Source organism: Symphalangus syndactylus, chromosome 5 (genome assembly GCF_028878055.3).
Source record: "Symphalangus syndactylus isolate Jambi chromosome 5, NHGRI_mSymSyn1-v2.1_pri, whole genome shotgun sequence".
NCBI classification, from domain to species: domain Eukaryota; kingdom Metazoa; phylum Chordata; class Mammalia; order Primates; family Hylobatidae; genus Symphalangus; species Symphalangus syndactylus.
Genome location: NC_072427.2, coordinates 52,445,274 through 53,364,802, shown reverse-complemented (window position 1 = coordinate 53,364,802; position 919,529 = coordinate 52,445,274). Strand labels below are relative to the sequence as shown.

Below are 919,529 nucleotides of genomic sequence, written 5' to 3'. Positions count from 1 at the left end.
GAACAAAGATCAAGGGGGAACCCTGTGCTTCCTCTGAGGTCTTCTCTGCTCTGCCTCATCGGTATCATGGTTGTGCCCCAGAGGAAGAAGCCCTTCTTCAGTTTCTGATCTTCTGTGCATGATAACTTGGAATGAAAATGGGGACACTGCTCTGAAGTGATTGTGTGTCAAGCATCTGACTTCAAAAGGTCCAAGATGCTCAGGGCACTAAGAACTGCAAGGCAGGCGACCTTTCTGGTCCCATTTCTGTCACGGGCACCCTCAGGATGGGTGTCCCTGTGTACTGTTTACAGTCTGTATTGTAGAATGGCAACCTAGTTCTTCCCTGAAAGGTTGGGAGTGTTTATGATTATATGCCTTTTGAATTCCTTGACAGCAAAGCTGACGTGCAAGCCTAGCTTATTTTAAAATATGGTGTTGGACAACATCACACAGAAGCCTCCAGACAGGTGCAGCTGACTGGATGTCCCAGAGGAGCCCCTGCCACAGTCTGTCCAGGGAAGGGTTCTTCCTGCCGCTCCTGCGCTGCCCGCACTCTGCTTGGTCTCACTGGACCTGGATGTCCCTGAGCCGGTCACTGAAAAGCACTGTTTCCTCTTCTATCCCACATCAGGATGCCTGGGAGCAGCACTGGTCTCCCTTGTGTCTGGCTCCTTCCAGCTCAGCTCCCATCTGCTCTTTCATCCTTTCACACGTCATCCCCTACAACGCTCAGGCCCCGTCTCCCACCCACTGCCTCTCCTCGTTGGTGCCTCTCTCTACTCTTCAGTCATCCCTTCTCATTCTTTTTTTTTCTTTCTTTCCTTTTCTTTTTTCTTTTTTTTTTTTTTTTTTGAGACAGAGTCTTGCTCTGTCGCCCATGCTGGAGTGCAGTGATGCGATCTCAGCTTACTGCAAGCTCCACCTCCCGGGTTCACGCCATTCTCCTGCCTCAGCCTCCCAAGTAGCTGGGACTACAGGTACCCGCCCCCGTGCCTGGCTAATTTTGTTTTGGTATTTTTAGTAGAGACGGGGTTTCACTGTGTTAGCCAGGATGGTCTCGATCTCCTGACCTCGTGATCCACCCGCCTCGACCTCCCAAAGTGCTGGAATTACAGGCATGAGCCACCACGCCCGGCCCATCCCTTCTCATTCTTAAAAACCATTAGCTCCAGGCTCATTTCTCCCTCTTGCTCATACCCCCAGCCTCCCCTGAGGTTCCTATTCATGCCCCACAGTTTTGATTTCTCTGCCCCCACCACCTTCCCCCACTCCCCTCCATGTTACACCCACCCTGGGTCCCCAGGACCTGCCTAGGGTCCTTCATCTCTGTGGTCTTTCTCTGACACTCCAACACTTCCAGTCATTTACCCCAGGTTACCCTCTAAAACGAAACTTGCCGCTGCTGGAACCTCTCGTTCATTGGCCCCAGACATTTTAACTTCCCCTGTCAACTCCCTCGTAGCTTAGTTGTTTGTTTATGCTCTAAAATTTAAAAGTCAACCAACAAACTGGCCCCGTGCTACCTTTACTGCCCCTCAATGTTGCTGAGGTGAATCATCCCACAGGGTTGGCTGGTTTTATTTTTAAATGAAGATCTCAAGCATCAGACAGGCCCTCAGCACTGCCTGGCTCTTTGATTCCATTTCCCTAGTGCAGCAGCCAGAGAACTGGCTGGAAACAGGTGTCTGCCCACATTGGGTAAGTGCAAGTGACTGCAGCCAGGGATGGTGCAATCCTTTAGGGCCAGTGAGAGGAGGCAGCTGTGGGCCTCTGAGGGGGAGGGGGGGGACCAGGACCTGGAGATGCAGGGAGCTGTGTCCAGAGGGACTGGACTGGACCTGTGGTCTTCTGCTGGGGCTGTGCCAGCATGAGACACTTGGCAGCCAGGGCGTGGGGTGGGGGGTGGGCCGTGGGAATCATCCTGAGTTTATGCCTTTCTTCCCATGGCTTCCCTCTGTCCATGGACTGAACTAGCTGGAAGCCAGGGGACAGGAAGCACTGCTGATGCTGGCTGGGAATGGGAGTGTGGCAGGAGGAGCAGATGAAAGATACTCAGTTTTATGCAGTGTTTTGCTCCTCAGCAGATGAAAAGTCCACTTCTGAAGAAAGGAGACACTAAAAGTGCCACGAGCTTTTCCATCCAAGAGACCACGCAAGCTTGCCCATACTCCGTCCTGACACTGTCTCCAGAATTATTAGGTGAACAATCTAGTGCTTATTAAATCCTGTGTCATTATGATGGAAAGAGACAACCTCAAAGGAGCCAGCTGCGCCTTTGCTATAAATGTTGGACTGCCACAGGCAGTTGTCCTTGCTAGAGTCTGCCCGACATCATGTGCATAAAGTCCTAAAGGTCACAGGGACTCTGAGGACACACTTTTATAGTCTGAATTCACCGTGAAAATCCAGATGAAGGGTCTGTGTGCTGCAGACGAGGATCTGGTCCTGTCTGAGCTTGCATGAGGAGCTGTGCCTTACCTTTGACACATGGCCCCACGCAGGCAACGTGGCAGCAGCAGAGTCCATGGGAATCTGAGCCACTTCCTCCTGCAGTGCATGTGTGCCTTCCAGATCTGCTGGGGCCCAGTCTTGTAAATGCAACATACTTCATAACAGAAGATCACTGTGCACATCTGACTTGATGGTTCAGCGGATCAGATAGCCCTTGGCTTGTAATGCACAGCCCAAGTTCTGTAGTTATTCTGTTTTCCACAATCAGATCTTCAACCTGCACCAAGGCCCAGTGGCAGCCTGGAGCTGCTTTTCTAGAGAAGACTAGTACACTAGTCAGAATAGGAAGGCAGGGACTTCATTCAGATCCTGAGGTTTGTGCTCCGACTCTCCCTTAAGGCTTGCCAGCATCTCCCTACAGTGTCTGTGTCTGCCCTTGGGATATCTGCAGCTGTGCTGTGCTATTTCATAAGGCCCAAGTGGCAGGGCAGCCAGCGTGGCAACCTGGACCTGTGAGCTGCACTTGCAGGCTCTGGTCCACCTCGAACCTTGCAGCCTTGGGAGGTTACCTGCTAGTGGGTCAGAGCAGCGAATCCAATACGTTATATGCTGCCTATGAAATTAAAAGTGGACCATCAAGAATTGCATTTTTTTCTTTTTTTTTTTTTTGATGATTGGTACAATTGTTTCTCACTTTGTGGGGTAATTTTAAGTCACTCCTAAAATTACCATCAGGATGTTGTATTTCTTTTGTGTTGCCATCTTGGTGTGAGATGGGCAACTTCCTCATGTAATAGGAAACAAACTTGGTAATTCTGATGGTTACTTAACATGACCTCTCTCAGCATTCATTCTGGAGAAGGGGAGTAATCATAGGAAGGGTCCACCATTTCATAGGACCAATTATTATGCGGACTTAGCACAAGAATGCACCTGTCACTTGACCAACATAAGCCTCTATTCTGTCTTAAGGACCAGAGGATGTTTTGGGTCTCTGAGAATCAGGGAAAATTTAAAACCATTAGGACCATCTAGATATTTCTTACTGGAATGCAAAAGTCGCCTGATAAATGGCCACAGGTCCCTCTGAGGAAGGTGTGGGAAGAGCAGTAAATGCATCTGTGGGTCTGTTGCAGGATCTTTCTCAAATGCACCTGGCTGACCTCTCTTCAATCAATGACCTGTGAGGCTAGGAACACTCTCAGGTCTGGGAAGCAGCTTGTATCATTCATCCTTCTTATGATGACTGAAGCTTCTCCCCAGGTCCAGATTCTCTCCAGGTTTCTATGTCAAGCTTCCCATAGAAGCCATTGCCTTGAGCTCTGTGATCCAGTTGCCTTTTGGCACAGACCTCTGAAGCATAATGTGGTAACTGTGCCAACCTTGACTATGACAATTAAGCACACCCTTGGTCTTTACCACCTTGGAATCCCATTATTCCCACTGAGAAAAGATAACTTTATTCCATTACTGCCTCTCCTACTGTCAGCAACAGTCTCCAAAGGACAGATGTCAAAGACTTCTAAGGACACCGGTGGCTCCCGCAACACTGCATTTATTAATGCTTCAATGCAGGAAGTGTCCACTGGATTCTCTTGCAGGGAGTGCTAGGGGACAACTGAGTAGGGGACACATAAAAATTTGAGCCTTTGGACTCCTTTCTCTATATGCCCAATATTAACCAACTGTGCATATTAATAACGCCTGTTCCAAGTGGTCAAGCTAACACATTAAGTCTCAAACTCCCGGTGAGTGTGCCTGTCCAGGAATTTGGCCTATTCAAGCCTTGTATTTTATCCTCTGGGATGTAATATACTCAGATTCCATTTCGTAAGTGCACTCCAAAGGGGGGTGTAGTTCTGTAACTTTTTCAATAGACAGGTTAATTTGTCTTGAAGGAGACTTTCTACTTCTCTATCCAGGATACGTTAGTATCTTGTAAGAGCCCTGGAGAAAATGATGGGTATTGAGGGATGAATCTTGAGACAAATACACATCAGTTTGTGAGGCAACTAACCAAGGTGCAGTCACTAGATGGCTTTAAGTGGAGAAAAGAGGGGTGGGCTTGTGGATCAGAGGGAGATAGAGTGATTCTTCCCACTTAACTCTTGGTCAAGATTGCCTTTGCTAAAGCCTATGCTTGCAAATAAATTTTAGGATAAGCTTGCTTATGCCTATTTTAAAAAACTTGACCTGAGGTGATAGAAATCACACTAAACTTATAATTTGGGAAGAATCGACAATTTTACTATGTTGAACTTTCCATCCCTTGGACATGAAATGTCTCTCCATTTATTTAGGTCTCTTTTGGTTTCTTTCATCAACATCTTACAATTTTCAGTGTGCATAACCTGGACAAGTTTCGTTAGATTTATAATTGAGTATTTAATATTCTTTGAAGAGAAAGGTACTGTGTTTTAAATTTCAGTTTCCAAATGTGCATAATTAATGTGTAGAAATGTGATTGCTTTGTGTGTGTAGATCCTGTGTACCATGGCCTTGCTGAGTTCACTTATTAGTTATAAAATTAAAAAAATTCCTTGGTATTTTTTATGTAGATCATTATGTCATCTACTAATAGGGACATTTTCATTTCTGCCTTCTCAATCTTTATGCCTTTAATATATATTTTTTGCCTTATTCTGGTGGCTAGAACTCATAAGAAGGAATTTGGCCATTCATTCACTAAGCTAGATCTACTTGCAACAACTTCTTTCAGTCTTTCTTCATTTTAGAAGGGTTTCATTTCACCTTCATTCTTGAAGGAAGTCTTACTGGACATAGCATTCTTAGTTGACAGCTCTTTTCTTTCAGCCCTTGAGAAATGCTCTGTTACTTCCTTGTGCCCATATGTTCTCTAATGAGGAATGTACTGTCATTCAAATTGATTTTCCCTTACAGATAAGTTGTCATTTCTCTCTTGCTGCTTTCAGGAATTTCTTCTTTTTATTTAATATCAGGGATTTGATTGTGTTGTGGCTTAGTATGGATTTCTTTGAGTTTATTGTTTTTGAAGTTTTCTCAGTTTTGTGAACTTTAGATTTCTCTTACCAAAATTGGGAAGTTTTCAGTTAACAATTATCCAAATTCTCCTTCAGCCCTATTCTCTTTTTCCTCTTCTAGAACTCCAGTGATACAAATGTTGAATTACAGTCTTTAAGGCTCTGTTCATTTTTTTTTTCAGTATTTTCTCCCTGTGTTCATATTGGATGAATTTTATTGATCTGACCCCAAGTTCACTAATTCTATACTCTGTCATCTCCACTCTACTGTTGAACACGTTCAGCAAGTATTTTATTTTTATTTTATCATTATCGTATTTTTCAGTGTTTAGTTTTCATTTGGTTCATTTATTTATTGCTTATTCATTGCCTATAGAATCATTTTGTAATATAGGCTTTAGAATCCTTGTCATATAATTTGTACAACTAACTTCTCCTAGTGTTGGCATCAGTTGATTGTCTTTTCTTATCCAAGTTCTAATTTTCTGGATCATTGCATGACAGATGATCTATAATTATATACTGGAAAAACCGGCTATTAGGACATTATGGATTATATTTAAAAGTTGTATTTTAGCAAGCAGTTACCCTTTTTAGGTTTGGCACAAAGGTCCTGGTGTACTTTTGTGCACTGCAGCTCCAATGACTGTCTAGTTTTGGGAGCTGATGCCATGCTATTTTTGTCTGCTTGCTTTATTATTGGTGTTGATGCTTCCACTGCTCCCTGCTGATGCTGCTTGAGGATGCCGAGAAAATACCCAGGTCAGGCCACCTGGTGTCTCTAGGAGGAGGGGATCTTCTGACTTGCTCATTTGTTTTGAGGTTCTCCCCCAACTATGGAGCAGTGCCGACCATGAGCATTTCCCAGCCCAGGTAGTTTGGGAGCAGGATATTCCTCATAGGTGCATCCTGGCCTCAGTGTCTCTGGGTTGGAAAAGGGATTCATCAGGCTCATTGATGGGAAGAGGAGCACTTATTGTCAGTGGAGATTCAGATTGATCTCCCTAGTTGGTTCTTCTGGGATCACCTGGTGTTGTAGGTGGGACTCGTGTTCAGCTTGAAGGAAGAGAGAGCCCATCTGGGCTGTCTTCTGTAGCTAGGGTGGGCCAGGAATCATTCTGGCTGGGTTACCTTCTTCTGTTGAGTGGAGGGTGTGGGTGCCCCACCACTATATTTTTCCCTCCTACCCTGGATTCCAAACCAGTTCACCCTCCTCATCCACGTTTCAGAGTTCTCCTTTGGTCATCTCAAGTTTCCAAGATTCATGATTGTACTGAGTGGGGAGCAACAGGCAGAAATAGAACTTTCTGGAAATGTCATCTTTTCCAGATCAAAATTCTCATTTGCTGTTGAGAAAGAACTCATGTGATCAAACGAGAATACTCATTTTTTTAATAGATGTTAAATCTAGATTTAAGATAAGCATAGCATTATTTCTTTAATTTCAAATTGGAGAGAGTTAGTTTTAGGTAAACAGGTACAACTTAAAAACAGGTTTTAGGTAACCTCCCTATTTAATTCTTATATGGGTTCTTTCCATAAATCTGACTTCTGGGTGGTTCTGCACTGAGAACACAGCTCACTGCTCCCCTCAGTCAGTTCCAGGCCGGCCTGCCCACTGCATGGCCTTTGTCACCCTGACACTGGCTCCCCAACATCTAAAACCAGCAGTGTTTTAGTCTGGGTCTTGAAACTGTTGGCTGAACATGCCCAGAACTGGCTGTTATACACCACAATGTCAATTTTCAGCAGCTTCTTACTTTTTCAAAGTAGCTTAGTCCAGAATAAGGAAGATCGATTGAACACTTTCTCACATTTCCGACTTTTACATTTTCTGCAGGACATTTGTTGTGCTGTATATAATCACAGTTCTTCCCATGTCACCATGCCCCAGCAGGGGTCCTTGCCCCATGTGACTGTCACAGCCATACCTCACCTGCACTGGCATGAGGCTGGGGTGGAGTCACCTCCTCACTGTGTGGTTGGTGGTGGGGGGGGCTGGAGGTGCTCACTGAGTCTGTCTGTGTGCCTGTTTCCTGGGCAGTGATCTGATGGTGTTAATTTTCAAGTGGAAGAGACAGTAAGTGAAATTAATACATTCAGGAGTGACAAGTTTTGGGGAAAATGGAGTCAAATCATTTAAACAGGTTGGTTGGGAGGGAACATCTGAACAGCTGTCTTGAGCCAGGGTTCTTGTCACAACAAGGAGGCCTGTAGCATGAGCAGGATGAGTGAGGGAGGAACCAGGGTCTGATCCCACCAGACTGTAGGCCAGAGAGGGACTCTGGATCTTAGTGCCTGGGAGAAGCAGCTAAATGGATGGGGATGTGGGAGAGAGGGGAGTACATCTCACTGTCCAAAAATGGGATGCTGTCTCCACTGCTGCATCAAAGGCCAAAGTTGGGTGAGGGTGGAGACTGACTTTAGGCTGTCACCATAGGAGAACACCCCAGATCTGAAGAGCAGTGTTGTGGCTGGGGGGTTATCTTGGAATTTTACAGGGATGGTTAACCAGTTGCAGAGGAGTTGACTCACAGGGTTGTTCCACAGAAGAGGAAGTCTGCATCAGTTTTTGGAATGAGGATTGTTTTTCTTTGTAGTTAAGTAGTTTCAGGGGGAAAAAAGTTTTTTTAAATTTAATTAATTAATTAATTAATTTATTTTTTAATACACAGTCTTGCTCTGTCACCCAGGCTGGAGTGCAGTGGCACCATCTCGGCTCAGTGCAACCTCCACTTCCTGGGTTCAAGTAATTCTCCTGTTTCAGCCTCCCAAGTAGCTGGGATTACAGGGATGCCCCATCACTCCCGGCTAATTTAATTTTTGTATTTTTAGTAGAGATGGGGTTTCACCATGTTGGTCAGGCTTGTCTTGAACTCCTGACCCTGTGATCTACCTGCCTTGGCCTCCCAAAGTGCTGAGATTACAGGTGTGAGGCACTGCGTCCAGCCAAAAGTTGTAATTTTAATGTTGACGAAGAGTGAAATTCTGTAAAATGTTTAAAGAGGTTTATTCTGAACCAAATATGAGTGACCAAGGCCTGAAGCACAGTCTCAAGAGGTCCTGAGAACATGTGCCCAAGGTGGTTGGGTTAGAGCTTGGTTTTATACATTTTAGAGGGGCAGAAGTTATAAGCAGACATCAAGCAATACATGTAAGGTGTACATTGGTTTGGTCCAGAAAGGTGGGTCAACTTGAAGCAGGGGGCTTCCAAGTCATAGGTGGATTCGAAAGTTTTCTGATTGGCAATTGGTTGAAAGAATTATTATCTAAAGACCTGGAATGAATCGAAAGGAGTGCTGGGGTTGTGGACATCAAGGTTCTAATTATGTAGGTGAAATGTCTTTGGTAGCTGCCCTTAGATGCTATAGATGGCAAATGTTTCCTATTCAGACCTTTAAAAGGTACCAGAATCTTAGTTCTCTCCTGGATCAGGAAAAGGCCTGGAAGGGAAGGTGGATTCTCTACACAAAGTAAATTTCCCCCACAAGAGAAAGCATTGCAGGGCCATTTCAAAATATGTCAAAGTGTCAGAGGTGTTCAAACCAGAGCGACTCCATCTTGGGTGAGGGCTAGGGAAATAAGGCTGGGACTTGCTGGTCTGCATTCCCAGAAAGTTAGGTATTTCTAGCCGCTAGAGGTTTACGGTTCAGGGAACAGATTGAGAAGGTTTACTAAACAGATCCAGACTTGGGAGTGCCAGATATCCCAATATCTTGAGAATAAAGGCATTCCTAATTTTGCTTTAAGTATAATAATATTGATTCTTGCAAAATATGGTAATGAAGAAAATTAATCCTTTACTACAAACCCTTGTAGCAGAGCACATCTCCCCATGATCTTTTTTTATCCTATATACATACACATACGAGCATTGTACCTAGGGTGGACACGTTTCCTCCTCTTACTTTCGGAAATGCCCCACTCTGTCTATTGAGTAGCTGCACTTTCAACACTTTACTTTCTTAATAAACTTGCTTTGCTTTGCCCTGTGGACTTGCCCTGAATTCTTTCTTGCGGGAGATCCAAGAACCCTCTCTTGGGGTCGGGATCGGGACTCCTTTCCTGTAACAAAAGGAGTACATTTTGTGGTAAAATACTGCAGGTTCTTTCAGGGCCTGCTATCTGTCATGTGATGCTGTACTAGAGTCAGGTTGGAATTTGGTCTCTTACTGCTACAAAGGGTCTGCTCTGTCAGAATCTCTGGTCAATTGTGCCCGAATTCCAAAGGGAGGAGGGTATCACGAGACATGTCTGACTCAACTTCCCCCCATGGCCTGAATTAGTTTTCCAGGCTTCTTTGGAATGTCTTAGGCCAAGAGAGGGGTCCATCGGTCACTTGGGTGGGGAAGGGTAGAAGTTTATTTTTTGCTGACATTACCTAATCAGTGGCAAGGAACAGTTTTAATGTTATCTAATCAATCATAAGTCCAACAGCGGGAGGTCAGAGGGTCTGTGTTTGGCTTTGTCAGCTGCATATAGATGGGACCCGGGTAATCCTGTCTCAACAGAGAAACATTCAAATAAAATTCATCCAGTAGCTGAGAATAACTGAATATGGAATGTAAATCTTTACTGGAATTTTAACAGAGAAACCCAAAGGGCCAATGCAAAAACCACAGCACAACTTGTGAAGAGCAAATCCTTTTTCTCTGCCTCTTGCCCCATCACCAGCCCTGCTGGCCTGACCCCTGGCTTTCCCTCCATCTCGTGCCCACAGTTCCCCCATCCAGCCCAGCCTCTTACTTTCTCCATCCCTGCCTGCCCTCATTGTCAATGTCAAGTTCCCACCGTCCTGCTTTTGCTTGCTTTAAATTCAGCAGCTCTTTTCCCACACGATTTTAATGAATTTATCAACTTTTAAAAGACCACCATCCCCCTCTGCTGGCCCCACCAGGTCTTAGAGACCCAGGCTGAGGGTGCAGAGGGGCTGACACCCCAGATCTTAGTCATTGTTGTTAACTGTCTTTGCCCCTGTTGCCTGCCTGTCTTTGGGGCTAAGGACGCTAAATCGAGGTGCAGATGTTACTGCAAGAGTGCCTGGGCCAGCTGCGGGCACTGCCCAAACTGACCTTCAGTCTTTCTCACAATACTTTATGGACTCTGCAGTGTAGGAAATCAGTGAGAGGTTTCCTGGGGGGATATGGGTTACAGGGAAGCATTTGTGGCCAGGGAGCAGCTGGTAGACAGTTAAAAGCAGAGACATGGTGGCCAGGTGTGAAGGTGAAAGGCAGGTGCTCAGGACCTGGCTGCAGGAGGGAAGCCGGCTGGCCTCGGGGCAGGGATGCTGGTGAAGGAGCCTGCTGAGAGCCAAGGGCCGTCAGCTTCTCCAACTGCACAAGCTGATGGAATGCATTTGCTGTGTGCTATCCGGACACAATCTGCCTGAAGAGCAAGGTATTTGATTGAAACCCACTTGTCCTATGATGGTGGGCTCTGGCTAGGTGCGGTGGTTCACACCTGTAATCCCAGCACTTTGGGAGGCCGAGGCGGACGGATCATGAGATCAGGAGATCGAGACCATCCTGGCTAACACAGCGAAACCCTGTCTTTACTAAAAATACAAAAAATTAGCCAGGCGTAGTGGCGGGTGCCTGTAGTCCCAGCTACTCGGGAGGCTGAGGCAGGAGAATGGCGTGAACCTGGGAGGCGGAGTTTGCGGTGAGCCGAGGTCACGCCACTGCACTCCAGCCTGGGTGACAGAGAGAGACTCTGTCTCAAAAAAAAAAAAAAAAGAAAAGATGGTGGGCTCCTGGTCTAAGGACAGCAGGCATTTAGTTGCTGAATTCACTAATTCATGGCCTCCCTGGGCCCCACTGTGTTTCTGGGCCTGACACGTGGGCAGACCATCTATGACATGGACAGAGGTATGCTGTTGCATTGCTGACACTCCGGAATAAGCTTCCTGGGCAGACAGAGGAGAGCAAGAGCACAATTCCACCAGAAGGCTTCCAGGAGGCTCTCTTCCCTGGTGTTCAATAAGCCCGGATGAGGGACCCTTGATAAGCATGCTAGTTTGCTGGATTGTAGCTGGTGTTCCTCCTGGCAGCCTGAAAGCGACTCCAATAAAGCCTGTCCCTACCCCTTTCTCAGGAGTGTGGCAGTGTCACTGTCCTCTTGCTTGTCTCTGCAGCCATTGGCAGTGCAGCCCTTACAGACTTGTGGCCATGCAGACTGGGATACGTGCCATTCAGATTTCCTCTTGCCAGTAATTGGCAGCTGCACTGGGTGGCCGGGCAGCCAGCTTCTCTGCAGATGCCTTTTGATAAAGTGCCACTGTGAGCCAGGGTACCAGGGTTCTCCCTTCCCAAGCATGTGGGTGCTAAGAAGTGAGATGTGCTATGCAGAGAAGCAGCAGGATCGCAGAGGCAGCCAATGGAGCCCTGCAGAATGTCTACCCTAATGGCATTTTATGCCGTGGATGAATTAAAAACAAGCTTCCTAATTAAGTGCCTAATTGAATACTTAGCCTCCTGAGGTGTGTACAGAAGAAACGGAAGACGGCTTTTGGCCTCCAGGGGCTTTCATTAAGCATTCCATATTTCATCATTATTTTCTCCCGCTTTCTTCACTCCCCGAGGCCACGGCCACGTGTGCTGCTTCCAGACTCCTCAGAGGGCCTTATGTATGGTGAGCCCTTAAACAAGCTGTGTGTGGACTAATGCATCATTTTGGATTCTATCATACATATAAAGAGAGTTCGAGATGCCTGAGGGATTCTTTTAGTGACAAAGCCAGATTACAGCCAGTTAGGTTCAAGCTGTTCTCTTGTTTCGCTCTCTTCAGCTCATCTTTTCCTGGTGTTTTGCCCAGCTTGCTTCTGCAGACAATGTGCAGAAAGCTTTAAGGGAAGGTGGCCCGGTGCTGCATCCCCCATTGCCTATGAATCTTACTGGCCTCAGCTCTGCCATCATGCTTCTTCTGCCTCTCAGTCTTCAGCCCGGGATGGGACTCTTGGGGTGGGAGGTGATTGGCTTTTGTCCCCCTCCCACATGGTCCTTCCCTTGATCTATGCACAGTTGGTCTGGGTTGGTCCGATCTTTTGACAAATTCTTGAAGACTGACCTTTCCCCAGGCATGCTGTCTGCTCCAAGTTCCACAGCTGCTTTGCTGTGCATCAACATCACGCTTTAGAGTACTGGGGAATGATGTTTAACTTGCAATCTACAGCCAGAGAGGCCCCATTTGTTTTGTCAGTGCTCACTCTCACCGCCCTTCCACCTTCAAGACCCAACCAGAAGGCAGGGCATGTGTTCTCTCCTCCCGCTTTGCCCTGGACCTGGCATGGTGCTCTTCTCCTAGACAACACTGAGCACGTGTTGAAATGAACGTATCACCTGCCTCCAAGCAAAGGCATAGCTGCCACAGTTCAGATAAGTCTGCAACGTGTATTTCCTAAAACCATCATTTTCAGCAAAAGGAAATGTCAAGAGGAGGATGTTTAAATCCTTGTCTAAATGTCCAGTCCTTAGAGAAACCAGCTTGGTTAAGTTGCTACTGTTTCTGTGCTGAATTGTTTTGCAAGATGATTAATGTTAATCATGTAACAATAATGAGCCATATGCTATCTAAAACAATTTGTATGACCCATTTGAATAAAAGTAATTTGGAACAATTCATAGTGGCATTGTTACACTTTCCTTGAGCTCTGCTCTCCTGGAAACCTCATGGCTAAGAAGCCCCGGTCCCCTCCCTTATCTTTTTATTCCCCAGGAAAAAGCTTACTGCCAAGATCCACCCTTTCCCATGTGACTTACATAAAACCCTGGAATGCCCCTTGTTTATCTGGGATAAGGCCAGGCACAGACCCTCATAAATAATTAGCTGAACTTTGTCCCCACTCTCCAATCTGAACAAAACATTCAGTAACTTGACTTGGCCAACCGTACTCAGGATTCTGTCCCACTGCCAGAGGCAGACCCATCCTTTTTCATGTCCACTGAGAATGGTTTCTGCTTAACCGTGGGGTCACGACACCAGCTCACTCCTTTTACCATATCCTGTTCCTTATAGCCGTGCCTACCCCTCCCTATAAGAGAATCCCTTTCCTTCTGGCCTTTGGGACACTTGCCGGTCTGATGGTCAAAGCCTCCCCCATGCAACAGTCCTTCCCCCAATGGCAATGTTCCTTTTGGATACAGTCTCTCCTTGCCTAAATCTGGGTTTGGTTTTTATTTGACAATAGGAATCTTCTATGTGTGTAAGGGATGTGTTTCTCAGAGATCTCCATTTTGAAGTGCCCAGTTGGTGAAGTCGTAGTTATATTTTCATGATCTAAGACAGAGACATTTTGTCTTGGCGAGGGTTAGAGGCCTCCGCCGTAAGCAGGCCTGAGATAAGAGCTGTGCTGTACACAAGGCTGTGCTGGAAAGCCTTGCTGCCCACCCACCCTGCTATTATCCACAGCTTTGGAAATGCCGCTGGGCCTTCAGCTTCCTCTACTCTACTTACTGTTACCAAACTCAGCAAGGGCCCTCCAAGCTTCTTGCAGGTCTGCTCCTCGGGGAGTTAAGTGGGATGGATGAGGAGGAATAGGACTCATTTCAGGAGGCTGGAGACTCATGAGACAAGCATGGGAGCTTCTCCCAGATCTGCTGACTGTGTAAGGACAGAGCAGGGTGCACCTTGGGCTTGGCCGACCCAGCCTGTGCCTATGCCCAGCTCTGCTGGCACACGGGGAGCAAGATCACTGCTTCTTCAGGCAGGATCTGAATTAATCTGCTGATTCCAGTCATCAGGATCAATATTTAATAAGCACTTGTTCACCTGCTTGTCCTCCCCATGAGGTCCTTAGAAATCAAGGACCATGTGTAACTCAACTCTACATTTCCAGCACATGGCAAAATGCCCATACATACTTGCACTGCATGTATTTTTGTTGACTAAATGGATGAATTAGGTTAAGTTACCCTTCACCTCTCCTTCTTCTTCTCTCCTAGTGGAGAGATGACCAGCTGCACGAGTGGACCCAGGAAGGCTTTGATGCCCTTCCCTGACCCTCCCAGGGGTGATGCTCAGGGCCGCAGCCTGTGGCCCCCGGGTTGTGTCTGAATTGGGAGGATGGGCACAGGGGCTGGCCTCTGGTGAAAACTGTAGGGGACCTTTTGATCTTTTTCTGTCCCTCCACAGCCAAGAACACTCAAGCTGGCCCTGCTGGAAATAGGGATCACACCCAAGCACAGGGCTGGTCACAGAGCTCAGAAATGCCACCCTTATTGGCCTTTTATTCTAAACAACATTTCTGAAAGCAGCATACGGGCACAGCACCCTGTGCTGTAAGTCATGTTTATGGAAGCAGATGTAAATGGCAAGGCCATTTATCAACAGAACAGTTTCCCAAGACAGGAAAGTGGAAGACAACATCCAATTCATTTTATTACTCAATCACAAAAAATAACCAGTGTATAGTTAAACATATACTTTAAACAGTAGCATGCTGAGGGAAATGGCCTGAAATGCAAATCTCACCTGTACCTCTGCACTCCTGAGTCACGTCCTCTGCTGACAGTGATCTCTGAGACATTTGCCTACTCTTTTGGAGAAGGTGGCTTCTGTAGTTGAGGTAAAAGAGCTCTTCATGGGTGCGTGGAGGGAGATGAGGAAGATACAGGATTTAGGCCTGAGGTAGATCCGGTTGGAGGTAAGAGAATTCATGTGCTTAGAAATCGTTAATATTGGCCAGGCGCTGTGGCTCACGCCTGTAATCCCAGCGTTTTGGGAGGCCAAGGCAGGTGGATCACCTGAGGTCAGGAGTTCAAGACCTGCCTGGCCAACATGGTGAAACCCCATCTCTACTAAAAATACAAAAATTAGCCAGGCGTGGTGGTGGGTGCCTGTAGTTCCAGCTACTTGGGAGGCTGAGGCAGGAGAATCACTTGAACCGGAGTTGGAGATTGCAGAGAGCAGAGATCATGCCACTGCACTCCAGCCTGGGTGACAGAGTGAGACTCTGTCTCAAAAAAAAAAAAAAAGAAAGAAATTATTAATATTATCATTGATAAGTGTAATGATCAGCAGGCAGTCATATCATCACTGCTTCTCCAAGGAACAAATAAATCTGGAACTAATACTCAAGCACTGCAATCCCTTATAAAGACAGGGTGACCACGCATCTCAGGATCCTTCCTAGGGGTGGAGTTGACCAAATCATGAGGTAGTCCTCTTTTAGTGTTCTCCTTAAAGGACGCTGCAGGCTGGCAAGGGTCTTTAAGAAATCATTTTCTATCTATTTTTAGGATTTCCCACTTCTCATTTTTCATCATGAAGGCATCTGGAACTAAAGAAAACTCAAGTAGTTCATGTTGACAGGAAAAGGCAAAAGAGGCTCCAAGTGCTAGAAGACGCTGGCGACCTTGCTCTATCCTGGTTCCACCACTGAGTCAACCTCAGACACACTGTTTGGTCTCTGTGCCTCAGTGTCCCACCTGTAGAGCAGAGGCATTGGACAAGGGGCTGCCGGACTCTTCTTCTAGACTCTCGATATTAAGTTAGATGCTTAACCTTGATGCCTTAGTATTTTTAAATAAACATTTGGTAGATGTACAACATACATATAGGAAATTATAAATATTTCCCTAGTGAATTTTCACAAAACTCTTACCACCTAGAAGCCCCATTCCCTGTATGCTTTCTGGAAATACTGACTTTTAGCTCTGTAGGTTAGTTGTGTTTGGCGTAGAGCTTTTTTTTTTTTTTTCCCGACCGAGTCTCGCTCTGTCGCCCAGGCTGGAGTGCAGTGGCATGATCTCCGCTCACTACAAGCTCTGCCTCCCGGGTTCACGCCATTCTCCTGCCTCAGCCTCCCGAGTAGCTGGGACTACAGGCACCCGCCACCATGCCAGGCTAATTTTTTGTATTTTTAGTAGGGACGGGGTTTCACCGTGTTAGCCAGGATGGTCTCGACCTCCTGACCTCGTGATCTGCCCGCCTCGGCCTCCCAAAATGCTGGGATTACAGGAGTGAGCCACTGCGCCCGGCCCGACGTTGAGCTTCTTATAAGTGGAAGCACACCATGTGATTTTGCTGTGTGTCAGTCTTATTTTGCCCCACACGATATTTATGACACTCATCGGTGGTGTTGGCAGGTAGCAGAGTTTGCTCATTTTGATCCTTCAGGTATTCCATTGTGTGAATGTGCCGCCGTTTATTTACCATCTGTGGTTGGTTGGTATTTGGGCTGTTTTTTATTTCTAGGTCTTATTAATAATTATGCTAAGAACATTCTTGTGCATAGTTTTTGCTTTGTTTTGTTTTTGGTGTATTTCTGGTTGCTATATATCTAGGAATGAAATTTCTCTGCCCTAGAGTGAGCATAGGTTCAAGATTAGTACATAGTTTTCTAAAGAGATTATGTTACTTTATACTCTTACCAGTAGAATATTAGATTCCATGTGCTCCCTGTCCTCAGTAGTAGGTGGTGGTGTTAGCATTTTGTTATTAGGCATTCTGGCGGGTGTGTAATAGCACTTCATGACAGTTTCGATGTGCATTTTTCTGGTGACTGATGATGTTGAGCACAGCCTCTTTTGTAAAGTGTCTGTCGACAGCTTTTGTCCATTCTCCTATGATGTTTTCTGGATAATTTGTGGGAGTTCTTTCACTACTCTGGATCAATGACTGCCTTGTTACTCTTTTAATGGCATATTTGATAGCAACAAAAGTTGTTAATTTTAAGGCAGTCAAATTTATGAATCTTTCTTCTTATGATTAGTGCTTTTTGTGTCCTAAGTAAGGAATATTTGCTCACCTCCCAAAACATGGTAATTTCCCATTAGATCTTGTAGAAATTCTACTGTTTGCCTTTTATGTTTAGCTCCACAATCCAGCTAGTCTTATTATTTTTACGTATGGTAGGAGTCAAGATTGCATTTTTTTGGTATGGATATTCAGTTGACTTTTTATTTAAAAGACTATCTCTTCTCTTTCTGGTCTAGAACAGACTATTCTATTCTATTGACATATTTTGCTATCCTCAAACCAACACTCCCTGTTTTAATAACTGCAGTTTTAGGATGTGTCCAGATATGCTGAGGTGTGAGCCTTCCAACTTTGTCCTTCATTCTCAAGATTGTATTGACTATTTGCCTTTTTCATTTTCATAAATAAATATAACAAATAAATTTTGAATGTTTCTTATGAATTGCTACAAACCTACCTGCTATGATTTTGATTAGAATTGCATTGAATCTACAAATAAATTTGAGAAGAATCATACTCATGGGCATTTATTTAGGCTTTCTTTAAGTTCTCTGAAGATTGATTTGTAGGAGTTCTGTGGAGAGGCCATGCATATTTTTCACTAGATTTATTCCTAATAATTTGATGTTCTTTGAGGCTATTGTAAATGGTATCCTTTAAAAAGTTTTTTTTCTAACTTATTATTGCTGACGTAAACAAAGGTAATTGATTTTTTTGTATGTGTTGGCCCTCTGTCTATAAACTAACTTTGCTAAATTTAATTAATGATTCCCACAATATGTCTGAATGAACTCTTGTAGTTTCCACAGAATTATGTCATAATAAATAAAGGCATTTTAAATTTCTTTTTTTCCAATCTATTCTCTTATCCCATTTCTCAAATTATTGCACTGGTCAGGACTAGACATTTCTATATCATGCCCAAATTCATAGTGAAAGCTTTCAACATTTCATATTTAAATATGATGTTGGCTGTGAATTGTTGTGTATTTAACAGGTAAGAAACTTCTTTCTGGGGAGGATTTTACAGGCGGTGGGAACTTGACTCTGTTTTCTGTGATGACACTTGAGGCCATTATTTCTTTGCTTCAACCAGATTTATTTGTAAACATACTAATGGGATTTGCTAATTGGAAGATAACCAGGGACATTTAGGGGTTGTTATGTAATAAGTCCTTTTATAAGAATGCCTTTAGCAGGATAGACCTGGTTTTTATCTTTCTAGCCCCATGAGACTACTGAAAACTCCATGTAGCTTCCTGGCTTCTCAGCTACTCCATTCTGCTCTGTGTCCTGCCTTTCAGATGCCACCTTAGAGTCCACAAATAAACTGAGGAAAAAGTGTCAGGAAGCCCTAGGTGCCTCCCCCTACTCTTGAAATTTGGAATCCTTGAATTCTGGTCATCTGTTTGTTCTCAACAAAAATATTTTGTCTAACTTTTATATTGTTCTCTGGGGAGAGTCCATCAGGAATAACTTAATCTGCTATTGCAAGAAACAGGAGTAAATTCTTCTGAAAATGCAAATTTTAGCATATGTAATACACAATTTCAAAATAATGATTTTAATATTTTATGAATATAACGTGTACACCTATAGTTATTTTTATTATTTTATTTTTAATTAGCAGATCTAATTTTATATTTATCATGTACAGTATGATGCTACAAACTATATGTACATTGTGGATTGACTAAATCTCACTAATTACCATATGTATTACCTTACATAGTTATCATTTCTATGGTGAGAACACCCAATATCCATTCTTTTTACCAGTGAGTTTTATACTTTCAGATGTTTTCTCGTTACTCATTAGCATCCTTTTCTTTCAGCTTAAACAACTCCCTTGAGCATTTCTTGAAAGATAGGTCTGGTATTGAACTCCCTCAGCTTTTGTCTGGGAAAGTATTTCACCTTACCTCTATTTCTGAAAGACAGTTTTGCTGTGTACAAGATTCTTGGTTGGCAGGTTTTTTGTTTTGTTTTTGTTTTTGTTTTTTTTGTTGCTTGTTTTTTTCCTTCAGTACTTTTAATATAGCATCTCACTGTCTTGGCCTATAAGATTTCTGCTGAGAAATCTGCTGCTAGCCATATTATAACTCCTTTATGTTTTATTTGCTTCTTTACTCTTGCTACTTTCCGGATCTTCTCTTTGTCTTTGGTCTTTGACAGTTTGATTATAATATGTCCTGGGTTTGTCTTGTTTTGATGGAATCTAATTGGAGATCTTTGGCCTTCCTGTACCTAGTTATTTATATCTTTCTCCAGGTTTGAAAAGTTTTCTGCTATTATTTCTTTAAATATCCTTTCTACCTTTTCCTCTTTCTCCTTTTTAACTGCTATAACACAAACATTTGCTCTTTTGATGTTGTCCTATAAATTTTGTAAGCTTTCTTCATGCCTTTTCATTCTTCCCTATTTTTTTCCCTCTGACTATATATTTTCAAATGACTTGTCTTCCAGTTTGAAGATTCTTTCTTCTGTTTGGTCAATTCCAATATTGATTGGAATTGCATTTTTTGTGTTATTCATTGTATTTTTCACCTCCAGGATTTCTGCTTGATTTTTTAAATTATTTCAATCTGACTGTTAAATTTCTCATTCTGGCCACTTATTATTTTCTTCATTTCACTGATTTTTTTCCCCTGTATTTTCTTGAAGTTCATAAAGCTTTCTTAGTAGTTAATTTTAATTCTTTGTTAGGTAGTTCATATATCTTCATTTTTTTAGGCCCAGTCATTGGCACTTTATTTTGTCCCTTTGATGATGTCACGTTTCCCTGATTGCTCTTCATCCTTGTGATCATGTGTTGATGTTTGTGCATTTCAAGAAGTAGGAGCTTATTTCAGTCTTTGCAGACTTGCTTTCTCTGGAAAAGCCGTTCAACAGTCAAGCTGTTTAGAGATTTTGAGCTGGTTGTCTGGCATGGTTCTGAAGCCTGGGGCAGCTAGGGCCAATGTGGTGTGGGGGTGGACCTGACTTTTGGTGCCACTGTGGCCAGTGTGGTGCCAGGAGACACTGGAAGCCTAAGGCTGCAATGGCTGTCATGGTGCTGGGGCATGCCCCAAACCCAGGCCTATTATAACCAGCATAATGCTAGGGTGAGCTGGAGGTCGAGCCTGCCTCACAGCCCTGAAGCCCTGCACCTGGACAGGTCTGGAAGCTTAGTTTGCTGGTACTAACCTGGAGTCTGGGTTCATGGGGATCTGTCTGGTGCTGAGTTTTAACTATGACAGGCCCAGTGTTGGGGCCTAAGGCAAAGTCCTGTGCTCACTTTCCTCTCATTCCCCCAAGAAGACATTATCTCACTCCATGCTGTGCTGATTGAGGTTGGGAAAGGCATGGTGTGGGTAATGTAAAACTGCCCTTCCTACCCTTTTCAATGCATTCTTTCTTATGACTGTGCTACAACCAGGTATCATGATCTCTCATTTTTTTTTTTTTTTGCTCTTGAAAAGGTATTTTTGTGCATGGATAGTTGTTCAAATTGATGTTTCTGCAATCACTGGAGAGTGATTGCACTATTCTGCCATTCTGCCATTTGGCTCCACTTATTTCATATAATTTTTTTTTTTTTTTTTGATACAGAGCCTCACTCTATCTGGAGTGCAGTGGTATAATCTTGGCCCACTGCAACCTCTGCCTGCCAGGCTCAGGCAAGTCTCCTGCATCAGCCTCCTGAGTAGCTGGGATTACAGGCGTGTGCCACTATGCCCAGCTAATTTTTGTATTTTTAGTAGAGACGGGGTTTCACCATGTTGGCCAGGCTGGTCTTGAACTCCTGACCTCATGGTACTCCCACCACGGCCTCTCAAAGTGCTGGGATTACAGGTGTGAGCCACTGTACCTGGCCTCTCATATAATTTTAATAATATACTTTAATATATACTATTTTAAATGATATTTTAATAAGTTAATTCTTTGAGTGAAGTTAAATGTACATAAAATGTGATGATTTAAAATGGAGACATTCAATTTTATGGCTGTTTTTCATTAATGTAAATAAAAAATTAATTATCGATAAATGTTTAGTGAACTCCTACTGCATATCGCGCAGCTTTAGATGCTCAGGACACATCAATGAGCAATACAAAGATCTCTGCTTGTATTTTCAGGTGCAGACACAGAGAATCACACACTAACCCTGTCAGTTTATGGGAAATGCTGGGAGGGCCTGGAGTGGTTCTGATGGACACAGCCAACTGAGATGGAGAACAGTCCTGTTAGGAAGGGTGGGCAACTTGAGGCCACGAGGCCATGAGCCAGTTTGCCTGAGGGAAGAGCATGCTGGGCCGTGGGTGGCTGACAGACTGACAGCCTGATGTTCAGGATGTACCAGTGTGGGCGGGCTGGAGACAGGGGAGTGACAGACCTGGGGCAGAGGCAGACAAGCCTGAAGACCACAGGGGCGGTGAAATGTGGGCAGTCTGCTGGTTTCTATTACGGGAAGGATGGGACCTTACTTACATTTTCAAAGGAAAAAAATATTCTATCTGAAAGAAGATATGAACTTTAAAAAATCCGAACATCTGAATGTAACCATATCTCATGTCTTTTGAAAGCCTAGATGAACCAAACAAAATTGAGGCATTTTGATGATATTTCAACCAAATTGGATCAGTTCAAAAGAATGTAGGCATTCGTGATCAGCCTTTCATGAGAGATGAGTGCTAATGGATTTGGGGGTCATAGGTTTCTGCCTCTGAGAGTGCTTTTTCTTTCTTGTTTTTGCTTTTCGTTACAAAGTTGTAATTATCCTTTGCCCCAATTTTCTGTAATGGACAGATGAAGAAGGATGTAAATGGTCAGGGTGAGAATATAAATGGCAATCAAATTGAGTTCTTCCTGTTGGGCAAAACCAAAGCAATAAATGACTATTTCCTTATACCCTATTTTTGTAAGTTATTATCTCCAAAAGGCATGAATGGGCTTTTAGTTTACTAAAACATCTGAGGGAGGAGAAATGCCTGTTTACATGGTGTGTGCAGGAGGGGCCCACAGAAGACTTGTGCTAGTGAGCAGAGTGCTGTCCTATCACAGGGCACCTTGGAGATGTCTGCTGGGAACCAGTGTCACTAGGGAGAACCCAGCCTGCACAGCAATACAGCAGCAAGGACAGACTCCCTGAGGGGCTTGCACCCCCAAACATGCCCTCTCTCCACACTCTGCTGCCATTCCCTTGAATGCAGGGGATTCTAGTCTCTCTTCTTAGTTTTCAGCTGTGAAGTCTTCTGCTGGCAGCCCCTACCTCCTAGTTACCTACCTGGGTCTTCCATCATGGCTTTGCGAGGACTGTGCCTGCTGTGGTGGGCTGGACCTCACGCGCCACCTTAGATGGTGCCTTCTCAAAGAGTGGCTCTCTTCCATGTCTCCGGGCCCTCCAGGTCTGGTGCACGACAGGTGCTGAAGATACAAACCAACCATAAACCATTAGTGTGTTTCTGTTTCTTCTTCCTCCACTTTGAGAAGGGAAGATCCCCAGTCCTGGCTATTTTCACAATTTTCATGCATGATGGAATTCATTGTTCTCAAATTCAGGTTCATATTCATTGTTTTCAAGTATAAATTTTGGAGGAAGCTCTTTCACTCTGAAATTAAAAGTGAATACTGTGTATGGCTGATTGCCACTTGAAATAATACCATCTCTTGCCAGCAAGACTGTGTCTCATTAGCAGACCTACTCACTCTACTTCAAGGGCAGCTGTCAAGAGATCCTGTCAGACCCTGGGCTGTGGATATGATACTCCAGGGGTCTCGCCTGAAAGCTGAGCCAAAAGTGATTAAGCCTCTTGGCAGTACTGGAATGGGTTCCACATTTTTGCTTATTGATGGCTTAAATATATGAATGAATATAAGAACCCACACTGGGGATGCTGGTATGTTAAATAGTGTTAACATATGCATCATATTTAAATATGCCCTCAGAATTCTCTGCATCTATTTAAAGGAGATTCCTTTTTTCTTTCCTGTGAACACATGGCACCTGACGCCTAAACCCTGCTTCATTCCCAGAACTGACTGCAGTCCATTCAGCTGAGGTAATTTAAGTACACCCCCAGGGTCACTGATGGAGCAGGTACAAGAGAGTGAAGAATGAAAGTATAATATTTCTGTAACTCTTCATACCTCATTAAATCAAAGAAAGATGTAATTCAGCATTTCTATCTATAAATAGCTTAACATTAACATCACAATGTATTCATTTCCTTTGAATTCTTTTTCTCCTTTTACATCCAGGCTGAGGCCAAATCCCACATATGAGAAATCTCTACACCTGCCACAAAACAAAATACCATCAACAGCTCCTTCTCCAAAAGAGATATGTAATTTGAAATATATATATATATATATATATATATATATATATATATATGTCAGCTAAAATGGCTGTTCTTGCTTAATAATATTTTTACACAGATAATTTTCTCACTGAGAACTAATAGGTACTATAAATTCAGAGATCCATTATAATTTTATGACAAAGTATATGAGTTTTACAAGATAACTTTTGAAGACTTTGCATGCAAAGCCACCATTGTTTTTTGAATTTTAAGAGAATGTTATAATCAAGTGCAAAATCAAATGAAAGTGAATATGCTTGTGCAAGGTGTTTGAAGGTACCTTACAGCCAGTGTAGTAACAGCCTGTGACACAGGGTTAAGTCATAGGAACTGAGAATGCCATTCTGCTTAATATGTGGCTACATTTAGGATGACTTTGGCTGCAGGTAATAGAAAACTTAACTTTGATGGATTTCAGAAATAAAAAAATTTATTACCTCACTTAGGGAAAATGCTAAGAAAACACAGGCTTTAAAATTAGTTGATCCATGCATAGCTGAAAAACAGTCTAAAACTCACTCTATTGCTCATCCTGTGTGTCAGTATTCTGCTGTGTTTAGGCTTGGATTGTTTTTGGTGTTGCCCGTCAGTTCAGTTCTCAAAGCTCTTGTGATATAATTAAAAAAAAAAATATATATATATATATATATATATTTGGTCTTTGTCCCTGGTTCCTGGCATATAGCTCCTAAAACCCTTATAATCTGGAGAGTGATTACAGTGTTTTTTTGCATGCTAATGAGGCAAATGTGACTGAGACCCTAGATAGCTGTAGGATGGAGGCTGGCTGCCAGCAACACCAAGGCGTGATTAAAGGGTTGGAGCTTTCAGCCCAGCCCCCAAACCTTGGGAATGGGGAGGGGCGGGAGACTGAGCCAATTACCAATGGCCAGTGATTTAATCAATTATGCCTACCCCGTGAAACCTCCATAAAACCCTTAAACAATGGGGTTTGCAGACCTTCTAGTTGGTATGCACATTGGCACACCTGCCAAGGCCAGGGAAGTTCTGTGTACCTTCCTTTCCCAGTGTCTTGAACTATGCATCTCTTCCAACCTGCAGAAGCCAGGGAAGCTCTGTGCACCCCTTCTTCCCCCAGGACCTTACACTATGCATCCCTTCCATTTGGCTGTTCCTGACTTGTATCCTCTGTAATTAACTGGCAATGACATATAAAGTGTTTTCCTGACTCTGTGAGTCAGTCTAGCAAATTATCAAACCAGAGGAGGAGCTGTGTGAGCCCCCAGTTTTTAGTAGATTGATTAGAATCATAGGAGGACCAGGACTTGAGACTGGTATCTGAAGTGGGGGTGGTCTTGAGGGACTGAGCCCTTAACCTGTGAGGTCCGCACTAACTCCAGGTAGTTAGTGTTGGAATTGATTGAATTGTTGGACACCTAGTTGTTGTCAGAGAGTTAAATAATTTGTTGGTGTTGGAAAAAGAAACAACCATTTTTGGTGCCAGGAATGTTGTGAGTACACTAGAGTAGAAACACAATAGAGCCCCAATGTCATCTATTTTTTAAGATGTCCTTTAATAGAAGTGTAAATTATAAAACACTAAATGGCTACACTCCAGTTTATAGCTCAGTGAAGTTTTACATATGTCCATTGTGGTAGGCAGAATAATGCCCCAACAAGGGGTCCACAATTTAATAACAACCACATGAGTCCTTAAAGGCAGAGAACCTAGAGGATTTTTTCTCTCACCATAGGCAGAGAAAGATGGCAGCATGAGAAGGCTGTGATGCTCCAGTTGCTGGTTCTGAGAGGTAGGGAGACCCTGTTGTTGAGTTCTGCCAACAATTCAAACAGGAAGGAAAGCCATCCGCCTTAGGGCCTCCAGAAAGAAATACAGCCTCCCAGCACCTTGATTTGAGCCTGGTAGTGTAATGAATTGTGGCAATTCACTATAGTAACAATAGAAGGCTAATACATATTTTTGGAACCAGGAAGTGAGATGTTGCTGTAATAAACATCTCAAAATATGCAAGTGGCTTTGAAATTGGAAATAGGGAGAGATTGGAAGAATTTTGAGATGACAAAAAGTCTCAATTGCCTTGAGCAGACTATTAGTCAAAAAAAAAAAAAAAAAGATGATAATGACATTGCCCGTGAGGAAACAGAAGAAAGCGAGGGATACAATAGACAAACCTAGGTCCAGCTTAGAGAATATTTAAATTGCCGTGAACAGATTGTTGGTAGAAATAATAGACATTAAAAACACTGCTGGTGAGGACGCAGAAGAAATTAGGGAATGTGGTATTGGATATGGAGGAAAAGGGGGCCAATGGCAGAAAGCTTGCAGGTCTTGCAGGCGTGGAAAGCAGAACCTGTAAGTGATTTCCAAGCCAAGTGTTGAAAGTGCAGTCTGGCTTCTTCTTGCAGATTGGAAGAGAGAAAAGTTACATTGAGGGAAGAACCATTAAATAAAAAGAAACCAGGACTTGATGGTTTGGAAAACTCTCAGTCCCTCCAGGTTGTAAACGACACTAAAATTCAGAGATTTATTGTCAGAAAAGCATGTTCTAGAGAAAAGGCTGACGGTATGGCTCTACACTTTCTGGAAATATCTTAGGAAGACCAAAAGGGCAGAGTATTCGGTCACACAAAAGGCTCTTTGATGAGGTAAAGAAAGGGACTCACAAATGTCCCAGAACCAGAGAGCTTCTTCCTCTTTCTAACAATGCCCTTAGGAAGCTCAAGGCGTTGTTCCTCAGCCATCTCGGCAAAGGAAAAGTAGAGATGGGATTACCTGGAAAGATCTGTGGGCAAGCCTCTTGTCCAATGAGTGAATCCCCATGATGCACATGTGTGATCCACGAGGTTGCTGAGAATTTCCTATCAGCGGGAACAGTGCCAGCTTGTGCTGAAAGGGATGGAAAGAGCAAAAATGAAAGAAGGCTGGTGGACCCCCAAAATTCTACTGGCAGTAAACAGGCTGATAAAATGACTCAGCTCTGCATCTCATTAAAAAAAAAAGGCTGGGGGGGGGTAAGATGATTTAGAGGGTAGAGCTGAGAGCTACAGAGGATTTTTTTTCTTGCCTCAAAACCTAATGGAGTTTTCCCTTCTTGATTTCAAAACTGCTTGGGACCAGTCTTTCCTTCTGTTTCTGAATGCAAATGTCTACAACTGTCCTGCCATTGTATTTTGGAAACAAAACACTTGTTTCTTTAGATTCACAGCCTCACAGATGAAGGGGAATTTTGCTCCAGGATGGATTATTGTCAGAGTCCTACCCTTGCCTGATTTAGATGATATTTTGGGCTTTTAAGCTGGTGAGATTTAATGAGATAATGGACTTGGAGTTGCTATGATGAATTGAGATTTTTGGAGACCTTGAGAGGAGGTGAATGCCTTTTGCGTGTGTGAGAGACCTACACCTTTGGAAGGCAGACTGCAGCCTGGCATAGCTTCGTCCCCAAAGATGTCCATGTCCTCGTGCCAGGGCCTGTGAATACATTGTCTTAAACAGCAAAGGAGACTTTGCAGTTGTGATTAAAGAAAGGATATTGAATTGGGGAGGACACTCTCCGTTTGGGTGTGGGTCTCATCGGTGTCATCTGGTTCTACTCCTACTGGAGCCCCACTACCTCTCCCCTGTGGTGGTGCCTGCAGGACACTGCCCTAGTGTGGCCTTCATAGCAGGCCGTGATCATTTAGAATACTCATTTCACTGTCTGCAGATGAATTCATTTCTTGGTGTTGTCTCTTAGTCAAGCTGTTAGCCTGAGTGCTGGATGATTTTATGCGCCTTCATTGTCCTGAGTATTTTTGGGAAGATGTGAGGATATATTCTAACTTAATGAGCTGAGCCGATGTTACCTTGTAGGACTTGCATCTGGGTGCTGTTTTTAAGCCTAAAATCTCGGTGCTTTACACTCTTGCCCCTGCACCTTCAGTGTCCTCACTCCATGGCAATCCCTTTGATGAGAGGGTAACATCTGTAATCACATCTCTGAAGTTGGCCTCAGTCTTACTGGTTGGAATCACAGTTTTTTTCCAGGTTAAAGTTACCACTTCTGTAACAGCTTTAGTGTGGGTCACAGAAGCAGTAACTGTTGCTGCCCTGTGAGGCCCTAAATTCCTGGACTCTCAGTCGACATAGAGGCAGCTGTAGGGAGGCTCTCATCCTCAAGGAGACTGTACCACTCCCTGCTCTGCTCCAGCCTGAGCTCAATTCTCTCTTCAGACTTTGCAGAGCAGAGAGGTGTATCTGAGACACTGCCACATGCCTCATTTTCCCATCCTTTTCCCTAGAGTTAGAAGCTTTGTTGCACATGGTGGGCCTTCTAACTTCTCATGCCTGTGAGCTTTGCCCTAATGATTTGCCACAACATTTGCCACAGTTTGCAAATGCCTGTGTCTTTGCTACTTGCCTTCAGACTGCCGAGCTGATGCTGCAGGGTTTAGCTTCTGCCATGTGCAGCCCTCTGCTTTCAGGAGGCACATTCTTTACTGTTTAAGATTCGGGTTCCCCTGCTTGTAATGGAGATCCATCTCAACAGTGGCTGAGAGAGAGGAAGAACATTTCTTCTTCATGCAATTTTCTGGAAGCAGACAGCCAAGTGCTGGATTCACCTTCTTCTTTTTATTTTATTTTATTTTATTATACTTTAAGTTCTAGGGTACATGTGCACAACGTGCAGGTTTGTTACATATGCCCTGTCTCATTCCTCTGGCTTTCGCTCTGGTCTCTCCTCTTCAGGATGTCCCTAGCAGGACAGAAGTAGCACACATCACTTCCCTTCCACTCCGCTGTCCGAACCCCATCACACGTCCACGTTTGGCCACAGGAGAGCTGGAGAAGATTCTATTTCCGGGCCCATGTGCTGAGCTAAGCGTTGTGGTTCCATTACACTACAACTGGAGTCAGGAAACTGCAGCCTAATCCCGCTGCTGCCTCTTTCTTTGTATTGAGAAGGCTGTTTTCATGCAGTTTTAAACAGTTTTTTTTTTAACAAGAGGAAGATGTGACACAGACAGCACTGGGCCCATAAAGTCTAAACTATTTATTTATATTTCTTTATTTATTTTTTGAGACAGAGTCTGGCTCTGTCGCCTAGGCTGGAGTGCAGTGGCACGATCTTGGCTCACTGCAACCACTGCCTCTCAGGTTCAAGCGATTCTCCTGCCTCAGCCTCCCAAGTAGCTGGAACTACAGGCGTGTGCCACCACGCCCAGCTATTTTTTTGTATTTTTGGTATAGACAGGGTTTCACCATGTTGGCCAGGCTGGTCTCGATCTCCTGCCCTCAGGTGATCCACCTGCCTCGGGCTCCCAAAGTGCTGGGATTACAGGCATAAGCCACTGCACCCAGCAAACTATTTATTATCTGGTAGTTATGATCTAGTATCTTATTACAGCAAGAGTTTGCAGATGCCAGCTCTAGAGAGGGCACAGCTGACAGATGCTGGCAGCCTCTGCCAATGCATGCATTCCATGCACCCAGCTTAACCAGAAGGACACATGAACTTTTTTTGAGAACTCAACCCACTCTTTTTAAGAAAGCAAGGAAAAAAGCTGACCTTCTTCAAATAAAAGGCAAACAGTGCCCACCCTCTCCTGGCCCCAAAACCTAAGAGAAGGAAGACCCTGCAGGCAGAAGCTCCAGACACCCTGGAGGGAGAGCTCCATTGTTCTCTCTTCCCAAGTGAAAAGTAAGGGCCTTTAAAGAAGCTTCAGAACCTCCCTGATCTGTCCTGTTTGTACTTTGCTCCCTTGTTGAGAAATGTAGGTTTTTTTGTTTGGTGGTTTTGTTTGTTTGTTTTTGCTTTTCATGGAGTCGCACTCTTGTTGCCCAGGCTGGAGTGCAGTGGCGCGACCTTGGCCCACTACAACCTCCACCTCCTGGGTTCAAGCAATTCTCCCACCTCAGCCTCCTGGGTAGCTGGGATTACAGGCACCTGCCATCATGCCCAGCTAATTTTTGTAGAGAGGGGGTTTCACCATGTTGGCCAGTCTGATCTTGAACTCCCGACCTCAGGTGATCCACCCACTTTGGCCTCTCAAAGTGCTGGGATTACAGGCATAAGCCACCATGCCCAGTCAAGGAAGGTAGGTCTTGGCCTGCAGTCTATGTCCTGCAGTGATGCCAAATGCCCATGTTGGCATGTGGTCCAGTAAGCAATGGACAGGCACTAGTAAAAGTTCCGCTGTTGGTTCCTATATGTGTGGCCCTTTGAGGAATCACCAGCAGTGCTCCTCTGTCTCCCACTGCCTGCTCTGCGGTTGAGCACTTACCTCGGGTGCCTGGCATTTGAACTGTTCTCCCTTCCCTAATCCCTGATCTTGAGGCTTCAACTCTGCTCTGAATTGGCTGAAAGTTCGTGTCCTTTGTAGGGACATGGATGAAACTGGAAAACATCATTCTCAGTAAACTATCGCAAGGACAAAAAACCAAACACCGCATGTTCTCACTCATAGGTGGGAATTGAACAATGAGAACTCATGGACACAGGAAGGGGAACATCACACTCCGGGGACTGTTGTGGGGTGGGGGGAGGGGGGAGGGACAGCATTAGGAGATACAGCTAATGCTAAATGACAAGTTAATGGGTGCAGGAAATCAACATGGCACATGGATACATATGTAACAAAACTGCACATTGTGCACATGTACCCTAAAACCCTAAAGTATAATAAAAAAAAAAAAAAAAAAAAAAAAAAAAAAGAGTGTAAGTCACAGCTACTTGCCTCAAACAAGAGAACATATGACTTTTTCACAGAACTCTAGGCAGAGACATCCTGGATTTGAGGGCCACTTCTTTCACTAGTAACTCCTGGATAACACCGAGTTCCCGATTGACTTTATCTGAGTGGCAGTTTTCTGATATGTAAATTGGGGTAAAAAAAAAAAAAAAGCATCTCTCACAGAATTGTGCTTTTTCTTGGGAGGTGGGAGAGAATCAGGTATGTATGACTAGGGCCCTAAAGCAGTCAGGGTTCCGGACTCTGATGGAGGTTTCTAGAAGCACAGGGCAGCTGGGAGGGGACTGTGCAGTAATATGGCCAGCACCATTCGCATGAAGCCCCTGGGGTCAGGGGCCTGCTGAGGATGAGCTGTGTCCCTTCAAAAAAGAAATGTTGAAGTCCTAACCCCCAGGACCTCACAAAGGGACAGTATTTGGAGATAGGGTCTTAAAAGGGGCGATCTGGTTAAAATGAAGTCATTAGAATGGCCCTGCATCCAACAGGACTGAGTCCTTATACCAAGGGGAAGTTTGAACACAGAGACCGATGTGAGCAGAGGGGTGATGATTAAGGACACCGGGAGTGCCTCACCTACAAGCCAGGGGCAAAAGGGAGAGGCCCGGGGCTGACTCTCCCTCACATCCTGGGTAGGAACCACCCCTGCCAACACCCTGATCTCAGCCTTCCAGCCTCCAGAATTGTGAGACAATAAAAGTCGGCTGTGTGAATCCCCCAGTCTGCAGTATCTTGTTACAGCAGCCCTGGCAGACAGACACCTGCACATTTAAAACACGACCCATGCTGAGGCAGACAGAGCCTCTAGAAAGCTTCTGGCCACCTCTGCCTGTGATTCCAGCTGCAACATCCCCAGAGATCATCCAAGTCATGTGGTTCATGATGCTTAGTTACGGCAGCCCCAGGAAATGAACACAGGGTCCTACTGGGACATAGGAGCTGACGGCAGGCCTGCTGGGAAGAGGAGGCATTGGGAGGAGGAGGTTGTGCACACAGAAGGGAGCCGTGTGAGGCTGTGTCCTGGCTTTGGTTATAAACATGCAATTTCCCATGTTCTGCACCTGAGATGTCCCTTCTAGACCAAGGCTTTCAGAATTTACTGCGACCAAGCACCTCAAGATTCTATTGCATTCAAAATGTTGACAAGACAGGACTAAGGTGTAGTCACTGTGACAGGATTTCTGGACTAATGAGGGAGGGGACTATCTACTCACCAAGGATGGTGAGAAAAATGTGAACGAGAGGTTGAAGCCGCCCGGGAAGTTGGCTGCGCCCCTCTTGCTCCTCCCTGGGTGCCTACTTCTAACCTGTCCCCAGGTAGGTTCTTCACACTGGTTCCCTCTTCTCTGCCTTCTTGGGGGGGTGCCCTTCTGTCTCTTGGTCAGATCAGAGCAATGTGGCCTCTCCTGCACTCCTGGGCAGGTTTAGAGTCTGTGAGGATGTGGTTTGTGGGGCATTGATTATGATTTATAAGAGGACGAAAGGAGACCTTGGACTCACACATTGGCGCTCATAACACATGTGTGTTTGGCATGCACATGTCATTTGTTAGCTATTTATTAAATAAATATTAATTGCACTCCTACTATGCTCCAGGCATTATTCTAGGCAAGGTGGAAACAATAGGGAGAAAAAAGTTCCTGCTTTTTGAAGTGGGGGGCAGAGGTGGATAGACTATTACAAAAACACATGTAGGCATAATATTTTAGGTGCTCATAAGGGCTAAGAAATATAAAACAGGGACCAGGCACGGTGGCTCACGTTTGTAATCCCAACACTTTGGGAGGCTGAGGCGGGTGGATCACCTGAGGTCAGGAGTTCGAGACCAGCCTGGCCAACATGGTGAAACCCCATCTCTACTAGAAATACAAAAAATTCGCCAGGCATGGCGGTGCATGCCGGTAGTCCCAGCTACTCGGGATGCCAAGGCAGGAGAATCGCTTGAGCCAGGGAAGTGGAGGTTGCAGTGAGCCAAGATCACGCCACTGCACTCCAGACTGGGCAAGAGAGAGACTCAGTCTAAAAAAAAAATGAAAGAAAGAAGGAAAGAAGGAAGGAAGGAAGGAAGGAAGGGAAGGAAAGAGGAAAGAAGAAAGAAAGAAAGAAGAAAGAAAGAATGAAAAAACAGGTTAAGGAGATAAAATGTGATAGAGAGGGAGTGGGAACATCACCGTTAGGATCCTGTGGGTTTCCCATAAATACTAAAAGAAATGTAAGCAAGTATTAGATGGCCACTGCTACAACTGAACCAGATTGCCCACACCTGCCTTGCCCTGGGTGCAGGAAAGAGGCACACAGACACAAGGCCGCCAGGTGTGCAGAAGGAAAAGGCCATCTGGCATTTCGGTAACCTCTACTCAGTCATGGAAACCTTGTCACGTGATCTCTGACTGAGCAATTCAAATCCAAGAACTGATACTGAGAAAATGCCCCTGGATATTTGCAAAGACGGATGTGCTAGGGTATTCACAGTCTCTTTATTTACCATAGAAAAGTAGAATACACGACCCAGTCTAAGCTTAGAGGCCAGTACGGCAGATACAGCAGATGCTTTCACTGAACAGCACACATTCTTGCATCCCTACTGAGTTTCAGTAACTACGTGATTCATGGAATTAAATACTCCACAATTATGCTGAATAAGTTCATTTAATGACATGGGCAAATGTCCACACAGCATTAAGTTGAAAGGGCTGGTGAAATTATTGTAGTACAGATCTTGCAATAGATACAAATGTGTCTCCATCAATTTTAGAAGAAATATATCAGTTGCACAGACACAGAGGTCATCTCTTGGATTTTTAAAAAGTGGGTGTGTAGGGAGGCGAAGGTGGGCAGATCACGAGGTCAGGAGATCGAGACCATCCCAGCTAACATGGTGAAACCCTGTTTCTACTAAAAATACAAAAAAAATTAGCCGGGCATGGTGGCAGGTGCCTGTAGTCCCAGCTACTTGGGAGGCTCTGGCAGGAGAATGGCATGAATGGCATGAACCCAGGAGGCAGAGCTTGCAGTTAGCCAAGATAGTGCCACTGCACTCCAGCCTGGGTGACAGAGCAAGACTCCGTCTCAAAAAAAAAAAGAAAATACTCGGTGTGTAGATAGAAGGAGATTTTCTTCTTGTCACTTCTCCCCCCACCATATTTTCTCTAAAGAACACATTACCTTTTTGATGGAAAAAAAATAAATAAATAAATAAAGATTCTGTGGGTTTAAAGCAGGAGTAAGCATTTTATAAATAAATAAAATTTTTGTCATTTCCACTTACAAATCTGTGTAAATTACAAAAGAATACCACACAAATGTAAACCATGTTTGTTTGGGACTAATGCAACTTGAATTTATAGTTGAGGAATGTGATAATTGTCCTTTGAAAATACTGATTATACTTCAATTTCTATCCAGTTTTCACAAATCATTTCATTACGTGAAGATAGTAAAGAAGTAGTATTTAACTTTCATTACAGTGAAGTGCAGCTGTTGCTGATTAAAAAACAAAATTTTCTCCTATGATATAATTCTATTTTTTTTTTTTTTTGAGACGGAGTCTCGCTCTGTCACCCAGGCTGGAGTGCAGTGGCGCAGTCTCGGCTCACTGCAAGCTCCGCCTCCCGGGTTCACGCCATTCTCCTGCCTCAGCCTCTCCGAGTAGCTGGGACTACAGGCGCCCGCCACCACGCCCGGCTAATTTTTTTTTTTTGTATTTTTAGTAGAGACGGGGTTTCACCGTGGTCTCGATCTCCTGACCTCGTGATCCACCCGCCTCGGCCTCCCAAAGTGCTGGGATTACAAGCGTGAGCCACCGCGCCCGGCCGATATAATTCTATTTTTAATGTTAGTCATTAAAATAATATTGTTCACTTTTCCTCCTGAGTTTTCTGTAGTGTCACGTATAATGTGATGTATTAAAAGTGCAAATTCCATAATTTTCTCGTGGAGGGGTGCAAGATCTCACTCTGTCACCCAGGTTGAAATGCAGTGGCATAATCATGCCTCACTGCAACCTCTGCCTCCTGGGCTCAAGCGATCCTCTTACCTCAGCCTCCCAAAGTGCTGGGATTACAGGCCTGAGCCACCGCACCTGGCTGCAAAATACATATTTCTTAATAAATGGATTTGAATCAGAAAATTCTTTAAAGAAACGAAATTTAAAACAAAATAAAAACTCTCTGAAGTTCCCAGAATCAACTAACAAAAAGCACACACAAGTATTTAAAGTATTAAAGCCAGTCAGTAACCAGAAATTTAGCTGCGCAGTGCCAAGTGTACTAGAATGCATGCCGACTGCTGAGGACAGCAGGTGAAATGCGGCTTCCAGCTCACCCTGCTCATCATGTTCATAAACTCATGCAGGAGCTTCCCAGAGGCTTTGGAGGGACTCAGGCTCAGGATTCGCAGGCTCCTTTCTTTGGGAAGTAAACATGGTATGTACAGGTTGCTTGTCAGAGGTGATATGGTGAATAAGAGTGTACTGTTTTTACAATTTTATTGAAGTACTATTGCTGTATAATAAACTCATGTATGCAAAGTATACCATTTGGTCAATTGTGACGTGTATACACCTGTGAATTGTCACCATCGTCAAGATAGCAAACATGTCTGTCAGCCCCCAAAGCTTCCTTGTGTGCTCAGGCAACCAACCACTGGTCTAATTTTGTCACTAGAATTTTACATTAATAAAATGATAACGTATGCATTCATTTTTTGCTCAGCCTAGTGGTTTTGAGATCTATGTTTATATATATGTATATATATAAAAACATATGTCAATGAATCTATATATTTATACAGCTTCTTCATAGATGAAGCTATACATAAACGTATAAAAATGCATATATATAAACATAGATGAATCTCAAAATTACTAGGCTGAGCAAAAAATAAATGCATATATATAAATTATATATAAACATATATATATTATATATATATATATTTATGTGAAACTTGTTTGTTCTGCCTTCCTTCTCCCCCGATTGCTAAGTCCCTCCCTGCCTCCCACCCCTGTTCTTTCTCTCTCTTCTAAGTAGTATTCTAGTGAATGGATAGATCACAATTTGCTTATTCATTCACTCTTAACGGACATTTGGATTTTTATCTTGTTTCAGACTATTACAAAGAAGGATGCGATGGAATGCATATTTGTGTGCTCTATGGTTTGAATGTTTGTCCCCCCATCAAGTCATGTTAAAACCTAATCTTCATTGTGGCAATACTTAATACTTTAATTACTTACCTGTGCTTTTTGTTGGTTGATTCTGGGATCCTCAGAGAGTTTAAATTTTGTTAAAATGAAATGCAGAGGGTGAGAAATCTATGCCAGTATGTGAGAGGGGAAGGTGTGGGAGAGAATCAGATTAGATGGGGCCATGAAGGTGGGGCATTAGCAGCTTTACATGAGGAGAAAGAGGGACATGAGTGACATCCTCAGTCCTCTTGTCCTGTGATGCCTCTTGCCACATCATGATGCAGACAGGGCCCCTCACCAGAAGCTGAGCAGATGGGGCCACCCAATCTTGCACTTCCTGTCCTCCAGAACCGTGAGCCAAAATAAACCTCTTACCCTAATAAATTACTCACTTTGTGGTATTCAGTTATAGCAATGCAAAATGGACTAAGACAATGTGGATATGTTTCTGTTTCTCTTGAGTAATACCAAGCAATAGAATGATCAGGCTATGGAAACAGATATAGTATATGTCTAACTTTTTAAGATATTGCTAAACTGTTTTCAAACTATTGTACATTCCCTGCAGCATATATGTGTGTATGAGTGTGCCTACATGTACATGCATGTATGTGTAGATATATGTGTTATGCACTGAATTGTGGTCCCCCCAAGTTCATAGGTTGAAACCCTAGACCCCAGCGGGAAAGCACTTAGGTATTTGGAGCTAGAGCCTTTAAAAAGGTAACTGAGGTTAAATGAGGGTTAAGTGTAGAGTCCTAATTCAATATGACTGGTGTCCTTATAGGAAGAGAGAGAGAGAGAGACCAGGGATGTACTCGCACAGAGAAAAGCCCTATGAGGATGTGGCAAGAAGGACTGCAAGGCAATGAAGGAAGACCCAGGAGAAACCAACCCTGAAGACATCTTCGTCCTGGACTTCTAGTATGTTCAAGATCTCAGACTTGAACTCAGTGTTCTCAAGGACATCCTAGTGGGTGTCTATTGCTCGTCTGCTTGAGCAGTAGTATAGGAATTAGCCCTTTAGTTAAATCCCAATATGCTGTGAGCCCTTGCTCATGTCAGAAGTTGGGGCTGGGCCAATACAATGTGAATGCAGTACAATGCAATACAATGTGAATGACACACACTCTTTGGTGAGGGGGATAACCCCATACTCATGCATTTATAATGTGATTGGAAGGGGGAGAATTTCTCCCTTTTGGTCATGTTATTTCCTGTAAAGACTGTTAGAAAATACCTATTATGAGGCATTTTCTGTCTAGTGGTCCAGGCATCTTCTGGAATCTTTGCCACCTGCCTATAAGAAGGTGCCCTTCCCACCACCTCTAGTTAGTATCACCTGACCCATGACTGGGGTGTTGGGCAGGGACAAGGGATGGGAGCAGTGAGGAGTGAGTCTGCAGCTAGAATGATTTTCTTCCAGGAGAGGGAGGAGGATGGGAAGTAACCAAGAATTCCAGTTGCTGTGAGAGGGCTCATGTCTGTTTAGTCTAAGGAATATGTTATCCTGTTTGGCTCGTGAGGTAATAATACATCATTGATCATTGATCAGTTTAAATCCTCTCTCTAGAAGAAAGGTGCACCTTGGCTTCTCAGTTGTCATTTTGCACTATGGAGCCAGTACATTCACACAAGTGTTGTCCAGATGAGGCCTCTTCCTAGCAGGCCTGGAGCCATGGCAAGGCTGCAGGGATGACCAGGGTAAACCTGCACAGAGCAAAGCAGTGATTCCACTGCAAAACTGAACGATGCACATCACTGTACCTCCTGCTGTCAGGAATTTAACTGCTGTCGGTGACAGATCACTAACTTTTGACCTTTGCTTGCCATGTTCTTGGGGTCATACCATACCAATCTATATTTCCCAATTGTTTCCATCCTACTTTTGGTTGGCCTCACAGGCTCAGCTAACTATGGATTAATTGCCACATGTAATAACTCAATACCCCTTCACTCAACATTGACTAAGCATTTTCTAGGTAATTGCTAGCCATTGTCCTGATTCCCAGAAAATATCTAGTCTTTACCCTCAAAGTTGAGTGGAAAAAGACAAGATATCCTCTAGCCCCATCCTTATCAGCAAAGCTGATAATATCTACCCCAATGAAGGTCATCTGTCACAGTTAGTGATTGATGTGGGGTAGAATGTCAATGTCTACCCTGATGAAGGTCATCCATCACAGTTACTGACTGATGTGGCACCATCCTTTATTTTGGTGACATCCTTCTTCCAGGCCTAGCTGTCTGGGAATGAGGCATGAGCCTACCATAACATCAGATAGTCTTTGTTCACAGATGAGGAAATAATCCCCATAAGGTCAGAGCACATGTTCAAAAATGGAAAGCTTTTTAAATGTCCAGGAGCAACTTGTTAATACTATATGGTTTTTTGCTTGTTTTAAAGATGATATTTTAACTGAGTGAAAGTAAAAATGCCATATACTAAAGTATGTGGGATGCAGCTAAAGCAGTGCTGAGAGGGACATATATAGCACTAAAAGGCTACATTAGAAAACAGAAAAGATTTCAAATCAATGGTCCAGATTCCAACTTTGAGAAATTAGAAAAAGAAGAGCAAAAAAATTCAAAGCAAGCAAAAGTAAATAAATAATAGATATCAGAGCAAATATCAATAAAATAAAAAATAGAAAGATGGTATAAAAATAGAAAGATGGTAAAGGAAATCAATAAAACAAAAATGAAATCTAGTCTCCAAAACAGATCAATAACATTGATAAACGTTTAGCGAGATTGACAAAGATAAAAAGACAGAAGACACAGATCACAAGTATCAGGAATTAAAGCAGAGTTAGCTCTACAGATCCTGCAGCAATCCAGATGATAATACAAGAATACCATGAACAACCTTCATTCATAAATTCAACAACTTTAAGGAAGGGAGTCAGTTCTTTGAAAGGCAAAAACTACCCAAAAATCAAACAGCATGAAATAGAAATTTGAAAAACCTATAAATTTGTAATTAAAAGGCTCTTAAAAAGGAAATCACCAGGCCCAGATGATTTCACTGGCAAATTCTGCCAAATATTTAATGAATACTGAACACGAGTTGTCCACGGTCTTTTCAAGAAAGTAGGAGAGGAGGGAATACTTTCTAACCACATTACAAGGCCAGTATTTGCATAATACCAGAACTAGATAAAAACAGTACAAGAAAACTATAGACTGATATTTCTATAAATTTAAACAAAAAACATTCAAAAAAGATTAGCAAATAGAATGTAGCAATATAAAGAATTATACTCCATCTCCAAATGGAACTTATTACAGGGATGAAAAGTGAGTTAGTTCAATATTTAAAATTAATCAGTGTAGTCTTCTATACCAATAGCCTAAAGAAGAAAAGTAATATCAATTAATATTGAAATAAAATCAATTGATGCAGAAAAATGCAACACCCAGTCATGATAAAAATCTCTCAGCAAAGTAGTAATGGAAGAGAATGGCCTCAACTTCATAAAGAGACTCTACAAAAAGTCTACACTCAACGTGACAAGACTGAATGGTTTCCTCCTAAGATTGAAAACAAAGCAAGGTGTCTGCTATCATCACTCCTATTCAACATAGTACTGAACGTTCTGGGCAGTGAAATAAGTCAAGAAAAAAACACATCATGCAGATTGGAAAGGAAAAAATTAAACTGTCCCTATTTGCAAATAACATGAGGGTCTGTAGAAAAATCCCAACAATCTACAAAAACAAACGCATAAACAAACGATGAACCTCTTTAAACTAATAAGTAAGCTTAACAAGGTTGTAGGATTTAAGAGCAAAGAAGAGCTTAATTGCATTTTTATATGCTAATATATAGAAACTGAGATTAATATTACCATTTAAAGTTGCTCCAAAGAAAATTATGTACTCAGGTATAAATCTAACAAACACGTGCAGAATCTATATGTTGAAACTTGAAAATTGATGGTGAACGAAATCAAACATCACTTAAATGAATGAAGAGACATGTTACCATGGAGATGGAGAAGGGTGGAGGATGGAAGGGAGAGTATGGCTACAAAGGATGAGCACGAGGAAACCCTGTAGGCATGGCCTAGCTCTGTGACATGACCATTGTGATGGTTACACAACTCTACCCAAGGGATTAAATTCACATAGAGTGAGTTATACACACACACGAGTACATACAAGGCTAGTGAAATACAAATAACAGCTGTGGATTGTATTACTGTCAATGTCTTGGTTTCAATATTGCACTGTAGTTATATAAGATTTGCCCTGGGGAAATGGGGTAAAGGATTCCCAGGCATTTCTGTATTATTTTTGCAACTTCCTCTTAATCTATAATTTCAAAATAAAACGTTAAAAAATATTAACCCTGTATGTATCAATACAGAGAAGGGAACACAAACAAATACAATGATAAGTTTGGAAGCAGGCCTAGGGGTAATGCCAACCAGCAACAGAGCAGTGCTGCCATCGTATGTTGACATTCAACAAATGACGCTGGAACAGTCGATTCCTCGCTGGGACTCTAAAAGGAAATGGCATCCTGACCTCAAGCCTTGGACAAAAATTAATCTCACATAGACCCAGTGGATAAAACCAAAATGTTACTTTGATAATCCTTTTTAATCTCTGTTTTCATTAAATACCAGAGTAAAAGTTGTTTGCTTTTCCTCGCTATTCATGTAAACAAGGCAAGAAACACAAACCAAGTTCGAATTTGGTCCTGAGTATCGTCAGGTTTCTTTTACATAGCCTTTCTATTGTGTAACTAAAATAAATTGGATTAGGCTACATATAGCAGAGACCCACAATTTCACGTTAGGCAAGACAGCAGTTTTGTGTTTCATGCATTGGTGCACAGATACGTCACCCTGGGCTGCTGTGGTGTCTGTCCACTCCTACATGGTTCCATCTAGCTTCCTTATATGCCAGCTTTAAGGTGGCTTTCTGCAATGCCCATATTCCAACCACCAGGTAGGACAGAAATGAGTAATATGGGCTCGCCTTCCTTTTCTCTACGGATATGACTCATCCCATTGGTTGGAATTTAGTCAATGAACTCACCAAACTGCAACGGATTCTGGGAAAGTCAATACGGTGCTTGATGCTTTGCACCACTAAAAATACAGAATCCTAATGCTGTGACTGAAGAATTTGGGCAGGGCTGACTGGCAGTCTGTGCCACCCAGCAACAGGAATGCACAGAGCACCCCAGTCGTCAGGTTTGCTGAGCTTGTTCCATGTTCAGTAATGAGAAAGCTGCCTGCCGGCAGTAATCACCAAGTCAACCTGGAGTGGCAACTCACATCCTTCTGCGTTCAGTTGTTTTTCATTACAAAAGTGGGGTTCAAGGTGTTAGTTCCCACTTTCAGCAGTACCAGCATTTAACCATCCTTAAAAATATAAATATTTAGTATCTCTTCTTTCCCTACCCCCGCAATGCTGAATAAAGTCTAGTCGTGTGCTTGGAACTGGTTCCTTCCAGTGGGTTCTTGGTCTTGCGGACTTTAAAGATAAAGCCGCGAACCGTCGCATTGAGTGTTACAGTTCATGGTATGTCAAGAGTTTGTTCCTTCAGCTGTTCAGGTAGGGCTGGAGTTTCTTTCTTCTGGTGGGTTCGTGGTCTTGCTGATGTCAGAAGTGAAGCCACACACCTTCGCCGTGTTACAGCCCTTAAAGATGGCATGTCCGGAGTTGTTCATTCTTCCCAGTGAGTTTGTTGTCTCACTGATGTCAGGAATGAAGCCACAGACCATCGCGGTGAGTGTTACAGCTCTTAAAAGTGGCGAGTCCAGAGTTCGTACCTCTCAGTGGATTCCTGGTCTTTCTGACTTCAGGAGTGAAACCGCATACCCTCACAGTGTTACAGCTCTTAATAGTAAAGCGCACCCAAAAAGCAACAGCAGTAAGACCTACTGCAAAGCGCAAAAAAAAAAGACTCCAGCTTTGTCAAGGAGTGAGAGAGCCGGTTGTGCTGCTGTGCGGGTGGCCTGCTTTTATTCCCTTATTTGGTCCTACCCACATCCTGCTGATTGGTCCATTTTACAGAGTGCTGATTGGTCCGTTTTTGCAGAGTGTTGATTGGTGCGTTTACAAACTTTTAGCTAGACACAGAGCGCTGATTGGTGTGTTTGCAATCCTTTAGCTAGACGTAAAAGTTCTCCAAGTCCCCACCTGACCCAGAAGCCCAGCCGGCTTCACCTGTAAGTTGGGGGGGGGGGGGGCAAACCCTCCAGGTGATTCTAATTTATGCTAAAATTTGAGATCCACTATAATTACAAAGGAATCATGAAGGGAAGTGTTAGGGGAAAAGCAGATTTAGGTTTGTAGGAATTATGTAGTGGAATTCTTAAAAAGTATAGAAATTTAAATGTGATTCTAAAAGAAATAAACAAGATTTTTTGAAGAGACTGGATGTGAGCAATTGAAAAAAAAATGTTTATCACTGCTTACTGGGTTACCTGTCTTCTCGTGAACCTGTGACATCCAGAGGTGGCAAAGCCATGTCCATACTGTTGTTTTCAGTCTCCATAGCACACAGCACATTGCCTGGCATGCAGTAGGCACACAATAATGTGCTAGATGAGTGGATGAAAGAGGAGAACAGAAAGTACATTTTCGTGTCTTTATCAGGGAGACAATCATCAATGTGTGGCCATGAATTTTAAGCATTAGTAAGTCTAAGAAGAAAAAATATCTGTGCTTAAGCTTTTATTTTATAGCAATGGAGACAGGTTTTATATTTAAACACATATAGTACAAGTAGTTGCCCAAAAGTTTGATTGCTTGTCCTACTGAAAATATATGCATTAATTTTTTTTTAATTGCTGCCTGAACTTTAGTGGCTTACACAATGCAAATTTGTTTTCTTAAAGTTATGTGGATTAGAAATCCAACACTGGCTGCTCCAGGCTAAAACCAAGGTGTTGACAGAGCTGCCTTCCCTTTGGGAGATCTAGGGAAGAATCGATTTCCTTGCTCATTCAGGTTGCTAGCAAAATTCAGATTCCTGTGGTTGTAGGGTTTAGATTAAAGTTTGCATGTTGACAGAGCTGGGGCCATTGCCAGCTTTAAAGGTTCCCTGCTTTCCTTGGCTCGTGGCCCCTCCTCCATCTTTATAGCCAGCACCAGCAGGCTGCCTCCTCTTCCCCGTTACATCTTACTTTGACCACTGCTGAGAAAGACTCTCTCCTAAGGACACATGTGATTAATTGGGCCCACAAAACAATCCAGGATAATATCTCCTCCTCAAATCTTTAATCACATCTGAAAATCCTTTTTGCCGTATAAGGTAACATATTCACAAAGCCCAAGGAGGAAGACATGGACTCCTCTGAAGGACTATTGTGACTACTGCAGTCTGTCCTCTAGCCTCCAAATATTCACACCTGTCCCAGTTGCAAATATACATCCACCCAGTCCCAAGGTTCTCTTAAGTCTTATCCAATTAAAAAATCAACTCAAAATCTAAAAATATTGTTTGAATATCATCAGCTCAAAAGTCTCAGGTATCATTATCTAAATTGTCTAAATTAAGTATGGGTAAGGATCTGGTATGATCCATCTTAGGACAAAATTTCTTTTTATCTGTGAACCTGTTAAACTACAGAAATAAGTTATCTGCTCCCCAGATACAGTAGGATAAGGGTTATAGACATTCTCATTTAGAGAGGGAGGAAATGGAAGAAATAAAGAAGTCATTGGTTTCAAATCCAGCCAAGGAAAACTCCATTATGTGTCAAGGCTTGGAAACAACCCCGTGTTCCTCAAGCTCCAACTTTTGAGCCTGTGACTCCACCCTCTACACTCTGAGATCTCCCCTTTGAGTTAATCTTTCTTAATGAAAAGTAACTTACATGCTCAGCTGAGTAATTTTATCATCCAGTTTCCTGCCTGTGGCATCTGGAGAGTCCAAGTTGTTCTCTCATGTTCAACAGCTTTTCTTTCTTTTGTGCTTTCCCCAACCCTTTCCGTCCAAGCTGGCACTGTTTCTGCTGATATAGAATTCTCAGGAACCTTGTGTGTCTCCTGTGTATATCATGGTGATTCACTCTATTAGACAAGAAGCGTGTCCACAAATCTTTTCTAGATAATTCCATCTCAATTTTTGGTTTTTGTCAAGATGGCCAAGGGACAATGTTGTTACATTTCCTAGATGCTCTGTAGCTTGATTTAGGGGATCTGTAAGTCTTACCCTTAATGTTTTCAAAGATCCTTTGTGTAACTGAAAACTGACTTTTTGATCTTTCAAAGATGTTTACCTTAAGCCATTTCTCTAGAGTATGCTTTCGTGCTAGTAAATCTTTTAATTTTAATGCATCTCACTGTCCAGACATGCTGAGAATTTCCTACACCATCAAGTTCTAGTTCCTTTTTGTTTAATAGTTCTTCCTTCAATTTATCTATTTCATCTTGCCTTTTACTATAAGCCGCTAGAAAAAAAACAGAACACATCTTTAACATTTTGCCTGAAAATCTCTCTTCTAAATATTTAATTTTATTGTTTACAGGTTCTTCTTGTCACAAAACTGTGACATAATTCAGCTAGGCTTTTTTCCACTGTGTAAGAAGTATTACCTCTCCTCCAATTTCCAATGTATATTCTTTACTTCCTTCTGAGCTCTTAACACCAGTACCTTTAATGTCCATTTTTTCTATCAATGGTCTGTTCATGCAGATTTAGGTATTCTCTAAGGTGATTTAGTTTTTCTCTATAATGCTCCTGACTTTCTTCTTAGCCTTCATTGGCAGTATTTAACATTCATGAATAGTCTGTTTAAGACAACTGAGGCTTTTTCTATTATGCTCCTCAAAATTCTTCTCACCTCTGACCAGTATCCAATTTTAAATCCACTTCTGTATAGTTAGGTGTTCGTTATGGACGCATTCCATTTCCAGGTACCATTTCCAGGTACTAATAGCCTGTATGAATCTTCTATTGCTGCCTTGAAAAATAACCACAAACCAAATGGCTTAAAATAATAGAAATTCATTATCTCTCAGTTCTGTGGTCAAAAGTCCAATACTGGTCATATCAAGCTAAAATCAGTGTGTTGGCAGGGTTGCATTCCTTTCTGGAGGCTCAAAAGAAAGACGTAATTTTTTATTTTTACTTTTTTCTTGGCAGAATTTAGTTGCCTGAAGTTGTAGGACTGAGATACCTTTTTTCTTGTTAGCTGTGAGTTGAGGGTCATTCCCAGTTTCTAAAGGCTTCATGTGATTAGATTAGGCCCATCCAGGACAATCCAGAAAAATTTCCTTCGTATAAAGGCCTATAATCTTAGTCACAGGAGCAAATCCTTTTGCCAGGTAACATATTCACAGGTTCTGGGTATTGGGGCATGGACATCTTTAAGCAGCCATTATTCTGCCAAACACAATGCAGTAGGTAAACAGTAGGCATCACTTCTGGGGTCATGTTAGCAAAAATGGCAGAGTGGGTAGCTCTAAGGCTAGCTAGACCCTTCACAGAAACACCGAAATAATGAGAAAATCTGTGAGAATCTACTTTATCCGAATTCTAGAAACGGTCAAAGACTTACACCAGCCAAGTTTGTTTTATTTTCTTTTTTTGAGGCAATATAAAAACAGTAGGAGAGATTTGTGGCATTTTTATTTTCCCTTGTTTTACCTCCCTCCCTAGCTGGTCATTGCTCTTGAAGATGGAAGCCCGTGTTTCGACTGTGGGACTCTAGTCATTGGTTTCAGAGGAAACAGAGAAGAACTTTTCTCAATGAATTATCTTTGTTTTGATCTGTCTGGGTGTTACCTGAAGGAATGATGCAATGTGCTTGTCTTTGTTTCGCTTAACTTGGAACTCTCTAAGAGCAGAAAAGTGGCTATGCTGAGAGCATTCCTCAGGAACATTGAAAGGCAAATTAGCCACCTTCTAGTGACTGGGGGAAATACTACATTTCAGGCAAACAAAAGACATACCAAAATCCTGGGATGAAAAGCTTAAAAGAGAGATTTTTTGGCAGATTACAGTATTGAAAAGCACCTGTGTATTCCAGGTATTTAGAAAGCCACAGGCATGCCCAGGGAAGGAAATAAGCTCAGAAAAGACTCAAGAAGACCCTAAACCTCTACTTCTGGCTGACCTTTAAGGCTGGTGTCAGCAGGTAGTGAAGGCTAACACAGAATTGTAAATGGCTGGGCTCAGCACTGAAAGAGTGTCCAATAAAGAGCCATTCTGCTAACACATAATTGTAAATGGCTGGGCTCAGCACTGAAAGAGTGTCCAATAAAGAGCCATTCTGCAAACACTCTGAGAGGTTCTTGTTTTTGCATTTTGTTTTCTGGCTTTAGGCATTCAAAGAATCTCTGTCAAAAACACTAGCTGACTGCAAGCTAGAGGAACAGAGACATCAGAGACTACAAATGGCCAAGAATACAGTCTTTATGTATTAGTCCATTTTCCCACTGCTATAAAGAACTACCTGAGACTGGGTAATTTATAATGAAAAAGGTTTAATTGACTCACAATTCCACATGGCTGGGGAGGCCTCAGGAAACTTACAATCATGGCAGAAGGTGAAGGAGAAGCAAGGCACATCTTATGTGGTGGCAGGAGAGAGACAGAGAGTGAGAGGAGAATACTTTTAAACCAACAGATCTCATGGGAACTCACTCACTATCATGGGAACAACATGGGAGAAATATGCCCCCATGATCAAATCACCTCCCACCGGGTCCTTCCCTCAACATGTGGAGATTATAATTCGAGATGAGATTTGGGTGGGGACGCAGGGCCAAATCATATCACTTTATAAAAATCGTTTAGAAAAGTTATCAAACAATTATAACCCAAAACAGGCAATAAAAACAAACCCTGAGGAGGGGGAAGAAACTTATTTCCTGAGTTACCATATTATAATATTTAAAAAGTCCAGTTTTCAACAAAAAGTATGAAGCATACGAGGAAACAAGAAAGCATGCTCTATTTAGAGGAAACATTAAAAGAAATTGTTGTGAGGAAGCACAGACATTGGACTTACTAGAAATAAACTTTAAATTAACTGTCTTAAATATGCTGAAAGGGCTAAGAAAATCATGGACAAATAGTAAAGGAAATAAGGAGACTAATGTCTCAATAGATATAGAAACTATCAATAAAGACAAGTGGTAAAAAGGAACCAGTCAGAAATTTTGGAGCTCAAAAGCCCAATAACTGAAATGAAAATTCACTACATACATGTAATGGGAGTATCAGAAGATGAAAGAATATTGGAAGAAATAATGCTCAAAATTTCCAAATTTGATAAAAGACATGAATTTAAACATCCAAGAAGCTCAACAAACTCCAAGAATGATAAAGAGATCCATAACTGGGTATTTTATAGTTCTGTCAAAAGCAAAAGACAAAGATAATCTTGAATGTCACATGAGAGAAATGACCAGTTACATACAAGGGATCCGCAATAAGATTAACAGAAAAAAACATGGAGGCCAGATGGCAGTGGGGTGGTATTATTTAAAGCATTGAGAGGAAAAATAATCTATCAACTAAGAATGTTATATCTAGCAAAAGTATACTTCAAAAGTGAAGGAGAACTTAATACTATCCCAGAAAATCAAAACCTGAGGGAACTTGTTGCTAGTGGACCTGCCTTATAAGAAATGCTACAAGGAGTACTTGAGGTGTAAATGATGCTAGTTATTAGATGCTTGAGTTACTACACAATAACTCAAATCTATACAAAGAAATAAAGAAGTCTGGTAAAGGTCATTACATAGATAAATATAAAAGCCAACATTATTCTGGATTGTAGCTCCTCTTTGTTTCCTGTATGATTTAAAGGACACATTTATAAAACAATAATTATGAATCTTTGCTAATGGGCACACAATGTATAAAGATGTAATCTGTGACAATGACAACATAAAGGGAGAGGCTGAAGCTGTGTAGGAGCAGATGGGCTGACAGATGCTGAAGGCTTATATTTAATGAGATTTAGTACAAAATTCTGAATCTTTCCAGACTCACAGGGGTGATATTTTGATGAAGTAACAGGAGAGAGAGGGTGTTTGGCATCTCCTTTAGAAGTTATAGCTTATGACACTGTCAAGGCAAAAATTGCACCTGACAAAGTTATAAAGGCAAGAACTAATATATTCAGACTATTGCAGTGGGAATTGTTCAACCCCACTGAAACAACAGACAGGAGGGTTTGTAAGTGGAGGACACTACTAGGGGAAGGTTGATCAGTGGGATGAAGCCTGCACACTGAGGGCTGTCTTGGGTAATATGTAATATCTTAATCTCATTCAGAAATGTCTTGGGCAGAGTCCTGTAACAATGAAAGTAGTGGAGTCTGGTCCACTCTGGCCATGGGTCAGGCTGGCAAAGGCTAAGAAGTGGTTGTGGGTGCCACCTGGAGCAGGAGGTGGGGTGGAGAGTGCCCCAGATTCCCACGCTGGGCTGGTGGCCATGCTGAGGAGCCAGGGCTGGCCTGGGCAGAGAATAACTGGGACCTCCTTAGTCTTGAGCTGCCCCTCTGCCACTTTGAAGAACTTTGCAGTCTTTCTCCTTAGAGTCTGCATTTCCATAAGTTTAAGGACTGCCCAGAAAGTCTCCCTGCACCCAGCAATAAGCTGGCAGAGCTGTTCAAGCAGAGAATCAGGCAGGGGAGCAAAAGCGGCTTCTCTGCTCTTTGGAAGCACTGGCAGCACAGCTCTGCCCTGCAGAAGAAGATGAAGACTCTCAGACGCATAAACCTTCATTGCCGTGGCAGAGGATGAGTCTGAAAGAGGAAGGTGGAGTGTGATCACATTTACTCTGGCTGGCCCTAACCCTCCCTCCCTGGAAGCCAGCCATGTAGCTAGGCAATCATCCAGACCCACTCAGATGGGGCTTCCAGCAGTCCCTGGTATCGCCTTGGCCATCCTCTAATGCCAGCTAATGAGGGGCAGCCAGTGGAGCACATGGACTGACCCTCTGAATTAACTCACCACTGGGGGACAGCATCTCTGGATAACCTCATCAAGCATTTGAGAACAGTGGCATGATCAAGATGCTGTGAAAATGGTTTGTCATTTATTCAATTAGAAATGGGCTTCCATGCTTCAAACATTTATATTTAGATATAAAATTTAGCTTCCAGAAATACCCTGGTAAAAATGTTATTTCAATGCAAACTTTTTTTTTTTTTTGGTAATGCAAGAAACCAAGAAAGATAAAATCAGGTCACAGCTGTCTAGGGCACTAAGGAAACTAATCCAAATAAAATCTACCCTGAGCTTTCATAAAAAACCAAGGGAGGAGGAGGTTTAACTATTACCTACCAATATTACAAACAGCAGTGCATGCATATATTCTCCAAAGACAGGTAGAATGTTCAAATCAGATTGTACATAGTAGCCCAGCTAGAAATTGCCAACTGTCCATCAACAGCAGAATAGATAAATACCCCATGAAACATTCACACAATGGAATAGTGCTGAGTGGTGAAAATAAATGACTCGCAACAAAGACACACACCAATATGGATGAACCTCCAGGCGCAAATAGCACCTACGGTGCAATTCTATTTACAGAAAGTAAGAAAAGAGGCACAGCTGGCCCTGGATATTCAAGTCAGTAGAGAGACAGGCAGGCTGGTGTGCACCTGTGACCTGGAGGGGGAATGGTGCCAGGTGGGCTGTTTGTGAAGCTATACAAGATGACCTGTGGTTTGTGCACGTCCTGCCTCACTAGGAAGGTGTAGACAGCCACCTGGCAGGTAGTACAGTGACAGTTTCTGTGATCTGGGCGCGACAGCCACAAGTTCTGACCTCCTGTCTCTTGTGGTCTCCGTTGGTCACACTGAGATGCATGACAGTCCGCTTAGATTTGATTGGAAATAGAAAATAAGGCACAAGCAATGCCGCATGGGGGCAACATTGCAGGATGGTTTTGGCTGTTCTTCCTACATTTAATGCTACACAAATGAAAATGTTCCATGTGGAATAACAACAACCAGCATCGTGTCCAACTGAGAGTAATTAGATGGGAGAATGTCTGCCAGGTTCAGAGCAGACAAGTCTTGGTTTCCAAACCTAGAAGTCAAATGAAAAACTTCCAGGCCTCAGTGTGTTGAACTCTAAGAAGAAATACGTTTTCTTTTCCTTTAAAAAAATTGTGGTAAAATACAGAAAGATACAATTTACCAGTGTAGCCATTTTTCAGTTCCATGGCATTGAGTATATTCATGATGCTGCACAACCATCACCCCACCTGTTTCCAGAACTTCTCCATCTTCCCCAGCGGAAACCCCGAAGAAAGGCATTTCTATAGCCATGCCTCCTTATTCCCTCCCCCGACACTCTCAGCAGCCTGCCTGAAGGAACTTTAAAGGCAAGTCTTTCTCGAGTGCAGTGGAAAGCATTCATTCATTCATAAGTGCATTCATTCTTCTACTCGGCTGGAGAGGGCATTTATAATAGGTCACTATTTATACAGCTTAGAGGCAACTTCAAGGAAGTGTTGAATAATTGAAGAAAATTCATTCAGCTATTAAATAGCTTTTATGTGTGTTTTAACTTAAAAATTATTTTGCATCCACGATCAAAGCTGATATCTGTGGATGGGAATTTCCAGATAGTTACTCATGCTTCCATTAAACCTCTGCAGTAGTTTTTAGGAAGGAAAATAATGTTGACAAATTGCAGTAATACAAGTCATACCTTTTATTTTATTTTTAAATCTCAGTCACAAGAAGTAAATAATTAAAAAAAAAGAATAAGAGTTTTCATAAGAAGGATTCCGTGAAAACCATTCCAGGTAGCTCATGAACTTCTGCAGGTGGCTGGGGCACACGTAGTGGGTGGGCCATCCTCACAGATTAGCTGTCAGGATGCGATTAAAACATAACCCACTCTTTCAGAATTGTTCATGGTGGCTGGTAGATTTCCCAGTTCTTTAAACCTGGTGAAGGGAGCGCACCCTGAGGCTGGCTGAAAGCTGGGTTGCCAAGGCGACAGGCAGCCTCCATGGCCCTGCTCCTCCATGGAGCCCCTCCCTAAGCCAGCTTAATACAGTGGACTACTCGGTTTCCTGGTGCCAGCATGGGCATCTCTGTCCTCCTGACCAGCTGCATGGAACTGGTGTTTCTCACAGAGCATTTGGCCAGGAAAATGCAGACCATGGTGACAAGGAGTTAGAGTTAGTTTGACAGGAAGTTAGTTCATGTTCTGGCCTTAACGACTCTCCAAAGGGATGTGTCAGCTTTCATATCAGACAGAAGGTAGCTTAGAAGAGCTTGTAGGAGGTTGCTATTTAAGCATTAGGAATGGCCAGCCCGTGGGATTCCTGGAGGTTTGTGTATCTCCCTTGCCTGCACAAAAGGCTGTTGGGTCCACCAGGGGCTGTCTAGTCCTGGCCTGTCCTGGAGGAGACAGTGAAAGGGCACCCAGAGGGGAGCAAACAGGTGACACCTGTGCAGAGCTGCCCCAGCGTCTTCTCGGGCTTCTGGAGGTGGTAGGGGGTGCCTATTTCAGGAAACATGGGCTTTGGGCCTGACATAGAGGGTTCCATCCTCCTGCTGTGTGTGATTAGTCCATTCTCATGCTGCTACAAAGAAATACCCAAGACTGGGTAATTTATCAAGGAAAGAGGTTTAATTGACTCATGGCTCCACATGGCTGGGGATGCCTCGGGACACGTACAATCATGGCGGAAGGGGAAGCAAACACGTCTTACGGGGCAGCAGGCTAGAGAGTGAAGGGGGAAGAGCCCCTTATAAAACCATCAGATCTTGTGAGAATTCACTCACTAACATGAGAACAGCATGGGGAAACTGCCCCCATAATCCAATCACTTCCCTGTCTTGACATGTGTGGATTACAATTCAAGCTGAGATTTGGGTGTGGACACAGAACCAAACCATAGCAGTGGTTAACTGCTTAGAATACAAAAACAAAAGCAAAAACAAACAAACAAAAAACATTGAGCACCCACTTGTGGCTGCAGGCTTTCTGTCTGCATCTTCTCCCTCCAAAATCCCTCAAACCCAGGGAGGTAGGCGCTGTTACTACCTCTACACACGAAGAAACGGAGTCTCAGAGAGATGAGACATTCTCAAGCAGCAAGCCAGCAGCTGTATTCAAGGCTTCCGCTCCGAATCTGCCTTCAGCACCTCTCGCCCCCTTTCTGGCCCTATGATCTACTGGAAGAAGAAATACCCCTTCCCCTCCTTGCTCGGCACTCTCCTCCCAGTACCCTGGTCTGGATCTGGAGGGAGGAAGTACTCAAGGGGCTGATCCTTGGTGCTGAGCTGTCTCTCCTCTCGTTTGGAGGAGTCCCTCCCAGAACATTCTCTGAGGGCTCTGGAGTCCGTTGTCACTCACCTTCCTTCCACCCTCATCTACCTGTTCCACTACAACATTCATTGTGTGTGCTTGCAATGAATGAGGCTTTTAGTGAGATAATGTTTCTCCCGTAACCCAAGGCTTAGGTGGAGTAAAGTCTTGGCTCCAAGACAAGACAGAAGAGTCTTAAGGGGAAGGGTCATGTCTTATGTTTATCTTGCATCCCCAATTCTCAGTGGGTTCATTGGCTTGGACAGGCTTTGAGGAAAAAGTCTGTTTTTCACTCAGCCCCTAAATGTAGCTTAAACCCCTGTGGCCATGACCAGAGGCAGAGGAGGGCACTGAGGACTCTCCTCCCCAGGCTTCCAGGTAGGTGGATCTGGCAGACCTGAGCTGAGGGATGCATGCCCGGTCCTCAGCCCCTCCTCAAGAAGGCTGTGGTGAAGATCAAATGTGCAAAGTGCACGAAGTGGAAAATCCTTAATACACGTATAAATAGCTAATAATTAGGTGGAAAATGTTCTTAAGCCTACTCCAAATAGAAAAGAGGGAAGTTTTCTCTTATCTGCAGGGCACAGTGCCTGGTACCCACTAAACACTCAATGAATGTCAGCTTCATTCTTCTTTCTCCCAACCTAAATGTGTGGCAATGATCTAAGGGAGGGGGAACATGATGGGAGGAGGGGTGGGGCCAGGGAAGCAGTCGAAGAGGAGAAAAAGATTAAAGAAGATGAGACGATTGCCTTTTAGAGTCAGGGGAAGCCTTGGGTGACTCATCAATGTTAAAAGGGCCAAAATCCAAATGGGAGGACGTCACCTTGGGATTGTCCGAAGCTCGAGGAGCAGTGGATGGAACAAGGCTTGGTGGGTTTCAGCTCTAGAGCAGCATAACATTCACCAAATTAAGTCACTCAACCTCTGGGGGCTTTTTGTTTTTCTTCATTCTGAAAATAACAGTATCTGCCCTGTGTGCATCATGGAGCTACTCCGAGATGCCTTTTTAACATTTTATGAAATTGGAAGAGATGATAAAAAATTATGATATGATCTGTTGGGAGAGTAAACAGCTGATGGTTTCCACACAACAATTTGGCAAAATACATTAAGGCATTGAAATATGCATCTCCTTTAACCCAGCTAACCACTTCTGAGAACTTCTCCCAGGAAACGATCAGAGGGAGCTAAAGGAATTCTGAGCAAAGATGCTCACAGCCATATGTCAGTAATAGGGAAAATCTGGAAATAACACATGTCCAACAGAAATCTTACGGTGCTTTAGCCAGTAAGCAACTTTAAAATGATAAGTGCTTAGTGAAAGAAAAGGACATTCTTCACATAGGGAGTTAAAAAAGCTTTTAGAATCATAGAGTATAATTTAATATTTTCCAAGCATATTCTGAAAGAGGGGCTTCACGATGGCTGACTGGAGCATCTGGCGCTTACCTCCTCCACAAAGAAGAACCAAAATAGCTAGTGGAGAACCACACTCTGAATGGATAATCTAAGTGAGAACTCTGGAATTCAACTGAGAAGTAACAGGCAACACAGGAGGCAGGAGAGGAGAGGGAGATGGTGCAGCCTGTTGGCCAGGATAGGCGGGGAACCTGGAGGGGCTCCCCAGTGTGGGGAAAGAGTAAGTCAGAGACCCTCAGGGGTCTGCATCCCACCCCAGACCCCTGCAGTCCTAACCAGAGCAGACCCCCTAGGCTCTCGCAGGCCGTGGCACTAATGCAGGGAGCTGCCTGGAGACCGCCCCATGGTTTGGATCCAGAGAGGGAGCTCACACTGCCTCCCACACACCCTGAGTCCTAAGCAGCTTCCTCACAGCGCCATTTTGAGCAGACAGCCCGGACCACACTGCAGCCAGCCCAGCAGCCCCTCATCTCCACAATGGCAGCCACATTGACATCCCCAGCCTGTAGCCACCACCATTGCTGCCTACTGCAACTGAGAACAAAGCGCGTGCCACTTGCAGCCACCCTGCCGCCCCAGTAGTGGGGCTGCTGAACATTTGCAAGCGCGCTGAGGACAGGCTATCCTGCCCACAGCTGCTGAAGAGCATGCTCCCCAGCTGCCTGCCCACAGCTGCTGCTCCCCAAAGCACCCCATTCCTCCCCCCAGCAACAGGGCTGCAGGGCAGCTGCTTCCACCTCCACCAGAGCACTGCCCTGGAGGCCTGGGGATCACCCAGCCCCCGCCTAGCACAGCCAGCCCTGCAAGCACCACCGTGGGGACCTGAGGACGGGCTTGCCCTGAACACCCCCGCCAAGGAAACCAGACCCCTATCTCCCACCACATAGAGAAATCAACTCAAGATGGATTAAGGCCTTTAACATAGGACCTATTAGAACAAAACAGAGGAAACATTTCAGGATCTTGGTCTCGGCCAAGGTTTTATGTCTAAGACCTCAAAAGTACAGTAACAGAAACAAAAATAGACAAATGGGACTCTATGAAACTGAAAAGCTTTTGCACAACAAAGGAAACAACAGAATAAAGAGAAGCCCTGTTGAATGGGAGAAAATATTTGCAAACTATTCATCTGACAAAAAACGAATATCCAGAATATACAAAAAACTCAAACACTCAAACAATTCAATGTAATAAAAACCCAAATAATCCAATTAAAAAGTTAGCATAGGACATGAATAAACATTTCTCAAAAGAAGGTGTACAAATGACCAACAGGTATATGAAAAAACGCTCAATGCCAGTAATCATCAGGGAAATGCAAATGAAGCCACCATGAGATGAGATGTCATAGTACACCAGTCAGAATGGCTAGCATTAAAAAGAAAAAAATTACAAGATACCGGCACAGATTTGAAGAAAAACTCTTATCCAATGTTGGTGGGAGGATAAATTAGTACAGCTACTATGGAAAACAGTAGGAAGATTTCTCAAAAAACTAAAAATAGATCTACCCTATGATCCAGCAACCCCACTACTGGGTATTTATCCAAAGGAAAGGACATCAGTATAACATAAAGGATAATTGCATCTCCATGACTATCACAGCACTATTCACAACAGCAAATATATAGGATCAACCCAAGTGTCCAACAATGGGTGAATGAGTAAAAACATGTGGAATACTATTCAGCCATAAAAAGTAATGAAATGCTGTCATTTGCAGGAACATGAATGGAACCGGAAGTCATTATGTTAAGTGACACAGGCCAGGCACAGACAGGCAAATACCACATGTTCTCACTCACATGTAGGAGCTAAAAAAGTTGATCTCCTGGAGGTAGAGAGTAAAATGACAGATACCAGAAGCTGAGAAGAGTGTGTGAGTGATAAGGATGAGGGCGAGATACAGAGAGGTTGGTTAATGGGTACAAACATAACAGTAAGGTAGAATGAATAAGTTCAAATGTTCAGTAGCCGAGTAGGGCGACTGTAGGTAACAACAGTGGAGTATAAGTTTCAAAATAGCTAGAAGGGAGCTCTTAAAGTGTTCCCAACACATGGAAACGATAAATACTTGATGTGATGGACATCCTGAGCACCCTGACTGGATCATTACACATCCTGGGCATGCAGTCAAATATCACAGGTCCCCAATAAATATGTACGAATATTATGTATCAATAGAAAATAAAAAATACATAAATAAGAATTTGAAGGGTATACCTGAAAATATTATAATAGTATTCCCCTAGTTGGAATGTGTGATCATACATATCTTATATTTTTTTGCAATGAGTTTATGTCTTTATTTGGGTAGAAACATATACAGAAATATCTCTACAATATTGCTATTAAACAGCCCCACCCAGTAAGGAATTCCCTTTCTGCTCTTCCAGATGGACAAGTGTGTAGGTACCTTTTAAAATCACCTTCTATGTCAGGGAGCTCCCTTCCTCCCAGGGCAGCACCCTGTTCCCAGAAGCTTCTATCCTGTCGCCTGCATTTGTAGCCTCCCTGTGTTGCCGCACTTCCATCTCCTTGACATACTGGTGCTGCTCCACTGTGGCTCTGCCTTTCCCCCGGCTCCTGGCAGGCAGGCGGGGGTGGCTCGCCCAGTGTCACACTGCAAGCTGACCTCTCTGACCCTCCCAGTCTGTCTCTGTCAAGCTGAGCTTGGACATTGCTTTGAGCACCTGAAATCCCTTGACTCATTTTATCCTCAGACCTCATCTGTGCAGTTACATTGTCACCAGTGGCTGTCCAGCCACAGACAGCTTAGCCACTTTGACTGCAGTTTCGGGGGGAGTCAGAGGCACATCTAGTCCTTCCCAAAGTCTCTGCACAAAGTAGACATCCTCTGGTGGGCCTGTCCCCCTGGGTCCCCATCCTTATTGGGTGTGCACCCCATTAGCCATCCCTCTTCCACCTTCTATATCTAGTCTTCCTTCATCCCTCCTCTTTTCTCCCAGATGTATGTTCTTCCCAGGCATCCATAATCGAGTCACCACCCTCCATGGCTAATAATCTCTTTTTCCTCTTACCAGCAATTAGATTAAAAGACCAGCTGTCCACACCTGGTCACTCTGATCCCCTGTAATCTGGTTTCAGTCTCCAGTGTCCTACTGAGGCCAGTTAGGTCCTTAGTAAAGGCATATTTCAATAGATATTCCTAGAGAGAACAGGGATGCTTGGTCAACGGTGTGCAAGTCCTGTGTGAGATGTGTGGCCCTGTTTTAGGCTGTTCCTGCATTGCTGTAAGGAAATACCTGAGACTGGTAATACAGAAAGGTTTAATTACCCCATGGTTCTGCAGGCTGTACAAGCATGGCACTCAGCTTCCGGGGTGGCCTCAGGGAGGTTGGCAGAAGGCGAAGTGGGCGCAGGCACGTCACAGGGTGAGAGAAGGAGCTACAGAGAGAGTGTGGGCAGGCGTCACACACTTTTAAACAACCAGATCGCCTGTGAACTCTCTCATCACCAAGCCAACGTGGTGCTAAGCCATTCCTGAGGGCTCCACTCTCATGACCCAATACCTCCCCCGCCAACCCCAGGCCCCACCTCTAAGAATAGGAATCACATTTCAACATAAGATTTGGTGGGGACACAGATCCAAGCCCTCTCTCCTTGGAGATCTCCAGTGACATGGCATACTGAGAGTATTAGGACGTCCTGTCAAAAGGAAACCTGCTAAGCTCTGCTTGACTGTTTCTCAGCTGACCTTGCCTACAGAGCACTTTCAGCCCTTGGGACATGCATTGCCGTCATGCAGATGGGACCACCCCTCAGAACCCAGCCTGAAGACGGAGCTTTGACTGCATCAGCCCCACCATGGACCTCTCCTGCTTGAAGTTTTCTTCCTCCTGGGGTTATCCAGTGAGGTCTCCTTCCTCTCTCAAGACTCAGCTCACATGTCTCACTCTCTGCGAGGCTGAGCAGGCGCCTTCCCTGAGACATGCACCCTTTCTTCGTGGAGCCCTTCACTTGAGCCCCTGTGACCACGGATGGAGTTCTTCTTGGCAATGACCCGTGCTTTTGCCCTGACCCTTGCTGCCAGGTAGGGATACACAGAGAACCACCGAGCATCCTGTGCCCCACCAATAATGAATGCAGGTGAAAAGGTAGAATGAAATGACAGATGACCTTAGACAGTGTGAGGAAGAGCCCAGAGCCTGTGCTGGTGGTGGGGAAGTGGAATGGGGGAAGGCTGGAAGCTCAGCCTCCGCAGAGCCTGCGTTTTTCATGTGGGCGTTTTCTCTTATAATGCCCTCTTCTTTTTCTCAATGAATATTTATTAAGCATTGACTGGATGCCAAGTACAGTTCTCGGTGCTGGGTACACGGCTGTGAAGAAGACAAGATGCCGTCCTCATTGGGCTTCTGTTCTGCTGCGGGAGAACATGATCCGTAACCAACAAGTGGAGATTGTGTGGGCTATTTATGAGAAACAACATATTTCTAACAAAATATGTTTATATATATATGATATATATTTATATATATATATATCACAGGGACGGGGTGAAGGAGACAAAAGTGGCTACATTTCCGGGTGATTTATAATTTGCAAAGACATTTCACTTTGCAGTGTCTCCTGACACTGCATTTATTTCCCTGATCTGGAAACTGCCCTCCCAGGTGCAGGCGTCACCCTTCCTCAGGCATATATGCTGAGCTCTGAGCACCCTGGGGCCTCTGTGGGAGCCTGTCCAGGTTTGTGTTGTTGGGCGCTGGAGGGCTCACAGCATTTCAAGGGCAGGACAGGTGCACCTTTCATTCACTGGGACATGAAGTGGGAGGCCCCTTCGTGCTTGGGGAGGCACATGATCAAGTGCTGCTGGTCCAGGCATGGGCACACAGAGGATGTGGAGGTGGCACGGGGTGTGGAGGAGGCCATTGACCCCGGCCTTGTTGGGGTGCTGCCCAGGTTAGTCAGTGGGAGCTTTGAGGAAGACAAGATATCTAAAATGGCAGCTCATCTTGCTTTAGACCAGAGTGAGTCTGTAGCTGGCTGGCCCAAGATAGGTAAACAGGAACAGGGCGGCCCTCACAAGTGCGCTCTGCTAGACAGCCCAGCTGTCTCTGGGCACCAGCGTGTGGCTCTGGCCTCTTGCCTACCCGCCTAAAGCCTGCCATCACCTCTCTCTCTCTGTACCACCTCTGTGCACTGTGCACTTCTCCAAAGCCACAAGAAGAGCCTCTTAATGCTGAGGAAATAGCCAGGGCCTTTGGAAAATGATTCAGTGCATGCTCTCCACCCACGTGGCTCCTGGCCGATCCCTTCCTGCCCTGGCTTCTTGCTGTGCCTCTCTCCACCCCTGTGTGGGAAAAGCACTTAGCACCATTTTATCTTATTGAGTGTGTTTGTGTGTGTGCGTGCCATGCCGTGTGGCCTGTGTGTGTAGTGTATGTAAGTGTGTGTGCAGGGTGTGTGCCTGCGGTGCATGTGCATGTGGGGTATGTGTGTGTGGGGTGTTCATATGTGTTCTATAGTGTGAATCTGTGTGTGTGGTGTTGGTATGTGGTATGGTGTGTGTGTGTAGTGTGAGTGTTTGTATGGTGTGTGGTACAGGTGTGGGGTATGGACTATCTTTGGGCTGTGATATGGTGTCTGTGTGTATGTGTGTGTGTGGTGTGGGGTGGGGTGTGGGGCATACATGTGTGTGTGGTGTGGTATGAGTATGCATTTATGTGTGGTATATGTGGTGTATGTGTGTGGTGAGCGTGCATTTATGTGTGGTATGTGTGGTGTATGTGTGTGGTGTGAGTGTGCATTTGTGTGGTATGTGTGGTGTGGTACATGTGTGCATATGTATGTACTGTGCATGTGTTTGTGGTGTGTGGTGTGTTGGGGGATGTATGTGTGTTTGGGATGTGTGTCATGGTGTTTCTGGTTGCTGGGATCAGGGAAGCCAAGCGAGAGACATTCTGACATTTCCAAATGGCAGCAGTGACTGGCTTACTAGACTTCTTCCAACATTCAGAAAGATGAAAAGAGAAAAACTACACTCTGAAGGCCATTGTTGGTCAGAAACAATCCCATTCAAACAAATTGGTTTTGAAGCATTTTGCTTTTCTCTCCTATAAAACCCTCTAATTATTTTAAGTGAACATCTATTACTTTGTTTGTATTTCAGTTGGATTGGAAGGCAGAATAAGAATATTCTTTTCAAATGACTGTTTCATAGCCAAGCAAACATGTAGACAGCCTCAAAGCAAGAAAAGGTGAATAAACATAAAATATGAAGCTTAAATGGCTAAAAGAGATTGGGATTAACCAAAGTAACATGTCAAACAATGGGGAAGTCACAGTCGTCTGAAATCCTCGACCACAGCCCCAGGTCCGTGGTGTTTCTCCCCCATGCTCCCCTGCACATGCTGATTTCTGTGGCTTGGGACTCCCTGTGCTCTGTTCCTCTCAGCAGGCCCCGCTCTGCCTCCTCCCTGCAGCCTTCAGCTCTATACCCTCCGTGACACTGATGATCCTTGGCCCCATTAAGCGTCTGGTGGACCTGTGAAGGTGGCTTGTCATAATTCCATTATGTTTATGAGAACTATGGTTTAGTGTCAAATATTTCCTATTTTCCTTTATCTCTAAAATTTGAAACAACCAGCAAGGAACAGTGTCTGCAAACAAACATGGCCGGGCAGTCACGGTGAAGCTTCTTGTTGGGAATAACGCTCAAAATCTTAAGGAAATTGAACACTTAAACAAAGGATTCTTAGCAAAGCAATTTTACTTCTGGGCAGAGGAGTGCTTCTCTTTGGCCAGTTGCCATGAGAGCACACCTGAACAAAGGGGCATGAGAGCCTTTATTCTTGATGCAAGTCCTGCCTCTGTACTTTTTCCTCATTGGCTGGGGTTGGGCTGTACAATCTAAACTAATCTTGGTTGGCTAAATATTTGAACTTTTCTCCAGATAAGGTGGGCATATAAGGGAGAGAGGGGAGAGGGGAAGGGATGTCTGCAATGAGCTAGAGAGCTAGTCTTCTTTCCAAATAAGGAAAGGAATGTGAGCTGGTACTGATAAGCCTGGTACGGTGGCGTGTCCGGGCATGTAACAAAAGGCAGAAAAAAGAACAAGGAAAAGGGGCGGGGTGGTACTATGAATTAAAGAATAAAGGATTGATCAGGCTATTTGAAGAGAAACCTCATCATATCCCACATTCTTAAAGGGGTTGTGGGCCGGCAAGCAGCATGTTTCTTGACCAGCTATGGACAGAAGCAAAAACTCAATTGTCTTAGTTTGTTTTCTTTTGCTGTATTAGGCCGCTCTTGCATTGCTATAAAGAAATACTTGAGACTGGGTAATTTCTAAAGAAAAGAGGTTGAATTGGCTCACAGTTCTGTAGGATTACAGGAAGCATGGTGCTGGCATCTGCTTGGCTTCTGATGAGACCCCAGGAAGCTTACAATCATGGCAGAAGGCAAAGGGAAAGCCGGTGTGTCACATGGCAGGAGCAGGAACAAGTGAGAGAGGGTGGGAGATGCCACACACACTTTTTTTTTTTGAGACAGGTTTTTTTCGCTCTTGTTGCCCAGGCTGGAGTGCAATGGCGTGATCTTGGCTCACCGCAACCTCTGCCTCCCAAGTTCAAGCGATTCTCCTGCCTCAGCCTCCCGAGTAGCTGGGATTACAGGCATGTGCCACCACGCCCAGATACCACACACTTTTAAACACCTAGATCTCATTAGAACTCACTCACTATCACAAGAACAGCACCAAGAGGATTGTGCTAAACCATTCATGAGAAATCCACGCTCCAACCCAATCACCTCCCCCCAGTCCCCACCTCCAACACTGGGGATTGCAATTCATCTTGAGATTTGGATGGGGATACTTATCTGAAATATATCAGTTGCTTATAACAACACCTGAGACTGGGTAATTTATGAGAAAATAAATTTATTTCTTACAGTTCTGGAGGCTGGGAGTTCCATGGTTGAGGGGTTGACTTTGGTAAGGGCTCCTTGCTGTGGGGACTCTCTGCAGTCTTGAGGGGGTGCAGGGTGTCATACGGCACAGGGCTAAGTGTTCTAGGTAGGGTCTTTCTTCCCCTTCTTATAAAGCCCCACTTTCATGATAACCCATCAATCCACTAACCCATTAATCTGTTAATCCATCAATGGATTAATCCATTTGCAAGAGCAGAGCCCTCCTGATCCGGTCACCTCTCAATACTGCCACATTGGGGATTAAATTTTAACATGCGTTTTGGAGGGGCCAAACTTGCAAACCATAGCATTGATCTTCAGGAGACAATTTGAGGCAGGAATTGGCACTCTCTCTATGAAGGCCAGAAAGCAAATATTTTAGGCTCTGCAGACCACACATGTCTCCATGGTGACCATTGATTCTGCTGCCACAGTGAGAAAGCATCATAGATGTAAATGAATGGGTGTGGACGTGTTCCTATAAAACTTTATTTGACACTAAAGTTTGAAGGTCATGTAATTTTTATGTGTCATGAAGTATTCTTCTTTTGATGGTTTTTCAACCAGTTGAAAATGTGAAAACCATTCTTAGCTCGAAACTGCATGCCAACAGAGAGGGGCTGGCTTTGGCCCTGAGGAGACGTTTGCTGTGCACACTAGTGAAGCTGGGAATGCCTTGCCTGCAGCCCTCCCCAGGTGGACCTAGCCCCTCCCTGGGTGGGGTGCTTTCTTCTCACGTCCCAGACATACAGAGGGCCTCAGTACATGTTCAGAGAACACATGCGTGCTGAACCCTGAGCCTCTCCTGCCTTACCCCTCTCCAGCCAGGAGCGATGCACCAACTTTCCCTCAAGCAGCCTTCCCTTGCTCTTATTTTGGCCAGCCCCTTCCCGGCAGGCACACATGCAGGCTTTCAGGCTGTCCTTTGGGATCACTGCAGGCTCAGTGGGCTACTCACTTACTGTGTGTATTAGCCTAGTGGAAAACTTTAATTCAATTACATTTTTGCTTGTCTTAACCCAACTGTAGAAACCAAAATTACACCTGCTCCAGGAAACATTTGCATTTTAGCAAATGTCTTTCAGGCCTTCAAATTGGAGCTAGTGGCCAGGCTAATTAAGGGGTACTTTTTGATAGCTTTATCCACCCTTACAAAAATAAGCTGCTGAAGGTAGCTCCTGAGGCATCTAGAAAGGTAAGCTCTTTTAGCCATTACACTTGGTTCAATGCTCTTCTACCAACTGGCTAGCAGCAAAGTGAAAATCCAGGTGCTAATTATAGACCATTTCTATTTCTGCTGCCAAGAAATGGCTCATCTTTTCACGCTTCATGATGGGAGTGACGGACAACAAAATATTCGTCTCTAAAATGCTGGTGATGGTTGAGCTAAAAAAAAGGGGGGTTGAGGTGCAAGGCACATTCTGCCTTCTGCCGTGCTTTCTGCCTTTCTCACCTAAAGTCAGGCCCCTTTGCAACGCTTGCACACCAGCTCAGAAAGAAGGCTCAGAGATGGTGGCACCAGAGGTTCTAGAAGCAGACTTCACTTTCCCCACAAATCTAACTTCTTGCATCTTCCTGCCTTTTGAAAACCTGGAGCAACTTTTGTCTTTGTCTTGTTGCTATATAGGAGTTATGGCTCTTTGTTCCAATACTATTTAAGCAAAGCTCCCCAGCCTTTGCTTGAGGGGGTAAAACATGCCTTAAGAGATAAATACTTTTTGAACTCTCCAGCATGATGGGTGCAGCGTCCGTTAATAAGCTTCTGTTGGTTTTTCATTTGTTATTCCAACTTTCGTTTTCAGGATAGTGTCTCAACTAAGAACGTAAAAAGGGAAGGAAAAGAAATTATATTTTCTCCTCTACAAGAGCATGGGCTTTTCTATAGATATTTGGCTAAGAAAATCCCCAGATAATTCCAGCTGGTGTCCAGGGTCTTTGAAGCATCAGTGACCAAACCTGTGGCAGGTGCATCTAGTGCCGTGCTCAACTGTTTCTAATGACCACCCTGTAAGTGTCCTGTGTAAAGGTAGAGAGACATTGTCTGCATGTGACCAGAGCTCTCACATGAACGACCCAGTGTATTTACATGATTCTTATTTATTTCTAAACACCATTATGATCCTCCTAGAGAAAACTGAACGGAGAGCATAGGCAGCATCTACCCAATGCCACGACTCTCTCATCCACTCACGTGGTTGGGATTGTGTCTGTGTGTGTGTGTGCTAGGATAGCGCCAGCTCTCTGCCTTTTAACCCAGGGGCCAAAAGTGTTTCATTCGTCAGGTGAGAAAGTGCCAAACCCTTGAAGCAAGGTATGGCCATGGCCAATTTCCAGGCATTTGTTTAATGGGTTGCTCTCTGTTCCTTTCCACATCAGGTTATTGTTCATGAGTTGTTTGTGTTTCCAGTGTTTGTCAAAGATTTTACTTATATGTAGTCCAATTCCTATTAGAAAGGGGAAGGAATTTGCTCAGGAAAACACCATGGTGATGCTTGGGATGCAGATGAGCTACAATGGCACAGTCAGCCACAGAGGAGGTCAGCCACAGAGGAGGTCAGCCACGGAAGAGGTCAGCACAGAGGAGGTCAGCCACAGAGGAGGTCAGCCACGGAGGAGGTCAGCCACAGAGGGGGTCAGCCATAGAAGAGGTCAGCACAGAGGAGGTCAGCCACAGAGGAGGTCAGCCATGGAACAGGTCAGCACAGAGGAGGTCAGCCACAGAGGAGGTCAGCCATGGAACAGGTCAGCAGAGAGGAGGTCAGCCACAGAGGAGGTCAGCCACAAAGGAGGTCACCACAGAGGAGGTCAGCCAGAGAGGAGGTCAGCCATGGAAGAGGTCAGCACAGAGGAGGTCAGCCGCAGAGGAGGTCAGCCACAGAGGAGGTCAGCCACAGAGGAGGTCAGCCCAGAGGAGGTCAGCACAGAGGAGGTCAGCCACATAGGAGGTCAGCGACACAGGAGGTCAGCCACAGAGGAGGTCAGCACAGAGGAGGTCAGCCACAGAGGAGGTCAGACACATAGGAGGTCAGCGACAGAGGAGGTCAGCCACAGAGGAGACAAATATATTTCTAGGGGAGGAGGGGATTGCAGAATTAATTAATTCTGTAATAAATCAGAAATTGGAGACAGTGGAAGAGAGGGAGAAAGAGATGATTAAGAGAGTTGAAATGGCATTTAGAAGAAGTGTGACCAGTGTGTGATTTAATAGGTATCCCCAGCTCCCAGATCTGTTGTAAAGTATAAAAATTGGCTACACATATCAAGGATTTAGGTGATTTTTCTTGTGATGGTGAAGGGGAAATTAAATAAAATCAAAGGAAAGGACAGCATTCCACACCTGGTGAGACAGAGTACAGAAGAGGCAGTGTGTGATCGAGAACTCGGAGGGAGTTAGTGGGAGGGGAAACTGCAAGCTGGGTGTTTGCCTGGCATCTAAAAGCAGAGGGAAAGAGGCCCAGAGTCCAGGTGCTGGCTGAGGATCACAGCAGAGCTGGCATTAGCAATCCACAGGTGTGTTGGGAAGAGAGGTGACATCTTTCCCCTGCAGCAGGAGCGGGCCAAGGAACCCACTGTATCTCTTCCACTCCCAGGTGGAGGCTGGGCATTTGCTGGACTGTGCTTTGAGAGCCCCTCTCTGCCGTGAGCTTCCTGACATCATTGCATGAGAAATGTCATCTGTCTCTTCAGGAGGAGTCAGGCTTGGCTGTTTGAAACCATCCTCCCTGACATGAGGCAGCATTACTATTGGGATAGGTGGGAGCTGGGCTTGTTTCCTTCCTGCCTCTTCAGCTTCCTTGCTATCAGGCCCCATTCTCCAGGCTGCTGTCTTGCAGCTGGTCCAGGCCAGGGTATTGCCCAAGGTTGGCAGGGGATCCCCTGGTTCTTGGGGATCCTAGGCACAGCTGTGTAGCCAGCGCACCTCTAGCCATATCCCCACCAAAGGCCTGCTCACCTGGGACAGATCTGCCCTTCCCCAAGGATGTGAAGATTAAGGAATCTCCTAAACAAGAAAATTTCATCTTGGATAGAGGAAGAGGAGTCTGCACACTTGAGCAAGCATTCTAACTGTCTGAGGGGGTAAAACGTGGATGAAATTACCAACTGCTATTCCAAATCCACAGAAAAGATAGGGTAAATGAGCCCAAAGGCCTAAAAGAACAAGCCCCAGGGCAGAACATGTTGACCAGAAAAGTAATTTTGTACTAAGGGAAGGTCTAGAGATCCTTTAGAACAATGAGGAAGAACACTTGCCGTAATATGTTCTAAAAAGAAGACGTGAACGTCTTGAGTATTGGACGGCACTTTGCAAGGGCAGGGTCGTTAGTTTCCGTGGGGTCCTCATGGCGGGAGATGGCCAGAGGAGAAGACTCACAGAACACAGAGCAAGCCCCATGCCGGCACGGAGACTGCACCCACTGCAGCCCTCCACAGAGGATGGCTCGCTCGCTTCCCAGCTGGGACATGATTCCTTCAGACTGGAAATATTTTCAAGAAACTTAAGCAGTAACGTATGAATGTTGAAAAGCCTGCATCTTTGAATAGCTCCAGGTGACATGTGCAGTTGCAACTTACATTTTCTGGTAAATTACAGGAACCCAGATTGTATCATGCCTCCATATTCTGTCTGTATTGTTTTAGTTTTAGTGCAGCCCGAGGCCATCATGAGGCGGATTCCTGGGATTCACATGGTTGTTTATTTTATTCACTGGCACTGAATCCTATTAAAATGCATAAAATCATCTTGAAACCTGACTCTCCTTTCCTCAAGCACTCCAGTGAACTTTTCTACTTAAAATTCATGAAGTAAGAATGAAAATGGTGCATTGCGTATTGAGAGTGCTCACTGAAGTCTGAGTGGATACTTGTGGTCAAGCCAGAGAAAAACTGGGAAGCTGGAAGAAAACGCTGTGACCATAGTGGATGGGAAGCCAACCTATCAGTCAATGTAAGATTGGCAATGCGGCAGCAAGAAGCAACCCAAACCCAATGGCTCCATGGGGGAAACAAAAGGCATTTCTCACCCAAACAAAAGTTGTGTTGGGTTTGTGTGACTCTCTAAGATGCTGTTATCTCTGCAGGGATTCAGTGACCCTGTCATGACATTATCTGGAGCATATGCCTTCCTCAGTCAATATGGTGGGGAAGAGATGGCATGGTGAACTATGCAGAAATGATGCACAGTACTTCATCTCACACCTTATCTGTCAAAATCAATCATATGACACAACAGAGTCTAAAAGAGGGAAAGAAGAGCCCTGGCATGTGCCTGGTGAGCATTACCTGATGTTGGTGAGCATTAGTGATGCCTACTGCACCTTGATAATACAGAGTCATGCTTGGGTGTAAAATGCCATGCAATCCTGATACCACTGTGTGAACTTAGGTCACTTCAGTACCTAGCATACTGAGCAGTATATTGAAGTGGGCAAGTCCTAAACTCGGATTGAAGTAGACGAAGGAAAAGTGATGGCTCCATCATGTATATTAACTGAGAGACTTCAGGCAAGTTACTTAACTTCTCTAGGCTTCCATTTCTAAAATATATAGTAAGGATGATAAAAATAGCATTTGCCCCTGAGGGTTCTCATGAGGCTTAAATGAGATGGTGTGTAATGCCAGCCCCACTACCTTCACCCATCTAGCCCCGGCTCTCTGTGTAGAGTGATGCAGCTGGTTAAGCTCTAGCCCAGTGATTTGTATTTCACATCTGTTACTTGAGAGACCCGAACTCTAGGAAGAGCCAGAAATAAATTCTGAAAAAGGACGTTCATACTGGAAAATAGTAGGTGGCTTTTCTAGCTGGGAAATACATAGACAAATAGAACCACAATGGAAGATCACTGGGACAGTCTTGGAATCTTAGACTGTGAACCTCTGGAGGACAAGCTTGTATCCTTAGTATCTAGAGGAGTGTCTGGAACTGGGAGGCCCATATCTGCCTCTGCACTCAAGTCCCTCTCTGGACCTACTCTGCCTTCTCATTCTCCTGTTGACCCAAGGGTTAACTGGGAAACTTAATTTAATACCACTAGATGCTGACCATAAAGACAGCTGGTTTCTATTCTTCTAATGTGGAAACTGAATTTTGCTCACCAACCAGTCATTGCTTATGGCAGCTGTAAATACTTAAAGCCTTTCACACACAGGCAAATTCACCCATTTCCCAGGTGTTTATATGGACACCACGACATGCCAGGCATGGGCTAGGGGCTCATGATGTGGAGCAAAATCAATGACCCCACCTCACGGAATTCACAGCCTGGAGGAGGAAGCAGGTGTTTAAATAGAGGATAATACACAAAGAGATTGAGAAATTTTAACTATGATTCTTCAGTCTCCAGAACTGTGAGCAACACATTTCCAGTGCTTATAAGCTGCCCAGTTTACGGAATTTTGTCATAGGAGCCTGAATGGATGAAGACACATATAACACTAGATACAGTGTGATTCAATTCAGTAGCATCTAGATTCTTCTGATCAGGCATGCCTGATAATGCACCTGTACACCCTGTAAACTGTTTCTGACAATGAGCCTTTAATTCATGCATATGCACGTGTTTACAAATTATAAACATATGCTATTGTGACCAGATTTCTCGCAAGCAGGAATGTCCCACTGAGTGGGTGGTCTTACCTCTCTAGGATCCAGCACACCACTCTGGAGAACGCTCCCCTAATAGTGTCCTGCTCAAGTCCGTGTTATTAAACTAGATGGGAGGGGAGGGCATCTGCAGGGATTCTCTGGAAAAGAAGCAGAAGTTGGATTTGTCTCTGTGATTCCTGGGCTGGCCAGAAAAGGAAGGGCACATAGACTCAATGGTCAGTAATGGCCAAAGACCAAAGTGCAGGGATGTATGTGAGGTCCAAGACCATGCTTCTGGCCAGACGGGAATGTGGCGGAGGTCCACACTGGTCACGCTGTGTGCTGAGGGCCCTGGGATCTGTGGAGAGCAATGAGGTGGCCAGGCAGGGGGTGGCCAGCTCCCTGTACTCTTCCCATCAAAACTGTGTATCCATTTTACCTGTTGAACGTCTGCATTTGATGCCGTTCTCCCTGGCCAGACTCAGTCTAAAGCCCCCCCTCAGCTCTTGCAGCTGCCCCTGTCCACACCCCCTCCAGCCTCCCTAACTCCTCCAAGTCACACCCACCTTCCGAACACTGTGAGGTATTTGACTGAATTGACTGAACCTGCACCTGTGCCGGGTAGGTCTATTGATCACTCCAGTTTTACTATTCTGAGCTCAATGCATCTGGCACACTGGACCAGGGTAGGAGGGTCAGAGGGAAGCCCAGGTCCTGGTGCTCTTCCTGGGAGAGCAGGGCTGGGTGGCAGGCCTGGCCTCACACCACCCTCCACGCTGGCAGGACCTGACCACACCCCGTGTACTAGAAATTCACTGTAAGGGCCAAAGGAAAACTTCTCCTTTGCCCTCTGAAGGTTTTCTGAAAATCAACTGACAAAAGACAGATTAGTACAGAAAAGATCTACAAAATTTTAACATGCACAGCATGGGGAATCTCAGGAGAATGATCCCCCAGTAACCCAGTGTGCTGCAGGAACCTATTTACTTTTTCTCATAGGGGAAGGGAAGCTGGGGGAATGAATAGGCGCAATACTCAGACAATGATTCATAAGAACAAAGGTTGTTTTATGCAGATAAATTCCTTCAGGTAGACTCTAAGAACTTCCCTTGGGAGAATAGATGGTTAAGTCTGTCTAGGAGCAGGGAGGACTCCCAGTCTCTTCTCCTCCTCTGATGATTGATCTTTCTGGGTTATTTGATAAGTCCCTAGGGAGGAGGTTTAAGACAGTTGCATTGTTTTGGAAAGAAGTTTTTTGGTCAAATAAAGAAATTGCAGAGGGAGGCCCTCCCTGTGCTTAGGGGTGGAGGACCAGACAAGGTTGGAGGGACTTTGGTTCTGAGGCAGCTTCTAAGGCCTCTCAGCGTCAAAGCACTGGTCCTCAGGGTATCACTTTCTCAGCCCAACACTGCCTTGGTGGATATTCTAGCTCTGCTTCTAAGTAACTTTCTAGCATCTCACAGTTTATGACCAGCTACGAGTGGCCTCTGAAAACAAATTGAAAGTTCATACAGAAGACCCTCAAATCCACCTGCAGCGGACGCCCCACTGCGTGCCAGTCTTAGGTGTCACTGCAGAAGAGCACAAGAACTTGAGAGCTCTGTACCCTGACGAGAGTGATTTTCCTCCTGGAATAAAGGATTTGTTACAGAGAGCTAGCAGGGCGATGTGAGAAAGCACTATCTGCCAGGTTTGACAGCTAGGTAATTACAAATTGGAATTTCAGATTTGGCCTTCACTTGTCTTTCCTTTGAAATTTCCATTGCATTTCCCAGACGTTTATTGAGTCCACTTGTCAGCTTGGATGAAAAATACTGCCTACCCATCACTTTCTGATTTTTCCTTTCAGCCAAGACTGAATGCCACTAATGGGCCATTACCTGAAAGTACCGTGAAGGGTGAGCTTGTCCTTGGGAAATAAACCTCTGGTGTGAATTATTCCACCTGCATCTGACCAGCGTCAACACTGATGGCCTGTGGAGTGGGTAGTTTTGTATCCACTCAACAGTCTAATTACATTCCATAAATGTTGGTATCCTTTCCTTTGCTATCTCTGCAAATGTAAGTATCTGTAGTTCCTGTTTCTCTTTTCAGCCTGCAGAATATTATTATTTTTTCCCTTTTTTTTTACAAGCAAGAGCACAAATGAATTTACTAGAGCTGACTGGCTCCAGTTCCTTTGGAACAAATGCTAAGCATAACAGGATCAGACATAAGCAAAAAAATTTTAAAGGATGTTTGATAGAAATGTTTTCAAAATTATGCTGTAAAAACCTAAGTGGAGTTCACAGTTATGGATATAATTTTGTCTGTAGAGGACAGGATCAAGTTTTACAGATGTGTTGATGAAAAGATTAAAACTCTGTAAAATTGAAGAGATGTATTCTGAGCCAAATACGAGTGACCCATGGCCTGTGATACAGCCCTCAGGAGATGTTGAAAACAGGTGCCTAAGGCGGTCAGGTTACGGCTCGGTTTTATATGCTTTAAAGAGACATAAAGCATCAGTCAGTACATGTAAGGTGTATATCAATTTGGTCTGAAAAGGCAGGAAAACCGGAAGTGGAGGATTCCAGGTCATAGGTAGATTCAAAGATTTTCTGATTGGCAGTTGGTTGAAAGAGTTAAATTATTGTCTGAAGACTTAGAATCAATAGAAAGGAATGTCTGGGTCAAGATAAGGGTTGTGGAGACCAAGGGTTTATCATGCAGATGAAGCCTCCAAGTAGCCGACTTCAGAGAGAGTAGATTGTGAATGTTTCTTATCAGACTTAAAGAGTCTGTCCCATCAGTAGTTCAAAAAAGGAGGAGGGTATAATGAGGCATGTCTGGCTTCCCTTTCCCCTTATGACCTGAACTAGTTTTTCAGGTTAACTTTGGAATGCCCTTGGCTGAGAAGAGGGGTCTGTTCCTGTTGGGGGGCTTAGATTTTATTTTTGGTTTACAGTTGGGACTTAGGCATATATAAAGAAAATTGGTCTAGCATATGACTGTTTACTCCAATGTCACCTTTATTTATTTGCCTCATGCAACAAGACCTTCTTTTGCAGAGCCTAAGCTCGATCCACAGCAGGCCATGCTGCATGATGCTTGGAAGCTGGAGGGTGTTGATTTCAAAGCTGCTTCCAGGAGAAAAACCACTTTTATGGGACAGAGTGTGAGTATTAGGGGAAACATGGGTGGAAGTAGGCACAAAGAAGAAGACAGGCAGGAATAGGTTACCAGTGAGGGCTTTGCAGATGCACGTCAACCAGGTGCAAAGCTGGTGAACTTTGTACAGCCATGCCAGCTGAGGCCAGGGAGTTACAGGGCATCTCAGCCCACATGTGGGGACACAGGTGTACACACAGGTTTATATTCTAAACCTGAGTTTCTTACAGGTAACAGTTTCTATGATTATGCTAGCACTTGGGAAAAACAGGAGGTCATAGTGGATTATATTTGTAACCAGAATTTCTTGCAAGTAATTTAGTTTCTGTGAATATGTGCATTAACCTTGAAACAAAAACTGGGGATACAGTTGAATATCATATACTAAGAAAACCTCAGCAATGAGAATTTTTATCTCTTTTCTTCCGTAGGTCCACCTGCTGTTCTTTCTCAGAACAGATGTCAAAGCATCAAAATGAACAATGTTGCGTTAGTTGGGGGTGGTTTGCACCTTCTAAAGTGCCTCGCTTCCGCCTTTCCACCACCTCTTTCTAAAGCCTCCCTCCCCTCACACAAATAGCTGGCTTGGTAGTTGATAAGTAAAAAACTTGTAGTTACCTTGAAATTCATAAAGCAGAGGTGTCAGAGTTTACAAAAGACCATAAAACATATGGAAAATTCCTTTTATTCTTGGCACTTGCTATGCTCTATGAAGTTACCTGGAACGCTGCATTGGCCAATACTAAACTATTGCTTCTTAGAGAAACACAGGGTCTGGTGCCTGCAAGTCTTTGGTCACAGAATTTTGTCAAGCACTCAATACATAACCTTTTTTAAGTGTGTTTCTATGGAAAGACACTATATTTAACCTAGAGATACTGTTGATTCATTAAGATTGAGCTCACCGCCAACAGCACTATAACTTGTGCCTGCATGAAGCTTGTCTGACATTTGTATTTTTTCCATGAGGCACATATCAGGCTTGAGCTTAGGAACGCTAGCCAGCACTTCATCCCTATGTTTGGGGCCATTTTAAACAGGAAAATCACTACCAAAAAGCACAAAAGTACTAGAAACAGGGCACCACGCAGACCATGGAAAGGACATTTGTTTACAGCAGGAGACAAGAACGCAGGCCTTGCGCTGCCTCAGCTGGGAACATGCCCACTAGGCAATTCAAATTCTTTGCCACTTTGTGTGTGTCCTCAGAAGACTGTGAAAGTGCTGCCAGCATTGATTTTTGGGGCTACAAATACATCCTAGTGAGCAGGCCAATTTGCAAAGATGGAGTCTGAATATAGTGCATATGACTATATTTATTACTTGCTACCTTAGTCTGAGCTGCTATGACAAAATACTGCTATAACAAAATACCTGAGGCTGGGTAATTTGCAAGAACAGAAATGTATCTCTCACAGCTCTGGGGGCTGTAAAGTTCGAGAAGCAGGTGCCAGAAGGTTTGGTGTCTGGTGAGGGCTGCTTCATCCACGGTGTCCTCTCTCAGCTGCATCCTCACATGGTGGAAGGTGGAGGGGCAGAAAGGGCCTAAGCTGGTTCCCTCCAGCTCTTTCTAAAAAATAAGGTGCTAATGCATGCAGGGCTTCAAACCTAGATGACAGATTGATCGGTACAGCAAACCACCATGGCACATGTATACCTATGTAACAAACCTGCACATTCTGCCCATGTACCTCAGAACTTAAATTAAAATTAAAAAAAGAAAAAATAATAAGGTGCTAATTCATGTTTGATGGTAGAATCCTCAAGACTTAATCACTTCCCCAAAAGGCCCCACTTCTTAATACTGCCATGACGGGAATTAAGTTTCAACCTGAATTTTGGCGGGGACACCATCACTGAAACCAAAGCACTTGCTAACAACTGATCTTCCTAAAGAGTTTCTAAGAATGTAAGTTCTCTCAAGTGACATAATCAACGCAAGGTAGTATTTTACTTTGGATGGGGTGGCCTATTTTCATCTCTTTATCAGATAAGCAAATTCTATTTTAGTTCTCATAATTTGAATGGGAGCTGATCCCTCCCAGGGTCTCAGTGATTCAGCCTCTTTGCCGCACACTCATATTTCTGGCCTGAAATTCTTTTGAGGTTGAAGCGGATAGACTAGGTTTCCTCTCTTTTGACTGAAGGATGGAAAGGCTGATGACACACATGCCGGGTGACACCAGAGCAGCTCAGCACAAGGGCTGAGGTTGGCTGCAGCTCTGATGGGCATGTTCCGGACTTCAGCAAGCTATGGAACCTCCCTGTGCCTCAGTTTATCCACTAGTAAATGGATGGATAATAATGGCACTGTCAATCAGGAATCCAGACTTAGGTAAGGAGAGACTTTATCCAAAAGGACCAATGCCATTGAGGGAGGGGCTGTTGCTGTGGGGGATGCTTCGACCATCAGACCTGCAAGTGTGGCAAAGGCCAGAAAGAAAGGGATTTTCTTTAATAGGAAGGGGTAGGTATGGCTGGAAATAACAGGATATGGTGAGAGGAGTGAGAGGGTGTTGTGACCCCATAGTTGAGCAGGAAATGCTCTCAGCGGGCATGAAGGAGGGTGGTTCTGCCTCTGTGCATAGGAGAGAATCCTGACTACAGTTGGCCAAGTCAAATTATTGGACATTTTGTCCAGATTGGTAAGTGGGGACATAGTCCAGCTAATCATTTATGAGGGTCTTATCCCAGATAAACAAAGGGGCATTTGAGAGTCTTAGTGAAGTCACAGGGGGAAGGGTAGATCTTTGCAGTAAGCCAGTTCCTGGGAACAAAAGGATGAGGGAGAGGCCAGGGGACTTCTTAACCATGAGGTTTCTAGTAGCGCAGAGAAAATTCAAACTTGTCATTGCCTACCTTAAAGGGATGTTTAGAGGATTTAAAATGGATACATGCAAAATGTTCATATTTCTGGGATATATTAAATTGATATAAGTGCTAGCTCTTATTATTATTACTATAATACTAAGAAGGCATGGGTAGATGAGCAATTCCGACGGGAGCAGTGCAGCGGGTGGGAGGAGGGGACCCTCCCTGGGGGCTGTGGCTCAGACATGTGGGTGAGCAAATGCACAGCCCTGGGACATGCTGGGATGTCATAAGTACTCATTAATGGTCATCTGTAAAAAGGTGCTTTGTGAATAGACTCCACTAGACGAGCACTGCTCACTAGAATATTAGCAAATCCATTGCAACTCGCTCACTGCTGGGGTCCTGTCTCTGTTCTACCCACCTGGCAAAAACAGCCCCCACTGCCCTCTGGTGGTGAGCCTGTGTATGAGGTGTGGGGAGGGGAAGCCACAACAGGTAGCAGTTGGGTCAGGGCACCTACAAGTCATTTTTATTCTTAAAGCTCATTTAAAGCATTTATTGTGTTCATTAAAATATATTTTGATAGCCTGGGCAACACAGCAAGACTTCATCTCTAACAAAAAGAAAAAAAATTAACTGGATATGGTGGTGAACACCTATAGTCCCAGCTGCTCAGGAGGCTGAGGCAGGAGGATCACTTGAGCCTGGGGATTTGAGGCTTCAGCGAACTATGATCAGGCCACTGCATTCCAGCCTGGGTAACAGAGCAAGATGCTCTCTCACTCCGCCACCTCTCTCTCTCTCTTTCTCTCTCTCTCTCTCTCTCTCTATATATATATATATATGAGCTCAAATTGGAGAAGAAAGTACTAGAAATCCACACCACTTTCTTCTAACGGCATTGCATTTTGAGAGAGGATAGACCAGATACCTAGACTTTAACAACATTCTCAAAGAACAAGCCATGGAAAGGCTGTGTGCAGAGGAGAAAGAACTTCTGTTTGGGTTATATTAGTCTATCAGAGGTCTGAGCCCTAAACTTATAAAAATTTGACTTTTGAACTGAAAAAAAAAGGAACTTTTATCCATTCACTTCCACAAAAGTATTGCATAGGGTAATCTATGCAATTCCTGCAGGATAAAGTTTAGCCTGTAGGCCCAATTATCATAAATTCCTATTACTCCAACAGAAATGTATTGAGTGCCTGTTTTGCAGCCAAAACGTCTTCCCTTCTCTCCCTGGTGCTGTGTTCAGCACAGAACAACTGCATTTGGCAGCTTCACTCCGACAGAGGCCAGTGGCTCCTTGGAGAGCTGAGGCGTTCTGGAGGCGTGTGCACCAAGCTTCTGCTATTCACGCTCCTTGGTTCCTCGGAAAGAGAGTGTTCACTTGGAGGAATCAGTGTGCTTTTTGCTTATTGACAGCCTTTCTTCTCTTCTGAATCACTATTTGAACTGAAGGTCATTGGAAGACATACTTTTGGGAGGGATATTTGTTTGGAAAAACAGACATAGCTCAAACCCTGCAGGCTCTCTGAATCTTTCGGTCTTTGATGAGCGGGTGGCCTGCCAGGCAGCGGGTGCTCCAGCCGCTGTGTTTGTGCCATTTGTATTTGATCAGCTGCTGGGGCGCTTCTCCCTCTGACTGTGTGTGCATGGGGCAGCTCGATTGCTGTTTGGTGTGCTGGGCTCATGGTCTCTTGCCCTCTTGTCTTCTTTTTTATAAGCAATTAGAGAATCAGAGAGGATAGATGGATAGATTCCTCCCCTGAAAAGCTGGTTGTGTTCCCAGGTGTCAGGTGAAAGGCTTGTCTTTGGCTGCCGACCCCCAACCCCCACCCCTTCCTGACTCTTCCCTTTGCTTCTCCCCAGCACACGTGCATCTTCTCAGGAGGCCCTTCTCACCCAGGATGAACATAATCTAAATAAGAAAACCCACATCCCTTGACAGGCTCTGGTGCTATAGAATTCATACTTTTATCTTTTCCATCTGTCTTGCCTCTCAGGGTCTCAGTTTCATCATCCATAAAATAGGAATAATAGTAACAATAACCACTTCTTAGGGATGTTATGCTGATTTAATAAGATAGTGTATGGAAAGAGCTTAGAAAAGAGTAAGCCCCCACTAAATGCTGGCTGATCACATTATCAGTGAAAGCAGTGCACCCCAGGAAGGCTTTCAGTCTCAAAGTGGACTGCTGCAGAGACATGGCCCCTTGATCTCTATCTCTGCTGGCGGGGCTGCAGGCCCTAGGTCAGAGTCCATGTTGAGCAAGGGGACAGAATCCCTGCAGTTCCTCCTGCCACCCTCTTAGAATACTGCACACCTGGCCTCAAGGGGGGCATGGGGTCACAGAGAGAGGGACATTGAAAAAGAGATTGTGAATATAAATTGCAGGTCAGGTGTTCCCCCATATTTAGTGTCCATCCAAGTAATTGGGAGATTGTTTTTTTAAAATAGAAAGGCACAAACTCCTGGCCACAACCCCTGCTGCAGATGGAGGGAGTCTGGGGCCCCAGTAGAATCTGGACGCTGGTGCCGTGCAGTGCTGCTGGCCCTGGAGAGAAAAGACCTGCTTGAGGAAACTGTGCCCTGTCTATGGCTCAGCCTTCCAAGGTATCTAATGCTGGCTCTAAGGGAACCGTTTCACAACTCATTAAGGTACAGACAACTGACAGCAATGCAGAGAGATGATTCCGTTGCAGCCAGGTGAGCTCAGTCCTGTGGAGGCTCCGCTGGCTCCCTCCTCACGGCGGAAGTGTCGGGCGTGGTTCCATCTGCACATTCCCCTACATATTCCAGACCTACACATGCATGGGTTCTCTGATTCTCCTTCCTTGTAACTAGTTGTAAGATCTTACCAGCTCTCTCATTGATAATGAATTAAATAAATTTCTTAACATGTTTTATTTGACGAATGTATGTGAATCATGATGTTGCCTTTTTATGAAAGTTAATTTCTAACCAGGCCCTGGAGACCCAGCTCAGGGTGTCAGCACTTGGCCTTCGTGGACACACTAGAACAGGTCTGTTTGAAGCTGTCACTTTATGGATCTGTAAAGAATTCAGGAGAGAGTCCTGCTGTTGGTCAAGTGTGCTGATCCCCAGTCTCTGGGGCGCCAACGTTCTGCAGCTCAGCAGCTGGGATATCCTCCTATTCAAGGTGCAAATCTACATCTAAGTGCACAGAGAGGAGGGAGGAGAGGATGAGGACCACAGAAGACAGCCAGCATCGAACTGCTGAAATACACCCAGCTTCACAGCAGGAGAGTCCGTGCGACTGGACCGGCCTCTGACCTGAATTCAGTTCCAAAACACATGGCTTCTGTAAGACTGAGGAAAAGCCACCCATAGTTTTGGTTGCTGCAACTTGTCATTGCCTACCTTAAAGGGGTGTTCAGAGCATTAAAAATTTAATGAGTCTTGTCTTCTTGGCGGGCTGCTGGGAAGCTTGGCAAGTGGCTTCCTAGGACTCCCCAGCCAGGCCAGGGTGGGTTGTGATGAAGCTTAGAGGCCAGGATTCCTGCTCCCTGGCTGAGACCCCCAAAAGTCTCCACGGTGAGGATGATCCTGAGTTCACAGTGGAAGTTAGTGGAAGAAGCTTTGTGAGGAGAGTGTGGGCTTTGGAGCTGGGCCTTTGGCTGAGCCTTCAGCCTGAGTGACTGCGGGCTCCTCTTTCACGTGGGTGCTGTCCCTCTCCCGTGGGCACGTGATGAGCAGTACCACTCCCAGAGCACACGGGTGTGAAGTGTGTGCAGCCAGCATGATGGTGGACAGGACCTAGCTGACGAGGAAGCTAGTGGGGACTCCCCGACTCTGACCTTAACCTTAGGTAGGCTGCTCTTCACAGGGGAGGAGACCCGGCATGGGTAACCACCACCCAACAGCAGAGGGCAGGAGGATCAAACTGCTTCCAGCAACGTGTGTCCAAGGAGGCTGCAGGAGAGGACACTGAGGGTTGGGGCGATTTGTTTGCCTAATTGTGAGATGTCGCTTGTTGATTTAAGACCTCATTCAAAAGTCACGTTTGGAATGGCTCTTGTCAATGCACAGAACATTGGGGAATCATGAAAAAGAACTGAGCTGAGAAAAATGTCAGGCTAAGAGAAAGTGGAGGAAGACAAACAAGAAGAATCCAGGGAGATGCTGATTGCACCTTAAGGGTTACCTCTGTGTGCTGGAGTGGACACAGGCTGGTGCAGACTCCGGTTCCCAGATCGATCACAGAGCTCATGAAGCAGAAGCAGAGGGGCATGTTGGCAGGGGTGAGGTGGGGCGGTGCTGAGCTGCCCAGGCTTCTCACGGTCAACCCCTCTCTGTCTAGGTAGGAGGTGGTATGCTCCAGGGCAGGGGGAGGTAGGAGTCATCCCAGGAGGTTCCAGTGAGCCCATGAGCAGCTCTCCACAGCCCAGGCACAACGACCCTACAGATGCTTTCATGTACTTCTTCAAGCCACAAGATAAACACGCGCGGCTTCTCAGAGTGCTGGGCAGGTCTCAGGCCTCACGGGGCTGGAGGGAGCTGGAGTGGTGGGGTCTGGGGTCCACAGTGGCTGGAAGTAGCAGCTCAGGAACCTTCAGAAACCCTGGGAAGGGCAGCTGGCCACACAGAGCCAGCAGGTGTCCTTGGCATTTGCCTTACATTCTAGGAGAACAAAGGGCTGCGTCTTAATCCTGTGGGGAACTCAAGTGACAGGTTATCCCTGTCCAGCCTCTCTGTCCTAAGGAAGCATTTTCAGCATGAGCGACCCAAGACTCTGGGAACAGCTGGAATTCCATCCTCAGTCTCTGCTGGTTCTAGACCAAGGCCTGTCACCAGGTCACCAGGCCTCAGTGTCCAGGGTTGGGGCATCCCTGAGGAAGGTGACCCTGAGTCAGCAGGTGTGCCACAGCGCCTTCCAGCACACTCAGCGCTGAGAAGACGGATGGGCTCTGCGTGCACATCACCTGGAACTTGGCAAGGGAGCGCTACAAGGGTTTGCAGTCAGCATGGATATTGCTATACTGCTTCACTTAGCATTTGATGAGCGTATATAATCCCCAACCCTTAGTGCTGGAAGCGCCTTCAACAAATACAATTCCAACGTGCTCCCTTTGTGCATGAGGCTGGGAGCAGGCACAGGACTCCGCCAGCTGCTGGAGGACCGCTCTGAGCGTGTGCTGCCAGACCGCCTACTCAGAATCATGCAGGCCTTGTTCTAAAAATGATGGTCCCAGAATGTTGTAGAGTAGCGATCTCAGGGACAGGGCTTTCCCTGTGTAAGTATGAGCAGCTTTTCTAAGTGTTTGGAGATCTGCTATTGCATCCTTACATAGCTCTATCGTGTATGGGGAGCAGGGGTATATAACTGATGAATTTTACAATTTAGCAAATTCAGAGGAAAATAACAATTATTGCTATTTACTAAGTGAGTGTTAGGTGTCTGGGACAGTTGTAGCACATTGTACTTTTTATTTATTTATTTTTATTTTTAGTTGAGATGTAATAATTGTACGTGTCTCTGGGGTATAGGGTGATGTTTCTATGTGTGTATACAATATGTAGCGATCAGTGTGTAGTAATTAGCACATCCATCCCCTCAATCATTTTATCACTGCTTTGTGTTGTGAACATTCAAAAATCCTCTCTTCTAGGTTTCAAAAATATATAATAAATTATAATTAACCACGTTCACCCTCCAGTGGCGCAGAGCAGCAGGACTCATGCCTTCCATCTGGCTGTGATTTGTATTTGTTAAGCAGCCTCTCCCACCCTCCCAGTTGTATTTATTATTTCTTATCCTCACATGGAAGCAGAACAGTGGGTACTATTTCCCTGGCTTGCACTGCCCTGCTTCACACATATCCATGAGAAGTCCAGGTCTCCAGCAGCCATGGAATACGACTGCTCCCATTCACATGGTGCTGGGAATGAGGCATGAGGCACAGGCCAGGTTAGCCTCGAGGACCAGAACACGCAGCTCACATGTGGCTGAATCTGGAGCGAGCTCAGGTGTTCATGTCACCTCTCAAGGTGTCTGTGACTTGTCAAGTTAGTGACAAAAGACCTGGGGCCCAAGGCAACAAAAATACCCATTCTTGATGTAAATTCTACAGGGATCCCATGAGCCATGCAAACCCCTGATGTTTGCAAATGCCATTTAATAACAAACTCTCTGTTTGTCCTTTGTAAAAGATTCAGAAATGGAAAATGACCTTGCTTCTCTGCAAGTGAAGTCATAAGTGTGCATGGTCCTCTATTTGCTGAATGGTAATAAAATACATCTTCATCCTAAGGGCCTAGCCGCTGCACAGTCTTTTCTGTGAATCCTGATGATTAAGCTTGGAGCCAAAACCCATTTGAGGACAGTCACACTTTGTCTTTGTTTTCCAAAGGGATAAAGCTTATTTGTGGAAACAGACCTTGATCCATTTATCCAGACTGCAGGCTACACAATTACTTTTCTGGTTGGAACACTGTCTGTAAAATGTTCTTAGAATTCTTCTCTGTCTCTATGTCGTGCTCTTGCGCATGTGCCTAGGAAGCGTGGTGGGAGACTGGCTGATGCAGTGCTGGAGAAGCTACCGTTGACAGTTCTCAGGGTATAATAGGCAGTGCCAGGAACAAGGGGCTCATATGGAAGGAAGATGGTGTGGACTCTGTCAGGTACTTGGTACCACAATAATGCTGTGAGCCTGCCACCACCAAACCTTGGGCAGTTAACAACGTTTACTTTTCCCCTGCATCTGAGGCCAGTTGATTCGGGATCTGCAGGTTGGGCTGGGCAGACACATGTTCAAGGCTTTGCCACATCCATCTGCAAACATCTCATGGCCCAAAGTCATGGCCTGGAGCGGGCTATGCTGTGCCCACAGAGGGGGAAGAGGAAAGGGAGGATGTGACAAAGGGTGTCTTAGACCATTCAACCTGCTATATCAGAACACCGTAGATGGGGCTTCTTATAAACACCCGACATTTATTTCTCACAGTTCTGGAGGCTGGAGGCTGGGAAGTCCAGCATCAGGGTGCCAGCCAGCAGACCTGGTATCTGATGAGGGCCCACTTCCTGGTTCCTAGAACAGCTTCCTCCTCATGGCGGAAGGGCCAAGGCCACGCTCCCGTGACCCCTTTTATAAGGGCACTAATCCCCATTCATGAGGACACTAATCCCACCCTCACGACCCATCACCTCCAGGCGGCCCCACTTCCTAACGCCATCAACTTGGGGGTTAAGATTTCCACATAGGAATTTTGCAGAGACACAAACATTCCATCCATGGCAAAGGGGAACCACAATCCACCATGGCAGCAGGTTAAGCCCAAGGCAGAGGCATCCTAGAAAGTGTGTGTGGAGTCAGCCAGCCACAAATGATCAGAGGGAATGGGCAGCTGGGCTAACGCTGAGAACGGGCACCTGGCTGAGCACCGGGCTCTGCCTCACTCACCCAAGCACCGAGGCAGCCATCAAGGCTGGTCTCTGATGAACTCGGTTTCTCTGCCAAGGGAAAGGGCATCAAGATGACTTCTCAGTTCAAAAATAAAAAGCTTACACCTATATTTTAGGCCAGAGGTTAGCAACATTTGCTTAAGTGGCTGAACAGAAAATATTTTAGGCCTTGTGGGCCCCCTGGTTTCTGCTGCCAGTGCCTGTGTGCTGTTGTCCCTTGTAAGCACCCACGGATGGTGCAGACACACATGCGTGTGGCTGTATGCTGGCAAATGGCATGTACAGAAACAGGCGTCAGCCCGTGAGCCTGGTCTTAGTGACCTCTGTTCAGACCCAAAGATTTCAGAAGCAGGTCAAGCATGATGGCTCACGCCTGTAGTTGCAGCACTTTGGGAGGCCGAAGTGGGAGGATAACTTGAGCTCAGGAGTTTGAGACCAACCTGACCAACATAGCGAGACCTTGTCTCTACAAAAAATTTTAAAAAGTAGCCGGGCATCGTGGCACATGCCTGTAAGTCCCAGCTACTTTTGAGGTTGAGATAAGAGGATTGCCTGGACCTGGGAGGTTGGGGCTGTAGGGAGCTGTGATGACACCACTGCACTCCAGCCTGGGTGACAGAGTGAGACCCTGTCTCAAAAGGAAAAAGAAGACTTCAGAAAAATGTACCTCTCCAAGTGGGGGCAGGGGTAGCTCAGTAAGATCCTCCAAGCAGAGAAAGTGGAGGAAGATTCAAAGCCTGGAGAGTTCGGACTCTTGGGGGGATGGGCTCCTCTCCTGCCCCCAGGAGAGAGTCAGGGGTGAATTAGTTATGCTTAGGGTCTGGAAGCAGCGTGGGCCTTCAGAGCTGAAGACCTGCAGAGAGTCCCTCAGGGGAAGTGGACACAGGTGATTAATGACAGCCACACATTTCCGAGAGAAGACATGTTGCAGCAAACAGGTGGGAGTCTCTTCTCCCTGGAGGCAGAGGCCTGGAAACACCCAGAAGGAAGGACAGACAGACAATCTGGAATGTAAGTGGAAGCCTGAAAACACACCAGTGTCCATGTAGCTCTGGAGGCGGTTTGATTGTTCCTTGTCACTGTTACTATTTACCATTTGATGGATGAGAAGATTGAGATAGAAACGACCTTGAATTATAGGAATGCGACTCATCTTTTTTTTTTTTTTTTTCTAAACGGGTATAGCTCTGTAAGTCTCATGAACCACAATGCCACCCATTGATTGGAAAAGGGTGATAAAGGGAGAGGGGAGGCTAATTTTAAGTGGTATCTCCAGGCTTCCACAGAGAAATGTCACCTTTCCGTGTGGTGAGTAAGCCTATGACAAGGTTGGCACATTCTGCACTGGGTGGGAAGATGTGTCTTTTCCCTGCATGTGATGAGGAGGCCTCTGGGATGGGCAGATGGGCTGTCCGTGCAGTACAGGATCACCAGTGCATATGCGTGCATGTGCATGTGTGTGTGTGTGCATGTGCATGACTGTGTGCATGTGTGTGCATGTGCATGCATGTGCATGTGTGTGCGTGTATGGGCATGCATGTGCATGTGTGTGTGCATACGTGTGCATGTGCATGTGAGCACATGACCATGTGCTCTATTCAATTTAGTATCTGCTCTATGCTTATTCTCTGACTTCCAGGAGAGCCTTGTACTTCCTCCATATGCACCCCCACGTACTCTCCCTCACTCTCAGTCTCAAGAAAGGTGAGCGATACTGTTCTGTCATGAAGGTTACCCGGATGAGAAACCGAATATACAAAGTGACAAGGCTGGACTATGTATAACAGTCCAGCTCTACAACCTCTGCAGCAACCAGGCCAGAAAGCCAGACACAGCCTCTGCAGTCAGCAGCCAAGAACAGTCAGGGCTTGATTCACAACCGCCAGCTTCCCTGATTTTTGTACCCTACCCCCAACTCAGGACCAACTGGAGAAAGCCTGCCAGTTGCACAGATGCCCGCTTCTAGCGGGCTGCCTCCAGCTTCCCCACACCAACAGCCCCCACTCGGGGTGCACCTGAAGCCTTCCTTCTCTTTTTTCACAATTCGCCGTCCCACTCCTCTGCCTGCCTTTGAGTCTCTGCCAAATGCAGGTGCTGAAGGCTGCTTCCCTTGGTCTCAAAAGCGCTGAATAAATAGCCTCTGCTTCTTCCATTTGGGTGGACTTTGTTTATTTCCACAAAAGGAATCGCATGTTAGGGCTCTGGCCAGCAGCTGAAGGTGTTGGGAGCCCAGGAAGGATGGGGCTGTCACTGTCCATTTCTCGCTGCTCTTTCTCTCATGCTTTTGGTTTGGGAAGTCATGCATCAGGGATTTGGTTACCAAAAATTTGTAGAAAACTCTCTAATAAATAAATAGTCCCAATCACTGGTGATGCAACTTGATAATTTAATGAACCATGGAGCACATTTTCTATCTGTATCTTTATTTTTTATCTATGTATCAAAATGTATTTTACTGGTTTCATTTCTGATCAATTTTAGCCAATCATGTATGATGATATTTGTAACACTTAGAAGATGAAACATCCTACTGCTATCAGCCAATGACTGGCTGGAACAACTGGAGTGCAGAGTTGAGATTCCTCATGTTTCTGGAATCAGAGACACCAAGCCCTGAGTCCTGGCCTGGCCACTCACTGGGAGTGAGACCATGGGCATGTTTCTTACCCTCTGCAATCCTGCATCCTCCTCTGTAAATGTGCTTATAAAGTGTACCTCCCTTGTGTGGTATTTGTAAGAATTAACTAAAAATAGAGTGGGTAATACATAAAAAACTCTTAATTAGCAACAGTAGGTATTAGTTGCTGTTACTATTATTATTATCATTGCCCTTGTGTTTGCAAAGAGTTGACTTAGTCATGGATGACTTCCCTGTGCTACTATGAAATGATGCTCTTTGTTTTTTTGTTTGTATTTTCTATGTGATGCAATTTTGGGATTTGTTTTTAGATGGTCTCAAGATCAATCATATCAAGAAGTTTTATGATCTGCAAAGCTGAAAATGGTTTTAGGCACATTTGGCAGTAATTGTTCCCCTCTGGAGTGTCTGGAGGTTACAGGGGGTAATGATGTCCCACATGGACTTTGGGGCAGCTCTTCCAAGATCTTCGCCCCACCCAGGTTCTGATGTGCAGATTCATCCTGCTTAGGGGAAGAAGAGTGAGACGGCTCAGTCCAAGCTGCTGCCTGCTTTCTGTGAACACACAATGCTGGCATGTTGTGGGGTCACTTGTCTGTGTCCCGGGGAGCCACGTAAGTCTGGAAAACACTGGCATGCTCTGGGCAGGGACTGGCCTTCCTCACAGTCCATGTATACTGGCAGCGCATTTCCTTAGAAGGTCAATGGAAGAAAATGAACCAGAATCCCATAAAGCCTTATAGCTCCAAATAGCTCTTTTAGTTGAGAACACATGCTGGCTTGGAACGAGTGCCTGACACAGTCTGTTCTCTGGGCCTTTCCTGTGACCCTCCACTGTTGACTTTGCCATTAATTATCTGGCTGAAGTACTGATGATCTGTTTTCTCCACTATAAGGGTAATCTTACCCACTCCATTTCTGTACTGTAATCTTTGCAAGGGAGTCACTGTGTGTGGCCCACATTTAAGGGTGGGGAGTTAGGTTCCACGTGCTTGAGGGTGGAACAGCTACATAAGTTATTGGGAACTTTCCTGCACAGGAGATTTGTCTTTTCTCCACTGTTAATTAATCTATGTAATCCTTCATACCACTATGGCTCCTGGATATTTATTTTAAATATAATCCAACACCATTTTATTGCTCAAATTGTTCCAGCTTTGGCCATTAAGAGCTCTCTTCCAGTTAGCTACTGTGTAGCTTTGACATAACTTCATCTTTTCTTTGTTTTTAAGTCTTTTTAAACTTTCTAGGGCTGCAAGATGCTCCAGGCTCATTTGTACATTTCCTGCTCCAGGCCTATGGCCAGCCATTTTCCAAGGAGCCCCGGTTCCTTTTACTGGAGAACATGATTAGAAACCAAGGTCTGGGCACTAGTTATGCTCATTGCTACTTAGGTGTCATCAAATCTGAGCTTTCTCAGGGGACAGAACAAGGGAATGTGTGTGCGTGTACTAACCATGTGCACACACACATCTATACACACTTCTGTAGCCATTGGTATCTATATTGAAGTAAACATGAATTCATACTGATGTCGGTGACTCAAATCTGTTGCTACCCACATGGGTCATTCCAGCCTCCCCGCTGCTTATTGGTAACCTCCCCGCTCCATCCTCTGCCATCCTTTTACTCAATTGCTCAGTGCAGTAGGCGTGTGCAGTAGAACTGCCAGCCTTTCATGCCAGTGAGTCAGTCCACAGTCCATCGCTTGTTTCCATAACCACGTGCCCCAGTGCTCTGTTTCTGCCTGTGTCCAGGACCCCACACAGCCCAACAAATTTCAAAAGAGGGCAGATCATTATCAACACAACTGTCTTCCAGGTCAGAAATGTGCTGATGAAAACCTCGCGGTTCTTGGCAGTGGCAGTGGCCACTGCTTTCTATTTTGCTGAAAGTTTTACCAAAGTAATGATGCCAGTTTTTGGTGGTGCCCAGCACAAATGAACCGCATCAGAGATTCATGTGGTGGAGACAGAATAGCTAATGAAGCAGCGTTCTGAGACATACCAGAAGCCATCCAGAACAAAGAAGATGGAGTGAGAATAATTTGCTCAAATGACCAGGGTGTGTAAGTGTCCTGGGTCCTCAGTACATGTTGAATTGACTGTAATAAGCCATCATTCAGAAAATTGCCACAGATAGATCTTTTTTCCCTTTGAACCACTGTCCTCTCCATGTTTCACTTTTCTTTCAAGAATTCTCTCATTAATTCACAATTAATAAGATGGAATTTTTTAAACAAAATTGTAAGCCCATTAAAATCCATTTTCCTGGTAAGACAGTGCCTCAGTGAAATTATCATTTTGGAGGCTGTCAACCAAGGTGAGCTTCTTATGCAATGTCTCATGTCTGTGCCCAAGTCAGAATGCACTGCCTTCATCAGAGGACAATGGGGGCCTGCTCGTGTAAATCCCATCGTTGGGGATCAAGGAAGGTTCCTCAGTGTCGAGAGCAGCTCCAGGGAAACCACATCCCACTTAAGTCAGAGGAGAGTTGGTGAGGGCTGCAGAGCAAATGATTCCAAGCACTTTTCACAGCCCCTGTCCAGAGATATGGCTGGCTAGAATCATAATGCTGATTCAAGGAGGTTAATTAGATTTTCTCACTTACTTGATGGAGGACTGAGGTGAAGACTATGAATGGTCAGAATGCCACTTATTCAATAGTAAAGGGCACATTACTCTTTTTAGATCAATTAGGCACCCATGGTAGCTTATTCTGTGAACATTTACCCTCCTTGCTTGATTGAATTCTGCCCTTCCATGCACTGGGTCACTACTCTGTGGTCTCACTCTAGTAACGAAGGGGGGATGTAATGGAAATTGCCTTTTGGGCATCTCATCTCCCTTGGGAAAATTCGACTTTCCTTGATTACACTGGGGCTGCCCGCAGTGCCACACCCCACTTGGTCACACAGATCAAGGTGCTCCATTTCAATGGCCAACATGACCCAAGCCAGCCCAAGCACAGTCTTGATAGTTTTCAAACTTAAGAGAGTGAAAATAGGCTTTGTCTTTAGGATCACCCTAAATTGGAGGCTGCTGGTGGCCACTGTGCCTGTGGAAGGAAAGAAAGCTAAGAAGGAATCCCAACAGAGAGAAGGAGAAATGAGAGCGAGCATCTTGGTAGGTTTGGGTCTCATTGGTTTGGGATGTTTGCTCCAGGAGAATCAGTGCTCGTTGCAAGTTCTCTACAAACTCTTCTCTTTAGCTTTGCTGATCTTGGCAATTAGGTCTTAAGCAAATAGGGTTTTATTGTGACATTGCTTAATTATACATTTATACGTATATATGTGTATATATATACACACATATACATCTATACACACACAATCTGGAAACCATTCTTATTCACAGTATTAAACAAACAATGGATGACTCCTGCAGTGTGCCAGGCACTGTGCGAGGCCCCAAGGATGCAGTGATAAGGGAAGTATACAGAGTTTCTCCCTCTACTGAACTTTTAAAGACCAGTGGGGGACACGTTTTTAATTATAAAATCAACCCAACTACATAGTTCAAATACAAATTGTTTTTAGTGCTTATGGTCTATTTACCTCAAAAGAATGTGTTCAGAGAAGTGTCTGTGAGTATGGATCTTATTTGGTGCTTCTGACCTGGAGTGAAAAGACATCTGCAGTAACGACTTTGTGTTATGTTATCTTTATTTTCATAGTGTCCTTTAAAACTATCCATTGCTTGTTCTGAATACAAGCATGAATTAAATTCTAATGAATACTGACAACTATTTATTATGATTTTTCTATGGCTTAAATTATATAACTATTCAGGGAGAAGATGCGTGTATAAAATATTGAGTCAGGCAAAATTCTAATCCATATGATCTAATGAAATGAACATAAGTTTGCTATCCTCATTTTAATCAGTACATTCTCTCCTGATTTTTCACATAGAAACATTCATTACACTTACCACTTGTTTCTCATGGGTAGAATGCTGGGACAAAGATGTGACTTAGATCTCACAGTCATGTGAATCATAGCTATTATTTACTTGTTATTATCCTTTAGCCATAAGCTACAACTAGTTATTTTGTAAGCTCATCTTGAATGTGAAAACCCAGTGTATACAGTGAATAGTCACGTAAGTTCAGTAATTCACCTGTATGATAATTTAATTTGTTTTAATACATGGCTACAGTCTACACTGTGTCAGACCTTGTGCTGGTTGCTGTTGTTACTCTCTGGAAACAGCCATGTCTCCAGTTTTGGAAGACCAGTGGGGAAGGCAGCCAGCAACCCCATCATGATGATGAGATGAGAAGTGTGACATCCCGCCGGAGCAGATTCCAGGTGGACAGAACTAGTGAAGGGAGCACACGAAGCCCTTGGAAAACGGAAGGCTGAAGCAAAAGCTTGGACTGAGAGTAGGAGGTAGGTAGCTAAGATTCAGGAAAAAACATTTTGTTAGAATAAACCTCTTTGTGGAGATCCAGGGCTAGGGTTAGGGCGAAAGACAGTTGGCATGGCTGCGGCAGACGAAAGGTGTGGAAGAGAGAAAGTCAAAGGGAGGCACTGGCTTTTGTGTCTGAGCTGAGTTAAAGATGTTAGATTCATCTTAAAAGCACATGCAGGGAGTTGATATCCTATATTCATTATCATATATGCATTCTAATTATATGATACATATAATTATATATAATTTTGAGTGTATATAATTTTTAGCTCCTCAGCTGTGATCTCTTGACCATAACAATGGCAACAAGCAGTGTCTGACTGTGTTGAGGGTGTGCGAGGCTGAGGCTGAAACTGGATGGTGCCCACAGGGGATGGAAAACAGGCTTGGTTTCAAGGGAAAGTTATGAAAGGGGACCCACAGGGCAAGGAATTGTAGGGGGAGTAAAGGGTGACACCCAACTTTCTGGTGTTGGATGTGAGTAGGTGTACATGTATATATACACACATATATGTGCACATGTGTACACATATATGTGAGTAGGTGTACATGTATATATACACACATATATGTGCACATGTGTACACATATGCAAAATCTGGACTTGCCAGCCTCCATAATTGTGAGTCAATTTCTTAAAATAATCTATAGCTACATATCTATACATATGCATATCTGTAGGTGTCATATACATACACACACATTAGTATGTGTAAACATATATATATATATGTGTATATACACACATGCCTGCATATATATGTGTGTAGATAGGTAGATAGATTTACTTTAAGAAATTAGCTCATGCACCTGTGGGGGCTGTTAAGTCCAAATTTTGAAAGGCAGGCTGGAGACCCAAGGATGAATGGATGCTTTGGCTCAGTCTGAAGGTAGCCTGGAGGCAGAATTCCTTTTCCCTCGGAGGACCTCAGTCTGTTTCCTCTTAAGGCTTTCGGTTGATTGGATGAGGCCCATCCACATTACAGAAGGGAATCTGTTTTACTCAAAGTTACTAATTTAAGTGTTAGTCTCATTTAAAAAACACCTTCTCAGTGATATCTAGGCTACTGTTTGACCAAATATCTGGGCTCCATTGCCCAGATGGATTGCTGTGGTTTGGAAGTCCAGCTCAGGCCCCACTCCTGGAAACCAGCAGGGCCCTCTCCTTGGCCAGTCCGGGATGAGCCCCAGGAGAGCACTTGAGATGTCAAACAGAGGCAAAAGTCACTACCACACCCTCTCGGATGAAAAGGCAGTCTGAGGAAGTAGAAAGATACTTCTTACACCTGGGGCCTTTCAGTAGCAGACATTCAGATGTCTGATGCCTGCAGCATCAGAGGGAACATGAAGACTTTGAAATAATGTCAAAGGGAAGGAAATGAAAAATAATGAAGGCTCTCTTCAAACAGAGTTAGGAGAAAGCAATAGTAATCATTACGGAAAATCATCTGTTCACTGTGTAAAATATAAAACACATTTATGTGGGAGACACGTATTACACATTCACATGCACATGCTCAGATAAGGAGTTTGTTTTGTTTAAAATAATGCTACCTTATAGTTACAGCAAGTTTAGATTTAATTGCTCCATTTGGTACCTAACTCAGCTTGTATTCTGGTCAGCAGTGCCTCTGAAGCTGCATTCTGATGAGTTATGTGATGAAGTTACGTTAAAATGAATTTATTTGTTAGAATAAAATCTATCATCTAGCTATGAAGAAATATTTGGTTTGTGGAAGAAAATAATTGTACCGCATAGCATAGGGGGAGGTCACACAGACATTTTTTTTTTCTTATGCTCCCTGAAAAAGGGAGTAATCAGTAAAAACCTAAAGCAAAAACACACCAGCCACAGATGAGGGCCAGGCGGATGTGGCCGGCAGCTTGCTGATGCTTATGTTTTTTCTGTTTTTCAGGAAGGAAGTTGCTTGTTATTTTGAATAAGCAAGCTTCATGAATAAAATGCTGACCTACTGTCTGCTCTCCACATTGCTACACTGGTTAGCACACTGTAATTGCAAAACACTTTGCTAGAGCCTTTTGCCGAATTTCCCTCAAAAGAGCCAAGTTTTGAGTTTTTTTTTTTTGTCAAGCACATACCCTCTGATTTAGCTGTTCACCATCTTTGCAATCTACTGGGTCTGTGATGTAACCTCTGGCATCTAAGATTCTTCAGGCTTGTTAATAACCACCAGCTATGGCTGAGAGAAAAGCAAGAATGCAAGGTTTGGACAGATAATCGCAATGGAAGGAAGGAGCTGGGAAGATAATTAAAACAATGACATTCTAAGGTAGCTGGAGTTTCCCTTTTATTGAAAATATTTGAGAATCTCTAGGATCTCCAATTTTCTGCTCTCAGTAATTTTTCTCAACAAATTATTCCACTACTGCCTCACAGAAGCATAAACCACTGTCTCAAGTGCTTGGAGAAATCATAAAATTTCAAAAAACAGCCACAATAATTGTTTTAAAAAAAGTATGTTAAAATTAATTTATAGTTAGGTTTACTTTTTACCCTTTATATCAGAAGAGGCCATTTATTATTTATTTCAGAATTATTTCTTTCCTATTTTTATTGTATGTATTTATCATGTACAACATGATGTTTTGAAGTAAGTATACGTTGTGGAATGGCTAAATCAAGCTAAGCATATGCATTACCTCATATGCTTATCTTTTTTTTGTGGTGGGAACACTTAACATCTACTCTCATGTTTGAGTTCCTTATGTATGTTAGAGATTAACTCCTTATCAGATATAGTTTGAAAATACTTTCTACCTTTTGTTGTCTCTCTTAGCAATTTTCAAGAATACAATACATTGTTATTAACTATAGTCACCATGTTGTACAATCGGGTCTCTTGAATTTATTTCTTCTGTCTAACTGAAATTTTGTATCCTTTGACCAACATCACTCTAATCCCATTCTACTCTCTACGTCTATGAGTTCAGCTTTGTCTATTATACATACAAGTGAGATCATATAGTGTTTGTCTTTCTCTTCCTGGCTTGTTTCAATCCTTCAGTTCCATACATGTTGTCACAAATGACAAGATTTTCTTCTTTATAAAGGCTGTATAGTTCTTCAACATGTATATGTACTACATTTTAAAAAATCCTTTCATCCATTGGTGGACACTGAGGTTATTTCCATATCTTAGTTTGGAACGGGAATTAAAGGAAATTAAAGAATGTGTAAGCAGAAACTCAGCTGTATGTAAGAAAACCCAATTCCTCCTGAGAAAAAGAAAGAGCTAGAGTCCTTCAAAAATTAACTGCCTGTTTTTCTCTGGCTAGTGAGCCTTATTTCTCCTCCTTTCCCAGGCATTGTGAAGACCCTGTTTCTCTAGCTGTGCAGCTGCAAGGTCACTCAACAGATAAACTCAAGTTGTAAAATATGTTTTTCCTTGAAAAGTAAGAAATGATGTAATGCATGTCTCAATTAATTGAATAACTGTCTTTGTTTCTCACTTCTGTAATATGCTTCCTCCTGCACAGATCTCCCCCTGCCCCATGAAATGCTTAAAAGGTAACTTAACTTTTTGTTCAGGGCTCAGTCCCTTGGATGTTAATCCAACTGGGCCAGTGCAACTAAATAATAAATATCCTCCTGAACCTCGTCAGTCTCTCTGATTCCTTGTCAATCCCACTACAGATTATTGTGAACAATGCTAAAATCAACATGGAATCATAGACATCTCTTCAACATACTGATGTCAACTCCTTTGGATATATACCAGTCGTGGGATTGTTGGATCATATGGTAGTTCTATTTTTAATTGTTGAAGAAACTTCATACTGTTTTCTATAATGGTTGTACTAATTTATGTTCCCACCAACAGTATGCAAAGGTTTCCTTTTCTCTATATACTTGACAGTGAAAGAGTAGGGGCACTGTCATCTTGGACAAACACTGTCACTTTAGGTTCCAGCTCCGTTTTTAGCCTCATGAATTTCAAGGAAATCACTTCTCTTCTAACAGCAAGCAGCCAGAAAGAGAGACAGTAAAACACAGATAAGACAGCTGGAGCACAGAGGGAGAGGGGAAAGTCTTTTGAGTAACTGCCAAACTTCACACTCATACAATGGGCCCCAGTAAAACAGTGGGCCCTAATAAGCACATTCCTTTCCCTTTAGGTGCACTAAGATAGGAAAGCAAAAATCAGACTTGGAGGGTATGCCTGCAGCTTCAGGAAAATTTATGGGAACAGACAAAAAACTCTCTCTCCAAGATAAGCATGACAAAGAGGCACAGAAAGAGTCCAAGCCTCTGATAAGCTCTCCTGCCCTGAACCCTTAAAAACTCTTGGTCTGTAAGAGAGAGTGCCTCTGATAAGCTCTCCTGCCCTGAACCCTTAAAAACTCTTGGTCTGTAAGAGAGAGTGCCTCTGACCTAACTTGGCCAGAAGCCCCTCTCAGGTTTATTCTTCAAAATAAAGCTGTCTTTGACTGTTAAGCCACTTTGCATGTTTCTTTCCTCTTTCTTTAGTTCTTACAGACAGCACTGGTTGTCTTCCCTTTTTAAAATAATAGAAAATGTAACAAGTGTGAGGTGATATCTCATTATGGTTTTAATTTGCATTTCTCTGAAGAAGAGTGATGTTGATCGTTTTTTCAAATACTTTTTGGCCATTTGTATGTCTTCTTTTAAGAAATGTCTATTCAGATCCTTTGCCCCTTTTAAAAAATCAGGTTATTTGTTTTCTTGCTATTGAGTTGTTTGAGTCTCTTATGTATTTTGGATATTAACTCCTTATTGGATATGGTTTGGAAATACTTTTTCCCTTTTGTTGTCTCTTCTCCTTATGGTTGTCTCTTCACTATTGTTTCCTTGGTTCTGCAGAAGATTTTTAGTTTGATGTAATCCCACTTGTCTATTTCACTTTGTTGCCTGTGCTTTGGGGCCAAATAAAAAAAAAATCATGGAGGCCAATGTTGTGTAGCTTTCTGTCTATGTTTTCTTCTAGTAGTTTTAAAGCTTCAGATCTTATGTTTAAGTCTTTAGTCCATTTTGAGCTGATTTGTGTATAGTATGAAATAAGTGTCTGATTTCATTCTTCTGCATGTAGATATCCAGTTTTCCCAACACCATTTATTGAAGAGACTGTCCTTTCCCCACTGTATGTTTGCAACAGTTTTGCCAAAAATTAATAATTAATTGCCTGTAAATGTGTGGATTTATTTCTGGGCTCTCCCATTCTGTTTCATTTATCTATGTTTCTGTGTGTGTGTTTGTGTGTGTGTGTGTGTGTGTTCTTTTTTTGTGACAAGGTTTTGCTCTGTTGCTCAGGCTAGAATGCAGTGGCAGAATGGCTCACTGTAGCCTCAACCTCCCAGACTCAACTGATCCTCCTGCCCCAGCCTCCTGAGTAGGTGGGACTACAGGTGCACACTGTCATACCCGGCTTTTGTGTCTGTTTTTATACCAGTACTGTGCTGTTTTGATTACTATAGTTTCATAGCATACTTTGAAGTAGGTGGTGTGATGTCTCTAGCTTTGATCTATTTGCTCAAGATTTCTTTGGCTGTTCAGGGTATTTTGTGGTTGCATATGATTTTTAGGATTGTTTTTTCTATTTCTGTAATAAATATCATTAGAATTTTAATAAAGATCACACCGAATCTGTAAATTGCTTTGGATAGTATAGGCATTTTGCCAATATACATTCTTCCAATCCATGAACATGGAATAGTCTTTCATTTATTTGTGTCTTCTAGAAGAAGCCATTTAGATTTTTTAAAAATTGGACTGTTTCAAAATGTTGAGTTTAAGTAAAATGGCTTTATATGCAGGCTATAGGAATATTTGCAAATAAAAGCCACATAGTTTACTTGTAATAACCAACTTGGATATTATCTGCTGTAGATGCTAGGGACGGCCTACACAGTGTCAGTGACCAAAGGGGAAAAGATGAGCTCCAGGCTTTTTCTCATATGAGTCCATAAGAGAGAGGGCAATGAAATTAGGCTGCTAAGATTGTGGAAAAATGAAGAACTCCAAACAATCTAACTTACATTGTGAATACACAGATGTGTTGAAAACTGATCATATACACAGAGTTTAAATATGTTTCCCATTAAAGTTAGATTAGTTCATGTCAACCAGTGCTCATTGACCTCACTCTTCCAGGTAAGGCACTTAAATCCAGGAGGAGCACAGTGCAGCATGTCCCAGCTCCAGCCTTTGCAGATCCTGAGTCTGTCTGTGGGAGGCAGTGGGGCATTAATGGACTCTAACATTGGTCAGCAGCTGCTGCCCTTTGAGGATGGCCTGCAAATTGTACCAGTTCCTCCTATGTCAGCAAGAGAGGTTAGAAAACTCCCTAGACAGAGGCAGGGTGCCGGTGTGTGTGTGTGTGTGTGTGTGTGTGTCTGCTCAAGTCTTGGCTGCCTTAGAAAGCATTGTCTTTTCGTTGGCATGGGGAGTGTGGGGAAGAGGGCAAGTGAGGGAAATTGACCAAAAAGAACCCAGAATTTTTTGGAGAAAAAGGCTTCCATTGGAGACTCCAGTTCTCTCATATAAGAATCCACATTAGGAAACCCCGTGAGAGAGGATCCCTGGTGGTTTTAAAGGGATTCTGCTGGCAGGAAAGGAGGGCAAGGCGCCTGGAGGGAACGTCCTCCGGAGGGAGGAGAGGCAACATACAGGTGATCGCTGGGACCCCCATTCTGAGATTTAGGGAAAAGCAAGCGCAGAATCTGGAGAAGGCAGGGGCAGCTGCTACAGATGGCCTTCATCTGTGGGGTCAGGAGCACCCTCAATCTAAAAGTTGTCCATCTGGAAATAGCCATTGTTGCCACCCATGCTGGGGAGTAATGGTCAGCGGGTTGAATTTTTTTCTACCCAGCGGTCATCTCAGTGCGGACTCTAACCGGCTTAGTTCCCTCCCCTGGTGGATCTGGAAGTGCACACGTACTTGGAAGTGGTGACCTTCCTCCTGTGAGTGCACCTCTGTCTTCATTAGCTCCACAGGGATCAGCCCCCTTGGGTGGGTAGGCAATAAAGAAAAAACTAATTACAATTGAGCAATGACTGCTACCATAGTTTGTTGGATATGAATGTAGTTTCCTTAAAAATCCAAAGTTGGAACCATGTTTATTAATTTTGAAAAAAGAGAGCACGCATAATTTTATCCTTAATTGGGTAATTAAGTTCTCACTAACTAAGCAGAGTCTGTCAAGAGGAGATGAGGGATACTTAAACAAATCCTTTGAGACCAACATTAAGAATCACTTTTCTTCTCTGTTCCCATCTCTACTCTTTTGTAAATCCGTTATGATGCTGGTCTGTCTGTGGTGGGAATATCCTCATGTAAAGAGTCAGACTAATGTACTCATACATTTTTAGGTCACACAATTGAGTGGCATTACTTGGCTCCTTGTCCTAAGAAGATTGCTTTGTGCCTGTGACGTGAAAGGAAACACAGCCTTTCCCTTAAGAAACTTGGATGCGACAGGCCCAATGTAAGTGTGCATGCCTGGAGTTTCCCTAAACAGATAGTACCTTACATGGAGACAGTGTGTAGTCCTGCCTGAGGCACGGAGATCAGGTGTAGGTCACTCTGCTTGCCCTGCAATGACTTTCTCTCTTCCTTTCTCTGTTATATTAATAAAGAGAAATATATATATGTGTGTGTGTACATATATGCACATATGTATATATGTGTGTACATATATGCATATATGTATATATGTGTGTGTATGTGTGTATATATTAATATGTATGTGTGAATATGTATAGATACATATATTCATATGTATATGATACATATACATGTAGATATGTAAACATATACCCACATATATAAATACATATAAATCCCATGAGAGAGGATCCTAAGTGCTTTTAAAAGGATTCTGCTAGCAGGAAAGGAGGTCAAGGCGTCTGGATGTCTGGAGGGAAAGTCCTCCGGCGGGAGAAGAAGCAGCATACAGGTGATTGCTGGGAGCCCCTATTCTGAGATTCAGGGAAAAGCAAGAGCAGAATCTGGAGAAGGCGGGGCAGCAGCTGCAGATGGCCTTCATCTGTGGGGTCAGGAGCACCCTCAATCTAATCTATGTATATATTAATACATATGTGTGAATATATAGATACATGTGTACATATGTATATGATACATATACATGTAAATATGCATGCATATACACATATATAAATATATGCACATATGTATCACATACATATATATCTATCTACATATACATACATATATTAATATATATGCACACACATATGAAGGAAGAATGTATTTCCTTCTTTCTTTTTTCTTTTTTTTTGACTATTTTCCAGTTTTCCAGATTACTTGGCTAGCTTGACCGCAGAGGAGAGTTAATTTGTTTGCTTTTCTGGTGGTGAACTGGTTTCTGATTTGTACCTGTCTTTCCTACTGTTAGACAATAACCATGAAGCCAGACTTCAGACCTCTGGGACTGGGTTGGTCCCCACCCCACTTGCCTAGATGGCTCCAGAATTGACTGGACCAAGATCAATTCCTTTGTCTCACTGCTGCTTAAATTTGAGAACACCTTTTAGTACCACAAGATATCATTGTTTCTTTATTTCCTTTAGGAACAATATTTTTAAAATGCTTTCTATTTTTCTGCATATTTAATAGTGACAGCCACATAAAAATAAGAATGCAAGTAGAGAAGGCACAGAGGGTGGCATACATTGCGGGGTGGATGCCTGGTCTGGGCTTCACTTGTGCACTCTCCCCCTCCGACTGTGAAATAGTGAAGGAGAGGGAGTCCTCCCGGATGGAGCCGTCCATGGTGATGGGATTGTGCCTGCAGGGTACTTAAGGCCCTTGTTTAGAGTGATGAAGAAATTACTTCTCAAAATAGACATACAGGTTGTCAGAATCGGCGATCCACGTTGGAAAGAAATTAAGTGAGAGTCTCAATAAATATTATGAGTAAAACTACATGAATCTTAGAGCTAATCATTGAAATAAAAAACTTTTTGGAAATCGTCTTTTTGGAGATTTTGCCATACTGTTGGCTTACAGCCCTTTCATTTTGTTTTGTTTCATTTTATTTAAAAATCCATTTATTTTGCTGAGCTGGATACCATGATCTCCTGGTAGAGGTAACAGGGAGAGAAGGACAGCCTGCGTCTCCTCCGGAGGCAGCCATGGGCGCGTGTTTTAAGCCTGCTGGGGATCTTCTCAGCTCTGCTCCTGCGTTTATGCCGCTGCTTCATCAACAGAGGACATTACATATCGATTCTCTACTAGGAAATGAGAGGCTTTCGTTTACACCAATGCTACTTTCCCTTACCATTATAGGTTCAGGCAGTCATTAGTGCCCTAAAATCGTAAACATGAACATCCATGTTCATGTTTTATCCCAACGTTGCCGAGCATTCTCTACTGGCCTCATGTGAAAATGGAGAAAGAGGTTCATGCCCTTATTCTTCTTCCAGTCCACTTCACATTCACCTCAAGATGAATGTTTATTACGTTTGTTCTTCTAGATAAACATATTTACATCTGCGGTGCTTAGTCAAAGCAAGCCAGGTAAGAGCATTCCGACGATTATCACTGTGTAGCTATTGCTAACAGCAGAGCCGGGAATGCGCCTGGGTTCCAGCTCCTCTCCTGTGGGCCAGGGTCTTGGTGCTTGAGGTGCTGGAAGGAGAATGTTCCAGCCCAGATGGTTTCTTCTTTCACTGTGTCCCATCAATAGCTCACAGTCTAGCAATATCTATGTATTTGTTGGCCGTTTGCATTTTCTCTCCTATAATCTCTGCCTCTGGTTTTTCTTTGGAAACTTTTCTATTGGGTTGATTTATTTTCCTTATTCATGTTATATGTTCTTTATGTAACCTGATTATGTATTCCTCGTGTCTGATTAATTATTCATTTTTTAAGAAATCAGACATTCTTCAAAGACTAGTGCTACTTTCCTTCCTGAAAGTCATACAGATGGTCTTCTCGCTTTTCTTCTACATAATTTTTATTTTCATGTTAACTCTGTAATTAATCTGGAATTTACCCTTTAGATGATGTGAGTCGAATCTCACTTCATTTTCTCTCCAGATGGGTAGCCAATTTATCTCTCTTTACTGAACAATCTTTCCTTCATGATTTTAGATGACAGCTTTATCATATTCATATCAAATTCCTGAATTAATCATAATTCTATTTTTGAGCTATCATGTTCCACTGATCTATGTCAATACTGAGACGTGACAACGTGCTGGCAGCCCTCTCAGCCCTCGCTCTCAGTGCCTCCTTGACCTTGGCGCCCACTCGGGCCCCGCTTGAGGAGCCCTCCAGCCCGCCACTGCACTGTGGGAGCCCCTTTCTCGGCTGGCCAAGGCCGGAGCCGGCTCCCTCAGCTTGCAGGGAGGTGTGGAGGTACAGGCATGGGCGGGAACCGGGGCTGCGCACGGGGCTTGCGGGCCAGCGCCAGTTCCAGATGGGCGTGGGCTCAGCGGGCCCTGCACTCGGAGCTGCCAGCGGCCTGCAAGCCCCTGGCAGTGAGGGGCTCAGCATCTGGACCAGCAGCTGCTGTGCTCAATTTCTCACTGTGCCTTAGCTGCCTGCCGGGCCAGGCAGGGCTCGGGACCTGCAGCCCGCCATGCCTGAGACTCCCTCTCATCCGTGGGCTCCTGTGCAGCCCAAGTCTCCCCGACGAGCGCCACCCCCTGCTCCACAGCGCCCAGTCCCATCGACTACTCAAGGGCTGAGGAGTGCAGGCACAGGGCGCGGGACTGGCAGGCAGCTCCACCTGAAGCCCGGGTGTGGGATCCACTGGGTGAAGCCAGCTGGGCTCCTGAGTCTGGTGGGGATTTGGAGAACATTTACGTCTAGCTAAGGGCTTGTAAATACACCAATCAGCACCCTGTGTCTACCTCAGAGTTTGTGAATGCATCAATCAACACTCCTATCTAGCTACTCTGGTGGAGACTTGGAGAACCTTTATGTCTAGCTAAGGGATTGTAAATACACCAATTGGCACTCTGTATCTAGCTCAAGTTTTGTAAACACACCAATCAGCACCCTGTGTCTAGCTCAGGGATTGTAAATGCACCAATCAGCACCCTGTCAAAACGGACCAATCAGCTCTCTGTAAAATGGACCAATCAGCTCTCTGTAAAATGGACCAATCGGCTCTCTGTAAAATGGACCAATCAGCAGAATGTGTGTGGGGCCAGATAAGAGAGTAAAAGCAGGCTCCCAGAGCCAGCAGTGGCACCCTACTCTTTTCTCCTTCTATGCTGTGGAAAGTTTGTTATTTTCCTCTTTGTAATATATCTTGCTGCTGCTCACTCTTTGGGTCTATGCTGCATTTATGAGTTGTAACACTCACCGAGAAGGTCTGCAGCTTCACACCTGAAGCCAGTGAGACCATAAACCCACTGGGAGGAACGAACAACTCCGGATGCACAGTGTTAAGAGCTGTAATACTCACTGTGAAGGTCCGCAAGCTTCACTCCTGAGCCAGTGAGAGCCCAAACTCACCAGAAGGAACAAACTCCGAACACATCCGAACATCAGAAGGAACAAACTCTGGACATGCCTTAAGAACTGTAACACTCACTGTGAGGGTCTGCGGCTTCATTCTTGAAGTCAGTAAAACCAAGAACCCACCAATTCTGGACACAATATTATATTATTTAACTTGTATAGCTCTATAATAGATTTCCATGTGAAGAAATTAAGTTTACCTGCTTTGTTTTAATTTTAATTTTTTATTTTAAATTGACAATTATGTGTACTTATGGGGTACAATGTGATGTTTTATGTATAAACTATAGCAATATTTAATCTGGCTAATATATCCATTACCTTACCAAATTATTACTTTTTGTGTTGAAAATGTTGTAAATCTGTTTTAATAAGCTTGAAGTATACAATACATTATTATTAGCTGTGGTCACCGTGCAATGGATCACTAAAGCTTATTTCTCCAGCCTAACTGTAACTTTGTACCCTTTGATCAACATTTTCTTCCCTTTCTCCATTCCACCTTCTCTCCCCCAGCCTCTAGTAACTACCTTCGTATTATGTTTCTGCAAGGTCAGCTTTTTTAGATTCTACAAGTAAGTGAGATTCTACTGTATTTGTCTTTCTGTGCCTGTTTTATTTAACTTAGGATAATGTTCTCCAGTTCCATTCATGTTGTTGCAAATGACAGAATTTCCTTCTTTTTAAAGGCTATATAGTAAGCAGTATATAGTATACCAGATTTTCTTTATCAGTTCATCCATTGATGGACACTTGGGTTTTTCCACATCTTGTCTATTGTGAATAATGCTGAGATCACCATGAGAGTGTAGATATCTTTTTGACATGATGATTTCAATTCCTTTGGATATATACTTAAAAGTGGGATTGCTATATCTTATGGTCATTCTATTTTTAGTTTTTTAAGGAACCTCCATGCTATTTTCTAAAATGGCTGTACTAACTTACATTCCCACCAACAGTGTACAAGGGTTCTGTTTCTAGCATTACCCTGATACCAAATTCAGACAAGGACACTGTAAGAAAAGAAATATACAGGCCAATATTTCTGATGAACACAGATGCAAAATTCCTCAACAGAATACCAGCAAACCAAATTCAATAGCACATTAAAAAGACTGTTCACCATGGTCATGGGGATTTATCCCAGGGATGCAAGGATGGTTCAACATACATAAGTCAATAAATGTGATACACTGTATGAACAAAATTAAGAACAAAAAACAGATGATTCTCTTAAAAGATGCAGGAAAAGCATTTGACAAAATTTAATCTTCATTCATGTTAACAACTCTCAAAAAATAGGTATGGAAGGAATTTATTTTAACCCAATAAAGGCCATGTATGACAAGTCCACAGTTAACATAATACTCAATGGTGAAAAGTTGAAAGCTTTTCCTCTAAGATGAGGAAGAAGGCAAGGAAGCCCACTCTTCCCACTTCTCTTCAACACAGTACTGGAAGCCCTAGTGCCAGATCACTCAAGTAAGAAAAAGAAATAAAAGACATTCATACAGGAAAGGAAGAAGTGAAAGTTTCTGTTTGCAGATGACATAATCTTGTGTTTAGAAAACTTTAAGACTCCACCAAAAAACTATTAGAACTGATGAACAAATTCATTAAGGTTGCAGGTTAAAAAATCAACATACAAAAATAAGTAGCATTTCTGTACACTAACAATCAACTATCCAAAAATCAAATGAACAATCTCATTTACAATAGCATCAAAAAAGATAAAATAGGAATAAATTTAATCAAGGGGGGTGAAAAATCTGTACAATGAAAATTATAAAATGTTGATGAACAAAATTAAGGAAGACATAAATAAATGGAAAGCTACCCCGTGTTTATGAATTGGCAGAACTGACATTGCTAAAATGTTTATACTACCCAAAGCAAGCTGCAGATTCAATGCATTTTTAATAAAATGTCCAATGTCATTTTTCACAGAAATAGAAAAACAAAACATAAAATTTGTATGGAAATAAAAAAGACCCTGAATAGCCAAAGCAATCTTGAACAAAAAGCACAAAGCTGGAGGCATATTGTTTTAATTTATAATGTTGGTTTAGCTATTCTAGCCCACACTCTATACATATATGTTTTAGAATTAGTTCATCAATTTCCATGAAAGATCCTGTAGGGATTTAACCTGGAGTTGCATTGATTTTGTAGATTAGTTTGGGGGGAAATTACATCTTTCTTCTGTATTGCCTCTCCCTGTCCATGAACATAATTGCTTGCTTCATTCACTCAGTTATTCCTAGGTGCCTTCTAGTAAAGTCTTCTAATTTTCTCCATAAAAATTTTCGCATTCGCATATTGAAATTTTGAGAAGAGGAGGACACAAATGCTTAAGAAATCATTAATAAAATGTATTTTCGTATGCAAGTGGTAACTAAATATGCCAGTGTAGTAGCTTTGGTCATTTAAAGAAGTGGATAGGTGAGCATTTCTTGAAGGATAATTAGTCGTCTTCAACTTAAGGAGTGAAAATATTTGGTCACTTATAATATGTTACCTAACACCTTCCTATGACAGGGATCATGTTCATTCATTTAAGAGAGAAACCTTCCCAGTCTAATGTTGAGGCTGTCCTCAAGTCAGTGTATTACACTTGATAATTTCCATTCATGCTGAATTTAACAAGACTATCTTATTTGTATCTTTTTCACAACAAAGCTTTCCCAAAGAGTGGTCCTATATCTGTTCTTTGCCTTGTTAAAAAATGGAATCCTGTGTGGAATTTTTCTGCTACGTTTGGTTCCATATGTGAGATTTTACTTAATAAACTGATAAGCACGTAAGTGCCAGACACTAATTCTAAGTGCTGCAAAATACACGAAAACCCATTTCATCCTTAAAACAAGTCTGGGAGGCAAGTACTTCTATGATCTCCATTTTGCAAGTGTGGCAGCTGAGGGGCCAGGGGTCTGAGAACTTCTTTGAGGTCACGCAGACAGAAAGTGATGAAGTGAAGCTTCACACAGCAGGCAGGCCGCCTCCTCTGCGTGCTGCCTCAATCCCTGAAACGCAGCACATAGTGGAGGACATGGTGAAATGCCTGAGAATTTCTTTTTCATTTACAGAATAGAAGAGTATATTGATGCTCTTAGGATTTTGAAACTAGAAGAGATCAAAGCACAGATCCTATGCAGCAGCCTGTTTGTTCTATGGCCAAGGCTGTCATCCCCAAAAGAATGCATGGCCTCCCAAGTGAAACAACGGGATCTATTTGTATTTTATGTAGGTAAATTGGATTATAAGAAATAATTGGATAAATGCAATATAATGAAAGTAGAACCAAGACACATGCTGATGAATGACAGGAACTTTTTAGAACATTATTTATGTTAAAAATGTCAGAAGATGGGATTAATTAAGGGAAATGGCCAAAACTGTTATCAGGTGGAGTCTAAAGAAGGTACACCTTGAAAATGACTTTTGTTATAGAGAAGGATATGGAACATATTTAGAAATTATACAAAATATAAATGCTAAGAAGTCAATTAAATATATTTTGTTAATTTTTTCTCAAATTAAATGTATTCATTACCTTTGTTTGGATTTTGAAAGAATATTCTTTTATTTTTGAGTCATATCTTTTTTTTAAAAAAGACTTAGTGTATGTACAAATGAGTTTCTTCCTATATCAATCTTAATATACCCAGCAGAAGAAATTTTATAACATTGAATGCTGTTTGATTTATTGATTCAGATATTTACTGTGAGGAAGATTGTACCAGGCACTGAACCATACGGGCTCCAAAATGAATTTAGTAAAGAACTTGATGAAATTATATTTGTATGGGTATATGGGTGGTTCTTTTTGGCTTTCATTGTTATTTTTAATTGATATGTAATAGTTGTACATATGCATGGGGTACAGAGTAATTTTTTTTTTTTTTGAGATGGAGTCTCACTCTGTCACCCAGGCCGGAGTGCAGTGGCACAATCTTGGCTCACTGCAACCTCTGCCTCCTGGGTTGAAGCAATTCTCCTGCCTCAGCCTCCTGAGTAACTGGGATTACAGGTGCATGCCATCACACCTGGCTAATTTTTGTATTTTTTTTTTTTTTTTTTTAGTAGAGATGGTGTTTTCCCATGTTGGCCAGGCTGGTCTCGAACTCCTGACCTCAGGTGATCCACCTGCCTTGGCCTCCTCCCCAAAGGCTGGTATTACAGGAGTGAGCCACTACGCCCAGCCCCAGAGTAATATTTTGACACGTGTGTACAATGTGTAATGATCAAATCACAGTAAACAGTACTTCCATCACCTCGAACATTCATCGTTTCTTTGTTTTGGGAATATTCAAAATCCTCTCTTCTATTTGAAAATAGTCAATCAATTGTTGATTATAGTCAGCCTCTAGAACACTAGCAATGATTCTTCCTATCTGTGCTTTTGTACTCATTAACTAAACAAAGGATATTCTTTAGACATCAGCTTTTATCACCTATTAAGATTATAATGATTAACATAATTTACAAATTACATAACATCGAAAATCAATGGCTTGGGGCTCCTAAATATATGTACATAGTCTATCACATAATGTGATTTTAAAAAGAAAATCTTATAATATTTCAGCTATCACTATGTATATATATAACTTACACTCATTTAAAAAAACTATTATCAATTAATTTTCTCTATTTTATATTATAAAATGTATCATGTTTTTAATTGTGGTAAAATATACATAAGATTTACTACCTGAACCATTTGTAAGTGTACAGATGAGTGACAAGTGACATTAAGTGCATTCACAGTGTTATGCAGTGTCACTGCCATCTACCTCCAGAACTCTTATCATCCTGAGCTGAAACTCTGTACCCATTCAACAACTCCCTGTCTCCTCCCCTGCCAGCTTCTGGCAATCACCATTCTACTTTCTGTCTGTATGAATTTGACTGTTCTAGGTACCTCATATAAGTATAATCATACAGTATTTGTCTTTTTGTGACTGGCTTATTTCACTTCGCATAATATCCTTAGAATAAAACGTAAAACATATCATTCATAGTATAACATGTTTCAGGATTTCCTTCCTTTTTAAGGCTAAATAACGTTCCGTTGTCTGTTATGCCACATTTTATTTATCTATTCATCTGTTAATGGACATTTGGGTTGCTTCCATCTTTCGGCTACTGTGAATAATGCTAATATTGGAACCATCCTTATAAGCTTTATTAAGTTAATAAGGGAAGAAGTGGAGTAGGGGGGCGGGTAGGGGAACAAGAATAAACCCAGCTGGCAGCATACTCAGCATCAATCACTAGGTCAGCTGCTTTCTGACCTGCTTCCTTATAGCTGTTTGCTGCCTGTTGCCCTAGAATCACATAGACCCTGTAACAAGATTACAATTCCCCTTAACTGCTCTATAAATAACTTGAACATTATGAAATGCTAAGTTTTCGCTTTGAGGATATTCCTTTGGGTCTTTCATACAGATGCAACTACTGATGCCAGCTGGTCTGAAAGGCCCCATGGGAGCTCATTCACCAAAAAAATGCAGTTTCTGCATCCTGATGATTACATTCTCCTTACCCCAACAAATTAATGACCCCAATTTTCCAGCCCCTTGCCCTCCATGATCCCCTTAAAAACCCTAGCCCAGAACTCCTCAATGAGATAGATTTGAGGGTCCCTCCTGTCTCCTCACTCAGCCTCCCTATAATCATTAAACTCTTTCTCTGCTGCAAACCCTGCTGTCTTGGTGTATTGGTGTCTTACTGTGCAGTGGGCATATGGGCCTGTTGGTCCTGTAACAATATGAAGACTGGTGTGCAAATGTTTCTTTAGGCCCCTGCTTTTGTGTCTTTTGGGTATATACCTAGAAGTGGAATTGCTGGATCATAAGATAATTCTCTTTTTAATTTTTTGAGGAACCACCATACTGCTTTTCATGGCTGCTGCTCCACTTTACTTTCCCACAAATAATGCATGAGGTTTCCAATTTCTCCACATCCTTACTAACACTACTGTTTTCTACTTTTTTTTTGTATAGTAGCCATCCTAACGAATGTGAGATGGTATCTCATTGTGGTTTTATAAAATATATTATTTTAATCATCTTTGTTTCCTAGCTACCAGACACTCTTAGAAATACTAAAGAAGATAATTCTATAAAATCATTGCATCTTAGCTAGTGTCTTAATGATAGCTTGAAATTCTCTTATTGGGCTAGGCCTTGAATCTAATTGTTTATTCAATTATTATCTAAAGCTCCAGGAGTCCTACCCAGTTTTCTTGGTCCCATGAACCAGACAGTGCTGAGCATTGGGGTAGGCAGAGGTTAAGTTAATGTAGAGTCCACTTCACAAGATGTCCTCTAAGTGTAAGAAGTGATCTCCACTGTTATTTTAGATCACATTTTTGCCTTGGTTCTCTTTAAACAGTCAAAACCAATGGCATACTGATCTGTCACTGCAGCCTTAGGAAGAAACTATACTGTAATTAATTTTAAAAGAAAAGCCAAATGGGCTTATGAATCCATGGTTTTAAATTGACCAGCATGTTGTGAATAGATTCACCTCCCTAATCTTGAGTTCAGAGCACCCAGGATATATTAGCTAGATTAATAAAAAGGCTGTCTGGCCAGGCATGGCATTTCACACCTGTAATCCCAGCACCTTGGGAGGCCAAGGCAGATGGATCACCTGAGGTCAGCAGTTTGATACTAGCCTGGCCAACATGGTGAAACTCAGTCTGTTCTAAAAATACAAAAAAGTTAATGGTGCCATGCACTTGTAGTCCCAGCTATTTGGGAGGCTGAGGCTGGAGAACTGCTTGAACTCGGGAGGTGGAGGTTGCAGTGAGCTGAGACTGTGCCAGTGCACTCCAGCCTGGGCAACAGAATGAGACTGCATCTCAAAACAACAAAAAAAATGGCTGCCCAAAATGTGGCATATATTATTCTGAAGATTTGTGTATGTAGGGTTTAGGAAAGTTGTTTTAATGTATATTTTTCATTTTTTTACTTTAATTTTAATTTTTATTATTATACTTTAGGTTTAAGGGTACATGTGCACAACGTACAGGTTTGTTACATATGTATCCATGTGCCATGTTGATTTCCTGCACCCATTAACTCGTCATTTAGCATTAGGTATATCTCCTAATGCTGTCCCTCCCCCCTTCCCCAACCCCACAACAGTCCCCAGAGTGTGATGTTCCCCTTCCTGTGTCCATGAGTTCTCATTGTTCAATTCCCACCTATGAGTGAGAACATGCGGTGTTTGGTTTTTTGTCCTTGCGATAGTTTACTGAGAATGATGGTTTCCAGTTTCATCCATGTCCCTACAAAGGACAGGAACTCATCATTTTTTATGGCTGCATAGTATTCCATGGTGTATATGTGCCACATTTTCTTAATCCAGTCTATCGTTGTTGGACATTTGGGTTGGTTCCAACTCTTTGCTATTGTGAATAGTGCCGCAATAAACATACCTGTGCATGTGTCTTTATAGCAGCATGATTTATAGTCCTTTGGGTATATACCCAGTAATGGGATGGCTGGGTCAAATGATATTTCTAGTTCGAGATCCCTGAGGAATCACCACACTGACTTCCACAATGGTTGAACTAGTTTACAGTCCCACCAACAGTGTAAAAGTGTTCCTATTTCTCCACATCCTTTCCAGCACCTGTTGTTTCCTGATTTTTTAATGATGGCCATTCTTACTGATGTGAGATGGTATCTCACTGTGGTTTTGATTTGCATTTCTCTGATGGCCAGTGATGATGAGCATTTCTTCATGTGTTTTTTGGCTGCATAAATGTCTTCTTTTGAGAAGTGTCTCTTCATGTCCTTTGCCCACTTTTTGATGGGGTTGTTTGTTTTTTTCTTGTAAATTTGTTTGAGTTGATTGTAGATTCTGGATATTAGCCCTTTGTCAGATGAGTAGGTTGTAAAAATTTTCTCCCATTCTGTAGGTTGCCTATTCACTCTGATGGCAGTTTCTTTTGCTGTGCAGAAGCTCTTTAGTTTAATTAGATCCCATTTGTCAATTTTGGCTTTTGTTACCATTGCTTTTGGTGTTTTAGACATGAAGTCCTTGCCCACACCTATGGCCTGAATGGTATTGCCTAGGTTTTCTTGTAGGATTTTAATGGTTTTCGGTCTAACATTTAAGTCTTTAATCCATCTTGAATTAATTTTTGTATAAGGTGTAAGGAATGGATCCAGTTTCAGCTTTCTACATATGGCTAGCCAGTTTTCCCAGCACCATTTATTAAATAGGGAATCTTTTCCCCATTTCTTGTTTTTGTCAGGTTTGTCAAAGATCAGATAGTTGTAGATATGAGGCATTATTTCTGAGGGCTCTGTTCTGTTCCATTGATCTATGGCTCTGTTGTGGTACCAGTACCATGCTGTTTTGGTTACTGTAGCCTTGTAGTATAGTTTGAAGTCAGGTAGCATGATGCCTCCAGCTTTGTTCTTTTGGCTTAGGATTGACTTGGCGATGCGGGCTCTTTTTTGATTCCATATGAACTTTAAAGTAGTTTTTTCCAATTCTGTGAAGAAAGTCATTGGTAGCTTGATGGGGATGGCATTGAATCTATAAATTACCTTGGGCAGTATGGCCATTTTCACGATATTGATTCTTCCAACCCATGAGCATGGAGTGTTCTTCCATTTGTTTGTATCCTCTTTTATTTCATTGAGCAGTGGTTTGTAGTTCTCCTTGAAGAGGTCCTTTACATCCCTTGTAAGTTGGATTCCTAGGTATTTTATTCTGTTTGAAGCAATTGTGAATGGGAGTTCACTCATGATTTGGCTCTCTGTTTGTCTGTGATTTGTGTACAAGAATGCTTGTGATTTTTGTACATTGATTTTGTATCCTGAGACTTTGCTGAAGTTGCTAATCAGCTTAAGGAGATTCTGGGCTGAGACAATGGGGTTTTCTAGATATACAATCATGTCATCTGGAAACAGGGACAATTTGACTTCCTCTTTTCCTAGTTGGATACCCTTTATTTCCTTCTCCTGCCTGATTGCTCTGGCCAGGACTTCCAGCACTATGTTGAATAGGAGCAGTGAGAGAGGGCATCCCTGTCTTGTGCCAGTTTTCAAAGGGAATGCTTCCAGTTTTTGCCTATTCAGTATGATATTGGCTGTGGGTTTGTCATAGGTAGCTCTTATTATTTTGAGATACATCCCATCAATACCTAATTTATTGAGAGTTTTTAGCATGAAGTGTTGTTGAATTTTGTCAAAGGCCTTTGCTGCATCTATTGAGATAATCATGTGGTTTTTGTCTTTGGTTCTGTTTATATGCTGGATTACATTTATTGATTTGCTTATGTTGAACCAGCCTTGCATCCCAGGGATGTAGACCACTTGATTATGGTGGATAAGCTTTTTGATGTGCTGCTGGATTCGGTTTGCCCATATTTTACTGAGGATTTTTGCATCAATGTTCATCAAGGATATTAGTCTGAAATTCTCTTTTTTGGTTATGTCTCTGCCAGGCTTTGGTATCAGGACGATGCTGGCTTCATAAAATGTGTTAGGGAGGATTCCCTCTTTTTCTATCAATTGGAATAGTTTCAGAAGGAATGTACCAGTTCCTCCTTGTACCTCTGGTAGAATTCAGCTGTGAATCCATCAGGTCCTGGACTCTTTTTGGTTGGTAAGCTATTGATTATTGCCACAATTTCAGAGCCTGTTATTGGTCTATTCAGAGATTCAACTTCTTCCTGGTTTAGTCTTGGGTGGGTGTATTTGTCGAGGAATTTATCCATTTCTTCTAGATTTTCTAGTTTATTTGCATAGAGGTGTTTTTAGTATTCTCTGATGGTAGATTGTATTTCTGTGGGATCAGTGGTGATATCCCCTTTTTCATTTTTTATTGCATCTATTTGATTCTTCTCTCTTTTCTTCTTTATTAGTCTTGCTAGCGGTCTATTAATTTTGTTGATCTTTTAAAAAAACCAGCAAAACCTTTCAAAAAATTAATGAATCCAGGAGCTGGTTTTAATGTATATTTTTCAGTCTCGGGTTTTAAAAGGGACTGTCATGAAATGCTGACTGGTTTTGAAATGTTTGCCAATAATTACTTGAACTCTATGGATTATTATATCTGTATTCAGTAAGTTAGGAAAACCAAAGGGCAGAAAGTGGTGAAGGGAGAATAAGCCATGGATATTTATTTTTTGTTCTATGTGCTGTTTCCATTTTATGATTTCAAAAATAAAAGTACCAAAAATAAACAGAGTGTATGTGGCTGATGCACTGTTTTCTTGAAATGACAATCAAAAATGTCATGCTGATTGCCAGGAAGACAACAGCTGTTCTGAATCTGCACATCCTTATCCACTATGCAGCTGTCACTCAGGCCCCGGGGGGCATGCAGGGGAGTCCTGAGTTCTCCTGCCTTCCTGAATAATAACGGCTGCACAGTATGGAGGGCAGAGAGCTACAGGTTTTAGATTCCTTGGTATTAAAGGTTGTATTTTTCTGTTAAAAAATCTATTTTTATACTAATGTGAATATTCAATTTTACAAAACAGCGTGTATTACCTAGGTGATACTGGAGCTATTTTTTTCTTTTTCTTTTTTTTGTTTTTGTTTTTGAGGTGGAGTCTCACTCTGTTGCCAGGCTGGAGTGCAGTGGCATGATCTCGGCTCACTGCAACCTCTGCCTCCTGGGTTCAAGTGATTCTCCTGCCTCAGCCTCCTGAGCAGCTGGGACTACAGGTGTGCACCACCATGCCCAGCTAATTTTTGTATTTTTAGTAGAGATGTGGTTTCACAATGCTGGCCAGGATGGTCTCAATCTCTTGACTTAGTGATCTGCCTGCCTCGGCCTCCCAAAGTGCTGGGATTACAGGCGTGAGCCACCACACCTGGCCTAGCTTTTTTCTTCTATTTTATCTTGGAAAGTAGGAGAAATGATTAGATCACTAAGTAAATGGCATTTTCCCCAGGAGAAGTGAAAGTTGGGCCTGACCTCCTCCATGCCCACTTCAGAGCCTCCAGGATCATTTGGTACCATGGTAAGTGCCAGGAACAGTTAGGGAAGTCAGAGATGGAGATTTGACCTCAGTCTGGCCGTTATGTACCAGCCACTCACATCTGTTTCCCCATCAATAATCCAGGAACAGTAACAGTATTGAAGAAGGTGTGGTGGGATACAGAGGGAAGGTGGAGGCCTTTCCTTCAGTGGGCGCTTGGCAAACACTGTTTTCTTGTGTATTTGGGGAGATCCACTGTCCTCTGCAGGACTCTTACCCACAGGGACCTGATGTGCTAGGCATCCTTCCTGCCTGGCTCTCTTTCTCTCTCCCAGGCCTTCCCAGCCCCTTCTTTTCCTGAGACCTCCCTCTTTGGGGACATGGTCCTTGACTATAGTCACATAGCAGTCACAAATGAGCAGAGTGGAAACCCTGACCCAGGGCTTGAGTGACTCTGAGTGACAGCAGTGGTTCCAAGGCCTCTGTTCTCTTTCCTGTCTTTGTAGTCACAACAAACACAAAGCATTCCTGGGTGCGATATTTCCCCTCTCCAAGCTGCTGTGTCTGTGAGGACAGGACCCTCAAAGCACCTTGTTCAGTTCCGGACACTGGACGCTCAATTAATAAAAAATTGTGATTGGATTAATAAGGATGTCTGGTTTTGTAAGAGTTAAAGGGGAAGTGGAGTTCAAAAATGTTAAAATACTTTTTTCCTCCTTTGGCCAAAGCCCTGCTTCTAATACCCAAGCAATCCATCTGGCCATGTTTCTATGAAGGATGCTTTTGTTAAGGCTGAGTCCTAATCTTGAAAAAATAGGGCAGGAGAAATAGACACATATTTAGGCGAACAAATATTAAAGGTGTGAAGTCCTGGGTTCAGGTCCCGGGTCTGTAGCTCTAGGTCTTCCACATACATCTTTGTGATCATAAATAAGTCAAGAAAACTTCTAAGCATGTGTTTGCATATTGAAGGAAGAACGGTGGCCAGGTTTTACTGCTTCAAAGAGATGATGCAGAATGAAGCCTTTTGGAGTGTGAAGCATTGCAGATGAATGTGAGGGATGATTAAGGGTATCAATCACGGGCCCTGCTCCTGACGGGAAGATGTGACCTGAGGTGAGAGGTTTGCTGTGGCCATAATCCTCATTCTGTGACTCTGTGACTGAAGGAACATTTCAGCTCAGCAGGAAGCCAGAGTTTTATCCGCATGGCCAGTGGCGGGGACTGTGAGGCCAACCACCACGAAGGGCTTGATTTGTTAAGATCTGGGTTTCTGATGAATCATTGAAGGGAGCTGGAACCACATTGGGTACGGAGAGCTCTATTGTTTCATGAAAGTCTTGGATGTGCCTGTGATTTCCCACACAGTGTAATCTTAAAATAGGTATTTATTAGTTTTTCCCTTGTCTTTGTACGTAAAGGACTGTGTTCTAAATTGGAAAAAGCTAATATGCGCTTAATGAGATTGCTTGGGGGATTGCACACCATGCCATGAAATGTTTTAATGGAGTGTTCAGGCGAGTCAGCCGTAAGATCTCTCACTTCTCTGTAATCAAGAAAGCTGCCAGGTGCAAACAAACATGAAGACTGCAAAGAACGAACAAGAACAGGAAGAAAACTGCATTGTATTCGATGAAAGCATCTTATACATTGAGGTATTTGTTGGGATGCCAGGAGTGCTTAGATAAATGCTCATAAGAGAATCATGTATTGCTGACCTGTATTCAAATAAACACCTTTGATTGATTGATTTGTGATTGTATTTTTTCCAATTTTTTTTGTCCTCAGCACTTTGTAATCACCTCTAAATATATTTGGGAGTTTTAAGGAGATGATGTGATAGAAAAGATTAGAGAGAGAATTCCATGCTTATTTTTAATCAGCATCTGCAGTGGGTCATACAAGTGCTGACTTCCGCCTTGAGCAGCGCAAGGCACTTGGCCCATGTACAAAGAACCCCAGGTGGGGCCATCTACAGGGTCCTTGTCTCACTGTGATGCGTTAGGGTTGGAAGCCATTTCCCTTTTCTCACATACTTTCTTCCCAAAGGAACTACATTTTTGTGCAACTGGCCATTGATCTAAAGATTAAAAGAAAAATAAAAGCACTAATCTTGACAAAAATAGTTCCTGCAGGAGAGACACACTGGCCATAATACTTCTTGAACATTGAAAATTAATCCTACAAACTCCAGCTGGGAGCTCAACTGGTTTCTGTGCACAGAGAGCTCACATCTTCAGGGATCAAGTTCAAACTGCTTGCATTTATTATGCAAATTTATATTGTGGCCTTGGCCTTGATTTTAAAAGAAGAGGAGGTTGCTAATTAAAGCAAAAGTCTTAGTGAGAAAGCAGGGCCAATTAAATTTATATACAGCAAATGAAACATCCATGTCTAGCTGTATCTTAAAAAATACCCAACAATCCAGAATTCAAGAATGTTAAAATATGACATGGAAAACTCCATACACCTTTGAGACAAATTACACAACGATCAGCTTCACACTGAGCACATCCACCTTGTTTCCAGCATGGCCGATCTTCCTCTTGATACCTCACTTTCTCCATCAGCCACCACATGGTCAGCCCTCAACACCTGAGGCTCAAAGCTCAGACCTATCTTTGAAACTACATTTTCCCATCTCTCCAAATGTCAGCAGTTGCCTTAAGTCTATTCTTCTTTCGAGTTTTAAGAAAAATGATGAAAAGTTCTGAAAATACCACATGAACTTGAGGTGTTTGTAAATGAGGCTATTCAGAGCTCAAGCAAGAAAATTGAAATGGTTTGATGATGACAACACCAAACAAGAGTTTGATTGAAATGAAGCTTGAAAATTTATTTAATCCAGGTCCTGGTTTTACAGGAAATGACCAAATAAATTTTTTTTAATAAAAAAGAATAAAAGGCCAAAATGCCAGCCAGAGAGAGGTAAGAGCTAAGAAAGTGGGGCCAAAGGAGGTGAAGAGGGAGAGCTGGAAGTGATCTCAGGTCATAGGAAGAGTTGGGGTTTTAGGGAGGAGGAGCAAAGCTGCTGGCAGCCCACTGCTTCCTGGACAGAGAGGAGGGGTCCCTGAGGGGTGGCCACAGCCCAGGGGAGCAGGGCTCCCACTCACAGAATGACACATGCTGGTGCATCTCACTTGGCAGGAGGACCCCCACCAGGTCTCCCTGCTGAGGTGCTGAGATACTCCCCAACAAGCTAGTATGAACATTCAAAATAAGACAAAAGAATTAGAAGAAAGTATACCCTAAAGATATGAGGGACTATCACATACCATGAGAAAGGGTCCCCTAGCAAAACAAACACAAGAATTGACACCTAAGGGGACAGAGGTGACAGGCTCCACAGAAGACACATCCTGTTGTTCTCATGGACACATGGTCAGTGATGTTGAGCTTTTTTTCATATGTTTGTTGGCCACATAAATGTCTTCTTTTGAGAAGTGTCTGCTCATGTCCTTTGACAATGGGATTTTTTTTTCTTATAAATTTGTTTAAGTTCCTCATAGATTCTGGTTATTAAACCTTTGTCAGATGGATAGATTACAAACATTTTTTCCCATTCTGTAGGTTGTCTGTTAACTCTAGTGATAGCTTCTTTTGCTCTGCAGAAGGTCTTTAGTTCAATTAGATCCCATTTGTCAGTTTTTGCTTTTGCTGCAATTGCTTTTGATGTTTTCATCATGAAATCTTTGCCTGTGCCTATGTCCTGAATGGTATTGCCTAGATTTTCTTCTACAGCTTTTATTGTTTTGTATTTAACTCTTTAAATCATCTTTAATTAGTTTTTGTATAAGGTGTAAGTAAGGGGTCCAGTTTCAATTTTATTAAAAAGGGAACCCTTTCTCCATTGCTTGTTTTTGTCAGGTTTGTTGAAGATCAGATGGTTGTAGATCTTTGGTCTTCTTTCTGAGGTCTCTATTCTGTACCATTGGTCTGTATGTCTGATTTTGTACCAATACCATGCTGTTTTGGTTACTGTAGCCTTGTAGTATAGTTTGACATTGGGTAGAGTGATGCCTCCAGCTTTGCTCTTTTTGCTTAGGATTGTCTTGGTTATGTGGGCTCATTTTTCCTTCCATATGAATTTTAAAGTAGTTTTTTTCTAATTCTGTAAAGAATGTCAATGGTAGTTTAATAGGAAGAGCACTGGCTCTATAAATTACTTTGGGCAGTATGGCCATTTTCACTATGTTGATTCTTCCTATCCATGAACATGGAATGTTTTTCCATTTGTTTGTGTCCTCTCTGTTTTCCTTGAGCAGTGGTTTGCACTTCTTCTCGAAGAGGTCCTTCCACTTCCCTTGTTAGCTGTATTCCTAGGTGTTTTATTCTTTTTGTATCAATTGTGAATGGCAATTCATTCACGATTTCACTCTCTGCTTGTGTATTGTTGGTATACAGAAATGCTTGTTATTTTTGCACATTGATTTTGTATCCTGAGAATTTGCTGAAGTTGCTTATCAGTTAAGAAGCTTTTGGGCTGAGATGATGGGATTTTCTAGATATAGGTTCATGTCATCTGCTAACAGAGACAGTTTGACTTCCTCTCCTCCTATTCAAATATGTTTTATTTCTTTCTCTTGCCTCATTGCCCTTGCCAGGGCTTCCAATACTATGTTGAATAGGAGTGGTGCAAGAGGGCATCCTTATCTTTGCTGGTTTTTAAGTTGAATGCTTCCAGCTTTGGCTGATTCATCATCATATTAACTATGGGTTAGTCATAAACAGCTCTTATTATTTTGAGGTAAGTTCCAGCAATACCTAGTTTATTGAGAGTTTTTTTTTTAACATGAAAGGTTATTGAATTTTATTGAAGGCCGTTTCTTCTGCGTCTATTGAGATAATCTTGTGGTTTTGTCTTTAGTTCTATTTATTACATTTATTGATTAACATATATTGAACCAGCCTTGCATACCAGGGATGAAGCCAACTTGATTATGGTGGACAAGATTTTGATTTTCTGTTGGATTTAATTTGTCAGTATTTTATTGAGAATTTTTGCATCAAAGTTTATCAGGGATATTGGCCTGCTGTTTTCCTTTTTTGTGGTATCTTTGCTAGGTTTTGGTATCAGGATGATGCTGGCCTCATAAGAAGTCCCTCCTTTTCAGTAGTTTGGAATAGTTTCAAAAGAAATGCTACCAGCTTCTCTTTGTACCTCTAGTAGAATTCAGCTGTAAATCCATCTGGTCCTGGGCTTTTTTTTGGTTGGTAGGCTATTTATTACTGCCTCAATTTCGGAACTTGATATTGGTCTATTCAGGGATTCAACTTCTTCCTGGTTCAGTCTTGGGAGGAAGTATGTGTCCAGGAATGTATCTATTTCTTCTAGATTTTCTAGTTTATTTGCATAGAGCTGTTTATGGTACTCTCTGATGGTTGTTTTTGTATTTCTGTGGGGTCAGTGGTGATATCCCTTTATCATTTTTATTGCACCTGTTTGATTCTTCTCTCTTTTCTTCTTTATTGGTCTAGTTAGCAGTCTATGTATTTGATTAATGTTTTCAAAAAAGCAGCTCTTGGATTCATTGATTTTTTTAAAGGGTTTTTTGTGTCTCTATCTCTCTCAGTTCCACTCTGATCTTGGTTATTGCTTGTCTTCTGCTAGCTTTGGGGTTTGTTTGCTCTTGGTTCTCTACAACATTTAGTTGTAATGTTGGGTATCAATTTGAGATCTTTCTAGCTTTTTGATGTGGGCATTTAGTGCTATAAATTTCCTTCTTAGCTCTGCTTTAGCTATGTCCCAGAGATGCTAGTACATTGTCTCTTTGTTCTCATTGGTGTCAAAGCACTTCTTGATTTCTGCCTTTACTTCATTATTTACCCAGGAGTCATTCAGGAGCAGGTTGTTCAATTTTCATGTAGTTGTGTGGTTTTGAGTGAGTTTCTTAATCACAAGTTCTAATTTGATTGTGCTGTGGTCTGAAAGACTTTGTTTTCATTTCAGTTCTTTTGCATTTGCTGGAGTATTTTATTTCCAATTATGTGATTGATTTTAGAGTAAGTGTCATGTGGCGCCGAGAAGAACGTATATTCTGTTGTTTTTGGGTGGAGAGTTCTGTAGATATTTATTAGGTTTACTTGATCCAGAGCTGTTCAAGTCCTGAATATCCTTGTTAATTTTCTGTCTTGATGATCTGTTTAATATTGACAGTGGGGTGTTAAAGTCTCCCACTATTATTGTGTGGGAGTCTAAATCTCTTTGTAGGTCTCTAAGAACTTGTTTTATGAATCTGGGTGTTCTTGTATTGGGTGCATATATATTTAGGATAGTTAGCTCTTCTTGTTGAATTGATCCCTTTACCATCACATGATGCCCTTGGTCTTTTTTGATCTTTGTTGGTTTAAAGTCTGTTTTGTCAGAAACTAGGATTGCAACCCCTGCTTTTTTCTGCTTTCCATTTGCTTGGTAAATTTTCCTTCATTCCGTTATATTGAGCCTATGTGTGTCTTTGCATGTGAGATGGGTCTCTTGAATAGGGCACACTAGTGGGTCTTGACTTTATCCGGCTTGCCGTTCTGTGTCTTTTAATTGGGGCATTTAGCCCATTTACATTTAAGGTTAATATTGTTATGTGTGAATTTGATCCTATCATCATGATGCTAGCTGGCTATTTTCAGACTTGTTGATGTAGTTGCTTCATAGTGTCATTGGTCTTTGTATTTCAGTGTGTTTTTGCAGTTCTGGTAACGGTTTTTCCTTTCCATATTTAGTGCTTCCTTCAGGAGCTCTTGCAAGGCAGGCCTGTTCGTGGTGAATTCCCTCACTTGTCTGAAAAGGATTTTATTTCTCCTTCACTTATGAAACTTAGTTTGGCCAGATATGAAATTCTGGGTTGGAAATTCCTTTCTTTAAGAATGTTGAATATTTGCCCCAATCTCTTCTGGCTTGTAGGATTTCTGCTGGGAGGTCTGCTGTTAGTCTGATGGGCTTCCCTTTGTAGGTGACCTGGCTTTTCTCTCTGGCTGCCTTTAATATTTTTTCCTTCATTTTGACCTTGGGGCTGACCTTCTCCTGGAGTATCTTACTGGGGTTTTCTGGATTTCCTGAATTTGAATGTTGGCCTGTCTTGTTAGGCTGGGGAAGTTCTCTTGGATGATATCCTGATGTATGTTTTCCAACTTGATTCCATTCTCCCCATCTCTTTCAGGTACCCCAATCAATTGTAGGTTCAGTCTTTTTACATAATCCCATAGTTCTTGGAGGTGTTGTTCATTCTTTTTCATTCTTTGTTCTCTAGTCTTGTCTGCCTGTCTTATTTTAGCAAGATAGTCTTCAAGCTCTGAAATAGTTTCCTCTGCTTGGTCTATTCAATTATTGTTATTTGTGATTGTATTGTAAAGTTCTCATATTGTGTCTTTCAGTTCCATCAGGTCATTTATGTTCCTCTTTAAAGTCGTTATTCTGGTTAACAGCTCCTATAATGTTTTATCATGGTTCTTAGCTTCTTTGCATTAGGTTAGAACATGCTCCTTAATTCAGTGAATTTCCTTATTACCCACCTGCTGAAGCCTACTTCTATCAATTCATCCATCTCAGCCTCTGTCCAGTTCTGTGCTCTTGCTGGAGAGGTGTTGAGATCATTTGCACGAGAAGAGGCACTCTGGCTTTTTGAGTTTTCAGCATTTTTTTCTTATTTCTCATCTTTGTGAGTTTATCTAATTTTGATCTTTGAGGCTGCTGACCTTTGGATGGGGTTTTTGTGGGGATTTTTTTTGTTGATGCTGTTGTTGTTGTTGCTTTTTGTTTGTTTTTCTTGTAATAGTCAAGTCTCTCTTCTGCAGGGTTGCTGTAGTTTGCTGGAGGTCCACTCCAGACCGTATTTACTTGGGTCCTTCCCGCATCTGGAGATGTCACCAGTGGAGGCTGCAGAACAGCAAAGGTGGCTTCCTGCTCCTTCTTCTGGGATCTCTGTTCCAGAGAGGTGCCGGCCGCATGCCAGTGGGAATGCTCCTGTATATGGTGTCTGGAAACCCCTGGCTCACCCAGTCAGGAGGCACGGGATCCGGGACTCACTTAAAGAAGCACTCTGGCTGCCCCTTGGCAGAGGGGGTGCACTGTGCTGGAGGGAATTCCACTCGTCGGGACTGGCTGGGTTCCTCAGAGCCAGCAGGGGGAAAGACTAAGTCTGCGGGTCCTTGGAGACCACGGCCACCCCTTTCCCCCAGAGCTCAGTCCCAGGGAGATCAAAGTTCTGTCCCTAAACCCATGGTTGGAGTTGCTGAAATTCCGGCATGGAGGCGCCGCCCAATGAGGAGGGATAGGTCAGGGTCCTGTCTAAAGAGACAGTCTGGCCATGATCTGCCACAGTGGCTGTGCTGGCTGTGGGGAATTCCTCCCGGGTCCAAACCATCCAGTCTCCCTGGTGCTGGCAGGGGAAAAACAGCTGATTGGAGCTGCAGTGATGGCAGCCGCCCCTCCCCGGGTAGCTCAGTGGTCTTAGGCAGCAGCACATGCAGAAGCAGTGATGACGGTCGCCTCTCCCCCAAGGGGCTCAGTGGTTTTTGGCAGCAGCAGATGCAGATGCAGTGATAATAGCGGCTGCCCCTCCCCCGTCTTAGGCAGTTTCCAGCCAAGTGGCCGCTGAGAATCTGCACAACTCTATGCTTGGAACCTAAGGCCCTGGTGGCGTGGGCTCACTAGGCGGAACTCCTGATCCGCGGGTTGCACAGATCCGTGGAAAAAAGTTTTCCGGGCTGGGTAGTGCGGTCACTCACTGCCTCCCTTGGCTGAGGGTGGGAGTTTCCCTTTCCCTGTGTGGCTCCCAGTGGGGCCATTGCACCACCGTGCTTTTCCTCGCTCTCCGTGGGTCGCACCAACTGCCTAGTCATTCCTGGTGATAGAATCTGGATACCTCGGTTGCCGGTGCAGGATTTGCACACTGTTTTTGTTCTTTTCCATGGGAACCGCGCATCGCAGCTGTTTCCAGTCAGCCATCTTAGTCCCTCCTCCTTAGTGATTTTATTGTTCACTTTTAGAATTTACATTTCATTCTTTAGCATAGTTTGGAGTTCTACGCTCCACTTCAGAATATTTTTAAATTCTTTTGATATTTTAATTTTAGTTAATTGAAAGCCAGTATCTCATAACTCAATTTCCTAAATCCTTTGGATGTTTTTCTCTTTCTCTTGATTCTCTTGGATTAGTGACATATTTGATATTTCTGTATGCCTAATTGTATTTCTTTATTGTTTCTTTACTCGTTACTTTTCATTTGGTTATAATTTCAGACTTACAAAGAAGCTGTAATTAGAGTACAAATAACTGAATAGCCATCACACAGACACGCCATTTTGCCCCAGTTGTTTCATTAGTTTCCTTCTCTTTCTTCACGTGTGTGTCATGACATAATTTTATCCTATGTACTTCGTATATGCTTTTTTTTTTTTTTGAGATGGGGTCTCACTCTGTCGCCCAGGCTGGAGTGCAGTGGCGCAATCTTGGCTCTCTGCAGCCTCTGTCTCCCAGGTTCAAGCAATTCTCCCTCCTCAGCCTCCCCAGTAGCTGGGATTACAGAGGCATGCCACCACGCCTGGCTAATTTTTGCATTTTTAGTAGAGACGGGGTTTCACCATGTTGGCCAGGCTGGTCTCGAACTCCTGACCTCAGGTGATCTACCCACCTCAGCCTCCCAAAGTGCTGGGATTACAGACGTGAGCCACCGCACCTGGTTGGTATATGCTTTTTTCTAAAGCTTGGAAATCCTATTACAACTAATGAGGTGTAGCGGAGTTAGTCTCCTAGTCAACCTTACAGACACTTTATGCCAGAACATTGAAATAAATGTATTGATATGTGTTTACAGGGCCACTGTAAAAATGACCACGAAATGAAGAGTGGAATACATCTTCCAGGATGGATAACTGAGAATGCTTCCACATTCAGCTGTGGAATTGAGTATAGAGTAGAAAGTCCGAAAAGCATGTGCATTGATTTTTCTTTTAAAATGTTCTTAGTGCCTGAAACTAAGGTTGTGTCTATGTCGGTTAACTGACTAGCAATAGCTAGGTAATAGTGTTTACTTTTGCTCATAGTGACACTGTGATTTTTTAAAATCATGGTCAATTAGCTTTTCTGATTGACTTACAGTGGAGAGGGTTGCTCCTAAAGTGGCATGGGATTATGAACAAAAAGGAATGGAATCTAAATCAGGGCTAGTTGATACTGTGGGCAGTATTGACACCATCCAAGTATTTCCTGACAAGTTTTATGAGATAAAACAATTAAATCGGTATATTAAATTGTCCTTTTGCATTCACCCAGTTTCTCTTTCTTATAACCAAGAAACTATGGAAATATGAAATAGGACAGCTTTCTGAGGCTGTGGTCTGTCCCTGTGGTCTGACACTTGTGTCTCTCTTAGGCTGGCTCTGAGCTACATTTTCCCCCCACTACACAGCTCCAGCAGAACCTTCTGAGATTAACCGTTAAGCAATGAAGACAAATGTGCAAATGTGTATCAGTATTACCTAATTTAAAGTCAAGGAGAAGGAGTTTAAACACTGAAGTGAGTATAAAATGTATACACTGTGCACAAACTGTAACAGGACAAAGTATACTCATTACATGCCCCTGAACATCTTGGAAATCTCTTCATCCCAAACGTACACAGCAAGCTACCATATAAAAGCAGGAATATGTCATTTATCTTTGAACTTTGAAAATCAGAGTGTAGCATGAATTTTTGTTTCAAATGGGTTTTGTCAAGAATATGTGCATAAAATTGTTAAAGAAATAAAGATTAACTTCGATCAATTAAAATATAAGGTTCAATGAAGCAAAAATTATTTTTAATAAAGTTAAAAAAAACCTGTGATGAGTTTTGAAGTACTGTTTTGAATTTAATTGCAATCTCTATAACCTATGCAGTCTCCATAGGGAGCCCCTTTTTGCTCTCTCCATCTCCTTCCTTCCTTCTGTTTTCCTTTCTCTCTTCCGCTTCCTTCCCACACACCTTCCTTGCCTTCTTTGATTCCTCAAACATGAATTAGTCACTTAAAATATCCCAGGTCCCTGGGCAGGAAGGGTGTGTGTATCTGTGTTATAGGTAGGGTTGGGGGTGGGCAGATAGAGAAGATTAAACAAAAATGAGAAGGAAAATTAAAAGGTGAGTTCAATAATCTGTCATCACAGAGATGCCTGGCAGTGTGGAATATGTTTGCCATAGAATGCTCAGTTTTGTAGCAACCCAAAGTCAAATATATAAATGCCTTAGTGATTGCAATGAAAATTAGCAACGTTTTATAAAAATAAAATATACAGGCTGTCAAGAAATGTAAGTTAGTGTATAAAATTGAAAGTAAGTTTTCTTAAAGACAAATGAAATTGACATTAACAAAAGACCCTCTGTTAATTGGTTAAATGTCCCACAAGGGCAAAGCTTGTGTCTGAATCCCCAGTCCTGTTGAGTATCTGACTTGGGCTGGGTTTCCACTAACAATCACTGAAGGGGAGTTACATGGGGGGATATGGTACCCATGGAATGCTTTTTTTTAGTATTTTTAATAGGATAACTTTAAATTTTGCTTAGCTCATCAAACCATCATCTTTAGATTACTCAGTGTACATAGAAGAGAAAGTAAAAAGTGATTTAATTTCATTATAACTGAGATGCAGATCAGGAGGTAAATCTATTGTCAAAAAAATACACAAATTCAGCATGTAATCTTGAGTATGTTGCCTGTCAATGTGACAAGGAATGATAATTTTTTTTTTTTTTGAGATCAACTTTTGCTCTTGACACCCAGGCTGGAGTGCAATGGTGTGATCTTGGCTCACTGCAACCTCCACCTCCTGGGTTCAAGAGATTCTCCTGCCTCAGCCTTCTGAGTAGCTGGGATTACAGGCTCCTACCATGATGCTCAGCAAATTTTTGTATTTTTAGTTGAGACAGGCCTTTACCATGTTGGCCAGGCTGGTCTCAAACTCCTGACCTTAGGTGATCCACCCGCCTCTGCCTCCCAAAGTGCTGGGATTACAGGAATGAGCCCCTGTGCCTGGCCAGGAATGATAATTTTAAAAGCAGCAAAATGTTGGAGGTTTAGATATAGGACTCTTGCATTTGACATGATGGAAGGAACACGAGAATTGGAAAACCAAGATCTAAGTGTCTTTTGGAATTGAAAATTTAAAACAGAACTTCTAAACCCTGAAACAATATTTATTCTGAGTGCAATGCCTTCTAGGTTCAATGCCCTCATTTTATATTTTATTTCATTACAAAAATTCTAACACAGGAGACATAAGATAAAAAAAATTATATATATTTTTACTTTATAAAACTTAAAGCTACAGTAGGCAAAAAATAAGATATATAAAATTTTAAAGATTAAACAAAGGAGAGAAATAGTCGCAACTCATCTCAGAGAGTGCTCCATCCTTATTGTATAAAGATCCCCAAGAAATCAATAAGATGACAAAAATCCCGTGCAGAATTGATCAAAGTATAGACAATTGAAGGAAATATAAATGACTGATGAATATATACTTATTAATTAATAAAGATATATGGCCCAAGAATATATAAAGATATATTAATGAATCAAAACTGTACAAAATGCCATACTAGTTTAAACAATAGAGTGTCAAAAACCCTAAAGTACGATAAACAATCTTTTCCACAGGCTACTGTGAAACAGGCACACTCATACTTTATAAGGGGGAACTTGGTAATATCTATCAAAAATGAACGTATGTATATATATTGACCCAGAAATCCTACTTCTGGAAATTAATCCTAAGATGCACATATCTATAAAAGCATAAATACAAAATAATGCATTACAGTGTTATTTATAAGAGCAAATGACTGGTAACAGCCCAGATGTCCATCAGTAAGAGCCAGGTTAAGTAAGTTATGGAACAATGATAATATGAAATGTCACACATTTAAAGAAAATGAGCATCTTCTGATATTAAAAAGTACAAGGATGTTCAGGAAGTAACCATTGAAGGAAGCAAAGTGGGTAACATAGGACCCTTTTAGAAGAAAAAGAGGGGGAGGACAGGGAGGAAATGGTATTCACATTTGCTTAAAAAGTTCTAGGGAAAGTGAAAGAAAAATCTATCAGTGGTTTCCTGTGGAAGCGTAGAAGGAGAAAAAACATCGAGGGTAAATGTTTCCCCCATATACCTTTACATTGACTTTTGAACTGTGTATTTCCTACTGAAAATTTTGATTAAATATTTTAGAAAATGAGAAGAGAAGTACGATGGGACCAGTACTGAATTAAATCAACAAAATGAATGTGTAGAGTCTTCTACCCCTACTGGAAATGAGTTCTCGGTGTGTCTTCATGCTATCTTACATCCAGTGATTAAACCATCCAAATAGAGTACATGATTCACAGCTGACATAACTATTTCTAGTTTAAAGAGAGGAGCAAGTCACCTCCAATAGTTAGGAATAGAAAGAAGATAAAAATCAATAGCTTACCAACCAAAAAGAGTCCAGGACCTGATGGATTCACAGCCGAATTCTACCAGAGGTACAAGGAGGAACTGGTACCATTCCTTCTGAAACTATTCCAATCGATAGAAAAAGAGGGAATCCTCCCTAACACATTTTATGAGGCCAACATCATCCTGATGCCAAAGCCTGGCAGAGACACAACAAAAAAAAAAGAGAATTTCAGACCAATATCCTTGATGAACATTGATGCAAAAATCCTCAATAAAATACTGGTAAACTGAATCCACCAGCACATCAAAAAGCTTATCCAACATGATCAAGTGGGCTTCATCCCTGGGATGCAAGGCTGGTTCAACATACCCAAATCAATAAATGTAATCCAGCATATAAACAGAACCAAAGACAAAAACCACATGATTATCTCAATAGATGCAGCAAAGGCCTTTGACAAAATTCAACAACACTTCATGCTAAAAACTCTCAATAAATTAGGTATTGATGAGACATATCTCAAAATAATAAGAGCTATCTATGACAAACCTACAGCCAATATCATACTGAATGGGCAAAAACTGGAAGCATTCCCTTTGAAAACTGGCACAAAACAGGGATGTCCTCTCTCACCACTCCTATTCAACATAGTGTTGGAAGTTCTGGCCAGAGCAATCAGGCAGGAGAAGGAAATAAAGAGTATTCAATTAGGAAAAGAGGAAGTCAAACTGTCCCTGTTTGCAGATGACATGATTGTATATCTAGAAAACCCCATTGTCTCAGCCCAAAATCTCCTTAAGCTGATAAGCAACTTCAGCAAAGTCCCAGCATACAAAATCAATGTACAAAAATCATAAGTATTCTTGTACTCCAATAACAGACAAACAGAGAGCCAAATCATGAGTGAACTCCCATTCACAATTGCTTCAAAGATAATAAAATACCTAGGAATCCAACTTACCAGGGATGTGAAGGACCTCTTCAAGGAGAACTACAAACCACTGCTCAATGAAATAAAAGAGGATACAAACAAATGGAAGAACACTCCATGCTCATGGGTTGGAAGAATCAATATCGTGAAAATGGCCATACTGCCCAAGGTAATTTATAGATTCAATGCCATCCCCATCAAGCTACCAATGACTTTCTTCACAGAATTAGAAAAAGCTACTTTAAAGTTCATATGGAACCAAAAAAGAGCCCACGTCGCCAAGTCAATCCTAAGCCAAAAGAACAAAGCTGGAGGAATCACACTACCTGACTTCAAACTGTACTACAAGGCTACAGTAACCAAAACAGCATGGTACTGGTACCACAACAGAGACATAGATCAATGGAACAGAACAGAGCCCTCAGAAATAATGCCGCATATCTACAACTATCTGATCTTTGACAAACCTGACAAAAACAAGAAATGGGAAAAGGATTCCCTATTTAATAAATGGTGCTGGGAAAACTGGCTAGCCATATGTAGAAAGCTGAAACTGGATCCCTTCCTTATACCTTATACAAAAATTAATTCAAGATGGATTAAAGACTTACATGTTAGACCTAAAACCATAAAAACCCTAGAAGAAAACCTAGGCAATACCATTCAGGACATAGGCATGGGCAACTACTTCATGTCTAAAACACCAAAAGCAATGGCAACAAAAGCCAAAATTGACAAATGGGATCTAATTAAACTAAAGAGCTTCTGCACAGCAAAAGAAACTACCATCAGAGTGAACAGGCAATCTACAAAATGGGAGAAAATTTTTGCAACCTACTCATCTGACAAAGGGCTAATATCCAGAATCTACAATGAACTCAAACAAATTTACAAGAAAAAAACAAGCAACCCCATCAAAAAGTGGGCAAAGAACATGAACAGACACTTCTCAAAAGAAGACATTTATGCAGCCAAAAAACACATGCAAAAATGCTCATCATCACTGGCCATCAGAGAAATGCAAATCAAAACCACAGTGAGATACCATCTCACACCAGTTAGAATGGCCATCATTAAAAAGTCAGGAAACAACAGGTGCTGGAGAGGATGTGGAGAAATAGGAACACTTTTACACTGTTGGTGGGACTGTAAACTAGTTCAACCATTGTGGAAGTCAGTGTGGCGATTCCTCAGGGATCTCGAACTAGAAATACCATTTGACCCAGCCATCCCATTACTGGGTATATACCCAAAGGACTATAAATCATGCTGCTATAAAGACACATGCACAGGTATGTTTATTGCGGCACTATTCACAATAGCAAAGAGTTGGAACCAACCCAAATGTCCAACAACGATAGACTGGATTAAGAAAATGTGGCACATATACACCATGGAATACTATGCAGCCGTAAAAAATGATGAGTTCATGTCCTTTGTAGGGACATGGATGAAACTGGAAACCATCATTCTCAGTAAAGTATCGCAAGAACAAAAAAAACAAACGCCACAGGTTCTCACTCATAGGTGGGAATTGAACAATGAGAACACATGGACACAGGAAAGGGAACATCACACTCTGGGGACTGTTGTGGGGGTGGGGGGAGGGGGAGGGACAGCATTAGGAGATATCTAATGCTAAATGATGAGTTAATGGGTGCAGCACACCAACATGGCACATGGATACATATGTAACAAACCTGCACATTGTGCACATGTACCCTAAAACTTATAATAATAAAAAAAGAAAAAAAAAGAAAAACGCAAAAGAAAAAAAAAAGAAAGAAGATAATAAAATGTAGAGATCAGTCCTCTCAGCAACATTTTACAGTAGGCACAGGGATCTTTCTCATAAAATCACTCTGGGGTACATTGAGCAAAAGAAGCTGTTTGGAGAACATGAAATTATATAAAATGGCTATGTGGCTCTTGCATAATCCAGTCAAGGGTGTACAATATTTTGGCTTCTCTCTGCCCCATTGGAAGAAAGAGGATTTTCTTGGGCTGCACATAACATACACTAACGATAGCTGATGAGCTAAAGAAAGGAAATTGCAAAGAAAAAATCTCATAATGTTTTAAAGTTTACGAATTGATGTTGGGCCAGAATCACAAACGTCCTGGGTTGCATGCAGCCCATGGGCCACGGGCTGGATAAGTATGATCCAGTCTAACTAGATAGACTAGACTAACGTATCATATTAGAGATAGGTTTTAGTTGGTTAGAGGAATGAGAGGTTTGCCAGTCTTTCAGGCAAACCTTCATAATTATGGTTTTTCACTGCCAGGATTTTGAGAACTGCTAACCACAGCAGATTTACAATCACATTCCTTCACAAGATGTATTTGAGTCCCAGAGTCTCTATTGTCATCATCCTGTTGTGAAAAGCAAGGCTGCTCACATGGACTGCGGGAGACGTGGGTAGATGCAAACCCTGTCTTGGATGATTATAGTTATTCTTTACCCCCTGGAGTCCCCTGTGTTTTCTCTAGCGAAGACTTGCTGTAACTAGTCTTGTTGTGAATATTCTTCCTGATATTCATTCCACTTGTCATACTGAGGGGTCTGTGGCCACATTCCCTAGATTTGCATATGTTCTTTACCCTATTTGGCCATTTAGAATAACCAGAATTTATTATTTCAAAACATTATCCCTTAAAAATAAATGTAAAAATGTAGCTAGGGCCGGGTGGTAGCTCACACCTGTAATCCCAGCACTTTGGGAGGCTGAGGCTGTAGGATCACTCGAAGCAAGGAGTTTGAGAACAGCCTGGCCAAAATGGCGAAATCCTGTCTCTACTGAAAATACAAAAATTAGCTGGGCATGGTGGCACATGCCTGTAGTCCCAGCTACTCGGGAGGCTGAGGCACAAGAATTGCTTGAACTTGGGAGGCGGAGACTGCAGTGAGCCAAGATCACGCCGTTGCACTTCAGCCTGGGGCACAGAGCGAGACTCTGTCTCATAAACAAAAACAGAAAAAACCCCGAAGCTAGTCATTTGATATTGAACCAAGAATGAATCAGTGTAAAGCCTGAAACTTGCTGGACCTGAAATCTAAATTTTTGATTAAAAATTTAGTGGAGGACGAAATTAATGTAGCATATTAGAAAAAATTCTCAACTTCCAAAGTTAAGGAAGAAACACAGAAATAATATTGTGAAATATTTCCGTGGCATGTAGTCCTCATCTTATTTTATGTAATGTTTAATATTAATATTTCTTTCATTCTCCTTACAAAACATAAAATTATATGCTAGTTTCTAGCCTGATAAGATTTTAAATACTCACTCTTTCATTCAATGCATAGGGAATTTTGATCAGGCTATTTAATAAATTAATGATATTATTTCTGATTTGTACATTTGAGTCTTAGTTACTTTTGATCAAAAATTGAACATTAGATTTATGCATGAGCACACACCTACCGAAAACATTATGCTTTTTATGACACTATTCACTTCCTAAAGAATTTATGATTGTACTACATAAATAATAAGTATTAAGAAAGAATATATTAATATACTACCCTGTATTCTGATTTCCTTACTTAGTATTATCACTCTATTTCTTCTTCTTAGACTTGTCTAGGGCTCTGACGCTATTCCTCATTCATTCCTGTATTCATTAAACATTCACATGTTCTAGACACTGTTAAAGGATTCTGAAGGGTTCTGAAGGATTCAGTGAGCAATCTACCTACCTTTATGGACCTTGAAATTCTAACTGAGGAACATAAAGAGTAAATAAATAAATATAATATATCAATAAGGGCTATAAGAATAAACAGAGGAAAATAAGAGGAAGGCGTGTGGCGGGTAGTTACTGGAGGCTGTTTTAGAACAATCGTCACAGAAGACCTCTTTACAGCAATAACGTTTAAACGGAGAGTTGGAAGAGATACTGGCCAGCCACAAGTTTGGGGAGAAGGCATTCCAAAGAGCACAGCAAGTGTGAAAAAAGCTGAGATAGAAAGGAGCTTGCTGTGTTACAGGAACAGCAAGCAAGGCCGCGTAGAAGGAAGGGTGTGAAACTCCACAGGAGTTGATATTTGTGCAGCGTAGTATGGAATGCCATGGCCTGATGAACCTGATTGAAACAGTATTCTGCATATTTTATGGAGAATTACAAGTAGGAAGCGGGTGGTGGAAGGAGGAAGGACAGTTTGAAGGCCGCTGCACTGATACAGGTGACTCCCGGCGGGGCTTACGCTAGGGTGGTAGCAGGAGCGGTGGCAAGAAATACCCCGAGTCAGATGTGCTTGGGATTCAGAACTGGCCAAGGAGCCAGCGGAATGTGCGTGTGAGGTGTGAGGGGAGCGGCCGCTGGAGCAGCCCCAGGGCTCAGCGGAAGGTGCAAGTGGCAGCACTGGTTGAGATGGGGACTAGAAATGCTCTTTTGAAAATTTAAAATCCTGTTTCAGTCATGTTCGGCGTGTACACATTTCTCTTATTAGCCCTGCTAAAGAGTCTTTGATATTATTAATTTTTCAGAGATCTAATTTTTAAATGTATTTTTCTACCATATGCCACCTTTTAATTCACTTTTACTCTTTATTATTTCATTCATTCAATTTAATTAAAGAGATTTAATTTGATCTTTTTCTAGTTTCCAGTTTCTGAGGTGTAATCTGAGATAACTGATTTTATAACTTCATTTTCAATAAAATACTTGCACACTTTATAATATACAATTTTCAAGAATCGAGACAAACACAAAGATATTAATTGAATACATTAATGAATTACCAATGATTGGTGAATGAGATCTGGAGATTAAAGAGAATAAATAAATAACTCAATTTTTAAAAGGAGGAAATAAAGATAAACAAGACCAAATTATTGTCCTCAAGAAATAAACTCTAGTGAGTGAAACTGACAAGTAAGTAGATCATTATGATTAAAACAGAGATATGTAAAAGTTAATATAAGATCGAAGAGAAAAGTACTTTAATGGTCTTCAGAAAGGAAGTTTCCTTTATAACTTCTATTTAAAAAATCCACTCAATTTTAATTTTTCATCAGCAAATATTTATTAAGCATGTGCCGTGGTTTAGAAACTGCTAGCTGACAACTTGTGGTATTTGTGTTATTGTTCCTAAATATTTGCTCCCTTTTCCTGTAAGAGCATTATACATCTCCACTCAGTTCTTCTGCTCTGTTTCTTCTGTCTTGGGAATGACCTATCCCAAGGATGGGCTTTTTTTTTTTTTTTTTTTTTTTTTTCTGAGAGGGAGTCTTGCTGTGTCACCCAGGCTGGAGTGCAATGGTGCGATCTCGGCTCACTGCAAGCTCCGCCTCCCGGTTTGATGCCATTCTCCTGCCTCAGCCTCCCAAGCAGCTGGGACTACAGGAGCCCCCCACCACGCCTGGCTAATTTTTTGTATTTTTAGTAGAGACGCGGTTTCACCATGTTAGCCAGGATGGTCTCAATGTCCTGACCTTGTGATCTGCGTGCCTTGGCCTCCCAAAATGCTGGGATTACAGGGGTGAACCACCGCACCCAGCCAGGCGGGGCTTTTTAATCACATTACTTACTTCAGCCTGGTCCCAGAGTGAGCAGACATGAATCAGATGCTCAGCCTCCAACAGACCACAGCCAACATGTAACATGGCCTTAAAGAGACTTTGTTGATGTAAGCCCCAAACCACCAGCACCACTGACAATGACAACAGCCTCACTTTAATTTCTAATATGAGCAACTAAACTGTACATTTTCTTTTAAGCAGAGTTCAATCATAGAGGCAGAACCACTAGAAAATACATGCACAGCACACACAGACATCTCTCTCTCTGTCTCTCTCACTCTCTCTCTCTCTGTGTGTACGTGTGTGATTTGACCATACTCTGTCATGGGAGCTGGTTAAACAGCATCACTTCTGATCTAATGCTGAAGCCTGCATTCCAAAGGGCAGGCAGGCAGGCAGCCAGTCCACAAAGGGAGTTGGGGGTCAGTGGGAGAGCTCAAGAGCAAGCTGAAACAACAGGCACAGTCCGGGGCCCCATGAGGATGACCTGAACCCCAGTCTGTTCTTGCTGTTTCTGTTCATCATGGGTACTGTGCTGCAGAAGCCAGGGCCCTTTGTCATGGAGCTGAATACACACTTGGTGCAGGAGTCAGAGAAGCTGGAGGACCACCCAGGGAAGGGAAAGCAATTGCGGGCCCAGTACTGCTTCAGGACAATGAGGTGCCTCTGCATATCAGCAACAGCAGGCCTGAGCCACCAAAGGGGTGCTTCTTTTGTGCCCTTGTTGACTAAGGAGAAACATACAGGGAAGGAAATTCTGATCAAGGTAGACACATTACAGGTTGCAAAGTTACCACAAGCTGCATCCCACTAACTTTGATATACTGTTCTTTGATAATCATTCAGTTTGAAATATGTTTTCCCTTGTGAATTCTTCTTTGGAATAACGGTTATTTGGAGTGTGTGCACGCGTGTGTGTGTGTGTCAGAGAGAGAGAGAGTTTTAATTTCCAAGTATAGGGATACTTTTAGCTACCTGATTTAATCTTACTTGTTTTTAGTGCCTAGTTGTGGTCAGATAGCTTATTCCTTAAGTTTCAATTATTTGGTGTTTATTGTGATATATTTTATGCCTTGACAAATGGTTAGTTTTGGTTAATGCTCCATGTACACATGAAAAAACTGTGGTTTCTGCAAGAGTGGGTTGTACTCTTCTGTAAATGTAAATTAGGTCAACTTAGTTGATACTGCTATACAAGTCTCCTATATACTTATTGCTTTATTTTTTCTATTTGTTTTATCAATGATTAAGAAAGTGTTATTTAAATATGCATCTATGATTGTGGACCTGCTTGTATCTCACTTTAGTTTATAATTTTTAAAACTCTGTTATTTGCCAAATAAATATTTATCATTTTTATAAATTTTTGATGAAATGCCCCTTTTAACATTGGGAAACATCAATTTTCATTTCTTTGAATATTCTTTGTCCTAAAGTGTATTTTGTCAATACAAGTATAATAACATATATAAGCTTTCTTATGGTTTCTGTATACATGGTATATATTTCCCATTCTTTTTATTTTAACCATTTTGTGTATTTATATTTAAGGTGTATTTCATATAAATTTTAATCATTGGATCTTGCATTTTTATCCAGTGCGACAACCCCAGCCTTTTACTTTGATTTTTGTCCATTGACATTTAATGTTGTTATTGATACAGGTACATTTAATTCTAATATTTTGTCATTTGTTTTCTATTTTCCTTTCTCTTTTTGTTCCTCTATCGATGCTTTTCCAACTTCTATGGTTAATCCATTATTTTTGTAGCTTCTTAGCTGTACATCCATTCACTATTTTTTTCTAATGGCAAACAATTAATATCCTAATCTAGCCAAAGTGTATAATTAGTGTCAATATTGTGCTCTTTCTCACTTTATACCTTGGACTTTACACTTTCTATGTTTTCTTACTTTTTTTCCTAACATTGTTCTATCCCCACTTTCCACTTCTTGCTTCACTTCTACCCAGTTTACACCATATTCTTCCTATTTTATAATCTGGTAATCATAAAATGGTGTAATTCCATTCACTTTCTTCCTTTCTTGTTTTTTCTTCCATTTTTTTCCTGTAATTTTTATTCAGTATTCACTAGAAGCCTGTCCTAACATTGTTATTGATTTGATTTCAATTGCCAATTGTCTTTTAAGAAAATTATAAGAAAAATTTATCATTTTATATTTATTTAACTTATTGTTTCCTGTTTCCAGTACTCTTTTTTTCCTTCCTGCAAACTGAAGTTTTTCTTCTTTCTGAAAAATCTCCCTTGGCATTTTTTTTTTGTACCAGATTTGCTGGTGATGTATTTTCTCAACTTCCATTTATCTGAAAGTTTCCCTATTTTCTTTTTGCTTCTAAAGGATATTTTAATTGGATATAGAATTCAGAGTTAATGATCACTTTTCTTTAACAGGTTAAATAAGTTATTCTATTGTTTCCTAGCTTCCATTGCTTCTGAGAAGTCAGCTGTGATTCCTCTGATGTGTGTTTTCTCTCTGGTAATTTCAAGATTTTCTCCTTTTCTCTTCTTTCTTTCTTACTTCTCTCTCTTTCTTTTGCTCTCTCTTTTTTTTTCTTTCTTTCCTGCCTTCCTTCCTTGTTGCTTACATGCAAATATAATCCCCAAATGAGAAAATAATGAAAATAGGTCAGAAAGTGACATTGTATGCTAGTGTTATTCAGTGTATGTTAGTATTATTTAGTATATTAGCAAAATTTCTATTGTTTTACATATCCCTAGGTTCTGCTCTTTTTTCTTCAACTTCTCTCTTCTTCAGAATGAAAAATTTTCCATTCATCTGTATTCAAATTTATTGACTTTTTTGTTATCCCCAACCTGTGGTTAAGTTTATTCAATGAATTTTTAAAAAATTTTAAATATTGTCTTTTTTAGTTGAAGAAGTTAAAATAGGTATTTTTTCATAATATTCATTTATTTCCTGAGATGATCTCAGGACAGTTTCTACTGACTGCTTTATTTATGTGTTGTTTTAATATGGGCTACATATTTCTGTTTCTTTGCATTGCTAGTAATTTTTAATTATAGCTGGATATTTTGCATGATACGTTGCAGACTCTAATTTTTTAAGAAAATCCTTTCAAGAATTTTTATGTTGAATTACAAAGCAGTTCAGTTACTGGCTGGTGTCCTCAAACTTTTGTTGACTTAGTTTTATGCTTTGTTAGCAGAAAACCTGTGGAAAGACTCAAGAATTTCCCTCAAGTATTTCCAAATTTCCCTTATCTTGATGGGATTCAGCCTCCAAATCGTCTCCCTTATGGATCTTGTCCGTTTTGTTATTACATTTTGTTAAGATGGTTTTAGACTCTAGAGCAGTCTTCAAACTATGTTCCTTACTCCTAAGGCATGCACTTGCCGATGTTACTGCTTGATTATCAGTATATTAGCAAACTATTGACAAGGTCACTGTATTGAGGCTGTGCCAGAACCCCAATATCTTCCAACATTGCTAGACTCATAGTATCACCATTACTTTTCCAATCCCATAGCAACTGCTCTCTGGTAGCCTCGGAGTATCTTGTATATCCCAGCTTTCAACCAAGGACTCATAATGACCTTCACACAGGCTTTTCACCATCCCCTTGTGCAGTTCCATCTTCTCACTACTGTGTCCAGTGTCTGCCTCTATTCTGATTCTTGCATCCTCCATTCAGCATAACTAACATGCTTTGCTTGGATTTTAGCTTTTGTACCAGGTTCGGAAATTTGTCTCCAGGCAGAAAACTGGACCGATTGTGGGCTTGCATCTAGAGTTTACTTTCTTTCATATTTTTTTCGGGTTTTCTGGTCATTTTCCATGTAGAGTAAGTCTAGTATAAGTTACTCCATTATAGGTAATAACAGAAGTCTTGACCATTTTCTGATTTTAGTATTATTTCATTCTACATATTCTGAAATTTTGAATTAGATTTTATCTTTATCCCATGAGTTTAAGAGAAGATTTTCTTTTTCCATTGATGGTGGCCTTTTTTGCGGTGAGACTGAAAGTTAAACTATCATTTCATCATGTTGTAATCAGAAAATGTCTTTGCCATTTCTACTTTTAGAATTTATTGAGGTTCATTTTTTGTGGCCTACTATTTGCACGTTTTCTGACAGTTTCATGAGCATTTGAAAAGAAGGCCTATTTGTGTTTACAGGATAAAGCATTAATCACATAGCAATAATAACTACCTAACTATCTTATTTAGGTCTTGTATAATTACCTTTTTTTATCCACTTGAACAGCTATTCATTGAAAGAAGCAAAATACAGTCACCTATTTTTAATTTTTTTCTATTTCACTTTATATCTTCTACAGTTTTTGAATTATGAACACTAATGAATGTTATTTGGCACATGACCATTAATCTTCACGGTAAATTGCACAGTTTAGCACCATAAAGTGTTGCCTTTGTTTCACTTAAGTGTTCTTTTTAAATCGCATTCAAGTATTTAAAGTATTAGAATAAAAAAAGCTACTTCTTACTTTCTTTTTATTTTCCTGGAATACCTTTGCTCATTTATTTAAGTCCATATGTTTTCTTTTATTTTTTACCTTTAATTTTTATGTGTATATGTGTCCTATTTCTGATAAACAGGAGATTTGAATTTTTGTTGTAGTGATTAACTAGCTCATTATTACTTGGAAACATACTATCATTAGGTTCTTACTTCTTTAATTTGGTGTTTCTTAATAGGAGTCCTACTGGCTTTTATGAAAAGAAACATTTGTCATTGCGCAAGAATGTCACATGCATTGCAAGATATTTAGCATTCTTTTCCTTTACCAGTAAATGTCAATAATAAACCCCAGTTATTGTGATTATCAAAAACATCCCTGTGATAATCAAATTTCTCTAAGGGAGTAGTATTCTTCTTGGTTAAGAAATATTCCCTTAGAAAACATGTAGCAATTTCTTCCTTTACTCCCATCATCTATTTTGCTAGTTTAAACACATATTTGCTATTTATTTTTACTCTCAACTATATTTATGACTCTATTATTGTTTTATCAGCTGTTGGATCCTGACTATTAAAAGTGAGGAAGCCATACTATGTTCCATGTTCTTTGCTCCTTTCCCTCATCACTTTTGTTAATTATATTATTTCTACACTATTAAGGTTAAGAACATTGTGTTGTATTCTAGAACCATAACCCTTATTACAATTGTTTTTATCTCAGTATCATAAATATTAATATATTCTATTCAATGCCCATGCCTGCCTTTTTGCCCTAATTTTTCAAGTTATCTCTTGAGTATAACATTTAAAAAGTACTCAAGAAAATACTATTTCCCAGAGTAGTTTACCTTTATATTTGAAAGACAGTTTGCTGGATAGAAACTGTCTGGGTTATATTTTTTAGAAATTCTGCAGGTGTTTCTTCACTCTGCCCCACTGTTGCTATGGACAGTTTGCTGGATAGAAACCGTCTGGGTTATATTTTTTGGAAATTCTGCAGGTGTTTCTTCACTCTGCCCCACTGTTGCTATGGAAGTCTGAGGTTTTGCTTTGTTTTTCTTTGCTTTTAGCTTCCCTGTTTAGAGGCTTCTTATCTTTGAATTTGCATAGCATTGATTTTATCTATCTTAAGATGGACTTTTCTAGGTTATTATTTTTCCTGGACAAGGTGTATCCTTTAATTTGTAGATGCGTATTTTATTTCTCTTAAATTATTTATTTAAGTATTTGTTCAGCTTCATATATTTTTTTAGCATGACTTTATTGGTGAACATATTTAGTCCCTAAGTGTCATATTTATTATTTGTTCTAATCTTTTTAATCTGTTCATTTACACTTCATTGGTTTGCTTTCCTCATTTCTGTTCTCTGTGTCAAGGGTGGCAACATTGTCTGTAAAGGGTTGGTGGGTAAATGTAGGCTTTGTAGACACATGTGGTCTCTGCATGCATTCCTCTTTGTGTTTTATTCGTTTTTATGAATGATTTGAAGCCATTCATTGCTCATGGGCCCCACAGCAGCTGGGCGGGCGGATTTACTCCCCAGGCTGTGCTTGCTGAGCCTTGCTCTGCATTTTTAGCAGTGACTCTGTTTTGCATTCGCCAGTTGCATTTTCCTTTATGGGATAAATTTAGTTTCTTTTTAAAACTTCTTTAATGAGTGCTGCCAACTTACCCTGCATATCGTTTCGTTTTCTTTCCTGAACTTTTTTTAAAAAAATCATTGTTCTGTGCTCTTGCAAGGTAGAGGTGATTAATTCACTCTGCTTTTAAATTTCAGAGTTTATTTTTCATAATTGTTATCAGTTCTGTGGAAACATTTTTTTGGTGAGATTTTTCAACTGCCATTCGGTGGCCCAGTTCCTCCCCACCACCTCTCTTGTTTTTGTAGAACATCTATATAGATTATTTTCTAGGTCCTCTATGTTTGCCCATATTTGAGGAAGGCCCACATTTGTAGGGCCTATTCCCAGGGTACAACACAAAGGAGAGGAAACAGAATTGTATTTCAGTCTAGCAGGGATTGTCCTTATTACCTTATTATTGTTGTTTGTTTGTTTGTTTGTGTATGTGAGATTGTAGTCTTTATTTCCTCCAGGCTAGTAGAAATAGACACCTATGATACTGATACTAAGTGTCTCTTCTCACCTGCTAAGGGGACTTTCTCTGTGCCTCCCTATTTAGATTTCCTCCTCTGCTTACTGGAATCAAATTAAGCCCAGGACAGTTCTTGCTGGCAGCCTGTGCTTCCATCCCAGCTGGGCAGACGTGGGTTTAGGTGTTTCCCCCTTGTCACCGAGACAGGCACTCTGCAAATGTCTCTGCAGCTCTGTAGCTCAAGGCCTGCCTCCACGCCTTCCCTCCGTCTGTCTGACCGCCTTCCCTCTGTCTTCGCCCCTGGCTGCTCCTCAGCATGTTTTCTGGTGTTTAGGTTTTGCTCCTTCTTTGAAGGCAGAGATTGTGATTTTGCTTCTTGATCTCCTTATCACTTTTAAGAAATTCCCAGATAATAAAAAATAGAAACTGCTTTATGCACCTGTCTTCTATCTGGAATACTCCTTAACCATTTTAACAGAATTCATTTTACTACTGTCTACAGATTGTCCTATTCTTTCACTTCCTGGGTGTGTGATTCCACTGTTACTTTCCTTGAGTTCATGGCTATTGTTTTGGGCAGCAGTTGTTTTTCCTGAATTTTGGAAGTTTCCTTATAGCGTGGCTTGATTTAATTTTGCCAGAACTAAATGATCAGCTGGTTAATCTCCAGCCTTTACGCCAATTGCTCACTTTGCAATTCTTGTGTTACATGAGCACTATAAATCTGGTCTCAAAATCCTCTGTAGGTTTAGAATGAAATTTATTGCTTATGATTTTTTTCCTAGCCCATAGCAAGATGAAAAACTTCCACTGGCATTTTATTCTGTTAGCTGATGGTATTTCTAGGTTTTATTTTATGAAAATGTGCAACCCTTTGAGGTTGCTAGGTATAAAATGTCTGATCATGGGCAGTTTAACTTGCAGTACTAGGAAAGGCAGGAGAAGAGAGAAAATTGGTTTTAAAGCAAAACTGCAATTAAACAGTTCCTAAAACAGATCTGCAATTAGTCTTTCTGCTCATTCCTTTTCTTCAGCTTCCCCTGAGTAAGGCTATGCCAATTACTCACATCTCCCTGACTCACATTCAGACTCAGTGGCTCAGGGCTTTCATAGCTGAAGGGTTGTGATAAAATAGTTCACAGGTTTAATTTTGCTACTGTGAAGAAAGTAAAATGGCAAATAAATCACCAAAGGAAAGGCTAAGCATTCAGGAGTTTTATTTTGTAATTATGGTGTCTAAAAAACATTTTGCAGCTTTGTGCTACTTAATATCAGAAACTAGAAGAATTCTGCTTCTGTGGATTAAGGAAGTGTCTGAAACCTGGACATTCAGTTGTATCGCACCATCATAGTGGAACTACCCATTCTATCTTTATGGTAATATATGCAAATGAGATTTTACATTGAACCTGAGAAAATTTAAAATTTTCTACTTGGAAATGAAAAAAACAAAGGCATAGGAAGATCTAAACATAGGTAAACATGTGTATGGACCTCAGTTATAACTAAATCACTTGCAGCACTAAAATGATTATTTCATTAGATTGAGGTCTATTTTTATTGGCTTAATGATGACTTCTGCATACCCCTTTGGTCATTTTACAAATGCACTAGTAAATTGAGCTGTGTAGGAGGCCCTTTGATGATGCTTATAAAAGATTGCCTCTATGTTTGCATTCGAGCCTTTTAAGTAGTTCAATAACAATTAAGACTCAAGGCAATTTTGAGGCACAGAGAACAGTTATTTCATTTGTACGTCTATAAATTTTCTTTCTTTTTCTTTTTCCTCACTTCTGCTAGCATTACCGAAACTATTTTGCTATATTTTTGCATCCAAGGGAGCAGAATACAAGAAAAATAATTTATTCACCAAGTCTCTGCTGAAACATTTTCACAGAGAAAGCAGGGGACATGGAGTGTGGAATGATGATCTTCATGGTCTCGACTTCTTAGCCTGGGCAGTCAGTTAGTGGAGGCATTGCATGCATACCACAGAGAGACATTCCCATTCTAGAGCCTGAAAGAACCTGATGGAACTTCTGGAGCAGGAGGATGGAGACATCTAAGGTCTTCACAGTAGATTGTCTTTTTATACCTAGAAAGGAAATAATCACATTCTGTGAGTCACTGCTCCATTGTGTCATCACAACTGGATACAGTGACACTTGATTGGAGGAGGTATAAATGAAGGGGTAGGATTCATAAGCTATATTTTTACATTTTAAATTTTTGATGCATTCCTAATGTTTTACCTATTTATAGGGTGCATGTGGTATTTTGTTACATGCATGGAATTTGTAATGATGATGTCAGGGTATTTGAGGTATCCATCACTTTGAGTATTTACCATTTCTATGTGTTGGGAACAGTTCAAGTACTCTCTTGCAGCAATTTTGAAATATACAGTACATTGTTGTTAACCATAGTCACTCCACTCTGCTGTTGAACAATATAATTTAAAATGATTCCAAGTAATCTCCATGGACTTATTTAAAATGGGACTAAAGCAACTTAGTTGGTAGGAGAGAAGCAGCATGATGAGAACCAGCATTAGTGAGTTAAGTAGGAAGCCACAAAATGGGCCATTTGGAAACACAGTCATTTCCTTTGACAATCATCATGTATACTTGCTGAGCAAATTTTGTTTGACTTTTAATCTAATGATCTAAAACTCAAGTACTATTCCAGAGATGGAAACAGAAAGCAAGGTTATTTATTAATCTTATTAATCAGGTTTTGTTTTCCCCCAAGGTGGTTTGCTTTAGGGGCAAATGTTATTCAACCAAAGGGATGTTTTCAGAAGGTCTGGAAATTTTGTTCTTACTATTTGACCATAACTTGAACCATGTGGCAAGTTTCAGGAGGCTTAGAATTTTTGTTAGAAGGAATACAAATCTAATTAGGATTCCCCAAGGAAACCAGAGGTATGTTGCCTCTGTTATTGCCTGGTCATATTGCATTCACTCAATTGCTGTACATCATCTGTCTTACTTATAGTGTTGTAAATTACTTGAGGGAAGAAATGATGTTGCGACGTTCTTTGCTATCTCTTCATGCACTTCATAGTGTATAGCATGGAGTAAGTTTTCAATAAACTTAAAAAAAATAAAATAACGAATGAGTGAATATAAAAGTGTTTCATATAAATTAAAGAGCAGCCATCTTTCTACCATAGCATTAAAATGGGAAGTCTTTCCTAGTACTCTTGGGAATTTTAATCTCTCTTCACAATAGTCAACTGTGCAAAGGAGAGAATATTCAATAAGACTCCGTAGTTCTTCACACCAAAGAATATTTTCTTTCACATAGAAAAGATTACCTAGATTTTAGGTACTGCCATTACATGTAATACTGTTAGTTTCCTATTTAACATGCTATTTTAAGAAAAAGCTTTTGGAAAAAAAATTTAACCTGTAAAATGGGAGACAGTTTGATTGCAGCTGTGCCCATCTTTGGTATTTCAATATCAGCACCTGGTGGGTCAGAAGGAGATGACACATCTAGCTGTAAGCTGAAGTTTGTATGGTGCACCAAGGAGGGATTCTGAAGGTATATAATTTCAGAATGAGTTTATTTTACCCTGAAGGAGAAAACTGAAGATTCCAAGAGGAAAGTAATGCTGTGGCTTTGCTAATTAAGCCATATGTGTGGAGTTGGACTTGAAGAAAGTGTGGGCAGCAAGGAAGTTGTTCCTCTAAATAAATATATGTGTGAGAGAGAGACAGCAACCATTTCAGTTGTTGTTCCCTCCAAATTAAGTTAATTGTTGCTAACAAATGTGGCACCTGCTTACTCACTACATAAGGCACTCTATAAAATAAAAATACATGCTTCCAACCTTTGAGAAGTAAAAAAGAAAGATTCTAGAAGGATCCTTGGAATAGGGCGACCTGAACACAGATGGCAACGTTTTCTCTCTTGCTCCTCCTCCCTGCGGGCAGATTCAACACGGGAACCAGTGTGGCATCTGGGAGGGCTTGGATTGGGAATGGGGATCTGAAGGCTCATTCGAATCAACTGAAAGGGAGAGCAGGTGCAGGGGATGGTATTTGAAGTACTGGTGGGGATAGAGAAAAGTGACAAAGAGCAAGTGAGCGGCAGAGAGTCGCCTGTGCCTGTGCGGGGGGCTGGGGTGGAAACAGCCACGCGGCTGCTCCCCTCCACCTCAGCACAGGGCTTGGGTTTGCAGAGAGAGGCGGACCTGCCTGGAGCGTTCCTCTAAGGCTCTCCTGGAGGGCAAGCTGGAGTAGGGGGGAAGTCTCATGAAGAGGTTTACTTCAAGATGCAATCATTGAACTGTACAGCCTGTTTCTTTTTTATTTGTATATTTTATAATAAAAATGTTTATAAAAGAAAAATGAAGAGTTATGGCAGATTAGGCTCCTTATGTGACATACAGCAATTTGTAATGTTACAAATATGATTTGCTTATAATGAGCAAATCAACTCTTTATGGAAATGTATGTTTTAAAATTGGATGTAAATGTCTGAAATTTTATTTCCAAAATAATTTGAGTTGATAAAAAGTCTTGGTTAGCTGCCACTCTTCTGCACTCCCCTAATATCCTATATGTCTAGCATGGCACTTATTACATTGTCTAATAATTAATTGTTATAAATAAACTTTTAATTTTAGCACACTTTAGTATTTACAGAAAAGTTGAAATATTAGAGAGGTTTTTATAGTCTACATCCAATTTCCCCTATTACCAACATTTAACATTAGTTTGATACATTCGTCACAACCAATGAACCAATATTGACATATTATTATTAACTAAGTCCATGTGCTGTTTGGATTATCTTAGTTTTTACACAATGTTCTTTTCTTATCTTAAAATCCCATTTAGGATAACACATTATTACATTGAGTCACTTTGTCTTCTTGGGCACTGTTAGACTGTCATAATTTCTTAGACTTTCCTTGTCTTTGAAGACCTTGACAGTTTTGAGGAGTATTAGACAAAAAAAATTTTTTTTTGAGACAGAGTCTTGCTCTGTCGCCCAGGCTGGAGTGCAATGGTGCGATCTCGGCTCACTGCAAGCTCCGCCTCCTGGGTTGATGCCATTCTCCTGCCTCAGTCTCCCAAGCAGCTGGGACTACAGGCACCCGCCACCACGCCTGGCTATTTTTTTGTATTTTTAGTAGAGACGGGGTTTCACCGTGTTAGCCAGGATGGTCTCGATCTCCTGACCTCGTGATCTGCCTGCCTCAGCCTCCCAAAGTGCTGGTATTACAGGTGTGAGCCACCACACCCCGCCTTAGACAAATAGGATGTTCCTCAATTTGAGTTTGTCTGATTCCTTTACTTATGAGTACAGTGAGGTTATGGGGTGTATGGAGGGTGACCACAGAGGTGAGCTGTCACTCTCTTCCCAACCTGTCAGGGATACACATGGTCATTGGGACTGGTTGCTGGTGATGCTGCCCTGAATTACCTGGCTGGGGTGGTGTTTGCCAGGTTTTTCCATTGTAAGCTTACCTGCCCCCAGCCTTTCCATACCGTATGCCATGAAATGAATGCCCTATGCAAAGTCCACACTGAAAGGGTGGGGAGTCATGCTCCACCTCCTTGAAGGGAGAGTATCTATATAAATAATTTGAAATTCTACAAAAGCCAATAAGCTATTTTCCCCCATGTATTTATTTCCTCACTTATGTATATCAAGATGGACTTTTGAATGTTTATTTTATACTTTAGGCTATAATCGAATACTATGTTATTTTGTTGCTCAAATTGTTCAGATTTGATTCCCATTGAAAGGTGATTCTGGATGGCTCCTGTGTTATCTTGACAAAACGTATCATTTTGTACTTGAGCACTTTCTTGCTTTCTGGAACTGCATGATACTGCAGGCTTATCTTGTATATTTTCTGCCCCTGCCCTAGATTCAGCCATTTCCAAGTCCTGGCTCCCCCCCTTTTTTTTTTGGAAAAAGGAATCAACAACTAAGTTCTAGGTGCTAGGTGTGCTTGTTGCTGCTAGGGTGTTGTTGCTCCTAAGCCATCTCAGCAGAAAGCACACATCTGTGTACTAACACATTTACACATATGCATCTATAATTATTTCTAGGTGTACCCATCTGTATTGATATTAAGCAAAACATGAGTTCATAATGACGTCACCAACTCTAATCTAGGAAACATAGCTTCTCTAGGTCTTCTTTGTTAATCTGTAAACACCCACACCAACAGTGAGAAACCTGGCTCCCCTTGCCACCACATTCTACTGATTTATTCAATCCCTTTATATAAATACAACAGTTTTAGAATTGTTAACCTGTACTCCTATGAGAAATGACTTTGCCAACTAGAGTACAGTGCTTATGGCAGTTTATTTTGTCTTTCATCTCATAGTCATCACTCATATTCAGATTTGCTTAGGCCAGCAACTCTTCTCCACATCCTCTTCAGGGAGGTTATGGCATACATTTTAAATATATTTTGATTCTTTTGTTACAGTCTGCATTCAATTCTGGTATTCCCTGCCAGTCGAGTTGACTTTGATATCATTTATGTGCATAGAAGTTTCCTGTTTGTATTATAAAGTTCTATGGGTTTTTACGAGCGGATGGTGTCACATATCCAACAATAAAGTCCCACACAAAATAGTTTCATAGCCCTAAACATCCCCTGTGCTTTAAACATTTATATTCGGTTGTCCCCAATTGTCAGGCCCCTAAATACTGAACTGCTTTCTGTCTCCATAAGTTTCCCTTTTTCAAGATATCATATAAATGGAATCGTACAATATGTGGCATTTTCAGACTGGCTTCTTCTATTTAGCAGTTTGCATTTAAGAGTCATTCATGGTTTTTTAAATTGCATAGATTGTTATTTCTTTTTTCTTTTAAATCACTGAATAGTACTTCTGCATTGTATGTGTATACCACAGTTTGTTTATCCATTTACTTGCTGATGGACATTTTGGTAGTTTCCAGGTTGGTGATTTTCAATAAAGCTGCTATAAACATTAGTGTGCAGAGTTTTATTTACAGTCTAACTGTGTGGACTGCAGTTGCTGGATTATATGATAAAACTTTGTTTAGCTTTGCAAGAAACTCTTAAGAGTCCTTCAAAAAAGACTGTAACATTTTGTATTCCACCAGCAATGAATGAGAGTTCCTGTTACTCTGAATCTTGACCAGCAACTGGTATTGCCAGTTTTTTTAATACAAAATTTAACTGTTATAATATATGTAGAGGAGTAATCCATTGCTGTTTTAAATTCCATTTCTTTAATGAGAAATTATGTTGAGTTGCTTTCCATCTGCTTGTTTGCCATCTATATGTATATTATTTGAGGAGTTTTTCTTTTTTTTTTTTTGGAGTGTTTCTCTGTCGCACAGGCTGGAGTGCAATGGCGTGATCTCAGCTCACTGCAACCTTCGCCTCTTGGGTTCAAGTGATTCTCCTGCTTCAGCCTCCCGAGTAGCTGGGATTATAGGTACCTGCCAAAAATTGCTCGGCTAACTTTTGTATTTTTAGTAGAGACGAGGTTTTACGATGTTGGCCAGGCTGCTCTCAAACTCTTGACCTTAGGTGATCCACCTGCCTCAGCCTCCCAAAGTGCTAGGATTACAGGCTTGAGTCACTGGGCCTGGTCTTTGATGAGTTTTTGTTCAGATCTTTTGGCCCAGAATTTAACTGGGTTGCTTGTTCAGTTAGTTGAGTTTTACAAATTCTTTGTATACTGTGGATATGGGTCAGTTATGTAGTTTGAAAATATTATCTCCTAGTCTATGGCTTATCTTTTCATTTTCTTAACAGTATCTTTCAAAAAGCAAAAATTTTAAATTAATTTCCAACTATTAAATTTTTTCTTCATTGATCATGCTTTTGGCATTCTGTCTAAAACTTCGTCACAGAAAGTAAGGTCACACAAATTCTTCTCTCTTTTCTTTTAGAATTTCTATAGCTTTATATTTTACATATAAGTATACAATCAACTTTGAGTAAATTTTTGTCTAAGATGTTAGGTCATTGTCTGGGTTTATCTTTTTGCATTCGGACATCCAATTGTGCAGGCAGCATTTGTGAGAAGACTATCTTTTATCACCGAGTTACATTTGCATCTTTGTCAAAAATCAAATGGCTAGATTTTCCTGGGTCTATTTCTAAGCTTTCTGTTCCACTGCTATATTTTAAGATTATTTTCCCAGTACCATAGTGTCATGGTTAATGTAGTTTTCTACTAAATCTTGATCAGATAGTTTCAGTCTTCCAACTTTGTTCTTTTTTCAGTATTTTATTGGCTATTCTCAGTCCTTTGTGTTTCTATATAATTTTATAAAAAGTTTTTTAATGTCTACAAAACCCAAAACATCCTGGGATTTAGAAGGAATTGGGTTGAGTCAGTAGGTTAAGTTGGGCAGCATTGACATTTTAATATAGAAAGTCTTTGAACATAGAATATCTCTCCATTTATTTATATCTTTGTTTGCCTTTACTAGGGTTTTGTTGTTTTCTGTATATAGATCTTATAAACATTTTCTTAAATTTATACTCCAGTATTTCTTTTTGGTGTTATTATAAGTGTTTTTAAACATTTCAAATTCTAAAAGCATTAATTTTTCTCCATTAAGAATATTAATTATAGGTTTAAAAAATACTCATCATTGTGTTAAGGAAATTCCCTTCTAGTCATAGTTTTCTAGTTTTGCTCATAAAAAGGTATTGAACTTTGTTGAATTTTTAATGGATTAATTAATATAATAATATAATTTTTAAAATTTAGCCTGATAAAATCATGAGTTACATTGATTAACTTAAAAATAAAGAACAAACTTTGTGCCCTTGGCATGAACTTTGTTTGATCGTGATGTGTTATCCTTTTCAAATATTGCTTAAACAGTGTTGCTAATATTTTATTAAAAATTTTTATGTCAAAAAAAGAATTCTTGTGTCTATGTTCACTAGAGATTGGTCTATAGTTTTCTTTTTTTGTAATGGCTTTATCTGGTTTTGTCATTAGGACATTTCAGTGTTCAAAAAATAAATTGGCAATTGTTTCGTCTTCTATTTTCTGGAAAAAATTGTGGTGATTTTGTATTGCTTCTTTCGTAAATATTTGCTTAAGTTTCCCAAGTAAAAGAAAATGATCCTAGTGATTTATTTTTGAAAGGTTTTAAGCTACTAACTACATTTCTTTAATAGATAAATGGCTATTAATATTATCTATTTCTGATAGAGTAAGTTTTGATAATTTGTATATTACAAGGAATTGGTGTACTTTATCTACATTATCCAATTTGTGATCAGAGAATTGATCAATTATTTCCCTTATCATTTTCATGTCCATTGAATCTGTAGTGACAATTGGCAATTTGTGTCATCTTCTTGGTAAGCCCAATTAGAGGTTTATTAATATTATTGATATTTTCAAAGAACTGCCTTAGGTTTCATTGATTTCATCTGTTGTTTTTATGTTTTTAATTTAACTTACATATTATCTGATTTTTATAATTTATTTTCTTCTATTTGCTTTAAGTTTAATTTGTTCTTGTTTCTTTTGTTTACTGATGTTAAAGCTTACATTATTTGTTTTAGATATTTCTCGTTTATCCTCTAAACACTTTATTGTTCTTTTCATTTTTATTTTAAATAAATAAATACAAGGCCAGACACAGTGGCTCATGTCTGTAATCCCAGCACTTTGGGAGGCTGAGGTGGGTGGATCACCTGAGGTCAGGAGTTCGAGACCAGCCTGACCAACATGGAGAAACCCCATCTCTATTAAAAAAAAAAAAAATTAGCCGGGTGTGGTGCGCATGCCTGTAATCCCAGCTACCCGGGAGGCTGAGGCAGGAGAATCGCTTGAACCTGGGAGGCAGAGATTGTGGTGAGCTGAGATTGTGCCATTGCACCCCAGCCTGGATAACAAGAGTGAAACTCTGTCTCAAAAAAGAAAAATTGATACAAAATAATTGTACATATCTATGGGGTACATAATAATGTTTCAATACATACAACAAATAGTGATTAGATTAGAGTAATTAGCATAGCCATCAGTCATCTCAAACATTTATCATTTTTGTGTTAAGAACATTGAATATTTTCTCTTCTATTTGAAAAAATATATATTATTGTTAATTGCTGTATCTCATAAATATTGATGAGTTTATTTTAATTTCACGGAAAATTTAAAAAATTTTCTCTTGTAACATCTTCCTTGACTTATAGGTTACTTAGAAGTATGTTGTTTAATTTCTAAATATTTGAGGATTGTTGTAATGTCTTTTCATTGTTGATTTCTATTTTAATTCTGTTGTGGTTTGAGAATGTACTTTGTATAACTTCTGTTTTAAATTTGTCAAGGTATATTTTGTAGCCCAGAATATAGTCTATCATGGTAAATATTCTATGCCTGCTTGAGAAGAATGTACATCCTGTTGTTGTCAGATGGAGTGTTCTATAAATTTCTGTTATTGACAGTGTTGTTCAAGTCATCTATATCCTTACTGATTTTCTGTCTGCCTTATTTTTTCAGTTAGTGACAGAGAAGAGTTGAAGTTTCCAAATGTAAAATAGATTTGTTCATTTTCCCTTTCAATTCTATTAGTTTTTGCCTTGTTAATATTTTAGTTATTTTAAAATATTAAAATATTATTTATTTTAATGCTCTGTTTTTAGATGAATTAACACTTTGGATTGATGTCTTCTTGAAAATTGACTTCACCATTATGTAATGTCACTCTTTATCTCTGATATTCTTAGCTGTTCTGAAGTCTACTTTTTCCAAAATTAATATATCTAATTCATTTTTCTTTTGATTAGTGTTAGCATGGTACATCTTTCTCTTTTCCTTAACTTTTAACCTGTTTCTTTTAGACAACATGTACTTGTTTTTATATTATTTAATCTGGCGATATCTATCTTTAGACTGGTGTCTTAATAGCAACCACATTTAAAGTGGTTGCTATTATAGTTGTATTAAAATGTCATCCTAATAACCATTTTGGATTTACTGCATTTGCTCTTTCTTTTTTTTCTGTCTTCTCTAGCATTGATTTTTTTTTTGATATCACCTCTATTGGCATATACTATATACATATGTTTAAATATTTTAATTTTTTAAAATGTTAAAGATTGCCACAGATTCTGCATTAGTGTTTTTATTGTAACTATTTTTTAATATCTTTCTAATTTTGGTTTGTATTTCCACTTTCCCAAAATGTTGTTTAATGCAAACTTTTCTCCAACTTTTCATGTGGAAGACCCCTTTAAATTTTGTTGTTAATTTTAGAATTATTGCATTGGATCCACAGCATAATGGTGTTTTTAAAGTTTCTGCTTCATAGAACTTACCATTTCTTTCTTTATGACTTAATATGTCAGGGTTCAGCAAGCTACAAACCTTATTCCAGATTCATCCACTGACTGTTTTGTATGACTTGTGAACTAAAAAAGAAATTTGTACGTTTTTAAATAAAATTTTTTAAATTAAAAGAATAGTATTTCAAGACGTGAAAGTATAGGAAATTCAAATTTTAATGTTTATAAATTAAATCTTTTTGGAACACAGTCATATTCCTTTTTGTGTTATGTATGGCTGCTTTTGTGTGACAGCAGCAGAGTTGCAACAGTCTATTGCCCATGAAGCCTGAAATATTTACTGCTTGGTCTTTTATAAAAAAAGTATGCTGATGCCTGTAACGTGAGTTGGGTTCTGGGGAATGTTATGTGTGTTTAAGAAAAAGTTGTGTTTTCTTGTATCAAGGTGCAAAATTTGAGATAAAATTATGTTGTTTATGTATTATATCATTGCTGGTTTTTGTTCACTTGATCTGTCTCATTTTGAGGGTGGTATGGCAAAGTCTACTCTTGTTATTTTGTTTCTATCTGTGTCTCCTTACATCTCCTACAAGTTTCCACCTTGTATTGGTGGTTGCTATGTTACTTGGTGCACAAATATTCATAATTATTATATTGTTATTGTGAATTATGGTTTTTAACATTAAAAGGTGTGTGTGTGTGTGTGTGTGTGCATAGCCAGTGCTTTTGGTTTGTATTGCAGTTTTTCTTCTTTCATGTTTATACCTTTTTTTGTTTCCATTAGCTTGAAATAAATTCAACATTCTTTTACTTATGTTTTATTTATTTTTCATTTACATATAATTTCAAACATACAGAATAGGTTTAGGAATAGTACCAAGAAGCCCTGCTGGACATTGGCATTTGTTTTTCTACATATAAATAATCTAAAATCTGCTGTGCTTTCTTTCTCTTCAACTCGTGTTGAAGCTGTGAGGTTTAAATGGTGTTATTTATTCTCCCTGTGATCTGTGTGGACTTTTTGAAAGATATATGGAGATCTTTTGCTTTAGGCAGCCAAAATTACTCTGGTCTCCTATAAGTGTCTAATTGTGTCCTTTTTAAATTAAAAAAATACATAAAAATTTAAAGACTATATTAAGGCAAAATAATGAATATTATATTTATTATAATTCTGTTTTTTAAGCAATTATTTAGATTGTTATGGCATGTATGAAGTCTGTTTAATATTTAGATATTTAATTCAGTTTAATCCATAAGTGCTATAAAATTTTATTTAGTAATTATTCCCACCTCTTTAGGATGAATTAAAAGCAGAATGTCAATTTCACTACCTCAGATTTTACAAAGAAAACAAACATCAAAATCATGTTTCACACATCCATGGCAACTTATTTTTGATCCAAACATAATAAAGAAAAAAAATAGCTACTCAAACTATCCAATGATCCAACTAAGATGATATATTTTAAAGTAATATCAAAAAAGGCTCTTCCACATAAGTTTAAATCTGTGGAACATATGAAAATGTTTAATTTCCCAGTAGTTGAAGATAAATTGGTTTTGAAATATGCCCTAGGTACTAATCCTTGAAAGATAGTCTCTTCCAAAAACGATGTGACTAAAATATTTTCTGAATTACATTCTGCTGTGAATCAAAACATTTGTGACATTTTATGAGTAAATTTAAAGTAATTATCTGTTTGGTATCCTAAGTTCTTAGTTTAGTGATGCAGGCGTCGAACAGTGATTTTCTTACAGTATTATGACAAACCATTGCAGCATGACTACTTAAATTTATCATAATAATACTGTAACTATAATTAACTTTGACGTGTTTCTTTCTTTCTTTTTTTTTTTTCTTTGAGACGGAGTCTTGCTCTGTCCCCCATGCTGGATGGAGTGTGGTGGCGTGATCTCAGCTCACTGCAAGCTCCGCCTCCTGGTTCACACCATTCTCCTGCCTCAGCCTCCCGAGTAGCTGGGACTACAGGCACCCGCCACCATACCTGGCTAATTTTTTGTATTTTTAGTAGAGACGGGGTTTCACCATGTTACCAGGATGGTCTTGATCTGACCTTGTGATCTGCCTGCCTCGGCCTCCCAAAGTGCTAGGATTACAGGCGTGAGCCACCGCGCCCAGCCCGTATTTATTTCTATATCCCAAAATTCATTTCCTAAAAGTTACAGTTGGCTTTGGCTTTGTCCATGGAAATTTGATTTTTAACACATGGCCATTAAGAATAGGCCAGAAACCAAGATTTAGTGCACTGCTAAATGGTCCCCTTGGCTTATCAGATTCGTGGCACCCATTGCGCTGTCGTTAAATGTGTCTTTGGAGGCGAGGATGAGTCCCCTCATGCTGAGGGCAGCTGTGGCATGGTGAGCACTGTGCCTGCTGGGTTGCTGGCCCAGCATGTGCTGAGATGAGTCACCACACCTCTCTGAACCTGATTGTTCTCACCTGTCTACTGGTGGATTTGAATTTTAAAGACAGTTTATGATTTCATATCATCTAACATTCTGTTCTTCTCTGATTGAACCAAAGCTTACACATTGTGTTGTGAAAGAGTTATCACAAAAGTTCCTATTATTATGCTTTTCTTTATCACAAACTTAGAATGAGCTATTGAATAATTAATAAGAACTGGGTATACATTTGCTGCTTCCTTTGCTACCGTCTCTTTTATGTGTCAGTAGAGACTTTAAATAATTACTATCTATGAAAATATTCACTTGTTCACAATCAGTTAAGGTGAAAAAATTGAACATTTGTTTTTACTCATTAGAATGACAAAGATTAAATATCATTGGCATAATATTGAAGTGAGAAGTAACAGAAATTTTAATACCTGTTTGTGAAATGTGAATTTGTCAAATATTTATGTAAAAATTTGTATCAAAATAGAAAAATTTTACATTCTGAGCAACTAAGCAATTAGTTCATGGAAAAAATTGTTAAAATAAAAAAAAAAGAATTAGGAGCTTCCAGTTAGCTGATCACCTGGAGGTACCTGGAGGGTGGTACCTGGGGAGGGCACAGGAAATCCAGGCATCTTCCCCCATATATCACCCTCTGCATCTCTTCATCTGTGTCCTTGAAAACCCTGAGCCAGGAGTCATGGCAGCCAAGCCCAAGCTCTACTACTTTCGTGGTAGTGAGAGGTGAAGGCAGCTGGACTTCTGGGTCGGGTGGGAACTCAGAGAACTTTTCTGTATTACAGGAGGATTGTAAAATGCACCAATTAGCACTCTGTGGCAAACTAGACGTTTGTAAAATGTGCCAATCAGTGCTCTGTAAAAACGCACCAATCAGTGCTCTGTGGCTAGCTAGAGGTTTGTAAAGTGGACCAATCAGCACTCTGTAAAATGGACCAATCAGCACTCTGTAAAATGGACCAATCAGCAGAATGTGGGCAGGGACAAATAAGAGAATAAAAGCTGGCTACCCCAGCCAGCAGCGGCAAACTGCAGGGTGGAAGCTTTGTTCTTTGCTGTGTACGATAAATCTTCTTTGGGTCGACGCCTCTTTTGAGAACTGTAACACTCACTGCAAAGGTCCGTGGCTCTGTTCTTGAATTCAGCCAGACCACAAACGCACTGGAAGGAATCAACTACGGACACCATAGGGGCAAGATGGAGTAGATCTGCCAGCCGCAGATGAAGTGGAGTTTGAAGAACGTCTTGAAACAAGAATATTGAAAATCGCAAAAGGATGAATGCCTGCATTTTGGCCAAGTGTCTTTGTTGAAGTTGGTGGAATGATGCTGACACAGAATAGAGCCATCCTCAACTGCCTTGCTGCAGAGTCCAGTTTACATGGGAAGGGCCTGGTGTGCAGGCTGATGACAACCCGATGGTGGCGGTGCTGGCTGCATTCTGACTGCCGCAGGAAAAAGAGGAGCAACTTGTTTTAATTGTGAAGAAAGACAAAACCAGGGATTGGTCTGTCTTTGAAAAATTTTGAAAGGACACAGGTAAGACTTTCTCATTGGCAACAAATTCATCTGGGGGGACAAAACTGTTAGAAGCTGTTTTAATGGTGGAACAACTCAATGCTTCTATTGTTTCTGACTTTGCTCTGCTAAAGTCGCTTATCTTTTATTTTATTTCATTTTATTTCGTATATTTGAGACAGGGTCTTGCTCTGTTGCCCAAGCTGCAGCGTAGTGGTGCAATCAGTTATAGCTGACTGTAAATTCTCACTCCTGGGCTCAGTCGATCCTCCTGCTTCAGCCTCCCAAAGCTCTGGGATTACAGGTGTGAGCCACCAACCCCAGCTAAAAAACAGTTTCACAGTAATAGTATCTGATTATGTTTTCTGTTGGAAGACCCACTTCTTTTGAAACTAAACCATGTATTGACAATATCTTTCTGGAGTCAGTTCATTATTATAAATCCCTAATCAGCATTTTAATGGCTACATAGTATTCTAATGTTTGTAGAAAGTGTAATTAACCTCTTAATGTTGAGTATTGTTTGTGCATAGAATGCTTTGGTTAAATAGAAGATGTTCGCTGAAAGGATAGAGCATTTTGCTTTGGTTCTATAATTATGCATGATTTCAAATTTCTTTTACTTCTCTCAATTGTGCTGGGCCATTAATTATTGACAAATTGTACATATTCATGGGCTACATAGTGATGTTTCAATACATATAATGTATGGTGATCAGATCAGGGTGGTTAGCATATCGACCGTCTGAAACATCAATCACTTCTTTGTGATGGGAACATTCAATATCCTCCTTGTAGCTAATGGAAACTCTACATTAAACTATAGTCAACCTGCAGTGCTATAGAATGCTAGAACTTATTCCTCCTACCTAGCTGTATTGGGCCATTATTATATTTAAAAATTTTTAAATAAATCCATAAGTAGATCTTTACTTTGAGATTTAATACTGTTAGTTTACTAGATGTGTGCTGTTTATGGTAGAACCAAGAAGGGCAGGCTCCCAATGTCCTGATGTCTTGGTTTCTCACAGTGATGAAAACAAATGATACTTAGGATAGTATGGTGGCCTGAAATCAATTTTTTAAAGACGGAAAATAACATCAGAGGTGAGATGTTAAGCTCTTTTTTCTCTCTCTCTCTCTTTTTTTTTTTTTTTTTTTTACAATAGCACTTTAGTAGAAATTTAGAACTAAGGTTAATAGACTTTCTGTATTTGATGATTTTATCTCTCATTGCAGCACTTATTCCTATAGGTGTTAAAATGAAAATTTCCTTAAAATAACAATACTGATAATGGCCACTCTTGTTAGAAATCTTTATTTAAAGCATTTTCTGAAGGTCATTTGGATGCTAATTTGTGTTACACAGAACAATAAGCAGGGCCAAGGGGAGTTCAGGGACACATTATTTTGGGTAATGATGCACTGAACAAATAGAAAGTTGTTTTTTTCTTTTTAGGAGGATTCTTACATGTCTCTTTAATGCTCATGAGCACTGAAAATCTCTAAAAGAAGCATGTATTTTGGAGGGTTTCCCACATAGTTTGGCTATGCCCTTCCCCATTTTTGGAGGCTATTGAGAACTAATGTTACAAAAAATCGGCTTGAGGATTGCTGCTGGGGAGCAGGTGTTTTGTATTGTGATGGTTAACATTGAGTATAAACTTGATTGGACTGAAGCATGCAAAATATTAATCCTGGGTGTGTCTGTGAGGGTGCTGCCAAAGGAGATGAACATTTGAGTCAGTGGACCCAGAGAGGCAGACCCACCCTCAGTCTGGGTGGGCACCATCTAATCAGCTGCCAGTGCAGCCAGAATAAAAGCAGGTGGAAGAACGTCAAAAGACTAGACTGGTTTAGCCTCCCAGCCTACAGCCTTCTCCCACGCTGGGTGCTTCCTGCTGTCTAACATTGGACTCCAAGTTCTTCAGCTTTCGGACTGGGACCGGCTTCCTTGCTCCTCAGCTTGCAGGGGGCCTATTGTGGGACCTCACCTTGTGATTGCGTGAGTCAGTACTCTTTAATAAACTCCCATTTACATATATATCTGTCCTGTTCTGTCCCTCTAGAGAAGTTTGGCTAATACATGTATCTTGGAGCAATTCTCGTGAATAGGCCCCTGATAATTTAAACCTAGCAGCGTTTCTCCATCTTGATCCTTGGGTTTTGAACCAGGTACATCTCCGCAGTGGAAGCTGCCCAGTGCGGTGCAGGATGTTCAACAGCATTCCTGTCCACTACCCTCTAGTTGTCAGGAGCATGCTCCCAGTTTTACAGCCCAAAATGTCTCCAGGCATTGCCAAATGCGCTCCAGGTGGCAAAGCTGTCCTAGGTTGAGAACCACACAGACACCTGGGAAACATGTAGGTCCAATTTGGATCCACATACAGTGGAAGTCAAGTTTGGTTGAAAGACTCCTGAACTGTTGGGCAAAAAATGTGTTCCAGGCCAGACTCCTCTTTGTGTTACTAGGAGGTCAAATGGCTTCTATTATCTGAGATTTGACAATGTTCTCTAGCCGATGGGTATGGTAGCAATGGCTCCTCTGACTGGGCAGTGAGCAGGGATGAGATCACAGTACATATGATGTCCTTTAAACCATAAAGTCAGACTTGAGACAGAAGATGATTGATTATTAAAGATGTTATCCTTAAACGATGCACAGCTTTAAGTTCTAAGGAAATTAATATCACATTGTGTTTTCTCCTGCTTGGGCTTGGCAGCCCAAGAATTCCATTTTGGAATTGAGATTCTCCTCTTAGTGCTGACAAGATAAGGACAAATCACACATGCTCCAATAAATACAGCCTTGAATTTTGAAAGGAAAGGGAACCTGTAGGGATGACAGCTTTCAAAGGGTGGAAAAGAGGCGTGACCTCCAGCCATCCGCAAGGACATGACACTATTGCTAGGAATGTGTGCATAAGTTAAGACTCATGTTAATTATTAGAATACAATCTGTTTGTGTTCAGAATTAGATAAGATTGTCTGTCATGTTTCTGACATAATGCAAAATCATAAAGAGTGATTACCAGTGGGCAAAGACTCTGAGTGGGGATTGGAGAAGCAAAAACAATCCCACTAGAGGAGAGACTTTCTGAAACTCTAGGGAGGTATAAGAGTTTTCATGTTTATAACAAGGGATCTGAATTGTTAAAAGCTGTTTTAATTTCCGCTTCCAAAAAATGGAGTAGAAATTCTTTTCTCTAGTCCTCCTCCTAAGGACAGTAAACATAAGAAGACTGAATGGTAAAGGAAGACAGATCAGTAAGGGAACTTGAAGAATAATAGCACACCAATGAGTTCCCTGAGCTTCATTTTACCTCTTGTAACCAAGGCCATACCCTGGTGAAGCCAGCAACCCAGAAACCCCAATGAGCATAGACCACACACACACACACACACACACACACCTCCATACACACACCCACACACACACCCCTGCTGTCTCTAGCAAGAGGACCAGGAAAAAGGGGAACCTAGCAAGACAGAAAACGTTAAGATAATAAGTGTTCTGCTCCAGCCAACACCACAGACAAACTATGGCCTTACCACAGCCCACACCAGCAAAAGCTTATGGGCGGCCTTGATTTCTACCTTCAAGAGGCTGTAATGAGGGGCCCCAATCCCCCACCATGGTGTGTCAAAGAAGGTCACATAGGGAGCTAGGGCACTGATCCTTTGCCAGCTGGAAATGAACATCCCCCACCCCACACAACCCGTACAGATACAGAATGTTGGTAGAGACCATGTAGGGGCCATAGCTACCACCTCATCTGGCAGTAATGAGGGATTCCCATGACACAAATGTTGTTAGATCTTTTACTGGGCCTTTGCATAGGTTACTAGGCACTGTTCATTTTTCTTCTCTTTTGTTTTCTCTGCTGTCTGCATTAGGTAATTCTGTTGTTCTATCTTCAAGTCTTCTGATTCTCTCTTCGGTCTCCTCTGTTCTGCCTTTGAATTCATTCACCAAGCTGCTTATTTTGGTTGTGGTTTTCAGTTCTGAAATTCTACTTAGTTTATCTTTAAGTCTTCTCTTTTTTTGCTGAGGCGTTCTGTGTTTTTGTTTTTGTGTGCTTCAAGCATGTTTACAACTGCTCATGGAAGTATTTTTATGATCCTGCATTTTTCCTTTATCAGAAGGTTCTAACATCTCTGTCATCTCAGCCTTGGCATCAACTGGTGGTCTCTTGTCATTCAATATGAGATCTTCTGGGTTCTTAGTATGAAAAATAATTTTCAATGGAAACCTAGACATATTCAGTGCCTTGAGTTAGGTCTGGGCAATCTGTAAAATTAATCTGTAGTATTCTTGATGGTTATGATGCTCAGCCAGATCTGGAACCCTAATGTTGGTTCTTTGGGTCTTTCAAAGCTCTAAATCCATGAGATGGGGTGTTCATCATTTTCTTCCATGTCTTGCAAGTACCAATTTTATTTATAAGGCCCAGCTTTTTAGGTTTGCAATACTTAGAGTGTGTGACACATAGCAAATTCTCAAGGAAGACCTGTAATTGGTGAATTAATTCATCTCCCTCTGAGAGGCTCAGACAAATAAGATAAGGGGTTGAGTGGATCCAGGATGAATCCCAGTGCCCTTCTTCCTTTGGCTGTTGTCTTAGTCTATTTAGTGTTGTTATTATAGAATAGCTGAGGCTGGGTAATTTGTAAAGAAAATAGGTTTATTTACCTCATGATTCTGCAGGCTGGGAAGTTCAAGGGCATGGCCCTGGCTTCTGGCAAGGGCTTTTGTGCTGCATCACAATATGGCAGAGAAGGTCCAAGGGGAAGTGAACACTTGTGAGGAAGCAAAAACCGAGGGGAATCCTGGCTTTATAACAACCCACTCTGGTGTGAGTTAATCCATTCTTAGGAAAACTGACCTGGTCTCATTATAGTGAGCATTCACTTACTACCATGAGAAGGTAGTAACATTCATAAGGGATCTGTCCCCATGGCCCAAACGCCTCACACTAGGCCCCACAACCTCCCAACACCATCATATTGGGGATCCCATTTCAGCGTGGAGTTTGGTGAGGACAAACTCAAACCATAGCAGCTCCCAGAGCTTCCATCTCTGCTACTGCCACTCCACTGTGGTCAGGGGGATGGAGGCAGATGAATAGCAGGAGAAATAATCTCCATTCACACACACACACACACACACACACAGAAAGAGAGAGGGAGAGAGAGAGAAAATGGTGGCATTCATTCTGTTCATGCATTTTAAAAAAATTGCTGCACAAACGAAAAAAATCTGTGGGGTTCTTTTTGTTGTTTTCATGCTGATTCTCTGAGGAGGGAAGCATGGTCTTAGAGCACAGGACTTTTGTCCAGACCTGCTGATGTGAGAGCTCTGGTTCAGAAAAATAGTCCCCAGCTGACTCTGTGAAGTCCTTAACTGCACCTCCCACCTGTGTGTCTTTCTTTATAAATGCGTGTATTAAAACAGCTTTTGAAGATTAATTGTGTGGCATTTCAAAATTGAACATAAAGTTTGGAAGGGTTGCTGGCAAGGGATTTTGTGCTGCATCACAATATGGCAGAGAAGGTCCAAGGGGAAGTGAACACTTGTGAGGAAGCAAAAACCGAGGGGAATCCTGGCTTTATAACAACCCACTCTGGTGTGAGTTAATCCATTCTTAGGAAAGAATGGAGATTATTTCTCCTGCTATTCATCTGCCTCCATCCCCCTGACTGTCTTTCCTGGTTGCTGACTGTCTATTCACATTTAAAATGGTAATATTGCCTTTTTAGCCCACTTGTTCACTGGGCTCAAAGCTACAAAGCTCCTTTTCTGAAGACAAGTAAGCCTGCTTCTCAAGGGGATCTGAAATTCTCCCTGGCATGAATATGTTCCACCATTATGCAAAAGGGTTCCTTAAAAATGCAGATACAAATATATACCTGGAATTCAAAACAGAAATACAAGTCCAATATCAAAAAAATTTAACGTCACAATATTTCACATACACACTCTGTAATTGCATTTTCAAAGTTTACTTGGCTTGTCATGGATATTTATTCTTCCACATAATTTTAGTATAAGTGTTTTCAGTTTCTCAAGAATTCCAGCTGTGAGTTTTTATTACTATTATATTACATTTATAGAATAATTTGACAATAAATAACATTTTTATAACTTTAAGTAAAAGCTTAAGACTTGAGGTGGCTTTGTGCTTGATGGGCTTAGGGACAATTGACAAGTGTTGTGTGTTCCAGGGAAGCAGAAAACACTTTGCCTAAGTGTGCAGATTGACATTAGGGAGGCCATAAATAGAGTTCAGTTCTTTCAGTAAAACCTCAGACAGAGCTTATGGAAACAGAAAGCTGCGACTATTCCTAACGCTTTCAAGTCTTCTTCACATCTCAGGAAGTCGCAGCTGGGCACACTCTGCTGTGCTGGAGAGAGCTCTTGCTGTCTCTGCCTGGCTCAACACCAAGGCTCAGTGCTCCGTGCACACAATACACATGCATACCCTATGCAAGCTCGCAGTCAGAGGCCACTCCTCTGCCCTCTCATTGTGCAAATACCTCCTTGTTTCCCATGCACCAAGTTAAGATGCCTCAGTGTCTGCCTCTTGCTGTCCCACCCTGAGGCCCCCGGGCACCCTGTCTTCCTCCTCTTAGGTAATTTTCTTCTTTCCCTGCATCAGCCAGCCTCCCTGAGGGACCGCAGCTCCACTGGTTATGGTCAGTTTCCCTGATGCAACCACCCTGCATGGATCCGCACCAGCTAACTCATGGCCCAGCCAGTGCACCTCCAGCTTGGGTTTCAGCCTCGAAGTTGTTTCAACCTGGTTTTGTCATGTCAGCCTTCCCACCACAGGGCCTTTGCATGTGCTGATCCTCCTTCTGTTCCCATCTGGCTGTGCTTCATTCTCTCTCACATCCTGAGGTCTCAGCTGGGACAGTGGCACCTTGCCGATCTCCTAGACAGGGTCCATCCTCTGATGGCAAGACTTCAGGGTCTTATATCTCTCTGTGTCAATTGCCATGGTTGGGGCTGTACTTGTGTTTTTGTTATTATTTTATTGAGTCCATAAGTGATGGGCTCTCCGAGGGCAGGAGCTAGGCTGCTCTGCTGGCCATCACGGCCTCGGTGCCCAGCACACGCTGGGGAAGGTGCACAGTGCAGGCCACATGGCGCTCACATGGGAGTCCTGGTGTGCATGTCCCTGGGGAGAAATCACCTTGGAATGCTCCCCCCACTCCCAATAGGAGGGCACTGACATTGCTCTGCATTCTTTTTTATGTATTGACTTTACTTCTGTCAGTGCATTGGGGTCTCTGCTGAGGTCCCCTTGCTTGAGGCCAAAAACCTCAGGACTCCCCTGAGACCCTCCTGGGGTCCCTCAGCTAGCCCCGCCCCTGCCAGGCCAGCTCCCCGTGAGCACATGTATATCCCTGTAATTGGCCTGTGAGCAGGAATGCCGCTCCCTGCTTATGACAGTGTCCCTAGGCGTGTAGTAAGTGCTTAGCTACCCCTGGGAAAGAAAATAAGAGAGTCAAGAAAAGGGACCTTCTGGGAGGCCGTTTGAGGCTGGTAACCAGCTGACAGCATTCCCTCTCCTGGACCAGGAGGCCAGGAAGTCTACCTGAGTAGAGGATGCCATCGGCCTGCATCACGGACAAGGAACCCGGAAATTCACAACTGTTGTTGGAGCTAAGAAAACTATCAGGCATGTCCAAGCTGGTTGGCTTCCTTTGGTATGGAAATGCATGTGCATATTACCCTAATCTTAAACTCTAATTTTTTAATTTTTATTTTTTGGGCTAAGCAATAGGAATTTATTGCCTTCCAGTTCTGGAGCCTGGAAGTCCAAGATCAAGTTGTCGCCAAGGTTGGTTCCTTCTGAGGGCTGCAAAGGCAAAACTGTCCCAGGCTTCCTTCCTAGTTTCCTTTTTGTTTTTTTGTTTTTAATTGATGCATAGTATTTGTACATTTCTATGGGATATAGTGTGAGGTTTTGATACATGTATATGTTATGTCATGATTATAATATTTAGCATAATCATTACCTCGACATTTTCCTTTGTGACGAGAATATTCAGAATCTTCTTCTGTTGAAATACGCACTGTAACACTACTTTCTATGGTCACCGTGCTGTGCCATAGAACACTGGAACTTACTCCTCCCATCTTCCCATCTAACTGTACTTGTGTACGTGTTCACCAATCTCTCTCCCCATTGTCTCCTCTGCCTACCCTTCTGGGCCTCCGGTAACCCATATTCTACCCTGTCTGTCTATGAGCTCAGTGTTTATAGATTCCACAAGTGAGTGAGGATATGGAGTGTTTGTCATTCTGTGCCTGGCTTATTCTGCTTGACAGAATGTCCTCCTGGTTCATCCATGTTGCTGCAGATGACGAGATTTCATTTTTTTTAATGGCTGAGTAGTATCCATTGTGTATACACGCCACATATACTCTATGTTGAAAGCTTTTTGTAGATATGAGCTAGCTGTAAACCATGTCTCTGGCTTCAATCCCTCCTGGCGGCTGCTGCAAGGTGTTGGTCCTGATGTGCTGTGTTCCCTTCATGACACTGCAGGTGTCCAGAGGCTTACAGTGAGCCCGGGACATGTTGCATGTCAAGCCTTCTGTTCCCATTATTGCACCATTAGCTCTCTCTGGGTCCCCATGTACCCCCGTAGCTACTCCCCTTGTGTGGCACTTACCTTTTCATGGTCCCTTTTTACAGAGTTTTCCTTGGCTGCCAATGGGGAAGAAATACTGCATTTCCTTCCCTTGTTCACTTGGCTTGAGGCAGAGCACTGGCCTCTGGGAGCTGCGCTTCCCTCCCAGTCCTCTCTAATTGCCACTCCACCATGGCCTGGTGGAGTGACAGGGAAAATGACATTCAAGGTGGCAGCAGCAGCACTCTCCTTTACTTTTCCAATTAACACTGTACCATTGTCTAGTGGAACAAGAGAGACATGAATCAAGGGCTTAGCATGTTGCCAGGCAGGCACGTGATCCTCTCTGCAGCAGCAAACTGATGACTGTGATTGGGTCTGGACATGCTGGTCTTGCTTCTGACTGGAGGCATGAGGCCTGCAGGAGCATGCATGGTGTTGAAAGGGGAAGGAGCCGTCTTTGACTGGCTCGTTTTAAGAAGCCAGTACTTGCGGAAACAGTATTTTGCTCATTTTTTGCTGAGCCCTGTTCTGTTGAGATCCATAAATAATCATGCTGTGGCTCTCACTTCTATACTGACCACTTCTGCTCCCCACTGGGAAGTGGAGTGTGGCAGCAGATTAGGTAACAGATTTTAGCCTTGGTGCCCAGGATAGTGATCCTCACTGAGCCCACCCTGGTCAGGCATGCCTGATTGTTTCGGGCCCTCTGCTCACCCAGACACAGGCCATGAAAGCTTGGTTAATGATTGTCCAATTGACCCCTACTGCTGCAGCTGTACTGTGAATTCAAGGCTAATTATCTTCCTGCTGCAGACGAAATGCTGATGGAATATGGACATTTTGCAAGGATATTGGTTTTATGCATTGTAGCAACAGCTTGAAAGATATTGGTTTTTTCCTCAATTGTAGCCTGCTCTGAATATAATTTGGCAAAGCCTTCCTCAAATGCACTCCTCTGTGTATGCAGTTAAATCTATAGTTATATCTGGAGGGCTTAAGTGTGGTTTAAGGCTCCAATTAGTATTGTGTGCTGTCTTGATACCTGGTAAAACCAGGAGGAGCTTGTATGGCTTCACTGCAAGGTCTGCTTCCTACTCTGCTCCCATGGATAAGTTCTCAAAGCTAAACAATCCAGCTTATCTCGGGGACCAGGCACCACCCTCCTCATCGCTGCGTAGCGAGCTTTAGCTCCCTGCAGCCCATGGAATTATTCAAACAAGCCCATCACATCCTCCCATGGGAACTAGGGTCCCCTAGCCCTCCTGTTACAACAAAGCCTGCCTCCCACAGCCCCTGGTGGTCCACTTTGTTCCCAAGAGCAATCCGCATCTGGCTGTGCACGGTATGTGGTGTCTCCCACGCTCTGGGATGTGTGTATGTGACTAATAAACTACTGTCTGTCTCTTGTGTCCAGGGTTAGTGTCCTGGATCCAGCCATCCCCATAACCCTAGAATGGAAATCTCCTCCTTCATGAGGTAACAAGTAGATGATCAAAAGGATGGCCCACCCATTCCCAAGGAGGCTTGGTCAGCTTTTACTAGCTTTTCCTGGCTATGCAACCAATCTGTGTTACAGTGAAGGCCTCCTGGGATGGGCCCACCAATGGCTGATGGACTTGTGCTTTGGCCCACATGGCCTTGTGCTGTCAGGTGTTATCTCTTCCCCCCCATCGTAAAGTGCTGTCATCCCCAAGGCTAGGACGCTAGTTAATGGATGCCACTGCAGTGTGATGTGCAACCAGGCTCATCCAGTGTGTGGCAGGTGATCAACACCTGCACCGGACTTAACATGTGTGTCCCTCCAAAACCTGTACATTGAAATCCTAACCTTCAAGGTGATGGTATCAGGAGGTGGGGTCTTTGGGTGGTGATTAGGTCATGAGGATGAAGCCCCCAAAATGGAATTACTGCCCCTATGTCAGGAACAGAGAGCTCTGTGGCTCTGACCACTGTGTGAGGACACAGTGAGAAGGTGCCATTCTGTGAACCAGGCAGTCCGCACTCACCAGACACCGAATCTGCCAGCCCCTTGACTATGAACCTGCCAGCCTCATGAACTATGAGGAATACATTTTTGTTGTTTGTAATCCCCCTGGTCTATTGCATTTTGTTATAGCAGCTGAATAGACTAAGACAGCACCCAAACCGGTCATCACTTGAGCACCACTTATCATGGTCTGGTTAAACTCTCTGGGTATGCGTTTAGCCTCATGGAGGCTTTGAACAACATACAGTGTCTGTGATTGTGCACCCCACAACAGGCTGGGGAGGGCCCTTTGTGAGGTTTGAAGATGGACTGGAATCACCACCCCAGGGAGAGTTTAGTATGGCCCCCTGGTTGTTGTTTAAGTAAGACCCTGCTAGTCTTCTGCTTCTCCTTCTATTGTTCATGTTCTCCTCACCCCCAGGGATACTGAGGTGTACCTCCACGTCAGTGCATGGTCCAGCACTGATGATGAAAAAGGCTGGGGAGCACATAGTTAACCAGCTGTTCTCTCAACCTCAAAGATCCAGCCAGTATGCCCAGGCTTCATGCAGCATTGCTACTCCCCAGCATGTCTAAGGGTTAATCGTGAGATCACGGGACTGATGGCCACCACCTGTGTCATAGATAAAAAGGTCACACTGGATGTGGACCTCAAGCCCAGGGATATTCACTGACCTTCCTGGAGAAAGAAGTGGGCCATCAGGACATCAGAGCTCTCCCATAACCACCCAGAAATCCTCAGTGCAAGTGATTTGGAGGAAGGCAGAAACCAAAAGCTGTGATAAAACCATTAAATTAATAGAAAGGTCCACAATTTAGTTCAATTGGAAATCTGACATTTTCTAAAAGAATTTATAAAACAAGGCAATAGAAGGGCACCATTGATTTTTGCACCGCTACAACAGAAGTTCTTAATTAATTTTAACATCTGCTAAAATGTACCAATTGACATGTTATGTACTTTTTAAAACCACCTGCCAAACTGTTTTCCACAGTGGTTGCACCATTTCGTGTTTCCACCAGCAATGTCCGAAGGATCCCATTCCTCTGCATCCTCGCCAGCATTTGGTGGTGTCACTCTTTTTCATTTCTGTCATTCTGATAGAGGTTCTGGCATCCAGTAAGAAGGAACAAGAGTCTCAGGTCCCCCTGAATGCCTGTTTTTGCATTCACTGGCTCTGATTCAGTCACATGGTTATCCTTGAAGCAATTCAGTCTCCAGTCTTGAGTGCACATGGGCTGAGAGTCAAGGTGCATTTCTTTTCCCAGAGGAAAATATGAATATGATTCCCAGGAAATGAATGAATGCTGAAGGCCAAGGAACAAAACAAACAGAAAAACGTAGGTTTTTTTCTACCACACCCAGTTTACAACATCCCTCAGTGAGTGCTGTTGTAAAGAGCTTAGTCTCTAGTGGATGTGCTGAACCATACACAGTCCTGGAATTGGGAAACACAGAATGCTCTGGTCGCTTGAGGTGCTGGGATAGCTTCTGGGGAGGCAGGTGATAAGAACTTAGTCTAGTTTCTACCGTGGAGAAATCATCAGGCCCATCAGTGAGACAGAGAGGAGAACGGGCCCCAGGGAGGTGCTTTTTCATTTGATGATGAGGGTGCCTTCTGGAATGGCTTCCTTCTGATGACAGATTGAATATGTGCAGCTGGAGTCTCTACATGTGTGTGACTGTCCAGGTACATTTCCCAACAGTTTCTTACATTGAAAAAAATCATTTAAACTCTTAATATTCTCACCAGCTTTAGATCATCTTGTTCCTCTGAAGTTTTTAGTTTCTTTACTGATGTGGCCAAAAATAATGATGGATTCATATAGAGTGACCAATAGTTCATATGTTTTTGTCATTTTTAAGGGGATATGTTGTCATCGTGTCTTCGTCTGAAAATTACCTTCCTGAGAGATTGTTTAGAAAAATTCAGGCTCCAGATTCTGGCCAGAAATGTTTATCGTGTGGTTCATTTATTTTATTTATAAGACTGTTTGTCTTTTACAGAAACAGCTCAGATGAGTCCCTCGGACTCAACTTACATGGCCAACTAGTCACAGCCTCCACAGGGAGTCGGCTTGTTAATTCAGTGTTAGCCACTGAAAGCATGTGAGCACATGCAACTCACAGCAGTGGTTATTTTGAGACTTCTGAGTGAATTTAGTTAAAACTCCTTGAGCCTCAGGGGGATTTTTTTTCAAACCGTGATGAGACTAAAGAAGTTGTTTCAATTTTAAAACAACAACCCACTAGAGAAAAAGATGTTTCCTACAATCTTGAATTAGATTTGTCAAATCCAGCAAGTCCTGGGAGAAGTGTTCAGTTACACCTATTTGAGAGTTACTAGGATGCTCTCCAGGATTACAATACGTGTTCCTTAAACTGGATTCTCTAAAGAGAGGTGGCAGCTCTGTACTTTGAGATGGCCCTTAGAGGAAACGAATGCAAATCTAGGTACTTGATTTGTGGGTATGGTTGACTAGTCAACGGTGCACCTACCCTATTCATGAAAAGAGAGGGAAGTTAGGGAATTGCCATTTGTACACAGATGGTGTTTTGCTCTGTACCTGATGCACGGCTTGGGTGTTCAGGAAAGGAACAGGATAGGCTATTAAAGCCTGCATTTCCTGTCTCAGAGCATGCTAAACACCTTGGTTTCTACCACCAACCATAGATAGTTCTCCTCTACTATAAACATACGTTCAACCCTGTGAATAATAAAACTATGCATATAATCTATCCCCAGTTTCTGACACAAGGCTCCTGAAACCCTTGTAGATAGGGATATTAGGAGAATCTTTTGTTCTAATATTTGGTTTTTGAAGCCAGTTCCTGGCACAGATCTCCTAAATCCCTTGAAATTTCCTGGGTGACTGGAGCATCTCTTGTTCTTTTTCTTTTTTCTTTTTTTTTTTTTCAGATGGAATTTTGCTCTTGTTGCCCAGGCTGGAGTGCAATGGCACAATCTTGGCTCACTGCAACCTCCACCTCCTGGATTCAAGTGATTCTCTTGCCTCAGCCTCCCGAGTAGCTGGGATTACAGGCATGCGCCACCATGCCCAGCTAATTTTGTATTTTTAGTAAAGATGGGGTTTCTCCATGTTGGTCAGGCTGGTCTCGAACTCCAGACCTCAGGAGGTGATCTGCCCACCTTGGCCTCCCAAAGTGGTGGGATTACTGACATGAGCCACCATACCCGGCCACATCTCTTGTTCTTAGGCAACTCTTCATGGTTCCTGGAGAGGGACTGGTCACCAGAAAGTCCAAGCCATGATTAGAAGCTTGGAGCTTTCAATTTCCTCCTTCCACCATCCTCAGGGAAAGGGAGAAACATGGAGGTTGAGTCAATAATCAGTCATACCTACGTGATGAAGCCTCCATAAGAATCCCTGAACAATGGGATTCTGGGGGCTTTTGGGATGCTGCAGACATCCACATATTGTGAGGTGGTCATGCACCCCAACTCCACTGGGACAGAGGTTCCTGTGCTTGGAACCCTTCCAAACCTCACCCTGTGTATCTCTTCACCTAGCTGTTGATTGGCATGCTCTATAATAAACCAATAATGGTAATGTTTCCCTGAGTTCAGTGAGCCTCTACAGCAAATTATCAGACATAAAGTGGGTGCTGTGGGGACCTCTGACTTGTAGGCAAGTCAGACAGAAGTTGTAGGTAGCCTAGGGGCAGGAGATAGCACCAGAATTGAGTTAAACTGTAGGACGCCCTGCCGGTGTCCACAGAGAATTGAGGAATTGCTTGGTTTGGCAGATACTTACATAACTGATGTCAGATGTGACCTATGGAGAGTGCAGAGAATATAGTAAGAGGAGGAAATGATTTGCTTTTTTCCTCTATACACACCCAAAACCATTATCTGTGCTGAAACTCAGACACTGCCTGCTCATGCCTGCCTGGGTGTGGGTGGTCATACTGAATGCCCCAGTGGCATTCAGCAGCCACTGCAATGCTGGAGACGCAAGCACGTCCTGCCTGTCCTGATTGTTGGAAAGATTGCTCTTCCTCACGTGCTTGCCTTTCCCTCGTACTCTCTAGCAAACTCCCTTCACTCGCCAGCCCACCCCTCACCTCAACTTTATCCTGCTTCCTGCTTGCACATCGGCTTCCCCCTCTACTCTCCTCTCTCTCCTCATGCTGGCAACTCTTAACTGGCACCACTCACCTCTCATGGAAACAGACATGGACTTTAGAAGTCCTCAAGCACTTGGCATAATGCAGGTAAGTCTATTTCTGTTTAGCTTTTGCCCAAGAGAGGCGAAGCACCATCTTTCCACACAGTCAGGAAATCCAATGGAAACCAACACAGAGTGACTCTTAAAATATATTCACCCTTGGGTCTTGGCTTGAGCTATGCTCGTTCTCCTTTCCTCCTCTGGCTTAGCACTATCCCGTGTCTTCATCACCCACAACAGCACCGTGGGCACCAGGCTGAGCTGCCCTGATGCTCACCTGACATGTGTGCACTGCATTTAGAGGTGCCCTTGAATACTGCTGAGAGCTGAGAATGCTTTAGAGAAAAACAATGCTTTCATACCATCAATTGGACTGGGACTGTGGACAGGTCTCACTGTGTTGTGGGTCTTTGGAGTTCATTTTTACAGAGAAGCAGCCTCACTGAGGTTTCAACTTTCTTAATCTCAAGATGCCTTTGTTGATTACATTTTCTTGCCACAGTCAGTGTTGTTAGCAATATGGTTTCAGTTTCCTTTGGGTAGCTTCTTTGGGCATATGTGGATGATATCTGTGATTATGCTTGACATTAAAAAATCTGGCATCAAATTATGTACATTTTGACAAGCAGTTGACATTCTAACTCTGACATCAGATTTCGCAAAGAGAGCTTTAAAAATATTCTAATATAAGACAAGCACCATAAGGTTAGTCTGAGCCTGGGCATGAGCCTAAAGCAAAACTCAATGCTGCGTGAATGGGAGCTGTCCAAGGTCTCCAACTGCAGCTGTGGCCCTTGCTCTTTTATGGGGTGGTTGTGGAGATGTGGAGCTGGGCTGGAGAACAAACATGAGGTCTCTCTTCACACACAGCCTTGACAGCAACATCCTCACTAGAATCTCAAGGGATTTGTCTTGCTTCCCTGATTACTTATACTCTGGGAATTTGCCTCTATCTTTTCTTTGGAAGTTTAAGGGTTCTGTCATTGAATACACGTTTGCCTTTGTGAGCGGCATGTAGTTTTTCATGATGATACTCAAAGGCTACTGAAAGGCTTGACTGCATGTTGCTATAATTTTGTCAGATAAGCATGTTACCGTCATGCTAAGAAGGGTGAAGCAATACCCTACCAGCCTTTGCCTGCCTTGAGAAGTGCAACAAGCCCAGTGAATATCCAGTAGAGCACCCCCTTTTCCTTTTTATGTGGATCTCCTCCCCTCTTCCTTTTTCACTCAAACTTTGGAGTAAGGATATTAGAAAATATCCATGGCAGAGACTGGTTAGTCATTCACTAGGGCCTCTGATGCTGGGTACACAAGACTGGGTTTTAGTGCTTCCCTTGAGATGTGGCTGAGTTCCGATCTGTGAAATGCAGGACAAAGGGATGTGCATCAACTTCAGGAATAACCCATGAAAATTACCCACTAATTTTCATTCTTTCTCCTAATATAGGTGCAGATTATTCTCCACTTGCCCCATTAGGTTGATCCTGCACCCTGCTGTGTGTGGGAGGCTGACATTTAGACTGCATCACTGGGTTTCCTTGCATGCTGGCTTCAGGGTGGATTCAGCCAATGGGCATCAGCAGGAAACTGTGGGTTGGTATAGAGATAAAGATATCAGGCTGATCTGATCTTGCCTGACTGTGGGTCTGGCAGTGGCTATGTTCCTCTATGGCCACAGCTCCTGTTGGATAGGTCTCCATGGCTCCAGCTCTCCCCAGCCTCTGGTGAAAACACTTCCTTCTCTTGTCGCTCCAAGCCAAAATTGTCATTGTCCTAACTGTTGCTATGCCTGGGCATCCCTCAGCTTTATCATCCCTTATGGAAGCATTATTTGTACTTAGGCCTTATAGACTGCTTTTCCAACCAACTATCTGCACTTGGATGTTTTATGGGTACCATCTGTTTCTTGCCCAGATCCTGATTTATACAGTAATTGGAACGAAGAGTAGCCCCAGAAATACATCCTCAGGAGGAGACTCCAGAATTGGGTTGTTGACATATCTGGTGAGTGGTCACAGGATACTTTTGCTGGGGGAAAGACATGCTGGGGATTCACTGTGTGCAATGGGGTGCTGGAAGTGGCCAGGCCAGGGCAGCCCAGTGCACAGTAGCTGTTGTGATAATGGAGTGTCTGCAGTCATGGGCCCACCTGCTGCTGACAGTTCCAGAGAGCTATGACAATTTAAGCCAAGCTTAACAATTGAACACCTGACTTAAGGCACAACAGGAATTGTGAAGAAACCCTCACAGAGGCCACAAAGGAATACTGTACCTCCTACAGCCAGAGCAGGTGTGGCTGAAGCTCAGGCCCAAGGCAGAGAGTTGGAACCAGTTCCCTTTTTTACAGTAGAGACCATGATTGAAAAGGAGCAGGACCTTAGGCTTAAGATGGGGACAATTGGGCAAACAGATGAAATCTTTGACCTCTATACCTGGAATGTATTTGCTGCAGAAGTAGCCTTGTCCCTTTGATCAAGGAAGCCAACATTCCATTCCATACTGCTTATCACTGCAAACAAGGTGGAGCATGTAATGTGTCAAAAGATGGGGAAACAAAAACAAGAGTGAGATTATGCTCATCTAGCATGAAGGGAGGGAAGGAGGCCAGTGGCAGCTTATGCTTTTTGATCTGAATCAAATGGCAGTGTAGAAAAGAAGACCCAGGAACCAAAGACACATCTCTCTCAGAATTGCCAGTTCAAGCATGGAAATTCTGGGACTATCAACAATGATCATTATTGATCTACAGCCAATATCTCCAAAATCGTGTCTTCTCAATATCACCTTCTGACACATAGCTGTATGTGACATCTGCTCTCTGCAGAGCTTCACTACTCATCTTAGGGTTTAAAGGCATTACCTCTGCCCTTGGAGTACATGGTACTAGTGGAAGAAGTGAGATGCACAGGTTCAGACGTGCTGTGGAGCTGGTATAATGGTACCAGTGGCGAGGAAGTCTTTTCTGGCTGCCTCATCTGGGAGTGGTTTTGCTCTGCTCCAGAACTTGTGTTACTGGCACTCATTTTTCATCCTAGCATGGAAAGAAGGTTTCTGCTGTCAGCAGTCAAATCTCTCCAATGCAAACCTATGCTTCACATGGAAGGCAATAGTCCCTTAGCAGAATGACATCCACTTATAATTACCGACATGGAACAAAGGCTGAGCTGTGCTAATATGATGTTCCATGAAGAATATAAGCTGGAGTCTGAGTATGGGTGTGTGAGTGGGTGAGAATGTGTGAATGAGTGTGAGAGTGTGTGTGTGAATAAGTGTGTGAATGAGTGTGTGACGGTTTGTGTGTCTATGAGAGCATGTGAGTGTAAACGTATGTGTGAGTGGAGTGTGACTGTGTGTATTAGTGTGTGTGTGTGTGAGCAGAGTGTGTGTTGTTTACTGAATATGGAAAATACAGTTATGTATGAGTAATGGTTTTTGAGGGTGAGTTTTACACAATTCCTTAGTTTTCTTAGCAGCAGCATGAATTTGCCACCTGTGATTGTACTACTTTATATCACAACAAGCGATTAATGTTACTTTCACTTTGAAAATAAAAAGAAGAAACCTGCGTCTTTCCCATGCTGGGTTTCTGCAGCTGTGTGCGACCTGGCGATGCCTCAGAGGTGGCCCGCCGCAGGAGGCCACCCCAGCTGCGCTGTGCAGAAGGCAGGGACACAAGCCTGCAGACACTCGCTGCTTCTCCAATGAGGAGGTGGCTGGTATTGTGTCCGACGGGTAGACAGTCCTTTTTCACCCACCTAGGAGGCCTTCTGATGCTTGAGGACAACAGAGAGTGTATCTGGTCTCATTCTTTGCACCATCAGGGTTGGCACAGAGGATGGCACAGGGTGCATGTCCAAAAAGTGCCTCGATGCAACCCCTGCCGCCTTGTCGCAGAGCCCTTGTATTGTTGAGGGATGGGTGAGCAATGGGGAGCTGGAAAGATAAAGGAAACAGGAGTTATTGAACGATTAAATATAAAAATGAGGAAAGAAATTAAGAAAACGATGAACAGGACCAAAGTTTGCTCTCCAAACAGCACATCAAAGGTGAGGGCTTCCTTTGATGCCCTCACATTTAAATAAGCTCTAATAGCTTCGTTAAAAAACAAAATAACTAGGATACATATTGGTGCTTTCACTTGTTGGCTAGCAGGGAATTTTGCTAACATGAAAGGAAAGTAACAGTTCGTTTTATGTTTGCCTGGACAGTTAATCTCCACACTCTTCCTTCATCTATGGCTATCCTTTCTGAGTATAAAATAGAGGGATGATACAGTATAAAGCATACAGAATTTAATAAGGAAAATGAAAATTTTTGTATTTCCACAACTCAGTTATAATATGTAGATATAATATTTTCTATATTTTACATGCACAGTCTGCATTCTCTTTCTAATTTTGCATCTATCTTTTTTTGAAACAACATAAAAGGATTATTTTACTGAGTATTACAAAAGAAAACATTATCATAAATTTTAAACAAAGCTTTCCTAACTATATCATATTTTAGTTCTGTGACTATAATATATATATATATTTAATATATAATTTATTAAAGCATTTTCCTGTTGGGAGGATTTTAAATAGTTATTTGCATTTTAAAATAATGCAACAAATATTAAAACATTTTGCTTTTTTTAAAAACAGATTCTCAGAAGTAAAATTACGGCTCTCAAAATCATATAAATATTTTTATGGTTAGGAAAGTTATATTATTTATATTATGATAGTTGATACAAATTGCCAAATTGCCTTCAAATAGTTTGCAGCATTCATTCAGGATACTACCAACAAATATTTGAGTATCTCCTTTGTGTTAGACACTGAGCTAAGTAGCAGAAATACAATTGTGAACAAACACAGAAATAGTACCTGCTTTAAAAGTGCTGACAAGCTAATGAGAAAGACTGAAATTGAACAAATAGCCCTGCAAAAATGAGTCTCACTGCCCGAGCTGTCTTGCAAGAGATAAAAGTGTGGTCCCGCCTCTCCTAACCCCAAGCCTTTCTTGGTGGAAGTTAAGAGGATTACCTAAGATCTGAGTCTTTGCAGCAGTCCCATCTCCTGAGGAGGTGTGGTCCCTGCTGCCCTCGGTTAGGAGGGGACGATTCCTGGCTGCCCCTCATCCTCGCGGGCCTGGTCTCACAGGGAAGCCCAGGCCAGCCTTCCCACTCCTTTTCACCATAGGGCTCTAGGCAGCCCTTTCTGAATCCTAGCCCTCCATCCTAACCCTGAAGCCCTTCCGCTGTACCTGCTGGAGTTCCTGGTCCGCCGGTATCTATGTTTCATTCACCCAAACTGTTTCTCTGAAGATTCTCTTCACCTTTTTGTGAGAATGAACACTCCCCGACCCTGACCCTACCCTCAGGAGAACCTGCTTCTCCTATGGCAGTCACTAATCCAGTGGTGGCTGATGCTTCTCCCCGCGCTGGGGTGCGGGGGTCACAGGTGTCCTTGTTGCAGTTCGTGGCTAATTTTCTCCCTCCTAGGAGCCTCCACTCTGCAACTCTTGCTCTCAGGCGAGGAAACCCACTGCTTCTTTTTTGCAACAAGGAGTCTCACTCAGTCCTTGTAAACTTTATCTCTGGCTCACTGTCATTCACTTCAAAACCATTCTTGTCATTATTTTATTTGCTTCCAAACGTATCTATTATTCTATATTTAACTAGCTGGACAAAAGCTGTACCAAGAAAACAAAAGCATAAGAAAGCTGGCAAGGCTATTTAAAAATCAAATAAAAGAGACCTCAAGTCAGGGAGTATTATCAAAGATAAAGACATTTTATAGTGAGGAAAGGGTCAATTTTATCAGGAAGACATTGCGAATGTAAATATGCATGCACTTAACCACAGAGTTTCAAAATGTATTGAGCAAAAGCTAACAGAAACGAAAGCTGAAATTCACAAACCCAATTATTAGTAAAGATTTTAACATCTTCTGTCAGACACCTACAGAATCAATAGACCAATGTGTTCATTAAAATGTGGATCTGAAGAGCACAGTCAGCCCCCTTGATGGATTGGATACTCGTAAAAAAATACTGACCCCTCAAATTGCGGATCAAGTGCTTTCTTCCCCAGTGCACGTGGTTCACCAAGATAGACTTGGTAAAGTTAGAAAGATTGAAACCAGGCCGGGTGCGGTGGCCGACGCCTGTAATCCCAGCACTTTGGGAGGCCATGGAGGGCGGATCATGAGGTCAGGAGATCAAGACCATCCTGGCTAACATGGTGAAACCCCGTCTCTACTAAAAATACAAAAAATGAGCCGGGCGAGGTGGCGGGCGCCTGTAGTTCCAGCTACTCGGGAGGCTGAGCCAGGAGAATGGCATGAACCCAGGAGGCGGAGCTTGCAGTGAGCCGAGATTGCGCCACTGCACTCTAGCCTGGCAACAGAGCGAGACTCTGTCTCAAAAAAAAAAAAAAAGAAAGATTGAAACCATACAGTGTGTCTTTTCTGCTCACAGTGAAATTAAATTAGAAATCTGTCACAATAAGGTATCTAGAAAAGCACCAAAAATTAGAAAAGAAATGAGACTGTATTTTGAACTGAGTGATAATGAAAATAAATAAAAATCTGTTGATATGATAAAGCAATGTTCACAGAGAAATTCAAAGCTTTAAACACTTGTATTAGAGCATGAATCTGCGAGTTAGAAAAGAGAGAAGCATAGTGAAAACAAAGCCAAACCTGATTAATTTAAAATAGCAACAAAACTGATTGGTACCTTTCTAGGCAGATAAATAAGAAGAGAAACACGGATTGCCTATCAGGAATGAAAGAGAGCCTAAAGACACAGCAAACATAATAAGCAAATATTAAGAAAAACTTTATAGCAACATCGTGAAAACTTAGATGATACAGGCAAATTCCTTTATAAATACAGCTGAACAAAGCTAATACAAGATATTAGAGAAAATACGAATATCTCTGTTAATTAAAGGATTTGAAATCATTATGAAAATTCTCCCCACAAACACACTACAGGCCCAGAGAGTTTCGCTGGTAAGTTTTACCACATATTAAAAGAAGGAATAGAACGGATTTTACACAGATACGTTCAGTGGTAGCAAAACATTTCCTAACTCATTTTATGAAGCCAAAACAAATAACCTTATTACCTAAAACTGAGACAGATATTGTAAAAATTAAAGTTTTAGAAAAAAATCCCTCATAAACCTAGACACAAAAATATTTAACAAAGCAATAGCATATTGAATTTAGAAACATGTAAATGGATATTGCCTCATGATCAGCCAAGTAGGGTGGTTCCCAGGAGTACAGGTTCAACACTGAAAAATTTGTCAGTCTAGTTTGCCATGGTAAAAAAAATGGCAAAAACACTTCTATGACCAATTTTAAGGGAGCATAAAAGCATTTAAAAGGAATTCAACAACCCAGCCAGGCGCAGTGGCTCATGCCTGTAATCCTAGCACTTTGGGAGGTTGAGGTAGGCGGATCACTTGAGGTCAGGAGTTTGAGACCAGCCTGGCCAACATGGTGAGACCCTGTCTCTACTAAAAATATAGACATTAGCTGGGCATGGTGGCGCATGACTGTAGTTCCAGCTACTTGTTAGGCTGAGGCAGGAGAATTGCTTAAACCCAGGAGGCAGAGGTTGCAGTGAGCCAAGATTGTGCCACTGCACTCCAGCCTAGCCTGGGCAACAGAGCCAGATTTCGTCTAAAAAAAAAATTTAGCAACCCATTCGTGACACAAACACGTAGCAAACTAGCAATAGATGGGCACCATCATTAAGATGTAGGGCATCTACAAAAGTCCTACTGGCGACATCACACTTTATGTTGAAATAGCAACACTTTCCATCTGAAGGACGGAAGAAAAAGAAAGAACACTTCACGTCATCACTTCCGTATTGTACTGAAGCACTCACCTTTGAAACAGAGTGAGCAATCAAAGGCATAAAGCTTGGACAGAAAGAAGAAAACTGTTTCTGTTTGCCAAAGGCATGATTATTTTGTGGTAAAATTTAATAACTTGAAGTTTTGATCATATTTAAGTTTACAATTCAGTGGCATTAAGTCCATTTATAATGTTGTGTAATCATTGCCAGTATCTACTTCAAGAACATGTCCATCACCCAACACAGAAACTCTGTAACCATTAAAAAATCACTCCCAATTTCTCCCACCCTCCCGCCCCTGGTAACCTCTATTCTTTCTGTCTCTATGAATGTGCTTATCCTGACATCTTGTATAAGTGGAATCATATGATGTTTGGCCTTCTGTGTTTGGCTTATTTCACTGAGTATAATGCCTTCAAGGTTCATCATGTTGTAGCGTGTGTCAGAATTGTCTTCTTTATATACATAAATAATATTCCATTGTGAGAAATATATATATATCTGGCTATTTTTCTACCCCCCAGGAGCCTCCACTCTGCAACGCTTGCTCTCAGGAGAGGAAACCCACTGCTTCATTTCTGCAACAACGACTCTCAGTCCTTGTAAACTTTATCTCATATATATGTATGATATAGGTAGTATATATAATGGATAAGCAAAATGTGATATATATTATATATCACCTGCTGATGGGCATTTTGGTTGTTGATACCTTATGGCTATTGTGAATAATGCTGCTATGAAGATGGACATAAAAATGTCTGTTTTAAATTATTTGGGTATACTTCTGGGTTTTATGATAATTCTAAGTTGAACATCTCACACACCTGTCAGCAGAGGACAGGGGTTCGAATTTCTCCACATCCTTGGTAACACTTGTTTTCCATTTTTTGTTTGTATTTTTTTGATAATAGTCATCCTACTGGGTGCAAAGTGATTTCTCATTATGGTTTTAATTGCATTTCTCTAATGACTAATGATGCTAAGTGTATTTCCCTGTGCTTATTGGTCATTTGTATAACTTTGGAGAAATGTCTATTCAAGTCTTTTGTTCACTTTTAAACTTTTTTTATTATTGTTGCTCAGTTGTAGGAGTTCTTTGTATATTCTAGATATTAATCTCTTACTGGATATATGATTTGAAAATATTTTCTTTCATTCTGTGGGTTGTATTTTCACTCGCCTGATAGTGTCCTTTGATGCACAAAAGTTCTTAATTTGAATGAAATCCAGTTAATCTATTTTTATTGTTTTTGTCTGTGTTTTTGGTGTCATTTTGAGGAAATCATCACCAAAACCAACGCTGTAAATATCTGTTTGTGTGTTTTCTACTAAAAGTTAGTTTTAGCTGTTCAATTTAGGTCTTTGATCCATTTTGAGTTAATTTTTGTATATGGTACAAAGTAAGGCCCCAACTTCTTTTGTAGGTGGACATTGTTTTTCCTGCACCATTGTTGAACAGACTGTCCTTTCCCTGTTAAATGGTCTTGTGGTCTTGCCAAAAATCAAATGCGAAGGTTTACTTCTGAGCTATTTTATTCTGTTGCTACTGTATGTATCTGTCCTAATGTTAATAATCACACTATTTTGATTAGCTTTGTAGTAAATTTTGAAAACAGGAAGTGTGAGTCTGAACTTTGTTCTGTTTCAAGATCGTTTTGGCAATTCTGGGCCCCTTGAGATTCCAGATGAATTTTAGGATGGGTTTTCCTATTTCTTCAAAACATACCATTGGGATTTTGCTAAGGAATGCACTTAGTATGTAAATATCTTTTGGCAATTATGGTCATTTTGATAATGTTAAGTCTTCCAGTCCGTGAACAAGGAATGTGTTTCTATTTATTTAGATTGTCTTTAATTTCTTCTAGCAATGTTTTGTAGTTTTTGGTGCACAAAATGGCATTTCTTGGGTTTCACTTCCTTGGTTAAATTTATTCCTATTTTAGTCTTGTTTGATGCTGTTGTAAATGAAATTGTTTTCTTGATTTCTTTTTCATATTGTTCATTGCTAGTGTAAGAAATACAACTAATTTTGGCATGTTGATTTTGTATCCTGCAACTTTGCTGAATTTATCAGCTGTATAAGTTTTTGTACATACTTCCTTATGTGCAAAATAAGGACTTTGGATCTGATAGTTACTGATGTCCTTCTAAGCATGAAAATTCTGTGATCTATGCTTAATTTATAAAAGACATTTCTACCTTTTTAAATTTTAAAACTCATAGCTGTGCTTTGCTTTTAATTTGATTTTAAGTCTGCGATCTGGGATGCAATTCCGATAGCAACATTGTTTGCCAGGGAGGAAGTGGTCCAGATTCCAGCAGGCATAATAAACACTCAGTTCACAGGAATTCGAAAACACCAGTGTCATGTTCTAGCAGCTAACATTTGTCATATAATATGTACAATATATGTTACATATAGTAAATCCTACATCTTAACTAGATTTATAACTTTTTCATTCTAAAACTTTATGTCATAACAGCTAACATTGCTTTATATATACACCAGATTTTGAAAACATACTTGTTTTTGACTAATTGAATAAAATTTAATGTATTCCTAGCTAAATCCAGCTGACATCAGCAACTCATTTGAGACAGAATCCAAATGAGGTGTGATGTAACTTCATGAATAGAACGAGAGAGCTACTCTGCAGAGGAAATGGAATGGGTAACACACCAGTGGACTGGAGGAATTGCTGCCAACACTTTACAGGCAAGACCATGAAAGATGGAAAATGGATTCTCTAATTCTTCCCATTAACATTCAGACTGCCACCTATAGAGGTAAGAAAAAGGCAATTGTTTACTTTGATGGGATTTAAAATGTCAGTGGCCACTTTAAACCATATTGGTAGGCCTGCTTTTTAAAGATTGGTTTATATTGATGTTAACAATTTTGTTTTATAACTTGTTATATGCTTCACTGCCTTCTTTTGAAGTGGGAAGATGAAATTGTCTCTTATAGATGACAAAAGCATCAGATGCATAAAGATGAGTCTGCTGCAAATAAGTGAAACATGACAATTGATCTTACCATTGTAGGCTTCAGGACCACTTATGGTGCAGAATCAGAGGCACAGCTGTAACTATTTGGGAATAAAATAGGGTCCATTGGCAGAGGGCTATGAGAAGAAGGGAGGAAGGGATATCGCAGATGGCAGGTGGATGGGCATGCTCTATGCCCTGCTAATTTTTATCCTTGTCTTTGGCAGAAGGGTCATTTTAGGTTTTACTCCTCCCTTATTTCTGTGTGTGTGTGCACGCACGTGTGCACGTGCATGCACATGTGTATATTTCACTGTGTTGTAAATTTCAAGTTCTATAAGTGGAAAGTGGCATGCTTGTTTTTGATGAGGCTTTCATATTTTGGTGAGTATGCCTACCTGATGCAACTGACCTCCTGATTGTTCTTAAGAAAACAACTTCTACTGAGATCTAATTATATCTTATCTTCAAAGAGAGGCTTTTTGTTGCCTTTCTTATTTTTCTTTTTTTGTCAAGCCTATTTCTTGGGTTCACTTCAATCCTACACAGAATAAAATACCCGGAGACACTGGAGAGATGTACTTAATGGTGGTGAAGAGCGTCTGCCTATGTGTGCACGCTCCCAGCTAGGACAGCACACCCCAGCTGCGGGTGCCTTGCCCCGAGCATCCTCATGTCTCCATCAGAACAATGGAACCCATGCTGACTGGGTGTTCCCACATGGAAGTACTCGGCCTTTTTATGTCCTAGGCGATGCACCCAATGTGTTTTTCTTACCACACACAAAAATAGCTGGCACATCTTTTCCTAGTAGTTCTTTTCCCCTGTGCTTAAGACAATATATTGTTTTTCCACAGTGAACCTCTAGAAACCTGAGCCAGCTTTTTTGTCTTGATTTTTTGTCTTTGCAGATAAGAAAAAGAAGACTTAGAAGATGGGAGAAAATTATCCTTTTTCTAGATAAAAATTACCCTAAAATGTCAATTTTTCCAAATAATCAGAAAAACAAGTTGCTGAAATAATTGACACTCTTGACTAGAACAGGGTAGCTATCTGCACTGATTAGTCCTGTGTCACTAATACATGCATGGACCCACACAATTTGAGATATTAACCAGTCTTTTTTTCACCTAACGAATTGCCAGCCTTCATTTGAGTCTGGAGTCATGGAGTTGCTATTAACCCCAGATGATACCAGCGTAGAAGAACTCTCAGAGTTTAGGATCAAGAACACATGGTTTGGGTGAAAGCAGTAGTTAATTTATTATTATTAAAAATATCTAGATGTATATTTGGAATCATTTTTACAATCTAGCATAATCTTTTTGCATCAATTAGAAAAATAATTCACCTTCAAAAGGGGAACAATTTTTTTTAAAAAAGAGTCTTGAAGGGTGTGATGGTTAATTTCATGTGACTACTTGATGAGGCTAAGGGATGCCCAGATAGCTGGTAAAACATTCTTTCAAGGAGTGTCTATGAGGCTGTTTCTGCAAGAGGTTAGTAACTGAGTTGGTGGACTGAGTAAAGAAAATCACCCTCACCAGTGTGGGCAGGCATCATGCAGTCCACTGAAGGCTCCAGTAGAACAAAAAGGCAGAGGAAGAGTGACTTTGCTCTTTCTGTCTTGAGCTAGGACATCCGTCTTCTGCCTTTGGCCCTCAGCACCCCAGATTCTCAGGCCTTTGGACTTAAAACTGAATTATACTACCAGCTTTCCTCGCTTTCCAGTTTGCAGATGGCAGAGCATGGGACTTCTCAGCTTTCGTAACTGTGTGAACCCACTCTCATAATAAGTCTCCTTTTGTATATTTATATACAGTTGACCCTCGAACAACATGGGGTTTGAACTGCACTTATACACAGATTGCTTTTAATGAATGTAGTCGGCCCTCTGTATCCGCGGGCTCTGCATCTCCAACCAAATGTGGATTGAAAATATAGCATTTTTTGGGATGCAAACTTGAAGATGTGGAGGGCTGATTTTATGTATGTGGGTTCTCCAGGGCTGACCATGGGACTAGAGTATGCATAGATTGTTGTATCTATAAGGTGGGTCCTGGAACCAACCCCCTGCAGATACCAAGAGAAGACTGTATATCCTGTTGGTTCTGTTCTCTGGAGAAATCTGGCTAATATAGGAAAGGGGAACTTTGGAACCCAAGAGAGGGTTGGATTTGCCCCTTTTCTACTTTGAATTTCAGAAGGCATTAGTGGCCTATGTCGCATCACTACAGAGTCTGGAGCACATAAATATGGCTGCATGAAAGGTCATGGCCTCAGCTCCCCTTTGGTTTATAGAGTCAAGAAGGGCCCCAGGTAAGATCTGGACTTCAGTGGGACACAAAGAGAGCTGGTGCACTGAGGCCATGATGAAGGGCTTCTGTTAAAAAACATGGGATGAAAGGTCTGCACTGGTAGGGGTGAGGATGAGCTCCAGGTTCCTGCAACCCAAGTGCTGGAGGTGAGTGTGGACCACTGTGCACTGGCTGCTGCTGGTGTGAAGAGGGCCCCACATAGTCTGGCCATGATCAGACAAGATACATCAGTAAAACTGTGCAAGAGTCCCCTTGGCACCAAGGAGAAGAGTCCCACATGTGGCCACAGTTACATAAGGACAAGAAGTGTAGAATCGACATCAGGGGTAATGTGGGTGGGAGGACGTCCAGAGGGCCAAGGGTCACTTTGAGACTGTGTTTAAACTGAAATTAACCAGTACATCCTTACATTGTTACTGAGTTCACCTGGCAATCATGATGGTTATACTCCCGCCCTAGGCAGCTGCAGGCCTGGAGTCACGCAATCATCACAGTTTTGCCAAACTGAAGTTCCATTTCTGTACCCTTGCTTCTGTGACTATGTTAGTCGTTAGGTGCTGTACCACCACCACTGCCTCTAAGAATGCATACTCGGAGTATGTCTGCGTGGCTGATCCTAATGCTAGGCATAGTCTGCTTTCCCTCATGAGGATGCTTGATTCTAGTCTTGAGATTGAAAGCTGCCATTTAGTCCTAAGAATAATTGTCAGATTGATGCAAACAGCAAAGACATCACATTCTGTGCGCTTCTAGGATCAAGATAAGATTTAAAAACAGATGAATTCTGAGAGAACCAGCTCTGTCCCCACCTTAACCTTCCATTTACCTTATCCCTAGACCAATGAGGTTACCCCCAAGCTTGAGAGGAAAGACAGAGTTGGGAAGATGTTGGGGAGGGTCCCTCTGTGGACCATATCCTGGTAAGCAGAGTAAAACCCTGGTATGACTTAGTAATGCTAACAGCTCTAATAGATAAAGCCCTCAGCCTCAATGAGCTGACATGACTGGGTTTATTTCTTGCTTAAATGCTGCATTCAGTGTGGACTATTACAGGGTAGTTTTTGGCACTCAGCCTCCTTGTCTGAGGTTCTGTCCTGTCCTGTAGTGATGAGGACATAGTGTCCTCCTCTCTGTTTCCTCATGTTGCCTGCATATGGGAAGGGAATGAAATATGGCACATGAGAAATGTCTATGGGCCTGGATGGCAGCAATTCTGTTCATGTTCCTGTGGCCACATAACCACCCGTCTTACAAGCTCTGTGCCTAGAATAATGAGAGGAGTTTGGAGAACACTTGGCAAGTCCCTGCTAGACCTCATTACACGTCTGGAAATCTGACAAAAGAGGAGCTTCCTGTATTATGGGGTCATGGAGAGGAAGTGGCAGCTCAGGTCCTGAGTTCACTGTAGTTGTCTGGCTTTGTTTCTGGGTTTTCTATTCTGTTCCATTTGTCTATGTGTTTGTTTTTTATGCCAGTGCCATGCTCTTTTGGTTACTGTAACTCTAGTATAATTTGAAGTCAGGTAATGTGATTCCTCCAGTTTTGTTCCTTTTGCTCAGGATAGCTTTGGCTGTTCTGGATCTTTTATCGGTCCATATAAACTTAAGGATTGTTTTTTCCATTTCTGTGAAGAATGTCATTGGTATTTTGATAGGGATTGTATTGAATCTGTAGATTGCTTTGGGTAGATGGGGCATTTTAACAAAATTGATTCTCCTGATCCATGAACATGGAATACCTCTCGATTCTTTGTATCCTCTGCAATTTCTTTCATCAGTGTTTTATAGTTTTCATTGTGGAGAACTTTCACTTCTTTGGTTAAGTTAATTCTTATGTATTTAATTTTATTTTTGGCTACTATAAATGGGATTACTATTTGATTTCTTTTTCCTATTGTTCATTGTAGCATATAGAAATGCTACTACTGATTTTTGTATGTTGATTTCGTATCTTGCAACTTTACTGAATTTGTTTATTAGTTCTAATAGCTTTTTGGTGGAATCTTTAGGTTTTTTCAAATATAAGATCATATCATCTGTAAACATGGATAATTTGACTTCTTCTTTCCAATTTGAATGCTCACTCTTTCTCTTGTCTGATTGCTCTAAGACTTCCAGTACTGTGTTGAATAACATCAGTGAAAGCTGGCATCATTCTCATGTTCCAGATCTAAGAGGCAAAAGGCTTTCAGTTTCCCCCCATTCTGTATATACTAGCTGTGGGTCTGTCATATATGGCTTTTATTATGTTGAGGTATGTTTCTTCTATACTCAGTTTTTTGAGGTTTTTTATCATGAAGGGATGTTGAACTTTATCAAATGCTTTTTCAGCATCAGTTGAAATAAATGATCTTTTGGTATTTGTCCTTCATTCTGTTGATATCATGTATCACACTGACTGATCTGAGTGGTTGATTGTATTTATTACACTAATAGTGGATTGCATCTTACGCATGAATTATGATCAAAATAATCCTGTGAAGTAAAAGTCATGTTCAAATTTTTCTTTAATAATTCTTTATATCACGATTAAATCACCAAAACACAAATCAAATCTTAGATGCTTAAAAGTCAATATATTTATAAAAACTGAAATTGACAAAACTAATATTAAACACAGGATAACAAATAATGAATTTGCTCATTGGCTTCTTACTTCATTTGAAAGTTGTATGACAGCCAGGCACAGTGGCTTATGCCTGTTATCCCAGCAGTTTGGGAGGCTGAGGTGAGGCACCTCAAGTGAGCCAGATCACTTGAGGTCAGGAGTTCAAGACCAGCCTGGGCAACATGGTGAGACCCCATCTCTACTAAAAATACAAAATTAGCTAGGCGTGGTGGTGCATGCCTGTAATCCCAGCTACTCAGGAGGCAAGGCTGGAGAATCGCTTGACCCTGGGAGGCAGAGGTTGCAGTGACCTGAGTTTGTGCCATTGCATTCCAGCCTGGGTGACAAGAGTCAAAACTCCATTTCAAAACAAACAAACAAACAAACAAACAAAAGAGCAAAAAAGAAAGTTGTATGACATATGACTACATACACTAACTATGAGATTAAGAATCATAATTCAACCATAATTAAATCTTGCAAGTTCCTAACAATTGGCAGGCATTGTGTGAATTATTATCTTGAGACAGACATATAGACATATGAGATAAACATGTGACATACACATCCTTACATTCACATGTATTTTTATTCTAAGGTCTGTAACCCATCTATTATTTATGATCAGCAAATCCTTAATTGAATCACTAATCAAAACTTTCAGTCAAATATTTTAATCAAGTTTTTTTTGTTGTTAAGGGATCTATAGAGTGTCAAAAAGATGTTTATAATCACAGTGTGGCTTGGAGGAAAATAAGCCCAGCAGTGAGGTTCTATTGTTAGTCTCTCAGCAACCATGTCAACATGCCAGTAGGCCCAGCTAATTGAAGTCAGTTAAATAAACAGAGCATTAGTTTGAGAGGAAGTGTCCTCTGAGTACATCCTATTCATTTTTGCTAACTACAGATTGACACAGCCTTTGGAGGTCACATTGTTGGCTGAGAGACGGTGGGAACAACCAGCCATTCTGAGTGGCTTTTCTTTGGTCCTCAGGCAATTTCTGAGGGCTTCATATCAGAGTCTTTGCTTCTTGCAGTGACTCCTCTCACCACCTTCCATCCGTTGTACGTGTCTCTGACTCCGTCAGTACCATCTCCATGATCTTCTCCTTTCCAGAAAGATGGTGGGACTGGAAACTTCAGTAACCCAAACTTCAATGGAGGTAACAGGCACTTAACATCAGTGGCTTAGGCCTGGAATATGATGGCAATCTGGAAAACAGAGTGCTAAACAATTGTGTGAGACCACCCAGAGAAATGCTCCATGGACACAAAGAAGATGGAGAGCTTGGGTCAAGCCTGGCAAGTACACAAGAGATGATCTGTGCTGGGGCAGCCCCTCATCCACTCACTTCCTTATGTGTCCTGCAGGCAGCCCCCACCGAATTCTCTCAGGACTGTGCTGGGGCCATTGCTCCAGGTTGACCATGAGTGGACAGAAGGACCCTCAAAACTTTGCTCCCATTGCTCTGGTCCTAGCTTCAATATTATCTCGGCTCACCTGGCCTTCCAAATGTAACAAAGCAAGAGGGAAGTGACTTGAATCATGGACAAAGGCATTTTGGTCACTAAAGTACAATGATCTCATTGGAAATCAATAAGTAGTGGTCTAGTGTTTTTCTTTTAGACTCTTAGGAGGTTGGTTATAGTGAAATAATTTTTCTGGACCCAATAAATTCTGGGACACTGAGAGGCTGAAAAACAGGTCCTGAATGAGGTTGAGTGCCCAAAGCAACTTCTTTTAGCATAAAAAGCAGGTTGTTTTATTTTCATTACCTAGACAATTCCCTCAACCTTCTTCTGTAAGCATTGCCTTTATTAATAAGGGCAAATTATTCTACAAGTATAACAGATGGGGATGTGGGAAAGTTCCCTAGAGTCACTGTAGTTTGTGTCAAATAACATTTCAACGAATTGACTTTGAAGATCTAATTGGCTTTTATGAGTGGTTTCATGGACCAGGCAGCATCTCCTGTATGAAACAGAAAGGTGTTCTCGAAGCTGAGCACAGTGGATGGGCTTCATAGACAGAAAAGATTGAAGAAAGCAGAAACAAGGAAGAAAAAGCAACTTGTTCATTTTAAAGTGGCTTTCCTGGTGTGGGTTAAAGCAGAGGAAATTCCTTGTCAGGCCTGCTCCTGTTGACTGGGGGTCTTTTGATGGGTTGCTGGGACTCTCCTGCTTTTTGGAAAACTGGCCCATTTCTAAATTCAGTTTAATTGTGTGGCGCTTAGCATGAGTGGACTCCATTCTGGTTTGGTCTGGTCTGCGGGGGGCCTAATGCAGGAAGATAGTCAAAACAATGGCCTCTCACAAACTTTATTTAACATTTGTTACCTCATTTACCTCGCTCCCTAAATGTGCCATTTCTTCTAATTTCAAATGTGTTCTTATAATCCTACAAAGTGATCAGTTAATCTTTTAAAAAAGTCTATACACTTGAGGGACTGAAAATAATCCTCACTGTGTTTTCAAACCTTTGACCTGTGACTCCTTTCCCAGTGGAAGGTTGTTCTTCATATATATACCAGATATTTGGGAAATGAGTTCTAGCAAACAAAACCTCATCTGGGAATTACTGAAATAATAATGTAAGATCTAGAAAATCATTAGGATTTGCAATCAGATGAACCAAACATATCAGGAGGAAGAGATTCATAGGGGCAAGCGACAGGGCCCGGTTTCTGAGTCCTGAAGGAACTATTTGATTTGGCAAACGGCTGTGACCACAGAGTCAGGTGGGCGCATGCCAGGGACCCAGGTGCGGGTGAGATCTGAGGCGCTCCGTGGCTCCCAGCCTGGGGCCTGGGCTTCAGCTACCACCTAAGGAGCACCGCTTAAGGAGCGACCACGGAGTGCCCGCTGCACCTGGCATCCTTCTAGGTACTGGGCACACTAAGAGTGTGGTGGAGACAGATAAGCGGTTGCAATTTTGAATGAAGCGGTTTGGGAAGACCTCAGAGAAAGGGGACTCCTGAACAGAGACCAAGGAGGGGAAGGAGGGGCGGGGGGGCTCGGCATGATTGGAGTGGAGTGGGGGTTGTAGGGAAGTGCACGTGAGCCCCAGGGAGGAAGGGTATACGAGGGGCGGTGGGGCCCTGCCAGGAAGGGTGTGAGTCTGTGCCAAAGTGCCTGCCCAGTGGTGCAGAAAGCTCTTTGGGGGCTTTGCAATAACAAGACTGCAGGGAGGAAGGGACAGGAGCTTGTTTAGAGGGTGGGGTGAGGCAGCCAGGGCTTTCTTAAATAAAAATTAATACCAGGAGGAAATGGAGCCAGAAAAGTAAGTCCCTCGGTGACAAGGTGGAGCAGCAGGTGCCTGGCACCCCACACACGCTGGGGCCTCCGAAAAGCCCCGACCCGCCGTAGCGCCACCTGTGACCCGGAGGCTGCCAGCTCCCAGAATAGGCTGTTTCACCCATCCCTGCCTCTGTTTTCCTATCAGTGAAACGGACTAAAGTAAAGCCTAGCTCGGGAGATTATTCTGAGGACCCCACGGGGATCGCTATGCCGACGGCTTAGAGCCATTGCTCTAATTCAATGATTAAGCCCGACGGGACAACTAAATCATTGAAAGACCTTATCTTGACTTTTATTGACATAGGGAGTCATTTACCTCCGCGTTGCAACCAAAGGGCCTGCAGCTTTAGGGTGGCTGCGTCCCAGAACCTTAGTGGCCCTGCCAAGTGGAATAGGGCAAGGGGGAGCTACTGCCAGGAGAGCTGGGCCCCTACACACACATCCTGTGTCAGCGCTCTCTTGCAAAGCAGAACAGCCGTGCAGCATGTCGCTCAAAACCCAGGCCCTCCCAGAGAAGGCTGAGACCTTTTTACGCTTTTCCCACACACACACCTTCAGGCTGCCATTCACAAGAGCCAGAAGTCCCACCTGAGTTGGTGGGTCCAAGAAGAACCAAAGCTAAGGTCACGTTTGATGAAAACACCTATCTCACAGTCTCCTGGGTTTACTAAGCAGTGATAACAAGCACAGGTTTATAAGACAAAATCTCAAAGGAGAACTGAAGAGTAGGTTAGTGGGAAATGTAACATGCACGCCAGGATTTTCATTCATTTTTGTTTGATTTCCTGAGGAATTTAAATCAGTGTCACTACATGCTAAAGTGTGTTTGCGGAGTGTCAAAAGTATTCAGGATGTTAGATGTGTTCAACCAAGTGAATGTCCATTGATGCTTTGACTGAAGTGACTGAATTCCCTAAATATTAATCTTAAGGTTGCCTATTTGCTTCAGACAGGGCTTGACCTTCTCTTAGCATATAGATATGTAGATCACTAAAAAGCATATAGAACCAAGACAGATCTATTTGCAGAATAAAATATGGAATAAGTAATTTTTATATCTCCATAATAATCTCTACAATAACGTCAGATAAAGTGAAGTTCAGAGCCAGGAAAATTACCAGGGATAAAGGTGGTCATTGCATAATGATAAAAAGATAAATTTACCAGGAAGACACAAAAATCCTAGAAGTGTATGCACCTAACAACAGGTCAAAAACATGAAGGTAGAGCTGAAAGGTGAAATAGACAAATCCACAATTATAATCGGGACACTTCACTTCTCCTCAGTCAGTAATTACAAAATCAGTAAGTTTATAGAAAAACTAAATTATACCATCAATCAACTGGGTCCCACGAACATGTGTGGAAAACCCCATCCAACTGCAGAACACATATTCCTTTCAAAAGCTCATGGAACACATTTTAGGATAGTGCATAACCCAGATAGATCATAAAACAAAATTTTAAAATAATTGAAATCCTACAAAGCATGTTTTCTGACCATAGTGGAATTAAATAAATATGGATAACAGTAAGAAATTTGGAAAATTTCCTTATACTCTAAAATTAAACAACATACTTTAAAAAATTTACAAGTCAAAAGAAATTAGTAATTATTTTGATCTAAATGAAGGTGAAAATATAACATATCAATATTTGTAGAATGCACCTATTACAGTGTTTAGAGGGGAGTTTATAGCATTAAATGCTTATTGATAAAGAAGAAAAAACTCAAATCAACAAAATTTTCACCTTAAGAAATGAGGAAAAAAGAATAAAAGAAATCCAAAGTAAGCAGAAGAAAGGAGTGATAGAGATAAAACAGAAATCTATGAACCTAGAATAAAATAAATATAAAAATTATTAAAAGCAATTTCTTTAAAAAGGTCAAAACAATTGATAAACCTCAAAAAGAGAGAGAGTGAGAAAAAACAAAAATTACCAGTATCAGCAAGGATATCACTATAATCTCCATAGATAACAAGAAATGTTATTAGTATCCCTTACTATTGTCTTCATTGTTTATTAAACAATTTGCCACTGCACTCCAGCCTGGACAACAGAGTGGCATCCTGTCTCAACAAACAAAAACAACACAAACGACAAAAAATAAAAGAAAAAAGAAATAACAAAAATTCTATATCTATTTCCAGTAAATGAAAAACACTTCCCAATTCATTTTATGTCTAATATCAAAATTAAAGAAGGATGATTGTTTGTAAAACAATGCAGACAATAGGGAAATACAAAAGCACTACGTACATTCATTTGATAATTATTTAAAAGCTGAAAACTACCAAAACTCATTCATAAAAAGACCAACAAACTGTCTAGTTTTATATCTGCTCAATAAATTGAATTCGTAATTAAAGACCTTCATAAGAAAAAAATCCCAGGTCTGTGCAGTTTTATTAGTGAATTACATCAAACATTTAAAAAAGAAATAATAGGCCGGGTGTGGTGCTCACATCTATTAACCCAGCATTTTGGGAGGCTGAGGCAGGCGGATTGCTTGAGTCTAACAGTGCAAGACTAGCCTGGACATCCTGGTGAAATCCTGTCTCTGCATAAAGTAGAAAAATTAGCCAGGCATGGTGGTGCATGCCTGTGGTCCCAGCTGCTCGAGAGGCTGAGGTGAAAGCCTCAATTAAGCCCAGGAGGTGGAGGTTGCAGTGAGCCAAGATCATGCCACTACACTCCATCCTTGATGACAGAGTGAGTCCCTGTCTCAACAAACAAGCAAACACACACACACACAAAATAAAAAATAAAAAAGAACAGAAAATCTATATTTATTTTCCAGTAAGTGGAAAAGGAAACACTTCCCAATTCATTTTATGTCTGATATCAAAATTAAAGAAAGATGATTAAAGAGAACTATACTCGACTATCCCCCATAAACACAGGCACAAAAATACACAAGAAAATAGCATATCAAGTACAGCAATGTATTGAAAAATGTAATACATTATGATCAACTGGGATTAATTTCAGGAACACAAGGCCAATTTGATATCTAGAAATCAATCGGTAAAAGCCATCATATTAATAGATCAAAGAAGCAAAACCACTTGATCATATTAGTTGACACAGAACAGGCATTGACAATTTCAACATCCATCCAATGGTAAAAACTGTCAGCAAACTGGAAAAGAAGGGAAAGAACATCTTTAACCCGATAAAGGGCATCTATGAGAAAAAAACAACAGTAGAGCAGATGTTATACTTAATGGTAAGGAAATGAATGTTTACTCCCTATGATCAGGAACAAGGCAAGGATGTCTGCTCTGACCACTTCTATTTAATATTGTACTGAAAATCCTCGCTGTGCAATACAATAAGGAAAAAGAAAAGACAGATTGGAAAGGACAAAAGAAATCCCTATTTGTAGATGACATAATTCTTTACATAGAGAATGACAAAGAATCTGCCAAAAAGATCCTGGAACAGCCAAAAAACAGTGAGTTTAACAAGGTAATTGGAAACTGAAATTTTTAAAAAGTGTCATGTATGGGCCCCTATAATCCCTGCTACTCTGGAGGCTGAGGCAGGAGAATCGCTTGAACCTGGGAGGTGGTGGTTGCAGTGAGCCGAGGCTGTGCCACTGCACTCCAGCCTGGGTGACAAAGCAAGACTCCATCTCCAAAAAAAAAAAAAAAAGCCATGTTTAATAACTTCAAAAATATTTATGTGTAAATCTAATACAGCATGTATATGCTGAAACTACACCATGCTAATGAAAGAAATCGAATTGCTAAATAAATGAATAGTGTATTGTGCTCATGATTTGGAAGACTCATACCTACATCAGTGGAGTGGAATACAGTCCAGAAGGAGAGTCATACAACCATGGTCAATTGATATTTTTTATAAATATTGAAAACAATCAAAGGCAATAAAGCATTGTTTTCAACAAACGTTGGAACAACTGGACATCCATATTCCAAAAAAAAAAAGAACCTCAACTACTTCACACTCTCTATAAAATCTAAAAATGGAGCACATCTAAATGCAAAATGTAGAAGCATAAACACTTTTTTTTTTTTTTTAAAGAGAACAGGAGACCATTTACCTTACCTTGGGTTAGTTAGGTAAAGAGTTCTTAGGCATGTTACCAAAAGCATAATTCATAAAAGTAAAAATGATAAATGAGACTTTATATACATAAAAATGTTTGTTTTTCAAAATGCAGTTGAGGGAATAAAAAGCTGTAGCTTGGGAGAAAACGTTTGCCCAGCATATATTTGATAAAGTAGCTCTATCCAGAATATAGAAAGACCATTCAAAACTCAATAATAAGAAAACAAATACCCAATTAAAACATGGGCGAAAGACTGGAAAAGGCACTTCACCAAAGAAGATAACCTGAGTAACAAAGAAGAACATGCTCAATATTATTAGTCAGGAGAGAAATGCAAGTTAAAATCAAGATGAGATAACACTGTGAAATTAGAATGGATAAAATGTAAAAGATTGGTGGTACCAAGTGTTGTCAAAGATGTAAATGTAAATGTAAATGTAAAATGGTTTAATTCTTTGGGAAGTTTGGCAGTCTCTTAAAGATTTAAACATATACCTACCATATGATCCATTTCACTCTTATCTATCCAAGGGAACAAAAAACATACATTTGTGCAAAGACTGTACACAGATATTCATAGCAGCTTTATTTGTAATAGCCTCAAACTGGAAACAACCTAAATTTCCATCAACAGAAAAATGGATAAACAAATTTTGCTATGTTCATTCACTAAAAGAGAAAGAACTGTTGATACAACAAGAATGAATATTTATCTGAGTGAAAGAAGTTAAAAAAAAGCAATACATTCTATATGATTTTATTTGCATCAAACTCTAGAAAATGCAAACTAATTTACAGTGACAAAAAGGAGATCAGTGGTTGCTTGTGGACAAGTGGTTTGGGGATAGGTAGGAGGAAACTTCTAGAAATAATAGATTCATTTTCCATCTCGATTGTGGTGATAGTGTGTGATTACAAATGTGAAAATATTAAAGTATACATTTTAAATATATGCCAGGTATTGCATGTCAGTTAGACTGTGATATAACTGTTATTTTAAAAAGTATGTGGATTTCTAGTAAGACAAGGTCCTGAAATTTCTGGAATCTGCCTAGGCTATCTTTAAGGAATGGAAGAGGAAGTTCATCAAAGCATGGTGCCCTCCCTCCCGGGGAGCTCTCCAGGCTGAACACACACGAAGGTGTGCAGTTCTGAGCTCGCAGCTGCCCCATCCTCAGGACCCCAGGGGCGAGACGTAAACAACGAGCCAGGCTCACCTAATTGCAGTGAACATGAAAATAACAAAACAGCCCAGACTAACCTGAGTAATCCATTCTGGGTTTTGAAGGATTTGTCTCTATACTGTTAATAGTAGCTAGAGCACTGCCATCTCTTAGATGTAGCAAAAATCAATCAATCAATTTATTTTAAATGGATTTGGATTTGCTGCTTTCAGAACAGGAAATTTAGTTTTATTTAAATAAAATTATCTAACATTTAAGAACTCATTCTGTTAATCAGAGAATTTGAATGTTACAATTCTGGCTGTATTTCACAAAGCAGTTGCAAATCCAGCCAGAGACAATGCAGGTGTTAGAACAGTGCCAAGCCCAGCCTTGAGTAGGATCAGCTCTGCACTGGAGCTGCCTCAGAGCAGCGCCCGGGCTCGTCTTGCCCACTGGCACATTGGCCATGCCCGGACCTTCATGAGGTAAAGGGAAGATGTTGGTTGAAGAAGACTCCACAGAGCACAGTGGACAGGGACTGGGATGTCATCAGATGATGGGGACATGGTCTTTACATGCACCCTTCCAATGTCGCCGGCTTGATTTTCATTCTCTCAATGAAAAAAAAAGGCAAAGAGCAGTTTTTTATTCTGATGAAATCAAACAAATTATCGTTTGTTTCTCTTTATGAACCACACTTTCAGTGTCATTTCTGAGAAATCTTTATCTAAATCAAAGTTAGAAAGGTGTTTCTTCTATGTTTTCCTTGAGAAGTTTTATAATTTTAGGATTTACATCTTGGTCCAAATCTATCTTGCATTCATTTTGTATATGGTGCAAGAATGTGGATCCAAGTTCATGTTTTTCTGTTGTTTTTTAAAATTCTTGATGACAGTTCTTTAAAAGATTATCCTTTGTTTCTGAATTGCCTTTATACCTTTGTCAAAAGTTCGTTGTCTAACTATGTGTAGGTCTATTCTCAACTCTCTTCTGTTCCATTATCTATTTGTGTATCTTGATGCTAGTCCCACTAAGTCTTCATTGCTTAATAGTCTTGAAATTGGGTAATGTTAGTCCTCCAAGATTCTTCTTCTTCATCAGAAGTGTTTTGCCTGTTTCACATTTGCAGCAACCTGGAGGGAACTGAAGACTATTATTCTAAGTGAAGTAACCCAGGAATGGAAAACCAAACATCGTATGTTCTCACTCATAATTGGGAGCTAAGCTATCAGGAGGAAAAGGCATAAGAATGATACAATGGACTTTAGGGACTCCGGGAAAAGGGTAGGAGGAGGGTGAGGGATAAAAGATTATACTGCTTGGGTGATGGGTACACAAAATCTCAGAAATCACCATTAAATAACTTATTTATGTAACCAAACACCACCTGTTCCCCAAAAACCTATTGAAATTTATACATACATACATACATAAAAGAAGTGTTTCTGCTTGTAGTTCTAGCCACTTCTGCTTTATATATTTTGAAGCCCTATTATTAGGTACATAAACATTTAAGACTGTTTTGTCCACTTGATGAACTGATTCCTTTATCAAGATAAAATGACTTTAATTATCCACGGTGATATTATAATCAAGTATCTTAGTTTCAAAATGCATTTTAGGCTGGGTGTGGTGGCTCACGCCCATAATCCCAGCACTTTGGGAGGCCAAGGTGGGCTGATAACTGGAGGTTAGGAGCTCTAGACCAGCCTGGGCAACATGGTGAAATCCCGTCTACTAAAAATACAAAATTAGCTGGGTGTGGTGGTGCATGCCTGTAGTCCCAGCTACTTGGAAGGCTGAGGTATGAGAATTGCCCGAACCAGGGAGGCAGAGGTTGCAGTGAGACGAGATGGTACTACTGCTCTCCAGCCTGGGAGACAGAGTAAGAAAAAAATTTAAAAAGTTTTTTCTTCTCTGTAGTCTTTGTGTTGAAATATACTTTGAAACTCTGTTTTCATCCCTTCCCATCAGACACTCCTTACACTGTGCTGGCTTATGTATTTATGTACTTGCTTAGAAATTCCAGAAGCTAATTATGCAATGAACCATAGAGACCCAGCTGCAGAATTCTCCCTCATCTAGAGATTACCCCAGGGCCGGGCGCAGTGGCTCACGCCTGTAATCCCAGCACTTTGGGAGGCCGAGGCGGGCGGATCACAAGGTCAGGAGATCGAGACCATCCTGGCTAACACGGTGAAACCCCGTCTCTACTAAAAATACAAAAAATTAGCCGGGCGAGGTGTCAGGCGCCTGTAGTCCCAGCTACAAGGGAGGCTGAGGCAGGAGAATGGCGTGAACCCCGGGGGGCGGAGCCTGCAGTGAGCCGAGATCGCGCCACTGCACTCCAGCCTGGGTGAAAGAGCGAAACTCTGTCTCAAAAAAAAAAAAAAAAAAAAAAAAAAAAGAGATTACCCCAGATGGTTACTCCACAACCTGACCATTGTGGAGATGGTGCCAGCCCACACTCTGGGTGGACAATAACTCAAAATAGCCGTCGGAACAAGACACACAGACCCTGTATCCTGCACCACTCTTGCATGTTTCTCATACCAAGTTTTCTTTCTTAAACCCCTTTCCCAGGCCAACATTTGAAATGGTCCTTTGGGGAGGCATGAGCCTGGCCCTTTCCCAGTTGCTAGCATTTGATTACCAAAACTGCTTTCCTTTCACTGCATCTCGCTTCTTGTATTTTGGCTTCTGGGCAGCAAGCAGCCAGACTGGCATTCAGTTACAGTATTTCTCGCTCTGAAACCTGCTTCAACTGATGGTAATATAGCCACTCCAACTTTCTCACGATTAGTTTGAGAATGGAATTTCTCACTTTTTTGCTTTTGTCCTATTTGTGTCTTAATATTTAAAATGTCTTTCTTGGAGCTAACCTACAGTGTGACTTGCTATTTACCCACACCGACAAACTCTGCCTCGACTGGAGTATTTATACTGCTTGCATCTCTGTGCTCTGTCCTCTGCACTCCAGCTGTCTGGTCTCCTGGACTCAGCAAAGCCTCTTCCACTGTGGGACCAGGCATGGGTCCACCTCGGCCCTCCTTCCCTGCACTTTAACCAGGTACCAAACTGGAGCAATCACAGGGCTCACCTTGTCTGCTTCTCATCTCTTAGAGATTACTGTCCCTCATTTTCTGATGTGCAAGCTCTTGAAAACTTGTTCAAATATTCTCTCTCTCTCTCTCTCTTTTTTCTTGAGATGGAGTTTCACTCTTGTCGCCCAGGCTGGAGTGCAGTGGCACGATCTCGGTTCACCACAACCTCTGCTTCCTGGGTTCAAGCGATTCTGCCTCAGCCTCCTGAGTAGCTGGAATTACAGGCATGTGCCACCACGCCTGGCTAATATTGTATTTTTAGTAGAGATGGTGTTTCTCCATGTTGGTCAGGCTGGTCTCAAACTCCCAACCTCAGTTGATCTGCCTGCCTCGGCCTCCCAAAGTGCTGGGATTATAGGCGTGAGCCACCGTGCCCACCCCATCTCATTTTTTTATGTCAGGTACAAGAGTAAATTTTGTTCCTGTTACTCCATCTTATCAATGAAGCAGAAGTTCCTCCATGATGATTTAAAATGCTATTGTCCTTTCCACGTTGGATCAAGTCCAAGGACTTGAAAGGGAAGAGGGCTTCTCTGCCTTTGAGCTTTTCCTCCCCTCTGTTTCTGGGTTCTTCCCCTTTTGCTCATTGAATCAGTGAGTAGGGAGATCGGGAAGTGTTTTTCTTAGCTGGAGGCAGCTGCAAAGGTTCTCCATGGTCATTCTTGGTGACTCATCCTCTCAGATGCTTACTTGGGTTTCAGCCTTCCCCAGCCAATAAGAATGCTTCCCATCTCTCCTTCCCTCTTTTTCCTCCCCTTTGCAGAGGAATGGGGGTAATGGCAGGGATGGCGGGGCCAGTTCAGCAGATTCTTAATAAGAATGGGATGTGTCTGAATTCAGGGTGTGGGAGATGTGGTCTTCTTGGTCCTTGGCTTAAATTCCCACTTCCCAACCCTGGAACAAGGGTGACAGTTCTCACTCAGAGTCGTTTCACCCACCCTCCCTTGCCAAGGGACACTGGGCAATGTCTGGAGACAACTGTGGCTGGCACACTTGGGAGTGGCTGCTGCTAACATCCAGTGGGAGGAAGCCAGGGGTGTCACTAAACACCCTACAAAGGACAGGGTAGCTCCCCACAAGCAAAGTGTCAGGAGTGCCCAGGTTGAGAGCTCCTGGGTGCCGGGAGTCGTTCCAGACAACATCCCTTCATATGTAGATTTCTTCTCTCTGCTATATTGTGGTTTTTATATTCTTGATGCTTGGCACATAGTAGTGGTTATTTGTTTACTAGATATTTATGTACTTACTAACATACATCAGAAACAAAAGCTCAACTTGAAAAACAAAGAACTGGTCCAAAACACACCAGAACTGAGGCCACTCTGTCAGCTGGTACTGACTACACCACTTCCCCCTAAATCTCAGCAGTAGCTAATAGTCACGAAGGAGAATACGGGGAGAAGATGTTGTGTGGTGGAGCTTTCCAGTTCACTAGGCCTTGTGCAGGGAGAGGGCTTCTGAATTCAGCACTGAGATAAGTACCAGATCAGGCAGTACCCATATGCCACCTTGAAAACTACAGTTTTATGGAGAAAAATTCAACTTAAAGACTCAGTGTGGACACATCAGCACCCACACACTGTGCGTGTGTGTCAGCTGTGCTTCCTTCTGTACACATAAGAGGACACAATGGGGTTGTGTCCTCCCTGGCACCTGCACTGTGGGATGGCAGCTCGACCTGACACAGTGGCCAGAGGAGAGCACTGAGTGGGGGGCGGGGGGAGGTGGTGGCTCTGTGGAGCTGTGTGCATGGGTCTTCCCTCTGTGCTCCTAATTCTACTCATTCCATCCGTGCAGGGTTGGGTGGGGCATCTCTGAGACAAAGGGAAGGGGCCGATGCCTGATAAAGACAGAAGAGATTAGGGCAATGCCAATAACTTAATATGGAGAGCAGCAGCCCTTTTTGCTTTCCCATGCACAATCTCATTAGAGCCTTAAAACTCCTATCCAGTGTCCTATGGGAAACTGAATTCAGGAGGGGTCAGCTAGAATCCAACGTTATCTGTCTGTAAGAAAGAGTCGGGCCAGAACCCAGGACCCACCTGTGCATACAGATGACATCTGTCCCAGGTTGTGGGGTCCTTTGGCACAGGTTTCCCGGCTGCACTCAGAATGAGTCAAGGTCTGTCATCTCTGTATTGTTAGATACCATAAAACCAGTTCTGTAGGCAAGAAATTTACTGCAGGATTCTCAATTTTGTCTGTAACCCTGAACTGCCAATCTTTTCTTCCCATGAGAAATTAACAGAAAAGAAGAAGACTGTGCAGCAGATCAAAAGGTATTTTTACAAATGATGTGAAAGCTGAGGCACAAAACGAGTCTTTATTACAATTTTCAGACACAGTCTCCTTGGGTGAGATTCCTTTCATTTATCCCTCTCTTGCTCTCAGAACTTTAATGAAAGGAGGGAGGAATGGGAAAGGAGTGCAGTGCCACTAAACAGGGCTTTGAACTTCAGGATCCCTTGGCTGCTAAAATGAACCAAGGAATAAGATGCTCCCTGCCTGTGCTAGTGCAATCGCAGCTCAAGAACATCACTCCAACCACAGCTTATCTCCCAGGAGGCTCGGAAAATTAGACTTAGCAATGGAGGAGTATTGCAAGCCAGGGTAAAGTACACAAAGGGATGGGAGGTTTACGATTTACTGCCAACACAGTAAGCAGCAAGCATTTTGTTTTGCATAGTGTTTAGCATTTCATGACTTCTAAACTTACTGGCAGGGATTAATATTTTAAACATTTTCTTGTATTGTGAATGGACATAGGGTTCATTTTTTGCATGTTTATTGAACACAGCACTGGGCCAGGTGATTTTGGATACCCAAAGATGAATCAATGTGGGCTCTTCATTCCTGGAATGCCCAGCCCTGTAAATGATATCTGATGAGTCCTACGTTGCTCATCTCCCCATCACACACGCCTGCCGACAGAAGCCCCAGTCCCTGCAGGGACCCATCCTTTTGGTCAAAATTTCCTCACCAGTAAGGTGAGGGAAATGGGTTTAGGAGGTGGCTATTATGGCATGTGTAGCAGATCACTTCCCTGACCCCTCTCCGGCCTGGAGGGTAAATATGAGTTTGAGTCCCAGATGGACTGGAGCCATTGTTGATAACCCCAAAGTGGGTTTTTGGATGCTGCTCCTAACATATGTTCCTGCCTTAGAAAAGAAACCAGATACTACGTTTGATTTATTTCTGAAATATCTGGTAGGTAGCAGCAGTGGTGCTGGTGGTGAACTTGGAAAAGTTTATGGTAGGAAGATCTTGAGCTCTCCAGGCCACCAGGGTAGTTCACTCACCAAATTTTGGAAATGCCCTAACAGGACATGGTTAGGTAACTAAAATGTAAAGCAGAAAGTGTTAATTGACACAGGACAGATACTCATAAATTGTTGTAGGAATTAAGCTGGGGTGATTATTCATGCTGAAGAAATTCCACACTGGTTGTGACCTCCAAGTAGAGCCTTAAAGTGGGGATAGGAATTGAACATGTCCTGATTGACAGTGAGGAAGTGCTCTCCAAGCCAGAGAAACAATATCAACAGAGACATTCATGTTGGGAAATGAAAACCATGTAAAAAATGGCTAATGTTTAGTTTGATTGGAATATAGATGACTGAACAAGGGATTACATGGGAATTAGAATTTTTTTTAAGTTGCAAATGAATATTTAATTTAGAAAGGAAATCACAGTAATTTATAAATTTTAAAAAACTGACAATCTCAAACATTCCAAAAGAATACAATATTTTTATAACTGCCTGACCCACCTCTATAATATTATCTTACCAATTTTTTGGTTGCATAACATTTGACCATATCTTATGATGACGATTTTTATAATCTTATTTTCCATAGAGAGATTATTTATAAAGCTAAATCTGTCATCCTATAGCATTTTTGGTCAATATTTATTTACCATTGATAGGTGGGAAAATTTCTTTCCATTTTATAATTCTTAATATGAAAGTCATGTAAATTTTAAGGTCATCAAATTTGAGAAAGACTCTATCAAGTTTCTTTCATATATGAGCAATTAAATATCAGGGAAATTCAAATTTTCTTCTATAAGAAATAATTTCAAATCATCTTTAAACTGACTACATATTTTAATCTGTTTATTGTTGATGCCTGTTGTGATACCATGAGTTCTACATCTTCTTCTTTGTTCTATATCCTTTACTTTGGTGACAGTATATTGTGTCGTCAGCAATACTTTTAAATCTTACTGGAATATGTTTGGATGATGCATTATCTCTTCATTAATTAGATTATCCACTAACCCAAGGGAGTGCATTTATTACTTGTATTCAAAATTTATCTCTTCACATTGATTAACTGTTGTATTTGTTATGATCCGAACACTTTTTTGTTATAATTCACTTCTCATCTCTTTTTTGACCTCAAAATGTATTAGACTTTATTTTATTTTTTTTTGTATTGGAAGTATCTTTATTATAGTGCCATAAACACTAATCCATAATGAGATATATACACACTTCTTTTTTTTCCTTTTTTATTTTTTTTTTTTTTAGTATTGGTTGTGTGCTTTCTTTTTTTTATATTATTATTATACTTTAGGTTTTAGGGTACATGTGCACAATGTGCAGGTTTGTTACGTATGTATCATGTGCCATGTTGGTGTGCTGCACCCGTTAACTCGTCATTGAGCATTAGGTATATCTCCTAACGCTGTCCCTCTCCCCTACCCCCACCCCACAACAGTCCCTGGAGTGTGATGTTCCCCTTCCTGTGTCCATGCGTTCTCGTTGTTCAATTCCCACCTATGAGTGAGAACATGCGGTGTTTGGTTTTTTGTCCTTGTGATAGTTTACTGAGAATGATGGTTTCCAGTTTCATCCATGTCCCTACAAAGGACATGAACTCATCATTTTTTACGGCTGCATAGTATTCTATGGTGTATATGTGCCACATATTCTTAATCCAGTCTATCGTTGTTGGACATTTGGGTTGGTTCCAAGACTTTGCTATTCTGAATAGTGCCACAATAAACATACGTGTGCATGTGTCTTTATAGCAGTATGACTTATAGTCCTTTGGGTATATACCCAGTAATGGGATGGCTGGGTCAAATGGTATTTCTAGTTCTAGATCCCTGAGGAATCGCCACACTGACTTCCCCAATGGTTGAACTAGTTTACAGTCCCACCAACAGTGTAAAAGTGTTCCTATTTCTCCACATCCTCTCCAGCATCTGTTGTTTCCTGACTTTTTAATGATCGCCATTCTAACTGGTGTGAGATGGTATCACATTGTGGTTTTGATTTGCATTTCTCTGATGGCCAGTGATGATGAGCATTTTTTCATGTGTTTTTTGGCTGCATAAATGTCTTCTTTTGAGAAGTGTCTGTTCATATCCTTCACCCACTTTTTGATGGGGTTGTTTTTTTCTTGTAAATTTGTTTGAGTTCATTGTAGATTCTGGATATTAGCCCTTTGTCAGATGAGTAGGTTGCGAAAATTTTCTCCCATTCTGTAGGTTGCCTGTTCACTCTGATGGTAGTTTCTTTTGCTGTGCAGAAGCTCTTTAGTTTAATTAGATCCCATTTGTCAATTTTGGCTTTTGTTGCCATTGCTTTTGGTGTTTTAGACATGAAGTCCTAGCCCATGCCTATGTCCTAAATGGTATTTCCTAGGTTTTTTTCTGGGGTTTTTATGGTTTTAGGTCTAACCATGTAAGTCTTTAATCCATATTGAATTAATTTTTGTATAAGGTGTAAGGAAGGGATCCAGTTTCAGCTTTCTACATGTGGCTAGCCAGTTTTCCCAGCACCATTTATTAAATAGGGAATCCTTTCCCCATTGCTTGTTTTTGTCAGGTTTGTCAAAAATCAGATAGTTGTAGGTATGCAGCATTATTTCTGAGGGCTCTGTTCTGTTCCATTGGTCTATATCTCTGTTTTGGTACCAGTACGATGCTGTTTTGGTTACTGTAGCCTTGTAGTATAGTTTGAAGTCAGGTAGCATGATGCCTCCAGTTTTGTTCTTTTGGCTTAGGATTGACTTGGAGATGCGGGCTCTTTTTTGGTTCCATATGAACTTTAAAGTAGTTTTTTCCAATTCTGTAAAGAAAGTCACTGGTAGCTTGATGGGGATGGCACTGAATCTATAAATTACCTTGGGCAGTATGGCCATTTTCACGATATTGATTCTTCCAACCCATGAGCATGGAATGTTCTTCCATTTGTTTGTGTCCTCTTTTATTTCATTGTGCAGTGGTTTGTAGTTCTCCTTGAAGAGGTCCTTCACATCCCTGGTAAGTTGGATTCCTAGATATTTTATTCTGTTTGAAGCAATTGTGAATGGGAGTTCACTCATGATTTGGCTCTCTGTTTGTCTGTTATTGGTGTATAAGAATGCTTGTGATTTTTGCACATTGATTTTGTATCCTGAGGCTTTGCTGAAGTTGCTTATCAGCTTAAGGAGATTTTGGGCTGAGACAATGGGGTTTTCTAGATATACAGTCATGTCATCTGCAAACAGGGACAATTTCACTTCCTCTTTTCCTAATTGAATGCCCTTTATTTCCTTCTCCTGCCTGATTGCCCTGGTCAGAGCTTCCAACACTATGTTGAATAAGAGTGGTAAGAGAGGGCATCCCTGTCTTGTGCCAGTTTTCAAAGGGAATGTTTCCAGTTTTTGCCCATTCAGTATGATATTGGCTGTGGATTTGTCATAGATAGATTATTTTGAGATACTTCCCATCGGTACCTAATTTATTGAGCGTTTTTAGAATGAAGGGTTGTTGAATATTGTCAAAGGCCTTTTCTGCATCTATTGAGATAATCATGTGGTTTTTGTCTTTGGTTCTGTTTATATGCTGGATTACGTTTATTGATTTTCGTATGTTGAACCAGCCTTGCATCCCAGGGATGAAGCCCACTTGATCATGGTGGGTAAGCTTTTTGATGTGCTGCTGGATTCGGTTTGCCAGTATTTTACTGAGGATTTTTGCATCAATGTTCATCAAGGATATTGGTCTAAAATTCTCTTTTTTTGTTGTGTCTCTGCCCGGCTTTGGTATCAGGATGATGCTGGCCTCATAAAATGTGTCAGGGAGGATTCCGTCTTTTTCTATTGATTAGAATAGTTTCAGAAGGAATGGTACCACTTCCTCCTTGTACCTCTGGTAGCATTTGGCTGTGAATCCATCAGGTCCTGGACTCTTTTTGGTTGGTAAGCGATTGATTATTGCCACAATTTCAGAGCCTGCTATTGGTCTATTCAGAGATTCAACTTCTTCCTGATTTAGTCTTGGGAGGGTGTATATGTTGAGGAATTTATCCATTTCTTCTAGATTTTCTAGTTTATTTGCATAGAGGTGTTTATAGTATTCTCTGATGGTAGATTGTATTTCTGTGGGATCGGTGGTGATATCCCCTTTGTCATTTTTTATTGCATCTATTTGATTCTTCTCTCTTTTCTTCTTTATTAGTCTTGCTAGTGGTCTATCAATTTTGTGGATCTTTTCAAAAAACCAGCTCCTGAATTCATTGATTTTTGAAGGATTTTTTGTGCCTCTATTTCCTTCAGTTCTGCTCTGATTTTAGTTATTTCTTGCCTTCTGCTAGCTTTTGAATGTGCTTGCTCTTGCTTCTCTAGTTCTTTTAATTGTGATGTTAGGGTGTCAATTTTAGATCTTTCCTGCTTTCTCTTGTGGGCATTTAGTGCTATAAATTTCCCTCTACACACTGCTTTGAATGTGTCCCAGAGATTCTGGTATGTTGTGTCTTTGTTCTCGTGGGTTTCAAAGAACATCTTTATTCCTGCCTTCATTTTGTTATGTACCCAGTAGTCATTCAGGAGCAGGTTGTTCAGTTTCCATGTAGTTCAGCAGTTTTGAGTGAGTCTCTTAATCATGAGTTCTAGTTTGATTGCACTGTGGTCTGACAGTTTGTTATAATTTCTGTTCTTTTACATTTGCTGAGGAGTGCTTTATTTCCAACTATGTGGTCAATTTTGGAATAGGTGTGGTGTGGTGCTGAAAAGAATGTATATTCTGTTGATTTGGGGTGGAGAGTTCTGTAGATGTCTGTTAGGTCCATTTGGTGCAGAGCTGAGTTCAATTCCTGGATATCCTTGTTAACTTTCTGTCTCGTTGATCTGTCTAATGTTGACAGTGGTGTGTTGAAGTCTCCCATTATTATTGTGTGGGAGTCTAAGTCTCTTTGTAGGTCACTCAGGACTTGCTTTATGAATCTGGGTGCTCCTGTATTGGGTGCATTTATATTTAGGATAGTTAGTTCTTCCTGTTGAATTGATCCCTTTACCATTGTGTAATGGCCTTCTTTGTCTCTTTTGATCTTTGTTGGTTTAAAGTCTTTTTTATCAGAGACTAGGATTGCAACCCCTGCCTTTTTCTATTTTCCATTTGCTTGGTAGCCTATGTGTGTCTCTGTACGTGAGATGGGTTTCCTGAATACAGCACACTGATAAGCCTTGACTCCTTATCCAGTTTGTGCCTTTTAATTGGAGCATTTAGCCCATTTACATTTAAGGTTAGTATTGTTATGTGTGAATTTGACCCTGTCATTATGATGTTAGTTGGTTATTTTGCTCGTTAGTTGATGCAGTTTCTTCCTAGCCTTGGTAGTCTTTACAATTTGGCATGTTTTTGCAGTGGCTGGTACCGGTTGTTCCTTTCCATGTTTAGTGCTTCCTTCAGGAGCTCTTTTAGGGCAGGCCTGGTGGTGACAAAATCTCTCAGCATTTGCTTGTTTGTAAAGTATTTTATTTTTCCTTCACTTATGAAGCTTAGTTTGGCTGGATATGAAATTCTGGGTTGAAAATTCTTTTCTTTAAGGTTATTGAATATTCGCCCCCACTCTCTTTTGGCTTGTACAGTTTCTTCCGAGAGATCAACTGTTAGTCTGATAGGCTTCCTTTTGTGGGTAACCCGACCTTTCTGTCTGGCTGCCCTTAACATTTTTTCCTTCATTTCAACTTTGGTGTATCTGACGATTATGTCTTGGAGTTGCTCTTCTCGAGGAGTATCTTTGTGGCATTCTCTGTATTTCCTGAATTTGAATGTTGGCCTGCCTTGCTAGATTGGAGAACTTCTCCTGGATAATATCCTGCAGAGTGTTTTCCAACTTGGTTCCATTCTCTCAGTCACTTTCAGGTACACCAATCAGACACAGATTTGGTCTTTTCACATAGTCCCATATTTCTGGGAGGCTTTGTTCATTTCTTTTTATTCTTTTTTCTCTAAACTTCTCTTCTTGCTTCATTTCATTCATTTCATCTGCCGTCGCTGATACCCTTTCTCCTAGTTGATCGCATCGGTTACTGAGGCTTGTGCATTTGTCACGTAGTTCTCATGCCGTGGTTTTCAGCTCCATCAGGTCCTTTAAGGACTTCTCTGCATTGGTTATTCTAGTTATCCCTTCATCTAATTTTTTTTCAAAATTTTTAACTTCTTTGCCATTGGTTCCAACTTCCTCCTTTAGCTCGGAGTAGTTTGATCTTCTGAAGTCTTCTTCTCTCAACTCGTCAAAGTCATTCTCTGTCCAGCTTTGTTCTGTTGCTGGTGAGGAGCTGCGTTCCTTTGGAGGAGGAGAGGTGCTCTGATTTTTAGAGTTTCCAGTTTTTCTGCTCTGTTTTTTCCCCATTTTTGTGATTTTATCCACCTTTGGTCTTTGATGATGGTGACGTACAGAAGGGTTTTTGGTGTGGATGTCCTTTCTGTTTGTTAGTTTTCCTTCTAACAGTCAGGACCCTCAGCTGCAGGTCTGTTGGCATTTACTGGAGGTCCACTCCAGACTCTGTTTTCCTGGATATCAGCAGCGGTGGTTGCAGAACAGCGGATATTGGTGAACCGCAAATGCTGCTGCCTGATCGTTCCTCTGGAAGTTTTGTCTCAGAGGAGTACCTGGCTATGTGAGGTGTCAGTCCACCCCTACTTGGTGGCGCCTCCCAGTTAGGCTACTGGGGGGTCAGGGACCCACTTGAGGAGGCAGTCTGCCCATTCTCAGATCTCAAACTGCATGCTGGGAGAACCACTACTCTCTTCAAAGCTGTCCGACAGGGACATTCAAGTCTGCAGAGGTTATTGCTGTCTTTTGTTTGTCTGTGCCGTGTCCCCAGAGGTGCAGCCTGCAGAGGCAGGCAGGCCTCCTTGAGCTGTGGTGGACTCCACCAAGTTCGAGTTTCCCGACCGATTTGTTTACCTACTCAAGCCTTGGCAATGACGGGTGCCCCTCCCCCCAGTCTTGCTGCCACCTTGCACTTTGATCTCAGACTGCTGTGCTAGCAGTGAGAGAGACTCCCTGGGCGTAAGACCCTCTGAGTCAGGTGCGGGACATAATCTCCTGGTGTGCCATTTGTTAAGCCCGTTGGAAGAGCGCAGTATTAGGGTGGGAGTGACCCAATTTTCCAGGTGCCATCTGTCACCCCTTTCTTTGACTAGGAAAGGGAATTCCCTGACCCCTTGCACTTCCTGGGTGAGGCGATGCCTCGCCCTGCTTCAGCTCATGCACAGTGCACTGCACCCAATGTCCTGCGCCTGCTGTCTGGCACTCCCCAGTGAGACAAACCTGGTACCTCAGTTGGAAATGCAGAAATCACCCATCTTCTGCATCGCTCATGCTGGGAGCTGTAGACTGGAGCTGTTCCTATTTGGCCATCTTGGCTCCACCCGGGAATTAGAATTTTTGAAACAAGACTGGTGTCAGATTATGGGAAACCTTAAATACCAAAGTAAGAAAATAGAGGTCATCCTTTAGTCAAAGGGAATTAATAAAAACAGAGCAATGGCAATATATGACATGTTTTTAAATGTTTTTTTTTGATGGTGAACTTTCAAAGGAATCTTCAATGAAAGTTCTATAAGTAGCTGTTGTGGTAAAACAAACAAACATACACACACCATCCTCCAGTTCCTGTAAAACAGATATCATCTTATAGTGAATCATAATTCTAGTGTCAATTCTAGCCTGACACCTACCCTACCTGAGGCACTAGGTCTCCTGATGAAGAGAACCCTAAGATATAACTTACTACTATGAAAATTAATGTCAAGTCACCCTTGGTTCTGGCCTTGCAATCCAGGCTTGATGAATATACCAAAACAAGATATAGATACCATAGTAAAGTAGTAATATCTGTTATAAAAATAGATGCAAAAAATCCTAAACAAAATATTAGCCAATTCAATCCAACAATATATCCACAGGGAAAGAACTTCACTTGGACTCATTAGAGAGATGTAGAGGCAATTGGAATTGAAGTTCCAAGAATGTGGAGAGAAGAAAAGCTTATTGAAATGACACAATCCTTATACACACTATTTCTCTCCTTGGAACATGAGCAGAGGGCAGGAATCTGAAAAGACAGGGTAGAGGATAGATTCTGGAAGCCAGGAAGCCACAATACTCTTTGGCAGTTACTCAGGATAGCCAGATCATGAGTAGCTAAGGTCTCATAGAGAAGGGTACTTCAGAGAAGTAAGCACTATCTTTTGCTCTAAGATTTTCTTAAAAGCATCTGCTGATTCATAAGCTTCACAGGATGAGAAGCCCAAAAACAACAACAACAACAACAACAACAACAACAGCAACAGAGAAATGAGATTAAAAGCTGAATGGAGCTTTCAGCAATCATTGTGTGGGGAGAGAAAAAACTGAAGTTTAGTGTCCTCTACATAAAAGTCTCCCTGGTAAACATCTCAGGCTCTCATATGAATCCCTTGAAGGCTTCATCTTAGAATTGAGAATAAAATAAATGTAGACCAGGCATTAAAAAATCTGAAAGAGATCTGAGGTCAGGTTATGCCTGTTTAAGTCGAGGAGATCAGTCTATCCTACACCAGCTATTTGTGGAAGATAGAATGAATCCTTTCTTAAAACGTAATGATATCTAGAGCCTCTATAGTCCTCCATGAAGAATTTCTGTCATATAATCTGGTATATAGTACGTATGCCAAGAAGTTGACAAAGATGACAAAACAGACAATAAAAACAGGCCCACAGATGATATTAACTTGATTTTTAAAGTAATTTTAAATACCAAAAAAACTAGTGAGCAAGAAGGAAAATATCAATAGAGAACTATAATCTGCCAAACAGAATAAAAGAGAATTTCTAGAACTGAAAGTAAGAACATATGTTTTAAACAGGAGATTATAAATACCAGAAGAAATAATTAGAGAAATGGAATGATGTTTCAAGAGAAAATGTTCATACAGAAGCATAAAGGACATTTTAAACTGTGGAAAATAGGAGAAAAAACATAAGAAGCATATTCAACATAGGGTAGAGATCTAAATTATTTGTAATTAAAGGCCTAACAGACAGTAGCAAAAAATAGGGTAGGTAAAATAATTGAAGAGATACTGGTTGAGAGTTTTCAAAACTGATGAATGACATCAAATCTCAGATTCAAGAATTTCTAAGAAAGCCAGCTTGGGTAAATGCAAATAATCACTCCTGGACATATCAAATTTAAACTAATGAAAACTAAACCACAAAGAACGAAGTTAAAACAGCCCAAAGAAAAAGAACAAAAAAAATTTGCCTTTAAAGGAGCCAACAGTAAGACTGGCTACAGACATCTCCAGAAAACAATAGAAACCACAATACAATGGAATCAACAGGGGGTATTGAGACAATTGCATGTACATATGCAAAACTGTAAACGTCAATCCCTACCTTGCATTGTATAGAAAATTAACTAAAAATAGTTCAAAAGTGAAAATGTAAAACCGAAATCTATAAAACTTCTAAAGAAAACATAAGAGAAAGTCACTTACACAACTATTTCTTAGACTCAACACTAAAAGCATGGTCCATAAGAGAAAAATATATATAAATTGAATTGTATCAGAGCTATGAACCTCTGCTCTTTGTAAAACACTGCTAAAATAATGAAAATCTGGCTAGGCATGGTGGCTCATGCCTGTAATCCCAGTTCTTTGGGAGGCCAAGCCAGGAGAGCACTTAAAACCAGGAGTTTGAGATCCGCTTGGGCAACACAGAGAGACCACCATCTCTACACAAAAAAGTTTTAAAAATTTGCCTGTAGTCCCAGTTACTACTAGGAGGCAGAGGCAGGAGGATTGTTTGAGCCCAGAAATCAGAGGTTACAGTGAGCTGTGGTTGTGCCATTGCAGTTCAGCCTGGGTGAGAAAGTAAGATCCTGCCTCAGAAAAAAAAAAGAAAAGAAAAAAGGAAATAAATGAAAATCTGAGGCATACACAGAAAATGTTTACATATTATATATTCAACAAAGGTTTGTATCCAAAATACATAAAGAACTCTCAATTCTCAATCACATAAAAACAAACAACCCAATTTAAAAAATAGGCAAAGAACTTGAACAGACTTTTTACCAAAGAGGATATAATTATGGCAAATAAGCATACAAATAGCTGTTAAATAGCATTAGCCATTATGGAAATGCAAATTAAAAACATGAGATACCACCACACATCAATTAGAATGGCTAGAATAAAAAAGACTGAAATATGAAGGACTGGCGTGGATGTGATGTATGGAATGTTCATAAGTTTTTGGTGGGAATGAAAACTGCTACAGTGACTGTGAAAAATAGTTTTTCAGTATTTTATAAATTCAAACATAAACTTAAAATTCTGCTCCTGGATAGAGAAATGAAAATTTATGTTTCACACAAAGCCTGCACATGAATATTCACAGCAGCTTTATTTGTAATAGTTGAAAACTGGAAATGATCCAAATGTCTATCAATGGATGGTTGGGTAAACAGACTGAGATATATTTATACAAGGCACTATTACTCATAAATAAAAGGAATAGACTGTTGATACCTGCAATAACCCAGAGGAAGCCATTATGCTGAGTGAAAGACACTAATTTTAAAAGGTTACATAATGTACAATTGCATTTATATGACATTCTTGAAAAGACAAACCTACAGGAATAGAGAACTGATCACATACATTAACTACAGAGGAACATGGGAAATAATTTAGGAGACTTTTAATACAAATTATGCAAACCAAAAGGCAATGGAGTGAGAATTTCAAAGTGCTGAAAGTAAAAGCTGTCAACCCAGAATTCTATATGCCACAAAAATATTTTCCCCAAATAAAGGAGAAATAAAGAGTTTCTTGGAGAAACAAAAATGGAAAGAATTCATAGCTAGCATACTCACTTGCCAGGAAATTACAGGGCATTTTTCAGGCAGAAAGAATTGGTATCAGATTAAAAATTAGATCTACACACATAAATAAACAGCACTGAGAATGGAATAATTAAAGTTGATTTTTTTAACTTTTAATTGGTCCAAAAGATAGTGAACTCTCAAACAAAAATAGGAGAAATGTATTGTGTATTCATAGTACGTGTAAGAGCACACTATATGACAGAAAGGATAAGAGGGTAGAATTTGGAAGATTTTGCTGTAAGTTTCTTAAAGTATATGGGAAGTAGCATAATATTATTTAAAGTTAGACTCTGATTAAAGATGTATATTGTAAATCTGAGGGCAAACACTAAAAGTAAAAGTTTTTAAAGAGTAATTCAATAGAGTATATAAAATGAAATCATAAAAAGGTGTTAAACACCTCATGGCAGAAAATTTGTTTAAATAAAGAAAATATGAAACTAGTATACAATTACTAGCAAGATGGTAGTTTTAAATTTAACCATTTCAAGAATAAATATGAATGTTCTAAACACAGCATTTAAAAGACAGAAATCATCATATTAGATACAAAAGCATGACCCAACTATATGCTTTCTACAAAAAAACCCACTTTGAATATAAAGGCATAAATAAGTTAAAAAGAAAAGGAGAGATAAATATATAAAATGGAAACATGAACCTAAAGAAGGCTGGAGTATCCATGCTAATTTAAGCAAAGCAGATTTTAGAACAGAAATCATTAAGGAAAGTAGAGGACATTAACTAAAGATAAAGGTATCAATTCTACAGACTAGCATTACCCATATACCATAATGAACAAAGACATTACTATAAAAGAATAGTCCAATATCCCTTGTGAGCATAGATGCAAGCCTCAGTAAAATATTAGAAAATAGTGTCCGGCAATACATAAAAATAGAACACACTATGACCAAGTGGGCATCTTCTCAGGAATGCAAGACTGGTTCAACAGTCTACATTAAAATGTAATGTGTCATTAACAAACTAAAGAAAAAAAATCTGATCACTTCAAAAGATGCAGAAAAAGCAAACGATAATTTAATATACATTCATGATAAAAACTCTCAACAAACTGGAAACAGAAAGCAACTTTCTTAATCTCATAAACACAGTTGACCAAAGAAAAACAACAATCCTACAGCTAGCATAATACTAAAATTATGAGAGACTAAATTCTTTCCCTCTGATAATTAGAACAAAGCAAGATTGTCCTTTCTTACCACTCCTACTCAACATCCCAAGATAAGTTCTAACCAGTTCAACAAGGTACCCAAGAGATGTAAAAGGAATACACATGGAAAAATCAAGAAAAAAAACTGTATCTATTCAGTTGTTTATACACTGTATACAGAACTCTAAGGTAGCCACAAAAAAAGCTCCTAGAACTAATAAGTGAAATTATCAAGGTTATTATACAAGGAATTTGAAATTTAAAATACAATACAATTAGCAATAGCACCAAAATAAAAATACTTCTATATAAATCTCATCAAGTATTAACAAAAACTGAATAGATAACTGAAATCCTCTTCCCAAAATGAGCTTCAGGTCCAGATGGCTTCTCCAATGAAATCTTACAAAGTGTCAAGATAGAAATAATTCCATTTACTCTCAACTCCTGGAGGATAGAAAAAAGAAACCTTTCCTAATTCACTTTATGAAGTCAACATAATTTTGCCATCATAATATGACAAGAACATTATAAGAAAGGAAAAAGCAATATGATAAGGGTGGGGAAGTATTGTAGAGGAAAAAATAAAGTTATGATTTTTCACCACAGACATCTGGTTTCTGCAGAAGTCCAAGGAGTCTAAGCCAAGTGTCAGAAAAATTAAATTAACTCAGCCATGTCATTGGATTTAGGATGAATAAAAAAGTCAACTTTTCTCATGTACTGGCAACAAATGCTTATAAAATAAAATGCAATCCCATTTATCATAACAACAAAAATCTTATCTAGCTAGGAATATATCCAATAAAATGTGCATGAGATTCTACACAGAAAACTACAAAAGACTGTTGAGAGATAGTAAGTTTCACAGGAAACCCTATTTATTGACTATAAGATTCAATATTGTAAAGATATCAGTTCTCCTTAAGATCATAATAGTCGGCCAGGCGCTGTGGCTCACCCCTGTAATCCCAGCACTTTGGGAGATCGAGGCGGGCGGATCACGAGGTCAGGATATCAAGACCATCCTGGCTAACACGGTGAAACCCCGTCTCTACTAAAAAAAATACAAAAAATTAGCCGGGCGTAGTTGCAGGCGCCTGTAGTCCCAGCTACTCGGGAGGCTGAGGCAGGAGAATGGCATGAACCCGGGAGGCGGAGCTTGCAGTGAGCCGAGATTGCACCACTGTGCTCCAGCCTCGGTGACAGAGTGAGACTCCATCTCAAAAAAAAAAAAAAAAGATCATAATAGTCGATACAATTGCAATAAAAATCCCAGCATTTTTTTTTTTGTAGAAATTGACTAAATTACATTTGAAAATATGAAGGGCCAAGAACACCCAAGATGATCCTGAGGAGTCTTGCACATGTCTGTTCTTTTCATCTTCTAAGGGACAACACTCCCAACTTTGTTTTGGGTGATGGTGTCCCTAGCTAGAGGCGACCACCAGACATGGTTCTCATGGATGAGTTGTAAACATGTCACTAGTCAGGCTGCTGGGAAAATTTTCAATGTGGCAGATTTGGCTGGGAGCAGTGGGTCATGCCTGCAATCCCAACACTTTGGGAGGCAGAGGCAGGAGGATCACTTGAGGCCAAGAGTTTGAGACCAGACTGGGCAACATAGTGAGACGCTCTCTCTTAAAAAACTTAAAAAAAAAAATTGGGTGTGGTGGCACATGCCTGTTGTCATAGCTACTCAGGAGGCTGAGGCAAAAAGATGGCTTGAGACCTTGAGGTAAAGGATGCAGTCAACTGTTATTGTGCCATTGCGCTGCAGCCTGGGTGACAGAGGGAGACTCTATTTCAAAAAAAAAAAAAGAAAGAAAAGAAAAAAAAGGTGGCAGATTTTGTTGATAAGAGGTTTTTTCCTTTTTTCTTGCCTGAAATGTGAAGGTGAAGTGAATGAGAATGAGGTGAAACACAGTGGATAAAAGTCATATACAGAGCATGACTGAGTGGAATAGGAAAAGAAGCCCCAGTCTCCAGAAGCATTTTGCAGCTGCTGCAGCTACCCTGGAGTCCCAACCTCCAGACTTCGTGTCCTTTGTGAAGAATATTACATCCATTTGCTTTATCCACCATAGTTAGTTCCCTGTTACTGACAGCTGAAGGCAATTCCTATCAGATAAGAAGTTCAATTTTAAAAATTAGATGTATTATAGTTATTTATAATTCCACATGAAGTGATGATTTGTCAGGAGAACAGACACGAAACACTTTCATGGTGAGAAAATGACTCCGTAACTCTCCTTCCCTACCCAGGTGGCCTTGGACAAGTCTAACCAGTTTGTGGCTCACTCTCATCATCTTAGAATTAGGAGTGTGACAGACATTATTTCATAGATTTGAGGTAAGGATTAAGTAAGTTAATGTCACAAGTGCTTGGAGCGCTGATTTATCCTCTATCTGCCCCTGTAAGGGCAGAGATTTTTGTTTTGTTCATTGTAGTTTAGTACACAGTAAGTACTCCTTAAATGTGCATAATATTGAGTAGATGAATGAATAAATGTTATTTCTAGACTGAAAATAGAACTACCATTAGATCCAGCAATCCCACTATGGAGTATGTAACCCCCCCAAAAAAAGAAATCATTGTATCAAAAAGACACCTGCACTCATATATTCATTGCACACTCTTCTCAATAGCAAAGTCATGAGTCATGGAACTAATATAAGTATCCATCAGTGGTTGACTGCATAAAGAAAACGTGGCATATATACATCATGGAATACTATGCAGCCATAAAAATGAATGAAATCATGTCCCTTTCAGCAACATGGATGGAGCTGGAGGCTATTTTCCTAAGTGAACTAGTGCAGGAACAGAAAAACAAATACTGCATATTCTCACTTATAAGTGAGAGCAAACACTGGGTACACATGGACATAAAGATGGAAAGAATAGACACTGGGGACTCCAGAAGCAGGGAGGCGGGAGGAGGTCAGGGGCTGAGAAATTGCCGATCGGGTACAATGTTTACTAGTTAGATAATGGCTATACTCGAAGGCTAATCCCCAGCACTTCACAGTATACCCATGTAACAAGCATGCACATGTACTCCACTGCATCTAAAATACAATAAAGCATTTAGAAAATGAATACTTTTGGGTACAAATAAAGCTTCATGCATACTCTTCCTTTGTTATATTAGTAGTAAGAGCCAGAGTGTATGCAGTATACTTAACATTAGTGTGCAGTGCCGTTTACTCCCTTCCCTGTGAAGTATTTTGGGAAGGCTTTGGGAGTGTGGATGTCATGTATTTTGTGGTAGGATGGTGCTCAGGCCCAGCAGCTAGGATAGAAATGTCTTGACACATTGGATGTGGCATCTTCTACTTTCAGAAGACTCAGAAGTAATAGCCATTTTTCATCCGGTGTCATTTACTGAGCCTCCCTATTTACCTACGTTTTCTGAGAAAGGCTGAGGCTGAGGGCAAGAGGCAAGTGACACCTGTGACTATTCCTAGGGTCCTCCAGGCAGCTCTGGTGACATTCAGGGGCTTCAGGGGACCCAATAAGAGATCTTGAGGGAGGATTGTTAGTCACAAGTCTTAGACGAATTATTTCTAAAATACAAATTATACTTAGTTGCTTAAGCTGAATTTTGAGGTCTCCATCCTTCAGGATCAGTCAGAAGAGGCCGCCAATGGCTGCTCTGTGAGTAGAGTTATCATAGTTGAAGACAAGAGGGTGCACGTTGTCCACTCACACCTGCTCTGCTTTGCACACCTGCCTCCAGGTCAGGGCAAGAGCAAACGGGGAGAGCTGGCAGATGTGTCATTCCCCCATTTCCGGGGTATGTGGAACAGCCAGTACACTAGGAAAATAACCGGACTCCCCAGATCCTTTTCTCCTGCAAATAAGACCCACAAAATCAGTTTTATGTCCACTTTGCCTTTCTCCTAAGCCTTCTTCATAAAGACTCCATTCTCTTAAGTAGCATCCGTCTAGGACCGCTGTGCATGTGTTTATTGGATGTACCTAAGGGACACGTTTGAAAAAGAACATTCCTCATTTCCACAGAAAACAGTGCTCTCCATTCTTGAGTATTGCTTCCAAAAGCGTATAGGTGCAGTTGTTGGGAAGAAGCAGGAAGTCCAGATCAGAGGCTTTGATCTTGATGGACTCATCCACTCAAGCTTCTACTCACTCAAGGTACTGGGTGCTGCGGATGTGCCAGGTGCTGCTCCTGGGATCCTGCCACAAGGAGGATTGCTGTGGTCTCAGGGCCTCTGGTGCAGTGAACTGTCTTCCTTCTCATCCCTGAAGCATCTCTCTAAGCGCATTCTCTCAGACCTGCAGTCAGGCTGGACAGCTCTGGCGTGCAGAGCTGTCCCACCTCCTCGGTGTGCTCACAGAGGAGAGCTGCACATGTTTTCTATGGGAGCTCCTGCCAGTCTTCTGCGTTCTAGGTGGTCTCTGTGAATTGAGTCTTGGAGGTTAAAGCAGTGCACCTCATGTAAGGTTGCTGCAGTGCTGGCATGATTCACACACAGCTGCTGGAGGCCCTTGGCTTTATGAGTCTTGAGGGTGATTTCAGGGGACCAGCTGCCTGGGGTTGTTCCCATCACTGTCTGGGGGATGACAATTTGATCTCTCAGAATCAAAACTGAGAGATATTAAAGAATGATATAAATAATACAGGGGGTACTACCTTTTCATACCTCAAACTAGGTAGGAATATTAATTTTCATTCTCATTTTTCTTGAATTAGATGATGTATTTTTAATACACTCCTGAATCTTGTGTAAAAAACTTGGACAAGTATTAGGAAGTGCCATGAGCTCCATCTGTACGAACATAATTTTTTCTCCTTGATTTATCTAGTTTATATTTTGGAGGCAAAGAAAAGAAGTGTGAGCTCTGACCCTCTGACTAGCTGAGCAGGCTCAGGTAAGCCGCTGAGCCTTCCTTGGCTGAGTTTCCCCATGCATAACATTGGGATCCATCACTTATTCAGCACACATTTATGCAGAGCCAGACCTGTACCTGTACTGTGAGAGGTCCTGAGGAGTCAGTGATGTCTATGAAACAATCCTGCTTTTCCTTGGTCCCAGCACAGAAGCAGTATGGCCGGTGGCGGCAGAGGTGTTCCCACGTGTGGACATGTACAGAGGCCGAGGTGGGCCTGACTGGGAGAGCTGCCTGAGTAGGAGAGAGGATCTTTTGTTGCTGCTTCCTAACCTATCCAAGTTGGTGCATGGTACAAATCAGCTAATGCAGGGAAACATTTTATTTACTTATTTATTTTGGTCTTTAAAAAATCATGGTAAAATATGCAAAGCCTAAAATGTACCATCTTAACCATCTATAAGTGTACAGTTCAGTAGTGTTGACATTGTTGTGCAGCTGATCTCCATAACTCTTTTCATCTTGCAAAACAAAAACTCTGTACCCATTAATCACTAACTCCCCAGCCCCTGGTAATCTGAATGCTACTTTCTCTCTCTACGAATTGGGCCACTCTAGGGACTTCACATAAGTGGAATCCTACAGGAATAGCCCTTTCATAACTGGATTCTTTCACTTAGCATCACGTTTTCAAGTTTCATCCATGTAGTAGCACATGTCAGAATTTCCTTCCTCTTGGCAGCTGAATCCGATTCCACTGTATATATATATACCACATCTTGTTCAACCATTCATTCACTGATGGACACTTGGATTGTTCTACCTTTTGGTTATTGTGAATATCGCTACTATGACCATGGTGTATAGGGAAGCATTTTAAAAAGCAAAGACTACAGTCTCACAGTCTTATAAGACTACAGTCTCACAGTCTCACAGTCTTATAAAAACTGACTTTCTTAAAGGTAGGGTTCACCCATATGTTGCTTCAATTTTTTTCCTAGAACTATTGAACTATTCTCTGGCCTGCACGCATATTTTTAAGTCAGGGAACAGCACCAACAGTCTTATGGGGGAAATAAACAACAACATATAATTATGAATGAATGGCTTCCATGGAAGGGGAACGGTGGTGTGGAGGACTTGTAATAAGAACTTAGCCCAGCCTGGGCACCTGTGATGAGAAAAGGTCAAGGGACCTTCCCTATAAATGTGAGGTTTCACTCCAGGCCTACAGGCTGGGATCTGGGGCAACAAGCAATACTGATTGACATATGTATTAGTCCATTCTTGCATTGCTATAAAGAAATGCCTGCGACTGGGTAATTTATAAGGAAAAGGGGTTTAATTGGCTCACAGTTCTGCAGGCTGTGCAGGAAGCATCATGGCTTCTGTTTCTGGGGAAGCCTTGGGAAACTGACAGTCTTGGTAAAAGATGAAGAGGGAGCCAGCACTTCGCATGGCTGGAGCAGGAGGAAGAGAGAGAGAGGCGGCTGGTGCTGCGCACTTTTAAACAAGCAGATCTCATGAAAACTCACTCAGTCACGGTCACAAGAACAGCACCTAGGAGATGGTGCTAACCCTCTCATGAGAACTCTGCCCCCATGATCCAATCACCTCCCACCTGCCTCATACCCAGCCCTGGGGATTACAATGTGACATGAGAATTTGGTGGGGACACAGATCCAAACCATATCGGTACATTCATTCATCCGTCAGTGGCTACTTGCTAGAGTCCCAGGCCCTGCCTTCCCATAACTGGCATTATCTACATAAAGGCTGTACTCAGGGAAAGGTACTGAGGGTGTTAAGGAGGGTTGGTCCATGTGTCTAGGCCACCTGGGCATGCTAATTTGGGCTCATCTGGAGAGACGCAAACTCCTCCTATTTTCCTGACAGGAGCCAGTGAGGCAGGTTAGAGGGAGGGCCGTCCTCTCCCCCACTCAGCTGTCAGGCCGTCCTTTCCCCTGGTGACTGGGAGCAAAGCCAGGGCAAAGGGATTTCCTTGGAAGTTGCCATTTCAAATAGATGTCTTCCAGGTCCTTGTAGAGACAGTTCTGGGTGATAGAAGATTTACATTCTCAAGGGCAGATGAAGAATGTATAATTGCAACCTTTCTAAAGTAACTGCCCTATGGTGAGGTTTAGGGGCCTCTCTGCATATCACTAGGTTTTGGTTGGAACAAATACTAAATTTTGTTGGGACAAATAAATGCTGGAAGCATTGAGTTTTCACTTGCAGGTATTTTAAGGGGGGGCTGTGAACATCCCAAGGACATAGCCTCGTGCTGCTAAAAGCCATGCTGGTGTTTGGTGAAATGGTTTCGTGCAGAGGTTTGGATGGAGTCACTATGTGTCCACAGTTCTTTTGCAGTTCTGAGGTGTCCTCAGTGTTTAAATTCCACCACTCAGTCATCAAGTGAAAAGCAAAAAGAAGGAAAAATTCTTCTTAAGGCTGGTGTATGTGTGTGTACACATGTGTGTGCACCCATATGTATGTGTGTGCATGTGTGTTTTTTTCATGAGACAACTCCATAGAATATTTCATGAGTGAAGGAATTTAGTATTTCCAAACTATGCCTAGTATATTTTACCTAGTGTCTGAGTTTGCTACAGCCAATCTTTACATTTGGAGAGAAAAGTAAAAAGAACCAAGAAAAGTACCAAAGGTGTCAGGTACACGCCCCAGAGTCACACTCCCGGGGAAGGTGTGTTTCCTCTGGAACGCTGCCTAGCCCTGTCAATCAACAATGGCGGGGCAGTAACAGCGGTGTCCAAAGTGCATGGTGTGCTTTCTGTGTGTGAGGCCCTGTCCTGTTGACCCAACATGCGTTACCTCTTGTCATCCAGGGTTTCTCCGTTACCATGCCCATTCATCACATTGACAGAAGGACAGAGAGGCCAACTTAAATAGCATTCACGGTTCGCCACCCTTCTCTGTTGTTTTCCTATCCTATAAAGGAGCGTATGCATTAAATCCTTAGCAGAGCTCCTCAGGCAGAGGCAGCCACTGGTGCAATTCCCTGACGCTCCCCACACAGTTTGCAAAGTATGGAACTCTCAGCTCTCAGCATCTTTCTCTTCTCTTACATATGTCTAAACATATTATTTATTTATATTTTAGAGACAGAGCCTTCCTTTGTGGCCCAAGCTAGAGAGCACTGGTACCTTCTTAGCTCACTATAGCCTCAAACTTCTGTGCTCAAGTGAGCCTCCTGCCTCAGCCTCCTTAGCAGCTGGGACTGTAGGTGTGCACCACCACGTCTGGCTTTTTTATTTTTATTTTTGTAGAGAGAGGTTCTCCCTATGTTGCCCAGGCTGGTCTTGAACTCCTGGCCTCAAACGATTCTCCCCTCTTGACCTCCCAAAGTGCTGAGATTATAGCTGTAAGCCACCATGGCCAGCCTAAATATCTGTATGCCTCTTTATTTATTAGAGAAATCCTCATCTCATTTGTACAGAGTGAAGCCAAAATTTCACCAATGTATAATATCCATTATAAAAGTATTCTACAGGAACTTCCCCCAACAAATAAAAAACACTGAATGATGTTTTTAGGTGAAATGGTAAATATTTACATGCCTCTTTGCACCTAGCTTGCAGGAGGTTTGGAATGAGATCAGCTAGTCTGTTTCTCATTACCCATGGAGCACCTGTGAACCAGTGACAAGTTTGGGCTCATTAACAGTGCAGGTCAGATGTGTTCTAAATGCAATATGATTTTTGTTCAAGATTTTTGAGAGCTCAGAGACATACCTGACATCCCCACATCAAAGACCTTAGCTTTATTGAGGCCCTGAGTGCCCTTGTCCTGGGGTCATGGTGTGTGTTATTAGCCCTAGCTGGGTTGAGTTTTAATATGAATTTCCATTTTTTTTTCCTCCTTATGTGTTTACTTTCCTGATGGTTCACAAATAAAACGAGTAGGAAAGGAGGCACTAAGAATCATGAAACTGATTCCATTGATATGGGTCTTAAGCCTGGAAGAGTTTGTTATCTGTTGCACCTACTTGTGCTCTGGCCGTATGGGACTTCTTTCTATCCCATTTGTTTTTAAGGCAGAATTACAATAACCAAGGTATGAAATTTTGTTTTTTCTAGAGAATATGTTTGGTGGATAATTTAGAAATAAGGCAAAAAGCAACCTGCTCTGAGGAAGTTATTTGAAGTTCCAGAACACCATTTTGTTTATCTTCTGGGATAATTTTCCCCCATGCCTCTCGTGTGGAGCACAAGATGTTCTGTGTCTGGTGGATCTGGTGGCAGTGAGTTTGTCAGCGAGCTCATTGTTTGACAGATGGAAAGGTTTTCCCTAGAGAAATAATGTGGATCCTCAATCCTGCCAATGCTGCCTAACAGAGCTTGATTTGTGAATGAAGATCAGATTAGGCCCACACTCACAGGCGCTCAGATCTCTTAGTAACCCTGGACTTTTACCCAATCAATCATCAATGTAACAGTTACTGCCTGAGCTTCCTAATGTATTGGTGCAGGTGATGCAAGTGCCAAGTTTGATCTGAATTTCATCTCAGCCTCAACTATCTGTAAACAGGGCTGTCTTATATGCATTCTGAGATTTATGTATTCCTTGTGTGCTTACAGAATTTTCAGGACAGTTCTTAGGACTTGGAACTTGAGATATATACAGGAAGTAGGGGATCTGAATTTGAAATGTGTTATCATGCTATGAAATCATTATTTTAATCACTGTTAAATTTGAGGTGACATGCATGGAAATGTCTGGCAAATTTTAATCAAACTGGAGTCTTTTAATTTCCACTGACCTTGAAAGTTACCCTAAGACTAAACTATTTGAAGACAATTTTAAATTGGCACAAGCAGTGCCTCTTACATTTTAATGTATCTGCAAATGTTGATCAACTTCAGTGCGTCTGGATGGGCCCATTCTGCATTTCCAATGTCAGGCACTGTGATGCTGCGGGTCCCCCACAGACCAGGCAGTGTGCATTTGATCTACAGCGATTTCTGATATTGCCTTCTGACGTTTGAATTGCACAGCTTCACCCTTTAATTCTGTGCACCTACATGGCAGGGGCCTTCGCTCACCAAAATCCATGTTCTCTTCTTCCTGGGGATGCCGTTTTCCAGCCTCCTCTCCAGTGAGCCAGGAGTGACTGTGGCCACAGCCTCCTCAGTTCTGGCTGATGAAAAGTTGCCTTTTCAGGCCTAGCCCACACACTGCTTCCACAAGGAACCCTCTCGTCCTCCCTTCCCCATCCGCTGGACACGGCAAAGAAAGGGAAACCTGAGTGTCTGCATGGTGGGTGGGGCCGGGGCTGTCTGCTGATAAGTTCTGGACTGTGAGGTGAGAAAACTGGATGATGTGAAACCCCTGAGATTTCAGAGATTATTTGTTGTATTAGCCTACCCTGGCCAATACAGCCTGCAAGGCTAGACTGCTGAATTTCGGGATTATATTGCTTACCAAGAACACTTCTTATTTCAATCTAATTTCAAGATGCTTTCTCAATTACCTATCTAGTTGATTGATGTGTACCCTCATTTAAAGGGGAGGAGCTTGGAGATTCACTCAGATTCATACCTCCCTTTGGCTCCCTCTTCACTTCCTCCCAGTCCAGTTAGGCCCATGGTTCCAGAGTGCATGTTCTTGGGTACTGCTCCAGATCTAACAAATCAGACTCTCTTCTTAGAGGCGCTTAGTATCCTAACTTTAGCTGCAGGTGTCATGCTTTTCAGCAACCACGTTTTGGAAATCAGGGATTAGGCACAATGGCTGTGTAATGGAAGGAAAAAATGGATTGAAAATGACTAGCTTTTTAAACTTTTTGTTTTTAAAAGGGCTTTTCTTTTACAGAAAAATTATTATTCCCCTCAGGTTTGAATTTTCTCTCTTGTTTGGTTTATTCAATTATTTTTCCCCTTTGGAAAAAAATCTGTAGGAGTAAAGTTTTCTTTTAAATTTATTTTTATTTTTATTTTTTTTTGAGACAGAGTCTTGCTCTGTCGCCCAGGCTGGAGTGCAGTAGCGTGATCTTGCCTCATTGCAACCTCCACCTCCTGGGTTCAAGTGATTCTCCTGTCTCAGCCTCCCGAGTAGCTGGGATTACAGGTGCACACCACCATGCCCGGCTAATTTTTGCATTTTTGGTAGAGTTGAGGTTTCACCATGTTGCTCAGGCTGGTCTTGAACTCCTGACTTCATGATCTGCCCGCCTCAGCCTCCCGAAGTGCTGGGATTACAGGCATGAGCCACTGCTCCGCCAGAGTTAAACTCTTAAAATTTAACTTTCCATCACCAAGTAATTTGAACATTTTTGCATTTTGCTTTAAAAATGCCTAATACTGCTTCTTGTTGGGCCTGGTGTGTTGAAGTAAAATAAAATGAAAACCAGGCCTGAAAAATCCTTGAGTGGACAAATTAGGTCAGGCCTCATATGTGACCCTAACCCTGCTTGATTTCAAAAACACAAGGAAAACTTAACTTGGGCTAATTCTCGTAAATGCCTGTATTAAAGAAAAAAGGAATCTGGCCGAGTGTAGTGGTTTGTCTCTGTAATTCCAGCAGTTTTGGAGGCTGAGGCTGGGAGGCCAGGAACTCAAGACCAGCCTGGGCAACACAGAGAGACCTCCTATCTACAAACATAAAAACAAAAAAAATCAGCCGGCCGTGCTAATTTTACAGGTGCACACCTGTAGCCCCAGCAACTCAGGAGGCTGATGCAGGAGGATGGCTTGAGCCCAGGATCTCGAGGCTGCAGTGAGCTAAGAAGGTGCCATTGCACTCCATTCTGGGTGACAGAGTGAGACCCTGTTTCTAAAATAAATGTTTAAAAAAAAAACTTAAGCTCAAACCTTAACAAGGAGCAAACTCAAATTATATAACTAGGAACTTTCCAATGGGATAGACTAAGTAAGGCAATCTTGTAACTGTAGTTAATCAAACATTTCTTTTACCTCCCTGTTGGTCTCACAAAAGCCTCTCCCTTGGGTTCCTCAGTGGGGCTGCCAAACTACTTCTGGTTCGAAGTTGTCTGATTCATGAAACACTACCCACTCAAATAAACTCTAAAATTCTTGTGCCTCGGTTTACCTTTTTAACAGGTGTATGCAGTTGGGTGCTGATACCCATGTTTGCTACTTCACCCACCTGCAGTGGTTTTCTGCTCCCTTTTGGGTATATATGGTGAGGAGACTTACGCTTTATTCAAATCTGTGTGGCGTGGTTGAAGGTGGTGGGTGTGACAGGTCAGATTCAAGTGAGTGGCCAGAAACCTTGACAGCTCTCTTTTTGATGAGTCACCCTTTGTTAACACCGGAACTCCTCTGACACGTACGTCTTTGGCCTTTTATTTCCATTATGTTGGTCCTCAGTGGATTACAGCCATCACTATTAGAAAATATGACTTACCTGACTGGAGAGTTGTGGGTGTATTTTTGTGTTGATTGTACATCGCTATTTAAACATTCACCTCCAGTAAAAGCAGTGTTTCCAGGCCATTAAGAAATCTATGAGAACACCCGAAATTCTGGTTTAACTGGCAATGTTATGTGGTCTGCCATGGCAATGAAGAGGCCCTCTGTAAACATACCTGTGCTGTGTGGACAAGAAAGGCAAATTTACACGTGGAATATTTATCTGTTCTGAAGAGGAAGAACCACTTAACCGTTAGCCAGAGCAAGGATGCAAAGTGCTCAATGCAATGAAACTGCAGCCAGGCAGATAGCTAGTGTCCTAGAGAATGGGGCTGCATCAGAGCCACAGCGTTCATGCCTCTGGGTAAACACGCTCTGAGCTCTCCTCGGTCCCTAGGGCTTACTATAGTCATTGAAGGTCAGGCCATACTACCTGGCCCTGCGACTCCCAGGTTTGATGATTCCTGCTGGAACCACAGATCCCAGGTTCACGGTGGCACCTCCCATGGTGGCATCATCTGCAACCTGCTACAGAGCTTTGGTGGTTGCTCATGAATGCCTTCCTCAGACTCTAGGTGGTGTGGGGGATACTCCTGAGTCCCCCACCTATGTTCAAATGAGGTGCACTTGGGAAACCCACCCTGACATCCCTGTTTTCCACAAACTTAGCCTTTCCCCTTACAGTGTATCTGAGGGGCTGGCACCTCATTTTCTTTGGCTGTAGGCCACTGGAAATCCAAGTTTCAGCAGTCACTTTACCTGAACAAACAGTTCATCATAAACCTTGAAAACAAAGGTTTAGTTCTTTTTCTTTTTTTATTATACTTTAAGTTCTAGGGTACATGTGTACAATGTGCAGGTTTGTTACATACGTATATATGTGCCATGTTGGTGTGCTGCACCCATTAACTCGTCATTTACATTAGGTATATCTCCTAATGCTATCCCTCCCCCTCCCCCCACCCCACGACAGGCCCGGGTGTGTGATGTTCCCCACCCTGTGTCTAGGCGTTCTCATTGTTCAATTCCCACCTATGAGTGAGAACATGTGGTGTTAGTTTTCTGTCCTTGTGATAGTTTGCTTTAGTTTTCAAGGTTCCAGTGTTGTTTAATCCCTTTATACATAAATGCAGTCACACCAGCTTTAAAGTTGGTCCTTTCTGGTTCTAACACCCTTAAAATAAATTCCCATGCATGCCCCCAGGCTCTTGCCAATACAGATATTACAATATTGCAACCTCTTCAGTGCACCTCCTGAGACCAGACCTTGGGGTGCTCCTTCCAGGCTGTGCGTGGATGTGACCTTGTTTAGGGCCTGAGATAATGGGTGGATGGTGCTGTTCTCGGAAATAGTGTACCTTGGAAATCAAGCTCAAATCTATCTCCCTGTGCTGGCTTCAAGGCAGTATTTTTACTAGGAATGTTTCAGGAGCTGGTTTCTGAGGTTAGGAGGTGACTGGTAGAAGGAAAGGGGAGGTCTGAGAAGTCCCTGGACATGGGCATTTATCTCTTCATGTTACCCCGTGGGTCACACGTGCACATCTGGGGGGAGTTAGTATGAAACGTGATGGAATGAGGCTGTTGTGTCGCCAGCCTCATTCTGTGCAGACTCTAGTTGACCATATTGGTTCCAACGGACTTCAGCAAGTTTTATCTCATGAGCGTTTCAGCAGGCTGTTTCTTTTCTTACCTGCCACCCTGCAAGCTCAAGAATTTCTGTTAGTTACTGGTTTCTTTAACTCTTTGGGACACAGTTTCAGTTCCAACCTGTCTATGAGTACAGTCAGGCCCGTGGCATGATTTGCAGTCTCCACTGCTCTACTTCTGTGCAAGAGATCGCCCCATCCCTCACTTACAAATCAAGCAGCCCAGCCAGAGAGCCTTCTGTGTGTGACTTTTCCTTGAAAGGAGCTTGCTGATTTCTGTGGGTCCTGAACAAACACAGCTGACCTCATTGTGCCATTTGTGCACATTTGTAAGATATCACTTTGAAAGTGATATCTTCTGGCCGGGCCCAGTGGCTCATGCCTGTAATCCCAGCACTTTGGGAGGCTGAGGCAGGCGGATCACGATGTCAGGAGATCGAGACCATCCTGGTTAACACAGTGAAACCCCGTCTCTACTAAAAATATAAAAACTTAGCCGGGCGTGGTGGTGGGCACCTGTAGTCCCAGCTACTCGGGAGGCTGGGGCAGTAGAATGGCGTGAACCCGGGAGGCAGAGCTTGCAGTGAGCCGAGATTGCGCCACTGCACTCCAGCCTGGGCGACAGAGCCAGACTCTGTCTCAAAAAAAAAAAAAAAAAAAGAAAAGAAAGAAAGTGGTATCTTCCCCCCCACCAAAAAAGTGGGTTTAAATTAACTAAAAAGTGAATGTCTGCCATATTATTTTTCTCTGAAGTTCACTCCACAGTCCCAAGGTTTTGGAGACATGCACTGGCAGAGTGTAGCAGCTCAGCACAGGAGTCTCGAGGTGTTTGAAGTTACATTTCCATCATTTCAGTCCTTTTACTGCTTTTTTCTAGGTTTAGAATATTGGGCAATTCTCCATTTTCTCATCAATAAAATTGTGGTAAGACGAATACCCTCTTTATACAGTACTCTCAGGACTGAATGATTCAGTGTGTGCCAAGTTCTTAGCACGAGGTCAGCCCTCAATAAGCATCAGCTGTTGTTTTAATGTACCTCCGGAAGGGCCTGCAGCTTTGGTCACAAAGCAGGGCGAAGGTGGCGGTTCTGGCAAGGGGAGGGAATGAATGAATATAAAATGTTCACTGTTGTTCAAGCCCAGATTAAAGCAATCCAAGAAGGAATTGCTGCGAGCGCCAAAATAGATACTTCCCAGTGGCCTGATGTCAGAAAATCCTCTTTTAGGGCTGAGGGCTCCCACAGAATCGGCCAGAGGCTGCAAAATATGTCTCATAGTCCCCCCACCCCCACCCCCTTGTGTAAGTGCAGTGCCCATCCCGGAGGGGTGATTGTGTTGAAGTCATGGGTGAGCTAGGGGACCTGGAATTGTTTGTTTTTATTAAAATGTGTTTCAGCCGGGTGCGGTGGTTCACGCCTGTAATCCCAGCACTTTGGGAGGCCCAGGCTGGTGGATCACGATGTCAGGAGTTCAAGAGCAGCCTGGCCAAGATGGTGAAACCCCGTCTCTACCAAAAATACAAAAATTAGCTGGGTGTGGTGGCGGGCGCCTGTAATCCCAGCTACTGGGGAGGCTGAGGCAGAGAACTGCTTGAACCCAGGAGGCGGAGGTTGCAGTGAGCCAAGATCGGGCCAGTGCACTCCAGCCTGGGCGACAAAGGGAGACTCCGTCTAAAACAAAACAAAAAAAAAAAAGAGAAAAAATAGACCAAAGGACAGTACATAAAATTCTCTAATGTGTACTGTCTGCGGTGGTCGCGGTCACCATCGATTTTCCGTTTGTCTGTGACAGTGTGCCCTTACTTTAACGTGAGACTGCGGCATCTTCTCCAGGAGCCACTGTTAGGACTTCAGGGTGTCCAGCCCCGCTTCCAGATGCGTTGATGGCGGGTCCCAGAACCCTTCCCCCCACGATTTAATCCGCTCCCCAGCTGCAGGTGTGGCCTGGAGGCTGGCACCTGCCACCTGGCTTGGCTGGAGCAGAGTGTCCGGCTCTCCAAGGGTGACTTGGGTGTCTCTATTCATGGAGTTTTGCAAGAGTGGAGGAGGGCGTTTCCCTTAGAAAAGCCACTTGTACCCTTCCTGCCAGAGAAAAGTCACTCCCCGACCCCCATTTGCAGAATCTGCCCCTGGGCTGGGCTTCCCAGAGGTGAGCATCTGAGAGGGGCAGTTGGATCACACCCCTGCGGGCATCAGGGCTCCGTGCAACACAGCGCCCTTGACCCCATCCCGCACACTCCCAGTCGGCCGGGCCACGCAAACCAGAAAGACGTCCACTTCCGGCTCAGGTATTTCTGACAACATGTGCATTTATTTGTATTAGAAGTACAAACGTAGGAATCCAAATACAAATACAGAGGGCGGCCCAGCCACGAGGCCCAGCTGAGGGCGCGGCGGGGACGGGACGCACGAAGCGGGGCGCGGCGCCGCCCGTGTCGCCAAGGCACGTCGGGCGCCGGTGCGCCCTCATTTCACTAGGACACCACGAGCCGCACGGATAGCGGGGAGCCACATCCTCTGCGGAGGGGAGGAGGGCGGCGGGACCTCGGGACCGCCCGGAGCCAGGGCCTCCAATCCCTCGCGGGACGACAGGGACAGGGACACACGGGCTACTGGAGGCCACTTGGTGAGGGCGGGGACCCTGCTGGGGCGGGAGGCGCACGCACTGGGGCAGGGCGCGGCCCTCTCGGGGCCAAGCGCATCCACACCGGTGCTCTATAAGATGATTCCAAAATGTCAGATTCTGGAATCTCCAGGCCTACCTCCCATCTGGACGACAATGGCTTCACAGGCAGGAAGGATTCCATGGGAACAGAGAGCAGTCCGCGCCTCTCTCCATCCCTTCCTGCCTGGGCCATCTCCCAGGACCCCCCCTGACAGTTTCACTTCCCACACAGGCTTCACAGAGAGAGGACCCTGCCCGCGCCCTGGCTGCTTCAAGCCCGACCTGACGCCTCCCTGTGACCTGCGAATACGACTTCCTAGACAAGAGTGGGGATGGCTGTTTGCCATCTAAATCTTTGAAACTACTTTTGGCTTATCGGGTCAACTTGACCAGAATGCACGAATGATCAAGGAGTCGCCCAGGTGTGCACCCAGGTCACAACAGTGATGCTCAAGGGCTCTCCAAAGGAGGCAGGCTTGTGTGGAGGCCAGAGGGACTCCTGATCAGGTAGTGAAGCTGGATTTCTTTTTCTTTTCTTGGAAAGAACGTGATCCCACTTTGTCAGGAAATGTACAGATTGCCACTTTCTTTCTCTCCCTCTGTCCTCTCTTTCTCCCTCTCCCTTGCTCCTTTTTATGCTAACCAGAGGCTTAGTAAGCTAATACGCTATCGCTAGAAAACTGCGCTCCTTTCTACTTGTTTCAGCTAAATTTGGGGTGACGGGTAGAGTGACACACATTATTAATAAGTTGTTTCAGTTTTACCACTGTACGTACAGACACAAATACACAGACCACTGCATGTAAACACAAGATGGCCTCTTGCTCCTAACCACACAGAGGTCTGATCCCTGAAAATAATTACTCTCCCAAAGCGTTCACAGAAAATTCACTCCTAAACAACGAACCTTTTGCTCAGTACAGGAGCTGCACGTAAAGGAAAACACATTGTGTAGTTGTACAAACGTGTTAGCAGGTAAACTTGGTTCACTAGCACAAAATTAGCCATATCAAATGTCAAGAATGATGGACAGTGTCTTTTAGACTGTTTCAATAAAATAGTTATTCTAAACAGAGATCATATAATAGTAAGCACTATACATTTCATGAATATATTTTGCCTGTGACTATTTCTATTCAAAGTAAAAATGCCAGGATAAGTTAGGGGGAAACAAAGCCTAGACTCAAATTAGATGATAAGAAGCACAGTGATTGTCTTTTTGAGCTCACAAAATTTGCAGTTTCCAAAGATGCATGTATTTTAGTGAAAAAAGGTACTTGTCAGACAATTCAAATGTTATCTTTACGAAAAGGAATAAAATAGCCGACTAAGGTAAAAATGGGAAAAAAAAGAAAGCAATCAACAAACAACAATTGAATGGAATGTTCTTCTAAATAGTAATTTGAAATTCTGATTGAGGCAGGGCAGGCAGGACTGCTGGGGAACACAGCAGTTCTGGAAATGTTTTAGGCAAGCAAAATTTTGGAGTGGGATCTGTATACTTAATGTTTAAACTCAAATGAAACTTTTTTACTTTTTCCACAATGTAAGTTCTGATTTCGTTATAGTTCAGAAAAGGCTTTAAGCCTTTGTGTTGAATCAATAGCTGAGTACTAGTAGCAACATGGAAGAGGACAACGAGGGTGATGATGGTGATGATGTAGCATCATTTACTTCACCTAAAAACCTTTGATATTGCCAGGCACGGTGGCTCACGCTTGTAATCCCAGCACTTTGGGAGGCTGAGGCGGGCGGATCACAAGGTCAGGAGATGGAGACCACGGTGAAACCCCGTCTCTACTAAAAAATACAAAAAAATTAGCTGGGCGTGGTGGCAGGCGCTTGTAGTCCCAGCTACTCGGGAGGCTGAGGCAGGAGAACGGGGTGAACCCGGGAGGCGGAGCTTGCAGTGAGCCGAGATTGCGCCACTGCACTCCAGCCTGGGCGACAGAGCAAGACTCCTTCTCAAAAAAAAAAAAAAAAAAAAAAACCTTTCATATTTGGTGATAATTTAGAACTCGAGGGAGCAAGTTATGTGCATCTTTTGCCACATTACTTATTTTTTAATTACATTGGAAGCAATCTTTAACTGCTTAAGAATGCAACATTTTTTCTTTTTTTCTTCTCTGTAGCTCCCAAGACCACCCCGGAGGTGCATGGACTAGCAGACGTGGCAGGCTGGCTCAGGGTGGACTGGGTCTGCCAAGGCTACATAGAGGAGTGGGTACCCTGATCTCCCCATCAGAGTGACAGAAGTGCTGCCCTGTGCAGTGGGGGGTCTTCACTCATTAACAAAATTGACATTGAAAATCCTTCCTGTTACAAATATAAACAATATTTTATAAAAACCTGTTGTAAGAAAGCCTAACCAAATCAAAGCAGTCATCATTTGCTCCTGAAAATTAGAAGCTGACGGTGGGTTAGGACTTCTTCTTAAGGTGTTTCCAATAATCTTTTATAAATTCAAAGTCAAGCACTATCCTTTCGAATAGACCCTAGATTACAGAAGCAGCTTTGAGTTCCAAGAAGGTGCTGTGGGCGGGCACAGGCACATGTTCCCACACATGCGTGCTAATGAATCCAGTTGTAAAACTCCAGTCCACCCAAAAGGAAAATCCTGTGCATGGTCATGCCCTTGCCAGGGGCGATTCCACCTGCCCTTCCAGAGGCTTCAGACTTCCCGGTGAAAATTCAGCCCATCTCAGGTGGAAAGGGGATGCTGGCACCTTCCCACTGCCTTGCCGTAATGAACTTCCCACTTACTGGCATCAGTCCTGATTATCACCATGTCCCTAAAGTGACAACTTAGCTCCAGGGTCCACAGGTTCCTTTCCCAAAGATTTGGGAGTCTATTTTACACATTGCTATGTATTGGAAAGACGTTTAACAACAAATGGACATTTCAATTGTTTTTTAAAAAGTGGCTAGTGACAATGTTGTCATTTTGAGAAGACTGACATCTTGGGGACTGCAATAATTGTGCTGTGGGCTCACTCATGTATCCTTAGATACCTAAGAAACATATATTTAAGAAAATACAAATTGGATGCATTGGGTACATACACATCATTCACCGGGATGGAACTTCAGTAAGCAAGGCAACTGGGAGAAATCAGAGTCTAAGCCCCTCACAGGAAGTGTAAATGTTCCTTTCCCATGAAAATCAAACAAGGAACCCTGAATAACTAGAAAAGAGAAGAGAAAATGTAGCAGCTACCTGCTCAGTCTGGGGGATTTAATTATTGGCAATCAATGTTCTTTCCAACCTGTTCAATTTAAACTGTTCAGCAGACACAGAGGCTCTGGCTTCCCTGCAGGAACCATTATCATCCTCACATTGTGTAGCCTGCTCACCGGCTGGAAAAACCCTGTGTGTGTTTACAAATGTGAAAAGTGAAGTGGTGAAAGTAGGTGATTATCTCAATTGTTCAAGCAAGGCAATTTACGTTCACCTCAATAACCCGAATGCTACATTCAAATCATGTTTCTTTTGGAAGTGGTGTGTGTGTGTGAACATATGTTTTGTCTGCCTAATTATTTTCTAGCTCATGCTCTTGTATAACCTAATCTGAAAAGCCCACTTGGTTAACTCAAAACATTGAAAACTTGTCAGTGACTGATTGTTCCACTAGTTTTTCAGCACTGATTTATTTAAGTTCGTCTAAAATTTGGCTTTTATAAGTAAGCAGGGCAATAAAACGTATAAGGGGTTTTATTGACAACAGTAAAACCCAAAGCATTATTCAGCTAGGTGGCATTAAAAAAGTAAATATAGGCTGGGCGCAGTGGCTCATGCCTGTAATCCTAGCACTTTGGGAGGCCAAGGCGGGTGGATCACCTGAAGGTCAGGAGTTCGAGACCAGCCTGGCCAACATGGTGAAAGCCCATCTCTACTAAAAATATAAAAAATTAGCCAGATGTGCTGGCGGGTGCCTGTAATCCCAGCTACTCAGGAAGCTGAGGCAAGAGAATTGCTTGAACCCGAGAGGTGGAGGTTTCAGTGAGCCGAGATTGTGCCACTGCACTCCAGCCTGGGCAACAAGAGTAAAACTTCATCTCAAAATAAATAAATAAGTTAAATAAATAAATAAATAAAAATAAATATAAAGAAGGTCTCCCTTTTGGCCTTAATACAACTAGATCAAGCTGATATCCTGAAATTGCTAGCTTGTAATCAGTAGAAATTTTAAAAGGAGGAATGGAAATGCCCTAATCTCTAGTCTTCAAAACTATTAGACATTAAGAAAAAGAAAGCCAAGTTTTTATTCTTCCAGAAATACTGAATGGCTGAGTTCTTACCCGATCATCTCAAAACACACACATTTTCTCCCTATAATGATAGAGATCTATTTTTATAATAAAAGATAAGTCAATAAGGGATCAGCGATGCAGGTGTCATTTATCCTGAAGAATTATTTGTTGGTTCTTTGATGTGATTATACAGAGAACACAAACATAGAGGCACTGCTAAACTCTCTGAACCTGAATGTTTTTCTCCAGGACAATTTGAGAAAAAAAATAGGTACAGATTACACACTTTCTCAATTTTGGGAAATTTGAAGGGGGCTCAGCAGAATATTGTAAATTTAACACTTTCAATGTATTCGTAGTCTGGTTCTTTTCCCCTTATTTCCAGAACTTTTCTGAATATCTGTTAAATGATAGTGTTCTAAAGTCTAAGGTGGACAGTGTTTCAGTACAAACAGAACTTAATGTTTCAATGTATATTTACATCAGATTATGTGGATCTCAAGCCATTCTTTTTTTTTTTTTTTTTTTTTTTTACAGAAATTGCAGATGAAATTTCTTATGGGTAGAGTTTAAAATCACTCAGGAAAAGCACTCTAAAAGAGTTGTAAGATCATGGAGTGAATTCAAAGCACTTTGTGCCTTGAGAGCACTGAACTGATACGGTGATAAGAATAATGGTTGGAGACCAGGTATAATTCTTCAAGTCTCAAAGGAAATCACAGAAAATTTCCATTTTGGCAGCTGAGATAAAAATGATCAAGGAAGAAGAGGTTTTGCCTGTTTTGTGTTCTAGCCCTTTAGATAGAGTGGCTCATTGCTTCCTAGTCGTGGGGAGCTGAAGTCAATGCAGAGGGGGTTACCGGCCCCTCTCCTGTTGCTTCCAGAGTGTGGTTATATTGCAGAACAATGAAGCAACATGCCTGCAAACTTACTGCAGCAAGCTATCACCAGGTAAAATGATTTGGTGTGAAGTTTCTATAGAGACACTCATCCCCATCAGGACTGTGTTGCTGACATTTTAGATTGGCCCCAATTTCCCTTATATAGAGTGAAAATGCTTTGCTCTTGAGGACAAGCATTTTCTCAGTCAAAGAGCCTGCAAAACTTTTGTACTAATTGATTTGATGTAAAATTAAGGGTAAGACTGTTTGGCATATAAAGAAATGAAATCCTATTTCCATCCATTCATAAAAGATAAATAAAACTTGGCATGAAATATAGCTGACTGCAGGAAATGGAAAATCTTAAAAGATGTGTATTATTTGAGCTTTCTGTTTCATTTTAAGGCATATTTTGGGTAAATTGGGGGCAGTATTGGCTGGGTCCAGAGTAAATTATACTAACTTTGTCCTTCTCTGTCTGGTATGTAGGGAGTCTCTGTTCTGTTAGGTGGTGTTGGGACTTTGCAGAAGCTGAAGCTTTCTAGGCTCTGAAGAGACATTTTTCTCCAATTCCATTAATGTGAAATGCCTTTTCTTTGCTTTTCCCCCACCCAGTATGCAGCTTAAAAGACAGTCACAGTTTTAAGTGTGATCCACAGTGGTCAGAAATTTGGATTCCATGTCAAAATACAGAACTGTCATCTCCTCAACTTAGAGTATTTCTGAAAGTGAGGAACACAGTAGCACCTTTGGAATGCAGATCACTCAGACAACTTCCACCCCAAATATTTCCCAATTCTGCATGCAAAGCAAGCTGGGGCTTAGCTGTGCGGAACAGCCTTGCACCTTGTGCCCACACACGTCCCTCCTGATCAGGCATCCTAGCAAAGACAGTCTTTAGTGAAAGAAAGTGTACTTCCCTCCCACTCTCCCCACACTGCTCCTCTCCTTCCTCTAGACAGTAAACACGTACATGGTTAAAAAGCCCCTGAGCTCTGCACCTCACCAAGGCACATGCATCTCTCCCTCACTGTGGACTGAAAAGGCTCATCTCAGGAGTTGAGACTGATATGGAGAACTTGAATCATGCAAGCCTGCAGAGAACCTGGCAAGACATGCTCTTAGGGGGTGCTTTAGCTCTTTTTATTCAGATCCCCTAGTGGGTAGCCTGCTGTATATGCAGGAATCCACACTATGATGCTCAGTTAGTGAAATCCATTGGACTTTCTTGAGATGAAGGTTCTCCTTCCTAGAAAAGGAGAGCTGAACTCGTCTGTTTTGATCAGGAGGGCTGCTGAGGTTGGGAAGAAAATGGCTGGATTCAGAAAACTGAGGTTATTGGTGTATTTATCCTACATGTAAAATTTCAGGAGGGTTGCTAACAATATCCAAATATTGAGTGGTTTTGAAACACAAGGCATCAGTAAAATTCTTTTAAGGTAAAATCGAACAAATCCATGTTATAAAAAGTTGTTTTAGGTTATTTTCCTCTCAATAAGAATTTTTCTAGAAAATTCAGTTCTCTCCAGAACTTCTTTTACAATGTAGCAGGTTGCAGTTCTTCAGCTTGTTAGAAATTACACATTCATAAGGTTGGACATTGTATCTTAAGACTGCCCTTGGGCCACCTTCCCTTGGCACTCAGTGCTGTGGTGTGACCTGGATTCCTTTGGTCAGGGTCCCTGCAGAATACCTCTGCCAAGGCTGGGGGTTGCTTATGCATGACAGACAGAATTAGAGTACCAGAGTGTGAAATTCTCCAATAGAGGAGACATTGCATCTAAGACGATATTTTCAACCTGTTTCTCCACAAATATTCTTTTATTTTTAAAACCGAATTTGCTAAATTGAAGCCAATTGGCTTGTGGCTTATGTAGCAACTACCAAATCAAAAGACAGAGAGTTGACAGGGAGAGAAACAATGGGTTTGAATGTCTCACGCTGTATAGACTCTATCTTTGGAAATTCAGTCATCATATATCGATATCTTTGCATCCATTTAATATGCAACAATCTTAATAGGAATAAGCAGATGAATCTAATTTCACTTTTTCTGGCCTCTTCTGCACCCATCCTCTCCTGTGTCTGGCATACATCCAGGAAATTGTGTGAAATTGATACTTTTCTATACTTTCTCTGCAAAATATTTTACTTTTCTGAGTAATTATGGTATGCACAATAGACAATTTTTAAAATTATGGTTTCTAGGTGAAATGAATTCAGTTTTCTGTGTGAGAAGGATAAGAAGCACAGAGATTCTGTTTCCAAATTTTAATAATGCCAAAGCATTATTATTAACTAACTGGTAGGACTTGTGTTTTGCCTATTGGTGAGAAGTTTCAAAAAAGTCTTCTGCAGTTCACACTGGCATCCAGTTATAACAAAGAACTAACAGCAAGAAGCAAGTTGGTTTTGTGTTATAAAAATATCAAAAGAGTATTGATTTGGGGGGATATTTTTTCTTTGGGATTTTGCTATGTATCCATATTTCAAAGTATAAAATAATCTTATTCATCAAAATACGTACTTGATGATCACCATTGCCCATTTTTTTTGCATCTAAAGTTGGTTTGAGTTGAAAATTAATATTCACTAATTTTCTTTTTTAAAATTTTGGCCGGGCATGGTGGCTCATGCCTGTAATCCTAGCACTTTGGGAGGCTGAGGCGGGCAGATCACCTGAGGTCAGGAGTTCGAGACCAGCCAGGCCAACATGGTGAAACCCCGACTCTACTAAAAAAATAAAATAAAATAAAAAAATTAGCCGGGTGTGGTAGCGCACGCCTGTAGTCCCAGCCACTCAGGAAGCTGAGGCAGGAGAATCGCTTGAACATGGGAGGCGGAGGTTGCAGTGAGCTGGGATCGTGCCACTGCACTCCAGCCTGGCCAGGTGACAGAGCGTGACTCTGTCTCAAAAAAAATAAAATTAAAATAAAAATAAAATTTTACCTACATGTCTTTCACACTCTGGTGTGAAAGATAACAGGTTGTGTTCACTGTATACCTTTCTTTGCAAAATGAAGACAATTACTGAACCCATAATAACATAAGCTGGACACATACTCTGGGGTTGAGCCTTGGTCTAGTAAAAAACAGCTCTTATGGTGAAATGTTGTTGAACTAGTCCAAGAACCCAAAGTTCAAATATTGTTGACTCTCAGTAAGTTGGAATAAAGTAATAACCTTCTGATGTTCAGAGATAATCATCTTTGACCCCAACAACATGAGCATTTTGAAAATCTTATTTTCTCCTCCAATGGAAACTGTAGACAATGCGAGTACACTCTCCCCAGGCCTAGAACGAGGTTATTAGGTAAAGGGGTGCCAGCTAGTGACGATGGTGCTGGAGCCAGACAGGCCACAGAGAAAGGAGACTGGGGTTGGAACCCACTGCTGTTCACACTGGAGCACAGAGAGCCCAGGCTGAGCCAGCAGGAGTGGGTCTCAGCCAGGGGTGATTCAACACTCGTGAGTGCTACTACACCCAGGGCTGTGAAGGAAAGATACAGAAGGACTACGGGCCTGAGAAAGCATCTCAGACATTCACTTGCACATTTTACAGATTTCTTTGCAAGGGTAATCAGCAGCTGCTTCCAATATCCAAAAACCATCCAGAAACAACACCAAGCTACAATTCGGTAGGGATTAGCAAGAATATTACTTTAAAACTCAATTAGCATGTGTGAGTGTGTGTATGTATGTATGTGTGTGTGTAAAATACATAATAGAAACCTTTGCCGGGTACTTCCTGTGTTGCTGAAAGGTCATTTATAACAAGATACACTGAGCAGTGTCCTTCCTTGCTACTCCTGATTGGTCACTACTGGTCTGCGGGCGACGGAGGGTCGAGTATGTACCAAATGCTTTTCACTCTTCATTCTGAGCAACACTTAGAGATACAAGTATCCGACCCAGTAGACCAGGTTAAAGAGCAGGAAGGACGTGGGGAAAAAGACCCGGGAGTACGAGTCCAGCTCCAAGATGTCTATGTGAATACGCCCTTTTCTCCAGGATCCTGATTTACATTCTTCATAGCAGCAGAAGAAGCTCTGACAGTCTTTGCCATCCAGACACTCATAGACACAGGTATCTTCAAATTCCTGCCAGTAAACGGAATTGTTTAAAGTGATCATCGCAGGTGGTGGTGGCCTCATGTCCAGGAGGGAATAGTTCTGCAGGCAAGAAGAATGACACAACAACCATCGTAAAATGCAATAAAAACACCCTGAGGTGTATGAAGCAGTAGGTCCATATTACATCTGTCTCCTACAGATAAAGAGGATGCATGGGCATGCCCATCCCCCACTATACCCCCACGCTGGAGAGAGTTGAGAGAGTTGGTCTTTTTTGTTTTGTTTTGTTTTTTGTTTTTTGTTTTAAGGAGCAGAGAGTTTAACAGGCAAGAAGGAAGGAAGAAGAAAAGAAAGAAGGAAGAAAGGAAGAAGCTTTCCTGTACAGAGACAGAGGGAGGGGTGCTCCAAAGCTGAGAGAGGAGACCCCCGGTCTTTTCAATCCTTGCAATTCTAACGCAAGGAAAATTACATGCAGTTTCAAATCTTGTATTTCCCGGATTATTAATGAAGAAGGTTAAGCATATTTTCAAATGTGTATTAGTCATTTGAAGTCCCTATTCTGCCTATTTTTCTGTGGATTTGTAGTAAGTATGGACATATATTTATCCCTTAAATGTGAAACAGTATGTATATTGAAGTGGGGGGAGACAAATATGTTACTTTTTTCTAATTAGTGAATAGTAAAAGGTATGACTTGCAGGAATGATGAGAGGATCTTCATGTCCCATGTGATTCTGGTGAATGTGAGCTTTCAGTGTGAGGTGGCTGGACACTGCTTACCATCTCAAGAAGCATAACCAAAAATGTGCCCACCTACGATGCTTGCTTTTCTACCTCCCAAGCCCTCCTCCTGCAATGGAAAAGTCCAAGTGGGGCAGATAAAGGAGAGAGAACAACATACTATTCACTCCTAAATGAGAAGAATCATTCCTAACCCTGAGACATGGCTGCAAATAGACTTGTCAATTCTTCAGACAGAGGCTGAGCTCTTCTAAAAACCTATGAAGTGTGCACTACATTGAATTCCATTAAGGGGATACATTTCTAAATTGGACTGAATAATGGAAGAGAACTAAAAAGCATGTCTGCCTGTCTGCTTTGGTTTCATCTGTGCTGGTTGATCTGAGATGGAGCCATGGAGGCTGACACCAAGGAGGAGGTGGAGAGGGAACCCTTCTCAGGGGGCTTCCTAGTGAGGGCCTTTGCCTGGGTGTGGCACATTGCTGGGACAGAGGCCATTCAGAATTCATTAGAAAGCATCGTGACAACCTCTTATACTTTCATCCAAAAATACGATTCCAAGAAGACATGGCACTGCTTTCCCTCCTACTTTTGGGCCTCAATTTGATTGGACATGCTCATAGTCATGGGGTCATAAATCGGGGAGGGGTGGAAGTGTCGATCAGGCACTCAGACAGTACTTGCAGCCTTTGGTGGGTTCTTGTAAATGCGAAGCATCTGTGTGTGAGGACAGACCTAAATTAGCAGGATGGCCTGGACCACATGTTCACAGGGCGTTGTTTGCTCCTCACACGTGTGGCCACCTCCCTCTGCTACCAGTGGGGCCTCATGGTGCGGCTGCCCACCCTCCTCCTCCTTCACAATCCTGATGAGTAGGCAGAAATAAAAGTCCCGCTGTCTCTATGGGCCTAATGTGGACACGTCTCTTCTAGGTTAATGTTTTTTGTCCCGAGTGGGTGTAAACATCACCAAGGGTTTGCTAAAACATAGCAGTTCCCTGCCTCTACCCCACTGCATTGAAGGGATCTGCCTCTTTTTGACAACCTCCAGTTGAAAGATCTGCCTTTATTAACAAACAATTGCAATAAAGGTTTCTTACACGTGTGCTTTGACAGTGATCAGCCATTCATCCACTCATTGCTTCATGCCTCTGTGTAGTCCCTTGCTATGTGGATGGAACTGGGGGCTATCGGAGACATAGAGGAGAAGTCTGGCTGTTTGCAAGGCAGGGCAGCTACGCAGGAAGATTCTGACTTAGACTGGGAGGCAGAAGGCTCTGCTGATGTGGGGATGGCTCACCAGAGATCTAAAGGGCAACCCTTGGAGGCCACAGGCAGGACAGCAGGGTGGTTTCTGGAGCAAGAGAAACCTCCATTTCACTCCATTTAGGGAACCAAAAAACACCTGGAGATCGTATTTACAATATTGAAAATAGCTCTTATTATGTCTTCATAGTTCACTGCTTTGAAATGAAACAAATTCCATTTTATAAGTTTGAAGCAAAATGTAAGATGTTAAGAGCCATAAACAGCTTATGAACTTCTTTACTTGCCTCCTTTTCATTTGTCATGAAAATTTCAAACTGTGCCCAAGATAGAGATTTTAATTAATGATTCCCCAAAGTCCTCTTTGGCCCAGCTGGGTCCCTGACTCCCTCCTCTTTTGTCTGTGTGTATAGCGCAGCCCCATGAGTGTCCCGGAGCACCGTGCTTCCTGGGCACATGTGAAGTTCCTCAGCCTTGCATTTGACACATTAGGAAAGGGGCACAGAGCAGTTGGAACAGCTTGCCCCAGGCCACACCTGTGACTGTCACGGAGCCTGGCCCCTGGCCCTCATCACTCAGAGGCTGCTCATTTCTGTTGCTTCGTGTTGGTAACGGTGGCTCCTTCACTAGCATAAGGCTGCAAACCGATGTTTCAGAGTAGAGTTGGGAAGTTGACAGTTTGCACTCAACAGAGGACAGACTTCCTTTTTCTTCGGCTTAGCTTTATTCTTGCTACAGGTCTCTCTGGTTGTGTCTTCTCACCAGGCCTGGCACCCTTTCTGTCTGTGAACTATTTCTCTTTGTACTTCCTTTAAGGTCATTAAACTTTCCCACTTTCTCTTATTTTTTTTAAATTTTCTGCTCATTTTGTGATAATATCTTTTTCTCTCTGTGTTAAAGGATTTTTTTCTTCTTTTGGCAGCATCATTTCTGTACTAAAGAGGTCAATGTTTCTTTCCTTCTTTCAACACCCAGGTCCTGGCTATGTGTAATGATGTGCACCCTTCCCCTCTTCTCTGTGTTTTGGTCCCACGCCATTTGGAAGCATTTGTTGGCAAAATCTTTATGTTCTCTGTAGCTCCCCGCAGCTGTAACAGTGATTTGCCCACTAACGTTCTGGAAGAACTATCATGATCCACACTTGCAGAGTGCAGACAACTATGTAGTCTCCTGACAATGGGCTGGAAGTGCGCTGCATATGAGGTCCTGATTAACAAGTAGCAAACCACCTGGCACTGCATATGAGGTCCTGATTAGCAAGTAGCAAACCACCTGCGGCTTATAGGTGGGCTTGAAACATTCGATTTAATTAGTAAATTGTAATTAGTATACATATGTATAAAGGAATAAAAATCATTATTGTAAATAAAAGTTATTATATGATAAAAGTTGTAGTTCACATCATTAATTTAAAAATATTTTCTCGATTTTTCAATAAAGCTACACTCTAACCTCTAGCCAAAATAAATTCAGACTTGTTAATAGTTAAATGTAACAAATTTGTTTTTAAATTGTCAAACCTTGGTCAATATTTACAGGGCTTAATTTATCCATACTAATTTCCTCATTTGTAGAAAGGTTTGTTGTGAGAATAAAGTGAGTTGATACATGAAAACACAGAGAACATATTGTCAAGCATAGTGCTCAAAAGAAAGTGAGTGGGGTCGTGTCATTTTGAGGGTAGGAAGGACCTTCCAAAGCAGAACACAAGAAGCAGAAACTACAAAAGAAAACGCTGACAGATTTGACCACATGAAACAAAATCTGCATAGAGAAAGGCACAAAACAGGATAGTGGCAATGTTGCCAATTCAAGTTGGAATAAAAACTACATGACAAACATTAATATCATGAATATATCCTATATGTGACTATATAAATTATATATTTTATAAAACACAATTTATATAATATGTAACATATACACCACTGTCAGATTGCTACTTTAAAATACTAATGAAAGTTTAAAAATATTCAAAAGCAATTCACAAAAATGGAAATGCAAATCAAAAATAAGAGAGTGACAATATTGTCAATAGTCAAAGAAATGCCAATGAGAAAAGTCTGCAGAGCTCGTTTTCCTGCTTGACTATCAAACAATGCAGGGAAAATTGGGGATGAGGTGTCTGGAATTGCTGATGGAGCTGGTGGAGTGCCATTTGGCAAAGACCATGCGACCCCTCTGCCCAAACATTCTGCTCCTAGGAATTTATAACCAAGTAAACAGTCACAGGTATATGCAAACTGGTAGTGATAAGGATGTAAATGCAAGTGAAAAATGTGGATAAGCCCAGTCAGTGTCCTGCCAAGATTGCTTGTGCATCAATCATGAGCATATGATATGATCATTAAAATGATCCTATAAAATAATATTTGTGGCACAAAACTTAAGTACATATAAGTACATATTTTTGAGTTATAAAAGAGGCTATAAAACAATATAAAGATCATAATTCAGTTTTTCTAAAATGCATGAACCTATATTATTTGAATGGCTAAGAGTCAGAACTATATATGCCATACACTAATCCCCATGTAGAAGGATTATGATTACTTTTCTCCTCTAATTTCCAAATTGTCAAAGTTGGATTTTTAACCTAACACTAAACACATTTTTGAAGTCAGCATGTGCATCACTCATTGGTCTTCAATACACGCATGCATCAACAGCAATCTATCTTTCAAATGCAATCTTAGTTTAGTGAATGTTCTCAGAAATATTGGCACCTGCAATGCTATACATACGGAGGGGGCTTGTAGGCTTATTCGCTCAGGAATCCATCTTGAGGAATCTGGATGTAGTAACTAAAAGAAAAGAAGAAAAAATAACTAGGAAACTGTCATGAACATTTGCATCCAAGATCACTCTTAAGAGCAATCTTTAGGGTATGACTAAACCAAACCACCTCACTGGTAGGTGACACCAGAGATGTCTTAGAGTCACATTCACATCTTCAGAATCCCTGTCTGGTTTTGAAAAGTCTTGTTGAATTGGGTATTTAAATCATGCTTTATACGATCCTTAGGAATACAATAGCATTTAAGCACACACTCATCTCAAACAGCGCCCCCATTACCTCCCGGAGAACCTTTGCTACTGCAGCTCACCGATGTTGTCTTCTTCGTGGTGGTCGGTTTTCTACAGCTGGAATAGTAGTTGAGGGTGGCATACTCCATCAGCGCCGCGAAGACAAACAGGAAGCACACGGTCACAAAGAGGTCCATGGCGGTCACGTAGGACACGCGTGGCAAGGAATTCCTGGCAATGGTGCTCAGGGTGGTCATGGTCAGCACCGTGGTGATACCTGAACAGGGGACGGATAGCATGTTGTAAAAGGGTGCAACACGCAACAGGAATCCCAGACGGTCACCCACATCCCTCCACCCCAGCACGGCTGCCTTACAGGAATCCCTGATGCTGCATACCTCATGTAATGTTACTTTGAATTTTAATATCCATACAATTTTATAAGCAATGTTTCAATGAAATTTCTAATTATAGTCTTCACAATAACATTAAAGTGCCTGAATCAAATAAACACCTTTCAACTCATTCAGTAATTCTCTCTCATTGTTGGACATTTTGCCTTTTAAGCAATTTTTAACATAGATGCTCTTTTTGCAGTCCTATATATTCCCTGCTGTTCCACATCTCACACTTCTGCCCAGCTAAATCCTTTTATTTCTGACTTCTCCTCACCTCCCCAGTTTGAAAACGCTCACTATTCTTGAAGACCCGGCTCCAGCACCACTCTTACCCTCCAGGCAGAGCTGACAACATGCACATCTGCAGTATCCCTGTACCTTCTACGTATCTCAGCTTTTTTTGTTTTCATTATCACTGGGAATCGCATATGTCTTTACATATCTGTCTCCTAGATAGATTGTGTGGTCTTTAAGGCAAAAACAGTCCCTTACTTGTCTTTGTTTCCTGTCCCCCAGCACGGACGCTAGCACATTTGAGGCATTTAAATGAATGCTTTACATCGAATGAATCAATTAATTGGTAATACTCAATGTTGGTTTGACTTCGACTATTTCATATGCCTGGGTCAACACTGGATGTTTAATCAAATATTGTGGAAAACATTCAGAAAAGAGACACAGACACACATGAGATGGATAGCTTAGAAGGGAAAAATGAAAAAAGACATGGAGACTATTGAACATAAGAATAAAATGAAGAAGAGCGATTATCATGTGAAATAGGCTAAGACTGACTCTCCCGGGTCTCCCCAAGAAATCAGGACCTGTCAGAACTACTAGACAGGGAAGGTTAGTGACCCCAGATTCATGGGCCCCAGAATCACAGGAATCTGAATTTTAACAGTCACCACCTCTGTAGCTCAATGGGGCTAGAGTAAAATATCTGCATCGCAGTACTAGTCAGAGAATAGGTACATAGGACAGATGAGGACACATTACTTTCCACCTTTGCTGCAGCAACACAGCCTCTGTTTAGTTCCTCCCTGCACCTGCTCAGGGCAGTTCTGCCAGGGCCCAGTGGAGAATGGGTCTCAAAGCACTGGGTGGACAGCTTGTAGAGGTGTAAAGAATATCACCTGAAAATCCAAGCCCTCCACCTTGCTCTGGGCCTTCTCAGCATTTGGCCATGAGGAGTCACTTACCATCTTTGAATCAGTTGCCTTAACTTGTGCAGTGAAAATAGAATGCCAGGCACTCTCCAATATAGGTGGTAAAATTTCATGTAAAAATGCTGTGTAAACTGGAAAAGTCTATACTTATGTCAGATGTAGTTTTATGGAAAAAGCTCTTTTGAAAAAATTATTTTATTTTATTTATATTTTTTAAATTCTATGGAACATGTGCAGAATGTGCATGTTTATTACATAGATAAACGTGTGCCATGGTGGTTTGCTGCACCTATCAACCCATCACCTAGGTATTAAGCCCAGCATGCATTAGCTCTTTTCCCTAATGTTCTCCCCCAGGGAATACTATGCAGCCATAAAAAAGAATGAGATCATGTCCTTTGCAGGGACATGGATGAAGCTGGAAGCCATTATCCTCTTTTAATAAACATCCAATTCAACTTTTAAAAATGTGACCACATCATTTCTAAGAAGAAGTTCAAAATCTTAGTTTTTATTTCAATAGAAATACAAACTGTTTGTGTCTGCAATTTCCATAGACCTTGTCCATCAGTTGTCATGAGTGGCCTGTATTCCAGATGTAGACAGTGGCCATGTGCTTTATCCTCCCCACTTCCACCCCCACCCTGAAACTATACAGTGCTGAAGAAAAATAAGCCTTAGGCATTTCTATTTAGTTCAGGGATCTAAGCCACCTAGTAAGGAAGAGTGCTCTGCAAAAACACCTGTTGGCGTGACTTCCTCTTCGGGGAAAGCACAAAGGAGTTCAGGAAGGTTATCTCAGCTGAATCTAGTACACATAGGATGCTCTGGGGATGATTCTGGTCTCACAGAATCCTAGAACAACTTTCTTCTTGGCTTTGGAGGGATGAGTGAATATAAATCCTGGCATCTTACTACAGTCAGAAGTAAACATCCTAATGTAAACACAAACTAAAATAACACGTTTTGATGTTGGCTTTTTTTTTTTTTCATTCAGCACAATGCCCTTGACACATTTAAACTGCTGCTTCATCAATACTTTGTTCTTTCCTACTGCTGAGTAGTATTTCACGGTTTGGGTGTTCCATAGTTTCGTTAGCCTTTCACTTGTTGAGGGATATTTTGGTTCTTTCCAGTTCTTGGTGATTACATGAACATTCATGTCAGTGTAACAGTATCACCCTATTTCAAGTGACTTTCTTGGAGACACACTGTAGCTGGATCATGCTTTATTTTTTTAATCCTCTCTGCTAATTTCTGTTTTTTTACTGGTATGTTCCAGCAATTTACATTGAATGTAGTTATTAATATTTAAGATGTAACTCTCCCATTTTATATTGTGTTTCCTGTTTGTTTGTTCCTTTATAACATCTTGTTTTCTTTTTCCCGCCTTCCCATGGGTTATCTCAACATATTTTAGAATTTGATTTTGCTTTATCCTACAGTGTTTTTGAAGCACGTCACTCTTTATAGCCTTTTTAGTGGTTCCTCCAGTATTATAAATACATAATTTATCATATTTAACATTTTACCAGTTTGAATGAAATGTAGAAACTTTATTTCCCCTTACTCTTCCTTGATTTTAATATAATTGTCTTAAATATTTCCTTTAATTAGTTTAGTAATTACATCAAGTAGCATTATGATTTTTTGCTTCAACCATTGTAATTTAGAAAACTCAAAAGACAAAGGAAAGTCCATTTTACTTGCCCATATTTTCACTTTTTCTATTTTTTTCTTCATTTCTTTTGTTAAAAATTTCTTATCATTTTCTATTTCAAGAAATTCTGTTAGCCATCAATTTAGGGGACATCTGCTAGTGACAAATTCTCTTTGTTCTTCTTTGTCCGAGAATGGATTTCTCCTTTATCCTTAAATGATACTCTCATTGGATATAGAATTCTGGGTTGACTATTATTTCCATTCAGCGTTAAAAAACACTGTGCCACTTCCTCCTTGCCTCCTTGGTTTGGATGAGAAATCCATTGTCATTCAATTTGTTTTTTCTATAAAGACAAGGTGACGTTTCTTTGCTACTCTCAAGAATTTTTCTTCCATTTTTAAGAGTTTGATTATGATGTGTCTTTACCTAACATTCTTTGGATTTAACCTATTTGGGATTAATTCAGCTTCTTGGATCTCTAGATTTATGCCTTTTGGCAAATTCGAGAATTTTTTTTTTATTAAATTCCATTTTTGTTTTAGATTTAGGGGGTACACGTGCAGGTCTGTTACAAGGGTATTTTGCATAATGCTGAAGTTTCGGCTTCTACAGATCCCGTCACCCAGATAGTGAACATAGGATCCAATAGAAAGTTTTTCATTTTTATTTATTTTATTATTATTATTATACTTTAAGTTTTAGGGTACATGTGCACAATGTGCAGGTTTGTTACATATGTATCCATATGCCATGTTGGTGTGCTGCACCCATTAACTCGTCATTTAGCATTAGGTATATCTCCAAATGCTGTCCCTCCCCCCTACCCCCACCCCACAACAGTCCCTGGAGTGTGATGTTACCCTTCCTGTGTCCATGTGTTCTCATTGTTCAATTCCCACCTATGAGTGAGAACATGCGGTGTTTGGTTTTTTGTCCTTGCGATAGTTTACTGAGAATGATGGTTTCCAGTTTCATCCATGTCCCTACAAAGGACATGAACTCATCATTTTTTATGGCTGCATAGTATTCCATGGTGTATATGTGCCACATTTTCTTAATCCAGTCTATTGTTGTTGGACATTTGGGTTGGTTCCAAGTCTCTGCTATTGTGAATAGTGCTGCAACAAACATACGTGTGCATGTGTCTTTATAGCAGCATGATTTATAGTCCTTTGGGTATATACCCAGTAATGGGATGGCTGGGTCAAATGGTATTTCTAGTTCTAGATCCCTGAGGAATCGCCACACTGACTTCCACAATGGTTGAACTAGTTTACAGTCCCACCAACAGTGTAAAAGTGTTCCTATTTCTCCACATCCTCTCCAGCACCTGTTGTTTCCTGACTTTTTAATGATCGCCATTCTAACTGATGTGAGATGGTATCTCATTGTGGTTTTGATTTGCATTTCTCTGATGGCCAGTGATGATGAGCATTTTTGCATGTGTTTTTTTGGTTGCATAAATGTCTTCTTTTAAGAAGTGTCTGTTCATGGCCTTTGCCCACTTTTTGATGGAGTTGTTTGTTTTTTTCTTGTAAATTTGTTTGAGTTCATTGTAGATTCTGGATATTAGCCCTTTGTCAGATGAGTAGGTTGTGAAAATTTTCTCCCATTCTGTAGGTTGCCTGTTAACTCTGATGGTAGTTTCTTTTGCTGTGCAGAAGCGCTTTAGTTTAATTAGATCCCATTTGTCAATTTTGGCTTTTGTTGTCATTGCTTTTGGTGTTTTAGACATGAAGTCCTTGCCCATGCCTATGTCCTGAATGGTATTGCCTAGGTTTTCCTCTAGGGTTTTTATGGTTTTGGGTCTAACATGTAAGTCTTTATTCCACCTTGAATTAATTTTTGTTTAAGGTGTAAGGAAGGGATCCAGTTTCAGCTTTCTACATATGGCTAGCCAGTTTTCCCAGCACCATTTATTAAATAGGGAATCCTTTTCCCATTGCTTGTTTTTGTCAGGTTTGTCAAAGATCAGATAGTTGTAGATATGCGGCATTATTTCTGAGGGCTCTGTTCTGATCCATTGATCTATGTCTCTGTTGTCGTACCAGTGCCATGCTGTTTTGGTTACTGTAGCTTTGTAGTATAGTTTGAAGTCAGGTAGTGCGATGCCTCCAGCTTTCTTCTTTTGGCTTAGGATTGACTTGGCGATGTGGGATCTTTTTTGGTTCCATATGAACTTTAAAGTAGTTTTTTCCAGTTCTGTGAAGAAAGTCATTGGTAGCTTGATGCGGATGGCACTGAATCTATAAATTACCTTGGGCAGTATGGCCATTTTCATGATATTGATTCTTCCAACCCATGAGCATGGAATGTTCTTCCATTTGTTTGTATCCTCTTTTATTTCATTGAGCAGTGGTTTGTAGCTCTCATTGAAGAGGTCCTTCACATCCCTTGTAAGTTGGATTCCTAGGTATTTGATTCTCTTTGAAGCAATTGTGAATGGGAGTTCACTCATGATTTGGCTCTCTGTTTGTCCGTGATTGGTGTACAAGAATGCTTGTGATTTTTGTACATTGATTTCGTATCCTAAGACTTTGCTGAAGTTGCTTATCAGCTTGAGGAGATTTTGGGCTGAGACAATGGGGTTTTCTAGATATACAATCATATCATCTGCAAACAGGGACAATTTGACTTCCTCTTTTCCTGATTGAATACCCTTTATTTCCTTCTCCTGCCTGATTGCCCTGGCCAGAACTCCCAGCACTATGTTGAATAGGAGTGGTGAGAGAGGGCATCCCTGTCTTGTGCCAGTTTTCAAAGGGAATGTTTCCAGTTTTTGCCCATTCAGTATGATATTGGCTGTGGGTTTGTCATAGATAGCTCTTATGATTTTGAGATATGTCCCATCAATACCTAATTTATTGAGAGTTTTTAGCATGAAGGGTTGAATTTTGTTAAAGGCCTTTTCTGCATCTATTGAGATAATCATGTGGTTTTCATCTTTGGTTCTGTTTATATGCCGGATTACATTTATTGATTTGCTTAAGTTGAACAAGCCTTGCATCCCAGGGATGAAGCCCACTTGATCATGGTGGATAAGCTTTTTGATGTGCTGCTGGATTCAGTTTGCCAGTATTCTATTGAGGATTTTTGCATCAATGTTCATCAAGGATATTGGTCTGAAATTCTCTTTTTTCGTTATGTCTCTGCCCGGCTTTGGTATCAGAATGATGCTGGCCTCATAAAATGTGTTAGGGAGGATTCCGTCTTTTTCTATTGATTGGAATAGTTTCAGAAGGAATGGTACCAGTTCCTCCTTGTACCTCTGGTAGAATTCGGCTGTGAATCCATCAGGTCCTGGACTCTTTTTGGTTGGTAAGCTATTGATTATTGCCACAATTTCAGAGCCTGTTATTGGTCTATTCAGAGATTCAACTCCTTCCTGGTTTAGTCTTGGGAGGGTGTATTTGTCGAGGAATTTATCCATTTCTTCTAGATTTTCTAGTTTATTTGCGTAGAGCTGTTTGTAGTATTCTCTGATGGTAGATTGTATTTCTGTGGGATCAGTGGTGATATCCCCTTTATGATTTTTCATTGCATCTATTTCATTCTTCTCTCTTTTCTTCTTTATTAGTCTCGCTAGTGGTCTATCAATTTTGTTGATCTTTTGAAAAAACCAGCTCCTGGATTCATTAATTTTTTGAAGGGTTTTTTGTGTCTCTATTTCCTTCAGTTCTGCTCTGATCTTAGTTATTTCTTGCCTTCTGCTAGCTTTTGAATGTGTTTGCTCTTGCTTCTCTAGTTCTTTTGTGATGTTAGGGTGTCAATTTTGGATCTTTCCTGCTTTCTCTTGTGGGCATTTAGTGCTATAAATTTCCCTCTACACACTGCTGTGAATGTGTCTCAGAGATTCTGGTATGTTGTGTCTTTGTTCTCGTTGATTTCAAAGAACATCTTTATTTCTGCCTTCATTTCGTTATGTACCCAGTAGTCATTCAGGAGCAGGTTGTTCAGTTTCCATGTAGTTGAGCAGTTTCGAGTGAGTTTCTTGATCCTGAGTTCTAGTTTGATTGCACTGTGGTCTGAGAGACAGTTTGTTATAATTTCTGTTCTTTTACATTTGCTGAGGAGAGCTTTACTTCCAACTATGTGGTCAATTTTGGAATAGGTGTGGTGTGGTGCTGAAAAAGGTGTATATTCTGTTGATTTGGGGTGTAGAGTTCTGTAGATGTCTATTAAGTCTGCTTGGTGCAGAGCTGAGTTCAATTCCTGGATATCCTTGTTAACTTTCTGTCTCGTTGATCTGTCTAATGTTGACAGTAGGGTGTTAAAATCTCCTATTATTATTGTGTGGGAGTTTAAGTCTCTTTGTAGGTCACTCAGGACTTGCTTTATGAATCTGGGTGCTCCTGTATTGGATGCATATATATTTAGGAAAGTTAGCTCTTCTTGTTGAATTGATCCCTTTACCATTATGTAATGGCCTTCTTTGTCTCTTTTGATCTTTGTTGGTTTAAAGTCTATTTTATCAGAGACTAGGATTGCAACCCCTGCCTTTTTTTGTTTTCCATTTGCTTGATAGATCTTCCTCCATCCCTTTATTTTGAGTCTATGTGTGTCTGTGCACGTGAGATGGGTTTCCTGAATACAGCACACTGATGGGTCTTGACTCCTTATCCAATTTGCCAGTCTGTGTCTTTTAATTGGAGCATTTAGCCCATTTACATTTAAAGTTAATATTGTTATGTGTGAATTTGATCCTGTCATTATGATGTTAGTTGGTTATTTTGCTCATTAGTTGATGCAGTTTCTTCCTAGTCTCAATGGTCTTTACAATTTGGCATGTTTTTGCAATTTCTGGTACCGGTTGTTCCTTTCCATGTTTAGTGCTTCCTTCAGGAGCTCTTTTAGGGCAGGCCTGGTGGTGACAAAATCTCTCAGCATTTGCTTGTCTGTAAAGTATTTTATTTCTCCTTCACTTATGAAGCTTAGTTTGGCGGGATAGGAAATTCTGGGTTGAAAATTCTTTTCTTTAAGAATGTTGAATATTGGCCCCCACTCTCTTCTGGCTTGTAGAGTTTCTGCTGATAGATCAGCTGTTAGTCTGATGGGCTTCTCTTTGTGGGTAACCCGACCTTTCTCTCTGGCCGCCCTTAACATTTTTTCCTTCATTTCAACTTTGGTGAATCTGACAATTATGTGTCTTGGAGTTCCTCTTCTCGAGGAGTATCTTTGTGGCGTTCTCTGTATTTCCTGAATGTGAATGTTGGCCTGCTTTGCTAGATTGGGGAAGTTCTCCTGGATAATATGTTGCAGAGTGTTTTCCAACTTGGTTCCATTCTCCCCGTCACTTTCAGGTATACCAATAAGACGTAGGTTTGGTCTTTTCACATAGTCCCATATTTCTTGGAGGCTTTGTTCGTTTCTTTTTATTCTTTTTTCTCTAAACTTCTCTTCTCGCTTCATTTCATTCATTTCATCTTCCATTGCTGATACCCTTTCTTCTAGTTGATCGCATTGGCTACCGAGACTTCTGCAATCTTCATGTAGTTCTCGAAACTTGGCTTTCAGCTCCATCAGCTCCTTTAAGCCCTTCTCTGCATTGGTTATCTTAGTTATACATTCATCTATTTTTTTTTCAAAGTTTTTAACTTCCTTGCCATTGGTTTGAATTTCCTCCCATAGCTCGGAGTAGTTTGATCGTCCGAAGCCTTCTTGTCTCAACTCGTCAAAGTCATTCTCCGTCCAGCTTTGCTCTGTTGCTGGTGAGGAACTGCGTTCCTTTGGAGAAGGAGAGCTGCTCTGCTTTTTAGAATTTCCAGTTTTTCTGCTTTGTTTTTTTCCCCATCTTTGTGGTTTTATCTACTTTTGGTCTTTGATGATGGTGATGTACAGATGAGTTTTTGGTGTGGGTGTCCTTTCTGTTTGTTAGTTTTCCTTCTACCAGAGAGGACCCTCAGCTGTAGGTGTGTTGGAGTTTGCTAGAGTTCCACTCCAGACCCTGTTTTGCTGGGTGTCAGCAGCAGTGGCTGCAGAACAGTGGATTTTTGTGAACCGCAAATTCAGCTGTCTGATTGTTTCTCTGGAAGTTTTGTCTAAGAGGAGTACCTGGCCAAGTGAGGTGTCAGTCTGTCCCTACTGGGGGCTGCCTCCAAGTTAGGCTGCTTTGGGGTCAGGGACCCACTTTAGGAGGCAGTCTGCCCATTCTCAGATCTCCAGCTGCGTGCTGGGAGAACCACTACTCGCTTCAAAGCTGTCAGACAGGGACATTTAAGACTGCAGAGGTTCCTGCTGTCTTTTTGTTTGTCTGTGCCCTGCCCCCCGATGTGGAGCCTATAGAGGCAGGCAGGCCTCCTTGAGCTGTGGTGGGCCCCACCCAGTTCGAGCTTCCTAGCTGCTTTGTTTACCTAAGCAAGCCTGGGCAATGGTGAGCACCCCTCCCCCAGCCTCACTGCTCCCTTGCAGTTTGATCTCAGACTGCTGTGCTAGCAATCAGCGAGACCTCGTGGGCGTAGGAGCCTCTGATCCAGGTGCGGGACACAATCTCCTGGTGTGCCGTTTTCCAAGCCCATTGGAAAAGCGCAGTATTAGGGTGGGAGTGACCCGATTTTCCAGGTGCCGTCTGTTACCCCTTTCTTTGACTAGGAAAGGGAACTCCCTGACCCCTTGTGCTTCCCAAGTGAGGCAATGCCTCACCCTGCTTTGGGTCACGCACGGTGCGCTGCACCGACTGTCCTGCACCCACTGTTTGGCACTCCCTAGTGAGATGAACCCGGTACCTCAGATGGAAATGCAGAAATCACCCATCTTCTGCGTCGCTCACGCTGGGAGCTGTAGACCGGAGCTGTTCCTATTCGGCCATCTTGGCTCCACCTAAATTTGAGAATTTTTTATCCATTGTTTCTTTGAATACTTTTTTTTAGCTCCATTTTGTTTCTCTTTTTCTGGAACTTCAATGACACAGATGTTGGATCATTTCCCTCTCCAACATTTGTGTCAACATTTGGAGATATCCCTAAACTCAGTTGATTATTATTTTTTTCAATATATTTCCTCTCTGTTCTCAGATTGGCTAATTTTTGTTGTTCTATCTCATGGTTCACTGATTCTTTCCTCTGTCTTATCTTCTTTTGTTAAGCACATCCAGTGAGTTTTTCATTTTGGCATTGTATTTTTCAGTTCTAAAAATTTCATTGAGTTCTTTATATCCTCTATTTCTTTGTGGAGCTTTTCTATTTTTTCATTTAGTTGAAGCAAGTGTGCATTTGCTCACTGAAGCACATTTATGACTGATATTTTAAAATCCTAGTCAGATAATTCTAACAATTGTGTTATCTTGATATTGGCATTTTCTTTTTGATATGATGAGTGATATTTTATTGTATCCTGCACATTTCTGGTACAATTTTATCAGACTAAAATATTATATAGAAAATCTTTAAAGTAGCCATACTTACAATATATTTAGAACAAAAAATTAATATAAAGATGAATAAGTTAAATTAAAATTTCTGCACATCAAATGCATAAAAAGAGGAGAAAGATGCTATTCATTGGAAAAATGTATTTATGTTATATAAATACAAAACCACAAATCTTCATGTTTCATTTTATCTAATAACATGAAATATCTATTCAAGTGTGTTTTCATGTCAGAAATGTTTTAAAGTTTTCCTCACCTAAGATTCACTTTCTGGTCTGAGAAATCTTTATCTAATCTAATATTATAATCCTAACATTTTTCTAGAAATTTAACATTTCTAGTTTTACCATTTGAGTATAATCCATTTTAAGTAATATTTTGTGTATGGCAGGAGGTGGATATTGAAATTCACTTGCATGATGTAATTATTAGGTGCAGAGTTCTATAATATCCAGTAGCTCAAAGACATTGATATTGTCGTTCAGATCTTCCATTCCTTTACTGGCTTTTTGTTTGTTGACTGGTTTAATCACTTAAATAAGTGGACAAATGTGCTTGTTTGTGTACACTGCTGATAGAAGTATATTTAAATATCAAACTGTGATTGATTTTAAAAATTTATCCTCTTCTCAGTTTTTGTTGTTTTTAATATGAAGCTCTAATACTAGGCACAGGCACATTTATGAATGTCTTGTCTTGCGGTTGAATTTATCCTTTTATTATTATTATATGCTCCTATTTATTTCTACATTGAATTCTTAGCTATGGTTTTTATTATATTTTCATACATTTTAACAGATTACAATAAGATTTCTTAACATATCTACTTAGAATTTTTTTAGAATTACTTCACTCATTTTTATACCACATAGGAACATAGTTCCATATGTCCCCCAACCTCATTGCTATTTATGGCTTATATTTTATTTTTTCTTATGTCATAAGTCACATCTTGCAATATTATTATTTTGACTTTAATTGAAAGAATAAAAATAGAAAACTGGCTTTTTTTAACTTTACCACATACTTACCATTTCTGATGTTTTTCATTACTTCTTGTAAATCCATTTTTCTATTTATTATTTCTATTAATCTAATTAGCTTGCTTTAGAATTTTCACTATGGTTTTAAATTTTCTGTGACAAATTAGCACAGATTTTGTTTATCTAAAAAAATCTTCATTCTGATGAAATTTTTGAAGTATATTTTCTCTGGATATAGAATTTCAATACTTTAAAGATGGCAATTAATTATCTTCTGGTCTCCATTATTGCACATGAAGAATCAGTCAGTCATATTTTTGCTCATCCACATGACAGGACATTTTTATGTATCTACTTTCAAGTATTCTCTTTATTTTTGATTGTCATCATTTGAACTATGATGGTTTTCTTTGTATTTATCTTGCTTGTATCTCACTAAGCTATTTGAATTTGTAGGCTGATGTTTTTCACCAAACATTGGAATTTCTTAACCACACGTTTTCAAAAATATTTGTCCTCATTCTTTTTCTCTTCTTATTCTGATTTTAACTATCACCTCAGTTATAGTCAGTTATAGTTATGTTATGCATATTCATATTGTATCACAGATCACTGGGACTTCTTTCTTTTTAATCTTTTTATTCCTTTGTTCTTCAGATTAGATAAATTTCATCTGGTGGTCTTCAATTTTATATAAACTTTTATTTCTGCCATCTTCAATCTGCTCTTAAGTCTAGTTAGTGAATTTTTCAATCAAGATATTATACATTTCATTCTAGAATTTCTTTTTATATACTTTCTGTGATGAGATAACCCATCTATTCATTAATTAAAATCATATTGTCCTTTAAGTCTTCATTGTTATAATAGCTATAGTTAAAGTCCATGCCTACTGAGTCAGCAATAGACTTCTCTTTGCTTTTTATTTAATCCTTCTTTCTTTGTAATCATGGGCAACATTTTTCTACATCTTAGAATGTCTAATATGTTCTTATTATAACTCCTTATAATGTAAAGAGTCTGCACTATATTATCTTTTTAAGAAGCCCTTTGAATTCTTCTGACAAACAGTTAATTTACTGATGGTTCTCCTTGATCTTGTTATTGCTTGGTTCAAGCTTCATTAAAGGACATCTAGAGTACCCCCTTTATTTCTAGGCACAGACTTTTTGGTGTCTAAACTAAACATCTTATTGTTAATAAAGTTCCTCAATTCTTCTGGCTATAAATTTATTATCTGACTGCACCATGAAATTCTAGCTTCTGTGTCTTGAGCCCAGAACAACTATTCTCTGTAGGATTTTCATAGTCTCAAGTTGTACAAACATAGTTATATATTAATATCACTTTGAAGCTTATCTTTAGATGTCTCGTGTACAGTGACATCTAATATATGTAACTATGAAACCATAACCCCAAGGGTTAGTCACTAAATCTGTGTTGATTTGCCTACAACTCTACCATGTATTTTCTATAAGCATGCAAAACTAGTATAGATAGAGGATATTACAGGCTAATTAATCTCTTGGCATCTGGTCTACCCAGGCCCAGTGCTTTGTTCTTGAACAAACAAATTTAAAAAACACAGAGAAATAACAATGCAAATATGAGAGATGTTGCAGAAATTTGAAATTGAGGCAGCTTCCTCTTTTCTATAGGAATTTTTTTAGGGGAAAACCATCTCTATATTCAGTCTTATATATTACCTACCTTCGAAAAATCAAAACATCGAAAGTTAAGCAAAATTCCTGTCAGAAAGAAAAACTGACATAATACATGTTGCACAGTTTTAAAACTACTGAAAGTTAGTGTTTTATTAAGAAGATTTTGGGAACCAGAGAAAAATTCATGAAAAGACTGAGTTTTAGTGTGTGCTCACAGCTGAAAAGAATGATCATTTTCTCGTTTGCTGGTAAAGTTGCTATAAACAAACAGAGCTTCAATTATTGATCAACTATTTTTACCAATACTATATCTTCAGTCCTCAGAGGTGTGTGGCAAATTCTGTTTCCTGACATTAACATAGGGGGACTTTTAAGTTGACAGGTTCTGGGATGTGCCTGTGTTTTTGTGATCATATCAGCCTGTGATACAGGATACTATCACAATGGATTTACTGTGAATCTCCTACCCCATCTTGATTTAAGTGACGCACATAGAATCCCATTGTGAGAAAGGACAGTCTTGCTTGGCTTCTTAAGAGAAAATTCTAAGCACGGTCCAAGTCACCCTCAAATGAGATCATTCACATTTAAATAGTCTTTTACATTGAAAGTATTTTTTATGAATGCTTCTATATTAAAATTACGCAAATTTATGGAAGAGATTTTTTGAAACTCACCTAATGCTGTCCTTGCTGGTGTAGCATCTTTTTTGATCCAAAATGACACCCAAGATAAAACCACAGTCAGTATACAAGGAATGTATGTCTGAATAGTGAAGTATCCCATTCTTCTACTCAATTCAAAATATATAGTCATGACAACATAATCACCTGTAATAAAATATTGTCAAAATTAAGACAACTTTGATGGGTCAAAAATAATTCAGGAAAATAATTTATAATTTATTTTGTTAAGTGAATGACTTGGATAAAAATGCACAACTACAACAATATCAAATCAGGAAATGGATCAAAATGCTGGTTTTTTTAAACTTAATTTTCCTAGTATCCATGGCTGTACCAGGCATCTAATCAGTCAGTGTAAAGGGCACAAAATGAACATATTCACGGATAGAGTGAAAACACGTGCAGATCTCTTCCACGACAGGCCATGAGTTGATGAGCTATTATTGCTTGAGTCCTCTCACAGGTTGTACGACTGAATTCAAGAGTAACAGGTAAACTCAACCCTCAAACAGACCCAGGGTCATTTTAAGGGATGCTTTTCCAATAATAACAAAGCTATCATATCTTACATAAACTTGTGCAACCATTTGATATTTTTATTTATTTATATCATTAAGTTTTGCTTATCAACTTTGCACTTTGTTTTAATTAATGTATGTATATTTATCTGATCCTTTTGTAACTCCAGGACTTAAGCTGTGCCAACCCAGAAACAAACAGGAGTAATCATTTCCTGACATTCCACTCTCTTCTACCAAAGCACAGCCACACCATAAATAAGTTGGGAGCAATGTAGATGTGACTAGAGAGTCCATAAGATCCCCTAGGGGCTTCAAAGAGGGTGCATGATTAATACATTGTACATTTTCTCCCCAAAGCATCTCCATTCATTTCTTGTCTAAGGCCACCTCTTGCTGAGATTATCTCCTCATCCTCATCCTCCCCATTTGAATCCTCCACCCCTTTAGCCTGCCAGATTCAGCCATCCAGTACCTGAAATCCACCATGTCCAGAACTGAACTATCACCTTCCCCGTGCCAATACCTGCTCTTCTTTCAGGTCCGTCTCTCACTTGTTCAAAGAGGAAACCAAAAAGCCACCTCTGACTTCTCCTTTTCTCTTCTCAATGGTTCTATACGATCCATTGCTCTCAAATCCTTTCCCCATCTAGTCCAAGCTACCACATTCTGCCATAGATCCCAGCTTGTCTCCTAATGACCAGTCCTTTTGGCTGTAAATCATTCTACCTACTGCCATCAAAAGGAACTTTGTAAAACACAAGTATCATTTTAGCCTTCTCCTTATTAGCTGCCCTTGCACAACTGTGACACTTTTATGTGGTCCACATCATTCTGCATTAAACACTCCTTGCCCTGTGCTCTCTACACTCTTGGCATCTGGTCTACCCAGGGCCTCAGACTTGCCAAAACCCTTTCCCACACTCCTCTGAATTCCTTCCCATCTGCATAGCATGCTCTTCTATCTGCATAGCATGCTCTTCTTTTTATTTCCCCAGCATCTAGATAGTTCCTATTCACTCACTTAGCTTAAAAATCACTTAGTTCCCCAGGAAATCTTCCCTGACACCTTCCCATAAATTGTGATGGATTTGTTTCTATAATTACTGATAAAATATCTATCTTAAAACCAATAAACTGGTTGGTTTATAGAATATGTCTCTTTTGTTTACCAATGTTGGCTAACAATAAGAAATTAATTAATACGTGCTGAATGAAAAGACTATCACTGAAGTCCCTTTTTTTTTTTTTTTTTGAGACAGAGTTTCACTCTTGTCACCCAGGCTAGAGTGCAATGGCACAATCTTGGCTCACTGCAACCTCCGCCTCCCAGGTTCAAGCAATTCTCTTGCCTCAGTCTTTCAAGTAGCTGAGATTACAGGCATGTGCCACCACGTCTGGCTAATTCTTTTTTTTTTTTTTTTTTTTTTGTATTTTTAGTAGAGATGGGGTTTCACCATGTTGATCAGGCTGGTCTCGATCACCTGACCTCAGGTGATCCACCTGCCTTGGCCTCCTAAAGTGCTGGGATTACAGGTGTGAGCCACCACGCCCAGCCTGAAGTCCCATTTTTACTTAAAAGATTGACAGGGAGATGGTATTGGGCTCAGATGAAAACTATGCTCCCAATAAATTAGAATTTTTTGCAGGATGAAATACTCTGTTGTAGCAATATTTAGAGTTGTTGATAGAAACATCAACTTTGATACCATTTACCAAGAAACATTTAAAAATTTAAACAAATTAGTATTTCAGTACAAAGGAATTAGGATGATTAGCCTGAAGCAATAAAAGAGCACAAGTATATATTTTAAAGTAATGTGAATGCCAAAATTACATCATTTCCTAAGGAAATGTGATTTGAATTATGTGTGATTCTTAATGTCTATTAATTTTTTGCATAAAATTGCAATCAAAACCCTAGAGGAATAAACAAGCTAACATACAGAAAAACAAAGCATAATAAATCACCCTAGGAGTTATGCACAGTCCAAATGGAACATCCAAAGAGTAATTTCATTTATCAGCATTGCAGGTTACTGACAAGATAAACAGAAAGACAACTCCGGACAAGATACACAATTTATTACAGCAAATCCACCTGCTTTCTCCCTGCCTGGGGTGAGAGGGGCTCCCCATGCCTGTGCTCAGTATACTCCCTTGCCTAATTCAGAAGTCTACCTGGGCATCCATGGTTATTAGCTTCCATGGTCATCCTACTGAGGCTCTGCCTTTCCCAGACATGGGTGCTTTGCAGGAGGGAGGCAGTAGCACCAGTGAAAGTCCCAGTGTTTGGTGCATGACTGCAGGTATACACAATATGGAGGTGTACATGATACTGGCAATGATGGAGGAGGCAGCCTCAGACAAAGTCCCAGTGCTGGGCACATGCATGGAGGACTGCACGATACTGGCAATGATGGAGGAGGTGGCACTAGTCAAAGTCCCAGTGCTGGGCGCATGCATGGAGGTGTGCACCATGTTGGGAATGATGGAGGAGGCAGCATCAGACAAAGTCCCAGTGCTGGGAGCATGACTGGAGCTGTGCATGATGCTGGCAACGATGGAGAAGGCAGCAGCACCAGTCAAAGTCCCAGTGCTGGGGGCGTGCATGGAGGAGTGCACAATGCTGGGAATGATGGAGGAGGCAGCACCAAAGTCCCAGTGCTGGGAGCATGCATGGAGGTGGGCACGATGCTGTCAGTGGTGGAGGAGGCAGCAGAATGATCCATGAAGACGACTTCTTCCTCAGCTCACATTCAGAGGAAAGTCAGGACCTGAAACTTGTTATTTCCAATCCCAAATACTTGTTTTATTTATTTCATTAGGCAGCAATCCATTCTCAATAATTGCTTTTTTTGCATTCAACATAGAAATAAAATTTGCCCCAGGATGATGTTTTGAAACATCACAGTGGACTAGTTGGGGCTTTTCTATTTACTTATTTATTCATTTATTTTAGAGTTAGTAAGTTCCATATCTGGTAGTTTCCACCACCAGAGAGAGACTGACACGCATTTATTTGCTCTCAGTGATTCCACATTCACATTCTCAGAAAGCCTCTGACAGGGTCAATTTCAGACAGGTCAGAATCAGATAAATAAAACCAGTGGTGTAGAAGATTGTATTGGCTTAGGTTAGATTGCTGCCCATCTTCGACAAATCAACTTCAACTGAGGCAGGTTCAGGTAAGAACATGGCAGCTCCCAGGTTGGCTGTGGAAGGAGGAGCAGTTCCCAGAAGATGGGGCTTTATCCCCAGAAGAAAGATAGGTAGACGGATAGGGATAACAGAGGTAATCTGGCTTGGAAACACCAAAGGAAGGAAGTGTACAAATTTTCTTTGTCGTATCATTTAATGACTCTATATTGAAGTATATTTCCATGTTTCTCAGAGAACATAAAATTATTCTTTATTCACACTTCATACAATTAGTTTATTGTAAAATACAAGGACATGGTACATTTAAAGACCTTTTTCTTCCTTTTACTAAACTTTATGTTTGCAAAATTATTATTTTAATGAATCAGTAGGTAGATCATAAATTATTATTGAAAAAGGAAGTTGGTAGGGGTGTTATTTTTTTTTCTGAAAATGCTAACCAGCTGCTAGATAACATCGTGTGGGCCACATTAATAAAATACCAAATATATAAGCAAATTTACAATTTTTAAATTCTAGGTTTCTGTTTTGAAATTTGACAGCAACATAGCATCTTATGCTTTAAAAGTCCAGTCGAGTTTCAGAAAGAGATCTTCACAGAAAATTGAAAAAAGGAAAACCCTTTACAGAATGTATTTCTAATGTATGAGCTCTAAAGATGTTCCCACCTGAATTTATCATCCCATTTAATTGGTAAGATTGGAAGTTCATACAGATATTTTCAATACTCCAACTCCTCTATGGACTAGATGAATCTTTTGTAATTGCATTATCCCCAGAGTATACCATTTCAAAACCATTATTTATTCATGTCATAGATACCACATTTCTTTATTGCATCTCTGGCACCAAAAACATCCTTTGAGTCTCCTTTAAACGTTGTTATTTCCCTCCATCTCCTCTCCTTCTCATGGCCAACTCTTCCCCATCCTCCCAACCCCACCAACTTACAGATACATCCAGCCTGGTTTCCTTTCAAAATTGCCTAAGCGTAATACTCTCTGAAAAGCCACCTGAGGCCTGGAGATTAGCAAGCAATGCTCAGCCAAAAAGCCTAATGTTCGCCATCTTATTCTTCAAGTTTTCCCTGAAGTGACTTGTCTTTTTCTTCTCTTTATTACATTTATTTATAAAAAGAAGTTTCAGCCGGTCTCAGTGGCTCAACCTGTAATCCCAGCAATTTGGGAAGCCGGGTTAGGTGGATAACCTGAGGTCAGGAGTTCAAAACCCGCCTGGCCAACATGGTGAAACTCCATCTCTACTAAAAATACAAAAAGTTAGTTGGGTGTGGTGGTGGACGCCTGTAATCCCAGCTACTCAGGAGGCTGAGGCAGGAAATCTCTTGAACCTGGGAGGCAGAGGTTGCAGTGAGCTGAGATAGTGCCACTGCATTCCAGCCTGGGAAATGAGAGCAAAACTCCGTCTCAAAAAAAAAAAAAAACTAAGACATTAAAAAAGAAGTTCCTAATTTTAGGGAAATTAAATTTATCAACCTTTTATTTTACCATTCATACCATTTGTGTCATTCTTGATAATTTGTTCCTTAACCCAGGACCATCAAGTTTCCTTATACAAGTTTTGCTTTTCTCCCAGTATTCCTTCTATGCAATTACTTCTTCTCCAATTCAAGTTTTCTGAATTCTGTGATTAGTGGCTGCACCATCATTTATTGCCACTTCCGGTCATCTGCAGGCCCACCTCTCTTTTATTTGTGTGTTCGTATCTGTATGAATCTGTGTGTGCGTTTTGATTCCGACACATAACCACACTGTCTTAATCAGAATAACTGTGGCAGACACATGCTGAAGTGACCCCAGTTAGTCATATATTGTTCCCTCCTTGTGAGTGTGGGCAAAACCTGATTTGGTTTCACGTAATGGATCAACTCCCTTGATTGAATTTCTTTATATGGCAAAGATGAATAAATTTTGCAAATGTAATTAAGACCCAAAATCTGTTGATTTCAAGTTAATCAAAAAAAGATTATTCTGGGTGACCTTGACTTAATCAGGTGAAAAATATTAAAAGAAAGACTGAGCCTTTCACGAAGAGAGAGACTGTCCTCTGGTCTCTACAGCTGCAAATAATAATTCTGTCAACAACTTGAGTTTGGAAATTGATTCTTCCACAGTCAAGTCTCAAGATGAGACTGAAGCTCGGCCAAGTCCTTAATTGCAGCCCTAAGAGCCTAAGCAAAGTTCCCCGCTAAGCCACACCTAATTCATAGAAATTATAAGTTCATAAATGTGTTTTATTTTAAACTACTAAGTTTGTGGCAATTTCTTAAACTGAAATGGAAAACTAGTACAATAGCATTGGTCACAAGTAGAGAAGCTGCCAATCTTTGTATTCTTCTCCATGGATGCCTTGGCTCTTCTTGGGTCTTTGTGCTTATAAAGTTGTAGAATCAGTTTGAAAATTTTTCATAAACACTGTTGGTATTTTGATTGGAATAAATTATGCATCCTCATTTATTTAGATAATCAGCATAGCTTCCTGAAAGTACAGCAGTTAAGAAAAAGTTTTTGTCATCATGAAGTTTTAGCTATTTCAATTTGCATATCCTTCAATGAAATATTGAATTACTTCCATAAAGCTTTGGCAAATCTTTTGTTAGATTTAGTTCTCGATATATATATATATATTTCTGTTGCTATGGATGATGTATTTAAATTAAATTAAATTACATTTATATTTAAGTTCGTGTTTTAATTTTTTTCTTTCTTCCTGATTTGTTATAACTTTATTAACATGTGTTTCGTGTCCTGTTTTCCTGGGACCTGGTTGGCAGATTCACGTCTTCCTTCATTTCAGGATTTTTTTTCCAATACAGCCTTTAAACATTTTGTTCTATTTGTTTTATTCTTTTCCTCGTCTCACAAACATTAATTATGTGTTTGTGAGCACTCTGATTTACACATCTATCATTTTTTTCTTACTATTCACTGTTTGAGTGCATTCCTCAGTATTACTAAACCTGTTCTTTATGTTCCTGACAATATTATCAGCAGATTAGATTCTGTAACAGATACTTGTAATGTGGCTTTCATTTTTTTTTTTTTTTTTTTTTGAGACGGAGTCTTGCTCTGTCTCCCAGGCTGGAGTGCAGTGGCGCCATCTTGGCTCACTGCAAGCTCCGCCTCCTGGGTTCACGCCATTCTCCTGCCTCAGCCTCCTGAATAGCTGGGACTACAGGTGCCCATCACCATGCCTGGCTAATTTTTTTGTATTTTTTTAGTAGAGACAAGGTATCACTGTGTTAGCCAGGATGGTCTCGATCTCTTGACCTCGTGATCTGCTCGCCTCGGCCTCCCAATGTGATGATATTACAGGCATGAGCTACTGTGCCCGGCCGTGGCTTTCATTTTTTATGATTTTATTTCTTCTCCTTCCCTCCCCCCAGTATCTCCTGGCCTGCTTGATATCTCCTCTCATCTTTTCATCTCTGTCTATGTTTCTTTTATCCTCTTTTGAGTGACTTCAGTTTTGAGCTAAAATTTTCTTCACTTGGTCCAAGATCATAGGGAAGTATTTGTTTGGAATGTTCTTAATATGCATGTCCTCCATCAGCATTTGTAGTGTTTTACGTTTTGTCTTTCTTTGGAATCTCTGCATGGGTCCCATTTGCATTTCTAACTCAAGTTGACAGGGGGCACTTTTTGGAGGTCAGCCCTAGGGTATGAATAGTGCCTGCAGAGGTCAACTCAGCACAAACGGGTTGTCTCAGCAGGTTTCTGGAGCCCTTGGCCATCTACTCCTCTGGGCTTTGCCCTTGAGCAGTGTATCTGAGCCCTGTTTGTGAGTTCTTTTCTTCTCCGCAACCTCCCTATGTGAGTGTGCCAGTGCCTCAGCCTGGAGACCTCCCTTCTATTCTTCTATTTTCTAGAGGATCTCAACTAGTTCCAGGAGTTTAAATACTATCAGTGCTTCACATAGTGTTGACTACTTTTGGGAACTTTAGACTCATCTACCCTTGCATCATCTCAATGTGTCCATACAGAAATAACAGGCATATCAAAATCAACAGGCCACGTTGAGTCCTGCTTCTCCTGCCTCCTGCTCTGTAACAAGCAGCTCCACCTGCAGTGTACTGTGCTCAACAAACATTCACTCTGTCCTTCTAGTTGCTCTGACCTTCAACCTCACAGTCAGCCTTTCTTCTTCTCTTATCCTCACATTATATATTTACTCCATAAAAATGCATTAAACATGCTCAGATTCCAACCACATTTTACTACTCTAATGCACCAATGACATCGTACTTGATTATTGTAATAATAATAATACAATATATTATTATTGCAATATAATAATAATTGTAATCATTGCTTAACTTGCCCTTCTCCAGATTATTTTCTATCTAACAGCCAACACAATCCCTTTAAAATAGGGGTCAAATCAAGCCTTTCCATGCTCACTCCAGGAACTTTCTATCTCATTGAGATTAATACTAAGAGCGTGGCTTGGACTACAAACTCCTTCATGGTTTGGGCTCCCTCCCAGTCAAGGAAACAGCTCTTGCCCCACTGTCCTTTCTGCTGTCCCCCACACACTTGATCTTGCTCCCTTGCTCTTGCATTTCCAGTTGCTAGAATGTTCCTCCCACAAATCTCCAGTGTTGCTTACTTCCTCACTGACTCAGTTGCCCAAATGTGACCCTATTAGATTATTGACTACCTGTGTAAAGTAAGAATGGCTTGCCATTGGAGACACAATGGATCTATGAACAGTGGGAATCTGTTACCCCTTTCCCTGCTCTGTTTCTCTCTGTAGCACTTACCCTCTTGAAATATATGAGATACATATTTACTTGTTTATCATCTATTCCTTCTACTCCATAGAATACAAGTTACATGATGACACTTTGTCCCTTTTTTTTTTTTTGCTTCCTGAGCTCTTGTAGGCCTTCTGTGAATGTTTGTTCAATGATCTTTTAATCTTCTCATCATCATACCTCCTGGGATTTTGTGTTGAGCAGTCTATCAGTGTGGATTTAAACAGATCTTTATAAGCTACAGGGGTAGGTACAGTGATTTAGTGTTTCCTTTTCCATGGTTAGTAGCAGTATACCTAATCTCTTTTCTAACTGATGTATTAATTGCCTAATTCATGAAATAGGCCTGTCTCTATGATGCCTTCTTCAGCATCACCAACACCTCCCTTTCGCTATCAGAGGGGACATGGCTTGGGGATGCTCCTTTAGACTGCATCCTCCTTGCCCCAGCCAGCTCTCACACACATATACACAGTGTTAGGTAGGTCAGAAGTTTCTTGAAGGGCCCATCTATTTTTTTACAAAACTCTGCACCTTACAAAATAATTGTAGATAATTCCATGTGTTTTTAGTGCTTCTGTTAATTTAGTCACAAATTTACCTTGCTCCTTTTATTCCTTGTATTGGCAGATTTGTGGTTACTTCCTACAGTCAATGATAATTGTTTTTTCTTCCTTTTATTTTCACTTTTGTTTCGGCATTCTATTGTTTCCAAAGAGGAATATGTGGTAAAAATCTTCTCTATCCCACACTACATCATTTTTAAAAGAAGAATCACACAAGTATTTTTATTTATATAAAGAGTTGAGTTTATACCCATATCCTTACCATTCACTTTTATGACCACTAAAAGAAAAAAATATTTAAAGTATTACATATTTTGAAACAAAAAGTGCTAATTTTCATTACAATCAGTTTTTAACTTCACGCCTGTAATCATGTTTAACCATAAAGTAATGGATAGTTTTTAGAAGAAGTAATTCTTGGCCAAATTGAGGTATACATATAATGTAAAAAGTTAATTAGTTAATATGATTGTCTACAAATGAGGTGCTGGAGGAAACTTTAGGATAATTACAGGCACCACCAAATATAATATAATTCAGTAACTTTATTCAGCTAGAAATTTCTACCTAATCACTAAATGCTGAGTCCTGGGTGGCATGAAAATATGAAGCCTCTGGTTGCCATGGGATAAGGGTTTCTCATGCTCTTGCCAGTTTCTTATCCAGAAACACCACCATCTTTTTAAAGGGAGGATCAAGGAGAATCCTGAGCAAGCCTCCCCATGGGGCCGCCTGGGAGAGGATGACAGAACTCATTGCGAGAACTCCACCCACGTCCACATCACTGTGTCCCCTGTGAAGCAAATGTCTCAGTACACAGGGAGAAGGGCAACAAAAACTGGTGCAACAGGGGAATGGTGGAAATCTACTGCAGCTGTTTGTGTGTAACTGGAAAATCAAGCAAGCACTACCCCTGGGGGAGAGATGGCAGTACTGTTGAGCCCAATATTACGTCTGGAGAAGGCATAGGAACACTTGTGAAGGTCACACTCTAAGAACTAGGTTTACAAATCATGCCTAAGACTAAGCCTTACTCCAAACATTGATAACATCTCACCATCTCTTGATCCAACCACCCACACACAACAAGCATAGAATGAAAATAGCAGTGTAGTCCAGGTGGTGACTGCAAGAGACAGATGTTCCCTGGGAAGAGTGCAAGGGGAAGAGTCAAAACTGAGCCACAGGACCTGGAGTCAAGCAGATAGTCAACTTCAAACCTGGCTTAACTTCTAACTACATAAGCAAGAACCCTCACACTAAAAGCAGAGCAAAATGAAAGGCATGCTTATTTCTAAGCATACACAAAATTTATCTGAGTATCTACTATTCTATAAAACATGTCTAGCTTCCAAATAAAATTATAGGACATATAAAAACCAAAAATAGCAGCCTGAAAAGGCAAAATAATTACCAAGAACAGAACCAGATAGGAAAGAGGGTATTTAAATAATTATTTAATATGTTAATGGCTCTAATGGAGAAATAGGCAACATGCAAGACCAAAGAGGTGACTTGGTCAATCAATGGAAATTAGCATAATGGAAATTAGCAGATCAATGGAAATTATAAGAAAGAATCTAATGGAAGTACAAGAAATCAAAAACGTAGTAAGAGAGGTTAAGCATGCTTTTGATAGGCACATTAGTAAACTTATCATAGCCAAAGAAAGACCCAGTGAGCTTTACTATAGGTGAGTAGAAATTAGCCAATCTAAAACAAAAAGAGAAATATGAGTTAAAAAATCAGGACAGAGAAATCAAGAGCTGTGAAAAAATAACAAACTGTCTAATATACATATTATTTGAATTCCAAAAGAAGAGAAAACAATATATTTGAAGAAATAATGGCTGAGAATTTTGCAAAATAATGACAGACACCAAAGTACAAATCCAAGAAGCTCAAATATCAGCCAGAATCAAAAGAAAACAAACAAATAACAAACCCCCCAATTACAAATATCATATTAAACGTGTTGAAAACCAGATACAAAGGGAACATTTTGGAAGCAGCCAAGGGAAAAAAAGATACATTTTTGTTTTTTGCTTTTTCCCTCACCAGAGGAGCAAAAGGGTAAGATTCACAGCAGACTTCTCTTCAGAAATCATGCCAGAAAGAAGACAATGGAATAAAATCTTTAAGTTTCTGAAAGAAAAGGTAAACCCACAGTGAAATTCAGTAAAAACACTTTCCAAAAGTGAAATAGACATAAACACTTTCTCAGAAAAATAAAAACAGGGAATTCAGCCGGGCACAGTGGCTCAAGCCTATAATCCCAGCACTTTAGGAGGCCAAGGCGGGTGGATCAGGAGGTCAGGAGATTGAAAGCATCCTGGCTAACACGGTGAAACCCCGTCTCTACTAAAAATACAAAGAAACAAAATTAGCTGGGCGTGGTGGTGGGTGCCTATGGTCCCAGCTACTCGGGAGGCTGGAGTGAGAGAATGGCGTGAACCTGGGAGGCAGAGTTTGCAGTGACCCGAGATCACGCCACTGCACTCCAGCCTGGGTGATAGAGCGAGACTCCATCTCAACAACAACAACAGCAACAGCAACAAAAACAAAACAAAAAAAACCTGAGAGAATTCATTGGCAGAAGATCTAATCAACGAGAAATGGAAAGGAAGTTCTTCAGAGATAGGGAATATAATATATTCAGAAATTTGCATACATGCAAAGAAATGAAGAGTGTTGGAAATGTAATAAATGAGTGTATTTATGCTTTGGTAATATTGACTTTAAAAGTTAACTGTTTAAAGCAAAAGCATACAATATATTTTATGTTTATAGCATAAGAAAAAATGAAATGCATAATAGCAATTATACAAGAGATGGAAGAAAGTAATAGGGAATATACTGTTAAAAGGTTTTTATACTACATATGTATCAGCATAATACTATTTGGAGGTCACCTCAGATTATTTAAAACTAAAAAGTTTTAAAAGACTGTTATACACAATAAGTCTAAACAGAAAACAAAATGGGAGCATTGTTAATTAAATGTAATGAAAGCAGCAAGAGGGAAAAGGAAACAACAGCTGGAAGACATTTTTACAAATGAGAGCGAGATCGTATATTTTAATCTAACCTTATCAATAATCACTTTATATGTTAATGATCTAAACATCCCAGATGAAACACACAGGTTGTCAGCTTGGATAAAAATCAAGACTAAACTATGTGCTGCATAAAAGCCACTTTAAGTATAAAGGCATATTTAGATTAAAAGTTAAAAAATACAGAAAGGAGGCCAGGTGCGGTGGCTCACGCTTGTAATCTCAGCACTTTGGGAGGCCGAGGTGGGCGGATCATGAGGTCAGGAGATCAAGACCATGATGAAAGCCCGTCTCTACTAAAAATACAGAAAAAAAAAATTAGCCAGGCGTGGTGGCGGGCGCCTGTAGTCCCAGCTACTGGGAGAGGCTGAGGCAGGAGAATGGCGTGAACCCGGGAGACGGAGCTTGCAGTGAGCTGAGATTGCGCCACTGCACTCCAGCCTGGGCGACAGAGCGAGACTCTGTCTCAAAAAAAAAAAAAAAAATAGAGAGAAAGGAATACCATACAACATTAAGCAAAAGAAAGCTAGAGTAGTTATATGAATTTTGAACAGAGTAGACTTCAGAACAAAGGTTATTTTTAGGAATAAAGAGGAATGTTACATAACGATAAAGGGATGGATTCTCTAACAGAACATAATTTTTAATGTGTATATACTTATCAACAGAGATTCAAAATGTATGATGTAAAAACTGACAGATCTGAAAAAAGAGACACAAAGAAATAAATATAGTTGGAAAATTTAATAATCTTTTCTAAGTGATTGAAAGGACAAATAAACAGAAAATATGTAAGGATATGGAAGTCTCGAACAATCATAACAACCAGTTTGACATTACTTATAATTATATAATACTCCAGGCAACAAAACAGCAGAATACATATTCTTCTGAAATACATATAGAACATTCGGCAAAACAGAATATATTCTGGGCCACAAACCAAAGCTTAACATATTTATTAATTAATTTATTTATTTTATTTCTTATTTTTATTTTCTGAGATGAAGTCTCACTCTGTCACCCAAGCTGTAGTGCAGTGGTAGGATCTTGGCTCACTGCAGCCTCTGCCTCCTGGGTTCAAGCCATTCTCCTACCTCAGCCTCCTGAGTAGCTGAGACTACAGGCTCACACCACCACGCCCGGCTAATTTTTGTATTTTTAGTAGATATGGGGTTTCACCATGTTGGCCAGGCTGGTCTTGAACTCCTGACCTCAGGTGGTTCACCTGCCTCAGCCTGAAAAGTGCTGGGATTACAGGTGTAAGCCATCGTGCTGGGCCAAAACTTAACATATTTAAAAGAATATAAATCATACAAAGTAAGTCCTTAGACTATAGTACAAATAAACTAAAAATAAGTAACAGAAAGATAACTAGAGGTTTTCCAAATATTTTACAATTAAACAACACATTTGTAGGATTTTATAGGTCAGGAAGAAAATCTCAGGGGAAATTAAAAAAAAAATATATATATATATATATATATATATTTTTTTTTTTTTTTTTTCAGACAGAGTCTTGCTCTTTCACCCAGGCTGGAGTGCAGTGGCGTGATCTCGGCTCACTGCAAACTCTGCCTCCCGGGTTCATGCCATTCTCCTGCCTCAGCCTCTCTGAGTAGCTGGGACTACAGGTGCCCGCCACCACGCCTGGCTAATTTTTTGTATTTTTAGTAGAGACGGGGTTTCACCGTGGTCTCGATCTCCTGACCTCGTGATCCACCCGCCTCGGCCTCCCAAAGTGCTGGGATTACAAGCGTGAGCCACCGCGCCTGGCCTAAAAATATTTTGAACTGAAAATTAAAATACAATTTATGAAAATTGTGTAATACAAGTAAAAACTGCTTAGATGGACATTTATAGCATTAAATGCTTATATTGCAAAGAATAAAAGACCCTTGAATCAGTAATCTAAGCTACCACCTTAAGAAACTAGAAAATAAATAGCAACTTTAGTGAAAAAAGTCAGAGAAATGAAAAAAATTAAGATTATAAACGAAGTTAGTGAAATTTAAAAGAAAAAAAACTCCAAAAGTTGCTTTTTCAAAAATTAAATAAAATTAATGTATTAGTTTTTCTACTGCCACATTAACAATTGATTGCAGATGTAGTGTTTTAAGAAAACACCCATTATTATGTCACAGTTCCATGGGTGAGTCGTCCAGGCATGACATTACTACATTCTCTCCTTATGGTCGCAAAAGGGTGAAATCCATACACCAGCAGGGCTGCATTCTTTTCTGGGGGCTCTAGGGAAAAATCTCCTTCTAGTATCATTCAGGTTTTTGCAGAATTCAGCTCCTTTGGCTTCAAGATTGAGTCCCTTCGTTCTCCACTGTCTGTCGGCCAGTGGTTGCACTCAGCTCCCCCCTTCCTTTCCATATGGCAGTGTTCTTATTTAAGCCAGCAAGACCATGTCCAATTCTTCTGGTGCCTCAACTCTCTGAGTTCCCCTTCTGGAAGCAGTCACAGAAGATGCCATTTGTAAAGGGCTTGTATAATCAAGTAAAGCCCACCCAGATGATTTCCATGTCTTAAATTCAACCGTGTCATATAAATAACTTAGTCATGGGAGTCAAATCCATCAAGTTCACAGTGTGGAAGATTATGTAGCAGGTGGGAAATCCTGGAGGCCATTTTAGAATTCTCCCCGTTGCAACTGATAAACCTCTAGACAGTCCGAGCAAGAGAAAGAGATAAGACACAAATTACCAATATCAGGAATGAAGGCGGGGGGGCAACATTATGGGATGGTAAAGGAACAATGCTGAATGCATAACACCATGCCAATAATTCTACAACTTAGGTGAAATGAACATATCCCCTGAAAAACACAAACTATTAAGACTCACTCAAGAAGAAATAAATAACCTGAATAAACCTATATCTATTAAGTTAAATTTTAATCTTTCTAAAAATACCATTCAAATCACAGAAGGCTTCAATAGCAAATTATACCAAGGATCTAAGAAAGAAACAGCACCAATTCTATACAATTTTTTTTCTCAGAAAATAGAACAAAAGGGAACTATACTCAACTTACCCTATTAGGCCTTAATAGCAAAACCAGACACAAGTATTTTCTGAAAACCACAGGCTAATATACTTAATTAATGTAGATACAAAAATCATCAACAGAATAATAGCAAATTGAATCTAGCTAAACACACACACACCACATGACAGGAATACAAGGCTGGTGACATTCAAAAATCAATCAATATAACTCAACATATTAACACACTAAATAGGAAACATGATAATTTAGAAAATGTAAAAAAAAATTTTGATAAATTGAAACATCCATTTATAATTAAAAGCTTCTAGCAAACTAAGAATAGAAAGGAACAGCATTAACCAATAAAGAACATCTACAGAAATACTACAGCTAATATTATCTCCTTAATTGATTACAGGCTAGACTTAGTGGCTCACTACTAACAAGTAGAAAATTGCAAAGAAAATATTGTAACTTTACAGTGGCGAAATCTGGCAGACAGCACTTTAACCAAGTGATCAAGGTTAACATCACCAGTAATAAGTTATACTGGCATCATGTAATCCCTATGTGATACAGTGAGAAGTGTCTAACATGAGAAAACAGACAAGACCAATTTGAGGACATTCTACAAAATATTTCACCAGTAGTGATCAAAAGTGTCAAGGTCATAAAAAACAAATTATCATAGATTTGAAGAGATTAAAGAGATATGAAAACTAAATGCAATGTGGTATCAAGAATTGGATCCTAGAACAGAAAAAATACATTAGTGGAAAAACTGGTCAAGTCTGAATAGAGACTGTAGTTTAGCTAAGAGTATTGTGACCATGCTAATTTTTTAGTTTTGATAACCTTGCTAAGGAAAAGTAAAATATTAACATTAAGGGAAAGTAAATGTAAATAAATGTAAATAAATTCTCTTGTAAATCAAAAATTATTTCGAAGGAGAAATTTTTAAAAACCTGTTAACTTGTAAGCTTATACTCGGCAAATATATGTTCAAAGAATGAAGGCAAAATAAAGACTTCCTAGACTTGAAAGCTGAACTGATCACTAGCAAGCCCACACTACAATAAATGTTAGAGGAAATCTTTGTTGGGGCGGGGTGGGGGAAGAAAAAAAAAGACACCAAATGGAAATCTGGATCCACACAAATGAAATGTCAGTCCTGGAAATGGTAACTACATTGGGAAATAAAGTTTATTTTCATTCTATTTAAATCTCTTTAACAAAAATATTAACTATGTAGTATGATATTTAACATACGCAGAAGTAAAATGTATAATCACAATAGGACAAAGTTTGGGATGGAGAAATATAAGTTTACTCTTGTAAAATTCTTACATCATACATAAAGTGGCAAAATATTTAAGGGTACCCTGTGATAAGTTCAAGATGTATACAATAAGCTCTAAAATAAACTGCTAAAATAACAAGTCAAAAAGTTTTATCTCAAAAGGTAACTATGAAGATAAAATGGCATCAAAAAATATGTTCAATCAATATGAAAGAAGGTAGAAGAAGAGGAAGAATGTGAACAAAAAATAGACAAGAAGTAGAGGGGAAAAAGAACAAAAGATGAGAAAAAGAGGAGAAATAGAACAAAAAAGGAGGATCACAGATTAAAACCAAAAGTGTCAATAATTACATCAAATTTAAATTGTGCAAATACTCAAATTAAGTCATAGTTTTTCAATTTGGATATATAAGCAAGATCCAACTACAGGTTACCTACAAGAAAAAAAGTTTAATAATAAAGACAATAATAGATTAAAATTAAAAGGATTAAATAAAAGTTTTACTGTACTAATAATAATCAAAGGAAGATCAAGAGCCTATATTAATCTCGAAGTAGATTTTAGAGCAAAGAACACCATAAGAGATAAAGAAGTTCATTTCCTAATGAAAAAGGGTCAGTGCCACAAGATAAATAATCACCCTAAACATTCATGCACCTAATAATAGAGCTTCCAAATTCATGAAATAAAAATGGACAGAATTGCAAGGAGAAATAGATGAATCTATAATTATGCTTAGTGATTTCAGTACTTCTCTCTCAATAAATGCTTGAACATGCAGACAGGAAATAAGTGAGAATACAAAAGATTTGAACAACACTAGCAATCAACTTGACCTAAGTTGCATTTATAGAACACTACCCAATGTCAGCAGAGTACACATTCTTGGTATGTGCACATCAAATAGACTGTATTCTGAGCCTTGGGATAAGCCAAATTATTGTACATTCAATAACTTGGACAAATCTCCAGAAGATTATGCTGAGTGAAAAAAAGGAAAAAAAAAAGCCAAATCCAAAAGTTCCATTTTATATGATTCCATTGATACAGGATTCTTGAAATGGAGAGCAGATTAGGGGTGCAGAGAGTTAAAGAGGGTGTGAAGGTGGGAGCAAAGTGGGTGTGGCATAAAAGGTCTCAATGAGAGGCCCATGTGGTGATCGAAATGTTTTGCATCTTGACTGGATTCATGCCTGTATTATGGTTGTGGTGGTCCCCTTTCCCCCAAAGCATTACTATAACATTGTGAAATATATATTTGGCTTCATCCCTGTTTTCTGTCATGCAACCCCAAAAATCCTTCGCATCTCCCAGGTGATGCCGGTTTTGTGTGCTAATAATTGACTGATGGTGGGCAGCCTCTAGGCACCTTCAGGATGGAGCTAGTCACTTGAAAGACCAAGGCAGGATTAGAAGGCTGGGACTTTCAGCCTCACTCCCCAACCTCTAGGGAGAGGAGAAAGCTGAAAGTTAAGTTGATCACCAATGGCCATCGGTTTAACCAGCCATGCCTATGTAATAAAGTCTCTGTAAGAGGTCCCAAAGGACAGGGTTCTGAGCACTTCCAGATGGCGGAACATGTGGAGGCTGACGGGAACAGGAACGAGAACTTAACCACGTGCAGATGCAGGTGGCACACCCCAACTCCATGGGGAGGGAAGCTCCTGCCCTGAGACCCTTCCAGACCTCGCCCTACGTATCTCTTCATCAGCCTGGTTATTTGTATCCTGTGAAATATCCTTTGTAATAAATTAGTAATCTGAAACAAGTATTTCCCTGAGTTCTGTGAGCCATTCCAGAAAATTGATCAAACCCAAAGACGGGGCTGTGAGAACCCCAACTTGAAGCCCGTTGGTCAGAAGCTCTGGAGGCCTGGACTTGAGACTAGTGTCTTAAGTGTGGGGTGGTTTTAAGGACTGAGCCCTCAACCTTTGGGATTTGATGCTCTCTCCAGGTGGAGAGTGTTAGAATTGTATAGGAGGACACCCAGCTGGTGTCTCCGGCAGAACTGATTGCATGCTTGAGATATGGGGAAAAAAGCCACACATTTGGTCACAGAAATCTGTATTGATTGTTGCTGTTGAGTGACAGAATAGGATAAAGCACTTTGAGGGTGTGTTTTTCCAGACACAATTACCACTGGGGCAACTGAATAAAGGGTGCGTGGGATCTCAGTATTTTTTCTTACAACTAAATTTCAATATAAAATCATTTTTAAATAAAATCATTAAACAGCCTATGGATCAAACAATAAATCAACATATAAGCTACAAAGTATTATTCACTGAATAAAAATGATACTGAATATAAACATTGAATGAAAATAAACTTAGTTAACATGATCCATGGTTGTAATTTAGACTTCATGTTAAATTTGATTCGCTTCTTTGACCTAAGCCATCTAATTTTTATTATCTACACATTACACACTGTCCTACCTTGATCTTGACCTTACTTTTAGAGTGTTCTGATGCTAGTGATTGTGGCTTCGGTCCTGGGAGGACTCACCTTGTTACTTGGCCCCTATGGGTTGAGACCACTGAAAGCTAATGTTTGAGAATACTTGAACATGGGTATGCAAGACTCATGGGGAAGGAAGCAAGTGCTGTCCCCTAAAAGCTGTCATTGTCTCAATATCACATCCCACACTCTTCTCCTGCTTGTAGGTGATTCCAGTATAACAAACCAGAGGTGTACCTGAAATGAAAACTTTTTGTTTCTCATCCCTAAGTGTTCAAAGGTGCTTGCACACAACCAAACGAGACAGAACTTGGACTCAGCTATAAATACCTGAAGGATGCAGAAGATGAGGAGAGCCAGGCTGAGATGTTTCATGAGCATATTTTCCTTTGTATAAATCTGTTCAGATCGTGTGTCCTAAGGCTTCGGGATTTTTCACGGGTGATGGAATCCATTCAACTCAAGAATGAGAGATGAGCTGTCAGTCAGGAGGCCTGACTTAAATACAGTAGATTGCAGGAGAATGAGCTCACTTGGAATGGAACTCATTATATATGGGAGAAGGGTTTAAAATGTCTCTGAGGTGACTGACATTGAGGCTCTAAAAGGCAGCCTCGAGGACTAGCCTGATGCTCGTTTCATCCCATAACTATCTGCAGGGAATATTCCAGGAAGACTTGTAGAGCTTGCTTAGAAAAGAGTCTGTTCTGGTTACATCACTGTGGTTGATGTCTGTGCTCTTTAGGGACAAAGGTGCTAATCTGCTTCTACCACGCATTTCAACATTTAGAAACATACATTACTTTGGCTGGGCGCAGTGGCTCACGCCTGTAATCCTAGCACTTTGGGAGGCCAAGGCAGGCAGATCATGAGGTCAGGAGATCGAGACCATCCTGGCTAACATGGTGAAACCCTGTCTCTACTAAAAATACAAAAAATTAGCTGGGCGTGGTGGCGGGCGCCTGTAGTCCCAGCTACTCGGGAGGCTGAGGCAGAATGGTGTGAACCTGGGAAGTGGAGCTTGCAGTGAGCCGAGATCGTGCCACTGCACTCCAGCCTGGGGACAGAGTGAGACTGTGTCTCAAAAAAAAAAAAAAAAAAAAAAGAAACATACGTTACTTCTTATTTTTCTCAGACAGCCTCCCCAGGCTAAATCTAAGGTCATCTTTTACCTTTCCATTTCCCCTTATATAAGATTCTTGGGTTAATTTTTTTTAACAGCGAATACAAATTACACCTGCAGGTCACTAAAAATATTAGAAACTTAGTGATCTGATGAATGCAGATGATCAGACTGTGGTACTGAACACTGCAAAGTTTGCACTCACTTAACTGATACAACAGGGGAATGTATCCTGAAGTAAAAATAAATGAGAACATGGAGTAGGCTGGATACATTTTTAGGACTAAATTAGCAGGTGGGGCTTAGGGAAGATCCCAACAGGAAAGGCGTCTTAGGGGCTGGGAATATAAGGGCCTGCTTTATTTAGCACATGTTTACGTAATGTCTGGCTGGTGCTGGGCCTTTGCCCACAGATCCATTCCTCACCTCTCTCTTGCACCACTCTGTACCTTTCGAAGACTGACAGGTGCGGCTGTTTCTGCAGCTCCCCAGTGCATGGCTAAGGGGAGTCCCAGTGGGAAACGTAGCTGGCAGCGTGGAGCAGGAGGGAAGTCAGGGCGGTTCTCCTCCCCTTCTGCCTTGGGCTGTGTGTTGGGTGCTGTCTTGGCTTCTGGGAGCTGCTGTGAACCAGGCCTCTGGCAACAGTGCCTGCTGCCTCTGTCCTACCAGGCTGGGCATGAGGGTGCTTCCATCCTTGATCATCTCTGGGGTATCTCACTATCCCGTTTGTCTTCCCTGCCCTTCAGTTCAGCCTTGAATTCCCTGCATTCAGTTCCCTCGTGCTCATTTCCTGGTCACTCTCTGCCCAGCTCAAATCAGCTGATACGTAAGGTCCACTCCCCACGCAGAAAGAAATGAGCTTGCTTCTCTGAGTGCTGCTCTTCCGTGCCTCCTTGCTCTGTGTGTCCCAAACACTGACCCTCTTTTTGCAGAAGGGACACACTGTGCATCTTCTGCCAGGGGACTTGGCTCTCAAGCAGCCCAGCCGCCCAGAGTCACCTGTTCCACCAGGTCCGAGGCAGCCTTTGCCTGGCAAGCTCCTCCCATCCTTTGGGTCTCGGTTTCAAGGTCTCTTTCTTGACTCCTGGGGTGAGCTCAGGCTCCCCTATCCACATCTGCTTACAGAGAATTCTGCCTGTGGGCTTTCCTCAGCTCATCAGAATTGTGACTTTGTACCTATCTGTGACACTGTTCGATTAATGTTCATCCTCCCGACAGTGAGAGCTGGGCCTGTGTTTCCTTCACTCACTGATTCATTGTCAGTGCCTAGCAAGAGACATTACCTATACGAGGTGATTATGCAATATCAGGCATAAATGAATGGAATGCTGGATCCCCGCTTCAGTTGGCAGCCACAGGGATAAATAGGTTAAGGGAGACATGACCTAAGTAGGAACTGCTGTGGACTCGGGTCTCCCTGCCTTTCTCACCCTTTCGCATATTCTCACCACCTGCTGACTTTCTGATGTGCCTTGCAGATTCAAATGCAACTGTGTTGTTCTCTTTGCCTATCAGAATTGCCTGTGTGTTTGGTCACGCATCATCAAAACTCATATTCTGTAAAGCAGAATAAGTCTAGCACGATACTTAGACACACAGCCATAGGGACTGTACTGCCTGGATTTTGGCTGTGTCCAATTTCTGTTCCACTTTCCTCATCAGTGAAAGGGGAATAATAACAGTATCCATGTCTCTTACTGTTTTTGAGAAGAAATCATAAACGTAAAGCCCCCAGAACAGGGCCTAAGCCATGGGAAGTATCAGCACATGTTAGCTTTGTTTTTAAAATATGCTGAAGTTGTAGACATTGTGTGACACTTTTCAGGCTTTTCAGAATGAGGTGAGTGAAATTTATGATTTGTATCAAATTCCTTCAATAAGAGCTACGAGCTTAATTGATGCTCATGCTTATGGCTTATCAAATATTCTCAGAACTGTACTGCCTCTTACTCCGACATAAACATTTCCATTAAAACAATAGCTTTATATCAAAAGGGAGTTGGCTGTTGAAAACAAATGCAAGCCTAATCCTCAGACTGGGGCTGGACTTTTTTTAATTGAGTGTCCTCTCTTCAGGGACTGCATTGTTTATAGTCAGTGATTTGTCTTGCTATGTGGCGCTATTGTTTCAATAATGGGAGATCTGAATGGACAGGAGGGCGTTAGGAGGCCAATCTCCACATGCACTGCGTTTTGTTTCCTGAGACTCCTTCTGGGGAATTTTTTGTCTGAGATCAATTAGTGCTTAGAATAAGAACAAAGAACCACTTAATTGATCTGGGTTTTCAATATACTAGAATTAGTCTTATATCTTTGTATCAAATTAAATCCTGAATATTCTAAGAACTGTTTTAATTTGTAATTATAAATATGACAAATGCATACCCCAAGGCGTATGGGGTTGGTTATCTTGGGATGCTAAAAACACCGCCCTTAGCACCACTGTAACTGACGAGGTCTGCTCCATGAGAAAGTACTGATGAGCAGATATCTTCTTACCAAATTACAGCCAAAGGCTGGACTAAGCACAGCCATATCACGCAAAAGGCGATGCTTGTCGTGGGAGTCAGAGACAAGCCTTCTGGACAGAGTGGCGGACAGTCACAGTGATCACCATGAAAACTAAAGCTGCCATCTTTCTGATAAGACTTATGATTCAGCTTTCCAGGAAGTTGGAGTCAAAGATGAACCCATATCTGGCCGGGCGTGGTGGCTCACACCTGTAATCCCAGCACTTTGGGAGGCTGAGGTGGGTGGATTACCTGAGGTGAGGAGTTTGAGACCAGCCTGGCCTCAAATAGCCTGGCCTCACGGTGAACCCTGTCTCTACTAAAAACACAAAAAATTAGCCGGGAATGGTGGCGTGCACCTATAGTCCCAGCTACTTGGGAGGCTGGGGCCGGAAAATCGCTTGAACCTGGGAGGCGGAGGTTGCAGTGAGCCGACATCACACCACTGCACTCCAGCCTGGGAGACAGAGTGGGACTTTGTCTCGAAAAATAAATTAATTAATTAATTAAAAAAAGATGAACCCACATCTAATGGAATTGGAGTTGGATGTCACACACAATGACCAAAGAAGTAAAGGAGAAAATGTTACGCAGAAGAAAATAAAAACAAATGTTACAATCAATCACAAAGCTTTAAAATCAGAAAGAAACAAAGAATTTAGAAGCAGAGAGGAGAGTTCTCAGCTTTCTCCCGAGAAGCCAGACTAGCTATGGAAAGGCAAAGTGTAGCGTAAAAGCAGCAAACGCTAGTCTCACAGTCTGAAGGAAGAAAGGAACAGACACTCCATGCCAGGTGGTAGAGGGAAGGAAGGAAGGAAAGAGGGAGAAGGAAAGAAACAGAAGGAAGGGAACATGGGTAGGCATGTCACATATATGACAAATCAAGACATAAATCCTAAGAAAATGTAACTCAGAGAAAAGGAAAGTGAATTCCCTGAGTTTATTCACACAGTAGCATAAGAAAAGAAGTGAATAATTTATAAAAATAATTTAAAATGAGATAATGAAACAACAGAATGAGACAAACAGGATATCCTGATTGCAGACCTAAGTCAACAAACTTAGAATCAAAAACCTGTTGCAGATGATTACCTTTGTCAGAAACATTGAGGAATGAAAAAGACAATGGTGAAGTTTCAATAATGGACCTGGAAGAAATCATTGTGAATGTAGCACACACAGGGGAAAATGGAATTAAAGCCATTAGAAGTAAGACAAAAATATGAAAGCCAGAAAGGCAATCCAATCTAAATTACCTGGTGTTCATAGGGTAGGAAACACGCATATGAAACACACAATATATCAAAAAAATCATACATAAAACTCTACCTTAATCAAGGAAATAGGAACACCAAATCTGCCGATTAAAATAATACATACTTTTCTGAACTCTGAATCATTTTCACATTTAAGCTTTTTTAAAATAAAATTTTCTCATTTAAGAATAAAGAAATTTAGGCATTCAGTAAAATAAGGCAAATTTTTTCCAAGGTGAAAGCATGAGTTTGGCCTCCAAGTTCTCCAAAACGATAATCAGGACCTGAAGACACTAGAATAATGTCTATAAGATATTGTGGGAGAGACACTGTGACTCAGTCAAGGTATAATTAAAGAATCAATACATGGGCAGACATTCTCAAAAGGAAACAAATTCCGGAATACAGCACCCATGAGTCTTTCGTAAGAGAAATTACTTAAAAATAAATCCCACCCAAGTTAAGAACTCAGAGAGGAAGGAAGTATTATATCAGGAAGCACAGTAATCGCTGAATTCACTTAAATATAAACCAGTGCAAAACAACCTTGGAAAACAGAATTTTAAAAGATAACTTGGCATTTATAGAACCTAACAATGAAAAAGTAATAATGTAAGCACTAACTAGCCATGAGAGGGATACTGATGAGAGGAAATCTGAGAGTGACCGTGTCTGTGGGAAAGAGGACAGCAGCCTCCCGTGTCTGGGCGCTGGACTGGTGCAATGGGCCAGGGCTTGGTGCTGCTGAGACCCTGCCTGGCACTCAGACAGACTTGGTGTTTTCCTTTTGAGCATAAAATTTTCACAGAACATCATCATTAGACAAGGATATTTTGTGACCCTGATATATCAAGACCAAAAGAAGACCACTTTATCTAAACAGAGACAAAGCATAAACATTGTCTAAGCCAAAAGAATCACCAAACATTTTCCTACATCCTGCCTATGTGAGTGGCTGCTGCTCCTCTACTGATTACAGACTCAGCCTTGGCCTCGTCTTCCCTTTTAGATATGATTTATTATGATACCCAAGCATACAATTACCTCATTTTTGGACATTCACTTTGAGAAGATGAAGTCTACATACTTTACCCTATCCACTAAGCTAAATAAAACTAATAAACCTACATATTTATATGAAATAATCATAACACTTTGAAATGTGGAGAAGACCAGCTAGGGACTTTGGGACCCGAGGAAAGACATGAAGATTATTTCCCTGGGTTGTCTTTTTGCATCACACAACCCAGAATAGGGGCTGAAAAAGCCAGCAACCTGGGAGCACCAATAAGTACAGACAATGTCCAACAAAGGCTGATTCTCCCTAGGTAAAGACACAAGAAAGTGGCAGCCTCACACAACAGAACACTTTAGACAATAACCACTTGATTCCAGCCACACATCCTAGAAAAAGCCTGTGGCCTCAGCCTCACTCACTCCTGCCAAGGCCAAATAAGGAAGCTAGGCTTGCCCAGTGTTCTGTTGTAATGTGTTCCCCCAACTCCTCCACTAGGGCAGCATGAGAGAAGGTCAAGAGAGGACCCAAGACTTCCATACCTGCCAGGTGGCCATGAGCGCTTCTGGCACAGTGTCAAATCCAAACCCCTCCAAGCCAGAGTGGCATCAGCAGAGGCCTAGTGAAGAAATCAAATTCCTACCTCTGCCCAGAAAGACCAAGGAGCACCTTACCCATGGAGTATCACTGAAGGCCAAGTAGGTAACCTGGACTTCTACCCCCACCTGCAAGTAAGGAGACAATGTCCCTCTCCTCCTCACTAGAGCACTGTCAAAAGAAGCTTCATACAACATTTTAGAAAGATTCAGAGCCAATAGTAAAACATCCAAAATGTCCAGCTTTCAATAAAAAACAGTTTGCTACACAGAGAAAAAGAAAGAGACAATCAACAGATGCCAGCAGCAGGGTGACAAAGATGTGAGAAATTTTACATGAATTTTTAAAGTCGCCATCAAAAAATGCTTTCACAAGTGATCACAAACACTTTGGAAACAAATAGAGTCTCAGCAAAGGTATAGGAGAGACAAAAATAATCAAATGAAATTTTAAAATTGAAATGTACGATAAACAAAATGAAAAATTCAATGGATGAGATCAACAGAACACAGGGGAGATCAGTGGAAAGAATTATACAACAGACTTTTCTTGTCTTGAGTCTTCTAATTTATGTTGATAGTTGAAGCAAATATAAAACTGTTCAATGTGGTTCTAAATGTATGTGTATCCAAGAGAACTCAAATCAGGATCTCAAAGAGATATTTGCATACCCATGTTCACAACAGCATCATTCACAATAGCCAAGAGGTGGAATCATCTCAAATATCCATCAAAGCATGAATGAATTTTAAAAATATGGCATATACTTACAATGGAATATTATGCAACCTTAGAAAAGAAGAAAATCCTGTCACATGGCTACAACATGGATGAACCTCCAGGACATTATGCTAAGTGAAATAAGCCAGCCACAAAGGGACAAATACTGTATGATGCCACTTATATGAAGTATCTAAAGTCGTCAAAGTCATAGAAAGAGAAGGTAGTAAGGTGGTTCCCATGGGCTGGGGGGAGGAGGAATTACTGTTTAGTGGCTATAGAAGATGTAAAATGAGATGTGGCTTCTACACTAAAATTAAAGTGATAAAATGTCCATACTAGTAGAGTGTGAAATAAAAGACATCAAACTGTGTGGGATACAGCTAAAGAAGTGCTTAATGAGAGTTTTATAGCACTAAATGTACACTTCAGGAAAGAGGAAAAGTCTGAAATCAATAATCTAAACTCCCACTTTTAGAAACCAGAAAAACAAGAACAAAATAAACCCAAATCAAGTAGAATAAGGGAAACAATAAAGAACAGAAATTAATGGAATTGATGACTCAGAATGATAAAGAAGAAAAACAAGAAACAAAGAGATGATTCTCCAAACTATCAATAAGATTAACAAACCACTAGGACAACTGGCCCCCCAAAAAAGATATAGCAAATTACCAATATTGGAAATAAAACAGAAAACTACAGATCTTATAAGGACATCAGAGGGATAATCAGGGAATAGTATAACAACTTCTCAAACATAAATGTGGTTTATATGAAATAAACCAATTTATAGGAAAGGACAAACTGCCCTATTTCACTCAATATAAAATAAGGCATTTGGATAGTCTTATAATCATTAAGTAAATTGAATTCATAATTTTAAAATTCCCGACAAAAAATCTTCAGTCCCAGATTATTTCCTAGAGAATCCTACCAAATGTTTAAAAAAGAATTAACACCAATTCTACATGAACTCTTCCAGGACATATGAGAGGAGGGAACACTTCTCTCTTCATTTTATGAGGCCAGAATTACTCTCATAAATATTAATTAAAAACTCTTAACAAAATATGAACAAGTATTATCAAATTGACACAATATTAATATTGAATTGATAATATTAATGTATTGTTAATATTAACAATATTAATATTTTGTTAAGAATTTTGCATTAATATTTATGAGAGTAGTTATACCTTCAGTAATTTATAGACGTAATTATTTACAATGACCAAATGAGATTTATTCCAGGGATTTCAGGTTGGTTCAATATTTGAAAATCGATCAATGCAACCCACAATATTAACAAAGAAAAAATCGTATGATCACATCAAATGGTAAAGAAAAAGTAGACAAAATTCAACATCCATTCTTTTATAAAACCAGAATAACCACGGCTTCCTGATAAAATCCAGTCGAGAGCCAAGCCTTAGTCCCTCAAACTTTCCATCCAAACACCTAAGACCTACAATAATTCCTTTATTTCCCTCTTACCGAGGTGTCCCATGGTTCCCCATGATATGTGTTCTTTCACTGCAACAAGTAATCATCCCAATCAATCAACTGTCAGTGTGTTCTTAACAATCTCTGGCTGGAAGGTATTGGCGTTACTTCATTTTTCATAGTGTTGAGACTATTGATTCTGTCTAAAATTGAAGAATATAGCTAATAATTACTCTATCTCTGAATCTTTTAAAAATGTTTCTCTTAACTTCAGAGCAATCTTTCAGATAATAATATATTTCTATCTCTGAATCTTTAAAATTGTTTTTCTTAACTTCAGAGCAATCTTTCAGAAAATAATATATTTGTTGATAAAAAACCCACTTGTTTGAAGTTTTAATTCCTCCATTTTCTTTTTTTATTCTAATAGAATCCAAAAAAATCCTATTTACTTTTTAAAATAACATTAATTGTACAAAATTGTTATCAAACATTGCTACATTTTCTGTCTGCATATTGGTCTATGAATCTGTCTGTGTGAATTCATTGAAGATTGTTTTGAAAGACATCTACCTAATATTAGCTGTGATTTTTACTAGGAGATAGAATTTAAGTTTTTCTAAAAAAAATTCTCATGTTTATACTTTTCCCCACTTTTGAGGTTTTTTAAAAATATGAAATCAAGTCTATTGTATGAAAAAGAGTATGTCTCATGTTAAAACAAAACTCTGGAAACATATGTACCAAGATATTAACAAAGACTGGTGGAGATGGAGATTTGTTGTTTTCTTCTATGTATTTTTCTGTGATTTTGAAGATTTTTTAAAGCAAAATTTTAAATCATTTGGAATATGCATCAATAATTTAAGAAGAAAAGCAGTATGAAGACATGAGAGAAAAGCCACCACTACAATTTTGTCTCAAGGGTATTTTTTATTTTGGTGCATATCTGCACCCCAATACAAACACATAAAACAATATAGAAGATTTTATACAACTATTTTTACCTAACATTATATTATGAGCATTTTCTTTTTCAAAATGACTAAATCTTTCTTAGTCTTCTTTTTTTTTTTTTTTTTTTTTTGAGACAGAGTCTCGCTCTGTCGCCCAGGCTGGAGTGCAGTGGCGCAATCTCGGCTCACTGCAAGCTCCGCCTCCCGGGTTCACACCATTCTCCTGCCTCAGCCTCTCCGAGTAGCTGGGACTACAGGCGCCCGCCACCACGCCCGGCTAATTTTTTGTATTTTTAGTAGAGACGGGGTTTCACCGTGGTCTCGATCTCCTGACCTCGTGATCCGCCCGCCTCGGCCTCCCAAAGTGCTGGGATTACAAGCGTGAGCCACCGCGCCCAGCCTAGTCTTCTTATTCAATACAAATTGCCCTTTTTCTTAGGGGCTGTTGAACAGCTTGTGAATTGAAGACACAGAATCTCATAGATGGCAGACAAGCTAAACAGGAAGTGCAGGGCCTAAGGCCAGCCTTTACATGCACAAAGCGAGTGCACAGATGTCGGTCAGTGGTTCTCTCATCAACACAAAGAACAACATGAATATATATGTCTTGAACAAATAGATGTTCTACTTTATAAAAGCAAATCTACTTATGAAACAAACAATATCACTGCATGGAATCAGCAGTTATTTGAAGATTGATTCCCTAGAATACACTGGGGCCTCCAGCTTAGTTAAAATAGCAGAAAGAAAAAGAAGCCCTGTGCTAGGCAGAGGCTGGGACAGGGCTTCCAGACTCAACTGCTCTCTCTCCTTAGACTTGCCCCGGATCCCACAGCCAGGACTGGCAGCTGCTGCAGTCACCCTGGGCTGCATGCCTAGCCATCTTATGATGTCCTGGGAGCAGCGCATTAACTTCACATCATCTTCAGATTCTTTTGAAGTGAGACTTAAACCAAGACCAAAGCATGCTTTTTATGCTCCTTTTATCTGTGACTTTATTACAGAAGAAATAAAGAGCAGTTGGAATGTGCCCTCTCTTTCTACTTGACACATACTCAGGGAACTATGATGAATTCCAAGCCAAGTCTGTGGCTCTAAGTCCTCATTAGAATTGGGGGCTGGCTAGCTACTTTTTAAAAAGAGACTTTGTTCTAAGTTGAGCATAATTAGTCCTGACAAATGGGCTAATCACAACGCTGTGCAATTCTGGATAAACTCCAAACCTCTAGAGCTTTTTGTTTTGTATTGATAAAACAAAGGCTTTTGGTATGAAAGACCAATAAATTACCCCAACATGGTTTGATAACAAGGCTTTGATAAATAAAATTACACAAGTCATATGGGATATGACTAAAAAATAAATTCTGTAAATAACAGTAGCATTGGGCACATGGGGTAATAAGAAAATTTAGAGCTATGCAAACTGCCTAAATAGCCCACATATTTGAAGTATGACTACAGGGAGTAACAGAGGTGACTTTCAATGTCCTTGTAATTCTTACTTCAGTGAGGCTTTTCCTCAGACTCTGTGGCTTCTTTTTGTTTGTCTGTTTTTTGTTCTGATCACACTTTTTTACTGGTAATTACTTCTTTGAGGAATAGACATTTAAGCATTACATGGACATATAATTTTTACATTTTATTGTCCTTATACTTAAATTTTACCACCAGATACTAACTGAACACAAGTACATACTGGTCTTACTGCCAATCAGCAGATGTTTGAAATCCAAAGATTAATGGATGGATAGCTTAAACGAAGTAATAAAACAAATATTAACTGTAGAATCTAGGTGGCAGTAGAATTTTTTGGTTTCTGTATGATGACACATGAGGTGATACTCAAGGAAACCCCCTATGGACAGGAAGAGAGATGTAAACTTTGAGTTGTGATTACAAGGAAAACCCTAGACAGGACTGGACTGGGCTGCCTGTCTGAGGCTAGGAGGTGCTTGGCTGCTAGCATAGCTGACTGCGTGGCTTCTTGAATTACGAATTTTTCTTCCCTGGGAAGAGTAAGTAGGTTGACTGAACGAATGTTTGGATTCCCTCTGGGAAGGGGAGCCCCGAGGCCACTGAAGGCAGGGGCCGCAGTGTGGGGCTGACGCTGTGCCACTGAGGGCTGAGGAAGCTGGGCTTGTGTGCATCCACCCAGACCAGCGTGAGCATCTCAGCAGCACAGCGAGGAAGGAGGGCATGAGAGCGCCCCTGCCAAGGGCCAAGTGCTTGCAAAACGACTGCATTCCTGCATTCCTCTCATGTGTGGTGTTCTGATAAATGGAGTGAGTCTTCTCCTGGTTTAGAGCAAATCAAAAGGAGAAGGTGAACTACTAAGTCCAATGTAGTATGACTCCGACGACAGACATCTTCAATGGCCACAGAAATGGGGCAAGAACAGTGTGAAGGGGGGGTGGTGGTGGGGGTGGCGGCAGGACAAGGGCCACACGTGGGGCCACACAATTCCCATGCTCCTGTCTCTGTCAGTTGTTTAGCAAATGAGTCTAAAAGATAAATATATCTTTATTTGTTATGGAGAGCGAAGTGGGAACCGAGCAACATCCGAAGAGCAGTGCTGTTGTCCAGGGAAAGTTGGGGTCTGGAAGGAACTATTTTGGGTACATTCAAAATTTCCTGCACAGAAGTGTCTGATCAGTGACAACCAGTTGAAATAGAACCACTAAGAAAAGTTTCATTGGACAAAGAGGAAACGCACCCAGGTTATCTAATTGACAGCTACTGTGATAATAATGGCAAAGAGAGATTGACCCTGGCTGGCAAAAGCTTCGTTATCTCAGGAAACAGGCCTGCATTTCTTCAGATTCTATGTTGATTAAGATGGAAAATGGATGTCTGGCCAAGAGTCTTCAGGTGAGCTGGATGGACATCACCTATGTAAGCTCCTGACTCCCCAGGGGACTCCTAAGGAATCAATTCCCCACCTAGGCAGCCAGCCTCCAAATAGGTCCACAGCATCCCTTGTCTGCACAGAAGCAGTGTGGACTTTTAAAATCTGAATCCTGCTGAAAGCATTCAGTATTTTCATAGAAAACGAATTTGTGGTAAGCTACATGCCTGTGTGAGTCTATAAAAATAAATATCAACCAACTAAAATCAATCTGCTCTGCCCCTTTCAAAAATTTTGGTTCAGATATTTGTATCCATATGGCAAAACTAGGCTTATCTGAAAAGTACATAAATGGTGTTGGGAAAACTGGCTAGCCATATGCAGAAAACTGAAAATAGACCCCTTCCTTACACCTTATATAAAAACTAACTCAAGATACATTAAAGACTTAAACATAAGACCTAAAACCATAAAAACCCTAGAAGAAAACCTAGGAAATACCATTCAGGACATAGGCATGGGCAAAGACTTCATGACTAAAACACCAAAAGCAATGGCAACAAAAGCCAAAATTGACAAATGGGATCTAATTAAACTAAAGAGCTTCTGCGCAGTAAAAGAAACTATCATCAGAATGAACATGTGACCTACAGAATGGGAGGAAATTCTTGCAATCTATCCATCTGACAAAGGGCTAATATCCAGAATCTACGAAGAACTTAAACAAATTTACAGGAATAAAACAACCCCATCAAAAAGTAGGTGAAGGATATGAACAGACACTTCTCAAAAGAAGACATTTACGCAGCCAACAAACATGAAAAAAAGCTCATCATCACTGGTCATTAGAGAAATGCAAATCAAGACCACAATGAGATACCCTCTCATGTCAGTTACAATAGTGATCATTAAAAAGTCAGGAAACAACAGATGCTGGAGAGGATGTGGAGAAATAGGAAAGCTTTTACACTGTTAGTGGGAGTGTAAATTGGTTCAACCATTGTGGAAGACTGTGGTGATTCCTCAAGATCCAGAACCAGAAATACCATTTGACCCAGCAATCCCATAACTGGGTATATAACCAAAGGATTATAAATCATTCTACTATAAAGACACAAAGACACATATGTTTATTGCAGCACAATTCACAATAGCAAAGACTTGCAACCAACCCAAATGCCCATCAATGATAGACTGGATAAAGAAAATGTGGCACATAGACACCATGGAATACTATGCAGCCATAAAAAATGATGAGTTCATGTCCTTTGCAGGGACATGGATGAAGCTGGAAACTATCATTCTCAGCAAACTAGCATAAGAACAGAAAACCAAACACCGCATGTTCTCACTCATAAGTGGGAGTTGAACAATGAGAACACATGGACACAGGGCAGGGAACATCACACACCAGAGCCTGTCGGGGGGTGGGGGGACAGGGGAAGATAGCATTAGGAGAAATACCTAATGTAGATGACAGGTTGATGGGTGCAGCAAACCACCATGGCACGTGTATACCTATGTAACAAACCTGCAGGTTCTGCACATGTATCCCAGAACTTAAAGTAAAATAAAAAAAAAATTTTAAAGTCCGTTGTTGGATAAATCTTAAATAATGAAACTATTAATATAAACAGGAGTGAAGTGTAGCTACTAAAATATCAAAACAATATCTTCACTCCTATGTCTCCTTAATGCTTCCATATTAATTTTTCTAAGATGACAACTAAATATTTGCCAAGGGGTATGTTTAACCTTTAGACTCATTTGCTCAACAAATTAAGGGTCATTTTCTCTTCCAAACATTCATGTACTTTTTTTGAGCTAATTATTTTGCTAGCTCCCTGGGATACCAACAGGTGGATTCATTGGGAAACGTATAAAATGAATGCCAGACAATGATTGCTGTCTGCTTTCAAGCTCATTAATCCTCATAAGGTCCTTATCTCTGAGGCCAGCACTAGAATTGTCCTCCCCATTTTGCAGATGAGGAAACTGTGTCTCAGAAGTAAGACAATGCATCCAAGATGACAGATCTCATGAGTGCAGGCCTGGAATTAAACCCAGGTAGGATGGCTCCAGCATCACATTCTCAATCTCTGTCTTCCAAGTCCTCCTTGGTTACAATCACAGTACAATGCTATGTGCTAAGTGTCACTATGGGGCAAAATCAGGGCATTATGGAAGCAAATGGCTGTCAACCTGTCTTGGCCTTTGAGGGACGTGGGAGCGGCTCCTGAAAATGGCCTCCTGGAGGAATGACATCAATGCTTAAAAGCCCAGGGACTACTAAGTTATCCAGGTGGGCTGGGAGGGTATGGGAGTGTGGCATGAGCGCTTGCTAGGATGTGGGCAGGAACGAGTGCTCCAGGAGCTTCAGCTCAGGCGTCAAGGGCTGTTTGGCTTTTATCCAGTGCAGGTTTCTCCTGGCGCATTCTAGAGCGCCACGCTCTACAGCTATCTCCAGGCTACAGGACGGCTCGCCCTCGCATTTCAAGAACTGAGATACTTTTAAGATTCAGTTTGTCATTTGCGTCATGGGATAGTGGCCTAACTACCTTAAAGGGTTGTAGTGTCATCAAAAGAGCATGTAAAACAATGAGTGATCCTAAGCATCTTCAGCATGGCGATATTCCAGAGAAACCGTTTCCAGAGCCCTAAATCTCAACAATAATGTACTTTTATAGATAATTTTAAATCATCCTACTCTCTTATGTCATAGTACAGATTTAAGACTTTCCTTCTGATCAAATATTGGAAGCAGTAATATAATTCCATAATGGAAAAATGATGATATAAAATATCATCCAAGCCAGGGGATACGCTGTTTGGTATATACAGTCCAACACTGGATAGATAAATAAAATGTTCTGGAAACCAGGAGTCACACACAGGAAGTCAAATTAACTCTTTGTGGCACTGACATCATGAAAAAGCCACTGGCCTCAGAATGAGAGGGTCTAATGCTAGCTACAGTACATATTGTGTGGACCGCTGAAGGCCATGCCTGAGATCTTGCTGAGACTGGTTCCTCATCTATAAATAAAGATATTGGCCCATGTCCTACCTTGCTCAAAGTATACAGCGAGAGCCAAATAAAAAACATAAAATTCTCTTACATAGAAATATTACTGTCTTCATATATTAAATGTTATAATTTATTCAGGTCCCATGGAAGGAGTAATTAATTAAATCTGATTTTAAAAGAACAAACATATTTAGATATGATTTGTATCACAGGATTTCAATTTTCTTAGCAGACGAGCAGTTCATTAGACCAAGAAGAGGTTTTTTCCACATTTCCTGTCTGAATTAGGGATGGAGGATGACTCACAGTGGGTTTGAAAGATTTTTCACTCAATCTTGTGAACAAAGATACTGATGCTATTTTTAAAATTATGACTTTCAAACCCAGACTGATATATTACCCAGATTGCATTCAGAAAAATATGACAAAAAGCCAAGAAGAAACCACTTTTGGAGTTTTTTCTACAAGAGCTATTTAAACATATATTCCTATTTGCATTCAAGATATAAATCTCACTATAGCATCCTGTTGGAGCATGTCTCATTGAATAAAATGCTGGCAGCTGGTTTAGTGGATGATTACTAAAGAAAGACAATGCGTAAATCTCTCAATTCTCCCTCACAGGAACTACATTGAGTCAATAATAATAGGCAATATTTGTACATATATACTGCAATTATGTACTTGGCATGTATTCATTCACTTAAATTCACAATACCTATATAAAGGAGAAGGCAGTTTCCCTCTCACTTATGAGAGGAGTGCTTGGATTGGCCAAAGGAATTGCCCAAGGTCACGTAGCAGGTAAGTGGTACAGATATGTTCAAGCATAGTGTGGTCTGACTCTAGCACCAGAGCTCCTGCTCTCTGTGCTCCCTCCCTCCCAGTGGGCACTGCCGGAGGAAATATATGTATTTTTTAATTAGCTGGAGTGTTAAACACACAGTATCAAAAACTTCATATATAGAATACTTTTTTTGAGTTTGGAGAATTACTTACAGAAGCTTCTACACGTAAAGACTGAATCAACTTCAAAAATATCAGATGTCCACATCAAGCCATGCGGCTTTTGCCATAGCCATGCGAGAGCAGCCTTTCTCCTGACTGTTTTGACTTTAATAACTAGTCTCTGGGGAAGCCTATTTGTAGTCCTATAATAAACCAGGCACCAGAGGGAAAGCTCCTAGTGCAATTAATCTGGAGCCCCAGGCTTCTTCCTTGATCTCTTCCTCTGACATCAGGGAGCCTTTGCTAGGATCTCTTCCACTAAAAAGCCGCTTCTAAGCGTGCTCTGAGGCTGACCTGAGCGCCCTTCAGCTTGCTGTAAGTATGCCCACTGCAAAGTAGCCTTCACATATCCAGTCCTATCTCACAAAACCTGCTGTGGGTGAGAAAAAAACGCTGCACATTCTACCCAAATTATTTTAGACAACTGGACTCAGGTTCAAATAGGCATTACAGGCAGCCTTGATATAGCAAAGACGTGGATTAACCTGCAAATGTAATAAAGGTTTTACACAAGGGAGAGAAGCAGCTTGCTGTAGAGATCATAGAGTCAATCTCTTTCGCTCTTCCTGTTTTTCTTTAGCCCGAAAACATCATTATTTCACCATTATTTTTATTGGCCTTTTTATAGAAAATTCTCTGTTCCTTTTCACATTTGGAATTCCATTGTCTTCTGGTTGCCATGATTTCTGGTAAAAAGTCAGATACCTGTGTTATTTTTGGGTTTTGATCATTTGGCAACAGTGCATTTTTTGTATGAAAATCTATAATAAAAAATTTATTATCCTTCAAGGGGAGCTCATCATTCTCTTTTCTAGGCCAAAGATTGGGACTAATCACCTTAACGCCGTCAGGGGCTGGGCTGACTGAAGGCTGAGCTGTAGTTTGACAGGTTTTTCAGTCTGTTTTGCACTTGCTGTACAGATAACTCCAGGGGCTCTAGCTCCAGTGGCATGTTCACCGTGACGCCCCCTCCTCGTGCAGCCTCAGTGATGCTCTTTCCTTATCTTGCCCTCCCTGATAGAGTCTGCTTTTCAGACCCTTTCTCCTCGTTTTCTTCACTTTCTTCTTTTCACAGTTTTGAAATTTAGAAAATATCTGGAGTATAGAGTCCATTTGCCTTTCCTTCCTTTCTCTCTGAGATAATGGCTCATATGTATTTGAATTATTGACTTTCACTGATGAGCCAACCCAAGAGGATAACTTTCCATAGCCACCTTCTTTCCAGACTCGTAAAGTGGATTTTCACAGAATCATATGCAGGGCACATAGGATCACCATGTATAATCACTGACCATGTTCACCAATCACCTGGCCGAGTGGTGTTCACCAGACGTTATCCTCTGTACATCTCCTTCCTTTGTCTCCTCCTGCACTCTTTGGAAGAAAGTCACCAGGTGCAGCCCACAATTAAAGAGCGGGGGCTATGCCCTACCTTCTTGAGGGAATAACATCCACATAAATCATGTGAAATTCTGCATGAGGGATTTGTCTGTGTCCTCCCATGTATGTATGTATTTATTCAATCATTTATTTGCATCACTGTGGCCTCATGGATATTTATTTTATTCTTGGGTTATAATCCAATACTACTGTATTTATCTTGCTACTCACATTTTTAGCTTTGACCATTGTGATATCTTTTAGTTGGCATCTGTTGATATAGCCCCATGATTTTGTGGGTAGGCGGGTGGGTATGAGATGAGTGTTTAGCATGTCTTAGTTTCTGGAACTGCAAGATTCTCTAGGCTCATCTTGTATATTCCCTGCTGCAGCCTCACAATCTGCCACTTCTCCAAGGAGCCCTGGTTCCTTTAATTGGAGAATGATATTAGAAACCAAGATCTGGGCACTAAGGGTACTTATTGCTCCTGCAGTGTTGTTGCTCCTAGGACTTCTCAGATGACAGAGCAGGAAATATGTCTGTGTATCAACTCATACATGTATGCATATCCATATATATTTAGCTCTTTTTAATTAATAGCATTTAATGAAAACCAAAGCTGAACATCTTGCCATCAGCCTGTTTCCGATAATTCCAAGGTACACTTCCTTGAATTCACTGCAGGTTATTCTCAGTGATGGTATGCCTACAGATATTTTAAATTATCAGAATAAAAAAATGTAGGAGGTTTACTTCTTATTGCAATTGGTAGATAGATATAGATATATAGAAGAGATAACAAAAAGTCTCTGATTTGCTGGGTGCAGTGGCTCACACCTGTAATCCCAGCACTTTGGGAGGCCCAGACGGGTGGACCACCTGAGTTCAGGAGTTCGAGACCAGCCTGACCAACATGGTGAAACCCCGTCTCTACTAAAAATAAAAAAAAATTAGCCAGGCGTGGTGGCAGGAGCCTGTAATCCCAGCTACTTGAGTGGCTGAGGCAGGAGAATTGCTTGAACCTAGGAGGGGGAGGTCACAGTGAGTCGAGATTGTGCCATTGCACTCCAGCGTGGGTAGCAAGAGTGAAACTCCGTCTCAAAAAAAAGAAAAAAAGGTCTCTGATTTTTATTATGCATGGTGGCCTTTGGCTAGTGCAAGGGAAAGGTCAGCTGCAATTGTCCTTGGAGAATAGTTGAGGAAGGCATAAAGACTGCAGAGACTGTTCAAGACCATCAGTAACATAACAAAGCACACTGCTGTGCCAGTCAGAAGTCTTAGTAGACTAAGCTGTGATCCGATATGAATGTGATTTCTATACCATCCACCAGCTGTACTCATTAAGTTAGCCTAGCCCAATGCCTTCCAAACTTCATCATCATCAGATTCACCTGGAGGGGGAACACTGACACCTGCAAATAAGTCCAAGACACTTGGACTCACTAGGAAGTCCAAGTAAAAAGGATGTGTCTGGGACAAAGAGAACGTCTCATTTCCCAATGCAATTGAAATGCTACTCCTCATAAAGTGCTAAACTTTCTGGGTTACTGCCACAGGTTAAGTTGTATTCACCTGAACATGTTAGAGTCCTAACCCACGGTACCTGTGAACATGACCTTATCTGGAAATAGAGACTTCGAAAATGGTTAAGTTGAGGTCATGAAGGCAGGGCTAATCCAATATGACTGCTGTTTCTATAGAAAGGAAATGCAGACACAGGGATCGACACCTCCAGGGAGAAGACAACAGAACAGAATTCACTTCCTTGAATTCGCTGCAGGTTAGAAGGACATGGAGAGAATACTACCTGCAAGCCAACAAGAGAGGCCTGGAGCAGATCCTTCCTTCACGGCACTCGGAAGATGCCAAGCCTGCCATCTTGATTTTAGACTTCCAGACTCCAGAACTGAGAGACAACACGTTGTTTCTGTTGTTTGAGCCACACAGTTGGTAGAATTGTTAAAGTAGCTCCAGGAAACTAATTCAGTGACTAATGTTTTTGAACAGTCTTTGTGCATTTTAAATAAACATATTTAATATATTACATCCAAGTCTCAGAATGTCATAAATAATATTTTTGGTATTTATGTTATCCCAATAGAGAAAAATGGGTCCAGTCAAACGCAGCTGTTTAGGGCTGTGCCCAAAGCATGGCGGGGCCAGAGTGGCCACAGTGAGAGGATGGTGGGAGGCCATAATGGACACAGACCACCTCACAGAGCCTGGACTCGGCAATGCACCTGCATCTGCACGTCACATCTCATACTCCTGATTCTGAGGTTTCCCAAAGTGTTTCCATTTCACAGATAAGTTCCCTAGTAGAATTATTTACATAAGCTTGAAAACTTGGCACAATCATATCCATCCTTTTCAAAGTTTACAACGACTTGTGAGAACCAAGTAGACAGTGTTGCAAATGCTTTAGTCTTCTTGGAAAAAAGGGATTATGTAAGTAAGTGTTATTGCCATAGTCATAATGTTGAGTTAGGAGACTGAGAAACAAGGAATAACATTTGCCTATAAAAAGGCATTTATCTGAGAGGGATCCTTTAAAATGCCAGCACGGCCCCATGGGTGATCCTCCACATTGTGAAAACGTCAATCACATTTAGCAAGCAATGGTGTTTCATGAATATTCATTAAACAGTGAACTGTTGATACCTGAATTGATGCTGGATATGGCCTGAAAAGCACACACACAACAACACACCCCAGCTGCAGGCAGGGCGTGACTTCTCATGCTTGTGGGCTCCAGCTACCATGTGTCCGTCACGAGCATATGAAATGGAAATTTTTTTATTATCCAAAGGACATTTTCCTTACAAGTGTAATTATACAAAAGATTGAATATGGTTGTAAAACTTATTAAAAATATGACTTTAGAGATCGATTATAATTTCTTTAAGAGCCACAGTAACACCTAGCACAAGAATTGTTCAGACTGTTGCCTCAAATCTGTTGTCTCCTTCTATTTACCACTTTTCTGAGCTAGTATTTGCTTGCAATCAGTTTCAAAACCCCCTGAGTTAGTTGGGTTCAGCTTAACTTTGCATTTCCTTTTGTTTTGAGAACACCAGGAAAGGAGAAGCAGTGGCCTTTGGGATTTAAATGCTAGGGCAGTCCTCCCTGCTGCTTGGTGACTCCCTTCAGGCGGCCTTAGACCCCAAAGGTCTGCTGGTGCTTGCAGCCTCTAAGACAGGGAATTACATTACTAAGGTAGGTGCCTCTTAATTGGGAGCAAGCATCCCAAAACGTTTCCCTTTGCGCTGCCTCCACAGTTCATTTAAATAAATTGTGGTGTTCCATTATTTAACATTGTCATTGTTTAATATTTAAACACAGATCCCATTTCTCAAATTTTCCACCATGACACTCACAGAGAATCTTTTGTTTTTCTCCCTTAATCAGGTAACTTTTTCAGGACTTTTCTTGATGTGTCAATAACTCTCTATTTTACAGTTGTACCAAGAATTAAGACTGGGCTTTAAAGATATTTACCATTAATTCTCAAAACTGGCATCTTAATCTAGTCACCCATAAAATAAATTATTAGATAATTTTAAGAGCCAAAAAATTCTTCATACTAACAAATAATATCAGCAGCAAAGCTGACTCTACCCCCATCTGCAACCCACACCCTACCAAAAGAAAATCAGTTGTGAAATAGTGGACCCTAGGAATAATTAAATACCCAAACCAAAAAACAACATAAGACATAAGACAAAAAGCAAAACAAAACACATTCACATATATTCATAGGCAGAACAACTCTTTTTATTTAATTACAGGATTTTGAATATGCATATAATGATCACTTCATAAAATCAAATTGGTAGGTAATTATTTTCAATCATTGAAAAAGAAACTCAAAGATAAAACTTAGAGTAAATAAAAGGAATTGAAACTCAAAGGACATATCACACCAGCTTCTTTTGTGTGTGGATTCTCAATAATATTTGATTCTTCTTATGTATATGGAAATTTGCAGAACTGTCCCCATCAGCAAAATTGGTTTGTGTAAATATGGTCAGTAGTGAGTTAGGTTAAGTTTATAGCTAGGTTTATAGACATTATGCAAACACAGCCTGGATTCAAAAATATTAATTATTTCTAACATCCCTCTCCTATACCAATTAAAACATGAAAACATAGTTTCACTTTGAATCACTTGTTTTGTCTCAAATATCACTTATGTATCATGGTTGCCCAAAAGGCTTGTACAGTAAGGATATGACTGCATATGGCCTTAGGCCTCTCTGGCTTTTGAGAGCTGTGCGTCTTTCAGTAAATTCCTACCTGCAGATGTTGTCACGATTTCTGTGGTGTTTCTGAGGCCCATGAAGTCAAACTGATAGAGCCGCCATGATTTCTGGTCAGCTGCCTCCACTGAATTTTTTCTCCATCTATAAATCATTTCTTCTTTGGGATAGCCATCTAAAAACACAGAGCAAACATTAGCACTTGAAGGCACACATTTACAAATCATTAAAGTGAAAATTATAATTCTGATCAATGAATAGGAGTGAAACTTTTAGGCCATATGTGCTCTCTCAATTTTCCTCCAAGACACAGAAACTTGAAAAATGAATGGCTAAATGCCACCTAATCCAGCTGTAGATCTTCACGAATGGCCAGGCGCTCCACTGCATAGGCCTGGCCACTGACAACACACAGGGAGTGATGTCTTCATTTCTTTAACCTTGGAGAGCCGCAGCTGTCATCGGCCTTCAAGGAGTGGAGGTGCTTGTCAATGGCTCCTAGACTCTGAGTCCTTGCCATGCAGATCTAACTACATGGCCCATGCCCATACACCTTCCACCCTTCCCCAAAATGTAGTCCATCCAGATCTCAGGAAAGAGGAGCTCAGTAAGGTAATCACTTCAGGATTTGATAGACCCGTTCTCCTATCAGTCTCCATCTTTGATAGGTGAATGTTGACCTGCTTCAGGGACCCCTTCTCATGTGGTTAATTACTCCAGAAAGGGTAAGACTAGCGTTTCTGCTGCCTGGGGCCCAGGTTGGTGACTGCTTAGATCATGACATCAGGCAGGTGCTCTGTCCCGCTCCTGCGGGCACTGTCACCAGGGCTCCCTGAGCCAGAGCTGGCTATTTGCCAGATGCCTGCTTTTCTGCCTGCATCTGTGCTCCTGGATTCCCCACTTCTGAACCATGCTTGGGACAACACCATCCCCACTTTGCTGGAGCTCTTTGACCTGGTGCACCTACTCTCTTTTTACTGCCTAATAGGCAGGCTCGGCAGCTGTGTCTGCCTCACAGGGCGTGCCCTACTCTCAAAAACAGGTCTATGCCTTGTGTCATTGGCAACACGTGACAGCATTGGCATTTTCAGCCTTCATTGATTCATACAGAGACTGATGGCATGACTCTGGAAGAAATGTATGCACCATCTTGATGAGTTATCCTGAACACTAAAAGCACTGCCTTAGTGCACACATATGCATGCAAACATATTAATGAAGTGGTTGAAATGTGCTGATTAAATATTTAAATCAGTTTGTAAAATTCTTAAAGGCAATCTGCCTTCTTGATATTTTTCCCTCTCTGCCTGACATTGCTGGCTTGGCTCCACCATTGAAAGACTAAAATAAAGCACAGGCATGCCCTGCTTTCTGATTGTGGGTTGCCTGGTGAAATGATTGTCAACACAGCAGGGACACATGCTCTCCCTTAACTTGAAAATGCTAAGCTCAAGGGACCTGGAGCCAGTCTGAAGCATTTCTATGAAGGAATCAAACACTGTACATGGCTATTGGCCATGTCCCAATTGCTTTCTATTCCCATAATTACAAAAGGTGTTCTGTGCTACAATTCTTCCTTTTAAACTTTGTTTTTAAATCACCTTTATTTGAGATATAATGCACATACATAAAATTCACACATTTAATGTGCCCAAATCAGGGTTTTTTCACATATTCTCTGAATGGTGGAACCATCACTCTAATCTAATTTTAGAATATTTTCATCACCAAAATGAACCAGCTGACCAAGTAGTGGTCACTCCCCTTTTCCCCCCTTTTCCTCCCCACATCCACCACCCATCTCACCTAGTCCTAGGCAGTCACTTATATATTGTCTGTCACTACAGTTTGGTCTATTCTGGACATTTTATATATATGGAATCATACGATATGTGAGCTTCTGTAAATAGCTTATTTCACTTAGCATAATGTGCTCAAAGTTCACTCCTATCGTAGCACACATCAGTACTCCATTCTCATTTATTGCCAAATAATATTTCATTGTACAGATATACCATATTTTGTTTATCCATTCATCAGTTGATAGATCTTTTGGTTGAGTCCATTTTTTCACGATTATGAATGTTGTTATGGGCATTTGTATACAGGATTTTGTGTTGATATATGTTTTCAGTTCTCTTGGTTATATACCTAGGAGTAGAGTTGCTGAGTCTGGGTAACTACATTTAACATATTGAGGAACTGCCAGATTGTCTTCCAACGTGGCTGGAACATAAAATCCTACAGCAATGTACAAGGGTTTCAATTCCTCCATAGCCTCTGCAACACTTGTTAGTTTCTGTCTTTTTAGTGATAACAATTGTAGCAGGTGTGATGTGGCATATCATCATTGTTTGATTTGTATTTCTCCAATGACTGATAATACTGAGCATATTCTCATGCTTTTGTTGGCCATATGTATGTTTTCTTTGGTGAGGTGTTTGTTGAGATCTTTTGCTGATTTTTTAATTGGGTTGTTTTTATATTGTTGAGTTTTAAGAGTTATTTGTAAATTTTGGGTACAAGTCCTTTATCAGATATATGTTTTAAAATATTTTCTCCCTTTCTGTGGTTCATCTTTTCTTTTGAAGTGACTGGAATTTTTTTATTGTGGTAATATACACATAATGTAAAGTGTATCATTTGAATCATTTTTGAGGGCACAATTTGGTGGCATAAAGTACATTCCCAATGGCGTGCAACCACCACTAACATCCATCTCCAGAATTCCTTTTCTTTTCTTTTCTCTTTTCTTTTCTTTTCTTTCTCTCTCTCTCTGTCTCTTCTCTCTCTCTCTCTCTCTCTCTCTTTCTCTCTCTCTCCTCACTGCAATCTCCACCTCCTGGGTTCACGCCATTCTCCTGCCTCAGCCTCTTGAGTAGCTGGGACTATAGGCACCTGCCACCATGCCCAGCTCATTTTTGTCTTTTGTATTTTTAGTAGAGACGGGGTTTCACCATGTTAGCCAGGATGGTCTTGATCTCCTGACCTTGTGATCTGCCCGCCTTAACCTCCCAAAGTGCTGGAATTACAGGTGTGAGCCACCATGCCCGGCCTCCTTTTCTTTTTAAGAGAATTTATTTTTGAGTGTACTTCTAGGTTCACAGCAAAACTGAGTGCAAAGTTCAGAGATTTCCTGTATACCCCCTGCCCCAACACATGCACAGCCTCCCCCATTGTCAATATCCTGCTGCAGAATGGTACATTGGTTACAATTGATTAATCATGTCGTTATTACTAAGAGTCATAGTTTACCTTAGGGTTCACTTTTGGTGTTGTACGTTCTATGGGTTTGGACAAATGAATAATGACATGTATCCACCACTGCGGTATTGTACAGAGTATCTTTCCTGCCCTACAAATCCTCTGTGCTCCACCTATTCATCCCTCCCTCCCACCCTTCCCCGCAGCAACTACTGATCCTTTTACTGTCTCCATGGTTTTTCTTTTCTAGACTGTCTTAAGGTTGGACTCATATAGTATGTAGCTATTTCAGGTTTGCTTATTAGTAATATGCATTTAATTTTTTCCCTGTCTTCATGGCTTAATCGCTCATTTCATTTTAGTGCTGAATAATATTCCATTATCTAGATGTATCACATTTTATTTATTAATTCACCTACTGAAAGCCATCTTGGTTGCTTCTACATTTGGGCAATTATGAAAAAAGATGCTACAAACATACAGGTGCAAGTTTTTGTGTGGATGTGACTTGTCTTTTGATTTTTCCTTTGTTTTTGAGGAAAATTTTGCTAGGAATGTAATTATTTGTTGACAGTCATTTCTTTCAACACTCTGAAGGCATGATCTAATATTCTTAATGGCTTCCATGGTTTCTCATTAGAAATCTGCTGCTAATCATATTGTGACTCACTGTAAGTAAATATTGCTTTTCTCTTGCTGTTTTCAAAATGTTCTCTTTGTCTTTAACATTGTTAGTTTGACTATGATGTGTACAGATGTCAATCTCATTAAGTTCGTTGGGATTTGTTGACATTCTTAGATGTATAAATGAATTGTTTTTGTCAAATTTTTGGTCACAATTTTTTCAAGTAATTTTGCCCCTGCTTCTCTTCTCTTTTCCTCTGAGATTCCCATTATGTGTTTGTTGGCATTCTTCTTGATGTGCCACAGGTATATTCATTTCTGTATATTTTTCTTCATTCATTTTTCATTTTGTTCTACTCACTAGATAATCTCCATTGGTCTATCTTCAAGTTTGCTGATCCTTTCTTCTTTGTACTCAGATCTGTTATTATGTTGACCCAGTGATTTTTTTTTATTGCGGTCATTGTATTTTTCAACTCTAGAATTTCTACTGGGTTCTTTTTAACAATTTCTACCTTTTCACTGATATTGTCTGTTTGGTGATATCTAGTTGTCATACTTTCCTTTGATTTTTTTAGGCATGATTTCCTTAAGTTCTTTACACACATTTTTAAAGTGTTTGTCTGATACATCCAATATCTAGAATTCTTCAATGATAATTTCTGTTAATAGCTTTTTCCTTCGTGTGTGGCATGCTTTTCTGTGTCTTTTAAGATTTTGTGATTTTTTTTGTTGCTTTTAGATAATATATTGGAACAACTCTGATATCAGATACCTTCCTCCACTCCAGAGTTTGTTGTTGTCCCTGTTTCTGTTGTTTTTCTTCTTGCCACTTATTTGCTAAATGACTCTCCTGGACTAATTTTATAGATTATGTGTTTGCTGTAGTAGCCATTGAGTTCTTTGCTGGCTTTTTGTGGTTGTTGTTGTTGTTGCTTTTATGTTCTTTTGAGCCTGGTCTCCTTTGGTTCACCTTGGTTCATTATAATGTAGTGGTCATCCAATAATCAGCCACAATATTTCCTCAAATTCCTTGCCCCTACTTCTTCCTACCTTTGTCATCATCACTGTCATCGTCACTATAATCATCACCACTACATCACTATTAACATTATCACCACCTCTATCATCATCACCATCACAATCATCATTACCATCATCACCATCACCATCATATCATCACCATCATCACCATCACCACCACCACCATTACTGTCACCATCACGATCAATACCATCATCACCATCACCACTACCATTATTACTATCACCATCATCACCATCACCACCAACATGATTACTATCACCAACAGCATCACTATCACCATCACAATCATCATTACCATCATCACCATCACCACTACCATTATTACTATCACCATCATCACCATCACCACCAACATGATTACTATCACCAACAGCATCACTATCACCATCACAATCATCATTACCATCATCACCATCACCACTACCATTATTACTATCACCATCATCACCATCACCACCAACATGATTACTATCACCAACAGCATCACTATCACCATCACAATCATCATTACCATCATCACCATCACCACCACCATTATTACTATCACCAATATCAACACCATCACTACCACTGTTACTATCATCATATCATCATCATCACCACTATCACCATCATGATGACCATCATCATCAACAATATCATCATCACCATCAGCACTACTATCATCATCACCATCATCATCACAATCATCACCATCATCATCACAGTAATCATCACCATATCACAGTCCATATAACTGTATTTATAGTCTATGAACTATTCCAAGGGCTTTCTATATAGTAAGTCTCACAACAATTCTAATGACATAGACATTACTGTCTCCATTCTACAGATAAGAAAGCTGAGGCACTGAGGCACTAAGTTATGTACATAAGGAAGAAGCAGAGTATAAGGTTAGGATGTATGACTCTAGTGTCCATCCCTTCACCTTCCTCTGCACAACACTGGTCTCCATCTGTTCTTCTGATTGTCATGTTCCCCAAATCCAAGTTCCTCAACTTAGAAAGATTTTTTGTGAGATGGAGTCATACTCTGTTGCCCAGGTTGGAGTGCACTGACACGATCTCAGCTCACTGCAACCTCCAACCTCCAGGTTCAAGCGATTCTCCTGCCTCAGCCTCCTGAGTAGCTGGGATTACAGGTGCCTGCCACCATGCCCGGCTAATGTTTGTATTTTCAGTAGAGACGGGGTTTCACCATGTTGGTCAGGCTGGTCTCAAACTCCTGACCTCATGATCTGCCTGCCTCAGCCTCCCAAAGTGCTGGGATTACAGGTGTGAACCAGCCAGCCACCCTTTTTATAAATCCACTTTTCTCAAGAGTAGAGAGGTGATTGTTTCCAAACTGCTTATTGTCTTGACCTTTATGGAAATACAGGTAATGTTTCAAAACAACACTAAAATTATCAGTCATTTAAAATACAGCCTGTCTTCCATAGTTTTCTCAAAGACTTAATAGAAACACTTTTGTTCTTTGCAGGGCTTTTTATAAAACACTTCCTACTCTTGAGAAGGCTTCAGAGTCCCCAAATCAAGGTCGTGAATGCTTTTGATCAGAGATTGACATGCCACTAAGCTAATGAAACTGGGACCACAGAGCCCTTGCTTGCAGGGGCCCTTCCAAAGCGCTGGAGGGACACAACAGCTTTTTTTGTGGATAATTTTGAATCATTAGAAAAGACCTCCTGTCCCATTTGTTTCCTCTCTTGGTATTTTTTGTTGGATGTTTGACATACTGAATTTTAACATTCTTATATTAAATTCATCATTAATTTTTATATTTATGTTTGTATTTATGTTTAAGTAATACTTCCCTGAAACATGCTCAGATATTTTTATATTTCATTTGTTAGTCATTCTGAAATTATTTTGGTCTGTGCCTTTCTACTGACTGCCAATTGTGTATATTTGTGATATTAACAAATACTACTTGTCACCAAATTTTTAAAGAAGAAAATGCCTGTGGTTAGGAAAATGAAGTCTTCATATCAGGTAATTCCTAATCTGCTCCATCAGTCTGTCTGTCTAGCCTCATGTGGTGGCGGTGTGGCTGTAGTCAGCCCTGAGGGCATGGCTGGACCTGTTCAGGCCCACTCCCTGGCTCCTGGGATGGAGAAGTCCCTCTTCAGGGCCTCTGTGTAAAGCCTATGAAACAAGGCATTTCCTGATTTTTGAAACTAGAAACCAATATTAAGAAAACTTTAACACAGACAAGACAGAGTTTAACCCTTACATATACTTTGTGTTTTCATGGTTGCCTTGTGTTTTCATGAAAGTGAAGGGATACTGTTTTTAACTATTAGTTCTTTCACACACATCATGAGATAACAGCCTAATTCCTAAATTATCAGTTTGAGTGTAATATTAACTACAGCATCCCAGAGAAATCACAGTTCTAGTCATGATCATAGATTCTTTTGGAAACCTGATACATTTCATTTACTACCTGACTTATCAACCTATGATAAAAATATGAAAGCCACTTCTTTTTTCTTAAATAATAATAAAATATACAAAGTTAGGCATTTGAAAAAAGAAAACTAAAAACTGATCAGCCAGCTTATTAAATGTAATACTTCATAGATTAAGTAAAAATATCAATGATTTTTGGACCAGACATTTATAATTTCAGTGGTTGGTCAAATCTGTCACAAAGGTAATCATTTCTAACTATCTACTAACACATTCAGCCTTAGTCAACACACTACTGCACAATTACATAGCATTTTCCCCTGTAAAAAATTGCACTTTACTAGTTCTAATTCTCAATGACAGGTGTATTTCTCCCCTTTTCCATAGTTTCGAACTTCCTTGCAAATCAATTTGGGTCCTATAGAAGGAACATATAAGGGCTGCAAAAAGAGGGCAAGTATGCGAAAGTACCAGGCCAATGGGTATGCAGGGAATTCTACCAAACCTTTAACATTCAGATGCTGTTAGTGCCATTTCATCCAGCCCAGAGAGTAGGAAATGCAAGAAAAATATGTAATTATATTTTTATATAATGAGTATTACAATGATATACAACCTAATAATGAATGCATAAGAAAAGCATTCTTGCTTAAAAATATGAATGTAAAATCTCACTTTATAAAATGATAGTTAACGGAATCCATCAGCACATTCTTTTAATACGTTAATACATTATGATCTAATAGGATTTACGCAGGAATGAGAGTAGAAATTCATAAGTATAATCCATCATACATTCATCTCCATAGAAAGCAAAACATATTTGATAAAATGCAGTGTATGTTTGTGTTAAGAACACTGATTAAGCTAAAATTTAAAAGATATTTCATATATATGTCAACATATATATATACATATATATACATACATATATATATATATATATGTAGAGACAGAGAGAGAGAGAGTACGTATGTTCCTAAGATCCAATAACTTAATAGGAAAATAGAGTTCCTTTTCCTTTTAAAATTGAAAGCAAGATAATATCCATTGCCTTCCTTACTATTTGTCATTACGTTGTACATATTAGTTAACATACTCTTAGGAAAGTAAATAAATAAATATATAAAACAATTAGAGGCTACAGACTAGAAAGCAACATATGTTGCCAGGAGCGGTGGCTCACACCTGTAATCCCAGGGCTTTGGGAGGCCAAGGTGGGCAGGTCATTTGAGGTCAGGAGTTCAAGACCAGCCTGGCCAACATGGTGAAACATCATCTCCACTAAAAATACAAAAATTAGCAGGGCATGGTGGTGTGTGCCTGTAGTCCCAGCTACTCAGGAGGTTGAGGCTGGAGAATTGCTTGAACCCGGGAGGCAGAGGTTGCAGTGAGCTGAGATTGCGCCACTGCACTCCAGCCTGGGCAATAGAGTGAGACTCCATTTTCAAAAAAGAAAGAAAGAAAGAAAAGAAAAGAAAAGAAAAGAAAAGAGAAAAGAAATGTTTACATATCCAGAAGACAGAAAGGAATTAATTAATAAACTAGTAGAAATATTTTCCTAAATTATCATAAAATACCCAGGCATAAACTTAACAAAAAAACATTCAAATCCTATGAGAGGAAGTTCGTAAGTTGCTACTGAGCCAAACATAGATTAAAGAAATTTAAAGACATACCATATTCTTGCATAGGAAGACTGTATGACATACAACAGAAAGATGGTGATTCTCTCCAAGTTTAATTATGAATTTCATGTGATCTCAATAAGAAGATTATTAACTTTTTTCTGTTTCGAAAATTGATGATAAATTTTATTCATAAGAACAATCAAGCAAGAATGGCGAGGAGAAGTACAGTGAGTGGGTCTAGCTTTTCGTAGGTTATTAACTATTATAAAACTCTACACTAAACCTATTGTGTATTGGTGCTAGACTGAGCAAAGAAACAGGAAAGATGAGAGTTCTCTTGGGATTAGTTTATGATGAAGGTGGTTACTTAAATTAGTAGGAGGAAGAAGGTGTTTATGATCAGTGGAAGCCATATGAGAAAAAATCAATTTGGATCCATTCTTACATCACATATGAGAATAAATTCTGAAACCACATTTGCAAAAATTATAACAGCAAGAACATTATGATAGGGAAACAGATATGACCTAACTGACTCCACCTTGCCTTTAACCTCCAAGCTGCCCGTGTTCACCTGGGCATGGGCTAAAATAATTGGGGAAAATTTAGCCCTTCCCAAAACTAAACTGCCTTTATGAAACTAATGAAAGACCACAAGTTTAGGATTATGAGAGGGGCCTGAATTCTACTAAGATGTAGGTGTAGTTAAATGATAACCAGGCATTGTCTGGAGGTCACAAGATTTGTAACTTCAATTACTCCTGTAAATAACATCACTGTAGTGGAACCTAAGTTTGGCCCTTTGAGATGTCTTTTCAGACTTTTGCATTTCCGATGCCTGGATGACTCCACTGGGACCAGCCACTCTTCTGGTGCCCACACCCAGAAGCGGACTCAGCCTAGGAGGACCACTTTCCACACCCCTATGATTTCATTCCCAACTAATCAGCAGCACCCATTCCCTAGCCCCCACCCCCTAAACTATCTTTAAAAAACTCTGGCCTCTAAATTTTGGGAGAGGCTGATCTGAGTAATAATAAAACTCTGGTCTCTTGTTCAGCGAGCTCTGTGTGGATTAAAATTAAACTCTTTCTCTAATGCAATTCCTCTGTCTTGATAAATCAACTCTACCTGGGATGCAGGCAAGATGAACCCCCTGGGCAGTTACAATTCCAAATGGATCAGGGATCTAAATATTAAACAAACAAACAAACAAAAAACAGCCATATACTAGAATTTGAGAAATATGAATAAATTCCTTTATAGCTTTGGCTTTGGAAAAACTTTTCTAGCAATGACTCAAAATCTAGAGGCAATTAAAAACTATACTTACAAAATTGTCTACATGAAAAAAATGATTTAAAAAAAGCATGGCAAAAAGTACCCTATAAGAAAAGTAAAAATGGCAAATAACAATTTGGGGAAAACAGAGTTAATATGTAACAGGAAAAGGACTAATTATGCTAATAAAGAATGATTTATAGGCACAAGAAAAATAAGACCAAAAATCCAATAGGATGAAAAGGTAAAAACTGCGAATAAACAGTTAACAAAGGAAGAAATAAAAATGGCCCATAAGCCAATAAAAAAAAAAAAAGACACCCTCACACCTGTAATCTTAGCACTTTGGGAGGCTGAGGTGAGTGGATTGCCTGAGCTCAGGAGTTCGAGACCAGCATAGGCAACACGGTGAAACCCCATCTCTACTAAAATACAAAAAAAAAAAAAAAAAAAAAAAATAGCTGGGCATGGCACCGTGCACCTGTAATCTCAGTTACTTGGGAGGCTGAGGCAGGAGAACTGCTTGAACCCGGGAGGTGGAGGTTGCAGTGAGCCAAGATCACGCCATTACAGAGCAAGACTCCGTCTCAAAGAAAAAAAAAAAAAAGAGAGAGAGAGAAACAAAGAAAAAAGAAAAACAAAAACAAAAAAAAGACACCCAAATTCACTCCTAATAAGAGAAATGCAAGGTACTGGGCACCAACAAATCACACTGAAATTTGATAAGTAAAGGGAAAGAATTAAGCATTTTCCCTATCTTTCCTGTATATACTGAATTTCAGGCTAAATAAGTACTGATGTGCAAGTTTTTTCAATAGACAAATCACTAACAAATGCAGGAGGAATGATAGAATTAAAATACGCCACTTCACAGCCTCTGATGAATCTGGGAGCACCAGAAGCCAAGGCTGTTACCCACTGAAGAGTCTGTCTTACGTCGTCAAGGCAGCAGGACCAGACATTATGTCCTTTCCATTGTAAGGCAAAGAATTATACAGGGCTACCTATGATATGTTCTTATCCAAAGAGTTCAACTTGAAGCTAAGCAAAGTTCTAGAATTAACTACTGGTTTATAGAAAATGTGGGGGATAGAGAAACACCGTACATGACACCATGAGAATATAGTCAGCCAAACCTAGGATGTGTGAGATTTGATGGGCAAAATGGCCTAGTTTCTGCCCAAATAAATAGAAGGAATTTTTATTGATTAAAAGAGACTTGAGGCTGGGCACGGTGGCTCACGTCTGTAATTCCAGCACTTTGGGAGGCCGAGGTAGGCAGATCACCAGGAGTTCGAGACCAGCCTGATCAACATGGTAAAAGCCCATATCTACTAAAAATACAAAAATTAGTCCGATGTGGTGGTGGGCACCTGTAATCCCACTTATTTGGGAGGCTGAGGCAGGAGAATCGCTTGAACCTAAGGGGCAGAGGTTGCAAAGAGCCGAGATTGCGCCACTGCACTCTAGCCTGTGCAACAGAGCAAGACTCCGTCTCCAAAAAAAGTAAAGTAAAATAAAAAAGAAAAGAGACTTGAGAGAAATATTAGCAGGATGTGATGTGTAGATCTTGACTGGTACTGCTTCAAACAAGTCAAATGTAAAAAAAAAAACTGCAGAAATGGCACGTGGGCTGAGTGTTCTATGACAGTAAGGAACCCACACTAACTTTGTGTAATTATGACATTGGATTAACAGAGGCATGTCTGTTAGATGTAGCTAATGAAGCACAGCAGTCCCCTGCAGTAGCCTCCATGGGGGATATGTTCTAATACCCTCAGTGGATGCTGGAAACCATGGATAGTGCTGAATCTACTGGCGTTGGTTGTAAGGTGTTTCTATTTATATCTTCCGCCTACACATTTAATGCCTTATTCATCTCAACTAAGAATTTATCATGCACTGTGGCTGTAACTTTTGCAGTTTGAGGTGCAACAGCAATACTAGCACAAATTTCTTTTTCATTGTTCACAATTTCATGAATAGAAGATTTTTTTTTTTACTGTAGATATTAACAACCACAGCATATGATTTTTTTTTCTTTTATTAAGCTGGTAACTTTCATCTTTTCTCTTAAAGGAAGCACTTCATGGCTTCTCTTTGGCATATCCAAATTGCCAGCATCACTACTCTTGAACTTTGGGATCATTAAGTCAAATAAAAATTATACTTGAACACAAGCACTGTGATACTGAGACATAATAATACAGTGAGGAGTAATACAGTGTGGTCACAAGAGAATAGAAAATCCAGGCAGTAGTTTCACATCATGAGCAAAAGGAAACTTGCAATAGCTGCAGATGCTATGAGGTGATAAGACCCTGAAATACCAGGATGTGGACCAAACTGGCTAAGACCAACTGGATCCATCATGGCACTGAATTTGACCTAGGTTTCCCCTAGGACCTCATTATCAACTCATTAACACAGTAAACCACACAACCACCAACCCCATGAGAGTTCCAGGAACATCCATATTTGTTGTAAAAATGGGTGGCACCACAGTTCTGAGAAGTCTCCACCTTTTTCCAGGAATATTCCACCACTTGGCTAAAGAAATCCATAAAGACAAAAGCCCCAAACCCCATGGCATGACTTTCTCTTGAGTATGCCACACTCCCCTTTCTTGAGTGTGTACTTTTCACCTTGTGATAAATCTCTGTACTTTCACCGTATTCTGACTCATCCTTGAATTCCTTCTCATGATGGTGTCAAGAGCCTGGACACCGGCAGTGGTGGAGGTCCCACAGGCGTATGGGGACCTCGCCTGACCCGCTGGTATCAATACTGTGACCGTTGATTTGATAACTGTACCAAAGTGACTAATGGGTGGACAGTGTGTACACTGTGGATACCCTGGAGAAAGGGACGATTCACATCCTGGGTGGGATGGAGCTGGATGGTAAGAGACTTCATCACACTACTTAGTGTGGTGCCCAATGTAAAACTTATGAATTGTTTATTTCTGGAATTTTCTGTTTAGCATTTTTGGACCCAGGTTGACTGAAGGTAAGTGAAACTGCAGAAAGCAAAACCTGGATTAGGGGAGATGACTACATTTCTAGGAAAATCCATACAATGTACCATTTACTTTAAAGAACTCTTTCATAAATATGAGAGGAGATACATGCAGCCAAAATAGAAGAAAGTTGATGTGGAATAACTGGCACATGAGGTTTCATTGCACTCTTTTATCCATAAAAAATAGAACTAAAGGCTATATTTAGCCAATGAAATAGCTGTTTTAATGCTCAAAAAGTTTATCAACATAAAACAACATAGGCAGGCCCCAAACAGCAGTACCTGCAATCTTAGGCCCTGGATTCAGACTCTGTCCTATATTCACAAGCTGTAAGACTATGATCCCATTAAGTAATTCAAGACCTTTCTAGATCTCAGACCCCCTATCTGTGAACTGTAGAGAATGTGGACGGGACTCCCACCTCCTAAAAGTGCAGTGGTACTGAAGATGGCATGTAACTATATGCTATGGTCTGAACATCCGTGTCCCTCCCACAAATTCATACATTGAAGTCCTAATCCCCAATGTGACGGTATTTGAAGGTGGGGCATTTGGGAGGTTAATGAGGCCATGAGAGTGACCAGATGGGATTAGTGCCATTATAATAAGACATATGAAAGAGATGATGTTTCTCCCCCCGTGTGAGGACCCAGCCAGGGTGCACATCTGCAGGCCAGGAAGAGGGCCCTCACCAGACACTGGGTCTGCTGATACACAGATCATGGTACTTCCCCACCTCCAGAACTGTGAGAAATGCACATTGGTGGTTTAAGCCACTCAGTTTTTGGGTTTTTGTTATAATAGCCCCAGATGACTAAGATGCTATATAAAATGCACAGCAGTGTTCCAGGCCAGTCATTACTGAGTTGATGTTAACTGTAGTGTTTATTGTGCTGCCAAAAAATACAAAAATTACATCCCTTACCCAAAATACCATATTAAAAAGTTCTTTTCCCTTTTCACTGGGCTCTCTGGAAAGCTGTCCCTCTATGGGTCTCCAGCCCTTGGCTGCTAAAGGGGGTGGTGGGGAAGCTTGGAGAGCAGCAGTCACCCCACTGCCACCATGCTTACCCTTGGGGTCCCTGCCTGTTTTCTCTGCCACTTTCCTCCTGTCTCTGTGCTTCCAACTAGGATACAACGGTTTAAGACGAGCAGCAGCCTCAGAGAAAAATTACACTGTGCACAGCCTTTGGTCTACAGAAGAGTGATATTTGTTTTGAATGATGAGTGTTAAGTGGTAGCTTCCCGGTCTGTTGCATTTGACCTACTTTGAGAAATGTTTAGAAGGAAAAGAAGACAAGCATTGATTTAAAAGATGCAATATCAAGCTGTTCCAAATTTATTTTTGTTTCTGTGCAATAAGAAATAAATTCTGCTTTGGAAATTGGGATCATTTTCTTGTCTGCAGTTGTTAATGTGTCCAAGTATAATAATAATTTTACTGATGCTATGACAATGCTATTTTCCCCATGCATATGTCACACTAATGTCCCAGGGCTTGGAATTGACTCAGGGGAATCATCAGTTACAAATTTACCACTGTTGGGGGTAGGAGGCTCTAGAGATTAAGAGACATTGTAGATTCTACTGACTATTCTGTGGTCTTCTATGGAATATTGTAGAGTCTGCTGCTGGGTCACAAGCCGTTCGCCCACTGTTCAGAAACTATGCCAGACTCTTTTTAAATTTCTTCAGAGATTTCTCAACTCAGTGCGGTCTGGCATTCAGTGTTTTTCATTATGAAATAAGGGGCCTTGAATTGAAGCCTACAGGTTGTTTAGCCTCAGCTCCTTGTTTACCAGGTTTCTAGATATTAACCAACCCACTCAATCCCTTGGGGCTTTATCTTTTTAAAATATAACAGGGTGGTCTACAGCCAACACTGGGTCTTTAGAATCAGTTCAGTGGATCATGTCCAGCATTTTAAAATGAAATACAGTAGAATACAAAAGAACATATCAGAAGGCATCATGCAGAGTGCCAGTAAATATTATTTTGTGTTATTTTCACTATGTGTCTATAACTGTATGTATCCTTGTTGTGGAATGGGAAATGTATTTTCCAGAGAGACTTGGTGTGAGCCATTGAAAGAGACTAGCTAGAGGTGAATTTGCAAACTCAGTGCAGGGAGGATAAATGAGAGACTGGGTGACTGGAATGAAGTGTAAGCACCACAGGGACCGGGAGCCACTGCCCTAGGCAAAGCAGTGTCCCTCCTCTCTGGAAAGAATCTGCCTATGGTCACAAAATCATCTGGCCTTTCAAAAAGAGGCAGAAATAGGGAATTCTGTATAAAATCTCTTGACTTTTAAATGTTGGCCACTGACTTATCTTTTAAAAAACAAGCAAAGTGTGTCCTTGGAACGGATGCTGCATTGTGGGGCATCAGTTGGCACAAAGGAAAGGTTTTCCAATTGTGTTCCCTGAGGGAAAGCAGCTGGGCTGGTAGGAAGGGGTTAGTCACGCAGAGACCTTAGGCTTGTATCCATTTTCATGTAACTTTTCAGGATTTCAGTAGCTTTAAAAATGTGAAAACGCAAGTCTAGACATGCTTACACATTACTCTCTTTAGTAATTCTCCGAAGAGTGTCACTGATCCTTGGTCCCATCAAATGGGAGAAAAATGGGCTCCACTGAGGCAAGTGGGCTGACGTGGCAAGGGGAGACCCCCCCCCCCACCAGCAGCTGAGAGAGGCAGCAGCTTGATCACCCTTGACCCGTGCAGGCTGGGGAAACATTCACGGGCTCTGTGCCTGGAAACATGTGCCTTCTTAAGTCCTCTGAGGTTTACTGCCTTGGTAGTTGTGAAAATTAAGCTATTCATAAAGACTTACATATTTATTAATTTGTAATCGTTAGCTTTGTACAATTTTAATAATCCACAAGATTAAAAAAAAGTCATTGCAAATTTAAAAGAGTGCTGGCACAGAATGAGAGAAAATATTTCCAAATCATGTATCTGATAAGATATTTTCACCCAGAATATATGAAGAACTTTCACACGTCAACAATACAAAGACAAATAGTCCATTTAAAAATGGGCAAAGAATTTAAATAGAATTTTTTAAAGGAAGATATACAAATGGGTAATATGCATGAAAAGATGTTTAGCATCATTAGTCACCAAGAGATGCAAATAAATAGCACAAGATATCACTTCATACCCACTAGGATGGCTAGAATTTTAACAAGGAAAGTACAGTGTTTGAGGGGTTGGGGAAAATTGGAACCCTCATACAGTGCAGGTGGGAATGTAAAATGGTGAAGCCACTTTGGAAAGCCATTTCACAGTTCTCTAAAATGTTAAATGCAGAGTTACCATAGGACCCAGAAATTCCAGTCCTATGTGTACACAATCACAACAAAACTTGTACATGAAAGTTTATAGCAGCAATAGTCATAATAGCCAAAAAGTGGAAATAACCCAATAGGTACCAATGGAAGAATGGGTAAAGAAAACCACATAATGTATGGTTCACTTTATATAAAATGTCCAGAATAGGCAAGTTTGGAGGAGCAGAAAATAGATCAGTGGTTGCCTGGGACTGGGAGGAAGGGGATAGGGGGTAACTGCTTAATGAGTACAGGGTTTCATTTTGGGGTGATGACAATGTTATCGAATTACAAAGTGATAATAGTTGAGCAATTCTGTGAATATATTAAACACCACTGAACTGTACACCTTCATGCCAAAGTATAAAATTGGTGCATTTTATGGTATGTGAAATATATCTCAATAAAGCAGTCATTTAAAAAAACCTGGAGTGGTATGAAAATGCAGAGTGCTAGTGCTCCCACAGCTGTTTAGGGGGCCATGATGCATGGGTGACACCAGCTCGTTTTCTCACTTGCACACCCACACACAGCTGCTCATGTGTGACGTGAACAATGATGCCCTATGGGAGCGGCACGTGGGTTTGCTGGTCCTGTCTGAACTGAGCCCACTACCTAAGAGAAGAGCAAAGAGAGAAGTTGGAGTGATGTAGTGAACATCTAGCTTTAAGGAGCGACAGAACAGCTGTCAGCCTCCCTCTGCACAGTGCTTCTAAATTGCCAAGCTTTTCATGGCACCCCCAAAGGAGCAGTGTCTGGACTCGGCTCTGTGTCTCCAGGAGAAGGCACAGCTGTGAAATGCACACACTTCTGAGCTCACATCCTCAACATGGACCCAGCCCACTCCCACAGAAGAAGGTGCTAGGGAGGCCACTGGGAAAGGGGCAGGGCTGGTCACACAGCATGGTTTCAATATCTCACTTTTGCAAACTGTGCTAGGGCCTCTCCCAGGGTCTTGGAATCAGCCGTGTGAATGAGGGCCAGGGAGTTTCAGCTTTCATCTTCACAGTCATCAGCTTCTGGCTCACTGTTAAAGATCCATACTTTGGTGATACCAAAAAATGACACAAATAATTTTAAAGAAAAATTGGAATTCTGATTGAAATATTTACATACCAAATTAGTGATGGGAGGTCAGACATCTTTGCAATATCAAATCTTTCCTGTCAAGAATATATGCCTATCTTAGAGGACTTGTTTCACATTCTTCAATAGAATTTTAACAATTTTCTTTTTATACATCCTGAGTCTTAGAACATATGTTTGCTTTTGCTTTCCTTTTTTTGTCTAATATAAAGAGGTGTTTTATTTACATTTTTATGCAATGTTTGTAATGCAAATAAAATCTGTTAAACCTTATGTATTAATTTTGAATCAAGCTCACTTCAAAACATATATTAATTTTAATAATTTTAGTAGCATGCATTTTTTTCAAGATATCTGATCATATCATCTGTAAACAATAATATTAACTTTTACAATATTTGTGGTGCTTATTTTTATTTCCTTCACATATCACTAAAGCAAAGACAATGTTCCTGATACGTGCCATGTGTTTTACATCCAATATTTCTCTTTTTAATACATATTTAGTGTTTTTATTGAAATAGGTCACTGAATCATGTTTTAAAAATTTCAATGTGTTTATTTAACAAATTATTTTGAAAGATATTCTAATGTTGCATTATTGTCATCTTTCTGGAATCATAGTATGCCAGTTTGGGGATAAATGCTGAATTAAGCAGACAGTATATTAATCTTTGCAGATTTAGTAGGATATTAAATTGTGGTGTGCCATGTATTTCACATTGTAGCCCAAAAGTTATTTAAAAACCCTCTATATCAGGTGATAGGAGAAGTTAACACTGGAATAAAACACATTATTTCAACTTACAATTTTAATTAGAATAATAAACATTGGTTTCTTAAAAGTTTGGTAGAACTTATCTCTAATACTATATATAAGACTAGGGCCTTGAAATAATATACACAGAATATTATACATTATATATACACAGAAAAGCACTATTTATTGAAGTACACTTATATATACACAGAAAAGAACACGAATCAAAAGTACTCAGCTTGATTGATTTACAAAGTGTGATATGTCCACATACCCAGCACTCTAGTCAGGAGCAGAACACTACAGACCCCAAAAGCCCCTTAGATCCCGTCTACCTTAATTACCTCCTCCCAAGAGAAACCAAAATCTTACTCTCAGCCACATGAACCGCCCTGATAAAACAGGAGCCCTCTGGCCTCCTCCCTTCTCTGAATCACAATCCTATGCCACAGATAACCAACAGCCTAACCAATCCTTCCATTTTCAAATATATTGTTCTAAGGTTCTTACATATTTCTTTTGTGGTTTTTAAATGAGTATCATTTCTGTGTTCTTTCATATTTTAGACATTTCTGTTTTACTTTTCTCTATCAAATCTGCTGGGGCTTGGCTTTTATTTAGCTTCCTTCCAAACCCAGAGTTCCGGTTGTTTATTGGTTTTGCTCTGTTTCCATTTTATTCAGTTCCTGGCACATTTCTAAATGCTGCAGAAACAACATGAATATAGTAAGGTCCCTGCTCTTCTGGGCTTATCCTCGGGGGACAAGATTGCACATAGGCAGATGCTGATAAGCTTAGAGTGCAGGCAGGGGATGAGGTGGGTGGGAGTGAGGAGCCTGCTCAGAGGGGAGGTGATCCAAAAATTCCCTATAAGACCTGGAAGGAGATGAGGACTTTTCCAGGAAACCCTCAAAGACTGTGAGCAAGGGGCTGGGTGTGCTTTAGGAAGAACGAGGAAGACAACTGAGCAAGGGCAGATGAGAGAAAGCGGTGAATTAGGAGAACTGGTTCTAGAAGCAGCAATTGGCCAAGAAGCATAGCAGACAATGAGCATGTTCACCAAGAATCCAAGAGTCAGGGAAATGAAAATAAAAACAACTGAGGTTCACTTTTCTCGTGAGATGGGCAATTTTTAACACATGTAGCGAAACATCCAGTGTAGACAAAAGTGGTGAAAAAGAAGTCTCTATACACTGTTTTTGGCTCTAGTATTGAATGCAAAATCATGGTGAGAGGTGAAGCCAGCTGGGCTTATGGGTCTGGTGGGGACTTGGGGAATTTTTCTGTCTAGCTAAAGGATTGTAAACACACCAATCAATGCTCTGTGTCTAGCTAAAGGTTTGTAAATGCACCAATCAGCACTCTGTAAAAATGGACCTATCAGCTCTCTGTAAAACGGACCAATCAGCTCTCTGTAAAATGGACCAATCAGCAGGATGTGGGTGGGGCCAAATAAGGGAATAAAAGCTGGCCACCAGTGCCAGCATTGGCAACCTGCTAGAGTCATTTTCCATAGTGTGGAAACTTTGTTGTTTCTCTTCGCAATAAATCTTGCTGCTGCTCATTTTTTGGGTAGGCACTATCTTTAAGAGCTGTAACACTCACCCGGGGGTCTGAGGCTTCATTCTTAGTCAGCGAGACCAAGAACCCCCCCCAAAAGGAACCAATTATGGACACAATGGCATGGAATGCAACACTATCCAACTAGTCAGTGTTTGTAAACTTTGATTTGTGAAATTTGCGTGACAGAAATACAGTGCCAGCAAAAAAGAAAATGTAATAAAAATAACGCACACATGTGGGTTGCTGTGCTATTTTTGACAGCTTGAATGAAGGCAGGAATTCTGCATCCTATGGGAGAGGATGCTGCCATTAATTAGGAAGCAGCAGCACTGCGCTGAGTGGGAAAGGCGGCTGCCGCACTTCTTGAACTGCGGGACACCAAGTGGTGAGGAGTGAGTGAGTTCATCTTAGCAAAAACAATCTCGTGTGTAGAAGTGCGAGAGTAGGTATGGTTGTATAAGTTTGCATGAGCAAACAGATGTACAGGAACAAGCAGAGACCTGTTTTAGGGCCTGCCAAACCTACAAAGCATGGAAATAAACAAAAATCTTGAGTCCCTTTGCGGGAAATTCCAGGCACCTAGCTACCTAGCCCTGCGAATAAGCAACCTGATGGAAGGAACCTGGACCCCCACCAAATGGGTGGGCTGGAAGGCAGACCTCAGGGACAGAAGCTGAGGGCTGCACTCTGACTCTGCTCTTAGTTCTCAATTTCTTCTTGAGGGGCCTGGAGGTAGTCATGATCTCGGGCCAGATCTTAATATTCCTTTCTGTCCACGCCAGATTTTTTAGACAAAGTTTCACTTCTTTAGCCGATTGCAAATCAGAGAGTCTCTGAATCCACCTCTGACCTGTAAGCTTCTGCTTCAAGATACACTCCTGCCTGTTCAGGCCAAACCAGCATGTAATCTCCATGTATTATATACTGACTTGCAGTTTTGCCTGTAACTTCCGCTTCCCTGAAATTTACCCCTGCCTTTAAAAACTCCTGCTCACAATCCATTGAGGAGGTCAGGTCTTTAGTGTGAGCTGCCTGGTTCTCCTTGCGGGGCACCCTGCAAATAAACACCCTCCTTTCTCCTGCAGCAAAACTTCAATGTCTGTGTTTGGCCTCAGTGCACCTGCCAAGCAGACCCCAGTTTGGCTCAGTCACACCAACCATGGCTCAGCCTCCAGCAGGGACACGGGTAGCATGAAGAGGAGTGGAAAGTTTTTACTCTGCTTTTAGACTTTGTTTGAATGGTTGCAGTATGCAACTTACCACAAAAAAGCCTTGAAATTTTTTTTGTTGTTGTTGGACAAAAATATTAACAACTGTGATGTATTTGAGGTTTCTGGCTATAATACTATTATAATACTTAAATTTATTCAAAGGTTAGCATTTAGGTAAACTCAATCTTCAGGAATGCAGCTGTGGCTTCAGAGACGTGGCCTTCGAGTAATGACAACAGTAATAATGCAGTCCAATTCCATTCAAAGGCCCACCATTACGACATAGAGGGGCTCCTGTAAGTCAGCCAACCACACTCACCTTTCCCTCACTCTCAAAATCCAGAAACAACCGACTATAAATAAATGAAGAAAAATGCAAGTTCAACTCTTGGATGATAATGAAAAGTTACACTCGCTAGCAAGAAACGAGAGGGAAAAACTTCTGAAAATTGAACCAAAAGGAAATGTGTATCAGTCTGAGGTATTTAATTTTACTTACAAGGAAGTGTGTGTGTGTGCGCACGCACACACGTGTGCAACTATGAAATTGCAAAGACCATCTAATGACCAATGTTGAAATTTTCACTTTGATCAAGTTTCACTATGCTAATTATGTTTTTTTTATAGTTTCCTTTTTCTTTTTTAAAAAATATTTTGTCAGGTTTATTGAGATACAATTTACATTAGTATAATCATCCTTTTCAGGTATACAATTAGATATGTTTTTTAAAATTTTATTTTACTGCAGTAAGAACACTTAACATGAGCACATGAGATCTGCCTCTTAGCAGACTGTTAAGCGCGTAATTCAGTAGTGTTACAGACAGGCACAATGCTGTTTCCAAGTTTCATTTTGCCTTTATGGAGGTAGAGGATGACATGGTTTGGGTGATGATACCCTAGAGATGAATTTTTCTTTCCTTTTGGAAAACTCCTGAATTGTTACCTGTGCCACTTGAGGCACACAGCTGTCCATGCATGCGGTGATGTGTGCTCACCTTGATGCTCAGGGACTCCCAGCAGCAGGAACACAAGACACCTGTATGGGACCGAGCCTGCCAAGGCTCTGTTTCTCACCAGGAGAGCAGCATTTTGGAAAGACATAGTCCTCTAAGGCATCACACATCACATCTAAACCTTGTTGAGACAGAGGGCAGGAAACAATCTGCTTTTGAGGTTCACAAACACATGCTGAAGGTAGAAGTATTTTTGGGGAAAGGTGGAGAGAGAAGACTTATGGGTGTTGGAAGAATCGAAGAGAAGACTTAAGGGTGTTGGAAGAATCGAGCAATGATGCATGCAGAGGATGGGGCACACCAGAGCCAGAGAGGAAGAGAATGTGCTGGAGACGGGACAGAGACACTGACCAATGGGCCCAGGGCCTGATGCCGACTGCACCCACTCCTACATACCCAGGGCCACAGGAGCCCGAGCTCCTCTACAAGACTGGGCAGATGAGCCTCTCATCATTGCAATTGCAGCCTCTGCTATAGTAATCTGCAGCCATTTTTATCTAGCTAGCTCACATTAGAAATTGCCTCTGGAAAATAAGCCTGGATTTTTCTCCTTTTGGTTATTTTTTTGTCAGAGGCATATGGAGAAAGTGAGCCCTGCTCAGTTCACAGAGCCTTCCCTAAGAGGGACACGTTATTGCCACCCAATCTCTGATTTGAAGGTGCCACCAGGCATTGATTGCCTCTCAGCCGGATAATGAGATGGAGCTTGCATCTCCTCAAATTGCGAGGCAGCTGTGGATACCTCTCCAGACTTGACGAGCTTGTGAACAGGGATGCAATTTCAGGGAAAGATGATTACATTCCCAGTAACCAAGGCTGTATTAAATTAGGCCATTTCGACTATTTCAATCAGGGTGAGAATTGGCTGGACACATGCACGTCACCAGTCAAAAAGTACTATTATTAAATGGCCTTGCATTTCCTTCCCCTAAAGTGTAATGAAGATAAACAGCATCAAGGCCAATACAATTCACGAGGATGGAGCGATGTCATATTACGTGTCAGTTAGCAGCTTTGAAGAATAGGAGAGACACTTCTCCTACAAGCCGCCTTTTCGCGATCTGCGGGTGCTTTCGGTGAAGATGCGGCCTGGATGTGTGCGCACTGTGTGTGCACCAGTGTTCAGCGTGTGCCACACAGCTGACCAATACAGGGAGGGGGGCTGAGACAGGTGGGGACTCAGAGGAGAGGAGAGAACCCAGAGTGGGGGCGCTTGAGCGTAGTTCCTGCACCGTCCAAGGAGTTCACGACAAAAGCAGATGGTCACAGGCTGTTTCTGCCTCTTCTTTCAGCTACATCAATAAGGTCCCGCGAGAGACCCCAAAGCCCTGGAGCGTGGAAGCTTTGTTTAAAGATGTGGAGGCAGGAGAACACTCCAGTTGAAAGCTGACGGTTTCCCTGAGTGGGAGTCACTGCACAGGTGCTTTGACAAACACATTCTGTCCTTTAGAGCCCCTTGTGAAACACAGGCAGAAAAAGCAGTGGGTACTCGTTATACCACTGGCCAGAAAACATGGCGACTGCAACCGTCAGGTTGGAGTAAGGAAGGCTGGACCAGGCGTCTAGGCTGATGTGAAGCTGCAGACTCCAAGGAGGCAGCCCGTCCTAGAGAGGGCAGGGCTGGTACAGTGGATTAATCCTGGCCAAGCCACTTTAGATACGGGGCAGGGAACGTGTCCGTATCTAATCGCAGGTCCTCCTCTGCCAAGTGTGAATCTCTTCATTTAAAGCCCAGACCCATTGCTGTGTTAAAAGATTGTTTGTCTCAAGAAAGAAATGTGCCCAAGAAGATTGTCAGTGAACAAAGATAGAGAAGGATGTAGGAAAAACGGAACAGGTAGCCTTTGGATGGATGTAGGTCTGAAGGTGATGTTTCTACAAAAGCAAAAGACAAAACGTCAAATGCTAGCAAGGACTTAGTCCAAATATCTTCCAAGCCTCCTTCCTGTGAAATGCAAGTAGAAAGGAAATGCCTTCTTTCCGCCACCCCACCGGCCCTGCACTGGACATCTGTAGGAGCGTGGGCAGTTCTTGCAGCTTTGCAGTCACTCCCAGTCCAGCTGCATGCCACCACTGTGGTCTCTAATGAATGCTACAACTCCCCACCCTCCACTCACACCCACCATGTTGGTGTCAAACTGCCTGAGAAGGAGAGGCCTGTGGCTCCCCTCCTTCAGCTCCTTCCACCTCCACACCCCTGCTGTCACAGGTCCTTCTGAGGTCGGCGTGGTAGGTGGAGCTTGGGAAAGTGGGGCTGGTAGGACGGCCACTATGCCTGTGCCTTGGGGCTGGCTCCTTGACCCCTGGGCAGCACTGCAGGTGCCTGTGATAGGGGGGCCCTTCTTCCTGCTGCTGCAGGTGGCAACCCTTCTGAGGACTTTGGGCTCCTCCTGGCACAGGCAGCAAGCCTCCTAGTGAGGGGCCCTGATCAAGGATTAAGGAGCAGGCTCTCTTCTAGGCCCACAAGTATCTGAGACCCAGGAGACGGTAGGTCCCATCACCCAGTGCAGCCTGCCTATTTCTCCCGCTATGAGCCCTGCAGTCCCCAAACTCCAGGGCAGCCTGGTCACTGTTTCCAGATTGGCCGTTCCTTGGGAAGACATCCTCCTTCCTTTGTCCGTGGGAGGGGAGGGAATGCTGAACCTCTGCATTCTCGAGCCACCGGTGGACTCCTGGCCTCTTCTTGTAAAATGTGCAGCAGGAGCTGAACTACATGCATCACAGTCCCTCTGCGGGTCCTTCCTGGGGGGGCCCAGTGCCTTTATTTGGGGTGTGAATGTTCTCACAGGGCCCCTAAGGATGCCAGGGGACTCACACTTCACCTCCTGCACACCATGCTGGTCACTCAGCGACTCTTGGGAATTAGCAGTTGACCCAATGTTTTCACAGACATGCTCTCATCTGTGGGTGTCATGACCAACCATTGTCCTACAGTTCTTGAGATCTACAGAGGATGGCAGCTGTCATGGGAAGGGATAAGACTTGAGGCCTGGGTTTCTACCTGTCCAGGGCAGTAGACGTGACAGCCCAGGCCCAAGCAGGCAGGGAGGTGACCACTGGGAGGCCCAACAGCAGTTACTGGCACCTGGTCATAGTGAGTCAGAAAACAGAATCACCTGCAGGACCAGAAGCAGTGCAGGACCATAGTCACCCAGTTCAGGGCAGGTCTCAATCATAGAAAGCTAAGGGTGGGCCCCAGATGTCAGAACACACTGGGGTAAGATGGCTGTGGACTGTCAACCACAGGCTTCTCAAATCTGCGTCCAGTGACCAGGCTTATCCTAGAGTCTGGACACAGGCAAAATGGGACAGTGACCAGAGCCCCAGAGGTCCCAGAACTGGAGGCAAAGCACCTTCAGAAAGTGTTTACACACACCACACACACTACACACACTCACAAACCACCCACGGCATACATATACCATGCACATATATACAAATGCACACACATATAGCACACATACACACCACACACAAACTCACAAACCACACATAGCATACACACACCATGCACATATACACAAATGCACACACACAGCACATGTATCACACACATACCATGCAAACTCACAAATCACACATGGCATACATACCATGCACATATACACAAATGCACACACACATAGCACACATACACCCCACGCAAACTCACAAACCACACACGGCATACACACACCATGCACATATATGCAAATGCGCAGATGCACAGCACACATACACAATAGTAGATTAAAGGGCGGAAGGTGTAAGGTTTTGCAGCAGCCAGAGCTGACTTAGTCTTGAGGCTGTTTACCAGGCCCCCATGCCGCTAGCCCACAGGACCATGATAGCCAGGAGTGTCAGCAGTGTATCACCATCTAAGACCTCACAAAGTCAAGATTCTGTCAAGGGAAAATGACTTCAACAAAAAGAATATTCTCTTTAGACAGTTTCAGGCCCCAGGAAGAACATTATTAAAATGATAATGAAAAATGTTTACTGAGCTATCTTAAGATGCCACAGTAAATGGGAATGATGCCTATGTTTATTGAAGTCAAACGAATGCACGTATAGCTAACTGCCTGAAGGGAGAGAAAAAGAGATGAATAATGACCGTGTAACATGCCAGGCATTGTGGTTCATACAAGATTTGGTACAGAACTGAATGAACTCATTATTGCTTCCTGCGGGGGTTACTGCTTGCAATTTTCTACTTTGTCAACGTACGTATGTGTTGACACTAAAAGTTTCTTTGCAAGAGGCAGAAATGAGCGCTTTTCCAAATGTGGACAAGGATGACTTGCTAAGGACTGAAATGCATGAATGGAATACCCATCATAATACAGCAGCTGCTTTTTTTCTGTGGCCTTACTGTTCCAGGTAGCTAAAAAACAGAATGTGATGTGTGGGTTTCACCTTTCTGAATCCTGCCAGCATAAAAGAAATGGCATTACATCAGCAGCACTGGGCGTCAGGATGGTGATGCATTATTGAGTCATGAGGCGCCTTGGACTCTGGGACCATATCATTCACTCTGCTGGAGAGATAGTCACACCCAGGTCACCAGGGTGGTCAACGACCTTTCTACCATGTTTTTCAGTTTAGAAGCAATGTTATTAAAAGTCCATTACTCAACTTTCCTGCATGTAGACCTCTACTATCAAATCTCCCAGGACAGCCTTGTAAATGCTTAGATAAGGCGTGGGCTTATGATGCTTTGTGGCTTTTCTCCCATTTCTGTGCAGGCAGAGGGACAGACTACAGAATCCATTCATGTCCATGTTGGACCACATGCTTCATTTTTCTGAAGTGTTCAAGGAAATGGTGTATAATTCTTGAGAAAATATTAAAGGCATACCAAAAGGCATATCTTAAAGACAGGCACATACTGGAGTCACATAAACAAAGGTACAACCCCAAATTGACCCTGTGCAAGACTTCTTCCTCTAACTTCTGGGTGAGCCTGCTCAGTGTGGCAGCTGCCTCTGTGGAACTACCTCCCAGTGTGGACGTGGAGTGGACTGCGGAGCTCTCTAGCCTTAAGATAGGGCCACGGAGGGAAGCACACAGGCACAGCCAAGAAACAGTTAAAGGGACAATGGGAATGCTGGAAAAGGGAATGGGGGGAAGGGCTTAAGAAGCTGGCTGAGTGCGGTGGCTCATGCCTGTGATACCAGCAATTTGGGAGGCCGAGGCGGGCAGATCACCTGAGGTCAGGAGTGGAAGACCAGCCTGGGCAGCATGGTGAAACCCTGTCACTACTAAAAATACAAAAATTTGCCAGACGTGGTGGCAGGTGCCTATAATCCCAGCTACTCAGGAGGCTGAAGCAGGAGAATTGCTTGAATCTGGGAGGTGAAGGTTGCAGTGAGCCAAGATGGTGCCATTGCACTCCAGCCTAGGCGACAGAGTGAAACTCTGTCTAAACAAACAAACCAACAAAAAAAGAATAAAGTCCGTGCCGTTGTGCATTTAAAATCCTTTGAAGGATGCTGTGAGATTTCAAAGGTTACTGAGATAATTAAGTGAATATGCTTTAACTTCAAGACACATGCAACTATTCTATTCCTGAGTATATGAATAATATGCATTTTCATATTTTTCTAGCTTTATATAATTGACAAATAAATATTGTATATATTTAAGGTGTACAACTTGAGATTTTGATATACATTGCAAAACGATTCCCATAATTAAGCTAATTAACATATCCATCACTTCCCATAGTTACCTTTGTGTGTGAGTATGTGTGTGTAAGGAGAATGCTTAATATCTACTCTCTTAGAAATTCCAGGTGTACATTATTGCTAACTACAGTCATGGTGCTGTACATTACATCTCAGAACTAACCCTGCATAACTGAAGCTTTGTACAGTTTGACCAACATTTTCTCACATTCCCTGCCCTCAGCCCTTGGCAACCACTATTCTAATCTCTGCTTCTAGGAGTTGGACTCTTTTAGATTCCACATATAAACGAGGTCATGCAATACTTGTCTTTCTGTGGCTGGCTTATTTTACTTAGCATAATGTCCTTCAGGTTCATCCCATGTTGCTGCAAATGACAGGATTTCCTTCCTTTTTAAGACTGAATAGTATTCCTGTGTCTGTGTGTGCATAGACATTTCTTCATCCATTCATATGTGTATGCACACTTAGGGTGACCTTGGTTATTGTGAATAATGCTGCTGCAATTAACATGGAATTGCAGCTATCTCTTTAGCCTACTGATTGCACTGCCTTTGGATATAAAGTGGACTCTTGCACAACATGGGTTTGAACTGCACAAGTGCACTTACACATGGATTTTAGTCTGTCTCTGTCATCCCTGAGACAGCCAGACCAACCCTTCCTCTTCTTCCTCCCCCTCAGCCTACTCAATGGGAAGACAATGAGGATAAAGACCTCCATGATGATCCACTTACTTCCACTTTCTGGTTTTCTTAACAACATTTTCTTTTCTCTAGCTTATTTTATGGTAAGAATACAGTATATAATGCATATAACAAATGAAATGTGTGTTAATCGACTGTTTTTGTTATAGGTAGGGCTCTCAGTCAACAGTAGGCTGTTAGGAGTCAAGTTTCTGGGAAGTCAAAAGCTATACATAGATTTTCCACTGTGGGGGTATTGGCCCCCACAATCCCCATGTTGTTTAAGGGTCAACTCTATATTGGGATTGCTGGATCATATGACAGTTCTATTTTTAGTATTTTGAGGAACCACCATACTGTTTTCCATCATGGCTGTATCAATTTACAATCCCACCAACAGTGTGCAATGGTTCCCTTTTCTTCACATACTCACCAACACTTGTTATCTTTTGCCTTTTGGATAACAGCCATTCTAACAGGCGTGAGGTGATATCTCATTGAGGTTTAGATTTGCATTTCCCTGACAATTAGTGATGCTGGCTATTTTTCATATGCCTGGTGGCCATTTGGATGTCTGCTTTTGAGAAATGTTTAGGTCCTGCGCACTTTTGTTCAACTTAAAAATTTTCTTCCAATTTTACATTATTTTAGGCTTAAGAAAAGTTGTAAGAATAGTACAAAGATCTCTCAGATAACAAGCAGATCACCAAATATTATTACAACATTTTACTACATTTGTATTATCCCTTTCTCTCTCAATCCCTCTCCACCAGATATGCTTATATTTTCTCCATCAGTCAAGTTGCAGCCGTGTGTCCCTTGGCCCATTTTTAATTGTTTTTGTTGTTGAATTCCTTTCATATTTTGGATATCAACTTCTTATCAGGTGTGTAGTTTGTAGATATTTTCCCCATAGATTTTCTTTGACTTTGTTGATTGTTTCCTTTGCTGTGCAGGCTTTTAGTTTGACATAATCCCAGTTGTTTATAGTTGCTTTTGTTGCCTGTGCTTTTGGTTTCATATTTAAAACATTATCACACAGATTAATGTCATGGAGTTTTCCCCATTTGTTTTCTTCCAGAAATTTATAGTTTCAGTTCTTACCTTTAAGATTTTAATCCATTTTGAGTTAATTTTTGTATATGGTGTGAGATAAGGGTCCAATTTCATTCTTTTGCATATGTCTATACAGTTTTCCCAATATCGTTTATTGAAGAGACTGTCCTTTCCCCATTTCATGTTCTTGTCATCTTTGTAAAAAATTAATTGACCACAAATGCATAAATTTATTTCTGAGTTCTCTATTCTGTTCCATTGGTTTGTGTTTCTGTTTTTGTGTCAGTATTGTGCTATTTTTTAGACTGTAACTTTATGATATAACTTGAAATCAAGAAGTATGATGCCTCCAACTTTGTTGTTCTTTATCAGAATTGTTCTGGATATTTGGGATCTTTTGTGGTTCCATATAAGTTTTAGGATTTTTTTTTTCTATTTCTGAGAAACATGTCATTGAAATTTTGATTGGGATTACACTGAATCACTTTGGGTGATCACTTTGGGTAGTATGAACGTTTTGACAATATTAATGCTTCCAATCCATGAACATGGGGTATTTTTCATTTATTTGTGTCTTCTTTAATTTCTTTCATGAATAGTTTGTAGTTTTCAGCTTGGCTACATTTATCCCTACTATTTTTGATGCTATTTTAAACAAGACTGTTTTCTTAATATCCTTTTCAGATAGTCCATTGCTAATGTATGGAAAGGCAACTGATTTTCGCATGTTGATTTTCTGCCTCACAACTGTACTGAATTTATTAGTTCTAACGATTTTGGAGACTAGGGTTTTCTATATATAAGATCATGTCATTTGCAATCTGAGACATTTTTAGTTCTTTTTTTCAGAAGATTTGGATGCCCCGACCCCCGCCCCCTCCTTTTTTTTATTGCCTTATTGCTCTGGCTAGGACTTCCTATGTTGAACTGAAGTGGCAAGAGTGGACATCCTTGTCTTGTTCCTGGTCTTACAGGAAAAGCCTTCAGCCTTTCACCATTGAGTGTAATAACTGTGGGATAGTCATATATGGTCTTTATTATTTTGAGGTACATTTTTTTCTACACCTAATTTGTTGAGTTTTTTCATGAAAATATGTTGAATTTTTGGCAAATGCTTTTTCTGCATCTGTTGAGATGATCATAAGGTTTTTATCCTTTGTTCTGTTAATGTGATATATCACGTGGATTGATTTGCATGTACTGAACCATCCTTGCAGCCCTGGGATAGGTCCCACTTGCTCATGGTGTAGGATCTCTTTAAGGTGCTGTGAAATTCATTTGGCTAGTCCTTTGTTGAGGATTTTTGCATCTGTGTTCATCGGGGATGTTGGCCTGTCAGTTTTTCTTTGTATTTTCATATTTTGAAGCAACATATGCGGTAGATTAAACATGAAAAGAATGACGGCAGGAGAGGAAGTTGCAAAAGACATAGGTTTTTCTTGTGTGGGGAGGGTGTCAGGCCTATGAAACTCCACTCCCACAAGTGTGTGTCTGCCAGAAAACAACTCTGTTCTTGTGGAGCAGGCAGTTTCTCTGGAATCTCCATTTATAAACTGAACATTTATCCAGGCTTTCTCCAGTGCAAAATGACAGATAGCAGGGTGAGTTTACAAAATCATGTTTCATTTATTGTGAATAGTGTCATATGTGCCCCTATAGAAAAAGTACATAAACTTACCAGCACTTTCATATACCTTAAGAAGTGCATCTCATTTTCTACTAAGAGAGTGCAGCAAGCATTTGAGAACACAAGATTATTTCTAATTGAACTTCACACAAATTGAATTGATGAACTTTACATGAATTGACTGCTGTACGACTCACTATGTAGGTGTTTTAATATTCTTAGAGTCAGCCTTCATTGTCATTAACCATGCCAACACCCTAGTACATGTGGATAACTTTTGTTTTACTACTCACGTAAACAGACTCATTCTTCTGGAGTTGGAGCCAACATAGCAATTAAATATTTCTCATTTTGTTTCTCACTATTTTAACCAGATTGTCTGACTCACCTTGGGCAACATGGAGGAATCTCAAAATAATGAAACTCTTTTCTGGCTTAACTATTATCACAAAATGTAAACATTTTTTACAACTTCCTATTTTCATGGCATTTATCATCTTAACTTCAAAATGGAGATTTTTATAAAAATTAGAATTCATTATTTCAACCTGATAGAATGGCTTGTCCAAAATAGGGTCAGAGGATAAGGAAACCTTCTGCAGAGCTGGGCTCTTGCTGATTGAATTCTCTGTGCTTCACCAGCCTTCCTTAAAGAGGTCAGGAGTGATGCTACAGAGGTGCCTGGATGTGGGAAGAGGTGGCTTGGCTGGAGCATGAGGAAGTGTGGGGAGCTGTAACATTCCAGTGCGAGTATGCACAGGCAGAGCTCTGTTGGAAAGGCTACAGCTCCCAGAACACTCCTTTCCTTCACTTATTGGTGCAGGGAGGCACCTATTTCAGAAGAAAAGCAGGGCAAGGATGAGGGATCAGCATGAAAAGAAAGGAAGTCGGACCGTGTATCTGTCACGAACACATTTTGGAGAGGGCACCCACTCTACTCTCCTCTTGGATTCCAATACACTATTACACTGGAGGCTCTTAAAAGATTGATAGTAAAGAAACTTACTAAATTTATTATCCAGCTGTTTCCTGAGTCTGGCTGAAAGAACTGTGAAAGACAATTTGGGAAATCCCTGACCTAGACCATACAATAAGGTGGCTACTTTTAAATAATTTTTATCTGCTTTTTTTAAATAACTTCGTAACTTATTTTGTGTGTGTGTGTGCACACATGCACACATGTACAGGCATGGCACTCCTACGTGAAATGCTTTCTGTAGTTACATATTTTCTGCTTTTTGTGTAGTTTTGTAGGTTCCTTGAGGCAATCCTTTCAACCAACAAACATACATTTTCTGAATATCTTCCTTGTGGAATCTATGACATAGGGCATAACAGAAATCCCTACCTTTTCTTTGTAATACTTTCCCTGGCAAGGATTACATAGTGTGCATTCATCAAAACTTGCCAAACTGATTTGAATCAAGTTTCTTTAAAACATAGAATACAGTATCATCACATCCCAGTGCCATGTAAGTGTGCTCATATTCTATTTTTCAGGCATAATTATGTGAATAATTATGTCATGAGTGGTATTCACATGAAATGAGTTGCATTTACATGTGATTCCTCCTTGTATTCTTTCATGCCATGTCTTCTACTTCCTGGGAAATGGTGCCTTCCAGATCCAGCCCCAGTCACGTGAATTTCAGATCCCATTTGTGCCCTCCATGTCCGTTGGGAAAGGGGATGGACAATTATTTCAGTGTGTCTAAAACCAACTTTGTTCTCTTTTATAACAAAATTGTCTTTCTTTCACTATCCCTTGGGTAAATATATTACAATTTTCTCAGACATGCAGGTAAAAAGTATCAGTTGTCGCCCATTTGTCCTTTTTTTAAAAAAATGTGTTTGGTGTTTTACTAAATGCATGGCGCCTTAATAACAAATGTAAGTTCCCCTATCTTTCTCTGTTACCAGAGACCTAACTTTGTTTTTTTTAATATTTATTTATGTATTTTATCTTATTATACTTTGAGTTCTGGGATACATGTGCAGAACGTACAGGTTTGCTACATAGGTATACATGTGCCATGGTGGTTTGCTGCAGCCATCAACCTGTCATCTATCTAGGTATTTTTCCTAATGCTATCTCTCCCCCAGCCCCCTTACCCCTGACAGGCCCTGGTATGTGATGTTCCCCTCCCTGTGTCCATGTGTTCTCTTTGTTCAACTCCCACTTATGAGTGAGAACATGCAGTGTTTGGTTTTCTGTTCCTGTGTTGGTCTGCTGAGAATGATGGTTTCCAGCTTCATCCATGTCCCTGCAAAGGACACGAACTCATCCTTTTTTATGGCTGCATAGTATTCCATGGTGAATATGTGCCACATTTTCTTTATCCAGTCCTTTTATCTCATCATCAGCATGTGTAGGTCTGTGTCGAATCTGTCCCCATCTGCTCAGCCCTGTCATCTCTGGCTTAGTTCAGACCCTCCCTAACTCTACTCTGGACAACAGCAGTCTTCTCATTTCTCACTATAATTATGGCATCTCCCCACTTGGACGCTTCAAGTTTATTCACCTTAAAAAACCCTGATTATACAATTTTTGTGACTAAAACCCTCAGTGACTCCCCATTTCCCAAAGCATAAATGTCCCCTTGCTAAGTGAGGCCACCAGGCCTATGAGTATGTCTGCCTACATGCCCAGTCTCAGCCATGCTCAACTCCTTTCTCTGGGGTGCCACATGTTAGTCTGATGCTTCTGGGACGTGCCTGTCTCTTTTGACTCTTATTTTGCCTATAATTATGTCTCCAGTTGGAATGGGAACCTTCTTCCCAAGCCTTGCCTTACTCCTCCACATACAATTAGTTGTTCCATCCTCTGTGCTGCTGGAACATTTTGTGCACATTGGGATTGTTGCCCTTGTCTACCAGATGTTAATATTTTGCAGGTGTGTCTTCCCACATAGGCTTTGTGTGGGGTTCATCCCTAGCCCCTCAATGCATAGTACTGCCCCTGGTGCATGAGAGGAGCATCAGAAAGGATGGGAAAGCTAACTCTGTGTGGAGGAGTAAGGCACAATGTGTGTGAGTCGGTGCGGGCATGAGTATATGTGTGTGAATGTGTGTGGGTGGTGTGTGTGTATTCTCACAGAATGCCATATTTCTAGCTTCCTTTGTGCCTTTTTAAACTGAGCCTCAATGGAGGGCCACTGATTCCCTTGGATTCAGAAAGTCTTTCGGTCTCTAAAAGAGTCATCCATCTTAGTAATACCTGAGCACACCTGTCCAATGAGATCAACAAGAATCCCCAAATTATATTTATATAAACAACAATACCATCCAAAAATAAAATTAAGAAAACAATTCCAGTTACAATAGTCTCAAAAAGAATAAAATACATAAGATTAGTTAAACAAAATAAGTAAAAATTTTATACTCTGGAAACTACAAAATATTTTTAAAGAAATTGAAGACCTAAATAAATGAAAAGGTATACTATGTTCATTGATCAGAAGATTTAATATTGTTAAGATGACAATACTACTCAAACTAGTCTATAGATATGATGCAATTTATATGAAAAGCTTAGCTGACTCTTGTGTAGACATAGACAAGATTATTCTAAAATTCAGATGAAAATGCAAGAGACCCAGAATAGCTAAAACAATCTTGAAAAAGAAGAATGAAGTTGAAGATTTCACAATTCTCTTATTTCCAAACCTAGTGGCAAAGTAAGAGTCATTAAAAAAGTGGTACTGAAATCAGGATAGAAATATAGATCGACAAAATAGAATTGAGAGTTTACAGATAAATTCTCATATTTACAGCCAATTAGTTCCTACAAAGAGTCCCAAGACTATTTGATAAGAAAAAAAAAAGTCTTTTCAACAAATGGTGCTGGCACAATTGGATATCCACATGCTAAAAAGAATGAAACTGTACTACTTCATCTCACCATATGCAAATATGAACTCAAAATGGGACATAACTGGTACTGCAAAACTTTCAGAATAAAACACAGCAATAAGTCTCAGGTTTAAAAAAGCCTCTTAGATATGATACCAAAGATATAAATATAAAAATACACTTCATTAAATTTTAAACTTTTGCACCTTAAAAATTATCATTAAGAAAGAGAAAAAATGATGCTCAGAATGGGAGCAAGTGTTTGCAAACCACATCATCTGATAAGGGACTTCTATATAGGACATATTTTAAACCACTACAACTTAGTAATAAAAGACAAACAGTACAGTTTTAAAATGGTCAGCAGATGGGAATAGATAATTTTTCCAAAGAAGATGTACAGGTGGCCAATAAACACATAAAAAGATGCTCAACATCAATGACTACGTAGGGAATTTAAATCAAAACCACAAAGTGATGCCACTTCACACTTACCAGGATGGCTCTAATAAAAATCAAAAATGAAAACTGCTCATGAGGAGGTGGATAAATTGCTGGTGGGTATGTAAAATCATATAGCTACTTTGGAAAACAGTCTGGCAGTTCCTCAAGAGATTAAGCAAAGAGATACTGTATGACCCAGCAGTTTCACTTCTAGCCAAGGTAAAATAAAAACACGTCTACACAAAATCTTGAACATGGCTGGGCGTGGTGGCTCACACATGTAATCCCAGCACTTTGGGAGGCCGAGGCGGGTGGATCACCTGAGGTCAGGAGTTCGAGACCAGCCTGGCCAACATGGCAAAACCTCATCTCTACTAAAAATACAAAAAATTAGCCGGGCATGGTGGTAGGCACCTGTAATCCCATCTACTTGGGAGGCTGAGGCAGGAGAATTGCTTGAACCCAGGAGGCGGAGGTTGCAGTGAGCCAAGATTGCACGATTGCACTGCAGCCTGGGTGACTCTGTCTCAAAAAAAAAAAAAAATCTTGAACATGAATGTTCTTGACAATATTATTCATATAGGATTAAAGCTGGCTTTGGAAATGTGCATCACTTGATGAATGAGCAAACTTCTAAAGTATAAAAGATACTGTGTATCTCCCAATAGAGAGTGAAAGTAGACTGACGAAATATAATCTATTCAAAAGAAAGTAGGAAGAGAATAAAAGAGGAGAAAAAGCAAAGTGGAGCAAATTAAAAATTTGATAGTAAGCTGGCAGATTTAAGTCCAAACATATTAGATATATTAAAAAGGACTAATAGCTATCATTAAAAGACAAAGACTACCAAACTGAACTTTGAGAAATCCTGAAAATCAACAATATACTATTTTCAAGAAACATATTTAAAACATAAAGACACAGAAACTTCGAAGTCCAGTGAAGGTAAAAAATATATCATGACATCATTAACCAAAATAAAGCATGCGTACCCATATTAGCATTACAATATATGGACTTTAAGAGAAAATAAATAATATTTAATAGTGGTTAAATATTTTAATTTGGGGCAGTTAACGATAATTCTAAATTTGCATAAAACTCCATGGACAAAATCACATGTAGAAATAGAGAAATCCTCAATCATTTTGGAAGATTTTTATATACTTTTTGAATAAGTAGACAAAAAAATCACTACATAGTAAGAAGATTTGAAAAACATGATTGATGAAGTTGATCCCACTTCCTAAGAATTCAGAAAAATAACAGTAAATTCTTTCACTCAGAAAGTTAACATGAAAAGTCAACTGTTTCCAACAAATTTTGTGAGGATAGCATTGCCATGATACTAGAACCAGACAATGATATTTCGAGAAAGGAAACTTGACATGAACACTTCAACAAAATATTAACTATCCGAATCTAGCAATAAATGATAGCATTAAATGATAATGTATAATCACCAAGTGATTACCCCAGGAAATTATTATAACATTTGTAGATTAATAGATACGTTTTACCTTATTAACAGAGTAAAAGAGAAAACAGTATGATCATCTCAATAGATGAGGTAAAAGCATTTCCCAAAATTTCCCACTGGTTCATTATAAAACCTCCAGGAAAATTTGAAATAGAAGAAATTTCTTCAACTTGATAAAGGGCACCTAACAAAACCCTCCAACTAATATCACACTTAATGAGGAAAGGCTCCCAAAGTTCCCTCTAAGATCATGAATAAGAGAAGGATATCTTCTCTTGCCACTCTCATTCAGCGTTATGCTGGACATTCTAGAAAGTTCAATCGGACAAGGAGAAGAAATAAAATACAGGCATTTTGGAAAAGAAGAAGCAAAACATAATCCTGTATGTAGAACATATTTAATTTATCTATAAAAGGCTACTTAAATTTATGTGACAGCTTAGCAATGGCACAGGTACAAGGTCAGTAAACAGAATATTAGCAATACATTACTTAAAATGAAATGCAAAGTGCAATACCACTTACAGTTGTAATAAGCATGAAAATTTTATGGATAATTTTAACAGAATGTGTGGTGCAAGACCTGTACACTGAAAACTGTTTAGAAAAATTAAAGAATACCTAACTAAATAAAGAGATATACCAACGTAGTACATGGAAAGACTCATTGCTTTTGAATTCTCAATTCTTTGCAAATTGGCCTATTAATTTAATGCTGGCTCCTTCTGAGGTCTCTCTCCCTGGCTTGAAGACGGTCGTCTTCCTCCTAGGTCCTCACAGGGTCTTCCCTTTGGGTATATCGGTGTCCTAATCTCTTAAAAGGACACCAGTTTTATTGGATTAGGGCCCACGCTCATCACCTCATTTTAACTTAATTTCCTCTCTAAAGAGTCTACCTCCAAATATAGTCACATTCTGAGGTACTGGGGGTTAGGGCTTCAACACAGGGATTTGGGGGACAGACCACATTGCAGCCCATAACCCACTTTATTTGGGGAGGGCCAAGCTCTGGTGCCATAAAGGGCCATGTCCCCCTCTGATGGCACACAGAGCAGCCTCATTGGAAGGCTCTGGCACTGGGCAGCTGATCTGCCTTGCTTGAGCCGATGCACTGACCTCTTGAAGTTCTACCCCTTGGAAGAAAATGATTGTATGTGTGGACAATTTTTCTCTATTCCTCTGAAATATAAAAACGTTATTAGAATTGACACCCTCACCATTTCGACTTCTCTGTATAAAGGGGTCAGATTGCAGAAAAAGTTGAAAAAATAAGTTTGAAGTTCCTCTTAGGAGGAAGAAAACTAGAAGCCAAGGCAGAATATGTGGAAGAGATCACTCGACTGGTTTCCAAAGTGCGCTTTGCATAAGGGGACCAGGTGTGGGATCTAGCTGCCAGGGTGCCTGGTTTTGTCCAGGAGGCTTGATGAGTAGCCTGGACTAGGATGCATGTATGTTGGGTGCCCTTAGTGGGTTCCTCTCCCCAGGGCCCCTTTGTGCCTCCCGGAGCAGCAGAGCCGTGGAGCACACATCTGCATGTGCTATGAAGTGGTCATGTGCACGAGAGTGCATTCTGTCACTCCTTTGGTCCATCTCTCAGCCAGCTCCTCCTCAGCACTGTCAGGCATTGCCCATCTTCCTGAGGCTGTGGGTATAGAGTGTATCCCTCTTGTGGAGCTCTCGGGGGAAAGTGATGTGTATAAGCCACTTTAGATGAAGGGGAGCTGACCTAGCTGAATCCTGGCTATGGGGCCTGGCTAGGGAGTACGAGGCTGAGACCAAGAGCCCGGCCTGGTGCATCACCTGTGCCCTCTGCCAAGGCTGGGTGTGGACTTGCCCCCAAGCTCCCAACAGCCCCAGGAACTCAGATCTCCCAAACCCTCAGCTCCTGGCAGGTCTATGGGAGGGAGGAACATTGGGGACTGGGCTTCTCTGAGCCTGGCCATGCTTCAATAGGTCTTAGCCTTGGGTTCAAGGTGTCCCCTAGTGTAAGCCCCACCACTGCTTTTTTATAAAGGGGTCTGTGGCAACATAATTTGGGAAATCTGCACATTATGCTCTCCAACATTCACAGCTGGTGCGAGTAATCCTGAAGTAGCAAACCTTGTTGAAATGTGTTGATTCCAGTGGTTGCCAAGCCTGATCACAAGCTTTAAAAAAACATAACATTAAATCTGTGAGTGTCATGGGAACCACTCTGTAGACTGTGTGGGCATGCCTGCTTCTCCCCAGGAGATCAAGGCTCAGAGAAGAAAGCACAGGTGAAAGGTCTCAGTGGTGGCCCTGGCTGGCCTGTCCTGCCTCCCCCAACCCCCCTGATTTGAACAAGCTCTCAGGGTAGATTGGAAGACCCCAAGATTTTCCAGATCAGGTTTTGGTTCTCATCAGAGTGAATGAAGATGGGTCTGCAGGAATTGCTCTGTGATGCCAGGAGAGGAGAAGAGACATGATTGATCACCATGCTCCTCTTGGGACTGTGCATTGGGAATACCTGATTGCTCTGCAGTGGGAGATCCAGGGACACAGACAGTTAGGTATCTTTCCAGGGCTGCTCTTCATGCCAAACATGAAGAAACAAAACCATCTCAAAAGCTGTTCTGTGCTTTGCTGGCTAAATCTAGAGCCAAGCAATAGAATACCTGCCATATGGTTTATAAGGATCAATAACTTAACATGATAAATTTAGGATGACACAATATATTCCCCACAAGAGATTTAAGCCTACAGCGGGTACAGGAAATTGACAATGCACAAATGCTCTAAAGTATTCCATTCCTTTGAAAAAGAAAATCACAGCAATATTTCAGAAGTCATGCAAAGTGGATGCTTGAAATAAATGCTCAAGACAAATTAGAAGTATCTGCCCTATTTTTTGCTGTACCTTCGTATCATAATTTTAAAAACCAACAACAACCCCGTGGTCTTTTTTTCTCACTTGGGCCTCTGAGATAGAGATGGGGATGGGATGGTATGTTTTGAACTGAAACAGACTGTGGAGATCCCTCTCTGTGATGAGTAGCAACTTAAAAGTTGAGGTCCTTTATACCAAGGCAGGATTATCTCCAATCTCATGCCCTCTGTGCTAAAATCTGTGGTTTACCCCATGGGTATACTATTTACATCATCACTTAACTTCCATTGTAGGACAGCTTTCAGTAATGGAATAATTAATCGAATAATTATGATCTAGTCTTAACTATGTTCCATTTATATTGCCTTTAAGGAGTAACTCTAATTCCATCCTTGCCTTGGACAAAAATGAATCTCTCATCTCAGCTACTTTAACTGTAAAATAGAGAAGGAATATTGCAAATGCAGACCTCATTGGTGTGATACAAGGATTAGGTGATAATGAATATTTAGTACGGTTGATCGTGCCTGGCCTAGGAAAGGCCCTGCCTCAATATTAGCTGTTATAGTAACAAAGATTTACACAGGCCTATGAATGTTTAGCCAAGAGAAGTGCCACCAACAGATGGACTTTGATATTCCAGATGGTATCAGGTACATTCCAATGCCCATGAAAAAGCTAATGATGAGTACTACTGAAAAGGAATTTGGGAGCCAGAAGGCGCGAATCGTTCACCAATATGCCTAGCTTGGTGGAGAAAAAAGGTTCACTGATGAAGACCTCAAATATATACACGTGAATCACAGGGGTCACAAAAATGTTATCTAGGCAGGTAGAGCTTTTTAGCATGAAGTCTCACAATGGCTCAGGAATATCCTCTGCAGTCGGTTTGTTCCCGTGTACAATGCGGAAAGATCTTTCATGGTTATTCTATGAGTTAAGATGGTGCATTGCCCTGTCAGGGAAAGCCCAGAGGAATTTTTGAGATTGGTGGGGATGGAGGAAAGGGTGGCAGGGCTGGTGCCTGGAGAGATCAGCACCACGAAGCACTGTGTGCGCAGATGCCCAGGACGAGTGGGGATCTGGAGAGAAGTGGGACGGGCAGAGGGAGACACTTCAGTCACACAGTGCACCATTCAGGGATGTGCACACAGGCCACAGACAGGCACAATCCATACATGACAGAGGTCTAACACATGCTGTGTCACCACATGCAGTGAGGGATACAGAGGCATGGGAACGCAATAAGGTCTCTGGTGCCAGATCACACGTGTTACGCCCTGCGGGTTATACTGGTGCCTTCTACCCCTAAATGATGAGATTTATCACCTGGACTAATAACCCAGTGATCTGTCTGGAAATAGAGTTGGGAGATCCCAAATTCCAGTTGCAATCTCAGAGAGAAATAAACAGAATGTGCCTGCAGCTATGATGGCTACAACTGTGTTGTGTGCTATGTACACTGTCTTGAGCAAGACCATGTGGAAACAGCACAGCTAGCAGAGGGTCCAGAGACAGCAAAGGCCTAGGGCAAGAGACTGCCACTGTCCAGCCAGCCCCGGGAGGATCATAGACCACAATATACACACGGACCCCGGTGGGAATCACTATTTTTGGTGTCAGTTCATAAACACCTGAAAAATGGTGTAGGGAATGATTCTGAGGTAGTGTTTGTCTGTAGGGGGACAGATGATCAACATCAATCTGCAGTAAGATGACTTGTGTTTTGGTTTCTCATTTCAAACAGCGTATCATCTACTGGAAATGAGAGTTACATGCTTTAGCCCAATGTAATCATATAATCAAGTGTTTTCAATGAGACTTCTCGCTTCCACCATCCACCCATCTCTCCTTTGTCCAGCTCTAATTTTTAACCAGAAAATGCAATTTTCCTCTCATGCTGTTGAGAAGAAAGTCGCACCCCAAGGGCCTGACTTGGGGGAGTATTGTGATTACTATGATTCATCTCCTGTTTGGAGGAGTTCCTGTTAGCACCAAGATCAACCAGAGGAAATGGAGGCTGCTGGTTCTGACCTTGGAGGAGGCCCTTGCATTAGAAGTAGAGAGGAGGAGGAGAAAGTTAACAGTACAAACAAGGTGGCTTTTCCTGTTGGCCTCTTTCCCCAGGTATTCAGCTCTCCCCAGGCTTTCTCCACCGAATGCTGTGTGCACTCTGAACATGCTCCCAGCACTCAGTCTGAAATTCCAGCACTGGGCTGGGAAGTGCTCCCCGGAGCGGAGCAGAGCAGAGTCAGAGCCACCAGGGAGACAACAGACACCTGGCTCCTCCAGGTGAGGCTGAGAAAGCTGCATGGTGCACTGGGCCAAGCACCCTGGCTGGGTGTCACGGTCCACTTGTTATAGAAAATCACAATGTACTCATGATGATTTTTGAGATTCAACAGTGGCTGTTTTGAAGAAAAACGTAGCTCTTGGCGTTCTCTTGGTGATTCATCTTCTGGAAGTGTGCATCAGGTGGTAAAAGAGATCTCCAAGGCAGAAGGACACCCGGAGGAGCAGGAGGCGGGCTCCCGGCAGTCTCCTATTCTGAAGGTGATGCTGGCATGCAGAGAGACGTGTTTGCACAAATGTGGGCTCTGAGCAGACGGCAGCCCTCCCCTGCCTCAAGCAGAGATGTGGGGTGACTGTTCCAGAGCTGGAAGCATTTCGTAGTTTTCCCAAGTTCACTCCGACTTCGTAGGCAATGCCAGCCTATGTATTACCATTAGAAAGTTAGCACAGGACTTCAAGGTATTTATTTACTTTGACTTTTAAGTATTATTTACTTTTTATGAAATTCTTCATAAAAATGTAAAATGCACATAAAATTGTTATCAAGCAGCTTTAAATTTAGCTAAGCTATTAAGAAAATTCTAAACAGGTCTCTGGTGAATGATAAATTTACTAGAAGTAAAAAATTCCAGTGCCAGTTAAGTAATCCCACGCTATTTTCAGAAGAGTGGAACCTGGCTGGCTTCTGACTTAGCGTACTGAAACCCTGTTCATGCAGGAAGACTATCTCCTTCAGCAGCCCATCTTGGATCCCTGGAGCTTCCGATATCTTTTGGATATTTGTCCCCTCCAAATCTCATGTTGAAATCTGATCCCCAATGTTGGGGCCTGCTGGAAGGTGTTTGGGTTGTGGGATGGATCCCTCATGAATGTCTTGGTGCCCTCCTGTCAGTGATGAGCGAGTTCTGGCTGGTTGTTTAAAGAGCCTGGAACCTCCTCCTCTCTCTTGCTTCTTTTCTCACCATGGGATCTCTGCACACATGGACCCCTCTTACCTTCTGCTATAAGTGGAAGCTCCCTGAGGCCCTCAGCAGGGAGGCAGATGCTGGTGCCATGCTTCCTGTACAGCCTGCATAACCATGAGCCAAATAAACCTTCTTAAAAAATAAATCACCCAGCCTCAGGTATTCTCTTACAGCAACACAAATGGATGAAAACACCTACGTAGGCCCAGATCCTGTGTTTACTTCTGCATCTTCTCCACCCTGGCAGCTTCGCTGAGTAGCAGTGACCATGTCCAGTTTTCTCCACTGCGTGTCTAGGTTTTGTTGTGGGCCGGGACATAATGGGTGCTCTATACATACACGCAGAACAAAAGAATGACCGGAAAAAAATGCTTCTACTGGAAGTGAGCAGGGACAAGGAGTAGAGGGAATCTGAAAGTAGAAAAAGATCTGTGGAAGAAAAAGCCATTTTCCTCTGTTCTAAGTGAAATGGAATTCCAACCAATCTATTTTCCAGATAATAAAGAAATTTGTTTGTACCAAAAATACCAACATAAAATAAAATTTAATTTTACTCCATTTGTTAATTAGAGACATGTTTAGGGGTTCTGTGTTCAGCAACTCTAAAACATATAACCTTGTTTGCCAAATAAATTGAATCATGTGAGCAGAGAGCAGGTTCACTTTAAAAGTTTGATTTTTGGTTATTTTTCAATTTTTCTAGGCAGCTACACTTTTAACAGGTTAGCATGTGTGTGTGTGACAAATTTAAAAGACACTTGGTGATAACCAACATTATCCAAGCTAAGCCATTAGAACATGGAAACAAATATCACTGCTGATGTCCTGATGAGAATGTGGGCTCTCTCTCTCTCTCTGTCTATTTTTCGGAGAATGAGTCTCACTTTGTCACCCAGGCTGGAGTGCAGTGGCATAATCATAGCTCACTGCAGCATTGAACTCCTGGGCTCAAGCAATCCTCCCACCTCAGCCTTCTGCATAGCTGGGACCACAGGTGTATGCCACCAAGCCTGGCTTGCCCCGGTTTTTTTCTCCCAACCCTCTGAATGTTCTCTGTTCTTTTCTTGCCATCCCCTACACTGCTCTTTTTGGCCAGTCCATGCTGGGGAGCCCAGCCATGGTCTTGGTTGCTCTGATCTGCACTAGGAGCCACATTCAGTCCCATGGCTTTAATTCCTAAAGATGTGTGGACAATCATCACATTTGTATTTTTCCTTCAGACTCTTCCAGCCCTCCAGGTTAATCTACCAGTGAGTAACTCAGCATCTCCACTTGTACGTTTAACAAGAGTAACCATGTTACTATGTCCAACATGTTTGACATTGCCCCTCAAACCTATCTACCATCTCAGTAAACAGTAACCGTACATGTCCGGTGTTGAAGCCAAAAGTGAATGTGCAGTATTTTTTATTCATCTCCTCTGTAACACCCATCTCTTATTTTCCATGGACTGAATGTTTGCATCCCTCCAAAATTCATATGCTGAAACCCGAATTCCCAGTGGTATTTGGAGGTGTTACCTTTGGGAGGTGACAAAGTCATGAGGATGCAGCCCCTTCCCCCCAAAGTGGGATTAGTGCCCTTATTATAAGAAGAGACAGAAAGCTTGTTTCCTTTCTCTGAAGACAGCCATTAGCAAACCAGGAAGTGGGCCCTCACCAGACATCTAATATGCTGGTGCCTTGATCTTGAACTTCCCAGCCTCCAGAATTGTGAGAAATGAATATTTGTTGTTTAAGCTCCCCAGTCTGTGGTATTCTACTGTAGCAGCCTGAGCTGACGAAGATACTCATCAGCAATTGCCATCAGGACTAATCCCCATATCTATATTGAATCTTGTCACTGCTCTCCATCTCTACTGCACTATGCTAGTTGAACAAAGTCCCATCACCTGGTACTGGTAACACCACTCTTGCCTCTCCCTGACCCTGTGCCATTCCCAGAGCCCAGGCAATAGAGCTGCCAGAGGCAAGTTGGATCCTGCTTTCCCCACCTCATACCTGATACAGGGGAGGGGTCACAGGACTGTTTATGGAATTTCTAATAAATGTTTAAAGAATGGCTAATGGACATAGCTTAGAGGCATGAAGCCTATAAATTCTGGATGCTAGCCTCTCTCTGGGTTTAGAATAATCACTTTAGTAGGCCTCAGTGGTAATTCCAATACCGTAAACTTAAGTTACTTGACCCAGCTAAGATAAGGAGAGACTGGCATAAATACTTTAATATTTAAAATACACCCTTTATTCATTCCTCATACACTCAACCTATTTATTGAGCACCTATATTCTGGTGGTCAGAGACAGATAATTTAAAAACAGCAATAATTCTCAATGGTAGAATGTCCAAGCCCAGAAGCAGGGCCAGTGCACTATGGCTGTGTGCAAAATCTGGTCTCCACTCATTTTTTGTAAATAAAGTTTTATTAAAACAGAGCAACACACATTTATTTATTTACACATGCACTACAATGGCAGAGTTGAGTAGCTGCAAGAGAGACCATACGGCCCAAAAAGGCTTAAAAAAGTAAATAACAATATTTACTATTTTACCATTTGTAGACGCTTGCAAAACTCTTCTAGAGGGAAAAACAAAATAGTATAAAAGGGGGAAGAGACTACACTGTGGGGTCATGGCAGGATATTGATCCGTTATATAGGGTGATGGGGAAGGCCCTTAGGACAAGGAAAACGTCCAGAAGAGACCTGCAAAAGTGGGGCACAGGTCCTGCATATGCAAAGGGAAGAGTGGTCCAGAAAGAGAGGGGAGTGAGCACAAAGGCCTGGCACAGAGAGAGCTTGGCATGTTGCGTGAACAGCCAGGATATCAGGGCTTCTTGGCCTGTTGGATTGGAGAGAAGTGGAAAGATGAGAGCAGGAAGGAAACTGAAGTAAATGCATAGATGGACACATGGCTAACCTTCAGGTGAACTCCAGCTACTTGCCAAAGGGGAATTATTAAGGCAGGATGCAGGAAGATATCCTTCCTCCTGTTAGACGTCAAAGAAGACCCTCTGAACCAGAGCCGCCAGAGGGGAGGCCGTGCTCCTTCCACTCCCTACCTACTCTATGCCTCATACTGCTGCTCTGGCCAGGTGTTCACTGCCCTCAATGGCCAGTGGCACCGGCTCTGATGGAATATGAAGGGACTGTTGTTATTTCTACAGACTTATACTTTATTTGGGTAAGTTATATTATGTGCTATCATTTGTTTTCATTTTAAGAGGTAGTCAACATGAATTAGATTATTTCTGCATTCTGGATTTGCTAATTATATATATATATAATGTATATTTATTATGAATTATTTTATGTAAAAGATGAAATGTTTCAAATCATTCACTGTTCACTACATATTATAAAGGCCAAAAAGGCTGAAGAGATGGAACCCAGGTGATCGATGGTATAGTACAGACCTCTTTGTGTAAGTTAAACGTTTCTTTTGCTCTGTGCTTGAATTCTGCCAGTTTTCAAAGGACAAGTTATTTTTTAGAATTTTATTTGACAAAATGATTATCCATAAATTTTCATTGTCCCACCATTTTCACAGCCACAAACACAAACTTAAAACACACTAAATGAATCTGCTGTTAACATTTGCATCAATATGCTGTGCATTATTCTGGGTCACTTATAATGTATGTGAATATAGTGTCACTCCAGCAATTTCCATGTTTATTAAAAAGCTTTAGTAAAGCCAAAATCAACTGCATGAAATTTGCTATACAAATATATTTCCTGGGTCAGATCACTGCCTTTCCACAGCAGCATTGACATGGATAACTAATGAGGGAAAATGCTACAAATAAAAGGGCTCCTGTAAAGTCCTATAAGAATTGTGTTGCCTAAACATTTGGGGGGAAGTAAACATTTGCTAAAAATTTATTAATCTTAGCTTTTTAGTGTTTGTAAAAAGGACACAAGGTCGACTTGAAATTCACCTTTTTCAGAAAGTTTGAGAGTCTAGTAATGATTTATGACTGTGATTTCCCAGAAGGTTCAGAGTCAGCATCTTTGGAGGCAGGTGGCCTGTGAGGATTTCCACATGCCTTGTACTGATTTATTCAGCAGTCACTTTCCATAGTGATAGAGCAATTGTTTGCCATATGAACCATATTGACATACATACAATACTAGCCCTAAACTCAAGGAGAGCTACATGGCATCTGTTGAATTAGGGGATCATTTTGATTAATTAGATTTAAAAAGAGCCACCAGAGGGGAAGCTCTTCCAGAATGACAGAGTAAGGACCTCTGAAAATCCACTCCTCCATAAAGGCAAAGAGAACATTAGCAAAAAATATCAAAATCAACCTTTTCGGAACTCTGAAAATTAGCCAAGTCCAGGCAACAGCCAAAGGAGAATGTCCAGGGGAATGTGGACAGCCTCTAAAAGCTGACAAGGAAAGGCATCTCCTAGAACCTATTGAAGAAACACAGGTTTCCTGTCATGTTGATTTTAGCCTAGTAAGAGCCATTTTCAATTCCTGGCCACCCGAACTGAAGATAACAAATTTGTGTTGTTTTAAGCCACTGAGTTTTTGGTAGTTTGTTACAACAGTAACATGAAATTAACACATATTTGGTACCTGGAGTGGGGTTCTGCCTTTGGGCATGGGCAAAAACTAGAAGCATTTTGAGGACCATGTTAGAAAAAGCCTAGATTGGCCTGGAAAGATTTTTAGTACCAATATGGTCACTAGCAACTCTGGTAATGAGGACTCAGAGGAAGTGAGGAGCACAGTAGAGAAAATCTACATCATCTTGGAGTATATATAAATCATTGTAAACACATTCTTGTAGAAATATTGGTGGTGAGGGTGCAGAAAGAGATGAAGAACATGTTCTTGGAAACTGGAGGAAAAGACTTCTTGCTGTACAGTGGCAGGAAGCTTAGCAGAACTGTGTTAGACTGTCATGTGGAATGCAGAATTTGTAAACAATGAGTTGTATATTTAGGTGAGGAGATTTCCAAGCACAGTTGGAAAGAAGCAACCTGTTGAAGGAGCAACCTGGTTTCTTCTTGATGCCAATAGCAAAATGTGACAGGAAAGAGATACATTGAGGAGATAAACTGCTAAGCAAAAAGAAACCAGGATTTCATGATATGAGAAATTTCCACCACATCCAGATTACTAAAGATGCTAAATTTAGGAAATTCAGTCATAAAAATGTGTTCTGGAAAAAACTGAGACTGTGGCTGGACTATCCTTTGTACCTTCTAAACATCAAAAGGTAGAATATTCAGTCACATAGAGGCATCTCTGAGGTGATCAGGCATGTGACTCTTGGATCCACTCAGCCATCTCAGCTAATGAAAGAACACTAGACAGAAATTCAAATCCACAGAGAGAAATAAAGAGCACCAAGGCTCTCTGAGGGGTAAATGTAAAAGACAGTGTAAATGCATTCTGTTTGTAACACTTTTCTTTTCCTGTCTAACTTGAAAGGCAACTACATAAAGTAATAATTACATAAATGTGTTTATGGGCTTATAATGTACAGATAAGTGATTTCTATATAATTAATAGCATGAAGGTAGGATGAAGGAAAGCAGCTAGCCATATCGAAACAAAGCTTGTATATACTATACTGTCAAAATTAAGTCAATATTAATCCCAACTACATTAAGATGTTAATTAGCCTAACAGACATATATAGAAATCATCACCAAACAATAATAACACAATACACATCATTCTCAAGCACACATGGAATATCCTACAGGATGAGCCATAGACTAGGCCATAAAATAAGCTTCGATAAATGTAAAATTATTGAGAACATGCTATGTATGTTCTCCAACCACAATGGAATGAAATTAGAAGTTAATAATAGGAATAAATTTGGGAAATACACAAAAATGTGGAAATTAAATACTACACTCCTAAAGAATAAAAGGTCAAAGAAGAAATCCCAAGGGGAAAAAAGAAATACTTTTAAACAAGAGCGTGAATGCAAGGTTGGTTTAATATGTGAAAATCAGCTGCTATAATACACTCTTAATAGAATAAAAGATAAAAATAACATTATCATCTCAAGAGATTCACAACAAGCTCAGCAAAACAAACACACATTCATGAAAAAAGCAGTCAGGAGATATGGAATAGAAGGTACTTTCCTCACAGTGATAAAGGGTGTCTACAAAACCTCACAGTTAGCAGCAAATGGAATGGTGCAAAACGGAATCCTTCCCCCTTCCAACAAGGCAAAATGCATGCTCTCAACACTTTTATTCAAAACGGAACAACAGGTTTAATACAAGGCAATTAAGCATGAGAATGAAATAAGAGACATGCATATGGAAAGGAAGAAATAAAACAATCTCTATTTATAGGGAGCATAATATCATATACAGAAATTCCTAATGAATCCACAGAAAAACGATTAGAATAAAAAAGTTGCTATAAAGACACACGCACACGTATGTTTATTGCGGCACTATTCACAATAGCAAAGACTTGGAACCAACCCAAATGTCCAACAACGATAGACTGGATTAAGAAAATGTGGCACATATATACCATGGAATACTATGCAGCCATAAAAAATGATGAGTTCATGTCCTTTGTAGGGACATGGATGAAACTGGAAAACATCATTCTCAGTAAACTATCGCAAGGACAAAAAACCAAACACCGCATGTTCTCACTCATAGGTGGGAATTGAACAATGAGAACTCATGGACACAGGAAGGGGAACATCACACTCCGGGGACTGTTGTGGGGTAGGGGGAGGGGGGAGGGACAGCATTAGGAGATATACCTAATGCTAAATGACGAGTTAGTGGGTGCAGGAAATCAACATGGCACATGGATACATATGTAACAAACCTGCACATTGTGCACATGTACCCTAAAACCTAAAGTATAATAATAAAAAAAAGAAGTTCAGTAAAGCTGCAGTTCACAAGGTCAAAATACAAAAATAAATTATATTTCTATATAGTAGCAATGAAAAATCTGAAAGGCAAGTTACAAAAATGATTCAATTTTTAAAACTTCCAGATGGCACTCACTTTCCAGAAACTGGAAATCTGATTCCAAAGTTCATACGGAAATTCAAAGGACCCAGATTAGCCAAAACGATCTTGAAAAAGAAAAATAACATTGGAGGACTCAAACATCCCAATTTCCAATCTTACTAAAGAGCTTCAGTAATAAAAATAGTGCGCTACTGTCATAAGGATAGATGGATAGACAAGTATAACAGAATTGAGAGTCCAGAAATAAACCCTTATACTTCTGATTGATTGATTGATTGAGACAGACACTTGCTCTGTCACCCAAGCTGGAGCACAGTGCAGCGATCTCGGCTTACTGCAACCTCTGCCTCTTGGGTTCAAATGATCTTCCTGCCTCAGCTTCCTGAGTAGCTGGGATTATAGGCGCCTGCCACCACACCTGGCTAATCTTTGCATTTTTAGTAGAGACAGGGTTTTGGCATGTTGGCCAGGCTGGTCATGAACTCCTGGCCTCAGGCGATCCACCTGCCTTGGCCTCCCAAAGTGCTGGGATTATAGGTGTGAGCCACTGCGCCCAGCCTAGTCAATTCATTTTTGACAAGGGTGCCAAGACAACTAATTGGGCAAAATAGTAGTCATTTAAACAAATGTTGCTGTGACAATGGGATATGCGCATGCAAACAAATGAAGTTATATCTCTTTCTCTCATCATATGCAAAAATTAATTCAAAATGGATCATATGCCTAGATGCCAGTGTTAAAATTATCAAACCCTTAGAAGAAAAATTAGAACTAAAACTTCATGATCTTCACTAGACAATGGAATTTTAGATGATACACCAAAAGCAAAAACAAGAGAAAAAAGAAGGTCAAATTAAATTTAATTTAAAATTCATGTGTTTGTGATTCAAAGGATACCATTAGTAAGTGGAAAGTCAACACAGAGAATACAAGAAACTATTTATTTACCATAGAATATGATAAGGGAGTTGCATCCAGAATGTGTAAAGATATTTTACAACTCAACAATAAAAATGATAACCCAATTGAAAAATGGGCAGAGGATTTGAGTAGACATCTCTTCAAAGGGTATATATGAATGGCCAACAAGCATCTAAAGAGATGCTCAACATCATTAGTCATTAGAAACATTAGAAACATCTAAAGAGATGCTCAACATCACTAGTCATTGAAAATCAATCACCATGAAATAAATACCACTGCACACTCACTGGAATGCCTAAAATAGAAATGACAGGCAATACCAAAGTGGTGAGGATGTGGAGAAACTGAAACCCCCTGACACTGCTCGTGGCCTTGCAAAATGGTGAAGCCACTGGTAACTTCTCAAAATGTAGACATAGTGTTTCCATAGGACCACAGAATTCTCCTGTTAGGTATAAGCCCAACAGCACTAAATAAATAATCAAAACCTGCACATGAATTTTCATAGCAACATTATTTATAGGACCAAAATGTAAAAACAATCCAAATGTCCATCAGCCAAAGAATAGATCCATGGCTAATCACATTGTGGTATATCCATGCGATGGAATATTACTCAGCAATACAAAGGAATGTGGTACTAATATAAGCTATGAGGTAGACAAACCATGAAAACATTATTCTAAGTGAAAGAGGGCAGTCACAAAAGGCCATATATCACATCATCCATTTAGACAAAGTATCTGAAGGAAGCAAATTCAAGTACCAAGCATGATTGCCAGGATCTGGGGAAAGAGAATGGGAAGTTAATATGTATACTGGGCTTATTTTTAGGGTGATGAAAAATATTCTAAAGTTAGACAGTGGTGACAGTTGCAGAATTCTGTGAATATGCTAAAAATTACTGAACTGCATACTTTAAAATGATGAAATTTATGGCATGTGAATTATATCTCATTAAAGTTGTGACTTGAAAATGAGTCATCAGACCACCAGGTTATGGGAGACTTAGAGCCCAGTCCAAGCCCTGCTGCTAACTCTGAAGGACTCATCGCCATGTAAGCCTACCCAAGGTCAATCATGAATATATTGTCTCCATGTAGAACATGGAAAGGTCAGACAAGGGCATCGCCATTCCTTCCATTTCTCAAGACTATAATAATATGAATGATTTATCTCCAAATCTTTACAATACACAACACATACAATAGTTGTGTTTTGAAACTATTAGTGTGGTCAACTAATTCTCACTCCTAGATTTCAATTTCTAAGTAAATGAAACGATTAGGAGACTCAGTGAGATCTGTCATTCTAGATTGCAAAGATCTATTTGAACCTTATCTATGTGTATGAAACTATATCTCTTAAAATATATTCATCAGTATGTTTTCTGAACATGGCAAAGAATTTGGCTTCACAGATTTGTACCTGACTTTCCTCCCTGAATTGTAAACTCTGAGAGGTTTAGACAAAATGTAAGCATGTCACCATTTAGTTATAGGAAATCCATTTGCAAACTGACACAAATTTAAATTGACCTAATTTTTTTTCCCTCAGCTCCAGATTCTTGTTTGTTTGTGTGCTTTTTCATTCAAGACACCTAATACCACATGCCCTCCTTGCTGTCAGCTAGCAAAATGAACTAGGCCTGTGGTGAAGGAAGACTTCCCCCCATTAAGTTTGTCTCTGCTTCGTTTTTGTCTGGTGGACAAATTAGAAAATATCAGGTTAAACTGGGAGGGACAACCCCCAAATAATGAACAAGAAGGGTTCAGCTTCTTACATATGTAATTTTTGAAAATTACACAAATTCCCCAAATAATAAAAAAAGTGTCAACAAATTGGCAGGAGATTGTGCATGGTCTCACTGAAGGTTAGCTCCTTCTCTTGTCCACTTAATTCACATTCATGTGAAAACAGGTGGGAGCTGGGGTTCAGCTTATATTCTGTCAAATAGTTCCAGACAGGGAAATAATACATTCAGGATGAAAATAACCCTTGGCGATATATCTCTGGTGTGAATTACATGACAGTACTCTTAATCATGCTTCTCAGCTATATTTTCACACTTAGTGGGAACTGTGCATTTATAATCACATTCCCTGGTAACAGTTTTCAAATCGAAGCCCTACCCAGCATCCTAAAACTCACATTTTAAGGGATTATTTGCTCAAGTCTTTAAAATTGCACAGTCCAGGAGCAGTGTCTCATGCCTGTAATCCCAGCACTTTTGGAGGCCAATGCAGGAGGATTGCTTGAGGCCAGGAGTTTGAAACCAGCCTGGGCAACAGGGTGAGACCCCATCTCTACAAAAGAAAAATTTAAAAAAAATTAGCCAGGCATGGTGGCATGTGCCTGTAATCTCAGCACTTTAGGAGGTGGAGGAGAAGGATTGCTTGAGCCCGGGAGTTCAAGGGTGGAGTGAGTGATGTTTGCACCACTGCACTCCAGCCTGGCAGACAAAGCAAGTCTGTGTCTCAAAAATAAATAAATAAGTAAAATACATAAAATTGCAGAGAAGTTGAAATTAACAAGCCACTCCAGAGGATGGGAGGGATGTATCTTGATTTATGAAAATATTCAGGCATGTATGACAAGAATAAAATTTCCAACATACTGAAGAGAAAAAAAATGAACTACTTAATCCCTGTGCTTGATTCCAATTTGTTCTGCAAGAATTTGTAATTTGGAACAAATGATTAAATGAGAACTGAACATAGAGGTAGGGCTTTGAATCCAAATCTTATAAATGACATTTGTTAGATATAGATCTGGGGCCAGCTGCTTACCACATGCCTAGTAATAATAACAAGGAAAATAATAGAAGCATTAATTACATACTTCTTCTGTGTCAGGCCTACGTGAAGCTGTTTATATGGTGTACTCTGTTTAAACTATATCATAGCAGAAGGTAGGATAATTCCCCATTTTACAAAGGGCTTAGAAAAGTGAAATATCTGATCCAAATGGAGGAGGCGGAACCTGAACACAGACTTTCTAATAGCAAACTCTTGGCAGCCACACTGCACTGTTTATTGCCAACTTCATTAGGCTTTAGGTTCCTTATCTACAAAATGGATTGGAAAATATATACCTCAAATTTTTTAAGATCAGATAAGATTGTGTATATAGAAAGTGCTTTTGGATGAATTAGGATGAGGCATTTAAAATTATTGCACATTAAATATTAAAGGATTAAAACTCAATTACTATAAAACACAATTATAAAATGATATTGTTGCATAACACCATCATAAATCCTATATAAAGGAACATATTTAGTCTCACACATTTGGATCATTTCCCAGAAGACAGACTATTGAAACAATAGAATTTTATTTCCTTTTCTAATGGAGCCCAAACATCAGATGCCTGGTTGTCATTCAGAGCTCTTCAAAAAACATGAATGCTACTAAATGCTAATATAACAGGCCTGATTCCAGATGGCCTGGAAAATTTATGGGACTGAAAGCATTGTACAGTGCAAGCCACAACCAGAGAAGCAGCAGAGGAACCCTTGAGAACCTTCAGAACAGCTTTCTTTTGAAATTTCTTTTAGAGACAGAGTCTGGCTCTGTGACCCAGGATGGAGTGAAGGGCAGCATCATACCTCACTGCAGCCTCAGGCTCAAATGATCCTCCTGCCTGAGCCTCCTGAGTAGCTGGGACTATAGGTGTGCACCACTGTGCCCAACTAAAATTTTTTTTATTTTTTATTTATTTTGGTAGATATGAGGTCTTATTATGTTGTCCAGGCTGATCTTGAACTCCTAGCCTCAAGCCATCCACCTTCTTGACTCCCAAAGTGCTGGGATTACTGGCATGAGACACCACGCCTGGCCAAGAAAGGCTTTGTCTTTTCTTTCTGTCATTTTTATAATTCGGCACGTGTGTTTCGTACCTCATGGCTTTGGCTGAGTTAGAGGTTGTCACTGGATTTCCCATGGGACTGCCTGGCATACGTCCTCAGCTTGGACACCAGGCTTCTGCAAAGTTATGTCTTTGGAAGTGTTAAAATAACTAACTCTTTTTTTCCTTCATGCCCTTTTGTGTGGGCAAACCCAGCCAAGCACATTATAAACGGAGCTTAACAAAATGAGGCCTGCTTTATTAGGTGTGCAGGGTCAAAGGAGATGAGTTTGTCTCTTTTTTTCCACCAGCCATTTTCATCATCAGCTCTTCTCTTTCTGTGGGGAGGAGGCACTTGGTGATAGACTCTTCATCTTGGACCAGAGCTCTGATATCCTTAGTTCCTTGCAGAAATTCTGACATTTTTACTCTAGGAGAGGAATATTCAGGTATATCTGAGTATTTGAATTCAGTATTCAAATTGGTGCAAACTCAGACTGTGCTAATGAGTGATTGTTCTATAACATTCTCCACTGCCATTGTAGCCAGATGGGAGAGTGTACTTACCACACTCTATCAGCCTCTTCACGGTTAAGTCAAGCTCTTTTCAAAAAGTGAAGCACTTTCTTGTGTGTTTAACAAATCAAAGTTTCAAACATTGAATAAAAGAAGAAAATTTAGAAGAGAGTTATATCGAATTTACTAAGAATAGTCCATTCCAGGCCTAAACCTTCATACCAATTACACAACAACAATTACATTCTCCAAGGAGAAGTAATAAGAAAAGATTCTCTCAAAAGCCTTATTTGCACCAACTTAGGAACAACTTTTAAGTAGCTGATGCAAGAATAAATAGATTTTAGGCTTTATGAAATACAAAGTTTGAGGGTTCCATCATCACTTCTTTTTTTTTTGAGACAGAGTCTCGCTCTGTCGACCAGGCTGGCATGCAGTGGCGTGATCTCGGCTCACTGCAAACTCTGCCTCCCGGGTTCACGCCATTCTCCTGCCTCAGCCTCCAGAGTAGCTGGGACTACAGGCGCCCGCCACCACGTCCGTCTCCTTTTTTTTTTTTTTTTTTTTTTTTGGATATTTTTAGTAGAGACACGGTTTCACCACGTTAGCCAGGGTGGTCTCGATCTCCTGACCTCGTGATCCACCTGCCTCCACCTCCCAATGGCCACCATCACTTCTGACACTAACTGCAAGGTCAGGGATCCCCAAGACCATCCCCAGGTTTATAATTCACTAGAAGGACTCAGAACTCAGTCAAGCCACTTATACTCATCGTTAGCGTCTATACAGCAAAAACTGTGACTACAATCAGCCCAGGGGACAAGTACATACGGCAGGGCCCAGCAGTCAACAAGCCACGGGCCTCCAGCTGTCCTCTCCCAGGGGAGCTGTGTGGACAGCTCTTACTTCTCTCAGCAAGATGTATGAAAAGACGGCTGGAGTATTGCCAATCAGGGAAGCTCACCTGGGCCTTGATGTCCAGAGATTCCACTGGAGATTTGTCTTGGAGACATGGTCAAGTGCAAATGTGACTGGTTTAGTCTTAGCCCCTCCAGAGGTCAAGCTGATACCGCATGGCCCTAGGCCCCTGCTATGCTCTGAATGTGCCCCCATAGTTCATATGCTGAAATGTAATCACCAATGTGATATTATTAAGAGGTGAAACCTGGCGAGGTGCGGTGGTTCACGCCTGTAATCCCAGCACTTTGGGAGGTCAAGACGGGCAGATTACCTGAAGTCAGGAGTTCGAGACCAGCCTGGCCAACATGGTGAAACCCCGTCTCTACTAAAAATACAAAAATTAGCCAGGTGTGGTGGCAGGCGTCTGTAGTCCCAGCTACTCGGGAGGCTGAGGCAGGAGAATCACTTAAACCTGGGAGGTGGAGGTTGCAGTGAGCTGAGATCATGCCATTGCACTCCAGCCTGGGTGACAAGAGTGAGACTCTGTCTAAAAAAAAAAAAAAAAAAAAAAGGTGAAACCTTAGGAGGTGATTAAGTCATGAGAGTAGATCTCTCATGAATGGGATTAATGCCCTTATGAAAGAGGTACAAGGGAGCTGTCTCCCTCCCATCTGCCTTCCGCCCCTGCCATGTGAGGACACAGCAGCTAGGCACCATCTAGAAGTGGAAAGGGCAGCCCTCAGTAGACACTGCACCTGCTGTCACCTTGATCTTGGACTTCCTAGCCTCCTTAACTATGAGAAAGAATTCTGTTATGTATAAATTACCCAGTCTTGGGTATTTTGTTATAACAGCACAAATGAACTAAGACAGCCCTAGCTACAAATCACACTATTTGCATAGACTATATGGTGTGACCCAAGACCCCATCATAGATCACATTGTTAGCATAAACTAGCTGAAGTGGCCCAGGGACCCCAGGTAAGCAAAGACGTTCTCATCAAGCAGGACATTCCAAGAGTTTAGAGATTACCTTCCAGGAGCTTGGGGCAAAGGTTTGCTCCTTTCTTTGGGCAAAGTTAACTCTTTCCTGCAGGAGAATATACTAGCATAGTAAGTTGAGCACTACTGACATTTATTGTCTGTATATTATGTTTCAACTTTATGCTGAAAAATTCATGCCAATTAACTCACTTAGCACTTAACTGCATATGATAGCTACTATCATCAATCCTATTTTGCAAATAAGAAAATGGAAGCTGGGTGTGGTGGCTCACACTTGTAATTTCAGTACTTTGGGGGAACAGCTGGGAGGATTGCTTGAGTCCAGGAGTTTGAGATCAGACAGGGCAACATAATGAGACGTCATCTCTACAAAAAAAAGGAAAAAAAAAAAGCCAGGTGTTGTGGTGCAAGACTGTAGGCCCAGCTACTCAGGAGGCTGAAGTGGGAGGATCATTTGAACTCAGGAGGTCGAGGCTGCAGTGAGTCGTGATTGTGCCACTGTACTCAAGCTTTGGCGACAGAACAAGACCCTAAAACCCCATCTCAAAAAAAAAAAAAAAAGAAAGAAAATGGAGATGTAAATAGGTTGCTCAAATTCTCACAGATCATAATAAAATGTTGAGTCCAGATTTGATATTAGACTGCATAATGCTCCTTTCCCTACATATAGGAACTCACTGTGAACTGATGTCTAAAGCATCATTGATAACACAAGCTTAAGGAAAGAGTTAACAGAGCAGGTCTCATTTCTCTGTGTGTCTTTAAGGAAGCCTGAAAGCATGACTGATTCTTGCCCAAGGCCTGGGAATTTGGCTCTCCAGAGGTTTTTTTTTTTTTTATCATAACGACCATTTTTTTTTTTTTTTTTTTTTATACCTGGGACAATGAACCATGCCATTCCAACTTGTCAGGATTCCTTTGCACAAGCATCACTCTTGATGATGTACACTTGGTTTCACTGTTGGAGTCCTGAATTTCAGTTACCCTGGCTGGTCATATAGTAAGATGTGTCTCTGTGACCAGCCCTTTATAAAAGCCCTGGATCCCCAGGTTCACACTCGCTTCCCTGTGTAGCCCTCCTGTGTAGCCCAGGATAGGGGCAGTCTTAGAAGCCAGTGCTTGGCCACTTTGGACTCCATTCAATGCATCTTTCCCAGTTGCTCTTGCTCTGTATCCCTTGGCTACAATAAACCTTAGCCGTGAGTGTAACCTGCTCTTTTGCCTTGTGAGTTCTCCTAGTGAATCAGCACACCTGTGGGTGGTCTTGAGCCCCCTCAAACAAGATTAAACCCATGCAGTCTTCTCTCTAAAGTCACTGATTTTTGTCACATTATTGATATCAATGTTGAACATTTTATACCTCAAAAAACAAACAGTATGACAAAGAAACCCAGTGGGGGAAAGTAACACTAGAAAAGATGAAGTTTTAGTGTCCTAAAAAACTCAGTGTTGACAGAGAGATAACCCACTCCCATGGATGCCTCAGAACACTCAGTATTGGTGGATACGAAGCCCACTCCCATGGATGTCTTAGAGTACTCAGTATTGATGGATTTATAGCCCACTCTCGTGGATGCCTTAGAACACTCAGTATTGGTGGATATGCAGCCCACTCCCATGGATATCTTAGAACACTCAGTATTGGTGGATACACAGCCCACTCTCGTGGATATCTTAGAACACTCAGTATTGGTGGATACGCAGCCCACTCTCATGGATATCTTAGAACACTCAGTATTGGTGGATAGCAGCCCACTCCCATGGATATCTTAGAACACCCAGTATTGGTGGATACACAGCCCACTCTCATGGATATCTTAGAACACCCAGTATTGGTGGATACGCAGCCCACTCTCATGGATATCTTAGAACAGCCAGTATTGGTGGATACGCAGCCTACTCTCATGGATATCTTAGAGCACTCAGTATTGGTGGATACGCAGCCCACTCCCATGGATATCTTAGAACACTCAGTATTGGTGGATACACAGCCCACTCTCATGGATATCTTAGAACACCCAGTATTGGTGGATACGCAGCTCACTCTCATGGATATCTTAGAACACTCAGTATTGGTGGATAGCAGCCCACTCCCATGGATATCTTAGAACACTCAGTATTTGTGGATTTATAGCCCACTCCCATAGATGCCTTAGAACACTCAGTATTGTTGGATATGCAGCCCACTGCATGGATGCCTCAGAACACTCAGTATTGCTGGATTTATAGCCCACTCCAATGGATATCTTAGAACACTCAGTATTGGTGGATCTACAGCCCACTCCAATGGACGCCTTAGAATATTCAGTATTGTTGGATATGCAGCTCACTCCATGGATGCCTTAGAACACTTAATATTAGTGGATATGCGACACACTTACATGGATGCTTCTTTGGGGAATACTGTATAGGTTAAAACTGGGCAAATTTTCTCTTCCACAATGTTTTCAAACGATGGAAACAGAATGGGATGAAGACTGTCCATTGATATAAATAGTAAGTCATTATTTTTCCTCTTTGGGAGTTACTCCTCTGTCCTCAAAGCTAATTCAATGTGTGGGCCTTCTTTCTGACGAGCACCAGAGAATTGAGACGTTCTTATTGGCCTTGACTATCAACTCAGCAGTGGTGAGCAGCATGTGTCATCGGTCGAGGAGCCAGTATCCAGGGAAACCAGTCTTCAGATGCAGTGTGTGCCCTTCACAAGGGACTCAGAAGGTTAGCACCTGAACATAGACTTTTCTATGCTTTTCCAGAAAATTTAAGAGCTTGTTTTTTTTTGTTTTAAATTCGAGTGGAACAAAACAAGGCTCATTAACTTTTCTGAATGAGCAAAGAGTGTAAGAAGGTATCAAATATCCACAAGCTCCGAGCACATTTACTTATCACACAGAACTGTTTCTTCTTTTGTGTATTTCCTTGGCACTACTTTTATTTTTTAACTAAACATTTTAATATTTCTTTGTCACATAGTTTTGTGAATGGAAATGTGAGAAACTATAAATTTAGTCAAAGTATCCTGCCTGCACCTCTTTAACAATCACCAACTTTTTTTTTTTTTTTTTAAACTTTAGGTTTTAGGGTACATGTGCACAATGTGCAGGTTTGTTACATACGTATCCATGTGCCATGTTGATTTCCTGCACCCATTAACTCGTCATTTAGCATTAGGTATATGTCCTAATGCTGTCCCTCCCCCCTCCCCCAACCCCACAACAGTCCCCGGAGTGTGATGTTCCCCTTCCTGTGTCCATGAGTTCTCATTGTTCAATTCCCACCTATGAGTGAGAACATGTGGTGTTTGGTTTTTTGTCCTTGCGATAGTTTACTGAGAATGATGTTTTCCAGTTTCATCCATGTCCCTACAAAGGACATGAACTCATCATTTTTTATGGCTGCACAGTATTCCATGGTGTGTATGTGCCACATTTTCTTAATCCAGTCTATCGTTGTTGGACATTTGGGTTGGTTCCAACTCTTTGCTATTGTGAATAGTGCTGCAATAAACATACGTGTGCGTGTGTCTTTATAGCAGCATGATTTATAGTCCTTTGGGTATATACCCAGTAATGGGATGGCTGGGTCAAATGGTATTTCTAGTTCTAGATCCCTGAGGAATCACCACACTGACTTCCACAATGGTTGAACTAGTTTACAGTCCCACCAACAGTGTAAAAGTGTTCCTATTTCTCCACATCCTCTCCAGCATCTGTTGTTTCCTGACTTTTTAATGATGGCCATTCTAACTGGTGTGAGATGGTATCTCACTGTGGTTTTGATTTGCATTTCTCTGATGGCCAGTGATGATGAGCATTTCTTCATGTGTTTTTTGGCTGCATAAATGTCTTCTTTTGAGAAGTGTCTGTTCATGTCCTTTGCCCACTTTTTGATGGGGTTGTTTGTTTTTTTCTTGTAAATTTGTTTGAGTTCATTGTAGATTCTGGATATTAGCCCTTTGTCAGACGAGTAGGTTGCAAAAATTTTCTCCCATTCTGTAGGTTGCCTGTTCACTCTGATGGTAGTTTCTTTTGCTGTGCAGAAGCTCTTTAGTTTAATTAGATCCCATTTTTCAATTTTGGCTTTCATTGCCATTGCTTTTGGTGTTTTAGACATGAAGTGCTTGCCCACGCCTATGTCCTGAATGGTATTGCCTAGGTTTTCTTGTAGGATTTTAATGGTTTTAGGTCTAACATTTAAGTCTTTAATCCATCTTGAATTAATTTTTGTATAAGGTGTAAGGAAGGGATCCAGTTTCAGCTTTCTACATATGGCTAGCCAGTTTTCCCAGCACCATTTATTAAATAGGGAATCCTTTCTCCATTGCTTGTTTTTGTCAGGTTTGTCAAAGATCAGATAGTTGTAGATATGCGGCATCATTTCTGAGGGCTCTGTTCTGTTCCATTGATCTATGTCTCTGTTGTGGTACCAGTACCATGCTGTTTTAGTTACTGTAGCCTTGTAGTATAGTTTGAAGTCAGGTAGCGTGATGCCTCCAGCTTTGTTCTTTTGGCTTAGGATTGACTTGGCAATGCAGGCTCTTTTTTGGTTCCATATGAACTTTAAAGTAGTTTTTTCCAATTCTGTGAAGAAAGTCATTGGTAGCTTGATGGGGATGGCATTGAATCTATAAATTACCTTGGGCAGTATGGCCATTTTCACGATATTGATTCTTCCAACCCATGAGCATGGAATGTTCTTCCATTTGTTTGTATCCTCTTTTATTTCATTGAGCAGTGGTTTGTAGTTCTCCTTGAAGAGGTCCTTCACATCCCTTGTAAGTTGGATTCCTAGGTATTTGATTCTCTTTGAAGCAATTGTGAATGGGAGTTCACTCATGATTTGGCTCTCTGTCTGTGATTGGTATACAAGAATGCTTGTGATTTTTGTACATTGATTTTGTATCCTAAGACTTTGCTGAAGTTGCTAATCAGCTTGAGGAGATTTTGGGCTGAGACAATGGGGTTTTCTAGATATACAATCATGTCATCTGCAAACAGGGACAATTTGACTTCCTCTTTTCCTAATTGAATACCCTTTATTTCCTTCTCCTGCCTGATTGCTCTGGCCAGAACTTCCAGCACTATGTTGAATAGGAGTGGTGAGAGAGGGCATCCCTGTCTTGTGCCAGGTTTCAGAGGGAATGCTTCCAGTTTTTGCCCATTCAGTATGATATTGGCTATGGGTTTGTCATAGATAGCTCTTATTATTTTGAGATATGTCCCATCAATACCTAATTTATTGAGAGTTTTTAGCATGAAGTGTTGTTGAATTTTGTCAAAGGCCTTTTCTGCATCTATTGAGATAATCATGTGGTTTTTGTCTTTGGTTCTGTTTATATGCTGGATTACATTTATTGATTTGCATATGTTGAACCAGCCTTGCATCCCAGGGATGTAGCCCACTTGATTATGGTGGATAAGCTTTTTGATGTGCTGCTGGATTCGGTTTGCCAGTATTTTATTGAGGATTTTTGCATCAATGTTCATCAAGGATATTGGTCTGAAATTCTTTTTGGTTATGTCTCTGCCAGGCTTTGGTATCAGGACGATGCTGGCTTCATAAAATGTGTTAGGGAGGATTCCCTCTTTTTCTATCGATTGGAATAGTTTCAGAAGGAATGGTACCAGTTCCTCCTTGTACCTCTGGTAGAATTTGCTGTGAATCCATCAGTTCCTGGACTCTTTTTGGTTGGTAAGCGATTGATTATTGCCACAATTTCAGAACCTGTTATTGGTCTATTCAGAGATCCAACTTCTTCCTGGTTTAGTCTTGGGAAGGTGTATTTGTCGAGGAATTTATCCATTTCTTCTAGATTTTCTAGTTTATTTGCATAGAGGTGTTTGTAGTATTCTCTGATGGTAGATTGTATTTCTGTGGGATCGGTGGTGATATCCCCTTTTTCATTTTTTATTGCATCTATTTGATTCTTCTCTCTTTTCTTCTTTATTAGTCTTGCTAGCGGTCTATCAATTTTGTTGATCTTTTCAAAAAACCAGCTCCCGGATTCATTAATTTTTTGAGGGTTTTTTTGTGTCTCTATTTCCTTCAGTTCTGCTCTGATTTTAGTTATTTCTAGCCTTCTGCTAGCTTTTGAATGTGTTTGCTCTTGCTTTTCTAGTTCTTTTAATTGTGATGTTAGGGTGTCAATTTTGGATCTTTCCTGCTTTCTCTTGTGGGCATTTAGTGCTATAAATTTCGCTCTACACACTGCTTTGAACGTGTCCCAGAGATTCTGGTATGTTGTGTCTTTGTTCTCATTGGTTTCAAAGAACATCTTTATTTCTGCCTTCATTTCGTTATGTACCCAATAGTCATTCAGGAGCAGGTTGTTCAGTTTCCATGTAGTTGAGCGGTTTTGAGTGAGTTTATTAATGCTGAGTTCTAGTTTGATTGCACTGTGGTCTGAGAGACAGTTTGTTATAATTTCTGTTCTTTTACATTTGCTGAGGAGAGCTTTACTTCCAACTATGTGGTCAATTTTGGAATAGGTGTGGTGTGGTGCTGAAAAAGGTGTATATTCTGTTGATTTGGGGTGGAGAGTTCTGTAGATGTTTGTTAGGTCCACTTTGTGCAGAGCTGAGTTCAATTCCTGGATATCCTTGTTAACTTTCTGTCTCGTTGATCTGTCTAATGTTGACAGTGGGGTGTTAAAATCTCCCATTATTATTGTGAACAATCACCAACTTCTTACCATTGACTCACTTATGACCATTTCCAGATTTATGGAGGTATAATTACAAATAAGTTACATACCTTTAAGGTGTAAAACTTGACGTTTTGATATATGTACACACTGTGAAAAGATCACCACAATCAAACTAATTAACATGTCCATCATCTCACATGGTTACTAGATTTTTTGTGTGTGCAGTGAGAACTCTTAAGATCTATTCTCTTGGCAAATTCCAGGTGTGCAATAGGCATTATTAACCATAGTCACTAGGTCTCCAGAACATACTCATCTCGCATAACTGAAACGTTGAACTCTTCAACAAACATCTCCCCATTTCTTTCACACCCCAAGTTCAACTATTTTACATTTTACTTATAAATGAGATCATACAGTATTTGTCTTTCTGTGTCTGGATTATTTCACTTATTTGGCTACATTTGATAGCATATTTTCTTCTTTTTCCTGCATTTTCTTAGTGAGATTTATAGTATTTTAATAATTTAAAAATCTGTCTTTCATTCTGTTTGAGAAACCTAACTGAAAGGCTATTCAGAGGAAAAAGAAAGAAGTTGAGAGAAGGAGTATTCTAAAAAAAGGATTTGCACGGCAGGGTCTACCCTCTAGAGAAATGATGCATTGAAGTAGTTGATTGTTTTTCTTTTGTTTTCAAGGAAAGAAAACAACCCTTGGTGTTCTTCACAGCCTTGGCTATTACACCCAGAATGGTAACACCCCAGTGTTTAAGTTAGTGGAAAACAGATTATGATTTTTTTAAAAAAATCAAACATTTGAAATACATGTCTCTTGGAGTGTTTTAAAGACATCAAAGAAATGCTGCTTTTCCAGTCCATCCTACAAATTTTTGTCAGCAAGTTCCCAACCCATTTGTCAGAAGAGCAACTTGATAGGTTGCAATTCTAAACATCAGTGATCAAAGTTCAACATGGTTTTGAGCCACCCTTCCGCTACTTGAGTGTGAAACGGGACTGGAATCTTGCTGACTACCTGCTAACCATCTCTTACCTTAAAGCTGTATTTTCTCCTTTAGTGAAAATCATAATGGGGCCATCTTTATGTTTAAGTGGACAAAGCTGCCTATGTGGTGTTCATGATTTGGCTACGGAGGAGTTACTGAAAGTCTCAATAATTCTCCCTGTTTAGTACCTTGCTTCCTACGACACTCGGAGGCTCCATCCTTTGGTAACAGCAACTTGTATTTCCTCTTGTGAGCACAAATAACTCTAGGCTAGGCACCCAGGAGTGAAGAGCAGCATCCAGAGACCATGTGGAACCATTTATTCCTTAATGCTCATCAGTTTAACACAAAAAGACTATGCTAGACAATTGAGATGTCTTAAAAGGAACAGGGGACAGAACATGAAAAACAAAGTTAGAAGAACCAAAGGTCAAAATATCAAAAAGCCTGAGGGCCAGGTGGTCATGAAAGCTGTGGCGTGGGTACCTGGAAAGTTGGGAATTGGTCAAGGACAGGACCATTGAGAAGGCCAGCGGGCACTGTAGAGCCAGAGCTGGAAGATGCAGGAGGTGCAGGAGCCCTTCGTGTTTAGGCAGAAGGCAAATCAGACTGTGATTAAATGAGCCCTTCTCCCTTTCCAAGGATGAAGACCTATTGTACCAATGTGGCAGCTGAAAAATGAATTGCAACACAATAAGATATATTCACGTTAGGAAAGGGGCAGTACCTGTGCATTCAGAATTGGAACTACAGGTGTAACATTACTGTTGATAGAGGCATCTCCTGCTGCGGTCCACTCAGCCTGAGCTGCCAGCCCGCCTAGCTTCTGCAAAGCCCCGAGTTGTCATGGCAACCACTTTCTGAGACTTGACACTCATGCCTGCAGACTCTGGGTCCTGACTTAAATAATTTTATTTTTTTAAAAGGCATAAACTGATAGCGCAATAAAATCTGGTTTAAAGATTGCTTCCATTTGTGCCACAATTGCTCGGAGGTTCCCCTTCCCCCAGGTTGAAAAAGAAAACATTTTATTTTAGGTAAAAACAATGCCTTTAAAAATTATTATTCATATGTTTACCAAGTAATTCCTTAATGCACTCTTTCTCTAGAAGCTAATGGGGGATATGGGACTCTCTGGGCTTACTCTGCTGCACAAGCAAAAGCCTCATGGGTGGGGGCCATTGGAATGTGCCTGTGGCCGGGAGTGGCTCCGCTGCACAGTGGCAGCTGAATCAGTGACATCCTCAGAGTCAGGGCTGGTGCCTGTCTCTGTGGAGGACACCATTGCTGCACCCTTGCTGCTTTCAGGTAACTCCCTCCTCACATTATGAATGGAGGAGCTCAGGTGCAAAGGGGTCAAGGAAGAGTCTGGGGGGCCAGGCCTGCTTCTTGAGGCCACGCACCTCTCCTCCTGGGCAGCCTTGCTGTGTTTTGTCTCTTAGTGTGAAATTGATTCCCAGGAGATTGCTCCTTCCCTTCCCATTTCCCCCTCACTACATCAGAGCAACATCATCTTCCAGCTCTGCTGCTATGGCCTGGAGTGCTTCTTGTTGGAGCCGCACTGGGCTCACGGGGTCCCCTGGCCGGTCATCAGGCCTCCTTCCTTCATATTCATCTGAGGCAGGGCTGCCGCCTTCCTCTGTTTCTCCTGTGAGCATTCAGTGCTTTATAGGAGTTGCTTTTGCTCATGCTGGATCTTCAGTGGGGGCCAACCCACAGCATCTCAGGCACATCTCCTGAGCCTCTGCAGGTGACGGACCTTTCCCACTCACCATATTGTCTGATCCTCGCAAAAGCCCTACAGGAAACAGGATGATCCGAGTACAGGCAAGAGCCTAGGCTCAAGGAAGCTAAGGGACTAGTCCAAGGGTAGTCACTAGGAGATGGGGAGATGGCTTTAGCCCATGCCACAGCTTGTCAAGTGTGCACCAAGCCACCAGCCACCTCACATCAGTGACAGGCACCTGGCAGGTCTGATACAAAGGGAAGCCCTGTCCAGTCTTCGCACTGGAATAAGGGGAAAAAGGAAAAATACACTTGACCCAAGATGATCTTGTTGCTGAAATGACAGAGGTAGAGACCCCATCAGAGATTGTGGCAGTAACCAGAGTGAAGGAGCATTTGAGGGAGCTTGTGGGGAAATAGATTGACACGAGAGAAGATGGACACACTGTGAAGGTCGATGAGCTGTGGACCTGAGGGCACCTGGACCCCGGGTGACGGAAGGATGGATGTAGGGAGAAGCAGAAGTGACTTTTAGAGATGGAAAACATGACCTGCTAGCAGAAAACTGCACCCAGCACCCAGCCAAAGCTGTGGAGCTGGAGAGAGAAACACCAACAGAGGCAGGAGAAGGAGGCTTGGGAGCCATCAGTCACCTAGAGGTCATCGAAAATACATAGGCCAGATGCTGTCTATTTTGAGAGGGATGAGTGTCACCCACATTAAGTCATCTCAAGAACATCAACTAAGAAGTATCCTGATGGGGCCAGAAATCTCAATTTTAAGATAATTAGAGACATCTCTGGGCTCTACCCACTGCATACCAGCAGCACCCATAGCTCCTGGGCCAGAAATCTCAATTTTAAGATAATTAGCAACATGCCTGGGCTCTACCCACTGCATACCAGCAGCACCCAGAGCTCCCAACTGTGACAACCAAAAATATCTTCAGATACTTCCATATGTTCTTTGGGACAGTAATATCCCCTCCAGCTAAGAACCACTGCTCTAGAGAATTCCATTAAAGGGTTGATTACTTTATTTTATTAAACAGCCACCCTTTATTGAACATTTAAGTCATTTCCAATGATTCTTTGTGATTAGCAGCTTTGGATATACTTACCTCTTGTTATTTATATACATTCCTAGAAAGAGAATTGTGAAAAACAGGTAAAAAGCTGAGCAAACTGAAAATCAGTAACTCTTCTTGGATTCCCAAGAGAAGTGAGGTCACAGGGCAAAACCACCATCCTTGAAATAGACAGGCTGATTGGCACATAGGAAGAATCACAATTTACCGGGGCAGAAACCCACAAGCTAAAACCTCTGTGGGAACTAGCGCCAGGGCAGGGAAAACTGAACCACAATTGATGGACTTGCTGGAGGCTCAGAGTGGAAGATTCTGAGAGAGAGAAACTCCAGGGGGACTCAACCATTGAAAACCCCCTCACTTTTGTGAGTTTTACCTCCCGAAGCTCTACCTTATTCTTACAGTGAATATCAGATAGGAGGCCCCTCATGCTCTGGCAGAAGGAGAGGAAAAGGAACCATTTTGAAATATGCCACAGCATCCGGTTCTTCTTAGCAAAGGCTGCCCTCGGCAGATACTGTTCAAACAGAGCCTAACCTGCTGGGGTCTTATCAGAGCCCTACTGACCTGAGGACAGGGAAATACTCAACTCCAGCCCACCAAAGGCCATGCATCCCACCTAAGTAGGGAAATTCACAGTCAAGTGGCACAGGCTCATTAAAAGGCTGAGACCCAATCACAGGACTAGATGAAGTTTCCCCACCCACATCTTACCACCACATGATTAGAGGCCTGTTTACAGCAGTCTCTCTTAACCGATACATCCTGTCTGACTATGAAGAAAAAAGTACAAGACATTCTAATAGGCACAGTTTGACGTGTAAGCCAAAAAGCATCTGAGACAGGTCTCAACCAATGTAGGAGTTTACTTTTCCCAAGTTAAGGATATTCCTGAGACAGATGCCTGTGCCTTTCTTTGAAGATGATTTTGAGGGCTTCAACATTTGAATGGGAAAAGTGGGCCAGAAAGTGTGCGGGGGGGGTATGGTAATCCATATGTTGCAAGAGGAAAGGAGCAGGTAGGGGAATACTCAATTATGTATTTATCTCATGCTCAGTAAGGTGACCATAGAGTAGCTACCTGTGAAGATCTTTAACCTTTTATCTGTGGCTATCTGCTTAGGACAAAAGGAAAGGCTCTTTCTTGCATGGCCCCACTTTCAGCTTAATCTTTCTTTTGGAAGAGTGGATTGGGGACTTAAGTTTTCCTTTCACAGAAGAAACAGAGCAAGCGTCAGAATGAGACTCAGCTATGGAAGGGCTATTAGAATTGCTAGATCAGGAATTTATTTATTTTTTTAAATGTCAGTAGGTTTTTGGGGAACAGGTGGTGTTTGGTTACATGGACAAGTTGTTTAGTGGGCATTTCGGAGATGGTGGCGCATTCATTACCTGAGTAGTGTACACTCGTCCCCCCATACGCTTTCCCCCGGTCCCCAGAGTCCATCATATCATTCTTATTTAGGAATGTAAAACTACGATGATGAATATGCTAAGAGATCTAATGGATAAAGTAGACAACATGCAAGAATAGATAGGCAATATAAGCAGAGAGATGGAAATTCTAAGAAAGAACCAAAAAGAAATGCTCCAGACCCAAAGCACTGTCAGAGCCATGAGGAATGCCTTCAGGGGTTCACTAGAGATGCATACAGCTCAGGAGAACCATCTCTGAGCTTGAGGAGATAGAAATAGAAAACTTTAAAACTGCAAAGCAAAGAGAAAAAAACAAATAATGGAACAGAATATTCAAGAACTATGGGACAACTACAAAAGGGGAAACACATGCATAATGGGAATATGAGGAGAAAGAGAAAGGAAAAGACAACATCTTAAATACTTATTTAAAATGAATTTACTTTTTAATACTAATTTTGATAATCAAATTAAAATATTGACTTGATAATTTACCCAAATTAATGTCAGATACGAAACTACAGATCCAGGAAGCTCAGAGGACCTCAAGCAGGATAAATGCCAAAAATAAAAATTTCACCTGAACAGATCACTTTCATACTCCCGAAAATCAAAGATAAAGAAAAAATCCTGAAAGAAGCCAAAGGAAAGGGAATTGCTGTTATTCTGAAGACTTTGACACCTATTTTAGAGAGTTAGGAGGGCAGGGTCGCCCAAGCTTCTGAAAAACACGGGGCAGGCAAATGACGATAAAGCAAAGACATTTCAGCAGGAGAATGTCGGAGACACTCTGGACAGTAGATGTTCAGAGTCTCTGACATGGGACATGACAGCTCATGAGAGGGTGGTCTCTGTGATGCCGGATAACTGAGTCACAACCATCCGGTTAAGCAAAACTATGCAGAACATGCCAACAAATTCAAGGTATTAAACGAATTAAGTGAATGCTTCCTCAGTACCAAGTCCTCCCCAGTCCCTGGATTTCCTTTGAGTTTCCCATCTGTAAATGCTTGTTTCATTTATTTAAAATAAGCTGCAGGACCTTCCCACTTAAAGCATCACAATAGGTAAAGTCTGGGCCTCTTCCAGACTTGGAAGAAATCCATCTCCCAATGAAACCCCTCCAGGCTGTTGAGAAAGTCATGACTCACTAGAATAAACAGTAGGCTGCCCACAGAGGTGACCTGAGAGCACAATAACAGCACGGAAGAAAGAGGCAGGTGACGGCAAGAAGAGCCAGAAAGGGAGAAATCATGAGGGCTTTGGGACATTCATGAACCAGCAAGATAACATGAACTGATCCCAAGGGGAGAGAAGAGGTAGAAATAAAATGTTTACATCATTTGCTTTAAAAATATTACACATACTTATTCCATAAAATTTAGGCAGCTTGAGAATAAAACTTCAGTTCAGTAGAGGTTACCTAGTGTTTGAATCAGTAATTCCACATAAGCACTGAAATCTACAATTCCTTCACAATTAAAAAGAAAGGCTCTGAGCATTAACATCTCTAAGGAATTCCACCTTGCACATTTTATCCATACAAATTTAATTTTCTAGAATAAATCAGAGACCTAACAGATGCCTAGTAGAGCACTTTATTCAAATTAGTCCTTCTAAACATGAACATTAATTAACTGAAAATATTTGAGAGAAAAATAGGAATGTAGAAAAATTGGTATCTCATTTCTTCTTTCCAAACCAAAGAAATAGTTGTTCGAAAGATGAAAAGGGTGCATCCTGAGTTAGACATAACTGCAAAATTACAGCCTTGGATGAATAAATAATTTTATTCTGTGAGCAAGCTTCAGCAGCTGGGACTTACATTCTCAGCTCCCTCTGCAATTCTCCATCTTAAAATCAACCACAACTTATACACACTGATCTGAATGCAGTTTTAAAAATAAGGGCCCAATTAAATGTGAAAGTATGCATTTAAGTTATCTACTCAAATGTGATTTAAGCTGTAACCACAACTTGAAAATAATGATTTTTTGTGTGCTACATTAAGCACAGGTGACAGCTCATTTCTAATGTTATCACACACGTTGTTTTTTCTTTTCAAAATACCCTGTTTTCCCCCTAAACTATGCAATCTGCATATAATTGTAAATCTTTCTCTAATATCTCTAATTTTAGTGAAGTTTGTTGTCCTCTAATTGACCTTATTAACCTTGGTCAAGCTTTTCTTCTACATTTTTTGCCTTAACTAATGGCAAATTTGAGATGTATAGTCTTAAAATAAAATGATATGGTAGACTTGTAATTACTTCATCGAATATACTTTAATCATGAATTATTGTAAATGAAAATCTCCTGTAACTGTACATTATTATCTATAAAACTTTTTTAAACACTGCTAAAATGGATAAAGTATGATTTATAATCTATTTATTGGCTCATTTGCTGTTTGTTCTAAAGAGATTATGCATCTTTTCATTTTTTTTGGTTGCTTTGACTTGAAAAAATAAATATAAAACAAATTTAGACAAAACAGATTAAAAATAACTTTGTAATTAATTATATTTATTTCCACAGTGATTTGCAATAAACAGGAAGTAAAGAAAACTGTTACTTTACTGTGAATTTTTTTAAGAGAGCAAATATATCATTTGTAACTGGACATGCAAGGTTAAAATTTGGAGTAAAAAATACTGAAACAAAAATAACACATTAATTTTTTATTTCCTTAAGGGAAGTCATAATATTTGTTTTTTTCCTTCAAAGAAATGATTTATGATACAAAATCCTAGTCCTTTACTGAGCTGTTACAGGAGGAAAGATGAAAGCCAGCTCAAATACAAAGCCCTGCAGGGTGGCTTTGCATTAGAATGCTCAGCACAAAGGTCTAAGACCACGCTGCCTCTTCCATGTTCAAGTGTGTGAGAGCTGCCAAGAACATCTGATTTCCTCTTCCCATTTTTACCACCTACCTCTAATCCATAAGCTTAGTTCACTGATTTATGATCTGTGAATGGATGACACAATACAAACATGCTTTATTTATTTAGGACAAAGTCAAAGAACAATCTGAATGAGTATCAGATAATTCTGCTGACTGAAAGTAGGCCAATTCAAAAAGGTTACATCTGGTATCATACCATTTATATATGGTTGAAATGCCAAAATTATAGAAACAGAGAACAAATTAGTGATTTCCAGGGGTCAAGGACAGGAGGAAGTGAATGTGGCTAAAAAAAGGGCAGCATGAGTGATCCTTACAATGGTGGAAATGTTCAGTGTCTTGACTCTATCAGTGTCAATGTTTTCGTATTGTACTATCCTTTTGCAGGATGTTACCACTGGGGGAAATGAGGGAAGGGAACGTGGAAGCTCCTGTATTATTTCTTACGGTTGCATGTGACTCTACAGTTATCTCAAAATATAAAGTTTAATTAGGAAACTTGCATGACTGAAAAAAGTGAAGGAGAAATGCAGACTCAGAAAAATAAAAAGTTAGGGAATAAAATGGCAGCAGACCTGCCCAGAAATAAATATAAGAAGTTCTTCAAGCAGAAGAAAAATAAAAAAAGTAACATAATGCAAAATTAAACCTACGTAAAGAAAGAAAGAGCATTGGACAAAGAAGAAATTAAGGTAAAGTAAAATCTTTTATTTTTCTTATTCACAATTGATCTAAAATGTAACTGTTCAAAGTGATAATAGTAGTAATGTACTGGGTGTAGCCATCAGTACATAAAGAACAAGAGGGAGAAGCTGAGGATACGCTGGCAAAAGGCACCTGAAGTACATGTTAAATGGTATGGTGTTATTTGAAGGGGAACTTAGTTTATTTAATATGTATATTGTAAATCCTATGGCAACCACTTAAAAACACAGGAATATAGTAAGAGAGAAGCAAAAAACTGACTCATATAAAAGCCTTTGAAAATCCGCCTCCATAAAAGCAATAAGAATACTGGTAACAGCAACAACAAAAGTTAAAATCAAATTATTCAGAACTTTTAAAATTAACCAGACACTTGGAACAGTTGAAGCAGAGTTTATTCAGGAAGAATGGCTGGATCTCAGTAACGCAAGGAAGCTATGGGGTATTAAATATTTTAAGTTGGCCAGTTCTCATTCCCCATTTCTCATTTCTGTGACAGCCTTGAATTGAGGAACTTTATAACTGTGGTAACCATGAAAACCAGCAGCCTAGCAACAAGTAGTGGGGGCAGAATGGGTTAGGAGTTTTGGAGGATTGTCTGGCCTCTTTACTCTGTCAGAAAACCTCGTTCATAGGGTTTATTTTTATTTGACCTGAATCAGAGCTTGTTCAGTGAAGACAGCCATATCCACAGAGTGTTTGTCCAAAACTACTAACCACAGTCATTTAACATCCTGGATGCCTGAGGTGGTGATGCTAGTCGGGCAAGCAAGAGGCTGGTGAAAATCCTTAAATAAATACCACGGAGGATTGAGATTGTAAATACAGTGCTTCGAAAGCTCTAACATCTAACTGAAGATCTATAAGGGCATACTCATGTGCAGGGCTGTAGGCATGCCCAGAAAAGGCACAAACGGTCCTAATGTCTCATCTCTGATGGATCTTCAATCTCTGTGAAAGACGAACTTTAGAATGAAGGTTAAGGCAGGCTTGTAAACTATCTGCCAAAGCACTGAAAGCATTCCAACACACACACACAAACACACACACACACACGAGCGTGTGCACGCATGCTCTCTCTCTCTCTCTCTTTCACCAACCTGCTCAACAAAGTGCTAAAGGAAAAAGACTGCTAACCAAGAATTCTACAGTCAGCAAAAATAGCTTTGGAAAAAAATGAAGGAGAAATTAAGACATTCTCAGATAACTAAAACTGAGAGAATGTCACTAGTAAACCTTCTCTACAGGAAATACTAAAGGTTAAATAAAAGGATACTAGACAGTACCTTGGATTCACCAGAAGGAAATTGTCAAACGTCAGTCAATATAAAATAAGTAATCTGAATACTACTCTATTACACAAATTAAATATACAATTTTTAAACCTTCTGGAAAAGAAGCCTTCATGCTCTGACAGCTTTAATGGAGGTTTCACCAAATATTAGCATCAATTCTAACAATATTTGTCAAAAACAAATAAGGATGAAATAGTTCCCACAATATTTTATAAGGTTAATATCACCTAAATACCAAGCTAAACTAAAAAAGTACAAAAAAACTACCGTATCTTTTATAAATTGAGATGAAAAATGATTTTAAAAAATAGTAAATTGAATCTAGCCATTTGTTAAAAGGACTATACAACCCCAAAATGGGATTTATTCTAGCAATGATTAAATATTAATGTTATCCACCATAACAACAGACTAAAGAAGAAAAACATGATCTTATCTTTGATAGATAAATGCTTTTGACAAGATTTAATATCTACTTATAACTGAAACTCTTAGAAAATTAGGAATAGAGAAAAACATTCTTGGTTTTATAAATAAAATATTTCATCTAACATCACACTTCATAGTAGAAGACTAAGTGCTTCATCCCCAATATCAGGACCAAGGCAAAGATGTCCATTCTTACCACTCTAGCACAGTACAGGAAGTTTTAGCCAGTACAGTCAGGCATAAAAAGGAAATCAAAGTCGTATGGATTGGAAAGAAAGAAAGAAAACACTCTCTAATTGTCTACATATAAAATCCCCAAAAATCTATATAAAAAAACTAACTTCTAGAACTAATGAAGAAGTTCAGCAAGGTCATAAGATACAAGATCAACACATAAAAATCAGTCATTTTTTCTACATATTTTTCTACATACTAATAAAGATATAAATAATGGAGAGATGCACGGTGTTCCTGTTTTGGAAGACTCAGTACAACAAATATGTCGATTCTCCTTGGTTCCTTATAAAATTCCGGCTAGAGTTTTTTGGTACATAAGATAAGCTATTCCAAAAGTTATAAGGAAAGGTAGAGGAATTTGACTAGCTAAAACAATTTCAAAAAAGAATTAAAATAGGGGGAGGCACGCTACCTGATGTTAAGATTAATTATATAGCTACAGTAATTGAGACAGTTTACTATTGGTGGAGGGTACATACACAGATCAATGAAACAGAACAGAGACTCCATAAGTAGATTCAAATATGTCTAAGCGATTTTTTTTTTTTTTACAAAGGAACAAAACCAAGTCAATGGAGGAAGGATAGCTTTCTCAACAAATGGTGCTTGAAAAATTGGACATTCATAGCCCCCGCACCAAACCTTAATCTATATTGCATGCCATGCACAAAAATTAATTCAAAATAGATTTAAATATAAAACTATAAAAATTTTGGAAAAACATGGGAATAAGTCAGACAACAGTCTAGAGAATGAGTTTTTAGGTATGATATCAAAAGCAAGATCCATAAAAGAAAAAAATGTTAAGTTGGATTTCATCAACATTAAAATTTTGCTCTGTCAAAAACCCTGGTATTAGGATAAAAAGATAAGCTACAAACATATTTAGAAAAAATATAGAAAGGACCAGAAAGGTGGGTCTGGAAATATTCCCATTGTGTAGAAATCCATTTAATTGGCTTAATACTTTAAACATTAAAGTATTTAATGTTTTTGTAAAGTTGTATAATACATACTGTACAAGATGACTTATGGAACCTTAAAATATCTTTGAGCTTGATGATGGGGCAAAAAATCACTGCACCACCCAAGGTCTTAAAGTGCATTACCAGCAGAAGCTGAAAAGAAGGCAATGGGTCCAGTTTCCTGTCTTTTTTGAATGTTTATCTTATAATATGTGCAGGCAAACAGACTTAGTGACATCTGGAAGTCTGAAGGCAGTTAGGGCTCAGCAGGTGCCTCGAGGAGGAGAAATTCTATTGTCCTGTGCAGTCACCACGAAGGAGAAAACACCACACTGGAAACCTCTGGAATTCCAAAATGTGGCAGACCCGTGGCCCTCACAGCTATTACCACTGCATTTCTTACCTTCTTACCTGCTTTGGCCCCGGGGTTTGTTTGTGTCAATGTTCATTTCTTCATGATAATAGGATCTGTAGGTCCATTAATAGTTGGGAATAATTTCAGAACTATAAAGCAGCCATTCCTGCCTCTCTTGAGGGATTTTGAGACCTGGTTTCTGGTTGTAGCTCAGCAAACAAATAGCTGCACGATCACTGGCTTTTCATTAATTTTCTGGAAGCAGTGTTCTCAACTATAATTTCATTTATATGTATCACTAATATTCAATACATCTGGGAGCTTTTACTAAAAACACAGATTCCAAGGCCCCAGGGAAGTCTTCTTAAAATACAACTTCTGAGACTTGGCAGAAAGTCCCTGGAACCTGCATTTAATAATTTTCCAGTGTTTCTGATATTTACCATTGTTATAGAACCACTGGTATAAGATTCCACCCAGATCTACTAGCCTAAGATTTTTTTTTAAGATTTTATTTTTTAGAGAAGTTTTCGGGTCACAGTAAAATTGAGAGGAAGTTGCAGAGATACCCCATGGAGGCCCCACCCTACACACGCTTGGCCTCCCTATTACCAACATCCCACACCAGAGTGGTGCATTTACTACCACATTGTTGTCACACAAAGTCCATGGTTCACAGTAGGGTTCACTCTTGGTGTGTACCTGCTATGGATTTGGACAAACGTATGGCATATATCCATATTTTATATTTAATATTATATTGCATATTTAATGTTATACAGAGTAGTTTCAATGCCCAAAAAATCCTCTGGGCTCCACCTATTGATCCACTTTGCTCCTACCTTGCTCCCATCCCCTGGCAACCACTGTTCTCTGTACAGTCACCATAGCTTTACCTTTTCCAGAATGCCATATAGTTAGAATCATACAGTTATAGCCCTTTCAGTTGGCTTCTTTCACTTAGTAATATGCATCTAATTTTCACCCATGTTTTTCTATGGCTTGATGGCTCATTTATTAATAGCCCTGAATAATATTCCATTGTCTGGGTGTACCAAAGTTGACTTATTCATTTACCTACTGAATAACATCTTGGTTGTTTCCAAGTGTTGGTAATTATGAATAAAGCTGCCACAAACATCCATGTGCAGGCTTTTGGGTAGACATGTTTTCAGTTCCTTTGGGCAAATACCAAGGAGTGTGACTGCTGTGTCACATGGTAAGGGTATGTTTAGTTTTGTAAGAAGCTGCCAAACTGTCTCCAAAGTGTGCTACCATTGTGCATTTCCATCAGCAATGCATGAGAGTTCCTGCTGCTCCATATCCTTGTCAGCATTTGCTGGAGTCAGTGTTCTGGATTTTGCCCATTCCGGTAGGTGTGTAGTAAGTGGCAATTATTTTTTTAATAAACATTTGCTTTAGAGCCGAGCGTGGTGGCTCACACCTGTAATCCCAGCAATTTGGGAGGCCAAGTTGGGTGGATCACTTGAGGCTGGAGTTCAAGACCAGTCTGACCAACACGGTAAAACCCTGTCTCTACTAAAACTACAAAATTAGCCAGCCGTGGTCGCGCGTGCCCGTAATCGCAGCTATTCCCGAGGGTGAGGCAGGAGAATTGCTTGAACCTAGGAGGCAGAGGTTGCAATGAGCTGAGATTGTGCCACTGCACTCCAGCCTGGGTGACAGAGCTACAGTCTGTCTCAGAACAACAACACCACCAAAAAAAAAAAAAAAAAAAAAAGGAAAAGAAAAAAATTGCTTTAGAATAATATCAGATTTACAGAAAAGTTTCAAACATGGTACGGAGTTCCCATCTACGTTTGACACTTTCCGCCCTATTGTTAATCTTCCATTACCCTGGTACATTGACAAAACTAACAAACTACATTGGTATACTACTCTTTAATAGCTCCAGACTTACCAAGTTTTTCTAGTACCCTCTTGCCGTTCCAGAATTCAGCCTTGGATCCCACTACGATTATCTGTGATCTCTCCTTAGTTTCCTCTAACCTGTGACAGTTTCTTAATCGTGCCTTGTTTTTGACGACCTTGACAGTTTTGAGGAGTACTGGTCAGGTACCCCGTTAAATATCCTCAATCTGGTTTTGCCTGATGTTTTCTTGTGGCTAAACATGTGCATGAGTATTTTAGGGGCTACCACAGAGGTGATGTGCTATTCTCAACACATCATATCACGCTGTCCACATGGCTAACCACTGGTGAGGGTCACCTTGATCACTTGGATGCCATCAGGTTTGTCAGGTCTCACCATTGTAAAGATATTTTATTTCCCCCCTTCCATATTCTAGTCTTAAAAAAAATCATTAAGTCCAGCCCACACTCACATGGGAATGGCGTGGGGTTAAGCTCCACCTCCTAGCAAGAAGTATCTACAGAAATTACTTTGAATTCTTCTGACAGGAATACTTGTGTTTCTTCCCTCCCCATTTATTTATATATTCAATCTTTATATCTGTATGGACTCATGTATATTTTATTTTGGGGGCTAAATTTCAATAAATTTAATTATCAATTTTTTTGAGATGGGGGTCTCAACACATTGCCCAGATTGGTCTCAAACGCATGGGTTCAAGCAATCCTCCTGCCTCAGCTTCCCATGTAGCTGGGATTACAGGTGCACACCACTGGGCTGGCTTCATTATTAATTTGTTGTTCAAACTGTTTGGCCATTGGGAGCTCTTTTATTTCTTTTACGTGCCCCATCCTTGTGTCTTTTAACATTTTCTTACTTCCTGGCACTACAGGATGCTCCATTTGCCTACATTTTCCTCTATTTTCCCTATATTCCCTCCCCTAGTCCTAGAATCAGCCATTTCTTAAAGGAGTCCTGGTTTATTTTATGAGAAAATCATATTTAGAGACCAAGACGAGGGTGCTGGGTGTACTCATTGCTACTGGGCTGTTGCCACTTTAAAACCCTCTCAGCACACAAACACACACACATACAGAAAAAATCAACCATTATTTATCAATTCACCTACAGATGAACATTTGGATTCTCATAAATTCTTCACTAGCAAAAGAGGTATTGCAATGAACATTTTTAGAAATGTCTTCTTGAATGCATAAGTGAAATTTTTCTTGTATATTTGTCTAAAAGTAGAATTGTTTGGACATAGAGGATGTACACCATCAGCTTTACCAATTACCCGTAATGATTTTCCAACTGTCAGTGTAAAGCAATCTTTGACCCCCTACACTTAACAAATACTTCATATTTAGTGGGATCTTTAAAATGTTTCCAATCTAACATGCATGACATGCCATCTCGTTTTTATGTACATTTATAATTACTTCTTTAATAACAAATGAGGCTGAGCAACATATCATTATCTACTGATCATGGATTTAATGGTCATAGAGATATTTTCTTACATATGTGTTAGTTAATGTTTCTATTTTATTCATATTTATGTTTTTAATCAACCTGGAATTGATTTCTAGGTAATGTGCATAGGGATCTTATTTTATTTTATGTTCTATACAGAAAAATGTAATGTCCTACAATTATATACCAAACAACGCATCCTTTCATCATGTTTTCAATGCAAGCTTTAGAATAACAGGTTTCTGGGGAAGCATCATTGTGTCTTAGGATCTCTATTCCATTTGGTTTGTCCATTTGCTTATTCTTCTATCAATATCACACTTGATCTTTTGCTCTCAAAGTATAAGCTATTCTTGACTCTGTTTTGATGCAAACCACACCCTGACTTGTGAGAACATACCAGTGTAAGAATCTAGGGGGCGTGGCAGAGCAAGAAGAGCCATGCCATTTACACAAAGAACGTGCCTCCCGCATCCCACACAGCTGAGACAGGCCAAGAGCACAAGGGCTCCTCACCAGTCAGAGTCAGGAGAGGACACTGATGGGCAGGGTTTGTTGCCTTTGCTGGACAGTGGTCTCAAAAGCCCTCAGAGAAGATACATGTGGCCACCCTGGATGACTACCTGTCACACAGTCCCAAGTGGGGAGATCCAACATCCTGAGACCAGTGGCAGTGGGTGCCCCAAGTAGAGAATGCCCACTGCTACCCCTGTGTCAGCATCATTTTTGTGGCCCAAGCTCATGCCAGTGAGCAGAAAATGTCCATTAACCAGACAGTCCTCCCAGACCAGGCCAGGCCCCAGGGCCACAGGATGATCACGTAGGCACAAGCTCCAGAGCTATGTGGGGTATCTGGTTGACCCCCATGTATAAACAGAGAGCAAAGAGCCAGGGGCCAGATGGGTGCATCCCAGGCTCAGGGAGCCCAGTGAGACAGCGCTGACATGCTGCAGGTCACAGCTACCAGGGAGGAACTTAGACAATTTCAAAGTAGGCATTGCCAGCCCAGCTAGCCCAGGTACCAGAGAAGGACTCAAAAGTTTTGACGAAAGCACTCCAAAGTATGCAGACTCCTGGGGTAGGAGGCCCGACAGGTTTTTTTCTTCAGACGGAGTCTCACTCTGTTGTCCAAGCTGGAGTGCAGTGGCACCATCTCAGTTCACTGCAAGCTCCGCCTCCCAGTTTCACGCCATTCTCCTGCCTCGGCCTCCCAAGTAGCTGGGACTACAGGCGCCTGCCACCACATGTGGCTACTTTTTTATATTTTTAGTAGAGATGGGGTTTCACCATGTTAGCCAGGATGGTCTTGATCTCCTGACCTCGTGATCCATCCGCCTCGGCCTCCCAAAGTGCTGGGATTACAGCATGAGCCACCGAGCCCGGCCTTTTTTTTTTTTTTTTAACTGAGTCTGGCTTTGTCACCAGGCTTAAGTGCAGTGGTGCGATCTCAGCTCACTGCAATCTCTACCTCCCGGATTCAAGTGATTCTCCTGCCTCAGCCTCCTGAGTAGCTGGGATTACAGGTGCGCACTAACACGCCCAGCTAATTTTTGATTTTTAGTGGAGATGGGGTTTCACCATGTTGACCAGGCTGGTCTTTATCTCCTGACCTCGTGATCTGCCCGCCTCGGCCTCCCAAAGTGCTGGGATTACAGACGTGAGCCACCAAGCCTGGCCAGGAGTTCTTTAAAAGCATTTTGAATTCACTCTGTTGTCTTTTGAATTCCATCTTCTGCGTTGGGAAGTAACTCTCAATGTAATGACTGCACCTTGGAAGGAAATTAGTGTTTTGTCTCTAGGTGCTTTCAATAATTTTCTGTTGGGTCTGGTTTTCAGCTGATTACCTAGGTGTGTTTAAGTGTCTTTTAATCACATTCTTATTCACCCTGATTGGAGTTTATAGGGGTTTGGAATTTTTGATTTGGTGTCTTTCATCCATTTTGAAAATTTCTCAGCTCTCATTGCTTCCAACATCATCGCTCTCTCATTTTCTTCCTTTTTCTGAACTCCAATTACATACGCCTGGCTCTTTGGTAAAAGAGCATTGCCTGATTGGTACTTCTGCTTCTATATTTTCCATCCTTTAACTTTTCAACATTTTTTTTTGGGCATTTTATTCTGGCCAATCTTCTACTTCACTAATTCTCTCTTCAAAGTTCTTGAATTTCAGTCTTAATTTTTTTCTTTTATAATTTACTTTATTGTTCCTAGTTCACTGTTTCTTTATTGTTTATTGTTTCTAGTTCACTGTTCAAATTTATATCTTATCTTTTACTTACTTGAACATTCTAGTGATGGTTCTTTGGCAGTCTGATTGGTAACTGCTTTATCAAATAGGCCAGACCACAAGACCCCGGGATGATCACATAAGTACACGCTCTAGACCTATGTGAGGCATTTGGTTGACCCCATGTATAGGCAGGAGGATAGAAAGAAATGAGCCAGTGGCCAGATATGGGCATCCCATCACAGTTGTCCTTGTGAATCAGTTTCTATTTATTTCTTGTTCTCCTCTTGTTAGTTGCTTATGGTATATTTTCTCCTTCTCTGTCTGTGCATTTTCTATTAACCCTAGATATTGAATATGAAAATTTGTAAACATAATTTGGGGCTTAAGACAAGAATACTTTGGAGAGGATTTGCATTTCATTCTGGGTACCTAGGAGCACAAGCTCTCCTGGATCCACTTAATCTGATTTTAAGATTGACATAATTTAGTGCTGGGCTTCCAATCCTGGAAGGGCCAGGATATCTCTAGTTTATCCTTACTTCCAGGATATCTTTCTTGAGGATTCCTATGCCAAATAAGTGGTGTTTGCCAGGCTGACCCCTTGGTGGGCCTTAGGCTCATTTTGTCCTTAGATTCACAAGGCTGTCAAATGATCTCCTTAGCTCTTAACCCTCTCAGATGCTTAAAATGCTGATATCCATAGAGGAGGGCTGGCCCCAAATGGCCATCTTTCTGTTTATTCCTTTCCCTGAACTTGACCCCTTAAGTCTTCAATATCTTGTTAGCATTCTGAAATATTCAAGCATTTTTTTTCGTCTGTCTTCAGAGAGGTTTATCTGAATCATATAGTCCACTATTACCAGACTCCGAAATACCCATCACATTTACAAATTTTCTTTGGTTAGATGTCTTTTGTAAGTAGATTGGAAGAGGGATTGGCTTTAATATTATTCATTCAATTGTAAGCACTTAAATTAACGCCTAAAATTTTGCCCCTGTATATCTTTTCTTCTTTATGAAGCATTGCCCTTTTTCTGTATGACTATTTTAAAATAAAATTATCACGGTAATAATGGGGTTACCAGCTATGTTTTTAAAAATCCCTGACAGTGTCAAAATTCTTCTTTCTCAGTGTTTGGGCTTGTTGCCAATTGTCTGCATTAGGGCAGACACAGACATGTTAAGATTTCATTCAAGGGAATGAATACAATATGTTGAAAAGACATGATTCTCCTCTTTAAAAAATATTATTATCCTTTGCTTATTTTTATTTGGTCAATAATGAACACAGGATAATGAAGAAGAATTTGTAAATTCCATATGGGATATTTTCTCACCTTAAGCTTTATGAATCTTGGCATTACACAACTCCTTAGAGAACACAGTTAATCTACAGTCCAGCTGGACAATCTAACTATGGTCACGAGAGCATGGAAGAAGGTCAAGACGTGAACCTGGCGTTACTTACAAGCAGACATGAAATAAGGTTAGAATGTCACAGCGGTAAGGGAGTGAAAGAGTGAAATAACTGCAAGAGAGGGAGAAATTTAAATATCTACATAATTATCTGTAAACTTAGGAAGAAGTTGAATGCGATCCAGAATCTACATTGAAAAAGTTCACATTTTCAAATATTGTTTTGGATAAAGCCTGAAAATATTCAAGTACCAGTGAAATACCTTAGGGATGAGGAGCTTAATTCTGTTTGCACCTTGGGGCCTTTTTGCAATCTGACAATGCCAATAGAACCCTGGTTTTTAAAGGAATAAAATAAAATACATATGGTAATTAAGGAATCCAATCACATTGATGTAAACGATAATCCTACTAATACACTTTTCCAATCCAGTAACATATGCGCCTCTCTGGTGATGCATTAAATAAAACATCTACCAGTGAGCTAAATATTTACTAGAATTTTGATGTAGTAAGGAACGAAAATGGCACTTTGAAATTCCTGCAATCATTGTAATATGATATGAGAAAATCTGTTATTTTTATCAAGGAACCGCTGTAGTTTGTGCTTCATTCAAAATTGAAAGTCATGCTAAATTTCAGTTAGAGGTTAGTGGAAATAAAAATGAAATTCTCTTTACAACTAGGTTCAAAGATTCCCCCCAAATTCTGTCTATGGACTACTTGCGGAAGAGAAGATCCATGAAACAGGAGACTGTTTTGTCTCCCGTTGTGATTTCTGTAGTTGAGTGGGCCAGGTCTGAGGTTAAATACATCTTCGTTGCTTAGAGGACACACGTCCCTATACTAATGCATGTTAAATCAGCCAGCCATAGACAATGATGACAATACCAGTGAAATTTAGAATAGGAAGTTCTCTTTGAGCCAGTCAATTTCCTTTTAGTCTGATAAGCTCATCTGGAGCTTGGAACACTCCACGTATAACTAATTTGAAAAAGCACAAAATCTGCACATCCTCATCTAGTGGTGAGGAATAATGGGGTTATACAGCTCTAAACTCATTTAAAATTCTGGACTTGTCTCTCCTACATGACTAGTTCTAAGAAAATGAAGTGCTTTCTTAAATATCATTTAAAACAAATAAACGTGTGAATGGAAGAGTAATAAAGCGAAAGGAACTAATCAATTTTTAACATCAAAGAATAGTATCTTATTCAATGGTAAGGAAGGCAGCATTTTAGTCATCTAAAGACAGTATTTTAAAGCAGATAAATTAATTGGAAACTTTCGTACATGACTGCAAAGTGCTTTGCTAAAGCATGGCAAAATAAATACAAAATGTGAGGTATCTTGCAAAAAAATCTAAAATTGTAAAACTCTCAAACTTATTTATTCTCACAACATAGTTTAAGAAAGAAGGCCCTGAAAGAACATTTAAAAAATATAACGGTGAGCATTCATTTTAGCATTCTAATAGCTACCAATTATTAGGAAGAGGAAAAAGAATTGTTAAAACTCTCAATATCTGGCTTTTGTATAGAAGAAAAACATCATCTGAAAAATTAGGCATTAGCTTCAGACAAATCCCTTCACAGCAAAGTGATAAAAGATTTAAAATTTATGTGTAGCCTTGAAAATAAAGAATAAAAACAAAAATAAAATGAGCATGCAATAGACACCAGTTTTGATCACCCACATAGAATGATATTTACAAGAATATAACTCCTGCTTATATTTAACCAGCAAGCAAGTCCAGACTCATCTGCTCTGGACTTGAGTTTCGAAAGTGCATCTTAGTAAAATGCGGGTATTTAACTTCTGAATCAACGCTGATCTTTTCTGTCTTTGTGTGAGGATCTGGGTCTACTGTCATCATTCAGAGGAAATAATTTTAATAGTCTTGAGGTAGAAAATTGAAGACATTTTAACAAAATGGACCAAATGCTGAGAGTCAGCCACTCAAATAGCAAGTACAGAAAACAGTTTAAGTTGAATCTAAAATAAAATACTCTCCTTCCTAACTAAGGGCTCCACGGTCAAGCACAGTAGTCAGTCTCTTTAGAAAACATACTTCCAAGTCAAAGGTTTCTACGAATGTCAAAGCTTAAGCTTGTGCCTTTTGATATATTAATTGGAAACGCACTATGGTTTGAACAAATGTTACTAGGTATGTCTGGGGAAAGCAAAGGAATTACAAAGGAACCGTTGCCATGTAATTAAATAAGGCACTTGAATACTGATTAACCGCAGGGATTGGAGGCTGTTATTACGCATCTTAAGCACAGGTTTGAGTCCAGCAGAGAAAGCACGTGTTCATTTCTGCAGCAACCAGAGGGCCCTTTCTTTCCTGTTTCAATGGGCAGAACTGACATCCATTTATTTTTCCATTTTTAGTTGAATCACTCCATTTTGTTTTCAGGGTCTTCTCAAAGAGTTTCTGAAGGGACTCAGAGGAAGTGTTCAGTAGAAAGCCCGTTATTAATAAATCAACTTACTATAATTTTGGGTAATAAATAACACGTTAGCTGATGAGGGGCTATGCCATTGTTTTAGCTTTTGAGCCCATTGTTCTCTTTTCATTTAGATTTGTGGATGAGAGGAAAGGTCTGCCATGCTAAATTTTCAGTTAAGACTAAAGCTCATAAACAGGTGCTCTGACGGTGGGAAGCTTCAACTCACAATGTAGAAAACAAATTGCTGCCTTGCTGTGAGGAGTCCAAGCATGCCCTGTACTTGCTACTCAAACTTCCCCTTCCAGGCTCTTGCTAATAGTGTGTCTTCTGCCTGATCTGCTTTCTTGTTTACCTCTGACGATGCAGGTTTTATCTGTAGTTCAAGGACTACTGCATTCTATCTTCAGAAAAATTAAGCAAATAGTTAGGTACACGTTGGCCAGTCAGCAAGCCCGTTTCTGAACTCAAATATTACTTAATTATACAATGTCTTTCATTGTGCTATAATAGAGGGGTGTGTGTGTGTGTGTGTGTGTGTGTGTGTGTGCGCGCTTGTCATCTCCCCTTCCCAAACATATGGAAAGACTTCTTTGAATTCAGGAGCCTTACTTTCTACACTTCCACTACACCACATTGGTAGAAAATCAGTATATATTTGTGATTTTCAGCTCAAATTACTTTTTAAAAAACAAGATAGGTATATATGAATATTTTCTTCAAAGGACTTATCACAATTTGCACACATGCACACACAAAAACACATGTATGAATACATATATTCGTGATTTCCCAATAAATCTTTATAAATTAAAAGTACAATATGTCATATGAGAGTAAATAAGTCAATTTAATAAGCATGGTTTTCATTATGGCAATAACATATTACCTACTTCTTCAGCTCCACCTCTGAAAACTTACAAATTGAAATATATCATCTTTAAGTATGTATGTATCAGGCACAATGTAAGGCCTTGCCATCCAGAAACTGTTGTTCGTGCAAAGGTCATTCCCAGGCTTTTTTATAAATGACTTTGACATATATATGATATAGACATTAAGTCTTTGACCCAAATTTATAAATGGTATAGATTATATACTAAAATTTCAGAGAAGAGCCAGGCACGGTGGCTCACACCTGTAATCCCAGCACTTTGGGAGGCCGAGGTGGGAGGATCATGAGGTCAGGAGATCGAGACCATCCTGGCTAATATGGTGAAACCCCATCTCTACTAAAAATACAAAAAATTAGCCAGGCGTGGTGGCAGGCGCCTGTAGTCCCAGCTACTTGGGAGGCTGAGGCAGGAGAATGGCGTGAACCTGGGAGGTGGAGCTTGCAGTGAGCCAAGATCGCACCACTGCACTCCAGCCTGGGCTACAGAGCAAGACTCCGTCTCAAAAAAAAAAAAAAAAAATTTCAGAGAAGAAAATGCCTTGGAATTTGAGATGAGGATTAAGTGTGATACTATAAACACTAAGAAAAATGCCTGCACACAAAAATCCTCTCTTCGTATTAGCTACATGCCAATTACTACCAGCAGAAGTGGGAGGCTGGAGGAGAGTTTAGAAACGGTCAGGGACAAACCACAGATGAGCAGAGGCGGAGGCAAATTTAAGAGCAAGGTGAATTTAAAAATCCGAGGGAATATGTCCTTGATCTGGCAGAGGAAGTATGGTGTGGTACATGAAGGGGGCAAAATGAATAGACTAAGAAAGGAAGGTTACAAGAGAGTTTAAGGTAAAGTTAATTACATAAGGTGGGTCCTAATGATGGTGAATATTGCCTGAAAGCCAAGTAGAGGCAGTTGGACATGGCAAATCAGAAAATATAGAGAAATTGCAAGTTCTAGATCAAATAACAAATTGTTACAGAACTGTAGATTTCCATAGGTATCACTTCCCAATGTATCAAGATTGTAGAAATAAACAAGTTAGTCAAAATTAAAATTGCAGTCGTTCTGGTCTTTAGCTTTACAAAATCAAGTCAGCATATTGTTACTCTGGCCAGCTCTTTGCACCCCTCCCCTCTTCTATGTAGGCATATGTTTCACTTGTAATACGGTCAGATTCATTTGTTGAAGTATGAACTTCATCTTTGTGCTTACACTCTGGCAGATTTTTTTAAAGTTTATGTACCATAAAAATATATTTTTTTGTTGTACAGTTCTATTGGGTTTGACAAATGCATAGTCTTGTGTTCACCACTTCGATACCATCACTCCCTACATTTTCCCATGCTACCTCTTCATTGATAATACCTCTCCCCATTTTCCAGCCCCAGGTAACCACCGATCTCTTTTTTCTCCTATAATTTTGCCTTTCTCAGAGGAATGTAAATAAAATCATACAATATGTAGTTTTTGGTCTTCCTTCATTTTTAGATTCATCTATTTTTGTTGCATGAATCAAGAGTTTTTTTTAAGTCATCTCATTATATGGAAGTACAGCAGTTTGTTTATCAATTAATCAGTTGAAGGAAATCTGGAGGGCTTTCAAATTTTGGCAATTATGAATAAAGCAGCTCTCACTTTTTATGTACAAGTCTGTTGTGTGAGACATGAGTTTCCATTTCCTAGAAATGAGAATGCTGGTAATACTGTAGGTGTATGTTTTACTTTGTGTAACCTGATAAACTATTTTCTAAAGTCGCTATACCATTTGCTTTCCAGAGGAAATGTGTAAGAGCTCAGTTGTTCCACCACATCCTCACCAGCATTTATTCTGCAATTTTTCAAAAGACATTCTAATAGGTGCGTATTGGTACTGCAATATAGTTTTAATTCACCATTCTCTAATGATTATGTTGAGCATATTTTCATACGCATATCTGACATTTATATACCTTTTTTGGGAAAGTATCTGTTTAACTCTGTTACCATTTTTTTATTGGGTTGCTTGTTTTCTTATTGTTGACTTTTGAGTGTTCCTTACATACTCTGGATACAAGCTCTGTTCAAATGAAATTTGCAATGATTCTCTTCCAGTATGTAATTTGTCTTCATAATCTCTTAACAGTATCTATGGCAGAGCAAAAGACTTTAGCAAGTACAGGCTCAGCATGTTGGCTCATGCCTGTAATCCCAGCACTTTGGGAGGAGGAGGCAGACAGTTTGCTTGAGGGCCAGGGGTTTGAGACCAGCCTGGGCAAATGTCAAAATGCTGTCTCTACAAAAAAATAACAAAATTAGCCAGGCATGGTGATGTGCACTTGTGGTCCCAGCTACGTAGGAGGCTGAGGTGGGAGGATCCCTTGAGCCTGGGAGGTTGAGGCTGCAGTGAGCCATGATCTTGCCACTGCACTCCAGCCTGGGTGACACACTGAGACCCTGTCTCAAAAAAAATATCCAGTTTATCCATTGTCTTTCCATTTATAGGTCATGTTTTTGGTGCAGTATCTAAGAAATGCTTGTCCAACACAAATGAAGCAGACATTGTCCTATATTTTCCTCTAGAAATATTTGTTTACATTTAGGTCATAATCCCTTTTTAGTTACTCTTGTGTAAGGTGTTAGGTGTATATCTAGGTTCATTTTTTTATTATGGATGTCCAATTCTTATAGGACTATTTGTTGAAAAGACTATCTCTTCTCTTGAATTTTTGTTGAAATTCAGATGACTGTGTTAGTATGGGTTAATTTCTAGATTCTCGATTCTGTTCCATAGATCTATGTATCTACACTATTGACAATAAGACTTTCATGATTACTGTAGCTTTATAGTAATAGGTAAAAGTAGGTAGTGTTAGTCTTCGATATTTGTTCTTTTTTTCCAAAATTGTTTTAGATATTATAGTCTCTCTGCCTTTCCTGCTAAATTTTAGAATTAGTTTGTTAATATGTACAAGTCTTCAAGTCTCATCAAATGAGGGATTGCAATAAAAAGATAGAAATTACGTACAAGGACCAAACAGACATTCTGTGATTGAAAAGTATAATATAGCAAATGAAAATCCACAAGAAAGATTCAACAGCAGATTTGATCTGACAGAATAAAGAACCAGGAAAATGTAAATTTTAAGATAGGTCAATTGAGATGACCAGTCTGGGGAAACAGATAGAAAGAATAAGCAAAATGAACAGAGCCTCAGAGACTGGGAGACAACATCAATTGTATAAACGAATGCATAATGGGAACTCCAGAAGGAGAGGGCAGAGGGGAAAGGTCACAAAGATAGCTGGAAGAAATAATGACCTCATACTTTCTAAAGATAATATAAAAAGTTAATCAGCATATCCAAGAGGCCTGACAAATTCCAAATAAAATAAAAAACTCAATGAACTCCACACCTAAGCACATAATAGTCAAGCTGACAGAAGACAATGACAAAGAGAGATTCTTCAAAGCAGGCAAGAAAAAAAAATCTCATAGTACAAGGGCTCAGCAACAAGATCAAAAGCTGACTTGTCATGAAAAATAATGGAAGTCAAAAGGAAATGGGATGATATATTTAACATTGTCATAAGAAAAAGATTGTCAACCAAGAATTTTGTATTTAGTAAAATTACCCTTCAAAAACAAAGGCAAAATTAAGACATTCCCAGGTTTTAAAAACTGAGAGCATCCATCATTAACACACCTGCTTTACAAGAAATTCTAGAGTCGTTTGGCTAAAATGAAAAAACAAATGGATAGACAGAGTAATCAGAAGTCATACAACAAATAAAGAACCCTGATAAATATAATTACATAGGTAAATATAAAAGACAATGCCAATGTACTTTAATAAAAATTTTCTACTTCCCTAGGGATCAAAATACAACTGAATAAACCAAATGTTATTAAACTGTGCTTATATACTTCTGATACATAAATATGTAATTTATATGACAATAATAAATATAAAAGGGGATAAACTTTGAAACAATATTTCTGTAAGCTACTAAAATAAAGTTAGTATTAATTTGAACTGGATTGCTTTATGGTGATTATTATAATCTTCAGGGAAAACACTAAGAGCATAATTTTTTAATGTAGTAAAAGAAACGCAAGGAAATTAAAGTGTACTCTAGAGAACACATATTTAATACACAAGAAGGCAGTGAGAGGAACAAAAACGACCTAACACATACAGAAAACAAATATAAAAACCCCAGTTGTAAATCTTACCTTATCTGTCATTACATTAAATATTAAAAAATAAAATAATACAGTTGAAAGGCACAGATAGGCAGAATAGATTAAAACAAGAACACGATCAGACTATATGCTGTCTATGAGAGATTCACTTTAGACTGAAAGATACACATAGGTTCAAATACTTAGGCTGAAACCCTAACCCTAATCCAATAATGATAATTTATTATCTTACAGATTTGTAGGTCAAAAGTCTGGCATTGATCGTAAGCCCATTCAGTAATGGACTGAAATCAAGGTATCAGCAGGGTTGCCATTCTGTTCCTTTCTATTCCATCTTGCCAGAGGCAGAAGATGCCACTCCACAGTATATGCTCAACAGAAAGGACTGCATATAATAATAAGAAGATATAGTCAAGAATGAATTGCAGCTTCATTGGTAATATCTGAAACCACTACACATTTTCTGGCCTTAAAAAAATTAAGCAAGTGGGTGGTAAATGGAAAGCCAGGATTCTATCTGTTGAAGTGAGAGTTTACAGATAAACAAGGGAGGAGGCTATAATGATCCATGATGTAACTGATTAAATATAGATATAGAAGGGTATACACAGAAGTATTTATAGATATGTTTATATGTATTTATAGATATGTTTATATGTATATGGTCATTATACACATATATATTCTCTTGCTTTGGAAGCTGAGAGGGCTTAGAAGCAATAGCACTCCAGTATAAATGAACTTCCTTCACACCCATGTCCTGATTCTTTTCTTTTTTTTTTTTTTTTTGGAGACGGAGTCTCGCTCTGTCACCCAGGCTGGAGTGCAGTGGCGGGATCTCGGCTCACTGCAAGCTCCACCTCCTGGTTCACGCCATTCTCCTGCCTCAGCCTCCCGAGTAGCTGGGACTACAGGCACCCGCCACCATGCCTGGCTAATTTTTTGTATTTTTAGTAGAGATGGGGTTTCACCGTGTTGCCAGGATGGTCTCAATCTCCTGACCTCGTGATCCGTTTGCCTGGGCCTCCCAAAGTGCTTGGATTATAGGTGTGAGCCACTGCACCCAGCCCACATCCGGATTTCTAATACCATTCTCTACTGAAATGAACCGGGGCTCTTAGAAATGGCTAGTTCTAGGATTGGAGAAAAAAACAGAATATAAGTGTGGAATATCTTGTAATGCCAGAATGTAAGAAAGAAAATGTAATTAAAAAAATATAACCATGCTGGGTATGTCAAAGGAACAAAGGAGCTAACAGAATGTGCTCCCAATGGCCAACGCTGGAGCAATTTGAGTAACAAAATAAATACAATAATGTTGGGTTATAACCCAGAGTATAAAATAAACATCCAGGAGTCTCTACTGACAGAAGCAAATGATTGAGTCAATTGATAAATGAGGGAGAAGGACAAATTTACCTTTCAGAATTCCAAATGATTTATGTAGTTTTCCCTCCAGGAGGTATAGAATAATGCCCTAGTCCTTTAAGTGTGAGTTGCACATAGTGACTTCCTTCTAAAGTATGCAGAATACTGCATGAAGAAGGGAATAACTTTATAGGGAAGCAACGTGGCAGACACCACCTCAGCCAGGTAGATCAAGGTTATCATCAAAGGTGACAAGTTGCGCTGATAGTATGATGAGAACTGTACTTGACCTATGCGGTCTTCCTCTCAAAAACCCATAACCCCAGTCTATGGATAATAAAAACATTGTACGATTCCCAATTGAGGTGCATTCTAAAAAATATGTGATCAGTCATCCCCAAAAATGTCAGGGTCATCAAAAACAATGTAAGTCTGAGAAACTGTTGTAGCCAAGGAGGACATGACAGCTAAATGCAATGTGGTATCTTGGACAGGATGCTAGAACAGAGAAAGGGTAGTAGATGAAAAGGATGGAATATGAACAAAGCGTGGAACCTAGTTAATATATCAATACTGGGTTATGAATCTTGATAAATGTATGGTACTAAATGTAAGATGTTAACAGTGGGGATAATGGGGATGTGGTATGTGGAAATGCTGTGCTGTCTTCACAATGTTTCTATAAACCAGAAACTATTCTAAAATACAAAGATTATTTTTTTAAAAATTTAAAGACAGTGGTATATGTCACAGCAAATGTATGTACCAGGACTCAGAATTAATTTTTCACACCAAATTTCAGCACATGATTCTCATCCAAGCTGCTAATATATGTGTGTAGTAAATGCATGGACAGTGTCCACACTCCCCTGCCCTTCTCCTGAGTTCATGCTGATTGAGCTATGTGATTAGTGAACAACACTGCCAAGAGAATGGGTTGAGATCGTATCACCGTGTTTTAAACAAAGAATTTAAAATAATTACTGTGGACATGAAAAGAGAAGCCTGGTCCAGTTTTGATTGTGTTTACACCCAAAAATCAAAGCTATAAGGTGAAAGGAAAATACGATTTTTCTTCCTTTTCCTCATAACAATCCTCTGAAATCAGGTGAGTTTTTAATCCTATTTTTTGCAAAACAGAGGCCCCCATGTTTCCCAGGTCACGGATCTGATCAGTGGCAGCCAAGGCCTGTACTTTGAGTTGCATATTAGCACGAATACAGGGAAGGTGTTATAACAGTTCCTAGTAAGGAGGTATTCTAACATCGGCATTAAATATTATTATTATTATTGTTACTACCTGAAAATGAAGTGCAGAACTGAGCTCTGAAGTCTTTTGTAGCTCTACATTACCACTTCTCTAAATATATGAAATCACAAGCAAACCTAAACCTGCACTTTGGGATCTGTCTCCTGGACTAAGAGAGTTGCTCTGATGTCTTAGCATTCAGATTCAAAGTTGTCTAGATGCCATTTATGTAAACCCATTTCCTGTAATAGGATATTACTTTATAAGTGTAATAGAACTATAATAAAGTCTATAAAATACTAAAAGAGAAGCTATTTTTCTATTTTACAAAGGCTGCTGAATAGTATGTGAACATTTATTCTCTGATTCACCTGATGCATCTGTATCAGGTGCCATTGTAACCTGAGGGATTGTGTCTATTTTTTTGAGATGGAGTCTCCATCTGTCACCCAGGCTAGAGTGCAATGGTGTGATCTTGGCTCACCGCAACCCCTGTCTCCCAGGCTCAAGCAGTTCTCCTGCCTCAGCCTCCTAGTAGCTGGGATTACAGGCACGTGCCACCACACTTGGCTAATTTTTGTATTTTTAGTAGAGATGGCATTGCACCATGTTGGCCAGGCTGGTCTCGAACTCCTGACCTCAAGTGATCCACCTGCCTCGTCCTCCCAAAGTGCTGGGATTACAGGCATGAGCCACCATGCCCGGCCTGATTGTGTCTTTTGATCAGAATGCCGTCCATAGACTTCCTAGAAGCGATGAGAGACTCTCCACACAGACCCTAAAGCCCTGATATAGAATTTCTTCATTTCTCCTTCCTGCGCTACCTAGAAGGCCAAAGATGGAGTGATCTCTGGTTCTGACCAGACTCACCACAGGACACCAACATAGATGGGAGGGACGTGCTGAAGAGTCAAGAGGGCAGACAATGTGCAACCCAGTGCTCCCTGGCCTTGCCCTGACAAAGTGACTCCCATGGTCCATGACCAATGTTTCTGTTGCTGGGCACTATGGACTATTGGTCTCACGGAGGAGTGCTATGCTGTTAAATAATATTCTGATAAGTTCTTGTGTATTTCATCAAAACAGGCAAAATCATGTCAACAGTTTGAAGTCTAGTGCTTCAGAAGAAAAAAAATATTAAACTTTTTTTTGGCTTGTTCATTCTTAACTTGCATATGATAAATTGTAAGCTGTTCACAGTTTACCACGTATTTCTGGTGAAGTCAAATTTAATTTCTACAGAACAACTAATGTTAACAGTAAATAACAGTGGTTTGTTTTCTCAATTTTGAGTGGCATAATATATCAAAGAAGCAAAATCAATTTGAGGTGTTATGATTTGTGAAGCATTATTCACTTAAAAATGTATTGCTCAATATCTGTTCTGACTTTACCATAATGCTCATTTGATTTTTTAAAAGTTATAACAAAACAAATAACAAACACCTCACTTGGAGCATCATGGGAAACTTATCCCCTTAACACTGGTGTTGATGTTTGTAAACATTCTTTAATAAATTCATGGCACACAAAAATTTAGCCTAAGAGGTGAGACAGAATATATTCTTTGTCCTCAAATAATTATTTGCCTATTTCCTTAACTTTATGACAGTTTTTATGCCCTGCAGGCAGTTTTACGCCCGCATATTTTGCACTGCTTTTACATCCAACCATAAAAGAAAGTACACCATAACATGTTCTTTTCAATTATTTTACTTTTTTAAATTTGTTAAAGGAAGTGATGAAAAGCAAATACTTGGTTGGTTTGTTAAGCATTTTACCAAATATAAGTTGATGTGTTAACTTGAAGGGTCATTTGAATTACGTGCTCTGAGTAGATGTGACGGATTGTTGTTCTGTAGAGTGATATTACATATGTCTGTTTTACCAATCAGAGTTAGATTGTGGGATGTACTAGAAGCAAGAAGACGTTACTTGAAAACATCAGGCATGTATGTTGAGTGGCGATGTGTTGGCAGTGAACACCATTTTTCTGAGGAGTACTCCAACAACATACTTTATTTATCAAAATAACCCATTTCACCGCAGATAACAGTGGTGGTGCTGGTACAAAATTTGGTTGAAAAAGCTTTCATTTACATGAGCATCTGGTGTGTTCTCTGTGGTGCAGGAAAAATTTAAATGAAACCTGCACTGGATATCAAGTTACGTTCACAAAGATTACATTGATCTACGCTATCATAAAACTACCCCTTTCCACACAGACTTACCACTGGATACTTTCAAACCATTTATTTTCTGTTAAACTCATAGTTTAATATGGCAACTCTCTGTAGCTTCTGCTGCTTTCATGTGTATTTTCTATTTTAATGAGATGGAATTGATTTTTCTGTTAACTTTCTATTCGGATCTTTCTTGTGTGTAAATTTCCCATTTACATTATATACACACTTCCCTGTTGCATTGTGTGTTTTACTGATTCATGTTGTTGGTATCAATTTGTGGGACTGCTCTGTTTAGCAGGAACACTATGTGTTAGGATACTTTCAGTTACAAGTCATACAATCTAATGTAAATTAAACTTATGCAGAAAAAATAAAAGCTAATATGTTGGATTGTATAATTAGCAAAATTAGAACCAGGCATGGGTTAAGGTGAGGAAAAATTCAGGTATCTGTCTCTCTCTCTCTCGCTCTCTCTTCCACTCTCCACCTTCATTTCTTAGCTCTGCTTTCTTCCATGGGGTCTTAACTCACAGGCAGACTCTCCAGAAGGTTTTCTATTTTGTGCACTGATCTGTTTCTTGGGGCCCATGGTATTTAGTTGGTGCATTCTCTGATGAGTCTGTCTGGACTCACTCCACACACTTCTACTGCAGACAGGTCATTAACAGACCTGTTTTCATGCATTGTGGGGTAAGATAACACAGCCAATCATCTACCATCCCAGCACCCCACAGCTCTTTGAGTGACTTTTCCTAAACATTGCCAAAGACCGATTCTGTGGTCCTGCTCCTGGAGAATGCTATCAATGGTACTGAATGGCTTTTCTGAAACCTTGTTAAAAATGAGCCTTCTTAGCCTTTCCTGTGCTGCAAATCCATCAGCAATATTTGAATCACAGCCAAAACAATTCTGCGTTTACATCTTATCCCCTTCCTTCCTTCCTCTCCCTCCCTCCTTTCCTTCCTTCCTTCCTTCCTTCCTTCCTTCCTTCCTTTCCCTCCCTCCCTCCTTTCCTTCCTTCCTTTCTTCCTTCCTTCCTTCCCCTCCCTCCCTCCTTTCCTTCCTTCCTTTCCCTCCCTCCTTTCCTTCCTTCCTTTCTTCCTTCCTTCCCCTCCCTCCCTCCTTTCCTTCCTTCCCCCCTTCCTTCCTTCCCCTCCCTCCCTCTTTTCCTTCCTTCTTTCCTTCCCCTCCCTCCCTCCTTCCCTTCCTTCTTTCCTTCCCCTCCCTCCCTCCTTCTCTCCTTCCCTCCCTCCCTCCTTCCCTCCTTCCCTCCTTCCTTCCTTCCTTCCCCTCCCTCCCTCCCTCCTTCCTCCCTTCTCTTTTCTTCCCTTCCCTTCCTCTCTCCCTCTCTCCCTTCCTCTCTCCCTCTCTCCCTCCCTCCCTCCTTCTTTCTCAGCACTGCAGAATGTACTGACTTCGTACTGTCATGAGCAGAGGTGACATTTGGTGCCTCCCTGCTGGGGTCTGTGGAGACTGGGGGACAGAGGACTGCCTGTGATCCCCACTGCACACTAAACTAAGCAAACAACAGCAAAGAGTCTCTGCTTCCATCTCTTCACTGCCACCTAAAAAGGAGGAATCTGGAAGAAAACATATTCATACATGTGTATCAAGTCCTGGAGATACACCAAATGAAACCAAACAGAATTAACAGAAAAAAAGCTTAGAGAAATGAACTAGAACATGGAATACTCCTTAATTACAAATGGCCTCTGGGTAGTGCAAACTAGGGCAGGTCAAAATAGTGTTGAATAGGCTTTGAACATAAAATTAACTTCAAATAACAGCCCACAAAAGTAGGCCAGAATGTGCACTTGAAAACTAACCCATTTATTTCTTGCTAAAACAATAGATTTAAATACCAGAGTCTCATAATTTCATACTCAAAATGTCCAGAATACAATACAGAATGACTCATCAAATAAAAAAATGTGAATTACAACAGGAATTAGAAATCAGCAGACATCCTTCAGTTCTGCTCTGATTTTAGTTATTTCTAGCCTTCTGCTAGCTTTTGAATGTGTTTGCTCTTGCTCTTCTAGTTCTTTTAATTGTGATGTTAGGGTGTCAATTTTGGATCTTTCCTGCTTTCTCTTGTGGGCATTTAGTGCTATAAATAACACAGCCTGGGGATATCAGAATACAGAGTTGCCACAATATATTATCTAAAATATGCAGTTTTCAACAAAAACTTATGAAACATTAAAAGAAACAGGAAAGTGTAACCCATGCATAGGGGGAAAGTCATTCAATAGAAATGCTCTTTGAGAGGGTCCAGATGTTGGGCTTAACAGACAAAGACTACAAAGAGGCATTATAAATATACTCAAAGAATTGATGGAAACTATGCTTGCAGAATTAAGGGAAATATGATGATGGTTCACCAGACAGAGACTGTCAATAAGGAACAGAATGACGAAAATGAATCAAATGAAAATTCTGGATTTGAAAGGACAGTAAATAAAATCAGAAATTTACTGGAGGGACTCAAGAGCAGATTTGAGCTGACAGAAGAAATAATCAGTGAACTTAATGATCATTCAGTAAAGATTATCCACTCTCAAGACCAGCGGAAAGAAAAAATGAAGAAAAATAAACACAGCTTCAGAGACCTGTGGGACGTCAGTTAGTGCTTCAACACAGGTGAAATGGTAGTATCAGAACAAGAGGAGAGACGTGAAGGAGACAAAATATGTTCTAAAAAATCATGGTTGAAAACTTTCAAAACTTGATTCAAACCTCAATCTGCATGTCCAATAAGCTTAAGAAACTCCAAGTAGGAGAAACACAATGCAATGCACACCTAGACACAAGATAGTCAAATTGTTCAAAGACAAAGACAAAAAAGTAGTCTATGATGATAGAAACAATACAGTTGCCTCAGGGCTGTGAGAAATTCAAGTGCAAAGTGTTTTAAAATGTGGCTGGGCACAGTGGCTCATGCCTGTAATCCTAGCACTTTGGGAGGCTGAGGCCAGTGGATCACCTGAGGCCAGGAGTTCAAGACTAGCCTGGCCAACATAGCAAAACTCCATCTGTACTAAAAATGCAAAAACTAGCCAGGTATGGTGGCACATACCTGTAATCCCAGCTACTTGGGAGGCTGAGGCAGGAGAATCGCTTGAACCCAGGGGGTGGAGGTTGCAGTGAGCCAAGATTGCACCACTGTACCCCAGCCTGGGTGACAGAGTGGGACCCCCGTCTCAAAAAAAAAAAAAAGTGTTTAAAAATGCAAGTTTTACTATTATTCAGTTATGATGAGACCAATAAATCAAGATGTGATTGTCACTGAAAAGACTGCTACTCATGGTTTTTAAGAGAATAGGGCACACCACGACACTGGGCAGTCAGAGGAGAGGAGGAAAACGTGGGTAAGGCCCTTTACTGTGGTTTCCATGGGAGAGAACAGGCAAAGAAGAATAAACAGTTTATAATTCCCAGTTTTAATAATTTCACTGGGCTCTGGGACGGGGCTGTCCCCAGTTTCCCTGGGGTGATTAGTAACTGAATAATGACCCGAGTGTGAGAACCCTGTGATAGCTCTACAAAGAAGGAGGTTGAGGTGTGGGCTTCTGATTAGTTGGTCTGCGTGAGAAGCATGCTCCTGAGAAAGTTTTTTACTAATTCGTAAGAATTAGCTAAATAACCCTAGGAGGGGTGACCACTCCAGAGTCAGGAAAGCCCCATGATGTCAAAGCATCAGAATGAAAAGACCTGTTGCATGAAAGGGCAGGAGGAACACTTTCGGGATAATAAAAATATTCTATATATTTTTTGGATGGTGGTTACACAGATGTATGCAAGTATGAAAATACATTAAACTGAATATCTAAGATATGTGCATTGTACTATATACCAATTATACTCTAATCAAAACATCAAATACAAATATAAATATAAATCAAGAGAAGTGATCTGATGTATGCTAAAAAAAATAAGATCTATATTGGAAAGTTATTATTAGGCTCAAATACCATACATTGAAAGTTTCCAATGAAGACTTTGATACATATTATGAGTTTAACATTTTAGTGCCATTTCTATTACTTGTATTATTAACAAGACTTCTCTTTTGCACCACTTTTTCCTATTTAACATTAATCTGTAATTCAGACTTGTGTTGATGATCTAAGGCTCAGAACATTACTAAATAATTAATCAGGACCAAGCATCAGGGCAATTTTTTGATTCTCTAATATTCAGAATTCACCTAGAACATTAATTAAACTCTTCTGTCAATTAAATTGACTCAGACATCCCCTTTCTCAAGCACTTGTGTGTGTGTGCATGTGTATTTCACTTTTTACTTGCATTTGTTCTTAGTAGTTTTCAAAAGTCCTTCTATTAAAATGCTCTCTTTTACTTTCACAGCAAGCAGGTGGGTTTGTGATAGGATGACTGGAATCATTTCACTTAATGCAATTCCTGAGTCTCATTTCCTAGGCTTGTACTAGATTTTAATGTTCTGAGAATTTTTTCCAGTCGCACATGATATGCATTTAATCAAGGAAAGCTCCAGAACTTGGAAGCCTGAGCCATCTTCTCACTGCTTGCAATGATGCTGTATCCTGGGTATTTTCTGTTGCAGGGATGACTTGACTTCGGGTCTCACAATTTAGACATATAGTCACCATTAGATGTGTACACAGCATTGAGCTGACATGTTTGCATTTCTATGGAGTAATATTAAACACTTCCCATTTGTTGAACAAATTATAATTAATTAACAGAAAAATAGCAGAAGAAATCTATTGTGGAAAGTCTGTCATGTAGTCCTTAATTATAGCTTGTTTCTAAAGAAATCCGGAAGAACAGTCAATAAAAATATCAGTTGTTTGGCCTCCACCAACATTCCACCACTGAATGCATCACTCTGCTTTGTGACATTACGAAAGCGAACATGGAATTTTGCTGTTATCATACACTTTGTTTTATTATATACAAGTTACTTTATTTTCAAGCTTTTAAGCACTTATAAAAAGATACACATTATTTTTTGGAATTAACATGTTTTTCTGAAAATAAACAATGAAGAAAATGACATGCATGTTTGTATAATGCTTCACACTCAGTGAGCTTTTACAAGGCAAAAGTCATTTTTTTTCTCCTTTAGACTTTGTATCTTCCTCTCATAAACACTAGGTGACCCATGTTCTGGTTGGCTTGACACTGTTGACCAGATGGCTGAAAATATTTCATCTAATGTTGTATTTCACTGACAATTTTTTTTTAAATGAGACAAATACTGGACTAGACAGATGACTGGGAAACAAGCATACAACAGAATTTTTATGCGCAATTAAATGAATGAATTTTCAGACAGGAACACTGAGGCATAAATGAGTTGCCCAAAGCCACAGCCTAGACATGCAGTCTCCTAGTTTCTATGGGGCATATCACAGGAGCACAAGACAGGGCTCTATAAAAATAAGCATAGCCTATTTGGTGAACTAGATTCAACAAGCAAAAGAATGGCCTTTGGTAATTTGATAGAAAAAAGAACAGACTTAATATTCTCATGACAAACAAGTAATAGCACAAACTCAAAATTAAGGTACTATCCTCAGATGAAGACAATTATACCTTGGCTAAGAAAGATCTTAAAGACAGCATGGTCAGTTGTTTCCAGGATCCAGTCCCTAGTGCATCAGCACAGCTCACGGACTCCTGGGCTGCTTTCTCCTCATCTCACTAGCCTCTTAATACATAAGTGTTCTATCAATCACTTTTCTTCTCCCTTCACTTACCCCTAGGTGATTTCATCCAGTTCAAGGCTTTAAAAGTCTATTCCTTGCTTATGACTTCCAAATTTATATTTGGACCTCTGCACTGAATTTAGGATTAATATATCCAAGCACACTCAACATTTTCCCGATGCTGTCTGCCAAATACTTCAACTATTCCCCAAGCACAGCTCCAGATGTTCCCCTAATCGTTCCACCAAAACCAACTCCTCCCACGGCGGTCCTCATCTCTGTAAACAACAATTTGATACTATGACTCCTCTTTCTGCTCATACCACATACTCAGTCCCTCGTCAAATAGCATCCACTATATGCTTAACATATCCAAAATCCAAAAACACCCCACCACTTCTGAAACACACTAGTGCAAACCACCATCATCTCTTCCTTCTGTTGGTCTCCCTGCATGTACTCTTGTGCTCCTCCCATTTATTTTCCATACAATTGTCAGAGTAAACCTTTCAAAGCATGAATCAAGTCACGCCTCTTTTGTGTTCAAAGCTCTCCAGTGGCTCCCATTTTCACTCCGAGTGAAAGCCATATGGTGCCCTCCAGCTGTTCCTTGACTCTTCTGAGTATTTTCTGCCTTAGAACTTTTACTTGTTTTTTCCCTTGCCCTGAAGGCTCTTGTCACTTAATTAACTTAGCTGTCACTGCCTTATTTCAAAGAGCCATCTCCCTTCAATGACATCTCAATATATATTCCCTAAATTTTTCTCCATATATCTTGTCTCCATCTGGTAGACTGTATATTTTACATGCTTGCTTTTAACTTTTATCTAACCTAGAATATGGCATCAACATGCAAGGAAGTTAGAAGTTTTTGGCCATTTGATTTATTGCTGCATTTCCAATGCCTGGAAGAGTACCTAGCACATTAGAGACTCAATAAATTTGAAGTGAATGGAGTGCAGAAGCTTAGAGAGGGATCATCTAGCTGTTGCTTGATCTTTAATGAAGTTTTATCAATGCAACTCTAATTTCAAAAATCACAGAATTTGGAAGCAATAATAATAACTACATTTAACATTTGATAAATTATGTTCTAAGATAACAAGTTCCTCATGCTACTCTTGTAATTGGGGCATGGAGAGGCAAGAGGCAGATTTATACAGGTGAAAAGCTTATAAATTAATCATACTTCCATCCACTCAACCCAAATTATGAACCCTGAAATTCATCTCAGCCTCCCATTCTCTCATCCCCACATCCAAGCACACATATTGTTGAGGGAAAAAGCTGAAATCATCAGCTTGGGTCCTACGTATAAGAAAGTGTCAGGAAACCAAAAAGGAGGAGGACTTCTGGTTTCCAGTCCTGGCATATATGGAGCTTGAAAGTCTTCACTCTCACTCTCACTGAAAAATCAAAAACTCGTCTTAGATCCATCAAAGAATTCAGGTCACAAGGCAAATCACTGCTTCCAAAACTGGAGAGACAGATAGGTGGATACAGAGAATCATAACTTATTGGAGCAGAAGCCCACAAGCAGGAATCTCTTCTGCAGCTAGCACTGGGGTGAGAAAACCTAAACTGTAATGGACAAATTGCTGGAGACTCAGTAGGGACAAAAATCACAGAGTTAAAAATTCCAAGGAGTCCAGTCTTGGGGGAGTCCCCCTACTTTCATGAATTTTACTTCCACAAGCTCTATATGGTTCTCACAGTAAAGATCAGAGAAAAATCCCATCATGCCTTCAGAAGGAGGAGGGAATAAGGAACCATTTTGAAATATGCCGAGAGCATTCTGTTCTTAATGAGGCCTATCCTCAAGTAAACTGTTTCACTGTCATCTCACTGGCTGGGGCTTTATCAGAGCCAAAACAAGTTGGAGAAAGAGAAACACTCAACTCGAGCCCCCTCTAGCCTTCCTGTCTCATTTAAAGATGGGGGGAACAATGGAGAATTGTTTATGAAGGTCACAGCCCAGGAACACAGGCTTGACAAAAGACTGAGACCTACCAGTAAGAACACAGAGGCCGGGCACGGTGGCTCACGCCTGTAATCCTAGCACTTTGGGAGGCCGAGGCAGGTGGATCATGAGGTCAGGAGATCAAGAGCATCCTGGCTAACACGGTGAAACCCTGTCTCTACTAAAAATATAAAAAATTAGCCAGGCATGGTGGCAGGCACCTGTAGTCCCAGCTACTTGGGAGGCTGAGGCAGGAGAATGGCGTGAACCCAGGAGGCAGAGCCTGCAGTGAGCCGAGATCACGCCACTGCACTCCAGCCTGGGTGACACAGCGAGACTCGCCATCTCAAAAAAAAACACACACAGAACACTTCTCCCGCCGTGGCCCCTGACCACCACATCCTGTAAAACAACAGGGGGATATGATGGAAGGAATTACATGACTCAGACCTTATTAAGACCAACTCTCTAGGGAAACCCAAAGATAGCAGGGGAGACCAAACAAGGACGCCAGAGAAAATGTTAGTCTCTGACATCTATAGCTGCAGCTAACTGCAAAAATAAAACCTAATTCCTAGCAAAGTAAACATAAAACCTCACAATAAAGACTAATTTACTTTCACTCCTTTTACAAATACACCATGTCTGTCTCTTAATCAAAAAATTATAAGGCATAGTAAAAGACAAAAAAAAACACACAGTTTAAATAAACAGAAAAGACATCATAACCAGGCTCAGATAAAGCAGAGATGTTGGGATTATCAGACCATAAAGTTAAAACAACTATGATTAATATGCTAAAGGATCTAATGGGAAAAGTGGACAACATGTAAAAACAGATGGATAATGCAAACAGAAACCTGGTAACTCTAAGACAGGATTAAAAGGAAAGGTTAGTGGTCAAAAATAGTGTATCAAAAATGGAAAATGTCCTTGATAGGTTCATTAATAGACTGGACATGGCTGAGAAAAGAGTAAGCTTGAAGAAATGTCAATAGAAATTTTCAAATCTGAAATGTAGAGAAAAACAAAAGAGTTAAGAGGACAGAACATTAAAAAACCATTGGATAATTATAAAATGTATAACACAAATGGGAATACCAGAAGTAAAAAAAGAGATAGGAAAACACAGGAGAAATATTTAAAACTATAATAACTGAGAATTTTCCAAAATTAATGACAGACACCAAATCACAGATTCGGGAATCTCAGAGAACACTGAGCAGCAGGCCCATGATATTCAAACTGCAGTAAATCAAAGACACAAAGAATAGCTTGAAAGAAGCCAGAGAGGGAAAACCACCTTCACTATAGAGAAGCAGAGGGTAAGAGTTCCACTGGACTTCTCTTCAGAAATCAAGGCAGTAAGAAGGGAATGGAGTAAAATATTTATAGTGTTGAAAGAAAAAATCCACCCATTTAGCATTCTGCATCCAGGAAAACTACCCTTCAAAAATGAAGGAGAAATAAAGATTTTGACAAAAATTAAGAAAATTTGTTGGCAACAGACCTGCATTGCAGGAAATGTTAAAATAAGCTATTCAGAAAGAAGGAAAATGATATAGGTCAGAAACTCAAATCTACACGAAGGAAGGAAGACCACTAGAGAAGGAATGAATGAACATATAATAAAATATTTTATTTTTCTTATTCTTAATTGATCTGACAGATAATAGTTTGTTCAAAATAATAGCAATAAAGAATTTGATGATTATAGCTTATGGATAAAATGAGTGGCAGCAACATAGTAATGGATGGAAGAGGAAAATTGGTAATACTGTTGTAAAGTACTCACACTACCTGTGAAGGGGTATAGTGTTATTTGAAAGTGGATTTGGATTAGTTGTCACTGTATATTGCAAACTCAAGTACAACCCCTAACAAGGGGAAAAATAAGAATAATTGATATGCTGAAGGAATTAAAAAATGGAATCTTATAAAATTCTCAAAACCAGAAAAGGCAGAAAAGAAAAGGTAGAAACAAACAAGAGATGACATTTGAGAGACTGGGAAAGATTGAATTCTTCGGAACTTTAGGATGAGTGGGCTTATTTAGAAACAAACACAGTAAAAAATTCACACATACAAACATTCACATGTCCACATACATACACATTCATACACAAACATATGCACAGGGAGACAAAATAAAACAGCACTTCTCCTAACACACACAACATGATTTGTTCTTTCTGCTGAGGGCAGTCAGAGAAGACCCACTTCGTCCAGTTCCCTTTCTTTTAATCCCATAACCCCCTCTCCAATCTGTTCACAAATAACTTTCTTTTCTTTACACATCAACTCCAGAGGACAGAGGTTTGCATGATCTGAGTGTAGTTTTCCAGCGAAATGAAATCTCTTTCATAAAGTAAGTGAAATTGTTGCCCTGGCCTAAACATTAGTAATTAGACTATGTATCATGATTTAAATAAATCAATATTCAAGCCATCACATAAATACACTATGGAGCCAAAACATCTATCAGAAATAACCAGACTTGAGCCTTTAAAAAAAATGCATGACATATTAGGTCACTTAGTTGCAAAACTATGAAATTTCGGAATCCATACCTGGATCATACAGTTATAATAAAAATGCCTTCACTTACTCAAATTCGATTTATTCTCAGTGGGTAGATTTGTCCATGCTAAATCCTTGATTATCTATTAGTCACCATTGCCCACTCTGATAGATATCAAAAGTCCTGATTATCTAAGTAAGAGGGGGTCAGAGAAGGTGGTCAAGGCCCAGCCACTCCATATCTGGGCCTACTCTAGCCCACAGGAAAAGCAGAGGAGGAAATTGAGTGATTTGGGGAAAGCTGGGAAGGGAGAGGAAATTCGTTGTTTTTTATTTTTTATTTTTTTAAATTTCAACTTTTATTCTAGATATACCTGACATTAGTTGTTTAAAAGGAAATAGAAGAACTCCAGGCAATTTCACTAACTCATAACTCTCACCTGGAGCCTATGCTGATAAATCATGACATCAGCTAAAATTTATTTTTTCTTTCTGTAGGAAGGGATATCATAGTACAAGAGCTTACTACACACCACTGGGTATTTTGGGGCCAGTTAATCCTCTGTAAAGTTCAAAGTGTATTAAATGGTTTCCAAGTTCCCGTTCCCAGCTCTTAACAATTCAGAGCTGTATGATCACTTACTTGCTATCTGAATTCCCCAAATCTTGTTCTAGCACAAAAGCCTCAAAAGAGTTCAGAACTGGTAAAGGTCAACTAAAATTTGGCTGAATAAGACACGAAAAACCAGGAACAGGCATTATTCTAAAGACTGCATATATACAAGCTTTACAAAGTGTTATATTCACCAAAGGCACCTTTACAGATACATCCATGTAGATGGTGCTGCCCCCTTTGGCATTCATGGCCTGATATGATTTGGCTGTGTCTCTACCCAAATCTCATCTTGAATTCCAATGTGTTGTAGGAGGGACCCAGTGGGAGGTGGTTGAATCATGGGGGCAGGTCTTTCCTGTGCTGTTATTGTGATACTGAATAAGTCTCACAAGATCTGATGGTTTTAAAAACAGGAGTCTCCCCGCACAAGCACTCTTCTCTTGTCTGCCACCACAAGAGACATGCCTTTTACCTTCTGCCAGGATTGTGAGGCCTCCCCAGCCACGTGGAACTGTGAGTCCAATTAAACCTCTTTTTCTTCCCAGTCTCAGGTATGTCTTTATCAACAGCATGAAAACTGACTAAACAGTCAATTGGTACCAGCAGAGTGAGGCACTGCTGAAAAGATACCTGAAAACGTGGAAGTGACTTTAGAAATGGGTGACAGGCAGAGGTTCGAACAGTTTGGAGGGCTCAGAAGAAGAAGGAAAATGTGAAAAAGTTTGGAACTTCCTGGAAACTTGTTGAATAGCTTTGACAAAAATGCTTATAGTGATATGAACGATAAGGTCCAGGCTGAGCTGGTTTCAGATGGAGATGAGAAACTTGTTGGGAATTGGAGCAAACATAACTCCTGTTATATTTTAGCAAAGAGACTAGCAGCATTTTGCCCCTGCCCTAGAGATCTATGGAACTTTGAACTTGAGAGAGATTATTTAGGGTATCTGGTGGAGAAATTTCTAAGCAGCAAAGCATTCAAGAGGTGAGTTGGGTGCTGTTAAAGGCATTCAGTTTCAAAAGGGAAACAGAGCATAAAAGTTTGGAAAATTTGCAGCCTGACAATGCAACAGAAAAGAAAATCCCATTTTCTGAGGAGAAATTCAACCCAGTGGCAGAAATTTGCATAAGTAATGAGGAGTCGAATGTTAATCCCCAAGACAATGGGGAAAATGTCTCCAGGGCATGTCAGAAACCTTTGAAAGCAGCCCCTCCCATCATAGGCTTGGAGGTCTAGGAGGAAAAAGTGGTTTCATGGGCTGTGCTCAAGGTCCCTGTGGTGTACAGCCTAGGGACTTGGTGCTCTGCATCCCAGCTGCTCCACCCATGGCTGAAAGGGGCCAACATAAAGTTCAGGCCATGGCTTCAGAGGGTGCAAGCCTCAATCCTTGGCAGCATCCACATAGTGTTGAGCCTGTGAGGGCACAGAAGTAAAGAATTGAGGTTTGGGAACCTCTGCCTAGATTTTAGAAGAGCTATGGAAACACCTGGATGCCCAGGCAGAAGGTTGCTGTAGGGGTGGGGCCCTCATGGAGAACCTCTACTAGGGTAGTGCAGAAGGGAAATGTGGGGTTGGTCCCTACTGGGGCACTGCCTACTGGAGCTGTGAGAAGAGGGCCATCGTCCTCCAAACCCCAGGATGGGAGATCCACTGATGGCTTGCATCGTGCACCAGGAAAAGCCACAGACACTCAGTGCCAGCCTGTGAAGGCAACTGGGAGGGAGGCTGTATCCTGCAAAGCCACAAGGGCAGAACTGCCCAAGCCATGGGAATCTACCTCTTGCATGAGCATGACCTGGATGTGAGACATGGAGTCAAAGGAGATTATTTTGGAGCTTTAAGGTTTGACTGCCCCACTGGATTTTGGGCTGCCCCACTTGAATGGGGCCTGCAGCCCCTTTGTTTGGGCCAATTTCTACCATTTGGAATGGCTGTATTTACCCAATGCCTGTACCCCTATTGTATCTAGGAAGTAACTAACTTGCTTTTCATTTTACAGGCTCATAGGCAGAAGGAACTTGCCTTGTCTTGGATGAGACTTTGAACTGTGGACTTTTGAGTTAATGCTGACATGAGTTGAGACTTTCAGGGACTGTTGGGAAGGCATGATTGATTTTGAAATGTGAAGATGAGAGATTTTGGAGGGGCTAGGGGTGGAATGATATGGTTTGGCTGTGTCCCCACCCAAATCTCATTCTGAATTCCCACAATATTGTGGGAGGGACCTGGCAGGAGGTAATTGAATCATGGGGGCAGATCTTTCCCATGCTGTTCTCATGAATAAGTCTCACATGACCTGATGGTTTTAAAAATGGGAGTCTCCCTGCACAAGCTCTCTTCGCTTGTCTGCTCCTATGCAAGATGTGCCTTTCACCTTCCACCACAATTGTGAAGCCTCCCCAGCCATGTGGAACTGTGAGTCCAGTTAAATCTCTTTTTCTTCCCAGTCTCAAGCATGTCTTTATCAGCAGCACAAAAACGGACTAATACATGGCCCCAGGCCTTATGCCCTCGGCTGTCCCTGCAACTCTCCGTCTGATGCTTTGCTGGGACTTATCAACCAATACCCCAAAGTATGGTGCTTTGGCATATTGAACTGAAGAAGATACCTCAAGCTCTCTCTGACCTTCCCCTGCTCTCCTGTCTCTCAATCCTCTGTTTCTCCAAAACACAGGATGAAGTTGTTCTCTGAAGTTCCCTTGTCTGCCTAAAGGCCAGGCCCCACAGAGAAGAAAAACAATCAACCATTTCTTGTCCCTTCCCTGCATTTATATGAACTGAACTAATATCTCATGAAGGGAGACTGAAGTCTGTCAACACACCTACATACTTTTGTCACAAATAATAGTCTGCTCTGCAGGCCCAACAGATTTTGTCCCAAGCCACTGTTTGTTCTTCAGGACCACTGAATTCCCCTAAAAATCATTTACTACCCACCCCCCCAAAATTATCCACCTTTCTCCATGTCCCTTTCCCCTAAGAAGAGGGGTATATAACCATCTGTACCCCATTGTGCTGGGGGTCATCAGTCTGTGATTGTCCCCAGGGCACGTTAATAAATTTGCATGCCATTTTTCCTATTCATCTGCCTTTTGTCAGTTGATGTTCATCAAACCTTCCAAGAGCCATGGGGAAGTTTTCCCTTCTCTCCTACAGTTTCCTCCCACTGGAAGTGTCAGGACCTCAGCCAATAATGAACTGAGTTGGAGGACAAACCCTCAGCACCCTCACCCTCCATCAAGATAACTCTGAGGTGTGGTCCACAACATGGTAACCTGCTCCACACACACCTTGGCCTGGCTGTTTCATTTCCTCATTGTCTACCTTTGCTTCCTGGGTCACCTCTCAAATACACTAGTCAGACTCGGTGCTTGCTACAGGTTCTGCTCTGCACAAACCCACACTTAAACAATAGAAATGCACAGACAATACAACTAGGGTGTGTGGATAAAATGTTAGTTTATGTGTAACAAGAACAAACTTGAAAACAGGCAAATAAAATATTAGATAGATTCCTAAATTTCAAATTGGAAATACATCAATAGAAAATTCACTGGTGCCGTGGTGCATGCCTATAATCCCAGCACTTTGGAAGGCTGAGGCAGGAGGATTGCTTGAGTCCAGGAGTTCGAGACTAGCCTGGGCAACACTGTGAAAGAGTTGCTACAAAAAATACAAAAATTAGCCAGGCATGGTGGTGCAAACCTGTAACCTTAGCTACTCAGGAGGCTGTTGTGGGAGGATCACCTGAGCCTGAGGAGGTCAAGGTTGCAATGAGCCATGTTCTTGCCACTGCATACCAGTCTGGGTGACACACTGAAGAAAAAGAAAAAAAAAGAAAGAAGAAGAAGAAGAAAAGGAAAGAAAATTCTAGGATACATCAGATTGAACTCCTTTTGACAAACATAATTAAGATTGCATTCATAAAATCGTAAGATTCTAAAAAATCTAAAGAACTTTGGAATCTCCTCTGAGATGAGAAAATAAATAATAAAATAATGAAACATGAAGATATTAGATGGCATTAGAAAGTAGATATTAGATGGTAGCAGATTAATATTACATGGAGATTGTGGCCAACACGTAATAGTGTTTCAGAGAAAAAAAACAAAAAACATCAGCTGACCTGATCAGGATAACTGATGAGGATTCTCCTTTATTGGTGTTTTCATGATAATTTGAATGTTTATAAATAAAATTATCCATGTTTGAATCATAAGTCATTAGGACAGAAAACTTATTTTCTTGTAATAATAGGGTTAACAAAAACAAACACCAAAGTAAGGGCCAGAAGTTGCAAAAGGTCAGATTTTCAAAGTAATTTTTTTTAGTATTTGAATTACCATTAATATAATTAAGTACTGGTAATATTGATTAAGGGCTTTTTAGAATTGGAAAAGCCCTTTTAATAGACATTGTTAAAACTATTGATTCAACATCCCAAATGTAGTGAAGTTACTTGCTAACTTGTAAATTTTTGCCTAGCAGAGATCCAAATAATTTCTGTCTGGCAGAAAAGCTAGGCTGGGAGATTGTGGTTTATTTCCCCATAGGGATTTACTAGGTTTGTATCTAATACAGCAGTCTCTTCCCCTAACATATCTTTATTCAATTTTCTATAAATGCCTAGTTCCTCAAATGCTCCTTTAACTGGTATTGTCATTTTACTGAGTTCCTTATTTATTAATGAGTTGATAAAAACACTTGACATGTGTTTATTTTATATTCATAAGAATAATCTCTTTAAATATTTGAAAATTATAATTTAGAAGCATATAATTCAAGTTTGTTATTTCCTAGGTAGAAATACACTCAGGAAGATTAAGCACCTTTTCCTGATTAAGAGTTGGTGCCCAGGCATCCTAAATCCCAGGCTAGGGTCTTTCCAGTACAGGTCACCCTTCTCTCACTGCATTTTAGCGGCATTTGCATGCTGTCTCTTTTACAATACTGTAAAGTAGGCAAGGGAAGTCATGACCATTTTGTAGGTGAAGAAAACTGAACCGGCTGAGAAAATATCTTGCTGGAGGCCACAGCTGAAGTCACTGCCAAGCAATGTAGCTGAGAAGAAGCAAAGCTCACCACCCTATGGCTAATGCCCAAAAGGAGTTCACAGGTACAGTGACAACCACTCAAGGTACAGTGTTCTGGGACTGGGAGAGAGACAGAGGCACCAGGAGGGAAGTGAGTATGAAGAGGCCAGGGAAGTATTCAAAGAGGAGACAGAGTTCGAGCTGGACCATTGAAACAGGCACAATGACAGTAACTCTTTAAATTTAGTGGTGGACTTAAGTTTTAAGAAGGGGACTAAAGCCAGGCACGGTGGCCTAGTACTTTGGAAGGCCAAGGCAAGAGGATCACTTGAGACCAGGAGTTTGAGAACAGCTTGGGCAGCAAAGCGAGGTCCCATCTCTACAAAAAATAAAAAATGATTTGGAGCTGGTGGCATGTGCCTGTAATCCCAGGTCCTTGGGAGGCTGAGGTGAGAGGATTGCTTGACTCCAGGAGTTTGAGACTGCAGTAAGCTATGACTGCTCCACTGCATTCCCGCCTGGGTGACTGAGCGAGACCCTGTTTCTAAAAAAAAAATACATAAATAAATACAAAAAGTTTAAATGAAAACAAAAGTGTTCTATGGCTGTAAGCAGCTCCTTCTTGTAAATAATGTGTAGTTGTTGATCATACTAGGTTATACTGATAAAACAGAAGCAAAACACATACAAATATTATCTTTAGCCCCATCTAAACTTCTGATATTATTTCAAATATTGGTTTTTCCTAAAATTAAAAATTAAGTTGAATAATAGTGATATATATATATCTCATATGAAACATACATGGCTTAAAGCTTAATGCTGAGTTAATATTTAAGTATAATTTTGTGCAATACGTGAGGTTTTCATTAACTTAATAAAATATTACTAATTATATTCTAAGCCAATTAAAGTAATTAATACTGAACAGTATATGTGTAAAAGTAATTAAAGCCCACAATGAAGTGATATTTACTAGGACTATTTTTTGTTGTTTTATAAAAAGATCCAGCATGTCACTTTGTTTTCAACCTATCTAAATGAATTAACATTATTAAATTGTATGATGCCCATCATGTTTATGTTCTAATTTTAAATAGTATGATACTTTTGAATATTTAGTGTTATTTTGTGTTTTCTAAAATATGTTTACATAAAATATTAATATATGTGAGATGACAAATTCATTATAATTGTTTGCATGGAACTGAGATTTAGGGAAATAGATCACCCCACTCTAATCCTTTTTTCCCCCTCACATATACAGACTTGGATGCAAACAAGAAAAGTCAGAATCCATAGAAACGAGTTGCCTTTACAGCTTGTCTGTGGCAGCCAATTATTAACAGCCTTGGAAAATCATTTAACCTTAACTATAAATGATGCCCTTGTATTGTGATTTGCATTATTAACTAGATATGGCCACCTTCAATACCACAAACTACAAGGACAGAGAGAAGCAGTTATAAAAAGGGTTAGATTTTCCTTCTATCAAAATAGATTCCTGCTTCTAAATAATCTTCTTTTTACAGAATGCAATCAGGAATTTCCTTTATGAATTTATATGCATTTCCTCACCAAGGCTGAAAGAGATTAGTGACACATTTACAACTAGGGAGCTGCAGACAGGCTGGGAAAACATGACATACAATTCAGAAAAAAAATGTTCACTGTCTCATGGAAAAGACAGGAAGAAAAATTGTGGCATATTCTATCGTTGGTTGCTAATTTAGTTGGGGAGCAAACATGTTCAGAGAGTGTGGTCTAAACAGCATACCTTTTTTTTTTTCCACAAAATGTTGTTTCTAATTCTGGTAAGAGTTTCCAACAGTGGAACTTGGTGTACTGGCCATCAAAGCTGGTTACTATGGGATGATGGTGTAATTGTATAGATTAATGAGGGTACCCAAGTCACTTCAAAATTCAACAGTGGATACAACCACGTTTGCATGTCTATTTTCCCCTATTATCTTGACCTTCAGTTTGAGAAGAAGCAGGGAGAGCAGTGAGTGTCCCACTTGTGCAGTACAATTTAAATCATAGCTTAGTTAGTTTTGACAAAGTGGCCACGGATCTGCACCCATGTTTTGCCGCTGCTGGAAAAACAGCCCACTCATAGTATCTGCATGCATGGGAAACCCAGATATTTTCTATGTTAAATACAGCAAGAGAGGAATGTGCCAGAGTGCTCACTTCATGTGTCATTCCTAATTATTTTCCAGAAAACTAAAATTCATTGCAGGCTTGTTTTATTGAAATGTAACTGATGGGGAAAAGACCATGTGATTTCTTTAAACGAGCAGCTAAAGAAGCTGGGACCTGCTCCTCCTCTGAGGTGGTCTCCTGAGATTCCAGGGCAAAACAGGTGCATGTCACAGTGCCTCCCACTAACAGACCAAGTCTGCTGGACCAGGCTCCCAGGGTAGTCCCAGACTCTGCTGCTTAGATCTCAAGTGGAGCCACTAACAAACTGGAGATGATCCAAACAGGTAGGAGACTGGCAGCATTAGGTTGTCTGATGTCCACAGCTGAAACAAAGCAAGCAAGAGCTGCAGAACAAGTACTCCAGGCTATTACATGAGCAGGCTAAATGGCTAGCTGGCCATCTGGCATGTGATTCTTTCCTGGCAACCTGTCCATTGTGCTATCCTCCTTAGATTCCCTTTCTACTCTGCTAAATGCCTAGCTCAAGCCTCATGGTTGTCAAAGCTGAAAGATACTTCAGGATCACCCAGGCAAATACTTCATTTGATAGACGTGGAAACAGAGGACCTGAGATGATAAGTGAGTAACCCCAATATTTAATTCCATGGAAGCATGCTGCTTTCAATGCATTTGCTGCTGAATTCCATTAAAGGCATAAAGAATGGCTTTGTTTTTCAAGAACTGAAAGTTTAATTGATTAGGGTGTGCTAAAAGGGGTATGCAATCAGCATCCAACCTACTACGCTTTCACATTGGAACTGATGGCCTCACATGAGAAGCTGGTGAGTAAGGGGCAGAGGGAACATCTGTCCTCAGCCTCCCCAAGGTGAGAAAAGAGGACCACGGAGATCTGGGTCCGTGCCCACATCTGAAAGGTTTTTCTTTGTATGATACCATAATTTTTTTTTTTTTTTTTTTTTGAGACGGAGTCTCGCTCCGTCGTCCAGGCTGGAGTGCAGTGGTGCAATCTCAGCTCACTGCAACCTCCACCTCCCGGGTTCATGCCATTCTCCTGCCTCAGCCTCCTGAGTAGCTGGGATCACAGGTGCCCACTACCACTCCCGGCTAATTTTTTGTATTTTTAGTAGAGACAGGGTTTCACCGTGTCAGCCAGGATGGTCTCGATCTCCTGACCTCGTGATCTGCCCGCCTTGGCCTCCCAAAGTGTTGGGATTAGAGGGATGAGCCACCGCGCCTGGCCAATACCATAATTTCATAGTGGAGAGCCCATGTTCATACACCAAAGATATCCCTAGAATGTCATCCAATTTTTAGGCAGCATGGCTGCATCATTTCAGGTTGAAGCAGAACTGTCTACAATGGCATTGTTTACAGGTTGGTTCAACCATCATTCCCACCAGAGCTTTCTGGTCAGGCAATTTTCCTCGTTATGCTTCACATTCTCATTAATTGAAAGGTCATTTACATGACATTTGCTCTGGGAGATCTCCTTGTTTTTGTATTCTTTCACCATTCTGTTATTTTGCTGAACTCACTTGCATTATCTAGAACTTTCTGCTAGCTAGCATTCTGAACATCTATGGTATAAAGCTACTGATGTTGGATAAAGTGACTTATGAAGCTTTTAAAATTCAGAAATCCTTTAAATCATCCATGTAATTAAGTTGCTTAGTGCATTTTAGTATTACACATAAGCAAGGTAAAACTAAAAAGCATAAATGCCAGAGGGGATGGTGAACATATAAAACTTTGAAAACAATGAAGAAAAAGGATGACTTAAACTCAAGTTTCAGAAAATATAGATGACTTATTATCTGACCCTTGACTATCTGTCCAAGGTCATTTCAGAATGTGGTGTTCCTTCGACTTGGAGCTTCATCGGGAGAGGCATCAAGCTTTCCCCTCAATGCCTTCCATTCCCCAATACCTTCCCACACCCAGCAAACTCCATTTACTCAGTGTCTCTACCATAAAGCCTCCCAGACTCCCATGCAGATAGATTTGTTTCTTCCCAAGCATGTCTACTTGCCATTTTCAGTAATTGAAGGATGATGCACCAGATTCAGAGTGAGCCTGGGTTCCACTCTGTGTGCCCCTGAGGAAGTGACTGCACCCCTGTGCTCAGTGTCCTGCAGAACTGGAGGTAACAATAATGGAACCTACCTTGTATGGTGTTGTGAGGGTCTATGAAATGCTTCAGAAAACTACAACAATGACCAGGACAGGGACATGCCACACTATGCACCTTGGATAGAATTACTATTCTTGTGTTCTTGTTATAATTATTCATGCTATGCAATAACTTTATAGAAATGTAATTGTCTTCTGAGGGAGACCATAGGTTCTGGGAGGACAGCCCATGCCCAGTTCCATATTCCTCATATCTAGACCTTCTACCCTGCAACAGTTTTGACCAACCACCCTAGCACTCCGTGAGTGCATGTATGTGTGCGTGTCCACCTGCTTTGCCCACACACCTCCATCATGTTTTCTGGTGGCAAGCTTTAGGAACGAGTTCAAACTCCAGATGAGAGGTGCCCATACTATCTGTCCCGTTCTCCATTACCTGAAACTCACACCTTGATCTTGACCATTGAGCTCTGACCTTTCTCCATTATGGGAGAAATTAAATGAAGAAAAGAAACAGCCCTTCTCTACGAGACCTACAGCTGGATGGCCCATCCCAGCAGTGCTTTCCCGTCCCATTCCTGGCGATTCTGGGGCCGCAGTGTGAGGTGAGAGGCCCAAACCTGAAAGTACCCCAATGAGATGAAGGGGAGATAAGAACAGCATGCTTAGAAAGGAGACAGAGCAGAGAAAGAGATTTCAGAAGAAGACCCAACATCTCCCCTGGGCCCTTTTGACTTTTCCTTCTGTGAAAACATACCTTATCACAGTGGTCCAATTTGTCTTCTCTCACATCTAGACTTTTTTGCATGGGTCAACAGAAGGGAAACTGGGGCAGCTATCAAGGTTAATCAGCAAGGACCACATGGCACAGAATAGATACTATAATTAATGCATAATTAGGTGACAGATTTAAATAATCAACCATATAAAGTTTAGAAAAGTCACCACATATATTATATGCAATGTTACTCAATTTCACTTTAATATGTACAGATATTCCCTTTGTATCTGAAAGATTTCAAAGGTTGTTTGAAAGCACAGCCCCTTCCCAATCCTGAAATATTCTGTTTCTCTCACTATGCAATGGCCAAGGCACTGTGTTAAAAAAGAATTGTAAAATTGTAGACTCTATGAAGCAACATAAAACACCTTTTAGGAAAAAAAATGTGGTATTCTCCTTCCCTAACCTCATCAAGAATTAGTCAATTGTTTTGAATAATGCAGCTACTATTTTTTGCTTTTGGATACCACATACCTTTATTGGTAGGCTGGTTTCTTTTATTATGACTTTGGTCCATCCAGGATAGGTCAAGAGGTGTGTTGGCCTAGAGATGAAGGAGGAGGACTGGGATCTTCCACTTAAATGATAAAAATAAATATCTAGGACAACTAGGTCCCAGGTGTTCTCACCAGACAGGAAGAGTGCAGGGTGTCCTTATCAGGGGAGGGACGTAGTGTGCAGCTCCAGGAGGGTACAAGGATGGAAACTCCACCTCTGGGAAGGAATCCCAGGGCAGCGGGTCCTGGCTAGTCAGGGAGACCTGCGAAAAGCAGTGGATGTGAGGATGCTTAGTCCTCATAGGTGGAAGGGACACACTGGGGCCTCCTTGGTGCCTCTGGGGGACCCACTGTCCAAGCCACCAGGGGATAGGGAAGTGAGCTGACAGAGGGTCCCGATGCCCCCATGGTAGGAAGCAGGGGCATCACAGAGGTGATACTGAGGAGCAGGCTGCTGCAGGTGCAGATCTGCAGAGACACAGAGGGATGCACAGGAAGAGTGAGGCCAGGTCAGGGTCAAGGTGGGCAGGGGGACATGGGCACATGGACACAAGGTTCTATTATCACCCATAGCAAAATCCAAATTTTAGCAGCCATACAGGTCTACAGTGGATATAGGAGGAGCTTATGATGAGGGGAGAAAAGGGTGGTTGTTGCAGAGATGAGCAGAGACCTCCTGAACCGGACCTGTGAGAGGACCAGGACTCTCTCTCACCCCCGTGAAGACGCAGCTTGGGTTCCTTAACCCAGGATGTTCATAGATGCATCTTAGCCAGAAGAACAGGGCTGAGGCTGGGAGGAGAGCCTCAAAAGACCTACCCCACAGACAGGAAGCTAAGCTAGATCATGGGATTGGATGCTTTTAATTATTGGCAGATCAAAGGCCTGTTCCTAACACACAAGAATCCATGAGAATGATGCCCTGTGAAGTTTAGACCAGTCACGGAAATCAAAGATAATGGGATTCCTTTTTCTTTTATTATTTTCACCCAAGAGCCTTAGGGAATATGTCTTTATCCCGCTCCGAAGGATTTTCTCCATATGATGTAGGAAAGAGCCCGGAGTTGGAAATCTGGAGCCCAGCTGGCTGCATGACTGTGGGCTCATCATGGTCTTGGGGCTCCTTCTGCCATCTCCCGAGCCCACAGGCCTGCGTGTCCTCTATTTAAACCAGAAGAGCAATCGGTGTCTCATGACACTGCTTCCATGGATGTCTTTGGACTCTGATGCCTAAACCTGAAAGAAGCTTCACATCTTCATTTCCACGAACTACAGACGGAAAGGAGACCACTTCATGTTGCAAACTTTTGTTTTTTCTTCCTCTTCTCATCTGATGCTACTGAAAAGGAATTCCCATAAAGGGGAACCTTCTTCCATTTATGCCCAGAAAAATCAAAATCTGTACATTTGAGGAATAACAACAAGCCCTATAAATCAATTCAAAAATGAACTATTTTATTTATTTATTTTTTTGCATTTGATGCTACTGTCTTTCATGGTATAGTGAAAGCAGCTTAAACTTTAGCATGAGACGTGAATTTGATTCTTGGCTTCATCTCCAACAGAAGGGAGGACTTTGCACTCTGGTTCTTTATTTTTTAATGAGAGTAATAATTCTGTCCTCACAGGAACGTTTTGCACACAACCTTCATAGTAATAATCAATTACAGAGAGAAAAATAATGGTAGTGGGGAAATTGGGCAACCTCCCTAATGAGTCATCAAAGTTAACATTACAAGTTAGGGGACGAGTCAGGGTCACCTGTGCCCTGATATGAGCACTGCCAACCTCTCCGCTGGGGTGTTCCTGCTAAAAATGCACAGCCCAGCTCTGACCAGGAGGAAACATTAAAAATTCCTGCAAAATACCTGGTGTGCCCACTACATAATGTCAGTGTCTTAAAGAGATTGAAGAACCAGGCCAGATTAAAGGACATTTAAAAGAATGGCAAGATACTGAGTTACTTGTTTGTTATCCTAGATTGGATCTTGCACTGGGGACAGGGAAGAGTGGAAGGTTAATGTGTGTGTGTGTGTGTATGTGTGTGTGTGTGTGTGCGTGTGTGTGTGTGTGTGTCTTAGCTATAAACGCCATAATTGGGACAAATGGTGAAATTTAAATAAGGTCCACAGAATGCTTAGTAGTATTATATCAGTATAGTTCCCTGATTATTGTAAATGTATTCGTATTACATAAAAGAATATTCTGGCTTTGGGAAATATATGCTAAAGAATTTAGGGGTAAAGAGGTACCATGTCTGCAACTTGCTGTCAAATGGATCAGCAGGAACAAAAATTAAACCAAACCTTATCTGTGTGAGTGTGTGTAGAGAGAGAGGGAACTCCCAAGTTCTCTCACCATCTTTGGGTGGTAAAATATCAACATTTGAGGAATATAAGTGTCTACAAAAATTCTTTGTCCTAGTCTTGCAAGTTTCTTGTAAGCCTGAAATTAAAACAAAAAGGCTAAAAAAGTCACGACACATCTGAGATAAGTAGCAATACTGTGTACTATAGGATAATCTTTCTTGTGTAGCAGGCTGGCTGCTTTGTGCTAGTTGCATTACTCCTTTATGATTACCTTTGAGTAGACCAGTAAACCTTCAGTAATGTGTTAGTGATTATGATGTAGCCAGGTTATACAAACCTTTTTAATAATTTGCCCCAAACCAACCCTACTCCAGGAAATCTGACAAAAACCAGTCTGCTCAGCCAGGCACGGTGGCTCACGCCTGTAATCTCAGCACTTGGGAGGCTGAGGTGGGCAGATCATGAGGTCAGGAGATCAAGACCATTCTGGCTAACACGGCGAAACCCCATCTCTACTAAAAATACAAAAATTAGCTGGGCGTGGTGGCTGCACATGCCTGTAGTCCCAGCTACTCAGGAGGCTGAGGCAGGAGAATGGTGTGAACCCGGGAGGCAGAGCTTGCAGTGAGCCGAGATCACGCCACTGCACTCCAGCCTGGGTGACAGAGCGAGACTCCATCTCAAAAAAAAAAGAAAAAAAAAAAAAACCAGTCTGCTCTCCTCCCCTCCACAGACTGCTGTGACTTACTATGAAGTCTACTCTCAGTTTTGGTGAAAAACCAGAGACACAAAACCACTCGGCAATTCAGAGCAGGGAGGATGTGTGTAACTTTCTTATCTGCGGAGCTGTGCCTTTCCAAATGATACACGAACAGTATCTCCATTTACGGTCCTGTCTCAATGTTTCAACGTGCCATCCTGTCCTCAAAGAAGAAACACTTTTGCCTCCTGTGATTGCACCACTTGTTATCAGGCAACATAAGAGCGCCCGTCATTACCCAGAGTCTAGCCCGGAGTCATGCAGAGGCGCACCTGCCCTGCAGGGTCCTATTAATGCCCAGTGAGGCACACAGTGCGTAAGCATAATGTGGCCATGTGACTGCTGCACAAATTAAATGTTAGACACAAACACTGCTGCCTTTCATTTGAAGCAATTTGTCTGTTTCACTTCCGTCTTGAAATATATAAAACCAGAAGGAGGTTTTCATAGAGCAAGCTTGATGTAACAACAAAACTGTGATTTTTAAAATGTTTACTGAACTCACTGTACAATTACATGTACATACCATGATAGCCTGTGTTTTGGTAGTGACTGTCCTGTGTCACAAACCCACTATTTTTTGGTACAAACATCAGTGTCCTGCTCTTCTAAAGGAAGGTCCACTTTGGTTATTTGGACCCAACATATGTGCCCATCAGATCTCACACTCCTGGACCAAAACTCAATGGCTCCAGAAGGCAGGCCATGGATCAGGATGGCCAGAGGGTCAAACACCGCCACAACCTGGCTGTCTCTCCATTTGCTCACGTCTGAAATTTCGAAGACAGCACCAGTCCTGCAATGTAAGTCTAGGTCAGAGCTTTTCATGCTGATATCCCCTAGAATAATACTAATAACTCACACATGACTGTTTTGAGAGGTGCGTGGTTAGATAAATGCAGAGGGGAGGGGAGAAAATGCCCCTCCCAGGTGGAGATGGATACTGACTTGCCCCACTGCCTCGATTTTGGTCTCCCCTGAAGGGCTGTCATGGCTCCTGGTGGCAGGCGTGCTATGGATCAGTTTTTCCCTCTGCTGAATCCTGCACCCTCACTTCCCTAAGCAGGTGACTCCCGAGGGCAATCTCCAGCAGTCCTCTCCATATGGCCCACCAGCTCCGTCCATTAATATTTTCAGGGAACTCAATCCGAATAGCTTCTGTCCCTCTGGCCACACCCTGTCCTCTCTACTTCTATTGTCAATCTTGATGAGTTTCCTTTCTTTGCTCTCCATTCTAGTCTTAAGATTTTCATGATTCCTGGGGCCAGCTGCACCTGGAATCCTCCTGGGTGGGACTTCCTGGTGGCAGGGACTGGCCTCCTTCCCCATTTCTCACCCCTTAACATATAAAGATCTTGCCCAACTTAGATCATGAGAAACTCATGATATTCCTGCTTATTTCATCTGCAAGAAGGAGGGCAGACTCCTCTATAACAGACAGAAATGTGCCTTCAGTGTTTGCGGAGGAGGTCTGAAACGTGGGGATGTGGAGTCCCCTTCCATCAAATAGGGACAGCCTCTTTTGGGGGCCAGAAAGAGCACAAACTCAGGAGGATACAAATTGTAATGAATTATGTACCAGTTTCTAAGCCCTTAAAACTGAAGTTGCAAATGTTTCTATAATTTATATCAATTTACAGTATGGTATTCTTTTCCTAAGTGGTTGCTTATCAATATAATTGCCGTTTTTTGCCTATGTACTTTCTCGTCCCTGGAAATCTTGAAGAATGAAGCATTATGTTTGGCAGATGAACAACTTCTGATGCGCCATTGTTTGGAGAGATGCTCCCTTGAAGAACTGATATCTGGCTCTAAAATCTCAGGTGGACAGCTAAGCCCTAGACAGTTAGAAGCCATGAGAGTAACTTAAACCTGAACATGATGTTGCCTCTGAGTAAAAGGCTCCTGGGGGAGCATCGCAGCATGCTGAGTGGAGTGTTCCTGGTGAAAAATTCCCAGTTCCTTTCATATGGTGAAATAACAGAGAAAAACATTTTTACCATGTGTATATTTTTCATGTTTTGAAACACTGGATACAAAGCCAAAATGCTACATCAAAGGGCTTTCAATGTAGTTTTTTGCTAAAAACTAATCCTTTGAAAACCTCTGCTTTTGCAGAATTATAAGGTCACAGCATTTTGATTTTCATTCTTGGTATCTTCCAAAGAACATCTTCACAGGCTGATTCAAACCTCAGCACCACGTTTAATTAGACAACTGAAACTCCCAGACAAATCTTGCCGGGATACTTGCTGCATGCAAAAATTCGCTCTTGGTAGAACCTACCATCTGGATTCTACATGGTCACCTAATTCTGTCACTGAAGTGAAATCAGCTTCCTGGTATTTCTGACCATGAGCAAAACAGACAGATGATAGTAGAAGGTGTCATTTTGCTACCTTTGCTCCTGTGCTTTTAACATTCTGTTCATACATTTTAATTGAGCCAATTTGAGCTCCTGAAAGCATTCAATAGCTTGGGAGAACATCCAGTCTAGCACGAAATTCATGCGAACAAACAACAAATCATCCTGAATGATTAACGTGTGTCATTATCATCATTAAATACATTGAGTCCAGAACTAGGAAAACATCATGAGCATGTGTGGGCAAGATATACATGTATATATTAATTTTTACCTTGGTTTTTTCTCAAAAGAATAAAAAGGACGTTTATCAGATTATCTTTAAAGGGACTATTGAACATCAGCTAAATAAATCCTAATATTTAAAGACACGGATTACAGTCATTTCAGAAATGTTGAAATTACAGACCTAATGGGAAATCTTGTAATGTGGCTTAATTGACACGTCGTGTTCTGTTAGCCTGACTCCAGCTGACAGCCAGATTCAGAAACATAACAGAAAGCAAGTGACATTTCTATAAGAACAGATTAGCCCGAAATAGCTGCCTGTGCTCTCATCCTTAAAGACTGTTGACTACCCACCCTCATTAAATGTTAGTGTGCTTATGCCCAGTCGTGGGAAACTTCCCCCTGGGCTCTGAGCTGAAAGGCGAGGTCTCCAGTCTTCTCTGGCAGGGGAGCTCATAGGGGATGAAAGGCATCCCATCTTACTCCTCTGGTGGTTGCTAAATTCAATTTCATGGGACGTTTACCCAGGAAAATAATACTATTCCTTTCATGCTGTCCTCTGGAATAGAATGTTGTTTGAGGAGAACACCAAGGCAGTCCTGAGTCTCAGGGCCTTAGCATCATCCTGGGAAGAAGCTAATTCAGAATCCCAAGGCCGCACTGGCTTGGTCCTGCCTCCAAGGTACCATTTGGAAAAGAGACCGCAGCACCCAAGACCCGGAAATGTGTTATGGTGGCTCACTTGAGAAGGTTTGCTCCAGTGACCACTGCATTCACAACTCCAAGTGCTCTGCTAAATCCCCCACCTCAAAGTGCCACAAAGACACACTCCCTTCACAGTTCCACTGTCACTAAGAAGTACCCTGCTCTCTCGTGCCCCATCCAGCCAGGAGAGCTAAACGCCACAGCCATGATGGACCACAGGCACTGAGGGCCTGCCCCTTGCCAGGGCTGTGCTATGAGTGGTCACAGCTGACTGTGTCTCAGCCTCACATGGGCCCCTCAGTCCTTTACCATCTCCCTTTCTCATTTGGGGAAACTAAGGCCTCCAGTCAGTCACAGAATAAGTCTGCCAGGCTCACACTGCTCATGAGAGGTGGAGCTCAGCTCAGTTGTGAATGTGAGAGCTGGAACTCAAGTCCCCCACTCATGGCCACACAGTGCCATCTGGAAGGCACCATTTCACAGGAATGCAGAGTGCATCCCACAAACTCATCCGGGAGCCAAAGGTTCTTGGGCTGAGAACCTGCCTGAGGCAGACAGGTTAACACTAATGTGGGAACCCTTGAGCTTCTCAAGGTCATCTTTGCAGCAGGAATCCAGTTTTGGCAGAAAGGGGCTGCCCTTGCAGATCTTATGTAGTGGCTGCAGGGGAGCAGGAGCAGGCTGGAAGGGGAGTGTCCAACCCAAGGACACACCTAAGAGCAAGGTTCCAAACAGAGGTCGGGCACCTCATCCCGGCCCATCTTGGATTGGGGAATGCTCTTGAGGTCTTCGGACAGCCATGGGTTGTCTATTAGGAATTATTCTCCATTGGTGATTCATGCTGATAAAATCTCCATCTCTTGCAGTCTCATTAAAGCAAGCACACATTCAGAGAAGTGTGTTTCTGGTGGCCCAAGAGTTTCCCAGGTAAAATACAGGGCTCCATAACTCCCAGATGGAGAGCAGCTGGTTATCCTTGCCCTGGGGATCTCCAACACAGGCCGGGGTCGCAGCCCATTCCACCCAACCTTGTCCAGTCCTCCCTTCTGTCCATGCTTGGAATCCAATGCCTCAGGCAGAGTGGGGCCACCTGAGAGGGCTACTCGTGCTGGATAAACACTGCGTGGGTCTAAGTCTGTTTACAGGGGCTCCCCAGCCATAGCCCTTGGAGAAGCTTCCCTGTCCTGCACAGGGCCTGGATGTCACTGCCTCTCTGTTGAGATTGTCTAGTGAGTCCCACAGTATTTGCTTCTCTTCCTGTAGCACTCCTGACCCAGTGCACTGTGGCCTGAAAATGCTCATTCTGACTCCTGGAGGCTGGGCTCAGTGTCCCTCTATCCCCAAACCGTCACACAGGGCTCAAAGTGTAGTTGGCACTCAAAAACCACATGTTCAATTGATGAACAAAGTAGGGAAGTTAAACAAACAAACAAACAACAAAAAAAGCAAGAAAAACATATATGGAAATATGTGTATCGGAACTAAATCAGAGAACTTGAAGGTTTTAAAAAGATGTTCATATAAACTTGGCATGACTTCTCTGGGTTATGTAAGCTTCTGCTTTAAATCTGTCTTACAGCAAGGAAGATGCATGAAAATAGAAGATATCTATGTAACGTTCAAAAACTGCAACATGCCATTTGCCTACAGCGACTTATGGAAACGTTTACAAAAACATTTTGACGGGAATGCATACACTGAGTATGCCAGTCATAAAGGTGCTTTTCTTTTTATTTAATTTTATGTTCTGTTATGTTCTTAATCATGGGGCTAGATTGCAAATGTTTGTTTCCTTAGCTTCAAATCAGAATTTATAGTATCCTGGATGATATATAATTGTACTGTTCATCCTAGCTTTGTTTTATGTTTAACTCAATCAATTTCAAAATAACGAACTGAATAAATATATCTCTTATCATTAAATTAAGTTTTAGTCACAGACCACTGTGGAAAATACTAAAATCTGAATAAAATCAAACACACCACAAAAAAGAGTGACATAGCAATAAGAGGAATATATTCCATTTTTAATGACATAACATTTTAAGCAAAGCAGCTTGTGCCTGCAAGAGAGCTGGAGGAGCAGAGACGGGCCGGTCTCCCCACTGTAGGGGGGAGGGCACCCCTCCTTCCCACCTGGCCTCAGGCAGCTCAGCCGCCCTGCATGTAGTCAATCTTGCTGCAGTGGGAGAGCCGACAGGGGCCTGAGGCCAGGTGGCCTCCCAAACCTGGATAGGAGAAGGGAGAGGCCTCTTTAGGGGTACCCCTCTGCAGCTTCACCCCCAAAACTTGTGTCCATAAAAGGAGCCTGCAGTGCATGCAGCCACCAGAAGGTGTCACTGCGGCTCTTGCGCTGAGCCTGCGTTCACCCCGCCGGGTCCTCCCCAGGGAAAGCCTAGATCCTCTTACCAGGACCCCCGAGAGAAGCGGCCTCTGCACTGCCGGGGGCCCACTGAGCGGGCCTTGCACGGAGCTTCAGGGTGCTCAGACCAACAAGCTCCCAGATCACGCAGCAACCAGGCCCTCCTACGTAGGGAGAAAGGCAGAAAAACAAAAAGCCCTTGCTCTTCGGGGGCACACCACTCAGCTCATAGAAAGAGCTTGATCTGTGTGTTTGAATATGGAACGCATCATTTGTTATGCAGTACTTTCTCTGGGCATTCCTTAAATGTTTGACCTGTCTCTCATTTATCACATATCACGTGCTCCTACACAGCATTCCTTTTTGGATCTCGGTGGAACCTGGCAGGAAGGACGGAATAAGGGGCTTCCATCAGACCTGCTAGGTGAGGGCAGAGCCTTCTCCTACTCCTACGTTGGCAAGTAGTGTGTCACCCCTAATCTCACCCTCATGACTTACTGACCATGCCACCAGCCCTTCTCTCTGCACTTCCCTCCCCTTCTTGACTCAGCAGCATTTGCATAGGAATAACGTTTCTTAGAGCTGGAAAGGAGATCCCTTCTGACAGAGAAGCTCCCAGAGCAGATTTGCCAAAGGATTTAAAATGAATCCATAATATTCATCCATAATTATCCCTAAATCTTTGGTGCTGAAGGACAAAGCTCCGTGTATGAAATAGCATTTTCACTCGTAAGAGCAACAAACTATGGTTATTTTCAGACTGGGGTGTTTGGTAGCCATTTTCTTGAAAATGGAGTCTGTCACTTCTAAGAAAACAACTGGCAGTACTTGTTGCCAATACTAAAAGTCGAGATTTCAGTGGAAATTGGAATTTTGAAAAACTTGTATCCACCTTCATGAGTCTGGCAGCTTCTCAATATTTAAATACTTTCCTAACAAAATTGGTTGGGAGACTAATAAATGTGGTTTTTGTAATATCGTGTCAACATTTGGATGATCAGCATAACTCTGTGAACCAATACTTTCCAATGCCTGAAGTTACAAATTCATGCATGGGTAAAAGGTACATTTAAAGTACAAGATAAACCAATGTTTTGGAAGGTAACAAGATATGAACAGTTCCTTGATAGAGTTTCAGGTTCCACATTAGAACTAAACTCCAAGAAACTGCTAGTTGTTGAGTTTGATGTGATGTCAAGGAAGAATATGCATGATTATCTGAAAACTCTAATAAAATCCCCATCCATTTTCCTATCCATCTCAGGGTAAATTTCCTTCACAGAAATTACATCTCGCAACAGACTGAATGCGGAAGCAGATACGAAAATCATCTGTCTTTTATTGAGCCAGACATTAAAGATATTTGCAAAAATGTAAAACAATGTCACTGTCCTTACAAAATTTTCTTTTTGGGGGGTATAATAGAATTATTTTTATAGAAATGTGTCACTTATGTAGGCTTTTTATTATATTTAATCAATAATACATATTTTTAAATGTCTAAGTTGAAATTTTTAATATAGTGAATAGCGATAGAGATAATCCACATAAATAAAAGTTTTGGGTGGTGTTCCATAATGTTTAAGAGCCTTGTGTAGGACTGAGAGTATTTCTGCAGTATTTGTGTGCCCATAGACCAGTAGCTTTATATCTTATACTTCGTCAATTTACCCACTTGAATTTCATGGCTGCTAATGTAGATTCTATTGAGACTCAGTGGATCTCAAGAAATTCAGTTACTCACTAGGAATGGTTCCACTGGCAGAATGGGGAGGAAGTGCGAGAAAGGCTAGTCTCTTCTCAGTGTTGGGGAAGACAGAGCGACAGGATGGGTGTTAAACACAATGAGAGGCTCCGTGATCACAAGGGTAATTTTTATATTGGAGTGCAGCCCAATGCAGTCCCCTTTTAGGAGACTAAAAAACTGGGTCTAATTAAACTTCCTACTGTTGGTGATCATTTATTTTTATGACATTCTATTAAGAAAATTCCAAACATACAAAAAAGGTTGAAAGGATTTAATAATGAACACTCATTATAGAATGAACATCACCTAGAATTAACGTGGTGCAATATTTAATTCACATACTATAAAGGTCACCCTTTAAAAGTAGACAATTCGGTGCGTTTCAGTAACAATCTAATTCCAGACCTTCTCCATCACTCCAAAAAACAACCCTATCTGTGCCTTTTAGGTATCATTCCCCATTTCCCAATCCCAACTCCTGGCATTCACTAATATACTTTTTTTCTCTATGAATTTGTCTATTCTAGATATTTCATATAAGTGGAATCATACTGTCCTTTGGTGTCTGGCTTTTTCACTTTGCATGGTTTCCAAGTTTATCTATGTTGTAGCATCTGTTTGAATTTCCTTCCTTTTTAAGGCTGAATAATATTCATTGTATGTCCAGACCACATTCTATTTACCCATTCATTAGTGATAGACATCTGGGTTTCCCCCCACTTTTTGTATATTATGAATAATGCTGTGATGCACATTCATGTACAAGTTTTTGTGTAAATACATGTTTTCATGTTTTCCCTGCTATACACCCAAAATTTGAATTGCTAGGTTACATGGTAACTCTATGCTTTACTGTTTAAGGAACTGCCAAACTGTTTTCCAAAGTGAACACAACCACCTTACATTTCCACCAGCAAAGTGCTTGCTCTCTATCATCACCAACACTTGTTGTTGTGATATCTTTTGTGTTATAGCCATCCTAGTGGGTGGGAAGTGGCATCTCATGTAGGTTTGATTTTACATTTCCCTCATGACCTATGGTGTTAGGCATTTTTGCTTGTGCTGATTGGTCATTTGTATAACTTTTTGGAGAAATGTCTATTTAAACCCTTTGCCCATTTTTAATTAGCTTATGTTTGTTTTTATTGTTGAGTTGCACACTCACATGCTTTAATTCTCCCTCTTTCCGTGGTCTGTTCATTTACAGGAAACATCCATTTGAGGTTACAGACCAAAGATCACTAAGCATCTCTCATCTGGTGGTACATATTGAGACATGCACAGTCTAAGAGATAAGCAGGTGTGGCTCATTGGAAGGCAGCTGAGACAGACCTTTACCTGCCAGCAATGGCCAAACACCCTGGGTCTTCCTGGCACCACACAACTGAGTTTTGTTGCCCTCTCATAATTATTGGCAGAGCTCTCTCCTTCTCAATGATCCTCTGATTAGAACCAGAAAGCACATATCACACAGGTCCTGGGCATGAACAGAGAATGGCCTGACATCAAATGTTCATTTAGGAATCTTTAAAAAATCACCCAGACTTCGTACTGAGCATGTGGTGCTGAATGTAGCAGCTGCAGCCACTGACCTTTGGGAGCTTTTGTCTAGTTAATGAGACTCTTCCATAAAGTTGTGATAGACATTGAGCTTGTGGGAATTGAATCATACTTTAAATGCATGTGAGATATCCACTCATATAACAGAACCTTACAGTAAACCTGCTTGTTGAGTTCCTACAGTAGTCTCTCTGGTTGTGGCATACTGCTACTGCAACCCACAAAAATCAGAAAATGCATCAGCATTTCTTAAATCTCCTCCTGGTGCTTCTCAGTGCAGCTAAGTGCTCCTGCCCTTCCTCAGGCCCCTGGTGAATGCTCAGCTTTCAAGCCCTGCATCCACACACAGGCAGTGCCACCCACACGGGGACTTGGACTGTTAAGATTGGGGACGGGTGGTGCCCTTGCAGTTCCATAGCCATGTAGGCATGGGTCAAGTCATATTCCATTAAGCATAGTCAGAATATTGGAGAAGGATTTGCTTTTGTTGATTAGAAATGATTCAGGGTGTGGCAGGCCCTGCACTCCACTGAATTCCATCCTGCTCTTCTGAGAAGGTGAGAAGGAGGTACGCAGGGGCTTGCAGCATTCCCATGGTGATAACTGCACAAATGATAACACACAAATGCTGTCAGTTTTCTATGTGTGAAGAGTAGCTCACCATGCTATCTGGGCTTGATAAACTTCATCCTCCTAGTATTACCATAATTTTTCAGGCTATGAGACGAAGGCTTAGAAGGTAAATTCCCCAAAGGCATCCAGCTTCTTAGTCGGTACAGGCCTGGATCTGAGCCAAAGTGATCTGACTGTGCAATCAGCCAGCTACCTCATCAAACCCTTCCTGCCTCCCTTCTTTCTTCCCTCCTGAGCCCTTACAGAGCCAGGCATTGCCCCAGGGGCTGGAAGTGCAGGAGAGAGCAAAGAAAACTCCTTGTCCTTATGGTGCCCCATGGGGTGGGAGAGGCAATGAACACAGAAATTAGACCATGCACAGCATCTCAGAGAAAATGGAGTCCAGGGCTGAGGAGCAGGTACTAGTTTACACAGAAGAATCTGGGGAGAGTTCTTGGATATGGTTACTTTGAAGCCAAGATCTGGAGAATGATTGAAAACTACGCACATGTTGGCTGGGCACCATGGCTCACCCCTGTAATCCCAGCACTTTGGGAGGTGACGTGGGTGGATCACTTAAGGTCAGGAGTTTGAGACCAGCCTGGCCAACACGGCAAAACCCTATCTCTGATAAAAATATGAAAATTAGCCAGATGTGGTGGTGCACACCTGTAGTCTCAGCTACTTGGGAGGCTGAGGTAGGAGAATTGCTTGAACCCCGGAGGCAGGGGTTGCAGTGAGCTGAGATCGTGCCATTGCACTCCAGCCTGGGCAACAGAGCGAGATTCCATCTCAAAAATAAATAAATAAATAAACAACTACAAAGAAAGAAAGAAAGAAAACTATGCACACGTCTATGGGAAGAGGGTTTCACCGGTATAAGAGAAGAGCTGCTGCAGGGTCCTGAGGCAGGCATGCCCAGCAAGTGTGGGACACACATGTGCCCTGTGGCTGACTCTATGCAGGAGCAAGCAGAGTGGCTAGGCAGGTACTGGGAAGCCTTGGGGCCATGGTTAGGACTGGCCTTTTGTTCCCAGTGAGATGGAGATTGGTTGCAGGAACACAGCTGACCAGTGTGGCCACTCTGATGAGAACAGTGTGTAGGTGTCCAGGTAGAGGCAAGAGGGAACTGCCAGGGTCCCTACAAAGACAATGAGGGAGGGAATGAAAAACATCAAGGACAATTCTCAGGTCTGCAAAGGAGGAGTTTTTGTGTAATAAAAAGGGAAAAGAACATGAAGGAACACAGAAGTTGGGAGGTTTGTAGACGTCACACTTCAAATACCTAATGAACACCCAACCATCAAACAATCCGCTCCCTTTCAATGGCTCATTGTCAGCAATCGTGATTATAAGATAATGCAGATAGCAATGACTTACCAAGTGAGCATGTGCTGGAGTCTTATTTTACGCCCCCCACAGTCCTATGAGTTAGGTGTTGCTATCCCTGGGTCCCATATTGCACCCTCTGCCTTGTGCCATATCACCCCGTGCATCTGTGTGAAATGTGGGGTGTGGGGAAGACACTGAGCTCCTTTCTCAAGCTAAATCCTAGGGACCAATGGCCAAGACCAATGTCACCCAACGGTTTGGTATGTGGCTGCTGCCTTGGCAGGGGGCTTCCTTGGCCTGTCTCCCTCGGGCAGTGTGGGGTGGTGTGAGCACCTGTCCCACAGGTCAGACAGAAATAGCACCTGAACAGCAGACGGCACAGTTCCTCATCCAGATACACTGCCGGCCCCTGTGTTCTCATTCCTAGGATCCAATTCTAGAATCTTTTTAGTACTAATTAGAAGACTAACAATCTGCTTGGCTCACCCTGGATTTGCATCTTGTGGGATTTCCTGGGTTATTTTTCTAAGCTTCAGCTAACTGAATAAGAGAAATTGGCAGAGATCCCACCCCATCACCCCTTGAAGTGTGTGAGGGATAATCGTGCTCTCCCTGGGTCCTCTTCCTCTCACTACGGGTCTGGATTTACACTGTGAACAGTGAGCGCGAGACGGAGATTAGCTGAACGGTCTGGCAGAATCCCTACATTGCCACGCAGTCTTAAAAGGATCCAAGATACACACACACACACACACACACCATACACAAACACACACACTATACACACATACACCATACGTACATCATACCTACACACACACCATACACACACACTATACACACATACACCATACACCCACATACACACACACCATACACACACACACTATACACACATACACCATAAACACACACATCATATATACATACACACACTATACACACATACACCATACACACATAACTATACACACATACACCATACACACATCATACACACACACACACACGAACACACCATACACACAAACACACGCACCATACACACAAACACCATAAACACATTCATACATACACACACACAAACACACAGAAATACACCATACACACACACAAACACACCATACACACAAACACACGCACCATACACACACATACCATACACACACAAACACCATACACACCATACACACATACACCATACACACATACAAACACCATACACACATATACCATACACACACACCATACACACACACATAAAGGCACTCACACATCATACACACATACACCATACACACAAACACACCACACACACACACACCATACATATACACCATACACACAAACACACCATACACACAGCATATACGCACACACACACCATACACACAAACACACCATCCATACATACTATACACAGACCATACACAAACACACCATACACACATGCACCATACACACACACCATACACAAACACATGCACCATACACGCACACCATACACACACACAGCATACACACACACCATACACACACACTATACACACACAAACACACACACCATATGCACATACGCCATACCCACAAACACATCATACACACCATACACACATGCACCATACACACACACCATACACAAACACATGCACCATACACGCACACCATACACACACACAGCATACACACACACCATACACACACACTATACACACACAAACACACACACCATATGCACATACGCCATACCCACAAACACATCATACACACCATACACACAAGTAAATGCATTCACACACCATACACACACACAAACACACACCATACGCACACACAGCATACACACACGATACACACAAACACACATGACCCACACACACACCATTCACAAGGACAAATACCTGGCTACCTGGCTTGACAAAGGGCTGTGGAAACCCTTTGTCCACCTAGGCCACAAAGCCTGTCTGTCCTCATCTCAGCACTCGCCCCAGGCCAATGCCAGGTGTCTGCCAGGTCTGGGGCTGCCTTCCTCCTCCATGGCTCTGGGGAATTCCTCACCAGGCTCTCTCCCTCTCCTGGGCCCATCATACACCATCCATCTTCCAGCGCTGGCCCTGGTGGTGTTGATGCCCTGGACTCCCTCCAGGCTCCCTGGACATAGAGAGGACGGGGTTTCCACACTCATCTGGTCATCTGTGGGTAACTGCTCTCCCATGCCTTCCCCATCTGTCCTACCTGCAACTGCACTGCGAACTCCCTGAGGGCAGGAGGCTTCTGCTTATATTGAATGTGTCCATTTTTATTTACTGATATCCATTTGAAAAAACAAAGAAACAATTGGAAAACATCGAGTTGATTTTGAACTTTTAATTCAATAGTTCCTCCCAGTGTTGAGTAGTGAGAACACGTGATGAGAAGTCAGAAGATGTGATTTCCCAACTCACACCAACCACCGGCTAGCTCTGTGGGCCCCATGGAGGCAAATGCAACCTCTCTGGGCCTTCATTTCGCCATGAATGGAAGCGAGTCTCAGAGGCGGTGACCTGTAAGACACCATCAAGCTTGAAACTTTTAAACATCAGCGATACGCATGAAGAGACAGTCTGAAGGCCAAGATGGTGACTGGGAAAGTGAGCAGGGAAGAAAAACATGTGATAAGAGTGACAATTTATCTAAATAGAGATTTTGTGTGTACAAAGGGGAAAATTGCAACCCTAACCTGGTAATCTTTTGGCTACTATTTAAGTAGCCAAAAGTGAGTACTGATGGGAAAGTTAGGTTTTTTTTTGTTATTGTCACTGAAGAAAAAAAAAAAAGACTTTAGGGCAGTAAAGGATGCAGTCAGGTATGACAAAAAGATAAACATGGTTCTGCAACTTTATAGAGAGCCAGAAAGGACATGTCCCGGGGGAGAGAATCCAGTGCAACTGCTTTCCCAAAGTCTAGGTTTCTCTAAATTCACAGGCTCTAGAGGCCTCTCAGTTCTCCTCTGTAATTATTTGATAAACTATGGCTATGGAAAACTTTCCACAAGGCTGTGGAAGCAGACAGGATTCTGTTATCCTAACTAAACAACAGAGAGGTGCCCTTAGGAGGTTTGCAAGGAGGAGGAGACAGAGCAGATGCTCGGCGAGCATGTTCTCCTGCTGGGAGATTCAAGGACAGGGTCGACCCCAGCAGCTTCTGCAGTGTCCCATTGAGAGTGGAAGCCAAGGACACCAACCTTTGTGACTTTTGTGGTTTTCTGTATTTGAGTTAAATAAATTCCCTCTAGATTTTAACCCTAGTAGAAGTGTGTCTCTTCGAAGAAATGGCATAATCCCAACCCAGAGGCAACAGTTAAGGCAGAGATCACTTCCTCTTGTTCTCTGGCTACTGGGAAATTCAAGCTTCATTTTACATTCAAGCCCAACTAAGTATAACAATCCAGAAGCCTGGAATATTTTATTCTTCTTTACAAGCCCCTATTTCATTTTTTAATTCAATTGTATATAATTTATATATATTGTATATATAGTATATATAAAATGTGTATGTAAAAAAGATATATATATGTATAAATTTGGTCATTAGCAACTTATTTTATCATTATCCAATCATACGAACGTCAAATACTGAAGTCATTTTAACTCCTTCCTCTTCCTTATTTCCTATTCTGTGGCTCACAATTCCTTGTCAATTCCTGCCCATGCTCCCCTCCCACTGTCATTATAACAACCATCTGACACCAACTATCTAACTGGTCTATCTGGCTCTATACCGTCCCTCTCCAGTTCTTCCTGTGTCCCACTACACGTTGATTTTTCTCAAACATATCTGTGATCCCATCACTTCTTAATTCAAAAGCGCTCCACATTTTGCCTTCCCTCTATTTTCCACTGCATACTGCTTAGGACTTCCTGGGCAGTTCTATCATTTTCTTGCCCCCAAAAACCCCTGCCACCCATTCCCGTGTGTCCAATCCTGACTTTAATAACTTAAAATGTCAACTCTTCCCTGATTTCCCATGACAGGAATAATACCTTCCATCTGAAATGTCAGAGGAAATTTTATTTCCCTTGTCATGGCTTGCATCATTATGTATTAGTATTAGTAGATTATCTGCACTTAATCATTGGAAAGAGGCAAAGTACAGTGGTTAAAAGAATGAGGTCTGGAGCTTGTTTTAGAACCCTGACTACACCCTATGACTCACATAACCTTGAACAAGTTACTTATGCACCCTGAACCTCAGTATTCCTATCTGAAAAAATGAAGAGAATCATAGTCCTATCACAGTGGGTTATTTTAAAGGCTAAATTAGTTCATTAATACACGAATAAAGCACTTAAAACTGTCTCAGACTAGTAAGTGCTCAATAAATGCTACATACTGTTCTTAACTCTTGGTTAGGTACATGACTCTCTTGACCCTGTTTGGTCCTTGAAGGCAAAGACCAAGCCGCTTGGTTCCTTCATTGCACCAACATGAGATTCTTACTGCTTCCAGTAATGAGTAGAGTATATGACACCAATTTCAGTCAGCAATCTTTGGTTTCAAGTTTTAATGGCACCTGCCTTTGAAAATCTCCAACTCTTTTTTTTGTTTGTTTTTTAGATGGAGTCTTGCTCTGTCACCCAGGCTGGAGTGCAATGGCATGATCTCGGCTCACTGTGACCTCTGCCTCCCGAAATCCTCAGCTCTTAAACATTAACTGTGACTGAAGTGGCATATGCAAGGACTTATGGTATCAAATCTAATATGAAAAAAAGCTTGAAGGTTGTCACACTCATCCTTACAATGAGAAAAAGATGCACTAAATGAAAATCAATGACTTTTCTTGAACCCATCAGAGAACTGCAACCACAGGGCAACCCCCCCTGAAATCTGCAGAGGCAGGTTAATAGAGAGTCACAGCAGGTATCTGTTTACCTGGAGCAGAAGCTGCAGGAGTCATAAGCTGGTAGGAACACTGAAATAATCATTCTGATGAATAATGGAGGCTGAGTGTGAAGGGGCATGAGACTGAGAAACTTCTGGGGGACAACCACCTCAAGGGGTCCCCCAACACTTTCTTGGTGAGCTTTTCCACCAGGAATCCTATAAGGTACTCAAAGTGAAAATGCAAGAAAGATCCCATATTTTCTCTGGCAGGGCTATCTCAGAATTAATCATTGTGAAATACACCAGAGCATTTGCCATTAAAGTGACCTACTCTAGCAGAGAAAGATCTTTCCAGAGCCTTATCCCTCCCAGTCAAACCTCTTCTAGCCTTCCTGTTCCACTTAAGGGAGTGGGCACAGTAAGCAGGGATTAGGGCTTCTAGGAAACAGATTGGGGGGCACTGTAGCTGGGAAAGGGAAAGGAGTAAGGGAGGAAAACCTATGCCACTGAAGAAACTTCTGAAGGCCACAGCCCAGGAAAACAGCTCCACTTAAAGATCAGAGTGCAAATGTAAGATTACAGAACAATCCTCCATTGGCTCCACCCTAAACCACCACAGCCACAGGGCTCCAGGATAGTAAAGTGGATTAATGCTGGAAGCACTGCAAGATGCAGACTCTATGTAAGGAGAAGTACCTAGGGAAGCCCAAAGTCAAAAGAAGAGAAAAACACAATGATGCTAGAAAAATTTTAAGCCTCTGGTACCCAAAGCTACAGTAGACATTAACCACAGCCCAATTCCTAGTCAGACCAACATGAATTCTCATCCTAATGGACTATTTACCTCATGGTGTGTCTAGCTTTAAAAAAAACTATAAGGCATGCCAGAAAGACAAAAACAAACAAACAATAAACAAACAAAAATCAATGTAAAGAGACACAGCCATCATTAGAGCCACATTCCTATATGCCACAGTTGTTGGACTTATTAGACAACCAATTTAAAATTACTGTGATTAATATGTCAAGGGTTCTAATGGAAATAGTAAATAACATGCAAGAACAGTTAGATAATGTAAACAGAGAGCTGGAAACAATAAGAAGGAAATGACATAAATGAAAAACACTGTAACAGAAATGACGAATGTCCTTGAGCACGAGGGCTCATCGTAGAATTGACACAGCCAAGGAAAGAACAGTGAACATAAAAATAGGTCAGTTAAACTTCTCAAACAAATAAGAAAAAAAAAACATCAAAAAAAGCAAGACTAGAACATTCATGAACCATGGGACAATTACAAAAGGTGCAATGTACACATAATTGAAATACCAAAAGGAGGAGAAAAAAGCAGAAGAAATATTTGAAGTATAAAAATAATGGCCAAGAACCTTCCAAAATTAATGAGAGACAAAAAACTATAAAACAGGAAGCCCAGATAACACCAAGATTAAAGTAAATAAAGAGACAAATGTAAAATGCAATTAAAAAGATCACTTGGTCATACCATATTCACACTGCAGGAAGCCAAAACAGTCAATTTAGGAAAAAGCTGGGGAATGAAGGGTGTAAATTTTAACATTTGAGAAAGAAGAATAAGAATTCAAATGTACTTCTCTTCAGAAACTATGCAAGAAGAGTGAGTGAAATATTTAAAATGCTGAAAGAAAAAACTCCAGACTAGAATTCAATATCCAGATAAATTATCCCTCAAAAGTGAAAGATAGAATTTCTTTTTCCTTCTTTTCTTTCTCTTTCTTTCTCTTTCCTTTCCTTCTTTCTTTTCTTTCTCTCTCTCTCTTTCTTTCTTTCTTCCTCTCTCTCTCTTTTTTTTTTTTGAGAGGGAGTCTCATTCTGTCACCTAGGCTGAAGTGCAGCAGTACAATCTTGGCTCATTAAAACCTCCACCTCCCAGGTTCCAAGTGATTCTTGTGCCTCAGCCTCCTGGGTAGCTGGGACTACTGAGTGCACCACCATGCCCTGCTAATTTTTGTATTTTTAATAGAGATGGGGTTTCACCACATTGGCCAGGCTGGTCTTGAACTCCTGACCTCAGATGATCCACCTGCCTCAGCCTCCCAAAGTGCTGGGATTACAGGTGTGAGCCATGGTGCCCAGCCAAGAGTTCCTCATACAAACAAAAACTAACGGAATTTGTCAAGAGCAGACCTGCCCTGCAAGAAATGTTAAAAGAATTTAATCAGGCAGAAGAAAAGTGGCGTGCCAGAAACTTAGATCTATATAAAAAAGAAAGGAGTACTAGAGAAAGTATAAAGGAAACAAAATATTGTATTTCTTCTTTTTCTTCATTTTTATAAAGGATAACTTTGTAAAGTAATAATTATAACAGTGTGATTATAACACATGGATAAGTAAAATAAAGGGCAGCAATGTTGCAGGATACAGGATAAAATAATTAGGAATTCTCTATCCAGGTTTGTGTACTACATAAGATGCAGTATCATATTATTTGCAAGAAGTCTTTGCTTTGTTAAAAATGTAAAATGTGAACTTTAAAGCAACTACTAATATTTTTATAAGAAGTACAACTGATGTGCAAAGACAGAAGTTGAAATGGAATCACATAAAATGCTCAATTAAAACCAGAAAAGGCTAAAAATTGGACAGGAAAACAAAGAACAAATGCAAGCAACAGAAAACATGGTAGATATTAACCCAGCTATATTCATAATCACTTTAAATGCAAATGCTCTAAATATGCCAAATAAAAGACAGAGATTGTCACAGTAGATTAAAATCTTAAAAAACCCCAACTCCATGTTGTCTAAAGAAACTCATTTTAAACATAAAGACTCAGGCAGGTTAAAATGAAAGGGATGGAGAAATATATACCATGCTAACGCTAATCAAAAGTAAGTTAGAAAGCTATATTAATTTCAGACGAAGTGGACATCAGAACAAGGAAGTTTGTCAAGAATAGATAGTGGCCTTACGCAATAAAAGAGGTGTTAATTCTCCAAGAAGACAAAATAATCCTCATCGTGCATGTACCGAACAAAAGAATATTAAAAGACACGAGGTAAAACTAAAAGAATTGAAAGAGAAATATGTATATCCACTGTTATATTTAGAGACTTAAACACCCCTCCGAGTAACTACAAAAATCTACTCAGCTACCAAATGGCAGAGATGAGACTCAAATTTAAATGTTAAAAAAATGGTTTATCAACTATTAACTAACTGGCAATTAGTTATCAACTAATTGTTATTAGTTATCAACTAATTGTTTATCAACTATTAACTAACTGGCAATTTCCCAATTAGTTAATCAACCTACAATCAAAGAGAAGCATACTAATTTGTGGCTTGGTATGCTTGATGTTGGTATGCAAATTTCTTAATTTTACAGAATTTGATAAATGATCAAAAGAACTTTATTATAAAAATTACATATCCTTACAAAGGTTCTCAGTATTTAATTTAGCTAAATTGAGAGAACATTTCAGATACTAATTTCCATACAATATTAACTTTTCACTGCAACGAGACTTTAGTGAAACTTCTTTAGAAAGACAAGTCAACAGAATGAGCTCGCCTGCAAACTAAATAGCCAAAAAATATTTATATTGACCTTTACAACCTGCATCATGTCTACAGAGACAAAAATAAAAACAAGTCACCACCTCACAGTGCTAAGGTATTAAGATGATCAAGGAAATCCCTCCTCTAATCCAGGCCTGGGCCTTGGCCCCAGTATCTCTGATACCCCATATATGCTAATACAAGAAAGGGTGTGGGGTCAGAATAAGCCTAACTAGGGAGAAAATTCATGCTGCTCCTCACTCCCCAGACCCCTCAGAACAGATCACATTATTCGTAAGATGAGGACTGAGATGCTACCCTCGCTAGTTTCTCCGGAAATATAGCCTTCCACACGAGCTGAATGTCCTCCTTTTTATGCAAGCATCGTCCTCAAAGCCATAGTCTCTGCCTTGCTGGCATGGCTCCAACAACAAGGGGTGAAAATGCATAAACTTTTCTGATTTTTTTCCAGATCCTGGTCATCCAAAAAAAGGAAAGGTGCCTAGAAATATAGAAGGCAGTCCATCTGGCACATTTAAACATTACCCAAGTCCTCTGTTCATGCTCCCATAAAAAATAATAATTGGATTGTTTGGCTGTATTCCCAGATAATCACAATCAGTCTAGAATGTGACTCAACTGTGCCTTTTTTATTTTTTTATTTTGTTTCCTTTTCTTTGAGACATGGCTTTAGAATTTGTTGATGTACCGTGTTCCGAATAGGTAACAGCACACGTCCTCATTAATGAGCTAACCACCCACTTAGTTAAATTGCATTTCCCAAAATGAAGCATTACATGAGTTGCATCATCTTAAGCTATTAATGCAAATGATTTAGCTTAGACAGCCACCTACACATATAAATATCTATTAAGCACCTACTGTGATCGAAACATTCAGTAGCCCACAGGAGACATGCTCCCTAACTTCCAAAATCAACAAGGCCAAACTTTTTTGAAAATATTGATTGAGTGCATGGAAATAGCAACTTATAATCAAAATACATTGACAGACTTTCTTCCTAGTTACAGTAAGGCTGCAGCAGCCCAGCAGGGGAAAATATTTCACTTCCAGATTTCTCATTTCTATCATTTCATGCTGTTAAATCGGCAACAAAGCACAGGTCTGTTTGAGACACACCTGGCTCATGACTGAGGCACTGCAGGGCCAGCCACAGGGACTTCTGCACGCCAAGACGGTCTCGCCCTGCTAGAGCTGCCACGTGGGAGGAGCCGTTGGCTCCCAGTCCCCCTTCCTCCCTCCCCTTTTTGTTTCTAACTGTGAATGGTCAGATGAGCCCGAGGCACTGAGCAGTACCATCCAGGAGCCACTGCGAAGGGCAGGGGAGCTTAAAGGAGAAAAATGTCAAGTTTTAGAGTAGACAGGTAGGGTCTTGGAGATAGTTTTGGTAGCAAGTCTGTTTTGAGAGGTAATTTACTGTATCTTGCTGTCACTTGCTGAGCGCATCCCCTTAGCACTGCCCAGGTGATCCTGGAACCAGCCCTGTACCTTGTGCTTTAAGCTCTGAGCAGAATGGGCAACAACGTGAAGCTTTTCAAGAGTCCAGACTGGGAGGCAGGAGCAGGTGAGGCGGGAGCAACACTCTGCGTCCAGCAGTCCCCTGATCCAGGTAGAACTGGAGGAGTCAGGACCCAGGAGGCAGCCTCCCCGCCTTGGTTCACACTATGGATCAAAGACAAAGCACAGGGGAAAGGGGCTCCAAGAAATCCTACTGCAATTAAATAAGCTGTTTTCGAATAATGTCCACAATGCTCTGATGAAGAATGTTCCAACTTCTCCCCTTGAAAGAGGCATCCTTCCCGTCCCTTAGAAATGCCCTGAGAATCTGCGAACCCTTGCATTTCCACGTTTCTTTTCTCTGGAAGGCCTGTGGCAATGGAAGCAGCAGCGCTGTCCTGTCTGGCATGTGGGTCCATGTTTTTCACTCCTTTATTGAGAAGGCAGTGGCCAGAGTATGAATGGAGATGATAGAGAACGCTGTGGAAGGTGTGATGTGCTAGCAGCAGCCAGAGACACAGGCTGGGGTAGTAAAGAGAACCCTGCACTTGGACAACAAGAGCTGAGTTCACATGGTTGCTCAACCACACACTAGCTGTGTGACCCTGCACCAGCATTTGAATCCTTTCCCTAAGACTCGGTTTTTGCATCTGTAAAAGGAAATTGGTAGGTGGGGGGACCGGGGTCAGAATGTGCTTCCCTGAAGATCAGCAGGAAACACATGCACAGAAGAGGGATCCTCACTGTTCTCTGGCCACTGCTTGGCGCTGGGCCTGTGTCAGCCCAGTGGGAAAGCAGGACGTGGCCTTGGGACTGCGGTGACATGGCAGTGGCAGGACTCCGACATGCTCACACTGAGCTTCACTCGCTGGCATTTACTCCTCTTCCAAATTAATCACCCTGGGAGAATGGAACATTGTCTCTTAAAACTCAGAAAGCCAGGCAACATTCTCAGACAACTCTGACAGCTCTGCAACAGTAGCGACATTTTCCTAATAATTTTTCTGGCTCTAATATGGCTGCAGGCAACACAGTTGTCAGAGATAAACAGCACCACATATTTTTTAATCTTCATCCCAAGTGGCGAGCCAGGGCAGAGCATGCTGCAGCCGTGTACATCTCACACTCCATGGCCTGAGTGTCTTTTGGTTCTGACTGTCCTCCATCAATAACAACAATAATCGGGTAACAATAGCCGTGAGCCCCTTTCTGGCGTGTGATATATTGATCCCGAGAGCTGGCCATTCTGCTCTGCTCAAAGCCTTGCCCCCTGCGTGATAGGGACAGATGACCTCATCTCTTCCTGCTTGATGTTCCTCAGCTGGGAAGGGTGCTGAAAAAAACAGGGACTCCAAAGTCAAGGTAAGGATGAAACGGGATGATGGGCTGAATGTACCTACGGAAGTGTGCAGGCTCCATGTTCAAGCACTGAGCTCCTTGCAGGCCAGGTGCAGTCACTGGGCTGACTCAGGGCTTCCCTGACACTTGGCTTGGTTCAAGTTTGATTTTTAAAGTTTATAAAAGTTTTCTAAACTTTATTTGAGTGAATACATGCATCATAAACTATAACAAAAACACACAAAGAAGCTAGCAGTTAGCTCTTTTACTCTCTAACACCAATTAATGCTAACTCTTAAAACTTTGACTAGGGCAAAAAAGAAAAAACATAATTAAAAAGGCAAATAATATTTTTATCACAAAAAAGTACCCTACCATTAAATGTCTTCTCCTACACCATTGCACTAGTAAAATTAATTCTGGAAAGCCACATATAAAAACAAAACAAAACAAAAATCCGGAACTAGATAATACATACTCGGGAGAGTTGCTGACCTGGCTAACTCTTCAGTAGTTTGAAGACGCTTTCAGGCCTCTGAAGTCTGTTTATTTCTCGGCACAGTGTTCCAGCCATCTTGCCCTTCTTTCCCTCCAAAACACACCCCAAAACAAAAGCATGCATCATCGAGTGTCTGTTCTTAAAAAACAGCTTTCAAAAAGCAAATACTGCACAAAAGTACATAACAGAACCGTGAAAGATGTAGCATAGGACTTTTCTCTTCTTAGCAAAGTAGTCCTTGCTTTACATGGTTTCTTTCGTATACTCTCCAGGGTTTGTCTGCCCCATGAGTAAGACAGCACTTTCGGATTACATTGCATGAAAAATAGAAAATGTCTGACTAGTATAAAGGAAGGAGGTGATAACCATGTGATTAGAATTACAATTGCTGCTGAAGCTTTGGTTCCATTTTTATTGGCTTCAGTTTTTCCTTTATGGAAGATGTAAGAAACATGAAGGTTTTCTGACCTTGTTATTTTTGCAAAATTTGCCTTTGATAGAGCAAACGTCTCAATAATGCCAAGAACTCTCAGTGGCTCCTTCGAGTTGTTTGTACTATGGAGAGGAGAGTATGGATTATACCCCTGGTTGCATTTTTAACTCAACAGAGAGCTTGGTGTTTGCAATCTTTGCACAGATATATGTACATTGTTGGGTAGATTATTTAAAATGGAGAAGTAAGAAACCCAGTATGAAAGGCTGATGGCTTAGTGAGGGTTTGGCTATTTTCTCTGCCCTTGAAAACCTTGCCTGTGTAGAGTGTGTCTACTACAACTGCGCTTTCTTTCCCCTGGGAATTCCAGAGGCCACAGAGAAACTGTGCAATTACCCCTCACACCCGCTCCTGCCCATGTAGTCACAGCATTCCCATAGTTGTACGCTTTCTGGGCTAACTCAAGTGGGAATCTATAACACCTTCACCTAGAGTCCCTTCCATCATCGTATAACTTGCTGTCATTCCCACCTTGCAGATAGGGAAAGGGAGGTTTAGAGGGGTTTAGAGAGATGAAGAAGGTTCCCTGACACAAGAAGAGAGGCTAGCTGCTGTGTGATGGAACCTGAGAGATGCTGAAAGTCACCCTCACTGTTCGCCTCCCCAGCCTTCCTGCCCCAGTGCCTCCTCCCTCCATCAACTCTGGGATGTTTGAGAAAGGGGCACAATGCCTCCAGGTTCACTTTTAAAAGTCATGCAGGTCACCTAAATGGAGTGAGAAGGCCATGACCTTCAAAGTGAGAAGTCCTCTTCTTATTCTCAGAAGCTAGCATCTCTTATCAATGCTGTGATCACGTTCTCAACCTCTCTGAACAAATTACGTCACTAAAGCTGGAATAAAATAACCCACTTCAAGACTGGGCAAAAGGAACCAGTGCAATCCTGTGCACCTGTATAGTGGTTTGCCCTCTGTAGTGAGTTTCCACCAAAGTAAGGAGGTCAGTTATTGAGGGATGATACTAAAGCCCTGTTACTTCACTGTCATCTTAGCAGGAATGCACAGCCAACCTGACTGACTGCATCCAGCAGCCTCCCATTCCACAAGGTGTGCAAGTCTACAGGAATGGGGAGCAAGGACAGGCAGGGGTGGGAGAAGGCAAGGGGTGGAGCATATGAAACAGGCAAAGCAGGAGATGATAAACATCCACCTCACCTGTGGCAGAGGCCTGCCTAGCATGGTCCTTGATGGGAAGCCTGGTTCCCAGGGCAACAGCTTGATTCTTACTCACAGGTCCAGGATGCTGGACATGCCACAGAGCTCTCTCTAGCTGATTCCAGAGTTTGTGGATTTAAGAGGATGCGTGAGCATTTAGGACCTTGACGTCTACATGTCTGGTAGGCTCCTCCCTCACCTGGGAAGGTGGACTTCCTTTTGGATGTCCACACCCTTACCTATGTGTGAGAGGACACGGGGCCTCTGTGGACACCTTGCAGAAGCTGCCATTTAGAGATTAACTCCTCCAACTAGGAGACAGGACTTTCCTAGTTGGAGTCTCCTAAAGGAGCAGTATGTTCCTTTCCTGCCACAGCAAAAGACATGGGGGAAGGCCCCACCTGTTGGAATGCCCCACCTGGCAGTGGGCCGCCTCATTAGTGCACTTAGACAGCAGGCAGAAGACAAGGAGATTTTGACCTGGCTTATTTTAATACACACACCAGATACAAAGCATTTGGATGAGTAAAGAGTGGTTGATTCTCTCCCAAGGTCACATCAACAAGAGTTTAGAATGAAATACAGTTTGCTGTACTCTATATGCTCTGCAAACAGGAAGAAAGGAGGTATTAGTGCAAAAATATACATTTGCTGGTTTGTTTGCACCTCTGCACGGCCAGTCAATATTGCAAAGCCTGATAGCAACACAGATAAATGCAGTTGTCCTGTCAGTTCAGGCACCTTACTGTCTGGAGGGAACAAAGCTGACCACAAAATGCACATGGTGTCTCCCTGGGGGCACTGAGCACCTAACTAGGAGCATGGTCCCCCTGCGATGCATGGAGAATCTTTCCCCAAGTCAACACTCCGCACAGACCTGTGGCCTGGAAGGATGCGAGTGCCATGAACCAGCATCTGAATCAAACTTAATAGCAATGAACTTAACCTCAGGACCAAAGAACCACCACATCAGAGGACTTGATCATCTTAAATCGGTTTCCATTGCCCTTTGGTTTTCTGGCATCTCCTCATAGCAAGTATGTTTAAAAAGAAAGACGGAAAGGATGCCTGGGGTGGGGGGCATCATTGCAGGCAGAAGGAGCAACCAAAGGTCTTTCCAGCACATTTCTGGTTAACAGCACGTCCACGAGAAGTATGTTGATGGATAACTTTTAGGGTACCAGTATCAAAAGCAGCAGGTGATGCGGACATGTGTTTCCATTTCCTGAGGCAGACAGGGCTTGTTTTCAGACTGGCCCCACTCAAGTGCAGCCTGAACTGCTGACCCCACGTTCCCGACCAGCTCTGGCACATGAATTAATAGCAGAATCTCCCCCAAGGAGGAGCCGAACAGTAACAAACAATGACTAGTATTTCTTAGCTTTAAGACTCCCCTCGCTCCATATTTAGTGCTGAATTATTTATTAATAACAGTCCTAGTTGATTCAGAGGCAGCATTGCGCTTGAAGGTATTTTTCTCCCCTTCTCTAGCCTGCGTTCCATTAGTGAATGTATAGGAAGGGGTTTAGAGAAGCATGGGTGGTTTGGAACTTTTTGAATCACAAGGCTTATTTGTGTGTGAGAGATTTAGTTTATGCACATACAAATACACACATATTTGCATAGATTTTATGGCTTTTTTTAGGTTAGTCAAGACATCTCATAGTTGGATTTCAAATCTGGAACTGAGAGACTAGAGAGTGCAGAGCATGTATAAAGAAAGATGCTGGAAATAAACAGGGAGAAAAAATGGGAAAAGAGGAATGAAGAACATGACTGATACTAAACAAAACCTAGGGTTTTGAAGATGTGCATCTTGTGTGAAGACCTCTGCGTGGGTCTCAGACTGTGCTTTCCAGCAGCATGGTGGCCTTGAGTGGCAAAAGGCTACTGAGCTGTGAAATGTGGCTACTCTACACTGAAGTGTGCTGTCATAAAACACACACTGGTGTCTACGACTTAGCATAAAAATATCTCAGGCTATTTTATTAAAATAGCTCATTGATAATTTTTCATATTGATTGCATAGCAAAATGATAATATTCTGTATAGACTGTATTGAATAAAATGTAGTAAAATTAACTCCACCTGTTCCTTTTTGCTTTTTATAATGAGACTCCTAGAAAATCTAAAATTGTATCGGTGGCTTGCATTGTATTTCGATCAGACAGCTATGATTTAAGAAATATCATAAAAGGTACAAGAAGTGTTCATCTGAAAACGAAGACATTTAGAACTAAGCAGACCACGATGCTACTCAGGGAATAAGAGGGAAGTGTCTGCAAGTTTGAAAGAGAAGCAGAACAGAGGAAAACCAATACAGATCACCTTGTAGAGTATTGTCATTTTAATAATATTTAGTATTTCAGTTCAAGAACACAAGATGCTTTTCTACTTATTTAGGTCTTCTTTCATTTTTTAAATAACAGAAGACAGTTAACAACCCCACCTTAGCTCTCACTTCCTGCTTATTTTGAGAATGTTATATAAATGGGATCCCACATATGTGACCTTTGGAGACTGGCATTCTTCACTCAGCTTCGAATGCTGTTGCAGACCAAGTTGTTGCATATATGAGTGATTTGTTCATTTTCTTGCTGAGTAGTCATCCATTTTAAGGATGTACAAACAGTTTGTTTAACCATTAACCACTGAAGAACATGAGGGCTGTTTCTGGTTTGAGGCTATGAGAATAGTGCTACTATGAATATGTATAGACAGATTTTTGTGTCAACGTAACTATTCATTTCCCTAAGATAAATGCCCAAGCTTGCAATCACTAGGTCATATGGTAAGTACAGTTTTAGTTTAATAAGACACTTCTGTACTATTTTCTACAGTGACTGTGTCATTCTACATTCCCACCAGCAGTGTATCCAGGTTTTCCACATCCTTGCCAGGGTTTGATGTTCCCACTATTTTTTTTATTTTAGCCATTCTAATAGGTATGTAGTGATAGCTCACTGTGGTTTTAATTTACATTTACTATTAATAATCGCTGATGACATTGAACATCTTTTCACATGCAGATTTTCCATGTAAATATCACCTTTGGTCAAATGACTATGGCTTCTACCAATTTCTTTCTTTTTTTTTTTTTTTTAGACTGAGTTTTGCTTTTGTTTCCCAGGCTGGAGTGCAATGACACGATCTTGGCTCACTGCAAACTCTGCCTCCCAGGTTCAAGCAATTCTCCTGCCTCAGCCTTCCGAGTAGCTGAGATTACAGGCATGCACCACCACACCTGGCTAATTTTTTTTTTTTTTTTTTTTTTTTTTTTTTTTTTGGTAGAGATGGGGTTTCACCATGTTGTTCAGGCTTGTCTCGAACTGCTGACCTCAGGTGATCCACCCGCCTCGGCCTCCCAAAGTGCGGGGATTACAGACGTGAGCTACCGCACCCGGCCTGTCTTTTACCCATTTCTAACTGGATTGTTTTGTTGTTGTTCAGTTTTTAGTATGCATTTTAAAAATGTGATTTAAAAATCCATAATGTAAAATGTATCACTTTAACACCATTTTCAGTGTACAACTCAGTCGTAGTAAGTACATTCCCAATGGTGGGCAGCAATCACCACTCTATTTCCAGAACCTGCAGGTCCTCCCACACAGAAGCTCTGTGCTCCCCTTGTTCTCTCCTCCCCACATTCCCTGGTCCCCTGCACTCTGCTTTCTCTCTCTATGAATCTGCCTGTTCTAGATACCTCATGGAGGTGCAGGCATAGAGTACTCCTCCCTTTTTTGTTGGCCTCATTCAATTTAAATGATGTTTCCAATGGCATAGCATGCATCCGAACATCCCTGGTATGGCATGTATTAAAACATCCTTAGTCATTAGGGAAATGCAAATCAAAATCATAATGAGCTACAATTTCTCATCCACTAGGATGGCTGTTATCAATAAAAAGGGAAAAGATAGTAAGTGTTGGTGAGGATGTGAAGAGACTAAGATCTTTGTGCATTGCTGGTGAAAATGTAAAGTGGTGCAGCTGCTATGAAAAACAGGTTGTCATTTCCTCAGAGAATTAAATATAGAATTATTATATAGTCCAGCAATTCCACTTCTAGGAATATACCCATAAGAACTGAAAGCTGGGACTCAAGCAAGGTCTTGTCTACCAATGGGTATAGCAGTCACAATAGTCAAAAGGGGTCTTGTCTACCAATGGGTATAGCAGTCACAACAGTCAAAAGGGGTCTTGTCTACCAATGGGTATAGCAGTCACAACAGTCAAAAGGTGAAAGCAAGCCAAGTGCCCATCAGAATATGAACAAACAAATGATGGTATTGCATATAATACTGTTCAGTCATAAAAAGAAATTATTTAAGAGTTATTTATATATCACAGATTCAAGCCTTATCAGATTTCTGGTTTGCAAGTGTTTTCTCCGAGCCTAATTTGCCTTTTCAACCTCATGACAAGCTTTTGGTAGACCAAAAGTTTTCACTTTTGACAAGGTCCCATTTATCACTTTTTTTCGGGGGTGGCGGATCATGCTTTCAGTGTCGAGTATAAACACTCTTTGTTAGCCTTAGTTCATGAATATTTTTTCCTATGTATTTTTTCTAATATATTGTGTTTTTATGTTGATTTTAGGGCCTCAATTCATTTGGAATTAACTATCGTATAAGTTCAAGCTAATTTTTTTGCCCATAGATATCCAACTGAACTTCAGAAATCATTTACTTGTTGTTTGATAGAGTAATGATATATGCTACTTGCATACTTCTCATAACATAGCATTTTAAAGATAAGGTTCAAGACATGCTAACAGCAGCAGTGCCATGCATTAGTGTGACCAGTGTCCCAGGATTTAACATTGCACAATAAAGGGTCAACAGTGGGGCACTAATTATTTTACTGTTGAAAGTTTAATTAAAGGAATGGCATCTCAACTTTGGGATTTTAATCTAGTACAAGGAGTACAAATTCTGGATCATATAGTAGCAATATGTCTACTTCTGTAAGAGATGACCCAGCTGTCTTCCAAAGGGGCTGTGGCACTGTGCATCCCCCCAGCGATGAGTGAGAGTTCCTGTTGCCCCACATCCTCACCGCATTCAAGGTTACCAGTGTTTCAGATTTTTGCCATTCCAATAGGTATATAACCGTGTACATCCAGTTTTGCTCTTATAAGATCTTTCATACTGTTGCTGAACATGAATTTGATCCCGCCACTCCCTGATTTTCAGATATGATAACTTTTCTTTGCTCATGCATTGAAAGTGCCACTTTCTGACACTATATATAAGACTGTCTAGCCCCTGGCTCCTACATTCACTCTGACCACCCATCACTACCACAACACACCAGAAATAGGGAAATAGATGTGGTTGGTCACACAAACCATTTTTACTACTATGTCAGATTTCTTGCTAGTACTTTATGCTCATTGCCAACTAATTCCAGAAAGGCATTCACTTTCACATATTTCCCTGGGTACTATGTGTGAATTGTCTTTAAGAATTTAAATTATTTTATTTCTATAAAAATCTTTTTAAAACAATTTATACAAGCACTTTTCTTTCTGGCAGTATTGTGTAAGTCCATGTGCACATAATCCCCTCCTGGAACTGAGCACTTAAAAGGCTCTGTGAATGATTTAAACACATTTTTACAGTATGACAGAACGAGGGAAGCTATTACAGAAAGAAATAAGGTTTCCAGTGAGAACGCGTGCATGGTGTGCAGAGCTCTGCTGGTCTCTGCGGATCTGTACCTGGGTCTCCACGGGCCCCACACATGCGAGGAGCAGAAGCAAAAGTAAAATAAGCGATGAACATATTTTACATTTGAAGGTTCAGGGAAAAACCTATAACGTTCAATGAAGAAAGCCACAAAAACTTCTATATGAGATTTCATCAGATTTGTTTGTCATGTTCCATATGCAATTTTATTTATTTATTTATTTATTTATTTATTTATTTATTTATTTTATTTATTTATTTATTTTGAGACAGAGTCTCGCTCTGTCACCCAGGCTGGAGTGCAGTGGTGTGATCTCAACTCACCGCAACCTCTGCTTCCCGGGTTCAAGCAATTCTCCTGCTTCAGCCTCCCGAGTAGCTGGGACTACAGGCGCCTGCCACCATGCCTGGCTAATTTTTTGTATTTTTAGTAGAGACAGGGTTTCACCGTGTTAGCCAGGATGATCTTGATCTCCTGACCTCGTGATCCACCCACCTTGGCCTCCCAAAGTGCTGGGATTACAGGTGTGAGCCACCACGCCCGGCCCCATATGCAATTTTAAAGAAAGCCAATACAATAAATTGAATTCTTATGATTCATACATAAGTACTTGTGATTAATTCATTTAAAATGTCCCATTGTAAATTCATTCACCAAATATCTTTCCATTTTGATTTTAACTTAAAAATTGTATAAATAGATTTGATATTTGATATTCCTTTTATATGTACTCTTATACTAAGCAGTTGATGTTGTCTTTAAGAACTTGTAAAGGATTACTTGTTAACTGTGATATCTACCATAAGTAAAATGTTGGAAGATAAAATACTATGAAAAATTAAATCATCTTACAATGGTTCAATGAGACAAATATTAGTAAAAGTAAAGAAAAATTTGTATCTTTCTACTTGGTAGACAAATCACCTTGCTTTAAGAAAATGTTAAATCAGCTGGGCACAGTGGCTCACATCTGTAGTCCCAGCACTTTGGGAGGCCGAAGTGGGTGGATCACCTGAGGTCAGGAGTTTGAGATTAGCCTGACCAACATGGTGAAACCCTGTATCTACTAAAAATACAAAAATTAGCTGGGTGTGGTAGCACGTGCCTATAGTCCCAGCTATCAGGAGGCTGAGGCAGGAGAATCACTTGAATCCCAGGAGGCAGAGGTTGCAGTCAGCTAAGACTGTGCTACTGCACTCCAGCCTGGGTGACAAGAGCAAAACTCAGTCTAAATAAATAAATAAATAAATAAATAAATAAATATTAAAAATAAATTAAAAAAAGATAATGTTAAATCTAAAATATTACATAGGAATTTTGTATACTTCCAAATAGTATGCACAGCTCATTAGCATAAGGGTCTTTGGTAAATCAATGGTTCATCAGTTTCTGAATCCTTCCATGTCAATGGTCAAGTTGCTCACAGCCTTATCGAGATCACCTATTTTGTAACATGGCTCCTATGTGACAAGGTCTAGAGTGAAAATGCCCAGGTGGTCAATACTGAAACCATCATCAGTTTTCTCTGTGTGTGCAGGGACACTGATCAATCGCATGACTGTTTGACAGAAGCAGCACCAGGCTAGGCATCCCTCACACAGCATGCACACCCCAGGCCGGCACTGGTACTCACAGCTGGAGAAAATCAGCGGGCAGGAGTGCTCGTCCATGGGGAAGTTGTGCAGCTGCAGCTGGCACTCGGCATTGATGGTGAGCCTGCAAAAAAGCCAAGTGTCAGTCTAGCTCAGCACACAGCACAGGGCAAGGCCGGCGGCCATTATGGCACCCCATGTGGGGATGGAGAGGGCTGTTTCGTCACCCAGGGCAGCACGTGCGGCTCACTCTTGGCCCGGGAACCATTCACGGTGAGACTGTGCTGTGTTGCTTTCATGTTGGGTTATTCTGTTTTGCTTTTAACTATCAGTGGCACAGAGAATTCCAGTTAGTAAAATTCCAACCGTGTCTAGAAATACACGCCAAGTCAGAGAGGAGACAAAACCAACTGTTGTTTTATAAGTTGCTGTTTTCAATCTGTTTGAATTAAATCCTTCCTCCATTTGGAAACTGGTGTGTTTATCTAAACAGCTATTATGCCAAATTAATGCATGCATCGGGGGGATTTCCTGGACAACTGCCCCCTATTTCACTAGGCAGGTGGTGGCTCTGCCAAATGGGGGCCCTGCATCCTCCCAGGGCATCAGCCCCATACTGCAGTGTCTACACGGGGTCCCAGAACTGGCCGGGTCTTCGCCCTGGCTTGCCGAGGCTCCATGTCATGTCAGAGTCTCCGGTGTATGGCTTCACAACTGATGAGGAGACAACTTCTGCAAACTCCAGCTCTCAACGTTTTTCAACAGCACAGTTCCCAGCTGTGGCTTTTTTTTTTTTTTTTTTTTTGCTGTAATTGTTCTCTCCCTGGCAAAATGAGGATTTCCCTGAAACTTTAACGCTCTCTCACCGTCTGCTTATTTTAATGTCCATCTGTGCCTGTGTGTGTGCTGTGGACATTTATTTAATGTGAGGAATCAGATTTCTCCTTGTGGGAATTCTCAGTATGCACACAGCTTTCATTCTCAGGATGGATGAGCTAAGCCAGCAGGGATGGGTAAGGAGAGTAAAGTGACAGGGGTCAAGCCCTGAGGCAGAAAGAGCAGAGCAGGGAGATGTAGCCACAGAGCTGGTGCAAGAAGGAGCCCTGTGCCCCAGGGCAGTGAGAGCGAACCCGTTAGAGCAAAGCCTAGATGCACCCCGGGCTTCTGAGCCATCAGGAAGAAGGGAGTGCAGTGCCCTCTGGAGCAGCACCACCCGCTCAGAGGACACTGCTGGAGGGACTGTCCAGTCCCTGTGCTGGGCGAGCAGACAGGAGTGCAGAGGGCCCATCATTGCTAGTGCTGTGTTGCTGTGTGTTCAGTTAGACTCTGACCATCCTGGCGGAGAGACCTGGGAGAGACAGGCTCCCAGTGGTGACTGTGGGTGAGTCAGTTCCCTTCTTGGAAGCTCAGTTTCCCTTACCTCTCTGGGTTTTGTCAAAGACTTCCCTGACTCCAGGAGGACACACTCCAGGGGAGCTGCCACTTCCCTTAGGGATGTGCTGGGAAAGGGGCTGACTCTGCCCCTCTTCCTTGTGGTCTCACATTTACTCTAATTACATTTGTTGATTAGTGCACCAAGACATCTGTATTTTTCTAGGGGAGAGGACCCATGGTGTAAATCTATTAGGAGAAACTTTCACAGCCTACTTCCAGCAGAAATGGATTCTGAAGATATGAGCTTATATTCTCCGTGGATCATCAGTATGCCTTTATTTTTACATATGAGGGCAAACTTTCTCAGGATGCTGTAGTATGTCACAAGTGAAAGAGAATAGACTTAGAGATGAAAATAGGGTCTCATTCCTACAATGATTCAAATTAAAGATCCCATTTTAAACCAGAAGTAATCAAAGGTTGACGCAGCATCTTACCTCAAAGTGTAAAGGATTTTCCCGTCATTCCAAATCCGGAGGAGCTGATTGGGTGTAGTGATCCAGTGAGCCTCTGCGGTTTTAGAATTGCGGAAGATGGTGTCTGGGATCCAGATTAACCCCACCATGTTGCTGTTCAGAGTAAGAATTTTCATTGTGCTGTTGAATCGAAGGCGACTATCTGTCCAGGTCTGAGCAAAAAATATGTCAATTTGGTATTCCTGAAACAGAGCAGAAGGAGAGACAAGGCAGTTCTATTAATAAATGTTCTGTATAATTTGTTCTCTTTGTCAAATGTTCTGTGTTCTCTCCATGTTGACATCCTCACCTCCGCAATTCTCTTTCTGATAGAGACTGGTTCAACATGGCAAGCCCTCAGTGAATGATGACCAATATTATTTGTCAACAGTATAGTAACCTTATGTGACATACTATAAATCTTAAGTTCCAATAAATATATGAAGTGTGAAGAGGGGCTAAGAGAGACAGTAGAATCTATTTCAGGGTGTGGAGGCAAACCCTAGGCTCACAAGTCCAAGCCTTGACAGGTAGCAGGACCTACTGGAGCCTCTGTTCTCTGATCTATAGAATGGGGAACATAATAGTGTCTGCCTCCTCAAGGTGTTACGAAGATAAAAGAAAGTGATTAAATGAGCACCCTTAGTGCCTGGCAGAGAGCAAGTGATCCATTCATATTCGTTCATATAATAATTATGACTATTTGTACTTGAGTCTTCTCAAACAACGAAAAGCAAAACAAAAAGAAAAGTAAGAAATAAAATACAACAAAGAACTGTAGAGAGGACGGCCACCCAAGCCAAATGCTGACTCCAAGAGCAGGCTGAAGAGGTACAAATTACAGAGGCAAAGGCCCAGGGTTGAAGTCACTGCAGTATTCACGGTGCCCCGTAAGACTTTGCTGCAGCCATCAAATGGTTAGGATAGGACTGATTCTATCCTAGGGGCACTCTAGGAGACCCAAAGAAGTCCCTGTAGACTGGGCTGCCTCAGAGGCCACTCCCCTCATCACAGTTTAAAGAATTATTTTAGGTTCATGGTAAGAAGGATGTTGAGGCTGATTTTAAGGGATTTTTATATCTTTCATAATTTTTGTTATGTATTAGATATTATAAATGTGTTACTTTTGCAGAGTCTGAATTTTGTGATTCTCAACAAATCCCATATTTACCCTTTCCATTGAGTTTCCCATGAAAGAATCTTTCTGTGATAGGTAATTCAATTTCAGATTTATAATTCAACTGGTCTTTCATTAACTAATGCATTCATTCATCATTTCTTTGCTTCACTGAGTATGCCAGGCTTTTCAAAGCAAGGAAGACCCAACACTGTGCCAACAAGAAACCCCCTCCCTCCTAGAGCTTATATTCTATCCAGGGAAGACAGGGCTTAAATAAATATGCTGGTGGTCATTTACACCACACACAAAAATAAGGCTGGTGTATTACTAAGGATTCAAGTAGGGGAAACAAAAGGTATCCAGGCATCCAGCATAGGAGGAGTTATGGAACAGGCAATGTCAGTCTTGCATAAGCATTTGCGTAGTTGGGGGAGCAAACGGCAGGAAAGCAGCAGCTGGGAGCAGGTTCTCAGGGAGCTTTTCCAGAAGCCTCTCGAGGCTCAGCAGCCATGGCAGGTCACGTGTGGCATCTCAGCAACCAGATGGACCCTCCCAGGTCCATGTGTCTGTTTGAATGTGCCCTTGGGGATGAATGGCCTCAGCCTCATTCCTGCCTTCCGAAACATGGCATGCCTCTCACTGACAGACTCTGAACCCAGAGCCACACAGTGAAGGTGTGTGTGTAAGTGTGTGTGTGAGTGTGTGCACGTGTGTGCTTCTGTCATATAACCTAGCACGTGCTGACTGATACAAAAATGGGGTTCAAAGAGTGGTGAAATGAAACGAAAGCAGGTAGCATTGATGCTTAGGGCTCAGGAATGTGGGACTGGAGGCCAGACGCCTGGTGTCATGCATGGGTGAAACCTCTAATGGGACGGAATCTGTCTAAGGAGCGGGTAGCTCTCTGGGCAGAGGTTGGAAAAGGAATGGTAATTAGCATGTGTTGACTGCTATTCTCTGTGCTTGGTAAGTTATCACAGGAAGGAAATTATCTCCAAAAGAACCCGGTGGTTTGAAAGCTGTTATAAAGAGGAAAGAAAGACAAGGCACACTTGGGGTCTGGCGAGGCTGGGAGAGGCAAGGGCCTCTTGTCCTCATCTCTACAGCAGAACATCAAGAACAACTTGCAGTGCCAAAGTCCATTGAAACAACGTGGCAGAAATAATCACACCCATTGCTAAAGCCTCTAAATGGATTAGGCTGCCACCCAGTAACGTCTTTAATTATGCAAATATGGCTCAAGGGAAAGAAACTAAGGTGTGGCCCTTCCACTGAAGGCTGTAGGGCCCAGATACCTATACTTTAGAGAGAAAGGCTCAGAGTAAAGCCGGGGAGAGGGAGAGGTAATGGCCTGCAGAAGCAAAGATGCACAGCAGCTCTTGGTATTGCACAGAGAAAGAACTCTGAATGCGGCTGTGCACATGTGAAGCTGGCCTCAGGTAGAAAGTTGGCTCGGTTTTAAGGAAGTTCTGCCAAAGGAACCACAAGTCAGGAAGAAAAATGACTACTTGAGATTGAATGGTACCGTTGCCTGCCTGTCTTTCATGGGCAAACAGCAGCCTCTGCTTGGACCCCAAAGGAGGTGTATTATCCAATGCCCACTTTACCATGGCAAAAATGGTTAATGGACAAAGAATACATTCCCAGACAATGGAGGCAAGAGTCAGAGGGAAAAGATACCTCAGGAGCCCCACCCTAGGGAAAGAATTAGAGCTGAATCTAAGAAAAACCTTACCTCCGGGAACCCAGCCCATCAGGATCTGCCCAGTGGGGACTTAGGCTGGCCCTTTTCCACCTACGTACATAAACTGCACGTGTGGAGCAGGAGGGAGGTCAGATAGGTCTTCTTCTTAGTTTACAGGCTAGTGGATCAAAGAAAACCACATCCAGACTTGATGTCTCTACCAGGACAGGTATACACATATATACATAACCTTGACCTTGGGCCAGGACAAGGTTGACCTTTTGAGTTGCCTCCCTTGAAGATGGGAGAAGCATATTTTTCTCTGATGAGAAAGACAGAAGCTAATATTCAGTGGCTAGATACAGATCATGATAGTCATTGGTGCTGTTTGCCAAATACCGCAGCTTCCCTGATTGCAGGCATGTGATAGAACTGTTGTTCCCCGTTTGGGGCTGGGTGTGGCCACATCACTCATGATAAAGTGAAACACAAGCAGAGTGGTGCGTGTCACTCCTCGGAGGGCCCTGGAAGAGCCCATGTGGGACCTGCTCACCCATTCAGGCCCTGAGAGACTGTGTGGAGCAGAGCTCTGCTGACTCACATGAACCACATGCCCTGGGTGAGAAGCATCCAGAGCAGTTTGTCAGAGGAGTCCATCCAGACTGATAGAGTGGGGAAGGAGGGAAAGGGTGCTGGGGTGTGCAGGTGCTAGGGACATGGGAAGGCCATACAGAAGCCAAGATCTCAGTGAGGTATAGTGTGAGCCAGGCATATAGATGGTGGAGCAGCAAGTTCAAAGGCATCCCTGCAGAACAGACTGTGAGCTGACAGCTGCCTTCCCTCCATCCTGGCAGGATTTGGGCTTAACGATGATTTCTGACTAAAATGTGTAATAGGCTGTATTTGCACAGAGAACACACTCAATACTTTAACTAAAATTCAGTATGTGAGAATGGTCAGGGAGGCATATATGGGCATTTTTAAGTTTTACTCCATTCTTTCTTTGAACACTGGTTTACTGGATCGAGGAATGAGACGAGAAGGATGAAAATGTCCTCCAAAGCATATCCGAGGCCCGCCAATGCGATCAAAAATGTCAAATTAACTAATATTCTCTACAAAAGCCCCATCTGAATTTTGGAAAGAATCTGAAATTGTTCAAAGCTTTTTGTTTGTTTAACCTAACAGAGAAATTGAAGCTCAGGAAACTTGAAGAATTTTACCAACATTACTCAATATGTCAAAAATATTTTGAATTACAGGACCCTCCACTAACAATTTCTGAATGAGCCTTTTTATTCTATACACAAGGTAAGGCAAAGAGTGACTGGCAAACAGGGCCCTCTTGTTCGCCCTTTTTCTCCTTATCTTCTCTCTCCATCCCCACTAAGGAGCAGTTTGTGCCCCTTCCCCATAAAGCACTTTAAGATGCAGTATGAGATTGGGAGAACACAGAGCTGGATGGAAGGAGTGTTCTAGCATCCCTCCCAGGAGGCACAGGCACATTCTGTGCCAGGCGCCTGGATTCCTGACACAGAGACAGTGACCACCCTTCCTTCCAAGGATAAACTGAGGCCTAAGACATCGAGTAACTTTCATCCAGTCACACAACTAAGTACCAATTATTCTAAACTGCAGCCCAAATCTACTTCCCTGGATGCGACTGAGAGGGGCCACAGCAGCGGAGTCTGGGTGTTAGACTCGGGGCGTGTGGAAGAACCCCAGGGCAGAAGTGTCCTCCACATTTACACTGTTCATAAACTGTGTGACATCATTTACCTTCCTTAGTCTCAGTCTCCTCATAGGTACAATGCAAGTGTCAGATTGGATTAAATGTAATGACCCTTCTGACTCTTAAAATTTTACATTTCCATATCTCTGCCTAGAGTTAGCCTTTCCCTCTTGAAACTAATTTTCCACTTTTTTCTCATTTCTCTATCTTACTTTTGCAAGAAGAACATGATGGGATGACTTCTTCCTATGTCCCATCTTCCATTATTGGAAGGACTTTCATAGGTCTGAATTCTGCACGAAGTATTCGAGAACCATCCATGAGGTGGAGGCTTGCAGAGCAAGGCAGGAATCCCCACCCCCGTCCCACACAAGATCATACTCTTTCCCTGTAGTAGAGGGGAGCGTCCTACAGTGTTCCGGGTGCAAGCTCTTCTTCGTTCTGAAATCTTGCCATGAACTCCACTTTAAGACAGAGTAAGGCTGTGCATGGTGTGGATGTTTTATTGTGTCTACATTTGACTAAATGTTGAAGAAACACTTCCCACCCACAGAGAAATATTTTTATTTCTCTCATAAACTTACTTTGTAATGGCATTAATCATCCTTCCTTTTTGCAAAGAAAAAAAAATTCTTACAATGTCTATCTGAAAATAAAGATCCTATATAATTCCTTAATGCTATGAAATTAATGTGTCTGAAATACTAACAGATGAAACTTGTGCAGACCCTCCAATGTAAATCATCAGGCTGGTGAACAGCCCAAGTTCATGATTTGTTTCAGTCACTGCAGAGCTCAATAATTTCCAAATAAGCCGTGAATTACCACGACACGTGGAGCATTTTAAGAAAACAGAAGAAAAATTATGCTTCTTCACAATATCCGTCTGTAACTTCTAGAAAATTTGGAAATTATTTCCTCACACTTTTCCCTCTTCCTTTATTAAAGAAGAGGACCAAATGAAAAAAAGGAGATTAGAGCAGGATGGGAACCTTGAGATTCTGGTTGCAGGAGACACTTGCTGGGGGACAAAGACTCTTTCCCCCTATTGGGCCTCAGCTCGTTAGCTTGAGTTAGATAAACAAATCAGGAAAAGAAGCCACTGGCTGTTTTCTTTACAAAATGGTAGTAATAGGCCTTTGCCAATTAAAGATTGTTCAGGTTTCTTATCTAACAATGTATAATGCAGTGATTAGAGTAAAACCATTGTTATTTCTTCCTTCTCAGGTATGGAAGCATAACTCAAATATATGTTTTTTGTTTCTTGCAGGTGTTATTTATTCGGTTGTCCTGGGAAACATGGCTTTGAAGGTGGGCTTCCCTCTCTCCCTGGGTGCCTGTCCCTGCTTCACAGGCACAAGGGTTTTCCCAAGGTCTGGCCGCCTGGTTGAGCATTCTCCCCAGCTTAGCCCAGGTGCCTCCCTTATTAAGAGTCCTTTGTGGGGCACTGTGCTAGATTTATATAAAGACTAAAACTCCTGAGGACAGGTGCACCGCGGGGTCTGCTGCACCCTGTGAAGGCCCTGCCCCAGGGGAGGGCAGACACCTGCAGACAAGGAGGCCCTGTTGGTGAGACGGGAGCTCTGTGCTGGAGGCCACATCTGGTCCCCAGACCACCAGGCTGAAGTTGGAAAGGTGAGGGGTGCAGCAGTCAGAGAGCCACATCAGAGCCCAGAGGACCAAGGCCGCTCTGAGGAGGGCAAGTTGTGAAGGGTTAGTGACAGGCCTGGGGAAGCATAGCAGGGAGTGACGCCCTGTTGTCACCGAGGGGCACGTGGCTTCCCTGAGGAGGCCATGTCAGTCACCTGATGTTAATGCAACCCAGGCCCTTTTTAGGGAAAGAATGCAAAATTATAACATTAATACAAATTATTAATATGAATTATGAAAAATCAGTATTTGTTTCTAATGAGAAAAATGTCATAAATATTTTAAAATATTTAAAATACCACAAAAATCACATCTAAAAGGAATAGATCTTATTTTTGTTAATCTGATCACTGGCCCTCCTTCATCACACTCACCTGCCCTGCATCTTTTGGCTGCAAGCTCTTTGATCACGACTTTCCATGACAATTATTTAATAACATTATTTTTTAGGAGCAAGACTCAGAATATATTTACTTCCTCCAGCACGGCGAAGCAGATTTACGTTATAAATAGTTTTTAGAAGTTGACTTAAACTTGTGGCATTATTGGAAATAGGACCCGCATGTTTAGGATTCTGCAGTGTGGAAAAAGCCTCAGGTTTCTTTTGTGTAAAGTTTGGGGCTCCCATACACGAGCCGTGAGCTCCACGTTTCTCCTTCATGCCACCCACACCTCTGGAGCCCTAGACCTTTGAGAGACAATAACATCAGGGTGCACTTCATCCTAGACAGAAGTTGCCGTGCCCCATATTCCACTAAACTTGTTTGGAAAGCGTCCCCTTAGCCGGGTGATAATCACCTGCCCTTAATAAAAGGAGCAGGTGACAGGGGACGTCAGAGGAGAGAAAGACAGCAGCCTTGTATAAAACATCTTGCACTTGTAAATATCACAAGCAGTAAAAGACCAAGTGAACACAAAGCTATGACCTTCCCCAAGACCTGGGAGAAGGCTTCTGCTAGTGAGGGGTCCTCGGGCTTTACCTTTACAGGCTCTATGGTAACTTCGCCTCTGGCTAGGAGGCCCTGGGAACTGGGTGATGCTAGCAGACCTGGTCCAGGACACCCTGGTGGAAGCAGGTGCCCCTCGCACGTTGCTATAGACATCCTGCCTTTTCTCGGTTTCCTTTCTTGTGTAGCAATCCTCCCTCTGCCCTCCCCAACCCACTGACTGCTTTCAGATTCGCATCCCATTGGATGCTATATTCTCCAACTATATTCAACTATATATGCTGCTATTCAAAAATGTATCATGGCTACCCAGAGCCTACAGAATTAGGGTTAATATTCTTTGCATGACACTCAAGGCTCCGTGTATCGTGCTTGCTTACAAACCAACCCGTTACTATAGCCACCATCGTGCACGCATTGGCGCAACCTCCCGGCACAGACCTCCCTTCCTCCCCGTCCCATTTGTGCTCTGCCCATGCCTGGACGCCCTCTTATCCAGCCTCATCTGGTCCTCTCCATCCTCCCGTCTGCCATCTTCCCGTGGCATTGGCATATTTGCTGACAGCCTGCCCCTCCTCATGGTATTACTCATTATTTTTTCTCCTTATGTTAACACTCTATGTCTTCAACTGCTGTATCACAATTATCCGCATATTCTGCATAGAGACTGCCCCACCACAGTGCTGGTCAGCAGTGACCTGTGTTGGTAATAACTTGCACTTATTACAAATTACTAGGAGTCAGTCCACATTCCAAATAATTGACATATCCCCACTCTACCCGATGTTCACAACAATATGAATATCCCCATTCTACAGACAGGAACTAAGAAGAGCCATCCATCCACATCATCAAGAGAGCAGTGACCGAGGCTCACTGGAGCCCTTGTTGGTTTCAGACATTTTTTTTTTTCCCTTGGCTTTACTGAGCTAGAATTGACAAATAAAAATTCTCTGTGTTCAAGGTGCATGACGTGCTGATTTGACATATGTGTACATTGTGAAATCGTTACCACAATCAAGCTAATTAACACATCTATCACCTCACAGTTGCCATTTTTTTTTATGGTGGTGAGAACATTTATGATCTACCCTCTTAGCCAGTTACAAGTATACAACATTGTTAGCAGATTTCAAATACACAATACAGCATTCTCTATAGGCTCCCTGCTGTACATTAGGCCTGCGGAACTTAACTGCAAGTCTGGACCACTGACCAACATCTCCTTATTTCCTCTGTTCCCAGGTCCTGGTAACCACGCTTCTGTGTTCCGGTCCAAATGGTTTCCAATGACTGTACTCAGCAATAGTCAGAGGCTCGCCTTGGACCCTTAGACCCCCAGAGAGGAGGAGGGAGGCAGGAGGCGGAGCTCTGCCCTTAGTACTAGCCCCAATTCCTGGAACTACTTGCCTGGGATCCACAGCTAGAAACAGTGTGAAGAGGACATATTGCAAACATCTGAATTCCCTCCAGGAAAAACAAAACAAAACAAAACAACAGTAAATGCACTGGTTCGAAACCTGACTTGAGGATCCGCAATGTTCCCTGGGCACAATTGGCCCTAGGGATGGGCTGGAATTTCTGACTGTATCAGAAGCAGATGCTTTAGCTGCTGGACTGAGGCCTCCCCTTAGTGATTCAGAGCATCATCACATGGTATCCCAAGGTAGCTCTACTGGACGGAGGTGGGACTCACAGTCTTTCCCCCACCTCCCTGGCAGGGTGCAAGTCCCATCTGAGGGGACCCTTAGTATTAATGATGAGTATTACTGATGAGGTTAAAGAAGTAAATCTCTTTGGGACATAGTTTTACACAAGGCCTTATAAAGGTAATAGTGGAAGGAGAAAAAAAACGATGTGGCTTCCCTGTGCCTGAAGAAAATGATTCCAATTCGACACTGGGCTATATTTTAATATTTAAACACACAGGCTCCCAGGAGCTCCTGCTTTGAGTGCCGTTCCAGAGTGCTCATAAGTGTGCTCTGCCACCCAAAAGGGAATCATGAGAGCATTAGAATGGGGCTAGTTTACTCTAATACTCTATAAGGGAAGCTGTAGCAGCTGCTTTACAGAAGCACGGTTTTTATTGTATGTAATTTAGGGTTTTTGTAGCCTTGAAGAATGGGTATGGGTTCTTTATCCTATCAACAATGGCAAAAACTCGGGATTCCACACTTCAGAGTGTTCCGTGTTTTGAATGCAGTGAGTGTTTGCTGTATTGAGGATGTGTCAACAGTGGCAGATTTAAATTGCATGAGCTAAGGATGTGCAGAAGTCTTTCCAAGCCTTTCTTGCTTGCAGGGTCTAAATCAGGAAAATGATGCCCTATCTGGGATGTCTTGAAAAAAACCTCTCAATCACTTTTTTATTTTTTAGCTCCAAAAGGTTTGATTTTTCCATGAGAAAATTATTTAAGTCATTCTAAATGCTTCACCAGCGTGAAGTTGGTCACAGTCGGTGACCATCCCAAGTTAAATCACATTGCCAAATCACGTTTTACCCTCAGACTGAAATGTTCTTTTAAAAAAAATATTTAGACTGAACATGCTTAGCCTTGCCTTGTGACACCGGCCAGTTTTCCAAAGATGAGGATGGGCCTCCTAGTGAGGCCTCTCAAACACAAAGCCCCTCTGAAGGAAGTCTGGCTGAGTCTGGCTGATGAAGAAGAAACTGAGAGAAAGAGAAACAGTGGCCATCACAGGAAATGGCAGCAGCAGGTTCCCAGGCTTGCATACTAGAAGGCCACGACTACACTGGTAAAAACAAACAGGATTAGCTTGAGCTGCTCCTCAGAGGAGACGCTGTTGACGTTTCTCCCCAGCAGTCCCTGCCATGGAATTGGGGGGCAGTGTCAACTGGCTGCAAGTCCTGTGGAAGATGGCACCCTAGGGAGGCCACTGTGGAGAGGGTACAGGAGTCAGAGTTGCCATGCCAGGCTAAGAGGACAGAAACATAGAAGGAATGTGGGCTGGCATGGACTGAAAGGAAGAGGGGTGGAAATACACAAGGAGAGGCCAGGAAAATTATTATAAAGATGGAGAGGAGGTCCAAAGGGCACCAGAGTTCAACACCTCTTACCTAGAAAGACAAATGGATCAACTAAGCAGTGCAAACCATGAATTCAGGGATTAGGTTTAGCAAAAGTGAGAAGGTTTTTCTGTATAGACAATAGACAGTACTTCGTAACCTCACAAGACACTGCTGAGACTTTGTTAATCTTCCTCTCACTAAAATTTTCAGATTCTCTGCAAATATTTAAGAAGGGCATTTAATTTGGAAACTGAAATGAAACTAGAATGAAAAAAAACCAAAATCTACCATTTTCTCACATAAACTAATGGAGATTAAAAGCACCATTTAATGAAACCACATTCTTAGTTTCACAGCCATAGCCTTGATAGAAATTGAATGTCATGCTGGAAACTCCGTCCACGTAAAACGAACCAAATTCCTCATCATTCAGGGGAATTTCTCCCACATAAAAAATGTTCGTAAGTTAAAAGCATAGAGTATACTCTTGAACTATAATCTTAAACACTTTAAATCATGAGCAGTTGACATTTATTGTGCAGTGACTATATTATTTGGTGGGTATTATTTCTTTAATCTGACCAATGACCTTGTGAGGTAGTCTTCGTGACTTACCAATTTTCTATCCAAAGATGGTGTCAAGAAAGACGCCTTTTCTTTTCAACTTGAAGACAGTTTAACCATTTTTGCATTTTTTATGTTTGCTGAAAATAGCATTTAATTATAAAGCAGAATAAGGAAATGAAATTTACAAGTACAATAGAAGGAAAATAGCGTTCAAAGTTGTCAAGTTGCATCAGACAAACGCTTACAAAAAGAACTCATGCCAGGTTATGTTAATAACGTAGAATGCTGCATCTACAAAGACCAAGAGATGGATATTTTCAAAGATACAAAGTAGCTTGAGCTACAAAAGGAGAAATGAACATCAAAAACAGAAGTAAATGAATATATACTTGTATAAGCTACATATAGGCTTCATAGGAAATCGTCACATAAATCTAAGAACATTTTAATTATTTGCAAATTGTGAACAGTTGTATAATGAATGCATCTCATAAAAAGGGTATTACCAAAATTATTTTAAAGTGCAAGATTTCATACGGTATTCATACTGTGAATAAAAATAATGTTGCTTGTGTCTGTCACTATAAGAGGAAGAATGCCTTTGAAGAAAATTCTTAGTGTTCAGGGTCCAATTTGCCAAGGTCCAATTACCCAAGACTAACATTCATGATAATGGGAATATGTCTATATAATACGTTTTCCTAAAGTGTCTCCAAACACATCACTGTATTTTTTGCCAGGACCTTCTACTGCAATGGTTACATATACATGAAACATCATACATTTCAAAAACTGCGATGAGTCTTCCAGATTTGTAGTTCTGTATTTAATGTGTATATTTTGTCCTACTCAAGAGAGTTCTGGCTTCTCTGATTGCTAAAGGCATTACATTATTTAACCTATGATTTATCTAGACACTGTAAAGTAAGCACTCAGCACAATTTTGAAGTAGTTCACTAAAAGAAAAGTCTCAATGACATGCTAATCTGTTATCACTTACAGATGTTGCACATAACTTCACCTTGTAGTTTGCTTTTCTTCAATTCTTTTTAAAATAAAAGACATTATTGATTTTAATAAAGTCCAATTTCTCACTCATTCACCTTATAGGTAGTGGTTTTGAAAAATTTTATTTTACTGTGGTAAGTACACTTAACGTGAGGTCTACTGTCTTAACAAATTTTAAGCGTATGATACACTTTTTAAGTGTTGTTAAATACAGTGACAGTGTTGTACAATAGATCTAGAGAACTTATTCATCTTTTATAATTGAGACTTTATGCTCATTGATTAGAAATTTTCCATTTATCCTTCCCTGCAGCCCCTGGCAACAACCATTGTTCTCTCTGATTACATTAGTGTAATTATTTTAAATAACTCATATAAATGGAATCATGCTATAACTATTTTTCTGTGACTGTGTTATTTCATTTAGATGATGTTCTTAAGGTTCACTGTGTTGTCACATAGTGCAGAATTTTCTTCTTTTTTAAAGGTTAAATAATTCCATTGAATGTATATACCACATACTCTTTAGCCATCTGCCAATGGACATTACGTTGTTTTCATATCTTGGTTATTCCTACTGGTGCAACAACCACTGGAGTGCTAAGATATCTTTGAAAGACCCTCATTTCAATGCTTCTGGATAAATAGCCAAAGCTGGAATTGCTGGATTGTATGGTAGTTCTATTTTTAATTTTTGAGGAATCTCCATATTGTTTTCCATAGTGGCTGTATTATTCTGCATTCCCCCAACGGTGTACAAAGGCTCCAATTTCTCCACATCCTTGCCAACTCTTGCTGACTTCTGAATTTTTGATAATAGCCATTTTAACAGATGTGAAGTGATAACTCCTTGCGATCTTGATTTGCATTTCCCTGATGATTAGTGACGTTGAACATCTTTTCATATACCTGTTGGCAATGTGTATGTCTTCTTGGGAGAAATGTATAGTCAAGACTTTATCCCATTTTTAAATCAGTTTATTAATATCGTATGTATCAAATTGTAGGACTTCACTATAGGTTGCCTTTTCACTCTGTTGATCATTTCCTTTGTTGTGCAAAAGCTTATTAGTCTGATGTAATCCCATTTACTTATTTCTGATTTTCATTATTGAGCTTCTTTTTTCTTTCTTTTCTTAGTCTAGCTAAAGGTTTGTCAATTTTGTTTATCTTTTTAAAACACTCTTAGTTTTGTGGATTTTTTCTATTGTTTTTCTATTCTTTGTTTATTTATCCTCTAATCTTTATTTCCTTCCTTCTACTAGTTTTGGCTCTAGTTTGTTATTCTTCTAGTGCATTGAGATGTAAAGTTAGGGTGTTTACTTCAGATATTTCTTCCTTTTTAATGTAGGTGGTTATTTGTTTATTACTAAAGACTTCCCTCACAGTATTGCTTTCCCCATATCCCATAAGTATTGGTATGTTATGCTTTTGTTTCATTGGTCCCAAGGTATTTTCTAACTTACTTTTTGATTTCTTCTTTGACCTATTGCTTGTTCAGAATTATTCATTTTAATATATTTATGATTTTACATTTTCCTTCTGCTACTGATGTGACTTCATTTCATTGTGGTTGGAAAATATATTTGGTGTGATTTCATTCTTCTCAATTTGTTGAGACTTGCTTTGTAATTTAACATGTGATCTATCCTGGAGAACGTTTTAAGTGCACTTGAGAAGAATGTAGATTCTGCTGCTGTTGGGTGGAATGTTCTGTACATTTGTGTTAGGTCCATTTGATTTATAGTGTTTAAGTCTACTATTCCTTTGTTGATTTTCTGTCTGGTTGGTCTATCCAGTATTGAAAGTGGGGTGCTAAAGTCTCCTACTATTATGTATTTCTATCGGTGTCTCCCTTCAGTTCCATCAATGTTTGCTTCATGTATTTCGGTGCGCTGATGTTGGGTATATACATATATATATGTTTCTGATGAATTGACTCTTTTATCATTACATTACAGCCATCTTTGTGTCTTGCAGCCATTTTTGAATTAGTCTATTTTGCTTGATATAAAGGTAGCCACCCCTGCTCTCTTTTGGTTGCCATTTGCATGGAGTTTTTTTTTTTTCCACCGTTCATTCTCAGCCTATATATGTCTTTAAATATAAAGTGAGTCCATTACATCCATTTATATTGTGGACCCATAAACATATTTTTAGTTATAGTTATTTTATACTTTTTTAAACTTTTAGACTAGAATTAAAAGTGATTTACCCACCATTATTACAATAATAGTCTATATTTGTCTATATCTTTACTTATACTAATGAGATTTTTTTTACTTTCTTATGTTATAATGTTGCTGTTTAGTGTCTTTTGGCTTCATCTTTAAGATATTAACATTTCCTGTAAGGCAGGCCTAGTAGTGATGAAATTTCTCAGCTTTTGAACATCTTCACCTCTCTCTCATTTTTAAAGGGCAGTTTTGCCAGGCATAGTATCCTTGGCTTCCAGTTCTTTTAGTACTCTGAATATATCATCTGAATCCCTTTTGGGCTGTAAGGTTTCTGCTGGAAACTCCACTCACAGTTTTATGGGGGTGTCCTTGTGTGTGACAACTTGCTTTTCTCTTGCTGCTTTTCAAAATTCTTTTTTTCTGACTTTTGGCAATTTGATTATAATGTATCTCAGTATGCACTTTTGGGATTCATTTTATTTAGTGTCATTTGGGTTTCCTGGATCTAGACCATTTCTATCTTCAGATTTAGAAAAAAATTAGCTACTGTTTCTTTGAATATGCTTTCTGGTCTTTCTCTTTCTCTTCTTCCAGGATTCTCACAATCCATGATCTGCTTGATAATGTCTTTTAAATCTTTGAAGCTTTCTTTACTCTTTTGTATTCTTTTCTTATTTTTTGCTCCTATGACTGAATAATCTTCAGTGACCTGTCTTCATGTTCACTGTTTCTATCTTCTGCTTGATCTACTCTGCTATTAAGCCCCTCAAGTGAATTTTTCAGCTCAGTTATTATTCTTCAGCTCTACAATGTCTATTTGGTATTTTATATTTTCTGTGTGTTGAAATTCTCACTTTATTCATTAATTGTTCTCCTTACCCTGGTGAGCATCTTTATAATAGTTATTCTAAATTTTTTTCAGGCAAATCATGCACCTCCATTTCATTAAGGTCAATTTTTGGAAATTTATTTTTTTCCATTGTATGGGAAATATTACCCTGTTTCTTCATTTTCCTTGACTCTCTGTGTTGTCTGCACATTAGATAAGACAGCTACCTCTCCCAATATTCACAGACTAGCCTCACACAAAAGACCCTTATAACCAGCCCAAGCAGAGATTTTGGGAGCCTCTCCGACCTTTGTGTTAGTCCAACCTGTTTTCTCGGTTTTAAGCAGCCCCTAGGCATCTAGAATATACTGTGTCCCATCGGTGCTCTGAGAACAAGCAAGACATAAGTCAGTTCCTCAGGCCACCTCCAGAAAAGTTGAATCATTGGATTCCCTGTCTAACTTTTTTTCCCCTTCCCAGGGAGAAACTGACATTTGGGTTTTTGTGTGTGTGTTTTTTATTGTTGTTGTTTTGTTTTGTTTTGTTTTTTTAGCTATTTGGTCTGCATCAAGCCGGAGGGAAATCTGTGGCGACTAGCTGTATATTAGATCAAATTGTCATCTCTGTTCTCACTTACTTGCAGGTGGCTAGATTATGCAGGTGCATCAGCACTCTGAGACAGGCTAGACAGAAGCCCTTCCTCCAGGTATCTCCCAGCAAAGTGGGGCTCTGGATGCACAGTTCATCTCTTTCCCTCCCCAAGGAAAATCTGGGAGCTGGGGGTTTCCTTGCAATTACAAGGCACAGTGCCAAGGGCAGGGATTATGGCAAGAGGGTGTCTTAAATTTCCCTACTGACTTTGATGTGGGTAGTTTTGTGCTCACCTAGGGTGCAGGAGCCTCTCAGGTAGTTTGTGCATTCTGGACTTCACAGGAAATTTGTCCTTGCTTTGTTGCTGAATTGGTGAGATCACAGGGTGGAAGGAGGGTCCAGGGCTTCCTATTCTGTCATCTTGCTCAGGAAAGACTCATGTGAATAGTGCTTTTAAAATCCTATTAAATTCTATCTCTGAAGTCAACAAAATAGGCCTGCTTATTTATGTTCAGAAGTTTTCTTGCCTTTTATATTTAAATCTATAATCTACTACAATTGGGTGTTGTGTGAAGTAGAGGACAAGTTTTCTTTTCTTCTCATAAGAGCATCCAGTTACTCCAACACTACTCATTCACAGGACTATGTTTCCTCACTGCTCTGCCTGCCATGCTTGTCACCAACCTACTGTGTATATATGCTTGGCTTTGTTCTAGACTCTAATCAGTTGCACTGACTTTTATTGTACCCTTATTTCAGTACCACTATCCTCTCATTGTAGCTTTCTAATAAACACTGATATCCAGTGAAGCAAGTTCTTCAAACTTCTTTTTATTCAGAAGTGCATTAGCCATTTCTGGTCATCTACATATTATATACATTTTAGGATCAGGTTGTAAATTTTCACAAAAAATGAAAACCATTGAAATTTTGATAGGGAGTTGCATTGACTCTGCAGATCAGTTTATGGATAATTGTCTTGTTTCCAGTACAGAGTCTTCTAAACCATAAATGTAGATATGCTGACCTTTATTTAGGTCTCTTTTAATTTCTCTCATTAATGGTTTATAGTTAACTGTATAGAATAATACACATCTTTTACTAGATTTTTCTTAGACATTTAATGTTTTTGATGCTAGTGAAAATAGTATCTTTTAAGTTTTATTTTTATATCATACATTAACTTTTTCCATTGATGTATCATGCATGACATTCCATAAATTTTAGACACATGTATATATTTGTGTAGCTATCAACATAATCACGACACACAATAGTTCTATCACCCACCGCCCAAAACTCCCTTCTGCTATCCTTTTGTCATTGCCCCTTCCCTATCCATAACTGCTGCCAACCACTGATCAGTTCTCCAGCCTTATACTTTTCTGTGTGTGAGTGGATTCTTTTTGTTGGGAGGGAATAGAATATACATGGAATACTATAGTATCAACATTTTGTGTGTGGCTTCATTCCCTAGCATAATGCCTTTGAGATTTGTCCAAGTTGTTACATATATTAAAAGTTCATTATTTTTTATAAATATTATGCCATTGTTTAGTTGTGTCACAGTTTGTTTATCCATCCATCACATTAAGGACATTTGGGTGGTATTCAGGTTTTAGCACTTATTAGTAAAGCTGCTATAAATATTAATGTACAGGTTTTTATGTGGAAATAAATTTTTCATCTCTCTAGCCTGAATATCCAGAAATGGACCACTGGGTTATATTTTACAACAGATTAGCATTTATAAGAAAATGTCAAACTGTTTCCCACAGTGATTGTACAACTTTGTATTTCAACCTGCAATTTACAAAATTTCAAGTTATTCCACATCTATTACTTTCCTTGCTCTTGTCAGCAATTTTTATTGAAGTTAAAATAGGTGTGTAGCACTATCATGTCATGGTTTTAATTTGCATTTCCCTAATAGCTAAGAATGTTAAACATCTTCTAATGTGCCTATTTGTCATCCTTATATCCTCTTTGGTGAAGTGTTTGTTCATGCCTTTTACCAAGTTTTTTGTTTAAGGTATTTAAGTCAAAGTTCATTTTTTATATGTAGATGTCTAGTTCTTTTTCAAAACTGATTTGCATAGGCTAGTCCCTCTGCCTTTCCAAATACATTGTGAAATATCCATATCTACAAAAATTCTGCTAAGATTTAAATTGGAATGTGTGTGTATAAATATATATATATATACACACACACACATTTATATATAAAACACACACAACTCATATACATATGTATGTGCATGTGTATATGTGTGTGTTTAAATATATATAAACATATATGTTTATATTATATATGTTTATATATAAACACATATATATAAACACACACACCACACACACACAATCCGTATATAAATTTATGGAGAATTTACATGTTGACATGTTTACTATGTTGGGTCTTCTATTCCTTGAAGACAGTATGACTCTATTTCTTTATTTTTTAAATATCTTTTATTAGAGTTTTTAGTTTTCTATAAACTTACACTGTACGCATTTTGTTACATTTATACCTAAATATTTCAATTCTGCAGTTATTTTAAGTGATGTTCTAAAAATTTTCTGTTTTCCAGTCTGCGTTTCTACTGTATAGAAATATACTTGATTAGAGTACCAAAATAATTCAATGGAGAAAAATCGTCTCTTCAACTAATGATGCAGAGACATTGGAATGATACTGGACTGTTGCCTTATACCATATGGAAAATTAGCTCAAAATGTATTAAAAACCTAAAAGTTAGAGATAGTACTATAAAACTCTCATAGTTGTGACACCTAAAGCAAAGCCACCAAAGAAGAAATAGATAAATTAGGCTTTATGAAAATTCTAACTTTTGATGTATCAAAGGACATATAGTAAGTGAAAAAACAACCCACAGAATGGGAGAAAAAAATGCAAATCATACACCTTGTCAGGTTCTAGTATCCATAATATCAGAATATGTAAAGAACTCTTTCAACTTGTGGTAGACAGAATAATAGTCCCTAAAGATGTCTGTGTCCTAATCCCTGGAATCTGAATACATTACATCACTTGGCAAATAGTACTTTGGATATGATTAAGTTGAAGACCATGAGATGGGAAGATTATCTTGAATTATCTGGGTGGGCCCAATGTAATCACTGAGGCCCATGTAAGAGAAAAACAGTAAGATCAGAGGCAGAGAAGGAGATTTTACAATAAAAGCAGAGGTCAGAGTCATGCAGTCATGGATTGGGGAATGTGGGTGGCTTTAAGAGGCAGAAAGTGCCTAGGAATGAATTCTCTCTTTGAGCCTCCAGAACCTCTTCAAGCATCCATTCTAGAACGAATTCTGCTCCACTGACACACTGACTTGAGTCTAGTAAGACCCATTTTGAACTTATGACCTTCACAACTATAAGACAATAAATTGATTTTTTTTAAAAAAGAAATACACCTGATTAATGAGTGCTGATCTTATATCCTGTGATTTATGAACTTCATTTATTAGTTTTGGGAGACTTTTTGTAGATTTCTTGTGATTTTTATATAGAGTGTCATATCTTCCACAAATGGCACTTTTATGTCTCCCTCTCCAATTTGTACACTTTTTATTTTCTTCTTGCCTTTTCCACTGACCAGAACTTCTACTAGGTTGTTTAACAGGAATGTTGAGTTTGCCACTAAGCTTAAGAGAAAAGCATTCAGTGCTGCACAACTAACTACACTCTTAGCTATTAAGATTTTCCTAGATGCCAATTTTTAGGTTGAGGATGTTCCCTTCTGTTCTAGTTTGCTGTGAGTTTTTATCATGAATAGATGCTGTATTTTGTCAAATGTTTTTTCTGTTTAAATTTCTATGACCATGCAGCTTTCCTTCTTTAGGTTATTAATATGGTCAATTACATTAATTATTTTCAGAGTACTGAACTAGTCTTGTATTCCTAGTGTAAATTCCACTTGGTGCTTTGTATTATGCTTTTTATATATTGCTGGAATCACTTTGTTAATATAGTTTGTATTTGTGTATATAAATATACACACACACAAATGGATATATGTATATAGATATATGTGTGTGTGTGTATATATATATCCATGAAACATATTGCGTAGTTTTCTTTTTTCCTGTCAGATTTTGGTATCAGGTTGATGCCAGCCTCATAAAATGAGTTGGGATATGTTTCCTTTTCTTCCATTTTCTAGAAAAGATTCTATGGAATTAGTCTAATTTCTTTAAATATTTTATTCAATTAACCAGTGAAACCATATTTGGGCCTGGAAGTTTATTTTTCAGATTTTGGGGTAGGTTTTTAAGACATTTTTTTAAACTATGAAATCAATCACTTTCATGGTCATAAGACCATTCTTATGATCTATTTCATCTTGGGTAGGCTTTGATAGCTTGTGTTCCTGGAAGAATTGGTCCATTACATCTAAGTTGTTGAAGTTATTCCCATAGAGGTGTTTCCAGTGCTCCCTTATTATCCTGGAAGGCCTTGTAGTCCCATTTCTTTTCAATTCCTGATATTGGTAATTTGTGTCTTTTTTTTTTTTTAACTTTGTCAGTCTTGAATGCATTTTACAAATATTTTCAAAGAATTAGATTTGATTTCACTAATTTCATCTATTGTTCTTGGTTTTCAATTTCATTGATTTTTACTCTTTATTATTTCCTTAATTTGGCTTGATTTGAGTTTGTTTTACTCTTTGCTTTCCAGTTCTAAAGGTGGAAGCTTAGGTTAGTGATCTGAGGTCTTTCTTCTTTTCTAATATAAACACTTAATGCTATAAATTTCTCTCTAAGCAGTCTTTTAGCTGAGTTCTACAAATTTCATTATGCTGTATTTTTTGTTTTTACTCATTTCAAAATATTTTCTAATTTCCCTTGAGACTTCCTCTTTGGTCCACGGCATATTTAAAGGTATGTTGTTAAATTTCCATGGGTTTCGATATTTTTCTGTTGTCTGATATTGATTTCTAGTTTAATTGCATTATGATCTGAGATGATACTTTGAATAATTCCAAATGATTTAAACTTTGGAGTTTGTTTTATGACCCAGAAAATATTTTTGTTATGAATGAACTACGGGCACTTGTGCCTTCTGCTGTTTTTAGGTAGAATGTTCTGTAAAAATCAGTTAAATCTGGTTGGTTCATGGCCCTGACTGATTTTTCTATATCTTTGTTGATTTTCTACCTAGTAGATTCATATATTACTGAGGTGTGGATGTTGAAGTCACCAACTTTAACTATGGATACATCTATTTCTGTTTTCAGTTTTGACTGCTTTTGCTTCAGTATGTTGCATCTCTGTTGTTTGGTGCATATGTATTTAGAACTCATACCTTCTTGGTAAATTTACCCTATTTCTCATTATGTAGTGTAACTGTCCCTGGTAATTTTCTATGCTCTGCAGTTTACTTTTCTGATAAACAAGTCAACTCTTCACAATCTGCTTAGAGTGAGTATTCTGCCACTTCATTTGGAATGTATAGCTAATATCTTATAGATTCTGTTACCCTCTCCACTTTATTCTATGGCTGTCTTATACATACATGGAGAATTCCATCAGACACTTTTATGTATTTTTTCCTGTTATATATCAAACATATTTTGAAGAATTTAAATAAAGAATAGTCTATACTTTTTAATATTTTTCCTTGTATATATCAAACATATTTTGAAGAATTTCAGTATAAAAGAATATCCTATTTTCTAATACAGCTACCATTTCTCTCACTTTTCCTTCATTTCTGATGCTCCAAGTTTCCTTCTGGTATCATTCTCTGTCTGTTTTAATAGCTTCCTTGTGTAATTTTTAAGGATGGTCAGCCGGCAGCAGATTCCTAGTTTTCCTTCATCTAAGAGTGCCTTTATCCCTGAAGGATATTCTTACTGAATGTAGAAGTCTAGATTGGCAGTTCTTTCCTCTCAGCACTTGAAAAATGCCATGCATCTTCTTTCTGGCCTCCATGGTTTCTGATGAGAAAGCCACCATTATTGAATCACTGTTCCACTATAGGTTATATGTCATTTTTATCTGACTGCTTTTATATTTTTTGTAAAAAAATGTAATATGGAATCACCCTATTGAGGTTTGCTTAGCTTCTGAAATCTTTAGGTTCTAGTCATCTACCGAAGTTTGGGAGTTTTCAACTATAATTACCTCAATTTTCTTTAGCATCACATTCGCTTATCCTTCTTCGATGACAAGAACTTTAGATTTTGTCATTTTCCCTTAGGTTCCTCTACCTCCGTTCTTTTTTCCTCAATATTTTTCTCTCTGTTGTCACTTTTGATAATTTCTACTTATCCATCTTAAAGTTCACTTAACTTGATCATATGTCATATATGTCATCTCCATTCCCCCACTGATGTTATCCTACAAGTTTTTTTGTTTGTTTGTTTGTTTGTTTTTGAGATGGAGTTTCCCTCTTGTTGCCCAGGCTGGAGTACAATGGTGCGATCTTGGCTCACCGCAACCTCTGCCTCCCAGGTTCAAGCAATTCTCCTGCCTCAGTCTCCCCAGTAGCTGGGATTACAGGCATGAGCCACCACGCCCGGCATATCCTACAAGTTTTTGTTGTAGTTATTTCTCCTTTCTAAAATTTCCAGCTGCTCCTTTTCTTAATCTCAATTTCTTTGCTGATAACTTCTGTTTTTAACATTTGTTGAAATAATAATCCAGGTTTGTCTGTTTGTTTGTTTTTTTTTTTTTTTTTTGCTTACTTATTTATTTTGAGATGGAGTTTTGCTCTTGTTGCCCAGGCTGGAATGCAATGGCGTGATCTCAGCTCACTGCAACTTCCACCTCCCAAGTTCAAGCGATTCTCCTGCCTCAGCCTCCCAAGTAGCTGGGATTACAGGCATGCATCACCACTAATTTTTGTATTTTTAGTAGAGATGGGGTTTCACCATGTTGGTCAGACTGGTCTCCAACTCCTGACCTCAACTGATCTGCCGGCCTCAGCTTCCCAAAGTTCTGGGATTACAGGTGTGAGTGACCATGCCTGGCCTGCATGTTTTTAAAAATATGTGCCTTCATTCTTTGTAAGATAATTCCAACATATACTTCATATTGGCATGGGTGTCTGTTGATTGTCTGTTCTCACAGGAGTTGAAATGTCCATGGGTCTCCATATGCCAAGTAATTTTGGATTGTATTCTTCACATTTTAAATGTTACATCATAAGACTGTTTTTCTTAAATTCTGTAGAAAATGTTGATATTTTCGTTTTCAGCCAACAACTAACTGATCTGGTTCACACTGCAGGTTCGGTGGTGTTCTGTGGTTCCAATAGAAGCTGTATGTAAGAGTTTGAAAGCTTTGTGTGCTCCTCAGATTTATTCCACGTTTCTGGAACCTAGGCAGCTGTCTATCAATTATGTTAGTTCTCAAAGTCTTTGATATGCTAAGTATAACTAGATCTAGACATACACAAGCCAAGACAAGCCTGGAATATATAAACAATTTTTATAGAGTCATTTTCTTGACCTCTTTTCTTTCTGCAAGCTACCTAGTACTTTTTTATTCTCTGGCATGTGTTTTTTGGGCCTCTGGCTAGAAACTTGGGGCTCTCGTTACCCCCTCTCTGTCACACACTCCCATATCCTTTCTCAAGTGAGGAAAGATGCAGAGAGAAAAGCCAGCCTGCAGTCCTAGGAATGCAGCCCCACCTACTGGAGAGGAGGTCCCTCTGTCTCAGAGTTTCGTGTTTCTGGGTTCCAGATGCAGCAACAGCCATCACCTGAGTGGAATTGATTCCCTGGGGACTCAACTTTGAGAGAATGGAGGAAATGGGAGATTTAAATATCTTCTAAGGATTAGGAGTGTTTGGTTCCAACTCCCCAGCCAGAACTAGAGGGCTTACATTAGAACTCTCACTGCTTGCAAAACAGTGCCAACTTTCAGATTTCAAGCTGTGTTGAGTTCAAATCAAGAAGTAATGAAGGAGAAATAATGTAAATTCATTGATGATTTGGCAGTACTTCAATTTCTGGTGTTCTTCACCAATCCACCTGCTATTGTTTTATTTTTAGTGTCTTCAAATAGCTTTTCCAGGCATTATGACCATGGGCCATGGTGTTTTTTTGTTTGTTTTTGTTTTTGTTTTTGTTTTTTCTGAGACGGAGTTTTGCTCTTATCGCCCAAGGTGGAATGCAGTGGTGCAATCTTGACTCACTGCAACCTGTGCCTCCTAGGTTCAAGTGATTCTCCTACCTCAGCCTCCTCAGTAGCTGGGATTACAGGCACCTGCCACCACACCCAGCTAGTTTCTGTATTTTCAGTAAAGAAGGGGTTTCACCATGTTGAACAGGCTGGTCTCGAACTCCTGACCTCAGGTGATCCATCTGCCTTGGCCTCTCAAAGTGCTGGGATTACAGATGTGAGCCACCATGTGGCCATGTTTTATGTCTTATACAGTGGGAGATAAAAATGAAGCATTTTTTGTTGTTGTTGTTCATTTAACCCAGACAGGAACTTATTTTTTGCTGCTGAATAAAAAACATTGATCTTGAACATATTAATTATATGGTCAGGAACCTGAAAAACTTATTCCTTTTTAAAAGCAGAGTCTAGTAGATTTTCTATGTACACAATTATTAATTTCTAATGTAATTCCCTTGTGCTTGGAGACTATGCGTTGCATGTTCTCAATCCTTTTAAATGTATTGAGGCCAATTTTATGGCCTAACATATGGTCTTTCCCATAGAATATTCCATGTGTTCCTGAGAAGAATGTGTATTTTGCTGTTGTTGGGTGGAGTGTTTTAGTAATGATTGTTAGGTACAGTTGGTTTATAGTGTTGTTCAAGTCTTCTATTTCCTTATTGATTTCTGTTTTTTCTATCCATTATAGAAAGTGAGGGTATTGAAGTCTGTGCATATTATTGTTGAATTGTCTATTTATCCCTTCACTTCTCTAATTTTTTGCTTTAGGTATTTTAGGACTGTGTTATTAGGCTCATGTAAGTTAGATATTCTTGACAGGTTGACCCTTTTATCATTATGTAATGTCTTCATTTATCTCCAGTAATATCTATTTTTCTTGAAGTCTATTTTGTTTGAATGAGTATAGTCACTTTGGCTCCCTAATGCTTGCTGTTTGCAGCATTATGTGAAAGGAAATAAAAACTTAGGACTCTAATTCACACTGCCAAAAAGAAATAAATTAAGCTGAAAATAGGAATCCCACTACTGGGTATACACCCAAAGGATTATAAATCATTCTACTATGAAGACACATGGACATGTATGTTCATTGCAGCACTGTTCACAATGGCAGACTTGGAACCAACCCAAATGCCCATCAATGATAGACTGGATAAAGAAAATGTGGCACATATACACCATGGGATACTACGCAGCCATAAAAAAGGATGAGTTCATGTCCTTTGCAGGGACATGGATGAAGCTGGAAACCATCACTCTCAGCAAACTAACACAAGAACAGAAAACCAAACGCCGCATGTTCTCACTCATAAGCGGGAGTTGAACAAGAACACATGGACACAGGGAGGGGAACATCACACACAGGGGCCTGTTGAGGGGTGGGGGACTAGGGGAGGGATAGCATTAGGAGAAATACCTAATGTAGATGACAGGTTGATGGGTGCAGCAAACCACCACGGCACGTATATACCTATGTAACAAACCTGCACGTTCTGCACATGTACCCTAGAACTTAAGGTATAATTAAGAAAAATAAAGGATTGGAAATATAAAAAAAATAAACTTAAAAATTAAGCTTAAAATTGAGTCATGCAAGAAGCTACCTTTCCGTTTGTTTCTAAGCAAGTACCTACAAATAAAAGGTTAAATATCCCCACAGTTAGCCAGGCTATGCTCACCTTATCTTATGTAAAGTGCTGATTTACTGAGTACCTGACGAATACATAATTGACTATTCCCCTACCTGCTCCTTTTCTCTTGTGACATATGGATTACTGTAACCTCCCTCTTGCCCCTCCAGCCCACTTTTCCTTTTCAAATGTTGAAGCCCTCAAAATCATCTTTGGAGAAAGGCATAAACCTTTCTCCCAGGCACGTCCTTGATTTTGGCAAAATAAACTTCTAAACTGATAGAGACCTGCTTCAGATACTCTCTGGTTTACACATGGTATATCTTTCTTCATCCTTTACGTTCAGCCTAGATTCCTGAATCTAATGTGTGCCTGCTATAGACAACATCTTTGAGGGTCTTTTTATTTTTATTCAATCTGATAATCTCTGCCTCTGACTAGATTGTTTAATTCATTCACATTTGTTATTCATAGGGTTCAATATACATCTACCATTTGCTTTTCACATCATTCATTTGTTTTTATTCTTTTGCTCCTTTACTTACTTCTTTTGGTTAAGTGGATATTTTCTAATGTAACGTTTGAGGATCTATAATGATTTTTATGTATTTAAAAAATTATACTATTAGTAGTGTTTTGGGATTTCAATACACATGTTACCCTTTAAAATATATTTTTAATTTATTCCAATTTATTCAAGTGGAATATAGAACTTTACTCCTATATAACACTATTCCCCCTCCCCAATTTTCTGTGCTATTATTGTTATAGTATAAAACTTACATATGTTACAAACTCAACACATTGTTACAATTATTATTTTATATATGTTTTTAAATATCTGAAAGAAGAAAAGAAAGCAACTATATAGTCATGCATTGCTTAACATTCTAAGAAATGCATTGTTCAGCAAATCTGTTGTTGTGTGAACATCATAGAGTGTACTTACACAAACCTAGAATGGTATAGCCTTCTACAAACCTAGGTTATGTGGTATAGCCTGTTGCTCCTAGCTTACAAACTTGCATTGCATGTTCCTGTCCTGAATATTCTAAGCAACTGTAACACAATGTTAAGTATTCGTATATGTAAACATAAAAAATGTATGCTAAAAATACAGTATAAAAGATAAAAAATGCTACACCTGTATAGGGCATTTACCACAAATGGTGCTTGCAGAACTTGAAGTAGCCCTGGGTGAGTCAGTGAGTGAGTAGTGAGTGAATGTGAAGGCCAGGACATCCCTGTACACTACCGTAGACTTTAGAAACAGTGTACACTTAGAGGCTACACTAAATGTATAAAATATATTTTTATTTATTCAATAATTAACCTTAGCTAATTGTAACACTTTTACTTTATAAACTTTTTTTGACTTTTTGACTCTTTTGTAATATCTAGCTTAAAATGCAAACATATGTACTACTGTACAAAAACAATTTATTTCTCTACATTCTTATTCTATAAGCTTTCTTCTATTTTAAAATTTTTTAGTCTTTTTTACCTTTTAAACTTTTTTGTTAAAAACTAAGACACAAACACATACATTAGCCTAGGCCTACACAGGGTCAGGATTTTCCATATCACTGTCTTCCAACTCCACACCTTGTCCCACTGGAAGGTCTTAGGGGCAAGAGCACACATGGAGCCGTCATCTCCTATGATAACAGCACCTTCTTCTGGATACCTGGACCTGCCTGAGACTGTCTTATAATGAACTTCAAAAAAAAAAAAAAAGTAGAAGGAGTACATTTTACAACAAAGATAAAAAGTATAGTAAAGCAAATACATAAACTAGTAACATAGTCATTTATTATTATTATGAAGTCTCAGGTACTGTGCATAATTGCCTGAGCTATACTTTTACAGCAGCGCAGTAGGTTTGTTTGCACCAGCATCACCACCAACACCGTGTAATGCTTTGAGCTACAACATTACAATGACTATGCTATCAGCAGGCAATAGGAATTCTTCATTTCCATTATAATCTTATGGGACCACCGTCACATATGTGGTCCACTGTTGACTGAAACATCGTTATGTAGCACATGACTATTTATATGTATAGAATTTATTATATTAACCATCTTGCTTACCATTTCTGATTCTTTTCATTTATTCCTATGGAGTCAAGTTAACACCCAGTGTCAATAATCCTACTCAAATACAGTTGTTCCCAGCCACTTCCTTGTCTTATTGTATATGACATTTCTATATGTTATAACCATAACACAATTCTATACATATTGTTTTATGCAACTTCTTTTTAAGTCAGTTAAAAGAAAAAGAAGAAGAAATATGCAAGTATCCTGCATTTCATAACTACATAATCACCTTTACTCATGCCTTTGCCTTTTTCATGTGGATTTAAATTACTGTCTAGGGTCACTTGCTTTCAGCCTGAAGAATGTCCTTTAGTATTTCTCATAAGGCAGGTCTTCAAGTCAGGTGCAGCTGAGAGGACAGAGGTTCCATCTCCACCCAGGTCCTGCTCACCAAGGGCAAGAGCTCTACTCCTGGCATGGAAGGCCAAGAATGAGGGCCCCACTGACCCCTGCCACAATTCACTTGTAGGACGAAGGTTCCACACCAGGAAAGGCAAGGCTAGAAGATTAGGGGCTACCATTTCCCCCAGTGCCAGCTCATAGAGCAGAGAGTCATTCTGGGAAAAGCAGAATGCTACTGTCTCCACCCCAGCTCCTTTGAAGTGGCATAGATCACACTTACCCTTTCCCCCTTTTAGGAGTGGGACTCAGGGTGCATCTATTTCTATTCCACTTTTACTCCTTGGCTGTAGACTCTGAGAGTTACAACCTGAAGTTTGCAGACTTTACCAGACGCCCTCTGGGAGGGGCTTGCACTCTAATTTTTGTCCCTCATGCCTGTAGGCCTGCCTAGAACTTCTGCTGTGAGTCTCAGCATATTGTTAACAGCTTATTTTCAAAGTCTGAAGACGCTCCTAAAATAGCATGGCCCTAACTGCCTGGCTACCCATTGAGAATGTTTTTTTGTCACTTGAATCTTTGTTCCAAAAGTTTTCACAGCCATCTCTAATCTCAAGCAGGATTTTGACCGTTTGTCCAGCCCTTGTGGTTACCTTCACTGGGTCCCTTGCTCTGATCTCCCTCGTTTGCCATTATCAGAAGCAGAAGCCCAGCCCGTGCTTTTGAAATGGTTACGGGAGAGTTGAGGTCTAGCAAATCTCAAAACCTAATGACAGTTAAATAAGGCTTTAGACCAATTAAAGTGAGAGGAGTAGGAAGATGCAAGGCAACCATGTACTTTCCCACTCCAAGCTGGAGTATCATTCTAACATTAAGAACTGGAAAGGAGGGCGAAATAATAAAATTTAATTTTAAAACTTACTCTGTCTCACTTTGGGTGAAAATCAAGCAGTGACTTTTGATGCGTTTCTCTTCAGGGACACTTTGCTTTCAGATTAGTTCTAGAAAGCTTCTTCTTTCATTCACCATGAATGGAACTCTTTTCCCCCAGAATTTTCTCAAGATTGGGTGAACTGATGCCCTGGAATCTGACCAGTGCTTCATTTGTCCTTTGAGAATTGCACCTGGCCAGGTCTCCTTCCTCTTTGGGCAGCTATTCTGACCATTCTGGGTCCTGATGAGGGCGCACTGAGGGTGTGTCTTCTCTATTCCAGAATAAATTCTGTTGCACCTTTTCTTCTTACAAACATCCAGATCAGGGTGGAGAAGGGCTAGAATAGCGGCTGGCAAATTAGGACTGGTTTCTGAAAGATTCTACAGACCACAGTCAGAAGTGAGAGAGGTCACTGAAAAGAATGTGCCCTGTGTTTACAGATGTGATTTTCAGAATGACCTGAGGGCGTGTTAAGACACAGGCTGCTGTGCCTCACCCTCCAGAGTGCTAGATTATGGAAGTCCCAGCTACAGCCTGAGAATCTGCTTTCCAGCAAGCTTCCTGGTAATGCCAGTGCTGCTGAGTCCCAAGACAACCCTGTAAGAACCACTGCACTGGAACAAATGAGCAAAAAACGACATTGGTGAACAATTGTCCAAGGTGGGGAAAAGAGGCCAGGTGTGGTGGCTCACGTCTGTAATCCCAGCAGTTTGGGAGGCTGATGCAGGAGGATCCCTTGACCCAAGAGCTTGAGACCAGCCTGGGCAACATGGCTAAACACTGTCTCACCCAAAAATACAAAAATTAGCTGGGCATGGTGGTGCACACCTGTGGTCCCAGCTACTTGGGAAGATGAGATGGGAGGTTTGCTTGGGCCCAGGAGGCAGAGGCTGCAGTGAGCCATGATGGAGCCACTTTACTCCAGCCTGGGTGAGAGCTTGTCTCAAAAAAAAAAAAAAAAAAAGAAAGAAAGAAAAGAAAAGAAAAGGTAGCAGGATACAGATTACAGATGACAGGGATCTGGGCTCTGTCCTGGACTTGCTGCAATCTGGGCATGTGATATTGTCCTCTCCCTTCTTACTAGAATGCTCTTCCCAGAACATTGGGATGGCTGAATCCCTCAAATGTTTCACACTTAATGGAGCCAATTCTGACATCCTCATTTGAATCACAATCCCACCTTTCCGCTCTAAATCCTGCTTATTTTGTTTTACCATTTGTCACATGCACAGACATAGCCTATACTTTTCTTATTTATAATCTTTAATTTTTATGGCCTATGTTTTCCCTTGAGAATGTAGCTCCCTGGAGATAGGGATTCCTGTCTGTTTAGATCACTGATGTGTATTTCCCAGGAATGGAAAGTAGTATCTGGCCTGTAGTAGATACTCGATAAATATGTGCACAAATGAATACCTTTTAACATTTCATTTGCAAGTTGAATATGCATAATCCCTAAAGTGCCTTCCAGCTCTCCAGTTTTGTTTGTTTTGTTTGTTTGAGACAGAATCTCACTCTGTCGCCCAGGCTGGAGTACAGTGGCATGATCCTGGCTCACTGCAACCTCTGTGCCTCCCAGGTTCAAGTGATTCTCTTGCTTCAGCCTCCCAAGTAGCTGGGATTACAGGCATGCGCTACCATACCTGGCTATTTTTTTTTTTTTTTTTTTTTTTTTTTTTGTATTTTTAGTAGAGACAGGGTTTCGTCATGTTGGCCAGGCTGGTCTCCAACTCCTGGCCTCAAGTGATCCCTCAAAGTGCTGGGATTACAGGCGTGAGCCACCACGCCTGGCCCCAGCTCTCAATTCTTAACCTCTAATTGTTCTCTCTGCATTCCCTCCAGCATTTACTCCCAATAAACACTGTTGCATCAATTATATTTTTTCTTTTTTATCAGATCTTTGTTATATAATGTTGCAATTCCATTCAGATTCCCTCCATTAATTCTAAATCTAGTTCTATTTATATCACTTCTCCAATTTCTACTTATTCTACATCTCACACTCATCCACCATCATCTTTGGTAGAAATAAATTAAGGAAATTTCCTCTGAATTTCACAACAAACAAATGGCAACATTAGAAGTAGCAGTCAGTAATCCCTTAGCTTCCAAAGGTGTCAGGCATGCAAGTTCACTGCATCGCCCCAGGAACCTTCGTGGCATTTTCAATGAATGCAGTTTCCCTATCTTATGCTTTAAGCTATTAGTTCAGGATCAGGGCTTTCTATGTATCTCCTCCTGTAATATTATTAATGACTAACATCAATATCACTAGGTACAGAAAAGTGTAGTCTACCCACGATCAGCAGATCTCCCGGTTGCTATGAAAATAGTCCTGATTTCTTTTCCCTTTGTCCTTTGTCTGAAATCTCTTCTGTTTGCTGCTGTGATAGAAATAGTCTGCATCCTGGTAGCTATAGTGACAACTTCGGAAGAGTTGCTTTTCACATTGTTGCTTCTCCCCTATCTGTCTGCTCAGACACAGTCCTCATTTCAGCTAACTCAAGTGAATTATTATTTTTTGTTTTGTTTTGTTTTATGCTAATAGAGAAAGATGCCCATTATACTTTATCTGAATAGAGAAAGTTCCAGAAAAAAATTATGGTACAATTCTATTATTGTATCATCTATAGTATGATTATATATATGTGCATAATATGTGTTTATACATAATTAAAATAGAAAATTTCCAGAATGATACATAAAAACTCTTAAAAGTTGCTATATTCGGGATATCTGAATTAGGGGAAGGATTTTTTTTTTCATTTTTTTTTTAATTATACTTTAGGTTCTGGAGTACATGTGCAGAACGTGCAGTTTTGTTACATAGGTATACACGTGCCATGGTGGTTTGCTGCACCCATCAACCTGTTGCCTATATTAGGTATTTCTCCTAATGCTATCCCTCCGCTAGCCCCCCAACCCCCGACAGGCCCTGGTGTGTAATGTTCCCCTCCCTGTGTCCATGTGCACTATTCACAATAGCAAAGACTTGAAACCAATCCAAATGCCCATCAATGATAGACTGGATAAAGAAAATGTGGCACATATACACCATGGAATACTATGCAGCCATAAAAAAGGATGAGTTCATGTCTTTTGCAGGGACATGGATGAAGCTGGAAATCATTCTCAGCAAACTAATACAAGAACAGAAATCCAAACACCACATGTTCTCACTCATAAGTGGGAGTTGAAGAGTGAGTTATTATTTAGCAACAATTATGAGCAGGTAACCTGTTCTATCCTTGTGTGCAAATGTCCTAATGACACTTCAAGAGTCAGTTATGTGGGGAGGCACTACCCTTTCTCTCTCACACACATACATCTGATGAATACCCAAATTTATTGAACACAGAAGAAAAACACTAGGCTCTTCTCTCTATCGGAGAGCTGATCCAACAGTGTGTAGACGCATACGTGTGTAGTCAAACCATGTGGGTTCACAATTTCCACTCTGCCACTGAGGACGCATATGTTTGTTCTTCAATTCACTTTAAAGAAGTTCAATGATTTCGACAAAATTTGGAATATGAACTCTAAAAAGACAAGATACCCATTTTCTTTAAACTGTTTTCATTAAATAAGAAACTTCTGAAGTGGACTGTATAGTTCAGCTTTTCATCTTGAAATTAAATAGAAACTAGTGTTTAAAATAAGCACATCTGCTGCCACTTTGATGGATTTCAGTGGGACTCGGTTACACGAGGAGTGATCATAGATGGGAATGATTATAACAATTAATGTTTAGCACAAAAGCCAAGGTTACGCTAATATTTCATTCAAGCACAGGACAGATATTAACATACAAAGCATGATGACTCAAGAACAACCTACAGTGAATTTAAAATAACATTCTTAAAATATAAGTGATATCTAAAGTTACATAGAAAGCCATATTTATCCCCAAATCCAAGCCATTAACCATTGATCTACTTTGATAAGTATGAGTTATGTCTAACTTTAGAATACTCAGTTATGAAATGTTGCTGAACATCTTGGAAATGTTTAGTACAAGCAGCTTGGCAAAGAAAACACACACACACTCCATGTATAAAATTATCTGTGAATATGATCCTTTCTATAATTACTGAAAGCGGTGTTACAAGAAAATATGAGCACTTCCGTTGTTATTGGGGCACTTATAATTCATTGTACAATTCAGTAAACTCTAAATGCATTTTCCATGCCTTATTATTTATTTTCTTAATATTAAACAAACTTTTATAAGAGTTTTAGATTTACAGAAAAATTGCAGTGGTGCTAAACAGTTAAATATTCCACACCTACTTTTTTGTGTTATTAACATATTATATTAGTATGTTATATGTGTTACAATTGATGGACCAGTATTTTCACACTAGTATGATTAACTACAGTGTATACTTTATCCAGATTTCCTTAGTTTTTCCCTAATATTGTTTTCACTTTTGGATTTCGCCCAGGACACCAGATCACATTTAGCCATCATGTCCCCCTTAGGCTCCTCTTGGTTGTGACAGTTTCTTAGACTTTCTTTGTTCTTGATGACCTTGACAGTTTTGAGGGGTACTAGTCAGGACTTTTGTAGAATGTCCTTCAACTGTGATCTTTCTGTTGTTTCCCTCGTGATTAGATTGGTGCTATGGTCCTGGGGGGATACACAGAGGTGCAGTGGTGCTCTCATCGTATCATAGCAAGAGTACAAGTGGTCACCATGATTTAGCACTGCTGATGTCACCCTTGATCATCTGGATAAGATAATATTTGCCAGCTTGGTCCACTGTAAAGTCACTTTTTTGCCCCTTTCACATATTCTATTCTTTAAAAGAAAATCATTTTACTGAGCCCACACTCAATTGTGTGTGTGGATGGGGCAGTTAAGCTCTATCTCTTAGCAGGAAATACCTACATAAATCATTTGAAATTTTTCTGTATATAAGATTTGCTTCTTCTAATGTCTTATTCAATCTTTTATTTATATCTGTTCATCAATATTTATTTTATATTTTGGCTTATAATCCAATATTACTTTATGTATTTTATGGCTGAAAATCTTCAAGCTTTTTGAAGGGAGGTCTCTCAGCTGGCTCCGACATACCTCCATCAGTGCATTTTCTGTTTTGTTTTGTTTTAGCACGTCCTTGCTTTCTGGCACTAGAAGGTATTGAAGAGTCTTCTGATATATTTCCTTCTCCAGTGACAGAATCAGCTCTTTCTCCAAGGGGCTCTGGTTCCTTTTATTAGAGATTGGGATTATAAAACAATATCTGGGTACTAGGTATGCTTGCTACCACTGGAGACTCATTATTCCCGGCCAAAACAAGGAAATTATGTGTGTGTATTAGTCCATGTATATACACATATCTACAAATATTTCTATACGTAATCATCTATATCTATATTAGGCTAAATGTGAGCTCATACTGATGTCTCCAACTCTAAATCATTAACACATACATAATTCCAGCCTCCTCCCCTTGTTTATCTGTAAACTCTCATTCCAACTGTGGGAAACCCACATCCCACCATCTTCCATTCATTCACTTAATTCTTATATACTGTACAGTGGTATCAGAATTGTTAGACCATAGCTCCATGGATACAACTTGATCAATTAGAGCACAGTGCTTATGTACAGTCCTAGATTCTTTGTCTTGAGTCTTACAGATGACACTCATTTATAGATAGTTAGGGCGGCAGGTTTTCCCCTGCCCCCATCACTGAGATTGTTTCATTTGTAAATAGGTAAGATTATTTTGTCATATTCCACATTCATTATAGGGCAACTTAACAGAATAATATAGATGACAAGGTAAAGTGCCAGAAACTCAAAGACAGATCATCCAGTTTGAAGAATAAAAAAAAAAAATAAAAATATACAGAGGATCAGGGACTTGTTAGATTTAAACATTTGTGTAATTGGATTCTCAGAAAAAAAAAGAGTAGAGGCATAGAATGGGCAGAAAGTGATGAAGAAATAACGTACAAATACAAACCTAAATGGATAAAGGAAAAAAGTTACAGATTTGAGATGCACAGGAAACCTAAGCAAGACAAATATGAAGAAGATCTTGTCTAGGTATATCATAATCAAACAGGTGAAAACCACAGACAAAATCTCAAACACAGTAACAAATAAAAGACATTATATATACACAGAGGAGTAATGATTTCACTGAATACTGATTTCACCTTGAAGTTATGGAAGAAGATATTGGAACATTTTTCAAGTGCAGAAAGAAAACTCTTAACCAAGAATTCTATATGCAGTGAATATATCCTTCTAAAGTTAATGTAAAACAAAGGCCTTTCAGAGAAGAGAACTGAAAGGCCTTTCAGAGAAGAGAACTAAAAGAATTCATTGCCAAGAGACTTGCACTACAGGAAATGATGAAAGTTCTTCACGCTCAAGGAAAATGACATTATGTGGAAACTTGGAAGAGCTTCAGAACTGGCACATAACTGGGGTAAATAAGATCATTAATATTTTAAGTTTTTCCTCTTAATTTCTTTTTTTTTTTTTGAGACGGAGTTTTGCTCTTGTCGCCCAGGCTGGAGTGCAATGGCACGATCTCAACTCACTGCAACCTCTGCCTCCTGGGTTCAAGTGATTCTCCTGCCTCAGCGTCTGGGATTACAACTGCTCCCCATCACTCACATTAATGCCTGAGCTCCGCCTCCTGTCAGATCAGTGGGAGCATTAGATTCTCATAGGAGCATGAACCCTATTGTGAACTACACGTGCAAGGGATCTAGGTTGCACTCGCCTTATGAGAATCTAATGCCTGATGATCTGTCACTGTATCCCATCACCTCCAGATGGGACCATCTAGTTGCAGGGAAACAAACTCAGGGCTCCCACTGATTCTACATTATGATGAGTTGTGTAATTATTTCACTATATATTATAATATAACAATAATAGAAATAAAGTACACAATGAATGTAATGTGCTTGAATCATCCTGAAACCATCCCTTGCCCCCCGGTCTGCAGAAAAATTGTCTTCCACAAAATGGGTTCCTGGTGCCAAAAAAGATGAAAACCATGAAGACCACTGATGTAACATATTCACAGGTTCCGGAGATTGAGAAGTAGACATGTCTGGGGGCCCATTATTCTGCCTTCCACAGATAAGAAGGCAAAATTCCTAAATAAAATACTTTTATCAAAACTAACAGTGTATAAGACACAACAAATCGGCCAGGCACGGTGGCTCACACCTGTAATCCCGGCACTTTGGGAGGCCAAGGCAGGCAGATCACGAGGTCAGGAGATTGAGACCATCCTGGCTAACACAGTGAAACCTGTCTCTCTACTAAAAATATAAAAAATTAGCTGGGCGTGGTGGCGGGTGCCTGTAGTCCCAGCTACTTGGGAGGCTGAGGCAGGAGAATGGTATGAACCCGGGAGGTGGAGCTTGCAGTGAGCCGAGATCATGCCACTGCACTCCAGCCTGGGCTACAGAGCGAGACTCTGTCTCAAAAAAAAAAAAAGATACAACAAATCATCTTGAATGAATAGATATTATTCCAAGAGTGTAGGTTAACTCAACATCAGAAATTATAAAGGAGAAAGGCTGTAGGAGATCCTCAATAGCTCAAGAAAAACCTTCCTTCATTCATAGTAAACATTAAGACTCATTCATAATAAAATATTTAGTTGAAATAGTATAATTATAAGGTATAGAAGTATATCACATTATGCTCCAAAGTAATTTGCCAATTTTCATTTCTTTCAGGAAGATATAGGAGTTCCTATTTTTGTATAGCCTCACACAATATTTGGTATTGTCAGATTTTTAGGATTTGCAATCTAATAAATCAATTATTATTTCATCATTAATCTCTGAATACTGGATCACTGTTTAGTAATGGGTTTCTTTTTTCTCTTTGATTCAGTTTAACTCTTCTCCAAATCCCTTGTGCATACCTTTGGCCCATTTTTCTGATGTTCTGTCATTTTGTTTCCTTAGGTGATTTAAAGGACTTTTTAATATTTTCTGAATAATAATTCTTCCTATGTACATTTTATGTAAGCAACAGGGGTGCAAAATATACACAAAAAATGTGCTGAAGGCACATTCACAATGGTAACTGGGGGCTTCAACACCTCATTTTCAAAAAGCATAGAACTACTAGGTAGAAAAATGAAGGTATGGAATAACTGGACAAAACCATCAACCAACAAGATTTAAATGTTATTTCTAGAACACTCCACTTAACAACAGCAGCATACAATGCCATGGAGCTGTATATCATGGAGCCACGGATCACTTCAGTCACCTATTACACGCCCAGTTCTAGACCGACGCTGTGGAAGGATCTGGAGGGAGAGAGTAGGGCAGCCCGGAGCAGGCGTGGAACTAAGACTTGCAGGGACATGTCTAAAAAGGAGGGGCTCTCCCTGCCACAGGTAATTGGTCCACTCATCAAAATTATAACGTTTCTGTTCTTCACCAAGGTACTCCTTATATTTCTACTACTTGATGTGAGATTTTATATTTATTAGTAGTAATTCAAAACTTCTTTTCTAAAAGCACTTGAGCTCTCTAAACTCTGAATTATTGATGCTTCTTGTCCATTTTCCCAAACACTAAAAATAAAAATTGTACCATTTCTATGTAAGGTTGTTTATATTTGATTTCTCTAATTATTGGGAAGATTTAATTCCAACACTACTCTCCTTTCGCTACCATTCCCTTCTATTCCATCGTTGCTTTCTCTCCACATTTGACCGACTTCCTTTTTCTCTATCCCTATCCCAAGTCACAGTCTCGAGAAGTCCCTGTATCACTCCTTGAAGGAAGAAGATGAAGCTGTTGGAAGCTTTCCAAGTGGAAAGTGGAAGAGACAAAGGAGTCGGCCCTGGAAAAAGAAAATGGCCGAGATTCCAGGACCTTCGAAACTGAACCATCATCACCTGCTTCATGCTGGAGAGAACTGGCTACCTCATTTACCTTTGTAAATCCTACAGCAAGTCAAACAGTGCCCTGCATGTAAAGGCTTGATGCTCCATACGTACCAGTACATATCCGTACATATCAGTTCATTTTCATGGAAGAATTCAGAAAATGCTTGATGAGTGAATGAAAGTTGAATGCACAGCTCATTTCATTTGCACTTTTGCCTGGTGTGTAAAATATAAGATTAATTTCATGTTCTGTGATCGATCCCCATGACTACTTATTTTTTAATGGATTATTTCTAAGTAGGATCCCAATCTAATTAATTCATCAAATATTTATGAAGATCCTACGATGGGCCAAGCACTGTGTCACTGATACATAGGTGAGTGAGATGCACTCTCATTGGTCATCATATGCCGAGTGCAGCAACAGAGAGGAAGGAACTGCTACTTGAGCAGAAGTAAGGTGGAGGTCTGCTGACACAGTTCACTTCCTGCCCAGTGTGAGCCAGTCTGCCTTGTGGATGTCAGAGACAATGGGATCCATTTCCCCACCACGGGCCTTAATTTTACTCAAGAAGATAAAGATTCTGTAGTCAGAAACAGGACCATGAAAAAAGCCGGAATAGCTCACTGTCTAATGGCAGTGCCTCTGTCATCCTAATATTAACGGCTTATGCTAACAGACTTGACATCTCTTCCATATCACTTGATGTTTTATATTACACTTAGTAGTAACTACTATATTTATTTTTCTATTTGTTATAAATTTTATTGAATGTCTATGATAATTCAAGCATGATATACAATTTCAGATACTTAAAAAAGTTCACTAAATTCTGACAAAATTTTTGTCAGGACATTGTAATTCCATTTTTCTGATGGAACAATGAGGTTCAGGGGAGTTAAATGACTTTTCCTCGCTTTTGGTCCTTGGGCAGACAGCTGGTCCTCTACCTCGCCCTTGGACCCAAGATTACAGATAAGGTGACTTTTTTGGGCAAAGAACACACATACACACACACACACACCTGAAAGCTCAGCAAATTTATCTAGGGAAGATGCAAACTGCAGCTACCATATTATGCAAAACATATTATAGAAAAACTTCAGTCTAAAATTCTGGAAACTACACCAGCTGAGCTGGGTAGGAAGGAGCAGGTTGATCTGCTCTGAGATTCACCCATCACAAAATCTCCAAGGCAACTACGACTCATAGTTCTTAGGCTTCAGTGGAAACACTCTTTATTATATCCAAAGTAAAAGAAACCCTCAGAACAAATTTAAGGAAATAATACAGGCATTAGACCAAAAGCCTGGGATTCATCTCTAGTTAGATCTAATCTCTGCTTTCAAGAAGTTTCTTTCCTCTTTCTCACCTCCGAAAGAGGAAAGAAAATATATATATAATTTCCATAGGTTGATTTCTCACTTGAGCAGCCTCTCTCCTCAAGGCTGTTAGAAACACAGATACAAGTGTTTTTGCTTTCATCATTATGGCCTGGAGCAAAGTTGAGGAAAGAAGCAACAGTCCTGTCTGTAGATCGCTGGTCAAATTATCTAGTTTATAGGCCAGTAATAAGTTATGTTCTGTCTCCATGGAAACTCTTGTCAAATCTTGCTTATCTGGACTCTGAGGATTTTTAGATTTATCCAAGTGCCCACAGCTTTCTCTTGGTCTTGAACTCTTGCTAGTTTCCAGGCTCTTTCAACAATAAAAAAAGGGGTGAAGATGCCATTTCCTCTGGTTCTGTGGAGAGTGAGTGTGTGTGAGAGAGAGAGAGAGTGTGTGTGAGACAGAGAAAGGTAGGTTACACAAAGAAAATGTTGTGGTATTCTTAAGTATATCGATGATACTTTTATTTTTCTTATCTATCAAATCCTGTTTCTATTTTTTCATGCCACTGATATCAAGGATCACTTGGCAAATATTTGGGGAATTTCTAAAGTTAAGTCTTAGAATTTTACAAACAAGTTTAATTCCCAATGAAGTACATCCTAAATTTGCTTCTAAATATTTTTTCTGTGACTCATAACATCAAATAAAGTAACTTACCTTTTATAATAAGCCCCAGTTGTTAATAGAAAGGAAGAGAATACCTGTACTGCTTAGTTTGTCATTTATTTTATGAGGTCACAAACTTTTAATTCTGAGTCGAAGTCTAATTTAAGTCTGTACTTCTAATTCTACATCTCTGAGTTTTCCTCTCTCTCAGTCCTTGGTTACAGAGCCTGTACTCTGCCTCCCCCTTGGACCCCAGGTTACAGATGAGGTGACTTCTTTGGGCAAAGAAGAAAGTCTAAGTCTCTACTTCTAAGTCTCTGAGTTTTCCTCTCTTAGAAAAGAGACTCAGAACTTTTAATTCTGGAGAAGATGAAATAGACTTATCTATTTTTATATCCCCTATGAAGTATAGCTAAAACCCTGGATATTACACTCATAATTTGTGAAAGATGATCCTGAAAGGTAAGAAGAAGAAGGCAGATGGGCTAGAGATCCAAGGACTCAAAAACCAACATGGCTGTGAGTCTCCTGAATTTCCTTTATGCCTCATATGCCTCAAACAGAGTGCTGGGGAAGCCTGGAAACTGGAGATGCTCCTGGGCACAGACAATAAAATCCCTGAGCGAAGACTGCTCTCCTGCCAAAGGACTGGGAAAAAATAGCCTACCAAGATAGACCACCTTTTTTTTTGACGGAGTCTTGCTCTGTTGCCTGGGCTGGAGTGCAGCTGCATGCCATCTCTGCTCACTGCAACTGTGGCCTCCCGGGTTCAAGTGATTCTCCTGCCTCAGCCTCCCTGATAGCTGGAATTACAGGCACGCACCATCAAGCCTGGCTAATTTTTGTATTTATAGTAGAGATGGCGTTTCACCATGTTGGCCAGGCTGGTCTTGAACTCCTGACCTCAGGTGATCCACCCTCCTCGGCCTCCCAAATTGCTGGGATTACAGGCATGAGCCACCGCGCCCAGCCAAGATAGACAACTTTTGCTAGTAGACATCCTACTCCATCAAAACACCAGAAGAAAATTCATGTCCCACCCCAACACCATCAACAAATGCTTGGCAGTGACAAAGTGTCCCAACCCCTTCATGGTGCTGGCAGAGACCAAGTGGGAATCTTGGACTTGGAGCTCCATCCAGCAGTAGGAGAAGCCCTCCACCTTGCAAAGAGGATGACGTGGGTGGGGGGTGAATGTGCAGCCTGAACTTCCACTGTAACTCAGCACAACAAAGCACCCTGCTCCCTTGCAGTGGAGTGTCATCTATATACTTAAGATAGATCATCTATGTACTTGAGAATAGCAGGACTTTCTCAGGTGTCAGAGGGAGCCAAGGGTAGCCTGAACCATCTCCACCACCTTCTGTTAGGAATGCCACTCCCTACCTGGGGCCAGTGAGGCTGGGGGCGGTGTCCAGCCAGCATGATTTTAGCGGAGGACTGATGAAGTAGAAGATCCAGTTTCATCACATAATACTCAGGATAAAATTGAAAATCACTCATGCTACCAAACCAGGTAGATGCTATCTCATGCTATCTCAACTTGAATGGAAAAAGATAATCAACAGAAGCCAACAACCAGATGACAAGACATTAGAATGATCTGACAAGAATTTTAAAGCATGTATGTAGAGGAAATATTTAATTGCTCCAGTGAGCAATTCAGAACTCGATGGACACAAATGAAAAAATGAAAACTCGCACACACAAAAAAACCTATGATACAAAGTAGAACCAAATGGAAATGTTAGAACTGAAAAAGACAGTAACTATTACTTTAAAACCTTACTAAATGGGCTTAATAGAAGAATGGATGTGAGAGAGGAAGCAATCAGTAAACTGAAGCTAGAGCAAGAGAAATTACCCAATGTTAACGAAAGAGGAAAGATACTGGGGAAATAAGAAGAGCAGGGCCTCGGGGACTTGTGGCCTCTGTGACAAAAGATACGACATTCACATCATTAGAGTCAAGAAAGGAGAGAAGAAAGAAAACAAAACAGAAGGTTACTCAATTAAACTTCCGAATTTAGGCAACAGACATTAGCCTACAGTTAAAGAAGCTGAGCAAACCCCAAACAGGCTAACCCCAAAGTAATCCATATCAAGACACATTAAAATCAAGCTTCTGAAAACCAAAACCAAGGGAGAATATTGAAAGCAGCTGAAGAGAAACAAACACTCATGGGGAGCAATGATTTGGATGATAACAGGTTTCTCATCAGAAACATGAAGGCCAGAAGGAAAAGGTATGGCATTTCCAATGCTAACAGAAAATAAATGCCCATACCCAGAATTCTGTGCACAGCAAATAACGTCTTCAGGAATGAAGGTCAAAACAAAACATTTGCAAATGAAGGAATAGTGAGAAAATTGCTTGCCAGCTTAATAAAATTTATCAAACAGAAAGGGAATAATAAAAGTAAAAAATTTAGAACATGAAAATTAAGAAGAAGCAGTAGAAAGAGTGAAAATATGGGTAAATATAATAATTATTTCCTCTTCAGTTTTTAAAAAAATATATTTGATTGTTAAAAATTATAATATTGTCTGCTGTATTATCCTATGTATGTAGAGGATATATTTAAGACAAACATTGTATAAAAGAAGGGAATAAATTCAAATTTATCTTAATTAAAGTAATATTTCTATATTTAAATCAAAGTAGGAAAAGTACAGTGTCCGAAAAATACAAAGTACCAACAGATTTTGAAAAGTTGTATATGTATCATGTATCACCCAGAGAAACCATTTAAAAAACTATACAAAAAGATATACCCGCTAAAAACTATAGGTAAATCAAAGTGTAACTGTAAAAAAAAAATTAACCACAGGAAAATGAAACAGAAATAAAAAACAGAGAGATGCTATCCTTTCAATTTTTCTGTATACCTAAAATTGTCCTGAAAAGATGAAGTCTATTTATTTTTAATCTGGGAAAACGGGCAAAGGTGGGAAAAACAAAAAAGCAAGTGATAAAATAGCAGAGGGAAGGCTTAGCACATACATAGCTACATTAAATATAATGATCTGAATACACCAAATCCAAGATATTGGTAGAATGCATTTAAAAGCATGCTGTCAGCCGGGCGCGGTGGCTCACGCCTGTAATCCCAGCACTTTGGGAGGCCGAGGCGGGCGGATCAGGAGGTCAGGAGATCGAGACCATCCTGGCTAACACGGTGAAACCCTGTCTCTACTAAAAATACAAAATATTAGCTGGGCGAGATGGCGGGCACCTGTAGTCCCAGCTACTCGTGAGGCTAAGGCAGAAGAATGGCGTGAACCCCGGGGGGCAGAGCCTTCAGTGAGCCGAGATCGCGCCACTGCACTCCAGCCTGGGCGACAGCAAGACTCTATCTCAAAAAAAAAAAAAAAAAGCATGCTGTCTATAAGAAACTCCATGAAATATAATAATATAGGTAGAGTGAAAGTAAAAGGATAATAAGGATATATCATGCAAGCATTAATCAACAGAAAAGCATAAGATAAAGTAGATTTCAGAGCAAAGAGAATTACCAAGTTCAGAGAGGAACATTACCTAGGGATAAAATAGTCAAACTATCCAGAAGACACAGCAATCTTAAGGTATATACATAAATGGCATAGATTCAAATAAATGAAACAAAAACCGATAAAACTGAAAAGAGAAATAGACACATTCACTGTTATAGTTGGAGGCTTTAACACCCCTCTCTCAACTTTGACAGAAAAATTAGTCAAAAAATGAGTGAGAATATAAAACGGTTAGACAATATAATTAATGAACAGGCTTAAATTGGCATTTGTAGAATTTACCATCAGCAACAAAAGATATTCTTTTCATGCAGCCATCAAACATTTACCCACATAAACCATATCCTAGACACTAAAACAAACCTCAACAAATTTAAAAGAATCGAAACCATACAGAGTTTGTTTTCTGATCCTAACAGATTCAAACTGAAATGTAATTACAGAAAGATTACAAGAAAGTTTCCTAACATTTGGAAATTATAAAACATACTTCTAAATAACTTATGGGTCAAAGTAGAAGTCAAAGAAAATAAAATACATTCAACTGAATGAAAATAAACATAAAACATATCAAAATGTGTGAGACGCAGCTAACTCAGTGCTAAGAGGAAACAGTGTAGCACAAAATGTTCATACTAAAAAACAAGATTCTATGGCCATACCGCCCTGAACATTTCCAATCTAGTCTGATCTCAGAAGCTAAGCACGGTCTGGCCTGGTCAGCACTTGAATAGGAGACTGCCTGGGAACACCAGGTGCTACAGGCTTAAATTTTAAAATTGTTTTTAAAACATTTTAAACTTTTATATTCATTTTATTTAAAAATAAAAGCATTTTTTAAAAGAGGAAAGAAAAACATTCTCATATCAATAATCTAAGCTCCTACCTTAGGAAAAAAGAATAGCAAAATTTTTCCAAAGAAAATATAAAAATCATAGCAGAAATCAATGAAATTAGAAAGAAAGAAGTAATGGAAAAAAATCAGTAGGGGAAAAAATGAACTAATTAAAAAAATCACTAGTTCTATCAAAGGAATTTCATTTCAGGAATGCAATATAAATAACAAACCTGTTACAGTTTCCAATCACTGTAAAATATGAAATATATAGCTTTAAAAATAGGATCTATATGCTGAAACTACAAAACATGAATTTTAAAAATCAAAGATATAAACAGAAAGACATCCTTTTTTCATGGATTGGAAGAGTCAATATTTCAGATGTTATTGCTCTAATCATAACCCTAACCTGTTAGTTTAATATAATATCTACCCAAATCCCATAGCTATAAAAATGTATTCTAAATTTATATAGAAAGGCAAAGAAATCAGAGTAGCTAAAAAAATTTTTTTAAGAGAAGAATAAGTAGTAGTTTATTACTTTACCTGACTATAAGACTTATACATACAACTACAGTAATCAAGACCGTGTGGTACTAGCAGAAGAACAGAAACATCGGTCAATGAAACAGAATAGAGAATCCAGAAATAGACCCATGAAAGGATAACCACCTGACTTTCAACAAAAGTGCAAAAGCAATTCGTTTGAAGAAAGAGAATCTTTTCAATTTATGGTGCTGGAGCACTTGGATATCCATAGGGAAAAAAAATGAACCTAAAACTAAGTCTCATACTTTACACAAAAATTAATTCAAAATTGATCATGGACTTAAAAGCAAAATGTAAAACTATGAAACTCTGAGAAGAAAACCTAAGAGAAAATCTTCAAGATGTTTAGCAAGGTGAAGAGCTATTCTACATGAAATCCAAAACACAATGCATAAAAGGAAAAAAATCAATAAATCAGGATTTCAAAATTTAAAATCTTTGCTCTCCAAAACCCTGTTAAGAGGAAGAAAAGACAGTCTACAAATTAAGAGAAAATAGTTGACAAAGACCACATACCTAGAATATATAAGGAGCTCTCAAAACCCAACTGTACAAAAACAAACAATTCACTTAGAAAATGAGCAGAAGAAACTAACTGACATTTCACAAAAGAGGAGATACTGATGGCAAATAAGCATATAACTTCATTAACCTTAGTTTCAGAAAGGCAAATTAAAGCCATAAACTTAGAAAGGAAACAGAACGTAACAGCACAGGCTGAAGAGGAGGCACAGAACTCAGATTTCTCCTGCACTGCTACTGGGAATGTAAAATGATCCAGTCACTCTGGGAAACAGCTTGGTAGTTACTGCAAAAAACAAAACAAAACAAAACAAAAGCAAACACACAAAACTCAACATACGCTTACCATATTACACAGAAATTACGCTCTTGGCTTTTATCTCAGAGAAATGAAAACTTATGCCCATACAAAAACCTATACACAGCAGCTTTCTCATAATCACAATATCCAAAATAACACCAATGGCCTTAAAGGAGTGAGCGGTTAAACAAACTGTTGGGCATGCATACCAGGCAATACTCTTCAGGGTTAAAAAGGAACAAACTATTGATACACATAAGTTGGAGAGATGTCAAGGGAATTATGCTGAGTGAGGAAAGGCAATCTCAGAGCAATACCTACTGTACAATTCGATTCAAAACCCACTCTTGGAGCACACATTAGTGGTGTCCGGGATTAGGGATGGGGGGTGGCATGGGTGTGGCTGTAAAGGAACAGCCAAGAAGATATTCTTCCTGAGATCCTCGTGGTGACAAGACAGTTCTGTGTCTTCTCTGTAGTGGTGGTTACAGGCACCAGACATATAGTAAAAACGCACCAAGGCCAGGCTCACATCTGTAATTTCAGCATTTGGGGAGGCTGAGGCGGGCAGATCACAAGGTCAGGAGTTTGAGACCAGCCTGGTCAATATGGCGAAACCTCACCTCTACTAAAAATACAAAAATTAGCCAGGCATGGTGGTGCATGCCTGTAGTCCCAGCTACTCAGCAGGCTAAGGCAGAAGAATTGCTTGAACCCGGGATGAGGAGGTTGCAGTGAGTGGAGATCATGCCACTTTACTCCAGCCTGGGCGACACAGTGAGACTCCATTTCAAAAAAAAAAAAAAAATGCACCGAGCTATATACAGACACACACAAATGAGTGTGTATAAAGCTGGTGAAATCTGAATGAGGTTTGTGAATTGTGCCAATGCCAGTGTCCTGGTTTGGCTATTGTTACTATAGTTATTATGATAGATATGGCCCCTGAGGGAAGTGGGGTAAATAGTACCCAGACCTTTCAATACTATTTTTTCAAATTCCTCTTAAACTATAATAATATAAAAATTTAAAGTTAAACAAATAAAAAATAATGGTTTAATGGCCCTAAATTTCTTCCTTTTTTATTGTTGAACAGTAGCAGATTTAATTGCAGTTATTCAGAGTTACAGTAATTAGAATTAAGGTCAAAGTCTTTTGTAATCTTTATAGGTACTGTTGTGAAGCAGAGAATAAGGAGAAAAAGTAGAGAAAAAGGCTGAATCCATTGCAGTCACCAATGTCAGTTTATCAATAGCTCATTATATAATTATGAGTTTTATGTCCTGGAACAATGAACATCTGGGAATATTTTTATACTGATTCCACTAATTATGGCTATCAATCTCCTCCAGTTAGGCATCACTGATTCTCAGAAGTCATCAAGGAATTTAAGGTAACTAATTACAAGCTCTGTCTTCATAATTAAACAATATAAACTAGTTTGTACTCAAATGTCTATACCCTGCAATATTACATAGTTATTAGGGAGCGGGTAAACAATGAACAAAGCGGATAAGGGAGAGAAGGCTGGAAAACAGCAGGTGACCGTCTGTCACACTTTTGCATGACCGCTCATAGAAATCCTCTTCTGTAATGTTCATTTTCTTTGCCCCTTTCTCAAAGAACTGCCTTTCTGGATTTCATCAAGAAAATAAAATGAAGTTGTTTGCAAGACGTCTTTCTGTTGCCAGCCTAAACGTGGACCTGCCCTCATCGCCAACCTTCCCAACAGATTCTCTCCTCCTTCCCTGCCACAGGCAAGGATGTCAGCCCCTGGCTGCAGACCTCTATCTCACTCTGGCTTTCCCTTCTTGAGCATCTTATTAGTTACCAAGTTCTGATTTTTTTCTTCCTTTACTTTCATCCAAACAAACCACAAACTTCTCCCAGATAGCCAATCAATCAAACTCCCGTTTCTATTTTAGCTGGGAAGAAGTGGTATAGAATAGAAGTGTTTGTACTACCCTCATAAAACATGTGATCCCAATGGCATGGAATGACATCTACACAAGCTACATAAAATACATGTCTCACAATCAAAATTTGGAGCCTGCTTCGACTTTGCTTTGTCCAAATGTTTTCCTTACCCTTTAATGCATTGTGTGGACCAGGCATTTCCTGTTTTGAGATGCTACGAGCAAGAAGGCAACACAGACCTGCACCATGCCACTCTTGTTCCCTTCTGATTAATGAACTATAAAACAAAATTCCTTAAAAAAAAGCTAATCATTCCCATTCCCAACTCTCTTAGTAACTCGGCCCAGCCTTATTTATTTCTTAATAATTTAAAATTATCATACAGTACACTGAAGCTTTACTGTGCATGAAGTGCTGTTCTGGGTGCTTGGCAGCATCTCATTTAATCCATGAAATATTCTAGTCTGAAAGAACAGACACCGGACAATGGCCAGACCACAGATGACCACAGAACTCTGGGTTCTGCAGCAAACAGCCTGGGAAACTAAACCACCACCTTTGCACCATTGGCACAGCATATTCGGGATCTGTCAATAACTGAAGCTCCCCTAATTTGTGCTGCCATTTCCAACTCAGAACCAACCTGAAAAAGCCAAATATGTTCCCCAAATCCATCACAAAGAATGCCTGGCTTTTTGTCAGCCTGTGCCAGCTTCCTCATGCTAACAGCCTCCTACCAGGGCCCACCCAAAGCCTTCCCTTCTTCTACCACAGAGCCTTCCCACCCCGCCTGCTCTTAAGTCTCTGCCAATGCAAGGGATGGTGGCTGATCTCCCTTACTAAAGCAACTCTGAATGAACAGCCTCTGCTTGTTCTCATTTGGGGGGGTCTTATTTGTTCCCGCAAGTCCTATGGTCCTGCAGGATCATGCATATCTTTTTCAGATGCAGAGACTGATGTGCAGTGAACAGAAACCTGCAGAAGGTCATTATTGCCCAACAGGATCTCTCTGCCACTCCAGTCTCAGAGCGCCCCACTTTCTCCCACCTCCTTGTGCTCATTGTCATTTGCTCTCACTATTAAATAATGCCATAAGCCTCCTCATTGGACCTGCAGTCACGGAAATCAGGGGCTAATGTTTACATTTCTCTTGGTGACTTTAATTTAAATGATTAGAGTGTTTCCTTTTGTCATAGGAAAAGGAATGCGAAACCTGGCCACACACTGAGGACAACTGATCATTTGTCTGTTCTTAACAAGAAGATACATTACATTTTCTCCTATGCCAAAACAGACAGAGGAAGAGTGATGAGCACTGGGAACCATCAGAAATTCAGCCCAGTCTTTGGGGGAACTGACCTGGCTGATCTGGCTGATGAAGTCTGAGACAAGTATCCCAAGAGGGGGATGAACTTTCCTGGACATTGCTCATTAAACACCATTTTCTCCATTCAATTCCCATAGGTCCTGACTGAGTAGGACCAGTTTAAAAGCTCTATCTCAACAAAATGTTTGTTTAAGATACTAAAAATCTTGTTATTTTACAATATTTAAAGTATTTTCTATATGAAAGCCGGTCTTACCCCTCGCCAGAAGGGGATAGAACTACATATATAACTCAAATGGATAGCAGGTAGATATAGAAAGAACCATGAAATTTTGAACAATAATACTTAGGTATTCACCAAAAGCTCAAGGTTACTTGACAACCTGGGGACTTTTAAAATGCATAGACTGCAAATCTACTTAATATTTGAGACTGTCACATGCATGGCTGAGTTCATTAATGCCCCTCATCATGGATAAAATCCTTACATTTTATTGTTGCTTAAATCGTAGAGGTCACAGTTAAGCAAATTCACTATGTTCAGGCAGCATGCTCTGGCTCCAAGTTCAGGTTATTGCAGTTCTAATTCTATCCTCTTGCCCTTACTAGACTTCAGTTTAGAAACTCTTGGCATTTCTATGGCATTGGTCTTTATGTCTACCAAAAACACTTTACTAACTTAAGAACTGGTGGAAAATGCACAATATTTACATTAAAAAATCTCTCATAAGGTGGTGCCTTAAGACTAATTTATTTTTTAATGAAAATGCTATTACTTGCCATGACTCATTACAGTGCCATTTTAGGTAGGATGATAATTGTTTGGGCATTAAAAGTAAGCAAAGCACTATGCATGTATAATGTCTGTGTTATGTAAGTAGGAAGGATGGTAAATCGGATGAGGGTAGAAGTGTTCCATGGAGGAGTAGGTGAGTCTTGAGGGCTGCTATGGTTTGGATATGGTTTGTTGGTCCCCACCAAAACTCATGTTGAAATTTCATCCTCAATGTGGTGGTGTGGAAAGATGGGGCCCACAGGAGGTGTTTGGGCCATTGGGCTGGGTACAGTTCTCATGGTAGTGAGTGAGTTCTTGCTGTGGTGAGGCTGGACTGGTTCTTGAGAGAGTGGATTGTTGTAAAGCAGGACAGCCCTTGGATTTGGTGCCTCTTTGTACCTGTCCACTTCCGCTTTGACCTTCCCTGCCATGTTATGACAAGACACAAAAGCTCCTGCCAAAAGCCAGGACCATACCCTTGAACTTCTCAGCCTGCGGAAGCTCAACAAGCCTCTTTTCTTTATAAATTACCCAGCCTCAGGTGTCGTGTTATAGCAACACTAAACAAACTAAGACAAAAAAGCAAATACCACAGTCTTTGGGTAGCTCAGCAGCAGGACAAGCAGTCGGACCATGGAACGGCACATGGATTGTCACTTCCAGTCACTACTCTGTCCTTGATCCTATACAATACATAAGTGAAGGCTGTGTCCTCCTGGAATGCTTATGTCTCTTTCTCCAGAGCATCATGACCGCCATGTTGTAAGCAAGCTCAGGCAGCCTATGGAAGGATCCACTCGATAAGAAGCTGAGGTCTCACACCAACAGCCACATGGGCGAGCCTGGGAGGAGATCCTCCTTGAGCTGAACCTTTAGAAGGGAGCTTGACTGTAACCGCTTCAGAATCCATGAGCTAGAACCACCTAGCTAGGCTACTCATGAATTCCTGAACCCCAGACATTGAAAGATCCCATTTGTTGTTTTGAGCTAAGTTTGGGTGCAATGTATTATACAACAATAGATAACAAATATGCCAGATAAGAAAGTCTGGGAAATGTGATTAGGATTATACTTGGGAAAATGTTTCAGTCATTCAAATGTGTATTATACTGATACTATGAACGAGGCACTGCACCAGGCACTGAGATACCAGTTGACAAGGCAGATAATCCTGTTACCTGTCTTATGTTCAGGTGACTGTACTTCCTTATCTCCCATGCAACACAGCATAAGACTAACCATTTCTTGCCAGTGGACTGAGAACAGCTCATGAAACTTCTGTGCCTTGAGCCATCAGCTTCCTCTTCTATGCTCCCTTTGTTCTTGCTACCAACTGAAGATAGACTCGGCCTAGTTTCAACCATGCAGAACATGCTAATGTCTTGGTAGTGATGGATCAAAACATGTTAGAAAACTGGATTTCTGATTTATAAGAGCAGAGTCACTCCACTGACCTGATGGCTCAAAGCAGGGCCATTACATGAAATAATAAAAATAAACTTCTAAGTTTTTTAAGCCCGACTGTTCAGTTTCTTTGCTGTAGCCTGAACCTTAGTGACAAAATTTATAATCCAAAAGAAAAATGTATTAGACACATGATTGAAATAAACTGTATACAGTTACTCCAAAAAATGTAGCATCTTTCATGTATCAGATAGAATCCCAAGACAATTCTACTTTGGGCTTAGAGGACACATTTCTCTATCATTTTTACTCCTTGTATTTTTTTTATCATTGTAGAATAAGAGTCAATAAACTATAGCCAAATCTAGCCCACCACCTATTTTGGTAAATAAAGTTTTATTGGAACACAGCCACACTCATTTGTTCACGTGTAGTCGATGGTTGCTTTTGCACAAGTGCAGGGGTGAGTGGCAGCAATAGACCAAATATTTACTCTATGACCTTTTATACGACAGAATCTTTCAATGCCTGTTGTAGGGTATATGTTTCAATGGTAAAATATTTTAGTGAAAACACTTTTCTATTAGCTCATTATTAAAACTCATAATGTCTACTTGTCCTGATTCTATTTTGAATCTCTGAGCAGCCAGTGATTTTTTCTGTTACTTTTTTGAAGGAAAAAAAATAAAACAAGCAATGTCTTTTTGAAGCACTCTTCTTTCTGAATGAGAGCAAAGCACGCCCCCACCAGGGTTCTGCTCCCTTCAGAGGTGGCTAGGATGGTGCGCTGTGGGCTGTAGCCACACTAATTAGTCTCTAACTCTTGTCTTGGGGTGGATGATTCAGCCCTGACTTAGCAGCCAGACTTTCAAAAAATACAAAAACACTCTTTGGAACAGCTTAGAGTAGGTGCAGTCGTAGACACCTCTTTGCAGAGGTCTTTGAAAACACCACTGTACTATACTGTTACAGACATACCATGGATCTAAGATCAGTGACAACATAAAGCCCACTCGGGTATCTCACAGAGCCCACACTGTGTGTCACTTAGCAATATGACACAACCCCGCCTGGGGGTTCCAACCCTGGCCCAGTGATGACTAAGTCTTTGTGACAGTGGAACCTAAACACTCTGGGTGCCCAAGAGACAAGGCCACCTCAGCACAGATGCAACTGCCATGAACCTTAAAGCTCACCCTTGTGAGAATAGCTAAAAGTCCTTTTGTGAAGGAAACAACTGGTAACCCACAGGGAATGAATACAGTATAAGAAAGAGGGAAGAAATCCACCAGTCTCTGAGGACAGTCTGGATGGAAACCCTGCCCAGGGCATCTGACACCTGACTGTATCTGGCCCGTGCCAGCAGCTGCTCCCCACTTCCCTCTTGTGAGAGTGCCACTGAACAAACTGCCTGTGCACAGGCAGGGCCTGAGACTCCCCTCAAGGAGAGTCAGAGGGAAGGCGAATAGTGGCCTCTGGGGAAACTGGTTAACTAGAACCACCCAGGGACCCAGAATGCACAAGCTCCCAGGGGATACTTATGCAATTAAGACACCCCAGTTTAAGTTAGATGTGAACCTCAACAGTAGTTAGTATGATGGAAAAGACAGGTTTTAACAGCAAAGCTTCCTCCAGAACTCCCCGCCACCTGCCTACGCGTCCCTGACCGCTCTCCTCTCTCCTGATCTAAGGTGCATTGGCTCTTGGCGCAGGCAGTCCCTCTGGCACTGTGCCAGCCACCACACACCCGCTCCCACACGGTTCCCAGGGGAGGCTGTAAGAGTAGGTACTTACAGATAGCTTATTTTCCTGCCGTGTTTGTGACTGACTGACTCTAGGTTGCACACCCAGCAGCCATCCTCTTCTGTACCGCTCACCCCAGCTTCTCGGGAGATCTCCTAAAGGGCGTAGCCTGGGGGCTCCGGGGCGTGGCCTGTTGCTCTGAGGGCATGGCCTGAGCTCCGAGGGCGTGGTCTAGGCCTCATTCATCTGCAGCACCTGGCATACCAGCTTGCGCAGCTCCCTGCTTAGGACCCATGGAAAGCAGTGAGCACGAGGAGGCCAGAGTGCGGGCGGCAGCGAGAGGCACCCGCGGAGGCAGTTCTGGCGGAAGAGCCACACACACCTCAAAGGTCTGTCACAGGGCTGGAGAATGGGTCAGGATGTCGGGACAAGCCCTTTCAGCGCGCAGGGCAAGTGGAGGGAGCACTCACTTGTGGAAGACCTTTTCTCCCTTGTCCTCTCGGATACTCCTTGTTGTCCGCAGGACCTCCTGGCATGGGAGGACAGAGGGACAGAGAGCTAAACTCCTGTAGGGTTAGCGCTTCACCTTTCTGCTCAGGCTTCCATATCTCAGTCCTTAAAGTTATTGTAAAATCACAACAAATAACAATCCTCACCACCCAGGACCTTGAATTCATCCATTGAATTTCCTCTACTGTTTCTTCCTGGCCACCCATCCACCCAAAGAATGGCCTGAGTTAATCCATTCCCCTTATAATGTTTGGTCCTGGATAGTGAATCATGGTGCATCACCTTTTTAAAAATTACATTTTAATTTATGATTGACATGAAATAATGTTACACATTTATGAGGTAAGGGTGATCTTTCAGTGCATGTATAAGCTGTATAATGATCAAATCAGGATCGTGACCATATCTATCACTTCAGCCATTTCCTTTTGGTGATAACTCTTAGAGTTACATCTCTAACACTCTTGAAATATGCACTCCATTGTTATTTGCTGTAGTCACCCCACTGGGTCACAGAACGCCAGAACTTATTCCTTCTAACTGTAACTTTGTACCCGTGGAACAACCTCTCCAATTTCTCCCTGCCCTCCCTAGCCTCTGATAACCACGATTCTTCTCTCAACTTCTGTGAAGTCAACTTGTATAGACTTCACGTATGAGTGACATCAGGCAGTATTAATATTTCTGTGCAGGGCTTACTTCACTTACTATCTTTCAGTAGAACTTTTCCTCTCCATCTGTCTGGCTATGATTTCTGAGTTGAACAAACAGGGCCGCATGACCAGCTGTTAAGGGACTCTACTAAACAAACTGGCATGGTCAAGCTCCACACCGACACCAACGTTCGTATTTTAAAGACATAAGGCACACACACAAAAATCAATTATCAGACATCTACACACCTCCTCTTCATGGCTTTTTTCTCCTGCAACAGAGACATTTCTAGATCCTAAGCCCAAACACAGATCATTCATAATATTAACGGAGAAAAACTTGATTCATTTTTCTAAGAGTTGTATTATTATTGTCACCATTTTTATATTACTCTACACCTGCTACTTTGGATTCTATCTAGAACACTCATTATCTATTCCTGACTTCCCTTTTGCAATGGACTTGAATTTCTTTGAATTTTGGGTAGAAAGGGAATCACTTCTCTATAAGAGGACATAGCAGAAGTATTCAAATTTCAATGTTTCAATAATATAGCTAATATTAGTTAATATTATAGTTAATATTAGTAATATATTTTCCAAGACTCTTAAAACTTAATATAGGCATATATATTTGTAACAGACATGTAGATAGACAGATATGGATATATATATGAAAATTAACAATGAAAGATCATTCGGCTGCCCATCACCACTCCCGCTGACCCAGTGATGCCTTTTGATACATGATCCTCAGGCTGATTTCAAGCTGATTTATATTTTAGCCCATAAATGTACTCGTGTCACCTATTAATGTCAGGACTACACAGGGCCTGAGACACAAAAGATGAAATATAAATGCTGTGGCTTGCTTTCAAGGGCTTTAGAGTCTTGTAGTGACATAGATTTGTGAAAATTCATTTAAAATATGAAGCTTGCTGGGAGGAAGATATGTAGAAAATGCAGTGGAAACACAGGAGCGAGAACACAGTGTGGGGAAGTGATGGTTAGAGGATGCAACTTTGAGCTGATGCTTGAAATTAGGATAGGAACTTTCTGGGAAGATCTGGAATTAGAGGCCATGCTAGGAAAAGAACAGCACACACAGAAAGCACAGGGTTGTAAGAAAAACACGTCACTTGGAATTAGTGAATCAGGGGATGGTGGGCAGGTCCAGGGGGCCTAAGGGAGGTACAGGATAAAGTAGGCCAATAGAAACTTTTTAAAAAGTATTGGTTACAAATTAAAGTTGTGTAGATACTACACTGAAATCACGGATACCATCGAGGAGTTCTGGGTGAGGCCAACTGCCCTGGCAGGAGGATGACAGATTGGTTAGGGGGCAGTGGAGAGGCGATGCAGTAGTCCAGCTGAGAGGCGTGCCTGCTGGACACTGGCAGAAGTGAAGGATGTGATTTATGCTTCTGGCCAAGATGAAGGATGAAGGATTAGATATACTCTCCTGCCTGAAATAACTACAAAAAATGAACAAGATAAATGAAACAAGAGATTTGCAAGACAGACCCTGGGCAACAGTGTACGAGGTTCAGTGATCCCTGAGAAATGAAAATCAAAGGAGGTGACCCCTATGATTGTCCCAGCTAACTGGCTTAGAAGAGTTTCTGGGTCTTAGTGCGAGAAAGGAACACCCAGGGGGAAGCCAAGAGGACTCCTTGAGGTGAAGAAATGAAGCTGAGAGTCTGGGAAGACCAAGTTGGGTAGAGTTTGCAAGGCAGAGTATTAGAAGACAGAACTGCACAGAGATAAAATATTTGAAATGAATTTGAAAAACACAACATAACAAAATATGCAGAATGTATCTAAACCAGAACTGGTAGAAAATATATTGCACTAAAGGCAATATTAAAGACAGATCTTAAATCAATCACCTCAGCTTTCACCTTAAGAAACTGGAAAAAGAAAAGCAAATTGATACCACATCTGCCTCCAAAAAATAGAAGAAAGGAAATATAAAAATCAGGGTAAAAATTAATGAAATTAAAAAAATGAGAAAATCAATTGAACTAAAAGCTGGTTATTTGAGATTAATAAAATTGACAAATCTATATCCAGACTGAGCAGGAAAAAGAGAAGACAAATTAGTTGTATCAAAAACCAGAAGAGGTGACATTACCATAGATTCTACTTATATTAAGAGGATATTTTAAAGAAATTTATGACAATAAATTGGTATCTGAAGTGGCATGGACATATTCCTTAAAAGACACAAATGGCCAAATTGCACTGAAGAAATAGATAATCTGAGTATCTTTATATCTATGCTAAAATTGAAATTTCAGTAAAAATTCTTCCCATAAAAAAACTCCATGTCAAGATGACTTCACTAGCGAATGTACTAACCATATCAGTAAAAAATAAAACCTACTCTCTACACACCTCCCAGAAAACTGCAAAGGAGGGACTACATCCCAACTCATTATAAATGAGGCCAGGATTACCGTGATATCAAAACCAGAAAAAGACACTGCAAGAAAAGAAAACTACAGAGAAATATCCCTCATTAGGGATAGAAGCAATTTTTTTAAAAAATAGTATCGAATCCAACAATACATAAAAAGGAAGATGCATCATGATCAAGTGAGGTTTAATGCAGGAATGTAAGGTTGGCCTAGGATCTGCTCATCAGTTAATGTAATTCACTGCAATAATTTAAGTAACCATATTAATAAACTATAAAAGGAAAGCATATAATCATATCAATAGATGCAGAAAGAGAATTTGTTAAAATTCATCTATTTTTGTGTTAAAAAAAAGTCTCAGTAAACTAGAAATAGAAGAGAACTTCCTTAATCAGATAAATGGCATCTGTAAATTCCTTGAGCTCAGCTTGGGCAATATAGTGAAGAGCCCCTCTTTACAAAAAAATTCTTAAGATTAGTTGGACTTGGTGGCCTCTGTAGTCTCAGCTGCTTGGGAGGCTGATGTGGGAGGATTGCTTGAGCCTGGGAGGTTGAGACTGCAGTGAACTGTGATTGTGCCACTACACTGCAGCCTGGGCAAGAGAGCAAGACACAGTCTCAAAGAAAAAAAAAATCCTTGAGCTAACATGATACTCTAAAGGTAAAAGACAGCCAGGTGCAGTGGCTCACGCCTGTAATCCCAACACTTTGGGAGGCTGAGGCGGGCAGATCATCTGAGGTTGGCAGTTCGTGACCAGCCTGGCCAACATGGTGAAACCCTGTCACTACTAAAAATACAAAAATTAGCCAGCCATGGTGGGGCATGCCTGTAATCTCAGCTACTTGGGAGGCTGAGGCAAGAGAATTGCTTGAACCCAGGAGGAGGAGGTTGCAGTGGGCCAAGATCGCGCCATTGCACTCCAGCCTGGGCGACAAGAGCAAAACTGTCTCAAAAAAAAAAAAAAGAAAAGACTAGATGTTTTCCCCCTAAGATCAGGAACAATATAAGGATATCTGCTCTCCATCTGTTAAACTTTTATATTGAATGTTCTAGCCAATGTAATAACACATGAAAAAATAAAGAAATAGAAGACATATAGATTGGGCAGGAAGAAGTACAAGTGTAGTTATTCATAGATGATATAATTACTTATGCAAACTATAAAGAAAGGCATTAACAAAGTTTCAGGATACAATACAAATATACAAAAATAAATTGTATGTCTATATACTAGCCACAAACAATTAGAAGTTCAAATAAAAAAATACCATTTATAATACCATCAAAAATGTAAAATACATGAGCATAAATCTGGCAGAAGATGTAAAACATATGTACATTGAAACCACATAGCATTACTGGGATAAATTTTAAAAGACTGGAATAAATGGAGAAATAGACTGTGTTTGTATGTCAGAAGACTCAATATTGAGAGCTAATTCTCCCAAATAATAGATTTGATGCATTCCTAATCAAAATCCCAGCAGGACATATTTTAGAAATTGACAGGCTATTTCTAAAATTTTTGTAGGAATGCAAAGCACCTAAAACAGTCAAAGTAACTTTGAAAGAGAAGAACAAATGTGCAGGATCAAAATCTGATTTCAAGGTTTATTAGAAAGCTACAGTAATCCAGACAGTGCAATAAAGACAAACAGACTGATCGATGGAACAGAACAAAGTCCATAAAACCAATTTTTTGACAAAGGTAAAAACCAACGCAGAAGATAATCTTCAGCATAAAGTACTGAAAGATGGGATATCCATAAGCAGAAAAAAAAAAGAATTCCAATCCATACTTCACACTGCATACAAATATTATCTCAAAATGAAAGATTGATGTAAATGTAAAATTGAAAACTAAAACTTCAAGAAAAAAAATCAGGTCCGGGTGTGATGGCTCACGTCTGTAATCCCAGCACTTTGGGAGGCTGAGGCGGGCAGATCACCTGAGGTCGGCAGTTTGAGACCAGCCTGACCAACATGGAGAAAACCCATCTCTTCTAAAAATATAAAATTAGCCGGGCATGGTGGCACATGCCTGTAATCCTAGTTACTTGAGAGGCTGAGGCAGGAGAATTGCTTGAACCCGGGAGGTGGATGTTGCGGTGAGCCGAGATCGTGCCATTGCACTCCAGCCTGGGCAACAACAGCGAAGGTCAGTCTCAAAAAAAAAAAAAAAAAAAAACGAAAGAAACAAACAAAAAAACCAGGAGAAAATCTTCTTGACCTTGTATTTGGTGACGAGTTTTTAGATAAAACACCAAAAGCATGATCCATGAAAATAAAACAATTGGTAAACTGGACTTCATCAAAATTGAAAACTTCTGCTTTTCAAAAGACACGGCTAAGAGAATGAAAAGGCAAGCTGCAGACTGAGAGAAAGTATTTGCAATGTCCATACTTGACAAAGGACTGGTAGCTGCAATGGAAGTGCTCCTTCAAATCGTGTTTCCTAGCTGGGACCAGCATGGTCCTTGAAGACCTGTGTGTCTGTTCATGTAACTCCCTGCCTAATGCTTTCAGTGCTTCCCTTTGCTCCGATGTGAAGCCCAGGGAATCTGGGTCGTCTTCCACCTGTCTCTATTGCTGTGTCTCAGGTGCCCACCTTTTGCTGTCTGTTAGAAATAAGGCTTGGAGTTTTAAGGAAAAATTAGTATTTAGATAAAGGATTTTTAGTAAAATTATTTTTGTGTAGAAGGGTGTTTTTTGTATGGCTGGTTGTTATGAGAGTATTTAGAACAAAGGAGAGTAGAAGTTTTTATTTTTAATGTGACTTGTTTTTGTGCTTTATTTTCAATTGACATTGGCTTTTATACTATAGAAGTGACTGGGGGCAGGCTTAGGGTCAGTAGAGGTAGAGGTAGTAATAGAAATAAGGATAGGGTTGTATTGGTGAGATCGGCAATTAGGGAGAGTGGGTTTTTTGGTAAAATGGAGGAGGGGCTTTAGATTGATGTAAACTTTTTTGTAGAGGTTTAACTTGGTATGGGGTGGTTTAAAGGATGTAGTTTTAATTATTATAAGGTTGTTAGGCTGTGGGAGTAAAGGAACGGTGTTTTGGTTGTAGATGATTATAATGGTGAGAACTAGGGTTAATTGTAGAAATTGGAGGAATAGGGTAGAGATATTTATTTGAAGAAGTTGGTTGTTTTTGTTTTTTTAAATTTTTATAAGGTATAAAATATAAGTATTAAGAAGAATGGTTTGGGGTGAGTTAGACTCAGTTATATAAATAATGAATTAGTAATAGAGTGAGGAAAGAGGGAGAGACAATATAAAAGGTATAAAAGAATTAAGAATTAAGTTTTTTTGTTTTAATTTGGTAGGGCTTGACTTTGGAATAATGGCTTATAATTTTGAAGGGGATGGTGGTTTTTTGACTTAGGTGTGGTGAGTTTACTTTTTTGTTGTTGTTTGGATTGTAGTTTTAGTACTTAGGAGTATTTGTAAGGTTTTCTTTTTAAAGCTGGTTTGAGGGTTTTTTAATAAATTTTTTGACAAGGATGTGATTTTTAGGTTGGTGTTGATGTGTTGGGAGCTTTAGGGGTAGTGTTTGTGTTAGGATACCTTGTTTTAAGAGAAAAGAAAGTAGACTAAGTATATAGGTTTTGAGGAACTGATATTTGGTTTTAAATGTAGGGACATTAGTAGTACAATGTAAATAAGGCAGTTCATATAGTATTTTATAAGGGGATAAACTAACATTTTTTTGAGAGGCAGTTTTGATTTTTAATAAGGCAGTGGGGAAGCATTTAGTTTAGGGTAATTGGGTTTTTAGGACTAATTTGGTTAGTTTGGTTAGGACTGATTTGGTTAGATTTTTAGAGTTTGATATTTTTATTTTTTTATTTTTATTTTATTTTTATATTTTATTTTTTGAAAAGGATGGATGCTAAGGGATATGGTACTTTTATGTTTAGTATTTGGGCTAATCTCACACTCTCTCACCATTTCTTCAGTTTCTCCAGAGGCCGCTGTTTCTTCTGGCCTCTAGATCCTCCCTCTGCTGTTACTTCTGATTTGAATCCTGCCCTCTCCTCTGTGCCCTTCCCTTGCCCAGCAGTCTCTCAGTTCAAGGGAGCAGCCCTTCCCATCCCCTACTATGGCATGTCTCCCTGGTATATGTTCTCAAAGCATCCTGTACTTCTCTTTTCCAGCACTTTTCTTTCTTTTTTTTTTTTTTTTTTGACAGAGTCTCGCTCTTTCGCCCAGGCCGGACTGCAGTGGCACGATCTCGGCTCACTGCAAGCTCCGCCTCCCAGGTTCACGCCATTCTCCTGCCTCAGCCTCCCTAGTAGCTGGGACTACAGGCGTTTTACCACTGCAGTTTATTAAGCGATAGTCCGTCTGGTGCTTGTCTAAACATGGGACCATGTGCACTGTCTCAGCCTGCAGCATGACCCCACACATAAAAAGAATTCACAAATACGTGTTTAAGAAATCATAAGTGAACACCATTAACTATGCAGAGATGAGTCTTAGGCATAGCATTTGGGGTTTATAAATTTAAGTTTAAAAATTTTCCCACAGATAGATGGAAAGAAAACGAATGTTTTAAATATTTTGGGTTCCATCTGCGCATCAGACACTCCCATCTGCTCCTAAAATGGCTAATCACAGGTCTCATCTGCTTATTTGAGAAAGTGTTTGACAAGTTCAAATCTCTTAATGTGGGGAAATATCCTAGTATCAGTCGTTTCTGTCATAGAAGGAACAGACAGAGGAAATTAGGACCTGGTGACTTCAGCAGAAAATAGCATTACATATTGCAGGTTAATTTTCTCAGGACTTTACAGTTTACAGATGACTGACCACGGGGGTTGAGATCAATGGATCACTAAACTCTGGAAAACAAGATTCTGGCTGTAACACCACATTTCTGTGCTAAATTTAAATCATCTTTGTTTCTCCATATAAGCTCTAGTGGTAAATTTCTCATCGATTTCTTTCCGAGACGTTTATGGTCACTGTCACCTTGTCATGACTGCTGATGCAGCACCAGCGCTCTGCATTATCTGTGACAGCCCCTGGCATTGACCTAAGTTGGTTGTGATGGTTCCCTTTCCAAAGCGGAATTTATTTAATATTTATCCTGGGCTACAATGGGAATGAGAGTCCGGTTGATTCAAAACCAGTAGCTCTCACCTGTGCCAAATCAATATAGTAATCAGTGGAGAAAATATGTGTTTCTCTCTTGTAGAACATAGCACTAGGCATAGTGAAGAAAGAGAAAACATATAAGTTAGTGCACTCTCTGTTATCTCAAAATTATTTGCTAATTTTAAAAAATGTATTTATTTTGTGTGGAAAGTGGCACTGAGCAGAATAAAGAAACAGAGACAAGGCATATAATTACGTGGACTCCATTTCCTCAAAATCATTTGCAAATTTTAAAAAGAACCTTAATTCAACAGATTTCTTCTAAGTCATGTAATTGTCTTCTGATTCTACATATGCTTCCCTATAAAGTTCTCCAATTGTCAAAGACAGTATCTACACCAGGTAAAGACACCGTCTCACTTCAAATGAGTAAGAATGACAAACATGTGACGGAAACCTGTGAGCTTCCTCAATACTCAGATGGGGTGGGTGCGGCAATGAGAAAGGTGACCCAGGTATCATCCTCTGATGCTGTAGAACTGGGTCCTGAGAAGAAACTGTTCACTGAAGAAGGGGAGTGGAGAAAGGAATCACTAAGGCACTCAGTGGTGATGAGCTCTACACATCCTGTTGCATTCTTGCTTTGGACATAGCACTCTTACCATTAGCAACGTGGAGAGGGATCTTGTTTAAAGACACCCAGGATCACTGGGTAGAAGAGTCCACAGACTACCTCCAGCTTAGACCTCAAAACAGCAAACAGACGCAAACGCGTGGGAGGGCCCATTAAACGCCGAGGCACTCAGCTCCCCTTGCCTAGTGCATGTGACCTTTCCTTCTCCTTCAGGGACACATGGTCTCCTGCCATCGCCTTAGCAAGGATGCCCAGATGCGGGACGTTTATCATTGCCTTCTGCTCTAATGAAGGAAGTCTGGAAGGGAAAGAATTTGAGAGAGCATGGCTGGCTGGAAGGCATGATGGAATCTTTCCTTGGGGATTCGTTGGAAGAGAGGGAGAAAGAAACCATAAAGAGTAAAGCCATTTAGTGAAGAGGCTTTGGGCATACATCAGATGCAGCCGAAATGGAACCCAAAGGCTTACAGGGAAAATAAGGGAAGAAACAGTATTATTGGCCTAAACTCTCAGATATAAACATAAAAAGTGGAGGCATTTTTATTCCAGTAGAAGTGTAACAATGTGTAACAACCCAAACAAACAATAGCATGCTTTGTTTGGGTTGAAATAAACTTTTCAATAATCTTGCAAGGTAAGAAGTTGCTCCCACAAATGGAAATATGCCAGGGAAGGTTTATATGAAGAAGAAAGGAAAGGGATAGTTTTTACTCATAAGCTCTTTGTCAACAAAAATGTCAGTTTGATGAATATTAAATATATTTTATATGTTTTAAAAACATTTTACATATTCGATTACACACCTTCATATTCAATTACATACACATACATTAAATATATATATATATATGAATACTGTAGTACATAAGGGTGTGTGATAGGGATTAACCCCATCACATCTCACCAACCCAAATCCCTCCATCTCGAGCAGAGACAGTGGCACTGGAGGGATTGGGGAGAGATTCATTCTTTCCACTCTTTCCAGTCCTGACAGGTAACTTCAGATCTCTAGGGAATACCTTCTCATTAAAACACATCTTGATTTATCAATTTTAGACTCCAATACATCAAACAAGTCCTCCCAATATGGCTATAAGACTATTAGTTATATTGGTTACCTTTGTAACTTTAAATAATCTACCTCCAACCATTTCCTTCTTCTAGAGACACCTTGATTCCTAGTGCCATAGAATAAGCTGACCTTTGCTCCCATCCTTTCCTCCCATTCCTCAGATCCTAATTTCTGTCATTTATAAACATACTTAAAGTTTGCATATTTGTTTTTAATGTTGAAAATCAATAAATAATTATCGTGATTGTGACTATGCAATGTATACTTTTTTAAACCCACAAAACAAGTAGAATACTACTGTAGAATACCATTGTGTCCTTGTATTTCCATGCATCCTGTGTATTTCCCCGTGATTTCCTCTTTCTGTCCTGTGCTGCCCCATGTCATACCTCTCAGTGCACACCTGCCTCGTCCCAGAGCCTCGCTCCTGCTTCTGACCACATCAGCCCATTAGGACAAGTTCTCTAGCCTGCCACCCAGCAAGACCTGGGGCCCCTTATCAGGCCCCTATGTTGGCCTCCCTGTTTCCTGGATCCAGTGTCTTTCTTGACATTTGATTTATCATGCCATTTTGCTGGAAGGAGGCCAACTGTCTGAGTCCTTGAACATACAATTGTCCCTCAGTATATGTGGTGGATGGGTTCCAGGACCCCACAGACACCAAAATCTACAGATGCACAAGTCCCTGAGATAAAAATGGCATGGTATTTGAATCTAACCTATGCACACCCTCCAGCATAATTTAAATCATCTCTAGATTACTTACACTCCTAATACAATGCAAATGTTACATAAATAGTTGTTACACTGTGTTGTTTTATTCGTACTGTTTTATTTATTGTTTTTAAAAATATTTTTTATTTATGACTGGTTGAATCCTTGGAATGCAGAACTTGCAGATAAAGACCTACTGTTTACAGGTGTCTTTATTTTACCATGCACCATGTTATAGACTGAATTTTGCCCTCTAAAATTCATATGCTGAAGTCCTATGCCCCCATGTGACTGTGTTTAGAGAGAGAGCCTTTAACAAGGTGATTAAGGTTAAATGAGGTGGTAAGAGTGGGCCCTAATCCAACAGGACTGATGTCCTCATCCGAAAAAAGAGATGGCAACTGCCTGAGTAAGAAGAGGCCATGTGAGGACACAGCAAGCAGCATCTGCAAGCCAAGGCGAGAGGCCTCAGGGGAAGCCAGCCCTGCCCACATTTTGATCCTGGACTCCCAGCCTCCAGAACGGAGAAAATACATCTCCATTGTTTAAGCCCCACTGTGGTACTTAGTTACAGCAGCCCAGGCAGACTAAGACAACACATGATAGACAGGAGTCCCGAGGATGGAAATTAGGACACAACATTATTTTTCTGCAGAAGTTTCAACACATCTTCCCAGGCCCTTTGTCTTGTAACATCCAGCGTCATTGAGGAAGATTCTCAATCTATCTAATTATCTTTCCATTCACAGCTGACTTTGATCCCTGGGGTCGCAAAATTTTACAGACAGGTGTTGCGGTACAAATTTCTGTTTTTCTAGCCATTGAATTTGGCATTTCATCTTCTCCATATGTGGATTCCCCACTCCACCTGCCTTCCACCTTCCAAGATATTTCACATAATACCTTGTCTCCATTGTAAATGAAGTGCCATTTATTACCTCATTCAATGGAAAGGATGGTGGAAAGAGGGACGAATATGCACCTTCCCTCTCTGTCTGCCCAGTGAAGAGACTTATTGACAAGTTAACCCTCAGAAGGCCAAGAGCTCCTCTCAACTTAACTCTTACTACCAATAGAAGGGTGTGGAGGGGCTAGGAACTCAAAGAAACTAGGACCTTGCTGCCCTGGAATTGGTGAAAGTAAGGAAATAATGATTTCTTTGCATCTCAAGTAGAAACATTCTCAAGGCTTTGAGACAACAGGAGAGCCTGTAAAGCTATGTCCTGACTACAATAAGTAGAAACAAGGAGGTTCTGCAGAAAGCCTCCACTCTGCTTACCCTACCAAAGGACATCCCCAAGACAGAGAAGGACGGAGCCCAACAGCACAAAGCTGCACCTCCAAACTGGCAGGGGAGTGAGTGGCAGATGTCAGGAAGCTAAAGCCTCCTGATAGGCTGAGTAGTCACCACATGACCCAGCAATGCCACTACTTCCTTTAACCAAAGGAAGGGAATCAGTACATCAGAGATACCTCAGCCCCATGGTTACTGCAGCACTACTCACAATAGTCAAGACAGAATCAACTTAAGCGACCAAACAGATGAATAAAGAAAATGTGGTGTATACAGGGAATACTATTCAGCCATAAAAAAGAATAAAACCCTATCATTTTTAACAACATGGATGAGTCTGGAGTTCATTACGTTAAGCAAAATGTCAGGCTCAGATAAATACCACGTTTTCATGTAAATATGGAAGCTAAAAGGAAATGTGAGCTCACAGAAGTAGGATGTAAACTGAGTATTAGAGGCTGGGAAGGGGTGTTGAGGAGAGAAGAAGTTGGCTATTGGATACAAAACTATGGCCAGATAAGAGGAATGAGTTCCAGTGTTCTGCAGCACTGTAGGATGAATACGGTTAACTATAACTTACTGTACATTTTCAAAAAGCTAGAAGAGAGGATTGTGAATGTTCCTACTACAAAGATATGATAAATATTTGAGGTGGTGGATATGCTAATTACCCTGATTTGATCATTGCATACTGTATGCATGTATGGGAATATCACACTGTGTCCTGTAAATATGTACAGTAATTACATGTCAACTAGAAATAAAAGGGCAAAGAAAGTGCTAAGCAAAAGAGTCTTCTTTTGCTTTGGTCTCAGAGCAAGCCAAAGGAAGCATCAGGCTGGCAGCGCATCCCGTGAAGGCCAGGAGGGTGCAGTGTGTGCCCCAGGGCTCACACTCAGCTATGCGGAGGGTGCAGAGCCTCTGGAAAATGGTCCCCCACGCTGCGTGGGTCACTCAGAACCAGGAGTTACAGAGGAGCCATTTCTCAGGCTGTGAACAAGGTGAACCTGGAAACTAGAGAGGGGAGGAGAGACAGAGGTGGATGGTCCAGGCACTTTTTAAAATATCATGCTTTCATTACTATTATTTATGTTGGGCATTAAAATTACCATGATACTGAAATAAGGTAATAAGGTATAGCTTTATATGCCTAATCCTGTTTGCATCCACTAAACATGGGTGCCTGAGGTCACCTCCCCACTTAGGCTGCCCTCAGAAATTCCAATTTTCCCTTACAATGTCCTCGTGAGGCCATGGCCACCCCTCAGCCCATCGTTACCCATTAGCAAGGACAGCAGGGCGTTTCCAAGGAAACTGTGGGGAATCCACAAATCACTTGATTGTTCTTTAAATATAAATAGCATTTTCCCTTTTGAACTGTGAAGTCTTATAACTTTATTAACTAAAATACAAAAGACCTCAGGCTGGGCACAAGGCTCACATCTATAATCCCAACACTTTGAGAGGCAGAGGTGGGAGGATCACTGGAGCCCAGGAGTTCAAGACAAGTCTGAGGAACATAGCAGGACCTCATCTCTATAAAAAGTTTAAAAAAAAAAATAGCCACGTATGGTGGTGCATGCACACAGTCCCAGCTACTTGGGAGACTGAGGCTGGAGCCCTGCAGTGAGCTACGATCATGCCACTGCACCCCAGCCTGGGCAACAGAGCAAAACCATGTGTCTAAAATTTTTTTAAAATTACAAAATCCTCTCAGTTTTCCAGAACTGGAAATGGTAGGTACAGCTTCTTCAATAAATGGTGCTGGGAAAACTAAATATCCCCATGCAAAGAATAAAACTAGATGGACCCTTGTACTGTAAATGAAAATCAACTCAGAAATATCTTACAGACTTCAATGTAAAACCTGAAACTACAGAACTTCTAGGAGAAAACAGGGAAAAAGCTCCATGACATTGGTCTGGGCAGTGATTTTTTTTGAAAATGATCCCAAAAGCACAGACAATAAAGGCAAAAATAGACAAATGAGATTGCACCCAACTAAAGGACATAATCAACAGAGACAACCTACAGAATGTGGGAAAATATTTGCAAATTGTATATCCAATAAGGGATTAATACCCTAAATATACAAGGAACCCAATTCAATAGCAAGAAAACAAACTGATTTTAAAAAGGACAAAGGACCTAAAGAGCCATCTCTCAAAAACAAACAAACAAACAAAAAATGGCCAACAGGCTTATTAAAAAATGATCCATACCACTAATCATCCAAGAAATGCAAATTAAAACCACAACAAGGTATCACTTCACAGTTAGAATGATTATGATCAAAACGACAAAAGATAATTCTTGGCAAGGATGTGGAGAAAAGGGAACCCTAGTGCATTGCTGATGGGAATGTAAATTAGTATAGCCATTAGAAAAAAACAGCATGGAGGTTCCTCACAAAATCAAAAATTGAACTGCCATATGATCCAGCAATCCCACTGCTGGGTATCTATCCAAAGAAATGACATCAGTATGTCCAGGAGACGTCTGCAGTCCCGTGCTTTGCAGCAGTATTCACAATATGACATGGACCTAAGGGCCCTTCAAAGTGTAGCAGTGGAATAGCAAAAGAACTAACATAACTCACTCCATTTTTGTTTAAGGGGTCTTCATCCATTCCTGCGCATAGGATAGGATAATCTTAGAGCACTGAGGTAACAGGCAAAACCAGCAATCATGTAGTTTTTAAAACCAAACTGGGGTTAAAGAAGACCTATGTAAACAACTGACCACGTTTTGTTGATGATTTATAGAAGCAAAGACTGTCCTGACCAAGGACAAAGGAGTTCTCACCCTCCTCAGAACCTTGCTGGCACCCCCAAATGTCTGAGGTCATCGGTCACATCTTGATCCCAGCCCCCTTCTCTTCTCCCGCCCCCCTACCCTTAACATAAGAGCCTAAAATTTGTTTTTTTTTTTTCTTTTTTTTTTTTCGAGACGGAGTCTCACTCTGTAGCCCAGGCTGGAGTGCAGTGGCGCGATCTCGGCTCACCGCAAGCTCTGCCTCCTGGGTTCACGCCATTCTTCTGCCTCAGCCTCCCAAGTAGCTGGGACTACAGGTGCCCTCCACTGCACCCAGCTAATTTTTTGTATTTTTAGTAGAGACAGGTTTCACCATGTTAGCCAGGATGGTCTCCATCTCCTGACCTCCTGATCTGCCCACCTTGGCCTCCCAAAGTGCTGGGATTACAGGCGTGAGCCACCGCACCCGGCCCCTCTGTCCTCTCTTTCTAGGTTACATCTCCTCTGACCCTCTTGCCTCCCTCTTACAAAGACCCTGGTGATTGGATTGGGCCCACATGCAGAATCCAGTATAACCTCCCCATCCCAAAATCCATAATTCAATCACATTTACAAAATCTCTTTTGCCATGTAAAATAACATAGACACAGGTTCTGGGAATTAAGAAGTGAACATCTTTGGTGGAGAGAGGGGGTCATTATTCTGCCTTCCACACTCACTAACAATGGGCAAAAAGTCACTAAACACATGCTCTTCCTGTTTCTAGGGAGTTTTTGGCATCTTCAAAGCCAATTTGGAAGAAAGGTGCTGTGCATCCCCAGAACCTGCCCACCCTGAAGGCAGCAGACCTGGCTACCAGCCTGGCTCTGCCCTCAGCAGATGTATCATCCACTGCTCCTGTGAGCCGAAGTTCAGAAATCAGCATTCCCAAGGTCTGGGAGGATGCATGTGATAAAATACATAAGGTGCTTCCTGGAGCTGAATAAGTACCAGGATTTAAAAGAGTGAGGACAGATCATCAATACATTTCCAAAAAAAAAAGGAAAGATGAAAATGGAATACAAGTTGCCATTTGAAAAGATATCGGTAAAAGGAATGGTCTGAAACAGAATGGTAACTGTGAGAACAGGCAGCACTCAAACACCTATTTAGTTCTGTTTTGTCCCTGAGTAAACTAAGAGTGAAACAAGATCTGAGAATCCTAACAACTCTGATCACTGCCACAGTCTGGGTCCTACAGAACTGGCATGTGGCAAAGGTTCTACATGCTATGAAAGTCTGTTAGAGAATCATCCAACGGCACTGACTATACCACCCTTGGTGTTGGAGCTTGGGACTCTTGATTTCACAGGACATTCTCGAGGAGGAATCCAGCCCAGGGGGTAAGAGGCAGAAGGGTGGATCCACAGGCTCCTGCTCCCGCTGCCCCAGGTTTGCCTGAGGATGAGCCGTGTGGGGAGGAGTGCAAACTGTTGCCTGCTCAGCATCAATAGTGAAGCCCACAGGAGGCAGCCGCTGTCAGGCAGCCCTGGGAGCAGGAAGGAGTCTGCGCAGAGACAGGATCTTTGCAGGGGCTGGGCCTGGACAAACTGCAAAGGCCTGAGCAGAGGGATCAGAGCCCAGAGTGGCCGTGGGAGGCATCTGGTGCAGGGGGGTATCAGGGCCGGCTGTGGGTACACCTCCCAATTCTGTCTCAGAGCACCCCAGGCAGCTCACCTCTTATTCCATGTCTGTCTGTCTGTCTGTCTGTGTCTGTCTCTCTCTCTCTCTCTCTCTCAATAAAGCTCTAGCTATTTGTCTCCCTGCTCCCTGACTTTGTGCCTGCCCAACTGTGATCTATTTCCACAGAGCAGTGCTAGACCTCGGTGTTTGTGTCCCCCCCCAAATTCATACATTGAAATCTATCTCCTAAAGTGATGGTTTTAGAAGAAGGAAGGGCCTTTGGGAGCTCTCACAAATGGGATCTGCACTCTTATGAAAGAGGCTCCTGAGAGCGCCTTGTCCTTTCCATCATGTGAGGTTACAGTGAGAAAAATAAACCAGGAGGTGGGCCCTCATCACGCACTGAATCTGCCAGCACCTTGATCTTGCACTTCCCTGCTTCCAAAACTGTGAGATAAGTTTCTGTTGTGTATAAGATACCCCATTTGTAGTATGTTGTTACTGCAGCCCAAACAGACTAAGACAAGCAACCACAGAGAAGATCCATACAAGCTAGAAAATGCAACTCCCTTAACTAAACAACACAGTAGCTTACTCAGAAGAACAGGTGAGAACCCTCCTGTGTGACATGCTCCATCTGACCACGTCTCTCCCCTGCGCCTTCTTAAGAGTCCCTGGCCTCTCCCTGGCCCTGCCTCCCCTCCTCTGGAAACCTCGCAGCCTGGTTCTTTCCTCCCCAGCCTGCGTCCCCACCTGGCATATCTCCAGGGGTGCCTGTTAGTGTGTGAAGCCGCTGAAGGCCAGGGACCTGCATTGTTGCCAGTGCATTCCAGGGCTGGGTTTCTGCAGCTATTTGAAGAATCCAAAAACTACAGAAAAACAAGTTCTGCATAGAAACTCAGAGATTCTTCAAAGCAAGGTTATTACAGTCAGTAATTTGGAAAATTAATTTCAAGCATGAGATCAGGTCACTTCTTTCATTATGGGGAAGAAATGTCAATTGGAGAGTGACATAACCTCTGAGGATGACTCTGTTTAAACCAGGAAATTTAAAATATCACCAGCCAGTCACTCATTCCTCTCCTCAATGTGAAATTGAGCTACTGGGAGAAGCTGAAAATAAAGGAACCAAAACTCAGCTCACGGTAAAATGGAAATTATTCCTTCCCATTCCATTATATTGCAAAAGACAACCCGGCTGGCACAGTGGCAGATGAAGGCCTGAGCCCCTGACTTGCCAGGGAGATCAAGAAGAGAGTTTTGCCTTTTCCATCGAGGGAAGCTCCTGCGGAATGGGAAAGGGCTGTGGGCGTCTGAACTCTCAGAGCCTGACGCAGCCGCTCTGCCCCTGTGCCCACCTTCCCAGAGGATGCTTCAGCCAGAGGGAGGCTCTTGCCTTTAAAATGCATTTCATAACTTACAGCAGAAGGCATCAATACTCCCAGGGACAGGAAACCCTCAGGTTAATTTCCCCAGGTGGGGAGTTCTCCTGTGGCAGTCAGATTCTCAAAGCCATAAGGAGACAAATCAGCCAGCTGAGTGGACAGCTCAGGGAGGGAAGAGCAGGCAGCCTCCATCCTAAGGCAGAATGAGAGGGGACAGGAAAGGGGTGGCAGCCACCATGACCCTGCAATCCAGCCTCAGGCCCCTCCCAGCACCCCAGGGCTGGAGTGTGGAGCTACTCTGGCCATTCTTGCACAAGTCAATCCATTCCCTAAATGCCCAAACCCTCCCACGTGAAAAAGATGGGTCTATGATTTGATGCGTCCAGCGTTTGTGGTGCCTTCTTAGGGAGTCCCTTACTGGGAGACAGACACACCCTCCAGCAGTGGATCCAGGAGCCCGGTGACTACATGAGCGACACCGAGAACTGTTCTGTGTTCCTTCTGTGAGCCTGCCATAGGCAGCATCGATTCGGCCTGGTGTCTAAACGCACAAGGCGCAGCCCGGAGCAGTGACCTCAAAACCATCTGAGACCTGGGCTGGTGTTGGGGCCAAGGCTCTTTTTTGGTCAAAGCAAATGGACCTCAAGTAAGCTGTCACAGCCCTTGAAGACACATGGCTAGATTACAACAAAGCCGGTGTTGAAGACTAACAAATGGATTACAGTTTAGAATTTTAAATCACTAGACAGTGTGCTGTGCAATTATTTATAACAAAATCCTCCAGACACAGACCTTTTGGATCCTGAGTTTCTTTATCCATAAGATGATGAGGTTGGATTATCTCAGAAATCTCTTTCAGATTCAATATTCTGCCTGGGGTCAGACCTGCAGGTGGGAGGTGCCCTCTCTCACTAAGTCAAATTCCCAGCCAAAACGGAAGTCGGCCCCAGGAGGCCCCGCAGATGTCTTCAATTTCTGCTGTAACTCAGAATCCCGAGGTTTAAGGAAGCTGTAGAAATTCCTCAGAGGACCAGTGGGTTTAGCAGATGGCGTTAGTATTCCCTGGCTGGGGTGGGGCAGATGCATCATGTTCTGACCGACCTGGACAATCTGGTCTCCTCTATGCTGAGCCTTGAACCTTCACAGGACACTGTGTGGCTCCTGGCACAGCATGCACACAGCCACCCACATACAGGACATCCCGCTTAGAGATGGGGAGGTAGTGCTGACACAGAAGGACTGCCCAGCCTGGGGTCTGGGAGCAGGGGAGGACCTAGGGGAGCCAGACACTGGGGGCCAGATCTGACCGCAACTCCTCGGACAGGGCATCGTGGACACAGAGAGACACATCGGTGAGAACGAGGGCCGGTGAGGAGGCCAGGCAGGCCAGCGGCCACCCCATCTCTCAGGCATCACCCTCATGTCCCCCGATTTCACAATCACCCTCATGTCCCCCGATTTCACAAACAGCTGAGTCGGGCACTAGGGAGGGTGAGGGAGATGTCAAGTCTCATTTTCACAAATAATGACAGATCCCCTCAGTGCCATCTTTTTCCCGGGAGCACATCTGCACTGAATCTGCATGCATCATTTCAGCCCCCAAGGCCCGGCAGGTGAGTCCCCACAGGCTCACAGGGCTTTTACTGCACAGCCGTGCAGAGGAGCCACATTTGACTGTGGCAAGGACAAGGACGCAGGCCCGGGCTATCAGAAGCGGCAGAGCCAGAAGGAGGGGGTAGGACCCAGCAGAGAAAGCCTCCAGCCCCCTCTGTCCCGGCTTTGTTTTCCATCTGAACCCTGTGTGCCCTCAGGTGAACCTGCATTTCCCCCTACAGAACCAACTCTACTTGTGCACTGTGTAGACACAAAGGCTACACGGTTACTTTTTTTAGAAGAAAATAAACCAAAACCTCACCCAAATGCTTGCATTGTGAAGAAAAGCCCATTCCAATGAACTTAGGGTGCACTAAATAATATTTAATATTTGATTAGGATTTCTTTAAAATGCACTGTAATTTATCTGTCGATTTCAAGTCAAAATGGTACTACTTATATGTATGAAGAATACACTTTTTAAATAAAATGGCCAATGAGATAAAACAAAAATGCAAATACGTGTGTCCAAGGGAGATTTGACTCTCCATGTATTCTACACTGTCCAAGTTTCCTGGGCTCCCTTTGTGTCTCAGAGCAGAAGATATCTGAAGGAGTGTTTCCCTTCTTCCAACCTGTCTGGGAAAACCCTGGCTGACCGTCACCTTGGAAATCAGGTGTCTGTTGCTTGGGATCTGTTCATGAAGGAAGGATCTGGAAGCAGAAGCTGAAATGAAACAGGTACAGCTGAGGACAAGAGGCAGGAACTAAGTTCAAGACCTCACAGCAGAGGAAATCTGGGCCAAGGAAAGATATTCTCTCTTAGGGGAACTTTAGAAAACAGCGGAGCAGAATCAGAACAACAAGGTTGACCTTCCCAGTCACTAGTGCACAGATAATAGAATGAGCCAGGCAGGAGGCGTGACTGTCGATTCACGTCAGAGCTATCAGCATGGGAAAATCAGTGGCGCGTTCTCTGCAACCTGCAAGTGTGGACTGCGCTGTGATGGCGAGCAGTTTGTAAAGTGTGGCTGAAGGTCCACTTCTCCCTGGGCCTCCTGAAGGCAAGACAGGGAAGAAGGAACAATACAGAGAAGCGCTGCACCCAGTGGGTGCTGCCCAGGCGCCAGCCAGGAGGAGCAGCTGCCCTCCACCTCCTCTCCTTACCACCCTGGTGGCCTCAGCCTCTGCACTCTTCCCACCTCCGACTTAATTGACTAAGAAAATGTGTGAGATATTTAGCTCTTGTCATGGGCACTGTCTAAAGTAGCGCTTCCTGAGGCCAGTCACAGTGGTTCATGCCTGTGATCCCAGCAGTTTGGGAGGCCGAGGTGGGTGGATCACTTGATGTCAGGAGTTCGGGACTAGCCTGGCCAACATGGTGAAACCCCGTCTCTACTAGAAATACAAAAATTAGCTGGGCATGGTGGCACACAACTACAGTCTCAGCTACTAGGGAGGCTGAGGCAGGAGAATCGCTTGAGCCCAGGAGGCAGAGGTTGCAGTGAGCCAAGGTCACACTACTCCAGCCTGGATGATAGAGCGAGACTCCTTTTCAAAAAAAAGCAGGGCTTCCTGCAAGGCTAGAAATGTGGGCATAAAACACGTGACTGGTTAGCACTTGGAATGCAGCTAGTGCCACTGAGGAAGTGAATGCTTGACTTTATTTACCTTTAACTTGATTAAATGTAAGCAGCCTCCTGTGACTAGCATGTGGCGCTGGACAGCATGGGTCTGGAGGTGATCAGAGCTTACTCTCCAGGTAGCAGGGAGCAGCTTTCAAGAGAGGAGCTGATGGTGCTCCTCTAGGGGTTTCGGTGCAGGGAGTGTGGCAGGTGCACGGGCATCACAGTTCCTGAACTCACACATGGCCGGCCAGTCCAGCAGAGGCGACAGAGCACATGGTGGGGACTGGTGAGGGGGCTTTGGAGAGGAGGGAAAAGAACAGACAGGAGGATGGAGGACACACAGACACAATGCTGACATTCCCCTCCCACCTGTGCGTGCTGACTCAGCCCACCCCATAGACTTCAGTGCCTTCTCCAGGCTGCCCTGAACTGAGGCTGCCAGCTCTTTCCTGCCCCTCCACACCCAACCCACTCCACCTCCACACATTATGATAATGTAATTATCTTAATGCACCTAATTGAATTATGAAGAAACTTCCTTCTGGATGGCTAGCTAAGTGAAGTATCATTGATTTCTTTTTGCCATTCCTCCCCCACGGTGTCTGGTAAAAGGTTTTGCAGCTTGGGTTGAAGGAATTGGAATGATTTTCATAAAGTGATATCCTTTTAAGTCACATTCTCTCTTTAATACATTTACTCACTCATCCCTTCTGCATGGCTGAACTCACACTCTGTCACACTGTTGAGGGGCTCGGGGCACAGCAGGTCCTACTTAATTCAACCAGGGGCCGAGAAAACAAGAAAAGCTACAGTGCATCCAGTGGTGAGCACAGAACCTTATGAAGCAGATGTCGTAACCAGGGACAGCTGCCCATTTGGCTGGGACAGCACTCTCTGGAAGTTTAGGAAGGTACTTTATCTGTCATTGATAAAACAGAGATGGTCTCATTGGGGACTCAGAGGTCACGCTGCTCTGCAAGGCCCAGGTGAGGCGGGGGCCCCCGACCTGGAAGGGTGCACAGCCGGGACTGTGGTGGAAATCTGGGGGCTTCTGGGATGTGTGAGAGGAACAGGGGATGTGCCCAGCCCCGCGTTTTCATGCCAGCTGTCATCTGGTTTTGGTCCTTGGCCTGTTCTTGGCCAGGCGGAGGAGCAGCCTCCCCGGAGCACCGGGCACTCATCTGGGTGGCCGGGACACAGGTTCCAGCATCACTCACTGCCTCCCACAGCCGCATAACCTGAGTCCAGTCGCTTCAACAGCCCACATCACCCAGGTCACGTGTTGAATATTCCTTTGTATGCATTGTCGCTAGTTATTCCGACCATTTAACTAAACTCTGTGTCCTTTCTCCTCGGGGCAAACAGTGGGTCTCCCTTGCTTGACATCCGCCCAGGGCAGGGACTGTCTTGGGGTCCTCAGCCTCCGGGGCCAGTCGCTGAGGGCTTCGCGTTAAAAGGATCCCCCATTCATGGTGCAGCCCCAGGTGACAGCTTCCACAGCTCCACCCCTCTTCAAGAGCCACAGAAGCTTCTCTCTCTCTCTCTCTCTCTGTGTTTGTGTGTGTGTGTTTTCCTTCTCACTTAAAACTCTTCCATTTTTAGGTCATTGCTGGGATCATGAAAACTTTACAGATCACTGATTTGAATATTTTAAGGCATTCTTAGTACCAAGAAGGTGACAAGACCCACATGCCAGACCTTTATGTGGGCAGTACAGCACAGGTACACAGACTGACAGAGCATTTAACTTCTGCCAATATGGGATGTTGGAAAATACTCATATTTTGTGCCTGAGATGTCTGTGCTGTGTCCTGGAATTTTACTGTAGTTCTTTGCCTGGCCTTTTTATACCAGTGGCTGAGTAATAAGTAATCCAATCATTGTACATGGTATATTCAGCTCTGACCATGTAGCCATAGGACTAGTGGGAGGCCAGAGGTCAACAGAGGCAGACAGCCCTGCGGACCCATCAGCCACACTGGAAACAAGCATGTGGCTGTGAGCCCTGGGAACAGGGATCTACCAAAATGGGGTTATCAGAGAAGCCCCTTCCAGGGCACCTGCTCCTAGGAGGACGGGAGGTCCTTTTGAAAGCAGTGAGATTAAAACAGAATCTAGAGCAGCACCTCCATGTGTGAGAGAAACTGCAGGCAAGACAGGCCACCCGTCCAGAGGACCACACAGCCACACTAAGAGTTAGAAAATAAGGAGGTGGAAACTCCTTGGCCAATTATCTGAAGAAGTGTTCTGCAGAGTTAATGGGAGGAAAAATAAGTAGAAACACAGTGATAACGGAGTCACTTCTGTCTCTACGTTCTCTCTGCATGTCTGGTATTGGACATCTGCTTATGTGTAGCCATGCGCTATGGTTTGGCTGTGTCCCCACCCAAATCTCATCTTGAATTGTGGCTCCCATAATTCCCATGTGTTGTGAAAGGGACCCAGTGGGAGATAATTGAATCATGGGGGCAGTTTCCCCCATACTGTTCTCATGGTAGTGAATAAGTCTCATGAAATCTGATGGTTTGATAAGGGGAATCTTGTTTTACTTTGCTCTCATTCTCTCTCTTGCTGCCACCATGTGAAATGTGCCTTTCACCCTCTGCCATGATTGTGAGGCCTCCGCAGCCATGTAAGACTGTAAGTCCAATAAACCTCTTTCTTTTTTAATTTGCCCAGTCTCTGGTATGTCTTTACCAGCAGCACAAAAACGGACTAATACACCACGTTACAGCAGTGGGGGCTCCTTTCTGTCTCTTAAAATACACAGCCTTTCCTTTCCTGGTAGAGTTGGGGTAGCATTTTGAGAAGATCTCTCAGAATAAGCATGCCATTCAGGGGTGTTCTGCATCAGATGGCATCTGGAAATGTTACAGAGGACAGTGTGGCTGCAGCCACACCAGGTCAGGTCTAGGAAACAGATGACTGTTCTTGGAGGTACCAGGAGAGAAAATGTGGTCAAGCGAGGCCACCTGAGAGGGGCTTTGCAGGGCTGGGGCTGGAAAAGAGTGGCAGGAGCACTAAGCCCGAGGGTTAGAGGGGCAAGGACTCACAAGGAGAAGAGTCACCTCTATGAGTGGTTTTTAAAGATGAGTGGGCTAGGCATGGTGGCTCATGCCTATAATCTTAGCACTTTGGGAGGCCAAAGTGGGAGGACTGCTTGAGGCCAGGAGTTTGAGACCAGCCTGGGGAACATAGTGAGATACCATCTCTACCTACAAATTTAAAAATTAGCTCAGCATAGTGGTGTACACCTGCAGTCCCAGTTACTCAGGAAGCTGAGAAAGGAGAATTGCTTGCACCCAGATTGTGCCACTGCACTTCAGCCTGGGTGGAAGAGAGGAACATTGTTTATAAAAATAAAAAGATAGGAGTATGTACATGTGTACATTTATTCGAATATGAACACACATGCAACATATGCAATCATCAAGCACAAGAAACATTTGCAAATCACAACACTACTTACATGTTCTTCCATTCAGGTCACACTGTTTTTGTTATGGTGCTGCCTTTCAATGTTTATACAAACAGGAGAAATTTTCTTCCATGGCAGGTCCTTGCAAGTTACCACTTAATAATCAGATCATGATAACCACAATATTTATCCACATAGCTCTGTGGTTATTTTAATTCAAGGCAACTACTGATGCTAGATTCGAAATCCTAGTGTTAGGAGCCAGAGTTATCCCTTAATTAGAACATTTGCCCAAATTTGATATTACTTAAAGCCAACATAAAAAAAAAGTTAAGCTAAGAAAGGTTTTCTGGGTACTTTCCTTAAAGGAAAAGTTTTGTAGATAATGTTTTATTTTACGAATGTCTTATACATTTGTAACAAAATGATACATAACCTTTAGAGAATGAAAACTACCTTATACTAGACCTATACATTTATCTTTGCATATTGACTTCCATTTGGAAATGGAATAAGTATATATGTAGAAAGTAATTATTCATAAAAAGACCACATGATTCAGCAACATTCTCCTTTCTAGTCCAATTTGTTTCCTCCATGTAAAGAATATACCATATTGTCTTGGGATTAAAAGTTTCCTGAATATATTTACATTTATATATTTATTTTATTTTAAAAAGAGAGAGAGAAAGAGACTGCATCCACATGTCATCAGGTTCCTGGAGCTCGAATACGATTTGGATATCTGCCTCCTCCAAATCTCATGTTGAAATGTGATCTGCAGTGTTGGACACGAGGCCTGGTGGGAGGTGTTTTGGTCGTGGGGCAGATCCCTCATGAGTGCCTAGCAGTGGTGAGTCCACATGGCAGCTGGCTGTTTAAAAGAGCATGGCTTCTCTCTTGCTGCCTTTCTTGCCATGAGACTCATCTGCTCCCCTCTTCGCCTCTACCAAGATTAAGTGCTTCCTGAGGTCCTGACCAGAAGCAGATGCTGGTGTCTCCCTTGTACAACCTACAGAACCGTGAGCCAAATAAACCTGTTTTCTTTTTGTTTTGTTTTGTTGTTGTTGTTGTTGTTTTGAGATGGAGTCTCGCACTGTCACCCAGACTGCAGCTCACTGCAACCTCCGCCTCCCGGGTTCAAGTGGTTCTCCTGCCTCAGCCTCCTGAGTAGCTGGAATTACAGGCACCAGCCACCATGCCCAGCTAATTTTTTGTGGTTTTAGTAAAGACAGGGTTTCACCATGTTGGCCGGGCTGGTTTCGAACTCCTGACCTCGTGATTCATCTGCCTTGGCCTCCCAAAGTGCTGGGATTACAGGCGTGAGCCACCACGCCTGGCCTATTTTATTTATACATTACCCAGTCTCAGGTATTCCTTAATAGCGGTGTGAAACAGACTAACACAATATCCAGCACATATTTTGGCTGATTTTTGAAGATAGATTTTAGGAAAATCTAATTTTTAGCTAAATGATTCTCAATAATTTCAACAACTCATTAATATATTTGCTCTCATATAACTAATACCATTTATCAAAAATTAATTAAGCACTAGACATTAATGTTACAACTTTTTTTTTTTTTTTTTTTTTTTTTTTTTTGAGACGGAGTCTTGCTCTGTCGCCCAGGCTGGAGTGCAGTGGCGCAGTCTCGGCTCACTGCAAGCTCCGCCTCCCGGGTTCACGCCATTCTCCCGTCTCAGCCTCTCCGAGTAGCTGGGACTACAGGCGCCCACCACCACGCCCGGCTAATTTTTTGTAGTTTTAGTAGAGACGGGGTTTCACCGTGGTCTCGATCTCCTGACCTCGTGATCCGCCCGCCTCGGCCTCCCAAAGTGCTGGGATTACAAGCGTGAGCCACCGCGCCCGGCCTTAATGTTACAACTTTTATCAGTCTTATTTCATCAAATCCACACTGCTCTATGAAGTCTTTCATAAGTGAGAAAGCAGGCCCCTTGAAAAACTTGGTGTTTCCAAATGGCTGGGCTGTTTCACCAGCTTTTTCGGTCACTCACTCTGGCTGGCACCTGCTACCTGTCCAGAATCATCACCTTCCAAGGCCTAGCCATGCCTCACCTCCCCCTCTCCCACACCGCAGCAGAGGAGGGCAGTCCTCCTCTGTGGGACTGGGCTCCATCAGTCAAAGCAATGCATCCCTGTAGGATGTCCCACAGGACTAAGGAGGAGGGTCCAGTGCTATCACCTCATCCCCACAACCCGTGGGATGTCTGCAGAAGGCAGAAACCCCCACAAACTTTCACTCACTTCTTCAGGAGCAAGGGGCCCGTGGAAATTTTTAAACACCTACACCAGCCATGACCACCCCATACACACTGTTGCTAAATTTTAAAAATGAAATTTTAATTTTCAAAACAATTTAAAAAGAAAAATAACCCTAATTTAAAAGAAAAAATTAAGGGAATAATTTAATGTAAATATTTTAATTTAATTAATTAATTTTGAGACAGGGTCTCACTCTGTTGCCAGGCTGGAGTGCAGTGGCACAGTCACAGCTCACTGCAGCCTCAAACTCCTGGGCTCAAGTGATCCTCCCACCTCAGCCTCCTGAGTAGCTGGGACTACAGGAACATGCCACAACCACAACGTCCAGCTAAGATTTAAATATTTATTTAAAAGGGATTTTTATTCAAATGATATTGTAATTCAAAAATACTGCACATATCCAATACACATGTGCAGCAAGTTAAACAAGCATCGAATGGACTAAACGCAACAGACCTATCTAGGTTGAAGCCATGTTACATGATGGGGCATGATATGTTCTCTGTTAGCAAAGCTCTGTGTGGTTCTGAAGATGTCCTGAACCTCAGCACCTCCTGAGGGAGGTGCTCCTAGCATGCTCACCAGGCAAGCCTCTGTTGCCTTTTTACCCCTTCTTTGCAGTGAGTCTCCTGGGACCTCTGCCCTCTGCCCATCCTCGCCCATACCTTGCTATGGTGCTGACTCTGTGGGCTGTAATAGACCTGTTAACATGTTTCATTCCACATGTAAACCACACCTCCTACAGCTCAGTGACCACCTCGCTTTCATTTTCATTTTCCAAGCCCTGGTACACAGCCCAGCCTCAGGATGTTTAAAAAAGATGACTGGGCGATAGGAGAAGCTATATTTTCAATCTTACCACTTAAATGTCTTCACATCCATATGCTCTTCATCTCCAAGCAGGCTAAGAGATGATGTCTTCTACTCCCTCTAAATCTTTCCACAGTGACCAGGAACCAGTATTTGCACACCCTATACTTAGTAAATATTTTAAATGCTTTTCTAATTTCCTTAACCCCATTGATCTATTTCAGATTAAGCAAAGCTAAAATAAATAAACAAGTAGAAACAACAAATAAACACTGAGTGCATAAGGTTCAAAAAAACTTCCATTTACTGGAAAAACCATGATTGGGGTCTTTTTTTCTTAAAATTTTCTGCCATGCATTTTAAGAAGATGCCCTTTAAACCTTATTAGCATTAACTGATGTTGAATTGGTATTAACAAAATGAATATACAAATAGACAATGGCCAAACCATATAGAAAGACAGAACTCTGAGCAACAACCTTTGCAGCAACCAGCCCAGGAGGCAAAACCACACACTCTGCAAACAGCCCAAAATATTCTCAACTTGGTCAATAACTGCCAGCTTCCATCATTTTTGCCTTTGCTTCCAATTTAAGAACAACCCCCGGAAGCCAAATATGCCCCCTAACCAATCCCACAGGAATGCCCTCTTCTGTTTGCCTCCAGCGTCCCCTGCAAGCAGGGCATACCTGAAGCATGATGTGTTCAGGTGTGCCTGAAGATATACCTTCTTTCTTCCCCATCCCCTGCCTACATTTGAGTCTCTGCCAAATGCAAGTGAGATTGGCTGACCCCTTGATACAGCAAGTTCCCAATCAAACATAACATTTGCTTGTTTTCTTTTGGGTGTTATTTTCACAGTGTTCACGATGGTAACAGAGTGTCTTCCTTCTTGCATCTACATGGAAAACACACACCCTGCCTCTTATCTAGCATTTTATTTTTCTAGTGATTATAAGAAGGGGGTTGTATTATGAGTATTTTTTTTTTTTTTTTTTGAGACGGAGTCTCGCTCTGTCACCCAGGCTGGAGTGCAGTGGCATGATCTCGGCTCACTGCAAGCTCCGCCTCCCGGGTTCACGCCATTCTCCTGCCTCAGCCTCTCTGAGTAGCTGGGACTACAGGCTTACCCGCCACCACGCCCAGCTAATTTTTTTTTGTATTTTTAGTAGAGATGGGGTTTCACCGTGGTCTTGATCTCCTGATCCGCCCACCTCGGCCTCCCAAAGTGCTGGGATTACAAGCGTGAGCCACCACGCCCGGCCGAGTATTCTTTATCACTGGAGGCAGAAGATATTTGTGAAGTTGACCTGATTGGCTACTGAAGTCTGTAACTCCTATCAGAGATCAAAACGCTACAGGTTGTAATCATCTATGGTGACTCTGACCATACACCCCACCTTGGATTTATTCAGCTGCATTGTCTCTTATTAATGGATGTTGAGGAAAAATCCGAACATAGTCACAAATAAATTAAATATGTCCTAAGAGCTTAATTCATTCATTGATTCTTTCAATTAATATTTATAACCCAACCAATATTTATGTGCCAATCTCTCTGAGAGACATGAAAAAATGGCTCTATTTTAAGTGTTTAGAATAATCTCATAGTTATCAAACAGCAAATTACCCCAAATTAAATATTTGTCACCCACGCATTCTTCTCTTGAGACTCTTTCTCCACTCTTTAGCAAATGCTAGCCTGAACTGCACTATTCTTCATCCTACTCTGTCAAATCAAGACTTAACACGTACCCACTCTCAGTTTCAACTGAATAGAACGTAAATTGAGCACGGGCTTGATAAATACACTGGATTCTGGAAGTACCTTTGTCCTGATTGGGAACTATTAGCAATGAATTCGTTCACAGGAAATGAGATGTTAAGCTCATTTTTAAAAAAATCAAAGTAATATGAGTAACTTTTAATTTCTATGTAAATTAGGGACCACTCAGGCAAGACCTAACTGGATTGTCCCTAGTTAATTAATAATTTGGTTAGAGACAACCTATCTTCATCACAAATACTCAAAGATTTTAAAAATAACTATTCTGTGCCCAGAGCAATTAAACTAATGTCACAGCACGGTAGAGACACCTGGTTGCCTCTCATTAACCCCTCCATCCTTATAAGGGAACTCTTATAAAACATGTCCAGCTTAGAGAACAGCATCTCCCAGCCACCTCTGCAGCTTGGTGCAGCCACACATCTGAGTTTTTGCTAAAAAGATTGCTTACTGTATAGGATTTCTGTGAGTCATTCTCACACCCTTCCTCATTCCTGCTGTCTGAAATGCTGGTGCAGCAGTTGCCAGGCAAACCAGGCATCTCGTGCTGGAGGATGGAAGCAATTCAGGACACAGCAGAGCTCTGAGGGAGAAACCTGGGTCCCAGTGGTTTTATGAAGCTGTCATATCAGCTGAACATCCTCTGGAAGAATAACCACTTGTATGGTTAAGCCACTGATAGTCAGTCTCTGTTACTATTTGTCAAATTCAATTCTTAACTTACATACAGAATTCACATACAGTAATATTGAATCTAGTTTTAACTCTTGTCAAAAGTAAAGAGGCTTTTATGAGAAAAACTAAAAGAACACATTCAAAGTCAATAATGTCATATGACAGTGAAAGAGACATAGCGTGAGAAGAAATCTGGCTCACCTGAATTATTCACCTTGGAAAAGACAGATGTTCAATTTAATTATAGGATGTTTGTGGACTACTAACTATGCACTAGAATAGTGGCTGATGTGTGTCAGAAATTAAATAGTGCATGAAAGAGAACATTTAAATGGAAAGTGAATTTTTAGATGCAGCATCCAAACATTCTTAATGACAACACAGTTCTGTCGCTGAATGCCTGGTTTGCATGCTAAATGTGAGGGTGTGCTGAAAACCTGTTGCTCAAGGAAGTGTGACATTCACCGCCACACAAATAGCATACTTCCTAGAAAGGAGTCGCACTCTTTTACCCAGAATAAGGATGGAAATAAGGCCATTGCTGCTGTAAGTCCTTTACTGCTTTGTATAACAGTTCTAGAAACTGTTGCCAAATGTCTAAACTTGGTCAATTAAGAAGGTAAGAATACAGGAGGAAACAAAGAAAATAATGCTGCCACTAACTTTTATTCCATGGAGAGATACAGGTTTCCCATTCTCTCACACTCACACTGACACAAACACCTCATGACCAATGACCTGTTGTGACCTCAGGTACCATACAGCATGTGGAAATTTGTTGACCTTGAAAAGACTTTAAAATACATAATTCATGGTTGCCTCTTCAGGAAGATCTAATCCAATCATTTTTACTGTGTGTTAAAACACTTATTGTCACATCCTTTCCTATGGATGCTTGAGATAATCTGGAATTATCTCAGGGGTTGTTGAGAGTGGCAGGAAGAGAGGCAGGGGTTGATGGAGATGGTAGGGCTTTATCTTGTTCCAACTTCAGTAAGAACATTTCAATTTTTATCAGGATTCCATGTGAAATGTGAAATTTTATTTGAGAAAAAGATTCAGGGTGTAAAATAAATGAACAAAAAACAAACATCATGATCCTGGGGACACACAAGGTATCAACTAATCACGTTCAGTTAAGTGTTGAAACCTACATTTCACACATTATTTTATCATAATAATAGAAAATACGCTTAAGTCTCCGTGAAAAGTTATTGATCAGATGTAAAAGAAAAAATGTTAAATGTCAGGGTTCTATCTGAAAAGCATCCAGTATCTAAGCTTAGACTCCTATTAATGCATTTAAACAGATGCTTTGTTGTTCTTTGTGGAGAAAATTAAGTCATAATTCCCTTTTATATTTTAACGTTAGTAGGAATAATGTAATAAATATTGTAAATGATTTATTTTGGTAATTCAAAAGAAAGCAAAATCATTTCATTGTTCTTATGCACATTTAATGAGATGGTATGAGACTTATAACATATTAACTAATTGTGATGTAACTTCCCCAAATCATATAATCAACAACTTGGATGGGGTCGTCATTTGCAGAACTTGATATGATGCCTCACTGAGTCAGCAAGCAAGGCTCCTACCTTCTCTAACTGGTCTTCTTAGCCTCCAGCACTGTGGACTAGCTCCCACCTCCAGGGCTCTGAGTGCTCACGTGTGTACCCCAACTCTGCCCTTCACTCTAAGGACCACACCTGCTGCTTTTACTATAGCAAGATAATAAGCTGAGTCTAGTTCATTTTTTAAAATTATAGAATGATCTTAACAACATTGAGGGGGCTCAGAAAGAGAGTCACGATGATCATTTAATAGAGCAAGTGGGAGATCCCAGTGGGTTTGTCTGGGCTGCCATACTGAAGTTTAAAATTCAGGGAAATGACTAAGTAATTGATGACACTAATTAATTAGGCATTTTCATAAACGTTTCAAAGCATCAGTACTAAATGACTGAATTTAACATCCGCTGCATAACCAATCATTACTAGTATTATAATAAGGATATGGTAATTTATCATAATACAATTAGCTGGAGGTCCAAGCATATAAATTAGTACTGCTTTATAATGTTAAGAGATCTTAGATAACTGCCATGAAGGCTTAAGGCAATGACAATTCTTATACTAGAGCAATTTATAAATGGCTGTCGACTATCATTTACTTTTTAGGATAACTGAGAATACATTTTTAGAAAAATGGCAGAAACCAATATATTTAAGCAGATGGGAAGATTTTTCATCCTTTAGAACTAAATACATCTTTATACAACTTGGGAAAAATTTTTATCAATAACATACATAATTTCTCAAGCATCTCATGAACACTTAATAGATGTTTATTATTTAAACCAATGCTCTAAATTTCATATTAGAAAAAGAAATATTTAAAATTAGCCTATCAAATTCAGGCACATCTTTGTGTTTAAAAGTATATACATGTTCAGAGGTACAAGGCTAGAAAATGCAAAGATAATCCTAAGCTTTATAAAGACTTTTACTACTAAAGAGCTTATGCTTTCTTTGAAAGAATCAATATTTAGTGAATATTCTTCTGTGAAAGTTGTCAGAATCAAAATAGAATCACTAATGTTGAGAAAACCTTGACAAACACAGCCAGGGAAGGCCACGAAGAGAGGGTTCTCACACTTGTATGCCTCATAACAAAAAAAGACTCCATACAAAACACAGCCCTGGACAAAGGCCATTGCAACTTTAGACAAAAAAATACTTCTTCAAGGACATCTGCCAAGCAACTGCCCATCTAAACCTCAGACTGGTGTCACCCTTTTCTTCATCTTCGTATCCAAAAGTGATTATTGCAAAATCACTGTGTAATCTTCCTCATTTTTTTCCTTTAAGAATCTTTGTCCTCCTTTTCCTCCCTGAACACACACCTAGTTTACTATGGCAAGTGTATTCCCATTGTAATGCTTCATTCCCACATAAATGCCTTTTCTTTTAGAGAGACTCGCTCTGTTATTTAGGCTGACACTTCCGCATGCCGAATTTTAGTTTCTGTTTATTTTGTTTGATTGTTGGGATACTAAGAATCGTGACATATGTGGAAGCGTTTGAAGCAATCCTAACCCTGGGTTAGTATAGCACAATAGCAATGCTGGCTGTTCTTTGGAAATTCAGATAAATTAAACTCATGTAAGTTACTGCTAACTCTAGGGAATTTTACTTTGCCTTGTCATAGAAAACAAACTCTTAAGTGACTGAGAAGTTCAAAAATATCCAACTCCTTTGCAACAAGAAAGAAAACGGGAACATATGCAGAATTAACAAATAATAATTATTTAGTCAATTATGTGTCACACACAGACCTAAGACATGTCTATACAACTTAGGCAAAGTTTGTATAGAAATTTGGGGGCTGTCATCCATCCCTTTCCCTCTTATTTTCCTCCTGTTACAGAATAGAGAAGGTGGGACACAGTAGACAATTTAGTAAGATTCTCATCCAGATCTATGTAACTCCATAATATCCTCCAGGGCCTCCCATGTGTCCTCCCTAATAATGTGAAATAGCTGCGGTGATGACGCACTGTGCCCCCCGCGGCTCCCTCCAGCTAAGGCAGCCCTGGATGCTGGGTGGGGGGTGAGGCAGGCTGCCGGGCAAGCTTCCTCCTCTGGCCAGTGGGCATTCCAAGGGCCCACGGTCAGACAACACTGTCTCTCCCAACTGTATCCACTTAAACACATCAAACAACCGTAAGTTCAGTGACTGCTTCCTAGGGAAGCATACATTCCTCATCCTGACGTCTCATTTATCACATAACTGATAGGAAACAGAAATGAAAGAAAAACGAAGTGAGAATCTGCCACCGCTGCTGTCTGTGAGTCACAGAACCTCAAGATGATCCCATCACACTAGGTCCAGTATGAAGGACTAAACGCTTCAGCTTCCAAACGCTGAATGGAAACAAGGTCTAAATTAACTCTTCTTCTCACCTTCTCCTTCTTTCCTTCTTCACAGACATAATAACAGTATTACAGCATTCATCAGGGCATGCAGAGTCTAAGTGTAACAGGTGTAAATATAATCAAATTTACAGACACATATTATCCACTTAATCCTCATAGAGACCCTATAAATTTGGTGCTTCCTGCCTGGCTGTAAAGTTAGTTGAATGGGCCGTGGCATCCCAAGTCCCAATAAGCAAGGACACAAGCCGGGTGGGAAGAGGTGCCTCCCACAGCCAGACATCCTAACAAAGCTTTATGTTGTGGGTGCAGCTGGCAGGAAGTAACTTGTTAAGCTGATTTAAAACTATACACTGTTGCTTCTCTTTTGAAAATCACATCCAGTTTAATACATTACTTTGCACTTATTCTGTGACACCATTTGCTTCTTGTAGCCGCGGTCACCTTTCCTAACTTATCCCTGTCCCTGTGTGTCTTTTGAGCCCATGGAGTTGTTTTCTGTGCCTCTCGGGGCAGGTCAAGGTCCTGCTGCCCAACTGTGTGGCAGTGGTGACTGCCGGCTGCTGGTGTGAGGTCCAGCTCAGCCTCTTCTCAGCTCAGCACCTTATCCCACAGCCCAGGACTGGACACATTTCAAAGGTCTTGGAAAAACATGAAGGATGATTTCCCATCTGTTCTAGTTTGCATGACTCCAGAACAATTGGGTCATGTTTCTTTCAAAATCCATACTTACATATCTGACCTCTTTAAGTCCCTCTGTGTTCTAGGTCTTCACTCATACTGGTGTCCTGAAACTCTGCTCGTGCGTCAGCACTAGATTTAAATAACCCATTCTGTATCTCCTCTTCCAGAGAAGTGATAAATATGTCTGAAGGAGGCTCTCACCCTCACAGCCATTCTAGGCTTCGTGTTCTCTTGAATTCTCTTCATTTGCACAGGTTATGAAATAAATTTGAAATGGCTGAATGATTCAGAGTGCATCAAATGAGTGTCAACTGAAGAATCTCAAGGTCCATCCATTTGGAAAGGAGAGCTTTATTTCATACGGGTGGCCGTCCTGCAGGCTGGAAGCGTAACCTCCAGCACAAGCCCAGAGCAAGTCCTTCAAGGGAGGGGTAGAGGGAGCAGGAATGTCTGTTGAGTGGGGGGATGGATATGTATCTTCAGTAAGCTATTGGAGGAATCATGAATATTGATAAAACAAACACATGTGCAGTTGCGCTTCATGCCTCTTCATGGGACCCATGTTAAAAAAAATGGCAGGTGTTCGCATGATCCGAGGATACAGTTTTTGGCCCTCTGATGTCAAACGGTGAAGCAGAGGACAAGAAACCCTCACTGTGCAACCTCCCTAGGCTGGTCAGAGCCACTCTGTGGCTGGTGGTCTCTAATCAGGAACGGGTGCATTGTGAAACTGGTGGGTTGTCACGCTGAGCCTGTAAGGAGGGAGGCGGAGTCTGATCCTGGCCTCAGATGACTGGCTAAAGGTGATAAAGGGATAAGTGGTTCATTTCTTGTTTTCCAGAGCTGGTTTCTGCTCCCTCCTTAGAGAGAATTCTGGTGAAAGGTTACTGAGAAAGGGTACACTGAGGCGTGTCCCACTTCCTGTCCCGTCATGGCCGGGAACTCAGCTTCTAAGGTTTCTCTCGGCCAACAGGAGGTCAGGGGGTCCATTCAGTGGGCTGGGGACCTTAGGATTTGACGCTTGTTTCTCAGAAGCTCAGCTCTGCTCCTCAGTCTCCCTCCACTGCTGTGCAAGTAGACCCTGGGAGACTGAGGGACTTCACTCATGTAGCACTGAGCACATCAGAGTCCCCACAGGGATGAGCAGGCGTCCTCCTGAGATGCTTCCATGTATGCTGGACACAGTTTACAGCAAAGTGTTCTGGGTCTGTACCATGGATCTGACGGGGCTCAGGACACACAGCCAAAAATATATATAACTAGGAGACCAGAATATGCTACCCCAAAATATGTCTCTTTCATATAAGGATTATTTTGAGCAAGTGCAGACCCAGAAGAAGCTCTGCAAAGTGATCTTTTGTAGAGAAATTTACTTCTATCAAGGAAAACCATTAGTAAGGGTGTGTCCATCTCTGCAGCAGGAAGAGGAGGAGGACTTCTCATCATCTTAATCACTAGAGACTCATCAGTGGAGAGGTCTGTAGAGCAAACCTCTGCATCTGTTTCTCATTTTCCCAGCGCTTTCCCAAGCCACCTTAACTGGATTTTTCCTCTACAATGTTCTTTGTTTCAGAGAACAATGGTATTTGAGCCTGAAGTCTAAGATATTTCTTTGAGCACTACCCTTGAGATCTGCTTTCATTTCTCTGGTTTATTGCCCATGTATACAAGAGGCATACCTGCCAATAAACTTCTGTTTGTTTTCTCTTATTAATCTGTCTTTGGTTACAGGCAGTCCCAGCTAAGAACTCATGAAGGATGGAGGAGAAAATTATGTTTCCTTCTTTAGGGATCCAAACCCAGCCCCAGGAAGACAAAATTCCCACCCACACCTCAGCTTTCCACATGCCAGTTTTAAGAAATAAGTCTAAATTGAACGACGGTTTGTAAAGATAAGTACATAATCTCACAAACACAATGAGCCATGTGGAGCAAATGATGGAGTCACTGAGAGATAACCCTGGCAATCTCCCCTGACCATCTAAGAAAGCCTGAGGATTTGCTGGGCTGTGGCGGTTCACCTGTGAACTAGGTTCACCTATGACCTCTAAATTCCTGTCTCTCAGAGGTGAACAAACCATCTTCTGTGCAGGGATAGGTATACTGACACCTTTTTCTGGTTTGGGGAACATTATGTTTTATTTCTTACAAAAAATGTGAAAAGAGTTTAAATTACAATTTCATTTTTTGACTAGCTTTTAAGACAAAACAAAATCTTTCAAGGACATCTGGAGCTTCCAGTGGGGGCCTCTTTGAGTTACAACTAGATTCCTTAGGGGTATGAAGGCATTTCTCTCTCATTACATGGGTAGAAAGGAGATCAAAACAGCCCCCCATGCCCTCAGCCAACAGGCCAGAAATGTGGCTATTTGGAGAGTGGACCAGACCACAGAAGACTGTTTATTCATCTCCCTCCACTCTGACAGCACCCCCTCTTTCCCTCACACTGGGTATCTCAGCTGCTGCAGGAGCCCAGGTGGCCCCTCTCACCGTCTGGGCAGCAGGTCCTTTACAACACAGGCCTGCTTTGGAGTAGATCCCTTTGCTTCCTAATTTTTATGTCATTCATGAGAGAGGGCCACCGGACAGGAGTCAAAATCTTTAGTCATCCATAAGAGAAGCCACTTCAATATAAAGATTTCACTGCAGAACAAATAAATCCTGTAACAGAGACACCTACTTAGTAACTAAAAGGTGATCATCCCAGGGCACATTAGTCCAGCACCAGTAACCAGGAGTAGGTGGCTCAGAGCACCGCGGTCTCCAGAACCGAGAATGTGTCCCCTCCTCATGTGTGTGATAAAGAAGAGGAGAAAGGCAGATCACACAGCTTACCTATTACACGACAGGCAGGGAGCAGAGCTTACAGGACCTGCTGACATCTCTAAGCATCACAGTAACCCTCGGAAGGAAGTGTTATTGTTATTTCCATTGTACACATGAGAAGACGGAGGCCCAGAGACTCTAAATGCACCTCCAAAGATAACTAGTCAAACATACGGCAGGGCTGAGATGGGGCTCCTGAGAAGGGCCCGAAGCTACATGTCTGCTCTCTGGATCATGGTCCTGGCCAGGGAGCCTCCTCTGGGAGTCTGCAGCACTGGCTTCTGTGGGCTGTAGGAGGCTTGTTTTTATTTCCAAAAACTAAGAATCCAGCAACCAAATGTCACAGGACTAGACAGAATAGAATTAGACAGAATAGAGGTAGTTGGTTCTAAATGATTTTTGGTTTCCTTTTCAACATAATTACAGAATTTTATTCCTTATTTTTCAATCTCCTTAGACTAACAGGAAAAAAAGGAAGAAAGTCTTGGGGATATTTCTCTCTAAAGCTCCTTGTCCCATAGGTGATTGAATTAGAAATGCTTGGTTCACAAAATGTAAAGAGGGAAAAAATACCATACTGTAAATTGAAATAATTTGACCCACATAATTAGGTATAAAATATAAAATTGATATAGAATACATAATTCACATGATGTGTAATAGCTTTGCTGTTTATAGAAAACATACAAAACCTGAATGAGGACAAACTTTCAACCCTACTTTCTATTGGTATCCTCATTCGGGTTCCCTGGTGGTTTGTATAGGCGTCTGGTATCTTTTGTAGAAAAATGTTCATGTAGTGGGTTCACTTAGTCACATATACTGCTATCTACTAAATGTTCGTGTCCTCCCAAAATTCGTGTCTTGAAAGTCGACTCCCCAAGGTGATGGCTTTATGAGGTGGGGCCTCTGGGAGGAAATTAGGTCATGAGGGTGGAGCCTTCATGATGAGATTAGTGCCTCATGAAGAGAGGAAGAGAGATGCCTGCATCCTGAGAGGACACAAGGAGAAGGTGGCCTTCTGCACACCTAAAGGGGCCTCACCAAGAACCCAACCAGACTGGCCCACTGACCTTGGCCTTCCAGCCTCCAGAACCATGAGAAGTCAACATCTGTTGCTTGCAAGCCCCCACTCTATCCTGAATTATCTTCCACTCCAGGGACAAGGTATTCTGTTAGAGCATCCTGAGCTGACTAAGACAGACACCCTGGTCCACATTTTCATGCTCACTAGAAAGGTTTTCATGCTCGTTAGAAAGGTTCCACTAAATAAAACCACTGGAAATTTAAAGAAAATAGAAGCCTAACACACAGGTGTGTGGGCACAAAGCAAAATACAAACACAGACCCTGTCCTCCAGGAGGCCCTCCCCACCCTCTCCCCAGTGAGCCAAGGCTCTCACATGACGAAGCCTCTGGGTGGGAGCAGCTTCCAACACAAGTGATCAGGGGTCTCCAGAACCCAAGCCCCCATCTCTTCCACTCCAGGGACAAGAGGAGGTGCCTGGGGCCTGCATGCCACTCAGCTGGACTGATGCCCACAGTAGCCTGCCTGCTTCTGGCTGTGCTTCCTGGCAGCCCTGCCCCTCCTGACCACAGCCTCTGAGGGAGTGAGGACGTGAGTGGCTCTCCCAGCTCATTTCCTCTGGACAGGCAGTAGAAGAGATCATGGGAACAAATTTAACCACCATGGGCCTGACTATTTCATCTTATTTTGGAAGGAATGTTTAATAAACATTTTTAGTGAAAAATGTTAATTAGTAGAAAATTATTTGAATTCATAATGTATTTTGGCTCCAAACATATTCATCAAGAAAAGGAGAATAACAGCCTCACCTTTTTCAGCCAGGCCTTCTTGTCTCCTGTCCCCCAAGTCAAGACTGAATGATTAAAAGCAGAATTGTAGGGAATAGCCTCTAGTCCCAGCACTCAGAACATAGTCTGGCAGGAGAACAGCTGCCCTAATTTACCCCAAGGCACTGAAGTATCCCGGGTCTCTTCCTTGGTCCTAACTGATGGCTACATTCAATCCAGTGAGTTGTTCACATGCTAACTTTATTCATGGAGACATGGGTTCTGGGACGAGGCAAGAAGGAGGCTCCAGGTGGATGCCCGGGTAAGATGACGGCTGCTCACACCACACTCACCTTGACTGCAGTTCAGACCAGACACATGCAGAGTGGGTTACTTTAAGCATCTACTGAATTCAATATGAGTCAGGTTCATTCTCCTTTATTGTACTGAGTTATTATAATCTGCCCTCAATTCATATTCCAGGTGGTTAAACACCATTTTTAAGCTCAAAGTTAGACTGAATTATGACATACAATTTCCTGCAATAAAATTGAATTTTACTCTATTTAACATGGTACAATTATTATAATAAAACAGGCAATGTTTCCATTTTTCCTGAAAAAATTAATCTAAAATTGTTCTGCTTCTTGTAGATCATTTTCATATATTAAAAACGTATTTTTGCCAGAATTGGAAGAGCCGGGAGAGCCTACTCATGTCTTCACTGGTATGATATGATTTATTGTACAGTCAGCTTTATTATTTACTTGGATGAAAATTGGATTTTTGTATGAGAAAATCTTATGAACCTCAGGTAAATGACAGTAGCATTACAATTTCTCCATCTATTGTTTAGATCAGACAATGAAATATAAAAAATCTTTAAGTTAAAAAAATTTAATATGTTTCACAATGTTTAGATAATTGGACCATTCTTTCCTTCATATAACTGTGGAAAAATCAATACTATTTAGATATTCTCTGTCTACCAAGCAAAACCTAAAAGTGTTACCATATCAAACAAATGAATAAATAAAAAGGAAAATGACAATAAGTTAAATCCTCTATTTTCAATTCCACAGCCAGGATATGAGGGATTTTCTAGGATGTCAGCCTTGACCAACCCCTGCCTTTCATCTCCAAAAGACATCTTCTGGGAGTCACCAACGTTGGGTTTTCAAACCCACATTCATGAATTATAGCAGATAATCCAATGACATTCAGAAATTGACAGGTGATTTCCCTCAGGTCTAAAATCTCCTTGGATTGGACCAAGCCCTCTTCTGCCTCTTGCTCCTCTTCTCCCTACCCCGCTCACAACACTTTTATCAGAGGAGCCTCAAGGAATGTTCTGCAAAGAAAACCTTGCTGCTCAAGCAGCCTGCAAAGTCATCCATGTTACTGTGACTTATTTATCATTAGTTTAACTACGGTTATATTATTATGCTGAGCATATGGCACTGAACATATAGAACTATTACAGGATTTTTTGAAAATGTAAATGTTTGGAAAATACTTTGAAATACAAAGGCAACTTTATAAGTTCTTGGTTTATTGATACAATAGCTCCAGTGTATCACTTGTATGTATGTACCTAAAAACAAAGGCTTGAGATATGGATATTTGAGATTTCCTATAGAATATTTAAGTGTTTTAAAAATTTTTCTCTTTTCTTGAATTTCCTTTAATACTAGGAAGAAAGCACACACACACACATTTTACTGTTTTAAACTTGGCTCAACCACTTAAAATATAGTTTAACAATGACATTCACTATTCAAAGGACAAAACAATAGCCCAGATTTTAGCTGCTCCTCACCCTGCTGCATGGTACTTTGCAGCCAGTTCTTAATGACACGCTATAACAGAATGGTAAACTCAGAGCTGTAATTTGTAAAATTTATTTTTAGACACTTAAATTTCTATTTCTGAGCTAAGTCGTTTGGTGGCTTAATACCAAAAGTAAAAATAAATAAATAAGTAGATCATTTCCCATTTTCAAATGGCAGCTATTCCAAAGAGGGTGGGGTAATTATTTTCTTACTCTTAAAGGGTGAAATGAAACAGAGGAAATCTATTCACCCAAACCATCAGCAAATGGTTTAAAATAAAGCATATGCAAACTTTACAAACATACACAAATTATAAAAGCCTATGCTTCATTTTGCATATAGAACACATATTTCTAGGGAAAAAATCTATAATTAAAAAATAACAGTAACAGGAGTAACATCTAATACAGAAAGTAAGAACAGCAATAAATTAATTGTGCCCTCTGGGGTCTGAGCACATAAAGGGTATGTCTTCCATACCCCTCCTCGGCTGTCTATCGTGACATTCTGACAGGTAGAAAATAGTCAAAATATGTGGAAATAAACTAATTTTTTAAAAACCAGGTAGTTTGAGCTGTAGATCAAGTTCAGGTGATTATCATTATAGTGCATCTCAGAATCATTCTACAGGTTTGGTTCAATTTATATGAAGTTCAGAATTTTATATTATTACAACTAAACTGAGAGTCAAATCAGAAAGGCAATCCCATTTACAATTGCCACACACGCACTAAATAAAATACCTAGGAATATAGCTAACCAGGGAGGTGAAAGATCTCTATGATGAGAACTACAAAACACTTTTTAAAGAAATCAGAGAAGACACAAACAAATGAAAAACTTCCCATGCTCATGGATAGGAAGAATCAATATTAAAATGTCCATAGTGTCCAAAGCAATTTACAGATTCAAGGCTATTCTTACCAAACTGACAACAACATTCTTCACAGAACTAGAAAAAAATATTTTAAAATGTATATGGAACCAAAAAAAAAGCCTGAATAGCTGAGGCAATCCTAAGGAAAAAGAACAAAGCTGGAGGAATCATGTTACCTGACTTCAAACTATACTACAAGGCCACAGTGACAAAAACAGCATGGCACTGGTACAAAAACAGGCACGTAGCCGGGTGCAGAGGCTCAGACCTGTAATCCCAGCACTTTGGGAGACCGAGGCGGGCAGATCACCTGAGGTCAGGAGTTAGAGACCAGCCTGGCCAACATGGTGAAACCCTGTCTCTACTAAAAATGCAAAAATTAGCTGGGCGTGGTGATGCACCCCTGTAATCCCATCTATTCGGGAGGCTGAGGTGGGAGAATTGCTTGAACCCGGGTGGTGAAGTTGCAGTGAGCTGAGATCATGCCACTGCACTCCAGCCTGAGTGACAGAGTGAGACCCCCTTCTCAAAAAACAAACAAGAACAACACACACACACAAAAAAAACCTAGGCACATAGACCAATGAAACAGAATAGAGAGCCCAGAAATAAGGCTGGCTGCACATCTGTAACATCTGATTTTTAACAAAGTTGAAAAAAACAAGCCATGGGGGAAAACTCCCTATGCAATAAATGATGCTGAGATAACTGGCTAGCCATATGCAGAAGATTGAAGCTGAACTCCCTTCCTTATATCATATACAAGAATCAACTCAAGATGGATTAAAGACTTAAATGTAAAACCCAAAACTATAGCAACCCTGGAAGACAACCTAGGCAATACCACCCTGGACACAGGAACAGGCAAAGAGTTTGTGACAAAGACACCAAAAACAATTGCAACAAAGGCAAAAATTGACAAATGGGATCTAATTAAACTTAAGAGCTTCTGCACGGCAAAAGGATATATCAACAGATTAAACAGACAACCTACAGAATAGAAGAAAATATTTGCAAACTATGCATCTGACAAAGGTCTAATATCTACCATCTGTAAGGAACTTAATCAAATTTACAAGAGAAAAACAAAAAACCCCATTAAAAAGTGGGCAAAGGACATGAACAGACACTTCTCAAAAGAAGACATACATGCAGCCAACATGAAAAAAAGCTCAACATGACTGATTATTACAGAAACGCAAATCAAAACCACAATGAGATATCATCTCACAGCAGTAAGAATGGCTATCAGTAAAAAGTCAAAAAATGACAGATGCTGGCAAGGTTGCAGAGAAAGGGAACCCTTATACACTGTTGGTGGGAGCATAAATTAGTTCAACCATTCTGGAAAGCAATAGGGGGATTCCTCAAAGAGCTAAAAGCAGAATGACCATTCAACGCAGCAATCCCATTACTGGGTATATACCCAGAGGAATATAAATCATTCCACCATAAAGACACATGCATGTGTGTGTTCATTGCAGCGCTGTTCACAATAGCAAAGACATGAAATCAACCTAAATGCCCATCAACGGTAGACTGGATACAGAGAATGTGGTACATATATACTATGGAATATTATGCAGCCATAAAAAAGAATGAGAACATGTCTTTTGCAGGAACATGGATGGAGCTGGAGGCTACCATTCTTAGCAAACTAGCACAGGAACAGAAAACCAGATACCGTATGTTCTCATTTATAAGTGGGAGCTAAATGATGAGAACTCATGAACATGAAGAAGGAAACAACAGATACTGGGGTGTGCTTAAGGCAGGAGGGAGGAGGAAGAGGAGCAGAAAAGATAACTATTGGGAACTGAGCTTAATACCTGGGTGATGTATTAATATGTACAACAAACCCCCAGGACATGTGTTTATCTATGTAACAAATCTTCACATGTACCCCCAAACCTAAAATAAAAATTAAAATAACAAAATTATGTATTATTTAATTGGTGCTAAAATGTTTTATTTATTTTACATTTAGTGTGTTTTCCAGGCACTAAGCATTATCCTTTAGTTAACCCTTTTGAGCATTTAAAAATTTTAAAACATGCACTAAGACAATTAAAAATATTTGTTCCTAATTATGAGCAAAAATAAAACCAGCAGTTTCATGTGATGTATCAAGATTATGAAGAAAAACATGCTGGGTAGGCTGGCATATTCAAATGATTGCCTTAGCATCTGTTATTTTTCAAAAGTAGTTATGGTAGAATAAGGTTTCCCAAAATTTCCTTATTTCCATGGGTAAAATCTAGTAATTAAATTTTGTAGATAAAAACATTGCCATGGTTGTTTTCTTTTTTTTTTTTTTTTTTAGAAATAGAGTTTCACTGTCACCCAGACTGGAGTCTTGAACTCCTGGGCTCAAGCTATCCTCCTGCCTCAGCCTTCCAAATAGCTAGGACTACAGGAGCATGCCACCACGGCCAGATAATTTAAAAAATATATATTTTATTATATATATATATTTTTTGAGACAGAATCTCACTCTGTTGACCAGGCTACAGTGCAGTGGCACTATCATGACTCACTGCAGCCTCAACATCCTAAGGCTGAGGTGATCCTCCCCACTCAGCCTCCCGAGTAGCCAGGACTACAGGTGCACACCACCACGCCCAGGCCCAGGTAACTTTTCTGTTTTTGGAGGAGACAGGGTTTCGCCATGTTGTCCAGACTTGTCTCAAACCGAACTCCTGGGTTCAAGTGATCCTCCTACCTTGGCCTCCCAAAGTCCTGGGATTACAGGCATGAGCTACCAAGCCTGGCCTGTTTTTATTTCTTAATTAATTGTGTGATTACTACATGTTCTAATTTCTGTTAACGAACTTGATACCTTAGTGTTAAATCAACAACATTCTATGTAAGTTAACATCGAAGGACACTTACAGCCCCCACCTTACAGGCCGCTGGCTGTTTTTGCACCTCATGTGAGACATGGTTTACTTTCCTTGTTCTTTCAGTTTTTTTTTCCTGATATCAACGTTTTATTAAAGGAGAATAAAATGTTCTTTGGGGATAAATAGTACTGCTTTAGGAGGCAGAGACCTGGCTTTTCATTTCTTTTCTGAAAGTGAGGGACAATGCATCCTAGGCCAAGTCCCTCTGGGCCTCATTTGTTCCAGAGGGTAAAGTGAGTACTAGATAAGATGCTGGCTATGGCCAAAGGGACAAGGTGCCTGCCAAGAAGTGGGGAGCATTCCTCTGTCCCCATCTCTCAGGCCCAGAGGGGGATCTGCTGGTCAGGGGAGTTATGTGCCCGTCACTCCAGGAACCAGAGACCTGGTGAATGCACTGGCTGAAAATGGCAGCCAACTGCCCCGCATAGTGCCTGTTTGCTGGGGGAAGCACCAGTGGCTCCTCTGAAGCCCGGGGCATCCAGATGGCAGCCCACAAGTCGCCACTGAGTGGTGGCTCAGGCCGGGAGCAGGAGCTGTGCAGGGTTCTCCTCTCCACACATCCACTTTGGCCAGCTTGCCCGGGGCCCAGCCAGTGTCCTGCGTCAGCATGGGCCACGTCGTCTCTGAAGCTGGGTGAGGACACTGCGGTCCCACTGCCTCCACTGAGTGGCCGCGATTTGCTTTGGCCTGGACCAAGCTCACCAGGAGCACAAAGTTCACGTCATCCTCCCTGACCACGCTCAGTCCCTGAGAGCACATCGTCTGTGTCAGCAGCACCTGAGCCTGTCCCTTGAGTTCCTGGATGCTGCAGTGAGAGGTATAGATGTGTGTCCTGACAGTCGCCTGAGGGCATCACCAGGGCGCCTGTGCATCCACACCCAGGACTGCCGGGTCCTCATCCCTGGGCGCTCTATTCTCACCCCTCTGCCAGCTCAGGGCCCTACTGACTTTCAGCCCCTCTCTGCCCTGGCCTCAACCTCTTGCCTATTTGCATCAATTCATGCCTGCCTGGCACGTCCCAGCACCAAATGCATCCCTGTTGCCATTTCTGTGCCTGTGCCTGCCTGCAAGACACATCCAGAGAAATAAATGCACAGAAGTGGTCATCATTTCCAAAGGGAGCCCCTAATCTGCCAATCATCTTAGTCACAGGATCTGGGTCTCTCATCTGGGCTCCTCCTCCTCCCCTGGAAGCTCCAGCCATGTGGAGTCTGTCCTCAGGGCTCCCTCTCCATCCACAGCAGCCCACATGCACTTCCTATGGGCACCAGCTCTCTCAGCACCCTATTCTGATGGAGGACTTCTGGAAGACCAGGGCAGGTGGAGGGCACTTGTTAGAGGGCACTTGTTAGAGGGCAGATGCCAACTTCAGATGCATTTTACTAGACAGGCTACAAAGTCCCTCACACCATTCCTGGGCTGTGCCCTCAATAGCCTGGTGGTGGGTAGGGAAGCAGGATTCCATGCTTGCCTCTTCATCCCTCTGGGTGGAAGGCAGGTGGGAAGGGTAGAGGGAATGAACAACCCAAATGTCCAGCACTTTTCGCTTAGAGTCTTCTTCAGACAGGAATGAAAAACATCATAAATCTTGATCTACAGGTAAACTTATTCCAACTTTATAAGTAAAATCTTCAGACTAAACAACTGGTAGTCCACCCTAGGCACGGGCTCCGATTCTGCTACCTGCCCGCCTCCAGGTGGGCGGAGGGACGGTGGCGGCTCCAATTCTGCTACCTGTGGGGCGGTGTCTGGGAAGCGAAGGCAACTGTGCTTTAGTTTACAGGCACTGTCATAGGAAGGACAAGAGGAGACAGCTTTCAGGTATATCTGCTGTTTTCAATTAAAATTGTAAAAGCCTGTGTACTACATTGTGATTATTTTAAGTCAGTCAACAGAATTAAGATAATTCAGTTAGGAAGAACAAATCATTTGATTATTAATCACCAAATAAATGTGATGACCACACCCTGGAGGAAGGAAGAAAGAACCCTAGTCTTTGTCAGAGCAGCAGAATGAGGTGGGAGCTTCCAAGGAGGGTGAAGACTCTCCTCACCCCAGGCAGTGGGTGGCACCAGAGGCGTCCACCATTCCCAGCAACTGAGTGATCATGTTCAGCTCCCCTCCTGGAAGGAAACCTAGGGTCCCATTAAATAATGTTTCCTACAGAAACGGCTATGAAATGCTTAGCCTTGTGAATGAAAGAGGAGCTCCATTAAGCTCCCAAATAGCACTGCCAGAATGATAGATGGAATACACTAACATTATCCTACATGCACAGCATGCAAGAAAGCTTCATTGCAGGGATGTGAAAATAATCAAATCTGTTACTTCTTAACCTTTCCATCTTAAATACCTGAGAGATCAAATACATTCTCATCATAAGCCGTGACTGTGGCAATTCCTTGCTAGGACAGTGAAAAGCATTGCAAGAAGAACCTGTTGAAATCCAGTCCACTTGCATTCAGGTGCGGAAACTGAGGCACAGAGAGGATGCCTTGCATGATGTCACCCTGGGCTTTAACACAGACAACTCGAGGCTACCCCATTAGCTAGCACTGCCAGTGCAGGTTGGAGAAAGGGCAGGCCCAGGTGAGGACCTGCTTCCTGGGTAGCTGTGAGGGTCAGGTAGCACTAGACATTATTTAGGTTCTCAAAGAACCACTTCCTACGCAGCTGGTAAGGCTGGCTAACACTACTCAGCATCTCAGGCCTTCTAAGAAAATGGTTCTGCACTTACAGAAACTAAAATCCAGATTTAAATTTAGCAGCTTGGTGAAAACATGATCTTTTTCTTTGAAAAATGTTTTACTTCTTAGGTGCTGGCACACACGGAGAGCACCGGGGATGCAAACATGCGGCACCGCCAAACCCCTGGCCTCACCAAAGCCCACACCACCGTGCAGGGAGCAGCCGGGGAGGATGGAGGCCACTCGGAGCTCAGTCCACAGCCTCCACGTACTCCACCTGGTACTTCCTTGGAGCTCAATCCACACCCTCTGGGTACCCCACCCAGGTGCTCGGCTTCTCACCTGCACCTTCCCCTCTCCAGCTCCAGTGGGAGAAAGGGACTAAAGGGAAGGCAGACATACAGTGTTAAGGAACAGCACACCTTACACCCAGACGGGTTCTGAAATTTATCTCAAAGAAATGATCCAAAATATAGAAGAGATGGTAGAGGCAAGTGTTCTGTAACACAAAAAGGGGGGCAATCAGTGTGCCTGCAATGAAGATGTGGGTCAGGACGGTCAGGAGCAGCACTCACCGGGTTCACCTGAGTGTTGCCCAGCAGGGGAGGCAAGAGCACAGTGAGTGTGAAGTGTGGTATGGGGGACAAGGTACTAGACACCTTTCCACACCCATCCGTCTGTCCAGCATCATCATCTGCACATCTAGTATTTTAAACATTTTTACAAACCCTACAGAAATGTGAGAAGTGGCTGTGTTAGGGTAGTAAGATTGTGAATCCTTTAAATATTATTTTCTTCATATTGTATTTTTTTAATGCCTTTCTGAAGTTGGCCCAAGTGTCCCACAGAAATATTTATGGGTTTTTAAGTAAACATAGAAATTGACCCTCTGGTCTTAAAACTTGAAGCTTACATTTGTCTCATCTGAGTTCCTTCCTCAGGAAATCCACCCTCTAACAAAGAACTGAAACTCATCAGATTGCCCTATCCAGGCAATGAGACACCAGACCCTTCATCCATCATGATTGCCTCCTTACCCCTCCCCTAATTGCTTCCCCACCCCCACACATAGCTACATCCCTTCCCCAGGATTTATATATAAGCCCCCAAGTTTAGTTGTGGAGAAGATGGATTTGAGACTCATTCTTCCTGTTGGCATCACCTGAATATAAAGCCTTCCTCCCTGGCAATACTTGTTGTCTCAGCAATTGGCTTTCTGTGCAGCAAGCAAGGGACCTAGACAGAGTCCCTGGCCTTTTGGTAACATTTCTATTATTTCAGTAGAAAAAGTATATTCTAATTATTAACTGCTCTCAGATTTTGACACAATAAATAAAATATTACAGTTGTTGATAAGAGAATTTCATCAGGGCTGACCCACATTAATATTGGATTAAAATGAAATGCTATAAAGATACAAATGGATGTTACATCTTTAAATTATTCACAGCCTCACTTTTCATCCTTTTAAAATGAATGAACCGTGACTTTGGATTATACCGTATCTATTCTCAGAAAAGTAAATAAGAATCAACAAAATGTGAACAAAGGAAGAAGTGGGAGAATCTCTTACGCTTGGAAGTTGATTGTTTTCATTCCACTCCGGCCTCTGGATGTCCAAGTATGGCCAGGATTCTGAAGTGAGACTGTGTGGAGAATTAAGGCATGGCTACTCTGTGTGTTCCAGGGCTGTGGGAACCATTTCCAGGAGAGTGCACCCACTGGACAGCAGCCAGTGGTCTCCCAGGAACACTGCAGTGGCCATAGCTGGAATCAGAGGACCATGATCTCTGGTTTGTAATGAGTCACGTAGAGCATCTAATTCAATGTAAGAATTCACTCCAAGACTTCTTAAGGTCTTAATCATATTCATGGGCACAGAGCTCCTCTCTTGGGGTTGTGCATTCTGTCCTTTGCCATTTCTAGTTCTTAGGTCATTGTTTACACTCAGAGACTAAGTGACTAAGTTCCTGCAATATGCACCCATGACTCAAGTACCTGAGTCGAAGTACTTGAAATCCAAAGTCCACGTCCTCTACTAATTCACTTTAGAAAATAAGGAGTTTGCTTATAGATCTTTTGCAGAAAGTTCCAGCATGAAGTCCAAGGTCCAAGAGGAATCATATTTCATATTAATAGTAATTATAGCTAATACTTATTTGGTATTAAGTATCTCTCAGGTACTCTTCTAAGCACTTTGGATCCCTATAAAACAACTTCTCCTGTTCCCTCATTTTGTGTGTGGGTGCACTGCTGCCTCAGATGGCATTGCCCGTAAGTGATGGAGCCAGCATTCCAGCCTGTGCAGCTGGCTGGGACGTCTCTGGCTGCTGACTCTCAACTGTGAAAGAGGAGAGGGGTGATTCCACCCAGGTGTGGCACTCACAAAGCAGAGAGCCATTTGGGGCATCTTCTGTGGAAGAACGTGCTAGAGATTTAAGGGACTAAGTTTCTCCAGGAAGAAAATGAGGAGGGAAGAGATAATGGGATTGAGGGAAATTTGCCTTTTGAAAGGCAGAAAGAATATATTAAAGATTTTTTAAAATAATGTGGAACTTCAGCTCAGGAAAACCAAAAGCACCTGCTATCCTCAAACTAAATGGATTTCAATCATGTAACCCATTTGGGGACAATCATATGAACTCCTAGTGCATGGCTTTACCAAAAAAGTATAGATAGAAAACAGCATCTTCATCATCTTTATTTGCCATCTGGATGAACAAGGTCATTTTGTTGACCTTAAATTTTGAGTTCTTGAGAAACACAGGAAAGAAACATTTTATGAAACTAAAACAGGCTACCTTGATCCAGACAACTACAGGAGAAATTATTAAGGGCCATTTAGACATTCTAGAAAACAGCTACTTGGTTGTAACAAGACAAAATTCACAGAGACAACTGGAAATATAATTTAGATCAAATGTTAGATAGATAAGCCATGGGAGCCCCCACAGCCTTTGCACCCCAAGGGACTCTCCAGGTCTCTCTGAGAGACCACCTTGAGAATGGCATCACTTATAGCATGTTCTGATTCCCCTCAATTAGTCCTATAAGCTTGAACAATTTCCTCCCTGAATCTCATTTATTCAGGACATCATAATATTTTTTGAGTAAAAGACAGAAAAAAGAAAGAAAGAAAAGAAAAAAGAAACAATTCCAGGTGCATCCAATGGAAAGGTTGAATAATGCTTTGCACTATTGTCCATTCTAAAGATGGAACTGAATACTTGATCTGAGATTTCTGATTACAGTTAATGAAGATGTTGAAACAGGGCAGAGATCGCCCTTAGGGCCCTGCCACCCCACCCTCAGCATGGAAATAAAGGAAAAATCTTGAATCCTCAAGTTCTGAGTCCCTTCCAGGGAAATTCCAGGCACCCAGTGACCACAGAGAAGTAAATCGGCAACCCAATAGGCAAGAAGACAGTAGGAACTTAAACAACGGTCTCCAAACAGGTTGGAGTTGCAGATGTTCTAGGGACTCTATAGAACATCTTAGCATATGTTCTTGAGTTGTTTTTCAGAAACCCAGGCCCCTACCAGACGGAAAATGCCCACTGCTGTCACGTCTAACAGACCTCAGATAAGGGGGAAATGGGACTGAATTCTGACCACGTTCTTTGTTCTAAATTTCTTCCTGAGGAGCCTAAAGAAGGTCACCCCTACAGGCCACACTGTGGCTTACCCTGGTGACCTGACTCTGGTATAACACCACATGACAATCACCAGGGTTCCTTATCCTAACTACCATATGTTAAGGTCAGCCCTTAACATTCCTTTCTGCTCACCTCAAATCTTTTAGATAAAGCCTTGGTTCCTTAACCAACTATAAATAAAAGAATCTCAATCTATCTATGACCTATAAACTCCCACTTCAAGATACCCCAGCTTTTTAGGCCAAACCAATGTACAACCTCCATGTATTGATATAAAATTTTTCCTGTAAATTCTGCTTTCCTGAAATGTACCCTGCCTTTAAAAACTCCTGCTTGTAAGCCATCAAGAAGGTCAGGTTATGTGTGAGCTGCCCATCCTCCTTGTTGGGTGCCCTGTGATAAATGCCTCTCTCTTGCTGCGAATCCCAGTGACAGTATTGTCTGCGTGCTGGGCGAGCCGACCCAAGTTCAGTTTGGTGACAAGAAGAAGCATCCCCTACTAACTAGTAAAATGACCACGCTCCTCTATTGCTGGTGAAGAATAAGGAGTCGTTCTTATGAAAAACAGTTGCACAAGTCCCTGCAAATACAGACACTGATATAATTAATGCGTTTCTGAAAACATGTGTTAAGTAAATCATACTAATTGTAGGCAGATGTTTTATAGGCAAGGCGAGGAGGGAACAGGCATTCAGTTTTCTGGACTCTGTAACCACTGATGCTCCAGTCCCTGGTGGCGCTCCCCATTAGGCAAACCCAACAGTGGCCAGCCAGCAAGAGTCTGGGGGCTGCAGCTGGGAGGTTGGGCGCTGTCTGCCTGGTGGGCACAGAGGTGCTGGGCACAGGTGGGGAGGACTAAGGAGGGTGTGGACAGAGGGGTGGGATGCTGCATCCAGGGCCACAGGATCCATGGACATGAGCACTGTCCTCGTCCTGCCCTCCCTGAGTTGCCCCATCACAGGTGCAGGAGCTGGAATGGGGGGTGGAAAGAGGCAGACCCACAGAATGTGTCTCACTCAGTTCCACAACTTAAAAACCATAAAGGGAATGGAGGTTCTCTTGCCCAGACCTTATCTGACTCAGAGTAAGGGAGGGATTTAGCCCAAATTGGACTCTGCCTACCTTGGAGGAGCACAAACAGTGGTCCCAAACTAAAACCCAGCCCACCCCGAGGCCAGCCCACCCTGAGGCCAAGAGCACTGCACACATGAAAATGCTGGCTTCTCTACAGTGTAGAGCAATAGAAATAGAAAATAATATGGCACAGGGTCCCCTTGGGACTTGAAATCTGCGAGAGAGAATGATAACTAACCAAGAGATAGCATATCAAAGACTCTGGAGTCTCAGGGGAAGAAGCTAGGACTTGGGGCTGTAGCCAGAAGAGAAGGCCAGGTCAGAGCACGCATGGTTCCACTGGGAGATTGGTGGAGAGAACGCTGGCCCGCCCAGACCCCAGTATGGCCAGGGTCGTCAGGGAGAGAGGAGACCAGGGGGATTTGCATCCATTTGTTCATTTCCTCATTACTCTGCAATTCACAATAATGGAAGCTAACTTCCTCTCCATGTGTGAATGTGAATGGATGCAGGGCTTTTATCATACTGTGGGGTGAGGGAAGGCAGACTCCTCTGGAAGGTGACCTGGCCATGGTCACCACCCGTTACCATCAGTCGCAGCAGTTCAAACTCAATGACGTCTGACTCCTGAGCACTATGTTAAACCTCACTTCCTTATATGAAAAACCCAGCACATAAGATTTGCACTGAGGGTAGGAATGAGATGTGAGAATCACTCTCAGAGCTCGGCCTCAGCAGGGACAGGAGGCATCCAGCCAGGACACCGTACTCAACTGAGTCAGACATATGGGAACTGAGTGGAGACGCTGAGCAACTGAAACACAAGCAGCAGCAGCCCTGGGACATAAGCCTCCATCACTGCTGAGTAAAGGGGTTCAGAAGACATCACCCCAAAATATGTCACTTTGGGATGTGGATTATTTTGAGCAAAAGGTCATTGAGAATCAACAAGTGCAGAAAGATGCCTTCTCAGAATTCCCCTTTTCTGAGTAAGAGCATAAAATTCTAAGAAATGAGGATTGCCATAAATCCCCTCTCAAGGGAGTTTTATGCCACGAATAAGACAAAACGTTGACAACAGGGCTGGGTGCTTTTGTCACACCTGTGACTCTAACACTTTGGGAGGGTGAGGCTGGACAGCCTGGGCAACATGGTGAGACCTCATCTTTAACAAATATTAAACATAGAAAAAAATTAGGCAGGCATGGTAGCACACATCTGTAGGTAGTCCCAGCTTCTTGGGAGGCTGAGGTGGGAGGATCACTTGAGCCTGGAGGGTGGAGGCTACACCGAGCTGTAATCGCAGTGTTGCACTCCAGCCTGGGTGACAGCGCAGGAAGCTCCCCTGCAGTTCGGAGAAGTGGGGAGGTTCCCAAGTTCAGGTCACCTCCGAAGGCGACAGACTGGCCCTGGTTCTCTTCTGCCTCCCTACCCTGTCCCTGCAGCTGCTTTGCAGTTTACCCTCCTCCCCTCAATAACCAGCTCAGGGAGAGGCAGGACAGCTGCCCCGCTGGGAAGAAGGCATCTGTGGTGACTTGGCCTGTGTCTAACCTCAGGGGGTGCCCACACATGGCCTTGCCAGGAGAGGACAGCCAAGCCCTCTTTTTGACATTATGTGTGTCTATGTTGAGAGTAGAATATTTTGCTTTCCTTCATCCCTCTGTGTGTGCCAGTGACTCAAATCATAGTGAGAGTGCACTTAACTATGATACTTGGTGTGTAAAATACAAAGCACTACATGGAGTAAGAAAGGGTGAGATGCAAAATTTTGAGGCCACAGCCCGAGCAGGATCCTGGAAGCTCCCTGCTGGGCTGGGCAGAGCTTTCATTTCTAGAACCTGGGGCAGATCCCAGAGGACAATAAAAATGGACAAGACCATGAGAAGGTCCCATGTAGGGCCAGGAAGCCAGGGCAGTGGGGCCAGTGTCTCAGAATCATGATACTCACTGGTGGGTGAAAAGAAACAGAGAAACATCAAGCTGTCCGTCAGATACCTAGAGCAGTGTTGGCTGGGGCTTCACTTCCAGTCCACTGATCATATTACAAAGGGCCATAGCAGACACTCAAAAATTCCTTAATTGAAATGAATTGGTCAGAAATAATGGCAAGTTTAAAGCCTGGAAGATCACACCGGTAGAAACAGAAAAGGCATTCATCACAGCATGAGCTCAGCTTTGAGTTCCATTGAAATTTGGTGACTAACGATTGATTCCCCGGAGAGTGTTTCAGAAATGTGCGGTGGATTTGCCTTAAAAACACAAGGATGGAGGTAAATGTCAGAATAAGCTGAGGATGTGCCTTGGTCATAAAGATGCTTTGCCTCTGCACTGCACCCAGGGCAACGGTCCTACCTTGCAGATGTAGCTGTGGAATGCCCACTCCCAGCAGCTCTGCAGAGTGAACCCTGTGCACAGAGGTGCTGGTCTGGGCTAGCTGCCTCTTTCCATGATCACTGTCTCTAAGGGTTACCACTTGTAGCAGATCCTATATTTTATTTTTTTAAAGCTAGGTATACTTCATCTTTGCTCATCAATTTATCACTGACTCCATTACCTGATTTGCATTTTCAACCTGAGTTTGCAGAGGGCCCTGCACCCGAATTTGGTCTGCAATGCCCACAAAGGCGGCCCAGGCTCCACCTCCTTAGTTCTTGCCATCTACAGGATGGCTACTCTCTGCTCTGGGCAACATGCTGCAACTGAGCAAATGCTCCATTAGAACACAGTGAGGCAGAGAACTTTGCAGAGTCTCCTTGATAGCATGCAGGTTTATCCCAGCCAATTCCTTCCATTCATTAAGCGACACATAAATGGTACTGAAGCCACCCTTCACCTCTTCTGGGCCAGCAAGCACAGCTCAGAAAAAGACATGTGTATGGATTATTTGTAAATTGCACACCTAATTATAGGTAACAACATGCACATATTCACCAGTGCCCAAAGAACTACTTGGAGGGAGAGAACATGGCTTAGTCGAATCCAACCCCGGGACTACAAAGGCACAGCAAAGCTTATGACATCACACAGGGTCACTACCCACATTCATCCAGCACAAACTGGTCATGGCATGACCCACACTCCTGACTCGAGCAATCAGAATGCCCTGGTCTTCATCCTGTCATTCATACCTGAGAAATGGACTTCAAGCCTCCCATGCAAGTTTTGCAAATGTGTTTAATAATGGGTTCAGCTAAGAAGAGGAAAACTGAGCCTTTGCCATCCTAAGACAAAGGTGTCTTAGGATCCTTGCAACGTTCAGGAAGAGGTTAGAACAATCTATTAAGGCTAGACGTAGAGCCTAAATTGGGTCAGAGCTTGCAGACAGTGTAACTGCAGGGTAGCATAGATAAGGTTAAATGGCAAGAATGGGGTGCATCTGGGACAGCCCTTCCTTCTGGCCCTTGGGAAGTGCACTGGAAAGTACAGGAGGAGGGCTTGCCAAAGGAGATGTAACATGTTTTTGAGGGCAGCAAAGTCAGAGCACCCAACAGTTATCAAGAGAAAGAGAAGCCAGGGAGTTCAGGGGCTGTGGGGGCAAGGGGCCCCCATCACCCTGCCAAGAGCCTCCCTGACTCCTCTTCCTCCTTCAGAGTTCTCACTTCCCCCTGCAAGGAGTGATCTAAAACATGCCAGCTGCTTCTTTTTAAAGGCATATTGGAGGAATATGACATAGAGTAAAAATTAGCTAAGAAACTGGCAGACTTATCTAGGACAAAAGAAAAAGAAATGAAGGCCATGGAAAGAAATGCAAAACACAAATCTGCAATCTGGCCATCCTCATAGTGTGTGTGCATTTACACAATACCAACAACGATACTAATAGCCACAGGGTTCCATGCAGCTCATTTTAATAGCTAATCACAGGATTTGGACCTTTTGGGTTTTGTTATGTTTCAGTTTGTTTTTCGAAGAACAGACTGGCAGAGAAGGAGCTTTACTCTCCCTGAAGCTCTCCAAAGAAGGAGATGAGTCTCACCCTCATGAGGGCCTGCACAAACCCTCAACACCCTGCAATGTTGTTTCAATACCAGTGACCAGGATTCTCAAAGGCTATTTGATGAAATGAGTCAAGCTTCCTACCAAAAAAAAATGTGGATATGAGAGTTTCAGTTAGATCTGTGGCTAAATTTGTTTAGAAATTTTTGAATTAAAGGAAGCTAGAAGATAAGGCACCTGTATTTAACCTTCTAATTCATTTAGAAATGTATAGAAAGTATACAGAATTTTTTTTAATAACAAGATTCAGCTTTTTTCTTCATATGTAGTTTACCCAAAACTGAAAAGTTAAGTCAGGGGCTATCGCCCTAAATGCCTACATTGTTTTTGTTTGAGTATTTAACTGTAAACCTTGCCTTTAGGAAAAGGGAGCAGGGCTCAAGCGGAGAGGAGGATCTGTCCCTAGCATACCTGATGCAGCCATCATGGCCATTACAGGGGCCTTGCCGGCATCTCATGGCCATCTCCTCAAGTAAGTAGCTTTGCATCTAATCTCAGAATGTTCATTTCACATTCTGTGGTTAAAAACACTGCTGTTGCTATGACTACCATTACTACATAACTGGCAACCCCCACCTGTTTAACAAGCAATGACAATGCCTTTTGTCTTCATAGCAACCCTATAGAATGAATCCTGACATTGAGCCCATCAGAGATAAGTTGGCTCCGAGAGGTGAGGTGACTTCTCCAGATTGCCTCAGTTAGCAAGACTGAGACTCAATCACACAACTTAGTTATGCCAAAGTCTGTGATTTTACCTGCTAAAAAATACTGCTCTACTTCACCAAATCAATGGTCAATAATAGACTGTTTCCTTGGAAGCACTCCATAATAAACTTTGGAAACTCTGAGTTTCCCCCTTCGCTGAAACTCACCTCCAATCCCAGGTTGCAAACAAGCAAACACACCCGCTCCACGTTCCTGCCTGTGCAGCTTTCATCGTAAGTGTGGAGCTGAATATGTGGAGCAGTGGAGTTTGAAGGCCAGTACAGTGGTGAAACATGACACGGTTGAAACAAAGTTCCAAAAGGTGCTCACTGAGCTTTGGAAATATAACTTCATGGGAATTATTTCCTTTAAGAAGCTCTGTGCATAAGTGTTACAGTTTATGGGAGGCTGTTGTTTTGGATGAGCCCCTGCACCAGGCCCCAGCATCTGAGAACAAACCAGGATGGCCTCACTCACGTTCCACATAATCCAACTGAGCTTTGAAACAGGCCAGTTTTCAAAAATCCCCAAGAGGTTCTAGTTTATCTGAGTTAACGTAATAACGAAGTCTCCTGTGTTTTAACGCTATGAGGAAAGTAACTGAAATGACCAGTCCACTCTTTGCTCCCTGTTTCTGCTTTCTTCAGCCCTTTTGTGCCTAGGAAGCCAACCTCATCAGCTCAGTTCATCTGAACACTTACTCTGTTTAACAGAATGAGGAGCTTCTCAATTCTAGAACTGCAAATAAAAGCCAATTAATCTTTAAACTAAATTGGTGGTAATTCTATTTTGACATAACCATGAAGAGAAGCTGAAATTATGTGAAGCCTCCCACCAGTGGTGACTAGCTGTCTCTTGTCCCATACCAGGCAGTTGTACTTCTCCTTTTTGTCACTGAGGATATTTGGACGCCTCCTCCCCTGGTGGTCCTTAGTCACATCTCTAAGCTAAACATGTACCTTCAGACATTTGACCCAAATACATTTTCTTATGTAATACAGCATTAGAGTAGACTGAAGTAAAGAGAGTGTACAACTAGAGAGGAATTGTTAAAGCATGAATGGCCAGGAGACATTGGAGGGTGGATGGATAAACACAATGTGGCCTGTGGTATATCTATACAGTAGAATATTATTCAGCCTTCAAAAGGAAGAACCTTCTGACACATGCAACAACATGGATGAGCCTTGAGGACATGATGCTGAGTAAAATAAGTCAGTCACAAAAGGATAAATACCATAAGATTCCACTGGCATGAGGTCCCTAGAATGACCCCAGAATGGTCAAAGTCACAGAGACCGAAAGGAGAACAGTTGTTGCCAAGGTCAAGGGGAGGGAAACGGAGTTGGTGATTCATGAATACAGTTTCAGTGTGGGAAGATGAAAAGGTCCTAGAGATGGGCAGTGGTGATGGTTGTACAACAACGTGAATGTGCTTCACACTACTGAATGGTCCCATGAAAATGGCTAAGATGGTACGGTGGATGTGTATTTCGCCACAAAAAAAAAAAAAATGAGCATGAGGATTTTCTTTAAAATCTCATTCTGACAGAAGAAAATGACATCTCAAAAAATAATAGTGTAAAGGATTTCCTAAAAGAAACTTACCCCATAACTAGGGCTTCAGTTAAAAATTATTTCCCCAAATACTGAGTGGATATGCTGTAAACAAAGCCAAGATTTCAACCTATCATTTAAGCCTACTGAAAGTGAGGTGAAGAACTGAGGAAGCTGGGCCAAATGTCAGCTACTTGATCATTTAAATGCCTTATAATTGAGCTGAAACACCTGGAACAATGTCAGATTCCTGAGTCCCTGTCAGTAGATTACACATATGCTACTGTTTGTCCCTCAGACACTACTGCTTCCGTAATCACTTGTCTTCCCCTTTAGGTCCTGGGAAGACAGGTGTATACAGTTACACTGATTTGTTTTCTCTAGACTTGACATCAGCTTGAAAACAACTGCAGTTTATAGACCAATTTTCCTTTCATCCCTTGGGTCTAGCCACCATAGCCTCTGCTCTATTTTTCAAAGGAAACAGAGCCAAAACTGAAGGGATATTTTCCGAGTCTAATAAGAAATTCTTCTTCACCACAGCTGGGTCGGCCTCCAGGCTCTTACAGATGACCCTCAAGTGATCTGCAACAGCAAACAAGAATGAGTTTCTCAGGGGCTGGGCATGGTAACTCATCTAGAAATAAGTTAGATGTGGTTCCATCTTCTAGGAGAATATACTCAATGTAGTAGTTTTTGCAGATAAATGATAGAAATTCATGCAAGCTCATGAATATATAGTAAGTCCTGCAGAAAAGCACAAAAGCACAATTCTAGGTGGGAGGATGCAACTGGCTCCACAGAGAGGTGGACTTGGACTTGGATAACTTTTATCATACTACACAGAATGCTTAGGGGTGGTTAGCAGGCTAGTCTAGCTAGCCTCAAAAAAGTTGTAATTCTAAATCGTACTATCAATTCAGTAAAAGGAAAACCATTTTAGCTTAAGCTGTTAGTCATTTTGCAATGTATCTGTGTATAGCTGCAGAGCAATAGCCCTCAAACTTAATTCAGCATGACTATAATACAAAAGGATACATTTTAAAAAACTGTATCTGGTTTAGAAGTTTTTAAATTCAGTTAAATTCAGTTACTCTTAAGTGTATTTGTTTTTAGGATGGGGCGGCTCCATGCTTCACGGATGATTTGTTTCCTAAGCAGTCCTTCTCTCTTACATCAAATGTCTTGTTGTCTTGTTGATTCCATTGTAAATGGCTTCACAGTTACTGTTGAATGTTTCATTTCTATAATAATGTTTTGTAGGTTGTTAAATAATAAATCATGGCGCTGCTTCTGTGATCTAGCAACAGAGTGGGTAAGAGCAGGAAAGCTAGAGGCAGATCCACTCCTGGAGGGCCTTGGGTGGGATCCAGTACACACTCATATGATGAGGACATTCAAGAAGCTGGCCTGCCAAGAAGCAGTGTTTCCTCACTGGTTCCCTCTTTTCCATGTCTTTTTCTACCTCTAGCTCCTACAATGACAAAAATCTACACCTTTACAGGCTAATACATGCTCTGATAATTCTAATATTTCTCTACTCCCTCTTTTATTTCTACTTTCTGGAAAATAACAAAATGGTCCTTAAGGAGACACCTTAATTGTGTATCTTCTAAGACATTTGGAGAGACCTATGTAGAGAGGAAATGGAGAAAATATTTCCTGGCAACAGGCCTTCTGATCCACTCTAACAACCCTTGTCAAGCAAAGTGCTCACACAGCGCCAGCCCACTTGGCTCCTCCCAGTGGAGGCTGTGTCCCCAAAGGGGCATCCTCGAATCTTCATGAGGTGTTCTTTTCAGAGCTGTGGGAACGCCACACCTCCCACCCTGCTGACACTTGACTTCCAAAATGGCAGTGTTTAAACATTCAACACAAACCATCACTGAGTGCATGTTCTGCTGTCCACATACACTCTGAGAATACACACTAGTCTCCATTTATCAGGGGCAGTAGACGTGGTGTTTGTCAGGGTGGGCAATGCTCTGGAAGTGCAATTGTGTATCAACTTGGGGTTGTCATGTGAGCACATGTGTGTGCACACAAATGTGCGTGTGTGATGGAAAGAGAATGCACACACTGCAGGCAGCTCAAAGCTGGGAGGACAATAGCAGGATGTGCCCTTGAAAACTATATGAGTCAAAAGGAGAAAATCTCCCACATGCAGGAAAATGTGTTCATGAATACTCATCTAAACTCACTTATTTCAGCATCTGTAAAACAGAGACCGTGCATGTGGTCTGAAATATGGAGATAAAAGTTCCAAAGGAGTTACAGTTGTTCTTGGTGCTGAGGAGGAATGGGGGCCCTTTTCTCTGAGGTGGCTGCCTGTCCACATTCACCTGACCCTTGGAGGTCCCTTCAAAGGAAGGCCACCTGCTTTGGAAGCTTTCAGCATCCTGCTTCAACACCCCATAGTTATGGTCCAAACTGTGTTCCCTCAAATTCATATGTTGAAATCCTAACCCCCAAAGTGACTGACTTTGGAGGTGAAGCCCTTAAAAAGGTAACTTGGGTTAAATAAGGTCATCAGGGTGGGCCCTGACCCTATATAACTGATGTCCTTATGAGAAGGAGATCAGAACACGAAGAGGGACACCACGGATGCACGTGCAGAGGAAAGACTGTGTGAGGACACAGCAAGAAGGTGGCTGTCTGCAGGCCAAGGAGAGAGGTCTCAGAAGACACCAACCTGGCTGACATCTTGATCTTGGACTTCCTGCCTCCAGCACTGTGAAACAGGAGATGTGTGCTGTTTGAGCCCCAGTCTGTGGCATTATCTTACAGCTGCCCAGCCACCAGCAAATTCCCCTTCCTAGGGTTCCTGTGGCCTTGCTCTGGTGGCCTCCAGAAACAGCTGCCCTGTGTAAGACCGGGAGGCCCGCCCACCTGGGCATGGCCCAGCACCCAAGGGAATGGGCTCATGTGTGGTGCCCCTGCTGGGTGCTGGGGCCTTTCCTTGTCTTGAGGGCAGCCCTGACCCAGGTTTCTGGCTTCAGAGGCATCTTCCTCTTACGTTGCTTGTGTAGACCAAAACTGTTAAGAAGCACCGGCTGGGCCAAGATAGCGCCACTGCACTCCAGCCTGGGCAACAGAGGGAGACTCCGTCTCAAAAAAAAAGAAAGAAAGAAAGAAAAAGCATTTCCCAGGGCTTAAGAACACTGCTTCCCATTGCCCAGAAAAGGGCCATCATCTGCGTGCTGCTCAAAACCACTCTTCATTTGGCCTGGCTGGCCTGAGCTCCTTCTTTGGATGACAGGACTCACCATTCTGTTTTGGACAGCAAGTGGGTGCTGTGAGTGATGGCCAATGATCAAGACAATGATGTAAATGTTCCAAAATCCCTCCCAGATACAGATCTGCATTTCAGCCACGGTGAGCTGTGTGTGCCCTGAGCAGCCGCGCTGGCCTCTGTCTCCATTTGCATGTGGAGAGGAAGCATCAGCAACAAGGTCTGCCAGGCTCAGGGAATCAATGGCTCTGTGAACTTGGGTGAGTTTCTTGTCTTCTTTTTTTTTTCAGTTCTTTTGTATACAAATGTGAAATTATATGTGTGGCCACGGTTGCTCTGCAGTGTCCTCCAAAAATTCAGATCAGATTATATTAGTTTCTTTGCATAGAATCCGTCTATGACATCCCACTGACCTCAAGATTAATTTCTGGCTCTTAGCAGCACTCATTCATTCATTCACTTAACAAACATTGATCTCCTATGACGTACCAGGCATTATTTTATTTGGTAGGAAAACTTCAGTGAATTAAAAAGGATGAAAGGGCCTGCCAGACTCCCCCTTGCTGGTTCCTGCACAGCATGCCCGGCCCCACTGCTGCCATGACAGGCCCTTTTGAATGCTCCATGAAAGATCTCAATGACCTGCTCTCAGATAGCAGTGGCTGCTACAACCTCCCAAGCCAGCCCTGCAGTGAGGTCACCCTGAGGATTTACATGGGCAACACATCTGTGGCTCAGGATATCCCCAAGCTTCAGAAACTGGGCAGTATTCATCTCCTGAACACCACTGAGGGCAGGTCTTTCATGCACATAAACAATGCCAACTTCTCCAAGGACTCTGGCATCACCTACCTGGGCATCAAGACCATTGAAGTGCAGGAGTTCAACCTCAGCATCTACTTTGAAAGGGCTATAGACTTCACTGACCAGGCCTTGGCTCAAAAGAACGGCCAGGTGCTCGTCCAGTTCTGGGAAGGTTACAGCCATCTCCAGCTCTAGTTATCATGTACCTCATGATCGTCAGAAGTTGGCCATCAAGTCCATCCTGAGTATCATGAGGCAGAACTGTGAGATCAGCCCCAATGATGGGTTCCTGGCTCAGCTTTGCCATCTCAATGACAAACTAGCCAAGGAGGGGAAGGTGAAACCCTGGGGTGCCCCTACCGCCTTTGCTCAAGAGGTTCAGTGGGAGAGGCCCTGGTTGAAGGTATCCCGTGACACTGTACCCTGATCCCAGCATCACGAGTCACTTACCCTCAAGTCTGTCTCAACAAGTCCTGGGCCAATTCCCTACATGAAGCTTGCTAAGGAGGGCATCCTTGCTCCCTGGTTGTCCTGTTTCTGTAACTTATGATGTCTTTTCCCTGAAGTGGGGACTCAAAGAGGGAAGTCCTATAGCCTGCACGATTCTCAGTGGCCAGGGCAGGAGGTCTGCAGAAATGTAAGGCCTGGGATGTGCACAGGGGCCCCTCATGATTGCCCTTCCCAAACCCTTGGACACTCTCCTGAATGAATACCTCAGCACCTTGAGCACTAGCAAAGGAGCTGTGCAAACACAGGCTGCTCTCCTTACCACATCTGTGCCCCCCTGGCGTCCCCCACAGCTTTCCACGTGATGTGCAGAGATATTGCTGTCACATCATAAGGTCTGAAGCTTGTCCACTGACAATCCATCAGTTGTCAGTGGACAGAATTTTCCACTAGAGGCTGTATTTTAATTATTTCCTTAGGATTAATGGTACCTACACAAAGAAGCCCTTAGGTGGGCAACAAATTTTCCTGAAGGACTCTCCTAAATTCAGAAAGCTTTCAAAATGTGAATCTCTGGAAGGCTTGAGTTCGGAATCCACTGCTCTGGAGTATTTCCCTTAGACCTATCTCAGTCGCTTCGTTTGTGAGAAAAGCTATGTCTTGGACATGGTTATATTTTTCCTTTTTAGAAAACAAGATGTTGAAGTCCAGCCTATTTAAAAACCCCACCATTTGCAAAATTCCAAGGGTTTTGTCCTGAATTACAGTGTTGATGAGCCCAAGGCACTCATGCTAGGTGCTTTATTTCTTGGTTGCTAGTCCAAGAACAGAAGGAGGAGATAAACCACTGACACTATAAAGCAACTACACAATCAAGTCTACATAACCACCAGCTAACAACATGATGACAGGATCAAATCTGCACATATTGTTATTAATCTTAAATGTAAATGGGCTAAACACCCCACTCAAAAGGCACAGCGTGGCATCCTGGATAAAGAAGCAAAAGCCAACTGTATGCTATCTTCAAGAGACCTCTCACATGCAGTGATGCCCATAGGCTCGAAGTAAAGGGATGGAGAAAAATCTATCAGACAAACAGAAAACAAAAAAAAAGCACCAGTTGCTATTCTTATTTCAGACAAAACAGACTTTAAATCAACAATGATCAAAAGGACAAAGAAGGGTATTACCTAAAGGGTTCCATTCAATAAAAACACTTAACTATCCTAAATATATATGCACCCAACACTGGAGCACCCAGACTCATAAAACAAGTTTGTAGAGACTAACAAAATCACTTAGATAACCACACAAAATAATAGTGAAATAATTCAACCCCCAACTGACAGTATTAGACCTATAATCAAGGCAGAATACTAACGAAGATACTTGGGATAAAAATTCGACACTTGATCAAACGGACCTAAAAGACATCTACAGAACACTGCACCCAATAACAGAATATACATTCTTCTCACATGCACATGCCACATACTCTAAAATTTACCATATGCTAAGCCCATAAAGCAATTCTCAACAAATTCCAAAAAATGAAATCATACCAGCCACACTTTCAGACCACAGCACAATACAAATAGAAATAAATACCAAGAAAGTCTCTCAAAACCATACAATTAGATGGAAATTAAATAATCTGCCCCCGAATGACTTTTGGGTAAAGAAGGAAATTAAGACAGAAATCAAGAAATTCTTTGAAACTAATGAAAACAAAAATACAACATGTCAGATCTCTGGGGCACGGCTAAAGCACTGTTAAGAGGAAAGTTTATAGTGCTAAATGTGCACATCGAAAAGTTAGAAAGATCTCAAATTAACAACCTAACATCACACCTAGAGGAACTAGAAAAACAAGAGTAAACTAATTCCAAAGCTAGCAGAAGAAAGGAAATAACCAAAATCAGAGCTGAAATGAACGAGATGGAGATGAGAAAACCTTACAAAAGATCAATAAAAAATAAAAGGTGGTTCTTTGAAAGAATAAGTAACATTGACAGACAAGTAGCTAGACTAATTTTTAAAAAGATCCAAAAACACACAATCAGAAATGACAAAGGAGACATTACCACCAACCATAAAGAAATTCAAAAAACCCTCAGAGTCTATTATGAACACCTCTATGTACACAAACTAGAAAATCTAGAAGAAATGGATAAATTCCTGGAAACATATAACCTCCCAAGATTGAACCAGGAAGAAATTGAAACCTGAATTGACCAATAACAAGTTCCAAAATTGAAACAGTAATAAAAAAAAAAAACCTACCAACCACAAAAAGCCCTGGCCCAAATGAATTCAGAGCTGAATTTTACCAGATATGTAAAGAATAGCTTATACTATTTCTATGGAAATTATTCCAAAAAAATCAAGGAGGAAGGATTCCTCCCTAACTCATTCTATGAGGTTAGCATCATTCTGACACCAAAACCAGGCAGATACAGCAACAACAACAAAAAGAACACTTCAGGCCAATATGCCTGATGAACATAGATGAAAAATCAACAAAATACTAGCACACCAAATCCAGTAGCACATCAAAAAGCTAATCCTCTACAATCAAGTATGCTTTATTCCTGGGATGCAACATGGCTTCAACATATGCAAATCAATAAATGTGATTCATCACATAAATAGAACTAAAAACAAAAAGCACATCATCCTCTCAATAGAGACAGAAAAAAACTTTCTGTAAAATTCAACATGCCTTCTTGTTAAAAATCCTCAACAAACTAGGCATTGAAGGAACATATCTCAAAATAATAAGAGCCATCTATGACACATCCACAGCCAAAATCACATAGAATGGGTAAAAGCTGGAAGCAATCCTCTGGAAAACCAGAACAAGACAAGGATACCTTCTCTCACCACCGTTATTCAACATACTACTGGAAGCCCTAGATAGAGCAATAAGGCAAGAGAAAGAAATAAAAGGCATAGAAAAGAAAGACATACAAATAGGAAGAAAAAAAGTTGAACTATCATTTTCACAGACTATATGATTCTATACCTAGAAAATGCCATTGTTTCTGCCCAAAGACTCATAGATCTAATAAACAACTTCATCAAAGTTTCAGGATACAAAAATCAATGTACAAAAAATCAGTAGCATTTCTACACACCAATAACACTCATGCTGAGAGCCAAATAAAGAATGCAATCTCATTCACAATGGCCACAAAAAGAAAGGCATATGTAGAAATATGGCTAGACAACGAGGTGAAAGATCTCTACAATGAGAATTATAAAACACTGGTGAAAGAAATCAGAGATAACACAAACAAATGAAAAAACATTCTATGTTCATGGGTGGGAAGACTCAATATTGTTAAAATGGCTATACTGCCCAAAGCAATTTACAGATTCAATGCCATTTCTATCAAACTACCAATAACATTTTTTTTCACAGAATTAGAAAAAACTATTCTAAAATTCATTTGGAACCAAAAAGAGTCTGAATAGCCAAAGCAATCCTAAGCAAAAAGAACAAAGCTGGAAGCATCACACTGTCTCTTCAAACTATACTATAACTCTAAGTAAAGCAGCATGGTACTGGTACAAAAACAGACAGACCAATGCAACAAGATAGAGAACCCAGAAATAAAGCTGCACACCTACAACCATCTGATCTTCAACAAAGCTGACAATGACAAGCAACAGGGAAAGCACTCTCTATTCAATAAATGGTGTTGGGATAACTGGCTAGCCACATGCAGAAGATTGAAACTGGACCCCTTTGTTTCACCACATATAAAAATCAACCCAAGATAGATTAAAGACTTAAATGTAAAACCCAAAACTATATAAACTCTAGAAGAAAACCTAAGAAATACTGTACTGGACGGACTGTAGCAAAGACTTCATGACAAAGACTTGAAAAGAAATTGTGACAAAAAAATTGACAAGTGAGACTTAATTAAACTAAAGAATTTATGTACAGCAAAAGAAACTGTCAACAGAGTAAACAGATAACCTACATAATGGGAGAAAATATTCACAAACTATACACCTGACAAAGGCCTAACTTTCAGAAACTTAAGTTCCTTAATAGGGAACTTAATCAAATCAACAAGAAAAAAACAAACAACTCCATTAAAAAATGTTCAAGGGATATATGAACAGACACCTCTCAAAAGAAGACATGCATGCAGCCAACAAGCATATAGAAAAATGCTCAATATCACTACTCGTTAGGGAAATGCAAATCAAAACCACAATGAGATACCACCTCACACCTGTCAGATTGGTTGTTATTAAAAAGTCAAAACAGTAACAGATGCTGGTAAGGTTGCAAAGAAAAGAGAACACATATACTACTGGGGAATGTAAATTAGTTCAGACACTGTAGAGAGCTTTCTGGAGATTTCTCAAAGAACTTAAAACAGACTATAATTCGACCCAACAATCCCATTACTGGGTATAGACCCAAAGAAAAAATAAATCATTCTACCATAAAGATACATGCATGTGCTTGTTCATCACAGCACTATTCACAATGCCAAAAACATGGAATCAACCTAGATGCTTAACAGTGGACTGGATAAAGAAAAGTGGTACGTACATATCATGGAATACCTGCAGCTATAAAAAAGAATGAAATCATGTCCTTTGCAGCAGCATAGATGGAGCTGGAGGCCATTATCCTAAGTGAATTAACTCAGGAACAGAAAACTGCTGTCACTGTGTGTTATCACTTATAAGTGGGAGCTAACATTGAGTACACATGGACACAAAGAAGGGAACAACAGACACTGGGGCTCTGGGGCTTACTTGAGGATGGAGGGTGGGAGGAAGGTGAGAATTGACAAACTACCTGTTGGGTACTATGCTGATTCTTTGGGTGACAAAATTATTTATACACCAAATCCCTGTAACATGCAATTTACCCATGTAACAAACCTGCACATGTGCCCTTTGAACCTAAAAGTTGGAAAGGTAAAACAGTTCCATACAGATTAAAGACTTAGTGGTAAAAAATTAGAACAATAAATACTTTAGAAGACAACCTAGTAGAAGTACTGTGTAACCATTAGGAGAAGGATACCCTATTAGTCAAGATAGGCTATATGAGGGGAAATGAACATATTTTACCACATAAAAACTAAAAATTTTGTATGATCATAAAGGAAATGAGAGACTGAGGAAATAACTTCACAAAATACATAACAGATAAAGAATAAATGTTCATAATAGTCAAAGAGCAGCTCCCTGATAATAAAACCATATAAAAAAGAGGTATATGGGTAAGAATATGATGCGCAATTCATGAAAGATGAATTCAAATGACCAATTAACATAAGAAATAATGCTGAAAAAAGCCAAAAAATGCAAAATAAAGCAATAATATGACACCAGTTTTTCACTGATAAAACTGGAACATCTTAAAATAATGCCAACTGCTGGTGAAGATGTAGGGAAATGGTCACATTTATACAGTGCTGGTGGGAATGTGAATTACCACATCTCTCCTGGAAAGCAACCTGCCAATCTATTCAAATTTACAAATGTGCTTCCACCCAGCAATGCAAATGCCATAAATACCTTCTACAGAGACACACAATATAATACAAACAAAGATGTTTTGTGTAGCATTACTTGTAGTGGGGAAAACTGAAAGCAGGTAGCCATTACAAAGAATGAATGATTTCTGTGTCTGTTGACCTGAAGGATTGACCAAGATGTATTGTTAAGTGAAATAGAAAAAAAAATGAATGTATAGAAAAATATCTTTAATAAGAATCTAACCTTATAAAAAGGAAACAAAAAATATACATGGGTATATGTCTTTGTATAGGATTATATGATTATAGAGAAATGTATGAAAGGGTATACATTGGGTTACTTCCATTGGTCCTCTTGGAGAAGACAAAAAGTTAGAAGATGGAAGCAGAGAGGAGATGGGGAAAGGAAGTAAAAAGGTGATAGCAAAATGAAAATTGCCAACGAAATGATGCTGAATATACCTGTATGATGGTATTTGTGTTTACATTTTTGCTCTTTTAATGAATTAAACTCACTACAAACTTGTCTTTTTTACAGAAATCAGCTCTCAGATTTTCTGTTTCCTGATGTGCAAATTGCTACTTTTAACTTCATGTTTACTCTCTGCCATTCAATTTAGTTTAGTATATTCTGTATCATTTTAAGAACATATAATATCACATTTTTATCTGTATCTAAATTGTTTACTTTTATATCTACAATTATTTAGAATTATAAGTTCATTATTGTTCCAACTATAAACAGCACTAAAAGGGGAATAAAAGGATATAAGACCAGAGACCCACATCCTCTGTGATCTAAACCCCACGTGGCTTGGCTGAAGCCAGCTCCTACACACCCTATAGGGATGCTGTGTAATAGCACCTCCTCTTTGGACTAATCCAGCTCTCAAGGTGTAAGTGTTACAGCCCCTTAATGGAAATTTCCGCTGCTTCTCCTCAGCTCACACTCCCTCCTCCCTCCCTCTCACTTTCCCTCCCTTATTTCCCTGTTTTCCTCCTCATCCTCCTTTTCCTTCTCTTTCTCCCTCTCTTCTCTCTCTCCTCTGTCTTCTTCTCTTTCTCTTCTCTCTCTCTGTGGTTCTCTCTCTCTCATACACACACACACCCACCCCTCACCCCTCATGCCCCACCAGGATCGGATGTTGAGCTCTGTCCACCAACCTCCCTGTGTTCACCTCTGCTGAGTATCTGTATGTCTAACTCTCTCCCTGACCTGTCCATACTTGAGGGGTGCGAAGCTATGTCCTACAGCTGTATATTCTGAGGACTCAGCACACTCCCAGAACTCAACAGGTGCTCAACAGAGAATGGTTTCTTTTTAAAGTCTTCTTGAGAAATCAAAGCAGACACCATTAGCCAAGTAGACAAGGGCTAAACACAAATATTCTGCTCTATGTCTTTCCCCCACTCTGCATTTGTTTGGATTAATGGAGACTATTCCAGAGGCAGGGCATGGAGAAGGCTGAGTATCTGTACACAGAATGCAGACATGCTGTTCTTTGTGTCTCATGAAGTATGGATGAGCTAAAAAGCTGGAGACAGCTCAAAGCAGTCGGGAGGGTAGGCAGCCTCAATAAAAAATTTATAGTGAAGAAAATCTCGAGACCTTAAATAAGGACATCTGTCAGGAGTGAAGACTGTAACCAATGGGTAGCACACCTGGGCTCGAGTCCACCCCGAGGCCAGCTTTTGTGAGTAAAATGTTATTGGTACATCACCATACCCATCATTGCACATGTGTAAGCTACAGCTGCTTTCACTGCCTGGCCGTAGTAGGTACCATAGAAATCCGCTGGTCTACACGTCTCAAGGATTTATTATCTAGCCCCTTACAGAAAAACTTTGCCAATATCCTCCTCTAAGAGGTGAAAAGGGTCACTTTGCCTGTGCCAGAAAATGAGCTCCGTGAAGGAGGGGTCTGTCCTTGCTGTATTCAGTAATGTGTCTGGGGCACCTGGAGAGGCGAGGTTGCACGCAGCACCTAACACAGGGAAGGAACAGCCTGCATTCTTGATTCAAAGGCCCACCCAGGAAACACATAGATGATGTTCTCGTTTTACTTCATGTAAAACTCCCAAAAGGAAGCATATATTTTAAGAGTGAAGAATGAGAAGGCAGTGTTTCTAATATGGCTCATGGAATTCCACCTCTGTAATAGCCAGAAGATTTAGGGTGAGTGTGTGACAGCCATGCCTGTTCCCACATAAACTAAATTTAAAGTTAACAGGTCAACAGCTGCACACAGGCAATGTCGGTCAATAAACATTACTGGTCTATACCCGCCTACAACTTATTTGTTTTAGTGGCCACAAAGCAGCTGGTAAACAATCCTACTTGTTGCTTTGTTTTACTTTTTGTTTGGAAGAGTCAGAGGCAAAGCTGTAGGATTCTGGAAAGAAAGGAAGGAAAGAAGGAAGAGAGGAAGGGAGGGAGAAAGTAAGGAGGAAGGAAAGGAGAAAACTAGGAAGAGAGGAGTAGGAGGAAGGAAGGGAAAGAGAGAAGGATGACGGGAAAGAGAAGGATGAAGGGAAAGAGAGAAGGATGAAGGGAAAGAGAAATGGGTGAAGAGAAAGAGGGAAGGAAGGAAGCAGGGAGAGGGGAAGAAAGAAAAAAAAAGACAAAACAAAATACAAACCAGCCACAAAAATGTAAAGCGTAAGTTTCTTAGTCCATTTTGCATTGCTATAAAGAAATATCTGAGACTGGGTAATTAATACGAAAAAAACGTTTATTTGGTTTATGGTTCTACAAGGCACTGGCATCTGCTTGGCTTCTGGTGAGGCCTTGGGAAACTTTTACTCATGGTGGAAAGGAAGGGGGAGCAAGCACATCACCTGGTGAGAGAGGGAGCAAGAGACACGCCAGGCTCTTCTAATTAACCAGCTCTCTCGTAAACTCACAGAACAAGAATTCACCCATTACCACTGGGAGGATACCAAGCCCTTCATGAGGGATCCACCTCCATGACCCAAACACCTCCCATGAGGCCCCTGGGGATCACATTCAGCATGAGATTTGGAAGGGACAAATATCCAAACTACACCAGTGGGTATTTCACTTTGGGCTAGAGTCCTCACCCTCCCAGTGGGGAACACATTCTCTTTCGCTCACACTCCATCAAATGGGAATCAAGATAATCCTAGCATTGAGAAATATTCTGGGAAATGTTGTTTTGTTGCAGTAAGGAACAAATTCATTTAAAAGAATAGTGCATCACTTCCAGGACCAGACTCATATAATGGCTATCCTAACAACACAATAAAAAACAAAACAGTCTGTCAACATGTGGTTCTTTTGTTCCAGTAACCTTTGGCTCTATTTATCCTTAATTCTTTTGTTTTTATATACTTAAGTTCTAGGATACATGTGCAGAATGTGAAGGTTTGTTACACATGTATACATATGCCATGGTGGTTTGCTGCACCCATTAACCCATCATCTACATTAGGTATTTCTCCTAATGCTATCCCTCGCTTTGCCCCCCAACCCCCAAAAGGCCCAAGTGTGTGATGTTCCCCTCTCTGTGCCCATAGGTTCTCATTGTTCAACTCCCACTTTTGAGTGAGAACATGCGATGTTTAGTTTTCTGTTCCTTTGTTAGTCTGCTGAGAATGATGGTTTCCAGCTTCATCCATGTCCCTGCAAAGGACATAAACTCATTCTTTTTATGGCTGCACAGTATTCCATGGTGTATATATGCCACATTTTCTTTATCCAGTCTATAATTGATGGGCATTTGGGTTGGTTCCAAGTCTTTGCTATTGTGAATAGTGCTGCAATAAACATACGTGTGCATGTATCTTTATAGCAGAATGATTTATAATACTTTGGGTATATGCCCAGTAATGGGATTGCTGGGTCAAATGGTATTTCTGCTTCTAGATCCTTGAGGAATCACCACACTGTCTTCCACAATGGTTGAACTAATTTACATTCCCACCAACAGCGTAAAAGCGTTCCTATTTCTCCACCTCCTCTGCAGCATCTATTATTTCCTGACTTTTTAATGATCACCATTCTAACTGGCATGAAATGTATCTCATTGTGGTTTTGATTTGCATTTCTCTAATGACCAGTGATGATGATCTTTTTTTCATATGTTTTTTGGCCACATAAATGTCTTCTTTTGAGAAATGTCTGTTCATATCCTTCTCACACTTTTTGATGGGGATTTGTTTAAGTTCCTTGTAGATTCTGGATATTAGCACTTTGTCAGATGGATAGACTGCAAAATTTTTCTCCCATTCTGTAGCTTGCCTGTTCACTCTAATGATAGTTTCTTTTGCTGTGCAGAAGCTCTTTAGTTTAATTAGATCCCATTTGTCAATTTTGGCTTTTGTTGCCATTGCTTTTGGTGTTTTAGTCATGAAGTCTTTGCCCATGCCTGTGTCCTGAATGGTATTACCTAGGAGCTGGCTTTTTGAAAAGATTGACGAAATAGATAGACCGCTAGCCAGACTAACAAAGAAGAAAAGAGAGAAGAATCAAATAGACACAAGAAAAATAATAAAGGGTATATCACTACTAATCCCACAGAAATACAAACTACCATCAGAGAATACTATAAACACTTCTACACAAATAAACTAGAAAACCTAGAAGAAATGGATAAATTCCTGGATACATACACCCTCCCAAGCCTAAACCAGGAAGAAGTCGAATCCCTGAATAGACCAATAACAAGTTCTGAAATTGAGGCAGTAATTAATAGCCTACCAACCAAAAAAAGCCCAGGACCAGACAGATTCACAGCCAAATTCTACCAGAGGTACAAACAGGAGCTGGTACCATTCCTTCTAACACTATGCCAAGCAATATTTATCCTTAATTCTTTCTTTTGAGACAGTTTACAAAAAAATGCAAGTGTGACATTTACTTCTAAATGCACCGCTCAACATCACCCCAACCCTAAGCACATCAACCCTGAAGGCCACTGCCTCCAGGGCTCATGCAGTGGCTCTCTCATTCACATGGTACTGATGATTAAAAAAAAATAGCAGTTAAAGGAAATAGCGTGGGGGCTTAAGTTGCTATGGAGAGTGCCATTAGTATTCTCAAAAAGCCCTTCTGTGAACACAAACTTCTTGCTCACATAATGGATCAAAAAGGCAAGTTTCATCATGAAAGCTGTTTGGGGCAGAAGCGGGTAGCTAACATTGAATTTTAAATGAAAAGTATATTTCAGTCTTTGGTCTAGAATTTTCATGTAAGTACAGATGCTCCTTGACTTCTGATGGAGATATGTCCCGATAAATCCATCATAAGTCCAAAGTATCAGGAATCCAAAATGCATTTAGTACACCAATAAACCCATGATTAAATAAAAAAATCACAATTCAAATCAGCATAAATCAGGGCCTGTCTGTAGATACCTGGGAGGAACGAGAAGGATGGTTCCATCCATTCCTTCTCACACCCTGTGCTTTTACTGTTGCAGAGCATGACATCTGCCTTTTATTACTTAATAGCTGTGTGCTCCTGGGCTACTTGTTTCACCTCACTGGGCCTCACTCTAAAGCATGGCAATAATACTAAATACTGGCAACAGCAGCAACTGCATTAACCTACTGAATGCTCACTGTGCACAGCACCTCATGCTGAGAGCTCTTATGCATTACCTTCTTTAGGCTTCACAACAATCCTGAGGCTACTGCCCATATTTCAGGAGGAAGAGCTATGATTCAGATGGGATTTGCACCTGGGGCTGACAACCGCAGAGCCCGAAGTCTTAACTTCTTTGTGCGTCTGTTACTTCATTGGATTATCATGAAGATTAATTAAATGTTGTCTATTAGGACATAACACAGTGCCTGCCACAGAGGATCCAAGTAGGAATTATTATTAAATTACATAATAAGGTCTTCCTATAAATATACTGATCTGTGAGGTTTTCACTTTAAAAACAGAAAAGGCGGAGAGGCAGTTTAGAGCATATTTTAGAAACAAGAGCCCTTAATTCCCTGGGGAGGAGGCTATACATAATTTGATAGGTAATAAAAAGACACTTTGGCATTTTAAGCAAAGAAATGGCAAGGCTGAGCCCTGGGAGAGCTCCCAGCAGCTCACAGTGAGCACAGTTTGAGCAGACAGCAAGTCGGGCAAGGGCCTGGAGAGAAACAGCAGGAACAGGAGGGCTCTGGGAGGGCTGAGGGGAGCAGAGGAGCAAGGTCTTGGTGATACTCAAACATGAAGGATGCCTAACACTGGTATAAGGAAGAGGATGTTATTTATAAGAAGAGGAAATCAGACAAAAGAGCTGACCAGGAATGTATAAGCAGGGCTAGGATGGAGCTGAAATGCCACGGGACTCATCTGCAATGAGACGTCGGGTTACTGCTCCACTCTTGCAAGGGTGGTGTCAGTGGGGCTGAAGGGACGCTGAGCATTCACTGCCATGTGGCCTTCCAACTACACCTCCACAGGGAGATGCCTGTGAAAAAAGTATATACAGAATCCAGAGTCTCATAATATAATATCCCAAATCTTCAGTCTACAATAGAAAATTACTCATCATGCGGGCTGGGTGCGGTGGCTGGGTGCGGTGGCTGATGGCTGTAATCCCAGCACCTTGGGAGGCTGAGACAGGCAGATCACTTGAGGACAGGAGTTTGAGACCAGCCTGGCCAAAATAGTGGAACCCCGTCTCTACTAAAAATACAAAAATTAGCCAGGCATGGTGGTGGGCACCTGTAATCCCAGCTACACAGGAGGCTGAGGCAGGAGAATCACTTAAACCTGGGAGGCGGAGGTTGCAGTGAGCTGAGATCATGCCACTACACTCCAGCCTGGAGAACAGAGTGAGACTCTTCCTCAAAAACAAAAACAAAGACAAAACAAAACAAAACAAACAAACAAAAACATGGCCAGGCATGGTGGCTCACCCAGCAATTTGGGAGGCCAAGGCAGGCAGATCATGAGGTCAAGAGATTGAGACCATCCTGGCCAACATGGTGAAAACCTGTCTCTACTAAAAATTCAAAAATCAGCTGGGCGTGGTGGTGCATGCCCGTAGTCCCAGCTACTCAGGAGGCTGAGGCAGGAGAATTGCTTGAACCTGGGAGGCAAAGGTTGCAGTGAGCTGAGACTGCACCACTGCACTCCAGCCTGGTGACAGAGCGAGACAGACAGACAGACAGAGAGAAAGAGAGAAAGAGAGAGAGAGAGAGAGAGAAAACAAATTACTCATCATGCCCAGAACCAGAAAGTCACAAGATGTATGGAAAAGAAGATCGACAGATGCCAACATCAAGATGATACAGATGCTGAAACTGTCAGACAAGGATTTTAAAGCAGTTGTCATAAAAATGCTTCAACAAGCAGTTATTCATTCTCTTGAAAGAAATTCCTAAAAGAAGAAAAAGCTCAGAAAATAACTAAATGGAAATTGTAGTAAAATATGGTAAACACAATTTTTAAAAACTCACTGGATGAGCTTAATAGTGAGGATGCCACAAAACAGACTGTATAGAATTGAGGACAGATTAAAATAATTTTACCTAATCTAAACCACAAAGACAAAGTAGATTGTAAAATAAATAATAAACAAACAAACATTCTCAGGGAACTAATATGACAATTTCAAAAGAGTTAATTTTTATACTGTCAGAATCTTGGAAGGAAAAGAGAGAGAGGATTGAAACACTATTGGAAGTATTGGAAGAAATAACAGCAGAAAACTTCTGAAACTTGGTGAAACATATAAGCCTACATATTCAAGAGGCTAAGCAAACCTCGAGTAAAATAAACCCAACAAAATCCATACCCAGAAATATCATCATAAAAAATAAGGTAAAAAACATTAAAAGCAGCCAGAGAGAAATAACACATTGCACATAGGTTTAAAAAATGCAAATGATAACACACTTCTCATCTAAAACCATGAATGCTAGAAGGAAATTAGACAATATATTTCAAGTGCTGAAAGTAAAGAGCTGTCAACTATGAATTCTACATTCAGTAGAAATAGCTCTAGAAATAAAGGACAAATAAAAACACTCTCAGCCAAAGAACTATCAAGCAAATTTGTGCCTAGGAAATATCCCTTAAGGAGTTGCTAAAGGAAGTTCTCTAAACTGAAAGGACATGACAATAAAGGTTGGTCTGGAACTTCAGAAAAGATAGAAGAGTATGGAAATATGTAAGAGTAAGGATAAAAATATAATTGACAATCCATCTTTACATGAGTTTCTTAAACAGTATTTGATGGTTGAATCATAACACCATCTGATGTTGTGCTCAATGTATATATAGGAAATACCTAAGATAATTACATTCAAAAGGCAAGGAGAAACTAGGGAACTAAATGAAAGTAAAGTTTCTACACATTAGTTAATGTAGTAAAACATTGAGACTGTTATAAGTTAATTATGTATGTATTTATTCCCACAGTAACCATGAAGAAAACCATACAAAACAAAATATTGAAAGACATTATAAATAAATTAAGATTAAATTCTAAAAACTATTCAAGTAATCCATGTGAAAACAAGTAAAAAGAAACAGGAATGAGAGACAGAGAAAACAAATATTACAATGGCAACTAGAATGCAAGTATCTCCTAATATATTAATAATTACCTTAAATGTAAACAGCTTAAATAACGTCGAAGCTGAGAGCCAAATCAATAAAACAATCCCATTTACGATAGCCACAAAAAGAATAAAATATCCAGGAATATAGCTAACTAGGGAAGTACTAGAGCTCTACAAGGAGAACAACAAAACACTGATGAAAGAAATCAAAGATGACACAAACAAATGGACAAACATTCCATGCTCATGGATTGGAAAAATCAGTACCATTAAAATGGTCATACTGCTCAAAGTGATTTACAGATTCAACACTATTCCTATCAAACTACCAATGCCGTTTTCTTCACAGAATTAGATAAATAACTCTAGGCCGGGTGCGGTGGCTCACGCCTATAATCCCAGCACTTTGGGAGGCCGAGGCGGGTGGATCATGAGGTCAGGAGATCGAGACCATCCTGGCTAACATGGTGAAACTCCATCTCTACTAAAAATACAAAAAATTAGCCAGGCGAGGTGGGGGGCGCCTGTAGTCCCAGCTACTTGGGAGGCTAAGCCAGGAGAATGGCGTGAACCCCCGGGGGGCAGAGCCTGCAGTGAGCTGAGATCGTGCCACTGCACTCCAGCCTGGGCAACAGCGAGACTCCGTCTCAAAAAAAATAAATAAAAATAAAAAAAATTCTAAAATTCATATGGAATCAAAAAAGGGCCTGAATAGCCAAAGCAATCCTAAGCAAAAATCACATTACCCAACTTTAAACTATACTACAAGGCTACAGTAACCAAAATGCATGGTACTGGTATGAAAACAGACTCATAGACCTATAGAACAGAATAGAGAACCACAAATAAAGCTCCTCACCTACAACCATTTAATCTTCGACAAAGCCAACAATAAGAAGCAATGGAAAAAGGACTCTCTATTCAATAAATAATGCTGGGATAACTGGTCTGCCAGCCACATGCAGCAGATTGAAACTGGACCCCTATTTATCACCACATATAAAAACCAACTCAAGATGGATTAAAGACTTAAATGTAAGACCTCAAACTATAAAAATCCCAGAGGAAAACCTAGGAAATGTCCTTCTCAATATCAACCGCGGCAAAGAATTGAATGGCTTAGTCCTCAAAAGCAATTGCAACAACAAAATAAAATTGACAAGTGAAACCTAATTAAAGACCTTCTGCACAGCAAGAGAAACTATCAAGGGAGTAAACAGACAACATATGGAATGGGAAATCAACAAACAAAATACAAATAACCCCATTAAAAAATAGGCAAAGATTAAGAACAGACACTTTGTAAAAGAAGAAAACAAATGTGAAAAAATGCCCAACATCACTAGTAATCAAAGAAATGCAAATCAAAACCACAATGAGATACTATCTCATAACAATCAGAATGGCTTTTGTTAAAACATCAGAAAATATGAGATGTTGGCAAGGCTGCAGAGAAAAGGGAATATTGTTGGTGAAAATGTTAGTTCAGCCACTGCGAAGGGCAGGTTAGAGATTTCTCAAAGGACTAAAAACAGCAGAACTACCATTATACCCAGCAATCCCATTACTGGATATATACCCAAAGGAAAATAAATCATTCTACCAAAAAGACATATATGATGCACCCATATGTTTATCGCAGCACTATTCACGATGGCAATGACAGGGAGTCAACTTACGTATCCATCAGCACCTAGATTGGATAAAGAAAATGTGGTACATATATACCATATAATACTATGCAACCATAAAAAATAATGAAGTCATGTCCCTTGAACAACATGGATGCAGCTGGAGGCCATTATCCTAAGTGACCTAAGACAGAAACAGAAAACCAAATACCACATGTTCTTACATATAAGTAAGAGGACACACGGACATAAAGATGGGGTCAATAGACCCTGGGGACTACTCGAGGAAAGACGGAGTGGGCCAAGAGCTGAAAAGCTACCTATTGGGTACTGTGCTCATTACCTGGGTGACAGATTGATTCATACTCCAACCCAGCATCACACAGTATACCTTTGTTACCAACCTGCACATGTATCCCGATTCTACAATAAAATTTGAAAAAAAAAAAAAAGATTTAAATACAACATTTAAGAGACAGATTTTAAAAACCTTGATGCAACTGCATATAGTTTATAAGAAATTCACATCAAATTCAACAGTGTAGAATCTTCAGTGTAAGTAGGTTGAAAGTAAAAGTATAAAAAAATATATAAAATTAATTTGAAGAAAAAGCAGAAGTGTCTATATTAGTATTTCATAAAGTAAACATCAGAGAAAAAAATTACTAGTGACACAAATGGACATTAAATAATAATAAAAAGATTATTCCACTAGGAAGACATAACAATCTCAAATATGTATGTACCAAACAAAAGCATCAAAATACATGAAGCAAAAACTAATAGGCCTGAAGAAGAAAGATACAAATTTATAGCTATCATTGAGAACATCAAAACCTTACTTAAGCAACTGACAGAACCATTAGACAGAAAATTATCAAGAACACTAATCTGACCTACTGAATTCACCAATGGAATCTAATAGACATATACCGAAAACTCTACCCAATAACATTGGAATCCACATGTTCTCCCAACATATGTAAAATATTTACCAAGATATTCCATATCCTGCAGCATAAAATAAATCTCAAGAATTTTAAAGTAACTGAAAACACATGAAGGAAGTATGTTCTTTGACCATAACGAGTCAAAAGAGAAACAAAGAAGAGAAAGACAAAAGAGAAATATCCAAACACATGAAAATTAAATAACATACTTCAAAATAATCTATGGGTGAAGAACATATGTCAAAGGAAAAATTTTAAAAGTACACAGAACTGAATGAAAGTGAATATATAACATATCAAAATATGTGGGATGCAGCTAAAGCATTGTTGAGAGAGAAATTCATAGCTGTAAAGGCTTATATTAGGAAAGAGGAAAGGTCTCAAATCAATAATTTAAATTATTATGTCTAGCAACACGAAAAAGAAGAGCAAAATAAACCTAAAGTCAGCAAAAGGAAGGAAATAATGAAAATAAGAACAAAAATTAATGAAACTGAAAATAGAAAACAATAGAGGAAAAACTAAAGAAACAAAATGCTGGTTCTTCAAATCAACGCAAACAATAAACATCTAACAAGAATTACAAAGGAAAAAAAAAAGACACAAATCGCCAAATGTCAGGAGTGAAACAGAGGATCTTGCTACACCTCTCACAGCCATTAAAAGGATAATGGTGGCGACCATATAGAATATTACACTCAGAAATTTGCCAGTTAAAAAGAAGTGGACCAATTCTTCAACATCCACAAACTGCCAAAATTCAAACTACATTAAACACAACCTGTATGGTCCCACAACCATTAAATAAATTGGATCCATAATTTAAAAGCTTCCTCAAAATAAGTGTTTGAACTCAGATGGTTTCACAGGAGAATTTTACCAAACATTTCAAGATTTATTAACAACAACAATTTTATACAACTTCTTCCATTATTTGTGTTTGGTGCTTCCTTTAAAGTAAAAATTCTGCCTCCTCCACCAGAGTATAAGCTTCATGAGACCAACAACTATATCTATATTTTCAGTTGCCAGTCTAGAAGATGAGAATATGCCACCCCAAAATATGCTGTTTTGGCATAAAGATTACTTTGAGCTGAAGGCAATCGAGAAGAATCCGGATACAGGAAAAACTCTCTGCCCTCTCCCTTTTTGCCTGAAAACAGGATGTAAATGTTCAGAAATGTCCCTGTTACCCTTTCTGTCAGGGAGAGGAAAGGGTCACCACTGAAAACAACTTGATATCCTTCTCAGCCTGGAGACAGCAGCAGAGGCATCTGCATGACAAACCTTCCTAGCCTTGATCTATCATTAGTTCCCCATTTGTTTTCCTTCCCATAATTTGCCTTCCCTAAAAATTCAAGGTCCTTTATCTTTGTCTTGTCACTTCTCTAAAACGTTATTGTTCATTGTGAAGATGTTATATAAGTTGGAGTTCTAAGCCACCTCAGTGAGAATGACTTGCTCCCTGGCTGTCTCCCATGTGTATATGAAATACACATGTTAATAAACTCCTGTTTGTTTTTCTCTTGTTAATGTCTTTTGTTACAGTAGTCCTCAGGTAAGAGTTAATTACTCAGAATGGTAGAGGGAAAGTGCCTGGCATAGAGTTAGTGATGAATAAATGTGAGGTGATGAATAACCATGCATAGGAAAATTCCTCAGAGAACATCCTACAGTACTATGCGCAAACATATGCATTTAAAACACATAGATTAAATATATATTAAATTTGTCTGATTAATATACTTAAAATTGTTAACAGAGCTTGCCTGAAAGGAACAGAACAAGATTATGTGGATGAGTAACAGAGGGAAAAATTCCTCTTGCATAATATACCTCTCTGCTCTTTATATTTATTTTTAATTGGAACTGTATGCTTGTGCATTACTTCTGAAACTCCAATGTTTGTTTTTTAAAATAATTCGAAGAAGAATATAATGCATGCTTCAATAGGCAAACAGCCTTCAATAGTTTTTTAAGGTCCAGTGCTATTTCAATCACCTCTTCACCCCCTTCAAAATAATACTTTTGTTAATTAAATGTGCAGTGTGGTGGATGAAATCATGGAGTCTGGATCCACGCTGCCTGGCTTTCAATCAGCTCCCAACGCAGCTGTGCAATGTCAGGCAGGCTACTCCATCACTCCTTCTCTCCCTTTTCACTGCCATCAGCTCATGGCCAGGAGCTAAACATAAGCTGCAAAGTCAAGCCTAATGCTTTGTTTTGTTTTATTTTCTCCTTTCCAGTTGTTCTGTGGCCAAGGGAGAGTAAGATAGCTTTTTTATATTGTATTCAGATACACAACAACATGATCAGATACATATTAGAAAGAAAATAAACCATGTTTGTCACCCACTAAATTCTGGCTGATTATTTCACTGCCTGTTCATAGGAAAAAAAAATTGAAAAAAAAAAGTTATCTGTAAAATAATATTTCACAAATTAGACATCAAGGATTTAAAGAAAACAACCACCTAAGACTCTTCTCACTAAGATGAATTGATCACTCTTCACTGAAAGCTAAAAATGATTCGTAAAAGCAGAAGTTTTATGTTCTTGCTATTGTTTTCGCTCTATTTGGCTTGATCTTACCCTCAGACAACATCCTCAGCTATCAAAGGATGATTTTGCAGGTTTCCCGTAAACACTGGTTTCCCATTAGCGGCCTGCACCAGCAGCAGCTCGTCTCGGCCAAATGGACATCCTGTTCGTTAGGTCATTGAGCCTCCACACCGCCTGGCCCCGAGTAGAAGCCCTTTCAATTCCCAGCAGTTGCAAATTCAGCGAGTGCACAGCACATCCAATGGAGCACTTGACTTCAGCACAAATCTCTTTGCTTGGCGGCCCTGTGGGGAGTGCTTTTCTATGCACCAGCCTCTCAGCTAAGCACCCCCTCCTGTCATCTCATTCAACTCTCAGGACCACACTGGGCACAGAGAATCATTACCTTCATTTTATAGACCAGGAGCGGAAGCCCAGGGGTGTCCAATTCTAAAGTCACTGCTTTCACATGGCAGGTTCACATTCAAACACAGTCAGCTTGATTTCCTGCTACATGCTTTTAAACATCATTTACAAAAATCATACAGTCCAGCCAAACCTGTACAATCCATGGATGTAGCTGCCAAAGTCTTTAGTATTTGAGAGTAATTTCTTAGGTCCATGGCATTTTATCACCTGTAATTTTGAATAATTACTGCACACATTTGAATAACAACCTAACACGACGAGTGAGTAAGAGTGAATTACCTAGGTCCCAGCCACCCCTGCTTCCCAGGCACCTGCCTGCATTTCAGCATAGAACATGTGGCCTAAAGGTCAGCTGGAGAAACTGTAGACAGTGACTTCCACCAGGAACTATCCCCAGAGCTGATGTGAAATTGATGTCTTAGAATCTGCATTTGTACTGGCTCCAGCACATCACTCTAACATCTGTGTCTACAATCAACTTTGTGGCTTTCTACTTACTACTAACCCTCAATGGGGTTGCATTTTGTTTTCAGTTACATTCATATTATATTATTATAATATTATTATATTATATATATTATATAGCATATTATAGTAGAAATTATAGTAGAAATGCTATGTTACAGTGGTGTTTGGTAGTTTGAAGAATTCACAATGATTTCTCATGTACAGAATTGGATGAGAAAGATTGCTAAGTATCTGGTAGAGTTTGACAGGAATAAAAAAAGCCCGGAAACATCTTAGCTATGATCTTATAATCTGAAAATGGCCAGAACTACTCACTTCTGAGCGTTGGGATCTTTTCTTCATTGCTGTTTTCCTACCATCACTCACAGGAATGCTTACATGCAGTAGCCACTTAAAGGGTGTATATTAAGTGGAGGAATAAGTATTTGCCATAGATACATAACAGAAAGAGAAACAACTGCTTCCACAAAGACGTAGGCAGGATGTACGTGTAGAGTCAGATGGCATATAGCGTAGAACAAATAGAGGGAGAAATTCATTCAGACAGTAATCTTCAATCCTATTTTCCAGGTCCTAACATCAGCCTGATGCCCTAAGTATTGCGACTCTGTGCAGCCACAAGTCTGTATTACAGCCTTTCCCATCTGCAGCATCCCCAGCCATTTGTATTAGGATAGAAATCTCATACAAATCTTCCCCTAAAACAAGAGTCTTGGTTGAGCCTCTACCAAATAAAGGTGTGCATGGGTAAGAGAACTACCTCTTGTTTTTCTCTCCCTGGTGGCAAATCTCTAGAATGAAGGACTTTGGGGTTTGACAAGAGACAGCCTGGGGAGTATTGATTCTAGATCCTCTGCAGACCATTACCCTACTGCCTGTGCTCATGGGCAGCTAGCATTGGTCCTTCCCCATGTAGAAAGTCTGCTTGCCACAAACTGCTCCTCCCCACAGGTGCCTGCATGCAATGCCTGCAGCCCTGCATGCTGGGAGCCACAGAGGTTTCATGGACACATATTTATTTATTCAAGGTCAGCCCTTCAACCCTTTAGGCCTTTACTGCCCTGTGCCATCTCATGAAGTTGTGAACTATGGCCCTCCTAAGAAATCAGCACAATTCAGCAGCTGAATGTAACACCCAAAGTGAGAGGGGTTTTCAACCCTAAAATACTAAACTGGAATGATAATCCTATGTTAGATTGGTTAGTCCAAGCCTCCAGCCTTAAGTAGACATAAGACAGACCCTTTTCAGTGGCTACATGGGGTATATATGCTGATAGTGACAAAATGTGAGTGGATAAGAGCATTAGTCAGTGGATTTAGGGCCAGGAGGTATCAAGTAGAAATTAGGAAAATAATGAAAGAAAATAGGTTTCTGTTTTTCAATTATTGCTAGAACTGACCTGGGGTGCACATGCGTACAAACACACACAGACAGACACACACATGGCGCAATGTGTAAGTTCACCTTAAAAACAGAATCTGAGTTGGGGTAAAGTTGAGTGAATCAGGATGACATGGTTAGAGCAATGAGTTGAACCTGATGGTATACATGGAGCAGGGTTTGTTGAGGGAAGCGCAGCAGTCGGTGCTTCCTGATGAATCTAGTGCAAGGATAGGGTAGGCGGAGAGTCCCGAGTGTGACAATGGATGCACAACGTGACCTCAGGACGCAAATGCACTGCCTCAAAGCACATGGCAGTCATAACCTGAAGAATTCTACAGCTGTTCTTCTTGTTCAATCTCATTTTTTTTCCTTTCACTCAAGCCATTTGCCCGTTTACTCTAGTTGCTATTGTGACCAGAATGTACATCTACTCCCTCTTCTACATCAGTGGTTTACAAACTTTACTTAGACCGTGCTAAGGTCCTTCAGAAAAAGTGTGTGTTCATTATGGGCAAGCTCAGTTTATGTCTCTCACCCCCAGGGCTTGGACAACTTTGTGAGCTCTGTGATTGGTAAAACAAGTGCAATGAGCCCCATGGTCTCCTGGGGAAGGCCGAGACTCACAGAGATGTTCGATCAGGCAGTGGCTCTGCAGAAGGCCGTTTAGCCACTTCCATGTAACCATGAGTGTGCAAAACGTACTGCCAGAGAGAAGTGTTGCAGCTCTTCAGAGCCACGTCCAGCCTCATCCAGGAGGCGATGAACTGTGAATCAAGAGAACAATCTGGTAACAGGGAACAAACATTCAGCTTATTTTATGCACACAAGGCCCAAAAGGACCCCATTGTCTCTCTTCTACGCAGCTCTCCTCCCTTTAATCATTATAGTTTTCTTTTCCAAAGACCCAGTGCATCTTTGGCTTCCATCTTTCCCACAGCATTCAAAATTCACACCAGGAAAAGACACAGAACAGATAGCAACAAATAGAGAATCAAACGAAACTTCTGAAGATACAAGATGAATGGACCCCTGGCAGGACAACAGAACTCGAGGGTTCTGTGCATCTTTGTAGTCTGGAAATGAGTGAATTCTGAACAATTTGAAACTGGAAACTGCTCACTTGGGTAATTCTTGCTTAAAGTTTTCATACTCTACCAATGGGGAAAATAATAAATTTCTCAGAGCCAGACTAAGCATAAAGCCAGCGAAACTGTATCACAAAAATCAGGAAGATTTTATGCAAACAGGGTAAATAAGCAATTACAAAACTGAGGGCATCATTATCAACAAAAATAGAAAAAGCACAACATACCTTATTTTCAATGTGGCTAATGTGCTATTCTCACGGACACATATGATAAAGTGTATTGGCCATGTGTGGGAAATTGTTACAGCTGCTCCTGAGGGGAAGGTGGATTGCCGTGTGGGGCATGTTTGAAATGGCAAATCATGGCAGTGTACTGATGATAGGAGTAAGTAATATTTCTGATACAGCCATTGATTGGAATTTCTGAAGAGGATTTTCATAATTTCTGACTTGTAAGCTTCCATGAGTTTTCTTTATTTGTTTTATTGGGGATAGAAAACTATAACCCAAAATGAAGGCTCCAAAAAGAAAAGTTTTTCTCTGACCTTCTCCTGCTCTCCTCTCAGTCCCATTCTCCTCTGAGGCTGCCATAGAAACAAGAATCCCTCTTCCCCAAGGCAGGTCATAGAACCAGAACCTGTTTTCCTACAAAGCCAGCCATAAACCCTAAAAAGTATTTTGTACCTCTCCCTCTGCCCTATCTGTGTAAACCCTGGCCATAAAGAAATTATCTCCCCTACTTTGTTTGACTGTAGGTCATCAGACCCCCATTCCAGAGAGGAGCCTGCCTCATTCCCAGAAAAGAGGAATATGTTTTCAGAGAACCCAAGAAGAATCTAGACACATAGGCCTTGCTGTATTTTCCCACTCAGTCTATGACCATTAGCTTACACTCTTTTTATCATATTTCTACACAACTGTCCATATTTTGCTGAAACTAATTATAAAAACAGACAATCTCCCCCGTGTCTCTGGGTCTTCAGTCTGAAGGTTATTGTGTATACATGTGAAATAAATGTGTATGTCTTTTCTCCTATTAACCTTCCTTTTGTGAACGACTTTTCAGCAAACCTTCAGACAGCCAAAGAGAAGGCTCTGCCTTGGCCCCGTAGAGTTCATTTACCAAGAGCAAGTATTAAATGAGTCAATAATACTTATCACTTTTGGAGAACCTGTGATATGCCAAGCATGGCTTTCCATGATTTGTTTAAGCTAATCTTCTCAGCATCCTTGCAGAGTTTTTGTCAAGAGATTAAAATGCACGTCAGAGTTGTTAAGGAGCATCCCATGACTAGCGAACTGCAAAAACTAGTCAGACAACCAGGTAGGTGTGACTCACACAACCAAACCACCAACTCTTTCCACACAATACTTCATTAGCCCAAGAGTTAATAACTTGGATACGGTTGACAAAAATTCTCTTCTTGACCAAACTTTAGTCAGGCTCCTGAACCTTTTCCCCAACAAAGCCCACCTGTGCACATTCCTGTGCAATCCAGTATTGACAAGAATCCTCCACCTGGGTATCTGACCCCCCTCAATACCTGATTGAGCTCCCCATCCCCCATCCCCCAGGGGATGTCTTATCACCCTGGCCTGCTTCCGGCAAGAGTCCTGCTAGGTGGGTTTAGGCAGGATCTCCCTTCCCCTTGAAGTTTCTTCTTAGTAATTTTTCCATCCTCTGACTACCACTCTGCTCATTGGCTATAAATTCCTACTTGCCCATGCTGTGTCCAGAGTTGAGCCCAGTTCTACTCTGAGGCTTCTTTTCCCTTACTGCAATAGCCCTAAATAAAATCTGTTTTTATTGCTTTCACTACTGCCCAGCTCTGGTTTTCTTTGACACAGTCTCTGAGGCTATTTTGCTACCTTATTTAAAATCAAACAGTTGAAATTGTCTTTGTAAAAATTATAACAGCAAGAGAAATCAAACTCAGTTAACTCCATCTTGCTTCTAACCTCACAAGATAACTGCCCTGTTCACTCCTGAGCATAGGCCAAACTAACTACGAGACAAACTTAGTTTGTAACTTAACTTTGAAGCAAGAATGATAACAGTCCCTTCCCCAAACTGACCCCCTCTGGGTGCTAAAACCACCTTTGTAAGACTAATGAAAGGCCAAAGTTAGGATTACAGGGCTTGAATACTGCTAAAATATAGGCACAGTAAAATGATAAGCTGCCCTTGTCCCCTAGCTTGCTATTCTATAATTGATTACCACTCAAGAGTCATGTAGCTGGAGGTCACAAGATTTTTAGCTTCCCCAATTGCTCCTTTAGATAACAACACTATCATAAAACCTAAGACTGGTTTTGAGGTATTTCTCAGACTTTTGCATTTAGGCAACCAACTGACTTCCCCTGGACCTGTGACTCATACCAAGGATCTCATTCAACCAGTCCTATGACCTGCTGCCCAAGAAACTGACTCAGCACACAAAGACAGTGTTGCCACTCCTGTGACTTCATCTCCAACCAATCAGCAGTACCTATTCTCTAGTCCCCTGAACATCAAGTTATCCTTAAAAACCCTAGCCTCTGAGTTCTTGGGGAGAAAGATTATAAAAATCTCTCTTGTCCTCCCACTGAATAGCCTTGCAATAATTAAACTCTTTCTCTCTATTGCAACAGTGCTGTCTCAGTGTATTGGCTTTTCTATGCAGTGGGCAAGAACCTGTTGGGTGGTTACACAGTCAGTTTAGCATCTCATCTCTAGCATTTTCCAAGCTCTCTTTCCAGCACACAATAGTAAATGCAGATAGCTGGGCTGCCTATCCCCAGCTCCCTCAGCTCCCCACCCTATGGCACGCCCTAAGTCTTTTTCAACTCTAGACACTTCCTTCAGAAGCCCCCATGCCAGCCTCTATCAATGCTACTGTCCTATGATGCCTGGCTAGCGCAAGGGTAACAAAGCCCAGAACCTTCATACAAGTTCTGGAACTTGGACCTTCTGGTCACCTCTTCTGGGCAGCCTTCCCGACTTTCTAAGGCAGAGTCAATCACTAGAAATGTTTAAAGTGACAACAGTTATTCTTAGCACAAGATCACTCATGCCTTTACTTGCAGTTCCTTATACTCCATAACTGCTAGTACTCCTCATGTTTTATTATCACGATTCATTAACACTTATGTCTCCTTGAAAGCAGAGTCCTAAGCTTAAGATCCTTTGGCATAACCTAGAACAACACTAAGCTATTCAGTAAACACTGGTTCAGAAAATGAGTGGTTAGAAAAGAAATACTATTACTTTTATTGAACTCAGCTTTTTGGTGCTAATAAGCACAATAGCCCCTAGAGCACTCATCTTGCACTAGTGCTTTGTGGGAGCATGGATTTAGAAAGAGGTGGAACTCTTAAAATAAAGGCATAAAAAGGGATGAGTGGTTTAAGTTAGCATGGGAAATGCTGAAGGCTAGCTCTTTGAAAAATTCACATTATACATTAGCATAATAAAAGCTGTATGGTCTCTTAAAGTTAAAAAAAGGAACTGGTTTAATTTTCATTAGCATTCAAATGTGAGCTATAGAATGCATTTTTGGCTTGTTTTCTACTCTTTTTTTCAGCATACTGTTTACATAGGCCAGAATCCCAGCTTGATGCCCTATGCCTTTTTAAAGCAAAGTAGCTGATCTGACTCCCTAAGCCTTTTCTGGTGCATAATTTGCCCCAGGCCTGCTGCCCAGGCCTCTCTGAGGAGGCTCTGCAGGCTGATCAGAGGAAGGAACAATGTCTCTTTTCCTTCATTGTAACCAGCACTTACAGGTGAACTAGAATGTTTAAAGCAGCAACTGAATTATTCTTAGCACAAAAGTCAGAATGCATTGTGCAGGGGAAAGAATGCAGGCGTCTGCTCTCCAGGGCAATCTCAAGGGATGTCGAGTACTGTGGGCCCATTTGCCATTCTTCTTACCATTTACCATTTGCTTTGTTTTATCGTCTCCATTGGGAATGCCAGCAATGTCCCCGTGAGAGCCTCATGTCTAGCTCTTGTCTAATCAGACTGCTTTTAGTTAAAGACATTATTATTGGGCAATGGAATCAGGGTGGCTGCAGTGTTTCTGAATTTTCCCAAATTCTTACTGCAAGTTAAACAGATTAACAGGATAACATGGAAAACCTATGGATGATATATTTAGAAACAAACAAACAAAAAAGTATCAGGAAACCCCCCGATCCCACAAATACTGGTAGTGTGGCCATAGCACTTACTTCAGTGAGCCCTGCAAGGGGTTAGCACCAAGGTGTCAGGGCTGTGGATGACGCAAGGGACACCTGAGCCCCACAGGCTGTCCACAAACACATACCCCTGAACCAGGGGCAATAAGACAGCATGTGGTGACAAGGCTGGGGGAGTCCTGCAGGCTCCACATTGCAGGTGGAGGTAGGACCTTCCTCGAGCAGGGCAGAAGCCCTCGGGTAAGGGAGACAGCCAGTGCCCTGGGTGGGAGGGGTGCACAGGAAGCACATGCCAGGGAGACCTCACAACAGCAAAACCCACCATCCCCAGAAGAAGGTCCCATGGAAGGCCAAGAGACACAGGATTAGGGGCCAATCTTGGTCCTGATTGGTTTTAAACAATATGTATTTCCTAGCTCTGAGCAATGGAAGGTTCTAGAAACTGTGACAGCCTAATAGCAATGCCCACGTGCCCATGTGCCGATGCCCAAGGTGTCAGATAGTATTTTCTAAATACCATTCCCCACTGAGAGGGGCAGAGCCCCTTAGAGGATCAACCTATTCTAGGGCTTGGTAAAGAAATGTACAGAAATGCTGGGACACCATGTGATGCCTGAGGACCACTAAGGAGAGGTCAAAAGTCATGAAAGCCAACTTGCAGGGGCTTCCGTTAGCCAAAGATAGGACAATCTGAGAATCACACAGAGTAATGATGGTATCTGATTAAAATGCATTGAAAACATAAGGACCTAAAAGTTTATAATGACAGTCAACAAGATGTGAGAGACAGAGAAAGAGGCAGTCACTGGTCCACACTGGAGATAACTAGGGCACTACCCACTCAGCAAATATAAAGGGAGAGATTTCAGCATTTATCCTCCCTTTTCTGTACAATAGGCTTTCTGGGGGAACCAAATAGTTCTAATTGATGCAGGAAAGCTGCTTTGTACCAAAGGATTCTAGCTATTAAAAGAGGAAGAAATGGCCTGTGATGAGTTACAACATACGAAATGCAGAAAATGTGGGGAACAGAACAAGTTAAATGATACCATGAGAAAGCAAGCAGACAAATCTTTTGAACAAATCAATGCTTGAGAATCAAGGACATGTCTCAAAAGACATGTGGGTATCACCAAATGCACTAGACAGTCTGATACTAATTTAAACTAAGCAACCACACAATGGTTTTTGGATATGGGCTAGGTAAGACAGGATGCCAGAGAAATACTGCTAATTGTGGTGGTGGTATAATAACCTTGCCATTCGTTTTTTTTTTTTTAAGTCCATATTTTTTAGCAATGAATTCTCAAGTATGCAGGAGCAAAATTATAAGAGGCCTAGGTTGGCATTAAAATATTTCACCATCAAAAATATCAAAAGGTGCAAAAAAATCTTGATAGCTATTGAATCAGATGATGGATAAACAGAGTTTTATTATACTGTTTTCTTTGATGTTGTAGGTGTTTAAACATTTTATCTTCTTTTTTTTTTTATTTTCAGAGACAGAGTCTCACTCTGCTGCCCAGGATGAAGTGCAGTGTCATGATCATAGATCACTGTAACTTCTAACTCTTGGGCTCAATTGATGCTCCTGCTTCAGCCTCCTGAGTAGCTGGTACTACAGGTGCAAGCCACCGTGCCACACTAATGTTTAATTTTTTTTTTTTTTTTTTTGCAGCGATAGTATTGTGCTCTGTTGCCCAGGCTTCTCCTGCACTCTTTTCCAGTGATCCTCCTGCTTTGGCCTCTCAAAGCACTGGGATTACAGACATGAGGCACCACACCTGGTCTAAATGTTTCCTAATAAAATTTTCTTACAAATGTTACAGCAAGGGAAAAAAGTACTCCAAATATACATATTTATAATTAGGTACAGGTGAAAAGTAAACTCTTAAAATATTTTGGAGCGAGGAATGCTACTCAGAATCTCTCTCTCTTTCTCAATAAAACTAAATCAACCCATATCCAGATGGCTTAGAATCATTAACCAAGGAGGAGGTATAATGAGTATAAGTTTGAGTTACTTTCTCCGTGCCACAGCCCTGTTAGGATGAAATAGTTCTTTGCTATATGGCTAATGGGACTCTAATTGCATACATTTCTCTGCATCTATAAAGTAGATCACATCCAGAACATTTTGAAATGAATTAGGTAGGTAAAACACAACAAGAAGAAAGCCCTGACAGATCAACTTTGGAGCTAGAAAATGATTCTAGACCTTTAGAATGGAGTGTTAAGATGCACTGTCACAGGAGATGAATCTAACCATTTGATGAGGTGCAGCCCTCCTAATCCCAGAGTGAGGTTTGCAGGAAGGAGTGTTTGTTTAAGTGCATTCACAGATGAATGAGTGGAATTCAGGCCACCCAAATGACGCAGGGTACAAATTGCTGCTGGCAGCCTCGTTTGTGTGGTTCACTCAGGGTGGCTGTTCTCAGACCCACTAATTAATCCTGGATCACAGTTGGCCCGAGAGGAGTGAGCCCCCTCCTTCCAGGTGCACAGACCTGGATGATGATGCTGTCTATGGAGTGGGGGCCCTTCTCAGAAGTTGAGAATACCAAGAATAACCCTGGATACCTGGAAGGGCAGGAAGGCACCTGCCCTGGGTAACGGGGTCTGCAGTCATATTTAACTTGACTAAAAGGGATTCAGTGGCCACTTCTGGCTCACTGTGGACTAAGGTTGCAAGTGCACGTTGGCTGTATCTATTAACTACCTGGACACTGCTGGAGGTGATGACCAGGTCTTTTCCTGCAGCTAGAGGAGAGAGGAGATCAGGTAATGATGTTCTGAGTGCCGAACAGCCAGTGGAAGTGGGCAGCAGAGTGTTGCAGAGGAGTTTAATTTGTAAAAGTGCAGTATACGAATTTGAGGATAAACAATCCCATTCATACACATCAAGTGAAGGGCTCAGAGCCAAGGAAGTAAGAATGGGTGGTGGCGGGAGTCGGGGGTGGGGTCAGCGTAGAGCCCAGTCCTGACAATCCCCAGAGGACCTCTAGAGCCAAGAAAGCCACTAAGTGACAAGCACACTAAGAACTAAGGAGCCTTCCAAGATTTCAAAAGGGCTACTCCAAGGACCCGTGCAAAGCTTCACATATCATAACCCTTCCTTCCATGCACCTGTCCACACTGTCCTAGCCCCGTCATATCACATTTTTGCTCTACATATACACTCTTCTCCTTTGAGCACTGCTGTGGGTTGAATGTCCTGTCAAAACTCAAGTTGAAATTTAATTCCCATTGTAATGGTATTAAGAGGCATGGCTTTTAAGAGGTTATCAGGCAAATAGATTCATGCCATGATCATGGAACAGGACAGTTATCACAAGAGCGAGCTCCTGATAAAAGTAAGTTTGGCCCCATTTTTCTGTCTTGCGTGCTTATTCGGCATGTGACACCTTCCACCTCGGGAGGACTCTCACCAGATGCCAGCACCATGCTCTTGGACTTTCCAGCCTCCAAAAACCAAAAGCCAAACGACAGCTTTTCTTTATAAATTACCCAGTCTGCATATTCTATTACAGTCGTAGAAAATTAGGTAAGACAGACACCTTGGAAGCTAAAATCTCCCTTATTCATAGTTCCTCACTGCACACAGAAAGGCAGTGCCTGGCTCAAGCAGGCACTACACATATGTATCTTGGTTGGCCTAAGACCTAGGTAACATCTCTAAGAATATATACACACACTAGACAGAAACAGACAAAAGCTACGGTGTCAGGTAGCAAGAGAAGGAATATATTTTTCTTTCTATTATGTTCCTAATTGTTGGTATAGCATCTCTCTCTCTCTCTCTTCCTCTCTCTCTCTCTCTATATATATATATATACACACACACACATATATGTTAGACATGCACACACACACAATTTGGGGAGAAAAGTGATAGCATGGTATATGTCTTGGGCACTTCCAAGTGACTCAATGTAGTGACTCAGTGATGGACATCTATGTAAGACAATGTTCCTTTATTTCTAGCTTTTACATTGGTAGGCCAGGGGAAATAAAAATATAATTTTCATTTACTACTAAGAGACAAGGTGAAATAAAGTGAAAGGATTCCATGATTAAAAATTTGATGCAGATATTCAAAGCTATAATTCATTTCTTAACTAGGGGCCTGGATTCTACAAGCCTGATGTTTTATTAGTCCTACCAGGTGTACGGACTATATTTTAGCAGAAACATTTGATACCCAGGCTTTCACCCCACCCCCAGCCCCTGCTGAGCGGTGAACCTGAGCATCATGGCTGTGAGACACCGGTCCTCTCCTCCCGTCCCCAGCATCCTCAGCCAGCACCAGACAGTGCCCCGCTCCCTGCTTTTCTGTCACCTGATGAATCGTCTGAGTCAGCTAAGAGCGAGTGCTAAAAGCCCAATCTGGAAGGGACAGACTTGAAAGTAGTAATTATATATTTTCAATTTGAAAATTGCTTGAGATGAGAGATTTAAAATCTATTTGGGGATGCATAAATAATACACTGGTAATTGGCACATTTTTACATCAGCCTTTCCATTTTAAACACTCAGGACAACTAAGGAAAAGTGCTACGAAAATAAAAATGAGATCATGTATTTCTTGCCCACATCTTATTTGTTACATTCTTTACATGATTCACATGGTTCATAGAACACACCTCCACTGTCATGTTCTCAAAATAATTGAGAGCACTGATACCTCCACTGGGAAACTGATGGACTGAACTTATTAACTGAGGCATTTGGTCTGTTCACACTTGATATAATTACTGATATGTTTCTGTCTGTCTTTCATCCTGCTATTTTTTTCTTCTCTTTGTTCCATCTGTTTTTGTTCTGTCTTCTTCTCTTGTTTTCTTTTGGATCAGTTGAGCATTTTAGAGTTTCTACTTTATCTCCCTTATTGACTCTTAAGCTTTACCTCACAGTGTTGTTTTTAATGGTGGCTCTAGGGTTCATAATATATATACATATGTATGCACACACACATACACACATCTATACATACATGTATATGTTTATCAGCATCTATTACAAAAGAATATCTTGTGTGTACATTATATGGTCTATGTGATTTACAACAGCATGTTTTCATTTTCCCTCCCTTGTCCTCTGGGCTATTGCTGTCACATATGTCATTTCTACACATGTTGTAAACTCAATTATTTTTGCTTTAGATGGCCAAACATCTTTTAAAGAAATGAAGGAATGGACAAATTTTACCCACATGCCTGCATTTGTCTGAGCTCTCCACTCCAGTAGACTCCAGTTTCCATCCAAGGTATAATTTTCCTTCAATCTGAAGTTTGACTGTTTCTTGTAATGCAGTTCTGCTAGTGATGAATTCTCTCACTTGTTAATCATAAAATAACTTTATCTGACCTTTATTTTTAAAAGGTATTTTCCCAGATATAGGATTTTTGTTGGTAAGATTTCTTTCCTCTCTCTCTCTCCCTCTTCCGTCAGTACTTAGGATGTTTTTCCATTGTTTTTGGTCTGCAATATCTGTAATAGCAGAAGCATCTTTTCACTAACATTCCCTTTCCTCTGTGTAATGTCTTTCTTTCCCTCTGGCTGCTTTTGGATTTTTTTCTTTGTCTTTCGGTAATTTGAGTATGATGTTCCCAGTTTTCAGGAACTGTGAGAAATAAATGTTCTTTGTCCAAGCCTCCCTGCCCATGGTATTCTGTTATGGCAGCCTGAGCCTGCCGAGATGGAGTGGCCGGGAGGGCTGCTATCTAAAGAGGCTGTGCTATGCTGTTGCTGGCCATCGACTGCAGCTCCTCTTGTGTGTGACCTCCATGGGAAATGTCGGCAGCACAGTTTTGATCGCATCCCCATCACCATGGCCTCCCCTCAGATGGTTCCCATAGCTTTCGGCACTCACCAGGCCCAAACGATCTATCCCTAACCTACCTTTCCAGACCCACCTACCAGCATGCTTCTGGTCCCTCCCCTCCTTTCACTCACTGGCCTTCCATCAGTTCCTCCAATGGGCCATGCTTCCCCAGCCTCACGCCTTTGCAAGGTATTCCTCCTCCCTCCCCAGGAAGTGCTCTTCCACTCCCAAGTACAATTCACTTGCTCAACTCCTGATATTCCTCCAGGTTCCAACACACGCAGCACTTATCCAGGGAAGGCTACTCTGCCTTTACTAATCAGATAAATTCTCCCATTGTACATTTCATGACATCTGTCTGTAGCACTGACCAATATCTACAAGTATGTTTTCTGTGAATATGAGAATAGTGGCTCTTCCCTGCACTTGTCTTGCTCCACAAAGAAAAGTGCCCATGTCTATTTTGCTCACCATTGCACTCCCAGCCCCTGGCACAGTACTTGGCCCACATGCCTATTGTGTGCTCAGCTATCAATTCTAATAGACTAATTAACAAAGAGCAAGAAGGACCTGACTGCCAAACACATTAGGTCACGGCTGCACGGCTCTCTCCTCAGGCCTGGGCTTAATTCCTCTACAAGAACTTGGCTAGAATGGTTTTCTCAGTCCTTTCAGTCTGCTATGACAAGTAACATGGACTGGGTGACTTATAAACAACGGAAATTTGTTTCGCATTGCTCTGAAAGCTGAGAAGTCCAAGATTAAGATACCAGCAGATTTGGTGTCTGGTGAGGGCCCACTTCCTGGTTCACAGACGACATCTTCTTGCTGTGTCCCCACACGGTGGAAGGGGTAAGGTGTCTTTTTGAAGTTTCTTTTTGAGGGAAATAATCCCATTCACGAAGGGTCCCCACTGGGACCTACCACCTCCCAAAGGTCTCACCTCCTACCACGTCACCTTAGGTGATACTGTGTTGATGGGCTGATTCTGGATTGATAGTTCATTATGTTGATAGGCTTTATGGTGTGAACTTTTTTAGGGGGGTGTCACAAACATTCAGACTATACAGGAGTCCTAAGAAAAAACAGAAGGAGAAACTTCTTATCTAAACAACTGAACTTTGTGCCTTTCACAGGGGGACTTGCTTAATGACGGCGTGTGTTCAGACATGTGTGGGGTGACCGCCTGCTGGGGAGTGGTGGAGGGAATTTAGGTATTGAATGAGAGCTTCAACATGATAAAAATGAGAGCTACAATCTGATTGAATGAGAGCTTCAACCTTCAAATGCTCACACCGCATGAGCACATTCTCAACTCTGGCTGCTCCCCCATAACATCAAGTGGTTTTGGACATCAAGTCATGTATTGGGAGATGTCTGTTTTCCTTTTTTTTTTTTTTTTAAACTGAGCTTCTTTAGAAAGGCTCTCAGAGATCACTTGCAACAGCTTTATGACCAAGTGCTGCTTTTCCCATAAAGAAAAGGGGTGTCCCCTGAGTCACCTTCCTATGGCTACACAGCTGGTGTTAGAGTGAGATTTGGGCCAGGTCCCTCCATCACTCCTGCTCTCCTAGCGGGCACCTGACTGCGAGGGAGCCTCTTCTGCAGTCCCAGGTGCCAGGGCCTGTGCTCCTGCACACTGTGCAGGGTAACAGTACCAGGGATCGCCTTGATCGCACCTCCACCCCCACTGCCACGGGGTGCAGCCGCTCCTTCCCTATGGACCCTGGCAGCTGATGCAGTGCGATCAGAGGGAGTCACTCTCTTCCCAGTTGGAAGCTTTTCTCCCGGTGTGCACCTCACCAGGCTTGAGGACGGAGGGGAGGCCTGCAGAGCTGGGAGACCTAGCTGGAGTGAGGACGCCGGAGGAGGAGCAGCTGTTTCCTCCACTTTGTCTTTCCTCTGGGGCACTCTAGGTGGGCGCCCTTGAGAGGGATCTCATTTTTGAGCTCCAGCTAGTAGTAGGTGGAGGGATTTATGTTATCCTAAAAATCTGATTAGTTTTAGCCTCTGTTAACTAAGAACAATAGCCTCACTCTGGGCTACCCACTACATGCAGGCGGTGTTGAAGCAGGCAGTGAGCACCGCTAAGTGAGCCTAGCCAGGACGTCTTGGTTTTAATTTTGGTTTTTGCACCTCGGCTTTTTCTCTACGTGGGATGGCAATGTCCACCCTGCCTTTCTCACGGGAGCTACAGCAGATAAGTCCAGGGAGAGAAAGCAATTTTCAAATGGCCAAGTGCTTTAAATGACAAAAGACAAATGTACTTTTTACTTTAGCAGATGTGGAAAGAGAGGAAAAGAATCAGGGGGCCCATGACAGAGGAAGCCCAGGGGACCTCGGGCATGGGCTATCTGCAGTCATCCCTTCAGCCATTCACCCAACCAACAGGCACGAAGCACAGAGACTAAGCTTTGGGTGTGCAGTAGCCGGGGACACAGGCATGAGAAGACAGCCCCTGCTCTATGTGAGGGCCTGGAGAGAGGGCCTGATAGCTAAAGAAATATTTGCTCAGAAGAGCTGAGCAAAATTAGTGCAGGTCACACTGAGCAGGAGAGTTAAACCCAGGGAGGATAAGGCTCTGTTTCTCTTCAGTTTTCAATAAAGAGTCTTGTTGCAACATGAAGTCCTCGGAGGTGACAAGGGAGTGGGTTTCAGGCCAGAAGAGATATCCTATCATCTCCTTAAAATATGTGCTAAGGAACTCAGTGCTTTGTCTTTGCGTTGAGACATGCACCCTGCAGTATAATGGATTTCTTTGCTGCACTGGGTAAAATTGTGATTTTATTTGCATAATCTATTTGTAATAATAAGTGGAGTGTCTTCATTCCCTAGGAAACAGCAGGAGCTGTTTGCTTTGCCACCCCAATCCTAGTTCCTTGAAGGAAGCTGGAACATCACAGGTGTGGCTGGTGCCTGCTGGTGTAGGGGGTGGGCTGCGAGTCATGGGGGCTGAAAGGCATCATTCCACACACGGCCTTCATGCATGGGCCAAGCCAGGGGCGCAGGCAGGGGCCTCCCTGCAAGACCTTTATTACCCTGGAGGCTCCCCTGAAGAGTCCTCAAGCCAGGAAGAAGGAGAGAGAAACACCTTCACTCTTCCTACAAAATAACAAACCACTCTCAAACCCAAAGAAGGTGTTGTCCACATTAGGGCATTTCTTAAATTGATTTTTTAAAAGAGAAAATCAATAATAAAATGGAATTAATGGTGGTATTCTATTTGCAATCAGTTGAGATACTATAAGAAAAATTGTTCAAAGAAAAGAAGAATATACTTCTTTTTGTACTTTTCCCCTCTGTTATTTCTGAATATTATCTGAATATTAGTTGAGAAAGTTCACTATCTCATATGGAGATGGCTATGGATGCATTTTCCATCCAATTTCCTTCTAAAATAAAAGGTGTGTCTGTCCCTGTTACTACTCTGCAAGCTTTGCATTGCCTAAAGACGTAATCAGAGCCACCAAGAAAGGCTCAGAAGGCTCACTGTGCTGGTTCGCTGCATCCCACCCCATCTCACTCTCTGGTATCTTGCTCTCCCCTGCTTTGTAGCTTTGCATGTCTTCTTAAATCTCTCGCCTCTTGGACTTATGCCATGCTCACCCCTCCCTAGAAAACAGCCACTCCTCCAATACTGAGGTTGCCTTTTCTTCCTCTAGGGCTAGCAACCACCTCCTCCTTTGTGACAGGTATGACAGGTGCCCCAGACAGGTGCCATTTCACTGTCATTAGCATCCTCTGCTGGCCTGATCCTCCCCTCACTGATTGGTGAGCTCCCTAAGGACCAGCAGTTTATATTGGTTTTCACAGGCATGACATGTGCATGGCAGACTTAAATTATTGTGTGAGGAAAGAACTGTAGAAAGAGACGAAGAGAGGGGAGACAGAATGCTAGCACACACGTGTTAAAGAGAAAGCAAGCAGAAGTCATACACTTGGGAGACTGAGAAGGAAAGGCAGAAGGAGCTCAGGATGCTAACACTGGAGAAGAACATCTCTGGAGAACGTAAGAACAATCTTCAAATATTTGAAGGGTTTTAAGGTAGATAAAGCATGACAAGAACTAGAACCTGGATTGACCAGTGAAAGAGTGAGGACATTTTCACGCAGAATTTTCCAGCATTTCAATGGTCAAAGATGCTCTGACACAGAGGCTTTGTCATGGAGGTCATTGTGCCCTTGGTGGAGACCAGCGCCTGGGCAGAGGTGGAATGCTGGGTTAGGTGACCTCGCCAGCACTGCCCAACACTGGAAGTCTAATTGTCGGTAAACACACCACCAGTAACAAGGTACTCTGGCATGAAGCCCTACTCCATCTGCCTTATATCAGGCAAAAAGGAAAGAAAATTATCTGGGAGAAGAAACTAAATAGCCCTGAATGGTTGATCTCAAGAACCATCAGTTTTTGGTATGTCAAATTCTAAATTCTATATTTTTTTCAAGTTTCACTAGTAAAAATATTCAGAAGCACTTTTGCCATCCTAAATGTCTTGGACAAGACTTATATGAATGCTTTGAAAAAAGTTCTTATCCAAGATTGATTACTGATCTGCTTTTGGAACTGGCTTTCTAAACACTTCATGAAGCAACATCGCTTGATACAAGAGACATCACTTTCCACTGAGAGGAGCCCACCTGTATTAATATCACTTCCTTATTTTGGAAAGAACTAATGAATGTGTACAGATTATGATGAAAAGATCCCCTTTCAAAACAGTAGTCAGTGCAATACTTGATACTTAATGTCTAAAATGATTTCACCAATGTGATATTACAGCCACAAAAGGTTCGATGTAAATCTCATCATGATAGAGCAATCAGATATTGCAGAATGCGGGACATTTTACCTGTCTAACAGATAACTGCCCTGGAATCTTCAGGAAAGTAAATGCCATGACAAATACATCAAATTGAATAGGAGGGTGCCAATCTAGAACAAAAGAGCCTGAAGAGACACAACAAGTAAAAATGTCAAGGGTGAAGCTTTGATTCCTGGATCAAACCAACACAGCTATGAAAGATCTTTCAGCTGCAACTGAGAACCCAGTAGTAGTATTTGTCTTGTGTGCTAATACTAACACTAATGTGCTAATACCAATTATAGTAACATTGGGGTAGTAGTATTTTTGGACTGTAGATTTGATACTAAATGACAACTTTGATGTACTGTATTGTGAGTATGTGGGGGAATGTTTTCATTCTTAGGTGGTACACATGAAATATTCAGGGCTGACATGTAATGTCTGCAACTTATTTTCAAAGGATTGGCAAAAGAGAAGCTGTGTTTCTATGTGTGCATGTGTTTGGAGAGACAGTAAATGTGGTAAAGGATAACAATTAGTTAATCTAGGTGAAGAGTAAATAGGTGTCTATTATACTATTCTTCAGCTTTTCTTTACATTTGAACATTTTCCAAGTAAAAGTGGGAAAACTATTTTGGAATGTTTATGTGTGAAACATTCTAATTTATTCTATGTGTAATGACAATAAAATTTGCTTGTAAACATAGACATGGGTCCCTCTGACATTTCCTTCTTTCCATCCCCCCGTAACTGAATTAGTCTGCTCCTATGGTGCAGGTGAGTGACAGTGGCACCCCTCATAGGCTCTCACAGCCCCTGCATGGGAGAGGTGCCAAGAAGACCTGCACGTTCCCTGCCACACAGAACTGTTCCCTTCGTGGAATGGTTAAGACAAGCAAGCCCACTCGCGCATGGTAGGCAGTGATGCTTACATTAGGAGAGATAAGTTCACAAAAGTTTTTGGGGACACTCAAGAGGTTTGGAAAATTGAAATCACTCAGGCTGGAGAATAAAAGAGAGTGAGAGATGAAAAATGGAGTGCGGATATGGCCACCATGCTGAGAAGCACTGACTTATGTATTTATGAGACAGGGTCTCACTGGAGTGCAGTGGCACAATCGTAGGCTCCCTGTAACCTCAAACTCCTGGGTTCAACCAATCTTCTGGTCTCAGCCTATTATCTATTTGATCCTAGTAATAGCCCAGGAGATTGCAGCTGTTTTTCTAAAATGAAATGCTCCATGTGATCACATGGAGGTTATGAGATTTGCCTACAATCTTAGTAGGTGACCCCACTCTGGAGCCAGGGCAACATAGCAAGACCCTGTCTATACAAAAAAAAAAATAGGAAAACTAGCTGGGCATAGTGATATGTGCCTGCAGTCCTAGCTACTCGGGAGGCTGAGGCTAAGTTGCCCAGGCTGAACTCAAGTCCTGCCCTCAAGAAATCCTCCCTCCTTGGTTTTCCAAAGTGTTGGAACTACAGGCATGAGCCACGGTGCCCAGCCTAGATTTAATTTACAGGGCAGTAGGAGTCTCTGAGGATACTGAGTAGAGATGAGACATGGTGAGAGGTGTGCTTCAGCAGAGTTCACCTGGGACCAGGCTTGGTAGGCAGGTAGATCAGAGGAGCTGAGAGGTAATGTGGGGAGCAGCCACATGGGATGCTGAGACTGGCGAGGGCAAGAAGAGGTAGAGTGAAAGTGATGGCCATCAGCCCAGGCTCCAGAGCTGGGTCACCTACTAAGATTGTAGGTGAATCTTGTAACCTCCACGTGATCATGTGGAGCTCTTCATTTTAGAAAAACAGCTGCAGTCCCTTGGGTTGCTACTAAGATCAAATAAGTAAGAGGATTTCAATGTTTTGAATTCTAAAAACAATGATGTTGCCTTACCCTTATGTGTGCAAGCTAATTTTCTGCTGGTCCCTTATCCCAACTGTGAATGCAGAACCCTCATATCTCCTGCCAATGTTTCTTCAGCTCATCAGCTATATCTAGGGGCATCAGAGGATGCTTCACACATGCTAAGGAGAAGGCCCAGTCCAGTCTCTGGCCAGTCACCCTGTGATGCCCATTTTCTTTCCCTATTCCAATTCTAGAAAACCCTAGGTACTCCCTTTTCCATTTGGCGTGTTTCTCCATTGAATACCATTGATATTCATTACTGCTAGGTACTGCACCTGATCTGGCCCCTACCTACCACGTCAAAAAGGTGCCACTACCATTCCATGTAGCCCAAGAGGACCAAAGCTGCACAGTGGCCAGTGGCACAGGGAAGAGACATTCACTTTATCCTTTTGTGCAGACCCAAAGAAGGCCAAAAGTATGGCTGCTTTACCATGTCAATACCTTACCATGATTTCAGTGAAACAGTTTTAGCTTTCCCCTTACCACCTCCTTCTCAGGTACCCAAGGAGAGAACAGAGTACCAAATGCTACACTCAGAGTGATCCCTAACTCTGTGGACCAAAGCTTTGCTAATGAATCAAGTTCACCGTCCTTGGGTTGGCTCTCTCCCAGGAAATTCCTCAATATGTCATAATATACAATTCTTCCTATAACCTTAATTTTTTCCTAAGCATCCCCAGATATTTTGGGTCAGATGGGACAACTTCAGTACTAGTAAGCTGTAAACAGTCTTAGAGAATCATTATCAGTTTTATTGCATAAATTTTCCCTTCACTTTTACAAATAAAATTATAGTGTATGCATAAAGTTTATTTCTATGCATATATTTTTAAGTTCCTTAAAGACAGGGAGGATATCTTTTATCTTTGTTTCCCTTGAAGAGCCTGTCATTTGGTAGCACACAATAATGGCAGGTGCATTAGGTTTCACATCCTTTAGTTTATAGAAGCAGTGATATATTAACTACAGTATCACCTTCCTGGTCTTTTAAGATTCTGCACACGCTTTAAACTAATTTTTCTAATACGTGTTCCTGTAGCAACTAGATATCAGTATGAAGAGATAAACATGAACCTTGACTCCTACCTCATTCCACAAGTAAAAATTAATTTGAGGTGAATTATAGACCAAAATGTGAATGCTAATATACTCAAAATGCTAAAGTATTCAAATTCAAAGAAAAAAGCAAATACAAATGTATATGACTTTTAAATAAGCAAATAACTTGTAAATAGGACATCAAAAACACTAAACATAAAAGAAAAAACATTGGCAAGCAAATTGACCTTCTTTAAGAGCTTTTCTTCATCAAAAAGCATCATTAAAAAGGTATGCAGACATTGTAAAAGATGGAGGTTTCCTAAGTTCAGGGTTCCTCTGCTGTGGCACAAACTGGTTGGCTGTTTCACATTGCCCCCATGGAACTTGGGGGGCAAGGAGAACAGAGGCAAACATGAAGCTCACAATGCCTGCTGTGACATCAATGCCTACTGTGTAACAATGTCCTTTGTCTCTGACCCAGGCATCTCTTGTCTTCTTCCAGAAACCATGACACTATGGCAGGCCAACTTACTAGCTTTCAAGTAAGGTAACATCTCAGACCATCACAGGTTTTGACAGGGGAAACTCTGAAGGACCACAGGAGTTGGAGGTTCCATGTATCTCTAAGTAGTAACATACAATGGGTCCAAAAGAGAAGAAAGAGAACTCAAGATTCCTGAGCCACAGAGCTGTTGACTGGAGGCTGACTCAGAGAGACCCTGGATTCAGTGACATACAGAGACAACAGGTGGGTGCACCAGCCCCTTTCCTTGACAGGCTCCCAGCATTTTGTCTGTAGGTTTGCAATTTCCCAGGCAACAAATTAATAGAAAAAAAAAAAAAAATCTTCCATCTGAGGAAATTAACAAGCCAAAGTAAAAAGACCTGGAAATACTAACAAGCAGTACTTCTCTGAAATTCCCAGTTTTCATCCTAATATGAGGCCCATAGAAAACTTCCAACCAGCCATGAGTGCTTCATATCTACTTATTAATGAGAGGCCAGTAGGGAAATGCTCTATCATGAATGATGTGCTCCAAAACAAACACAAGTAATATGAGACCAGAAGAAAACTTCCAGAAACTATGGTTAAGATCCTCCAAAAGAGAAAAAAAAAAGTTACTGGGTCATTGAAATAACAGGAGGATGCTGTAAAAAAGAAACATCCTAAGTATTAGAAAGATCCTTCAGAAATTAAAAAAAAAATCAGTAGTTGGAAGGTAAATTTGAAGGGATTTCCCCAAAACTAGTGTAAAACCAGAGAAGTCTTATAAAAGAGAAAAGTAGTAACATAAAAGAATTATCAAAGAAATAATATCAAACAATCTCAATAATCAAATGACTTGACTTTACATATAGTTAAGACTTGCCTAGTCCATGGCATATGAAAAGAAAATCAGGATACTACCATTTGAAATTCCAGAATAAGAGGGGGAAGACCTTTCTGGTTGTGGCTGAGGATAAAGGGGGTTGGGGCAAGAAGCAGCTCACAATCAGACTGACCTAAGGAAAGATGGCCCAGAACTCACCCACAAGCAGTGGATCAATGTTTGCACAACTCTCGGGGGAAATTATTTTCTACCCATTCACAAAGTTACCTTCCGTGCAACATTCCTCAGAAGATTCCTGGAGAATATTCTCCACCAAAGTAAGGAAGCAGAATGACCAAGACCGGGAAGACCTGGTCAGGAACCAGGGAGTCCACTCAGGAAAGAGCAGGACGGTCTTTCAGTATGACAGTGAGGGGTTCAGGTGGGCCGCTGTGGCAGGCAGCCCTGTGGGAATGGGACGGAGGGCAATCCGAGTCTGTGGCCATGGAGGTTGGCTAAAGCCTTCCAACCCATGGAGAGGGCTGTTTGCTACCATCAGAGCTGCCAACAAAACACTACAGTGCTTGGATGTCAGACATTATTTTCTTTTAAAGGGAGTTAATCGCCTTCTGGACAAACATAATCTATGCGACCTCCTCCCCAAAAGGTAAGCAGGTCACACTAGGACATTCTGCAAAGTTCAGTAATTACATGACTGTAACATTGTAAGCAGGGAATGTGTATCTGACCAAATCTTGGTTCATGATTGTTTTGGAAGGTGAGCGGGGGAACAAAAAGGGAAAAGGGGTAGAGTGTAAGAGAGGGAAAGTCTAGTGTTTCCAGGAGGCAGCAATGTAGCTGAGAATGAATAATCAAGTGTTCATATAAGGATATTACTAGGAACATGATGGAAAATAAGAGAAGAAATCCCTTAAAGAATGGAAACTGAACCCAGGTTCAGGCAGGAAGGAGGGAGCTGCACTTTTTTTTTTTTTTTTTTGATGGAGTCTCACTCTATTGCCCAGGCTGAAGTGCACTGGCAAAATCTCAGATCACTGCAACCTACACCTCCCAGATTCAAGCGATTCTCATGCCTCAGTCTCCCCAGTAGCTGGGATTACAGGTACATGCCAGCATACTTGGCCAAATTTTGTAATTTTAGTAGAGATGGGGTTTTGCCATGTTGGTCAGATTGGTCTTGAACTCCTAAGCTCAAATGATTCACCTGCCTCGTACTTCCAAAGTGCTGGGATTATAGGCGTGAACCACCATGCCTGGCCTGTATTTTTCTTTTTGAGTCTTTTAGTATTATCTTATTCTTTTAACCATAAAAATTAAATTGCTTAGATAAATATAAATTTTATAGTAGAACATGGAAGAGGAGGGCGTGGAGGAAGAGGGAGGAGGAAATAAAAAATAAAGTCCTTGGTAGGTGCCATAAGCAAAGTGAGCGGTTTGGAGAGAACACTGCACATGACTTCCTGACTACAATGGCCTGTGGCTGATGAAGTACAGCACTTTGGTGGAAAAAGGTGGGCAGTGTGTGTGGGTGAGGAATATGACGGATTTAAAGACAACACCTTTCAAACTAGAGTGAAATGAGAGACCATTCTCTAAATAAATATTCAGGTGGTAATTTGCCATATGAAAAATTTCAGCTGTAAGATGTGTTAACCTAATAAGGAGGTATTCCCCACATGACATGGTTTATCATGGAAATAATAAAGGTTTTATTTTTCCTTTTTTAATATTTGACAATAATGCCATTTACTTGTTATTAAATTTTTAACTTAGCTACATAGCAGTTTATTCTAACTCTTGGCACATTATTTAAAAAGAAAACTCATCCCAGGTCCATGGTGAAGATAAAATAATTTGTCTCTCTCAGATAGAAATCTTATGAAAACAGGTATGATTATTGTAATTCCCTTTAATTACTGCTATAATTGCACAAAATCTTTAACATAAAGCAAATGCAAACAGCATTTATAGGTATAATTTGAGAGTAAGTGAAAAATCACTTTGAAATAAACATGGAATAAGGGAAAATCATCTTTAACAGTCACTTCTTCATGGACTCTCAGGTACAGGATCAGTTTGGGTTTTAATTGATGGGCTCAGCACCAAACGACAGACTTGACACATCCACCCCCACCATGGATGCTGTCCGTCCACTGTTGCACAATGTCCTTCAGTGTCTAATTTACAGATCCAGATATATTTTATCTTCCTCCTATTTCTCTGTCCTGGTGTAATTTACCCTAAATCAACCAGGCCATTTTCCATGTATTAAATAGCTTTCAACTCAGGTCTTATTCCTCGCAGCTGTATTTCCCCTTCCACCTGCATCCCTGAAGTTCCTCCCACCTGAAAACTTCACCTGACCCAAGAAAGCAAAGGAAAAAACCCGGAGAGCCAGTTCATGGTCTGGTTCAGTTTAACAGCCAGGAGCCAGAGCCCGCGTATTAGAAGTGGAAGCCCAGGAAGTACTTGTGAGCTGACTAAGAACGTAAGAACGCCACCCACTTCATTCAGGAAAGTGAGGCAGGATTCCATGCAGTGTGAATGAGTGCACATGGAACAAGCAGGTTATCATTTATATTCAGCAAGGGACCTCCATGGACAGGACATTTGGGGAGCTGCTATCAAACACCAGAACTTCTGACACTGTGCACACAGTCTTATATTCTGCCTTATCTGTTGTGATATCTCACTACAGTAATGATTATGATGATGAGCACTTATGCGTTGATATTGCAATATGTCTGCGTAAGAACTATCGCTAAGGCAGGTTATATTATTACCCTCGGTGTACAGGTAAGGAGGTTAGACTGATAACTTACCTGGTGTCACAGAGGTAGTAATGGCCAAACTAGAATTGGAACCTGTCTGCCTACTATCCAAGCTCAGGATTGACTTGAGTACGAGGGTAAGTATCTTACATGCTTTGTAAAGTTCAGGTTGATAACAAAATATGTGAAAGGCAGGGGTATAGACAAGAGGGGGCATATGAAATACAGGAAGAGCCTAAAGGAATTCAAGTCTATTATTTTTAATCCACTGCTGTCAAATGACAAACGATTACTGGCTTTTCTTCAGCTTATGATTCCTGTATTCGAATCCTGAAAAACTTACATTTCATATATTACCAACTATTATGGGGAAAACTATCACATGGGAATAAAGCTCCAGTGCCCTAAGGATTTGTTTAACTCTAGATAAATATGACGAGTTTGCAAACTATAATTTTTAAAAAGAATTCAGTCTTTTTCTTCTCCCAAATATAAGTTTCCAATCTTCCATTCCAGACATGCAGCAATTGAATTCAAGTCATCTGTGTTTCATTTTTTATAGTGCAATACTCTCTACCTGCAAGTGCAAATAATTTTTCCAATAACATATTCTTCTATTCCACTTCAGAAATATGATTCTTTCTCTTTTGGACTTGGGGCTGGGGGAGGGAGTCTTCATCTCCTGCAACTCTGCTTTTAGAAAATAATGTCATTCTACACATAAGTCAGAGGCAGGCAGGAAAATGATGGAAAGAAATGACTTGTCAGGTGTGGATTTCTTCAAAGCATGAACTGCTTAGAAATCAGTGGTGGCAAATAAGCCTGTAAAAAACAGGAAAAACTCCACACCATCGAATTCTATCTGTAATTCTGTCTGTAAGTTCCAAATGTTCATGGCCCTATTGCTGAACAAAAATCTGACTGCTGATCACTTTCAGAGTAAAAGCTGGAAAACAAATTCATCTTCTACCAAAATCAAAAATTTCTCTTGTCAAGAAAAGATTGAGCTGAGGAAAATTTTTTTAAATATAAATCCATTTCATTTTGGTAAGATGGAAGAGACATACTTGTCTCTACTTTTCTTGCTAAATGCAACTAAAATCCCTGGATATTACATGTAAAACAATCATACTAAGACTGAGAATTAGACAAAAGGCAGACCAGTTAGGGCATCAGGACCCAAGGGATGACATGGTAGCGAGTATCTTGGGCTTTCTTTGCTTTTCTTTTCATTCCAGATTTGGAAATGAAAAAGCTAAAAACTCAGACACGCCAATGTACGGGAATTTTAAAAATTCTCAACAGAAGCCTGCTCTCTCTAGTTAAAGGACAAGTAAAGGGTCATCCTAACAAGACAGAATACTTTTCTTTATTTCTTTCTTTTTTTTTTTTTTTTTTTTTGAGACAGAGTCTCGCTCTGTCACTCAGGCTGGAGTGCAGTGGCTCGAACTCGGCTCACTGCAAGCTCCACCTCCTGGGTTCACATCATTCTCCTGCCTCAGCCTCCCAAGTAACTGGGACTACAGGTGCCCATCACCATGCCCGGCTAATTTTTTGTATTTTTAGTAGAGACAGGGTTTCACCGTGTTAGCCAGGATGGTCTCAATCTCTTGACCTCGTGATCCGCCTGCCTCAGCCTCCCAAAGTGCTGGGATCACAGGCATGAGCCACTGTGCCTGGGCATGACAGAATACTTTTAAACAATAACCACTCTTTTCTAGCTGAACGGAATAGATAAAATGGTGGACCTGGCCTCACTCACAAAAGCTGAGTAAGGAGCCCTGAATTCTACCCTTACTGGGCCACAATAAAGCATCCAACCCTCAACTAAGGTGGTTTCAGAGAGTGCTGATGAGGGAGACAGAAGTTGGATTTCCTCTAAACAGCAATGAGCTTCCTCTCCTAATGATATAGTTGGAGAACACATGGAAGCAGGTACTTGTACCCGTCTAGCCAGCGCAATATCTGCAGGGGCCTAGAGGAAAGCTAGAACTCCCTCCCTATCCAGCAATGATTAGGAGACAGCTTCCAAGGGTCAATAGACCCAAGGACTGAACCTGGACTTCTATAGCAACCTGGAAGTGATTAACTCCAACCCCCTTTCCGCCAGAGTGCTGTTGCAGAAAGCCAAAACAGCTTAAATAAGATAGACTGTTGCATAAAATAATATCTGAAATGTTCAGTTTTCAACTGAAAAACACTCAGCCCATTCTACCAAGAACCAGAAAGATCTCAAACTGAAGGAAAAAAGATAATCAGTTGACATCTATACCAAGAAGACAAAGATGTTAGAATTATGTGGCAAAGATTTTAAAAAATAATAAAAGATAAAAGCAGCCATCACAAAAATGTTTCAACAAGCAATTACTAATATGCTTGAGACAAATGAAAAAATAAAAAGGCTCAGCAAAGAAACAAACTCTCAGTAGAAGACATAAAGAAGACCCCAGTGAAAATCTTAGCACTAAAAAATTTGATGACAAAAATAATTTTTAAAAACCTTCACTGGTGCATTCAGCAGCAGAATTGAGGAAAGAGGAAAGAATTAGTGGAACTTAATATAAAACAATAGAAACTGCACAATCTGAAAAACCAGCAAGAAAACAGACTGAAAAAATAAACAGAGCCTCAGAGACCAGTCAGACAAAAGATCTAGTATTAGTGTCATGGAAGTCCAGGAAGAATGGAAAGAGAGTAAGGATAAAAAAGTACTCAAAGATTGACAGAAAGTGTGTCAATTATAGGAGAATTCTACCAAATATTAAAAATATAATTAATACAAATTATATACAATCTCTTCCAGAAAATGGATAAGGAAGGAATATTGCTAAATTTAATTAATTTTATGAAGCCCCATCATCCTGATATCAAAATAATATAGACAAGGACAAAAAAAAAGTATAAACCAATATTCCTCATGAATATATGTGCATAAACCTTAAAGATACATATTAACAAACAGAATTCAGGAACATATAAAAATAATTATATACAATGACCACATGGGGTTTATTCCAAGGATTCCTGGCTGGTGCAATACTCAAAAATCAATCAATACAATCTTCCACATTAACAGGCTCAAGAAGAAAAATAACACGATTGGATAAGTCACAATGCAGAGCAAGTATCAAACAAAATGCAACACCCATTCTCAGTAAAACCTCTCAGCAAACTGAACAGAGGAGAACTTCCTCAACTTGATAAACATCTACAACATACAGTTAACATTTCAGGTAATGGTGAGTTACTGAATATTTTCCCCCTTGAGCTCAGTAGCAATTCAGAGATGCCCACTCTCAACTCTCATTCATCATAGTACTAGAAGATCTAGCCAGTGTAAGAAGGCAAGAGAAAGAAATAAAAGGCACTGAAAAAGATTCTCTGCTTGACCAAAATTTAGTCAGCCTGAAGATACAGGGCTACTAAAAAGACAGATTTGATCATAATATAACTTTCCCCTCTCGCTACACCATACCACATATCAACAGGGCTCCATTATAATAAATAACATTAGCTGACAGCTGAAAGACCTGCAAGGTGCAGATTCTATACAAGGAGGGATTCTTAAGGAAGCTAAAAGACAGGAAGGGGAGGCAAAAATAAAGAACTGGAGTTCCTGTTACATATACTGCAGCAAATACTAAGCACAGCCCAACTCCTAGTAAGGTTAACATAAAGCCTCACACAAATGGCCTATTTACCTCACTTCCTGTTACTGATGTATGTCTTCTTTTCATCTAAAATTTACAAGTGATGTCAAAAGGCAAGAAAAAACACAATCTGAAGAGAGAAAGCAAACATCGGAGTAGAATGATTCGGATATAACACAGATTTTGGAATTATCAGAGAATTTAAAATAGCTACAATTAATATAAGGGACTCTAAATAAGTACACAACACACTAGAACAGATGGGTAACATAAGTAAACTTCAGAACACCAAAGAATAAGAGAAAATACTGAAAGAAGCCAGGAAACGGAAAAAATATACACGTTGAGAAGATATATGTTGAAAATTACAAAATGCTCACGAAAGAAATCAAAGAAGATCTAAATAAAAAGATATTCCATGTTCACGGATTAGAAGATTAAACATCGTAAAGATGTCTTTCCAAACTAATGTGTAAGTTTAACACAAATTGCATAAAAATTACTTAAAAATATGTCATCTATAGAGCTACAATTATTCTAAAACTTATAGGTAAAAGCAAAGTACCTAAAACAATGCTGAAAAAGAAGAGTGCAGGAGGAATCACTCTACCAGATATTACAGCCTATCGTATAGCTACAGTAACCGACACTGTGTGGTATTGTCAGAGGGATACACACATAGATCAATGGAACAGAATAGAGAACCTAGAAATTGCCTACACAAAAATAGCTAAGTGGTTTCTTATAAAGATGCAAAGACAACTCAATGAAAAAAAGATAATCTCAATAACTATCTGAAATAATCAGATATTCATAAGCAAAAATGTGAACCTTGACTTACACCTGAGATCTTATATAAAAATTAACTCAGGCCAGGCACTGTGGCTCATGCCTGTAATCCCAGTACTTTGGGAGGCCGAGGCAGGCAGATCACAAGGTCAGGAGATCAAGACCATCCTGGTCTAACTCAGTGAAACCCCGTCTCTATTAAAAATACAAAAAAATTAGGCGGGCGTGGTGGCAGGTGCCTGTGGTCCCAGCTACTCAGGAGGCTGAGGCAGGAGAATGGCATGAACCTGGAAAGTGGAGGTTGCAGTGAGCTGAGATCACGCCACTGCACTCCAGCCTGGGCGACAGAGCGAGACTCCATCTCAAAAAAAAAAAAAATTAACTAAAAAAGGATCATAGATTTAAATGTAAAACTATACAAGAAAAATTGAATTGTAGGATGCTCCACTGGTGTCAAATGATTGCTGAAAAGCACTTAAGGAAATCATATCTAAAATATGCAAAGAACAAAATGATTTTTCATGTTGTAAAAAATCCAATTAGAAAAAGGACAAAAGATATGAAAAGACATTTAATACTGATGAGAAATCAAAGAAGATCTAAAATCACTGAAAGATGCTTTTTATGACTTCAGCAACTCAGCATAATACAGATATGAATTCTCTGCAAATTGATAGACAGGTTTAATAAAAATTCTATCAAAATTCCAGCAAGATTTCTGTAGAAACAGAGAAGATTATGCTAAAGTGCATATGGAGATGAAAAAGAACAGGAATAGCAAAACCAATTTTTTTAAATTTTTAAAAAGTAAAGTTGGAAGAATTAATTTACCTAATTCAAGAATTTTTAATAACTATGGTAAACGAAACCTTGTGGTACTGGTGGAGGAAGACAATAGATAAATAAAACAGAATAGAGAACCCAGAAAGACCTCCATCCCCAAATATATGGCCAACCCATTTTTGACAAAGGTGTAAAAAGGGATTTCATGGAGGAAACATAGTCTTTTCAGCAAATTGTGCTGGAAAAATTGGACATTTATTTTTAAAAAAGATTAACCTTGACCTATATCAAAAAGTAATTCAAAATGTATCGCAGAATTAATAAAATTATAAAATCTTTGGGAAAACTACAGGAGAAAATATTTGCAATTTAGACCTATAAAAAAGGTCTACTTCTCTAAAAGCATGACCCATAAAAAGATCAGTTGTCAGGTTAGACTTTATCAAAATTGAAAAATTTGCTATATGAAAAACTTTGCTAACAGGATGTCAAGACAAGCTACAGACTGGAGAAAAATATTTGCAAACCACATATCCAACAAAGGACTAGGTACCTAGAATAGATAAAGTGTCCTCAGAACTCAACAGAAGGCCAAAAAGGGCTTCAACCAAGGTGTTGTCCAGACAGTGCTCCTTCTGGAGGCACTAGGGGAAAATCAGTTTCCTTGCCTTTTCTGGTTTTAGAGGCCTCCTGCAGTCCTTGAGTGAGGGTCTCCTTCTTCCATTTGGGTTGAGTTAATCTAACACAGAATCACTCTGGCCTCTGCTTTCCTTTTCACATCTATTTTTCTGACTCTTCCTTTCCCTGATAAACACCCTTGTGATACGTTAGGTCAACCAAGAAATTCAGGGTAATGTTTCCATCTCAAGATTCTTAACCAAATCACACCTTCAAAGTCTTTTTTTCCATATAACACAAGACATTCACAGGTTCTGATGATCAGATCATGAACATCTTTAGGTAGGTTATTATTCTGCCCGGCATACTACAGAATACTACTCGCAATAAAAAGTAACCATCTATTGATATTCACAATAACCTGGATCAATATCCAGAGAAAGATGTTGATTAAAAAAAAAAGTCCCAAAAGGTGGCAGTCTGTGTGATTCCCTTTGTGTCATATTCTTTAATTAACAAAATTATAAAAATGGAGGACAGATTAGTGGTTGCCAGGAGTTAAGTAGGGAGTGAGAGCATGAGGGAAATGTGTGTGGTCATAAAAGGGCAACATGACAGATCCTGCAGTGAACAGGATCTATCTGTCTTTACCAATGTCAACATCCTAGTTGTGACACTGTAGTATAGTTTTGCAGGATGTCATTATTGAGAGACAGTGGGTAAAGGCTACAGAGGAATCCCTGTATTATTTTTTGCTTCTGTATATAAAGCTATAGCTATCCCAAAATAAAATGTTTAATTTTAAAAAACCCTTCTCAGCTATCTTGGGAAAATCAGTAAATTTGGAAATGAGATGTTCTGCAGGATTTCTTCATCATTACCTGAGCATCCAGTAAAATCCCTGCTGAACTCCTCCCTCTGAGAACTCACAGTCAATTCAGCAGCTTGACCAAATTCCCTCTTCTCTGAAGTGCCTGTTCCTTTCCAGGTACCCACCCCATCCCCCTGCTACTAAAGATTGCACTTACAGAGTCAGAAGAGTGGGCTGTAAGTAGTCAGGCTGGAAAACTCAGGTCCCTCATCTGCACTCTGCCAGTAACGAGTTGTGTGAGGTACTTACTAATGGTGAAGTGCACAGGTAATTCACAAAGCGCCTTCTCATGAGTGAGTAGGAGTTACATGGAAAATGGCAAGGGTTAGTAGTGAAATCATTTTGTATTTTCACTGGGATTAACGTAGTTGATAGAAGTTGTTGTGACTGCTCTAGAGAAGAACAAATGTGTTTTAATAGCATTTCCAAAATTATTTGACAATGGAACCTAGCCAGCCCACCTTCACATTTTTTTCATGGAAACATCTTGTTAACTATTGCCTATGGAATACATTTTGAGAAATGCTGAACTAGATAAAATAAAGATATGTTAATACTGTTTTATAGTATACATGCATTTTTTTAATTCTTAAAGTAATAATTGGTTGTAAAATATTCAAACATTACACAAGCACAATAAGGTTCAAAATGAAAACACCCATTTGCCACTCCCCAGAGGAAACTGACTTTAATGGTTTGGTGTAAACAGGTTCACATTTTTTCCTCTGTATTTAAAAATATATCACTTTTATAATCAGAACAAAAAATAAATGTGATAAAAAGAAAAGAAGGTCAACCCTTCCTTTTGCCAAAAGAAACATCTAAATGATGGTTGTATCACATCTGGACACCTTCAGGAAGGAGGAGTAAGGGGTAGTTATTGAGTTTCTAACATTATCTCAGGTTACTCTTGTAAGAAAGATATTACACTTACTTTACACACAATAAATCTGAAAATCAGAGATTAACCTACTTGCCCAAGATCACACAGTAGTAATAAATGTCTGCTTAGTATTATATGTTAAATTCTAAACCAAGTGCTTAAAACTTTATCCTTTTGAGTATTTATGGCTAGCTTCTCAGGTAGGTGCTGTCCGGATGGTGCTTATCCTTGTTTCAAATGAAACTGAAGCCTAGAGGGAAGCAAGACTATTTTTCCCCAGTAAATTATCTTGAGCCCTTGTCAAAAATCAAGGTTTTGGCAGGGTTGTGCTCCTTCCAGAGTTTCTACGAGAGAATCTGAGATGTGATACAACCATAAATGTAAGAGTTTATTTCTGGATGTTCAATTCTATTCCATTTATGCATATGCCTATTGTTATACCAGTATCACATTGTCTTGACTGCAGTAGTTTTGCAGTAGATTCAGAAAATGCAAATTGTCAATCCTCCAACTTTGTTCTTTTGCAAGATTGTTTTTGCAATTCTGGATTGCTTGCAATCTCCATACACATTTTTGGAGTAGCTTGTCAATTTCTGCAAAAAAAGGAGGCTGAGATTTTGACAGGGATTCTACTGAATCTAGATCAATTTAGAGCTATTACCATCTTCACAATGTTAAGTCTTCCAATCCATGAACATGAGTTGTCTTTCCATTTATTTAGATTTTTAATTTCTTTTAAGAATATTTTAGTTCCTAGTATACAAGTCTTATACTTATTTTGTTAAAATTATTCCTGAATATTTTAACATTTTTGATATTACTGTAAATGAAATTATTCTCTTAATTTTCAGTGTTCATTGCAAATGTATAAAATTCAATATGTTTTGTTTATACTAATCTTGTATCCTGCAACTTTGTTGAACTCATTCATTATTTTAATGTCTTTTGGAGGGGGTAGATGCTCTTAATTTTTTACATGCAAGAGCATGTCATCTGCAAATATAGTTTTACTTCTTTCTTTCCAAAAATATGACTTTTATCATTTTAATTATTAATAGATGCCTGCACTAGGTAGAACCTCCAATAAAATTGTGAGTAGAAATGGTGAGAGCAACATTCTTACTTTGTTTCTGATCTTAGGATGGACAGTTTTAGACTTTTATTATTAAGTATGATATTAGTTGTGGATTTTTCACAGATTACATTTATTGAGTTGAGGAAGTTACCTTCTGTTCTTAGTATGTTGGATGTTGACATCATAGAAGAATGCTTAATTTTGTCAAATGTTTTTTTCTGCTCATAGAGATGATTCTGTTATTTTTGTGCCTGTTCTATGAATACAGAGTATTACATAGAATGATTTTTTTATGTTGAACCATCCTTGCATTTTTTAGATACTACTTGGTCACTGGTGTATAATCATATTATATGTTGCTGGATTCAAGTTGCTAGTATTTTGGTGAGAATCTTTGCAACAGTATTTGTGTATTTGTATGAGGTGTTGATTTGTAGTTTTCATTTCCCGTGATGTCTTTGGCTTGGAAATCAGGATAATACTGGCCTCATAGAATGAGCTTGGAAGCATTCCTTTCTCTTCAATTTTTAGGAAAAGCTTGTCAAAGAATAGTGTTAAGCCTTGTTAAAAGGTTTGGTAAAATTCTCCAGCAAAGCCATTTAGGTCTACACTTTACTCGATGGTAAGGCTTCTGGTTACTAAAATAAAACTCTTTTTATGTTATGAGGCTTTTTAGATTTTACTTTTTCTTGATTCAGTTTTGGTAGTTTGTGTCTTTCTAGGAATTTGTTTATTGCATCTAATTAAGTTTAATAAATTCATTGCAACTAATTTAGGTGATAATCTAAATATTATAGATTATAATCTAATAATCAAAGTATTCTTTTGTAATTCTTCCCCCCCCCATGAAGTCAGTAGTAGTGTCTCCTCTTTCATTCCCTAATTAAGTAATGTGCATCTACTCTCTTTTTCTCTTGATCAGTGTAGCTAAGAGTTTGTCAATTTTGTTGATCTTTTCAAAAAAAGAACTTTTGGTTTTGTTAAATTTTTATTGCTTTCTATTCTTTTTTCATTTGTTTCTCATGTAATCTTTATTGTTTCTTTTTTATGCTTGCTTTGGATTATTGTTCTCTTCTTTTTCTAGTTGCTTAAGGGGAAAGGTAAAGTTATTTATTTGAAATCTTACTTTTTAAAAATAGGCAACTGCAGCTATCTATGAAGCACTGCTGTTGCAGCATCTCATAAGTTCTAGAATACTGTGTTTCTGCATTTTTAAATTTCAAAGTGTTTTCTAATTTCCTTATGGTTTCTTATTTGACCTACTTTTTATTTTGGTGTATATTGGTTAATTTTCACATATTTGTGAATTCTCCAAATTTCTTTCTGTTGTTGATTTCCCATTTCATTCCATTTGGAATGGGAAATACACTTAGTATGATTTCAATTATTTCAAATTTCTTAAAACTTATTTAACGGCAAAATATACAATTGTGTCCCCCACTCACCCAGAGAATAAAGGAGAATTACAATACACTTGAAAAGAATACGTATTCCACTGCCATTGGGTTGTACCAATGTCTGTTAGGTCTAGTTGTCTTAGAGTGTTGTTCAAATATTCTATGTCCTTGTTAATCTTCTGTCTACTTGTTCTTACTATTATCGAAAGTGAGGTATTGAACAAGCCAACCACTATTTTAGCATTATGTATTTCTACTTTCAATTCTGTCAGTTTTTGCTTCCTATATTTTAAGGCTCTCTTGTTTAGGTGCTTGTATGTTTATATTTATTATGTGTTCTCAATGAATTGACTCATTTATCATTATATACATTAACATTATATACACATATAAGATATATGTATATCTTTTTTGCCTCCTATAGTGTTAAAGCCTACTTTGTCCAATATTAATATAGCAACCCCAGCTCTCTTTTAGTATTCTTGTCATGGTATATCTTACTTCTGTCCTTTCATTTGCAACTTACTTGTGTCTTTGAATTGAAACTGTCTCTTATAAACAACATATATATGGGTCATATTTTTTAAAAGCCATTCTGCCAATCTCTGCCTTTTCACTGCAATATTTAAACTATTTACGTTTAATGTAATTATGAATAAGGTAGAATTTATATCTGCATTTTACTATTTGTTTATTATACATGTCTTTTTTGTTCTATTCCTTTACTTTTGCCTTCTTTTGTGTTAATATTTTATAGTGCATCATTTTAATCCCCTTGTCCTTTCTTTTACTACATTATTTTTTAGTTATTTTCTTAGTTGCTGCCCTAGGAATTACAAATAATATCTTAAATTACAATAAGCTAGCTTGCATAACCAACTTAATTTTGACAATATTCAAAAATTTTGCACTTATATAGCTCCATCCCTCTTCACTTTTGTGCTATTATCATACCAACTCAACCATTTTACATTATGATGTCCATCAACAGAGAATATAATTGTTGCTTTATGCAGCTGCTTTTTAATTTTGATAGGAGAAAAAATAAAACAAATAAAAATATTGAGGGAGGAATTGTATTTATCTTTTTAGCTATCTTTACTAGTTGTTGTTGTTGTTGTTGTTTTTGAGACAGAGTCTCACCCTGTCACCCAGGCTGGAGTGCAGTGGCATGATCTCAGCTCACCACAAGCTCCGTGTCCTGGGTTCAAGCCATTCTCCTGCCTCAGCCTCCTGAGTAGCTGGGACTACAGGCACCCGCCACCATGCCTGGCTAATTTTTTGTATTTATTTTAGTAGAGACAGGGTTTCAGTGTGTTAGCCAGGATGGTCTCAATCTCCCAACCTCATGATCCATCCACCTTGGCCTCCCAAAGTGCTGGGATTACAGGTTTGAGCCACCGTGCCTGGCAGGTTATTTCTTAATATAGATTTGAGTTACTGTTTGGTGTTTTTTCATTTAAGTCCTATAGTCTCTCTTTAGTATTTCTTGTAGGCAAGTCTGCTAGTGATAAGTTTTCTGTTTTTTCTTTTTTACTTGGGATGTCTAACTTCTTCATTTTTGAAGCATCACTTTGTTGGATATAGAATTCTTATGTGACAGTCTTTTTTTTTCGAACACTTTGAGTCTATTTTTCCACACTTTCTAACATCTATGTGTTTTGAGGAGAAATTAACTGTTAAGCTTACTGAGGATCCCTTGTACATGATGAGCTGCTTCTCTTTGTTGCTTTCAAGATTTTTTCTCTTTGGCTTTTGTCAGATTGATTAAACTGTATCCAGCATGAATCTCTGAGTTTTTCCTATTGAGAGTCCATTGAGATTACTTGATGTGAAGATAAAGGTTTTCATCAAGTTTGAGAAGATTTTGGTCATTATTTTTTCAAATATTATTTCTCTTTCTACATGTCCTTCTGGCGCTCTCTCTCTCTCTCTCTCTCTCTCTCTCTCTCTCTATATATATATATATATATATATATATATATATATATATGCCTAGTAGAGTAAATAGAGAGTCATAGGTCTCTGAGACTGTTGACTTTTCTTCATTTTTAAAATTTAGGTTGCTGAGACTGGATAATCTCAATCAACCTAACTTTATGTTAACTGATGCTCTCTTCTGTCACTTCACATCTGCTGTTGAATACCTTTAGTGAATTTTTCACTTCAAATGTGGTATGTTTCAACTCTAGAATTTTATTTTGATTCATTTTTATATGCTATTTTTTTTTTTACAATCTCCATTTGGTGAGAGGTCTTTCTTACTTCTTTTTAGTTCTTTATACATGGTTTTCTTAGTCTGTAGAATGTTCTTAAGGTAACTGATTTAAAGTCCTTGTCTAGGAAGTCCAATGACTGAACTTGCTCATGGACAGTTTCTATTGACTGTTTTTTCCCTGTATATGGTTCATTCCTTATTTTTCCTTGGTTTGTCTCACAATGTTTGGTTGGAAACAGAACATTTCAAGTAACATAATGTGGCAAATCTTGTGGTATCAAATTCCTTTTTCTCCCAGGGTTTGTTGTTGCTGTTTCTTGTTGCTATATTTGTTTCTGTTTGTTTGTTAATAGCTTTTCTGAACTAATTCTGTAAAGGCTGTATTCTTTGTTATCTGTGGCTACTGACATCTTAGCTACGTTAGTGGTTGGGCAGAAATTTTCTTAAATGCCTAGAAGTAATAAATCTCCTAGCCTTTGCCAAGTTGCTCTGCGTGTCCTTTTTGGGAATACACCTTCAATTCTCAAGTAGGTATGTTACAATTCTTTACTAGCATTCACTTAGCATTCCAAGGTCAGTCATAAGTGAGAGCACAGGGCCTTCTTAGGTATTTTCTGGGTATGCATATGACACTGGGCATGCCCAAAGTCCTGCACATATGCCATATATGTCAACTTCTAGATTCCCAGGAATATGTTCCATCTTTTCAAAGGCCTCTTATGCACATCTCACTCCTTAGCTTTTCCTTTGAATTTTTTGGTGAGCTTTCTCTCCCCCACGTTGTATTGTCATCTCAGGCAGGTGTTGTGACAACTAGTTTTCAACAAGTACTCCTGAAGAAAAGACTATTTGTACTGGGAGAGCTCTGATTTAGGTCAAATAAAGACATGCCCTTTGAATGGTGGTTTCCTGGGAACTACCAGACAGTTTGAATAATGACAATTCTCTAAGAATGTTGCTTTAGGGGAACTACAAACCCATGCTGCCTCCTCCAGGGGCTATTAGGCTGCTGATTTTCAGCATGATCTGTGAGCTGCTGGTTTTCAAGGATATCTCAGAGCTGGGGAGGGGATCATGAAAGTGAGGCAAGTTAAGATGCCACACAGTCAGTGTTCTTCCCAGGGACTGAGATATTTTACTTGAATAAATGCTACTTAGATTATTGCAAGCCTTTAGTTAATTTCCAAGTTTTTGAAAGGATGATTTGCCAATTGTTCTCAGCATTGTTACTGCTTTTTTGAGGAGTATCTTAATTATGGGGGTCTTGACTCCGCTATTCTTCTTACCAACTGTTAGAGTTCTTAATATTTCATAAAGCTTGTTAATGGCAATCTGGGTTGTGTTAAAATGTCTTCCAAAAAGTAACAAAATATTGCCTTATCTTTTATTTGAGAAATAAATTTCCCCTTTTCTAGTTATTTCTCTACACTACGAAGGTGTATTTATCTTCATCATGCCAAATCTCATGGTCAACAAATTTATGAACTGACTGACAGAGGGACACATAAACATCCAAATCAGTTTTTTAAAAGAACCCAATGCTGGTTAGCAATCCAAGTTGTTACTTTAGAAAGGGTCATTTCAAAGTGAATCATATAACATTTTACATTATTGTTATGGTCACTCCCCACAAAACATCCTTCCAGCTTTAGCAGAATGTTAGTCATTTTTCAAGTCTATAGAAAAGATATACTCAGCATCATCTCAAATGCTGTTGTGAAATATCATCCTGTCACCTGGGCTTTTCCATTTATTGAGAATGTATGACTTGATTTGCTTTTCTCTGCTAGCATGAAAGATTCTTTGGTAAAATTTTCATTTGATAAATAAAATAAATGTCAACCTGTGAGAATAACTGACAAGCACTGCTGAGACAAATCTATTATTTAGGGCAGGGTTGCACTACACTCTCTTGTTGCTTCTTATAAGAAACCCCGCCAGATATGGTACTTCACACCTGTTATCCCAGTGCTTAGAGAGGCTGAGGCAGGAGTATTGCTTGAGTCCAAGAGTTCTAGACCAGCCTACACAACACAACGAGACCCCCATCCCTACAAAAAATTTAAAAATTATCCAGGCGTGGTGGCACATGCCTGTAGTCCCAGCTACTTGGGAGGCTGAAGTGGGAGGATCCCTTGAGCCCAGAAGATCAAGGCTGCAATAAACTATGATTGTGCTACTGCACTTCAGTGCAGTGAGACAGAGTGAGACACTGACTGTAAAATAAATAAATACATAAATAAATCCAAATAATCTTAACTATCAGCTGCAGCAGCTCATGCTTGTAATCTTAGCATTTTGGAAGGCTGAGGCAGGCAGATCACTTGAGCCCAGGAGTTTGAGACCAGCCTGGGCAACATGGCAAAACCTCATCTCTACAAATACTATAAAAATTAGCCAGATGTGGTAGCTCATGCCTGTAGTCCCACCAGCTACTGGGAAGGCTGAGGTAGGAGGGTCACTTGAGGAGCCATGGTCACACCACTGCACTCCAGTCTGGGCAACAGACAAGATCCTGTCTCAAAAAAAAAAAAAAAAGCCAAGCAAACAAACAAACAAATCCTCAGTAACCCCTGTGAACATGAAGGGATAAACTGAAGTGATAAAGCACACTAGTGTGTAGGGAAGACTGACTTGCCCAAAACACTGCCATTTAAATTTGACCAAGGGGAAAAGTCATGCACGGTAAACTCATTTGAAGTGTCCATGGTTTGGCTCTGTGTCCCCACCCAGATCTCATCTTGAACTGTACTCCCACAATTCCCACGTGTTGTGGGAGGGACCTGGTGGGAGATAACTGAATCATGGGGGTGGTTTTTCCCATATTGTTTTCATGGTAGTGAATAAGTCTCACGAGATCTGATGGTTTGATCAGGGGTTTCCACTTTTGCATCTTCCTCATCATTTCTCTCTTTGCCAACTGCCATCCATGTAAGATGGGACTCGATCCTCCTTGCCTTCTGCCATGATTGTGAGGCTTCCCCAGCCACGTGGAACTGTAAGTCCAATTAAACCTCTTCAGTTTGTAAATCCCCAGTCTCAGGTATGTCTTTATCAGCAGCGTGAAAATGGCCTAATACATTGTTCTTCTCTTAGAGTATTTATCAGAACAAAATATAATAAATGAATAAGTTATCAATGAAAAATGGAAAAATTATATGGATTTTATATAATGAGTTAAACTAGAGTTCTATTATGAAATTATAAATTGTGAAATACTGAATGTAAATTCAAATTAAAAAGAGGACATCTGAAATACTTTTAAAATCAAGGTGAATGTGTAAAAATTTTCCACTCATTTCTTTTCTCAAAAAATATCAAAGAAAAGAAAAAGGATTATAAACTGAAATAAAACTAGAAATATTTAAAACCCATTAAAATACATGAAGACAGAAAGCAATGGCAAAGACAGAGGAGAGATGGGTGAGCACACAGCAGAAACGGCCAACAAGCCAAGGAAAGGCAGTGCATCATTGAAAACAGGTCCCCAAAAGAGAAAAACAGACTGATTCTTCTGTAGTCCTATTGCTGGGTTTTCTGTCGGGTCTTCATTCACTGTATCCTGAATGGTGCACACATGTTGCTCAGGATCAGCAGGATCAGAGAGGCACATTTTTTATTAAATACTTTATGGTAAATAAGAAGTTTGTTAACTGCCACTCCCCTCCCTCTTTGCCATAGACCTTATCCCTAGGGTGACACCAAGTCATTTGTCCTACATGAGCAGCTGGACACCTCAGAGGTGCAGGACAAAGAAAATTGATTTTTCTTTGCTTATGAATAGGAAGAGGGCAGCTTTCCTTTGCATCTCCTGAAGGAGTCTCCTAGAAGATGCAATAGACCTGAGTCCTAAATCCAGTCTTTTGATGTGTGAATAAAATCTCGCAGGAGCCAGAGAGCCCTAGAAATATCTCCAATGTTTCCAGTTCCTTCCTCCTTGAAATGTGAATACCTAGAAAAACAGACATTCCAATCTTCCTGGCACCTTAGAGCTTAACCTAGGATCTAGTCTGGGCTGTATAACAATTTGGTCCTTTTTGTGGAAATAAGAGATATCTTACTGTCTTTTCAGATCAAAGCAAATAACTAGACAAAGAGGTCTAATTCTTATGGTATGTGAGGGCTGCTTCTCAGTGAACTAGGGCTTTTTACAGGAATAATAATCTATTCTCCCACAATCACAAAGGCTAATGTCAAAAGCTGAGCTTCTATCCACCACTATTCCACCCAAAACACTAACTCTAAGGCAGGGCATCTGAACCCACTTTTCTGCATAGGGAACCACAGAACAACAATAACAAAAAAGCAACCATACAAAGACTGACAATCTTGGACTCTACCATGAGAAAATATGAAGGACGACAGCTAACCTTACAGTAAAGCGCTCTCTGACACATAAGCATTTTAACGTTTTCAGTCCCTCACTCTTAAATATAAATGAGATGTCAAAAATCAGAGAATCAGAACCATGAAACAGACAACAAAATCAATAGATGAATAAACAACATACAGTGCAGAAGAAAATATTAAAATAACTACAATTAATATTCTCAAAAAGATGAAAGTCAATGCATACATAAAACAAGAATATGACACTATTATGAAGGAACGATCAGAGACCAAGAAAATAAGTCTTAGAATGTATATAATAAGAAACATTATTAAAATTCAATATAAATTTTAAACTAAAGTTGGGGAAATTCCCCAGAAGGTAAAACAAAATTTAAAAAAAACCTAAAGGACTAATAAATAGAATATTAGCTGATGGTCCAATCCCAGTTCATGTCAGTTCTAGAAAGGAGGGGAAAATGGGAATAAAATAATAAACTATCAATTACTGAGATTAAAAACACTCAAACTCAAATTTCTTTTGATATTCTCTAACTCCACAACAATGAACACAGAGGACTTCTGTGCCCAAATGTGTGGGGATTTCTCCCCATCAACAAGCAAGCAAGCAACCCACAATGGACACCAGCTGGGTGTCCTCTAATTCAATTATGACACTGTCCACCTGGAGATAGCGTCAGACCTCATGGGTTGAGGACTCAGTCCCCAAGATTGCCCCGCACCTGCCACCAGTCACAAGTCCAGGCCCTCAGCCAGCTTCAGGTTAGGAGTCCCACAACCCCCTATTTGTGTTTGGTTAATGTGCTAGAACAGCTCACAGAACTCAGTGAAACTTACCTTTACTGGTTTATTATAAAGAATATTACAAAATATCCAGATAAAGTGATGCACAGGGCAAGGCCTGTGGGAGGAGGTAGAGTTCCGAGCCCTCCCTGGCGCCTCCCTCCAGGGCCCTGCACGTCCTCACCTGTCCGGAAGCTCTCTGAACCCAGTCCTTTTGGGTTTTTATGGAAACTTCACTATGTGGGTATGATTGATTAAACCACTGGCCATTGGTGATCAGCTTAACCTTCAGTCCCTTTCTGCTCCCCAGTGGTTGGGGGTGGGGCTAAAAGTCCCAACCCTCTAGTCCTGCCTTGATCTTTCTGGTTACCAGCCCCATCCTAAATCTACCTAGGGACTGTCAGCCATCAGTCAGCTCATTAGCATACAAAAGACATTTCTTGGGAGAGTCTAAGGATTTGGGGAGTTGTATGCCAGGAAACAGGGTCATAGACCAAATATATATTTTATAGTATCACAAATAATGTTTAAAAGTTCAGATATAGAATTTCTGGGAAAAAATTTCAGAAAAAGTAAGTACCTGTGAGATTTAATTTTAGGTGTCAACTTGACTGGATTACTGATGCCCAGATAGCTGGGAAAGCATTCCTTCTGAGTGTGTCTGTGAGGGTGCTTCTGAAAGAAATTGGCATTTGAATCAGTGAATGGAGAAAGGATGATCCCCATCACCTGATGTGGGCAGGCACCATCCATTCTGCTGAGGGCCCAGACAGAACAAAAAGGCAAAGGAAAAGCAAATTCTCTCTCTCTCTCTCCTGAAGCTTCTTTTCTTACAGTTGAACATTAGAATGCCAGGTTCTCTGGCCTGTGGACTCCAGGACTTGCACCATCCCCTCTCTGCAACCCCCAAACCAGCCGCAGTTTCTGAAGCCTGCAGCCTTGGACTGAGAGTAACATCATCAGCTTCCCTGGGTCTAAGGCCTTCAGGCTTGGACTGTGCCATGCTCTGGGCCTCCCCAGTCCTCCAGCTCGCAGGCAGCACATCACGGGACTTCTCAGCCTCCATAATCCTGCGAACCAGTTCTCATATACCTCTCTCTCTGTCTGTCTATCTATCCACCCATCCCCTATTGGGTCTTCCTCTCTGGAGAACCCTGAGTTATACAGTACCCAAGACGGAAAAAAGCTCCTAAAATGCTCAAGAAAGTGAATGAAAAAAAAAAACATTTCTATCCATATTGTAATAAAATTTTGGAACACCAGGAATTAAGAAAAGTTCCCAAAGCCTCCAGAGAGAAGAAAAACAAGACAATGGATAATTATTCAGAATGACAGAGGACTCACAACAGGCAAAACCAAAAGACAACGGAACTATGCCTTCAGAATCCTGAGGGATAATAATTTTCCACCCTACAATGGAACATAACAAAGGATGAGGAAAGCCTGGGATTGGCACCAAGGATGTCCAACACATCAGGGTGAAGGGAGGTATCCAAATGAAGGCAGCCAGGGGGGCACTCCAAGTGCACAGGAAGCAGGACAGGCTTAAAAGAGGGAAGGATAATCCGCATGCAGAACTCATGTGTAAAGAACTCTGTGGAGACATATTTTACAAACTTTTGGGGGCTGTAGGAATATTTAGTGATGCATTCCAAGAACACTGGGGAAAAAGTGCCCATTTTTGAGTCCAAGGAAAAACAGAGTTTGATAAGTAAGGATGTTATATTACACTTGGGCTATATATTATATCACAGCCCAAGAATGAACCATATTTACATGGTCAGAAGAAAAAGCCTTCATTTGTGTTTATCCAGTTTAGATGTAGTTACTAGGAGGGGTGTAAAAAGGAGCATGACTAACCCACAGTCCCCAGCAATCCTTAAAGAAGACAAATTGTTTGTGTCTAAAGTTGGATCAGAAGAGAAGAATATGCAGATTATTCTGAACTACAGACATAAATATCAGAATAAATAGCTGAAAAGGCTGAAAGTGGTTGCCACTGGGAAATAGGATTAAGGAAATTATAATATTCTTGTTGTTGTTATGCTTTAAAATATTTACAAATAATATAGGGCAGGAATAACAAGTTAAATGAGCACAAAGTAAAATTTAGAAAATGTAAACATATTTTTGAAAGTGCTGTTGCACCACCTTCTTTGATGGGTGCATGGGTGTCAAATCCTAACAAAAGACTTTGTCACAGCCCCTGGAGAGGCAGATCAACAAGTAGAAGGGAAAACCTTTACTTACCTTAAACAAAAATAAAAATAACCTTTGCCCACCCACCACCACCAAAAGAAAGGGGAGAAAGACAAGAAGTCACCTGAGCATTTGCCACAGAATATCTATCGCTTTATGAAAGGAAAAACCATATGTGCCTTGCATGTAGCCACAAAGTCCTACAATTAGAGACAAGTCCTGTGAACTCTGTGTTTGAAAACAGAGATAAATTAGGGAGTCAGTGTTATGAAACAGTTGGTCACATGACTTTTCTCAGTATTAATGCATGTTATACATTAGGCTTCATTGTCCAGAGAGTATGTACGCAGGGTGTGTGGAAGACCTAATATGAAATGGACACTGATCTAATTCTTAAAAGAAAAATCACATCATGTGATTTTTTTCACAGGTGTATTTTCACATTTGGAAAGGGAATCTTGCCAGCATTTATTTGGAGACTTTTTCATCAACTGCTTCTGTTGGTCACAATTCTATCACGAGTTTCCTCAAGCTCTGTTCTTATAGAGAAAGCCTCCTTTGTTTGTCCAGGAGCCTTGATTTAGCACCCACCATGTGCTTGGCCACGTGTAATTCATTGGAGACAGTGGTAGGGATGAATCTGTCGAGTTCACGGACTAGGAGAGAGATGCAAAGACAGTTCTCAATAGATGCTATGGAGGAGTACTGAAAGACTAACCGTGGGAGTGTGGGGCCAGGGCTCAGAAAAGGCTTCCTGGGGTATTGATGACTGCATCTTGAGGACGACAAGCAGGGATGCTGCCCAGGCAAAGGCCCAGGGCATTAAGATAACAGGGAACATTTTATAGGCAGGTGCGAGTCAGCCAGCTCCTCAGGATGCTGGGCCAGAGCAGCGAGAGCTGGGGCTTGATTCAGGTAAGGAAGCATCTCGTCCATCCTGGTGGGTGATAGGCTCTTCTCTTGGAGAATAGGCAAGTGGGAGTCGTTACAGTATTTAATGGAGGCAGGGGCAACAGGAGGGAGCCCCGTAGGTTAGGGCTGTGGCAGTCATCAGAGAAATGTGAGGTGTGGAGTGCGGGCTCCCTGGGAGCATTCAGGTGCTGGAATTGTGAGATGTTGTGACCTATCACTTGAGTTGGATGACGAGGAATCTAGGATTAATTCATACTTTCTAGGCTGGGGAGTAAATTTAGAATACTATATCCAAGAGAACATAATTGGGAAATGCTATTTTTTATTCTTAAAAAAAAGTTTCCCCATTTCCACATAATCAGAATTCAAGGCAGCTGCCCTATGATCACATTACGGGAGATCATCCACTGGAGAAACGGTCTCTGTTATTCACAGCTGATCCCACCCCTGAAACACGATCACCCCAGCCCTCACACTTTTAAACAGAAGCTGGTAAGACACAGAAGACACATGGATTGAGCACAGCCACCTTCCACCCTCTAAAGTTAAAACCTACACTTTATCTGAATCTGCTTTCAATTATGTTCAGACATAATTTAGGGGTATTAGAACATGCAGTCAAAAAAATCTCTTGAAAATTACTCTTTCAAAGCTTATATATGTCAATTTTACATTCCATGTTGGCCATTATAGAACTCAGTTCCAAATTTTCACTCTTTGAAAACCAATCTAAATGATTCCCTGGTGCAGAAATCATTCTGACAAGTATAGCTCTTCAGAGCCTCAAAAAGAATAAAATGTTTAATCACTGCATTCATATTTAATTCATGTTCATAGCACCCCTTTCACAAGGTATGCTGGAACTCAAAGGATGGAGCCTACCACTACACTTCCTTCAGGACATTAAGGAGCTGTGGACTCCCTGCCACCCCTCGTGGTGCTGTCAGCTCTTCACAGCTCCCATTAGAGGGAAGGGAGGAACTGAGCTTTCTGAGCATCCATTTTGGGTACAAACCTGTGCTTTCTGTCTCTTATCTGTTTTTTGTTGTTTTGTTTTGTTTTTGAGACAAAGTCTGGCTCTGTCGCCCAGGCTGGAGTGCAGTGGCATGATCTCAGCTCACTGCATCCTCCTCCTCCCAGGTTTGAGTGATTCTCCTGCCTCAGCCTCCTGAGTAGCTGGGATTATAGGTGCACACCACTATGACTGGCTAATTTTTGTGTTTTTAGTAGAGATGAGGTTTCACCATATTGGCCAGGCTGGTCTGGAACTCCTGACCTCGTGACCCACCTGCCTCAGGCTCCCAAAGTGCTAGGATTACAGGCTTAAGTCACTGCGCCTGGCCTCCCTTATCTCCTTTAACTCTCACAAGAACCCTCAAGTCAGTGCTAGAAATTTGACATCAATTGCCCTAGCTCATACAACCAGCATGCTTTGAGACATGTTCTGTCTGATCCATCCAAATGATCACCCTTAAATATCTACACTAAGTACTGGATAGGGGAGCTACTTTGAAAGATCTGCTAAACAAATCAGAACTGGACACAGAATTCCCCTGGCTGCTTATGAGAACAGACTGCTTTGAAGAACATAGGAACAGCCACTTAGGAAATTAGCCCTCATATGTTCATTCAAAGAAGCTCTACCTGGCCACACTGGCCTTTATTCTCAAAGCTATTAATGAGTTCTGCCTGATTAAGATCAGTTCCTCATTCCTTCAATTAAGTAGGAACACACACACATATGCCATATATCAATCCCATCTATCAAAACTAGTGAAATTAACCATGACAGAAAAGAGGCATCGCTGCCTACATAAGCATTTCTCTTTACTATAGCTAAAAACACACGTTTGCTCATCAGTATAATAGATGTTACAATAAAAGTTTTCAGAAGAGACTACTGATCTCCCTTTGTGTGGTGTCTAAAAGTCCCATATTATCATTCAAGGTCATAACTGTTCTCTTTGCACTTTGTAAAGCTGACTCTAACGGGGCAACACCTTAATGCACTTCTGGAAATTTGTATCTAACTTTTTTAGTCAATGGAGGACCAGCCCTGTAAGATTTGGAAGTGCAACACAGAAGCTCCAGGAAGGATCCGTAGCTTCAGGGGAATTTTGATTCTCTCAGAGAGAATATTCTTCTTTCATAATATCATCTGCTTTGGAAAGAGTATTCAATTCCACAATGCCAACAATGATTGCATAGTATCTCTGTGGAGGGCAAGACCAACATGAGCAGCAGAAGCCCTGGAGGGCTTCCTGGAGGAGGTGACTGTAGCCACACCTTCAAAAACCATGACGACATGCACCTGGGTCATTCTGAGGAGGACAGTGAACATTAAGAGAGGAGGGAAGTGAAAGGAGAAGCCAGGCATGGGTGGGACTAAGCCAGAGCCCAGTGTGGTGACCATAGGGCCTCAGCAGTGCTAGGTAGACAGCGGGGTGTCACACTGCAGAGCCCCCAGAAGCCAAATAGAGGAAGCTAACCCTGAATAGAGCAGAGAGTCACCATGGTGGTCATCTTGAATAGGAGGGTGTTTCTAAAAAAGGGAGGTTTGGGGATTGCCCTGACAGAAAATTAGAGATGGGGGAGGCTCTTTTAATATGGTGAGGACAAGGAGTGGCCGGAACTGAAGCATGTCTAGGACAAGGGCTGTTTTGTCTCTTGCACAAATCCTGTGTTTAGTACCTGCAATCTGCTCACTAATAAAGTGTATGCTTAAGTTAATGACATTCATTTTTAACCCTGGTCTCAGGCCAATCATGTTCATAGCCAAGGCCATTTCCTAACATTCGTAACTCCCTAAAGAATAAAATGAAGGAAGTGTAAGATCATTCTTTCTGATGCCTATGGACAAGCTCAGTGACGTGAAATTGGCTTTCCCTTTGGTGGTGGGAGGTAAATAGCAAAGTAGTTAATCACAGAGAGACCTTAAGAATCAGGAGCCATGGTGCTACATGATAATCTTTTTGGTTCATAAGTAAAATATTCTTGATTTTTCTGCAATTATAAAATTCAAAAAGTCCAAAGAACTTCAAATGTTTAATCCTCTGTGAGAACTGTTTTACCCACCAAGGTGTGTGGATCTTGATGAACTGTGAAATCCAAAAAGTGTGTACTGTAAGATGAACATAGACATTTACACCAACAAAAATGATTTGTCATGTTGAATTTAATAGCCCAATTGTATTTGCAGCTTGTAACAATTTGCTCTCCATCTTTGCACGTGACAAATTCAATTAACTTGTCACAAATTGCCTAATCAAGAAAAACTTCATTGTCATAAGAACTAATAAAAAGCTCTCCCAGAGAAATTCATATTTGGATTTTAGAAAGCAAATTAAATACTTGGAAGCAGAGCAACCAGCCTTTTGTCAGTACAAAAACATATCAGTAGGAGCCTGTTTCAAAGGTGGAAATGCATAAAACAGAAAAAAAGGAAAGGGAAATTCATAGCTCAGGATTGAGCCATAAGTAATCCACAGGCTGCCTCACCAGCCCCTTGGGCAATGGCTACAAGAAGTCACTCTATGACTCTGAAATGGGGGTGTAACACCACACAGGAGTGAGAGTCTCCATTAATAATACATAACTGACTAGAAAAGGCAGGTGGAAGTGGAGAACCCAAACATTCATAGGTATTAATTCAGGACACATGTTTAAAAAATGCATCTATTATTTAAAAACATCTTAACTTCTCAATAGGCTGGTAGAAAAAAAGTAGTATTTTCTAATAGAAAGCCAGCTGTATGTTAAGATGGAAGGATGATCATATTCACTTTTCTCTTCTCTATAGTTTAGGGAAAAAAAATCTCAATAATAGAATAAAACTATAAATCTAAAGCAGAAAAAAGCTAAAAAAAAATCACAAATATGTGGAAATAAACAACATACTCTTAAACAACCAATAGGTCTCAGAAAAAAAATATCGTAAAGAAATTAGAAAATATCTTGAGGTAAATGAAAATTAAAACACCACATACAAAAAATTATAGAACAGGCCGGGCGCGGTGGCTCACGCTTGTAATCCCAGCACTTTGGGAGGCCAAGGCGGGCGGATCACCAGGTCAGGAGATCGAGACCACGGTGAAACCCCGTCTCTACTAAAAATACAAAAAAATTAGCCGGGCGTGGTGGCGGGCGCCTGTAGTCCCAGCTACTCGGAGAGGCTGAGGCAGGAGAATGGCGTGAACCCGGGAGGCGGAGCTTGCAGTGAGCTGAGATTGCGCCACTGCACTCCAGCCTGGGCAACAGAGCGAGACTCCGTCTCAAAAAAAAAAAAAAAAAAAAAAATTATAGAACAGAATAAAAGCAATGCTAAGAAGGAAATTTAGAGATGTAAATGCTTACATTAAAAAGAAGAAAGATGTCACATCAATAATCTAAGTTTACACTCTAAGGAACTGGAAAAAGAAAAATGAACTAACCCCAAAGCTAGCAAAGGAAGAAAATAATAAAGATTAGAGCACAGATAAATGAAACAAGAAATAGAAAAAAATCAACAAAATAAGAGTTGATTCTTTGAAAAAATTAACAAAATTGATAAACTTTTACCTATACTGACTAATAAATGAACAAAATGCATGTAACTAAACTCAGCAATGAAAGACGAAAGAAGAGACATTACAACCAATTTTAATGAAATAAAAAGGATTATAAGGAAATACTAAAAAAAATGCACACCAATAAATAGAAAACCCAGATGAAACAGAAAACTTCTGGAAACGTACAACCTTTCAAAGTTGAATCAGTAAGAAAAAGAAAATGAGCCACAAAAAAAAACAAAACAAAACAAAACAAAACAAAAAACCTGTAACTACTGGGAAGACTGAATCAGTAATCACAAACCTCCAAACAAGGAAAAGCCCAGGAACAGATGGCTTCACAGGAGAATTCTCTTCAATAAATTGTGCTCTGAAAACTGGATAATCACAGGCAGAATAATAAAACTAGACCCCTTTCACCTTATACAACCAACAACTCGAATGGATTAAATAAACATTTAAATGTAAGACCTGAAACTATGAAACTACTAGAAGAAAATATAGGGGAAATGCTACATGACATTGGTCTGGGGAAGGATTTTTTTAGATAAAATTTCAAAAGCACAGGCAACAAAAGCAAAAATAGACAAATTGGATTATATCAAACTAAAAAGATTCTGTACACAAAGGAAATAATTAGCAGAGTTAAGACACAACCTACAGAATGGAAGAAAATATTTGCAAATTATACATCTGACAAGGGGTTAATATCCAGAATTTATAAGAAACTTGAACAACTCAGTATCAAAAATATAAATAATCCAACTTAAAATTGGTCAAAAGACCTGAATATACATTTCTCAAAAGAAGACATGAAAATGGCCAAATACATATTTTTAAAATGCTCAACATCTCTAATCATCAGGGAAATGAAAATCAAAACCACAGTAAGATATCACCTTACCCCAATTATCAAAAAGACAAAAAATAACAAATACTGGTTAGGATGTGGAGAAAGGAGAACCGCTGATGGGGCAGAAATGTAAATTAGTACAGGTATAACAGAAAACAGTATGGCTGTTCCTCAAAAAAATAAAAATAGAACTGCATTTTACCCTGTAAGTATGTATAACAATTACATGCCCATCAAAAATAAAACTTCAAAAAAATTAAAGAAGAATTAATACCAATTATCCTCAGATGCTTCAAAATATTGAAGAGGAGGGAATACTTCTAAACTCATTATGTGAGGTTGGGTTTATCCTGACACCAACACCAAACAAAGACACTCTAAGAAGACAAAACTGCAAAACAATATCCTTTATGACTACTGATACAAGAATCCTGAATGAAATACTATCAAACAGAACTGAGCAACACGTTAAAAGGACCACAGAGCATGAAGAAGTATGGTTTGTTCCTGGAAAATAAGGATAGTTTGACATAAAAAAATCAATCAGTGCAATAAACCAAATTAACAGAATGAAGAAAAAAAAGCACATGATCATCTCAATTGATGCAGAAAAAGTATATGACAAACTTCAACATTCTTTCATGAAAAAAAGCACTCAAAGACTCAGAATAGAAGATAACTAATGCACCACAATAAAAGCCATATATAAAAACCCACTGCCAACATCACATTCAATAGTGAATGACTGAAAGCTTTTCCTCTAAAATCACGGACAGGACAAGAACGCCCACTTTACCACTTCTATTGAATGTAGTATTGGAATTTCTAGCCACAGTAATTAGGAAAGAAAAGAAAAGAAAATGAAAAGGCATACAAATTGGAAAGGAAGATGTAAAATTATCTCTTTTCATAGACATGATTTTATATGTAGAAAAGCCTAAAGATTTCACACCAAAAAAAAAAAAAAAAAACAAAGAAAAAACCTGTTACGACTAACAAATGAATTAAGTAAAGTTACAGGACAGTATATAAAGTCAACACCCCCAAATCAGTTATATTTTCACGTAACAAAGAACAATCTGTAAAGAAAATTAAGAAACAATTCCATTTACAATAGTACCAAAAAGAATAAGACACTCAAATAAACTGAACCAATGGACAACAGATGTGTATGCTGAAAGAAATTAAGGAAGATACCAAAAAATGGAAAGATTCTGTGTTTACAGATCGAAAGATCTAATGTTGTTAAGATATCAATACTACCCAAAGTGATCTACAGTTTTCATGTAACCTCTATTAAAATTCCCATGATATTTTTGCAGACATTGAAAAGAAAATCCTAGAATTAATATAGAAATTTGAAAGACTCCAAATATCCAAAACAGTCTTAAAGAAGAACAAAGTTAGGGGTCTCATACTTCCTGATTTCAAAACTTACTACAAAGTTACAGTAATCAAAAAAGTATGGGAATTATATAAAGACAGATATCTAGACCAGTGGAACAAAGAGCCCAGAAATAACGCCACACAAATATTGTCAAATGATTTTTGACAAAGGTTCCAAGACCATTAAATGGAGAATGGACAGTCTTTCCACAAGGGTGTTGAAAAAACTGGATATCCAGAAGCAAAAGGATGAAGTTGGGACTTTATCTTACACCACATACAAAAATTGATTCAAATTTTAACAAAGACCTACATATACCAGCTAAAACTTAACTGTTAGATGAAAACCAAGGGGAAAAGCTTCATGTCATTAAATTTGGCAATTATTTCTTGAATATGACACGAGAACACAAGCAACAAAAGAAAAAAACAGATAAATTGGACTATATCAAAATCAATTTTTATGCATCAAAAGTCCCTATCAACAAAGTGAAAAGACAACATATAGCATGTGAGAAAATATTTACATATTATTACATATCTGATAATGGGTTAATATCCAGAATATATAAATAACTACAACAGAACAACTATTTAAACAACAACAACAACCTGATTTAAACTGGACAAACGACTTGAATAGGTATTTCTCCAAAGAAGATACAGAAATGGTCAATAAACACATGTAAGTTTGTGCAGTATCAGTAGTTACTAGGAAAATGCAAATCAAAACCACAATGAGACACCACACCATTAGAATGGGTGTTATGAAAAAAAACAAAACAAAACAGAAACTAACAAGTGTTGACGAGGATGTGGAGAAATTGGCATTTCTTTGCACTGCTGATAACAAAGTAAAATGGCATAGCCACTATGGAAAACAGTACGGGGGTTCCTCAGAAAAATATAAATTATCATATGACCGCAATTTTACTTCCAGGTGTACACCCAAAAGAATTGAAAGCAGGGACTCAGGCAGATATTTGTGTACACATAATAGCATTATTCACAATAACAAGAAGGTGGAAGCAACCCAGGTGTCCATCTAAGATTGAATAGTTAAATAAAATATGGCATATACACATAATGAATATTATTCATCTTTAAAAAGGAAGGAAATGCTAAGACATGAATGAACCTTGAAGACATTAATGTTAAATGTAATTAAACAGTAGCAAAAGGACAGATGCTGTACGATTCCACTATATAAAGTACCTTGAGTAATCAGATTCATAGAGACAGAAAGTAGAATGTGGTTGCCAGGGACTGGGGGATGCAAGGACTGGGGAGTCACTGTTTAAAGGAGGTAAAATTTCAGTTTTAGAAGATGAAAATTTCTTTGGCTGAACAGTGGTGATAATAGCACAACAATCTGAATGTTCTTAATGACACTGAACTATACCCTCAAAATGATACATTTTATATTACATGCATACTATACATGTTCTATGTTATGTATATTTTTACCCTCCCCAAATTTCCCAAACCTCCAATATTGACTTAAATTATTTTTAGTTTTATCTAAATATGTGGAAACTTAAAAGTAGATATAAATTCCATATCTTCTAATTCTCACATCACTGGTAAATTACATTTCATAAATAAAATTCAAAACTGAAAATCAATTAAAAATATCCAATTGACCTCATTCAAATAATGAGACACACGGTATCATTCTGCTGGCAGGTAACTGCAGCCTGCAATAGAAATAGTAGGAGAACCCCAGAAATTGTCACTTGTCTAGAGCCAGAGGGCTCTGCAAAGAAGTCACTTCAGTTCTGGACTCAGCTTTCTATCTCTGCCTTCTTCCCATGGTTGTGGAGAAGTTCTAACAAAAGAACTGTGTCAAATTGTTCTGCTTTACAAATGCTCAGCATTGCACTTATTTCATCAATGCCCCATCCAAATAATATAAAATATCAGCAACGTGTCAGTGCAAGTGACAACACACTCTGTGAAACAGTCACACACTAGAAGGGAAGCCACACTAGCTACAGCTCAACCTCAGGATTATGGGCTTCAAGGCGTGGGCAGATGACTCGCTCAATGGATCTCCCCAAAACTAAGCCTTCTGGACAATTATTTTAAATAATTCCAGTACCTGAGATAAGTCTTAAAGCACTGACTCATGGGTTGATCATGCATGAAGGGAGACATGTGTGGTGAATCTGTGGCATCCAGCACCCTCCACAAGGTAGAGCGACACACAGCACACAGCACCACAGCAGCCACAAGCTCTCCTCCACCAGATATGGATGCCAAGCACTATTCGCAATAACAAATCACATTTTATCTTTTTTGTAGAGACAGGGTCTCACTATGTTGCCCAGGCTGATTTTGAATTCCTGGCCTCAAGCCATCCTCCCTCCTGGGCCTCCCAAAGTGCTGGGATTACAAGCGTGAGCCGACATCCCTGGCCTCAAACCACATGTTAAAGGATGAAAGGTTTCCCTTTATATGTCATGAGGTGTGTCCATTTTATCGCCTTCCATACTCAGGTCACATTTCCTGCTTCTCATTTTGTAATCTCTTATCCACTGAGGAGATGCTTTATCACCAGCACCCATGTGGCTGGCTCACAGGACAGAGCAGCTGTCCAGGCTCATCTCCACCCTCCACACCTACCAGTGGGGGGTCTCTATTCTTACCGCCCATTGTGTGCTGTCCAAATCTGCCAAGGCCAAAGGCTATTTTTGTTGTAAACACGTGTATTGTTATTTAAAACATAGATGAAGTATGAGTTTTGTTTTTTAAAGAATGATTCTTGCTTTGAACGCTTAGTTGATGACTTGCGGAAAAAGTGAATAATGGGGTCACCAAAACGAACACTGCTTAAGCATGTGTTGGCCATGCGGGTATAAAGGTGTGGGGGCTGGCATTCTGTTCGTTGGTATCTTTAAGTTCTCCCTCCACCCTGAAATGCAGAAATTAGAATTCACAGAAGAAGCTGTGCTTTCTGCCTAAAAGCAGACATGATTTCCAAGGAGACCCCAGAGATTTTTCACTTTCCCCAAGTGGAACCCTGTCCACATTAAACAGCTCCCACCCCCCACCCCTCAGCCCCTGGCAACCACCATTCTACTTTCTGTCTCTATGAATTTGACCACTCTAAGTATTTCATAAAAGTAGAATCATACGGAATTTGTTTTTCTGACTGGCTTATTTTACTTAGCATAATGTTCTCAAGGTTCATGCGTATTATAGCACATGTAAGAATTTCCTTTTTTGGGCTGAATCATATTCCATTCTATATATCTATCATATTTTAACTATTCATCCATCAGTGAGCACTTGGGTTGCATCCAAGTTTTAATTACTGTGAACAATGCTGCTAGGAACATGGGTATACACAGATGTGTTCAGGACCCTGTTTTTAATTCTTTTGTATATACACTTAGAAGTGGAATTGCTGAAACCACTTGATTTTTAGGATCATCTTTTTCTTTTAATGCCCTGCCAAATGCAATCAATACCAAGCAATGTATACTATTAAAAATCTATTTTCCAATCTCTCCACTGGCCATGAGGTCTGTAGGTGCCTGACCTGCCTTCCAAGTTATTGCCCCTGAGGCCGAATGCTACCTCACTACATGCCAGGGTCACCCTGTCCTCCGCCTACTCAGGGCTCCATCACCATCACTGTCACCTGAAGCCAATGCTGCATATTTCAGGTTTTGGGTCATTATACCATCCATCCCTAGCACCTGTCTCCAATCCATCATGGCGGGCTAAACTAATCTATGGCAAAAGGCAGTGCTGCAAGGTCAGAGGCCTCAAACAACAACATTATTGCCCAGTGGCTCAGTGCTGTTCCATCCTCACCGTGGATTTGCTCCACTTTGGGAAGATGACTCACCACAGCAGAGGGCAGGGGAGCTCGGAAAGGCCTCGCCCCAGCATTCAATGCTCAGGCCTGGAAGTGACACCCATCGCTTCCATGGAAAACCCATGGCCTCCCCCAGCCAGCTGGCCATGGCACACCACAGTGCAGCCACAGCCACAGCCAGGAAGTGCCCTCCTGAAGATGGTCAGAAGTCAGAGGCCTGGAAGCACTCTGAGAACAGTAGTGATGCTACTGTCGGTGGGAAAGATTGAGGACTGAACGCAAGTCAAATGTTACGGTGGATTCACCAAGTCAGACAAGACCTAATCGGAAGTCCCTCCCCTGCCTATATGCTGGGTAACTTTGACTAAGTTACTGAGCCTCTCCATGCCCCAGTTTTCTCATCTGTAAATTAAGGTGATAATATGATTTATCTTTAGGGTATTTGTGGGGATCCAATAAGACAATATATATAAAGTGTTTAGTAAAGAAAGTGTAAAATAAAGAAGCCCTGTTCTCTCAACTTGCTACTCACTGGTTTAATGTCATGCCGCTGGTTGCTGTAGCCATGTGAGATTGTGTCTCTCCGATCTCCCCATGGATTTGGGCTAAGGGAAGACACATTTAATTGCACTGTGATCTGCAATCACTGTGTCTAATCATCATCTCTGCTGAGTCGCACGCATAAGGCAGTTCTTCCTTTTTACCAGAACATGCCATTTGGAAGCTCGTAATAGATCATATTATCTGCCCTCATTCTATTAAGAGGCATTTGGCTACAAAGTTGAAGATGGTGTTTCATTCGGTGTTTGCAATAGTCCCAAGCAGACTTGAGGATAAGTGCCACAGCACACACAGCCCAGCCTTGTGGCAGACAGCAGCCGGTTGCTATGTGGTGCATGGCTGCTGTCTCTGTTTCCCTCTGAGAGATATTCTCCCTTTCCGGGACACAGTGCTCCTGCAAAGAATACTAATATCTAATACCTAATGCTAATATTGAACAAAGTTGATAGCTAATGTCTAACAATCCTAATATCTAATTTTTTTCCTTTATCTTTGGTCGACACATAAAATTGTACATGTTTATGGAATACATAGTGATACTTCAATATATGTATATAATATATAATGATCAAATCCTGGTAAGTAGCATAACCGTCACCTCAAATACTTATCAGTTGTGCTGTGAACACTCAAAATTCTCTTTTAGCTTCTTGAAAATATGCAATAAATTACTGCTAACAATACTTGCCCTGCAGCACTCATTCCTATTTGGCTATAACTTTGTGTGCATTAACCAACCTCTCCCCACCCTCTCCTCCTCCCTTCCCTTCTCAGCCTCTAATAAACCTCTATTCTCCTCTCTGCTTCTGAAAGCTCAAGTTTTTTCTTTAGCTCCCACATATAAGTGAGATCATGCAATATTTATCTTTCTGTGACAACGCTATTTCTTTACCTATCTTTGAATTACCTTCCACTATACAACAGTGGCTACAAAAAACAGTGATAGATTTCATTTGAAATATTTCTTTTTTTACTAATAAAATGTCTTTCGGCATATCATCACACTACATCTCTTTGGTTTGAGAAATACAATTAAATTAAGATGTTTTGGAAATGCAACTGGCTGCTGTCATTAAAAGCCAAAGTCTGGTGAACATCTGGGGAGAAATAATCCCACACAGTAGTAAGCAAGCAGGAAGAATAGAACCAGAGTGTGCTGAGGTTTTTAAGAAATCAGTAGCCATAATTAGAGTGAATGTAATATAACACATCAAACAGGTAGTCTCAGCAGCACTGCTGAAAAACAAAAAGGTTGGGCAAGCTTTCAAAGTCTATTTTTTCAAAGGAACCAGAACAGCTCCTCCAGGGTTTTATAAGCAGAGATAACCTTTACGGGGGCCTTAACTGAGGCAACAAGCTGGTGCCTGGGATGAGCTGGCTCAAGCACCCACAACTGTTGTCCCCAGGGTCTACTGAGCCTTCTCCCTACTCCCCTGCTTCCCTGGTAGAGCTGTTATCTAAAGCCAAGAAGCACTGAGTCAGGCTCTGAAAGACTGAGGCATTGCCAGGAAGCCGTGATGATTAATCAATGATAACAGGACTTCAGCAATGACCTATTGTCGAGACTCTGTCATGGGCATCATTGTCTCTCCCTCCATTTCCCCAGATCACACCGTAAATTAGGGCAAGGCCATCTGTCTCACCTGCATGGAAAAAGGGCTCTGCTCCAGATGCTAGGAGGAGAGGTGGTTTGGTCATGCAGCCTGGACTGAGAGCCCAGCAGCAGGGCCACTGGCCTTCATTTCCCACCTGTGAAGTGAGTGTAATCAGACCTCACAGGGCTGCCCTGAAGATCCTAGAAGATTAAGTACAGCAGAACTAGATACAATGTGGTAAAGGGAATTTCTTACCACTGTTGTTCCAATGATCCCCTTCCACAAGTTATATTTATTGGGTAACACTATGCTTTACAATATCCAGACGTGTCTATTTCAGTAGAAATCATGGACATTGCAATTTGTTCCCAGGCTCTAAGAGGACATCCACACAGACCATTCTTCTATGATCTTAATGTGAGTTAAACTGCTGAGGGTCGACCTACTCACCGCTGCCCTCCAAACACCCCTTTATCAATCTGGAGTTTAATTCACCCCACTAAAGCCTAGGCTTCCAAGGCAGGGCTATCTGAGTCAGCAGGGAAGGCTCCGGCCACCGGGGTGTCCAGAAAATGTCTAGTGAGTGGTGAATGGTCTTTCCCAGAACAGGCCCAAAAGCCAGCTTCCTTAACCCCTTGAGTGACCTCAGGGACTGCTGTGCCTCCACAGTGGCCTCGGCTTCCCCTTCTGCTTGCCTCCCTGGTTCGAGTCCTGCTGTACACAGCAGCAACGCCTCCATTATCATCCTCGTGTGTGTATTTCACCCCACTCAGCACCAGGCGTTTGAGAGCAGGGGCTGGAATGGGAGTCACTTTTATCACTCCCACTGTGCTAATCACTCGGGACGCCACTGGGACTGTGTGTCATATGCACCCATCATTTTCCGATGGGCTAGAACAAAGAATACGCGCTGAGATGTCTATGCCAGTCCATTTGCGCTGCTATGGCTGATTAACTTATAAACAACAGAAATGTATTGCTTACAGTTCCAGAGGCTGGGAAGTCTAAGATCAAGGCTCCAGCAGATGAGGTATCTGGTGAAGGCCTGTTCCTCATAGACAGTGCCTGCTGTGTCCTCTCATGCTGGAAGGAGTGAGGGAGCTCCCACAGGCCTCTTTTATAAGCGCACTACTCCCATTCATAACGGCTCCAACCTCAGGACCTAATCACCTCCCAAAGTCTCCACTTCCTAGTACTATCATCTTGGGGGTTACGTTTCTATATACTAATTTTGCAGGGACACAGACATTCAGACCATAGCAATGTCCAAGAGCCAAAAAGATATCTGATACCTACATAGTGGCACACCTATTTTACCCATCAGCATATTCCAACCTTCAATTAAAGTTTCACTGACAAAGAGAAAGAGTGATTTCACAGATGCCCTATTAGGCAAAATTAGCATGTGAGGGTAATATGCTTCTTAGAAAAAGATGGAAAGGGAGAGGGAAAAAGGGAATCCCCTGAGCTCCACACCATCACTGCCAGCCAGGCCCATCTTTACCCTTCATCTTACTAGAGGTGGGCCAGATTGGCTTTGGGGACCACCTTAACATTCTTGAAACAATTTCCCGGCTTGCTTTCCATGCTAAACACAGCCTCTTTTCCAAATACCAAAATGAGCTACATGGGGAAGTGAGTGAAGCTCTCTGGGTGAAGGGGGTCTCCGCTGCTTTACTAAGCTTCAAGTGCAATCATCACCTAATTATCTACTTTGTGGAGTATGAGGCAGTAGCTAAAGTCATACCAAGGCATCTACTGACACCGTTGGTATAAAGCTTTCAATTGGAGGCCATGAAGCCAGCCCAGCCTTGCGTGCAGTGCAGGGACCTTCTCAGGGCACAGGCTGTCTGCACCTCCATTCTGTTGGAGTGGGGTCTCCCTGAAATCATGTTGCATTGCTTTTCTCTCTCAATTGCTTTTATTTTTTACCAAGTGCAAAGCAGAGACATAGGGATAATTCCTCCACACATTGAATAATTTGTGACAGACTGGTTAACAACAGTGCAGATGCTGGGTTTGAACCCACTTCTAGCTGTGGGAACCTGAACAAGTTATATCATGTTTCTTTGCTTCACTTTCTTCAACTGTCAAAGAAGATAATAATAGCTTCTATCACAGAGTTGGTCTGATAATCCCATGGCACACTGCATATAAAACAGTACAGTGTTGAGCACATAAATGTTTGTATCTATATTATTTGGCCAACAGATCTTTAAAACATTTTTTCATTTTTAATTTTTGTGGGTACACAGTAGGTGTATATATTTATGGGGTACGTGAGATGTTTTGATACACGCATGCAATGTATAATAATCACATAATGGAGAACGGGGTATCCATCCCCTCAAGGCTTTATCCTCTGTGTTACAAACAATCCAATCACACTCTTTTAGTTATTTTAAAATGTACAATTATTTTTGACTAAAGTTACCCTCTTGTGCTATCAAATATTAGGTCTTATTCATTCTTTCTAACTATTTTTTGTACCCATTAGCCATCCCCACTTCCCCGCTCCATCCCCACTACCCTTCCCGGCCTCTGGTAACCATCCTTCTACTCTCTATCTCCATGAGTTCCACTGTTTTGATGTTCGGATCCCACAAATAACTGAGAACATGTGGTGTTTGTCTTTCTGTGCCTGGCTTATTTCACTTAACATAATGATCTCCAGTTCCACCCATGCTGTTGCAAATAACAGAATCTCACTCTTTTTTATTAGCCAAACAGATCTTATAGACTCAACCTTTTAAGGTTATGTATAATATTGTGGTGGAAACACACTGCCTGAGTTCATACACTGGCTCACCTATTTTCTAGCGTTATGACCTTGGGCAAATTACATATCCTTTCTAAGTATGTAAAGAGCTTGGAACAGTAGGTGGCACAGCATTTAGAGGGGTGCACAGCATCACTGTGGTGGTGGCTGGCTGAACAGCCCTAGGCACAGCCTCTACACAGTCACTGTTAGTCACATTAGCTGCACAACCCAGAGTCACTATGCAGTTATGCATATAGCTATTGACTGAATAACTTAGGTGCCATCTGCTCAAAGGGAAATTAGACATGATGGAACCAGGGTGGTATCACCGAAGGGAAGCTGAGCCCCTCTTTAAGGCTCTCATCTCTGAAGCTGTTAGGTACGAATATGAGCACTCTCTAAGGGCAAAGGCATCTGGAGCCTGTGAACAGCTACCTTACAGCAATCATGAACATCTCAGTTCAGCTTCAAAGACTGACCCCAAACACAAACTCCATTCTGTTGGTAAGAAAATTAACCAGCTTCCAGAATAACCAGACATTTGATTCCTTACCTGGTTCCCGTCACGGGGCTGACGTATGCAGTGCACCAGAGCCATAAGCTACTCTGTAAGAACACCACCCTCTCATTGTCTAAAAGAATTTTGCTAGCTAGAGATAATAAATGAAGTGAAAATGTAATCCAAAAATTGAATGGCATCCATTCCCCAAGGCAGCAGACTTTCTGAATGCCAGGCTGTGGATGACCTCAGATTACTTACTTTGTTATTTTAAGGTCAACTAAGTTTGGTATATGCTTGAGCAAAAATTGATTTTTAAAATGAGCAAAGCCTCCCAAGAGTACTGAGATATTAACAACTGGGGAGATTAGCTGACATTTTTATGACAATGAAGCTAAAATCTCAGGCTGCCTTTGACCCAGGTGATATCTATATTATGTGAGACATGGTCAAATAACTTAGAGATTTTAATACATTTCCTATAAGTCAACCTTCTGATAACAAGAAGATGGACTTCAAGAATTGGCCTCAGCCAAAGGAGTATTGGTTGGCAACGACAACCAGCAGCCTGCTTACTGGGAGCCCAGTCCAGGAGCGCCTATAGACAAGCAGAAGGCCCACACACAATTAGACCTTGATAATTACTTATTACTTTTTATCACTCCATAATTACTAATTACTTTATCAGGGGCCAAAGATAAAATATCATGACCTTCCCTACAATCACTGGCAAAAGCAATAGCCAGAATTCTACAAGCAATGAGGTCAACAAGAGTATGCATCCCTAAGGAAAGAAGTAACATCACACATAGACCAGGAGTTATAAAAACACAAATGTCACCAGAGGCCAGCCAGATAACACAAATAATTGAAGCACCTAGATGTGTGAAAAGCACCTATGCATGCAAGACAATAAGCAGCAGCAACATACAATAAGAAAGGATTGTGAGGAGATGAGTAGCAATGCAACTGCTCAGAGCAAGCAGCTATTTCTCAGCTCACACTGATACTGGTCACGTAAAAGCAGATCTGGCATGTAAAAGCAGATCTGGCATCAGGCTTCCTAAGATCTGGGGACACGTGGAGTTTTAATACGAAATTTCCTGACATTTCCTGTTAGCAGTGAATTCAGTTGTTTAAACATTATTGTCACCGACGAACTTAAAGGAATCTTCCATGATCCCCACCTCCTGGTGTTCACACGTTCATTTAATCCCCACCTCTTGAGTATGAGCAGGACCTGTGGCTTGCTTCCAACCAATAAAGTACAGCAAAGTGACAAACGTCACTCCCATGATCCCGTTACATTGCACAGGACTCTGCCTTGCTAGCAGATGTGCTCTAGGGGCTCTCCTTGCTGCCTTAATGAAGTGAGCAGCTGTGCTGGGAATGCCCATGTGCCAAGGAAATGGAGATGGCTTCTTGGAACTGTGGCACCTCTGGGAGCTGAGAGCAGTGGCTGGGAGCTGTGATAAGCCTCCAGATGACTTTCCATACGAACCCAAGGACCTCAGTCCTGAAATCACAAGAATATGAATTCTATGAATGACCTGAGTGAAGCACGTTCATCCCCATTTGAGACTCTAGATGACAACACGGCCCAAGGACACCATAACTTCAGCCTCATTAGACCTTAACCAAAGAACTCATTGAAGACATGCCCAGACTCCTGACCTGCAGAAATCATGAGGCAGTAAGTGTATGTGGCTTTACACCACTGTGCTCCCCTGTTACACAGCAGTAGATAACTATCATCATGCAAACCAAACTAACCACATCTACAGGACATACTTCACCATAAACATGTAGGACTGAAAAAGTTGTATCTTTTCCTTAACCATTGCAAGGTTCATGGCTGAAACTCTTATAACAAAAGACAGATTATCAAGAAAAACATACAAATGTATTTAGTATAAGATTTATGTTACACTGGAGCCTTCATAAACGAAGACCCAAACAAACAGGGAAAATGGTGTATCTTTATGCTTGGGTCTGATGAAGAGTGGACAGTTGCATAGAGGTCTGATTGGATGAAAGGAGGTGTAATCTGACAATGAGGAAACAGGGAGAACTTAGCAAGTTCTGTGTGTTCAGATTCTTCTTGGTGTCTCTAAGTTTCATATCTTTCTTCAGGGTACAGGGAGGTACAGGGAGAATACCACTGGGATGAGGGTCTTATGATAGTAGAAGATCAGAAAATTATTTTATGGCCTGCTTCAGGGAAGAATGGTAGGAGAACGTCTGTGAGTGACCTTCCTGCTTCTGTTGTTCCCTCAAAGGCCAGGGTGCCATATTTTGGGGCAGTGTGTACTGATCCCCTCAGTCAACTAGGTTGCAACATTTGGTGTATTCCATCAAACCTGACATCAGTATTTGCCAAAATTATAAAACTCTTTGGCTCAAGACTCCAAAGCATCTAAAGAAAACAGAAGAACCTGGAAAGTCATAATAATACATCAATGGTAAATATAGCAAATAGTACATGAAGGGTATGGTTTCTAAATTTCATATCCTCATTAGTGAATCAGCAGAATGACTGAGACATAACCCTAGATTTTCCTATGACGTTGGGTAAAATTTTATGTTATCATTTTTATTCAGACTGCACCAGTGTGGTCTACATGATAAGACAAACAGCTTCAGAGTGGAACTCTTAAGGCACTAGGTGATTCACAAATTGAACCGAGTCAGATGCACCGTAGTTGTATGTTAAGTACATGCACAAATGACACTAATGGACAGTGCTACCATGGCACGTCTCAGTCATCTGCCCTGGTGCTGTTCTTTTTGCAATATCAGAATTAGTAACTTAAAACAGAGGGCCTGGATACCAAATTCATGAGTGACATGTTGTTTGGAGGGAAAACAAGCAGGTTGAAACGCCATGTTAGTCAATGCCATCATCCTTATCTCATGTACCATATAACATGTACACATAAGCCATGCTGCCAGCAGTCCCTTCCCTCTGTTCCAGGCCTTGGAGAACCATGGTCAATTTTGAGAAGTACCACAAATTAGAGTCATCTGGAGAATTTGACCAAGCATGGAGGCATGTTTGACACTCAATAAATTATTACTAAAGAATTACATTATAGACTGACTTAATGGATAGACTATAAACTAAAGTGTTGAAGAATGGTCTGGAAAGATGAAGCCTTGAAACTGATAAGAGAAGAGGTCGTGAGAGGGACAATGTGCCATTGTATCATTCTGGTTCCGTACATTGGTTAAGTATAGGAGCCAGACTGCTTGGGTTCAAATCTAGGTCTTACACCTGCATGTCATGTTACTTACCCCCTTTACACTTAAGTTTCCTTATTTGTAAAATAAAGATCAGAATATCAGCCCCTTTCTCTAGAGGGCATTCTTGAAGAGCCAATGTATAAGCACATTCAGTGGGCTTAGAAAGAGGTAGAGGACACAGCAGCACTTATCAGCATTATTGGTTATTATTGTTGTCATTATTATTTAAATTATTTTTCATTAGTTAAAGAGCTAGTAAGAAGTAGGCTTAGTCTGAATCATTTCAGAGGTCAGAAATAGTATTAGTGGATGAAGAAAAACTTTCTAATAATCAGAGCAGCCCTGAAATGGGAATGTTCTGAAGAACACCTCACCTCTGGAAATCTGCCAATCATTTTCTATGATGTTTTTGAGAGAGTTCATATGAAAACGTATTTTATTTGTCTCAGTGACTCAACAATTCAAGCGCTCCTCACAGGAGTCCCTTTGACCCAACCCTACCCCAAAATGGTACCAGAGGACCACTGTGTGTGTCTTGGGAGAACCCTGGGATAATATGACTCGTCTAGGCTACACAGAGAGGACTCAATTCTCTGTGGTCTGCTAATATCTGCACCTAAGAAACTTTGAGTATTGTTCTGCTTCAGAGGAGAAGACTTCAAACTGAAATTTAGTGTTCAGATTCACAGAGTAGGGTGTGGGAAAGACATTTACATATGTAAGACAAGAATAAAGTTTCAAAGAAAATACTTCAATGAAATGAGATTTCTTTTTAAAAAGGAAGTTCAAGGTAAGAAACAAAGGCTTTGGGCTCTAAAGCCAAACTGTCTGGGGTTGAAATTGTTTCCTTCCCTTATTAGCTTTGTGACCTTGAGCTATTGTTTAACATCCTTCTGCCTGAATTTGCTTAACCAAAATTCAGGACAGTAATAGAACCTATCTCAGATGGCTGTTGTGAGGATTAAATGGTGTCTTTTTGTGTGTACTGATGTAACACGATACCTGAGACTGGGTAATTTACAAATAATATAAATGTATTTCTCATGGTTCTGGAGGTGGGGAAGTCCAAGATCAAGGTGATGGTGGATTCAGTGTCTGATGAGGACAGCTCTCTGCTTCCAAGATGGCGTCTCTTGATGCACCCTCACAGGGAGGAAGGCATGAATGCTGTGTCTGTCCTCACATGGCAGAAGAGGTAGAATGGCAAAAAGGCCAAATTCTGTGTGAAGTCTCTTTTATGAGAACCTTAATCCCATTCACAGGAAAGGAGCCCTCATGACCCAATCACCTCCTTAAGGCCCCCTCTTAATACTATTGCATTGGAGATGAAGTCTCAACATGAATTTTAGAGAAATACAAACACTGAAACCATAGTAAATGGTGGCTGTTTCTTCTTTTCCTCCTCACTTTTCTTCCTCTTCTTTTTCTTAGTATAAAAGCAGTTGTCATAGTAGAAGTGGTAGTACTAGTATTATTTTGCTAGAATCTTTCCTTATTCCTGGCATTTTGCCTTGGATGACATAGGTAGATTGTGGATGTTTCTAGTGTTTTTGCCATTAAGGAATGCAAGATAAAATGATACAGAACAAACACCAGGCATATATGAGAAAAAAATACTAAAAGTCAAATCATAAAGGCTATTATTGTATCTGTTACGGAAAAAATGAAGAAGGAACAATGACCAAAACTTTCTCTTTGACCAAACTTTAGTCAGCCTCCTCTGAATCCAGCTAGGCTCCTTCTTTGGGCATGCCCCACGGGCCCAAGTGTAGCATGAATCCTAAGTCAGTTTAGCCAGAACTCCTCACCCTTGATATCTGATGACATTCTCTATCCTCCATCCCCTGGGTGACATCTGGCCACCATGGCCTGCCTTCAGCAGGTTGGTTGAGGTTGGTTTAGCCAGAATCTCTTTAACCCTGATGTTTCCCCTTAGTAATTTTCCCTCCACTGGATCCCACCCTCTGTTCCTTGGATATAAATTCTCACTTTTCCTTGTTATATTTGGAGTTGAGCACAAGTTCTGCACTGAGGGCTTCATTTTCCTACTGCAACAGCATCTTGGGTAAAATCTGATTTTACCCCTTCATTGTCTAGCTCTGGTTTTCATTTGACAGGAGTCACCATTAAATCCTGTTTACAAGATGTGTATGTAATTGTCATGATTTGAAAATTGAGAATTTTGAAAGTTTTACTCTGTTCATAAATGCATGAAAGAATTTTGGTAAATTCCAATGAAAATAAATGTTGATTTAGAATATATATTGAGATAATATGAAGTTCAAAGGTATGTTGGGAGGACTGGTTCCAGCAGGCCTGTAATTAGCCTCAGCTGCTGGACTGAAATAAGAAATGTACTTGCACAGTCCTAGCACCTAGTAAAGGCATGAAACATAATCATTGGCAATACTGATGGCAAACACAGATCCAAGGAGTTTTGGGGGATTCGTACCAACTTTTCAGCATTGTTTATTGATGAGAAATGCAGAAGTATCTGCTGTTTGGGTTGGATGTGTGGCAGGAAAATGCCCACGTGATCAGAAGAGTACTAAAACATCCTGACCACATTCTGCCCTAAGCTTCCTGGGTCCAGCGTGTTCTGTGCACTGGTCAATGGTTCCTGATCTCAGAGCAGCGGTGTTTCCATAATGCCAAATGGAGCTCACAGCTGGACCCAGAGGGAGCCTTTAACTGCCATGGATATTCTTTCTTTAACACTGCTGCTGAATTGAAACCTTTTCCTGCAATAAACCATGGCTTTGTAAGCATGGTTGTTTGGGCTCCTCTGAGGCTTCTTAGAAATAGAATCCTGCCTAACTGCCACCATTAGTGAAAAAGGATAGCCTACTTACAAAAAAAAAATTACAGAAGTAGCTCACTTCCCTTTATTTCATTTTTATTTACAACTATTTCTTGGCTGTGATAATATGAAAGTAAAGATAAATTTTAACAGCAAGATAGTTATCAACATTTATCTAAAAATTAATATTTCCAGAATTCAAGGACCAATAGCATCTATTGAGAGACTTAGCTCAGGTAATGATGATAATAAATGTCTTTGCAATGAAACCTGCAAATGCTAATTACATCTGCGAGTTCCATGTGATGGTATACTTCCAACAGCAAATAGAATAATCCTTCTGTGCTAGAATGGAAGGGTTTTAATGAAAAAAAAAAGAATGATAACTCCTTTGGGTAAGCATTCTCTTATGCCTTCAATATATCTGCACCTTTCATTATCTAGTCAGTTAACTTTGTCTTCTGCTTTCAATTTTAAGTCACTGTCTTCATTCATGAGCTAAAACTATGCAGAAAACACAGCAGGATGTTTAATTAATGCTCACGCAGCTACTTTCATGACTATTTTTCAAGTCAACATTTTAAAATTATTCTGGAGAATACAGCAAAGAGCACTTCAGAATTCAAACAATCACTACTTCTTGGTATGGTTATACTGGGACTGTTATGCATGTGTTATGGATTAAAGCAAATAAAGAATTAAGTCAGTGAATTGGAATTTCCAACCATGGAAGAGAGAATGCACAGCCAGAAGACTGAGGAAGTTAGATAAGATCAGGTAATCCTGAATTTGAATTAAAGTATCATGGTGAGCTCATGATGTATTATAGCTTAAAAATATATATTTTCTACAACATTCCACTGAAAAATCCTAGAAACAATGTCTACTGTAATGGCAATCAGTACCCCAGAGGATCCAGAAAGCAGTCTCTAAATACTATTTGGTAGAAAAGGAAACCAGGGACCTTTGAATAACTGGTCATTCTATGTTTGAGCCAAGAAATGTACGAGATAAGCCTAGAGTATCTTTTATAACAGACTGCAAATAATCTATTAAAAACTATTGAAAGTATATCCAAGGCCGGGCGCGGTGGCTCACGCCTGTAATCCCAGCACTTTGGGAGGCTGAGGCAGGCGGATCACGAGGTCAGGAGATCAAGACCATCCTGGCTAACACGGTGAAACCCCATTTCTATTAAAAATAGAAAAAATTAGCCGGGCGTGGTGGCAGGTGCCTGTAGTCCCAGCTACTCAGGAGGCTGAGGCAGGAGAATGGTGTGAACCCAGGAGGCAGAGCTTGCAGTGAGCCAAGATTGCGCCACTGCACTCCAGCCTGGGCAACAGAGCAAGACTCCGACTCAAAAAAAAAAAAGTATATCCAAAGGTCTTGGAAATAAAGTAAATTTTAATTTCTGCCCACTGGCAAAAGAAAGAATAAGGTTTAGTAAGAATAAGTGCAATGGATTGAAATCTATCAAATATGTTTACCTCTTGCCTTTAGAAAGGTATTTTTTAAATATGTTGGTCATTTTTGCAAAATAATGAGCTGGTTCCCTAGCATCACTCAAACTAGTAAGTAAAGGGGAAAGACTCAAGTATTTGTCCACCTTTTCCTCTACAAATTACACCTTAGGGCATCCAGGCAATCAAGCAGTCTTAGGTTTATCCCTATAGAAGTATCACATCCCCACCTGCGATTAAACATACTTCAGTCATGTAGGAGGCTATGTTCCAGGTCAGATTTTAAATTTTTAATAAAATTTATTTCACTTAAAAGTGAATACCTGAAGAGACCCATTGCTCAAAGCAGGAAGTTGGGGTCCTTGGGTGGAAGGTATAAAGAACTGACCAATGAAGAAGCTAGGGGCACTCTGCTGCAAATGTGTAATGACCGTGCAGAGGCCTTTAAGCTCCACAGTGCATATCCTCTACAGGCATGAAAGCCCTGATGGACAATGACCAGAGCATCACCCCCAGCCCTCCACCTGGGTCACTACACCACTGCAGTTTCTGCATTCCCCATCCGGTAACTCTTTCTTTGGTATTCTATGTCATGACATGATTTGGATCCACTTGTCATATACATGGCTATCAAGTAAGTCTACGAGCAGAGCAGAAAGGGGGTCACTAGAGAACTAAAAAGAAAAAACACAAAAACAGAAACCAAAACAACAGGAAGAAAAGGGAACTTGGAGGAAACAGAAACAATGTACAGAGAAATAATACACAATAAATTATTATTAATGATCTCAAAGAGATAATCATTATTGCAGTCAAGAGACAAAAAAGTTCAGAAAAAAATAACTGTTGGAAAAAAAAATAAGATAGTCCAAATAGAATGAAAAGAAGATAACGTTGAAAAAATATAGGCCCAATGATTAGGAAAACAGAGCTGAAAAGTAGTGGAGAAAATATATGCAAAATAAATGATTCCCTCCAGAAGTCATCTGAATTGTAGGAATTCTACAAAGGAAGATCAGATGAAATGTATTACAGAAAATTATCAAAGAAACATTTCTAGACTTTATTCTTAGAACCGAAGGACAAAGTTTCCATGTTGCAAGGGATTGCTAGCTGTAAATATAATACAATGGGGAAAAAAGTCTGTAAACAAACCACAGTGCTGTAAACTAGCAAGTTAATCGCTCATAAGGGGTTAGCTGACTGATTGATAGGGTGTCCACACAATGGACATTAAAGCATCACAAAATTGTGTTTTAAAAAGTAATCAATGTGGCTGGGCATGGTGGTTCACACCTGTAATCCCAGCACTTTGGGAGGCCAAGGAGGGCAGATCACTTGAGCTCAGGAGTTCAAGACCAGCCTGGCCAACATGGTGAAACCCCATCTCTACTAAAAATACAAAAATTAGTGGGTGTGGTGGGGGGGCGCCAGTAGTCCCAGCTACTCAAGAGGCTGAGGCTGGAGAATTGCTTGAACCCAGGAGGCGGAGGTTGAAGTGAGCTGAGATTGCATCACAGCACTCCAGCCTGGGCAACAGAGTGAGACCCCATATCGGAAAGAAAAATCAATGAAATAAGTAAATGCTGAAGATATGGGGTTAAGGGGAAAATAAAAAAGAAATTAAAGAGGACAACCAGAATCTGCTCATACATATATTGAGAGCTAGGATGTTGTTACTCCTGCTTTACAACAAGAAAAAGCTGGATAAATTGAAAATCATTGACCTTTCTAAATCCATCAGAGAATTGAAGTCACCGGAAAATACTGTTACCCTAAAATCTGGAGAGATGGGTTCATCCTGAGAGACACTGCAAAGATCTGCTTGCTTGGAGCAGAATTCACAGGGGCCATAAAATGATGAGAACTGAAATGATGACTTGCTGGAGGCTGACTGTGGACTAGCTTGAGAGTCAGAAAACACTGTGGGGCCCTGCCTTAAGGGAGATCTTACACTTTACTGAACTTTTCTTCAAGTGTTCCACCAGTTTCTAATGGTAAGGATCCAAAATAGATCCCCTCCTGGTCCTAGCAGAGGAATGGGGAGAGTAACTGTTGTGAAACATTCACAGAAACTTCTCCATGAAAAGGTCTACTCTCCTGGGGAAATCACTTTGCAAGAGCTGAACTGTGAAAATCCATCCCACCCTGGGGAATGGAGGTTGGGGGTAAAACTATCACTAGAGTAGGCACAGAAACACTTAGGAAGCTCACAACCCTGAGATGCAGACCTGCTACAGGACAGATTTAAGCAGAAAAGTACAGAATGCTCCCTCTACCCCATACACAGCCCCTGTACCAAGGCAGCTCCACTATAGCAGAGGGTTACATCTACAAGGCGTAGATGCTCTCTGAAGAACAGTACACAGGAGAGACCCAAATCCAAAGGGGAAGACAAAAATGAGGACACTAAAGGGCTGTGAAGCTCTGCTACTTACAGATACAACACACAGGAAACAAAGCCCGCTGCCAGCAGTCTAGCGAGAAACCTCACCCTACAGGCCTATTGACCTTGGATCCTATTACCCAAGACATCATGTCTGGATTTCAGTAAAAAAGTACAAGGCACACCAACAGGCAAGAAAAACACAGTCTGAAAGGACAAACCATCATCAGAACCAGAATCAGACATGACAGAAGTGTTGGGAATAGTAGACAGGGAATTTGAAGTAACTATGATTATGCTAAGGACTCTCAGGGAAAAAGCAGAGGACATGCAAGAGCAAAGGAAGCAAAATGAAAATTCTAAAAATGAATCAAAAGCAGATACTGAAAAAACACATGCATGAGAAAAATGAAGAATGCTTCTGAAAAGTTCATGAGTAGACTCAAAACCGATGAGGAAAGAATCAGTGAACATTAACATAAGTAAATAGAAACTTCACAGACTGAAACAGAAAGAGGGAAAAGAAAGAAATTAAACTGGAATAGAACACCCAAGAACTATGAGGCAATATCATATATTAATATAACACATGCATCATTTGAACACCAGTAGGAGAATAAAGAGAGAATGAAGCAGAAGGAATATTTGAAGTAATAATAGTAAGAACTTTCCAAAAGTAGTGACAGACACCAAATCACAGATACAGAAAGCTCATCAAACACCAAGCAGGAAAAATACCAAAAATAACCCACTTGGACATTTCATACTCAAACTGCAAAAAACAAAGGCAAATGGAATATCCTGATAGAAGCCACGGATGGGTTGGGGTGGGGAACACCACACCTATAGAGAAGTGTGAGTTTAGGAATTACAGTGGATGTCTCATCAGAAATTATGCAAGTAAGAAGACAGTGAAGGAAAATATTTAAATTGTTCAAAGAAAAAAAAACTCACCAACTTAGAATTCTACATCCAGTGAAACTGTGCTTCCAAAAATGAAAGAGAAATAAAGACTTTCTCAGACAAACAAAAATTGCGGGAATTTGTTGTGAGCACACCTGCTCTACAAAAAATGTTAAAAAAAAAAAAAAAAGTTCTACAAGCAGAAGAATTACATAGGTCAGAAACTCAGAGCTACATAAAAAGAGAAAGAACATCAGAGAAGCAATAAGTGGAGGTAAAATAAAAAATCTTTTGTTTACTATTTTAAATTGTTCTAAAATATAACTTTGAAACAATAACAGTAACAATGTATTAGTATATAGATAAGTTAAATTAACAACAGTAATGTATGAGACATAGGAAGGAGAAATAAGGAATACGCTGTTACAAGGTACCTGGTTTATACATGGTGCAGAATAGTGTTATTTGAAGTTAATTTGGCACTATTTTAAGCCATGTATTGGAAACACTAGGACTATTAACAAATTAAAAATAAGCATAAATGATACGCTTAAAAAAAGATAAATGAAATCATATAAAAAGCTCAGTTAAACCAAAGGAAACAAAGAGAGAAAAAGAGACAAAAATCAAATGCAATGAAAACAGTTAAAAGATTTTTGATATATAGCTAAATATATTAATAATCATTTTAAACATGAACGGTCTGAACGCACCAATTAATAGAGATAGACAAAGTGGATATAAACACAAACAAAGAAACAAAAAACCCAGACCCAGCTAAATGCTGTTTTTAAGAAAACCATTTTATTTTATTTATTATTTTATTTATTTATTTATTTATTTATTTATTTATTTATTTATTTACTGGAGACAGAGTCTCACTCTGTTGCCCAGGCTAGAGTGCAGTGGCATGATCTCCACTCACTACAACCTCCATCTCCCAGGTTCAAGTGATTTTCCTGCCTCAGCCTCCCGAGTAGCTGGGACCACAGACGCGTGCCACCACGTCCGGCTAATTGTTGTACTTTTAGTAGAGACAGGTTTTGCCATGTTGGCCAGGCTAGTCTCAAACTCCTGAGTCCGGGTAATTCGCCCGCCTCAGCCTCCCAAAATGCTGGGATTATAGGCCATGAGCCACTGCGTCTGGCTGAGAAAACCATTTTAAATATGACAACTCCGAGTATTTAAAAGTAAAAGGATGGCAAAACTATAGAGACAGGAAAACAATCATTGGTTGCCAGGGATTTGTCAGAAGGAAGGGATGCCTAGGTAGGACACAGGGGATCAGAGGCAATGAAACTATTCTGTATGATACTGTAACAGTAGACACATATCATTATACATTCGTCAAAGCCTATAGAATGTACAACACAGAGTGAACCCTAAGGTAAACTATAAACTTTAGTTAACAAAATGCATTAATAGTGACTTATCGGTTGTACCAGATCAACTAACCACACTAATAGTAAGGGAAACAGCATGTAGTGGGAGAAGGACTCTATGGGAACTGTCTGTAAACTCTGCTCAATTTTTCTGTAACCCTAAAAACTGCTCCAAAAAATAAAATCTATTAATTAAAAAGATTATATATCCAAACAATGACTGTGGGGTAAGGATATGCTCTGCAACCTTAATTTACAAAAATCTAAATGCCTAACATTGGAGGAATATTTAAATAAACTCTGGTACATACATACAATAGAATGTTGTGCACAAATGCTCATAATATAGGTGGAAAAGAGAAACGAAGCTAAGAGATCTCTTAGCTGCTTTCTCTCCCTTTCTGCCTATTTTATTATGAGCATTTTCCTATGCCAATAAGGTACATAATGCTAACTTTAATCAAAGGAAAGCTGGAATAGCCTTATTAATTACAGAAAATCAGGTTTCAGAACAAAAAAAGTTATTAGAAATGAGGAGGATCATTCCATCATGATAAAGGGGTCAATTCTCCAAGGAGACAGAATTATCTTAAATGTGTAGAAACCTAAATACCAGGGTATCAAAATAAACGAAGGAAAAACTACTAGCAATGAAAGGAGAAACAGAGACATCCACTATTCTAGGTAGATTCGACTACATCACTAATTGACAGACAAAGCAGGCAGAAAACCAGTAAGGATATAAATGACCTGGACAGCACTATCCACCAATTTGATCTGACTGACAGTTATCTAATACTCCATCCAACAACAACAGAACAAGCCCTCTTCCCAAGTCTCATGCAACATCCAGCAGCATAAACCATGCACTGGACCATAATGTATATCTTAATAGACCATGCACTGAACCATAATGTACATCTTAACACACAACAACAGAAATCATACAAAGTCTATTCTCAGTCTATGATGGAATTAAAATAAAAATCAATGACTAATAGGTAGCTGGCAAATTAATATTTCAAAATTAAACAACATACTCTGCAATAACCCATAAATCACAGAATAAGTCTCAGGAGAAATTTAAAAGTAATCTGAACTAATTAAAAACAAAATAAAGATCAAAATTTGTCAGTCAAAATTAAAGCAGTGCTGAGAGGAAAACTGGTAGCATTACACAAATGTATTAGAAAAGCATCAAAATTCCTAAGCTCCTACTTTAGAGAACTAGAGAATGAAAAAGAAAATTAGGCCTAAAACAAACATATGAAAGGAGGTGATAAAAATTAAGAGTATAAAACAATGGAATTGAAAAGAAAATAGAGAAAATCAACATAACCAAAAGCTAGTTCTTTGAAAAGATCAATAAAATTGATGAACTTCTTGCCAGTTTAACCAAGAAAAAAAATGAAGACACAAATTATCAACATCAGAAATGAAAGAGGGGTTATTACTAATCACCCACGAACAATAAAAGAAGGGAATACTATATAAAATTCTATGCAAATTTGATAAATTGTTAATAAAACTGTATCAACAAATTTAATAATTAGTTGAAATAAACCAATTCTTTTAAAGACACAAACTACTAAAACTCACTCAAATGGCAATAGTCAACCTGAACAGCATTATATTTATTGAAGACATTGCATTAGTGATTAAATGCCATCCATAGAGAAAAAAACAACAAAGCCCAGATTACTTCACTGGCAAATTCTATCAAACATCTATTAGGAAGAAATAATACCAATACTCTATAAACTGTTCCAGAAAATTCAATTAGAGATAACTTTTCCAGTTAATTTTATGAGGCCAGCATTACCCTAATAAAAAAAAATAAAAACACTACAAAAAAAGAAAACTAGAGATCCATGTTTTTCATAAAGCTACATGCCAAAAACATTAAAAATATTAAATCCAGGAATACATAAATGTTATCACAAGCAAGGAGGCTTCATTTCCCAAATGCATAGCTGGTTCAATATTTATAAATCAATGTAAATCACCATATGAGTAAGTCAAATAAGAAAAACCATACGATTCTACCCATTGATGCAGACAAGCCCCTTGACAACACTCATTCATGAAGATCACCTCAAGAAACCAGAAATACAGGGAAACATTCTCAATATAATAAAAGTAATACATAAAAATCCTACACCTAACATCGTATTTAATGGTAAGAGACTGAAATCTTTTCCCCAAAGACTAGGAATATTTAATGGTAGGAGACTGAAAGCTTTTCCCCTAAGACTAGGAATATTTAATGGTAAGAGATTGAAAGCTTTTCTCCTAAGACTAAGAATAGAGCGAGGATGATTTTTTCTCTACCTCTCTCCAATATCTTACTGGAAAGCCTAGTTAGTGCTAGTTCTCATTTCTAAAGGGAATGTGTAAAATTGAAGAGACTGTATGGAATTGTTTTGTGAAGCTATCTAGGCCAAGATATTTCCTTGGCAGACTACTACAACTATAAATTAAATTCCTTTAATGAGTATAGGGCTAGATTGTTTATCGAACCCTGATAGAGTTTTAGTAGTTGGCAGTTTTTGAGGAACTAGTCCATTTCTTCAAACTACTGAATTCATGAGCATAAAATTATTCAGTGTTCCCTTTTTATCTTTTCAATAGCTGCAGACCTATAGTGATATCCCTCATTTCATTCCAATAATGGTGATTTGCATCATCTCTCCTTTTATTTTTGTCAGTCCTGCTAAATCTTATCAATTGTATTGACTTTTTGAAGATCCAGCTTTTTGTTTCATTTATTTTCTCTATTGTTCTATTTTCATTTGCATTAGTTTCTGCTTTTATCTTTAGTATTGTCTTCCTTCTGCCTGCTTTGGATTCATCTTGCTTTTCTTTTTCTATTTTCTGGAAGTTAAAAACTTAGATACCTTTGAAATCTTTCCTCATTTCTTTCTTTCCTTCATTCCCTCTTTTTTTCCTTTCTTTCCTGCAGAACTGCTCAGAATATTTTTAAAATAATTTTATTGTATATACTTAACGTATACAATGTGATGTTATGAGATACATATAGATAATAAAATGGTTACTATAGTAAAGCAAATTAACAAATCTATCATCTTACATAGTTACCCTTTTTGTTTTGTTTCTGTAGCAAGAGCAGCTAAAATCTACTTATTTCCCAGGAATGCCAAATACAGTACAATTTTATTATCTGGTGTTATGCCTTAGACGTCTAGAAACTTGATCATCCTACATATTTCTACTTTGTATCCTCTGACATACACATCCCTATTTCCTTCTCAGGACCCACCGCTGGTAACCATTGCTTTATTTTCTGTTTCTGTATAGTTGACTGAATTTATACATTGCATATATAAGTGAGATCATGCAAACTTTTCCTTTCTGTATCTGGCTTATTTCACTTAGCATAATATCCTCCAGGTTTATTCATGTTGTGGCAAATGGCAGGATCTCTTCTTTTTTAAAGTCTGAATAATATTCCATTGTATATACACACCACAGTTTATTTATCCATTTGTCCATCCATAGACACTTAGGTTGTTTCCATATCTTGGCTATTGTGAATACGCTATAATGAGCATGGGAAAGCAGATATATATGAAGTGGTGATTTCATTTTGTCCCAGAAGAGAGGTCATATAGTAGTTCTATTTTTAATTTTGTTAAAAATCAGCATACTGCTTTCCATAATAACTGCACCAATCTACATTTCACCAACAGTGTACAAGGTTCCCTTTTCTCCATACCCCCACCAATATCTGTTGTCTTTTGTTGTCTTTTGGCTTTTTGATAACCTCCACCCTAAAACGTTCTGTTAATGATTTCTAGTCCGATTACATGATGGTTGCAGAACAAATTCTTTATGATTTCAATTATCTTAAATTTTCTGAGATTTGTTTTGTGACCCAAGATACAGTATATCTCAATGAACATTCTATAAGCACTTGAAAAAATGTGTATTCTGCTGTTGTTAGGTGGAGTATTCCATACATGTAACCTAGATCTTGTTGGTTGATTGGCTGATCAAATCTGCTTGACAATTCAGGAAGTATATACTACTATACCTTTTCCAAGTATAATTATAGATTTATACATTTCTTCTTCCAGTTTCATCGGTTTTTGCTTCATGTTGCTTGATATATACACATTTAGGATCATTGTGTCTTCCTGGTGAATCGATCCTTTTATCATTATGTAATGTTCCTCTTCATATCTAATAGTTTTCTTACTCTGAATTTCACATCATTGAATGTTACCATAGCTTCTCCTGCTTTTAAAATTTTAATCAATATTTACATGGTATATCTTTTTCCATTCTTTTACTTTCAACTTTCAACCTACCTATGTTATTTAAATTTTAGTGGGATTCTTGTAAACAGCATATAGTTGAGTCATTTGAAATTTTTTAATGTTTTAATCCACTCTGCCAATCTCTACTTTTTGATTGGTGTATTTTGATTATTTACACTTAAAGTGATTATTGACATGTTAGGGCTTTTATGTCTGCCATTTAATATCAAATTATTCTATCTGTTTCCTCTGGTCCTCCCAATTCTTTTAAAAGGTTTGAAAAATGTATAGTTCCATGTAGACAACAGTGGAGAGAAATTCTCTGATTTGTTACCACGGCTTTCTCTATCTTGTGTGATCCCAGTGTATTTCACTGTATTGCACAGTCTGTCTTCGATTCAGCTGAGGAAGCAAACAGCACCTGGGGCTTTTGTTCCTACCTAGGCAGATCAGCTCATTTAAAGTATCATGAGGCAAAATAAAAAGTTATGGGCAAAACACCCACTGAGGCCAGGCGACCTAAGCCATGCCTCGTTGGTGTCTGTGGAACAAATGCACAGCATGTCACTAGACATACCATATATCAGTGTTTCCTTGGGAGTGAGTGAGTGAATGAGAGAAGAGTTTCAATAAAACCCATACACAAAACTACAACTAACCAATAAACAAACACAAATTCTTAAAGTCCACATCCTACTAAGACTGGATAGGGAGCATCTACATTCATACTCAAAATCACGTGCCACTTTGGCCATGACTGACTCATGCCATGCCTCTGGAAGGCAACAGCACTTGGTCAATTGAACTTCATCTGTCCTGGCTCGTACCACTGATTCAGCCAATTGCCATGAGCAGAAATGAGAAAACGTGATATAGAAATAAAACTAGTGAAATTGTTTTGAGGTAGAATAGCTAAACATCCTAAAAATAGAAGCTAATATTTTTAAGTGATTTCACATTTCATTAAATTTTCTCTTCTTGAAACACTAAAAGGCAAGGGACATTTCATTTTCTATAACCTCGATAAACAAGTAAGGTACAATGAAACTACCTCAAGTTGGTAATTTCCAAATATTGAACAGCACAGCTCCATAAGGTTCTGGCTGGGCCAGCCTTTTGTTCATGAATACAAGGGCTTATTTATCTTCCCACTAACTATTAAAGAAAATCCTCACCGTGGGAAACAGGTATGTCAAAAGAGCATTTACAAGGCAGTCATTTGAAAGGTGTATAATTCTATAGCTGAAGGCATTTATAAGAGCAGCTAGAAAATGTGGGTGGATATGCCCCAAGCTATTGATATTGGTCACCTTGGGTGGGTGAGAGAGAACAAGGAATGGAAAGGCAAATTCATTGTCTTTAATAGGCCATTGTATTGTATGCTTGTTACAATGGATGTGTAAAATGTTTGTAATCTTAAAAGTGAAAAAACACTTGAAAGGGGAGGGGTTAATTTTGCTTTTCTCTTCTCCGTGCTCCCTAACCAAGCTTTGGTATTTATAAAGGTGGTTCTGTTGCTTCTGACTCCCTGCAGCTGCGGGGGCAATCCTGTACTGTCTGGTGCCAGCAGGCTGGCCACCCTAGTTGGACCTGCTGTGGACCCTGGATGGACCTGCTGTGGGCCCTGGGTGAACCTGCTGTGGGGATGCCCAGGGGTCAGTGGTTCAGACACTCCTACTTTAACTGTGCCTGGGGAGTGGCATTTCACTTGAGCCTCCAACTGCAAAGGGTTTAACTTTTAAACACTACTAACACCTGAACAAAATAGGGAGTCATTCCTGAGGAGTGGGTTGTCAGTACAGGGAAAATATGTATACGTCAAAGAAGAGGTAAGGCTTCTGGGCAGGCCCGGAACCTTCCAAGAGCACCTGTGGAGCATGGTGGAGTGTGTTGCTCCAGCATCAATTTCATACAGTTCACAATACCTGTTAAATCTTCCAAATTCACTGACAGCTAAGAAAGACTATGATTAAGACTAGTTTCATAATTCACAAACCTGAATGCTGAAGGCATAATCCAAGCTTTCAACTTTTTACAGGATAATAATCCAAAACAATTAAAGAAAGTATTCATTAGAAATACAGCTACATCATTTTTATCAGTGGCGGTTTTATTTGTTCTTCCTGGAATTTTCAATATTTAAGACATGGTTAGTTTTTAATGCAGGTAGTACTTGGGGGAGTACTATGGAAGAAAAGGTATCAACACATACAAATTATATACTTATGTTGATAAATAAGATATTAACCACACATATGACATTTAGTGGGTATTAAAATCTATTACTTGTTAGTACTTTTATTAGGAGAAGTAAGCTCACAGTTATATGGTGGAAATACTGTAATTCAACCCATAGCATCGTATTCCTGAAGCACCTAGTGAAGAAAGCAACTTGTTTATAGTTATGTGACCATGGAATAATCTTCAGCCAAAGATTCCATACATTTACCAAATAGACTTTAAGTAACAAATGCAGTCCCCATGACCATAATATAAAATCCTCTCACCCAGTGAGCCAAAAGCACAGAGTTGTCACCAAGCACGATTTTATAAAAATTTAATATTAGTGTTATGATCTGTTGTTATTATTACTATAGAGCCCAGGCATTTATCTGAACACCCCTCATAAGAAGAAACAGGCCTCCTAATCAGTTTTTAGAGCCCAGTTTGAGTTTCTAGCTCCCTCGTGGAAATCCTAATTAGTTATTTCCAAATCCTCAAAGAAAGAAGCAAGTCATAACAAAAACCAAACTCATTTCTAAGACTGTGTAGAACACGGCAATTTTCAGAATTTTATGTTCTTAAGACTGAAATGAATTGACTGGCTCTCCCAGCTCCTAACATTGGCAGCAGCCCATGTGTGTAATGGGACTCCTGGGCCTTGCTGAAACACAGAGCTCAGGAGTACTGATCCACTTTGGAAGACATCCCACATCAGGGGAGTCCACGATGGCGTGGCTTGGTTCACATGGACGTAGAGAGGCCAGACGTGGTACATCTTTAATATTTCATTTTTAGTCGATTTTTGTATAGGGTGTGAGGTTAAAGTCTCGGGCAAGCTTGTCCAACTGGTGGCCCATAGGCCACATGAGCCCAGGATGGCTTTGAATGCAGCCCAACACAAATTCATAAGCTTTCTTAAAACATTATGATATTTTTTTCAGAATTTTTTTTTTTTTAGCTCATCAGCTATCGTTACTATTAGTGTATTTTATGTATGGTCTAAGACAATGTGTGGTCTTCCAGTGTGGCCCAGGGAAGCCGAGAGATTGGACACCCCTGGTCTAGGGTGTTGTTTTGTTTTTGTTTTGTCTATGGATGCCCAGTTGTTCCAGTGCCTTCTTCCTCCATTGAAGTGCTCTTGCACTTTTGTCAGTAAACAGGTCGATGTAATTGCATGGGTTCATTTCTGGATTCTCCATTCAGATCTACGCGTCTACTCCTCTGCCATACCACACTGTCTTGATTATGTAGCTATATAATATAGCTTGAAATCAGACAGACTAATTCCTCCAATTTCATTCTTCTTTTTCAAACTTGTTTCAGCTATTCTAAGTCTTGTACTGTTCTGTGAAAATTTTCAAATAAGCTTGTCTGGATTTTGGTAGGAATTGCATTAAACCTGCAGATCAAGTAAGGAAACATGGACATCTTTACTATGTTAAATCTTCCAATCCATGAACAAATACATCTCTCCATTTACTTAAGGCTTCTCTGCTTTCTTTCATTTGTGTTTTATAATTTTCAGCATATATTAATAGATTCTGTACCTGTTTGTTAGATTTATACCTAAGTATTTCATTTGTTGAAGCAACTGTAAAAACTATTATGTTTTTAATTTTGGTTTTCACATGATTTTTGTTATTATATACAAATGTAACTGAATTTGCGTGATAATCTTTTATCCAGAGACCTTGCTAACTCATGAGTCCTAGGAGTATCTGGTAGATTCCTGGTGATTTTCATGTAGATAATCAGCTTATGTGTAAATCAGTACACTTATTTTACTCTTGTCAATCTACTTGCATTTCATTGCTTATTCTTGCCACATGCAGGTGCTAGGACTTCCATTGCGACATTGAAAACAACAGTGAAACCACACATCCCTGACTTGTTCCTGGTCCTCAGTCTTTCACCAGCAAGTTTGATGCTAGCTGTAGTTTTGCGTGCATTTTGTAGATGCTTAGTATCAAGCTGAGGAAGTTTTCCCCATTCTTAATTTGCTGAGAGTTTTCATCATGAATAAGTATTATATTTTATCAAATACATTTTCGCATCAAATGATATAGTTGTATGATTTTTTTTCTTTTGCCTGTAATATGGTGAACCACACAGATTGATTTTGAAAGCTGAATTAACCTTCTATACCTGAAAGAAATCCCACCTGGTCATGATGTATAATTCTTTTCAACTTTGCAGGACTCTATTTGCTAATATTTGTTGAGGAGTTTTGCATGTAAGTTCATGAAAGAAACTGCTCTGTTGTTTTTCTTTTTTATGCTGTCTTTATCTGGTTTCGGTATCAGGTAATATTAGCTTCATAAAAATTGATGGGGAATGTTTCCTCCTCTTCTGCTTTCTGGAAGAGATTTTGTAAAATTGGTGTTAATTCTTCTTTAGCTGACTGGTAAAATTCTTCAGTTACACCATACAAAACTCAAGATTTCTTTTTTGGGAACATTAATTACTAATTCAATTACTTAATCAGTAGAAGAATATTCAGGTTTCCACTTCTTTTATTGGTAGACAGTGGATTTAAAAAAAAACTGGTCCATTAATTCTGATTTTTTTTTTTTTTTTTTTTTTTTTTTTTTTTTTTTTTTGAGACAGGGTCTTGCTCTGTCACCCAGGCTGGAGTGCAGTGGCACGATCTTGGCTCACTGCAACCTCCACCTCCTGGGTTCAAGCCATTCTCCTGCCTCAGCCTCCCCAGTAGCTGAGATTATAGGCATGCACCACCACACCCAGTTAATTTTTTTGTATTTTTAGTACAGACGGGGTTTCACCATGTTGGCCAGGCTGGTCTCAAACTCTTGGCCTCATGATCTGCCCACTTCGGCCTCTCAAAGTGCTGAGATTACAGACATGAGCCACCGTGCCCGGCCAATTCTGATTTTTAGAATGATATCAAATGTATTAGTTAAAAGTCTATTATAGTATTCTCAACTTATCCCTTTAGTGGCTGTAGAATCTACAGTGATAGACCATTTTTCATTGCTAATATTGATGATTGGTGTTTTTTGTGTTTTCCTCCCCTTTGTTTCTCATTCTTCTATTTCTCTTATCTTTCCAGGGATTCTTGAACATTTTATGGGATTTTTTTTAATTTATAATGTTTTTAGTATATTACTTGTACAGTTTTCTTTGTGGTTGCTCTGGATATTACAACATGAATACATAAATGTTAGGGGCTGAATTGTGTCCCTTCAAAATTCAAATGTTGAAGTCCTAGCCCCCAGCACTTTACAGTGTCATTGGATTTGGAGATTGGGTCTTTAAAGAGGTAATGATGTTAAAATGAGGCTATTAGGGTAGGTTCTAATCTAATACAAAAAGAAAAATCATAAGAAAAGAAAACTTGAACACAGGCACAAACAAACAGGGGAAACCATGCGAAGACACAGGAAGACAACAGCCACCTAGGAGCCAAGGAGAGAGGCCTCGGAAGACACCAAACCTGATGATCTTGGACTTCCAGCCTCCAGAATGGTGAGAAAATAATGTGCCCAGGCTGTGGTGCTTGGTTATGGCAGCCCAAGCAAGTAATGCAACAACTTACCACAGTCTACTGTCATCAGAGTGGCTTAGCACTTTGAGTGAAGTGTAGAAAACTTACTTCCATTTAGGTCCTTTCACTGTCCTCATTATTTAGATGTAATTGTCTAAGTATTTTCTCTGCATACTACATATTTTGCCTGATAATTACAACATCTCATTCATCTTGCTGTTGGCAAAACTCATTTCATTCTCTTATTCAAGGGTGTCTTTCCTGTTTTGCTGTAATTCAAGTGAGTTTTGATCATATCCTCCGCACTTTGGACATATTATGGGACTGGGGCTAACTCATCATGTGTTGTCCCTTAAGTCCCAAGGTCCCCAGGCAATCCGCCTTCTTCTTTCCCTGTGCTGGCTTGTTTTGTCATGACCAGCGACTTTTGGTCCTAAGAGGAAACCAAGAGCAAAGGGGCAGCTCCATCTTGACTGGCACTAGAAGACTCTCTGGTATGACACATTTTATCTAGTATATTGAGGGTTTTTATGTCTCTGGAACCATTTATTTTTGTCATTTTCCATATGATAATTTGCCACATATGAATTCTGCAAGAATTTCTAATTTACTTGAACAAGTAGAGACTTTGCTTGTCCTACTAGACTTAGGAGACTTTCAGTACCAAATCCTGGAATAGGTTTAGGCAAGGCTCAAACTCCTTAAAATAATCTTGATGACAACTTTGTCAAACTTCTTATTTAAAAACAAACAAAATATTTCCTCTTCCTAATGCCCAAGTCAAGTTGGCTTTAAAAAAAGGAGAACATACCTTCAAAATTAGGTCCTGAGATATTGACATTCATTTTTTGTGTGTATTTTGTTGTTGTTGTTGGTTTTTGAGACGGAGTGTCTGTCTGTCACACAGGCTGCAGTGCAGCGGTGCGCTCTCAGCTCACTGCAACCTCTGCCTCCCAGGTTCAAGCAATTCTCCTGTCTCAGCCTCCCGAGTAGCTGGAACTACAGGTGCCTGCCACCATGCCTGGCTAATTTTTGTATTTTAGTAGAGATGGTGTTTCACCATGTTGGTCAGGCTGGTCTTGAACTCCTGACCTCAGGTGATCCACTTGCCTTGGCCTCTCAAAGTGCTGGGATTACAGACGTGAGCCACCACACCTGGCTAACATTCAGTATTTTTTAAAAGACTGAATGTTCTCTTCCTGTGTTCTCAGAGCATATTAACAAAAATTTAAAATACTAAAATTGTGATAACTCCAAATCATTCAGGCATAACTCTTTCTGTATGTTACCCAGGACTTTGTTGTTACAGTTTCCTTTTTTTTTTCTTTTAATTCCTTCTCTTCTTATAACACATCTGATAAAAAAAAGAGTAATAGATTTAAGAAGAAAAAAAATTAGCTAATAATGACAGCAGGCTTGCAAAATTATCATAATGTCATTTATCGTGGATATCCTTATTCTCCAGGGCAGCACTTCTCAAATCCTTGACAGTATGACATTTTGGGTCAGATAATTCCTTAGGGAGGGACCTTTCCTGCATATTCAGGCTGTTGAGTGGCCTGCTTGGCCTTGACCCGCTCACTGCCAGTAGCACACCTTCCCCAGGCTGCAGCAGCAGAACACCCCCGGTCACTCAGTGGGGACTGGGTAGGTGGGAGACAGAATCGCACCAGTTAAGTGTCTCTGCGGTAGGGTGAACAGAAAATTTAGAGAATATTATAATTAAAGCTGCAATCCTGAAAGACAAAAATGATTGGGAGTGGTTGGAAAAAGGAAGGAGAGACAAGAAGAAAGAAAAAGAGAGAGAAAAAAGAAAAGAAGTAAAGGAGGGAGGGAAGGAGGGAAGGAGAGAAGGTAAAAATAACTGAACAAAATTTTTCTATGCCTCAGGAAAAGTTGTGAATGAGGTGAGCTGTGTCTGCAGGGAAGATACTCTTTCTTCCTAAGCCCAGAGAAATAGGGCCCTCTTTCTAAGCCCCAAGTACCCAGGGTCCCCAGGAGCCCACACTCTTGCCTCAAAGCATCTGCAGCCTTTCTGGGCAGCTTCCTCTGCCTTTCCATTTCTTACATGCCCAGCAGCGGGCCAGCATCTCCAAGTATCTGCCCACCAGAGCTCAAAGTCTGGTAGAAGGAACTGACACTAGAAACGCATTCAAGGCCGGGCACGGTGGCTCACACCTGTAATCCCAGCACTTTGGGAGGCCAAAGTGGGAGGATCACCTGAGGTCAGGAGTTTGAGACCAGCCTGGCCAACATGGTAAAACCCTGTCTCTATTAAAAATACAAAAAAAAAAAAAAAAAAAGAAAAATAGCCAGGTATGGTGGCACGTTCCTTTAATCCCAGCTACTTAGGAGGCTGAGGCAGGAGTACTGCTTGAACCCAGGAGGCAGAGGTTGCAGTGAGCCGAGATTGGGCCACTGCACTCTAGCCTGGGCAACACAGTGAGACTCATTCTCACAAAAAAACAAAAAAGAAAGAAAAGAAAAGAATCACATTTGTATGGTTCACAAGTGCTTTCATGTAGAGCTGGACACATACAGCAATAGAAAAACAACAACAAATACAAAAAGAAGGTGGACAGGATCCAAAACTTTTCCCTTTTCTAACCCAGTGTGAATTTATTAATTATTTAGAAACTGGTTCCAGATTTGAAAAACATATGCAAACAGAAGTTAGTATCTTATAGTTATTGGTTCCTCCCAGAAGATACAAAAATGAAATGTATACACAGAGCTACTGACAATGAGAAGGTAAATGCTGGTTCTAATTTCATGCCTTGTGCAGAGATCTTTGTCCTAAGACAATTCGAGTTTCCAGCTCAGCAGCACTGGCTTCAAAGTCCAAAGATGAATAAGCTGTGAGCACAAAGGTGAGCAATTAACTAATCATCTCTGTGCTGAAAGATACAATTTTTTCTGATCTGCAAAATACAACAGAGGAACAATGATTCATATGGTTGACCAGATGTCTGTGGACATGTTTTATCCCCTTACTGCAGCAGATGCTCCTGAAGGGCAGAAACTTCCTCTGATGAAACTCAGAATCCTCAGCAGCGCTGAGCCTGGAGCCCCTACACAGTTGTGCTCAATAAGTATTTGCTAAACTAAATGACAAACATGAGGAAAAGACACGCAGAAACCAGAACCCTGCTTTGTGTGACGGTGCCCACTGTGAATCGTGAAAGAACAATTTGTCATGAGGTAGTATGAGCTGACTGGCTATATTTTGCTGGGAACTGTACGTGATGAATTGGAGCATTTCCAAATGCAGGGATCCGCAGCCTGCCAGGCTGACCATATGGTGGCTGTTGATGAGATGCGATAATCCAGGTTGGGCTGAACTGCTGGAAATGGAAGAGTTGTTGTGGGTGCCCAGGAAGGGAAGGCGGGTCCTGGGGGAAATCCTGCAGCCAGGAGGAGCTCAGTTTCTGCATGCAGAGAAGGGATCAGGCATCCGTGTCTGAAAACGCGTTGGTGTGGAAGAGGAAGTCAGAAGAGGCAGAGCCAGGAGGAAGGCACATGCTTCCCGGACCAGGTCTCTCCTCTTGCGCTCCACTGGGAGGACACTAAAGTCCCAGCCTCTCACTGCTTGGAGCACAACATCCAAAGATAAAAACCTAAGTTTAGTCAAAGAATAGGGAGCAGATGATACTTGTCTCCTCTCCCATGCTGTGGCATCATTCTCTGCTAGAAAGTGATGAGTATACACTCGGTTATGAAAATTGTGGGACAGCTTTACAAATAATTAAATTATGAGAGACAACCACATGTCATGCCGCGAGGAAGGAGTTCACTGTGAGATACCACACCTTCCAGCACATTCGCCAGCATCTACGTGGAGATGGAGACCTACGCAAGGGAAATCACTGTGATGAGAAAGCGTGTGTTTCCCACACCTGTCGCAAGAAAGTATATGGGGTGTGTCTTGATTTCCCGAACTCTCTTTTATCATCACAGAAGCATGTGTGTGTCTGCATATGCATTTACCAATTCTTATACCACAGTGAAGTTCTGTAATCCATGCACTTTTGCCAAAACAACCATATAAATGCCTTCATTCAACAGAGTTGCCAAGAACCAGCCACACAGGTGCCTGAGCCGTTTGCTGCTGACATGACGGTGACAAGACAGTCTAAGTCCAAAGTCCTTGTGGAATTTGTTACTGAAATGTCATTTTTAAAAAAACTGACAATGGGAGACATCAATGTGGCGACAATCCAGTCCTGTTCATTTGCAGAGATACCTGTCTCTCAGAGGGTGGAGAGCATAATAGGGTTATACACTGAGGCAGAGCTTTGAGGTATAGCTGTAAAGAAAAGAAACTATGGTGTAGACACAGATAATTGTGTCTTGTGCATAAAACAGGCTAGAAAATGCTATTCTCAGTGTAAATTGTATGTTTATTTTCACAATATATATATTTGGAAAACTATATACTAAAATTTAAATGGTAATATCTAGGATTTTTTCTTCTTTGTGCTTTGCTATATTTTTAAATTTCAACAATAAATATCTATTTGTAGTCAGAAAAACAAATCTTTTTAGTGTAGCACAAACACAAGGTGACATAATGCTCTCAGGCCCAATCCCATCAAGGGAAGGCTCTCCCTGCTCCCTGCAGAACTGCTTCCCTCTACTTATGTTTCCTGAGTCCCAGGAATCTGTGCCTCCTCAGGCCTAGAAGCTTTTCTTAGAATCCAGGAAGGTCAATCCCATCTGTATGGCCATACTCCAAACACATTAAAACAAGATCATATATTATCTGGGGCTGAGACTGGGAGACACTGCTTTCTAGACCAAGTACACTGCAAATATGGAGGCAGATAATTTTTTAAGAAGGCAGCTTGTGCAATAAAAAGCTGCAAAGCCTGATAGTCCTCATCTGGAAACCCTCATCACCTCAAATGCCTTGGGCCATGCACTACGGCTTTCTGACCCCTGGTCTCCAAAGGAGTAACGAGGAAATAATGCTCACCCCTGCAGCCTCTGAAGACTTGACTGCTGTGGCCTTCACTCTAAAATGGAAAAGGCAAGCACCTGGGTCCTTGGCACAGAACCCAGGACGGGACTCATGGAAACAGCCAGCTTAATTCAGGTCTGTGGGCTGTATGGAGCAAATACTCACAGCCACTAAGGGTAACTGTATGTTTCTCCCATGTGCCAAAGACTGTGCAATGTGATCTGCATGCATAAAACCAACGTCAGGTGTCAGAACAATGGCAGGAGGACAAATACTGCTAATACCATCTTTATTTTTTAAGTGAATGGTCATGGGCCTGAGAAGGTGTCCGTCCCATGGCACTGGACTTGAAACCAGGTATTCTGACCAAACTGTGAGCCACTACGCTCTGTGCCTCCCAGCATGAAGTAAGGCATGAACCCATTCACACGCTGAAGGGACCTCAACATTTAAAAAGGTGCAATAGTGTCAACACCTTCTGAAGTTCCTTTTTTAGGGCTCTTTATGTCACTCTCTGACTAACAGAGTATCCATCATACTGGAAATTGGGTTTCTATTTTGAGTGCCCAAATATTGTTGCCAAAATTTTCCAGCCTGTTATCTAAAATTTTTAAAAATAATAATTTTAAGGGCCTTTCTTTTAACAAACATCATAGCTACGACCATGCATAATCTTTCTGTATGTCCAATAGAAGGGTCAACATTAGAAGTCAAGAGAATGCACACTCAGGACTGGGCCTTGTGTATATGAACAGCAGAGTCCCCGACTCCAGCATTGAGATGCAGGGCTTAGCAGCTCATAACAAACAATACTTACGATGTCATGACAGCTGACTCTCAGAGAGCACCAGTGGACTGTTCAGTGCTTCATACACTTTTCTCAGAACTCCTGACTATTATCATCATCATCCCCATTGCACAGATGGGAAAACCAATGAGGAGGGCATGTAAGGGTCTGCTCACTGTCATGTAGTAAGTGTCAGAGCCTGAGTCAGCCTGGCTGCACCCCTCCACTTCATCACAGCTCTCCTGCCTCCACCTCACCAACCCGGCCACATGTGACATTGGTCTGCTCCGTTCTCATTTTTACACTCCCTTCCTCACTAGCTTCAAGCCTCTGGTGCCAGGGACACAATGCTCAGGCACTCTCTGAGTGAGCACCCACTCCAGAGGAGATCCTCTCTCTCATCCCAATGGCTGCCTGTCTAGAGGAGTCCATGGGGTAGGGTTCAGTGACTGGGGATGTGTGCCAGGAAAACACATTAGAGAAGGAGGCCCCTTCTCAATTCCCTTTCAGCTGCACCATGCAGGAATCTACAAACTCAGCTACCAGACCAGGTCTAGTGAAAAGCCAAGGAGAAGACCCTGTGGATGGAGATCTTGGTAATTACGTGGGGCTGCAGGGGGGACACTCTTCTGGGAGGGAGAGAGCTGCTGTTTGATGGACTTCTGTGAATTCCATTCCCTAATTTTGTAAAACGAAGACATTGAGCAAGTCATCTCAAAGGTCTCGCCCTTCCTGTTCTGAAAACTCTGTAATTCAACTTGCATACAAAGGAAACACATATTTGATAAGCACATCTATTTTTCAATGGCTGGCCTGCCTGTTATTTTCTCCAGCACTAAATTACCCGAGATTAAGCACAGTCAGCTGCATGGCAGCCCGCACGAACAGGGCAACATGACACAGACCCTCCAGAGCATCCGCTGGTTGCTGCAAACACAGGAACAATCATTACGTGCGAGTGCTGCGGGTCCTTACACAGCAGCTACCTGACAGCAAACAACTGTCGGAGGCAGGCAGGACCAGACAGTGAGGTCTCAGACAATGGGAGAGGAGAGCAGAGAGATGAACATGGACACATAAAAATAGGATAACAGAGAAATAAAACATGAAAGACACGCCCTGCCTCATTTGCATTTATTTGGAAATGCGCACACACAAAGAAACATTCTTTATAAGACTCAAATCTGGGAGACCATCCCCCCTAAAGATTCCCCAGTTCTGTCACAAAGGAAGTCAAAAACTAGTAAACCGAGTCATAACAGAATGACATGGCTGGTGTGATCCAGACACAGAAGCCCGGGGTGAATGGGACATCAGAGGGTGCTTCCTGTAGAGGGCCAGGTGAGAGAGGAAAATGATGAGACTCTTTAAACTCCACAGTAAAAGAACTGTTGTTTCATAAAACAGTGAGTGTGTAAGAAAAGTTTAATAGGTGTGACATCAGCAAAAGTGGTGGAGCAGGGACCTCTGGGGTGTTCCTCCTAAGAAATGCTGAAAAACTTGACAAAAACTGGCAGAATCAACCTTACCAGCATGCCAAAAGATAGCCACAGGAATGTTTGCCACTGAAACACGGCAGGAGAACACTGCAGGATTTTAGCTTGCCGTAGCTCTGCCCCACGATGCAGTACAGCAGCTGTCTTGAATAGGGCAGGCCGAGTTGCCCATGTGGACATTTCCGGAAAGAGCAGAGTGGATCTTATACCCAAGGAACCAGGTTTGTTGGTTTTGACCTGACAGGGGTTTCCCTGGAAAGACGTATGCAGGGAACTGACTCACAAACAAAATGGAAAATCCGAACAGATCTAAAACAGCGAGGTTGAATCAGTGATCAAAACTTTCCAGCAAAGAAAAGCCCACGATCAGATAGCTTTTCTGGGAATCCTACCAAATATTTAAAGAAGAATCAACACCAGTCCTTCTCAAACTCTTCCAAAAATAGAAGAGGAGGAAACTTCTAACTCTTTCTATGAGGTCATCATTACAAAGCCAGGAAAAGACATCACAAGAAAAGAAAACTATAGAACAATATCCCCTATGAATATATATGCAAAAATCTTTAACACAATGCTAGCAAACTGAATCCAGTAGCATTTAAGGGATTATACATCATGATCAAGTGGGATTTATCCCAGAAATGCAACAGCCATTCAGTATACAAAAAATTAATGCAATACATCACATTAACAGAATAAAGAGAAAAAATGATCAATTGATATCAAAAAAGGAACTCACGAAATACAGTATCTATTAATGATGAAAAATTAACTCAATAAACTAGAAACAGAACTTCCTCAACATGATGAAAAGTATGTATTATAAATCTGCAGCTGACATCATACTCAATGACAAGACTGCACCCTTTCTCCCTTAAGAGCAGGAACGAGACAAGTATGCCCTCTTTTGCCACATTTTACTGAAGTTCAAGCTAGAGCAATTAGGCAAGAAAAATAAGTAAAAGGCATCCAAATAGTAAAGGAAGAAATAAAACTATCTTTACTTACATATGATACGCCCTTATATGTAGAAAATATAAGAACACACCCACAGTTAGAGCTAATAGACAAATTCAGCAGTGTTGCAGGATACAAAATCAACTCATCAAAAATCAGTTGCACCGATTTCATATGCCAGCAATAAAAAGCCTGAAGAGGAAATACACTAGCAATAAGCAAAAGTAGGAAAACTATTTCATTTACAATAGAGTCAAAAATACTTAGGGATAATTTTAGCCAAAGAAGTACAAGTCTTGTATACTGAAAATTATCAAATGTTGAAACATTTTTTTAAAACACAAATAAGTGGAAAGACATCCTAGATTCATTAGTAAAATGCAAATCAAAAACACAATCACATACCTCCTCACAGCCACTAGGATGACCATGAAACTAAAATAAAATAAGTGTTGTAGAGGATGTGGAGGAATTGGAACCCTCATAGGTTTCTGGTGGAACTGTAAAACGGTGCAGCTGCTATAGAAAACACTTTGGCAGTTTCTCAATCAGTTAAACATAGAATTCCCATATGACCCACAATTCCACTCCTAAACGCAGGTGCTGCTCAGCTTACAACGGGGTTACCTACGGATAACCCACCATATGCTGAAAATACTTTAAGTAAAATATACATATAATACAACTAATCTACCAAACATCATAGCTTAGTCTAGCCTACCTTAAACATGCTCAGAGCTCTTTATTAGCCTACAGTTGGACAAAATAATCTAACACAAAACGTACTTTATAATAAAGTGTTGAATATCACATGTAATTTATTGAAAGTGAAAAATAGTATGGTTACGTGGGTATTCAAAAGTACGGTTTCTACTGAGCGTGTAGTGCTCTCACTCCATTGTAAAGTCAAAACAATCTTAAGTCAGGGACTACCTGTCTATACACAAAAGAACTGAAAACAGGTGTTCAAACAAAAACTTGTACACCGATGTTCATAGCAGTTCTATTTAAAATGGCCAAAAGGTGAAAACAACTAAAATGCCCATCAACAGATAAACGGACACACACAATGTAGTATATCCATATAGTGGAATATTATTAAGCCATGAAAAGGAATAAAGTACTGACACAGGGTACAGCACGGATGAACCTTGACAACATGATGCTGAGTGAAAGAAGCTAGTCACAAGAGGGAGGCCACATGACGTATCATTTCATTCACATGCAATATTCAGAACGAACAAATGCACAGAGGCAGAAAGCAGATGAGTGTTTGCCTTCCTGGCAAGATGTCCTCCCTTCGCATGTCCACAGCCTTCCTGCATGATCTGCCACTGTGCCCTGTGCTTGGGGGTCTCCAATCCAAGAGCCTCTCTCCCCCTCCTACCCTGAGGCCTGGCAGGGGCTGCTACTACGGTCACACACGGTAGAGTCCTGTGCAAACACATGCTTGTCTCTGAACTGCCTTTCAACTCTGAGTCTGGTTCCAGGGCTATGGATGCCGGATGTACCCTAGAGTCACCCAGGGAGGTGACTGAACCATACTAATGCCAGCCTGCCCTAGAGACTAGACTTAGAATGTGGACAAGAAGCCTCTGGTGTGCTCCCCACAGAGGACACTGCAGCCGGCAACCTCTTCCCAAAGTGTCTATACCATGGGGACTGCAGGCAGCAGGTCCACCTCGCTCCTCCCAGTTGCCTGCGGACGGGCTGCCCTCTCCAATCCAAGGGAATCTCGCGCTCTGTGGATTCCGCAGCTGATTCCCCAATGCTTGGCCACCGTTCTGCCTTCCCTGGGCTCCTCCTGACCCCAAGGCCCTGCTTCCTGTCCATTCTTTGCACCCACAAGTCTGGTCTTTCCAGGGTCCTTCCTCCCCTATGGCCCCAGCTCTTATCTTCCTGAGAATGTGCCTTGCTCCTGGTCATTGCCCAGGCCTTGAGAACCAACATTCTGCTCTCGGACGCCCTGCTCAGGGCTCCAGAGCCCGGCGCCAGCCAGCCTGACACCCCCAGGCTCTCCTGTGTTCATCGGGCTTCGATGCCCTGGACCCGGCACAGCCCCATTCCCCTCCTTCCCAGCCAAGGCTGTGATCCTCCCCATGCGTCTCCCCCATGGTTCACCCCGTCTCCCTTCAGAGTCCTCTACTGCAAAGTGCAGCACCGCTTCCTCGGGCACTCACATGGCTTGACTCTGGGTCCCCACCCAAATCTCACCTCCAATTGTGAGGGGCCTGGTGAGAGGTGACTGGATTGTTGGGGCAGTTTCCCCCATGCTGCTCTCCATAGTTCTCAGGAGCTCTGGTTGTTTACCTCCTCAGGTGCTCGCTCTCTCTTGGCCACGTGACGAAGAAGCCTGCTTCCCCCTCGCCTTCCACCACTATTGGGAGTTTCCGAGGCCTCCCAGTCAGGCTGTTAGGCCTGCAGAACTGTGAGCCAATGAAACTTCTTTTCTTCATAAGTTGCCCAGTCTCAGGTAGTTCTTCATAGCAGTGTGGGAACTGGACTAATATAGGCAGTGTTCACCCGCTGCCTGCCCCGCACACAGCCTCCCCAGTTGGCCAGAGTAAAGCCTCTGGGGCTGCAGACCCCCAGCCCTGCATCCCACTAGCACCTGCCCTTTGAATAGCGCACCCTTTCCTTCTCCTAGGGCTTCCCCAGGGCCCTGGAGGCGCCAGCACAAGGACCTCACCTTTAGCCACCACCTTCCACTCCTGCCTCGCGCCCGCCCCCGCGCCCGCCCCCAGCACTCCCAGAACGCACCGCGGCGCCCGTCTAAGAAACATGTGCCCGCCGGCAAGGCTGCCTCTCCAGACCCACTCACACCGTCAGCTGCTTCAGGCCTCTCCACACACATGCGTGCACACACACACACACAACCACGGCACATCACACACACACTCACATACACACTGCAGCACACCACAAACACCACAGCGTATCACACACACACTCATATACACATGCACACACACAACCATGGCACATCACACACAGAGACACGCACATGCACACACTCCACAGCACACACCACACACCACAGCACATCACACACACACCACAGCACACCACACTCACACATGCACACACACACATACCCCACAGCACACCACACACCCCACAGCACATTACACACAAATACATACACATGCACACACACATAGTCCACACACATACATGCACTCCACAGCACACTGCAATCTCACACATGCTCGCACTCACATTCACATACATTCCACAGCACATCACACACATGCATGCATAACACACACACTGACATACACATGCACACACTCCACACACCACACATAATCACACTCATATACACACATCACACACTCATACCCACACGTGCCTACATATACACACACCACACACTACAGCACACCAGAGACACAAGTACATGTACACACCACACACATACATGTACACTCCCCCATACACTCATACATTCCACAGCACACCACATACACACAGACGCATGCACAGCACACACAATCTCACGCATTTGCCTACATGCATACACACATTCACCCTGACATGCACACACCTCAGGCCCTCTTTATTTCCTTTTCCGCAAAGACTTTATCACCATGTGACATGTTTACATGTCCTTTTTAAAAGTCATATTGGCTCACACTTTCAAGTGTCAGCTCTGTGAGTACACAGATATTGTTCTGTGAACCGCTGTGCTGCCAGCACCCCAAAGTGGTCTGACACAAGTAAGCTGTCAATAAATGCTCAGTGAACCACTCGTCCTACAGAGCTCAGAAGAACACAAACTCTGGACCCCGGAGTGAAGCGTGCAGGCCGGGATTCCACTCATGCCCCTGCCCCGGCACCAAGTCCCCAGAGGTCAAGGCTCCCATGCCCTGGCATGGCATAGACACGCCCCGCTGCATCTCACCGAGCAGCAGCCTCGCTTGATGTCAAGTGTAGTTTCGATCAGCTCAAACTCCCTCACTGCTGAAGACGCAGACTGGAAGGGGCCTCCCAGGTCATGTCACCCATCTCTCAGTCTCCAGTCACTCCAGCCAAGCACGGGGGCTGGCCCCATGCAACGTGTACTGTGATGGCTCATGAAGCAAGAACCCAAAGATGTGATTTGGGCACTGCGTGTTTTCTTTGGCCTGCAGACACTTTCTGGAAACGGAAGTCCGGGCTCCCCAGAGGGGTTCCTTTCCCTGTCCCTGCCCTTGTCCTGCACCCAGCTATGGACAGAACCACAGAGACAATGGCCCACAGGGACGACCTGAAGGCAAGTGCTTCACTCAGCAGGCCTCAGAGAAGCCAGGACAGCATCTCAGAGAGAGCCTCCAGAACTCAAAACTCTCCCCACCAGAAACTGCTACAAACAAAACATTTTCAATCTGACAGAAATAAATCAGCAAATCCAGACAAACCCGAATGTTTTTTGCATGCTTTACCTAAGCAGCAGCAATTCAAATAAACCGCCCATTGAAAAAATGCATGTGGAACTAACCTAAATGTATATGTTATAAAGCTTTTAATACAATAACTTCATTTTTGTTCAATTTCCTTTCCATGTTGACATTAATTACAGTTTTGACGACTTTCCATTGTATTGGACTTTCCAATTTGAAAAGTGCTATCATATACATTATTCTTTGGATTTTCAATACATTCTGGCAGGGAAGGCAGGGTAGTAACTACAGCACTCATTTTCAGAGATAAAGCTGGACTTCCCAGTCTAAGCTCAGTGACATGCCCGAGTGACACAGACATGGATCTGGAACTGCACCTCCCCCACGACCCATGCTGCCTTTGTAAATGCGCAGAACCTGCTCTGTCCCCAGTAGGAGCAGGCTGCTCACAGATGAAGAGAGGTTCTTTCTTCCACCGGTGACCCCTCCACCTCCTGCACCTAGGGAATATTTTATGAATTGTTGCCTGGCATATCGGATCCACAAATATTCATTTATCTGACTCCTTACTCCCTCTACTCCATGTCCTTTACAAAAAAAAAAAAAACTCCAAAAGGTTCAATTTTGTTAAACCGTATGTAATATTTAATCTTAAAAACCAAGGAAAGTTTAGAAGCTGAAAGTTTAAAACAGGAAGTTCTTACATTGAGCTCTGCCATATATAATGCAAATTTGGAGTTGGTTTTAAGTTCTTCAATGAAATGTTTAAAATGTTAGTTACTATAAAGTACATGGGTCACTATTCTGAATTTAAAAGCAGGATATATCCAAATAGCATAGATGATCATTGTAGATTTGCAGATCATAGGAAGGATTTCAATATACTAAAATAATATGCTAGGTAGAAAAAATAAGCTGAACAATTTTGATTGTATTTTAAAATTAGCATTTTGATATTTTCAAATTAACTGAAGCTTGCTACCTCCCTCCAATGCAGGCCTGTGTTGTTTCATTCAATCTCTCCCTGTCACAGGTCATAAACAAAAAAAAGTTTGTTATTGATCACCAGATTAGCAATTTTTAAGTTAAAATAATGGATGTTATGCAGTGATTGTCAGAGGGAAAACAGCAACCTTCTACACTGTTGATGGGAGTAATTCGAGACAATATTTTTCAAGTTTTTTAAAATGAAATTTCACAGTAACTATACAAATATAAGTGCATAGACCTTGAAAACAGCAATTGAATTTCTAGGTACACATCCCAGAGAAATATTCCTAAAAGTATTTAAGGGTGCCTGTGTAAATATATTTCCAACTGATTTGTTTGGAGAAAAGCTGAAGACACCATCAATAGCACACTGGTTAAAAAATAGCTGGTGTACCAGTGCTATAGGTTATTTTGCATCAATCAGAATGAGGCAGATCTATTAAGTCTGTGAAAGGTGATATATTATGATGCAAAAAATTACAAATAACTAGATTACAGCCTAGAGATGTGACATCCCACGAGGTCAGACTCCCCTTCTCTCCAGCACTTCCACCAGGGTTCTCACACGGATGTCAGAATGACCGTTCACACCAGCCTTGAAACAAAACCCTTATTTGCCCTCTTATGTGGTGCGTGATACTCTCATTCAAACATGTACCTGCTGAGTATCAAATAAGCCTGAAGTGCTTCTTGACTAATTCTGCCAAAAGTCACTTCTATGAATTGCTGAGATCAGAGGTCCTTCAACTACTGTAAAAGTCACAGGGCCTGTGGAAGTGGCTCCTAGGGCTGGCACTCACACAGACAAGAAGACGCAGTGTCAGAAGGAGAACTACCTTTTATGTTGATCCCATCTGTTTGCAGCAGCCCAGGAAGCAGCTCTTCAGAGAGAGTGGCACCCTCCTGGAGACCCTGGCCTCGGGCTTCTGCAGCAATGGAGGTCAGTAGTCAGCTGCTGAATCTGGGTAAGACTAGCGTAAAGTCTGCTCCATGTGGCTGAGGACTGTTTTCCTACGCTGTACCCAATTTGCTAATTCATTGGTCCCCATGACTAAAACAGACATACTTAGTTAACTACTGACTATGATAGTTAAAGACTGATGAGCATTCATCAGTCTTTCCAGAAGGTTCTCTGACTCTTGTGCCATCCAGCCCCAGCTAGCCTGAAGTGCCCAGGTTCACATTCATGGTTCTACCACCAGGACCGGTCTTCTCAGTGTTTGCTTATTTGTCTCACTACAAAAGCACCTTGGGCTAAAGACTGAGGCAATCTCCATCATATCTCAACATTCTGGCTGAGGGTCAGCAGAATAACCTCCATTTCCCATTTGGAGGCACCTTGCCAGGTGGAGACACAAACACTAAGAATTTTGTCTTTTCTAAAAATAAGAAACATGCCTGGAAAACTTAGAAGGAAAAATAAAAAAGAGGTTGTGACCAAAGGTCTAAGAGAGACACAGAACCGCAGGATTTCAGAGGCACCTGGGATAATCTCGAAAGGCTCAAGGACAAGACGGTATTTGAGTCTGGACTGAAAGAATCAACATTCCATCAGTTTATTTGAGCAGTTCAGCTGGAGGATGGAGCGTGAGCAAAGTGGTTGAGGCAAGACAGGGCCTGGATGAGATGAAACGTTTGCCTACTGGGACCCAGGGTTCTTAGGTGGGGTGAGGCCTGAGGCTGAGTCTCTCCACTGTGCCCCCAGCCCAGACACCAAACCAGGCTTCCCTGCACACACTTTTGCTGCGGATGATGTGGTGACAAGTCATAGGTGGACTGTGATCATGTAGACAGGGAAAGGTTGGCAGCTTACCTTCACAGCATGTCAACGAGGAGGCTTATTGAATAAATATAAAGAAAGAGAAGTGTGAGAAACAATCACTTATTTAAACACTGCTCATGGGTATTTAAAACACCCATGCCCCACATACATGGTGAACACATACTGCAGATGGTACCTGGGGCTTTGTGACACTGTTTGGAAAGAATGATCCATATGTAGATTTCGACATCCTTCATGAGGCCATGGTTTTCGGCCTTTGCATATAACTGCAGCACTTGGAAGTCATGGGAATTAATTGAAAATAGAAAAGTTAGCTGGGCGCGGTGCTTCACGCCTGTAATCCCAGCACTTTGGGAGGATGAGGCAGGTGGATCCTGAGGTCAGGAGATCGAGACCATCCTGGCCAACATGGTGAAACCCCATCTCTACTAAAAACATAAAAATTAGCCAGGCATGGTGGTGTGTGCCTGTAATCCCAGCTACTCGGGAGGCTGAGGCAGGAGAATTGCTTGAACCCCGGTGGCAGAGGTTGCAGTGAACAGAGATCGCGCCACTACACTCCAGCCTTGGTGACAGAACTAAAAAAAAAAAAAAAAAAAGGCCAATAGCTCTTACTTTTCAGGAAACCAAATTTTGCCACTTGTCAGTTCAGATGACTAAAATTTTGATGCCGCCTCCTTTCTGAATGAAAGTCAGGAAAAAAATGGTCTCAGCCTTTGTTACTACAGCATTTGTTAATGCTTGTCCGCAAGTATCATTTGAGTCATAAAAACTGCCTCTATTTTTCTCTGCCTCATTTGTGTTATGCTAACAAGCCTAGAGCTTGTAAGTTATCATTAAAAACATGAAAATGTATATTATATACTTTAGGCTGGTTTGATCTTTACCTTATATGATAAAATATAATGATGAAACAAACTGCACTACACAGACACACAGACAGGCTTTATATAGCACAAAATAAGAAAACCTGTAGTCTTGAGAATTCCTTAGTAGAAGCCAAGATGCAGGGAGTTCAGGGAGGCTCACCTCTTGTGGCAGAGCAGGCACAAGTGACAGAGAAGCGGGAGCAGGTCCCTCAGTGAACAGAGCTCTAGCAAGCATCAGTGTTCCTGCTGCTGTCCTGGCTGGTCTTCATTCACCAAGCCGGGGTCTACTGCGGCTTTCATTGCAGAGGACTTTAAAAGGCATCTATGGTTCCTGGCAGTCATTTATTATCCTACTGTTCATAAACTAAATGAGTTTGCTTTCTTTATCCTTTCCACATCAATCACGTTCTGCAAATACGGAATGACTCTGTGGTTTTACCGTGATCTTGAATACTCCACAACATCGTTCTTCAGTTGTGCGGGTGGGACATAGACCCAACCCTTGCCCAAGTGGCTTCAAATCAGGTTCCATTTAATGCAGGGTACCCCTTGTCATGATTCCTGTCATAACATTCCTGATCTGAAACCTTGCCTGCAGACATTTTTTTGTCTCATTATGTTTAAAATTCAGCTATGAATGCTGATGAATGTCATACAAGCTCATGCATTCCCCGGATAAATGCAAGGTTATGCATTCGTGGCATTCTGGAATCTTTCTTCTACAATTATACCTGCAACTTCATTTCCTTTCATGAAAAGCAGGAGAGAGGCTTCATGTGAAATTGGGTGGTTTTTCAGGTCAGAGGTCAAATGCACTGTGAGTTATTTTTCCACAGTGTTTTTGTGCCTGACACTTGTTGTCCCTGTGAATCAGCAGACAGGACTGCCTCTGTCATCTCAGGGAGGACACAGCCACAGGGTTAGGGCCATGTCTGAACACACCTCCACCAGAAGCGGGCAAGGGAATCTTGACCACAGAGCTTCTCATGATGACAGTGAAGCATTTTATTTGTAATGCGATGTGACTGTGTGCCTTGCTTCAACACTAAACATTCACCAGGATGTGTTCAGATAAACACTCTCACTTAAGCACTCGCTGGGTCCCCAAGAGAACTCTCACTGAAGATTAAAACTCAATTCAGTGAAATGTAACCAGTTAACAGCCACTGGAGGGATCTACCACACCAGGAAATATAACTCCAAGAGCCTCCTTTCTATTGAAAATCGATGTCATACCCATATGGGAAAAGCATGAGCATCTGCAGTACGTCTCCTGGGGAGTGGGGTCGACCACAGCAGCTGGGTTCAGTCACAGGCTCTCAGCCGCTGGCTCTGGGAAGCCCATGTTGTTGGTATCATAGTGGCATGGGAGGGGACTCAGTCCTGCCTGCCACTCAGTGTTTACTCCAACTCCCTTCCCTCCTGGCCCATGGAGTAGGTCAGTGATCCATACTACATGCTGTAACACCCACTTGGGGCCAGCCTCCTCTGCTGCACCCACACACTGATAAGACATAGCTGTGCGGCCAAGAACTCCTCAAACAATGAACAGATTTTTCAATCAATGAATGTGTTTTTATTCAAGAATAAATGAGTGAATATTTAATAATATTCAATAATTTATTTATTAATATTTAATAAATTTCAAATGAATGTTTAATAAAAGTACAATAGTTAAGGAAACTACTAATTCTACCAGAATATGTATTATAATTCATCAGTTTCCCAACCCAAAGCAGTCTAATCTAGTAGGAGAAGCATTCAGCAAAACATGAGAATTAAAAGACCCTAGTTCTATCAGTATGTATCTGGCATCCTTGTAGCCTCTGGGCCCCAGCTTTCTAATTTGCAAGCTACCTGTTTGTGGGCGGCAGCATCTATACCTGTTAGCTTTTACTATAACCAACACTCACTGGCTTAAAGCAACAGCCATTTATTACTGCTCAGGAGTCTCCAGGTCAACTCGTGGTCCTGCCGACGTGCGCCAGGCTTAGCCAATGTGGGCTCAACTCACCCAGCTGTGTGCCCTTAGCCACCCATTAGGGACCATTTCACCTAAGAGGACCTGAGTGGGGTGGTCCACCTCTTCTCCAAGAGGTCTCTATCCCCCTCCCCACCACCACCCCCACCAGCAGGCTAGCTTGCCTGGTTTCCATGGTGGTTAGAAGGTTTCCAAGCAAGTCACTGAGAACCACAAGGCCTTTGCCTCCCAGGCTTGGTGAGGGCTACCTAGCACCAGCTTCTCTTGTTGGAAGCAAGTCCCAAGGCCAGAAAGAGACTTGCCTCTGGATGGGAGAGATTGGAAAATCACACTGTAGAAGAATGTGGACATACAGAGGGCCATAACTGTGGCCACTGCTTATAAGCAATCTCTTATGGTATCTTATCACTCATTCTCCGGTGTGTGTTCCTGGAGTATTTCTTTTTTAAAACTTTTTAATTTCATTTCATTTTGTTTTTAGAGACAGGGTCTCGCTATGTTGCCCAGGCTGGTCTCAAACTCCTAGCCTCAAGTGATCCTTCCACTTTGGCCTCCTGAATAGCTTGGAATACACCTGCAAGCCATCATGCCAGCTTAATCAGAATGACTATAAATCATGTTTCGTTTTCTGGTTTTTGGTTTTTTAGACATGAAGTCTTGTTCTGTCACCCAGGCTGGAGTGGCTCACTGCAGACTTGAACTCCTGGGCTTAAGTGATCCTGCCACCTCAGTCTCCCAAGTAGTTGGGATTGCAGGCACACACCACCATATTCAGCTAATTTATATTTATTTATTTACTTATTAGAGACAGGTTCTTGCTACATTGTTCAGGCTGGCCTTGAACTCTTAGGCTCAAGTGATCCTCCTGCCTCAGTTTCCCCAGTAGCTGGGACTACAGGTGCATGCCACCATGCCTGACTTTCTAGACTATTTCTGTAGCAAGATGGCCCCTTGCTACAGAAATGGTTTGGGGAGCCTTGAGGCAACCTTAGAGAGGACGCATCTACTCTAGGAAGATGACTTTCTTCCAAATGGACTTGGCTTCTTGGAGATATTGGCAGATCAGCTGGCATTTCCCCTGATCCCTAGAGATGATGCTTAGCCTGAGCCAGCCCTCAAAAACTCCACCTCTGCATACTGAGTGAGCTGGGAGTGATGTTGGGAGGATACCTTTCTTCCAGGAAGACAATCAAAAGAAAAGCAAACCTGAGAAAGTGTGGACTGATTTTTATTTAATTCTCCACTAACTCATCCTTAGCCATTAGAGGTCTTAATGATGCTATGTCTGAGGCTCTCATGATCCTGTTTTCAGAGCTGTTTTGGGACAGTGTTGGAGACTGTATGTTCAATTTACCTTGCTTTATAGCAAAGTGATGGCAATGCTATTTTTTTTTAATTCTGTCCATGAATAGAAGGCCCGAGGCTGGGTCTCACTGGTGAGAACCATCAAGCTTCCTGCCAGACTCCCTCAGGGGTTCTTGAAACAGCTCCACTTCTATTTGTCCCTTTTATCCAAGCTGCTTGATAGATTGTTAGCTCTCGCCAAGACTTACATCAATCCTGCAGTGAAATCTCACCCACTCCCAACACACACACTCCACACCGCATCTTCTAAATTCACTCTATTTGTGGTTTCTGTATGAAAATCACAATGATCATCTGTTCTGCAAACACGTGTGCTTCCCTGCTCCTGTCGTCCTTTAAATCCTATTATACTTAATTTTTAAAAGTATTCTGACTTCCAAAAGTTCCTCAATATTGTATAAAACAAAATTATTTGCCTGTTTTTGGCACTATCTTGTTGCTTCTCTACTCTTTACATATGCAGGCTCCTTTAGCAACTCCTGGCTCTTTGATTAGGGATATTCATGAAGCCTCCCTGAGCACTGTACATGTCTCCCGAGGTGCTGCAGCCTTGCTCACACCTGACCATGCCTGAAGTCCAAAACAAGTCATCAGCTGGGCCATACTCTTTCCACAGGGTCTGGGGGAAACAGTTCTATGCCTTCTCTCAGCTTCTGGTGTTGCCAGCAATCCTTGCACTTCTTGGCCCACAGATGCATCACTCCAGTCTCTGCCCCCATGGACATGAGTCCTTCTACCCTGGGTGTTTTTCTGTCTCTTGTCTTCTTATAAGAGGAGTTATAATGGATTAAGGCCCCACCCTACTAGTCCTGTGTGACCTCATCTTAAGTAAGTACATCTGCAATGACCCCATTCCAAATAAGGTCATATTCTGAGGTTCCAGGAAGGATATGCATTGCAGGGGGACAGCCTCCAACCCAACACTGACCACTTTACTGGCCAGCCAATGTTTATTGAGCCCTTAATATGGTCCTCATGTGAAAGACACTTCAAGCATGGTCTCCTTTCATCCTGAAAATGAAGGAATCAAGAAGACACTCTTATTATCCCCTCTTTACAGACGAGGAGCCCCTGGGCAGTGACCAGTGACAGCTGGTGTTACATCTACAGAGAGGTGCTTCCACTCTCATAGCCTTGGTACCCTGTGCCTGGCATATGTTTCCATTTCTCTACTGCAGTTTCATCTGACATCTACAGATTTCCCGATATGCTGTGGTTAAGGCATGTTTTTCCTTTCATAAAAACAAATTTTTCCATAGAATATAGAAGAGCTAAAAACTTGGTTTTTCAAAGTTAGAAGTAAGTGATCAAAACCCCAAATAATAAAGCAAAACAAGGTATACTAGGGTCCCCCAAAGAAACGGAACCAAAAGGATGTGGAGAAAGAGATTTATTGGAAGGAACTGGCTCACACAGTTATAAATCTGGCGTCTGACTGACTGACTGACAGTGTCATTTAGAGGAGGTCAGCCTTTCATTTTTCTGTCCGGCCCTTCAACAGATCAGATGAGGCCCACTCACACTGGGGAAGCCTAGTCTACTGACTCAATTGTTAATCTCATATAAAAACACCCCCACAAACACATGCAGAATAATATTTGACCAACTATCCGGCACGCCATGGCCCAGTAAAGCTGACATATAACACTGACCATCATGCAAGGAAAGCCCAGTCTGTGTGTCCGGCCAGCATCACGGAGGGCGCCAGGGAAACAGAAACATGGCACATGTTTCAGACCCTGAAGCCACCTCCCCCGAACCCCCGGCGGGGAGGCTGAGGCATGGCTGGGGTGCACAATAGCTCCCCTGATATTTGCTGGGCTGTGATGATGCTCAGAACCGCCCTCCACAGTGGCCCAATCTTAGTGCTAACTTTTTGGTCCTCATAGGACTCAGCCTTAAATACTGTTTAGGACAAGAGAGAAAAAAGTCCTTCCTTTCATTTCCAGAGTAATCTGCAGCTGAATAAGAGGAGAGAGATCAGGGGAGCATTACAAAACCTGGCAAATCACTTGCCATCTCAGAAAATGGTTGCTTCTATCTTTACCCAATTTTCTCAAAACATTCTGGAAATCGACAGAGTGATGGGGAAGAAGGCTCGCATGGGGTCTGGGGAAGATGTTCCTTTTCCTGCTGGCTGCCTTTTACCTACAAAGGTCAGCACAGAAAGCAATCAATTAAGCCCTAAGGGGCATTTGCAAATTAGTCTCCATTTGACTTGGCATTTCTAAAGATAATGCACCCCAGAATAGAACAGAACAGAAAAAAAAATGAGAGAGTAAGAGTCCAGCTGCTCTGGAAAATGCAGCTGGCTGGAAGGATCCTAACAAGCCGGTGTGTGGCTCCACAAACCCTGGGTGCATGGGGACCTGGTAATCCTAATTGTCATCTGAAAAAAGCCTGTATGAAACAGAGACAGGCAAGCACGGTTGGAACCGCTCTACTAATGAAACACAACCACAAACGCGCTGCAACACAGTGATCCCCAGAGAGGCCGGGCATGCAGGGCGCTCCCTAGAAACTCTCTCCTCCACGAACACCCAGCCTCTATCTTGCTAAGACTGCCCATGGTTTGGCCTCACTGGTCTGTTCAGGAAAATTGCAGAGGAAGACAGATAGGTCAAGCATGAAACTTTGGCAGCGTTACAGAATCCAAATTCAAAGGCTATTGAGGGATCATCAGAGGGCAGCCTCGGGTTGGGGCAGGTCACCTGAATGCTCAGAAACCAATGTCTTCACTTTTCATAAGGAAGATACATTAGCTTCCTGTGGCTGCCATGGCAAAATACCACAAACGTAGTTGGTAAAAGCAACACAATGTTTTTTCTCTCACAGCTCTGGACACCAGAAATCCTAAATCAAAGTGTTGGCAGGGCCACGCTCCCTCCTGAGCTCTGGGGCAGAATCATTCCCCATTCTTCCAGCTTCTGATGGCCTCTGGTTTCTGCTGACTTGTGGCAGTGTCACTCCTGCCCTGCCTTATCTTCTCTTCTGTCCACCTCTCTCTGCCTCCCTCCTAAGAACACTCATCTTTGGATTAGGGCCCCCTAGGAAGTCCAGGATGATCTTGAGACAGTTGGCTCACTGGGCACGGCGGCTCACGCCTGTAATCCCAACACTTTGGGAGGCTGAAGTGGGTGGATCACGAAGTCAGGAGATCGAGAACATCCTGGCCAACATGGTGAAACCCTGTCTCTACTAAAAATACAAAAAAATTAGCTGGGTGTGGTGCTGCACGCCTATAGTCCCAGCTACTCGGGAGGCTGAGGCAGGAGAATTGCTTGAACCCAGGAGGTGGAGGTTGCAGTCAGCCGAGATCATGCCATTGCACTCCAGCCTGGGCAACAGAGAAAGACTCTATCTCAAAAAAAAAAAAAAGACAGTTGGCTCAATCTCATCAGCAAAGGCTCTTTTATAAACATGTCAGCTGCTGCAGCTTCCAGGGATTTGGCATGGATGTTATGGGGGACATCACTTTCCACCTGCCAAAGGACTGGGGAGAAGGTCTAGACCTGTCAAGTTCTGCCATTTTGTCAACCAATGAAAACAAAGTGCTTGGTGCCAGGGCTCTTGCTGAAACTACTGATGACAGAAAAGAATGCAGCGGTCTACAAGATGAACACTCAGGGCCAAAGACCTGCAAGCTCAAGACTGTGAAGAAGCCCCCAAAATGACTCTGCAACCCTCATTGCAGGGACACACAGAAACTCACGTGCTGCGTGAATACTAGCAGCACTTCCATTCCATGACTCTCACTGTGGAAAGGACCAGCACATGGCAGAACAGACACATAGTATCTGGATGACAATTCCTTAAATCAGGACCTTTACACTGGGTTCCCCTGGACTGGAATCCTTCACACTCCTCATGATCTGACAGAAGACTTGGCCTTCAAGCACAACTCTCACCCCCACCAGGAAGCCATCCTGATACCTCCATAGAAAATCCACCTCTTCCTCAACAAAATGACTTATACATCCTCTGAGGTGCAAAGCTCACATTGCCTTATGACGTGGATTTTTTTTAATGGTCTAAATGATATGACTTTGAACATCTCCTCTAGCTTGCTTTCTGGGTTTTGGATTGTTTGACTCTTTCAGGTCCCGTGAATTATTCAGAGGGCAGGATGAATTTCTTATACAAACAATACGGCAAGAGTTCTCGGCTGACTGTACAAAGCCTTCAGCTCTAGGGTTTGCCTTCATTTTTGCACTAGATTGAGGATAAATTTTATAACTTATTATTCCATACTCCAGCACTGAGCTCCTGCAATGTGGTAGGCATCATCCCTGATGCTAGGATGCCAAAATAAACCAAGATTCCATTTCCCTTCTCAAGAAACCATAGCGCAGCTCAACCAATGTAAAGCCTCCACACGTAACCATTTGCAAATAAAATGTCTTTGTTTCAAAAGCTTCAATACGCCTTAAAATTAGCATAAACCTATTCCACTAAATACCATGAGATGTTTTGCTCAATAAAAGAGGGAAGTCTTTCAGTTAAATAATTTTCACCTAATCTCAAGAATTATTAAGTCAGTTATATTACTCTAAACAAATGAGAAAAAAATCACAAATAGCTAAGTGAAATTCTAAAAAATTGTTTTTGAAAATCGTGTTCACATTTTAATTGAAGTTGATTGGTTTTTATTCATATATCAGTATCAATAAAAATGTCCTTCAACCTCACCTTTGAATGTAAGCTGTTAGGTCTGACCGCAACTATTACTTAAAACTGATGAAAATGAGTACATGTTCTCATCATTCAAACACAGTGGCTCCTCCAGGAACTTTGGAATAAAGCCTCCGTGTAATGTCCAAACTCTTTAAAAACCAACCCCAACATTTCAGCTTCACCTCCTTCTATTCACTTTCCACCTGTGCTATCCATTCACTCCCTACACACACATTCCTGATGTGTTACACTAAATCCTACATTTGAACACCCGCTCCACCAGTTAGTGTCAGACACTAATGGATGTGAACTTCAATTTTATTATTTGTGAGGTAAGGATAATAATAGTTGCTTCAATCTTCTAAAAAAAAAAAAAAGTAAATGCTATGGAATATATTCACACACAGCAGGTTCTTGATAAAGGTTCCAGGATGGGCTGAAATTAGGGCCACCTCCTGGTACTCAAGCCTTGGGCAGTCCCATCCTCTAAGGAAGGGACAAGAGTCCAAGCTTGGCTTGCAGAGGGCCCAGCCAAGCCGAGCTTGGACTCCTGTCCCTTGCACTGAGCGTGGGTAGCATGTGAGACACGCTTCTAGCCAGCAGCACAGGAGGAAGTGGCCACATGTCACTCCCGTGATTATGACTGTGATATCCACCTTGCTGGAACACTGTCTCTCTTGCTGGCTCTGACGAAACACAGCCTTGTTAGAAAAGCCCACGTGGTAGTCTCTGGCCAACAGTCAGTAAGAAACTGATATGGTTTGGCTCTGTGTCCTCACCCAAATCTCGTCATGAATTGTACTCCTATAATTCCCCCATGTTGTGGGAGGGACCCAGTGGCAGATAATTGAAACATGGGGGCAGTTTCCTCAATACTGTTCTCCTGGTAGTGAATTAAGTCTCAAGAGATCTGATGGTTTTATTAGGGTTTCCCCTTTTGTGTCTTCCTCATTCTCTCTTTGCCTGCCATCCATGTAAGATGGGACTTGCTCCTCCTTGCCTTCCACCATGATTGTGAGGCTTCCCCAGCCTCGTGGAACTGTAAGTCCAATGAAATCTCTTTCTTTTGTAAATTGCCCAGTCTTTATCAGCAGCATGAAAACAAACTAATGCAGAAACTAAGGCCGTCTGCTGATGTGAGGAAATTCATGTGAACAACCACCATGAGGGCTTGGCAGTGATCCTTCCTCAGTTGAGCCTTCAGATGGAAACCCAGCCGGGGCCGACAGCCCAATCTCCACCTTGCAGAGGGCCCAGCCAAGCCAAGCTTGGACTCTTGTCCCTTGGAATATGTGAGCTAATCCACGTGTGTTATCTTAGCCACTGAGCTTGTGGAGACATTATTAAATAGCAATAGCTAACTAGTTCACAAGGTGAGTTCAGTCAAACATGGATTTGTGCAAAAGCAGAAATAAACAGTAGAAGAAAAGGGAATCCAGGAATGTGCATCTGGGGCTATATGATAGGAGGCAGAATTATAAAGGACTTTAAACTACAAAAGCCTGTTGAGAATTCCCAGTCAAAGCTGGTGGCAGCACTTCATTAATGACCAGGTGAAGATGTCATCTTTAAGCCAAGCTTCTTGTTTCATCTGCCTTGGACACAGCCACTATGAAGCAGAAGCAAATGGCACATGGGGTGGCAACCCTGAGGCATGCTACTGACACACCTCACTGGAGGTCCTGGAGGACCATGGACAAGAAAGACCCTGCAGAAGAACAGCCAGTGCCACGGGTCCCCTCCTCTTCCAGGCAGACATGCTGCAGGACATCTGCCAGGCAGGATCTCATGAGGCTGCATTCCTGAAGGCTGTGTGAACTCCTCTATTCCCTTTCCAGAGAGAGTTTTTAGGGAGAATTCTGCCTCTGCTTCCTTATCATGCTTTGGATGGGTGTGCTGGGAGCCCTCAATCCCTGGACACATCAAGTCACCCCACACTCAATAGACTGCTCAGGTATCCGGGACCCTGGGCTGGATGCAGCACTGGACAGGAACTTGTTTTTGTTTGTTTGTTGTTTGTTTGTTGCTAGTTTGGTAGTAAATGTACTTGGCCTACATGTGGAAAACAGGGTTAGCCTGACTATCTGCTGGCCAGAGCAGTGGGCTGTGGCAGGGATGGCCAGCCATATCCCAGAATTCCACATTTTCCACTCCACAGGGAACCACTTCTCCTGGGAATTAACTTTCTGGGCTGCCTTGCAGTTGAGGAGTCCACAGACAGACAGAAGTGTGGCACTTCTGAGCCTGGCCCACAGTGCCTCTGGCAAACGCCCCTTCCACCTCGTGGTGGGTGGCATGGAAACAACCCCAGGGCACCTTGGGAGCCAGAGGCTGAGGAAAGCGAAGTCCTTGTCAGCCTTCTCCCTCAGACCGGCTTGGAGACGCACTGCCCCCGACCTGTTCCTTCCGCAGTAAGTCACTTGCGCAAGAAATGGACTGATGTCATTTGAGTCATTGTACCCTCTGGAGTGTATCTGTCACAACAATTAGCATACCCTAATAAAATGAATCCTACAGGCTGACATGAAGTGAGATGAAATGTCCCGAGAGAGGTGGTATCTGAAGCTGTTTTGAGTGTCCTCTAGAATCTTGGACTAAGATGAATACCTGGGTGGTTACGAATGAAGGAAAAAGGAAATGAAGGAATGAAGAAAAAGAAGGGTGTTCATGGAGAAGGAGGTATGATGCTGAAGACAAAGTTGATCTACCTCACAATGTTACCGAGTGGACTGGGGACACAGAGAGGAATTCCATTCGTAATATGAAAAAATAAATAATGTATTTCCTTGCAGGCTTGAGTTTTCAGACCATGAGAACACTCACAAGGAGAGCAGGCAGCCTTCAGGACCTTCAGGAGCAGGAGGAAGCTGTCATTATGAAAGCATGATTGGAGGTGGGGTACTGCGAAAGGCTCTTACTTTTAAGGGCAGGATGAGAAAATCAAGGCTGTAGGAACTGCAATAGCTAACTAATCGGATGAGCTCTTTGTGCCGCTTTGCTTATGGTTTAAATACCGTCTGATTTAGTAGGAAATGACCTGATCTATCATCCAGACCCTAAGGCTGGCCAATGAGCGTAGAAGATTCTGAAGTTTCATTTGTGTGAATGGTACAGCCTGAGAGGAGCTGTGGAGACTGTTTTTTTCTTATCCCCACAACTGTGAAAGAGGAAAGTAATCAACTAATCAACTAATTACTGCTCACCAGAAAAGCTGTCTTAGCACGCTTGAATACAATGTTCAAGCTTAAGATACAGTTTAAGAAGGTAATACCTTAACAACCCAAATTCAGAGTAAATATCCATATCTGACTACAAACGTTACAATTTTGACATCTCTAGAAAATAGGTCTTCAGCATATCTCCAGTTGATATTGCTTTATCGCTGAGGGAGAAAACCCCAGCCTCACCGTACTACAGCTGGAGAGAGCCGCCAGGTGCATTTGCTGCACCTGTGCTGGCCTTCCCATGGTGTGCAGACTGCCCCAGTCAGGAAAAGCAATCACGTCTGTGGACACGATAGTGAAAGGTAGACATCTGTCAAGCTGGAGAGCTCTATCAGGACAGGTGCACCAGCTTCCCTAATAGGGGCACTCAGGTTTGCCATGTCATTGCTGCATTTACCAGCAAAAGCAACAAAGCGGGTGTGGGGCAGGTATGTCAGCTAGTGTGCAATTAGCACGGGCCCTCCTCTAGCCTCACCTCGAATCAGTGCTGTCCGAGGTGACTGGACTCAGAGGGAAGACAGGAGAAGGGGGTAAGGTCGCAAAAGGGTAGAAATGCCCCCTCCTTGGCCTCTACATGCAACACAATGCCACCAAACACCACTGGCTCTTGGCAGCTTTGGCCCCAAAGGGTCAAAATGACAATATCAACACAGTTACAACCCAGGGACCAGGGGTTGTGACTTAAACACACAGGACACCTCCTACTTTGCATTCTCTCTCCTCTAAATGGTTGCCTAGGATACGAGGGAGCCCAGATTTTGAAAAACAACACAGACACTGATTGCAAGCTCAGACTTCCTCCTAGTTATTCAGATGAACAGGGAATTAGAAAGCAGCCACCAAGCAGGTTCGCCCAGCGCTTCAGGAGGTCCTTAGACTGGAGAGGACCTCACGGTCCCATCTGCACCTGCAAAGCGGAGCTGGGTTCAGCCAGCCACGGGGAGGCTCTGAGGGGCTACCTTTGAACACAAAGGAGTGAATTGGGTAGTTCTCATTTTCTAAATTCAGAATAAGATGTGACCGTCCATCACTGAAACACTTACTTTAGTGATTCATTTCCAAGATTCCTATTTTCTAAACAAATCACCCTACCAGTGCACTCCATTTCTGGCTTCCCAAATGCCTTTAGGGTCACTGCTTGCTCAGGGCCAAGAAGAAATACATTCCAAGTTTTTCATTTATACAAATTGTCATAAACCTTAACATTTCACCAAATCCTCTACTTCAATCTCTAAAGCAAAAAAGGGCAAAAATATGAACTGACCAAATATTCTTCCAAATGTTGGTGACAAGCATAATTCCATTCTTACGGGTGCAAGAGAAGAAATTTTACTGATGTGAAACTTACATTCACAAGATTTTTCTATGAGTTTCACTCATACTGTGGAGTACAGTCGGATTGAACAGAGGAGGGAAGCCTGGCATAATGGAATGTTCTATGTGGTCACAGTCCCTCTGAATGATGAAAACAGACATTCTCAACTTGGCATATGGTCATAACCTCTTGATAATGTTCCAGAACAGTTCCTGGGTCACACCAAATGCGCATCCTACCAATGGGAAGCAATATCCCTATTTGATTATCTGTCTCTTTGTATATGGCACTGAAGATACACAGAAAGGTCCAAACTGCATTCAGACTGTTGCAAAAGGTTTTGTTTTGCAGACAAGATGACATAAGTGGAATCTGGGCACTTGCCCTCTCCTCACATGGGGGAGGACTCCCCTCCAGGAGCATTGGATAGCCATCTTCTTCTTCCTTGGTTTTCTGTTTTTTCACAACACACAATTCTCTCCTTCCTTTCTCTAATTCACTTCTCTTCCTGCCTCTTCTGGGAAGAGCAGCTTGCATTGTCTTCCAATGGAAATGATAGAATTACCAGCATGAGCACAGACAGAATGGTATTTGGAAAAAGCACCGTTCCACAATGTACTGTTGCAAGATCCACAGGTACTACTGAAAGCTCTCTGTGCCCATTTCTCCAGTGGATATTAACGACCAAGGCATTTGATTTTTGCACATGTTTCAACATGGGTATTTATACTCTAAAAACTGATGAGCTGAATATTACTTCTAAATAAGTTCTACTTTTCCTGATAATACTAGTGATGATTCCAGATTGTGTAACATTTGGCAGATCCAGTAAAGTATACAGGTGGAAATGTAAATCATAGTTTAAATAATAATCCTGTTTCTTATAATAACGGCAGTTAACATTTTAGTTTATACTCTGCTAGCCTTTCCCTTTCATATTTACTCATAAACACACTCTGACCCTTATATGCACACAGTGAAAGAGAGATGGATGTGTGCGCACAGTTTTGATTCCTGCGTGAGCCTCTCTGACAGTATACAGTTACCTGATACACAGTAGAACTGTAGAAGTGCACGACATTTTAGAGCTTTTTCATGTAACTCATTCATCGTGGGCCCACAGTAATTGAGACAGGAGACACAGAGAGGCTTTCAGGGTGGCCCAGCTGCCTAGAGGGATGTAGTGTGCCTCTATGTCCAGTGCTCCCTCCACTATGCCATGAATGTCTAGAACAAGTGTCTAATCCCAAATTTATACTTGACCTTAGAAAATTCACAAATATAAAACCCTGGAAGTATTACTCATTGTTAAGAAGCACTGAGCAGCTTCAGGGTTCTGCGAGCAGACCCATGGCTCAAGGGCACACTGCACCCATGCAGCTGCCTTGTGGCACAGAACCGCAAGCTCACAAAACAAGAACAAGGGCAAAATGATTTGACCCAGAGTATACATGCCTTCTCTTAGTTATTTCTCTCCCTTGGCATTTAGGGTCCCATTTGCAAGGTGGGGAAACAAAGTCCCACTTAAAATTAGCAGTTCCTGCAATGATGCCTGAGTGGTGTGCTTGCTGGGAAACAGTGGCATGTGGTACCCAGATCAGGAGGTATCATCTCTCTCAGAAGGTTCAGGGAGACTGGGAGAGCAAGAGATTATGGAGCTCTGATTAAACAAAATGCCCTAACTACAGTTCCCAGGCAAATGTTTTTCACTTTCGTTTTTGAAGAAGATACAACTCACCCCCTTCAGTCTTTCTCTTTGCAACTGCACTGCATGTTTATCACAGACTCCCTGTCATATCCATGACTAGCTAAGAGGCTCTGCCAGTGCATCATGTAAGGAAATGAAGCATTTTTCCAAGTATCAATCCATGCCTCTCAGCTCTGAATTCACCCTTCATTGCCTGTTTTGTGAAAATGGATCTGGGCCCTACAAATATATTTCCTTTGCCAACTAGAAGTAAGCTTTGTCAGCAGAGGATGCTGAAGAAACATTGCCAAAAGTTTCCTTCTTGTTTCTGCAGTGCTGTCTGAGCAGACACCTGCGGCCAGACCCCTGCCGCCCATACAGTTCCCAATGCCCAGTTCCCACAGTGCACAGGGCCTTTCCAGCTCCAGGCTCCTCCAGCGCACAGCATTTCTGCAATGCTCTGCTCCTGCAGCACGGGTGGCTCCTCCAGCCACAGGCTCCTGCAGCAGTTTCCCCGGTGCCCAGCTCCTGCAGTGCGAGCATCTCCCCCAGCACCTGGCTCCTCTGCTACACAGCAGTGGTTATGCTTGGCAGCCAGCAGCTTCCACCAGTACCTTCCTCAGTTGATGTTTCAGTGGAGTAATTCCCCAGTGAGAAACCTTCCTGTGAGCAGATCTCTCTGGCAGCTTGGAGGGTAGATTTCTGGCAGGTTTCATGGGTGCAGCTCTGCAGCAACCCCTCTGCCATCCACCGAGCCATGGCCATGATCCCTCCCTGGGTATCTATTTCTTTTCAATGTGCTCCTTTTCTCTGCTATTCCTGTATTCTTGTGTGCCCTCTACTTACTAGTCAAGCCTTCTCTATTCCAATACCCATTAGTAATTCTCTATATTAAACTTTTCACGTTCAAAGTATGACGCAGCTTCCCTCTTCTGATCTGATCCTGACAGATCCAGGCATAAAGCTGTTAGATGTCCTGATTGCAAGCAAGAGTCACCAACCCTAGCTGACTTAGAACAGAAAAGAGATTAGCACAGGATAGCTGGGTGTTCACAAAATAAAGCAGAGCCCTGAACAGCCAGGCTTGGAAGGCAGAGCCGCCTGAGCAGACCTAAAGTTCCCGATGCCTAAGCTGATGGGCTCAGCCGCCCCAAAATCGGGGCCTGAAATGGGATGAGTCAGGAAAGGGAATGGGAGTAGAGAAAGGAGGAAAAGCTAATGATGTGGTCTCAGCTGGAGGCAGCTGCAGCCTAGCCCACAGGGGTGCTCTGGAGCACCAAGGATCACAGAATCACCCCATCTGCAGCAAAGGCCCTGGGTCTGACCTGGCTGTCCACCACCCTGGGGAGCATGGGACAAAACCTTCTGGGTAAGGTGGCTCCATGTTATCTGGAAAGGGGAAGTGGTGAGCCCTTAGCAGGAACACAGCTGTGGCTCCCTCCATCATACATCATGAGAGGGGACATAGAAGGGGGCGGGTGGATGGGGAGTGAGGCGAAGTCCATGTACCACCCAGCCCTGCCCCGCCAGCTGCACGGTGAAACACAGACATGAACTTCCAGGAGAAGGCGGAGAGCTGACGCTTTGCCTGCTGGCTTTTATCTGGGTGACCCCAGGTCCACTCTGCTCCTGGCATGCCAAGCCTTCACGAGCCTCAGATGCTCCCACTGGAGGGACGGGAGAGCATCACACAACAAAATGCTCCTTCCACTGCAAAGGTGTGGCCGCAGGGAGGCTAGGCAGGTGTGCTATGTTTTGATGTGTGTATGTGATTTAAAACCCAGGAATCGTGCAATCCTGTACTTGCTGATATTTGTATTTTTCTTGGCTAGGGAGAAGCTAGTAGTCAGATTAGCCCACCGCACCCCTCAAGTCCTGTTTGTGTTGAAGTAGTATGTAGTTGTGGTTTCTGTTTGCCTCACCCTTGACATTCTATTTCTCAACATTACAGACAGCAGCAGTGTATCTATGTGATATTCTAAAGAAATACAAATTTCTTCACTCCTAGAACTTGAAGGATTTAACGGGATAAAATCAGGAAAGGGAATATTCTGGAAGCATGCAAATGAACAAGATACCACTTTTCAAGATAGAACAGAATGGGCGTCCAGGAAAAGTGATCTACATATGACCTCCTGAATGCCGATCAGGCTCTGGCCTCTCTCTGTGGTCAGCCCACCCATTCTGTAATGCCCACTCTCAGACTAAGAGGTCTTTCCCTGCACCTGTGGATACCACCTGTTTTTCTGAAAGTCCTTCCGGTGGCCTGAGGTCTACTTTTAAATGCTCCATTACAATGGGGCCTATTTTTCTTTTTCTTCCAGGCATATTTAAAATCATAGCATAAACCATGTGTTGGCATCTCATTGAAAGCAGTTCCAATTGTTTCTAAGTTAGGAGCTCTTTCTTGTCTCAGGTTTGGACCAGCCAGTCTTCCAGACCATTCAACAGCAACGCTGAAACAGCCCTATCCCTCCAAAAGACATAAACACAGAAAAAACGGCCACACGACTTCAAGAATATGCAGAAATGGATGGAATAACTACAACAGGTGATGACTTTGATGCTTAAAAGATACACTGTTAGTATTGAGCAAGGTTTGTATGAACGTAACTATATCACAGTAAGTACTGTTAGCTCTATCAGGGCTTAGAAAAAAAGGAGTATCAGAGATGTCTGAAATATCCTGAATATAAATGACCAAAGGATGTTTTCCAGAAACCTAATTTTTAATCATTGCAAACAGCCAATGTCATTTAGCTGATTTATTTCCGCTATCATTGAGCAACAGTATAGGAGTATGATCATGCAAAATCAGTCATTTTCTCAGAATAGGAGGCAAATACCATCTTCCTGCAGAGAATGTTTTTCCCATTAAAAGTATAAATCCAAGTTGACATGTCTAAATTGACCAGGATTTTCTCTGTTTGGAAACCGAAGTCCATGCAGTGTTGCAGCTGTCTAGTTAAAATCCCCGGAGAGGAATCCAATGGAGATCAAGGCTGAAAGAACACTCAGGTTATTTTTCCATTATTTTTCAAAAAGTAGCAAGTAAAGTGCTGTGTCCTATTGGGCAGCATTTTGGTTGTTCGGTGGCGGCAAGGTGACCCCAGTGACTGCCGGAAGGCTGCTCAGCAGGGAGCTAAGGTCTCTTCTCTTGTAAGTTCTTTGCAAACGAAAGTCTTATGCTACACATCTTTTATCAAAACAACGCAAAGCACACAGAGATTATTGGAGTTGACTCCACATTTCCTTGTAAATGTTCTGGTCCAAACCCAGGGGATATCGGGAATGGAAGGAACAGAGACCCACTGGCTACTCACAGCAGCTTCTCCGGGGACCAAGAGAGAGAGAAATTGGGCTCCTGTGTCCTCACCACCGGGAAACATCCGACCAACTAGGGAAAAACACATTCCTGGAATTCTGCCTTCAATTCTTGCAATAATAATGTAACAGCCTCAGACCCTTTCCAGTTTTTAGACATGAAGATGACTGTCTAGCAGCAGGTTTTGCTGAATCCCCAGCACAGAAGCAACAGCAAGTCCTACTTAAACGTTTCATTGTGCAGATCATAAAGCAGAACCAAATTCCTGCATCCATTTGTTCACTTAGTATTCATTCATTCATTCATTCATTCATCCACTCGTTACAGTGAGTGAAAAGTAGACCGCCATAAACAGCCTTTCCTCCAGAGTGTCCCCATTGAGAGTGGCAGCCAACGTGAGACTAGTCACCAGCTTCCAAGGAAGCAATGGGTGCCTCAAAGAGAGGGTGCAGGAACCCACCACATGGCACCTGCACCTTCTCAGGAAAAATGATGACGTCAGCCTCTTTACTGGTGACTCTATTGGAGGAACAAAATTTAACTGACTAAAATTAGTGTCTCAGTTGTATATTTATTAAAAAAGAATACCATTTGACACACTTTTAAAGATGTTTAGATGGTCATGAAGAGAAGGTGGGACTCAGTCCTCATTTTTCAGTGCACCATCAATAACCAGTCATGTATGGCTAGAAAATCAAAGTATTGCAAACACACAGGATGGTGTGCAGAGGCCCTGAGACCTGAAAGCACCTGCGGACACCCTGCTCTGATGAGAAGGCCCAAATAAGGCCCTCCTGTGGGTTGCGTGCTGCACGCTCATTCTTTAAATAACACTTTGGTCCCCCAGCTGAGATGAAAGGAGAGTGGATGAAGGATGATGGAAGCAGTAAGGCAACCCCACCCCATTATTTAGCATGCTTCCTGAAACAAGGGGCTAGAGGACAGTGAACAAAGAGTCAGCTGCCCACCTGAGCCCTAACCCCTCAACAAGACCACCCAACTAAGCCAGACAAAGGCCAGAAAGCCCAGCACTCCCTTTCCTGAGGAGTCAGTGGGCTGGGGCTCCTGAGAACGGGTGAGATTCATGGACGAAGAGAAGGGTCAGAAACGCTGCACCAAGCTCCAGTTTCACATGACTCCAGCGCAACCACAGGCCTTACCGCCGGGCCTGGAGGGACTCTCACACCTGATGGTCAAGACCTGATTCAGGCTGAAACATTTCACTTCTCTAACCAGAGTGACGTGTGGCCATCTGCTTCTCACACCTCATGCTAGCCAACACTGCGAGTATCCAGTATCAAAGGTGTGTTTTCCACCCTGCACCCTTCTGGGGAGAGGCTGCGGGCTTCCTTTGTACCTCTGCCCTGCACTCTCTGCCACCCCACTAGGTGTCCAGTTCCTTCTATTTCTCTCTCCAAACCCAAGGGATCATTTGCTTCTTGAGATAAATACATTAAACGAATCTACTGCATCTCCAAAAACAGTTGCTTGGTTGATCATTTCTCTGATCGGGGACAGCACCTAGAGGGCAGTAAGGGATGGAATGTGTGGGTTTCACATCAACCCTGAAATGACACCCATGTCAGGAAAGGAGGCAAAAGGAGAAGGGATGTGGGGAAGTGGGTGAGCAGGCCGGGCAGCCAGCAGGTCTTTCCTGCCTCCCAGAACAGCTTGCATTGCTCATTCTGACCTGGGGGACTCTGCAAGGGCAGACTCTGTGCTCGTTGCAAAGACAGCAGTGATTGACGCCAGGCTTCAGGGCAACCCCACCTGGCCTGAGCTGGCTCATTCCTAAGGTGCTGTCTTAGGCCATTCTCGCAAGGCTATAAAGAAATATCTGAGACTGGGTGATTTAGAAGAAAAGAAGTTTAACTGCTCACAGTTCTGCAGGCTGTACAGGAAGCATCTGCTTCTAGGGAGGGCTCAGGAAGCTTCCTTTCAGTCACAGGCAGAAGGCGCATCACATGGTCAGGGCAGAGCAAGCCAGGGAAACAGGGGGCCACACAATCTTAAACAACCAGATCTGGTGCAAACTCAGAGCTAGAGCTCACTCATCAGCAAGGGGATGGCCCAAGCAGTTCGTGAGGGATCCGCCCCATGATCCAGATACCTCCCACCAGGCCCCACCTCCGAGATTGAGGATCGCATTTTAACAGAGATCTGGAGGGGACAAACATCCAAGCTATATCAGGCACTCCACAAGGTTTGCCAAAGACACCTGCGGATCTGGATCTCCACCTGAAAACGTTCACCCGAAGACACTCCTGTGTGTCCCTGCAGCGCAGGCAGGGATAACACTGAAAGGGAAGTTATGTTGGTCGGCTGCTTTCCACCTTTGTCATGGCTCCAATTTTGTTCTCAACTTGCAACAGTTTAGTTGGGCTTAGGCAAGGGAGTAATTAAAACTACACATTTCATCCTTTGAGCTCATTCCTTATTGGGGGGAAAAATGCATCATGCATCACCTGCTGTTTACATTTTGCAGTGCAAAATGACGTCTCAGGACATTGAATCATGATACAGGAATTTCTTTTCCATTGAAAGGATCAGCAAATATTAGTGCCAAAAAGATCCCAGATATATTTTGGCCAAATCCACTTATTTTACAAATAAAGTAATAGCTCCAAAGAAATTAACTTGTTAAATTTCCCTTTTAGGATTTACTTTATCTTTTAAACACATCCTTTACAGTTCAATAAAAATTAATGGAGCATTAACTAGTAAGTACTAACACTCTACACCTGGCCCTCGTGGCGCCTACACGGGAACATAAAACATCTGGTTAAAGGATTGTTCACAGTAAAAACTATCCCTGCTCTCAAGCTAAAGATTGACATACTCAGTGTTTTTTGTTTTTTGTTTTTGTTGGTTTGTTTGTTTTTTGAAACACAGTCTCTCTCTGTCGCCCAGGCTGCAGTGTAATGGCAGGATCTTAGCTCACTGCAACCTCTGTCTCCCAGGTTCAAGCGATTCTCCTGCCTCAGCCTCCTGAGTAGCTGGGATTACAAGCACCTGCCATCATGCCCAGCTAATTTTTTTTTTTTTTTTTTTTTTTTAAGTAGAGATGGAGTTTCACCATGTTGGCCAGGCTGGTCTTGAACTCCTGACCTCAGGTGATCTGCCCGCCTCAGCCTCCTGAAGTGCTGGGATTACAGGCATGAGCCACCACACCCAGCCAATACTCAGTCTTTTAAAAGTGGTCAGGGTGAACTCACCAGCACCCACGTGCCCACGTGCACATATAAGCACAACGGAGCCAGCTCCCTCTCCTGTGACTCCACATCCACGGATTCTGGCTCCAAAGGGGAGTCCCCGTTTGCACAGCCAATAGTCCCCTGGGACCTGGCCAGGTCTGGAAACTCTATCATAGGCACTCTCATGGGACAGCAAGACTCAGAGAACATGACAGCTGCCGTCAGCTGCCCGGAAGGCAGCCCGTGATGGTGTATGAGAGAGATTCTGTAGCACTCCAGAAGGCAAAGTATAGGGTCAGTGGACAGAAGGAAGGAGGAGGCCGATTTCAGCTTCCTAAGATGCATCTGTTAGTCATAGGAACTGTTCAAACGTGGAAGTGCCTCCTAGGGAAAATGCCAGAGCAGAGGGCAGGCAGTGCCTCTCGGGAGTGCAGCAGGATTTCCGCACGGGGCGGGAGAGGGGTGCTGAGGCTTCCACCAGGCCCGGATATCCTTTAAAATCCATCTGGCTTGCTATTGGAATGCAATTTATTCAAGGTTATCAACTAAGTTGGGGTCAAAGCTGACACTGCAGTCAGCAGGGAAAACGCTTTTTTTCTCTTTGGTGGGGAACAGGGAGATAGAAGATAGGGAGACTTACCCCATCAATCAACTTGAGCATTTTCTTTGAAACCAGTAAATCTCTACTGCTTGTGACTGGCATGCGGGAACATCACTCATAAGTACATGGATGAAACTTGAGACAGTTTAAATCATAATCTGGAGTGTTTTATGCAGCTGAACAGTTTGTTTTCTAGTGAAAGGGCAAAATATGACATTTAATTTTAACCAAAGAAAAAAAGAGCAGTTACCACAATGGAGCATTGTTTTGTTACAATAGACTTATTAAAAACCCTAATCAGCTAGATGGCCAGCGTTCAGAATCCACGCAGCCCCATATACAGTGTGAGAGCAGACAGTGCGGCGTTCTCATGCCGTTAGCCACTGGGGCGTCCTCGATCGAGTGATGCAAGGACACCCTTCACTGCACCAGTGATGTAAGAGCAGACACCTGATGAACACGGCCATGAACACACGTAAAAGTACACAATAAACTCTCAACCAATTGGCCTTTCACTTCTTACCAGCATACACAACACCTGTCTGTATATTTACCTTACTGGGAGAAGAAAATATCAAACACAGGCAAGCAATGGCAATTGCCTCGTTCTTCATAGACTCCTGTTTTGTATGATGACCTTCTCATCTTTTACATTCAAAATGTGCTACTTATGGCCTCACTGAGGCAAATTGTATGGAGGTATGGCCATCACCCTATTAAGTAAACTAGAGAGTATTTGATGGCATTTAGTGATTCCAAAAAAAAACCCAGAGACCTATTAGGACCATAGAGAAGAAATAATGGAACTATTTGTAGTCAGACCTGCTAGGAGACATAAGAGCTGAGGAGAGAAATGTAAAAACTAGACCAAAGCCATCATTCCCTTTACAGAGGGGAGAAAGTGTTGTGGCTATTTTCAAGCACATAAAATAATCAGTGAAATGGCAAAGGAAGAAAGGTCCCTCCTTCCTTACACCCTACAGCTCCGTCTCTGTATTTCCACTTAGACATGATTCCTGCTGCCTCATATTTGATTTTCCTTTTGGGCAGGGACTCATCAGAAATAGTCTCTGCATCATCCCCACGCCACTTAACACTTCACACAGAATGATTCCATCAAGTTCACCGAATGGCATGGACTCACGACAGCATGCATCCGTTGACATTCTCGAAGTCTCAGGGAACTTCTGAAGTTGAGCTGAGTCCTTACAAGCAGGGATTGCTTTGCAGCATGTGATAATGACACAGTCTGTTAGTTCCAAGAGCCTGTGGGGCCACCAGAAGTTTCCCAGAGCAGTTTCCGGAGCAGCATGCCACGTCTTTGTGCACCAACCTGCAAAGGGAAGCTCCAACCCTGCTCAGGGGCCAGGGTGGCCAAGGAGGAATAGCACCAACAGGCCAGTAGGCTGCATTCAAATAGATGCCACCCCACCCTTTCTTGCTGCAAAATAAAACCAAAGTTCACGTTGGACAAAGATGCATAATGGTCTTAGACAATCTCTCCTCCTGGGAAAGCTCTTGACAATAAGCAGTTAGATACAAAAATGTTAAAAACCAACTGGATTTTAAACTCCTCTTACTGTCACATAAATCAAAATGCACATTTTAAAATAATGTAGTTGCCATGTTTCCTCATCTCTTGGTTTATGACCACATTGTGGAAAGTCTAGTGTTTAATTTTATAACTAAAGGTTATAATTAATTTCTACTTAAGGTTATAATTAATTTCTACTTAAGAGAAGAAAATCTAGAAAGAGAACACTGTTCTTTCTTCAATAAGCTTTGACTGCACAGAGGTAGCAGGAATGGCCACCTTTTGCTACAATGGAATGCAGATCCTTAAGCAAAGAGCACTCCCAGCTCCCTGGTGATTGGTGCAGACATTTCTATTCTCAGTGGTGCCACCTAGTGGTCAATAATCCATCTGTGTCTTTGTTCAGAGTGAAGCACCATTGTCCGCCAGGACCCAGACCTATGCCCATGGCAGCAAACCCTTTCACTCTGCTTCACTCGCCTTCATGCCATCTCAGGACCACAGTCTTGGAACACATGTCTCCTCTCTTGGACATCTAACATAGGAATGAAAAACAGTGTATGTCAAATGCCTTTAGGTTTCTTAACAGCGTAAGAGGTGAACAGAGTTATATACTTGATTTAGAACTATATCTGCAATTCAATATTTATTGATCCAAATTTTCAAATTGGAATAAAAATGTTATAACAGCTATCAATAGAAACTTGGAAATTATAGCCAATACAGTATCTCATAACCGGGATTCAGCTTATAAAATAACAGAACTGTGATCGAGACTGCTATTTGTCCACCAAAATCCGTTTTGCCAATTTTCTGTAACAGAAGGGTTGCCGATGGGAGCATGGTGTCCGCCAGGTGGAAATCCCACTTCCAAACCACCTGCAGCTGGCTGTGGCCCCAAGACTCAGCTCTCCCCAAGGGAAATGTAGAGAGCAGTAGGGGTGCCCTTCAGGCCTTCCTGCTGGCTATAAAGAGCATGTACGGCAACCTCTGCAGCCTCATGTTGGGAGTGGCAGAGCCTCCATTGTCTTCTGCTTCCCTGAATGGTAGAAGGCATCAGGGCAGCCTGCCAGCCTGAAATGCTCACTTCAGAGTTCTTATATGAAGAATTTCCATATTTTCCAATTCAGTGAATTAGTATGAGTCTCCTGTTACAGCAGCTTAGCATTCCCCAAATGGCAAATCAAGGTCTAAAATTGTTTTAATAGTGCCACAGGATTCAAAGTTCATTTGTGTATAGGGTTCATTAATGGTTTTATTGGTGACGATGGTTGCGTTTAGTCTAAGAGCTTTTCAGAAATATGTACTATAGCAACACAAAAATAGTTAAGAAGCAAGTCTACTTTATACAATATGGCATAGTTTTATAGACAGTGCTAATCACTTATCAGTTTTGATGAGGCCCGCGAACTTACTGGTTTCTAATAGACTAAATCGGTCTTAAGCACTGTATGGGTAAAGTCACAGCAAATCTCTAATCTCTAATTGTTCAAAGATGGTGGCTCCTGGTTTCCAATATGGCAATTTGACTTTGAAAAAAAAAAAGTACTTTCACAGATTGCAACAAATCAAAACAATGACCAGACACTTGACATGTAGCCGGACAGTTGGGAATTTATAAATTAACTTCCCAAATTTCAAAGATGCTGCAACTTCTGGCTGAGCAAGAAATAGCTCATTTCCTGTTCAACAGGCTTCCAACACTGAGTCAAACAGAGCAATCAGATGATTCAGACCTCTGCTGAGTGGCCCTAATGGACGCCTCCAAAACTTACAATGAAAAGCATACTCAAAAATCTCTACCCTCATCTACACTGCTCAGCAAGACTCTGCCGTCTGTAATTCTGAGTGCCGCTGTGCGGAGATAGCCTGGTGTGGACTCTTGTCCCTATCATCTCCATTCTCAGATGCAGCGTAAATGGGAACACCTGGACTTCCTTGGCGAAATCAGCGCTTCTCTTATTTTGTCCCTGCATATTTAAGATCCCTGTGTTCTGATGCGTTATCATAGTGAGTCATCACAGGAGTCCAGTCAGACAGGACTTTAAAATTCAAGGCTGGCTCTGCAAATGGAGCAGATGAGCATGGAATGCAGCCTCGCCACCCAACCGCTGGCAAAGTCTGTATGCTTCCTCGGCTTTGGGAACTGTCGGCAGATTCGCTGTGAGTGTGAATATACAAGCCGCCTCCCAGTGGACAGACAGTGCACTCTCATGTCCTGTAAGAAGCCCGGCTGCAGAGGCCAGAGCACAGGTCCTCTCAAGTTGCAATGGGAATGGGCTGTCATGACTTTCCTTCTGGTTGTGGATATGCATGGAAACTTCCTTTATTTCTTCATCACTGGGACCTCTTTGAGGCAAGTAAATATGGCTTTTCTATGTCTCGATTAAATGGCAAATGTCCTGAACTACACCGATTCCACCTGCCAGTATGATAAATTTCCAAAGAATAAGTACATGGTAAGATTCCTGGAAAACAACACCAGCTTTTACTTAGGAAACGCCTAAAGGACATGAGCAATGGGAGCCCCGAGGGTGGCCTCGTGGCCAGGACTCCTCTCTCCATCACCGGCGCCCTCCACAGCCCAGAGGCCTTTCCAGGGGGCCCAGACATGTCTTCTAGGATCGTGCAGCCCCGTAGACGTATAAGGCACAGGAAACTGAGCAGACCTCAAACCGCCCCATGACATTCTCTGAAATTCTTTTGTTTTAATAAATCTCAGACACTGTACTTGTCATTTACCATTTTCTCCTAAAAATCAGAGGCAAAAATCACCTTAAGTGTTGACGTCTTCTTGTAAGCTGGTTTCAGAAAACATTCTCTACTGAAACTACAGGAGCAGAAATGGCTTAATCCCATAAAAATTATGTTCTGTGACTTTTGTCCTGGCCAGATTGGAAAACTTCTTTATTGAAGTTGTCAGCCACGATAGGCACAAGAAGCAGAGGAGTTTCCTGTGTGTGAGTTAGGAAGAAAGATCCACCCTTGGAAAAAACAACCAGCTAAAAATCTGGTGACCAAAAAAATGGAATGAAGGGCTAAAAGCTTCAAGAAGGGGCTGGGGTTAGGGGTCCTGGCCACTGTTGGAAGGTTTATTTCTCCACCTGGACAATGGACATGAGAGCAATGTCTACTCCACACCCTGTCTCTGAATCCTTCCCTTGATAATAAGCAGGGAAGAGTATAGAGTCTGAACAAGAGGAGATAGGAGACAGGGACAACATTTTTCGTTAAGGACGACCCGAGCACATACTGTACACAGAGGAACTAGATGATGAGCACGTGCTTTTTCCTGATCACAGCCTTGGGTCTCAGGAGAAATCAGTGAAGAATCCAGAACAACGTGCTGGAGCCATTCTTAAAAAGCTACCCTACAAATGAGTTCCATTAATTGCAGAATAAACCAACAACTCTAATGAAAACATTCATCCACCACCTCTCCCATCCTCATGTCCACTGGTTTTCTGTTTGCAGTGGAAGCCACTGTGGGGGGTCTTGTGAACTTCCCACTCAGTCCGAGCTTGGAGTACCAACAGCAGGATCTGAGCTCCTTCCGGCGGAGGCTTCTCACAAACACTCTCCACACACCCGTTTCATTCTCCCACCAACACTGGACAACACTTCTCACTTCTTTCCACAGCTTTTTCCAGCACCGCATGATCACTTTTTAGAACATTCTTGCAAATTCTCAGGCTGGTTGTCTGGTGTTAATTTTCATTTCAGGACCTAAAACCATGCCTGACTCAAAGAAAGGGTTCAATCTTTCAATATATATTTGCTAAATGAATTACTCTTTGGTCACTGACTTTATCATTGTTTTGTATGTTTATTTTCTTTTTTCTTTTTCTTTTTTTTTTTTTTTTGGAGACAGGGTCTCACTCTGTCAACCAGGCTGGAGTACAGTGGCACAATCACAGCTCACTGCAGCCTCAGTACCCCCCAGCCTCAAGTGATCCTCCCACCTCAGCCTCCCAAGCAGCTGGGACTACAGGTGTGCACCACCATACCTGGCTAATTATTTTGTATTTTTTGTAGACATGGGTTTTCTCCATGTTGCCCAGGCTGACCTTGAACTCCTGGACTCAAGTAACCCACCACTTCAGCCTCCCAAAGTGCTAGGATTACAGGTTTGAGCCACTGTACCCAGCCTGTACATTTATTTTCTGTTTGTGACTATTTGTGATTCTTCTCCTCCTGCAAATTTTTAAAAAATATTACCTTGAGTTGATCATTGCAGAATGTATACCTGTATCAAAGTGTCACATTGTACCTCATCAACATGTGCATTTATTATTTGCCAATTAAAATAATATAAAACTCTTTAAAAATTAAAAACCGTATATTTCCCTAGTATTTCTGGGATGATTTTTTTTTCTCAATGACTTTTGAGGATGCTTTTGCTTTGTTCTCAAACCTTTGATAATCTCCATCATTACTGGTTGGGTATCCCCTATCTGAAATGCATGGGACCAGAAGTGTTTCAGATTTCAGATTATTTCATATTTGAAAATATTTCCATATATATAATGAAATATCTTAAAAATGGAAACCAAGTATAAACAGGAATTCATTTATGTTTCATACACACCTTATGCATGTAGCCTGAAGGTAATTTTATTATTCCCGTGGGGATGCTGAAAACACCGTGTGTTCTGCGCCAGCGTTTGACTGTGACCTGCCATGTGAGGTCAGGTGTGGGATTTTCTATTTGTTGCATCAGGTCAGTGCTCACAAAGCTTTGGATTTTGGAGCCTTCTGGATTTCCGATTTTCAGATTTGGGATACTCCACCTGTATCTAAGTCTTCCATTGTCTCCTTTTGACTTCCTAAATACTCATATCATTAGCAAATAATGACAGCTTTACAACTAATTTCCCCAAGTTACAGATGTAACAAGTTCAGGTTATTTTTTTGTACTGATTGGTCTTTCCATCCTTCTTAAGATGTTACAGGGGTGAAAGCCCGGGACGTGCCAGCAAGCTGCTCTAGTGTGGGACACGGAGCCTCTATCACAGGCTGCTCCGATGTGGGACACGGAGTCTCTATTACACAGCCTTCTTTTGTATGGGGGGCTAGTTGTTGTTGCTGCTGCTGCTGCTGTTTTTCACAATCCTTTAAGAATGTAAAGACTATTATTAGCTGACAAGTCATTTAAAAAAAAAAAAAAAAAAACAGGTCTTGGCCCCTGGGCTGTAACTTACAAACTTTGCCCAGTTTCACTCTCAGGTTTGACGCTCTTGCTTTGTGGCTGACGACCATTCCACCAAGGGTCCACTCAGAGTCCCCCTCAAAATGAGGACAGTAACTTAGACTTTTGTAGTCGATCTTAATGAAGACAAGTAGTTCCCCGCTGGTCTCACGGCTTCAGTGTGGTGCACAGCAGCTGTTTCTCCCTACTCGATACAGAGCTCATCTCACAACCTGAAGCCCCCGGATCTGCTGAGTGTCCTTTCAGAGTAATAGCTGCTTTTGGAGCACCATCCCTGGCATCAAGAATGATCTGTAGCCATTCCATCTGACGGATCTGCAGCTCTGCGTTGTCCTGTCCAGATTTCTGTATGGGAGTCAGGGCAGAACCACAAAATAAACAGATGTGTTTCCACCTTTCTTGTAACACTCAGTCGAGTCTTACAGCCTTGGGAGTGTTGCTTCTGAAAAAATCTGAAAAACGTGACTTTGGCTCTGGAACCTTTTTTGGAGGAAATTCTTTGATAACTTTTTCAATTTTTTCCAGTGTTGCTTATTTCCTTCTTCCTTATTTCTATTTTTATTTTAGATTCAGGGGGTACATGTGCAGGTATGTTCCCTGGATACATTTTGTGATGCTGAGGTTTGGACTTTGATCGGTCCCATCTCCCAGGTAGTGAACACAGAACCCAACAGCTAGTTTTTCAGTCCTTGGCCCCCTCACAGCCTCCCTCCTTTTTTGTTTTTTTTTTTTTCTTTTTGAGATGGAGTTTGGCTCTTTCACCCAGGCTGGAGTGTAGTGGTACGATCTTGGCTCACTGCATCCTCCGCCTCCCGGGCTCAAGTGATTCTCCCACTTCAGCCTCCTGAGTAGCTGGGATTATAGGTGTGTGCTATTTTTTTAGTAGAGATGGGGTTTCACCAGGCTGGCCAGGCTGGTCTTGAACTCCTGACCTCAGGTGATCCACCTGCCTCAGTCAAAGTGCTGGGATTAGAGGAGTGAGCCGCCATGCCCGGCCCCTCCCTCCTTTTGAAGTCCCCAGTGTCTATTGCCATCTTTATGTCCATGTGTATCCCAAATTTAGCTTCCACTTATAAGTGATGACATGTAGTATTTCATTTTTGTTTCTGCATTAATTCGCTTAGGATCATGGCCTCCACCTTCCCATCCATATTGCTGCAAAGGATATGCCTTCATTCTTTTTTAATGGCCGCACAGTATTTCATGGTGTATATTTACCACATTTTCTTTTTTCTGTCAACCATTTATGGGCACTTGGGTTCATTCCATGCCTTTGCTATTGTGAATAGTGGTGCAGTGAACATACAAGTGCATATGTCTTTTTGGTAGAATGATTTATTTTCCACTGGGTATATACTAGGTAATGGGATTGCTAGTTCTGTCTTTACTTCTTTGAGAAATCTCCAAAATGCCCTCCACAATGGCTGAACCAATTTACCTTCTCACCAACAGTGTATAAGTGTTCCCTTTTCTCTGCAGCCTCTCCAACCCTGTTAGCTTTTAACTTTTTAGTAATAACTCTTCTGACTGGCGTGAGATGGTTTCTCGCTGTGGTTTTGATTTGCACTTCTCTAATGATTAGTGATGTTGAGGATTTTTTCATTTGTTGATCACTTGTATGTCTTCTTTTGAGAAGTATCTGTCCATGTCCTTTACTCACTTTCTAGTGGGGTTGTTTTTGTTTGTTGATTTAAGTTTCTTGTAGATTCTGGACATTAGGCCTCCATTAGAAGCATAGTGAATATTTTCTCCCACTCTGTAGGTTGTCCATTTACTCTGTTGATAGTTTCTGTTGCTGTGCAGAAGTTTTTTAGTTATTTGGTCCCACTGTCAATTTTGGTTTTTGTTGCAATTGCTTTTGAGGACTTAGCCATAAATTCTTTGCCAAAGCCAATATCCAGAAGGGCATTTCCTAGGTTTTCTTCTAGGATTTTGTTATTTTGATGTCTTACATTTAAGCCTTTAATCCACCTTGAGTTAATTTTTGTATATGGTGATATGTAGGGTCCAGTTTCATTCTTCCGCATGTGGCTAGCCTGTTTTCCCAGCACTATTTACTGAACAGAAAGTCCTTTCCCTATTGCTTATTTTTATCAATTTTTTCAAAGATCAGTTGGTTGTATGTGTGTTGCTTTACCTGGGTTATCTACTCTATTCCACTTGCCCGTATGTCTGTTTTTGTGCCAGTACCATGCTATTTTGGTTAATGTAGTCTTGTAGTATAGTATGAAATTGTGTTTCCCTCTTCTTTTGATCCAGGTTAATCTTTCCCCCAAATTGTCCACTGTATCTAGACTTTTTAAACTATGAGCATAGCTCTACATTAGGTATTTTAATCATCTGCTAATCCATTTGCTGAATCTTCTTGCTCATTTGTTTTTGTTTGCCTTGATACTAGATTTCGTGTGTTTTAGAAGCAGTAGGAGGGAAGTGGCCTGCCATCACGGACCCTCACAGGCACTGTGGCATTTTCATCAAGGAGTTACAGGAGGAATGAAGGGCCTTATGCTTAGATTTTCTGTGATTATCCAGGCCTAACACTACACATTGGCCCACAGAATGCCAAGTTTTTCTACCTCCTGTGCCACACCCCGAGACCCCACTGGCCACTGGCTATGGTGCCACCACCTGAGGGCTGAGTCCTTTCTCTGATCTGGTCACCATGTGAGGCACGGGAGTGACAGCACCCCCCAAGGTGATCAGAGGTGTCGTGATCAACATAACTCAGCACTCTCAAGAGATAAAGACAGACCAGTCCCCACCAGAAATTTCATGGGGGTGGGACAGGGAACACACCATCCTTCTACCAGATACGGCATTCTTCCTCTTAGATCAGGGGGCCCCAACCCCCAATCTGTGGCCGGGTATCGGTCCAAGGCCTGTTAGGAACTGGGCCACACAGCAGGCGGTGAGAGGCGGGTGAGCAAGAGGAGCTTCATCTGTATTTATAGCCGCTGCCCATCACTCACATTACTGAGCTCCGCCTCCTGTCAGATCAGTGGCAGCATTAGATTCTCACAGGAGCACGAATCCTATTGTGAACTGCACATGCAAGGGATCTAGGTTGCACACTCCTTATGAGAATCTAATGCCTGATGATCTGTCACGTCTCCCATCACCCCCAGATGGGACCATCTAATTGCTAGAAAACAAGCTCAGGGCTCCCACTGATTCTACATGATGGTGAGTTGTATAAGTCGTATACTTATTTCACTGTATATTACAATATAATATTAATAGAAGTAGACTGCACAATAAATGTAATGCACTTGAATCATCCTGAAACCCCCCAGCCCTGGTCTGTGGAAAAACTGTCTTCCATGAAACCAGTCCCTGGTGCCAAAAAGGTTGGGGACTGCTGTCTTAGATAGTATCTTCCTGCTGTGTCCCCACACAGAGGAAGGGACAAGAGTTCTCTGAGGTCCCTTTTATAAAGACACTAATCCCATGTGTGGGGCCTCCACCCTCTTGACTTAATCCCCTTCCCAAAGGACACACCTCCTAATATCACCACCTTGGGAGTTAGGATTTCAACAGATGAATTTTGGGGCAGACACAAAATTCAGTCCACAACATATACTATTCATCAACATGTGTACCCATTATAAATAATGGCTAATTCACTATAGTTTATCTTCTGGATGGACATTGATGGATAGATGCATTTTGCAGGGACATGACCTCAATAAAAAAATAAAATCAATAAAACAGCATTTCTTCTGAGATTCTAAATTGCCAGTAAATTTAGGTCAGGTCTAATCATTACCTAAAATGACTGAAATCAGGAGAGTCAACAATTGTAGCTTGTCTAGATTCTTTCACTTTGGAATGAAAGTCTATAGAATTTAAGCAAATGTAAAAAACAACTGCACTATGGTCATCTAATAAATACACAGAATTTGTGGACTGAGTCCTATTGCCTCAAGTTATCTGGTTACACCTAGCATTGTAGTGACTTTTATGTGTTAGAGCTAACAGCAGTATAAATTTGACCATATTTGGATCATTTTCCTCTTACCATATGAAATGGATAAATCTCTTCCTCTCATGAGTTTAAAAACTACATAATTTGCAATAGCAGGACCATGATATTAAACATCATATTATAAGCAAAATAGGTACAGCTATTGGTAATAAATTGTAATGCTTAATGTATAGTAATCAGTGGTATTACTGTATGACTACTATAAGTAATTTCCTTGTAATTACAGATAATTAGTTTATAACTTAAGAAATAGTTAATAATATTGTAATTAAATTTAAAGTTTATAAAAATAACTTACTGTCATCCACTTAGAAATAAAATACTCAAGAATAAAAACAGCCCCCTCCAGAAGTCTGAATCTTAATAACTCAGCTGCTTCTACATTACTGAGTTTAGGTATTCGAGGGAATCTCGTTTTCCTGGGCAAATAAGGGCTTTACAGCTTTACTGTTAGTAAAACCCAGAGATCCTCCTAAGATCCCCTGAGATGCTGTCTTGTCCTAGGAACGGCAGAACGAACGGCAAGGCAATGGTGTGTGGCTGCCCCGCCACCTCCCAGGTGGAGGGAGTTGGCTGGAAACCTGAACAGCCCTGCTGTGCCTGTGAGAAAGGGACAGTAATTTCACCCACCCTCGGGAAGCAGGGAAGAATGCAGTTTGGGGTCACCAGGGGGCCCCAGGGATAGAGTTTCAGGCATGAGCACAGAAGGAGGAAACAGCTCAAAGCAAATGCCTTCCTTCATACAGGAAGTAAAATATTGTGTCTTTTCCCTACAGCTAATCTCTGCGTGTGTCATCAAAGAACATGTGGAGACTATCTCAGTCCATGCCCAATATAGAGACTAAATCTCACTTTAGAATCTGCATATACATAGGTATCAGAACGGGATGTACCAGAGATTAAATTTAAATCTTCTTCCTCTACCAAAAAGCCGTGTGTTTCCCCTCTGCTTTTGGAAAGGCCCATCTCAGAACAGAATAGAGAAACCCACTTATTATAGGTCTTATTCAACATATTTCAGAAAACATCACAGGCATTTGATGTACTATCTAATTAATCCACAATCAGCCCGTCCACAAGAGAGTTTAACAAATACAAAAACAGAGGCCCAGGGAGGGCACACAGGTGTCCTGCTGTCACACAGGTGGATACGACCTTTCATCCCCGCTCACTGTGCCCCTCCCAGAGCCCTGCTCTTCTCCTGGTCTAGCAGCGTGCACGCATCACTCATCCTTTCTTACTCTTCTTTCAGGGAGTTAACTATGAGCTATTGCACTAAACACATCTACCCGTTTATGCATTTCTGATGTAATTCTTAAATATATTTGATAGGTGTTTTTATTGTGCCTGCTTTTCAAATAAGGGAAATGAAAAGTGTCATGTTCAGTACTTGGGAGGGAGCATTTGAGCCCGGGTTTGCCTTATTCCATGACTATGATCACCAGCATCCCTGCTGGGTGTGTGACTTTCATTTCTACGGTCGGTCCCCAGCTCAGGGGAGTGATTGGTAAGGCTGCTGGGAAGAAATTGAGCTCCCAAGTTAGAAGCTGTAAGATTAGAAACTGGAAGAAACTAATACAAACAGTGTGAAGCACAGAGAGCTAGCAGGTGCTCCAGGAAGATAGTGAAATTCTAAGACCGTATGAGAGTTTAAATAAATGAAGCTCTGATTTGTGCGACTGTAGTCTGTGGACCCATGTAACGCGAAAGCAGGAACAACCTGAAGGCAAAGACACATCAGCAGCTGGGCTGCCTACATAATTTGTGGGGCCCAGCACAAAATAAAAATGCAGGGCTCCTTAATCAAAAACGGTTATGCACATCAAGAGAGAGACACCAGAGCATTAAACCCAACTTTCCATGTGCAGGAGATGCATGCTCATGCAGCCACCCTGCCCGAAGGCAGCTCAGCACTTCCTGGGAATCTCTGAGCTTGCAAAGCTGCATCTTTCTCTAGTATCCGAGTACTGACTTCCTCTAACAGGCTGTGCGTCCGAGGCTCACAGAGCCCCATAGCGTGGTGGGCAGCAGGCCCCAGGGGACCCCCAAACACCTGGAGGAAAGTCAGGACCTGGCTGTCACAGAAGGATCAAACTTCCATCCATTTGCAGGGGGCAGGAAGGAAGGAGAGGGAGATACAGTCAGAGATGGTCAGGGTTAGGAGAACCAGGGCCCGGCGGCGCCTTGGACTCTGAGCTGAGGTTGCCACGACCTGGCACAGAAGCCACATGATGGTGACATATACTTAATCCCCACATCTCTCGGGAGAGATTTAAGTTTAAGGAAATTTCAAATGGTCATTGAAGACATCTTTCTTTTTGAAGGAAATTGACAATGCCTGCCCTCCCGTGGGCAGCTGATTGATGTTATGATTTGATGCTATTAGTTCCAGTGGCAGTTTCAGGGGACCGAAACCTGCCTGTTTTTCTCAGACACCTAAGATCTTCGTAATACCATGGGGGACGGGTGGAAGAGCGAAGCCCCAGCCGCCTGCCTGCAGGCCCTATGGAGGGACTGAGGTCGGCTCCTGGGGCTTTGGGCTCCTCTGCTGAGTTCCCAGCTGGCTCCTGTTGCCGGGGCCAGATGAACTCCCTGTTTCCGAACAGATCCATGTCTAGTCTGCTTGTGAGGTCGGCCAGGAGCCTGGCACCCGGAGCTTGCATTTGCCCAGAGATTCTGTCTGGACGTTCTGGATCAGAGGGTGGGCTGGCACACAAACCATGTCAGTGGCACCTCTGAGGGAAAGGAAGCCTGGGCCTCCACACCCTCTTCAGAGTACACGAGCACATGAGAGGCACACAGCCTGCTCCAAGGACAGTGGGGTGCAGTCCTCTGGCAGGCATGGGGCCCCTGTACTCACCCCCCTGCAGCACCCCTTGCTGCAGCCTCTCCCCAGGCTGGAGCAGGATGGAACCCCCTCCAGACTCCCTGAGCCATGGCGGCCCTCCCTCACCAACTAAGTGTGTTGTACCTTGCCTGGATGCAAACGACCTATTCTCAATGCATTTTCTGAGACCCCTGCTCATCTGATTCTCTCGTTTTCTGTAATTCAGTTATTTCACAAATTAAATTTTTATCTGGGTTCAAAACATTTAGCAAAATGACCACCTGTTAAAACTTAATAGATCCAAATAAAGATAAAGTGCACAATTAAAGGTTGTCTCCTAGACTGAGGTAATCCATCCTGATTCCATTTTTAGCCCAGAAATAAATTCACACTGCCTCTCCCAGATGGGCAAAGTTGGCAGCAGCCCAATAGCAAAGACAGTATCATTTTCAGCTTGTCCTTTTAAAATCGACCTGACCATGAGTCTCAGACACTAAAAATTAACTGTTTTATAAGGAGGCTTGCAAGGTATAAATTTGAAAAACTTTTTAAACTGTGCATTGCCAAATATTTCTCAAGTATTAAAAATCCCCTTTCTTATTCACTAAACAAAGTGGATACAAAGGGAACATCCCTTGACTTTTAGCTGAAGTTTTTCACATGCAACAGATTCATGAGAACCAAGAATCATGAACACATATCTTATTTTCATAATTAACTATGATATGACATTAGGGCTCCCTGTAAGCCAGGCCATGGGCACATATTTTCAATCAAAATGATAGTCAGTGCCCATGAATTACAGGAATGGAGGTGCTGGGCCTCATCTTATTCAGTGATTGTACAGATAATTATGAGACCTGCGAGGGTGACATGTTTCCCTTACCAAACATGCATAGTGCACCCTGGACTGCTAAATCTCCAATAATGTTAGCAGTATGATAACTGTAAGACTGGGAAGTCTCGGGGAATATGGAACATTTGGCCAGAATGTTCCTTCAGAACACAGCGGTCTGAAGATACCCTATATGTTGGATTTAAAATGAGTATGTGGTGGTTTATCTCTGGAGAGGAAACCAGCATGAAAAATTATGCAACAACTAGCTGAGCAAGCAACTGACACCATATGGTCCCACTGCAGACATTATCTTACGTCGTCTTTCACCATCCCAGAGTATTAAAGAACAGAGTCATTCAAGAGACATTTTAAATAAATAATAAAACTGATAAAACAAGAAAGAAGTACAGTGGCAATAACACTTCATTTGATAACATCACTTTGTCTGAAAACATCAAATTCTTCTAAGTGTTTGAGAGTCGCAGATGTGCCTGATTATATTCTACCTCCAAAAGAAAAGCTGAAAGACAATGGCAAAATGAACATTCTCTTCCTCTTCAAGAGTGGACCGACATTTTAAAGGTGTGTGCCTATTTTCAGACCTCCAAAAAAGATACCTCACATATCCAAAAGGGATGTAACACCAACATGCTGTGACTTTGAAACTGGAGTTTAACGAATTTGCTATCGATACATGACAGAGCAACAGAAGTGGGAAGGATCAGCAACAGAAGTGGGAAGCTGTGAATGAAAGATGGACGAGCCAGTAAGGGATGCGCACAGCACTAACGATACAGGAGACTGACCACACAGCGATCAGCACAGGCAAGGGAAGACCCGTGGCTGTCTTCATGCAGCTGGAGAATACGGGAGTGAGCCAGGGAGACACTGAGCAAGCAGAAAAAACTTTAAGAAGCATATAAGGGGCCAGGCGTGGTGGCTCACGCCAGTAATCCTAGCACTTTGGGAGGCCGAGGCAGGCAGATCACTTGAGGTCAGGAGTTCAAGACCAGCCTGACCAACATGGAGAAACCAGTCTCTACTAAAAATACAAAAAAAAAAAAAAATTAGCCAGGTGTGGTGGTGCATGCCTGTAATCCCAGCTACTCAGGAGGCTAGGGCAGGACAATCCCTTGAACCCGGGAGACGGAGGTTGCTGTGAGCTGAGATCGTGCCATTGCACTCCAGCCTCGGCAACAAGAGTGAAACTCCATCTCAAAAAAATAAAAAATAAAAAATAAAAGAAGTATGTAAGGATTCAAGGGCATCCCTTCCCTCGCCCTTCACACTTCCATGATGCTTCCCTCGGAACTCGGAGCTCTCTGCAGTTCTCACGTCTGCCCACATCCTCCTCTGGCACAGCAAACATAATTAGTATCACCATGTGCAGGTGAAGAGGCTGAGCCAGTGTTTCTCCATGCATTTAGAACTCATTGGCCCCTGCATGAGGACTTGGTTTTGCTGCAAAGTGAAGACAAATGGCCCTGCAGAGACCACACACTGCCTCCAGAGGAGAGACCTGGGCACGGGCATTGACCGCTGTCTCACTGCACTTGGTTCCCTGTCTCCAAAAAGACATTGTGGGCTCCATGAGGACAAAATGAGGTAATGTGTGCAAACCGGCACACATTGAAACTCAGTGGATATTAGTTACTTTCTCTTTCGCCTTCCATGAGTGTGCACCTGCTTCTGATAAAGCGAGGCAGAGCAACTGCTGATGCCCCTTGATGCCCAGCAATTTCAGCAGATTTATGGTTTTGTGCTCTAGCTGAGAGCTGAGAGCTGCTTAAATTGATTGTTGCCAAAGCACATATCAATTCCTTCATTCTAGATAGTTTATCTCGCAGTAGATGCTAGGCGCACACCAGAAAGGGAAAACAGATAAAGAGACACTATTGGGTTGTGTGCAAACCAATAATGACAGAGCATAAGGAAGTGACCTTCTGGAGTTTGTTCCCCCAGTTGGAGAAGTGGGTATGTTCTACCCTCATGTGAGTTTTGGGGTGTGCTGTGTGGCACCTAGCACAAGGCCTTTGCACCTGCCACTCCGTCCTGTTCAGGATAACCTGAAATCACCCCTTCGCCTGGCTGACCTCTGCTCAGCCCTCTGGGCTCATAAGCTCCTCAGGGAATTCTCCAATAAGTCTGATCTAGGCCATGCTCCTTGATATATAATGCAGCTTCAGAGCTTCTCATTCCACTTCTGAAATAACTCCTCTGACTTCTACAATAATCCGTCTCAGTAGTTATGTGAATTAATGACTACCTGCATCTTCTAGGCTTTATTTTATGGGTATTCCAATTTAAGATTACTTTTTAGTATTGATTGTTAGACTGCTGTTAAATCAAACTAAATTTGGGCTTTAGAGGCCTCCATACCAGCTGTGTGTAATAAGCTCCAATCTAACTCAGTATGTAAATAAATTGAAAGGCTAACTTATGAGTACGCTTCTGTAACAAATAACTGAGTCTCAGCCAATCACAGCCACCAAGCTTCAGCCAGTCACAGGCGGCCAACTGGTTAAACCAGGTTCAAATAAGGCCACACTGAGTGGCAACCAATGGAGCTGTTTCTGTCTCTCATTTCCTTTTCTCTGTCCATTAACATTGTTTGACTACTGTTTGGTTGTAGTAACAGACTTTCTGAATCTATTCTGATTCTAGGGCCTGCCCCCTTCATGACTCACCCTTTGCTCAGTTAAACTCTGTTAATTTAATTTGTCTAAAGGTTTTCTTTTAACACTGGCATTGTACTTTACCATTATGTATTAAAAGGTTTTGCTTTTCTTTATTCATGCAAATATTTTATCTTAATATTTTTGCAATGGTATATTTAATATCAACATTTGATTTCAAAATGTGAAAATTATAAGTATTTTGACAACAATGAATATCAACAAGTTTGCATTTTGACATCTATTTATATTTTCTTTTAGTCAATACCTATTGATAGCTTCAATTTGCCTAAAAATATCAAAACCGTATTTAGGGCAAGAACAGAAATCACCTTAATTTCAGAAACCATGTCTGGTTTTACTTCTAGAACAGTGACTGGCACAAAATAAGTGTGTGGTCTTCAGCTTCCAAAACAGCTCCTGAATATCTCCCCTCCTGACATTCGGGCTTTGAGTACATCCTCCCAGCGCACGAGGGCTGGGCCTAGTGATGTGTTCCTAACCAACAGATATGGCCCAAGTGACATGACATCACTTCCAAGGTTAGACTATAAAAACATCCTCCCCTCCCCTCTCCTCTCTCGCCTCCCTTGATCCTTCCTCCCTCTCTCCCTCTCTCCAATAAAGCCAGTTTCCCAGTGGAGGGGCCCTTGTGGCAGGAACTGAGCCAGGCCAGGCAAAGGCCAGGGGGGAGTTGAGACTCTCAGCCCGACAGCCTGAGAGGAACTGCATCCTGCTGGCAGCCAGGAGACAGCTCTGGAAGCAGCTTCTTCCGGGCCCAGCCTCGGGAGGACTGCAGGCCCAGCACTGCTGCAGACTGTGGGGCATTCTGAAGTGAAGGAGCCAGCTAAGCTCTGCCCAAATTCCTGACCATATAAACTGCGAGGTAAAAGATGTGTCATGTGAAGCCACAAAGCATTGGGGTACTTCGTTACACAGCAATAGGTAACTAACTCACACTGTTAAAAGACAAAAGTCAGGACAATTCTAGAATCAAGCAATGCCTCATTCCATGAGAGAGAATGAGTGTTCCAGCGAGCTAAGCAGAGGAGGGGGCTCTGTGGGCAGAAAAGGGCTGAAGGAAGCAGAAACATGGGACAAACAGCAGATCAGCCATCTCAAAGTTATTCTCCTTGTTGGGTTAAAACAGAGGGGACTTCCTATGATACCAGCTCAGGTGAGCTGGCCCCTTCTGATGGGCTGCTGTGCTTCTCTGCCTTGGAAAATGCCTGTTTCAGAGTTCAGTTTGCTGATGTAGAACATGAATGAGTTGGTTCTGAGCTGGTGTGGTCTGCCAATGCCAAGACCTACGGTCTCCTATAAACTCTTTAACAATCCTTAATTGCACACTCCTAGCCTGATGGATAAATACAATATTTATATCAAAGCAACAGTGGGGGAATGTGGTGTTCTGAGTTGTAGAAAAACCAAGGGTCCCACCAAATTCCATCTAATCAACAATTTTGCGTGGGCTTTGTGAAGGAAGGCTTTACTGAAGAGATGGAGGGTAATAGAATGGGGCTGGAAAGATGGGAGTCACTTCACCAGGTGGGGAAGAGCTTCCGGACACAGGAAGGAGCACGAACAAGTTAGGTTCATATGGAACAAGACAGTTATTGAGCATCTGATCAGGGCTGGTCGTGGAACCCGTGGCTGGAGAAAGGGATACAAGGCCCCCACCCTTGACAGCTTATGACTGAGTGCAACATGCAAGCCTCAAGACAGGACAGTGACAACAGCATCTCCAACTGTCTGGCACCTGTCTGCACATGCTTCCTGGCCACACCACGGGGAGGCCCTGGCCCCACCGAGAGTGATGCAGAAAGCTTCCCAGGACAGGCCAGCCTGACTCAGGCTTTTGGACTGGATGGTGAGAGTCTTCCAGGCAGCTGAGCATTCCCACGGGAGGGGGCAGCACCACCCAGGGGCAGAGCCCCAAGGGCATGCGGAGAGACTGACACCCAGGCACCGGGAGTTTGGAGTTGAGCCTGGAAGCCAAGGGAGCATGAAGCAAGGGGCGGCTCCCACAGAACTGCACCAGTGAGTGTGGTGATGTGTGCGGGGCACGGTGGAGGGCAGGGGAGGAGCCAGGAACAGCACCCAGGGAGGGTGAGCCAGCTGCAACCACCGCACTGCACCAGGGAGGCAACGGGCATCTTCTGAAGGTGGCAGCAGAGGGCCGCCAGGCCCCTTGGCCCGTTCTGGAGAGCAGCTTGGCAGCAGGGTGGAAGAGTGAAGGAGCAGGATGCGTCCAAGTCAGCGAGCAGCAGGAGGGCTGCAGCATTCCGGTGAGGGCCCTCAGGTGGCAGGGGAGGCTCCAGCTCCCTCCTCCCAATCGCATCCCTGAAGCTCCAACTTTCATTCATTTCATATACTTGGCTCCTGTGTAAGTCTTTAGAGGAATGAAGGGTGGGGATTCAGGAGCTTCTCAACCGGAATTCTCTGGTCTAGGGGACAAACGCTGCTGAGAGGGGATGCAGACGGGACCCACATGGGCAGCCACTTGCATCCAGCCAGGCCACAGTATCCTGTGTCCTCACACGCAGATCTGGCCTTTGGAGAACCTCGTTCATGGAGGTCAGCTTGGGCTCCCTGCTTTAGTTTCCACTGAAGAAATCAAATCACACAAAACAAGGCCTAAAAGAGGAGACCTGCATTGCACGTAGAACAGGAATGCTTGGAAGGATGCCACCCTTCCTTCATCCGCATGAAGACCTCTCAGAGGTCTCACCCCCTACCTCAAGTACCAGAACACCTCAACCAGGGAGGGACCGCAAAGGCCTCGCCCTGCAGGCCCCGAAGTCCTGGGACTGATGGCACCTCTCCTCGTGCTGTGCCTTCCTGGAGGCTTAGAAAGGAGTTCGGAGCTCAAACTGCATGCTGGTAGGTTCACCGGCCAACACATCTGGTGACCGGACACATGCAGAAAGTCAAAGACACAAGATCAAAGATGATTCCAAGTGTTTCTGGCTTTGATGATTGTCAAATGTAGTAAATGAACACACTACGAACAATATGGAAACCAAAAAGGGGAAGTTTATTTAGAAGAATGAGTTAAGATGTTCAATTAAGAATTTACTGAGTGAGAAGTATTCACTGGATAGCCACACCATGAGATCTAGGAAGATGGTAGAAATTATGTCTGCAGCATAGGTTTAAAAAGGTTTAGGTTGGCTGGGCATGGTGGCTCACATCTGTAATTCCAGCACTTTGAAAGGCCAAGGCAGGAAGATTACTTGAGCTCAGGAGTTTGAGACCAGCTGGGCAACATGGGAAAACCCTATCTCTATCAGAAACACAAAAATTAGCTGAGAATGGTGGCGTGTGCCTGTGGTCCCAGCTACTTGGGAGGCTGAGGCAAGAGGATTGCTTGAGCCTGGGAGGAGGAGGTTGCAATGAGCCAAGATTGCACCTCTGTGCTCCAGCCTAGGTGACACAGAGAGACCCTGACTCAAAAAAAAAAAAAAAAAAAAAGTTTAGGTTAAAAAGCATACATAAACTAAACAAGATGCTAAAATTACAGGAGTTTTATAATAAGCATTGTGAATGGTGCATATAACATCTAAAGTTGTCTCTTTTCAGTGGTTTTTGGTTCATTCAACATTGCAAAAGAGAGAAAAAAAATTTCAGTAAATATGGTCTACCAATGCTGTTTGAATGTTGGGTATTGGAAGAGTTTTCTCCCCACACGAGCACACCTCACAGAGAGGCCAGAGCCTACTCTTCACAGAAACAGGGTCTTGCTCATCAGTTTTATCAAAATAGAGTCGTTCAGAACAATTTCAGAAGGAGAAGAAAGGAGAACCAACTTCATATGGTCCCTTCTTATCACGTGTAAATTCCTTTCCAATGCTTAAACCTTAATTGCTTTCCTCATTTAAATGTCTTTCTCAAAATCTCTAACGTGTAACTTCGCAGCCAAAAAAGAGAGAAAAGAGAAAGGAAAACAGTATTTTAATACTTTCTTTGATAACTCTAATTCATTTTCCCTGCACAGTTCCAAGGACGCATCTATCTTTAGACTGCTGTATTATGAGAGACAATGGGAGAGATGAGAGCATCGAGAAACAAAAGGTGAGTGCAAATCACTGGCAAAATTGATTGTTGGTAGGAAATTTTAAAAGACTTTCTTCTGTATTATAAAATCAAATTTTCCTTTTGTGTCACAGACTCATGGAATCATAGGACATTCGCCTTGGATGAGAACAGAGAGGCCACCCCATGTGTGTATTTCCCCACCCCATTCAACCCCCAGCAACTCACTTTTCTCTGGACACACGCAGAGACTTGGGAGCAGTCAGATATGCCCTATGGGAAGCACAGGAGCTGCCTGCCTGCTTGCAATGACCAGCCATTTGATTTGCCTGCTCTGTACCCTGGCTGCATCTCAAGGTCTCTTCAAGGGACAAAGAAGTTACAGTCAGGGTGGTTTCTGTGGACGGAAGCCTGGCAGCTCAGCACCTGTCATGGGCCACCCTGAACACAGCAAGTGGAAATGCGTCCTCTGGACCCCCACCTGCCTGGGACACTCACCTCATCCTGACAGGCCCAGCCCTTCTCTGCCATGCCGTGCTGCGAGGCACCACCAATTGCCAAGGTGTAGGCCGAAGGGCAGCTGCCCAGGGCAACGGAGACTTGGGGAAGGTGAAGAAAGGAGAACCAAGAATTAAGTGGGATGGAGAGAGCAGAAAAGGGAAGAAAAGTGTCCCAGCAAGGAGGAACTTCCTGGGAAGATGAAATAAGAGGCGGATTCTCCTCGGTGAGTGGCTGCATAAGTCTAGGGCAGCTCCATAGTAAGATTCCAGGGGCACTAGGGGTGGATGGACCATCAACGCAACCTCAATGGCGGACTGCGGGGTGACAGCGAGGGGCACCTCCTGCACACCAACAGGGTCTGGTATTTACTTTAGCAAAGGCCTCAGGAATACAGTTCTGCCTCATAAAAGACTAGGGAATGCTGACAAAAGAAAGTTCTGTGCTTTCCTGACAGCTGCATGCACTGTCAGGAAACAGTGGGTCCTACTTAGAGTTGAGTTGGAAAATGGATTTGGGAGCTGAAGAATGAAACGATGCTGTGAAGCACTCTCCTTGTGGCGTCTTCGTAACACTTCATGTTTGTGGAGCTGGCGGTCACTGGATTCGGCTTCCTCCCAGTGCAGAGTTTCCTTACACACAACTGCTGAGCAGCACACAGGGACCTAAGGCCACTCCATGGTGCAGCCGGCAAAGAAATGACAGGGCCACCAGGCCGGCTGCACTCCTGTACCTTCCTCTCTTATTCAGTGCAGAAAGCCCAGTGTTCCTGTAGCAGGCAGCCCCATGGTCTAGCTCGGTCTAGCTCCACATCCTGTCCTCAATGTGACAAAGATCCTGTGCTTGGCCAGTCTTTAGTCAGGCCCTGATCCTTCTCCTAGGCCCATTAGCAAGAAGCCCAGCTAAGTCAGTCTGGCAAGAATTCCCCACGGAACCATGCTGACCTGCCTTCAGCAGGAACCCCTTTACGCTGGTTCGGCCAGAACTGCCCGCAGACTTGGCATCTCCTCTGAGTAACTTTCCACCCACTGATGGCTCCTTGGCCATCATGCCCACTCTTCCCTGCTCTATTTGTAAAGGAGCCCAGCCCAGCTCTTCACTGGAGTCTCTTTTTCCCTTTGCAATAGTCCTGAATAAAATGTGCCATCACTGATTTGATTTCTGCTGGCTCTGCTTTTCTTTGATAAGGCACCACCTTACTCATGGCACACATCTCCTCAGGCTCCACCCGGGAGGGGAGAGTGGCATACGTTTCCCTCTCTCAGGAGATCAGTTTCTTCCTGACAGTTCTTTGCTGACGTTCCCATGGCCGAGCTCCGGCTCTTCTGCTGTCACTCTGACATCCCCAACTCCCCAACGCACTTGCCCTCTACCCTCTGCCTTTCTGGGGCAGGGCTCCCTGCACCCGAGATGCCACACTGCATGGTTCCCATGTGCCCCAGGCCACGAGAGCTTGGTTGATCCTGGAGAATGTGAGGATGTCATTCACAAAGTGGGAAAGATATTGACACAGCCTGTGCCACTTTCCCAGCTTTTCAGGCTCTGCCAACCCTAACACAGGGCAAGAAAGCCAGCGGTGTCCAGGAGAAGAGTGTGGTGCCAGGGAAGAGTGTGGTGAGCAGCACCAGTGTCCATAGGTGGTGGGCACACCTGCCATGGGACAGGAGAGGCGAGAAACTCATCGAATTCCCAGGCTTGGAATTTGATGCCTCAAAAGAATGCCTGGGCTTGGGGAGTAATAAGACCTTGGTACAGAAGGACATGACTGAGAGACCCTATAGACATGAAGGAACGTTGTCCCTCACAATTTATGTCCCCTGCACCATGTGAAGACACACAGAAAGTACCACAGAAGCAGACAGCAGCCCTCACCATATGCTGCACCTGCTGGCGCCTTGATCTTGGACTTCCCAGTCTTAGAATTGTGTGCAATAAATGCCTGCAGTATGTAAATTACCCAGTCTAAGGTATTTGTTATAGCGGCCAACCGGACTGAGACGGGGCTGTTCTAGGACTAGTCACGGAGCATGGACCAGGATCCGACCGAGACAGCTCTCGACCTTGCTAAGCAGCCACACAGAGAGGGATGCTGCAGGCTCTTCCCCGCATCTGCCGGCCAGAGCCTGACTGGGACTCTGCATGCTGGGGACGGAGTGAGGGCAAGCCGCCTCCCAGGCAAGCAGCCTCCCAGGCAAGCAGCAAGTCGGTGGCACGTGGAAAGTGGGAATCTGACAGAGCAGGAGCACTGTGATCTCAGACAAACACCATCACTTTAAACTCCAGCTCCCTTTCTAGACTCCTGCATTTCAAGGAAATCACTTCTCTTCTAACTACCAGCAGCCAGGAAGAGCAGACAGTAAAACACAGATAAGACCACTCGGGCACAGAGGGATGTGGGAGGAAAGTCTCTTGCATAACTGCCAAACTTCACCCTCATCCAATAGGTCCCAGTAAAACAGTGGCCCTTAATAAGCACCTTCCTTTCCCTTCAGGTGCACTAAGATAGGGAAGCTAAAAGCAGACTCAGGGGATATGCCTGCAGCTGCAGAAAGATGTATGGGAAGAGAAAACAACTCTCCCTCCCAGATAACCACAACAAAGAGACACAAAAGCAGTCCAAGCCTCTGGTAAACTCTCCCACCCTGAATCCTTACAAACTCTTAGTCTGTAAGAGAGAGTGCCTCTGACCTAACTCAGCCAGTCTCTCAGGTTTATTTAAAATAAACCTGTCCCTGTTGACTGTCGAGCCACCCTTTGTGTTTCTCTCCTCTTTCTTCAATTCTTACAGAATGTCTTATATAGGGACAGGACCTGCGAGATGTAGGCTAGGCCTGTGTTAGTGCTAGTGCCGGGCTGCTGTGGTAATGCAACACCACTGCCCGGGACTCACACAACAGTTGTGTATTCTCTCCGGGTTCTGGAGGGTGGAAGGCCGAGATCAAGGTGTCAGCAGGGCTGGTGCTCTCTGGGGGCTGTGAGGGAGAAGCTGCTCCAGGGCTCTGCCCCAGCTTCTGGTATTTGCTGGTATCTTTGGTGTTCCTTGGCTTATAGAGGATCACCCCTATCTCTGTCTCCTTCTTCACCTGGCGTTCTCCCTGTCAGCATGTGAGTCCTCTCCAAATCTCCCCTCTTCATAAGGACATCAGTCATACTGCAGTAGGGGCCACCCTTCTCCAGAATGACCTTAATGAATTACATCTGCAATGACCCCATTTCCAAATAAAGTCACATTCTAAGGAATTGGAGGATGGAACTCAACCTATACCTTTTGTGGGGGACATAATTCAACATATGAAAGGCTCTGTCAACAAGATTCATAGCTGTATTCTACTGTCTCCAAGGAACTGAGGTCAGGGAAGGCTGGCCTTTCAACCCCTCACATAGTCAGTCTACGGCATTATTAGTATTATTATTATTTTTGAGACGGAGTCTTGTTCTGTCGCCCAGGCTGGAGTGAAATGGTGAGATCTCGGCTCACTGCAACCTCCGCCTCCCAGGTTCAAGCAATTCTCCTGCCTCAGCCTCCTGAGTAGCTGGGATTATAGGTGCATGCCACGAAGCCCAGCTAATTTTTGTATTTCTAGTAGAGACGGTGTTTCACCATGTTGGTCAGGCTGCTCTCCAACTCCTGACCTTATGATCCACCCACCTCAGCTTCCCAAAGTCCTGGGATTACAGGTGTGAGCCACCGTGCCCGGCCGGCATTTAAAAGTGAAACACATTACACAATTTCCCTGCTTAGTACCTTGCATAGGCTTCTTCCTGAGCCCAGAACAAAATGCAGGCCCCTCACATTGGTCTGCAGGGCTCCCCTGTGGTCTGGCGCCTAGGAGCTCTCATGTCCAAGCCTTCTCCCCTCTCCTGCCCGGCCCAAATCCCATGCAAGGAAACCTTCATGGTGTGGCCACACCCAGGAGTTTAATTTCTTTACAAAACTTTCCACAATTTGAAATAACAGTGTGCATGTTTGTTTATTCGATGTCTTACCTCAAAGAAACTGAAGCCTCATGAATACCACAGTTTTATTAATTCCCTTCACTGCTGTGTTCCCATTACCTGCTTCAGCATCTTGCACATAGCAGGTGCTCAGTCATATTTATCGGATTAGCAAATGCTGTTAGGATGTGAGTCACCCTTGACTTCTCCCACTCCTCAATGCATATGTGCATTCAATCATGTCTTGGAGGTTATATTTCTCAAATCCACAGCCTCTTCTGCAGCCCATTGCAAATCTTCAGACTCAGAACTCACCATTTCTCACCCTGGAATTTCACATTTCCCCTCACATCTCTGTAACTCAGCCTTTCCAGCCCCCACCGCCATCCTCCACAGTGCTGCCCAAGTGGCTTCTGTGAAAGATGCACGTCAGCACCTGCCATAGGGCCCATAACGGTGCCTCGTCCTGTCCTTCCCCAATCCCGCTGTCCACGCACACCCGGCCATGGCAAGCTCCACGTGGCTCCCTGTCTCTAGCCAAGTGGGGCCTGTGCAGGGGCTTGCAGCAAACCTGTCAAGGTGAAACGGGAGAGTTTCTTCAAATGTGCTAATAGGGGGCCCAATTCAACAGCCCCACATTTTCGCAAAAGGAGTTTTGTGGAAAATAAAGATGGTGCTCTTGTCAGAGGTACATTATGCAGCTCATATTGTGAAGAATGAGGAAAATCAATTGTGAAATATCCAATTGAAGTACAGAAGTTCAAGATGAAAGGAAAATAAGAAGCTATTCACACATCTGAAGGAGGCAGTGCATGAGATCGCCGCTAACAAAGATCTGGTGTCTTATCATGATTACTGACATCTCAGTGTCCCTAAATCACTGAAAAGTTCCCATTCATTCCTACAATGGGCAACACCCCATCCTACCAGGTGGCATCTCTAATGACATTTTGTATAAAATGATGAGACGTTCTAAGATACCAGAGGACAGAGAAAAGAGGACACAGAGTGTGAGTTTAAAATTAAGCAGTTTTACACGTCAGACGTGCCTTTTGGCCAAGCCCACCCAGGTTCCCTTCTTCTTCCAGGGATGGTGACATGTGCATGGTGGTCCTTTCATCTTCCAGATGGACGGCCTGTGAACTCTCAGAGGAGTCTCCTAAGCTGCGTCACTCCATTACCCGTGAGCTTGGGTGCTGACAGCCATGGCCTCATAGGTTTAATGTCAGGATTGCATCCTCAAAACAGCAGAAGCCCTGGACACAGTGTTAGCTAAGACTACTGGAGCAAAAGAAGCCTACTAACTAAGGAAATTGTGACCTGAAGACAGTAGTGTGCAGGCATGTAGAGCACGATGTGTTCACACAGAAAACAGACTAGCGGGCACGCACGTGAGAGGCAGAGGGAGATAAGGACTGCTATCCATTCACTCACTTGACACATATTTACAAGGGCCTCTGGACTGGATGCTTGGGGTAAGTAAGTGACCAAAAAGACATGTGGGCCTTGGTCCAGGGCTCATGGGCATCTGCCACACAAGACTCGATGGATCTCAGGCTCGAAAGCCTTTAAGTGTCATCTTCTTTTTTGTTCTTGGAGATTGTTTTTTTTTAATTTGCAGAGATCATTCCCACATACCTTGTGTGGCTCCTCCAGGGTAGGACTCTATTGTTTTACTTACTAACATGTATATCTTAAATTATTGCTCCTATTGTTATTCGTGTGGAAAGAGTTATTTTTCCAGTGAATGAAACAAATCTTGAACACACACACTTAATGTGCAAAGGTATTATTTTTCACTTCTTTTTTTAAATAAAATAAAACAAATAAATAACACACTGACCATGTGGCCACGGGCAGACTTCTTAATTTGCCCCAACATAAAATGAGAGCATTAAGAGAACTGGCCCTGAGTTACATGCATGGCCTGAATCTTCAATGATGGACTATTCTCTAACTTTGCAGAAAGAGGACGACAGGAGATCCACAAAGCCAGAGGAGATGTATGCTTTTCGAGAATAGAAAACATCAAATTAAGGCATCAACACAGGCATATACGTTTTCATACAGGGTAAGCTGTGTATGCTTTTCACATGGAGAAGTCATGGTGAGTTAGATGGTATCCCTCACATTTTAAGGTGGATGACAATGATCTGGAGATCCTGTTAAAATGCAGATTCTGATTCAAGGAGATCTGGGGTTTGGCATGATTCTCTGCATTTCTAACAAGCTTGCCAGTAATGCCAATTCATCAGGTCCAAAGGCCATGAACACTGAGAGAAGAATTCATGGATGACATAAAACTGAAAGTGTCACAAAATTTACAGGTTGTAATATAATAGCAAGAATAGCAACAATCCTTTTGAACATTTACTATATACTATATTACTGCATAAAACCACAAAAAAATCTATGACAGCAATAAAATTTTTTCATTTTTCAAGTGGAAAATGAAATATTGTTCATTTTATAAAATAATATGAAAACCACATATAAGACCATCATCCTCTTAAACAACTGAAAAAGGCCACATGCTTTTTTCATCTAAAGCTAATATCGCTAAAAGAGATACATTATTCGTACCCTTTAGTGTCGTTCAAAGCATCACTGTTTTATAGAAAAAACCTGAAAACAATGAACCCTAGAAAATCCTCTTATTCTCTAAACTGAAGGCAGTTCAGGAGGTTACCAAAGCAACAACAACAAAAATCTCCCAGTCAGATTGTATCTGCTTTGACTCTGCTCCAACTTACTTCCTTGCTAACTATCCAGAATCAATTCAGAATCAATCCTTATTCCACCTAAACTTAAATTTCCAAATCAAGGATGCATGGCTAGGATAGGATACCTTGCAGTAGACTGGCACTCTCACTAAGAGCAAGCAAGAAAGCTAAGCAAAAATCCATTGGAAGAAGCCAAAAACAGAGGCAGCAGGCTCACCATGGTAAACATTTCCTGCACGCCACTTCCCCCCAGAACTTGTCTTCTGCTGACAGGGCACGTAATGTGAAAACCTGGACAGAGAGAATAAAAACCTGGCAGAGCCTGAGGGAAAAACTGGTCAAAGAGTCAAAAAAGGAGGGGCCACAATTTCAGGGAATATGAATGTCAGAGAAGAAAGCCAACCAATACTGGTTATCTCCTCGTCGTATTTACTGACTAAGTTGTACAACATAAGAGGTTAAAAAACAATCGTAGAAGATGGCTGAATAGGAACAGCTCCGGTCTACAGCTCCCAGCGTGAGCGACGCAGAAGATGGGTGATTTCTGCATTTCCATCTGAGGTACCGGGTTCATCTCACTAGGGAGTGCCAAACAGTGGGTGCAGGACAGTCAGCGCAGCGCACTGGGCGCAAGCTGAAGCAGGGCGAGGCATTGCCTCACTCGGGAAGCGCAAGGGGTCAGGGAGTTCCCTTTCTTAGTCAAAGAAAGGGGTGACAGATGGCACCTGGAAAATCGGGTCACTCCCACCCTAATACCGTGCTTTTCCAACAGGCTTGGAAAACAGCACACCAGGAGATTGTGTCCCGCACCTGGCTTGGAGGGTCCTACGCCCACGGAGTCTCGCTGATTGCTAGCGCAGCAATTTGAGATCAAACTGCAAGACAGCAGTGAGGCTGGGGGAGGGGCGCCTGCCAATGCCCAGGATTGCTTAGGTAAACAAAGCATCCAGGAAGCTCAACTGGGTGGAGCCCACCACAGCTCAAGGAGGCCTGCCTGCCTCTGTAGGCTCCACCTCTGGAGGCAGGGCACAGACAAACAAAAAGTCAGCAGTAACCTCTGCAGACTTAAATGTCCCTGTCTGACAGCTTTGAAGAGAGTAGGGGTTCTCCCAGCATGCAGCTGGAGATCGGAGAACGGGCAGACTGCCTCCTAAAGTGGGTCCCTGACCCCTGAGCAGCCTAACTGGGAGGCATCCTCCAGTAGGGACAGACTGACACCTCACTCGGCCAGGTACTCCTCTGAGACAAAACTTCCAGAGGAACAATCAGACAGCTGAATTTGTGGTTCACAAAAATCTGCTGTTCTGCAGCCACTGCTGCTGACACCCAGCCAAAGAGGGTCTGGAGTGGACCTCTAGCAAACTCCAACAGACATGCAGCTAAGGGTCCTGTCTGTTAGAAGGGAAACTAACAAACAGAAAGGACACCCACACCAAAAACCCATCTGTACATCACCATCATCAAAGACCAAAAGTAGAAAAAACTACAAAGATGGGGAGAAAACAGAGCAGAAAAACTGGAAACTCTAAAAAGCAGAGCACCTCTCCTCCTCCAAAGGAACGCAGTTCCTCACCAGCAACGGAACAAAGCTGGACGGAGAATGACTTTGACGAGTTTAGAGAAGAAGGCTTCAGATGATCAAACTACTCCGAGCTACAGGAGGAAATTCAAACCAATGGCAAAGAAGTTAAAAACTTTGAAAAAAAATTAGATGAATGTTTAACTAAAATAACCAATGCAGAGAAGTGCTTAAAGGAGCTGACGGAGCTGAAAGCCAAGTTTCGAGAACTATGTGAAGAATGCAGAAGCCTCAGTAGCCGACGTGATCAACTGGAAGAAAGGGTATCAGTGATGGAAGATGAAATGAATGAAATGAAATGAAAAGGGAAGTTTAGAGAAAAAAGAATAAAAAGAAACGAACAAAGCCTCCAAGAAATATGGGACTATGTGAAAAGACCAAATCTACGTCTGATTGGTGTACCTGAAAGTGATGGGGAGAATGGAACCAAGTTGGAAAACACTCTGCAAGATATTATCCAGGAGAACTTCCCCAATCTAGGAAGGCAGGCCAATATTCAGATTCAGGAAATACAGAGAACGCCACAAAGATACTCCTCCAGAAGAGCAACTCCGAGACACATAATTGTCAGATTCACCAAAGTTGAAACGAAGGAAAAAATGTTAAGGGCAGCCAGAGAGAAAGGTCGGATTACCCACAAAGGGAGGCCCATCAGACTAACAGCTGATCTATCAGCAGAAACTCTACAAGCCAGAAGAGAGTGGGGGCCGATATTCAACATTCTTAAAGAAAAGAATTTTCAACCCAGAATTTCACATCCAGCCAAACTAAGCTTCACAAGTGAAGGAGAAATAAAATACTTTACATACAAGCAAATGCTGAGAGATTTTGTCATCACCAGGTCTGCCCTAAAAGAGTTCCTGAAGGAAGCACTAAACATGGAAAGGAACAACCGGTACCAGCCACCGCAAAAACATGCCAAATTGTAAAGACCATCGAGGCTAGGAAGAAACTGCATCAACTAACGAGCAAAATAACCAGCTAACATCATAATGACAGGATCAAATTCACACATAACAATATTAACTTCAAATGTAAATGGGCTAAATGCTCCAATTAGAAGACAGAGACTGGCAAATTGGATAAGGAGTCAAGACCCATCAGTGTGCTGTATTCAGGAGACCGATCTCACACGCAGAGACACACATAGACTCAAAATAAAGGGATGGAGGAAGATCTACCAAGCAAATGGAAAACAAAAAAAGGCAGGGGTTGCAATCCTAGTCTCTGATAAAATAGACTTTAAACCAACAAAGATCAAAAGAGAAAAAGAAGGCCATTATATGATGGTAAAGGGATCAATTCAACAAGAAGAGCTAACTATCTTACAAATATATGCATCCAATACAGGAGCACCCAGATTCATAAAGCAACTCCTGAGTGACCTACAAAGAGACTTAGACTCCTACACAATAATAATGGGAGATTTTAACACCCCACTGTCAACATTAGATCAATGAGACAGAAAGTTAACAAGATACCCAGGAATTGAACTCAGCTCTGCACCAAGCGGAACTAATAGACATCTACAGAGCTCTCCACCCCAAATCAACAGAATATACATTTTTTTCAGCACCACACCACACCTATTCCAAAATTGACCACATAGTTGGAAGTAAAACACTCCTCAGCAAATGTAAAAGAACATAAATTATAACAAACTGTCTCTCAGACCACAGTGCAATCAAACTAGAACTCAGGATTAAGAAACTCACTCAAAACCGCTCAACTACATGGAAACTGAACAACCTGCTCCTGAATGACCACATGGTACATAATGAAATGAGGGCAGAAATAAAGATGTTCTTTGAAACCAACGAGAACAAAGACACAACATACCAGAACCTCTGGGACACATTCAAAGCAGTGTGTAGAGGGAAATTTATAGCATTAAATGCCCACAAGAGAAAGCAGGAAAGATCCAAAATTGACACCCTAACATCACAATTAAAAGAACTAGAAAAGCAAGAGCAAACACATTCAAAAGCCAGCAGAAGGCAAGAAATAACTAAAATCAGAGCACAACTGAAGGAAATAGAGACACAAAAACCCTTCAAAAAATTAATGAATCCAGGAGCTGGTTTTTTGAAAAGATCAACAAAATTGATAGACTGCCAGCAAGACTAATAAAGAAGAAGAGAGAGAAGAATCACATAGATGCAATAAAAAATGATAAAGAGGATATCACCACCGATCCCACAGAAATACAATCTACCATCAGAGAATACTACAAACACCTCTATGCAAATAAACTAGAAAATCTAGAAGAAATGGATAAATTCCTCGACAAATACACCCTCCCAAGACTAAACCAGGAAGAATCTCTGAATAGACCAATAACAGGCTCTGAAATTGTGGCAATACTCAATATCTTACCAACCAAAAAGAGTCCAGGACCTGATGGATTCACAGCCAAATTCTACCAGAGGTACAAGGAGGAACTGGTACCATTCCTTCTGAAACTATTCTAATCAATAGAAAAAGAGAGAATCCTCCCTAACACATCTTATGAGGCCAGCGTCATCCTGATACCAAAGCCTGGCAGAGACACGGCCAAAAAAGAGAATTTCAGACCAATATCCTTGATGAACATTGATGCAAATATCCTCCGTAAAATACTGGCAAACCGAATCCAGCAGCACATCAAAAAGCTTATCCACCATGATCAAGTGGGTTTCATCCCTGGGATGCAAGGCTGGTTCAACATACGCAAATCAATAAATGTAATCCAGCATATAAACAGAACCAAAGACAAAAACCACATGATTATCTCAATAGATGCAGAAAAGGCCTTTGAAAAAATTCAACAACCCTTCATGCTAAAAACTCTCAATAAATTAGGTATTGATGGGATGTATCTCCAACTAATAAGAGCTATCTATGACAAACCCACAGCCAATATCATACTGAATGGGCAAAAACTGGAAGCATTCCCTTTGAAAACTGGCACAAGACAGGGATGTCCTCTCTCACCACTCCTATTCAACATAGTGTTGGATGTTCTGTCCAGGGCAGTCAGGCAGGAGAAGGAAATAAAGGGTATTCAATTAGGAAAAGAGGAAGTCAAATTGTCCCTGTTTGCAGATGACATGATTGTATATCTAGAAAACCCCATTGTCTCAGCCCAAAATCTCCTCAAGCTGATTAGCAACTTCAGCAAAGTCTCAGGATACAAAATCAATGTACAAAAATCACAAGCATTCTTGTACACCAATCACAGACAAACAGAGAGCCAAATCATGAGTGAACTCCCATTCACAATTGCTTCAAAGAGAATAAAATACCTAGGAATCCAACTTACAAGGGACGTGAAGGACCTCTTCAAGGAGAACTACAAACCACTGCTCAATGAAATAAAAGAGGATACAAACAAATGGAAGAACATTCCATGCTCAGGGGTTGGAAGAATCAATATCATGAAAATGGCCATACTGGCTAAGGTAATTTATAGATTCAATGCCATCCCCATCAAGCTACCAATGACTTTCTTCACAGAATTGGAAAAAACTACTTTAAAGTTCATATGGAACCAAAAAAGAGCCCACATCGCCAAGTCAATCCTAAGCCAAAAGAACAAAGCTGGAGGCATCACACTACCTGACTTCAAACTATACTACAAGGCTACAGTAACCAAAACAGCATGGTACTGGTACCAAAACAGAGACATAGATCAATGGAACTGAACAGAGCCCTCAGAAATAATGATGCATATCTACAACTATCTGATCTTTGACAAACCTGACAAAAACAAGCAATGGGGAAAGGATTCCCTATTTAATAAATGGTGCTAGGAAAACTGGCTAGCCCTATGTAGAAAGCTGAAACTAGATCCCTTCCTTACACCTTATACAAAAATTAATTCAAGATGGATTAAAGACTCACATGTTAGACCTAAAACCATAAAAACCCTAGAAGAAAATCTAGGCAATACCATTCAGGACATAGGCATGGGCAAGGACTTCTAAAACATCAAAAGCAATGGCAACAAAAGCCAAAATTGACAAATGGGATCTCATTAAACTAAAGAGCTTCTGCACAGCAAAAGAAACTACCATCAGAGTGAACAGGCAACCTACAGAATGGGAGAAAATTTTCACAACCTACTCATCTGACAAAGGGCTAATATCCAGAATCTACAATGAACTCAAACAAATTTACAAGAAAAAAACAAACAACCCCATCAAAAAGTGGGCGAAGGACATGAACAGACGCTTCTCAAAAGAAGACATTTATGCAGCCAAAAAATACATGAAAAAATGCTCATCATCACTGGCCATCAGAGAAATGCAAATCAAAACCACAATGAGATAATACCATCTCACACCAGTTAGAATGGCCATCATTAAGAAGTCAGGAAACAACAGGTGCTGGAGAGGATGTGGAGAAATAGGAACAGTTTTACACTGTTGATGGGACTGTAAACTACTTCAACCATTGTGGAAATCAGTGTGGTGATTCCTCAGGGATCTAGAACTAGAAATATCATTTGACCCAGCCATCCCATTACTGAGTATATACCCAAAGGACTATAAATCATGCTGCTATAAAGACACATGCACACGTATGTTTACTGCGGCACTATTCGCAATAGCAAAGACTTGGAACCAACCCAAATGTCCAACAACGATAGAATGGATGAAGAAAATGTGGCACATATACACCATGGAATATTATGCAGCCATAAAAATGATGAGTTCATGTCCTTTGTGGGGACATGGATGAAACTGGAAACCATCATTCTCAGTAAACTATCGCAAGGACAAAAAACCAAACGCCACATGTTCTCACTCATAGGTGGGAATTGAACAATGAGAACACATGGACACAGGAAGGGGAACATCACACTCCGGGGACTGTTGTGGGGTGGGAGGAGGGGGGAGGGACAGCATTAGGAGATATACCTAATGCTAAATGACGAGTTAATGGGTGCAGCAAACCAACATGGCACATGGATACATATGTAACAAACCTGCACATTGTGCACATGTACCCTAAAACTTCAAGTATAATAATTAAAAAAAATTGTAAAAATGGCTTAAAAAGAAGGGCCGTATTTTCAGCCATTTTTTGGTGTTGACACATTCCAGGCCCTCAGTTGGGACCTCTGGGGAACGATGCAGAAAGGTAAGGGAACCAGAGCCCAGTGGAGCCTCTGCAAGGCCAGCTCAGACCTACAGAGAGGCAAGGGAAAAACCACCCAATGCCTCTACAAATCTTTGTACACAATGAAAATCGCCAGGTGATATGGTTTTGATGTTTCATCCCCTCCAAATCTCATGTTAAAATGTGATTCCCTTGTTGGATGTGGGGCCTGGTGGGAGGTGTTTGCGTCATAGACATGGATCCCTCATGAATGGCTTAGTGCTGTGCTCATGGTAATGAGTGAGTTCTCACTGTTAGTTCACAAGAGATCTGGTTGTTTAAAAGAGGCTGGCACCTCCTCCCTCTCTCTCTTGCTCCCTCTCACCATTGACAAGCTGGCTCCCCCTTCACCTCTGCCATGATTGGAAGCTTCCTGAGGCTCTCATCAGAAGCAGATGCTGGTGCCGTGCTTGTACAGCCAGCAGAACTGTGAACCAAATAAACCCCTTTTCTTTATAAATTACCCAGTCTCAGATATTCCTTTACAGCAATACAAACAGACTAATGCATCAGGCATACCAAGTAATAGAAAGAAGCAAGAAAACAGACATTAGAAATGGAACCAGAGATGGCAGCAGGGACTTCATGGTTAATGTGTTCCAGAAAACAGATTGCAAGATGGAGAATCTCACCAGAGAACTAACATACATTAGAAAGAATCAAATTAAAATTTTCGAACTGAAAACATAATAACTGAAATCAAGAACTCAATAGACAGCTTTAAAAGATCACAGGACAGAGATGAAGAGTGACTTCATATGCCGAAAGATGGAGTGCAAAGGAAGAAATAAAAAACAGCACAAGCATAAAAGCAAGTGGGACCTGGGAGAAGCATGTAACCTTCACATGACCAGAGCCCTAGAATGGTGCCAAAACAATATTTAAGAAATAATGGCCACTGTTTTTCAAACACTGCTGAAAGTTATCAAACTACAGATGCAAAAACTGCTATGAACTTCACGCAGGAGGAATGCAAAGAAAAACAAAACATGGTCAGGGGCATCATGGTGCCTCAGCTGTCACTTATTTTAAACTGTCCTGAGTTTAGATGACTCCAAAAGAGTTCCACAAAGCAATAGATCATCCTCCAGTAGTGACCAAATGGAATTTACCTTCCACAGGCCCTAATCAGGACTTGGTATCTTGACTTCACTTCTTAAAGCTTCAGCCACGGTGGAATGGAGCAGAGATAAGGTTGAGAGGCCTCATGTGTTCTCTTATTATTTCTCTGGCTGCATGTCATCTTTTCAGTTTTAAATGTGTAGGTTATCTATCATATAATATAATTCTGGTGATGTTGGACCTGTCCCATAATCCACAGAGCCATCCCATTAATTTCTGGTAACACAGGGTCATGCTATAGTCACATCACACTGGCTCACTACAAGTCTTAGATTTCCTCAGATGAATTAGTATCAGTACTTTTTAAAATGAAGGAAAAAAGCCATCCTACACGGCTGACTATTGTATAATTTGAAGTATATGACACTTAGGAAAAAGCAAAACTATGGAAACAGTAAAATTATCAGTGGTTGCCAGCATCTGGGGAGAGGAAAGGATAAACAGGTGGAGCACAGAGGATTTAAGGGTAGTGCCACTGTTCTTAAGATACTATAGTGGCAGATACATGGCATTAGACATTTGTCGGAATCCATAAAATAAACAACACCAAGAGTGAATCCTAATATAAGCCATAGGCTTTGAATGATAAACATGGATTAAGGTGCATTCATCCATTGTAACAAATACAATACACTAATGCAAGATGTTAATAATAATGTGTTGTGTGTTGTGTGTGTGTGTGTGTGTGTGTGTCTGTGTGTGTAGAGGAAAATATAAGGGGAACTCTACTTTCTGCTTAATTTTTATGTAAACCTAAAAATGCTCAAAAAATAAAATTTATTAATTTAATTCTTAAAAAAAAAACACAGAAAAGCAATCGTAACACTGAGCCCTTTATGTCTGGAGTTCCATGTTAAGGCTGTGACCCTACAGGTATGTACAGCTGCTGTGTGTCCATATTGACTAGGAAACAAAGCCAGGGCTTTGTTGCCAAGCAGGTCACACTCAGAACTTTGCTCTAAGATCTCCTCCACAAGCTCCCACTTACTGGACACAAACAAGCAGAAAGGTCAATATCTTCTCCACTATGGTCCTGTGAAGATTAAAGGATTTGGGGTCAATAGCACAGAGTAAGTGTCAGAACATTGGTTTTCTTCTTTGCTTTCCTAAAAGGCTGCTTGAAGTGGATATTCTCAAAAATAAACTCACAAGCTCCCTTGCATGCAGCTTTCCTGGTGTGGAAACAAACCACGCACACTTTCTAGGATGAATGCTACACATTTAGGTATGTTGCAGCGACAAAGGCAGAGGATGATATGGAAGCTTCATGTAAAGGAACATTCCCCTGGTCCCGTTTCTAATCTCGATAACTAGAAAAAGCATAAACAGCTCCAGGATAAACAAGACAAATATAATCTATTAAACAATAGATTGAGACACAACTTCATTTCCACTCAACAGAAGGAATGGCTGAGGCAGAATCTTCAGTGTTAATAATATCAATAAAAGGCAGAAAGTGTGAGAGAAGGAGGAAGAAGAGGAAGGAGAAGGTGAAATAGTCATTGCTCCCTGTTTCATTGATTGTTAAATGACTATTTGGACAAGAAGCCATAATTTTACCAGGCTTGACCTTTACGGTCAAACCCCCAATACGAATTTACATCCTTAAACCCTGTCTGCACCTCTAAATTGTGCTTCCTCTCATCTTGTATTCTTGGATTGTCTTAGTCTTTCTTATATTCTTTTTTATTGCTAACTCAATCCCCAATACCCACCTACACCGTCAGTTCTCTACTTTTAAATTTCTATTATTTTTCCTAAGATGTGTGTTTCATTTTTAAGCCCTTTACTTCTTTTAAAATTGCCTTGTTTGGTTGCACAGACATAGCGGGTCTATGTGATGCACTCGGCAATGTGAGATGCCCTTATTATTCCGGCATCCCAGCAAAGCATTCCCAGCGCAAAGGTAAGAAACACTCATTCTTCCAGAAGTGGTCCCCGAGGCCCCTGCCTCCTGAGGGCTTTGAAACTTCCCTCAGGCCAGCCAGAGCCTGCCAGCTCCGGGCTGCTTAGAAGGGAACCTACCTCCACTCTGGCACTTAGCTCATCCACAGACTCGCCCCACCAAAGCAGGCCTTGGTTCATCGTGTCTCACCTTCCCCCACCACGATGCCTCACATTAGTCGGATGGCAAATGTGCGTGAAGGAACAGAGAGAGACACACAGCAACTCACCCAAGGAGAACATGGGAATTAAACATGTAAATGCACATGTGTGTGTGCGTGTGTGCCTGTGTGTGTGCGTGTGATGCGTGTGTACACGTGTATGTGTGTGTGCCTGTGTGTGTGCATGTGATGTGTGTGCACACGCGTACGTGTGTGTGCCTGTGTGTGTGCCTGTGTGTGTGCATGTGTGCATGCGTGTGTTTGTGTGCATTTCAAACAAATCCTTGCCTGCCCTCTATGCTTTGCTGAGCTGAGGTAGGCTACTAGTACGTTGTGTCTTCCTCAGGAAATCAGACTCCAGAATGGCCTAGACAGTGCCATCCCTGCTGCGCGCTGACTACGGCCTCGGCACTCTTTGCAGAGGAAAGCACTTGCTAGCATTCGGCTTCCCCAGGGCTGCGTGCCAGCTGCTTCCAACTCACACAGCAGCAGGCAGCCACACTGGCTCCCCACCCCTTCGGTAGGGTAGAGAGCCATGCTAGAAAGAAAACCAACTGGACTAAATGAAGTTTCAAAATATTCAGGGCAAGTTTTACAAATGAGAGAGTTAATAGAAAAAAGCTTTCTACTCCACATCCTGCCACAGCTCAGCCTTGGAAACCTGCTGTGTCAGCCTCCAGATGAGCAGGACGCTGGTGCACACGTGTTTTCCTCCTGGGCCCAGGGCTTACAATGCCCCTGGCCATTCTAAGGTTGTTTCTCACCCCACAGGGAAGGATCAGAGTTCATGATTTCAAGTCCCTAATGTGAGCTCTGCATCATCATGTAGTTTTTGTTTTTTTCAGGGAGAGAGGGGTCTGACTAGCGATCTTAATGGATTTTTTTTTTTTTTTTTTTTGAGATGAAGTCTAGCTCTGTCGCCCAGGCTGGAGTGCAGTGGCTCGATCTTGGCTCACTGCAACCTCCGCCTCCCGGATTCAAGCGATTCTTCTGCCTCAGCCTCACGAGTAGCTGGGACTACAGGCGCCCGCCACCATGCCCAGCTGATTTTTTGTATTTTTAGTAGAGACGGGGTTTCATCATGTTGACCAGGCTGGTCTCAAACTCCTGACCTCGTGATCTGCCTGCCTCAGCCTCCCAAAGTGCTGGGATTACAGGCGTGAGCCACCGCGCCTGGCCTGGATTTGAAGTAATCTCATGAAATATGACCTGCTCAGATCTCTGATGGGAAAAGGTTTTCACAGTTTCCAAATGCAGGGATCTGTTTTGGAGGAAGAGAAGGCTGAGGTCCAACTCTTAACTGCAGCTTCAGGGCCTTGGTCACAGCTGCCCCTGTGTGCTCCTCCAGGCATCTCTCCACACATCACTCCCTCGTCCCCAGCTGGGTGATGCACTCTGTCCTCCTGTGTTACCAAGGACCTTCAAACTTTATCCCACCTAGCAAACTCTTGCCTATCTGTCAAATTTCAGATGAAGAGGACCTCACTGGAGAAATCCCTTCCACTCCTGCAGCAGGGCCGTATCACCCTGAAGGAGCCTGTCACTCACTCGGCCTCCTTCTCTGCAGCCCGTGATTTCCACATGAAAATTCCCGTAGATTCCAATAACAAAGCCTAACACGAGGCACAAAGTAAATTCTAAAGTTATAGGCCTGCAGGAAAATCCCTCTATATGCAAATGCAATTGACTTCCTGAAATAATTCTGTAACCCAATAGCCAGGAAGGCACTTCTTCGAGTGTTAGACATAAATACATGTTAGACATAAAGGTGTTGAATAAACGGTTGTGGAACAAATGCAAGAAAATAAAACTCCAGAACAAGAAACATACATAAGAAAGGGTTACTCTATGCAGTCAACTGAATAATGATATATCAGGAAAAGGGAATATTACATTCACAACTTGATTTTAATATACAGCCATCTGCAGCACATAGGTTGTGTGAAATAATTCTCCTTTGTTCATTCCACTTCTTTGCTCCAGTTTAGGAATGACATGGAGATTTTTTAAGTGAATCACCCACAAATATAACTTTACTCCTGCATGGAACCCTTATATCACCAGAGAAAAGAACACTTTTAAAATCTGGCAATGAAAAGAAATGATTTTGCTACTAATTTTGGAGGGGTTATTTCCATCCACAGAACACTGCAATGAAAAGAAGACATTTAAGTCAGCATTTTGGCAATTCCCCTCCCTCGGCCTCACATGTCTCCCCAAATCAGGAGCAAATGTGCAGCAGGGAGCACAGGCAGGACCTCCGCAGGCGCAGGCGGGAGCTCCTGACGACGACGCTTGAGGCTGCAATTGCCAGGCCTGCTCAGGGATCCTAGGTAGTCCTGTTAACCCCTTGCTGGCAGGTGGACTGTGGCCTTCAGCCCACCACAGATGGCTCTCACCCTAACGTATTCCAATACCCCCACACTTGCTTCATAGCCAGGCACTTTTGCACAGGGAAGGGCTTCTTTCACATCCAGTAGTTCTTGAGCTGAATTTGCTTATAAGCCTGTGGGAATACCCTACTCGGGGAAAGCACATATTTGATCCCATACTAAAAAGCAGAGGCAGTTTATTTACTCTCAAAGTCCAAACTGAAGACAAAAGTATAATCTGAGTGATCTTGAATCCTTTCCTAAGAAACACTATAAAAGACAGGTCTCTTGGATGTTGAAAGAAGAAACTAAAAGTCAAAATGCTACTACCATCACAAGCTCTATTTCTTCATTTCTTTTTTCCCATTTTCAATATTCCAATCAGTGCTACAGATTTAAGAAGTCAGTGTGAGTTTTAAACTTGCATGATAAATCTCAAACAGAAATCCACAATGAGAATGTAACAAGAAGAGGTGCAACAGCCGTTAGATCAGAAAATAAAGGAGCTTCTTACCATGTTTATTGATGACACGGGACCAATGCTGTTAACATAAATGTCAACGTCAATTACGGTCGGTTTTACTGTGGAGAAAAATACATGTATGTTAATATTTCGTGCCGGAGAAAGACAGAGGAGAGCACATTCAAGTCCTAAAGTCTCATACATAGCATCACAAGGACATGTTGGAAACACACACGGGCAGAGCTTTCTTTGGGACTTCTCTTGTAATTATAAGTCAAGCCCTGCCTGCCTTTCTTTTCAAAATTCTTGAAGGATGAGAGATTCTTTCTTGTATCTTTTCAGTTCTATCTAGGAAAATAGAATATTTATACACTGCAAGTTGCCAGTCATAGAAGACTATAAAGATATACCGTAACATTACTTAAGCTGATTTTTATGGCAAAGATAGGAGATACAAGGTGAGCTACTGCATGAGTAATTTAATGTCAAAGTTTTGCTATAAAGCTCAACACAAGAGAGAAGCAATGTCAGTGACATTGTTGGGTTATGTGTCCACCACATAGCTGTCAAGCTATCTTTCCAAAGCAAAGCCACTCAAGGCAAAGTTCTAGTGAGACTATACACCAATAAAAAATGAGAAATATTATTTGTTGTTATCAATATGACTTAAAGATACATATACGCACATACATCAGAGTTTAAATCCAACTCAAAACACAATGGAAGGTTAATAAGTCAAAGAATTACTGTTTCAACTATGAAGGCATAACATTTATATAATCACAGGTTGATCTCTCTAACGCCATATGTCAGAGGCTGCCCTGGCTCATTTGGCTTTAAGGGAAACCAGTTTCTCTTTTGATGGCAGCAAAAGAACTGAGCAAGCCCAATCATGAGACAGCTGAGCCCACGGACCTCTGAGTCGGGAGCTGATGTCCTCTGAAAGGAGGACATTCCTTCACCCTGCACTCAGTGACTGACAAAGGACGGGACAGAGCCAATTCCAGAAAATTTCTGCCCAGGAGGAATATGAACAAGACTCCTGAACCTTTCCCCATGAAACAGACTGTTTCTATAGAAACAAGAGTGTAGTCTATGCAATTATGTCAATGTGCTTCCTTCAATTGTGCTGAAGAACTGAACATTCACAAAGGGAATTCCACACTCTACTTCTGAAACAATGAATGGCAGCTCTGAGCTCTCAGTCTCGTAAAATTGCACATCCACTGGTCTGTGCCCTAGGCAGCGATCCCCAGACCTTCACGTAATGAAAACAATGACAATGAATTTGAACCAACTCCTACAACGTCCACCAGTACAGCCAAGTCATGTGAGCTGCAAGAGCGGTTGGCATTTTGGAAAATGCCCCAACACAATTCCATGCACTGTGTATATGGTGCTTAAGTCTCATAAAAGGAGTAGTCTTCATTTTACACTCAGCTCTGCTAACTACCATGGAAATTAGGTAGCATCTTTCTTCAAATTATTGGATTCAACAAGTGTTCCATCTCCAAACTCTGCGAAACCTTTGATTATGCTTATACCAAAGGGTGTTCAGTCAGTCGGTTAAGGACCTGCTTTTAGCGAGAGAGTTTTCTGGTTGTTTCATACAACTTATTAGACTTTGGGCTTCCAGAGTTTTTTATATCATTAAATTAAAAGAACCAACAAACATAAAGCTTTAACAGCTTGCAGTGAGAAGCGGCAAGTGTAATAAGTGCAACAGTGCCATGAAGGGTGTAAGAGATAAGAGTTTACAATAAGTGTGCACACACACATACACTCGCAAAATGCCAAGGAAAATGAAAAGCTTTTAGTGGATGATTTTTTTTTTTTTTTTTTTTGAGACAGGGTCTTGCTTTGTCTCGCATGGTGGAGTGCAATGGCGCAATCTCAACTCACTGCAACCTCCACCTCCCAAGTTCAAGCGATTCTCCTGACTCAGCCTCCCAAGTAGCTGGGATTACAGGCACCCGCCACCACGCCCAGCTAATTTTGTAATTTTAGTAGAGACGGGGTTTCACTATGTTAGCCAGGTTGGTCTCGAACTCCTGACCTCAAGTGATCTGCCCACCTCAGCCTCCCAAAGTGCTGGGATTACAGGCATGAGCCACCATGCCCGGCCAGTAGATGCTCTTTTAAGCTGAGTCATGCTAATGTAAATGAAGCATTAGAATAGTAGCTCTGACAGTAGAAGCCAGGAAGGAGATTGGCCACAGGCAGCTCAGGGTTGATAATTCAAAGACTCAAGACTAAGCCCTGACAAATGATCTTCCACAAAGTTGCCAAGACCGTTCAATGAGGGAATGGACAGTCTTTTCAACCAACAGTCTTGGGAAAACTGGATATCCACAGGCAAAAGAATGAAGTTGGACCCTTACCTTACGCCATAAACAAAAATTAACTCAAAATGGACTTGAGACTTAACTGTAAGATCTAAAACTACAAAACCATCAGGAGAAAACACAGCGGAAAGCTTCTTGACATTGGATTTAACAACAATCTCTTGGATACAACACCAGAAGATGAGGCAACAAAAGAAAAATAAATGAATGTGACTATAACAAAATTTAAAACTTCTGTGCATATAGGGCACAACAGAGTAAAAAGACAACCCACTGAGTGGGAGAAAATATTTGCAAATTGTATCTCTGATAAGTGGTTAATATCCAGAATACATAAAGAACTCCTAGAACTCAACAACAAAAACAAACTAACCTGATTTAAATGGCAAAATAACGTAAATAGACATTTCCCCCAAGAAGATATACAAACGGACAATAAGCACATGAAAACATTATTAGTTATTAGGGAACTGCAAATCAAAACCACAAAATAACACCTTACACCCATTCGGACGGCTACTATTAAAAACAAACAAACAAGCAACAATAAAAGCAACAGAAAATAACAAGTGCCAGCCTGGATATGAAGAAATTAGAATCTTGTGCACTGTTTGTAGGAAGAAAAATGATATACTCACTGTGGAAAACAGTAGAGTGATTCCTCAAAAAACTAAAAATACAATTACCATATGATCCAGTAGTTCCACTTCTGAGTATACACCCAAAGGAATTAAAAGGAGGGGCTCAAACAGATTGAACAGCTATGCTAATAATATTATTCACAATAGCTAAAAGGTAGAAACAATTCGAGTGCTCATTGACAAATAAACGGATTTTAAAAAGGTAGCATACATAGACAATGGAATATTATTTTGCCTTAAAGAGGAAGGATATTGTCGTACTGAGCTGGCTTCTCAAAACTCCAAGAAGTTTCTCTCTAAAACCAGACTTATGACAGCATGATTTACTTTAGAAAAATTGAGGAGAGGGAAAAAAAGGGTACAAAAAAAGACAGAGAAGTTGTGCTTGGCTCAGCATGGGTTCATAGGGCATGGGTTCTGCAGTCATCTACCAGGGGAAGGTGGCAGGGCAGGAAGGCATCCCAGAGGAATGAGCCTATGGATTTATACAGAGCCCCGGAGCATGGAGGTGGCAGGCGTCCAGGGCCACAAGGACCAGCAGTCATAGTCACTTAGTTCTTTCTGAGTTGAGTCTTTTGATTAATACCTCTTACAAAAGATAGTTCTCATGAAAATTTTTAAACTTATTGTATTTTATTACTTATTTATTTTGAGGCAGGGTCTTGTTCTGTTGCCAACGCTGCAGTGCAGTGGTGCAATCATGGCTCACTGCAGCCTGGACCTCCTGGGCTCAGGCAATCCTCCTGTCTCAGCCTCCTAAGTAACTAGGACCACAGGCACACACAACATATCAGGCTAATTTTTTAAATTTTTTGCAGAAACAGGGTCTCGCTATGTTGCCCAGGCTGGTCTTGAACCTCCAGATTCAAACAGCCTTTCCACTTGGGCCTCCCAAAGTGCTGAGATTACAGGTGTGAGCCACTGGGCTCAGCCACTCACATAAATTTCGAGTAAGTGTCTGGGGTATTTTAGGGAAATTAACATACAGTAGTGGAGAAGAAAAGATGTATTTGCTTTCTCTGAATCCCTACCTTATATGATTACTTCCTATTTTTAGGTCACGGGCACCTTTTAGCACCCTCAACAAGAAAAGCTGGTCATTGGAAGGCAGGTCTGTGTGATTTACCCTCACCCTTCCCACAGCATCTGGCACTGTAGGTGACCCCTGGATGTTGCATAACTATGGTTCGTAAAAATTGCAGTTGTAAAGTTATAATTACTTAACTTTACATGTTAAATGCTCATGAGCTTGCCAACTGCAACACGAAAAAATATGTTCTTTTCTCTTTTAATTTTTCTTATTGATACATAACAGATGTACATATTTTTAGGACACGTGTTAATTTAATACATTTATACAGTCTATAAAGATCAAATCAGTGTAACTGGAATATCCATTGCCTTAAATATTTGTCTTTTCTTTGTGCTAGGAACATCTGAATTATTCTTTTTCAGTTATTTTGAAATGTACGATAGATCATTATAAACAACAGTCACCTTACTGATTATCTAGCACTGTCTTACTTTTGAAAGAGAATAATTTTTAAATGTCCCCTAGAACATGATGACGATTACAAGCTGACTCAAGTAGTCAAGTGGGCAAAGAGCTGATAAAAGATCATCTGAGACAAAGATGTTCCTAAAAATAATCATCTGTTACAACAAAAATTATATTACCTCCATGGAGAGGAAAAAGTAGAGAGTGACATTGCGAGAGCAAATGAAACCATGAATATTCATTCATAAACAAACGAGAGATAGAAAACAACAGGCCGGGCACAGTGGCTCAAGCCAGTAATCCCAGCACTTCGGGAGGCTGAGACAGGCAGATCACGAGGTCAGGAGATCGAGACCATCCTGGCTAACACGGTGAAACCCCGTCTCTACTAAAAATAGAAAAAATTAGCCGGGCATGGTGGTGGGCACCTGTAGTCCCAGCTACTCGGGAGGCTGAGGCAAGAGAATGGCCTGAACCCGGGAGGCGGAGCTTGCAGTGAGCCGAGATTGGGCCACTGCACTCCAGCCTGGGCGACAGAGCGAGACTCCATCTCAGAAAAAAGAAAGAAAAAAAAGAAAACAATAGAAACAGAGCTTCCAACAGTCAAGCTACAGAACCAATAGGTGTTTACAGGGACAAAAAGGTGGAGGGGGAAGAGGTCTATGTGTTTACAGCTGTCCATGCAAGGGAATCCCTAAAGAGCTGCCCCAGACCAGCAGTGGGGATGAGGCATGGAGACCCTAAGGAATTTTGAGCAGACGTGTCAAGTGAGGCGACATACCCATGGAGGATGCAGCCTGGCTGCAGAGGGGCTCAGCTGCTCACCAGCTCTGTCATCTCGAAAAGTTTCTTCAGATCTCTGTGCCTCAGTTCCCCTATATGGAAGAGAGGCTGAAAACAGAACCTAATTCAAGATGAGGGTGGAGAGCCAGGCTGTTACACAGTAAATAGTGGTGCTCAGTAAATTTTTAGCTATGGTTGTTAAGGCCCCTGGAATTAAACGCAGAATAGAATGCCAAAATATTGCATTTGCTGCCTTTCAAATAATGTTTATGTTTAAAAATCACCCTGGGCACTTAAGTTTCTATTTTTTCATGAAAAGAGTAAATATGACGTAAGTATTTAAATATCAGCACATGAATTTTCAGAAGATGAATAAATAACATTAACCCTCATGCCCCCAACGCATAAAAGGCTCTTCCAATAACTGGGAACCTCCCTTCCATCTTTCCTGCCTATGGGGACAAGAGGGGAACAGGGGCTCATCTGTCCCTTTCCTTTTCCTAAACTAAGAGCCCCACCGAACACGACGTATTAGGCAGAGGATCCCCTACGTCCCATCACCAACCTTCCTTCAGTTCTGCCTTCTCTCCCTCTGCTAATGTCCACAGATGAAGGATGATAAGATTTATTACATGGCACTGTGATAAGCACTTTGCATTTAATCAGTATGCAGTAGCATTCCTGTTCCCATTTTACAGACAGGAAGTTAAAATAGGAGTGAGGAGTGACTTAACTGGGATTCTGCAGCTTCACCAAAGCAGAGAATCTGGGGTTCCACCCTCAAGCTCCTGGAGTTTTCTATTTTGGTAGTGAGGCTTCAAGAGACTCTAGGCCAGGCGCAGTGGCTCACGCCTGTAATCCCAGCACTTTGGAAGGCCGAGGCGGAGGGATCACGAGGTCAGCAGATTGAGACCATCCTGGCTAACATAATGAAACCCCGTCTCTACTAAAAATCCAAAAAAAAATTAGCCGGGCGTGTTGGCGGGCGTCTGTAGTCCCAGCTGCTCGGGAGGCTGAGGCAGGAGAATGGCGTGAACCCAGGAGGCAAAGCTTGCAGTGAGCCCAGATAGCGCCACAGCACTCCAGCCTGGGTGACAGAGCAAGACTCCGTCTCAAAAAAAAAAAAAAAAAAAAAAAAGAGAGAGAGAGACTCTAGGGAACAAATACTTCAATGGGACTAGTACTGTTTTTTATCATCATCATCATCATCATCATGATTATCGTGACAAATAATCTTTCAAGAATTTTTTAAACACAAATTCACTGTCTCTGAGGATTATATGAAACCTATCCATAGCATCTCAGTGAAGATTTGTTTTCAAATGCTTTTTTTCGAACTTGGAGAATACTATTATGGGGACTAAGTGGAAGAATTTGGGTAAAAAGTACACGGGATAAGCAAACTTGGTCAATATTGCAGCTTTGCCAACACTCTGAGTCCATGCAAAAATGTTTTCTATAACTTAGTATTGGAGCCCTGAGATGGTAAAGTCACTATCACAGGTCCCATTCCAGCTCAGTTAAGGTCCTATTTGGCCAATTTACTTGGCTCAGACCCTTAAATATAGGGTTTACAGCTAATCCTATTTCCATTAATCCCAGAACTATAGATGTCAACACCAAAGCCCTCACTCCTTTCCCAAACACCCTTTAAATATGTGATCTCAAGGAGCCCAGCAAGAGTTGACAAAGATAAAGATAAGGTTATTGTCATTTCACTGTGGGTCAGATATGATAAGTAACATGGAAGGAGGCAAACAGTGGCATTCTACATTTTTGCACATTCATATAAAATATACTACTAAAAGACCTTGGGAATTCCTATTCTTAAAAGAATAAAAACACTGGTGTTAACTTCAGAACCACAAATCCTTTAGAGCTCTGATGGGTAGGTGCTCGAAAGCTCAGATCTAAATTTCCACCTCCTGAAAGGGTTTGATGATAAGAATATAAGAGAATTGAGGAAGGCATCTGCCGAGTCTAGTAATGTTATAAATTTGACTCTAAACTAGCCATATGGCCTTAAGAAAGTCACTTAAATTTGATGGGGCTCAGTTTCTCCATCTATAAACTGAATATTTGAAGTAAGTTCTTTTTCCAACCACGAATTCTGTTCGTTATAACAGAAAAGATAAGTTTTTAACAACTCCCTTCATAATAGCAGCTTCTCCCTTCCACCATCTGGCAGGGAATGCGGAACTGCACTGACCAGCAGAGCTGTCAGTTCAGAGCAGATGTGAAGGGCTAATGCACTATGCCTTTAACAAAGAGAGCACTGAGGATGGTATGAAAATCCTCAGTGCTTGACAAACCTCACTGTACCTGAGTGACATGAACAAAGTGATATCAGCAAGATGGCAGAGTAGGAAGCCCCAAACCCTACTTTCCACGTGAAGCCACTGACTTAACCACACGATACAGACCAACTGCCTCTGTGAGAAACCTAGAATACAATTCAGAGGTCTCTGCAGCACCCCTGGCCAGTGCAAAGCCAACCACATAGAAGTCTCTGTAGGAAAATTCCTGGTACATACGTGCCAGAGTGCCTCCCCCCAACTACCATAGGGTGTGTTCAGGAGGACATTCCCAACTTCTCCCTGAGGAAAGAAAGAAAAGAGTAGAATATTTTCAACATTCTGACTTTTTGTGGGGCTGCCCAAGGGACTGGTTTCTGTGTTCTCTGAATTTAAGTGCTTAGAGGAACATGATGGCAGGGTGGTAGACTCAGAACAGAGGCAATGAACAGGCCTTGTTCTACCACCAGAGTCTGCAGTACCAAGGAACGACAGTAGGGAGAGTGCCAGTACCTCAGTTTGCTACACCACCAAAGAAACTGCAGTACCAGACAGACATCAGAGGGAGCCCCTGAGTAGAAAGCAACACACCCTTCCATTATTAATTTGGTGGAAAAGTAATTGCGGTTCTTGGAAATTACTTTTGCACCAACCTAATACATTAAGTGTGCAAGTCCGGGGAGTACACATCCCCAGAAAAGGCTTTAGAGGTCTCCAGAGTCTCTGGCCATGCTGATTGGTGAAAGTCCTTCCTGCATGAAACCAGACCACAAAGACTGGGCCCAAGGTAACAAATTAAATATCCTGAAACTAACCCTAAAGGCATGGGAATATATGAATTAGCAGATAAATAATTCAAAATAACTGTCGTAAGGATGTCAATGACATAAAAGAAGGCACAGATGGAAAAAACTAATGAAATTTTAAAAAATGAACAAAATGATAATATCAGAAAAGAGACAGAAACTAAGAAGAAGAAGCAAACATAACTACTAAGAGTGGGGAATATATTAAGCGAATTTAAAAATTCACAAGAAGTACTCAATAGCAGACTTGATCAGATAGAAGAAAGAACCAGTAAATTCAAGAACAGGACTTTTTAAATTATCAAGACAAAGAAGCAAAAACAAAAGAAAAAGGAGTGAAGCAAAGCGGAGAGAGCCTAAGGGACTTATGGTAGAGTGTTGAGCAGAATAACATATGCATTATGGGAATTTAAAAGGAAGAAAGGGGGAAACAGACTATTTGAAGAAATAATGGCTGAAAACTTCCCAAATCTGAGGAAAGAAATGGACATACATAATCAAGAAGCTAAAAGAACCATAAGCAGGATAAAAATAAAGAGATCTACAAAGAGACACATCATAATCCAACTGTCAAAGGTCACAGACAATGAGAATCTTGAAAGCAGAAAGAGAAAAGTGACTCATCATGTACAAGGGAGCTTGTATTAGATTATAACCTCATTTCTCAGCAGAAATCTTGCAGGACAGAATGAAGTTGGACAATATATTCAAAATGCTGAAAGGAAAAAAAACATCAACCCAGAATACTTAAGACTTGTTAAGACAAGTCTTAACACATTAAGAAGATTTAAATTATTCAAAGTATTTTATTTGACCACAATGGAATGAAACAAGAAATCAACAGCAGAAGAAATATAATTTTTATATGCAATTGAAGTTATCAGTTTAAAAGAGATTGTTATATTTCATGTAATGGTAACCAGGAAGAAAATATCTATAGAATATACACAAAGGAAAATCAAAAGGGAATCAAAACATGTCACTCAAAAAAATCAAACACAGCCAGGCACAGTGGCTCACACCTGTAATCCCAGCACTTAGGGAGTCCAAGGCAGGGGGATCATGAGGTCAGGAGATCTAGACCATCCTGGCTAACACGGTGAAACCCTGTCTCTACTAAAAATACAAAAAAATTTAGCCAGGCATGGTGGCAGGTGCCTGTAGTCCCAGCTACTCGGGAGGCTGAGACAGGAGAATGGCGTGAACCTGGGAGGCAGAGCTTGCAGTGAGCCGAGATTGAGCCACTGCATGGGCGACAGAGCGAGACTCCATCTCAAAAAAAAAAAAAAAAAACACAAAAAAAAGTGAGCAGCAAGAGAGGAGAGGGGCAGAAAATTATAACAAATCCAGAAAAAAAAATTAACAAAATGGCAACAGTAAGTCCTTCCCTATCAGTAATTACTTTCTAAGTAAATGGATTACAGCCCTAATTAAAATATATAGATTGACTAAATGGATTTTAAAAAGATCAAAGAACATGCTGTCCATAAGAGACTCACTTTAGATCTAAGGACATACATAGGTTAAAAGTGAAAGGATGAGAAAAGATATTCTATGCAAATGGGAACCTAAACAAAGCAAGCGTGACTATATTTGTATTGGACAAAAGAGATTTTAAGTCAAAAGCTGTCACAAGACATAAAGAAGATTGTTATTCAGTAATAAAAGGGTCCATTAACAACCATAAATATATATACACCTAACATTAGAGTTCCCAAATTTATAAGGTAAACATTGGCAGAGCTGTAGAGACAACTAGACAGCAGCACAATAATAGTAGGAGACTTTGATATCTCACTTTCAGTTATATAAAGAACCAGACAGAAGATAAGGCAAGAAACAGAGGACTTGAGCAACACTACAAACCAACTGGACCTAACAGACGTATTCAGAACACTCCACCCAACAACAGCAAAACACACCTTCTCCTCAAGTGCAAATAGACAATCTCAAAGATAGAAGATATGTTAGTCCACAAAACAAGTTTTACCACATTTAAGATTTAAATCACTTAAAGTACAACAGAATGAAACAAATCATCAGGAAAGCAAAACAGGAAAATTCACAAATATATGGAAATTGAATAATTTACTCTTAAACAACCAAAGGGTCAAAGGAGAAATCACAAGGGAACTTAGAAAATATATGGAGACAAATAAAGAAAACTCAACATATCAAAACTTATGGGCTACAACAAAAGTAGCACAAAGGAAGAAATTTATAGCAGTAAAGACTTACATTAAAAAAGGAGGAAAACCCTCAAATCAACAATCTAAGTTTACACCCTCAAAAAACTAGAAAAAAAATATAATTAAAGAAATGTAGCTGAAGAAAGCAAATAATACAAATTGTACAGAGATAAATGAAATAGGAAATAGAAAATAGAAAAAAATCAACAAAACCAAGAGCTGATTCTTCAAAAAGATCAATGAAATGTATAAACCCTTAGCTAGACTAAGAAAAAAATGAGAGAAGACTCAAATAACTATACTTAAAAATGAAAGAATGTTACAACGGATGTCACAAAAATAAGAAGAGTTGTGAGACTATTATGAATAATTGTATGCCAACAAACTTGATAAACTAGAAGAAATAAATATTCTTAGAAGCATATAACCTACCAAGACTCATTTATGAAACAGTAAAAAATATTGGCCAGGCACAGTGGCTCACATCTGTAATCCCAGCACTTTGGGAGGCCAAGACAAGTGAATCGCTTGAGCCCAGGAGTTAAAGACCAGCCTGAACAATATGGCAAAACTCCCTATCTACAAAAAATACAAAAATTAGCCAGGACAGGTGGTGCACACCTGTGGTCCCAGCTACTCAAAAGATTGAGGTGGAAAGATCACATGAGCCCAGTGAGGTCAAGACTACAGTGAGCCATGATCATGCCAGTGCACTCCAGCCTAGGTGAGAGAGTGAGACCCTGTCTCAAGAAAAAAAAAAAAAATTCTTAAGCGATCTCTAACTACTAAGGAGACTGAATCAGTAACAAAAACTTCCTATCACTGAAAAGCTCAAGACCAGATGGCTTCACCAGGGATTCGACCAAACATTTAAAGAAGAATAAACACTAATCCTTCTTAAAGTCTGCCAAAACAAATAAAGAGGAGGAATACTTCCAAACTCATTCTATAAGGCCAGCATTCCCCTGATAGCAAAGGCAGGCAAAGTCAAAAGAAAAGAATAGACCAATATCCTTGACTAATTTTGATGACAAATCTTCAACAAAATACTAGAAAATAGAATTCAACAGCACTTTAAAACTGTTATACATAATGGCCAAGTGGGATTTATTCCTGAAGTGCAAGGATGGTTCAACATACCAAAAAAATCAGTCAATATATTATGCTATATTAACAGAATGAATTTTTAAAAATGCACATTCTCAATTGATCCAGAAAAAGTATCTGACAAAATTCAACAGCCTTTCATTAGAAAAAGCACTCAATACCATAAGAATAGAGGGAAACTATCTTAACATAATAAAGGCCACACATAAAAAGCCCACAGTTAACCTCATCCTCGATGGCTAAAAGCTTTTTTCTAAGATTAGGAACAGGAGATGAATGCTTGCATTCACTGCTTCTATCCAACATAGTACTGGAAGAAATTCTGCTCAAAAAGAGATAAAACCATCCAAATTGGGAAGGAATCGTACTATTTTCTCTATTCATAGACAACATGATCTCAGATGTAGAAAACTCTAAAAATTGCACATGCACACACACAAATGTTAAAACTAATAAATTCAGCAAAGATGCTGAATATAAAATCAACACTCAAAAATCAGTTGTGTTTATATACATTAACAACAACAAAAAAAGAAGTTAATGAAACAATTCCATTTACAATAGCATTAAAAATAATAAAATACCTTGGAATAAACTCAGCTAAAGAGGCAAAGGACTTATACACCAAAAACTACAAAACATTGTTTGCAGAAATTAAGGAAAACACCAGTAAGTAAAAAGACATCTTGCTTTCACAGATTAGAAGGCCTAATACTGTTAAGATGTCAATCCTATTCAAAGCAATCTACAGATTCTATATAATTCCAATACAAATGCCAACGGCATTTTTGCCAGAAATAGAAAAGCCAATTCTAAAATTATATGGAGTCTCAAGGGACCCCAAATAGCCAAAACAATCTTGGGGAAAAAAAAGAAAGTTGGAGGTCTGACACTTCCTAGTTTGAAAACTTACTACAAAATCAAACAGCGTGATACTGGTATAAAGACAGATATATAAACCAACAGAACAGAATAGAGAGCCCATACTTAAATCCTTGCATAAAGTAGCCAAATGAATTTCAACAATGATGCCAAGACTACAAAATGAGAAAAGGACAGTCTCTATAAATGATGCAGGGACAATTGTATCTCCATATGCAAAAGAATGAAGTTAGCACTCTTACTATATATCATATACAAAATTCCACTCAAAATGGATCAAAAGCCTAAATATGAGACCAAAAACTATAAAACGTCTATGAGAAAACAGTGGAAAAGATCATTATATTGAATTTGGTAATAATTTCTTGGATATGGCAGTAAAAGCTCAGGAAACAGAAGCAAAAATAGACAAATGGACTACATTAAACTTAAAAACTCCTGCACATCACAACAGCCAAGACGTAGAAGGAACAGAAATGTCAATCAACAGGTGAATGAAAAAAGAATATGCGGCATATACACACAATATGGTTCAGCCTTAAAAAAATAAAGAAATCCTGTCATGTTCTACTAGGTGGATGAATTTTGAGGACAGTGAAATAAGCCAATCATAAAAGGACAAATATGTTAAGATTCCACTCATATGAAGTATCTTAGTCAGAAATCCAGATGTGAAGTCCTATGATTCTATTACAGCTGATAAGCCTAACTACTACAAAATATTTTATTTTTCACTGAATTATTTCAAATTTCTTTCACCTTCCAACCTATTTTTACAATTCAAACATTTCCAGTATTATAAATTGTTTGAAGGGTTTTATTAATATGTACCTTTTAACAGCCTCCCTTCTAGTGTAAGTGGTAAGTAAATCTTGTTTTTGCCTTTCTGCTTATCACTATTCATTCAACGAATAATTAGTGGTTGATTGCTGAGCTAGACAGAGTTCTAATGTCTGAGGACAGAGCATAATCAAGACAGTCTCCACTTTCATAGCATTTAAATCACAGTGCGTGAAACAGAGATTAAACAAGTAAACCAATCAATAAACCAGCTGTTTTTTATAGCTACGAGTACTATGAAAGGAATAAAACCAGGTACTGAGATAAAGATTGACTATGGTGTGGGAAAGAGAGCCTACCTTGGATATGGTGATTCACTCCCCATATCCATTCCTTCCTATAGAGTTAATACAGCCTTGAAAAAGCACACAACCCAGTAACATCTAATGTGTTACAAAGAGAATATATATATATAATGCATCCCACAAAAAGATATTGAGATTTTAAAATATATCTGTAAAGATTATAGTCAAGAATTTCCCAAAAGTGATGAAAGACATCAAATTACAGATCTGAGCACTTCATCAAACTCCAAGAATGATAAACATTATGAAAACCATGCCTGGGGACATCATTGTCAAACTGCTGAAAAGTTAATAAAGAAACAAGTCTTAAGATGAGCCCAACAAAAGGTACATTGCATAAATAACAAAAATAGTTAAGATCATGGCTGACACCTTATAAGAAACAATAGAAATCAAAAAACAATGGTGTGAGATTTTTTCAAGTACTGAAAGAAAAAAATATTAGCCTATAATTCTGTACCCCCAAAAAAGACCTTCAAAAATCAAGATGAAATAAACATCTTCACACAGAAAAATAATAGAGAATTCATCTCCATCTGATCTGCAGTATTCAAAATATTTTAAAATATTCTTTACACTTAATAAATTATAGCATGTGGAAGCTTGGATCTACAAGAAGGAACAAAGAGCAGCAGAAAAAGTAAGCTATTTAGTTGTCCACCACCATTGAACTCAATGAAAATGTGTTAAGAGTCTATATGTGAGAACTTCAAGAATCTTGACAGAATAGCCATGCACCTCAATTTTCCAGAGGTGAATTAGAATTGTAGATCTTTTTTTCTTTTTCTTTTTTTTTTTTTTTTTTTTTTTGAGATGGAGTCTCGCTCTGTTGCCCAGGCTGGAGTGCACTGGCGCCATCTTGGCTCACTGCAACCTCCGCCTCCTAGGTTCATGCCATTCTCCTGCCTCGGCCTCCCAAGTAGCTGGGACTACAGGCGCCCACCACCACGCGTGGCTAATTTTTTGCATTTTTTAGTAGAGACAGGGTTTCACTGTGTTAGCCAGGATGGTCTCGATCTCCTGACCTTCTGATTTGCCTGCCTCAGCCTCCCAAAGTGCTGGGATTACAGGCGTGAGCCACCGCGCCCAGCCTAGAATTGTAGATTAAGTAGTATCCTGATCTAGGCTAAACTAGCAGATTGGAAAACATATTTTAATACACGAGGATGAGGGTTGAAGCTACAAAGGCTGGTGTTACTATCAAATAAAATACTGTATAAAATGAAGACACTGAAAGATAATTTATTGAAAGGCCAGGAATCTGGGTGATGGAGGAGGAAGATAAACTAGGAAGGAGACAGTGAGAGAGAAGATATTTCACTGAAGCAGAGAGAGAAATGAGTCCTTCTGAAGAAAGTGTCAAAGTTGTACACAGCACAATAAAGATAAAGAACATTTCTGAAAATCCCAAGAGAGTTGCAGCATTGAAAAAGTAGATGCTGTGGTCAGAATTTAAAGTAAGAATAAGAATCTCAGTGTTTGCCTGGGAGCAGTGGCTCACACCTGTAATCCCAGCACTTTGGGAGGCCGAGGCGGGCAGATCACTCGAGGTCAGGAGTTCGAGACCAGCCAGTTCGAGTCCAGCCTGTTTAACATGGTGAAACCCTGACTCTACTAAAAATACAAGAATTAGCCGGGCGTGGTGGTGCAGGCCTGTAATCCCAGCTACTCTGGAGGCTGAGGCAGGAGAATCGCTGGAACCTGGGAGGCAGAGCTTGTGGTGAGCCAAGACTGCGCCATTGCACTCCACCATGGACGACAAAGTGAGACTCCATATCAAAAACAAAACAAACAAACAAACCAAAAAAAAAAAAAAAAAAAAACCTCAGTGTTTAAGCATCTGTGAGTTATGTCAGGTCAAGGACCAGATCTGGGGATGATATTGGAATGGCAAAGGCAATGGAGATTAAGCTCTTTCAAACTGAGCATGTCCCACATCTAGGACAACAAGGAGTTTGGGATATGGGTGTGTTTTTAAATAGAGAAGAACAGAGATGAGAAAGGGGGGAGGGAAATGTGTGAAGTGAAGCTCAAAGGAGGCAAGAGCTTCAAGAGAGAAGGTGGAAAATGGTGTGGAAATGACTTGAGAGCATGAAGCTGGCCAGTCCCAACTTAATCTAACCCTGCTATTTTCCAAGAGCCAAACTGATGTTACCCTGGATCTTCTCTTAAATTTAGGAATGCCTGGGGCTATTGTTTTGACCAAAGTGAAGTTATCTCAGTTGTTCTAGGTAAAAGAATCAAGCAAAGTTACTACATTTCTAGAATATTTAATTAGCTGCTTACCCTGATTGCTAAAGTTATCACCCTGTTCATTCTGTGGCCTGGGCGTTCCTTGATGAAGAATCTTTCTTTCAGGTGAAAGCACAAACAGAGAGAGGACAAAATTCCTAGGAAAGCGCCTATGGAGGAGGGGTGTCACGCAGCTCTGGGTGTCCAACAAATTACCCTAGATCCCAAGCTCTCAGCCTAGGTATGTGACATATCAGCCTTGCGTGCAACACCTTAGCTTAGGTATATGCAACCCCAGCTCTACAAAAACTACAAAAATTAGCCGGGCTTGGTGGTATGCGCCTGTAGTCCCAGCTACTTTGGAGGCTGAGGTGAGAGGATCACTTGAGCCCCCGAGGCAGAGGTTGCAGTAAGCCATGATCACACCACTGCACTCCATCCTGGATGACAGAGTGAGAGCCTGTCAAAAAAAATAAGAAGAAGAAAGAAGAATGAAGAAAAGCAGAAGCAGAAAAAAGAGGAGGAGGAGGAGGAAGAGGAGGAAGAGGAGGAGAAAAGAAAGAGGAAGAGGAAGAAGTTGCCTGAGGAATCTAGGACTCCCACTTTAAGAATGCTTTACATCTTAGGAGAGATGGTCAGTTCTGTGCTGGGGCATGTGTGTGATCACTGTAGGATGGCCAGCCCTTCCTGGCTGCCCTTTTGAATCTGGCTCCAAATTTGGATTGGTGATACTGATTGGGCCTCAAAAGGCATTCATTGCCTTGAGGATGAGAGCTGTCCTAATGTAGGCATTGTTAGCTTTCCCTGAGCATTTAGAACGTGAGTATGGTCTTAGCAGTAGGCTCACTAGGTAAAGTCCTAGGCAAACAAATACATATTAGGAGCTGAAAAATACTGGAAATCTTTCTCAGCCTTCCCCAAATTTCTTCCTTACATGGCTAGAACTTTTGCTTGTTTGTTTATCTAAATATGTAAATATGCATGTATGTATATATTGGATCGTAACAGTTTTTTCAATCGTCATGTGTCCTCTAATACAAATGCAAGTATCTTGGTAGGGCTAGTACTTTCCAGTCTATATAATCAGCTCAGTAAGGGGACATCAGAACAAAACCGAGAAGAAAAGCAAAAAGATTCCCAAGACCAACCCACCCTATTACAACACTGACAGCTCGTTCTACACGGTTTGCTATCAGTATTCAAGCTCTCTCAACTTGGAATTCTTTATGTCAACCTAGAGGAGCCGGCAGCAGTCCAGTGTGCACCTGTGGAGTATGTGTCGATGCTCGGGGCAGCTGAAGAGTGAGCTGGGGACGCAGTGTCTTCCAGACAGCACCGTGAGCAGAAGTCTGAGCTCAGCCTAGGACTGTCAGAGCCTACCGTCCTGTCCCCCACACTTCCTTCCCTCTCCTTGCTCTACATCCTCGCCCCATCCCACCCCTACCTCTCTTCTCTGAAAACATTCCTCACCCACGGGGGCTGCAGCTGAACTGAGAATGGGAACAGATTCTGGATTTTCTTCTGACCCAGCCCCTAGTGAGATGGCATTGAAAAGGCCAACTGACACCCATCATCGCCTCAGCTGAGCTTTACCCCAGAGCAGTGCTGCAGAGATACCCACTCACGGCAACCCTGAAAGTGAGCAGTGGCTGCTCTGCGGGTGCCACTTACTAGATTAATGTTCTCTCCTTTCCTTTCCTTCCAACATAAAAAAATGAGGGGTGTGCCCTTTTGCAGGGGGATGGTAGGGATTGGTCAGGGGAGAATGTTAAAAAAAAGCTGCCAGCACCCAATGTTTAGACAAGCAATATGGGAATTTAAGAAAACAGCCAGATTAATCAATTTTATTTACGGAGGCCACACAGGCCTGCCAACTTCCAGCACAGCAGAGTACCCCAGATTCAATTCTCAACTGTATCTCTGAGTGATTGTCAGCCAAAAGATTCCTATTCCATCTATATTTGGAAGAACTGTTCATCATATTTTTGGAATGAAAATTATGGGCATGTGCACATTTTTTGAGTGATAAGAAAAAGTCACCTGAACCTGCAATACAAATATTCAGAATATGAGACTATTGAGAGTTATTCTTTTTAGCCATGTGGGTTCATGTTTAACCTTCCAGATTAACAGCATAAACTAATGCCAAATATTTAGTGATTACGTTCTAACACATTTGAGTAGGTTAATACATACTTACATATTTTCAACACTGATTCTGGATGTGAATTTTTCTGTTATTATTTTAATGCACATAAAATATAATTATTTAGCTGAATTAATTTTAAAAGGCCCATATGCTGGGAACACTTAAGGCTAATTTCAATTCAATACCAGTTACCTGTCATATGTAACAGTAGCTGTAGTATGTTTAGTAATAGTCTGTATTACACTCCAGAAAGAGAAGATGGACAGTGGATAACATATACTGAACAAAGATTTCATGATGAATACATCAAAAGCAATTGCAAAAAAAGCAAAAATTGACAAAATGGACCTAATTAGACTAAAGAGCTTCTGCAATAGTAAAAGAAACTATCAACAGAGTAAACAACCTACAGAATGGATGAAAATATTTGCAAACTATGCATCGAATAAAAGTCCAATATCCAGAATCTATAAGGAAATTAAACAAACCAGCAAGCAAAAACAAAAAAACCCCATCAATAATGGGTAAAAGACATGAAACAGACACATCTCAAAAGAAGACATATATGCAGTATATGAAAAAATGCTCAACATTACTGGTCATTAGAGAAATGCAAATCAAAACCACAATGAGATACCATCTCACACCAGTCAGAATGGCTATTATTAGGAAGCCAAAAAATAACAGATGCTGGCGAGGTTGTAGAGAAAAAGGAATGCTTATCCACTGCTGATGGGAATGTAAATTAGTTCAGCCACTGTGGAAAGTAGTACGGCAATTTCTCAAAGAACTTAAAACAGAGCAAACATTTGCCCCAACAATCCTATTATTGGGTATACACCCAAAGGAATACAAATCATTCTATAAAGACACACGCAAGCGGGCCAGCAAGTGGCTCACACCTATAATCCCTTTGAGAGGCTGACGCAGGCTGACTTGAGCTCAGGAGTTCGAGACCAGCCTGGGCAACATGGTGAGACCCCTTCCCTACTAAAAATATGAAAAATTAGCCAGGGATGGTGGTGCATACCTGTGGTCCCAACTACTCAAGAGGCTGAGATGGGAGGATCGCTTGAGCCTGGAGAGCAGAGGCTGCAGTGAGCCAAGATTATGCCACTGCACTCCAGCCAGGATGACAGAACAAGACCCTGTCTCAAAAAAAAAAGACACATGTACATGTATGTTCATTGCAGCACCATTCACGATAGCAAAGATATGGAATCAAACTAAATGCCCATCAACTCTGGATTGGTGGTGTGTGCATGTGGTCCCAGGAATTCAGGAGGCTGAGCTGGGAGGATTACTTGAGTCCAGGAGTTCGAGGCTGCTGTAAGCCAGATTGTGCCACTACACTCCAGCCTGGGCAACAGAGCAAGACCCTATATCAAAAAAAAAAAAAAAAGGCCGGGCGCGGTGGCTCACGCTTGTAATCCCAGCACTTTGGGAGGCCGAGGCGGGCGGATCACGAGGTCAGGAGATCGAGACCTCGGTGAAACCCCGTCTCTACTAAAAAATACAAAAAATTAGCCGGGCGCGGTGGCGGGCGCCTGTAGTCCCAGCTACTCGGAGGCTGAGGCAGGAGAATGGCGTGAACCCGGGAGGCGGAGCTTGCAGTGAGCCGAGATTGCGCCACTGCACTCCAGCCCGGGCGACAGAGCGAGACTCTGTCTCAAAAAAAAAAACAAAAAACAAAAAAACAAAAAACAAAACAAACAAACAAAAAAAAAACAAGATCATGTCCCTTACAACAACAGAAATAGAGTTGGAGGCCATTATCCTAAGTGAACTAATGCAGGAACAAAAAACCAAATACTGCACGTTCTCACTGACAAGTGGGAGCTAAGCATTGAGTACACATAGACAAAAAGAAAGGAACAACAGACACCAGGCCTATTTGAAGGCGGAGGTGAAAGGAAGGTGAGAATCAAAAAACTACCTATCGGCTACTATGCTTATTACCTGGGTGATGAAATAATCTGGACACACCGAATCCCCATGACATGAAATTTACCTACATGACAAACCTACATCTGTACCCCTGAAGCTAAAATAAAAGTTGGAAGAGGGCAGGGAGCAGTCGCTCACGCCTGTAATCCCAGCACTTTGGGAGGCCAAGGTGGGCAGATCACTTGAGCTCAAGAGTTTGAGACCAGCCTGGGCAACATGGCGAGACCCCATCTCTGCTAAAAATACAAAAATTAGCCAGGCATGGTGGCGGGCACCTGTAGTCCCAGCTACTCGGGAGGCTGAGTCACGAGAATTGCTTGAACCCAGGAGGCAGAGGTTGCAATGAGCTGAGATAGCGCCACTACACTCCAACCCAGATGACAAAGCAAGACCTTGTCTCAAAAACAAACAAACAAAAAAAGTCAGAAGACAAAAAAAAAAACCTAGAAATGTAAAAAAAAGTTTTATTGAAGAAACTTTTTCCAGATTTTGCTTTGAGAAAATATATGTCTAGATAAAGTCCACAAACACTGGTCCAGATGAGAGTCAACAACTATATATAAGACCAAATGATGTTATTCTCATTTACCCTTTCTCTTATTCATTACATTCAAAGTTTTGCCTAGAACTGATAAAAGGCTGGTAAGATTTTGAGATGGTCACTCTGATGCACTGCTGGTGAACATATATATCAAGTTAATTTATATGGAAAGTTTGCATCCTTTGGACAAGTAGTTCCACTTCCAAAGGTACAAATTAGGGAAAAACTGTCATGGTAAATTGAAATTGGCCACAAACTCTACCACCAAGGGTAGACTCTACTTGATCTAGGTCAGACTTGCAGCTTGCTTTGACTAATAGAATATCATAAAAGTGATGCTGTATGAATTCTGAACAAGACTTGCTTCTAGTCTCATCCAAATTCCGACTGCTCCTATATGAATAAGCTCACACTAGACACCCTGAGACAGAGCAAGCCCCTGTCTCAAAATTAAAAGAGTGAGATTCTGTCCTTTGCAGCAATATGGACAGAGCTGAAGCTTTTTCCAGTTCTAGATCAAAGCCTTGAGCACAACGAATAAGAGAAAGGGTAAAAGAGGATAACATGATTTGGTCTCCTATATAGTAATTGACTCAAACTTAAAAGTTTGTTTAAGGTCTCACAATTTCTTTTTAACTTAAAAATAAAAATAATATCTAAAGAAAAAAATGAAATGCTGCACTCAAAGCACACTGCTTCATTAAGATATTTAACAATTCAAAGCTGGTCGTGGTGGCATGCTCTGTAGTCCCAGCTACTCGGGAGGCTGAGGCAGGAGAATTGCTTGAACCCGGGAGGCGGAGGTTGCAGTAAGCCGAGATTGCACCACTGCACTCCAGCCTGGTGACAGAGAGAGACTCCATCTCAAAAATAAATAAATAAATAAATAAATAAATAAATAAATAAATAAATAAATAAAATAAGATATTTAACAATTTAAATATTGAGGGAAAATGTTAAATAGTTTAGACAAATACTGCCATGATCCTGCTACTAAAATTTCTAAAACTGTTATACCACCTGTACCCCCAATAACTTACAGAAAAATAAAATAAAATAAAATAGAAATCAGAATGGTATGCTTAAGTAGGAAGTGCTATCTTTGAATGACCACCTGGAGAAGCCCAGCTATTCTTGCCTTTCCAGTCACCCCGCTGAGGCCCAGATGGGCCAATGGAGCCACTGAGCACCATCCAGCCAGTCCTCCAACTGCCTGTAGACACATTAGGTGTGTCCAACCCAGCTGACTCCCGCTCACAATGCCAGTCCACACAGTCATCAGTCATAGGCCAGTGAATCTTCAGGCGGTTTATTTTACAGCAATATGTAACTAATACAAATGTCAAATGCAGGTAAAAAATTTCTGCATTGGTGTTGTTTATCACAATGAAAATTTTAAGACCAAATAAATGTCTGACAACTGGGAAACATAAAACAATCAAGATGCAGTTTAAAAACTATTTCATGACACTTAAATACCAACGATATAATGCTATGTGAGAAAAACTAAATTCTGTAATTTATAAATGTAATAGAAGCTTGAAGAAAACATATTTAAATATTCACATGTGATAGTTTCTGGGTAGGGGCATGTGGTTTTTGTTTTGTTTTGTTTTATTTATTGTATTATTTTATTTAATTTTCGAGTCAGGGTCTCATTCTGTTACCCAGGCTGGAATACAGTGATGCAATTATAGCTCACTGTAACCTCAAACTCCTGGGCTCAGGCAATCCTCCCACCTCAGCCTCCCAAGTAGCTGGGACCACAGGCACACACCACCAGATCTGGCTATCTCTTTCTCTCTTTCTCTTTTTCCTTATTTCCTTCCTTCCTTCCTTCTTTCCTTCCTTCCTTTCTTTTCTTTCTTTTCTTTCTTTCTTTTTTCTTTTTTGAGAGACATGGTCTCACTATGTTTCCCAGGCTGCTCTCAAACTCCTGGCCTTAAAGCAATCCTACTGCCCTGGCCTCCCAAAGTGCTCAGATGATAGACATGAGCCACCATGCCCAGCTGCATTGCTTTTATTTCTAGTTTTTATACTATTCCGCACATCCCACATTTTTACAGCATAAATTTCTTAGCTTAAAAATAAAAATAATATCTAAAGAAAAAAATGAAATGTTGCACTAAAAGCAGAACTGCTTCATTAAGATATTTAACAAATTAAAATGTTGAGAGAAAATGTTAAATAGTTTAGACAAATACCACCATGATCCTGCTGCTAAAATTTCTAAAACTATTTGTGAAATCAGAATGTATGCTGAGAAAGGAAGTGCTATCTTTGAAGAATAGCTTGCTGCCAGGAAAGTGTGGATGATTCAGGCACTGAATTGGTGTCCTGGACAACACTGGAAAATCCCCCTGTGGGCCAGTGAGCCCTGACACAAAACACTACTGTGTGTCCTTAGAGTGCGAGTTCAATCAGCAGCCTTCAGCAAATTGTATTACAGTTATACAATGAGTGATGTAATGGCTGGAAAGTTTTAAATAGTTGAGTAAAATGCTGACTATTTTTGAAGTCTATTTGTTGTTGGAAGAAGGTTGAGTTCACTAGTAGGAATATTTTAAAAGTTGAAGTTTCTCATTGTTGTTTTACTCAGGTAAAAATGGTTTCCTATGTAATCACTTTAAAATTTATATAACCACACATACAGTAGTTATCACACTATATCTTCATCTACATCGTAATACCCAAACAATCCCTAAACACTGTAGTTTGCACTGACCATATCTTAAAAAAAAAAACTGAGTTATGGGAACCTCTCTTCAAGAAAAGTCCCCTTCTGCCATCTGTTCCTAAAATCAGCTAGTGGTCAATTGATTAATCCAGATTCAAGGACTGCCTTGGAGGAAACAAACCACTAGAGAAAGGTCATATGACCTCACTATTTCCATTCTTTGCACAACCTAGCAGTGGCTGGTTTGGATACATACAGTGGTGGGCACAAAGCTAATATGACTCTACCTATACTCCTAACAACTGCACATCCCTGCCCTGTGACAAACGTGACCTAATAAAGGGTATCCCAGTGAAACCACAGCGAAAGGGAAGCAAGTAAGTCCTCCTGCTACTCCCAATCTAAGAAGTAGCTCCTCAAACTCAGTGTCTAGAAGAAATTCAACATCCACAAATGCTAACCTGCAGAGAAGCAGCCATCACTGGCCTACAACTGATGATTGTGCGGAGTGGCATTGTGTGCGGGAGTCAGCTCAGTTGGACACACCTAATGTGTCTACAGACAGTTGGAGGACTGGCTGGATGGTGCTCAGTGGCTCCACTGGCCCACCTGGGCCTCAGAGGGATGACAGGAAAGGCAAGAATAGCTTGTGACATCAAACTCAGCCAGAAGGAAGAACACTTCTGCTCTACATTCAAGGTGGAGTAACTGGAACTGAGTTTACTTTTTCACTTGAAACGATCAAAAATCAGACAAACTATATGAAACAATGCTTTTCAAGACACTCTATATCAGGCAATGAAGGACAGTGGTTACTGAGGCTGCAAACATGCAAAATTAGCCCTAGAATTGCCCCAACTTAGGGCCTTGAAAGAGTTTCTAGCCTATGGCTCATGACATGGAGACCTGTAAAGGTCCTCGCTTGGGTAATCAGTGCATGTGTGTGAGAAGACTACCTGTAACCATCCAAAAACCATCCATAAGGATGAAGAATGGTTTCCAGTCTCCCCATATGACTGGGAACAGGATCTGTTCCCAACAGCTAGAGTGAAAATAGTCAAAATTCTCAGGGCTTTTATATTAGTCCATTCTTGCATTGCTATAAAGAAATATCTGAGCCTGGACAATTTATGAAGAAAAGATGTTCAACTGGCTCATGGTTAAACATTTAATGGTTTAACGGTTCTGCAGGCTGTACTGGAAGCATGGTGCTGGCATCTGCTCAGCTTCTAAGGAAGCTCTGGAAACTTACAATCACGGAAGAAGGCAAAGGGGGAGCAAGCACTGTCACATGGCCAGAGCAGGAGCAAGGTGGTGGTGGGGGGCAGATGATACACACTGGTAAACAACCAGATCACATGAGAATACACTCACTATCACAACAGCAGTACAAATGGGGATAGTGTTAAACCATTCATGAGCAACTGCCCCCATGATCCATCCATATCTCCATTTGGGTGGAGATACAGAACTAAGGCATACCAGCTTTGGGTAGAGTACTGAGGAAAATCTTGACTCAGGAGTGGGGAGTAATTAGCCCTAGAGTCTGCCAGAACACTTCTCCAGATCTGCCTAACAAACCTAAACCACAAGATTCAAAGAATCAAGTTGCTTCCAACTAACTCAACTATACACCAAAATGATACTCAAGAATATCTATAGGAATATAAAAATATCAAGCAGTCAACAAGATAAAATTCACAATGTCCAAAATGTCAACAAAGATTAGTAGGCATGCAAAGAAGCTGGAAAAACACAATCATAATGAGAAGAATAATCAGTCAATCAAAATTCATCCAGGCTGATACAAATGCTAGAATTAGATTAGCAAAACAGACGTGAAGCAAGTATTAGAATTAGAAGCAAAGATAATTAGAGTCATTAACTGTATTCCATATGTTGAAAAAATTTTAAAAACAGGGATATTCAAATAGTAGAGGCATGAAAAGATATAAACAAGACCTAAATCAAACTTCTAGAGATAAAAACTAAGATATCTGAGATAACAAAAAATACTAGAAAAGATTAACTGTAGGTTAGACATGACAGTAGAAAAGAATAGCGAACTTGAAGATACAGCAATAAAATCTAAAATAAAACTTAAATAAAAGAAAAATATTTAATGGAAAGAGCATCAACAAGCTGTAGATCAACTTCAGACACCACAAAATATGTGCAATTGGAGCCTTTAAAGAGGAAACAGATGGAAGAACCAGAAAAATATACATTTGAGGAAATAATGATTGAAATTTTTAATATTTAATGAAAAGTACAAACCCAAAAATCTAAGCAGCTCAAGATCCCTAAGTATTTGTCATACTTAGGGAAAATACCAAGAATACTACCCCAAGGCACATTATAATCAAAATGCTCAAACCCAGTAGTAAGGAGAAGAACTTAAAATAATTCACAGGGGGGAAAAACACATGAAACACAAAGGAACAAAGATACCTATGACAGCAGATTCTTCATCAGAAACAATGCAGGTGAAATACAGTGGATTTCAATGTCCTTAAAGTATAACCATCCTTCAGTATTGGCGGGGGATTGGTTCCTGAACCCCTATATCCTGTCTATATCAAAATCCATGAGTTCTTAATTCTCATATACAAAATGACATGGTATCTGAATATAACCTATGCATATCATCCATTGTATAAATTATTTCTGGATTACTTATAATACCTAATACAATGTAAATGCTATGTAAATAGTCATTACATTCTATTGCTTTTTTACTTGTATTCTTTTTATTGTATATTTTTATTTTTCATTGTGTTTTTTTTTTCAAATATTTTCTATCCGTGGTTGGTTTAATCCATGGATGCAGAACCCATGGATACGGAAGGGCCAACTGACAGGTCAAACAAGTGGATAACCCAGAATTCCACATCGAAAACAAAGGCAAGGGATAGGACTTCCAGAATGACAAAATGAGGAGCTTGGCAGACTCTCTTTTAAATAAAGAGCCAGTTAACTGAAGAACATTATTTTTTTAAAGCATTTAAAATCCCTGGAAATTGTTTTAAGGGTATACAGCAAAGGAAGAAACATTCAATGAAAAAACTTTACTAAGTCATTGTGAGGACAATGAGAGCCTGTGGCATTTGAGCCACAAAATATTCCCTCTTCCTCAACCCTAGATTCATTTTATAAAACTCAAATCTGATACTCTGTGTTGGGTAAGTTAGGTCTAGACAGCAGAGCCTCCCACTCCTCTGGGCTCTGAGTCTAAGATAATGATTTCACTCTAGAAGGGGCTGGTCACCAGTGTTTCTCACTCTCTCCAGCCCCATTTCTTAGAAGTTCTATTCCAGCTGGGCACGGTCTAGAGAACTGATGTTCCTTTTCTCCACCAAGGCTTTCCTCATAGTTAGGGAGAGTTTATTCCAGGTGCTCTCACCTTGTTTACTTGAAGAGTGGGGGGTTCCATGCCGGAAAGAACAAGCCAAGATCAGGGGTTACCACCAGCACCACCCCCCAGTGCCTGTTGTGCAGCAGAGATATCACTCTGGGAGTATTGGGCTGCTGTCCCAGACCCTGGCATTATATACTGGCATGGGGATTCTGCCCAGAAGAAGAAGAATGCCATAAGATTAAGAACTCTGGACAAGGCTGGGCGCAGTGGCTTGTAATCCCAGCATTTTGGGAGGCCGAGGCGGGCGGATCACGAGGTCAGGAGATCAAGACCACAGTGAAATCCCTTCTCTACTAAAAATACAAAAAAATTAGCCGGGCGTGGTGGCGGGCGCCTGTAGTCCCAGCTACTCGGAGAGGCTGAGGAAGGAGAATGGCGTGAACCCGGGAGGTGGAGCTTGCACTGAGCCCAGATTGTGCCACTGCACTCCAACCTGGTCGACAGAGCGAGACTCCGTCTCAAAAAAAAAAAAAAAAAAAAGAACTCTGGACAAGGAGGATGGCATCATTTGGAACAAAGTGTGGAGAATTCCATGCCTAAATGTGTTGTTGAAAACAACGAAGCTCTTGATGGAGAGCAATCAAGAAGCCGCGCTTAGATTTACAATACTAGTAACAAAAAGCAAAGCAGTAGAGTAACCAGAAATTTAACAGACAGAACCAGAGAAAGAAGCAATCACAAAAAGCTCTCCTGGAATCACAGTCAACACTGGACATCAGAAATTCTGTGCACAGGCACTAAGTTATACTCACCCAGGAGCAACTGGAGAAAAACACAAGGTAGCCTGAAAACATTTCCCAAGCCACAAATACATCAATAAAGACTGTAAATCTCACTAGGGCTTAAACACAACTGCTGACCAAATACTGGATGAACAATAAGTTACCCTGACCCAGAGGCAATTCCTAAGGGAACTAGGCTTTAAATAAAATTACTTGCATCTCCCATGGTCTAAGAGACTATACATAACTAAGGCTGTAACATATCAGGAATGAGAAGGAGGAAAAATCCAAGCTACTAGTCCCCAGCTGAACATGGGATAAAAGGTAAAATTCCTAAATTGTGATAACAGACTCCAAGACACACAGATATCCATTGATAAAGAGAAAAATCTAACTGGTTAAAGCGACTTATGGACAAACATTGGCCAATAAGCGGAAGATAATGCTGACTTAGGCAAGAGGCAACACTAGGTAGCTAGGCTAAAAAATGAATATAAGGAGGAAGAAATTTGAGCAAATACATCTGAAGTTGCCTTCTCTGGGGGAAGTAGACTTCTCGGGATTAATACAGGTAAGTTATTAAACAAATAAAGGAACAAGCAAACAAAATCAATGTAAATGTTGGAAGGGTGGAGAATTATTATCTAGAGTTGTTATGATACATTTTTTCAAATGTCAAAGTTTTTTGAAATATAAGAAAGGCAAATAAATGGGTAAGTATGATTCATACACAGGAAAAAAAGAACAGCAGGCAATAGAAACTACTCTTGAGGGGTCCTAGATGTTGCCCTTAACAAAGATATCAAAAGAGCCATTATAAATTAATGGGTTCAAAGAACTCAAGGAAACCATATCTAAAGAATTAAATGAATATATGATAACAAAATTTTATGAAATAGATAATATCAGTAAAGAGATAGAAATAAGAGGAACCAAATGGAAATTCCAGAATGAAAAAGTACAATAATCAAAATGAAAAATTCACAGGAGAGATTCAACAGTAGATTTGAGCTGGCAGAAGAAAGGATCATCAAACTTGTGGATAAATCAATACAGAGAGTGAAATCTGAAACAGAGAGAAAAAAGAATGATGAAAAACTAACAGAGATTCAGAGAGATGTGTGGTGCTATTAAATACACCAGTATATACATAATTGGACTGCCAGAGGAAGGAGGTTAAATAAAGGGTCAGAAATTCCAAGGGAAGAAAAACACAAAGAAACCCATACCTAGATACAACATAGTCAAAATATTGAAACTCAAAGAGAAAATCTTGGAAGCTGCAAGAGGAAAACAATTTATGACATACAAGAGAGGCTCAACTGACTTATTATCAAAACAATGGAAGCCAGAAGACAATGCTACTGCATATTCAAAGTGATTAATATAAAAAAAACTCTCAAAAATAATTATAACATTCCCACATTAAAGAAAAAAGAAGGGAAACACAGAGAATGTGTTGCCAACACACCTGCAGTACAAGAAACACTAAGGAAGTTCTTTATGCTGAAAGCCAGTGACCACAAACAATAATCCAAATTTAAACAAAAAAAACAAAAAGCCCTAATAAAGATAATTATATAGATTGTCATAAAAGATAATAAAATTGCATAAATCTTCTCAACTAACTTAAAAGTCAATTGCATTAAAAAGTACATATATAATTACACTGTTGGGCCTATAACAAGTAATATATTTAACAATAATAAAATATATTTAACTACATATATCTAACAATAACAAAAGACAAGTAACATATTTAATAATAACGGCACAAGGATGTGAGTAAGAATACAGCTGCATTGGAGCAGATAATGACCCCAGATGGTAACTCTAATTCACAGGAAGACATGATACATCATAAATGATAAATAAATATGCTATTTAAATGGTACATATAAAAAAGACATAAGGTTGTATAACTAATGTGAAAATAAATTTTTAGGTTTGTAATATATTGAGATGTAATATGTATGACAGCATAAAAGGCGTGAATTAACAGAGGTATCTAGAGTAAATTTCTATGTTCAATTGGAATTAAGTTTGTGTAATCTAAGATATATATTGTTAAGAGTAGCAAAAATTTCAATGACATGTATATTGCCGTAGGCTTGCTAATGACAAGCCTACTATTATAGGTTTCTCTTGCTGATTCCAAAACAGCTTTTAATCATTAAACCAAAATCTTCTACTAGAAAACATCCACTTAACAAAAAAAAAAAGATGTTAAACCAGAAACAGAGTAACAAAAATACTTGAGACATATAGAGAAAAAAAGCAAAATATCAGATTAAGTCTAACCATATTAGCAATAATATTCAAGACAAATTGATTAAATAATATAATGGGCAGAAATCATGAGAATGGTTATAAAAACAAGATCCAACACCATGTTGTCTAGGGGAGACACATTCTAAATTCAAAGATACCAATAGTTTAAAATGCAAAAGATGGAAAAAGATATACAATGCAAACACCGAACATAAAAGATATAAAGTAGCTATACTAACATTAGATAAAATACACCTTAAACTGAAAATGCTACTAGAAAATAAAGAGAAATATTTCATATTGATAAACAGCCTATGTATTGGGACGTATAATAAATGTAAATATTTATGTACCTAACAACTCAGCCAAAAATAACATAAAGAAAAAGCTGACATAATTGAAAGGAGAAACAGATAATTCAATATGCAATAATTGGAGACTTTAATTCTCCACTTTCAGTAATGGAGCAATTAGACAGAAGATCAACAAGAAAACAGAAGATTTAACAAAACTATAAAACGATGAGACTTACCAGACTTCTGTAGAACACTCCATCCAATAACAGGAAAATAAACATTTTTCTTAAGTGCACATAGAACATTTTAGGGGATGGAGCATATGCTAAGCCATAAAACAAGCCTCAATAAATTTTAAAAGTCTGAAATAGTGTGAAGTCTCTTCTCCAACCACAAGGGAGTTATATTAGAAATCAATAACAGAAGGAAATGTGGTAAATTAACAAAAGTGTGGAAAATGAAGAACACACTCAAATAATCAATGAGCAAGAAGACCCCATCTAAAGGTACAAAACTCACTGATAATAGCAAGCACACAGAAAAACACAGAATAGTATAACACTAACTGTGGTGTGGAAACCACTCTTGCTCTTAAATAGAAAGAATAACTGATGAACCAATAAAAAATAATAACTACAACCTTTGAAGACACAGACAGTACAATAATATATAACAAAAGTTATATATATATATATATATATATATATATATATATATATATATAACTATATAACTTTAACAAAAGTTAAAAAGTGGGCAGACAAAGTTAAAGTGTAGAGTTTTTATTAGTTTTCTTTTCGCATGCATTTTTTTTTACAATCAGTGGTGAGTTATCATCAGTTTCAAATAATGAGTTATAAGAGTATTTGCAAGCCTCATGGTAACCTCAAATCAAAAAACATAAAACGAATACACAAAGAATAGGAAGAAATTAAAGCAAACCATCAGAGAAAACCACACTCACTAAAAGAAATACAGGAAGGAAAGGAAGACTGCAAAAAACAGAGAATATCAATAACAAAACAGCAGAAGTAAGTCCCTACTTAGCAATAATCACATTGAATGTAAATGGACTAAACTTTCCAATCAAAAGACATAGAGGGCTGAATGGATGGGAAAAAAAAAAGACCCAATGATCTGATCTGTTGCCTACAAGAAACACACTTCACCTATAAAGATGCATATAGACTGAAAATAAAGGGATGGGAAAAGATATTCCGGGCCAATGGAAACCTAAAAAGCAGCAGGAGTAGCTATACCAGAAGAAACGGATTTCAAGACAAAAACTATGAGAAGAGACAAAAAAGGATCATTATCAATGATAAAGGGTTTGATTCAGCAAGAGGACATAATAATTTTAAATATATATGCACCCAACACTGGAGCACACAGATATATATATAGCAAATATTATTAGAGCTAAAGAGAGAAACAGACAATAGCACAATAATAGCTGGAGACTTCAATGCTCCACTTTCAACACTTGAAAGATCTCCCAGACAGAAAATCAACAAAGAAACACTCGTCTTAACCTGCACTATAGAACAAATGGACCTAATAGATATTTACAGAACATTGCACTCAATGGCTGCAGAAAACACATTTTTCTCCTCAACACACGGATCATGCTCAAGGGTATACCATATGTTATGTCATAAAACATGTCTTAAAACAGTCAAAAAATTAAAATAATATCAAACATGTTTTCTAACTGCAATGAAATAAAACTATAAATAATAACAAGAGGAATTTTGAAAACTATATGAACAAACAGAAATGAAGCAATATGGCCCTGAAAGACTAGTGGGTCAAAGAGGAAATTAAGAAGAAAGTTGAAAAACTTCTTGAACCAAATGATAATGGAAACACAACATACTAAAGTCTATGGGAAACAGCAAAATTAGTACTAAGAGGGAAATTTATAGCTGTAAGTGCCTACATCAAAAAAGAAGAAAAACTTCAAATACATAACCTAGTGATGCATCTCTAAAGAACTAGAAAATCAAGGGCAAACCAAACTCCAAATGAGTAGAAGAAAAGAAATAATAAAGATCAGAGCAGATATAAAAGAATTTGAAGTGAAAACAATACAAAAGATCAATGAAACAAAAAGCTGGTCTTTTTGAAAAGATAAACAAAATTGACAAACTTTTAGCCAGACTAAGAAAAAAAGAGAGATGACCCAAATAAGTAACATTGGAAATGAAGAAGGAGACATTACAACTGATACTGCAGGAATTTAAAGGATCATTAGTGTCTGCTATGATCAACTATATGTGAATAAATTTGAAAATCTAGAAGAAATGAATAAGTTCCTAGATACATACAACCTACCAAGATTGAACTATGAAGAAATCCAAAACCTGAACAGACCAATAAAAAGTAATAAGATCAAAGACATAACAAAAATTATCCCAGTAAATAAAAGCCTGGGAACTGATGTCTTTACTGCTGAATTCTACCAAATATTTAAATAACTAATAGCAATCCTACTCAAACTGTTACTAAAAATAGAGGGGATACTTCCAAATTCACTCTATAAAGTCAATATTACCTTGATACCAAAACCAAATAAAGACACATCAAAAAAAAGAAAACTACAGGCCAATATCTCTGATGGATATTGATGCAAAAATACTCAACAAAATACAAACAAACAGAATTCAACAATGAATTTAGAAGATCACTCATCATGTTCAAGTGGGATTTGTCCCAGGAATGCAAGGAGGGTTCAACATACATAAATCAATCAATGTGATATATCATATCGACATTACAAAGGACAAAAAAAATATGATCACTTCATGCTGAAAAAGCATCTGATAAAGTTTAATATCACTACATGATAATCCTCAAAGAACTGGGTGTAGAAGGAACAGATCTCAACATAAAAGCTGTATATGACAGACCCGCAGCTAGTATCATACTGAATGGGGAAAAAACTGAAAGCCTCTCCTCTAAGATCTGGAACATAACAAGGATGCCTACTTACAACACTGTTATTCTACATAGTACTTGAAGTCCTACCTAAAGCAATTAGAGAAGAGAAAAAATAAAAACATCCAAATTGGAAAAGAAGTTATCAAATTATCCTGGTGTAAAGATGATATGATCTTATATTTGGAAAATCTAAAGATTCCACAAGAAAACCATTAGAACTGACAAATTTAGTTAAGTTGCAGGATACAGTTTAACATACAAAAATCAGTAGCATCTCTATATGCCAAGTGAACAATATAAGAAAGAAATTTTAGGCTGGGCGCAGTGGCTCATGCCTGTAATCCCAGCACTTTGGGAGGCCAAAGTGGGAGGATCACAAGGTCAGGAGATCAAGACCATCCTGGCTAACACAGTGAAACCCTGTCTCTACTAAAAGTACAAAAAAATTAGCCGGGCATGGTGGCAGGCGCCTGTAGTCCCAGCTACTCAGGAGGCGGAGGCAGGAGAATGGCGTGAACCCAGGAGGTGGAGATTGCAGTGAGCCCAGATCGTGCCACTGCACTCCAGCCTGGGCGACAGAGCGAGACTCCGTCTCAAAAAAAAAAAGAAAGAAAAGAAAAGAAATTTTAAAAGTAATCCCATTTACAATAACTACACATAAAATTAAATACCCAGGAATTAACCAAAGATGTGAAAGATCTCTGTAATAAAAACTATAAAACATTGATGAAAAAAGTGAAGAGGATATCAAAAAATGGAAAGATATTTTATGTTCATGGATTCGAAGAATCAATATTGTTAAAATGTCTATACTATCCAAAGCAATCTAAAAATTGAATGCAATCCCTATCAAAATACCAATGACAGACATCGCTTCTCGGCCTTTTGGCTAAGATCAAGTGTAAAATACCAATGACAGTTTTCACAGAAATAAAATTTTAAAAAACTATCCTAAAATGTATATGGAATCACAAAAGACCCAAAATAGTCAAAGCTATCCCAGGAAAAAAAAAATTGCATGAATCATATTACCTGACTTCAAATTACATTACAAGGCTATGGTAACAAAAACAGCATGGCAGTGGCATATAAACAGATACGTAGACCAATGGAACAGAATAGAGGACCTGGAAACAAATCCATACACCTACACAGAACTCATTTTTGACAAAGGTGCTGAGAATATACACTGGGAGAAAGAGTGTCTTCAATAAATGGTGCTAGAAAAACTTGATATTCATATGCAGAAGAATGAAACTTGGCCCCATCGCTTGCCTTAACAAAAATCTCATCGTGTAATACCAGCACTTTGAGAGGCCAAGGCAAGTGGATCACAAGTTCACGAGTTCAAGACCAGCCTGGCCAACATGGTGAAACCCCATCTCTATTGAAAATACAAAAATTAGCCAGGTCTGGTGGCACATGCCTGTAGTCCCAGCTACTTGGGAGGCTGAGGCAAAAGAATCACTTGAACCCAGGAGGCGGAGGTTTCAGTGAGCCAAGATTGCACCACTGCACTCCAGCCTGGGTGACAGAGCAAGACTCTGTCTAAAAAAAAAAAGAAAAAAAATCAAAATGGATTAAAGGCTTCAATCTGAGACCTCGAAATATGAAACTACTACAAGTACTACAAGAAAACACTGGGGAAACTCTCTAGGGCACTGGTCTGAGCAAAAATTTCCTGAGTAATAGCCCACAAGCAAGGCAACTAAAACAAAAATGGACAAATGAGATCATGTCACATTAAAAAGCTTCTGCATAGCAAAGCAAACAATCAACAAAGAACAAAGTAAAGAGACAACTGACAGATGGGATAAAATATTTGCAAACTATCCATCTGACAAGAGATTAATAACCAGAATATATAATGAGCTCACATAAACATTATAGGAAAAAATCTAATAATCTGATTTTTAAATGGGCAAAAGATTCTAATAGACATTTCTCAAAAGAAGATATACAAATGGCAAACAGGCATATGAGAAGATGCTCAACATCACTGATAATCAGAGAAATGCAAATCAAAACTATGAGATATCATCTCACCCCAGTTAAAACGACTTTTATCCAAAAGTCAAGCAATAACAAATGCTGGCAAGGATGTGGAGAAAAGGAAACCCTTGTGCACTGTTGGTGGAAATGTAGATTAATAAATCACTATAGAGAACATTTTGGAAGTGTTTCAAAAAACTAAAAACAGAGCTACCATATGATCCAGCAATTCCACTCCTGGGTATATACCCAAAATAAAGGAAATCAGTATATGGAAGAGATATCTTCATTCTGATGTTTGTTGCAGCACTGTTCACAATAGCCAAGATTTGGAAGCAATGTAAGTGTCCATCGACAGATGAATAGATAAAGAAAATGCAGTGCATATACATAATGTAATACTATTCAGCTATTAAAAAATGAGATCCTGTCATTTGCAATGCCATAGATAGAACTGGAGATCATTAAGTGAAATAAGCCAGGCACAGAAAGACAAACATTGCATGTTCTCACTTATTTGTGGGATCTAAAATCAAAACAATTGAACTCACGGACATAGAGACTAGAAGGATGGTTGCCAAAGGCTGGGAACAGTAGTGAGGACGAGGGAAAGGTTGGGATGGTTAATGAACAGAAAAGAGTAGTTATAAAGAATGAACAAGACCTAGTATTTGATAGCACAATAGGGGAACTATAGTCAAAAATAATTTAATTGTACATTTTAAAATAACTAAAAGCATATAGCTGAATTGTTTGTAACATAAAAGATAAATGCTTGAGGGGATGGATACCCAATTTTCCTCGATGTGATTATTATGCATTGCATGCTTGTACCAAAATGTCTCATGTACCTCATAAGCATAAATACCTACTATGCACCCACAAAAATTAAAAATAAAAAAATTAAATAAAATCGGTCAAAAACTAAATCATCCAGCAATTCCACTCTTACATGTATATCTAAGAAAAATAAAAACATTTATCCATGTAAAACTTATATACATATATTCATAGCATCATTATTCAGAATATCCACTATTGAAAAACAAAATGCCTATTTAATGTTATCAGTATTAACTGATGAAGAGACAAACAAAACACAAACATAGAATATGATTTGGCAACTAAGAGAATAAGATGAAAGAAGTACTGATACATGCTATCACACTGATAAACCTTGAAAACATTTAAGAAACTAGTCACCTATTCTAATGGTTCCATTTACATCAAAGGTACATTACAGGGAAATCTATAGTGATAGAAATTAGATTATTGGTTACCAAGGGCTCAAAGAGGAGTGGCAAGGATAATGTGGAGTGTCTACCCCTGAGTGAGCAGCTTTCTCCTTTTTGCAGAGATGAAGATGTTCTAAACCTAAATTATGGCTGCACAATATTGTGAATATACTAAAAGCCACTGGATTGTGCACTATAGCTGGATGAATTTTATGGTATATGAATTATATTTCAATGAAAATGTTTTCACACAGGCAAAATAAAAATATTTTCAGCCGTATTGAAATGGTATAATATTAATTGAAGGTAGACTGTGATAAGTTAAAAATGTATACAATACTATAAATCTTTAATGCAACCACTAAAATAACAATAAAAAATTGTAGTTATGGCTAATTAGGAAAATAAAGGAAGACAATTATAAAAAGAGGGGAAAGGAGCAAAAAAAGAAAGAAAACAAATAAAAAGATCATAAGCTGAAATCAAACTGCATCAATAGCGACAGTAAATATAAATGGTCTAAAGACTCCAATTTAAAGACAGAGATTATTGGATTGGGCTTTTTTTTTAACGGCAAGATTCACCTATATGCCATCTACAAGAAACGCATTTTAAACACAAAGACAAACATAGGTTAAAAGTAAAAGGATGGAAAGACGTATATACCATACTAACACTAGTCAAAGAAAAGCTGAAGTGGCTATTTTAACATCTGACAAAGTAGATTTCATAGCAAAGAATGTTGCTAGGTATAAAGACTTTCATTATACAATGATAAAGTGGTCAATTAATTAAGAAAACATAAAAATCCTAAATGCATTTACCCCTGGTAATAATGCTTCAAAATTCATGACTCAAACACTGATAGAACTAAAGAAAAATACAGCTACAGTTATTGCTAGAAATATCAAGAGTTCACTCTTGGCAACTAATAGAAATAGCTAGAAAAGCAGCAAGTAGACTTTAACAAAAGTATAAACCAACTTCACCTAATTTGTCTCATTTATGAAACAACTCCATCTAACAACAGCAGAATATACATTCTTTCCAAGTACACAGCATGAGAGACCATATTCTGTGCCATAATACAGCTCTCAATAAGCTTAAAAGGATTTATGTTATTCAGAGTATGTTCTTTAAGCACAGTGTAATTAAATTAGAAATCAATAACTGAATGATATCTGGAATAACCTCAAATTTGAAAAATAAATACCACACTAAATACTCCATTGGTCAAAGAAGAAATCAAAAAGGAAATTAAGAGCTTTTTTTTACTGAATGTCAGTGAAATTAAAACACTGAAATCTGTAGGATGCTAATAAAGTAATACACAGGAGGAAATTAATAACACTAAATATGAAAATTAGAAAAGAACGTCTCAAATCAATGCCTTCATCTTCCACCTCAAAACTAGAAAAACAACACATGAAACACGAAGTAAGCAGAAGAATGGTTATCAAAATGGAAATCAAGGAACTAAAAAACGGAAAAACTATTCCGATTCAGTAATTCTTGGGGTTGGGCTCTGACTTCTAGCTCTTCCGGCGGTTCTGACGTAATGCCGGGTTTGTGAACTGTTGGGCTAGATGTCCTTTAGAATCCCTTCATACCATGATATCCTAGGAAACTATGATCTTGCGTCTACATTGGTGCCTGAACTATGGATTATGAGAACGATAATCTGATCACTATAGGCAGAGTAATACTTCATAAGAGGATCTGTAAGATGTCTTGGAAATGGATGTTAATTACAGACTGATGAAATGCAGACAGCTGAACTGAAAGTTCAATGTAAGGCAAAGCATTTACGACAGTAAAGTTGTCTAAGGGCTCTATTCTGGTACTCATAAACCAACCCAAAACAGAAGCCGAAGCACTGTGTGGAGCTGGGAAGTATGGAAGGCACCTGACACCCCCTGTCATCTTATGAATTATGGCGCGATCTTGGCTCATTGCAAGCTCCGCCTCCCGGGTTCACGCCATTCTCCCGCCTCATCCTCCCGAGTAGCTGGGGACTACAGGCGCCTGCCACCACCCCCAACCAATTCTTTTGTATTTTTAGTAGAGACGGGGTTTCACCGTGTTAGCCAGGATAGTCTCGATCTCCTGACCTCATGATCCACCCACCTCAGCCTCCCAAAGTGCATTACCTGTAATTCTTACAGCAGGACTTGGATATAGGTTTAATTATCTAGTTTAAAGACAGAAACCCACGGTCCAGTGAGGCTGTCTCTTTCACTCTGCAACCTGCTGGTAACTGGTGGGAGAACTCATTATGTGAGTCCAGATCTTTTCTCACTCAAACACTTTCTAATCCACATTGCTCAATTCCTGGAGCAGTAATGAATAAACATAAGAAACAGATCATGTGTTATTCTATGAACTGAGCTGAATATTCAAATCAAGACCAGTCACTAGATTATAACCTCAGAACATGTCACCTGAGTTATTTGCCAAACAGCATATAAGAAAAAATAAAATACTTAGATGCTGAAACCTCATTATATATTCCCTATTTTTGAAATCCAGCACATTTTTTTTTTTTTTTGAGACAGAGTCTGGCTCTGTCCCCCAGGCTGGAGTGCAGTGGCACCATCTCGGCTCACTGCAAGCTCCGCCTCCCGGGTTCATGCCATTCTCCTGCCTCAGCCTCCCGAGTAGCTGGGACTACAGGCGCCCGCCACCACACCCTGCTATTTTTTTTGTATTTTTAGTAGAGACAGGGTTTCACTATGTTGGCCAGGATGGTCTCGAACTCCTGACCTCGTGATCCGCCCACCTCGGCCTCCCAAAGTGCTAGGATTACAGGCTTGAGCCACCGCGCCCGGCCCAGCACATATTTTTAATGAACTGTGAAGTGCATGGGTGGGCTCCAACACAGCACTGTCTCACACGGAGCTTTACCTCGATAGGGGTGGCATGGTGCAATCCTAGGTGCCCAGGTGTGTGTGTGAAGGGTCAGCTGCCCAAAGTGGTGAGGAAGAGGTGGGGAAAGTTCAGCCGCCAACATGTGTTAAGCTGAGGTCTGAACCCGGCGGCCTTTGGATGTCTACTTAGTCTCTCCTGGAGATGACAGGTATAATTTCTCTACAAAATTTATTCTCCACCTCCCTTATGCATTTGAATTAACTTTGTGAGAGAATCAGTTAACTAACTCTACAGTAATAGCTTTTACTTCAAGCACAGCAATTAAGAATGTCTGTTTCCTCTCCTCCTACATCTGTTCCGAGAGTGGAGTGAATACATTTGAATTATTTTCTGGATATACAGTAATTGCTGGTAAATGACAAGTCGTTCGTCTGCACGGTGGGCTGTGGATTTCAGGTGAGGACTGGCCAGGCTGAACTACATGAACAGCTGACACAGTTACCAGATGTGCGTGAAGAAGGAAAAGGTTGGTTTGATTCATTGAGTCAGAGGGGTGGTCCAGCAGGCAGCCACCAGCCTGGGGCACCTAGATGGTGAGTCGTCAGGACAGAGTGGATCGAGGGACCCCAAGATATCCCATACTCTACCTCCAACTCCCACTTCCTTCACCTACACTGTGGCGTTTGTACTTTACTACTTTGGATTAAAACATTGTGTCTCCTATTTTTCTTAAAATATGGAAACAATCAGGATGAAGGACTATTGTATGCCTTCATTATCAATCATAATATCTTAATCATACATCTGGTTCTTTGTATGGCCCTTCATACACTCCAAAATTCACTCAAACAGGGCGTTCCAACATAATCTCTCAAAACCTGTGGCAGGGCATAGCGAGGTTATTCCATTTATACCAAGACCAGCTCAGAAAAATGCAGGTGGGGTGCTTCGTCTGCTTTCGACTGGCTAATCCAATCCTCTCGGAGGTGGCCCATCTGTGACCAGTGCTCCCTTAGCTTCCAGCCTAGAGTTCTATGGCAACTCACCTGTGCTTATAATTTTTCACTGAAAGACATCAAGGAGCTGCCTAAGAAGACTCGTTTAAAAATTATACTTCAAGGCCCACATTTTATTGCTTTTAGTTGTTTTAAAACCTAGTATCTGCAACAAAACTAACTCCTGACCTATTTGGGGGACACAGCCCCACTCTTCAGTCATTTTCTGTTTCAGCTTCCTCATCCAGGAATGGGCAGGGATTCCTCTCGCACTGCCCAGCAAGGAGTTGTATGTATCATCTCAGCTATTCTGAGTCAGTGCCCGGTGTCATGTCCAGCCTGGAAAGCTGGAAGAAAGCAAGCCCTGGTGGCACCTTTCTCCAGTGTTCCTGCCCAGGTGGGGTGTGTGGGCAGCCCCAGCACAGGAGGAGGCTGGAATCTCCTGCCATGGGCTGCAGCCATAACACACCTCACCTCCTCACCATGCAACCAGCTTCAGCACATACTGAATATTCTTATTCCATATTTAGCAGAAGTTTCAACTGAACTGGGAAAATACATTTTAGAAAAGCCCGGAACAGAAGTTTGGATATGCAAACACTCGAGGAAGCCCTCTAGCCGTTGATATGGCCAAGAGAAGATGATTCAGATGTTTTGCCTGGATTCGGTCAGCATTGCCCAGGACTCCACAGAGTGTCTATTCACCTTTAAAAGCCAATATGTAACCTTCTGTTTTTCCCAGCATGACCATATTTGGCACAGATTGATTGCCCACATACTGGGGAGGGAATCTGTATTCTCTAATCATCTGTTTTCAGTAGAGTGGTTCAAGTTTCTTGAAACCCTGAAGGAAGTGAAATTCACCTAGGTCATTTCCTTTTCGTGATTTTCTTATTAAAAGGTTTATCCTCCTCCAGCCTTTCCCAGCTCACATGACAAGATCTGTTCCGAGATAAGTAACACCCTACATCACCCTGAACCAGCTAAAGACAGGGCTGAAGCTTTCCTTAAAATGATGGATAAAGAAGGGGAACTAAAACAGATACATCCATAATTTAGAAGTTAGCTGAGAAGAAATAATGTCTAGGAGAGTAGTCATTATTTTTAAAACATAATGATCACAATTTGTATTATGAAAACTAATTAGAGGATTCCATGCAGATTTGTTACTTCCACGAAACATGAACGAACGAGTCTATTAAATCCCATCTATTTGTTGTTAAAAATAACAGTGATGCACAATTGTTTCCTGATGACGGATTGCTCTGCTGCAGTTGGACCACATATGTTGGGAGATGCCAACATACATGGATGCCTCTATAGTTAGGAATTGGAAACTGTGCCTTAGGGGGGAAAAAAAGACCAGTCCTCAGCTGTACAATGTGGAAAGTACACAACAATGTTGTAGAAACTGTTCACGTCACACCATACCACATTATCCTCAGGACAGGCCTTCAAAATGTATTATCCTTCTTTCAAAGATGAAAAAACTGATGCTAGAAGAAACCACCACCACAGTGGGGAGGTGGGGAAGGGGCATGAAATGAGGGAGGACTTCCTGTAGGGGGCGACAACAAGGCTCGAAGACAGGCATGGTGAGCTCAGCACAGACGGGAAAAACTGGCCAGGACAGCAGCAAAATCAAGGGTCCAGAGGAAGAAAACAGGAGGTCTAGCGTCCCTGAAGTACCAGGCACATGATTCACAGAGTCAGGAAATGATAGTGGAGAAGTAGAAAAGAAACAGATACTAGTTTGAGGCTCGAGGCTTGTCTCTTTATGTCTTTTTAAAATTATTTTCCTCTTAGAGACAGGTTCTTGCACCATCTACCAGGCTGGAGCCCAGTGGCACAGTCATAGCTCACTGCAGCCTTGAACTCCTGGACTCAAGTCATCCTCCTGCCTCAGCCTCCTGAGTAGCTGGGACCACAGGCATGTGCCACCACACCTGGCTATTTATTATTATTGTTGTTGTAGAGAGAAGGTCTCTATGTTTCTCAGGCTGGTCTTGAACTCCTGGGCTCAAGCAATCTTCCTGCCTCAGCTTTCCATCCTTATGTCATTTTTAAGGGGCTTGGTCTTTATCTGAGAAGCAAAGTGCAACTTTCAAGAGTTTCAAATTAAACATTAATTTAGACCAAAGTGGGAGTGCCCCTATCTACTCTGAAGTGCTATCTGGAGTCCCCTTCCTTGTCTCTCGCCATCAGAAGATCGCAAGTGTGGAGAACCTCCCGGGGGCTCCCAGGGTGTGCCACGGTCGGGGATGTAAAGGAGGTGAGCAACGAGCTGGCCTCTCCCACAAACTAATAGTAAATCCACGTACAGCACATTATGTACATATAGGTTCACTGCACCTTGATGAGGGATGAGAAGGCCTGATGGTTATAGCAAATTAAATTGGCCAGATTTGAAAAAAAAAAAAAGTCGTGAGAAAAGAAAAGGGATTCAGATGTTTATAGGAAGTTCTCTTTTAAAGCAGAGCCCTTCTGAGCCATGAAAGAAAATGGTTTCTAATTCAGTATCTTTTACCAGGAGAGCTGTTCTTGGGCAGTGACTCTGTTTTCTGATTGAATATCATCAAGTTGCTGGGTTCTGCCAATGACACATGATTTAGCATTTAAACGAGACAGGCAGACAAGTTGTAATTTGTCCCAGTGATCATGGGTGCTTTCATCAGCCCCCTCTACTGCCCCAAGGACCGGACGATGATCGTGGTGGAACGCTAAAGTCGCGAAACCAAAGAGGAGCATCCTACCTCATGACTTTATGTTTAGTTGTTTGTTAAAAATCTTTTCACTCACAAAGCACAGGGCATGTTCTCACATGTGATGATGACTTATGACGACTAAATGACAGGATTCCTTAGGGGAGTTGCCTTCTTTGAAATGAACATTTGTTCTTGGTGTGTACATATGCTGTTTTATTTCGGAAATTCACAATTCCTTGTGTACACAATGGAATAATCTCTAGGATTGTGAATTTTGCTTGCCTATTGCACATGGCATCACCTTAGTATATCTTCTTGCAAGTGCTGCATTGTTGGGGTGCGAGGAATATTTTTGAATAGGCTTGCCTTGAGTTTTCTACAAATAGTGCAATGGTCAAATCATCTTGCTATAGAGCCAGAGAGATCTGGGTTGGAAGCCGAGCTCACCCACCGTCTCCCCATTTGCAATTTTCTACCTCAGGGGATCCATGTGGTGCCCAGTGATACCATGAGGAAGGTGCTTCACTGTAGCCTACCACAGGATACATGAACTTCCAACTGGACTTAGCTTATCCAGAGGGGCAAGGAACCAGTCTTGGGTATCTTTGCTCTCTGACTGAGCAGTGTCTGACAATCAAGGAGGAAATTAGTAACATATTCTAAAGCATCTCTTTCTATATAAATGCAGAATTGCTGCACACTCTTCACACTGGAAAGATTTTCTATCTAATTAGGATGCAAACACTGTGGTGACAATTGAATTTGTGAACTTGTGCAACGGTAATTTAGATATATCACTCACTGAAGAAATATTTTAAAGCTGGAAGGAAAGTTAAGAGTCATTTTAGTCCCTCTCCTTCATTGCATAGGAGAGGCAACTGAGGCATGAAGGATGATATGATTTCTCCAACACTGCACTAGACACGCATCTTCAAAGTCTCCCACACTACACACACGGATTTTGAAATTCGATGGCTACTGGAATCAGCATAGCTCTAGGTCCTGCTACAGACATGCTGGAGTCCTGGGCTTGGAAAAATGGAGGGACAGTGTGCCTGGGCAGTGTGAGTGCTAGCAAGCTGTCAGGCAGTGGAGCCTCCTGAAGGAGAAGAAGCAAGCCACGGTCAGGCACATCCTTCTGACGGTGCATCTGCTGCAATCCCCACTTCCCCTTACTGTCACCACAAGGCCAGTGCATGCCTGTACCAGCAATGGTATGTGCCACTTCCCTCCTGGCCAAATATACCACTCCTCTTTTGGGTCAGAATCTACTTTTTAATCTATCAATTGTCAATCTATTCAAATAATCAATAGAAAACTAGACAGAAAATAGGCAAGGATATAGAACTGAACAACACTATCAGACAACAGGATCCAGTCCATCCACTGATGGCAGGATACATACTCTTTACAAGGCCGTGGAGCATTTGCCAAGATAGACCATATCCTGGATGGTAAATCAAACATTAACACATTTAAAAGAATTAAACTCATATAGAGTATATTCTCTGATCATAGTGGAATCAGACTAGAAATCCATAACATATAATAGGAATATGTCCAAGTACTTGGAAACTAAAAACACACTCTCTTTTTTTGCACAGAAATGCTCACAGCAGTTTTATTCACAAAAGCCAAAATTTGGAAACAATTCCATTTCAAAACCTAAAACACAATGATCAATCTCCCTCTTCACGAGTAAAATTTGGGAATGCTTCTCAGTTGAAAAATCATGTCCTTGTTGGGATGAAAGTTCTCTATGAGACCAAGTTTGTTTTTTTTAAAACTTTTATTTTAACTTCAGGGGTACATGTGCAGGTTTCTTATATAGATAAACTCATGTCATGGGGATTTGTTGTACAGATTATTTCATCACCCAGGTAATTAGCTTAGTATCCATTAGTTATATTTGCTGATCCTTTCCCTCCTCCAACTCTCCACCCTCAGATAGACCCCAGTGTCTGCTGTTCCCCTACAAAACAGGCTTCTAAATAATTCATGAGTTAAAGAAAAAAAATCTCAAGGGAAATTAAAAAATACATTGAACTGAATGAAAATGAAAATACAACATACCAAAATTCATGGGATGAAGTTAAAGAAGTACAGAAAGCAAAAGTTCCTTACATAAGAAAAGAATAGTCTCAAATAAAAGAATCTAAGTTCTTTTTTTTTGAGACAGAGGAGTCTTGCTCTGTGGTCCAGGCTGGAGTGCAGTGGCGTAGTCTCGGCTCACTGCAACATCTGCCTCCCAGGTTCATGCCATTCTCCTGCCTCAGCCTCCTCAGTAGCTGGGATTACAGGCGCCCGCCACCACCCCCGGCTAATTTTTTTGTATTTTTTAGTAGAGACGGGATTTCACCATGTTAGCCAGGATGGTCTCGATCTCCTGACCTCGTGATCCACCCGCCTCAGCCTCCCAAAGTGCTGGGATTATAGGCATGAGCCACCGCACCTGGCCAAAAGAATCTAAGTTCTACTCAAAAAGAAGAAAATCAAAATAAACCCAAAGCAAGAAAAATAAAGGAAATAATAAGTATAAAAGCAAAATTGATGTAATTGGGAACAAAAATAACAGAAAAACTATCACACAAAAAGTTGGTTCTTTAAAAAGGTCAATAAAATAAACCTCTAACAAGACTGACAAAAAAAAGAAGACGACACAAGTTACCAGTATCAGCAATGAAGCAGGGATATTATTATAGGTCCTACAGACATCACAAAAGATTATGAGGGAACAGAGTGGGGTGGAGCCAAGATGGCCGAATAGGAACAGCTCCGGTCTCCAGCTCCCAGCCCCAGCGACACAGAAGACGGGTGATTTCTGCATTTCTGCTTGAGGTACCGGTTTCATCTCACTAGGGAGTGCCTAACAGTGGGTGCAGGACAGTCGGTGAAGCGCACTGTGCGCGAGCCGAAGCAGGGCGAGGCATTGCCTCACTCGGGAAGCGCAAGGGGTCAGGGAGTTCCCTTTCCTAGTCAAAGAAAGGGGAAACAGACGGCACCTGGAATATCGGGTCAGTCCCGTCCTAATACTGCGCTTTTCCAACGGGCCTGGAAAACGGCACACTAGGAGATTGTGTCCCGCACCTGGCTCGGAGGGTCCTATGCCCACAGAGTCTTGCTGATTGCTAGCACAGCAGTCTGAGATCACGCTGCAAGGCGGCAACGAGGCTGGGGGAGGGGCGCCCGCCATTGCCCAGGCTTGCTTAGGTAAACAAAGCAGCCAGGAAGCTCGAACTGGGTGGAGCCCACCACAGCTCAAAGAGGCCTGTCTGCCTCTGTAGGCTCCACCTCTGGGGGCAGGGCACAGACAACCAAAAACTCAGTGAGAACCTCCACAGCCTTAAATGTCCCTGTCTGACTGACAGCTTTGAAGAGAGTAGTGGTTCTCCCAGCACGCAGCTGGAGATCTGAGAACGGACAGACTGCCTCCTAAAGTGGGTCCCTCACCCCTGAGCAGCCTAACTGGGAGGCACCCCCCCAGTAGGGACAGACTGACACCTCATTCAACCGGGTACTCCTCTGAGACAAAACTTTCAGAGGAACTATCAGACAGCTGAATTTGTGGTCTCACGAAAATCCACTGTTCTGCAGCCACCGCTGCTGACACCCAGCCAAACAGGGTCTGGAGTGGACCTCTAGTAAACTCCAACAGACCTGCAGCTGAGGGTCTTGTTTGGTAGAAGGAAAATTAACAAAGAGAAAGGACATCCACGCCAAAAACCCATCTGTACATCACCATCATCGAAGACAAAAAGTAGACAAAACCACAAAGATGGGGAAAAAACAGACCAAAAAAACTGGAAACTCTAAAAAACAGAGCACCTCTCCTCCTCCAAAGGAACGCAGTTCCTCACCAGCAACGGAACAAAGCTGGATGGAGGATGACTTTGATGAGTTGAGAGAAGAAGGCTTCAGACGATCAAACTACTCTGAGCTACGAGAGGAAATTCAAAACAATAGCAAAGAAGTTAAAAACTTTGAAAAAAAATTAGAAGAATGGATAACTAGAATAACCAATGGAGAGAAGGGCTTCAAGGAGATGATGGAGCTGAAAGCCAAGTTTCGAGAACTACGCGAAGAATGCAGAAGCCTCAGTAGCAGATGCGATCAACTGGAAGAAAGGGTATCGCTGATAGAAGATGAAATGAATGAAATGAAGAGAGAAGGGAAGTTTAGAGAAAAAAGAATAAAAAGAAATGAACAAAGCCTCCAAGAAATTTGGGACTATGTGAAAAGACCAAACCTACGTCTGATTGGTGTACCTGAAAATGATGGGGAGAATGGAACCAAGTTGGAAAACACTCTGCAAGATATTATCCAGGAGAACTTCCCCAATCTAGCAAGGCAGGCCAGCATTCAGATTCAGGAAATACAGAGAACGCCACAAAGATACTCCTCAAGAAGGGCAACTCCAAGACACATAATTGTCAGATTCACCAAAGTTGAAATGAAGGAAAAAATGTTAAGGGCAGCCAGAGAGAAAGGTCGGGTTACCCACAAAGGGAAGCCCATCAGACTAACAGCTGATCTCTCAGCAGAAACTCTACAAGCCAGAAGAGAGTGGGGGCCGATATTCAACATTCTTAAAGAAAAGAATTTTCAGCCCAGAATTTCCTATCCCGCCAAACTAAGCTTCATAAGTGAAGGAGAAATAAAATACTTTACAGACAAGCAAACGCTGAGTGATTTTGTCACCACCAGGCCTGCCCTAAAAGAGCTCCTGAAGGAAGCACTAAACATGGAAAGGAACAACCGGTACCAGCCCCTGCAAAAACATGCCAAATTGTAAAAACCATCGAGGCTAGGAAGAAACTATAGCAACTAACGAGCAAAATAACCAACTAACATCATAATGACAGGATCAGATTCACACATAACAATATTCACGTTAAATGTAAATGGGCTAAATGCTCCAATCAAAAGACACAGACTGGCAAACTGGATAAGGAGTCAGGACCCATCAGTGTGCTGTATTCAGGAAACCCATCTCACGTGCAGAGACACACATAGACTCAAAATAAAGGGATGGAGGAAGATCTATCAAGCAACTGGAAAACAAAAAAAGGCAGGGGTTGCAATCCTAGTCTCTGATAAAATAGACTTTAAACCAACAAAGATCAAAAGAGACAAAGAAGGCCATTACATAATGGTAAAGGGATCAATTCAACAAGAAGAGCTAACTATCCTAAATATATATGCACCCAACACAGGAGCACCCAGATTCATAAAGCAAGTCCTGAGTGACCTACAAAGGGACTTAAACTCCCACACAATAATAATGGGAGATTTTAACACCCCACTGTCAGCATTAGACAGATCAACGAGACAGAAAGTTAACAAGGATATCCAGGAATTGAACTCAGCTCTACATAAAGTGGACCTAATAGACATCTACAGAACTCTCCACCCCAAATCAACAGAATATACATTTTTTTCAGCACCACACCACACCTATTCCAAAATTGACCACATAGTTGGAAGTAAAGCTCTTCTCAGCAAATGTAAAAGAACAGAGATTATAACAAACTGTCTCTCAGACCACAGTGCAATCAAACTAGAACTCAGGATTAAGAAACTCACTCAAAACCGCTCAAATACATGGAAACTGAACAACCTGCTCCTGAATGACTATTGGGTACATAATGAAATGAAGGAAGAAATAAAGATGTTCTTTGAAACCAACGAGAACAAAGACACAACATACCAGAATCTCTGGGACACGTTCAAAGCAGTGTGTAGAGGGAAATTTATAGCACTAAATGCCCACAAGAGAAAGCAGGAAAGATCCAAAATTGACACCCTAACATCACAATTAAAAGAACTAGAAAAGCAAGAGCAAACACATTCAAAAGCTAGCAGAAGGCTAGAAATAACTAAAATCAGAGCAGAACTGAAGGAAATAGAGACACAAAAAACCCTTCAAAAAATTAATGAATCCAGGAGCTGGTTTTTTGAAAAGATCAACAAAATTGATGGACCGCTAGCAAGACTAATAAAGAAGAAAAGAGAGAAGAATCAAATAGATGCAATAAAAAACGAAAAAGGGGATATCACCACCGATCCCACAGAAATACAATCTACCATCAGAGAATACTACAAACACCTCTATGCAAATAAACTAGAAAATCTAGAAGAAATGGATAAATTCCTCGACAAATACACCCTCCCAAGACTAAACCAGGAAGAAGTTGAATCTCTGAATAGACCAATAACAGGTTCTGAAATTGTGGCAATAATCAATAGCTTACCAACCAAAAAGAGTCCAGGACCTGATGGATTCACAGCTGAATTCTACCAGAGGTACAAGGAGGAACTGGTACCATTCCTTCTGAAACTATTCCAATCGATAGAAAAAGAGGGAATCCTCCCTAACACATTTTACGAAGCCAGCATCGTCCTGATACCAAAACCTGGCAGAGACTTAACCAAAAAAGAGAATTTCAGACCAATATCCTTGATGAACATTGATGCAAAAATCCTCAATAAAATACTGGCAAACCGAATCCAGCAGCACATCAAAAAGCTTATCCACCATGATCAAGTGGGCTTCATCCCTGGGATGCAAGGCTGGTTCAACATACGCAAATCAATAAATGTAATCCAGCATATAAACAGAACCAAAGACAAAAACCACATGATTATCTCAATAGATGCAGAAAAGGCCTTTGACAAAATTCAACAACCCTTCATGCTAAAAACTCTCAATAAATTAGGTATTGATGGGACGTATCTCAAAATAATAAGAGCTATCTACGACAAACCCACAGCCAATATCATACTGAATGGGCAAAAACTGGAAGCATTCCCTCTGAAAACTGGCACAAGACAGGGATGCCCTCTCTCACCGCTCCTATTCAACATAGTGCTGGAAGTTCTGGCCAGAGCAATCAGGCAGGAGAAGGAAATAAAGGGTATTCAATTAGGAAAAGAGGAAGTCAAATTGTCCCTGTTTGCAGATGACATGATTGTATATCTAGAAAACCCCATTGTCTCAGCCCAAAATCTCCTTAAGCTGATTAGCAACTTCAGCAAAGTCTCAGGATACAAAATTAATGTATAAAAATCACAAGCATTCTTGTACACCAATAACAGACAAACAGAGAGCCAAATCATGAGTGAACTCCCATTCACAATTGCTTCAAAGAGAATAAAATACCTAGGAATCCAACTTACAAGGGATGTGAAGGACCTCTTCAAGGAGAACTACAAACCACTGCTCAATGAAATAAAAGAGGATACAAACAAATGGAAGAACATTCCATGCTCATGGGTTGGAAGAATCAATATCGTGAAAATGGCCATACTGCCCAAGGTAATTTATAGATTCAATGCCATCCCCATCAAGCTACCAATGACTTTCTTCACAGAATTGGAAAAAACTACTTTAAAGTTCATATGGAACCAAAAAAGAGCCCGCATCGCCAAGTCAATCCTAAGCCAAAAGAACAAAGCTGGAGGCATCACGCTACCTGACTTTAAACTATACTACAAGGCTACAGTAACCAAAACAGCATGGTACTGGTACCACAACAGAGACATAGATCAATGGAACAGAACAGAGCCCTCAGAAATGATGCCGCATAGCTACAACTATCTGATCTTTGACAAACCTGACAAAAACAAGAAATGGGGAAAGGATTCCCTATTTAATAAATGGTGCAGGGAAAACTGGCTAGCCATATGTAGAAAGCTGCAACTGGATCCCTTCCTTACACCTTATACAAAAATTAATTCAAGATGGATTAAAGACTTATATGTTAGACCTAAAACCATTAAAATCCTACAAGAAAACCTAGGCAATACCATTCAGGACATAGGCGTGGGCAAGGACTTCATGTCTAAAACACCAAAAGCAATGGCAACAAAAGCCAAAATCGACAAATGGGATCTCATTAAACTAAAGAGCTTCTGCACAGCAAAAGAAACTATCATCAGAGTGAACAGGCAACCTACACAATGGGAGAAAATTTTTGCAACCTACTCGTCTGACAAAGGGCTAATATCCAGAATCTACAATGAACTCAAACAAATTTACAAGAAAAAAACAAACAACCCCATCAAAAAGTGGGCAGAGGACATGAACAGACACTTCTCAAAAGAAGACATTTATGCAGCCAAAAAACACATGAAGAAATGCTCCTCATCACTGGCCATCAGAGAAATGCAAATCAAAACCACAGTGAGATACCATCTCACACCAGTTAGAATGGCCATCATTAAAAAATCAGGAAACAACAGGTGCTGGAGAGGATGTGGAGAAATAGGAACACTTTTACACTGTTGGTGGGACTGTAAACTAGTTCAACCATTGTGGAAGTCAGTGTGGCGATTCCTCAGGGATCTCGAACTAGAAATACCATTTGACCCAGCCATCCCATTACTGGGTATATACCCAAAGGACTATAAATCATGCTGCTATAAAGACACATGCACACGTATGTTTATTGCGGCACTATTCACAATAGCAAAGAGTTGGAACCAACCCAAATGTCCAACAACGATAGACTGGATTAAGAAAATGTGGCACATATACACCATGGAATACTATGCAGCCATAAAAAATGATGAGTTCGTGTCCTTTGTAGGGACATGGATGAAACTGGAAAACATCATTCTCAGTAAACTATCGCAAGGACAAAAAACCAAACACCGCATGTTCTCACTCATAGGTGGGAATTGAACAATGAGAACTCATGGACACAGGAAGGGGAACATCACACTCCGGGGACTGTTGTGGGGTGGGGGGAGGGGGGAGGGACAGCATTAGGAGATACACCTAATGCTAAATGACGAGTTAATGGGTGCAGGAAATCAACATGGCACATGGATACATATGTAACAAAACTGCACATTGTGCACATGTACCCTAAAACCCTAAAGTATAATAAAAAAAAAAGAAAAAAAAAAAAAAAAAAAAAAAAAAAAAAAAAGATTATGAGGGAATATCATGAACAATGCTAAACACATAAATTTGACAATTTTAAAGAAATGGACCAATTTCTTGAAAAAAACCACCACAACTCTAATATGAAAGTGATAATTTGAATAGACTTATTAAGGAAATGAAAAAACTCCCAGAAAAGAAATCTCCTGGCCCAGAGAGTATCACTGGAGAATTCTATCAAACATTTAAAGAATTAACACAAACCCTTATATAATCTCTTCTAGAAAACAGAAGATGAGGGAATATGTCCCAACCCATTGTATAAAGCTCATATTACCCAAGACTCAAAAAAATAGTCCCTTAAACATAGACATGCAAAAATCCTTAACAAAATATTAGCAAACAGAATTCAGCAATATACAAAAGGAGGTATTATTAAACACCATGACTAAGTGGGATTTACTCCAGGGATGCAATACTGATTCAGTATTTGAGAATCGATTAATATAATCCACCATATTGACAGACTAAAGAAAAAAATCATATAATCATACCAATTGATGCAATAAAAGGAAGTCTTTGGTAAAATTCAATGCCCATTCATGATTTTTTTAAGTATTATGAAACTTTTTTTTAATGTATCAGAATACTAGGAATAGAGAGAACTTTCTTGACTGGATAAAGAACATGTACAAAATACCTCCAGCTAATAACATACTTTATGGGGAAAGACTGAAGGCTTTGCCCCTAAGATCTGGAACAAGGCAGAGATGTCCATTCACACCACTGCTGTTCAACACAGTGCTGGGAGTTCTAGCCAGTGCAACAGGCAAGAAAAAATAAATAAAAGATACCCAGATTGGACAGCAAGAATGAACACTCTCCTTATTTGCAGATGACAATGATGGTGTACATAGAAAATGCCAAGGAACCTACAAAACAAACAAACAAACAAAAAAAGTCCCAAACTTCTATAACTAATAAGTTCAGCAAGTCAGAGAACACATCAACATACCAAAATCAATTGTATTTATGTATATTAGAAATTAACACAGGCAAAATGAAATGTTAAAATACGGTACTACTCGCAATTGCTCCAAAAAACAAAATACTTTGTCATAAATCTAACAAAATACATTCAGGACATAGCTCTTGAAAACTAGAAACCACTGATATAAGAACATAAAGAAGATCTAAATAATGAAGAGACCTATCATATGCGTGGATTGGAAGATGCAACATAGTAGAGATGCCAGTTCTTTCCAGATTGATATCTACACTTAACAAACTCCTACCAAATCCCAGCAGGATTTTTCTGTAGTTACAGAGAAAATTATTCTAAAATTTATATTGAAAAGCATATGAACTATTAGAAGTTAAGATGAGTTAATGTTGAAAAGGAGGAATAAAGAGGTTGACTTACTTGATCCAATTTGAAGATTTATTATACAGCTATGGTAATAAAAATTGTGGGTATTGACAGAGTGACAGACACACAGATAAAACAGAGCGAAACAGAGAACCAGAAATAACCCACACCAGTCAAGCCAGCTGATTTTTGACAACTTCATAAAAGCAATTCAGTCAAGGAAGGATAGTCTCTCCAACAAATGGTGCTGGAGTAATTGGGCATCCATGGAGGGTGGGGAAAAGAAATTAGATCTAAATCTTACATCTTTATTTTATATAAAAATCAAAACAGATAAATTAAAATGTAAAGGATGAAATGATAAAACTTTCAGAAGAACACAAAGGAGAAAATCTTCAAGAGCTAGGACTTCATGCAGAATTCTTAGACAATATTCTAAAAGCATGCTCCATAAAAGAAAAATCAATAAATTGGATTTCATCAATATTAGAAATTTTTCCTCTGTGAAAGATGCTATTAAAAGGATGAAAAGCAAGCTACGGATTTGACATAAAGGATCATACCTAGGATATACAGAGAACTTTCAATTTCAGCAGTAAAAAAAAAATAAGACCAAATAATCCAATTTTTAAAAGGGCAAATAACATGAAGAGACAACTCAATGCGAAGGCTATACTGATGGCAAAATAAATAAATAAATAAATAAAATAAAAGAGGAGTTCAGTATCACTAACAATTAGGGAAATGCAAATTCAGACAACAATGAGGTATCAACCTATTAAATATACACCTATTAGAGGGGCTAAAATAAAAAATAGTGAAAATACCAGTTGCTAGTGAGGACATGAAGAAACTGGATCTCTCAGATATTGCTGGTGGAAACCAAAAATAGTGTATCCACTTTGGAAAACAGTTTGACAGTTCCTTAAGCAATTAAACATACTTCTGGCACACAACCCACCAATCGTACTCCTGGGCATTTATCCCAAAAATACAATCTTTTGCTCACATAGAAACCTGTATACAAATGTGCTCAGTCATTTTATTTGCAATAGACAAAAACAGGAAACAATCAAAATGTTCCCCAATAGATGAATGGCTAAAGAAGCTGTGATACACTCATACCATGAACAATTATTCAGCAGTAAAAAAGAACAAACTACTGACACATGTAACAACTTGAATGAATCTCAAAATCATTTTGCTGAATAAAGAAAAGCCAGTCTCAAAAGGTCAATGATTCCATGTATGTTGACATTCTCAAAATGACCAAAAATAAATAAAAATAAAATAAAGAACAAATTGAACAAATTTGAGGCTGACAATGGTTAGAAATTTGGGGGGAAGGAAGCAGATGTGACAGTAAAGGGATAGCAAGAGGTGATACAAGATCCACTTTTGGTTGATGAAGGAGTTCTGTATCTTGATTGCAAGGATCATTACATAAGTCTACATGGGATAAAATGACACAGAGCCATGTTCCTGCATGGCACCAATGTCAGTTTCCTGGTTTGGTATCGCACTAAGTTATCTATTGTGTGACAAGTACAGGAAACCTTTCTGCACTATCTTTGCAATACTCTTGGAATTTACAATTACTCAAAAATAAAAACTTCAAAACATATCACTACAGCATATTTTTCTATTAGAATAACAAGAAACAACACTCACTTCCAATATCTGGCCTCAGCTTTTTATCATATTCTCTTAGCAACTTGTTGAGAATAAGAGTCACGTCAGTGTCTTGGGATTTTGGAGCCAAGACCCACTTTTGGTTTGATGATGAATCTTCATATTCATCCTCTTCCACCTTTCTGGACCTGGAGTTATAGCACAAAAATGCGACATATAAGTGGCAGCAATGGCTCTAGGAAGAGCCTAAGTTTGTCGTATCCAAGTACCATGAAATGGGTAGAAAGTCCCCAGTACCCACAGCCCAACCACACACGTGAAAACCTGAAAAATTTTTTTAAAAAGAACGAAACACAAAATATGAACGATTCCATAGGAAGAATGCTACTGCTATTAACATGGTATGTTTTTATTAAATGCCAGAAGACCATCCCCTATCCCAGTTAAACTACAGACAACATGCCAGGGAAACAATACCAGAGGGCCAACCAGCAGGCAACACACCCTTGGATCCACCCTGAGAGCCTGTGAAGGTCAAGGCACAAACCTTCTAGAGGTTTTCCATATGGTGACTGTATCGTGGTGTTTCCACCCTGACCACCAAGACCACATTTTAGCTGAAGGTGAGATTAGCTTTTGCAAAGTGGACTCATTCAAAATAGTTGAGTCTGACTCAGTGCTTCTCTTGGAGGTGGGAATCTGGGGGTCTAGGCACTTGGGCATTGTGAGGGGGTCAGCTTTGCTGGCACTCAGGTTGGAGGCAAGGACAGAGATGTCCACTGGTGACTGGTGAAGACCCTCTGGCAATCTTACACGCCTCGGTCAACACAAACTGATTCATCTCCTGCACAGCAGGCTAACACAGACATGAAGAACTAAGCTTTCTAATATGTCTTCAACATTCTCACTTCTTAGTAAATGAGTCTCAGTGAATGCCTGGGCATCTCTGAGCTTGTTTTGTGCAGGGAGGAGCTGGACAGCCTCCTCTCCCGTGTGACACACACTGACAGGAGTGCCTGAATGGAGAGGCCTCAGGATGACCGGCTAGTTTTCCTTTTTTTTTCTTTTTTCGTTCTGCAGTTTTGGGTTTTTTTTTTTTTTTTAAAAAAGTTTGGTTTATAATTGGCACACACTTGTACTTGACAAGCTGGTTTTCTCAATGAATGAGGCCGTCTCAACACCATAGTTATTTGGGCTTGGAGAGCAGACAGTCTCTTTCTGCCTTAAAGCAGCATTTCCAGGCAGACTACCGTTGACCCCAACAAGAAAGCATGTGAAACAAACCAACCTTTTCCTTTCTAGTTTGTCAGTGTGGATGCTTTAATGACTTTTTCTTCACAGAAAAGAATAAAAAGAATTGAAAACTGCACGGAGGCGGATTTGTCCTGACTGGATATGAACTCTTTTCTGTTTAGCTTCCCAGATGGGAGCCAGAATGTTAGTGTCATGTCAGGACACTTGTGCTCTGGGATGTAAGTTTCTTGAACTTAATTTTGAGAATTGCCTAAATTATCTATAAGTAACAAGATGTTAATTTAAAAAAATAAATTTTCACGTTCATTTTTTGTACTTAATTTAGGTCTTCATATATATGCATATGCATACTTATGTAATATATACACGAGTCTTTTAAAGTGTGTTAACTAGCCATAACGTAGACTAGAGTGTTGGCCAGATAGTCTACACCTGGATGAACATGTACATAAACGATAGATCTTGACAATGAGTATACGGCATATGTCTCAAAGAATGACTCCCCCACTTACGTTTTTCCTAGGCTGATCTTAAACTGTAATTCTATTTCTTGAGTACCTATTGGCTAGAAGGTTAAATTAAATCATCCATAGAAACTATAAATTGCTATTGATTTTTATGCACATTGGATATTCATGATCGATAGGAATTTTTAAATGTGGGGCACATATTCAGTAAGGAATATGTTGCATTTCATTATTTAATAAAGTACACATTTACAAGTAATACTACAGAATTTTAAATGTTACTCTAAAATACTTCATGTCATCTGGCCGGGTATGGTGGTTCACGCCTGTAATCCCAACACTTTGGGAAGCTAAGGCGGGTGGGTCACCTGAGGTCAGGAGTTCAAGACCAGCCTGGCCAACAGGGTGAAACCCCGTCTCTACTAAAAATACAAAAAAGTTAGCAGGGCATGGTGGCACATGCCTGTAGTTCTGGCTATTCGGGAGGCTGAGGCAAGAGAATTGCTTGATCCCAGGAGGCAAAGGTTGCAGTGAGCCGAGATAGTGCCACTGCACTCCAGCCTGGGCAACAGAGCGAGACTCCATCTCAAATAATAATAATAATAATAAATTTTAAAAATAAAATATTTCTTGTCATCAGAAATATTATCAGAAATGTAAATTTTATCATCTTGCAAAAATTTTTTAAAACTTAAAGAGCAGGTTGAAGCATTTAGATAGCTGGGAATCAAGCACTGTCCATGGGACAGGGCAAATCACTCCAGACCAAGGGCATCTGGGGCAGTGAGGAGAGGCTGGTAGCTCATCTCAGCAGAATCAGGCACAACATGCTCAGGACACTTGGCGACTCAGCCGAGGTGCCTTCCTCCCTCCCTCTGCTGTCTCTGTCTTGGGCATTGAGAGGGGTTCTGCCTCACTCTTCTTCCCCTCCCCTCCAGTTCTCCTCCCCTCTTCCACCCCACCACTGCAGAGCCAGACCACAGCCTCCACGCTCTGCCATTGGCTATGGCCCTGATAATCACATACACACAAACGAAACACAGTAACCAGCTTTTCATCATTCTCTATATACGCAGCCTTAGTTTTTGAAAATCACTTCCAGCTACCTACAGGTATTCTAATAAGCCTAATTCTCCCTCTAGTGGTGATGAGAGGGTTTTCCTGAAATTGCAAGAGCTTCCTCTTTAGAGGCCAGGACAGGTGGCAGTGAGGGGGACCAAGAAAAAGAAAACAGGAACGTTCTCTTCCACCCCTTCGGGAGGCATGTCAGGGCCCCAGATGTGTAGCCTGGTTGGGTAGGCAGTGGGCAGAGTGAGGCTGAGATGCTCTAGGTCCCTGGACAGTGAGCACCCTTCTCCCTCAAATCCTGAAAATGAAATAGAAGCCTCACATTGCTAGTGCCAGACCACCAGGACCACAGGAAAATCCTTGCCTTGACGAAAATGAAATCTCATCTCAGGGGACTCATTAGAATGTGGATAATATAGAAATATTCTCTTTTCCCTAAATTCTAAGTTATATATAATCTTTATGAGCACTGTTACTTGCATTGTTGGATCCTAAACACCATTACTGCAATTAGCTTTTTCTTAAAAATAAATCAGTGATGTATTGTCATTGTCAAACAACAACTCAACCTTCAGATGTTATTTTCATGTCTTACACCTTAGCTTAAAGCGGAAGGACAGAGAAAAAGTCTGAAGTATTTTTAAGCATCAAAAGGAGTTCCTAAACCTCAGAAAGCAGTTAAGGCATCAACAAGGTCTGAGTGGGAATCACTGCGTTTTATGACACCCATGGGTGTCAAAATGGGGAGCCTCCCCTTCTGGGGAGCTGCTGAGCCATCACCACAAAGCACAGCCATCAGACCCTTATCCAAGGAACTTCCACAGCAGGAAGGAACTCAGAGTGCAAATGAGAACCCCCTCCGAATTCAAAACAGTTTTGAAAGATGACACTGCACATCAGATTATTTCACATGTCTGTAAAACCCATTCAGAGAACAAAGACACTCTCAAAGAGGTATATAGCAATAAAGTTAGTATAAAATGTGGATTTTTTAACTGATCTGCAAGCTCTGTTATGAAAGCTGGGGAACCAGCCCAAATAGAGAACAAATGAAAATCATTATGTCTGTCTTAGTAGAATGGAAGGATGAAGAACCCCAAGAGATTTTGTGTATTTTTGGGAATCCCCAGTAACCTGACTGTTTTAAGGCAGAGGCTGAGGTATCTTCCTACTAAGCACATGCAGTAGTCAGTGAGGACAATAGGCAGTGTTTCTTCTAGAATGTTAAGAATCCAGAGACCTAAACAGTTGATTACTGAACCCTGAACGGCTGGTCACTCGTTTGAGTTGGTGGCAATAAAAAGGTGGCAGAGATGTGACTGCCGGCCTCAGCATTATGCCCGGTGCTGTCTGCTTCCCTCTCTGCCTCTAAACAGAGATACAACCAGGAAGAAGCAACCTCAGAAAGCATGTTTCCATTTCTTGCACCAGCTGCCCCTTTAGACAGAAAGAAACTTCAGTTGAAAGGTCCAAGGAGTGCTCTGTCGCTTTGAAAGAGTTGCCTGTGAGTCACCAGTGGAGTCAGCTTCCACACTCAACTCAGCAAAGAGGAGCAGTTGCAAGGGGGAGGGCCAGGGCTTCCTTCCTCAGGGTAAGCACCTCTGCCCAGTCCAGGGGTGAGAACTGGGGGCCCCTTCATCTTTAGTAGGATTTATTCATGTGTCTTCCTAGCTCCTTGGTAGTTCATAAATATGAATGAAAAGGCGAGGCCTCCTGGCATTGCCTCCTGATGGTGGCCAGGCTTGTGCATGCAAGGATGCCCTCTGATTCTGTAGCTCCCAGACCCAGGAAATGGAGAAGCGTCAAAACAAGAGGGTTTGGGGGATAGGAGCACGCTGAGCTTCCTAGGGTGGGGAAAGAGGTAAAGGCCAGACACTGCTCCGATTTTCAAACAACAGGACAGTCCGCAAGCTCTAGCCAGAAATCCAGCCAGAGAGACAGAATTAAAGAAACTAAACCCAGAATCTCCAGTTGTGTTTACAGCAACAGGGTTTAACCCTTTGGGTCCCACTGTCCTTGGATCCTCATGCGCCCTCTTCATCTCTTCTAGAGTGATTCCAAGCTCCCATTAGCCGGTTGGAGTTCTGGGAGGAAGGTTGCGGAATTTATGGTGAGATAATTTCTTACATTACCAGGCAGAAGCCTTATTATCCATTTCAACATGCGTGCTTTATGGGGGTGGGAGTGCGTGTGTTCCTCTGTGTGAAAGTGGCTGATCTGGAAGGTGTGTGTGTGTGTGTTTGCAGGACCTGGGAGGGGAGTCCTCTCACACAAGCAGGGCTTTCTGCTGCCCACCTGGTCCCAAACCCCCCGTGCCTGCCTCCAATGCATTAGCTCTTTCCAGCCCGGTCTAAACCAGGCAGTTAGAACCACAGTTCTCAGGTTCTTGGAAATTTCAGAGTGATGGAAATGACAGAGAATGTCAGCCGAAGTGTGTGTGTGTGTGAGCCCCTGAAACAGCTGAGGTGGGAATTAGGGGTCGGTAAGGAGCCAGAAATGGCCCCTGTCCCCTGATCCTGGTTTTCAAAACCCCTTAAAACCACCAGATCCTAAAAGCGTCAGGAGACGAGCCCATTAATCTGAGTCCCCCCACTCCCGGCTGCAGAGGAGAAAGCAGATGACCCTGTCCAAGGGAGCTGGGACAGGTGAGGTGCCGGCCGACTTCCCAGTCCCCTCCCGGCCCGCCTTGCCGCAGCCCAGTCGACGGCTGGCGCGCCAGGGACTCCAGCAGACAGCGCCCCCCGCCGCCCTGTAGCCCAGCTTGGGGCCTCCGGGGATGCGGCCCCCGCGCCACTTACCGCGCGTGCAAGCCCGAGAACAGGCAGAGGAGGAGCAGCAGCTTCGGGGCCATGGTGCCGTGGAGCTCGGGGCGCAGGGTCCGGGGCCTTGGCCGGGCGCGGCTTCCTCCAGCGCGGACCTGGTCCCCGCCGGCCCTCTTTGCCCTGGCTTCCTCCGAGGCTGCTGGCCGCGGCGGGCGGGACAGGTGTCTACTCCGGCGCTGGCCGCGCCCCCGCGGGGCGCACGCGGGGCGCACACGGGACGCACACGGGACGCCGGGCCACCGCGGCGCGCCGCCCCCGCCCGCGCACTGGCGCGGGTCCGCGCAGCCGGGTGGCGGGAGCAATGGGCGCCGGGGACCCCTCGCGCGGCGCCGCCCACCCCGCCTGGAGCCGCGAGCGGGCGCGGGTGCCCAGGCCGGGGCTGTGTGCGCTGTGCGGTCGCCGCGCTGGGAGGTGGGGGCAGCTGGGCGGCTGTCCCCTGGCAGCGCCTCCGAGGCGGTCCCGGCGGGGAGGAGTTTCCCCAATTACACGCCTGACAACGCGCAGGGCGAGGAAGGCGAGGTTTGAATGGACTCGGAGTTTGAGGCCAGGAAGGGGGCGGAGCTCCGAGGGGGCGGGGGAGGCTGGGGATCCCGCAGGGAGCCTGAAGAAAGGTCCCCGGCGTTGGCACCTTGAGAGCGAGCCCGCAGTCCGCCTTCCTCCGGCCATTTCTACCCCAGTGCAGTTTCCTCCAGCGCTCCCTGACCTCCCGTGCCCGCCGTCGCCCAGGGTTGAGACGGTTTGCTGAAAGCAGCCCTTCCATGGCACTCTTCGTGCTAAGTCGGCTGAACTCCTAGGCACTGATAAGATTCTGTGCTTGGAAAGGTGGCTTTCTGCGGGAATATTTGGAAAAAAATCACCCCAGATTTATGCCTTTCTTACAGAAAAGAGAGACTAACACATAGCAATAAAGAGTAGAGGTGAAAAGGCATGTTAAAGGTAGGAGCTAGGAAAATCCTAAGGCACGAAGCCAAAGACGACGTTCCGTTTGGTGGAAGCATGCGGTGCGCCTCATTCCATGTATTTTCATATTCCAAAAACTGAAAATGGCATTTACACTTTCATTTGTCATAATCATTCAGAAAGTTAGTCTTGCACCATGTAAGTATTGCAATCTCAACAGTGTAGTAAATCCACTAGGAATTTTACATTTCTATCACCCCCAAAAAGTTCTTAGAAAATGTTTTATAACTGCTACTCATAGAATTATGTAAGGGTGTGATAACTGTTTCTTTAATGTTGTCAAATAGCTTTGTTCGGCCAGGCACAATGGCCCACGCCGGTAACCCCGGCACTTTGGGATGCCGAGGCAGGCAGATCACTTGAGCCCAGGAGTTCGAGACCAGCCTAGGCAATGTGCAAAAACCCTGTCTCTACAAAAAATAGTAAAGAATTAGCTGGGCATGGTGGCATGGACCCGTATTCCTCTGGTGTGTTCCCCCTTGTTTCTGGATAGGCATGAAGTGGAGTGGGGTGCAGTTGTTAATGACAATATTGTTTTTCAACAATGGAGCTGTCATCTCCCTGGCATCACCTTTCTGTCTCTGTGAGATGCTGAACTCGCTCAGCCCCGCGCCCCCATTTCCAGGACTCTTTCTGGCATTCTTATCCTCCTCTGCCAGCACATCCCTCCTACTTAGGTGCACATGCCCTATAAGGTCCCCTCTTTGATGAACACTCTGAGGCTCCTGCATTCTTCCACCTCCAACACCTGCACCACTCCTTTAGGCTTCAGAGGAATATAAGCCTTTATCATACTCTGCCCTAATCTCTAATTTTCTGTACCAAAATCTGAGCACCTTAAAAATCAATTAGACGATGATTTATTGTTCCTTCATTGCTTATGTCGTCTCCACATAAGAGACCTGAGTCTCACTCTATCACCCAGGCTGGAGTGCAGTAGTGTCATCTGGACTCACTGCAATCTCCACCTCCTGGGTTCAAGCGATTCTCGTGCCTCATCCTCCTGAGTAGCTGGGATTACAGGCACCCACCACCACGCCTGGCTAATTTTTGTATTTTTAGTAGAGATGGGATTTCACCATGTTGGCCAGGCTCTTCTGGAACTCCTGACTTCAAGTGATCTGCTCGCCTCGGCCTCCCAAAGTGCCGAGATTACAGGCATGAGCCACCGCGCCTGAGTGTGCTGCAAGAATGCTGCAAATAGAAACAATTCTTTTGTGCTTCCCTTTTTAACACAGTAATAGGAACATAAGTAAAAATAACCATCCGACATTGATCACATAACAGGGGCCAGGGCCGACAGGAAGGCTTTACATTGATTAACTCATTTTAACTCTCACAACATTATTTCCGTTTCGCATATAGAGAAAAAGCACAGAGAAGTTAAGTCACTTACCCCAAGATCACACAGCTAGTAGGAGAGGACTGGAGGTTAAAAGCCTGGCAGCTGGCTCCAATGTTTCAGTCCTAATCACTATACCATACTGCCTGCCTGAATAGGTGCTCAGCTGACATTTGTTGTTGGGCTAGTTGATGAAAGTTTTGGACTCTTTACCATATCATTTATTTTTTGAGCATGAGTTAAAATACTCGCAAGTTGTTCATAATAGAAATAGACTGTTACTTGAGTGATTTTGTAAAATATCAGTAAACTAGAAGTGTCCTGAGATTTGTTTGTTGTTGTTATTATTATTTTTACACTTCAATCAGTGAACAGGAAAATGCAATACTGTTTTTACATCCCTGTGTTCTTTATTCTTTTCCTTTCTTGCATATTTCAACCTGCTATTATGAATGAATGCAAGATGATCCCCTCTGGCCTTTGGAATGCTTTGCTTCATTTATTAGACTGAGTAGGTCAACTTGATACGTCTGAACATTTTACCTTGGAAAGCCCCTCCCCTCTTCCTGGAAGGAAATTTTGTTTTTTAAAGCTAAATAAGCTGAAGCGTTGGGGAAAAATCAAAGCAAGCTTTCTAGGCGTTAAGTGTGAAAGCAAAATGCAAGGTTAAGAATCTTCAAAGGAGAAGCCACAGGCTTTCATGTCGCTCCCTTGCCCGGGTTGACCTGCGAGGGGTGGTGGGGGGGGGGTGCTCTGCGGAGCATGCGCAGTGCGCACTCTCCAAGCCGCCTCAGCCTCTCCATCTTCAGCCCGGGAGAAGCGGGCGGGATTTACACCTTCTCCCCGTAGCTCGCGGGAATAGAAAGGGAAATAAAAAGTAAGTGAAAGCAAGCGCCACCAGAGGACTGGCTCTTAGTCCTAAGAGGTTAGGGTAACGAATCTGTGCTCAAAACCGAAGCGCAGACGTGGCGGTAATGACGGAACAGCTCCAGCCTGGCGCGCTGCTTTGCTCCTGGCTTGGCCCTGGGTCCTCGGCTCTGGAGGTTCTGGGGAAGACCTCGGCTGCCCGCGGAGCTGCGGGTTGGACTGCACCTCGGCGGGGGCGGCGGGACCCTAGCAGCGTTGCCAGGAAGCGCCTTTCAGATCCCGCGGTGGCGCTCTGCGCCCCGCAGGCCGCGGAGCCACCCCGCTGCCCACGCGCCCTTCAGCGCGCATCCGCTGCTCCGTGGTTGCCCCAGGTTCTGCTTTGAGAAACATCTCTCTCACTCCCAAAACTGTACTTCTGGGTTACATGATGTTTCGTGGTTTCATATTTTGAAAAAGCGCCTTTCCCTTGTCAATCAAAACAGTACTATCAAGGGATAATGCACACACAACAAAAATGCACCAATCTTAAAAGTATGGCTCAGTGAACTATTTCGCATGTGTTTACCATACGTATATGAATAGCATATGTATAGCACCTGGATTATTATATATAACAAATATATAATTATGTAATTCCCAGTGGCTGGGCTATCTTCAAGTCAGTGCCGACACTGGGTAACTAACTATTCAGGCTTTGGCCACACTAACTATTCAGGCTTTGGTCACAAGCCTGGTTTTGCCTAGTCTTGCACCTCGCATAGATGTAGTCATGCAGTATTATCCATTTAACCTCCGGCTTCTCTCACTCAGTGCAGTGTCTGTGAGATGTACCTTTATTGCTACATTACCAGTCATTCATTACTTTTTACTGCTGTGCGTGATAGTTCATTGTGTGAATACACCACACGTCATCTATTTGTTCCTATGCCAATGGATTTTTGGGTTGTTTGAAACTTTGGGATGTTATGAATAAAGCTAACATGAATATTTTTGTCTTTCGATGGACATATGTGTTCATTTCTCTTAGTTATCTGACTGAAAATAGGATATCCAGATCACAAGGAAGGCATGAGTTTCGTGACAATAAATATTACTACAGAGATTTCTAAAGCAGTTATATTCATCACGCATTGGCCATGTATGGGTTCTGGTGTATACCCTTGATGAAATGTGGCCTTGCCATTCTTTTTGTCACCATTCTGATATTTCTTTTTTTTTTTTTTTTTTTCTATTAGACGGAGTCTCGCCCTGTCACCAGGCTGGAGTGCAGTGGCGCGATCTCGGCTCACTGCAACTTCCGCCTCCCGGGTTTGAGCAATCCTCCTGACTCAGCCTCCCGAGTAGCTGGGACTATAGGCGCGCATCACCACACCCAGCTAATTTTTTTTGTATTTTTAGTAGAGACAGGGTTTCATCATATTGGCCAGGATGGTCTTGATCTCTTGACCTCCGTGATCCACCACCTCGGCCCTCCCAAAGTGCTGGGATTACAGGCATGAGCCACCGCGCCCGACCTGACATTCTGGTATTTCATTCTGGTTTTGATTTCATAGAACTTCTTTCAAATTTTTACCAGCCATTGGAATATCTTCTTTTATGAAGTGTCATTTAAGTCTTTTGCCCATTTTAAAACTAGACTGTTGGCCTTCTTTTTATTTGTAGAAGCTCTTTTGTGTTTTTATATTTTTTTTGTTTACCATTACATCTATTGCTTTAATAAATACCACCAATATTATACAAATATATGATTTACAATATCCCCATTATAGCAAAGAATAGAGTCATAAAATAAAATGTCTTTTAGGCATTTATTATGCCAAGTATGCAAATTACTGTTCTCATTATGACATAAGAATAATACTCTTTCGGTGACAAAAGATATATTGTATTAGCTCAAAGTCCACTGAAGAGCTTCCAGGAAGTTCTAAAGTAAAATCTGGCCATGTTTTCTATACAATAAACAGAACAGCAACAACCTCTGCTATCAGTTAAGCACAAACTATCCCTTTACATAAACTTAAGTAAATGGCTTGTTACAAATAAAAATAAATAACATTTTAGAAACTAGTGAACATCACTGGCCCAAATGTGGTTTTTACGTTCTTGCGTATGTCTAAGAAATTTCAACATGAAGTATATATTAAAAATTAACAATAATTTCTAAGGTATACATGAGCCAAGCTGCTCACTCTTACTGTGGAAGCAAAACTTACTTCTGAAAGTAATATACAGAAATAATATGTAAACACATAGAGCTTGAGATAGACTAAGAACATCCTTCTATGTTCTATGGACCAAAATACAAAGGTCTCCATTACATATGTAAATGAACACATTTTCGTTAGTTTGGGATATATTGATATTACATGACTGTGTGCATATTTTATGTACACCATAAAACAAATGTTGACAATGTCTTCAGTGACAACATGCATTCTAGCCCCAACTACTGGAAAGGATATAAAACCTTAGTAAGAAAACTACTTTGCTTTGCTTTAACTAAAGTTTTTAAGTGAAAAACAAAGCCAACACTCCTTGATGCATCATGGACCGAGGTCTAAAATGTTCAGAGTCAACAATCTCTTTGTTTGCTCCCCAGTGTAACAAAGCACATAAGCATTCTCTCTCTGTTCACAAAGTCTGATCATCTTCAGTGTTTTGTCTTAAAAACTGCTTTCCAAGTGTGAGGGACCCATGCTGGTTACATTCTTTCTGTTGCCTATTTACACCTGATGTAGCCATATAGGTTGGCACCTTGTAGCACCACACCCATGATGACCACTGCTAACCACTTTATCCTGAAGGAGAAGAGGCCACTAAAGATAAATATCACCCACAGCACTGGACAGGCATTAAGTCCCAACCAAAAGATTTGATTCAGCCTCTGAGACAGTTTTGTCCTCCCAAGAGGATGCCTTTCTGGACTCAAGCACTCAATGGCTCTTTCCATCTTCATCATGTGATTCCAACACTGTAGACCCACCACTAGTTTGCCTGTGACATTCATCACTGCCCTAAAGTCACATGACAAGCTAGTTGTCACCATACAAGCAGTAAAGCTGCCGCTGACCAATTTGCAAAGAAGGTAGACCACAATTGCACTGACTTGAAAGAATAGCTGGAAACGTGAGGCCACTGGATATCTGATTTTGGATTGTTTTGTTTTGTTAGTTGTCTCTTCCATATCCAACACTGAAATGTCTTCAGTGTCATCATTACTGTCCTGGTGCAACATGGTAGCCTTGTGCCGGCCCCCCAATATCACATTAAAAAATTACTATGGCCTTTTATTTTCTTAACATCTATTATTGTTAGTTCTCTGAATTTGTTCATTTATTTGTTTATTTATGCCGTTCTAGGTTGTTTGCATCTCCGTATACATCAGCTTTTAAATTTTCTCCCAATTTTTAAAACTGTTCTCTTGGAAATATTCACAAGTTTACAAATAGATTTGTAAAAGTAGTACTATAAGTTTCTATAATATTATCTAATCTACAGTACATAGTCTAATTTTTCTAACTGATCCGATAATACCTTCAATAGCATTTTTCCCATATAGCCCAGGAACCCATTCAAGGTCACACATTTCACTAGTTATTGCGTCCACTTGGTCTGTTTTTAGTCCAGAACAGGTTATGGCCGTTCTTGATCTTTCACAACACAGTAGTTTCAGTAGACAAAGGTATTTTGTAGAATGCACCTCTGTATGAGTCTTTTTCATGATCAGATTCAGGTTATGTATTTTGGAAGAAATATGACGTAAGTAATGTTTTCTTGGTGCATTATTGTAGGAAACACGATGTTGGTTTATCTCATTGTGGGTCACACTGATCGCTTAGTGAAGTTGGTATCTGCCAGGTTTCTCCACTTTATAGTTACTTCTTTTTCTTTTTAAATGGCTGACTGTTCTTTGGGGAAATTATTTGAAAATGTTTAACTATCTTAGTTTTAACATGCATTGATGATTCTTGCTTGCTGCTTGTAAAATGGTGATTTTCTGACTTTACTGTTCCTCTACATTTATTAGTTGGTATTATATCATAGGAAGCACTCCTCCTCTTTTTCTAGTATTACTTTCTATAGCGACTCATGGTTTCTTGTTTTATTCAATGCACTTTAATCCATTACTGTCATTATTTATTGTTATTCTCAAATCATCCAAGATTTTGACAATAGGAGCCTCTTCAAGCTGACTCCTGTATTTAGCATGTCCCCAATATTTATTGTTTGAGATTTGTCTCAATTTTTTATCTTTAAAAAATTTAAAAATTTTCCCAGGTTTATTGAGGTATAAGAGACAAAATAGTGAGTATTGAAGGCATACAAGGGGATGATTTGATATACGTATACATTGGGAAGTGGTTCCCATATAAACCGGTTAGCAGAGGCTTCACCTCACATAGTTACCTTTCTTTCCCCGCTTACTTTTTGGAGCAACAGGATCGCCACTCATATTTTCTTTTTCCCTACCCTTGAATTCAAAATTTCCCCTTGGTTCCTTTTAATAGAGAGTGATATTTGGAAAACAAATCTAGTTGCTCTGAAGTATTATTGCTTTGAGACCTTTTAGAGGACACAGAATGCATAATGTCATATATTATTATATAATAATACTATTTCATTACACACTAGAATTAATGAGTATGCACTTATGTCACCCATAAAATCCTTCCTTGTCTTTGAACTTTCCCTGTTTGTAACTCTTTCCATAAGATTCTCAATTTTCAACAAAATTAATATATTTTTAATTTGCTCAAGGTGCAATATACATGATATAGTTTCAGAATTACAGTAACCACGCTACAATGAAAAGAAGACCTCTAGGTTGAGTTGAGAATGTGTTTTCAGATGTTTCCGCTCTCCCTCTTTAAGCTAAGAATACAAGAGAGTAATCAAAATGCTATGCTCAAAAGTTATTTGATTTACTTTTTTCTCTCCAGTGCGGTTATGCTATTAATTTAAAGTGGAGCTGAGTTCATTTGTTTCTATTCGTATTACACTTTAGGGCTTTTCCTCATTATTATGGATTTAATTCTATTTTATGAATATGTGAAATTTTAACATGATCCCAAAAATCAACACTATGCAAAATGAACAAGACATATCAAGAGAAGTGCCATCCCACCCCATTGCTTCTACTTGTTTCTGCCACACACATACACAGACACCTCCTCTACATAATGCATTTCATCAATTTCTGCTTTATTTTTTCTTTTTCCAAAAATAAACAGATAAATAACTATTTTCTAATTCCACTTCCTTTCTGACATCAAACATCACATGCTATATAAAACTTTTTCTAATTCTTTAACTTCTTCAATATTGTACCTTGGAAATACACCAGTTAATGCAGCTCTTACTTATCCTTTTTATATAGCTGCATAGTATTCTATTGCATGTAAATATCGTAATGTTTAAATTAATCTACTTTGCTGGGGTATTTTCATAGTTTCCAATATGTTGCAAATACATATAATACTGAATCATATAACTTTGTGCATGCCAATTTTTATGCTGTTGAAGGTGTATTTTCAGGGTAAATTTCCAGAAGTAAGATTTCTAGGTCAAAGGGTACATGTGTAATTTTATCATATATTGTCAAATTTCCTTCTCATAGGGAAGTTTTCTCCATTTCTCATTCCCACTATCAATGAAAGATGATACCTATTTTTTAATAGTCTTGTCAGTAGTGAATTTTCAAATTTGCTAGATTTTACCAAGCTAAGGGGTAAAAAGTGATGTCACAACATGGTTCCAATTTGTGTTTTGTTAATTATGAGTATACTGAACATTTAAAAATATTTAGGACCAGCCGGGCGTGGTGGCTCATGCTCGTAATCCCAGCACTTTCAGAGGCTGAGGCAGGCGGATCATGAGGTCAGGAGTTCAAGACCAGCCTGGCCAACATGGTAAAACTCCATCTGTGCTAAAAATACAAAAATTAGCTGGGCGTGGTGGTGGGCACCTGTAATCCCAGCTACTCAGAAGGCTGAGGCAAGAGAATCGTTCAAACCTGGAAGGCGGAGGTTGCAGTGAGCTATGATTGCGCCATTGCACTCCAGTCTGGGCAACAGGGTGAGACTCCGTCTCAAAAAAAAAAAAAAAAAAAAGAAATATTTAAGATCATCTTATATTTTAGCAAATTATCTTTTTTGTCCTTTACACAATTTTCTATCAAATTTTTTCATATTTGATCCTCAAATTTTACATGTTACAGGCATTTTTCTGTGGCATAAGTTGCAAATAATTACTTCCCATTTATCCGTTGTCTTTTGATTTTGGTTATACTTTACTGATCATGAAATTTTTACACATGTTTCTCTAGTCAAATTTATCAATATTTTTTGCATCTAGATTTGGGGAAATAATTAGAACCTTTCCCAATAACTTTCACCCAAGTTATAAAAGGGTTTGCTCATGGATTATTCTGGTATCTCTGTGATTTAATCTTCTACACTTACATCTCTGATCCATTTGAATCACAGTCTTAAGTAATATGTAAAGTATTGTTGTAATTTAAATATTTTCCATCTAACCATCCAGGTCTTCCCATACTACTTATTCAAAAGTTCAACTTTGTCACACTACTCTGAAATACCATAATATCATATGCTAAGTTTCCATGTATACCTGGATCTATTTTTGTATTTCTTTTCAATAGCTAATTAACAAGTAATCTGCTTGTACCACTGTGTTAATTATAAAGATTTTGTGTGTGTTTTAATATCTGGTTGGGATAGGGCTAGCTGTTCATCTTATTCAGTATTTTCATGTATTCTTGCATATTTATTCTTCCAAATTAACTTTAATCTCAACATACATAGCTTCAGAAAAAAAAACTTTTTCATATTTTATTGGGGTTCTATTACATGGATAAATTAACTGAGGGAGAATCTGCATCTTTATAATATTGAGTTATCCTACACAATACCAAGGATTACATTTTCTATTTGTTCATAAGCACTTCTCATAGGGTTTTATGCTTCTTATTACGTTCATTTGTGAGAATATTATCCATCTTTTTGATACTATTTTAAATGGTATTTTCTCTTCCAGTGTCCTCTGATTGCTTATTAATCATGAATATAAGCATCTCTATTATTTTATGTAATTTTTATATCCTGCTTGCTTTCTGAATTCTCTTAATATTGTATTAGTTTTGTCACTGGTTCTCCAGTGTTTTCCAGTTTTACTATCATATTATCTGAAAGCAGAAATAGATGTACTTCATCATACCCAATTTTTATGCCCCTAATAAATGTCTTGTGTCTAACTGCAGTGGCTAATGCCTTCTGTAAAAATGATAAAGGCAGGAGATAATAGGCACCCTCTTCCTATTCCAGAGCATCCTGGAAAGGTCTCGTGTGGAGACAGACAGACTGACAGAAGGAGAAAACAGAGGAGATGCCCATACCTTACTATTTTCAGGGTTTTTATAAAAAAATCAAGAATGGGTGTTGAAACGTCAGACCCAATGGGAAGCATCAATGGAGAGAAATATTTCTTCTCCACAGTAAATTATATTATTGAATTTCTTTCTATTGAATCATTCTTCTACTCCTAAAACTAAATTTGTAAGTTTTCCTTCATTTTGTATGTTTTGGAAAAATTTATTTGGCATCAGAGTGGCATGATCTTTATATGTTTGGTAGAATTTCCCTGTAAAGGCACCTGGGCCCTTTGTCTCTCTCTCTTTCTCTCTCTCTCTCTCTCTCTCTCTGTGTGTGTGTGTGTGTGTGTTAGCGAGTAGAAGTTCCTTGGTAATTTTCTATTTTTTCCATAGCAAATGGCCTCCTTAAGCATTCTATCTATAATGGGGTCAATTTCAGTAGTAAAATATATTTCCCCAAGAAATTCTCCAATATGTATATGTTCTAATTTTTTTGAATAAAGGTGGGTAATTCATCTGTTAGGACTTTTATTTTTACTGTGTCATTTCTTATTTTATTTATATGCCCCATTTTTTCTTAAATGGTTTGTGTATTTCATTTTATTAATCACCAGAGTTTTGATTCATTCATTACATCTCTTGTTTTTATATTCTCTATCTGATCAAATTCTGCTTTTATCTTTATTTTATTTACTTTGTGCTTTTTTTTGGTTTATTTCTAGTTTTTTAGTGGGAAGTTAGTTCATTTTCTTATATTTTTTATTTATATTGATATATGCTTAACAATATGAATATTCTTCTAATATGCTTTAAATGTATCTCATAAACTTTTAAAATCAAGTATTATTCTATTTTTAGTTTATAATTCCACTTTTTAAAAATTGAGAAATAATAACTGGACATATATTTAGGATAAAATGTGATGTTTCCATTTTTATACACATTGTAAAAAGGTTGTATCAAGCTCATTAGCCTATCTACTACCTCACCTGCTGATCATGTTTTGTAGTAAGAACATTTAAAAACTATTTTAGCAGTTTTAAAATACTCAATACATTATTATTAACTATGGTTAATAATAATAGCACACAATGCTGTGCAGTAGATCACTAAAACTTTATTTATCCTGTCTGAAACTTTGCACCCTTTGATGAACATCTCCCCTTTCCCTACCCTCACCCCTAGCCTCTGGTAACGGCCGTTCTACTCTCAGCTTCTATGAATTTGTCTCCTTCAGGTTCCATATATAAATGAAAAAAAGCAGTATTTGCCTTTCTCCGCCTGGCTTTCTTTAATTAGCATAATGTTCTTTAGGTTCATTCATGTTGTTGCAAGTGACAGAGTTTCCTTCTTTTAAAGGCTGTATAGTATTCCACTATGTATATAGACAACATTTTTCAATCCATTTATCCACTAATGGACACTAGGTTGCATTCATTTTTTGGCTATTGAAATAATGCTGCAGTGAACATGGAAGTGCAATGAGCTCTTTGATAGACTGATTTCAGTTTCTTTGCATATATACCCAGAAGTAAGATTGCTGGATGATACTGTAATTTTATGTTTAGTTTTCTGAGGAGCTTCCATACTCTTTTCCCAAAATAGCTATACTAAGTAACATTCCTACCCACAGTGTACCAGGGTTTCCTTTTCTCCACATCCCAACACTTGTTATCTTTTGTCTTTTTGATAATACTCATTCTAACAGGTGTAAATGATATCTTGTTGTTTTAATTTAAATTTCCTTGATAATGAGAGATATTGAGCAGTTTTTTCATATATCTGTTGCTCATTTGTGTGTCTTCTTTTGAGAAATGTCTGTTCAAGTCCTTCGTTGATTTTTTAATCAGGTTATTTGTTTTCTTGCTATCGAGGTGTTTGAGTTCCTTATATATTTTCAATATTAACCCCTATAGAAAATATTTGAGGTGGGTGTGGTGGCTGAGGCCTGTAATGCTGGGAAGGCTGAGGTGGGTAAATCACTTGAAGCCAGGAGTTCAAGACCAGCCTGGCCAACATGGTGAAACCCCATCTCTACTAAAAATATAAAAATTAGCCAGGTGTGGTGGCGTGCACCTATAGTCCCAGCTACTTGGGAGGCTGAGGCAGGAGAATTGCTTGAACCAGGGAGGTGGAGGTTGCAGTGAGCCGAGATTATGCCACTGCACTCCAGCCTGGATGACAGAGCAAGACTCTGTCTCAAAAAAAAAAAAAAGAAAGAATGAATGAAAGAAAGAAAGAAAGAAAATATTTTATTTGCAAATATTTTCTCCCAGTCCATGGGTTTTATCTTTACTCTGCTAGTTTTTTCCTTTGCTGTGCAGAGGCTTTTTAGTATGATACAATCCCATTTGTCTATTTTTGCTTTTCATTGCCTGTGCTTTGTGGTCCTATCAAAAAAATTATTGCCCAGACCAATGTCACAGAGCAATTCCCTTAAATTTTCTTGTACTGTATACAGTCAAGTCCATATATGACAAGCCCATAGCTAACATCATACTCGATAGTGAAAAGTTCAAAGCTTTTCCTCTAAGTTCATAAATAAGACACGGATGCTCACTCTTATCACTTCTATTCAGTATAATTCTGGAAGTTCTAGCCATAGCAATTAAGCAAGTAAAGGCATCCAAAAAGTAAAAGAAGAAATAAAATTGTCTTTTTTATTAAAGGTTTTCTATGTAGAAAACCCAAAAGACTCCACCAAAAGGTGTTAGAACTGATAAATAAATTCAGTATAGTTACAGGATACAAAATCAACATAAAAAATCAGTAGCATATCTATACACTAACAACAGACTATCCTAAAATAATTACCGAAACAATCCCATTTACAGTACCATCATAAAATAAAATAAAATACTTAGGAGTAAATTTAATCAAAGAGGTGAATGATCTATATACAGAAATCTATAAAACATTAATGAAAGAAATTATGAATGACACAAATAAAAGGAAAGATGTCCTATGTCCATGGATTGGAGGAATTAATATTATTTAGGTTTCCATACTACCCAAGGCCATCAAAGATTCAATGCAATCCCTATCAAAATTCCAGTGTTTTTTTATAGAAATAGAAAAAAATTCTAAAATTTTTATGGAAGCACAACAGATCCCACATAACCAAAGCAATCTTGAACAAAAAGAATGAAGCTGGAGGCATCATACTACCTGATTTCAAAATACATTGCAAGACTACAGTAATTTAAGCAGTATGGCACTCACATAAGAACAGATACATAGACCAGTGGATAGAGATACAGATAGAGAGCCCAGGAATATACTCACACATGTAGAGTCAATAAATTTTCCATGAAGATATCAAGAACACACAATGAGGAAAGGACAGTCTCTGCAATATATTGTGTTGGAAAAACTAGAAGCCACATGTAGAGGAATGAAACTGGGCTCTTATTTCACACTATGTAGAAAAATCAACTCAAAGTAGATGAAAGACTTAAACATAAGACCTGAAACTATAAAACCATTAAAAGAAAATATAGGGGAAAACTTTTGCTACATTAGTCTGAGCAATGATTTCTTGTATCATAAATTTTTATGTATAATTTCAGATTAAATTTGACTTTTAGAAATTTTATGACATTTTAAAATCTTTATTTTCATCCTTTTGTTAATAGAAGAAATTTTAAATTTCTAGTTGGAAGATACTTTTTTAAAAAGTTGTTTTTATTTGCAATATTATTACTTATGACCAAAGTGTTATTTTATAAAATTTCTATATTATTGGCCTGCATGGTGGCTGATGCTTGTTATCGAGCACTTTGGGAGGCTGAGGTGGGTGGATTGCTTGAGGCCAGGGAGTTTGAGACCAACCTGGGCAATGTAGTAAAACCCTATCTCTAACAAAATACAAAAACTAGCTAGTTTCATAACCTGGTCTCAAATATATATATATATATATATATATATATATATATAATGTCTATATTATGAATGTACCAATAATTTTAATATTGATATACGACCCAGCATGTGATTAATTTTGTAGATTTTTCATGTGTACTTGAGAATGATAAATGCTTGAGGTGATGGGTGCCCCATTTACTCTTATATGATTACTATGCACTGAATGCCTGTATCAAAATATCTCATATACCCCATAAATATATACACACACTATGCCTAATACCAATACAAACGTGAAAGATAAAATAGGAATGGGGCATGGTAGAATTTAAGACTAATTCATTGGAAAATAAAGTGCATGTTTCCTACAATGACCCAATTCAAATTGGTCTAACAGAGGCATTGCAAACTCAAAGGCCTACAGGGTGAGGCAGGCTTCACACTGGAGATGACTAAAGTATGGATTGGACGGGAACTGTAGGGGAACTATATAATGGATTCCTTGCTAAAGGCAGGATGAGCACAGGTTCTAATTTACTCAAGAGCATTTTAATTTATGCCTGTTGTTCTGATGTAATTATTATTGTTATGATTCTTAAAAGTGTCCTGGTTTGAAAAATAAATTCCTAATTTAATTCCATTGTTTTTTGAGAACATACTTTGTATGATCTCAATCTCTTTAAAATTATTAAGACTTGGTTGGGCATAGTGGCTTATGCCTTTAATACTAGCACTTTGGGAGGCTGAGGCAGGTGGATTACTTGAGCTCAGGAGTTCAAGACCAGACTGAACAATATAGTGAGACCCTGTCTCTACAAAAATAAAAATTAAAAAATCAGCTGGGCGTGGTGGTGCATGCCTGTAGTCACTTGAGCCTGGGAGGTCAAGGCTGCAGTAAGCCCTGATCATGCCACTGCACTCCAGCCTGGGTGACAGAGAACAACCCTGACACAAAAAAATCAATATAAGAATAAAATTATTAAGGCTTGTATTATTGCATAAAAAATGCTCTATTCTGGAGAATGGCCTTAAAAAGGATATGTATTCTGCTGCTGTTGGGTGCAGTGTTCCTTAAATGTCAGCAGATCAAGTTGGTTGATAGTGTTCTGTCTTCTACATCCTGGTTGATTCTCCATCTTGTTATCCTACCAACTATTAAGAGTGGAGAATGAAGTTTCCAACTACTATTGTTGTACTGTATATTTCCCCTTTCAATTCCATCAGTTTTTGCTTCATATATTTTGGGCTCTGTTGTTAGGTACACAGATACATATCTGTTTTTAATTGTTATATATTCCAGATAAATTAACTGTTCTACCATTACAAAATGTCCTTCTTTGTCTCTAGTAATATTATCTGTATTAAAGTATTTTTTTCTGATATTGGTATAGTCATTCTAGCTGTCTTTCAGTTACTGTCTGCATAGTATATATTTTCCATCCTTTTACTTTCCACTTATTTGTGCCTTTGAATCTAGAATATACCTCTTATTGAAAGTATATGGTTATGTCCTTTTTAATTAATCCAGTCTCACATTCTCTGCCTTTTGATTGGACTGTGTAATGCATTTTCATTTAATTATTGATGTGGTTGAATTTATAGCTGCTGTTTTGCTCTTTGTTTTCTTTTGTGTTATTTTCTAGTACACTATTTTAATTTCTTTGGATTGTTCACTACCTTTTCTTTTACTTATTTTCTTTATAGCTGCTCTGGGGATTAAATATGCATCCTACCTTAAAACAATTTAGAGCCGATTACTACTAACTTAATTTCAAAAGTATATAGAAATTTCCTTCCAATATCATGACTTGTCCTTCTCCAAGGTGATACTATTGTTATACAAATTATGCTTATAACTTCAACAATATAGCTTCATAATTATTGTTTCATACAATTGTCTTTTAAATTGGTTGAAAGAAGAAAAGAGTAAAAAATTTATTTACATTTTATATTTACCCATGTAATTTCCTTTATGGTTATCTTCCTTTCCTTGTATGAGTTCAAGTTAACATCAATGTATCATTCCTATACACCTTAAAGACTTCCTTTGGTATTTCTTGTAGAGTAGGGCTGCTATAGATGTATTCTCTCCATTTTTATTTACCTGGGCATGTCTTCATTTAGCTTGTCGCTATGTAGGGTAATTTTGCTCAATATAGAAGTTTTGGTTGATGGTGGGGGGTTCCCTGCTTTGTTTCAGCACTTTGAATATGTTGTCCCACTGCCTTCTGGCCTCCATGGTTTTTTTTCAGAGAAGTCAGCTGTTATTGAGGATCCTTGTATATGATGAATCTCTTCTCTCTTGCTTTCAAGATTCTCTCTCTGTCTTTGGCTTTCAACAGAATAATTACGTTGTATCCAGGTGTGTATCTCTTTAAGCTGACTATACTAAGACCTAGTTGAGCCTCTTGGAAGTGTAAATTAATGTTTTTAATAAATTATGGGAAGTTCAACCATTGTTTCTTATTATTATATATTATATTATTTCTTCTTATTATTATTAAACAGCTGATTTAAAGTCTATTTACTAAATCCACCTTCTGGGCACCCTGAGGGCCAGTATCTTTTGATGGTTTTTTTTCTTGTATACAGGCTGCACATCCCAATTTCTTTGCACACTTCCTAATAAACTGGAAACACTAGCCATATATTTTAATACCGTTGAAATCTGATCATCCCTTTCTCCCACTGTTTATTGTTGTTGTATTTTGTTGTTGTTGGGGTTAGGCTTTGTTTGTTTACTTTCCTGGACCAGTATGCTAGTGTTTGCATTCCCTATACTGAAGTCTCTGTCTGTTTTCATTTTTAGTCCTGGCTTTATAGGGGTCACCCACATGTTAGCATAGCTTAGGGCAGCCAATGATTGGTCTTTAATTTTCTTGAATGCTTTATGGTAATATGTTTTTCACCCTTTGCCTTGAGGATCTATGTGTAGTTTGGAGCCTGCTTTCAAAGTTTAGGCAGATTAAGTCTTCCTTGTCTTTCACTCTTTGCTTTCACAGGACATCAAGGTCAGCCAGGGATGAGTAAGTAACTAAGACTCTCTCTGCTCTTTCTTGACTGTTCAGATCCTCAGAAATATGTCTGAGATTTTTATAGTCCACTGTGAACTAGATCTGATTCCCCAGATCTTCCTTTTACATGTTTGGCTGGTTTCTTTCTTGCCTTAGCTGGCATCACTGCTTTGAAGGCTTCAGTGTTCACCTTCCTCAAGTGATGCTGATCATCATTATCATCAACAATGCTTTGGGAATAAAACTTTCCCATGGAGCTCCAAGTCAGGTCAAATAGTGGCAAAACTCTGGGGACGGGGCATTTTGTAGAGTTCCAAATTAAATCATCCCCCTCTGGTGGCAACAAGGCTTCTGGTCTTCATGGTACCATGCCAAGGAGCTGATAGGGAGATAGGCAAATCTCTAAGTTAAAATGGCGCCTGCCTTCCTGCCTGCCTTCCTTCCTTCCTCCCTCCCTCCCTCCCTTCCTTCTTTCCTTCCTTCCTTCTCTCCTTCCCTCTGTGGCCCAGGCTGGAGTAAACTCCCTGCGTCCGGCTCCCGTGATTCTCCTGCCCTGGCCTGCGGGCTGCCTGGGATTGCCGCCGCGCGCCACCACCCCTCCCTGGTTTTTCTCCTTTCACTGGAGGCGCGGTTTCGCCATGTCGGCCAGGCTGGTCTCCAGCTCCTGACCTCCAGTGCTCTGCCCGCCTTGGCCTCCCGAGGTGTTGGGACTGCAGATGGAGGCTCGCTCATTCGGTGCTCGGTGTTGCCCGAGCTGGAGTGCGGTGGCGTGGTCTTGGCTCGCTGCAGCCTCCGCCTCCCAGCCGCCTGCCTTGGCCTCCCAGGGTGCTGGGATTGCAGCCTCTGCCCGGCCGCCACCCCGTCTGGGAGGTGGGGAGCGTCTCTGCCTGGCCGCCCATCATCTGGGTTATGAGGAGCTCCTCTGCCCCGCCGCCCCTTCTGGGAGGTGAGGAGCGCCTCTGCCCGGCCGCCACCCCGTCTAGGAAGTGAGGAACGTCTCTGCCTGGCCGCCCATCGTCTGGGAAGTGAGGAGCGCCTCTGCCCAGCAGCCCCGTCTGGGAAGTGAGGAGCCCCTCTGCCCGGCCGCCCCTTCTGGGATGTGAGGAGCGCCTCTGCCCAGCCGCCCCATCTGGGAAGTGAGGAGCCCCTCTGCCCGGCCACCACCCCATCTAGGAAGTGAGGAGCGTCTTTACCCGGCCGCCCCGTCTGGGAAGTGAGGAGCATCTCTGCCCGGCCACCCATCGTCTGGGATGTGAGGAGCACCTCTGCCCAGCCGCCCCGTCCGGGAAGTGAGGAGCCCCTCTGCCCGGCCGCCACCCCGTCTAGGAAGTGAGGAGCGTCTCTGCCCGGCCGCCCCGTCTGGGAAGTGAGGAGCACCTCTGCCTGGCTGCCCCGTCTGGGATGTGGGGATCGCCTCTGCCTGGCCGCCCCATCTGGGTGGTCTACCACAGAGGCCAGAAGCAATGTGGGGGCTGGATGTGGTGGCTCACGCCTGTAGTCCCAGTACTCTGGGAGGCTGAGGCGGGTTGATCACTTGAGGCTAGGAGCTCGAGACCAGCCTGGCCAACATGGTGAAACATATGAAAAATACAACAGACAAACCAACCAACCAACCAAGCGACAACAAAACAGGTCTACCCTGGAGTCATACTCTAATTTTTTCTATTTTCCTCCCTTTCTGATCCTTTATCCCACCTTCTTTTTCTTCCTCTTCCTTCTCCTTCTTCTTTGTCAAATAGAGGATTGAGTTATTATCATTGATCCATACAAAGTCCCTCTCTCATTTATTTTCTTTAATTCCCACCCCCCATTTCTATTCCCTGTCTTCCCATGTGCAACTTTCCTAATATGTTTGATATGCATCTTTTTGTTTGTATGTACTTTTAGAAAATGTTTATTGTTTTGTGTGCAAAAAAAATAAATAAATAAATTAAAAAAATGGCATAGACCTCACTGTTCTTATTGAAGTTCAGTACTGTTTCTTCAGTAAACACTTTTAATTTGTTGTATGCCTTTGGTTTTATTTCCAGAGTTCTGAAATGCCTGCTTTTATATAATCTTGCCAGTGTTTTCATTGCTTTTTGTGGAGAGAGGATTTACTGAGGACCTCAATCCACCACTATGCAAGTCTCACGTCTGAATGATAAATTTACATGGTCACCCGACCTAAAGGAGTAGCCTGTCACTCAAGCCCAGACAATTGTCACCATGTGGGATCGTGTCCCTAGTGTTGTTAGATCAGCTATGGATAGGTATGCACAAATCTTTCAAATTCTTATTCTATAAATTCTTAAGAAAGGATTTCCTTTGGGTAGAATATTACCACCAATTTGCAATCCCTACCTGAAGGAGTTTCATCAAATCCAGTCCACCCACTTATCAGGATTCATTTCATCAGTCAGTTCACATTCATCTAGCTCCTGCTACAGGCCTGGAATAATGCTGGCTGGTAGGGAGACAATGATAGCATCATGAAGAATGTAGAATAAATTGGACTTAAATGAGTATATTGGATCAATTAGAGCTCACTTCAAATTTTTCCTTCTGAGGTCTCACATTGCAAAATAGAGTGCCTGATCCTTGGTTTATCTGATTTTCAATCTGAACTCAGAAAAGCTAAGTAAACATTTCTTCAGACTTTTTTTCCTTAAATATCTCTTCAGACTTTTATATTAGGGAAATTATGAACAGTAAATATTTTTCAAATCACAAGTTTCCATAAAGAACCCATACTCATTTCAAAACAGGCTACAGAGCATTTGAATTTAGATTAGAGATAGTCTATTGAAAATGACAGTGAAAAACAGATAATCATGTAAATCTTTGATGAAATGAACCTTTTTGCAGACTTCAAAATCATTACCTTATATCACTGCAAACCTGGTAAGTAATTTCAGTGATCAGAGTAATTCATATTCAAATGCTCAACATGTTTGCTCAGGGCACTGATTGTCCCAGATGTGCTAGTATATGGTAAAAAGACATTAAGACTAATTTTTAAATATTTAAAATACTGTTTTCACTGAGTAAACTGTGAAATTTCCAATTTTCCAGAGAAAGGGTTCTTTTTGATTTGAAGTTAGTTCTTACAATGAAGGATGATGTTGATTGAAGACTCAGTGTCACAGTCAGTTATGCTTTCCCTCGAGGCAGATCGCTCCCAAGGCAGTCACATCATCATTCAGGTGGGAGCTCTGGGAGGAGCAATCACATCAAGATCCTTGGCTCTAGTCAATCAGTGCTTCTCTCTCTCTCTCTCTCTTTGAAGGGTAGTTGGGGGGAGTGCTACCCTAACAGAGGTCCATTACATTAAGACAGGTTTTGAAGATCACAGAAGCACACCCTTCTTTATATAAGAAGGGGCAAACTTAAAGATCATGTTTTCAGTGCAAAAAAATAAAAAAGTTTCTCTAGGGCATTGTTTATAGATAATCACTCAACCAGGGCTTGAAGCAAGATTTTCCATTTTAGGTTACATTTTTGTTCTAAATCAACTTCCATCTGGAAGCATTCACATGGTATTGTGAGCCCTGGGTTAGAAATTATGAGGACTAAGATCTAGGCCTGCATGTCCTCCTAACTTTTGATATGATTCTGAGCCAATAGATTAACCTCTTTGGGCTGCAGTATTCCTGTTTATAAAATAGAGGTTACTCATTTAGTGTACCTGCTTCTCATAATTTGTCCTGTAAACCAAGAGTGTCTGACTGAGGCAGGTCTTCATCAATTTAGGAAGTTTATTTTGCCAAGTTTATGGATGCACCCATGACACAGCCTCAGGAGGTTCTGACAACATGTGCCCAAGGTGGTTGGGGCACAGCTTGGTTTTATACATGTTTGGGAAACAGGAGACATCAATCAATATATGTAAGATGTACACTGGTTTGGTCCGGAAAGGTGGGACAACTCGAAGCGGGGAGAGGGCTTCCAGGTCATAGGTAGACAGGCTGGTTTAGTGAAACAGTAAAGCAAAGGAAGCAATCAGATATGCATTTGTCTCACGTGAGCAGAGGGATGATTTTGAGTTTTGCCTGTCCTTTGTCCACAAGGAACTTCCTTGTGGGCAAATTGTGAGGGAGGTATGTAGCTTCTTATCTTTGTAGCTATCTTATTTAGGAATAAAATGGGAGGCAGGTTTGCCTGAGATAGTTCCCAGTTTCACTTTTCCCTTGCTTTAGTGATTTTGGGGTCTTGAGATTTATTTTCTGTTAACAGTCCCATGAGAGACAAAAAGCATTATTTCTAAGACATGAGCATGACAAGTAGGTCAGAAGATTTACAAACTCCTTGTCAATCTTCAACAGAGGATGTTTGCTGTGCTATTTTAAGTTTGATAGTTACTCCAGAGGCATTTGAACCCAATTATTGTATACAGACACATACTTTTAGGCCAACATTAGTCAAGGCTTTTCCTGGATAGGTCTTTAGATTCCAGAGAAAGTACAGAAGTAATACTGATTAACAACATATTAGAATATTCTATTTGTGGTGATGTCAAAAGAGATACATTTAAATATCCTTGCTCTAAAAGTAGGGTACTGTAATTTATAGTTATTTTCAGAACTTTTTATTTCTTGCGTTATTATCATTATCCCCAAGGTGATTCTTATTATGTTCTCATTAAAAATAACAAACGCTGAAATATCTACAATACAAAATCAGAAAGTAGAAAGCTAATGTGACCTTTTTCACTAAATATTCATCAGAATTAAGGTTCAGCAGCTTGTAAATGTGGTAGGCATATCTTCAAACTGGAGCTCATTGGAGGTTTTCTGAAATGAAGGCTAGAACTTGTCAAGAAAGCTACTGACACCTAATATGGAAGACATCATTTTCTACTGTGGCAGGGATTTGAGTTACACACAATGTACATATTTGTCCACACTCAGCAAAGGTACCGTTAATACTTGTGCATTTCGCACTAAAAATTTTGCTTCAAAGGAATAAAACGGTAAGCTACTATTGGACTCTAGTTATAATGACATGCATGCTGACATATGGAGTGGGAAATGCATTGCCATCTGAAATTTATTTTGAAATGTAGCAAAAAAAAAGATAGATTGAGGATGGGTGTATTGATGGACAGATAGAGGGAGAGGTGACAGGTGGTGAGGACACCTGTTGCTTACTCTCCTATCAATGGATTGAGATGTTTAAAGAGGGTGTTTATGCATGTAGCCATTTGGACATAATTTACAGTATATTTTTCTCCAAACCACAGCACAAAGCTAAACTCTACAGACTATAGGAGAGGAATGTAACTATATAGTATATGAAAACAGGATCTTCTATTGAGCCTTAAGTTTGTTTGTTTGTTTTTTTTGGGGGGGTTGGAATTTTTGCTGTGGTATAAAACACTCTCATTATACAAATATCATCATCATTTATAACAGGGAAATGCTTCCTCATGTGAGCACTGAAGAGCACCTTTTCTGCTGGTCTTTACCCTTCCATTTGTGAAATCCTAAAACCAGTTAATGAAGGGGCAACGCAGGAGTTTAGAACTAGCCTGGGCAATATAGTGAGACCCCTGTCTCCACGAAAAATTTGAAAATTAGCCAGGCATGGTGGTGCATGCCTGTAGTCCCAGCTACTTAGGGGGCTGAGGTGGGAGAATTGCTTTAGCCTATGAGGTTGAGGCTGCAGTGAGCCATTATTGAGCCACTGCACACCAGTCTGGGCAACAGAGCAAGACCCTGTCTCAAAAAAAAAGTGGGGTTAGGGGGAGGGAAATGAAATCTTCCCATATGTAAAGAACCAGGTAGTCACCATGCCCACAACAAACACCCACCTTGAAACACACTCAGAGAAGACTCTATCAAGTAGAGGCCCAAGCAGCACTACACCACTGAGAAATTTGTGATGGGCTATACCTGCTTTTAGCTGTCTACCCTCACTGTGGTATAAGTAAGTTTTCTCTCCAGGTGCTACTCTGTGGAATTAGGTTGGACCAGAGACAAGCCACCAAGTAAAGGTTTTATTTTGTTTTGCTTCGTTCCCAAGCAATTTCATGATGGGTTCCATTTATGCCACTTTCAGGAAATGAGTCCACCAAAACATGAAATTTTTAAAAAAGAATCCTATATGTCCACAAGATCAGTTCATTTTTTATTTTTTAATGAACATTTAAGATTCATATACAAAAGCTGACAGAGCAGTAAGTCCAGTCATGAAATACATACGAGGAAGTAAATGGAAAATAACTCAATTACAATTTCTCACCACTGAAGCACTACACGCTGGCTGCAGGGAGAGGTGGTCGGTGTTTCAGAGACAGCGATCGCATGGGCCAATTGCTGAGAATGTCATCAAAACATTGTTTGTTTTAACATCTCCTTTCCTTTCTTGGCTATTGTTCAGGTAGTGGGTGGTGTGGGGTGGGGTAAGAAATGTTTCTTTTTCCTCCCAAAAAATTTAAGCAGTTAATTTTTTTCCTCAGGGAAATATTTTATTTGTGTGTCTAACATATGATGTATTTCTGTTATTAATCTGCCTGCATAAATGTTTGCCTATTCTATTTCTTCGTGTAAGATCATGCAGTACTTTCCTAATTTCAGAACAGTAAGAATTATTAAAGGCAATTCATTTTGTACATAAATGTCCAAGTTTCCGCATAATGAAAAACGTGCTCTTTATGATCTGTTTCTCACAATATAGTTGGTCAAGTAATAATCATGGAGAATTTCCTAAAATATTTATTCGCTGGGAAAATTTGTATGAAATGACATTTGAAGTATAAAAAACATTGTTAGGTAACACTTGAAGCAGTTAAAAATATACGTATCTTGTTTGTAAACTATCAACGTATGATACTGGGCATCTGAGTGTCAGTCATCATATCCTGTTTTTCTAGAAAGTTGTTTGCTTGATTTATCAATGGGACATCTTGGAAACATCTGAAGTTACATATAGAAACATCAAGGCAATATTATTTGTACATATTATTAAACATGCAAAAATTTCCTGAAAGACAGTGCTCACATATGGAGAGTCCCTGTGAGCAAGACCTCTCCTTGGTACCATTTCGCTGGAAGTATGGCTGTCTTGGAGTTTGGGAGTGTGGCCAGTTATTTTGGAGAGGCGGCTCCTTTTATTACCGGCTCCCTATTCAAATACGTTGCCCAGTAAACTAAGTTGAAAGTGCCGAACAAGACTGGGAATACGATTCGGGACATTTTGTCAATTTTGCTGATACTGTTGTAAGTCTTTTTGCTTTCAGAAGTCTTCTCTTCGGAGGGTTTTACTGAGACTGAGGTTGTATTCGACGTCCCTGCTGGGGTCTGTTCCTTCGGAATGTTTGGGGGGTGAGACATCTTCCCAGTTGTAAAAGCATTTGTTGACTTATTCAGTATGACTTCACGCTTTTTCTGCAAAATATAATAGGAATGTAAGGACACACCATTTGCAGGCAATGGTCAGCTCACCTTGGAGTTCTAAAGGTCTACCTCTCAAAAGAGAGAAACACCTGTTTAGCCTGGGAGAGGGTCTTCCTCCACTGATGTCTCCAGGTAGCCTGCAGACAGGGCACACATGAGAGCTATGATTGCTATTAAAGTCTGGCAATCCCATAACTGGATATATTCCCAAAGGAATACAGATCATTCTACCATAAAGACACATGCATGAGAATGTTCACTGCAACACTATTCACAATAGCAAAGACATGGAATCAACCTAAATGCCCATCAATGACAGATTGGATAAAGAAAGTGTGGTACATATACACCATGGAATGGTGCAGCCATAAAAAAGATGATAAAATGAATGAGATCCTGTCTTTTGCAGGAACATGGATGGAGCTGAGGCCATTGTATTTAGCAAACTAACACAGGAACAGAAAACCAAATACCACATGTTCTCACTTACAAGTGGAAGCTGAATGATGAGAACTCATGAACACAAAGAGGGGAACAACAGACATTGGGGTGGAAGGTGGGAGGAGGAAGAGGAGCAGAAAAATAACTATTAGGTACTAGGCTTAGTACCTGGGTGACAAAATGATCTGTATAACAAACTCCCGTGACATGAGTTACCTATACAACAAACCTGCACATGTGCCTCTGAACCTAAAATAAAAGAAAAAAAAGTAAAGTCTGGCATTTCTCAAGATCTTGGCATAAACGGAATTAGGACTTTCCCCCTGCAAGGCACCCATCACTTCTTTACCTTCAAGTGCACCAGCAGGAAGGAATATGGTGTGTGGATATAAGGGAAGCCCTAAGATGTGGCCTGCTGGGAAGGAGGAAAGGATGCGATTAAACATCATGGTACAGAATGCACTCTTTTGGGAAGGCATCTTCCACCCAGCACAAGGCTTTTGAGAATCACCCATATTGCTGTGTATATCAGTCGTACCGTCCTTTTTATGGCTGAGTGATGTACCTTTGCATGAATGTGCCACCGTTTGTTTACTCACCTATCGATGGACACCTGGACTGTTTCTAATCTTAACTCTTATGGATTAAGCAGCTATGAACATTCTTGTATACATTTTTGTGAAGATTTTTTTTTTGGATACGAAATTCTAAACAGGTGAGTTACATTATGGTGGAAGAAATAAAGATAGTGGATATGTTTGGAAAGCTGGAGTCAAGCACTGCCTGGGAAGAGACATGGTGAGCTTTCTGGAGGCTGGTGATGTCCTCTACTGTGGCAGGGATTTGAGTTACACACAATGTGCATATTTGTCCACACTCAGCAAAGGTGCCATTAGTATTTGTGCATTTGACACTAAAAATTTTGCTTCAAAGGAATAAAACGGTAAGCTAGTATTGGACTCTAGTTGTAATGACATGCATGCTGACATATGGAGTGGGAAATGCATTGCCATCTGAAATTTATTTTGAAATGTAGCAAAAAAAGAGATAAATTGAGGATGGGTGTATTGATGGGCAGATGGAGAGGTGACAGGTGGTGAGGACACAGGCATAAGGAAATGTTAACAGCAGACAGGTTTTCACTGTAAACCTCCTTAAACACTGCTGTATGTTTAAAAATGTGCACAGTAAAATGTTAGACAACCTGTGTTCCACTACTAAAGTAATATAGTCTCATTAATTAAAACTTGAAAAACACAAGAGAGTAAAGAAAATAAGTCAACCATTAAGAATAAAGAAAAGATAAAAAGCAGAAAGGCCAAGCGTGGAGCAGGAGTCAGGGGAAACAGGTGAAACAGGGGAACCAAAACCAGGCCAGGGGCAGGGGCATGAGGACCCCCTGGGGAAACCATGTGGCAGCTTGAGGGAGGCGGGCCACACCTCGGAAATTTGATGGCAGTTTTGCCATCCCCACCTTCCCCACCATCACTGAGAGCTATGCAGATCCGCCAGAAGAAACCCATACATGTGAGTTACTGCTTAGAATGGTTCTATCTCTGGGTGGAACCAAGTGAAGGGCAAGCCCTTTAGAAGATACTGCTCTGTCCTGAGGGTACGCATATTTACTGGGAAGGAATGTGCAGTGGGAGTGGGGGCGGGTGGCAGGGAGCACCCGCCTGGGACTCCGCATAGTCACGGCGCTGGTGGTGGAGATTTACACGCGCCCTGGAATCCTCCTTGCCAGAAGGACGTGCTCCCCAGCTGCAGGCAGTGTGGCCAGGTGTCAGCTCTTCTGGCAGCCTGAGTTGCAGAGGGCTGTCTGGCCAGAGTCAGGCCTTTCCTGGGGAAATCAGACACATCTGGTGGGCAGCGAGGCAGGATCTAAAGGCCTGGCCACATCCCTGACACGGGGCAACTCCACTGGGCATCTGCTCACACTCCCCAGCGGGTTAGCCTGGGCTTTGCTGGGCCAGTATCATGGTTCGATTTCTTCCTCTCTCAATCTCACTGCCTCCTGTTTCCTTTCCCAAACGTTCACTCCTAAAAACTGCCCTACACCCCAAACTCTGACCCAATGTTTGCTTCTGGAGATCCCAACTTGGAACAATGGTGAACACAGTCTATTTTTTTAAAGTCCTCTCTACTTCCATGGAACAGTTTACTCGAGTAGGCTGACACTAGGCTGTGGTATTCACACTCATGGCCGGTGTCTGACCGCGGGGTGTGCGGCCTGCATGCCTGCAGATGCACCATGGCTTCCAGCATGCAGAGCCTTCCTGGCAGCAGGGGTGGAACCCCCAGTGCCACTGCCTTCCCGGGAACGAGTCTTAACATTCCACAAGCCAGCCCGAGGCACGCTGCTTATTCTAGAAAACCCTTGCTCTCCTCGGATTAGACAACGCAGGTCACTTTCATCCTCTCCATTCAGAATTCAGATCTATGACGACTGGATCAGCCGCCACAAGAGGCAGAGCGGACATGATGATTGACAGTGTTGGCGACACCCAACAAGAACACCCAGCCACAGGTGTGCTCTCTCCATTCACCCGGGGGCTCAAGTTCCTCCTAGACTCACACGCATGAGCCTGAAAACCTCAGTGACTGTCGGGGACTTCCGGCTCTTCCCTGACCTCAGACCGGGCTCCAGCCCACTATCCATCATGCACCGTCTATGTCCCAGGCAGGTGACAAGCAAGCACCTTCCAGCAACACAGTGCAGGGTGTTGGGAAGCCCCATCTCCCCAGACTCCATTCTCGTTCCTCCCGGCACAGCACCTTCTCTGTACCCCTGGTCTGCAGGAACAAGTTCAAACGTGTTGGCCAAGACCCTCTATCGTCTGAGAACAGCCTGCTCCCAGCCCCCCAGTCCCTAGCACCCAGTGCAGTCAGATCACTCCTGTCCCTCCTCTCAGCCCTCAAAGCATACCCATGCGCGAGGCCCTTCCTCCAGTTTCTCCTTTCCTCCCTTCATGAGAGCACCCAGAAAGGGTCCTGCCAGGCCTTCCTCCAACCCGAGAGCTAGGCTTGGAAGTTGGGCTTCTATGCTGAAACTACAGTGGGGGAGGGGCTCCTGGCACTTGGAAATAGTGAAGGCCCAATGGGCGAGGTCAGGCCAGAACTCCTGACAGCAGAGTCAAACCCTCAGAGCAAGCACAGGGCTGTGGATGGGATGGAAGCAGGTCTCCCAGTGGAACCAGGGCCTCCTGCTCTGCTGTAACTGGCTTGTGGCCCCTGGCTGGGAGGTCGGACTTACACTTCGAGGCCTCTCTAATGCCTTCCAGGACTCCCTTCATGCTGATTTTCCAAAGGACAGATTAAGTTTTACTTTCAGGTCGCCCTGATGGCTCTGACCTCCTGTTCTCTCCGTACAGAGATCTGTGTGTTTGTTTTCTGTGTGGTGAAATTAGCAGTCACCACATGCTGCTTTATGTACTGTCCATGAATGTTATTCTTATCTCCCCAAGGAAACAGTGCAGCTTGGAATAACACGTTTTCTTCAAATGTTCTTAAGATTTGGGCATAAATCACCCTTTAAATACTTGATGGTTCTTTGCTTTGAACAGAGTAATGCTTTCACAACAATTTATGTGCCTGGTGTAAGGAGTTTAAATCATGTACTCAGTGGGGCTTGGGTGTGCTTTGCTGAGGAACTCCTTCCATTACATTGGTGCCCCCTTCTCGACCTGAAGGTCACCTGAAGAGGACACCCTCATGGTGAAATGGGATAAAACGAGTGGAAGAACAGATTCCACAACTAAAACCAGACAAGTCGTCCCTCAAGATGCAGGAGTTACTTCTGCCAAAATAATAGGCTTGAATATAAATAGGCCCAAGCCATTCACATTCCATCACCTCTTGCTGGAGTGAAATTGGACCTGTTGTCAGTAAGACTTGATAAGGGCCTTGAATATAAGGGAAGGAGCATTTGAGGGCTGGTGGGTAGGAAGGAACAGCACCTTGTCTCATGTTTGGATAGAGTCAGGCACACTTTCTCTGTCAAGGGGACCTGGAAGAAGGGAGGAGAAACAGTCAGTACCTTGATCTTGGCTGCTTCCAAGGCTTTTTTGCCATCCCAGGCCCAGCCTCTCTTGGTAAAGTAATTGACTGTGGCAAACTCTATCAGCGCTGAGAAGACGAAGGCATAGCACACGGCTATGAACCAGTCCATGGCGGTGGCGTAGGCCACTTTGGGCAGAGAGTTCCTGGCGCTGATGCTGAGGGTCGTCATGGTCAGCACGGTGGTGACCCCTGTGGGGGTCAGGCGGGGCAGAGTGAAAAATGGAAACGGGTCAATGCTGGCACCCAGGACCCCAGTACAACAAGCCCAAAGTGATACACACAAAGGGGACTAGTGATTTTTATTTTTATTTTTTTGAGACAGTCTTGCTCTGTCGCCCAGGCTAGAGTGCAGTGGTATGATCTCGGCTCACTGCAAGCTCTGCTTCCCCGGTTCAAGTGATTCTTGTGCCTCAGCTGCCTGAGTAGCTGGGATTACAGGCAGGCATCACCACACTCGGATAATTTTTGTATTTTTAGTAGAGAAGGGGTTTCGCCATGTTGGCCAGGCTGATCTCAAATTCCTGGCCTCATGCGATCCACCCCCCTCAGCCTCCCAAGGGACTGGTGATTTTAATCCCAGCCTGCGCCTTCCTCTACTGTTTTGCTAACATCTAGCACATTCACAGCACTTAAATAGATGATTGCTGATGTTCTGTGTCTTGATTGTCCCTTCCCTTTAGAATGTGAACTGAGGAGGGCAGGGATTCGGCTCTGATTTTGGCTCCCACTGCCATGAACAAAGCCAGGCAAACAGCCAGTGCTCAACAAAGACGTGTAGAGTGAGTGATGCGTTCCTGCAGCACTAAGGCAAGATCCAAGGCAGAATGACAGTCACATTTCACACCGCAGCCAGTAGGTGCCTCCCAGTGATTTACTATGCACCTGGAAGTAGAGGGCTCCCTGCAAACAAGTGAGAAAGACTTTCACCCGACTGCAGACTTGTAAGAGCCAGAGAGCAACAGAAGCGCCATATCTGAATCTCGGTCTGGGCATGTCACTCCCTCAAAGAGGGAACAGTATCCCCTGGAGCCTGCTATGCATGGTGCCTGTGGCCACTAGGAAAACTTTGCAGTGACCACACAGCCAGGCTGGATCCCTGGAAGGGGACATTCCTTAGGACTGGCAGATTATGCACCAGCTACTGGGTCCACTGAGTGTCAGACTCTAGTCTAAGCTGCATTCTGGATAGGTGTCAGTATCCCTGTTTGGCAGGTGGCAGAGCCTGAAGATTTAATAGTATTTAGCAAGGTGCCCAAGCTTGCCAGCAAGGAGATGAGACTAACGACACTGGGAGCCAGGTCTGCTGGACTCTTGCAGTTCACATAGCTTCCACCTGCTAGCCCTGCCTTCTGCATAAGCATGCACCTGTGTGGGCGATGGGGGTGTAACACACCTGCTATTGGTCAAACTGTGGGCCTACAAAATTCATATGTTGAAGTCCTAACCTCCAGTACTCTAGATTACGGCCTTATTTGGAAATACAGTATTTAGAGAAGTAATTAAGTTAAAATGAGGTCACTGGGATGGGCCCTCATCCGCTATGACTGATGCCCTTATAAAATGGGGAACCTTGGAGACAGACATGCACGCAGGGAGCATGCTGTGTGAGGGCTGGAGTGATGCTGCCATGAGCTAAAGAGCTACCCGAGGCCAGGAGACAGGCCAGGAACAGACCCTTCCCTTGCAGGCTTCAGGAGGAGCCAGCCCTGCCAACACCCTGATCCCAGCCTTCCAGCCTTCAGAAGTGTGAGATGACACATTTCTGTTGTTTAAGTCCCCAGTGTGTGGGATTCGGTTACGGCAGTCCCAGGAGACCAGCACAGCACCAAGGACATGTAGTATGGCTGGGGCTTCATTCATTGCCATCCTTCACAGCTCTACAAGTACTCAGTAAACGTCATTCCCTGCATGAAATCAACACTTCCAAAGGAATCAATAGAGATCTTTGATTTTTTTTTTTAGAAATCCAGTTAATCACTGTGTTGAGGGGGAAGTGTTCTATGCATGATCATAAACTAAGCCTCTTGAGTTTTCTTCTTGGGCCTTTAATATCTTAACATTCATTGGGAATCTCCCTCCACTCCCCGCCAAAAAACCCGACAATAACAGGCAATACCCTCCCGCCTTTTTTTCTGCCTACCAACTAAATTTCCCCTAAAGGTTCATCAGGCACATTAACTTGGGGAGCATTGCCTGGTCACCAGCCAACCTCCACACCTTCCTGAAACAATCCTGACGCTCGCTCAGGCTTGGTAAGTGAAGCTGGACTCTTGGCTGGAGGCAGAGTGATGATCAGACGGGAGCACCCCTGTGCCACTCACTCCTGAACTCCCTGAGCTCTTGGTCAGCCTACACCCTGGGGGAGCATTAAGATAAAATGCATGCTAACATTTTCCTGCTTTGGAAAGGAAACTGCAATAGCAAATGCTGATTCGTGAATCGTACTTTACAGTTTACAAAGATGTGAGCATCCAAGATCACAACTGACTGGCAAAACGGCCTTTAGTATCTTCCTGAATCTGAGGAAGCTGAGCTTCGAGGTAATTAAGACTCAGACGCTCAACTGTGCCTGCTGGGCCGAGGTACCTCCTGAGTTAGAGCTCTCCCAATTTAGTTTATGTCTTAGGGATGTAAAATGATGCTGCTCTAGATTCTTATCAGGTATATATATTTAATTCATTACTATTGTATCTCATTGATTATTATTTGGTGGTTAATTTTAAAGTGGCAAGCACATTTCAAAGAAAACTGCCTGATAACTTACAAAGTCATACTTGGTGAGAACCAAAAATTCTACAGACTGAGTATCCCTATTTTAAAAATCCGAAACCTGAAATGCTACAAAATCCAAAACTTTTTGGGCACTGACGTAATGCTCAAAGAAAATGCTCCCTGGAGCTCGTTTCGGAGTTTCAGATTAGGGATGCTCAACTGGTATCATGCAATTCTTCCAAAATTTAAAAAAAAAATCTGATATCCGAAACACTTCTGGTCCCAAGCATTTGGGATAAGGAATGCTCAACCTGCATAGCAAAATCTCACATAAAACAGATACATGCTGGCAATGTCAAACCACACAAAAAGGCTTTTCAACAAGGAAATAACTATCAAATAGACCATGTGATATTCCTTAAACCCTTCTTTGGAGAGAAATCCTAAACCCTAATCCTTAACATTAAATTCTTAATTAATTGGTCAATTTGTTTTCCAGGTCACACAACAAAGAGGCAGCACTAGAAGTTTCGTGGAGGTTGTTGCTGTTGCTTCGGGGTGGTTAGCGTCAGTCGCAAAACACCAGTGTCCAGGCCTGGCTTGGGGACACTCACCAAAAACTGTCCTGGCTGGGACTGATTCCCGGTTCAGCCAAAAGGACACCTGTGATAAGATCACGGTCATTATGCAGGGAAGGTAGGTCTGGATGACAAAGTAGCCAATCTTCCTTTTCAGGTGGAAGTGAGCTGTCATGATTGTGTATTCGCCTGCAAATAAGCAAATGACTGCACATCAGTCCCCTAGAGTCTCTGCTTGCTGCATCCAAGGAGTTCACCAGGAGCCTCCCTTCCACTCCCCTGTTGGGTTGGACAAACATTCATTTGTATGATCTGGGTGAAGGAGAGGACACAGGAGGATGCATAAATTTCTTATCAGTCATTTTATAAGTAAGGCTTATGACCCCTGGTCTCTGAAGAGCCTTTGATGACGGATGCTCTTCCTGGGGAAAATCAGATTTGTGTGTTTTACTAATCTCCGGTCACAATCTGTGCCTCTCTCCCCCCACTCCCTCGCCTGCTTCTGCAATTAGGATTTCAGGATTTAGCCTCCCCAGATGTAACTCAGGATTTCACAGAGCCCTGCAGAGGGTGGACAGAGTCCCTCCTGTTTCCAGCCTAGAGGCTCCAGGGAGGTGAGACGACCACTCCCACAAGCAGCAGGCCCTGTGCTGGCTGTGTCGCAGGTGCAGGGTGAGATGAAGCAGCTCAGGAGGCCCTGGGTCCTGGCAGCTCATCCCTTCTGCCATGTACCAGAGAGGTGTCGCCTGTTCTCTGAAATCGGGGGCATTTCCTTGGCGATGCCCCAGTGCCTTCTCTGGATTTGCCTGGCTGTGTGGGAGGCACGAGGAGACCTCCCATTCATTGCTGAGAATGATGCTGTCCTCATGGTGGACTGGTAAGGAGCTGAGGTCGGGGGCTATGGTCAGGGAGTGTGAGGCCTTCTGGGCCTGTCTTCTTGCTACCTGGATTTGCCTCACCTTGGGGAGATGGGAAGTGTTCTTTGAGGGGTGGAGGAAGAGCAATTCAAAGAACTTTGGCTGAATTGCGAGGAGTGGATGGTGTGGCCGGAGAGCTGGGATGCACTGTGAACATGGGGAGAATAGGCTCTGGGGGCTCCATCAGTGCAGCCCCGATCTGTCTGTCAGAGTAGTGGTCTGCTGCTGCAGGGACTGCATGTTGGGACGTTAGAGTCTGACAGCACAGTTGCAGTGCTTACTGTTGGGATGGAAGCCCACAGCTCAGCAAGGCCCACTGTGGATGCTTCACTGAGTGCCAACTCAAAACATGGCATATGTCGGAGACGAAGGAACCATAGCAATCACATGTGGCAAAAATCTGCCCTCTAACACAAGAGAAGCCAACAATCTCAGCAGTGCCCGGACAAGCCCGTAGTGCAAAAGTGCACTTTCCCCATAGTCCGCAGCAGGTGAGGGAGCAGAGCCGAGAAATGGGCAAAGAAGAGGCAGAGGGTATGTTGGTAGCAAGGACTGGATCTCTACTGGTGATCCAAGTCTTTGTCTCCTTAGCACTTGAAGAAGTGAAATGGCATTCTGTTTTACAGTAGGGCTTGAAATTACTCTCCTAATTCTTTTGGTGGTAGTTCTTTTCATTTTGTTTTATTTTTGAGTTGAGAGTAGGAAAATTCGGTAGTGTTTGTTTTAAAAGATTGTAGAATGCAAATAGGAGTAGAAATCCCAGTTATTAATATTTAAAGAACTACATGAAATAGCTCCAAACTGGAGCATCCTCCCTCAGCATCACAATTGCTTACACCAAACTCCTGCTACACTACCTTCCGCTGGCTTGCATAAAACCGGCCAGTTCTCTCTGTCTTTCCCTTTAGCATGGTAACCAAATGGTGAAGCCATCCTCCCAGACTCTCATATCCCCCAGGGATGCCCAGGGCGCAGGCCCGTGGGTCAACAAGGTGCTGACTGCGTGTGTGTGCATGCAGAAAAGGCTATGCATTAAACGGCCTGTGTGCTCGGCCAGTTGCAAGGGTAGGGGTGCTGACAATCAGCTATGCTGACAGAGAGCTCCCCTGAAAATATTCTCTGGGGCTTAGAGCTCATTCTGCCATCAGGGCCCCCTCCCTCCCTTTAGGCTTTTCTCCAAGGCTGCAGAGGCTCTTTGGAGCTCAAAACCTCCCTTGCTCACGGCACCCCTGGTGACCTTGACCTCTATGGCTGGGCCTTCCTGTCCTGGAGACATCTGGCCACATAACCTGCAGGCTCTGGAGATGCAATGCATCCTGTTTCTTTGGTCTCCCCACCTACTTTGTGTCAGGGGAAGCCAGGCTGGGATCGGGCTATATTGGCCCTGCAGGGCTCAAGCCAGCCCAGGGCACTTGGCATTGAGAGCGTCTGCTTCCTTCTTGTACATTTCAGCTCTTCTCTGTAGGCTGCCTGTTTGTGCTTTCCCAACTTCAACTCCAGGAAAATCTCTGCACTGTTTAAAGCAGGAGGTCGGGGAGCAGGTAACTGGGGGTGTTTGTAGGAAGCTGTCTACCTTTCCTGCTTAGGGGGGTGTTATATAATCAGGTCCACCGCAACTGCCGGCCACAGCTGGTGCCTCTGTGTGCAGCTGCAGGGAGGGGCGGGCTGGGAGGACTCCCTTGGCCAGCTCCCACACAGCTGTGGCCCATGGAGAGCACAGCTGGCCAGGACAGGGTGTGCTTGGCTGCTGTGCGGCCTCCTACGTGGCCCCTGCAGAGGGGTGCTGGGAGCAGCGAGCTTTCCGAGGGTGTGGTGTCCTGAGTGCGCCTGGGAGCACAGTGAGTGCCGAGCCCTCACCTGTGCTGGTGCTGATGTTCTCAGTGCCCACCGTCTGCCCCATCAGGTGGTACTGGTTCAGTCTGGAGCCATCTTCCGCCACCACCACCGACTTGGTGGAGCCGTTGGTCCAGACGTAGACGACTTCAGAATTAGGGTAGGCATCTGTGTGAGGAGGGGGCAGAAAGTGACTTAAACATGAAATCATTCCCAACCTGGAAAACACAGAAGGTTTTACTAAAGTAGCAAGGTAGAGGATGAGAAGGTTTGAAAAGTCAAGGTTCCACGACCTAAAGAACGCATAGGGTGGTCGGACCAGGGCAGATGCCACTGCAGTTCGGCTTCTTCCCGTGTCTAAAGGCCTGGGTGCCAGGCTGCTGTCTGGCACTTCCCGGTACGTGTGTGTTTCTCTGCAGAGCTCATGGTGGTGCAGCAGGTGAGAACATGGGCTCTGAGACCAGAATGCCTGGGTCCCTCCAGCTCTGTGATTTTGGCAGGTCACTTATTCTCTATGCCTCAGTCCCTTCATCATAGAATAGGGTAAAAACAGCAGCCATGTCTGAGGCTCTGGCTATGACTGCATGACCTACGTCAAGATTTACAAGCACACAGCACCTGAAGCAGCACCCGGCCGCATTCCCTACTCCAAGCCTTCCACTCTGCAACAGGCACCTGTTGTCCACACCATCCTGGGTGTGAAGGTGGTGTGGCAAGCAGGACCTGCACCCCTGGTGTCACACCTGTGAATATGGTACCTTACTTGGCAAAAGACACTGTGCACATAGAATTCAGGTTCTGGACCTTAATATCAGAAGATTATATGTGATTTTCCCAGGGGGCACAATCTAATCACTTGCCCCCTTAAAAACAGAGAACTTCCCTAATCAGAGAGATTAGAAGCATGACAAAACAGCTCCACTCACCACTGTTGGCTTGAGGATGGGGTAAGGGGGGCCATAAGCGGAGGAGAGTGGGCAACCTCTGAAAGATGTGACTAGGCTGGAATATATGAATCTGGAAGCTTGCAAAGAAGCCCAAAGCTTAGGGCAGTTCTGGGAGTTAGGGACTGTATTAATCCATTCTCATGCTGCTGTGAAGAAATACCCAAGACTGGGTAATTTATCAAGAAAAGAGGTTTAATTGACTCACAGCTCCATATGGCGGGGGAGGCCTCAGGAAACGTACAATCATGGCAGAAGGCACCTCTTCACAGGGTGGCAGGAGAGAGAATGAGTGCAAGCAGGGGAAATGCCAGACGCTTATAAAGCCATCAGATCTTGTAAGACTCACTATCACAAGAACAGCATGCGGGAATTGCCCCCATAATCCAATTACCTCTACTAGTCCTGCCCTTGACATGTAGGGATTATTATAATCCAAGGTGAGATTTGGGTGGGGACACAGAGCCAAGCCATATCAGGGGCATCTGAGAACACAAACATTCATCTAAACAGTATGCAGAGCGCAGGAAACAGTGCTGCCCTCATCAGCTGATGAGGAGCTGACAACTCAGTGCCAAATCTGCTCAAGGATGAAAGGGAAGCAGGGAGGGGAAGAGAAGGAGAGATGCAGGAAGGAGGACATAGGGGTCCTCTGGGAGTTGTAGAGGTCTGCGGGTGGAGGGGCCTCCTGCAAAGACCTGGAGGGAGGCAGACTGAGGATGTGAGACACAGTGGGATTTGTGGAGTGTGGAGGCTGTGGCCCACCCATCACTTTCCTCAATGGGACTGGGGACAGCACAGTCACTGATGGCTCCTCCTGGGCTTGAGGCCAAGTGGCATACCAACCCGGGACCAGGCGTACGTGCCTGAGCACTGCCAGCAGGGAGAGATGTGGGGAGGCTGGCTGGGGCCGAGGCCAGCCTGACCTGAGGCCTCGCTGGGTGCAAGTCCTGTGAGCCCCTTTCTCCATGGTTAGGGGGCAGAGGTTGGATGATAATCCTTACCTTACAGTAAGAATCCAATGAAATAATCATTGGAAGGATGAAAGATACTGAGAATCACTGAGTGACATATAATGCGTCATCATAATTCACATGATCTTGTTTTTCAAACTACTAGTGAATATTAAATGACCTATTGATATTGACGATGTTAAAAGCATTAATAAGGACAGCAGCAAGAGACAATGTGGTTGCAGTGCGTCAGCTGGACATCGTCAAGTTCTGCTCTCCTCATCACATTAAGAGTGGGAATAAATGACCCCTTGTGTCCATTTCAGCTCCACTGTTCAGCAACCAACACTAAATTCCTTCTCTGTGTCAGCAGTGTGGCATTCAATCTTTTTGCCGGGACAAGAGTAAATGAGGCAATCAGCGTTGCAGTGCCAGCATTTGTCATGATTTAGAGCTCTGGAAAACATAAAGCTCACCCTCTTCTGACCACACATCAGCAGAGCCAGGCAAGAAGGCCTGAAACGTTTTCACTAGCATCGGGCTTGGAAATTCATCACCGTTTTCCTTGAGGCTTCTTCCCCTGGGTTGACCCTGCCTGTCCTCTCCTAGCCTTGCAAATCCTGAGTGGGAGGTGGCAGTGGCACAAATTCTCAAGGTATTTCAGAAACCATGGGTCTTCTGAATAACTACAAAGGAAGTAAGGCAGCATGGGCCTGACACTCACTACCAGAGTGGCCTTGAGCAACCTCTTTGAGCTCTCAGCCTTGATTTTCCCATCTGTAGACTGGGGAAAATAACCCCCATCTCCTAGTTCACTGATGACAAAGTGGATATGTGAATGTCCAGTATTTAGCACGCACCTGACTCACAGTAGGTACTTCATCAACAGCAGCTATGATGGACATAACCGTGTGGGGAATGATTTTTGCTTGGTGTCAAATACGAAAAGGTCTTTCTACTTTACTTTCTTATTCTTGGTCCAAAGCAAACTCAGTTTGTGAGTCTCTGGTAAGCTCCGGCAACTGTGTGACTCTGTGTGTTCACTGCCTATGACAATGCAGATTAGAATGTAACAGATTCTTGGAATTTTGGGGACTTGAAAATGTACAGGGTTTGAGTTATCTAAACCCATATCTCTAGGCTTCCCATTCTTTCTTTCTTTCTTTTTTTTTAGACAGTCTCTTTCTATTGCCCAGGCGGGAGTGCAGTGGCACGATCTTGGCTCACTGCAACCTTTGTATCCTGGGTTCAAGCGATTCTCCCACCTCAGCCTCCTGAGTAGTTGGGATTACAGGTACCTGCCACCATGCCTGGATAATTTTGTATTTTTTGTATAGACGGGGTTTTGCCATGTTGGCCAGGCTGGTCTTGAAGTCCTGGCCTCAAGCGATACACCCGCCTCGGCCTCCCCTCTCTTTGAAAGCCTGGGTGGGAATGAGCAGAATAACAGCAGCACAAGACCTTGTCACAGCACCCCAATTAGACCATCTGAAGTCTCCTGAGCTGAACACCAGGTCAGCACCTAACACATCAATGGTAAAACTTTGAAAAACACAAACAGATAAAGCCATGTTATCTCTGATGGCCTACTGGACACCCAATATCTCTGCTTTAAATTTGACAGTAAAAATGACATGAGTGGGGTTTGGCCACACCCTTTCCCTCGCTCAAGATCAAATGGGAGATAAGAGGAATAAGCCAATAGGGATGAACAGATAACACGTCTGCCCAGGTACCAATGAAGATACACTCCCATCACTGTGCCACAGTAAAACCTTGCAGAATCACATAGGGTTATGGCCATGACTGGCCTGACAGGGGAGAGAGTCAGAGACCATGCTGTTACTATTTGTGAACTTAATGGGCCCAGATCAGGAAAGAAGAAAAAGGACTGTCACTCTCCCAGCAGAAAAGACTGTCTGCCCTGCAGACAGCAGTGAGAAGTAAGGCAGGAGGCCAGCAGTGTTTAGGAAGAAATCCCTCATGTAACAATTGCTTACCCTTCCCTCACACGCCGATTGGCTTTTTTACCTTCAATTCACTAGCCTCTTCCAATTATTTCCAATTTCCTCATGGAAAACAGTATTTCCCAAGTCATCTGGTCTTAAAATGGAGTGGTTGTCTTTGAATTACGTCCCTCTTTTCCCCTCTACATCCACTTTTCATATCTGGCCACCACCCTGCTCTCTGCTCCCTCACTTCTAACCACTTCATGGGAATTCCCAGCTTTTGGTTTCAGCTCCACGAATAGTGATTTTTGCATATTCTTTGTCTGCTCAACAAACATCACTCACACTGCCTGCTACTTTTTTTTTTAAGTTCCGGGATACATGTGCAGGATGGGCCTGTTTGTTACATAGGCAAATGTGTGCCATGGTGGTTTGCTGCATCTATCAACCCATCACCTAGGTATTAAGCCCAGCATTCATTAGCTATTTTTCCTGATGCTCTCCCTCCCCCCACTACCCTGCCACAGGCCTCAGTATGTGTTATTCCCCACCCTGTGTCCATCTGTTCTCATTGTTCAGCTCCCACTTGTAAGTGAGAACATGCAGTGTTTAATTTTCTGTTCCTGTGTTAGTTTGCTGAGGATGACAGCTTCAGCAAAGGACATGATCTTGTTCCTTTTTATGGCTGCACAGTATTCCATGGTGTATATGTACCACGTTTTCCTTATCCAGTCTACCATTGATGGGCATTTTGGTTGATTCCATGTCTTTACTGTTGCGAATAGTGAAATGAACATATGCGTGCATGTATCTTTATAATAGAATAATGATTTATTTTCCTTTGTATATACCCAGTTATGGGATTGCTGGGTCAAATGGTATTTCTGGTTCTAGATCTTTGAGGAATCACCACACCATCTTTCACAATGGTTGAACTAATTTACATTCCCACCAACAGTGTAAAATCATTCCTATTTCTCCACAGTCTCGCCAACATCTGTTGTTTCTTGACTTTGTAATAATCACCATTCTGACTGGTGTGAGATGGTATCTTACTGTGGTTTTGATTTGCATTTCACTAATGATCAGTGACATTGAGCTTTTTTTCATGTTTGTTGGCTGCATAAATGTCTTCTTTTGAGAACTGTCTGTTCATGGCCTTTGCCCACTTTTTAATGGGGTTGTTTTTTCCTTGTAAATTTGTTTAAGTTCCTTGTAGATTCTGGATATTAGACAATTGTCAGATGGATAGCTTGCAAAACTGTTCTCCCATTCTGTAGGTTGTCTGTTCACACTGATGATAGTGTCTTTTGCTGTGCAGAAGCAATTTAGTTTAATTAGATCCCATTTGTCAATTTTTGCATTTTTTGAAACTGCTTTTGACATTTTTGTCATAAAATCTTTGTCCATGCCTATATCGTGAATAGCATTGCTATATATTCTTCTAGGGTTTTTATAGTTTTGGGTTTGACATTTAAGTCTTTAATCCATCTTGATTTGATTTTTGTATAAGGGTGTAAGGGAGGGGTCCACTCTCAATTTTCTACATATCCTGCCTGCTACTTTGACTCTTTCATATTTAAGACCCTTCCTGTTTGAGTGGTATGCTATCCTGTCACTTCCCCAGATGACACTTCTCCTTTGTTTCAATAACTTGACAACTGATCGGTGGTCATTTGTGGTTTTTTTCTTTTTTTAAAAAATTTTATATTATACTTTAAGTTTTAGGGTACATGTGCACAATGTGCAGGTTTGTTACATATGTATACATGTGCCATGTCGGTGTGCTGCACTCATTAACTCGTCTTTTAGCATTAGGTATATCTCCTAATGCTATCCCTCCTCCCACTCCCCACCCCACAACAGTCCCCGGAGTGTGATGTTCCCCTTCCTGTGTCCATGTGTTCTCACTGTTCAACTCCCACCTATGAGTGAGAACATGTGGTGTTTGGTTTTTTGTCCTTGTGATACTTTGCTGAGAATGATGGTTTCCAGCTTCATCCATGTCCCTACAAAGGACATGAACTCATCGTTTTTTATGGCTGCATAGTATTCCATGGTGTATATGTGCCACATATTCTTAATCCAGTCTATTGTTGTTGGAAATTTGGGTTGGTTCCAAGTCTTTGCTATTGTGAATAGTGCCTCTATAAACATACGTGTGCATGTGTCTTTATAGCAGCATGATTTATAATCCTTTGGGTATATACCCAGTAATGGGATGGCTGGGTCAAATGGTATTTCTAGTTCTAGATCCCTGAGGAATCACCACACTGATTTCCACAATGGTTGAATTAGTTTACAGTCCCACCAACAGTGTAAAAGTGTTCCTATTTCTCCACATCCTCTCCAGCACCTGTTGTTTCCTGACTTTTTAATGATTGCCATTCTAACTGGTGTGAGATGGCATCTCATTGTGGTTTTGATTTGCATTTCTCTGATAGCCAGTGATGATGAGCATTTTTGCATGTGTCTTTTGGCTGCATAAATGTCTTCTTTTGAGAAGTGTCTGTTCATATCCTTCACCCATTTTTTGATGGGGTTGTTTGTTTTTTTCTTGTAAGTTTGTTTGAGTTCATTGTAGATTCTGGATATTAACCCTTTGTCAGATGAGTAGGTTGCAAAAATTTTCTCCCATTCTGTAGATTGCCTGTTCACTCTGATGGTAGTTTCTTTTGCTGTGCAGAAGCTCTTTAGTTTAATTAGATCCCATTTGTCAATTTTGGCTTTTGTTGCCATTGCTTTTGATGTTTTAGACATGAAGTCCTTGCCCATGCCTATGTCCTGAATGGTATTGCCTAGGTTTTCTTCTAGGGTTTTTATGGTTTTAGGTCTAACATGTAAGTCTTTAATCCATCTTGAATTAATTTTTGTATAAGGTGGAAGGAAGGGATCCAGTTTCAGCTTTCTACATATGGCTAGCCAGATTTCCCAGCACCATTTATTAAATAGGGAATCCTTTCTCCATTGCTTGTTTTTGTCAGGTTTGTCAAAGATCGGATAGTTGTAGATATGGGGCATTATTTCTGAGGGCACTGTTCTGTTCCATTGATCTATATCTCTGTTTTGGTACCAGTACCATGCTGTTTTGGTTACTGTAGCCTTGTAGTATAGTTTGAAGTCAGGTAGCGTGATGCCTCCAGCTTTGTTCTTTTGGCTTAGGACTGACTTGGCCATGCGGGCTCTTTGTTGATTCCACATGAAATTTATAGTAGTTTTTTCCAATTCTGTGAAGAAAGTCATTGGTAGCTTGATGGGGATGGCATTGAAGCTATAAATAACCTTGGGCAGTATGGCCATTTTCACGACATTGATTCTTCCTACCCATGAGCATGGAATGTTCTTCCATTTGTTTGTATCCTCTTTTATTTCATTGAGCAGTGGTTTGTAGTTCTCCATGAAGAGGTCCTTCACATCCCTTGTAAGTTGGATTCCTAGGTATTTTATTCTCTTTGAAGCAATTGTGAATGGGAGTTCACTCATGATTTGGCTCTGTTTGTCTGTTATTGGTGTATAAGAATGCTTGTGGTTTTTGCACATTGATTTTGTATCCTGAGACTTTGCTGAAGTTGCTTATCAGCTTAAGGAGATTTTGGGCTGAGACGATGGAGTTTTCTAGATATACAATCATGTCATCTGGAAACAGGGACAATTTGACTTCCTCTTTTCCTAATTGAATGCCCTTTATTTCCTCCTCCTGCCTGATTGCCCTGGCCAGAACTTCCAACACTATGTTGAATAGGAGTGGTGAGAGAGGGCATCCATGTCTTGTGCCAGTTTTCAAAGGGAATGCGTCCAGTTTTTGTCCCTTCAATATGATATTGGCTGTGGGTTTGTCATAGATAGTTCTTATTATTTTGAGACACGTCCCATCAATACCTAATTTATTGAGAGTTTTTAGCATGAAGGGTTGTTGAATTTTGTCAAAGGCCTTTTCTGCATCTATTGAGATAATCATGTGGTTTTTGTCTTTGGTTCTGTTTATATGCTGGATTACGTTTATTGATTTTCGTATGTTGAACCAGCCTTGCATCCCAGGGATGAAGCCCACTTGATCATGGTGGATAAGCTTTTTGATGTGCTGCTGGATTCAGTTTGCCAGTATTTTATTGAGGATTTTTGCATCAATGTTCATCAAGGATATCAGTCTAAAATTCTCTGCCAGGCTTTGGTATTAGGATGATGCTGGCCTCATACAATGAGTTAGGGAAGATTCCCTCTTTTTCTATTGATTGGAATAGTTTCAGAAGGAATGGTACCAGCTCCTCCTTGTACCTCTGGTAGAATTCGGCTGTGAATCCATCTGGTCCTGGACATTTTTTGATCGGTAAGCTATTAATTATTGCCTCAATTTCAGAGCCTGTTATTGGTCTATTCAGAGATTCAACTCCTTCCTGGTTTAGTCTTGGGAGGGTGTATGTGTCGAGGAATTTATTCATTTCTTCTAGATTTTCTAGTTTTTTTGTATAGAGGTTTGTATAGTATTCTTTCATGGTAGTTTGTATTCAGCTGAGTGCTGAATGCTCACACCTGCTATAGACTGAAAGTTGGTGTCTTTCACAAAATTCTTATGTTAAAATCTAATCCTAAACGGAATTGGTCATAAGAGCCTTTGGGAGGTGATTAGGTCATGATGGGAAAGGCCTCATAAAACAGGTCTCAGAGAGACCCCTCACTCCTACCACCATGTGAGGGCACAATGAGAACATGGCTGTCTGTGAACCAGGAAGCAGATCCTGACCAGACATCAAATCTGCTAGCACCTTGGTCTTGAACTTCCCAGCCTGCAGAACTGTGAGAAATACATTCGTGTTATGTATGAGCTACCCAATATTTGGTATTCTGTTATAGCAGCCTGAATGAACTCAGATAGAAACTGGCAGCCAGGTGTGGTGGCTCGTGCTTGTAATCCCAGCACTTTGGGAGGCCAAGGCGGGTGCATCACTTGAGGTCAGGAGTTCAAGGCCAGCCTGGCCAACATGGTGAAACCCCATCTCTACCAAAAAAAATACAAAAACTACCTGAGCATTGTGGCAGGTGCCTGTAATCCCAGCTACTCAGGAGGCTGAGGCAGGTGAATTGCTTGAACCTGGAAGGTGAAGGTTGCAGTGAGCGAAGATCATGCCACTGCACTCCAGCCTGGGCAACAGAGTGAGACTCTGTCAAAAAAAAAAAAAGAAAGAAAGAAAGAGAGAGAGAGAGAGGAAGGAAGGAAGGAAGGAAGGAAGAGAAAGGAAGAAAAAGAAAGAAAGAAAAGAAAAGAAAAGAAATTGGCACCAAGAGTGAGGTGCTGCTATAACAAATATCTCGAAATGTGGAAGTGGCTTTGGGACCAGGTTATGGGTAGAGGCTGGAAGAGATGTGTGCTAGAAGAAGCCTACATTTTCATGAATGGACTGTTTGAAGCAACTCTGGTGAGGGCTCAGAAAGAAAACAGGAGAGTTGTAGAGAAAGTCTCCATTTTCTTAGAGAATATCTAAGCAATCCTGTGCAGAATCTTAGTTGGAATATGGACAGTAAAGGTCATTCCAATGAGGTCTCAGACAAAAAATGAGGAACATGTTATTGGTAACTGGAGGACAGGAGATCCTTGTTACCAAGTGGCAAGGAGCTTGACTGAACCATGTTCGTGTTCTAGTCATAGTTTTTGTGGAAGGCAGAATGAGGAGGAATGAAGTTGAATATTGGCTGAGGAAATATGCTAAACAAAGTGTTGAAGTGACCTGTTTCTCTAATAGCTTATTATAAAATGGAAGAAGAGGGAAATGACTTAAAGATGGAATTGTTAGTTAAGAAGGAAGCAAGCTGGGCATGGTGGCTCACGCCTGTAATCCCAGCACTTTGGGAGGCCGAGGCAGGCAGGTCACCTGAGGTCAGGAGTTTGTGACCAGCCTGGCCAATATGGTGAAACCCTGTCTCTACTAAAAATACAAAAATTAGCCAGGTGTAGTGGTGGGCACCTGTAATCCCAGCTACTCGGGAGGCTGAAGCAGGAGAATCGCTTGAACCCAGGAGGCGGAGGTTGCAGTGATCGTGCCATTGCACTCCATCCTGAGTGACAAGAGTAAAACTCTGTCTCAAAAAAACAAAAGAAAAACAAAAACAAAAAAAAAAAAACAAAAGAAGAAGAAGAAAGAAGCAAATTTAAAGATTTGGGAAATGTTCAACCAATCTATTTTGAAAGGAATGAGAAAGCCTGTTTGGGAGAGAATACCAGTGGTGGATGTGGCCAAAGGACCATTTAATAAAGACATTCATTAGTCAGCCAGCCAAGAGCTGCTGTGCAAGACAATGGGAGAATGCAAAGGAGGGATGCTGGTACCTGCAGGATGGAGAGGCGCCCTGCCCTGTCCTGCTGTGCACTGCCTTACCTCTTGAGCTCTGCTCCCTGCTCTCCAGCACCACACTCCTCAGCCACCCCAGCAGGGGTTCTGGGGGGCCCTGGTGTGGTGAGGGCTGTGCTCAACAGAGCAGAGGGGGCACAATGGCCTCCACCTAGATTTCAAAGCACCAGGCTTCCAAGCACAGCCATTAGGACCCCAGTCCCAGAGAGCTGTGGGGCACAGGCACAAGCTCCTACAGGGGCAGGGGATCCCTAAAGTCATGTGGCCCAATCCTTGCCTGGCAAAACTGCTGGGACACAGCTGCTGCCTCAGAGTCACTGGAAGATAGGGACCTCTTTCCCCATGGGTCTGCAGGGCAGAGCGTGGGTCAAGGAGGGCTAATCTCAAGCTTTAAGGTCTGATGGAACTTGCCCCGCTGGGTTCTGGACTTTCTCTGCAACTCTCACTCCCTTCTTCCTTCTGGAATGGGAATGTCTATCCTGTGCCTGCCCCCATTGTATTTTGGAAGCACACAACTTGTCTGGTCACAGTTTCACAGCTTGAAAAGAATTCTGCCCAAAGATAAATCATATCTTGGGTCTCACCCATATCTGATTTAGATGATATTCAGCTAAGACTTTGGGCTTTAAACTTTTGGACTGAAACCATGTGAGAAGAGCATGAATGTTGGGTGTCCAGGGGAAGAATGTGATAGACTAAATAACTGTGTCCCCCCCAAAATTCATATGTTGAAATCCTCAGCCCTAAGATGATGGCATTAGCAGGTGGGGTATTTGGAGGTGATTAGGTTATAAGGATGGAGCCCTCATGAATGGGATTAATGCCCTTATAAAAGGTGCCCCTGGGAATTCACTCACCCCTTCCACCATGTGAGGGCACAGTGAGATGGTGCTGTCTTAACCACAAAGCAGGCCCTCACCAGACACTGAAACTGTTGGTAACTTGATCCAAAACTTCCCAGCCTCCGGAACTGTGAGAAATAAGTTTCTGGTGTTTTTAAGTACCTCAATTTATGGTATTCTGTTATAACAGCCAAACCAGACTAAAGCAACACTCAGAGTATCTCTTAGATGGTAACTGTCTTAGTCTGCTTGGGTGCCTTCTCATTGTGTCCTCACATTGGCAGAAGGGACGGGAGAGCTCTCTGGGACCTCTTTTATAAGAGCACTGATCCCATGCAGAAGGACCCCCAATCCTCATGTCCTAATCATCTCGTAAGGGCCGCACTTTCTTAATACACTGGGGATTGGGTTTCAACACATGATTTGGGGAGGAGCCAAACATTCAGACTCCAGTGACAACCAAGGGTAACTAACGCATCAACGTGATTGTTGAAACAATCTAAATTCAGACACCACACAGTTAAAACTTCAGTATGTTTCTACAACTGTTGAGACTGTAACGTGTTCACACGAGGCACTCAGAAACCTGTATTCTAGATCATCCACGCTCATCCTGAGTCACTAGAAGCTGGGGATGATGAATGCAACAGCAGGCATAATTCATGTGTCTGAGTGGAATAGTAGCTCACTCCAGTGAAATTCACCCCTCATTTCCTGAAATTCTCTCCACTGGATGACTACCAAAGAAGCTTCCAGTTCTAATTTAGTACATATTTTCGTGCATCCAGATGTCATCTCATGGCTTAAGTTAATATTTAATGAATCACTCCACAAATAAAATGAATGACATAATCTAAATATATTTTTTTCCTAAACAGTCTTGTTGTGTTTAAGTATTTGCTTCCGAATGGACACCATGCCATTATCTTTAAGGAATTTCCTTATGGACCAAGAAACATATTTTTGTAAGCTGAGATTAATTTCAAGATTTGCTGGAATTCTTGAGAGTAGAGATAGCAATAACAGAAATGTCTGTTAATTCAGTTCTGCATTAGAGAAACTAGAGCATGTGGCTCATTAGAATAATGACACATATTGCATTCCTTTTTCTGCTAATAGCAGAGAACTGTTGAATTGAGTAATTTGAAACTCATTATACTATCACATTTAGCCTCTGCATACTCAGATGCCAACGGTATAAGTGAACAAGTTGGCCAAGCATCTATTTTTAGTAAATCTAAAAGATGAAAGACAAGTAAGAAAAAAACTTCGTTGAATAGCAATTCTTCTCTTAAAATTATCATGTGCTGAGCTGAAATCACATAACTGAGGAAAGGTGAAGTGTGTACAGTTTTCTAGCTCTTGGTCAACGGTATACACACAATACATGACATATGAAGAAAATCATTCTTATTGTTTTTCATAGTAATAATATTAACAGTAAATATAAATGAATGATCAACCTCTAAAGCAAATCAAATCAATCTTAATAGCAGGCAAATAGGCTGGGCACAGTGGTGCACACCTGTAATCCCAGCACTCTGAGAGGCCGAGGTGGGTGGATCACGAGGTCAGGAGTTCAAGACCAGGCTGCCCAACACAGTGAAACCCCAACTCTACTAAAAATACAAAAAAAAAATTAGCTGGGCATGGTGGTGGGCACCTGTAATCCCAGCTAGTTGGGAGGCTGAGGCAGGAGAATCCTTTGAACCCGAGAGGGGGAGGTTGCAGTGAGCAGAGATTGTGCCATTTCACTCCAGCCAGGGTGAGAGTGTGAGACTCTGTCTCAAAAAAGAAAAAAAACATAGGAGGCAGATAAAGATAAATTTGACATATGAGTTCAAAATTCCTACTGAATTCAAGGAGCACTTCTATTGGTCTTACTTCTTATATATAATATGAATCTTATTTTATTTGATTGAATATAGAAAGTGAAGAGTTTTCATTGAATGAGTATTTTAGCTTTGAGTGTGATAAATGATTTAACTGCAGTTTGTTTGTTGTTAAATATGATAATTTAGGAAATAATCAGGTCATCATGTAGTTTTCTTTACCAAAACTTACTTATGTGCTACCTGCCCTGCTCACCAGTAGCATTACATCTGGGTATCACGTTGACTTGAACTTAACCAATGATCAAAAAGATAATCATCTTTGACTTAGAGTGTTTTATTTTTGATCACATCAAAAGCATAATTTTCATATACAAAGAGTGGCATAATTTCAAGTTGTACAACTCCCCTTCCTCTGAGGATGTAAACAAGTAATTTTCTTTCAAAGACATCAATCAGTGATTCCCAAATGAAATGCCTCAGGGATCTTCAGAGGGTCCTTTGTTCCAAGTAATGATGTCCCCAGCCACCCCATGGAAGCAAATGATTTAAATAAATCCCAGAGATAGCCCTTTCCATTATACTGGCCCCCTCAAATAAATGTATATCTTAATCTCTGTATATATCTAAAGATCATAGTTTGAAAAAGTTGAATTATTTCCATCTAACCTAACTTTTGGCTCATCACATATAATTCCTCTTCTAATTCCAAAAATCTCTTTGGAATGATGGAAGTAATATAAAATGAAATTCTTGAAATCAAAACATTTTCTGCATCCAGGAATGGCAGAATGTCTGCTTTTAGGTAACATCCATTATCTCTAGATGTCAGATGAAAAACTACTCCCTGAAAGCCCCAGAGCGACACAAAGACAAGCAGAAATGGACAGGAGTTGCCACTTAGAGGAAGGAAGGGCTTTTCACTTAAGAAGCTGTGGGTCAGCCCTGCAAGGCAGCTGATGCTCAGATAGGACCCCTCCGTCTCCCTCGTTTGAGGAACCTAAAGAAGAGGCTGGAACTATCAAAGCAGCAGCTGGAGAGTGAGGTGCAAAATCCTAGAAGGAAAAGAGCCACAAGGGAGGCCCACAGTGATGTATACAGATGTACATAATCTCTCCCCAGATCTCTAACTCACCCCTCAATTATGCATATGCATGTGGGGAGCATAAGCCTATACCAGCCCAACTCCAGCGCGAGAACCACCTGTGTTTCAGGGCTTGCCTGCCACAGGAAAGACACAGCTGGGAGTTCACACTCAGCCCAGTTAACTGGCTTTAAAACAAATAAATAAAAATGAACACTTTAAATTTAACAGAATCCCGAGCCTGTACAATATAACCATAAAATATCCAGGAGACAATTCAAAATTATACGTAAAAGAAACAGATAAAAAGGACCTGTGCTCAGGAGAAAATGCAATCAGTGCAGACTAATCCCAATAGGATTCAGATGATGGATTTAGCATTTAAGAATTTCAAAGTAGCTATTATAAATATGCTTAAGAATACAAAAGAGAATATGTAATGCTTTATAACAAAAAATTTCTGTAATAAAAAACTAACAGTAAATCCTAGCAGAGAAATTGAAACTTTAAAAGAATCCAATACAAATGCTAAACCTGATACATATTGTATACTGAATAGCGAATTTATTGTTTAGGCTTAAGAACAGATTGGAAATGACTGAAGAAAGAGTCAGTGAACTTGAGGCACTAAATATAAATTATCCAATATAAAAAATATAGAGGGAAGACAATGGTTAAAAACATGAACACACCCCTAGTGATCCATGGGATTATACGAAAAGGTATAGTACATATAATTAAAACCTCAGATAAAAAAGAGAAAATGAGACAGAAAAAAATATTAGAAGAAATAATGGTCAAAATGCCTCAAATTTGGTGAAAGACAAATTTAGTCAAGAGGCTAAGTAAACCACAAGAAGTATAAATTAAAATGAAAACAAATCTAGGCAGATTGCCACTTTCAGAAAGATGAAAATGCATTTTCCTCTATTCCTCCCGCTAAAAATAAATATCATACATTTATATTTATAAATAAAAGTGCATATTATACATAAATGTAGGAAAAAGGTGAATGGTAGAAAGAAGCAGGCAGATAGGTCTTGGGACTGAAGGGATGGCATAGTGGTGACTCTCTGGTTTTCTTCCTGTCTTACACATCCCAGGTTTGGAACTAAAGAAGCTGGCAATTTGGAAACACCAATGGGCACAGACAAACGAGAACTGATGCCTGTGCAATCTAGTCACAGGACCAGAAAGGGTGGAACCTAGTAGGACAAGAAACTTTTAGACACTGGCCACTGTACTCCAACCAAGCATCCCAGAAATAAACGTGGCCCTACCCTATTCCAGGCTAGCAAATGCTGAACAGACAGCTAAGACTTCTGCCCTCACCAGGTGCCCAACCCACTGATGGAGTTACACCAGAGAAGGCCACATAGTAAGGGGGCCAGGACATTCATTCCTGCCAAGCTGCAATGAGGCCCGTCCCCTAATGGTAATAAAAGCCATGTGGGAAGCCTGGAGTTTCATCTAAACCAGCAGGGACAACTCCCTCCTGCTCTTTATGGGAGTCATGTCAGAGGATTAGCAGATGTTCCCAACTTTCTCCACCACTTGGCAGTAATGAGGCCATGCATATGGTGTCAGTGAAAGCTATGTGGAAAGTGACAAGTCACCTCAGCTCCTCCCATCTAGGGAACTATCAGTAGAGGTCTAGCATGGATCTGGAAGTCTTGTACACACTAGCATTAACAAGGAATCCCAGGAACTCTTGTATCAATAGAGGCTAAGCTGGAACCTGATTTCTACCCTGACCCAGTGGTAATGAGGCTGTACTGCACCTTCCCCTGACAAAGCAGTGAGAAAAAAAAAAAAAAAAAAAAAGCCTTGTATTATAATATACAAAATATCCAGGTTATGATAGAAAATTGTTCATCAAACCAAGAATGAGGGAGATGAAACTCAATAAAAATATATCAATAGATGCCAAAGCAGAGATGACAGAGATCAGAATTACTGGACAGAGGCGTTTTTAAAGCAGCCATTGTAAAACGATGCAACGACCAAGTACAAACATGCTGGTAACAAACTTAAAAAACTGAAAGTCTCAACACAGAATAGAAGCTATAGAAAAATAAAAAAAAATGGAAGTTTTAGAATTAAAAAATAAAATATCCATGATAAAAAGTTCCTTAGAGAAACAAAATAAGATGGAGGGGAAAAAGGAAAGAATCAGTGAATTGAAGAGACAATGACAGAAATTGTCCAATCTGTAAAACAGAAAGAAAGTAGATGAAAATGAGAGTGTAACAAAAGAGCTGAGATCCATGTCTTGGAGGTCAGGGAAGAACAGAAACAGGCTGGGCCAGAAAGAGTGTTCAAAGAATTAATTCATAAAACTTCCCAAACTTGACCAAAACCTACAGAAACAAACAAGCACACCAGAAAGGTTATTGGTGTAGACCAATAAACCTATAAATATCATATGCCTACACCAATAAACATCATAGTCAAACTTCTGAACACTAAAAACAAAGGAAAAAAAAGTCTTTAAGGTAACAAGACAGAAATGAGACCTTACCTATAAAGAAAAAAAATTTGAAAGACAGATTTCTCATCAGAAACCTGGAGGCAAGAAGGAAGTGGCACATTTTTCAAGTGCCAAAAGAACTGTCAAAGCTTAATCCCATATCCAGTGAAATATCCTTCAGTAATCAAGGGCAGAAGTCAAGACATTCTTATATGAATAAAAACTAAGAGAACTTATTGCCAGCACACCTACCCTGAAATAATGGCTAGAGAAAGTTTGCTTAACAGAAAGATAACCATTAAAGAATGAATCTTGGAACACTGAGAAGGAAAAAAGAACACAGTAAGTAAAAATATGGATAAATATAATAAAATTTCCTTTGTCTATTGAGTTTTCAAGATTAGGTTTGATGGTTCAAGCAAAAAATGCAACACTCTCTGATGTAGTTCAAGATGTATGTAGAGGAAATATTTAAGGCAACTGTGTTATGATTAGGGAAAGGTAAAGGGACGAAAAGGGAGGTAAGGTTTTCATATTTCACTTGAACTGGCAAAATTAGTATACAGCAGACAGTGATAAATTTTGTATATATAAAGTAATACTGGCCAGGCACAGTGGCTCATGCCTATAATCCCAGAACTTTGGGAAGCTGAGTCTAGAGGATTGCATGAGGCAAAGAGTTTGAGGCTGCACTGTGCTATGATCACCCCATTGCACTCCAGCCTGGGCAACGAAGCAAGATCCTGTCTCTTTAATTAATTAATTAATTAATAAAGTAACACCTAGAAGAACCACTGAAAAAGCTATACAGCAATGTACACATGATAACATTATAAATAAATCAAAATGCAATAGTTAAAAATGTCCACAGTAAGACAGAAAAAAGAAAACAAAGAAATAAAAACACAGAAAAAGCAGAAAGCCAGATTTAAGAAGCAGAAATGGCAGACTTAAACCTTAACATTTCAATAGTTACATTAAATATAAAGAGTGTAAATATATCAATTAAAAGATAAAGATTGGGAAAGTAAATTTAAAAATCTGAGCTATGCTATTTATAAGAAACTCACTTTTTATATAATGATATATAGAGGCTGAAAGTAAAAACATGAAAAAATATTTATCATTCAAATATTAATCAAAAGAAAGCAAGACTGGCCACATTGATATCAAGTTATGTGGACTTCAAAGCAGAGAAAAATTTCCAGAGACAGAGAGAAACATTAAATAGTGAAGACAAACAATTATATATGTGTATGCACCAAATAACACAGCTAAAAAATATGTGTAACAAAAATTGATTTACTTGAAAGTGGAAATAGGCAAATAGACAATTATAGCTGAAGATTTCAGTGCCCCTTTATTAACAACTGATCCACAACAATGAGAGAGAAAATCATCAAGGATAGAGGTGAAGTCAGCACCATCATAATCAAGATAATCTAATCAAAATTTGTAGACAATCCACCCAGCAACCACAAAATACACATACTTTTCAGATGTTCACAGAATAAATATCAAGTAGGCCATATTGTGCATAAAACAATCCTCACAAATTTAAAAGAATTGTAATTATACAGAGGGCATTCTCTGGATACGGTGGAATTACACTAGAAGACAATGACAGAAAGATAACAGAAAAATCTATAAAGAGTTGGAAACTAAATAACATATATCTAAACAATACGTGGGTCAAAGGGAAAGTCTTAAGGGAAATTTAGAAATACATTTAATGAAATGAAAGGAAAATACAATGACTAAAAATTTGAGCAAAACAGCTAAGGTAGTGCTATAGAAACATTTATAGCATTAAATGAGTACACTAGAAGGGAAAAAAGTCTGAAATCAATAACCTAAGTTCCCACCTTGAGAATCTACAAAAAAGAAATGCAAACTAAATGCAAAGCAAGCAAAAGAAAGAAAATAAAAAGATGAAAGCAGAAATCAGTGAAATAAAAAATAGAAAAGCAATAGAGAAATCAATGAAACAAAGAGCTACAAACAATAAGAAGATCAATAAAATTGACAAACCTCTACCAATCTTGCTGAGAGAGTAACACAAATTACCAACGTCAGAAATCAGAGATATCACTACAGACACTGCAGACATCAAGACAGTAGTATAACAACTATGAACAACTCTACACAAATTTAATATAACTTAGATAAAATAAACCAATTTCTCAAAAAACACAATTTACCCAAACTCACCTAATAAGAAGTACATAATTCAAATAGTCTTAAATACTAAGAAAATTTAAATCATAAATATCTCCCTAAACAGTTACCTTCAAGCCCTGGTGATTTCAGTGAAGAATTGTAACAAACGTCTTTTTTTTTTTTTTTTTTTTTTTTTTTTTTTTTTGAGACGGAGTCTCGCTGTGTCACCCAGGTTGGAGTGCAGTGGCGCGATCTCGGCTCACTGCAAGCTCCGCCTCCCGGGTTCACGCCATTCTCCTGCCTCAGCCTCTCCGAGTAGCTGGGACTACAGGCGCCCGCCACCATGCCCGGCTAATTTTTTTGTATTTTTAGTAGAGACGGAGTTTCACTGTGGTCTCGATCTCCTGACCTCGTGATCCGCCCGCCTCGGCCTCCCAAAGTGCTGGGATTACAAGCGTGAGCCACCACGCCCGGCCACAAACGTCTTAAATAATCAACACCTATTCTATACAGTATTTTCTAGAAAATAAAAAAGGTGGGAATACTTCCCACTTTATGAAGCCAACCCTGGCACCAAACAAAAGATATTATAAAAAATGAATATATATGCAAAAACTCATTTGCAAAATATTATCAAATTGAATTCAACAATACATAAAAATAATTATATGTGATAACCAAATAGAGTTTATTCTAGGGCTGCAAGGCAGGAATGTAACCCACCATTTTAAGTGGCTAAAGAAAACTCACATGATTATATCAACTGATGCAGAAAACGCAGAAAGACAGATTTTCTGAGGGCTGTCTGAGGAACTGGTTTCAGTCTTGCTTGTCTCTGAGTGCTAGTGGGATCCAGCAGACCCCAGATGCCTAGGAGCTGCTTAGAATAAAGAAAGTGAGTTTGACTAGCACCAAGGTTGGAGAGGCCCCCGGAATCTCTGGTAAAGGTGGATTGGTGAAGGTCTTTCCCTGTACAATGCCAGTTTATGAAGATAGGGAGAGGTGAATGTTTTATTTAATATGCACACCAAATACAGAATATAAAGAAATGAGGAACAGGGATATATGTTCGATAAAATGAAACAAGACAAATCTTCAGAAACTGATCCCAATGAAATGGAGTTATATAATTTATCTGACACAGAATTCAAAATAACCATCATAAAGATACTTACTGAAAACAATATAAGAACAAAGTGAATTTTCAATAAAAAGACAGAAAATATTTTTAAATTACCAGAAGGAAATCATGGAGTTAAAGAATACAATAACAGAATTGAAAAATTCCCAGAGGGATTCAACAGCAGACTAGATCAATTAGAAGGAAAGATCAATGAATTCAAAGATAGGCCACTGGAAATTATTCAGTCAGAGGAGCAAAAAGAAGAATGAAGAAGAGAAAAGAAAGCTTAAGAGACTTATGGGACACCAACAAGTGACTAATATGTATACTGAGTTTCAAAAGGAGAGGAGAGAGAGAAAGAACAACAACAACAACAACAAAAGCTTATTTAAAGAAATAATGGCTGAAAATTTTCAAACCTGGGAAAGAAAATGGAGAAACAGATCTAGGAAGTACAGAGGATTCCAAATAAGGCAAACCCAGAGAAATCCACACCAAGACACATTATAAACAAATTGTCAAAAGTCAAAGACAAAGAATTTTCAAAGCTGCCAGAGAGAAGCCACTTGTTATAAATAATCATGTCATAAGATTATGAATGGATTTTTTTCATCAGAAATCCTGCAGGACAGCAGAGAATGATAAAACATAATCAAAGTGCTGAAAAAAAAGTATACCTGGCAGACCTCTCCTTCAAAAATGAAAGCAAGACAAAAACTTTTCCAGAAAAACAAAAGCAGAAAGTATACAAAACCACTAGACCTGACTTTCAAGAAATACTAAAGAGAGTTTTTCAAGTTGAAAGAATGCTAAATAGCAACACAATAGCATGAGAAAGTATAAAACTTGTTGGGAAAGGTAAATACACAGACAAATAAAGAATACTGTATTATTGTAACAATGATAAATGTCACTTTTAATTCTGCTATAAAAGTCAAAAGGCAAAAGTATTAGAAATAATTATAACTAAAAATGTTAATGATGCACAATATAAATGGATGTAAATAAGTGTGTGGGAAATAGTAGTAAATGTGTAGTCTTTATATGCAATTGATGTTAAGATATTATCATAAGATAGACCGTTATATGTTTAAGATATTTTATGTAAGCTACACAGTAACCACAAAGATAATAACTACAGAAGTTACAGCAAAGAAGAGAAAGAAATTAAAGCATATCAATACAAAAAATTAATGAAGCACAAAGACAGCAGGAGAGTTAAAGAGGAGCAATAGAAATAGAAGACAAATAGAAACAATTACCAAAATGCCAATAGTGAATCCTTCCCAATTAGCATTTACTTTAAATGTAAATGAATTAAACTCCTCAATCAAAAGACACAAGAGAGTTTGAATGGATAAGAAAACAAGATCCAACTCTATTTTTTGTGTTTTTTCTTTCTTTAGACAGGATGTTACACTATTGCCCAGGCTGGAGTGCAGTGGGGTAAATATGGGTCACCTCAGCCACTGCCTCCTAGGTTCAGGTGATCCTTCTGCCTCAGCCTCCCAAGTATCTGTGACTACAGGCATCCACCACCATGTCCAGCTAATTTAAAACATTTTTTTTTTTTTTGTAGAGATGGTGTTTTCCCACGTTGCCCAGGCTGGTCTTGAACTCCTGGGCTCAAGCGATCCACTCACCTCAGCCTCCCAAAGTACTGGGATTCCACAACTCTATTTTGTCTACAAGAAACTCACAGTAGATTTAAGGACACACAGAGACTGAAAATGAAGGGATGGAAAAGGATATCTCATGATAAAGGGCCATGAAAAGAGAGCAGGGGTGGTATATTTACATAAGACAAAATAAATTTAAGTTAAAAACTGTCACAAGAGACAAAGAAGAACAATATATAATGATAAAAAGATTGATTCACCAGAGAGATATAACAAGTATAAGTAAATACGCACCCAATGTAAGAACAACTGAAAATATAATGCAAACATTGACAGAACTGAAGGGAGAAACAGCAGTGCAATAATAGTAGGAGATTTCAATACCTCTCTCTCAGTTATGGATAAAACAACCAGACAGAACATCAACAAAGAGGTACAGTGGGCTGGAACAACACCAGACATACACAAAACATTTCACCTGCAGCAGAATACACATTCTTCTAAAGCGCACACAGATCATTCACATTTTATGTCACACAACAAATGTAATAAATTTAAGAAGACAGAAATTTCCTCCCACATGGAATGAAACCAGAAATCAACAGCAGAAGAAAAACTAGAAAATTCATACATATGTGGAAATTAAACAACACACATTTGTACAACCAATGGGCCAAAGAAGAAATCAAAGGGGAACTTAGAAGATACCTTGAAACAGATAAAAATGAAAATGCAGCATATCAAAACTTATGGCATATAAGAAAAGCAGCACCAAGAGGGAAATTTATAAACAACCTAACTCCTCAAGGAATAGAAAAAGAAGCACAAACTAAGTCTAAATGTAGTAGAAGGAGGAAAATAATAAATATTAGAGCAGAAATAAACAAAGTAGGAAATCTAAAAACAATAAAAAAGAATCAGAGAATCAGCAAAGAGTTTGTCCCTTGAAAAAAAATAAAACTGACAAACTTTTATGTAGACTAGGAAAAAAAGAAAAGTCAAATAAATTAGAAATAAAAGGAGACATTGCAACTGATGCCACAGAAATAAAAAGATTTGTAAAAGACAACAATGAACAATTATATGCCAATAAAATGGATAATCTTGAAGAAATGGGTAAATTCCTAGATACATACAACCTACTAAGACTGAATCACGAAGAAACAGGAAGTCTAAATAGATCAATAACTAGTAAGGAAGTTGAATCTATAATCAAAAACCTCCCAACAAAGAAAAGCCCAGGACCAGATAGTTCACTAGTGAATTCTACCAAACATTTAAGGAAGAATTAATGCCAATCCTTCTCAAACTCTTCAAAAATACTAAAGAAGAACAAAGACTCAAACTCATGAGTCTTGCATTACTCTCATATGAAAAGCAGTCAAAAATATTCCAAGAAAACAAGAGCCCAATGTCCTTGATGAATATAGATGCCAAACGCCTCAATAAAGTGTCAACAAACTGAATTCAGCAGCACATTAAGAGATTCACATCCAAGCGGAATTTATCTCTGGGATGCAAAGAAGGTCCAACACACGAAAATCAATTAATGTAATACATCATATTAAGAGAATAAAGAACAAAAACCATTTGATCATCTCAGTAGATGCAGAAAAAGTGTTTGACAAAATTCCACATCCTTTCATGATAAGAATTCTCTATACACAAGGAATAGCAGAAAATTACCTCAATATGATAAATGCACATATGAAAATCCCACAGTGAATTGCATACTCAATGGTGAAAAACTGACAACTTTTTCTCTAGCATCAGGGACAAGGCAAAGATGCCCACCCACCCTTACCACCTCTATTCAGTATAATACTTTACGACCTAGCCAGAACGATTCAACAAGAAAAGGAAATAAAAGGCATCCAAATCATAAAGGAAAAAGTGAAACTCTCCATGTCTATAGATGACATGATCTTACATACAGAAAACCCTAAAAACTCTACCAAAAGACTTTTAGAACTTATCAATAAATTCATTAAAGTTTCACAATACAAAATCAACATGAAAAATTAGTTCCATTTCTATATATTAACAATGAACTATCTGAAAAAGAAATTAGAAAAACAATCCCACTTATTATAGCATCAAAAAGAACAAAATACTTATTAAACTTAACCAAGGAGGTGAAAAATCTATACACTGAAAACCACAAAATAGTGATGAAATAAATTAAAGAAAACACAAGCAAATGGAAAGACACCACTCGTTCATGGATGAAAAACTTGATATTATTAAAATGTCCACAAGTGATCTTTAGATTCAATACAATGCCCATCAAAATTCCAGCAGCAGTTTTTACAGAAATAGGAAAAACAATGTTTAAAATCATATGAAATAACAAAAAACCCCAAATATCCAAAACAATCTTGAGAAAAAAGAGAGCTGGAGGCATTACATGTCCTGATTACAAAATATGTTACAAAGCTACAGCAATTAAAACAGTATGGCACGGGCATAAAGACAGACATAGAGACCAATGGAACAAAATAGAAGGTCCAGAAATCAATCTATGCATATACAGTCAACTGATCTTTGACAAGAGTGCCAAGAATATAAAAATGAGGAAAAGATAGTCTCTTCAACAAGTGGTGTTTCTTTTTAAAGAGGAAAGGAAAATAACTGAAACAATAAGTGTAAAAAAATTAATGCTTGGAGAAATAAATATTTCAGGAATATTTTTAAACATTCTAATTGTCACAGTAAGGAAAATGGATTACATTTTCCTGTAAGACATAGAACTTTTCAACTTGGATATATAATGAAACAGGAAACAGAAAAAAAAAAAAGAGTAGAAAAATATCCCAGGCAAGAATTAAAGAAGAAACTGGTGTGGCAATATTAATATTCGACAAAACTTAGTTCTATAGGCATTACATGGTGAAAGAGAGATGATTTATAGTGATAAGACACGCATCCTGTCAAGAAGCTATAAATATAATGAACTTTTATGGTAATGATGATGATGGGCATTTACTGAACACTTTAACTGGTGTTACTCTGCCAGTTTCAAACATATTATAACAGCCCTCATCTATTTTACAAATGAGGAAAGAGGCTCACACAGTCTAATTAATTTGCCCACAATTACTCAGCAGAGGAGTAGGATAGCCAGGATTCAAACCCACATAATTTTCATGCTTCATCTCAATGAGAACATTCTGCTTTCAAAGTGAAAACTTCATATAGCATGTGCACAAGTGAAGAGTAAAAAGAAAGATGGAAACTAGATCAGTTTCAAGTCTGCTCCAAATATCTCACATGTAGGGATGATGCTGAAACAATAAGTGTAACAAAATTTAATACTTGGAGAAATAAATATTTCAAGAATATTTTTAAACATTCTAATTGTCACAGTAAAGAAAATGGATTACATTTTCCCGTAAGACACAGAACTTTTCAACTGTCTCAACTGTCAATTCCTCTGTCTAGAATGGCTGGAATCCAGGAATTCCTATTAGAATTGTGTAAGTGTATACCTATAGTATTGTGATATGAATAATTTATTTGTTCAAGCAACACATATTTCCCAAAATGCTGAGGGTTCTGGGTGAGCACTGACTATGAACATGACAGATGAGGCTATTGCTCTTATGGAACATTCTAGAAGAAGTGAATCAACACAGCAATGATTGCAGCACAATGAAAAATATCACTGGCTGAGTACTGGGTACTGGTCACCTTTGACAAGGTGACCTGTAATCTGATATGCAAAAACAAAAAAGAAACTGTCTGGTGGAGATCTGAGGAGAAACACCCCCAGAGGGGCACATTCCAGATTGTTCAGTGATGTCACTGGCATTGTCATAGTTTATCCTAATCTGTGATGTATGGCAGGTGTTAATGACCTCATTTTACAGACAAGAAAGCTAGTCTGGGGAGAACAAAACAGTCTCCAGGCTTCTTAAACAGACTGCATCCTATTGTGCTTATGTATATGCAGAACCTAAATTCTTCTGAATAAATGTGGAATTGATCCCCAAAGTATATGTCCAAGGCTCTTACTTGTGAAAATAACTTACAGCTGCCAAATTTCAGAGGGCAAGCGTGCGCATCCATCGGGAAGTCCTCAAGCTGCATGGGGCACTCTGCAGAGATGGTCAAGCTGAAAAATAAAAGATTAAGACCTTTCAACGACTCTCTCACTCTAGCTATTCACTGAGCCACCATCGTGTCCCAGAAAGCCATATAAAGTACTTTTAAAAATTAATGTCTTTTATGAGATTATCTGAACTATCCCCACCAAATTACATAAGTTTGTGTTGTAGGTGAATATCATTCAGAAATAAGGCTTAAATCAAATCTATTCAGCAGTTCGGTGGCTTAGGGTGTGTATCTATACATACATTACTACTTGTAAAACAATTTAAGATGCCTTTAAAAGTTATTTATTCTTTGTTTCCTATCCCTTATTGAGCATTATCATAAAGCTATCCTTGACAAGACTGAAAACATACGCATTTTCTAAAACGGCTTATAAGCTCAAAAAATATAAATGTAGAATAAATGCACATGTATTCATGGAATATGGGAAAATACAGAAAAAGTTTAAGTAATACAATTACAAATATCTACTATTTCACTTATAACTTCTTGTGGTACATTTAGCGCAGAGTTTTCCTACACGCCTAAATTTTGACCGGAACCTGGCTATAACCATTGTGTAATGGGCCAATATGAAAATGTATAGTAAGTGAACCTGTAATATCATAACAATCTTCTGGTACACCCTAATTATTATTTTTTAATCCAGGCCTAGTCTTCCAAATTATAATATCACCGAGCACTACCACTGTCACTGGTAACTACAATAATGATGGTAACAAGAGCTGGCATGTCTGTGCCAGGCAGCCTGTGAGGGATTCTACCTGCGTTGACTCACCTCACCCTAACAGCACGGGGAGATCTGGTGCTATGACCATCTCAGTTTACAAAGAAGAAAAGCGAGGTGCGGATATTAAGGAATTTGGGGCCTAGAATGCAGAGCTGCTCAGTGGTGGAGCCATGACAATCACCCAGGCTGCCTGGCCCTGGCTGTAGAGGTCCCTGAAAGGCATACACGGCACAGGCAGGGCTGTGTTCTGTAGGAAGTCAGTGCACTCCCAGAGCCACCACACCGTGGTGTTTTCATTTCTCTACCACCTTTGCCAATTACGAATGATTCTAAATTTTATTAATGAGCCTATTTTCTGTTCGTTAGTTTTTCTTTCCATTATTTAAAATAAATGAAATTACATAAAATGAAAGATGAAGATACAAAATGTTCAACTTTGAGTGCATGTTATAATTCTATTTTTAGAGCAAATAATAATTCAAGGTTACATTAGTGCTATTGTTCATTCCTTGTTATATAAGACTGAATGTCGCTGATTAGCCTAGGGTGAGAATCAAAACGTAAACATCCATTTTTGCTTTTACTACTTCCTTCTGTGAAAATAGATTAACTTTTGCTGTTAAATTGGGCACATAATTCACACGGTAATTGCAGACTGAGTAGTCAATGTACGTATTTTCTGAATGAAACTAAAATACATGTCAGTGGAAGGGAGGTCTGTGTCCATCAAAGATAGGAAATCTTCTGTTACCACAACTTTTGATGGACGGTTTCCCCAAAGATGGAGTGACTTACAGAGGCCTGTTTGTGTAGATGACCTAGAACACAACACAAAAGTCTCACATTCAGGCAAGGAGAGGATTTTTTTTTTTTTTTTTGAAACAGTCTTGCTCTGTTGCCCAGGCTGGAGTGCAGTAGCGTGATCTTGCCACACCACAATCTCCACCTCCCGGGTTCAAGCAATTCTCCTGCCTCAGCCTCCTGACTAGCTGGGATTATAGGCGCCTGACACCACGCCTGGCTAATTTTTGTATTTTTAGTAGAGATCATGGTTTCACCATGTTGGCCAGGCTGGTCTCAAACTCCTGACCTCAGGTGATCTGCAGGCCTCGATTTCCCAAGGTGCTGGGATTACAGGTGTGAGCCACCGCGCCTGCCTGGGAGAGGATTTTTTAAATGATATTCCACACATATTCATAGAATAAGAAGAGAATTATAAACATCTACCACTTCACTTATGATTTCACCTTCATTTAGCCTGAGTTTTTCTACATGTACACATATTTTCTTTTCATTCTTGGTATATAAAAGTCAGTCTTGTTTATATCTAACATTAGAACGGAAGTACTTCCCCTATCACCAAAATCTTTAAACTAGTTCAACCATTGTGGAAGTCAGTGTGGCGATTCCTCAGGGATCTAGAACTAGAAATACCATTTGACCCAGCCATCCCATTACTGGGTATATACCCAAAGGACTATAAATCATGCTGCTATAAGACACATGCACACGTATGTTTATTGCGGCACTATTCACAATAGCAAAGACTTGGAACCAACCCAAATGTCCAACAATGATAGACTGGATTAAGAAAATGTGGCACATATACACCATGGAATACTATGCAGCCATAAAAAATGATGAGTTCATGTCCTTTGTAGGGACATGGATGAAACTGGAAAACATCATTCTCAGTAAACTATTGCAAGGACAAAAAACCAAACACCACATGTTCTCACTCATAGGTGAGAATTGAACAATGAGAACTCATGGACACAGGAAGGGGAACATCACACTCCGGGGACTGTTGTGGGGTGGGGGGAGGGGGGAGGGACAGCATTAGGAGATATACCTAATGCTAAATGATGAATTAATGGGTGCAGCAAAACAACATGGCACATGGATACATATGTAACAAACCTGCACATTGTGCACATGTACCCTAAAACCCTAAGTATAATAATAAAATAAAATAAAAAATAAAAAAATAAAAAATCATGACATTGAAAGGTTAAATATTTGATTCTAGCATGCATGTGTATGTGTGTGTGTGTTTCTGTATGTATGTGTAATTATCAATTAGCTGTTGCTGGACTTTTGTATTATTTGACCTGATAAATAACCTGCAATTGACCTCTTCAATCATAAATTATGAAAAAGGGCTGTTAGTAGAGACTATGAAATTGGTAAGGTAAATAGAGAAAAAACACTGGAATTAGGAAAATTAGAACTTTTAAAAAGTCGCCTATAAGGATGGCATTCAGCCAACACAAAGGAAAACAGGTTACTTTATATGGTTGTTAGCAAATTTAAGCAATTTGTCAAGTGATGCAATACTGGAACAGAGAATCTCAACGGGTCAGATGTGCTCTTGAGGACAAAATCACAATGAGCTCAAAATACCTAGAATTTCCTTAAGAAGGAAGACTTTAGTCGGGAAATAGGAAGTATATACAAAGCTGTAAGATTAGATACATAGCAATAAATGTGAAGACGAGCACACGAGGAAACAGCACTGCGGGAGTTTAGAGAACATTTCTGATCAGGAGAGGCATGCTTTGCACTGGCCTGTGGCCTCAGCTCAAACAGGAACACGCGGGGCTCACACGGGGGAGCAGTCTGAGGTGGGGTGGAAGGGAGGGCGTTCCAAGTGACCTGACTGTCTTAGCCCAGCTGTGCTACTGAAGACCTCAACCAGCAGCCCTAGCTCTACTCTTTGAGTCTCCCGACAATGATGCTGACAACCCTATAACCCCATACAGTCTATGCCATCATCAGGGTGGATGTGGAGATGGTTGTCTTCTCTCCAGACACTGCCATGTCTGCCAGTCCCCAGCAGGCACTCAGTTTCCCACTGGGTCTGGAGGCTGCCTAGAAGCCAGTCTATGGGCTGAGTTATTGACAACTTGGAGAGTCCAAGTTACCCCCACCCCCTTGCTCTGTGCTGGCATCCAGCTCCAATCCACCAGGCCATTGCAGGCACCAGACCCGATGTTTCTGTTGCATGCCCTTACTCTCAGAGCAGACCCCAGGGAAACCTCATCCCAAAGGTCCCGTGAGACACTCTGCCAGCTCCTGGTTTGTTCCTCCTCCTTTCCTGGCTAACACTGTGTGTTTATAAAAAGGGACCAGAGCTGTTCCTTCTGCCACGGTGGGCTTCATTCTAGCCATTTGGCACTGAGAACTGCCCACCTTCTGAAAATTACTGCACTGACAATGTTGAAAGATGGCATTCTGACAAGGAATGTACACCAAGGAGCTGGCTTTTAGCATATTGCAGGAGTGTGTGTGTTTGTGTATGTGTGTGTGTGTGCATGCAGCAAGGGTGGGGGCAGGGAGGGTACACAAACACAGGTGGACAGCATTTAGCTGGATCTAAAAAAAGGACACTTTTAAAGAAAAAATAACTCCATTAAAAAATGTAAAGAAGACAGTTTTTCTACAATTACCATCTCAATAAATGCTATTATGAGAGCCTTGTGACTTCTTCTCCCAATTTTATAGAGCCCCTTAGAATTAGAATTCTAAACCTCAGGAAAGTATACTTCATCTATGATAGTGTCTCTCCTCTAACACATGAATGTATTATTCAGATAAATCTCTCAGTAAGAACTGTTTCAGCCTCAGTCAGGAAATAAATTTAAATTTTCGATCCCTCTAAACATTTTAAAAACGGCCTATGCTTTTATAATACTCAAAAAGTATCTCTCAGTGAAAGAAAGCCTTCTATTCATGGGGCTCTTGAAATGTGGAATGCCTTGATGTGGAACCAGCTGCCTCCACACAGAGCTGAGATCAAGGCCCCTGTGGAGTGGGTGACTGTCATAGCACAAGAGAGACAGCTAGGTCACCTGCTTGAAACCCTCACTTTTTCGATAAAGAAAATCAAACCCAAAAGGTTAAGAAACTTGACTGTGGAAAGACTTCACCGAATTACTGGAAGAGCCAGGAATCCAGTATTTTTCCAAAGGTCCAATTTTTGTTTTACTTCCAATTTCTGTTAAGACATTCAAGCATTCACTTACTGAAGCATAATGTCCCATTTTTGACGAACATCTTGATTTTAGGATAAAGCAATGGGATTTTTTTTTTTTTTTTTTGATGGAGTCTCGCTCTGTCACGCAGGCTGAGTGCAGTGGCATGATCTTGGCTCACTGCAATCTCCACCTCACAGGTTCAAGCTATTCTCCTGCCCCAGCCTCCAGAGTAGCTGGAATTACAGGCACCCGCAACCATGCCCACCTAATTTTTGTATTTTTAGTAGAGACAGTCTTTCACCATGTTAGCTAGGATGGTCTCAAACTCCTGACCTTGCGATCCACCTGCCTCAGCCTCCCAAAGTGCTGGGATTACAGGTGTGAGCCACCATGCCCAGTCGGGCATTTTTATAATTTAAGATAATTGCTTCGACTTGGATTTATATCATCGTAATTGAGGGCTAAATTCAAGAAAGAGCTCTCTGCTTGGTCAGGAGCAGCTCATGGGTGAAGAGTGCTTTATGATGGGTAAAATGGCCAAATTCTAGAGTAGCTTTGCTATTAACTAATTGTGTGACCTTTGTAAAACTGCCTAACCAATCTGGTCCAGTCTTCTTGTGTGAAAAAAGGAAAAAAAAATTTCTTTTATTCTCTGAAATAGATAATTGATAGGTATAAAAAGGATAAAAAGGCTTTGGCTATTACCAGTTCAATGACAATGAGGTGATTAAAGAAAGTCTCCAAAATTCTACTAAAATCTTCTTCAAATCGAAGCCTTCCTCATTCTTGTGGAAATCCTGCATCAATGCAGTAGGTGTGACAGTGGCAGGCAAAATGACAGCACTGCAAATATGTCCATGTGCCAATGCACAAAACCCCAAACCTGTGAGTATGCTACCTCATTCAGCAAAAGGGCTTTGCAGATGTGATTTGCTTAAGGATCTTGGGATGGAGAGATAATCCTCGATTCTCCACGTGAGCCCAATACAATCACAAAGGTCCTTCTAAGAGGGAGACAAGAGTGTCAGATTCAGAGAAAGACATGTGATGAATGAGGAAGCAGAGGCCGGTGCAAAGTGGCCAAGAGTCTAAGAATACAAATGTCCTCTAGAAACCGGAAGAGGCAAGAAACAGCCTGTCCCTTAGAGCGTCCAAAAGAAATGCAATCCTGCCAACAGCTTGACTGCAGCCTCCTGGGACCCTTTTTGGAACTACAAGACAATAACTTTATTGTGTTTTAAGCCAAAATTTGTATTTCCTATCGATGCTATGACAAAATGGTGGTCCCCAAAGATGTCCATGTCCTAACTCTTCCTACCTGTCAATATGATTCCCTTATAGCAAAAAGGACTTTTCAGATGTGGTGAATTTAAAGCTTTAGAGATGGGAGGTTTTCCTGGGTTATCTGGGTGAGACAAATGTCATCATGAGGCCACGTAGAAGAGGAAAATGGGAGTGTCAGAATCAGAGCAGGAAATCTAATGGCACAAGTGGAAGCAAGAGTGACGCAGGGCCACAAACCAAGGAATCTGGCCCCTCCGGAGGCTGGGAGAAGCAAGGACACAGATTGTCCCCTAGAGAAGCCAGAAGAGAGGCCGCCCTGCCCACAGCTGGATTTCAGACACACAAGACCCATTCCAGACTTCTGGTCTCCAGTGATGTGAGAGAATAAATTTGTGTTGAAAAGCCACTAACTTTGTAGTAATTTGTTAAGCAGCAACAGGAAACTCATACAAGTCTAACGATCAGCAGTTATTGTGCCAAAGAGCAGCCCCATGCATATTTTGAAATCATTTTCACAAAGGTGACAAATAAATTTAGTAATATTAGCCAATTTGTAAGTAGCTCACACCATGTTCACTGCAGTGAAAATTCAGACTTTGATAATGAAATAGACATCTCATGTGAGGCGTCCTAGCTGGGTCGGTTATTGAACAGTGTGCCGTGCCTCAGCTGAAATTACTGGAAACATGACCTCCCTGTGAAGATGCTACCCGTGACTCTCAGGCAATACAGGGAATTTATTTAGGGACACTTGAAATTCAGTATCAACACAGTATCTAAAGATTGATGCTACGGAAAAGAAATAAGGCTTCATTTCATCATGATCTTTGTCTAGTCCTGAGAGGCCTTGTAAAAAACACACCAATGCTTAACTTAGAAAACTTTCTATGTACCAGAGCTGTGCCCATCGGAAAGCCTGCAGGGTTTGGAGATGCAGGGTTTGGCATTCTGCAGCTGGCATGACGGTAGACAATATTCTTCTATTGGGCTGCAGCCTGACTCTGGTGCCTCTGGTGTACTCATAGCTGCAAGTCTGTGCAGGGCTTATTCAGCACGCCAGTAGGGATGCTGCTGGTGGATTTTCACTCTACACCTGAGTCACATCCTTAGCAAGGATGGAAGAGGAGATTCACATCATGCACATGGAGCACAGTTTGTGCTATGAGTGGGGCGTCTTGGAAAGGAAACCCAGCTGTAAGGATTACAGGCCTGTTTCCCTATAACTGACTCAAATCAATATTAGCAAATGAAGAGATACTGATCCAAATAGTCAATTAAAAAGAACTGGCATACATATGCATGCATACAAATGTATACATACATACATATATATTTAATAAGTTACTGATGCTAGCAATACAGGTAGCCTCTTTCTCCTTCAGAAACTTTCCCATGAGCCCTGCCTGATGCCCAAATCCTGCCTGGCTAGACTTTTCTCCCCTGTACTGCTGTGCTCATAAAAATAACTCCAAATTTGTTTATTAAAGAAAAGAATGCACAGATGTATTTGTTTTATTATATGCAATCAGTATAATGATGTACCATATGTGTTATTTGTATACCTGTAGTTAGGCATTGCTTGATTTTCTAGGAACCTAACTTCAGCTTACAATAATATTTCAAGGAAAAATGTATTCTGAAGCTCAGTCAACTATATGAAAACCGAACTTTTGGAACAGAAACGTTGATAAGTCAGGATCAGTGTATGTTGGAACCCAAAGGTCACTGCCAGGTTCAGCAATTTCCTCGCCTTTTTTTCTGACTGTGACGTGTGTACTGGTCCCATTCTGTGATGGTTGTAGATCCACTGCAGCTGTGTTTGATCCAGACAAGAACTGCAGACCTAGTTTCTTTCAGTGCCTGGCCATTGTGATTGTCCTGGTTCGCCAGCCTCCTAAGGATCTTTACCTCAGCACTAAGCCTGACCCCGTCAAATCCAAAGCAAGATTTTGCCTGTCATAAGAAATAGATGAGACATCAAGTCCTGCTGCGGGGCAAGAATGGGGAGTAGGCAGCAGAGAGCTAGAAGAATAAAGTGTACATCGACCTATTTTATACATAATAGAATTTAAACTCGGTGAAGGGCAAGCTTGTAAAAATCAACTTAGGGTATTACTGAAATTTTAAAGTCTTTCAAATAAGAATACACTAAAATGATCCACGCTTTGGTTTATATTACTGTAGACTTCCCTGCTTTAAAAAAATCTGCTATCGAGATAACAAATTGTCTCCTTTTTAAAAATAGATCCAAATTATATGGCTTACTTTGAGTTTGAATTACAGATTTCATGAATTATTTTAAGGCTAATGAATTTCTTTTGTATCCCTGCATGTAGTAAGGAGGTACATGAGACCAACCATCAGAATTATACTGGGCTAAAACTTCTCACTGTGCTTTGCACTATTAGGATCCTCATTCCTCTTTGGCCACTGAAAAAAAGATGTCAGCAATTTCTATTTATGTTGGGAAAACCAGCATAAGTTTGATAATTTTGAGATGTTAGTATATTTCTTATCCAAAAGAGATATAAAGTATAGTGATCTATTTTGATTAACATAGCTGTTGCTTTTTTCTAATGCTCATGTTCTTCAGGAGGACATTGTAATAATTGATGAGAAATGGAATTATTATTATTATTATTATTATTTTTATTTTTTTTTTTGAGACGGAGTCTCGCTCTGTCGCCCAGGCTGGAGTGCAGTGGCGCAGTCTCGGCTCACTGCAAGCTCCGCCTCCCAGGTTCACGCCATTCTCCTGCCTCAGCCTCTCCGAGTAGCTGGGACTACAGACGCCTGCCACCACGCCCGGCTAATTTTTTTTTTTGTATTTTTAGTAGAGACGGGGTTTCACTGTGGTCTCGATCTCCTGACCTCCTGATCCGCCCGCCTCGGCCTCCCAAAGTGCTGGGATTACAAGCGTGAGCCACCGCGCCCGGCCAGAAATGGAATTATTTTTGTTTAATTTGTTATGTGCATCTACACACCACATAATAAATCTTTGCAACAGATCAAATGTAGGAAAACACACATAAGCCTGAATGATGTTTTAAAAATACTACAAAAGAGAAACAGCACAAATCCACAAAAAAGATTCTTTCTCACAATAAAATTCAAAGTTTAATTTTAAGAAATTAAAGCATTTATTTCATCATAAAGCTAGGAAAGAAGAGGCTGGGGAAAGGTATACATAAAGAACAAGGGCTGTAAAGCTCCCACTTATACCAGGAAATCTAAGAGGTCACGTGCATTCCCAGGGCTGGACACATACTAAGAAAATACCTAAAAAGACCCAAATTTTCATGTCTGGCTGAACTTCAAACTCCACACAAGAAGAAATTGAAGTTATAGCAGTGTTGTAAACTATCTCACTAGGCACTGAAAGAGTGTTTTAACATGCACACCGATCCTATCTGCAAAGACTGAGAGAGGCTTTTATTGTTTTGGTTTTTAAATTGTGGTTTCAGGCATTAAAAATATCTCTGTCAAATCATTAGTTGACCATTGAATTAAGAAAAGAGTGGCCCTGTAGAACAAACAATACAGATTTCACAATATTAGCTCAAAAACTCACCAATCAAGCAAACAACAATAATCACAACAGGCATAAACAAACAAACAAAAGAAATCACTATGGATGTGGGACGATATAACATCCAGAGTCACCACATTATAATAATCAAAATGTCCTGTTTTCAAGAAAAAAAATCAAATACATCAAAGAAACAATGGCCTGTTCAAAGAGAAAAATAAATGAATGAAAACTGTCTCTGAGAACACACAGACATTAGACTTACTAGAAAATGTGTTACATCAACTGTCTTAAATATCAAAGATTTAAAAGAAATAAGAAAATAAAGGAAACCTGGAGAATAATGTCTCAACAAATAGAGAATATAAATAAAAAGAAGTTATAAAAAGAATCAAAAAAAATTCTGGAGGTGAAAAAAAACAACTGAAGTAAAGAATTCACTAGAGGGTTTCAACAGCAGATTGTTCAGGTAGAAGAAAGATTAAGATTCAGCAAATCTGAAGATAAGTCAAATGAAATTATCCATTCTGAGAAGCAGAAAGAAAAAAAATGAAGAAAAATGAACAGAGTCTAACAGACTAACAAGACACCATCAACAGTATCAAATTATACATAATGGGAGTCCCAGAACAAGAGAAAAAGGAGAAAGGGACAGAAAGCATATTTGAAAAAAATTATGGCTGAAAATGTCCCAAATTGTATGAAGGAAAAGAAACTCAATGAACTTCCAGTAGTATAAATTTAAGAGATCCAGACTGAGATGCATTATAATCAAACTTTCAAAAGCCAAAGATGAAGAAAGAATCTTTAGAGCAGCAAGATAGAAGCAACTTATGCACAAGGGATCCTAAGTAACATAAATAGGTGATTTCTGTCAGAAACCATGGAAGCCCAGAGTGAGTGGGAGGAAATACTAAATGTGCTGAAAGAAACAAAAACTTGTCAAACAAGAATTCTATTTCCAACAAAATGATCCTTCAAAATGAAGAAGAAATTATGATATTCCAGATAAACAGCCGCTGAGGGAGCATTCCAAAATCAGTGTACCCTTCATGTTAAAGCTCTCAACAAACTATGTACTGAAGGAACATACCTTAAAATAATAAGATCCATCTATGACAAATCCAGTCAACATCATTCTGAATGGGCAAAAGCTGGAAGAATTCTCCTTGAAAATTAGCACAAGACAAAAATGCCTTCTCTCACCACTCTTATTCAATATAGAACTGGAAGTCCTGGCCAGAGCAATCAGGCAAGATAAAGAAATAAAGAGCATCCTAATAGGAAGCGAGGAAGTCAAACTATCCCTGTTTGCAGATGACATGATCCTACATCTAGAAAACCCCACAGTCTCAACCCAAAAGCACCTTCAACTGATAAATAACTTTAACAAAGTTTCAGGATACAAAATCAACATAAAAAAATCAGCAGCATTCCTACACATCAGGAACAGTCAAGCCAAAAGCCAAATCAGGAATGTAATCCCACTCATGATTACCACAAAAAGAATGAAATACCTAGGAATACAGCTCACCCAGGAGGTGAAAGATCTCTACAATGAGAACTATACAACACTGCTGAAAGAAATCAGAGATAATACAAACAAATGGAAAAATATTCCATGCTCATGGATAGGAAGAATTGATAACACTAAAATGGCCATACTACTGAAAGCAATTTACAGATTCAATGCTATTTCCTATCAACCTACCAATGACATTCTTCACAGCAGTAGAAAAACTATTTTTAAAATTCATATGGAATCAAAAAAGAGCCTGAATAGCCAAGGCAATTCTAAGCAAAAAGAACAAAGCAGGAGACATCATGCTACCCAACTTCAAACTATACTACAGTTGTACAGTAACCAAAACTGCATGGTACTGGTACAAAAATAGCTGCATAGATCAATGGAACAGAACAGAGGGCCCAGAAATAAGGCCACACACCTACAACCATCTGATTTTCAATAAAACTGACAAAAATAAGCAACGGGGAAAGGACTCCTTATAAATGGTGCTGGGATAACTGGTTAGCCATATGCAGAAGATTGAAATTGGACCCCTTTTTTACAACATATACTTAAAAGTATATTAAAGGTGGATTAAAGACTTAAAAGTAAAACCCAAAACTATAAAAACCCTAGAAGATAATCTAGGCAATACCATTCTAGACATAGGAATGGGCAATGATTTCATGATGAAGACAGCAAAAGCAATTGCAACAAAAAGCAAAAATGAACAAATGGGATCTAATTAAACTAAAGAGCTTCTGCACAGCAAAGGGAACTATCAACAGAGTAGGCAGACAACCTACAGAATGGGAGAAAATATCTGCAAAAGTCTAACATGCATCTGACAAAAGTCTAATATCCAGAATCTATAAGGAACTTAAACAAATTTACAAGAAAAAAAACGAAACATCCTGTTAAAAAGTGGGCAAAGCATGTGAACAGACACTTTGCAAAAGAAGACATACATGCAGCCAACAAGTATATGAAAAAAAGCTAAATATCACTGATCATTAGAGAAATGCAAATCAAAACTACAATGAAATATCATCTCACACCAGTCAAATGGCTATTACTGAAAGGTCAAAAAATAACAGATGCTGGTGAGGTTGTGGAGAAAGGGGAATGGTTATACAGTGTTGGTGGGAGTGTAAATTAGTTCAACCATTGTGGAAAGTAGTGGGGCAATTCCTCAAAGACCTAGAGGAAGAATATCATTGACCCAGCAATTCTGTTACTGAGTATATACTCAGAAGAATATAAACCAGTCTACTATAAAGACACATGCACACTTACATTCATTACAGCACAATTCACAATACAAAGACAGAGAACCAACCTAAACACCCATCGAAGTTGGAATCGATGAAGAAAATGTGATACATATACACCATGGAATACTATGCAGCCATAAAAAAGAAGGTCATGTCCTTTGTGGGGACATGGATGGAGCTGGAGGCCATTATCCTTAGCAAACTGACACAGCAACAGAAAACCAAATACCACATGTTCTCACTTATAAGTGGGAGCTAAATGATGAGAACACATAGATGCAATGAGGGGAACAGCAAACACTGGGGCCTTCTTGAGGATGGAGGGTGGGACGAGGGAGAGGATCAGGAAAAATAACTATTGGCTACTAGGCTTAATACCAGGGTGACAAAATAATCTATAAACAAACCACTGTGACACAGTTTATCTATATAACAAACCTGCACATGTACCCCTGAACCTAATATGAAAGTTTTAAAAAAACAAAAATCAATTAATGTAATCCATTACATCAACAGGCTAAACAAGAAAAATCACACGTTCATATTAACAGATGCAGAAAAAGCATTTAACAAAATCTAATACCTGTTCATGATAAAAAACTTTCAGTAAACTAGGAATATAGGGGGACTTCTTCAACTCGATTTTTAAAAAATCTACCATAAACCTACAGCTAACATCATACTTAATAGTGAGAAATTAAAAGCTTTCTCACTAAGATCAGGAACAAGGCAAGGATGTCTGCTCTCACTACCCTTTCCACATCATACTGAAAGTTCTAGCTAATGTAATAAGACAAGTAAAGGAAGTAAAATTTATATAGATTAAAGAAAAAAAGAAACAAAATTGCTCTTTAGCACAGATGACATGCTCATCTATGTATAAAATCTGAAAGAATCAACAACAGAAAAGTCCTGGAACTAATACATGAATAGAATAAGCTTGCTGATACAAGGTCAATGTATGTAAGTCAATTATTTTATTATATATCAGCAATGAACAAATGAAATTTTAAAGACACAATACAATTTACATTAGCACCCCAAAGTGAAATCTTTAGGTATAAATCTAACAAAATTGATATATAATATTTAGGGGAAAAACAAGAAAACTCTGATAAAATAAAGAACTAAATGGAGAGAAAGTCCATGTTCTTTCATAGGAATACTCAATATTGTCAAGATTTCAGTTCCTCTCAACTCAATCTACAGATGCTATGCAATGCCAATCAAAATTCAAGCACGTTGTTTTGTGGATATTAACAAACTGATTCTAATATTGATAGGAAGAGGCAAAAGACCCAGAATAGTCATAATGATATTGAGGGAAAAGAACAAAGTCAGAGGACTGACACCACCCAATTCAAGACTTATAAAGCTATAGTAATCAAGACCATGTAGAACTGGTGAAAGAATAGACAATTAGATAAACAGAAGAGAACAGAGTCCAGAAATAGACACCCAAAAATACAGCCAACTGATATTTGACAAAGGAGCAAAAGACCATGCACTGAAGACGAGACAGTCTTTTCAACAAGTGCTGGACCAAATGGGCATGCACGTGTATAAAGATGAATCTAGACACTAACCTTACACCCTTCACAAGAACTAACTCAAAATGGATCACAGATCTAAATGGTAAATGCAAAACTATAAAACTCCTATAACATAAAAGAAAATCTAAATGACTTTGGGTTTGGTGATGACGTTTTAGATGAGATACCAAACGCACAGTCTGTGAAAGTAAGAATTCATAAGCTGAATTTCATTAAAATTAAACATTTCTGTTCTGTGAAAGACACTGTGAAAAGAATGAAACGACAAAGACAAGTCACACAGTAGGAGAAAATATTTGCAGAAGGCATATGTGACAAAGGGCTGTTATCCAAAATATTCAAAGAACTCATAAAACTCAATCATAGGAAAACAACCCAATTAAAAAATGATGAAAGACCTTAACAAACATTTTACTAAAAAAGACATACAGATGACAACTAAGCATATGAAAAGATGCTCCACAACATATGTCATCAGAAAAACACAAATTAAATCAACATTGAGATATCACTACACATCTCCTAAAATGGCCGAAATCCAGAACACTCCCAACAGTAAACACTGGAGAGGATGTGGAGCAAGAGAAACTTGCTCACTAACTGCTGACGTGAATGCAAATTGGTTCAGCCACTTTGGAAGGCAGCTTGGCAACTTCTTACAAAACTAAACAAACCCTTACTGTATGATCTAGCAATTGTGCTCTTGGTATTTACCCAAAGAAATTGAAAACTTATGTCTACACAAAAGCCTTCACAAGAATGTTTATACCAACCTTATTTATAACTACCAAAACTCGGAAGCAATCAAGATGTCCTTCCATAGATGAATGGATAAACTATAGTATATGCAGATAATGCAGTGTTATGCCAAGGAAACTTAAATGCATTTTACTAAGTGAACTGAGCCAGTTTGAAAATATGACACACAGTATGATTCTAACTCTTTGACATTCTGGGAAAAGGCAAAACTATAAAAGAAATAAAAAGGTCAGTAGTTGTCAGGGGTTCAGGGGAGAGAGGGATAAAAGCAAGCGGAGCAGAGAGGATTTTTAGAACAGCAAAAATACTCCTGTGATATCATAATGGTGAGTACATGTCATTATAATTTTGTCTGAACACACAGAATGTATGCCACCAAGAGTGAACCCTAATGTAAAGTATGGACTTTGGGTAATAATGATGTGTCAATTTAGGTTCATCAGTTGTAACATATGTGCCACTCTGGTTGGGGATGTGTAAGGAGGGAAGCTATGCATGTGTAGGGACAGGGGTTTATGGAAAATCTCTGTACCATACTCTTAATTTGTCTGTAAACCTAAAACTGCTCCAGAAAGGAAATTATTTTAAAAATACATTCTTTAAAAACTGAGGGAATTCGTTGCTATAAGACTTGCCATATAATAAATGCCAAAGAATCCTTTAAGCAGAGATAAAAGGACACAAGAGGATAACTCAAAACCATATCAAGAACAGCAGTAACGGTAATGATGCAGGAAACTATAAAATCAGTATGATGATATTTTTGATTTGTAAACTAATTTTTATCCCATATGATTTTAAATATAAATGCATAAAATAATCATTGTAAATCTATGTTAATATACAATTACAAATCTATGTTATACAAACTATGTGTAAAGATACAATTTATGACAATAACAATGGGAGGACAGAGCTACTGGAGCAAAGTTTTTTATATATAACTGAAACTAAGTTGGTTTTAACCCAAACCAGATTGTTATAAATTTAGATGTTAATTTTAATCTGCAGGGTAACCACTAAGAGAATAATTTAAAAATATAAAGTAAAAGAAATTACATGAAAATTAAAGTGGTACACTAAAAAAATCAATTAAACACAAAGAAGGAAGAAACGGAAGAACTGTAGAACAAGAAATGAATAAGAAATATAGAAAGCAAATAGAAAAAAGGTAGAAAGTCCCTCCTTTCAGCAATTATATTAAATGTAAATGGACTAAATACTTCAATTAAAAGGCAGGTATTGGCAGAATCGATATAGATATATAAAATAATTCTTTATCATGTACAAGAGACTCATTTTAGTTCCAAAACCATAAAAAAGTCAAAAGTGAAAGGATGAAAAAGGCATTCCATCGAAATCAAAACCAAAGAGAACTTTAAGACAAAATTTGTTGCAAGAGACAAAGATATTACATGATAATAAGTGGCTCTATTCATCAAAATGTATAGAAATTATAAACATATATGAAACTCAAAATGGAAACTCAAAAATATATCGGACAAAACTAACAGACTTCAGAGAAAAATACACTATTCTGTAATATCAGTTGGAGACCTCAATATCCCATTTTCAGTAATGAGTAGAATATCTAGAGAGAACATTGACAAGAAGACTTTGACTATACTATAAAGCAATTGGACTTAACAGGCATATATAGAACACTCCATCCAACAAAAGCAGAATACACATTCTTCTCAAGTGCACAGGGAGCATGCCCAGGATAGACAATCTGTTCAACTACAAAACAAATCTCATACTTTAAAAATCTAAAATTATACAAAGTATCTCTTCTGACCAAATGTAATGAAACTAGAAATCAATAACAGAAGGAAAATTGAAACATTCACAAATATGTGGAAATTAAACACATTTCTAAATAACAAATGGGTCAAAGAATAAATCATAAGAGAAATTTTAAAAATTTTGAGGCCAGGAATGGTGGCTTACACCTGTAATCCCAGCACTTTAAGAAGCCAAGGCAGGAGAATTACTTGAAACCAGCAGTTCCTAACCAGCCCGGGCAATATAGCAAGACCCTGTCTCTACAAAAATAAAAGAAATTAGCTGGGCATGGTGGCATGTGCCTAACTACTTGGAAGGCTGAGGTGGGAGGATCACTTGAGCCCAGGAGTTCAGGCTGCACTGAGCTATGATGGCACCCTGCTCTTAAAAAAAGAAAAAAATGTTGAGATAAATGAAAACAAAAACCCAAGTTATCAATATTTATGGGGCTAGCAAAAGCAGTGCTTGGAGCCACATTTGTAGCTCTGAATGCCTACATTAAAAAAAGAAAAAAGATTTGAACTGATAACTGAACTTTACACATTAAGGAACTAGGAAAAAAAAAGAGCACGCTAAGCCCAAAGGTAACTGAAAAAAGGAAATAAAGATCGGATAAATGAAATGGAGATGAGAAAGCCCTTAGCTTGTTGGGCTTACAGACAGGTCAGAGGGAATGCTGACTGGGGATGTGAAGGCCCACAGGGTCCCTGCCCACAGGTGCCAGTCTTCCATCCTACAGATGTTGCTGCTTTCAATCGCTGGATCTCCTCTTCCACAATTCTGAATGCCTCTGATAACTAATGAATACTTTGAGCTAATATTTATAATGCCATTTAAGCACTTTGTTTTAACAACCCAGACTCTTTCAAATGATGGCACCACATCCCCTCTCTGGGTAGTGGAGAGAAAGGGTGCTTGTTGAAGCGTGTGGGTGAGTGGATAGAAATTTGATGTATAAACTGACACTCAGAAGCCCACCTGAGGGCAGCCTCACTAGCACGACTGTACAGCATCCTCCACTAGGCAAATATTTGGTTTACGTTTCCCATGGGCCTTGACTCACTGAGAAGAGGATTTGTTTTTCCATACTTGGAGTCTTGACAGCAATTTTCCACCTATCTGCCAATCAGTAGCATTCTTCTCAATTTCTAAGAAAGTGATCTGACCCTAAATCTCTTCTTTCCAGTGCACGTTTCAGCATGCTCCTTTTTCTACCATGGCAACTCATTTTATGTCAGTCTATCATTACCCCTAAGTGGCCAGGCAAATATTCTGGGACCATCTGGAGTTTCTGTGAATGAGGAAATGTTGCAGTTGTTCTTGCCATCGTTTAAATTATTGAGCTCTGAGTTACCAGTCCCCAAGTGTCATAAACTTGGAAAAGGTGCATTATTTTTTAGAAAACAATGTGATAAAATGGGCACTAAAAAGCCCCTCCATGGGTCAGTTGCATCCCCAGGACACGGGATGTTCGACATGTGATGTTGACTGGTCTACTTCTTTTAAGTTAGTGCAGCAAAGCATCAGAGACTTGTGATGGAGGAATTGACATGTAACAGGGAAAGTAACGAGAGGCATCTTGTTCCACTCTCTCTATGATTAAAAGACATTTGAATCCTGAAACTTTAAGTGTTATCAAGGGGGAGCTTGTACTCCTGTTGAGTTTGTAAAGAAATGGATTGACACCTTGAGTGTGAAGCTGATGCAGCATATCTGCCGAGTCAGGGCTCTTCATTTGCACAGCACTGGAGCTTCTGTAGTAGTCTGCTGGGGCTGCCATTACAAAGTACCTACAGGCTGGGTGGCTTAAACTACAGACATGTATTTTCCCACAGTTCAGGAGGTAGAAGTCTGAGATCAAGGTGTCGGCAGGGATGGTTCCTTCTGAGGCCTCTGTGCTTGGCTTGCAGATGGCCGTCCTCTCCCGGTGTCCTCGCATGGTCTTCCTTCTGTGGGTGCCTGTGTCCTAATCTTCTCCTCATTGAATAAGGATCCAGTTATATTGGATGAGGGCCCTTCCTAATGACCTCAAATTCATTTAATTACTTCTTTAGAACCCCTTCTCCAAATGCAGCCACATTCTGACAACTGAGAGGTTAGGACTTAAGAATTTGGAAGCAACAAAGGCATGTCACATAGCTGCTTTGGCTGGTTAAAATTCACGCTCATGTATTCGCTATGATAATGGCAGTGAAGGGACCTCTCTTTCCATAGGTGCTGTCATAAATGTGTTGTAAATGTGTTTATATCTAGAGACGTAAAAATCTACATCTCTACATCTCTAAGGTGTAGAGATTTTCTTCTCTACATATTAATTTACACTGCTTAAATTCACATAATAAAACTTTTTGAAAACATACAGGAAAATAAATCACCTGAGGAAATGAAGCAGTGATATAGATACTTGCTGAATCACTTTGGGCCAACTTGGTGATGACTGGGTTAACCACGTGGTAAATTAGCGTCCTTCTGATGTTTAATTCACACTCATTACTACAGCAATTTCTTTTTTCCTTCATATACTCCCTCAACATCTTTAGGCCAATGTGTATAATCACACTAGCAGTTCTCATTGTAAAAATAAACCTACCAACTCCTATTTTGGAGTACTATAAATTGAAATAATAAAATTATTGCAAAGTAGTAATTGCTTAACACATGGACCTGGTTAAATTAAAAGATGGAGAAAGTCTTGTGATTGTTTATTTCTAGTAAACATTATTTGTTCTTCCCCTAGAAAAATAAAAACAAATTTGGAAGCAACAGAATTCAGCCCATAGTAATATCCAATTAATTTTAATTTAATTAATTGAAACCCACTGGGTTTCTGGCCTGACAAATGATGGGAGAGAGGCTGACACAGACCATGAGTAAATGTACTCAAATTAGTTAAATCATGATTGTTGGTCAGAGAGATTTTAAAGCAGGGTTAAAACATTTGAATTTCTGAGAGAAATTATGTCCTATTTCATACACCTGTTTTGTAAAGCTATTTTTGGCTACTTTGCAGAGACACCAATAAATGTTTCTTTGGAGACAACATGAACACACTTACACAAAGACACTTCAGAGCCCTTAAAAAGGAAGAAAATACATTCCAAATCATTGAAGACTGTATGATGTCGGGCAAAGGAGTGGTCAGAGGTTGCCCAGCAAGGGAATGACTGAAGGGTGGGAGCAATGGGCACTGATAACGGGGAGGAAGAATGTGCGACCACAGGGTGCAGGGAAGGGTGGAAGGGAATCCGGGCCACCATGTATGGAGGCAGGGGGAGGCCAGTCCAGCTCTCGGGGAGACTCTGTACCCAGCATGGCCAATAGGAGCTAAATGAATATCTCTGGGCTGGGTGCTGTGAAAAAACTCCTTTTCACTTATATTTTCTTTTTCGTCTTCTCTCTCTCTCTTTTTTTTTTTTTTCTGAGATGGAGTCTCACTCTGTCGCCCAGGCTGGAGTGCAATGGTGCCATCTGGGCTCACTGCAACCTCCGCCTCCCGGGTTCAATCGATTCTCCTGCCTCTGCTTCCTGAGTAGCTGGGATTACAGGCGAGTGCCACCATGCCCGGCTAATTTTTTTGTATTTTTAGTAGAGATGGGGTTTCACCCTGTTGGCCAGGATGGTCTCGATCTCCTGACCTCGTGATCCGCCAGCTTCAGCCACCCAAAGTGCTCGGATTACAGGCGTGAACCATGGCGCCCAGCCTCATTTATATTTTCAGCAAGACTAGAAGACAGGTACTATTTCTATTCCATAAGGCATGAAGCAGTTAGATAACTTCTCCCAAGTCACACTGTTAGTGGCGAAGTTAGGATTGCAACCCAAGCAGAATAGTGGCAGAGCCTGCACAGACACAGAAGTGGAATTACGAATGTCCAAGGTAGTCCACAAGCTACAAATCCTTAACATGGTAAGTCTGGGTGGTCTTTTACGTTGGTCCTGGCATCCATATTCAGAAGGAATAATATTAATAGGAGAGAGAATCTGGCAACAAGGAACCAGCTGTGGCAGGGGCAGCCATCCATGAGGTGGGGGGCCTAAAGGGGGCGGCAGGTGGGGGCAGGACGTGGTGGGCGACCTGCAGCAGTAGCCAGGGGCTAAAAACGAAGGGCTCGTGCCCCCGGGTAGAGAAAGAATGAAAAGGAGCCATCCATACATAAAACCAGCTGGTTAGCAGAGAACCAGGCAGCAGCTCCTGTTTGAGAAGAGCTCTGGGCTCAGTTTCAGACCCCAGCCGGATGCCTAAGAGGGGGCGCCCAAGGAGCCACCGAGAATGAAATCAGGGCTTGGGTGTGCTTTAAACCGTATCAGAAAATAGAATAGACAGAAGTCGGACCCATGGAAACAAACGAATTTACAGAGAAGATACTCAAGACGGAGATTGGAAGACAAAAACATTGGAGGAACCAGATACTCTGCGGCCGGACTGTGCCTATGGATCCGCGGGGCTTCGGAAAGGTCCCAGAACTGAGTTCCATCACCTGCAAAATAGGGACACCTCCTCCGGTGAGCACACAACACACCGCCAGGCGCTACACATAACATCATTCCCAGAGCCAGGACCAGAGAATACAGGAAATCAAAGGTTCATGCAGCCGAGAATGACGAAGGCCAACGGATTCCCATGAAGGAAACTGAGGGGAAACTTTTGACCAGGAGAAGAGGCCTGACATCATGGGACCAGCTCTTACAAGTAGGTGACAAAGAACAGCCATTGACGCCACAGAAATAGCAAATTGTGTGTGTGGAAGAGGCACAGGCAAGAGCCCGGGGGAAAGGAGGGGCCCGGGATCGTTCCGGGAGCGCTGCCCGCACCATCTCACCCGGGGCCCCACTGGCTGCCCGCGAGGTCGGCAGTGAGAACCGACGCTGGGTGCAGGCACAGCCTGTTAAGGGGTGGCCCCGGGACGCACATCGGCCTCTCTGGAGTCTAGGTTTGGGTTGCTATTCCGGCCTGAAGAAGGAAAAGCATCGCGAGGGAAGTGTAGTGGACACGCGGGAATACGCTTCCCTCCCAGAAGGCTTCCGTTTCCACGTTTGTCCAAGTGAAGGCTGGGCTGCTCGCGGAGTCCGGGCCCAGGTCCGGCGCCGTCTGGGCAGGGCTTCTGCCCCGGCCGCCGCGCTCCAGCCTCCGGCCCTTGGCTTTCTCAGGGCAAAGGGCGTCTGGGGAGCACAGGGGGCGCGCGGAGAGAACTGCCTCTCCTCTCTAGTCCTCGACCTAACACTCCCGGAGGCCCAAAGAAACAGTAACCAGCCTTCAAGCAAGAGTCCTTGGAATCTGTCCCCGGCCACCTTTGAGGTCCGATCTCCTGCTGCCCCTTGACCGGCTGCTGCCGCCCCGCGCGCACACACAGGTATCACACCTTGCACTCCGACGCCCCGGTCCATGCTGCTGCCCACGCGGGTCCCCGGGCCCAGCCACTCTACCTTCGCAGCTCGAGCTCACCCCAGACTCCGTGTCCACCGCCTGGTCGCCGGGCCCTGCTCCCCGCACCCCCAGACTCAGCTCCTCGCCCACTCCTGTGCCCCCAGATCCGCCTGTCTCCCCGGCGCCACTCCAGGGTGAGCAGGCCCTGGGCTCCGCAGACAGGGCTCAGTGAAACTGTGAGTGGCAGAAAGGGATGAGCGAGCGGGAAGGACACGAGGCACAGAGGAAGGGGAGCCCAAGGCAGCCGGACCTGCCGCAGTCCTCCCCACAGCTGCTCGCTCCAGATCCACACGCAGGAGGGAGGTCAAGGCCCAGGCCCTGCCCTGCTCATAAAGAACTTAACAAAGGGACCTGAGTAGGGGCAGGCACACACACGCCACACACCATACACACCACTCACACACCGTACTATACACACACACACGCCACACACACACCACACACCACACACACCATACGCACACACACCACACACTACACACACACGGCATGCACACACACACACACCATACACACACACCACATACCGTACACACACACGCCACACACCGTATACACACAATACACACACACTCCACACACTATACACACACACCATACACACGCACCACACACACCACACACGCATAGATACTGTACACATACCCACGCTACACACCATACACACACAAATATACACACACACCACACACTACATACACACACCATGCACACACAACACACCATACATATACACCACACCATACACACACACCACATATAGCCCACACACACGCCACACACCATACACACACATAACACACCATACACACAACACACCGTATACACACACCACACACACACAACTATGCACACACACACCATACGCACCATACGCACCACACACACCACACGCACCACACACACCACACACGCTGTACACACACGCTACACATCATACACACAAATATACACACACCACACACTACACACACACCATACACACACAACACACACACTACACCATACACATACTCCGTATAGTCCCCACACACCACACACCATACACACACACACACCACGCCACATACACACAACACACCATATACACACATGCCACATACCATACACACAACACACCATACACACACAACACACCATATACACACACGCCATACACCATACGCTCACACCATACACACACACAACACACTATACACACGCGCCACACACCACATACACACCCCACACACGCCACACACCATACACATACAAACACACCATACGCACACACACTAGACACACACATGCCACACACCATACACCCCCAAACACGCCACACAGCATACACACACAAGACACACCACACTCCATACATACAAGCACACCATACACACAACACACTACACACACACGCCACGCACTATACACCTCCACGTGCACCACACACCATACAGACTCACACACCACACACACTCACGCATCCATACACACATCACACACATACTACAACCTCATACACACACACACCACACATACCCATACACACCCACACACCCACACACTAACCTGTCCTCCCCACACAACTTGCTCAGAGGAGCCTCCGGAAGCCGCCTGGACCTCTCCCGCCCCAAGGGGCCCTTCAGATGATTCCAACCCATGATCGTCTTCTCCACGTGTGAATGCTAACGGACAATAACAGCCCCTCTGCTCGGACCTTATTAATATTGCTTGAAGCAATGCAGAAAACTTGAGATCTTATTGAGAAGAAAACTAATTTCAATAATAAAACTTTAGATTAGCAATGCATATTAGTTTCCTGCTAGACGTCATGGTTTATTTGATCATGCAGACTTCCAAAATGCTCTAGAAAAATTGCCTCCGTTAAAACATTGTAGCATAAATACTCTAACTTGCTTCGAAATATTTTAAAGCTTCCCTGTGTCCGCGGACTCGCAGGTCGTGTGCGCGCGGCCGGGGAAGGCAGCCCCCCACTGCGGGTCCCCGGGGCGCGGGCTGGGTAGGGCCCGGAGAAGGGCGCCTAGGGCTGCCACGGGGCTGCATTTCCCCGGGGCTGGGTGACGCCGCTGTCCACACTGCCCGCCAGCGCGGAAGCCACCGTTCACAGCCGGCTACCCACTGCTGGGAATGTGGCTGGCACGACGGGGGACCTGGATTATTAATGTTTTTCGACCTTAATTTTAAAGTGTGATAAATGTCTAGTCACCCTTTCAGACAGTGCAAATCATAGGAGTGAAGACCACAAAAACTCCGGATTCCGGGCCAACCGGGAAACACTTTGGACACGGAGGCCTCTGCCAAGTCTTCCTACTCCAGCAGCATGGGGCATACGCCTAACTATTCTCAGGGTAAACATGGAAATCCTAATGGCATCAGCCTCACTCCCGCCAAGCGGTGGCTGGCTGCTCCGAATTTTCTACCACCCGGTGCGCTTGGCCGACGTTTTTGGGGCATTTGCGCTCAAGGCCAGACAGCGTGCAGATAAGACCGTCAGTTTCGGCCTGCTGAAAGGACCACCGTCCGAGCTGAAATGAGCAGAGCGGGTCACTCGGCTCACTTTTCTCCGCTGGCCGGGAGGGGAGGGATGCCTGCAGCAGCACTGTGGCCCTGACTCGGGGCTCTGGTGTCCGGAAGCGCGGTGGTGGGTGCAGGCTGGCTGCGCACTAGGGAGGACCTGGGGCTGAGCGCAGGCTCCCTGCCTCTGAGCAACCTCAAGTCCGCGCAGACCCGCCAAGCGGCTCGGGAACACTCTGCAGACATGAAGCACTTTGTCTTCCCTGAACGTGCTTCGGTGAATCCGGGGCTTTAACGGGGCTCTAGAACGCCCTCCTGTCAGTCTTCCCCTCGATGCACGAGGCCACGGCGCCACCTCGTGGACATTATTTTCAGTCCCCATGGCTGAATAGCGCGCATAGCTAACTTCCTGTTGCATGCTTGATATATATTCTATCCATGAAAACAGGGAGAGGCCAGGAGGTTTGGCACTTGGACACTATCGATGGGTTAATTGCCATGTAATCATTTTTACCTGTTTCATTTATCTCATCTGTGAAGGGCGATAAAGATACTACCAAATGTTAGGGTGTTATGCAGTTTAAATGGGTTTATATTTCTGAAGCTCTGGTTCCTCGCTCACTAGGATGAGGATGTCTGCAGCCTTTGTGGGGTCAGGACCTAAGAAAGCAAATATGTGCTGGAGATGGTCCATTTGCAAAGGGTGATGTGGTCCTGTGTGAGATGTGTGCCCGCCAGTCCAAAGCATGGCCTGGCCAGACAGAACTGCCTGCAGTGGCTGCAGACTGATGGCCTTCTCAACAGGCCCACAATATGTCTGGTCACGTTTTCAAACCAAATATGCAAGAAATGTGTGCTGAAATGTCCTTATTTGTATGCTGCAAGTACAATTTTTGCAAAAATAAATCTGACTCTTTATTAAACTGGCAGAAACCTAAGCACAGAACATGTCTGTGAACCAGACATTCTCTGGATCTCTTTCCAAGTCCCTCATACTAGAGTCTGGGTGGTGAGATGGCCTCATTTAGGAAAAGGAGATCTCATTCATTCCATTATGGTTCATTCATTCACAAGCACACGTAAGTTCCTCCTGAGTGCCCAGTGCCGGGATGACAGGGAGTATATGGAATTACACAGGACACTTGTATCATACATGTGTCATACATGATTGAGACATATATGTCCAAAAGACGCTCTGTGGGGAACACAGAACTTCAGCTGGGAAGTCAAAGGCAGTGGGGCCACAGCAGGCTGGTGCGAAGTCTCTGTCTTCAGTGACTGAGGACATGAGGGATGGTGTGGGTGCGTGCCTACGGGGAGATCGGCAGGACCAGACAGAGGAAAGGGCAGTGGTGTCCCAGGCAGGCTCCGTGTCTCCAACCTTGGGAACAAGGCTCTATTCAAGTTAAATCAGGACAAGGGAGCTCTGTGAGGCATGTCCCAAAGGGGAAAAAAAAATTGAAGTGACTACAAATCTTGAGATGAATAACTGTTATGTATGGTTTTTAATGGACTGGCTAATTGGATCTCATGTAGCAAAATGGGCAGAAATTTCAGTTCATTTTTATATATAAGGTGCCAGAGAGGAAGTAATAGATGGTCTCTACTCTCATTGTCGATGGAAGTGAAACTGGTACTATTTTTCTAGAGAACAGTTTGAAAATTTGTATTAATATCAAAAATTTATGCTTTGTCCAATTCCTGGGATTTGTTCAAAGTATATATGTAGGTGCTTGGACCAGAATGTGATCACAGAGAAAAAAAATAGATGTATCATGAATTTTTTACAGAAATCATATAAACACAGGATAACCACATGATGGGATGTGCTATATCACAAAGTTTCAAAACAAGGTTGAATGACATAGGAAAATGTTTTCAGTGCTGTATATTTTAAAATTGTAAAGCTATTCACAAAAGTTTTCAGTGAACGAGGCCACTCAAAAACTATAGGAGACTATGTGCACATACACACAGGCATACACGTACGTATTCATGTATGTCTATACGCAGAGACACATAAACATGATACACACCAAAATATTAACAGTGATTCTCTTTGGTCTTGATGTTATCATAACCATATTCCACACTTTGTAATTTTCTATGTTTTACAAATTTTTAAATCATATTTTGATTCTTGCCAATATAAAATGTGTTACCTTAGAAATTGCAAGTCAGCCAATACATCTGGTTTCATGAAAGGAGCTTTGAACTTGACACTTTGAACTTGACCATGTATAGCTATGCATGCTTGTACATATATACAAACACATCTCAGTGTCTAGTTCAAAACTTCCATATATATATGTATCCAAGTTACCTATTAATGCTATTTGATAATGACTACCAATCATGAAGCAAAAATGTGACAATGCCGCCTCCAAGTGGTCATTCAAGGAATATGTGTATTTACTAGTCGTTTTCAAATAAGAACGAAACAGACTCTGCAGCTAGCTATACTGCATTGGAAAAGAGAAAAACCAAAACCAACCAACCAGAAAAAAAAAAAAAGACAGTGGCTCTAGGAGATTAAAGTATAATTTCCAAGGACTCATGACTACTAAATCAAAGTCAGGACGTGAATTTAAGTCAGCCTAACTCCAAAGTCCACGATCTTTTCACTACATCATATTTCCCCAATTCATGAATTAAGCAGTGGTTTCCACTCATGGGGAAAATCTAAATGGAGTGTAAGCAATCATCAAAATATGTCTTCCTTAAAGTAAAAACAGCACAGGGGAATACATAGTGTGCAAAAGAGATGATGCAGAGCGGTATTCAGTGCATGACTGTCTAGTGTTATTTTACTCGGTGCAGCATATCTACTACAATGTAAAAGTGTCAACATTCTACAATGTTTGCCCAGATCTTTCTATTAAACAGGCACGGGCAAGTGACTTTGGATGGAGCAGAGGCCGGGTTCTCTGAGCCAGGCAGAACCACGTGGTGCAGGCAGAGCCAGCCTTCTGGGGACTCCCTCCTTGCCTGTTGCAGTCACAAGAGCATACGGCAGGGACTTGCTCTCCTGCCAGGGGCCCAAAGACCAGGGGGACATTCCCTAAGGTGACCCTCACTGTGTGTTCTCACTTAAGTTGGCACTTTTAGAAGATGTGGGAAGATGGCAGATGAAAGGGAGCCATTGCCTCCCAACTCACTTGGTTATTACCTCTATATGCTCTTTATAACTTACATAATGGTGTATGTATGTCAGATCTGGTGTGGTCTCTGAGACAGGTGGCCACCCTGTACTTTAGGCACTTATCTGGAGGGGAGTAGGGACCTGCTGCTACGCAATGATAACCAAAAGCTCTACCTCCCCTCACCCAAGAAAACAATTAAGGGACGGTCATCCATCTGGACCCTAGATGACCTCGGGCCAGTCCCTGGGTTCAACTCCCCTAACCTCTCCAGCCCTGCAAAGGAAGGCTTGGCGGGGAGGAACTGCTCTGAGCTTCCTTGGAGTGACCTGGATGCCCTGCCTAATGGTGGAAGCCTAACTCTGGGCATGGTTCTGTAAAATGGCTCCCTCCATTTGCTGAAAAATGGTCCTCAAAGAAATTGTCAGTACTTTATAGGCAGCCTCTTGAGGATGCAACAGGAGATGTTTGCTGCTCTCTTTGGGCTGATTCTCAGAAGCTACTGAATTTCACTTGTAAAATTCAGTGAATGCATGACCCACTCGTGGTAGGAAGTTCTTCAGAGCCAACATCATGGATAAGTTCCAGAAAAATGCCTCAGGCTCACTGCCAGACATTTGGGGAGCAAACAGCATACATTCCCTTAGCTTTTTTTGAATCTCTTATGTAAAGAATTCTAGCTCGCTCAATTGTGTGTAACTCTGAATACCAATTTAAAGGAATTCAGAAACATGGCAGGGATTTCTCATTAAAAAATCTTATTCAATACAGTTAACCGTAATTTATGTATATTTTCAAAAAGGTAGAAGAGAGGGTTTTGAATGTTTACAACACAAAGAAATGGTACATGTTTGAGTTGACGGATATGCTGATCACCCTGATTTGATCATTATACACTGAATACACGTATCAGTCTGTATTTCATCTAGATGTACAATTATTATGGGTCAACTAAAAATAAAAGGGAATTTAAAAATATATATATTTAAGTACAATAGCCTGTACGGAGTCACTTTTAAGAAAATGGTAACTGAACTCCTGCAAACATTTCTAGATGTTTGTCTCAGGTTAAAAGGGCATCATGGGGGCTGGGTGCAGTGGCTCACACCTGTAATCCCAGCACTTTGGGAGGCCGAGGCAGATGGAGGCCGAGGCTGAGGTTAGGAGCTCAAGATCAGCCTGGCCAATATGGTGAAACCCCATGTCCAATTTAAAAATACAAAAATTAGCTGGGCATGGTAGCAAGCACCTGTAATCCCAGCCACTTGGGAGGCTGAGGCAGGAGAATCACTTGAATCCGGGAGGCGGAGGTTGCAGTGAGCCAAGATCACGCCACTGCCCTCCAGCCTGGATGACAGAGCAAAACTCTGTCTCAAAAATAAATAAATAAATAAAAGGCATCGTGGAAACCTAGTTTGTTCTACACTTTCATATTTTGTCTTTTTACTTAGGTCCAACATCTGAAAAAAATTAAAGATGCATTTTTATTTGAAAAATTTACCAAATTTTAATATTTCTTCCAATGTTTGGTATCATAAGTAATATAATAGACACTTTTGTGCATAAAGTTTATTCCATAGTCCTAATCTTTGTTTTTTGTTTTTTTTTTTTTTTTTTTTTGAGACGGAGTCTTGCTCTGTCACCCAGGCTGGAGTGCAGTGGCGCGATCTCGGCTCACTGCAAGCTCCGCCTCCCGGGTTCACGCCATTCTCCTGCCTCAGCCTCTCCGAGTAGCTGGGACTACAGGCGCCCGCCACCACGGCCGGCTAATTTTTTTGTATTTTTAGTAGAGACGGGGTTTCACCATGTTAGCCAGGATGGTCTCAATCTCCTGACCTCGTGATCCGCCCGCCTCAGCCTCCCAAAGTGCTGGGATTACAAGCGTGAGCCACCGCGCCCGGCCTCCATAGTCCTAATTATTTCCTTGAGGTGGATACTATGTTGGAATGACTGGATCAAAGTATACCATCGGCTTTCCATGGCTTGACAGTGTGGCGTCTTCCCGACCAGAGGGGACCCTGGCACTGAAGTGCTCAACCACGGGGTGATTCGCGCTTTAGTGATTCCTATTTCACCAGTAGTTTGCACAGCTATTTCACCAGCTTTGCTAAATCAATAGGTAAAACTGCTGTAGCATTCTAGCTATAGCTCTATCACATTAAAATTCATAACACTTGGAAGTGGAACTATTTCCACTTTCCAAATGTTGTATATGACTGAAAAAGAAAACTCATTATCAACCTTGCAGCTCATTAGCAGACTCTTCCTCCGCACAAACAGCCACTAATTACCACTGGCAAGTTGCTCTGGTTCTCACCTCTCCTTGGCTCCTTTCTGGGCATGACACTCCCAAAAAGCCACTCTCAATCTAATGATGCTGTGTCCCTCGAATTTTCAAATGTGGTGGATTAAACAAGAACATTGCTCAGAACTGAGCTCAAATTCCTGTGACCTCCTCACTAGCTGTATGATCCTGGGCTGGTTACCAAACACCCCTAAGTCTTACTCTCTCTGTTCATTATGGTCACAGTGTCACCTGGCTGGCAGGGCTGTCTGAGGGCTGAAGGACGCTGTGTCTGTGAAGTCGCCTGCTATACAGACTTAGTAGGTGGCCCCATTCCTGCCTCCACCCCTTGTAAGGAGTGACACTAACTCCCCATCCCATTCAGGCAACAATGCTTCAGAGGCGAGAGTGTGTCCCATTGTCTTCTAGAATTAAAACTGTATACCTTGGCTGGGCACGGTGGCTCACGCCTGTAATCCCAGCACTTTGGGAGGCCGAGGCCAATGGATCACCTGAGGTCAAGAGATCAAGACCAGCCTGGCCAGTGTAGTGAAACCCCCTCCCTACTAAAAATACAAAAATTAGCCGGGTGTGGTGGCACATGCCTGTAATCCCAGCTACTTGGGAGGCTGAGGCAAGAGAATCACTTGAACCCGGGAGGCGGAGGTTGCAGTGAGCTGAGATTGCGCCATTGTACTCCAGCCTGACAATGTGACAGAGTGAGACTCCATCTCAAAAACAACAACAAACTGCATATATGTCATACACCTTTCAGGCTTTGGACCCAAAGATTAAATTAAGATTAGATTTAATTAGGATGAGAATCAAGATCACTAGTCCGACGAAGACCGGGAGTGTATTTTCATTCCATGAGCAGAACACAGGCATCCCCACAGTAACCAAACCCAGCATTCCTCCCAGCCCTACGTGAACCCCTAGACATCCTCCAATACCTCGGCCTCTGTCTCCACACCTGCTGTCTACACATAGGGCTGAGACTGAATTCGCTTCTCTCCAAACCCTTCCTTTTTCAATGGACAGATGGCTAAGGACTTATTCTCAACCCTTGAAATATTTCTCAGGTTTTCAACAAACCTCTCTACATCAACAAGGTAATGTCCAAGGACACTGATGCTCAAAACTCACATCTCCATCTATGGGCAAACACGTTCAAGATCAATGCGAGGAAAGGCCAAGATGTGTGTGCGAGGCTCACTCATCACAGCTCCTTATTGGGCTGTTACCAGGACAGTCCTGCTGTCAAATAGATTTGGAACTGTGAGACAAGGTAACAAATGTGAGAGAAGCCACCTTTGCTCATTTCCACCTGCCAGCATCATTTCACAAAGCCCCTGATTGTGTCTCCAGAAAGATGCTTTGAAGCTCAAACAGGATAGAGCTCACGCCCCCCATATCTCTTGCCTGAGTCGCTACATTATTTTTTTGTTTCTTTTTTTTTTGAGACAGAATCTCACTCTGTCGCCCAGGCTGGAGTGCAGTGGCGCCATCTCGGCTCACTGCAGGCTCCGCCTCCCGGGTTCACGCCATTCTCCTGCCTCAGCCTCCTGAGTAGCTGGGACTACAGGCGCCCGCCACCACGCCCGGCTAATTTTTTGTATTTTTTTTAGTAGCGACGGGGTTTAACCATGTTAGCTAGGATGGTCTCGATCACCTGCCCTCATGATCCTCCCGCCTCGGCCTCCCAAAGTGCTGGGATTACAGGCGTGAGCCACCGCGCCCGGCCCTGAGTCACTACATTCTTCACAAGATAAGAGCACCAGTCCTTGCCTTTTCCTACACAGAAGGTAGGGTCTGAGGGGATTAGTGATTATGCCTCGGCAAACCATAACCAAACGTACTCTTGCACCCAAGCTGTGATGAGATGTTGCACAGGCTGATTATCCACCACGTTTGCACAGCAGCGCGATGAAACGCGGCGCGGAGCCGTTGGTAAACCCTCTCCAAAGGGCGGCTCCCAGGCTACAGGCCTCAGTCTGCCGTCCCTTGTAAGACTTCTGAACAAAATTAACTTTAGTTCTTTAAAAGCTTGATTTTTCCCCCCTTTAATCAACAGGACACAGTGTGTCAGAGTATTCACCAGAACACATACTAGGAAACACAGATCCTCCAAAGATGAGAGCATCAATATTAGTTTCCACTATGATTACTCTCTTAAATACAAAGTTTACTGTGAAAAAATGTAGCAAGATAGAGAAATTCCAATACCTACGCGAAAGGAATGTGCTTCCTTTTTTTAACTTGACTTTACCGCTGTTTTTTTCAATTTAAAAAATATTTTCTGAAGCCTACATCCGTAAACCCACTTTGGAAACTTTGAAAAACTCTAAAGGAGTCTTTCTCATTGATCAATTTATTGATTTATCCAAGGCAATGAATAATTCAAAATTTTAAAAATGACTAACCGTGCATTTAAACTATAAATACTAAAACTTAACCTCAACATTGGAATGTTATCCAAGCATGTGAGAAATGGGCTTTTAAAACTTCCAAAGGCTACACAATTGCAACAAAAGAAAATGAAAAATTCCCTTTTTTTTTTTTTTTTCTTTTTTCGAGACAGGATCTCACTCCGTCACCCAGGCTGGAGCGCAGTGGTACAATCATGGCTCACTGCAACCTCAAACTCTTGGTCTCAAGCGATCCTCCCACCTCAGCCTCCCAAGTAGCTAGGACCACAGGTGCATGCCTCCTCGCCTGGGTGATTTTTTTTGGGGTAGAAACAGGGTCTCGCTATGTTGCCCAGGCTAATCTCAAACTTCTGGCCTCAAGCAATCCTCCCACCTCAGCCTCCCAGAATGTTGCGATTGCAGGTGTACAGGCAGGAGCCACCACGCCCAGTCCTCCTTAGATGTTTAAGTTTTATATAATAATTTTTCCCTATCTGACATTATCCGGGCCATGGTTCTAAAGATGCTCTTGAGCTTGAACCTAATAAACGAGTCCAAATGACAAACGGCCACGGACCTATGGCAGCCCAGGGAAAGAACGTGCAAGAGCGCTGGTGTGGGCAGATGGCAAGGGGAAACCCCCAGCACACAGGCGCTGCCGTCTCAGACCTGTGGTCAGAACAGCTCGGCGGCGCGGCTCTTGCGGCTCTTGCGGCAGGATGGGCAGCCGCGCCTGCCCCGCACCGTCCCTCTGCCCCGCCCGCCCCGGCCCGGCGCTCACCGCATGGTGTAGAGCAGGGTGCCATCGTCCTCCAGCCGCAGCAGCTTGTTGGGCGTGGTCATGTTGTGCGCGATGGACTTCTTCCCGTTGTGGAAGAACGTGTCTGGGGTCCAGATCTTGCTGGCAAGGAGGTTGTTGAGAGGGAGGCGCTGCATGGGCCCCTTAAACCGAAGCCTTTCATCTTTCCAGCTTTGTCGGAAAAACACGTCTATGGTGTACTCCTAGTGCAAAGGAAGGCACGAGGCAGTCAGAGGGCACGGGGCCTGGGCTGGAGCCTGCGGCGCGGAGTAAGAATTGTCTGCCCAGCCATGCCCCGGGACCTACCATTTCCGTGTCGGACACCGGGCCGAAGCTGGTGACGTAGATGTCGGTCCTCACCTGAGTGATGCGCTCTGAAACACAGACACAGGTCCCTCGGCTGCACCGACTCATCCCGCGCGTCTGTCACACCCTCGTGCTCTCAGTCCATTAATCAGGGTCACCCTCTGCACCCGGGGGCTTTTGCAGTGCGTTTGGTAAATTTGGAGGACTTGACAATTACCAGATGAAATCAAGCTGCTCCCCACTATACCATGAAATGAAATTCCCATCATACAGAACACAGCTTGGCTCTCCTCCTCCTTCTGCCCCCTGGGGAGCAGTCCTGGAAAGACCTGGGCTGAGGCCTCACTGTGGGGCCTTGGGGTTTTGCAAACACCTGAGCTTCCATTTCCTCCTCTGTAAACCTGGAACAATGATGCCAGCCTGGCAGCGCAGAGCCATGCCGTCGCCATAGAGAGGGGTTTTTAAAAGGGTCAGACAATTCAGGATGAGGGGAGCTGACTTTCCAATCAAAGCTGGAGGTCCTGGGTGGTCTCCGGGAAAGGATGTTGAGAATGCGCCCAGTGCGCCCTGAGACAGGAAGACCCACTTCTCCTTAGGTAGTGTTTCGAATTGTTATTATAGAAAGCCCTATCATGGGAGACTGTGATTTCAAACAAAATTATTGGAAATAGGTAAAGCGATAAAAGTGGCTAATAATATTTGGGGGAAAACCTGTGTGGTTCCCTGGGCGCTACCACGGCCCTGTAAGTCCCCATGGTCATGAGTAGGAAGCAATTCAAAGTGCAGCCCAGCCCACACCGAGTAACTTCCAGCCGCACTGTGGGCCTGCCTCTCCAGCAGCTCGCGCTGTGATGATCGTCTGTCTGCATGGCGTGCATCTGTGCGTGGGCAGGTGTCTGTGTGATGCTGTGTGTTGTATGATGCAGTGTGCCTGTCTCCTCACTGAGATGCCAGCCCCAGCAGGGCGGACCGGGAGGCTTTCCATGGTATCCTCCTACTCTGCAGGACTGGAAGGCAGAGAGGATGAGAGAATACCACAAGCACTGACGGCAGCTTAGGGCTCCTCTAGATGCTCTGACCCTTCTGAGTGTGTTCAAGGGACTGGACTGCTGGGCACACAGGGCAAGGAACATAATTCAGAGGGCAGAGTAAGAGACTGTCAAGGAGCCTGTGGCCAAAAGGCAGAGAGTGGCAACTCATGCTTTAAGTGGATCTCCCTGTTAAAAATGCAAATACTAGGCGGGGCACTGTGGCTCACGCCTGTAATCCCAGCACTTTGGGAGGCCAAGGTGGGTGGATCGCCTGCGGCCTGGAGTTTGAGACCAGCCTGGCCAACATGGTGAAACTCCATCTCTACTAAAAACACAAAAATCAGCTGGGTGTGGTGGTGTGCACCTGTAATCCCAACTACTCTGGAGTCTGAGGCAGGAGAATCACTGAAACCTGGGAGGCAGAGGTTGCAGTGAGCCGAGATCATGGCATTAAACTCCAGCCTGGGCAACAAGAGTGAAACTCCATCTCAAATTTAAAAAAAATGCAAATACTAGAGAACTAAATTTTTTCCTCCAAGAATGTATTCACTGGAAAGTGTCTACCTCACTTAACCCAACAAGTTCAGACTCCACATCTAAACTGTAGAGCCAAGGGGATTGCACGTGCCTGGAAGCTGCACACAGTTCTTAGCACAACAATGAAGCTGTGCCAGGTGCACCCTTCAAGAACAATCTACATCAGTTCATTTTTATTGAATTCCATAAAGTCAAAGTAAATACTAGAACTATGGCCATAGTGAAGCATTAAATGCATAACCCATAAAGATATAAAGGATGACTGCATTCCACAGTGGATTTCTGAAAAGGACTCGCATAGATACAAGACTATGAGATTGATTTTATATTATTTCTTAACATAGTGTAATCTCAGCTTTAGTAACACCTGAAAGCTGGTTCCTCCTTAAGTTAACGAGACTAGACATTAAGATTATCTGGGAAGAGGGGATTTTGCAAAGATGCTTTGGGGAGACCACTGCCCCCAGCTTCTTCCACCTAGAAATAACAAAGGATCTTGCGTCTAGAAAATAACAAAGGATGAATGATTCTTGGCAAGAGTGGAACAGCAATCATACCAAAATCCTGGCAGGGAAGCTCTTTTAGGAATTGTTTGAATCAGCGCAAACACAAGCTTGAGACGACACGTAAGCCCTTCCCGGATCCTTGCTGGGCTCAGCTGAGGAGAGCACACTCACCTCCCAGCCCGGGCCGAAGTCTGTTGTCGTAGCCATCCAAGAGCCCGTCCAAGATCCTGGTAAATATCGTGATGTTGTCATTGGTCTCATCTTTCACTGAACTGGTTGGCATCTGTGAAAAGCTTTCAAAAAGAGAAACAAGAGGAAGCGTTAAAACATATTATTTCTTACAAATTCTTCTCAAGATACAGAAACCAGGGAGTCACGTGGAGGCTTGTCTCCTGAGACAAGGATCTGAGAACACAGCTCCCATACTGCCTAGGGGATTGTTTGGCCTCGACACACCTCAGTTCTACAACATCCAAGGATACTCTGCTTGGGGCTAGTTATCCAACCACCTAGCCTGAGGCTCAAAGTCTATCATTCTGTGATTCTAAGGAGTTGGTTTATGTCAATATTTTAGCCATTTTTAACAACCAATTAGCCACTGTGCATGGACTGGAAGAGCCTAATCCACTCACAGGGGATTTCAGAAATTTGGCTTAAACACACAAAAACCAAGTTCTCGTATTGCTAGAGTCCCCTGAACCGGGGGCTGGGGCGTGGAGGGGACGCTGAGAAACTTTCCGAGGTTGCTGTTTCCAAACCTCACTGCATCCTTAGTTGGACTGGGAGCATTTGTGCTGTGAATAATATGCCAGGATTGGAGAGTGAGTGACAGATAGGATGGAGTCTGTGTCATCTCTGGGGTCCTGCCCCTTCAGTGTGCGAGCTCACAGCACATTCTCTAGGACCCAGCGTCACCCAATAAACCCTCAAGAAGAGTGGGCTGAGCCTCAGGGAAGACATAAGAACATTTTTTGTTTGTTCAATCAAGTTACCCAGATTCCAAAAGCTTATGTAGTATGAGCAGAACAAAACTAGAAACTGCCTTAGCAGATCTAGATAAACTGAGGATGGTATCTGGGGGGACAGAGAGACCACAAGCCCAGAAGACAGCCCCACAGCTGAAGAGCATGGATCCCACCTCAGGTTTCTACAGCTGCTTTCAGATGTGCAAATAGCAACTGGCTTTGAATTACTGAGCACTTGACTGCAAATTTGGCTTCAAGGGGACTTACCAAACTGAAAGCCAGCTGTGGTTCCCAAGAAGGGAGCGCCCTGGGCACTTGGGAGAAGAATATGTGATTCCTGGTACTTCCCTGAAGTGCCTGGCTGTGGGGCCCTAGCTCTGCTTAAAGTGTTTTCTCACCCATGAAAAGGCTGAAATCAGAGCTGAGAGCCATCAGCCATGGAGAGATGCTGAGGTCAGAATGGATGCAGGCCTGCTCCACCCTGTTCTTAAAAGTCAGTCATTTTCATTGATTGCATCTAAGAGATCAATTCTTTGCTGGCCCTAAAGCTATTCCCTTTTGAATAGAATAAGAGAATAAAGAATAAAAGAATAATGCTCTTTTGATCTAATTTTCACATCACCATAAAAATGCATATAGTTGAAGCTCTAACAAGCTAAAATTCATTCCTGTTAGTATGGAGCCCACAGACGTATACTTTTTTAACTCTGTGATTTCATATTTAAAAACATTAAATTCTCCTTTCTCCAACATCCATGGTAGTTGCACACTTCGGAAAGACAAAGCACTAAGCCTAGCATAGCTCCTCCCAGTGAACAGCCTGCTTCTTCAGGGTTTTGTGGGAGGAAAAAAGAAGGTTATATTTTGTACCTGCTCAGGTGTGTAACTATTTATCAAACCAGATCTGGCCTCATGATGCACTTCTCATGGACTTCATAATTGTCATCGAGTTTGCAACTCAATTTTAGACCACGTCCAGGTGCTCAATTTTTGGAAGGTCTTTGCTGTCTCTTCATCTTACCAATTGAGGTACTAGTAGAAAAAGCAGATCTTAATGTTGAAATTAAAGTTTTCTAAGCTACTCCATTCTCTGTTGTGAAAATGTTCCTAAATTGTGTTAGATGGTAACAGCCCTGGCTGTCCAGAGACAAAGGCTTGACTTCATGATTGACCATTTGGAGGCTGTGCAGCCACCGTGATGTCTCTGTGAGTATTGTTTTCCGTGGCTCTCTCCAGAAGCGGAGATAAAGACCCACTGCTCTGCCAGTTTTAGGGAAACACCATCCCACTGGGCTCTGAATCCCACTCATAAATACCCTAATCATTTCCCACAGTGACGGAATAGAATGCTATGCTTAAGAATTTCAAAGCTCGGATTCTACTTCTTGATCAAAATTATTTTCGTTAGTTTCAGTATATCTACACACATTTGCACATAATTACACTTTTCTTGGAGGAATTTCAGTGTCTGCCCTTCCCTGCCATAACTGCCTTTTGCATTTATCTGTAGACCTTTCTTTGTATGACAGGGCCATGGCTGGGGATTTGCAGTGTTGTCCTTGCTGTATTAACTGAAGATAGCCTCTAGGAGGGAAGAATCAGATTCTTAAAAAGGTCTGATGATGCCTATCAGGGTAGGAGCAGAGGGTTTTTGTTTTTTGTTTTTTTGTTTTTTCATGAACTGGAGGCCCTCCTCTGTCCATAGACCATCCTCAAAAATGCTTCATTTGCAGTGCGTGGTTATGAAATACACCGCTTTCACAGCCATGGAGAGAAAGGCCCATGCTGTATCATAGAAGGCAAATGCTGTGTTTTCTCAGCCCCTGGTGTGTAAGTGCCTTCATACAGGAGACCTTCACAGATGCCTGGGGAACTGGCTAGCGCCTCTATCAAGTTGCATGATCTTCAAGAACTGCTGCTAGGCTAAGGAGGAATTTCAGCTTCCTTTGTTCCATTTTGGCTCATTGAAAGCACTTGAAAAACAAAATAACACAGAAATCCAGGACTATGCCTTTGGTGAGCAATAATATGCAGCGTGTGATGGATGAGTCCTACAGGTGGAAACCAAGATGTCCTCAGCCCATAAAGCGCTCACTCCGTTTAGGGTCAGCAGGCAGCCTGGACTAGCTGACACTCCACTTCTGCTTTTCTTAACTGCACTGAGTACAGCCCAGGAGCTCTGCTCATCTTGAGGTCCACCGGAGTCCACGAGTGCTTCAAGGACAAGTAAAGGTCCCGTTCTTTGGGGAAGTGAATTTTTGTGAGCTGAGATTATATCCCTATTACTAACAACAGTCTTAGACATAACAGAAATACTTGAAAATTTGGTGACTTACCCTTCAATTTTGTCTGGGTTAATTCACTAGGTTCTCTTAAAATAGGAATTATTTCCTTATATTGAATGCATATTCTCTACAAAACATGTCCCATTTATGCCATATTCTCAGTTCCAACATTTTCCTTATTTGGTACTTGAAAGAGTACAAGTTGTGGCGTCACTTCTGGAGAAGAAAAAATCTTTTCGGTACTGTCATTCCACCACGGGTGCTAGTGAAGGCAGTGTGTGATGTGCTTCTTTGTGATGTAATCTTCCTTATATGGATGACTACTTCTGACTTACATTCAGTGAGTTCGATAATGGCAACTGCAGACATATTTTGACTGGAAATTACTTTGGATGTTGAACTGGGCTTTTTTTAAGCTGTAGCTTATCTGTCTTCTTAAATTTTGTTCTTCCCCAGTATTTAATGACTTCTGAAAAATGGGCCGGGCGCAGTGGCTCACGCTTGTAATCCCAGCACTTTGGGAGGCCGAGGTGGGCGGATCACGAGGTCAGGAGATCGAGACCACGGTGAAACCCCGTCTCTACTAAAAATACAAAAAATGAGCCGGGCGTGGTGGCGGGCGCCTGTAGTCCCAGCTACTTGGAGAGGCTGAGGCAGGAGAATGGCGTGAACCCGGGAGGCGGAGCTTGCAGTGAGCCGAGATCGCGCCACTGCACTCCAGCCTGGGCGACAGAGCGAGACTCCGTCTCAAAAAAAAAAAAAAAAAAAAAAAAATGCCTCTTCTGTTTATTTGTCTGTTACTTTCAGGTAATTAAATGAGTACCTCTAAATGGCACCACTGTGTGATGTTTTCCTCAAATGCCTATTACCCATCACTTAAGCACCATATTAGAAAAACAACAACAATGTAACAGAAAAACAAAACCAAGATGGACACTGGCTGGACAGTGAGGGTCAATCCCAGGGTTCCAAATAACAGCTTTCCCCTCTTAAGGTGGAAAACATGGACAGGCACCATATTGTTTTATAAGGCTCTGAGTCTGTGCCATGGAATATCATGCTAGAACTCTCTGATATTCCTGCCAAATCCTAAAATCCCCAGTTCTCCCTGCAGCTCCTGAAATCCTACTGAAGTGTATTCCTCACTCTTCATGGAGGTTCTCCATTCTTGCCCTTGGCACTGCTGCCCAACTCAGAATCCTGCTGTCCACAAGGTAAAACCCAAGCCCTATGGCCCCACAGGCCAGAGCCACCTCTCCCATCCTGCCCTCCTTCCTAGATTCAGCCTTGTCCCTCCTCCCAGCCACACTGGGGGTCCTGCATAGGTGATGACACAGTGATGTTCCATCCCATTCCTTACACACATTCTCCCCATTCTCTTGCAATGCCCATCAGCAAGCACATCTGCTCTAATACCACTGCTCTTTCAAAGAGCCTTTCATTCACCCCATATTCCGTTCCCATCACTGCTCCATTCTTTGCCCGTCTTCTCCTGAAAACTCACTGGGAGATTTGTCCATATGAGCAACCCCCGCTGCCTCCCCTCCCTTCTCTTGCAACCACTCTGCCAGGCCTTCACTACCTGCATCCCAAGGAAGCTTCTCTTCTGGAGGCCAGGAATGAACTCCACATGGCCAAATCTGAAGATCAAGTCTTGGTCCTCAGCTTAGTTGACCTGTGGGCAACATTCCTACAACCCCTTTCCACTTGGCCTCAGGGCACGGCTCTGTCGTCTTTCCCTTTACTTGCCTCTTCCCCTCAGTCTTGCTGCCACTCTTACCTTCCTGACCTCAGAACACAAACATGCCCCAGGGCACAATCCAGACACCCTTTCCTTTCTGTCTGCACTTAACCTCTGACTGTCTCATCCAAACTAGTGGCTTAAATACCTCCCAAAGTATGGAAACACCTCAGGTCCACACCTCCAGCCCAATCCCTCTCTGTCCTCCAGAGGGAGACCTAGTGTTGTCTCCAGGGGCTTCCCATACCACCACTGCACCTGTGACCTTCTGTACCCAAACCTCTTCCCTACTACCCTCTCCAGCTCGATCATAGGCAGGTGAACCTGTTGGGTTCTCTAGTAAAATACCTAGGGGTCATCCCTGACTTCTCTCTTTCCTTCATGCCCACAATAACCCATCAACTAATGCTGCTGGCCAAAACAGCCACTCCCCTGGGCCACTGCAATCACCTCTTCACTGTCCCCACTGAGTCTTGGGTTAACCCCCTCTCATCTCACTCCAGATTCCATTCTATTCTTTCACTCTGCACTCAGAGTGAGCTTCAACGTTTAAGTCACATCATTATCACATCTAAATTGGATCATGTTTCAAACCTACTCAAAACCACTCAGTGGCCCTCTCTGCCCTTCCAGATAAAAGTCAACTGTCCTTCCTGATGCTCCCCTGCATGGCCTATAGCACTTTCGGAATGTGATCCCAACCCCAGCCCTTCCTCCCTGACGACGCTTCCTCCCCGTCTCCCACTTCCTCACGCCTGCCCCTCCGCTGTTCCTAACACGTCAAGCATGCACCTGCCACACAGCCTGGGATTCACCCGCCATTCCTCCTGCCAGTTCAGGTTTCTCTGCCAACAGCTTTGCTCACATCTTCACCTCCCTCAGATCTCTGCTCAAGCATCTCTTTCCAGCACACGCACTGTTTCTTACTCTGAATTACTCTTCATAGCAATCATCATAACCTACTGACACTTATTCAATGCACACCAGAGTGTACCCTCCTGGGAGGCAAGCCCCACTCTGCCCCTGCTCTGCTCTGTGCATCTCAGCACCTGGAACAGTGCCTGGTGCATGGTGAGGGCACAGTCCACATTATTGTAGCTGCAGGGCAACGTCCTCCAGGATGTCCCTGCGAGGGAGACATTGCAGATGTGAACAAGGCAATGACCTTGCTGTGCTCAGGCTGAGGCCAGGCACCATCTCACACTCTGGGTCCAGTAAATCCCAGGAGTCTCCTGGTCACAGAACCCAGAATGGCTTTGTGCACTTAGCATACCCTCCCCTGACACAGACCTGGGCTTGCTTAAGCATTTGGCATAGGTTGGCAATTGATCCTTCATACCAGCCTTGTGATCCTGGACCCATGATTAATCCCACATTGAGATTAGAAACTGAGTTGCAGGCAGGTGAAGTAACTCTTCTGACGTCACACAGAGAGCATGTGGACAGAGATCGAAGCCAGGCAGCTACACTGCCCTCTGTCAAAATGACACTTAATGCCATCCTAAATATTCACCAGTGGTCCTGAAACAGGAACCGAACTGACAGTACAGTGATGGCCCAATTGTTCTTATTAAAACTGAAAATTAACTGGTTCTGTGCTTCATTCACTTTTAGGTTGGCCTTTTGATTTTAAAATAAGTTGTTAAATAAATACAAATAAAATAGAGTTTTCAATGAACTGCTGAAGCCTGTTTCACTGCAGGTCTTACTCTCACTAGCAAATGATCTTTCTCCACAGTATTCCAGTTCACAATCTATATTCCGTGTTGGAGTTTATTCGGGCTGCAGTAGACAATGTTTTCATAGTGGTAACATGTGAGTTCTAGATTAGGATATTCTTTGGTTTTCCATATATAGTCCTCCCCCCATTCCGTCCCTTTTCAGGGCACTATAATAAAAATTAGGACATTCTGGGGCAGGCCCTGCAGTGGAGCGCGCTAGCCCAGCCTGCATTCTCAGGGATCCCATGCTTTTACCACTTTCAGATGGTGAAACTTGGACACAGTTATCTAAGCTCTAACACCTGAGCTCTTTTCACCTGCAAATCAAGAATTTTGTGTAAATTAAATATTAAGGAGATATACTCGTATACAGGCTGATAATTACTGTTGCTACCACCAGACTTCTCTGATAAGATTTCTTTTTATTTTTGCTTCTAGTACTTTCCTCTGAAATTTCTCATTAATTAAAATGAGCATCTTATGCAATCTGAACCTTTGTAAAAACCCGAAAGCCCACATGCTCCTTCTCCCCTTGAAGGGAGTCAGTGACTCACTCCCGAGCTGACTGCCAGACAGTCTTGGCGGAGAGCTGCGCTGGCCGAGTCTCCTGCCTGCTCAGTGCCTGCTGAACACGCTGAAGTTTCCTTTATAAAGCAGATAACTGGGAATTATTTTCTTTGGGTACCTTTAAAAACATGTTGGACATTCCCCTATAGCCCTGTTTTAACCACCTACATTTTTTTGCCATGTGCAAGAACTGCCTTTTGGCTCTCCGGGGGTCGCTGAAGCCTTTAGGTGCGCCACCACTTGTGTTCCCGCTCCCTGCTTCAGTGGGCTTTCTGAGTGCTTTTAGAATTGTTACCATAACTGTTTGTCCCAGGCCTCATGAACCCGCAGCTATGGTGCAGGAAGAATTTGTCATCTGGGGATTCACAAGGGAGAACTTTCCATTTAAAAAGATATCATGAGTACCTGCGTGATTCAGAGAGAATGTACTTTCTGCTCTACTTAAAAGAAGGGAACTGTCCTTGAGTGAGCATATGGAATGGTTCTCTTCACTAAAACAAAGGTCCACACTGGCACACTTGTGTATATAGATAAAGAAGACTCTATCTGTTCATGTTCAAAAGCCACTTCTGCAAGAACCTACTTTTAATTGCTGCTTATAAAATATTGTTTTCCAAAGTCTATTTGAGTTGCGGCTTCCACATATTAAAATTGTTCAACAGATGTTTTATCAATCAGTAAACCTCCAAAATATATTTAAGACAATAAAATCAATGGACTCAGACTTGACCTTATTATTAAGCTGATAATCCTCAATTTTATCTCACAGTTGTCACTGGTCTATCAGGTCTGATAAAGTATGATTTTCTTAATGATGATAAATTAATTCCAGTTTAAATTTAATATTATGTATTTTGACATTATATTGGTGCCAATATTGTTTCTGTACTGGTTTTTCTATACTATGTACTTTTGTTTACTGGTCTTACTAAAATAAATATAATGCTTCAAATAATCCCAGGTCATCAAACGTACCTTAGCACAGGGCTGAGTGTCCAAAATGGGCCTTATTGTATTGTACGCTTGACTTGGTCTCTGTTCCATAAGTTAAAACTAACAGAATTAGAAAGACTATTGAAAATGAGCTACTGGTGACTCCAATCAAATTTAGAATATGACCAAGAGAAGGAGAAGAACACTCATGTATTTCAAAGCAATTTCACATCAGTTATCCTATATAATCACCAAGTACATTGCACTTATCACATCTATAAATTTTCCAACTGCCAGTGTCACACATGTTTCACAAACACTGCATCTCAACTTGGTCCACGCACATAGCCCTACTCTTTTTCTTTTTCCTTCTTCTTCCCTGCCTGATTCTCTAGAGCTCTCCTCACCCTCTGCCAGTTCTCTGGCCTCTCAGGAGTCAGCGCTTCTCTTGTCCTAGAATCAGGTTCAAATTAAACCCTTTGACGCTTCTCCTTTCCCTTTTCTTCTGAACCCAATCACATAAACTCTTTCTTTGGAAGGAAAAGAAACAGAGCTTACCCAGACTCTTTTTTCCCCCTAATCCCCAAGTACTGAAAACTCTCTCCACTCTGAGGCAGGGACTACCTTTTAGAATTATGTTCCCTCTTGTCTAGACTGGTTTGATCCAGAGCTACCCTGCAAACTGTGTGCATTCAAGTCAGGGAGCCCAAGAAGTGACAGGGGGCGGAGTCACACAGGAAGCTCCGAGTAAGGACTCCTGACTTCCGAGGTTAGGCATTCATCCTCCCTCCTTCCAAGCTAGAAGATGGGCTAACGGTGCTCAGCTCATACAGTGGCTCCTAGGATTCATCCAAAACCAAAACACGAAACATAAAGATAGGTGCTCCACGTTGTGGTAGCTATTTTTTCAAGATTTAAAGTTAACTAAATATTAGGAAACTTCAATCGGGATTTGACACAATTATTCTTAAGTCCATTTAGATAATATACAAGTCAGAGGAGTCTCCTATAGGAAGGGAAATAAATAGGGGCTTGATGTATTTTATGATGTCTTTTGTGGCTGTTGAAAAACATGCCCTGCTGGCCAGAATGTTTGAACCTGGCTTCCCGCTTTGCTAGAAACCCCACTTCTTCAAAAGCAATTGGGTGTGCAGGGTCAAGAGTGAAAAGTGCTCAAAGAACCTGATGTAAAATTCCTCTTACAAAAATATCTTCTAATATAAATAATCTCATATACCTAAGAAAACTTGTCAGCCAAATACGTTCACTACAGGAAAATGTATAACAGCAAAATCATTCACTACGTAAACTTCTCCAATTAGGGAAGAAGCTAACACAAGGCACTCCTGCCCTGTCAAATATGCAGCCATTTAAAATAATACATTTTAAAGAAATTGTGATAATGTATTGGATATGAAAAAAGTACAGTGCCAAACTGCACAGCCTGATCCCAACTGTATAAAAAACATGCACAGAAGCAAGGGGAAGTCAGTGCACCAAATGGGAAGCATGGTTGTCTCCGGGTAGTGGAATTAAAGAGATTCCTTTCATTATCGTATTCTGTATCTCACATATTTGCTGCAGTTAGTCGGTGTTGTTTTATGATGGACTACTGGCCATATACCTAAGAGATTAAAAACTGCTCCAACAGTTAATTTTCTGGAAAGTTTGAGGGGTATTCTACCACTTACTCAGTGTTAGCTTTCAGGGACTAAGATACCCCTCTATTTTGAAGATGACCTCAGAAAGCTACAGAACTAAGTAAGAAAGCATACCTGCTTCTTGGGGCTAAACTCCTTATACACATTACTTCCTATTTCAGACCTGCATCTACCAGGGAGTAAAACCATTTCATGCTTATTCAATGCAAATTCATAATACGTTTGGCTAAGATTTTCTTTGTTTGTTTTGTTTCATTTTTGAGACAAAGTCTTGCTCTGTCGCCCAGGCTGGAGTGCAGTGGCATGATCTCGGCTCACGGCAAACTCCACCTCCCGGGTTCAAGCAGTTCTCCTGCCTCAGCCTCCCAAGTGGCTGGGATTACAGGCATGTGCCACCATGCCTGGCAATGTTTTGTATTTTTAATAGAGATGGGGTTTCACCATGTCAGCCAGGCTGATCTTGAACTCCTGACCTCAGGGGATCTGCCCCCCGCTCGGCCTCCCAAAGCGCTGGGATTACAAGCATGAGCCATCGTGCCTGGCCTAGCCAAGATAATTTAAAGAAAATACAAGTTTCCAATCCTGACATATTCTTCTCCACCAAAATGCTACCAAATATATGTGGTATATCAAACAAACCAACTACCTAATGCATTAGCTGACAAATTTGAATATTCTGTGTGATTTCACTTATGTACAGATATTTCATTCAGAAGAACATTGTGAACATGCTAGTTTACAGCCTTTGACAGCTGCAGAGAACTTGTAAAGGAAAACCTTCATTTAACAGATGAAAAAAAATCCCAAGGCATGGGAAGGGAGGCGTCCACTCAAGATAAGCAAGGCAAGAGTCACAGCCAATGCTCTTTCCCAAGGGAATACTTAGAATGGCTCAAAGGGTTGAGACATGCCACACACCTGTTCCCATCAGTGTGGTTAGAGTGCACACACTGCCTGGCTTCTGTTGGTGAGGGACAGGCATCTTCCTTAGCTCAGCTCTGCTGGACAAAGTCTCAGCTGATGGCTCAGGCTTGCACCCAGGTGGACGTGGACTACAGTCCCAATGCTGTCTTCTACCAGCCACTGCACCCGAGCAAGGCCCCCATACCCACCCCTTCCTCTGCACAGAATAGTCAGAAGAGCAGAAAATGTACAGAGGACAGACAGAAAACATCGTGGTCCTGGGGATGTCCTCTTTCCCCCCTGTCTACAGGCTGTTGCCAAGCCACTGTATTCTCCATCTTGTGATAATCTACATAAATGCGGATAGGCTGTGAAACCTCTGGACCCCATTTTTGCAGCATTAATGCTTGGCAACTTTCATCCTGACATTTAATTTCTTAATTATACACCATCAACTTCAAGTTACAATCCTTTTGATTAACCAGAACAATTCTAGGGCACGGGTCAGAACAGGAACAGCAGCCTCATAAGAACATTCATCCACGATGTCGGTTATCACTAGTTTCATGAAAAAAAAAAAAAGGTTAGAGTTGGTATATGGATACTAAAGGCTAAAATGAAAGAGGGGTTACTGGAAATGATAGTGCCAGAACCTCAGGGGTGTCTTTCAGATCTTCAGGCACCTGTGGTTTATGGTGTCTGCACCTGCATTCAGATGGTCACAGTTCTAGGGCCTTGGCTCAGGCCAGGACCACTGTGAGTCCTTTCCAATGCCAAGTAGCATGGGCCTGGCTTTCAAGGCAACTTTGATTGCACAATGGAACCATGGAGGGCAACTGAAATGTTGGCACTGCCTTGTCTAACAAGCAGTGACTGTCCTTCATGCATGTGAACTCCTGAATCTTGTTTTAACCTGAGTAGGAAGAATCACAGCTGACTCGGATATCATCTTCAGCTTCCATTTCTGAAAACATAATCTGCCTTTTTTTCTCTGACTCACTTCAGAGACCCCACGTGAGGAGCAGCCTTGCTCAGGAAGAAAGCGTGGGTCAGGGCAATGACTCCATTTATTTACAACAAGTGAAGGGCTTGGGACTGCAATGGTGGCAGGCGAGGACTTGCTCAATGGATGTGCTGCTCCCGTAACAGGTCTGAAAGGCACCAGTGTCCCTAACATCATAAAATAAAAGCACAGATGGTAACTTACCCAAAGTGACTGGATAAGTTCATGGAAATACAAAAGAGAAGGAGGTTTTTGATCATGATAAAACCAGAGAACATTCCATTGTCCATTCCCAATAAGAATAGTAGTTGAAGCAGGTGAATATACAGGAATAACTCTTCCCTTCTCCAGCTTGATCTTGAAGCTGAAAAGCACACAAAGTGGGGAAGCACGTGAACATCAACGCTGTTGTGTCACAGTTCCTGGAATCAAATCACACTGCTATCACAACAATCTGCAAAGAAAGGAGCCTGCTGTCCTTCCCCAGGACAGCTGCACACCAGGTATTTTCCACCACCCTCACTGGGCAGTAAGTCGGAGCATAAAACTAAGTAACAAGAGGCTTATTTTTACTTCTACTCAGGTTGCAGAATCATCCTATTCGTTGTTTTCCACTCAAATACTGTGTTTTGTTTTTTCGTATGTTATCAAATAAACCATTAGTCCAATTACTAAAATAAACGCTGTAGTTATCTGAGCGACTGTATTTTGTATCCATCAAATCCACAAGTGTAGTAATTTTACCTTTCTGAAATATCTGCCACGCCACACGTTCAAAGCCAGCAAGCTACTCCGCTCTCTGCAAGGCACTGAGAAAGTATGTGGAAAGAAGTGGGGAAAAGCACATTTCAGAAACAGGTTTTCTGCAGGATTACAATACTGTGACAACTGCCTATAAAAGAGTGTGGCTACTTTCCCGGCATTCGGTCCCCGTGACTACATAACTTAACCACTGCATCTGTGGAAGTCTCTCCGCTCAGTGCTGGACCCTAATTAATGTATTTGAGATCCAGGCAGACATTGTCCCTGGGCTCTACGACTAACCTTCGTGAAAACACGCATTTCTCAGTATGCGCATAACGCAAATAGGTGCTCACGGGCATCCGAACAGTATGCTTCGAAAAGAAGCATTTTCCCAAGAAGCACCCTCCACCCCCATCCCCCGCAAACTCCGGAATTGGGAGACACAACAGGTACTTCCACCTCGGAAGCGAAGGCCTTCTGCGACTCCTGCCAAGAAGGGCAGGGTGCCATGCGGTGGTCGCCTGGGCGCGTCCTGGGGCTCGTCGCGGGGCCCGGGCCAGAGCCAGGCGGCGAGCACGCGGCGATGCATGCGGGAAACCCGGGCGGCGCCTCCCGCCGCCCCTCAGCCCCGAGCCAGAGACCCCCAGGAGAGGCTGCGCTCCCACGACCCCCCGGACCCCCACAGAGGCTCACCAGGGCGGGCGCGCCAGGGCAGGTGGGCGCGGGGGCTGCACTGCGGAGCTGCAGCCTGGGTCGCCCTGGCACCCGCGGTCGGCCACCCGCGCGGTCCGCAGCGGCGCGCGGAGGGTCTCCAGCCCCCGGCCCTCCCCGGCTCGCTCCCGGCTTTCGCAGACCTCCCCGGCTCCTGCCCCCGGTACGAGCCAAGCGCTCCGCCAGGCAGCGCCTTCCTCCTGGGCTGGGAGCGCGCGGTGCAGCGGCGGCTCCGAGTCCCCTGGCCTCGAGCAGCCCGCGCGACACGCGCGCGACACCCCCGCGGGGTCCGAGTCCGCCCCGCGAGCAGCGCCGGGACGCCACGCGCCTCAGAGCCCCGGGGCTGACGCTGGCTTTCTAGGTGGGCGATCTCACCCCTCCGGCTCCCGCGATGGTGGCAGCAGGTGCCCCCCACCCCCAATTGGTCACCGCGCCCTGGTGCCCCGTCCGGCAGGGATGAGCCGCCCGGACCCCGCGCCCTCCCGCGCCCGGCTTCAGCCCCGCAGTCGCCAGGGTAAAGTTTGCGCTCTGGCCTGGCGGCGCGCCCCGCCTGCTCTGCACCTCTCCTCCCCGGCCACGCAGCCTGCCGCTCGGGCGCCCGGAGGAGAGGGGTGCGGACCGAGCCGAGGCCGCAGGTCCTCTTCCCCGCTAGCGTCCTCTTACCCCACTGCCCCGGCCCGGCGCGCCCAGGGCTCACCCTGCGCGCCGGCCCCGGGAGGCGAGCCGTCGGTGAGGATGCATCCTCCTTCTCCTCTGCCTGCTCTCTCCCGGCTGGCAGGCGCGGAAGGCCGGTGCGGCGTCACCGCCCCATGCTGCCAGCGCGAACTTCCCCGGCACTCCCGGCGGAGCGGCTCCTGCACCCCGCGCTCCCGCCGCCGCCCTGCAGCTCCGCTCCGCGCCGCGCCCGGGGCCGCGCGCCGCCCGCCGCAGAGCCCCCCAGCGCCCCCCGGCGCACTCGCGCCCGCTCTCACCTCGCCCGAGCGCCACATGTCGTCTCTGGGCTGGAGGATCGGCCCTCTGCAGAGGTGCTCCGGTAGAGGCCGCCAGACGCTCAGCAAACGCGCCCTCGGCCGAGCTGGGCTGAGGGGGAGGGCGCAAGGCCCACGGCTCGGCCCCCAAGGGGAGAGGCCCTGTTCTGCTGAAGTTTCTTCAGGGCAACAGCATCTTCGGCGCCTCGTGTAGTCACCACCGCCCCCTTGTAGAGCAGGGATGGGAGGGCAGTGTCAGCAGTCGGGTGATAGAGGCCTGGGCTCCAAGAGCTTTGCTCCCTAGAGCTGGCCCCAACGCCTCCCTGCCCAGGCCTGGGTCCTTCCCGGGTGCTCCATGGCACCCCTGTACGTGCACATCTCTCAGTCGCTTCTGAAAGAAACTGGCGTGTGGACTTTCCTTTCATCTCACTCATAGACAGGTATGCATTACTACGGGAAGGAAAGCCAGGGTCACATTGGACTCGATTAGAATGAAATCCTTACCTAATGCAGTGTGTATCTGGGGGTTTTCTGAAGTTCCATTTCTTGACAACAAGCCGCAGTGGCAACGGGAAAGGGCCAGGAGCCCTGGGGGCTGCAGGTCGGAGAGCGGGTCTGGGGTGACAGGGCGGGATCTCCCCAGCAGGGCTTCCGAGCCACGTCGGGTCACTGCCTCATTAGCCACGTACATGGGGTCTTACTATGGTCATTACATCGGTGTGTCCTCCGTCCTAGTGGTGCAGTTCCTGGGGGGTGAGGGTGGCATTAATGACAACTGCGCGGCAGCAGGGCCCCTTCAAACAACACAAGCAAGAGCGCATCGTCTCAGGGTTGCGAGGTCTTGCTTCCTCAGGAGGTGGGAGACTCTCGACTATAACACCCAGTGGAAAACGTTCAAGACTCAAAGGAAAGCCACTGAAAACGTGATGGGGAGGTTTACTTACACCATTGTCCCATTCCTTTTGTGAAACTGCATTATTCATAATCTCTTTTAACAGAATAATGGCACGTAAAGGCAAATTCTTTTTTTTTTTTTTTTTTTTTTGAGACGGAGTCTTGCTCTGTCGCCCAGGCTGGAGTGCAGTGGCGCGATCTCGGCTCACTGCAAGCTCCGCCTCCCGGGTTCACGCCATTCTCCTGCCTCAGCCTCTCCAAGTAGCTGGGACTATAGGCGCCCGCCACCACGCCCGGCTAATTTTTTGTATTTTTTTTTTTTTTTTTTTTTTAGTAGAGACGGGGTTTCACCGTGGTCTCGATCTCCTGACCTCGTGATCCGCCCGCCTCGGCCTCCCAAAGTGCTGGGATTACAAGCGTGAGCCACTGCGCCCGGCCAAAGGCAAATTCTTAACTCCCCTCCGGGAAAGATCTTTGACCTTCCAGTGTAGGAAGCCTCTCATTTTTCCACTTATCTCTAATACAGTGTATTCCAAATCTAAGTTACCTGCTAATACTTCTGCACATTCCAGAAATTCTGAAATTTTCTGAAAAACAAAACTTGTAAATCTATTCCAGGAATAGGACATAAATATGCATAAATGTGCAAATATACAGGAAGTGTTTCTCTGAATATACATTTAGCCACACTATTAAATAACTGTTTCCAGTGGTTCTTCAGGAAATATGAATGAAATAAGATGCTAATTTGAATTTTCTAATTCTAAAATGGATCATTGAACGTATGCATTTCTTCAGTTTCTAATTTCTCAAAAGATGTACCACTAGGGTGAAATTCCTTGGTAGACATTAAATTTTAAAAAGTTAACAACATGGTTTTATGATCAGCCTAATATAATTTTCACCTATTAGGTGTTAGAATTCTAACACCTAATACCAGCGACAGCTGCTCTTCTCTCAGGATTAAACAGCATAATGCAAATCAAAGAGTTGGAAGAATTGGTAAATTTAAAACTTCACAGCTTGTCACACAAAGTCATTCAGTGTGAGTGTGCAAAAATAAATGTATATAAACAAGGGATGATTTTTGTGTTAGTGAGGGTTATAGACATTAATTCCTAATAATAAAAGAAATGTCAGCTGTAAGTAAATATGTTCTTTTGATGGATTATGTTTAAAACTTCCATGTTTTTTGGTACACTTTCCATCAGCTTTATGTCCACACAACACATATTGTTGAATATATTAAAATCATCTTAAATTAGAGTCATTCTTTAACATTGTATTTCAGCATGTTGCTTAAATTCTTTTCTCTTCCCTGTGATGAAATGGTATGCCACTCCCTCTCCTCCTAGTGTTTATGTAACATAACATAGCCTCACTTTAGATGGACTGCCCTGAGAGGGCAGTGAAATCGTAAGGCCCATCAGAACCTTATAGAAACTCACATTGCTAGAAGAGTGCTTACTACCATTTCAATGATTTTTGTTTTACTATAGAATTCTGTATTTGTGATGAGAAATAATGGGCTATCCGTTGAATTCCCATTTGTTCCATTAGCATTTTCTCTTTATTGAATGAAATTAAGCAATGTCGTGATCGTTGTGGAAGACAGTAGAGGGCACCCTAGTTCCACACAACCTCGGCCTTGGACCAGTCTTCATAAGAATTTCATTTCCAGTGTGAGAGCCTAAAATAGCTGAAGGTGGGGAAGCTGGGCCATGAGTAGAACACGTGTTCACAGAGCACCCACCCTGTACCCCAGTCAGGGGCAGGAACTGAGACAGTGGCTGTGTTTGCGTGGTTGGTTGTGATAGATGTGGCTGAGACATGAACACAGTGCCATTGTATAAGTGAGATCATGTGCTATTTGTCTTTCTGTGCTTGGCTTATTTCACCAAGCATGTCTCCAGGTTTATCCATGTGGTC

At 41.3% G+C, this 919,529-nt stretch overlaps 3 protein-coding genes and 2 pseudogenes across 15 annotated transcripts; 2 read left to right on the top strand and 3 right to left on the bottom strand.

Moving 5' to 3' along the window:
• Positions 1 to 235,252: 235,252 nt before the first annotated feature.
• Positions 235,253 to 806,767, bottom strand: GABRG3 (gamma-aminobutyric acid type A receptor subunit gamma3). 3 transcript variants are annotated; one of them, XM_055278462.2, is made up of 10 exons: positions 806,347 to 806,767; positions 800,799 to 800,947; positions 746,245 to 746,312; positions 448,715 to 448,935; positions 446,885 to 446,967; positions 295,443 to 295,580; positions 254,418 to 254,570; positions 240,578 to 240,774; positions 240,215 to 240,274; positions 235,253 to 235,563 (listed from the first exon to the last, which is right to left on the bottom strand). In XM_055278462.2, exons 1-10 carry the CDS (start codon positions 806,397 to 806,399, stop codon positions 235,282 to 235,284), a joined length of 1,404 nt encoding a protein of 467 aa, XP_055134437.1. In that variant the 5' UTR covers positions 806,400 to 806,767; the 3' UTR covers positions 235,253 to 235,281. The 3 variants fall into 3 exon arrangements, with proteins under 3 accessions (XP_055134437.1, XP_055134438.1, XP_055134439.1); XM_055278463.2 differs by lacking the exons at positions 746,245 to 746,312; positions 800,799 to 800,947; positions 806,347 to 806,767 and adding an exon at positions 499,043 to 499,312 and having other exon boundaries at positions 240,197 to 240,274; XM_055278464.2 differs by lacking the exons at positions 746,245 to 746,312; positions 800,799 to 800,947; positions 806,347 to 806,767 and adding an exon at positions 499,104 to 499,312 and having other exon boundaries at positions 240,197 to 240,274.
• Positions 563,386 to 564,401, top strand: LOC129481943 (dual specificity protein phosphatase 3-like; annotated as a pseudogene).
• Positions 605,072 to 727,904, top strand: LOC129482521 (uncharacterized). 9 transcript variants are annotated; one of them, XM_055278467.2, is made up of 5 exons: positions 605,072 to 605,468; positions 624,043 to 624,104; positions 700,447 to 700,581; positions 726,216 to 726,292; positions 726,388 to 727,904. In XM_055278467.2, the coding sequence occupies exons 3-5, from the start codon at positions 700,560 to 700,562 to the stop codon at positions 726,886 to 726,888; spliced, it is 600 nt and encodes a 199-aa protein (XP_055134442.2). In that variant the 5' UTR covers positions 605,072 to 605,468; positions 624,043 to 624,104; positions 700,447 to 700,559; the 3' UTR covers positions 726,889 to 727,904. The 9 variants fall into 9 exon arrangements, with proteins under 9 accessions (XP_055134442.2, XP_055134449.2, XP_055134440.2 ...); XM_055278474.2 differs by lacking the exon at positions 624,043 to 624,104 and adding an exon at positions 606,645 to 606,697; XM_055278468.2 differs by lacking the exons at positions 605,072 to 605,468; positions 624,043 to 624,104 and adding exons at positions 694,185 to 694,483; positions 694,597 to 694,697.
• Positions 806,768 to 812,258: 5,491 nt separating the features above from the next.
• LOC129482522 (Golgi apparatus membrane protein TVP23 homolog B-like) lies at positions 812,259 to 812,774 on the bottom strand (annotated as a pseudogene).
• Positions 812,775 to 829,902: 17,128 nt separating this feature from the next.
• GABRA5 (gamma-aminobutyric acid type A receptor subunit alpha5) lies at positions 829,903 to 917,099 on the bottom strand. Of its 3 annotated transcripts, none has more exons than XM_055278458.2 (11): positions 916,436 to 917,099; positions 915,028 to 915,092; positions 914,488 to 914,647; positions 902,676 to 902,797; positions 900,431 to 900,498; positions 900,107 to 900,327; positions 867,075 to 867,157; positions 841,748 to 841,891; positions 839,010 to 839,162; positions 835,661 to 835,872; positions 829,903 to 831,174 (listed from the first exon to the last, which is right to left on the bottom strand). In XM_055278458.2, the coding sequence occupies exons 3-11, from the start codon at positions 914,571 to 914,573 to the stop codon at positions 830,875 to 830,877; spliced, it is 1,389 nt and encodes a 462-aa protein (XP_055134433.1). In that variant the 5' UTR covers positions 914,574 to 914,647; positions 915,028 to 915,092; positions 916,436 to 917,099; the 3' UTR covers positions 829,903 to 830,874. The 3 variants fall into 3 exon arrangements, with proteins under 3 accessions (XP_055134433.1, XP_055134431.1, XP_055134432.1); XM_055278456.2 differs by having other exon boundaries at positions 916,710 to 916,809; XM_055278457.2 differs by having other exon boundaries at positions 916,402 to 916,689.
• Positions 917,100 to 919,529: the final 2,430 nt, after the last annotated feature.

What these genes read in the sequence shown, in the direction of transcription:
- GABRA5 (XM_055278458.2), bottom strand. Translation starts at nt 914,573, where the DNA reads ATGGACAATGGAATGTTCTCTGGTTTTATCATGATCAAAAACCTCCTT. An exon ending in ACTTCGGCCCGGGCTGGGAG is followed by an intron (nt 900,499 to 902,675) that starts GTGAGTGTGCTC and finishes TCTGTGTTTCAG; the next exon opens with AGCGCATCACTCAGGTGAGG. An exon ending in ACCCTGCTCTACACCATGCG is followed by an intron (nt 867,158 to 900,106) that starts GTGAGCGCCGGG and finishes TTTATTTTTCAG; the next exon opens with CTTGACCATCTCTGCAGAGT.
- LOC129482521 (XM_063640251.1), top strand. Translation starts at nt 725,032, where the DNA reads ATGGCACCTCTCCTCGTGCTGTGCCTTCCTGGAGGCTTAGAAAGGAGT. An exon ending in GGAGCTCAAACTGCATGCTG is followed by an intron (nt 725,102 to 726,215) that starts GTAGGTTCACCG and finishes TTCCCTGCACAG; the next exon opens with TTCCAAGGACGCATCTATCT. An exon ending in AGAGCATCGAGAAACAAAAG is followed by an intron (nt 726,293 to 726,387) that starts GTGAGTGCAAAT and finishes TTTGTGTCACAG; the next exon opens with ACTCATGGAATCATAGGACA.
- GABRG3 (XM_055278462.2), bottom strand. Translation starts at nt 806,399, where the DNA reads ATGGCCCCGAAGCTGCTGCTCCTCCTCTGCCTGTTCTCGGGCTTGCAC. An exon ending in TTCTCGGGCTTGCACGCGCG is followed by an intron (nt 800,948 to 806,346) that starts GTAAGTGGCGCG and finishes CTATAACTCCAG; the next exon opens with GTCCAGAAAGGTGGAAGAGG. An exon ending in AATCGTGACAACATCTGCAG is followed by an intron (nt 254,571 to 295,442) that starts GTAGGAATTTAC and finishes ATTTTATTACAG; the next exon opens with GTGATTATGTTGTCATGACT.